At 35.6% G+C, this 1,081,026-nt stretch overlaps 1 protein-coding gene, 1 long non-coding RNA gene and 3 pseudogenes across 3 annotated transcripts; 2 read left to right on the forward strand and 3 right to left on the reverse strand.

Annotated features, from left to right (window-relative positions):
* Positions 1-317,758: 317,758 nt before the first annotated feature.
* LOC132518160 (uncharacterized) lies at positions 317,759-840,716 on the reverse strand. Its single transcript, XR_009539871.1, has 3 exons — positions 840,589-840,716; positions 810,829-810,943; positions 317,759-317,884 (listed from the first exon to the last, which is right to left on the reverse strand). It is a non-coding gene; the product is annotated as an uncharacterized LOC132518160 (long non-coding RNA).
* On the forward strand, positions 603,522-604,919 carry LOC132518159 (phosphatidylinositol-glycan biosynthesis class W protein-like; annotated as a pseudogene).
* On the reverse strand, positions 713,078-714,538 carry LOC132516968 (cytochrome b-like; annotated as a pseudogene).
* LOC132517888 (NADH-ubiquinone oxidoreductase chain 5-like) lies at positions 714,983-768,759 on the reverse strand (annotated as a pseudogene).
* Positions 840,717-864,676: 23,960 nt separating the features above from the next.
* FAM174A (family with sequence similarity 174 member A) lies at positions 864,677-900,125 on the forward strand. Of its 2 annotated transcripts, XM_060146169.1 has the most exons (3): positions 864,677-865,269; positions 887,009-887,143; positions 899,559-900,125. In XM_060146169.1, the coding sequence occupies exons 1-3, from the start codon at positions 864,830-864,832 to the stop codon at positions 899,560-899,562; spliced, it is 579 nt and encodes a 192-aa protein (XP_060002152.1). In that variant the 5' UTR covers positions 864,677-864,829; the 3' UTR covers positions 899,563-900,125. The 2 variants fall into 2 exon arrangements, with proteins under 2 accessions (XP_060002152.1, XP_060002153.1); XM_060146170.1 differs by lacking the exon at positions 899,559-900,125 and having other exon boundaries at positions 887,009-887,147.
* Positions 900,126-1,081,026: the final 180,901 nt, after the last annotated feature.

A 1,081,026-nucleotide genomic window follows, 5' to 3' on the forward strand; every position in this document is an offset into this window, starting at 1 on the left:
TGTCAGGTGACTGAGTAGTACTGAGTGGCTGAATTAGATAGTGAAGTTTGAATAACGTAAAGGAGAGCCAACCAATCAAAGATTAGGGGAAATAACAATTCAGTCAGAGGAATATTTAGGGGAAGTCATTATGGGAAAAATGAGCTTAGGATGCTTAGAGAATAGGACTAAGTTGATTAATATAGGAATATGTGATTAAGATAAAATGAGCAAATAGGAAATGTGAAATTATGCCTGAGAGGTAGGCAAGAGCTAGGTCATGTACGTGTGGTAGATCACAGTAGTGAGTTTTTCTTTTTTTTTTTTAAGTTCAATAGAAAGCCATTGTTGCTAAGTTCAGTAGAAAGCCATTTGCTGTGATACTCAGCAGAATGGTCTGATTTAATTTACATATTTCAAAGCTCACTGTCTGATGTGTAAAAAATGGACTGTAGAACAGCAAAAAGAGGAAACAGAATATCGGGGTATTCCTGGTGAGACATGATGATGGCTTGGAGGATGGACATAGAAAAATGGATGAATATGTTTGGATATATTTTAAAGTTAGAGGTCAGAAGGACTACAGATAATTTGGATATGAGGGCAGTGAAGAAATAGAGGATTCAAAGATGAGATCACCATAACAAGGATGTGGAATATTTGATTATTATAGGAAGAGCTATTTAAGCTGAGTACTACAGAATAGTGAAGAGTTAGTCCCATTGTGGTAGAGAGAAGAAGCCTTTGAAGAGGCATGTCAAAAAAAGTTTCATCGGGCTTTCCTGGTGGCGCAGCGGTTGAGAGTCCGCCTGCCGATGCAGGGGACACGGGGGTTCGTGCCCCGGTCCGGAAAGATCCCCCATGCCGCAGAGCGGCTGGGCCCGTGAGCCATGGCCGCTGAGCCTGCGCGTCCGGAGCCTGTGCTCTGCCACGGGAGAGACCACAACAGTGAGAGGCCCGCGTACTAAAAAAAAAAAAAAGTTTTCATTATTCTAGGGATAATGGCGAACAAATGACCTTTTTGACCAGAAGATGAGATAATCATATTTTTCAGATCAGAATGATGGATCATCAGAATCATCTGGCTCCTAGCAATGTAAATTCAGACCTATTCTCGGACAGATGGAATTTAGTTTATTCCAAATTTGGATGAAGTAAAATGGGTTTTCAATTTCTTGAAATTCTGATAGTGTATAGGTTACTGAGGAAGGATTTTCTGCATGGATGAGAAGACTGCTAAAATCTCAGAAATCTGACATGAACAAAAATTGAAAGTCTATCATTCTCCAACCTTAACCACCTTGAAAATTTTGCAAGGTACATAGCAGAAGCTATTAGAGAAGCTACAATAAGTATAGGTACCTTTGAGGAAGCAAAATGAGATATGACTCTTCCAATCATCTGTACACAGGTTATATCCATGAGCTATGAACCGCTGCAACTCATTTTATGAAGTACTAAAATCCTCAGCTCTCTAATTGGATGTTTGATATGTGAGGAAACATGAAATATTAAAACTGCTGCACTGTTTATTTTTTTACAAAGTGTTCCTTATAATTCTTAATTTTCGGTACTTTTATTGTTAAGATTTTGTAAGAATTTCCTGTAGGTGAAAGTGGAGATCGAGCCTGTCCATTAAGAAACTGCTTTTCCTGAAATGAAACAGCCATCTGTGTAGTGAACAGATCTGAATTTTTACACTATTTGACAGCACAGATGGTCCAGTAACTACCACAACCACTGATACTCTTTTCAGTTTTCTCTTTCTGAGCATGTTATGGCAAGTACAGTATTAGCAGGTGCCTTGCAACTGAATCGCAGTGATGAGACGTGTTCAGTGTAGTAGATGAGGAAAGTAGTCCCCTGTCCTTGGATCTGCCTGCGAGGTGGCATGGCAGAGGAAGTGATATGAAAGACCTCCATTTTTGTCTTGGACTTTCCTGTTTAGAATTCAAAAACAGGCTTACCAAAAACAGGCTCCTCCTTCCTCTCTTAGCTTTCTTCTATCATAAGGGCTTGGCCCATCTTGCTATTTAGAAATATGTATAGACATGGATGAAATTTTGTATTCCTAACTCTCTGTTAAAACTTCAACTGAAATACAGAAAACCTCGGGAATAGAGGGTTGTGGCTTTACTGGCAAGATTACTCCCGTCTCTGTTTCAATCTGTGCTATGAAAATTTTGCTACAGCTAACAAGAACAAAAAGGTTTTTACTAATGTAGAATTTTGCAGAGCTGGATATTTATTTGGGGGGATTATCAAAAATTTTTCTTTTTGGTTTTAAAATGTTTCAGGTTTTGCATTTTATGATTACATTTTCTGTTGCTTCTCTGCCAACCACTTTCCTAGAAATGAAAGAAAAATAGAGATACTTGGCAAGGGAGGTAGATGATGAGGCAAGTTTCGGTTGCTAATACTATTATTCTGTTGTGCCAGACATCATGTGAAAGAATTTGTTCAACTGCTACAAAGAGATAAACTATCCTTTTAGGGTCTAATTTCTGCATTCTTTAATTGCTGATCTACACTCACATTTTAAATTTGAGCAAAATCTCCTTAATGTCAGATTTCAAAGCTACATAATGTAATTATGGACTTGAATAATGGGGATCAAACAAATTCTACCATGTGGACTCAGAATCCAAGGGAATTTGTGCTGCTGATTCTCGGGTTGCTTTCTTCCTTATTACCTACTGTTTCTGTTGTACTTGAACCGATGCCCCTCATATTGGACTTCTGTCTTCTCACGTGGATTAGGGGTGTTTACAAATTGTATCTTTAATGCTGCGCATCTTCACCGCTAGTGATTTTATGTTATTCGTATTCTCAGTGCTCATTGGACTTTGCCTTTCTGTTCAGACTCTCATTCTTTGTATTTCTCATCTGTCCTTTTCTGTCAACATGCAAAGGTCAAATTAGAGAAACAACTAGGACACAAAGGAAAACAACAAAAGCAAGATTTGGAACTCACAAGAGGAGATAATGGACTGTGGTATATGTTGTTGTCTCTGAACACAAAGGTTTACTTTCTAGGTGAATTTTATCCTTAGTTTAGCCAGGGCCAAAGAAGACCACAGAGCGTATGTCGAGTTTTTGTCTGAGCAATTGAGATTTAAAAAGAGAAATTTTCACAGATTTTCTGAATGTTAGTAATACTGCCCCAGATGTTATCTTGGAAATACAATGAGATGATTGGCTATGCTTAACGATCTGGGCAGTGTAATTGGTTTGGGTTTCCCCAGAGTGAGACCCTGAAACAGCAATTTGGTTGTAAGTCATTTATTGGGAGGAGCTCTCAGGAGGGTGAGAGCAAACCTAATGAAGAGTGTCTTACTGAGCGGGAAACTGATCATCTTCTCTGAAGTCTGTGACAGAATGTATGGAAAACACCTCAAAATTGTCCCAGTGGGGGATGACTAACTTACACTCAGGACTTACCTCCCTCACAGCGTGCGAGCTATCTTGGAGGCATAACATTTTGTTATGTCTGGCCTTTTTCATGGGCAGGAATATTACTGAATCCAGAGAACAAGAGGTTGTCTCTGTGTGACATTTGGGGGTAAGTGAGGAGGTAGGAGCAGGGTACCAGTAACATTTGTTTCACAGCATATATGCAAAAACATTTTTATTATGCATATAAACCTTCCCTTCTCTCCCATGGAAAACAGAAACCTGGAATTTTAAAAAATTAGTAGACAAAATTAAACAATTTTTTCAATAATTCCCATCCTAAAATCAATCTAGGTGGCTTATCAAGGCACTTTCTGTCTGTAATACTACTGCTTTGCACAGCCAAGTTCCAGTATCCTTTTTCCAAGGGAAAAATCACTAGAAAGTTCACTCTTACAGTGTGATGCCCATAATGGAAAATACTTTGAGATACACCTTTCACAATATACAAGCAATGATCTGCACTTGCTGACTAGACATAAAAGGCTGTTTAACATATTGTCAAGGAAAAGGGCATGGACTATGCAGTCCACCATTATCATTTCTAACCCGAGAATCAATATTTATATACTCTTTGGGAGTACTTGTAAACAAACTGATATTCTATTTTTCCAAATTTGTATAGTCCCATTGCTATAGCCAAAAGATGGAAAGATTTGGACCTAACTAGGGAAAAATCATCTTTGTAGATGCAGTACCCCAGCTAGGCTGCTTGATTCTTGTCATATCACAACATATGTGACACTCTCATTTCCTTTTCAACATCTGTTGTTATGGGCAGAAAGGAAGCATAGCCTTCCCAGCAGTTTCCTCTGGGTTATGGAGAGTAGCCAGGTTTGGTAAGAAAAATCCCACCTCAGCCATTTGTGAGTCGTTGGTAAAATTTTAAATAGCACAGGTTTTTCTGGTTTGACTCATCACTTCAGTATTTACAGAAATTGAGATGGGGTCATGTGTAAGTAGAAAAAAACCCCAGTTGCTTCTTCTGCCTTTGCTCTCAGAGTCATTTCTGGGAAAAAATCCAAACTTCTACCATCTGTGATTCCTTAGCAATATGTAAAAGAAAAAAAAGGGGTCTGATTATTAATTGAGCTAGAATGAGCTGTTCACCAGAGACGTGCATCCTGATAAACCCCCGCTGGGCCACTTGGCTTCCTCGTTTTCTCTCTGATGAAGAAGCAGCCTGAACTGTTCAACCACTTCAGGTGATACAATTACTCCTCCTCCAGAAATCACAGTGGCGGCTCGCAACTCACAATGAAGCACAGAATCTTACTACAGTAGAATTTGACATGATTATAAGGTGTTTTTTGTTTGTTTGTATTTTTGCATACAGGTAACTTAGGGTTGAGCATCTCAAGAGAAGAAAACATGAACATACATTACACTCTGCACTCAGGCAGTTGCATTAAGAATATTTTATAGTAATTGATCTCTAGCCATTAAAAAGGAAAAATTTGTGGATAAATAAAACATGACCCTTTCTTAGGAAACTACATAGGACCTAAACTGGCTGTTTTCTCCACTGTCCTCAGTGAACATAAATAATTCTTTGAATTCTTCTTTTTGAACTGAGATTTCAAATAATTCTTTTTTTATGCTAACCCCTATTTTACACTTGTTCATGATGTATTTTTTCTTGTGATTATTCTGTTATGAGTTTGTATTTTCTCTTTAGTTTTCAAATTCTTCATAAGATTTTTTACCTTCTATACTTTTTATTTCTGTAAGAGGTTAAAGTAAGAGAGATAAGACTGGTCATTAAAGACAACTTTATCATAGTGAAGGTTTTGAAATAGGAAATACAACCAAAATCTTGTAAATATTGTTTATCTTGTAAATAAAAATATATATATTATACATATATACATACACATACATATACATATATACATATACATACATACACACATATATACATATATGTAGTACATAATACGATTCTATTAATTTTACATCTTATCATCTTGACCTATAATATGTTTTTTATGCTTTCCCATGTGTGATATATTCTTATAAATAGATTGCAAACTACCTTTTCGAAGGAATTCTTTTACATACTGCATTTCTTATCTTTTACATAATGCATTTCTTTTACATACTGCAAAGCTACTCTTAGCTCTGTCCTTATCTTTCTGTGTCTTGCATTTGCCTGAAGGCCTTCATGTTCTTGTCTCAGCATCCTCTCCAGACAGGCGCTTTCCCTTACTTACTCTACTGCTAGGACTTCTTGCAGAGCTCCGAATACACTTTGTCCCCTCTTTTTTTTTCCTGCTGGGATTCTCACTCTGTCCCAAATGCTCTTTCCACATCATTGTCCGGTTAAATTTACTAATTCTCTAAGTCTCGTCTTGAACACACTCTTCTTTGAGGTCCTCCCTGATTCTCTAAAGTAAATTAAATTGACTTGCTACATGCTCCCCAGCACCCCATACTCTCCTTTGTTTCTTGGTTTTCAATACTCATCATGCTGGTAATACTGTATTTGTTTTTTTGTCTTTTCCCACTACATGGTAAGTTTCATAGGGCAGGGATCATGTCTTTCTTATTTACTAATGACTCTTGAGTATCTAACAAAAATTCTCTGGCACATAGTAGGTGCTGAATAAAATTCATTGAATATTTATTGTATGACTTTAACTGACAGTAGGAGGAGTTTTATCCTAGGAGGAGAAGACTGATGGACACTGCAAACAATGAGAAAAAAAACTCTCCCCTATCTGCAGTGCAGTGTAATACAAGCATGCACACACATATAGACAAACGGACCCATACATACACATCTTCTTTCAAGGTCTAGTTGTGAGTTTTATTTGACCACTCTTCTGGCTATCCAGTAAAATGTGGAAGTGAGCTGAGTGAGTGTGGTGTTTCTTGGTAGAGAGGAAGCTAAAAATAATCTATTTTCATACAATTATGATTAAAATACATGGTGTAAGTTATTTTCCAGATTCGATAGAGCCCATCTGTCAGATGTAGTTTAAATTCAAATCATTTTAATATAAAATGTAATTTGAGTGTTTTGTAGAGATTTACACATTTGAAGATGCCTGTGTTTTGCATTCTTAAAAAATAGTTTCAGCATTTTCTAATGACCTGTAAATTTTGAAGTTCCCATTTTTCTATCAGACATTTCTTTCAGACATTATAGAATTCTTTGAATGTTTAAGAGGTTAATCAAGTGACTGGGACTTTCTTTTTTTTTCTAATTACTGCTGTCATTAATTATTCAATATAATTATTGTTTAAAAAATCTATTTTTGTCATACTGTCGAAGGACAGCATGTAAAAGAAAGGGCTATAAAGGCTATAAAGGAATATAAGTGACTTTTATGCAATTATGGGATTTGAAATCATGACAAATATATTAACTTATTGTATAAAAAGATATCACTGTGATTAATTTGATAAACATTATCAAAATATGTTGGGAAACTATTTAAACAGCTTAATTGCTCTAATATATAAACTGCTCCCAGAGAGTAAATTAGATGCTTCTACAACTACACTCACTCTTTAAGATTACATAGAATGCACTGGAGCAGTTAGTTATCAGTGTTCCTCTAGTTTTTTTTTTTTTTTTTTTTTTTGCGGTACGTGGACCTCTCACTGTTGTGGCCTCTCCCGTTGCGGAGCACAGGCTCAGCGGCCATGGCTTACAGGGCCAGCAGCTCCGCGGCATGTGGGATCCTCCCGGACTGGGGCACGAACCCGCGTCCCCTGCATCAGCAGGCGGACTCTCAACCACTGCGCCACCAGGGAAGCCCTGTTCCTCTAGTTTTAAAAAATGACTTTTAAGCATTTCCTTGCAGTATGTTTCAAAATCAGAGCCCAGTAACAACATGTTTGTTTGTTTGTAAGTTTTCCTTAGACATTTAGTAATGGGCAAAACATCTTAAAGATTTTTTAAATGATAGCATACTAAATTTTTTATTTTTTTTTACTTTTTTCGGTACGCGGGCCTGTCACTGCTGTGGCCTCTCCCGTTGCGGAGCACAGGCTCCGGACGCACAGGCCCAGCGGCCATGGCTCACGGGCCCAGCCACTCCGTGGCACGTGGGATCCTCCCAGACCGGGGCATGAACCTGTGTCCCCTGCATTGGCAGGCAGACTCTCATCCACTGCGCCACCAGGGAAGCCCTAAATTTTTTATTTTTACTAATTTTTCTGGACAAATTGTTCCTACAATGCAAACTCATATTGCAACAATTTTCTTTCATCCTTTTGTCATGATAGGTGATAGAGTATGTCAGTGTCCTAGTTCTGAGGACTGCTTCCCAACCATTGGGGAGCAAGCCTGCTATTCATTAGAACTATCAATCCCATGCACAAGTTAATTAATCTGTCTCCTTGGGTTTTAAGGGTGTTCATGTCCATGAGCAAAATGTGAACTTAATCTTTTAATTTGACTAATTTAAGGTAAAAATAATTCTGGGCTTAGTTTAGGGAGTTATATAGCACTGCAGGGTTATTGAAAGAATCAGGAATGGAGCCTTGTCTCTTGGATTTAGTATGTTTAACTTCTTTTGCATTATGCTGGGTTTGGAATATTCATTCAGTTTTTCACAAGTATTTGTTGAACATCTACAATGTGAAGGCCCTGGGAATACAGTGGTAAACAGGTCATAAAATAGTTTGTGCTTCACAGACATTAAATTCTAGTTGGAAATATGATACTAGATCTATTTTCCATTTTCTTTATTCTTTTCTGTATTTTACATATTTTTTAATATTGATTATATTAAAATAGTACACGCTCTTCGGAAATAATTCAAACATTTCAGAAAAGTTTAAGCCATTATCTCTGGGTTAATTATTGTGATGAGCATCCACCAGATATGTCATGTATCTGTGAGCACACTTTCCATAAATACAATTATACTCTTTTGTTAATATTTTCTCCTTAGGGATTAAATTTTAAAGACATTGCTTAAGATATACTTACCCTGGATCTTTCACATCAAAATCTTGCTACACTATCATTTTCTAATAAATCTATACCATGACCCTTCAAAGTTCATTATAATCTGATAAACTGCAGGGGAAATTGGGAATATTAAAACTAGAATAACTCAGGGTATCTTCTCTGTGACAGGGTGGAGAAGCATCATATAGCAGACTCAGGTAAAGGGATCAGGCAGGTGGCAGCAATGAAATGAGGAGAAGAGAGCTGAATAGGAGTGAATTAGTTTCCTTGGGCTGCCATAGTAAAAGACCACAGGCTGGATGGCTTGAACAACAAACATTTATTTTCTCACAAGTCTGGAGGCTAGAAGTGCAAGATCAAGATGCTGGCAGAGTTTCCAGTAAGGCTTCTCTTTTTAGCTTGCAGATGACTTCCTTCTTACTGTGTTCTTATATGGCCTCTCCCCTGTGTGTGGAGAGAGAGAACACACCTGTGTCAGTGTCTCTTCCTCTTATGTGGACACTAGTCCCAGCAGATTAGGGCCCCACCCTTATGACCTCATTTAACTTTAATTATCTCCTTAAAGGGCTTCTTTCCAAGTATAGTGACATTGGGGGGTTAGGGATTCAACGTATGATTTGGGGGGTGGGGACACAGTTCAGTCTATTAACAATAAGGAAAAATACCCTGCAAGCACATATCTTTCAACATCAGTGAAAGAAATTGTGGAGTCTTTGGTGAAGCCATGTCCAAACTAAGGAGCATAGGCACTGTTGACAGGAGAAATGCCAGCTCCTTCAGTTTTTAATGTAAAATCTGCTCTTTTAAAATTTGGCAAATAATTATAAATTGTTCCAAATCATTATGCAGGTCAAACAATACAGTCTGTGGATCATATCTGGCCCTTAGGCTGTCAAATTATGATCTCTACTAGAGTCAAAAAAGCATGCTTTTAACACTACATAGAGCTGGGTCCAAATGTTGGTCCAGCCATTTATTTACAATATAACATAGTAAATACCCCCACCCCACTCCTTAAGGATTCCTTAGTTTCCATATATTCAAAATGAACATAATAAGATACCTCTTTTTAATGGGTAATGAGATATTTAAATACTATGACTATATAAAAATTATTTGGACATGGTGTTGCATTTCCTTCACCCCTAAGATGCCATGGGTTCTCTGAATTTTCTAATTGAACACTGTAGGGGTTAACAGAAACAGAATTGCCTACTTTCCCCGTTTCTGAAACACTTTAAATTATTTGTGTAAATATATGAAAAGCAGTCATTCTCTCTTATTAAGTCTGTTGCTACTTGCTGTAGCCCAATACCTCTATACTTGCAAGCTAAGCAAGAAATAGCATCCCTTCTCCTGGGTTCTACAGCAGATTTGTTGTCTTGCTACTGAAGGGTTATAACAAGCCAGTACTGGCAGTTGCAAAAGTTTTTGTCTTTATGGAAGTAACTCCTTTTCTCAAGCAAGGCCAGGTTGAAAAAAATAATCTGTAAAAGATTTTCCCCCTTAGAAGTACTTCCAATCTTCAGAGCTCAAGAAGGGGAAACAAGCTTATCGGGAATCCAAGGACTTTTTTTTTTTTTTTTTTCCAGCCGTACGCGGGCCTCTCACTGTTGCGGCCTCTCCCGTTGTGGAGCACAGGCTCCGGACGCGCAGGCTCAGCGGCCATGGCTCACGGGCCCAGTCGCTCCACGGCATGTGGGATCTTCCCAGACCGGGACACGACTTCGTGTCCCCTGCATCGGCAGGCGGACTCTCAACCACTGCGACACCAGGTAAGCCCTCCAAGGACTTTTGACGTTTACTTTTCCATCTCCTTTCAGAGCCCTTTTGGTTTTGGTGGAGGCTCTGAATTCATGCTATACCTGAGCAGCTTCAGCTGCTGTTTGAGCATAGACCTTCAGTTTGATGAAAGGTCAATAACATTTGGCTGAAAGTGTCTTTAATGTGCTTTAATTCTCTACTGAAACCTGACATGAACATATTTATAAATAAGAGACTATATGGGCTTTACTGCTAGATCGCTGCAGATTTTCTACGAGCTGACTTGGCTACTCCAAAACTCAAGACAAACGTTTTGCTTATGCTAAAACAGATCATTTGTAGGTAGAGGCCAATCTTCTTGCTTTCAAAAAATAATTCAATAAAACTCTACTATCATACTTAGTCTAAATTTGAATTTCTGTGGGAAAGGTACTCAGTTAACATAGTTGCTGAGGTCGTGGTTATAGAGTTTCTTGTTGTAGTAAAATTAAGTCAGTTTGTTATGAGACAATAAATCGGAGGCAGTTTATTTAAAGCAGACAAAAATCGTGTGCACGTATGTTATTAGTAATGCATTTCATTTGGTTCATGTAGTCTCTGTGCAATTGTTGCTTTTATGTTAAAAGTAGAATGAATTTGCATAAAGAAATGTGTTTTTATTTTTGAAAATACTGATGAGTGAAAACTTAGATTAAAGGAGGACTGTGGACCTTTCTGAACTGGTGAATACTCTGAAAAATCTAGTTTTAACACAGCTCTATAATGCTGGCAAATATTTAGTATCATTCATAGTATAGAACACACTTGGTGCGTAAAATAAATGAGTTCACTTACAAGTTTTGTTATGCAGTTGTTAATATAGTAAAGTGTGTTGCTACTTTATGGGTAAATGAAACTTTTCCTGAAGAGGCAAATAGTTCTTGATGTTTAACCCTTCCTATTTTAGAATTCAACTTTTCAAAATGGAAATATAAGTTTCAAATAATTATAGCAGCCATTTATAAGGTTTTGCTATTACTGGGGGGCCAGAAGACAATTTTGTATTTTCAAAGTTTCTTAGAAATTGAACATTAGCTTGCAGTAGGTACTGTAGTGTGCTATCCAGAGCCCCTCCCACTTCCAGAACTGAGATGCCTATTCCTCCATCTTCCACAAACATTAACAGCTAAAGGTTCACAGCTGAGTCCCTCTCTAGTAATTGCCCCTTTCTAGAGAGAGCTCTCTCCCCCAAGGTTTCGCCTCATCCAGAGGATCATGCCATCCCAGTCTCAAGCTCTCTGTGCAATGGGCAAAAGCCTCGAATGGAATACATTTCAGTTCACATTCTCTCTCTACTCAGTTTTGCATTCCTCACCCCATCATAAGTGTTATTCTAATAGCATTTCCAGTAAACTCTTGGAATACAAATCTCCATGTCAGAATCTCTTTCTGGGGAAACCTAGCTGAGACACCACTGTATTCACTCATCTAGCAAAACAAAAACCACTGGCAGGTGAAGTCAAATATATTGTTCCTTGGTACCTAAGAATTAAACAGTAACCTGGCTATTTTGGTATTCCATCATAAAAGAATGATGGTGTACTTTTTTTAAACATCTTTATTGGAGTGTAATTGCTTTACAATGTTGTGTTAGTTTCTGCTCTATAACAAAGTGAATCAGCTATATACACACACACACACACACACACACACACACACACACACACACACACACACATATATATCCCCATATCTCCTCTCTCTTGCATCTCCCTCCCACCCTCCCTATCCCACCCCTCTAGGTGGTCACAAATCACTGAGCTGACCTCCCTGTGCTATGCGGCTGCTTCCCACTAGCTACCTGTTTTACATTTGGTAGTGTATATATGTCCATGCCACTCTCTAACTTCATCCCAGCTTATCCTTCTGCCTCCCCTTGTCCTCAAGTCCACTCTCTACGTCTGTGTCTTTATTCCTGTCCTGGCCCTAGGTAAAGAATGATGGTATACTTACAAGGACTTAACAAAATGTTTATTTTTTTTTCTTGAAGTATGTATCTTGAATTTATTTTTTATTATGTAAATTATTTGGAATTGGCAATAAGAAACAAAGAACAAATACATTTTGAAAAGACGACCTTGCTTCATGACTACCTTCTGATTCATTCCCACTTCCACTCCCCATATAAGTGATTTAGATAGTATAATGAGTCCACTTTACTCTGGCACTATTATTTCTGACCTGCATGGTCTATTTACCTATGTTACCAGGTTTAAAGTAGCAGGCAACTTTAGGAACTGGAAATCGTTTTTTTCATTATGTTGGCATTGACATAACATTGGAGGAATCCTGTGTCCATTATTTTCAAGTACACGTAAAATATCTGTAGACAACCTAAAAAACAATTGAATTAAGTGGTTTTAGACAACATGAAGATTATTCTCCATGCTACATACAGCTAAAATTCCTGGATATTTTTGTAAACTGTAAGATTATTCTGTAAAATGGAAGAGGAGGTGAACCCATTAGGAACTTTGGTACACAAGGAATGACATGGCAGTGAGTTCCTTTTTTTGTTTGTTTGTTTGTTTTGCCCCATATATTCTAGACTGAGTTCTGGAATGGCCAACAACCCAGAAACACCAAAAGATGCAGACAAAAAAAGTCTAAAGTAGTTTGCGCTCTCTAGCCAAAGGACCAGAAGGAACAGCCTAACTAGTCAAAGTTTTAGACAGTATCTGGTGTGCCGTAGCCAAACTCCACAGAAAAATCTTCAGCTCTAACTCACACCGCTGGCATCAGAGACCGAGTGGGGACCTAAACGTCTACCCTAGCCTGGCTGTGGGAGATGCCCTTTCCGTCCTGTAGATACCCCCCACCCGCCTCCTGCACCACCACCAGGTGGAGTCACAGAAGTCTGAGGGGAGAGCTGAGACTTAAATCTCCTCTCCCCCTGCACTGGCCCCTGTCAGTGGAGACCATGTGTGGAGCCTCAGCTTTCACCCCATTCAACAATCTGGTGAATCTCAAGGGCATTATGTGACATTAAAAAAACATTTCAAAAGGTTATATACCATATGATTCCATTTATATAACGTACTAAAAGTGACACAATTATAGAGATGAAGAATAGTTTAGTGGTTGCCAAGGGTTAGGGATTGTGCAGGGAGGAGGTTGGTGTGACAGTAAAGGGTTCGCACAAAGATATCTCTATGGTGATGGAATAGTTCTTTATTTTGATTGTGATGTTGATTAATCTATTCATATGATAAAATGGAAGAGAACTATATACACATATTGTACTAATGTCACTTTCCTAGTTTTGAAATTGTACTACATAATTATATAAGATGTAGTCATTCGGGGAAAGTGAAGCGTACATGCGACTTCTTGACACAATTTTTATTTATATTTATTTCAAAATAAAAGTTTAAAAAATTTCCAAACAGTTGAATTGAGTGAAAGAATTGAGTAATATTAATAGAGCTGCTAAAGATTTTAGTCTAAAAAAATAAAGTCTAAGGGAACAGGAGGGCATGTGAAGCCTGTTTTGTTTGTTATCAGTTGAAGGAGACCAGTAGTTATCTTTCTCTTCATTTAAGGATTTAAATAAGGAAAAGGAGTTCAAGTTACATTCAACAAGGTTTGGGCAAACAATTGGGAGGCATTCTGAGCTAAAATGTGATAATAGACTTGAAAAGGCAGTCAATATTAAAAGATTGTAATTCTTATACCTGGAGGTCTTATAAAATTGAAAGTTCAAGGACACTTTGGAGACAGGAACTAGTATAACAGTGTAATAGATAAACCATAATAGGTTATTTGTACTTCTATGATATGAACCTTTAAAATGATTCAATCCACAGGCAAATTCTTTTCAGAGATTTGGCTAGTAAATTGACCCATAATTGTTTTCCACTATTTTTGTCTCTCTGCTCATTTTTCTACATTCCCATGGAAGGCCTTCTCAAGTACAATTTTTCTGTCCTTTACTCACACCACAACATTTTTAAATGAAAAAGAAACCCGAAAAATAGTAAGAGTCATTCATCTTAATACTTTATGTTTGAAGTATTGCTTGGACTTAGGACATCCATAAATACTTTATGTCTGAAGTATTGCTTGGACTTAGGACATCCATAAATACAGTCTCTTTTTTATTGCACTGGCTATTAAAAGCATAGCAGTAGTGAAGTAAAAGAGCTCATTCATTTGTCCCTCAGTTAATGTGATCATCAATGTGCTATTAGAAACTTGTACTGCTTCATTGTTTAAGAACTACTAGTCTGCCACAGATGTGGCAGCCAAAGATTATTTTTAATATTTGAGAAGCTCATAAAGATGACCATAGAATCCAGTAGGAAAAACAGTGCCAAAGGACATGAGTAATTACAGAGGATGAACCACAAATTAATTCTCTAAACATGCAAAAGATAAAATCTCATTAGTAACAAAGTAAATGAAAGTTAAAACACAAATTTGACAACAGCTTCCCACTTCTTATATAGGCAAAGAAAGAGTCAGAGGGCCTTTTGTTTTAGCTGAGGCAGCATCTATGATTGTGCTGAGTTCTGGGAAGAGAGACTTAAAGATCCAGAGTCAGAGCTCTTCCGTGAGTTCAGGATTGGTGACCCCCTCACCTTCCCCATCCCTGACAACTTCTTGGTGAGATTCAGAGTTAAGAATTCTTTCACAGTGGTTATGGAGGCTCTAATCAAGGCCAGTGTCAGGGAAAGATAATACGGTTTTGAAATGAAGTTACCATTAAAAATAAGAAAGGAAACACAGAACTAATATTCTAGTCCTAGTCCTGAGTTAGGAGGGAAGGAATGAGAGGGGTTAGTGTTTTGAGGCCTATGTGTCAGCTAGTAGTGAAACTGGTCTTGATCCAGCCCATCTACTCCTAGCATCTTTGTTTTCTACTAGAAACACTGCCTGCTGCTGCCACTCAAGCAGAGCTTATCTCGAGAAGAATTTCATTTAAGAACATGGGCCTTATCTACTTCCGTCCACATCTCTTCATCAGCCATCTTTGGTGGCACTGGATCTTACTCTTAGATTGCCACTTTTGGGGGAGTTGACCACAATGTACAAATGGTTGACGGAGAAATCTAAGAGTTTTGACCTGAAGTTCTGTGTAATGGTTTGCCGGAGAACTTTCCTAAACAAACCCTAGGAAGTGAACCATCTTACCCTAAAAATTGCTACTGAAGAGGCAAAGGTTCAACTAAGCATTTAGTATAAGTTACTGAAGTATGTAGTTTATACTAATCACTGTGCTTCAGACATTAGATATAGTGAGAAGCTCTCTACAGTTGTAGATTTAGCAATAAACGTTCATGAGACTGAACCAAAAAAGATTGGATGCCTTTTCTCCCTGACCCAAGTGAGCCCAGGGGCATCTTTAAACTTAAGCAGGGGTTAAACCTTGAGTCCTTAAATAACCAAAACAATCTTGAAAAAGAACAAAACTGGAAACTTCACACTTCCTGATTTCAAAACAGATTATAAACCTATAGCAATTAAAACAGTGCGGTACTGACATAAAGACAGACATATAGACCAGTGGAATAGAGTCCAGAAATAAACCTTCATGCATATTGTCAAATGATCTGTCAAGAGTGCCAAGACAACACAATGGGGAAAGAACTGTCTCCTTAACAAATGGTGTTGGGAAAATTGGATATCCACATTCAAAAAGAATCAGTTTGGATCCTTATACATGGTACATAAAAACTAACTCAAAATGGATTAAAGACCTAAATATATGATCTAAAACTTTAAAACTCTTAGAAGAAACATGGGAAAAGTTTTATGATACTGGATTTGGCAATGATTTCTTAGATATGACTTTGAAAACGGAAAACAAAAGTAGACAAAATTGCATTACATAAAAACTTTAAAACTTCTGTACATCAAACAATTAACAGAGTGGAAAGGGCAATGTATTGAATGGGAGGAAATATTTGCAAGGCACATATCTGATAAGAGGTTAACGTGCAGAATATATAAAGAATTCCTATAATTCAACAACAAAAAGCAACCTGATTAAAAACTGGGAAAAGGACTTGGATAGATGTTTCTCCAAAGAAGATTTACAAATGGCCAATGAGCATATGAAAGGGAGCTCAACATTACTAATGACTAGAGAAATATAAATCAAAATCACAATGAGAAATCATCACATACCCATTAAGATGGCATTTATCAAAGAAACAAAAAATAACAAGTGTTGGTGAGGACATGGAGGAATTGGAACCCTTGTGCACTGTCGGGTGGGGTGGAAGGGAATGTAAAACATTGCAGCCTCTATGGAGAACAGTAAGGCAACTCCTCAAAAAACTTTAAAAAAGTTACCATATGATTTGGCAATTCTACTTGTAGGTATATATCCAAAAGAATTGAAAGCAGGATCTCAAAGAGATATGTGCACACCACAGCATTATTCTCAATAGCCAAAAAGGGGGCTTCCCTGGTGACACAGTGGTTGAGAGTCTGCCTGCCGATGCAGGGGACACGGGTTCGTGCCCCGGTCTGGGAAGACCCCACATGCCGCGGAGTGGCTGTGCCTGTGAGCCATGGCCACTCAGCCTGCGCATCCGGAGCCTGTGCTCCGCAACGGGAGAGGCCACAACAGTGAGAGGCCCGCGTAGCACACAAAAAAAGTATATATATAGCCAAAAAATGGAAGCAGCCTATTGTCTATTGACAAATGAATGGATTAAAAAATGTGGTGTGTACACACACACACACACACACACACACACACACACACACACACATATATATATTTAATGGAATATTAGCCTTTAAAAAGAAGAAAATCCCATCACTTACTACAACATGGATGATCGTCCTAAGTGAAGTAAGGACAAATATTTTATGATCCCAAGTATACTGAGTTATCTACAGTAGTCAAACTCATAAAACCAGGAAGTAGAATGTTGTTGCCAGGGGCTGGAGAGAAGTGGGGAGTGGGGAATTGTTGCTCAATGGGAATAGAATTTCAATTTGGGAAGATGAGAAAGTTCTACAGGTCTGTTGCACAACAACGTGAATATAGTTGACATTACTGAACTGTGCACTTAAAAATAGTTAAGATGGTAAATTACGTGTTTTTGTTATCACAATTGAACAAAATATCTTGACTAAGTGTATGGGCAAGAGTAGATATAAATTTTCTAACTTGATATTTAAATTTCATAATTTCAAGTTTTTTTTTTTTTTTTTTAGAATCTTGTAAACTTACTTTGGAAGAAAGGAAGGGAGGTAGAGAAGACTGGAAGAGGAATGGAGGGAGAGGAAAATTTAAGTTTCTCTTTTTTTTTTTTTCCCAGTCTAGGTCATGAGTCAAGAGAAAGATTTGGATTAAAATTTTAGAAATTATTCATTTTGTTAAATTGGATTCTATCATAAAGTCTAGTCAAACCAGTTTATAAAAATGAAAAACAAAAACGTCAACTGATCAGATTAAATAAGAAAAGAAAAAAAAAAAAGACATGGGAAAATGGTTGGTACCAAACAAGTACATATTGCCCTTGAAGAATAAGAAATTTAGGGTTTTTGCTCAGATGTTCCTGTTTTGAGCCCAGAAAAGAATTTCCAGGAGTAGTTCAAAGCCTTCCTCAGCAGAAGGTTTTAACTAACCAGCTATAAAAACAAATAGCCGGGCTTCCCTGGTGGCGCAGTGGTTGAGAGTCCGCCTGCCGATGCAGGGGACACGGGTTCGTGCCCCGGTCCGGGAAGATCCCACATGCCGCGGAGCGGCTGGGCCTGTGAGCCATGGCCGCTGAGCCTGTGCTCCGCAACGGGAGAGGCCACAACAGTGAGAGACCCGCGTACCACGAAAAAACAAAACAAAACAAAAAAAACAAATAGCCAACATAAAAATAGTTCAGTTGCTTTGAGTTGGGCTATTTGCAGTACTGACCTTAAAACATTCAGTTACTAAAATGATTGCACACCAATTTACATAAAGTACTTTGTAAATACACTGTGAGTTTTTCCTTGACATCCAGTAGGAAATGGCTACTATGTGGTTGGCTTAGGCCAGGGAAGAATTACAATGGTGAGGGCAAATTCACTGGTAGCATCATGCACTTATCTAAAAGTGAGCCCAACTCAGTTTAGGGGTCAGAAATCAGTGATGATCTAATAAAATATTAAATATACATTTATAGTTTATTTTGCTATTTTAATTTTTTTTTTGTTGGTGGGAAGCATCTTGTAACACCTAGAACAAGTTAATGTTACCTTCTTCAGTGAATTTCAACAACAAAGTATTTCTCACTAGAGATAAATCAGGGCATTATACTAACTTCTCTGGATCTGAGCATCCATGAGCAGCACATATGATCCTTGTCATGCAGTTGGTATATTTTGTTTCTAGTTCTGTGATTGCCTGTTTTGAAGGTAATAGATATTAGGGCATGTACTTCATAGGATGTCAAAATAGCGTGACATACAAAGCGATACCGGTCCAGCGAATCAAATGGTTCTTTCGTATGGTAGGTTTTATGTTATTGAGGTGAAGTGACTGTTCTTTGAGTCTCTGGCTCTTTGGAATAATGGGAATGTGGAGACCATAAAGGTGTCCAAAAGGCAAATCTCAGGGTAACTGTGGGGAGGGACGGGTGAGCAGCTCTGCCTAAAGCCTCTCACACTTGCAGATTTTTATAAAAGTAGGTCATTAAAAATGTTTGAGGAAAAAGTCTTTAGATGTTTGGCAAGTTCGAAAGCAGAAATTAATATAAAATGAAAGATATTAAGGTGATATAGAAGAAACCATTTCAAGCATACAAAGGCCACTAATACAAAAACATTGTGTTTGTGTTGTACAATGAAAGACTTATGATAGCTGAAATTTAAAAGCAAAAATAAATACTGAGTTTAAGGAAGAACAAAAGATATTTTAAAAATATTATTTAAAGGATGGAAGGTAAGAAAAAAGAGACATTGAAACTAACATTTGTAATACAAAATTTAAATTAAAGAATAGCATACATCAACTGGCAACTTGTTAGAAATACAAGTTTTGGAACTACAGACCTGCTAAATCAGAAACTCTGAAGATGTAACCATCTGAACTTTAACAAGCCTGTAGGATGCCATTCTGATGACAGCTAAAGCGTGAGAATCACTGAATTATCTAAGGATAAGCAGCATGCATATCTTGCTTACCAGTTGCACGGCATCCAGCATTGAGCCTAATGTATAGCAAAGGTTCAATAAATGGCTGTTAAATAAATGAAGAGTCAAATAAAGCATAAAATTAGGGATCACTAAAAAGAAAAAGTAAAGCCTAGTTAAACAGATTTAAAGTATGGTAATACATAAATATATGCTTAAATAAACCAAATACCAAAAGAAAATATATTTGCAGTTAAGAATTAAAGGCCCCTAGGGAAACTCTTGAGGCAAGTCTTAAGTCCCTGTAAATACCACACTGCTGAGGAAGCAGAAATTTGTTAACTGGAAGAAAGCCAAGATGTAAAAAGGCATAAATTGTCCTTTATTTTCTCACTTAGTTTGAGATCTGAAGCTCACACCATTTTGGTGGAGTCATTTTTCGTCTACTACAATAGAAAACAAAATGTGTAAGATTCTTGTTCTTTATTTTCTATCGTGGTACTACAAGCAGGGATACTAACCACTGGTATTATAACTAATTCTTAGGAATCTTTCTTTGATTCCCTAACAAATACTGGTGTATTTTGACATACCAAAGTTTTTCTATATGTTAAAAGAAGTTGTAAACATACAGAAAAATACAAAAAATAACGTAGTACATACCCATATGACACAAATCTTTATTTCCTCTTAACGTTTCACCATGTGTGCTAGTTGAAATATCTATTCCTACACTTTTTCCAAATAAATCATCCTCTCATCTAAATTAACAAAGACATTGGAAAAATATTGCTAATAGTATTTTTAAAAATCTCTGCACTATCTGTACTTATGCACTCCCTTTTCCTTATCTTAAGTACTTTCTTTTCTTTAATTGGTTTTGCTAGAGATTTGTCTTTTTCAAGTTTTCTAAAAGAACCAGCTTTTGGTTTTAATCATTCCAAAATAATTTGTTTTCTAAAGTGTTCTAAACATTTCCACTCATCTTTTTTATTTCCTTTCTTGTACTTTTCTGTATTGTTATGGGCTAACTTGTGTTTCCCCCATATTCATGTTTAAGTCCTAACTCACAGTACCTCAGAATGTGCTTGTATTTGGAGATAGGCTCTTTAAAGAGGTAATTAAGGTTAAATGAGGTCATCAGAGTAGGCCCTAACCTAGTATGACTTGTGTCTTTATATGCAAAACTTGGGAACCAACTCACATGGGGAAAGACCAGGTGAAGACACCAGGAGAAAATGGCCATCTACAAGCCACGGATAGGATAGAGGCCTCAGAAGAAATCAACCCTCTCAAAGCCATGATCTTGGATTTCTAGCCTCCAGAATTGTGAAAAAACAAGTTTTTGTTGCTTAAGCCACCCAGTTTGTGGTACTGTGTTATAGAAGCCCTAGCAAACTAATACGTATGTTTTTTAAACTTGTTAATTAGTGGTTATTATACAAAGTCACAGATGCTGGCAGAAGAAATGTAATTAATGTCAGGTACAGGTGTGGTGAACGGGGTGACAGGATTAATTTTAGGTAAAGTGCTGTGTGTGGAACTACCCAGGCTGCCTGAGGGTCACTGAAAGACTGTTGGAGAAGCACTGTGATAGGAGAGCCAGGCAGAGAGCGGGGAGCCCAGGGCAGAGACGAATAGATGGATTGGGGAAAACAAGAGAGGAAGTTTGAAGGAGAAAGTAGGAGACAGAATGCACAACTTAATTTTTAAGGTAGGAAAATATGGCTTTAGAGTTTTGTTTGGGTATCCTCTGTTTTCTATGTGGGTGAAGAAGATGACTATGAATGAAATTTGGGATTTCTAAATGAATGTTCCAAGTACATGGCTCAGGAAGGTCATGTCCTGAGAAGATGAAATGAGAACTCAAATCACTGGAAAGATAGAGTCAGCAATAAATTTACATTCTTGTTCATACACTCTTCTTTGGTCATTTTGATCAGCCTGATTCAACAGGCTGATTCAACCCCTGAGAGCTTAGTAGAAATCGGTATAGATATCAAATTGGAATGCTGGACCAGAAAACCTGAGGGTCAGGCTATGAATATAGCAATCATTCCAAATGCAGACTGTCCCGTAAGTCTTCATCTGGGTGTGTGCTGGGGGTGAGGCTGGGAGCCATTTATCCTCCTTTTGTAGTAATTTTATGGTATGGCTCTTTAACTACACAAGCCTATGGGCTGAGAGGATGTAAGAGATAGCCATTATTTGCATCTTGACTGCTTCAACCTAATCACACCCTACATCGAGAAAGAAAGGCAACAATTAGTGTCGGTATAGACATCCAAACTGTGTGAAGGTGTTTAATGTGCACACATGTGCTTAATTTAATGCTGTGTTGGAAGTTGATACTCACTGATTCTCACAGTATAGATGTTTTGAGCAGTTTTCTAATGCTAGCTAATCATGTTGTAACTATTTATAAACAGCTGCCTCATTACAGAAGTGCTGACATATACTTTACTGTATTGATGCTGATTAGTGAGTAGAAACTAGCTCACTACGTTGCAGAGTATAGGAAGTTTGTCCTTCTTAGGGGTATTTTTACATTCCATGGGAATTTAACATTCTTTTAAAATGAGGAGTCAGCTACTAATATATCCTCGTCATCAGATTTTATAATCTTTCTTCCCAAGCCTTTAACATTTAAAAGAATAGACTTTGAACGTATTCTCAAGCATGATTCTCATATTGGAAAAAGGCTGTTAATTTCAAATCCAAATTTGCAAAGGCATATGTCAGTTCTTCTGTTCCGTCTATAAACTAGTAACTGTCCTTTGTTATAATTCCATTAAAACCGTTGTGAGCTTCAGCTTATCAAAGTAAAATTGACTATATTTGACAAATACTCATATTTCCTTTTTAAATAGATCTTTCTTTAGCAGGGTACTAAGGAGCAGTGTCACTCAGAAACATTTTGTGAAGGAAAATTGTCTGTGTGGCGTGACGTTAAGATTCTTAGAAATCCTCTTGTCCAACTGAGCAGGTGCCAGACCTTTATAACATTCACTGAAGCCTATTAGATACACTGTTAGATACACTTGCAAAGGATCTTATAATCATAATTCTGTGATCTACCCCCTGGAGCTGTACTTTTCTGTTATCATCCTGGGGTTCATGTTTGTTCTGAGTCCACTTCTTTCTTACCACTAATTTCTTACATATTTTGCTAGGAGACACTGTGGTGGAGAAGCTGCTTTATGTTTGAAACTGAAAGTCCTGACCCTTTTCTATTTCCTCCAAATATTGCTCAAAAAAATGAACAGTTCTTCCTCTAGTTTATCTCTGTCTTCTTGTATTTTTCATGGGCAGGCAGAAGACTACAATTGACACTTTCAACATCTGCCTGGAAATCTTCACATCCAGTTTGTGGAAATCGTTAGGTGCTCATTCTATTTTTCTAGCTATCTAAACAATAATTTCAGCACCTCTTCTATCAGCACAGAACTTGAGTGTCCTTTTCTCTAGCTGTAGGTAACCTTTTCGTTGCGTACTTTCTATCAATGTCCTTTTTTTCTTTTTACTTTTTATTTTATTTTGGAGTATAGTTGATTAACAATGTTGTGTTACTTTCATGTGTACAGCAAAGTGATTCAGTTAAACATATACGTGTATCTATTTTTCAAATTCTTTTACCATTTAGGTTGTTACATAATATTTTTAAAATTTTTATTGGAGTATAGTTGCTTTACAATATTGTGTTTCTACTGTACAGCAAAGTGAATCAGCTATACATATACATATATCCCCTCTTTTTGGATTTCCTTCTCATTTAGGTCACCACAGAGCACTGAGTAGAGTTCCCTGTGCTATACAGTAGGTTCTCATTAGTTATCTATTTTACACACAGTCTCAATAGTGTATATATGTCAACCCCAATCTGCCAATTCATCCCACCCCCTCACCCCTTTCCCCCTTGGTATCCATACGTTTGTTCTCTACATCTGTGTCTCTATTACTGCTTTGTAAATAAGATTGTCTATACCAATTTTTTCAGATGCCATATATATGCATTAATATACTATGCTATTTGTTTTTCTCTTTCTGACTTACTTCACTCTGTATGACAGTCTCTAGGTCCATCCATGTCTCTACAATCCTCAGTGCCTTTCTAACTTCCACACATTGTGTGATCCCACAGCCAATGTCATACATTTTAACTTTTTGTTATGACGGCATTCTACTTCCAGGTCATACATTGTGTTATGCATACCTACGGCCGTGAAACAAACCACTCCAAAGTCTTATGGTTCCATGGGTTGATTGGGTTCCACTGAATAATTTTCGTTTGGGATTTCCCATGCAGTTGAAGCCAGATGTTGGCTGAAGCTGGAGTTGTTTGAAGGTTTGACTGAACTAGATGTCCCAGATGACCTGTTGCATGCCTATTGGTTGATTCTGGTTATTGTTCTGGACTTCAGCTGAAACTATCAAACAGAGTAGCTATACTTGGTCTCTCTACGTGACTTGGGTTTTTCACATCATGGTGGCTAGTTTCTGATAGGGATCATCCTAAAAACAAATCTTCCCAAAGACCCAGGTTGAAGCTGTGAGGTTTCTTATGGCACAGCCTCGGAGGTATCTTCTGACATATCCTATTAGTAAAACAATTCACAAATGACAGTCCAGGTTCAAAGAAAAGGGAATTAGACTCAGCTTCGATGAGAGTGTGTCAAAGAATTTGTGGTCATTTTTAGTCTGCCATACTAATGAAATTCTAAGCTTTCAGAAATATGTATGATTATTTTAAAATCTCCTCTATATAAATCCTTACTTGTCTCTACACTCATATATAATCTTTTATTAGAATCATTAGAAGACCTAGTAATCAGTTCATCATAAGCTTAAAAGAACAATTATAACTGGGAATGAAGAAGAACAAATAATATATTTAGAATATTTCCCTTCATATAAAATAAGTAAAAAGTAAGTTAAAAAATGCTTTAAAGGGCTTCCCTGGTGGCGCAGTGGTTGAGAGTGCGCCTGCCGATGCATGGGACACGGGTTCGTGCCCCGGTCTGGGAAGATCCCACATGTCGCGGAGCGGCTGACCGTGAGCCATGGCCGCTGAGCCTGCACGTCCGGAGCCTGTGCTCCGCAACGGGAGAGGTCACAACAGTGAGAGGCCCGCGTACCGAAAAAAAAAAAAAAAGCTTTAAGAACTGAATTAACTGTTAAATCAAATTATTTGACAAAATTATTTTGGATTTATGAAAGTAGTTTTTCCTCTGAGTATTGCCCAACTTAGCATGTTTATTTTACTTTCAAAACATGAATATCTTCTTCCATGTATGGAAGGCTGTCATGCTCTCTATGAATCCTATACTAAATCCTTATCACTGAATATCCCAATTATAGTACTTAATTTATTGTATAAAACAGATGGAAAAGTGACTTAAAATAGACTTCACTTCTGGCAGTATTAAAATTAAATACACTTAGTTGAATTTAAAAAAAATATTAGTTACAATATAGAAAAAATAGTTAAGCATGTTACAATTCATATGACAGTAAGGAATTTCCAGAATTCCTAATGAAGTAAACTATGGGAAGTAAGAGAGGACCAAAGCTGGGATTTTAGCCCTTAGGCACGAATGAAAAAAGAACAGGAATCTTCCTGCTTTGAGCTTGGTGTTCAGCAGAAGGGGGCAGGATGGAAAAAATAATAGAAAATAAAATGGCTTAGGATTTTCCAAAAGTTTTGATCAGCAGTAACCTTGACATTCTGGAAATCCAGTGACACTTAAATAGGATACATAAGAATAATCTTTACCAAAATATATCATAGTTAAACTGTGGAACATCAAAAAAAAAAAAAAAGAGAGAGAAACCTTTTAAAAGCTTCCAGAGAAGAAAAACAGATCAATTATAAAAGAACAGTGATTGATAATCAATTTATATTTAACAACAGTATTAGGATACAGAGACCAAGGAAGAATTTCTTCAATGTGCTGAGATGATGTAACTGTCAACCTAGAATTCAATACTTAGAATGAATATTTCCAGCTGTGAAGGAGAAATAAAAATATCTCAGGAGAACAGAAACCCGGAGTTTACTACCAACAGACTCAGACTGAAAGAAATTTGGAAGAATATACCTATATAAAAATGATACAAAATTATATCACATGGAAGGCCTATGATGGAAGAAAAGGTGAAAAGAGATATTGATAAATATGAGTATGAACCAATGCTGGGAAAAATGACTATCTAATTGTGAAATAAAATGCTAGAATTAAACTACTGTACAAAATAGCCTGTGTATCAGGAAGAGATTATTTAAAGGCCCTTTAATATTTTTGGAAATTATGTGACTATTGATAAATTTAGTACTTTCTTTTTTCCTTTATTTTTAACCATTTTTTTAAATTGAAGCATAGCTTATGGACTTCCCTGGTGGCACAGTGGTTGAGAGTCCAGCTGCCGATGCAGGGGACACGGGTTCGTACCCCGGTCTGGGAAGATCCCACATGCCGTGGAGTGGCTGGACCCGTGAGCCATGGCCCCTGAGCCTACGTGTCCGGGGCCTGTGCTCCACAATGGGAGAGGCCACAACAGTGAGAGGCCCGCGTACCGCAAAAAAAAAAAAAAAAAAAAAAAAAAATTGAAGCATAGCTTAAAATGTGTTAGTTTCAGGCGTACAGCAAAGTGATTCAGTTATACATACATATATATCTTCTTTTTCAGATTCTTTTCCATTATTGGTTATTACAAAATACTGAATATAGTTCCCTGTGCTATGCAGTAGGTCCTTGTTGTTTATCTATTTTACATATAGTAGGGTGTATAGGTTAATCTCAAACTCCTAATTTCTCTCTCCCCCCGCCCCACCCGATATCCCTTTTGGTAACCATAAGTTTGTTTTCTGTCTGTAAGATACCTACTAGGCCTCTGCTGATACCACCTGGCTGGGAGGGGGAGGAAGAATGCCTGGCGATGTGGGTGGCTATGGGAGAGGGTGGCCTCATTACTGCTAAGCAGTGAGGAAAGACCTACTGGGCCTGCTCTGAAACCTCTTCAGTGGGGGAGGGGAGTGGCACTGGGTTCTGGGTAGGCTTGAAATTGTAGGTTGAACCTGTGGTTTCCATTGACAAAGGCAGGGAGGAGTGGAGGAAATAGGGGTGTTGCAAGGGAAGGAAACTCCACACCTGGCCTTCAAACCAGCAGGGACATAGCAGTTCCTTGTTCTAGCTTAGCAGAGGTAGAAGTTTAGGCTGTCTACTCAGTCTTTGCTGGTGGGGATGGAGGTGGGGCTTCAGTTTTTCTTGTTGGTATTTGGCTGGAGTAGAACAGTTTTTATCTAAAAGTTTTCAGTCCAGGCTGCCTATTCCCTGTTTCTTTAGTGAGATAAACCAAATTTTTCTTGGGGCTTTTTTCATCCGTGCCCATTGATATTTCCAAGGTGCTTCTGACATTATGGCTGCCATAGTGAAGATAAACTGAACTCATATGACCTCAGTTTATCCCTGTCACTTGTATGGTGTCCTTTGAAGCTCTGCTGTGGAGCAACAGTCCACTCTGATGCTTCTGGGTTGGCCTGGGCCTTTCTGTGTCCTTTTGTTCATCAGCTACTGATGAAGGAAAGAGACAGAGATTCTTTAGCATGCCATTGAAGACTGGTGCTAAGCATAAGGAAAATTCGTGCCAGTCGGTCTCAACCACATCTATGGCTTAGATTACCATTTTAATGCTGATCTTCTTATCACGATTAGCAGGAATAACATTCAGCTGATGTGCACCTGTAAGGATGAACAATGGGACAAATTACTGAAATGATCTGGTATTGCTAGATAGTCCCTGAGTGTTCCTCCTGACCCTGCTATTCAGCCCCACAACTGTGTTTACTGCCTTGCCCTATCATAAGGACCCTCATGGACCTCTGGCAATTTATTTTCTAAGGGATTATTTTCTGGAACATAGGGGAGCTTCTGGGAATCTGCTCAAGTGCTATGGTGAAGATCTGTTCTGATTGGGTAGTGCCATATATATATATATATATATATATATGTATATATATCTCAAATTTGCCTCTGCAACTTCAGCTTCATTTATTATCCAACTGCCTGCCAGATATATCTGTTTGATTATCCAATGTGTAATATGCACAGACACATTATCTTTCAACAAAATCAACTTCTCATTTGTATACATGGTACAAGGTATCAGTGGATGGCCCTGATTTTTACTTGTTTGTCTAAGCTAGAACTTGCAGGGAATCCTTGTCCCTTTCATCTTCACTTCTGATTTCTTTTTTTTTTTTTTTTTTGTGATTTGTTGCTTTTCTTTTTTTTTTCTTTTTTTTTTAATTTTTTTACATCTTTATTGGGGTATAATTGCTTTACAATCACTTCTGATTTCTAATCAGTGGTAAAATATCCCTTGTTCCTCCATTTTACGCGACCCCAAACTCACCATTTCTCTTTACCTTTACACTCTTTGCTTAGGTTACTATTACCTCTCACCTGGATCAGTGCAGCATAGTCTTGACAGGGATTCCTGCCTCCTGTAATCTTCCCACCCCTCTGTTACAGTCTATTTCATTATCCAAGTAACAACTTATTTTCCAAATTGTAAATGATCTAAGCTATAACTGTCTTAGTAGTCTGGTCATCACTGCTTCCACCTTTGACCCCTTGCTGCTCAGCAGAGTGGTCTTGATCATTTTACAGATAAAGCATGATGTACCTTCATTTAAAACTGTTCAATGGCTTTCCATTTGTATTAAATGACATGCTAACTCATTTTTTTTACTTATGATATTTTATATTATCTGACTCTGCCTCCATCTGCGGCCTCTTCTTTTTTTTTTTTTTTTTTTTTTTTTTCAGTACGTGGGCCTCTCACTGTTGTGGCCTCTCCCGTTGCGGAGCACAGGCTCCGGACGCGCAGGCTCAGCGGCCATGGCTCACGGGCCCAGCTGCTCCGCGGCATGTGGGATTTTCCCGGACCGGGGCACGAACCCGTGTCCCCTGCATCGGCAGGCGGACTCTCACCCACTACGCCACCAGGGAAGCCCTGGACTCTTCTTATACCTTCTGCTTCTTCATTTGCTCCGCTTTATGTATGCTGGAATTATTTCTCTTCTTCATATAAGCCATGCTCTTTCCAGACTCCATTCTTTTTCATTTTCTGTATCATATTTGCTGAGTTGCTCTTCTCCTAGTTCTTTGAATGTTTGGCTTGTTCTTTAATATTCACGCTCCAGGTTTTAGCTTAGTAGCACTGCCTAAGAGAGGTCTGTCCTAGCTCTCCTCTGTTAAACTAGTCATCTCCAGCTTTGCTGGAGCTCAGTGTCATGTTCATTTTCTTCACAGCATTTTTCACACTGAGTTTTTTGGCATATTTAGTTTTAACATGTACTTATTTTTAACAGGTTTGTTTGTTTTCTTCCCCAATAAAATGTAGACTCCCTGAGGGCAATGTCTATATCAATCTTGTTCATTCTGTATCCCCTGGTATTAGAATGGTGTCTGACACATAGTAATTATGATGATGGTGGTAATAATGGTACTGACGTTGGGTAATTATGTTTACTACTCACAAAAAGCTAAGCACTGTGCTAAATATGTTGTATGTATCATTCCATTTAACTTGCACAATAACTCCTAGAGTGAAATATAAGTATTAACCCTATGGCTTTAAGAAGAAAATCCAGGGCTTCCCTGGTGCCGCAGTGGTTGAGAGTCTGCCTGCCGACGCAGGGGACACAGGTTCGTGTCCCAGTCCGAGAAGATCCCACATGCCGCGGAGCGGCTGGGCCCGTGAGCCATGGCCGCTGGGCCTGCGCATCTGGAGCCTGTGCTCCGCAACGGGAGAGGCCACAACAGTGAGAGGCCCGCGTACTGCAAAAAAATTAAAAAAAAATAAAATCCATTAAGCTATGCCCACTTTAGCTCTAATGTGTTATCTAAAGATTACTGGAAGGAAAAAAAAAACTACAGGAAAAATAAGCTTTAGAAAAACGCAACGTGGCCTCAGATTATCAGAAAGTAAAGGAAAGGGAATATGATCCATATTCTGGGAAACCTCAGTTTTAGTGTGTTCACTGCCTCAGTGAGCTCCCTGGGTCCTGGCTGATTTTTTGGTTAACTGGTATGCTAGTCAGTCTCAGTGATTCATCTTGCTTTTTAAGAACAAAAACCTAAAATCAATTTTCAAAAACCTGTTCCATCTATCTTTGCCTTTTAGCTGATGAGAGGCAGGCATCTTTATTGTCTTAGTAAGATGGGCTATAGGGTTCATGGTGTGACGATGTAGTTTTAAAATTTCACAAAATAATCAGCCAAACATTTTTCTCCCATTTCTGGATGCAAGTAATTTGTGGTCTCCTATGCCAAGATTCTGCAATTAAGCATAAACACAAAGCCTCTTATTAAAATCTCAGCCTTCTTATCTATCTTCACATAGTATATGTACTAAGTATTCCTTACCCATCTCAACACATGGCCTATGCAAGTGCTGGACCTTTATGTTGTGGGCTCAGAATAAACAGTCATGTGGTTTCCAAAGTAGTTTTCTGCCTCTGGAACATGGAGGGTTTTCAGCTCTCCTCTACCCTACCCATCTGATATTTGAGAAAAACAACACAAGGTGATTGATTACCTTGTTTATTACCACAAACTAGTAAGTCACAAAGCCAGAATTTGCTTCCAAATACTCTGTTGAGAGCCCAAGCTCTTAAACATGAATCTATATTTTAATTCTGTGATATTTAACCAAGATAACATGTGTTCTGTTGTAATTGAATAAATAATTTTCCATTAGTTTTTTATTAAACTCAGTATTTGTCTCAAGAACGCTTTCATTTTATTTATTTTCAACACCTGTTGTTAACATTTAATGAAATGCTAAGAATTTTTAGGTTTGATAATGAAATGGCAAACCTCGCATGTATTTAAATAATAACAAAGAACGATTTTGGCATGTTGCACACGGGGGCATGCACATTTAGTGTGCTCTAACATGTTTTATTTTTCATTCAAAAAATAGCTCTGTTTTAGCTCCATATACTTCACTGAGAATTGAGTTTGGTCAGTTAATAGCTTGGGCATTGTAACTGATAAATCAGAATTGCAATTACTGGAGATAGATAAAACTAAGCAGAGAAAAGAATGTATAAAGTTGCCATCTCCTGAGAAATCAGTGGCAATTTTCCTTGGCAAAGTCGAGCTCCATCAGTACAAGGAAAAAGATTAGAGAAGTTTCTTTAATTAGAAGGTTCACGTGCACAAAGCAAGGAAAATAATTTTCTCTCAGCTTGATGACGTTTCGAAGGGTAAAGAACCAGGCTGTTAATTCAGCTCCTCTTAAAATGTTGCTCTGGAGTCAAGGCTGTCACCCGTTTGATGGGTCGCTCTTACAGCTCTTCACTGTGTGTGTCAGTCCTCTGCAAAGTGAGGAGACTTACGCATAAATCCTAATAGAGAGGGTGGATGGTAGATTGGTTCCTAAAGCGGCCAGTGGCTAGAAAATTACCAGCCCTGGATGAAAAATGAGGTCATGAAGATTTAAATGTGGCAAGAAAGAAGGTGCTGTCTGCTCAGGAAAGATACTTAGTGTGAACCCATCTGTGGTAATAGATTAATTGCCTTCATAAGCAAAGATGTATGTCTTACACCAGCCATCAATAAATGTTTCAGGTCTACTCAGGAGTGATGGCTCTGTTGATTCAAAAGATAAGACTATTCCCTAACAAAAGTAAAAGTAAATATATTTCTAAAAATTTCCACAATCTGATTCACAGTTCCATAATAAAGAATAATTATATATCAAGTTTAAAAAATGAGGGTGAGAAAAGAGTTGCTCTGGTAAACTAAATTACATCTTAATGAATAGTTTTTATAAAGCTCTACAACAGTTGGAGAGGTATTTCTGGCTGGAGGAAACTTTCTTTACTGGGCTTGCCTTTGCTTGGTCTTTAAGATAATCTATTTTATTTTATTTTATTCTTTTAAATTAAAAAAATTTTTTTTTATGTGGACCATTTTAAAAGTCTTTATTGAATTTGTTACACTACTGCTTCTGTTTTATGTTTTGGTTTCTTGGGCACGAGGCATGTGGGATCTTAGCTCCCCGACCAGAGATCAAACATGCACCCCCTGCATTGGAAGGCAGTCTTAACCACTGGACTGCCAGGGAAGTCCCCATGATAATCCAACTATTTTTAAAAAATTATTTAATTCAGTTATGTCCTATCTTAGCTTGTAGATTTTTACCCTCCTTACTTCAAAGAGATGATTCCTGCACTTCATTCTTCCATTAGTGTATCATTATTATGTATGATGGACAGTAGTGAAAAATACCTCAGTCAGAAAAACTTCAAATTTTTTCTTTTTTTACACAATGCCAGAGTAAATGGTAGTAGACTAAGAAATTAATCAGGGAACAGTATCAACATAGGAGCTGTCTCTTCAGTAGACTGAATGTTAACTATAAGAGAATAAGAAAATAGAGGTGTGAGGTATCATCTTAAATCATAGCATACAGGAGGCTCTGTAATTCATTCATTTATCCATTCACTCAGAAGTATTTATTTAGCACTTACTATATCACAGGCAAGGCACAAGTTTTGGAGAAAAATCAATTAACAAAAGAGACAAAACATTCCTGCTTTAGTAGAATTCACATTCTAGCTGAAGAAGAAAATTTAAAAAGTAAGTTATAAAAAATATTAGAAAGCAGTAAGTGTTATAGAAAGAAAATTGAAGAGTGTTAAGGAGACTGAGAATGTGGAGGTGGGGGACAGCAGTTTAAATGGCCTGGTCCTTGGGAGTCTCCCTAAAAAGGCAAGGCTTCAATAAAGACTTGGTGGAGGTGAGGAAGTGTGTCACATGAGTAAGTGAGAGAAGACCATTCTAAACAGAAAGAATAGCCAATGTGAAGACCAGGAAGTGGGAGTACACTAGTCATGGCTAATGAACTTAGGAGGTCACTCTAAGTAGAGCAGAGTTAACTAGGGGGTCCTGTAGACAGAGACGTGATCTGGACCTTGTACTTCTCTGTTACTTATATTTGTGCTATCTTACTTATAAACAGGTTCACACATAAATACATAGACACACGTAACGCACACCTTGCTGGCTTTTAACTAACTTACAGTTAAAAAAAATCCTAACTATCATATAAAATGACATAAAAGCAGACCTTATTTGTTCTGTCTTTGTTTAAAAAAGCGTACCTATGACTCTGTTTCTGTTTTGTTATGTTTGTTCATTTGTTTTGTTTTTTAGATTCTATGTATAAGTGAAGTCGTATGGTATCTGTCCTCTGATATTTCACTTAGCATATTACCCTCTAGGCCCATCCATGTTGTTGCAAATGGCAAGATTTCATTCTTGTTCATAGCTGAGTAATATTCCATTGTGTAATACCACATTTTCTTTATCCATTCATCTATCAATTGACACTTAACGTTGCTTCCCTGTCTTGGTTACTGTGTATAACACTGCAGTAAACATAGGAGTCCATATAGCTTTTCAAATTAATATTTTTGTTCTCTTTGAAGAAATACCCAGGAGTGAAACTGCTGGATTATATGGTAGTTCTATTTTTAATTTTTTGAGGAACCTCCATACTGTTTTCATAATGGCTACACCAATTTACATTCCCACCAACAGTGCAAGAGGGTTCCCTTTTCTCCACATCCTCACCAACATTTGTTATTTGTAGTCTTTTTGATGATGGCCATTCTTACAGGTGTGAAGTGATATCTCATTTTGGTTTTGATTTGCATTTCCCTGATGATTAGTGATATTAAGCATCTTTTCATGTGTCTGTTGGCCATCTGTATGTCTTCTTTGGAAAAGTGTCTATTCAGGTGCCCTGCCCATTTTTTAATTGGGTTGTTTTTCTTTTTGATGTTGACTTATATGAGTTCTGTATATTTTGGATATTAACCCTTTACAGATACAGAGAACAAACAGGTGGTTGCCAGAGGAGAGAGGGGTGTGGGGATGAGTGAAACAGGTAAGAGAGATTGAGAGGTACAAACTTCCAGTTACAAAATAAATGTCACGTGGATGAAATGTATAGAGTGGTGGATATAGTCAGTAAAAATGTAATATCTTTGTATGGTTACACTCGGTAACTGGATCTATCATGGTGTCACTTTGTAGTGTATATCAAAATCACTATGTTGTGCACCAGGAATTTAACACAGTGTTGCGTTTCGAAGATCAGTTTTGTGGTTACCAGAGACAGGGAGTGGGGTGAGGTACAAACTCCCAGTTATAAAATAAATAAGTATTAGAGATGTAATGTACAACATGCTTAATATAATTAACACTATTGTATATTATATACATATAAAAATTGTTGAGGGTAAATCCTAAGAATTCTCACCACGAGGAAAACTTTTTTTTCTTTTATTTTGTATCTATACAAGATAATGGATGTTCACTAAACTTATGGTAATCGTTTCATGATGTATGTGAGTCAGATCATTACGCTGTATACCTTAAACTTACACCGTGTTGTACGTCAATTATATCTCAATAAATAAAATCAGAATAAGAAGTAAATTTTAATTTAAAAAAAAATTGAAAAGAGAATAATTTGGAGTGAATGACTCAGTGAATTCAAAAGACCTATATTTATTATATTGGTTTTCCTTTAAACTAGTATTTTTTTAATTTTTATTGGAGTATAGTTGCTTTACAATGTTGTGTTAGTTTCTACTGTACAGCAAAATGAATCAGCTATACATATACATATATCCCTTCTTTTTTAGATTTCCTTCCTATTTAGGTCACCACAGTGCATTTAGTAGAGTTCCCTGTCCTATACAGTATGTTCTCACTAGTTATCTATTTTATAGATAGTATCAGTAGTTGATATGTGTCAATCCCAATCTCCCAATTCCCCCCCACTTTCCTCCTTGGTATCCATACATTTGTTCTCTATGTCTGTCTATTTCTGCTTTGCAAATAAGATCATCTATACCATAAACTAGTATTTTAATTATTTTTCAAAAGCTACTGCTTTAATCATTTGATTTAAAAATTTTTTAGAATTTCATTTCACCATTTCTTCCTTGTTGTTTTGAAAATCACAAATACGTTTCTCTGTCAGAACTGTCCCCCCCAAAATCCTTTTTATTCTGAAGCATTACATGTTCCTATCCCACTCCCTGTCTCAGAGGGCTTATCTGTCTGTCTGTATTTTGTGTTAAGGCAACGAAGTTCCTTTTACCTACAGATGTTTTCTGGAAATGGTAAGACATTAAATAATCATTAATATAATAGCTTGAATTGATCAGATAGCAACACTTAACATTTTAAAGCATTTTATAGCACTTTAAAGCATTTTCACATAATTAACATATTTTAGTCCTTTGGGGTATTGTTACACCTATTTTGCACATCAAGAAAGTAAAGCTTGTAGAAATTAGTGATGTGAGCTTAATCATATTAGCTGGAAAACAGGAAAGTCCAACCAATATTTCAGATATTCTGACTCTAAGTGCAGTTCTTCGTTTTACAAGGTATGGTGGTGGGGGAAATAATTCACAAGGATTCCCTCCTTGCCCAAACTTCAGTCAGGCTCCTCGGAGCTCTCTTCTCAACCACACTTTGTCCTTGGCCTGGTAGGTCCAGTTTAGCAAGAATCCTGCTAAGCCACTTTAACAAGAACCTCCCCACTTTTGATACCTAATCAAACTCCTCTGAGTAATTTTCCATCCATTGACTCGCTTACTCTGCCTGCTGGCTGTAAATCACCAGTTGTCCCTGCTGTATTCAGAGCTGTGTTTGATCTCTCTCCGCTATTGCAAAATCTTGAATGAAGTCTTCTTGGTCTGTTTAACTCTATCTGGTGCAATTTTTCTTGACACAACCCGGGAAAAATGTTGCTACACATAGAACACAGGCCATAGTAAGCTGTTTTGGGCATTTGTCTAGAAGTATTGAGACATGAGATAATTGTTGGTCAGTATGATAGGGACCAGAAGCGAGAGACTATACATGCTTACAGGTCCTAGAAACAAACTTTGTATGTATGACAATATTCTGAGGAGCCTGCATTAGCCTCAGGAAAGAGCCTTATTTTATTAACAGATACTCATAATAGTTTTTGTTTTATCAAATATTGTTTTTTTATCAGAACTTGTCTTAGAAATCATACTATTTAAAAGTTATTTTAATGTAAAATTTTAGCTTTTGGAAAGAAGTTTATCCTGGTGTCAAAACTGATTTCCCCATTTCTGAGTAACACTGATTCAACAAAATGGTGAATTGAAATGGACATAACATGTAATAGGAGATTAAGTAAATCAAAATTCTTTTACACAAGAATAAATCAGTGGCCATGCATCTGTGTATCCTGGTGGAAAGATTTTTTAAAAAGATAAGACTTTTTTGGAATTCTCCTTCCATGTAACTTAACTTCAGTGTGACCAGTTTTCTTACCTGAAACGTGGAGATAATATCATAGACCACATCTTGATATGATTAAGATTATAATATTGTGATTTATAATAAACATTTATTTGATATTTGTCCCATTCCTGGCACACTGCTCCTAAAACCCTTGTAATTTCCTAGGTGATAAGAGTACTGGGAGCATCTTTTATTAAACTATTTTGTCTTTTGTCCTCAGTTCCTAAAATAGCTCCAGTGTGATAAGGTGAAAGGAATGTCTTTGTATTCATAACAAGCTCTTTCAACCACAACCAAGCCTATGTTAATGAGGTGATTTTTGGGAAAGCCCCTAGTTAACCACAGGATGAGGGCTGGTTGCCAGGAGAACCGTCCTGTGATTAGAGGATTGAAACTTTACAATCCTTTACAAGTCCTACCCCCTTACCTCCAGGAAGGAGAGAAGGGCTGGAGGCTAAATTAATCACCAGTGGGCACTGATTTAATCAATCGTGCTGTGTAATGAAACCTCCCTAAAAATCCCTGGGTTGATGCTTCTGGGTTGATGAACACCTAGAGGTGCTGGGAAGGTGGCACATCTGGAGAGGACATGGAAGGTCCATGCCCCTTCCCACATAGCTTGCCCTATATGTTTCTTCTATATAGCTGTTCGTGTGTTGTATCCTTTTATGATAAACTGGTAGTCTAGTAAGTAAACTGTTTTCCTGAGCTCTGTAAGCTGCTCTAGAAAATTATCAAACCCATGGAGGGGGTCATGGGAGTCTAGTTTGTGGTCAGTAAATCAGCAGTACAGGGGACAAGTTGGGTTTGTAGTTGGCAACTGAAGTGGAGGAGGGGGGCGCTCTTACGGAACTGAGCCCTTAATCTGTGGATCTGTGCTAACTTCAGGTAGACTGTGTCAGAATTAAATTGAATCGTAGGACACCCAGTGGTGGTGGAGATTTGGTTAGTATAGACAAACTTCATACATTTGGCGATCAGAAGTGAAATGTTGAGAGCAGAGTGGAGAGGAGACACAGTAGTTTTTCTTTTTCATGATTAAATTAGGTAGCATTTAAACGGCCTAGTATAATTTTTGGTCCACGGTAGGAATTCAATAAAAAGAGAGGCACCCTTTTGTTCCCTTTTCCTATTAATAGCCAATTCCAGCATCTTTTCTTCAAAATATAACTGATTAAATTAGCCAGAATGAAACCCATAGTCATAACAATATGTTACATTATGAAGGCCAATATTTCAGAAAAGAGGGAAATAATTTAATATCAAGGCTGTAATTCACCAAAGTGGTTGAATGTACCATCAATTAGCAGTCAATTTTATTAAAATTTCTCCCAACTGTATTTTTTATTTCAGTTAAGAATATACAATTTAGTATATAATTAGTTAGAGAACACATTTGGGACTTTTCCTTATGAGAGTAAGGACTTTTACAAGAATGTCCTCTAAACTTAAATTATTATGGAAACATTTTGAACTCGAATCTCTCAAGAAATTTAAAAAATCCAAACTTTTTCAGAAGTTTAAATACCCTATTTTTTTCCAAGAAAATGGTAACTCTTTTTTTCTTGATCCTTTGTAGTGCTAAAGGGCATTTTTTTAAAACTGCTTCAAGTAAAAGATTCTTTGGAAACACAATTAACTCTTTCAGGTGATTAGAGTGGTTTTCATCAGTTATTGATCATATTTGTTGTATTTCCTAAACAATACTTTAGTGAGGTGCAGAAATTGATGTATCTTCCAAAAGTCTTTCATAAACTCCTAGGGAATAAAAAACAATCATGAACTGATAGGGTTTAGTTCATTCTTCCATAGTAAAAATAAAGTCATATTAATGACATTGTTGAACATTTACAAGTCACTAATTGTGAGTCCAGAGTAGGTGATTTATAGCCTTTTGGCCATGAAATTATGAATTTTACTGAGTTGTGACCATATTTATAGCTGTGGAATCATGGAGCCCTCTTGTTAGAGTATTGTACAGAAGTTAAAAGTCAAAAATCTGGAATTGACTCATAGGAATTTTAGAAAATAAACTGAGACAAAGTATCCCACTATGATGTAGGCAATAATTATTAAAATCTGTAAGGAAGTGAATGAACTGAACCATATAGCTCTCTGGGAATGTAGCATTCCCAGCAGAGGGAAAAGCAAACGTGAAGTCCTTGAAGCATGAGCTCGCTTGGGTTGTGATTAAGAAGCAGTGAGGACCAGTGTGGCAGCACAGATTGGTTAAGGAGGGACGTATTAGAAATTGAGAGGGACACCTGTGCTTGTTCTTTTCTTTCCATCCTCCTTCACAGGCAGGTTTTGACTTCTCTGACTGCAAATAGTTAAAGTTAAGTCTTGCCTTTTAATCTTTATCACAGTACCCTGATTGTTGCTTATTTATTATCACCACTTGTTTTTTGGTCTGTCTCTTTAACTAGAATACAGATGCCATGAAGTCAGGCATTTGATGTGATGTGTTATTTGCCACACTGGTGTTATCTCAGGTACTTAGCACAGTTCCAGGTACCTAGTAGGCACTCAAATATCTGTTGAATGAATGAATGACTGCTCCATGAGATGGGAGCTGAGATATGTTGACTTGCTAAAAATTTATCAAACTATGATTTAGGACTTGTAAACTTTTCTTTTTTTTTTTTTTTTTTTTTTTGCGGTACGTGGGCCTCTCACTGTTGTGGCCTCTCCCGTTGCGGAGCACAGGCTCCGGATGCGCAGGCTCAGCGGCCATGGCTCACGGGCCTAAAGGCTTCGCGGCATGTGGGATCCTCCCGGACCGGGGCACCAACCCGTGTCCCCTGCATTGGCAGGCGGACTCTCAACCACTGCGCCACAAGGGAAGCCCAGGACTTGTAAATTTTTCTGTGTGTACATTGTATTTCAAGAAAAATTAATCCATCCAGAAGCGGCATAATAGAAAAGTATACAATTAAAATTTAACATGATTTTAATAAACGCTGAGAGGTGGTGATTAAAAAAAATGGAACAAAACCAAAACAAATGGCCACTGGATCAGACCAGTATGCAGCTTTCTGAAACTGTTTGGGTAGCCATGTACCCACCTTCTCTGTGATGATTGTAAAGCACCCAGCAACTTCCCACTTTCCCTGGACTCTCTCTTTTGCCTCTAAAGAGTGAAAATTCTGCTGCTTCTGTGTCCCAGGGCAACAGTGGACAAAGAGTCCTGCTTCGTATCAACCTAAGCTGAAAAACTATCCCTTGGAAAGCTTTTCCCCAAAAAAGCAGAGATATAATTTTGATTGGGATATCTAGCACTTTATAGTTCAGTTACGTTTTCAGTTAAATCATCTTTTGTTAGCATTTGGGGAATGGATGCCATTTAATTCACTGGAAACAGTAAAATCAGAAGGCATAATTTTACATTACTGGGTCTTCCTAAGTACAACTATGGTATATAATAAATGTTCAAAATAGCTAACTTAAAAATAAGGTATTTTTATTACTTTGTTAAATATCATATATTAGTGAGAATGAAAAATGTGCTTTCTGATACCATCTGAAGTTATATGTACATTCCAGATGCTAGTTTATGCTCTCTTGCTTATGTTCAACCCACACACAGCAGGCTTTGTTAAAATACAAGGGTGCAATGTAACAAAGGACTCATTTCCTTCAAAATGAATAAAACAATATTTAGGTGGCTTGGTCAAGGAATTCCAAGAGATGAACTAAAATTTGATTTAAGAATACACAGGTTACATAAAACTTTTTCATCTTGTACAACGGCAGTTACTTGATAAATACACTTTGTGTTCTAATCAATAATAATAATTTAAAATTTTATTTAAAATTAAATATGAAACAAAATCCCTCTCCAAGTTGGCTATGAAGTGGCTTAAAAACATTTTCAGTAGAGGTTTGTTAGTCTGGAAAACATTGTGACTCTTGGGAAATACATAAAACATTCTCTCCCCTTCACTACACTCTTCAGCAGCTTAGTATGATAGCCAGAGGTATACAAATGCATTGCCATCTTTCTTTCTTTATGATTCCATTAATTAAAAAAAAAAGAAAAGCTAATTATCTGAGAGGGAGTGTGTTCATTTTTCATACCTCAGCCCTTCTTATTGACTGATTACTTAAACCCAGTTATTGCTGTATATACTTCATATACTACATAAGGAGACACAGAACTTGAATTAACATGTTTAATTCCTTGTTTGTTGTGAGAGAGAATACCTTGTGTTCCAATGGCTGAGTTTTTATCTTGAAGAGCTTAAGTGCCTATTACCATTTGTTGATTAATTTGTAAGACTGACATATTTTGAACAGATCTTCTCAATCATTAAAGGCTTGACTTATTTTCTGGTAAATGGACCAGGCTTCTCAGTCACAACCTGAACCTAGAATGATAGAGTGTTCTTCTTAGCCAACTGCCACACTACACGTGATATGACTACAGGACATAAGCAAACTATATAACTTTATTTTATAATTAAAGTATAGTTGATTTACAATGTTATGTTAGTTTCTGGTGTAGAGCAAAGTGATTCAGTTATACAAATATATACATATGCTTTTTCATATTCTTTTCCATTATGGTTTATTACAGGATATTGAATATAGTTCCCTGAGCTATACAGTAGGACCTTGTTGTCTATTTTATATATAGTAGTTTGTATCTACCAATTCCAAACTCCCAATTTATTCCTACCCCACCTCCTTTTCCCTTTGGAAACCATAAGTTTTCTATGTCTGTGAGTCTATTTCTCTTCTGTAAATAAGTTCATTTGTGTCATATTTTAGATTCCACATATAAGTGATATCATATGTATTTGTCTTTCTCTTTCTGACTTACTTCACTTAGTATGATAATCTCTAGGTCCATCCATGCTGCTGCAAGTGGCATTATTTCATTCTTTTTTATGGCTGAATAATAGTCCATTGTATAGATACACCACCTCTTCTTTATCCACTCATCTGTTCATGGACATTTAGGTTGTTTCCATGTCTTGGATATTGTAAATAGTGCTGCTATGAACATTGGGGTGCATGTATCTTTTCGAATTAGAGTTTTCTCCAGATACATACCCCGGAATGGGATTGCTAGATTAAATGGCAACTCTATTTTTAGTTTTTTAAGGAACAGCCATACTGTTTTCCATAGTGGGTGCACCAATTTACATTCCCACTAACAGTGTGGGAGGGTTCCCTTTTCTCCACACCCACACAGCATTTGTTCTTTGTAAACTTTTTAATGATATCCATTCTGACCAGTGTGAGGTGGTACCTCATTGTAGTTTTGATTTGCATTTCTCTAGCGATGTTGAACATCTTTTCATGTGCCTATTGACCATTAGCAAGTTACAGTAACTTTAGATATAATTCTGAGGTTTCACAAATGAACCTTCCTAACAAAGTCATGTTTTGCGTCTAAATGTATTAGTGGGGATATTTTATTTATCATGACATCTACTTTAGTAATGTGGTATGACGATCATTTAACGGTTTTTCTAAAGTATTCTGATTCTAAAATGAGCAATTAAGATAAATATAAAGGTGTGTGCCCACTTACTGCATATATTCATTCATTTACTTATTTTTTCATTTATTCATTTAACTAATGTTTATTTACTGTTGATTTCTGTTTAAGGTTAGGGGTCTGGAATTGGAAATGCAGCCATAAAAAAGACATGGCTCCAGCCATCCAAGAAGTTATTATTTAACTGGAAAGAAATATCCATGCAAAGTGCAGGTCATAGGGCTATGAAAGCAGCCCATAAAAGGCTGAATTTTATTTAATTCACAGGAAAACATTAATGTTCGAGATTTATTACTTCAGTTAAAACTCAACCTAATGTAACTCTAATATAGCTCTTGTTATTTTATTATAAAAATATTATCTTCTGAATTCCTTTTACTGCAAGTCTGGTAGTAATCCCAAAAGAAACCATGTTTTATTTAAAACACATTTGAAAATTTTTAAGGAGATCGAATGTGTGAATAATCTTTATACTATTAAAGTGCTGCGCTCTTTTGACTGCAATAGTAAGGAAATTCTTTCATTTGGCTTTTCTCAAGCCTTTACAGAATGATTTGTATCTGAAAAAGTATAACACAGAGGGAGAGGATAGAAGGAGAAAAGGTCATTTCTTGACTTTCACACCAGCTGTTATTGTGGTTGTTTTGTTTTTGCAACTAACAAAGAGAAAAATGCTGCAGTAAACATACATCCATGTTAATGAAGTGGGGCAGAATTAGAGTTTTACTGATCTTCTATCTACATATTTTTATGTAGGAAGGAGGTTTTATAATATTTCTATTGATAGTATTTAATTTTCTGTTTTTTATATAAAACCAAATCTTACAATGTTTAATTCATTAATCTATTCAAATTAGATATATGTACAGTATGAATAGAGAACCAGATATTCAGTGTTATAAAGCAACATTGTTTTACTGACTTCAGTTTCATAGAGAAAATGTTTCCAATGGTTTTAATCTGTAAAATCTCCCTTTCAAGAGAGATTTTATATGGAAACTGTATGTAAAACCGAAAAATTAGGAGACTCCTAAACTTATATCCCGTTTGTACAAATCCCCTCAACCTCGAAAATGTCGTCTCTGCAGAAGTACTAAACTCCACAACTTATAAGAAAAAAATCAAAAAGTTATTTTTGTCAAAGCATTCATTACCTCTGATGGCTGTAATAAGAGGCTGAAAGAAACAGGATAGTGGAACCAAGAAACATGATAAGATGGGCAGCACAATAAGTCTTTGGCCAATTGAGAAAGGAAAATCAATGGGTGCATCCCTGGCAGAGGGCAGAAGTTACATGACTAAACATCCATTAAAAGGGACTTGTCTTGTACCCCATGCTCTATTCAAAGGACATCACTCTATCAATAGTTTCATTGCTTAGATGCCTTAGGAACTAAGTGCCCAGTTTTCCACAGAAACCCCATCCAGAGTCCTGGCATCTCAGGAATCCTATGTGGGAAGGAGTCCCAGCACTGTATTTTTGTTTGTTTTTTGTTTGTTTATTGTTTGGCTGCATTGGGTCTTCATTGCTGTGCGTGGACTTTCTCTAGTTGCGGTGAGCGGGGGCTACTCTTCGTTGCAGTGCACAGGCTTCTCATTGTGGTGGCTTCTCTTGTTGCGGAGCATGGGCTCTAGGTACACGTGCTTCAGTAGTTGAGGGGCATGGGCTCAGTAGTTGCTGCATGTGGGTTCAGTAGTTGTAGCTTGCAGGCTGTAGAGTGCAGGCTCGGTAGTTGTGGCGCATGGGCTTAGTTGCTCCGCAGCATGTGAGATCTTCCTGGATCAGGGATCGAACCCGTGTCCCCTGCATTATCAGGCGGATTCTTAACCACTGTGCCACCAGGGAAGTCCCAAGAATCCCAGCTTTATCCCACTCCTGGAATACTATAAACTTTCCTACTCCTCATATGAATGAACCCAGCCATCAAAGCCACCACCCTCATCAGCTAGAAGCATCATTCTCCATCATCTCTCTCTTTTTTCAAAGTCTCAGTCCTTCTAAATCAAAGACTTATAAATTGCATGATTTCAGGCAGCCCAATCCTTAATAGGAGCATGGCTTTTTCAGACAGAAAGAATGTCACCTCTTTCTCCTCTTTACCAAAGGGATACCAGAATCTACAAATTTGAAAGCCCTTGGTAATTATATCTTCCCACAAGATGATGTCATTGTTAAATGTGTGTGTGTGTGTATATGCATATATATACGTATTCTTTTTTCCTCTGAATATTATAGCCAAAGCATCTGAATAAGTTGAGATACCCTACTTTTAGTTTCAGTACAAGCTGACCTCCCTCCCCACATCTCTTGGGCATAAACCTACAGGTCCTTTGGCTTTCAGACTCCCTAGCTGCTGTGCTATGAGCCAGACCTATGCTATTAAGGGTCCTGAAATCAGGGCAAATGCCCAGGATAACCTGTCCTTGAAGAGCAGACCTAGTTTTCTGTAACTCCTGAGTAATGTGCTTCTCCTAGGCTGGGCTGCCAAAGGATCTGGCAAGTCACTTGATAACAATGGTTATTCATCCTCTCACACCCAAGAAATGCTATAATTCTTGAGAAATGACTTGAGTTTTCAGGGCTTTGAGCCTGTTTCTTGCCAGTTATAAGAATGAGCATACAGGCAATTCACTAAGAAATTTTGATGAAACTCAGCATCGGTGAATTTCATTTTCCAGTACCAGCCTATACGTAACTGAGGTTATGCTAGGTTATACATAACTAGGTTTATGCTAGGCAACCGTGTGTATATATTACCCCTAGGGCACTAAGTTCTTTAGGAGCTGGAAACACGTCCTTTTTAAAAACAGAGTCTAGCAGAGTGTCTGGCACATTGTGAATAAATATAATAAATTATCATATTATCTTTTCTCATACAACTTACAAGGGAAATAGTGCAACCATATTATAGATAATAAAATTGGCATTCAGAGAAATTAGACAATTTGCCCAATGACATTTTTTTAACATCTTTATTAGAGTATAATTGCTTTACAATGGTGCATTAGTTTCTGCTGTATAACAAAGTGAATCAGCTATACATATACATATATCCCCATATCTCCTCCCTCTTGTGTCTCCCTTCCACCCTCACTATCCCACCCCTCTATGTGGTCACAAAGCACCGAGCTGATCTCCCTGTGCCATGTGGCTGCTCCCCACTAGCTATTTCATATTAGGTAATGACATTTTAAAAGACAGTCCAGCATTCAAAATCTGAGGTCTAACTCTAAAATCTATGCTCTGTACTCTGTCTATTTTCATTTGTTTCCAGTTTAAATATAAATTATAAAAACTTACTTTCAAAAAAGAGTTGAAGCAACTTAAATATTAACAGTTATATAGCAAAACAGATTTTTTTTAATTTCAGAAACTTCCCATAATAAAGGAAATAATTATATATATATTTTAAAACTTGAAATAAGGTATTTGTTTCTACCAAGTGATACAATAAGATGTAAGCTCTTTAAAAGACAAAGCAAAGGAACACACAGTGGATTATATACATAGTTTAATTTGATAACAAGTGAAAAAATACAAGTTCTTTTTGCTAGCACAATTTTTTTTCTTATGATAAACATAAAAGAGGAAACAAGACTAAATTCTCCCTAGGACTAACAGGGATTCTAGAACTAATAAAATGATTAGATAACTAAGAGTAAGAAATGTTGTATTAGTTTTAGCTTATGATTCCGTTGATAAGCTGGTGGAATAATCCAAGTGACAGTAGCACTGCTGAGGGTTCTATTGATTGTGGAATCTATAGCTTATGATACATATTCAGTGATATTTTTTGCGTAGGGATTCCTGATATGGAATCTGTGAATATAAAATAGTCATCAAGAAAGGTCTCTGCACCCTTGAACTTATGTGTTCAATTGTCTCAAGGTACTATTTTCTGGTGTTCGTATCAGTAAGTTCATCAGATTCACAAAGGAGATTGAGATCCCAAAACATTATGAACATTTTAAAATATTAGCAGTTATGAAAATTACGCAATAAGGTAATTATTGCAAACACATAGAGTGTCTACCAGCTGCAAAATATATGCTAAATACTTCACAGGAAATAAATTTTCTGAACCTCACGGCTACCAGATGAAGTAACTACCATTATTATCCCCACTTTCCAGATTAGTAAGCTTAGATAAAGAAAGATTAAGTAATTTTCCCAAAGTCACACAGCTCTTAGGTAGCAGAACTAGGATTTGAATCCAGGGAGTCCAGCAAAGGAGTTTACATACCTAATCACCATACCATCTTGAAAGAATGGAAACATTTTAGGTCAGGAAATCCTTGTTTTATTGCCTGATTTTATTCCAAATGTAAAATCATGCTTGACTCATTGCAGATGTTCAATGAATGTTTGCAAAATTAATGCTTCCCTTTTCTCTTCTTCAAATAGATACCATTACATGTGTGTTTTTCCCCCAAAATTCAATTCCTTAATATATCCTATTGATTATTATTTATAATTCTCATATAACCTCATTGGCCACTTTTTACTGAATGATATGACATAACTATAAGAAAATATATATTTCCTCTCTCTGAACTTTTAGAGTTATGGTCCTAAAAACCTTCACAATAAGATAATTTGCACTTGAAGAACATAATGTCTTATGAGAAGCATAAGTTAAAATGCTAAAGGTCACAAGTGAATTATAAAACCATGTATAAATATTTTATGTTTATTAAAATAAAATAGAAATCAATCCAATTAATTTCCACTTATAATCTCTTAAAATATTTGTCCTCCACAATATTAGTAAGATGCTTGAAATCTGTTTTGCTTTGTTAAAGGTAACGTGCATAGCAAGAGACTTTTATCCCCTATGCCTAATTTTCATCAATTCAGTTCCGATTTTATGGCTAGAAATTTTTGACTCTGATCTCAGAAAACCCAACTGAGGATCTTGCAGTTCAGAATATCATCATAGCTAAACAGTAATATTCAGAAACATTAATATTTGCTCAAATCAACATAGCCAAGAAATTATGTTGAAACTCTCTTCCTCTATGTGCAGTTACAGCACCTTAGTTCTATCCATAACTTAATTCCAGCTCATGTGGGCATGAGGACTGAAACACTCTGACTTGACTTTTGAATAACTTACTTTATGTGTATATACACACACACACACACACACACACACACACACACACACACACACACACACACACACACACATATATATGTTCCACAAAAACTAAATACCGTCATTTAAAAGGTACCCAGATCAAGAAACAGATAATAGGAGCACTCAAGAACTCCCCCTCCCCTTGCTACCTTCCAGTCATTCCCACCCCTACCCTTTACAAGAGTAAAGAGTATCCAGATTTCTTACACTATATATTAGTCTTATTTGTCTTGGTACTTTATATAAAGGGAACTATATAACATACAACTTTTTTCCTGACTTCCTTCTCTCAACATTATTCTTGTGAGATCCACACATAATGTAGTGAGGAGCTGAGGAATGTTCATTCTTATTCATGAGCACATGTCTTTCGATCAACACAGGTATATATTTTTGTTAAGTACATACTTGTGAGTAACACTGGTGCTTCATAAGCATGTATATATTCAGTGTGAACAGATAGTGCCACACACTTTTCTAAAGTGACTGCAGTAATTGTCAACTCCAAGAGTAGTTTATGAAAATTTCTGTTGTTCCACATCCTCACCAGCACTTTGTATTTTCTGTCTTTTTTATTTTAGTAATTCTGAAGATTATTCAGTGATATCAAATTGTGATATATTTCTCTGTAATATGTATTTCTCAGATGACTAAGTTGCTCATTTTGTATATGATTATTCACAATTTGCATATTCATTTTTTGTTAAGTGTTCCACACTTTCCAATTCTTATATTTTTAAAAATATATTCTAGTTATGAATCCTTTCTTGTATATATATCCTTGCTGATATCTTTTCTCATTCTCTTGATTGCTTTTTCATTATTTTAATGTCATCTTTTGATAAGCAAAAGTCCATAGTTTTAGAGTATTCCAATTTATTTTACTTTTATGGTTAGTATTTCATTTGTGTCTTGTTTAAGAAAACTTAGCCTAGCTCAAGGTCATTTTCCTTTATTTTCTTCCAAAAGCTTTATTGTTTTGTCTGTCACACATTTAGATCTTCAGTTCCTCTGGAATTGATTTTTATACCTGGTATAGGCAGGAGTCAAATACAATTTTGTTTTCTTTATAGCTATCCAACTGATGCAGCACCATTTATTGAAAATACTATCCTTTCCCTACTGACAATCTGACTTAACTTCATCTTATCTTTTTTTTTTCCTGGCATATACACTTTCCATTTTATATGCATATTCTTTTCTCAGCACCTTCCTTTATTTCTTTCATTACCAATATGTGTGCCTTAAAACCAATATATCTTGTTTTAAGGAAAAGATATATACACGTAAATCTTGCATAACCACTGGAATTCTTTTAAATGGACCATCCTTGTCAGAGAGGGCAGAACCCTGTTATAATTACCATGATTATTAGACAATTGGCTCAGCAACTCCCGGAATGGGCAGGTCTGTAATAGGTGGAGGGGAGATGGTGAGTAGGTAATCAGCATGTGTTCCATCATCCTCCTTGCATGACTTCCTGACCTGTGGAGCCAGGAAGTGTAAAAACTACATAAAACAACCACTACCACCGCCACTTTTTTTCTACTTCCCTGTAGAGTTAGTGTTTATATGTTGTTGATTAGTCGAGTTCACACAAGATTTGAAAGACTGACAATAGCAGAGGATATCTTCCTGTACCTTTACCTATTTTTGTTCTTAAGTTCCAATGTGGAGAAGTTCACAATTTACACAGCAGTGCTCAGCATCCTGTTTTAATTTGAGGTACTGAGTAGCAGTTATATCTGTTTCCTGATTCCTAAACCAGAGCTCCATCAAGTATCCTTAGAGACTGAAATCCTGTGTTCCATTTTTGTATTTGTGACAGAAGTTAATCGTTTCTCCAAACAACCTTACTTGTTGCTCATTCTGGGAGGTTTGGCTGGAGATCTAGCTTACAACCCACCATTTCAATATTTCTAACAATTGTATAAGCATCTGATTTCCTGTAATAAACTCCTTGGTGACTAAATAACTAGAGCAGCTTATTTCCTGCAATTTTAAATTTTACTCTATTGCATAAAGGAGGGACTACAAAATTTTACTGAAGGGTGAAGCACTGAAGGGAAGGAGGGCAAAAAATTCAGCAGCAAATTTCAGTTGCAGCAATTGACTCCAAAACAGAATTTTGACCCTCAGAGGCAAGGTTGAATAACTGAAACATATATTGAGGGATATCAAGATAATGACACAATAGCACTGGTATTAAGGAAATAGTACCATTGAAGCAAATATGCTCATTATATAATCATGTACAATAATTTGTTATTAATTGTCAACTTCATTCATGTATTTGCTAATTTCTTTCCCCTATTTGTCATTAACCAATTCAGGATTAGCTCATAATAAATAAATTTAGAACTCTGAACTCCATCCTTGCTGCACAATGTAGCTACACTGATCTAAATTTTCAATTTTACTATTTGTAATAGAGATGATTACTCAGAGGAAACAAAAAGAAGTAATTGATTCCTTTTCCTTTCTTATTATTTGTAACCCACCTAAATCCATAAAGGATCTGAGGTACTTTATATAATAAATCATTAAAATAAAGCTAAAATACGATGAGTCACATTAAATCAAAGATAGTACTTATGCCAAAACATATAGATTGAGGCTAGAAGCACCAACTGAGTACGAACTTTGACTTTAATCCTCTTAGAAACCAAGGTAATAGAGAAAACATTTTTTCTATTACCTACATTTTATCATCTAAGGAAAGTTAAATTCCACACTATCAGAATAAAAAAAGATTTTCCAAACATAAATTGTGAGAAAAATTTACAGAAAGAGCTGCCAAACTCTGTAGTATATTAAATGTAATAAACATAATATAATAAAATTTAAAATTGTAATACAATTTAAAATGTAATAAAAATCTTAAACACATTTCTGTATTTGAAGATTAATGGTAGACTCTACACACCAACAGATCAAAATATATTAAATGCCATTCTGGTTTTCTAGTGACATCCAATATTAATCATTTAAAAAAATAGACTATAAACAATGAACTCAGTAAGTACATTTTTAAAAAATTATTGAGTTATATTATGTCCAGAAACTTAATCAAATATGATTTATTGCATTATCATAGGGCTTCTTATCATTTACTGACACAATGACCTTATGGGAAAATAAATGTTTTGAAAATACAAAAGCAGAGGTAAAGTTGAAAATAAGTATGAACAAAGTCTTTTTTTTTTTTTACCAAAATTGTTATTTTTAACTTTTTTTTTTTTAGGCTGTTCCTTTAAGAAATCTTTATGTTACCCAGAAACTGGTTTTGCCTCTTGGTGTGTATAGAGCCAAAAGGCACAGCAAAGCCAAAGAGCAGGAGAAGGAAGGATTTGTTATTTAGAGCAAGTAAGGAGAACACCGGGGATCTTTCCCAAAGCAGTGTCTCTTGGAACAGCAAAACTGGGGAAGTTTTAAGCTAAGGGTACAGGCATATTCATGAAGGGGCTTGAGCAGAGGAGAATTCAGCATAGAATTGGGAGCAAGGTCTACAGAGTCCAAGCTTTAGTTGATTGAGTCAGGAGGGTCAATATAATCATTCCATCCTTCACCTGGGTGCCTTAGTGCCTGCAGAGCTCAAACTCTGTATCAGATTGTTATGCATATCCCTTGAGGAGGAACTAGGACTCTGTTTTGTTGCTGAACTATTGTTTTTTGACTGCTTTTCTTTTGTTCCTGCGTTCTCTTACTTCCCATAAGATCATTGATTACTGAGAACTGTTGAAGAGCAAGCATTGTGGCCAAGCCTAGATCACAAAATGGCTTAGGCCAAAAATGGCTTCTCTTATGTCAAGAAAGCCATGCCTGGTTCTCTTTCTCCAGGGACCCCGCACCCTGTCTCCTTACACTTACTGAACCTATTTTGTTCTAAAATATTGGTAGTATAAAGATATTTAAGATACCACACTGCATGATCTAGGTTTTAGTCAAATGCTCTGATTATTTTTTTTTTAACATGGGTGAGGCAGAACAAATGAAACACAGACCTAACATTTCTGTTTTCCTGTTCTGAGCTATCTTTTTTTTTTTTTTTTCCCTCAAGGTTTTAATAGCCATCCTCACAGTGTTTCTGCTCTGAACCCTTGGGTTCTTACCAGGTTGTTAAAGCTTTATTACAAGAGACAACTTCCATATTAATAATCTCTTACTTATCAAACTGATGTTTTGCACCTCAGATTCCAGTCTTATTTACATTCTATCAGTTCTTGCCAGCATATGTTTTCTAGGTGTTGTAGTGTCTGCAATGTATACTCTCTCTTTTTTATTGTGAAGCTGAACTGTATTGGGATTTAACCCTTGTTATTTGTTGGATTGTCAGGAGGAGGTTGTTTTATAAGGTTCCTGTCTCATTTGAGACCGCAGCATTGTCTTCCAGCATGGCAAGTTATAATCTTCTAGTACCAAAGAGCGAAGGGCCACATCAGTAAACTCAGTGGGCTCAGGGGAACCTAGGATTTCAAGTTTCAGAGCTGCACTTGACCAGATTTCCTCATCTCAACATGAGGGTCCTGCTTCTTTCCTATTATGGCTTTAACCTTGGCTTAGGAAAACTCCTGGGACTGAAAATTCAACATTTTCTGAAGCTCCTCCATTATAGTTAAGTCCTAAACCTGGTCCTCTGCTCTACCTGCCTTACAGATATAAATGGTCAGGGTTTCCATAATGTTGCCAAGGAGACACTGGCTTTCACACTGTGCCTTGAATTGGTGATAAATCACCCTAACCCTGTCATTACCTATTTCAACAAATCAATGGAAGTCAGCAGCACTTACTCAGTTCCATGGTATTTATGATTAAGTATCCTGTCATGCTTCTCCAATCACAAAGATGCTGTACCAGACAGGACATCCCCTTCCACTGATATCTCATTTCAGTTAACCACTGGTGGAATTTCTAACAGCTTCATTGTTATAACATATCAGTGGCTATTCATACTCCACTTACTACCAATTGTGGCCTCTCAGTGCAAGGTAGTTGGCAAGTGATCCATTTCCAAAATCTCACTTTAGAGTGTGCTTTCTAGAACCATCTTTGATAGTAGCTGTCTTAAATTGTATTCCCTGGAAATAAACTCTGAGGCAGTGTTGTACCAGAAGATTTACTGAATTTGTCTAGGGGTATACACCTGTAAGGAACAGAGAAAGACAAAATTGGACAGAGAAAGAACTTATCCCACAATGTGGTTGGAAGTGAGGCCTCAACTGTTTTATGGAGAGCTCTGGAGCTAGCTGCTCTTTCAGAACTGTCCTGAGTTGAGACAAGGGAGCTAGAACTTGTATCCCTGAGTCAGTCAGTCACTGGCTTCAGACTGAACCCTGTGCAAGGCAACAACTTTTTACAAGGGTGTTCCCTGTGGCCATTGTTAATTCCCAGTGAAGAGCACACAGTACAAGCCATCAGCTGCCAATATTCTTTGCAGCTGATGGTAGGTGCATTGACCCTAGAGAGGGGGATCTAGGTAGAATATCATGGTATTCGCTATAACCTGAAAACAGTATATGGTACAGTTTACTGCATTCAAGAGATTATAATCTATGGGCAAGAGGAAGCTGACATTTTTGACACAGTGAAAAGGACATTTATGTGTTTAATAATGTTGTGAGGTATTTGTTGTAAATCCTATCAAACTATACATGTAGAACAGATTGTGGGAGATTCCAGCAAGTAAAGGCAAGCTGATATTCACTGGGTCTTAAATGTTTTCCCTGAATATACCCATAAATTAGGAATTCCCACCATTTCTGCCCTCTCTTAGAAGTACTGGTGACAAGGCTTCTACTAGTGTCTTGAGGTCTTCATTTACTTGTTCTGATGGATAGTCTTTTCTGATTGTGAGACAGGAAGAACTTGGCATCAGCTGGATAACAGCAGCCTTTTGGGTATGACAGGTTTTGCTTCTGTACAACCTGGACTCATTACCTGTGTTTTCTTTCATGGCTTTCTGCCCTCACAGTGGCAAGTTCTTCTCACTGCCTTCTTCCCTCACCAGCTCTGTGAGGGAGCATCTGCAAATATCACACCTCACCTAACCCATCACTGGGTGTTCTAAGTTCTACTCTGGCTGCCTGATAGCATTCTGTTTCTTCCCACACAGATAATCACATCTTCCTCTTTGCTTCCACAGTACTTTGCGCATACCTCTTTTATCCCCCTGCATCAAAATTATTAGTTTTCCTGTCTGATACCACTTGTCTTCCTCTTGCACACCACATGCATGCTGCAGAAGGATGACTGAATCTTACTCATTATTTTTCCTGTTCATTCACCAAATGATTATTATACTGGAAAGGCACCAGGAGATCCTCAGATACTTAAGGCAAACCACTGTTCTCAGTGAAATCATAATCTATTAAGGGAAACCAAACCATAACAAATAAATTGCAATGGATCATAATAATATTCCTACACTTTCATGTCTTTATATGTAAGCATTGAGTCTGGTAAATTTTGAACTATTTAATTATCCCTGAACACAGCACCTAAGTACAGACTTTGCTTTTGCTCAGACATTTCCTTACGCCTGAGTCACTCTTCCTTCATGTAACTAAATCCTGCTCTTCCTTCACGACTCAAAGGAAGTGGGTGGTCCTACTTTGAGAAGGTCTCCAAAGACTTAACCTGATATATTTGTTTGGGTTGGGTGAACTTCCTCTATACTTTCATAGCAAAACCCAAGCTCTATCTTAGCACTTATTAATGAATGCCATTATTTAAAAACAGTTGCTATTATTTATTAATAACTACTGCTCATTCACCATCTACTCTGTGCTGGCCACTGTCCTATATGCTTTGCATGTACTTTTACAGTAATTTTTCATATAATCTTAGAAAGTAAACATTATTAGTTTCATCTTACTGTAAGATGATACAGTAATCATTATCACTCAAAGGCAGCTTTTGGTGCCTGAGAATGATTACCCATCATCTAAAACCACAGAATCACTGTCTTCTTCCTCTTGAGAAAATCTATTATACTTTACCTCTTGAGAAATATTTCCTGTGGAGGTTAGTGAAATAATAATATATCTAAGACATTCCCAAGTTCTCAGAGACAGTGCTATTTTTTCAAAGAGTTATGTCCTTGGCCACCTAGATTCTCTCAGTTTCTAGTGTTGATTTTTATAGGAACACTGTGAAATTTCACAAAAGTATTCATTAGGTCATGGAGATGACATTAGATTTTAGAAACATCTAGCTTTATAGAAGAAAATGTGCATCAAGCCTGTGTAAATAATTCCCTCTTATTTACAAATCTTTCTAAATTGTTTAAATCTTATCTTTCTACAAGTGTCATCCTTAACCCTCAGGTAATTCTAGTCTCTTTGTAGATGTTCACCTGCCTCATTTAATTTACTGACAAAGGAAGAAAATGAAAATGGCCTATGGGTTAAATTTCTTCTGACAAGATGAAACATTTTGTCAGAAATTCTGTGATCTTCTATTCAGGCTTGTGGAGCACTATTAAATATGAATCCAAACGGAAGACAAACAATGTGCATGTGCGTGTACATGCATATGCATGTCTTTGTGTGTGTGTGTGTATGTGTATATATATATATATATATATATATATATATATATATGCAAAAAGTAACCTGGAAATGTGTGACTTTCAAACAAGTGTTAGCTGAATTTTAAAACAGTGTTTCAGAAATGTAGACCTTAAAATGTTCTTCCAGTTAAGGAGAAAATAATTTTTTAGACTTTAAATCCTTACCACATTACTTTTTATTTTTGCACCTGTTCTCTTAAGTATTATATTTGTATATATCCAAAGGTTTTGATGATAGTGACTAATGTAAATAATTTTGTGGTCACTCTAACAGAACAAATGCATTGCTTTCATTACAATCTTCTAATATCACAGTGTTCTTTTTCCTGAATTTTTACTAATTGTGGCTATCAGATGATGGAAATCATTTCATGCTCAATGAAAAGAAAAATAGATTTAACACTCTTAGAAGTCAAAAGAACCACTGAAAATAGATCTCAATTTGCCTTTATAGCTTTCATTTCTCTTTGTGAGTCAAAGAAGTCACACAGGGAAAGAAACAGGTGCTGGAAGGCTGCTCTTACAAGAGACCGCCTCAGGAAATGATAAGCATTGAGAAATATTTTCTTTTCCCTGACTCACAGTCAGGTGCAACTTTCTCTGTATTGAGCTTGTCAGATGCCTATGTCTACCCACATCCTGTCTCCCTTTCTGATTTCTTGTTACTGAAAGACAGCAAAATGCTAGTTTGCTACAAGCTATAGCTCAAAATTTATTTAGAAAAAAAAAACTTTAGGTTGCCGTGCTACTTTCCTTCTGAAGCATTATAATTTTCTTTGTGAAAAGCAAATATAATTCTTCTTACATGTCACTACTTTCAAGTAACATAGTATTTAACATAATGATCACCTCCTTGTAGAAAGACGGAAAAAAACATGTTAAATCATTCCTTATTTTGAAGAGACATGAACAGGACTTTATTGAAACTCTTGTTTATAAAAACAGTAGGCAAAAAATTGAAGAAAGTAAATATGTATTCCTATCAAATTTTTTTATACTAATCATTAAAATGGAGTGGCATTATTATAGGGAAAGTTCAATCTGCCTATAAATATTAAATATCCTGTGAAACCATGATTATATACATTCAGGTATATTTAAAACATAAAGAGCTCTGGTGAGCAAACCCCAAAACAAGCTGTCATTAAAAAGAATATTTTTGTCTTCTGCTTACCAGAAATCAAAGAGCTGTTTGAAACAAAATACATACATGCTTTCAGCTTTAAAACAGAATATAAAAGGATATCAGATAATTTGTCCATCAAGTATTTTCCAGTGACTGATCTGTGTTTGAAGGAGTTGAACAGCACAGGCTAATGAAAAGAGGGAGAAAAAAAAGCCTATTATACAGCTGGAATTCTTTCAGATAGTTCTTTAATACCCCTTTTCCTCTTCCGAAAACTTCCATTTCAAGATTGATGATTCATAATAACTTAATTAAAAAAATGTCAGTCCATGGGAAATAAGAATATTTGTTGCTTATTTGCTATATATTATGCCAATTTACCAAAAGAAATGCATCCAATCATGCTGTGTGGTCTGATTTACTGAGCTATGACTGCTTATAAAACCTACAACTGGATCTAAAAGGCAAAAAGATTATGTACGTGGGGCAACTGGATTTAAAGATCAGTGACTTGGGACTAGGTCCTTGGGCATGAATTTTATGATAGTTTTATACTTGCATTTATGTTTCATTTAAATTTAAAAGCCCTTGTCTATATCTGCCTTGCATTAGCTTCACTATTATAAAAATTCATGTCCAAATTAATATTTGTAATTTTGATAATTTTACTATTTTCTTCTTTATTCCTAATAATTATGTTTGCTTTAGGAAGATGATTTTAATCTTTCTCACCATAACCCAAAATATCACAGTAAAAAAGGTGTTGGATTAATTGTTAGGAACTCTGTGTTCAAGGCTAGTTTGTCACAATGGCCTGAGACTCTTAATCTCTCTGTTGTTCAGTTTTCCTACCTGTCAAAACAAAGAAACACCCACTGTTATCTCATGTTTTCACTCACCTGTAAAGGAAATGCTTGAGGTTTTAATGCCTATATTTTATCCTATTTACTAATATCAAAGCAAAGTAGAGAGGATATCTTATTTTTCTTCTCTCCTTTTTGTTTTCTGTAATTTACTTTCCTTCAAGAAGAAGAGCATTTGAATTTGGTTAGAAGTCTCTAAGTCCACTTGTCTTCTGTGACATCAAAAAAACCCCAAAAACACACAAAAAAAACCTTTCCTCTAATTCAGGATTAGAGTGTTACAGAGCTTAGGAATTTAAGAAAACAAAATTTAAAATGATGTAACCATCCAACAGAGCAAATTTAATCTGTAAGTTAGATGTTTCTTGAGCTAATATACCTTTCTGGTAACAACCAAGTTGTTTCTTCATATGGTTAATAAACAGTAATGATAATCAATAACCACTGAGTTCTATGTTGTAGGAAGTATACGTTTATCTTCATAATAAAAATCTCTGAAGAAACTGATTTCTGCTTTTTACATAAAGTGTTAGAGTCATCTTTATACAATATTACAACTTTTTTCTTACCTATATATCAACTCATTTATAGTTTGTGCCTTTTAACTACCTCTTATTTTATTTTTTTTTGTAAAATAATATATCACTTATTTTAAAACTTAAGTAAGTATTGCCTCTTCTTAAATGATAGTATTTGAAAAAACATTTATATGAGAGTTAATGTGTTAAATTCGGTATTATTGAAATTTAAAAATGTCCATCTTTGAATTATAAAGTCTTCTGAGATGACCCCAGATTTACATGTACCACATTGTGGTACACTCTATAATGGGTACTTGAAGAAAAAGCTTCTTGATAATTAAAAAAAATTTTTTTGTCAATAAAAGTGATATCTGTCACAAAGAATGAGAATTTTATGTCCTTTCAGCTTTCATAGATTCCATATTTTATTTTTTAACCATCTTGAAAAACAACTTTCCTCACTTCTATGTCTGTGAAATTTAGTTGGATTTTCCCCCCCATTTTAAATAAACATTAAAAGGTAAGAGAGAAAATATTAAGTTCTGAAATATTTCAATTGAAGTGAGTAGAAAAGATGAAATACCATTTAAAGGAAATGAAAAAAATTTCAGTTATCTCACCTGGAGTATACTAAAGAGCTACATATAGAGAACAAGAAGTATTTTATGGGCAAAGAAAATGGAGTTTAATTATCAGACAGCTATCACCCACAAAACCTAAACCCTTTCACAGTGGAAAGGATACTTCCCAAGGAAGAGATTGAGTTATGATATTGTGCAAAAATAATATAACCAACACCAAAGAAAAGTTTCTTGAGATAGGCTGATAATTCTAACTACTATTCTACATTTCATGTTTTTTTTTTAAATTTAGAATTCAATAATATAGCTTTCAATTCAAAGCAATACCTTTAAATATCTAGATTTTTATTCTGATATTTCAGATTCATGTTGAATTTCTAATTCCAGAATCAGTGGTCTTATTTAGATGTTTGTAACAATTGAAACAATACAGGAAGTCCTCATGGAATTTTTATTTTATTTTTATTGAAGTACAGTTGATTTACAATATTATATTTGTTTCAGGTGTACAGCATAGTGATTCAGTATTTTTACAGATTGAACTCCATTAAATGTTATTACAAGGTAGTGGCTGTAATTCCCAGGGGTATATAATACATCCTTGTTACTTATCTATTTTATACATAGTAGTTTGTATCTCTTAATCCCATACCCCTAATTTGCCCCCCTCCCTTCCCTCTCTCCTCTGGTAACCACTAGTTTGTTTTCTATGTCTGTGAATGTGTTGCTGTTTCATTTTATATATTCATTAGTATTATTTTTTAGATTCCACATATAAGTAATATTATACAGTGTTTGTCTTTATCTAACCTGTTTCACTAAACACAGTATTCTCTGTGTTCATCCATGTTGCTGCCAATGGCAGAATTTCATTCTTTTTATGGTTGAGTAGTATTCCATTATATATATATATATATATGTGTGTGTGTGTGTGTGTGTGTGTGTGTGCGCGCATGTGTGTGTGTGTGTGTATGTTACATCTTCTTTATCCATTCATATCTTGATGAATACTTAGGTTGCTTCCACATCTTGGCTATGTAAATAATGCTGCTGTGAATGTTGGGGTACATATATCTTTTTGAATTAGTGTTTTCATTTTCTTTGGATATATACCCCAGAGTGGAATTTGCTGGATCATTATATGGCAGTTATATTTTTAGTTTTTTGAGGAATTCCATGCTGTTTTCCATAGTGGCTACACCAATTTACATTGGTCCCTTGAACTAGGGGTCCTTTATCTCCACATCTCACCAGCATTTGTTATTTGTAGACTTTTTGATGATAGCCATTCTGACAGGTGTGAGGTGATATCTCATTGTTGTTTTGATTTGCATCTCTCTGATAGAGATGTTGAGCATGTTTTCATGTGCCTATTGACCATCTGTATATCTTCTTTGGAAAAAGGTCTATTCAGGTCTTCTGCCCATTTTTAATCAAGTTGTTTGTTTTCTTGATATTGAGTTGTATAAGCTGTTTGTGTATTTTGGATATTAAGCCCTTGTCAGTCATATCATTTGCAAATATTTCTCCCATTCCATAGGTTTTCTTTTCATTTTGTCAATGGTTTCCTGTGCTGTGCAAAAGCTTTTAAGTTTAATTAAGTCCCATTTGTTTATTTTTGCTATTATTTCTTTTGTATTAGGAGACAGATCCAAAAAATACTACTATGATTTATGTCAAAGAGTGTTCTGCCTATGTTATCTTCTAGGAATTTTATTGTTACCAGTCTTACATTTAGGTCTTTAGTCCATTTTGAGTTTATTTCTGTGTATGGTGTGAAGAAATATTCTAATCGGATTGTTTTACATGTAGCTGTCCAGTTTTCCTAGCAACACTTATTGAAGAGACTGTCTTTTTTCCATTGTATATTCTAGCCTCCTTTGTCATAGACTAATTGGCCATAGGTACATGGGTTTAATTCTTGGTTCTCTATTCTCTTCCATTAATCTGTGTGTTGTTTTTGTGCCAGTACCATGCTCTTTTTATTACTCTAGCTTTGTAGTAATTTTGAAGTCTGGGAAGGTGATACCTCCACCGTTGTTCTTTTTTTTTCAAGATTGTTTTGGTAATTTGGGGCCTTTTGTAGGTCAGTATGAATTTTAGGATTATTTGTTCTATGTCCGTGAAAAATGCCATGGGTATTTTGATAGGGATTACATTAAATCCATAGATTGCTTTGGGTAGTATGGCCACTTTAACAGTGTTAATTTTTCCAATCCAAGAGCATGGAATATCTTTCCATTTCTTTGTATCACCTTCAATTTCCTTTATTAATGTTTTACAGTTTTCAGAGTATATGTCTTTCACCTCGGTTTATTCCTAGGAATTTTATTCTTTTTCATGCAATTTTAAATGGGATTTTTTCTTTTACTCTCTCTTTTTAATAGTCCATTATTAGTGTATAGAAAAGCAACAGATTTCTGTATATTAATCCTGCAACTTTGCTGAATTCATTTGTTATAATAATTTTGCGGTGAAAACCTGTAGGGTTTTCTATCTGTCGTATCATGTCATCTTCAAATAATGACAGTCTTACTTCTTTTGGTTTCCTCTTTGATTTCTTTATTGACCCATTGGTTTTTTAGTAGCATGTTGTTTAGTCTCCACATGTTTGTTCCTTTCCCCATTTATTATTCCTGTAACTGATTTCTAGTTTCATATTGTTGTGGTCAGAAAAAAAATGCTTAATATAATTTCTGTCCTCTTAAATTTGTTGAGATTTGTTTTGTGGCTTACCCTGTGATCTGTGCTTGAGAACGTTCCATGTGCACTTGAAATGAATGTGTATACTGCAGTTTTGGTGTGTAATGTCCTGTAGATATCTATTAAGTTCTGTAGCTATCTATTAAGTTCAAATGATTTATTGTGTCATTTAAGACCACTGGTACCTTAATTATTTTAAATATCCTATAATTTTATCTACAAGATACATTTATTTAGACTTTTTAGAAAAGTAATATACAGTAAGTCCCCTACATACAGACCTTCAAGTTGAGAACTTTCAAAGACACGAATGTGCATTCACATGTCCAATCACGTAAAGTGTGAGTGAAGTTGCAGCTTGCCCTCCATCTCCTATTGCTGACAGTCCTTCAGCTCTACCATCTCCCACCTCCTTTCGCTCCTCCAATCGGTAACTCTTCTTACCTGTTCACTCGATGCCAGCCCCTGTATGCCAGCTGTTGTACTATTGTATTTTTCAAGGTACTGTAATATTAAAAATGTTTTCTTTATTTTTTGTTTGTTTTTTATGTATTATTTGTGTGAAAAGTATTATAAACCTATTACAGTACGGTACTATATAGCTGACTGTGTTAATTGGGTACCTAGGCTAACTTCGTTGGACTCACAAATTGGACTTATGAACATGCTCTTGGAATGGAATTCCTTCATATGTAGGGTACTTATTGTATTCAGGTTAAAGGCAAACTTAATATGATTATTCTATATCTATTATTTGTAACCAAAATAGTACTGTTATCTACTTGTAAAATACATGTAAGAAAATATCAATGAAATGGAGCTGACCTTCCTGACTCTTTTGCTTTTTCTGAAATTCTGTCTCACCATACTCTGTTTTTATATGCATCACATGCCTAGTATATTGAAATTTATTTCTCCTCTGCTACATTGAATTTTTTGACTTGTACTTTGATAAATATTCATTTTCTCTACCCCCAAAAGCCTGTCTCCCATTTCTTCACATATCATACTCATAGTCATTCCTCAAGAATCAGTTCAAACCTTTGTGAGCCTTATCCTACTTGTGAATGCAGAGATTCCTTTTATTTTCAACATCTTTTGTTGCCATAAAATATGTTCATATCCAGCAATTACAATTATTTAGTGTTGTGATTTTTCTGTTTACATTTATGGGTCTCTCACTTGTCCAAACTACGGTGCAGATAACATCCTATTCTTGTATCATCTGTGTCTGGCATAATTCCTATCTTATAATATGCATTCATCAAATGTACTGAAAAGATGATCAAATAAGTCACACTGATACTACAGAAAATAGTCAAGGTTTTATTCACTGAAAACAGAATGTATTGGTTGAATTTTTCCTTTGTCACTGAATATTTGGATACTATGATGATACTGTATTAGAGAGCTTGGGAAATTACTGGGTCCATTAAATTTTTTTTTTAAGACAAATTTATCTCACAGTACCATGGAAAATAAACTAGAAGCAACTGACAGATTGACATAAGAAATAATAGAGGAAGTCAAAACAGTAATACAATTACCAAAAGATGCTGAACAGCTGAACTTGGGCAAAGACAAAGTTAAGAAAAATGCAGGGCTTCCTTGGTGGCGCAGTAGTTGAGAATCTGCCTGCCAATGCAGGGGACACAGGTTTGAGCCCTGGTCTAGGAAGATCCCACATGCCGCAGAGCAACCAAGCCTGTGAGCCAAAACTACTGAGCCTGCGCGTCTGGAGCCTGTGCTCCGCAACAAGAGAGGCCGCGACATTGAGAGGCCCATGTACCGCGATGAAGAGTGGCCCCCACTTGCCACAACTAGAGAAAGCCCTTGCACAGAAACAAAGACCCAGCACAGACAAAAATAAAAATAAATAAATTAAAAAAAAAAAGATTCCACATCTTCCCCCAACGTTGGCTTTAAAAAAAAAAAAAGAAAAATGCAAAATGTTTTAGAAAACAAGATTTGGTGATAACTGGCTATATTCAAAATGGTGCTATAGAGAGAGGAGTCTCCAATGGACAAGGATTATTATTTGAGTGGCATTTATAAAAATACAAAATGAAAGAGGATAAAAAGATTTTATTTATTCTGTTTATAGTTTGTGAGATAGAAGTAAAGAATATGATTTTCTAAGTCTTCTTTTTTACCAATTTTGCACCAGTTTACTTTTGATATTAAAACTCATTTACTTAATTATATTCCTTACAATTTTATCCAGTCCTGACCACATATAAAATTTCTTTCCAAAGATTCCTTTTCATAGATCTTCATTTACTCAGAACACACATCCTAGTTTCATTGCATATGAAGATGCTTCTTTTTTTACCCTTAGAAACCTTTAATTTCTAGAGAAGACTGGAAAGTAAGCAATTATGCACTGTCTTTTATATTAGCATTCTGTATATTGGCAAACATAAATACTTTTTATAATTTCTAGAAATATGTGCTTTCTCATAGAAAATTTCACAGCACAGCTCAAACATGTTTACTAATACTCTCAAATATGTTTAGCTTCTCTGTAAACGGAAGCCTAGGTTCAGTAATTAATATTTCAGTTTCTCATCTTATTTGGGAATGATCTAGATATTCAATGAATGTAACAACTTATTGTTCAACTTAATTTAGCAAAATTTGAAGGGTGTACTTTGCCAAAGAGATTTGGGAAACTATTTAAGTAGACATATCATAAAACAATCATTGCTAAAACGTTCACATAAAAACTCTCAACTCATTGACTTTTTTTTTTATAATGCATTAGACAAAGAAATTTAGTTATTTCTGATATATACATTTTAAAGTAATAACTAGAATTATGGCTTATAACATTACACCAGAACATATAAGATTTTTACAAATTTCATGTAATGTCTGAAACATTTATGTTAACATATTTCCATACAAATAATCCAAAGAAAGTTTAGTATTTTTGTTTGTTTGTTTCTCTGTTTTTTAATACTGCAGGCTCTTATTAGTCATCAATTTTATACACATCAGTGTATACATGTCAATCCCAATAGCCCAATTCAGCACACCACTATACCCAGCCCACTGCGGTTTTCTGCCCTTGGTGTCCATATGTTTGTCCCTACATCTGTGTCTCAACTTCTGCCCTGCAAACGGGTTCATCTGTACCATGTTTCTAGGTTCCACATACATGCATTAATATACGATATTTGCTTTTCTCTTTCTGACTTACTTCACTCTGTATGACAGTCTCTAGATCCATCCATGTCTCAAAATATGACTCAATTTCATTCCTTTTTATGGCTGAGTAATATTCCATTGTATATATGTACCACATCTTCTTTATCCGTTCGTCTATTGATGGGCCTTTAGGTTGCTTCCATGACCTGGCTATTGTAAATAGTGCCGCAATGAGCATTGGGGTCCATGTGTCTTTTTGAATTATGGTTTTCTCTGGGTATATGCCCGGTAGTGGGATTGGGGGATCATACGGTAATTCTATTTTTAGTTTTTTAAGGAACCTCCATACTGTTCTGCATAGTGGCTGTATCAATTTACATACCCACCAACAGTGCAAGAGGGTTCCCTTTTCTCCACACCCTCTCCAGCATTTATTGTTTGTAGATTTTCTGATGATGCCCATTCTAACTGGTGTGAGTTGATATCTCATTGTAGTTTAGATTTGCATTTCTCTAATAATTAGTGATGTTGAGCAGCTTTTCATGTGCTTCTTGGCCATCTGTATGTCTTCTTTAGAGAAATGTCTATTTAGGTGTTCTGCCCATTTTTGGATTGGGTTGTTTATTTTTTTAATATTGAGCTGCATGAGCTGTTTATGTATTATGGAGATTAATCCTTTGTCCGTTGATTCATTTGCAAATATTTTCTCCCATTCGACAGGTTGTCTTTTCATCTTGTTTATGGTTTCCTTTGCTGTGCAAAAGCTTTGAAGTTTCATTAGGTCCCATTTGTTTATTTTTGTTTTTATTTCCATTACTCTAGGAGGTGGATCAAAAAAGTTCTTGCTGTGATTTATGTCAAAGAGTGTTCTTCCTATGTTTTCCTCTAAGAGTTTTATAGTGTCCGGTCTTACATTTAGGTCTCTAATCCATTTTGAGTTTATTTTTGTATATGGTGTTAGGGAGTGTTCGAATTTCATTCTTTTACATGTAGCTGTCCAGTTTTCCCAGCACAACTTATTGAGACAATGTCTTTTCTCCATTGTATATCTTTGCCTCCTTTGTCATAGATTAGTTGACCATAGGTGCATGGGTTTATCTCCGGGCTTTCTATCTTGTTCCATTGATCTATGTTTCTGTTTTAGTGCCAGTACCATATTGTCTTGATTACTGTAGCTTTGTAATATAGTCTGAAGTCAGGGAGTCCGATTCCTCCAGCCGTTTTTTTCCTTCAAGACTGCTTTGGCTACTTGGGATCTTTTGTGTCTCCATACAAATTTTAAGATGATTGTTCTAGTCCCATAAAAAACACCATTCATAATTTGATAGGGATTGCATTGAATCTGTAGATTGCTTTGGGTAGTATAGTCATTTTCACAATATTGATTCTTATAATCTAAGAACATGGTATATCTCTCCATCTGTTGGTATCATCTTTAATTTCTTTCATCAGTGTCTTATAGTTTTCTACATACAGGTATTTTGTCTCCCTAGGTAGGTTTATTCCTAGGTATTTTATTCTTTTTGTTGCAATGGTAAGTGGTAATTTCTCTTTAAGCATATTCATCATTAGTGTATAGGAATGCAAGAGATTTCTGTGCATTAATTTTGGATCCTGCAACTTTACCAAATTCATTGATTAGCGCTACTAGTTTTCTAGTTGCATCTTTAGGATTCTCTATGTATACTATCATGTCATCTGCAAACAGTGACAGTTTTACTTCTTTTCCAATTTTTACTCCTTTTATTTCTTTTTCTTCTCTGATTGCCATGGCTTGGACTTCCAAAACTATGTCGAATAAAACTGGTGAGAGTGGACATCCTTGTCTTTTTCTGATCTTGGAAGAAATGCTTTCAGTTTTTCACCATTGAGAATGATGTTTGCTGTGGGTTTGTCATATATGGCCTTTATTATGTTGAGGTAGGTTCCCTCTATGCCCACTTTCTGGAGACTTTTTATCATAAATTGGGGTTCAATTTTGTCAAAAGCTTTTTCTGCATCTATTGAGATGATCATATGGTTTTTATTCTTCAACTTGTTAATATGGTGTATCACATTGATTGATTTGCATATATTAAAGAATCCTTGCATCCCTGGGATAAATCCCACTTGATCATGGTGTATGATCCTTTTAATGTGTTGTTGGATTCTGTTTGCCAGTATTTTTTCTGAGGATTTTTGCATCTATATTCATCAGTGATATTGGTCTGTAATTTTCTTTTTTTGTAGTATCTTTGTCTGGTTTTGGTATCAGGGTGATGGTGGCCTCATAGAATGAGTTTGGGAGTGTTCCTTCCTCTGCAGTTCTTTGGAAGAGTTTGAGAAGGATGGGTGTTCACTCTTCTCTAAATGTCTGATAGAATTCACCTGTGAAGCCATCTGGTCCTGGACTTTTGTTTGTTGGAAGATTTTTAATCACAGTTTCAATTTCATTACTTGTGATTGGTCTGTTCATATTTTCTGTTTCTTCCTGTTTCAGTCTTGGAAGGTTATACCTTTCTAAGAATTTGTCCATTTCTTCCATGTTGTCCATTTTATTGGCATAGAGTTGCTTGTAGTAGTCTCTTAGGATGCATTGTATTTCTGTGATGTCTGTTGTAACTTCTCCTTTTTCATTTCTAATTTTATTGATTTGAGTCCTCCCCCTCTTTTTCTTGATGAGTCTGTCTAATGGTTTATCAATTTTGTTTATCTTCTCAAAGAACCAGCTTTTAGTTTTATTGATCTTTGCTATTGTTTTGTTTCTATTTCATTTATTTCTGCTCTGATCTTTATGATTTCTTTCCTTCTACTAACTGTGGATTTTGTTTTTTCTTCTTTCTCTAATTCCTTTAGGTGTAAGGTTCGATTGTTTATTTGCAATTTTTCTTGTTTCTTGAGGTAGGCTTGTATAGCTATAAACTTCCCTCTTAGAACTGCTTTTGCTGCATCCCATAGGTTTTGGATTGTAGTGTTTTTATTGTCATTTGTCTCTAGGTATTTTTTAATTTCCTCTTTGATTTCTTCAGGGATCTCTTGGTTATTTAGTAATGTATTGTTTAGTCTCCATGTGTTTGTGATTTTTACGTTTTTTTCCCCCTGTAATTTATTTCTAATCTCATAGCGTTGTGCTCAGAAAAGATGCTTGATATGATTTCAATTTTCTTAAATTTACTGAGGCTTGATTTGTGACCCAGGGTGTGATCTATCCTGGAGAATGTCCCATACACACTTGAGAAGAAAGTGTAATCTGGTGTTTTTGGATGGCATGTCCTATAAATATCAGTTAAATCTATCTGGTCTATTGTGTCATTTAAATCTTTTGTTTCCTTATTTATTTTCATTTTGGATGATCTGTCCATTGGTGTAAGTGAGGTGTTAAAGTTCCCCACTATTACTGTTATTGTCGATTTCCTCTTTTATAGCTGTTAGCAGTTGCCTTATGTATTGAGATGCTCCTATGTTGGGTGCATATATATGTACAATTGTTATATCTTCTTCTTGGATTGATCCCTTGATCATTATGCAGTGTCCTTCCTTGTCTCTTGTAACATTCTTTATTTTAAAGTCTATTTTATCTGATATGAGTATAGCTACTCCAGCTTTCTTTTGATTTGCATTTGCATGGAATATCTTGTTCCATCCCCTTACTTTCAGTCTGTATGTGTCCCTAGGTCTAAAATGTGTATCTTGTAGACAGCATATACAAGTCTTGTTTTTGTATCCATTCAGCAAGCCTGTTTCTTTTGGTTGGAGCATTAATCCATTCACATTTAAGGTAATTATCGATATGTATATTCCTATGACCATTTTCTTAATTGTTTTCGGTTTGTTTTTGTAGGTGCTTTACTACTCTTGTATTTCCCACTTAGAGAAGTTCCTTTAGCATTTGTTGTAGAGCTGGTTTGGTGGTGCTGAGTTCTCTTAGATTTTGCTTGTCTGTAAAGCTTTTGATTTCTCCTTTGATTCTGAATGAGATCTTTGCTGGGTAGAGTAATCTTGGTTGTAGGTTCTTCCCTTTCATCACTTTAAGTATACCATGCCACTGCCTTCTGGCTTGTAGAGTTTCTCCTGAGAAATCAGCTGTTAACCTTATTGGAGTTCCCTTGTATGTTATTTGTCATTTTTCCCTTGCTGCTTTCAATAATTTTTCTTTGTCTTTAATTTTTGCCAATTTGATTACTATGTGTCTTGGCGTGTTTCTCCTTGGGTTTATCCTGTATGGGACTCACTGCACTTACTGGACCTGGGTGGCTATTTCCTTTCCCATGTTAGGGAAGTTTTCAACTATAATCTCTTCAAATATTTTCTCGGGTCCTTTCTCTCTCTCTTCTCTTTCTGGAACCCCTATAATGTGAATGTTGTTGCATTTAATATTGTCCCAGAGGTCTCTTAGGCTGTCTTCATTTCTTTTCATTCTTTTTTCTTTAGTCTGTTCCACAGCAGTGAATTCCACCCTTCTGTCTTCCAGGTCACTTTTCCGTTCTTCTGCCTCAGTTATTCTGCTGTTGATTTCTTCTAGTGTAGTTTTCATTTCAGTTATTGTATTGTTCATGTCTGTTTGTTTGTTCTTTAATTCTTCTAGTTCTTTGTTAAACATTTCTGGCATCTTCTCGATCTTTGCCTCCATTCTTTTTCAGAGGTCCTGGATCATCTTCATTATTCTGAATTTTTTTTTGGAAGGTTGCCTATCTCCACTTCATTTAGTTGTTTTTCTACGGTTTTATCTTGTTCCTTCATCTGGTATATAGCCCTCTGCCTTTTCATATTGTCTATCTTTCTGTGAATGTGGTTTTTGTTCCACAGGCTGCAGGATTGTAGTTCTTCTTCATTATCTAAGTCTTAAACATACTGTCATTGTAGTACTAATAGGCAATTTAGATAGAGATAGAAAATAAGAATAATGTCTAGGGATTAAGAAAGATTTTTAAACAAAAAAATATTTTGGAGATCATAATCAAGAAAGATAACTGTTATAGCAACAGCTTACCAGTTAGATTATGTAGAATGATATGAGAAGTGAACAAGAACATGAAGGATAGAGAGATAGGAATAAATGTACACAAAGCGAATTGAGAAGAAAAAATCCAAGTGAGGAGAATCCTGTGAAGATGGGCATCAAAAAAACAAAGGGAGAGGGTGCTTTCAAGAAAGAGTAATGGAAACAGTACTAAATCCATGAAGATCTGAGTGAATTAAAGCTAGTTTTAGAAATATTAGACTATTGCTTTCATATCTTGGCTATTGTAGATAATGCTGCAAAGAACATTCATTGGGGTGCATGTATCTTTTGGAATTAGTGTTTTTGTTTTCTTCAGGTAAATACCTTGGTTGTATGATAGATATGTGTTTTATGTTTTGAGGAACTTCCACACTGTTTTTTTTTTTTATAGTGGCTGTACCTGTTTACATTCCCATCAATCATGCATGAGGTTTTCCTTTTCTCCACATTCTTCCCAACACTTGTTACTTCTTGTCTTTTTGATGATAGCCATTCTAACGAGTGGAGGTGATATCTCATTGTGCTTTTGATTTGTCTTTCTCTGAAAATTAGTGATGTTGAGCATCTTTTCATTTGCTTGTTGGCCCCCTGTATGTCTTTGGACAAATGTCTGTTCAGGTCCTCTGCCCATTTTTTAATCAAGTTGTATAATTTTTCTTATTAGAAAGTTTCATATTATGACCAATAATGACAATTTGGTGACCATTTTTTATATAGTGAAAAACTAAATGTAAACAGCAAAAGAATTTCATACAAACACATGTACATGTAAAAATAATGTTTGCTCAAAATATGAATTAACATTAAATTGTGCCACCTAACCTAACAAGAGAAATAGAAAAGATAAATTTAAACAATATAAAACTCTAATGTCAAAATAGAAGGGTATTGTAAAAAAAAAGTGATACATTCTCATGGGTGGGGGGATTAATATACTCAAGAGACAGATACACTCCAAGTTTAGCACAGAATTTTTGTTAATATTTATTATGTGCTGTTGAGATGTGTACTATTATACTACTTGAAATACAGACTTTAAAAATTTAATGATCTAATAAGAATCTCTGAAAATGTTAATATACTTGTAGAAAAATAAGACGGCAAGAAAACACTGGAGAAAAGCACAATAGGAAATATCTTCTGTCAAACTTAGAACACATAAAAAATTGTTGAAATTGTATGAAAACTAGGTTTTAAAATAAATGTTAATTGACAAATTCTAGAAAAATAAAGCCTCTATAAATATTTGGTGACTAATAAAATGTATATTAGCAATAAAATAGCAAAAATATCAAATATTATTTTGAAGAAAAAATAAATTTATTTCTCACACCCAACAGAGCAATAAGATTTCAGATGAACTACAGTCTTTAAAATTAGAAAGAACAAACAACAATTTAGATGTTAGAACATGTAGTATCAATAGAACTGTTAATTGATTATCTTTTTCTTGTAGTTAGTTGACAACTCCATTTTATTCTCTGTTTTTATGAGTTTGGCTTTTTTTAGATTCCACATATAGGTTATATCATACATAACTTGTCTTCCTCTGTCTGACTTATCTCACTTACCATAATGTGCTATCCATGTTGGCAAAAGTGGCAGGAGGTCTTCTTTCTCATACTTGAGTAATATACATCACACACACATGTATACATACATGTATATATATATATATCACATCTTTTTTAACCATTCATCTATTGATGGACACATATTGTTTCCACATTTTGGCTATTATGAATAATGCAGAAAACATGGAAGAATGTATCTCTTTGATACTCTGTTTTCATTTCCTTTGGGCATATACCCAGTTGCTGGGTGGAGTTGCTGGATGGAGTTGCTGGATCATATGGTAGATTTATTTTTAAATTTTCAGGGAACCTCCATATCATTTTCCATAGCGGCTGAACCAATTTACATTTCCACCAACAGTGCACAAGGCTTCCCTTTTCTCCACACTCTCACCAACAATCTTTTGTCTTTTTGATGATAGCCATTCTAACAGGGGTGAGGTTTTTATTTGCATTTCCCTGATCATTAGTGATATTGAGCATCTTTTCATGTACCTATTGGCCCTTTGAATATCTTCTTTGAAAAATGTATATTTACTTCCTCTGCCCATTTTTTCATTGGATTGTTTGGGGATTCTTTGTTGTTGTTGAGTTGTATGAGTTCTTTATTTATTTTAGATTTTTACCTCTTATCCAACATATGGTTTGCAAAATTTTCTCCCTTTCTGTAGGTCATCTTTTCATTTTGTTAATTGTTTCTTTTGTTGTGCATAAGTATTTAAATTTAATGTAGTCCCACTTGTCTAATTTTGATTTTGTTGCCTTTTGGTGTTGTAGCCATTAAATCATTGGCAAGGCCAACATCAGAAAGCTTTTCCTGTATAGTTTCTTTTAGAAATTTTAGAGTTTCAGGTCATATGTTTAAGTCTTCAATCCATTTTGTGTTGATTTTTGTGAATGGTGTAAAATAGGGGACCAGTTTCATATTTCTGCATGTGGAAAACCAATTTTCCCAGCACCATTTGTTGAAGAGGCCATCATTTCCTCATTGTGTATTGTTACCCTTGTATTGGGTGGGCCAAAATGTCATTCGTTTTTTTCTGTAAGATGGTTCTAGTAGCATTTAGTTGTCTTTAACTTCATTTGAAACAATTTTGTTAGATTGTACGTGATAGCTGTCATATCAGCATGCATTTAAGAAAAGACATCAAAATTGGTGAATTTTTGTGTAGCTATTTTAACATTGAAGATGGTAGAAAAAAGCAACATTTTTGGCATATTATGTTTTATTATTTCAAGAAAAGTAAACAAGCAAACTGAAACCCACAAAAAGATTTGTGCAGTGTATTGAGAAGGTGCTGTGACTGACTGAATGTGTCAAAAGTGGTTTGTGCTGGAGATGCGTCACTGGATGATGCTATAAGGTCGGGTAGACCAGTTGAAGTTGATCGTGATCAAATCAAAACAATAATTGAGAAGAATCACCATTATCACACGGGAAATAGGCAACATATCAAAATATCCAAATCAAGCATTGAAAATCATTTGTACCAGAATGATTATGTGAATCACTTTGATATTTGGGTTCCACATAAGTTAAGTGATAAAAACCTTCTTGACTGTATTTCCACGTGCAATTCTCTACTGAAATGTAATGAAAACATTCTGTTTTTAAAACAAATTGTGATGAGCAATGAAAAATGGCTACTGTACAACAATGTGGAATGGAAGAGATCACCAGTACCAACCACACCAAAGGCTGGTCTTCATCCAAAGAAGGTGATGTTGTGTATATGGTGGGATTGGAAGGGAGTCCTCTATTATGACCTCCTTCCAGGAAACCAACTGGTAATTCTAACAAATACTGCCCCAATTAGACCAACTGAAAGCAGCACTCGATGAAGGGTCCAGAATTAGTCAACAGAAAATGCATAATCTTCCACCAGGATAACACTAGACTGCATGTTTCTTTGATGACCAGGTAAAAACTGTTACATCTTGGCTGTGAAGTTCTGATTCATCCACCATATTCACCAGACATTGCGCCTTTAGATTTCCATTTATTTCCATCTTTTCAAAATTCTCTTAATGGAAATAATTTGAATTCCCTGGAAGACTGTAAAAGGCACCTGGAACAGTTCTTTGCTCAAAAAGATAAAAAGTTTTGGGAAGATAGAATTAAGAAGTTGCCTGAAAAATGGCAGAAGGTAGTGGAAGAAAAGGGTGAATATGTTGTTCAATAAAGTTCTTGGTGAAAATGAAAAATTTATGTTTTATTTTTACTTAAAAAATGGAAGGCACTTTTTGGCCCACCCAGTAGAAGAGTCGTTGACCATACGTGATCTCCATTTTGTTCTGTAGCTCTCTGTGCATGATTTTATGCCAATACTGTACTGTTTTGATTACTGTAGCTTAGTAGTATATTTTGAAATCAGGAAGTATGATATATGCAGCTTTGTAGTTACATATGAATTGTAGAATTATCTTTTCTATTTTTGTAAAAAATGCTATTGAGATTTTGGTAGGGATTGCATTGAATCTGTAGACTGCTTTGAATAGTATTAACACTTTAACAGTATTAACTCTTCCAATCCATAAACACAGGATGTCTTTCCATTGTTTGTGTCTTGTTTAGTTTCTTTTATGAATGTTTTGTAGTTTTCAGTATACAAGTCTTTTGTTTCCCTTTAAGTTTATTCCTAAGCATTATATTGTTTTTGGTGCTATGTAAATGGAACTGTCTTCCTAATTTCCTTTTCAGATAGCTCATTGTTAGTGTATAGAAACACAAACATTTTTTGTATGTTGATTTTGTATCCTACAACTGTACTGAATTTGTTTACTAGTTCTAAAAGTTTTTTGATGGAGTCTTTAGGGTTTCTGTATATAAGACTATTTCATCTACAAACAGGAACACTTTTACTTCTTTCTTTCCGATTTGGTTGCCTTTATTTGTTTTCCTTGCCTAATTGCTCCGGCTAAGATTTCTATTACTGTGTTGAATAGAAATGGTGCAATTGGGCATCCTTACCTTGTTCCTGACCTTAGAGGGAAAGTTTTCAACTTTTCATGATTGAGTATAATGTTCACTATGGGTTTGTCATATGTGGTATTTATTACCATGAGGTATGTTCCATTTAAGATGGATTTTGGAGATCCAAGAGAATATGTCAAATAGGCAATTGGAAACAGGTAAAAATTAAACATTAGGGTTACAAATTTTGGAGGTGTCAGCATATATGTAAAGTAATGGGGCTGGATAAGATCACCTACAAAAGAGAAGAGAGAAGAGAAGTAAAGAGGTTCATTTCTAACAATGATAAACTGAGTAATTTAAACCATAACTTCTGTTGAGATTTTAAAAAATGGACAGAATATCTGTAAAAATCTTCTTGAAATCAGGGGATAGCTAAGAAGTCAATGAAGAATATTGGGTGTGTGATTAGAAGTAACGAAAATGCAAACTAAAAGAAAATTCAAACACAAATTGTGAAATACAATTAAAGCAATACTTAGAAAATTTATAGCATTAAAATGCCTACATTAGAAAAGAAGGAATGTCTAAAATCAATTACCTCAACTTGCAAATTAAAAAACTAGAAAAAGAAATCAAATTAAACCTAAAGTAAGTAAATAATGAAAATCAAAGTGGAAATCTGTAAAATAGGAAAATGAAAAAATGAGATACTCAAATGAACCCAAAAGCTAACTCTTTGAGAATATCAATAAAATCAATCAATCTGCATCATCTGATCAGGATAGCAATATCTGGAATGAGACAAGTGACATCATTGCTAATTCTAGAGATATTGAAGGGATAATAAAGGAATACACTAAGCAACATTATGCCAACAATTTTGACAACTTAAATGAAAAGGACAGGTTCTTTGAATGACACAAAATTTCAAAACCCATTCATGAAGAAATAGATAGCCTTAATGGCCTCATAATGGATAACACAATTTAGTTTGTAGTTAAAAACTTTCCCACAATAAAAAATTCCAAAGTCAGATTGTTTCACTGGAAAAGTCTACCTAACATTTAAGGAAATAGAAATATGGTTTTTCATTCAAAGTGTTACAGAAAACTTGAAGGCAAAGAAACACTTCTCCATTCTACTATGAGGACAACATTACCCTAACACCAAACTCAACAATAATATTAAGAGAAAACTATAGACCAATATTCCTTATAAACATAGGTTTAAAAATTTGAAACAAAAATATTAACAAACTAAATCTAACCATTATAAGAAGGATAAGGTGTAATGACTCAGTGAAGCTTGTCTCTGTAATGCAGAGTTTAACATATGGAAATCAAAGTAATTCACTGTAATTCATTAACAAAGTGAAAATGAGAAATCATATGATTACTTCAATAAATTCAGTAAAAGTATTTGTCAATCTAATATCAATGCCTAATAACAAATCTCAGCCAACTAGGTATAGATGGACACTTCCTCAATTTGATAAAGGACATCTAGGGAAAAAAATCTATAGCTAACATCTTGCTTAATGATGAAAGGCTCAATTTCCCCCAAGTGTATTAAAAATATGAGGAAAATCATTCCCACCGTTTCTATTCAATATTGTACTGGAGAGTCCAGCTACCAGAGACTTGTTTGAGAAAAAAAAAAAAGGTATTTGGAAAATTAGAAGTAAAACAACTGTTTTAATTCACAAAAGATATGATGATTTATGTGCAAAATCCAGTGGAGTCTACAAAAACTACTACTCAAACTAATATGTGAGTTTTGCAGCATTGAAGGATACAAGATCAATGTAGAAACATCAAATATATTTATATATACTTGTAATTAACAACTGGAAATTTAAATTTAAAAAGTAATACCACTTACAATAGCATCAAAACATATGAAATACTTACAGATAATCTGACAAAAGATGTTATAGTAGACAGAATACTGGTCCTCCAAAAACGTCCACATCCCAGTGCCTAAAATGTGTGCATATGTTATGTTACATGATAAGCAGAAATTAAAGTTGTAGATGAAGTTACGGCTGCTAATTAATTGACTTTAAGATCTGGACATAGTCCTGAATTATCCTGGTGAGCCCAATATATTCCAAAAACTCCTTTAAATGTGAAACAGGGAGGCAAAAAAATCAGAGTTGAAGGCACTCTCCTGTTGGCTTTGAAGATGGAACAAGGTACCACAAGCCAAAAAATGCAGGCAGCCTACAGAAGCTAGAATAGGTGAGGAAATGGATTCTTCCCTTGAGTCTCCAGAAGAAAAGCAATACCTCCACCTTGGTTTTAGCCCACTAGAACCTTTTTGGACTTCTGACCTTAGGAACAGCAAGTTAATAAAAGTGTGTCATTTAAAGTGACTAAGTTTTTTAGTAATTTGTTACAGCAGCAATAGGAAACTCAAATAGTTGTGAGTGGCCTGCACACTGCAAGTACAAACATTGTTGAGAGAATTTCAAGATCTAAATAAATGGAGAGATAGAACTTTTTTCATGGCTCAGAAGATTAAAAAAAAAACCCCACAATAATTAGATACTACTACACACCTATTAGATTGGCAAAAATTCAAAATGCTGACAATACCAAGATGTGGAACATCAGAAACTCTCATTCATAGCTGGTGGGAATGCAAAATCAAGCAGCCACTTTCGAAATCATTTTAGGTTTCTCACAAAACTAAACATAGTGTTACCATGTACGAACTTGGAGAAGGTATTTGTATCCAAAATATACAAAGATTTCTGACAACTTATTAGAAAACAACCCCTCAAAAAATGGACAACAGGTTAAAACAGATAGTCACCAAAGAAGATAAACAGATTGTAAATTAGCCTTTGAAAATATGCTTAAATCATTAGGGAAATGAAAGTTAAAATTATAATTAATGAAATACCACCACATATCTAATAGAATGGCTATATTGAAAAGGACTGACCATACCAATGTTGACAAGTATGAAGAGAATTTGGAACTCTTATATATTCTGTGAAGGATGATGATTGAATAATTCTCAAATTATTTTATAAATTTTTACATAAAAATATCCAGTATACAATTTTAGACAAACTCCTGAGGACTCAAGATAATGTAACAGAAAAACAAGTTAAACTATAGAAAATACAAAGAGATGTACAGAAAAATTATATAAGAAAGGTATAAGACATAGATTCTAAAATAGCTATGCTTCATATGTTCATATGCACATAAAGGCAATATTGCAAATTTCAACAGAGATATGAGTACTATGCATAACTAAATGGAAATTTCATGACTGAAAACTACAAATAGTGAAAACTAAGAACACAAGTAATGAACTTAATAGCAGACCTGACCCAGCTGAAGAGAAAAGTATTGAACTGAGAGACAGTTCAGAAGATGAGTCACAAATGAAGCACTGAGAGATCAATATTGTGAAGTACATAGGATATAATAACAGACATAAATATAGAGTAAAAAATGTCTAAGACATATGCAATTAGACTCCCAGAGGAAGAGAAACAAGGGATGGGCAGAAGAAATATTTGAAGATATAGTGGCTGAGATATGATCAAAATCAAATAAAAATAATAAAGTACAGTTTAAAGAGGAATAGTTTAAAGAGGGCTATTCAAGTTGGATAAATTCAAAGAAAATCACACCTAGTACATGACATTAAAATTATTGAAAGCCAAATACAAGGAGGTCATCTTTAAAGTAAGAAGAAAAAAAAACACAGTGTACCTTCAAAAGAATAGCTGTTATTGGAAGGTGACTTTTCAATAGTCAGATAAAAATTAAAGCCAGAAGATAGTGGAAGGATATCTTCATTTATCAAAAGAAAAAAACTGACAAGCTAAAATTGTATATCCAGTTCAAAAGTAAATCTTAAATAAATCTATTCTTCAGGAAAAATAAAACAGTTAATCAGGCCAAAGGAAAATGATTCCAGATAGAAGATTTAAAATGCACAAAGGAGGGGCTTACCTGGTGGCGCAGTGGTTGAGAGTCCGCCAGCTGATGCAGGGGACACAGGTTTGTGCCCCGGTCCGGGAAGATCCCATATGCCACGGAGTGGCTGGGCCCGTGAGCCATGGCCGCTGAGCCTGCGTGTCCGGAGCCTGTGCTCCACAACGGAAGAGGCCACAACAGTGAGAGGTGCACGTACCGCAAAAAAAAAAAAAAAAAAAAAGAAAGAAAATATACGCACAAAGGAATGAAAAGGAAAAAAAAGGTAACTACATGGGTATATAAAGATAAATATATATATTTTAATATTAATAATAATATCTGGTTAGGTTTAGTATATAAAGAAATTTAAAATATTTTAAAATATTTGTATACACTGTAAATTAAATGAAATAGATCTAATGTCCCTACATTGTACTGAGTGAGATAAAAATGTTAATTTGTATTTGAAACTGATAAGTCAAATATTATAGTTTTAGTAGAAAAACTTCTAAAATAATAGGAAAAATCCTGTTTAACCTTAACAACACTTGAAGGAATGAGTAGAATAACAAATAATCTAAAAGAATGCAAAATACCTAATATAGGAGCACATAAATATAAAAAGCAAATATTTACAGGTATAAAAGGAGAAATTGACAGTAATATAAATATACAGTAATAGTAGGGGACTTAAAAACCTCACTTACATCAATGGGTAGATCATCTGGACAGGAAATCAATTTAAAAAAACAAACAGAAAAAACAACCGACCAAACAAAAAAAAGCCTTAAATGACACATTAGACCAGATGGACTTAATAGATATCTACAGGACATTCCATCCCAAACCAGCAGAATATACATTCTTTTCAATTGCATTTGGAACGTTCCCTAGGATAGATCACATGCTAGGCCACAAAACAAGTCTCAGCAATTTTTAAGGGAATAGATATTTCATCATGTGTCTTTTCCAACCGCAATGGTATGAAACTAGAAATCATTTACAGGAAGAAAAATGGAAAAACACAAACATGTGGAGACTAAACAATTTGCTGCTATAAAAACAATGAGCCAATAAAGAAATAAAAGAGGAAATCAGAAAATTCCTTGAGACAAATAAAAACACAACTCTCCAAAATCTATGGGACACAGCAAAAGCTGTTCTAAGATGGAAGTTTATAGCAATCTAGACCTACCTCAAGAAAGAAGAAAAATCTCAAATAAACAACCTAATTTTCCATCTAAAGGAATTAGAAAAAGAAGAACAAACAAAGTTTAAACTCAGCAGAAGGAAGAAATAAAGATCTGAATGTAAATAAATAACAGAGACCCCCCCAAAAACAGAAAAGATCAATGAAATCAAAAACTGTTTTTTTTTAAAAGATAAACAAAATTGAAGATTCTTTAGCCAGACTTATTAAGAAAAAAAGAGATTCCACGTAAACAAAATTAGAAATGTAACAGAATAAGTTACAATCAATATTATAGAAATATGAACAATCATAAGAAAATAATATAAAAAATTATATGCCAACATATTGGACAACCTAGAAATGTATAAATACCTAGAACCATACAATTTTCTGAGACTGAATTAGGAAGAAATATAAAATCTGAACAGACCAGTTACTAGTATTTAAATTGAATCAGCAATCAAAAAACTCCCAAGAAACAAAATTCCAGGATTGAAGGGCTTCACAGGGGAATTCTACCAAAGAAAGAAGAGTTAATACTTATTCTTCTTAAACTATTCCTAAAAAATTGAAGAAAAGGGAACACTTCCAAACTCATTCTATGAGACCAAAATTACCCTGATACCGAAACTAGACCAAGACTCTACAATAAAAAAGAAAATTACAGGTCCATATCTCTGATGAGTATAGATTTTTAAAATCCTCAATAAAATATTAGCAAGCTGAATGCAACAATATATAAAAAGGAATGTATATTGTGATCAAGTGGAATTTATTCCAGCCATGCAAGGATGGTTCAGTATCCACAAATCAATCAATATGATACACCACATTAACACAACAAAAGATACAAATCACATTATCACCTCAATAGATGCAGAAAAAGCATTTGACAAAATTCACCATTCATTCATGACAAAAACTTGTGAGAAATTTGGCATAGAGGGACCACACCTCAACATAATAAAGATCATCTATGACAAGCCCACAGCTAACATCACACTTAATGGTAAATAGTTGAAAGCTCTTCCTCTGAGATCAGGAGAAAGACACTTCTATTTAACATAATATTGGAAGTCCTACCCATGCAGTCAGACAAGAAAAAGAAATAAAAGGCATTGAAATAAGAAGGGAAGAAGTAAAACTGCCTGTATGTGCAGATGACATGATACTGTATATAGAAAACCCAAAGACTCCACCAAGAAAACTATTAGAACTAATAAATGAATTCAATAAAATTGCAGGATACAATATTAATTTATAGCCATCTGTTGCGTTTCTTTACTTTAATAAGAACTATCAGAAAGAGAAAACAAAACAAACATACAGAAAACTATCCTGTTTAAAATCTCATCCAAAAAAAATACATAGGAATAAATTTAATCAAGGAGTTGAAAGACCTATACTCAGCAAACTATAAAACATTGATGAAGGATGTTCAAGATGATATAAAGAAATTGAAAGTTATCCTGTTTGCATGGATTGGAAGAATTCTATTGTTAAAATGTCCATAGTACCCAAAGCAATCTACAGATTTAATGCAATTCTTATCAAAATACCCATAGCATTTTTCACAGAGCTAGAAAAAATAATCTTAAATTTTGTATGGAACCACAAAAGACCCAGAATAGCCAAAGCAATTTTGAGAAAAAAGAACAAAGTTAGAGATATCACAGTCCCTGACTTCAGACTATACTACAAAGCTACGTTAATCAAAACACTATGCTACTGGCATAAAAACAGACACATAGATAACTGGAACAGAATAGAGATCCTAGAAATAAGCACATGTACATATGCTAATGTACATGTTAATCCATGATAAAGAAGGCAAACATATACAATGGGGAAAAGACGGTTTTTCCAATAAGTGATGCTGGGGAACTGGACAGCTACATGTAAAAGAATAATATTAGAACATTTTTTCATACCATATACAAATAAACTCAAAATGGATTAAACACCTTAAGGTAAGGCCTGAAACCATAAAATTACTAGAAGAAAACATAGTCAGGATGGTCTTTAATAAAGTTTTTAACAACATTTTTCTGAATATATCTCCTGAGGCAAGGGGAAACAGAGACAAAAATAAACAAATGAGACCTTATCAAACTTAAGTTTAAAAGCTTTTGCACAGCAAAGGAAACCATAAGCAAAATCAAAAAAGGAATCTACTGAATGAGAGAAGATACACAAATGATATGTCTGATAAGGGGTTAATAACCAAAAAATAAAAGGAACTCATAAAACTCTATCAGAAAAACAAATAACCTGATTAAAAAATGGGTAGAGGAGCTGAATAGGCACTTTTCCAAAGAAGACATACAAATGGCACATGAAAAGATGCTCAACATCACTAATCATCAGGGAAATGCAAATCAAAACCACAATGAGATAGCACCTTATATTTGTCAGAATGGTTACCACTATTAAGACAACAAATAAGGACTTCCCTAGTGGTGCAGTTATTAAGAATCCACCTTCCAATGCAGGGGACATGGGTTCAAGCCCTGGTCCAGGAAGATCCCTTATGCTGTGGAGCAACTAAGCCTGTGTGCCACAACTACTGAAGCCCACGTGCCTAGAGCCCGTGCTCCGCAACAAGAGAAGCCACCTCAATGAGAAGCCCTCACACTGCAATGAAGAGTACACCCCACTCACTGCAACTAGAGAAAGCCCGTGCATGGCAACAAAGACCCAATGCAGACAAAAATAAATAAATAAATTTATGAAAATAAAAAAGACAACAAATAACAAGCGTTGAGGGAGATGTGGAGAGAAGGGAACCCTCATACACTGTTGGTGGGAGTGTAAATTGCTACAGCCACTATGGAAAGCAGTATGGATGGTCCTCAAAAACTTAAAAATAGAACTACCATACAGTCCAGCAATTCTCCTGGGTATATATCCAAAGAAAACGAAATCACTAATTTAGAAAGATATATACACCCCAGTGTTAATAGCAGCATTGTTTATAATAGCTAAGGTGTGGCAGTTCCATCAACAGATGAATAAAGAAGATGTGGGATATATATACAATGGAATATTACTCAGCCTTAAAAAAGAATGAAAATTTGCATTTTGGGACAACATGGACGGACCTGGATTGTACTATGCTTAGTGAAATAAGTAAAAGAAAGACAAATATGGTGTTTTCAGTTATATGTGGGATCTAAAAAAAGAAAAAATAAGACAAACAAATGAATGCAATAAAGCAGAAAGACTCAGATATACAGAGAACAAACTAGTGGTTACCAGAGGAGAGGTGTGGGGATTAAGAGGTACATACTACTATAGATTAGATAGAGGAAGGGGATTAAGATAGAGGAAGGGGATTAAGAGGTACATACTACCAATTTATAAGAATGTAACATAAAACACAGGGAGTATAGCCAATATTTTATAACTTTATGAGGATTAAGATAGAGGAAGGGGATTAAGAGGTACATACTACTAATTTATAAGAATGTAACATAAAACACAGGGAGTATAGCCAATATTTTATAACTTTATGTGGAGCATGATCTATTAAAATATCAAGTCACTATGCTGTACTCCTTAAACTAATATAATATTGTAAGTCAACTCTACTTCAATAAAAAATAAAAGAATGAAATAAAGGATTAATTAAGAAATATAGAATAAAAAAATAGCATAAATGAGAGAAATAAGATGAAAGTTTAAATGTGAATATTAAAAAATTTTTGAATGTAAAAATATCTTTTCCAAATAAAAGCAAAAATATCACACTGGGTAAAAACAAAAACACAGCATAATACAACCATAGATATCTCTGGTATACACATCTATAATATAACACAGAAAGTTTGGAGGAAAAAACAATGAAAGATATGCCATGCAAACCCTACCCCAAATAATGTTGTTATAAATATTAATATCAAAGTAGATGTGGAGAAAAAAGGACCAAGAGATGATACTTCAAGATTCAATTTCTAAAGAATATTATATCTTCAGCTCCTAGTATAAATTTGTATGTACTTACTACAGTTTCAAAATATATAAAATAAATATTAACATAACTAAAAATAGATATAAACAAGATAGCAATCATTGTTAAATATTTATTATACCTCTCATTTCAGCTGTTAGAATAAAATGACAAAAATTAGTAAGAATACAACCTGATAAATACCCTTGATCTAATTGATATATGTGGTACACAACACATTGTAATTGCAGAACACACTTTCATTTTGAATTAGTTTACAGAATTGACCATGTGTTAGGCATAAAGAAGTTTCAACAAATTTCAGAGGCTTGAAATCATATAAAACATATTCCCTCTCCATACAGCAATTAACTAGTAATCAGTAAAGCATAACTGCAAAATCACTAAATGTTCAGAAGTTAAGGAATATACTTTTTAAAAATAAAAGCATAAATTAAAGAATTTCACTGTACACTAAAATATATAAATTAAGCTGACTGCAACAAAGAACAGAATGGATACAGCTAAATTTATGAATCTAGAAGAATTTATAAATTTAAATGCATACATTAGGAAAGAATACAAGCTGAAAACCAGTGTTTTAAACTTACTTCTTAAGAATTCAGTAAAAGAGCACAAATCAGCTTGAAAGAGTGAAAGAAGTATTAAAGATAAAAAGAAAATTTTCATAGAAAACCAACAAACCATAGAAAAATATCAGCAAAGCCAAAAGATTTTTCTTTGGAAAGACTGATAAAATTGATACACCCTGGAATGTGAACGAAAAGGGGAATGGAAAGGTAAAACAACAGTATGGATCCTTAAACAACCAAACAAAAAGGGGTATTATAAACACAACTTTAATCCAATAAATTTGCAAATTTAGCTGACATGCATTTTGGGGGCAAGAAAATTCAGTCTTTGTAAATTTTCAGAGAATCATGAAAAAAGTAAACACGTAGTGTGTGTGTGTGTGTGTATGTGTGTGTGTGTGTGTGTGTGTGGTGTGTATGTGTGCGTTTCAGTAAGGCCAGTAGGTATAATCTAGACAAGGACATTACATGAAAGGAAAAATATAAACTAATCTTATTCATGTTTCATTTTGCAAATTGAAAGAAAGTGTAAAACTTTTAAAGAAAGAAAATATCTTGTTAATCAATGGGAAAACTCAATATTGTAAAAATATCCATTCACCCCCAAATGATCTATAGATTCAATGCAATGTTATTCCAAATGCTAAAGTAATTTATAGAAATTTACAAACTAAATCTATAATTTATATTAGGATACATTAGAATGCATAGGACCAAAATTAACCAGCATAATCTTGAAGAGTCTGAGAGGACATGCTCCACTATATATCAAAACTTACTGTAAAATTACAGCAATAAAGACAGTGCTGTATTTCTGTAAGGATAGTCAAATAGACCAGTGGAGGTGAGCTCTATGATTTGTGTAACCCAACTTTGACAATTCTACCTTGCCTTTCACTCCCATAAATCTTTAAGGCTATGGCATATTTTTTAAGAATGGAAGCGGAGGAAAAGTACCAGGATTATTTGATGTAGGGGTGGCTCTCTCTATATCCTTGGTATTAATTGGCAAAAGTCTTGCAGCAGAATAAGGGTATGAATCTTACCAATGCAATTTAAAGAAAATAGATTTAGGACAGAAGGAATTACCTAAGTAGGAGAGAGAGAGAACGTGAAGCAGAAGAATAATTAACAAAAATACAGTTCTCTGGCTGTTAATATCAGCTTTGGTGAAAACAAGACCTTTAAAGGAGAAAATGAGAATATTGGTAGAGAATGAATTAAGATCAGATTTTCTGGTTGCTGAAAGCCTTCCCATACTTCAGTGGCCACTTTAGCCTCCATACTTACTGGAAAAGTAAATCACTGATAACTGTTGATTTCCTGCAGACCATGGAATCCAGAGGGTAGGCCATTTTGTGAAGAAATCACAGTGGAAGACTGACTAATTTTTGCCAGCAGAATAAACACTGGGAGGGGGGTGGAGGGGTGTCTTATCACTTATACTAGATAATGCTGATTTAAAGGGATTATTTGGGTTCTCAACTAATTCCAAGAGGCTGCAAGCTTCTGTGAGCAGGCCAATGTGGGTAGTATGAAAACTAATCTGTCCCAGTGGGTAAAGATAAAGGAGTTTTCCACACTTACCTTAAGAGGAGAAACTGCCCTGTTCCATCTCTATGTATCAGGTAGAATCCACCTTCTGAAGTAGAAGTATCACAGATGCTGTCAACCCTAAACTGGCATATGATGGTAGGGAGACACATTTAAATAAGTGTTGTTGACACAGACCATAATAGATGCTGTGGTACAGCCAGCTCCCTCTTCCCCACCAATCTTGGGATTTCTTTTTTTGTATAACCTTGCTAATAAGTGCCAAGAAAATACTCAAGAGGCAGTGACTCATTTGCTAGTTTAGTTACTCTGCCTGAAAAAAAGCAGGGGGGAGGTGATGGGAGTGATTATTATTTACCTGGTGGAGATTTTAGCTAGCTATTGAAAAATAAAAAGGGAAAACCAATTACTAATAGAAAACACATTACCAAATTTTAGGATTTAAGAGAGATTTCTTCCAACTCTAGCTGTCTTAGTTCTGGTGTCTATAACAAATTACCAAACACTGGGTGGCTTAGACAACAAACATTTATTTCTTACAGTTCTGGAGGCTAGAAAGTCTAAGATCAAGGTTCCTGGTAAGGGCTTTCTTCCTGGTTTGCAGATGGCTGTCATCTTGTATCCTCACATGGTGGAGAGAGAGAGAGGAAGCAATGTCTCCTGTCTTTCCTTGTAAGGGCACCAATCCCATTGTGGAGCTCCACCCTCATGACCTCCAAAGCCCCTATCTCCAAATACAATAATATTGAGGATTATAAATTTTGGGAGGACACACATATTCAGTCTATAATATGGCCCCCCAAATGGCACTCAGACTTCTTAAAGTGACCTATCAAATTCACTCTATATAGCCAAACTTATATGAATTTAAATCCTATTTTAAGTGTTGTGATAAGGAACAGAAAATACTTGAACATGGTGCTAAGTATACTCGCTCAGATAAAGAAATGGAATGTAAAAATGATTGCCAGAAGGGTTATAATCTGTTCACCCAACCCCCAGCAGGGGGTCCAAGGCATAGGCAAGATGGTCTGGGGGTAGTGTGAGAAATTTGGGGGGATAACTAGTGTGCAGTGATCCCACAGCAGAGTTGGGGAGCACTCTTACAGGTCCAGATATGAAATCTAGAGGACACATAGACAGTGGAGGGTATAGAGATTATAACTAAGCTACAGATTGGAAACTGTGACTGGAGAATATGCTCCAAGGTTCTGTTGGCCTTGTTTGAATGTGAGATTGGAATTGATATTACATGTGGAAGGGATTCTATGTAGTTTTAACTGGACATGCTGAATGGGAACCTTTGTATTTCCCGAGCACTTTCTATAGGAAATTTAAGCAATATAGAATTCCAAAAGTATGAGGCCACTCTTCTCATTAAGGAAATGATTAAAGTGGGAGCATTAAATTTCACTCACTCTTGGAGTATGCCAATAGGCATTTGGGGTTAAAATAAGGTTTTACTTAAACCATAGCCAATGTGATAAAGACTGTACAAGAAGGGTAACTGGCCAAAGGCGATTCGTGTGCCACAGTAGACTTGGCTAACGCCTTCCTTTTCATACCTATCTGAAATTCAGTATGACACCGTTTGCATTTTTGTGAAATGATTTGCAGTATATGTTCATGGTTTTTCCACAGGGATCTTTCAGTTCACTGGCACACAGCATAATTTCGTGTAGTGGCACTGAACTTGATAAGCAATAGGAGTAAGCTGGTTCCTTGCAGCTTGCAGTGATATCATCCTTGCAGTGATATTATGGTAATTGCCCCCTTGGAGGAAGGAATGTGGGAGAATTTAAGTCTTCCATATTGACAAGTAGTGGCTGGCTGATAAACACAGCTGAACTGTACAGCTGGTCCACTGTGTTAAGTTCTGAGGAATTGTACTGCTTGGAGAAACCAGAGATACCCTTCAAACAGTGAGAAATAAATGTCTTTACTGACTCTGCTACCAAACAGGAGGCCAAAAGACAGGTGGATCTTTTGGGGTTTTGTGAAAACACATTTCCTACTTAAGGATTCTGTTAGTCCCAATTCACAAAGACACCAGAAAGAAACTGTATTTGAATGGAGCCCTGAGCGAAACCAAGCACTAAAAGTGCCACTTGAACCTTCTGACCCAGTTGCCAGCTGGTTTAGTAGTGTCTGTAAGTAGATGTGCTCACTGAAGCCTTTGGCAGAAACTGGATGTTGTACTCAGCAAGATCACTGGGGATTTGAACTCAAAAACTGTAGATCATCTCCAAAGATGCAGAGGATCTTTTCAGACCTTTGGAAAGATAATGTGCCAGCTTGTTACTGAGGGCATTGGTGGAAAGCTACCCTAAAAATTAGTGATAACAGATAACCCTGGGACCAGAAATGCCTTTCATGTCTTGGGTTATATCAAAGGAGGAAAGAGAAGGTGCAGTTCAGCAGAAGTGACTAATAAATGGAAATATTATGTTCAATAGCATGTGATAAGAAGAAGTTCAGGAGACGTAGCCAAATATATGAGCAGCTTACTTCACTGGCTCCAAGGTCAATGACAGAGCTCTCTGTGGATCTCCCTAGCTCTCCACCTCCCTATTAGCTGCTGCTCTACGTGCAGATGCCAAAAAATAGTTTGCTTGATTCACTGATGGCAGTTCTTAAATCTAGAGTTGGATCGCAATTGGAAAGTGACCACAATACATCCCACAGATGGTAAAGTTCTGGTGAAAAAAGAAAGGGTAGATCTGTAAAACAGGTAGAACTAAAAATTGTTTATTTAGGAATAAACAGGAGGAAGAAGTAGACTTGAACCTGAGTACAGTATTTGAATATTTACATATTCTCGTGCCAGAGTAGATGGCATTTCCAGGTGGTTCTAGATAACTGAACAAGAATCACAGCCCTGTTCTCCGAATGGAATAAATAGCTTCTGTGAGGCTTTAGAAGAGTCAGAGTTAAGGTAGGTTGAGCAGATGCTCACCAAAAAGACAGGGATAAGAATACTAGGACAGATGCCTTCAGCTATAAAACTAGCTCCTTGGGTTCATGAAATAAGTTGGCATGAGGGAGCAGGGCCATGCATAGTTGGACCAAGAAGAATATATTTCCTTCTTATCTGAGCCAATAATGTGGGAAGTATCTCTACTCACTACCAACTGGCAAAAAATTTTACTCGAAGGTGGACTTATACAAAATCACTGAGTTGGCATTGGACTCCCATAGGAAAGTTACAAATGGGTATTGACTGGAAGTGATACTGTATTATTCTAGGACTGGCTTATTCTGAAAAAGAAGCAATTGCAGAGAACACAAAGAAAGCTTAGAATGAAGAAGTAATTGATCATTGTGGTCCACATGTCTTCATTGCCACTAATGTTTAAACATGATAGGAAATGTAATGTTACATATACATATCATGTACCATCTAACCCTCAGAGCTGTATTCTTATTGGAAATTAGGATCAGTAATTAAAATACCTGATACATAAGTGTCAGACAGAAATTTTGATGCTGCTAAGGCTAGGGAGCAATTTAATCTTTCAAATATCATTGAGGAGTTTTATATTTGCACACCACTTTAAAAATCTACTTCTGATTTTTAACTGTTTTTAGTATAGACATATTCTCTTATCAGCTGTTTTATTCCAATAGAAGTGTATGTGTGCATGAACAATCTGACATATTCGTGAAGGTTCATCATAGCATTATTCATAATAGTTCAAAAATGGAAACAATGAAGATTTCCACTGACAGTAAAATGGATAAATTATGTGTATACATAGTTGAATTCAATAAATAAATATATAAAGCAATGAAAAATGACTTAACTGCAACTCTGTGGGGCAAAATGGATAAGTCTCACAAATATAATACTGAGTTGAGGAAGCCTGGAACAAAATAACACATATCGTATGCTCTCCTTGTAAATCAAACTCAGAAAGAGACAAAGTAAATTTTTGTTGCTATAATTCAGGATAGGGTTTAACACTGGATGAACTCAAGGGGTATAGCTGGAAGAGTGTATGAATGGATACCTAGATGTTAGACAGCTGGTGAGTGGCAGACCAATGATTTGGACTTAAATCAACTAATTATAAAATCCACATTGTATCCACTGCACAACAGTGTTTCCACACTAAAAATCCTTCTTCTATCATTAAATTAGTCAAGTTCATGTTTCAAGATTGTCGTATATCCACAACACAAGCAATCTAGTCCTAGATTTTACAACACTTTAGGGTATCTATGTATTTCTACTGGTGGCTGGCCATGCATTTCTCCATGCAGCTTCTCCACATAGCTCACCTGATCTTCCTCGCATTATGGCAGTCTTAGAAATAAGTGCCAGGCTGGGCTTCTGTAGTTCAACATTTTTAAAAAGTCACAAAAATTCTGTCTGGATTAAATTTGCCCTTTAATTATCATTCTGCAGTGAAGGATAATCCAATATTTTCTGCTATGTATTTCACCTGTCACTGGTCAACATATTTCTCTTTCCAAGTTTTGTAGGCAAAACAAAAATATATTCCAGCTATTTCTGTTTAACAAATCATTCCAAAATGTAATGTCGTAAAGCAAAAATATATTATATCATGGTTTTGTGCTTTGACTGGGTTCAGCGGAGCTGTCTTTTTGCTGGGGATCTCTCGTGTTTTCAGACAGAAGTTGTATGGGATGGAACAATCTGAATGTTTAATCAGATAATTGGATTCATAGGTCACATTGTATCACTTCTAACACCTTATATTCTTTATGAGAAAATCACAGGAGGAACCCAGATTTAAGTGTTAAGAATCAAAAAAGACTGTCAATACTGGGGAATATGCTTTACTTGGGGGAGGCAAGCAGATTTGTGGAGACTAGCAACCACAGAATTTTTCACAGAAACTTACTTATATTTAAAATTGCATGTTATTTTCTTAGGGATGTATATACACACAGACATACAAATTTCCACAACTAAATTCTCAGCTTCCTTTACACTTTGCAGCTGATCATCTTTGGATTCCTTTGTATAATCTCTACCCTACCCAGTTTCTTCATATCTCTGGTGTGATAGGGATTAATCAAAGACTAAAGTAATCCAAATGTCATTTATCCCAGTTCAATGCTGTAGGTTCTCTGTAACACCTAAGGAACAAATATACGTGTATATATTTTTAGATCAGCCTCCAGGGGAAACATATTAGTTAGCTTCCTTAATTTACAAAATCTTACAAGATACGTACAATCAATTTGAAAGATTCCATTTCACACAAACTTTAAGTGGATCATTTTTGTTGCTGTTATAAATAGTGCAATGAAGTATTGTTTGAGTATAACACATTTAATCAACTAGCTTTGGGCATTGTAGTTTTAGCACCAAAAAAACCACATTATGTCATCATTTGAGAAAAGGTCACTTGTCTCATAGGGTGATTTTCTGTTATTTGGACATTTTCTTATTTTCAAGTGTTGTCATATCTGACCTTTAGCTTAGAGGTAACTTTTGGCCTTTTGCTGCTACTGTTTCACTAAATACCTTTAAAAATAAAATAACATATTGCAGAAGCTGGTGTATTTAGGGAAGTTTAGCAATACAAATGCAATGTAAAAAAATACAGGAGAAAGAAAAATAGATGACTATGTATGTACTGTTATACTTTCCAAATGATTCTTGGATAGCAGAAAGTATAAAAGCAAAACTTACTGAATGTTTCGTGCTGGGAGATCCTTATTTGTATCCATAATTTTGTGGGGTTTGTGTGCCTGTGTGTGTGAGCCAGGGCGGGGATGGGGGAGAGTCAGTGGTAAGTGAATTGCAGTGTTTAAAAACCTTTGATAGGGATAGCAAGCTGAGGGGAGAATCCACTTGTGGATAATTCCTACTGCGTGCAAGTAGTAACTCTTGCTTCACAAGTGTAGAATCTCCTCAAAAGTCTAGATAGACATATTTAACAAATCTCAGTTTTCATGAAAGGGAGGAAAGCAGTGACTAACATTTATGAAGGCACGGATGTCATCTCAGGAGATAAATAGATAAAATGGGCCTTAATACGTAGATTTTTTAAGCCACTAAAAACTTTGTGAATCTAATACTGATAAAATTGACCTCTGAATAAACAAACAAACAAAAGCTACATGTGAGAAAGCAAATGTATGGTTTATAAAAGTTTTGGTCAGAAAATACTACCTTATTAAATTTAAAAGAAAACACAAGCAAGAGTTGTATCTTCATTTACATCCATGATCTTCAAATCATCTTATCTTTACATTGTTGTATGACAAATTGCCCCAAACTTAGTATCTTAAACAACAAACATCCATTATTTCACACTTTCTGCATGTCAAAAATTTGGGTGGTTTTAGCTTAGGATCTCTCATGGATTTGCAGTCAAGGTGTTGGTCAGGGCTGCAGTCATCCAAAGACTTGACTGGGGCGGAAGGATCCACCCTCAAGCTCACTCCCGTAGTTGTTGGCAGAGGTCTTGGTTCCTCAGCACATGGGCCCCTTCATGGTGCAACATGGCACCTGCTTGAGGGAGGGAAAGAGGTAGAGAGAGACGTGGTAGTGGTGGTGAGGAAACAAAGAACACACAAAAGGGAAGCTGCAGTGTCTTTTATAACCTAATTGAGAAGTGACATACCATCGCTTTTGCCATTTTGTGTTCGTGACACCACAGACCAACTGTGATATGATGTGGGAGAAGATTATGCATGAGAGAAGGAGAGTGGGTCATTGGGAGCCATCTTGAGGTTAGCTACCACAATACCAAATGGGATATTTAAAATTTAGTACATCTATTTCAGTCTTTCTACAATCCCTATTTTATGCAATTTTTCTTTTTATAAATATGATAAATAATTTAAAGATGTATTGTGCTGATACATATAAATGGAATCTATGAACATTTTATAGGTGTATATAATGCACATATGTGTGTGTGTCTGCTATTCAATTTATTTTCATTATGTACTTTCCTGTTTCTCTTTTGTTTAGAAATAGAAAAGGAAAATTCTTGCCATGTAAATTTTTACATTCTAATAGGAAAATTATTTTTATTATTTTTTTTTTAACATCTTTATTGGAGTATAATTGCTTTACAATGGTATGTTAGCTTCAGCTTCACAACAAAATGAATCAGTTATATACATACATATATTCCCATATCTCTTCCCGCTTGCGTCTCCCTCCCTCCCACCCTCCCTATCCCACCCCTCCAGGCGGTCACAAAGCACCGAGCTGATCTCCCTGTGCTATGCGGCTGCTTCCCACTAGCTATTTACCTTACGTTTGGTAGTGTATATATGTCCATGCCTCTTTATCGCTTTGTCACCGTTTACCCTTCCCCCTCCCCATAACCTCAAGTCCATTCTCTAGTAAGTCTGTGTCTTTATTCCTGTTTCACCCCTAGGTTTTTCATGACATTTTTTTTTAAATTCCATATATATGTGTTAGCATACGGTATTTGTCTCTCTCTTTCTGACTTACTTCACTCTGTATGACAGACTCTAGGTCTATCCACCTCATTACAAATAGCTCAATTTCGTCTCTTTTTATGGCTGAGTAATATTCCATTGTATATATGTGCCACATCTTCTTTATCCATTCATCCGATGATGGACACTTAGGTTGTTTCCATCTCCTGGCTATTGTAAATAGAGCTGCAATGAACATTTTGGTACATGACTCTTTTTGAATTATGGTTTTCTCAGGGTATATGCCCAGTAGTGGGATTGCTGGGTCATATGGTAGTTCTATTTGTAGCTTTTTAAGGAACCTCCATACTGTTCTCCACAGTGGCTGTATCAATTTACATTCCCACCAACAGTGTAAGAGGGTTCCCTTTTCTCCACACCCTCTCCAGCATTTATTGTTTCTAGATTTTTTGATGATGGCCATTCTGACTGGTGTGAGATGATATCTCATTGTAGTTTTGATTTGCATTTCTCTCATGATTAGTGATGTTGAGCATTCTTTCATGTGTTTGTTGGCACTCTGTATATCTTCTTTGGAGAAATGTCTATTTAGGTCTTCTGCCCATTTTTGGATTGGGTTGTTTGTTTTTTTGTTATTAAGCTGCATGAGCTGCTTATAAATTTTGGAGATCAATCCTTTGTCAGTTGCTTCATTTGCAAATATTTTCTCCCATTCTGAGGGTTGTCTTTTGGTCTTCTTTATGGTTTCCTTTGCTGCACAAAAGCTTTTAAGTTTCATTAGGTCCCATTTGTTTACTCTTGTTTTTATTTCCATTTCTCTAGGAGGTGGGTCAAAAAGGACCTTGCTGTGATTTATGTCATAGAGTGTTCTGCCTATGTTTTCCTCTAAGAGTTTGATAGTTTCTGGCCTTACATTTAGGTCTTTAATCCATTTGAGCTTATTTTTGTGTATGGTGTTAGGGAGTGATCTAATTTCATACCTTTACATGTAGCTGTCCAGTTTTCCCAGCACCACTTATTGAATAGGCTGTCCTTTCTCCACTGTACATTTCTGCCTCCTTTGTCAAAGATAAGGTGACCATATGTGCGTGGGTTTATCTCTGGGCTTTCTATCCTGTTCCATTGATCTATCTTTCTGTTTTTGTGCCAGTACCATACTGTCTTGATTACTGTAGCTTTGTAGTATAATCTGAAGTCTGGGAGCCTGATTCCTCCAGTTCCTTCTTTCGTTCTCAAAATTGCTTTGGCTATTCGGGGTCTTTTGTGTTTCCATCTTTCAGCAGAAACTCTGCAAGCCAGAAGGGAGTGGCAGGACATATTGAAAGTGTTGAAGGAGAAAAACCTGCAACCAAGATTACTTTACCCAGCAAGGATCTCATTCAGATTTGATGGAGAAATTAAAACCTTTACAGACAAGCAAAAGCTGAGAGAGTTCAGCACCACCAAACCAGCTCTACAACAACTGCTAAAGGAACTTCTCTAGGCAAGAAACACAAAAGAAGGAAAGGACCTACAATAATGAACCCAAAACAATTAAGAAAATGGGAATAGGAACACACATATCGATAATTACCTTAAATGTAAATGGACTAAATGCTCCCACCAAAAGACACAGATTGGCTGAATGGAAAATTATTACTTGGTCAATGCCTACTGAAAATCATTCCTTAAAATCAGGCAAATTCTTTAAGAATGATATTATATATTGATATTATTTTCTGAGTAGATTAAAGTGATGAATGATAGCTTGAGTTTTCCTCTGGCATACATAAAATATCCTAATACAGTATCATTGAAAATATATATTTTTATGTGCATTCATATTGTAAGTGATAATCTTCTCATATTAAACCAGTGATTATTGACAGGACATTCATCTTGGACAATCAGACGCATGTAATTTTCAGGTTCTATTCTACAATTATTATTTAATAGTTCCTATTAATTTAAAAATTTCATGGAGATAAATACAGTATTTTCTCTGAGGAATAATTCTGTGCAATTTTGTTGAATTGTAGGGCATGACAAATTAATTTTAAGCTAACATATGTCTGAGTTGATTAGCTTATACATTACATTTTAAACATTTTAATTAGCCATAAAATGCCAATAACTCATAGATTTCCTTAACTTTGAAATAATTTACACAGGTGACATTAAAAAACTATATTAAAGAGTGTTTATCTTTTTCATGAAACCAGTTTGGGGACACTTTGTTGTACAGTATCAATTTAAATCTTAAATAATTTAAGCAATAACTTAAATCTTAAATAATAATAAGCAATAATTTAAATCTTAAATTCTTATAGGAAGTTATGACAAATCTTAGCTGTTAGATATTATTTAGCTTTCCTCACACATATTGTCATCATATCCTTCCTTAGATTTGGTAACTGGCTTAAGTTTTAACTGGGATTAGGTGTTCTCTGTACCAAGAGGAAAATTGCTAAAATCGGCTCTTTTGGATCAGTTTCCATGAGCTGCTTTTTCCTCCTCTCACATGGAGGACCAGTTTATAGAGATAAGGATGACATTAGTGCTACTGAGTCATGGTCCTCCTTTGTGAAAATATAGCTTATTGTAAGTTTGCTATTTGTATATAAATGTATTGTGAGTTAGTGCTTACTTATTTGCATACACATCCATTTAAGGAATAAAAATTGTAAAACTGCATTAAATATAACCCTTTGTCATTTTTAGCATTAATTTTCATTTTCTACAAAATATTTCTTTAAGAAAATTGAGATATTTACAGTAACAAAATCAGTCACTTTGAATATTACTGGATGGCACCAAAAAAGGTTTATTTAGATAAGTATATAATTTTAGTATACATGTATGAATACCTATCTAAATAATCCAAATTGAAATTTATTCATTTGAAGACCTTTAAATTGAACTAAATAGTCAGCCACTTGCCACATTATCTTCTTTTATCAATTTAAAAAATTTCTGAGGTTAAGTATTATTTTCTTTTAAGGAAACAGGAGTAGACAAATCAAGTGATTTGTCTCAGGGCCATGCAGGAAAGAAGTGGTAGAGGCAGAAATAGTTGTTCTAACTTCTAGCAGAGTTTTCAAAACAACCAGAACATCTATTATAGAAATGTCCCCAATGGCAAAAAATAAATGAATTTTCCAGTTTAAAATTACTCCCACTTATACTATGCCATGAAAGCCGCTCTCATGAAAGTCAAAGAGGCATCTCTCAGTCTTCACTGTATGTCACCTTTTCTTGCACAGAATAGCCTTCCTCCTTGAGACACTCCTCTTGTCCTCCATATTGCAACTCTGGGTTTCCTTTGCTACTAAAGTCTTTAATCATCTTTCTCAGCTCCACCTTCACACACTGTAGTTTTTCTGCACAAAGCCTTGGGTAATTTTCTCCTCTAATTCTGTAAGAAAATGGTTTTGTGCTGACTTCTAATTTTCCTTCCATTGTCTTTCTAGCCTTGCTTTCTGATCCTTCCAGGTTAGGACTGAGGAAAGAAAGACCTTGTCTCATACTGCCTGGAATGTGGCAGGATTTTGAAGATGCCATATTTCTTACCATTTCCTAAGTTTCTTTGGAGATAGCCCCTGCTGGTGTTGCCATGGTTACTCATGGCAAATGTCTCTCTCTTTTGGCTGGTCACTCTGGACTTGATCCACAAACCTGGGCAACCAGTGATCTTCTACCTTTTACCTTCTCAGACTCCTTCCCTGTCCAGGAAGCCTTCATGCACAGGATATAAGACAATCCTATGCTGTTTCTCTCCTGTGTAGCCTGCATCTAATTCACAGGAAATGCTCAAGCAGCTTTGCTTCAGCCAAATCTGAAAATGGAGTAACTCCAAGGCCACAGCCTTTAGTCTGATGCCACAGGTTGCTTCATCCAGACTTTTGCTCCTTAGATTCCTCTGGCAGGACTCGGACACCAGCCCACCTCTATCCACCCTGAAAGATAAACATATTCAATCCTCCAAGTAATCAAGTAATTGGATGACAGCCATATTCTCTTGGATTCTGCCTAGGAGGCAGTGCTCTCTTCCCTTTTCCCTCAGTGGCCCGGGCTCACAGTTCTCTCTAAAGATATATTTTTTGAAAATGATCTCTTAGACTCCATTCTCCTCCCCCTTTAATACCCTTTGGGAGTGAGGAGTTTCTAGAGTTATTTTGTGTCAAACAGTAGAATTTACTTTGGAATGTGGTTCCTCTGATATCTCCATTTTAGCAGTTGATTGTAATAAATGAAAAAAATCAATGAATAAAGGAAGTTTCTAAATTTATTTCTCAATTCTTCCTTTTATGAATGTTCTTTCAACTTTTCTGTTTGAGGCAATAAACTAAAGGATTTTCTGTTAGTGCTAATGATTTTCAGAATTTGCTAATTTCTTTAAATTTAGGACAAAAACTGCAGTAGAAAATTTGAGAGAGCTCATAGGGAGCAAGGTTTGAAGTGGGGGGTGTGTACAAGGAGTTACGAACCACCTGTCAGAAATCCAGGAATCCTTAAGCTGACGTGGAAGAGTACAGAATTTATATTTATAGAGTTGCCCAGTTTTCACTTTTCACGATTAATACTTAACTAGTCTAGGGAATTCCCTGGCAGTCCAGTGGTTAGGACTCTGAGCTCTCACTGCAGGTGACCCAAGTTCAATCCCTGATCAGGGAACTAAGACCCCACAAGCCACATGGTGTGGCCAAAAATATATATACTTAGCTAGTCTATGAGATAAAAATATTTCAAGAAAATTAAAAATATATATTTTTATGTTTCAATGAACAATTTTAAAATCAATGTAAAAATTAATGAAGTATAACAGTTGTCCAGGGACCTATGGGAAATATGATTTGGTGAAGATTGTGCAAATAAAAAATCCGGTACTGTTTCAATCATTTGGGCTGAAAGAGTTTACCAGAGTTCTAATAATATCTGAAACATTTGCATCTGATCTGAATCATTTTCAGTTCTGGTGTATAAAGCAGGGAAGCTAATGTGATATTGTAGGGGAAAAAATCCACATAATGAGTGATCAAAGAGCCTAAAGGGTTCCTATTATATGTCTTAAATTTCATTTTACCTCTTATTTATGTGTAGCAGTGAGGTGTGAAAACTGTTCTTTGGTTGTTTTAAGTATCAGTAAACTGCATCACACCATACTTCTTTACAACTTAAAGAAAGTAGGTGAAATTCACTTTACAATTAATTCCTACATATAAGTGAAAAAGGTATTATTCAATTGTAATTCTTGTTCAAGTGAAGTTTTCCAGTGAATGATTCATTAGCTCTTTCAAGTCTATTCAACAATACTTCTCTTTTGTAATATCTTTTTTGCATTGAAGAGCTTTCCAAGGCACTTCTTTTTTGTACAATTTATACTCAGTGAAGATTAAGTTATTGAATGAAATATACTTTCACTGGAGTGCTAGGTAGCCATTGATGACATATATAAGATCTAGCTTAGGGGCAATGTTACAATCTCACCCAATAGAGGACTAAATAAATGCATTTTTTAAATAAATGCAATTCATTAAAAACAGTTTTTAGTGTTGTTATTATTAAATATTTAAAGTTCTTTCTCATGCCCAACTGCCTAGAATTTAGAGAATTTTGGACTCTTTAGTCTAAAAGGGGTTAATTTATTTTTGTTGAATTATTGCGTGCTTGGTCCTAAGGAATAAAGGATTTCAATCTTCTGAAAACTGGTCAGTGTTATGGACTGCATGTTTGTGTCCCCCACCCCGCACCCTGCCCCTAACAACCCACCAATTCATATATTGAAGCTTTAGCCCCCAATGTGATTGTGTTTGAAGATGGAGGCTATGGGAGGTGGTTAGGTTTAGTGAGGTCATGAGGATGAACCCCCATGATGTCATTAGTTCCTGTAAAAGGAGAGAAGGAGATTAGAGATGACTCTCTTTGCCATGTGAGGAAACAGCTGGAAGGTAGATAACTAAAAGCCAGGAAGTGGGCTCTTACCAGACATTAGATCTGCTGGTGCCTTAATCTTGGATTTCCCAGCCTCCATAACTGTGAGAAAGAAATGTTTGTTGTTTAAGACACCCAGTCTCTGGTATTTTTGTTACAGCAGCCCAAACTGACTGAGTCAGTTTCTTTTTACTTCCAAAGTTAGATTGCTTTCCCATCCTTCTGCTGTGTTGGCAAATGTATTTAATTAGACGTTGAGATTCTGAGTAATAGCCAATCTGTATCATAATTTCTTTAAAAGAAATTTGAAGATGTCAGTTCAGGAGCAATACAGAGCAATATTAATGTTTTCTTTCCAAGACAATTTTCATTCACACAAAAAACTGTTCGAGATCATATGTTGAATAGGTACTGCTTGTTCTGTGACTGAGATGCCCCCAAAAGGTTAAATTCTACCTTTAAAGTGACAAAAGGCTTATCTTTAGCAGCAGTATTATTAATAATTCCATTACTGTTCTTATTTCATTTTCTTCTATTTTTCACAGTGTGACTAAAATTATACATTGCATATTATCTTCTGCAATGCTAACATAGTCATATAGCTTAGGACACAGGTTTGCCAGCATCTGAAAGAGGGCTCTTTTGTAGTCATCTGAACTTAAAAGTATAATCAGAAATGTTTGTAAGACTTTAAAGTAATAATTAAATTTAACTGATGTTCTAGAATGACTGCCTTTTTCATCCCACAGCTCTGAGTCTTCTTGTGATTAGGCCAAAATTAGAACTACTTGGTGTAAGAGAATATTTTCCTTGTCAGAAAAGTGACCTTTTTTGTCAAGTGTCAAAAAAGTGAATCCTTTGTAAGAAGAATCAAAATTCTTTTCTTTTACTATACATTTTTTTCAAGGTCCTTACAATTCTAAATTCTATAAAACACTATTAAGTGCTTTTGCTCAAAATATGTGGGATCCCATCTTTAAAAAGCTTGAAAACCATAATGACAAAAATATATATATTTGAGTCATCATAATTAATAGCAATTCATCAAGCAATTCATCATAATTTGATGAACTTGCTGGACAAATAAAAAGTCTTTATAAACCAAGTCCAGTGAATAAGAAGAGCTGTCAGGCTGGAGAGAACTATTAGTGAGCCAAAGTGTGAAATGGAAATAAAAAGTTATTTTTCTCAATTGCTCTGTGGACATGTTTTTTTTTGTTAATTTAGAATAAGAAATGTTACATTTTAAAATACTAAATGTTTTTTCACAAAGATCTTTAGAAATAAATATGAGCTCTCATCTTTGTCAAAATGCATATTTATAGCAAACGTATTATCCTTCTTTTAGTGAGAATTATCCTTCTTTTAGGAGTAATTAATCATAATGAAGGACATATTGCCCCATAGTTTTCTCAGGAAGATATAGAAAACCCTGAACTTTTTCCTTAACTTCCAAAACATAAGGGTTGATGTAATTGGTCCATATCTTTGAATAGATCACCCCCAAAATTCAAACTCTACAATTATTCTCTAAATATTAATCTCTATTGTATACAACATACTAATTATGCTCTACATACAAATAATTTGGGGAGATTATAAAATACATTAAAATTCATTCTATTGATTTTTTTAAAATAAACTCTTTCTAGGACTTCCTATTTTTGGTGGCATTTTCTTTTCTATTACAATTATTCGAGGACCTCCTTCACCACCTTCTTCTCCCATTCACAATGGTCACCTAAATATTTTACTTTTTCTCCCTTGCAGGTATGAGTACTCTTTTCTTTGCAGATAACTTGTTTCCATGCTCTATCCCAACGTTTTATCTTTTGTAGCTTTTATATTCTCTGTGTGGACTATTTACAGGTGGTAATGAAAATGCACAGCATGTAATGATTTGTGGTTTTGCTGAAATCCCAGGGTTAGGCTCTACTCCTAATGAGATCAAAGTGCCAGATAGTGACAAGGATAGAGACAAAAAGGATTGAGGAAGAGGATGAAATTTTTAAAAATAGAGGTTCTTAAATGTCATGCAGAACATTTTAGACTTGGTTTGATGGGAAATATAGAAATGATGAAAGCATGTAAAATAAAGGAAGCTGAACTTTTAATGTAATACGCATTTATATATGCTAACAGAGGAGAAGCATTACCCTTCAACCAGCCAGCCATACATTACTAAATGTCAGTTATCTTCTGTTTGGCTTTTGGATTTCCATGGGACTCTAATTCAGTGCATTTCAGGTGTTTGCCTGTCCCGCCTATGTTCTGAACTAGCCCTGAAATGAGGGAACAAGTTCAGTGGGGCATTGTGTGATCTGCTGTGTACTTCACTGCTTATGAATGATATTTTCATATGTAGTGCATCCCCACTCCACTTCTGCTGTAGAAACCACCTGACTGCTGGGTTTAAAAATGTTTTTAATTTGATTTTGCTATTAAGAGATTCCATCACCCAAGTGATTTACATTTTTCATCAGTAAAGACTCTTGGGAACTCTTCATACTCCAGCAGTGAGAGAAGTAATGTTTGAACCTTTTTAGTAGTGACTATTATACGTGGCTTACAAATCAAGCAGAGAAGGTACTTTATTTCTACACATCTCTGTTGACATCACAGACATTATTTAAGGAACAAAGGAGAAATTCTAGTTTGCATGGTGTCACAGCTCACTAGTGGGGTGGTTCTTGGCCAGAGAAGGAAAGAGCCTATAGTCAGCAACTAACCAGGTGTCAGCATGAAGCTTGAGCCAGGACTGTGACTGAGAGGAAATCAGGAGCCAATTTAAAAAATGTGAGTTTTGTTGTTTTTCATTATATTGATCCTAATATTTTAAAACATATTGCTTTTTAATTGCAAAAAGTGCTAGTTTCTTACCTCTAAATAGCAATGATGAGTTTTTTTAAATTGAAGTACAATGGACTTACAGTATTATATTAGTTTCAGGTATTCCACATAGTGATTTGATACTTTCATATTATGCACCATAAAAAGTTGTAATATTGTTGACTGTGTTCCCTTTGCTATACATTATATCCCTATGACTTATTTATTTTATAACTGGTAATTAGTACTTCTTAATTACCTTCACCTATTTTGCCTCTCTCTCCATCCCTCTCCCCTCTGGCAACCACTAGTGTGTTCTCTGTATCTGAGAGTCTGTTTCTGTTTTGTTATATTTACTCATTTTTTAGATTCCACAGATAAGTGAAAACGTTATACAGTATTTATCTCTGTCTGACTTACCTCACTTAGCATAATACCCTCCAGGTCTATGTTATTGCAAATAGCAATATTTCAATTTTTTTTATAGCTGAGTAATAGTCCACTGAATATATATACCACATCTTCCTTATCCATTCATCTGTTGATGGACACATAGGTTGCTTCCATATCTTGGCTATTGAAAATATGCTGTAGTGAACATTGAGGTGCATATATCTTTTCAAATTAGTGTTTTTATTTTCTTTGGACAAATACCCAGGAGTGGCATTGCTGAATCATATGGTCATTCTATTTTTAATTTTTTGAGGACCCTCCATACTGTTTTCCATAGTGGCTGCACCAGTTTACATTCCCACCAATAGTACAGAAGTGTCCTCTTTTCTCCACATCCTCGCCAACACTTATTTATTGTCTTATGGATGGTAATCATTCCAACAGATGTGAGATGGTATCTCATTGTGGTTTTGATTTGCATTTCCCTGATGATAAGTGATGTTGAGCATCTTTTCATGTGCTTGTTGGCCAATGATGAGTCTTTAAAGGCCTCTTTACATGATTCTATATAATCATTTCTTAGGAGCTTTTTGCAAAATTGTCACTCAAATTAGAACTCCTTTACAATATCAAGACCCTTCTTATTTAAAATTCCATATATTTCTTAGAATTTTGGATGAGTTCCTACTGCATGTAGCTGATTTGCTAGTTTGACTAGAGTATAACATAATCTTCTTCAATGTCAAATATATTTTGGGAATCCTTAGAGACTATGCCATGCTTGTTACAATTTCAGGTGGGTTTATCATATCCCAAAATTCTTTCATTATTTGTTTAATTTAATTGACTATGCTTACACTTCAAGTGATCTGTATATAACCCTGCTAAAAATATAATTTAAATTATACAACATTTCAAAATGGAAAATTAATAAACAACAGTAAAGATTTCAAAAGTCACATATTTCAAGGTCCTTTTTCCTCTTGTAAACTCCCTGAAAGTTAATAAAATTTTAAAAATGTATATTTCTAATGTATTTAATGGAATACAAATTTACTGGGAAATATAATTTTATAAGTCATTTTTAATGGTTTGACAAAAGACAACAAGGGAAATGAAATAGAGAAGATTTTTACTCATAGGCCTTGGGGAGGTACATGGCATGCTTCAAGGGGTCACATGGGGAGGTCAAGGTAGAGTGCAGGCAGCAGAGTGTGGGAGGACCTGCCTTTATCAGGGTCTGGGGTGGAATGCTCTGGGGTTCCCGAGTAAAGGCCAGGTTGGTCAATTCAGACCAAAAAGAGCAGGGCTTTGGTAAACTCCGGGGTGGGTGGGTGGCAGGGAGTCTTACCTAAGGGGCACACAAGGGGATGGCCCTGGGAGGCATGAGAGATTGTTGCTCACAAGGGCTATTGGGGAAGTCATATCAGGAATTTACATTTGCTTGTGACTCTGTGGGCTGTTATCCAGGATATGCAATCATGGGAGGGGCTAGTGTCACATCAAGGACCTGCAGGCTGCTTGGCTACACAAAATAGATGCTGATGCAGTGGTATCATGGAGTAGTTTAGCTACTTGACACACACACCCAGATCAGTACACGTCACACTGGTGCAAGTTGGATAAGGTTGGTGGAATGTATAAATGTCAATATATTGTTTGTGATATTATACTGCAGTTTTGCAAATTTCAGTGGTGGAAACTGGGTAAAGTATACACATGAGCACTTTGTATAACTTACTACTTTTGGTGAATCTACAATTGTCTCAAAAATTTTTCAGTTAAAATGTAGAAAAAGATACATATTCATTATAAAATACTTAGAAAATGCAAACAAACCAGAAGAGGAAAGTTGCCCCTGTGTAGATATCTGTGGTCTCTTTTTTTCTCATCTTCTTCAGGGCTCTATTTGAATTTTGTGTCATCAAAGAGCACTATCCTGGCCACTCTACATAGAATGCAATAGTGCATGAATTACAATGCAGTAATCTTGTACTGCATAACCCAATCTCTCACCACGTCTTTGTTCATTTCACTTATTATCCACTGACATAGTATTTCTGCATTTTTAAATTGGTTGTTTTCTTGTGTATCATTATGAAAAATCCAGGAGGATGAGGTCTTTTATTCATTCTTGTATTGCCAATTCTAATAAAGTGACTGACATTGTAGGAGTTTGATAAATATTTCTGTATGAGTTAAAAATGGAATCATTCTACACTTAACTGCTTTATTTGCTTGTCTATCATGTACTTAAAATTTTTATAGTAAGCCAGGTTGTACTTTGTGCTCATAATATAATGATAAAATCAAAGACTAGATTTCTACCTACTTAGAGACCTAACTCTATTTTTACTATTATATAATTTTCTAAAATAGCACTAAAATAGTTACTAAGTATTCTATTAAATGAATGAAATGCAATTTATCAAATATCTACATTTATACATCATTATGATTTTACACTGTGGGCATTTATAAATAATATTGTGATGAATGAACTTGAAGTTAATATTATGTCTTTATGGGGTTTATTTCCTCAGGATAAATTCTGAAGTTCATATGTATAATGTCATTGGTTCAAATACTCAGATCCTATTAGAGCTAATGAGACTCTGATATACATTGTGTTTGGAGTGGAGACTTAGTAATATTCTAATTTAGTCATTTTTTCCCCTCTTTTACTTTCTTAGTAATGATCACCAACCTCAGTCTATTCTTGATTACTCACAGTTGGCTTTCCTTATGCCTGGATCCTGCACACAAATGTTACTAACACACAATTCAAATTTCTGACAAAATTATCCACTGCTATGCAGAGCCTTACAAATAATAAACATTTTGGTTTATTTTAGTTCATTTGCCCACCGACTGGTTAATATCTGAAAATAATTAACTTTTTTTTCTTGTATGTCTGTGAATTCTCTTTACTTATAGAATTTATAATCCATGCCTCTTCATTAAGTACTTTTAAGTTTTCAATTTGTTGTTTGTTAGAATTGTCCAAAAGATTATAATTACCCAGTCTTAACCTGTTTCCAGAGATATAGCAGTAATCCACATAGTTTGAAAAGACTGCAAGCAGGGAGTGAGAATATTAGAAATAAGTGGGGAACAGATTTCCAAGTCTTGGGGCAGCTTATTAACATCAATATGTTACTATTTATTTATATTCCTGCATTTGAATTTTTTCAATACAAGCTATAAGGATAATGGTACTTTGGGCCTCCTCTATTTAGGTTTGTGATTTTGAAAAGGTCCCAGGGCTGCCATCACAGTTCACTGGGTACTGAAGAACTAAAAAATGGTTAGTTTTTTTGAGGATGGTGAATACTGGCACTTGTGTTACCCTTTCCTATTCTACATCATTGCTAAAAATAACATCACATCACTTTCCCAGTGAACACAGGTATAACATTAGAGCTGTTCCCCACAATTGTTACACTTCTACCAGAGTGGGTGTTTGACTTGAAACCCATTTTCCACTTCTTTTCTGGCTGAAAGTTAGTTGATGATCTTGACTACATGACAACTAAATATTGTGTCTTATGAAGTTTTCATTATCAATAGAGTCTATCCCAGGTGAGATCATTGTACTGTGGTCTGATCAAACAATATTAACTGCGAAAAAGGAATTGTATACTATTTTAAACACTATGCAATTATCACAGCCCCTTTATGACTTGTGGGAAGTATTTCCGTATCCAGTGTATTGTAATGGAGGAAATTATAAAACTGGAATTGAAATGGACCCCATACATTACCTAGTCCAACCTCTTTAGTTTTTATTTGGGGAAACAGAGGTTTAGAGAAGTTCAGTGACTTGTCCAAAGGTACACAGCTGCTGAGTGGCAGAGGCAAGTTCACCAGTGTATCACCAGTATGACAACCCTGGTGGTACCTAATAGCATTAAGAAAGCATCGTCTGTATATAGTGACTGTATAATTCTTGTATTAGAAAATTGCACTTACAGATTATGACACACACATTTAAACTGAAAGCCTGTATTAAACTTATTTTAGAACAAATTGAATGCATCTGGAATTATGGGTTCTGTTCAGACCTTCAAAGGTATTAGACATGAGTACAATGAATGCTGAGTTTAACATCAATTTCTCAGAATGAAATGGAAGATTATTCTTTCTTAACATGCTACACATCTGAAGTGGCTCAAGTTTAGATGAGCACTCATTAGCTTAATTCATAATTATTTTAAGGAGTTCATCGCCACTCATTTTTTTTTTCACACAGTTACTAATTTGTAGCAGTCATCCTCATGGTTTTGTTCATTTGACACATGTTAAGATATTTCTTAGAATTCAGTAAGTGTTTGTGAAGCTCTATAATGATTTTAAAACTATGTGTCAGTGTGTATTTAACACTAGTCAGATATGTCTTAGTCTGAGGAACTTCAATTTAAGAAGATAGCAGAGTGTAAGTAGTGAAGAAAAAAGGGCATTTTCCTCATCACAGCATGTACTTTCCTGCATTAAAATACATCCCCACATTGCAATGAAATGTCTCATCTACAAGTGTTGACATACTTAGTGAAAAAATAAGTTACAAATATCTTAAAATTACTAAAATACAAAACATTAGAAAAATCAATGAAAAACATAAAAGGTATGTGACCAGTCCATTTTTTTTCTTTTGTAACTGTATACAAAATGCAAATTTTTGACCAGGATAGAAACCTAATATAATGTTGAATTCTAAATGTCCAACCTCTAAAATATACCTAAATTTGTCTCCTTTTTTCCATCTTCATTGCCAACATTACCTCATACCTTTCCTGATACAATAACTTTTAAGTGACCGTCCTTTCTCCAAGATTATCCCCCCACTCAGGCATCTTAATTCCCTCTTCTCTTGGCATGCAGACTCATTTTTATCTGTCTTTAAACAGAAAACAAACAAAACCCCCAAAACAAAAAACTGGAAACCCAAGAGACACAAGGAAAGGGGAGGTGCTGGACATGCTCATTACATTGATTTGGGTGATGGGATCATGGGTGTTTGCATATGTCCAGACTCACCAAATTATACAGAAGAAATATGTACAGTTCTTTGTGAAAAAGCAACCAACCAAACAAAAACAAAAAACTATCCCTGGATCCCCATCGTCCTAAGAGTAAAATCCAGAATCTGCAAGGGACTGCTCACAGGGTCCTATGTTAAGAAGCGGCCATTTTCTTCTCTTATTTCATCTAGTGCCCATTTCCCCTTCTTCATCGTGCTCCAGCCACACCGGCTTTCATTTTGTTTCTTGAAAATGCCAAGTTCTTTCCCATCCTATGAACTTTGTATTGATATTCCCCAAGACTTTTGGGGGACAGGTGTCTTCTCATAATTCATATGGTACCTCCTCAGAGAGGCCTCGCTGATCATTCTATGTGAAGTCATTTGCGTAGTATCTCGCTTTTTCTTTAAGATATGTATCTTAAATGGAAATCATGTTAGAGAATTACTTGTCGATTGTTGCCACAATTAAGGTCCATAAAGCTAGGATTTTTTATGCTGTATTTACTACTGCATTCTCATTATCTGTATCAGTGCTTAGAACATATTAGACACATAGGTGTACACTATCTCCCAGCCCTTGAGTTTTATACATCTGCCCTATGAAGTAAATCTATATAGGAATAGTGAAGTGGTAAGCTTTAGAAATGGTATTGAAAATAATTGTTTTATCATCCCACGTGACCTTTAATAAATTTTCAAAATTGTTGATTACAGAGAGGTGATGAAGTATTGATATAAACATTGATAAATAATATCAAAAAAGTTACTCTACCTTCCTCTTTTATTTTTGTCATCAACACATGGTACAGGCAAATGAGCTTTTGGAACTTACATTTATAAGAGGCATGATGATAGAGAAAGGTCAGCTCTATCAGCTGACTAGGTCGAAAAGGAAAAACAAATTAAAAAAAAAGAAAATGTTTGAAAATTCTCTCCCTTATGACTCTGGCAGTATTTTTTTCTCTTAATAATTCTTCAGTTGCATATTTTTTGTTTGTCAGAGATATTCTGTGAGTCATTGTGCATACTTAGGAGACAGTTTGACTCAAGGGATTCATGAAATAAAGAGTCATACAATTAGATAATCAGAAATCACTTTTAATTGCATATTTGCACTAAACCAAAATAGTACTCTTCAAAGGAAAATTATCCCAGCTTTCAAACAATGATTCTTTTGTATTTTGTATTATAGTTACTAAATTGTTAGGACAAGGCCCTCTCCCACACACAAAACATTACATAATCAATTTTCTGCTCTTTTATCTGCTTTCCCCAAACACTGACAGAGTATTCTTTATCAGAGGGTACAATTTCATAGTTATATTGAAGCTTTCTAAAATGATCAAATTCATGCATGAATTAATTAAATATTATTTTTAGAAGTAATATTTTTATTGTTTTGGATTAAAATGTATTGATTGAATCCAAATGGGCATAGTATTTAGCAGGTGACATAAACACCATGACCATGAAAAGTTTGCAAGTTTTTGAAGACTTCATCATAATTTTAAGGTTGAAAACAATTTCATGAATGGCTATAGTAGAGAGAAATGTATGTATCAAGGCATTATATAGTATCCAAATACTTGTCTAAGTATTTCATAAGAGAGGACTTTGAAAGTGTTTTTTTATTGGTTTTATTATTTGATTAATTATTCTGGTCTTAAATTGTTTAATATTTTAGGTTTTCAGTTTATATTTCTGGCCAAGATCAGTTAATGGCAAAGCTGTTTTGGGTGCCTGCTAATCACAAGAAACTGTGTTAGAAAAAAGTTATTATGACACACTTTTCTCTCATGATAAAACAGAGGTTATATGTAAACATGTAGTGAGAGGGGAGAATCACAAGTGAAAATTTTAAAATGGTAATACAGGACTTCCCTGGTGGTGCAGTGGTTAAGAATCTGCCTGCCAATGAGGGGACACGGGTTTGAGCCCTTGTCTGGGATGATCCCACATGCCACGGAGCACCTAAGCCCATGAGCCACAACTACTGAGCCCATGCTCTAGGGCCTGCGAGCCACAACTACTGAGCCCATGTGCCACAACTACTGAAGCCTGCGTGCCTAGATTCCGTGCACCACAACAAGAGAAGCCAATGCAATGAGAAGCCCACACACCACAACGAAGAGTAGCCCTCACTCGCCACAACTAGAGAAAGCCCTCATGCAGCAACAAAGACCTCACGCAGCCAAAAATAAATAAATTTATTAAAAAATAAACAAAATGGTAATACAAATTCTCAAAAATTACAGAATGTCATAAAAATAGATAATGGTGGGTACTAGTAATGGAGACCTCTTAAGATGCCCAGGAGGGTCTTTCTGAGAAGTTGAAATTAAAGGTGAAGTCTGCATTACAAGAAGAAGTCAGCCTACTGTATAGTACAGGGAACTATATTCTATATATATATATATATATATATATATATAACTGAATCACTTTGCTGTGCAGCAGAAATTAATACAACATTCTAAATTAACTATACTTCAAAAAAAAAAAGTCAACCATGTCTACATCTAAGCAAAAAGCATTGCAGGCAGAAGAACCAACCTTTCAAAGACCCTAAGACACAACACCATTGTGCAGATTCAAGGAACTAAAAACTAGGGTGGCAGGGCCATCGTGAGTGAAAAGGAGAGCATGATGGGTGAAGTTGTGTAAGTTAGAAGAGCCTACAGAGACCTGTTGGCAATTGTAATATATTGTATTTTATATGAAGGGCAGTTAAATTATTTAAAACATAGGATCCACATAATCTAATTTTCTTTTTGTAATTATAGTCTGAGTGTTCTGTGGAGAATGAATTTGAGTGAAAGGAAAGGAGGAGATGAGGAGATCATTTAGAACGACACCATGGTCTTCTACACAAGATATCAGAGTGATGTGGTCTAGGGTGTGGCAGTGGATGTAGAGAAAAGTGAACTGAGTCTACACCCCTGTGGTAAACATGACTTGATGGAAGTTGGGGATAGAAAAAAAGGATAACTGTTGGGAAAGGCAGTGGTGTGTAGCCTTTCTGTTCCCACTCAGCCACATAACAATGGGTCTTGGTCTTGGGATTAGAACACTTCCTTACCAAGAGATAAAGAGCCCACTGAGCTTGTGCCAGCCTTATCACCTTGTGTGGGAATATCTTTCCTTGTTTCAGGCTCAGTGATTGCTCTTAGATTGTCTCTGCTTAAAGTGTGTACATCATATGGCCCACAGCCAACCCCACTGTTATATCTGTCCTCCAAGGACAAGGGGCCAGGGTGCTTTCTACTGTGGCACAAGAAGCGTACATATGGGCAGATTGTCCTGTGACCACTGCCTGGAGAGACCCACTGGCCATGGGAGACAAATGCCCACTACAGAAGCTGATCTTGCTCCATCTCTCCTCTATGTGAGTAAGGTGTTTATTACACAGTATTTGACTGTGTTGTGTTTTCCTTGGCAACTTCTTTACCAAGTTACAGTGGGGAGAAGTATTTAGAGTCCTCCCCTGGGATTGTAACCAGTGCACAGTACTCTCCTCTTTGATAACCAGTGTATGGTAATCTGCTCTACAGTAACTTGAATATTTTTAAACTTGAGCAACTGAAAGATTAGAAGGGTGCAATTTGGGGTTAGGGAAAACCAAGAGTTTAGATTTCAAAATGTTGAGCTCAAGTATACAAGTGTATATACCTGAGAGAAGAAATTGGAAAAATCTGACATTCATGAGTAAGCCAACAGTTTTTAATGTCATGAGAATGAGATTATCTACAGAGATAGTAAAGAGAGAGAAAGTGGGGCCAGGACCAAATCCCAAGAAATGACAACATTTTAAGGTCTGGCTAACATGCAGAAATTAGCAAAAAAAGAGTGTGAAGGAGAAGGCAGAGAATTAGGTGGGAAATTAAAATTATGTGCTGCCATAGAACCCAAGAGGAAAGCAATTTACCAAGCAGTAAGTCCCCTGTTTCAATGCTACATTGTTAAATAAATGTATATATACTGGCTTTGAAGAAATGAACGTTGTTAATAATCTCTGCTGAATTGGATCCATTGAAGTGGTTGGTGGTGGAAGGAGTGATATGATGTCAGGAAGTAGAGGTGCAATTTTCTGTATAAGTTTATGGAGAACTTTTGCTGGTGAGGAATTTGAAGTCAAGAGAGGCTAAAATTATTTAATCTGGGAAACAAAAGAGCAGCTTCATATGTAGATGAGAATAATCTAATAGGGAGATATTGATAAGTCAAGAGAAAAAAGGAAAGACTGAGAAAATAAAATCCTTTACTGAGTGCGATGGAGGAAAAGATTTACTTATGATAGAAGAAAAAATTTGGTTCATTAGAAGGGAAGAAGTGGAAACTAAAATTAGACACTGAAAGGTTTGCAGATTTTGTTGTGGGAAGATGAATGAGCAAAGCAAAAAAAGTTTTTTTCTCAAAAATTTGAAAGCAGGGCTTCCCTGGTGGCGCAGTGGTTGAGAGTCCACCTGCCGATGCGGGGGACGCGGGTTTGTGCCCCGGTCCGGGAGGATCCCACATGCCGCGGAGCGGCTAGGCCCGTGAGCCATGGCCGCTGAGCCTGTGCGTCCAGAGCCTGTGCTCCGCAGCAGGAGAGGCCACAGCAGTGAGAGGCCCACGTACCGGAAAGGAAAAAAAAAAAAAAAAAAAAAGTGAAAGCGAAGTCAGTGACAGAAAGTATGTAGGTACATTCAGAGAATGTAGGAGAGAACTGTCTAGGAGAGCTAAGAGAGAGCTCATGAAATAAATTTGAACTTATCATGACAGTCATTGTATGCCCAATTTCATGATATTCTCTAATGGTATTTGGCTGCATAGCTTGTTAGCAATCTTGACCTAGGTATCTTCACCAAAGTGGTTGGTAGATGGGGCATACAGGTGTAGGCATGGAGAACTTGGATAGCTAAATTCACTCAGCTGTTCCAACTGTTTCATGGTTGGACCATAGTAGTTTGGTGGATACAAAACTTTTAGCAATCTAAGTACAGTTGTCTATGCTATTGCTATGGTGTGAATGTCTGTGGCCATGTTGAAATCGTAATAATCAGTGTGATGGTATTAGGAGGTGGGGCTTTTGGGAGGTGATTACTGCATGATAGCAGAGCCCTCATCAATGAGATTAATGCCCTTATGAAAGAAGCTCCAGAAAGTTCTCTTGCCCTCTTTTACCATGTAAGGGTACTATGAGAAGTCTATGTCTCAAAAGGAGGGCCCTCCCTCACCCAAACATGCTGGTACCCCCACTTCAAACTTCCAGCCTCCCACTATATAAGCTACCCAGTCTTTAGTATTTTGTTAGAGCAGCCCACACAGACTAAGACAACTCCCATGAGCTACTTGGGATATTTAAACTGTGTGCCTCCAAAATTATTAACTGCCTGAAAAAAAATCAATGCATTTTAAATAGCCCTGCTTCTACTTCTTCCTTCTGCAGTCACCTCCTGCCTTCCCTCACAGAATATCTGTGAGTTCAAGGTAGAAAAGCATATATATATACATACATATATATATATATATATATTTAAAATAGAGAGAGATACATTGTATATATAGAAGGAGAGAGGGAGAGGGAAGAGAAAAAGGGTCCAAGGTATAACCTTAAATAAATAATTGAAAATATGTAAATCTTAGGGTCCATCTAAAACCTAGGGTGATCCTTGAATGATTAAACAATGGGAAACTGCTGAATCATCCAGACATCACAGATGCAAGTGCAAAGTGCTTAAATTTTGTTTTTTGATGATACTTTTTTGTGTCCTTTTACTTATCATCTGTATCTCTTCATCAAAGTTTTCTCCAAGTTCTGGCATGCTATATTAGTCAACCCTCTAAATAACTGATTAGAATTTTGCAGCCTTCAACAATCACTTTGTTGCCAGTTTCTTGTTTTTATTTTGACAATTGTGATTTTTATCTGAATGTGTTCTTTGCTGATGCCAGGTGGCTCCCATTGCATAGATTCAATGTGTGCACATATTTGAGAACACAAATGCGATCCTTTCTCCCTGAGATTCTTCTTCTTCCTTTGGGTACTGTTCCTTGATAGAGGAATGCTGACTGGTGGCCTTTCTCAGTGACAGTCTTAGGAACACTGTGACAGTGCCTCCATTGTGAGAATTTCATCACCTCTGATGAATGGCAGCTGGGAACACATTCTGAAGCCTCATATATGGGATAGCAGAAAAGTTAAAAAGTGCTTAAATTCATCCAAGTTCTTGAGTTTCCCCTATTTATGTTCTCCCTTAGACCTTGCTTCTCTCTGCTTGAAAATTTTGAGTTCTGTTGGAAAATGCACTTAAATTATAGTTTGGCCCATTCCCTGATCCTACTGAACCGGGCGCATGCTCGTTCTCTCAACCTGGTCCTATCGGAACTTTATCTTCTAGAAAGATAAGTAATCTGTACTTAATGCAATCATTGTCTTCCTCATAAATTGTTAGATAAAGAGAAATGGGATTAATGTTGCTTTTGCTTTTATCTATAGGTTTCCTTTCTTCTGATATCTTTGAAAAGATTGGAACTACTTTTTAAAATTTGGCTGCTAAAAAACCAACAAAGTTTCTCTAGATGGTACTAACACACATGAAGTATAGATTAGATGAGGTAATGATATCATGCTCTTCTTAACCAGGAATGATATATTTGCAGCACTGAATCTTGCTGAATGTCATATGTAAAAAAGAACATTGTCAAAGTAGGCTATATAGAAGTTGTTGTTTGGAACAGTTAAAGATCAGGCTGTCATAACTTGTGAAGAATTGGTTAAGAAAGTAGGAAGAACTGAGCTAGTTATTTGAGCATGTGATAGGAATAAGAACTAGGATGAGAAGCTGAAATTACTTGAGCAGAATTTGTCTTAATAGATGAAATCACACAATAAACATTGGAACTCCTCAACATTAAGAATGGGCTCTCTCAGAATGCTGAGATATTTGTGCTGGTGGGGGCATTTAATCTAGGGCTGTATGTGCATTTGTCAAGGGTAATGTGGAAATAATTCTTTCACTAGAGAGGTGGTTGGATTGATGTTCCTTCCAAATCTAATGATCTCTAATTTTGTGAGGGTCAAAATGAAAATACTATCTCTTAAGGATAATCTGATATTTATGAAATATTTCTTCAATATTTGCTATCGTAAACATAAAAGCAATAGATTGTACCCAGAAGAATATAAGATTGCAAACATGTAAACTATTAGAAGAAACAATTAATATAAAAAGAAAAAATAGATCATATAATAAATGATAAAATAGAAAAGAATCACAAAAACATTAAGGATAATATAGCATCAGTTGACAAAACAAAGAACAATCTCATTCAAATCAGTACGTATAAAAGGAGTAAAAGCAGCCACATTGATAGAGATAAAGCAAAACTCAGCTACATATTATTTGCAAGCAACATGTCTATAGTAAAATAAGAAAATCAAAGAGCAAAACTAAATAACTAAAAAGTAGACAAGAAAAATGCAAATTCAAGGAAATTAGGGGTCATATTCTTAATAATGGATTAAACTGAATTAAGAGCAAAAGTTTAAAAGGAACAATGATAACAGTACATTATATAAACCCAAATGATGATGTATCTATCATGTATATTTGTGCTCCAAATAATATCATATTATTTGTTCACTTACTGAGCATCTTTTATATATCAGCCAATCTTCTAGGCTTCCAGATTACAAATAAACAAATAAAAAATAAACAAAATAAAAAAACCCTTTCTTTTTCTTCATGTAGCTGATATCCTTACTGGTGAAATAGAAAATAATCATGGGTAATTAATAGTGTTATGAAAAAAATCTAAAGCTGAAGAAGGCAGCAAAACAATAATATGAGAAGACCTTAATTCACTTCTTTCAATAAATGACAATTTAAATAGACAAAAAGTAAGTAATAATATAAAAGATGAATAACAACAAGGTAGAACTCATTTTTAACATATTGAATTCTATATTCTGAAGGCAGAGAATAAAACACTTTTACCCCCAAACGTTCAAGGAACAGACACAAAACTTGATCATAATTTAGGAAAATATCAATTTTAAACATGGAAATAGTATAAAAAGTATTTTCTGTTTCTGAAGTGAAAATGATTGAAGTTAACTCTAAGTTAGGTAAAAAAATATTCCTTGAAACAAAGAATCAAAATTTCAGTATACACAAAAATTTTGTTTTAGAATATCCAGATGAAATAAAATTTCTAAAGATAAAGATATTAATGGAAATGGAAATACTACTATTTTAAAGGTCTAGAAGATTCCATTTAAGCAGTAGTAAGAATGAAAATAAATGAATTTAGAATTCAACATAAGTGTTATAAAAAAGAAACAATCAGTTTAGGGAGAGTCTGAGGACAAAAAGATATGGCAAAGATCAAATGGAAATTAATAGGCTAGAATTAAAATGGCAGGATCAGTAAATTAATATAAAATTGGTTCTTTTAATTAACTGAAATGTGAGCTCAGAAAACAAGGAAAAAATGTATAAATCATAAATATTAGAACATAGTAAGTGAGAATATGAAAACAATCACAAATACAAGCAACTAACACAATTTACATTTTTACCACCATTTAGAATTGTTTTGCAGGCACTAAGCAATCCAATTAAAGAAGGAAAATAGATCAAAATGATAAAAATTGCAATGAAGAAATTAATGCCATCATTATTTGGAGATAATATGTTAGCACACCTGGAAATCTAAAAGGCATTACCTAAACAACTAGTAATTCAAAAATTTGCTTGAGGACAGTATTTACTCATTGATAAATCTGAGATAAAATAGTGCCATAAGTTCTTGGTTTAAATTTTCCCTATCTTTTGCTAAATAAGGACAAATGAAGTCAGAAGGCAACAACGTATACTGAATCCCTAAGACTAACAAGCCCGTGTGAGGAAGATTGGAAATTATTCTCTGTCTTTCACAGTACACAAGGAGAAATAGGTGGTTACCACGAAAGCAGCTAAGAAGAAATCAGTTAAAATTTTAACAAATTCTTAGAGGCCAAGTATAGGCTGGCATATTAGTGTGGGATTTCTAGAGTTCCCAGTCACAAGGGAAGTTGGCATTCACTTGCAAGCACTTTTCCAAGAGCCATTTTTGTGTGTGGAAGAGACAAGTAAGCAAGGTCATGGGTATGCAGCCTATACAGTCACATAGGCCTCGCATTTAGAAGAGCTCTGCATCTAGTTTAATGCTCTGCTGTCACCCTCTTGAAATTATTAATAAGTTTTTGAACAAGGGGCCCTAGGTGTTTAGTTTGCACTGGGAGTCACAAATTACATACCCAGCTGGAGCATGATTGGTAGCTGCTGGGAGACAGAAAATAATCCCTGTCCATTTCCCTAAACTTTTTCCTCTTACAAAGCAGGGCCCAAGCAAAACTCCATTGCTTCTGGAGGTAGAGGCAAAATCTTTCTGCCTTTGGTGGAGGGATAGGAAACTGTCTTAGACCCATGCTAAAGGCAAAGATCCATTGCTGCCAGAGGAGAGGCAGAAGCAAAAACCTTCTGCCCTCAGAGTAGGCATGTTCATGAACTTGGAAGACTCATTACTGTTAAAATGTTAATTCTCCCTGATTGATCTATGAATACAATCTCAGTGACAATTCCAGCATTTATTTTAAAATTTGACAGTTCAATTCTAAAATGTAAATGGGAAATTAAAGGATCTAGAACAGCCAGCACAGTTTTGAAAGAGAACTACTAGTGAGCATTCACACTACCTCATTTCCAGACTTACTCTGAAGTTGTAGTAATCATGATACAGATACAGTTATATTTGTGTAAGGATAAACAGGCAGATGAATGGAATAAAACAGAGTTCAGAAATAGATCCGTACATATATGGTCAACTGAGTTACACAAATGCTCTGAGGAAATTCAACTGAGTAATGATGGTCTTTTCAACATACAGTACTAGAAAAATTACACATCCATATATAAATCAAATATACACATAAATGTAAAAACTAAAATTATAAATCGTATAGAAGAATCTAGAAGAGAAAATCTCACTGAATTTGTGTTAGGCACAGATTTCTCAGATGCCAAAAGAGCATGAATGTTAAAATAAACATTAATAAATGGACTGTATTAATACTAAAAATGTCTACTCTTTGAAAGACATTAAAGATATTTAAAAAACATGCCACTTCTAGGAGAAAATATTTGAAAAACGCATAACTGATAAAAGATTAGTATCCAGAAAATATTTTAAACAGCCCTCTCAATTCAATAATAATAAACAAATAACCCAATAAAAAGAAAGGCGGTAAAAGATTTGAATAAACTCTTTAAGAAAATGGAGTTATACATGGTAAATAAACATATGAAAAGATGCACAATATCATTTGTCATTAGCATAATGCAAATTGAAACCACTTGAGATGCCACTACACGCCTATTAGAATGACTTGAAAAAATAAAATTGACAATACCAAGTGCTAATAATGATTGGAAGCAACTGAAACTCTCATACATTGCTAGTGAGCATGAAAAATGCTAGAGCCACTTAGAAAAACATTTTGGTGTTTTCTTTTAAAATTAAACATACATTATCATTAAACTAAGCAATTGCCCTATTATTTAGCCAAAGGAAAATAGATATATCTCTCTTAATACATCAAATGTAAGCATTTAATAGATTTTTTCTTAATCACCCAAAACTCAAAAAAATCTAAATGTCCATCAACTTTTTATCAGATGGATAAACATTGTGGTACATCATACAAAAAAAAAAAAAGGAACTACAAACTGATACATGTAAGTAGCATAGATATTGTAAAAGAATCATGCTAAAAGAAAGACCCCAGACAGAACAGGCTACATATTCTATGGCTCAATTTATGTGACATTATGGGAAAGACAAAATTATAGGGAGCAAAATCAGATCAGTGGTTTCCAGGGATTGGAGATGAGGGACATAGTAGCACAAAGAAAAGTTTTGAGGTGATAGAAATGTTTTACATCTTGATTGTAGTGGCTATTACACAAATTTATACATTTGTGAAAACTCATAGAACAGTATATCCTAAAATCCAAACTGTGGGTTTTACTCTATGTAAATTATACCTTAAAAAATCTGATTTAAAACATTCTCACTCATATTAAAAAAATTGAATATAAAATCATTTTTATTTATCAAATTGGCAAATATCCAAGCATAGATGTCACCTTTGTTGCTGGTGATTAAAGAAAGCAGTGCTCTCATATTTAGTTGGTAAAGTGTAAATTGACATAATATTTATGTAGAAAAATTTGGCTATAACTATTATAATTTATATACCACTTGACCCCTCAAATCTCCTTCTAGGAACTTATACTAGAAATACAGTTTTACATATATACAAATATTTATTACAGTAATACTCATTGCAGTATATTTGTAAGTTTAAAACAACTTAAATGTCTGTTAGTAAAAGACTGAAAAAAATTATGGGGTGTTCATGCAACTGGATACATACTATGTGGCTGTTTAAAAAAAATAGGTATTTTACAGATATGAGTGGGAACTTGACACAGTAAATAGAAAAAAGGCAAGGCCAGATAACTGATAATAATATGCTAAAATGTATGATTCAAAGTATATATGTAGGTGCCCCTATGCATGGAATGTCTCTGGAAGTGTACACAAGTGACTATTACAGCATTAGTATATGATGAGTGTGAACTGGAAGATGAGGGACACATGTGGAAACAAAATGTATGTTTCTCGGTTTATCATCTCATGATCTTGTTATGGCTTTATTTTGTGTTATTTGCATATACTTAAGACTATAGTGACTATTTTTAGGAAAAAAGAAAACAGAAATTAGAAATATTTAAGAACAGTGGCACCTTGAGCATGTCTGCTTCTCCCTCCCTCTTCTCAACTTCCCTGTAGTGAGAATAAAAGCCAGAGCAGGTAAGTTGCAGATTCTAGGTCAGCGACTATCAGATTTAGTTCACTATCCAAATCCGGGAGTTCCTGCTCCTGGATGGCTGGGTGAGAGTCAAGGTAAAAGTGGCCAGTGGTAGGACTTGCCTTGCCTCTCTGCTTGCGTTGAAAGTCAACCAACTAATGAAACAAAATGCCTAGATAAACAAAACAAAAAAATGAAACCAAATCACCTTGAAGTGTCTCATTCTGTTCAGTGCCAGTTCTGTTAGAAATGGAGAGAATTACCGTGAGGCTGGGTGAGAGTTGCCACCTGCAGCCTGGGAATCTGGAAGCACAGATGCTCCCTCCTCATCCCTCAGCCCAGAAATTTGACTTTACTGTTTTTGTTTTGTGTTGCTTTTGTCACCATCAGCCTTCTAGAGCAGAGACTGCTGCACTTTCTTTCATTCTCTGGCTCCCATTTGAGAAACAGACTGACCCAGTGCTGAAGAAATGAAAAGTCCTAACAAGAAAAAGAAAAAGTCACTTATGAGTATTAAGGAATCAGAGGGAAGAAGACAAAACAAAGAGATTGAAGAGTTGGCTCTTATTGATTTTTGTTAAAGAAATCCTCTGTGAAATGTATTAAGTCTCTTAGGGAGAAGCAAATAGAGTACAAAATATTTTTTAACTCTAAGTTAAGAATTTTTGAAGGAAAAATTCAATACATACACTGAAAAGGAAGATGGCCAAGGAAAATCTAGCCAGATAGATTCTTCTATGTTGTAAGGAAAAGTAGTAACCTTGAATAAAGAAAGAACCTTGAAGAAATTGAATGAAAAATAAAAATACCCCCAACCAAACTCCCTCAAATTCAGATGGTTTGACAGGTGCCTTCTACCAAACTTTCAACATTCAAGATAACCCCTATACAATACATGTAATTTTAGAAAATAAAAATGGAAGAAAATGTTTCAAAGCCAATTTCTGAATAAAACAACTGCTTTCTAAAGCCAGATAAAGGTAGTATAAATAAAAGAGTTATAGGACCATTCACTTACAAAAATATTTTCTCTCCTTTAGAAATCTTAAATAAATTCAAACTAGAAACAACAGTGTAATGAAAATAATAATACATCATGATCAAGTAGAAGTGAGGATGACTTAATATCAGAAAATCTGTTGGTATAATCTACCTCAGTGATAGGCTGAAAGAGAAATAAATTATCTGATTATCTAAAATAATGGAGAAGACATATGATAAAGTCAAAAAGTAGTTATGATGAAGTCTCGTATTAGAAATGGAAGGAAATTTCCTTACTTTGATAAAGCCTATCTAAACTAATAACTAAATATTATACTTTGGGGAAAATGTTAATATATTTGGCAAAAGGAAAAGAATACATGGTATTACTTCTAGTTTATAAATGAAAAACTGAAAGCTCTGAGTTAATAAATAAATAAAATAAGAACAAATAAGAATATGAGATATGAAAGGAGAGGGACAATACTTTTCCATGTCTGTGGATGAAATGAGCATTATCATAGAGTAGTCACAGTACCAGAAAAAATTAGAACGAGTAAAAAGTTGCAGCAAGTTTGCCAGATACAAGAGCAGCATAAAAGTCAATAATAGTCTTAGAAAATCACAGAATAAGATGAATGTTTATAAATAAACCAGCATTTGTTAATGAACCAGCAATTCTACCCTTGACTATAAACACAAAGTATATCAAAAATTGATCCATAAAGAGGTGTATCAAGGAGGACTAACACTAAGTTATCCTTCATTAAGGAAAGGGATGCATACTTGAACTGGTATAGAGCAGTCAGAAATAAAAAACTAGATGCACCTTAGGCATCATTAATAAATCTTAAAAAACATCCTATGGGCAAAGTAGTAAGAAATAAACTTAGTTAAATGGCACAATATCATTTACATGAATTAAAATACATCTTTACAGATTTCCACTTTGGTAAAGGGTAGAGATATTCATGACAGAAAATGTTCCTGCCTCCCCCACCAAAAAAAAAAATTGTTGAAAAGATCAGAATGCTCCTGAAGTAAGGGGAATAAGAATTGTTAATTTAAGATTCTAGGGTGTAGAGAACCACAGGGTTTTGAGCTGATAATTTGCAGCCACTTTTTTGCTAGTGGCATACCTGATTCTGAGAGCCATCAAGAGGCTGAGAATCTTGGCTTTTTCCTAGGAGACAAGATCACAGTTTGAAGTCATAGAAACAAGTAGAGTTTTGTTGTTGGTGGTGGTGTTTTTATAGTCTTGCATGGCTGGAGTGATCAAATTGGACTTGAGAGTCATCAAACACATGAAGGATTTTTTTTGAAGGGATTTGCCTGTGTTTGAAGCTTTCTTGGGAGGGCTATGAAAACACAGACCCTACAAGTAGAATGGTGATTTGGCAGCTCTCTGTGCTGTGGAGACAAGGAGGAGAGTTCAGGGTGTACCTGGGAGAAGAGCACGGATAAACATACCAAGGAAGTGAAGAACCCTGGGGGATAAAGCCTTAAGAACAGTAATTTTCTGGTAAGTAGAAGGAGCTCAACCAAAATCCTGAAGTCAGCACTGATTACATAATGAGAAGAAGGGTGAATCCGCTCTGGAGAAATATAAATCAGAGGGCATTTCCACAAGCTTTTTACTTGCTGCTAATCTATGATGTTAAGATACAGTTTACATGGTGAGGGGTCTGCCTGGTGTCAGGAAGGGGGTTTCTGGGGTGCCGATAATGTACTGCTTTTGGATATCTGAGCTTGTTATGTCTGAGCATTCACTTTGTGACATTTCATCAACATTTTCACTAAACATTATTGTGCTTTCACTTAAATATATTTTACTTCACTTAAAAACTTACTTAAAATTCACATACAGATAAAACAATTTTAGTTCCAATGATCCCTATGCCAAAGCAAATGTATTCCAGGACTTTGCAGTTAGGTGAAAACAGATTTTTGTTAGAACAATTATGCCGAGACATTTCTTAATGTTATCTTCCCATTTCTCAATTAACTCTATTAAGTTGTGTTTTATTAATATACCGCTTGATTTAATTTGCTAATATTTCACTTGGATTTTTGCATCCATGTTTATAATCATTTTTGGTGATATCTTCATCAGGTTTTGGTGTTAAGGTTATGTGACTTCTTAAAAGAAGTTGGGGTATATTTCATTTTTCTAAGGGATCGGGGAAAAAATCTATATATTGTTCAAAATATCTGCTCTTTAAAGTTTGTTTAGAACTCCTAATAGATAAACTAAGCTAAGAGGCTAAGGAAATGCACTGTGCTAAATTGTTCAGGCCTAGTCAAATGCTCCATCCCTGGGCTCTACTTTACTTGCTAACACTGGAATTGAGAGTGAAGAAAGAGCTTAGGTCCCCAGAGGAAAGTAGAGGATAGTTACTAGTAGGGTGAAAAGATGCTTGAGGGCGAAATCAATAGCTGTCTGCCGAAAATACTCAAGACTGCTTTCAATTTTTCAAAATTAGACAAAATATAGTTGACTGTTTTGGTTTGTTTTACTCTAATAATACCTCAATTATCCATTTCATTTTATGTACATAGGTATTCTAAATCACACAACTACTATTAACTCAAGTTCTTTTATTCTCATACAAAGAAATTTGGAGTAAAGTCTTTGATTCTAGAGTTTTCTTCCCCAGTGTTAGTGGTTCTAGAATGTTCAACAACTTCAAACTACCCTCTTAGGATACATGGTAGCCAGAATAATGTCCGATTTGTACGTCCACAGCCAAATCATTGAAACCTGTGAATCCCATGTTACCTTATAGGCAAAAGGGACTTTGCAGATGCGATTAAGAGTATAGATCTTGCAATGTGGTAATTATCCTGAATTATCCAGTGGCCCCAGTATAATCACATGAATCCTTAAAATCAAGAAACATTGCTATCTGGGTAAAAGAGATGAGACAGAAAAGAAGGAATGGAGATTCAAAGCATGAGAGGAACATGGTATTGCTGGCTTTGAAAATGGAGGAAGAAGGCCTTGAGCCAAGGGATGCAGCAACTTCTAGGCTCTGGGAAAGGTCCCAAGACAAGAGCCAGCAAGAAAATGGGGACCTTCGTCCTACAATCTTAAGGAACTGAATTCTGTTAACAATGTAATCAATCAGGAAATAAATACTACCCTTGAGCATCCAGGAGATGAATGAATGCAGCTTACAGACACCTCAATTGTAGCCCAGTGAGACCTGTAAGACTTCTGACCTGCAGAGCTGAAAGATCATACATTTTTTGTTCAAGCTGCTAAGTTTGTGATAATTTGCAAAGGCAGCAGTAGAAAACTAATATGAGGTATTTCAGATGATAAATTCTATCAGGACTTTGTGCATCCTTTACATCTCTTACAGTTATTACAATTCGGGTATCTTCTAGAGTGTTCTGATACTGATAATCTATTTGAGTGACTACTGTGTTGTGTATTTAAAGAAGGTAGAAATCAATTCATTTCACAGGAACCAGGAAATTAAAATTTACGCAGAAAGAGTAACTTTTCAACTCATTCTTAGTGTCTAAATTGATGCTAGACTATGTAGAGTACCCTCAATTTTCATTCATTCAGCAATGAATGTAAAAGGTAAGGAAAAAGGTATTATGAAAAACAATGTTCTTTATTTTTATATCCAAAATTAATAGAAAAGTGTCTCTTCCATGTAAATACAATGAATACTTTAATCATGTATTATTTTAATGTCAGCTGTAAAGCTGCCTAAATAGCATATGACTCTTAAGGAAAAGAAAAACAAGAAAAGGAGAGAAAGAAGGAGAAATTTAAGTTCAGTACTTTTCATTTTGTATCACTAAAATCTTAAAAAGGAAGTTAACGGTTAATCAACACAAATTTAATGCTATCATGTTAAGTCTGACTAGGCAGTTATTTTAATGCCCGTCATTATCACAATATCTCTCTGTCAATATGAGGTCTGTAACAGGCAATACAACTCTCTCTAAATATGATGCTTCAAAGAGTGCCTGTATAGATTTAAATTTGGTGGCTCACAGTATTTAATAATGTGTTTCTTTTTGTATTTAACATGTGCTAAAAAGCACCATTCTTATAAAGGTCATTTATTTCTGGCTCTGTATATTTGACATCTTGTCAAGCTATTATTCATGCCTCACTCTGGTACATAACTCTACTACAGGTACTGCACTTAGTACACTAATGCCCTAGTGGTCTGAAACAGTTAATGGAGCTCGTTAAGCATCTAATTTAATACATGAGAGTGACTTGGGTACTGATGATGAGCTAGCTCAATATATATTATAGAGAATCAGTCATCTTGTGAAAGTAGTAGTTAAATACACTTTCACTGAGATTTTTGTTACAAGTGGGAAGGTTTAAAAGTGGTGATGAATTAAGAATTCCATTTAGAGTCAAGCTAAATATTTGGCTATAGGGCTAATGTCTAGGGTGTATTTAAACACCACGAGAGTGGATGTAGACGTAAGTAGGAATAATTCATGCATCTGATGGATGGTTGGATGAGGTAACTTTAAGGTCGTTTTTAACTCTGAGAGTGTATGATTCCATGCATATTAGAAATCTAGCCCTGGAACAAATATGCATGAGCAGTCACACTATAAAATTGGAGCATAAAGAAGAAACTATAAAAATAACCAGATTGTGGGGAAAGATGGACAGTTAAAATAAGAGCCCTGCTTTGAATCAGAGATTTAAAATAACTTTAAAATGTTTTAGTTTGAGTGTCCTTTGACTAGTGGTTTCCAGGTTTTTAGGATAGGGACTGTCTGTTAGGATAATAGACAATTTTATTATCTCCTAAGATACACAATTATTATCTCCTGAAACAATGTATGATAGCAAAAAAAAAAACCATGTTTCTAAATGATTTTTTATGCTGTGTTAACTCCTGTGTATGTTGCATTGTTTATGTAATCAGCAGACCAGGCTGAGTGTACATGTGGTTTTGTAGAAATAATCTTGTGCTACCACAGAGGTCCAGGGCCATAGATTATGGACCACTTCTTTAAAGTGTCATTTCTTAAGAATATGAATTTCTTAAGACTGTAGATTGGGTTCCTCAGTTGAAATTTCGAAGTTGAATCTGAAGTCCCTAAGCCCCTGATATGTAATAAATATTATTAGAAAGAACACACACACACACATACACATCCCATCAACAGGAGAAGGTAACTAATATGTGTTTCTTACAACCCATTTACCAGGCACAGGGTGAAGAACTTCGTATTAAATGTCACAAAAATCTTAAGAATCATGTTGTTATTATTTTACACATGCCAAAAAATAAGCCAAAAAGATGTTAGTTAACTAACTAAAGACAAGCAGATTTCAACCCCAGTGTATCTGTTCCCACATATTGTGTTCCTTTCACTAAATGATGATGCTTATGTATAACGAAGTGTAACCAATATTATAAAATCAACATTAATATATTGGAAAATATTTTCTTATTTGCAAACATATGAAGTTTGAATTGGCAATGTAAGTAATATTTTCAGTAATCTGAGGCTTTTGACTTTTCTCATAGACTCCAAGACATAGAATACCTGATAATGAAAATATTGTCTTTTTTCTTTCTAGTAATTTATCTAACATTTTCCATGTGCCACCAGGGATTACTTTACCCTTTTAAACACCTTAAGTTAGGGACTAGTTTATCTTCATTTTACACATGTGGATTCAGAGGCATAAAAGATTAAATGACATCCCCTAAGTCTGTAAGTAGTAAGTGGCAGAACCCAGAATTTGAGCTTAGTCTAATTCTAGAGTCTATTAATTATTTACTCATGGCTTTAAGTAATCATATAGAATGATTGAGCAAATACCAAAAATATGCATAACAGGGTACCTGGAAAACAATGGAAAGATCTGGTTTCCAGAAAATCCCATTCAACACCATCTGGCTAGGTGATTTAGGGCAACATAAATACTCTCATTGGATTGGAATTTTGCAATTCTCGAGTGATTTCATATATAACACTTAATTGTCACTTATTGAAGGTGTTAAAATAGTTATGGTTGTGTCCATTTTACAAACAAGTAAACTAAATCTAAGAGACAATGTTCACTTTAATAGATGGTAGACTTTCTGTGTTGACAGGTTTTATTCCCACTTAAGTTGTCTGTCCAACAAGTAAGTTACACAAATCTTACCTTAGTCAGTTTATACTTTTTGAGATCTCTGGAGTTTGCACTTTTGGATTTGGGGATGTTTGAAGTAGAAAACTTCTGGCAGAATAGATTTAACAATATTTTGAGACACCAAGTTCCAAAGTAAAAGAAGAGGTAAAATTAATGGCTTAAGTGAAAAATATTAACTCAAGTCTCACCATCTCATGAGAATTTAGTCTTCAAGGCTAAATTTGGTAAAATAAAAGAGCTATGTATGTATGCATAAATACAGATATGATAAGAACAAAATCTCTATTAAGCTATGAGCTTTCACATATTTATTTTTCTCCTTTTCTAGCCAATTCCACACACACATACCTGCTGCCTAAGAAAAATTATTTACTTTTGGTGCAATGAGAGGTAAAAAGTATATGCCTGGAAAAAATAGAAACACTTCGAAAGAAAGGACTTGAGATGGGAGATAGCCATTGAGTTAGGGATGTGAGGAGAGAACAGTCTAGTAGATAAAGGAGAGGTTTTTAGATGCAGGAGAGGGAGGCAAGAAAGGAAGAGATATGAACAGCTGCTTTGAGAAGTAATGGAAGGAAGGAAGGGAGGGAGGGAGGGAGGGAAGGAAGGAAAGAAAAGAAAGGAAGGAAGGAAGGAAGAAAAGAAAGAAAGAAAGGAAGGGAAGGAGGGAAATAGTTCATAGTTGCTTAGGGAGTTGTGTGTGTGTGTGTTTATGTATGTGTATGCAAGGATTTTTTTTAATTAAATTTAATTTTTTTATACAGCAGGTTCTTATTAGTTATCTAGTTTATACATATTAGTGTATATATATCAATCCCAAGCTAAGGTTACAGTGTTTTGTATGAGTTTATGTGCTTTGATAACATTTGACAATTTTTGAACTTTCCTTACACCTAAACTTAGAAAGACTTGTTTTATCTGGGTTAAAAATAGAATGCATATGACAGCAACAGAAAATGTGTAAGTTCTTGTTTTCATTTGTTCTGTCATCTGAGTTTACTGCCCTCAGTGCCTTTGCTTTCCTATTGGGAGAAATTGCCATCTGTTTCTTTCCCCAGTATACTGAGGAGATGAATTAATTCCTCTCAATTCAAAGTATATTGTTCTGCAGTTAGAATATTGTTGCATATTCCTGTTCGGTTGAACAGTGCATCTTTATCTGCAAGTATTGTTACACAAGATGCTAACCTGATTTCAGTCTCTAATGACAGAAAGACAGGGACACTACTTTGTCTCCTTTGGATAAGTAAGATGTAATATCTTGTGTATAGAGAACAAACTGACCTTGTGAATACTATAGTTAATTAAGTGAACACCATAATTGAATGCCAGTTTGCTCTAAACAATGGTTTGCCACCTTCTGAGATTCATCTAAGTGCAATTGAGACAGTCAATGTGTAGGTGTTTATGGGCTCAACATCAGGTCATTGCAGGTGTTCTATTAACAATTATTGCCTTTATTATCCTGCTTATGAAGGGTGTTAAGCTTTCTTGCTGGATGTGCATATTACTTAATATCACAGAAGGTATGCTGAGCATTAGTTTAAAAGTAACTTTGGGTTCGAGTGACCTGTGACAATTAAGTGATTGATTTTAAGAAGGATTCTGGAAAAATCCACACATCCTGCAATTCGGGGCATGAATCTCCTGGCATTTGCCATTAACAATGTTTTTTACTGATGAAAATAGTGGATATTTATAACGTGTTTATTCGAAGGAACATTTGCCAGAAATAGCTGCAGTTTTGTTCTATAAGATGTTTATCTATTAGCACTGGATAAGGATGAATAGTTTGTATTCTTTTGTTTAGGAAACCTGCTGCCTCTCCCTATAGAGTATACATCTTTACAGTCTACTTAGAGAAGAGAGTATATTTTCACTTTACTTAAAAGGTATTAAACTTTGCCTTGTTCAGATGGATTTTGTCACCAACCACATACAATATATTCTCAATCATATCAGAGGAAGATGATAGGAGGGAAACAGTTAATTGTTACATTTTGTGGAGTTAGATGGTCTAAGAATTTGTAGCAAATGTTCAGCTGTAGCCAGTTGGCACACAAACTGCACAGTTTCCATACAAATTACCCCAAACAGGAGCGCTGAAGTGCCACTTTGCGTTCCACATCCACTTGGAATTTGATATTTTCCATTGTTTTACAGAGAGCTGAAAGCAATGTCAGTGTATTTAAGTATAATGTGTGAATGGTGGGGGTGACAAAAAGATGTTCAAAATCCTTTGACCAATTTCTATCACATGATTTCCCAGCATTTCTATTACCCATTGTATTTTAATTAAAAAAATCAAAATGTCATCTGGCCTGGGGTGTTAGTCAGATTAGGCTAAGCCATTCTTAGCCAGCAAATAAGCCCTGGAATAGTAGTAGCCTAAGTTTATTTCTCCAGGGGAGCTCCCTTACAAGTGTTTTTTTTAAGATCTTACCTTGTGGTTTGATCTTAAGGGTCACAGTCATGGTTTGAACAAGATAGAGGGTAGATCAGGGGCTTTTCAGTGTCTTAGCCAAGAAGTGACACTTGTGACTTTTGTTTATACTCCATCGACTGGAACTAGTCACATTACCCTGACTAACTGTAAGCAGGGTAGAAATTTTTGTCTTCTGGGTATCCAGCAAGGAGAGGAGAAATGAATAATGATGAGAGTTGGTAATTGCTTCCACCCCCAGAAGGGCATCATTTCTCATTATGAGTAGATTCCAACATAATTGCCTGTAATTTTTGCTTGTTGTTACCTAAGCTTATTGATCTTCTGAGCCTTTGAGCCTATAGAACAAAGTTGTGTAGAATTGGGACATCTTGGTTTTCTCATGAACTTCTTTAGGTTACTTTGATTTTGTTAATCCCTAGTTATTGAAAGATTGGTTCAGCCTCTAAAACTGCTTTGCTTTCAATATCGTGGGAAATAGGAGATGTGGACTGAACGTTTCTGGCAGAAAATTCACATGACAGATGATTTCAAATTATCACATGTATGAGGGGAAGGAACATATGTTTATCATCATTAACCACTAATATTTGATGAGCACTTACTGGTGTTTGTCATTTTAAGAAGCCTTAATGATGGTGTTAGGAGGTTTAGAAAAGCGTATATGCTGATTAAACATTGTTTTAGGCCAAGGATTCTTAACTTGGGTCCATGAAACCATGTAGAATACAGATGGCCTTTGGTGTAGTATATATGAAACCTTTAAATTGCATGCAAATTTTGTAGATGTATGTGTATGGTTTTTTTCCTTTGTTTTTTTTTTTTTTTTTTTTCCTGTATTCTCAAACTGATCACTGGTCCAGAAGAGGTTTAGGAGATCTTTATTTTGCCTTCACAGATACAGGAGAAACAGAGGGAACAGGATCTGAAGTAAGGAATTAGATTGTCTTGCAAATATCTTAGGTCAGCTTTTATGTCTGGTATTATGTTTCTTAAATAATTGTTTTTAAAATTAATATGTACTTAAGATATCATTTTGAAACTTAAGGGTGGGCGTTCTCAATTGGACATCTAGGGTCTGAAAAGTACTCTCCTCAGTTGTGTTTTTAAACTCAATGATAAACTGTTTGCTTTTAGATTAAATGATCTTATCCACATTTTTATCCTGAGTAGCTGTCTTATTAACTTAGCAGCATTGCAGTTGTTCATGAATTTAATGAAATGAGGAAAAATGTATTCATTGATATTTTAGGTTGCTTTAGAACAAAGTATTTTAATGAAATTATTTTTGTATTTCTTTTAATATGAAAGAGTTCAACATTTTCTTTTATCAATTCAGGAATAAAATATATGGAATGACCAGTAAGACTTTCCTATAGCATGAATAAGACAACATCTATGAATCTATAATAGTAAATTAGCTTTTGGGTCTTTTAAGAACACAGAAACTGGATTTAAAAAATACTGTGACTGGTAGATAGGAATGAAGAATTTGAACACATTTTCTTTACCAGTGATTTTTAAAACTTTTTATCAGAACCTCTGTCCTTTAGTTCTTGCAACTTCATCTCAGTCTAGGATTAGTTTCCTGTGACCAAATCCTTTAAAGCATGGAAAGGCTCAATTTTTAGAGTAACATCCGTATTTTTGTCCCCAGTTTGCTACTTTCTCTCTAAATCTTATCTTTTGCAAAGTAAGTATGGCAGTTAGAGCTGCCTTTTATTCGAAATGACTACTTTGTGTAAATCCACATCAGATGTACTAGAAGAAAAGACAATACATAAGGGAACTGGTGGAGGAATAGACATATTTGTAAATAAATGCATATCGAGAAAATAATATTGAGACAAAGAAAAGAGAACTGAAAATAAAATTATTAATTTCCTTCCTTTCCTTCCTTCCTTCATCTTTTTTTTTTACTTTTACCACAATAGCTGTCTCCTGTAAATAAAATTGAGACCCTTATCAAATCTAAAGATGACAATATTTAGATGTGTATCTTCTGTAAGACAGGCTAGGCTTTATCAGAACACCTGTGTTGAAAGCCATGCCCAGAAGAAACATTTTCTAGTTTTATAAGTAGAAAACAAGAGGTGATGAAAAGATTAAGTTTTTGGGTTTTTTTATTCTAAGATAGTCTGTGGTAGTTATTAACATTAAACTGCTATGTAATTTTGTCTCTCTCACTCTCTCTCTGTCTTGCTTTACTTTACTATCTGATATTGGACACAGCCTGAATGTATTCTTTTATAAATAGGAAGAATTGTAAGATTTCTTTCCAAATCAAGTAGCATAAATATAACTCACTCTCCTCAGAATGGAAATCTAAGATCCAAGGATCTTGCTGACATCAATTCTGTTGGATAATTTTGTCTCTTTCATTGTAATACATATCTATAGAGCAGTGCACACATTTTTCAAATGCAGTAGATTCACAGGGGAATATAACAGTCGAAGCATGAAAATGTATCAGCTCATTTCTGATATTTCATGAGGTGATTTGGCTTGGCCCTACCGTATATAGCAGCTTAAAGCAAAAAACTGCTTCAAGCTAAATGAAGTGACCCATACATATACCCTCCCCAGACACATACACACACTTGATTGATTTACCTTCTTTCTCTTACCCCAGTTGTCTGTATGTGTTGCTTAACTGGTGTGCACAATGCTGTTGTCCCTAAATTTTTGACTTTTCTTGACAAAAGTTTTTAATACAGCATTTCAAACATGAATAAGAGTGATGGTTTTGAGAATCCAAATAATGAACAGAAGAGAAAGGCTTAAGTAATGAGAATATTTAAATAATAAAACACTTTGAAAGAAAGAAATAGAGAATCAAGACTAAAGAAATCACATTGTTATATGTGACAAGGCTATAAAATAAATAAATTAGTAACAATGAAAGCTTCACACATCACAGTTATCTCCTTTAAGTGGAATTGAGAAACATTTGCAGTGAACTGAAATTAGCAACTATAAAACTGAGTATAAGAGGATACTATTTTGTAGCATCTGTTCTCACTTGGCACTATAGGAGCAATTTCTTTACATAAGGAGGTAATTGTCCAAACAACAAATGCTAGATTTCTATTTTAAGCCAATGCATTAAAAAAAAAAAGAAAGAAAGAATACAAAAATAGAACAATGAGCTACAATCATTCATCTTCAGAGTCAATATGATGTCCTTCTTTCCAACTTATCTCTTTCCACTTCAAAGAGCCACATTGTTTTCCCACACTCAATTCCACTGAGCAACTTACAAGACTTGTAAAGATAAAGCACCATATTTATTTTAGTGTTATGTATTAGAAATTTATGACATTTAAAACTTTGATTTTCTACTTATTTAAAATATTATTTATTGTACTATATATGTTCTAAGTTACCTGTATTTATATTTTCCATAGCTATTTGTTATTCACAAAACTTATAATGCAGAAATATATATATGTGTGTGTGGAGATATATATATATATATATATATATATATATATATATATATATATATATATAAAAATACTTGGGTGACCAACCCAATTAGATTTTCTGATAAAAATTAATATTCTTTTTTCTCTTTGGGAAGAAAAAATAAATAAAATAAAAAATCATTTCTAACTTTTTAATGCATTTCCTTCATTGGATGATCAATTTCTTGTAGGGGAAAGATTAGATTCTGTTCCTTTTGTCACTATAGATACTTCTCAGCATAGTTCCTCATTAATTGTTCTTAAATGAAATTAAAGAGAACAAGACTTCTCAGAAGATAATTTTCTTCCCATTTCACAAACTATAATTGTTGGTGTTTCTCAGAGGTGAACATTATTGGAGGCTCTCAGCAGCATCCCTGATTATTTACTTCTGGGCATCATTTGATCTTTTCATCTCTCATGATTCAATGACTGGTTATAAGTTGATGATTCACCCCCCTCCCCAATCTATAACTACAGTCAAGAATTCAACATGTTTATAATTGAACTTCTTAACTATTTTCCAAATTATAATCATCATTTGCTTAATCCACATCTCTGGCAATATCTTGACTCTTCCCATTCTCTCAGTTCTCATGTACAAATTCTAATGGCTCTGCCTACCAGTCACATTTCAAATCCATCCATTTCTTTTCATCTCCTATGCTTCTACCTGGCTGTCTACTAACATCTTGTGAAATAAAATTCATATTTTATGGCAAGACAAGAAAAATTTAAACATAAAAATTATTGTCTGCCCTTTGGTGTCCTCTCTCCCCTCACTGTGCTTTGTGTATCTGCATCATGCATCGGCCAGACCTCTCCCACTGGCAGAAATACCTGGTCAACTGTAAAGAGCACCATTCTAGTATCAACAAGACAGCTGCTTAAAAGATAACATTCCTTTTTGATCTTGTAAGGGGTCACATAACCCACCATTATGATGCTTAGATATGGATTATGTAAATTGTCAATAATACGTCATTTAACATACAGCCCTCTGTCTCAAAAAACTTATGTAACTGTGCCTTGGCTTCTAATGGGCAGAACAGTTCTCAGAGCTTTCTGAGATGCTCTTCCTGGGTTATAATTCTCAAATTTGGCTTGAATAAAATTTTCCATTTCTTTCTTAGGCTGACTGATTAATTTTCATCAACAATCACTTAGTTAGGTTATTTCACTAGCATGTCCAAACTTGAAATAACTTTGTCTTTTCAATATAAAACAGGTTTGTTTTTTTTCTGTTAATCTCCCAGCTAGCATTTCTAATGATCACATGAGATAACCTACTGAGCCCTCTATTCAAAATGCTGGTGGCAGAATAGATGTTTTGAGGGACACTGTAAAACTTGACTGAAGTTACATTAGATGGCCAGAGGAGCAATAGGGAATACCACTTCCCCAGTGGGTAATGATGTTCTGATGCTCAAGTTTATTCACTTGTCTTCTTGACGGTGAGCACTAATTGTGACAGAATCTTGCCCAGAAGTTAAATAAAACATGCTGACTGTGTTTGAACTCAGGTCACAGGGAAATCTGTTGAAATAGTAATCTTCCACTAGTAAGTTCCTCTGTACCCATGGCCTCCATTTCTAGCATACTCTTCTATATGTGAAATTCTTAATATAATAATTTAATATGATAAATATAAAATTAAATATAAAAATAAATGCTGAATTTCAGAGATAGCATAAAAATTTTTAAGTTCTCTGAGTTACACAAACAACTTAGAATTAAATACAATTATTTGAACCAATAAATATGGTGATTCTGGGAACACAGGGGCATTAGAACTCAGCTTTCATGAAAATGAAAATATAAATTAACTCAATAATAATATCTTAAGATACACTATCATATCCTTATCACTATGGCAAAAATAAGGACCACCTCAGTAAGCAGGGGCAAGATAATGTATAAAGGTTAAGAGAAAAGGCAAATCAAATGGATGTATAAATTAAAGAATAAACCCTACATTGAATATTTCCAATCATAATATTTCCATTGATGATATTCCACATAATTGAAAATGATGCCTTCCACATCTATGACAGAAAAGCCCTTATATACTGGTATTTTGAGATTGCATTATTTTGAGATTGCATTATTAGGAATGGAAAACAGAAGTGGAAACTTTCCGGAGATAAGCAATGTGTCAGCATTTTGTAGGCTAGTTGAAAACAACAAAAATTGAACTAAAAATACATGTTATAAAATAGCCTTGATCAAATCCAGATTTTGGATTTGTTTGGTTTCTACCAAGGAGAACAAATTTGATTCTGATAAATTGTATCCTCTTCTTTCTTTAGTAGTTGTCTTAGTCCATTATGGCTGCTCTAACAGAATACCATAGACTACGAGGCTTTTAAACAACACAAATTTATTTCTTACAATTCTGGAGACTGGGAAGTTCAAGATTAAGACACCAGCATGGTTGCATTCTGTGAAGGCCCTCTTTCAGGCTGCAGACTACCAACGTCTCAGCGTGTCCTCACACAGTAGAAGGGGCTGGCAGAAATACTGGGGTCTCTTATAAGGGCATTAATTCCATTTATGAGGACTCCTTTCATGAGTTAAGCACCCCTCAAAGGCCCTACTTCCTTATATCATTACAGTGGGCATTAGGATTTCAACATACGAATTTGGTGAGACACAAACAGCATTTTACCCCTGGCCATGCAAAAGATCACGTGCCTTCTCACATCCAGAATACATTCATTACATCTGAATAACCCCAAAAGTCTTAACTCATTCCAGTCTCAACTCAAAAGTCTAAGTCCAAAGTCTTATTTAAGTATCATCTAAATCATATATCGGTGAGACTCCAGGCATGAACCTGTGAAATCAAATAAATTCTGTGTGGGGAGGCAGGCATAAGGTAAACACTCCCATTCCAAAAGAGAGAAATAGGAAAGAAAGGGATGACAGGTCCTCAGCAAGTCCAAAACCCAACCAGGCAAACAACATTTAATCTTAAGGTTCATGAATAATCTTTAACTTGATGCTCTGCCTGCCAGGCCCACCGCGGGGTGGGGGTGGGGGTGTCCTGCCTTCTGGAAACACTGGGGTATTCCCCACCCCCATGGCTTTGTTGGGCACAGCCGACATGAGTCCCCAAGGCAGCTCATGTGGGTTGGAGTGACATGCCTGTGGCTCTTCCAGGCTGGACTCACACTGCAATGGTGCCTCTGCCCTCACGGTGCCCCTGGGAGTTGCCCTGTAGCACGGACTCTACAACAGCCACACCCTCACCGTAGCCTGCCCAGTGTGTTGCATGTTAGCAGCCCCAAGTGGCTCTTTTGTTCAAATTCTACGTGGGGGAAGCCATGCCCCTTTGGTTCTGCTGGGCGGGCCACTGGCCCTCACAGCTTTGGGGGGCATCAACTACCCCATGGCTTTGAGCGGGGTCATCTGGCCTGTTGAAACCCATGCAATGGCCCCACTATTGGAACTGAGGAGGCAACCCTTATGATCTCTGCATCACCTTTGGGGGTTCTTCTTCCCTCATCTTGAAGAATATTGCACATTCATAGCCAAATCACTCTATAGTCCCATCCTGTAAAGCCTAAGAAGTCCTTCAACTGTCTTTCATTCCTTCCTGTCTCCTTCCCCTTCAGTTCAAATTGGCTGTTTTCCTGTGGAGGGGCTGATGAAATCTGTGGTTCACACCCATGCTAATCTCCTTATCAGAATCCCTTGATCACACCCTTTTCAATGTGCTTTGTTCTCTTTTCAATGTACTTTCTCATGTTTTCAACTTGGATAGGCTGAGAATTTTCCATGTATAAGTTCTGCTTCCCTCCTGATTAGCAATTCCAAGTCATTTCTCTCTTCTTGCATTTTACTATGAGCATTCAAGAGAAGCCAAGCCACACCTTCAATTCTGTTTAGAAATAGTTTCAGCCAAATATACAATTTAATCATTAACAAGTTCTACCTTTCACAAAACTTTAGGACATGAACACAATTCGTTCAAGTTCTTGCTCTTACCAGGTTGGCATGCGTTGTATCAAATGGCTTCAACTGAGGAGGTCAACGGAAAACCCGGACCAGCAATCTCCGTCCTTGCGATAGCAGGCAAAGAATTGCCGACTATCACTTCAGGCTTAAGCGCAAAGCAAAGTTTATTAAGGCATAGCTACACTCTCAGAGGGAGAGCAGGCTGTTTCTGTGAAGTGAAACCAGTGCTCCTGTACAGGCTTAAAGGTGTTTATAAGGCGCGTTCTGTGAGGAGGCGGGGGTGAATGACAGGATCATTATTTGATTGACAGTCCTGAGTTACATAACAAGTTCATTATCGCGCATGCCCTTACCCTTGCCTGCTGGGGGGTGGGGGGGCAAAACCACATGCAAATTTTATTATAATGATTGTATAATGAGGTTGGGTTTATTATAGGTTATACGCCTGTCCTGCCTGGGCATGCGCAGCCCAGGGACATTCTCTCCTGTTACTGTGCTCCCTATTTATCAGGAAAAGTTGCCCACTACCTGACCACAGTTTTGCCCTTTCTGGATGGGGTCAGGGGAGGGTCTCCAGATGGTTGGGGTGTAACTTGACTACTCCTCCCCTTGTCTTTTCGCCACTGTCACCTCGTTGCTGCTAATGTCTGACTAACTACCTAACATTTCCACTTTATAAGGATTGCCTTTCCTCCAATTTCCAATAACATGGTTTTCATTTCTGTCTAAGATCGCATCAGGATGGCCTTTACCATCCATATTAGACATTAGGATTCCAAAGTAGGAATTTTAGGAGGACTCAAACATTCAGACCATAGCAGAAGTCATACCTTTTCTAGGCTTTTGCAATCACATACACACACACAAACACACAAACACACTACACACTCTTCATTCACCTAAAATCAAACAAAGAAACAAACTGTAAAAACCTTATTACCCCAAAACTGGTTTTACCTCTTGGTGAGTGTAGAACCAATAGACAAAACTAAGCCAAAGAGCCGGAGAAGGAAGGATTTATTACTTGCAGCAAGTAAGAAGAACACCAGGGATCTTTCCCAAAGCAGTGTCTCTTAGAACAGCAAAATTGGGGAAGTTTTAAGCTCAGGGTACATGCATATGCATGAAGGGGCTTGAGCAGAGGAGAATTCAACATAGAATTGGGGCAAAGGTCAACAGAGTCCAAGATTTAGTTGAGTGAAGTCAGGAGGGTCAGAAAAGGTCAGTATCTTCATCACTTGGGTTCCAATTGATCCAGGTGGTTGAGCGCTTCAGGTGAATCTCTACCATTGAAAGAGAACTGGGGGTCTTTACAACACATACATTATCTTTGCTATTGTTACTTCTCCTGTCTGATAACAATCATTTATTGCTACATTCTTTTGTTCCCTTAAGATCATTAGTTATTGAGACCTGTTCAGGGACAAACATTGTGGCCAGGATTAGATCACAAAATGACTTAGGTCAAAAATGGCTTCTCCTATGTCAAGAAAGCCATGCCTGGTTCGACTTAGGTCAAAAATGGCTTCTCCTATGTCAAGAAAGCCATGCCTGGTTCTCTTTCTCTGAGGACCCCCTATCCGATCTGCTTACGACCTAACTTAAGCCTTTCTTCTGGCATCATGAAAGCAGGAAATGAGCCATCTCAAACTTGTTTTTCAGTGTGCATTTCCACAAGATTTTTTAAGCCATATGTTTACCTCACGTTTCAATAGATCCTTCTTTATCCCTAATTCAGATTCATCCGTTGACTTGACCATAAAAATCTATATCCAAAAATAAAGTGAGGAAGTTTATCAAGAGAGGCAAAAGGAGACATGTCTGATATATTTCTGATATGTTTCTTCAGATGTCTCATGTAGTATTTCACTAGGGACTCTGGATACTCAAGTTGGTAAGTCATAGTTATGTAGTAAATATGGGAAAGAAAACATCTCAGTATATACCCTGATTCATTATGGCAAAAATACAATTGTGCTTATGTTGACCTTACCTGAAGCTCTAACTACCAATGCTAATTGAATTTAACTTGAATAAATAAAGGATTTTCTAGAGTTTTTATTTCTTCAAATATCAGTTTAGTAAAAGTGTTTTCCGGGGAATTTGTTTTGAACTAGATTTTATCTAGTTTTGCAACCTCATTGCATAAAATTAAAATGATTATAAGATCTGTAGATGTAACATCTTTTTATGCTTGATATTATTAAGAAACACTTCTCTTTATTTCTTCATTATTCTTGGATTTCTGTGAGGGATTGCATTGTACCTATAGATCAGTCTGGAAAGAATTGACTTCACAATATCAAATATATCAATCCTGGAATATATTTAATTCTTCTACTTAGTTCTTTAATTTCTTTCAATAATATTTTATATTATCCATATAGATGGCTTGCATATCTTTCCATAGATTACTAATAAGGTTCTGATGTTCTCAATGTTTGAAATGGCATTATTTATCTATTCATTTTTTGGAAACACCATTCAGGTTTTACTTAAAAGGGAATATTCACTATTATTACCTATGTAAGCTGTAGTATGCAGTCTAAAATTAGAATCTCCCACTTGTACAAGGATCTCTTTGGTTACTGTCCTGTGAGAAATTATCTTTAGATACTACAACCAATATCTTCATTCTCATTTCAACATATTTGTGCTGCAGCATAAGGGCAGGAGTGACAGTCTTAGTAGCAGTAGCAACAGAGCTAGGACATCCACATGAAAGAGATAAATCACACCAATGCTTTGTTCTTGAGCACAGAACCACATGTTATAGGGGAAAAGCTTCACTTATTTCTTATTTGATACCCTTTCCTTCTTTACGTAGATCTGAATTTCTGACCTACATTATTTTCCTTATCTCTAGAGAACTTTTAATAGTTCTTGCAAGGAAGGTCTAATTTCACAGGGTACAGAATTCTAGGTTGGTGGGTTTTTTCCTCAACACTTTAAATATTTATTTCTAATCTTGCTTTTATGATTTGTGAGTTAAAGTCAAATGTCATTCTTATCTTTGTTACTCTACAAGTAATGTGTTTTTCCAATTGGTTTCTTTCAGAAGATTTATTTTTCATTATCTTTGATTTTTTATAATTTGAAAAAGATACACTTAGTTGTTTTCTGTTTGACATTTATCCTGCTTATTGTTGTCTGAGCTTCCCTCATCTGTGGTTTGGTGTCTGACACTAATTTGGGAGAAATTCTCAGTCATTATAGTTTCATATATTTCCTCTGTTCCTTTCTTTCTTTCTTCTCCTTCTGTGATTTTCATTACACAGAAATATGTTATATCTTTTATAGTTGTCCCACAGTCCTTGGGTATTCTATTCTGTTTTCCTGGGGGGTTCGTTTTGTTTTCTTTGGGGTTTTGTTTTGCTTTTTTTTCAATTTTTTTTCTCTTTGCTTTTCAATTTTGGAGCTTTCTGTTGAAATGTCCTCAAGCTCAGAGATTGTTTCCTCAGCCATGTCCAGTCTATTAATAAGGCCACCAAAAGCATTCTTCACTTCTGTTAGTGTTTTTGATTTCTAGTATTTCTTTTTGGTTCTTTTTTAGGATTTTCATCTCTCTGCTTACTTGTCCATCTGTTCTGCATGCTGTCTACTTTATCCATTAGAGCCCTTAGTATAATAATCATAGTTGTTTAAAATTCATGATCTGATAATTCCAATATTCCTGCAGTGTCTGGTTCTGAAATTACTCTCTTAAAACTGTGTTTTTTGCCTTGTAGTATGTCTCACAAATTTTTTCTGATTGCCAGACATGATGTACTGGGTAAAAGAAACCAATATAAATAGGTCTTTAGTAATGTCATGATTTGGTATGGGGGAGGAGAAGCATTCTGTAGTCCTGTGATTAGGTCTCAGTCTTTTAGTGAGCCTATGCCTCTGGACCATGAACTGTGTGAGTGTTTCTCAGTTTTTTTTCTCTTGCCCCTTAGGCTAGAATGGGTTGGAGTTGGGTACTTCCCTTCTTCCACATGGAAGGCTAGAGCTGACTGGGGTTGGACATTTCCTTTCTCCCAGTTCAGTAAGGCTCTGATGTTACCCTAGCAAGTTAGACTGTGGTTAACTACTTTCTCCTGAGGGCAGGCCATGTTAAGAAGAACAGAGTGCTCTGGCAAATTTCAAGAATGTTCCTTTTCCCCTTCTCTGGAAACATGAGGGGAGTTTTTTTTTTCAGATATGAAAGAAACTGGTCAACCCTCTGGAAAGTAAATCTCAGAGTTGCAGGGGACCCCTTATGACCAGGCCCCCCTGAAGCTTTTAAATCTCAGATTTGCGCACACTAAGCCTCCAGTGATTTATCAGTTACATGTTAGGTTTCCTACTCTGGCACCTGTTCCTGCAGTGGTTTCCATTCATGAGTCTCTACTCTAGTAGACCATGATTCCCTCTATTTACCACCTGTCTCTCCAATCTCGGGGATACTGATTTGCCCTGTGTCCTTACCTCTGTTATGGATCTTAGAATAGCTGTGGCTTTTTCAATATATTCAGCTTTTTACTTGTTGTTAGGATGGAGTGACGACTTCTGAGATGGCTACATATGGAACCAGAAATGAATTATTCAATGGCATTATTTTTTAACATTTCATTCTCTCATTTTTGTTGTTGGTATTTACATATAATGTTAATTTTTGTACAAGAATCTGTTTGAATTCACTTATTAATTTTAATAGTTTATCTGAGATTTTAAAAAAATATTTTCATCATATGCAATCATTTGCCTATGAATAATGATAGTTATTTTCTTTCCATATTTTGCATGTATTATCCCATTGTCTCTTATTTGACCTTGTTTCTTTGAGAAGTTAGCTGTAAATCTTAACGAGCCTCCTTAAAAATAATTGTCATTTTCATTCCTCTTGAATTTATGATTTTCTGTTTGTATTTGGTTTTCAATGAGTTTATGATCAGGTGCTATAGTGCAGTCTCTGTATTAACACTGCTTCGTGTTTCTAGCACTTAATCTGTGGTTTGATGTCTTTCAATTTCTGGACAATTTTGGCCATTATCTTTTTTTTTTTTTTTTTTGCCGTAAAACAATATTTACTATCCAAAATAGCATCCAAGAGACTAGGGTAGGAGATTACAGAATATGCTTGCCAAGTGCCCCATAAGGTAACACCCTGAATGAATGGGCTAAGACTGTGGTTCTCAAAGTGTTGGGCCAGGAGAACATGTCAGCATCTTCTGGGACTTTTCAGAAATGCAAATGCCTGGGCCCCCTCCTCCTGATCGGACAGGCTGAGGATGAGTGGGACCCAGAGACCTGCATTTTCATAAGTACCCCCTTCCCCCACCCCAGTGGTGTTCCAATGCAGGCTCAGGTTTGATAATCTCTTGGCCATTATCTTATTAAACATTTCTTTATCCCATTTATCTCCTTTTCTGTGACTTCAAGCAAGCCAATTTTCAATATTTTCACTGTGTGCTATATGACCTCTGGGATATTTTCTATATTTTCCCTTTGTGCTTATGTTTGGTTATTTTATTCTTAATCACTTTTTAGTTCTAGATATTGTATTCTCTTCTGCTGATTTAGCACTATTTTACTCATCTGTTGTATTCTTAACTTTAATTTTTATAGTTTCCAGTTCTAGAATTTACTTGATTTTCTAAAGTTTAAAATTAACTGTTAAAATTCTCCATATTATCATCTAATGTATTAAGTATTATAATTTCAATAATTTAAAATATCTATCTGATAAATACCAACATATGGATTTTCTCTAGATCTGTTTTTATAGTATTTTTTTCATTGTTTTTGTTTGTGTTATGTGGTTTCATTTTCTGGTATGTCTGGTCTAGCAAATTATGATTGAATGGTGAGTTTTTTTATGAAAATGAAAATTTGAGGTAATATAGGCTCTGGATAATGTTTTTTTCTCACAGAGAGAATTTATTTTTCTTTTGTCAAGCAATAGGGTAGCTACAATTCATAGAAATCAGGGATTGAGCTAATTTATAACTGGTTCAAGTCTTAAGTTTAAGCCATTCTATTTGGTTCACCCTTAAACCTAGTCTATAGGTCTCTGTGTAGCACAACTAAATGTTTCTCCCTCCTAGAAATATAAGATTACTGAAAGCTTTTCTGTCTCACAGGCAAGTCAGCTTATCAGTCCCTTCTCCCACCTATAATTTTAGAATCAGTATGTACCTCAAGATGAATCTTGCTTGAATGTCAGGCTCACTTTTCTGTACCTCTCTCCTATTTCTTGGCCATTGAACCTTCTTGGAATTGGTTATATTTTGTTTAGAAGATAAAAGAGTTTGCAACAAGATAATTTAATATTAGTGGGACAGAAAATGTGGGACTAGGTTTTAGAATCCATGATGCCACTAAAAAATATTTTGATTTGGAAACAATTGGAATCCTTACCTTGAACAGATAAGAAATTTCAACAAACCCCAAGGCAAAAGGGAGAGGTAAAAATGCTTCTTTTTATGAAAGTAAAGTGCAGGGTGTAGAGAAGTTATTCATCACGATGTCTGCTATTTAGTATGATAAATATGAATGGAAGGCCTATGAGTAAATTAAAATCCATTAGCTACATGGGTCTATCTCATTCCATACTTACCAAGAATTCTTATTTAAATCCTCTTAATACCAACAACACAAAACAATATGGGTCACTAGAAAAATTTAGCTTAAAACTTATTTAGTAAATATAAAAGTAAGTATTTTTATCAATGACAATTATAGCAACATATAATTTTTTTCTTATACAGATAACACTATAATCAAGGTATAAATTTAAAAGTAACCAAATTTTTAGCAAGTTATTTTCTTCATTGCATGCTTCTTTTCTGTCCTTTACTAGATGTATGTGTGTATATACATAAATGCTATATATATACATGTAATGTATAATATGTATATGTATACATATATATTACATATATTATACATGTCAGTCATAGAAGACATACAATATTGTATTATTACTTCATCTTAGATAATGAATATTTTCCCATGTTTCTACCTAGACTTCATGTGGTAAGCTGGCTGTTATAAGTATTTCATATAATATTGTCATTATATCATTTCCTAAGTCATTTTGCTATGTTTCTACACTAATTTTTTTTTGTATTATGCTGTTAAAATGATATTTAAAGGAACTTATTAATTCCCATAATTTTTATTCTTTTGATGATTTCCATTGGATAAGTTTCCACAAGAAATATTCTTTAATGGTCTAAGGGCATGTCTATCTTTATTTGGATATTTAGATATAATGTCTAAGTTGCTGCCATAAGTAAAATTTAGGTGTGTTAATTTTACTATGGTCAGGTAGCACTAGGCATTATGGTTAATTTTATTAATTTAATGCAATATAATTCTTGTTATGCTTTAATAGAATTTCTTAGATAATTACTAGTTTTTAAAACATAGTACATAAGTATCAGACCTTTGGTAATATCCTTAGATCAGCTACCAAATCAGATACCAATAGAATCCTCAATATGACTACTTGGGATTAGAATGGTCAATATAGATAGAATTTGCTGATTTGCTGATGATTGTGTTAGTATTCTTCCACCCTGAGTGTACAGTGTTAAGTCAGTAGTGAACAAATATATTCCTAGTTTTATATACTCTGATTCTTGTTGATGACATTGAATACAAGTTTCTGCATAAAGATATTTAGAAAGGGCAATAAGGAATAAACAAGCTAAGAAAATGTAAGAGAAATCTGTTCATTTTCAGATTAGAAATTTTAAAGCAGGAATGGATTGATGAGGAAAACTGCTAAAATAGTTGTGATTATACTCCTGTAACAACATTCATTACATATAGACCTCTGTATATAAGATCAAAGTATTGGGAATTCCCTGGTGGTCCAGTGCTTAGGTCTCTGTGCTTTCACTGCTGAGGGCGCAGGTTCAATCGCTGGTGAGGGAACTAAGATCCCACAAGCCAAGCAGTGTAGCCAAAGAAAAAAAAATTGAAGTATTAATAGTTTGAGTACCATTTTTATTTTTATTTCCCTTAAGTATCTAATTTTAATAGACTCCTTGGTCTTTACTTTTTAAAAATTTGGACATTTAAATTTAATAGGTAATACATTTACAACTTTCTAAAAACTCAAAATATAAAACTGTATAAATTGGAAATTCTCCCTTCTACCCTTGACTTCCAGTGCTAGTTCTCAGTATCTTTTAAATGTACTATTATTTAATTCTTGCATATCATTTCCAGAGATTTTTATGGCAAACAACTTTATATATTGATTTTACCAAAAAATAAGAAGTATAATTTAATGCAAAGTATGTTTTTCTCTCTAATATGAAAGGCATTTATTGAATAGATTGAAAAATTAAAAGTATTTTTAGAAGTTTTTTGTTGAAGACAACCCAAGGAAGTATGTCAAGACATTTTAATAGTTTCTGATTGTATCTATAAATGAAAATTTAATTATCATGTATAACTATCATTATTCAAATTAATGCTTCTTAAACAAGAGGAGATTTATTTATTATCTTGCCTAAAAAGTCTGGATATAGGAACACTCCAATGACATTTAATTCAAGATTCAAGAATCCCCTCAAATTTCTAGATTATTTCCATCTTTCTGCTATATTAATCCCAGTATATCAGAGTGCACCTAAGCGAGTGCTTCTCATGTTTGCACAAAGCTAAAGTAGTTCTAGATGTCATATCCACAGATAATAACATCTAGGCAAGGCCAAGCCTACTCATTCTTGTTGTCCCCCCTTTAGCAATGAGAAGTCTTTTAATGAAGGATGTTCCTTCTTAGCACATCAGATTTTATTGATCAGAATATTGCACATGCCCACCAGTAAACCACTAGCAGTAAGGGTACTTTCAGTGGTTTAAAACAAGTACACTTTTATTACATAATTATGTTATAGAAGAGCAAACACTAGAATAAATTCAGGTATCTTCTAGTAAAAAGGGAGTATAGAATGATAACCAACAGTGTTTCCTTTACTGGCTGTGATCACTCAATTACTCAGAAAAAACAAAACAACAACAACAAATATTTGATTAATGATGGGGAAAAAAACCACTGAGTAAATGTTTAAATAAAAGAGCTTGGGAAAGTGGTTTTGGGGAAGAAGTAAAAGTGTAGTGAGTGGATATGTCTTCAATAATCATTCAGTAGGTGTATGTATTAGCTCAGGCTGCTATAACAAAATACCATAAACTATGTACTTAAACAACAGAAATTTAATTTATCACAGTTCTGGAGGCTTGAAGTCCAAGATCAAGGTACCAACCAATTTGGTTTCTGATAAGGACGCTTCATGCCTTGCAAACTGCTGCCTTCTCCTTGAGCCCTCACAAGGCCTTTCCTCAGTGCTCTTGCAGGGAGAGAGAGAATGGGCTTTCTGATGTCTCTCATAAGTACACTAATCCTATTGGATCAGGGTCCCACCCTTATGACTTCATTTAACTTTAATTACCTTTTTACAGGCCCTATCTCCAAATATAGTGACATTGGGGATTAGGGTTTCAACATACGAATTTCGGGGAGACACAATTCAGTCCATAGCTGTATACTCCTATTAATAGGAATATATAATTTCAGCATATAATAACTGACATATAGATTGCAGTATAGAGAAAAGCACCTATTGCAAAACATTTTTCCAAAACTTAGTGGGAAAAATCTCCACTCAAGAATTAATGCCTAGAAAGTAACTTAGTAAGCTCTCACTAGCAAAATTACCATAACGTCCTTGGTAATGATGATTTGGTGCTTCCAGCAATAGTAAATGACTTAGATAGTGAGTTAGTAACACTTTCAATTTACCCTTTGACTGGTTTTATCGCCCAAACAAAAACAGGGTATGCTGCCCTGGAGCAGTGACTTGCTTTCGATTCTGTAGACTTTTGATGCTATAGTTCTTAGACACAAGGTCAGGAAAAGGAGAGGCTCTGTGAGGATTTCTAAGTCATCACCTTTTTCTCCAGGAAATGGGCTTTAACTTCCCATCAATTAGTTCAGATGGAATGACCCCCTTGAGACATAGCTCATGATGCCCTTTGATTTTGTCGAGTGTTTGATTGTGCTCTTCTTTAAACTACGTTGGAATAGAAACCATTTTGTCAAATGCTAAGCCAATGACAAATGGGGAACCAAACCCAAGATAATACTGCTTTCCCATAGAAACAGGCATGGCTTCAAAATTTAGAGCATTAGAAGGGACAGTTGGTAGACAGTATTATTCGTTTTGTAATTATTTACATTACATTTTCTAAAGGAGTGATGAAAAAGTCACCTATATCCCATGAATCGTAATGGGGAAAGGATGGGCATTAAAATAAGGCATAAATAAAACTAGAAAAAAAAGAAACTATTAAAACAGTTGATGAAAAATCACACTATTGAAAATAATACTTTTATAATCCTGCAGAGCTAGGGGCTGGTTAGTAGATCCTTGTGAATCAGAGCTCATAATACAAAAGCTTCTTCTACAGATTAGGCAAGCTTCAGTGCTAAGAACACAGCCAATTTGAAAGGTTTCTAATTTTCACTTTGGGAAATAACAAAGCATTTTATTTGTTAAACTGAGAAAGCCCTGAGTTATTTATTTTTATTTTTTATTTTCTCCCCTCATCAGCCTTAACCCTCTCACATAAGATGACTATCTCAATGTGAAGGGGGAAAAGTGATATATGTGTGGTGCAAATTATAATATATCACATAATTTATATGAAAATCAGCCTTATTCAGGAGTGTTAAATGAATGGAGCCTTTTTATATAGCAGCCTAAAATGTGTTATTTTATATTCTGGAAAATCTTTGTTTCTTGAGTAATGTTACAAATTTCATAAATGTAACTAAAACATTGATAGAAGTTGGGAAAATAGAATATTATTTGAAAATTTGTGAACTATATTTAGATTACTTCTTTATAAACTACAGTAACAGGAAATTAGCCCACATCTTGCAAAATAGCTGTCCCTCATGTGCAATTTTTTTGCCTCAGAAAGTAGGCATTTCTGCAGTGTTGAAATGTTATTAGTGTATAGTATGCTTTATTGTAGAGATTTGTTTAATTTTTATAGTTTGATATTATTATAAAAATATATCCACTTTTAAAATCTCAAGTTAATATGAAGGAATTATATCAATATATAGTATATAAATGTAATGAACCATCATTTAGTTGCTTTAGCCTATACAGCTTTTATCTAATGCCCTTTGTCTGTTCCAGCAGCTCATTCAGGATACCACATTACATTTATTTGTCATGTCTCCATAGGTTGCTATTGGATGTTAATGGTTTCTCAGACTTTTTTGTTTTGTTTTTAATGACCTTGACAGTTTTGAGGAGTATCGGTCAAATAATTTTTAGAATGCCCTTCTATTAGAAATTTTCTGATGTTTTTCTCATGGCTAGATTGTAGTTAGGGGTTTTTGTTGGATATGCACAAGATAGAGGGCCATTTTCATCATATCATATAAGGGTACATAATATCAACATGATGTATCACTGTTGATATTGACTTTGGTCATCTGGCTGAGGTGGTGTTTTTCAGGTTTCTCCACTGCAAAGTTATTATTCCCCCCCCTTTTCCTAGTGTACGTATATATATATATAAATATTTCTATATGTTAATATTTGTATCTATAGTAAACTAACCATGAGTTTATATTAATGTCTCTAACTCTAATCCATTATCACATGAATCATTCTAGCCTATTCCTCTTATCTACACATTCCCTCTCCAACTGTGAGAAAACTGATTCCTGCCATTCACCATGCATTCATTTAGCTGTTCAGTTGCAGTATACCTGTAGAGTAGTATTAGGATTTTTATCCATACTACTTGGGGACAACTTTATCAACTGAAGTATAGTCCTTATGTGCAGTCCCTTGCGTCTTCATTTTCACAGATTCCACTCATTTTCACAATCACTTAGGTAAGGATCTTTTCCCCCATGCCCTTCCCTGATGTTATTCTACACATTTGTATTACAATTCAATTCCCTTGTCATAGACTGCGTTCCTTCCTGGGATCTGCAACTGCTTAAATGAGCTTTTCCTTAATTTTTAAACATTAAGGTTTACTCTTTGTGCTGTAAATTTGTATGGGTTTGAAGAATGCATAAATCACTCTCCACCATTACAATATCATACAAAGTAGTTTCACAGTCCTAAAAATCCTCTGTGCTTCATCTGTTCAAAACTTCCCTTCTATCCCAAAATCCCTAGCTAACACTAAATATTTTTCTGCCTCTGTGATTTTTCCTTTTCCAGAATGTCATATGTTTGGAGTCATATAATGTATGTCACATATGTAGTCTTTTCAGATTGGCTTCTTTTACTTAGTAATATGCATTTCAGGTTTATCTGTGTCTTTTAGTGACATGATAACCCATTTCTTTACTTTTTCTGAATATTTCATTGTATGGATGTACCATAGTTTATTCACTGGTTGGAGGACATCTTGGTTGATTCCTGTTTGGGGAACTTATGAATAAAGCTGCTATAAACACTTCTGTTTATTTTTGTGTGGACATATATTTTCAAATCAGTTGGGTAAGTACCTAAGAGTGATATTTCTAGATCCTATGGTGAGATTGGGTTTAACTTTATAAGAAATTGCTAAAATTTCTTTCAAAGTGGTTGTACTATTTTGCTTTTTAACCAGTAAGATCTACACAATTGCAAGGTTAACTTGTATCCATAAGTGATTTGTGTGGACAGATTTAAAATGTAAGCGATTACTACATAGCCACGAAATAAGACACAAAGGCAGGGTCCAAATCATAAAAGCTCAAGTTTGTCATATTCAAACTATGGAAGGGGTGGGAGCAGTCACCACTGAAAATTTTTGATCACTTGGAGGGATATGGTTATATTTGTATACTACAATCATCACTTTTGCATCGATGTTAAGAATAGAAATGTGAGACAAAAGTTGGAATAAGGAAAACCACTATAGTGTCAGACACAGAAGTCTAATGGTAGATAGTAGATGATGATAGAACCAGTGAAGGAAGATGGAAGAAGCAAAGCTGGAAAAGTAGGCACAAATTCTACAGGTATTATGAAGATGTAATTGATAGTGACTGATTGGATGTGGGATATGAATAGAAGAATTTGGTTAGGGATTTCACATTTCTCACTTGGGTTAATGACACCATTAACTAAGATACTAAACAGAGAAGGAGTAAATTTGGCATGAAAAGACACAATGAGATCAGGTTGAGATATACTGAGTTTAAGCAGGCTGTGGGATATCCAGGCATAGATAATGTATAAGATCATCTCGTATAAAGATTTAGAAATGAGAAGACAAATCTGGACTGGAGAGACAGATTAGAGATGAGTTTCTTCATAGGTGGTGGTTGGAGCATGGCTTATAGATAAAGGATCCCAAAGATGAGGTGGGAAAGAGAGGGCTGGCAGAGTACCTTTAGCTTATAACCAACATGTAAGAGGTGAGCACATGAAGACAAATCCATGTAGAGTAAGGAATTGTGACCAACGTGACTGAAAATGATCATGCTTCAGGAAAAGAATTAGAACCACAGCAGTTACTTATAAAAAAATCTAGATTATAGGATTCTACCACAGACTCACAGAATCACAATCTCTGGGACTTTGGAAAATTGCATTTATAAATTCAGTAAATATAGTCTATACTATGAAAACCTACTGAGAGTAAATACCATCTTGCAATGAATTTGGGGTGTGTAGAAGATGAGAAAATGCATGAATTTAGTAAAATTTAAAAACACAGTTTAAAATTTGGCAGTGGAAGACAGGAGAGAAATAGAAGATGTAGGATAAATGTAGAGATAAATGTGTTAAATATAAAGAGAGAAAGACAGGAAGGAGATGAAAAGAAGGGGGGATTCTGATGGAAAAACTTCACTTTAAATACGTATATATTTATATATGATTATGTATACACACACATACACTAGTGGTTAAGAATGTGAGTAAAGAGACTTAGCTATGGGGACCACCAACCTTAACATCTTGGGCATCTTACCTGTCTGTGTTTGTGTCTTCATCTGTATGAGAGATAATAATAACACCTACTTTCTGGAGGACTTTGGGAAAATTAAGTAAAATAATCTAGAAAAATGCTGGCACAATATTTGCCATATGAATAAGCACTAAATAAATATTAGGTATTTTGTTAGTTATACATCTTCAGTTTCTAAAAGGGCTCTGGTTAAGGATAAGGTAAGAAATCTAAAAGTCAATACCCACCTTTTGTGTATTTCAAACATTCACTAACTAGAAATAAAATACACTTACAAATAAGTAAATTTGTACCTTTATCCTTTTTTCAATAGAAATCTTATTCTTAGTAATACTATAAAGCTCTTGAGAACAACAAATCCAACATTTCTCAACTAGGATTCCCAGAAGAAAATCCCTAGCAGCAATATCTATAGCTCTTAAAGCGAGAGGATAAGTTTTTCTTACATTTGGGGCGATGGGGGTAATCTTTTCCTATAATCTGCAGATATGCCTTGTTGGTAGTAATATCCCACATTTCAGTAGTTAGAATTTCAGATGTTGGTTGATTTCTAGAAATGTATTTAAACACCTGGATTTGCATTGTTTTATTTGTTAGTCAAATCTGTAAGCAAGCCTCCAGGGAAAATCTCACTGCAAGTTTCTCAGTTGTAATTAAGACAAAACATGTGAGAATAGTTGCCTGTATGAGCTCACAGAGGTAGACAGATCTCCTGAGTGAATCATAGGAGATGCTTGAAGATTAGTAAACTGCTTTTAATTCTAAAGTTTCAGAGCCTTTTTTTTTTTCTTCTGCTGTCCTTGGTTAATGCCTTCCTAGCAGGGATATATTTATAAATGCATAGTATGTGTATAACACCCAGGAGTGGAAACAAATCTCTGATCCTCACCAATGAACATTCCAGATAAGCACACACTCTAATTTATACTTGGGTTTGATCTTTAATTAGGTGAATAGTCATATTTATTCTCTCATAAATAATATCTAATGACTTCCTATGTAAATAAACATGTTAGTTCTTACCAGATACCTTAGCCACATGGTTTTGGTTTAATAATAAACTCTTGGATGGATTTAAAATAGTATTTTACTGTGTTTGCATGATTGCATGTATTTTAAGCTATGATACAACAGCTTTGTACTGTAAAATATTATTACGCAATTTTAAAACAATTACTTGGGCTTCCCTGGTGGAGCAGTGGTTGAGAGTCCGCCTGCTGATGCAGAGGACACGGGTTCGTGCCCCGGTACGGGAAGATCCCACATGCCGCAGAGCGGCTGGGCCCGTGAGCCATGGCCGCTGAGCCTGCGTGTCCGGAGCCTGTGCTCCACGACGGGAGAGGCCACAACAGTGAGAGGCCTGCGTACAGCAAAAAAAAAAACCCAAAAAAACAAAAAAAAAACAATTACTTGTGACAAATTCAACAACAGCAATACCAAACAAAATAAAATCTTTTACTCCAGTGAAATATTAGGATTGCATGTTGATCCTGTAAATGATTTTAAAATACTTTGTGATCCCTAACATTGAGGAAAATACACATTTAAAAGAAATTAGTGTGTCATTGAACTTTTTACAATTAAATAGTCACTTTACAATTTAAGATGTAGCCACCGCCCCCTCCCCCCAAATGTCCATGTATAAGGACAAATGACAGATTGGATTTGATTATGTCTATAGTTTTTGAGTGGATGTTACTTATTTTTTCATTTAGTTAGAATGTCTTATACACATTGGAGTTCCAGACCTGATATTGTAATTGTAAATAATAACTAGGAATTCCCTCATTCCTCAGGCCCAAGTGCTCACATCAGATATTTGCTGACCAAGAGTTTTAGTAGTTGAGAAAGTTCTAATACTGTAAGAATGGAGGCAGGGAGCAGAGCTAGCTTCGTTTTTTGTTGTTGTTGTTTTTGTTTTGGGTTTTTTTTTCTTGTGTAGTAAAATATACCATTTGACCATTTTTAAGTGTACAGTTTAGTGATATTAAGTGCATTACATTGTTGTATTAGGTTGGGTTTTAAGGGCTACATATCAAGTCTTAACAAATGCTGTTGTTCAAAATTACTTTTTGCTTTTCAGAGCACGAATGACTTTGAGAAAGGATGATCTGGATCTGACTAATTAGTTATGTTTTAGAGATAAATATGTTAATGCTTAAAAAGGGATGATAGAGATACTTCATGCTGAGCAGGAGGATTTGCTTCTATTACTTAAAATAGGGTGAAACTAGGGATCATGGGCTCATTGCCATACATACTAATTAGTAGGAATGATAACATTTTGGTTGTCTGCTTGTTAATACTTTTGTCTTATTTCTAAATTGTTTCTAAACTTGGGGAAAGCAGATGTTGCTATTTATTACTCCTTCATCTACTTTCAGAATAATACACCCTTAATAAACCATTTAAAATGGATGAAATAAGAGAAAATTGCTATATTATCAAATTGAAAGCATGCATGGTAACAACGAACTCCTTTACTGCTTACAATGAAAACTTGGTTTTCCATGTTAAGCTGTTTCTGGAAAAGCTGATATAGTTCAAAGGAGCTCAAAGCTAAGGATAAAATGATAAAGAAAAAACTTTTTTTTTAATCATTGAATATTTATATCCAAGATGTTTAAGAATGTGCATGATTAATTTGTAAATCCAACAATGTACCCCCTCAGGATTGATGTAAAATATTTCTGCTGATTCTTGAAAAGGTAAACATTCGTTAAAGTGCCATATACCATATGTTTTAGAATACTTTATCTACAATCATCACTTTTCTAAAAAAATTAACTTACACAACAGACATATTTTATAGGTGTAATTCAGTTGTCCTGGCAGAATAGAAATCTCCCATTCCTTCCTCCCTGCCCAGCCACAGGCAACTGCAAATTTATTTTTTGTCTCTGCAGATTTGTCTATTCTGGACATTTCATAAAAATGGAATCATAGAATATGCAGTCTCTTGTGTCTGTCCACCCAGAGTGTAGCTCTGTCACACTGGCTGGGGTAGGAACAGGACACAGTGTCTCACTGTTTTTACTGAGATTTATTAGATTTTCTTGAATAATGTCTCTCCATTTACAGCATGACCTCAGGACAATTTTCAGAGCCTTAATCCATTTTTATTTATTTTTATTTTTTACCAGTAAAATGGTTGTTTAGCTAGGGAGGAGTTCCTCTGAGCTTCTTGAATTGCTATTCCTAAGTCCCATTTCCATAAGAAGCTTTTTAAATGAACATTTTTATGTATTGAAAGTTCCCTGAAGTGACTACTTTATTGTAATTTATACTCTGCTGTATTTTTTTTAACATCTTTATTGGAGTATAATTGCTTTACAATGGTGTGTTAGTTTCTGCTTTATAACAAAGTGAATCAGTTATACATATACATATGTTCCCATATCTCTTCCCTTTTGCGTCTCCCTCCCTCCCACCCTCCCTATCCCACCCCTCTAGGTGGTCACAAAGCACCGAGCTGATCTCCCTGTGCTATGGGGCTGCTTCCCACTAGCTATCTATTTTACGTTTGGTAGTGTATATATGTCCATGCCACTCTCTCACTTTGTCACAGCTTACCCTTGCCCCTCCCCATATCCTCAAGTCCATTCTCTAGTAGGTCTGTGTCTTTATTCCCGTCTTGCCCCTAGGTTCTTCATGACCCTTTTTTTTTTTCTTAGATTCCATATATATGGGTTAGCATATGGTATTTGTTTTTCTCTTTCTGATTCCTTCATTCTGTATGACAGACTCTAGGTCCATCCACCTCACTACAAATAACTCAATTTTGTTTCTTTTTATGGCTGAATAATATTCCATTGTATATATGTGCCACATCTTCTTTATCCATTCATCTGTTGATGGACACTTAGGTTGCTTCCATGTCCTGGCTATTGTAAATAGAGCTGCAATGAACATTTGGTACATGACTCCTTTTGAATTATGGTTTTCTCAGGGTATATGCCCAGTAGAGGGATTGCTGGGTCATATTGTAGTTCTATTTTTAGTTTTTTAAGGAACCTCCATACTGTTCTCCATAGTGGCTGTATCAATTTACATTCTCACCAACAGTGCAAGAGGGTTCCCTTTTTTCCACACCCTCTCCAGCATTTATTGTTTCTAGATTTTTTGATGATGGCCTTTCTGACTGGTGTGAGGTGATACCTCATTGTAGTTTTGATTTGCATTCCTCTAATGATTAGTAATGCTAAGCATCGTTTCATGTGTTTGTTGGCAATCTGTATATCTTCTTTGGAGAAATGTCTATTTAGGTCTTCTGCCCATTTTTGGATTGGGTTGTTTGTTTTTTTGATATTGAGTTGCATGAGCTGCTTGGGAGATTAATCCTTTGTCAGTTGCTTTATTTGCAAATATTTTCTCCCATTCTGAGGTTTGTCTTTTGGTCTTGTTTATGGTTTCCTTTGCTGTGCAAAGGCTTTTAAGTTTCATTAGGTCCCATTTGTTTATTTTTGTTTTTATTTCCATTTCTCTAGGAGGTGGGTCAGAAAGGATCTTGCTGTGATTTATGTCATAGAGTATTCTGCCTATGTTTTCCTCTAAGAGTTTGATAGTGTCTGGCCTTACATTTAGGTCTTTAATCCATTTTGAGTTTATTTTTGTGTATGGTGTTAGGGAGTGTTCTAATTTCATTCTTTTACATGTAGCTGTCCAGTTTTCCCAGCACCACTTATTGAAGAGGCTGTCATTTCTGCACGTATATTCTCGCCTTCTTTATCAATAATAAGGTGACCATATGTGCATGGGTTTATCTCTGGGCTTTCTATCCTGTTCCATTGATCTATATTTCTGTTTTTGTGCCAGTACCATACTGTCTTGCTTACTGTAGCTTTGTAGTATTCTGCTGCATTTTTATATTTAGAAATAAAAGTGCAAAAATTGGGCCTCTAATAAGAGTGATATAAGAGGATAAAGTTTGGTCCAGAGGAGATGTGTACATAGATTGATACTAATCCATGAAAATATGTTTAATCGAGCTTCCCTAGTGGTGCAGTGGTTGAGAGTCCGCCTGCCAATGCAGGGGACACGGGTTCGTGCCCTGGTCCGGGAAGATCCCATATGCTGCGGAGCGGCTGGGCCTGTGAGCCATGGCCGCTGAGCCTGCGCGTCCGAAGCCTGTGCTCCGCAACGGGAGGGGCCACAACAGTGAGAGGTCCGCGTACCGCAAAAAAAAAAAAAAAAAAAAAAAATTATGTTTAATCAGATATGTTGCTTGAGTACCGTGTATCTTAGGATCCCAACCTAATAGTTAGTCCTTTACAATTGGAGAACTTAGAAATATGCAGTCTCTGGTAAAAGAAAGAATGCTGAGTAAATCTTTGCTAGACCCAGACTCTCATGGACAAAAAAAGAGATGCTACTGAGCAAAGTATTCCAACTATTTGAGAGATGCCTCAAATGAAAGATTGATCTATAAGGACATCAGACTATTGCAACCTAACACTTGTTATTCCTTGTAGCTGGCTTGAAAGACAAACCTAGCAGATATGTATTTGTCCTTTGTCCTGTAACTTCCTCTTACAGACTAACAACAGAAAGAGTTGAAGGCAGATAGACCCACAGTGTCATTAGTAAGAATATAGGTTTTTACAAAGAATATGAATTTTCAAAATCGATCAGTTTATCAAAGGATTCTTAAAACATGTATATACATTCCTAGGATACACAATAAACTCATTGTTTGGGATTTTAATTTAAAAAAGTAGAAGTCTGTACTCAACATAGAATGTAGCTCACCGTTGCAGAAGGAGGGATCAGGAGACCCCAGGGGAGATGTCTGGTTCTGAGGTAATGATATTGAGCCATGGTGGCAATGTGTTTTCTGCCAGATCTTGGTGGGGGTCTCCATAATTGTTGAAGACCGCTACACCACCAGAAAATCATCAGTAAATATGTTGATCAAGCAAAATTAAATTTATTTTACTTATTGCAGCAAGGGAGAACATGAACTTGGCATAGCCTTATTTGTGTGAAGGTATGAAAGGTTATTTAAGGAGTTTCAGGACCTGGATTTGGTGACTTAAGGTGGATTTTACATGATAAAGAACCCACTGGAATTAAGTAGAGTTTATAATATAATAGTTTCTGTTTGGTGGACACAGCAAGGCAGTGGTCTTAAAATGAGTCTTGATGATACAGCTGTTAGTTTTCATGTAGGCTGATTTGGTTGGGTTACAGACCTATTTTCTGAGAGAAAATATTTCCTAGAGTCAGCTACTAGGTTATCTTTGTTTGGTCTGAGTTGTTTAACTAGGAACTTGAAAAGATGCCCAGCTTCATTTTTTACAGAGAGAGGTAATTATATTGGCATCATTTCTCACCATCTATATCCTATTTTAGAGAAGGAATGTGGAAGAAATAATATCAGGAAAAAAACCCAAACAAATCAAGTACATTTGGAACATTTAAAACTTGATTATATTTGGTTTTCAAACCTTCTGTGTTTAACAAATATATTTTAATTAAGTTTGCTAAAGCAAGGCTTAAACTTCTAACCTTTTCTGCTGAAGTTACATATTTCTTTGGAAGTTACTCAGATAAAAATCTAAGGTCATATCTCTCCTCAGATTCCTTTGAAATGTGGTTCTTTATTTTTATATTGTTCTAAATATTTGTCTATTTTTCAGTCCTAATAATTTGACTTAAATGTGTGACATTTTTGCACCTCTGTTTATTTTTTTCTCCCTTATTACTCTTGTTCATGGTATTCAAATGTACAGAGAGCCAATTTGAGTCAAATAATTAATAGAATTTGCATTGTAATGACATAAAAAATATTGTTCAATTCAGAACCAAAGGATGTGCTCTGACGTAATTTTTTGCCACAGTTGCCACTATTGCTCCATCTCCAGGGTTACCTGTTGCCTATACCTTTCTTTTCTTCCTTTGTTACATACACTTCAGCTGTGCCAGTGTCTCAAGCTTCTCTGTTGATCTGTTGAATCCATGCCTACAAAAAACACCCACGCATTTACACCCTCTCCTCCTACCCCCTTTTTCCTGTGCACACTATTCGGGTCTAATGATTTCTCAGGACTTCTGAACAGTTCTCATCCTCTAACTTCCCTTCCTTACTTTCCTGAGTCCAGCTTTTGTTTGTTTTAGTCATCTTTGACTAATCCCTCATTTTACTGAAGTGATTCTCAGATTACTTCCTAACATATAATATGTAGGAAGTAAATTTTCTGCATGTTTTTGTATCTAGAGTTGCTTTCATTCTACTCTTCACTTCAGAGTTTTATTGTGTAAAATTTGTACTTGAAACTCTTTTCACTCAGAATGTTTTCTTCTAGCAGTTTGATGAAAATCTGATTCACATTGTTTGTGTGAATTCTTTTTTCTTCTCTCTAGAAATTTTAGAATCCTTGCCTTATTCATAGTGTTCTGAAATTTTCCTACAGTGTATTTAAAGGTATTTTTCCTTCAGTGTGAAGGGCCATCTTAAAAAAGGCTGTCTCTCTTCAAATCTAGGAAATGGGTGTAAATGTTTTCTATAATTAACCTTCTGCATTTGAAACTGTTGGACATTCTGAATTGATTTTCTAGGTATTTTGAATTTTCTACTTGTCCTTTATTCTACATTTTGGGACATTTTCTCCAATTTGGTTCCTACTCTTTCTGTGGCACTTTTATTTTTGCAGTTATAGTTTTAATTTCCAAGAGATCCTTCTCACTCTCTGATAACTCCTATTTCATAGTACCTCTTGTTCTTACTGTCACTAAATAGCTTCTGTAATTTACCTGAGACTATTCAATAAAGTTTAGTTTTAAATGTTTTCATTTTTTCCTCTGGATTACCTTTATTTTTCCTAACGTCAGATGGTGTATTATATTATCTTAGATTTTTCTCTTTCCTGCTGCAATTTCCCTCAAATGTTGGGTGACCCTTGGTTTTCCTTTCATATTTAAGAATAAGACAGTAGAAATACTTGGAATCTCTGTGCTCTTGGGTTAGGCATGTCCAGTGATAAACTCTGCTCTAAGGAATAGTAAAGGATCAGTTAGTATCCTGTTCTCTACTGTGAGATGTTTAAATATTTAGAGCTTTAATTTAGGAAATCAGAACCCCTGTTAGATTACATCATACATCTTTCTCTCCATACTCTACTCCAGGTTGCATATTCAATCTCTTTTTTTAATTAAAAAAATTATTTACCTGTGATGGGCTTATTCCTGTGTGGTGATCATTTTGCAGAAAGAATGGGGAAGGTATGTGGGAAAGTTTGACTTTTTCAAGATAACCTTTTTTTTTTTAACATCTTTATTGGAGTATAATTGCTTTACAATGGTGTGTTAGTTTCTGCTGTATAACAGAGTGAATCAGCTATACGTGTACATATATCCCCATATCTCCTCCCTCTTGTGTCTCCTTCCCACCCTCCCTATCCCACCCCTCCAGGTGGACAAAAAGCACCAAGCTGATCTCCCTGTGCTATGTGGCTGCTTCCCACTAGCTATCTGTTTTGCATTTGATAGTGTATATATGTCCATGCCACTCTCTCACTTCATCCCAGCTTATCCTTCCCCCTCCCCGTGTCCTCAAGTCCATTCTCTACATCTGTGTCTTTATTCCTGTTCTGTGCCTAGGTTATTCAGAAACTTTTTTTTTTTTAAGACAGCCTCTCCAATAAGTGATGCTAGGAAAACTGGACAGCTACATGTAAAAGAATGAAATTAGAATACTTCCTAACACCATACACAAAAATAAACCCAAAATGAATTAAAGACCCAAATGTAAGGCCAGACACTATAAAATTCTTAGAGGAAATCATAGGCAGAACACTCTATGACATAAATCACAGCAAGATCCTTTTGGACCCACCTCCTAGAGATATGGAAATAAAAACAAAAATAAACAAATGAGACCAAATGAAACTTCAAAGCTTTTGCACAGCAAAGGAAACCATAAACAAGACCAAAAGGCAACCCTCAGAATGGGAGAAAATATTTGTAAATGAAGCAACTGACAAAATATTAATCTGCAAAATTTACAAGCAGCTCATGCAGCTCCATATCAAAAAAGCAAACAATCCAATCCAAAAATGGGCAGAAGACCTAAATAGACATTTCTCCAAAGAAGATATACAGATTGCCAACAAACACATGAAAGGATGCTCAACATCACTAATTATTAGAGAAATGCAAATCAAAACAACAATGAGGTATCACCTCACACCAGTCAGAATGGTCATCATCAAAAAATCTACAAACAATAAATGCTGGAGAGGGTGTGGAGAAAAGGAAACCCTCTTTCACTGTTGGTGGGAATGTAAATTGATACAGCCACTATGGAGAACAGTATGGAGGTTCCTTAAAAAACTAAAAATACCATATGACCCAGCCAACCCACTACTGGGCATATACCCAGAGAAAACCATAATTCAAAAAGAGTTATGTACCACAATGTTCATTGCAGCTCTATTTACAATAGCCAGGACATGGAAGCAGCCTAAGTGTCCATCGACAGAAAAATGGATAAAAACAATGTGGCACATATATAATAGAATATTACTCAGCCATAAAAGGAAACGAAATTGAGTTATTTGTAGGGAGGTGGATGGACCTAGAGACTGTCATACAGAGTGAAGTAAGTCAGAAAGAGAAAAATAAATACTGTACGCATATAACCTTTTAATCATCATCTACCCTTCTTGATCCTGCCCTCTTTTGAAAGTACATTCATTGAATCTATGTCTCTCATAGTATAAAGTAAATCAAGTGACTGAGCCTGTTGATCTGACCCATATTTGTGAGGCATACCAACCAACACTATTCCCTCAGTTATCCATCTTTGAGAAATTTGTTTAAATGACTTGCCTGCTGAAAGCATGGCAAGAATTTCCTTCCCATTTTACTTGTGCCCTGGTATTATCTGTCTTTTCAAATTTGTTTAACATCATTCTCTTGGGTTTTTAATAAGACAAGAAATAAACTCAGAAGCTCAGCTTGACAATCCTTAGTCTCATGTTTTAACAGTAGTGTGTGTATCCCTCTATTTGATCGCATTCAAAATCACTTTTCATCTAGTACATGGCAGTAATTAGAATGTATAAATTGTACTGCTGTTTTTGAGAAGGAGGTGAAATGGATGTCCATAACTGCTCTGGGCAGTCATTTGGTATGATGTTTCTGGAAAGCAATTTGGCTGTGTGGATCAAGATAATTGAGGATTTAATGTCTGTAACAATCTATTGTATGGAAATATCTAGAGACCCATTTAAGGAGCTCTTAAACTGTTATGAACAGCCTTATTCAAATAATGAGAAGTTTGAAATAACTAAAATGCTAACAGCTTAAGAAATTATTAAATAATTTATTATATCTTTCATAAAAGAATATTTAGACAAAGAAAAATCAAGATATACTTAAATGATGACAATATAATATTAAATAAGAAAGCAGGCTAGCATACTATGTATTTAATATAATACAGATTTTAACTCACATCATACAGAATTACCATTTTTATCAGTAGAAACAGTCTGCAACTTTAAATTAAAATATATAGATATTGTAAGTAGTTATAATAAATATAATTATATATGTTGTGTAATTACCTAAGTTAAAATTAATTATACAAAGTAGAAATAAAAATGGATACAGTGAAGGAATACTAACAGAGATTATCTTGAGGTGATAGGATTACAGTTAACGTTTATTTTCCAGATTATTTTTGTATTTATGTCAATCCCAATCCCCCAGTTCATCACACCACCACCACCACCCCCGCCACTTCCCCCCCTTGGTTTCCATACACTTGTTTTCTACATCTGTGTCTCAATTTCTGCCCTGCAAACCGGTTCTTCTGAACCATTTTTCTACGTTCCACATATATGTGTTAATATGCAATATTTGTTTTTCTTTTTCTAACTTACTTCACTCTGTATGACAGTCTCTAGATCCATCCATGTCTCTACAAATGACCCAATTTCGTTCCTTTTTATGACTAATATTCCATTGTATATATGTACCACATCTTCTTTATCCATTCATCTGTCGATGGGCATTTAGGTTGCTTCCATGTCCTGGCTATTGTAAATAGTGCTGTAATGAACATTGGGGTGCATGTGTCTTTTTGAATTATGGTTTTCTCTGGGTATATGCCCAGTAGTGGCATTGCTGGGTCATATGGTAATTCTATTTTTTGTTTTTTAAGGAACCTCCATACTGTTCTCCATAGTGACTGTATCAATTTACATTTCCACCAACAGTGCAAGAGGGTTCCCTTTTCTCAACACCATCTCCAGCATTCGTTGTTTGTAGATTTTCTGATGATGCCAATTCTAATTGGTGTGAGTTGATACCTCATTGTTGTTTTGATTTGCATTTCTCTAATAATTAGTGATGTTGAGCAGCTTTTGATGTGTTTCTTGGCCATCTGTATGTCTTCTTTGGAGAAATGTCTACTTAGGTCTTCTGCCCATTTTTGGACTGGGTTGTTTTTTTTTTAATATTGAGCTGCATGAGCTGTTTATATGTTTTGGAGATTAATCCTTTGTTTGTTGATTCATTTGCAAATATTTTCGCTCATTCTGAGGGTTGTCTTTTTGTCTTGTTTGTAGTTTCCTTTGCTTTGCAAAAGCTTTTAAGTTTCATTAGGTCCCATTTGTTTATTTTTGTTTTTATTTCCATTTCTCTAGGAGGTGGGTCAAAAAAGTTCTTGCTGTGAATTATGTTAAAGGGTGTTCTTCCTATGTTTTCCTCTAAGAGTTTTATAGTGTCTGGTTTTACATTTAGGTCTCTAATCCATTTTGAGTTTATTTTTGTGTTTGATGTTAGAGAGTATTCTAATTTTGTTCTTTTACATGTAGCTGTCCAGTTTTCCCAGCACCACTTATTGAAGAGACTGTATTTTCTTCATTGTGTATCCTTGCCTCCTTTGTCATAGGTTAATTCACCATAGGTACATGGGTGAATCTCTGGGCTTTCTCTCCTGTTCCATTGAGGTATACTTCTCTTATTGTACCAGTACCATATTGTCTTGATTACTGTAGCTTTGTACTATAGTCTGAAGTCAGGGAGTATGATTCCTCCAGCTCTGTGTTTTTCCCTGAAGACTGCTGTGGCTATTTGGGGTCTTTTGTGTCTCCATACAAATTTTAAGATTTTTTGTTCTAGTTCTGTAAAAAATGCCATTGGTAATTTGATAGGTATTGCATTGAATCTGTAGATTGCTCTGGGCAGTATAGTCATTTTCACAATATTGATTCTTCCAATCCAAAAACATGGTATATCTCTCCATCTGTTTGTAACATCTTTAATTTCTTTTATCAGTGTCTTATAGTTTCCTGCATACAGGTTTTTTTTCTCCCTAGGTAGATTTATTCCTAGGTATTTTATTCTTTTCATTGCACTGGTAAATGGGAGTGTTTCCTTAATTTCTCTTTCAGATTTTTCATCATTAGTGTATAGGAATGCCAGAGATTTCTGTGCATTAATTTTGTATCCTGCAACTTTACCAGATTCATTGATTAGCTCTACTAGTTTTCTAGTTGCATCTTTAGGATTCTCTATGTATAGTATCATGTCATCTGCAAAGAGTGACAGTTTTACTTCTTCTTTTCCAATTTGTATTCCTTTTATTTCTTTTTCTTCTCTGATTGCTGTGGCTAGAACTACCAAAACTATGTTGAGTAAAAGTGGTGAGAGTGGACATCCTTGTCTTGCTCCTGATCTTAGAGGAAATGCTTTCAGTTTTTCACCATTGAGAATGATGTTTGCTGTGGGTTTGGCATATATGGCCTTTATTATGTTGAGGTGGGTTCCCTCTATGCCCACTTTCTGCAGAGTTTTTGTCATAAATGGGTGTTGAATTTTGTCAAAAGCTTTTTCTGCATCTATTGAGATGATCATTTGGTTTTTAGTCTTCAGTTTGTTAATATGGTGTATCACATTGATTGATTTGCTTATATTGAAGAATCCTTGCATCCCTGGGATAAATCTCACTTGATCATGGTGTATCATCCTTTTAATGTGCTATTGGATTCTGTTTGCTAGTATTTTTTTGAGGATTTTTGCATCTATATTCATCAGTGATATTGGTCTGTAATTTTCTTTTTTTGTAGTATCTTTGTCTGGTTTTGGTATCAGGGTGATGGTGGCCTCATAGAATGAGTTTGGGAGTGTTCCTTCCTCTGCAGTTCTTTGGAAGAGTTTGAGAAGGATGGGTGTTCACTCTTCTCTAAATGTCTGATAGAATTCACCTGTGAAGCCATCTGGTCCTGGACTTTTGTTTGTTGGAAGAGTTTTAATCACAGTTTCAATTTCATTACTTGTGATTGGTCTGTTCATATTTTCTATTTCTTCCTGGTTTAGTCTTGGAAGTTTATACCTTTCTAAGAATTTGCCCATTTCTTCCAGTTTGTCCGTTTTATTGGCATAGAATTGCTTTTTGTATTCTCTTAGGATGCTTTGTACTTCTGCAGTGTCTGTTGTAAGTTCTCCTTTTTCATTTCTAATTTTATTGATTTGAGTCCTCTCCCTCTTATTCTTGATGAGTCTGGCTAATTAATGGTTTATCAATTTTGTTTATCTTCTCAAAGAACCTGCTTTTAGTTTTATTGATCTTTGCTATTGTTTTCCTTGTTTCTATTTCATTTATTTCTGCTCTGATCTTTATGATTTCTTTCCTTCTGCTAACTTTGGGTTTTGTTTGTTCTTCTTTCTCTAGTTCCTTTAGGTGTAAGGTTAGATTGTTTATTTGAGATTTTTCTTGTTTCTTGACGTAGGCTAGTATTGCTATATACTTCCCTCTTTGAACTGCTTTTGCTGCATCCCATAGGTTTTGGGTCACTGTGTTTTCATTGTTATTTGTCTCTAGATATTTTTTTATTTCCTCTTTGATTTCTTCAGTGCTCTCTTGGCTATTTAGTAATGTATTGTTTAGCCTCCATGTGTTTGTATTTTTTACATTTACTTCCCTGTACTTGATTTGTAATGTCATAGTGTTGTGGTCAGAAAAGATGCTTGATATGATTTCAATTTTCTTAAATTTACTGAGGCTTGATTTTTGACCCAGGATATGATCTATCCTGGAGTATGTTCTGTGAGCACTTGAGAAGAAAGTGTAATCTGCTCTTTTTGGATGGAATGTCCTATAAATATCAATTAAATCTATCTGGTCCATTGTGTCATTTAAAGCTTGTGTTTCCTTATTAATTTTCTGTTTGGATGATCTGTCCATTGGTGTTAGTGAGGTGTTAGAGTCCCCCGCTATTATTGTGTTACTGTTGATTTCCTCTTTTATAGCTGTTAGCAGTTGCCTTATGTATTGAGTTGCTCCTGTGTTGGGTGCATATATATTTATAATTGTTATATCTTCTTGGATTGATCCCTTGATCGTTATGTAGTGTCCTTCCTTGTCTCTTGTAACATTCTTTATTTTCAAGTCTATTTTTCTGATGTGAGTATTGCTACTCCAGCTTTCTTTTGATTTCCATACGCATAGAATATCTTTTTCCATCCCCTCACTTTCAGTCTTTATGTGTCCCTAGGTCTGAAGTGGGTCTCTTGTAGACAGCATATATATTGGTCTTGTTTTTGTATCCATTCAGCAAGCCTGTGTCTTTTGGTTGGAGCATTTATTCCATTCAGGTTTAAGGTAATTATTGATATGTATGTTCCTATGACCATATTCTTAATTGTTTTGGGTTTGTTTTTGTAGGTCTTTTTCTTCTCTTGTGTTTCCCACTTAGAGAAGTTCCTTTAGCATTTGTTGTAGAGCTGGTTTGGTGGTGCTGAATACTCTTAGCTTTTGCTTGTGTGTAAATCTTTTGATTTCTCCGTCGAATCTGAATGAGATCTTTACTGAGTAGAGTAATCTTGGTTGTAGGTCTTTCACTTTCATCACTTTAAATATATCCTGCCACTGCCTTCTGGCTTGCAGAGTTCTGCTGAAAGATCAGCTGTTAATCTTAATCAGAATAAAAACTACCATTTCATCCATGTTTTGGGGTTTGCATTGTGAACAAAATTTTAAATTTCAAAATGTTTTGATTACTAAATATTTTTTGAAATGAATGTCACAGAATTAGGATAAAGTTACTAGATCTCTTCATTATAGTGTTCCTTTAATTTGCATGGACTTCATCATTCAACTTTCAAGATATTTACTATTATACCCGTGTATCTAAAACAAGTGTATTGCTCTAAGACAGGATTTAATATTTCTGATTCACAAATAGCTGAGTCCCTTTCCTTTTTTTTTTTTTTTTTTGGTCCTTGTCCTATTGACACAAGTTGCTTTTACTGTTATTTTGCTTATTTTCTGCTACTGTAGACAGTTTTCATCTTCCACATAGAAAGCACCTTTTCCCTTAAAATTCAATGCCATTCATAAAGATATTGGCTTAGAAGGGAGTTTGGTAAAGCAAGATAAGAACCTTTTAAATTAACACATTAACAGAGAAGTCTGAACTAAGTCATCTTCTGATATGCTTGTTGAGAAAAAAGTTCAACTGAATGAATATATCTATTCATTTATTGTACAAGTAGCTGCACTCGTCTTCTCCTGGTCTAAATTTTGATGGTCCTATTTTTTGTTTGGTTGGGAAATGTATATAAATACACTATATTTTCTTTATTAAAATGTATCTTTAAAGCAAGAAAGAAAAATAATTCTTAGAAAAAAATTTTTTTTAATGAGTTCCTATTAAATTTTCAGGCCCCACCAAGTGTTATGGCAGTGTTATACCACACTGGTTTGTGGACTGTAAAGCATACTTTATATCAGTCAGTTGCAGAAAATAATCTTAGGCAGTAATGTAATAACATAGACTATGCAGTTTTTCTAGAAAATTAATAATTTCTTAGTAATTAGGCCATTTTTATGGCCTTTGAAATTAACTGCTATTCAGTTCAACTGGAGAAGTTTGTGCACATGCATATATCTTAATTCTGAATTTGAGTGACATCAGGTTTTTCTCCGTAGAACCTGAATACTGTGGTAAGTCTTCCAAATTACCATCAAGCTTTGCAAAAAGCCCTTTTTAAAAAATCACACTTCTCTGAGATTCAAGCTGATAGGATTCAGATTAATTTTAAAGAGAGGCAGCAATATTTGGATATAGTAAGGGGATTACTTCATATGCAATATACATGATCATAGCCAAAAAACAGCTGAAGGCAAGTCTTTTTTTTTTTTAATTCGTTTTGTTTTCTTTTGAAAATCTCAATTTCCAGTCATATACGTTTGGAAACCTAGAGCAACAAATTCAGCCATAGTGAGAAGGGGTAGAGAGGTTCTTAGATGTCATATGCAAGTTCACCACCTTCCCTGATTAGCAGCTGTTACCAGTAAGATATGTGGGGTACGATATCATTATTTGTTAAGTGTATCTGGTGGAACCACTTACTTAGAGACTATGCTTTATTTACAGTATTAAATCTCCTCTTTGATAATCCTAGCTAATATCCAGTTACTATCAAAGAAGATATGTGACGTAGTTAGTATGTATGGGAAGGAGAATAAAAAGTAAAAGAAAAAAGAGAGAGAATACAAAGTAGCATCATTATAGTTATCTTTAAACTAAATATTATTGTAATATGTTTTTAAGACAATCAAAATAAACAGTGTAGTTGCTAATGTTTGTCAAACACAAACTGACAAAGGGGTTGTTTAAAATAACAGATAATGAGAATTTCTATCCTGGAAGAAAACATATAGTAACCAGATACGTTAATCGTGTTCATTCCTGGATTCAAATTAAAAATAAATTTCCCCTGGGGGAAACATGTGAATGGCTGTGTAACATTACTACATAAAGTATCCCTTCTCTGCCAGCTGCAGGAAGTGTTTCTTTTTCTTTCTTTCTTCTTCTTCTGTTATTTTAAAATTTTTCTAGTCTAGCTATATTTACATTTGAAGTCATTTTATTTTTTGTTTTTTACTTCTTTAATTGAAATCCATGGGATCAGACAAGTTTCAGAATTTAGATTACATTCATTTTTATTTTTTAGAAAGGAATTTGGAACATATTCCAAATACTAACCTCATTATCAATTATATTAATATTTCTGTAGCAAAATGTACAAATAATTACGCTCAGTAAATAAAGACCAAGATGAGCTTTACATAAGTTCTAGTGAGGTGTTACAGTCAGATCAATTGTGGACTAACATTGAATCTTCAGACATTTTTGGTTTTAAGAATTCTGGATAGGGATTATGTGCCTGTGGTTGTCTCTCTGAGAAATTTATATTTAAATGGAGTCTCTAAATTAAAAAACAAACAACGGTAAATGTGTCAGAAGATTAGAATTTTCAAAGTAATATAATGGTCAACACTTTTGTAAAGAAAAATCACCAGGTTAAAATAAATATTTCCATTATTATTAATTTTCCATTGTTATTAAAACATTGTTATTCCCAAGGTATAGTTAGAACCAGGATTCCAAATTCAAATGCTTACTTTCTAGGGCTACTCAGGTACCATAAATGGGTGAGGTGGTCAGATGGTCAGTTATGATGTGATAGGGAGTTGTAGAGAATATGAACTGAAGATGGGATAACTGGCCTGTAGGCAGCCATAGTCTGTCCATCTATCTGTCTGTCTGCCTCTCTCTGTCTCTGTCTGTGTCTCTGTCTCTCTCTCTCTCTCTCACACACACACACACACACACAGAGCCCAATGTGATTTTTGAGTCAGAAAAAAATATATATATTATAATGGAAGATTGAAAATAATTAATTATGGAAGGATTTATGACAACCCAACTAGTCTTTCAAATTTAGCTTGTTTGTTGTTGCCACTGTTTTCTACTTCACTAAAACAGTACCTAACTTATTTAATTATACATTCATTTTATGCAGTCTTTTGACAAATACTTATTCAATATCTACTCTATTATAAAATGAGCGTAAAACACTGGGGAAATAGAAATGAATAAGGCAGTTCATGCCTTAAATATGAGCTAAACTGTTTACACTTATCATGCATGGGTAGGAGCATGGTGCTTCAGGATTCCAAAAGATATGCACCCTTCTCCGTCTGTGCGTGTTAGGGAAGCATCCTCAGAAGTGACAAAACTTTGTGAAGGAACAGTAAAAGCTATTCAAGCAATGAATGGTACAAGGGTTTCCAAGGAGAGGGAAGACTAAAAGGACACTTGTAATTGAGAAACTAAGGAGAATCCATTATGGCAAGAGCCTAGGATAAAAATGTATTTTCTGTTTTAAATAAGCAGGGCAAAAATAGAGCTACCTCCACTGTTGAGATTGTTTGAATTTTTGTTAATTCCACATTTTTCCCTTTTATCAGTTATAAATCAGTATAATTTGAATGTAAGACTGTTTAGGTGTTTGCTCTATACTTTTTTTCAAAAAAATTCTCCCCCTTACTTGTACTCTCAAAAGACCAAAAAAAGAAACAAAAAAACCTAAAAACAAACAAAACACAATAGAAACAAAAATTCCACTGATTATATTTGATAAATGTACATCATTTATCATTTTCACTGTAAGAGAAAGAAAATTTATATATAAAGAAATAAATATAAAGAAAAAGAAAATGAAAGCAAGCAAGAAAGAGACTAGTTCTTTCCGAGACATAATTTCATAGGGTAATTATACCTTGTTTCAAAGAAAAAATGAAATTTGTATTACAATTGGAATTCAGTATTATTTTACCTTGCCAGTATATTCTAATTTTTAATATAAAGCTCATCACATAGCTTGAAACACCAAAAGTATACAATTAACTCTGAAGCAAGCATTCTATTGTTATTTTAAATTCCTGTACAACAGCTAAATGGAGGAAATTGAATTAAATGAAATTATATTTTGCCTTCTTTTATTAAAAATGCCTACAAATAGAACAAAAATATATGTGTTCCAAATGTATCCAGTGTTAATGGTATGAAAGCTGTAACCAAGCAAGAGTCTCATGCAAAATCCACTGGGATAAACTTCACACTGACCTGGGTAAGACTGCTAATTTAATTTTATTGTTTCAAGTAAAAGTGACTTGAAACCGAGGGAGACTAATCTGAACAGTAAGCCTAATTGCAAATGCCTCAGTACATTATGCAGGTAATAACAGTTCCCGTGTGGATAGTAGAAGTTAGAAGAGTACTGAAAATTACATTTTCTTTTGCTGTAGTGGAAATAAACCAATATTGCATCTTATCTCCTGATCCACATACTACACTGGAAATTGCTTTCCACGTTTTACTAATTTTACTGACAGGATATTATGTGAAACTTTTGTTTTTTTCCTTATGTACCTATTCAGATCAAATTTAAAAATACACCCAGTAGCAACATTTGAAAATGACAAAAAAAAAAAGGGGAAATTCTAGTCATGTACATCTATGATTTCACATGGCTTTATCACCAGTATTCATTATGATGTCTCAAATAAATTGAGAATATTTCTATATCAAATGACTGTATACTAAAGAAAGATATTCTGTGCATGTGCCTGTGAAACAATGTATCTGAAATTAGTGTGAGCTGCTAAACCACACACAAAATTTATAGCATTAGATAAAACACTGTAAATGCCATTGTGAATGAGCATTGAGATGTTTAATATTTGCATATAAATTTAAATTATTTCAGTAAATTATACCCCAAATAAAAAAAGACTTTCGTACCTCTAATATAGAGATTAAAAACCATCAGGTGGGCTTCCCTGGTGGTGCAGTGGTTGAGAGTCCGCCTGCCAATGCAGGGGACATGGGTTTGTGCCCTGGTCCGGGAAGATCCCACATGCCGCGGAGTGGCTGGGCCCGTGAGACATGGCCACTGAGCCTGCGTGTCCGGAGCCTGTGCTCTGCAACGGGAGAGGCCACAACAGTGAGAGGCCCACATACCACAAAAAAATAAAAAATTAAATTAAATTAAAAAGACCATCAGGTGCTGAGAAGGATTGTACACTGTTGGAGCCTAAGGGCAGTCCAGCACAGACCTTCTGACACTGCAGTAAGAAGAGTATCATACTTAGAAGACTTGAGTTCCTGTTGAGTCCCCACTCAGGCTAGGACCACTGGTGATTCACAAGGGCAGTATTTATCAATTGATTCACTAATTCTACATTTGCCCTTGATGATGTGTACGGTGCTCTTGATGATATACACTCTGGCCCTCACATGCACATAGAGATGCAGATACTTACAAATACTCTTCTTAACAAACAGCAAATTGCTCATTTCCAAGTTAAAGTTATAATTCGAGCTATGTTTGTTTGCTGTGTTTAAACATTTAGCTCTACAGTGTGGTACTACTTGGTATAGTTTTGTATCTTGGTTTTTAGGGTTCTTCTTTCTTGGTTGTTGGTGTTGACCGAGCTTTTTAAAACTTGTTTACTTTAAGCAAGCGAATGCAGCATAAAGTATTTTAAGTTAGGTAATAGAACAGATTACTCTTGTCTGTTTTAAAATTCAGTTGCTCCCCAAAATGGTGTTTATTGCAATAATATGTAAAGCTTCTGAAGTCTGAGAAATTCTGGGCAATTCAAAAGGATGTACTAAATTGATCTGTTAAATTTCATTCTGGGAAACCATTTACTATACCCCATCTAATAATGAGCACTAAATATTCAAAAGGCACTTAACAAAGAGAAGTAACAAAGGGGTTGGAAGGGATTTGAAGATAAAAAGCATTTTACCCGACAGATTTGGGCTTTATTCAAGGGATCCACTAAATTAATTTAACTTATGATACTTTATTTCAATAGTGGCATGATAAATTCAGAGTAACTTACATGAATGAACTAATATTATTCTAGATAGAATATTTAGTTCATTTTCTAAAAGTTTTCTTAAGGCCACAAAATATTTGAAGCATTGTTACACTGTGATACCATTATGTTATATGAGAAAATGGGGTGGGATGTTTTACCATAACTGTGAAGTAAGTCAGAAAGAGAAGAACAAATACTGTATGCCAACGCGTATATATATGGAATCTGAAAAGAAAAATAGTTCTGATGAACCTAGTGGCAGGACAGGAATAAAGATGCAGACATAGAGAATGGAGTTGAGGACACGGGGTGGGGGGAGGGGAAGCTGGGACGAAGTGAGAGAGTAGCACTGACATATATACACTACCAAATGTAAAATAGATAGCTAGTGGGAAACAACTGCATAGCACAGGGAGATCAGCTAGGTGCTTTGTGACCACCTAGAGGGATGGGATAGGGAGGGTGGGAGGGAGGGGATATGGGGATATATGTATACATATAACTTCACTTTTTTTCTACAGCAGAAACTAGTACAACGTTGTAAAGCAATTATATTCCAATAAAGATGTAAAAAAATATATATTATGCATAATGGAAAATATCAGTGAAGCACAGTTTAGACAGATATCTAACTTAAATTAAAATGCTGTAATATATTAATCTTTTCCTACTTAACATGTGAAAGATGTTGTACCAAGTACTGGGAATGGTGTGGAAAACAGATACCATCCCTACCCTCCTGAAATTTATAATCCAGTAAATAAGATACAATTCTGAAAATAAATATAAATGTACAACTTGCTAACTACAATGAGAATGACATGGTGCTTCAAAAGCATATTGGATTTGACAAAGGCTGTGAGATGAGAGATGACTCCTCAGATGAACTGTTGATAAAGTGTAATCATGAAAATGTTTAGATAAATCTGTGTATAAATTGTAATGGCAGAATTGTTCTTGCTGTAACTGTAACTTCCAATTACATACCCTTGTATGACCATCCTTCACAGCAATATGATCAGCAAAAACTTTAACTTTTAGGCATTTTTGTCTCCATCACTCTTTACACTTGATAATGTAGTAAAACATTGTGTCCAAACTGAAAATTGATGTTATGTTTTTAATACACACACCCTACAACCCTGCCTTTTTTTTTTTTAATTGGGGTATAGTTGATTTACAATGTGTTAGTTTCAGGTATACAGCATAATGGATCTGTTATATATATACATATATCTATTCTTTTTTAGATTCTTTTCCCATATAGCCCACTATAGAGTATTGAGTAGAGTTCCCTTATTAGTTATCTATTTTATATATAATACTGTGTATATGTCAATCCCAATCTTCGAGTTTATCCCTCCCCCCACCCCCTTGCCCCCAGTAACCATAAGCTTATTTTCTACATTTGTAACTCTATTTCTGTTTTGTAGATAAGTTCATTTGTACCCTTTTTTTAGATTCCACATATAAGTGATATATGATATTTGTCTTTCTCTGTCTGACTTCACTCAGTATGACAATCTCTAGTTCCATCCATGTTGCTGCAAATGGCATTATTTCATTCTTTTTTTATGACTGAGGAATATTCCATTGTGTGTATGTACCACATCTTCTTTATCCATTCCTCTGTTGATGGACATTTAAGTTGCTTCCATGTCCTGGCTATTGTAAATAGTGCTGTAATGAACATTGGGGTGCATGTATGTTTTTGAAGTATGGTTTTCTCTGGATATATGCCCAGGAGTGGGATTGCTGGATCATATGATAGTTCTATATTTAGTTTTTTAAGGAAACTCCATACTGTTCTCTATAGTGGCTGCATCAATTTACAATCCCACCAAGAGTATAGGAGGATTCCCTTTTCTTCACACCCTCTCCAGCATTAATTGTTTGTAGATTTTTTGATGATGGCCATTCTGACTGGTGTGAGGTGATACCTCATTGTAGTTTTGATTTTCATTTCTCTAGTAATTAGTGATGTTGAGCATCTTTTCACATGCTTTTTAATCATCTGTATTTCTTCTTTGGAGAAATGTCTGTTTAGATCTTCTGCCCATCTTCTGATTGGGTTGTTTGTATTTTTTGATATTGAGCTGCATGAGCTGCTTGTATATTTTGGAGATTAATCCCTTGTCGGTTGCTTTGTTTGCAAATATTTTCTCCCATTCCGAGGGTTGTCTTTTGTTTTGTTTATGGTTTCCTTTGCTATGCAAAAGCTTTGAAGTTTCATTAGGTCCCATTTGTTTATTTTTGTTTTTATTTTCATTACTCCAGGAGGTGGATCGAAAAAGATCTTGCTGCGATTTATGTCAGAGTGTTCTGCCTATGTTTTCCTCTAACCCTGCTTTTCTAAAAGCTTTCATACCTCTTTTTCTTGCTGTTGAGCAAGTAAATATTCAATGAGTTTCTTCAGTATAACTATGCATAGTCCACATGTTGGAAAATCTTAATATTTAGAAGTATTATTTCTGTTTGATTTTCTAGAGAGGAAATGTTTTTATATGTTCTATTTTTGTAAAAAATATATCTTGAAAATAAAAGTAGCAAACTGTTTTGAATGAAAATTTCAACTTTGTAGTAGAAAGCTAGAAATTCAAATACAACTCTCATATTTATAGTCAGATTTGACTTTTGGGATGACTATGGGGTAATCTCAGTACCTTGGATTTTTCATCAGTAAAGGAGGAATAAAAATAATTACCTAACTATAGGAGTCTTGTAAGGATTACAGAGTTAATGTATTTATGTTTTTAGAGAGTCTAAGATGAAAGGTTCTAGATAAGTGTGAAATATTATTAAGGACAAATGTTATAGTTAGTCTCACATTCAGGTTAATAAATGTCACTTTAGATCAAAGGTTTATTTCATGCATTTCTGCAGGAATATGAAGGAAATTATTTATTTTCAACATTCTGCTCACAAGAATTTTTTTAAGTGTCATGAACTGATACTAGGGACTAAAAGAAATAGTCTTGACGTTTACCAACTCTATATTTCTGGCATTATCTACATTAGCTGTATTGTGCAAATGGCTCTCAAAATTAAAATTAACACTGCTGGATCAAAAGAAAAGAAAAAAATACCTATAAAGGCATGAACATTTTAAGCAATAACAAATTAAAATTAGGTAACATGGATTGAGGAGAGCAGAAAATAAAATGGTATCATTGAGAAGATTGTAATGACAAGTTTTTAAATTGCTGCATCTCTATTAAAATGATATTTAAAATATAACCAAATGAAAATTCTTTAATTTTATTAAGATTAATGATAATATCAATGAGAATCACTCATTTGAAGAAAAGATTGATTTCCCTTATAAAATGCTGGGTCTAACACTAGTTTATACTGTATATGGCTCATAATTTCACAGCAAAAATCATATTTTTTAATCAAATGTTTGATTGTAGGACGTATGATCTTACCATGTTTTTACAATATGATTTTAAACAAGTGACATATCACACATGCAGATAAAGGGCAACTATAACAACTGTATAAGATTAACAAAAGTAGTCTAAGGTGTTCTCAGAGTGAGAAATTCCTGGATTAAAGATTTTAAAATGTTGTGTATGCTTTATTAATATTTGTTTATATTTTTGTTGGCTTTTGGAATAAATGAAATCCAATGGTTAGATATAAAACTAAGAAAATTCCACCATCCTTATGTGCTCCCCCAATGACCTGAATGAATGTATCAATAGTTAAGAAACATGTTGTTCATGGATTTGTATAATTTTGCCACCAGATCAAAAATAAATTCTTAGCTTATCTCACATCTATATCAGAATTGTAAATCGATTAAAAATTTATTAAAATATAAAATTATACTATAAATGAGTAGTTTTTCCTACTAGTAATATTTTTTTTTTAGGCATCATAGGAATTATAAATAAGCAGAAACTGATAATGTTTCTTGAGATTCTCAGAAACTGGTTCTAGGAAATATTACCTTGAACGAATTTGCAAAACAGTAATTAAGAGAAATTCTGAAATAGAATAATACGTATTATTTACGTATGTGTTAAGAATTTTTTTTAATTTAGTGATAAAAATAAATAGCTTAGAAGACTGATTTTTTTGTGACAGGGTAAAGGAGGGCTAGGAATGAATGGCCAGTTAACTGCTCAAGTTTCTGACATGCAGGCACTTTATGGAGACATTTATTACCTATATAGACAAAAATATGGACAGGATTTTAAAGATAATTTAGTCTACTTATTGTAAAATGTTTCTAAGAACGCCTCTAGCCTGCCACAAAGCAGGGAGGTGAGAGGCTGAACACGGCCCCTCATACTATCACTCGAACAGATCGGTTCTGAGTTTGCTTTTTTTTTTTTTTTGCGGTATGCGGGCCTCTCACTGTTGTGGCCTCTCCCGTTGCGGAAAACAGGCTCCGGATGTGCAGGCTCAGCGGCCATGGCTCATGGGCCTAGCCACTCCGTGACATGTGGGATCTCCCCGGACCGGGGCACGAACCCGTGTCCCCTGCATTGGCAGGCGGACTCTCAACCACTGCGCCACCAGGGAAGCCCCTGAGTTTGCTTTTTATATGTATAGCAATTCCTGAAAAGACTTCATTGGTAGAAATTGCTCAGCTGCTTCGAACAGTTTGAAATATACTGCTTTACACTGCTCTTTCAATTTTGAGATGAGGAATTTCTTCTCACCAGAGAGCCAGAGGGCCAAAGGTATTTTTATGTCATGAAGTAAGTGCTTTGAACTTTGAAATTGTTCACTCACATTTGCCACAGACCTCAGGACTTTAATGACGTATGTCCTAGGACGCTGTACTGTGTTCACTCCACTAGAACCGCAGTCACCTCCTGTTTTTCCTTTAGTAATCCAAGCATGCTCCTACCTTAATGACTTTGCTCTGGATGTTCTCCATGACAACAATGATTTCTCTCAAGGTATAATTTCATAGCCCTTTCCCATATCTGTTTATGTTTTTACTCAAATGTCAGCTGTTCATTGAGGCCTTCTATTGATCCTTGAATAATAGACTGACTGCGAAAACGGCTATGATTCTTTCCCTCCCACTGACAGTGTTCCTTGCAATATGACCTTGCAGCTGCCTCTGTGATGATACTGATAGAAATTAGATGTTTTCCATTCTTTGACTCTAGGATAACCTTTGCTTTGGGAAGTAGCTTGCTGTGGAAATGTTAGGTTCCAATCCTAAGCCTAGGCCTTAAGAGACCTTGCACACTTATGCTTACACTTTTGGAGCCTGGTCACCACCCAAAAAAACAAGTCTAGGGCCAGGAGGATGAAAGACCATGTGCATTATAGCCAAAACATTCCAGCTCAGGTTAACCTAGACCAGCAGCCTCCAGCCAATAACCACAGATATGAGTGAACCCGGCTGAGTTTGGCCAAGCCTGGCCGAGATCACTAGAACTGTCCTGGCACCCCCATAGACTCATAAAATAACAGATAGCTTTTGTTTTAGTCCATTAAATTTGGGGGAAATTTGTTATACAACAGGAGGTAACTAATATCTTTGAGTTTCCCAGAAAACAGGACTCAAGGCAAAGCTTAGGTAAGAGTATGTAAGAAAAAGGAAAGTAAGTCAGGAGACAACAAATAAAATTATACAAGATGATCCTACTGAACTGTCGATGGCCTCACAAGAAATTTTACTTTTTCTTGGGTCACTCAAGCCATTTCCAGAAGTGGTTATAGAACTACCACTTCTTGGAAGCAACCATCAGGGAAAGGAAGAGAAAGTGATCTATATGGTCTCTTTGCAATCTTGTATTTCTCACTCATCAAGGTTTACCTCATGGGATGTAAATTCCCATATGCTCTGGCCTGTGATACACAGTTTTTCTACGCAGTCAGTGATGAAGACAGAATCTCCATTTGTCAATTCAGCTGGACCAGGGCATTAGGGCTGTCGAGGTTCTGTCTGTGCTGAACACAAGAGCCATGCATAAGTCCTGCCCTCATTTCTGGGAAAGTCTAAGAACAACCAGTGGTATTAAAAATGAGACAACAGATGGAATACCTGGGTATTTATGACTGCAGGACTGCCATAATTTGGGCAAACCATCCTGAGGCCATTGCAACTAGGAAATGGGACAAATATACAAAGCCCAGGGTTAGGTGGATCCTATAGGACTATAGGATCTGGATGTATATACACCAGTTTCTGTGTATATCTCTGGACTCCTGGCTAAATTCCATACCCCTCCCATACTGAGTTCACATACTACTTTCATGCTCCATTTTTCTCCTTAGTCCTTTCATATTTATATATTATATATTTTGATTTTATGTTGTATATTATTTGTTTTCATCCACTAGAATTTAAACTCTGTGACGAAATCATATAATTTTTCACTATTATTTCTCTAAGAACCAGAACAGTGCTTGGAACACAGTGGATTCTCAATAAACATTTGATTATTGAAGGAAAATAATCAATTTTAAACAAATACTTGACTAACTAAATGTTCAAATAATGTTGAACTATTTGCATGCCTTTAAGAATTGAACAATTCTTTAAAAAAATTTAAACTATCCTTTTCAGGTCAATTATGCAACAGCAGCCATATTCGCATTACTAAATTCTATTGATAAGAATTAGTTTTAAAGAAAACGTCTGTCCCCCTTTCTCATTAATATATGTGGATTAATTTGAGAGAAAAGTTAACTGATTATTTTTAGACATATGAAAATTTGGGCATCACCATCTAACAAGATTACTTTTTTGTTTATTATGTAATCAGTTATTCGCTCAGCTCACAAATTTAGGCAAATCCTGATTAAAATTACCACTGTTATTTTAAAATAATGTAATACTGCCTCTTACCCTGAACCAGACACTCATTCTGTCCTACACATCCAGGGGACTTTCCTGATTAAAACATTGAGTTATCTAATCACTTCTGTGCCCCATAAATGTATAGCATATGTTGAAAATGTAGCAGCTTGTGGCTCTTTAAAACAGATTTTCTACTTATCCTTGTTACTCAAAATTTTAACTCGTGTTACTTTGTCTTTATTCAAGCATTAAAGATGCCCAATAAAATTCATTACTTGTGCTCCCTGTATTATGTTTGTTTACAGTTTTGGAAATATCGTTAACCTTCCCTGAATATTCTGTGGCACTAATAAAAGGAAAAGTTATGTCTCCATAGGATAACTGTTATCTCAATTGTGCCTGTTCCTTTAATTTCAAAAAATTCTTTTTAATTACATGGATATTTTATAGTCTAGAGAAATTACAATGATCAAAGTGCGTATAAACTATTACTCATCAAATAATTAATGTTAATCACCTATGAATCCTCATTGCCTAGCTTATTTGTATTTCTCCACAACATTTCTCATTAATTGTGCTATTCTCTTTTCTGGAATATAAAACTTATATTCCTTAAAACATCCCTATTAAATTTTAATTGTGTGTGCATATTTGCATGCATGTATATGCGAGAGAGAGAGAGAGAGGTCCTAGCTTGAGAGTAAACTGTGTTAAACTTTGTGATTCAGAAATGATGTCCACCTGTGTCTATACTTAAAAGAGTGGTGAACTTAAGTGAGAGTCTATTTCATTGGGCATTGGGGAGCCAAACAAAGTTCTTTAAAAGCACTAATTCTAAGGAAAGAGGGTATCAGAACAAATTGACTACTATATATTAATTTCACATTCAGCCAACTTAACTCTTTATTTTAAAAAATTGTAGATTGTTTTGAATTTTCCCTGTGAAAGGTCATATCATCTGCCAAACAAAAAAAGAAAGTTGTATTTCTTCCTTTGCATTGCTTATACTTCTAAATTCTTTTCTTGTCTTCTGCTATTGACTAAAGGCTATAATGTTGAATAAAATTGTTGTCTGTTGTGACTTTGTTAAATTAACATTTCTTAAGTAGAGCTCTGGGATATCTGATGGTGAGCCATGATTCAACAAAAGGCCACAAAGAAAGTGAAATAGAGGAGTTCATTATTCACAGATCCTGGAGAAAGTACACAGCAGCCTCAAGGTCCCATAAGGGGAAGTTAAGGAACAGTGCAGGCAAAGAGAGCACTGGTAGTATCTGGATCACGTGCCTTTATTAGTGTCCCTGGTTGGAGGGTTTGGGAGTTAGGGTAGGGTTGGTCAATTCAAACTGAAAAGAGTGGGGTTTTGGTAAGCATCCTGGGCATCTTATTTAAGGGGGACACAAGGGGAAGACCCAGGAAAGGGTTGGGGAAGACTGCTTATCACAAGGAACTTTGTGGAAGGCATATCAGGAATTTACATTTACTTGTGACTCCAAGGGATGTGGTCTAGGACAAGGGCTAAGGAGGGGTTCCTGTTAGTGAGAGGCCCTGCAAGCCACTTGGCCACACAAAATGTATTCCAAGACGGCAGTATTATGAAGTAGTTTAGCTAAATTCTCCACAGTGTAGTTGGCACTTCTTCTTATTCCTGATTTTAAGGAGGAAGTTTATAAATTTTCTACATTCAGGATATTGATAGCTTAGGTTTTTCTTGTTTGGTTTTATAGGTATTTATTTACAACACTAAGAAATTTCCCTTCTTCAGAGTTTTGTTTTTTTTTTTAAATAATGACTTGGTGGTGAGCTTTACCAAATACTTTGATATTATTATATATGGTTTCCATTTTAATTTTTTTAATGTGGTGAATTATATTTATGAATTTTTCTAACCAACTTGAATATCTTGGGTAAATTCTAATTGGTTGTATACTATCATTTTTATATACTCTTCTCTTAGTATTTACTAAATTCTCCATATAGAAATGATTAAATTTGATCTTTACTCACACTATATACAATAACCAACAATAGATTATATAAAAGTCAACAACAGACTTCTAAAATATTATAGAAAATGGAGGTGAATGAACATCTTTTAATTCTTAAATCAAAGAACTATTTCTTAAACAAGATATAGCAAACAATGATAAAAGATGCATATATTTTAAATAAAAACAAGAAACTTTCATTCTCAAAATATTTAAAGCAATTGAAAAGACAAGCTACACATTTGAGGATTATATTAACATATAAAACTTAAAAATAATTAGAAGATTATGCAAAGAATTTATAAATTGACAAGAAAAGCATGAACAGCTCAATAAAATAGTGAGAAACAAAAGAATAAACATATAAGTAAACACGCGTGGTCAGCAAACACACAAAGAGATGTTCAAAATCATTAGTGATCAAGAAAGAGAAGAGCAAATTGAGATCACCATGAAATACAATTTTATGCTCATTTGAAATCAAAATTTAAAAAATAATCCACTTGTCAATATCAAGTGTTGAAGAGCATAGAGATCCACAGGATCTTTAATTGCTGATGGGGATGTTGTAATTAATTGGAAAAAAAAGTTGGCATTATCTCCTAAAGGTAAACATTTATACTGAGGGTGACTTAGCAATACCACTCCCAGGTTATTGTTGAAGATAAACTTGCATATGTTTATTACCAGACATGTATGTGCAAAAATATTCACAGGAACACTTTTTGCAGAAAGAAAAATGAAACAAAATGAAAAACTGTAGCATATCCATGTAATGAAATACTATACAGTAGCCACAATAGCTAATCTACAGTGACGCATGGAATTACAGATGAATATCACCAATACAATGCTAATTACAAAAGTTGGTTTTGTATGATCAGTGTTGGTTTTTGTCAGTATTCTAACTTTGGTTTTGGGTGATTGGCTTGTAGGTGCCTATTTTATTAATTAAAATAACTAACAATCAAAAAGAAGTGGGCCATACATTGAGCAAAGCTTCTCTTATGAAACAAGCATAGTGATTAATTCAGTTCTGTACGTGTGTAATCTGTAGATAAACCAAAAGTGACTTCAAAACCGAATTCACTTTCTTCCTAAAGCTCTCTTGGCGTTATCTTGTGAAAGTGTGATTAGGTACTGTATACATGGAGTTTGTAGGGGAATGTGGTCTCTGGAAAGACAGAATCCTGAGCCCTGATGGGAGTAGAGTGATTTGGGTTCATTTCAAGTTCGTTCCCTGGACAGCTCCTCTCCTATATTCAACAATAGTGTGAGGAAGAAGGATGTTACTACATGACCTTGGCTTTTTTGGCTCCCTTCCCAGTTTCCTTCTTTTGATCTGTGGTTCTCAAAGGGAGCACTTAATGGAAGCATCAGCATCACCTGCTAGAAATGCAAATTGTTTGGCCTCATTCCAGATCTCCTGGATTAGATACCATGGCAATGGACCCAGCAATATGTGTTATGCCAAGCCCTTCAGGTGATTCTGACAAATGCTAATGTTAGAAATCCACTGCCCTTGATTCTTATTCCTTCATATGTTTTCTCTACCCCTACTCTCTCAGTTCAGGTAAAACATTTAAATTTAATTTAACTAAATAAACTATGGCAGTGATTTTCTATTACGTTTCTCTGATTTCAGAGCTGTCTGTCTTCCAATCCTTTCCCACCTGGAGCCAGAGTGATGTTCTAAAATGTAGAACTATAATGATTAAAATGCTTCAGTGACTAACAATTGCCCTTAGCCTAGCATCTAAACTTCTTATCACAGTGTACAAATTCTTCCACAGTTTTTCAGTGTCTTTTTCTTTAGATTCATTTTTCCTTCACACCATCAGGTTCATTTTCAAACAGATTAAACTCCTTGCGTTTCCATATGATTTTCCATATCTAGTGTTTGGCACATGCTGAAATCTTTTCCACCTTTTCCTTCTCATCCTCCTCATGTACTTTTAACTAGTAACATCTAGCCTTGACTTCATTCTTGTTATAAAATTTCTTATCCTTGGAATTCTTCTTGCTACTTTAAAGTCAGCCAGTTACCCTTAATATCCATTCCGACTAACCCCTCATTATTAATATTCATTATACTTAATTATAATTAATTTTAAAATTGTTTCTCCACATATATCTTAGGTTAGGTTTTATCTGCTCAAATTACCAGCATCAGTGCTTTAATTTTCTCATCATTAAAATAAGGATTTAATTGTATTCCTAGGAGAGATGTGAAAATAAAATGAAATCACGAACTTAGCACAGTGCTATTATTGGTACCTATGATGTGTCGAATGAATGAAATTTAACTCTACCCAAAATTACTGTAAGTTGTAAATTTCATACTTAATATCACTTCAGTCATAATGGTAGACATGCATAACTATTTTGGTTATGGTTAAATATCTGTGAATTAGGAAGACAGCTATCCAAAGATGTTGTATATCCAGTGATGGTGTCTTTTAAAATGTATATTAGGATTGTTCATTTTATTCCTGTACATAATATGTAGGGAAATTGACATGTGGGCTTTATAGAAATCCCTTCAGGGGCTGTCAAAAAAAAAAAAATCTTTCAATTGGCAGACTGCCAAGGAAGAAACATGATGCAATGAAAACCAGTCAAAATAATACTTCATTTGACGTTGCAATCACAGATTCTTAGATAATGAGCCTAGCTACCTTTCTTGATGATTTGCTGGTCTTGGAAGCACTCGGAAATTTTACTCAGAAGAACTCAGAAGTTGTATTTCTCATAATTAGCAGGTGCTAAATGGCTAGAATTGAATCTTTGGAAAATCAAGGTAAACTTGGTGAGTAAACACTGGAATGTGCTATACTTGATGCACTAGTCTTATACTAAGCTAGCCAACTTTTGAATCTGCAAATGAGTTATATATATATATTCACATATATATGTATATATAGATATATAAAATCAAGGAGATTACTCTTAATATTGAATTTTTTATAAAAATGATCAGAATGTTTAGCAATATGCTTGTGAACATTGATTAACCAAGAGAAAGATTTTATTCTTTTTTTGAACAGTGCAGTGCCTTTTACTGTGTCTATCCTGGAGCGTCATCATTTAAAATGTGTCATGTTATGATAAATCATTTGGTGTTGAATCAATTGGATTTTGTTATGCTTTTCCACTGAGTCAGTATGAAGTGACTGATGAAATCCAGCATGACAAATTACAAAAGATGGGTCACCTGGGGTTGACAAAAATCAGTATTCACTTGTTTACTTTAGAAGACAGAATGTGTTAAAATGAACATCCTGTAGCATTAGCTGTAAAGTATATCAAGGGAGGGAGTATCAGGAAGGGAACATAAAGGGTACTCACAGTACAATAGCTGTGAAAGGATTTGGCTAAACAAAGATATCACATGAAACTTACAGCATTTGCTATTTGTTATATATACATTCTTCACAAGTTTGTGTGCAAGTCTGTAACATCTCATATAGGAGCAACAAGAATACAGTTGTATTCTCTATTCTATGTTGAAAATGCAAATACTCAAAAGTTGAGAAGGTTTTCCTCTGGATACTAGAATTAGGTGAGAGATGAAGGTACAAATTCATATGAATAAGTGTGTCTCTACAAAGGACTCTTGAAAGCACAAACTTTTGCTTTCCACTAGGCTGTTATGTACTCAAGTTGTTGAGTATAAAGTTGTTTCAAAGGAAAACCCCTGAGGCCCCATGACTTTGCCTTTTATTCTGGAGGGTAGGTTAGCTCTCCCTGGACAGTATCATGCTGCCTCTTATCCTATGTCTTAGATAGGCTCCTTTCCCTGCCTTTGGTTATTTTTTTAACTGAAACTTACCACTCATACAAAAGTGAAGAGACCCCTACAGTTAACCTTGAAAAGTCTTGGTCAAATATATTCTTTCTTCTTGTTCCAACTTTATTCTCAAACTCTTTTTTTGTCAGGGAAAATGGCACATTATGTCAAGAAAGATCTATCATGGCTGAGGATACATTTCTTTACAGAAGCTTAGTGTTTGAGCTGCACCTCCTCCTTCCAGGCAATTAATATCTCAAATTCCCTTTCAACCAATTCTAGAGGATTGTTCAAGCATCTTTGTAACAATGAAAAATTGCTATATGATTTTGAAATATATACAGAATTCAACTAGTTACTATCACTCTAAAACCCCCATGCTAGTCTGAGGCACCATGATTTCTTTCCAGAATTACTACAATAGAATCTTAACTACCTCTCTGCTCTGCCATGATACATCTTCAGTCTGTTTTTAAGAAAGAAGCCAGAGTGGTACTATTAAAGTATAAATTAGTTCATGTCACTCTTCTGGTCAAGCCTTGCTATGACTTGTAATCTCAGTCAGAGTAAAACCAAGCCCTAAGTATATTTGAGGGTCTGTGTAATCTGGCTCATCCAAGCTTTCTTCCCTCATCTCTTCCACTTTCTCATTGACTGAGCTGCATTGGCTTCCTGTCTCTTCCTCTAAATGTAACAGAACTAGTCTCAACTCAGAGCCTTTACATTTGCCATTCCCTCTTCACAGCGATGCTCCTCTATAAGATGTATGTAAGCCTCACTCCCTCATTTCCTTTAGGTCTTTACTAAGTAATTAGATTCTCAGTGAAATCTTCCCTGATCTCCATACGTAAAATTTTGACCACCTCTCTAACAGTGTTACATTTACCTGGTTTATTTTCTCCTTTGCTGTTATCCTTATCTAAGTTTTTATAAGTTATTTATCTTATTTATTGCCTGTTTTCTCCACTGCAATGTAAGTATTGTGAGGGCAGAGATAAGTTTTCTTTCTATTCTCCTGGAAGGTATATTACAATCACTTAATAAATCTTGCTTTAATGATTGAAAATATATGTGATTATTCTCATATATAGCCTCTTCCTGAGAAACTGAAACAGTTTTACTATAAAGAATTTGTATGTATGAAAGTGTTAATTGAAATTGGGTTTTATTTATAACCCCTTGTTCTTATATAGACAGTCCCCATTTGGCATGGCTGTGATATGCACAGATTTCAGTTCCCACAGATTAGTTAAATAATATTGGTCCCCAATAGCAGGGTTCAAATCTCAGTTACTGGGATATATTAACTGTAAGTAATTACATAAAGTACAAAGTTGGCCACTATTACCTCCGTCCACAAATCACTATGTAAATAACATATCTGTATCTTCATTTGTCCCAATCACAACACTTCTCTCAAAGTCTGTTGGAGATTAGTCACTACATTTACATCATTCAGTTCATGCACAGATACTAAGCATGTAGTTGTACTGACTCTGTCCCTGGTGATAAATGCATGTGATATTTTACAAAAATGGGTCATTGAAAGAGAAAGTTGCCTCCAGAAAAAGAAAATATAGGGGAAAAAAAGGAAAAATGACAATACTGGAAGGGAAATTTGAATCAACATAAAGGAATTAAAGAAGAAATAGCTGACTGTGGGAATGTTTACACTACAGCTGTTTGAGAGCCTCTAGATTACCGCCAATGGAACAGAGTAAAGGCAAACAGAGAAATAAAGGAGGAAAGTTGTTGTAAGGAAAAGAATGGCAACAGTGACACTGGCCAAAAAAAAAAAAAAATTCACACTAAATGAACATTTGCAGATATTTTATGTCATTGAAAGAGCAAAAGATTCCATGTTGGCACTAATCGAATTTAGAAAGGAACATGAACCCCCTTGGAGCACAAAGCCCTTCCTGGCTCCCAAGCCCCAGGGCTCGGCCTTCTCTGAATCTGGTGCTGCAGCTGGCAGTGGCAGCAGAGGCCATAGCTCAGACACTGCCCTGTACAGCCAGGTCCAGAAGAGCAGGGCGTCAGGGAGCTGGGACTGTGGGATCTCTGGAGCAGAGACTGACAGGACCGGGACCAAGTCAGAGGGCTCCACGTGAGAAGTAGGACAAGGCTGGAGTTGCTGATAGGAGGACCGTCAGGAGGTGGCACTGGGGATTAAAGAAACCTGTTAGAACCAGCAGGAACCAGAGGGGTCTGTGTGCAGAGACCAGGGTACAAGAGGAGTCAAGGGAAGGATGATCTGTCCCAAGAAGTCATGGAAGTGGGACAATTGGCAGGGGCTCATGGATGGGATCTGGGGAGGCAGCACCGCTAAGTCGTCCCCACCAAAGGAAGGGATAGCTGCTGGACCAGGACTATAGAAAGGGGTGTTTGGTCAGAGTGGGTGCAGTTTGAGGGGCATGTATGGAGGCTATAGGGAGACACTGGGCTGTGTCTGGATCCTTCCCCCTGAGTTGTTCTTTGCCAGAGAGATATAATTTTTTAAAGTTGCATTCTCATTAAAGTCAGTTTGGGTTTTTTTTAAAAAAGAAAGGAATATGACAGTTTGCCAAGACATAATAAAGACACTCTTTCTCTCTCTGTATCATAAATTCTACAATGAGAAGATAAGCACTATCTAAACTACTGTTGATAAGTTATTTACAAAGAAATAAAACACTTTGATTCTTAATGTTTCTAATATTTTAAAATACAATATTACATAGATATTAATTGTATTTAAAAATTTTTCTTATATACTTATAACAGAAAGAAAATATTTAATGTTGTAACACAAGTTTTTAAAAGTCACAGAACAATTATTAAGATCACAAATTGCACGGTATTTGTTATGGCACTGTACTACATGCAGAGTGAGGATTGCCTGTAATTTAGTATTTCACAATTTACAAAGATTTTATTATTTTTATATCAATTGATACAAATTGGTAGAAAGAAAGTGGAAGGACATCTTATTACATAAATGTTAAGGATAAAGTTACAGAGCTGAGAATACAGTCTCTATTGAGCTCATGTTTTTATGCTAGCAGCAACTCACCCTGAAAGCAGATATTTCAGACATCTCTTTCAATGTGCATTTTTCATGTGTAGAACTGTAGTGGTAACCCCTGAACCTTTTTACTCATGAAACTTTAAACCAGTTCACAAATACCCAAGTCAACCCAATTTCAAGTACTTTGATTGATACATTATGTTTCCTAAAATCACCTCTATCATTTGCCTACAAATGCAGGATGAAGGATGGTCTGTACATGGAAGTTAGAGAAAATTAAATAAATGTTAAGATTTTACCATTTAAAAGTACTTTATACACATTATTTAATTTGATGCTGCAGAATAGTTATGATCATTTCCATTTTAAAAATAAAGTAACTAAAATATGGGGTGGTTTAGTGCCATGTTATCTAGTAAAGATGGTATTGAAACCTAGATTTTCTATGTATATTTGTCATCTGCTTTCTAGTATGTAATGCTAACTGAGCTACAATGAATAAGAAGCTTTATGCCAGTCTGGGACATAGTGTATGTGTTGCAATATGGTGATTTCAGACTACTTTTAATTGATATTTATGTACTTTGTCTGAGATTCTTTGATCCATGAGTCTGTTTTTGTGCCAGTACCATACTGTTTTGATGACTGTAGCTTTGTAGTATAGTTTGAAATCAGGGCGTATGATACCTCCAGCTTTGTTCTTCTTTCTCAAGATTGTTTTGGCTATTCAGAATCTTTTGTGTTTCCATACAAATTTTAGAATTATTTGTTCTAGTCCTGTGAAAAATGCCATTGTTATTTTGATAGGGATTGCATTGAATCTGTAGATTGTCTTGGGCAGTATGTTCATTCTAACAATATTAACTCTTCTAATCTGTGGACGCAGTATGTATTTCCGTCTGTTTGTGTCACCTTCAATTTCTTTCAGCAGTGTCCTATAGTTTTCCGAGTACAGTTCTTTTACGTGCTTAGTTAAATTTATTCCTAGGTATTTTATTCTCTTTTGTGTGATTTAATGAGATTGTTTTCTTAATTTCTCTTTCTGGTGTTCATTGTTAGTGTATAGAAATGCAACAGATTTCTGTATATTGATTTTGCATCCTGCAACTTTACCGAATTCACTGATGAATTTTAGTAGTTTTTTCTTGGTGTCTTTAGGATTTTCTATGTATAGTATCATGTCATCTGCAAACAGTGCTAATTTTACTTCTTTCTTTCCAATTTGGATTCCTTTTATTTATTTTTCTTTTCTGATTGCTGTGCCTTGGACTTCCAATACTGTGTTGAACAGAAATGGTGAAAATTGGCTTCCTTGTCTTGTTCCTCTGGGGAAGTACTTTCTCACCATTGAGTATGATGTTAGCTGTAGACTTGTCATATATGGCATTTATTATGTTGAGTTATGTTCCCTCTATACCCACTTTGTTGAGAGGTTTTTATCATAAATGGATGTTGCATTTTGTCAAAAGCTTTTTTCTGCATCTGTTGAGATAATCATATGCTTTCTATTCTTCAGTTTGTTAATGTGGTGTATCACGTTATTTGATTTGCAGATATTGATCCATCCTTGCATCCCTGGGATAAATCTCACTTGATCATGTTGTATAATCCTTTTAATATATTACTGAATTCGGATTGCTTATCTTTTGTTGAGGATTTTTGCATGTGTGTTGATCAGTGACCTGGGCCTGTAATTTTCTTTTTTTGTGATATCTTTGTCTGGTTTTGGTATCAGAGTGATGCTGGCCTCATTGAATGAGTTCAGAAGATTTCCTTCTTCTGTGAGTTTTTGAAATAGTTTGAGAATTGTAGGTGTTAACTCTTCTCTAAATGAATTCACATGTGGTCCTGGACTTTTGAATATTGGGAAATATTTTCCTTGACTTAAAAAAATTTATTTATTTATTTATTGCACTATATAGATATTTATTTTAATATAATTTGGGTTATAATGAAATACCCCTTTTTCTAATTTGTTGCTTCATTTTTGTCCACCATTGGCCATTGGGAGCTCTTGCAGTTGGCTTTTGTGTCTTTTTGACATACTCCATCTTTTTTTTTTTCCCTAAGCACTTCTTTACTTTCTGACATTACAAGATGCTCAAGGCATAGCTTGTATATTTCATGATCCTCAGTCCTAGAATCAGTTACTCCTCCAAAGTGCCCCAGTTCCCTTTTTTGGAGAACAGTATTAGAAACCAATATCTGGATGACTGGTGTGATTGTTGCTGGTGGGGTTCTGTTGCTTCCAGTTTCTCTCAGGTGACAGAACAAGGAAATATATGTGTGTGTGTGTGTATGTGTGTGTGTGTGTGTGTGTATATATATATATATATATATATACACTAACTCAGGCATATACACATATCTATAAATCATTCTGTGTCTGTGTATCCATCTATATCTATATTAAACTAGGCATGAGTTCACATTGATGTATAATCAATTACCACATGTATCTTTCTAGCTTTCTCCCATTGGTTGTCTCTAGTATACCTGGCTTCCACCCTCTGCATTTCACTTGCTTAATTTTTCAGTTTTGTTATCCATGCATAGCATTTTCCAAATTTTTAGCCTATAATCCCACTAGAAATAACTTTATCAACTAGAATACAATGTTTATGTGTGGTTCTCTCTGCCTTTATTCTCAGTCTCTACTTATTTCCTAAAAGACTTATATCAAAGACTTCCCCCCCATCCGTTGAGTGAGATTGTTTCATACGTTTGTGATACAGTTAGGTGTTTTTTCGTTACAGTTTGCATTCTATGCTGGGTCCTCCCAACCTCCTAAAAGTTTTTTTTCTTTTAATTCTCATACGTTAAGGTTTATTTCTGTCCCAAAAAGGTCTATGGGTTTTGACAAATGTATAATTGCAAGTATGCACCATTACTGTATCACAGAAAATAATTTCATTACCTTACATATCTCCTTCTCTTCATCTATTCAACTCTCCCTCCTCCCAACACCCCTAGCAAGCAATGCTCTGTTTATTGTCTCTGTAGTTTTGCCTTTTCCATAAAGTTATAAAAGTGGAAAAATACAGTAGTCTTTCCAGACTAATTTCTTTTGCTTAGAAATAAGCATTTATTATTCATCCATGTCTTTGCATGGTTTGATAGCTGATATCTTATTAAAGGTGAATAGTGTTCCATTGTATGGGTGTGTGTCACAGTTTGTCTATTCATTCACCTGTTGAAGAACATCATGATTGCTTCCAGTTTTTGGAGATTATGGGTAAAGTTTGTATAAACATTGGTATGCAGGTTTCTGTATGCAAATAAATTTTCACCTAAGGTATGCAAATACTTAGAAGTAAGATTGCTGGATTGTATGGCAAACTATGTGTAGTTTTTGAACAGTCTGCCAAATAAACATACAAACAAGAGTTCTAATTGCTCTATATATTCTCCAGCAAGTTGTATTGTCAGTTTTTTATTTTTATCTATTATTATAGATGTGTAGTATTATCACACTGTGATTTTAATTTGCATTTCTCTAATGAAATATGATGTTGAAAATTTTTTCCTGTGTTTATTTTACATCTGTACATCTTCTTGAGTGAAATGTCTGTATAGATCTTGTGCACATTTTATAATTGGGTTGTTTGTTTTCTTACTGTTTTTAAGTATTCTGTTTATTTTGGATATACCTTCTTTATCAAATGTTTTGTAGATATGTTTAAAATATGTTTTCTAGTTTGAAGCTTATATTTTTATCTCATTTTCCTCAGATTCAATTTTACTAGGTTATCTCTAAGTGACTGTCCCATTCCAAGGTGTTCTATACCTTTTCCAGAGGGTAAGATTTCAATACCTGCTATGCTGCTGTCCATGTTTCTGATATGAAAGAGGTTGGTATAGAGGGAAAAAATGAATAGGTAGATTTGGGATTTGGGAAGACATTATTGTGGTTCTTAAGAATATTGGATATTGTAGACCTTTTTCCTAATCTTATCTTGGTTTGACTTACTAAAATGAAATATAACTGTAAATACAGTTAAAAAATATTTTTGTTTTTGAGATTACCAAATAATATCACTTAAGAATGTTTATTTCACATAGCTAATTTGGATTCCTATTTAGCTTGCTCTTTTATAATATGTTTGAAGATATCTTGATTTATCTGTGTGGCTTATGAAATGATATCTAACCCTAGAATCAGCGAGACAATTTGCTTCTTTGATGTCCTTATAACTTAGTAAGAAATATTAGTAGTAAGTGTTTCTTGAGGTTTTATTATATTATTTCTAGATACATTTTTTCAATTAATCCTCACAATACCCTTTGAGATGGATATTACCATCATTTTATAGATAAGGAAACTGAAGATTATAAAGTATAGGTAAATTAATGAAAATAGACTTTATTTATTCTCTCTGTTTTATTAATCTTCCCATTAATCTCCACATGATGATATTAATATGGGAGTTACAATCACCAGTGCCAACTGGAGCAGGCAGATAAATGTAAGTGATTCTGATTGGGTGAGAGAAAGACAACAACAGCATCATGATAAAGAGCAACTGATATACAGCCTTAGACCACTCTTGCTCATTTAGAGATAGAATTTTTTCAAATGCGCTGGAATGCCTTCTCTTTCTCCTCCTCCTTCTCATTCTTCTTGTGAAAGAATGGAAAAACAAAACCCAGAAAATCAGACATGTATTTGAAATATCCAAATTATTCAATGTTTTCAACGAATACAAATATTTTTATGACAATTTGGTGGGCCAAATAAATCAGATGTGTTGTCTGGCTACAGCTTGTGTGTGAGTAGTTTCTGACATGTGCTTTAAGAGATAGCAGGAAGAAGTGGAATACTACTTTTGAGTAACTAGCATGTCCATACTGGACAGGTGCCTTTCACAGAGCACTGGTTATGCCATGCTGTGCCTATACATTTGTGCTCATGTATTGTCATGTTTTGTCCCTTCCTTATAGTATCTGTATTTTATTCCATCAGAACTCATAAAAATATTTACCAATACATAATAGAGAGTCCCTGATCCCTGTAAGATATATATACTAATATGAAAAAAAAATCATTGCAACTGTTCACCTTTAGATGACTAAAAATGACATTTAGAAATTAAATTATGTTTGATTTATTTCTAATGCATTTTCTCAACTTTCCATAGAAGATAAACAAATAAAAAGGCAATAGAATGATAATCTTCCTGATTGGTGTTTCTTATCAACAACTTTGTTAAAAATGAAACTTCAGATGCCTGACATCATACTGAATATTTCATAGTTAGACATGCTCTCCTCCAGAGCTCTTGGCACATTTGATCAGTTTTAGTATGTTAGTCCATAACTACCTTTCAGATAAGGACACATATAATGTCTCATTTTATTGATGGGGGATTGATAGCCAAAGAAGTAAAATAACTTCCCAAAGCCTCACATATATACATATATATATATATATATATATATATATATATATATATATATATACACACACAGATATATATATAAAATATATTTTTTTTACATATATCAAGTGATTAGGAACTCTAAATTCAACCACTTAAATATTATCACAGGAGCATTTTAAAATTTTTTGTCTATTTTAAAAAACTAGATTATGGACAATCAACAGTAACATCAAAGAAGATTTTTAAGTTTCCAGGTTAGTTCTCCATTTTAATTACAAAGAGGGGAAAATTAGATGATTTGGGATGGTAAGTGTATAAGAAGACACAGCATAATAGGATGGGCTTAAACTGTGGCCTTAAACTGTAGCCTTTTGTGTGTGTGTTTTGGTGTCACATGGGTCACAATTAGGATTTCCATTGGACAGTATACAATTTTCTCTGGTTCAGAAGCTCATCGAGCTTTCCTTTCACATTTATCTACTTGATCTTGTAGCTTCTTATAGTTAATGGCCTCATTTATTTTGCTAGGCTGCCTATTCTGAATTCAATTGAAAAATATTTCTATTGAATGCTTTCTTTCATTTTCATTTATCAATCTAACTGGTTTCTGATTTTTTAATTATTGTAGTATGAACTACCTTCCCATCCAAATTCATATCAAGGTTTGGAGAGATTGAAGGCCCTTTAAACCATATTTTAAAAACTAGAACCCCTTTTTGTCACTGCTTTCCCTGTGGATACATTTTTTTCTCTGAGCTAAGTATTTCACATACAAGCTACTACATGTATCCATCAGGAGACATATTTGTGAATTTAACCTAATAATCATTAACTAGTCTGAATTGGATGTGTTATGATTTAGGAAATTAGCATATTTATTTCTATTTGTGATTTGGCAAGGTATGCCAACTTTTACAAGTCACCTACTTTTATTTAAATAATATGGTAAAAACAACATTATCTCAAAGCATATTGGCATATCTTTAATAGTTGGCAAACTGCTTGGATTTTGATTATTAAAGGAAAATCCTAAAATGATAAATGCTTTGTAATAATTTATTGCACCAAATATTCTACATAATACTGTTCCAATACAGTATATTTTAAAACCTTCCATTTCTATAACTGTCAGAACTAAGCCACTAATCCTAATTTTATGTATGTATGACTTCCTATGCAGTCGTAATTTTAATAGAGAAATTTATATAAACTAAGCATAATGATTTAAAACTTCAATATATAATTTGTGTTCTTTTATTTATATCAAAGTAAGAAAGCCACATTTTTAACATTTGCTATTATCTTTCTTGGTAATCTGTATTCTGTTTGTCACATTCTCAATGTGGAGTAAAATCTCCTTAATTCTCTAGTTACAACTTAAAAGAACCCATTCTCTTTTATCTTCACGTTCAGAACTCACCTTACCTTTGTTAAACCGCTGAATAGTGGATATAGAGTTTTATTTCTTTTTTTCTGTTCAGGCCAGTTAATTTCCTTTTCCATAAGACAATCAAGTGTGTTCTGCTTGTTTCATCTTCTAGAGACATTGCTCCTTCTCTCTTTACCCCTCAAAAAAGAGAAAAATACTATTTCCAATGATCTTTGGTCTTTTATTTTAAGGAGTGCTAGGTTAAAAATGAACATCTAGATTTGTAAAATATTAGTGTTATTAGGAGGGTCCTGAGCAAGAAAAGAGGATATATTGAAGAATAATGAAGTTAGTATGATTGCCAATTGAGATCCTCATACAGGCAAAGACAAAATGTAATCCAGGATGGAAAGGAAAGAAACCAAAAGAGTTAGTATAGTAGGTTAAAAAAGAGTATAGTGAGTTGTTTACCAAACTGAGCCTAAATTGGGATTCAGACTCCTAAAGAGTTCAATGAATGCATTGATATACGTAGTGATGGTGGATGAGAGACAAGGCCACCATCACCCTGATACCAAAACCAGACAAAGATGTCACAAAAAAAGAAAATTACAGACCAATATCACTGATGAACATAGACGCAAAAATCCTCAACAAAATACTAGCAAACAGAATCCAACAACACATTAAAAGGATCATACACCATGATCAAGTGGAATTTATCCCAGGAATCCAAGGATTCTTTAATATATGCAAATCAATCAATGTGTTAAACCATATTAACAAATTGAAGGATAAAAACCATATGATCATCTCAGTAAATGCAGAAAAAGCTTTTGACAAAATTCAACACTCATAATGATAAAAACTCTCCAGAAAGTGGTAATAGAGGGAACCTACCTCAACATAATAAAGACCATATATGACAAACCCACAGCAAACATCACTCTCAATGGTGAAAAACTGAAAGCATTTCCTCTAAGATCAGGAACAAGACAAGGTTGTCCACTCTTGCCACTCTTATTCAATTATAGTTTTGGAAGTCCTAGCCAAGGCAATCAGAGAAGAAAAAGAAATAAAAGGAATACAAACTGGAAAAGAAGAAGTAAAACTGTCACTGTTTGTAGATGACATGATACTATACATAGAGAATCCTAAAGATACCACCAGAAAGCTACTAGAGCTAATCAATGCATTTGGTAAAGTTGAAAGATGGAAAATTAATGCACAGAAATCTTGCATTCCTATACACTAACAACAAAAGATCAGAAAGAGAAATTAAGGAAACACTCCCATTTACCATTGCAACAAAAAGAATAAAATACCTAGGAATAAACCTACCTAAGGCGGTAAAATACCTGTACTCAGAAAACTATAAGACCCCGATAAAAGAAATCAAAGATGACACAAACAGATATGCCATGGTCTTGGACTGGAAGAATCAGCATTGTGAAAGTGACTATATTACCCAAAGCAATCTACAGATTCAGTGCAATCCCTATCAAATTGCCAGTGGCATTTTTCACAGAATTAGAACAAAAAATCTTAAAATATGTATGGAGACACAAAAGACCCCAAATAGCCAAAGCAATCTTGAGAGAGACTTAAGAAGGAATTTTTTGCATGTGGGTTCTTTGGGAGGGATAAGGAGATGGAAATCTGCTGATGTCTGCTCTTACACAGGCTCCAAAGACAGTGCTTAATTCCTTCAGAGTGGGACTAACACAGCTAAAGCAGCTGTTTGTATGAAAGAGTCTGTAAGATTCAGTACACAGAAATTAGGCTGGTGATTTTTCCTCCATAGTCACATGTCCCTCTCGCTCCAGTATTCTGCCTCTCTCTTCCACTTGTAAGAGTCCTTGTGATTGCATTGGGTTTGCCTGGACAATCCAGGGTAAGCTCCCTATTTTAGTGCCAGCTGATTTCCAGCCTTAATTCCATCTGCCATCTTCATTCCCCTTTGCCAGCTAACTTAACATATTCCTGGGTTCCTGGGATTAGGATGTAGACATCTTTGGAGGAGGGGGAGCATTATTCTGCCTATTGCAAATTTTGACCCCTTCTTCAAGAGGACAGTGTGGTCTCAGCAATGACACACAAGCTTTGATTAGCAATCACAGGTTTTTGCATTTAGAGAATGACCTAGGGAGGAAAGAAGAGCTACTTATAACATTTATGGTACCTTTGTTAATTGAATAAAGCCCCACTTCCCAGGGGCACGTTAATTCTATCAGAAAACTGTAATATTATATTGATTTTATAAGAATAAGACAATTTATTGCTGTCTCTTAGAAAACTTCCATAGTACATATGGAACTATGTAAACCTGTTAGGTCAAAGATGCCCCAGGTGTACGCAGCGCACTCATACAGCTGTAGGTGGTGTCACTGGTAAGGAAGGGACATTTTCTCAGAGGACAGTATCAACAAGGTCAGGAGCATAGAAAGATGCCACTCATAGGTAGCTTATAGAAAACATCAATAAGATGACCAGAGTGGAAAACATAACTATACTTTTCCTGTGCATGGGTCTGGCTCCTTGTTAGTTTTCAGAAATAAGCGAGGGAGATTTTAAAGGGCATCCCAAGAGAAGCTAACCACTGAAATTAAGTATTATCTCTGATTTTAAATTTTACAAGTTACATTAAATCTTTCTCTTTCACAGGAGAATTTAAGTCAACTTTCATGATGTGCTCCATTCACAAATCTTTTATTATGAGGTTAGTGGAAGAAAAGAAATGAGACAGTGTGTCTCTCTTCTGACCTAAGTCAAGCCCTTGGATGCTTATTTCCAATCATTCAACTTCTTCAAGTGTTTTTTTGTCATGTTATTTTGTGTCACATTAATTATTTACACACTATATAATTAGTAGACAATTGTATACAATTAGGAAAGGTAGGCAGTTTTTGTAAACTTTTATCATGTTTTCTGCAAATCTACTTTTTTTCTTCTATGGATATTTAAACCTTTTTTATTCAGAGAATTGTAAATTTAAGAAGCACTGTGTTTTTCTCATAATTTTTGTAGGTAGGGATGTGGATGTAGTCGGGAAAATTGTGGCGAATCTGCAGTAGTCTTTAAGTACCTGGCAAACTGCCTGCTCTATGCAACATAGTCCTTTCTTTCCAGGGTCCACCCAAATAAAATGTCCAAACTTGAAATTTAAAAATGAAGAAGTTCACATGCTTTCATTTGCTTTGTCCTGCTTTTGTTACTGGAATTCCTTGGTAACCCCACAAAGGCCCTAAGGAGAAGCTGCCATGGCAATCTAAAGAATTCTACAAAAGTCTCCCTTGTAAAATTCATTGGGGCTGCGTTATCATATTGAGTTCATCTTGTTTAAAACACTGTGATTATTTCCTCTTGCCTTCATAGGATGAAAACTCAAGAATTCTGCCATCCAAAGAAATAGTTTCTCTCATAGTTAATTCATTTTGATATTTTTGACCCTTCCAAGATATAAAAGCTCAGGATCATTGACTCTCTTCATAACACTAGATGCTTTGCAGATTACAAGTCAGTCACAAATTCTAGGGACTCTGCCGACCATTATGTGCTCCACGGAAACTCACCTCACAGGGCTAATGCACTGCAGATGCACCATTGTCAGGGAGCTGCCAGAGACCACACCGTTAGAAACCAGGAGGAGACTTTGTGGGGATTCTGTGTGTGTCATTTGCAATGTTCTTATCCTGATGTTCACTGTACAGTGCAATTTAAGTTGTTGCTAAGATGCTTCATATGTTCTATTCGACTGGCTTACAGTTTCAATTTGGAAATTCCAGAGTTCAAGAAATAACCCTTGCTTGTCACACACTTTATTTTTTAAAGAAAATGAACAAGATTTCTCACTCACTCTAATGTCTGGTTTTTTCTATTCCTTTCCATCAACCTTACATTTGTTCTTCTTATGGCCTTCAGTCATATATTATTAAACTTTTCACAGCAGTATCCTTGTAATTCTTACATTTTTCTTGTACCTTCCATAGCATCTATCACAGTTCAAGTTACAGGGTAACAACTCAGTGCAAATAAAATTTATCTTTCATCTTTCTTTATTTCTTTCAAAAATATTTTCTACATATGATTTCAGTATGGACATAGATGTAAAGAATTACTGGGCTGAAATGATCATGCAACTCACTAATTCTTAGAGTATGAGAGACTGCAAGAATCACTTAAAAGAGGAAAGAAGGGAAAGAAAGACAAGGGAAGATAACACATATGGAGTAACTGATACCCTTTACTAATGGCTAAAAGAACTATTATTTTATTGGATGATTCTCAAAGTGTGGCCCTAGATGTGCAGCATTGGAATCACCTGAGAACTTGTTTGACATGTCAGTTTCTGAGTTCTCCTCCAAACCTGCTGAGTTAGAAATTCGGGGGCTGAGGACGAGCAATCTGGTTTCTGCCAAGCTCTCTTGGTTATTCTGGAGCATGCTCATGTTTGAAAACCACTGAAGTCCAAACCCCTCCCTTTGCACATAAAAAACAGAGGTCAGAGAAGTTGTGTGGTGGTTCAAGGTCATATAGTTAGCTCATTTAAGTGTGCTTGTTTACATTTCAGGCTCTCCTTTACCACAGGACCAGAGAGCTAGTTCCAAGTTTACTTGTGATTTTGCATGCTAATTATTGGTCCTCCCTGAATTCAACATATCCATAGAATACTTAAATTTACGTACAGCAATCATTGAGCATGTACAATAAACATATACATAATACTTGGAAATTTGAATTGGCTGAATGATTTCTGAATATTCAGCTCTCAGTCTTCTATTATGCTTCATTTGACAATTTGTTTTTTAAAACCTAAAATCTTCTTACATTTATAGTTAATGTAAAATTAAAGCAGAGCTGCTCAAATTATATTTTCTTTTATTAAGACATCTTGATTTTTGTTTTGGTAGCACACTATATTTTCACAAATCCCATCCCTCTACTCTCACGTGGCAGCTCCATGAAAACTTATACTCCCTTTGTGAACATCTTCCTACAATATGGAATTTTTGTATTTATTTCTACAGTTCTGCCTACTGGTTATGTTTATATTTACTTGAACTACTTGGTAGGAGAGGGCCTACATGAATACTCTACAAATAAACATGAGAAAAATGAAGCCCTAACTATTCTTTCAGTAGAAATAGCACTTTATTGATGCTGAAAATTGCACTACAATTTACATGCTGTGGGTGACTGTATGAGCATCTTTTCCTCCTATTTTTTATACACATGAGGAGAAAAAAAATATTTGGTTTGTGAAATAAGGTTTCCAATAGAAGAAGTATGCTAACAATGGCTAAAATTTATCTGAAAATAATTTACAATCAAGAAATGACATATTTTCTAGCATCTTATCTTGAAAATTCCTTGAGATTATTCCATAAATGTCAACATTACCATGTGTGGTCAAGGTCATAAAGCGCTCTGCATTATGGGTAAGAGTTTGAGAAATGCGGTAGGCAAAACAGTGCTCCCCCTTCTCCAAAAATGTCTACATCCTAATCCCAGGAACTAGGAATATGTTAAGCTATCTGGCAAAGGGGACTTTAGATGGCAGATGGAATTAAGGTTGCTAATCAGCTGGCACTAAAATAAGGAGATTATGCTGGATTGTCCAGGTGAGCCCAATGCAATTACAAGTGTTCTTAAAAGTAGAAGAGAGAGGCAGAATAATGGAGTGAGAGGGATATGTGACTATGGAGGAAAAATCGGAAATGCAGTATTGTTGGCTTTGAAGCTAGAGAAAGGGGGCCCTGAGCCAAGGAATGTGGGCAGCTTCTATAAGCCAAAGAAGGCAAGGAAGCAGATTCTCCCCTAGAGCCTTCAGAAAGTAGTACAGTCCTGACAACAGAATGACGTTAGCACAGTGAGACCCATGCAGAGCTTCTAACGTAGAGAAATATAACGTAAATTTTTGTTGTTTTAAGCCACTAAAATTGTGGCAATTTGTATAGCAGCAATGGAAATTTTAATACAGGAAATAATATAGCTCTAGATCGAATCTCAGCTTTACCTCTTACTAGGTACATCCTCGAGCAACTTTTTTGAACTCTGAGTTTAGTTCATTTGTCAACAAAATGCATATAGAATAAGTGCCTATAAATAACCTTGCTTTAGGAATTTAGTAAGCAAATGTTTATAAACTGCTTGTCATTGGCCCTAGAATAAGTACATACCTGTTATTATGTTTAAAAGCAGAATTTTCTTTGATATGTAGTTAAAAGGCAAATAGTTTCTGAAAAAAAAAATGGGTCCACTTATTGAATCTTGAGTGTACTTCAATAGAAAGCTTTTTAAAAAGTAAACTTCTCTGCAAAATGGTTACATAAATGAACCACTGAAAATCATTAAGATAAGCCATTAAATTAGTTTTATTGAGAACCAACATCTTTTTGAGTGAGAAAGAAACTTTAGAATAAATCTAATCTGGTTAACGAAGCATGTCTTAGTTTGAATAATTCTAGCTGCCGTCACAAATAAAACATCATTTTTCATTGACTTATAATTTTTAAAAAATGTCCTCGGGTGATAGATCAACACACATATTTGTGTTTCATTAGAGGCTTTATTCCACTTAAAGATACAAGGACACAGAATCTTCAACTTTAGCTCTCTGTTAGGGCTTTGGATTCCTCAATCCAGTGGCATTGGGGGAAAAGAGGAGGTGGAGTATGGTATTTCTACTTCTTAACCATTTTTATTCTATAAGTTACACATCTCATTTGTGATCATATTTCCTTAGAGAACAATTCATAAAGCCCCGTCCAGATGTAAGAGGTGATGCAAAATACGGTCCTCAGCTTGAGCACTGTTTAGTGACAACTGTGAACTATGGAAAGAGAAGCATCCCTTTTTTGGTGAGCAGTTAAGCCATGTTGAACTCCTTATTGTGGAGAAACAGAGACCTAAAAATGGGCCTGAATACATTTACCAACAGCCTAAATCTGTGTACCACATTGGTTAGATTTTCTCATCATCCAAAAGGGTATGCAACATGTTCTCCATTAGTAAACCTCCCAATTGCCATAGTCTTCAGATGTGACAATTGCTAAAATAGTAAACAAGATATATAAAATCATTTTGCTCATGCTTGCCATTTTATAAGTGTGCAGTGTATGTTAACAGAATTTCAATGTGCATCTAGTGCCACTCAAATAGAGAGTATTCATCTAACCTTTATTTGGTAAAGAGATATTTAGAGCCAATAAATATGTACATGATTCTAAAAAGGATAAATGTTTTCGTTTTAATGACTTCCAAATAAATAAGAGATACCTTTTAATTCAATATTAACATCACAGTTTATGAGGTTTACCTAAAGCATAATTATTGCTGGTAATTAGGAGACACAAGGTTTCAGTTTTGTAGAAAAAAATCATTTCTTGGAAATGTAAGCAATCTGTTGTTTAGTCATCATTAAACATACGTTGTTTTGGTTAATTCATAGCAAAAATAAAGGCCTGATCTAAAGTATCCTTAATTTATTTGCAAAGTTTTAAATATATTTTCCACTTATCTTAACATGACTATATTTGTGCATTTAGCTTATTTTTAGAAGATGAATAAAGGCCTTAAACAGCTACCTCTGCTGTATATTCCTCTATTTCTTTCAAGATATTTTTTTTGCTTGAAGCAAGAAGTGACATATTAAGTATTCAAAAAAAGGAAGTCAGAAGAAGATAACATAATCTGTAGAAGGAGATTTAGCCTGATGATGTTTCATTAAGATTCCTCACTTACATGGGACTCTTCAAAGATGCTGTTGTATGTTTTTTTTTTAATTTGCAAAAGTAATAAATTTTAACTGCAATCAATTATGATAACTGTCCCTTTCAAACCCTTTATCATGTATCCCCTCCTAAACACAAATATACATAAACTTTCTTTGATTCTATGCTTTTTACAATTTTTAAAATATTTTAAAAATTCTAAGTTCCTTAAAAATAATTGCATTATTTCAGGAAATACTGAAGTTGTCATGGATTAAATCAGAGGAAATTCCCAGAGACTGTAGTTGGCCTCCAACCTTCAGTAGGTGCACCTTGTTATTATCTGCTTTTAGATAAACTACAAGTTGTTAGTACATCTACAGATCTTTATGCACTGCAGTTGCAGCTTTAATAATGCACACATGTTCCTCTTGAGTTCTTAGATGTCTTTCCACATGGACATTCCAGTAGAGATGTTTCTGTATAGCAGATGCTTTTAAGTATTGCAGGGGTCGTAAAAGAGAAAGAGTGATATAACTTATTGAACTTAACTGGGGCTCTCATTCAGTGGAATATGTTTTCCACACTTTCCTTCCAGAGATAAGGGCCTGGTCAGGGTTATTTGAAAGAAGAAGTGAGAATGAGATGATTAAGTAGCCATTTTTACTTCTCAAGTCCATTCCACTCTGAGAAAAATATGTGTCTACACAGTTTGTTCCTGAGCATGAATGAGATGGGTTTAATGCTGTGCCTTTAGCTGGGAGTGGGGTCGAGGGAGCATATTTTACTTTCCATGAGATAAATTCATCTTGGTAAATGAAAATTCTTCCAAAGGAAATGATTTCTGGGAGATTTTCTGGAAATCATAGATTCACTACATTCTTGTCTCCTTTAGAGTTGCTTCCTGCTGATTTGATGATTTTTTAACCTGGTAACAGGGGTCTGCACATTCTTGATCCTCAGATCTCAATCTGAGATATTCATCTCAGGATGAAGCTAGATGAAATTGGAATAAAACTGGTACAATAAGTAGCTCAAATATTCACATTACTCTCACATTTTTAATCTCATTCATCAAAAATATTTAGATAATATACTATTAAAATATCTTATGTGCAACTGTCTTTTCTTAGGATCATTAGCAATAAGAAAATGTTTTTTATGTGAATCAAATATTTTTATTAGCCTGGATACGAACAGAGAAGAGGTAGTTGTGTTCAGTGTTTCTAATTGTCAGTCTTTTCAATTTTAACCAATTGAATGGGTATGAAATGGTATCCCATGGAGATTTTCATTAATATTTTCCTTATGACTAATATTATTGAGCACTTTTTCATGTGGTTATTGACTATTCCTACATTTTCTGTTATAAATTGTCCCGTCTAGTCTTTTTTTATTTTTAAAATTAGTTGTTTTCTTTGTTGTTTGTAAGATTTCATTATATATTCTGAATAATAACCATTTTTTAGATATATGTACTGCAAAAGTGTTCTCAGTCTGGGATTTGTAACAGAGCCTTCTGATGAGTAGAAGTTTTAAATTTGAAGAAGTCCAATGTATAATTATCTTTTAAATTTTATAGTTAATGCTTTTTTTTTAATCCTCTCAAGAAATATTTGCCTATTCAAGCTCCTGAAAATATTCTTCTGTGCTTTCTTCTGGAGGCTTTATTTTTAAAAATTTTAAGTTCAGTTGTATAATCCATCTTAAATTAGTTTTGATGTAAGGTAGGAGATAAGGGTTGAGATTTAACTTTTTCCACACATTTATCCAAACAATGTAGCTAATGTTTTGTTTTGCTTTTTTGTTTTTATCTAGACTCTGCATTCTGTTCAGTTTATCAAAATATCTAACCTTATGCCAATATCACACTTTCTTGATCATATAGCTTTATAATAAATCTTTTAATCAGTTAGCTTAAATCTTCCAATTTTGTTCTTCTTCCTTCAACATTGTTGTGGCCCTTCTAGTTCCTCAGCATGCTGTGTCAGTTATTGAGTTCTTGCCTTTTAATTAAATACTAATCCTCCTCTATCCTTTTTGTGATGCTGAAGATTTGGTTCTGTGAACTACCTTTCTCCTTTGCCAGCTATGTCCCTGTTTAGCTCTGCCAATAGGGTGCACAAGAGGGAGACTGCAAGGTGAGACGGGCTATGCATAAATTTTTTTTTTTTCCTGAAAAACTTCCTGAAAGCCTGCAGTTCCAGAAAGAGTACTCTAGAGTCTCCACGGTGGCAGCAGAGCCCAGGCTCATACCCTTTTCTTTATGCTCCCAGCTCCATTTACGTTGTGAAGTTCTCACATCCAAGCTTTATCCATATTTCTCTATGTGGCCACCTCTCAAAAATAGATGTGCCCTTATCTGTGGCATAGCCTGTCTTTAGTATTGTCCAGAGAAGAGAGTGACTTAGGCCTAGAAAGTGGGCTTGGGACAATTTGGACAGAGAACACAGAGATCACAGATGCTCAGAGTAGGGTCTACAAGGGGATCTCAGGCTCACGTCAATAGTTAACTTCATCACATGGACCCCTCACTCTAGGAAGGATTCAGCTAAAACAGAGCACAGAGCCCAGGGCCTGAAAACTCTTGCCTGCCTCTAAGGTGATTCTGTTTGTAATTCATATTAATATATTCAAAACAAGTAGTATAGATTACATATTGTGCCTGACTTTGTATAATATGCTGAGTATTCAACGGCCAAAAATAAATAACCCTATTTTTGAATAAATAGTCGGGAAGAGGCAATTGCTTCTTCTCACATTGCTCTATTGTTTGGATTTGTTCTAATGAGTATGTACAAGCTGTGTAAATATAGACTGAGAAAAAAATTTGCAATGTCTAAAACTGACAGCAGAATAATATAGGGAAAATCCAAAAACACTTGTGATTTCATGTGGAAAGTAGAAATATCACAAAAGAAGTTGGCAAGAGAGATGAGCAATTTAGAGAAGAAAATCAGAGGGCTAACAAACATAGGGAGAAAAATCTCATTCTACATTCAGACCAATGCAAATTGAAACAAAATTAGCTATCACTATTTATTACTAGATCACCAAAATTTAGAAGTCTATATAATCCACCCTAGATTATAAAAATATCTCTGAATCATAAACTTTGGATAATGCTAGAAAATTGATCACGGAATCATCAAATATTAATTTTAAGCAAATAGTTCCCCGGCTGCATGCAACGTAAAAGAGGGCAAAATATTGGACATGTATTGTTAGGTGTTTACAGGCTTATTGAAGAAACATTTAGCAACAGTGTAATAAGGAAGGTGACCTAATGGGCTAGGGGAAAAAAATGGATGGTTTCAATTTGAGCTGTACCTTGAAGAAAGTTAAGGGAAGGGATACAAGTTCAGGTAAAGGGGAACAATTAGAAGCCAAGAAAGCAGTATCAGGTGAGTCCAGAGGGAGATTAATGATTCAAATTAAATACTGGATAAATACTACAAAATATTAATACATCTGAGAATTCCATGGTAAGATTTTAGAGCACTGTGCTCCATAAGAGAATGGAGGAAAAACTCCAGATATACAATGAAGTATTACATTTACATAGGAGAACTGTGGATGTCCATTAGCTAATTACAGTCATTTATTTACCCAGAGTTTTGGAATCTTTTTATTCCTCCAACATTCCTTTTTCTCTTGCTTTGTTCATGCCTGAAGCTTCATTGGTAGTTGGAATGAGTCTTAACAAGTCAGCAGCTGACAATACACCAAAAGATATAATGAAGGTCTATATCAGGGGACACGTACACATCACACAAAAGACTTCAGGAAGAAAAAATAATAATACATACCTATATTATTCAAATCTTAACAGCAGTATTTCACTTTGTCTTTCTTTGCTTATTCTTCCTCATACTTCTTTGCTTTATATGATTGTCTTATACAGCCACCATTTTACACACATACACACTTTCAAAACAAATGTAAATGGATTAGCCACTTAAATAGTTTACCTTCTGGAAAACATAGATTCTAAAACTATTGATTACACACCTTCTATGGGAAGAGTCTTCAAAACTCATTTTACAGATATTGTTGGCTCTGGAATTTTGTTAGTTAAGTACCAGGAGTCTGGATCCATTTGGTCACATCTTAGTTTGTTGCTCAGAATAAGTATTACTTTCTATGCTTCTGGAACTTATCTGAAGCTTTAGAGTATGTGTGGATTGGTTTTATATAGAATTACCTCAGTGTTAATCATGCATGTCAAAAAGGAGGAGGGAGTTGTCTATTTGAAGACTGTCTGATTGACTGACAAGTGCATTGTTTACTTACTGGTTGTCGCTTTACAGATTTACTAAGTTGGGATTGGCTTCCCATTTACTATATCGCATATATCCACTTTTAAAACTAAGTAGCATATGTCAGAGGTGTCTAAAGGGAATGAAGGATGGGGTCGGTTATAGGAAATTATTTGAATGAATTATTAATATATCAAAGTCAAGACCATCATGAAAAGTACTCTTTTGCATTGTGTGATTAGTAACAAAGAATCAAAATGGAAAGTAATTTTAGGAAAAATATGAGCATAATCAAACTAGGCTTAGTGTCAATTAGTCAATAAATAGTGGTTTGCACTGTGTATCCAGCACTGCTTTGCTTACCAGGGTTTGTGTAGCAAACACATACTTATCCAATTATTGTCTTCACATGTTACTGGGTTTAAGCTGGAGGCAAACTTCTTCATATTAATCAGGATTTGACGTCATATTTAACTTAAATACTTAATGTTATCTTAATTTGTTAACATTCCTGATTGACCAACGAGAAAACTCTTTCACCCAATTATATTTCATCTAAAATTATTTTTATCCATATGTTCAGACAATAATTTTATTTCATTCTATACCATAATAAAGTATTTTAAAAGTTCAAATATATGTGTGTTAAAGTATAGTGTGTTAAAATTACTCACATAGTAATAATGTCCTTTAGTTAGAAAAGTCAATTCACATATATTTTATTTATTTATTTCATTGAGCTTTGACATACATCTTCCTGTCTCTTATCTCTTCCTTTTTTTTTCACGTCTTTATTGGACTATAATTGCTATATAATGTTGTATTAGTTTCTGCTGTATAAAAATGAGAATCAGCTATATGTATACATATATCCCCATACCCCCTCCCTCTTGCATCTCCCTCCCACCCTCCCTAGCCCACCCCTCTAGGTGGTCACAAAGTGCCCATCTGATCTCCCTGTGTTATGCGGCTACTTCTCACTAGCTATCTATTTTATATTTGGCAGTGTATATAAGTCCATACCACTCTCTCACTTTGTCTCAGCTTACCCTTCCCCCTCCCCATGTCTTCAAGTCCATTCTCTACATCTGCATCTTTATCCTGTCCTGCCCCTAGGTTCATCAGAACTCTTTTTCTTTTTTTTAGATTCCATAAATATGTGTTAGCATACGATATTTATTTTTCTCTTTCTGACTTACTTCAGTCTGTATGACAGTCTCTATGTCCATCCACCTCACTACAAATAACTCAATTTCGGTTTTTTTTATGGCTAATATTCCATTGTATATATATGCCACAGTTCTTTATCCATTCATCTGTCGATGGACACTTAGATTGGTTCCATGTCCTGGCTATTGTAAATAGAGCTGCAGTGAACACTGTGGTACATGACTCTTTTTCAATTATGGTTTTCTCAGGGTACATGCCCAGTGGTGGGATGGCTGGGTCCTATGGTAGTTCTATTTTAGTTTTTTAAGGAACCTCCATACTTTTATTCATAGTGGCTGTATCAATTTACATTCCCAGTAACAGTGCAAGAGGGGTCCCTTTTCTCCACACCCTCTCCAGCATTTATTGTTTGTAGATTTTTGGATGATGGACATTCTAACTGGTGTGAGCTGATACCTTGTTGTAGTTTTGATTTGCAATTCTCTAATGATTAGTGATATTCAGCATCCTTTCATGTATTTGTTGGAAATCTGTATATCTTCTTTGGAGAGATGTCTATTTAGGTCTTCTGTCCATTTTTGGACTGGGTTTTTATTTTTTTTTATATAGAGCTGCATGAGCTGCTTGTAAATTTTGGAGATTAATCCTTTCTCAGTTGTGTCATTTGCAAGTATTTTCTCCCATTCTGAGAGATGTCTTTTCATCTCGTTTATGGTTTCCTTTGCTGTGCAAAAGCTTTTACGTTTCATTAGGTTGTATTTGTTTATTTTTTTTTCTTTCCATTTCTCTAGGACGTGGGTCAAAAAGGATCTTGCTGTAATTTATGTCATAGAGTGTTCTGCCTATGCTTTCCTCTAAGAGTTTTATAGTGGCTGGCCTTACATTTAGGTCTTTAATCGATTTTGAGTTTATTTTTGTGTATAGTGTTCTAATTTCTTTCTTTTACTGGTAGCTGTCCAGTTTTCCCAGCACCACGTATTGAAGAGGCTGTCTTTTCTCCATTGTATATTCTTGCCTCCTTTAACAAAAATAAGGTGATCATACATGCATGGGTTTATCTCTGGACTTTCTATCCTGTTCCATTGATCTATATTTCTCTTTTGTGCCAGTACCGTACTTCTTGATTACTGTACCTTTGTACTATAATCTGAAGTCTGGGAGCCTGATTCCTCCAGCTCTGTTTTTCTTTCTCAAGATTGCTTTGGCTATTCAGGGTCTTTGGTGTTTCCAAACAAATTGTGAAATTTTTTGTTCTACTTCTGTGAAAAATGCCATTGGTAGTTTGATAGGGATTGCATTGAATCTGTAGATTGCTTTGGGTAGTAGAGTCATTTTCACAATGTTGACTCTTCCAGTCCAAGAACATTGTATATCTCTCCATCTGTTTGTAACATCTTTAATTACTTTCATCAGTGTCTTATAATTTTCTGCATATAGGTCTTTTATCTCCTTAGGTAGGTTTATTCCTAGATATTTTATTCTTTTTGTTGTGATGGTAAATGGGAGTGCTTCCTTAATATCTCTTTCAGACTTTTCATCATTAGTGTATAGGAATGCAAGAAATTTCTGTGCATTAATTTTGTATCCTGCTACTTCAATAAATTCATTGATTAGCTCTAGTAGTTTTCTGGTAGCTTCTTTAGGATTCTCTATGTGTAGTATCATGTCATCTGCAAACAGTGACAGCTTTACTTCTTCTTTTCCGATTTGGATTCCTTTTATTTCTTTTTCTTCTCTGATTGCTGTGGCTAAAACTTCCAAAACTATGTTGAATAATAGTGGTGAGAGTGGGCAGCCTTGTCTTTTTCCTGATCTTACAGGAAATGGTTTCAGTTTTTCACCATTGAGAACGTATTGGCTGTGGGTTTGTCATATATAGTCTTTATTATGTTGAAGTAAGTTCCCTCTGTGTCTACTTTCTGGAGGGTTTTTATCATAAATTGGTGTCAACTTTTGTCTTAAGCTTTTTCTGCATCTATTGAGATGATCATATGGTTTTTATACTTCAATTTGTTAATATGGTTTAACACATTGATTGATTTGCATATATTGAAGAATCCTTGCATTCTGGGGATAAACCCCACTTGATCATGCTGTATGCTCCTTTTAATGTGCTGTTGGCTTCTGTTTGCTAGTATTTTGTTGAGGATTTTTGCATCTATGTTCATCAGTTATATTGCCCTATAGTTTTCTTTCTTTGTGACATCTTTGTCTGGTTTTGGCGTCAGAGTGATGGTGGCCTCATAGAATGAGTTTGGGAGTGTTCCTCCCTCTGCTATATTTTGGAAGAGTTTGAGAAGGATAGGTGTTATCTCTTCTCTAAATGTTGGATAAAATTCGCCTGTGAAGCCATCTGGTCCTGGGCTTTTGTTTCTTGGAAGATTTTTAGTCACAGTCTCAATTTCAGTGCTTGTGATTGGTCTGTTTATATTTTCTATTTCTTCCTGGTTCAGTCTCAGAAGGTTGTGCTTTTTCTAATAATTTTTCCATTTCTTCCAGGTTGCCCATTTTATTGGCCTAGAGTTGCTTGTAGTAATCTGTCATGATCCTTTGTATTTCTGCATTGTTGGTTGTTACTTCTCCTTTTTCATTTCTAATTCTATTGATGTGAGTCTTCTCCCTTTTTTTCTTGATGAGTCTGGCTAATGGGCTATCCATGTTGTTTATCTTTTCAAAGAAACAGCTTTTAGTTTTATTGATCTTGCTATTGTTTCCTTCATTTCTTTTTCATTTATTTCTGATCTGATCTTTATGATTTCTTTCCTTCTCTAACTCTGGGGTTTTTTATTCTTCATTCTCTAATTGCTTTAGGTGTAAGGTTTGGTTGTTTATTTGAGATGTTTCTTGTTTCTTGAGGTAGGATTCTATTTCTATAACCTTCCCTCTTAGAACTGCTTTTGCTGCATCCCATAGGTTATGGGTCGCTGTGTTTTCATTGTCATATGTTTCTAGGTATTTTTTAATTTCTTCTTTGATTTCTCCTGTGATCTCTTGTTCATTTAGTAATGTATTGTTTAGCTTCCATGTGTTTGTATTTTTTCCACATTTTTTCCTGTAATTGATATCTAGTCTCATAGCGTTGTGGTCAGAAAAGACACTTGATACAATTTCAATATTCTTAAATTTACCAAGGCTTAACTTGTGACCCAAGATATTCTATCCTGCAAAATGTTCCAGGAGCACTTGAGGAGAAAGTGTATTCTGTTGCTTTTGGATGGAATGTCCTATAAATATCAATTATTTCTATCTTGTTTAATGTATCATTTAAAACTTGTGTTTCCTTATTTATTTTCATTTTGGATGATCTGTCCATCGGTGAAGGGGGGTGTTAAAGTCCCCTATTATGATTGTGTTACTGTCAATTTCCCCTCTTACCACTATTAACATTTGCCTTATCTATTGAGGTGCTCCTCTGTTGGGTGCATAAATATTTACAATTGTTATATCTTCTTCTTGGATTGATCCCTTGATCATTATGTAGTGTCATTCTTTGTCTCTTGTAACAGCCTTTGTTTTAAAGTCTATTTTGTCTGATATGAGAATTGCTACTCCAGCTTTCTTTTGATTTCCATTTGCATGGAATATCTTTTTCCATCCCCTCACTTTTAGTCTGTATGTGCCCCTAGGTCTGAAGTTAGTCTCTTGTAGACAGCATATATATGGGTCTTGTTTTTGTATCCATTCAGCCAGCCTATGTCTTTTGGTGGGAGCATTTAATTCATTTACATTTAAGTTAGTTATCAATATGTATGCTCCTATTACCATTTTCTTAATTGTTTTGCATTGTTATTGTAGGTCTTTTCCTTCTCTTGTGTTTCCTGCCTAGAGATGTTCCTTTAGCATTTGTTGTAAAGCTGTTTTGGTGGCGCTGAATTCTCTTAGCTTTTCTTGTTTGCAGAGGTTTTAATTTCTCTGTCAAATCTGAATGAGATCTTTGCTGGGTAGAGTAATCTGGGTTGTAGGTTTCTCACTTTAAATATGCCCTGTCACTCCCTTCTGGCTTGCAGATTTCCTGTTGAATTTTCAGCTGTTAACCTTATGGGGATTCCCTTGTATATTATTTTTTGTTTTTTCCTTGCTGCTTTTAATATTTTTTCTTTGTATTTAATTTTTGTTAGTTTGATTACTATGTGTCTTGGCATGTTTCTCCTTGGATTTATCCTGTATGGGCCTCTCTGTGCTTCCTGGACTTGATTGACTCTTTCCTTTCCCATATTAGGGACGTTTTCAACTATAATCTCTTCAAATAATTTCACAGTCCCTTTCTTTTTCTCTTCTTCTTCTGGGACCCCTCTAATTCAAATGTTGGTGTGTTTAATGTCCCAGAGGTCTCTGAGACTGTCCTCAATTCTTTTCATTCTTTTTTTGTTATTCTGCTCTGGGGTAGTTATTTCCAGTATTTTATCTTCCAGGTCATTTATCCGTTCTTCTGCCTCAGTTATTCTGCTATTGATTCCTTCTAGAGAATTTTTAATTTCATGTATTGTCTTGTTCATCATTGTTTGTTTGCTCTTTAGTTCTTCAAGTTCCTTGTTAAACATTTCTTGTATTTTCTCCTTTGTATTTCCAAGGTTTTGAGTCATCTTTACTATCATTACTCTGAATTCTTTTTCAGGTAGACTGCCTATTTCCTCTTCATTTGGTCTGGTGGGTTTTGCCTTGCTACTTCATCTGCTATGTGTTTCTCTGTCTTCTCATTTTGCTAAACTTATTGTGTTTGGGGTCCCCTTTTCACAGGCTGTAGGTTCGTAGTTCCTGGTGTTGTTTTTGGTGTCTGCCCCCAGTGACTAAATGGTTCAGTGGGTTGTGAAGGCTTCCTAGTGGAGGAGATTGGTGCCTGTGTTCTGGTGTATGAGGCTGGATCTTGTGTTTCTGGTGAGCAGGCCCACATTCGGTGATGTGTTTTGAGGTGTCTGTGACCTTATTAAGATTTTAGGCTGCCTCTCTGCTAATAGGTGGGGTTGTGTTCCTGTCTTGCTAGTCTTGGCATAGGGTGTCCAGCCCTGTAGCTTGCTGGTCTTTGAGTGGAGCTGGATCTTAGCATTGAGGTGGAGATCTCTTGGAGAGCTTTCACCATCTGACATTTCTTGGGTCTGGGAGGTCTCTGGTGGACCAGTGTTCTGATCTCAGCTCTCCCACCTCAGAAGCACAGCCCTGACACCCGGCTGGAACACCAAGACCCTGTCAGCCACATGACTCAGAAGAAAAGGGAGAAAAAAAGAAAGAAGGAAAGGAAGAAAGAAAAGAAAGTTATTAAAATAAAAAATAAAAAAAATTATTAAAAATAAAAAAAATTAAATTATTAAAAAAATATATAAATAAAATACAGACAGAACCCTGGGACAAATGGTGAAAGCAAAGGTATACAGACAAAATCACCCAAAGAAGCATACACGTACACACTCACAAAAAGAGAAAAAGGAAAAAAAAAAAAATATATATATATATATAAAGGAAGAGAGCAATTAAATCAATCAACAAATCTACCAATGATAATAAACTCTAAATATTAAACTAAGATATACATAAAACCAGAAACAAATTAGATGTAGAAAGCAAACCCCAAGTCTATAGTTGTTCCCAAATACCACTGCCTCAATAATTTTGGGTTGATTCATTGTCTATTCAGGTATTCCAGAGATGCAGGGTACATCAAGTTGATTGTGGAGATTTAATCTGCTGCTCCTGAGGCTGCTGGGAGATATTTCCCTTTCTCTTCTTTGATCACACAGCTCCTGGGGTTCAGCTTTGGATTTGGCCCTGTCTCTGAGTGTAGGTCACCTGAGGGCATCTGTTCTTTGCTCAGACAGCATGGGGTTAAAGTAGCAGCTAATTAGGGGGCTCTGGCTCACTCAGGCCGGTGGGAGGGAGGGGTCCTCAATGGGGGCAAGCCTGCAGAGGCAGAGGCCAGCATGAAATTGCACCAGCCAGAGGCACGCCGTGTGTTCTCCCAGGGAAGTTGTCCCTGGATTACGGGACCCTGGCAGTGGTGGGCTGCACAGTCTCCCAGGAGGGGAGGTGTGGATAGTGATCTCTGCTCGCACACATGCTTTTTGGTGGCTGCAGCAGCAGCCTTCACGTTTCATGCCCGTCTGTGGTATCTGCACTGATAGCCGCTGCTTGCACCCGTCCCTGGGGCTCGTTTAGGTGGTGCTCTGAATCCCCTCTCCTCGCACACCTTGAAACAATGGTCTCTTGCCTCTTATGCAGGACCAGACTTCCCCCCGAGTCCCTCCTGGCTAGCTGTGGTGCACTAGCCCTCTTCAGGCTGTGTTCACGCAGCCAACCCCAGTGCATTCCCTGGGATCTGACTTCCGAAGCCTGAGCCTCAGCTCCCATACCCCACCCGTCCTGGCGGGTGAGCAGAGAAGTCTCTCGGGCTGGTAAGTGCTGGTCGGCACCGATCCTCTGTGTGGGAATCTCTTCGCTTTGCCCTTTGCATCCCTATTGCTGCGCTGTCCTCCATGGCTCCAAAGCTTCCCCTGCGCCACCCCCAGTCTCCACCAGTGAAGGGGCTTCCTAGTGTGTGGAAACTTTTCCTCCTTCACAGCTCCCTCCCAGAGGTGCAGATCCTGTCCCTATTCTTTTTTCTTTCTTCTTTTGCCCTACCCAGGTACGTGGGGAGTTTCTTGCCTTTTGGGAAGTCTGAGGTCTTATGCCAGCATTCAGTAGGTGTTCTATAGGAGTTTTTCCACATGTTGATGTATTTCTTATGTATTTGTGGGGAGGAAGGTGATCTCCAAGTCTTACTCCTCTGCCATCTTGAAGGTCTCCCAGTTCACATTTATTGCATTCATTTTAGTCTCTTTGATTAGATCTCAATTGAAATACTTTAGAGTTGCTCCAGGCTAGAACACTTGGAATGGAAACAATGCCTGTGCTTATGTCTTTTTCTATTGTACAACTAGAAAAATACCTAATGGGATTCTTGTTTCTTGGTACCAGTGGGCAAAACCATACTGTGGATACTGGGGATTCTTGTTGCCTAGGAGTCAGTTACTAACATCAAGTATGTAGACACTGTGATAAAACTGATACTAGCCTAGTCATTACTTTTTCTCATTTTCTTTTAAATGCTAAAACATGTATATTCTAAATTTTTCTGTACTAGTTCTTAGCCATTTAATTCTTCTTTTACCAACAAAAAGGACCACTTGGCAAAAACTTGTAGTTAGTCCTGTCTCAGATGGTACATTCAACCCAGATCTTGGATATGAGAAATTTAAGGAACTGTAGTATAAAACTCTGGATATCAGCTTGAAATTGTTATCACTGATGACCTGTGTCTAACCTTTGCTGTAGTGATGATAATTGTCCACCTCTCTTTTTCTATTATGTCTGACATGTCTTGTTGGTTACTGTTATGGATATTTCTTGCTTTAGTCTACTAAGCATCATTTTTCCTTCAGGTAGAAACATCCTTCTTACTTTTGAAAGAATACCTTTCCCTGTTGTTTGCAGTCTTAGTATACTACACTGATCACTTATATCCAATCCATCAGCAAATTCTTTTGGCCTAATGTTCAAGTTATGTCCAGAACTGATCCCCTCTTATTATCTCCACAGTTACCATTGCCTCTTACATACATTATTTCAAGAACCTCTCAACTGGTCTTTGGGCTTCCCTAGTTTAGCTCTCTACAATCTTTTCTCAACATAATAGTCAACATGACTTTATTAAAAAGTAAACTAAACCATATTACTCCTCTTCAAAATTCTCCATTCTTTTCCCATCCTACTTACAGTGAAAATCAAAGTCCCTGCTGGGACTTACATGGTCAGGTCCCCTGTTATTTCTTCAAGCTCATCTCTTAATACACCACCCCACCATCACTCCACACCAGTCACACTGAGAGTTTGCACTTTCTGTTTCTTCTGCCTAAAAAACTTCACCTAGATATATTCATGAATTGCTCCCTTTCTTTCTTCAAGTATTTATACAAATATTTAAACACTGCTCCATACAGAGTAGGCAATCATTAAATATTTGTTGATTGTCTGAATGACTGTCAATCAGTTTCTCTGCCCTCCTCTGACAAGGGGTAGTCACATGTCCTAAGAATACATTGATCAATCTCTCATATCCCTTCCTCTCACTCTTTCTCTTTTTCTCTTTCTCTTTCTTCCTAAGGAAATTGATTATGGAGTGTAGTAGATAAGGTGAAAAAGAGGTAAAGCTCATTCTTATTGATAGAAATTCTCTCTCAGTTACTTGCAGATTAGAGTCCTAATCATGATCCCTAGTCCTTTCTAGCAGATGGCAGATTTTTTAATTGTCACTTACTTGCCTTCAGTATCACCTCCTCTCTAATCCTGGGTACTCATCCACCTGTGTGAACAACTCCAATATTAGAATCCCTTCTTTCACATTCCATTGCTGACTGCTTCCTGGGCTCCTTAAACTGTAAAGACTGTAGGACACCAGTAGCAGAGACAAACACACTACATAAAGATGCTGTTCACATTTGGACAAACATTTTAGCTTCAGTTGCATCATACAGACAATATAAGTCCTGATAGACTATAAGGAGTACAAATATGAAAAATGTCAAAGACTTGGTTAGAAAGTATGTCAAGTTCTTCTGTTATAAATGTGCATAGATTTTTTTAACCAAATGTATTTTTCTGATTGATATTCTTTCTAGTATAAATTGTAATGCAAAGCAGTTATATTTATAAGATGGTTTACCCTTTTCCCTCCTCAAAACCCCACATTAGAGAATGTGAACTGTTTTTTGAGTTCACCATTTTAGATAGCCCATAAAAGTCTATAAGTAATCTACAAAACCTCTATCGAGTGAATACTGGCTACAAGAGATACATATGATCTTGCAACTCAGAAAAGGAAAATGGCACATATTCATCAGTTCATTAATTTAACAAATATCTATTAAGCCTTTACTATATACCAGGTACTCTTACAGATGCTGAGATACAATGATGACTAAGACAGAAATAGTCCATGCTACCATATTGCTTGTTAAACATTTGGCTCCACTTTGGCAATGTGAAAGTATTCCTAATTTGTAAATCTTCAGCATTTTCAATGTATGTGTTTTGAGTGAATATAACTACAACTTTTTTTTTTGGAGACGAGTTCAACAGTGTGTGTGAAATTTTCTTATCTTTCATTCATTTTCATAGGTATCATTATCCCCTGTAATTTCTGATAAAGGCTGGAAAATTCTTATCACAATTGTATTTGTGCTTTTGGAAGTTCACTGAACATAAAGGAACCACAACAACTGAAACTAAAAACCAAGATTACAGAATTGGCCCCACCACTTGCTTGCTCTATTACTGTCAGTAACTTGTCTCATCTGCCTTTCAACATATTTCTTGCATAGAAAGTCATATTAAAGGGTTTTGATGATTTTTTAATTTTTGAGAATCCATCAAAGAATCATTTTATTTTATATTTGGATGGATTGGGGCAGGTTTTGTTTCATTTCTTTGTATGTTTTATTTCCAGTTTAGATAATTAGGTAGTAATTAGTAATATTTGACATCCTCTTCAGTGTCATCCTCTTTCATTAGTCTACAAAATAAGGCTTTATTTTAATTTTTTTCAATTTCAAAACTTCTTTGAAAGGTATATTTCTTTTTTTATTTTGTGTGGTTTATTTGGATTGATTTTTGGAGCTAACTTGTGTTTTTATGTTTTTCAATTTAGTCCCATCTATAGCCTTCATATATTTTCCATTCCTAATTCTAGCCCATTTTATTACATAATCGAAATATCTCATATCTCACTGAATGTTGAATAGTGTCTGCTTGCAAATCTCACAAATTTAACACAAAAGGTGTTTGGCTTACAGAAGATACACTGTGAAAAAATCAGTGATATCATGAAAGATTAAATATTTATAAAGCATGTTGGCATTATGGGCATATAATTGGGGGAATTGTGCTCTTTTTATTTTGCATGAGTGCCTTTAGAAATTTTAAAAAACTGAGCTGAAATAATTTAAAGATCAGAATCCTCAGAGCACAGGGCATCTATCCCCATCCATAGTTGTACAGACTCCATGAAATACACATCAGAGAATTTTTCTTGACAGTTTGGGCAGTGTGGACTTGCTCCAACTGACACTAGAAAGGCATCCCAAAGGGATCATGTACAGGACTTACAAGGGTACAAGTGTCCATCATCTGTCAGCCATCTTCTCTCATCTCTGACTTGCGTTCCTTTCGTTCTGTCTTTGGTACTCAGACACCACATCACTCATGGCATCTGACAGAAACCACAAGCAGATTGAGAAAATAAAAACAATTTTTTATAGCTGAACTTTCATATCGTGCTGTGTTCTTTGAATACCATAATTTCTGTTAGATGCCTATTTAGTAAGTCCCAGATGTGCTGGCTGATATTCAAAAGGGAGTTACCATCCAATGCTTGATAAACAATATGGGTAAGTGATATTTCATTCACTATTTCTCAAATTGAGTTGCTTTCCTTTACCAGTCTGCTGTGGTAATCAACCCCTGTGACTTTATGAGCAACTTTTTCTAAGGCATATCTCTTTTAGACAAAGAGTATTTATCTCATCACTACACGATAGATAATGACCCATAACTGCTTAGACATAAAATTCCATTGTCGATTTTTGCCTGGGTATGTTTACATTTTATTTTAATTTCGTCTATACTGTTGGTTCATGGAAGATCCTTTGCATCCTGTTTCATATTGCAATGGGCATGAGTATAATTTAAGGTTTGCAATGTAAAAGCAGGATGTGTAGAACCACAAAAATCTTAATAATTTTGATTTCTCTTTCCCCAACATTGTGTCACACTTTATTGCACAGTGCTGTCTATAAAATAGCACAAAACAGGGATTTAGTTCCCTTAATATATTTTTCTTTTATAAAGAATGTTTCTGAAACTATTTTTCCCTTTCTATACTGTTCATCAGGACATATTCTAAGCTTTCTTGCTTGTTTGCTATTGTATATAGATTGCCATGGTTTTCTCAGTGTATGATTTACAGCTAGTAAGTATTTTCCTATCAGGTTGTTGAAGTCTTTTAGTTAGTCACTCGTTAGTATTGACTTCTATAAGTTAATATATCTTAATTCTCTGTTTGGCATCTAATCTTTTTATAAACTACCAAACTTTTACTTTATTGTGACACTTGGAATTAGGTCTATATCTAGCAGGAAATTTATTTCATAATCCCTAAATACCCCACTGCTCTTATGAACCCAAGTGGTATTATCAATATTTTAGTGAACTATGTGAATCAACTTAGTCAACCAACAAATCTGAGCACCATGTGACCCACAGATAAGTATAAATAGATTTCCTTGCCTTCAGTATTCTTACAGTCTATTGAAGGTGACAAGGCATGAATAAAAGGAGTCAACAAAAGAATCAACAGAGGACAAATGATAGATTGATTAAAGAGAGATGGAAACAAATACCAGAAGTTACAGAGAACAGATCTCTGTGGAGAGAAGTCAGAAGTGAAAATAGAGGTGGAATGCCAAGATTGAAGATAGATGCAACTGAACCTTAAAGAATGGGTTTGTTTATATTGGCAGTTTGAGGAGCTAGAACATGAATAGTTTGATCCTTAGGGGTGGAAGCTTGGAAGGCTATGCAAAAAAGCATAGAAGCAGGAAAGCAAATGAAATTTGTGGAAAAAAATGTCATTATACCATTTGACTCAGTAGTGACAGTTTGTGTATACAATAGGAGGTAAAACCAGATGAAAAGTTTGTGTTCCGAAACTGAGAGTATTTTATACCAGGTAAAGAGGACTATGATAAAATATTATTTCAGAAAAACTAGTAGGTAGGATGCAAGTGAATTCTAAAAGCTAGTAGGTAGGATGCAAGTTGGAAGCAGGAAGAGAAGAGATTACGTCATTTTAGTGTTCCAGGGGATACACAGGAGCCCACCACAGTGTTAGCTGTAAGAATAGAAAGAAAGGAATGGCTGAGAAAGAAGTTACATAGAAACTAAAGATCAGGTAATTAAGGTAAGTCTGAAATGGGTTTTGTCAGGGAAATTATGAATTCAGTTTTCAAAATGCCAAATTTGAGATGAAAATGGAGTGTCTCAGAATATCTCTTGTATCTAATTATTTTAGATATAGGATTGGAATCCAAGAAGATTAAAAGCCAGGGACAAAGGTTTTAGAGTTGACCTTTGTGGTGTGTATGCAATGTTGAGAGCAAAGCTCACTTAGTAATTACCAGTGAAGTTCCTGCAGTGCTAAATCTTTCATGAATGTTCGTACTGAGGAAAATTGATTTTCCCTGGCCAAAAGCTAGATTCCAAAGGCTTTCCTGGATTCCAGCTGCTGGGGGAAATACACGGCATAGTTCACAAATTCATAATCATCAGTGCAAAATCTGCTGACATGGGAATAGCTGTAGGATTTTATGAGTTCCCATTTGAAATGATACATTCCTATGTGACAGGGATGTGTTTTCTTTTTTGGAGCACTTATCTCAATATCACATATGATTCATGTACTTTATGTTTTTCCATTGATTATTAAAAAGTATTTTCCATAAGTACCTCATTACTCACACATGACACGTGATCAAGACAAATCTTTCAGTCTCTCATTTCTTGCTAAATATCCCATTATTACATACTTACTCAGTCCTTAGAACAGAAGTAGGTGTACATACTATTACTTAGAGCGCTTTTAAAATAGTAAAGAACAAGTCAACCTATAATCGGATATATCTCATTTAGATTTAAGATTTATAAACTCTAAAATACTGAAGGGAACTATGGTTATTTTATATTCTTTTGTCTTATAAATTGTAATATGTATTAAGATTATTAATATTAAATATCAGTGATAACTGGATATATCCAGAACTGTACAAAAGCTTTATCTTGCTCAAGGAGCTGAATCAGATTGAAACTATTTTATAGCCTATTGTGGACCAGGGAGGCCCTTTTTGTCTATCATCATCTTTAAAGTTGAGAGCCTCATTTCTTTTTTTTTTTTTTACATCTTTATTAGAGTATAATTGCTTTACAATGGTGTGTTAGTTTCTGCTTTGCAACAAAATGACTCAGTTATATATATACATATGTTCCCATATCTCTTCCCTCTTGCGTCTCCCTCCCTCCCACCCTCTCTATCCCACCCCTCCAGGCGATCACAGAGCACCGAGCTGATCTCCCTGTGCTATGAGGCTGCTTCCCACTAGCTATCTGTTTTACATTTGGTAGTGTATATATGTCCATGCCACTCTCTCACTTTGTCCCAGCTTACCCTTCCCCCACCCCATGTCCTCAAGTCCATTCTCTACGTCTGCATCTTTACTCCTGTACTGCCCCTAGGTTCATCAGAACTATTTTTTTTTGTTTTAGATTCCATAGATATGTGTTAGCATACGATATTTATTTTTCTCTTTCTGACTTACTTCACTCTGTATGACAGTCTCTATGTCCATCCACCTCACTACAAATAACTCAGTTTTGCTTCTTTATATGGCTGAGTAATATTCCATTGTATATATGTGCCACATCTTCTTTATCCATTCATCTGTCAATGGACACTATGTTGCTTCCATGTCCTGGAGAGAGCCTCACTTCTTGAGGCCTTGAGGATCCTAGGGTGACTGGACTCAGCCAGACTGTTAGAGTGATGGATGAAATATGAATGCAAAACTTTTTTTCTTTCCAACAGAGAGAAGTAGAGTCTATTTTTCTCTCCCTTGGAAACTGGTCTGGCCTTGTAACCTGATTTGGCCAATGAAGTGTGGTGAGGTGACCTTGTACAACTGCTGAGGTTGCCGCTTAAAAGATTAGCCGCTCTGCCTTTGCCACCTGACATGTTCTCTCTTAGATGACAGCCACCATGGAACATGTCTGACTACTTTGACACCACCATGCTGTGAAGAGGCCATTCATCTGCATGATCCTGCACAAGTCACTTAGCATGCTAACTCAGAAGTGAGGAGAATATGTCCTCTACCTACTTGATATTCTGAAGATTAACTAACTAGTGAACATGCATATATATATATATATATATATATATATATTAGTACATATTTCTGAGCATATATTTTTATGAGTATATATGTAAAAGTAAAACTCTGCAAACATAGTATGGTTCTTTTAGTATACAGAAAATGGTACTTCATTTACTTTTATCAAACATTTTCATATTGGGAATAGAAACTAAGTGAATGAATAACAATAAAAAACACTATGGGGGGGGGAAAGTTAAGTGTATTGCCCCAAAATGATGACTATATGTTGTGTGTTGCATGTGTATGTGTGTACCTCATCTGTTGTGTAAAAATCTGTACAAATCCTTTACATTAAAGACCTTGATAAAATTCTAAATCAAACCAATAGTCTTTAAGATTCTCTCTGGAAACTTTATCTTCCTTCTTATATTTTCTTTTTGCTTCCCTCCATATTTCAAATACCTGGGTCAGTACAACTGTATTCTAGGCCATTCTGTCAGCATACATGTCACTTCAGGTTTATATTGATACATGTATAACACTCTTTCTCAGGAATCTTATTACTCTATTTTTTAGGTTACCAGCTTAAAGAGTAATGTTTAAATTTTAAAAATTGGAAACAGTCTAGTGTTATAATTGAAGCATAAATGAAAATGATCAGCCACTACCTGCCGTTTATTACCTCAGTACTAAGTTCTAATGACAAATTTTTACAGCAGTGAGTCTATCAAGGGGTCTTCAACACCTCAGAAACAGTGGTTAGGATGCTTTTGAGGGCAGCACAATCCTGAATCACATGTTAGTGCTCTGTGCAGCCTCATCTGTCCTCTCAGTGGAGCTGGGGTGTGGTCATGGGAAGGCAGCCTAGGAGGATACAGGATGCTTTTGGATTGGGTAGTTGTTCTGGCTCCATTCACTCAGTTGTATAAAAAGGAATGTCATTCCTTTCCCAATGTTTACCATTACAAAATTTGAAACATTCTCTCCATGAAAAAACAGGTCGGGACAAATAGTGCACTTTGAGGCATTGCAGTGGCAGTTTTGACACAGATCACATGCTAAGAACTTGACCACCAAGGCTGATTGGAATGATGCCTACTGGATTGGGATCACCAGTGATGGTTTTGTTCCTCTCTCTGCTGATCTTCCAGACAATTTACACAATTAGGGAAGGATGGTATTAACTGAATTAAAAAATTATCCAGATAAGAATTAAAGTTTAGGGGAAAAATAGACACTGGAAAATGTTTGCCTTTTGGACAGGATCCTAGAAGTTTCTGACTTAAAATTCACATTTTAAAGTTTTCATATATACCCCAGAGTTATTTTCTTTGGCCAGTTTGTGGCCTTGAGAACACACGGGTATAATGTATTTTAGAATGCTATGCTATGTAGTCTACAATGACAGAAATTTGCATGGCCAAATTTGCAAAGTGAGTTAATCTCTGGCCAAGACTATTCTGGCATATGTGCCATCAATTCTATATTAACATTACGGCTGATCATTAAACAATGCAAGTTTGAACTGCACGCGTCCGATTATAGGTGGGTTTTTTCAATAGTAAATACTACAGTACTACACGATCCCATGTTGGTTGAATTTGAGGATGTGAAACTGTGAATATGGAGGAACCACGATTGTATATATGGCCCCTAACTGTAGATTTTTGACTTTGCAGAGGGTCAGTGCCCCTGACTGACATGTTCAAGAGTCAACTGTATTTGTAAATGATAGAATACAAATTGAGTTTGAGAAAAAGAAAGGCTTTATTTTGAGAATTCAAGGAAGCAAAAGCCAAAAATGTAGCCAGGACTTAACAACTAGAATAGGAAATAGAAATACACTAAGAATTTAAGAAGTTCTCATTTCTGGTTCTCAGTGTTTATCTCCTTTATTCTTCTTTTGTAATATTTTTTGTAATCTTTTTTGTTTTGTTGGTTTGTTTTCAATCAGCAAATTTGTCCAAGTACTGGAGGCAAATTGTACTTCAGTGCCCAAATTTCAAAATCCCCCCCATTTTTCTGCACATATTAGGTTATAATCTCTTAGAAACCAGTCGCCTAATACGAATTTCAAATCCTGGGAAATAGATTCTGCTTGTCTTGGGTTAGGTCACCATTTCTTGTGTAGGTATTTGCGTCTGTGGGCATGGGACCACTGTATTGACAACACCACTGTAGGTCCAACCCTGTGAATTGGAGGGGAGAAGCATGGATTTGATAGAAAAAAATGGCATTATCGGCTTGGGCTGGGCAGTAAACCTAAAGGTGTCTCCTACTGGTCACTATTGGTAGCGACCTAGAAATTATCTTGATTTGTCCTGTATCAGGATCAGCTTTTGACTATCATTATTCTAATAATACTTCCAAGGCTTCTTCCTTTATCGTTAAGGTTTCACTCAGAGAGGAGTGACCTATTTGATTTCTAGCTGAGAAAGCAAGTAATTAAATAATACCCTTGGGCTCATTCTATTTCCTGCCTTATTATGAAATAAGAAAGAAAGGTCTCCTGAAGGAGAATTAAAGAAAATGCTGATATATAGCAAATGATAGTTTAGTTTTGCTTACAAGGACAATTCTCTTTCTCAAAATAAGTGAATATACTGTACTGGAGAACTCTGAGAGGGAAAAAAATCTACCTAAGCATTATAAATGCTGTAATGTAAGGTGTTTTTTGTTGTTGTTGTTGTGTATTCCAAGACAAAAAGTAGAATTATTAGGTAAACTTCCATTGTTCTTGCATCATTGTCATCAGCAGCAGCAGCAGCATTTGTGACTTCAACAAAAGCAAAGCTTGTAAACTAAATATATACTAGATTCTTGGACTTATTTCAAAAATTAAGACTTTTTAAAAGAGACTCATTTTAAACTTCTAACAAGGATATACTAGCATTAAAACAGAAAACATGTAAACTAACAAAATAAAAGTGAAAGATTTAAATATACTATAAGGTGAAAATTCAAAGTTTATGATATTCTTACTATACACCAAATGAAAACTATATTTTAATTTTTAAATTTCATTCTTTTTTATTCCCTTACCTTTTATTGATATACATACTTGAAGGAGATGTACAAAATTAAAGAGAATATTAGCAGAGAAATAAAGCAGGAGATTTATTTATTATTAAAAAGAAAATAAAACCACCATAAAATTGAAAGCCATCTTAAGAAAAGATCCAATAAGCATAACAATTTCTGTTTGTACAAAGTATCAAACACATGAATATTGTGAAGATATGTTGATTCAGTTAGTTTTATTTACAAGTACTTCAAGGCAATGAAAAAAAAATTTTTTTAAATACAAGCATGCAAAAATACCCCAAAGAAACCAAGAGTATGTACTTGGAAACATTTGGAAAGTTAAAGCATTAAAGTTAAAATTGAGGGTAACCCCAGTTGTACTGATCATCTTATCAAATATACTGGCAGGTGGTTAATTAATTTTAGAAAATGACTCAATTTATATATTTGATAAGGTAATTTACAAATTACCTACTTCAGTGAAGTCAGTGAAACAGATAACTTCCAATTAAAAATATTAAATCATTAAAAAAATCTCTTTTATAAACAAATGGTAGCTTGCAATTTAGTTTTTATTAGGACATTACCATAGCTATCATGTGAATCACAAAATAAATGATGAATAATACAAACAATACATTAGTTCATTATATTTACTGAGTACCTAATACTTAAAAATCAAGCGATAGATCCTGGAAAGTAATCAAAGATATAAAAAGCATGTATGAAACACTATAAAATATTAAAATAGTAAATGTATGCAGTACACAAGATTAGAAAAGACTAGCAATTATGTGCTCATGTACCGTACTTAACCAAAAGTTCTGGTCCAAAGCACAGGCTCACGTGCTAATTGAGAAGAAGCACTTGGGAGTCTGAAAGCTGTGTGCTTGTTTTTGGCTTTCTTCAGCTGGTCCTACATTGGAAGTAGGGGCAAAAATTAGGTAAGCTGTTGGTTAGTGATTAAGTACTAACTGTTTTGCACCAATCGCTTCACTGTTTGTGGTTTGGCTTCCTGGATTGGTTTCTCCAAATTGTGGGTCAGTTCTATTTTTTATATGGTCCAGGTGTTATTCCTTTGTATATTCAGTCTCTCATTACTTAGGCAAGGCATATCTATATTATCTATATCTATGGTAGTTATAATAAATATCCAAAATAACTTTAACATTATAGATAAGACTAGTTATTTGTTGTTTAGATGGCTGGATTTTTCAGAGATGGACATCTGGTTTATGGGGAGGGAAATAAAATTAATCTTAAAATCACATTTAGTTCAATATAGTTGAGATTGAATATAATCAGGTCACTAGGACTTACATGAAAAGAGAGAATAAACATGTAGAGAAATTGATAGAATCATGAAATGGTTTGCATTCTTTTGACCAAAGTAGTGAGGCAAGGCAATAAGAGAATAGAAATTTAATTACTACAATATTGGAGCTAAGAAATAAGTAAAAGTTTAACATGCTATGTACCCTTGCCTTCCTCCTCACTTCATGATCATGACAGGTAAATAAAGTAACCAGAATATATAGTCAGAATCACTTCTCATCTCTCTAACTCTGTGAAAGGTCTATAGAAAATTTTGAGAAATTGTTAGGATAAAGACAAATTGGCCTTAATAAATAATTTATTTGAATTAAATGAAATTAATTTGAGTAAAGAATGTAAGACTTACTTTAAGTCTTTATGCCTATGAGCATTTCTGCATTGTGAGAATCTATTCTTTCTCCCACAAATTCTGGTCCAGTTACTATAGATGTGATTGCACATATTCATTGTCTTTCCTGTTTTATTTATTGGCAAGTCTTCCTAAAATAAAATCCTTGAACTGAGAAATAGAGGAGGCTCATTCTCTTTGTTCAATATGTAACTTGGCCTGTGTCTGGAAAATTTAAATAGCCAACTACTTAGATTGCCCTCTATCTTTACTGTCACTCAGGTTTCAGTACAGGTAGGCCATAATAGTAGAACACAAGTTTACTGTCAAGTGTTTCTTAAATCTATATAGTATTAAGTATTCCTCTGATGATTCAATACTGAATATTCTACAGGAGTTAAGCACTTCTCTGTGGAAGCCCTACTATCATGACACGTAAGACCTGATTCCTATACTTGTGCATGTGCTTATTACAGAAAAGTAGACATGTGCACACATAACTCGCATAAAGTATTAAAAGTATGTAATATCATAGAGGTACCATAAAGTCATACAAGTTTTCACAGTAGATAGCATGTGTTTTTGCTTGAAGTAAAGAGTTCATGGATCAAAAATGGCTTTATGGAGGGGGTAGGATTGAACTGGAAGTTGAGGATAGAATAAATTTATATTTGGGAAATAGACAAACGGGCTGTGGAAGATTTTTTTTTTTAATAAAGGAAAACAGGTGATCAAAACATAGAAGCTAGAAACTTGTTCGGCAAGAATTTAGATTTTTCTGGGGTACAGTGAAAATAAACCTGGAAAGATAAAGAATGAAACATGAATGCCCTAGCAAAGACTTCTGATGGCCTCTAAACTATTGAAGTGACCTGAGCTTTACAAAACTTTCTTGTGTCTGAACCAATTCACATGATGCCCATCTTCTACATGTCTAAAGTTTGACTTGGGGGAATGATAAAGTAAGTGCACAGAAAACATGCAATGGGTAGGCTAGCACACATGTTCTAAGAAACGCACACTTCACTGATTAAATCCATGCTTTTACTGTAGCAAAACTATTGGAAACTATTACTTCCCTACTTTAGATTTTACTTGACATTAACAAATTCTATTTTCTACAGTGTAATTTTATAACTTTTATTGATTTAATACTGCTTTAAAAAATAGCATTGTTTCATAGTATAACTGGCAAAAACACAAAAAGTTTCATATCCTTGATGACCAGAATCCGTGCACTGTCTCATCCCTAAAAGACAAACAATGGGAAGTACTTCCAGCTGTCATGAAATAATTATGTTTCTGCAGGTACTGTTGTCAAGGTAAGGTTGTCTAGAATTATTTTGTTAGGTTCTCATTCTTAGTGAGTCAGTTTAATAACCATCATTACGGAAGCAAATTGTAATTACAAATAATGATTGTTTGGGAAATAGAAATTGAGCAGAATCAGCTAATGGCCAGTTTCTATTCAACTTGCAGTTTGCATTTCTCATTTTATGACAAAATATTACTGGAAAGAGAATGAAAAGCAAACACTACATTTCTATAATTTTATATTTTAAATAAAAAGTAAAAATTGTAGACCTCCTGGATTTTTTTTTTTAACTAGTAGCTGTCCAAAAGCAAGGATGTATACTATACAGTAAGGTAAGAGAATTACCACATGAGGTCTGGAGTCTATGACAAGGGACAAGAATTTTTGAAGCTTTGACATATAAGACTGTCTAGATTATTTTTGCTTAACATTTCATGTTACAACCATAATTAATTGAGGAAAATAACTAAGATTTTGACTAACAATACCAGCTTCTTGCCTTTCATTAGTTTCAAATGACTGGACCTCCCTTCATAACCCCTTGTCCATCTGTCTTTATATTTTGAAGCCATCATGCCAAGTCTCCATACTTCATATGTTACGGCTGATATTTCTGTCTGGAAAATACTGAATCTTTGTCTATCTTGCAGGAGAGCTTTATTTACCATTGGTCATGTGTCAATATGGAAAGAGTACAGCTGAGGGTGTCAACAATTCTAGTGTAATATCAGTGGTCCCACGTGAAACATCTTTCACAGTAGACATGCGGACAGAGTCACCCCACCTCAGGCTTTCCTCCTGCTGTATCTCTATCTCTGATTAAGCTTTCTAATCCCCACTATTCATTCTCCTAATACCACCTGCTCTGGAAGTTCTGAGATAAAAATGAGCTTATTTGATTAATGTTCATTTTCTCCTAATTTAGGAAGATAGGGAAACTTCCCTTGCTCATACCCAATAAATTATTCTCCTTTTTGTTTTTGTATTACACCCAACAAACTATATTTTGCAACTCAATTACCTCCAGATTTAAACACATATAATCTTTTCTTTTTCAGAGAGAACGAATCCCATGATATGTTTTTCCAATCTGTGTGTTTTAATTGTATTGTAGTAAAGTATACATAACATAAAATTTACCATTTCAATCATTTTTCAGCATAGCAAACAATATTTTTAAGGGATACCTGTGACAGGAACTTAGGGGACGGTGAATCATCTTATAATTCCCTGTATCTCATAGTCAGCAGTTTTCAAAAGAAGAATCTTTGCAATTAAGTGGCTCGGTTTTTCAGCACTCTTTTTTCTTTCTGTATATTTTTTCTTACTATCACCCAAATCTTACGGCCTGTATAGGTAGGTGTGACTATTCCACAGTCCCCATGTACTTTTTCCTTTCCATATTTGCTTATGGTTCTGAGTTCCTCTAAAGTTGTAAATATAGGTTTTCTTTGGGTCTATTTTAGCTAATGGAGTTTCTGCCTCCTAAACCCCATTTGTGAATGTAATGTTTCACAAGCAGATGGAGAATGATTTACTTCAAATTTTGACAACACTCTATTGGTATCCACAGGAAATGTTGGTAAAGCCATAAAGATTAATTAGGCAGATAACATGATTAATGTTTATGTTAACCTTTATGTTCAGACTTAATATATATTTTAATTCTGGCACTTACTAGCTGTGTGACAATTGACATGTTACTTTTTTCTCTGCCTCAATTTCCTCATCTCCAAAATGAGCATAATTATGACTGATCTCATTTTATAGAAAAGATCATTAATCTCCACCAGTTCCTTAATTCTGTCTACCAATCACACTACATTTCTCTGGCTCATTCAATTTTCCACTCTTCTAGATGACTGTTTCATTCTTTTATTTCTTTTGTCAAAAATACAGCACCTTTCCCCTCATCTACATTATCAACCGTCAACCTTGCTTCCTACTTTGCTAAGAAAGAAAAAACAATGAAAAAATATCAACACCCTCCCACTATCACATATAGCCTCACTAACTTGTGTCTGTGCTCTTGTACTTTGCCTTCTTGCCTCAGAGTAAGTATGACTTCTCTGCTCTTTACAGAGGCCAGCTGCTTTTGTGCACCAGATCCATCCCCTCCCTTCCTACTTAAGGACATCATTTCAGATTTTTCCCTTCTGTTTTGCATAATTAGGTATTTATTTCTCCCCAATCCACTGGAACTTTCACATCAATAAATACACAGGCTCTATTTCTTCTACCGTAATAAAATCCTCTCCTGAACCATTGTCTCTCTCCAGCTACTACTGTTTCTTTCCTTCTCTTTCCTTCTTAAAAGAGTTTTCTATATTTGCTCTCTCCATAAATCATCTCCTGTTTACTGAGCCACTCTATCAAAATTATTCTCTCAAAGTCAGCAATAACATTTGCATTAAGAAATCCATTAGTAAATTTCTTTTTCTTAAAATACTCACTAGCATTCTTAATTCTCTGGTTTTCTCCCTACTCCATTGGCTTCCTTTGATGAGTATTCTGTTCATTCGTCTCTATCTCTCTATACACCAAACATTGGCTGAGGTACAATCCTTGGACCTTTCCCCTTTTCTATATATATACATACAATCCCTTTTGCACTCATCCAGTTTCATGGTTCATTAAGCATCATCTATTTACTAACACCTTCCAAATTTACATCTTCAGCCTTGATCTACCCCTGAAATCCAGGCTTATGTCTGCAGCTGCTTACTTGATATTACACTTGGCTGTTTAATCTCAAACTCAACAGATCAAAAAATAAACTTCCGATAGTCTCACTGTAGTCTTTGCATTTCAATAAATTTTCATTCCCTCCTTCCAGATGCTCAAGCTAAATTCTTCAGCTCCTTTCCTTCCCTCACATCTGATATTCAAAAGCTCATCAAAATCTTACTGCCTTTGCTTTCCATCCAGTAAGTGACCAAGTCTCAACACCCCCATAATCCCTGCAGTTATAAAGCCACTGGTCCAAGCCATCATCAGCCCTCAGATGAGTTATCACAATAGCTTCCTATCTTATCTCCCTGCTTCCCTCTCTGTTCAATAATTCTCATCATGGAGCTGAAGTGTTTCTCAGTAGATATATGTCACTCTTTTGCTGAAATTAATTCAAATAATTTTTATCTCACTCATAGTAAAAACCAAGGTCCTTACAAATAGCCAAAATCTTTTGGTATCTGAAACCTCATCTCCATCCTCTCTTTATGAGCTAAAATTTCCCAGTACTTCCTCCTTTAGGCCATACTGTCTTTCTTGCTGCTTCCAAACACGCCAGGCAAGCCTCCACCAAGAGATTTGCCCTTGTCCTTCCTTCTATCTGGGATGCTCTTCTCCAGATGTTTGCATTGCTCAATCTCTCATATACTTTACATTTTTATTAAAATACCATCTTCTAAGGGAGACCTGCTCTGACTATCCAATCTAAATTAGTACCTTCTCCCAACCACACACTTTCCATTCCCTTTCCTTGCTTTTAAAAAAATAACATCTATCTCCACATAACATTTTGCATTTGAATAATTTGTTATGCTTATTTTCTGCTGCTCCCCTCTCCCTATCAACACAAGAATATAAGATCCACGAGCGTGGGAACTTTATGCTTTCTTATATTCTTATATTGTCAGAATTTAAAAGTGACTAGAACACAGTAGTTATACATAGGTATTAATTAATTCAAATAATATCTATCTCAAGGGGTTGTTGAAAAACTCAGAGGAGATAATGTACACAATCTCTGAGCACATTCCATATATACTAGAACGTCAGTAACTGCTTTCTATTATCAAGGAGAGTCTTTGAAACCTCAGAGAGATAATCAAGCTTTAGAATATGAAGGTAGGCATCTCAGTCCAGTGAGAGAAGAAGGTATATTAATCTCCATCATCAGTATCTGAGGGACATTTGATTGCTAGAGTCAATAGAAGACTGTTTACCTTTTTGCTTTCCTAAACAGAAAGTAATTTTAATTAAATTTAAAAGGATAGCAGCTGTCACTTGGATTGCAGATTTAGATAGCTATTTTTTTCCTAGAATAATTACCCTCCTGTTTTTCCATTACATTAAACATTATGGTATAGAAGTATATCTCATTTCATTTTGGTTTTATAAACAGTAAATATAAATTTCATAATACAAGTTTAATGTTATTATTTATTTCCAGTCTTTATTATACAATTTTAGTGATTATGATGAGGAATCTTTGCAGTCAAAAATACTCTGCAATTAATGAGATGTTTAGCTGTCAGTTTAAAAGAAGTAATATTGTCTAATTTTCACTCAAATAGCCCTTCTTATAAAGATTATTTGCAGCAGTTATTTATCAGTTTATATATATATATATATATATATAGTTTTATGAATGAGAAGTAAAACTTTATTTCTCTGTTTTCAAGATAAATACTTCATATCTTTGTATCAATTAGTGGTGACAAAAATTGAAATGTGATGTATAACAACTTACCCTTAACGAGGCTAGAGTGATGGGATAAAGAAAAATAATAACTCTTTGAATGCTCTCTAATTATGTCTCTAGCAAATTTAAATGTTCATGTACAAATTATATTTTGCTTCTAAAAATGTTTTGCTTAGCAATTTTTTGAGGTACTGCCACAATCAAAAAAGAAATAAACTCTTACAACTATATTTTTTAATATATTATTTTCTTTTTGAATTATTTTGATGGAACTATGGGTTGGCTCTTGTAAGTATCTTCAGGTTAGAAACATATGCTCCAGTCCTTGCAGCATCTAATCTGAGATCTGGTACATTCCAAATGCTCATAAAATTTATTTGATATGATTTGTTGAAGTTTATCAAAAACTTTTTATAATATGGTCAAATATATTTCCTTTACACTATAGCATATTATATTCTCTTTATTCTTCACATTCTTTTAATCCAAAAATATAAAGACTTAAAATTATTTTAGAATGAATAAATATTTGCAGAAAAGGAACATTTAATTATTTGATTAATATTACCTTTTTAAAAATGTGTACAAATTTTAAAAAGATGTGAGTCTTATTTATTTTCTGTTAATTGTGTTGTAAAATATAAAATGGAAACACAGCCAGACATGCTTTAACTCTTAGTGGAATCCAAAGACATTTTGAGAAAAACAACTTTTAGTGGAAAATAAAACATATCATCTTTTAAACCTGGAAATGTAAAAAAGAACAAATAAATATTTTTACTATATATTAGATTCAGGAAGAAAAGTTTTAGAGACTTGAACACTGAAACATGCAATCTCTAAAGTTAATGAGTAAGAGCTATGGGGAAAAATATTCTCTTATTTGCTTCATTGTATTTATAGCATTTTTTTCATTGTATTGCCATGATATCCCAGCGAGAAATTGGCTAAAATATCGTTTCCAAGAGTCTCTTTCTGATGTCTTTTTGTTAAGACATAATTATATTTCCCAAATAGGTGATAACTTTTTCAAGGTCATGTTGACACTTTTGTGTGCATGGCAAAGGAGGGGCACAGTGACTCGCTGATACATCTTGACTGTAATATTAAAATGAGTGGAGTCATGGGTATGAAATGTACAGTTTGGGGAATATAGTCAATAAGTATGTAATATCTTTGTATGGTGAGAGGTTGTAACTAGACTTCTTATGGTGATCATTTTGAACTGTATAGAAACATTCAATCACGATGTTGTATACCAGGAACTAACATACTGTTGTAGGTCGATTATACTTCAAAAACAAACAAAGAAATTCATAGAAAAAAGAGATCAGATTTGTGGTTACCAAAGGTGGGGACTGGGGGAGGGGGAATTGGATAAAGGTAGGCAAAAGTACACACTTTGCATTATAAGATTAAAAAGTACTAGGGATATAATGTACAACATGATAAACATAATGAGCACTGCTCTATGTTGTACATGAAAGTTGTCAAGAGAGTCAATCCTAAGAATTCTCATCAGAAGGAAAGCAATTTTTTTTCTTTGTCTTTTATTTTGTGTCTATATGGGATGATGGGTGTTCACTAAATTTATTGTGGAAATCATTTCATGATTATATAAGTCAAATCTTTATGCTGCTCACCTTAAACTTAGACAGTGCTGTATGTCAATTACATCTCAAGAAAACTGGAAGAGGGAGTTCCCTGGGGGCCTCGTGGTTAGGATTCCAGGCTTTCACTTGCCATGGCTGGGTTCAATCCCTGGTCGTGCAAGCTGTGCAGTGCAGGCACAAAAAAAAACAAACAAAAAAACTGGAAGAAAAAAAGAGTAGGTACAGTAGCTCCATTAGAAAATTTAACAAAATTACACATTTTGCAAAGAAAATAAAATTACCAAAATTAATACAAAATTGTAAACAAATATAAATATAATTTTAACCATATTACCAAGAAATCTATCCAGCACTCAAAAATCTGTGCACAAAGAAAGCACCAGCCACAAAGTTTTACACTGAATTTTACCAGACTTTCAAGGAAATGAGATGCCATATCTGATACCATTTTTTTTCTGGCAATAATAGATAGGGAAAACCTCTCACACTTTTTGTCATGTTATAGCAATATCCAAAACTATCTGCCCAAAATGTTCATGTCTTTATTAAAACATAAGTATATTTAATTCATCAATGTATAAATAAAATAGTATATTGTGACCAAGTAAGTTTTAAACCAAAAGAGCATGGATGATCAAATATTAAGAAAACTGTTCATTTGAATATTAATAGAGTATTATTTTGTCTATGTTATAAACATTTAATACATGCAAATAGAAGGGACTTTTTGGTAACTAACCAAAATGTTCACCTAAAACTCTAGTAATTTTGTTATTTGTTGAAACATTAAAACCATTTTCATTCTGACTAAAAAACTGGGATTGAGAATGCTATCAGAGCTTCTATTCAGTATTTTATTAGTGGTTCTAGTCAACACAATAAAAGAAGAAAACAATAGGATATAAAGGTTAGAAAGCCAGAAAATAATTTACAGAAGAAAGAATTGTATATCAATAAAACTATTGTCTCCATAGAAACTTATTATAATGAAATTCTAAAAGTGTACACATGCTGACAGGTCACTCTACAAAAATTATCAATGTTCTTTTATACCAGCAAACAATATAGGAATAAACAGATACACCAAAAAGTTTATTACACCTAGTAAAATTTTAGATTTGTATATTTCAGCCATTCTACATTCAGGTATATACTTGAAAAACCTAGAGACATATTCACCAATATATGAGGACTTGGATAAGCCTATTTATTTATTATAGACTAATAAATGTATTGTGAAATTATAAAATATGGATGAGAAAGAAATTCACCAATTGAAAAAATTGTGGCTACTTCTGGGGTGGAAGAAGAAGAATAGAATTAGGGAATTTTTAAAAGAGGAGACAGAAGAGTTAAACAATATGATCAATGAGATAGATTTATAGATACATATTAGATTTACAGAGTGATAATAGAGGATACGTCACCTTTTCAAATCAGTATCAACATTTAAAACTAATTATGAGAGAGGAAACATTAGTAATTTTCATGAAATAGAAAGATATTCTTGATCACAAAGCAGTAAAATGGAAATCATAGGTAAAATAAAAGTTCCTTCCACAAGAAAATTTAAAAAAAAAACCTTTTATTAAAAAATGACTTGGGTGAGAAGAGAAATACAAATCTAAAAATCCCCAGATAGTTATAATATTCATTCTTTTCAACCTATAAGAGACAGAGTTGTTTGGAAGCATAGGCAATAATAAAAAGCTCTGTAAGCTATTTTAAAAGACTAAAAGTCTTATTACCAAACTGGATAATAAAACTACCACAAGTCAATGTCACTTCCACATATAAATGTAAATATCCTAAATAAAACATTAAAAATGTAAACTGTGCTATAGAAAAATGAATTAGGGCCATAACTTTTTAGCCAAAGGAATAGAAATTTGATTTGATAATCTAAAATATATTAATTTAATTAACTGCATTAATGGATAATAGAAGAAAAATCTCATGACCAATTTAAGAGATATTCCCCCCAAACCCTTAATAAAATGTAACACCTATAGCCATTTCTGTTACTGTTTAAAGATGTACAAAACATCCAAGCCAATTTGATAGATAGAATAAAATTATGTTTTAAGTAATCTATTGAGAGAGGAGACAAAATTTTTACCAAATTATTACCAAAACCTCAAATCTCTTAGGTCAGTGTGCTCATTCTTCTAGAACTATCTTCTTATAATACTCTCTTAGCTATGAAATATACATAAACATTACACATGCATGTAAACACGTGTGTATGTATAGGTACACTTATGCCCGTAAATATGTGCTGTGTATCAATTTGTGTATCAATATTTTAGTAACTTTACTTTCTAGCACACAAAAAAAGCTATTTCAGACACATCTTTTATTCTCCAAACTCCAGCTGTGGAATCAGCATGTTTTAATTTGTCTGTTTTACTGTATAAAATAGTAATATGGGCCCAAAGGTGAAAATTGTGCCGAAAGGAAATCAGAATGTCATCTCCACACTTCTATCTTTTCAACCCTCTTGCTACATACTCTCCATAGGTAATCAATATCATTAGTATTTGGTTTGTCTTCTCTCTTTTTGTTTTTGAAAACAAAGAGCAAATACATTTATTTTTTGCCAAACTTTTTATTAAGTGAAAAAAGGGACTCATTATATTCTTTTGTACTTTGCTTCTTTTATTTAAAAATATATCCTTGAAATCACTCCATATGTCATAAAAATCATCACCATTTTTTATAGCTATATAATACTTCATTACACAGGTTGGTTGTGCTATCTTTATTCAATCGCTTTCCAATGTGTGGGCATTGTGTTTCATTTTTTCCTTTTTATGTTTTTACTTACATATAATATTGCATGGATAATAATGCAAATATGTATTTTCAAGTTGTTGATGTTTCTTCAGCCTAAATTCATAGAGGTGAATCTGCTGTGTCAAAAGTTAAATGCTAATGTCCTATTGTTAGAAATTGCCAAACTCCTCTCTAGTTTGAAATGTGTATGAGCATCCATTATCCACAAATTCACACTCAGAATGTACTGTCATACAGTCTAATTTTTAGCAATCTGGGAGGTAGAAGGTGAAAAATTGAATCACAAGTGCAGTTTAAATTGCATTTCTCTAACTATGAATTATAACTCTACTGCTGAATTATAGTACTAGCTTTTGTTTTTGTTTTTTTTTCTTTTCTTAATCTTTATTGGAGTATAATTGCTTTACAATGGTGTGTTAGTTTCTGCTTTATAACAAAGTGAATCAGTTATACATATACATATGTTCCCATATCTCTTCCCTCTTGCGTCTCCCTCCCTCCCACACTCCCTATTGCACCCCTCTAGGTGGTCACAAAGCACCAAGCTGATCTCCCTGTGCTATGCGGCTGCTTCCCACTAGCTATCTATTTTAAGTTTGGTAGTATATATATGTCCATGCCACTCTCTCACATTGTCACAGCTTACCCTTCCCTCTCCCCATATCCTCAAGTCCATTCTCTAGTAAGTCTGTGTCTTTATTCCTGTCTTACCACTAGGTTCTTCATGACATTTTTTTTCTTAAATTCCATATATATGTGTTAGCATAAGGTATTTGTCTTTTCTCTTTCTGACTTACTTCACTCTGTATGACAGACTCTAGGTCCATCCACCTCATTACAAATAACTCAATTTCGTTTCTTTTTATGGCTGAGTAATATTCCATTGTATATATGTGCCACATCTTCTTTATCCATTCATACGATGATGGACACTTAGGTTGCTTCCATCTCTGGGCTATTGTAAATAGAGCTGCAATGAACATTTGGGTACATGACTCTTTTGGAATTATGGTTTTCTCAGGGAATATGCCCAGTAGTGGGATTGCTGAGTCATATGGTAGTTCTATTTGTAGTTTTTTAAGGATACTGAAGAATCCTTGCATTCCTGGAATAAACCCCACTTGATCATGGTGTATGATCCTTTTAATGTGCTGTTGGATTCTGTTTGCTAGTATTTTGTTGAGGATTTTTGCATCTATATTCATCAGTGATATTGGCCTGTAGCTTTCTTTCTTTGTGACATCCTTGTCTGGTTTTGGTATCAAGGTGATGGTGGCCTCGTAGAATGAGTTTGGGAGTGTTCCTCACTCTGCTATATTTTGGAAGAGTTTGAGAAGGATAGGTGTTAGCTCTTCTCTAAATGTTTGATAGAATTTGCCTGTGAAACCATCTGGTCCTGGGCTTTTGTTTGTTGGAAGATTTTAAATCACAGTTTCAATTTCAGTGCTTGTGATTGGTCTGGTTCATATTTTCTATTTCTTCCTGGTTCAGTCTTGGAAGGTTGTGCATTTCTAAGAACTTGTCCATTTCTTCCAGGTTGTCCATTTTATCGGCATAGAGTTGCCTGTAGTAATCTCTCATGATCTTTTGTATTTCTGCAGTGTCAGTTGTTACTTCTCCTTTTCCTTTCTAATTCTCTTGATTTGAGTCTTCTCCCTTTTTTTCTTGATGAGTCTGGCTAATGGTTTATCAATTTTGTTTATCTTCTCAAAGATCCAGCTTTTAGTTTTATTGATCTTTGCTATTGTTTCCTTCATTTCTTTTTCATTTATTTCTGATCTGATTTTTATGATTTCTTTCCTTCTGCTAACTTTGAGGGTTTTTTGTTCTTCTTTCTCTAATTGCTTTAGGTGCAAGGTTAGGTTGTTTAATCGAGATGTTGCCTGTTTCTTAAGGTAGGATTATATTGCGATAAATTTCCCTCTTAGAACTGCTTTTGCTGCATCCCATAGGTTTTGGCTCGTCGTGTCTCCACTGTCATTTGTTATTAGGTATTTTTTGATTTCCTCTTTGAGTTCTTTAGTGATCACTTCGTTATTAAGTAGTGTATTGTTTAGCCTCCATGTGTTTGTATTTTTTACAGATCTTTCCCTGTAATTGATATCTAGTCTCATATAGTTGTGGTCGGAAAAGATACTTGATACAATTTCAATTTTCTTGAATTTACCAAGGCTTGTTTTGTGACCCAAGATATGATCTATCCTGGAGAATGTTCCATGAGCACTTGAGAAAAATATGTATTCTGTTGTTTTTGGATGGAATGTCCTATAAATATCCATTAAGTCCATCTTGTTTAATGTATCATTTAAAGCTTGTGTTTCCTTATTTATTTTCATTTTGGATGATCTGTCCATTGGTGAAAGTGGGGTGTTAAAGTCCCCTACTATGAATGTGTTACTGTCGATTTCCCCTTTTATGGTGGTTAGTATTTGCCTTATGTATTGAGGCGCTCCTATGTTGGGTGCATAAATATTTACAATTGTTATATCTTCTTCTTGGATCAATCCCTTGATCATTATGTAGTGTCCTTCTTTGTCTCTTCTAATAGTCTTTATTTTAAATTCTATTTTGTCTGATATGAGAATTGCTACTCCAGCTTTCTTTTGGTTTCCATTTGCATGGAATATCTTTTTCCATCCCCTTACTTTCAGTCTTTATGTGTCTCTAGGTCTGAAGTGGGTCTCTTGTAGACAGCATATATATGGGTCTTGTTTTTGTTTCCATTCAGCCAGTCTGTGTATTTTGGTGGGAGCATGTAATCCATTTCCATTTAAGGTAATTATTGATATGTATGTTCCTATTCCCATTTTCTTAATATTTTTGGGTTTGTTATTGTAGGTCTTTTCCTTCTCTTGTGTTTCTTGCCTAGAGAAGATCCTTTAGTATTTGCTGTAAAGCTGGTTTGGTGGTGCTGAACTCTCTCAGCTTTTGCTCATCTGTAAAGGTTTTAATTTCTCCATCAAATCTGAATGAGATCCTTTCTGGGTAGAGTAATCTTGGTTATAGGTTTTTCTCCTTCATCACTTTAAATATGTCCTGCCAGTCCCTTCTGGCTTGCAGAGTTTCTGCTGAAAGATCAGCTGTTAACCTTATGGGGATTCCCTTGTGTGTTATTTGTTGGTTTTCCCTTGCTGCTTTTAATATGTTTTCTTTGTATTTAATTTTTGACAGTTTGATTAATATGTGTCTTTGCATGTTTCTCCTTGGATTTATCCTGTATGGGACTCTCTGTGCTTCCTAGACTTGATTAACTATTTCCTTTCCCATATTAGGGAAGTTTTCAACTATAATCTTTAAATATTTTCTCAGTCCCTTTCTTTTTCTCTTCTTCTTCTGGAACCCCTATAATTTGAATGTTGGTGCATTTAATGTTGTCCCAGAGTTCTCTGAGACTGTCCTCAGTTCTTTTCATTCTTTTTTTTTTATTCCGCTCTGCAGTAGTTATTTCCACTCTTATCTTCAAGGTCACTTATCCGTTCTTCTGCCTCAGTTATTCTGCTATTGATCCCTTCTAGAGTATTTTTAATTTCATTTATTGTGTTGTTCATCATTGTTTGTTTCATCTTTAGTTCTTCTAGGTCCTTGTTAAATGTTTCTTGCATTTTCTCTATTCTATTTCCAAGATTTTGTATCATCTTTCCTATCATTATTCTGAATTCTTTTTCAGGTAGACTGCCTATTTCCTCTTCATTTGTTAAGTCTGGTGAGTTTTCATCTTGCTCCTTCATCTGTTGTGTGTTTTTCTGTTTTCTCATTTTGCTTATCTTCCTGTGTTTGGGGTCTCCTTTTTGCAGGCTGCAGGTTCATAGTTCCCGTTGTTTTTGGTGTCTGTCCCCAGTGGCTAAGGTTGTTTCAGTGGGTTGTGTAGGCTTCCTGGTGGAGGGGACTAGTGCCTGTGTTCTGGTGGATGAGGCTGGATCTTGTCTTTCTGGTGGGCATGTCCACGTCTGGTGGTGTCTTTTGGGGTGTCTGTGGATTTATTATGATTTTAGGCAGCCTCTCTGCTAATGGGTGGGGTTGTGTTCCTATCTTGCTAGTTGTTCAGCATAGGATGTCCAGCATTGTAGCTTGCTGGTCGTTGAGTGAAGCTGGGTGTTTGTGTTGAGATGGAGATCTCTGGGAGATTTTCTCCATTTGATATTATGTGGAGCTCTCTTGTGGACCAGTGTCCTGAAGTTGGCTCTCCCACCTCAGAGGCACAGCACTGACTGCTGGCTGCAGAGCCTTTCATCCACACGGCTCAGAATAAAAGGGAGAAAGAAAGAAAGAAAGAAAGAAAGGGAGGAAGGGAGGAAGGGGATAAAAGAAAAGAAAATAAAGTAAGGTAAAATAAAATAAAGTTATTAAAATTAAAAAATAGGGCTTCCCTGGTGGCACAGTGGTTGAGGGTCCGCCTGCCGATGCAGGGGACGCGGGTTCGTGCCCTGGTCCGGGAGAATCCCACGTGCTACGGAGTGGCTGGGCCCGAGAGCCATGGCCACTGGGCCTGCACGTCTGGTGCCTGTGCTCCGCAGCGGGAGAGGCCACAGCAGTGAGAGGCCCGCGTACCGCAAAATAAAATAATAATAATTAAGAAATAGATTATTTTTGAAAAGTTAAAAAAAAAAATGGACAGATAGAACCCTAGGACAAATGGTGAAAGTAAAGCTATACAGACAAAATCTCAGACAGAAGCATACACATACACACTCACAAAAAGAAGAAAAGGGGAAAAAATAATAAATCTTGCTCTCAAAGTCCACCTTCTCAATTTGGGATGATTCGTTGTCTATTCAGGTATTCCACATATGCAGGGTACATCAGGTTGATTGTGGAGATTTAATCCGCTGCTCCTGAGGCTGCTGGGAGAGATTTCCCTTTCTCTTCTTTGTTCACACAGCTCCCGGGGTTCAGCTTTGGATTTGGCCCCGCCTCTGCATGTAGGTCGCCTGAGGGCATCTGTTGTTCGCTCAGACAGGCCTGGGTTAAAGGAGCCGCTGATTCGGGGGCTCCGGCTCACTCAGGCCGGGGGAAGGGAGGGTTACGGAGTGTGGGGTGAGCCTGCGGCGGCAGAGGCCAGCATGACATTGCACCAGCCTGAGGCGCGCTGTGCGTTCTCCTGGGGAAGTTGTCCCTGGATCCCAGGAACCTGGCAGTGGCGGGCTGTACGGGCTCCCCAGAAGGGAGGTGTGGGTAGTGACCTGTGCTCACACACGGGCTTCTTGGTGGTGGCAGCAGCAGCCTTAGCGTCTCATGCCTGTCTCTGGGGTCCGCGCTGTTAGCCGCAGCTCGCGCCCATCTCTGGAGCTCCTTTAAGCAGCGCTCTTAATCCCCTCTCCTCACGCACCAGGAAACAAAGAGGGAAGAAAAAGTCTCTTGCCTCTTCGGCAGGTCCAGACTTTTTCCTGGACTCCCTCCCGGCTAGCCGTGGTGCACTAACCCCTTCAGGCTGTATTCACGCTGCCAACCCCAGTCCTCTCCCTGCGCTCCAGCCGTAGCCCGAGCCTCAGCTCCCGGCTCCGCCCAACCCGGAGGGTGTGCAGACAAGCCTCTCCGGCTGGTGAGTGCTGATCGGCACCAATCCCCTGGGCGTAAATCTCTCTACTTTGCCCTCGGCACCGCTGTTGTTGTGCTCTCCTCCACAGCTGCGAAGCTTCACCCTTCCGCCACCCGCAGTCTCCACCCGCGAAGGGGCTTCCTATTGTGTGGAAACCTTTCCTCCTTCACAGCTCCCCCCCACTGGTGCGGGTCCCGTCCCTATTCTTTTGTCTCTGTTTATTCTTTTATCTTTTGCCTACCCAGGTACGTGGGGAGTTTCTTGCCTTTTGGGAGGTCTGAGGTCTTCTGCCAGCGTTCAGTAGGTGTTCTGTAGGAGTTGTTCCACGTGTAGATGTATTTCTGGTGTACCTGTGGGGAGGAAGGTGATCTCCACGTCTTACTCTTCCGCCATCTTCCCCCTCTCCTTGTTTTGTTTTTCTTTTACAAATACCTTTTGGAGTCAGCCTGAAAGATGAACTCCAATGATTTCGCCTTTTGTTATTTTGTCCTTATATAGTGCCCTTCCACATTGAAACAGGGCTTACCCTTGTGACCAAAAGAATACTAGATATGGGGCTGTGTTGTAGTTCTGAAAATAAGCCATAAAAGGCGTGCTAGCTTCTATCTTGAATTCCTGCTCTGTTCACTCTGGGAGAATCCAACTACCTTGCTAGGAGAACACTCAAATTGTCTTGTGGAGAACCCTATATCAAGACCAACTGAGGTCTCTCATCAATAGTTAATACTAAATTCCAAGCCCATGGGAGTGAGTCACCCAGAATGAAATCATTCAGCCTTCAGATAACTGCAGCCCTGGCTGATATCTGAATATAACCTCATGAAAGATTCAAGTCAGAAATGCCCAGCCACTTTCTCCTAGTGTTGGTTCTGTGTAGAGGGCTTCCCCAGTTTCTGTTTGTCTGAAAATGTCTTTCATTGATCAATATCCTGAAGGCTATTTCCCACTGGAAATAAAATACTGTGTTGGCAGCACTTAGAAGATGCGAGTCCATTATTTCTCTTGTGAATACAACTCATATTTTGTTGCTCCTTTCAATGTGAATTGTAGTTTTTTGTTACTTTTAAGACTTTTGACTTTTTTCTTAACAGTTTCATTGTGATGCTAAGTGTGGTTTTCTCAGCTCTATCCTGTTGGGTTTTGTAGAACTTCTAAAATCGTGTAAATGGATGTATTTTGTCCACTTTTTTCAGTTTTTTGTTTTGTTTTGTTTTTGTGCGGTACGCGGGCCTCTCACTGTTGTGGCCTCTTCCCTTGCGGAGCACGGGCTCTGGACGCACAGGCTCAGCGCCTATGGCTCACGGGCCTAGCCGCTCCGCGGCATGTGGGATCTTCCCAGACCGGGGCACGAACCCGTGTCCCCTGCGTCGGCAGGTGGACTCTCACCCACTGCACCACCAGTGAAGCCCCACTTTTTTCAGTTTTATAAACTTTTTTTAATCCATCATCTCTTCTAATAGAGGCTTTGCCACATTCTCTCTTTCATTTTCTTCTGGATCAAACATTAGATATTTTCATCTATGACCACTATACCTCTTATTCTGTTTTATGTATTTTCAAACTATTTTTTGTCTCTCTGATTCAGTCTGCATTTTTTCTACTGACCTATCATTCTGTTCAAATATTACCTCTTCATTTGTGTCTAATTTGCTCTTATTTCCATCTATTGAATACATAATTTCAGCTATTATACTTTTCAGTTTTAGAAGTGCCACTTATTCTTTTTATAAATTTCATTTCTGAAATTTTGCTTCTTCTCATTTATGTTTCTGAATTTGCTATAAATAGTTAAAACAATTTTTGATAACACTGATATCTGGATCACCTAGGAGTCTCTTTCTATTTTTTTGGTGTTTCTCTTGGTCTTGTTCTTTTGATATAACTCTAATGTTGCATTGAACGCAGACATTGTGTATGAAGCTCTGAATAATGTCATCTTCCTGGCAAAAGTGTATATTTTGGTTCTGGACATGATTAGAGAAAGGGTAGATGATCTGAATCAGTCTTGGATTGAGGTGATTCTAAGGTGTTTTGTATTTTATTTTGATTGGTTGATTTCCAGACTGTCTCCCTTTAGGATCTGTACTAAAACCCTACTGTTTTGTCTAGGGATCATCCTCCTTTTGTGCATAACAATCTTGACAACAAGCTGCCAAAAGCCATGTTTAGTTTCTGAGACTCTTAGCCACTATTTTTTGTTTCATTGTCGGCCTTTTTCACTGCTGCATTCAAATAACAAAAATACGTTGAAAGGAAAAAGGTAGTGATTTGCATTTTTTTCCCTGAGATCTAGTTAATTCCTAAATGCCTATATTTATCTCTTCAGCTATGACTGCATAAACCCTGTTATATTTCTCACCCTCTTAGTTATAGCTTTCTACTCAGCTCTTCAGCCTCTTTAGCTGTGCCACCTATGATATGACAAATATCTCTTGGGAAAAGTAGCAAAAATTTGAAGTTCATTTCATTTCATTTCCTCCTTATCACTGGGATATCAATACCTAATTCCGTTTAAATTTTATCAAGATGTTCCCTTATATAGCATAAGGGTTGGTCCTGTCCTATAAGGCAGTCATATATAGCTAGAAGTGGAAATTTTCTTGCTGTCTTGTTTTTAAGGGTCATAGTATTAAATTCTACTTATAATTTTCTTCTTGATACCGTGAATATGTATATTAGCTTGTTTTGTGGGTTTTTCCTAACTTTTTATAGTTATATTTAAAGACTGGTGAGAGAGATCTTGACATCTGTCTTTTTTTCTGTACTGTTTACCAATAATTCATTACCAAAATTTTACCTTTCACATAATTTTGGATCAGTGTCTTCCTCAATTCCTTTTCATTATAAACCCAGTTAGTCATTTTCTTCCACCTGTTAAGGCAAATTGAAAAGTTTTTTGTTGTTGTTGTTTTACTTGTACTTGGATATTTAATTGTTGTTGTGTTGTTTTTATACTGTTAATATTTTTTTAGGGATTATAATTGTCCTAAATGCAATGAGATAGACAATCACTAATAGAACAGGAAAAAATTATAATTTTAATCCACTAACTAGTGATGCTGTTGGGTATTGATACTTATACATCTTTACTTATGAAGATGACCCATTGAGCTAGAATCAGCACCACGTGTGTGTCAGGAGTTCTATTCATGATTCTTATTGACTTTATAACCTTGCCCACATTGCTCTAATATTTCTGAAACTCAATTTATATCCATTTTTGAATTTATTTTAGAGACAGACATAGGATTTTTTAAATAGTAATTAGTTGAAAATTTGAATTGTGCATTAGAACAAAACAGTTTTTTATGTCATTATCTTTATATGTAATTATCTTTCTAAATATATATTCTGAAAAATATGTAAGAATGTAAAGAATGTCAGAAAAAACTGCAAATTTGCCAACCTAAAAAAGACAAAATAACTGTAATTTATCTACATGATGATTTTCCCAGCCTTTTTTGTATACTGAATTTTTTTGGATTCTATAAGCATCACTACCACAGCTCTTCTTTTATAATTACACAGTATTTAAGCTTTTGCTTATATTCAGTATTTCCAGAGCAGAAAATTTTATTTGTTCATGTGCCTGCTCATTCAGTCTTATTCAACTAGAAGAGAAGCAACTTCCTCTCTGTTCTGCTCTAATGGGCACACTTTGGTAAGTGTTTTTCAACAAGCTTCACCTTATTTCTCAAGGAATCAAGTGTTCTCTACACAGGCAAAAGCTAGTAAATCAGCTGTAGTGTTAATCAGTAAAAGTAATCAGCCTCTGAAGCAAAACCTGTCAATTACAATGTGTAACAACTAGCTCTTGGATGGACTTTAAAACACAACTTAAAGAGTGAACACAGAGTTGTTCTGCTACACTATTTTTTCCACTTTATTCCAAGCAACATTAGAATTTTAGATGAGACTAGAAACAGATTCTTTGAGAGTCTGTGCACTGATGAGTCTGAAAAGGATGTAAAAAAGAATGAAAGAAGCAATGGAAATAGGTGTGAAAAAATTTTCTCTGCAATGTGATATAGCAAATGAAAATAAGCTCTGCTGTGTAATTCCAAATATGACTTTGTATGTGAAATAAAATTTATTTTTGTGGTTTATGCCATTCAGTTTTTCTCTAACATCCAGGTCAGTTTCTTTTGTGTAATTTCTCATCCTGTAATCAACTTCAGATTTAATGACATAATTCTATTTTTTAAAATTATTTGTTTGAATTTTCTGCACTTTATGCTTTGATGACATAGGTTTTCAAATTAATTGATTATATAAGGTACTTAATGTAGTAGACAACCTAGAACATAAAAGCAATTTAACAATTAAAGCACTAAAGTAATTGAACAATTAATTATTAAATTAAAGAAATTAAATAAATTGTTAAAGAAATTTTTAAATAAGGTTGAAACAGGTATGTTTTGGGAGTGGTTAGAGGGGAAGAAATGAAAATCAAGAATAAAATCTACACTGATCTCATGTAATGAAGAATGAAGAAAAGTTTAGATGGGACATACATTATTTTTACCACTTTAAAAAAAAATTTTATCATTTAAAAATGCAATTATTGGGCTTCCCTGGTGGTACAGTGGTTGAGAGTCCGCCTGCCGATGCAGGGGACACGGGCTCGTGCCCCGGTCCGGGAAGATCCCACATGCCACGGAGCGGCTAGGCCCGTGCACCATGGCCGCTGAGCCTGCGCGTTTGGAGCCTGTGCTCCACCACAGGAGAGGCCACAACAGTGAGAGGCCTGCGTACCGCAAATAAATAAATAAATAAATAAATAAAAATGCAATTATTTTAACCAATTTTTGATAAAATAATCTCCCCAATTCTATTAAATATAAAAATGTTAATGAAAAGTGATTTATAAACTTTAAAGTCTATGATAAGTACTTATTTTATCAGAAATTGCTAGTAATAATCACTTATTAAAATAGCATTAAGTAATATGCAAAGACTTCTAAATATTAGATCTCTAAATATTGCTAAACCACCATGGAATAATAAAAAAATAATAACTGTGACAAAAACAGTTAACAACACCATCATTTACTATATATAACTAGTATATATATATATATATGTGTTTTGTTGTTGTTGTTGTTGTTTTGGGGGGTACACGAGCCTCTCACTGTTGTGGCCTTTCCCATTGCAGAGCACAGGCTCCGGACGCGCAGGCTCAGTAGCCATGGCTCACAGGCCCAGCTGCTCCGCGGCATGTGGCATCTTCCTGGACCGGGGCACAAACCCATGTCCCCTGCATCGTCAGGTGGACTCTCAACCACTGCGTCACCAGGGAAGCCCTAGTATATATTTTTTGACATATGGTTTATAGTTTATATGCAAGTCTATAAGTGACCCTTTTATATATGAAAAACAAAACATGAAAACTTTATATTAGGGTATATTGGCAATGTTCCCACCCTGAGCTTCACCTTATATGTCTATAACCCATAGGGAGCTGCAAAATATGTTTCAGGTTAAAGTACTCATATGAGTAACAGTCAGTAGGGGGAATAGGGCGATATAAAGTATGAAGAACTTTTGCTGTGGCAATCCCCTCACATTATGAGCTGCTGAAACAGCAGGTGGCGAGAGGCACTGGGAGTAGCAAAATACTAGTGTTGATCTGTGTGGCTGGTTCAAGCACGTGACAGCCCACAGGGTCCGCCTTGCCTGCTGGGACTTTATTACCTGTCTCATTATGGACTTAGCCAGAGTTAAGCTGCTAACCTATATTACCTCTAACTGGCAAGGAAAATGGAGTGTCAGAGGCAAAATCATGTATGTGACCTGTCACATTAAGACCTGATGATGGATAAAGTTCAGGAGTTGTTCTGTCGAAGTAGTTTTTCAGTTACAAATAATATCCCTCCAGCAAGGATTTAATTAAGTTATTTATTTTTGTAATCAAATGATATATGTAAAATTTGATGATCTATGTGTATAGATTTTCATGTTCAGTGTTTAACAATTGATATCCATCATTTATACCAGCTTCCAAAAGAGGTTCATTTTCCTGATATTTTTCAACCATACATCACAGGCTCTAGGCTCTTAGAAAAATGGTCTGTAAACATCTCCTTCCAAAGAGACTAAAGTTCATCAAGAAAGTGTTTACGGATCAGATTGCCAAGTGTTTGTTTAATGATCTTATGCTTCTTTAAAAAAAAACACTCATTTAAAGTATAATTTTAAAGTATGTTCACTTACTCCGTAATATGATATAAAGCTTTTTTTGAAATGAGGGTAATGGAGTTTAATTCTCCATCTCTGCTGAAGTGATTGTAAACTTTCACTTCATATCGCTTCAGCATTTTCTGGCAATCCCCAAGGGTTAAGAAATGGGTCCAGATAATAGTCTAATCATGATCATTTTTCTTACTAAAATTCTTTCTTTTCACACATTTAACCATTTAGAATAGCCATAGATCATTCATTTATGTTAGTGTGTGGTTTTTAAAACCCTGAAACAGGCAGAGTCCTTTAGCAGTTTCCACTGTATTAGTCTACTCTGTGCCACTTGGAATTTAGGAATCAGCAGCTACTTTCAACATCAATTCAACAGCCCACATCCAAGGTCACAGGAAGATAAGCTTAATTATAAGACTTAAACTTCTATCATGAGACCAATAATTTTGTCTTGATTGTTAAACTCTGCAAAAATAACCTGTCTGTTCTATCTCAGCAAATGTGTTAGTTATTTACTGTTTCAACTTGCATAACTGACTGACGAACCCTAGGGACTTCTTCAAAGTCTATAACACAAGTGTTAATAACCATGCTTTAAACCTCTAACAGGAGTGTAAAATGCCTGTAAATGATGGTAAATCTCAGTGTGTGCAATGTGACCAATTTATAGTATCAAAGCACAGTCTTCTAAGGCTGAATCCTATCTGTCATGTATTTAAAAATCAAAGCTCTCAAAACTCGTGTGTGAAATGAAACTTTACAAAAGGTCTAAATTATGCAAATCCCCTTGGAACTTGTGAAAATAATTTACAACTTTAAATTTTACCCCTTATTTTTTCATCAGCAATTAAAGCAACTTAAGTGAAACTTAGTGAAATTTGCTATCACTTTCATATCAAATCTGTTAGAAATCTCTTCCCAAATTTCTTGAAGTTGAATAGCCTGATATCCACATCCTATATCCACAATATTATTTAATTTCTACATCCTTCATCCTTTCATATATATCTGGAGTAACTTGAACATGAATATCAAATAAAAAGGAAGATACTCTAGAATAGAAAAGTAGTTAGAATGTCCATTTTATGTGTTTTATAATCATTTTTTGATTCAAGCGATTTAAGTAAAATGAAAATAAACAATAAAATTAACTTGAACAAGTATTAGAAATCAAAATTAAAATTCCTCCTAAATAATTTTGTTTTCATATATTAACTATGTTAATTAAATAGATTAGAATTAGTACATTCAGAATATGATGATTGATTCAAGTTAGTAAATTAAACATTGTGGTAGACAACCTTCTCCTCTGCTTCTAGGTGATGAAAACACTTAGCAAGCCAAATTTCATGAGGCATCTCTGAAAAATGGCAAGTGGATTGGATAATATTAAAGAAGTTAACCAAATTATAAAATGTATAGGGCAGTATACTGAAAAAACTATGACTGGTTTCACAGAAATTCCAAAACTAGAATAGGTATTTCCCAGAAAGAGGAAGGTAACTGTTTCCTAGAGATGCCATAACAAATTAACCTAAGCTTTAGGGCTTAAACTACAGAAATTTATTCTTTCATAGTTCTGGATGCTGAAAGTCCAAAATCAAGGATTGTCAGGGCTGTACTCCCTATAAAGGGGAGAATCCACATTTTGCCTCTTCAAGCTTCTGGTGGCTGTCAGCATGCCTTAGCTGTAGTCACATTATTCTAATCTCTGCCTTTGTCTTTATGTTGCCTTCTTCTCAGCGTTTGTGTCTTTTTTTCTTCTGTCTGTGTCTTTCTTCTATTAGAGTACTTGTCATTGGATTTAGTGTCTACTTGGATAATTCAGAATGATACCCTCATCTCAAAATCTTCAAATTAATCAGATCTTTAAACACCTTTTTTTCCGGATAATATAATATTCATAGATTCCAGGGATTAGGACTTGGATATATTTGAGGGGGGTGGGGGACGACCAGTATTCAGTTCAGTACAGTAACTAACAGCTACGTTTTGTAATCTTGCTTTAGAATTACTAACAAAAAATAATCATAAGCACTTTCTCACTGTTCAACTCCTCCCAGAACAAGGATTTAATAAAAGGACATTTATTCTTTTAGTTATAAGTAATTATTTTAGAATTGTGGTTAGAAGACCAAGAAAATGTGCCTAGGTTTGGTTATATCCAGTACAGCAGGCATGAGGAAATCAAGATTCTAAATTATCAAATACTAAAGTCTACTCTTCAGCCATAAATTCACATTCATTGGAGGTAAGATCAAATGTATCATCTTCAGCTGTGTGTCCACATTGACATACACTACCAACAGTAGCAATCATTAAAGGAAAACTATACTGTAAATCAATAAATATCTACAAACAGGTTAAAAGATATGAAATACACACTCATTTGAGAATCACCAAAAGTTAAGAATAGTGAACAGCATGAGAGAACAATAATATAACAATCTTAACCAATAAATCATCTCATATCCAAGAATAAAGATTTAATAGAGAAAACAGAATTTTAAAAAGTTAGAATAGGGCTTCACTGGTGGCGCAGTGGTTGAGAGTCTGCCTGCCGATGCAGGGGACACGGGTTTGTGCCCCGGTCCAGGAAGATCCCATATGCCGTGGAACGGCTGGGCCCGTGAGCCATGGCTGCTGAGCCTGCGCGTCCAGAGCCTGTGCTCCGCGATGGGAGAGGCCACAACAGTGAGAGGCCCGCGTACTGCCAAAAGAAAAAAAAAAAGAATAAACATTATTAATGACCTCAGCAAAATGTGAGACTAAACCTCTACCACTAATAATTATAAAACTTAGGTTAAAAAATTAAACATAAATAATTGACTCTTTGAAGGCATCAGAAAACATCAAAGACAGCCAGAACTCAAGGGGCTGAGATCTCAGAGAAGAGGTAAGGAGGCTGAAGAAGCCCCAGATTCACCACTGCTAATACTCCTCAGAGAATTTGATCACTTGCTGACTTCTGGAAAATATTTAAAAAGAAAGCAGTAACCAAGAGCCTCCTAAGTTCTCCACAGGCAAGGGAGAAAATAATTACATACAGTTAAGCACAACGAAGCTGCCAGGAATTGAGACATTAAAATCCTGATAAAAAAAAAAGAGAAGAAACATAAAAACATACATGCATCTAATATTTTATATGCAATATGCTCATAAGGCATTGAACAACCCCTAATGGGCAAGTACAGGACTCAAGAAATAGACAAACAAAGCAAAAAGCAGCTGTTTTATGGCTGAAAAGTTAATCGGACAATTCTGCAATATTGAGGTATTTTAAACATACTCCACTGGTTCTGTTTCTCTGAAGAACCCTGACTGACAGTCATCTCTTGTTAGCCTGGTGTTGACGGAAGGATGTAATTTATTTTTCTGATTTAGTCTTAGACAAGCACCAAATCCCTGAGTCTCAGTTGTTTATTCTTCTTAGGGTCCCTGCCCCTCCCTGGATATATTTCTGGGCCTACCTTACATTTCTTTCCCTTCTCCAGAGTCTCAGCTATTTATTCTTCTTAGGGTCCCTGCCCCTCCCTGGATATATTTCTGGGCCTACCTTACATTTCTTTCCCTTCTCCAGGGACAGTTTCTTTTTATTTTCTGTTCTTTTCCTTCAGGTGCAGTGTGTTCACCTCAGTGTCCAACGGCGACAGTGTTGTTCTTACCTCCACATATCAAGACTTTGATTCCTTAGGGGAGAGAGTGGAGAAGGGACCAAGTGGAATTGCATGCCCTTCATACCACAGCCACTGGTCTTCTTTTCTAGGTCTGAGACATTAAAAGGATATTTTCTTTTAACTTCATCCAGTAATATCTGTGACACCCACTGGGGTTCAAGGAGAAAGTTGTGAAAAGGATATGGACTCCCCCAGTTTCTGTGGTCCCCATGGGCTTCACGCATCCTCTCCAGCATGCTCTTGATGACCACCACATCACACACCAGGCTAAATAAATTTTTCCTGGTATCCAAGTGCCTCATAAGCTATTGCCTGTGTTCAGTCTCTCCTTGGAGGCATCTCCTTAGATTTGGGATTAGTTTGTTACCCTGCAACCTCAGTGCTTAGGTAAGTTCAAGAAAGTTCTGAACTTGTAGCTTCTCTGGCTTTTTTTCCTTTATAAGCTTGGAAGCAACACTCATTTTAGGTGGCTCGTCCCTGAATAGAAGCCAGATGTCAACAATGGACTTTTTTTTTAATTTTTAATTTGTTTATTTATTTATTTTTGGCTGTGTTGGGTCTTCTTTTCTGTGCGAGGGCTTTCTCTAGTTGCAGCAAGCGGGGGCCACTCTTCATCGCGGTGCACGGGCCTCTCACTATCGCGGCCTCTCGTTGCGGAGCACAGGCTCCAGACGCACAGGCTCAGTAGTTGTGGCCCACGGGCCTAGTTGCTCCGCGGCATGTGGGATCTTACCAGGCCAGGGCTCGAACCCGTGTCCCCTGCACTGGCAGGCAGATTCTCAACCACTGTGCCACCAGGGAAGCCCAACAATAGACTTTTAATTAAAATGCTTGGACAACTTGGTTGTCATTTGTAACTAGAAAAAGAATAATCCATATCTTACATCTTGCGCAAAGAAAAAAAAATCCAGTTAGATTAGGGATACAAATGTAAAAAAAATTAAAACATACAAGTATTACTAAGAAACATGGGTGAAATTCTCTTAAATCCTGGTGTAGGAAAAGGCTTTCTAACTATAACTCAAATACAGAGGCAATAAATGAAAAGGTTAATGAATTTAAACATGTAAAAATTATTTAAAGCTTTTGTATTGGGACAATCAACATAAAATAATCAACAAAACCGTCAAAATGGGAAGAAACGTTTGCAATATATAAAACAAAGAACTAATATTTCTAGTACAGAAAAACTTAAAATTGATGCATTAAAGAGCAAAACTCTGACTGAAAATGAGAGAAAAAATATGAACAGGCAATACAACAAAAAGATACATAATGGATTTTGAAAATGTGACAACATTTTCAAACTCGTATTTGAAGAAATACAATCAAAGAACAATGAGATACTATTTCTTACTAGTGAAACTGGAAAAAACCATAAATATGAAAAAAAGAGTCTGTTGGTGAGGCTGTGCTATCAGGCATTCTCATCATTGCTGGTGGAAATACAAACGGGTATACTCCTTCTGGAAGGAATTTGACAATACCTAACAAAACTGTACGTGAACTTAACTTTGACCCAGAAATCCTACATTTAGGAATCTACCCTGAAGATGAATCTCTTACATGATAAGAATACATTTGAACAAGGTTATCTCTGTAGCATTATTTATAATTGCCAATATTGGAAATAACATAATGCCTAAATAGAAAAGAAGCCAAATAAACTACGGTAGTTTATGGTAGTTAAAGCTTTCAATCTAGGGACTGTCACATGCCCAAACTAATAATTCATACTATGTGAAATGTCCTCACTTGAGGAATGGCTCTTGGCAATAGTTTTATTTACATCTCAATCAACATTATAAGCCTTATAATTAAAATCGTAAGTGATATAAGTGTGTTACATTTAGTGAAAACTGTGACTTGTTGCTATAGTGATGGGGGTGAGAGTGGGCTTTTTGGAAACAGTCTGGACTTTTGCATGAAAAGGATGTAAAGATTTAGTGACGTCTTTTTAAAATACCACCTTTTAGGGACTTTCCTGGTGGCGCAGTGGTTAAGAATCTGCCTGCCAGTGCTGGGGACATGGGTTCAAGTCCTGGTCTGGGAAGATCCCACATGCTGCGGAGCAGCTAAGCCCATGTGCCACAACTACTGACCCTGTGCTCTAGAGCCCGTGAGCCACAACTACTGAAACCCACACACCTAGAGCACATGCTCCACAACAAGAGAAGCCACTGCAATTAGAAGCCCTCACACCGCATAGAGTAGCCCCCACTTGCCACAACTAGAGAAAGCCTGCATGCAGCAACGAAGACCCAATGCAGCCAAAAATATAAAATAAATTTATAAAAAAATTTAAAAATATCACCTTTTATATTTTGAAAATAGTCCTTACAAACACCTGGATGGGTAATATGAATCCTGTGAGATTTGCAGTCCTGCTGCCTAGAGATGGCACCTGAATTTTGATTCCTAAATGACTGTTTAGCCATGGGTTTCCTAGGACATTCCTTTTCTAATGTCATTATAAGGAAGTAGAATCTGGTCTCTGTTACTGTGTCATTTCTGCTTTAAGTGAAACTTCCCTGAGCTAGAAAGCAAGTAAGATTTTTCTTTTTAATTTTATTGAAGTATAGTTGATTTAAAATGTGTTAATTTCTGCTGTACAGCTAAGCGATTCAGTTATATATATATTCTTTTCCATTATGGTTTATCACAGAATATTGAATATGGTATGCTGTGTTATACAATATGACCTTGTTGTTTATCCATTCTATATGTAATAGTTTGCATCTGGTAATCCAAATATCCAATCCATCTCTCCCCCACTCATACTCCCCCTTGGCAACCACAAGTCTGTTCGCTATGTCTGGAAGTCTGTTTCTGTTTCGTAGACATGTTCATTTGTGTCGTATGTTAGATTCCACACATAAGTGATATCATATGGTAAATGCCTTTCTCTTTCTGACTTACTTCACTTAGTATGATAATCTCTAGGTCCATCCATTTGCTGCAAATAGCATTATTTCATTCTTTCTTATGGCTGAGTAATATTCATACACACACACACACACACACACACACACACACACACACACCACATCTTCTTTATCCATCTGTCAATGGACATTTAGATTGTTTCCATGTCTTGGCTATTGTAAATAGTGTTTCTATGAACATAGGGGTGCATGTATCTTTTTGAATTATAGTTTTGTCCAGGTATATGCCCAGGAGTGGGATTGCTGGATCATATGGTAGTTCTATTTTTAGTTTTTTGAGGAACACCCATACTGTTTTCCATAATGGCTGTACTAATTTACATTCCCACCAACAGTGTAAGAGGGTTCCCCTTTCTCCATACCCTCTCCAGTATTTACTATTTGTAGACATTTTAATGATAAACATTCTGACTGGTGTGAGGTGATATGTCATTTTAGTTTTGATTTGCATTTCTCTAATAATTGACGATGATGAGATCTTTTCATTTGCCTATTGGCCATTTGTATGTCTTCTTTGGAGATGTGTCAATTTAGGTCTTCTGCCCACTTTTTGCTTGGGTTGTTTTTGTTGTTGTTGTTATTGAACCGCATGAGCTCTTTGTATATTTTGGAAATTAAGCCCATGTCAGTCACATCATTTGCAAATATTTTCTCCCAGTCCATCAGTTGTCTTTTCATTTTATTTATGGTTTCCTTTGCTGTACAAAAGCTTGTAAGTTTAATTAGGTCCCATTTGTTTATTTATTTTTTTTATCCCTATTGCCTTGGGAGACTGACCTAAGAAAACATATGGTATAATTTAGGTCATATAATGTTTTGCCTATGATCTCTTCTAGAAGTTTTATGGTATCATGTCTTATATTTGTCTTTAAGCCATTTTGAGTTTATTTTTGTGTATGGTGTGAGGAAGTGTTCTAACTTCATTGATTTACATGTGGCTCTCCAGCTTTCCCAATACCACTGAAGAGATTGTCTTTTCTCTATTGTATATTCTTGCTTCTTTCATTGAAGATTAATTGACCATAGGTGTGTAGGTTTTTTTCTTTTTATTCTGTTCCATTGATCCATATGTCTGTTTTTGTGCAAATACCATGCTGTTTTGATTACTGTAGCTTTGTAATATTGTCTGAAATCTGGGAGGGTTATGCCTCCTACTTTGTTCTTTTTCCTCAGGATTGCTTTGGCAATTCTGGGTCTTTTATGGTTCCATATAAATTTTAGGATTATTTGTTCTAGTTCTGTGAAAAATGTCATGGGTAATTTGATAGAGATCACATTAAATCTGTAGATTTCTGTGGGTAGTATGGCCATTTTAACAATATTAATTCTTCCAATCCAAGAGCATGGGGTATCTTTCCATTTCTTTGAATCATCTTCAATTTCCTTTATTAATGTTTTGTAGTTCTCAGCATGTAAGTCTTTCACCTCCTTGGTGAGGTTTATTCCTAAGTATATTCTTTTTTTGATGAAATTTTAAGGGGGATTGTTTGTTTACATTCCCTTTCTGATATTTCATTGTTGGTGTAAAGAAATGCAACCAATTTCTCTATGTTAATCTTGTATCCTGCTACCTTGCTGAATTCATTTATCAGTTCTGGTAGTTTTTGTGTGGAGTCTTTAGGGTTTTCTATATAGAGTATGATGTTATCTTTATATAATGATAATTTTATTTCTTCCCTACTAATTTTAATAACTTTTATTTCTTTTTCTTGTCTGATCGCTGTGGCTAGGACTTCCAATACTATATTGAATAGAAGTGGTGAGAGTGGGCATCCTTGTCTTGTTCCAGATTTTAGTGGGAAGGCTTTTAGCTTTTCACCAGTGAGTAGTATATTGGCTGTGGGTTTATCCTAAATAGCTTTTATTATGTTGAGATGTGTTCCCTCTATACCCGTTTTGGTAAGAGTTTTAATCATGAATGGATGTTGAATTTTGTCAAATGCTTTTTCTGCATCTATTGAGACAATCATGTGGTTTTTGTCTTTTCTTTTGTTGATGTGGTATATCACATTGATTGATTTGCGTATGTTGAACCATCCTGTGATCCTGGGATGAATCCAGCTTGGTTATGGTGTATGATCTTTTTTATGTGTTTTTGGATTTGGTTTGCTAAGATTTTGTTGAGAATTTTTGCATCTATATTCATCAAAGATATTGGCCTGTAATTTTTCTTTTGGGTAGTGTCTTTGGTTTTGGTATCAGTGTGATGGTGGCTTTGGGAGTGTTCCCTCCTCTTCAATCTTTTGGAAGAGTTTGAGAAGGATTGGTATTAGTTCTTTGTATGTTTGGTGGAATTCACCTGTGAAGCCATCTGGTCCTGGACTTTTGTTTGTAGGGAGTTTTTGTTTCATTTTAAATTAGAGATTCTGTTTCATGTCTAGTGATTGGTCTGTTCAAGTTATCTGTTTCTTCTTGATTCCCTTTTGGTGGGCTGTATGCTTCTACAGAGTTGTCCATTTCTTCTAGGTTGTCAAATATGTTGGCATATAATTGTTCATAGTATTCTCTTACAGATTTTATTTGTATTTCTGCAGTATCAGTTGTGATTTCTCCTCTTTAATTTCTTATTTTGTTTGTTTGGGTTCTCTCTCTTTTCTTCTTGGTGAGCCTGGCCAGAGCTTTGTCTATTTTGTTTACCCTTTCAAAGAACAAACTCTTGGTTTTATTGATTAATATTGTTTTTTAAACTCTTTATTTCCTCTTTGATATTTATTATCTCCTTTTTTCTACCGACTTTAGGTTTTGTTTGTTATTCTTTTTCTGAGTCTTTTAGGTGTTGGGTTAGGTTGTTTATTTGAGATTTTTCTTGTTTCTTAAAGAAGGCCTTTATCACTGTGAATTTCCCTCTAAGAACTGTTTTTGCTGTATCCCATAGATTTTGTATGGTTTTCTTTTCGTTGTCATTTGCCTCAAGGTATTTTTTAATTGCTTCTTTGAATTCATCGTTGACCCACTGGATTTTTAGTACCATGTTGTTTAGTCTCCATGAAATTTTTTTTATTTCTTTTTATGTGTTTGATTTTTAGTTTTATGCCATTGTGATCAGAAGAGATACTTGAAATAATTTCTATACTCTTAAATTTGTTGAGGTTTGTTTTGTGCCCTAATATATGGTCAATCCTAGAGAATATTCCATATGCATTTGAAAAGAATGTGTATTTTGCTTTTTTTTGGATATAATGTCCTGAAAATATCAATTAAATCTAACTATTCTATTGTATCATTTAGGATCTCTATTGCCTTATTTTCTGTCTAGAAGATCTGTCCGTTGATGTGAGTAGGGTGTTAAAGTCTCCTACTCTTATTGTATTCCTGTCAATTTCTCCCTTTATGTCTGTTAGTATTGTTTTATTTATTTGGGTGTTCCTATACTGGGTGCATATATGTTGATAAGTATAATATCCTCTTCTTGTATTGATCCTTTTATCATTATATAGTGTCCTTCTTTACTTTTCTTTATAGCCTTTGTTTGAAAGTCTATTTGGCTGACATGAGTATTGCAAACCCCACTTTGTCATTTCCATTTGCATGAAATATCTTTTTCCATCCCCTGACTTTCAGTCTACATATGTGCTTTGCCCTAAAGTAGGTCTCTTGTAGGCAGCATATTGTAGGCTCTTGTTTTTTATCCAATATACCACTCTGTGTCTTTTGATTGGGGCATTTAGTCCATTGACATTTAAGGTAATTACTGATAGCTATGTGCTTATTGCCATTTTAAACCATTGATTTTATATTTTTCTTTGTCCCTTTTTCTTTTTGCTTTTCCTTTTGTGGTTTGATTATTTTCTTTTGTATTATGCTTGTGTTCTTTTCAGTTTTTGTGCATCTATTCTGTTTTTTTGATTTGTGGTTACCCTGTTTCTCAAGTATGTTAACTCCTTCCTATATCTACTTGCTTTAGACTGGTAGTCATATAGGCTCAAATACATTCTGGAAAAAAAAAATCTACATTTTCTTACTTCCCCCCCCCCACATTTTATGATTTTGATGTCCTCTTTTACATCTTCATGTTCAGCCTTTTGCTGTTCATTGTGGTTATTACCACTTTCACAGATTTTTTTTTTTAATCTGTGTACTGGCTTATTTAAGTGATTTACTTTCCAGCTGTGATTTTCTCTTGCTTATAGATTCTTCATTTCTATTTAGAGAAGACTTTTCAGTATTTCCTTTAGGATAGGTTTAGTATTGCTGTATTCTTTTAGTTTTTGCTTGTCTGAGAAATTCTGTATCTCTCCTTTTATTCTAAATGATAATCTTGCTGGGTAGAGTATCCTAGGTTGCAGATTTTTCCCTTTCAGGACTTTGAATGTATTTTGGCACTCCCTTCTGGCCTGCAACATTTGTGTAGAGAAATCAGCTGATAGACTTATGGGGGTTCCCTTGTGATTAACTCTTTGTTTTTCTCTTGCTGCCTTTAGAATCCTCTCTTTAACTTTTGCCATTTTAATATAATATGTCTTGGTGTAGGTCTGTTTGGGTTCATCTTGTTTGGGACTTTCTGTGCTTCCTGTACCTGGATATTTGTTTCTTTCTTTAGGTTTGGGAAATTTCCAGCCTTAATTTATTCAAATACATTTTCAATCCCCTTTTCTCTTTCTTCTCCTTTTGGGATCCCTATTATGCATAGATTGGCATGCTTTCTACTATCCTATAGGTCTCTTACACTATTTTTTTTTTTCAGTTTGGCTTTCTGTCTGCTCTTCTGATTGGATGATTTCCATTATTTTATCTTTTTCCAGATCGCTTATTCATTCTTCTGCATTATTCATTCTGCTATCCTTTGCCTTTAGCTCAGCTTTTGTCTCAGTGAATGAGTTCTCTAATTTTTCTTGGTTCCTTTTAACAGTGATCAGTATTTCTATCTCTATCTTTCTTAATTCCTTCAGTATTTTTATTATCTCCTTTTTGAACTCTCTGTCTATTAGACTGAAGAGGTCTGTTTCATTGTTTGTTCCTTCAGGGGAATTCTCTTAATTTTTAATTAGGAGTGGTTCCTCTGCTTCTTCATTTTACTTATATTTCTCTTGCTTTATGAGTTTAGGACAAACTGTTATCTACTCTGGTCTTGGAGGACTATTTTTATGTGGGAGTATCCCTGTGTAGCCTGCGTAGGTTTAATATTTTTGGTGTGAGGGCTTTTTTATAGTATGGATGCCTGCTGCTTCTTTTCTCAGCATATGCTGGCCATTATCCCCTTGATAGGAGGTGTGACTGGTTTTGTGGTGACCAGAGCCTGCACTGGATATTGAGCAGGGCATCCCCTTTGCTCTGTGGTTGTCACTGCCCTGTTCAAGACAGGGTCTGCTCCATAGTTGTTGGAGTAGAAGCCCCCAGATCCGTTTCTGAGCTGTGTTTCTGAGCTGCAGTGCAAGGTAGGTGGAATTAGAATGCTCCCACTGGGAGAGCAGCCACTGAATATTCATCCACCAGAGCTGTTCACTGGTGAGTGTGCTCTGTTGTGTCACCTTTCAGCCATTGTGCAGGCTCACAAAGTACACTGTTGTTGGCCCCTCCCCTCAGGCCTGCTTCAACTGTGGGAGTGCTGGTAATTGGCCCTGGAATCTCTCAGGCATTGTTTTCACAAGGCCCCTAGTGAAGATCCACTCAGTCATGTCCAAAGACTGTAGTAGTCACATACCTGGACCCACTGTGGGACCTATGGAGGAAGCTCAGGCCCTGGCCCATCCCAGCCCACATGTGCACACACCCACAAAACCCACAGCTGCCAAGGCCAAGCCTGTCCCAGCCACAAGAACACCCGTTGTCTGCTTGGATGTCCTGCAGGTGCTGAATTTACAAAGCTGGTGGTGGAGGTATAAGTCTGTGGCTCGTGCAACCATGGGGAGAGATTTCAGCCCTGATTCCTAAGTCATGTGGACCCCGGGGCTCAGCTATGATTTCAGCCCCACATCTGTGAGTGGGCAACTCACTGGCACCTGCTCTCAGAGCCCACTGAGGCCGTGCCTACTGAGGTGGCATCTGGGGCACAGGAGCCTGCTAAGGTGATGCCTGGGGCATGGGAGCCCACTGAGGTGGGAGCCTGCTGAGGTGGCAGCTAGGGCATGCAAGCCTGCCAAAGCAGAAGCCCACCAAGGTGGTGGCTGGAGAGCAGGAGCCCACTGAGGCAGTGGCTGGGGTGTGCGTTCCCAGAGCCCACAGGGCAATGGCATGGACCATCTGTGCAGGTCTCTCGCTGTTCTGCCTGCCACAAACCAGTTGTTCGACTCTCCTCTGAGCCTCTGAAGCTCCCTTCTGTCCCGGCTGATCTCCCTGCCAGTGAAGGGGCTTCTGAGGGTGCAGGAACCTTTGCTTTTTTACAGCTGCCTCCCAGGGGTGCAGGTCCAGTTCCACTTCCTCTTTTTTTTTTTTTCTACTCAGTTACATGGAGATCTTTCTTGTCCTTTCAGGTGTTTGAGGTCTTATGCTAGTGTTCAGTAGGTATTCTATGAGAATTGTTCCATTTGCAGATGGATTTTTGATGTATTTTTGTGGGAGGAGGTAAGTTTTACGTCCTTCTACTCTGCCATCTTGATTCCTCCTCAGGTAAGTTTTCTGTAATCTGAGATGGCAAGAGAAAATATAATACAAGGTAGAAAATATAATACAAGGTATAAATAATAAAATATACATATTTTAAAAACTATCTAATATAAAAAGAATATATTCTAACATTTTAATCATGTACAATCCCAAAATAGGAGGTATGAGTGATTAAGATTTTTTTTTCTTTTTGATGAAACATATATAGAATTAAAAAGAAATTCATGTCCTCACCAACTGTAACTAAAATATTGACATTTTACCATATTTGCTTTATAATTTTCCTTTTGGAAACCAAATATTAGTAATGCAGAGGAACTTTCTCATTGTTCCCCTCCTTAAACACATCAATTTGTCTTCTAAAGAAGAAATCACTCTGCTGAATTTTACCTGTATCTCCAGTTTATGTAGTCATAGTTTTACTACTTTTATATCTATCCATCAGCAGCATATAGCAGGAGCTCTATTAACTGGTCACCAGTTTAGCAGATGGTTTTCCTCACCTCTGTAAAATATTTGATTTCCATAGGATATTGAATTTTCATAGATCATAATGTACTCTCTGATAATGGGTTGTAGGATTATTAAGACTCTGAAGATTTTATCCTGAATCTATTTATGCCATATGTACTTCATTTAACGTATGTAATTTAATTAGGTATTATGCAATGCAGGAAATACAAATAAATAATTTTTCTACAGCTAAGTTTGGAATTGAAAAATCCTCCCCCCCAAAAAAAACAACCCTCAAACATTAGCATGAGAAAGACAACTGCATAAATTTAGGGGAACATATGTAATTCTAGAAGAATTTTATATCTGAATTGATGTGGCAATATTTTCAAATTCTTGCTCTAAAGAAAGAAAACAAACATTGTCTATAATGCTAAGTCTGAAAACAAACTATTTATAAATGAATAAACATTTATATATTTTGAAAGAAAAATGTAAAAATACATATAATTTTTTAATGATGCTCTTTTTTCAATTAAGCAACAAACTATGGGTAAAAGTTAATTCAAAAAAGAATGAACATAATCTACATAATTTTATTGATTTGTTATAGTGATTCATAATATAGATATATTTTAAGTATTTTTGTGATTATTATACTTTTAGCATCTATTCTTATTATAGTATACCAATTAATTGAATTTTATCAAATACATACATTATTCTTCCTATGCTGTATATTAGTCATTTGTTTCCTTATGGAAGAATATTTAGTCTATTTATCTTTGCACTAACATGCAAAAGTTTCTCAGGAGCTACTATTCTTGTCCTGACTTGGACATTAATTAATTTGCTTTTAAAATTTCTAAATTAGGTATCATATTTGCTGAAGTTTTTGACAGTTTTTTTTATAGGAAGATTAAGATATTCCCTTCCATTTCTAGTTTCCTAAAAATTTCTCTCATGAGTGAATGATGAACTTTTTCTAGGTTTCTTTTCTGATTGAATAAAAATTTTTTTTGTAAACATTTTTTTTCCAAAGATTGAAGCATTCTTGCATTTCTGAACTAACCTCCACTTGGAGTGGATTATTTGTGTTCCAAGTGGCTAGGATTTGGGGGGGCTATTATTTTGTTTTTATTTTAAAATCAATAGTATTAAATGAGCCCTATATTTTTTCTTATATTGGAAGCTAGTAGTTTATGACAGTCATATCAGCCTCAGAAAATGACTTGGGTGCCTTTATATCTATTTCTATTTTGTCTTACTGAAACTGAGTCCCCCTAAAATCGAGTTGCCTTACTCGTTTACAATTAATCTCTCTGTCTAAAACTTTATTCCCTTTCTTGTCCCATCTCAGTTCTCCTTAGGAGTAAGAAGTATCAAAGAAAAGGGGGGGCTTGAAGTCAAGCAGGACCCTGTGGGGCCTTCCCAGGTACAAAGGCCCCTCTATGACCCCCGTTTCTTGTTTGTGGAAAAAAAGGCTTAACCTCCTAGGCCTTTCCCAAGTTCCAAAGAGCAGACTCAAGCAGTTAATGATTAGGACAATAGAGTCATAAGACTCCTATTTCCTCCTGAAGGGATAAGATAACAATCTGAAGTATATCTTTGAATTGCTCTGTAGAAATTAAGACCCCCCACACCAGGTTTTGAATGGTGACTACAGGCTGACCACAAGCACTAGACCCCAGACTGGTTGGAACCAGAACATTGAGATTCCTGAAACATCACCCTGTTACCTAACCACCATCCAGTCAGAAGAAGGTCCATGAGCTGATCATGCATCCTACAACCCTCTCTTCTAACACAGTCTTTATTTTATTTTTAAAAAAATTTTATTGGAGTGTAGTTGATTTACAATGTTGTGTTAGTTTCAGGTGTACAGCAAAGTGAATCAGTTATACATATACATATATCCACTCTTTTTTAGATTCTTTTCCCCTATAGGCCATTAGAGTTTATTGAGTAGAGTTCCCTGAGCTATACAGTACTAATGGAGTCTTTAAAAACCCTTACCTGAGAGCCATTGGGGAGCTAGAGTCTTACAAACATGAGCTGCCTGTTCTCCTTGCTTTGCCCCTGCAAATAAACACTTACTTTGCTGCAAACACCCACTTGTCCGAGTTTGGCTTACTGCACTGTGGGCATACAAGTCTTTTCTTAGTAACATTATCAGGGATACTTATTTTTATAAGTATTTAGTAAATTCAGCTTTTCAATGTCTGAGTCAACTTTTTGTTGGTGTTTGTCAAAGCTTTTGGACTATTTGTTCATTCTCTTTTCTGTCAGTCAGGTACAGTCAGGTTTTCTTATCTTTAATAAATTAATAACTTTTGTTATGTCTGTCTCATCTCAGTTTTCAAAAAGCTATTGGCAAAAAATTGTGCAAGTATTCCTCTTTTTTGGTAATTTATATTGTATCTCTAATTTCCATTTCATTCCTAACATATCTGGACACCTCCTCAATTTTATTCATTTCACTTGTAAGTTTACCTATTTTATTAACATTTTCAGAGAAGGAGTTTAGATTCTGTTAACTTTTTCTTTTTTACTTACTTAACTGTCCTATTTTCTAGATTGTTTTTAATGATTAACATATATTTTCAGCCTTTCAACTATTTCTGTTATATGTATTTACATAGCAAGATTACATTCTACAGTGTTAGCAATATTCTTCAATTTGACTTGCAATACTTTTATTATTTCAAAATAGTTATATATTATCTACTTTTGGGCAGCAACCATTCTTGATACTTGGGATATTTCAATATTAAACAACAAAAACAGTCCCTGTCCCTTTGGAGCTTACCTATTGGCAGGTGGTGGGGGTGGGGGGGAGAAAAGGAGGACATAAATAAGAAAATTGCATGATTATGTTGGAAAATGATAAGTACCACGGAAAATATAAAATCCAGATCAGGTTAAGAGAGATTGGTAGGGAAGTGGTGGCACAATGCAATGTCAAATAGGAAAGTTAGCATATGCCTCAATGAAAAGGAGAAATATGAGCAAAGACTTAAGAAGGCAAAAGAGTTAGCCAAGGGATATGTGACTTACATGTATTGATAATAACTGGCTGATGTGAAGTACAGATTAAAGGGATACAGAGAAGAATCAGAGATGCTCTGAGAGATAATGGTGGCTATGAACAGCTGGTAGGAATAACAGTATTGGGCATACCTTGTATAAATGTTTAAAGTAGAGAAGATATGATATGCTAACATATTGGATATGATACACAATTATGACTTCAAAATATTTGGCCAGATAAATGGAGCAGTGATTTTCTATCAGTGGCAAAGAAGTGAGCTGTAAGCTGACCAAGAAAATATTTTGAATTCTTTTTTTTTATGAATGAGAAAAGTTTTACACCTCTAACTTGAAACATGGAGTAGGTAGACCATGTTTGTTTAGAGTTCAGGATACATATGAGCTGGAGAAACAAATTTGGAATTTATCAACACAGAAATGATATTAAAACCACTAGAATGGGTAGAATCATCAAAGAAAAAGTACAGATGAAAAAGAATACCAATGAAAGAGCCCTAAAGAATTTCAACAGTGGAGGTTTAGGCAAAAGAGAAGAAACTACCAAAAAAAGACTTGGAAAGATAAAAGGAAAACCAAGAGAGTCTGGTGTTCTGGAAATAAAATGAAGAAAGTGCATAAGGGAAGGAATGATCAATTTTGTCAATAGTCATAACAAGTTTGAAAGGTGAGATGTGGAAATGTGAAAAATGACCATTGGATTAAGCAATGAGAGATCATTGTTGACTTTACAAGGACTTATTTTTTGGAGTAGTACCCTGGTACAAGCTAGAACCTAGGCCCATCAGATTGAAGGGCAGGGGAAATCATAGATTAAAGAGCTAAAAATGATTAAACTATTGTGGGCACTAGGGCGCTAGAGTGAGTGAGCTAGCAGAGAGAAGCTGGTGATAACAAAGTAGGATACATACAATTGAAATTATTGAAAAATTACAATAATTGATAATTGTAAATGGCTGAAGTAGGAACATAGACAAGACAATTGGAGGAGCATAATTCAAGGAACTGAATGGCTAGAGTGTTGGAAGGGTAATTTTTACATATATTGAAACTTCCAAGAATTATGAATGGAATAATACTGGAAAGAGTGACAGCAAGACAGTAGCTTAAATCATTAGAAAATTAAGGATGCTGCCCTGGTGTTAGGCCGATGATGTCAATAATGAAATGTGGTTGGTACAGTCTGTTGACCTCAGATTCAAAGCTAGGGATTTTAGAAAAAAATGGTTGTATTACTTACACTTTCTGCAAAACTAATTCAAAATTTAGAGGTGTAATAATATAACAAATACTATTTCAGAGTTTTTGTTGTTGAGGAATTTAGAAGCAGCTTTGCTGCATGCTTCAGCCTTGGGATCTCTCTTATGATGTGGCTATTTTGATATGTCAGCTGTGATTGGGATCATCAGAGTTTCTTTACTGAGCCTGGAAGATTTACTTCAAAAATTGCTCATTCATATTGTTGGCAATTCACTGCTAGTGGTTGGAAGGAGGTTGCAGTTACTGAAAATATGGATTTCTCCACAGGACTGACAAAAGGTCCTCAAGACATGGCAGCCAGATTCAGAGCAAGTGATTCACGAAGAAGAAAGACAGAAGCTTCTATGTCTTTTATGACCTAGCCTTGAAGTCGCACTCTCATTTCCCACAACAACCTATTGTTTATTCAGAGCAGCCCTACTCTGCATAGGAGAGGACTACAGGGAAGTGTCAATAGGAGGAGGTAAGGATTATGGGGGATGTCCTTGAAGATGGCTACCAAAACAGTGGAGCTATGTTCTAAACGTGCCTTTAGAAATAAAAGAATTCCTAGTTAACGTACAACAATAGTCATATAAGGACTCTGGGAAAAAGAAAAATAAAACCACCAGTGAGAAAAATAAAGCCACTATTGAGAGACCCTACAAGGGAATTCATGCACTAATTCATGTATCCAGGTGACAGCTGGATTGCAATTTGAGCAAAACAAATGAAAGTACTATGCAGATAATATGTCAACAGTAAAGGGAATAATATGTATAACTTCTATGCATAATAGTGAATTTTAGAGGATAGAGTAAAAGAATTTAAGGAGTTAAGGTAAGACTGCAAAAGGAGAAATAATAGGGATATAAAGAGCTTTACTGGATTAAGGTATGGAAATAATAGGAAGGTAATCTGGCAGTTCAGGGAGTTTTTTGGTGACTGACATAAACAGACATAAGGAGATTAGTCTCAATGGATTCATTGTACATAAGTGGTAGCAAGGTTTGAGTAGTGTGGGCTATAACAAGGTGAGTTTCTGGAATTTTCTCTACTTGCCTATGTAGGTAGAAGTCCAAGGGAGAGGGAAGTCTTAGTCACAGTGCTCAGGCCTCTCCTAGAAAACAGGGTTAGAAGTTTGTGGAACAGGTGGGCTTAATCCCAGTGGTTTTAATAGGAGGGTTGTTGTTGCTCCCCTTGGAGAGAGGTTGCTCCAGCTCTGAGTGTGTATGCTCTCCTTTGATACCTGTCAGTGACCAAGTGACCTGTGGGGGAGCTGGTGGGTGTTCCACCAACGTGTGGGCCTCTTTCTCAACCTTGAAGATAGGGTTGGAGGGCTCTGAGGAAGAAACATGGTCTTATTTCCATTTTTGTGTATTTCCAATTATTTTGTAAACTCTATTGTGATTTCATTTTGAGTGGAAGAGCTTTTTAGAAGTGTTTATTTTAAAGTTCCAGAAATGTAAAGGGATGGTGAAGGGCTTTCTTTCATTATTGTTTATAAATAAGATGATTTTTATGGTGGTGATTACTACTTTTAATAAATTTGCTATTTTGTGTCCTGAAACATGATCAAATTTTAGAAAGCATTCATGTGTTTGGTGGTGGTCATGGGGTTATTACTAACACATAGAGGTTGATTTATCTATCAATATAAATATTGATATACATATATACATTTATTTCATATATTATACATATTTCATATATCCATATTATATGACATAATATGCAATATTGTAATTATGAAATATTAATATATATATATTCTGTATATAAGCTACTCATTAATCAGTGTTCATAATTTTCTACTGGCTGATTCATTCTGAAAAAAGTAAAATATATTAAATATACTTTTATTAGTTGAATTCTAACAATTCATGCTTTATATATTTTTGGCATACTGTAAAAGGTTTATAGAAGTGCATGCTTTTTATACCTTGGTGAATTATTCTTTATATTTTAGATACTGTCCTTTTTTTCTGTTTATACAATTCTGTTTAAAATCTCATAATATTACTTTATCACCTTTATTTTACAGAATTGTCTCGTAATTTGTTTTGGCCATTTCTTAATTTTCTGCCTTTCTGAATCATTATTATTTAGGTGAGAATTTTTGAAACAGTATGTAGCTGTGATTTTTAAAATTCAGTTTAAGAGTCTGTTTAAATAAGTGATTTTTAAAACTTTACACTGATTTTTATCAGTATTTTTATTGATATGTTTATTCAATATTTTTATTGAAGTATTTTTCATGTATGTTGTGTCTTCTATCAACTATGTTTTTCTTTTACTTTTCTCCTTTTCTGCCTCACATTAGATCAATGATACCCAAGCAAGGCTATTTTTGGTTGTCACAGTGGTCACAGCTGGCATCAAGTGGGTAAGTCTAAGAATGCTACTAAACATCCTACAATTGCGTTAGGACAACTCCACACAGCACAGCAATAGTTGCACCAAAATGTCCATATTAAGAATGTCTGTTCCAAACTACATGTTCTTTATTCTATTCATTTTTATTTTGTAAAGTTAGAGTCAACTTTTTATTTATATTATATTAGTTGTTACCTTAAAACAATTTTCAGAAAAGGTTAAATTAATAGGTATCTTTCTTCTGTGGTGCCAGTAAAGGCATTTAGAAAGATTTAAATTGATCCAGCTACTTCTATCATTTTTTACATTGTTTTAAAATTTTAGTTCTATCAGATTTTTAATCAGCCCATACTGAGTTTTTGTCAGCATTTACATAAAGTAGTTATATATATTTAGCCATATGTTTTACCATTTTCTTTACTTCTTATATCCCTTACCTTTTTCTGGGTCTTCATTCCTTCTTGCTGAGGTATATCCATTAGTAGCTCTTTCAGTGAAGGCAGATGAATGGCAAATTCTCTGCCTTTTATTGTCTAAAATGTTTTTATTTCATGTACATTCTTTAATAGTATGGTTGGTATAAAATTATATTCATAGTAATTTCCTTCAGCACTTGGAAGAGCTTATTTCAGTATCTTCTAAGACCTATTGTTGCTCTCTGTGATCAGTTATTTGTTATTCCTTGATAGGTAATCTGTTGTTTATCTCCAACAGCATCATCTTTTTTACTCGCTAAGTCAGTAATTTTGATACTATGTATATTAGTATGGATTAGCTTTTATTTATCATGTTTGAGACACATTATAGTTTGATTGTTTGGTTGAATGACATGTATCTTAGGTCAGTTCAGGAAAATTACTGATATTGTCTTATTAATGAATGTTTCCCTTAAATTATCTCTAACTTTCTGAAGTCTTTATTAGAAGTTTAATAGACCTTTTTTTATCTTCTATATTTCAAATTCCATTCCACATTTTCTATCCTTTCTTTGCAGAATTATAACATATATACTTGGGTAAATGTTTGAGTTCAGTTTTCATTTCATTTGTCTAGTTTGAACTTTTAATACTTCATTAATTATATTTCTTATTTCAAAGACTATGATTTTTGGAATTATAGATACTGGAGTTTCTGTGTTTAGCTTCATCAGATATACCTATTTTAATTTTTATAATGTTCTCTTTGTCCCTCATGTATTTTCTTCATTCTTTTATCACTTTTCACCTCATGGTCATAAGACAGATGCTTAATATCCAGCCTCACATACATGTTGTATCTTTTCTAAAAGTTTTCTTGAAATTCCTAGTTCGTTGTGACCCCAAGACCAATGTGAGGAAAAAGGAGCTGTGGTTAATGTCAGCAAGCTTCATGAAAAAAAGAGGTCCAAGAGAACAATGCAACAGTTTAGAAAAGTGGATGTATGAGTTGTAATGGGTGGACGATGGCAGCCATAGAGGTGCTCTGCTCAGATCTCTTTTGGACCCTGTTATGGGGAGCATAACTGACTATCAGCTTCCATCTGCTGCTGCCCCATTTGTTCTATCACAGCATTCAGACAAAGGTCTGCTTCCCCAGAGCTGTTCCCAAAGACTGAGTCTGGTATGGAGAAGGAGATCCATCTGATTTATGTCTATTTCAGGACTCCATCAAAGGGCAGTCCATTGGCCAGGTTGAATCTTTCTCAGAACTGGGCTGTGAACCAATACTCTTCCTACTCAGTCCTTCCTTTGAGAGTGGTTAGAGTTGTATCATGGTCTGAAGGCTCTCCATGCCTACTTCTGGTTCCATGGTTGCCACCTGCTTTTATCTTGGAGCTAGGGAAGGCATGTTCACTGGTTTCTCAAACTAGCTGCTCGCCATCATATTCCTGCCATTAAACTTTTACAGATTAAGGTCTACTTTTTTATCGGATATATTACCTAGATAATAGACATATTATAAACATATAATGAGGTATATAACTTTATCAGTTCTTTAGTAAGTTTAGGGAACATAGTGGATATGTGTATTCTAGAAAATTACTTCTAAGCACAGCTTTAAGCAAAGAAACTAGGTTCAGGAAAGTTGACAGTATAATTGCAACAATACCACCGTAATTAATGGGCTGACTTCATATACAAAACATTTTTTAGGCAACTTCCACAGAGTTGATAGAGGAGTCATAATATATTTCTCTTTTATTTTAGGAATAAAAGCTTGCTTAGTGTTAATACTTGAGTTATTAGTAGTTAACATTATCAACATCAGAGTAAACTTTTCTTGCATTTAACAAACTTAGATAATTCTCAAAGGAAGGTATGTGTTAATATTTTAATACAAGAAATATTGGTATCCATGAGCAAATGAAGTGTAACATCCTCTTTTTTTAGCCAGTTATGTACTAGATATTCATTTAATATCTATATATTTTGTAGAGAGAAAGAGAACAGGTATATTCACTTAGAAAATTTACAACGTGGCACACAATTCTGAAAGAAAAGGAAATGAAATTGTAATAAATGGAGTTGTTTTGACTGAGAGACATAACAAAGTGGGACTTTCTAACTAACAGAAAGCAGTTAAAGCTGCTCTTGGAGAACTGTAACTTAAATAATTTACTGGCACTTAAAAGACAATATTTTGTGTAGACACTGAATTTGGAAAAGCTATGGGGATAATACATCTTTTCAATCTCAAATATTATTTCATTGTTGATATTGTCTTTCCTGCAATATCAAGTTTTCATATTATGTTTTTCCTCAGTGACCTTGCCCAAAATGTGGAAAATAATGAACCCCATTTTCCTGTCTTGGCGAGATGTCAGTGCAAGAAATGTCCTCATTGTTACTTGAGAGCTGTATCCTCCTTAAAAACAAAAACAAATGTTGCATTAGCTAGATGTGAAAAAATGAAAACCATGAGTTTTTTAGTCTGCATAATATTTTAGACTGCAGCAAGATAGGCTAGATTCTTTTTCCATCCAGTGGGATTTTGAGAGATGGAATTCTTGTGAGATCGAATGCCTAATGGTCTATGAAGCTAAGGCAGGATAGCAAAAGACTTAATGTTTATTTATCCACATTTATTTTTACAATTACATGTAGATGTTATCCCCGAACTTTCATGCTGTTAAATATATTTATCATATGATATGCACTAATTACATTAGTCTTTGATTACCAAATTGTTCATAACACAATCATAAGCTAATGTACTTTTTTGCAACAGTTTTGGGGAGTCCTTGCTTTTTCCAGTGTACTAGATGCATTGTTGAGTACCAAATTTTGAAATGAAAGTAAGTAGGTGCTTGATACTTCATATTTTTGTCTTCATAACCAAAGCAACTTGGCCTTACCTCTCTGGTGTGGTTCTGGAAGAGGCTTTTTGAACTTTCCTGGGAATAAGAAATTCCTTTCTTCTTACAGTCTCCACTAAAAATAGACCACCGCTCTACTCACCCCACCCCCCAGTACTTTGGACAGAAAAGAAGAGGATCAGGAGAATTCCTGGGTAACACCATTAAACGTTCCATCATTTCTTTTTTCTTTACCACCCACCAATAAAATAGGCCACAAAAGCCATTTTGATGGGTGTCACTAAAGGCAAATTTATAGTGAAGCTTAAACTTTAGGGCCTCTCCTTTGCACGCACCGCTTCTAAGGCTCTGGATGGGGCCCTACAAATGTGTTCACACTGACAAATGTTTTTGACAATTTGCAATAATATTTTTCTGTTCTCATTCTTTAAGATAGTCTCTCAGATTAAATAGGCATTAAGCCCCACAAAAGTTTTATATGCCTCTAGCAAATGTCTTGTGCTCATGAGCACAGGAAGAATGGATCCAAAATAACCATAAAACTTGAGCTTAGTGGAACTTTATGGTTCAGCTACTTCAATTCCTTTCTACTAAAGATGAAGGAATTAAGGTCCAGAGAAGTTCAGTTACATTCCTGAAGTCACAGTCTGTTACTATTATTATTTTTTTAAATATACTACTCTACACCTTAAGAAGGAGCAATAGAAAGAGGAATAATGGGGTATCATGTTTTACTGATGCAGTAAAGGAGTAAACACTTTGGAGTTGGGTAGATGAACATATAATCTTGACACTTGCTGGATGAGAGATCCTCACTTTTTTTTTTTTCCAATCTATTAAATGCAATGACATTTGCTTGAAAGGACAGTTGTGAGGCAGTACATGGGAACTTTCTGAGAAAATGATGGTTGGGCTGCAAGGATATTGAATAATATCCTCCGAACTGAGAAGGAACTCTGAGACTAAAAAACAAAGCAGGCAACTCCCTAAAGTGCAATTATGAAGTTTATTTTGGGTAATTTACATACAGGCAGGATTGGTGGATGATGATCCAGAGGCTTTGGCAGCTGCACTACACACTGCCTAAAGGGGTACAGGGGAATTTAAAGGGGCCAAAGCTAAAGATAGAATCTGACTACTAGGGGAGAAGCGCCAATGGGAACTGGGGTTTTTTCCTCCCCCTGGGGTCTCATGACCATTATTTCTCACAGACCATTAACCATCTGCTTTAGAAAAAGGCATTCTTCCAGTTTTCATACCAGATGAAAGCAAGGGTGAACATTTATAGGGGACTTAGCTGGCTTGGGCACATTCCTTGTGAGTAGGCTAAAGCTCAGTCAAAGCAGAAAGGAGAAGGGGTGGGAATGTGAGCCTAAGATGGAGCTGACAAGATGGAGTCAGTGTGGTTCAGCCACACAGTGATAAACTGTTCAACTGGCAGCTTGGCTGTAATGTTCTGTAAAATCTTTGCAAACCAACTTTCAATCTTAAAATTACCTCATAAAAACAAATTAAAGACAAACAAATGTAGGGATAATAACTAATCATTAGCAGTATTAGGGGGCTCCCACAAAGAATATTTCCTTGTTTGATCTAAGTCATTACACCCGATGAAAGAAAGATTCTTCTACTAAATCAGGACTATTTTGAACACATAGGAAATGCCTTTCTCTGTATATATAAATATAATTTTCCCCCATTGGTATACCTAATGGGATTATGTTACTTTTTGATCCATAAGTTACCACAATGAATGTTAATATTCTCTCTCTTTCTCTTTATAAATATAAAATATATAATATATAATATACATGTTATATATATATAATTAAAACTATCATAACATAGAAGAGCCTTTAAGCAAACCCGGACTTCAAAGTTTCAAGCTAAAGCAACATACTTATATTTCAAGTGATAAGTAAATTAAAAGTTTCTTACCACGCTTGATGCTTCCTTAATGCCTGAGGAGAAAGGAAAATAGGAGGGGAAAAATGCTAGCAGAGATTTATAAGGTAGAAAAGGAATAATAAAATGAGAAACAAGTTTTTGGATCTCTACACTAACTGAAGTTAATGTTTGTTCTTTAAATTAGATGAGACCATAAAATCTATTAGGGATTTGGGGAGAAAATAATGATGAAAGGTACTATGAGTAATATTTAGGGATTTAACTGGGCATCTGTATCCTACATGAAGAATATTATCTGAAAGGTATGTCAAAAGCTATATCTTCAAAGGTTTGTTGCAAGATAAGATGAAATGTAATAAAAGGAAAATCTAATGGACCAAATTAAGAAATTGCTGTTAATATCAGATGTCACTCCTAGCATAATGCTTTTAAAAATCCATCTTCTCTCTTCAAGTAAGAGGCTGAATGAATGTCTTAGAATTTTTTTTTTCCTGTGATTAGACTAACAGTATCTCATAGTGGGCTTAGAAATTACTCACAACTCTGACCATGACTTTTCACTTCACACAAAATTCTTTTCTCAGCCAAGTTACTTTTGAAATTGATAATTCATCCTCAGATTCGCCCCATGGTCATGAATCAAGTTAAGTTGAAATCTTGTTACAAAATGCTGTAAACTTATTGTTGAATGAAAAACCTCTCACTGTAAACAAAATATGGCATGACTTAAAAAACAAACTAGAAATACTGGGGAAAAAATTTCTGAGTAAAAGGGTAGAGAGATGACTGAACCTCCTTTAATAAAATCCTACCAAAACAAATAAGAATAAGGGGGAAAGACACTAGCAGAAATCCAAAACATATCACTGTATCTTAACAGGAATCTAGAAAGAAGAGTAGGTCTAATGGTAACAAATTAATTCAGTTTTTGTTTCACTGAGAAAGTGTTTATTTCTCCTTTCACTCTGAAGGATGTTTTCACTGAATATAGACTCCTACATTGACATGTTTTTTCTTTCAGCACATTAAAGATGTCACTCTCTTTTTTTTTTTGTGGTACGCGGGCCTCCCACTGTTGTGGCCTCTCCCGTTGCGGAGCACAGGCTCCGGACGCGCAGGCCCAGCGGCCATGGCTCATGGGCCCAGCTGCTCCACGGCATGTGGGATCCTCCTGGACTGGAGCATGAACCCGTGTCCCCTGCATCGGCAGGCGGACTCTCAACCACTGCACCACCAGGGAAGCCCTCTCTTGTCTTCTTCTTTGCACAATTTCTGATGGAAAGGACTGTTCTATTCTTATCCTTCTCCTGTAAGTAATATTTTTTTGCTCTTGCTGCTTTCAAGATTTTTTCTTTGTCATTGGTTTTCAACAGTTTGAATACAATATGCATAGGTTTGTTTTTTCTTGGTATTTATCCTGCTCAGTGTTCTCTGAGTTTCTTGGATTTGTAGTTTAGTGTCTTTGACTAACTTTACAACATTCTCAGCCTTCCTTTTTTCTGTACTGTTTTCTTTTTATTCTGCTTCTGAGGTTCTAATACACATATATTGACTCTAATATTCTCACTTGCTCTGGGATGGTCTCTAGTTGTGTTTGTTTCATTGTTCTCTTTTTTGATCTTTGCATTTCAGTTTTAATAATTCCTACTGATATATTTCCATTTTGACTTATTCTTTCCTCTGCTTATTGGCTCTATTGAGGCAGTCAGAGATATTTTCCATTTCTGTCATCACTTTTTAAAAAATTTCTAGCATTTACATTTTATTCATTCTCGTAGTTCCTATCACCCATGTGATCTTTCTATGATACGTCCTAGCTTATAGGAAGTGAAAATGACTGCTAGAGAGAGGAAGATGAAACCCTGGTAGTTACTATCCTTCAGTGGTCTTGAAAAGATAGTAGGCCATATTCTTGGTATCAGAGGAAGGAAAAAAACTGTATTTCCAAAGAACAGTGATTACTTGACCTGCCTAGTGGTTCTCTGGAAGGCTCTACTCAGATGGCTTATTTTTATTTGACCTCACTTGAACTTGCTCAGTGCTAAGAGCAATACCCAAGAGGTATTTGTCTGACATCATGACTGGCTAAGGAGATTTATAAGAGTTGGGGCAGACACTAGGTTAACCAAAAATCCTAAAAGGGAAAGCTGAAGAAAAAGATGTCCATAGGTGCTTTGAAAACTCTGACATATTCCTGGGAAGCAACATGCATTCATAGTCACACATGTTTTGAGAAAAACATGAGAAGGTCTTAAATTCTCATCTCTGATGAATCTTGAGGCTCTGCACAAGCAGAATATAGAGGCTAAGTCACAGTTTACAATTCCTGGTTGAGTGTTGAACGTGTGTCCCAACACTCACATAGAGCCTCTCAGCACAGTTGGGAGACTAATTCCAGAAATTTAAGGAAATCGTTATTTAGTCATTTTCTAACCACTAAGCAAAACCAGTATAGAGTTTTGTGGCCCTACATCACAAAGAAACAGACTTTAAAAATTAGTTCAGAAATGTCAGTAACCCAATAAGAACAACACAAGCAAGTAGCAACAACAAAAAACTCTGGGAGAAGGAGTATCTGATTATATTGTTCATTTTTCATCAAAACATTATGATAAACTCACACACAAAAAAATGGAAGTATGACCCCCACAAAGGAAAAAAAAACTGATAGAATTTGTTGGTTTTTTGACAAATTTGAGAAAGCCCAGATGTAGGAGATTCTAGACTTAGACTTTAAATTAGCTATTTTAAATATGTGCAAAGAGCTAAAGTAGACTATGTCTAAATAACTAAAGGAACATATAAGAATGCTGTCTCAACAAATATAGAATATCAACAGAGATAGAAATAATAAAAAGGAATTGAATAAAAATCCTGTGGTTGAAAATTAAAATGACAAATTCAGTAAAAGGATCAACAGCATATTTGTGCAGGCAGAGAATGAATTGGTAAACTTGAGAAAAGATCAATTTAGATTATCCCATCTGACGAACAGGAAAAAAATGAAAAACAGTGAATGGTGCCTCATAGACCTGTGGGACACCAACAAATTTACCAATATCAAGTGTACCAAGTAACAGAGCTGAAGGCAGAGACATTTTAACAATAATATTTGGAGACTTCAATACCATAGTTTCAATAATAAATAGAACAACTAGACAGAAGATATCAAGAAAATGTCAATAGAAGACTTGAACAACTTTATAAGCCAACTAGAAATAACAGACACTCCACCCAAAAAGAGAGTATACGTTCCTCTCATGTGCTTATGGAATATTTTCTAGGACAGACTACAGTTGCTCCTTGAATGTATGGGTTTGAACTGTGCAGGTCCACGTTTATGCAGATTTTTTCAATAGTAAATATTACACAGTACTACACAATGTGTGATTGGTTGAATCCACAGATGTGGAACTGCAACTATGGAGGAAACATAGATACAGAGAACAGTAGACACAAAGGACGATAAGTTATACTTGGATTTTTGACACAGGAATTGGTTAGGATTGGTGCCCCTAGCCCCCCACATTGTTCACAGGTCAACTGTATATGTTTGTTCAAAAAACAAGCCTCAATAAACTTTAAAGGATTGAAATCATATAAAGTATATTCTCCAGCCATGTAAAATGAAATTACAAATCAATAACAGAAGGAAATTTAAGACATTCACAAATATGTGGTAATTAAATAACACACTCCTGATTAACCAGAGTCCAGGATTAAATCACAAAGCAATTACAAACTACTTTGTAATGTCAATAATAATTGCATACAATGAAAGAAGTGCTCACATGAAAATTTATAGCTGTTAATTGCCTACAATAAAACAGAAGAAAGATCTCAAATCAATAACCTAATCTTCAACCTTAAGAAATTAGAAAAAGAACTTTAAATCCAAAGCAAGCAGATGTAAGGAGTAAAAATTAGAGAACAAAAAAATAAAATAGAAAGAATATAGAGAAAATCAACAAAAACAAAAGCTGATTCTTTGAAAAGATCCACAAAATTAATAACTTTTTAACTACACTGACCAAGAAAAAAGTTTCAAATTGCTAAAATTACGAATGAAAGATGGACAATTACTACAGACTTTACAGAAATAAAAGTGGATTATAAGGAAATACTTTGAACAGATATAGGGCCAGTAATTAGATAACAGTGAGTGCATTTCTAGAAAGACACACACTACCAAACTCAAGTTGAAAAAAAGAATCTGAATAAATAAGAAGTAAACAGACTGAATTAGTAATAAAAAAATTTTGCACTTAGAATTGATTAGGACCAGATGACTTCACTAGTGAACTGAACCAAAGATTCAAAGAGTTAATAGTTACAAAAAATAGTGGAGATGAAGGGACATTTCTTTTTTTTTGTTTTTTAACATCTTTATGGGAGTATAATTGCTTTACAATGTTGTGTTAGTTTCTGCTGTATAACAAAGTGAATCAGCTATATATATACATATATCACCATGTCTCCTCCCTCTTGAGTCTCCCTCCCACCCTCCCTATCCCACCCTTCTAGGTGGTCACATAGCACCGAGCTGATCTCCCTGTGCTATGTGGCTGCTTCCCACTAGCTATCTATTTTACATTTGGTAGTGAATATATGTCCATGCCACTCTCTCACTTCATCCCAACGTACCCTTCCCCCTCCCCATACCTTCAAGTCCATTCTCTACATCTACATCTTTAATCCTGTCCTGCCCTAGGTTCTTCAGAACATTTTTTTTTTAGATTCCATATATATGTGTTAGCATACAGTATTTGTTTTCCTCTTTTTGACTTACTTCACTCTGTATGACAGACTCTAGGTCCATCCACCTCACTACAAATAACTCAATTTCATGTCCTTTTACAGCTGAGTAATATTCCATTGTATATATGTGCCACATCTTCTTTATCCATTCATCTGTCGATGGACACTCAAGTTGCTTCCATGTCCTGGCTACTGTAAATAGAGCTGCAGTGAACATTGTGGTACATGACTCTTTTTGAATTATGGTTTTCTCAGGGTATATGCCCAGTAGTGGGATTCCTGGGTCATATGGTAGTTCTACGTTTAGTTTGTTAAGGAATCTCCATACTGTTTTCCATAGTGTCTGTACCAATCTACATTCCCACAAACAGTGAGACAGGGTTCCCTTTTCTCCACACCCTCTCCAGCATTCATTGTTTGTAGATTTTGGGATGATGGCCATTCTGACGGATGTGACATGATATCTCATTGTAGTTTTGATTTGCATTTCTCTAATGATTAATGATGTTGAGCATTCTTTCATATGTCTGTTGGCAATCTGTATTCTTCTTTGGAGAAATGTCTATTTGGGTCTTCTGCTCATTTTTGGATTGGGTTGTTTGTATTTTTCATATTGAGCTGCATGAGCTGCTTGTAAATTTTGGAGATTAATCCTTTGTCAGTTGCTTCATTTGCAAAGATTTTCTCCCATTCTGAGAGTTGTCTTTTCGTTTAGCTTTTGCTCTTCTTGTTTCCTTTGCTGTGCAAAAGCTTTTAAGTTTCATTAGGTCATTTTTTTTTATTTTTGTTTTTATTTCCATTTCTCTAGGAGGTGGGTCAAAAAGGATCTTGCTGTGATTTATGTCATAGAGTGTTCTGCCTATGTTTTCCTCTAAGAGTTTGATGGTGTCTGGCCTTACATTTAGGTCTTTAATCCATTTTGAGTTTGTTCTTGTGTATGGTGTTAGGGAGTGTTCTAATATCATTCTTTTACATGTAGCTGTCCAGTTTTCCCAGCACCACTTATTGAACAGGCTGTCTTTTCTCCACTGTATATTTTTGCCTCATTTATCAAAGATAAAGGTGACCATATGTGTGTGGGTTTATCTCTGGGATTTCTATCCTGTTCCATTGATCTATATATCTGTTTCTGTGCCAGTACTATACTCTCTTGATTACTGTAAGTTTGTAGTATAGTCTGAAGTCAGGGAGCCTGATTGCTCCAGCTCTGACTTTCTTGCTCAAGATTGCTTGTGGTATTCAGGGTCTTTTGTGTTTCCATACAAATTGTGAATTTTTTTGTTCTAGTTCTGTGAAAGATGCCATTGGAAGTTTGATAGGGATTGCATTGAATCTGTAGATTGCTTTGGGTAGTAGAGTCATTTTCACAATGTTGATCCTTCAATCCAAGAACATGGTATATCTCTCCATCTGTTTGTATCGTCTTTAATTTCTTTCATCACTATCTTACAATTTTCTGCATACAGGTCTTTTGTCTCCTTACGTAGGTTAATTCCTAGATACTTTATTCTTTTTTGTTACAATGGTAAATGGGAGTATTTTCTTAATTTCACTTTCAGATTTTTCATCATTAGTTTGTAGGAATGCAAGAGATTTCTGTGCATTTATTTTGTATCCTGCTACTTCACCAGATTCATTGGTTAGCTCTAGTAGTTTTCTGGTAGCATCTTTAGGCTTCTCTATATATAGTATCATGTCATCTGCAAACAGTGACAGCTTTACTTCTTCTTTTCCAATTTGGATTCCTTTTATTTCTTTTTCTTCTCTGATTGCTGTGGCTAAAACTTCCAAAACTATGTTGAATAATAGTGGTGAGAGTGGGCAACCTTGTCTTATTCCTGCTCCTAGTGGAAATGGTTTCAGTTTTTCACCATTGTGGAAGATGTTGGCTGTGGGTTTGTCATATATGGCCTTTATTATGTTGAGGAAAGTTCCCTCTATGCCTACTTTCTGGAGGGTGTTTATCATAAATGCAGAGAAAGCTTTCTCTGCATCTATTGAGATAATCATATGTTTTTTCTCCTTCAGTTTGTTAATATGGTGTATCACATTGATTGATTTTCATATACTGAAGAATCCTTGGATTCCTGGGATAAACCCCACTTGATCATGGTTTGTGATCATTTTCATGTGCTGTTGGATTCTGTTTGCTAGTATTTTGTTGAGGATTTTTGCATCAAGGTTCATCAGTGATATTGGCCTGTAGTTTTCTTTCTTTGTAACATCTTTCTCTGGTTTTGGTTTCAGAGTGATGGTGGCCTCATAGAATGAGTTTGGGAGTGTTGCTCCCTGTGATATATTTTGGAAGAGTTTGAGAAGGATAGGTGTTAGCTGTTCTCTTAATGTTTGGTAGAATTCGTCTTTGAAGCCAACTGGTCCTGGGCTTTTGTTTGTTGGAAAATTTTTAATCACAGTTTCAATTTCAGTGCTTGTGATTTGTCTGTGCATATCTACTATTTCTTTATGATTCAGTCTTGGAACGTTGTGCATTTCTAAGAATTTGTCCATTTCTTACAGGTTTTCCATTTTATTGGCATAGAGTTGCTTGTAGTAATCTCTCATGATCCTTTGTATTTCTGCAGTGTCAGTTGTTACTTCTCCTTTTTCATTTCTAATTCTATTGATTTGAGTCTTCTCCTTTTTTTCTTGATAAGTCTGGCTAATGGTTTATCAATTTTTTTTATTTTCTCAAAGAACCAGGTTTTAGTTTTATTGATCTTATCTATCATTTCCTTCATTTCTTTTTCATTAATTTCTGATATGATCTTTATGATTTCTTTCCTTCTGCTAAATTTGGGGTTTTTTTGTTCTTCTTTCTCTAATTGCTTTAAATGTAAGGTTAGGTTGTTTATTTGAGGTGTTTCCTGTTTCTTAAAGTAGGATTGTATTACTATAAACTTCCCTCTTAGAACTGCTTTTGCTGCATCCCATAGGTTTTGGGTTGTCGTGTTTTCATTGTCATTTGTTTCTAAGTATTTTTTGATATCCTCTTTGGTTTCTTCAATGAACTCTTCGTTATTAAGTAGTGTGTTGTTTAGCCTCTATGTGTTTTTATTTCTTACAGATATTTTCCTGTAATTGATATCTAGTCTCATAGCATTGTGGTCAGAAAAGATACTTGATATGATTTCAATTTTCTTTAATTTACCAAGGCTTGATTTGTGTCCCAGGATATGATCTGTGACCCAAGATATGATCTATCCTGGAGAATGTCCCATGAGCATTGAGAAGAATGTGTATTCTGTTGTTTTTGGATGGAATGTCCTATAAATATCAATTAAGTCCCTCTTGTTTAATGTATCATTTAAAGCTTGTGTTATCTTATTTATTTTCATTTTGGATGATCTGTCCATTGTGAAAGTGGGGTGTTAAAGTCCCCTACATGATTCTGTTACTGTCAGTTTCCCCTTTTATGGCTGTTAGTAATTGCCTTACGAATTGATGTGCTCCTATGTTGGGTGCATAAATATTTACAATTGTTATATCTTCTTCTTGGATTGATCCCTTGATCATTATGTAATGTCCTTCTTTGTCTCTTGTAATAGTCTTTGTTTTAAAGTCTATTTTGTCTGATATGAGAATTGGTACTCCAGCTTTCTTTTGATTTCCATTTGCATGAAATATCTTTTTCCATCCTCTCACATTCAGTCTGTATGTGTCCCTAGGTCTGAAGTGGGTCTCTTGTAGACAGCATATATATGGGTCTTGTTTTTGTATCCATTCAGCCAATCTATGTCTTTTGGTTGGAGCATTTAATCCATTCACATTTAAGGTAATTATCAATATGTATGTTCCTATTACCATTTTCTTCATTGTTCTGGGTTTATTATTGTAGGTCTTTTCCTTCTCTTGTGTTTCCTGCCTAAATAAGTTCCTTTAGCATTTGTTGTGGAGATGGGTTGGTGGTGCTGAATTCTCTTAGCTTTTGCTCTTCTGTAAATTTTTTAATTTCTCCATCAAATCTGAATGTGATTATTGATGGGTAGAGTAATCTTGGTTGTAGGTTTTTCTCCTTCATCACTTTAAATATGTCCTGCCACTCCCTTCTGGCTTGCAGAATTTCCACTGAAATATCAGCTGATAACCTTATGGGGATTTCCTTATGGGTTATTTCTTGTTTTTCCATTGCTGCTTTTCATATTTTTTCTTTGTATTTAATTTTTGATTGTTTGATTAATATGTGTCTTGGCATGTTTCTCCTTGGTTTTATCCTGTATGGGACTCTCTGTGCTTCCTAGACTTGATTAACTATTTCCTTTCCCATATTAGGGAAGTTTTCAACTATAATCTCTTCATATAATTTCACAGTCACTTTCTTTTTCTCTTCTTCTTCTGGGACCCCTATAATTTGAATGTTGGTGCATTTAATTTTGTCCCAGAGTTCTCTGAGACTGTCCTCAATTCTTTTCATTCATTTTTCTTTGTTCTGCTCTGCAGTAGTTTTTTCCACTATTTTATCTTCCAGGTCACTATCCGTTCTTCTGCCTCAGTTTTTCTCCTATTGATCCCTTCTAGGGAATTTTTAATTTCATTTTTTTGTTGTTGTTCATCACTGTTTGTTTGCTCTTTAGTTCTTCTAGGTCCTTGTTAAATGTTTCTTGTATTTTCTCCATTCTATTTCCAAGATTTTGGATCATCTTTCCTATCATTATTCTGAATTCTTTTTCAGGTAGACTGCCTATTTCCTCTTCGTTTGTTAGGTCTGGTGGGTTTTTGCCTTGCTCCTTCATCTGTTGTGTGTTTCTCTGTCTTCTCATTTTGCTTAACTTACTGTGTTTGGGGTCTCCTTTTTCGCAGACTGCAGGTTCGTAATTCCCGTTGTTTTTGGTGTCTGTCCCCAGTGGCTAAGGTTGGTTCAGTGTGTTGTGTAGGCTTCCTGGTGGAGGGGACTGGTGCCTGTGTTCTGGTGGATGAGGTCCAGGTCTGGTGGTGTGTTTTGCAGTGTCTGTGCCCTTATTATGATTTTAGGCAGCCTCTGTGCTAATGGATGGGATTGTGTTCCTGCCTTGCTATTTGACTGGCATAGGGGGTCCAGCACTGTAGCTTGCTGGCTGTTGAGTGAAGCTGGGTCTTGGCGTTGAGATGGAGATCTCTGGGAGATTTTCGCCGTTTGCTATTATGAGGAGCTGGGAGGTCTCTTGTGGACCAATGTTCTGAACTTGGCTCTCCCACCTCAGTGGCACAGCCCTGACTCCTGGCTGGAGCACCAAGAGCCTGTCCTCCATATGGCTCAGAATAAAAGGGAGGAAAAAAAGAAGGAAATAAGAGATAAAATAAATAAAGTCCTTAAAATAATTATTAAGAAAAAAATTTAAGTAAAAAAAAAAGAAAAAACGGACAGACAGAACCCTAGGACAAATGATAAAACCAAAGCTATACAGACAAAATCACACACAGAAGCATACACATAAACACTCGCTAAAGGAGAAAAAGGGGAAAAATATATATATATATATATATATATATATATATATATATATATATCATTGCTCCCAAAGTCCACCTCCTCAATTTGGGATGATCCATTATCTATTCAGGCATTCCACAGATGCAGGGTACATGAATTTGATTGTGGAGATTTAATCCACTGCTCCTGAGGCTGCTGGGAGAGATTTCCCTTTCTCTTCTTTGTTCACACAGCTCCCGTGGTTCAGCTTTGGATTTGGACCCGCAGCTAAGTTTAGGTCGTCTGAGGGCATCTGTTCTTTGCTTAGACAGGACTGAGTTAAAGGAGCAGCTGATTGGGGGGTCTGGCTCGCTGAAGCCTGGGGGAAGGAGGTGTACTGAGTGTCATGTGAGCCTGAGGCAGCAGAGGCCAGCATGACGTTGCACCAGCCTTAGGCGCACCCTGCGTTCTCCTGCGGAAGTTGTCCCTGGATCACGGCAGGCTGCACAGGCTCCTGGGAGGGGAGGTGTGGATAGTGACCTGTGCTTGCACACAGGCTTCTTGGTGGCTGTAGCAGTAGCCTTAGCGTCTCATGCCCGTCTCTGGGGTCCGCGCTGATAGCCATGGCTCGTGCCCATCTCCGGATCTCCTTTAAGTGGTGCTCTTAATCCCCTCTCCTCGCACACCAGGAAACAAAGAGGCAAGAAAAAGTCTCTTGCCACTTTGGCAGCTCCAGCCTTTTTTCTGAACTCCCTCCTGGCTAGCTGTGGCACACTAGCCCCCTTCAGGCTGTGTTCTCGCCGCCAACCCCAGTCCTCTCCCTGGGATCCAACCTCCGAAGCCTGAGCCTCAGCTCCCAGCCCCTTCTCGTCTCGGTGGGTGAGCAGACAAGCCTCTCAGGCTGGTGAGTGCTGGTCGGCACTGATCCTCTGTGTGGGAATCTCTCCGCTTTGCTCTCTGCACCCCTGTTGCTGTGCTCTCCTCCGTGGCTCACGGAGCTTCCCCCCTCTGCCACCCACAGTCTCTACCTGGGAAGGGACTTCCTAGTGTGTGGAAACCTTTCCTCCTTCACAGCTCCCTCCCACTGGTGCAGGTCCTGTCCCTATTGTTTTGTCTCTGTTTTTTCTTTTTTCTTTTGCCCTACCCAGGTACGTAGGGAGTTTCTTGCCTTTTGGGAGGTCTGAGGTCTTCTACCAGCATTCAGTAGGTGTTCTGTTTGAGTTCTTCCACGTGTAGATGTCTTTCTGATGTATTTGTGGGGAGGAAGGTGATCTCCGCATCTTACTCTTCCGCCATCTTGAAGCTCTTCCTCCCTTTTTCCTTGATGAGTCTGGCTAATGGTTTATAAATGTTGTTTATCTTCTCAAAGAACCAGCTTTTATTTTTGTTGATCTTTGCTATTGTTTCCTTCATTTCTTTTTCATTTATTTCTGATTTTTATGATTTCTTTCCTTCAGCTATCTTTGGGGTTATTTTTTTCTTCTTTCTCTAATTGCTTTAGATGCAAGGTTAGGTTTTTTATTTGAGATGTTTCTTGTTTCTTGAGATAGGATTGTATTGTTACAAACTTCTGTCTTAGAACTGCTTTTGCTACATTCCATAGGTTTTGGGTTGTTGTGTTTTCATTGTCATTTGTTTCTAGGTGTTTCTTGATTTCCTTTTTGATTTCTTCAGTGATCTCTTGGTTATTATGTAGTGTATTTTTTAGCCTCCATGTGTTTGTATTTTTTACAGATTTTTTGCTGTAATTAATATCGAGTCTCTCAGTGTTGTGGTCTGAAAAGATACCTGATACAATTTCAATTTTATTAAATTTACCAAGGTTTGATTTGTGACCCAAGATATGATCTATACTGGAAAATGTTCCATGAGCACTTGAGAAGAAAGTGTATTCTGTTGTTTTTGGATGGAATGTCCTATAAATATCAATTAAGTCCATCTTGTTTAATGTATCATTTAAAGCTTGTGTTTCCTTATTTCTTTTCATTTTGGATGATCTGCCCATTGGTGAAAGTAGGGTGTTAAAGTCCCCTACTATGACTTTGTTACCATCAATTTCCCCTTTTATGGTTGTTAGGAGCACATGAGTACATAAGACAGATGCTATTTTGGGTGCATAAATATTTACAATTGTTATATCTTCTTCTTGGATTGATCCCTTGATCATTATGTAGTGTCCTTCTTTGTCTCTTGTAATAGTCTATATTTTAAAGTCTGTTTTGTCTGATATGAGAATTGCTACTCTAGCTTTCTTTTGATTTCCATTTGCATGGAATATCTTTTTCCAGCCCCTCACTTTCAGTCTGTTTGTGTCCCTAGGTCTGAAGTGAGTCTCTTGTAGACAGCATATATATGGGTCTTGTTTTTGTATCCATTCAGCCAGTTCAAGTCTTTTGGTTGGTGCATGTAATCCATTTACATTTAAGGTAATTATTGATATGTATGTTCCTATTACCATTTTCTTAATTGTTTTGGGTTTGTTACTATAGGTCTTTTACTTCTCTTGTGTTTCCTGCCTAGGGAAGTTGCTTTAGCATTTGTTGTAAGGCTGGTTTTGTTGTGCTGAACTCTCTTAGCTTTCGCTTGTTTGTAAAAGTTTTAGTTTCTTTCATTATCTCAGTGGAAAGCCTAACAATGTCGATGGTTGCCAATATACAGTAACATTTTCCTATTTATCTACTCAGTTTCAGAAAAGGTCAGATTGAATTTATAACAGTGGTTGGGCTGCTGTAGATATATCACTAGAGGGAGAAAATATAGTCTTTGAAATGATTTTACCACCAGCCAAGAAGAACAAACAGAAATGTTAATTATGACAGAAAGAGTGACTGCTGTTAGATAATAAGCCCTAAAAAGTTTTGCAGTCCTAATTTTACTTAGGAAATAAAAGGAAGAAATGCAGATACACAGATAATACTATTTTTTGATAGAAAATTGAATTTTCTCCTTTTATTTTATAAATATACCCATGACATTGTTGGTTAAACTAATAAACATTTAGACTAGACTTTTGTTTTGAAAATTCAGTTTTCTTTCTGTTACATTTAAACATTTGAATAGCTTAGAAAATTACAAGCTAGTCAGTGAGTGTGATGGAAAAGAAATCACCTGGTGTTTTCCAACAGGGACACCAGTCATGCTTCTCCTTTTAACATGCTTTTTAATGTGCAAGGGACTTATTCTTGCAGCAAAGAGGACTTATTCTTGCAGCTTTTTAATGTGCAAGGGACTTATTCTTGCAGCTCTTGGACTAGGTGATATCTAAGATACTGTAAACTTTAAACTTGACTACATGGTTTCCTTTCTACTTTCTACAGTGCTAAAAAATAAAAAACCTGGTAACTTTTCCATTTCTCTGGTCAAGACTAATTGAAATAGTCCATAAACATTTTCAAGTTGAAAGATCATCATTTATCAAAGTGATATAGTTCACTATTTTCAGGTTTCTCTGATCTGTTGTTAGAAGGAACATTTTATACCCAGTGTGATGTGGCACTTACCTAGAAGGTATCAAAACTGAATGTAGTATTTTTTTTTTTTTTTACAATTGACTCTAACAGAGGAAGGAGATAAGGGACCATCACCAGACCCTTACTGAACTGAACTTAAATAAAGACTCTTTCCTAAACAATGAGCAATGGAACTTATTTTAATAAATTGAGTACAGGCCTATTAGGAAGATTCATTTTTGATACTAATTAGCATACCGAAGATGAACTCCCCTTTCTTGCACTTAAAAATTCCTAATTATACCTCTCATCAAACTATTCAGTCACTTTTCTCCTTGTCATGGGTTTCCTTCCCTTGATAATTAATAGACTTAGCTCTGTGTATATGTTTTGTTGTTTTGTTTTGAGCTTCAGTAGTCTTTTACACTTTAACAATCTGAAGTTTCCACCTAGATTTCCTTCATGAGCCTCCCTCACAAGTGGTGTGCCACCTGCCCACAGAAATGAACAAAGCTAGCTTTCATCTGGCCTTTTTGTGCTCAGGTTGGTCTTCTGGTTGTCCCATACTATGTGTGAGTCTCACAGAGGAAACTGCAGCCTCCTGTGAGATTTTGTTTTAACTCTCTAAGAAATTTTTTACTTTCTCTAAACTTTGTTTTGATTAGTTGTCTATTTTAGATTTGGGGAGAGAAGACAAGCTATTGCTGTCTTTTTCAGGATTTATTTAATTCTGTTTTTCAGCTGTAAAATAAAACCTTTTTGTGTCTATTCTATGTGAACCCTGGTACTGCCCTCCTCCCTCAATGGAAACCATTTTAATTTCACAATGGTTAGCCTTTTCAGTTGCTTATAAAATTTATCATTATATATATATTGTGGGAATATCTAGTCAATAGGAAAGATTCAACACAAAATGGGAGTGAATTAATACATCAGATTATAAAGTTTCTCAAATTCTTCAGAAACTCCAAGGTTAATTGGTTTATAGACACTTCTGAATACTTAGATATTTTTAGAATAATGTTTCGCTTTTCTGAGGGAAAGCTATTTAGACAGCAATTCTAAAAAAAGAAGTTTATCATTATTTGCTTACAAAATTAAAAGGAATGAAGCTTTTTCATGTTTTTAAATAAAGTGTTGATATTGTTTTACAAATATAAAAATGGGAAAATTTGTATATGATATTTCAAGTAAAGTGAATCATTTAAATTAGACTATTTTGATAATAAGATTTTGCCCTGGTTTTGTCATAGTATAAAAATGTAGGTATTACATTTTTATACTAAGTACTAAAATGTATTGTACTAATCTAGTTAGTACAATACTTGCTTTACTGTCTTGTAGAAAACATAATTAATCAAAACTTCCTAACTCTCTATAATAAGTTTACTGGCCTTGGGCTACTTTACTTTCATAGATGTTAAAGATTAACATAAGATTACATTAACAATGAAGAATGTACATTATGCACCCAAATAAATTGCATTACAATATCCATGTCTTCACAAAATGGATTATTCTGGTAGCTTCAGACATTGTACAACTTATACTAAACTACAGAGATTCTCTAATGAAATTACTTACACCAAATGACATATTTTGTAGGATCGTTTTTATATCAACAATAAATGAATTGTTCTTTAAGGATGACTTACACCTAATTTCTGAGATTTCTATTTGGCTTTGAAAACTTGGAAGATCTTACTGAATATTTTTAATTAAAAAGAAAACTTAAAAAAAAATTCCTAAAGTAGAGAGAACAAATGTTTAGGGGTTTTATGCAATAGTTTATTATGTTCTTTCCTATGTTTTAACTATTTTTTTCTTTGTTAAAATTTATTTTTATTTATTTTTTTATTATAGTAGGAACATGTAACATGAGATCTACCTTCTTAACAATTTTTTAAGTGTGTAATACAGTATTGTTAACTAGAGGCACAATGTTGTACAGCAGATGTCTACAGCTTATTCATCTTGCAAAAGTGAAACTTTATATCCATTGAACAGCAAGTCCCCAGTTCCCCCTCCCCCCAAGCCCTGGTAACCACCATTCTAGTCTCTGTTTCCATGAGTGACTACTTTAGTTTCGTCCTGTAACCCGAACGCTGCAGCCTTCTATGACTGGCTAATTTCATGCAGCGTAATATCCTCCATTTAATACATGTTGTTGCATGCGGCAGGATTTCCTTCTTTTTTTTTTTTTTTGTGGTACGCGGGCCTCTCACTGTTGTGGCCTCTCCCGTTGCGGAGCACAGGCTCCGAACGCGCAGGCCCAGCGGCCATGGCTCACGGGCCCAGCTGCTCCGCGGCATGTAGGATCATCCCAGACCGGGGCACGAACCCGTGTCCCCTGCATCAGCAGGCGGACTCTCAACCACTGTGCCACCAGAAAAGCCCAGGATTTCCTTCTTTTTTAAGACCAATTAAGAATAATAAGAAAATTAAGAATAATATTTGATTGTATGTATATACCAAATAATCGTTATTCATAAATCTGTTGAAAGACCTTTAGGTTGTCTCCACATCTTGGGTATTGTGGATAATGCTGCAATGAACATGAATGTGTGCGTATCACTTTGAGATCCTGATTTCATTCTTTTGGATATATTCACAGAACTGAGGTTGCTGGATCATATATTAGTTCTAGTTTAAATTTTTTGATTAATACCATTTTTCACAGTGGCTGCACCATTTACATTCCCACCAACAGTGCACAAGCATTTCCTTTTCTCCACATACTTTCCAAAGCTTGTTATTTCTTTTCTTTTTATAATAGCCATCCTAATAGGTCTAAAACTAAAATATCTCAAATTTTTTCCATATAGATATGTTCCCATGAGAACACAAAATCTCTGTTGGAGAAATGTATTCACTGTATTTAGGCACCAATTAGAAACGACAATGTTTTTTTCAAGAATACAGTTTTGAGACAAATATGTGGCCTTATGTCTTTTACCATCACCTGTTTTTTTTAAATTGGTGTATAGTTGCTTTACAATGTTGGGTTAGTTTCTGCTGTACAGCAGAGTGAATCAGCTATACATATACATATATCCCCGCTTTTTTGGCTTTCCTTCCCATTTAGGTCACCACAGAGCACTGAATAGAGTTCCCTGTGCTATACAGCAAGTTCTCATCAGTTATCTATTTCATGCACAGTAGTGTATATATGTCAATCTAATTAAGAATTGAAGAACTATCAATTTTTAATGAATGCATTGTGTTATTATCAATAAAATATCCTAAATTGCTACTTGTGACAGTATATGAAATTAATAGAAGTATAATTGTGCTTTTTACAGGACCACCTTCAAACCATTAAAATGAAGAGATTTAAATAGGTGTACTGGAAGAGGTAACACCAAAGTACACAAACTGTGCTGTTTCAAATTGGCTTTCACTTCAAACCCCCAATTAAACAAACAAAAACTTCTCATGAGGTAGAATTATTTAGCTATAGATAAATCTCTGTTTCTCTCAGAGATCTTGTATTCATTTTTTAATAGACAAATTTTTTAGAGCAGTTTTAGTTTCACAGAAAAACTGAGCAGAAAGTATAGAGAGTTCCCTCATACCTCCTGCTCCTATGCACACATGGCCTCCTGCATCATGAACATCCCCTACCAGAGGGGCACATTGGCTACAATCAATAAACCTACACTGACACAGCATTATCACCCAAAGTCTATAGTTTACATTTCACTCTTGGTGTTGTATGTCTTTGGATTTGACAAATGTATAATGACATGTATCGATTACTATAATGTCATACAGAATAGTTTCACTGACCTAAAAGTCCTCTGTGCTCCACCTATTTATCTATCTCTCCCCACAACCTGTGGCAACCACTGATCCTTTTACTATCTTCATAGTTCTGCCTTATCTAGAATGTCAAATAGGTGAAATCATACATTATATTGCCTTTTCTGATTGACTTTTCATTTAATAATATGATTTACGTATTGTCTTTTCATGGCTTGGTATCTCATTCCTTGGTATCTCATGTCTTTTCATGGCTTGATATCTCATTCCTTTTTAGTGCCAAATGATGTTCCACTGTCTGGGTGTACCACAGTTTATTTATCCGTTCACCTATTGGACATTTTTCTTGCTTCCTAGTTTTAGCAATCATGAATAAAGCTGCTATAAACATCTGTGGGCAGGTTCTTGGGGAGAAATAAGTAAGTTTTCAACCCATTTGGGTAAATGCCAAGAAGCACGACTGTTGGATATGGTTAAGAGTATGCTTAGTCTTTAAGAAACTGCTAAACTATCTTCCGAAGTGGCTGTACCATTTTGATTTCCCACCAGCAATGAATGAGAGTTCCTGTTGCTGCCCATCTTAGCCAATATTTAGTGTTGTAAGAGTTTTTGCCAGGTATGCAGTGTTATCTCATGACTGTTTTGATATACAGTCATGCATATGATGTTGAGTCTCTCTTCACATGCTTAATCTTCGTCTGTATATCTTCTTTGCCGAGACATCTATTCAGATCTTTTGCTCATCTTTTAATTGGTTTGTTCATTTTTTATTATTTAGTTTTAAGTGTTCTTTGCATATTTTGGATAACAGTCCTTCGTTAAATATAGCCTTTGCAAATATCTCCTCTGAACCTGTGGCTTGACTTCTCATTCTCTTGACTTGTATCCAATTTTGACCTTCGTTAAAACAGCAAACTGGGGCCACATGTGAATCAGTGTTATACAAAGCACTTGTCTAAATGTCTGTTCATTCTAGAATATTAACTCTAGTGTCAGATATGGTTTAATTCTAATCCCACATTTTCTACTTACTAAATGTGTGACCTTTGGATTTTTACTATTAAGACCTTTTAACATTTATCTCATCATATGATTTTCCAGGAGAATGAAATAGCATATGTGTTATGAAAATTCTGTCAGAACAGAAGGAACTGAACACTATGTGCAGATACACTAATGATATGGTATTAAAAGAATACATGAGCAATTCATTAAATAGTGCATTCTCAGCTTCAGCTCAGTCAGATCTCATAGAGACTGTCATTCTATTAAGAAACTGTATGATCATTTAGGATACAGTAGCTACACATTATTTGCTAGTCTAGTACGTACTTCATTGCACCATAATGGCTTCTCCTGCATTCTCTATTTGTGTTGTTCAGCTTCTCATCTTGCCATTAACTGCACTCTATCCCTGCATGTTTTATACAAAACTCTTCAAAACAGAAGGACTGATTAGTTTGCTTAGCAGAGGATATTCACCAGCATAAGTATTAGATTGCTGTTTGATGACTTTGGGCCAGATATCCATTCCATGCCCAATCAGCAGTTTGCAAGGACAGAGCCTTGTATTCAGCCTTTCAAGGAAGAAATACTCTTCCAATTAAAAAAAAAATATATATATATATATATATACACACACACACACATCTTTAAAATACATATATATGTAATGTATATAATATAAAATTTATGTATAAAATATGTCACTTTGTCCTGCTATACCTCTAATATACCCCTGAACATTTTAATCACTGCATTTCAATCATATGTCTTTCTATCTGAAATCAGCAAACATGTCCCTTCCCTGGATCTTTGGTTTTGTCTTTTTCTTTGCTGAGAACACTCGGTTTCTTGATATTTTCATAATTGGTCCCATCTAATAATTCACAACCCACCTTAAATATACATCCTAAAGCATGAGACTTTCCCTGGCCAACCATCTAAGGTCACTCTCTATTCAATTACTGTTTTATTTTCTCCATATTATGCATCACTGTCTAAAATTGCTTTATTTTTCTGTTTGTTGTCATATTGGAATATGAGCACCATCAAGGTCTGGGCTATGTCGGCTTCATCACACTCAGTCACTAGCACCACACATTGGCTAGGACAGGGCAGGTGCCTGTTAGATTATTTTGAATACATAAATAGTTTATTTGTTTAGAACAAAATCCCCTCAGCCAGATAAAGTATGGCAAACTCCTTGGCACTACACAAGTATAAAAAGTGGTCCTAACAAATGCTCCCCAAAATATAATATATGAAAATGTCATATATATATATATTTATTTATTTATTTATTTATTTATTTTTGGCTGTGTTGGGTCTTTGTTTCTGTGTGAGGGCTTTCTCTTGTTGTGGCAAGTGGGGGCCAGTCTTCATCGCATGCGCGGGCCTCTCACTATCATGGCCTCTCTTGTTGAGGAGCACAGGCTCCAGACGTGCAGGCTCAGTAGTTGTGGCTCACGGGCCTAGTTGCTCCGTGGCATGTGGGATCTTCCCAGACCAGGGCTCGAACCCATGTCCCCAGGATTAGCAGGCAGATTCTCAACCACTGCGCCACCAGGGAAGCCCCAAAAAATGTCATATATTTTTAAAATTTCCTGAAACAAGACTTACATATATTCATTGTGCAGAGGTTTTATTGGCCATTTGGTTTTCAAGACTGTTGGGTTCTCTCAAAGCCCCAAAACTCTGCTAGCTAGTATGGAGGAGGAATACTTCACAAATCACTGTGGTGATGCTCTAGCCCAAAACAACCTAGATTCTATGTTCCAAGCAACCTGAAAAAAAAAAAAAGCATTCTTTAATTTTCTGAAATCTAGAGAGATCTGTTTCCTTTTGAAGTTCCCACAGCTCTCAACATGATGACAGTTTACTGGACAAGGAAACCTCAAATTTCACAAAATAAATAAAGAGGTAGGTAGGTAGGAGGTAGGTAGGTAGATAGACAGATATTAGATTTTTCTATAGAAAAAATTGAGACAGAGTTATCATTTATTTTACTTGACACTATTGGTTGAAACACACCTAGAATTGTATATCATGTATATATAGTAAAGACTTAAAAAAGTAAAAAGTAGAATTGGAGGGAGGTACAAAAAAAATGAAATATAAATTAAAACTTCATATTTTTACTTAGAAAATGTTAACATTATTTTAAATATTCAGTTTTAAAAACATAAAGTATTATTTTATTCATTCTAGTTCACTCTGTTAACCAGCAGAATCAAAATTTGATATCTCCTTACCTCACTGTGTGATTTCCAAGGTAAGCTATAATTTATGGAACTAGTTTATACAGGAAAAGTTTCCGGAAAATATATTTGCGCACAGCCAAGATAAAGTCTTATTAGCATAGTGGCATGGCCTTTTGATATCTTTATTAACTGGTTATATGGCCACAGATCCTCTTTTTAATGCAGGCATCAAGGAAAAGAACATAAAAAAAAAAAGCAAATCATTTTGTACAAAATTATAGCAAAAAGTCTCCCTAAAAGTCTAAAGAGAAGTGAATGCAAAAACAAAAATGTGTAAACAGATTTGTAATAAATATAATTTTTACTTGCTAGAAAGCCATAATCCAAACATAATAAAAGATACATAAAAGCATATACAGTAGAATAACTGTTGAAAACACTGTAATATGAATTTCATGTGCTGGTAGAAATAAAAAGAGAATTTTTAATATTATGCCCTTGGAATTAAATTTAAAATAAACTTGACTTTTTGCTGTACTTAAATTCATTTTAATATTTCTCTAATGTTATCATTTTAAAATTATAGAAAGGGAATGTAATGGTAATAAGAAAGGACTTTATATATGTGTATATTTGTATCTTTTATTGGTTTATATATAACTTGAAGTAAATTGGAAAAGTACTTTAGAACAATATCAATCGGGAATACAAATAACAAAATCCATTCTGGGTAGATTATTAAAATATGTTAGGTTGCTCACAGATTCTTGGGGAGGGCTAGAGGGTAGGAACAATGCCCAAACACACCATTTAACACCAATGACACCTGCATCTGGGCGCTAGCATTTCTGCTACTAAAGTCCCTAAAGAATCAAATCTTCATTATCACACTGACTGATTCCAATTCAAATCTTCAGCTGCATGTGACTTATGAAACCAAGGTCATGAACCTGCACCTTAGATATAGTAGAGTCTGGGATTGTAGGTTTTCTGGTCTTTGCAATGGAAAAATAGGATACAGAATCTGGGGAATTACCTTAATTCTCAAAGTGTTATGAAGCCACAAATAACAAATATATGCTCTCAGATTGTGCTAAAGTTCAAATGAAAAAGCTGCTTCTTAAAAGGGATGACTTGCCTTCAAGGACATAGGTTTCTAAAACTGAGTTCAGATTTTTGGCCAAATGTAACATCTGGAATTATTCTCATATCAGGATTAGAGCTAGGTTGTTGCAAAAGACTAATTATAAATTTTTCTTCTTAAGTCCTAATGCACCAATTTCCTATAGTAACTCTAACTTCCCTAAAGATTCCCTCAAAGTTTAAACCATTCGCTTCATACCAACTAGCATGGCTGGAATAAAAAATGAGATAATACGTATTGGCAAGGATGTGGAGAAATGGAGATTTTGTATATTACAGATAGGAAATAAAATGGTTTCAGTCACTTTGAAAGATGGTCTGGCAGTTTCACAGATAGTTAAATATAGCATTACCATATGACCCAAACAGTTATACTCTTAGGTATATACTCAAGAGAAATGAAATCTTATATAGGAATGTTTATCACAGCATCATTCACAATAGCCAAAAGGCAGAAATATCCATCAACTGATGAATGGATAAAGTACTATATCCATTTTCCATGGAATATTGGTCATAAAAAGAATGAAGTACTGATACATACTACAAAATGGATGAGCCTTGAAAACATTATGCTAAGTGAAAGAAGCCAATCACAAAAGAGCACATATTTAAGTTACCATTTACATGAAATGTACAGAATAGGTAAATTTATAGAGATAAAAAGTAGATTAGTTGTTGCTTAGGGTTGAGAGGGGATAGAAGAGTATGGAAATGGCATCTAAATTGTACAAGGCTTTTCTTTGTGGTGATAAAAAAGTTCTAAAATTGACTTTGGTGATGGTTGCACAACTCTGAATATATCAATGCTAAAAGCCATTGAACTGTATGTCTTAAATGGGTGAATTATATGGTATGTAAATTATATCACATAAAGTTGTTTTTAAAAAAGCATTGTGAAAGTGGCATTAAGAGGATGGCAGCTGAGTTTCACATATGACACTGTGAACCTCATCCATCACAGAAATGGCCTGATGCAGAAATTTCATTGCTGTGCTGTTGCCAATGCCCACATATCTGATGTAGAAAGAGCAAAAAGATTTATCTTTACATTTATGTTTCTTCCTTCACTTATTCATTCAGTATACACTTACAGAGAATCACCTGTTCTAGGCCCTATACTGGTCACCTGGAAATACATCATAAATAAACAACATCTACTCTTAATAAGTTAATCATTTAGTAATGGAATTGATAAATCAAAATTTATAGGTAGGGCTTCCCTGGTGGCGCAGTGGTTGAGAGTCCGCCTGCCGATGCAGGGGACGCGGGTTCGTGCCCCGGTCCGGGAAGATCCCACATGCTGCGGAGCGGCTGGGCCCGTAAGCCATGGCCACTGGGCCTGCGCATCCGGAGCCTGTGCTCCGCAACGGGAGAGGCCACAACAGTGAGAGGCCTGCGTACCGCTAAAAAAAAAAAAAAAAATTATAAGTAGAATAAAATTATGTGTGTCTTGTTTTTAAAGTATATTGACTAAAGTACCTACAAAGTGAGTTTAGAGATAGATATTATAGCAAATGTGAACACTGAGTTTAACAGGCAGAAAAAGAAAGGAAAGGCAGCTCAAGGATAGTACGAAAAAGAAGAAAAGAACAGATTAATTAATATCGAGTTAGTAGGTTTATGTAAAGTAAGTAGAGATGGAGGACAGAGGCATATAAATGAAACCAAACAACAGGTCAATGCCAGATTATAAAGGAAAAAAAAATTCTTGGGGCAAGGAATTGATCTCTTCTTTTGTGGACTGTGGGATGCTACTGACAGAGAAATGATATAACATGATTTTGTCTGAATCTAAAAATAAAAATGTTATATTCGCTGAGAATAGAGAATGTTTAATTCCTAGAAAGTCAAATATCTATAGGCAAAAGGACCAAAAAAAAAAGAGTACATACAGTATGATTCCATTAATATAAATTCTATAAAATGCCAGTCATGGTGACTGAAAGAAGATTGGTTTTTGTCTGCAGACTTGGTAAAGAGTAGGGATAACAGCAGGATAAAAAATTACAAAGGGGTAAAACTTTAAAAATTATGAATATGTTCACATCTTAATTGCAGTAATTGTTTCACAGGTATTTTCATATATAAAAACCTACAAATTGTATAGTTTAAATATACGCAGTTTGTTGTATGTTAACTATACCTCCATAGACCTGTTAAAAAATAAAGCATATGGCAAAATGCCCTCCCAAAAAAGATTAAAAGGGAAAGAAGAAAAACGGAATGTATAACATACAAATGATGAAGAAATAGAATGTTAAAAATCGTAAGCGAAAACAAGGAACAGGCCCTTTCCTTTTGCTAGTTAAGAGAGCTATAGTAAGAATATATTATTAAAAAATAGGCAGAGGAAGTGAATAGACATTTTTCCAAAGAAGACATGCACATGTCCAACAGGGCAATCAAAAGGTGCTCAACATTACTAATTATCAGGGAAATGCAAATCAAAACCACAAGGAGGTATCACCTCACACCGCTTTGAATGGCTGTCATCCAAAAGACAAGAGATAACAATGTTGGGGAGGGTGCGAAGAAAGGGAACCCTTGTGCACTCTTGGTGGGAATGTGAATTGGTGCAACCACTGTGGAAAACAGTATGGGGTCTCCTTAGGAAATTAACAATAGAACTACCATATGATCCAGCATCCCATTTCTGGGTATCTAAAGGAAATGAAAACAGGATATCAAAGAGGTATCTGTGTGCTCCTGTGTTCATTGTAGCATTATTCATAATAGCCAAGAGGTGGAAACAGCCTAATTATCTGTGTTCATTAACAGATGAATGGATAAAGAAGATGTGAGATTATATACATATATATATTAAATGGAATATATATGTATATTCCATTATATATATAAATATATATAGTCCATTATATATATAAATATATAAATATAAATTTATAAATATATATATATATATTTGAATGTTATTCAGCCATGAGGTAGAAAAGTGGTTGCCAGGGGCTGCAGGGAGTGGATAGGGAGAGGTTGGTGAAAGGGTACGAACTGTATAACATGGTGACTATAGTTGATAACACTGTATTGTATAATTGGAATTTGCTACGAGAGTAGAACTTAAATGTTATCACCAAAAAAGTCTGTAGAGAATAGATATGTATGTATGTAGAGAACATGTATATATGTAGAGAATATATATATGTATATATGTCTGTATATGTATATATATGCAGAAGAGAGGGAGAGTGAGCTTAACGAACAGGTGATGATTTGGAGTTTAATCCCTAAAGTCACTTTTTATTTGAAGCCTTCAGTCATCAATGACATTATTTTGTTCATTTGCTTAATACCCAAACTAAACTGTACATGATATTCATGATTTTATCATTTTTACCATTGTATCCATAAGGATACCTGGCACATAGTAAGTACTTAAAACATAGTGTTAAATGAATAAAGAAGTATATAAGGTAAAAAGGATGACTCAGGTAATATCAACAAATTGATAAAGAAAAATCATCAGTACACATTCAAAAAATACGTTATGACCTCCAAGTGACTGAATTAACTCAGATAACGATCAAAATACTGCCATGAACAAACTTTTCAGCTTTCAATCCTAAGGCAGGGAGTGGTTGAGATTTAAGAAATTAAATACAAGATGATAGTTACAGAAATGATATTTCTGTGAAAAAAATCTGTAGATTTAAAAATGAACACTGTATAATAAGAAAAATTGATGTTGAAAAATCAACATTGAGATACATATAGTAGATCAGATGATTATTCAGCAAATCATTCCCTTCCCTGCTACCTATATTAGAGAACCACTTCCTGCTCCACTGATATTTGTCTTGGCCAAGTAACTGCTTTGGCTGAAGCACTATGGGTAGACGTGCAATGGGCCTGTTCAGAACCTAGGCTCTGAGTGATTTGAGAGATTCTGCATGCCCTTTGTAAGCCTTTAATCACTGCCTTTAGAAATTCATGACCAATACACACTGCCCCGCTAGCTGCAACCCAAAATGGGATGCACAAAGCAGATCCTCCCAGCTGACCAGCAATCAGCAATCTGAAGCAGTTGCCACAGCCAAAACTCAGACATCTGAACAATGCTTATCATTGTATGTCACTGCCTCATGTGGGTGGTTATAAGCTATTACCATGGCAAGAGCTAATACTAGATAGTGTCTTTTTGCTATTAAATTAAAGGCTAAAAAAGTGATTCATGAGAAAATAGGTATAAAAAGCAAATGCCTTGTATGAAAGCAAAGAGGATGGTGTCTTCCACATAAATAGCATAAATATCTAACAATGGAGCTAAAAATTGCAAATTTTTCAGAAAGATTTTGACCCAAATATTATAATCAGCCAAACTGTTATCAACTATTAAAATAGTAGTGATGAGACAAAGATGAAACAATTCCAAAAAAAAAAGGTGATAAATTCTTGAAGAAAGGCCTTGACCTTGAAGAAAAGGCCTTGACTGGATTTCAGTCAACAATAAAATAAACCCAAATAAAATAACCAGAAATGGAGAAGCTGTGGTAAATAAAACAAATAGACAACTTATAATGATCACATAAGTTAGAGCCAAACAGCTATTATTAAAAAAAAATGTTAAATACACATAACTCTTGAAAAATAAAATGAATATAATTGCATGACAGGAGGTGGAAAGGGAGAAGAGAAATTGATAGCTGTAAGGAAAATGCGTCTTAAAATCAGCATGCTTCCCCCAATCTCTTTATGTTTACTTTTACCTTTATATTGACTCAAGATATGGTCTATTTTACTGAATGTTCTATGTGCACTAGAAAAAATATATATTTTCTGCTGTTGGGTGAGATTCTCTACAAATGTCAATTAGATCTGGGTGGTTACCGTGTTGTCAGTTCTTCTATACTGTTCATTTTTTCTCTAGTAATTCTGTCAATTACTGCAAGAAGAGTGTTGAAGTCTCAATTAACATGGTGGATTTATCCCTCCTTTCTATTAAGTCCATATTTGCTAAATTGGTGCAACGTCTGTGTTAAACAGTATGGAGGTTCCTCAGAAAAGTAAAAATAGAACTACCATATGATCCAGCAATTTCACTCCTGGGTATGTATCCAGAAAGAATGAAAACACTAATTCAAGAAGATACATGCACCCCAATGTTCATAGGAGAACTATTTAAAATAGTCAAGATATAGAGGCAACCCAAATGCCCATCAACAGACGAGTAGGTAAAGAAGATGTGGCATGTATATACAACAGAATATTACTCAGCCATAAAAATGAAATACTGCCACTTGTAGCAATGTGGATGGACTTAGTGAATATTATGCTTAGTGAATTAAGTCAGAGAAAAAAAAGTACTGTATGATATCACTTATATACGGAATCTAAAAAATAATATGAATGATTGTATATGCAAAACAGAATCAAACTCACAGATATTGAAAGCAAACTAGTGGTTACCAAAGGGAAGAGGGAAGTGGGGAGTGGTAAATTAGAGGTAGGGGACTAAGAGATACGAACTGCTATGTATAGAATACATAAGCAACAAATATATATTGTATAGCATAGGGAATTATAGCCATTATCTTGTAGTATTTTTATAATGGAGTATAAAAATATTGAGTCACTGTGCTCTACACCTGAAATTAATATAATTTTGTAAATTATACTTCAATTTTAAAAAGTCCATATTTTCTTCAGTATTTTGAGGTATTTTTGTCAGGTGCGCATATTTTTAGTGAACTGACTTCTTTTTTATGATGTAATATCCCTCCTATTTTGATAGTTTTCTTTGACCTATAGTCTATTTTCTCATTTGAAACAATCATATTCCTGAGTGAAGAACTTTGTATAGCAATTTAAAAAAGCAAAAATAAGGTTTTCTTGCAAAGGATTCTCTTAATTTTCTTTCATCTGAGAATATATTTATTTCAGCTTATTTCTTAAAGGATATTTTCCTTGCATATAGACTTCTGGGTTAACAATTTATTTCAGGTGTTTAATCAGGTTGTGCTACTTCCTTCTCACCTCTGTAGTCTTGGAAGAGAAATATACTGTCATTTGAATTGTTGGCTTGTAAGTAGTTTGTCATGTTTCTCCAGCTGTTTTCAGTATTTTTTCTTTGTCTTTAATTTTCAGCAGTTGATTATGATGTATCTCATTATCAGTTTCTTTGCATATTGTCGGAGGAGGTCATGGAGGCGACATGACCACCTGGTCAGAGGCTCCTCACCCCACGCCTGTCTTTGAAATGTACCTTTTGCCCACCGTTTCCACAGTAGGAGCCAGTTTCAAGAATACAACCTAGAGAGAGTAGTATGTTGTTGAGACCATCTGGACTGTGTATGTGACCTGCACCCCTTTAAGGCCTCCATATAAACTTTTAAGATTTTGGCCAGCAGGTGTGGAGATCTACTCCATCTTGTGGCACCCAAGACAAGCCTCCTTTGTAAGCTCCCTTGCTTATTACCTGCCACCTTCCACTCTGGAGGGGTCTGCCTCTCTCTTTGGTCTCTCATTTCCCTCCATGTACAGGTGTCACTTTCAGACCACCCAGGAAGCTCCTGAGGTGGCAAACTAACATGTATATACTGTTTGAGGTTCACTGAACTTCTTGAATCTATACATTTATGTATTTTGCCAAATTGAGGATTTTCTAGCCTTTCTTTTGCTCAACCTTTTTGTATTTTTCTATTGAAATCTTTCTCAACTTCTATGAGGGGTAATCTATCAAAGGAACTTGATATACTGTTCATTTTTGGTTAGATTGGCTATTTTCTATTTAGGATTTAAAAGTAGATAATATCCATTTGATTTATCAATACTTTTTCCATTATTTATTTCATTGATTGCTTTGCTGAGAATTTTTATTTTTCCATTCATTTCAAGGGTGTATGTCCTTATTTGTTGGAATATTTTTGCAAAGTGCTGCTTTAAAGTTTTTCTGAAATAAATGTAATATCTGTTGTCTCAAATTTGATATCCATTGGTGGTTTTTTTCTCACATGAGTTGATATTTTTCTGATTCTCTTTATGCTAAGAAGATTTAAATTGTCTGCTCATTTTGAATATTATGAGACTATCTTAACTTAAATCCTATAGAGCACATTGTTGGCATTTTTGTTGTTCTGACAGAAAATCTAAGTTGGTTAAGGCTGTTAAGTTCTGTGGGTCATGGCTTCAATGTAAGCGTTGTTTTCAAATCTTTGAAGGGCTATTCAGAGCTGTCTCATCTGTGCCCTACCTACTGTCTAGTCTGGGATCTTGGCAGTGGTCTATCTCACGGTTCAGTTTCCAGTGTCTGCTCATCCTGTTCAGATCAGGTTCATACAAACACATCTTAGAGGTGAGCTCGGGAGTTCATAAACAACTATGGGGTTTCTTTCCAAAGTCTGTCTTTCTCTGTAATCCCCTCCATACTTTGTGGTACTCTAGGGCTTCTTTTTTACATGCTTTGGCACAAGTCTGGGCCTTTATTTACCTGCAGTTGCCATGAAATTCCCACATCTGTACCTGTGATTCAAGAGACGAGAGGACAGAGAAAGGAAAACAAAAACTAGGAACAATAGAGATTTGCTTTATCCTCTTGGAACCATGGTCCTTCGATCAGAGGAAGTTTTCCTATCTTAGATTTCTAGATACTGCAGCTGCCTATTTTCACTGCTGCTGCTGCTGGTACACCATATTCTTGTTTGGGTGTTGAGATATAGGAGGAGAGAGAGAAGTAAACCCTTGAGGATTCCTCCTATTCTCTCTGAATGTTAAGAGACTCTTTTTTTTCAAGCCAGAACTAGAAGGCTTATCCTTGAGTGCACTTGGTCAGGGTCCACGCCCACTTCCAGGTTTCAAGCTTCACTAAGTCCAAGTCAGTGTATACCAGCAGGGGAAAATGGCAAACTTACTACTGTTTTAGTAATATTTTGAGTTCTGGTTTTATTCCTCAATGTACTTGCTACTTCTTACTTCTCAAATAACTCTTCCATGCATTCTGTTCAGATTTTATAGCTGAATTCAGTGGAAGACACAATGAAACGTATTTACTTCACATTACATGGAACCAGAACTTTTCACTTAACTTATAATTTAATGAACCTTTTTTTTTATTCTACCAAAAAGTACAGGCATTAGTCCTAAAAGAAAGAGGTCATTGAATTTAGAACTCAGAATAACATATTTTTAAAAACCTTTTAAAACTTGATCTACTGAACCTTTATTCATTTTTTCTGGTTCATTTTTTCCACAGTTGGAATGTGGAAAATTAGTCATAGTTCAAGCTTTGTCAACTAACCAGTCCTACAACTGAGGCAAATCTCTATATACCTTGGAAATTGCTTTCTTCAGCAGTAAAATGAATGAACCAGGGCAAAATATTCTACTATATTACTTCCAACCAAAATCATTTTATTTAAAATTCAATTTAAATAAATCTAAAATCCTCATATTTTCATCTTTATAACCTCTCTATGGCACGTTAAGCTTGGATCATTTATTTTTTTCCTGATAAAAAATAATTCAATTCCATTTTAAAATTATCTTATTCACTTGTGTGTTGGAGGCAAATGCCTCTGGTTCATGAGAGTATTTTGTGCACATCTCTTCCTAACTCCACATTCACTGATGACATGTTAGTTGCTTGGATTCAGCTGGAATAGGAGTATTTGCCCAATAAAAATTGTCAAATGTTGCAAATTGGATCTCTTTTTTTCTTACCTTTCCCTTTCCCCAAGCTGGTTATTAATCATTTAGCAGACGCTTATGCTCTCAATAATAGATATTTTTACTTCATGGAAAAATGATTTTATAGACTATTTCATAAATGGCAAAGGTATATTAGGACATAGATCTATCATATATTAGGTATATCAGTTCTTCTGGCAATACAATTTACTATCACAGAATTTGGCTGTGATTTTTGAAAACTTGCCTAGTATTTTCAGACACCCTGTCAAATTCTGATTGCAAATAAATTGAAATTGTACAAATAAGTTGTAGCTTACTAGCCAAAATCTTGGTTATTTTCTTAAAGACTCTAATGATCACTCTAGGAGTAAGGCTGGCATATATTGCTTATAGAACCTATACATACAACTTACATGTTATATATCCAACTATAAATATAACTGAATTGGGAGAAAATATTGAAGCAGCTGTAGTAAATCTGTTTCCAAATAACATTTAAGTAGAAAAGCCTGCAAACATAGTTTACATGAATCACCTTCAGGGAAAGTAATTTTTCCCTTATAAGAGCTCCTATATATACTTAGATTTACCAAGACATGTCTTCCCTGAATGTGGTGAGAGGTTAATTAGAGGAAGGCAAGAGGGCAGTGCATATTAGTTTTGTATTGAGAAGCAGGAGGTGATGAAAGGCTCTCATTCAAGACACATTTGCCCTGGTGATTTTATCATGGTACTATAATTCAAGTTATGGTCCTCATGTCAGAAACACAATTTCATCAAAACAAGAATGGACCTTCTATGAGAGGAATGGTTGTATAAAGAAATCTAAAGATTAGTATATAAAAACAGAATACTACCCGTCCTTTGCCTTAGGACATGAACCAGACTATTCAAATAGGCAGACTTACCTGGAATGCCAAATCATAATCAGAAGGTTATTGATATGAATCAAATGAATGTATAATGACATCAGTTCTAAGAGAGCCTGACTTGAGTCTGTTTGTTTATCACTACAATAGGGTTTATCTAAACATTGAAGCTATAATTATTATCATCAGCTGAGAGAACCAGTGTTGGCTCCATAATAGGGATGAGCTTAAGTCTGGGAATAATCTATTGGCTACGGTTGCTACTGTGACTCATCTCATCTGACAACTCTATCTGATATTCAGATTGAAGCATTCTTTTTCTTTAAAAAGGTAATATTTTATATTTTTCCAGGTAACAGTGAAAGCATTTCCACACACACAGCTTCATGTCTAAGTTCTTGGGGAGAAATAACAAGCCTACTTATTTAGGAGTTTTTCTGATTTTTTTCTACATTAATGATGTTGAAATAACTTTATAAGCAGGACACTGCTATAAGTGCCTATGACTAGTATACAGAAAAGGCTGTCATATATTTATTTATATTTCTTTCCCTCACCCCTACCTCCAAAAGCATTTGATGCAGTTAACAGGTAGAAATAAAGCAAAATGGAAGATTCAACAAGAAAAACAACCCTCTTAGGTAATGTGGTAGTTGTGGCTGTATGGACTACATTTTGCTTCTAAAAATAAAAAGATAACGAAATTAAAAATTTTAAAATACAGACATAAGTTCTAAATAAAATACTCAGGTGCCAGAAATTAACACTACCAAATAAACACCACTCACCAGTTGAGGGAAACAGAAAGCTTGTTGTCTGGTTGATATTGAAGTGGAGGGGGAAAAGTTCTTCAGTAGCAGACGATTACGTTTTTCTAGATACAAAGATAATGTGATTACCTAATCTTTTAATATGATTGTTGACCACAGAAAAAGTTCTGTCTAAAAACCTGTATTTTATTTCTTTTCAGATTACAGGTGGCTAGCTTGGACAGAAATTGTTTTAATTTTTATAAAACTTTACAGAAAAACCTAAGGAATAGCTGATAAATATTTATAAAAGACAGTTTTATGTACTCCAGTCTCATTAATATGCTCTCTGATTTCCAAATAGACAACAGGCCATAATTCAATTGAAGATATGAAGAATAATTGTTGTGGTCTTTCATAGAAACCATTAGGCAAAGAAAATTGGTGGTACTACTAATTCAGGGCATGAATTTAATATAAATTCCATGGTGTGTATTTCCCCCAGGCAGAGAGATAAAAACAGAAATCATCTGACATTCACTACTGTGTCCTTCCAAAGGTATTTTTCATTTGTGTCATTATATCCATTCTCTACAACAATTCTCTCCAAGAAGCAGACCAGGATGGACTAATCAATGAGAACACTTCCTTGTGTTACTGTTGTATTCAAGCAACAGGATCCCTGGCCCTGGATCTGAGGGAGAATGAGAATGATGTTGATTATCCCACGAAGTGCTCTACGTGGATCACATCAGGCTAACTGCATCTGTCATAGCTCCTCTGAAGGTATCCTTCTGTTAGTCTTCTGTTCCTCCCTTAATTACCCAAATCTGATGGTGCTATTTGTTTTCTCTTAAAAACCTTCTTGACAGAATATTTTATTGTTCATCATTGGTGGTATGATTTTCTGTGTTTCTTCATTAATTTGTGTTTACCCTTTCCCCTTTTTATTTTAATTTTGTTATTTTCTAGCAGGGTATTTGAGAGGCATACTATATATATATATATATATATATTTGAGATGGTTATTATATATATATATAGAGAGAGAGAGATATATAGTAAACATCCCAAATGACCAGCTACTATATATATATATATACACAAACACAAACACACATATGTATATTATAATAATATAAACTATACAATACACAATATATAATATACATTAGTTATATTATATAATATATTACATATATTATATACTATATATTATATATAGCATATATTAAATATATTATGTAGTATATATAATATATATTATATACTATAATAATTCTATAATATACTACGATATAATATAAAATAATTATATAATATAATATACTATCGTAAAATATATATTATAATAATATATTAAAATAATATACATATTATATATTATATATAATAAATATATAACATGCATAACATATATTTATATTATATAATATATGTAATTTATATAATACTGAATATAATATATAGTATAAATGATATATGTTATATAGTATATGATTTTTCTAATATATAATATATAATATATAACATATAATATATATTATATAATATAAAATTTATAAAATATAATATATATTATATAACATAACATATATAAATATGAGTACATATATAATAAGATATATGAATAAAATATATAGTATCTATTATATAGCATATATAATATATGTAATATATATTATATATTATATACATTATATCATACACATTATATAGTGTATATAATATACATGTTATATATTATATAATAATTATATTTTATATTTATATATTATATAAAATATATAATACATATGGTAAATATTATATATTACAATGACTATATAGTATATATGTTATATTATATAATGTACTATATAATTATATATTATATATTATATATTATATAATATATAATATACATATTATATATTTATTTATATTATATACTTATTATATATTATATACTATATATTATATATTAAATAATATATATTATATATTACATAATATAATACTATATAGTATACAATATATAATATATATAATATATAATAATACATATTATATAACATGTATTATATAATATAATTATTATATAGTATATAATATAATATAGTAACTATATAATATAGTATAGACTATATATTATATAATAAATATATAATTATATATAATATAGTATACATCATATATATTATATATATTATATAATATAAGTACAAAATAAAATTATATAAATTATATAGTATATAATATAATTACATATCATATATTATTATATAATATATAATAAAATATATGTAATATAATATATATTACATAATATATAACAATATATAATTATATATAATTGTATAATAATATATATTATATAATATACATTTATTACATATATACTATAATTATGTAATAACAAAATATATAGTATCGGTTATATATATAATATATCTGATAGAATATAATATATAATATATTTAACATATATATCATATAATATGTATTCATATATAATAAACATATTCATATATAAGTATGTATTATATCATATATATGTAATATAACATATACTATAAATCACATAATACATATATAGTATATATCATGGTATATAATAAATTACATATAATATACATATTATATATTACATAATAAGATATATTGAATAATAAACTATATCGTACATATATCATATGTAGGCAATATAACATAATTTAATAGAAATTACATATATTATATAATATATATAGTATGGCATATAATAAATTACATATTATATATAATATACGTATTATAAAAGCTATATTGTATAATGAAATTTATTTGTATTATATCATATATATGTAATAAAACATATAATATAAATTACTACATATATAGCATATATAATATAGTATATAATCTATTATATATCAGCTATATTGTATAATAAAATATATAGTATATATTATATCATATATAGTATACATAATATAACATGTAACATAATATAAATTACATATATTACATAGCATAGTATATATTATATATTACGTATATAATATAAATATTATATATTATATATAGGATATATTGTATAGTAAAATTTATTTGTATTTTATCATATATACTATATGTAATATAACATGTGGTATAAATTACATACATATATATTATATAGTATATATAGTATAGTATATAATAAATGACATATTATATACATATATAATATACATATAATACATACTACATGTTATTATACACTATATCTTATATATAATAGATTACTATACTATATATGCTATATAATATATGTATTTTGTTATATATTATATTACATATATATGATATAATACATATGATATAGTTTATTATATAATATATGTAATACAACATATATTTTAATATAAGTTACATATAATACATATATTATATAGTATATATAATATACTATATAATAAATTACATATAATATACATATATATTATATAAGATATATTGTATAGTAAAAAATTTATTTGTATTATATCATATATAATATATGTAATATATCATGTAATATAAATTACATACAAAATACATATATTATATAGTATATATAGTATAGTATATAATAAATTACCTATTCTATACATAGATAATATACATGTTATACATACTATATGTTATACACTATATCTGATATATAATATATAATATATGTATATACTATATATATTATTATAGATTATTATAGATTATTATATATGTATAAATATTATATTATATTTAATATATATTATATATAATTATTATATATTTAATATATAATTATATATAATATAATTATTATATTATATATTATATTATATATTATATTATAGATTAAATACTATACTATATATGCTATATATGTATTAATTTATATTATATTACATATGTATGATATAATACATATGATAGTTTATTATACATCTTATATAATATCATATATATGTAATATAACATATTTAATATAGATTACATATAATACAATATAATATAGTTATATATAGTATAGCATGCAACAAATTGCATATTATATACATATATAATATACATATTATATATTATATAAGCTATAGTGTATAATAAAATTTATTTGTATTATATCATATATATGTAATATAACATAATTTCGTATATTATATAGTATAGTATATAGTACTATAGTATATAGTTTATAGTATATAGTATTAGCACATAGTATATATAGTATAGTATATAGTATATTATATACTATAATATATGGTATATGTTATATATACTATACATTTTATATATTATATATATTTTATAATAGAATATATAGTATGTATTATCATATATCGTATATGTAATATAACATAATATAAATTACATACATGTATATAGTATATATAGTATAGCATATATTATATACATCTTATATATTATACAGTAAGGTATTGTATAATAAAATATATAGTATGTATTATATCATATATATGTAATATACAATATAATACATATATATATAGCATATCCAGCCTTTAGCCAGGGCTTCAAAATTGTCAAGACAGCACTAAAAAAACCCAAAAAAGACAACAAACCTCTAAAGTGAATTTTTCTAAGAATGAGTCTAGAAAAATAAATTTCACAAGATTGTACAGTAAATGACAAATGGTGGATGAGTGCTACTGATAATAAGTATTTTAATACTGAACAGAAGAGACTATTAGTTGGTAGAAAAGCTTTTCCAAAGCAAGAAAAGGTTAAATTATGAAATAGCTATAATTGAGTTACCTTTAGAGGAGGTGAAGTCCAAGCAAAGATAACATACATATATGTGGTGTGTGTGTAAGATATATATTATATATAATATATATTATATATGTATTATAATATATATTATGTGATATTATATATAGTATATGTCATATATTATATATAATATATATTATATAATATATACTATATATGTATCATATGTAACATATTGTATATTATATATTTATGAATATTGTTATATATCATATTTTATATACTATATACCATATAATATATACTATATTACATTTGTATTATATGATACATGCAATATATATATTAAATAAATTATATTAACTATATAATATATAGTAGTAGATACTATATATTATATATAATATATCATATATATAATACATATGTATATTATATATTTATGTATATTTTACATTATATATTACATAATGAATCAGTTTATAATGTGTATATAATGTATGTAATATATATTTTATATTAAACATATATGATATATAATAGGATAAATTTTATTATATAAAATATATGTATATTTGTATATTATATATACTATATATTAGATATGTAATTTATTTTATATTACATATATATGATATAATACATACACTATATTGTATTATTCAATATATCATATATAATATGTATGTTATATATAATAGATACTACACGATCCAAGTTCCCCTCTGAGCACCTGATTAAGGCCACACCCTAATCACTTCTTTCATTGGTTTCTCTGTTATTAATGATTTATGACATTATACAGCACCGACCCATTTAATCCAAGATAATATCTCCATCTTAATGTTCATAACTATAATGTATCTGCAAAGTTCCTTTTGCCATGTAACGTAACACAGTTCCAGGTCTGGTGATGAAAATGTGGACGTCTTCGGGGAAGCATTATTCTACTGTAACCTAAAGCCAGTCAGCACCCTGGAGCTCAGCCCAAGTCTGGAGAAGAGCCTTCCAACAAAATCTATCCTGAAGCCTTGAAGAATAGAAGTGAACCCTATTAGCTACCTGGAGACAAGCCCACTCTTCTTACAGATTCAAGCAAAGCTAACGAACTGAGCTCAGATGTACTCAAACCATAGTTGGCCTGCACACCCATAAACATAAAAAAATATTTGTTGGTGACACAAAGGCACAGTTACACAGTATTATTACATTAAAAACAGACGAAGAATAGGTACAAGACGTAATGGTTAGATCAACATGGATGTTGTCGGGATGTGTCTGTAACAGATAGATACAATGTAAGGTATTTTGGTAACCATGGCATTAATCCTTAAGACTTTATAGCTAAGCCCTGTGCATTTTCTACATACAATGCCTCTCCTTTTGAGAAACACTTTTGACTTAATACTATGTCTTAGAAGATGATTGAATGCTTGACTGTGAGCCATCAAGTTATTTGTGACCTAAGATTCCCATTCTGAAATGGGTATTTTCTGACCTACCAAGTCATAAATTTTGGCATTCACAGCAGCTTTCCATATCAAACAAATTTGATATATGAGATCAAGCTCAAGGAACTCTATAAGGAACAAGTAAGTTCCATTATGTTCCAAGCCCTACTAAGTAGGCCAAATTCTTATGGCATCTCCTCCTGATATACAGCTCCCTTTTCAACCCATATACATGACCTCATGAGGAATTTCCTATAATTAGCTGACTGCAGAAAATGTTGAACTTTGCACCACCTGCTGGTAGAAAATATCAACCTTGCAGTCCCAATCAGGGAGTTCTTAAATGATAGTAGTAAAGGAAATTCTCAGTAAAGGGAAGTTCAAGTAAAATGTGCAATTGCTCACTTCTTCTGGTTGTATAGATGACCAGAGTCATCTACAGTGATTCATGATCCATGACTCACATGTTGGCTGGATGGCATGAAGCAGGAAAAGACATGATCCATAAATTGATGACAAGATGTGAAGGGAGGAGATAGGTCAAAGGTCATTTAGGAGGGGCAAAAAGTATAACCACAACAGAGAAAGTTCTTAATATCCTGGTAGGAAAGATGATCAGTTCTGTGTCTTACAGCCTCTCTGCCCAGAAACCCAATATCTTTCTCAATGGCCTCTTGAATTAATTGACCATGGTGATAGGAATAGAGGTTAGTTGTAGACTTTAATACATAGTACTTCCTCTATCCAAGTTTTGCTTTGGCTAGAGCTACTTGCTAGTGGCAATGATAAGCAGTGAGCTCCCAATATGACAACACTCCCCTGGGACAAACATGTTACCTGGTAACAGGTTGATTATCTTGCATATCTTCATATTGGAAATAGCAGCATCTGTGTTTCCTAAGAATAGATACTCTGAAGATAGACCTGATTTTCCTGCCTTACATAATGCTCTATTCATAATCATGTGCCGTCATTTACCATAAAGCCTTGTTATACATGCAACAACCTTAAAGCTGTTAAAGAGCTGTGAAATATTTGGAAAACAGTATCTGCAGAGTAAACAGTGTGTGGACAACATCCTGTAGGATGTGTTATATGCTCTGCACTAGTGATCAGCTTAATAGCACTCCTTCTCTTATAGCCAGATACATAGGTCCAAGGACCAAGGTGTGGACATGAGAGTAGTTGTTCATAATATGGTTCTTAATTTCCTATTAGAAAAAATTTCATTTTGTATTTTCACAGTATTTGGCTCTGATGATCTGGAGGTCATGTTTCCTAAGGGAAGGATGTTTTCACCAAGGGACTCAAGATTGATTCCATTAAACCAGAAGTTGAGCATTTTGTGCTTCTTCTGCTACTGAAGCACTAGGTAAAAAGAAGAGGTTTGTTGCATTAGTGGGGCTGATTTGTCTTGATCAGCTTTCTACTACTCAATGGTAGCATAGAGAAGTAGGCCTGGAATTCAGGAGATTCTCTTACTACATCTGTGTTTTCTGGTAAAAAGTAATAAAAAAATAGAAGTACTTCACACATGGTCATTACTTAGGACACAGGTTCTTCTGGCAATAAATCTGAGAACTCACCAGACAAAAAACTATGATTAGCTGTCATGCTGGCTGAGTATGAAGGGAATGTGGAAGGGGTAGTGATAAGGGAAGTTACAAATACCAACTATGACAATGTGACCTTATACAAAAAGCAAGGATTGTAGTGAGTATTCATATTTTCTTTTTTGCTTATATATATATATATATAGTAGATATTAAAAATCAGTTTTTCATCTTTCTCTCTTGGTTCTCTTATTATTTAATGTAAATGGGGTCACTAGATATTGAATTTATATTTTATATCTTTAAGTTTCAAGATACCTAAGAGGGAAAGTGACTGAGCTAGAAAAGATATGAACACTATCAAGAATAGAATGGCATATGGGATTTTGTATCTCCCCTTTTGGGGAGAAGACAATTCATTCCCTTGACCTTACAAGGATATTTCTGACAAGATAAGCAAAGCATGATGCTATTACCTTTGGTCAGAATTTTAATATGTATAAAAGGAGTATGCATAGATGCTAAGTCCACAAACATTATATATGCACTATACAGGACTGTCTGAGGTCAATTAGGCATCACTTCCAACTGTGAAGTGGGAACTACATTTTCCAGAATCACCTTCACTGTATGGTCATTGGATAAGATTTTCCTATGACAGGAATTCAGGACTTTTCAAAGGCTGGAGTGAAGGGGAAGCCATTATTTCCTGTGTAGAAATGAAGTTCACAGTAGCACCCTGGCAAACTCTTCAGGACTACCCTCTTCACTGTAACAGACTGGACAATTTGTTGGGTGCTCCTCAAAAGTCCTCAAAGAATGTAGCAGTTTACAGGCAGACACTTGAGGATATCTGGTTCAGTTCTTCAGGAGAAAAAAAAACTTCAGTGTCAGTGTCTATGACCTTCAGTGGCTGCTCCCCAAACAACTGGTATAAACTTTCACTGAATTTCGCCCCCCAAGCAATTTCAAAGTCATGTGAAGATCTAATTCAATATTCCATTCAAGGACTTCCCTGGCGGTCCAGTGGTTAAGACTTTGCCATCCAATGCAGGGGGTGCAGGTTCAATCCCTGGTCGGGGAGCTAAGATCCCACATTCCTCATGGCCAAAAAACCGAAACATAAAACAGAAACAATATTGTAATAAATTCAATAAAGACTTTAAAAATGGTCCACATCAAAAAAATCTTTAAAAAATATATTCAGTGCAGAGTAGCTTCTGTTTTCGTTCCTGAATCCAGACTGATATTGGATTGTAGTTCCTGGAGGACTGCAAATGGAATGTGTGTTTTCTGTATCCATTTAGTGTTGGGTGCTGAATAATTGTTCAATAAATTGTTATCCAGGTCAGATCTTTTCTTCACCTCATATAATGAAAAAGCTAACAACAACAAAAAAAGTGGTAGGGAATTTTAGGAGAAGATAAGACTTTTGCTTCCTATGTCCTTACCTTTCTATATTGAACAATAATTAACAGTAATCCTCTCGAGTATTCAAAGGTCTTGAATTATTTACCTAATCCTTTGTGGCATTGAATATTTCTCTATTTTACCTAACAGATTCTCTGTTGTTAGCTTAGTCTACTAGGGTTTCTGTATGTCAGCTGCCTCAATGACAGAAGGAAGTAGACAACAAACAAACAAAGCAAAAAACAACTAAGAAAGACTACAACGAAAACCGTTTCACCTGTTCAATTAAATAGAGTAGGATAAGGTTGTAGGTAACCCTAATTACTACTTTTGTAGTACTCCAGTTCTGAAATTTAACTTGAAATATGATTTCATAAAAATATGTCGTATATTAAAAATCCATTATTTAAATGTCATTAATAACTTTTAAATACCTTTATAAGTCAATCTTTGCTATTCTCTTTCCTGAAATGCACATTATTGAACAGATTTTAAATTATGTCTTCATGGAAATATTTGTTCAACCTCTACTACAAATTTCAGAGATTGACAGTCACATGCATGCATGGAAATCCTTTGAGGGCATGGCTCCTAAATCTTGTATGCTTACTGGTTTTTATTTTATTTTTTCTCCTCCAAAGATGGCTGTGAGTAAGTGGAAAGATTCAAGCCAGGAAAATTGAGGTTCTGTGTTCAGGATAGATAATCAAACACAATAGGAGCTGTGAACAGACTCTGAGTTTTATAATTTAATATCAGCAACACCAACTAGAAATCAGTCCATAGGAAATTATAAAATTTCACTGACAACATTTTGAGAACAATGCATTCAATTCACTTAATTCTTTCTACTACCGACCACTTACTTCCAAGAACTAGCAAGATATGCTTTCTACTGACAGTAATCCTTCCTATTGATTTCAAAAGTCGGCTTCAGCTAAAGTAAATTGACATTTATATTACTAACTTAGCAGGGATGAAAGTTCAAGTTTATTGCTCTGCCCTGAGGGGCAGCAGCATCACATAACATAAAAGGCTTTGATCTGGCTTCTGAGGGAAAGGGAAAGAAAAGGTATATAAAAGTAGCAGTTCTGTTTTTCATACACCAATTTAGCTGTGCAATGGATTACATTGTTTTTATTGCAGTGACTGCAGGGAAAGGCACATTTTAGTGAATGAATTTATAAACAGATATCATCTGGTTGGATTCAGCTGTTAGTAAGTGTAATGCAAAAACAGAAGTATCAAATTAAGCATGATTCAACTCGGGAAACAAACCTTTTTTTAATTCTAACTATTTTCTTTAAAACCTAGACAAGAATAAAAGTTCCCTGAATTCACAACACATTAAAAATATCTGTGCCTGAACAGTGACAATAAAAGCAGAAACTAGCATGATTTAGTATTACTGTCTCAATAATAATGCTATTCATGTTATTAAATTTGGATTGCCCACTTCTACTTTTATGCCACTGATATTATTGTTAGAAAATAAATTCAATTTCCCATTTTATATTGCTGCAAAGCTATTTTAAGATATTTTACAGAATCTATGATCCTGCTCTTTTGATAGATTCTATTATTTCTTTTTCATTAATACTGATTAAATGTATATTTTACCCCCTGCTTTTGCACCTTTTAGTCTATGTACTTTCAATGATTTAATCACTGAGTTATAACTTTAATCATAAACAGATTTCCATTCAAACTCTCTTCTCTTTATATTTGGTTCAATGTTTAGACCTCATTCTATTAAGATTCTAATATCCATTTCAATATTTAAAACATTTTTAATTTACAGACTATTATTAAAAGAACTCCTTTTGTGTCCATCAGGTTGTAATAATACCTTAGTACATATTACTTAAATTAATAACTCAGGAAGTAATTGCTGATATTTACACTCCACTGAAAAACCTGAGCATGTCATATTTTTGCAAATGTTTAATGTTTTCTTAGCTATTTATAAATCTTTTTGAAAAACTGGCTTTGAGACCTCATAAATATTATGAAATTCCATTTTCTCTACAATTTCTATTTAGTTATCTTTAAATGGAGGCAATCACACAATTTGAGATGTATGGAATATGTTTTAATTGGTATTACAAACCTATTGTGCTAAGTATAGTAAAACAGTCTTTGTAATATATCCTAAAAATTCTGCTTCATCACAAAAATACATTTTTAAAATATCACTGGATTTGAAGAGCATGAGAATGGTGAATATTTATTTTGTCTTTTAAATTCTACACAAGTAGGCTGGCATAAAGCAGGTAACATTGGATTTTGCTAAAGGTACGACAATATAATTAGAACACAAGCACACACAAAATGATCCTATTTTGTATGATACAAGGAAATAATGGTATATGTTTTAAAAGAGATTAAAAGACAAATCATAAGGTTGTTAATAAACTGGCAACATTATTAATTTTCACCAAAAAAATTCACAGGAAGTTTTATAAATATTTATACTACTAAAGTTTTTTAGATATAAGATTATAAAGAGAAAAAAACGGCCCCACTCTCCAGATAGTCAGCAGTGATAATTTTGAAAATATAAATAAAAATATATGTATAAAATTCAAATGTATAAAATGAAAAGGAAAATTCCATACTCCCTTCCACATTTCTCTATCTTTCCTGTCAAATGTACCTCCCGCTAACATTTTTTTGCATTTCATAAAAGTAAACATATAGCTAGATAAATAAATGCATGTCAGTCTTATCTTTTGATATGAACACATAATTTTTAATACAATTTATCCTATCAATATATAGTACTATAAACATTCCATCTATTGCTTTTTTTCATATTTTGGATGTATTTCCATATCAGCACAAAAGATCTACCTTGTTCATTGTATATATCTGTATTCTATGTACATGCACTGTATTCTATATATGTATAAGTTCTGCTAATTAAATGTCACATTGTTATACTTATTTTGATATTATATGCAATCTTGCAAACCATATTTTGGTGTATGTAAGCGTATGTTTAAAGTATAACCCTACACGTGGAATCTATTGTTCATTAAGTAAGTGCAATTTTAATTCATACAGATATCATCAATTTTGTTCCAAAGAGGTTAGCAGTTGCCATGAATTTATTCCCTGAGTCTTTGTTTTCTCTCTCTCATTTCTCTCTCAATTATCAGGTGTCAACAGTGGAAAAAATGCTATCTTGTTTGTATTTTTATTTTTTTAATTACAAATGAGGTTTTATGTCTGTGTATTTATTAGTATCTCTAATTGCTCTGTTATTTTGCTCTAAATTGATTTATATCCTTTCATAATTTGTCTATTTTTAAATCTTCAATAAGCCTTTTATACATTAATAAAGTTAATTGTAAAAAAGTGTGGTTTTTTTTCTATTTTTTCTTTTTATTTCTTTTTTTTTTTTTTTGCTTGCTGTCATTATTTTGGGGAAAAAAAGTTTTTATTCCCCTGCCCCCTTTGTGACTCTTGAGGAAAATGATTGAATCTTTTTTTTTTCTTAAATCACTAATATTTACTGTGAACAAAATCCTACTCTGAGTCTATATCTGAATTTTTTCTTCTGTTTTATTGAATTTCTTGCCTCTTTCTTCTATAGATTGTTATTTTCTAGTGAATCTAGTATAACCCAATTCAGGTTTCTTGTTTTTATTTAAAGGACTATATTGATAATTGCTTTCTAATGTACTCTGAAGAGAGGAAACCTTTTTCATGTTGGCTGTCATTTCCATTTTAATACTGTCAGAGTAGATACCATTGTAGTTTAAAAATATTAACTTTTTTTTCACTTTCAATGAGAATTTTGGCTTCATTTCTTTGTGTTTTTTAACTATCTATTTTTTCCATTTATAGGAATCAGATTTACCCTTAGGTTCTTCAGTGGTAAAGAATGCTGACTTATAGTCATTTATCCCTTTCTATTCACCATCTTCCCATAACTTTTGGTAAACCTCTCAGATGTGCTGCAACAGAGGTGCTTAGTTTACCCATCACTACCCCAAATATTTTTTATCAAAATTAAAAGATTATTTGATATGTAAAAGTGAGTTCAGAACTCCGTTGTGTCAAATTCAACACTGCATTTTACATAACTTTTTTTTTGAGTCCTGGTCATCCTTAGTGACCTTTAAGATTCCTGCAGCAGTGATGTTAATACAGTCTCTCCAATCACATCCACCAAATTAGAGCTTGCCTCTATTAGGAAGTGGAAAATCTTTCTTCAACTTCTTCCACTTTTCAATTTTAATTTCTTCAGTCTCAGCTTAGATTTTTGGATAAAGTGATGCAGATGAAGAAATAAATGAATTGTCATCATTTTTGGAAGGCCCCAAGCTGAAGTAATTATAGCCACCTTTACATTCTACACAAGCATGAATTCCACCAGGGCGTGTGTACTGCTGCAGGAGAGACTCTTAACTCAAGAAACTGGCTTACACCCTTGTGGTGGTGGGAGGTATAATTCCTCAAAATGGCTTTATTTTTATAACTTATTCTAGTCTTCTTGTTTTCTCTGTAAGACCAATTTTAACAGTGCATCATATTCAAAGGAACATAAATTCAAGTCTAAAAGGGTTGAAAGCGGTGTGATCTTTATGCAGCTTACTTGAAACGGAAGTCTGGAAACAGTGGAATTTCATCCTGATGCACAGCACCAATGTTCTACAATCCATCTTTGAACAGCTTTTCCCTCAAAGTTCCTACCATCCCAAGGGCTACTTCCTATAACATGCTGTCCACCCCAAACTTCATTCTGTCTTTAATTAATTCTGCCCTTTCACTGTGCAGATATCCTCTTTTCTTTGATAAAGTCTTCTTCTGATGTAAAACAAATTTGCTTTTACCTGATTATTTCATGTTAACATCTCTATATCAAATGACAACAGAACAGAACCATGTAGAAAGGAGAAAAGTGGAATGATCTGAATGAGTATACATCACCTAATATTTTTTCCTGTTACACTTATGAAAACACATGTAATTAACTAAAATTAGAACTGTTTATCCTCCTGAAAGTAGCTAGACACAGAGATAAACATTTCCTGTTCAGATAACTGACTGAGACTTCCCCTCCTTATACAGAGAACTATACTCAATCTCTTGTAATAACCTATAATGGAAAAGAATCTAAAAAAGAATACATATATGTATGTATATATACATATATATATGGATCACTTTGCTGTACACCTGAAACTAACACAATACTGTAAATCAACTATATTTCAATAAAAATTTTAAAAATGAATAAATAACCCTGAGTGTAAAATACCCTGTTGATAACTTGTTTACCCCTCCCTGTAAAAATGGTCAAGGCAAAATCTCTGCTGAGATGCTGATCTTCAGATATGGTCTGTTCTCCCTATTGCAATAGCCTAAATAAAATCATCTTCTTAATTGTCTGGTGAGTTTTGCTTTTGACAGTACCATACATCTACATCAATAATTCTAAACAGATAGATAAAAGAATTGGTAACAGCATTTAAATTGAGGCAAGTGACTTAAAAAATGAAAACAATATGCAGGAAACAGATGAATCCAAAACACATTTTTCATTGTCTATCATAACTTGACAGATAGATAATATAAGATTCTACATTAAAACCTTATAAGCATAAGAGTTTGAACTATTTCAGAAGATCAGTGTCAACAAATGGTGCATAGAGGATTCATTTCTAGAGAGAATGTTTTTTTGCATACAGAAATAAAGTAAAACACTTACCTTTTCTTGACTGCTATATAATCTTCAATTTTCTTCTCTAAACAAGTCTATTCTGCACAATCTGCTCTATTTTATTACTACTATTTTTAATTATATCTAGTAAATAGAAGAGATATAGAATTTGCCAAACTCTCAGTATGATGTGGAATCCAAGAAAGTACAGAAAGGGCAATACTAAATTTAGAGAGACATAATTGGACTGAAAAAATTCTAGTATTAAATCATTTACAATCTGAAATACATATATATATATATATATATATATATTCTGTTTGCCTCATTGTTCACTTTGTCTTTTTTTATTTTTGCAACTTCTGAGCTTTCCTTCAGATAATTGGACCCACATATACTGCCCATAGTTTATCTTTCATTTTAAAAGATTTCCTTGTCCTAGTGACATCCACAGCACCCAGCAAGGCACTGGCTCCGTTTTTAGTATTGCCAGACTTCTCTATTTTCTCTTAGCCACAGTTTTACCTGATAAAATGGGGGGACAGATCATATTCACAGTTGTCTTTTTTTGTAGTATGTGTAATAGAGAAAATAATCCTTAAATTCTTAAGTATTTTTCAAAATTATCAAGGTCATAATAAAACAAAGCAAAACTTAGACACAGTCACATATTGGAAGAGACAAAGGAGACATGATGATTAAACGCAATGTGGAATCCAGCATGTAGCAGACAAAGAGCACTACCAGAAAAAATCTGAGGAAATCTGAATCAAGTCTGGAGTTTAGTTGATAGTAATACACATATGTGGTTCTTTGTTTTGACAAATAGACCATTATTATGTAAAATTTTAACATTGGCGAAATCTGGATGAGGGCATGTGGAGATTCTCTGTTATCTTTGCAACTTTTCTGTAAATCTAGAATTACCACAAAATACAAATTTAAAACCAAAAGACACCAACATATAAAGGTACCTGCTATGTTCTTCTTCTCCAAGCCAGGTCTTGGACAAGGTACCTTCTTCTGAGAGACTGCCTGAAGGTCCTGGCTCCATTCGTTGGGCTGATTCTGATTTGGATTCAGTGACATCATTTGGTGCTCCCCAACCTGGAGATCAAAGGAATGATATGCATCTATCTTCTCTGATTATCATTGTGGTTGAGAGTCAGCCTTTTTGCCCATCTTCCCCATTCTGGGTAGTTTTCTGTCACCCACTCTCAGAAGCTGTGACACATAAAATTCTTTAGGGAAAAAAGTGTTGTAGCCTCTCTTTCCATATGATTCAAACTCCGTTTTATGGCATCATTTGGGACTCAAACCATCCTATCATTTATTTCCATTCCTAACATAACAACTCCACTAATTTACACATGTAATTCCTTCTGCCAAAAGTAAATGAAAATCAACATATGAAAGCTAATATTTGCCTGTCTCTTAAGCTCACCAATTAGTCAAATATCACCAGCAAGTCTAATTCCCCATAGGTAGACACAGAATTCTTCTCATTATCATTACAAAACAATGGTGAGCACAGTCCTTTGATTCAAGAAAGACACCTATTAAAAATAAAAACAACTGACTATTTAAGAATGATGAAGATAGAAGATTAAGAATAGGTTATCTGGGCTTCCCTGGTGGCGCAGTGGTTGAGAATCTGCCTGCCAATGCAGGGGATATGGGTTCGAGCCCTGGTCTGGGAGGATCCCGCATGCCGCAGAGAGACTGGGCCCGTGAGCCACAACTACTGAGCCTGCGCGTCTGGAGCCTGTGCTCTGCAACGGGAGAGGCCGTGACAGTGAGAGACCAGCGCACCGTGATGAAGAGTGGCCCCCACTTGCCACAACTAGAGAAAACCCTCGCACAGAAACAAAGACCCAACACAGCCAAAAATAAATAAATTTATAAAAAATAAATAAATAAAAAATAAAAAGAATAGGTTATCTGATGGAGTTGTATTCATTACTTTCCTTAACTAATGAGAAATCTGCATTTACAACCCATCTCTGAAACAAATGTAACTCATGCTATAAAGCCTTGCTAATAAATACTTGGGGTCTAATAAAGACACTTCCCTATAAATACATGTGAATCTGAAGAATATATAAAATTTTTCACCATGTGGAACAATAGTTTCATTACCACCATTTTCTGCTTCCATCCAATATTAATCACCTCTCATATTCTTTAATGATTAAACCCTCAGGCTCAGGATGATAGAATATTTCCTCCTACGACTTCAAGCCATCTAAAATGTGTGTTTCCCACATATTCAGCAATGCAGTATGGGAGTCAGATGTGATTGAGAGCCCTTTAAAACAATTAAAAATCCATTCACAGAGTTCTCTGATTCATAGGCCAAAAAGTTAAAATGTTATTTATGTCTATTTAGCTGCCTTATTATTAGAAGTTAAAGTGTTTGAAGAGGAAGGGAATATTTTTTTTAAACATCTTTATTGGAGTGTAATTACTTTACAATATTCTGTTAGTTTCTGTTGTATAACAAAGTAAATCAACTATATGTATACATATATCCCCATATCCCTTCCCTTTTGCGTCTCCTCCCATCCTCCCTAACCCATGCCTCTAGGTGGTCACAAAGCACCAAGCTGATCTCCCTGTGTTATTCAGCTGCTTCCAACTAGCTATCTATTTTACATTTGGTAGTGTACATATGTCCACGCTACTCCCTCGCTTCATCCCAGCTTACCCTTCCCAATCCCCATGTCCTCAACTCCATTCTTTATGTCTGCCTCTTTATTCCTGTCCTGCCCTAGGTTCATCAGAAACTTTTTTTTTGTTTTAGATTCCATATATATGTGTTAGCATATGGTATTTGTTTTTCTGACTTACTTCACTCTGTATGACAGACTCTAGGTCCATCCACCTCACTACACATAACTCAATTTCGTTTCTTTTTATGGCTGAGTAATAGTCCATTGTGTATATGTGCCACATCTTCTTTATCCATTCATCTGTCAATGGACACATAGGTACCTTCCCTGTCTTGGCTATTGTAAATAGTGCTGCAAAGAACACTGTGGTATATGACTCCTTTTGAATTAAGGTATTCTCAGGGTATATGCCCAGTAGTGGGATTGCTGGGTCATATGGTAGTCCTATTTTTAGTTTATTAAGGAACCTCCATACTGTTTTCCACTGTGGATGTATCAATTTACATTCCAACCAACAGGGCAAGAGGGTTCCCTTTTCTCCACACCCTCTACAGCATTTATTGTTGGTAGAGTTTTTGATAATGGCCATTTTGACTGGTGTGAAGTGATACCTCATTGCACTTTTGATGTGCATTTCTCTAATGATTAGTGATGTTCAGCAACCATTCATGTGTTTGCTGGCAATCTGTATAACTTCTTCGGAAAAAAATGTCTATTTAGGTCTTCTGCCCATTTTTGGATTGGGTTGTGTTTTTTGATATTGAGCTGCATGTAAATTTTGGAGATTAATCCTTTGTCAGTTGCTTCATTTGCAAAGATTTTATCCCATTCTGAGGGTTGTCTTTTCATCTTGTTTATGGTTTCCTTTGCTGTGAAAAAGCTTTTAAGTATCATTAGGTCTCATTTGTTTATTTTTGTTTTTACTTCCATTTCTCTAGGAGGTGGGTCAAAAAGGATCTTGCTGTAATTTATGTCTTGGAGTGTTCTGCCTTGTTTTCCTCTAAGAGTTTGATAGTTTCTGGCCTTATATTTAGGTCTTTAATCCATTTTGAGTTTATTTATGTGTTTGGTGTTAGGGAGTGTTCTAATTTCATTCTTTTACATGTAGCTGTCCAGTTTTCCCAACACCACATATTGAAGAGGCTGTCTTTTCTCCATTGTATATTCTTGCCTCCTTTATCAAAAATAAGGTGATCATATGTGTGTGGGTTTATCTCTGGGCTTTCTATCCCGTTCCATTGATCTATATTTCTATTTTTGTGCCAGTACCATACTCTCTTGATTACTGTAGCTTTGTAGTATTTTCTGAAGTCTGGGAGCCTGATTCCTCCAGCTCCATTTTTCTTTCTCAAGATTGTTTTGGCTATTCAGGGTCTTTTGTGTTTCCATACAAATTGTGAAATTTTTTGTTCTAGTTCTGTGAAAAATGCCATTGGTAGTTTTATAAGTATTGCACTGAATCTGTAGATTGCTTTGGGTAGTATAGTCATTTTCACAATGTTGATTCTTCCAATCTAAGAACGTGGTATATCTCTCCATCTGTTTGTATCATCTTTGATTTCTTTCATCAGTGTCTTACAGTTTTCTGCATACAGGTCTTTTGTCTCCTTAGGTAGGTTTATTCCTAGGTATTTTATTCTTTTTGTTACAATGGTAAATGGGAGTGTTTCCTTAATTTCCCTTCCAGATTTTTCATCATTACTGTATAGGAATGAAACAGATTTCTGTGCATTAATTTTGTGTCCTGCTACTTTACCAAATTCATTGATTAGCTCTAACACTTTTCTCTTAGCATCTTAAGAATGCTTTATGTATAGTATCATGTCATCTGCAAACAGTGACAGCTTTACTTCTTCTTTTCCGAATTGGATTCCTTTTATTTCTTTTTCTTCTCTGATTGCTGTGGCTAAAACTTCCAAAACTATGTTGAATGAGAGTGGTGAGAGTGGGCAACCTTGTCTTTTTCCTGATCTTAGAGGAAATGGTTTCAGTTTTTCACCATTGATAATGATGTTGGCTGTGCGTTTGTCATATATGGCCTTTATTATGTTGAGGTAAGTTCCCTCTAGGCCTACTTTCTGGAGGGTCTTTATCATAAATGGGTGTTGAAATTTGTTGAAAGGTTTTTCTGCATCTATTGAGGTGATCATATGGTTTTTATCCTTCAATTTGTTAATATGGTTTAACACATTGATTGATTTGCATATATTGAAGAATCCTTGGGTTTCTGGGATAAACCCCACTTGATCATGGTGTATGATCCTTTTAATGTGTTGTTGGGTTCTGTTGGCTAGTATTTTGTTGAAGATTTTTGCATCCTTGTTCCTCAGTTATATTGACCTATAGTTTTCTTTCTTTGTGACATCTGTGTCTGGTTTGGGTATCAGGGTGATGGTGGCCTCGTAGAATGAGTTTGGGAGTGTTCTTCCCTCTGTATATATTGGAAGAGTTTGAGAAGGATAGGTGTTAGTTCTTCTCTCAATGTTTTATTTTTTTGTTTGTTTTGTTTTGTCTTTTGTGCGGTACACGGGACTCTCACTGTTGTGGCCTCTCCCACTGTGGAGCACAGGCTCCAGATGCGCAGGCTCAGCGGCCATGGCTCACAGGCCTAGCTGCTCCGCAGCATGTGGGGTCTTCCCAGACTGGAGCATGAACCTGTGTCCCCTGCATCAGCAGGCGGACTCTCAACCACTGCACCACCAGGGAAGCCCCTCTCAATGTTTGATAGTATTCACCTGTGAAGCCATCAGGTCCTGGGCTTTTGTTTGTTGGAAGAATTTTAATCACAGTCTCAATTTCACTGCTTGTGATTGGTCTGTTTATATTTTCTATATCTTCCTTTTTCAGTCTCAGAAGGTTGTGCTTTTCTAAGATTTTGTCCATTTCTTCCAGTTTGTCCATTTTATAGGCATACAGTTCCTTGTAGTAACCTCTCATGATCCTTTGTATTTCTGCTGTGTCAGTTGTTACTTCTCCTTTTCCATTTCTAATTCTATTGATTTGAGTCTTCTCGCTTTTTTTCTTGATGAGTCTGGCTAATGGTTTATTTATTTTGTTTATCTTTTCAAAGAACCAGGTTTTAGTTTTATTGTTCATTGCTATTTTTTCCTTCATTTCTTTTTCATTTATTTATGATCTGATCTGTATTATTTCTTTCCTTCTGCTAACTTTGGGGTTTTTTTGTTCTTCTTTCTCTAATTGCTTTGGTGTAAGGTTAGGTTGTTTATTTGAGATTTTTCTTGTTTCTTGAGGTAGGATTTTATTGTTATAAACTTCCCTCTTAGAACTGCTCTTGCTGCATCCCATAGGTTTTGGCTCATCATGTTTTCATTGTCATTTTTTCTAAGTATTTTTTGATTTCCTTTTTGATTTCATCAGTGCTCTCTTGGTTATTAAGTATTGTATTTTTTAGACTCCATGTGTTTGTATATTTTCCAGATTTTTCCGTGTAATTGATATCTACTATCATAGCATTGTGGTCAGAAAAGATACATGATATGATTTCAATTTTCTTAAATTTACCAAGGCTTGATTTGTGACCCAAGATCTGATCTCTCCTAGAGACTGTTCCATGAGCACTTGAGAAGAAAGTTTATTCTGTTGTTTTTGGATGGAATGTCCTGTAAATATCAATTAAGTCCATCTTATTTAATGTATCATTTAAAGCTTGTGTTTCCTTATTTAATTTCATTTTGGATGATCTGTCCATTGGTGAAAGTGGGGTGTTAAAGTCCCTTACTATGTTTGTGTTACTGTTGACTTCCCTTTTTATGGCTGTTAGCATTTGCGTTATGTATTGAGGTGCTCCTCTATTGGGTGTATAAATAGTTACAATTGTTATTTCTTCTTCTTGGATTTATCCGTTGATCATTATGTAGTGTCCTTCTTTGCCTGTTGTAATAGTTTTTATTTTAAAGTCTATTTTGTCTGATATGAGAATTGCTACTCCAGCTTTCTTTTTATTTCCATTTGCATGGAATACCTTTTTCCATTCCCTCACTTTCAGTCTGTTTGTATCCCTAGGTCTGAAGTGGGTCTCTTGTAGACAGCATATATATAGGTCTTGTTTTTGTAACCATTCAGCCAGTCTATGTCTTTTGGTTGGAGCATTTAATCCATTTACATTTAAGGTAGTTATTGATATGTATATTCCTATTACCACTTTCTTAATTGTTTTTGGTTTGTTATTGTAGGTGTTTTCCTTCTCTTGTGTTTTCTGCCTAGAGAATTTCCTTTAGCATTTGTTGTAAAGCTGGTTTGGTGGTGCTGAATTGTCTTAGCTTTTGCTTGTCTGTAAAGGTTTTAATTTCTCTGTCATATCTGAATGAGATCCTTACTGGGTAGAGTAATCTTGGTTGTAGGTTTTCCCCTTTCATCACTTTGAATATGTCTTGCCTTCTGGCTTGCAGGGTTTCTGCTGAAAAATCAGCTGTTAACCTTATGGGGATTCCCTTGTATGTTATTTGCTGCTTTTCCCTTGCTGCTTTTATATTTTTTCTTTCTATTTAACTTCTGATAGTTTGATTAATATGTGTACTGGTGTGTTTCTCCTTGGATTTATCCTGCATGGGACTCTGCACTTCCTCGACTTGGTTGACTATTTCTTTCCTCTTGAAGAGGCTGTCTTTTCTCCTGGGACCCCTATAATTCGAATGTTGATGCATTTAACGTTGTCCCAGAGGTCTCTGAGACTGCCCTCAATTCTTTTCTTTCTTTTTTCTTTATTCTGCTCTGCGGTAGTTATTTCCACTATTTTATCTTCCAGGTCACTTAGCCATTCTTCTGCCTCAGTTATTCTTCTATCAATTCCTTCTAGAGAATTTTAAATTTCATTTACTGTGCTGTTCATCAGTTTGTTTGCTGTTTAGTTCTTCTTGGTCCTTGTTAATCTTTTCTTGTTTTTTTCCATTCTATTTCCAAGGTTTTGGATCACCTTTACTATCATTTCTCTGAATTCTTTTTCAGGTAGACTGCCTATTTCCTCTTCATTTGTTTGGTGGTGGGGTTTTACCTTGCTCCTTCTTCTGCTGCATATTTCTCTGTCTTCTCATTTTGCTTAACTTACTGTGTTTGGGGTCTCCTGTTCGCAGGCTGTAGGTTCGTATGACCCACTGTTTTTGGTGCCTGCCCCCAGTGGGTGAGGTTGGTTCATTGGGTTGTGTAGGCTTTCTTGTGGAAGGTACCGGTGCCTGTGTTCTGGTGTGTGTGTCTGGATCTTGTCTTTTGGGTAGGCAGGGCTGCATCTGGTGGTGTGTTTTGGGGTGTCTGTGAAGTTAGTATGATTTTAGGCAGCCTCTCTGCTAATGGGTATGGTAGTGTTCCTGTCTTGCTAGTTGTTTGGCATGGGGCATCCAGCACTGGAGTTTGTTGGCCGTTGCTTGGAGCTAGGTCTTAAGGTTGAGACGGAGATCTCTTGGAGAGCTCTTGCTGATTGATATTACATGGGGCAGGGAGATGTCTGGTGGTCCAATTTCCTGAACTCGGCCCTGTCACTTCCGAGGCTTGGGTCCAATGCCAGGCCAGAGCACCAAAACCCTTTCAATGGCTTAGGGAAGTCTTCAGCCAAACAGAAACATCACAAACAGAGCACTGTAGAAATCCTCCAGTAGGGAACATTTAAAGGAATTATTTTTCCAACTTGGAAGAAAGATGGCATATAAAGGTGCATTAAAAATTCAAAGATCTACAAAGTCCAGTTGGATTTGCTATTGTTTAAGATTTACATAGTATGTAGAGAAATATAAAGTTATGAGCAATAATAAATTTCTATGTAATTTAAAAAATTGATTTGGATCAGAGGCCCTTTTTCACCAGTATGGGTGTTATTGACTTTATGTAAGAACAATAAATATTTTGCATTTAAATTAAAATAGTGCATTACATTACTTGTATCTGCATTTACTCACAAGGCTACTGATGTATGATTTTATACCTGCAAATAAAAAGAAAGTGGCAGGGTAGGCAACACTAGAAGCAGTTATTATTGTTGCCCTACATTTAAAAATTAAAAATTACTTTACAATGTAACTTAGGCCACATCATCATTATATTCAAAGAAAAATAAAAAGGAAGAGACTAATTAATCTCTTTAGAAACAAGAAAATATCTTTTTAGTCCATATGTTTATTTTCCTTTGGTTCATGTATCTACCACACTGCTGGTTATTTTTTTTTTCATGAACCATAACCTCCTTAAAAGAAGATGCATGCCTAGGCTATATGGTAGAATATATATAAGGTATTCTTTATATATTAGAATAGAAAATTACATAACTTTTTCATATTATAAAAATAATTGATCTTTGGCTGATTGTTCCTTAAAGGATGACAGTTACTAAGGAGACTTAACAGTAGTATTATGCCTTTCTAACTGCTTTCAGTGGAGGAAGACCAATAATTGGAAGGATGATAGAGATGCTCACAAATGGAGGGTGTGCTCTGGCCAGGGAGAAACAATTCATCTTTGATAGAGTGATAAGACATTTTCATCTTTGGGCAAATCTAAATATAAGAATGTTTGTCATATATCTAACCAATTGCTGATCCTCTGTCATGTTTAATCTTTTGTCCTTGTTGCTCTATGGAGCACCACAGAGTAAGGCAAATGTTCCTATCAGCTCATAAGACATTTGAGAATAGGTATAACAATCCCTTATTTGATTCAAAAAACTTTCAAATGTGGTTTCTTTAGAGGTTTCCTATCCTGTTTGTTTTGTTTGAAAGTATTCCGACTACTGTCCCTCATGAAATCTGGATTTCTTAACTAAATGCTACAAGGGTCTGACCAAGTCTATGAAATGAATCCATCCTTTATTCTGGATTCTGATAATGCAGAACAAACCTAAGTAATTTTTCTGGATCCATACAACCCTGTATTTTAAATATTTGGTAACAAAATTGAAAGACTATTTTACCAATTTTCCCTTATCTAGTCATGGAGATAATTATTTCCTTTCTCTTCCTCATCTCCTAAATTCAAATTAACTAGTCCCAAATTTTTCCAGCATAAGGAAATTGTTAGAAGATTACTATGCACGTGGTCAAGGCTGGTATTTGTGCTTCTGAAGCATGCGTACCAGCCAAATAGTCTATATAAAGGGAACCAAGGACTAATTGTCAAATCATAGGGGTTAGACACTTCCTCCAGAGATTGCAACAAATATTTATTGACTGCCTACTATGTGCCATACATTGAGTTAGGCACATGGATATCATGATTAATAAGCTATTCATGATTCTTGCCTTAATAGATCTTACAGTCAAGTGACAGGGAATAACTTTATAAATTAATCACAAAAATCACAACTGTTAAAAGTACATGGGGGACTTCCCTGGTGGCACAGTGGTTAAGAATCTGCCTGCCAATGCAGGGGACATGGGTTCGATCCTTGGCCTGGGAAGATCCCACATGCCGCGGAGCAACTAAGTCTGTGCGCCACAACTACTGAGCCTGTGCTCTAGATCCCACGAGCCACAACTACTGAGCCCACATTCCACAACTACTGAAGCCCACGTGCCTAGAGCCTGTGTTCCACAGCAAGAGAAACCACCACAATGAGAAGCCTGCACACCGCAACGAAGAGTGGCCCCACTCACCGCAACTAGAGGAAGCCTACACGCAGCAACGAAGACCCAGTGCAGCCAAAAATAAAATAAATAAATAAATAAATAATTTTTTTTAAAAAGTACAGGGAAAGAGTAGTATATAATGGTAGATAGCTCCATACTAATCATCGAAATGTTCAAAAAGCTGTTAACTACCTAAATAGCAATGAAGTATCAAATGGTTAGGAATAAACCTAAGAAAATATGTTCTAGATCTAGACTAACATATATTTAGAAAAAGTAAAGACCTAAATGAATGGACAGGTATACCAAGTTCAAAGTTTGAATACTGAATACATTGAAGCAATCATTTCTTCCCAAATTGATCTGTAGATTTAATGTCAGCTCATTTAATATCCCCACATATTTTAATCAATTTTGATGAAACCCAAGGTGGGATCATAGTGGAGAAAAAAATGTTTTTCCTATAAATTGTTTTAATATAATTGGATTGCCATTTGGAAAAAAAAAATGGAAATCCACAAGTTAAACTTCACAATACAAACAGAATCTAATCCAAGAGGATATACATATATGCAAAAGTGAAAGACTTAACAAAAAAAGCTAAAAGATAACATAGTAGAATACTTTCTTGACTAGAAAGAAGGTTATTTTTTATTTTTGCTTTATTTTTATTTCTATGTAGGATTGCCAAACTTAGCAAAGAAAGATATGTCACACCTGGCTAAATGTGAATTTCAGATAAACACTGAGTAACCTTTTTTAGTGTAAGTGCATGTATGCAATATTTGGTGCATACATATACTAAAGTATTTTTGTTGCTTATATGAAATTTATGTTTAACTGGATATAGTGTTTTTTATCTGACAACTTTATTTCTAGGTAAATATATAACAGAAAAAAACTGCATATGGGCACCAAAAGAACTACAATAATGTTCATAACAATATTATTTGTCAGAGTTCCAAAACTGATACAACTAAGTGTCCATCATAGGTAGAAAAAAGAAATTTTAGTACAGGATGAAATACTATAAAATACTTGAAATGGACAAACTACAGTTAAAATGAATAAGAGCATAACACAGAATTATGCATTTGGTATGATTAAATTTATACAGAGTTTTAAAACAAGCAAAACTAAAGTTTGGTATTAGAAGTCAGGACAGTGATTGCCCTTGGAAGAAAAGGAAAGTAATAATCAGGAGGAGCTTTATGTGGACTTCTGAGGTGCTGGCAATGTTGGATATCTTGATCTGGTAAGTATGTATATTTTGAAGTAATTTATTGAGATCTTCATCTACATTGATTATACTTTTCTGTAAGAGTCTTATGATTCAACAAAAAAATACTAAAATGTCACAGCTACATTGATATAGACCAGATTGACTTTAAGGCAAAGAACATCACTAGAAATTAAATTTTTTTTTTGGCAAAAGATAGTTTAGTCTTTTACTGTTTAAAATCATGTTTAAACATCTCCAGTGGCATTGTCAATAACTGTTAATAATTCCTGAATTAACTCTTCTAAATTGCTTTTATTTTTTAGTCTGAATCCATTAAAAAAATCTTGAAAGTATAAATATGTTGAAGTATATTATGGTTCAAATTTCTTCTGTTTCCTGCAATATTCATCAAATATGTGCATAGAAGTCAATCTCCTTTTTTTATTTTGGAGAATTTTGCTTATAATAGTTATACTAGGTGCTATTTAGTTGATTTATTTTTACTTTCTTAAACCTGGTGAATTCTCCCCTAAGAAAATGAGTTAGAGATTCCCATTGTTATTTAGGTTTCAAGTTACTATCTTTTGAAAACTCCCACTTCCCTTCATTATACACTAAGGACATCAATCCACCAGATGAATTCAGACATCTCTATCTCAACTGATCAGCAAATGAGTTTAGCTGTTATATGTGGTACTGTGGGACAGATCACTTTATTTTCATAATCATAGCCTCTTGTCTACATAATAATAATTTACATAATTATTTAAAATGTTTAAATTCCTCTTATTTTATAAAATGTTATAAAAGTTACAGTGATGAAAATAGTTAAATGCATATGTCTTATACACTTAATATAATTAAGTGGATATTGGAAGTAATAAGACCTGCTAATGGAATCAAATCACTGAATATACATTAGATGTCTATTAGAAAAGCATACAATTATAAGTAAAAAGAACAAAATTAAATAATCTGTATTAAAAATCCTAGAGGGCTTCCCTGGTGGCACAGTGGTTGAGGGTCCGCCTGCTGATGCAGGGGACGCGGGTTCGTGCCCCGGTCCGGGAAGATCCCACATGCCGCGGAGCGGCTAGGCCGGTGAACCATGGCCACTGAGCCTGCGCGTCTGGAGCCTGTGCTCCGCAATGGGAGAGGCCGCAACAGTGAGAGGCCCGCATATCAAAAAAAAAAAAAAAAGGAAAAAAAAATCCTAGAAATATATCGTCAACTCTTGTGTCCATCAGGGAAACTGAAACTAAACATTTTATATTTTGAAGATTTTTTTGTAACAATCTCTCCTTCTATGCATAAACCAGTCAGTTGATTTTTGAATATTAAATATCACTTATATCCAGGTTTACATTATACACAAAATGATGAAAGCTAGAACCATTAATAGATTCTGCTAAAGATATTTACTGTCTTTTTTTTTTCCTTTGTTGAACATCAGTGGCAGTGCCTACCAATAGTTTTCCACCATTTTTTTCCCATATAACTGGCCTATACTCCATATATTCACAGGGCTGCAGCTGGTCCCTTTCCTTTAACATTTTTCCTTGCCAACTTTGAGGAGAACTCTAAACTTAGGTAAGAAAAGGTAGATAGTGAAAATCATGTTCCTTTGCAGCTATTGCTTTGCAAAAGGAAATTGTAATGAGAATAAGTAATTATATCTTTACAGTGATGGAAATGTGTATTCTGAAATGATCTTAACTTGATTATAACTTTCTAAATTTAACACTTTTGAAATGAATTCACCATAATTGGGAACATGGTTTCCCAAATCTAAGGTACCTCTTTCTCTTTCTTGCTTCTAATTTTACTATTCCAAATTACAATTTAACTGATTTATCCTACTTTTTTTTTCTTTTTTAATTAGACACAAACTTTTAAAGGTACCGGGAAATGTGGTTAGACGGTATGCAGATGCTGCCGCCTGGTTATGAACATCCAGGGAGCAGTTACCTCTGGTCAGGTCGAGAGCGTGTTTATCCTCCATGACAAAGTACTCTTTACTGAAAGAGTGAAAATGACTTTTATTCCAGTATGAAATGCACTTTGCTTTATTTTAAGCATCTTTCTTTGATAATAGAATTTAATCAGATCTTCTTGTTGTTGCTGGCAGTTTTTATCTAGCCCTCCTCCATAACTCAGCTGATCTGAACTTTCAGTCCCCTGCTTGAGACAGACCCCGATGCAGCATAACCAAGTAAATACATTCAAATTCTCAAAGTCTTAAGTAGGATAAATGCTTCTTATCAGAACTATTTATCCATGGGAGGTACTCTACCTTTCATATTTTACAGCTGTTGACTTGTCCCGAAGGAACACATGCACTGGAATTTCCTGTTAAAGATTAAATCCTAATCTCCCAAGTGGCCAACATCTATTCAGCTATTTACAACAATGTTGTAAGTCAACACCAAGCAGCTGTTCAGTTTATTTCTTCATACAAGGATTTTAGCTTCATAGTCTAATGAATCAAACTGAGGTTGATTTAGGCTTGCAATCATGCCAAGAGTTATGAGTTTATTTGTGACTTAATAATTTAAGAGGATCCTTGCCATTTTCTCATAATATAACTAGTAAATCAATCATAAAACAAAATCATGACAGACATGACTCAACAAATTAGAAAGAAACCTTAGGAAAACCTATCATTACTTTGGTTTTTAAAGCAGTATGAATCACATTATAAATCATTTCTGGAAAAGCAAAAGGAAATAAGTCATGGCCTCTTCCAGTGTGTTTTAAAAGGTGAATTAACCCCAAGGAAGCACACTTGTTCAAATGATGGCTGTGTTTAGAGGAATAGTCACAGACATAATGAAGCACAAGAAAACAGAAAATTGCATTGGCTAAGAGCAATATGACAGATAAATGACTTTGGATGAACTTGTTAGGAATAATTCTCTGACCATGGAACGTCAAGTGACTATGTGGTCATAACTGCTCATCATGAACCCGGTGATGTCAGACCCACCAAATCATAAGTTTGGGTGGACCTAAGAGCAATCCATCATAAGATGGCTCACACATCTGGGATCAGGAACAAGCAAAGCCAGAAGGTAAATGTAAGCTGCATGTACAGATGGCCCAGATTCCCAAGTCATCCACAAGTGTTTTAACTCAGCCCTTTCCTCATCTCACATCTATGGCCACAAGAATGCCACATGGACAGATGATAAAGGAGGTAAAAGTCCAAGTTTGGTTCAAGGTAGGTTCAAGGTTTGGTTCAAGTTGACCTGTGAGTGCAAACTGAAATTGGTTAATGGCTGTGCTAAAGCACCCTTTAAGGGTGGCCTAAAAGAGACTGGTGAATAAATGTCCTGAGGGAAAAAAATTTATATTTTACACGTGGTTATCCACTTTGTGTGGATAGAAAAGTAGCCTGTCAATAGACTGTACATAATATCATGGGCACTGGTGTTATGGGCTGAATTCTGTCCTCCCAAAATGCACTTGTTGAAATTTCAATCCCCAGTACCTCAGAATGTAACCATATTTGGAGGTGAAGTCTGTAAAAATGTCATTTAGTTAAAATGAGGCCTTTAGAGTAGGGTCCTAATCTGATATGACTTACATCCTTATAAGAAGAGGAAGAGACAAAAGAGATGGGCACACAGAGAAAAGGTCATGTGAGGACACAGCAAGAAGGTGGCCATCTGCAAGCCAAGGAAAGGTGCCTCAGGAGAAACTGAATCTACCAACACTTTGATCTTGGACTATGAGAACAGTGAGAAAATAAATTTCTGTTGTTTAAGCCACTCAGTCTGTGGTATTACAGCAGCCCCCAAAAAACTAATACAAATGGCAACTTATTTGGCTATTTAGAAAGAAGTCTAGGAGGAGAAGGAATGGAAGATTAGAGACATGGAGATCTGAGAATAGGTGTGTTCAAGGATGGATAGGAGTGGTTCTAAGTCTGAAAACTTTTTTACTGGAGGTTAACACCTACTAAAAAGCATGCATTAGAGAAAGAGTACTAAACAACGAAGTATCCAGAATAACTTAGACAGTTGATGTCAACAAGTCACTTTCATGGCCATCCCAGTATTGGCACAACAGTTGCTACCCTGGCAAGGGTGGAGACTATGTAGCTTTTGCTGCCTTCCTTCTATTGCTTAATCTCACAGCAACAGAGACAAACCCTCCGCCCCTGATATAGCACCATTTACTGAAGAAACTAGGAAGCCATCTGGTGACAAGCTTATTACACTGGACTCCTTTCATCCTGAAAAGGGAAGCATTTTATCATCACTAGGATAGACCCATATTCTTGTATGGAGTTTCCTTTTCTGCTTGTTAGAGTAGCAGTGTTATTTAAGTAATACAGTGTATTTGATCTGCTGATATTCCATCAGACTGAGGGACAAACATAAGATCAAAGGATACATGGCAGGAGTGAGCACTTAACTATAGGATCCACCAGTCCTATTGCATATCATGCCACCCTGAAGCTGCAAGTTTGATAGAGTAATGGAAGGGCCTGTTGAAGATACAGTTGAAGTGTCATCTTGAAGATAATTCCTGGTGATGATAAGGAGTAATTCTTCTAGACACCATAAACCAATTGCCATTATTTTGTGAGGTGTCTCCAATTGGTAAATTACACTAGTTTGAAAATCAAGAAGTGAAATTAGCAGTGGCTCTGTTTACCTTGACTCTTAGTAATCTACTTAGAAAATGTGTGCTTTCCATCTCTGTTACTCTGGTCTCCTTGGGTTTAATGATCCTGTGCCCCAGAGAAGGTGTACTTTCATTAGGTAACACAGCAATATTCCAATTAAGCCTCCAGTTATGGTAACCTCCCAATCACATTGTACTTATGATTACAGTCTAACAGGCAAGGAAAGGAGTCAATCCTGGCAGGGGTAAATTGACCCTGATTATCAGGAGCGGGTAAGACTTTTGTTGCATAACGAAGACAGTAGAGAAGAATAGGTTGGAAAGAAAGTCGATTCACCTTGTTGTCATTTGGTACCCCCTTGACCAATTTTAACTGTGAATGGAAAAACGTAGTAATCCCCCACCCTCACCGTCCAAGAAGGATGCAGTTTTCTGCTACCTTAATCAGGAGCTAGTTGATTATATAGAGAATCTAGAATGGATGGGAGAGGAGATGGTGATGATATACAGTTATGCCATCAGGATAAGCTGGAGAATCAGGGGTTGTAATTTATCAAACTAACCTTCCTCTTACAACTTCATCCCAGGAAACAAGGCACGACAGAATCCGAAAAAGCAATCTCCATATTATATGACTCAAGTGTATCTATGTGCCTTAAGAAATGGATTGTAGTAGATGTCTCGGCGAGTGACCCAGGTAGCTCCTTCAGCACAGAAGCACTCATTACCCTGGCTGCTGGGATTTTGGTGGTTTACAGCTCTTACCTGAATCCCTTTCCACAACTTTCCCTTAACTGTGAAAAGTTGCTTCACCCAAAATCATTCCTCCTTTCTAATGGCAGCCTGTAACCCATATCAAGTCAATATTGGGTATAAAGACCCAGGTCCCATACCCAAATGATGAATAAATTTGAAGTGTCCATATTAACTATAGAGCTCCTTGTAGGATAGACTGAGGCCTTTGTTGAGAAGGCCTTACATTTCAGCTTTAATCTTTGTGGCAGGTGTTGATTATATGAGCACTTCCTAGTTATCTTCCTGTATATACATCTCAGACTTGCTTTCCAGAGTAGCTGATCTACCATCTTTTTATTTTTTTAATTTTAACTATCTTGCTCTGTAATAGTTCAAGATTTGGCATTGCCTAACATACTCTCTTGCCCTCAAAGAACTCTTAATCTAGAAAAAGAGAAAGAAAAGAAAGGAAAAATTTTCCTATAAATTTAAAAGTATATTCACTTAGTGAATTATTAAAAAGAAGAATTTCCATTATAATTGTGCTTTCCTTTGTTATTTTTACTTCAAAGACCACAAAAATTGATCACTACATGTTTCAAGTGTATTAACTATCAAATAATTTTTCAGTCTAAAAATTAAGAATTTGATATTTATCACAAGCAACAAAAGCAAAAATTAGTAAGTGAGACTAAAACCAAAAAGCTTCTGGACACCAAAATAAACAGTTTACAAAATGAAAGGAAAAAAAAATTTCAAGTTATATATCTGATAAGGGGTTAATATCCAAAATATATAAAGAACTCACACAACTAAATAGCAAAACAAACAAAAAAACAAATAAAAATGGGCAGAGGAACTGAACAGAAAATTTTCCAAAGAAGACATAGAAATGGCAAACAGGTATATGAAAAGGTGTTTGACATCACTAACCATCAGGAAATGCAAATCAAAACCACAATGAGATATCATTTCACACCTGTCAGAATGGCTGTCATCCAAAAGACAAGAGATAACAAGTATTGGCAAAGGTGTGGAAAAAAGGGAATCCTTGTGCACTGTTGGTGGGAATGTAAATTGGCATAGCTACTATGGAAAACAGTATGGAAGCTCCTCAAGAAATTAACAGTAGAGCTACCATATGATCCAGCATCCCATTTCTGGGTACCTAAAGGAAATAAAGGCAGGATATCAAAGAGGTATCTGTGTGTTCCTGTGTTCATTGCAGTATCGTTCACAATAGCCTAGATATGGGAACAACGTAAGTGTGCATAAATAGATATAACACACACACACATACACACACACACAGAGAAATATTATTCAATCATGAGAATAAGGAAGGAAATCCTACCATTTGTGCCAACTTGGATGGCACTTGAGGGCATTATGCTAAGTGAAATAAGTCAGACAGACTATATAATATCACTTATATGTGGAATCTAAAAAAGCAGAGAAATAGAAGAGTAGAGAGGTAGTTACCAGGGGCTGCAGGGTCAATGATACTGGTCAAAGTATACAAACTTCTAGTTATAAGATTAAGTTCTGGGGATAATACAGTGTGGTGATTACAGTTAATAACACTGTATTATATACTTGAAGGCTGATGAGAGAGTAGACCTTAAATATTCTCACCACAAAAAGAAATGCTAATTATGTGACAGGATGGAGGTGTTAGCTAATGTTATGTTGGTAATTGATATATAAATATATCAAATCAACACCATGTACACCTTAAACTTACACAATGCTATATGTCAATTATATCTCAATAAAGTTGGAAAAAAAGAAAAAGAAAAAATAGAATCTGGTACTTATGAAGTCTGTGAAGATATTCAATGTAAAAACCCACTAATTATAATAAAAACTTAAAAATTTGTATTTTAATATCTGAGTTTATTCATGAAGAATGAAAAAGAAACTCCATTATAACTGTTTATCTGATAAAATTATTTTGCTGGTGGCTTTCTCATTTCCTTCAAAGAAAGGGCTATAATTTTTACTATATTTCAAAGCAATAATTAATTCAAAAGATGGAGAAAATCAGACTGGTCACAGCACTGGATGATTTAGGTAGTTGCAGCATATTTTAATTCTATGTAAGTGTCAATTTTGATGTTTTCATTTTTCTAGCTTTACATATTATATACTGTATTGTATACATGTAGGGGCCCTTTCATTTTAGAGACTCTAAAATTATTTATAACTGTGTGCATTCAGGTAAATATTGACATTGTGAGCAAATATCACACATAGTAGTCTTTTTAAATTCTTATCTTGAGAAACTCAAAAAGGAGACTGGAAGTCTATCTTAAAAAATTTTCTTGAATAATATTTTAGGATTGAGAAAAGTTTAAATTATTAATGGATTAACAATTTGATATTATAAACTTAAAAATTGAAATGTATGGGATTTTCAGCCAATGTCTAAGAGGAATGTTTTGTACTAGGCAATAAGCTCTAGCCAGACTAATGTATTAGTCCCTATATCTCTCAATGGTCAATTCTCAGTTATCTCTTTATTCTGCTTCTTAGGATTTTTGGCACTGTGGATCATACACTCCTTCCAAACAACCATCTTCTTTGTTCTCTTCCTACCTCACGGGTTGATGATTCTTGGTCTCTAGCTGGATCCTCTTCCTATACATATTTGAGGGATTAAGGTTCAGTCTTTATTAATCTTCTATTCTAATATCATTCCCTAGTCAACCTCTTCCCTTCACAAGGTAATAACATCTGTACCCTAATGACTCAGGACTCTATATCCAGACCAAAAGTATCTCCTGTATTTATATTGCTATATTCATCTGTCTATATTTTTTATTACTACTAGAAAGGAGAATTTTCTTTCTAGTCTTAGTATTAACATAATTGTGAATTGCTATTCTATTTTCCTTTCAACCCTGGTAAGAATTCACTCTTCTACTTTCCTCTCTGGCTGCATATGATCCTTCTGGTAAATTGCAAGATCTGCCTAGTCTGCTTCTACTGTCAGCCACTTCACTCTTTGCCCCAGGAGAACACTGCTTTCACTTCTCCCAGTCTACAGTTTCTTTTCCATGTTGAAAATGACTAATAGGACAGGTGCTACACTATACAGAGACTGCAGTTTTAATATCATTCTCAAATACAAAATTTTGGATTTAAACATTTAAATATTTAATAGTTATATTAACAATTCCCAAAGCCATCTATAGATACAACACAATCCTCACCAAAATTCCAACGGCATTTGTCACATAAATGCAAAAAAATCTTAAAATTTGTGTGGAAGCACAAAAGATCCAAATAGCCAAAGCAATCCTGAGGAAGAAGTACAAAGCCAGATGTATTACACTTCCTGATTTCAAAGTGTACTACAAAATGATAGTGATGAAAACAGCATGGTGCAGGCATAAAAATAGACACATAGACCTAAGGAATAGAACAGAAAGCATGGATTAACCCCCCACATATACAACCAACTAATATTTGACAAGGAAACCAAGACACCCAAAGGGGAAAGAATAGTCTCTACAACAAATGCTGTTAAGAAAATTGCATAAATACATGCAGAACAATGAAATTGGACCCTTCTCTTGCACCAATTAAGAATTATCTTGAAATAGATTAAAAAATTAAACGTAAGACCTGCTACCATGAAACTCCTAGTTCAAAAATATAGGGAAGAAAACACTTGATTTTGCTCTTGGCAATGATCAATGATTTTTTGGATATGGCAACAAACAACAAAAGCAAAAATCAACAACTGTGATTAATGAAACATGAAAGCTTCTGCATAGCAAATAAATAAATAAATAAAAAGGCAACCTACAGAATGAGAGAAATTTTAGCAAACCATATACCAAATAAGGGTTAATATCCAAAACATAAAAAGAGCTCTTACAACCCATTAACAAAGAAACAAACAGAGGAACTCAATAGACATTTTTTCCAAAGAATAGAGCCAATTGACCAACAGGTTCAGGAAAAGATAATCAACATCACCAATGATTGAGGGAATGCAAATCAAAACCACAATGAGATATTACATCACATCTGTTAGAATGGCTATCCCAGTAAGACAAGAGATAACAAGTGTTGGTGAGAATGTGGATAAAAGTGAACTTTATACACTGTTGGTGAGCATGTCAATTGGTTCAGCCACTATGGAAAACAATAGGGAGATTCATCAAACAATTAAACATAGAACTACTGTACAATATAGTAATTCCACATCTGGGTATATATTCAAAGGACATGAAAACAGGATATCAGAGAGATATATGCACTCCCATGTTTATTTCAGCACTAATAGGGAAACAGTCTAAGTGCATATCAAAGAATGAATGGATAAAGAAGATGTAGTATATATGGAATATAATTCAACCATGAGAAAGAAAGACACCCTTCCATTGGCAACAACATGGATGGAACTTGAGCACACTATGCTGAGTGAAATAAATCAGATAGAGAGAGACAACTACTGTATGGTATCACTTATACGTGGAATCTAAAAAAGCCAAACTCATAAAAACAGAGAATAAAATTGTGGTTACCAGGGGATGGGGGATACGACAGATGTTGTTTAAGAGTATAAACTTGCAAAGAGAAGTAAACAAACCATAAAGATCTAATGCACAGTATAGTTAAATATAGACAACAATCTTGTGTTATAATCATCAAACTTGCTAAGAAACTAGAAATTAATTATACCAACCACTAAAAAGAAATGATAATTATGTAATGAGGTGCTAATTATTGCTACAATGACAATCATATTATAATATGTAAATGTATCAAATTAACATGTTGTATACCTTAAATTTACGTGTTACATGTCAAATAAGTTTCAGTAAAAAAAAAAATCCTTCTTCCTTTGTAACCTCAGTTTGATCCACTCTTGTTTTTATGTAGTACCTTTCTAAGTGATGCCACAGAGCCTTCTATCTAGGACCACATTAGATTCGTATCTATAAAGTCTTTTCTCATTATGTCTGTAGTACTGGACATAGATGTGCCCATCTCACCGATGCCTGCTTATAATTTATCCTTGACTCTGCACTTTCAATTCTGCTTATTTACCAAAGGTTGTTTTCTGCTTTCTACCCATGTATTTCTACTTCTCTTTTTTAATGCCCATATGACATTCTTTTATATTTTATTTGATTCCTATTGATTAGAAAGCTTATCTTTCTCTTTATCATTTTTTGAGATATTTTGCCACAGCTATTTCATCATTTTGTAGAGTTGTAACTTTTTACATATAGTTTTTATTGGTGGAAAAAGATGGCATTTTTTTAATATGTAAGATTTGAGATTTCTGGGGGAAAGAGGATTAATCTTTTTTTGTTTTGTTTTATTTATATTGCTATCAAATACAGTGGCCTGCATAAGTTCAGAATTGTAGTTAACTGAGTTGTTTTTATGTTTGGCACAGGTTGATTTTCATACTGCTTTCTTTGAAAAATGTTGCCTCTTCCTTGATTTTAGCTTGGTTAATTCAGAATGAGTTAAGCTGAGGTTTATTTTATGAGGAAAAATGTATTATTATATAAATAAAATTTTAAAATGTCAATATCAGATCTACAATTAATTGGCAGACCTGCAATTATAGCCAAATTCAAACTCTAAGGCTCAGACTCTTTAAAGGCAAGTAATTTAACTGTTCCATATTTCAGTTTACTGTTCTGTAAAGTGGAAATAGTAAATTTTTTTACCCAGTTATTATTGTAATCACCCTGCAGATCCAGGAAAGCTCCTCCCACACACCGAAAATTTAGTTTCAATGTTGAGACTGATCATGGCACACACATAGCAAAAGAGTATGAAGACTTTTATTACTCATATAATGATTCTTCCTGTGGAAAACAGGGCAGCTCCCAAGCAGGTCCAAAAAGGGCATGAGAGAGCAGAGAAAAGAAACTGGCTTGGGGTTTTTATTCAGGATGGAGCTGAGGTGAAGTTTACCACATTTGGATTGAACTTCCCACCAGTGACCAAGGCAGGAGCACCCTGGCTTTCTTATCAACTTGCACAAATGTGGGGCAGAAGGGGAAGAGGGAGGAATGAAATTTAAAGGTGTTTGCAGTAGAATATCAAAACATGGAGCCAAACTCTTTATTAGCGTAAGGATTATGCGGGACAATATTTGCTAAATGCTTAACAATAAAAGCAACCACTAGCTATAATGATTATTCCGGTAAATAAAATCTTCGTTATCTCAATTACTTGCCCAGACTGTCAGAGAAGGAAGAAATTTACAGTTTCAGTGCATCTCAAACATGCGTGCACTCTAGCTAAATTGCTATAAAACAGGAGTAACAACAAAACCCTGTTTTGGTTCTATATCTTTCTCTTTTCATGTTTTCTTCCAGTACTTATTTGAAGATATCCAAACAAAAAATCCTCCTACTTACAACCACATTAGGACAGCAATAGCCTAAGTAAGCACATGGAAAGGAGAGGCAATGAAAACTTCTTAGGATATAGAGCTAGCAGGAGTTAAAAATTTGAAGTGCTTGGGAGAGTATTCTTTTATTTTATTTTGCATTAATTCAGACCCATTCTACTTTCTACTTACTATATTGATTTGAATGACTAAGGAAGGTAAGTGAACTGCATATTTCACAGTTTTAACTCATGAGTTATATAAGTGTGCCATTTTTCTATCCCTGCTTACTAGAGATACATAGCAACCTAGGGCTAGTGGTAGTGCTAGTGGTTATTATAAAGTTTGTCCTTTGTAAGCTTCCCTGGTGGTGCAGTAGTTAAGAATCCACTTGCCAATGCAGGGGACGCGGGTTCAAGCCCTAGTCCAGGAAGATCCCACATGCCGTGGAGCAACTAAGCCCATGCGCCACAACTACTGAGCCTGTGCTCTAGAGCCCATGAGCCACAACTACTGAGCCTGCGAGCCACAACTGCTGAAACCCACGCACCTAGAGCTTGTGCTCCACAACAAAAGAAGCCACCGCAATGAGAAGACCATGCACCGCAATGAAGAGTAACCCCCACTCGCTGCAACTAGAGAAAGCCCGTTTGCAGTAAGGAAGACCCAACACAGCCAAAAATAAAGAAAAAAAAAGTTTATCTTTTGTATCTCAGAGATTTCATGGCCCAGTGATTAATTTCTATTATTTTTTACTTTTTCAGGAGAGAACCTAGATGATTACCACAACTCACGTGGTTTATTTTCAAAAATTCATTCCTCTTCATCCCCTATTTCACCTCAAACCAGTCCAATCTGATTTATTCCCTTCTACTCTCTGGTAGTGTTCTGGTCTACCACTGCCAATCTTTTTTTTTTTTTTAATAAATTTATTTATTTTATTTATTTATTTTTGGCTGCTTTGGTTCTTTGTTGCTGTGCTCAGCTTTCTCTAGTTGCAGTGAGCAGGGGCCACTCTTTGTTGTGGTGCACGGGCTTCTCATTGCGGTGGCTTCCCTTGTTATGTAGCATGGGCTCTAGGCACGCGGGCTTCAGTAGTTGTGGCACGCGGGCTCAGTAGCTGTGGCTCGCTGGCTGTAGAGCACAGGCTCAGTAGTTGTGGTACACTTTGCCTGCAGCATGTGGGATCTTCCCGGACCAGGGCTCGAACCCATGTCCCCTGCATTGGCAGGCAGATCTTAACCACTGCACCACGAAGGAAGCCCTATCATTGCCAATCTTTTTATTGCTAAATATGCAGTGGTCACTTGACCATCCCCATATTACTCTACCACTCAGCACTAAGCAACATATCTATCATTCCATCACTGGGTGGGAATGGGAGGTATCTTCTTTCTGTAGCCTACTTTTCTGCTACCATTCAGTCCCCTAAGTCTTCATCCTCTATGCCACCTATGAATGACTGTCCCCAGCACCTGTCCTGTGCTTTCTTTTCTCCTCTAGTTTTTCTCCTAAAAAATCTCATCCGTCCCATTGTTTAAATGTCATCTATATATGATGTCTTTCAGATATGAAAAGTTGGGTCATCAATTCACGATGATGAAAATACTATTACATAAATATTCCCTTATATTTGTGGTATTCATTTAGTTGTGGAATGCTGAATTTTTAAATGATTAGGGTTGATTGCAACTGTCGATGGATTAGCTTTAATTATAAAGTAAGTTTTCTTCTAACCTAAATACTGTGAGTATAATGCATTTCCATAATTTTAGCATATCTTTGATTTTGGAGATGTGTCCAGTAACAAATATTTTTATAGCTGTTTAAAACAATCCCAATTTTATTGAAAAATAACTATATCATAATGTCATCAGGAAAAAGCAATGTTTTCCCCATTAAAATAGAATTGAAATATTTAAAAAAAATTTTTTTTCTCCTTAGCACCCTTTTACATTCTCAGGCAATTTACAGAGGCTTCAGGGGGTGCTTGCGACATAATTAAATTTATGCCATATTAAAGTGTAGCTTGATTGGTACAATTGAATAAAATGAGATTATTAATTACAGATAGAATTTTGTTCTACAAATTTCATAAAAAATTAAACAGTATCTTTCTGTTCTTATTACTGTGCTTACCACATATCATTAGGTCTTTATTTGAGAATACTAGTTTTGTTAATATCACTCTAATGAGCTCTCCCATGCAAATTAGAGTATCTGATTTTCATTATCTTTCATCAATATTGAGAAGGATTTTTATAACATTTGATACTGTAACAAATTTAAGGAAGTTTAGAGATATTTCAAATTACTGAAACCATCATTTTGTTTATCACAGGAAATCAGAAATACCTTTTGTTTTTAACTCTAGCTAGAATTAATATTTTCATCCTGGTTTGATACAATAAATGAAATGGGAAATTCCTAGGTGGTTTTTCAGTCTATATGAACAATGTAAATTGACTCTATTTGTTTTATATGGAACTGCATACCCTAAACTGCTTAGTTAGTTCTTTTCTCTGTTTGCTACTTTTACTGCTCTTAACCTTTGGTAAGGTTTTCTTTTTTTTTCTAATAATAGGACAAATACATTGTGATGTGCTATTAAATAAATCACATACTTGATGATGAAATCAAAATCAACAGAATCCCCTTATGTAAAACACTTCTGGAGAATAATGTACATTAAAAATTCTTACCGTACAAATAGAAGGAAACTGTTCTGAGGTGTGCTAAATGATGACTGTAACAGCCTACCCTAGTTGAAGGTCTTTTTTATTTATTTATTTATATCTTTATCGGAGTATAATTGCTTTACAATGGTATGTTAGTTTCTGCTTTATAACAAAGTGAATCAGTTATACATATACATATGTTCCCATATCTCTTCCTGCTTGCGTCTCCCTCTCTCCCACCCTCCCTATCCTACCCCTCCAGATGGTCACAAAGCACCGAGCTGATCTCCCTGTGCTATGCGGCTGCTTCCCACTAGCTATCTACCTTACGTTTGGTAGTGTATATATGTCCACGTAACTCTCTCGCTTTGTCACAGCTTACCCTTCCCCCTCCCCATATCCTCAAGTCCATTCTCTAGTAGGTCTGTGTCTTTATTCCTGTCTTACCCCTAGGTTCTTCATGACATTTTTTTTCTTAAATTCCATATATATGTGTTAGCATATGGTATTTGTCTTTCTCTTTCTGATTTACTTCACTCTGTATGACAGACTCTAGGTCTATCCACCTCATTACAAATAGCTCCATTTCGTTTCTTTTTATGGCTGAGTAATATTCCATTGTATATATGTGCCACATCTTCTTTATCCATTCATCCAATGCTGGACACTTAGGTTGTTTCCATCTCCTGGCTATTGTAAATAGAGCTGCAATGAACATTTTGGTACATGACTCTTTTTGAATTATGGTTTTCTCAGGGTATATGTCCAGTAGTGGGATTGCTGGGTCATATGGTAGTTCTACTTGTAGATTTTTAAGGAACCTCCATACTGTTCTCCATAGTGGCTGTACCAATTCACATTCCCACCAGCAGTGCAAGAGGGTTCCCTTTTCTCCACACCCTCTCCAGCATTTATTGTTTGTAGATTTTTTGATGATGGCCATTCTGACTGGTGTGAGATGATATCTCATTGTAGTTTTGATTTGCATTTCTCTAATGATTAATGATGTTGAGCATTCTTTCAGGTGTTTGTTGGCAGTCTGTATATCTTCTTTGGAGAAATGTCTATTTAGGTCTTCTGCCTATTTTTGGATTGGGTTGTTTGTTTTTTTGTTATTGAGCTGCATGAGCTGCTTATAAATTTTGGAGATTAATCCTTTGTCAGTTGCTTCATTTGCAAATATTTTCTCCCATTCTGAGGGTTGTCTTTTTGTCTTGTTTATGGTTTCCATTGCTGTGCAAAAGCTTTTAAGTTTCATTAGGTTCCATTTGTTTGTTTTTGTTTTTATTTCCATTTCTCTAGGAGGTGGGTCAAAAGGATCTTGCTGTGATTTATGTCACAGAGTGTTCTGCCTATGTTTTCCTTTAAGAGTTTGATAGTTTCTGGCCTTAATCTGGTCTTTAATCCATTTTGAGCTTATTTTTGTGTATGATGTTAGGGAGTGATCTAATCTCATACTTTTACATGTACCTGTCTAGTTTTCCCAGCACCACTTATCGAAGAGGCTGTCCTTTCTCCACTGTACATTCCTGTCTCCTTTATCAAAGATAAGGTGACCATATGTATGTGGGTTTATCTCTGGGCTTTCTATCCTGTTCCATTTATCGATCTTTCTGTTTTTCTGCCAGTACCATACTGTCTTGATTACTGTAGCTTTGTAGTATAGTCTGAAGTCAGGGAGCCTGATTCCTCCAGCTCCGTTTTTCGTTCTCAAGATTGCTTTGGCTATTTAGAGTCTTTTGTGTTTCCATACAAATTGTGAAATTTTTTGTTCTAGTTCTGTGACAAATGCCAGTGGTAGTTTGATAGAGATTGCATTGAATCTGTAGATTGCTTTGGGTAGTAGAGTCATTTTCACAATGTTGATTCTTCCAATCCAAGAACATGGTATATCTCTCCATCTATTTATCATCTTTAATTTCTTTCATCAGTGTCTTATAATTTTCTGCATACAGGTCTTTTGTCTCCTTAGGTAGGTTTATTCCTAGATATTTTATTCTTTTTGTTGCAATTGTAAATGGGAGTGTTTTCTTGATATCACTTTCAGGTTTTTCATCATTATTGTATAGGAATGCCAGAGATTTCTGAGATGCTACCAGAAAACTACTAGAGCTAATCAATGAATTTGGTAAAGTAGCACGATAGTTGAAGGTTTTTGGTCTCTGGTGTTTTCTCACTGTTACAATGTTTGCCTAACTGTCATTCATAATCAGAAGGGTTTATTCCTCACACGTTAATAATGAAGTAACTCTAGCTAGAAGAGAAAGTTCTCAATTTGGGAAGATTTTACCTCATTCTTTTCTTTAAAGATAAATTTTTCTTCTTATATCCTAAACAGTTTAGCCTCACAGAGACCCTTTTTAGGGCTAAATTCACAAAACACTGCCTGACTTCCATGTTACTGCCTTTAACAGCCTTTCTCTGCCAGGTTCTCAGGATGGTAAATGTTGTTCTGTAGAATTATTCACCTGCACTGCATAATTGAAAGATGCTATTGCTTTCTCTGTCCTGCCTATGGGTTTAGACAGCTGTTTCTCCAACAGGCAATAAATTGGTTAAAAAACAAAAATACAGTGCCTTTTGGACAGCTGTGTAGAAGCACAAAAAATAATTTTTTAAGCTTTTTACTGTCAATGTGATAATTATTGCTCGGTCTAATTTTGCATAAATTCTGTTCAGTAGCACTTCTATGGATAATAGTTTCATTTATTTCCTGCAATAAAAAATATTTTAGTCTAAATGATTATAATGATGAAAATATATAACACATCTTTCTGTTTTCATTATACTATCATTTATGTAATTCAATGATACTGAAATAATTGGAGGAAGCAGGTGTAACTCTATAGGTAATAATACTGAATTTTTACTCTATGCTGATTTGAGCTTTTCAAAAGGATCATTAAAAATGTCCATGTGATCCTACCATTTGTTTTACAAAACCTGGCACTGATGACAATTAGGCACAACCACAAATCAACATAAAAATAAGAGGTAAATAAAAGAATGTAGTGTAAATTTTACTTAACTAAAAATAAATAAACCCGCGCTCATTCTCCTTGCTAACTCTCCAGATTAAATTCAGTTTGTCAACCCACAGTGTGACTGGAGGTTAAGGAAAGCAGTTTAGGATGTTGTTTCTGTTTATAATGGTTAATAACTAAAAGGGTAATCTTTGGAATCATATCGAACTTGGTTCAAACCCTACCCTCTGTCTATAGCTGTTCCACTTTTGCAATGTTACCTAGTTATCTGAACCTGGGGTTCTGTATTTGTAAAAACTGAGATAAAAAGTAGGCATTTCAAAATATTTTTCTGTAGATTAAATGAGATACTGTGCATAATCTTACATACACTGGGGACCTACTGCACAGTAATTGTTCAATTAATGGCATGTGAAAGTTATTTCTTTGACTCACATTAGAAATCACCATTATTTTGCAGCATGCATGATCTGTAAGTGCGGTTTCCTCATTGACCTAGAAATATGTTTGTTTTTTTCTGTATCACTGCCTTTTCCCTTACTTTGTTTTCTATACTAGGGTTAACCTTTCTTCCTTGTCTACTAGGACTCTACTTCTATTCATTTGTTAAAAGTTTCACTTCACCTTGTATTATTTCCTTGTTTTTCTGATAGATTTTTGATCCTCTGGATCTGCATGAGATATTTAATAACTTCTACATAATCTATATTCCTTTTATTTTAGCTCATGCATCGTTTTTTTTCACTTTTCTCCCTCAAGATATTATAAGGAATTAAGATAGAAATCATACTCTATGTTTCTTTAATAAGCACACTTATCACAGCATCATGTATTATCTGAACATATTACAAGAAGTAATAGAAGTAATAAGTTTATGCCCATTAAGTTGCTCAATTATTAAACCTTGGAAAAATATTCTATATGCTCTAATGAAAAAGAAACTTTCAGCTTCTTACAGGACAAAAATGGGAGTATACTTAAGATTACCAAACAGGTGGTCTAATATTTTTATACCTAAGTTGCATTTGATTTAGTAACATCTAAAAGAGAGAAAGTTAAAATAAGTAAAACAATTTGTACAGTAACTAAATTTAGAATTATTTTTAGAGATGCAGATATAGAAGAACAAAAGATTCAGAAAGGTTAGACAACATATTCTAAATTACAATTAACTGGAATTTACAAAGTGTATGGAATCTTCTCTACAAAGCTATGTACAACTTGCAAAAAATCACCAAAGGCAAGAATCTAGAGATATTAATACCTATTTTGGTATAAATCAAGGTTGAATCCCTTTTGCAGACTTCTGTAATTGGCAGTTTTGTTTAGCCATGACATTATTTAAATACTTTAAGCGCTTCTGAAAGAAACATGCTTGTCCACGGGACCACATTTTTCACCCTGTGCATTTTTTATAAACCAAGTCACTGTGCACATTCACGCTACCTGCCCGGATCTTTAAAGTATCTGAATATAACTAACTTCATGAATATAGTATTTTTATTGATGTATAATTGATTTATATTATTATATTAGTTTCGTTTATAGCATAATGATTCAATATTTTTATGGATTATACTCCATTTAAAGTTATTACAAAATAATGGCTATATTTCCCTGTGCTGTGCAATATGTCCTTGCTGCTTATCTATTTTATACTAACAGTTTGTACCTCTTAATCCCATGCCCCTATCTTACCTCTCCCCCTCCTTCCCTCTCCCCACTGGTATGCACTAGTTTGTCTTCTATATCTGTGAGTCTGCTTCTGTTTTATTATGTATTCGTTTATTTTTCAGATTTCACATGTAAGTGATAACATACAGTTTATCATTCTCTGACTTATTTCACTAGGCATAATACAAATTTAACAAGTGGGACTACATTAAACAAAAATGCTTCTATACAGCAAAGGAAACCAACAACAAAATGAAAGGCAACCTATTAAATGGGAGAAAATATTTATAAATCATATATCTGATATGGGGTTAATATCCAAAATAAATAAAGAACTCATACAACTCAATAGCAAAAACAAAAGAGCAAAAACATCTGAATGGACATTTTCCAAAGAAGACATACAGAGCACTAACAGGTACAAGAAAGGGTAATCAACATCATTCATCATCAGGAAAATGCAAATCAAAACCACAATAAGGTATCGCCTCAATGGCTATTATTAAAAAGACAAGAAATAACAAGTGTTTCCCAGGATGTGGTGAAAAGGGAGTCCTTGTACACTTTTGAGAATGTAAATTGGTGCAGGCACTGAAGAAAACAGTATAGAGGTTCTCCAAAAAATTAAAAATAGAAGTACAATATGATCCACCAATTCCACTTCTGGGTATTTATCCAAAGAAAATGAAAAGACTAACTTGAAAAGAGACAAGCACCCTCATGTTCTTTGCAGTTTTATTTATAATAGCCAAGATATGGAAATAAGCTAAGTGTTCATCAAGGCATGAATCAATAAGAAGATGTGGTATGTATGTACAATGGAATATTATTCAGCCATAAAAGAGAAGGTTTTCTTGTCATTTGGGACAATATGGATGAAACTCGAGGGCATTATGCTAAGTGAAATAAGTCAGGGAGAGAAAGACAAATACTGTATGATTTCACTTACATGTAGAATCTAAAAAGACCAAAAAAAACCCCAAAAATGAACTCATAGATACAGAACACAAATTGGTGGTTGCCAGAGGTGGGCGGTGGTGGCATTGACAAAATGAGTTAAAGAGATCAAAAGGTACAAACTTCCAGTTATAAAATACATCAGTCATGGGGATGACTTATGGTACAGCACGCTGACTATAGTTAATAATACAATATTGCATTTTTGAAAGTTGCTAAGAGAGTATATCTTAAAAGTTCTCATCACAAAAAATTTACAACTATGTTTCGAGACGGATATTAACTAGGGTTATTGTGGTTATCATTTTTTTTGCAGTATATACAAATATTGAATCATTATGTTTTACACTTGAAACTGATATAATGTTATATGTCACTTATATCTCAATTTAAAAAGAAGAAAAAATAACTTCTCTAACAACGTAGTCCAAAGACAAATAGCAGTGTCAGGAAAAAGTACCAAATTAAAGGTAACCAATGCATTAAATGTTCAATTATATATATTCTGTGGTGAGTAGGAGATTGTTCACTGTATTCTGATTTACATATATTTTGCATACTGTATTATTACATATATTTGTATATATATATACATGCTTATATACACAGACATTTCATATAAACTGCTTTGTTCATTAGTTTTTATTTTACATTGCTTATATACATTTTATAGTTAATTATTTCATAATACAAATGAAAACAAAAGATGAGGTTGACATGGACAAATAATGGCAGTTTATTCTTTCCACACTCAGTGACAATAACAAGGGACTTCACTTAGTTTATGCTACACAAATCCCTTGGGGCAATGGGGTAGTCATCATTTGGGTCATTGTATATTAATTTTCAAAATAAATTTCTTGAGAAAATTGCTTTTCCAGACTAGTCAACTATAAAATATAAAAATATATTTTTATGTCTAGGCATTTAACTTATCTTTTAAAATAACATAAAATTTTTCATTTTACTTAGATTCATTTCCAAAGTTGCTGCTCTCATTAGGGGGAAGAAAAAAGGTTGCTTTTAACAGCATGTCAAACTACATTAATTTTCTTCTGGAACATTTAGCCCCAGGTGTAAAAGTGCCTTGTATCAAATTGACATACAGGAAGATAAAAGTGCTTTTTTAAAAATGTAAAATCAAGCTATATTTAGGTTATAAAGGCTTAGGTGTAGGGAGGAGAAAGCCAGAGAAGTAAAGTTCAGAGATCTACGTATATTTTTCTTAAAATACCTTATTTATTCTCTAACACTAATATTTTACTCTTTCTAGAACAGATTATTGTAAATCAAGCATTTTTAAGATGCTTATAGGCCATTTATTTTCTAACACTTGTATGAAGTATAGTAAGGAAACTTTAATTCTCACTATGGGTCACCAAGTCTGATTTTTTTGATTCCTAAACATTGATACATAGGTATCTTCAAACATAAATGTAAATGTACTATTTCCCCTGCATTTCCATTGGATATTTTTTTGATTTTCTAAAAAATAGGTTACATATGTATATATTAAAGAATCTTGCAGAAATATTTCAAATACTATATTATTTTTAACATATAATTTTAACTACTAACAAAAATATTTCTGCATGAGATTGTATTTTTATTAAGTTTACACTACCATTTTTTCTTTCCTTTAACTGGGAAATAATACATATGCTTTATATTTATGTAAAATATAATTATTTAAATTTTTGTTTTCTGTAGAAATGAAGCATGCTCACTTGCTTGGTTCAATATTTGAGTTCCTCAATTGCCTCTTATATTCAATGGTAAAACAAATCGTTTCTTAATTAAATGCACAGAAGTATTATATGTTAATACATTTATGTCATCTTTAAGATTTATCTTTTATTTGCATGGATTGATGCGAATTTTTCATATAACATCCTATTAGAAATCAAATAATATAATACTAGTGATATAATACATGATTTGTTATTATAAAATATATTTTATCCTATACAGAATACAAGTTAATTACATTTAAAATAAAAATGGTATTTAAAAATATAATTTTTATGAAATAATGCCATTTGCAGCAACATGGATGGACCTAGAGATTGCCATACTGAGTGAAGAAAGTCAGACAGAGAAAGGCAAATATCATATGATATCACTTATATGTGGAATCTAAAAAAAGGGTACAAATGTACCTATCTACAAAACAGAAATAGAGTTACAGATGTAGAAAATAAACTATGGTTACCATGGGGTAAGGGGGAGAGGGATAAATTGGAAGATTGGGATTGACATATACACATTACTATATAAAATAGATGACTAATAAGGATCTACGTATAGCACAGGGAGCTCTACTCAATACTCTGTAATGATCTATACGGGAAAATAATCTAAAAAAGAGTGGATATGTGTATATGTATAACAGATTCACTTTGCTGTACACCTGAAACACAACACTGTAAATCAGGGGACTTCCCTGGTGACGCAGTGGTTAAGAACCCATCTGCCAATGCAGGGGACATGGGTTCAAGCCCTGGTCCAGGAAGATCCCACATGCTGTGGAGCAACTAAGCCCATGCATGCACCACAACTACTAAGCCTGCACTGTAGAGCCTGCAAGCCACAACTACTGAGCCCACGTGCCACAACTACTGAAGCCTGCGTGGCTAAAGCCCGTGCTCCACAACAAGAGAAGACATCGCAATGAGAAGCCTGCACACCGCAATGAAGAGTAACCCCTGCTTGCCGCAACTAGAGAAAGCCTGCGTGCAGCAGCGAAGACCCAATGTAGCCAAAAATTAAATAAATAAATTTATTTAAAAAATTGTAAATCAACTATACCCCAATAAAAATTTTTAAATAATTTTTATATATTTATCATTTAATACTTTAATATTTCCCTCTTCAATCATTTCTTCACATCTTCCTGGTATAGATTATTTTGCCTTTGGGTTCAAATGTATAAAATAATTATCAAAATAATAGCTGGTTCAGTTGGTTTTAACTAAATCTCATTTGGAAGCAATTTATGATGCTTTATCAAATAATATAATCAGAGAAAGTTGGCAAAAATGTAAATCTTTTGGAAAGATTTATTTATCATTTGTAATTATATTTATATTTGTCTTGTGGTTAAAAAAAGATATGTCTAAACAGAACAAAAAAACACAAAATCAAATAGATAATAGAGGGTTTCCCTGGTGGTGCAGTGGTTGAGAGTCCGCCTGCCAATGCAGGGGACACGGGTTCGTGCCCCGGTCTGGGAGGATCCCACATGCCGTGGAGTGGCTAGGCCCGTGAGCCATGGCCGCTGAGCCTGAGCATCCGGAGCCTGTGCTCTGCAACGGGAGAGGCCACAACAGTGAGAAGCCCGTGTACGGAAAAAAAAAAAAATTATGCTACATTTGCAAGATTATATGTGTATAGCTTAATATTAGAAATATTTACCAAAATATTAGCAATTATTTTCTTTGAGTAGTAGGATTTCAATGAATATTATTTTTGTTATTTTTTTAATTTACTCTTCAGAACAATTTGAGTAGTGCACTGATTATTAAGCTATTGTTTCTTGACTAAAAACCTGTACTCTGTATTCTGCTTGGTGATGCTAGAATTGAGACTCTGAAAACCGCGTTTCTCCTTGGTGCCAGTTTCCGGTGTTTTCACATAATCATGGAATTGAGTTCATGTTGTCCCCCTCAGAGATGAGTGACAGGCATCCCTTCTTCAGAAATCTGGATACCTACCCCTTAAGGATTTCCTAAGCTTCTAGAGTCTAGTAACTACGTAATCCCTTCCATTGTTCTCCTAGTCCAAGGTTTGGTTGCTCCTTCATACATTATTATCATTGTGTTTCTTTTTGCCTTTTTGGTTCCACAGTCCTATTCTATATGATTCTCTATATTAAATTTTGCTCATTATAATAACTGGTGTGAGTTTTCTCTATTTTTCTGTGTAGACCCAGAAAGATAAAGTTTAATTATAATTTCCATCAGAGTAAAAAAGCTATTTTATTTTGAAAAATTACCAATGTTGTTCCAATGAAGCCCCCTAAAAGAAAGCTCCTTGAAATCCTCCCTAACAAAGCTGTAATAAGCACCAAATTTGGCAGAAGTAAGAATGCCTATTTCTCACTGAGCTTACCAAAATGTACACACTTTACCTGTCCACCTGAGTGATTAATGCTGCTTCTCCTCCATCTTTCTTCACTTTTCCCACCATCATATGCTACCCTCAACACATGCTTTGGTATGTATGATGTTTTCAAAGATAGTTTGATATGTTTTCAACTCAGTGAGAAACTGGTGAAGTTATGAGGAACTGGAATAGCAGTTGAGGAATAAGATAATAATCAAGAGGTAGAATACACACTTTTGGTGAATCATAAAATGATGGGAATAAAAAGCTCTTTCCAAATTGAATGACTCATGACACTAATGAGTTAAGGATCTGGTGAATTAACTTTGGGAAATGTGAAGTGGTAAAGGTGTCTATGCGATATTTTGAGTTAAACATAACCTTTGTCTCCTTTAGGAAGTAAATCTACATTATATATATAATATGTATGTATATATATGTGTGTGTATGCGTATATATATATACATACATACACATATATACCAAGTAAAATAAAACACACAGAAGCATCACATAGAGATAGCCATTTTAGTTATTTATGTATTATGTCCATATATGTACATGGTCTTTACAATGCAATAAACTGCAACAAAGTATGTCATGACTTGCTTTTTATGAATGTGTTTGATATCACTGCACACCAATTTTTACTACAAAATTTTTCAAATTTATTTATTAATGCAACATTTTTTAGTGTTTGCTGTGTAGTAAGCTCTATAATAGTCAGTGAGGATTAAACAATGGGCAGAAAATACTATTTCTGTCTCATAGGACCCATAATTTAATAGAGAGACAGATACCATGTTGGGTATATATTGTATTAGTTTAGCCCAGCTGGACTAGCTTTTTCAGGATTTAGTTCCCTGAATAATTCCAAGTTAGAGTGGACCACAGAAACATTTTACCTCAGTTTTGCAATCTAAGAATAAAATGGAACTTCCTTAATCTGATAAAGAATATGTCTGACATCATGTAGCAAATATCTTACAAAATGGTGAAATATTGATCTCTGAGAGCTAGAAGGAGACAAAGGTGCTCATTAACAATACTTTTCCACAACATATTAGAAGTCTTAGCCTGTGAGATAAGAAAAAATAAATACATGATGACTGGAAAGAATGCTGTTATTGTTTGTCATTGAAACCATTATGCACCAAGAAAGTCCAAAATTATATACAAATAAATTATTAGACTTGTTAAGTGGATTTAGTATATTAATTGATTATAAGGGAAAGATACAAAAATCTATTGAATTTATATATACCAGCAACAAATAAATGAGAAATGAAGTTTAAAATGGTATCAGGTACAATAGCTTCAAACTTTAAATATTTAACAATAAATCTAACAAAGTATATTAAGGTAACCACAGTAAAAGAGAGAGAGAGAAAGGGAGAGAAATTAGTAAACACCAACATAAATGGGGAAATGTGTTAAGTCTACAAATTGGAACAAAATGTTTGAAGATACCAATTTTCCTCGATGATAATTTTTAAATTTATGGAAAAATAGATGAAAATGCCAGCAAGATTTTTCATTCAAATTGACAAGCTGATTCTAAATGTGTATGGAATATGTACCTCTACAGGATTGAGGATAATGGTAAAAGTCTTGAAGAAAAAGGAGGAGGAGGAGAAGAAAGCTGCTTTGTAAGATTTACATGTCAAATATAAGACTGATTGTGAAGCTAGAATAGCTGAAATAGTGTGGTATTGACATAAAAGTAGACAAACTGATTAATGGAAAATAGAAAGTCCAGTAACAGACACACATGTACATATAGTCACATGATTTATGATGCAATGACAATGCGTATAGATTCAATATCCTTATCAAGAAAATGGGAATAAACACCTAATTCTCAGAGTCGCTGTGAGGATTGAGATAATCAGTTTAAGGCTCCAACCTAGTACTCAGTACATTTTACAGCTCAGGAGATGCCAGCTATGCTATCAGTTTATTACATCTGACGAATTACTCTTCCTGTCACAGAATTACTGTTTGTTATTTCATTTGAAATGACTGCTCTTAAAACATTTATTTCTGAAATATAACTAACATCTCCTACTTCATGGTCCACAGATATTCTCTCCAGTTCTCATGTATTTTCCATGCCTTCACCTCTCTCATTTTTCTCCCTGCATTACATCCTTACTTAAACAGCATTTTTCTGTATCAAAATTGCTGTATGAATTATATAAATCCTTCCCTTCTTTCAAACAAATGTATATTCTATGGCTTAACTAGGACCTTACTTTTTTTTGGATACCCTAGACCAACAATTTTGAGACGAACTTTTGGATACTTTATATAACTTTTCTAACAGTTTATGGTCATGAGTATTAATAAATGCATTGTTTAGAGTCCTATATGATCTACCTAGGGACCAAAAATTTGAATGACATATTAAAGGGAGTGATCAGCTCTTGGTAAATAGACACTATTCCTCAACGTACCAGGAAAAAAAAAAAAAAAAAAAAAGCAAATTTGCTTTCAGACTATGCTTGCCTTTTGTTTTTTTCTGAGCGTAAATAGATTTTTCAATGTGTACAGAGTAAATACTAAAGTATCACGTGTAATAGCCCAAGCCAATCTTGTCTGCCTTCCTATACTTTAGAATAGATTGTTTTCCTCTGAGTTAAAACATTTAATAACATTTACTACATAATACAGCCATATGAGAAGACAGTCTCTGATTGAATATAAGAATGGTAATTACACTTGCCACTATGGCCACTTCAAACCATAAAAATGTATGGAAGTGCTACCTAAAGTCCATTTTCTGTAAACACTGAAAGTAGATCATGAGAACTGATAAGAGAACCAAAAATCAGTTCAGGAGCAAAATGCTTTTTTTCATTGCTGATTTCCAGGACAACTGGTACACATATTGATTTATCCATTTCTATTATCTAGATGTTTATAAAAATCAAATCATCTTTAAATTGGATTTAGATCCATCCTGAGATTAGTATACTGCACCTAAATAAATACAATTTACCCTTTCAATACATGTATATAACTTGAAGTTTTATTTTAAATGACTAAGTATAGGAACAGTGAACCTGAAAATCAGCATTGTGAAAAACGCATTATTTCAAGCAAGTCTTTCAATTCGCAGCATACAAGCTAGTTAATGCATCCAACTGATTTCTCTTTAACCCAACAAAATTACTATTTTGTTTTATTACCCACTGAGTCTAAAAACAAGTTGAACAGAACATATTTAAGGTAACTCTCTATACTTCTAAAAATATAAAAAACACTACTGAAAATTAACCACTGTATCAAAATTTCCCCTTCATTTAATTTTCATACTGGTATGCCAATAATAAGACCATTTTTTCCAGGAATATAGTTTGGTAAATGCAGCTACAATGTTTCACTTTATACAAATTGTGCAAATTATGTTTTCTAAAAATAATCAGAGGACAATATTAACTCATTCTTCGTTTTATAAAAATACTAAGATAAATATTAAGACCTTACTTCAGCTGCTATTATAAACAGAATTCTAAGATTTATTTCTTAAATGCATGAAGTAAATAATGTTTACAAAGACAGTCAGCCATCTGTGTCATTTGTTTGAGTGAACACATTTGACCACTTTGAACATACGTGTGCTGTAAGCTGCAAACATGACAATTTAGAATAAAAATGAACAGGATGAAATACTTTTATAAAATTCCTTTCCTCTCTGGAAGGCTAATTTCCTTGGCTACTTAGTCGAACATTACTTTATACATGAGTATAGAAGGTTTCCCCTATTTTAATACCAATATTGCAATAGTTTGAGAGATAATGATGCTCGAAATTTTATACACAATAAAGGTCATTTAGAATAATGTTAAATAACTTTAAATCTAAAATGTTTGTAAGTTTCCAGAATGTTCATAAACACTATAAATAACAAAGATGTTTACATCCACTATTCTTCTATAGAAATTAGTGAAGTCTTTAAGTTGACTGCTGTTTTACTCGAAAACATGTAATTTTTTCTGATTCTTGTACTTTTATTATGAGGTTCTGATAATCTTTTTCTGGTACACCACATCATTGCACAATAAAACGGTCATTTGAGTGTATTTGCACAATTTATTAAAAACTGTACAGCATTTGCTTCTCTAGGTTTTTCAAAGTGTGATAATAAACAACAGAATCCTTGCCATTTAATTTATGTTATCATATAATTTATAATTTGAATGCAAATTCAGACTTAGGAATTGTTATTATCAGTATTTATAAAGCAGTAAATCCTGTTTCATGATTGACTCTTTTTTTAAAAAAACATCTTTATTAGAGTATAATTGCTTTACAATATTGTGTTAGTTTCTGCTGCATAACAAAGTGAATTAGCTATATGTATACACATATTCCCATATCCCCTCCCTCTTGCATCTCCCTCCCACCCTCCCAATCTCACCACTCTAGGTGATCAGAAAGCACCCAGCTAATCTCCCTGTGCCACGCAGCTGCTTCCCACTGGCTATCTATTTAATATTTTGGAGTGTATGTATGTCCATGCCAGTCTCTCACTTCATCCCAGCTTACCCTTCCCCCTCCCCGTGTCCTCAAGTCCATTCCCTACAACTGCGTCTTTATTCCTGTCCTACCCCTAGGTACATCAGAAGCTTTTCTTTTTTTTAGATTCCATATATATGTTTTAGCATATGGCATTTGTTTTTCTCTTTCTGACTTACTTCACTCTGTATGGCAGAACCTATGTCCATCCACCTCACTACAAATAACTCAATTTCATTTCTTTTTACAGCTGAGTAATATTCCATTGTATATATGTGCTACATCTTCTTTATCCATTCATCTGTCAATGAACACTTAGATTGCTTCCAAGTCTTGGTTATTGCAAAAATAGTGCTGCAATGAACATTGTGGTACATGTCTCTTTCTGAATTATGGTTTACTCAAGGTATATGCCCAGTAGTGGGATTGCTGGGTCATATGGTTGTTCAATTTTTAGTTTTTTTAGGGAACCTCCATACTGTTTTCCATAGTGGCTGTATCAATTTACATTCCCACCAACAGTACAGGAGGGGGTTCCCTTTTCTCCACACCCTTTCCAGCACTTAATATTTCTAGATTTCTTGATAATGGCCATTCTGACTGGCATAAGGTGATAACTCATTGTAGTTTTGATTTGAATTTATCTAATAATTAGTGATGTTGAGCATCTTTTTGTGTGCCTCTTGGCCCTCTGTATGTCTTCCTTGGTGAAATGTCTATTTAGGTCTTCCACCCATTTTTAAACTGGATTGTTTGTTTTTTTGATATTGAGCTCCATGAGCTGTTTGTATATTTTGGAGATTAATCTGTTGTCTATTCTTTCATTTGCAAATATTTTCTCCCATTCAGAAGGTCGTCTTTTAGTCTTGCTTATGGGTTCCTTTGCTGTGCAAAAGCTTTTAAGTCTCATTAGGTCCCATTTGTTTATTTCTGTTTTTATTTCCATTTCTCTAGGAGGTGGTTCAAAAAGGATCTTTCTTTGATTTATATCACAGAGTGTTCTGCCTATGTTTTCCTCTAAGGGTTTTATAGTGTCGGGCCTTACATTTAGGTCTTTAATCCATTTTGAGTTTATTTTTGTGTATGGTGTTAGGGAGTGTTCTAATTTCATTCATTTACAGGCAGCTGTCCAGTTTCCCCAGAAGCACTTATGGAAGAGGCTATCTTTTCTCCATTGTATATTCTTGCCTCCTTTATCAAAAATAAGGTGACCATATATGCGTGCGTTTATCTCTGGGCTTTCTATCCTGTTCCATTGATCAATATGTCTGTTTTTGTGCTGGTACCATACTGTCTTGATGACTGTAGCTTTGTAGTATTTTCTGAAGTCTGGGAGCCTGATTCCTCCAGCTCCATTTTTCTTTCTCAAGATTGCTTTGGCTATTCAGGGTCTTTTGTGTTTCCACACAAATTGTGAAATTTTTTGTTCTAGTTCTGTGAAAAATGCCATTGGTAGTTTCATAGGGAGCATTGAATCTGTAGATTGCTTTCAGTACTATAGTCATTTTCACAATGTTGATTCTTCCAGTCCAAGAACATGGTATATCTCTCCATCTGTTTGTATCATCTTCAATTTCTTTCATCAGTGTCTTATAGTTTTCTGCCTACAGGACTTTTGTCTCTTTAGGTAGGTTTATTCCTGATATTTTATTCTTTTTGTTGGAATGGTAAATAGGAGTGTTTCCTTAATTTCTCTTTCATATTTTTTGTCATTAGTGTATAGGAATGCAAGAGATTTCTGTGCATTAATTTTGTATCCTGGTACTTTACCAAATTCATTGATTAGCTCAAGTAGTTTTCTGGTTGCGTCTTTAGGATTCTCTAAATATAGTATCATGTCATGTGCAAACAGTGACAGTTTTACTTCTTTTCCAATTTGGGTTCATTTTCTTTTTCTTCTCTGATTGCTGTGGCTAGGACTTCCAAAATAATGTTGAATAATTGTGGTGAGAGGAAATGGTTTCAATTTTTCATCATTGAGAACGATGTTTACTGTGGATTTGCCATATATGGCCCTTATTACGTTGAGGTAGGTTGCCCCGTGTCTACTTTCTGGAGGGTTTTTATCATAAATGGGTGTTGAATTTTGCCTAAAGTTTTTTCGGCATCTACTGAGATGATCATAAGGTTTTTATCCTTCATATGGTGTATCACATTGATTGATTTGCATATATTGAAGAATTCTTGCATTCCTGGGATAACCATACTTCTTCACCGTGTATGATCCTTTTAATGTGCTATTGGATTCTGTTTGCTAGTATTTTCTTGAGGATTTTTCCATCCTTGTTCTTTAGCGATATTGGCCTGTAGTGGGGTTTTTTGTGACATCTTTGTCTGGTTTTGGTATCAGGGTGATGGTGAACTCATAGAATGAGTTTGGGAGTGTTCCTCCCTCTGCTATATTTTTGAAGAGTTTGAGAAGGATAGGTGTTAGCTCTCCTCTAAATGTTTGCTAGAATTCACCTGTGAAGCTATCTTTGTTTGTTGAAAGATTTTTAATCACAGTTTTAATTTCAGTGCTTGTGATTCGTCTGTTTATATTTTCTATTTCATCCTGATTCAGTCTCAGAAGGTTGTGCTTTTCTAAGATTTTGTCCATTTCTTCCAGGTTGTCCATTTTATTGGCATATAGTTGCTTGTAGTAATCTCTCAAGATCCTTTGTATTTCTGCAGTATCAGTTGTTACTTCTCCTTTTTCATTTCTAATTCTGTTGATTTGAGTCTTCTCCCTTTTTTTCTTGATGAGTCTGGCTAATGGTTTATCAATGTTGTTTATCTTCTTAAAGAACCAGCTTTTAGTTTTATTGATCTTTGCTATTTTTTCCTTCTTTTTCATTTACTTCTGACCTGATCTTTATGATTTCTTTCCCTCTGCTAACTTTGGCAGTTTTTAGTTCTTTCTCTAATTCTTTAGGTGTAAGGTTAGGTTGTTTATTTGAGATTTTTCTTGTTTCTTGAGGTAGGATTGTATTGCTCTTAACTTCCTTCTTAGAACTGCTTTTGCTGCATCCCATAGGTTTTGGGTCATTGTGTTTACCTTGTCATTTGTTTCTAGGTATTTTTAAATTTCCTCTTTGATTTCTTCTGTGATCTCATTTATTTTGTAGTGTACTGTTTAGCCTCCATGTGTTTGTATTTTTACAGCTTTTTTCCCCTGTAATTGATATCTAGTCTCATAGTATTGTGCTTGGAAAAAATACTTGAAACAATTTCAATTTTCTTTAATTTACCAAGGCTTGATATGTGACCCAAGATATGATCTATCCTGGAGAATATTCCATGAGCACTTGAGAAGAAAGTGTATTCTGTTGTTTTTGGATGGAATGTCCTATAAATATCAACTAAGTCTATCTTGTCTAATGTGTCATTTAAAGCTTGTGTTTCCTTATTTATTTTCATTTTGGTTGATCTGTCCATTGGTGAAAGAGGGGTGTTAAACTCCTCTACTATTACTTTGTTCCTGTCGCTTTCCCCTTTTATGGGTGTTAGCATTTGCTTTATGTATTGAGGTGCTCCTAGGTTGGGTGCATAAATATTTACAATTGTTATATATTCTTCTTGGATCGATCCCTTGATCATTATGTAGTGTCCTTCTTTGTCTCTTGTAATAGTCTTATTTTAAAGTCTATTTTGTCTTATATGAGAATTGTTACTCCAGGTTTCTTTTGGTTTCCATTTGCATGGAATATCTTTTTGCATCCCATCACTTTCATTCTGTATGTGTCCCTAGGTCTGAAGTGCATCTCTTGTAGACAACATATATATGGGTGTTGCTTTTGTATCCATTCAGCCAGTCCATGTCTTTTGGTTGGAGCACTTAATCCATTTACATTTAAGGTAATTATTGATATTTATGTTCCTATGTCCATTTTCTTAATTGTTTTGGGTTTGTTTTTGTAGGTTTTTTCCTTCTCTTCTGTTTCCTGTGTAGAAAAATTCCTATAGCATTTGTTGTAAAGCTGATTTGGTGGTGCTGAATTCTCTTAGCTTTTGCTTGTTTGTAAATGTTTTAATTTCTCCCTCAAATCTGAATGAGATCCTTGCTGGGTAGAGTGATCTTGGTTGTAGGTTTTTCCATTTCATCACTTTAAATATGTCCTCCCACTCCCTTCTGGTTTTCAGAGTTTCTGCTGAAAGATCAGCTGTCAACCTTATGGGGATTCCCTTGTATATTATTTGTTGCTTTTCCCTTGCTGCTTTTAATATTTTTTCTCGTATTTAATTTTTGACAGTTTGATTAATATATGTCTTGGCATGTTTCTCCTTGGATTTATCCTGTATGGGACTCTCTGTGCTTCCTGGACTCAATTGACGATTTCCTTTCCCATGTTAGGGAAGTTTTCAACTATAATCTCTTCAAATATTTTTTCAGTCCCTTTCTTTTCTCTTCTTCTTCTGGGACCCCTATAATTCGAATGTTGGTGCATTTAATGTTGTCCCAGAGGTCTCTGAGACTGTCTTTAATTCTTTTCTTCTTCTTTTTTTCTTCATTCTGCTCTGTGGTAGCTGTTTCCACTATTTTATCATCCAGGTCATTTAGCTGTTCTTCTGCCTCAGTTATTCAGCTAGTGATTCCTTCTAGAGAATGTTTAATTTCATTCAATGTGCTGTTCATCATTGTTTGCTCTTTAGTTCTTCTAGGTCCTTGTTAAATGTTTCTTGTATTTTCTCCATTCTATTTCCAAGATTTTGAATCATCTTTACTATCATTACTCTGAATTCTTTTGCAGGTAGACTGCCTATTTCCTCTTCATTTGTTTGGTCTGGTGGGTTTTTACCTTGTTCCTACATCTGCTGCATATTTCTCTGTCTTCTCATTTTGTTTAACTTACTGTGTTTGGGGTCTCCTGTTCACAGGTTTTTAGGTTCACAGTTCCATTGTTTTTGGTGTCTGCCCCCAGTGGGTGAGATTGGTTCAGTGGCTTGTGTAGGCTTCCTGTTGGAGGGGACAGGTGCCTGTGTTCTGGTTGCTGGGGCCGGATCTTGTCTTTCTGGTGGGCAGGGCCGTGTCTGGTCATGTGTTTCGGGGTGTCTGTGAACTTAGTATGATTTTAGGCAGCCTCTCTGCTAATGGGTATCGTTGTTTTCCTGTCTTGCTAGTTGTTCAGGCATGGGGCATCCAGTGCTGGAATTTTCTGGCCATTGTGTGGAGCTGGGTCTTAGCATTGAGACGTAGATCTTGAGGAGAGTTTTTTCCGGTTGATATTATGTGGGGCTGGGAGTTCTCAGGTGTCCCAACATCCTGAACTCAGCTCTCCCACCTGAGAGGCTCAGGCCTGACACCAGGCCAGAGCACCAAGACTCTGTCAGCCACACGGCTCAGAAGAAAAGGGAGAAAAAAGAATATTTTTTAATTTAAAAAAATAATATTAAAAAAAAGAAGAGAACAACCAAACCAATAAACAATTCCACCAATGATAACAAGCACTAAAATCTAAACTAAGTTAAAAATAAAAATCAGAAATAAAGCAGTCGCAGACGGCAATCCCCAAGTCTACAGTTGCTCCCAAAGTCCACCTCCTCAATTTTGGGATGATTTGTTTTCTATTCAGGTATCCCTCAGATGCAGGGTACATCAAGTTGATTGTGGTGATTTAATCCGCTGCTCCTGAGGCTGCACAGAGAAATTTCCCATTCTATTCTTTGTTCCCATAGCTCCTGGTGTTCACCTTTGTTTTTTGCCCCACCTCTGCATGTAGGTCGCCCTCAGGCATCTGTTCCCCGCCCAGAGAGGAGGGGGTTAAAGCAGCAGCTGATTAGGGTGCTCTCGCTCACTCAGGCCAGGGGAAGGGAGGGGTACAGTAGTCTTAATTGGAATGCGGGGGAGCCTGCAGTGGCAGAAGCCACCGAGACGTTGCAACAGCCTGAGGCGCACTATGTGTTCTCCCAGGGAAGTTGTCCTTGGATCACTGGACCCTGGATAGTGACCTGTGCTTGCACATAGGATTCTTGGTGGTTGCAGCAGCAGCATTAGCATTTCAGGCCCATCTCTGAGGTTTAGCTGATAGCCATGGGTCATGCCCACAAGCCCATCTCTGCAGCTCGTTTACACAGTGCTCTGCCTTCTGTGGGTGGTGGGTGGTGCTCTGCCTTCTCGTGCACCCTGAAACAATGGTCTCTCGCCTCTTCGGCAGGTCCAGACATATTCCTGGACTCCCTTCCAGCTAGCTGTGGTGCACTAGCCCCCTTCAGGCTGTGTTCACGCAGCCAACCCCAGTCCTCTCCCTGGGGTCTGACCTCCGAGGCCTGAGCCTCAGCTCCCAGTCCCCACCCCACCCCAGCGGGTGAGCAGACAAGCCTCTCGGGTTGGTGAGTGCCGGTCGGCACCGATCCTCTGTGCAGGAATCTCTTTGCTTTGCCCTCTGCACCCCTGTTGCTGCACTCTCCTCCATGGCTCCGAAGCTTCCCCCCCACCCACATCCCGTCTCCACCAGTGAAGGGGCTTCCTAGTGTGTGGAAACTTTTCCTCCTTCACAGCTCCCTCCCAGAGGTGCAGGTCCTGTCCCTATTATTTTGTCCCATTTTTTTCTTTTTTTCTTCTGCCCTACCCAGGTACGTGGGGAATTTCTTGCCTTTTGGGAGGTCTGAGGTGTTCTGCCAGTGTTCAGTAGGTGTTCTGTAGGAGTTTTTACACATGTAGATGTATTTCTGATGTATTTGTTGGGAGGAAGGTGATCTACACATCTTACTCCTCTGCCATCTTGAAGGTCCCCCAACCACCGCCTCATGATTGACTCTTTATTGTGAGAACTGTGATATCATAGACTGGCTGGCTGGCTCCTTTCTTCAAGGATTATTGTCAGCTCAAAAGTTTTTCCTCACACACTGATATGTGGACTCCTGCATTTTCTGTGTGTGCTCTTAAACAGGCTTTGTTAATGCAAGAAAATGGGATTTTATAGTTTAGTTATTTCCTGCCTTGTTTATGTAGGATACTCAAGGATATCTTAATTCAAATTCAAAACTCATAGCTTGAGCCCCCTATTTTTGCCTAGGCTAGTAAGTAGCAGTTCTAAATGTCTGTAAGAGCAGTATCTTTTCACCTTTTCATAATGCAGAGCTACTGACACTGCTCGTTATACAGTCTCTTCTTGGAGGGAGCAAATAATACATGTGTCTTCCATGTTTATATTCAGGGCTATTACTTCAGATTTGTACTATGGACATTAAATTTACACAGATGATTTCATAGATTTAGACCATCTTACCATTTTGCTTATATTACAACAACTAAGGTAGAAGTGTTTACATGTGTAATGTATATCAGAATTCCACACTAATAGCTATATATCAACTTTAATATTCATTAACAGATTTCACGGATGTCTTGAGCTGCATCTTCTCTGTGAATTCAGTCATATGCTACCATAGGCTCAAATGAGAAAACTAAACAAAGACAAAACTATTACCTGCTCATTTTGATACTAGCCATTACACATTGGGAGATTCATTATGGTACTAGTGAGCAAGAGTCACCCTGTAACCTACTAGCTGGAATATATACTGGGATGTGAGCTCTCCTTGATAATAGTGATAAAATATGATAGAATACTGAATTTCCTATGCTACAGATGTCCTACATTTAAGCAACCTTTGGATTAGTTTCAGGGTCAATGTGAGAGTTGTAAGAACAAAATACTGCACTACAAGAGAACGTCAGATGTGCTCCTGTATTCTCTGTGCAAACCCAAAAGTGCAAGGCATGTTACCAGATGATTTCTCAAGAGGATATGATGTTGCTAAAAGAAGGATCTTTTTCCTATAAATTCAGATTGTGGAGGCCACTGGACTAGAGTGGGAATGAACAGGCCTGATAAGGGCAGATAAGAGGAAGGTATCTAACAGAGATGCATGGTCTTTCCAGAGGTCCTGGTCCTAAACAGCTTCCCTTCTAATTACTCTAAATACAGCTGGTAAAATAAACCAGACATCTAACCTCTCCATTTAAAACAGATGAAAGACATGGTTAGGTTGAGAATGTCAACATTTGAACTACAGAAATAGTACTATTTGTGGCTGCTTCTGGGACCTTATTATTTCCTAAAATTGTGAGAATAGAGGAGGGTATAATAGAGCCAACTCACTTCATATGAAGAAGCATATTTTTTTAAGTTAAAATCTTCACAAAGTCCTTGAAATTCATTTGTCCACAAGTAACAAACTTTGATAACAAACTTATAACAGCTATCCAAAACCACTAAGTAAATAAATTTAAATTCCTTACTCTCTCACTGACAATTTAAAATCAAATGTTGAAAAAAGAAGTGGCATAAGGGAAAGTAGTAACAATAACCAATAAACTAATAATCACCTTGAAAATAAGAGTGGCTCCAATTTATTCTTTTACAGAAATAATGAATATATGCTATATATATAAGTATATGAACTATTATGATCACTCCTTGTTAATTCTGAAAACTGTGAATTTTGGAGAAGTGACATGGCTTCCTCAAAGCATTAGCAGTAATACTACTAAGTGGCAAAGCTGGAACTTAGACACAAATAGTTTAAGTCCAAACTATATGTTCTCAGTAATGACATTACTTTAGTGGCTCTATTTATCACTGTTACAATTGCTGCTACACAGTTTCATATATTCTTCACCCAAACTCTATGTGACTTAGATTCATTTTAGATATGATGAAGCTATCACAGGGAGCTTAACTAATTTCACAGCTCTTCTAGAGGTAGCAAATGGTGCAGTGACTCAGATATCAAGGCCAGTATCCCTCCTGTATTCCATTCTGTTTGGGGCGATTAATTTTTCTATCTGTCACTGCTTCAATTTCCTTTTATTTAGCTGAAGATAAAAGATAGGGGCATATATAAATATAAATATACACATGCATACTCACACATTTATTACTGTTTGGAATATTTTATATGTTATCATTAGTATAGTAAGGATTTTAGTGCTTTGGAGAACATACATATTTTGTGTTGCTAGATTAAGATACACACTTTTTTTTTTTTTTGGCCTCATCGCATGCAGGATCTTAGTTCCCAGACCAGGGATCGAACCTATGCCCCCTGCATTGGGAGTGCAGAGTCTTAACCACTGGACTGCCAGGGAAGTCCCAAGATATACATTCTTATACACACATTGTTTTGGACTTTCTTTACTTTCTCCTTCATTATTTAGCTACCATTATAAGTGTGTTAACATACGTAATTAACTGAGAAAGAAGTACTACATGTGGATAGAGCACCTCTGGAGCCAAATGCCCCATCAGGCAGCAACTCCAGAGCTTTCTGTGCCTCTGAAGCTGCGAGTTCCACGTATTCTGTGCTCCCCTCACCGTCTGGATCTCACCATGAAATCTAGATACATGCTTTTATTTCCATATTTAAAAATTACTTAAATGAAACATTTATGAGTTCATTGGAGTCACTGAAACACTGGGCTGGAGGGTCTTGGTCTAGAGCCTTGCATGCATCACAGAGCTATTCCCTGTCCTCTAACACTCTTCCTAGTGCTTCACAGGGTAGCTCCATGGAGAGATACCTCAGGACACCCTATTCTAAAGAGCTTCCTACTTTCACTCCCCACAGCATTGCTCTATTTTCTTCACTATACCTGTTACTTTCTGAATTTGTTCTGTTCAATTACTTATTTGATATCTTTTATTGCCTACAAAGATGTCAGGCCACTGAGAATTAGAAATGGGTTTCTAGTTCAATCTTGTGTTCGCAGTAACTAGAATAATGCCTGAATCACAGCTGGTTCTTAATAAATATCTGTGACATGAAAATATCTTAATTGGTTCCCTTGCTCTATATTTCCTTAATCTCTACTCCTCCCTTCAGCCTCCTGTTTGCTCTCCGGATCTCCAATTTCTTTCACCTCCATAATGCAGATGAATTTCTCCCTAGTAGTGTTGGGTGTCCCAACTTCTACCTTAAACACTAATCAAGACATCCTTCTAAACAAACATAGCATTTGTCCTAAAGACTTAGAATTCATAAACATTATTTCATAAGTCATTATGTACTTGTAGATTGCCTATATACACACTAACATTTTTTATGTGTATGTAAACCTGTATTACCTATTTTTTCAACAGAAGTAATCTATCAGCACACCAAGTTTAACTATAAGTATGTTAGAGAAGTATTTGAAATAGGCTATGGTTTTGCAGCAGATTTTCTAGTTTTGCTAAAACAATTTAAGAAATAGGAAGAAAATGATTTAAGGACAAAGAATCTAGTGGTGAGCAGGTATGGCAAAGACAGGTTCATGAATTACTACAGTGGATTCTAATGATTATGAGATCCACAATAGGGACACACTAGGGAAAACTTTTCAGGGAGCTCAAAAAGACATTCTATGTTTGTGTTATCAATTCAAAGTATTTTCCCAATGGCTTGGCCTTTATGTAACAACGTCTAAAGAGAAAGAACTTCAGAAATCTTTATATCTCTGAATTATTAGAGATGAAAAAATAATTCAAAAGGATAGTTGAGCTGGCAGGGTTTTTTTTTTTTAGAAGGTTGAGAGAGTTACAAAACACTACAAAGAGGTAAATAATGAAAAACAAAACCCATAAAAACTTTATCCATTACCAGTAATTGTTTAACAAGTAAGAGGATAAATTTAGACTTTCTGCTAAAGCAGTGGCATTCTATTATGGACAAATAAAGATTGTTTGCTTATGCTAGATGGTGAAAAAAATAAGTTACAAAACTCAGAAAGAAAAAAATATGAATTTTGAGCTGCAGACTTTAAGCTGAGAGAACTATGGAAGTAGTCTAAGGCAGAGCCAACTGAACAATTCTCCCTGAATATGTTCTGATTAGAAATGCTGGGAAAATCTAACAACTCATGTTCACTCTTGCTAATTTAACCATGAAAGATTGATATGGCCAAAGAAATTTCCAACTTCAAACTAAAATGTTGAATAGAATAGGCAGATAGGCAGTGTTTTTGATGCTTGTCTCATTGGAAGAATGTGACATTGGAAGAGAAAGAATTATACTGAAAGAGATTAGAAGACTATACAGATGATAAATATTAATTCTTCTCAACAACAGTTTCTAACAAAAGGTTGACATTTTCTTGATGGAGAACTGAGTATTGGAAAAACTGGAAAGAATTCATTCAAAGATAGCAGGTTAAGTGATAAAACAAAGCAAACCAAAAAAAAAAAACTTTAAAATGAAATTTTGATAAGAGAGAAAAAGGCAAATGAGTACTTTGAAGGAAAAAAAATGCAATAATGCAGAGTAATTCTAATTTACATTTTGCTCCAAAGAGAACAGAAATTGCATTGTTCATTTGAATGTTAACAATTTTCTCTCTTAGAAACTGAGGAGGTGGTGAGTGGAACCCTGTACTCTTCTAACATACAAGAATTGATTGGTTGGTAATGAGAAAATGTCAGAAAAGATTAAAATGCACTTGTAATTTTATAAGGGAATGATTACTATATTTAGATATATACCCTAAACTTTTAGGAGATATTTCAATAATTACTCAACCAGTGTAAAGATGATGACAGAAGAGTTGCTCAGTAAATGAATTACAAGAGATGGCTAATTATCTTTTTTAAAAATTTTATTAAAGTATAGGTGACTTACAATGTTGTGCTAATAGAATTATACAATAAATACAGGAAGACATATGAAGTGAAACATTTTAAGTATGTATTTTGGTGAATGTTTCCGTACCACCTAGATCAAAACACAGAACTTCTCATTACATCAGATTTTTTTTTTCAGTATGCATGTGATGCATTCAAGTCAATGCCTCATACCCAAATAGGAAAACAGTATGGCTTCAATCATCATCAGTTAGAGAGGCTCGTTTTAACTCTGTATAAACAGAATCTCACAGTATGTACTCTGTTTTCTGCCTTCTTTTGCTCACAATACTAATGAATTTATCTATTTTAAGTGTTTCATTAATTCATTCTTTTTCATTAATATATATGAATGATATATTAGTATACCACAATTTATTTATCCATTGTAGTGCTGATGGAAATTAAAGTTGTTGTGGGCTTTAGAAAAGCTGCTATGAATTTTCTTGTATATGTACTATGATGGGCATGAAAGAGCACTTAAGAAAATATGATAGAGAACCCAGGGGCACAGTGATTCAGAGTATGTACTCTGGAGCCAGATTGCTGAGTTCCTCTATTCTCCATCTGTGTGACCCTGGGCAAGTTCTCTCAACCTTTTCTGTCTCACTTTCTCCATCTGTAAAACTAGGATTAAAACAGTACTTAATCCATACAATAATTCTGAAGGAAAATGAGTTGATATACAGACATACCTTGTTTTATTGTGCTTCATTTTATTGCATTTTGCAGACATTGCGTTATTTTTTACAAATTAAAAGTCTGTGGCAACCCTGCATCAAGCAAGTCTACTGGCGCCATTTTTCCAACATTTGTTCACTTCATGCCTCTGTCACATTTTGGAAATTCTTGAACTATTTCAAACTTTTTCATTATTATATTGTTATTCTGATCTGTCATCAGTGATACTTGGTATTACTATTTTAATTGTTTCTGAGCTCTACAAACCATGCCTACATAAAACAGCAAACAATAAATGTTGAGTGTGTTCTGCCTGCTCCACCAGTCAGCTGTTCTACTGTCTCTCTTGGGGTATCCCTATTCTCTGAGACACAGCAATACTGAAATTTGGCTAATTATCAACCCTACAATGGTCTCTAAATGTTCAAGTGAAAGGAAGTGCCTCTCACTTTAAATCAAAAGCTAGAAATGATTAAACTTTGTGAGGAAGGAATGTTGAAAGCCAAGACAGGCCAAAAACGATGCCTCTTGCACTAAAGAGTTAGCCAAGTTGTGAATGCAAAGGGAAAGTTCTTGCAGGAAATTAAAAGTGCTACTCCAGTCAGCTTGGTGCTTTGTGATCGCCTGGATGGGTGGGATAGGGAGGGTGGGAGGAAGGGAGACACAAGAGGGAAGAGATAAGGGAACATATGTATATGTATAACTGATTCACTTTGTTATAAAGCAGAAACTAACACACCATTGTAAAGCAATTATACTCTAATAAAGATGTAAAAAAAAAAAGTGCTACTCCAGTGACCATAAGAATAATAAGAAAGTGAAACAGCTTTTATGGAGAAAGTTTCTATGGTCTGAATAGAAGAGCAAACCAGCCACAACAATCCCTTAAGTCAAAGCCTACTCCAGAGACAGGCCCTAACTTTCTTCTATTCTTTAAAAGCTGAGAGAGTTGAGGAAGCTGCAAAAGAAAAGTTTAAAGCTAGCAGAGGTTGGTACATAGGTTTAAGGAAAGAAGACATCTTTATAACTTAAGAGTGCAAGGTGAAGTAGCAAGTTAAGTGGATCCAGAAGATCCACTTAAGATAATGAAGGTGGCTATGCTAAATAACAGATTTGCATTGTGGACAAAATATTCTATTTTTGGAAGAAGATGCCACCTAGGCCTTTCATAGCTAGGGAGAAGACAACATCTGGCTCCAAACCCTCAAAGGACAGGTTGATTCTTTTGTTAGGGGCTAATGCAGCTGGTGACTTGAGTTTAAGCCAATGCTCATTTGCCATTCTGAAAATCTTAGGGACCTTAAGAATCATGCTAAATCTACTCTGTCATGCTCTATAATAGAAAAACAAAGCCTGGATGACAGCTTATCTGTTGATAACTGAATATTTTAAGCCCACGGTTGATACCTGCTGCTTGGAAAAAAGATCCCTTTCAAAATATTACTGTTCATTGACAATGCACCTGGTCACCCAAGAGTTCTGATGGAGATGTACCACAAAATTCATTTTTTTTCATGCCTGCTAATATAATACTCATTCTGCAGCCATGGATCAAGGAGTAATTTTGAATTTCAAGTCTTATTCTTTAAGAAATACAATTCATAATGCTATAGCTGCCATAGATAGTGATTCCTTTGATGGATCTGGGAAAAATCAATTGAAAACCTTCAGAAAGGATTCACCATTCTACATGCCATTAAGAACATTCAAGTTTCATGGGAAGAGATCAGAATATCAACATTAACAAGAGTTTGAAAGAAGTTGATTCCAATGCTCATGGATGACTTTGAGGGGTAAGAGACTTCAGTGGAGGAAATAACTGCATATGTGTCAGAAACAGCAAGAGCACTAAAATTAGAAGTGGACCCTGAAGATGTAACTGAATTGTTGCAATCTCATGATGAAATTTGAACATATGAGGAGTTGCTTCTGATAGATGAGCAAAGAAAGTGGTTTCTTGAGATGGAAAATACTGCTGGTGAACATGCTGTGAAGATTGTTGAAATGACAACAAAGGATTTAGAACATTACATAAACTTAGTTGATAAGACAGTGGCAGGATTTATGAGGACTGACTCCAATTTTGAAAGAAGTTCTACTTTGAGTGAAAATACTATCAAACAACATTGCATGCTACAGAAAAACTGTTCATGAAAGTAAGAGTCAATTGATGTGGCGAACTTCATTGTCATCTTCTTTTAAGAAACTGCCACAGTCACTCAACCTTCAGGAACTATCACCCTGAACAATCAGCAATTATCAACATTGAGGCAAGACTCTCTGTCAGCAAAAAGATTCTGAAGGCTTAGATGATGGTTAGCCTTTTTTTTTAAGCAATAAAGCATTTTTAACTAAAGTATGTACATTGTTTTTTCAGACATATGCTATTATTGCACACATGACAGACTACAGTATAGTGTTTATCTGACTTTAATATGCACTGGGAAGCTAAAAAAATTATGCGACTTGTTTTATTGTGATATTCCCTTTATTGTGGTGGTCTAGAAGTGAACCCACAGTACCTCCAAGGTATGCCTGTATATGAATTATGCAGAGCAATGCTTGGCACACAAGTATTTCAAAGAAATTCATGGCAACAGTGTTAGGAAAGCAAATGACAAAATGAGCTGATGTTAGCAGAAAATTCCAATGACTACAACAGTATATATTTTTTTAACTTTGTGAAAATAGAAGGAGCTAGTTGACTCATTATTTCTACTTTCTCTGATAGACAAATGCATTCATAGTGAAGATGTAAATATCTGTTAATCATTAAAAGTAACTTAAACTAGTGCAGATGTTCAGCTGGTCCATCCTGCTGTGTCCATATCTGTTGTTAAATTTCAGTTTCTGTTGCAATTGGTCAATTACTTTATTAGCTGTAGGTGAGGAGACACCAGGAGAGCATCTGGCCATGTTAAGTGACTTCCCATTTCCAGGTTCATACAAATGGCATTTGGGATGTTGGACACATTTCAAATGCAAATATTTAGCAATTACATATTCTGAGTAAGGTAAAATAGGAAAGGAGCCAAATGACAATTTTTAAAGAGAACAAATTGGATTCTGAAAAGTACTGACCTATGGCATACTTATTGAATGACAATTAAAATTCAGATACTGTGCAAGGCAGTGGATACAAAATGATATACAAGACACGATTATTATGTTTGAGAAGTTTACATGTTATTCTGAAAGAGTCAATAAATAGGTAAAAAAAGTCACTTAGCTATAAAAATTTATCAGCTATGATTACTAAATACATGTCTGTGCATTTGGGGATTAAAAAGTCAATATTAGAGGTTCAGGAAGAACAAGTTGCCCCAAAATAATCAGGTTTTTTCACATAGGTTATATGGTCTCTAGATTGTGAAATGTAGTTATATCTTCTTTACAAAACATATCTGTATCAATTAATTCTTCCATGTTCAAACCACTAGGTCCCTATTCACTAGGGACCATTGGTGGCCTTTTAAAGGAATTTCTACTCCAAAGATGATCCCCTAACATTTACTCAGAAAGTCTACACTCTAAAACTGCATGCTACGAAAGATTCAGCTTTCATACCTCATGTCATCACCACAAGGTTTGTTCATTAAAATAATTAATGTTAAAATGATTTTTTAAAGTTATTTTATTATGGCAATAAGGATAGGCTAAAATATTTAGAGTAGGAACTTACCCCTTTATGAACATGGCATAAAACTCAAAAGAGGACTTCATACATTACTCTTGATCCACAGATGGTTTGTGTCATAATCCTGTTTGCAGGATTCTTTTTCATCCTATTCTGATAGATATTTGAATCCAGCCACTGGAAATTCTCACAAGGCTTCGTGTAAGGTGTCTTAAAATATGACAGAGGGGTGAGGATACATCAGATTCATAAAAAAGTTTTAAATCTATGTCTAGCTTTTAATAAATGTCTGCAGGCAAGGCAGAATTAGACTAGACTTTACTGAGACTTTACTTTAGAATGAGCCAGAGGACAAGATTATAGAAATAGCTTGCCTTTGTCTAATTCTATTCACTTCTACAAACAAATGACAAATTAGGCCAAATGACAATATTATTCTTTTCTAGTTCTATATTCTCTGAGACTTCTCTGCTATATACCTGAAAAGGGCTTAGCAAGTGGCATGTAATACTGTGTTAATACATATTTTTGAATAAATAAATGAGAGAAGAGTTTAAATTAAGACCCTTGAGAAAGTAATCATAAACATATTAAAAATTTATAAATTATGGGTTTGTAAATCACTAAGTATATTCCTAAATAGTTGTGTCTATGACAACTGCTGAATAAAATGTGCCAAGACAAACTATCAAACAATTCTATCCACTTTTTAACTTTATTTCTATATCCAGAATCTTGCATTTCTTTTTTTTTTTTTTCCTTTGGTAAGAACACTTGAGATTTACCCTCTTTAAAAAATGTTAAGTGTAGAGATCCAGTGCTGGGTGAAGCCTCTCTGCACTCAGCCTGATTCCACCATCTTGAATCACGGTGTCTTGTGGGATGCTTTTGCACATGGCCTGCAGCTGAAGTGTCAGATGGGGCAGTCCTGTGCTGGGAACCCTAATGCAACTTGTTAGGAGTGAGGCCTCTGCACGTGGCCCCCTATAGTACTTCAATGTTAAGCAAGCCAAGACAGCTACAGACAGGTATAAAAGGAGCTGGAGCTCTGAGTCCGAACCACTGGACTAACAGAACCTCAGACCCCAGGGAATATTCAGCAGAGTGATGTTGCACAGAGTTCTTCATCTCAACACCAAGACATAGCTCTACACAATAGCCTACAAACTCCAGTGTTGGAAGCCTCAGGCCAAACAACAAGTAAAACAGGAACACAATCCCACTCAAAAAAAAAAAAAAAAAAAAGAGGGAAAAAAAAATGTCACAGATGAAGGAGCAAGGTAAAAACCTACAAAACCAAATAAATGAAAAGGAAATAGGCAATGTACCTGAAAAAGAATTCAGAGTAATGGTAGTAAAGATGATCCAGAATCTCAGAAATAGAATGGAGCATGGATTGAGAAAATACAAGAAATGTTTAACAAAGATCTAGACAAACTAAAGAACAAACAAACAGAGATGAACAACACAATAACTGAAATGAAAAATACACTAGAAGGAATCAAAAGCAGAATAATGGAGGTAGAAGAACGAATAAGTGAGCTGGAAGACAAAATGGTGTAAATAACTGCTGAGGAGACAAATAAAGAAAAAAGAATGAAAATAATTGAAGACAATGTCAGAGAACTCTGGGACAACATGAAACACACCAACATTTGAATTATAGGGGTCCTAGAAGAAGTAGAGAAAAAGAAAAGGTCTGAGAAAATGAAGAGATTATAGTGGAAAACTTCCCTAACATGGGAAAGGAAACGGTCACTCAAGTCCAGGAAGCACAGAGAGTCCATACAGGATAATTCCAAGGAGAAACACTCTAAGACACATATTAACCAAACTAACAAAAATTATTCAAACAAAAAATATTAAAAGCAGCAAGGGAAAAACAATAATATACAAAGGAATCCCCATAAGGTTATCAGCTGAATTTTCAGTGGAAACTCTACAGGCCAGAAGAGAGTGGCAGGATATACTTAAAGTGATGAAAGAGAAAAACCAACAACCAAGATTACTCTACCCGGCAAGGATCTCATTCAGATTCAATGGAGAGTCAAAAACTTTTCAGACAAACAAAAGCTAAGAGAATTCAGCACCACCAAACCACCTTTATGACAAAGGCTAAAGAAACTTCTCTAAGTGGGAAACACAAGAGAAGAAAAAGACCCAGAAAAGCAAACTTAAAACAATTAAGAAAATGGTAATAGTAACATACATATCGATAATAACCTTGAACGTAAATGGATTAAATGCCACAACCAAAAGACACAGACTGGCTGAATGGTTACAAAAACAAGACCCATATATATGTTGTTTACAAGAGACAAACTTCACTTAAGGACACATACAGACTGAAAAAGGATGGAAAAAGATACTCCATGCAAATGGAAATCAAAAGAAAGCTGGAGTAGCAATACTCATATCAGATAAAATAGACATTAAAATAAAGAGTGTTACGAGAGATAAGGAGAGACAGTATATAATGATCAAGGAACAAATCCAAGAAGAAGATATAACAATTATAAATGTTTATGCACCCAACATAGGGGCACTTCAATACATAAGGCAAATGCTAACAACCATGAAAGGAGAAACCGACAGTAACACAGTAATAGCAGGGAACGTTAACACCCAAATTATACCAATGGACAGATCATCCAAAATGAAAATAAATAAGGAAACATAAGCATTAAATGACAAAATAGACCAGATAGATCTAACTGATATTTAGAGAACATTCCATCCAAAACTGGTAGAATGCACTTCCTTCTCAAGTGCACATGGAACATTCTCCAGAATAGATCACATCTTGGGTCATCAAGTCTCAGAAAATTTAAGAAAACTGAAATCATATCAAGCATCTTTTCTGACCACAACACTATGAGATTGGAAATCAATCACAGGAAAAAAACTGTAAAAAACACAAATACATGGAGGCTAAACAGTGTACTACTAAATAACCAACAGATCACTGAAGAAATCAAAGAAGAAATTTAAAAATACATAGAAACAAATGACAATGAAAACATGACAACCAAAACATACGGGACACAGCAAAAGCAGTTCTAAGAGGGAAGTTTATAGCAATTCAATCTCACCTCAAAAAACAAGAAAATCTCAAATAAACAATCTAACCCTACACTTAAAACAACTAGAGAAAGAAGAACAAAGAAATCCCAAAGTCAGTAGAAGGAGAGAAACCATAAAAATCAGCAGAAATAAATGAAATAGAAATGAAGAAAACAATAGTGAAGATCAAAAAATCTAAAAGCTGATTCTTTGAGAAGACAAACAAAATTGATAAACCCTTAGCCAGACTCATCAAGAAAAAAAGGAAGAGGATGCAAATCAATAAAATTAGAAATGAAAAATGAGAAATCACAACTGACACTGCAGAAATACAAAGGATTATAAGAGACTACTACAAGCAATTATATGCCAATAAAATGGAGAACCATGAAGAAATGGACAAATTCTTGGAAAGGTACAATTTTCCAAGACTGAACAAGGAAGAATTAGAAAATATAAACAGACCTATCACAAGTAATGAAATTGAAACTGTAATTAAAAATCTTCCAACAGGGCTTCCCTGGTGGCGCAGTGGTTGACAGTCCACCTGCCGATTCAGGGGACACGGGTTCGTGCCCCGGTCCGGGAAGATCCCACATGCTGCAGAGCAGCTGGGCCCATGAGCCATGGCCGCTGAGCCTGCACATCCGGAGCCTGTGCTCCGCAACGGGAGAGGCCACAACAGTGAGAGGCCCGCGTACCGCAAAAAAAAAAAAAAAAAAAAATCTTCCAACAAAAAAAGTCCAGGACCAGATGGCTTCAGAGGGGAATTCTATGAAATATTTAGAGAAGAGATAATACCAATCTTTCTCAAACTCTTCCAAAAAATTGCATGGGGAGAAGTACTCCCAAATTCATTCTACAAAGTCACAATCACCATGATACCAAAATCAGAAAATGATATCTCAAAAATTATAGACCAATATCACTGATGAACATAGATGCAAAAATTCTGAACAAAATACTAGCAACCAGAGTCCAACAGCACATTAAAAGGATCATACACCATGCTCAAGTGGGATTTATCCCAGGGATGAAAGGATTCTTCAATACATGCAAATCAATCAATGTAATACACCACATTAACTAATTAAGGAATAAAAACCATATGATCATCTCAAAAGATGCAGAAAAAGCTTTTGACAAATTTCAATACCCATTTATGATAAAAACTCTCCAGAAAATGGGCATGGGGTAACCTACTGCAACATAATAAAGGCCATATATGACAAACCCACAGCAAGCATCATACTTAATGGTGAAAAAATGAAAGCATTTCCACTAGGATCAGGAACAAGACAAGGATGTCCACTCTCACCTCTCTTATTCAACATAGTTTTGGAAGTCCTAGCCACAGTAATCAGAGAAGAAAAAGAAGTAAAAGGAATCCAAATCAGAAAAGAAGTAAAACTGTCACTATTTGCCGATGACATGATACTGTACATAGAAAATCCTAAAGATGCTACCAGAAAACTACTAGAACTAATCAATGAAGTTTGTAATGCTACAGGATACAAAATTAATGCACAGAAATCTCTGGCATTACTATACACCAACAATAGTGGAATACTACTAAACAGTAAGAGGGAAAAACTGCTAATTGGTTCAATGACATGAATAAATCTTAAGTAGATTTTACTAAGTGAAAGAAGCCAGATCCAAGAGGAAAAGGCAGGTATGTTGACAGAAAATAGATCAACGGTTGCCTGTGTTTGGGGGTAGAGGACACAGTGGCGACTACAAAAGGGCTGTGCAGAGAAGATTTTAGGGAGATGTAACTGTTCTGTATGTTACTGGAGTAGTAGATACTTGATGGTATGCATTTATCAAAACCCTTAGAAACTGTACATCACAAAGAGTTAAATTTAATATATGCAAATAAAAAAAACAAGATCAACTAAATTTGAGAGTCCAAGAATAGAATGCACATTAGGGCAAATGAATATAATTTTATTGCAAATGTATGGCAACTTCACTGAAGGTGGTGGGGGAAAAAAGAGCTGACCTAGGTAATTTTGCAGGATGGTATTTGGAGTGGAAACTGTGAGACCAAAGAAAAAAGTAACTGTACATAAACATTACTCTATTTCATAACCTTACTTCTCCTAGGGGTATGGATTTTCAATTCTAAAACTATGTTATGAGTATATTAGGGCTGAACAAAATCAATAAATTGTAGCTAATGAGGGACAGGTATCTCACTATCAGATAAGGAAGTTATAAATAAGTCACAGTGAACCCACTGGTGCTGGATTAGAATCTGAGATAGCAGTATAAAGTCATATTTAGCTTAATATACATAGAGAGATACAGATAATATAGATATGTGTGTATACATGGGTTAGGAGCTATGCATATAATTTGAGCACTGCCTGCTGAGAGGGCCTAGAAGCAGTGATAGCCCAGTAGCATCAACCACACTGAGAGCCCAGATTTGGGTTTCTAAAGCCATTCTTCAATAAAAGGCATGAAAGCCCTTCAGAACCTGGCTGATTCCTAGACTTGAGCAAGACAAGACCATTATGAACCCACATTTTGTAGTGCCAAAGAAAGTTTGGGAGGCAGGTCAAAGGGAAGCAGGAGCCAACCTGAAATAGTTCTCAATGGCCAAAGCTGGAAAAGTTGAGCAAAAAGTCATGGAATAATAGATTGTAACCCAAAGTATAAGATACCTGTTGTAATTTCATGCTTATATAAATTATTGAATAAATAAATAAATGGGGCAGAAATGACAAATCTTTCTTACAGAAAAATTATAATTTTTGAAGAAAATTACTCTCTAGGAGATGGAACTTAATTCTTTTCCCCTTTAACAACTGTCTGGATTTAGTGACTTGCTTCCACAGAATACAGTGAGTAAAAGCAAAAATAGTAACCTTACAGTAGAGAAACTTGGAAGAGCTAAACCAAGTGATCAAGTTTAATGTCACAATAATAAGTCATATGAGGAAATAAGACGTACAAGTCATCTCTGTGGGATTTTTTCCAAAACGCCTTACCTCCAGCCTTATCATGAGAAAAACATCAAACAAACCCAAACTGAGTACCTGACCAGTACACTCTTCAAAACTCTCGAGATCATGAAAAACAAGCATTAAAAACTGTCACAGAGAAGACTAAGGAAATGATGACTACCTGAAATGTAATATCCTGGATTGGATTCTAGAACAGAAAAATGACATTAGTGGAAACTAGTGAAATATGAATTCTGTAATTTTAGATAATAGTAATGTACCAGTGTTAATTTCCTAGTTTTGACAAATCTCTCAATACCATGGCTCTGTTAACATTAGGGGAAACTTGAGCGAATGGTATATGGGAATTAGTTCTCTGTTCTACCTTTACAATATTTCTCTAAACCTAAAATTATTATATAATCAACTAAAATTATAAAAGATAATTACCACCTGACTAGTAAGAATAGTGGAAATAAAATAACTAAATGAATTAAAAGGTTTATGATGAATGTTCTAGCCCATGTTGGAATGAAGTCTAAGAGAGAGAAATTGGAGAGGTTAAACTTTTTTTTTTTAAACAAAAGTAGAACAGAGAGGGTTATGGTGCTTATAGCTGGGGTGGGGTTTTTTGGAAATAAGTCATATAGAAAGTAAAGATTAAAAAACAATAAGAGATCTAATTTCAAGTACCATCCACCCCATTTCTTTCTTCAGTCAGTGTTGCCTTTGCTGATCTCATCCTCCTTGTCAGAACAGAGATGGCCAGGTTTTTGACGACAGGTTAAAAAAATTAATTTTTCATAGTCCTTTCTGAATCATTCCTATTTTACACAGGAGACTTTATATACTTTTGGATTTTTCTATTCAAAATTGTGTTTAACTGATTAAAGTTTAAGATGAAAAATTGGCAAACTTTGCAATCCTGTTGAATAGTCCAATCTGCACTTGGATCTTGGTAAGCAATACACTTTGGTAAATTCTGGTAGCCAAAAAAGATCACCATGACATCAATGGTGTTGATAGACTAATACATCACAACTTCATTTCTAGAATTCTCTGACTCTGTAAATTTATTTATTTTTTCTCTTCTGGCTCTACACCATTTCTCTCTGGCTGAAAATATGGTAGATTTTGTTTGTTGGTTGGTTCCCCTAGAAAATAATTTAATATGTGCTTCACAGATGTTTCCTTACATTGGCCTGAGGAGGTACAGATGTCTAACTCTACCTATTTCCAACAGAGCAGAAATCTTCTGAATACTCTTTGGCTGCTGTTTTTCTGCAAAATTCTTCGTTAACACTTCTTGAAACCCAACCACATACAGTTGAATGTGCAGATATCTATCATAGTATTTAAGAAAAAAATCTAAAAATTAGGGTTCACGTTTAGAAAACTCATTAATTCAATATTAAATTGCACTGATCACCTTTTTGGAATAGCAAGCACATTAGCTTCTAAAAGTTGAACCATAAATACGAAGCAGAACCTGCCTCATTGAGTATACAGTCTAAATTTAGAAAGAGATAAATGAATAATTAAATTTTTGCCATAAATAGTGCATTTGAACATGGTCAAGTAACTATTTGTTCCAGGAAAAAACAAAAGTACCTGAATAATAGGATCAGCAGCATAAATGTTTTTGAGGCTATATGTAAGCTGGATCTTAATGATGTGCAGGCAATTGTCAAATAGATATTACCTTACTTAAATTGCAAGACTGTTTTGAAACATTGACACAGTATTTCTTTTGTTGTTTAAAATCTGCTTTTGAGACAATATAATGAAGTGTTTTAGAAGTGGGTTTACCATGCTCCTCAATCACAATAAGCAAATGATCAAGCCCATATATGTATGATATAATGCTATAGTATGTGAATATATATATATGTGTAGGGGTGTATATATATATGGACACATAAATGGATATGATCATACATATAAACATAAAGATCCTGGCATCTCAATCACCTCAAAATATAAGCACTATTAATAATTTAATGTACAAGTCTATGTGTATACCATGATTCAAAAGCTATATATAAAAATTGTAAGAGGTACAATATGCAAGAACTAAGAAAGTTAAATTAAACTGAGTAAACAGAGGATCTAGGCATGACTGGTACAATCTTATAGGGCTCACATTCTTTGGGATTCACATTCAGTTTAATTCTCTGCTGTCACCTTTTGCAATTATTGACAATGTTATCTTTGAATGTGTGTTTCGAAAATGAAATCAGGTAAGAAAATGGAACAAGTTTATAAGCAGAGGAGATAACGTACAGTGCATTTGTCTGCTCATCCTTGCTACCCCATTCACATATAGCAATCCCAATGCCCTACAAGAATGAACACAACTGCGGTACAACAGTGATGTGTGGGGTACAGGAAGATCAAAACAAGAATAAAGGAAGCATTTTACCTCCACAATTGAGCAAGCACAGACAATGACAGCCTCAAGAGGCCATGCTTCCTGTTCCAACCAGCACTTGCTTTAAACACAGAAAGAAGGCAAAGGCATTCTAACAGACACAAACAGCCAATGGAACTTACATTCTTTCTTACTTGCAATTCCCCTGTATTAGCTAAATAACCACTTAGACTGAAGAATGATGACAGAATGAAAAATAAAGATTGGGCATCCCAGAGTTACTCTTTCTTTCAGTCCTTCCTTACTCATCAGTAAGACAAAAGTAGAGTCTTAATAAAATATGCTAACTTGTAGCAAAAGTGAAATAAAAAGCTATGTTATTCTTGTGCACTTTCATTTTTATAGTAACAGTGAAATAGGTACATGTATGATGAGCTAAAAAAAATCATATAATTTTAGTTATTTCACATACAAATTACTCATATTTGCACTGAAACCGTCATTGCACAATATAAAAATGAACACTAAAAATTAATGATAATGTCTTAAAATTTTAATTTTTCTTTACTTAAAATGACATCAAATACCAAATAAAATACAACATGGCAGTTAAAGAGAGCTCACAGTTGAAAGGAAAATGCTTTATATTTTAGTACCTTTAACTGCACTTTTTGAACTGTTTGCTACTTTTACTATTTGCAATAAACTACTATTTGAAAAACATTAATTTCTATTTGTGGTAACTATGACTTGGCTTTTTTTTTTTATTATTTGAAAGAGACTTCACACATAAGAGGTAACATACAATTGTGGTGAAAGAAAGGACTTTGTAGACAAAAATGCCTGATTTTGAACCGTGGTTCTGCCACTTACTAGTTGTGTGACACTATGCAATATGGAAATTGTGTAAACCCCCCAGTTATACATCTGTTTTCTTATCTGTAAAATGGGAACAATAAGATTACCTCTCTTACAGGGTCCTGTATATATCAGTTTATATAATTATAACAATGTGCCTAGACCACAATAAATGTCACATAAATTGTTTTCTTCTATCATTGTCATTAGTCTATGTATACATAGAACTGTTCCCAGACATGATTCAAAAATCAAGAAGAAATAATGGATGAAAATAAATTAGAAATCACTTGGTGAGTGAAGACTTGCAGAAGACAGGAAGGAATTAGATCATAATATTACAGGATAGTGTGCAAAGTAAAATTTTATGGGAAATGAATCGATATAAAAATGATCTATCCAGCCTTAAATAACAAAGCTAATTATAGGCTGACTTACAAAAAATGTCCATTCAAATCATGCTTATGGTAGAAGTCAATGTTTTATAAAAGATTCAGAATAGTTGAGGACTAAATGTGTGTTACAGTAAAATTTGGAAATATGCGATGGGATGTTCCAGAAGGAATTGAGTTCCCGTTCATAGGAAGTCAACAAGCTCTGACAGAAGAAACATGTGGAAAGATTATTACACAACAGATTAATATAAAGAGAAATAGGCTGACAGCAAGAGGTGTTAACTGTGATCATCATAATAGGTACCATGTATGTGCGTTAAAGAAATCCACATAAATACGCATGTTTGAAATTATCACTTAAATTTTTTTCCATATGACTAAGTATCCAGTATAGCACCCTCCTATTTTCATAAGTTATTAAGGTACACAAACAAAGTAGGATTTAAACATTAAATGCTGTTCTGTCAGGTATTCCTAAATAAAAGATACTGAGGCAGTGCTAACAGGTAACAAACACACACTGTAGAAATTTTTATATTTTAACTTTTTCTCTGTATTAAAACTCTACCACAGCAATTTAGAAGTCATTTTCTAATGATTTGTGAATTTTCAAAACAATTTCGGATTAATAATGTTCTCTATATAGGTAGCAATGATACAGATACTGCTAATATACTTGGAAAATTAGAAAAGCTATTTTTCTAAAGAAAACAAGGTATTTTGATAGTTTCACAACTGCTTATTGAAGAGCTTTCAGCTGAAAGACTCCTGTGATCCCACCTGTCTTTTCCAGCCTCTCAACTTTTAACAAATATACTTGTTCAAATAACCACCCAGATAATTTTTCCTCTCTCACTTCCAAGCCCTTTGCCAAACCAGATAATATGCTTGGAAATACTTATTTTCTCCTTCCATCAGGCCATTACTTCTTCATCAGACGTACACTAAACTTTCATATTGTTCTGGACATTTCCTAGTTTAATCAGAAGAGAGAAATCAGCTACCTCTAAACCAATCTTGTCTGAAGGAAGATTTCATACAGTGGGTCCCCGGGACTTCATTCCAAATACAGTCAGTTCTCTGTACCCACAGTTCTGCATCCACAGATTCAACCAACTGTAGATGGAAGAGGGTTGGATGAATCAAAGGATGCAGAACCCACGGATACAGAGGACTGACTGTACTATGCCATCTTATATAAGGCACTTGAGCATCTTCAAGATATGGTATCCACGGGTATCCTGGCACCAATCCTCTGTGGACACCCAACCATGACTGTATGTACTTTTTAGGTGCTACCCTCTGAAATGCAGTTTGACATAAAGCTTACTTATTTTACTGTCTCTGTATTTTTATCATATTTGATTCTGCTTTTTGAACATTTTTATTTGTTTGTATGTATGGTTTCTTCCTTAGATTTATTGGATTACTGGAAGCCAGGAGTCTTATCTGTAACTCAAGAAAGGTCTATTTCTCTCTAGTCCTCACAAAGATGTTCATGAAATGTCTTTTGAGGTTGAAGAAAATGTATCAATATACTACATCAGTGGAGACTGCTTTTGAACCTCCAAGGAGGCATCAGATACCCTCAGAGAAAAATGATTTCATGCACTTTCTCAATACATTTTAATGGAATTAAAACAAAATAAACCTGTTGTTGAAAGTAAGCAAATCTCTATTGCCCTAAAACATATAATTTCAGAAGCTTAGAAATTATTTTCTATGTCCTTTTTCTGATGGGTTGGTTTAAAAATACAACCATTGCTGTCACTTATTATTGGTTAAAATGTTGAATTTAAAGATTGTATCCATAATTCCATATGGAATAGCTATCTTTTTAACTCGAAACTTGAGAGATTTTACTTGTTTCCTGTTTGTTCTTCTTCTTTTGGTAGAGAATGAGGACTGGTTGCTACAGCAACAGATTTGTTCTCAACGTGCATTTGTACTTTCATCAGTTGTGCACTCTGACAGTGAGTTCTGACTTCTGAATATCTGACTTTTACAACCACAGCTAATTACAAAACCTGTAACAATTCCACATAGCTGCCCTAAAGGGTAATACAAAACTTGTAGTACTGAAGAAAATGTCGATTGCCAAAACAATTCCGAGAGAGAAAAGAGAAAAACAAGTAATTACATTTTTAAATCTATAGTCAAAAATATTAAACTTTAAATTATCTGTAGCTGCTGGGTTTACAAAATACCTTTGGGGAATGAGAAAAAATGTCAGTTTTCTCTGTCTTCACTTTTCTCCACCACTCTTGAACCAAGGTTCCTCAAAAATATTCAGAACCAGAATATTATATTGGTTTTCAATCACTTTGCTTTTCAACTAGAGAATTTAACTCTTGAATGAGGGGAGGAAGTTAAACTCACAATGTTTGAATCTTCTGTGATATGAACTACATTTTTATCTCTGACTGTTAACTTTCTAAAAACACGGTGTGTGTTAAAGCTGCAGCATATACTTATTAAAAACAAACCTGAATATTCAAAGCTTTTGGTTTTTTTTTACAAAGAGCCAGTCAATTTTTACAAAGAGCAAAGAGGTAGAATATGTTCAACCTAAAAAAGAGCTTTTGAAAAATAAATTAATAGAACAGACTTTTTAAAAAATCAGCAAAAAAAAGAGGAAACTAAAGTTGAGGAAATTTCCTAAAAACTACAGTAGAAACATGGAGAACTAGAGTATAACATTAAAAACAGAAGTAAATAGAGAACAAGTCCAGGAGACAACGATATTCAATTACTTTCCCCAAACACTTCCACTGACAGCTCCACCAGGAGCATCGCTTCCGCTTTGTCTTATGGCCATTCAATACCAACTCTACACACTTATTTCAGCACCTGTGAGCATCTCTATGCTCCAGCTCCACTAGCCAGTAATGTAAACAAAACAAACAAAAAACACTTACTCCCCTCCCCCCAAAGCTAAGATGATCTTTTAATTAACAAGTTACAAGGGCTTGCTTCCCACAATGTCATTTTAAAAGAAATTCCAGTCCTTCTCTATAAGTTCACCCTTCAGTATTCACAGAACCTGCAGAAAAACTTATATGTTTACTTTTTTTTATTACCTTTATCACGTGCCAGAACAACACAGAAACACTCCTTAAGGGGAAGTGCGGTAATTTATAATGTTTCAATCTATTTGCCTTACAGTTTTCTGTTGCTTATACTAGTATGCATATTTTCTTTGGCTACAGGTAAAAATCTGAAACCTAAGTAGTATTTTGTATGTAAAGATGCACTCTGCAGTAGTGTTTTAGAGTAGAATCTTGGAAGGGACCTAAAAATAAATCAATAATATATTGATAAAATAAATTATGTATCTCCATACCAAAGAAGACTATCTAGAAAAGAGAAAGAATGACATGAATCTATATTAATTGATGCAAAATAAACACAGCCTATCTGGAAAGGATTTCCATTATATATGGTTGCCTAAGAACATTTTATATCTAATTTATATAAATTTATATTATTTATTGAAAAAGATCTAGAAATATGTTCACTAAAATATTTATTATAATTTCTGAGTGGTGGTCCCTTTTTATTTTTCTAGATAAAATTTTCTATTTCTAAAATTTATTATCTTTTAAATATAGCCCCCAAAACTTGAATTGGCAGTTACTGACTGTTAAAGATACCAATCTTTTCCTTATTTACATTTCTGTATTTCAAAGCTTCTAAATAGTATAACTACATAGATGTTTTTAAATGGTTTTGGCATTCTTTTATCATCTTTTAAGATAATACTGTAAAGAAACCCATTAAATATGTGTAAAACTATACTAATGAATCTGTGATGAATGGAGTAATTTTTTACACATTACAGTTAATTACACCAGTGTAGCTATCTACTGAAAAATTCAACACTGATATTTTTGTCAGAATAAAGCTATTTTCCTTTACCTAGAGTTCAAGCAAACATAAAAGGAGTAAAAACAAATCTTGTATTATAGAAGAAAATGTGAATAACACAATTCTTAGAATATTCCTTTGGCAAAGCCTTTTAATTTTTTAAGTTCTCTGACAAAGAACTCCTTTTAGTAGTCAAATTTAAGTAGTCAAGTTTTAAAATGAAAGCTATTTATATTGTCAAATAATGTTTAAGTCAACATTTTAAAGTTGCTTTCTTCCCAATATTTTAATCAAACTATGTTTTTTCTTATTATTTTATCACTTTCCTCTTTCTTATAATGCACAAAATGATTTGAATAAAATGTTATTACTTTTCATTTCAATTTTTACACAAAATGACATACATATCTGGATATTAGAATACAGAATTTAAAAGAAATCATATAAATATATTTATAAAATCTGAAACAATCAGAATTTTCTTCTTACTCTTAAACTCTTTGAATCTAAGGTTATATCTTTGTATCTGGTGACAAGAAAGCTGCTCAATTTTGGACAATTAAACTTCAGTTGAATTTATAATAACTTGCTTTCATGGAAAGCATGCTAATGCTTAATACTACAACCAAAATTCCATTATTGATTCACAAAAGATTCTAAAGCTTAAACAAAAATTATAGTAATATAAAAATCTCATTATAATCTTGTATATCTCTCACCATCGTATCAAGAACTGCTACAAGTAACATAAATTAGAAACAATTCAACTTCTTTTCCTCTTCAGTGTCCTTTGTCACTTAAACATTTAATAGGTTATTCTTTTCTATATGTGTTATCTACAGTTACTATGTGTTACTAATGGGTGGTTGGAGGATTTCAACTAGGTTTCTCATGTCAGAATATACCTCTCTTCTGAAGGTATATACAATAAAATTTATAGTGAGTGAGTTAAGGATGCTTTGCAACTATATTCTTGTTTGGTTTAAAACAGGAATTTAGAAACATTATACATAATTAAGATAAAGCTATATAGTTTGAAGAGTGCATAATATTTTAGAAAAGTAATCAAAGAACAAAATCAATTAAGGACAATAATTTTCCTGCTCCTTATACTGAAGTGTGATTTTAAGTCTGCTTTAATCAGAGATATCTCTGTATTGTTTTCTACAAGTTTCCTCATAAGAGTCTCTTCCTTATCCCACATAAAATGAATCAATAAATGCAACTATATGACAAATTCATGGTATCCTACTTTCCAAGCAGGATTTATGTATAATTACTCTGATATCTTAGGGGACTACCATCTATATATTCATGAATTAATATACAACAAATAGTTTCAAGAAATGTCTTCATTCTTTGGGGCTGCTGTCACAAAAATACCAGAGACTGTGTGGCTTACAAACAACTAACATTTATTTCTCACATAAATAAAGACTGGGAAGTCCAAGATCATTACGCAGGCAGATTCCATATCTGGTGAGACCCTGCTTCCTCACTGGCTGCTGTCTTTTCATTGGAACATCAGTTGGTGGAAGAGGGGTGGGATCTCTCCCAGGCATTTTTTATAAGGGCATGAATCCCATTCAGGAGGACTCTGTCCTATAAACTAGTCATTTCCCAAAGACCCTACCTCCAAACACCAACATGTGGAGGATTAGGTTTCAACTGATAAAATCTGGGGGAACACAGACTTTCAGACCACAGTAAGCAATCACTACTAATTCAGGATCCATAGAGGATTGCATGTAAAACTGCTCATATATTGAAAAGCCATCAGAGATCTTGCAATAAAACAAATTTCATCAACTTACATCTTTTAAAAGATAAAGATAGAAGTAAATTATTTCTTTGTCTTGCTTAGAGAGGATTAAAGTTATTTTCAAATTTTACTTTAAAAAGGAATATTCAAGTATATTTAAAATAAATTCAAATTTATTTAATAAACACATAACTTTGACAAAATATAGTATTTTTAAAGGCATAAATTTTTCTTGACACTTCTCCTCCGTGGAACAATATTAATATTTTTATCACACAATACATTAAAAGAATCATACACCATTATCAAGTGGGATTTATCCAATCCTTGTATTATCCAATACAAGGATTCCTCAATATGCACAAATCAAAAGTATGATACACCACATTAACAAACTGAAGAATAAAAACCATATGATCATTTAAAGTGATGCAGAAAAAGCTTTTGATAAAATTCAACACCTATTTATGATAAAAACTCTCTAGAAAGTGGGCACAGAGGAAAACTAACTCAACACAATAAAGGCCATATATAACAAACCCACAGATAATATCATACTCATTGGTGAAAAGCTAAAATCATTTCCTCTAAGATCAGGAAGAAGACAAGGATGTGCACTCTCACCACTTTTATTCAATATAGTTTAGAAGTCCTAGCCATGGCAATCAGAGAAGAAAAAGAAGTAAGAGGAATCCAAATTGGAAAAGAAGAAGTAAAACTGTCACTGTTTGCAAATGACATGATACTATACATAGAAAATCCTAAAGATGTTACCAGGAAACTACTAAGGCTCATCAATGAATTCAGTAAAGTTGAAGGACACAAAATTAATACATAGAAATCTGTTGCACTTCTACACACTAACAATGAAAGAGCAAAAAGAGAAATTCAGAAAACAATCCCATTCACCATGGCATCAAAAAGAATAAAATACCTAGGAATAAACCTACCTAAGTAGGCAAAAGACCTGTACTCAGAAAACAATAAGATACTGATGAAAGAAATTATAGAAGACACAATCAGAGGGAAAGATATACTATGTTCTTGGATTGGAAGAATCAATATTGTCAAAATGACTATACTACCCACGTCAATTTACAGATTCAATGCAGCCCTATCAAATTACCAATGGCATTTTTCACAGAATTAGAACAAAAAATTTTAAAATTTGTATGGAGACACAAAAGACGCTGAATAGCCCAAGCCATCCTGAGAAAGAAAAACAGAGCTGGATGAATCAGGAGCCCTCACTTCAGACTATACTACAAAGCTAAACAAGTGTGGTACTGGCACAAAAACAGACATATAGAACAGTGGAATAGGATAAAAGCCCAGAAATAAACCCACATACATAAGGTCAATTAATCTACAACAAAGGAGGCAAGACTATACAATGGAGAAAAGATATTCTCTTCAATAAGTGGTGCTGAGAAAACTAGACAGCTACATGTAAAAGAATGAAGTTAGAACATTCTATAACACCATATACAAAAATAAACTCAAAATGGATTAAAGATCTAAATGTAAGAATGAATACTATAAAATTCTTAGAGGAAATATAGGCAGAACACTCTTTGACATAAATTGCAGTAATATCTTTTCAGATCCACATCCTAGAATTATGAAAATAAAAGCAAAAGTAAACAAATGGGACCTACTGAAACTTAAAAGCTTTTGTACAGCAAAGGAAACCATAAACAAAAATGAAAGGACAACCCACAGAATGGGAGAAAATATTTGCAAATGAAGCATCTGACAAGGGATTAATCTCCAAAATATACATACAGCTCATGCAGCTCAATATCAAAAAAACAAACAACCCAATCAAAAAAATGGGCAGAAGGTCTAAGTAGACATTTCTTCAAAGAAGACACACAGATGGCCAAAAAGTGCATGAAAAGATGCTCAACATCATTAATTATCAGAGAAATGCAAATCAAACGTACAATGAGGTATCACCTCACATCGGTCAGAATGGCCACCATCAAATGTCTACAAACAATAAATGCTGGAGACGGTGTGGAGAAAAGGGACCCCTCTTGCACTGTTGGTTGGAATGTATATTGGTACAACCACTATGGAGGACAGTATGGAGGTTCCTTAAAAAAGTAAAAATAGAACTATCATATGATCCAGAAATCCCACTCCTGGGCACATATCTGGAGAAAACCATACTTTGAAAAGATACATGCACCCCAATGTTCATTGTAGCACTGTCTACAATAGCCAAGACATGGAAGCAACCTAAATGTCCATTGACAGATGAATGGATAAAGAAGATATAGTATATATGCAATGGAATATTACTCAGCCATTAAAAAGAATGAAATAATGTCATTTGCAGCAACATGGATGGATGTAGAGATTATCATACTAAATAAAGTCAGAGAAAAACAGATGCCATATAAAATCACTTATATGTGGAATCTAAAAAGATGATATAAATCAACTTATTTACAAAACAGAAGTAGACTCACAGACTTCAAAAACAAACTTATGGTTACCAAAGTGGAAACATGGTGGGAGGGATAAATTAGGAGTTGGGGATTAATAAATACAATACTACTACATATAAAATAGATAATAAACAATGACCTATTGTATAGCACAAGAACTCTACTCAATATTCTGTAATAACCTATATGGGAAGAGAATCTGAAAAAGAAAGGATATATGTATACATATAACTGAATCACTTTGCCATACACCTGAAACTAACACAACACTGTAAATCAAATATATTCCAATATAAAATAAAAATTAAAAAAAAGAGGTACAAACTATTATGTATAAAAGAAGCTACAGGGATATATTGTACAACACAGGGAAAATAACCAATATTTGATAATAATTATAAATGGAGTATAAAAGAAAACAAATATTTTTAACAAGGTCATGACAAATCTTTTAAATGCATTTTTATATTCAGTAACTTTCCCATCATTTTTAAATACTGTAGAGCAAAATCGAAGTTTGTTTTTCCTCTACCATAAATGCTCTTTGAGTAGCATTTAACTTATAAGGAAACTGACAATTATCTGGATGAGAAAAAAGGAAAATTTACAAAAACTGTGACCATACTAATGATGCAGAACAGAAGCCATTATTCATCAGGTGTATATCTATGAAATAATTCATTTCAAATAATTAATGCATACTAAGTACTTAATAAACATATCCTTTCATTCATCTGGAGGACACAATAAAATGTCAACTCCAGTGTGTCACACCTTTCTATAATACCTGTCCCTTGGCTTAAGGATTACCAGTCAATCACTTCTAGCCAACAGAATATGGTAAAAGTGATAGGTCAGCCAGTCACTCCACTGATTATGTTACATTACATAAAACTCTGTATTAGCCAACTGACATATCCTCCTGGGCTTGGGGAAGGGAGCTGCTCTGTTGTGAGGATGTCCCCCGAGGGAGAGGATCATGTGACAAGGATCTGTGAGTATCCCTGAGAAGAGAGAAGGACTTCCAGTTGACAGCCACCAACAAAAGGGAAACACTGTTTTTTTTCTTTCTTTTTTTTTTTTTTAACAACTGAAAGAAACTCCATTCTACCAACAACCATGTGAACCTGAAAAAGGATCTTGGCCTCCAAAATGGAATACAGCCCTGCAGACAACTTCAGGGTTGCTTCCAGAGTCCCTGACCAGAGGATCCAATAAAGCTGTGCCTGAGAGAGACCTTCAAGATGGCGGAAGAGTAAGACATGGAGATCAACTTCCTCCCAAAAAATACATCAGAACTACATCTACATGTGGAACAACTCCTACAGAACACCTACTGAATGCTGGCAGAAGACCTCAGACTTCTCAAAAGGCAAGAAAATTCCCCACGTACCTGGATAGGGCAAAAGAAAAAAGAAAAAACAGAGGCAAAAGAATAGGGAAGGGACCTGCACCTCTGGGAGGGAGCTGTGAAGGAGGAAAGGTTTCCACACACTAGGAAGCCCCTTCACTGATGGAGAGAGGGGGTGGGCAGGGGGCAACTTTGGAGCCACGGAGGAGAGCGCAGCAACAGGGGTTCAGAAGACAAATCGGAGAGATTCCTGCACAGAGGATCGGTGCCGACCAGCACTCACCAGCCCGAGAGGCTTGTCTGCTCACCTGCCGGGGCGGGTGGGGGCTGGGAGCTGAGGCTCAGGCTTCAGAGGACGGATCGCAGGGAGAGGACTGGGGTTGGTGGCGTGAACACAGCCTGAAGGGGACTAGTGCACCATGTCTAGCCGGGAGGGAGTGCAGGAAAAAGTCTGGACCTAAGAGGTAAGAGACCATTGTTTCGGGTTGCGCGAGGAGAGGGGATTCAGAGCACCACCTAAACGAGCTCCAGAGACGGGCATGAGTCGCAGCTATCAGCGCGGACCCCAGACACGGGCATGAAACGCTAAGGCTGCTGCTGCAGCCACCAAGAAGCCTGTGTGCGAGCACAGGTCACTATCCACACCTCCCCTCCCGGGAGCCTGTGCCAGGGTGCCGTGATCCAGGGACAACTTCCCCAGGAGAATACACGGTGTGCCTCAGGCTGTTGCAATGTCACGCCGGCCTCTGTTGCCACAGGCTTGCCCTGCATTCTGTAACCCTCCCTCAACACGGCCTGATGAGCCAGAGCCCCTTAATCAGCTGCTCCTTTAACCCCGTCCTGTCTGAGCAAAGAACAGACGCTCTCAGGCAACCTACACACAGAGGCGGGGCCAAATCCAAAGCTGAAAGCTGAACCCCAGAGGCTGTGTGAACAAAGAAGAGAAAGGGATATTTATCCCAGCAGCCTCAGAGAAGATTAAATCTCCAGAATCACTTGATGTACTCTGCATCTCTAGAATACCTGAATAGACAATGAATCATCACAAAATTGAGGCAGTGGACTTCGGGAGCAACGATATATACATTTTTTTCCTTTTTCTCTTTTGTCAGTATGTATGTGTATGCTTCTTTGTGTGACTTTGTTTGTAGAGCTTGCTTTTACCATTTGTCCTCAGGTTATGTCTGTCTGTTTTTTTTGTTTGTTTGTTTTTCTTTTTAGTATAATTTATAGCGCTTGTTATCATTGGTGGATTTGTTTTTGGTTTGGTTGCTCTCTTCTTTCTTTTTTAATTTTACTTTTTAACTTTTTTTACTTTTAATAATCATTTTATATTTTTATTTTAATAACTTTTTTACTTTATTTTATTTTTTCTTTCTTTCTTTTTTTCTCCATTTTCTTCTGAGCCGTGGGGCTGACAGGGTCATGGTGCTCAGGCCAGGTGTCAGGCCTGTGCCTCTGAGGTGGAACAGCCAAGTTCAGGACACTGGTCCACCAGAGACCTCCCAGCTCCATGTAATATCAAACGGCAAAAGCATAACCAGAGATCTCCATCTCAATGCTAAGACCCAGCTCAACTCAACGACCAGCAAGCTACCGTGCTTGACACCCTATGCCAAACAACTAGCAAGACAGTAACACAACCTGACCCATTAGCAGAGAGGTTGCCTAAAATCATAAAAAAGTCACTGCAAAACACAACACCGCATGCAGTCCTTCCCACCAGAAAGACAAGATCCAGCCTCATCCACCAGAACACAGGCACTACTCCCCTCCACCAGGAAGGCTACACAACCCACTGAACCAAACTTAGCCACTGGAGGCAGACACCAAAAACAACAGGAACTATGAACCTGCAGCCTACGAAAAGGAGACACCCCAAACACAGTAAGTTAAGCAAAATGAGAAGACAGAGAAACACACAGTAGATGAAGAAGCAAGGTAAAAACCCATCAGACCAAACAAATGAAGAGGAAATAGGCAGTCTACCTGAAAAAGAATTCAGAGTAATGATAGTAAAGATGATCCAATATCTTGGAAATAGAATAGAGAAAATACAAAAAACTTTTAACAAGGACCTAGAAGAACTAAAGAGCAAACAAACAATCATGAGCAACACAATAAGTGAAATTAAAAATTTGCTAGAAGGAATCAATAGCAGAAAAACTGAGGCAGAAGAATGGAGAAGTGACCTGGAAGATGAAATAGTGGAAATAACCACTGCAGAGCAGAATAAACAAAACACAATGAAAAGAATTGAGGACAGTTTCAGGGACATCTGGTACAACATAAAACACACCAATATTCGAATTATAGGGGTCCCCGAAGAAGAGAAAAAGAAAGGGACTGAAAAAAGTATTTGAACAGATTATAGTTGGAAATTTCCCTAATATGGGAAAGGAAATAGTCTATCACGTCCAGGACGCACAGAGAGTCCTACACAATATAAATCCAAGGAGAAACACACCAGGACACATATTAATCAAACTATCAAAAATTAAATACAAAGAAAATATATTAAAACTGCAAGGGAAAAACAACAAAAAACATACAAGAGAAGGTTGACAGCTGATCTTTCAGCAGAAGTCTGAAAGCCACAAGAGAGTGGCAGGATATATTTAAAGTGATGAAAGGGAAAAACCTACACCCAAGATTACTCTACCCAGCAAAGATCTCATTCAGATTCGATGGAGAAATTAAAACTTTTACAGACAATCTAAAGCTAAGAGATTTCAGCACCACCAAACCAGCTTTACAGCAAATGTAAAGGAACGTCTCTAGACAGGAAACACAACAGAAGGAAAAGACCTACAAAAACAAACCCAAAACAATTAAGAAAATGGTAATAGGAACAACATATTGATAATTACCTTAAATGTAAATGGATTAAATGCTCCAACCAAAAGACATAGACTGGCTGAAAAAATACAGAAACAAGACCTGTAGACATGCTGTGTACAAGAGACCCACGTCAGACCTAGGGACACATACAGACTGAGGTGAGGCAATGGAAAAAGATATTCCATCCAAATGGAAATCAACAGAAACTTGGAGTAGCAATTCTCATTACAGACAAAATATACTTTAAAATAAAGACTATTACAAAGGACAAAGAAGGACACTACATAATGATCAAGGGATCAATCCAAGAAGAAAATATAATAATTGTACATATTTATGTACCCAACATAGGAGCACCTCAATACATAAGGCAAATGTTAACAGTCATAAAAGGGGAAATCAACAGTAACACAATCATAGTAGGGGACTTTAACACCCCACTTTCACCAATGGACAGATCATCCAAAATGAAAATAAATAAGGATAAGCTTTAAATGATACATTAAACAAGATGGATTTGATATTTATAGGATTTCCATCCAAAAACAACAGAATACACTTTATTCTCAAGTGCTCATGGAACATTCTCCAGGACAGATCATACCTTGGGTCACAAATCAAGCCCTGGAAAATTTAAGAAAATTGAAATTGTAACAACTATCTTTTCTGACCACAACGCTATGAGACTAGGTATCAATTACAGGAAAAAATCTGTAAAATATACAAACACATGGAGGCTAAACAATATAATACTTAATAACCAAGGGATCACTGAGGAACTCAAAGAGGAAAGCAAAAAATACCTAGAAACAAATGACAATGAAAACACGACGATCCAAAACCTATGGGATGCAGCAAAAGCAGTTCTAAGAAGGAAGTTTATAGCAATACAATCCTACCTCAGGAAACAAAAAACATCTCAAATAAACAACCTAACCTTACATCTAAAGCAATTAGAGAAAGAAGAACAAAAAACCCCCAAAGTTAGCAGAAGGAAAGAAATCATAAAGATAAGATCAGAAAAAAGTGAAAAAGAAATGAAAGAAACAAGAGTAAAGATCAATAAAACTAAAACCTGGTTCTTTGAGAAGATAAACAAAATTGATAAACCATTATCCAGACTTCTCAAGAAAAAAAGGGAGAAGACTCAAATCAATAGAATTAGAAATGAAAAAGGAGAAGTAACAACTGACACTGCAGAAATACAAAGGATCATAAGAGATTACTACAAGCAACCCTATGCCAATACAATGGACAACCTGGAAGAAATGGACAAATTAGAAAAGCACAACCTTCCGAGACGGAACCAGGAAGAAATAAAAAATATAAACAAACCAATCACAATCACCGAAATTGAGGCTGTGATTAAAAAATCTTCCAACAAACAAAAGCCCAGGACCAGATGGCTTCACAGGCGAATTCTATCAAATATTGAGAGAACAGCTAACACCTATCCTTCTCAAACTCTTCCAAATATAGCAGAGGGAGGAACACTCCCAAACTCATTCTATGAGACCACCATCACTCTGAGACCAAAACCAGACAAAGATGTCATAAAGAAAGAAAACTACAGGCCAATATCACTGATGAACATAGATGCAAAAATCCTCAACAAAACAGTAGCAAACAGAATTGAACATCACATTAAAAGGATCATACACCATGATCAAGTGGGGTTTATCTCAGGAATGCAAGGATTCTTCAATATATGCAAATCAATCAACGTGATACACAATTGTCTGTAACAAATTGAAGGATAAAAAACATATGATCATCTCAATAAATGCAGAGAAAGCTTTAGACTAAATTCAACAACAATTTATGATAAAAACTCTCCAGAAAGTTGGCATAGAGGGAACTTACCTCAACATAATGAAGGCCATATATGACAAACCCACAGCTAACATCATTCTCAATGGTGAAAAACTGAAACCATTTCCACTAAGATCACGAACAAGACAAGGTTGCTCACTCTCACCACTATTATTCAACATTGATTTGGAAGTTTTAGCTACAGCAATGAGAGAAGAAAAGAAATAAAAGGAATCCAATTCAGAAAAGAAGAAGTAAAACTGTCACTGTTTGCACATGACATGATACTATACGTAGAGATTCCTAAAGACTGTACCAGAAAACTACTAGAGCTAATTAATGAATTTGGTAAAGTAGCAGGATACAAAATTCATGCACAAAAATCTCTTGCATTCCTATACACTAATGATGAAAAATCTGAAAATGAAATTATGGAAACACTCCCATTTACCATTTCAACAAAAAGAATAAAGTAACTAGGAATAAACCTACCTAAGGGGACAGAAGACCTGTATGAAGAAAACTATAAGACACTGATGAAAGAAACTAAAGATGATACAAACAGATGGAGAGATATACTGTGTTCTTGGACTGGAAGAATCAACATTGTGAAAATGACTCTACTACCCAAAGCAATCTACAGATTCAATGCAATCCCTATCAAACTACCAATGGCATTTTTCACCAGAACTAGAACAAAAAATGTCACAACTTGTATGTAAACACAAAAGACCCCGAAGAGCCAAAACAATCTTGAGAAAGGAGAACAGAGGTGGAGGAATCAGGCTCCTAGACTTCAGACTGTTCTACAAAGCTATAGTAATCAAGACAGTATGGTACTGGCACAAAAGAAGAAATAGAAATATAGATCAATGGAATAGGATAGAAAGCCCAGAGATAAGCCTATGCACATTTGGTCACCTTATTTTTGATAAAGTAGGGAAGAATATACAATGGAGAAAAGACAGTCTTTTCAATAACTGGTGCTGGGAAAAGGACAGCTACATGTAAAAGAATGAAATTAGAACACTCCCTAACAGCATACACAAAAATAAACTCAAAATGGATTAAAGAGCTAAATGTAAAGCCAGACACTATAAAACTCTTAGTGGAAAACATAGGCAGAACACGCGATGACATAAATCACAGAAAGATCCTTTTTGACTCACCTCCTAGAGAAATGGAAATAAAAAATAAATAAACAAATGGGACCTAATGAAACTTAAAAGATTTTGCACAACAAAGGAAAACTTAAGACGAAAAGACAACTCTCAGAACGGGAGAAAATATTTGCAAGTGAAGCAACTGACAAAGGATTTATCTCAAAAATTTACAAGCAGCTCATGCAGCATAATATCAAGAAAACAAACAACGCAATCCAAAAATGGGCAGAAGCCCTAAACAGCCATTTCTCCAAAAAAGATATACATATTGTGAACAAACACGTGAAAGGATGTTCAACATCACTAATCATTAGAGAAATGCAAATCAAAACTACAATCAGGTATCACCTCACACCAGTCAGAATGGCCATCATCAAAAACTGTACAAACAATAAATGCTGGAAAGGGTGTGGAGAAAAGGGAATCCTCTTGCACTTTTGCTAGGAATGTAAATTGATACAGCCACTATGGAGAACAGTATGGAGGTTCCTTAAAAAACTACAAGTAGAACTACCATATGACCCAGCAATCCCACTACTGGGCATATACGCTGAGAAAACCATAATTCAAAAAGAGTCATGTACCACAATGTTCATTGCAGCACTATTTACAATAGCTAGGACATGGAAGCAACCTAAGTGTCCATCGACTGATGAATGGATAAAGAAGATGTGTCACATATATACAGTGGAATATTATTCATCCATAAAAAGAAGCAAAATTGAGTTATTTGTAGTGAGGTGGATGGACCTAGAGTCTGTCATACAGAGTGAAGTACGTCAGAAAGTGAAAAACAAATACCGTATGCTAACACATATATATGAAATCTAAAAAAAAGGAAAAAAATGGTTCTGATGAACCTAGGGGCAGGACAGGAATAATGATGCAGATGTAGAGAATGGACTTCAGGATACGGGAACAGGGAAGGGTAAACTGGGACGAAGTGAGAGTCGCATGGACATATATACACTACCAAATGTAAAAAAGATAGCTAATGGGAAGCAGCTGCATAGCACAGGGAGATCAGCTAGGTGCTTTGTGACCAGCTAGAGGGGTGGGATAGGGAGGGTTGGAGGTAGATGCAAGAGGGAGGAGATATGGGGATCTATGTATATGTATAGCTGTTTCACTTTGTTACACAGCAGAAACTAACACACCATTGTAAAGCAATTATAATCCAATAAGGATGTTTAAAAAAAAAAAAAGCTGTGCCAGAAAACGGAGACAAATATGTTGTTTTAAGTTGCTTTGTTTAGTACAATGTGCTACAGAGCAATAGAAAACTAATCCACTTTTTAAAATTTCTCTGAAATCATACCATTTAAGGTGATTTTATTATTTTTTTTAATTCACATTAATGGAAGGAGATTTTAAATGGTGAGGCAATTGTGCATGAGTGGGCCTACCTGTACATGTGTCTATACAGAATTCCACATCAAGTGTGGCATATGCCTCTAAAACTAAGTTCTAATTAAAATACCTCAAACAATTTATATCATTTTAATCAGTTATTGTATGTTTCACTGGTAATGAAAAATGTTGTGCTAACCTGAATTAAATGAACTCGTAAGCCTAGGAAAGTAAAACAATTATGTGGTCCTCTATGGTGTATACTTTTTATGTTTGTGTATTTATATATTTACATTTTAATTTTAGATAGCCATTCCTTTAAAATTGTATTACTATGGAAGGAGTAGTAGGTAACTGATTACTACTATTTCTACAAAAATAATGCTGAAGAATGAATCTGCAAATGAGGGATATCTTAATATATGAAGCAGATGAGAATATTCAAGAGGCACCTAGGACCTTACTCAGTGCTGCTTTAACTTGCCATGGTAACAGGTACTAATGTGCTTTAACATTTGACAAATATATACTAATACTAATATTCAAAAAGAGAAGACTGTAATTTTGTCCAGAGTTGCTCTCACCAAAAATAATTGTTTTATGTGATACACACACATATATATATATATATATATATATATATATACACACACACAAAACATATATATAATGGAATATTATTCATCCTTACAAAAGAAGGAAATCCTACTGTTTGCAATATGGGTAAAACTGGAGGGCCTTATGCTAAGTGAAATAAGCCAGACAGAGAGAGACAAATACTGTATGTTCTCACATATATATGGAATCTGAAAAACTGAACTTATAGAATCAGAGAGCATATTAGTGGTTGCCAGGGGCTGGGGGAGGGGGAAATAAGGAGAGGTTGGTAAAAGGATACAAACTTTAAGTTATAAGAGAAATAAGTTCTGAGGATCTAATGTATAACATGACTATAGTTGATAATACTGTATTGTATAATGGAAATTTGCTAAGAGAGTAGACTTAAGTGTTCTCAACAATAACAAAAAAGGTAAATATATGAGGTGAGAAATGTGTTAATTAACTCAATGGTAGGAATCCTTTTATTTGTTAGTTAATACATTAATAAAAAAAGAATATTTTCTCAAAGTCAAAAAAATTGTTTTACTAGGGTGAACTATCATTAAATCAAATTCTATTCTGTGAAAATGAGAAATTCTTGGGCACATTTTGACAAAATATATTTAAAGGGTTTATTGCAAAGATTTGATTGTTACTCTATTGTGGATATTTTAAAATTTGTTTTCTGATTTTTAAGTAGAAAAATACAGAATAGGTACAAAGTAAAATACATAATATTATATTTATTATTTTGATTATTTAAAGGCAACTTGATATCCTCAATTATTTTATGTTTTTATTATTGGCCTCTTTATTCATAACATTTAAGGTTTTCATTTAGAAATTTTGTTTGTCTAGTAAAACATCACTTTTTTAAAACTTTTTAATTTATATTGGAGTATAGCTGATTAACAATGTTGTGATAGTTTCAGGTGCACAACAAAGCAACTCAGCCATACATATTACATGTATCCATTCTCCCACAAACTCCCCTCCCATCCCGGCAGCTGCATAACATTGGGCAGAGTTCCCTGTGCTATGTCCTTGACATGTACACACTGCTATATTTAAAACATCACTGTGATTAAAGGAATAACACAAGTAGTTATGTAATAGAATAACACAAAGTTTTATCATTCTGACAAGGCTATCATGCTTTGCACAATGTGGCAAAAGCAAGATTACAGAAAGTTTTAACTACTTCAATTTTAACACAAGTTCCACTGACTTCCTTGATTTCCCCAGGCAGAAGGTAAATTTTTTGACATTTAAAGAAATTCCCTAGCAACGCGTTTGCCAATGCATTGTACCTGCCAATTATGATCATTCCAGTTCAATAAATGCTGTCTGGAAACAAAAGGAATGAAGTAGAAATACTCCCAACTGATACATTATTTTTGAAGGATTGGCATTACATAATTAGCAAATGTTATTAAATGCCTTTAAGTATCATTAGTGAAGAAGAATGGAAAACTGTTTAATGGTTACCCCTCTCTGTGCTTTAAATGGATTGATAGTGCATGAAGCCATTTAAAGATATAAAATATAAGATGACAGGCAGGACCATCTGTTTTATATATTCATTATCCTATACAATTTATTTTGCATAATTATTTCATTAAAAAAGAATTCATTGAATTGATACAGTGTCCATAAAAGAAGGTGAAATGCCTACATACACCTCTGATTACAAACTTATCTGTAGTAACATTTCAATGACATTTATATTAGAATTATAATATATAGCTTTTTTTTTTTTTTCCGGTAAGCAGGCCTCTCACTGTTGTGGCCTCTCCAGCTGCGGAGCACAGGCTCCAGATGCGCAGGCTCAGCAGCCATGGCTCACGGGCCCAGCTGCTCCGCGGCGTGTGGGATGCTCCTGGACCGGGGCATGAACCTGTGTTCCCTGCATCGGCAGGTGGACTCTCAACTACTGCACCACCAGGGAAGCCCTATATAGCTTTTATTTATGTTCTCGTACTCTTCGAAATTGTTGTCATTACAAAACGTGACTTGTAATAGAAGTTCTTACAATGCAAGTGATAGTGTAGTTTTGTTAAATAAATCTTTGTCTTTGAAAAGCCATGTTTTCAAAAATTTATTATTTTATCTGAAAAAATTGCTCTTAAAATATTTGAATGATAACCCCATTTCCACTATTAACAAAAACATCTCAAGAATTAAACAAGTTGAAGATGATTACTTTTCTGTACAAAGTAATAAAGTATTTACCTGACTATGGATCAGAACTATTCCAGATTTTTTTTCATTTAACAAGAAGGAAAGGTATGGGACTGGAGTTTGAGCAACAAACATGAAACATTAAAATCTATAATTGTTACAAAGCAATAGAGGTGGGTTATAGAGCTGGCCAGCCAAGTCCCTGCAATAAATTAGAAAGATGTGCTGTATAATTGTTACCCCCATAGGAATCTTTATACAACTAATGAAATATAAACTACTCCCCCCAACATGAAAGAGAATCTTTTTAGGAGTACTAAAAATGTTTTTAAAAGAACATGCAAAACAGCATCTCTTTATCTCTCTTCAGTATTGTGGCAATATGTAAAGACTTACTAACAAAGTAGATAACATCTTTTTATAAATATTTAATTTAAAAGGAACATGCAAAAAAAGAATTTATAGAATACTCTTGTCAGTATCTATGTAACTCTGTTCAGTATTGTTGTACCATGTAGCATAAAGTTCTAAATGAAACAACAGAAGCTATTACAAACAATCAAGAAAGCCACCTTCAGAATATGACACCTAAAGCACAAGCAACAAAATAAAAAATAAACAAGTGGGACTACATCAAAGTAAATAGTTTCTGCACAGCAAAGAATCAACAAAATGGAAAGACAAACTATGGAATGGAAAAAAAATTGCAAACCACATGTATCTGATAAGGGATAATATCTGACATACATAAAGAACTCATACAACTCAATAGCAAAAAAACAAACAATTCAGTTAAAAATAGGTAGAGGGACTGAATACACATTTTCCTAAAGAACAAAAATATATGGCCAACAGGTACTTGAAAAGGTGCTCAACATCACTAGTCATTAGGGAAATGCAAATCAAAACCACAATGAGGTATCACCTCACGTCTGTCAGAAAGGCTATCATAAAAAAAAAAAAAAGACAAGAGAATAAATGCTAGCAAGGATGTGGAGAAAAGGGAATTCATGTGCACTGTTGGTGGGATTGTAAATTGGTACAGCCAGTTAGGACAAGAGTATGGAGGTTCCCCTCACCACCACAAACTGAAAATAGAACTACCATATGATCCAGCAATTCCACTTCTGGGTATACATCCAAAGGAAACAAAAACACTAAGTCAAAGAGATACCTGCACCCCATATTTATAGCAGCATTATTTACAAAAATTAAAATATGGATAGAAACTAAGTGTCCACTAAAAGATGAATGGATAAAGAAGTTTTGTGTATATATATATATATATATATATATATATATATATACTGGAATACTATTCGGTCATTAAAAAGGAGGAAATCTTGCTATTTGCATAAACATGAGGTGCAGATTGAGGGCATAATGTTAAGTGAAATAAGTGAGATAACAACAAATACTGTATGACCTAAGTGATATGTGGAATATTTTTTAAAAAAGAAAAATAATCTTATAGAAAAAGAGATCAGATCTGTGGTTACCAGAGGTGGGGAGAAGGGGAAAGGGTAATAGGAGGAAAACTGTCAAAAGGTACAAACTTCCAGTTACAAAATGAGTAAGTACTGGGGACGTAATATACAACAAGTTGACTAGTTGACTATAGTTAATGCTGCTTTATAGCATATATCTAAGTTGTTAAGAATATATCCTAAGCATTCTCATCACAGGGAAAAACCTTTTTATTCTTTATCTTTTTGTATCTGTATGAGATGGTGGTTGTTAACTAAACTTCTTGTGGTAATCATTTCATAATAGATGTGCATCAAATCATTATGCTGAACACCTCAAACTTCTATGGTACTATATGTCATTTATATCTCAATAAAACCAGGAAAATAAAAAACACTAAAATCCAGGAAATCACCAAGGAACAACTCAAAAGGAAAAAAAACAAGAAAGCAGCCTCCAGAATGTCCCATGAAGTTGACAGTCACTGTCATCAAAATTTTTTTTTTTTTTTTTTAGTACGCGGGCCTCTCACTGCTGTGGCCTCTCCCGTTGCGGAGCACAGGCTCCGGACGCGCAGGCTCAGCGGCCATGGCTCACGGGCCCAGCCGCTCCGCGGCATGTGGGATCTTCCCGGACCGGGGCACGAACCCGTGTCCCCTGCATCGGCAGGTGGACTCTCAACCACTGTGCCACCAGGGAAGCCCTATCAAAATTTTTGAAACTGAAAAATGTATAGAGCAATAATATTTATTGAGTATGAGTAATTTATTTACTATTCCAATTTTAAGCCATTCACCATGCTTCCCCCAAAAGTTGGAAGTTTGTAGTAGAAAAAAGAAAATGCTGACCTAAAAAATTACAAAACATCGGGGAAAAAGTTACCTAATATTCTCATCACATTGACTCTGCTTTCACTAACAAAGTATGTTATAAGTCAATCTGGTTTTAGATCCTGTTACTTAAAATACAAAATTAGTTTAACCTCCTCACTACTAAGTTCCTGTCATATACTTTTAAAAGGGAAACATTTATGTTTCAAAAAAAGTACTTATAAAATGCCCCATTCAAAGACTTTCTCAGTCTGACCATGCCATGTCATATTCACAGTTATGTTCAGAATATGAATTATGCAAATTTGATGCAAATACTACTGAAAACACAACTTTAATCTTGATATCATTCATCTCTTAATACCAGATGGTTTGTATTTATCTAGAACCAGGAAACAGCACTCACACGTAGGCAGCCAAAATAAGTCAAAAGTCTACATTTAAAATCTCACACACTTTACATATGGTTAGCCCAAACCCAAACTATTTAGATTCTAAATACATGCAGAATAAATTCTGTTACATGACAGATTTCTTTAGGCTGGCGACAGTATGGTAAGGAGGAATATTTTAGACTCTTTACAAATAACTGGCAAAAAAGATAGTTGATGGTGTACGGTATTCTGTCAAGGATTCTGGTAATGTATTATCCTCAGTCCTTAAACAGAAATAGTCTTGGTGCTTACCTTAAAAGCACCCCTCACTTGTAATTTTAAAAGGTTATAATATTAGAGTGCCCTTCACACAGAGTTTTATTTACAAGAGTTGCACATTGTTTTCACTTGCTGTTCTGCATCTTGCCCATCATACCACCGGTACATAAGATAATTTTGAAAGAATTTCATTGAATGTTTAAAGTATTACAGAAGTATCTTAATCTATGCATCTTTTGGATTTTAGAAGAAATTTTATTCTTTGAAGTAAAAAGGAAAGAGTTGCAAACTCTGTACCTGTGTATATATGTATTTTGGGCAAAAACAGCATGGTCTGAGAATGCAAAAATACAAAAATAAAACAAAAAAATGGCAAGAGGCTTATTTAGCTCTAAAAAGATTTACATACATTTCAATGATACAGAGAAAGAAATTATGTTTTCTAATGTAAAGCTCTTAGAAAAGGAAGGGGGCTGAAATCTCTTTCCTTATTTTCAACAGGGAGAATTAGCCTTTTAGTTTGTATGTGCCCTTATAACAGTTAACAGGATTTTGAATGATTTGATGTCAAGTCCATAAGAGTTATACAATACATCAGTCTTTACTATAAATAAAGAAGGTGATTGTATGAAGGTAGTTTTTTTTTTGTTCTTTTTTTGTTTGTGGTACGCGGGCCTCTCACTGTTGTGGCCTCTCCCGTTGTGGAGCACAGGCTCCGGATGCGCAGGCTCAGCGGCCATGGCTCACGGGCCCAGTCACTCCGCGGCATGCGGGATCTTCCCGGATCGGGGCACGAACCCGTGTCCCCTGCATCGGCAGCCGGACTCTCCACCACTGCGCCACCAGGGAAGACCGAAGGTAGTTTTTAAATTGGCTGTTGGAGATTTCAAGGTACTTTGAAGCCGGAAGAGCTCATGCAATTTTATCCATATTGGTCTGTAAGGATTTGTGACAGCTTTCCCTGGCAATTTTCTACCATACATCTTATATTTTTATCCTCTTATTTTTTTTCTAGAAATCAGGTGGGGTTTACTCTCCTCTGTTATTATTTTGGAGGCATTTTACCCTATCAACAAAAGTAGAAGGCAGAATTTTAACCCTATCCCAAATAAGAATAATTTATCCTTATTGTTCCTCATAATGACAATTGTTCATTTTAGTTTTCTTTGAAACAGACATCTTAACTTCTGAAAATTAATTACAGGCTTATATTTTTGTTAATATAAAATGGATGTGAATATGGTATTGTAATAAGGTGAAAATTCAATAAAGTGTATATACCAACACTATAAAAGTTTTAAAGCTTTTTATAAGTTACCAAGGACCTGCCATCAAAGTCAAACTGGAGTTATGGATTCAAAAATTACAACTAGAGGAGGATAGTTAAAGTATTGATTTGTACTAAAGATAGATACTATTTTTGATTCTGTTAATTTAATGACACCAAGCAAAGCAGTGTGCTGTCAGCATGTGCAGGTAACACTGAAGGCTGTCAGAAGTCTTCCAAATACAATGAGTAGTAGTAAAATGCAGTAACTTTTAGTTGTTGACAGGCTAGACCAGAATTTTAACTTTAACTGAAACAATTTAATATATTTATCTTTTCAATTGTTTTGTATAACCTGACTACTATTTCTTAGCTTTGCATTATTTAATAGAATTGTTTATTTAAAATTTTTAAATTATCAAATGACAAGAGAAATACAAAGTCAGAATATCTAGCTAGCATCTGAAGAGCCTAAGTAAACATTATGCCAATCTTCAGAGCTGTACAAAAAGATAGAGTAATTTCACAGGTGCTAGGAATTCTCCTACATACTTTTTGTTTTCTTGGATAACTAGTGATTCTGTTCAAGTCCTTAAAAAAACTGCACAAGATGCTTTGTCCTTCTAAAGCGAAGCAAATTATAAAATATTTTATTTATAAAATAAAATATTCCATGGAAAGGAAACACATTTCTCTTGCCATGTAGAGTCTCCCTGACTCTACATTAAGGCTACATTTGAGGTTTGGGGCCAGCTTCTACCTAGACAGCTACGTTTGGTTCACTTTATCAATGCTTAACTAGTCACTTGTTCCTCTCATGAAATTGACAAAGTTTTACCCATCTATGCTGATCTTTTACACTAGAAATACAATAAAGACTTTTATTATGGAGAATTTCAAAAGCATATATCATGTAAACCTAATGGCATAATGAAACCCCATCACTGATACAGTAACTATCAACTCAAAAGCCAATCCTGATCTACTTGTACCACATCTTCAAATATTTCAGTTTATATCACCAAAAGATAAGGACTGTTTTTCAACATGACCACAAAGCAATGGTTTCAACACACACACACATGCATGCGCAACTTAACATCATCAAATATCTATTTAGTGTGCTCAAGTGTCCAATTCCAAAGGAAGTCCTTTTGATTTTTTTACAGTTCATTTTAATCAGGATCTAAATAACTTCACACATGACTGATTGACATATATCTTATATTTACTTTAGTCTATACTTTTCTACCATCAATTTTTTTTCCTTACACTTAACTCGATACAGAAATCAGGTCATTTGTTCTGTAGAAAGTCCCTCTGTGTAGATTTTTGCTTAATGTCTCTTTAAGGTGTAGTTTAGCATATTACCCTGTCTTCTGTATGTCAGAATCAAGTCTAATTCATTGTTTATGCTGAGTTCTGCCAAAATAGGCAGGTAAAAACTTGTTGCCTCTAAGAGACTTATTAAACTATATCATTGCAAAACAAATAGACATGGCTTGAGTGGAATAGCCAAAAATGGCTGGTCTCTTCTAAAAATAATAGGAATACTCTTTTTTATGAAGAATGTTCAGTAACCTTCTAAATCCTTTCCTTCTGAAATAAAGCATTAGTAAGAGAGAATACTATGAGAATACTATGAGTATCAGTAAAGCCCACCTTTTGTTCATATAGTCTCCAGTTGGTGTTTTATTAAACTTCATTCACCATTTTCCTCCCCCCGTTGAACCAATCTATGCTTCCATACAACCTCAGGATAAGCCGTAGAACAGCTGGACATAATTCCTTTAGGCTTAATAGTTATAGTGTTTTGTAATGAATGATGACTGAATAATGAATGATTTCACCACAGAACCTTTACTTAGGGAGGCTTGTACTTTAGATGGGTCATTCATCACTGATTCCAAAAGGAAAGACAGAAACTAGAATCTCATTTCCTCAAGAATGAATAGTCTGCACTTGAGTTAAACTCCACAGATAACATTATCTTTTGTTTTCTCTGTTTCTGTGTATGTTTTTTCATCATCTTATGCAATTTTGGGGCCATGGCTGAAAGCTAGTCAGTTTCCTTTCTTGAACAGCAAAATCCACACCCCAAACACTTACCTTAACAGGCTTTTATACTCAGGGAGCCATTACTCACCAGCCCTAATTGCCCCAGGGACAACCCCTATGCCCAGGAGCCTGCCAAATTTTCAAATTAGCCATTTAACAGGGAGCCCAGGAAACCTTATCAACCCACCCCCTACCATATATAAGCTGATTTCTAAAGCTCAAGTTTACCTTTTACCCTGTCCCTGGATCTACCCACTAGGTATTGTGTCTGGCAGCCTTCTCTGGTTTAGAGCTGTAAGTAACAAATAGTTCTGCCTTTCATTTGTGTGAGTGTCAGTATGTTTTACTGACACTGCCAGCCAAAAAAATCCTTAGATCTTATAACACATCAGTCAAATCTCATTTCTCTAATCTGATTAATTTAGTTATATTAAAAAAATAGTTTATTATATCATAAACTCTAATGTCTGAAGAAAAGTTAGAAAAACACAAGGAGAAATAAATTATAAGAAATATAAAGTAATTAACAAATGAGAAGTGTCCTAACATTGCTCTTGTCAGGTCACTACTGTAAAGACACTAATTCAGTAGGTGTATTGATAGAAGCAGGACACATTTTAAGCTTACTGTGACTGCTTTCTGAGGATACTGTTTATATAACTTGGAGATGCAGAAATACACACTTTTTTAAACAAAGTTAAATAATGAATATATTTAGTCTATACATATGGAAATAATCTAAATAGTAAAGAGAAATGAGTTAGACATATTTCCACACAGGTGAATACATTAAAAAATACTTTTCAATTATACTAATAGGTGAAATAGATAAGCTGTGACAATTATTCTTAATTAGTTTCCATAAATTTTTTAAACTGAAAAGAATGTACACTTGATAACTACAACAAATTTTCCCTTCAAAATACTTTACCAGTTACATGTACACTAACTGGCTGAGAATGCACGTTTTATCTCACAGTATTAATGACACTGAATAATACTATTTGTTACTTTTTTTTTTTTTTTTTTTTTTTTGCGGTACGCGGGCCTCTCCCCGCTGTGGCCTCTCCCGTTGCGGAGCACAGGCTCCGGACGTGCAGGCTCAGCGGTCATGGCTCACGGGCCCAGCCGCTCCGCGGCATGTGGGATCTTCCCGGACCGGGGCACGAACCCGTGTCCCCTGCATCGGCAGGCGGACTCTCAACCACTGCGCCACAAGGGAAGCCCTATTTGTTACTTTCTTAGGACAAAACATTGGATCTTATTTAGTTATACTCTGGTAGCCCCTGGTAACTAATGTTTGAAAATGTTTTCATATATTGCACTTAACAATCATATCCAGCTCCTTACCCAGAACTTTCAAAGCCCTGTTTTTTCCAGTCCCAATCTTGGTAACCAATTCCAACTCATGCCACTTTCCTTATTACTCACCATCCTACAAGCCTCTAGCAACATTCTAACGGTTCCTAGAGTGTATCAACCACTCTTACCTGAGAGCAGTTTTACTTCTTGTTCTCCACGAATATGTCCTCATTCCCAGAACCCCAGACCCGATTCTTTGAATTCTATTCCTTTTGATCATTTCAATCTCTTTCCAGACTATTATCCTCTATTATTTTTGTTTATTTCGTTTACCACAGTTTTCATTATATGTACACATTTATTATTGTCTGCTTACTATTTATGTAACTAGCCTCTGTTTAACACAGTACTTTTTGGATAATGCCACTTGCATAGGCAGCTGCCGATTTATTTCTCTTCATCTGTTCAGATGAGGTCAACACAAATAGAACTTTCCTGAATCACCTCTACGTTCCTGCTTGATATATATATCCTTACATATGATTCTCTTTGACAATGCTGTCAAACTTCACCTTCTCTGAAACATCATGAAATCTCATGTGTTTATGCATTCATACATTTTGCCTGGAAAGTCCCCACTACAGCCCTTCTAATCCTTCATCAATTAGGCTCAGCTTCTATCTTATCTATCTTCATCCTCTGCTTGCAAAACAGCCAGCAGACAGCACATTCTGAAAGATCACTAGGTAGTGAACTCCTTGAAAGTAGGAACTCTATGGTTGTTATACTACAGACTAACAGTGTTGTATAGAAGGTGACTGGTAGTTGTGTCTTTAATGAATTAGGAGCATTCTGGAACCTTAATGGCATTAATTTTGCATAAGATTAGAGAAATTTCTTGCCAAATACCCCAAGCCTAAGTAAGCCACTAATATAAGAATTCTAGGAACATAACCATGAGTCAGTAGATGGTATGGGGGACTAGAGGAGCATTCTTGCTCAGACCAGTTTAGCACGCTGAGACAAATATAATAATTAGAGTAAAATAGATAGCTAGTGGGAAGCAGCCACATAGCACAGGGAGATCAGCTTGGTGCTTTGTGACCACCTAGAGGGGTGAGATAGGGAGGGTGGGAGGAAGATGCAAGAGGGAGGAGATACGGGGATATATGTATATGTATAGCTGATTCACTTTGTTATAAAGCAGAAACTAACACACCATTGTAAAGAAATTATACTCCAATAAAGATGTTAAAAAAATAATAATAATAATTAGAGTAGCTTGTGAAAAAAAGCAGCATCACTTACATAAAAGTAGGAAAGCAAGACCAAACCTGATCAGATATTAGTAGACTAGGCAGTTCTCTCAGGTATCATTTGGCTGAAGAATTTAATCTGCTGCTTAGTAAGAAAGACTCAAAGATATGAAAACCCTAAACAGAACTATTAGATTTCACATATATTTTTTCTCTGGATGTATGTGTTTAGTAAACAAAGAATATTTTCCCACTACATAGGATGAATTCAGTTATTCCCAGGTAATTAAATTTTAGTTATTAATTTTCAGGTTAGATACATCTTTGTCCAAAATGATTGCCATAGTCAAGACTTCGGTACTGTATTTCGATTTTTCAGTGTAGGAAAAGAAAATGAAAGAGAGAGAGAGAAAGAATCTCTCGACACTTAAGTGATCATTAGCATATAATGCCCAAATTAAGTGTAAGTGAATTTAATAGTGAATAATTTCTCATACAGTTTAAAACCAGATTTTAAAAACTGACTGAAATAATGAGCTTAGAGAAATTGTAACTTATAAGATTTTATTAGGGGAAACTCTTGGTTTTAACCACAAATTCAATATATTTCCTAATTCCCCTTTTGATTTTTGAGTACTTTTCTTAACATCAAATATTATGAGCCTCAGATACTCATCCTATAGTCTCTTTCATCCTTCCCTCCCTACCCCCAGCTGTACTAACTCCCAGGATTGTATTATTTTGATAGCAACCCTAAGAACAGCTGTCTGGACTTCATTTCTTAATATATGTTATTTTATTTCTTTGAATTCATACACATACAAAATATTTTACTTATGGTTAATGTATTGTATTTTATTGTATGCAAAATATTTAATTCTGACTAAAATCCTATGTGACTTTAATAATATATTATTGTTAGAATATGATGCTATTGGTAATGTGTACTCACCATATAAATGAGATACTTGTCATAAAGGAGATTTTGAGGCTAGAAAGATGAACAAATTAGTTTTAGTTTATAGGTCATAAATAACTTCTTTAGAGCTTGATATATGTAGTTTATTAAAAGTCAGATATAAGAGGTAGCATGAAACTTCAGAATAAACATGAATATATTACCTCATGAAACTTAGGCTTATGATGGTACACATTACCAAATGCATCTTGTCTAAATCCCTTCATTAAGGGCATATTAATTACTTTTTAGAACAAAATGGGAAGATGGTCTAATAAACTGAACGTAATGAAATTGCAATCTTTAATGTGTTAATTTTCTTTTTCCTTTTCTACCCTTTAACAAAATATGCTTAAATCTGTTTCAAAAAATTGGTACATAATAAATTCTCTAAATGAAATGCCTTTCAATTTTTAAATAACCCTGTGTTCAACAAAACATCTAAAAAGAACTCACTAAAAATGCCACATATTGAACCAAAAGCATTCCTTGAACTACACAGGCCTACTGGTGTGATTGGCTGGCGTAAGCTGGTATTCAGCCCCATGAAGGGTCTTATACTCCCACTAATAACACACTTTTTTCAAATGAACTAAGTTTCAATAATCATTGAGCAGGATAGGTGTTGGCCTTGACTTCTAATATCACAATATTCTTGAATATTTCTTCCTGATTTTGCAGTGATATATGTGTTATTATCTATATTTAAGAATTATTTCTAACCATATATAAAACCGTATATATATATACCTGACAGTGTATGTATATGTGTATATATATATATATATATATATATATATACTGTTACTGCCACTGATGAGAATAAAAAGGTACAGAGGGTTTAAGCTTGTCAATGGAAGATTCAGTTTTCATATTCAGGTAGTCTGGACCTGGAGTCCAAAATTTAATCACATGAGTGACTGCTTCTTACTATCTCATGATGAAAGGAAAATATCACAAAATAGCTAATTCTGAGTGAGAAGGTCAGGGTAGATGCCAGGCAAGGTAACAATTTTCAATGTCATACTGGGCACCTATGCACTGTATAGATATATTAGATAGGAATATGGATATATATATGGATACAGATAGATACAAATATATGTATTATATAGATATCCAACAATAAGGAGCTTGGATTTCAGATATTCCTAAATTTAATTTTTGTCTGTTTTTCTCTAATGATAAAGCAAGATAAAGACTAATGATTTAATCCAGGAGTACTTTCCTCAGCAAAGGATAAAATCCCACAAAAAAACACAATGACTTCAAAACAACAATTATACCAACAATGAAAAATTGCAATCCATCAAACTTCTTCACAAATAGCAAGTACATCATACCAAAGAGTTTGGGTGGTTTCAAATTAGCTGACAAAGGTAAATTTCTAAAATTGGATATACCTGCTTTTAAATATTCAGAGGAATTAAAAGAGAAAAAGATTTTCCTTTTGTGCCTTTCCAAGTCCCTCAGGAGCAGTGAAACTTAATTATTCTCATCCTCCTTTCAGTAACTCTCATGTACCATCTATCTCTATATCGTAGAAACACCTTCTGCTTCTTTGCTGAATTCTAGGATTCTTGGCCTGTATTTCCATAGTTCACATTTTTATGTTACATAAAAAGATTTGGATGCAATGAATTAAGCATCAGTACTATGAAAATACAGACAACTGCTGAGTACACTCCTTTGTCATGGTAAACATTGTGACTACCAGTGAGATGGATTTGAGACTTTAATGACAGATAACACTGCTGCCAGTTTTTAGTTTGGAGATTACCTGACTTCTTTTTTCCCCCTACTAACATGAGAAAATTCAGTTTAAGATTTTTGGGGTTTTGGGTTTTTTTTTTTTTTCCATTTTTTGGCCCCGTGCCATGTGGGATCTTAGTTCCACCACCAGGAATCGAACACAGGCCCCCTGCAGTGGAAGAAGTCTTAACCACTGGACCGCCAGGGAAGTCCCTAGAAGATTCAGTTTAAATGTTAACTGTAATCACTGTGTGGTTAGATTCATATGTTGAACTGTAATCTAATGCTGCGAAAATGGGACACTGTGGAATATGAAGCAAACCCATCGATATTAAAGTGCCTGGCCACTTCATTTTCAAAACAAGGTGGATATGCTCAAATCGTCAAGGATTTTATGAGAATTGTGAAAGTATAGGAGACAATTTATGTTAATGTGCAAATTGAATATAGAAAAAGAAAGACAGGTTTCACATAATTAAATTAGCCATTTCATTCCCTAAGTGAAAGTGTAGTTTCTGCAATGAGAATTTTGTAACTGATCAAACTTTTAAATTTTCCTCATCTGGTTATAAGAAAATTATGCAAGATTGTACAGGCTAAAAATCTCATCTGAACCAGTAAGTAATAGAAAACTGCTTTTATTTTTGCAATTTCAGAAAACAGTTCAAAAAGCTGTACATTATGTGATCAACAAAAAGTAAACAACTGTAGTCATATCTCTGTTCAACTTCTCTCTAAAATGTTTCTTATCAAATAATCCAAGAAAAAAAATTAAGTAAATAAAGTGGAAATTGAACTTCATGATTTCTTTTTGATTAAACTTCAATGATTAGAGTAAGCTGTATGTAGTTAGAATCTTCCTGTGCTGTATGATTTTTAGGACATATTTTATACACATTTCCCTAAGGCCTCTCCCACCACCCTTTGCCCCAAACTACTGATTAACTTATTATTTTTGCGTGTCATTTTACTGACTGCAAGACTAACTGTCAAAATTTTAAATGATAGAAATTCAGGCAGGTTAAAAATAAAGACTACAATTATTTTCAGGAATGTTAATAGGTACTTTTCAATTAGATATTTTACCATTTTACAAATGAGAAGATTGAGACTCAAAGAGAGTAACTCCTTTGAACAATGTTATACTAAATTGTTTATTTAAGATTTAAGAGTTTACTTACGTTAAATAATTAAGATCACCTCATGCTTAAAATTCAAAACTATTTTGGAAATTAAATTGCATGTAATATATAGAAATATCTGAAAGAATACATCTATGAAGTTTGTAAAGATTTTAAAGATAAAAATGGCTATTTTATAATATAAGGCAAAGTATTTCTTCAATATAGATCTGACTTGGGGAAAAATGTCTTAGAAGAAAATGCTGAAGTTTTCCTTTTTTCACTTTTATGCCTATCCCCCTTAAATGAGACACAGCTAAAAATATAATATACTAGACAGGAAAAAAAACCTACTTTTCCAGTTTAGCAGCATTGATTATTTTAACATTAATTTACGTATAACTGACATCACTGAATTTAGAGAAGCAGCCTTTCTTAAGTAGAAAAAGACCTGGTATTGGAGACAAAGATCTGACTTTTTTTCTATTCTTTAGCTACTTTATTGTATTCTCTTTGGGCATCTAAATAATGTATCTATTACAAAAAGATCAATTCACATTCCTGACGGTAATTATAGTATTTATTTTAACATACCCAAATTCCTATCATTTGTAATTTCAATAATGACTCTTGTTTGCAGCAAAAAAAATGACAAAAATAATTAGCATTAGGTTTGTCAGGTATTTGAGGGCAAGAGTGGCGAGAAATACCTTAAAAATATGGGAAACATATGTGACAAACCCTGAAAAATTCTACAGAATTCTTCCTCAGTTTTACTCAAAAGCAAAGAAAACAAATGAAGAAAAAAAAGGCAAATTCTTTTTCATGAAAATTGCATAGTAGCATTCCTTATGTTTGCACAATTGTACCATTAAATTAAAAAGTGTTTAAAGTAATTTGAATTACACATTGTCAAAGGATCATGGATTAGTCTCATTAAACAATTACCTCTGAGGCAACTGAAGTTTCCAGAGTCTGATTATAAATGGCAAAGTTCCCATATCAAGGGAAGTGGACTTTACTTGAGGGTAAACTATGCTTCTTAATGATAAAAATATAAATGGAAAAATCTGCAACCACATTTAAATGTTAGCCCCTCTCAGAATAATGATTATCATATGTGCTTTATCCTTGGGTATGAAAACAATAAAATGCAATAAAAATATATTCTTTCAAAAATAGTTTAAAAAGCAGGAATGGATAACAAATATAATTTCAGCTGTAAAGTTAGTGAACATAAATACTGAATCAGCTGCTTTAATTGCTATTCGTTTTGTTCACCCATTTCAGCTGAACTGGTCTTCTAGAATCATATAAATGTAAAACCACAACGGAGCCTTCAGTGTTTGGCAATCTGTCATCTAGTTATCCTGTACAACAACAACAACAAAAAGTTAGAGAAATATCCAGAGGCCAAAAATTACACTCAAGTAGAGAAGAAATTGAACAAGTGTAGTGGGTGGCTGCCCAGGGAACCCGTATTAAATTCCACTTGCCTAGATTTTCCTCTTTAATAGGACACAGGGAAGAGGAGGCAAGCCTAAGCCCCAATCAAAACAGGAAGGCAGAACTAAGGGAATTTGCATAAAGCTGGGTCCTCCCAGAAAGCCAATTCCAGCAAAACATAAACTAGGAGAAGATCCACCAAAAGGGGGGGGAAGGTGAAGAAATGTGCCCATTTTGGCCATCATACTTGAGATGGGAACACCAGAGACTCTCTCTCAGAATCTATAAATCAGCCTTCAAATGGGTACCTAGCTATGATTCATATGACCTGTCAGATCTGAAAAACCCCTTCCTTCCCCACTGCAAGCCAAGGACTTGGTCTAAATTGATCTTCCTTTCTTAAGGTGTTTATTTATGGAAACAAATGCAAATCACCTAAGTAAGTATGACTTTCAATCCAGGCCTTATTAAATTCCTATAAAATGTAAAAACTATGAATTCCTATCCTCTCCCCTTCCCTCCCACCCTTTTTCTCATACAGACACAGACGTAAATTCACGTGGAAACAAACCACTGTAAGTAAAAATCAGTAGGAAAAAAATGAATTTCACAATCAGAACCAGCAAGTCAACAGGTACTAAAATTAGCAATTATGGGACATAAAGTAAGAAAACTTAATATCTTCAAAGAAACAAAAAAGGGACTATAAACTAGAAGCTCAATGAATGTTAAACAATGAAGCAGACACAGAAGAAAAGGTCAGCAACAAAAGATTGTTTTTTTGGATGTCAGAATGATAAAAAGATGTCAAATATGAGAGGTTATGAAACATCAAAAATATAGTGAGAGGTCTGAAGGCGTATTTGACTTTTGAAAAAAGGTAATATTTAAAACAGAGAAGAGACAATGTTTGAAGGGATAAATGTTAACAATTGTTGAAAGAAATGAACCTTCAATTTAGGAAACTCAACATATCCCAACCATGGTTTAAAACATAATAAATCCATACCTCAACACATTGTAGTGACATTTTGTAATATTAAAGATTAAGAGAAGCTCTTAATGGTAGCTTGGCAGAAATGACAGCTTCACAAATATCTTTCAAGAAAGAAGAAAAAGACATTTTTGCATAAGCAAATACTGAGAGTTGACCATTAAAAGGTTCCTATTAGAGCAATATCTAAAGGATGTTAAGGAAAAAGAAAAAATGGTCAAGGGTCTAAGATGCAAGAGATAACACAGACACACACACACAAAACAGGAAAATGCTGTTTTAGAGATAAAAAGGAAACTTTGATTCTTAAATGCTTTCAAGAAAAAATACTGTGAGCTTCAATCTATTGTTTTAAATTGCCTTGATTTGAAATACGTATATTCAGCATAAATCACTAAGTCAGAGACAAGGAGATTTCTAAGCAGGTTTGTTGCCTCCATAACCTAATCAATTCACATAAAGTTTTCAAGGACTTTATTATACGTTATCTTAGAAATGACCCCAAAATCTCATAATTCTCTTTTATAAGAAATAAACTGTATTTTTCCAGTTAGTTCCCAAACTGTTTAAAAGTTTGGGTAGAGAATTAAATAAAATGAAGAGATCTTTGCACTTCAAATACTCAAATTCAGAAATTCACAATTCAAATTGTTACCAAGAAAACCTTGTTTAGCATAATATAGGAATGAGAACGTTTAGGCCCAAATAAGGTTTTGTCAACTAATTAAAAATACGGATGAAGTAATAAAATGTAGCTTTACAAATCTGAAGGTTATCTATGATTATATATTACCAACCATATTTTCTAACAAAGTTACCATAAGGTGACATTCAGTACATTTTAAAATTACTAAAATTTAAATGTTATAAAATTCTGACACTTAAAAACTTGATAAGCACTAATTTAAATACTGATTGTAAATCTCTTTGAAGAAGATTTTGGCATAAAATTTTAGTCTATTTTTAACTATTCCTCTAGAATAATTTTAAGAACCCATAATCATTCCATTCTGATGAAGCACAAAGCATAATTAATGAATGTTCGGCTGCACAAAAATCCAGAATAAATTGTATTCACCACCCCCAAATGTTATTTTAAAGAATTAAAAGATCTGTTACAGCCCTTCTCTTTTCTCTAAATAAAAATTCTTATGAAGCCATATGTAAGGATATTGGGTATTGTGTCTTCCACAGTATAGTATACTTACAAATTGCTTCAAAGGTTTTGAAAGAATTAAAGCTTCTTCTACTTATCAAGAAGTTTACCATCTAGTGTGGCCAACAGAATCAATCCTCAATTACCGTACAGGGTGGTTGTTAGGTAAGCCTTTATTGGGCTATAATTGACAAACAAAAAACCGCACACATTTAATGTATACATCTTCATGAGTTTGGACATATGCATGAATTCATGATACCATCACCACTAAGGTACTAAACATAACATCTCCAAAAACAAAATTTAATGGGAAAAAAAATAAAGAAGGCAAGTTTAAACTATAAAGTAGACAATAGGATATTAAAAGACTCACGGAAGGTATAACAACAATCATTTGATTCGAATTGGGTATAGACACTTGACTTTTACCTCGTTATCTACTATTCTAACTATGTTAGGAGAGTTTCCCCTCCAAAAGAGAGGTTTAAATTTTAAAGAAGTTGTATAAAAAACCTGGGAAAATAAATGGGGAAAATAAAGACCCCTTGATTTGAAGAGATGCTGTAGAGAATTTTTATTAGTGAAAGAGACCCTAAGAATAGTTCAAACTTCCGGCTTCATTTTTTTGTGGCAGCACAATATAAAACTCATAACACAGAACCATGGATAAAGAGACAGAAGTAAAAAATGTCTTCACCCAACTTAACACTGAATGATTGTTGTTACCCCCAGTAAGTCTTTTAACATCCCGTTGTCTACTCTGTTTTGTAGTTTAAACTTTCATTTTTTTTCATTAAATTGTGTTTTTACATAAATGAAACTTGTGGGGAGGTTAGTCAGCAAGCTTTCTTTTTCTGTGACACTTGCCGAGTGTCTGTAGGGCTTACTTCCTTTCTGTTACCACCACACCTCAAAAGTACAGCTACCCATACAATGTGGTTTTCTGCCCCCCAGAAATGATACCTCCCCAAACTGCTGCATTTGTTCCTGCACATTTTCCAAGTCCTTTTATTTTGTCCGTCCAATAGCCAGTGCTGTGATCCTCCAGAGTTCAGACCTGTTACTTAAATTCTAATTCAGACTGGACTTTCTCCTGGTGTGAACCCTCGTTAATATGATTTGTGGGTCTTCCCCAGGAGGACCTTGATAGCCTCCTCTATTATGCTCAATCCTAAACTCATTCTTTGAAAGTGTTTAAATAAGTTTAGAAACTTACTCTGTGCTTTATTTCCCCATTCACTACATGTACTTTGAAGTCTGGATAGTTATGTTGTAGGCATGGAATATAGGTGATGGTATACACGTTCCCTTCATTGATATTTATAGTTCATGAATGATGTGGTCACCATTTTTCTATGGGAACTTTTCGAAGTGTCCAGGCAGTTATTGTTTAAAGTGTTCCACATTTTAGTGTTGTCTGAGGGTATTTCTCCTTGCATAGTTTACTTTGTTCCTCTATCCTTTCTATTTTCTGTAATTTGGAATTTAGATCTGTGTTTAAAACATAGAAAACATACATGAGTCTGTGTGCTTCATTTTTTATCATAACAGCAGATGAAGAATTTAAGGTTGTCTCATTAAGAAAACCAATTTCACTCACATAATGATTAAGTTGATGACAGCCAGATATCTTCACTGTATCGTTTTTTTTCTTTGCAATTAGCAAATAATAGGAGGAAAAAATTTAGTCAGCAACACAAAATGTAACTGAGCGTCTGAAAAGTTTATGTGAATATATAAAGAATAAATCTCTCAAATACTGTCATTATCATCTCTTGAATAAATGAGAAGGAAAATAAAATTCAGTTCAGCAAAATCTTACAAATTTTTCCATTTAGTATTTTCACTAAAAATGCCAATGAAATAAAATGCTTAAAATATTAAATAGGTGAAAAATCACTTGGATCTTACCCGTAGTTTTCATAATTTAACTAGACAGGTATTGATTAGTTTCATAAAACAATTTTTCCTGAGAATTTCTTGTTTTAATTTTGTCATTGCACTGCCAAAATAAATATGCAAAATATTTGGGAAGGCAAGCCAAAAAATTACTATCCCATAAAACAGAATTCAATTTATTAGAGAAAACATGATAACCTTATTTAAAAAAAAATTATAATGCTTACTCATGATGAAAAAGGTGTAACAAGACAACCTATAAGCTAGAGATTATATTTGATTAAAAATTGCTGTAAGAACTTGAATAACGTTAAAAAAAACAAAGTATAATAGTTAATGATCAGAAAAAAACACACTAATAATTTTTAACATTTTGACTGTTCTGTAAAAGGGTTAGACCCAGGAACATTAATGAAAGGAATTAAGCTGATTAGAAAATATAAACTTAGGAGTGTTTGTTTTCTGTGTCTCTGTTTCTGTCTCATTGTATCAATACTTCATAACCATTGGGAGCCATAAATAAGTAAATGAATTGGAACTGAAGGAAAGATTTCTACTGGGAGATGAAGCATAAGGAAGATTCAAGAAGATACCTGTGACCTATCAGTTATGAGTAGCTAGATTTGCATGAAGGCACAAGTCTAACTCAGATGATCTCTAAGGACCCTTTCAAGGTCTTTAATTCTATTATACAGGTGCCACTCCGTGGTGAAAGAACATAGGATTTAGAGTACGAGATTGGATTTGTGTTCAAACTTTACCTCTGGCTGCTATGATATCATGAGCAAAATCACTTAGACTGTGCTGTCATTCCTCAATGATGCAGCTAACATTCATAATAAATTCCCCAGATTTCAATGTATTGTAATTTGAAATATTTATCAATATCTTTATGTGTATATCTGTATGCATGTATACAGATAAATTTGAAATTGCAGTATTAGCTATATGTATTTGAATGAATGTATAGATATACATAATTTAAATTACTGTAAGAGTTGTAATTCAGTATATAAATCATCCATGCAATATATCTTTATATTTGCCAAATCTTCCTTTTGTTTAAAATGTTTCCTGGATAATCCTTTTTATAGATTACAATGTGTTGAGATGAATCTATAGTAGCTCTGTACCTATAGTGCAGATGAAAAAGCTGCGTTTTACCTATATGAACTATTTAGAATTTTGTTAACACTCGAGTGAACAATTGAGTAATTTCCTTTGGTAATAGACCTAATATAGCAGAGAAGCCATGTCTTTTCATGTGCTACCCACAGTAGACTTCGAGAGTTTATTCTGCTACACAGGAATTTTGATGATGAATGTATTATGACTAAGTGACATTACTTTTCTCCTCCAAATTAAGTTGCTACTTTATTTTTCAATTATAATGCGCAGGAAATGTAGCATTAAGTTTGGCAAAAAGGAGGAAAATAAATGAGTAAGGGGATGAAAAATAAGTATTTTTAATAACAGTACCCTATTCTATTTAACTTTCAAAGACAGCTTATGTTAATGTGCCTCAACGTTTCTTCTTGTTCTATATCTACATTCATGTTATACAGACCCCTTAATATTTATGATTAATGTTGAGTTTTTCTCAACATTAACTGGTGGAAACTGATAATGTGATCATGAATGTGAATTTAGAATCACCCAAGAACAAAACAATATTGATAATCACTAATTTCTCAAGTGCTATAATAAAAATTCCCCCTTTAAACTGCAATTTTGGTCCTCTAAATTATACTAAACATCGAAAGTTTAAAAATTAAACCACCATCACATTGTCTCCATTTTAGTATCTGATAAAATGTTGCAAAGTGTCCAGGTTTGTCTGCCTAATGGGAAAATAAAATTAGTGCAATCATAATGAAAGATTATTAGTTTCATGGTAAGGTCACAGGGGAAAATCCTTCCACACATATACACACACACAGGAAGTAGATTTCCCAGATTAAGAAAAGAGACATTTTAGATACAGTGAGAACTATAAAGAAAGTAGCCGGCATTTTACTGAATATGAGGAGGGGGACATACTTTAATAACATAATTGACAAAAACTATTCAGTGTGAACTGTTAAGTGAAAAATAACAATCCAAGCCAGAAATAAAGGTCTGTAAAAGGGGACTGATTCAGAGAAGTTTAAGGGAAGAACAAACTATAGCATTGGAAAGAGGGTCAATAGAGGGTTTAAGAAAGTAGGTTTGGTTTCTATAAGAGAAGCCCTTCTCACAGGTAAAATTGCTTTAGTGAGTTATCAAGGAAAAAATCAAGTTCCATAGACTTTAGAATTTGTAGCATACAAATATGATCAAATGAAGTGAAGAGTGTGGTAAAATGCATGTAGTTCTTATTTTAGAGAACTGATTTAGTCAATCTCAGCTAATCCTTTGCTATTACTAAAGTTATGATTTAAAGAACTTGTCTACATCACTTAAGAAAATTATATCTAAACTTAGTGGACACATCTAGATTGTACCTTGTCAGAATTCCAGGGTCCAAAATGGTTCTACAAATTTGTATTCTATACGAGGTAGCCATGTAGTAAAAAGAAAACTTAAGTCAGAAATAATTATATTGAAACTGACATTTATGTTGCATTTGTTGGGTATCCTATATTCTGTTAAATACTTTGTATCATTAATTTTATTTAATTCTTACAAATAAACTTTATCACAGCTTATTGTAACATTCATTTTACTCAAGGCTTATTGTAACATTCATTTTACAGATAAAAGAACTTAGGTTTAGAGAAAAAAAAATGGGTTATCCATAGATCCAAGTTTTTAACTGGTGGGTCTAGGATTTAACTGATGCAGTTTGCTGCTAGCATTAATTTAGTAACCAGCAGGAGTAAATTCTATTCTATAATGTTGTTTCATGATTTCTGTCTTTTGTTTCTAGGATTAGGGATAAAGACAGTGCAGCCAAACAAAGAGACATAGTGATATGGGAGTGGGCATCCCACAGAAGTGTGCATTCAGGACAGGAGTCTAACTCAGATGACGATATCAGGATATCAGTCTACATCCCCCTGGTACATGTGATATACATAAAGGCCTTCACAAAGTCTCTACAATTGGGAGGTACAGTGCTAAGTGGCTGTCTTCACACAGCCCACAAAATCCTCTTCCAGCCACATTTTTATGGGACCAGTACAAAGACATGTCATCCATCTTCCCTATACTGCTTTCCTTTTACCTATTGATTTACCAGTCTTTTAAAAGGAGGAACTCCTGTAGTAGGAGTTATATTCTTAAGATATAGTTCCAAAAAACTCAGGCTTCTGACCTCATCTCCAAATTATTATTTTCAGTGATGAATTTCTGACTTGAAAACCTATTCTAACTTATTTTTCCAGATCCTTACTTAACTTCCAAAGTAGTTATTCCCCCGGCTAAGCTCCTTTGTGGGGGAAAAAATAACAGCAACAAGAAATGCATTAGCCTTTCAAGATGTTATATACTTTTAGAAAAGCTCATTTATTTTTGGAAGTGCTCTGTGATACATAAAAATCCCACAGAAATGTTTACAACATGAGGATTATTTCCTTTAATGTTTAGAATAATGTTGCACCAGAATAAAGCAGATTCAATATTTTTAAATCATTCACTCTTATTCCATTTCAAAGTTATCATTTGTAGAAAACTGATTTTAATAAAGCATAAAAACCTTAAACTGTGTTCTTTCATGAAAAATAACCAGATAAAATGAGTAATGGGCCAAGTAATTGTAATTTATTCCTTTCCAAATAATTTCTTTTATCTAGATGTACTGTTTTTCTAATATACTGATATTAAGAAACAATATATTGCCTGAAGAATGAAACAAACACCATTCTGAATTAACATCCAAGTCATGTGGCACTAATCAATTTCTCTTCATAGCAGCAAACCAAGTTTGTAAATTAAAAATCATATCAACTTTGCTGTTTGTGCAAAGTAATTGAAATGATGTATAAAAAAGGCAGAGTCCCTGCAACATAGTAGTGTTCAATACAACAGTATTTTTTGTGTAAAATTATGGTTAGCCTGGTTTGGATAAAATGGGACCTTCAAAATCACGAGTCCAGTTTGCTTGGAAAACTTTTCTAAAGACTATTTCTACTGCTGTTATTGTTCACTGACTTTTAAAATTGTTTTTGTATTTACTGTTTGATGAACAATTCGCCATCTGCCATGTCTAGATATGAAAATTAATTGCTAATGAATGTGGCTGAAGTCCACAGGACCATTGAGGACGCCTTGACTCCAGAGTCTCTGTGACAGCCTCCTTTCCCTACCTGTGACTGATGACTGCTGTCTGTGGTCACATGTTGCTTCACCTGGTAGCTGTGAAATGTACAGAATGTTGCTTCATAATTCACGAAATGATTATGAAGCTAAATATTCCTGGAAAAACAATGCTTCTGAAGAAAGTCTAAAACTTCAACTAAATTAGGAAAAGGGTGTTAAGTATGCACCAGAATTGCCCACCTGCATGCAAAATGAGACTGTTAAAATCTTGAAAAGTTTTCAATACCTACAGATGGAACTTATCCATTATCCCCAAATTTACTCCTTGCCTTCACCAATAACTGGTATGCTCACGGTACATCATCTGAGTTAAATTATGTTATTTGTAAATCTTTTTGAAATAAAATTAATTAGTGCTGAGAAATGAAATGTGACAGATTTTCAACTGGTATGAGAGCAGCAATGATTCTCTGAGTGATGCCATTAAATGCCTCTCCTTGGCGTTAGGAGATCATTCTTCTTTATACTGGCAATTGCGTACAATAAATTCACTTAGATTTTAATCTCATCCCTAAATATAGTTACCTAAATACTAGAGGGTTATCTTTTTACATATTTTCCTAAAATGCAATTGCATTATTAGATCAAATTTTTGGTGTATCTTTATTATTATTTATAGATGAAAGAATAAAGATCATCATCTACACATAGTACAGGTTATAGATGATTAATTATATAACAATCATGGATACATGAATGAAAAAAATAAAAGGAACTAAATTAAGATTGTGGTTATCATCATACTTCATCTTTTTAAGCCCACTGACCTACCTTGAATATGATATTACAATTGACTTAATCTTACCAATTCCTTACTTCCACAGATAACTTATTCTCCTTGAAAGTTTCCTTGACACCCAGTTAAAGTATTATTTTCTATGACCACTGACACTTTGGGCATCTCTTAGATAAACTATTGAATCCTTACTTATGTTTACATATTCTATCTCCATCACAAGTTATAAGATCTTCTTAATATATCTATAGATCAAAATCTATTGACAGTTAGTGGTCTATCCATCCATCTTCTTTTTGATTACAATGCAATGAACTGAAGTGGAAAAAAAAACTGGGATCATTCTCTTAATTATCCTGAGTTTATACAATTTTTCCAATAACTCCAATGGTTTCCCTATGCTTTCCTAATTTATTTTTATAATTTTTGATTAGAAAATTAGAAGCATTTCTCAAAATAACTTATTGACAGAAGAGACAGAACAAGCTGCTTGGCCAGCCTGTGTTGCCAAATAACCACTTAGTTTCATTTAAGGCAATCTCCATGATCCGATTTCCAAATCAAAACCCTGCAGTTCTGGGAACAACATAACAGCATTTGCCACCATTCCCAGTTTATTTTACCCAAAGGAATAGCAACAGCAATACAATCATACATTTTTTTCCCACAACACATGAAAACCAAAATTTTCAGAGCTCAAAAGCTTAAGGTACCCTTTATGTTCATAGTTCAAAAAAAAAAAGTCTTGTTAGTAAATGACTAATGTTTGTGTTAGCAGAAACTACCCAAATTAAAACTTTATTCTCGGAATACGATTCAATTAAACTATAAAAATACTAAGAAAGGGGAAGTCATTTTTAAAAGTTTAATCTTTCAGCAGATGTTATACATACAAATCTATTTAATATAATCTCTCCATTAGCAATATAGCTCCTTTAGCACAATATACTTCATTGGGAATTGCTAAGTCTTTTCTTAGATTTCCTGGTTACTCTGTTATCTAAGGAAAAAAAGGGAAAAGCTGAATATTGTACCAATAAATTAGAGAAAATCAAATCAGGGAAAATAAAGACCTGGAATATAAAGTATATACTTCATAACTTTTAATAAATGTTCAGGTCTTCAAGTCCAGTGGTACCTGTTTTTATTTTTCTTAAAATAATACTAAACTATTAGCCTAAGAAAAATGAGCTATATCTCAGGATCTCAAATGTATATTTTTGCCAATAGTATCTTATTATTAATTTATGAATCACAATTGCTTTCTGTTCATCTCCTATTAATGCTTTTTCTAGAGTGATGTTATTATTCAGACTCCAGGAAAGAGCTTTATTATGTATAAAGCTTGATTATGTATCAGAGTCACTTAGGGAATATTTTAAAAATACAGAGTCTTGGCCTCATTCCATCCATACCGAATCAGAATCTTTATGGTGAGGCAAAGTGATCTAATTTTTTTTGTGTGATCTAATTTTTAAACCTCTTCATTTGGCTCAAAAGCCAGTACAGCAATTGACAAATGAATTACCATCCATAGCAAGGGGTGATGCATAGTATTGTATTAGAAGGGGCCATAATTTGTAGGGAGAATTTAAGGGTTAAAATATAGTGAAAATCTCTGAATGATGGCTGGGGTATTGTGGGAATATACTACAGATCTTTCAGCCACGTAGCATGCACAGATGATGCTTTCCTAATCAAAACTTTAAAAGGGAACCAGGAGAATACAGAAGGGAATTCATTTACTGAAACCTCTCCTATGTCATAAGTTCTGTTGGCCACTCTATACACATTATATCATTAATCTTATGAAAACTCCAAAAGGAAACCATTTATATTTAAATTATTCTGATATAGAGATACTGAGTTATTAATGTATTCCCCAAAGTCATGTAGCTAACAATTAGATCTTATTTAAAAGCTTATGAATTCCATGTTATCATATATTCTGTGACAGGCCTTCAAAAGGGTAGACCTGAAAAAGAAGTTCTGATATAATTTGGTAAGAGTATACCTCTTATATAATTTAAGAAGTCATTCATAATAGGAAATACTGTTCTCAGCTTAACCTGACCACTTACGAATAACAAGTTGAAAAGTGGATATGAAGATCTCAGGGAGGAAAATGGATTCTAAAATTTGGAGTCTGTAATTGCCAAAGAATGAAGGTCATGTTTAGCCATGTATGTTTTCTACATTTGAGAGAAACATATTAACAAAAATTAACTTCATAAAACCAAGATAAAGCTTCAGAAATTTAGTTATGATCCCCTGAATGGTATTTTCAGCCAACAAAATAATCTCCAGTAAGAAATAGCCTCAGGGTAAAGATCAAATCCAGAGCGTTTCTAGTAGAATGCAGACTTATGGCAAAGTTTAGATCAAAAATGTGTGATAAAATTCTTTGATAAGATGTTGGAAGGATCATAAATATTTAAGGTGACATCTCTAATACTTTCTCATGAGGTTCTTATGTGGTATAAAAAAGTCTAAAACGTTAAGTTCTGATTACACACTAATGAACATATATTTTTTAAAAGAAAATTGCCTAAAAAATCCAAGTGGAATGAGAAGGAAATCCAAAAAAGAGGGGATATATGTATAAGTATAGCTGATTCACTTTGCTGTACAGTATAAACTAACACAATATTGTAAGGCAACTATACTCCAATTTAAAAAAAATCAAATTGGATATCCAGGAATTCTTTGGAACTCATATATTAAACAACATAGAATATTGCTGTTAGTAAGTATGGAAATGCATAGGTTTCTTCTTCTTGTTTTGTTTGTTTGGGAGGGTAAACTTCCACAGATTCCCTTATTTTTAAAAAAGAATAAAAGAGAAAGCCTATGGATAACATTTTCAATTAAATTAGATGACAAGACCAGAATATGGGGGTTTGGCTGTTTATATTTGAAGGCCTGTAACTAAGTTATCTAACTCCCACATTCAGCCAACATATGTTGGTAAGGCAGGTATAGGGAGCATAGAAGCACATGGTAGTCACTGGCCCATAGACATTATAGACTCTGCTTAGGTATATGTCACAAGTTCCTTGATTAAGATCATTTCTGCTCTCAGAAATTGATTTTAACTCTGCACTCTGAGTTAACCTTCGTTTTGATCAACAATTCATGTTTGCAGCTGAGTACCTTTCTAAATCTGCTTCCTGACATTTGAAGTTTGTGAGCCCAGGGGACTGTTTTATTTTCAATTGTCTCTGCCTCTTTCAGTCCCAGCTGGTGATGCTGTCCCTGACTCAATTCTCTTAAAATCTTTGTGATCATCCTATGAATCTTATTGGTGTTCCTACTATAAAACCGAAGTCACACTCACAAATTTCTTCAAGATTGACTCCTCTCAATAAGATCTGTGGACTGAGCATTAAACTACTATTGCATGACAGCTTCATGATCTTAGAAGCCAATTTTCCTAGCAGAAAAAGTCTAGAAAGCATGTCTATAAGTTCCTCAAAAGTCATTTTTCTCCAGCTGAGATGACATAAGAGATGTCACCTTAACCCTTTCCAGTGTTTTGACTAAGAATTTTAGAGCAACATCCTTAATTTAATCCTTCTCTGAGGCTACATTTTACTGGAAGTTCCCTGAATTTGATTTTTACTCTGAGGCCATTTCTTACTTTGAGAACATTTTGGCTTGAAAGCATCCAGGCTACCTTATATGTCCTAGAAAGTCTGCTTAACAACTGGGTAGTTCCTTCTTGAATTCATCTGTATGTTTCTCAGCAAATACAGATAAAACATCAATTGGCATTTTTAACACTCTTCCTGGAATTACCCTTAGCCAGAATCACCAGTTCATTGAGTACATTTTCTATTTTCCAAGCTACAAAAGGCAACCATTTTGCTATACTTTCTACTACTCCATAACGCAGGCAGCTCTCTATCCAGACTCCAATAACAATTTCCTCATTATTTATCCAGCTTCTAACACCAGTTTCCTCAAGGTCTTCCTGGCCACTTCCTGTGATCCAGTCCCAAAACCAATGCCACATATTTTAGGTTTTTGTTCACCAACACTCCAGTCCTCATAACAATTTTCATTCTTCTATCACTGGGTGACAAACCACCAAAAAACTTAACAGCTTAGGAAAAAAGGTAGTAGTTTTGTGGTTCTGCATCTTCACTGGGCTCAACTGCACTGTTCTCACTGGGTCTCATACAATGTTAGTCATATCGCAGTTGGTGCTAGAATCAATCATCTGAGGCTTGACTGGGCTGGATTATGCAAGTTGGTACCTTCACTAAAATGTGTGGTGTTTCTGCTCTTCCATGTGGTAGTTTCTCTCTCTCTCTCTCCCCCATCCCAGAATGTCACAAGGTCACCAGAATGGCCTGGGCTTCTTACTTGTACTTCAGTGGAAAACTTTATAATACCAAGGTGACACAATTCTGTGTGATCTGATTTTAGTTTTTATTGCCTTTGAACTATCGTACAACTCTTTAAGTTGTAGTAACTGACAGCAATGTAAAAGAATTCTTGTTTATAGAGACTTAGACCTGACAAAAGATCATTTCTGTCATTACTTTATTGGACAAAGCAGTCTCAAGGCCTACCTATCTTCAAAGGGATGGAAAAATCAACTTCTCCTTTGATGGGATGATCAAGGTCACATTTCAAAAGAGCATATGGAATAGAAGATAACTTTGTAGTCACCTTTGGAAAACACAGTCTGCTTACAATACATTTTAGCAACCCTCTGTCTTAGACACTCTTTGTTATTATTTTACTGATCCCGTGGTACAAAATTTATTAGATTTTTTATAGTAGTCATATAAATTCATTAATTCTCTGTGACTTTCATTGATAAAGTCCAGAATGTTTTTATTTTCTTTATCTAAATTCTTCACTGTAGTCAGAAGCAGCTATCTCACTGTTTTAGTACATTTGGGATGCTATAATAAAATCCTAGAGACTGGATGCCTTATAAACAACAAATTTATTTCTCACAGTTCTGGAGGCTGGCAAGTCCAAGATACCAGCAGTTTCAGTGTCTGGTGAGGGCCAGCTTCCTAGATGGCTCTCTTTTCCCTGCAACCTCACATGAGGGAACAAGGGATCTTTAACATGGTGGAATGGATAAGTGGCCTCTTTTAAGGGCACTAATGCCATTCATGAGGACTCTACCATCATGATCTAATTACCTCCCAAAAGACCCATCTTCTAAAACCATCACCTTGTGCATTAGGAATTCAACATGTAAATTTTAGGGGAGCAAAAAAATATTCAATCTGTAGCACCCACTTCATAGAATTCCTACATTCCTCGTTCCAATAATAATCCACTAAGCAGGCAAATGCCCACTAGTTAAATTTTAGGAAAATTTTGTCCCACTAGGATTAAGAATTGCTAGGATAATTTCAATTATGATGATTTGGGGGTCATCATTAACTTCAAATATAATCATACCAGATAACTAATCCTAGATTAATTTATTTGAGTCACTCTTATATAAAACACTTTATTAATCAGGGCTGAGTAGAAGAAACAACTACTACAGGAATTTGAAGTAATAATAATGATGATGATGCAAAAAATAGGTACCAGCAAAATACTGAAATTGTTGAAAATAACTCTCAACTGAAATTATTGACCTGGTTCCAAAAAAAAATGGAGAACTGACCCTGAAAGCAACTACTAGTGAGACCAGGACTAAAATGATGCCAAATTCAGTAACCCATTGCTCTCAACACTTATTCTTGTTGCTTATCCTACAGGTAAATCTGCAGTTAGAATAGCGACACCCAAAGCTTTGTTTCAGAGATAAAGAAATTGAGTCATGATATTGCCAACTATTGGTGCTGTTACCACCATAAATGGCAAATCTGTGAGTGCCTCCAAAGCCCCTGCAGCACTGGAGTCTTTGAAATAACATTTTTTGATTTTCCAGCCTCTCAAGCAAGGTGTATGGAATGGATTTGGAATGATTCAACATTCAACATCCATCAATATATTTTTATATAAATCTTTATGCACATATATTAGTAACACTGTGATGTACACTGTAAGAAATAGAAGTTTAAAGATGGTAAGTAAAAAAATTAAATTGCTAATAATAACAAATTTTATTATAGGTGTAGAGATTATTGCGTATGTGCAAAATGGCAAAATACAGAAATTAGAATCAGTAAGTATTTTTACCATGAATACTGGATGAAAGCTCAATATAAAATAATAATTTGTATAGCTATATACTAGTGAATGTTCTTAAATGTTAAATATCATTATAATAGTATAAGAGAGCTAATATAAGGAACAAACCTAATGAAATTTGTGTAAGACCTCTGCAATTTTTAAATAATGGATAAAGTTGAAAAACTACTTTAAAAATGAAGGTAACTCTCTATGATTCATTTTTGTGAATATTCAACATTGTAAAAAATATTACTTCTCCTAAATTGGTTGAAAGATTCAATGTGATCTCAATCAAAATCCCACCAGAATTTTGTGAAAACTGACAAGCTGAATTTTAAAATTAACATGGAAATTAGAATTAAAATAATCAAAATAATCTTAAAATAGAAAGCAATGTTGGAGGACTTATAATAACAGATACCAAGACTTTTTATAAAGCTGTGGTTATAAAGACAGCATGACAGTGGTGAAACGCTCTACAAACACACCAATAGCACCAAATAGAGTGAGCGAACTCATTAAAGACAGAGGCCAGTCTTTTTATAGCTAAATCTTGGAAGCAACATCTTGTTACTTCTGCAGTGCTCCATCTAATTCCATGGGGAATGAATTACATACGGGCATGAATATCAGTAGGAAGGAATAATTGAGGGCCACCTTAGAGGCTGCCTACTACAATATGTAGAAAAAATGAATACAGTTGACCCTTAAACATGAATTTGAACAACAAGGGTCCACTTACATGCAGATTTTTCAATAAATTTAGTACCTGTTCTTTCATTTTACAGATCTTTAAATTGACTGGTGTGGAGAAAATTTTGTATTTGAATAGAGGTCACAATACATAGAATCAAAAGGACTAGGGTTTGAGTCCTGATTCTAACCAAACAGTTCCAGCTTCCTGCTTTTGGATGAATCATTAATCAATTCGTTTGTTTTTGAGGCAGAGATAGCAGTATGCAGATTTTCCACTTTGTGGGGGTCCTTGCCCCTAACCCCCAGCTTTGTTCAAGGGTCAGCTGTATAACCATTACCTCACGTTCAAAAAACAAATAAAACTCTAATTTCAGATGGAACATAGACCTAGACATACAAGTAAAATAATAAACCTTCTAGAAAAAGAATATAAGAAATTAGCTTTATGATTTTATACTGAGGAATATTTATTTTAAGCAAAACACAGTAAGTAGTAATCATAAAAATATGGTCAATCAGGTGTCACTAAAATTAAGAATACCAAATCATTCTAAGATATCTTTGAGAAAGTAAAAATCAAGTCACAGGCTGAGACAGAATTTTTGATATACATATATACATCAAAGGACTGTGACAGAAATGTTTGTGGGTTTTTTGTTGTTTTTTTTTTTTTGCGGTACGCGGGCCTCTCACTGTTGTGGCCTCTCCTGCTGCGGAGCATAGGCTCCGGACGCGCAGGCTCAGCGGCCATGGCTCACGGGCCCAGCCGCCCCGTGGCATGTGGGATCTTCCCAGACCGGGGCACGAACCCGTGTCCCCTGCATTGGCAGGCGGACCCTCAACCACTGCGCCACAGGGAAGCCCTGTTTGTGTTTTTTAAACAAGAAAAACACACCAATAAAAAAAAACAATAAAAGCAGCAAAAAAAAATTGAACAAATGCCTAGCAAAAGAGGATATCCAACTAGCCAATAAGGATATGAAAAAGTGCTTTAGCCATTAGGTAAATGAAAATTAAATTCCTGAGATACCACTGCACCCAAATGAATGGGATACAATTAATGGAAATGAAAGTAACAAGTAGTAGAGAGGATGTGAATCAACTATTACATTGTTACACTGGTGATGAAAGTATAACTTGATACAATCACTTTTCAAACATGTTTGGCAGTAGCAACTAAAGCTAAGGTATACCCTATGACAAACCATTCCAACCAAGGACTTATGCAAGAATGTTCAGAGCAGAATTATTTATCTTAACACCAAACTGGAAATAACCATCAATGATAAAAGGTATAAGCAAATTGTATATTCACATAAGGGAAAACTACACAGCAATAAAAAAAAAAACTACTGGTGCAACATGAGTGAATATCACTAGATAAAACATTGAGTGAACAATGTCAAAAATCAAAGCCTATGTGTGATATGATTTTACTTGTATGAGTTCATTAACTGCTGGCACTAATATATGGTGTTCATAATGTTTACCTCAGGGGAATTTTCTATGGATTGATCTTGGTGATAGCTACAATGGTGTATACACAGTAAAATTCCTTTGAATTATGTATTTAATTCATATGTACAGTATGCTCAATTAAACATTAGCACACATGTTGCCTCCCACTTGGTGTATTTTGCCTTTTTAATTAGATGTATAGAATCATTTGTAATTCAGAATACTTGTTTTTAAAAAGTGGTGACAGTTTAAAATTAAAATAAAAAGCAATTAAAACAATTTTTTTTGAAGTAATGGGATTGCCACAGTTGAAATCTGATTTTCCTGAACTCATTCCCATATGATCATTAAAGGAAAAGTGAATTTATCGTATTAGGTCAGGATTGAATTGGGCAGGAATTTGTCACATACTGCAAATGGAGACAGTTTTTCATTCTCCACATTTATCTTTTAATCAAAATGTCATATGCATAGTTAGTTTAGAGTTACTCATAGCCTTTGCTGCATGGTATCACAAAAGGGATCATTGTATCTTTTCCATGAAAGGATCTTTTCCATGAAGCTCTCAAGAATCATTCAACTCTTCTGAATGAAAAGAGAATCTTCTAAAATCTTTGTAGACAGACTGTATCTGTCTTTTGTAAAATTACTCAACACCTCAAAGGATACAGCTAATTAAAATGGGTGTGTGATATCAATATCCTAATTAACCACTGAAATATTTTCCAGTAAAAGTAAAACACAAAGAACATTTTAAAGACCTGATGTATTTGTATGAAGCAAAATATGTAGGCTATGTGGATCAACCTATATTTCTCCTGAAGTAAGGGGGAATTAAAAATAATGAAGTCAAGAAATGACACTGTTTTTCTGGTTAGTCTACTTGTTTGTTGAGTACAATGTAAAGAAAGAAGAAACTTCTAAATTTTTTAAGTACCAGAATAAGAGGCATTTACAGTATTCTAAATTTTCAAAAAGCCTTCTTTAGAGTATAAAAAGAAATCAAATACACACATTGAGGAATATTTCAAGTAAAAATGATATAAAATTCATCTGATTCAAAATAAGATAAGGATTATTCTCTATCACAGATAAATAGTCTCTTAGTCATAATAGGCTATTTTTATTAAAATGTAATTTGCATGCCATAAAATTTGCCATTTAAAAATGGATAATCAGATACTGCACACAGTTGCTGCCTATAAATGTCATCTAAAGGGGACAAATAAATGGGAAATGCAAAAGAATGTTCATTTTAGGATTAGATACATTTTTTTAACCAAGAGAAATGAGGCTGGAATATTTAAAATATTGTGCTGATAAATGATTTAAAATCAGGTGCATTCCCTCTCTTAAGCCATACAAATGCCACTTTATGAACAAAGGTGTCAGTTAATAGCTTTCTTAAAAGTTTGACAGTCTTTTAAAAAAATAACTTATTTTGGGCTTCCCTGGTGGCACAGTGGTTGAGAGTCTGCCTGCCGATGCAGGGGACGCGGGTTTGTGCCGCCGTCCGGGAAGATCCCACATGCCGCGTAGCGGCTGGGCCCGTGAGCCATGGCCGCTGGGCCTGCGCGTCCGGAGCCTGTGCTCTGCAATGGGAGAGGCCACAACAGTGAGAGGCCCGTGCACCGAAAAAAAATAAAATAAAATAAAAAAAAAACCAAAACTTACTTTATATTCATAAGTAACAAATTCTTGATCCTGTGATTTCTAGTGATATTTTAATTATTGTAGCAGGATTCACATTCCCATACCTGTTTTTGTTTTGTTTTGTTTGCGGTACACGGGCCTCTCACTGTTGTGGCCTCTCCCGTTGCGGAGCACAGGCTCCAGACGCACAGGCTCAGCGGCCGTGGCTCACAGGCCCAGCCGCTCCGCGGCATGTGGGATCTTCCTGGACCGGGGCACGAACCCGCGTCCCCTGCATCAGCAGGCGGACTGTCAACCACTGCGCCACCAGGGAAGCCCCCCATACTTGTTTTATATTACTAAGTTTGGTCAAATATACGGCCTAAGTGAAATATTCTGATTATTATTTATAAATCATTTAACTTTATAAATTCATTCCTCCACCCACACTCTGGAATGTCAAAGCACTTTTAATATTTTGTTCTGGTAATAAGTATTCTATGGAAAATCTCACATATAATCTCATGGAATAACAGAAATAACATTTTTATATATGACTTAATCGTTAATCAAGGGTATTTTTTCAGATGGTAAACATTAACTTTAGTGTACACTTTGTTTAGATCAAATAGTAATTCAGTTTTTTTCTTTTATTTCATAAAATATTATTCACAAATCAGAAGGCAAATTTAGCTAATTGTTATGTGAGCAATTTCCAGAATCTAGTATTATTATCTCTCAAAGTAATAGTGGTTTTTTTTTAGGTAAAAGTGGATATTCTTTTGCAAATTCTATTGCCATATGTAAAACATGACAGGATTGATGCTAAAATAACCACAAGTATTTTTTACTTATGCGTGCAAAGTTAAAAATTTCCATGGCAGTATTCCCTTTATATACCTACTTTAGGAATCTGGGACCGTTACCAAATATTTTAATTTGTTTGAATCTTAACCTTTCTATACAATTTTAATTCAGAAATGTATACTAAAAGAGTTTTCTTACCAGAAAAGAAAAAAGAGCTGATAATAGATTTTCACTAAATTTGCATGAATGCCAGAGTAGAAAAAGTTTTTAAAAATGTTCTCATACTCCTGTTTGTATTACATTGTCTATGCAGATTTATATGAAAAACCAACGTAGAGAAAAGAGTGAAAGCTGGAGGAAAAGTTGGGACCGGGTAGCTTACCAAAGCACTAAGATCATTATTGTCAATTTCAAAACATTTGGAAAACAGAATTGTAAATGTGGAAATCTCATAAAATTTTAAGGCCAGAACATCCCAGAAAGAATTATGAGTTACTAGATTTTTTTAATTGTTAATTTACATCTCTTGTAATCTTACATAATTTTTAGCTCTTGCTCCATATTGTATGCTTAGAAAATGGGGAAAAGAGAAGGTGCAGGATAAATGTAAGAGGAGAAAACCATACTGCTGCTCCTGGGTAAGATGGAGTTACTTGTGATGATTGACCCCTCCACTGAAAACATGTAAGGAAAGCGGGATAATATACAGTTGACCCTTGAACAACGCTGGTTTGCATTGCTTGGGTCCACTTAAAGCATATTTTTTGCAACAGTAAATAGTGGATTTTTTTTCAATAGCAAATACTATGGTACTACACGGTCTAAGCTTGGTTGTATCCGCGGATGTGGAGGAACCTCTAGTTCAAAGGGCAGATGACAAGTTATAGGTGAATTTTGACGTGGTGGTAGGTGGGTGTCCCTAACCCCAGCATTATTTAAAGGCTCAACTGCACAGATAACTTATAAATGAAAGCATTCGTGTGCCTCTATGGAAACCAGGGCTTGAAGGGTTAAGATCCCACAGAAAGGGAAACCTAAGACTAGAGAGCCATTGTTTTCCTCAAGTCTATATTTGCCTGTTACAGGTGTAGTGCCAGAGGCCGAGAATCCAAATAAGGAGCCAAAACTGTGAAGCAGAGAGGCCATGGATCTTTTGGCCAGCCTTAGCTTACTGGAGTCACAAAATGGAGTTCAGGGCTGCCAAAACCTTGAATAGAGGGTCCAACAGTCTAGAGACAGAGGGACGAGGCACAGAGAAATGAGACAGACTCTCTGGTTTTCCTACTGAACGATAAACCAGACTTAAATATGTGGATGTAAAGGGCATAATCAAATAAGCAGAAAGCGGGCTTCCCTGGTGGTGCAGTGGTTGAGAGTCCACCTGCCGTTGCAGGGGACATGGGTTCATGCCCCGGTCCGGGAGGATCCCACATGCCGCGGAGCGGCTGGGCCCGTGAGCCATGGCCAGTGGGCCTGTGCGTCCGGAGCCTGTGCTCCACAACGGGAGAGGCCACAGCAGTGAGAGGTCCGCATAAAAAAAAAAAATAGCAGAAAGCCACTAAAAAGCAGAGCAGAGTTTTTGGCAATCTTACAGTGCTAAGCAGACAAAAATGGGAGTCCAGTACACACCCTACAGGAGAATGGGCCCAAGTATAGCCTGATAGATTTAACTGAAATCTGCAGGATTAGAGCCTATCACACATTCTGTAGGCCTTGTAGTTGTAGTTAAACAAGAAGCCTTATTGGACTGAGTGTCCAAATGACACCCTTATGCACGCATCGTTTGTTTGTTTGGTTTAAAAAAAAAATCACATGAAATATTCAGCTTTTTACATTTTCCAAAAAAATAAATGAGAATGTTATTTTTTATTACTGAAGAATTGTAGCTTGACATGTTATTTGGATTGCAAAATATGTATTTTTTTAAAGTGAGCAGTTATTAACTGTGAAAAATATTTTCTATCTCAACGGGGTAGAATAGAAAAACATCTACTAATAGAGTATTTCTTTTGGTCAAGGGAGATATTTGTTTTGAAATCCAATGAATTGTTAGTGACAGAATCAGAGTAAATATAATATTTGACAAACTATGTTCAATCGAATTTCAATTTGATTTTTACCTAGAATATGGTGTACTTTCAGTACAGGTGGTTAAAAATGGCATGTTGTTTTACATTTTTTTTTTTTTTGCGGTACGCGGGCCTCTCACTGTTGTGGTCTCTCCCGTTGCGGAGCACAGGCTCCGGATGCGCGGGCTCAGCGACCATGGCTCACGGGCCCAGCCGCTCCGCGGCATGTGGGATCCTCCCGGACCAGGACACTAACCCGTGTCCCCTGCATCGGCAGGGGGACTCTCAACCACTGCGCCACCAGGGAAGCCCTGTTTCACATTTTTTATCTTTATAATTTATTCTTTTTATAACTATGTTCCTCAGTACTATTGTTACTGCTATGTTTATTATCCCAACTTTAAAAACCAAGGTCAAGTAAGGCTAATCATCTTATCTAAGTAATACAAGAAAAAGTAGAAAAACCAGAATCCTAATCTCAGAGTTACTCCAAGACCAGTGCTTTTAAAAACTCTGACGTTATAATACTGTCTGGAGTTTCCATGTCCATAATAAGTGATCTGAATTAAATGCTGACTAATACCTAAAAATAAGAGAACAACATTTGATAGAAAAAATAGTTGCTGTAACGCCATAAATCTGAGTTGGTGGATCATAGAGAAATGAGTAAAGCAAGCTCAAGAGGGCCAGTGTAGGGTTGAAAATAACATCCGTGGCAGCGCAAATCAACATTCAACGCTGTACTCACATTCAGAAGTAAAGTGAACAGCCTGGATTCAGGGTAGCCAGGTTCCCGCTTTAAAGTAAAGTAAGTTAGAAATCACACAGGAAGTCAAGACGTGTCATCAAAATGAAAACAGGGAAGCATCCAGTAATCAAGATACATATACAGAACCTCCTGTATTTCAATCAAGAAATATTCTATACATTCTCATATAAGAGATAACTTTAAAACCAACCTCAGTAAATGGGATAAACGTTTCCATATTTAGAAGAGTCAGTGAGGGCACACCAAAGTGAAGGCACATTCAATTCTTACTGAGAATTCTGAACTCAAAATATGGTTCCTGTTTGCAGGGACCAAGACAAACCACATAAAGTCAATCACAAAGAATATGGGGTAAGTCTTACTTGAAAAAAAGAAAAAAAAAGGCCAGGAGGACCTAGGAAAGGTGTGATGCTAATAATGTACATCCGTTTTTTTCTTAGACTGTCTTTGGTATGTCTTAGTCTCTAGGAAAAACTTTTCACCTGAAATGCACAGAATCTATTATTTTATATACATAAACTATGATGTGCTTGGAGAACTTCAGTCTTTTTCCAGCACTTCCCTAATCACAGAACCCTTATTAACACCTTGAGCCAAAGCTAATAATTTTTTATTTGATTTAGGGAATCATTCTCCAATGGTTTGAGGACATCATATTTAAAATTTTTATTCTAACTGCAGTTGATTATGAATTAGGAATGATATCTCCAAAAATGTTAATCTCATTAGCTAACCTAGAATCTCACCTAGAATATGTCAGTATCTTCTCATTGCTCTTACAATGAATATGAAATTCCTGAGTGTGGTTTACAAGTCCCTAAAGGACCTGACCCCACCTAAGACTCCTTTTTCATCTCACATCAAGATTCTGCTCTTTCCAATCATGCTACAAAAGCTTTATTTCAGTCCTTGTATGCAGCATACTCTATCATGAAACAGAATGTTTTAAGATATGTTCCCTCTCCCTTTTAGATATGCTCTACCCCCCCCTTCTCTGTTTACTTAACTCTTTTTCATGCTTTAGATTTCAAATCAAGTGTAACTTCTGGGAAACCTTTGGTAATTTTCCAGACTTTATTAGGTCCCTTTTTATAAGTTACCATACGATCATTTACTTCTCTTTTGTTGCAAATAACACAGTTGCATTATCATATTTGCTTTGGAACATTATTATTTATATCCATTATTTGACTATGAACAAAATGAAATAAAACAGTTGCATTTGTTAAGAACTTATTTCCAGTTTTGATCAATGTGTATTAGACTTCTCGATTAGCAATCAGTACTTTTGGAATGAATGTATAAAGTTTTAGTTGATAGGTGATAAAGGCAAAAGCATCACTGACAGTCACAACTTGGCCTCATCCTATCAGCTAGGCCTTGGTGTTGCAAGGAGCTGGTCTGGCACTCATGACCAGGTCTTGGCGTTCTTCTGTTGGACATAAACAATTTTATAAAACATCATCATCAGACAAGGCTCTTCTGTGACCATGATGGATCAAGACAAAAACAAAACCACTGTCTAACCAGGTCTGAAAGCTGACAAAAACAAACACTTTCCTTGCACAAAACTGACCAAACAACCCCCCATCCTAGGTAAGATCAGTCACTGCTGCTGCCCTGCCAATTTCAGAGTCAGCCTCACTCTAGTCGTCCCTTCTTCTAGGTAAGATTTGGATTTCAAAACAGTACAAATTTCCCTGGTGCTTTAAGCATGACATAATTAGCTAACTTTACTGCCCTTACAGTGTGCTAGCCACTTAACTCACTGAGCAGAGAGCACAGTTAGTATTAATTTCAATTCCCCAAGTCTGATTAGGGTGATAGAAATATAATTAAAGAAGAGCAAAGAATCAGAAAGAGTATATGAGTAAGATATCCAGGATCCATAAGTTGAATATTATATTTGTGATTAATATTCTAAAAGCATAAATAGCACTGCACATTCACACTCCAGGGAGCTCAGAGAAAGTCAGAGAATACTGTGGAGGACGATAATGTTGACGATGATGCGTATGAGAACCGATTTGACAGATGTTCAATATAATAGTTTGCTGAGGTCTCTTTTAAAAAAGATTGACTTCTAAGAGATTTGCATGGATTGAGAACATTAACTGGACAGTAACCTCCTTGAGGATAAGAACCACATCTTAAGAATTCTTAAATCCACTAAATGTTGAGCCCTATTACTCATAAAATGTAGGAGTCAATGTAGTTTTGTAAGTATGAGTTTCAACTAGTTTTAAAATAGTCTCTGAAACAGTGACTATTTTAGCTATTAAGAAAAAAATCTGTTTTAGATAATGCTTAACATATAAAAACAGTAAAATATAGCATTCATTTCTTAATTCTCTCATAAATAGAAGGAAGTAAGATAACTGGGAAGACTGCTGAGAAGCTACTCATGGGCAACAAGAAAAAAATGGATTAAACAAGAGTTTTAAAACACAAAGATTAACAGGTTACATTTTAAAAATAATTCCAGCAATGGACTATCAAATTTAATGTAAAAATGTATATCTGGAAATTTAAAAATACTGTAACTTATGAATTAAATAAGAAATTAGAATTCCAAACCATCTAGAAATGAATTATAATAAAAGCATTATATCAGAATTTCTGTAACAAAGAAAATAATGATTTGAATGAAATCTATAGTCCTGAATGTTTATACTATGAAAGAAATATGGATGAAAATCAGCACACTGGGTCTCCAACCTAAGAAGTTGAGAAAGTAGCAGCAGAATAAATCAAAAGAAAATGAAAAAATAAAAGACTAAATACTTGTCGAATATAGGTGACTAGTGTCTAAATATCAAGTTCCAGAAGATTGTTTCAATATGACAGCCTCTTTATAAGTACAAAACAAATGAAATGACTGTTTACATGTTTGTAGATATATAAGAAAACATATATATATAATTTTATGACATATATGATCTATGATAAACATATAATAAAACATGTGCATATACAATAAAGCATATTTATATAAATTTTTATATTCATATCACTTATACTATATCATATCAATTTTTTCATATCTATGATAAATTATATATTTTATATACATTTGACATATGCATCATATATTATATACCATAACGTATATCGCATGACAAACTATGTATTTATATATCATTTTTTTATTATATGTGTGTGTATATATATGCGTGTCTATATATATATATATATATATATGCACACATATTGAAACAAAAGAGTGATAAACAGAAAATTCAGGATAGTGGTTTCAGAGGAGCCAACTATAAAAGCAGAGGCGAATCCAACAGTCAGATATCAGTTTTTGGTATGATTTTTAATTCTAGATTGGATGACAGGTAAAATACCTGCAGATATCAACATTATATTCTTAAATATTTTAAAATAAGACAGTAAAGAACATTATACATGCACTGAATACACTAGTAAGTTATTTACTGAAGATTATGACTAATCTACTTCTGAGCTCTAAAACTCAATAGAAACATACTATTAATGCATTCCATTTGGCAAAGGCCTTTCAAATACATTATTTTTGTGTGTGAGAACTGTTGTTCAGAAATGGCGTTTAAGTTCACATAAGATCTTAACAGCTGATGTGAATACTGGGTGAATCTCTGACTGGTTCTGCTCATTAGTTCATTTATAATTTATCAGAAATATGAAAGAGTATTAAACAATCCTTAATTTTTCTCAGATGGCTACAACACTGAGGCCCTTACCTACTACAGTGCTCCTTACATGTAAGATCCTTTGAGTACATTGTGGTTACTTAACTAGGTTGAGTCTTAGTGTCTGTTCAAATCTACTATAAGATTTTACTTAAGTTTTTTTAAAAAAGCATATTCAATATATTACAAAACTAAGCCAACTTATTTTTGTTGTCGTTTAAAATCAAAACGAATGATGTAGTTAGCTCATCTGAAGAAAAGATGCTTATAACTGGTGTGTAAGGATTGGAACAGATTCAGTACCAGTAAGGGAAACAAATTAATAAGGAAAGATGACAGATTTTACATGAAAATTTAGACATATGAGACACATTGAAAATTTGGGTCTAAACTACCTGTTTCCATTTATTTACCATCCATTTTATTAAACAGTAGACTATGGATGTCATTAATTCAATGACCTGTAATTCACTGGGCTAAGGTTCTATTGGAACTCACAAAGGCTTATTCATTGTGACTGAAATGGCTATTTTTGTTTGTAAAGCAGTGGTTACTCATATTTTATATATAAGAGTGTAAGTCTAAGTGACTCAGTTTCCTTGCCTACAACCATAGCACAATTTTTTGACCTACTCTTTTTTAGGCATATTGATCATTATCCTTACCCTTGCCTTCAACTAAAGAGACTATTGGAGAAAAATATCCATACGGGGAAGAATCAGAAGCTCTGGTGACAAGCTGTATGAATTGTTTATGTTACAGAATTTTTTTAAACTTAATATCATGAAATATACATTACAAAATTGAATACTAGGGATAGCAAGAAGAAATGATTCAAATACTTAAAGAAATTACTTATTGAATATTCCAGATGCCATCTCATATATTTTCCTATGAGGGGCAGTTACAATGCTGTCATGATCCCCATTATATGGTTGAGGTTCCTCAGATATCTCAGCTGGCAAATATCAGAATGTGATGGGATACATTCTGTTTGTCTTCAAAGCCTGAATTACATTTTCTTTAATATTTCTTAAGCCCAAATATATAACATAAAACAAACAAACCTGAGTGCCAACAGGCCAAATAGTGGAGAAGTCTTCCCCATGATAGGGAATTTCACCCTAGCTATACCTACCCTCGGACAAGAAGCACTAACACTGATTTTGATTGTCAAGGCCTTGTACCAGGGAATCCTTAGGGTTCTGATTCCCACTTGAAGGTTCCCTAAGTAAGTGTTTGCCTTGTGCAAATATCCTTTTTCCTAATTGCTAAACATGATCTATTTAATCTCTAAAGTCGAGTATCTGTCTTTTTAACTCTACATATTTTTCTCTTTATTTCCTTCATTCTATTCTGGTTTGTATAAAGAAAGAAGGGTCCATCTGCCATTTTGTTCTCCTGTCACAGTGCCTGGTTCTTGCTGGCAAATGCTGAAGAATGTTGATTCCTTAAAAACAAACTGTCAATATATTTAAACCACTTATGTGCTTGCCCCGACCCATTACCCTATGCCATTCTGCTCTTTACAAGAAAATGTGTCGCCTTTTATGTTTAATGATTATTGCTGCCTATTTTTCTGTCTATGTCTAGGGGCAAGTTCAGAGATGATAAAATGAAATATTTGACAAGTTCTGAGTCAAAAGTGCAATGTTAATTGACGTTAAGTCATCTTTGACAGCATTAGAAGAAAAGGCTAATATGAGCAGTGTTATTTTTTAAGAAAACCCTCTTAACGTCTTATTCACTCACACAGAGTTATGTAAAATATTTATTAAAATGCAGTTGAATTTTTTTTGCTTTTTAAGTCATTTTGAAGAAAACTGTACTAGTTAAGGAATATGAGAAAAATTAAGAAAATATCTAATTACTATGTATGCTCTATATTTTGTTTAACATGTATTTCTCTTGATATCTTATAAAAAAGTGTAAGGCAAAAAATAAAGGATAAGTTATTTTTGTTCTATCCAGTAATGACTGAGACCATCACAAATAAATCAGGTTTCTACTGAAATGACTGTAATTGATATATAAATGTATATATCCATTCAACAAATATTTTGTTGATTTATCAGGTATGATGAGGTATATATCCCAGAAGAGACAATATGCAATATGCAAAAGATTTAAAAGCTACTCACACATAACACACACATGTGTGTACATGAGTGTGTATCTGTGTGTGTGAGAAAATGGTAGGATAAATTTAAATATTTGCATTTAGCTAAAGTATGTATTGAGATCCTGGTATTCACAATGGATAGATCAAAACACAGTAATATGCCAAATTCAATAAAGAGGCAGTTCAGAATAGAATAAAAAATCATTTTCTAAGTTTATTCTATGGGATAGGAAAGAAGGAATCCTTTCCAGAATCTGGTCTCAATGGAAAATATTATTCTTTGAAAAAATAGTTATTTTTTTAACAGAAAAAAAATTGCTGATGATTTATTTTAATCAAAAGTAATGCAACAAAAATCAACACTCTATTCTGTGCTTTGCTTCATGGTATCTACCCAGGACAATAGCTTATTTATTAGAATAATCGTATTTGTGTTAAAATTTCACAGAAAGTTTTTGGTACTACTGAATTAGCTGTATGAAATCCTAGACCTTTGAAATCCTAGACCTTTAGGGTCATTCTCAAAAATAAACAGATACGTCTTTCTCTCAACAGGATAAAAGGAGGTATGAATGGAGCTAGATATCAAGTTTGTTATTTTGAATTGCTAGAGAGGGATGTTTATGCTAAGGTTAAGATGAAGTATTTTATGAGAGGAAGAGTGCAGGAGAGAGGAAAGTACACTAAGTAACTAGAACAAAGGAAACAATATGAATCAGCTTTTGTAGGTGAAGATACATTGATGGAGTCAAGGAAGAAAAAGATAAAGATGTGTTAGTTTATTCCTGTTCCTTTTCTTCCAAATTGTGTTTTCAACAATCCCTCTTGCCCCACCTCACCCCTTTATTTTGACAGCTACGATAGATGCTGAGTTCTCATTGTTAATATCTCAAAGAAGTTTGTGTGGCATGTAAACAAATGTTCCTGGCACATGGGGCTGTAGATGAAAAGACGATTCATCCTTTAAAAAACACCTCAGCTTGAAAGCTTTCAGAAAGTAGATGGATTTTAAAAGCAGATCAAAAGACAAACTGCAGACCAAACAAACTGGTAACTGCATAAGGCAAAATAAGTTAAATGCTATGATGGTTCCTCTAATCAGAACCTGCAGAGGGAGCATCTAATCTCAGTGTCATACAATTTTAATATACAGTTCTAAATTGGGTAGTTCACAAACACTAACATTAACCAATAATTTATGCCCTCTTTCTCCCATTAGTAGGCTGTACATCTGACTGTAATACAAGAAGCCAATATAGAAGATGTCCATGTCTTAAGATTACTGATAGCCTTGTCTTGTTTACAGATGAGCCATCGATCAGATTCAGTCTTTAGGTCCATAGCGTGACTCATATTAGTAAATACCATTTGCTGACACAGTGTTTAACAAGGTAAATATGCACTTTAAAAGTAAAGGGAAAGTGAGCTAAAAAGCTGATAATTTTAAGTAGGCTTTTAAGAAGTTTATGCTCCATCAGTATGCGAATGTTCTTTGTTGCCTATTTTAGTAATTTCAACATTTGAACTATCAGGGTATCTTGAATTAACATCTCATGAATCTCAAGCTTTGAAAAAACTTTACTAAAACTTAGCATTAACAAATTTTCCAATACTATTAATAAAAAGAAAACACCAATAACCAGTATTTCCAACTTGTATTAATAAATTACAGTAAAAATGAAGGAAACATGATATATGTTAGCATGTTTACCCTTTTTATTATTGCTGTTAATTTATGGTATCTGTCCAGTTTAGCTGCATGCTTATTTTGTTTTGTTTTTAATACAAATCTTCCTATGTCTTAGTATGTTTTTAAATTTTAAGGTTTATTAATTTCATACAAATGCTACAAACTTACAAAAATCAATTTAAAGCTTATTTTTCTCTCTTTACATATGTTTGAATTTTGGGTAATGTATTTTCCAATTAACTTTTTTTGCTTTTTGATTACTTCAGTCAAAATTTGCCACTTTCAATCAGAGGGAAGAGAAGTTCTGAGAGCCTCTGAGTCACCTACAAATACTCTTAGGGTCCAGGTTTTAAAACCCTGAGGAAAAGGAGATCAAGATGGCAGAGCAAAAGGACATAAAGCTCCCCTCCCTCCACCAGCACATCAAAAATACATCTATATGTGGAACAATTCTCACTGAAAACTAACTGGAAACTGGCAGAAGTTTCTTCTGTTTCTACAGAACTTCTACAGAAGAAGTTTCTTCTGTAACTAAGACTGTAAGAAAGATATGTAATTGGGTAGGAAGGGATGAAAAGTGATCAGGTCAGGAATTGTGTCCCTGGGAGGGGATTCAAAAGAAAAGGAAGTGAGTAGGTCACCACCCTGTGAGTGAGTAGGTCGAACCAGACTGGGTGTCCCATTCTCAGGGTCCTAGGTGGAGGAGACAAGCCCCCCTAGCTAGCTGAAGGACCTCTGGGACAGACAGAAAGGCTGGAGAAGCCTGGACTCCATTCACAAAGAGCACATGCACATACGCTGGCTTACCCCCATAGCAGGGCAGAGAGAGGTTTACACTAGTAGCTACTGGGTTTCCCATGACAATCTTACTACACACCTTAGCCTGAACCAAGCAAATGCTTCAGCTCCACTCACTCTATGCCACAGTGTGACACTAGATCTGGGGCAGCCAAGACCTGGGAAAAGTCTCAACCTTGGGACACAGAGGTAACCAGTCCTGAGGAGGAGCCCAGGTGGGGCTATGGTGGCTATTGTTGGCACTTACTCAAGCAGTGGTCCAGAAGCAGCCTAGATTTCTGACAGCAGATGCTCATACACAGGTCACCCCTGCGCCCATATGCAGAGAAACACCACATCGGTCCCACCTACCCTGCAGAGCATTGCCACAACTGGGCAGGAGTGTTGGAGGCTGGGGACAGTGATCATCTGTGAGAGACAAAGGGGTTTAGCCCCCCAGGCAAGGAAGTGAGAGATCTGCAGTAGCAGCTGCCTGGTTTTCTGTGACCACCTTGCCAGGCACCCCAGCCCAAACTGAGTAATGTTCCAGCTTTCCTCAGACCATGCCACCGCATGACATTGGATCTGAGGTAGCCACAACTGCAGAATAGACGCACCCGTGTGCTACATTTCAACAGAGCCACATATGTCTACCCTGGCAGCACATCAGATCTCTATATGTGCAAGGGCCCCACTTGCTTCAGCACTCTCCTTTTCTGGGGCAAAAGTACCAGTGCAGGAAGAGGCAAAAAAACACACTTGAAACAGACAGAGCCAGCCCAAGCCTGACCCTCATGGTTTCTGCTCCAAATGTGGGATCTGAACCCACCCTTGACCAACACTCAGTGGTGTTAATGGCCACTGAGCAAAAAGGAAGTCCCACTTTACACCCAGAGCTGGCTTTACCCCTCCATCTCCAGCCCCACCCCTTACCAAGGTGATAGCTACCAGCACATTCTGAGGAAAGATTTGACTAGTATCCACATCAAATCCACCCCTCCCATCAAAAGCATTGGACACATGCAGTCTGTATATGGATGCTCTCACTTAAGAACACCCCTTCAAGACCACAATAGGTAACTGTTTCATCTAGATTTACAGAAGCACAGAAAGTTAAGTAAAATGAAAAGGCAAAAGAATGACTCTCAACTGAAAGAGCAAGAGAAAACCCCTGAAAAAATAATGAAACAGAAATAAACAATTTACCAGATAAAGAATTCAAAACATTGGTAATAAAAATGTTAACTGAATTAGGAAAAAGAATTGATGTAAACTCTGTGCATTTTAGCAAGGGACTAGAAAATATTAAAAAGACCCAATCAAAAATGAATAATTCAATAGCTGAAATAAAAAAACACACTAGAAAGGATGAATAACAGAATAAATAATACAGAAAATGCATAAATGAACTGGAAGATAGAATAATGGAAATCACCAATTAGAAAAGAAGAAAGACAAATTTTTAAAAATGAAAGTAATCTAAGATATCTCTGGCATAACATTAAGCATCTCAACATCCATATTATAGGGATTCTAGAAGGAAAGAGAGAGAGAAGAGAATCAAAAATATATTTGAAGAAATTATGGCTAAAAACTTCCTAAACCTGAAAAGGAAACATATCCAAGTACAGGAAGCACAGAGGATCTCAAACAAGATAAACCCAAACAGATCCACAACAAGACGTATCAGAATTAAAATAGCAAAAGTTAAAGATAAAGAAAGAATTCTAAAGGCAGCAAGAGAAAAACAAAGAGTCATATACAAGGGAATCCCCATAAGGCTATCAGCTGATTTCTCTGCAGAAACATCACAGGCCAGAAGGGAGTGACATGATATATTCAAAGTACTGAAAGGAAAAAATGTGCAATCCAGGAAACTCTACTCAGCAAGATTATCATTTAGAATAGAAGGAGAGATAAAGAACTTCTTAGACAAGCAAAACCTAAAAGAATTCATCAGTACTAAACCTACCCTAAAGGAAATGTTGATGGGTATTCTCTAAATGGAAAAGAAGAATCTACAGGAATGGGAAAATCCCACTAGGAAAGGCAACCATATAGTAAGGATTAGAGACCACTTTTAAAAGCCAGTATACAGTTTAAAAGATAAAAAAAAGTATAAAAGCAACTGTAGTTACAATACACAGTTAAGGGATAAGCACAAAGATGTAAAATACAACATTAAAAACACAAAATGTGGGGGAGGGGAATAAAAAATGTTTATCTTTCAGAATGTGTTTGAACTTAAATGACTACCAGTTTAAAATAAGTAGATATAATTATGGGTCAACATATATCAACCCCACAGTAACCAAAAATCAAAAACCTACAACAGATACACAAAAAACAGAAAGGAACACAACCATACTACTAAAGTAAAATATAAAGGAAGAAACAAAAAGAAAAAGAAATGAACAGAGAAGAGCTACCCAAAAAATTGGAAAACAAGTACTAAAATGGCAGTAAGTACATACCTATCAATAATTACTTTAAATGTCAATGGACTAAGTGCTCCAATCAAAAGATAGATAAAAAAGACAAGACCAATCTGTACACTGCCTACAAGAGATTCACTTCAGGGCTAAAGACACATAGACTGAAAGTGAGGGGATGAAAAAGATATTTCATGCAAACAGAAATGACAAGACAGCAAGGGGTAAGCGTAGCAATACTTGTTTCAGATGAAATAGGTTTTAAAACAAAGACTACAACAAAAGACAAAGAAGGGCATTATATAATAATAAAGGGATCAATACAAGAAGAGATTATTACCCTTGTTAACATATATGCAGGCCAACACAGGAGCACCTAAATATATAAAGTAAATGATAACAGACATAAAGGGAGAAATTGAAAATAATACAATAATATAGGGGACTTTAACACCCCACTTACATTAATGGACACATCATCCAGACAGAAAATCAATAACACAATTTTGATCTTAAATGACACGATAAACCGGTAGGACTTAATCAATATCTACAGGATATTCCATTCCCAAACAGCAGAACACACATTATTTTCAAGTGCACAAGGGACATTCTCCAGGATAGACCACATGCTAGGCCACAAAACAAGTCTCAATAAATTTAAGAGGATAGAATTACAGTGAGTATTTTTTTTTCTGACCACAATGGTATGAAACTAGAAATTGACTCTACAGAGAAAAACAAGAAAAGAACAAATATGTTGAGACTAAACAACGTGCTACTAAAAAACCAATGAGTTTAGGGGGTGATCAAATGGGAAATCAGGAAATACCTTGAGACAAATGAGGATAGAAACCCAACACTCCAAAAATCTATGGGATGCAGCAAAAGCATTTCTAAGAGGGAAGTTTATGTAATACAGGCTTTCCTCAAGAAACAAGAAAAATCTCAAATAAACAACTTAACCTACCACTTAAAAGAATTAGAAAAAGAACAAAGCCCAGAGTCAGCAGAAGAAAGGAAATAATAAAGATCAGAGAGGAAATAAATATAATAGAGGCCAAAATAACCCAGAAAAGATCAATGAAACCAAGAACTGGGTTTTTTTGAAAAGATAAAATTGACAAACCACTAGTCAGGTTCACCAAGGAGAAAAGAGAGAGGACCCAAATAAACAAAATAAGAAATGAAAGAGGAGAAATAAACAATACCACAGATACAAAAAATCATAAGAGAATATTAAAATAGTTATATGTCAACAAATTGTACAACCTAGAAGAAATGGACATATTTCTAGAAACATACAATCTGCCAAGACTGAATCAAGAAGAAATAAACAATTTGACCAGATTGATGATGTATATTGAAATTCAATCTGTAATTAAAAAAATAACTCCCAAAAAACATAAGTCCAGAAGCAGATAGCTTCACAGAGGAATTCTACCAAACATATAAAGATGAGCTAATACCTACACTTCTCAAACTATTGCAAAAAAACTGAAGAGGAGGGACCACTCCCAAATTTATTCTACAAGGTCACCATTACCCTGATATCAAAACCAAAGACACTACAAAAAAAGAAAACTACAGGTCAATATCTTTGATGAACACAGATGCAAAAATTCACAACAAAATATTAGTAAACCAAATTCAACAATATATAAAAAGGGTCATAAACCATGGTCAAGTTCAATTTATTCCAAGGTCACAAGGAAGATTCAACATTTGCAAGTCAATTAATGTACTATACCGCATGAACAAAAGGAAGGATAGAAATCACAAAATCTTCAATAGACAAAGAAAAAGCATTTGACAAAATTCAATATCCATCCATAAAAATAAAAGTGTGTATGGATGGAAAATATCTGAATAAAGGCCATTTATGAAAAATCCATAGCCAACACTAATCATACTTAATGATGAAAAGCTGAAAGGCTTCTCACTAAATTCAGGAACAAGACAAGGATGCTCATTCTCACCACTTCTAATTAACATAGTATTGGAAGTCCTAGCCACAGCAATCAGACATAAATAAATAAAGGCACCCAAATTGGAAGGGAAGAGGTAAAACTGTCTCTATTTGCAGATGATATGATAATTTATATAGAAAACCCTAAAGTCTCCATCCAAAAACTATTATAAAAAATAAATGCATTCAGTAAAGTGGCAGTATACAAGATTAATATACAGAAATCTATTGTGTTTATATGCCCTAATAATGAACTATCAGAATGAGAAAGTAAAATAAAAAAAAATATCTTTTAAAATCATATCAAGGGGCTTCCCTGGTGGCGCAGTGGTTGAGAGTCCGCCTGCCGATGCAGGGGACACGGGTTCATGCCCCGGTCTGGGAGGATCCTACATGCCGCGGAGCGGCTGGGCCCGTGAGCCATGGCCGCTGAGCCTGCGCGTCTGGAGCCTGTGCTCCGCAACGGGAGAGGCCGCAGCAGTGAGAGGCCCGAGTACCGCAAAAAAAAAAAAAAAAAAAAAAAAAAAAAAAAAAAAAAGCAAGCAAGAATAGCCAGGAAAACAGTAGAGAAAGAAGAGGAAAAAGGTAGAGGAAAGTGAGGGGACAACTTTGCCCTTCATTCAAAGATTCTGTTATTATATAAATTATCAGATAAGTTATTGGAAAGGATAGAAAACCTGAAATTGAAAAAAAAATAAAAATTTAATACATGAAAATGGTGTCATCTTAAATAAGTTGGGAAATATGTTGACTTTTTAATAGAAAGTTTTGGAAGAACTATTCGTAGAAGAATGAAAATAGCTATATAGAAACATCACTTGGTAAACACTAAGATAGAGTCAAATGTAGGAGAAACTTAAACGTTAAAAAAAAGAAGACGAAAATATACAAGTACTAGTTAAATTATGTGAGTAAATAACTCTATGACTCAAAACAGACAAAAACTTTAACTATGATTACAAATTCAGAAACAAGAAAGGAAAAATTGACACATTTAATTACTTAAAAATATGAAGAATAAAACAAAACATGGCAAATCAAACCAGTATAAATAAAAATTGTTTTTAAATGACTAATTGGAAAAATATTCATAATTTATATCTCCATCTAATACTTAAATATCTTCTAAAATAGAAACTAAATAGGCCAACAACTCTATTGAAGAATTGGTTAGAGATTTAAACATAATGACTACAGAGAAAAGAAAGCAAATAGCTCTTAATCATATGAAAACATGATCAGTTTTCTTATAAAATACAAAAAATTAACTACATTGAAATGTCAAGTCTTTGCTATCAAAATGGCACAATCCAAACTTTTGATAACATACTCCATTGCCAAGACTATGGAATGTCAAACAGTACAATCTTATAGAAAGAAATTTGCCGATATTTAGCAAAATCACATATACATTTTACACTTTAGGCCAGCAATAATACTTCTAGTAATTTTTTTTTACAAAGTTGTATGCATAAGGCTATTCACTAAACATTTTAATAATGGCAGCATACTATAAACATAGACATCTAAATGTCAGTAGGGAACTGGTTCAATGAGGTATGGTTTATCTACATAATAGATATTATTCAGCCATAAAAGGAATGGGAAACACTTTCTTCGTATTGATATGGAGTAGATCACAAGGATATGAAATGAGAAAGCAAGATGAAAAAAAAAGTGTATATTATGCTACTATTTTTATATTATTATTTTTATGCTAATACGAATTAGGAAAGGGATATTATATAAATTTATATACATATTTACTTTCATTAGGTTAACAGTGGAAAACTAAAGCACAATTCAAAAAATTATCATAAGGCTTAGTAGGATATAAATAACAAAGAAGCAGAATTTTTAAATTTACCATGTTTTGAAGGTATGACTCCAGTTTCAGGTAAATATTTTATACAATTTAAAACAAGATTATATTTAAAAGCAATTTCTAAAAATAGTTAAATAAAGCACACGAACCTAGCTGTGTCTCAGTGGTGGGTTTACAATGCAGAAAATAACTATTCCAAATGGCTTTCAACACAGACATTTGTTCATAAATCCCCACTGGTATATACCCTAGATACAACAACACACAATAGCATCAATAATGGGGAGATAGAGACAGAGAAACTTAAACTGTCTTCAGTAATCGTATTATTGGTAGCCTGCTTTCTTCTCTTGAAATTACGCAGGGTTTGTGATGGAATCTTGCTTTTGGTCTATAGCACCAGCTGACATCCTGGGGCTACCACATTTTTTTGTCAAAAACAAAGTTACACAAAAGGTCCAAGCGAAGTTCATGCTCATAGCAGACAGAAAGCAGAGCAGGGCGCTGAAATGGCGAGAACACTGGTATGTCATCAGATGTTCTAAGTATTTGCCTGTTCAGTCACTTCAATTTTAAGTCCTTAAGCTTCATACCTAAATTTTCCTAGTCTGTCTTTACTCATTTTAATGTGGTGAAAATAATACTTATCTACCTCCATAAGTTGCTGTGAAAATAAATGAGAAAATGTTTGAAAGATCTTTGAATGCGGTTTGCTTTTAACAAATTTAAGATACCTTTACTAATGAAATGCATAAGAAAGCCAAAAGTGAATAACAAAAACAATATATGTATCCATATATGTATATGAGTTACTTTGGGGCAATTAACTGTTTTTCAGATGAGAATACTAATGTGGCATTTTTTCTGGAAATATTTTTTTGGAGTTGAATCACAAGATTTAGACCCCCACATAAGTTAAAATACTAAATAGTTTTAATATTATAGAATACTATAATTAATAGAACAGTAAATTTGCAATGTCTCAAGACTCATCCTGATAAACCAGGGGTTATATCCCACATATAAAATTTTGACGGAGTAGTATTTGTTTTAAGGGACAGTCCCTGAAGCAGTGCCTCTCTCCTCAGTGAGGGCTCTTTTACTCTCATCTCTGGTAAAGTGCTTTTTTATGGCATGTGCTTTGCATATCAAACGGTTCACATACAGTTTTGTTTCAAATTGGTTTGTTTCAATGCATATATGTATACATGTTTAAATGTGCCTATCTTGTCAAGCTACACGTGATTACAACATTTAAGTTGTCATCTTCTAAAGAGGGTTTTATTTTTTCCTCTTGCAAAACTTTCAATAAGCTTTGAAGATTTTTGCTCTGATCTTAAAAAAGGTATATATATTTCTCCACCAATTACCTTTTCACTGATTTCCATTTAAATATCAGAGCTCCCATATCGGCTTGCTCTGAGTATAGTGAAATATTTTAGATATTTTTCATTTACAACTTATTCTAAGTGATTCTAATAAGGCAGGCAAGGATTTAAATCCCATAGTTAGAGTATTGATTTTTTTTTAACCCTATGAAATTTTGAAATGTTTTTTAACCCTATGTACAATTTTGCCCTGTAGCTTTAAGAATTTTTATCCTTCCTATAATGAGCTACCAGCATCATTTACCTACAGATAAAAAATAAAATAATTTTCTTTCCATGTGAGTTCAGACTATATTTCTGACATAGGTTTAATCCTTTCTCAGATATTTATCAATACAACCTCATTGAAATTTTTAAAATTGTATTCATAAAAATAGCTTTATTTCCTTAAAATTTATAACTTACTGGTGTCTGAAAGTGACGTATATGCACTAGACCATGTTATTAAATTGAATACATCTAAAGTATCCCTTTTTAAATTTGCATCATACATTTTGTCAGGTCAAATATATTCAGCTGATGTTGCTTGAAGTCACTGTACTGTGCATTGTTCACCAAAACAGCCATTGGAATTTTGCCACAATGTTAAACATATTCTTGCACTGTTTATAAAACCAAGGCCTAATCACACTTGGAACATTAGAAGATGTGGTTCCTACAAGTGTCAGAAAGGGAAAGATAGAGGGAAATACCATATAAACTTGGGAAATAAAATTGGGTGAAAATTTCTCCAAAAAAAAGAAAAACTGCAAAAAACAAATGTACTCAGTTGAGGTACATTATATAAAGTGAAATTACATTTATACTTTGATAAAGAATATCAAATTAATTTACAAGGGTGGAGACTATCTTGCATATGAAAATATAAAATTTTATTACATTAACCCATAATATGTTAATAAACAGTAGTTATTGTTAATGTTATAATTTAATCCATTCTCCTGATATCAACTCTGGTGTCACACAAAGAGAACTAGACTTGGAGCTAGAAAACGAGGGCTAGAATATATTCTTCCATTTACTAGCTCTTTGACTTGAGATATGTGACTCATTGTCTCTGAACCTGAGATTTCTGACATATTAAAAAGGGACCATAGTAAAATTATGAAATTAACCATTCCTCACAAACCTTACATAATAGTAGAAAGGAGAGAGAAAATATAAGTTGGTTAATACACATATTCATGTATATACCTGAGTAATCACTGGGCCTCAGTAATATGCACCTCATGTTAATAAACTTATTTCATAGCAAAACTTCTTTTATACCAAATAAGTAAGGCAAAAGACTCACTCACATTGGATTTATGGTATTAACATCATGCAAAGCAGCTGGTCTGATGGACTAATGGAATGACCTATTGAAGATTCAATAACTGTGCCAGCTAGGAGACATTCTACAAAGCTGGGTGCTCTCCTACGTAATGTTTTATATGCTTTGAACCAGTGACCAATATATAGTGCTCTTTCATCTACAGCCAGAATGTAGGTCCAGATAACACCTAAGGGATATAAACAGGAATTATGTTTCTCATTATTAAACCTAATGTCCTATGTGTAATATTTTGATTTATTTTTCCCTTTACTTAGGGCTCTACTGATTCAGAGAAATGCTTCCTCCAGGAAATGTAACAATGGTTATACTGAAAATCAACACTACCATTTTGCTATCCCCAGTGGTAAAGGTAATGGAAATCTACAGAAACCCATTAGAGGAAAAATACCGAGAGCTGAGACCCCAAATGATCTTGTTTAATGGATTAAGGCTTCAGATAGAATTACAGTTATTAATCAGCTGACTCTAAGATGGGGAGATTATACTAGATTATCCAGGTGGGCTCAATGTAATCACAAGGGTTCTTGTAAGTGGAAGAATGAGACTGAAGAGGTAGAGTCAAAGATTAACACGCTATGCTGTTAGCTTTGAAGATGAAGGAAGGAGTCTTGAGTCAAGGAATATAGATGGTCTCTAAAAGCTGAAAAAGGCAAGGAAATTGATTCTTCTCTAGACCTTCTAGAAGGAATGCAGTCCTTCTGACATCTTGCTTTTAGCCAGTGAGACCCATTTCAGATTTCTGACCTCCAAAACTGTAAGATAATAAATTTGTATTGTTTTAAGCCAAAATTTGTGATACTTTGTCTACACCAATAACAAAAAACTAATACATGCATAAAATTATTGCTTTTTAGCCAAAAATGGCCGATATAAGCAATTTAATGTAGTTCAAATTATATATGACACCTGATTTTTAAAAATCCACTAATAGACTCCCCAGTGGTTACCTATGTATCTGTTACCATTTTACTTTTATGTATTTAATTTGCCTCTCATTTTTTCTGTAACCTCAATTGTAATTCTGGGCAACTGTGTGATTTATTGATGCTTGACATTTGGCAGGGAGTCTTGGTCAAAAATGTAGAGCTAAATAGGTCTTACCAAGGTAAGATGTATGATACAGAGGCAGGCTGATTTTTTCAAAATATTTACCCTCCTTCTCTTTTATTTTAAGTGATATGAGGTTTTATAGTATTAAATAGAGAGTTTAAAATGGTACTTAAAATACAATTGCAATAGGAGTGAAATCTTGCCTTTTTCCCCCTGAAAACCTTATTCATTATATCCACCAAAGGGCTAGGATTGGGGATATGTATAGTCTTAAATCCCATAATGTCTTATTAGACATCATAATATCAAAGGAAATTTCTTTTTTTTTTTTTTTTTTGCAGTACGCGGGCCTCTCACTGCTGCGGCCTCTCCCATCGCGGAGCACAGGCTCCGGACGCGCAGGCTCAGCGGCCATGGCTCACAGGCCCAGCCGCTCGGCAACATGTGGGATCCTCCCGGACCGGGGCACGAACCCATGTCCCCTGAATCGGCAGGCGGACTCTCAACCACTGCGCCACCAGGGAAGCCCCCAAAGGAAATTTTATAAATGCCTAGAGACTCTTCTAAGTTTTCTAACTGCCAAGAGAATCTTCTAAAATCCTCCTAGTCAGACTGGTTTCAATTTCTTTCAAGGTACTCCCATGATCTCCAAGGCCACAGATTCTGAAATGTATGTCCAGAAGCACAGAGCTAAATTTTAATAAGGCTTTGATGTGTTTATGTGTAGTCAATAATCAGGTCATTTGAGCAAACCTCTACTCACACAAAGTCAGGAGGACCTTTGGAATAACAAGTATAATATTTCTGTATTGCTGTTTTAATTAACCTGCCTACACTATGAAAACAAATCTCAATATTTTTTAAAGTTACATGGGTATGTGGCTTTTGCATTTTTCTAAATTTTCAAATAGATTCATCTAATGAAAAACAAAGACTTCTAAGACATACATGTGGAAAGAAAAACATCAGGAGGGAAGACTATTTCAAGTATTTTTAGCATAATTCTGGCCATTTCTGCTATGGAATTTTAATTCTCTTAAGCATGTAAAAACAGTTTTTCTGTCAGCCCTTAAAGATAAGAATATATGACACATATGGGAACAACACTCCTCCCCCACCGAAATAAAATTAGATAAACTTATCACAACACACAATTCAAGGTGTATTTAGTACTCACTATCCCAAGAGGAAAGGGTTTGTATGAGTTAAAATAACTTGTTTGTAAGTATATTGCTATTAAAAACTCAATGATTTAGGCTGTGAAAGTTGCAAAGTTTAGATTTCCATCTGTTTTCCACCACATTGGCCAATCAAAAAATATACTGCATTTTCTTATTTTTATTCCTTTCATTTCCCACCTACAATTGTCATATCTTTGAACTTAAATGATTTATCTGTACTTTTTATATTATACTTATTCATGTATTCTTTAAGAAACTCTTTATAGTATTTAATATCATCAGTTAACCCTTTAATGCTCATGTCTTGTTCGACATTTAAAACTTAAACAATCCGAACATTTTCTATATCCCACATAATCACTAAGTATCAAATAGACACTGTGGCAGATACTGTTGCCCTGCCTATATCCTGTCCACACTTACAACTTTTCAATAGAGGCTGCCCCTGTAGAACATCTAAACTGTCTGTCTGAGGGACTTTTTGATTTTTTTTTCTTGCTATAGGAGTACAATTACTTTCAATCACAACAAGCCAAAAGTGTCAGAGAGATATTGCCCTTAGAAGTAGGGCTCAACTAAGGAGTGATGGGAGTGAGTGGCTGAATACAGTAGTTTCTTCTCACTTAATTGATACAACTCTAAGATGCATTCTCTATCTCCCACAATTCCCCAGCTGGATGAACTCCAATTGTCCCCCTATGTTGCCTTCTTTCTCTTATCATTCTTTCCCACTACCTTATTGATGTTTCCTGGAATCATTTCTCAAAAAATAAATTTTACTCAAACTCTATCTCAAGGTCTGCATCTGGGTAGCCTAAACTAAGACATTATTTATTGAAAAATTAAAGACAAATAAACAAGAAACAAAACTGATATAAGGTGTTGTACTATAGAGACACTGGAAAACCTGATTGCAGAGTAGTCTTTGGGAGCCCCATTGGGATAGGACAAAATGTCTAGAGACTGTAAAAAGTAATACAAAAGAACGAACAATGAAAACCTTCAGTGATAGATATTATATATCCATAGCACTGGGATAGATTAAAAATAGAGCCAGATTATCTTATTATGATAAAAGACATTGCTATAATCAAATCCATGTCTACTGATCAAAATCATATATAATTCTAAATCCAGTATGAGGTAACTTGGCCATTCACTTGCACATTATTGAACATGGGCAGAAAACAACCTGTGGTTGATCCCCAGTAACTGTGGCACGCCACACCACACCTCTTGCCAAGAACCACAGTGTAAGCCCACGTGCTTTGTAATTTTCTGAGGGCAGGGAGGATGGGAAGCACATCTTTATTGTCCCACTCTGTCTGGAACACTGGGAGGATTGACTGCATATCCCCTTGAATCCCTTCCAAAAGATTTAGTTTGCATTTGATGACAAAATATGGCTATAACTCAAACTATTGATCTTAAGGAATGAGAGCATCCTATAATGCAGGAGATAAAGAAATGGTTTTGTGATGAGCAATAAAGGCTTTATCTGCCTAGTATCTTATGGGGATATTCACTGCTAAGTATTAAAATAATGCAGTCACTAACCTACACTTTGAACAAAGGCTATTACTGATATGCAATCTTCAATATCAAAATATAAATATTTTAAAAATAATAATTATTATACAAAGAAAAATGAATTACATGTCTAAAAGCCATGCTGCAATGAGCTCAAATCTGCTGAAAGGCATTTCAAGGTACTCAGAATGATTCATGGAGGAAATATGAACTTGGAAGCAGAGACAGAGATTTGATTGAAGGTAAAGACATATCAGCAAAAGTGTGTAGGAGAAACAAAGGTATTGCAATGGAGAATCTTGAATAGATTGAATCACCTGGAGCTTGAGAAGAGGAGGAATGAACCTGGCTTTTTTTCTCTTTACTAAAAGAATAAGCCTGGATTTTCACACTATGCATATGCTATGGAGTAAAGTTTGGGAAGCAGGAGAAATAATTAACTTTTATTGAGAACCATGCCATTCAAAGTATCATGCTGGACCCTAAAATACATTAATTCATTTCATTTACATAATCTTTTGAAATAGATTTCATAATCTGAATTTTGAATCTACTGAAGCTAACGTTTCTGTAAGTAAACTCATTTGTTCTAGGTAACTCTCCTAGACCACAGCTGAATCAGCATTCCAAATTAGAATCATACAATAACACAAACCAAGTACTATCATTAATTACAAATGCCATTCAGTGGAGAAGTGTCATGATATTATGGACAAAGAAATTCATTCCAATAACTAGTCAGTGAAAACTTATATGGAGAGATACAAGGAAATAGGAAAGACATAGTTTCCATTTCATGAAAAATCTTACACTTAATAATAATTTGATATACACTCTAGCCTTTTTCAGAATCTTCAAAATTAACTAAGTTACTTTATTCACAATATTTTCTTTTCTTACAGAGGAATTATCAGGCAAAATATTACCTCTTCTTGCCTTATGGTCTATGTGACTCTGAAGCACTCTTTTTTTTCACTTTTATTAGTTGAATTTTGAAATAAGCATGAATCAGTTTTTTAAAAATAGAAAGAAAACTCAAAAAAGGCTATAATAAGAACACATTATGAAAGAAAATCCAATCACACATAAAAATATTAAGATGGAAAACTGGTGAAATGTGGTATTTGCCATTTAAAGCCTCGTCATATTGCTCAATAAATTACTGTAACAGGTGTCAGAAATACTATTTGAAAGATCTGGAGGCCTTTGTTGTAGCTTCATCTTACTCTGTTTAATTACTGTCTATCTCAGTAACATTGATTCAGCTCCCTAACTGTAGTACAGAAACACCATGAATTAGTAAAGGAAAAAGGATGGTGGCAGTGAACTATCTACTTAAATATCTTTGAGAAATTAGCAAATAGCAACACTTTCTTTAAAAAAATGAGATGAATTATCATTGCAAAACAGTTGACTATGATTAAAACAATATATCTGCAGCAAAAACATGATAACCAGAGGATCATAAAAAGGAATTAAAACAAAAAAGAACCACATTTACTACTAATGACCCTATATAAGTGTATATTTAGTTAAAATAAAGCAGATGCATATAACCCATATAATTATGTATCATATATACTTTCATGACTCACAAATTTATTATATAGGAAGAAAACTATTAATAACTTTTCATTAATTTTGCACAACTGAATGCTTCTCACTTTTTATTTTGACCTTGAGTGTATAAAAGCATACTAAACGGGTCAAGTAAAACTTTCCCTTGGATATGATGTAAGTTTTATTTTTTCCCAATGACTATTAAAATAGATTCAAACATAAATCTAACTTTATAGAATAACAGGATTTAAATCATTTAACTCAAGCACATTAACACTAAAGTTAAATAAATTTCTTCCCAATTTCATATGGTCTTCCATTAATTTTCCAAAGATGCTACAAATTTGCTTTTGTGTTTGCCTTTACCTTCCTAGGAATTTAATTAAAAGGAGTGAGAGACAATTGCATAATCGGCATTGCTGTTTTCCTACCTATGAACAGGTTTACCCTTGCCTTTTTTATTGGCTGTGAAGTACTTGTACTACAATTATATTTTTTAAACAGTACTTAACAGTGTTTCTATTGTTTTTTATTCAAGAGAATAAAATTGACATTCTTTAAAATAATTATTCAATTAAAAGGAATAAACTGGCATACTGCAAATTTTAATATACTGTAGCAGCTCATTAAATTGAAACGCTAATATGATATGCTGTAGAAAGGCTGTGTCACTCTGAGTTGTTTACAAAGGGTGCTAATTAAGTGCTTTGCCTGATTTATTGCTGTAACTTATCCTTCTGTCAGCTCTACAGAAATTTTCTAAGATGTGAGAGCAAAAGAATGGACTTAGCCAATGTTAGATATCCTGTTTGTCTCCAAGAAAATAGAAGGACTCGCTCATCTTCTTTGAGTCTCCATTATGCTTTCTCTTCCATTTAAAAGCTGTATTAATGTTTCTATTTTTTTTAAAAAAAACCTAGAGGCTTCTGGTCTCAGGAAATGCGGGAAGCTGGAAAGGGTGTCTTTCCCCCTGGGAAAATTTCAAATTCATGAAAACATCAGAAATCTGAAATCACAGGGTAACAAACTAACCTGCAATCTGGAGAGAGAGAGGATTGGATTGGAGCGTTGGATTCCTGGAGGCAAGCGTTGGATTCCTGGAGGCAAGTGACGCCAGAGGGCATATAAACTGATGGCATATAGAGAGTGGATATACTCTCCCTTCTGAAACAATCAAAATGTGGGAAAAAATACATGAGACAACAGTAAGCAAGATATTGTACACCAGGCAACAAAAGGAATCCCTGAAAGATGAGGAAATAAGGTAAACGCTACAAGTTTGATCCAGTGTATGAAGTTTCCAGGTACAGGGAGTGAGAGCCCGGCTGCAGCCTAGTGGATGCCCTGAGTTGAGCTGGGAATCCAGGTAAAGTTAAGGGGGCCACAGTTCCTGGGACAGAGTATCAGAGAGGACAGAGCTATGCAGAGAATGAACCCAGAAGTCTTCAGAGAGACTCACTTGAGTATTTGTTTAAGCACTGATCAGGGCATGCCTGTGATGAAACCACTAGGGTCTGGAGAAAACCCTTCCAAAAGGATGAGAGGTAACAGTACACAAGGTTCACAGAGGGACGAGGGCCATGGACAGTGTCTGTCCCACGAGCCAGACTCAAAAAACTCAAAAGCCATGGGGACTGTATTATCAATAGATGCTAAAACGAATGGGTGCAAGTTTGATGAGAAATAGTATATCTACATTGTATTAAAATATCTCCCCTCTAATATAAAGGGAAACAATAGTAAACTACAGTTGGAAAAACCTACCTACATAAGCTTAAGCAAAGCAATCAAAATTAACACTACCATAATAGGACAATCCAAAATTGTGCGTCTCCTGATATTATTTGCTGAGAAACATAGCATTGCTTTTGTGATATCCTTGTAAAAAAAAAACGTATCACATGAGTCAAATAATGAGGAAACACCAGAGAAACCCTAGTTGAGATATTCTTCAGAATAACTACCTTGTTCTCTGACCAAATGATTGTTGTGTGCGACTGATAGCTCTATTGTATTTATGCATGAAATGTTCCTTTTATAGGAAAAATGCCCTGAAATATTTAATTATCATGTCTGCCACTTACACAGAAATGGGTCATGTTTATACACACACACACACACACACACACACACACACACACATACACACACACACACACACACACACACACATACACACAGGGAGAAAATGATAAAGAAAATGTAGTAAAATGATAACATTTAGGGAAGCTGGGTAAAGGGTAAATAGGAGTTTTTTGGTACTATTCCTGTAAATGTTCTCTGATTTTGAAATTATTTCAAAAAATTAAAAATCCAAATATATATTAGTGTAATTAAAAGTGAAAATAAGAAACACAGCCTTAATTAAAGAAGTTTTCAAATACTTCTTTGCTTTAATAATGATATCACTGGAACAAACTTTATCATTATCACATAAAATCTTACAGAAATGTTTGTGGTCTAAAGAAGTTATAGAAATGCATACTCTGTTCTAAATCACATGAAAGACAATTTATTAAAGAATGACCAGAGAATCTTGATCTAAGTCAGTTACATCACAAGTAAGACAGGGTTACAAGAAGAATTGAAGGGATGTTGCTGGATTGATACTTTTTTTAAATCAGGAAATAGAGATAGAAAACCTCATCTAAACTTCTGAATAGTTTTCAGCTGTGTATACTGAGTTCAGGAGACATAGGTATAATTTGTATAAGAAAGCATATCTTGACATTCAAAGTTAGATTTTCCAGCACTTCACTTTTCCCTTTTTTCCCAATGTTTTTAACTTAAATTGAGATAACAGTGCTAGGAAGAAATATCTATTAACATAAAAATATTTATCATGTACTGTCATCCTTTAACCAAATCTTGTGCTGTTCTCATGTATTCATCTTCAGCACTAACAACCTACTAAGCATTCTTTGATTTTACTAACAGTGTTAAAAGTCAGGGTCCTTGAACTTGCTTTTGTCTTTTCTAGGAATCTTCCCTTCCAGACATTTTACAATGCGTTCTCCAGGCTTCGGATTTCATCAGCTCTCTGCCCAAATGCCATGTTCTTACTGAGGTTTTCTCTGACCACTCTCTGTAAAATATTGTCTTTTTACAATCACTCTCCGTAAATCAGACTTATTTCCCTTTGTAGCAAGTGAAGCACATTATATGTTTACCTGTTATCTCTTCAAGGACACCTAGTGTGCAGGAGAGTTAGAAGCAAATGAATCAAATGTTCAAAATTAATTCCAAATCCAATAGCTTTACTACTGATTTCACCAAGATACATTTTAAAAATAATTTCTTGAATGTTGGGCCAACAGTTATTCTGGCATTGGTTTTGTTTTATTATTTCCCAGGAAGCCAATAATAAAATACAATGAAGCTAATATACTTTTTCCTGATTTTATGCCTATGTCTGGCTTTTTATATGAAGATGTCCTTCTGAGCCATGAGACTATGGCAAACCCTCAAACTTTTGGCAAGAGAGAAATGAATGTGTGGGCCACTGACTAGGACCAGTGCTCAAGGCTCTGGGCCACAAACAGGGCTGGGTTGAAGAGACTCTTTGCTGCTTATTTCAGGCGATGCCTGAGATCTGGGTCTGTCTATTTCTCCCAAGGGAGTCATGTCAAAACTTCCAGTTTTAAGAATATATTCAGCCTTTTTCATATCTAAAATATATAAAAGAAAAAATTAAGGTTGTAACTGCATTAAATTGAAGTTACCAACTTTTAAAAGATACGCATACATGCTAATGTTAACTTTGGAAAAAAAAATTTTTAAACTATGCCTAGAGAGAGAATCCTCAAAAAGTTACAAGCAAACAAAAACCCCACACACACCAATACTGATTTGGAAGAAAATTTTCTTAACAAAAATTTCTATAACAATTGTGTGTGAAGTAAAGAACACTTGGAAAATGAAAATAGTTGCAACACATAGTTTAGTCAGCTCTACAATATATTAGCAACTAGAATTTAGACAATCTAAATGATTTTATAAAACCTAAGTTGTTCTTGTCTGGCTTTGCAGTTTGAACTTCTGCCTTGCATGCTTCCACCAAATTTCAAATTGATCTTAGAATGTTTCATTTGTTTCTCTTGGATACTTTGAAATCTATTTTAATCAAATGGGAAATTAAAATAAAATAAAACTTCAAATGATTTGGCCCTCTTGCTTTCTATCAGCCTCTCTCAAAGATTCCATTTGCCTGCTCTGTCATATTTTGCCTGAGTAAAATCCCTTCAGTTCAGCTCTACCTAATTCGCTGATGGAACTGGAATCTGCTTTGTTCTGTTTCTATTGAATCAAAATAGGAAGAAAAATGGGCTCTCTTCACAAGCTCTGGGCTTTGGTTAAAATAGGACCACCTCAGTGGGAGTTCTGCCATACCTGGCTGCTTTGTCTCAGCTCTGCTGGACTGTGAACCGGCCCAGCAATGTATTTCTGCTCATACAGATTGTTTTGCCTGGTTGTTTTATGAATAAGCATCTGATTCTCTCTGTCTTTGCTTTATTGAAAAATCCTCACCATTTTTGGTTTTGGCACCCAGCAGAGTAAGAGGACATATTCAAAGCAAAGTCTGGGAGCAAATTTGATAGCTTTAGTGAATAAACAGTGAGGTTTTATTTTAAATGATTCATGCCTACTTTGAAAAAATACTGCTAAGTATCTAAGTGGGAAAATTTAATGCGTATTTTGTCAGACAATATGGTTTATGAGTTTGTCTATATTTAAATGTGTGGAAAATGTGCACATTGTTCTACTCAAGTTATTACCCTTGAGATAAGAATATGAATTGCAATAGTATAAACCCATTAACTAATGTCTTGATTATTTTACCCAACTAAAAGGGTGGTCTACTGCAGCTTCTTACAACTTTAAAATAATGTGATGGCAACTGGTCACATGACTGTGGAGAGAGAGATTTCTTTTTAAACCCACCAGTACTACTGGACCATCTCCTTCCTTTCATGACACTTAAGACTAAAAAATGTAGCTGTTCTATTCTTGAGCTCCTCATGTGTGAGCTGGCCAACCAATTAATCTAACCTACGTAAGACAAACAAAAATTTTTCCAAAAAATTTTTTGTTCCCTTCAGCTACACTCTTTCAGGTCCTTTCATATATTTTCTAAATATCTCTACCCTATCTCCATTCTAACTCCACACTTAATAAACCAAGGTATTGGGTGCTTTTAGGTCTTTTCCAAGGTCCCCATATCTCAAAAATAAGAAAAGGATATTCTGTCTAGCTTAAGCCTTTAAAGGCACTAAAGTTATTTTAGTAACAAGAAACTATGACCTGAAAGTTTATGAACATATTTTTACATCAGTGTCAGGATTCCCCTTTTTATGTTGAGCAGATTTCTGACATCCTAAGGAATCTTAAAGAAAAACAACTACTAATCTGGTCTGTAGCAACTTGAGAGGTTTTACAAATTTGGGGCAGCAAATGGTCATATAGAGAAGACTGAAAAATGTCCCAAAGTTCAAAAGTAGAAATTAGAACACTCCTTAACACCATACACCAAAATAAACTCAAAATGGATTAAAGGCCTGAAGGTAAGGCCAGACACTATAAAACTCTTAGAGGAAAACATAGGAAGAACATTCTTTGCCATAAATCGCAGCAAGATCTTTTTTGACCCACCTCCTAGAGCAATGAAAATAAAAACAAAAATAAACAAATGGGACCTAATTAAACTTAACAACTTTTGCACAGCAAAGGAAACCATAAACAAGATGAAAAGACATCCCTCAGAATGGGAGAAAATATTTGCAAATGAAACAATGGACAAAGGATTAGTTTCCAAAATATACAAACTGCTCATGCAGCTCAATATCAAAAAACAAACAACCCAAACAAAAAACGAGTGAAAGACCTAAATAGACATTTCTCCAAAGAAGACGTACAGATGGCTAACAAACACATGAAAATATGCTCAGCATCACTAATTATTAGAGAAATGCAAATCAAACTACAATGACGTATAACCTCACACTGATCAGAATGGTCATCATAAAAAAATCAACAATCAATGCTGGAGAGGGTGTGGAGAAAAGGGAACCCTCTTACACTGTTGGTGGGAATGTAAATTGATACAGCCACTATGGAGAACAGTATGGAGGTTCCTTAATAAACTACAAATAGAACTACCATATGACCCAGCAATCCCACTACTGGGCATATACCCAGGGAAAACCATAATTCAAAAAGACACATGCACCCCAATGTTCATTGCAGCACTATTTACAATAGCCAGGTCACGGAAGCAATGTAAATGCTCATAGACAGACGAATGGATAAAGAAGATGTGGCACATATATACAATGGAATATTATTCAACCATAAAAAGGAACGAAATTGGGTCATTTGTAGAGACGTGGATGGACCTAGAGACTGTCATAGAGAGTGAAGTAAGTCAGAAAGAGAAAAACAAATATCGTATATTAACACATATATGTGGAAAGCAGATATTTGTGGATATTTGCAGAGCAGAAATAGAGACACAGACATAGAGAACAAACGTATGGATACCAATGGGGAAGGAAGGGGTGGATGAATTGGGAGATTGGGGCCGACATATATATATATATATATATATATACTATTGACACTGTGTCTAAAAATAGATAAGTAATGAGAACTTACTGTGTAGTTCAGGGAACTCTACTCAATGCTCTGTGGTGACCTAAATGGTGACCTAAATCCAAAAAAAGAGGGGATATATGTATACGTATAGCTGACTCACTTTGTTGTACAGTAGAAACTAATACAACATTGTAAAGCAACTATACTCCAATAAAAATTAATTATAAAAAAATAAAAATGGAATGAATTTTTTTAAGTATATATTGTTGTCCCTGGCTTATATCTCTTTCAAAAAGAACTTTACTTATATACACTCTTAAAAACCTCATTTCATTTCAGGCTTCTTCCCAAGCAATACCAGAAGTAGTCAATCAGGAGAAACTGGATAAATCAGTTTGAAAATAAATGAATCTTATTTTGGGACATCCCTTCCTAATCTCCTTGTGAATGTTTGACATTTAAATACATGTCATCCATAATCCCTGGCAGAACTGACCTTCTTGAAATGTCACAGAACTTGTGCCATGCTGATGTCCAGATGAATATACTAGCATGTAGCCTCTACATTCAATCACGGAGGAAGGTCAAAAGCACAGTAAGGTAATAAGAGAACACAAATTATTATGTGGTGATTCTTTTCAAACAGATTTGAAAGGGAAACATCTATAACTTTATCTCAAGGGGGAATGGCAAAGAGGGAATGAAGCTGTGGTAGCCAGACTACTAAAATGACCCCAGTGACCCTTACTCTTATACATATAATCTCTCCCCCTTAAGTGTGGGTGAAATTTATAGCTATATCACTCATAACATGGTAAAAGGGATTTTACAGCAGTAATTAAGGGCACTGATTTGATCCCTCGACTTTCGGCCAATCAAAAGAGAAATGACCTAAATAAGACTGACCTAATTTCATGAGCCCTTTAAATCTGAGTCCAGAGGTGAGAGACAAAGAAATCTAAACTCTACAACAGTCTGTAAACTACAAAATCTATGTTGGGATTTGCAGTCTCACGTGTAGCAGTCTATTGACCTCTCTCACTCATTGCCTAAAATCTCTCTCATTTTAAACCAATCCTTTCTCCTATCGGGGTAATTACATTTTCCTCCCTTCGGATATCTTATAGTTCAATAACCTGTTTTAAGAAACTAGCTCCATAACTGTTAAAAGTGTTACAATCTGTTTTTCAACTTCCATGTTCTCCTGGAGGACTTTTTACAATTCCTCTTGATGAGAAAAAAGAAAGTTAAGATAATCCAACTCTATAGTAAGGAATTTCAGTATAGGATTAGTCAGTAATCCCATTGTTCCTTGATCTTCAACCTTGAAGTAAATCCAATAGTATAAATGACATAGAATTTGAATAGACAGTGAATAAGAAGTAGCAAGAATGAGAGTAAGACACATATATGTCAGATACATCCTGTAAAAATTCAGGTACCTGTCTAATCAGTGAACTTCCTAAGGAAGCAGAGTTCTGAGTATTGTCAGAATGTCCCCCTTTAAAATAAAAGACAGGTTTTTGCATTGACTGTTGGATTCTTTGGATTTCAGAGTCAATATATTCTACATTCATACAGTTTGCTCTGACCCATTTATCAGAGAACCCACGATGTTGCTAGGTATGTAAGGGGCACAGAATAAGGGAAAGCTTTGAAGTAATTCCAGGCTATTCTACAAAATATCAGGACACTCAGACTTCTAATGGTGCTTAAAATGGCTGTGGTAAATAAATGCATTTGAAAATTCTAAATAAAAATTGTTTCAGGGATCCATAGGGTTTTGTGGTACAGTCACGCCATCAGCCACTAGCCAGTACCTTACAGCTAATCAGCCCTGGAGAAAATTAATGCTTGACTAAGGGATACCTAAACAATGTGAATTGAACTGCTTGTCACAATTATGTGATGTCATCTGGCATACCAAGACATAATATTGTGTGTGTTCAGGAAAAAAGAATTTTATAAAATGGAAATATTTGATAAAACTTCAGACTCAAGCCTGTTTAGAAGGCATAAGGAAGTTGCATGAGCCTGAGATTCCAGCACAAGGCAGACACAGGCTCCCAGGTCAGCTGGCTTCTCACTCCTATGGTAGTGGGAGACACTGCCAGGGAACTGGAAGGTGGAAGTTGACAGAAGTCAAAGTGGCTCCCCTTTCTCTCTGCTTCCTATCCCATCTCATTTATGGCTCTTCCTCCAGCCAGACAGGTGGTTGGATTTCTAGTTTTCACCAGGTGATTCTAGATCTGAGCTTCAATAACACTTCTGTGACCCTTTGTTCCTGCAGTAGCTTCCTGTTGTTTCCATCTACTATTTTCTGGTGTGAGTCACAGTCCATTGCTTGGCTTCTCAGTAGTTCTATTACCTGTGCAATCAATGCCTTATACTAAATTCCTTTCATTTAAATATTTGTAGTGATTTCTGTTTTCTTGGTTGGACCCTGAACATAAGATAGATAAAATTTAATTGCAAATTATATAAGATTCTACTTAACTAAGTTATATGAATATTCATAATGAGTTAACAATTATGTTGCCAATAAAATGGGTGATCACAATGTCACATGGCTGAATGGGTAAGAGGAACTTTTGAGATTCCATCTGTTTAAGAGAAACAAACATAGATTAGAACACCACTTGGGAAGCCAAAAGTGAGTGTCAACATAAATGCTTTTATTTTAGTATTTTAGTCTGAAAATTATCTATGTATGTATCTATATTTCTTTCTGTATCATGCCAAATGTCTTTCTTTTTATCTATCATTATAATTTATTACCCCTAGAACTGTGTCCTGTTTCAGTTATGCTGGATTCAAATATTAACAACTACATTTCAATGCATACATTTTAAAAGAATAGATATAGCTTTAAATAATATTTGTCCTCAAAATAAATTATGACTCAAGGCAAATTTTATTTTAATTGTAATAAAACCAGTAGGCTGTCTATCTGGCTAAGAATGAAACTGGTGTAAATCCCAGGAGTCAAATGTAGGATAAACTTCACTTTCTAATTTGATAATTCTCTATTGTCATCTATATCATTTCTTTGACAATTCAGATTTTAGTGAATTCCCTTCATCTTCATTTGTACGAATCAAAAAAAAATGAACATATTGCAAAATATCCACATGCAAAAATATCCAACATCACTGTTTAAACTTCTCTCTCTCAGGGAAACATAAATTCATCTAGACTAGAATTTTGCCATTACTGCTGTCAGAAATTTGCAGACTGATTTTTGGATCACAGCAGATGGTGGTTGGTGGTAGAAAAGGTTTCCATGTTTCCATTTTACTAAGGTTTCTTAACAAGAACCCTTGTCTAAAAATATGTTTAATTCAACTGAAAATCATTTACACAATTTGAATGAAAGTAAACCAGAACATTTGAAAATATAATAAGAAAAATCAGCCTCCAGAGAGCTTGGACTAAGCAATGGAAGAGTACAATTTGACAGTTGTTTTTTTAAAATCCATTTTCATTCTTACTTTCCTTTATCATGAGAATCTACCAGCTCTCTCTCAAAATGTCACCCTTTACAGTTCAGTTGGCATTTGGGATGAAAAGAAATCACTTTTTTTCCAAGTGTGCACAAGGTTATTTCTTTGAATGAACTATCACTTTATCTAAGCAACAGTAACATCTTAAATACCCTTTTTCCCCATTGACCTACATCTCTGTTCCAGATTAAGTGTAAAACCAGAAATTCAATCATTTTTTATCCTTGATAACATGGTCTTATCTAATATTTGCCTTGTGGATATAATTTGAAAGGGAGAATTTCATTAACATTTAATCTCAGTAAACACGTAAGGAAATGCAATTTGTTTTTGATAAATATTCTAATTTCAGTAAATGTCCTATCTTATTTTCTCTGTAGATTTCTATCTATGGGAACATATATTACTGCTTATGTTACAAATTAACAACACTGTGATATAGTTTTTAGTTAGTCTAAATGCAACATTCTTTTTTAGTATTTGCTAATGCAGTTAAATGAGTTTAAATTCCACTGATATCTTAAGGCTAGCTATAAATAAAATGTTCTAGCACTTTCCAAAAATTTTGAGGATGCAGGGATAATTTTTTTAAATGAGGCAAAAATGCTTAACCTATATTAATAACTCAGAGTCAAAAGACAAATTCGAGCAAGTATCTAAATATTTTTGGATGTAACCAAGAAAAATATCTAACTTGAAGTACCTTTAAAATTGTCTCATCTCTAAAGGTGTACAATAGATGTGTCCTTAGTACAGAAACAAACAGGTCCACAACAGTGATTTTAAAATGAAAACATAGTATCCATCTCACTTATCACAAAGTGTGCCAAAATGACAAAAAAAATAAAAAGACTGTACTTGAATATAATTAGAAAATGCTCCTTCATGGAAAAAAAAATAGAATCTATTATTATTAAACATTTAACAAAAAACCCAACCAAACAATGGAGAGGTAAAAGACAAGAGAGAATGAAAAGGGCCATGTAATATTTGAAAAAATGTCAAACTCAATAGTAATCATTAAACCAGGATAAGGATGTTTAGAGGCCAATTCTCTCCTAAGGTTTATTTTATTCAGATTGTAACTTTTCTAGAAAGTTTTTGAATCCAACATTATTGGTTTAACATGTACTGTCTTTTGCTCTATACTCCACCCATGTGAATTTCCTCAAGTTCTAGTAAAATGGTTATGAAAGGCATGGGCTCTCCACAAATTATCACGCTTCTTAAGGGCACAATTTCCTGGGCCTGGGGTCTGTCCATGAAGAGAGGAGGCAATAAAATGCTTTGCTTTCTTAGTGTGATAGAAGTGAATAGCATAAAGAATAATCAATTTCACAAGGTGAATCTATTCAACACAAAGCTATGATTCAAAAGCACAGTTGGTGAGAAATTGTTTCTACAGAAAGATCTCTGAATCTACCAGCTCTCTCAAATGTACTATCATTTCATTTATGTTTATGTCATCCCTGATTTTAAGGACTTGGGTGAGGTTAATTTACAGAATCAAATAATAGGCAAGTATATAAAAATGGATGATAGGGGTTCCCTGGTGGCGCAGTGGTTGGGAATCCTCCTGCCAACACAAGGGACGTGGGTTTGAGCCCTAGTCCGGGAAGATCCCACATACCACCGAGCAACTAAGCCCGTGGGCCACAGCTACTGAGCCTGCACTCTAGAGCCTGCAAGCCACAACTACTGAGCCTGAGTGTCACACTACTGGAGCCCGCGTGCCTAGAGCCCGTGCTCCACAACAAGAGAAGCCACCGCAATGAGAAGCCCGTGCACTGAAATGAAAAGTAGCCCCTGCTCGCCGCATTTAGAGAAAGCCCACGCGCAGCAACAAAGACCCAAGGCAGCCAAAAATAAATAAAATCAATTTTTTAAAAATGGATGTAAAAACAGAGGTGAACACATTATTGAATATATTCAATTTTCTTTATACTAAAAAAAGTAATCATTGAAATATAAACTAAAATAATAAAGTATGATTATTCTCTCTTGGATATCCTATTAATCACAATCCTTGGTTCTTTCCACTTGCTTATACCTTGTCTATTAATGGCACACTTCTATTTATTTAGTTAATTATTTAATATATTTGATAATACAAGTTCGTAATAATAAACCAAAGCCACAATCTGAAAATCACCCATAGCTAACATCTGATCATTTGGTGCCCTGAGTCCCGAGAACATAATATACCCCTGCTTTTCCTCTATTAAACTCTTCATAATATAAAATAGTTAGTAGACATTAGCTCTATGTAACTTTTATGTGGTTTTTAATAAATTCTTTATATATTCTCCTATATTATTTGAACTTCTACAGTCGTTTATAAATTCATAACCAGAATACTGATCCAATTTTCCTTTTTAACATCTTTATTGGAGTATAATTGCTTTACATTGTTGTGTTAGTTGCTGCTGTATAACAAAGTGAACTAGCTATATGTATACATATATCCCCATATCACCTCCCTCTTGCGTCTCCCTCCCACCCTCCCTATCCCACCCCTCTAGGTGGTCACAAAGAACCGAGCTGATCTCCCTGTGCTATGCAGCTGCTTCCCACTAGCTATCTGTTTTACATTTGGTAGTGTATATATGTCAATACCACTCTCTTACTTTGTCCCAGCTTACCCTTTCCCCTCCCCATGTCCTAAAGTCCATTCTCTATATCTGAGTCTTTATTCCTGTTCTGCCCCTAGATTCCATATATATGTGTTACTTTTTAGATTCCATATATACGTGTTACCATACACTTTTTGTTTTTCTCTGACTTACTTCACTCTGTATGACAGACTCTAGGTCCATCCACCTCACTACAAATAACTCAATTTCATTTTTTCTTATGGGTGAGTATTATTCCATTGTATATATGTGCTAAATCTTTTTTATCCATTCATCTGTCGATGGACATTTAGGTTGCTTCCATGTCCTGGCTATTGTAAATAGAGCTGCAATGAACATTGTGGTACATGACTCTTTTTGAATTTTGGTTTTCTCAGGTATATGCCCAGTAGTGGGATTGCTGGGTCATATGGTAGTTCTATTTTTAGTTTTTTTAAGAAACCTCCATACTGCTCTCCATAGAGGGTGTATCAATTCACATTCCCACCAACAGTGCAAGAGGGTTCCCTTTTCTCCACACCCACTCCAGCATTTATTTTTTGTAGATTTTTTGACGATGGCCATTGTGACTGGTGTGGGGTGATACCTCATTGTAGTTTTGATTTGCATTTCTCTAATGATTAGTGATGTTGAGCATCCTTTCATGTGTTTGTTGTCAATCTGTATATCTTCTTTGGAGAAATGTCTATTTAGGTCTTCTGCCCATTTTTGGATTGGGTTGTTTGTTTCTTTGATATTGAGCTGCATGAGCTGCTGATATATTTTGGAGATTAATCCTTCGTCAGTTGCTTCATTTGCAAATATTTTCTCTTATTCTGAGGGTTGTCTTTTCATCTTGTTTATGGTATCCTTTGTTGTGCAAAAGCTTTTAAGTTTCATTAGGTCCCATTAGTTTATGTTTGTTTTTACTTCCATTTCCCTAGGAGGTGAGTCAAAAAGGATCTTGCTGTGGTTTATGTCATAGAGTGTTCTGCCTATGTTTTCCTCTAAGAGTTTTATAGTGTCTGGCCTTACATTTAGGTCTTTGATCCATTTTGAGTTTATTTTTGTGTATGGTGTTAGGGAGTGTTCTAATATCATTCTCTTACATGTAGCTGTCCACTTTTCCCAGCACCACTTATTGAAGAGACTGTCTTTTCTCCATTGTATATCCTTGCCTCCTTTGTCATAGATTAGTTGACCATAGGTGTGTGGTTTATCTCTGGGCTTTCTATCCTGTTCCATTGATCTATATTTCTGTTTCTGTGCCAGTACCATACTATCTTGATTACTGTAGCTTTGTAGTACAGTCTGAAGTCAGGAAGCCTGATTCCTCCAGCTCCATTTTTCTTTTGTCAGATTGCTTTAGCTACTCGAGGTCTTTTGTGTTTCCATACAAATTGTGAAATTTTTTGTTCTAGTTCTGGTGAAAAATGCCATTGGTAGTTTGATAGGGATTGCATTGAATCTGTAGATTGCTTTAGGTAGTATAATCATTTTCACAATGTTGATTCTTCCAATCCAAGACCATGGTATATTTCTCTGTTTGTATCATCTTTAATTTCTTTCAGCAGTGTCTTATAGTTTTTGGCAAACATGTCTTTTGTCTCCTTGAGTAGGTTTATTCCTAGGTATTTTATTCATTTTGTTGCAATAGTAAAATGGGAATGTTTCCTTAATTTCTCTTTCAGATTTTTCATCATTAGTATATAGGAATGCAAGAGATTTCTGTGCATTAACTTTGTATCCTGCTACTTTACCAAAATCACTGACTAGCTGTAGTAGTTTTCAGGTAGCATCTTTAGGATTCCCTATGTACAGTATCAAGTCACCTGCAAACAGTGACAACTTTACTTCTTCTTTTCCGATTTGGATTGCTTTTATTTCTTTTTCATCTCTGATTGCTGTGGCTAAAAATTCCAAAACTATGTTGAATAATAGTGGTGAGAGTGGGCAACCTTCTCTTGTTCCTGATCTTAGTGGAAATGGTTTCAGTTTTTCACCACTGAGAACAATGTTGGCTGTGGGTTTGTCATATATGGACTTTATTATGTTGAGGTAAGTTCTCTCTATGCCTACTTTCTGGAGAGTTATCATAAATGGGTGTTGAATTTTGTCAAAAGCTTTTTCTGCATCTATTGAGATGATCATACGGTTTTTCTCCTTCAATTTGTTAATATGGTGTATCACATTGATTGATTTGCATACACTGAAGAATCTTTGCATTCCTGGGATAAAACCCACTTGATCATCCTTCATCTGCTGTGTACTTCTGTCTTCTCACGTTACTTAACTTATCTGTGTTTGGGGGTCTCCTTTTTGCAGGCTGCTGGTTCATAATTCCTGTTGTTTTTGGTATCTGCCCCCAGTGGGTAAGTTTGATGCAGTGGGTTGTATAGGCTTCCTGGTGGAGGGGACTGGTACCTGTGGTCTGGTGGATGAGGCTGGATCTTGTCTTGGTGGGCTGGACTGCATCCGGTGTGTTTTGGGGTGTCTGTGAACTTATTATGATTTTAGGCAGCCTCTCTGCTAATGGGTGGAGTTGTGTTCCTGTCTTGGTAATTGTTTGGCATGGGGTGTCCAGCACTGAAGCATGCTGGTCATTGAGTGGAGCTGGGTCCTAGTGTTGAGACAGAGATCTCTGGGAGAGCTCTCGCCGACTGATATTACGTGGGGCCAGGAGGTCTGGGGTGGTCCAGTGTCCTGAACCTAGCTTTCCTCCCTCAGAGCCTCAGGCACGACACCCGGCTGGAGCACCAAGACCCTGTCAACCACACGGCTCAGAAGAAAAGGGAGGAACAAAAAAGAAAAAGAATACATACATACATAAAATAATTATGAAAATTTAAAAATTTAAGAAAATTATTAAAATAGAAAAAAAAGAGAGTAACCAAACCAATAAACAACTCCACCAGTGACAAGTGAAAAGTAAACTAAAATAAACATATAAATCAGAAACTAGTCAGTCGTATACAGCAAACCCCTAGTCTACAGAGGTATTCCACAGATGCAGGCTACATCAAGTTGATTGTGGAGATTTAATCTGCTACTCTTGAGGCTTCACGGAGAAATTTCCCTTTCTCTTCTTTGTTCGCACAGCTCCTGGGGTTCAGCTTTGGATTTGGTCCCACCTCTGCGTGTAGGTCGCCTGAGGGCGTCTGTTCTTCGCTCAGACAGGACGGGGTTAAAGGAGCAGCTGATTCGGGGGCTCTGGCTCACTCAGGCCGGGGTGGGGTGGGGGGTGGGGTGGGGAGTGTGGGGGTGTGGGGGTGGAGGGAGGGGCACGGAGTGCGGGGCGGGCCTGTGGCGGCAGAGGCTGGCGTGACATTGCAGCAGCCTGAGGCCCAACGTGTGTTCTCCCGGAGAAGTTGTCCCTGGATCCCGGGACCCTGGCAGTGGCGGGCTGCTGCACAGGCTCCCGGGAGGGGAGGTGTGGAGAGTGACCTGTGCTCGCACACAGGCTTCTTGGTGGCTGCAGCAGCAGCCTTAGCGTTTCATGCCCGTCTCTGGCGTCCGCGCTGATAGCCGCAGCTCGCGCCCGTCTCTGGAGCTCATTTAGGCGGTGCTCTGAATCCCCTCTCCTCGCGCACCAGGAAACAATGGTCTCTTGCCTCTTAGGCAGTTCCAGACTTTTTCCCGGACTCCCTCCCGGCTAGCCGTGGTGCACTAACCCCTTCAGGTTGTGTTCACGCCGCCAACCCCAGTCCTCTCCCTGCGATCCGACCTCCGAAGCCCGAACCTCAGCTCCCAGCCCCGCCCGCGCTGGCGGGTGAGCAGACAAGCCTCTCGGGCTGGTGAGTGCCGGTCGGTACCGATCCTCTGTGCGGGAATCTCTCCGCTTTGCCCTCCGCACCCCTGTTGCTGTGCTCTCCTCCGCGGCTCCGAAGCTTCCCCCCCTCCGCCCCCCGCAGTCTCCGCCCGCGAAGAGGCTTCTAGTGTGTGGAAATCTTTCCTCCTTCACAGCTCCCTCCCACTGGTGCGGGTCCCGTCCCTATTCTTTTGTCTGTTTATTCTTTTTTCTTTTGCCCTATCCAGGTACGTGGGGAGTTTCTTGCTTTTGGGGAGGTCTGAGGTCTTCTGCCAGTGTTCAGTAGGTGTTCTGTAGGAGTTGTTCCACATGTAGAAGTATTTTTGATGTATTTGACGGGAGGAAGGTGATCTCCATGTCTTACTCCTCCACTATCTTGAAGGTCCTCCTCCAATTTTTGTCTTTAAACACACATAAAAAGAATTTTTGCTACTTCAATTGCTTAAAGCATCTCTTCCCACCTTTGAATCTACTTTCCATCTTTGAATTTGCTTATTTTGAATCAATTTCCTTGGTACTCAGCAATTTGTGCTTAAACAGAAGAGTTTTCAGTTTTGCCTATTTTACGTTTTCCTTTATTTTATATAACTTAGTTTTAAATTCTATTTTGTTATTTTAAATCCCATTCTGAATTATCTCTCATAGATATGGGATAAACAAATTTGTGGAAAAAGCTGTTCAATAGCTTGGATATGAATAGAGCAGAAGTTGGAATGTGTTTTACAGAGCTGTACAGGTTTAAAGCCCTTCGGTGCATTTCAGTAGAATTCCATGCAAAAACTACCCTCAAGCATTTGAACTAATTTGAAATCTAGGAGCAAGGAACTGCATCTATGTTATACCAGGTATATAAGAATGAGATCTGATCTAATACTCAAAATAGCTTTTTAATATAGTTATTTTGATTTCCTTTTCTGACATATTAAATTTTATGCTCTAAGTGGGTAAATAATTGGTCCATGGTCACATAATTTGCAAATATCAGAGCTGGGGTTTTAATATGTATTATTGTATGTGAGTATGTATCTGAGTGTCTCTGTAATAGGACTTCCTTTGAGTGGAATATAAGAATAGAATTACATAAATATTTTAAAAACAATCTAGTTTCTATGTCACAAAAGTACATGACCTATTACTTGAAAACTATCAATCATTGGTTCATATTATGGAATAAGAAGGTTGTGATGAGCAACACTTTCCCCAGCAGACATTTCAGTATAATCACTTCTCATATTGTATTCCAGAAAATAATCAGATGGTCCTCAACTTTTACATAAACGTTTTCTTTAGCCAAAATTCCACTAAGTAAACAAACTAAAGGTACACTCTTATGATAACCAACATATGGAAAAAGCAAATGAATCCGAAATCATTCACCAAATCTAGGTTTGGATGAGTTTCTTTATTGGTAAGATATTCTAGCTCTTTGTATTAGATAGGTCAGATTGTGCTCAGCTGAGACCTAATAGGATGTGTCTCTTCAATGACTTTTGTAAGAAACACATGTCTGCTGAATCTCACTACAGATACACTAAAGATTCTAATTTAGTAACTCTTAGGTAAGACCCAGGAATCTAAATTTTAACAACCATATCAGTACTACAGATAATCAGGAAATTTGGGGAAGCACTACATTAACATAAGACAAGAAAGGAAAATAAAATAATGTATTAAGTGCTAGGTACTTTCTAAATCATAAATAATTTAACCCTCGTAAAAATACTGTAAGTTAGGTAACTCCATTTTGAAAGTGGAGAAAACAAATTTTAGAGTGATTAAATATCTTTCTCATACTAAATAAATAGGAGATCATTTTGCTCATAAAGTGTACGCTTTTTTTTACTTCATTATTGTGTGTATCCTGCAGGTTTGGGGACCTAATTTAAGCATCTGTCAATCACTACCATAACTTCAGAACACAAGGCAATAACGAGAATTTAATTCACCAAAGTTTCAACCTTAAAGTCACACGGATCTGGGGAAAGTGCTTCACTGGAGATGTCTTCAGGGATACCAGTCTGAATCAAACCTGAATATACTTTTTCAAATTCATAATCTATCAATGCTATATTTCATTTCTATCAATGCTTGCACATCTAACGTTTTAGTATTGTTAAATATTATTAGATATCAGCATTGTGTTTAAACTATTGAAAAAGAAACAAGGCTTTCAGTCCAGCATGTAGGAAGCCTAGAAGTGGCCACTCTCGCTTAGCAACAAGTAAATGCTAAACAAACTAAAAAACAAACAACTCTTCTTAGATCCATAAGAGAAGTAAAGTCATTAACCAAACTGCTGCCCCCCAAACTGGAGAGAACAGGCAAATACAAAATAAAAAGAAAAAAAAACAATCACAACTTACTGAGCAGAAAACACCATGGGAATCAGCTCCTAGGTAGGGAAACCTGAACTGTGATTGAAGACTTGCTGAAGGCTCAGTGGGAGACTTAAAAACTCCAGGGAGACCCAATCATCACTGACCCCACCCACACTTTCATGAGTTCCACCTGTTCGAGTTCTAACAGGTTCTCAAAGGGATTATTGGAGAGAAATTCCCTCGGGCTTCTGTCCAGGGAGAGAGAGAACCATTTTGATACATCCCAGAGCATTCTGTTTTTCTTAACAAGGCCTGCACTCAGGAGAAACTATTTAACCAAAGCCAAAACTGCTGAAGTTTCATCAGCATCTAATTGACATGGGGGAAGGGAAACATCCAACCCAGCTGATTCTATTCTTCCATGTGGAGAAAGTGAAGTACTCAGTTCTAGCGAAATCTAGCCTTCCTGCCAATCCTAAAAGTGGTGGGGAGGGACTGAGAAGCACATGTGAAGTTCACGTTCTAGAGGCAAAGACACACTAAAAGATGGAGGCCTAATCATAGGACTGTAGAACGCTTCTCTCCCCACAACTTACTACCACATTACTAAAGACTTAATTACAATAGTTCCTTTTTATCCATTACATCATTCCTGGCTATCTCTCTCTCTCACACACACACACCACACACACAATTACAAGACACACTGAAAGGCAAAAAACACATTTTGAAGAGACAGAGACATACTGAAAGGCAAAAAGACATTTTGAAGAGACACAGCAAGCATCAAAACCAGTCTCAGATGTGGCAGGGATGTTGAAAACATCAACCCAGGAATTTAAAAAGAACAATGATTAACATACTAAGGGATCTAATGGATAAACTAGACAGCATGCAAGAACAGAAAGGTAATGTAAGCAGATAGATGGAAATCTAAGAAAGAACCAAGAAGAAATTCTAGAGATCAAAAACCTTGCAACAAAAATGGAAAATGACTTTAAGAATGCTTATGAAGATGAACTTAGCAGACTGGACCATGACTGAGAACAGAATCTCTGAGCTTGAGAATTCTCAGTAGAAACCTCCAAAACTGAAAAGCAAACAAAAAAAAGACTGAAAAAGAAACATAACTGAGTATCTAAGAACTATGAGATACCTACAAAAGGTGTAAACATACATTTAGGGGGAATACCACAAGGAGGAGAGAAAAGAACAGAAGAAATAGTTGAAACAATAATGACTGAGAATTTCCCTAAATTAATGTCAGACACCAAACTGCAGATCCAGGAAGCTCAAAGAACACCTGTCAGGATATCATAAAACCTAAACCTAGGCATATCATATTCAAGCTACAGATAATCAAATATAAATTAAAAGATTCTGAAACAAGCCAGAGACAAAAACCTTACCTAAAGAAGAGCAAATATAAGAATGACATCCAACTGCCTCTCAGAAACCATGCAACCAAGAAAAGAGTGGAGTGAATTATTTAAAGTGTTAAGAGAAAATAAAAACACAATGTAGCATTCTGGTCTCTGCAAAATTATCTTTGAAAAGTGAAGGAGAAATAAAGACTCTCTCAGCAAAACAAAAATTGAGGAAAGTTGTTATCTATAGAGTTGCCTTGTAAGAAATAATTAAAAAGTTCATTAGAGAGAAGGAAAATAATATAGGTCAGAAACTTTGATCTACATAAAGAAAGAAAAAACACAGGTGAAGGAATAAGTGAAGATAAAAAAATTATTTTTCTTAATTAATCTAAAGATGTAGTATAAGTGCCTGACACTAAGCTTTTGATTGCCAAGGCATTCATTTCAAAAGACATCCGTCTTGAATAAATACATGGCTAGCTGTATGACACAGCTCCTAGCAAAACAACCAGATAAGAAATTAGGCCTCCACACCCAGGAAGTTTCCTTTTCAGAAAACCCTGGGCCACCACTCCAGTGACCCCACCTCCACCCTCCCATGCTCAAATTCCCACCTCTTATGCTACAGATTGGCCAGTAATGAGTGATACAGTGAAACCCAGACAACCCACCCTCAGATCCTAATAAAAGTGGAGCCTAAATCCATGTTATCTCTCTCCCCCCTTCCCCCCACCACTCTTTTCCTCACAACCTCACTCTGTGACCCTTGGACATGCCATGTATTCTCTAAGACCTTTGAGTAATCAATCTTTTTCCAAAAAGTTCTCCAATGGTTTTTGCTGAAACGTGTCCTGTGACATAATATGCATCATAATAGAAAACAGAAGGGGTGGCCCAGCCATAGTATTGGCCCCAGTGGGGGAAATGTGTGTGGTGTTCCCTCTGAGTAATATTGGCCCAGGCAAGTGCCTCAGGCATTCCTAGCTGAGAGCATCACCATCAACAGGCTGGGACTGACTCAACAGATAAGAGTTTTTTAATATAATAATAGCAACATTGTATTTGATATGTATGCTTTTGTATGTTTATGTATAGGAGAAATGTATGACAGCAATGAGACAAGGAAAAAGAGGGAGGGATTAGGATTATTTTATTATGATACACTACCTATGAAGCAGTATATGTTATTTAAAAGTAGAATTGGATTAGTTGTAAATGTGTATGGCAAACTCTAGGGCAATCACTAAAAAAAAAGAAGTAAAGAAAGAAAATTTTTAAAGTATGAAAAAGAAATATAACTACAACTGATAGGCTAAGAAAAGAGAAAAATAGATTAATAGAAAATGCTCAATTAAAGCCACAAAAGGCAGAGAAAGAGTGGAAAATAAAATAGGAGCAAACAACAAGGGGAAAAAATAGAAAACTGTAACAGTAGATATTAATCCAACTATATAATCATGTTGAATGTCAATGGTCTAAATGCACCAATTAGAAGATAGATGTCAGAGTGAATCAAACAACAGACACAACTATATGTTGTCTACAAGGGTCCTACTTAAAGTAAAAAGACAAATATAGATTAAAAGTGGATAAAGGAAAATATAACATGCTAACAGTAATCCAAAGAAATGGGAGTAGATATATTGATTTCAAACAAAGCAGAACTCAAAGTAAAGAAAGGTATCAGGGGCAGTATGTAAAAAGGGGCATACATAATGATAACGGGGAAAATCCTCCAAGAAGACAGAATGATCCTTAGTATATATGCACCTAACAACAGAGCATCAGCACATTGACAAATTTACAAAAAGGGATTGTCAAAAACATACAGTATGCACATAACATAGAATTAAAATGTTATGAATACTTTATAAAACTAAAAAGTTGCATTTTAATCATTACATCTTATTTAAAATATTTTGAATATATCTCCCCAAATGAATGTATAATACTTGGCAAAATAAAGCTACATCATGCATACATTCTAAGTATTTGTGTGCTTTACAAGGGTTAAGCATTTATTTTGAGAGTACTATAGAGCTATAGTGCTTCAGTATACACATATGTACAACATATCAGTTAATTTATACAAAATCATATACATATAACATCATAAGTTATAAAAAAATGTGAAATTTATAGGATCTAATGATATTTATTTTTCTATTAAATAGCACAGGTTTTCATATCTTCAGGTTACTAAATCCTCAAAACATACTTTGAGGTGCACCATAAATTTATTAATGAAGTAATGGGTTCAAAAGTATTGATTTTCTCAAGGTCACACAGTTATTAATCTGCTTCTGGATTTGACCAAAGTTTATTGATTCCAATTTGGGACATTTAAAATTTTATATCATACTTCCTTATGCTCACTTAAAAATACTCTGGCAGCTATAGATCTAAATTAATATCAATACATTGAATATAACTGCCGTGTGTACTAGGAGATAGACTGAAATGAAGAGTTGACAGGTTTGTAAAAGTAAACTTAAAAATTAACTTTAGGGCTTCCCTGGTGGCGCAGTGGTTGGGAGTCCGCCTGCCGATGCAGGGGACACGGGTTCGTGCCCCGGTCCAGGAAGATCCCACGTGCTGCGGAGCGGCTGGGCCCGTGAGCCATGGCCGCTGAGCCTGCGCGTCCGGAGCCTGTGCTCCGCAATGGGAGAGGCCACAGCAGTGAGAGGCCCGCGTACCGCAAAAAAAAAAAAAAAAAAAAAAAAAAAAATTAACTTTAGAGCATATGAGTTTCAAAGGCTCTTCTTCCTTAGGGATGCTTGGGTATAATTTCATAGGAAGAACACAACTCTAGCAATTATTAGTTACTGTAATCTCCTGGTGCGAATGTAAGTAATTATCAATACATACCATCAAGACCATAAGGGAAAGACTGTAAAACATGAATCTTTAAGTCATTTAAATTGCTTTAAGAGATGAAACTATGCAGAAACAATTGTATGCAAAGAGAAGTTTTGCATCTCACAGTACTAAAATTTTAGAAGGAATGTTTTAAAATTAAATCTAAAACTCCTGTTTCCTTAATAAATATTTATTGAATATATGTGATATGTCAACTTGCTTAGTTCTGGGGATGTCTAATCTCTGTTCCCATGAGGTGGAGTAGGAGGACTGAAATAGATTCTTTAAATAGATCACTTACAATACAACGAAATAAGTGCAATGAGAGATGTGGAAAGGGTATTATAAAAACATAGAGGGTAAGGGATAAGGGGAAAGAGTGAAAGAGTAACTGATAGCTTTCACAGTCTAAAATCAATTTAAATAGGTAAAAAGGAGTTCAGCAGGTGAAAAGGTGATGGAAAAGCATTTCAAACAGAGATCATGCATCCAAAAAAGCCAAGCATGGGATGATGTAAATGCATAGAACATCATAAATATAAAACCTGAGTGACAACAATGAAGCTAGAGCATCAGACAGATATGGAGACTTATTAAATAAAAATGTATGGCATTTTTTTCTAGAGTCTAATTAAATTGTAAAAAGATGAATGGCATATTTAGATTCATATTTTAAGTGGGCCTCTGTGATTTTAATTTTTTTAATTAATTAATTTATTTATATATGGCTGTGTTGGGTCTTTATTGCTGCTCACGGACTTTCTCTAGTTGCGGAGAGTGGGGGCTACTCTTCATTGCCGTGCGCGGGCTTCTCATCGCAGTGGCTTCTCTTGTTGCAGAGCACGGGCTCTAGGCGAGCAGGCTTCAGTAGTTGTGGCATGCAGGCTCAGTAGTTGTGGTGCGCGGGCTTAGTTGCTCCACGACATGTGGGATCTTCCCCAGCCAGGGATCGAACCCGTGTCCCCTACATTGGCAGGTGGATTCTTAACCACTGTGCCACCAAGGAAGTCCTGTGATTTTAATTTTGATACCACTTAAAACAATATTAAAATATTAAGTATCTCATCATACATTTTTAGTTGACATTTTTCTTAAGTTAATTTGAAATTCATATGCCATCTTAAGAAAAATACAAAGAAATGTTGTGTACCCTTTACCCAGCTTCCCATATTGGTAATACTTTGAAAAATTAGTACAATATCGTGATAGGATACTGACATTGATACGATCCACTAATCTTATTTACACTTCCCTAGTTTCACTTCTTATTTGCCTGTGCTTTTGTGTGCACGCATGCACATGTTTAGTTCCATACAATTTTGTCACCTGTGTACATTTCTGAATCAACCACCACAGCCAAGATACTAAACAGTTCCTTGGTCACAAGGATCCCAGTTTTGCCTTTCTGTAACCATACGCTCTTGCCCTTCCTTTATCCTCCCTAAATCTAGGCAACCAATAATACATTCTCCATTTCTAAAGTTTATTTCAAAAGTTACATACATAGAACCATACATTATATAACTTTTGAGATTGGCTTTCACACAACATAATTCTCTGGAGATTCATCCAAGTCGTCGTGTATATTAATAGTTCATTCTCAATTATTGCAGAGTAATATTCCATGGTATGTATTTACTACAGTTGTTTTGCTCTTTAACTCTTGAAGGATACCTGGGCTGTTTCCAGTTTGGGCTATTAAAAATAAGATTGACTCTTATGAATATTCATGTAGAGGTTTTGTGTGAACACAAGTTTTCATCTCTATGGAATAAACAACCAGTAGTGCAATTGCTGGGTTGAATTGTAATTACAGCTCTAGTTTTATAGAAAACTGCCAAAGTATTTTCTAGAGTGCCTGTGCCATTTTACATTCTCACCAGCAGTGTAAGAGTTATGCAGTTTCTTCACTCCTTTCCACTATTCAACATTTTCACTCTTCTTTATTTTAGTCACTCTGATAGCTAAGTAGTGATATCTCATTATGATTTTAATTTGTATTTCCTTAATGTCTAATGACATTATATGTGTTTATATGTTATCTGCATATCCTCATCAGTGAAATGTCCAGTCATGCCACTGCCCATTTTCTAATTGGATTTTTACAAATATTCCATGTGTTTATAGAGATTTTCCTGTTGTCTTTCTATTTTAATTTGATTCTTTTATGAACAGAAAAGACACTCTCTATACTTTCAATTCTTTAAATTTATGATATAAGCTATGGGCTATTTTGGTGAATATTTCATTTTGGAAAAATGTTTATTTTGCTGTTATTGGTTGCTATTCAATATGTAACATGTAGATCTTGCTAGTTGACTGTGCTGTTCCATGTATCTTTGATTTCTTCATTGACCTACTGAACAACTGCTCAGTAGCATGTTGTTCAGTCTCCACGTATTTGTGATTTTACAAGGTTTCTTCATGTATTCAATTTCTACTTTCATATCATTGTGATTGAAGAAGATGTTTGATATGATTCCAATCTTAAATTTGTTGAGGGTTGTTTTGTGTCTTAACATATGGCTTATCCTTGATAAAGTTCCATGCGCACTTAAGAAAAATGTGTATTTTGCTTTATTTGGATGAAATATTCTACACAAATCTATCAAATCCATCTGGTCTAATGTTTCATTTAAGGCTACTCTTGTTGAATTTCAGTCTGGATGATCTATCCATTAATGAAGATGGTGTATTAAAGTCCTCTACTATTATTTTGTTGCTGTCAATTTCTCCATTCAGGTCTGGTAATAATTGTTTTATATATTTTGGTGCTCCTATGGTAGGTGCATATATATTAATAACTGTTATGTCTTTTTATGCTTTGTCTTATTGATTTATCATTATATATTGTCCATTTTCGTCTCTTATTACTTCTTTTAGCTGGAAGTCTATTTTGTCTGATATGAGTATGGCTGATATGAGTATGGCTATACCCACTTTCTTTTGGCTGCCATCTTCTAGGAGGATCATCTTCCATCCCTTCACTTTGAGCCTATTTTTACCTTTATAGCTGAGTTGAGTCTCCCGAAGGCAGCATATAATTTGGTTTTGTTTTTTAATCAATCCAGCTACTCTGTCTTTTGATTGGTGAACTCAATCCATTTATATTTAGGGTGCTTATTAATAGATGAGGACTTAGTATGGCCATTTCATCTTTTGTTTTCTGGTTGTTCTATATCTCCATTGTTTCTTTTTCCTTGTGTTTCTGTCTGCCATTTTACTTTGGTGCTTTTCTATCACGTTTTTCTGTTTCCTCTTTTTTTTACGTTTTGTGTCTCTGCTCTAGATTTATGACCTGTGATTACCACGATGTTTGTATAAAACAACTCATAGATAAAATAGTCCTTTTTCTGCTGACAGCATCTTATCTTCATTTACCTATACAGGTTCCATCCTTTTCCTCTTACCCTTTTGTGTTTTTGTTGTCTCAAATTATCCCTTTTATATTTGGAATTTGTTACCAAATTGAAGTAGCTATAGTGATTTTTTTCCCTTTTTCTCCCTTTAAACTTTATGCTATAATAATGTGTTTAAAAACCTATTCTGATTAAAGGTTGTAATTTTCTGGTTCTGTCATTTATCATCTTACTCAAAGTTTTGTGTACTTTTTCCTTTTTCTGGTATAAGAACACATTTCAACATTTCTTATAAAGGTCTAGTGTTGATGAACTCCCTCAGCTTTTGTTTGTCTGGGAAAGTATTGCTCGTTCATATCTAAATGATAACTCCTCTGGACAGAGTAATCTTGGGTGACAGTTTTATCATTCAGTATTTTGAGAATGTCATTCCACTCTCTCCCGTCCTGCAGAGTTTCCGCCGAGAAATCTGTGGATTGCCTAATGGGGGTTCCTTTGTAGGTTACCATTCTTTTTCCCCTGGCTGCCTTTAAATTTCTTTCTTTGCCATTGACTTTGGACAATTTTAATATAATATGCCTTCAAGAAGGTCTTTTTGCATTGAGGTAATTATGTATCCTCTTAGTTTCATGGATTTGTACATCCAGTTCCTTCCCCAGTTTTGGGAAGTTTTCAACTATTATTTCTTTAAATAAACTCTCTGCTTATCTTCTTCTTCTCTTCTCCTTCTGGGATACCCTTTACCTTAATGTTGCCCTTCCTAAAAGAGTTAGATACTTCTGATACAATTTCCTAAATATTTTTTTAATTTCTCTTTCCTCTTCTACTTGTATCATTTCTAGATTTCCATCATTGATCTTACAAATTCTCTCTTCCATATACTCTGTTCTGTATCCAATGCTTTTTTTTCTAATTTATTTATTTATTTTTGGCTGCATTGGGTCTTCATTGCTGCACAGGGGCTCTCTCCTTGCGGCGAGCAGGGGTACTCTTCGTTGCAGTGTGTGTGCTTCTCATTGCGGTGGCTTCTCTTGTTGTGGAGCATGGACTGTAGGTGGGCAGGCTCAGTAGTCATGGCCCACAGGATTCAGTAGTTGTGGCTTGCAGGCTCCAGATCACAGGCTCAGTGGTTGTGGCGCATGGGCTTAGCTGCTCTGCATCTTGTGGGATCTTCCAGGACCAGGGCTCGAACCTGTGTTCCCTGCATTGGCAGGCAGATTCTTAACCACTGTGCCACCAGGGAAGTCCCTCCAATGCTTTTTAATGCATTCTTCATCTCATTTATTGTGCTCTTCAGCTCCAGAATTTATTTGGTTCTTTTTATAGAGTTTCAGTCTCTTTGGTAAAGTATTTATTCTGTTCATTAATTTCATTCCTGAGCTCATTGAACTGCCCAAGTGTTCTTGTAGCTCACTAAGTTCCTTCGTGACAGCTATTTTGAGTTCTTAATATTCCATGATGCGATATTCCGTGATGTTAAGTTTGGTTTCTGGAGAATTGTTGTTTTCTTTTTGTGGTACAATGTTACTGTGATTCTTCATGAGTTCACGAGTTGTTCCTCTGCTGACATATCTGATGCAACAGTGCCTTTCTATCTGATTCTAATGATTCAATAGGTTAGAAATTAGAGGCTTTTCTTGTTTTCCAGTAGGTGGGGCTATAGCAGAAGGTTTGGTTTCTCTTTTCTGAGCTGCCTCTGGTGATATATGAGAGTCAGCACTCTCCACCACCTCTGTCGGAGGGGTTGTGCCATGGCCGCATTATTGCTTTTTGTGCCTTCAGAGCTGTTGGTGCCTTTCTGCTGCCAGTGTCACTGGCATCGCTGCCTAGGACACTGGAATGGTGGGCTCTCCCACTGTGTCTGGGATCCCTTGACTCAGAGGCTCCACCTCCACAGGGGAGTGTGGGAGGTGGAATTACCTGGGTCCTTCTGCCTTGTCTGGCATTTGTAAGGTTCACAGGCTCTGCTAGTGTGGGTGGAGGGGGCAGGGGGCCAGAGTCATTGGCACCTCAGTGGCTGGAGGGACGGAGTCCCATGCCCCACCACCATTGTTGCCCAGTTACCTGAAGCCGTGGGCACCACTGTGGCCAGGAGGCTGGAGTCATGTTCTCTGGGGCTGCAGGCTCTGCTGCTCTGCGCAGAGGGCTGGGATGGCAGGCACCACCTCTTCTGTTCTCCACGGTTCCACCTCCTCTACGTTTTCCAGTCACCCGCCTTTAGGTGTACAAGTGTATGGAATTCTCTGGTGTCCTGGTGCATTGGGCAGAGGCACCTTTGTTGAGTTGTGGATGTTTTATTCATTGTAGATTGAAGGGGAGAGCCAAAGGGAGCTTATCATCTGCCATTCTGTTGACTTCACTCCTGTGTCAATTCTTATGTATCATGTTGTCTTATAATTCAAATCCAATACATGAATACCTTTAAACAAATTAGCATTATCTCACAAAAATTCTTATACTTTCGTTCCTTCATTACTTAAGCTTTCATATTTCAAACTGTGAAAAGTACAACATGCCCATATATCTCTAACTGCTACAATTAAAAAGGTTTTTCCTTTAGCTACCTAACATTCAATGGACAAAAAAGCTTCCTGATGTATTCTCAATGGTGATAATAACCTTTGAAAGTACTTTCTGATGGTACTAAACAACCACCAAAATTTTTGAATAATTACCTAAATATATTTGCACATTTTATAAAAAAAGAATATTGTTCCATTGCAATTTCTTAGTAAACAAAAAATTGTGTATCACAATACATTAAAACTTGAGTGCTTGTATACTGAATAGTACCTTGAAGTAATAACAATGGCAGGTAATTTATAGCTCGCTGAATATTTTCTTTCTTGCATTTAATAATTAAAGATACTCTGTCTAGTCACTTCATTATCCAATAGACTTGGACATTAGAAAGTACAGGTTCAAAATCATTACTTAATATCTGCAACAATGAAGATCACAAAGAAGTACCCAATATTAAATTAATCAATTTTAGTCATTGAAAGTAAGTAATTTAGAAAATAATTCTATCCATCTGAACATTTTGGAAATACACTGGTGAGAATCAACAAAATTAAAACTAATGTCCAATTCAAAACTTAATATCAGAATTGAAGAGAACAGTACACAAGACCAAAATTTAATGATATAATTTATTCACATTTTCAAGTCTCTCCCTTTAATTTTTCTTTAGGACTTGTCTCAGCTAGATGGCAACTCACTTTCCTCTGATGTGCTCTTTAATCTCCATCAGGGCAAAAGCTTACTACCTTCTCATGATTTACACACTTAGCCTTTTGGAAGATGAAAATTATTAAAGTGATTTGTTGGTTTCTCGATTGATTTTGTAATCAATGCCAAACTACTTCATAGTTGCTCTTCCTAGGTCAGAATATCCACACTTCCCATTAAGCTCTTGGATCAAAAGTACTAATGTGATAGTAGAAAGAGACATATCCCAAAGAAGAAATAAATCAAAACAGAAATCTCCCCAAAGAAAAGGATATTCACTTACAGTGAATAATCAAAGCAAATTACAAAAAACAGGAAGCACAATAGTTAATGCTATAAAACTGTGTAAATATATTTGTATGGTGCATTACTAAGTCTGTTCATAAAAATATAGTACAAGTCAATCTTGAGTAAATACAGAAATACTCTGACAGAAGTGGTGAATCAATAAAGAAAAAGGCAGTTAGCAACAGAATAATTATGAATGGGTTTCATGCTTCAAAAGACAGCATACAGAACCTATTCAATTTGATCACTGCTATAAAAGTCCCATTTCCATCAACTGAATGTGTTTTTCTGGAACCATTGAAATTCAATCATTTGTGCATACTACTACTTAGAATGACCATTTTTATGAGTAGTAACATGGCTTTTCATGTCATTTGCATTCATATAATTTTGTATATAATTACTTATTTTGATCAAAGATTTCCAACTGTTAACTGTGTTAAAATAACCAAAATTCATGCATAGTCATCACCTCCATTAAATTAGACCTCTTGGATTATTCTGAGTGTTCTTTGGAGGACATGATTCCTAATCTCTCATATAATCAATTGAAATTACACTTTGGGTTCATATATTGGTCAGAAAGGATAGATCAATGTAGCATGGATTGGTCAGGACACACAGGAATCCTGTCTCTTGAAGAGCCATGATGTTACATACTTCCAGGCAGTTTTGACTTTTGAGTAGCAACTGAGCAACTGTACGTGTCACAGACAGTACTAGGGGTTACTGGTTACATGATACTGCTTGACAAGGTTCCCATAGCTATACTTTTACATATTTTGAATGTGTATGTGTGTGTGTGTGTGTGTGTGTGTGTGTGTATTTCCCAAGGGCAAACCACTTGGATGTGATTTTATAGGAATTCAGTGAATAAACCTTTTAGTAATCAAATTTCAAAACAAGTGGGTTTAGCAAGGTCATATTTATAACTTTACTGTAGAAATGTTTAGAGTCAATATATGAAAATAAGCTTAAATCTCTATCAGTCAGCGTTCTCCAGAGAAACAGAACCAATAAGATGTGTGTTTTATACATATACATATACACGTACATATACACATGCATATACACATGCATATACATAGGCATATACATATATATGCATAGGCATGTACATTTATCTATCAAGACAGAGAAAGAGAGAAAGATTGGTTTTATTTATTATAAGGAATAGGCTCACAGGATTATGAAGACTGGTAAATTTAAGTCTGAAGTGTGGTCCAGCAGACTTGAGACCTAGGAGAGCCAATGGTGTAGATGAAGTCTGAAGGTGTCAGCTGAAGAATTCACTTAACTCGGGGAAGGGTCATTCTATTTGATCTATTCAGGCTTTCAGCTGATTGGATGAGGCCTGCTCATATTTTGAAGTACAATCTGCTTTACTCTGCCAATTAAAATGTTGTGTGACATAATCATTGACTAACGGGAACAACTACCAATCAATAATCTCTTTTCATACTTTCCATATCATCCCAATCCTTTTGTAACATACAATTGAATTTTCTGCATTAAAGATTATCTATAACCTCCTAATTGACAAAAGTGGCATTTTTTTTCTGCTCTTAGATTATTTGATAGAATATTTAACTTTGATGATCCTTCATTCTTTTTTTTCAGTTTGTTTCTTTTGTCGTGATCTAACAGCCTTGTCCAAGTTGTCTTCTAAAACCAGATGCAACTCTCAAAGCCAGTTGTAATTAATTCTTCCTTTAAAAGATTAGCTAATGTGTTCTTTCCTTTTTATTTCTATTGCCACTGCTCCAGAAAAGGATACTCATCATCTTCCCACAGACTAATTCAATACCTTTCTGTTATACTTGTTTTCCGTCCTGCCTTCCACATACCCAATATTTACCACTGCCGCTGCCAGACTAACACTTCAAAATCACAGTTCTTTTCATACCAGCCCCTTTGTCAAATCATTCACTAGCTTATTTATAGAATTTGTAGTACTTCACTGTATGGCCTAATTTACTTTCCCTTATGCATAATAATATTCATCTGTTGTTGTCTGCTTCCCGCCCCAGAATATTTCAGGTACCCACATGAGTTTGCATCAGTTCTAAAAGTGAAGGGCATATCCCTTCTTCTGTAGGTGAACTTCTTAAAGATCTTGTTTAAGTATTACCTCCCCTATGATGCCTTTCTTCATTCTCCCTGAACACCCATGATGCACATCAATCATTATTTCTGCTCATCTCCACTAGGATCGTTACAGTTCCTAATTTCCCTGCTTCCAGTGATATTCTCTAAATAGTTGTATGCCTGGAGGATTCTCCTTGGTCTACATGTCTTAACTCAGATTTTGTCTCCTCACAGATGTTTTCCTTGACTTTAACTCAGTATAAACTTCATAATACTTTTCAGTGTCTAAATTTATCTCTTTGTTGTATTTATTCACTTTTTTTTTTTAACTATCTCATGTACTCGATGTAAACTCTTATGGAGACAGGAATCTTTTATGAAGACAATTATTTCAGAGCAGTTTTAGGTTCACAGCAAAAATGAGGGGAAGGTACATATATCTCCTGGTCTCACACATGCATAGTCTTCTCCATCAACATCTTCCACCAGAGTTGTACATTTGTTACATCTGATGAACCTACGCTGACAAATCATAGTCACTCAAAGTCCATAGTTTACATTACAGTCACTCTTGATATTTTACATTCTATGGGTTTGGACAAATGCATAGTGACACATATCCATCGTGATGGTAACATATACAGTATTTTCAATGCCCTATAAATCCTCTGTGCTCTGGCTATTTATCCTTTTCTTCCCACAAACCGTGGTAACCATGGTTCTTTTAACTGACTATAGTTTTGCCTTTTCCAGAATGTCATGCAGTTGGAATCATACAGTACGTAGCCTTTTCAGATTGGCTTCTTTCACTTAGTAATATGAATTTAAGTTTCTTTCATGTGTTTTCATGGTTTGACAGCTCATTTCTTTTTAGCACTGCACAGTATTTCATTGTTTGGATGTATCACGTTTATTTCTCTAATCATCTACTAAAGAACATCTTGGTTGCTTCCAAATTTTGGCAATTATGAATAAAGCTACTATAAACATACATATGAAGGTTTTACATATGGATATAAGTTTTCGACTTTTTTGGGAAAATACCAAGGAGCACAGTTATTGGACTGTATACTAAAAGTATGTTTCATTTTGTAAGATACCTCCAAACTGTCTTCCAAAGGAGTTGTATCATTTTGTATTCCCATCAGTGATGAATGAGAGTTCCTTTTGCTTCATGTCTTCATCAGCATTTCACGTTATCAATGTTTTGAAGTTTTGCCATTCTAGTAAGTATGTAGTGGTATCTCATTGTTTTAATTTACATCCCCCTGATGACATATGATGTGCAGCATCTTTTCATATGCTTATTTATATGTGTATACCTTAATTGGTGAGGTGTCTGTTCAGTCCATTTCTAAGTGTGTTGTTTGTTTTTTTTATTGTTGAGTTTTAAGAGTTCTTTGTATATTTTGGATAATAGTCCTGTGTCAGATGTGTCTTTTGCATAGTTTTTTTTTTTTCCTGTTCTGGTTTTTATGCTGGAATTTAAGTGTTTTTCTCATGGAAGGTACTCAGTAAGTATTGGCTATGAATTTTTTATCACAGTTTTTAAAACTTTTCTCTTACCTTAATAGGATTTTTTGAAGATAAGACATATAACTTATTTTTGTGTCCTATCTCATCACATAGTTTGGAATATGTTAACTGTTAAATTATGTTTGTTAAATGGGTCACAATCTTTTAATTTTTTTTTAAATTGAAGTATAGTTTATGTACAATATTACGTAAGTTACAGGTGGACAACATAGTGATTCACAATGTTTAAAAGTTCTACTCCGTTCATAGTTATTATCAAATATTGGCTATATTCCCTATGTTGTACAATATATCCTCATAGCTTATTTACTTCATACACAATGGTTTGTACCGCTTAATCCCTTACCCCTATCTTGGATAATAATCTTAACCAAATATTAGTGCAAGTATTTGAGAAACAGTGGAACATGGTGGGAAAATATAACTCAAATGTTTGAGTACTTCTGAAATGATAGGAACTCTGGTGAGGAGATTTTATACTGTACATATTACAGATAAGGAAACAACAGTAAGAGATTTTATCAAATTATCTAGTTTATGAGAATGGGGCCTATATTCTTATCTCAGCATACCTGAATGCAATATTTTGCATCTTATGCTCTTCTATTTGGATTCAGGAAGGAAAAAATCTCAAAAAACAACACTGGCTTTCACTTGAGTTTCAATTTCTTCATTGCACAACAGAAGACATAGTAATAACTACTTTATATTTTTTAAATCATGCAGATAAAACGAGATAATGTATCTCTAATGCTTAGCTCACTTGATATGAATACTGTGAGGTTACATTTGGCCATTTATACCTTACAGTTAATGATAGGCAGTGGCCTCACTGTTGAAGAGGAGGAAATACAGTGTGCAAACCATGGTTGTCTGTCTCTTGTCTGAAGGAAGCCCTTACTGTACCCAGCCTTTTCTGTTTAGGGCTAAGGGATTTCCACATCATTGGCTAGGTATATATCATGGGTCCTAAGAAATGGAATCACAAAATTAAGTAAATTTCATTTCATACTATTATCTGTGTTGTTTTCTTCAGGTTACATATCAATCAAACCAAATGGTACAAGAATCACATACGGAAACAAGATTATGTAGAAATAATCATAGTATATAATTATAATCATAGAATAAAGCAATACTCCCCATCTTTTTTAGTTGTCTTAAATAAGGTCCATTCGTATTTTAAACTCTTTTAGGGACATTTTAAGTATAACTAGTTATCTATCACCAAAGTTTTAAAAAAAGACAAACAAGATATAAATTAATCCTGGTCTATATAATTCCAGAATTCACATTTATCATTAAAAGCCAAACAAACCTGACATACTTTGTAGTGAGGAACAGTTACTGTACAGTTGTAAAGGGTACCTTTTCCACTCTAATTTTATATGTAGGTCTTATATTTATAAAGAGACACATTATTTTGGAACGCATAAATTTAACTATGAGAGAGGAAATTTCTTGATATGTATCTACAAGTGGTTCTCAATAATTCAAAGAGTGGTTTTTAGTGATAAGATCTTGGGACCACTGCCATGTTTTAATCAAGTTCTATTTGAAATTCTGAAATATTAATACTATTTCATTTAAGTAAAATCAACTTCTATTACCAGAATAATTTCAATAGAATTTAATGGAAAATCTTGAATAGTTATGAGTCATCTCCTATTAATGAACACATCAAAACTTCAGTAGATAATTAGAAGTATGAAAGAAATATGTATATTCAAGTAGAATAGCAACTCTCAAAAACAAGTCTAAGTTTTAGTTCAATACATAGTGGACTTACACTCTATCATAAATGTTTAAATTCAAGCCTTAATACAAAACTATTGGATGTTTTACTTTTATAATGCATGTCTTTCTAGTTTAGAATTCATACTTTCAGTAAGTTGAAAAATAAAAACCAAAAATTCCAACAGGTCCACTTCCAGTTAGTGTTTTCCTTCAAATCAAAAGTGACATATAGAGCAACATTTAAAGTAAAACTCCCCTCATGGAGTAACACTAAATGGTACCATGCCCTTCTTTCTTGCAGATACAGACCCTTAAAATAATTGAGTTTTACCAAAGATGTCCAGAAGTTTTTCTAACTATACTAGAGTGGGACCATTCTGACACAATAACGTATGCCACAAACTGCCAAAGGCTGTAAAATGTGCCACCACTATAAATTGTTTTAAAAACGGAGTTGGGCAAGTATTTGGAGAAAAGAAATACTGAAGGGCAGATCTGCTAAATCAAAGGGAAGCGATGGGCAATAAATGCCAAGCTACTGAATTCTTGCAAGATTTACTGCAAATTCTTCCTGTGCAGTAGCCTCATTTTTTTTTCTTGTAAGGAAAATGAAGTTATTACAAGGTATCATGCCAAATCTCATGAAATGTCATGACAGAGCACTAAAAAATGGTCACTTTCTGCATGAAGCTCCTGAAGATGATTCTGTAGTATTAAAACTCCCCAGTGAACTACAGCTATTTTTAGGGGGGAAAAAAAAACTTTGTTCATTTTCTTTAATTTCTTAATACAGGGCATTTTTTATTATTTTGTGTTTTTACATTTAACATTTATTTGGAAGACTTCCAGTAATGTCACTGTTCATGGAAACTAACCTGTTATTTTTTAATAAGGAAGAAGTCATTGACTCCTTCCCAGATAGGGCATGTATTTAGCTTTGTTTTTCCAGTAAACAAGATGCATTTCAGTTTTAGTCACTTTCCCTGACCCACATATTACTAAATACATTTATTTATAGAACTGAGATTTATTTAACAAAATTAAACTAACAGGCATATGCAGAGATGTGAACCATGATGATGGCGTTATAAACACTACAGTAGTTACCTACAAATATTGGGTCAAACTCAGTGGATCAGAAACTGAGTTCTCTAAGCCAGACACAATTCCCCACCAACACACTGTCATTCTTTCTGTAAACCTCTTTCGTTGAATCACTCCAGAATCCTTTCCTCAAACTGTAAACATTGGAATCGACCTTGGGTTCTCTTCCTCCCTTATACCTACTATGATGGACTCAGAGATGTTCCACCTCCCAAATCTCCCTGCAAAGATGCTCTTGTTTCCCAGATACTAACAAAGGCTGTCACCAGACAGTCTTTGGCAGTTGGCCCCTTCAGGGGTTGCCTTGGCTTCAATGAACTGCCTCAGCCAAAGTCATGCTGTTGGGAGTGTGACCTACATCCAATGATTAATTTTACAGGGAGTATAGAAACCCACTAATTTTAGCCCAAAGCAGGACATCTCTGACCAGGAATTTCAGCCTCAGGATCCCCGTTAGGTCTGCTGAGACTGTTTGGACTATATCACAGCTGGATTTCTCTCTCTGCCCATCCCTTACTTCTTCTTTCCCCTTTCTAAAGGTACTGATAACATCATCAACCCTTATAAACACCCTGAACACTAAACTGTCTCAAAGTCTGCTCAGAAAAACCTATATGCTATCCTTCCATACATCACCCCTTAAATATTTTCAGTTGTACCTCTAATTATATAAAAAATGCATCTAGTTTTATCATCTTCATTGATTCTGCCTCATTATAGTTTATCATTTCTACATGAGGTCAAAGAGAGACCTCCTAAATGAGGTCATCTTTTCTAGTCCTGTACCTTCAAGTACATACCCCACACAACCGGAAAGAGCTTTAGTGCAAAATAGATTGTCTCTTTCTTTATTCCCTTAGTGATCACCCAACAATTACAGAATAAGGTTTATATCCTTTACACTGCATGCCAAGTCTTCTATTTTTAAGTCATGGTGTACTTTTTCAATCGCAACACATTTTATTCAATCTTGTATACCCTGGATTTCAGCCTTGCTCACTGTTTCTTCTTCCCTAAATGTCTGCTTCCCCTCAACCTTGTATGTTTGCATTGATTTCTCTTCCTGAAATATTATTCTTTGTCTTGTAAATTTTTCTTCCCAGATTCAGCTAAAACCACACTTTCTCTCTGATGCCCTTTTGAATTAAATCCTCTCCGATTTCCAAAACTGAGTTGAGTGCTCCCACTCTCTGCTGCCACAACTCTCTGTGCATATGTCAAAAGACATTGTTGGCATTCCCTGGCGGCACAGTGGTTAAGAATCCGCCTGCCAATGCAGGGGACACGGGTTCGAGCCCTGGTCCGCGAAGATCCCACACGCCGTGGAGCAACTAAGCCTGTGTGCCACAACTACTGAGACTGTGCTCTAGAGCCCATGAGCCACAGCTACTGACGCCCGCATGCCTAGAGCCCGTACTCCGCAACAAGAGAAGCCACCGCAATGAGAAGCCCGGGCACCGCAACGAAGAGTAGCTCCCGCTCGCCGCAGCTAGAGAAAGCCTGTGCACAGCAACAAAGAGCCAACAGCAGCCAAAAATAAAATAAATAAATTTATATAATTTAAAAAAATGTCATGTTGTATAATTTTACTTTATCAATCCATTGCTTTTATTAGAATTTAGTTTCCTGATGGTTGTGAATGCCTTTACATCTCTATCAAAGGCACTGGCACATAGGTGTTCTATAACTTACGTAGGCTCTGAATAACTAATGAACACATTAAATAAGTACTTTAAAATTCTTTTCTCAGTTGAAAATAATTATGGTTAGTAGAGAAACAAACAATATTGATATAGATGGGCTTTGATTTGTCTGATAAATTTTACATTCATCTGACAAACTTCACTTCTGAGGAGCCCTATAAGTGGATAATTTTCTATATAGGATTTTTATCTTTCAAGTATTGATTAAAAGAGCTTTGATGAAGATAACATTTAGTCGGATATGATTTAAAATTACTGCTTAAGTCCTTTTATAAACATTTGGCATTAATAATAAAGAAAATAAATTTTGTAACCAAAGGTTTCCTCTCTTAAAATATGAACAAATTTAACAAAGAGGCTATAAAATGACATATACTGTGTGCTCGACATGTGTGGGTTGTTTGCATATTTACATTTATCTTACAGGTATACAATTTAAAGAGATAAATCACATTTATTTTCATATTTTATATATATGTGTACAGATATAGATTTTAATGCTCTACAGTTTTAAATTCAGAAGGACAAATAAAGGCCAAACTACAATTTCTCTGGTTTATCTTATTTTTTCAAGTTCTCTTTTTTATCAATCTTACCTTTAAATTAATGTGTAGGGTCTAAATCAATATCCTTCCAGGGCTTTTGTTACCTTATCTTGATGTGGTGTTTCTGAACTAATGATAAAAATGCAGCTTATGTTTAGGTTTAGCTCTTCAATTTGAATCTACTGAAGGGCGAACGTACTTCTTTGAACTATCACAACCTTTTAGATTAAAAATAATTATTTTCTGTTTTAATAAAACAGCAATATTGTTGTTCATTTTCTTCTCCTTCTCCTTCTTCTTTAGAAACTTTTAAATTTCTTTTAAAATTCTTTCCAGTGTTATTACTCTTCTTTGTAGATTCTCCCTGAAGGAAATTTAAACGTTCAAAAATAATTTTCCAAAAATTATTGAGGGATCTACAAATGTCATTCAGCATGATTTTCTGTGATTACTTGCATCAGACTCACTGAGAGTATGTCTGTGGGATTCCTTTTATTCATTCAAAGTTACACATCCTTTAAAAAAGAATATATAATTTTCTTTAAAGAATATAATTCTGCCTTCAGAAAAATATAATAATAATTATTATTATTATAAAAAGATTTTCTTCACTGAAAGAATAGACATTTTAGATTTCAGAGAACTTGTGTTCCATTTAACTATTTTTTAGACTAAATATTCATCTCTTTTTAACAGTTTTTCATACATTATTTAATCTAGATCCTACCTTCTCTGGGTCACACTAAGCATTCACGTGCATTTTTACCTAGGTGAATACTAAAAGATGGTATGCAGAACTTAACACTAATGTTCCAGTAGGCTGATAGTGCAGAGTTGCAATGAAACTACCATTATTTAGGTAGGCTAAATCACTTTAGCTTTTTTTTTTTTTTTTTTTTTTTTTTGCGGTATGCGGGCCTTTCACTGTTGTGGCCTCTCCAGTTGCAGAGCACAGTCATCCAGACGCGCAGGCTCAGCGGCCATGGCTCACGGGCCCAGCCGCTCCGCGGCACGTGGGATCTTCCCGGACCGGGGCACGAACCCGCGTCCCCTGCATCGGCAGGCGGAATCCCAACCACTGCGCCACCAGGGAAGCCCCACTTTAGCTTTTGAACAAATCATGCTGGAACATATGATTCATCTGCCCATCAGAAACTGCAGAAATGAAATTCTTTTTCAAACACTGGTGATTTTCTTTCAGTATTTTTCCCCTTTTTCTGCCTCCTAAGTCTCCTTCATGCTTCTCTTACAATATTTTGTTCTCCATTTTCTTTGTAAATATTTGAAATTGTTTTTATGATACCCATAGCATGCTTTTAGGTTTTTTGTTGTTCTTTTTTTGTTTTTAATAAAAGAACTTTTGTGAAAGATCTCATTAGGTCCATTCTCTTATCCCAAATACCCACACTTGATACAATTGAATTGAGTGTTGTTTTTTACTGTTTCATTAATTTTTGGTAGTATTTAGATGAATGTCAGTCACATAATAGATGCTCGATTCATTTTTGCTATAATTGTCTGCAATAAAAGAAAATAGATTGCAGCATGATTTTATCAATTGCAACCCAATTTAAAAAATTAAAAATCAGATAAAACATAATCATCCAAAATTTTCAGGACTGAAAGTTAAAAATATCATAAATACCCAACCTAATTAAACAAAAATATATAAACCACTTTAAATATCGGTTTTTTAGATGATATTATTATTAAGCTACATAAGGAAAAATTCAAATCATATATTACATATAAAAGTAAGATAAAACTGTGTCTTAAGGCAGATTAGAGCTACATATAAAGCAATTTGGATGAATACTTTCAAATCTCATTAACTCATACCCTTGGGGTTATTTGAGGTTATTTTCAAAGCTAAAGCTCCAAAAGAGAAACAGTTGACAGCCTCAGGAGGTTCTTAGACATTTGAGTGCTTTAGGAAAAAGAAATTTTATTTTAATATATATATATATTTTTTGCGGTACGCGAGCCTCTCCCTGTTGTGGCCTCTCCCGTTGCAGAGCACAGGCTCCGGACCCACAGGCTCAGCGGCCATGGCTCATGGGTCCAGCCGCTCCGCAGCATGTGGGATCTTCGTGGACCGGGGCACGAACCCGTGTCCCCTGCATCGGCAGGTGGACTCTCAACCACTGAGCCACCAGGGAAGCCCAAAATCTTATTTTAAACAAATGTTTTATTAGTCAAAATTTTAAGGAGCACTGAATAAATGAAGTAAATACACCAATATTTAAAAGTAATTGTAACTAGTTGAGGAACTGATGGATATTTTTGTTTTGCTGTATGTCTACATTTGCTAAATTTTATTTGATAAGGAGATTATGCTTTTTTAAGCTCAGCAGCAATTTATTTGCAAGCACATGAAAGATAATACTTTAAATATAAATCATAAAACCTTTTAAAATTAGTCCAATGATAGTTATGTATCAATTTTAGATACAGTAGTATAGTAAATGGCATTAATGAAACATAAAGTGCATATTTTAAATATTATAACTTATTATATATGCAAGTTTTATCAAAATCCATATATAATCAAAATGTATACTAAATGAAAAACATGAGTACATAAACAGTGAAAATAGAAAATATTAATGTAATTAAATTCATAGGTACAACAAATATAGTAGATATTATTGGGAATATGAAGGTAAAAGTATATATCTTTAAGTTAATTATCTGTGTATTCTTAACATGACCAAAATTGGGCCAAACAGAGAAAGATACTGGGTGGGCCTAAAAGTGCCTTCAATTTTTTAAGTGAAAATAAAAGACACATTTTTCATTTTCACCAAGAACTTTATTGAACAATATATTTACCCTTTTGTTCCGCTACCTTCTGCCATTTTTCAGGCAACTTCATAATTCCATCTTCCCAAAACTTTTTATCTTTTTGAGCAAAGAACTGTTCCATGTGCCTTTTATAGTCTTCCAAGGAATTGAAATTTTTTCCATTAAGAGAATTTTGTAAAGACTGAGATGAATGGAAATCTGAAGGTGCAATGTCTGGTGAACACAGTAGATGAATCAGAACTTCCCAGACAAGCTGTAACAGTTTTTGCCTGGTCATCAAATAAACATGCTGTTTTGTGTTATCCTGATGGAAGGTTTTGCATTTTCTGTTGACTAATTCTGGACGCTTTTTATCGAGTGACGCTTTCAGTTGGTCCAGTTGGGAGCAGTATTTGTTGGAATTAATCATTTGTTTTCTGGAAGGAGTTCATAATAGAGGACTTCTTTCCAATCCCACCATATACACAACATCACCTTCTTTGGATGAAGACCAGCCTTTGGTGTGGTTGGTGGTGTTTTTTTTGCTTGCCCCATGATCTGTTCTGTTCCACATTGCTGGACAGTATCCACTTTTCATAGGTCATCACAATTTGTTTTAAAAATGGAACATTTTCATTACGTTTCAGTAGAGAATTTCATGTGGAAGTATGGTCAAGGCTTTTGTTGCTTAACTTATGTGGAACCCAAACATAGAAGCAATGAACATAACCAAGCTGGTGCAAATGATTTTCAGCACTTGATTTGGATATTTTGAGTATGTCAGCTATCTCCTGTGTGGTACAATGTTGATTGTTCTCAATTAATGTCTTGATTTGATCATTATCAACTTCAACTGGTCTACCCAACCATGGAGTATTGTCCAGCGAGAAAACTCCAGCACAAAACTTCACAAACCACTTTTGACACATTCGATCAGTCACAGCATTTTCTCCATACACTGCACAAATCTTTTTCTGCGTTTCAGGTGCGTTGTTACCTTTCTTGAGATAATAAAGCATAATATGCCAAAAATGTTATTTTTCTTCCGTCTTCAATATTAAAATGGCTACCCCCAAATTCACCAATTTTGATGTCTTTTTTTTAAATGCACGCTGATATGACAGCTATCACATACAATCTAACAAAACTGTCTCGAATGAAGTTAAAGACAACTAAGTGCTACTAGAGCCATCTTATGGAAAAAAACGAACGAACCTTTTGGCCCACCCAATACTTTAAAGTGCAAATATATAACATAAAGCCTCAATCTGCCTTTTAAAGTATCTTTTATATTATTTTGCATTTGTTCATTGTGTATTAGAATGTAAAATTAAGTTGGTGAAAACATCAGATGAATTAGCAAAATTACTTGAGATGCTCAAAAACTGAAAATAATGCTTATGAATGAAATATTAATATAAAGATTTGGAAACTATTATACAATTGATCCAATAGGGCACATATATACACAAACACACAAAAACATATATAAATATTATGGTGAGCCATTAGCACTTGATCATTGGGATTATTTATTTAAAATATTTAGGTTGTAGGTAAAGACACTTGAGGAAAACTGGCTCAAAATGGAGGAAAAAGAATCTCTGGATCTGAGAAACAAACTAATATAAGTGAAAAATTATAAAGATAAGAAAATATGGAGGGGCAGAGTCAAGATGGTGGCAGAGGAGGACGCAGAGTTCACGTATCCCCACAGCTAGGGCGCCTGCTGGATGCTGGTGTGGGACCTCGATGCCCAAGGAGATGGGAGGAACACCCAAGCGACCGAGTAGGATGCGGGGGGCATGAGGGAGAGGAGAAGTGGAGGCTGGACAGGACTGGCGCCCCTGAGGGGTGTCTTGGAGGGGGGATGGTTTCCCACAACTGGAGGGACCCTCAGGGGCTCAGAAGTACAGGGGGGAGCACGCTGAGAGTCTTCCCTGCCAAATCAGGCCCGGGAAGGCTGTGGGGCTCCCGGGCCTGGTCCTCCACCCTCCGAAGTCCCCTCTGGGCCATGATGGTCCTAGGGGCATAGGAGGGAGCGGGGGGAGAATAGGAGAGGCAGACAGGGAGGGGCTCTCCAGGATCAGAGGATCAGGGGAGGCATGGTGGGAGTTTCCCCTTAACACTCAGCCCTGGGAAGCCTGCTGGGCTCCCAGGCCAGGTCTCCCACCCTCCAAGGCCAAAGGCACTCCTGGGCCCCTTTTTGCTCCTGTTGAGCCTAAGCCCCACCACCCAACCCAACCCCCCAGGGCCTTTTCCAGACCCGTGGGGTCCTAAGCATAGGCCCTGCCCACCATCTAAACCCCGGCCCAGCCTAAGCCCTGACCCCCACAGTCAAGGCCTTTTCCAGCATTTTTTTTTTTCCTCCTCTGTTTTACTATTGTGGTTCTGTTCTACCTTCTGGTTGTTTTTTCAACTATATTTTTATTTTTTTAAAATTCTTTCTAACATATCTCTTAGTTTTCTAATTTTATTTTATACTCTTTGTTATTGTTCTGCCCCTTTTTTATTTCTTCTCTTTTTCCTTTTTTTTTCTTGCCACCCACATGGCTTATGGGATCTTGGTTCACGAGCCAGGGGTCAGGCCAGAACTCCTGGGGTGGGAGCTTCAAGTCTGAACCATTGGACTAACAGAGGACCTCAGACCCCAGGGAATATTCATCAGAGTGAGGCCTCCTGGAGGTCCTCATCTTGGCACCAAGACCCAACAGCCTACTCAACAGCCTACAAACTCCTGTGCTGGAAGCTTCAGGCCAAAAAACCAGTAAGACAGGAACACAATCCCACCCATCAAAAAAAAAAAAATGATGACGAAAAAATGTCACAGATGAAGGAGCAAGGTAAAAACCTACAAGACGAAATAAATAAAGAGGAAATAGGTGGTCTACCTGAAAAAGAATTCACAGTAATGATAGTAAAGATGATCCAGAATCTCAGAAATAGAATGGAGGCATGGATTGAGAAAATATGAGAAATGTTTAACAAAGATCTAGAAGAACTAAAGAACAAACAAACAGAGATGAACAACACAATAACTGAAATAAAAAGTACACTAGAAGGAATCAATAACAGAATAACTGAGGCAGAAGAAGAAATAAGTGAGCTGGAAGACAGAATGGTAGAAATAACTGCCAAGGAGCAGAATAAAGGAAAAAGAATGAAAAGAATTAAAGACAACCTCAGAGACCTCTGGGACAACACTAAATGCACCAACATTCAAATTATAGGGGTCCCAGAAGAAGAAGAGAAAAAGAAAGGGTCTGAGAAAATATTTGAAGAGATTATAGAGGAAAACTTACCTAACATGGGAAAGGAAATAATCACCCTAGTCCAGGAAGCACAGAGAGTCCCATACAGGATAAACCCTAGGGGAAACACACCAAGACACATATTAATCAAACTAACAAAAATTAAATTCAAAGAAAAAATATTAAAAGCAGCAAGGGAAAAGCAAAAAATAATATACAAAGGAATCCCCACAAGGTTACTGGCTGATTTTTCAGCAGAAACTCTGCAGGCCAGAAGGGAGTGGCAAGATATACTTAAAGTGATGAAAGAGAAAAAGCTACAGCCAAGATTACTCTACCCCGCAAGGATCTCATTCAGATTTGACAAAGAAATCAAAAGCTTTTCAGACAGCAAAAGCTAAGAGAATTCAGCACCACCAAACCAGCTTTACAACAAACACTAAAGGAACTTCTTTAGGCAGGAAACACAAGAGAAGAAAACGATCCACAAAAACAAACCCAAAACAATTAAGAAAATGGTAATAGGAACATACATATTGATAATAACCTTGAATGTAAATGGATTAAATGCTCCAACTAAAAGACACAGACTGGCCAAATGGATACAAAAACAAGACCCATATATCTGCTGTCTGCAAGAGACCCACTTCAGACCTAGGAACACATGCAGACTGAAAGTGAACAGATGGAAAAAGGTATTCCATGCAAATGGAAATCAAAAGAAAGCTGGAGTAGCAATACTCATATCAGACAAAATAGACTTTAAAATAAAGACTATTACAAGAGATAAGGCAGGACAGTATGTAATGATCAAGGGATCAGTCTAAGAAGAATATATAACAATTATAAATATTTATGCACCCAATATAGGAGCACCTCAATACATAAGGCAAATGCTAACAGCCATAAAAGGGGAACTCAACAGTAACACAATAATGGTAGGGAACTTTAACACCCTACTTACACCAATGGACAGATCATCCAAAATGAAAATAAATAAGGAAACACAAGCTTTAAAGGACACAATAGACCAGATAGATTTAATTGATACTTATAGGACATTCCACCTGGAAGTGGCAGAATACACTTTCTTCTCAAGTGCACACAGAACATTCTCCAGGATAGATCACATCTTGGGTCACAAATCAAGTCTCAGAAAATTTAAGAAAACTGAAATTTATCAAGCATCTTTTCTGACCACAACTCTATGAGACTGGAAATCAATTACAGGAAAAAAACTGTATAAAACACAAATACACGGAGACTAAACAGTGCACTACTAAATAACCAAGAGATAACTGAAGAAATTAAAAAATACATGGAAACAAATGATAATGAAAACACGTCCCAAAAGCTATGGGACACAGAAAAAGCAGTTCTAGGAGGGAAGTTAATAGCAATCCAAACTCACCTCAAGAAACAGGAAAAATCACAATCTAACCTTACACCTAAAGCAACTAGAGAAAGAAGAACAAAGAAAACCCAAAGTCAGTAGAAGGAAAGGAATCATAAAGATCAGAGCAGAAATAAGTGAAACAGAAATGAAGAAAACAATAGCAAAATCAATAAAACTAAAAGTTGATTCTTTGGGAAATAAAATTGATAAACCTTTTGTCAGATTCATCAAGGAAAAAAGGGAGAAGATGCAAATCAATAAAATCAGAAATGAAAAGGAGAAATCACAACTGACATCGCAGAAATACATAGGATTATGAGACTACTACAAACAACTATATGCCAATAAAATGGACAACCATGAAGAAATGGACAAATTGTTGGAAAGGTACAATTTTCCAAGACTGAACCAAGAAGATTTAGAAAATATAAAAGACCTATCACAAGTAATGAAATTGAAACTGTAATTAAAAATCTTCCAACAAACAAAAGTCCAGGACCGAGGGCTTCACAGGCGGATTCTATCCAACATTTAGAAAAGAGCTAAAATTGATCCTTCTCAAACTCTTCCAAAAAATTGCAGAGGGAGGAACACTGCCAAATTCGTTCTATGAAGACACCATCACCCTGACACCAAAACCAGAAAAAGATATCACAAAAAAAGAAAATTATAGACCAATATCGCTGATGAATATAGATGCAAAAATCCTGAACAAAATACTAGCAAACAGACTCCAACAACACCTTAAAAGGATCATACACCATGATCAAGTGGGATTTATTCCAGGAATACAAGGATTCTTCAATATACACAAATCAATCAATGTGATACACCATATTAACAAATTAAGGAATAAAAACCATATGATCGGGGCTTCCCTGGTGGCAGAGTGGTTGAGAGTCTGCCTGCTGATACAGGGGACGTGGGTTTGTGCCCCGGTCCGGGAAGATCCCACATGCTGCAGAGCGGCTGGGCCCGTGACCCACAGCCGCTGAGCCTGTGCGTCCAGAGCCTGTGCTCCGCAATGGGAGAGGCCACAACAGTGAGAGGCCCACGTACAGCAAAACAAAAAAACAAAACCTTATGATCATCTCAATAGATGCAGAAAAAGCTTTAGACAAAATTCAACACCCATTTATGATAAAAACTCTCCAGAAAGTGGGCATAGAGGGAACCTACCTCAACAGAATAAAGGCCATATATGACAAACCCACAGCAAACATCATACTCAATGGTGAAAAACTGAAAGCATTTCCACTATGATCAGGAACAAGACAAGGATGTCCACTCTCGCCACTCTTATTCAACATAGTTTTGGAAGTCCTAGCTATGGCACTCAGAGAAGAAAAAGAAATAAAAGGAATACAAATTGGAAAAGAAGTAAAACAGTCATTGTTTGCAGATGACATGATACTATACATAGAAAATCCTAAAGAAGCCACCAGAAAACTACTAGAACTAATCAATTAATTTAGTAAGGCTGCAGGATACAAAATTAATGCACAGAAATCTCTGGCATTCCTATATACTAACAACAAAAAGTCAGAAAGAGAAATTAAGGAAACGATCCCGTTTACCATAGCAACAAAAAGAATAAAATACCTAGGAATAAACCTACCTAAGGAGGCAAAAGACTTGTACTCAGAAAACTATAAAACGCTAATGAAAGAAATCAAAGATGACATAAATAGATGGAGAATTAAACCACGTTCTTGGATTGGAAGAATCAATATTGTGAAAATAACTATACCACCCAAAGCAATCCACAGATTCAATGCAATCCCTATCCAACTACCAATGGCATTCTTCACAGAATTAGACCAAAAAATTTTACAATTTGTATGGAAACACAAAAGACCTTGAATAGCCAAAGCAATCTTGAGAAAGAAAAATGGAGCTGGAGGAATCAGGCTCCCTGACTTCAAACTATACTACAAAGCTACAGTAATCAAGGCAGTATGGTACTGGCACAAAAACAGAAATAGAGATCAATGGTACAGGATAGAAAGCCCAAAGGTCAACCCACACACATATGGTCACCTAATTTATGACAAAGGAGTCAAGAACATACAATGGAGAAAAGACAGCCTCTTCAATAAGTGGTGCTGGGAAAACTGGACAGCTACATGTAAAAGAATGAAATTAGAACATGTCCTAACACCATATACAAAAATAAACTCAAAATGGATTAAAGACCTAAATGTAAGACCAGACACTATAAAACTCTTAGAGGAAAATGTAGGAAAAACACTCTTTGACATAAACCACAGCAAGATCTTTTTTGACCCACCTCCTAGAGCAATGAAAAAAAAAACAAAAATAAACAAATGGGATCTAATTAAACTTAACAGCTTTTGCACAGCAAAGGAAACCATAAATAAGATGAAAAGACAACCCTCAGAATGGGAGAAAATATTTGCAAGTGAAGCAACTGACAAAGGATTAATCTCCAAAATATACAAACAGCTCATGGAGCTCAATATCAAAAAAACCCAAACAACCCAATTAAAAAATAGGCAGAAGCCCTAAATAGACATTTTACCAAAGAAGACATAAAGATGGCCAAGAAGCACATGAAAAGATGTTCAACATCACTAAATATTAGAGAAATGCAAATCAAAACTCCGAGGTATCACCTCACACTGGTCAGAATGGCCATCATCAAAAAAATCTACAAATAATAAATGATGGAGAGGGTGTGGAGAAAAGGGAACCCTCTTGTACTACTGGTGGGAATGTAAATTGATACAACCACTATGGAAAACAGTATGGAGGTTCCTTAGCAAGCTAAAAATAGAACTACCATATGACCCAGCAATCCCACTACTCGGCATATATTCTGAGAAAACCATAAGTCAAAAGGACACATGTACCCCAGCATTCATTGTAATAGCCAGGACATGGAAATAACCTAAATGTCCAATGATAGATGAATGGATAAAGAAGATGTGGTATATATATACAATGGAATATTACTCAGCCATAAAAAAGGAACAAAATTTGGTCATTTGTAGAGACATGGATGGCCCTAGAGACTGTCATACAGAGTGAAGTAAGCCAGAAAGTGAAAAACAAATACCATATATGAAAGCATATATGCGGAATCTAGAAAAATGTTACAGATGAACATATTTGTAGGGCAGGAATAGAGACATAGACGTAGAGAATGGACATGAGGACACAGGGCAGGAAGGGAAGGGTGGGACTAATTGGGAAATTAGGTTTGACGTAAATACACTACCATGTGTAAACTAGATGGCTAGTGGGAACCTGCTGTATAGCACAGGGAACTCAGCTCAGTACTCTGTGACGACCTAGATGGGTGGGATAGGCGGGTGAGAGGGAGGCCCAAGAAGGAGGGGATATAGGTATACATATAGCTGATTAACTTCATTGTACAGCAGAAAGTAACACAACATTGTTAAGCAATCTTACTTCAATAAAAAAAAAAGAAAATATGATGTAGACATCTTAGCCATATTTTACATTAAAGTCTGAAATTCAATTAAATATTACAGAGCAGATACATCTGAGTTTTTCTTAGTCTGAAAACGCTAACAAGACAAAAGGAAAATTCAAAGATTTCAGTTTCAGCAGAAAGAATATTCTCATTTTCTTCCTGGTCCAATTAATGGGTGTATTAGGAGTGATATTTATCTAATTTTAAGAGCACAATAAATATTTGACATAGGAAGCCTGCTGGAATCATATCCAAGTTAAAGCAACTAGGCTTTGCTTTAGTGAAGTTATATAAAGTTTTCAAAGCAACTCAGTGGTCACATGAGACAGTATAACACACCCACCAGAATGACGAAAATTTTTAAAAATTAACAATGCCAAGCAGAGTGATTTAAGTAACATTGTTATACTAAGGGAATGGAATTATGTACATTAATAAGAATAAATGAGTGGACTTTTTCACAATCAATGAGTAACATAGGTGAATCTCACAAAAACAAGTTTAACTAAAAACAGCCAGACAGATAAATGATGTAAAACTGGTAAATCTAAACAATGGTGATAGAATTCAGGATATTGGGTTCTTAGGGGAGAGGGTTGACTGGAAGGATCCAAGAAAGGAGCATCTGGGTACAGTAACTATCTATTTCTTATCAAGCTTGTGGTTCCAGGGTACATTCATTTTGAGAAAATCCATTGAGCTGACCATTTGTGATTTGTGTATTTTTCTGTATGTGTTCCATAGAATTTTACTTTAAAACAAAGAATTATGTTAGATGGGATAAAAAACTATATTCATATTCTACAGATTGGAAAAGGAGCCACATTGAAATCTTTGTTTAGGATGTAGAGTTTGAAAGCAGTAGAATCAGCTCTTAGACGATTCCTAGAAAAGCATCACGTTTGCTATAGAGAAAAGAGGGGGGATGAGGTAAAAATTCACATGACTTGAAAGGTTGAATTCAAGATCTTTGTGACTGTATTTTAAATGCATGCTTAACAATAAATACCTCATTTCTAAACATAAGTGGAAATTGAATGCATTCGATTCAGAATAACTGAGAACTATATATTGAAGTTGGAGTGACCTCCTCTTGGATTGGGAACACATTTACTCAGTCTTTACTGGTTCATGGACCAAAAACATCAGGAGAGAGAAAAATGTAATGTCTTTTTAATTACAATGCTACTTTTTAACAGATATAATAAAATTAGAGTTTTTATTCATGACAAAGCCATGGATCTGATAAATTAATGCCCTCTGGTTTTGTCCTAAATAAAATGTCTGATTTAGGAAACTACTTTAATCCAGATTATATTTTCATTCACATGAGTATAAAATTCAAAGGCAAATGAATGGGGAATAAATAACTAGCTAATTAAGCCTAGCACAAAAGTGGAAGTGATTCTTTGTCCACAAAATGGGGAAGTGAAAAAGAAATGATATTGCATTACAAAGGAAATGATTTCATGCAATAAAACATCCACTATTATTTGTTTTTGTGTTTTGGTGGGGTTTTTGTTTTTTCTTTTTCCCATTAATTTACAGGGACAGGATATAAGTTTTAGAGTGGACCAGAGAAGCAAAGTTTTCTCTTATTTCACTTGATCTGAAGTTGACTCAGATAATCAAGTCCCTGGAGAATGTGAAAGGACAAGAGTTTAAAATGCAAGGAGTGGAGGAGACAAACTGAAGCTACACAGGGGTTACAGTAACTTAAGTGGAACAAAAGGCATTCCTAAACTCAGACTTAGGTACAGATTTTCAGCTTCCCTGTATCATTTAGTAGCTTTCAGTTTACTTATGGGAAACACTATCAAACTTTTATTGCTACAATCTTAAGGGTCAGGGAGTTTTCAGAAATCTTCATCTTAGACATTTCCAAGAGTCTGGGCATAAAACAGACAGATGTCGTTTCGGGGGGCTCTAAGGAGCTCGGGTCCTTTATGTCTCAATGCAGAAAGAATTCAGTGAGAGGCAAGGTGATAGATAAGAAGTGATTTATTAGAATAGGGTGATTGTGAGGCTTACAAGTGGGCAGGAGAGAAGGTGCCAGGCTGAGAACTTAGCGGGCTACAGATTTATAATCAAAGGAAAAGTGGGGAGGGGGAGAAGACCACCTTCCTCCTCATTCTTGAGTAGACGTCACGCTTCCATCATCAGTTCCTCCTCCGGGTTGGGCAGGGAAGTTTTCTTTCCCCCACATGGTAAAGCTAGGACTATCACGGCACTGCAAAAATTATTTTAGGTCTCAGTACAGTGAGGATCTTTCACTTTGAAATGTCACCTTTCCATAAATTATTGTTTTTTATGTGTGCAGAAAACATGTCCTAGGGGTCATTAACTTACTGAGCTTACTGGGCAGGATGTGGGTCTTATGCCACCATTGTTTTATTGTTTTGGGGCACATCTCCTGCTTCTATGGCATGGTTTTGCTGCTAAGCAGGCCTGCTTGGTTTTGTGGTTAAGCCAACCTGCTTTCTTGAGTGATCATTAACTTACAGGGGTCTCCCATACTTTTTTCTTTACTTACAATCCCCTAGTGGGATTAACTATTTAATCACCTACCTTGTCCCTTTACTCTGTCCCTATCAGGTAGAGGGAAATATAATGGGCCACCAAAGATGGCATTTTCTACTTCTAGTTAACCATGGAACTCATGGGAATGTGAGCATTTGGGGGTTTTGAAAACTGACTTCTATTATGCCTTATTATACAAGCATGAATGCAGAGAAAACAGATTAGTTTTAAATGAATGACAGTAGGCATCAATTTCATGCTGATGCTATATAGCTGACCTTATTTATAAATTTTAATACATTTAATTCTGTTTTGGAATTAAATATATGGCTTTCATGCAAATGTCCACAGCTCATGAAAGGCGATAAGTTCATAAACTGTGCCTGTTAATAAAATTATTTGTTATAGAAAATATTCTCAGTTAAAAAAAAAACCTCAGTACTTGCTAATGTGGAAAGTACACATATTATGTACAGTTATTTTAAAAACTACAATATAGAATTACTTATGCAATGAAATAATATTTCTCAATGGCCTGACATATATATCTCTGGTCCTGCAGTGTTTACAGATTCTTGAAACATACTCTCTACACATCTGAGACACCTGGCCTTTAACTTGCAGTCGCCTCTGTCCACTACCTCTAAACTCAGTCATGAAGAGAGGCAAAATAAATTTTGAGCCAACACAATGTAATTCGTTACCTAGTGCAATTGTTGCTGGTCTAGAAATCCAGTTGTGGTATTTGGAACTCAACAAAAGAAGCAGAACAGCAGGGTGACAGAGATTCTGGACTCTACAGCTAAATAGCCAGATTTCAGACCCCAGTTCCTCCGGTCACTAGCTGTGTGGCCCTGAACAAGTCACTTAACCCCCTCTACCCAGGCTTTCTCATTTGTAATCTAGGGATACTAATAATAATGCTAACCTTACAGGGTTATATAAAAATGAAATGGATTCTTAGTTGCAAACTGCTTAGAATCAAGTCTGACACATTCATATTCATAAATTTAAAACATAAATATATAACTCTAGTCTCCACTTGGTTCGTTTCAATTCACTCTGGGCCAAAATCACTGCCCAGGTGATGGTCTACTTTCTTGAGAGATGTAATATTTTCCTTTAACTCTAAATGTGTAGGCCAGGCTCCACTATGGTGCTAATGATATGCACGATTGCTCACTAAATGCTTCCTGAATCTCTATTACACTGTCATCAAGTTCTTCCTGTCTTTTAGGAATTCTATTACCCCTATTTTAATCTCCCACATGTTTTCTGATTTGCATGATTTACTGATCTATCAAGTATTTTATGCTGCCAAGTAAACCTATCGATCTATCTACAGTCTTTTTTTGAGCACTCTCTCCATGACAACCACTGTGCTAAGTGCTTTTCTCTCTTATTTAATCCTCATGGTAGCGTTTAGGGGGTAGGACCTATCATTATCCTTATTTTGCAACCGAGAAAAGGCTTATAGAAGTTAAGAAATGTGCCCAAAGTTATATAGCATGGGTCAGGCAGAGCTCACATATGAACATATTTGGTGACTATGATATCAAGTTTTCCTTGGAAGAGGGAAGTGGGTAAGTCTGAAACAGAGACAGACACCTTAAGGGTCTGTTATTCCTCTTATAGAAAAGCTCTCCCCCACTGCTTATTTGTTCTGTTCCTCCTATTCCTCCTCCTACTCCTCTTCAGTTCAGCATGGATATTTCAGTCACGTTAGTTTGGGGAAACTAAGCTAGTATCTCCTGTTTTGCTACCATCAAACTTGATTTTCCTATTCCTCTAACTATAGCTGAAGGATGTTAGCAGATAGCCATGGTTAGTTCAATAATTGATTCAGTATCCATTAATACAACATATTATTGAATGCTAGGAATTGTTTATAATGTGGGAATATAGCAGGGAATAAAACAATAACAATAAAAAGCCCAATTTCCTTAGAAGAAAAGGAATAAAGACTGTGCATCTATATCTATCTATCTACCTATATTTACATATTTATATATGTACATATGTATACATATGTACACAGTGTAATACCAGCTAGAGGCATTATTTAAAAAAAAACTCTTACATAGCAATTGATAGTTTTATATGCTTTTAAAAAAATATTAATTGCCTTAATGTCATGTAAAATAATTACAAGGTAATTAGAGTATACTTTAAACTGAAACTTCAAAACATTGCTCATGATACACTGGCTCTACTATTATATGCAGACACAAGAAATAATCTTATCAGAATCACTAAACAGAGGTGGTTAGATGTAATCATACTCATAATCCACAGAGAAATTTCATGGATATTTAAAGTATGAAAAACCCATCAAATAGAAACAGAGGAAGAAAATGTAGTGAACTAGTTGCAGATCTAACCTAAATTATGTTGATATCCTTAGATGGTGGCACAGAAAGTCACCTAGCCAAAATAATTAATGTGTTTATATAAAGATCTGTCAAATGGATGAGTTTACTCTTCTATTCCTGGGGCAATGTGCCTTAAATGATTCCAAAGAAATATAAGAAAACATTTTTCTTCCCATAAGTGTGTTTAAGATCCTCAAGTACTTGTATCCCAGTCCTATTAAAAAGTTAAAATATTCATCTATTAACTGAAGATCTAGGCTAAAACTTGATGATTAGCAATTCAATTTATTTTCTTAAGACCCATAATAAAAATTCCTAAAAATATATGACCAAAACTACAAATTAAGCATCACTGTCTTTTTGGCATAAAGGAGAATTGTTTTTTCAAATAACTTTTTATTCACATTTGAACAATCAAATGTTTTAAATTATTGTTGCTGAAATAATAGTTTTGTACATATATAGATATGTAAAGTCCATCTTTGCCAGTTCATGTGAAAGAGGGAAAAGTAATGTTTGTAGAGTGTGGACTGTAACATGTTATTCAGAAAACAGAAATAACCTCTATGTCAAGGTTTAGAGGAGGCAATGTAATCCTAATGTCCAAAAAGAAAGGGAATGAAAAAAGTAGTAGGAGTACCAATAGGATATCAAAGACACTTAAGGGAAAAGAGAATTCTTAACCTTCTCATGCTTCCCTCTTAAATCTGAAAATGGGTTAAAATATGTGTTATAAATTCAATGTTTTGTATTTATGCCCAGAAAGGAAATTACATTAAAATACATACATCCAAGTAAAACTGCCCAAGAAGGGAGGAGAAATTTGTCCAGTTTGCCACCTCAGCTCAGAATCTGTAGCCTCAAATCAAGGTGAATCAAAATATCATTCCCCATAACTTGAATTTTGGATAAAAATTCATAGAAATTCACTATTCTCTGCAGATTTCAGATTGTCATTTAGGTATTCCTGTTAGTCTCAAATCCAATCACTTACATCTGTTAGTTTTAATCAAGCAAGATTGGGTGCATCTAAAACAAATATTTGCCTGAACACAAAAATAAGTGACCTATAACAACCTAATATATATAATAATATAACTGAATTGTTCTAAAACCACTTTACTATAGTATAATAAGCAACTTGGAAATGGCACAGTTTAAGGTATTTAGATTTCTCAAATATCCTTATCAAATATCCCACTTTATTTGAGTTATATGTTTTAAGTGAATATTTATAAAGGAATTTGCTTAATTTTTACAACAGGAATTTTGTGTTACTAAGTCTTGTTCACACCTAATTACTCTGTGCTCTCTGATCTCTCTCAATGATAATTTTACACAAATCAGCTCTCAAAACTTTCATACATTTTGAAGTCTTTAGGGTACTGTTGCTTGCAAGGAAACAGATTTAGTGCATGCATTTCACAGCACATTTACTAACCATTTAACAACTTGAGTGAGACAAGCCCAACACTCTGGCTTATATTCCTTTTTATAATTTTCCCATACTCCACATTATATTTTAGCTAAATTTTCAGGGAAACTCAGCAAAGACAGACCTTGTTTCTTAACTCCACTATCACCCTCCCCCACTACCATCCTCCTTCTACTTCTAAAGTCTTTGGCATCTATTCCACATTCTTTGTTTTTGTAGATATCACTGACAATACACAAGATTTTACATTCGGCAAAATTCCCAAAGGAGAGAGTCTTTTGTAAAGAAGCTGGTCCTTTATCTTTGTTTTCAAGGAGGTTGTAGGGAAGGAGGTGAAGAGGAACACTCTGCCAGAAGTTGTGAAATCCCCATGCTGTCGACCATCACTGTTCCTGTACAGCTCAGTTATGTCCCTTGGGATTTCACTAAGACTATTCAATGGTAGCTGTGACACAGTAAATAGAAAAATCTACATCCAATTGTTAGAGTTCTCATATAACTCAAGTTCAACCAGCCAATGGAAACAGACAAAGAGCCCTTTCTCCTGTTTCCTCGGGCCTTTTTGCAAGCTTGACACAACTCAACTGAGTCAGAAGTCTTACCTGGCTCTTGTTAATTTCCCTACTCTCCTGGCAGTCAGTAGGAGGAAAACTGCAGAAAGACCTTTTTTTTCTGGATTCCCCACCTTTCTTGATCTGTATCCCCTTCTCTAGGGACAATTCTTGTTTGAAACAAAAAAAGATTCTTGTTTTAATATCAAGATTTCCTCTCTTGCATCTGGATCTTCAGTAAAAGAAATGTGTATTGGACTGGGTGTAGGAACATTTTGGAAAATTCCAGCATGGATCATTAATCTCATTAATGGTAACTGTAGAAGACCCTGTCTGATCCTAGCATGTTTCCCTAACAGAGGGTCGACTGAGCTATTCGAGGAAGTCCCCTTAGGGACTACACTCTACTTACTGCTCCAAGCTGTGAGCTCACCTGCCCTGCCAATCCTGGGGTTTTCAAGCAACCAGAAAATGACATGGGATACCAGTGAAACACGGCCAGTCCACAATCAACTTATCTATAATGGCTATGACCAAATCTGTAATATCTCAGTTCCTGAACATGCAGCAGCAATAATTTATTGTGTTTTAATTATTATTTTTTATTTTAAAAAGCCCTATTTATTAAGGAAGATTTTCAAACAAATACAAATAGAATAGTATAATGAACTCCCAGGTACCCATCACCACTCAGCTCCAACACATGAACACTCTTATTTCATCTAAATCCTCCATTCCCCCCTCCCATATTATTTTGAAGCAAATCTCAGGCCTCATACTATTTCATCCATAAATAATTAAGCATGTATCTCAGAAAAATAAAGCCTCTAAATAAAAGTACACAGTACTATTGTCATATCTTAAAAAATTAAAAATAATTCTTTAATATCATCAAATACCTAGTCAGTATTTTAATTTGCAATTGTCTGACAAACTTCCTATTTTATTTTGTTTTTTTTTTAAATTCCATATTGGAGTAGAGTTGATTAACAATGTTGTGATAGTTTCGGGTGTACAGCAAAGTAATTCAGTTACACATATACAGGTATCTAGTTTGGGACTGACATGTACACACGGCTATATTTAAAATGGATAACCAGCAAGGACCTACTGTATAGCACAGGGAACTCTGCTCAGTATTATGTAACAACCTAAATGGGAAAAGAATTTGAAAAAGAATGGATACATGTCTATGTTTTAATTATTATTTTTTAATGTACCTATAAAGGATTGACTTAATTATATAGTTCATGGAATATTATAATTATTAATCTGTTCAAGACCTACATCATTTTTGTTTTTTCAATTTCATTTATGTATTCATCCTTTTTTTTTTTCTTTTTGCGGTACGCTCCCGTTGCGGAGCACAGGCTCCGGACGCACAGGCCCAGCAGCCATGGCTCACGGGCCCAGCTGCTCCCGTTGCGGAGCACAGGCTCCGGACGCACAGGCCCAGCAGCCATGGCTCACGGGCCCAGCTGCTCCGCGGCATGTGGGATCTTCCTGGACCGGGGCACAAACCCACGTCCCCTGCATCGGCAGGCAGACTCTCAACCACTGCGCCACCAGGGAGCACTTTTCTCTCCATTTACGACTTCCCTGATCTCTAACCACCCCCAAAGGCAACCATCTAATGTGTTCATTGTGTATCCTTCTGTTGGTATGTGTCATGCTAAAATAGGTCCTTTTTTAGTTTAATAAATTTTTTACTAACACAAATGTTCCTGTATAATAATTTGCAAAATTTTTTGTTTACTTGTTTCAGTCTACACTGCATTGCTAAGTTCACCTTGTCTGTGGCTTTGGTTTTACTTTGTTTCACTTCATTCTATATTAACATATGTCCAGCTGTCATGTGGTATTCAATTCAGTGCATCAGCCACAGTTTCCTAAGTAACGCCACACTAAGGGTCCCCTGCGTTACATCCAACTTTCTGTCACAACATACATCACTATACTCAGTATTCTTGTTCATATCCTCCTATGTTATCTGTGAGGACTTATTTGGGATGTATACCTAGCAGAAGAGTTGCTCTGTTATGAGGAGTATATGCACTTTATTTAATGAAGAACTACCAGTTTTTGCCCCAGAAAAGAGCAGTGCATGAGACTTACTATGTCCCTGGTTCCAAAACAAAAGTTTGCATTATTCAGCTTTCTAACTTTTTGTCAGGCTAGTAGGCATAAGGTGATACTTAAATGTTTTTCAGCAGTTTTATTGATATCTAACTGACGTACAAGAAACAGAATATATTTAAATTGCATACCCCAACCAAGGATCAAACCCAGGCCCTCAGCAGTGAAAGTGCAGAATCCTGACCGCTGGACTGCCGGGGCATCCCCCCCACCCACCACCTTCTTTTAAAAAATAAGGTGGGGACAGAGTGGGCTTCTGGGGAACAACAATGCCCCTTCCACTTCCTTCTGGGAGGTGCAGGGCTGGGTGCCTACATGCCATGCTCAGGGTGGGCAGGGTGCTGTGGCTCCTCCATGGGTTCATTTATTTTATAGTTTATTGTTTTTTAATGGCTTATGTGATAGGTTTTGACACATGAAACTATCATCACAATTAATATAGTGAAAATAGCCATCACACCTAAAAGTTCATGTCCCTTTCGAAATTTTCCCTTTCTTAGCTGGTTGCTTTCATTTAGTTATTTTTTCACTTATTAGAAAGGCTAGAAACTCCACCACAATGGCAAACAGAAGCGGTGAGTACTGGCATTCTCTCGTTGTTCCTGATCTCAGGAGAAAGCCTGCAGATGCTTTTACCAGTCTGAAGAAATTCCCTTCACTTTCTAGTTTACTGAGGCTTTACCAAGAATAGATGTTGGGTTTTATCCATGCTTTTTCTGCATTTGTCATTTATATGATTATATGACTATTCTCTTTTTTAGTCTGTAAATATGATGAATTATATTACTTGATTTTTTAAATGTTAACCAACCTTACATTCCTGGGATAGATGCCGATAAATCATTATGTATTGCCCTTTGTATATATTGCAGGATTTTATTAAATTTTTAAGATAATATTTGCACCTATGCTTATAGAGATACTAAGATTTAGTGTTCTCTTTAGTATCTTTGTGTATAGGTGTTTCACCATTATTTCTTCCTTAAATATTGATGAATACTTAAGTGAAGACATATGGTCTTGAGTTTCCTTGGGGGAAGGTTTTTAACTAAAACATCAACTCCTTTGTAAGATATAGGGCTACTATATCAGTAGACACAGTTATCTGTGTCTTCTTGAGTAAGTTTTGATAGTTCATTTCTTTCAACGAATAGGTCCATTTCATCTAGGGAAATGTATTGCAGTAATTTTTAGGGGCTTGAGGTTTATCAATTTTAGTGTGGTCTGCAAATAATTTATGGTTTATTTCATTGGGTTTCTCTATTGTTTTCTGATTTCTATTTCACTGATTTCCAAACTTTGATCTTTCTTGTCTTCCGTACTTTGCATTTCATTTTGCTCTTCTTTTTCTAGGTTCTTAAGATAGAAATTGAGGCCAATAATTCCACACCTTTCTGTCTCGAAATACAGGCATTTAGAGCTATAAATTTTCTCTTAAGTACTGTCTTAGCAGCATCCCATACATTCTGATAAGTTGTGTTTCCATTTTCATTCAGATTAATATGTATTTCTAATTTCCCTTTTGGTTTCTTCTTTGACACATGACTTATTTAGAAATGTGTACTCTAGTTTGCAAATACTTAACAAATTTTCTAAAGATCTTACTGTTATTAATTCCTAATGCAATTCTATTGTGATCAGTAAACATACTTCGTGTGTAACTCTATTTTTAATTTATTGAAGTTCTTTTTTTTTTTGAAGCTTCTTTTGATTCCCAGAATATAGCTTTTCTTAGTAAAATTTTCATGTGCATTTGAAAAGAATGGGTGTTCTGCTATTTTTGGTGAAGTGGTCTATGAGTCAAAAAGTTCATTGATAGTACTATACAAGTCTTCCATATCCCTGCTGATTTTCAGTCTACTTGCAATGCCTCTTGCCAACTATCCAGATCATTGTACATATTATTTTTTCATTTTAAATTGTTCTCTTGTTCGCATTGCAAATTGTGTATCATTTGATTTTTTTAGTTGGTTATTGCTGACATATAAAAATACTATTTTTATTTGATCATGTATTTGTCAATATTCCTGAATGACATAATTATTTCAAGTAGCTTTTACTATTAATTTTACTGGGTTTCTTTTTTTCAGGTAGTTGATTATATCACTTGTAAATAATGAGAAACTGATCTTACCTTTCAATCATTACAGCTCCTTTTTCTATCTTTTCTCATGGAAATGTTGACAGTGAGTTCTTAGAGACATTTTCTTTCATCATTCTTTACTAGATCTAGTTTTGTCATCCATAAAACACATTAAAAGTAAACTGCTATTAAGTATACATAACGTATATAATTATCTTTACTTTCTTAATTTCTGCTACCCTCTTCTTGAATTTATTTCTCTTCTTTGAATAGCTCCTCCAGGAGTATTTTCAAAATATGATTGTATGACAATCTAAGGCATTACTTGTCTGAGAATATTCTTATATTACTCTAGAATTTTAATAATATCTTGGCTGGATACAAAATTGTAGTTCTAAAATATTTCTAATTGTCTGTTTTTATATTTTCTTTAAATATTTAAAAATATTAATCCATTGTCTTCCTTCCTCCAGGAGGCTCATATCTTTTTTGTTTTTAGGCTATCTGTTCTTTATGTCCAGTGTGTTGTTTTTGCTTTATTATATTTGCATTCTTCAGTTGATTATAATTTTTTACCTGTGAGTTCATTGTCAGAGGCAGTAACCTGGTAAGCCAGAAGTCTTTTTTAAAAAAAGTATGATTTGAAGTGTTTTCTGATTTCTGTTCTTAAATATTTCTACCATGTCCAGTAACAAACTACCAAAGTGTTGTCACTGAATTCAGAGTTGGGAAGAGAGGTTCACAGTTGGCTATCCGTAATAGGTACAAACTGATTCCAACACACCACCAGATCAGCTACTCTTACATAAAGAATATATTGAGGAAGGGATAAAGCTAGGAACACATCTTACCCTTCCAGTTGAGTTGGAGAGGAGAGGCAATCAGTCTTAGGATGAGGATCCCAACCACCACAGATTCAGTGAGGATCATATTCCTTTGCTTTTACTCCAATAGACAATTTCTCTGTTCATTATTAAATTCTTAGAAATATGAAGAATTGGAAGGGAACCGTTACCTTAGGTTCTAAACCAGTGTCCCTGAAGGTGATGGAGAGATAATGCATTTGTGGAATAAGAACTCAAGTCAGTTTGATCAGTCTTCAAACGGTTTTAAAAATTGTGCATTCCAATGTGGTTTTACCCTGCCTGGTAAGTTCTATATGGGAGAACTGGACTGCTGTTACCAATTTCTGTGGTGAAGAGGCAAAAAATTATTATTAGATGACAATGATGGTATGGGGACATGGCCAGAACCAATCTTTAAGAATTACCTTCACGTGATACTCTCAGTGCTGCCCCTAGGTGTCTTTCACCCCAGGCTGCAACCATGAACACTCCCCTCTCTCCCCCGCACACACACACACAGAAGTTCACAAGAACATTTAGTTCCCCAACAGTTTCTAATGTTTTGTCCTTTTTGTTAATTACCTCTTGCATACTTTCTCTCTCATTTACTTAGTTTCATCAAGGTCAATCTTGAGGAAGGGAACTTGCAATCCTTCAAAACTTCTCCCCAGAACATCCTATAATTTAGACTACTGTAAATTGCACTATGATATGAATTTAAATCAGGCTATCTGTGAAGAGTCTAGATAATTTATCACTTTTTCATACTGATTGTTTTCTATTCTAGGGATATTAAGTTTAAATTCAATTGGAAGATAAATAAGGAATTAAATCCAATTCAGCTGTTATATAACATTTTAGAACAAACAAATAAACCAAAAATGAGTAAGTCTTGACTGTCACAAGTAAGGAAAATACAGAGAAAATGTCTTCTTTTTCTTTTCCCAACACTCTTACACCCTAAAGCTGCCTGTGTATTGAAAAGGAAATAATTTATTCTAGACTGAAATATAAATCTAAGAAAGTTTTACAGCAGAGGTCTACCAAGAGCTCCTGTATGTAAATTCCTTTAGCAGTTTAATTGGGCATCTAGAGGTATGTGGCCATTGGGAACAACTGAAAGTATTTATAAAAAGTGAAACATATGAGGAAGATAATTATGAAGCCTACATGCATGAAGAATCAAGCTTCATCTTTTACTTGAAGGACAATTTACTAGAACTTGAAAGAATCTTGAGACTAAGTATTAACAATGTGTTAACACTGGATCATTATATGCAAGGTTGGATTTTAGAGCTCTCCTCTGAAATTCCTCACGAATTTGAAAGAGGAATAAGTTACTTCCTGCAGTAACAAAGTGATTCAACTCCTTGATGACAGGTGCCAAGTAAAATTGCTGAAATTGGTAACTTTGAATATCAGACTATTCTGTTTAATTTCTTTTAAATAAAAAGTATATTTTTATAAATTTCATTGCATGAATTACGTGTTTCCTTTAAAATAATGAAGTAGCAATATTTGCTATTTATTAAAAATTTCTTACGTGGACAGGGAATATTGCCTGCCATTCCAGAAAACAAAAAATGTTGCCTACCATCCCAGTTCTACAAGGATCAAGTCATTAGCCACTGCAGCTGCCTACTTACAGTGGACCCTGAGTGTGGAGAAAGACAGGAAGCATTCTGTGCGCTGGATACTGGTCCTAGATAGTTGCGATGCATATCTAAGGAATAATTTCAATGAACCCAGATCCTTGCCTCTTCCCATACACAGAAAAACACTAAAATCATTAACTTAAGATGTCTGTTCATGGTGAGTAGCAGTAACCTTTTGATGTTCAACTACGTTGTTGTTTTTTTTTTTTCCTGGGCTACAGCCGTCAAGAAGATCCCAAAATAAAACTTAACTAGCAACTTCCAGGTTGTGCATTTTTCTTCAGTAAGCACTTATGAACATCAATTGATACATTTGATATAAGAGGAAAGAACTATACAGCTACATAAAATTAGGCAAAGTGATAAGTATTCAGGAATGAGAGGGTACCCAAAGGTATGTTTGCATTCCCTTGTCTTTGCATTCATAACACCAAACACAAATCTCCATTGACCTAATCGTAACTTTGACTGACAGCAAGTGATTAAGCAGTTTCCCCTCACTGATGAAATCTACCCACTCACTTTTATATCTTCAATATTTCAGATAGCTGGTCAGATAGGAGGATCTCATTAACTATTGCCTAAAATGTATTTAGCACCTAATACTAGGGAAAGAAATCAGTGATCAACAAATTGAGTGGATACCTGAAAGAAAACCTCACCATTTATAATTTTTCTTTCAGAATGAAGTCAAAATTAACAAAAATAGGTTTTACATTTCAAAAACAAAACCATTAATTAACATGATTCATATTCTGTAAGAATTCAAAAGTTGCCAAATCCAACCACTTATAAATAATTACACTTTTATATTTAATTCCTTAAAAGTTTTAAGTGCATCAGCTTGCTAAAGCATATATAAGTTAAATGATCCTTTCAAAAGTATAGAATTTCCATTTTTAAAATGATTCATTTGGTTACAGATTGATAGCACTTTAAGATTAATGACTATGGCCACACATGTTTCATAATTCAATAATTTTCTAATCTTGTTAAAAGCATCATTTTAGACACCACTTCATTCAGGTACTACTTCATTTTTCTTCTTTATAATCTAAAGTGAACGTAACTTTCTTGTTCATAAATTTTAAACTACCCCAATTTATTTTCACAAAACTAAATATTCATACCTGCTACATGTCATTGTTTAATAAACTTGAAATTGCTTTAAAGAATCCCACCCACAAAAATAAACTCCTCACATTGTTTATTTTTTATATGTAAAGAATGTCAGAATATCATAATTTCATATTTTAGTCAAATTTTTACATTAGCAAAGCACACTAATAAATCCGTTCTTCTGCAGAAAAAAAAAATCCTTCTATTTGGAATATCTACACCTCCTATGTGGGGGTGGATCTCAATTTATTTTCATGCCATAGAGGAAATAATGCTTTGTGTAAACTAGGGAATTCTTCTCCGGCAAAGTACAGATTTAGTTTGTTAGAGTTACCTTCACTCATAAAATATATTTTAGAAAAATAGAAACTATTTTGTCTAAAAGTAGGAAGAAATCAAACCAGTAACAATGACAAACAGGCTGATTAACTTTATCCAAGGGTAATGCCCAAACTTGTTCTTATCTCAAGTAAGAAGTGTTTAATATCAAATCCGCAGTCCCATAGAAGTGACAATTTTTTCAGAATGAGTAATATCCACATAAAGATGGAAAAATATTTAATATTCTCCTTGGTTCTTTTTTCCCTTCACTATAGAGATTCTATTCAGATTTTTATACCATTAAGTAGTGTTCACAAAATGATGGAAGCATCACCAGAACTATCTTTTCCCACTGCAAGACATTAAATCATATATTTTCAAAGTGGTCTAGCATCTATTGCATCATGGAAAAAGCTTCCTGGGAAAGAGTCAGGCCCTCCTGCTTAGTAGCAGAAACACCAGAATTTAAACGCATAATGTGTCATATGTATTAATGAATAATATTGGAATTAATGAAGTAAAATTATAATCATTTCTTGGACTATCATGAGTTTATGCTCTTGCTTATAAATCTAATATCAGTAATTCCTAGTTGTTTAATGACCTAAAATGTCCATATTTACACCAAAATGTTTAAATGATTAAAATTTATAAAATAAAATTAAGTTAAAGATAAGACAACTTACTTTAAAATGTAATAAATAGAAGACTTATAAGGTGGTGGCATGAATTGCAATCAAGCACAACAGAGTGATTTTCTATGACTTCAAAAGATTGGTTAAGCACACCATAAACATATGAATTATCATCATAGTGTTATAAGATCTCAAATTGAAAGTTTTGATTGATGCCTGAGATGCATTATATATGAGGTATCAGTGAGACAGGAGGTAAACCAATATGCACATTTATAAAGGAAATAAATTAGAACTCTTTAGATGACTCTTGAAATCTCTCACTAACTTTAAGCATATACAAAGCATTAAAAAGAGATTTGGTGGGAGAAAATGAACGGAAAATGTATTTTAAGGAAGAGTTGCTACTTTGTTTTGAGTTTCAACATTCACAAGAAGGAGAGAGAGGGGTGTGTGGCCCTCGCCTCAAACCTGAGAACAGCAACAGTGAGACAACTCAGAAAGAGTGGTACTTGTCTCTATTTAATGGGTCCCTTTGGGCTTGTGTTTGATATACATGCCTGAAGAATTTAAGACTAGATTCTATCCCTATTGGCATGTGGTAATATGGAAGCAGGTGAGGAGAAGGAGAGAGAGGGAGAGAGAGACAGAGAGGGAGACAGAAAGAGAGAGGAAGAGAAAGACAGAGACAGAGAATGTTTTAGGAAGTAGTATTGTCAACAGCATGACAAACTGTATTTCCCAAGGACTGAGATGGGTCATTTAAGAAAGATATTATATTTAGTCCCCCAAGATCTTCAGATGACAAGGAAGAATGCGGAAACTCCTAAGGAACTGAGGAAAGAGCAGCAGCTAGAGTAACAAAATCTTTATTGCCTGTGAAATGGAAGTTGTAAGGAGTTTACAAACCCATAAAATGCCCTACATGAGAATCAGGTTTAAACCCTTGCCTAGACCAGAGTGTTTGAGGCCATCTTAAGTTATTATAAAGTCAAAGAAGTCTTTATTTCCCCTTATTTTCTACTCATATTCTTAACCCTACAGGGGTCAAAATTCATGATAAGTAAGCCAGAGGAAGAGGAAACTGTCCACACCCTTCATCACAACACACTTTAGCAGAAAATATGTCCTCCATAAATATGACCCATTAGTGAACGTGGAGAAGATTTAACTCTCAACCAAGATTGTAGTTATGATTAGTTGATGAAATTAGGAATTTAATTACTTAATTGCAACTTGTTTTCATTACTTGAGAGTAACCATAAAGTCATGATGCTGTACAGTATGGTGACAATAGTTAATAATACTACATTTTATGTTTGAACGCTGCTAAGAAAGTAGATCTTAAAAGGTCTAATGATGAGGGGATTCAAGATGGTGGAAGAATAAGGCATGGAGATGACCTTTCTTCACACAAATACATCAGAAATACATCTACATGTGGAACAACCCCTACAGAACACCTACTGAATGCTGGCAGAAGACCTCAGACCTCCCAAAACTCCCCACAAACCTGGGTATGGCAAAAGAAAAAAGAAAAAACAGAGACAAAAGAATAGGGATGGGACTTGCACCAGTGGGAGGGACTTGTGAAGGAGGAAAGGTTTCCACACACTAGGAAGCCCCTTTGCGGGCAGAGACTGCGGGGGGTGGAGGGGGGAAGCTTCAGGGCCACAGAGGAGAGCACAGCAATAGGGGTACGGAGGGCAAAGTGTGGGGATTCCCACATGGAGGATCGGTGCCGACCACCACTCACCAGCCCGAGAGGCTTGTCTGCTCATCCACCAGGATGGGAGGGGGCTGGGAGCTGAGGCTCAGGCTTTGGTCGGTTGCAGGGAGAGGACTGGGGTTGGCTGTGTGAACACAGCCTGAAGGAGGCTAGTGCGCCATAGCTAGCCAGGAGGGAGTCTGGGAAAAGGTCTGGAGCTGCCAAAGAGGCAAGAGACTTTTTCTTGCCTCTTTGTTTTCTGGTGCACGAGGAGAGGGGATTCAGAGCGCCGCTTAAAGGAGCCCCAGAGACGGGCGCAAGCAGCGGCTATCAGCACGGACCCCAGAGACGGGCATGAGACACTAAGGCTGCTGCTGTCACCACCAAGAAGCCTGTGTGCAAGCACAGGTAACTATCCACACCTCCCCTCCTGGAAGCCTGTGCAGCCCGCCACTGCCAGGGTCCCGTGATCCAGAGACAATCTCCCCGGGAGAATACACGGCATGCCTCAGGCTGGTGCAACATCACGCTGGCCCCTGCCACTGCAGGCTCGCCCCTCATCCGTACCCTTCCCTTCCCCGGGCCTGAGTGAGCCAGAGCCCCCTAATCAGGTGCTCCTTTAACCCCGTCCTGTCTGAGTGAAGAATGGACGCCCTCAGGCAACCTACATGCAGAAGCGGGTCCAAATCCAAAGCTGAGCCCCAGGAGATGTGCGAACAAAGAAGAGAAAGGGAAATCTCTCCCAGCAGCCTCAGGAGCAGTGGATTAAATCTCCACAATCAACTTGATGTACCCTGCATCTGTGGAATACCTGAAGAGACAACGAATCATCTCAAATTGAGGATGTGGACTATAGGAGCAACGATATATATATTTTTTTCCCTTTTCTCTTTTTGTGAGTGTGTATGTGTATGCTTCTGTGTGACTTTGTCTGTATACCTTTGCTTTTACCATTATTCCTAGGGTCCTCTCTGTACATTTGTTTGTTTGTTTTTCTTTTAGTATAGTTTTTAGCACTTGTTATCATTGGTGGATTTGTTTTTTGGTTTGGTTCCTCTTGTCTTTTTCTGTTTATTACTTAACTATTTTTGATCTTTTATTTTAATAACATTTTACTTTATTTTATCTTTTCCTTTCTTTCTTTCCTTTTTTCACCCATTTATTCTGACCTGTGTGGAAAACAGGCTCTTTGTGCTCCAGCCAAGATTCAGGGCTGTGCCTCTGAGGCGGGAGAGCCAATTTCAGGACATTGGTCCACCACAGACCCCACAGCACCATGTAATATCAAATGGTGAAAATCTCCCAGATATCTCCATCTCAATGCCAAGACCCAGCTCTACCCAATGACTAGCAAGTTACAGTTCTGGACACCCTATGCCAAACAACTACCAAGACAGGAACACAAAACCAACCATTAGCAGAGAGGCTGCCTAAAATCATAATAAGGCCACAGACACCCCAAAACACACCACCAGAAGTGGACCTGCCCACCAGAAAGACAAGATCCAGCCTTATCCAGCAGAACACAGGCATTAGTCCTGTCCACCAGGAAGCCTACACAACCCACAGAACCAACCTTAGCCACTTGAGAGAGACATGGAAAACAACAGGAAGTACAAACCTGCAGCTTGCAAAAAGGAGACCCCAAACACAGTAAGTTAAGCAAAATGAGAAGACAGAGAAACATAAAGCACATGAAGGAGCAAGGTAAAAACCCACCAGGCCTAACAAATGAAGAGGAAATAGGCAGTCTACCTGAAAAAGAATTCAGAATAATGATAGTAAAGATGATCAAAAATCTTGGAAATAGAATGGAGAAAATAAAAGAAACGTTTAACAAGGACCTAGAAGAACTAAAGAGCAAACCACAATAATGAACAACACAATAAATGAAATTAAAAATTCTCTAGAAGAGATCAATAGCAGAATAATTAAGGCAGAAGAATGGATAAGTGACCTGGAATATAAAATAGTGGAAATAACTACAGCAGAGCAGAATAAAGAAAAACGAAAGAAAAGAATCGAGAACAGTCTCAGAGACCTCTGGGACAACATTAAACACACCAACATTCGAAATATAGGGGTCCCAGAAGAAGAAGAGAAAAAGAAAGGGACTGAAAAAATATTTGAAGAGATTACAGGTGAAAACTTCCCTAATATGGGAATGGAAATAGTTAATCAAGTCCAGGAAGGACAGAGAGTCCCATAAAGGATAAATCCAAGGAGAAACATGTCAAGACACATATTAATCAAACTGTCAAAAAGTAAATACAAAGAAAAAATATTAAAAGCAGCAAGGGAAAAACAACAAATAACATAAAAGGGAATCCCCATAAGGTTAACAGCTGATCTTTCAGCAGAAACTGCAAGCCAGAAGGGAGTGGCAGGACATATTTAAAGTGATGAAAGGGAAAAACCTACAACCAAGATTACTCTACCCAGTAAGGAACTCATTCAGATTCGAGAGAGAAATTAAAACATTTACAGAAAAGCAAAAGCTAAGAGAATTAAGCACCAACACACCAGATTTATAACAAATGCTAAAGAAACTTCCCTAGGCAGGAAACACAAGAGAAGGAAAAGACCTACAATAACAAACCCAAAACAATTAAGAAAATGGTAATAGGAACATACATATCGATAATTACCTTAGATGTAAATGGATTAAATACTCCAACCAAAAGACATAGACTGGCAGAATGGATACAAAAAAAGATCCATATATATGCTGTCTACAAGAGACCAAATTCAGACACATACAGACTGAAAGTGAGGAGATGGAAAAAGATATTCCATGAAATGGAAATCAAAAGAAAGCTGGAGTAGCAATTCTCATATCAGACAAAATAGACTTTAAAACAAAGACTATTACAGCAGACAAAGAAGGACACTTCATAGTGATCAAGGGATCAATCCAAGACGAAGATCTAACAATTGTAAATATTTATACATGCAACATAGGAGGACCTCAATATATAAGGCAAATACTAAGAGCCATAAAAGGGGAAATCAACAGTAACAAAATCATAGTAGGGGACTTTAACACCCCACTTTCACTAATGGACAGATCATCCAAACTGAAAATAAATAAGGAAATGCAAGCTTTAAATGATACATTAAACAAGATGGATTAATTGATATTTATAGGACATTCCATCCAAAAACAACAGAATACATTTTTTTCTCAAGTGCTCATAGAACATTCTCCAGTATAGATCATACCTTGGGTCACAAATCAAGCCTTGAAAAATTTAAGAAAATTAAAATTGTAACAACTATCTTTTCCGACCACAACGCTATGAGAATAGATATCAATTACATGAAAAAATCTGTAAGAAATACAAATACATGGAGGCTAAAGAATACAATACTTAATAACCAAGAGATCACTGAAGAAATCAAAGAGGAAATCAAAAAATACCTAGAAACAAATGACAATGAAAACACAATGACCCAAAACATATGGGATGCAGCAAAAGCAGTTCTAAGAGGGAAGTTTATAGCAATAAAATCCTACTTTAAGAAACAAGAAACATCTCAAATAAACAACCTAAACTTACACCTAAAGCAATTAGAGAGAGAAGAACAAAAAAACCCCAAAGTTAGCAGAAGGAAAGAAATCATAAAGAGCAGATCAGAAACAAATTAAAAAGAAATGAAGGAAACAATAGCAAAGATCAATAAAACTAAAAGATGGTTCTTTGAGAAGATAAACAAAATTGATAAACCATTAGCCAGACTCATCAAGAAAAAAAAGGGAGAAGACTCAAATGAGTAGAATTAGAAATGAAAAAGGAGAAGTAACAACTGACTGTGCAGAAATACAAAGGATCATGAGCGATTACTAGAAGCAACTATATGCCAATAAATGGACAACCTGGAAGAAATGAACAAATTCTTAGAAAAGCACAACCTTCTGACACAGAACCAGGAAGAAATAGAAAATATAAACAGACTAATCACAAGCACTGAAACTGAGACTGTGATTAAAAATCTTCCAACAAACAAAAGCCCAGGACTAGATGGGTTCACAGATGAACTCTATCAAATAGTGAGAGAACAGCTAATACCTATCCTTCTCAAACTCTTCCAAATATAGCAGAACGGAGGAACACTCCCAAAGTCATTCTATGAGACCAGCATCACATTGAGACCAAAACTAGACAAAAATGTCACAAAGAAAGAAAACTACAGGCCAATATCACTGATGAACATAGATGCAAAAATCCTCAACAAAATAATAGCAAACAGAATCCAACAGCACATTAAAAAGATCATACACCATGATCAAGTGGGATTTATCCCAGGAATGCAATGATTTTTCAGCATACGCAAATCAATCAATGTGATACACCATAATAAGAAATTGAAGGATAAAAACCATATGATCATCTCAATAGATGCAGAAAAAGCTTTAGACAAAATTCAACACAGATTTATGACAAAAACCCTCCAGAAAGTAGGCATAGAGGGAACCTACCTCAACATAATAAAGGCCATATATGACAAACCCACAGCCAACATTGTCCTCAAATTTGAAAAACTGAAACCATTTCCACTAAGATCAGGAAGAAGACAAGGTTGCCCACTCTCACCACTATTATTCAACATAGTTTTGGAAGTTTTAGCCACAGCAATCAGAAAAGAAAAAGAAATAAAAGGAATCCAAATCAGAAAAGAAGAAGTAAACCTGTCACAGTTTGCAGATGACATGATACTATACATACAGAATCCTAAAGATGTTACCAGCAAACTACTAGAGCTAATCAATGAATCTGGTGAAGTAGCAGGATTCAAAATTAATGCACAGAAATCTCTTGCATTCCTATACACTAATGATGAAAAATCTGAAAGTGAAATTAAGAAAACACTCCCATTTACCATTGCAAGAAAAAGAATAAAATACCTAGGAATAAACCTACCTAAGGGGACAACAGACCTGTATGTAGAAAACTGTAAGAGAGTGATGAAAGAAATTAAAGATGATACAAACATATGGAGAGATATACCATGTTCTTGGATTAGAAGAATCAACATTGTGAAAATGACTATACTACCCAAAGCAATCTACAGATTCAGTGCAATCCCTATCAAACTACCACTGGTATTTTTCACAGAACTAGAACAAAAAATTTCACAATTTGTATGGAAACACAAAAGACCGCGAATAGCCAAAGCAATCTTGAGAAAGAAAAAGGGAGCTGAAAGAATCAGGCTCCCTGACTTCAGAGGATACCACAAAGCTACAGTAATCAAGACAGTATGGTACTGGCACAAAAACAGAAATATAGATCAATGGAACAGGATAGAAAGCCCAGAGATAAACCCACGCACATATGGTCACCTTATCTTTGATAAAGGAGGCAAGAATATACAATGGAGAAAAGACAGCCTGTTCAATAAGTGGTGCTGGAAAAACTGGACAGCTACATGTAAAAGAATGAAATTAGAACACTTCCTAACACCATACACAAAAATAAACTCAAAATGGATTAAACACCTAAACGTAAGGCCAGACACTATCAAACTCTTAGAGGAAAACATAGGCAGAACACTCCATGACATAAAACACAGCAAGATCCTTTTTGACCCACCTCCTAGAGGAATGGAAATAAAAACAAAAATAAACAAATGGGACCTAATGAAACTTAAAAGCTTTTGCACAGCAAAGGAAACCATAAACAAGACAACCCTCAGAATGGGGGAAAATGAAGCAACTGACAAAGGATTAAGCTTCAAAATTTACAAGCAGCTCATGCAGCTCAACATCAAGAAAACAAACAATCCAAAAATGGGCAGAAGACCTAAATAGACATTTCTCCAAAGAAGATATACAGATTCCCAACAAACACATGAAAGAACGCTCAACATCATTAATCATTAGAGAAATGTAAATCAAAACTACAATGAAATATCATCTCACACCGGTCAGAATGGTCATTATCAAAAAATCTACAAACAATAAATGCTGGAGAGGGTGTGGAGAAAAGGGGACCCTCTTGCACTGTTGGTGGGAATGTAAATTGATATAGTCACTATGAAGAACAGTATGGAGGTTCCTTAAAAAACTATAAATAGAACTACCATATGACCCAGCAATCCCGCTACTGGGCATATACCCTGAGAAAACCATAATGCAAAAAGAGTCATGTACCGCAATGTTCATTTCAGCTCTATATACAATAGCCAGGACATGGAAGCAATCTTAGTGTCCATCAACAGATGAATGGATAAAGAAGATGTGGCACATATATACAATGGAATATTATTCAGCCATAAAAAGAAACAAAATTGAGTTATTTGTAGTGAGGTGGATAGACCTAGAGTCTGTCACACAGAGTGAAGTAATTCAAAAAGAGAAAAACAAATACTGTATGCTAACACATGTATATGGAATATAAAAAAAAAAAAGAAAAAAGTGGTCATGAAGAACCTGGGGGCAAGACGGAAATAAAGACCCAGACCTACTAGAGTATGGACTTGAGGACACGGGGAGGGGGATGGGTAAGCTGGGACAAAGTGAGAGAGAGGCATGGACATATATACACTACCAAATGTAAATAGACAGCAGTGGGAAGCAGCCGCATAGCACAGGGAGATCAGCTTGGTGCTTTGTGACCACCTAGAGGGGTGGGAGGGAGGGAGACCCAAGAGGGAAGAGATATGAGGACATATGTATATGTATAACTGATTCACTTTGTTATAAAGCAGAAACTAACACACCACTGTAAAGCAATTATACTCCAATAAAGATATTAAAAAATAAAAAGTTCTAATGACAAGAGAAAAATTTGTAACTATGTATAATTATGGATGTTCAGTAGGCTTATTGTGGTGATCATTTCATAATACATACAAATATCAAATCATTATGTTGGACTCCTGAAACTAATATAATGTTGTATGTCAATTATATTTCAATTAAAAAAATTTGAAAATCGTGATTCTTCTCACAATTTTCATGCACTGTCACAACAAAAACTTTCTCTACTACATGAATTTTATGTCACTGGGAAATAATGATAAGTTGTTTTTTATTGATATCCCATGATTCATGCTTGTCCAATATGCTGGTTACAGTAGAAAAGAAAACTCCATCTGGGTATTAAAATACACACAAATATCCTTGAAGGTAAATGTATATTTAACAACACAATAGATAGGTTTTCTCTCCCAACTTGAATTTTTAAATCTGGCTGACAACATTGATGGCAGAAATCCTGAATTCTTCAAAACAAAACAAAAAATTCAAATCTGCCAAATATATCCATGATGTCAGGAAATCTCTAAGCAAGTGAGGTGTTCAATGCAGAAGGAATGTAATTTAGAGGGGAACAGAATCAAAGCAGATGCTCTTTTATCTGTAGAAGTCAGAGGGATTTTTGTTTTTAGGCATGCATGTATTTTCTGTTCAGTTTCACAACTATCACAAGAGTCTAAGCAGTGTAATATAATGGATTTCACATGTAATTGTGAAACTGAAACTTTATAAGAGCACTGACTGCAGTCCTGTTAATCAGTTCTTTCCTATATTAGAGGTTATAAAAACTAACCCACTCTTTTGACATCTCATTTCAAAAATAACAAATTTGTCATTAAACCAGAGCTATAAATTCAAGTTTATTGATATCTCTATTGGCACAGTGGCAAGAGAAGCTATAAATATTACTTACATTCTTATTACTAACTTGAAATTCCAATTGAGAAGGAAGATAAATCACTCTTAGTTCTTAGAAGATAATCAAGAAGTGGACAAGGAGATTATATAGTTTCCTATATAGTGGAAAATTGGATTTAAAATGAAGTTGTTCAAATTTCTACTTAATTCAAACTTATCAACTTTCCTGATATTCTAATTTCTCAATCAATAAAAGGCACTTAAGGAACTTACACCGATAGTCTTCTCAATTTCATGCAACATTTATGTAACTGGTAAAATTCTAGGAAATAGAAATATAGTAGTGAACAACATTAGATACAGATGCCATTTCCATAAAGAAAACATCCTAGTGAATACAAGCCAGTATATTTTTTAGGATGGCACAAAATGATTTCCTTGTGGGGAATTCTCTAGTGGTCCAGTGGTTCGGACTCTGTGCTTCCACTGTGGGGGACATGGGTTCAATCCCTGGTCAGGGAACCAATGTCCCACATGCTGCGCAGTGCAGCCAAAAAAGAAAAGAAGATCCCTTGCGGTGCAGGAAGAAACTACAACTTTAAATTCTATTCTCAACTAAAAAATACTCCAAATTTTTATGCCCCAAATTCTTCTGAACTGTCCTTGACAAGATCATTGATGATCCCACAGTGCCAAACTCCACAGATCAACTCGTAATCTGAATTATATTCAAGTTCTCAGTGGTAATTATTATAGCTGGCTACTGACTAATTCTTTAAACGCTTTCTGCACTTGATCTCTGGGCCACCTCAGTGTCCTGGTTCCCCACCCAATTCTGCTCCTGTTCAGTCTCATTTACCAGGTCTTCTTCTTTCCCATTTCTAAATGTTGCTGTGCCTTTTCTTCTCTGTTCTCGATAACTTCTCTCTTTACATCTGTCCCTAGGTTATCTCATTCATTCCTTTAAGTTTAAATACCATCCACATTTTGGTAACTTTCAATTTTATTTACAGTTCTGATCACTCTCCTGAAATCCTGAATCATATATCCTAGTACCTGCTTGACATCACCATGTAGATGACTAACAAGTATCCAAGAATAACTAGGCCAGACCTAAAATACACATTTGTACCTACACATCTGCTCGTCTCTACATGATGCCTCCTCTTATCCAGATGCTCACCCAAAAAACTTTACGGCAAGCTTGAATCATCTCTTTGTCTCATAGCAAATGCATCAGCAGTTCCTCTTGCTTTTCAGTCACAGGTTCCAGTCAATATCCTTTGCTGCCTGGACACTGTTACAGTCAACTTCTCTCCTGTTTCCACTTTTTCCCATACATAGTCTCCTTCTCCACAGATTCTGAATGACCTTTTGAATATATCATTCTTACCATAACATTTCTCCATCAAACTCTTCCATTAGTTTTCTGTAACACATAAGATAATATATGACAACCTTACAATGGCTACAACATATGAACTTGCACCCCCCAAACTCCCTGGCTTATCTCTTTCCCTTGCTCTTGTCATTTCAGTCAAGACTGCTTTCCCTATGATTCTTTGAATCCACCAAGCAAATACCTACTTCAGAGTTTTGAGCTTGCTCTTTCTTCCACTCTTTTCCCAAATATTGGCATGGCACCAAGTCACAGTTAATTCAGATGTCACTTCATAAGTCCTTCCCTGACCTATCTTATTAAAGATACCTAACACATATCTCATCCTGTGTTCATTATCTGTATTTTACTTCACAGCATTTATCACTAGCTTATATTATATTATATATGTTTGTTGTCTATGTACAACTAAAATGTAAGTTTCATTAGGGAAGGGACATTGTATTTTACTCACTGCAATACAGAATCTAGCAGAGCGTAAGTACTAAAAAATGTATGAAGCAAAGGAATGATTGCTACATATGTTACCATGATGGAAGAGTGTTAATTCCATAATGTGAAATTGGTGCAAATATTCATCTTCAGGGTGATCCAACTGTAGTGCACTGCAGTGTACCTGTTCCCAAATAACTGAAGTTAAAAATGTGTGTTATGTGTATGTGTGTGTGTGTGTGTATATATACATATATATATATAAAATATGTGGATTATTATATGTATTTGAAGTTAGAAATATTCATTAGTTTCAATAGGTATTAGATATATATTAGTTTAATTGAAGTTAAAATTTATACTTATTATATATTATATATCAAAACATATTTAGTATATAAATAAATATAATTATTTTATATATATATTTACTATATCTTATACATTTTAACTTTATATGTAATATATATTCAATATATAATCATTCATATCATTATATTTTATATAAATAATAATTCTATACTTAATGTATAATATATAATTAATATATGTCTAGCTTCAATTAAACTAATACTAAAAAATAGAAAATAGTTTTTTTAATATTTCTTCAAAAAGCATATATTGAAATATTACTAATAATAAACCTCCAGGAGAATGAAAAACTGGCAAACCAGATATTTAATCCTATCAAGAGTATACCATAAGTCACATTAAGGAGTCAAAAAAATGATAATAAAATCAGATATGACAAAAAGTCAGAAAATTTATTTAAAACCAGGACAGTGACTATTTGAAGTAATTATTTTTGATCCACTATCATTAATAATAAATTTTATCCCAATAGTAGTATATTATGCTTTGAGATAAGTGCTAATGGTTAGTAACTAGAATGTGAAGCCACATGTCTACCATTTAGTTCATTGATATTTAAAGAAATATAATCCTCATTCCAATATTTTATAAATTTCACTAAATTTAACAATATTTGAAAAATTCATACTTGAAAAACTCCATTATCATTTATAACCTAATAACCACAAACCATTGAGAAAACATTTCCCATTCCAACTACACAAATGAATAAAATGATATATACAAAACAATACGGGAATAAACTAAAATGCATTCCTCTCTTACCAAATGATGTTAAGAGAGATAAAGAAGACAAACATCAGGAAAATGATGGAAATCTCTCAAATTTGTTTAAAAAATGAAATGCCCCAAAGCTATAATTTTTATAAGTCAAAAGAAGGTAATTCATAAAAGATATGTACTCAACAATAAATTATTTTTAAAAAACTAATAGGATGCTTTATGAAAAAACTGGGAGAATGTAACCATTGATGTGTTGGTTGATTTGACTGGCACTATAATGACTCAGCGATAAATTTACTGAATTTATACTACGTGCTTCATTCACTAAATGATTCACAAATGAAATGATGCTTCTGAGAAACTGAGCCAGCATTCTCAAAGTATTATACATTGTCATCGGTGTTACTGATTTTACATACTCAAAACATTTAGAGTGGAATATAATCGTGAAAATACTTTCCCTGAAATGGGGATGAACCATAAAACAGTTGCACTGCACAGCACCTGTTCAGTATTCCATTCAAAACAGTTGTTCCAAATTTGCTGATATAGTTGGTGATGAAAAGTGACTGTAGGTAAATGGTGCCAAGCACCTTTTTAGTAGAAAAAATAATATACATATAATCAGTTTACAGCACTGTCAAGTTAAAATCACTGTTTTAAAAATGAGTGAAAATATTTTAAATGAAAATTGTACTACAATAAGAACATTTGAAAAGGAATAGCTGAAAATATTTTTACCATCATATAATTGTTACAAGACATGAGGTCCTCCACATCCTTGCCAATGCTTGGTACAGTCAGTCTTTTTAACTTTACCTGCTCTAATATATATGTAGTAGTTTCTTATTGTGAAACTAATTTACATTTCCGTAATGACTGATAATGCTGAGCATGTCTACATATGTTTATTTGTTATCCATATATCTTCTTTGATGAAGTGACTGTTCAAATCCTTTGCTTATTTTTTGATTGAATTGTTTATTATTGAGTTTTGAGAATTACTTATATATTCTGGATACAATTCCTTTAATAGAAAGATGACTTGCAAAAAGATGATTTTTCACAAGTCTGTGACTTCTCTTTTGATTGTCTTAACAGTTTTGACCAAAGAGAAGACATTCAGAATTTTGATGAAGTCCAATTTGTCCTTTTCTTTCATTTATGGTTAGTGCTTTTGGCATCCTATATTAAAAAAGTCTGTCCTTAACTTAAGTTTACAAAAACTGTCTCCTATATTTTCTTTTAGAAGTTTTATAATTTAGGTTGTCCTTTTTGTTCTACAATAGATTTTGAGTTAACTTTTGTGTCTAGTGCAAGATATGGAACTAAGGTATTTTTTGTTTATTTGTTTTATATAAAGATATACAAAGGTCATGGTAACCTTTTTTGAAAAGACTAACCCTGTTTTTCACTGAATTGTCTTTGCACCTTTGTCAAAAATTAGTGGTCCCTTATGTGTGGATCTATGGACTTTGTTTCATTCATCTACTTTTTTAAAAAATAATTTTTAATACATTTTTTAAAATATTTTAAAAATTTATTTATTTTATTTATTTATTTTTGGCTGCATTGGGTCTTCATTGCTGTGCACTGGCTCTCTCTAGTTGCAGCAAGCAGGGGCTACTCTTCCTCATGGTGCGCATGCTTCTCATTACTGTGGCTTCTCTTGTTGCAAAGCATGGGCTCTAGGCGTGCAGGCTTCAGTAGTTGTGGCATGCAGGCTCAGTAGTTGTGGCTCGTGGGCTTAGTTGCTCCACAGCATGTGGGATCTTCCCGGACCAGGGATCGAACCCGTGTCCCTGGCATTGGCAGGTGGATTCGCCACCTGGGAAGTCCCTCATTTGTCTGCTTTTGTATTTTTACCCCAATACCACTCTCTCTTTATTATTATAGTTTTAGTTACATAATAATGTTGATATCAGATAGTGTTACTCCTTCACTTTTGTTCTTTTCAATGTTGTATTCGCTATTGTACGTAATCTTTTGGACTTTCAAATAAATACTATAATCACTTTGCAAACTTCTACTAAAAAAAAAGCCTGCTGTATTTTTTCATTGAGATCGCACTGCATCTGTAGGCAATTTGGTGGAGAATTAACATCTTAACAATATTGACTTTTCTGACACATAAACACAGTATATATCACCATTTATCTAGACATTATTTTATTCATTAATTTCTCCCAGCAGTGTTTATAGTTTTTAGTGTTTGGGTCTTAGAAATATGTTATCAGATTTCTCTCTCTTGTGAAGTAAGTCAGAAAGAGAAAAACAAATACCGTATTCTAACACATGTATATGGAATCTAAAAAAAAAAAAAAAAAAGGTTCTGAAGAACCTAGGGGCAGGACAGGTATAAAGATGTCGATGTAGAGAATGGACTTGAGGACACGGGAAGGGGGAAGGGTAAACTGGGACAAAGTGAGAGAGTGGCATGGACATATATGCACTACCAAATGTAAAATAGATAGCTAGTGGGAAGCAGCCGCATAGCACAGGGAGATCAGCTCGGTGCTTTGTGACCACCTAGAGGGGTGGGATAGGGAGGGTGGGATGGAGATGCAAGAGGGAGGGGATATGGGGATATCTGTATATGTATAGCTGATTCACTTTGTTATAAAGCCGAAACTAATACACCATTGTAAAACAATTATACTCCAATAAAGATGTAAAAAAAAAGACCAACACAAGGAATAGTTTACACATCATGAAAGGAGAAGTCTCTCTCTTCAAAAATGTAACTTCTAAAGATTTGATGATCCTAATGTTGGAAGAGGTATGTTGCTAAATTTTTTGATGCCTTTTCACCCTGATCAAATATGTTCAAACCAGGGTCCTTATTTAACATAAACCTTGTAAACGCGTTAAATAAGCAATCCACTCATGGTTACTTGAACACTGAATCAGTAAATTGCTTCGTTTAAAAAAAAAGATTTATCTCTCTTTCACATTTTGATGCTAATATAAATGTTGAAATGTTACCACTTAAAAAAGCTTCAAAATTGAAAACTAAAAAAGAAAAAAATCTAACAAAGGATATGGAACAACTTTCTGGAAAAGTATAAAACCTTATTAAAACTTCATATAATAAAGAATGCCAAGCAAATAAAGATATATTCATAATTAGAAGTTCCAATACCTAAAGTCCTCATCTTTGCCCAAATTGATCTATAGATTCAATGAAAACAGATAAAATCCTAGCAAGTAATGGTGTGGGTTTGTGTGTGTGTGTGCATGACTAAAACTTCAAAAACATGTTCTAAAATTTTATGGAATGGTAAAGATTAAGGAATAATCAAGGCACCAATGAAAACAATATGTGAGAACAAGACTGAATTTGTGTAAACTTATAATAATTTAGAAAGCGCAATATTAGAATAAGAATAGATTAAGGATAAATAGAACTTAATGGAAATTTTACCATACAAATAGCATTGCAGTTTAATGGAGGAGGTTTTTAATATTTAATAAATAATGCTGAGACATCCAAGAGAAACTGGAAGCCAAACACACATACACCAAAATCCTTTCCACCATTACCAACCTATATGAGAAAGATAAAGACATAAAACTTTTAAAAACTTCTATTCCTCAGAACATACAATAAAGCAAGTGGAACAGCAAGATAAAACTGGAGGAAGACATCTGTAACACATAATACTCCTAATGGATTTAAGTCCATAAAAATAAACGATGGCTACAAACACTAGTGGTAGCATTAAAATATATAAACAACCTAATAGAAAAAAGTAAATGTTTTGAAAAAGTACCACATAGAAGAGAAAATGCAAGTAACTAAGTGAAAGAATATGCACAGCTTGACAACCAGAAAAATCATAAGTTTATACAATCTTAAGATATAATTTATACCCATGACATTGTTAGAAATTTTAAAAAAACAAAAAACTTGACCATATCAATTGGTGGTAAGGGTTTAAAGCAAACTGGACACTTAGATTGATGAGGGTATTAAACACTTTCACAAAAACTCGGCATCCCTCATCTATTACAGTTTAAAAAACTCATTCCCTATAGCCCTAGGAATTCTACTTCTGTATATACTCAGGGAAACGCTAAACAAGTGTATTAAGAGGTATTTGCAAAATTATGTATAGCAATAATGGCCATCAACAACACTACCCTCCGTTGCATATCTTCATAAATTTTCTCATATTTGACTTTTCATTTAACTTCTGTTAGCACCTACTCAAATGGCATATATTAAAGACTAACGTGTGGGCTCCTATAATGGGGATAATATTCTTAATGTCTGAAACAAATGTATTTTAATATCCTCTTACTTTATTCCATCTGTAAACTGAGCCATGATGCATATGTACCTAGGATAATTTTTAAAAATTGAAAGATAAATATGGAATTCATTAAACATGGGATTCTAGGTTGATATTGCATCATGAAGTTGTCGTCATGTTTATTTTGTCATCCTCTGTTTATGATAAGAAGCAGATATCATTGTTCCCCTGAATGTGAATTGTCTTTTACTCTGCCAACTTTACAGAATTCTTTTTTCTTTAGTTTTTAGCTGTATGACTATGATGGGCCAAGGTATGCATTTTTGTACTGTTTATCCTGACTGAGGTTCCTGAACTTTTTTCACCTCTGCTTCCTTTGTGCTGGGCTGTTTATTTATTTATTTATTTATTCCTATTTGGAACAATTTCTCCACTATCTCTTCAAATATTCCTCCTTCCTTGGTCTCTTTCTTCTTCTGGAACTCTAACTGCACATATGTTAATCATATGGTATTTTCCTTCAAGTTGCTAAATCTCTGTTTAGTTATTGGTATCTTTCTCCTTCTTGCTGTACTTCAGTTTGGATATTTTCTATTGACATGTCTTTGCATTCAATGGCCTAGACACAGAAAAATGCTGTATCCAATCTGCTATTAAGTTTGTCTGATGAATTCTTCAATTCAGATACTGTCTTTTTCAATTCTACAATTTCCCTTTGGTTTGCTGAGTTGAGTCTACATAGCCAGAAACTGAGCTGTGCTTTAGTTCTGTTCTGCTTACACTTACTCTCAGTGCATGATAAGCTTTGAATAGTTCTCATGCCACCTTGAGCCTGGAATGTGGGCTGGGGGGATTTTCTCAGTCGGCTCCCTCTTAACTAAAGACTTCCCTTTACACTTGTGCCTCAAAGAGGTCTCTCCACGCTTTTATCCCTACCCCCGTAGTATTCTGATGTCAACTGTTACTCAGAGTGCTAGCCTGACTTGTGACTGAGAGAGCAAACTGGTCTGGCTCACCTCAGCGGTAGGGAGGCACTGTGTTCCTGGCTCTCAAAGAGGGTGGTTCAGTTATCCTGCTCTCCTCCAAGTAGTAGGCGATCTTTAATGGTCTGGAAACATGACGTTTTCCTATCTCTCCCCCAGGCATACAGGATTTTTTTGTTGCTGTTGTTCTATTCTGTTCCTCTAGCTGCAAGTAGTCTTCATTTGTGCCCTATCCCAGAAAATAAAAAGCCAACTAAGAGCACTGGATGCAGTGCTGTAGGGGAGACAGAACTGGGTGGGGCAGTATGCCTTTCCAATAGTGGCTGAGTCACACCGTCCTCTCCTGGGGGAAGGCTTTTCCAAGCTCTCACATGACCCTATCTCCTGAGGACCCAGACAGTCTGTGGAGAAGAGCCTGCTAATGCAAACACCCCTTGCTCGTGCCTGTTGCATACCCATATGCTACCCTGCAATTGCCTTCAGCAATATGTTACAGCATTACTGAATTCTTATCAATTAGTAATTTTCCCAATGCCTGTCCCAGGGAAGAAAGCATTCACGGTCCATCTCTCCATGGAAGCACCTGCCTTTCCTTGGATTTCAGATGAGTTGGTTGTCCTGTGATCTCAGCTCTCTGAAGTGTTCAGGAAATGTTGTATTTTATAGAGCATGTGGATTTTACATTATAATAAGAGCAGCATTCTTTCCAGTTTTATATATCCTAAGCTGAAGCTGAGAATCTATCATTATTTTAACTTTATTATGGGGTCACACTTTCTTGTATCTTTACGTGCATTTTTATTTTTAATATGTTCAATTTTTTTTCTACAGGTGCAATAAATATTGAATCATTTAGTATGTTTGCCTTTATTCTGTTTTGGTTTTCCCAGTAAGGGCTTGTCCTTTCCTCGTGCAGAGAGTTAAGATGAAGCTAATCATAAGTCGAGCTGAGCTGGGACTGGGTTGAAGCTTTATTTAATTTCAGTTCAACTCTGAATTGAATTCCAGCTGCACCCTTGAACCTAAATTTCTGATAGCATTGCAATATCTATGTTTTCTACTCTATACCCACAGATGCTTACTTAGCAAATTCTTATGGGTTATAACTGTCTGGCCAAGAGATTTAGTTTTACACTGGGGCTCTTCCAGATTCCAAACAGTCATACCTGGGCTTTTTTTAATGAAAGCCCAAGCTTTCCTTAAAATTTAGTCTTGTTTCTCCTTATTCCAGAAAAAGTCTCTCTTTCTATGGCATGCCTCCTCCTTTACTCTCTCTTATCTTGTAGCATGCAGTCATTTCTCATTTAGGAAAAGCTCACTTCTCTTTGGAATTGTGTCCTTTAGATATTGTTGCATCCAATACACTCGGAAGGCTTTAAAGTTAAGTGTTATTTTGTTTGCTTATCCAATGTTTTCTTGTATGATGAGCACAATCTCACATCATAGCTGGAAATGAGTATATCAGGCCCTAATTTTTAATTTCATAAAAATTAAGCTCAAGAGTTTCTATTTCAGTTTTACCTTAGAGGGTTCATGTCTGTGTTTAAAGTACAATTGAAAATTTTTTTTCCTTTATTGTCAATGGAAATAATAATTCCCCACTACGCCTAAGTCAAAATGTTGATGAACCAACACAACTTTCTTGTCACACTAACATCATTTCCCATTTAACAATCACATATGGCTGGTTGCTAGAAACACGCTGCAGCAGAACAGAGAGAAATTGCAATCTCTATGTTAGAAATTCCTTTATCTCCATAGTAGGATTCAGGAGCCAATTTTTTGAGTAAGGTACATTCCCTAGAGCTGATGGGGAGTTCGTATTTTGCTATACTTGGTATAAAATCACTTACAATTTAATATTTTCCAAAATATTTGAGGATGTATTCAACATAATTAGGTTAAAATAAAGCCAGGTTATTTTTGCACTCTTGTGGAACAGCAATTATTCCATCATTTTACAACTCTCTTCGTTAAAAAAGATATTTATCCCTTCAAATATGCCCATAAAATATACAGATGATTTTAATGACTCTATTAAGTATGAGATGAAAGAAAATTACTATAATACATGGGTAAAATCACATACCTGTTGATTTTACGTTTAATCTTGGATTTTTATCAAACTTCATTTGGTCCCCTATAGGTCACTTCAATAACCTACATTAACAAAAATATTATTTTATAGCATGTTCTTTGTTCTAATAAGAAGCATTCTAAATCAGATTCTTCTTTAAATATTAATTTTCCTAACAGGTAAAGTTTCAATACTTTTAACAAGTTAATCCTCTAAATGCCTCTAAATGGCTTAAAGTTAGATTGTAAACATATATTTTTCTATAAATCAATAATCAAAACTCTGAGCTGTAATAAGAAATATTCATGTGTACATACTGACTTTCCATTTTTAGTGGAATGATCTTTAAAAGAAAGTACTTTGTTGATCCATTAGTATAGACTAACAATCTTTTCAATATCTGAAAAGTAAAACATTTCATCAGTCAATTAAAATTTAGTTGATGTGATACCATGATTGTACCTACTTTAAAATATCTAAGTGACTAAAATGTTTCAAATTTATCTGAATGTTTGACATAATCACAAAAGATTATTTTACTCAGTCCTTATTAATATTTTAAATAGCTAAACCTATGTGCACTGCAACCCTTTAGGTTGAGAGAAAAATACTGAATATAAAGGTAATTTACTCTTTTAAAAAAGTCTATATTAAATCAATATTTTGCTTCCTTCTAAAAATAATTTAGTTCCTTTGTTCTTTGCACTATGACTAATAATTTAAACTCCTATATAGAAGTACTAATGTTTTTATTGTCCCTTATTAATTACTCTCTATGAGATGAAAGCTAAAATATTTCGGGTTTAGAAGAGATCTCAGCACATAGTGGGAGACCAGGGTAACAGTCAAAATGAAATTATTACTATAGCATTCCAAACTTTAGAATCAGTCACGTATAATACTATTCATATGAGAATTGCTTACAATTTGTTTTTCAATAGATGAGCCTTTAATTTGTGTCATGAATCGGCACTGTTATGATTCACAGATAGTGGAAAAGTAAAAAAGAGAGAGAGAGAGAGCTAAGCTATATGTACCTTCTGTCAGAGTAGGGAAACCTGTTCTAACAGAGAAATTAGGCTCTGCATAATGAAGCCTTTAGGGGAAGGAGATGCTACAATGTGTTTAAAGCCAAAACCACAACCAGTCTCATGGCCAAAATAGACTTGGGAGAGCATCTTTGAGCTTGTTGGTATTCTGGTGTTACCATTAAGTCAGAAACTGCCAACATCTTAGCTGTTTTCTTACTGCCCTTGACCATTTTTCCCAGAAACTGTTACTGTGCATTCTCCTTCTGAGGTTCTGGTCATTGTTATCTTTGAATTTCTCATGCTAACCAGAAAAATGAGATTTTCATATAGATTTTTATACTGTAGGGTCATGTAAAATAAGGCCAGGTTATGTCAGTACCAAGGAGATTTGCTGGATAGTTTCCTCTTCCCATTCTCTCCTAGAGAAAGATAATAATTAGGCTATAAAGAAAGAAGAAAATCAAGACTTTCATAATATTTAGTCAAATACTGAACATGTGAATGAATACAGCAGTGGTTTTACATTACCAGATTGACCCTATACTAGCATTAGCTCACTACATGAAGAATTAAACATTTAAAGAAATGTGATTAGTTGCAGAACTCAAGGGGAAAAAGATTACAGATGCTACTTTTTTTCACCCTAATTGTTTTCTTATTACCTTAAACAACAATTCAACTGTTGTGTCAGCGATGATTACTTAGATAACAAATAACTGAAACCCTCCTCCCCCTTGGCGTCTGTTCTCTATGTCTGTGAGGCTGTTTCTGTTTCATAGATAGTTTCATTTGTGTCATATTTTAGATTCCACATATAAGTGATATCATATGTTATTTGTCTTTCTCTTTCTTACTTACTTAGCTTAGTATGATAATGTCTAGTTGCATCCATGGCATTATTTCATTTTTTTATGGCTGAGTAATATTCCATTGTACATATGTACCACATCTTATTCATCCATTCCTCTGTCAGTGGCAGGAATGGATAAAGGTTTAGATTACTTTCATGTCCTGGTTACTGTCAATAGTGCTGCAATGAACACTGGGTTGCATGTACCTTTTTGAATTATAGTTTTGTCTGAATAGATGCCCCGGAGTCGGATTGCTGGATCATATGGTAACTCTATTTTTAGTTTTTTGAGGAACCTCCATACTGTTTTCCATAGTTGCTGTATTCCCACGAATAACATAGGAGGGTTCTGTTTTCTTCACACCCTCTGCAGCATTTGTTATTGCAGACTTTTAAATGATGGGCATTCTGACCAGTGTGAGGTGGTACCTCATTGTAGTTTTGATTTGCATTTCTCTAATAACTAGTGATGATGGCTTCTTTTCCTAATAGCTCAATCATATCATTAAGAACATATGTAAGTTCAATCTCCTTTCTTTTCCAATAATCCAAAGCAAACTTTCCTTTAATATCACTGACCCACTTTACATTAGGAGTCCTTTCTATGCAATCCTTGTCAATAAGAAATGCCATTTACTCACTGACCCGCATTTGGAGTTGCTATTACTCTCCCAAACAGCATTACTGATCAACAGTTTCAACTCTGAATGTTTCAAAAAAAGGAAAAATTTGCCAAATTAGTCGATACAGTTATAATGTGGTATGCTCCCTTAATCTGTCATTTAAATTGAATGTTTCTGTCATCAGTTATTTTTACTTGACTTTTATTTGGATTCTTCTAGCTTTTACCCTGAATGAAACCCCTCACTCCTTCTTCCTCCCTCCCCAATTAATACCTTTTTGGCCAAACAGTATTATGTAGTATTGAATTCTCTCACTGGCATCTCTTTGACAATGGGAATTTCATGACGAATTTGAAAAATCCTCTGGTTATGATTAATGTTTTTCAGATTGAGAATTACGTTAATGGTGCATATAGAAGATTGGAATGTCCCCATCCAGGGACTGTGTGTTTGGGGAAGAGTGGGTATATCCAATCATTCTCTCTTTCTTTTTCTCTTTCTTACCTTGGGACTGTAGGTTCTTAAGAGAATTTTTTTCGCTCTGTGAAGGTACATGATCATTAGAGTAATCCCCAAATATTCTAATCAATTTGACTTGTAGATTTTATTGTATTCTGTTCTCAATCTTTAATTGTCAAGCAAAATCTAATTAAGTAATCACAGACTGAATTCTAGCCATACAGTATTACCATCACAAACACACATAAGCACACACACATATGTATACACACACATTCACACATTCATGCATGCACACACATGCACACACACACATATGGCCACCCACCCACATATATTCTGCCTCATGAAAACCTCTTTGGAGAAAATTATTAACAAATTACTCATTTTATGACACTTTAAAAATATCTTCTCTGCTAGTTATGCAGTTTTATAAAGCTTTTCCTGCTTTCTCTCTTCTGCTCCAAGGTTATAGACTTGTTTCTCCTATACTCTTTATCAGCTTTTCTGAACAATGCTCTTATTAACTTTATAGTATCTTTGCTCTTGTATTTGATACTGCTAACAGTAAAACTACAATTGTGTCTAGAAGAGCAGTGACAACTATGATTCCTTCTATAGAGTTTAAAGATCTACCTGACACTTGATCTGTAGTACAGATGTAAGGCTTAACTAAGGAATGTGATGTGTGTGTGTGTGTGTGTGTGTGTGTGTGTGCGCGCGTGTGCGCCCAAAACTATAAAGGCAAAGAGGCTGCATAACACGTGTAGGGTACAATTTTAAACTTACTTATTTTTACTCAACTCCAGGTCACTCTGTATTTCCCCCCTCCAAAACCTGTCTCACTGAATAAACTGCTAAAAGTATCAATGAATATTTAGTAAAATATTTGCACTAGGTTGGCAAACAGTGCTTCATACTTTGTCAACACATTTATACTCTAAAATCTAGTAAATTCTTGAACTTGACCTGCTTAAAAATGTATTTCGAAGTTTAGGGCCACCCACAAATTTTTAATACACAGAGATGCTTGCTCAAATCTGCAGTCACATCCCAAAAGCCTTCCATACGAATTCTGGGGTGCAGATTGTACAAGTAACTCTCAGTGTAAAATCATGAATATAATGACTGCAAGTGAATCACGATGAATTCTATTATATATTACACAATACCAAATGACAGGATACATATAATTTAGTATCAAAACACAGAATGTTAAACTCTGAAGTACAGATAACAGGCCTTCTACTCTGAAGAAAGTAAATCTCATGCTGGTGTTTAATGATCCCAGTATTTGATATACTGAAGTAGCTGGTTAAAGGTGGTAGAAAATTTTCACAGTTTTGACCAGAATTGACTCCTTGATACAAAACGATCCAATATGTATAAAATGAGGATAGTGATAGTCATGAGAATAAAACGTTATGTCTAATAAGGTTTGCTATCTCATTATTTCATTATTTCCCTGCTTATTGTTTTCAGATTGAGTATATCAATGGCTATTGAAAATACCTGGGAAATACAAAGTGATAAAAAATTGATAGAAAATATATGCCTCATTCATGGATTAAAAATTGAATAATTACATGATGTCAATTTTTTACCAATTACAGATTCAATGCAGTTACAATTTTAAAAAACCAGTAGGTCCCAGCAAACTAAAAATAGAGGGGAACTTCCTCAAATTTATTTTTTAAAATCTATAAAAACTCTACAGGTAACATCATACTCCATGGTGAGAAACTAGAAGCTTTCTCACTAAGGTCAAGAACAAGGCAAGGATGCCCCCACTCACCCTCCCTTTTCAATATCATAGTGAAAGTCCTCAATAATGGAATAAGAAAGAAAAGGAAAAAAACACACAGACTGGGAAGAAAGAAACAAATCTGTCCTTGTTCGCAGATAACATAGAAAACATTTTCTATATAGAAACTGCATAAGAATTGAAAAAAACTCTTAGAACTAATAGGTGATTGTAACAAGGTTGCAGGTTAACATCCAGAAGTCAATTGCTTTCCTATACACCAGCAAAGAGCAACTAGAACTTGAAATTTAAAAAATAACATTTACATTAGCACTCCCCAAAATAAAATACTTAGGTGTAAATCTAACAGGATAAGTACAAGATCTATATGAGGAAAATTACAAAACTCTGATGAAAGAAATCAAAGATGAACTATATAAATGGGGTGACATTCCATGTTCATGGTCAGAAAGACTCAATATTATCAAGATGTCAGTTCTTCCCAATCTTATCATAATACAGGTTCAATACTATCATAATCCAAACTTTGTGCATTTTGAAAAACTGACCCTAAAATTTATATGGAGAGACAAAAGAATCAAAATAACCAACACAATATTGAAGGAGAACATCAGAGGACTGACATTATCCAACTTTAAGACTTATTGTAAAGCTATAGTAATTAAGATAGTGTGGTATTCAGGAAAGAATATACAAATAGATTAATGGAACAGAATAGAGGGCCTAGAAATAGAACCACACAAATATAGTCAACTGTTCTTTTACAAAGTTGCAAAGACAACAAAGTAGAGGAAAGACAGCCTTTTTAACGAATGTTCCTGGAATAGTTGGAAAATGAAAAAAATGAATCTACTTATGAATGGATTGTACATGAATGGATCATAGGTATAAATGTAAATCACAAAACTATAAAATTCCTAGAAGATAACATGGAAGAATACGTGGATAATCTTAAATTTGGCAATGACTTTTTAGAAACAACACCAAAGGCATGATCCATAAAAGAAATAATATATGTTAGATTTCATTAAAATTAAAAACCACTGCTCTGTGAAAGATACTGTCAAGACAATGAGAAGACAAGTTAAGGTGGGAGATAATATTTGCAAAAAACCCATTTGATAAAAGATAATTATTCAAAATATATAAAAACTCTTAAAGGTCAACAATAACATTAAAATTTGGTGAAGACATGCAGCAACTAGAACTTGCTTACATTATTGATGGAAGGGTGAAATGATACAACTACTTTAGAGAACTGTTCAGTAGTTTCTTAGGAGTTAAACATAGATCTTCCCTGGGATCCACCAATTCCACAGCTGGATGTATTTACTTAGTAAAAATACTTATATAGGAATGCTCATAGCATTATTATTCATAATTAAAAAACTGGAAACAAAAGAAATGTTATTAATAAGAGAATAGATTAAGAATTAATTCTAATATAATCATAGAATACTAATCAATAATAAAAGATGAATTACTGACACAAAGTAAGCTCAAAGAACATTATATTAAGACTCTCAAAAACATTATATTAAGCAAAAAAAGTCAAATACAAAGAGTGCATACTTTATAAGTCCATTTATATGAAATTCAAAAAGAGACAAAACTAATCTATAATGATAAAAATCACAAAGAAGTTACTTCTTGGGAAATAAAGTTGAAGTAGAACTGTCTGGAAAGTGGCACAGAGAAACATTGTGGTGCAATAAAAACACTCTCACTTGATTCAAGAGGTGTTTACCAGGGAATATAAATTGTCACTTAATTTATATTTATATTATTCTTTCAGCTGAACACTGAGATCTGTGAATTTTTTTGCACATTAATACTGCCTCAATAAAATATATAACCTATATATATAATAAAACTAATAAAATACATCTACATTATTAACATGTTCCTAGGGCTTATAACTACATGAAGTATTTCTTAAGAATGAATAATTCGTTTAAATACTATATTTTTAAACTACATGTTTAATGTTTATTGTATAAAGTTTTAGCTTTGTGGATAAAGTGGGATACATACAGAGGAGTATTATTATTATTATAAATATCACAGAATGTTTGCTTATATATAAGGTATTCTGTTATAATCATGTCTGTTTGCAACAGAAGTAATGATATGTTTTGTTTGTTTGTTTGTTTGTTTGCGGTACGCGGGCCTCTCACTGTTGCGGCCTCTCCTGTTGCGGAGCACAGGCTCCGGACGCGCAGGCTCAGTGTCCATGGCTCACGGGCCCAGCCGCCCCGCGGCATGTGGGATCTTCCCGGACTGGGGCACGAACCCGCGTCCCCTGCATCAGCAGGCGGACTCTCAACCACTGCGCCACCAGGGAAGCCCAATGATATGTATTTTTAAGATAATTTCCCACTTTAGAAAATTATAAAAATACTATGAAAGGAGGAAAATGTGTACATTAAGAGGTTTTCTTCCAAAAGTGTTAAAAACTATTCTTTCAGTTTGATAGCATCTGTATCACTAGTATTCTCTCAGTAGCACATCCCAATTCTCTCTCTAGCACATCCCAATCCTGGAAACAAAGATAAACTCAGAGAAAGAACTGGTAGTATATAGTCTCTGGCACTTTGATGCTAAAGGTTGTGATATTCAGGGAAACTTTCATGATAGGGACTGAGGCATTCAAATTTTTTTTTAAAGAACCATAAGTAGTTGGAGCACTGTTAACTTGGGAGATTTAACTAGGATTTGGAGAGCAAAGGTTCATTTACATGCACAAATCTTGTGAATGTAGAACTCTCAAAAAATCAGGTATTCAATATCTACTCTACTAGTTCTTCAAATAAGACAAGTAATGACTCAACACTACTGAAGTAGCAGCTATAATCAGCAAATAAATAAATAAGATGACAAATATGGTAGTTTTCTCAGGTCACATTTTGTTTTCCTTTGCTGAAACACAAATGTTTAACCTTAAATTACTTTTCAAAAAGTGTAATGCTAGTCTACCAGTGGAATCAGATATGGTACTACCTTAATAATGCATGCCAATATTTCCAAAAATTCAATTATTTTGTCTTATATATGTTACACATTAGTGTGAGTTAAACATTATTTATGTTATCCATTAATGTAAAAGTTAAGCTCATGGTATGTCCTGTTGGTTGAGTGTGTCCTCCCAAAAAGATACATTGAAGTCATAACCCTCAGTACCTATGACTGTGATGTTAATTGGAAATAAGGTTTTTGCAGATGTAATCAAGGTAAGATGAGGTCATACTGGATTAAGATAGGCCTCAAATCCAATGACTGATGTCAGAAAGACAGATAGGTGCACAGAGTAGTCAGCTGTGTGAAGACAGAAGGCATGGAGTGATGCTACCACAATGCAAGGAGTGCCAAGGACTGCCTGCAAGAACCAGAAGCTAGGAAGAGGCAGGAAATATTCTTCTCTAGAACCATCAGAGGTAGCACTGGCCCTGATGACACCCTGATTTCAGACTTAGCCTCCAGAACTCTGAGAGAATAAATGTCTTTGCTTTAAACCACCCAATTTGTGGTAATTTGTTATGGCAGTCCTAGCAAAGTAATACAATATGGTTTTTTTTAAATTATTATTGCCTAAGGAAGTAAGACATATACATTTGTATAAATAATTTCACTTCTTGAATTTGGCTTTTTTCTTAAGTTTGCCTGATCTTTAGCAACTTTGTGAAATAGTTTCTAAAAATATATTGGTATCACTAAAATAAAATTTGAATGTACTTTTATTTTAAAATATGAAGAAGAAATTAATTATGCCTAACAATGCAATAAAATCATTACAGGACATTTGGTCCTGTCCAAAACATCCATTGAGACATTTGGTCCATGCCAAAAAGCTTCTTGAAATTTGGTCCTGTCCAAAATATCCACTAAGTCCATGCTGAAAGGTCCTTGAAATTAACTTCATCAAAAAGTCCTTGAAATTAGATCCTGTCCAAAGTGTCCATTGAGACATTTGCACCATGGTTCATTAAATAACACAAACATTTAACTTTGTTAAAATTTCATTTACATTATTTTTATTGTAATTTATGGAATTTGAATTTCACATTTATTCTTATTCTTCCTCATCATGAAGTTTTACAGAGTTACACTCAAGTCGATGAGCAATTGCTATCAAGTATGTATGACCTGTTATTAGCTTTATATTCATTGTATCTGTTAACAATTTTGGTTCTATGAATTTACTTTTGTCAGTAACATTGTGAAGTTGGTGGCTATATTTGAGTGTGACCACCAAGAACCTGATAATTTGTTCATTGTTTTGCTATTAATCTTTTAACACTTCAATAAATCTTCAAATTGAAGGATAATGTACTACCACCAGCTTTTGAAATTTGCTATGCCAGCCTTCCACTGCATTGTTCATCCTGTGATTGTCATTCAGTACTGATGTAAAAACATTTCAAATTTCTGGTGAAAATCGTGGAGCTTCTGTTCTGCCTCTGCCACATCTTCCATGTACATACATTCTGAAAACATAATCCATCAGGTCATCTGAATTTGCTTCTGTATTCTCCACAAGGTACTCAAAAATTTCATTTACATTTTCCAAAGATGCAAATGGAAATCCAAACAATAAGTATGCACACTTATGTGTGTTACTTTCCATTGTCAAATACTCATATGTTAGAACCAAAGAAGGCATTTTTAGGCCCAGTGATTGTGAAAAGTGAAACAAACATCCTTTTACTCATGCATTTGGTAGGAGTAGTCGAATCACATTCATATTTGCAATTTTAAAATCCATCATGCACAATGAAAGGTTAATGTTGAGATTTCTTTCCCATGCAAGTGCAAGTAGTGAAAGTATATATATATATACTTTCATATATATATATCTGTAAGTGTCTTCTTGCTTCTTCATTGTTAGTGCATAAGTCTATGGCATAGTATAACCTCATACTACACCATGCAGAGTAAGTAACTGAGTGAACTGTGTCGGTGCCATCTTGAAGGTGCCATCACTGAATAATGTGGAACTGGTACTTATAAAATCAAATATTTTCATAAGTTGTATAAATAAGAATTCTTCTCTCATCTTGAGCACTGGAATTGTTTATAAGAAATGATTCTCCATATCTGGTTACTTTATATGCCTCTAGAATTTCAACTCCATGTAATGAAGTTGGGTTTGGAGATCAAGGTGGGCTTTTAATTCTTTTTACTTGCCTCTTTAGTGAGTTTGTTTCTGCTAGCATTAACAGGATCTCTTTATCATGAATATCATGGAATGTTCTTCCAAGTACCTGTGATGATGTTCCATTTGGTTCTTCTTCTGCAATTTTAACCCATTCAGGGTTTTCCTTACTTCCCCTTCAACACCAATGTTGTGCTGATGTTTTCCTGTCCTATCCTGAATGACTGTAATCTCATCCAAATCCTGATTAGTTGTACATCAAGCATTGCAGATTCTCCTCTCTCTGTGGTACCTGTACCTTTTACTGCTATCTCTGTTAAAGTAATAAAAATGGTAACAAAAATATTAATAATGTAGCATTGGCTTTATTGTGTGTGAACATACTATTTCTGACATATTCCACTGAGAATTTTTAAATAAAGATGTATTGCCAAGCAACAGAAGAAGGGTTTTTTTGTTTTGTTTTGTTTTTTTCTTTTGTAGCCATCAGACCAAATATGCTCCTGGATATTTTGGATAGGAACAAATTTCAAGGACCTTTTGGTGTGGGCTAAGTGTCTCAGTGGACATTTTGGACAGGACCAAATGTCCACTAGTTGATAAAATTTTCTATTTTATCTGTGATTCAAAAATATAACATTTGTATAAATGCTTTTGCGCAACAAAATCTTATATGCTCATTTCTGTCACATCTACTCTTCTCAGAGTAGTAATTTTCATGTTAAAGTTCAAAAGCCATGCCTTGTAAGATAAAGTTTGCTCTGCATTATTTTGGATGAATTGTACAGAATTTGATTAGCTTCTCAGAATGTGGTTATTGAAATTATTAATTTAATTGACTTAAAGGCCATCAAGAGAAGAGCTAAATAACAAGATATATATATTCACCTATTTCTTATAAAAATAGTTATTTTACTAAATATAATTATCTAGTACCCTATGATATTGCTGGATTATCAAGGCCAAATCGGTCAAGATTATTACTACAAGTCAAGGCCTTGTTAAATTTAGAGGTAAATGCTTATTAACCTGCCTCTCGAGCTTTATATTTAGAAGGGATGAATAGAGTAAATTACTGTTGATGAGCTAATCTTCAAACGATCTAGTTAGCTGCCATGGACACTGTAGCCATAGCTCATGGCTCTAAGTCTAGCACACTCTGGGCAGATGAGTGCTGGGGTGATAAATGGTGGAATGCAAATTTAAGCTGGGGCTACTGAAAATCAATGAGCAGAGATAAGGAATGTCCAGAGACAAGGACATTCCAAGCAGAGACAAGGAATATGTCTTTTTATACAAAAGATCAAAAACTTTCACAACTTGAACAAATAGTATTGAGATTTAATCTGAATAAAATCCAGAAATTATGACCAGTTAATTAGTTCCCTGCAATTTATTTATCAAACTATTTTTCATTCATGTTCTTTTAATGAAATGATTTATAATACTACAGTTCAATTTATTTTAATAAATCACTTATGGATTTCAGTATTTTCTGAACATTTGTATCCATGTGTTTTCCTGTTTTACATACTATTCTTATACATGAATTATTGAAGCAAAATATAATTTCTCAACCATTGAGTACTAGAAATAAAAACATATTAATTAAAATAGTGGACTTTATGAAACCAAAGTCACTATACAACTATGAAATACTACTATTATCATTCTCATATATTTAAATATGTTTAAGTTCTTATATGTTCATCTCTATCATATATTAGTTTACTATTATAAATATTAGGAAATTTTTAGTAATTATAATAAAATTCAAATAACAAAGATTATCAAAATATCATGGCCTATAATGAGTATAGATAAAAAGTCATAGTTTCTATATACATCCTAGAATTTGTGTTCCAGATATGAATATTAATTAAAAATAAAGAACAACCTACTTTTTATTCTAGGAATCTATGATTTTTGAACCCATTCAGAATTCAATACTTAACTGAGCTACTCATTATATTACCAAGTAATGTCTAGCAGAATAATTAATACATGTTCAGTGGCAGCCTTTCCAACATAATGGATTTAAAAATATATAAATATTAATAAAAATATAAACTAACATTTAAAACATATTCATAGAATGTGTACAATGCAAATATGTACATATAAATGCATATGACATAATGTTTATAATATGCTGCCAATTTAATATATTAAAAAAGAGCATAATCAGACTACATATTTAATATAATTTGTTATTGCCTTTAATTAAGAAAAACCCATTTAAAATTTTTAAAAATCAGTTAGAATTTATTTAAAAGACGATTATGATTTAAAAGAAGTTCTTTCCTATTTAAAGTACCTTAAAATATCCTCAAGATCCACTTTAGCTTCTTTAAAAGACAGTTCCACATTTTAGATGTCAGTGTTAGAACCTGATGAAATAATATTTTGCTCATACTGACATGTGCAATTTGAATTAATTGATGGTTACACCTTATAAATTACTGTTGATGAAGCATGGTTAAGAGAAAATTGGTCTACAATATTTATTAACTACTCAGGTAGTAAATACCTGCTGTCATCTATCTATTTCTGAAGTTACCCTGCCTGAGATTCAAGAGATATGCAATGTTATCCTTCCTGATATTCAAGACAGCCCTGAAGTTCATAAGAAAGCAGTGAACCCAAAAATCCACCCCAGAAAATTTTGAATATAACTCCACTCAGTAATACAATATCTGAGTCTGTAAAACTTGATTAACTTTCACATTGCATCTATGACATATTTTGAGAGAATTAAATGAGCTAAAATAGACAAAACAAACAAAAGCAACAAAAGTTAAAATATAAGTACAACCAGTCATGTTTTTCTCTTTGCACCAATTTGTCATATAACTTAATTTGATCTCCAGCGAGTCAGATAATATTCCTCTCTTAATATTGCCTTAACAATGACAAGAACTGAGCTTGCCAATATCATCAAATGAAGTGAACCAATAAATTGAATTGCCTCCACAATAGTTTACTCTTAAAGGAATATCTATTATATTACTATTTGGAAACTGTTATCAGAAATAGCATAAGCAATTTCATATTTCAGATAAAGGACCGTACTTAAAAAACTAGATTTCTTTAGCTTTTTGCACATGAATCATTATTTCTGCTTATTCTCACTAGAACCTTTGCAATTCCTGATGTCCCTGCCTGCAGTGATATTCTCTAAATAGTTGCATGGCTGGATTTTCCTTGGACTTCATGTCTTACAAACATCAAACATCATCACCTAAAAATGTTTTCTTTGACCTAAACTAGCATAATCTTCATATCACTTAGTGTCTAAAATTATCTCTCTGTTGTATTTATTCACCTTTTCCTTTTTAAACTATCTTGTGTAAGCTCCATAGAAGCAGAAATCTTTTTTTTTTTTTAATTAAGACAATTTTTTTAGAGCAGTCTTAGGTTCACAGCAAAGTTGAGGGAAGTCTGAAAATAAAGGAAATCTCATTTCCAATGGGGTCAGGAAGCCCTAAGGGGGAGCTCTCATGCACGACTACTCATCACACAGCTTGCTTACTCCAGCGGGAGAAAGTGTACCTTGCATCCACCACCAGGAAGAAGTTTACTTTACAAATCCCAACAGGAAGAAGAAGGATTTTCTCCTCACCCAGCAAGAGCTCAGCCAAAGAGAAGCTGCCATAATTCAGCCAATTAGAAGCCACCAGCATCCTGAATTCTCGATCACATCCAACAAACTTTCACTCAGAAAATCTCCCCCAAGATCCCCTTTCCCCTACAAAAGAACACCCCTCTCCTTTGTAATCTGAACTTGCCTATGCTTTGCCATCGTTTGCTTGTCCCGAATTGTAATTCCTCTACTATTCCCAAATAAACTCTGATTTCACTGATAGAATAACTGGCTATTTTTACAGAAATTTCTCATGTACTTCTCTGCTCCCACACATGAATAGCCTCCTCCATCATCATCATCCCCCCATCAGAGTGGCACATTTGTTACAACTGATGAACCTACATTGACAAAAAAGAATCACCTAAAGTCCACAGTTTACATTATGGTTCCCTCTTAGTGTTTCACATTCTGTGGGTTTGGATGAATGTATAATGACATATATCCATCATTATGGTAACATACAGAGTATTTTCACTGCTCTAAAAATCCTCTGTGATCTGGCTATTTATCTTCCCTTACCACAATGCCTGATCTTTTAACAAACTCTGTTGTTTTGTCTTTTCCAGAATGTCATATAGCTGGAATCATACAATATATAGTCTTTTCAGACTGGCTTAGTTCATTTAGAAATATGCATTAAAGTTTCCTCCATGTCTTTTCTTGCCTTCAAAATTAGGCAAAATCAGGCAAAATTTCTTGCCTAATTTTTTTTCTGAATAATAGTAATATGTATTAAAGGTTCCTCCATTTTTTTTCATGTCATGATAGCTCATTCCCTTTTAGTGCTGAATAATAGTGCACGATCTAGACATATCATTTTCTTTATCCTATTGAAGGACATCTTGGTTGCTTCTAAAATTTGGCAATTATGAATGAAGCTGTAAGAAATATCTGAGTGCACACTTTTGAGTGGACATATATTTTCAACTGGGTAAAAAAATTATTTTATTTAGATAAATACCCAGTAGCATGATTGCTGGTCTATAATAAGAGTATGTTTTGTTTTGTATGAAATTGCCAAAATGTCTTCCAAAGTGGCTGTACCATTTTGTATTCCCACCAACAATGAATAAGAGTTTCTGTTGCTGTACAGCCTCACCAGCATTTGGTGTTTGTCAGTGTTTGGGAGTTTGCCATTCTAATAGGTGTGTAGAAGTATCTCACTGTTTTAATTTACAATTGTCTAATTACATATAATATTGAGTGTGTTCTCATATGCTTATTCAGCATCTATGTATCTTCTTTGGTGTGGTGTCTATTCAGATCTTTGGCTCATTTTCTGAGTGGTTCCTTTTCTTATTGTTCACTTTTAAGAGTTCTTTATATGTTTTGGATAACAGTTCTTTATCAGATGCATCTTTAGCAAATATTTTCTTCCAGTTTCTGGCTTATCTTCTCATTCTCTTGAAAGTATATTTTTCACAACAGAAGTTTTCAATTTCCATGAAGTCCAATTTATCAATTTTTCCATTCATAGATCATATGTTTATGACTAAATCTGATCATAATTCACATCTCTTCTAAGTGGATTTCTTTTTTCTTATCTGTCACTTCTAAAGCCTTTTAATCTTAATATCACAAGAACTGAGTAAGGAATGAGTTATTGAAAATTTTCAAAATAATTGTAGTGATATCCATTAGGCAAATAATAGTTGTATGGGTGTTAAATATATTTATTTTTATTAGTCTTATTGAGATGTAAATTAATACAAAAAACTGCACATATATACAATTTGATGGGTTTGAACATATGCAAACACCCATAAAACCACCATCACAATCAAATTAATATATCCATCCCCTCCAAATATTTCCTCTTGTCCCTTTGTTTTTCTTTGTTTGTTTCCTTTGTGGTAAGAACACCTGACTTGAGATCTACCCTCCTAACAAAATTTCAAGTGTACAATATGGTTTTGTTAACTACAGGCACTAAGAGATATCTGTACTCCCATGTTCAATGCAGCATTATTTACAACATCCAAGGTATGGAAGCAACCTAAGTGCCCATCAATAGATGAACAAATAAAGAAGATATGGTGTGTGTGTGTGTGTGTGTGTGTCTGTGTATAAAATGGAATATTACTCAGCCATGAAAAAATGTAACCTTGCCATTTGCAACAACATGGGTGAATCTAGAGGGCATTATGCTAAGAGAAATAAGTCAGTCAGAGAAAGACAAATACCATATGACTTCATGTATACATGGAATCTTAAAAAGAAATGAACAAATGTAACAAAATAGACACAGAGTTAAAGATACAGAAAACAAACAGGTGGCTGCCAGAGGTGAGGGAAGTGGGCAAAGGAAAGAAGTAGGTGAGGGAGATCAAAAGGTATCAATACAAACTTCTAGTAGCAAAATATATGAGTCACAGATATGAATTGTACAGTGTGGGGAATACAGCCAATAACTATGTAATATCTTTGTATGGTGACTATGTAATATCTTTGTATGGTGACATATTTAACTAGACATCATAGTGATCATTTTGAAATGTATAGAAATATAGAATCACTACATTGTATAACAGGAACTAACATAGTGTTGTAGGTCAATTATACTTCAAAAAAAACCAAACAAACTCATTGAAAAAGAGATCAGATTTGTGTTCACAAGATGAGGGGTAGGTGGAGGGGAAATTGGATGAAGGCAATCAAAAGGTACAAACTACCAGGTATAAGATAAATAAGTAGTAGGGATATGATGTACAACATGATAAATATAATTAACACTGCTGTATCATAAGAGTTCTTATCACAAGGAAAAATATTTTTTCTATTTCTTTAATTTTGTAACTATATAAGAAGATGGATATTCACTAAACTTTTGTGATAAGCACTTCATGATGTATTAAGTCAAATCATTAGTCTGTATACCTTAAACTTACATGGTGCTATAGGTCAATTATATCTCAATGAAACTGGAAGAAAAAAAATGTGGTATATGCATACAGTGGAATATTATTCAGCCTTAAAGAAGGAAATCCTGCCAACTGCCACATATGGATGAAACTGGGGGCATTATGCTATCTGAAATAAGCCAGTCACAGGAAAAATACTTCAGGATCCCCTTTGTATGAGGTCACTAAAATAGGCAAACTCACAGAAGCAGAGAGTAGAATGATAATTGCCAGAGACTGGGTGGGAAGAGGAAACGAGGAGTTGTTTGAAGGGTATAACTTTTCAGTTATGAAAGATAAAGGCATTCTAAATGCATATATTGAAGCAGCCTTAGAAATTACAGTTTGTTAGTAACCTATCCTTTCTCTAAAAAGAAAACTATATGACTTCTTTAATCCTACATTCCCCAAATCCAGGGGTACAATCCACTTGAGGATACTTTAATTCTTTAATCACAATTATTATTTAATGTTTAAAGTTATCTAGAGCAGTAGAAATGGAGACATGCTTGTAGATATACTAAATATACTAAAAGACCTAAACCATTATATTTCATTTCTTTGTGAATTATATTCTTTAGTAAAAGATAAATCTGTACCAACAAGTAGCAAAATTGCTTACATAACTTCAGGGACTTTTCTTTCCGAAAACATGTTTGTTTATATGGTGTTCTATCCCTCTCCCGAGAGTGTTTTACAGCCTAGAGGCATGAGAAATGTTCTAGATGAGATGGAAAGATTTGTAATAAGGGAACTAGAGGAGATTGACAATTTTCTTGGCAAGCAGACCCTAAAATCTAAGGCAACTGTATACAGTAATATGACATTACAGTGGGAGGTAAGGAAGAGTTAATGTTTCTTAAGAATGGAATTCTAGGCTATTAATTAAACAATTTCTTCAGGATTGTCACTTTTTTATGGATGTGAGTCAAAGTGCAATTTAATGAGAAGGTGTATCCTCTGCCATCAAATCAATTAAATACATATTTAAAAATCGTACACTAAAGTTCTCAAATTCTTGTGCAGCACTTGCAGCCCTCCATACTGCCTCACTATGCTCTTTTATCTCTGGGTATAATATTTATTTCTAATAATTGCATTCCTTATCTTTGAAATGAGGTAACTGTGGGGGGATAAGTTTATCATGCAAAATATATTAATCACCCTCCTAGGTCTTAGAGGTATTTTAGTGCATGTCAAGCCTTGAAAATATCCTGGGGGTGTAATGGTGTCATTATGTTCACATTTTGAGTTATATCCCATTGCTTAATATTTGTTTTGAAAAAGACAGCCTCATCAAATCACAGGCTGCTCACTTCGCATTGCAGTCCGTACTCACAAAATGTAAGGAAAATGGAACAGAGTTGCTGGTTAACTTAGAACAAAATGTTAATTGATCTCTATTTATTTTACCTAAACATACTTGCCTTGTGAATCTACCCAATCAGATGTTTCTATAGCTCCTGGAATAATTGATATTTGAAGTAAGGTCAGTAATGCGACAAGATGAGGGTTACATTTATAGCCTGGCTCCATTGTCTCTTGTTTCCCTACATTTATATCTTGAACTCCTAAAGAATAAGCTCTAACTTGATGGAACAAAATTATTCTGTGCTTCCACAGCATAAAGTGCTTTCAATTTCCATCTCCATTTAAGAATTGATAAAACTTCAATTATTTTTCTGCTTTATTTTTTCAGAAAAAGTGATAATTTTTTAAACTGAAATTTTATTTATACATTGATTTTTGTTATTATTTCTTAGGAAAGTATCAGATCTCCATCCCCAGATGGGGATGAAAAGGCTCACAGCCATGTGCAATTTCTTGAAAGCCTATTTAGAATACAAGGGAAGAACCTGCAAACTCTCATGATTTCTTGCTTTGAGTTAATAGAGGGATGGTATTTCTGAGAGGTAATATCTTGGGAAGTAACTCCTCCAAGTATTCAGATACATCATCTAGGGACATATGTATCCATCGAAAGTGGATAGGAAAGCAGGGACCTGGGGTATGAAACCAAAGAAATAAAAACCAAAAGTCGATACCAAACAAAATACTCATCAAAGGATTAATATAATGGACGAGACTTCAAAGAGGTCAAAATGACCTGGGCTTTTTCCTTCACTCTCTCCTTCCCTCCCTCCCTCTCTCCCTCCCTCCCTCCCTCCCTTCCTTCCTCCCTCCCTCCCTCCTTCCCTCCCTTCCCTTCTTGAAGGCCATCTATCTATCTATCAAACCGTATTATACATATTGTGATCTATTTTAACATTTATATAACAACATGCAAAACCAAGCATGCATGCAAACGTGCAGAGCTGGGCCTCATTCAGAAATACTGTCAAAAGTCTGCACTGTAAGCTCTGCATGATTGAGAAGCTAGGCAGGGCAAAATAACCTCTCAGAATTCTCCTGTGATAGTCACTGACAGATGATAGCAGTCAGTCCCTGGAGGTACTTTAGGGTTGCAGCTATTCTCTAGAGAATATCTTGTACTCTGAGATGGGTTGGGAAGAATCATCAAGGAAAGAAAGCAAATAGTATAGAATTCTGAGAAAGATGCCTCTTTTATTCTTGTGGTTTAAATAGATTCATGCTTTGTCATAAGCATAAGCCCACAGTATACATAAACACTAATTTTTTTTTTTTTGGCGGTATGCAGGCCTCTCACTGCTGTGGCCTCTCCCGTTGCGGAGCACAGGCTCCGGACGCGCAGGCTCAGCGGCCATGGCTCACGGGCCCAGCCGCTCCGCGGCATGTGGGATCTTCCCGGATCGGGGTACGAACCCGTGTCCCCTGCATCGGCAGGCGGACTCTCAACCACTGCGCCACCAGGGAAGCCTCATAAACACTAATTTTTAAAAGGATGTTATTTCTATAGATAAGTTTTTTACAATCAAAAGCAAAAAAAGGATTCGTAAATTATATTCCAAAAATAATTTTAGAAGTGCAGATATCAGCATGTAGGCAGGTAAACATGTCTCTTTTTAGAGGATGGACCTGGGTGGTTTCAGAGGCAACGCTGGCAGCCTGTTAATTACTAACAGTTTATGGACAACCTGTACTGCTGGCACCTTCTGAGAAAAATCCATAAACTTTCCTCCCCAAAAAGTGTTAAGGCATGGCAAATAAATAGTTTCTACAAATGTAGTTCTCTTTTACAGGTGTTATAAAGACTATGTTTTCATTTACAAAGTATTTTTCAACCATAGTATAAATGGCTTTTGCACTGGCATTTGGTTTTATATTATGTTCATTTATTTTCTTTTTAAAAGAAATCTTTCTCTCTTTTTACAAAACAAAGTCCGAATCAATATTCACATGAATAAAAGCTGGTTTAATAGAATAATGGATTAGAAACCAAAACAAATGAAATGCTGCCACTATAAAAGGTTTTTCTTTCCCCTTAACAATTCAAAATAAGAAAATTGAATTAATATTTAACCTCTCATTACTATAGCCAGTTCAAATATTAATTGCTTGAAGAGCACCAAATTTGCTCTTTATAAACCTTACGCCGTTGCTGAAAACTGCATTGCCAAGCAGTCTGTATTTTTTCTTGGAAGGAAAAAAAATGTTTGCCCTCTAGAGTCAAAGAAAATACAGCTAGTAATTTTTAGTAGGAAATCTCCTGCCAAACGGTTGTGAATGAGGGTACAAGGGACAGCAGGTAGTGTTTAACAGAGAGCCATTTACAACCATATTGTCATGACCATCTTCTGTATAGATGGGACTTTCAGTCTTTACTTCTGAGTTGTGACACACAATTTTGACATTTAAATAAACTATTGGAGCAGAGTTAGGAAAAGAGAGAAATGATGCCAAAATTACTGAAATCTAAAGAATGCATCTATTTGTTTAAGCCCTGATTTAGGCATCACTGCTCAGAAAAAAATTGTTGAGCCTTACTTTAAACAAGAACAAATTAAGTACTGAATTTACTCTCCAGAATTTTCTTTGATAATTAACAAATTGTTACTCTTTCATATATATTGCTTCTATCAGTCAGCTGAGCAGGACGGTAAAATTGTGATGATAAAAGTATTGTAATAACCAAAAGCCATAGGAATCACATTAGCCTGGAATAATAAAGATAGGTAGCAAAACTTCAGGCAAGGTGAGGCAAGGCTCTTCCTTTTTTATTAGTTTTGCTTGTACTGATGGAAGATTAAAATGGTAGAGGGAGGTTTTATTTGCTATACTTAAAGCTTTGGCAAAAATTATCATAGCTCTACAGTACAAGCAAATTTTAACGGCCATAGTCATGATTTAGGACAGTTTTGATTATCTATTCCTTTAAGACCAGTTTTGGAGGTTACCAATCAATGATCTATGACCTAGACATTCACTGAGTCCTCTTTTGTTTGATCTGAGGGGTGGTAATTTTTTAAGCTGTTTTTATAATTAAGAAAATCTCATTTAAAAATTCCAAATTTTCAGTTTTTCTTGACAAATTGGAAGGTCTACACCCAAACCTCTATGTGCAAGGAGATTAATAAAGGTTACACCCTTTAGACAGGGCATTTTCTCTCTTGATTGTCACAGTTTACATCTGTTCCTATCAGTTTGTACCAGTAAGACTGGCTTTTGATTGGCATACACCGTCTTTCTTGTACACTTGCCCCTTGAACAACATAGGTTTGAGCTGTGTGGGCCCACGTATACGTGGATTTTTTTCAATAAGTATATTGGAAAAGTTTTGGAGATTTGTGATAATTAGAAAAACCTCACAAAGGGCACAGCTTAGACATATCAAAAAATAAATAAAAAGTTAGGTAAGTCATGAATGCATAAAATACATGTAGATACTAGTCTATTTTATCATTTACTAACATAAAAAATACACAAATCTATTATAAAAGTCAAAATTTATCAAAACCTACTCATGTTAGCACTTACAGATGATACCATTTGCAGGTGAGAGAAATGTAAACAAATGTAAAGATACAGTACTAAATCATAACCTCATAATTAACTGCAGTACATACTCTACTACTGTAATAATTTCGTAGACACCTCCTGTTGCTCTTGTGCTGAGCTCACGTGTTGAGAGTATCAGCTTAAAATGCCAGGTGACAATAACCATCTCCGAGTGAGCAGTTCATCTCTCCAGTAATTGCATAAAAAATATTTCATGATGGATAAAGAAGATGTGGTACATATATACAATGGAATATTACTCAGCCATAAAAAGAAACGAAATTGAGCTATTTGTAATGAGGTGGATAGACCTAGAGTCTGTCATACAGAGTGAAGTAAGTCAGAAAGAAAAAGACAAATACCGTATACTAACACATATATATGGAATTTAAGAAAAAAAAAAGTCATGAAGAACCTAGGGGTAAGACAGGAATAAAGACACAGACCTACTGGAGAATGGACTTGAGGATATGGGGAGAGGGAAGGGTGAGCTGTGACAGGGTGAGAGAGAGTCATGGACATATACACACTAACAAATGTAAGGTAGACAGCTAGTGGGAAGCAGCCGCATGGCATAGGGATATCGGCTCGGTGCTTTGTGTCTGCCTGGAGGGGTGGGATAGGGAGGGTGGGAGGGAGGGAGACGCAAGAGGGAAGAGATATGGGAACATATGTATATGTGTAACTGATTCACTTTGTTATAAAGCAGAAACTAACACACCATTGTAAAGCAATTATACCCCAATAAAGATGTTAAAAAAAATGCAAAGGGCCATCTTCCCCCACCTCCTCCAAATTTGTTACTGAGATAGGAAAAAAATGTCCTTGTTGCCTTCTCCCATGTTCAAAACACATTATAGAATTTTATCCTTGCTATAAATATACATTTTACGTTTGATTTTCCTAATGTTTACTGGCAAACTTCTGGGTCACTGGAAGAATTGATTCCATGGCCTCACTGGCAGCAGGGCACCAAAATTTAAAAGCAGCCTGGGGAACTGGATGTCATTGGCATCCTCATCCTAATGTCTCCTCAAACTATAAACTAATCATTTAAAATATTAAAGCAGAGTACGTTCAGATGCACAAGCATAAATGTTTAAGCTAGATTTTTATTTGATGACTTCTTCCCTACTTTTTTATTAAACATACAGGACATCAGTTTTAAGTACTGGTGATCCAATTTTGCACAGTGAATGAGCATGAGCTTTGGAATCAGACAGCCTGGGGTTCGAGTTTGGGCTCAGCCAATTATTAACTGTGACCTTGGGCACATTTCTTTGTATAGCTCAGAGCCTGAAGCCTGTTAAGCATTGTCAGTAAACTTTGCTTGTACCAGCAATTCAGTACAAGCAAAGTATTTAATCTCTTGCCTATTCTTAGTGATCATAGTCAGAATGAGTTCAAACCACAAAAATCAATAATGATCTTTAACAGGGGAATCTTCTCCCTCTTCCCCTTGGAGAGAGGGGGCAGTAACAAAATTCCAAGTTGATTGAGGCTCCACTACCTATGAGATCATGGAAATGATTTTTCCAAGGGACCCAACAATTTGTCCTGAAAAAGCTAAGAAAATAAAATATAAAAAGTAAAAAAAAAAAAAAAAAATATTTCATGGTTCTTACATATTTTTCATTGTGCTTAGTGCAATAGCTTGAATAACACCATGGGTCCCATATGAAATGCCACTAGTGATGCTGGAAGTGCTCCCAAGAAGCAGGGAAAAGTAACAACATTACAAGAAAATGTGAATTGCTTGATGTGTACCATGGATTCAGGTTTGCAGCTTCAGTTGCCCGCATTTTAAGATAAATGAATCTAGCATAAAGACCACTGTAAAAAAAAGAAAAGGAAATTCATGAATCTGTCACTGCAGCTATGCCAGCAGGCAGGAAAACCTAGCACTTTTTGCAAAATAACTTTTTATCTCATATTGAAAATGCAGCTTTTATGTGGGTGCAGGATTGCTATAAGGCATACCTATAGATTCCAATATGATTTGAGAAAAAGCAAAGGCATTATATGACAACTTAAAGCAAAAAGAAGGTGAAGGATCTAAAGCTGGAGAATTTAATGTCAGCAAAGGATGGTTTGATAATCTTAGAAAGAGGTTTGGCTTTAAAAATGTCAAGATAACAGAAGAAGCAACTTCTGCTGACCACGAGTCAGCAGACAAGTTCCCATGCCATTAAGAAAATCATTGAAGAGAAAGAATATTTGCCTGAACAGGTTTTTAATGTAGATGAAAATGCCCTATTCTGAAAAAATAAAGCCACAAAGGACATTTATTAGTAAGGAAGAGAAGTGAGCACCAAGATTTAAGGTAGGAAGGGACAGACTAACACTACAGTTTTGTACAAATGCAGTCAGGTTTATAATCAGGACTGCCCTTATCTGTAAAGCTTCTACACCCCAAGTCTTGAAGGAAAAAAATAAACACCAGTCTTTTGGTTGTACAACAAGAAGGCCTGGACAATGAGAACCCATTCCTGGATTGGTTCCATCGTTGCTTTGTCCCTGAAGTAAGGAAGTGCCCTGCCGGTAAGGGATGGACTTTTAAAGTTCTTTTGATATTGAACAATGCCTGTGGCCTCCCAGAACCCCATGAGTTCAACATCAAAGGTGTTGACGTGGTCTACTTGACACAAACACAATGTCTCTAATTCAGCCTCTAGATCAGGGAGTCACAAGGACCTTTAAGGCTCATTACACACAGTACAAAAGGATTGTCAACAGTATGGAAGATAAGAGAGAAATGAAAAATCTAATAACTGTCCAGCAAGAACTGTTTGAGCCATTTTTGTGTCATCATCATCATTGCCTAAGTATCCATCAGGTAGAACGTCATGTGTAAGACTTGTATTGAAGTGAATAGCCTATCCTTATATAGGCATTAGGTGATAGTTAATAAAAAACTAATAATGTGCCAGTTTTCTTACTATTTTATAACTTTGCTTTCAAAAGACTGTATTACCATATAGTATATGCCTCTCTCTTTCTGGTGACTGAAGAAAATGCATGTTGACCTATTGTCACAGGTAACTTGTTTTTTAAAAATGTAACAATGCTTCCAATACTGTATTATCAGTATGACTGTAATACTATGTACCATAAAAATGTTATAACAATCATTCATTAGTATATAGGCTAGGCTACAGTGAATCAATCACATTGCTGCTTCTTTGTTATCAATGCATGAGTCATTATACCTGTAAATAAATATGAATTTATTTTTCACATTATTTTTTCATTTTTGATGTCTAGTGTTAGAAATATGTGTAACATCTACAGTGTTTTGAGTTCTATAGGTATAGATTATATAAACTCACCAACAATGCTCTAGGCTTATTCATAAACATATTCATTTATATTCCACTTGTAGTTATTTTACACAGCTAGATAATACTGCAAGTGTTATATTCAATATGCAATACAAGACTTGCTAAGATGCTCAAAAGAATGTAATTCTTAGCCCAAAACCAGATATGAGTTTGAGGATAATATATGATCTTCAGATCAAGTAAGACTTTTCTTGACTAAGAAAAATCAATTTTAAGAATATGTGCTAATAAGGAAAATAATCAGTATGTCCACACATGTCCTTTGAGATTCTTAGTGCTATTTATTAAAAGCTTCAGTTTTTTCCAATTAATATAAAAAACTAAATTATTAAAGCACAAATAATATGTGAAGATGTTTTGTACATGAAACAAAGCATGGGATGAATTGTACTTGCTTTTAAATTTAAAATTTTATATATATTAAAAATTGAGAATGACTATTTGCTACCATGATACCAGGGACAGTGAAACAATAAATTCTGTTCTATAAACAATTTAACTTGTGGAAATTTAATCTTCTTTAAATATAATTATAATGAGTTTTCTCAGAATCATTTCATTCTCTCCCCAGTCTTCTCTCTCTTGCTGTGATCATTATTATATTATAGCGTTGTGTTGGTTTTCCTCATGACCAAACAGGCTGATGGTCAAATAATGTCCAGAATGATATTAACTTTGAGCCCATTGTTGCATTACACCTTGCACTGTCCCAGAATGGAAATAAAATGGACCACAGGGAAATATCTAAGCTGGGAAATGATTGAATTTTAAAGACAGATACAGTGTATGAAAGTGATCCTTTGTTTACAAGTTTTTCCTAATACAAACTGCTTTCCTTACCAGACTAAACTTCTGGGAAGTCCTCATTTATTTGTACTGCAATTGGGTTCATTTTTGAAAAAGCCATAGAGAGATCATTACATCAACAATATCCATTGCCAGTACTAAACTGCCAAATAGACTCAATAAATAATTGTGTTGTTTTCTTCCCCCTCATCTTCCTATGCTGTCCCTATTATGTACGCTTACTCTTTCATCCTAGATTTGCAATGCAGCTTCAAGGCCTCATGTTATACATCAGCCTAAGGTGGGACTATGCTGTACAGTCCTCAGGTACTTAACACCCTCCTGCCACTCCCACCTCCATCTGTTATTCCTCAGGCTCACTTTCATTGATCCTAAAACTATGTCTGCTCTCTAACCAGCTCCATAAACATTAAAATGCAAATAACATGTTCTACTGAAATCTCAGAAACCTTCTCCATTTCTTTTTTATAAGCTGCCCATTTCTCTAAGGAAGCATGTTTATAAAATACTCCATGACATACTAAGACAGACTGCTTTAGAGGAAAATCAGAGGTGTATCCACGTTGTGAAGCTTAGAAAATTTGATGTGTCCTTTGTAAAAGAAAGCATAATTACAACTTTTAAATTAAGTCCAAAAGTGACTATATAAATCACAATGAATAGCAAATTTCAGAAAATTACAAATAGTGGATCACAAAATCCAGAAAAATATAATATTTTTATCCAATAACTATCTCACCACCTCTATAATACTTTTTTCTTACATTTTGATTGTATTATTTCTGATCATCATGTCAAATGAAAAGCATTTTGTAATACCATTGTCAATGTAGTAATAAAAAATATTATTCAGTCTTTCTTTAGTATGGTTGATGGAAACTTTTATTATTAGTTATTACCTAGAAAAGTTTCTTTCAACTTCAAACTTACTATTGGAAATGTTATATAAATTCCAGGGTTGTTTCCAAATTTGCTAAAACCTCTTTTGAGTTTCTTTCATGTGTGAACTTCAAGGTTTCAGGAATTTTCTTTTTGTTTGTTTTCCTGTGCAGTGTTTTTGATAAGAAGCAGATATCATTGTTCCCTTGAATGTGAATTGTCTTTTACTCTGCCAGCTTTACAGAATTTTTTTCTTTAGTTTTTAGCTGTGTGACTATGATGGGCCAAGGTATGCGTTTTTGTACTGTTTATCCTGCCTAAGTTTCCTGAACTTCTTTCATCTCTGCTTCCTTTGTGTTGGGCTGTATATTTATTTTTTAATTTTTTTCCTATTTGGAACAATTTCTCCACTATCTCTTCAAATATTCCTCCCTCCTGGGTCTCCTTCCTCTTCTGGAGCTCTAATTGCACATATGTTAATCATATGGTATTGCCAAATGTGGAGGTTATGAGAATGAGATAGTTCACGTAAGCACAATACTTGGCATGTACTATCTATTTAATAAATAGTGCTACCTTTCTTATCTATCTCACCCCAAAACATTCCTGTAATGCAGATGCTTATTGTGGAAAGTCATTAAAAAGACGTGATCTCTAGTCTGGCCCACAAGCTGGACCCGACAGTCAGAAGGTACCCCAAGGACACAGTCTTGAGATAACAGTGTAGTGATGAAATGGTCTGGACTGTGTACGTGACTAAACCCAGTTAAGGCCTCTATATAATCTTTCGAGATCCTGAACAGGCAGGTTCAGAAATAAACTTGTCTTTCAATAATTTCTCTTGCTTATTAAACCTACTACCTACCAATCTGGAGAGTTTGCCTGTTTCTTAGATCTCTCCCTGCCCTCCGTGAATGGGGCCAGTTTCAGGTAACAGGCAGGAAGCTCTGGAGGAAACTGCAAATCAACAATGCTATTATCGTCACTTTATAGATGAGGAAATTTAGGAACACAGCTAACAAATGGCAGGACCAGGCTAGGTTTCATATATCTGCCTCCTCACACTGTAGTTTATTTCTTTTCAGTTGGCACAGTGGCAGATTAACTTATCTCTCAAGGTTGACCCACAGGCACAGAGAGGGACAGGGGCCACTGGACGAGAACTTCTCTAAAAAGTGCCCCTCTAAAGGGAATCTAGAGTTAGCACATGGAAAGAAGCTCTGTCTCACCACCCATATCAGGACTTAGCAATAATCCAATGTCCCTTTGATCCTGGTTTTTCAGAAAACCCGGGAGCACAGGGTCACACATCTATCAGCTAAATTCCAACAGTTATCCTGATGTGATCTTTAACAACAATAAAAAAAGAAAATAACATACATTGCTTTTTTAAACCTTAAGCTATTGACATTTAGCAATATGGAGAGTTACAGAGTGCTATAGCTATGATGTTACACTTATGGAGAGTTGCTTCAGTAACAGCTGTTATTTAGAAATCTACCTGGGAGAACTGATTAGAAACATGAGAAAATTTTCTTTGACGCCAAACCTAGTTATATCTCCACATCTTTAGTAAAATTATTTTTTAATGAAATGGAATAAGGTTAAACAGATTACCTGTGTTATGCCTTCCTTTCTTAACAACAAATTCATTCTTTTCCTTGGAATATGAAAATATGGACCCCACATGTATTTATTTTTAAAACCATTTCTAAAAGAATAAATAAAACTAAGCAAAAACTGATCTCTTCTGATAAATTTGACAGCTTTTCTGAAAGAGAAATATCCTTTCTCCATATATGATCCAGATATTCAATTGTAATAAGAAAGGGAATATGACATGACTCAGAGCTTGGTTACTAAGATGTCAGGCAATCCTGGGCTAAAATTCTGACACTATCACTTTTTTAAGCTCACTAGTGCATCTTTAAAATGACAATGATATAATTAACTCATAAATTTGTTGTGATGAATAAATAGGATTATGCCTTAGTTGAGCAATTAGCATAGAGTGATCACTCAACATTATCTGCTATTAGTTGTAGCACGGGTAATAAGACAGCTAAAATATTTTCATTATAAAATAGTCCTCACAGGTTATGGCTCTAGGTAGCAAAAGATTATGATTTCCCCAAAAAGCTCAGCACAAAAGGATTCCAGATTCATCCTCTTAGAAGCCTGAAACTTGTGTAGCTCACCCCACACTCATCCCCAGGTCTGCATTTTCAATGTAAGGTTGTACTTGGCTCTTTCATTGTTCAATAACCACTGTTCTTAATAAAGAAAAAATTAAATAAAAACAAAACAAAATGCCAATTTAGAGAATGCTAGCTACATTTTATTGTAAACAAAGCATTCCAGAGCAATATCCAGGGCATTTCTAGCTTACCAAAACAAAGCATGACAGAAGGCATGGGTTACACCAAAGACACATTCAGTGCTTACAAATTAGGTCAGCAGGAGGGAGTGTCTACACTGTCCTGGGCATGGGACTAGGCTTTTCATATCTGTCACTCACTTTAATCACAGAGAAAGGTTCTGGTGTCCTTTTAACAAATAACAGAGATAACAAGACTCAGAGAGGTCAAGACTATGGAGGACAAAGGTCATACAATGGCAGGGCAAGCATCCTAACATGTCTTTCCCTGACTCCAGAGACCAAGCCCTTTCCTCTACATGAAACTGCCAGTAAATTGTCTGAAAATGGTAAAGGGGTATTTTCTTTATATGGAAGAACTTTCCATCTAAAACTTGGAAAACTTTCACAGCAAAAGAAGATATATGGTATATTTCCCATTGCAATGTTAACATTCATTACACTTTCTGAAAAATGGGAAAAGAAACAATGTTTAAGCCATGATTATTAGGGTCTCTTATTAAAATGGGAAATATTAAGTTTATTTCAAAAGTTATCAAATATTGGCAGTTGTAGACAACTCAATCAAAAATAGATTGAGAATCACTTTTATCCCTGTTAATTTGACAGACATTTAAAAATTTTTTCAAAATAAATTACTTACTAGATTCATCACTTATCAATACCTGCCATGTGATATACTTGAAAATGTTATTGTATTCCTTTAGCAATTAAAAAATAGAATAAGACTTCTCATAGTTAAAGTTTAATTAAAACATTTACCTGTTTTCCTAAAGGATGTTGTCTTTTTTATACATACATGTCTCTGCACATGCTGGCTAAGAATTTAAGGGAAATTAAACACAAGTAAAATGATATTTAGGGAAAAGAATCAAGAATGTTCAACAAGGACTTGTTAGTAGTTATGATACCCAGCAGGGCCCTGTGGGGCTCCTGGGCACAAAGCCTTTCTTTGTCCCCATTTCTTTGATTACAGGAAATAGCCTTCATTCAGCCTCCATGACCTTCCCTGAGTTCCAATGGGCAGATTCAAGCAGTTGTTAATTAGGGAAGGGAGGGGATGTGAGACAAGGGAAAAACAAACAGTCAAGAGAAACAATAGTGCAGCCTTGGGGCAGCCTTGGGTCCTGGTTCCCCATCAATGGATACACACAACAATTTGAGCTGTTTTACGGATACTGAAACCCCCTAATTTTATTCGTGTTTATTTTCAATTAAAAAGTGTAGAGTAAATCTGCCTAAATTTAATGTATCTCATATTTGTGAAAATCTCAAAACAATAACATGCTCTGTGGTACTTTATCCCATGAATTGATCATGTCTTCTGGAAGCAGAAAACGTTTAATTATCCTCAAAGTTGATCACTCGTTTCTGCTAGATAGAACACTGTGCTCAGAGCTGGATAAGGAATTAGACATGTAAACAATCTATTTGCATCAGCTCTTCTTAATCTGATGTGTAATTTAATTCTCTTACAGTCTCTCTCTTAAAGTACTGTTGACTTTCTCAAGGGGCTGGTAACAGCAGGAGAAAAGTCCCTGTGCCCAACAAGTAAACCAGTGTTAAGAGTTGCTGGTATTCCAGTAGTTCTCCAAACCCTTTGAGCTCGTGAAAAAACATTCTATCAAGGGCCTGAGTTACCTTTCTCTATTGATTCTTTAACTTTGATACTGATTTTCAAACGTAGCAAGGCAGAAACTAGGTGAATTCAGTCATACCTTCAGGATATCCAGATATTTAATTTTGCAAATGACAATATTTAGATACATAACTATAAATATCTAAAGAGGCTAGAAACAAACAAAAAAAACCCCACAGACCTTCTTTTTACCTTTTTTTGTTTTTAATTTGGGGCACAACTGAGTTTCAGAATCAATCTGCATCATTTTACAGTAAGTCCCCTACCTATGAACCTTAAAGTTGCTAACTTTCAAAGAAGCTAACATGGGTTCCATCAACATCAGGCATGAGTGAAATTGCAGCTTGCCCTCTGTCTCCTATTGCTGACAATCCTTCAGCTCTACTATCTCCCACCCCTGCTCCCTCCTCCCGTCAGTAACTCTTCTTGCCTTTTCACTCAATGCCAGCCCCATGTATGCCAGCTGTTGTACTGTACCAATGTACTTATCAAGGTACTGTACTGTAAGATTAAAAATGTTGTCTTTATTTTTTGTATTTGTTTGTTTTTTATGTATTATTTCTGTGAAAAGTATTATAAACCTATTACAGTACAGTACTATATAGCCAATTGTGTTAGTTGGGTACCTAGGCTAACTTTGTTGGACCTATGAATGCACTCTCAGAATAGAACTCGTTCATATGTAGGGGACTAACTGTACTTTGCTCGTTACTTACACTCAAGTGGAAAAAATTAAATCTTGAGAATTAAAATATATTTCTTAGATTTATATTCACAAAAAGCTAAAACTAATTTGTTCATCCTAGCAACTTTTCATTCCTGATCTCTACAAATAGCAGACCATGCAGTCCCTTCATGTTTCTTGGAAGTCTCTACTCAGGTACCTCAGAAAATTACAAAAGCACATCCCATTGACAGAAAATTACAAAAGTACATCCTACAGGGGCCATTTATAGAAACTCATAGTGACAAGTAAAGTTTGAGCCAGCAACTTAATGATGCTATTGAGATACAAAATACGGGGGAAACATTCCTCAACTCAGGACAGAGTAAGATGTGCCTGGTGCTTATCTGAAGGGTTTATTATAAGAACTGCTAGAAGGTCCTTCTTAAAATAAAAATTAATATCATGATATTAATATGAGACCACCATTCATCTTTAATGATAGTCATGATACCCACAGTATCAACAGAGAGAGTTTTAACTGGGTGGGTCTCATATAATTGTAAATGTAGGCATCTAATTTGAATCATGATTTGATAAAATAAAAAATTATATTCAAAATCTCTCAGGATTAATTCAGTTAGAACTTGTTATAACTCTAAGAAGGTGAATATAAATAATCCACAAATTTCTGTTCTACAAAATGCAGAGGTTATTTCTTAAATTTGATATGGATGAATTAAAACATGATAATGAACTAAATGAAGAACTCATGCTATGGAAAAGCAAACAAAATATATTATGCAAAAGATGATAATCCATCAATCATCCTTATCAATGATCTCTACCTCAAATCTTTATCATAATATGTAATCATTCATTCATTTGGGCAGTCAAAATTAATTTATTGAGTATCATCTCTGAACTCTAAGCACTGGGAATAGAGATGTATATACGTATTCCAGGAGCCCACAGGCCATAAGGGTGATAGACATGCAAGACACTCTTTATGATATTTCATGATAAGTAGCTTAGTTATACTATGCATGGGGTGCTGTCACACCACAGAGGCTGACTACCATACTCAGTCTGAAAGAGGAATGTTCTAAGAGTTTTTACTAAAACTGAGCCAGGTCAGAAAAATAAGAATAAGATCTAGAGTGGAAGGGAAACATTCTTTAAAAGAGAGCAGGATACATATTATACCTGTTCAAATTTTATATCTTCTAATAGACAACTGAGGTCAGAAATTTTGTCATTTTAATTTTTATGTCTATGATTTTATAAAATTCTTGCACGCAGTTGATGTTAAATTAAGATTATTAAATGAATTAAATGTTAAACAAATAAATTCATCTGATTAGTCACTGAATACACATGCAAAAACTGAAGATATATACTTAAAAAGACACACACTGAATGCAAGTAAATTATCAAATAAAGTCAGAAGAGATTGAAGACAGAAAAAAAATAAAGTAATGAAGAAGTGTAGTATGCTAAATAAAACTGACTTACTAGAAGTGATGTTGATATATGCCAGTAATAGGGGTCTGAAGGAGCACCAAAGACATTTGAGTTGAAATAAAAGGAGAGGGAAAGAGAAGTAAAATCACAATATAGGACTAAGTTGTAGGGACTATATACTGCATTCCTGCTATTGATGAGGAATCTGCAATAGCATAATATCAATGATGAAAATTTTGAATACAGAAAGTGATGGTGAGTCTCAGAGGCAAGATAGACCATTGTAATTAACATATAAAAGATTAACTGGAAATTTGAAGCACATGATGAGTCACCCTCTTAGAAAGCAGAAACATAAGGAATTCATCTGCCTGCAGCTTGGGATAAATGTTGTAATAGAAAGGAACAACAGAGAAAACATAATTAATTCCTCAGCTCCCATTTCATTTCTGACTATTATGTCCAGAAGAATAATCATAAAGCTATAAAGGAGATAACAAGTGGTATTTGGTAGAGCTTAAGACCCAAGAGAAATAGAGGGCCTTAAGAAAAAGACATATGGATTTAAATACTTGGACTTGGGCACATTACATTCCCACAGGATTATTATAATGTAGAGATAAGATGCCTAAACTGATGGCAGTGAACTAAGAGGACAATAGGGAATGGAAGAGCTGAAGGAAGATTGGAGATGAAAAAAACAATCCCGATGAAAACAAAGTATAACCTCCAAAATAAAAATGTAGAGATTTCCATTATTCTCAAGGAGAATTCTGTAATGGATAAATTAAAATATTCTTCTCTTTAGAAAGGGTTCAGTTATGGAGGGAAGCCAACATGGTTTTATCTGGATGTGGTCATGGAAAACTAATTTAATTTATTTTTTCATTACTTCACCCATTCACTTCTGCAGTGACTATTGAAGGCTCTCCATGTGCTGGCAAGAGTAAAGATTTGGAGTTCTCAAAAAAGAAAACTTGATTCATGTGAAGTACCATATTTGGGTTTAAGCAATCAACTATAAGCATGCAGTTTTTTACTAGTGGAAGTGGAAAAAAAAATTTAGACAATGTACATTGTACCAAAAGGCCACTGATACATGCTGTAACACTGAAAAAGACTCTTTATATTAAAGATACTTGAACTGGTTTCTGGAGATGTAGCCTAAAGAATAGAAAGAAGTCTTCAGAGGGAACATAACAACTCTTCAAATAGGTAGACGGTTATCAAGTAAAAAAGAGAGTAAAAGCAGAATCTAGGAAGCAACAGGCAAAAAGTTTATTTCATTCATTTAGAATTGAGGAAAATACATAATCCTTCATTAAACAATCCATGCAGAAGCTAGAGATTACTTATTGATTGGTTGGTGACAGAATGTTATTCTTAAACTTAGAATTATAATGTTGTGTTAAAGTTTTATAGTCCCTTATTAATCTTGTGTTTAAAGGGTTTTTTGGAGAGAACATTGACAATTAGTAGAATAACAAAGTTCTTTATAGAAAATAATTCAGATTTATATAATCTTGAAAAAACATAATCAAGAGATCAATAATTGTCTATGATTTTCAAAATGGTTTCTTCTGAGAACAAAGACTGGTCATTGATATTTCCTATATGACAATGGGTTCAAACAATATGAAGAGTATTCGGCTAGGACAGACTAACAGACTTCTATTAATTTTTAAGTGCTGGACAGGCTAAGGAGAGAGGTTGTGAAACTTTCATAACAGGGAATCTTTTATGATAGTATAGCATCTCCTTTGGACATTTTAGAGATTCATCTTGCCATACATGTCTCAGACAGTATCTAATATGGTATCTCCATGGGTTCCTCTTCCATTCCTATGGTCTGAAAATTTCCTCGTGTGTTCTAATAGTTTCTGTCTCCTACTGCTTTTGGAATAGCTTCTCCATTGGTAAGTAATATTTTGCACAATTTAATTTTATGATGGTAATTAGTGTTCTATCAGTGCTTCTCTGTTAAAGTCACTAACTTTTATCCTTTTTATATTAGTTATGCTGGATTATTTCAATAAATTAGATATCTATATATTCATTTTAAGTAATACACACCCTAAGCTTTTATGAACAATGTTCTCAAAAATATGAGGTCTTTCCTTATTATCAAGTATCATTAAAAACACAACTGAAAACATTTCTCTCTCTTTTTAACACTCTACTGAATCAAGCTGAAATCATTTAGACATATGATTTTCTTTCGAAAATTGTAAAATAATTTTTGCAATTTCTAATTCTATTAAATTCACTATTTACTAAAACTTTTTTTCCTGGTTTATTTTCATGAAATAGAAACATGTTTAATCCAACTGGATTTATTTGGCTTACCAAATAAGTGTATAAAACAGTTCAGGGATGATATGGCAGCTTTACAATGCAGGCTTTCATCTTCCTACTCAAATATCTTTAAATACAAGAAGGAAAAACCCAAACCAGCTGATTTTATCTTCCTTTAAAGTGATTTCTTGAGCTCTAACTAAAAATTCCTGCTTACATGCCAATGTCAAAAATGTAACACAGGCCACCCGTGTTGCATGAAAAGTTGGGAGATCAGGAAACTTATCCAGACACACAGCTGCCGCCCTCTGAATGGGTCCATATTATTGAGAAAGAAGAAAATGAACATCATTTATGCAAATAATTTCTGCCACAGGACTGAAAGGACACAAATTTCAAGGAAACAAAGAGTATGTGAAGATAGTATCTTGCAAAATAGGCTAGAAGAGTGTTCCCTTATAGGAAAACTATCTCTTATATATGTATAGCCACTGTAGTCCACTGCTCTCTAATTCACAATATTTTGTTCAATAAGAAACAAAGGCATTCACAGAGAACGAACTTATGGTTACCAGGGGGGAAGGGTGGAGGGAAGGGGTAGATTGGGAGTTTGGGACTGACATGTACACACTGCTATATTTAAAATAGATAACCAACAAGGACCTACTGTTTAGCATAGGGAACATTGCTCAATATTCTGTAATAACCTAAATGGGAAAAGAATTTGAAAAAGAGTAGATACATGTATATGTATAACTGAATCACTCTGCTTACACCTGAAACTAACACAACATTGTTAATCAACTATATTCCAATATAAGATAAAAATTTAAAAAATAATAAAGAAACAAAGGCATTCAGTCCATTCAACAAATATTAATTAAGCTCGCTATTATGGGTCAACAATACTTCAGGAAAATTCCTTGAAAAATGTTCATTGTTTCAGGTACAGTTCACCTTGTAAATGAAATGAATACATGAGAAAAGAATAACATAATGCCCTTGCCCTCAACAAGTTCACCCTGAAACAAGTGACAAAAGAAGACACACAAATGATTATAGCACAGTGATATAAACACAAATAGAAGTATCAATAACATTCCATTGGAATAAAAAATAATTTATTCTCACTGGCATGGGGGAAGATCAAACAAATTGAAGGTAATGCAGGAACAAAGAGTATAAGAATTTTTCAAATGAGTCAAGGTTTTACAGAATATGGTTGGCAGAAACCATTCATTTTTCTAACAGATGTATTTAGATATGGTTTTATAAACTCTTTAAAAGAAGTTTCAAGAGGGTAATTTAAAAAAATAGATTTTATGGATCAGTGTTCACTGATCCAAAAAATTGCTTAGTCTTCCATGTCCCATGACTTAGTTTGTCATAATTTGAAAAATTTCTTAAAACCCATAGAATAATATTATAGTCCTGGAAATGATAACCCTCAAGTAGAAGATTATAGCAGAAGGCTGGCAGATGATTCAGGGGTTGTGAACTTTGCTAATAGAGTAAGTCAACTTTCACATCGAAAGACATAAAACACTAAGTGTTATCAAAGGGACATATGAACTCTTTAGATAATTTTCCACCCTGTAATATTTTACCATTATACACCCTACATCCCAAACTGACATCCCTGAAATCAAATCCCATTATTAATTCATTTACCTATTAACACATAGGAAGCATCAGAACAAAATTCTTCACAGCACCATGTGACTGGATTCAACCTCAGTGATTAAAGAAGAGACTGTCATTTTTATTAAAAAGGTTTTTTCAGGTATTGCTATCTGCATAGTAAGTTAAAAAAGAAATTAGTGAACTACAATTACCATTCTAAAAATATCCTTAGAGTTGAATATCCATTTCAAAAAGAAAAGAAGGAAAGAATATTTTGCTCAATGTACAAACTAGGTGACATAAAAGTCAAATATGTCCAGATATGACATGATTTTTAATCAAATATAATGGGTTTGTTTTTCAAATAATATTCCTGGAGGCCAAAAACATAAGGAAGTAAGAGTTACAGTGAACAAAACATGAGGTTACATTGGTTAACATTTCTTAGACTACATCCCTTCAAAGACTTGAGAAAAATGAAGTTAACCAGACAAGAACAAACTGTGTATAAATAAAACATTCAATGAAAATCAGGAACTAAAATCTCTGAGAAAAGTAAATGTGTTTTCACATTAATAATAACTTGTTAATAAGTTATTGATTTACTTAGAGCTTTAATGTGTCAATGTTTGTAATTTCAATGCATGTGAAAATAAAAATGATGCAAATGTTTTCCACTGAGGAAAAGAAATCTATTGCTATCTGCATTACACACTCTCATTTTCTTAGATATTTATGAGAGTAGTACAAGATTTAATAAGAGCTATTTGTTTTTAAGCCATTTGTCATGAAATGAAGAAGAATCTCATCAAAAAATATGTTTTCCAAGTTTTATTTATTTATAATAAATAATATATATTATCTATTATATAACAGCTCAACTATTAAGCTAATTTTGAAATTCAGTTTTGAATTAGCTTGAACTTTTTTTTTAATTTATATTTAAGTATAGTTGATTTACAATGTGTTAATTTCTGCTATACAGCAAAGTGACTCAGTTATGCATATATACATAATTTTTTCATATTCTTTTCCATTATGGTTTGTCATAGGATATTGAATATAGTTCCCTGTGCTATACAATAGGACCCTGTTGTTTATTCATTCTATATATAATAGTTTGCATCTGCTAATCCCAAACTCCCAATCCATCCCTCCCCCTCCCCTACTCCCTCTTGGCAACCACAAGTCTGTTCTCTATGTCTGTGAGCCTGTTTCTGTTTTGTAGATAAGTTCATTTGTGTCATATTTTAGATTCCACATATAAGTGATATCATATGATATTTGTCTTTCTCTTTCTGACTTACTTCACTTATTATGATGATTTCTAGGTTCAACCATGTTGCTGCAAATCACATTATTTCATTCTTTTTTTACGGCTGAGTAATATTCCAGTGTATATATGTACCACATCTTCTTTATCCATTCCTCTGTTGGTGGACATTTAGGTTGTTTTCATGTCTTGGCTATTGTGAATAGTGCTGAAGTGAACATATGGATGCATGTATCCTTTCGAATTATACTTTTGTCTGGGGTATGTCCAGGAGTGGGACAGCTGGATCAGATGGCAACTCTATTTTTAGTTTTTTGAGGAACCTTCATACTGTGTTCCATGGTTGTTGTACCAATTTACATTCCCACCAACAGTGTAAGAGGGTTCCCTTTTCTCCACACCCTCTCCAGCATTTGTTATCTGTAGACATTTTAATGATGGCCATTTTGACAAGTGTGAGGTAGCACCTCATTGTAGTTTTGATTTGCATTTCTCTGATAATTAGTGATGTTGGGCAGCTTTTCATGTGCCTCTTGGCCATCTGTATGTCTTCTTTGGAGAAATGTCTATTCATGTTTAGCTTGAAGTTTTAGTTGAAAATGAGCAACTAACATTTATCTTTGTGAAGGTTTCTTTTAATACTAACCTTCATCCATTCTATCTTTATTTGAAAACTTCGTGTATTTAACCATTCTTACAAAGGCTCTGGAAAACTGAATAGACCTCCTGGTCTCTGCCGCTGGCCTTGTGCTCCTAATCTCAACTCCATCTTCTTCAGTTTAAGAAACAGGATATTCTATTTCATATACAAGAGACAATAAGGGTGAGACACTTTAAAAAGCACCTTTTCTTTTATTATTTTTCCACTGTACCCAAAAGAAATGGAACAGATTATCTGCCTTTCATAAAGCTTTGGGTAGCTTCATAAGTTACCTACAAATATGATTTTTTAAACTGAGTTTGTATAAATCTATTTGTTGTTTTAATGCCCTTTGAATTTTAGTTGTTAACTATCATAACGATATTTGGAAAGTATGGCTTCAAGTAACCCATTGTTCAAGAAACAATCCTATCACTCCCAGTTATAGATACATCCTTTTGAACAAGTGACTTAAGTTTTCTAAGTCTTCATTTGTTATCTGTAAAGTGGGGATGACATTTATTTCGCAAGATTTTTTAAAGAGCCAAATAAGATAATAAATGTAAAGCATCATAATGACTGACCCACTAAATATTAAAACATTATTCACTTTCTCTCCTGGCAGCTAATATGTAAGTTGTTCTATGTGTTAGGCATCATTTTGAATTAGAAATTAACAAAAGTATATTTTAGTGATTTCAATAAATCAACTATATATATCATTTTTTGCAGAAAGTTAAAGGTAGCATCTTGACGTTATAACTCTAATTTAAGTAAGCAAATCTAAGAATCAGATGATGCCTTATTTTCTGTGTGATTATACTTAGTCACCTTCCGGGGTTCACTGTTAGCTTTCTTAACTCTAAAAGTTAGCACAATTTATATAGTTTTCTAAAAAATATTTTCTTCAAAAACATGAATCTGATGGAAAATAAAATAGTAGGAGAATTATGAATAGAGCTGAAAGAAGATAAAACTCACTTAGATAAATAGCTATTTGTTTTGGTGTAAGAGGAAATGTATTTTTTTGTTGTTGTTTGTTTTAAATATTTCAAATTTTATTCTCTTTTGATATAAAACTATGGAACACTCATAGTTTTTGTCTAAAACTATGGATCATCTATACCTTGTTAGTAAGTACAAGAGAAAATGTATTAAACAGTATTTAGAAAGCAGTACCAGTAAACTTTATTAGAAGCATTAGATGTGTTATTAAAGTTGATATTAATTCATAATCTGCAATTGTTAAATGTGTATAACTTAATGTTAAAATCGCACCTTTATAATCTACAATTATAAACCCAGATTTTCTGTAGGCTTCATAAACCAGAGAAGTAGCTCAAATGTGCAAGAGCCAAGGGATAAATAATATTATAAATATACGTAACTATAAATATATATGCATTATATTTATGTGTAAATATTATACATGTAATTATAGGCATAATGTTATATGTGCATGTGTATATATGTGTATATCAGTTATATTACCTAATTAAAACCATAATCTATAAATAGTTACTCAATCAACTATATTACTAGCAGTGTAGTCATTGTGTTTTCAATGTTGGTAAAGTTTTTCAAATTTTCCACTTTCATAAAGTTCAAATTGAGCTGCCAGATGCTGAAACTCTCCTTCTAAGTTAAAAGCTTGTTTCACATCCAAACCTTTCAAGTGCTAAATATTTGCTGAAAATTGGTTGAATCTATAAATGCTTAGGAGTTGGAAGAGTTTTAGGTATTATATGCAGTCATTCATTAACTTAGCTTCAGCAACTGTAGACACTATGTCACCCTGCATCTTCCTTATTTATATCTTTTATCAGTAAAGTAACTAATCTAGTTATCATGCTATCAGCCTATTCAGTCAGTGCTGAACTGAACCATTTCATGATTTCTTTTCCAGAGCACCTTTAGTGGAGGCACAGGTGAGATCTGGCATTCTAGCTTCACTGAGTCTCCCTCAGAAACTTCTTTGCTCTGTGGTTTGTAGATAAATATCAGTGTTCTTCTATGTTCTTTTGCAAGGAGCTACCTTTCCTGAATGTTGATTTAGTAGAAACAATTCTAGGTGCATGCATACATATTATCTTATTAATGAATATGTATAATACCATGAAGTAGTTATTTTTAATTCCCATTTTCACAAATAAAAGAAAACTAAGAAAAATTTACTTTTCTTACAACAAATGCACATTGGTATATAGGAAAGTTAGGGGATTTCATCTGATTTTTGTATCATCATCTTGAGTTGAATACTGACTCTTCATCATTTTTATAATGCATGCATTTTTTAATTTAACCATACCAGAAAAATAGGTGTGTTTCTTACTCATATTTCACAGATGAGAAAACAGAGCACTAAAGAGCTTAAGTATCTTATTATCAAAAACAATATTTAATTGATAAAATAAGGATTTATCCCCAAGATCATGTGACACAAGAGCTTCCACTCCTAACAACTACTCTTATTAGTATAGCTCAAGGTGGCAAGGTTCACAGATTAAGTGTGATCAGAAATATGTAACTACAAATCATCAGGATAAACAAAGGACTCCTTTCTAATCTTAAAACAAATGAATTAATCTCCCTGATATTCAAAGGAATTCGGGATTTTGACTCCTATTGCATTGAAGTATAATAAAGTCATGACTATTACAATAACTATATTCTGTTATTTACATAGATTCAAAATTAGCCAAAGATATTTTTTCCTGGCATAATCTAGAGCAATATAATTCTAATTCTCATTTATTTTAGGTACTGAATATTAAATTTTTAAAAACTTAAACTAGTACATTTTTGTTCAAGAGTCTTACTACTTTCTTTCCACATTTCATTGCCCTTTATTGACTCCTTATTTCAGAGCATAAATTTTATTGTCACTCTTGTCAAAAATAATTTTTAAAATTTTACCATGGAAACAATTATGCACACACATATAACTGATTATTGTTCATCAGGAATATATCATGGTATGAAAAGAGGAAAACAGAATGCCTTGATCTATGAATATATTGAAATTTTAAGAATATGTTGATTATTATATCTAACATTCAAATGGGTAATTTAAGTGTCAATATCTATCTTTTCCTATTGATCTAATCTATATAACCATCTGTCTATAAACACATTTATACACACAAGCACACATATATATGTGTATGCATATTGTTTATGTGTATTTACATAGGTACATGCATGCACACACACACACACACACACACACACACACACACACATACATATAGACAGAGGAAGAGAGATGACATACATTAATTTAGCCCCAATAATAATTAGATACCTAGAGTAGTAAACTGTATAAATGCTGCAAAGGAAACAATGTTATCCTATTCTTACCCTACAGAGTATTATAATGGCAATAGGAAGATTAGGAAGATAACAAAATCCTTACTATCAACACATAAAACACATATGATAAAGGCAATTTCTAAATTCAAATGAATGTAAAGATTAAGTGTAGTTAATTAGTGAATACATTTTCAAGGCAATGAGTCTTATGCATGGAAGACCTCAGATGTAGAGAATATATCTAAAAACATGAAGTAAATTTGAGAATAATACTACAGAATGATAAGCACAGAACACAGTTGACCCTCAATATCTGCAGGTACTGCATACATGGTTTCAAGCAACCATGGATTAAAAATATTTTTTTAGGGCTTCCCTGGTGGCGCAGTGGTTGAGAGTCCACCTGCCGATGCAGGGGGCACGGGTTCGTGCCCTGGCCTGGGAAGATTCCACATGCCGCGGAGTGGCGAGGCCCGTGAGCCATGGCTGCTGGGCCTGCGCATCTGGAGCCTGTGCTCTGCAATGGGAGAGGCCACAACAGTGAGAGGCCCGCGTACCGCAAAAAAATATATATATATTTAAAAAAAATCCATAAACTTCAGTAAAGCAACTATACTCCAAAAATATTTTTTAATTAAAAAAATTAAAAATATATATACAGTTGGGATTGAAAAAATGACAGTTATCAATGACCAAAAAAAAAAAATCCATAAACTTCCAAAAAGCAAAATTTGAATTTCCACACAACAGCAACTACTTATGTAGCATTTATGTTGTATTTACCACTCTTTACACAGCACTTACATTGTTTTAGATATTATAAGTAATCCAGAGATGATTTTAAGTATATGGGAGGATTTGTGTAGGTTATACACAAATACTATGCCATGTTCTGTAAGGGATGGCACATCTGCAGATTTTGGTATCCAAGGGGTGGGTGGGATGAGGGGGGTCCTTGAACCAATCCCCTGTGGGTACCAAGGAACGACTGTACTACATGAAAACACTATATGAAAAACACAGAAAAACCTGGGTTTTATAAGAGATTCTCAGGGAATCTACTTTTGGAAAGCAGAAAGGCCATACTTAGAAATATTTATGTAGAAGACTTGGATGTTAAAATAACTTAAACTGATAGAAGTAGAACTGCTGAACATCAGTCTATGGTGCTCAGAATGAATCTCGCTAAGGAGACACAAGAGATACTTATGTTGAGCCAGAGGTGACAATGAAGAAGTTTTGGGAAGACTGGAAAAGCACTATACATACATCCATCCTCTGAAGCCTACTTTTGTTCATAGGACAATTCATTATCAAGGAACAACCTCACCAACAAAATTTGTTTCCCAATGTGGAATAGTAGATTGAAAAACTGGCTACAATCCCTCAGTATTCCTTATGTTCACACCTTTTAAATGTTGCTTTACATTTATTTCTATCAAGGAGTGAAGTTTCTTTTTCCATCTCTTGAATATGGGCTGTCTGTGTGACATGGTTGGCCATTAGAATGTAGTATAAGTGACAGCATGCCAATTCTGAGTGTAGGGATCAAGTCCAGAGTCACTTCCCCTCTTTTCCTTGAAATCCTTCTCAGTTATCATGTAAATAAGTTCCAGCTTGCCTGCTGAAGAATGAGAAAGAACAGGGAACAGAGACAACGTCCTGGCTACAGTAATTCTACTTAACCACTTCCCAGTTGACCATCCTGTTGAGCTCAGACACATGTGTGAGCCCCACCAAGACAAGAACAACTGCCCAGATAAGGCCAGCCCAACTGCCAAGTCATAGACTCAGCAGTTAAACCACTAAGATTTAGAGTCATTTGCTATACAGCAAAAGCTAACTGATACACATGGTCAATATCCTCCTGATGAAGGAATAACGTTACTGTAGTTTATCACACAGGCAATCCAAATGCATTCCTATGTATATTAAAAAGTTTAATTGACACTTCACTCAATTATAAGATAAACTTCTTTTTCATCAAAATGTATTAGACAGGGCTTCCCTGGTGGCGCAGTGGTTGAGAGTCTGCCTGCCAATGCAGGGGACACGGGTTCGTGCCCCGGTCCGGGAAGATCCCACATGCCGCGGAGCGGCTGGGCCCGTGAGACATGGCCGCTGAGCCTGTGCGTCCGGAGCCTGTGCTCCGCAACGGGAGAGGCCACAACAGTGAGAGGCCTGTGCACCGCAAAAAAAAAAAAAAAAAAAAGAAGTATTAGACAAGTCAGAGGTATCAGTCCTGCTTCTTTAAGTTATAATTTGAAATGAATATGCATTGTGATTTCTTTTTAATTTTATTTATTTTTGGCTGCATTGGGTCTTCGTTGCTGCACGCGGACTTTCTCTACTTGCGGCAAGCAGGGGTTACTCTTCCTCGAGGTGCACGGGCTTCTCATTGTGGTGGCTTCTTTTGTTGCAGAGCACGGGCTCTAGGCATGCGGGCTTCAGTAGTTGTGGCGCACGGGCTCAGTTGCTCCGTGGAAAGTGGGATCTTCCCAGACCACAGATCGAATCAGCGTCCCCTGCATTAGCAGGCAGATTCTTATTGCCTGCCATTGCGCCACCAGGAAGTCCCTGCATTGTGATTTTAGTCTCCGGTGAGTTCTGCATTACTGCTCTTGCCATATGAACACCAGGAGCTTTGTTGATTGTCCAGTTCACTTCTGGAATAAGCACTATACAACCAACTTCTGGCTTTAAATCATTTTACATTAGAATGCCACACAACTGTCTAAAACATCAAAGAGAAGAAAGGAATTATTCTGCAAAAACATTTTGTATATTTTTAGTTAGGCTTAGTGTAACTCCAGATTGAGAAGCTTTCTAACATTTCACATAGTTGCCTTTCTTTGCAGACTCTGTATGTGTATGTGTGCATCAAATAACGAATGGTAATATAAAGTAAATTGCCTTTCTTATGGTCCAATGTTAATTAAAACCAAACATCCCTTCCACAATGCAGCTAATGTACATTAATTATTCTGTCTTGTGCAGATGTGACATGAGGGAACATGCAATTATTAACGGGAAAAAAAGTACACATTGTAACAATAATTGTCCGCAATGTGAAATACTATTGCTTTTCCCCTATGAGTAACTTGAATACTTGCCAAATAATCCTCTCTCCACCATTTAAATAATGTAAATTGTTCTTTCACAATAATATATACTTAGAATTACCTTTTTATAGAGTTTAACTGGAACATGTTTATTTCCATTTACCTTCCTTCCACAGTTTTAAACAATGCAAAAATCACAATAAGTTTTTAACGTTTTCTACTGGCATAAATTTAAACATAAAAAATGAGTGTTATTTTATAGAAGAAAGAGCATTGATAGCAGTCATAATTAACTTTGAATGCTACCCTTTTCTCTTTAAACTTGAGAAAATCTTTTTACTTTTCAGAGATTATTAAGTTGAAATACGAATACCTACAAGGGTAGTAGATGGAAAGTGCTTGTAAAGATTATAAGATAACATGTATAAAGTGGCCAAATCACAAATGATCTTTCCCAAATTGCTCTGTTATTAGGAACAGAAATTAAATCCATTGAGATAAATTTAGATTTTCAGATATCTAAACTCTCAATCTCAAATTATCTTTATCTGTCTTTTAAATCCTTTACCAAAGGACATTTTCTCTGCTTCTAAATAAAATTATATGATAAACATTTGAGGACCTCAATCAAATACTGATACATCAGAAAAAGAAACTTTCTGAAGGACAACCACTGTCTCCCAGAGACTTTGCGTTCCCTCCCCAAAGGAGAAACTGGTGTTCCCCAAAGTGATGATGAAAAGCATGACTGAAAGGCAGAAATACAGCAGAGACCATTTTCGGCCCAGCACTGGTAGAGTAGATGAAAATGGTATGATGAAAGGTACTTGCAAACATGGGAAAAGAAGGATATAAGGATTTAATGGAGGTTGTACCTATATTGTGGAGGAGAGAAAATGGCTTGCTGAGAAATCAGTATTTAATTGGTGGACTACAGAAAAACTTTAAAAGATTTTAAGTGGAGAATTGATCAAATCAATAATTTATAATAAAATGCTGGTATCAACACATTTACTGATGGAATTCCTCTGAAAGATATGTCTAACTTTGCCTCCATAGAGTTAGTCTATACAAAGGTTTTCCAAAAAAATGTTTTGCCAACATTTACAAAATTGGACATATCACAATTACAAAGTGCAGACTTATGACTTTTTTAGGGTTTATTTGAATTCAGAAGATACATAAACAGAAAGCATAAATTCCTACTCAGCAATTGTAGTAGGTTTACAGATAAAGACTTAGTATCATATTTTGAGACACTGGAATTAGCAGCTGTGGCTCCCTCTGCTCTGCATTTATGCCTTCCACCAGTACATTTCATTTATCCATGGCTTTGGTATATCTGAGACAGCTGAAATCTAATAGCTGTATCCCCATTCCTAGAATATATCCTACCCCATATAAGTCCACAAAGTACCTTCAACAGTCCAATACGTTTGTGCATCACAGGATTTTCAGTACAGGCGTTCTTTGTTTTACTACACTTCGACTCATTGAAGGCTAGATGACGGTTAGCATTCTTCAGCAATAAAGTTTTTTTTTTTTGGCGGTACGTGGGCCTCTCACTGTTGTGGCCTCTCCCGTTGCAGAGCACAGGCTCCGGACGTGCAGGCTCAGCGGCCATGGCTTACGGGGCCAGCCGCTCCATGGCATGTGGGATCTTCCCGGACCGGGGCACAAACCCGTGTCCCCTGCATTGGCAGGCGGACTCTCAACCACTGCGCCACCAGGGAAGCCCAATAAAGTATTTTTTAATTAAGGTGTGTACACTGTATTTTTTTTAGACTTAATGTTCTTGCACACTTAATAGACTATGGTACAGTGTAAACCTAACTTTCATATGCACTGGGAAACCAAAACATTTGTGTGACTTTCTTTAACTCGATGTTTGCTTTATTGTGATGGTCTGGAACCAAACCTGCCTGCAATACATCTGAGGTATGCCTGTTCTATTATCCACATAAGTTGATAAAATGTTTATTTCAAGTCTATTTTCTCAGGCAATTGTTCTGGTTAACAATAAGCGAGAATATTTATGGATTAAAAAATTTAAGTTTAGAAGTCAAACTTTATATTTGATTATGCCTTCATATTTATTATTTTAAAGAAAGTTTAAATTCATTTCTTGTATTATCAAAGGAGAGGGAAAGACTCTCATTTAAAAATTGTATACTCAAAGAATGCTAATTTATTACATTGATGAGTTATAATAAATTGTGTCTACATGTTTATTTAATTTCACTTCATATTTAAATATTATATGAATATTTATTTTATCACTATAGTAAAAAAATTTGCATTAAAATAATTACTTTTTGATTATAATACATAATAATTTAGCTAAATGAGTGTCTCTGTATGAACGCACTTGATTAGGCATATATGTGTCCTTGATCATAAAAATAGGGGGTTTTTGGAAGTTTGGAGGTGCATAGCTGAGACATTTAGAATACTACAGTTTTGACACTATTGGGGTTATGTGATTGATTTCTGACTAACTATAAGGTAAAGTCAAGGGAAAGGCAAAAATGAAAAAGGACACAGATGGGCATGATGCTCCTGCTGGCTGGAAAATCAATTCCTGGCACTTGAAGGGAACAAAGGAGGAGAAGGGATTTCCATATCTTAGATACATGCTGTGTCAACCAGAAGCTCAAGAAAACACAGGTGGTATAAAAGTAAATCTTTCTGGATTTTGTAACTTTCAAGTTCTAATTTGGTAGGTTTGCACCAACTGTTTACATAGCCATTGAGTCAGGCCCACAAGCTTAAAAATAATTATTTGCTCTCTGAAATAATTTCATAAAATAAACCAAGTCTTCAGCCTTTAAATCAAAAAATAATATAGTGTTAAAATTATGCCATTGCTAAGTGTTCATGTACAGTCTGTAGAATTAAGGCTTTCTGCTGGTAGTTTTGTTATTTTGACCCAGGATACCAGGAACATCTCACCAATCATCTCTGATGGTCCTCACTTGAACACACACACACACACGAAGAGATGGATATACAAAAGAAACAATATACAAATTAAAATTCCAGGGTATTAGCATATAAGCTAAAGTCACACCATGAAACAGGTCTGGTAAAGGCTGTGATGCAGAACATAGTTTAATGGAAGCCCTTACTTTCCTTGTTTCTTAAACTTGGGCTTTATTTGCTTCATCTGCCTCCCTAACAGGAATCAAAGTAGCAGGGCAAGTGAGATCATCAGATATGTACAGCCAACAGCCCACTTAGGCAAACCTTAACCATACCAAAGTGGATGGTACACAAAGGAAATGGAAAATATGAAAGAATGGAGGAAGCATCACAGCTTTAGCACAATGATCTCACCTTCTAAAATGTATCACCCTATCAATGCCTTGGACTCAAGCAATTTGATCTGTAGCTTCTCCTCTACAGGAAGTGCTGGGGGGCGGGGGCAGAAAGAAGGAAGTAAAAGCATTATTCTAAGCCTTCTTTTTGCCCCTCTACCCTCATACTGCCTGTTTCTATTCATTTTATAAGTTCTGTTTATGTCTTAATAGATAAAATTAACTTCCTAGAATCATCAGCACACAGACTATTTGTATCCAGGTTTATAGATATTAAGTATATCCTCTGAAAGTGTTCTGTTTCTAAAGAAAAGGAAAATGCATTTCAGAAAAAGGCCATTAGTGAAAAGATACAAAACTTTAGCATTTTGCCATCTCATTTTGAGATGCAGTTCTGGACTTTAGGAATTTTAAATTACTCCTCTGATTCGCAGACAAAGCAAAGTTCAGTGAGGCAGTATTTTCATTAAGAAACAGTTAACTCAGTAATGGTCTGGGCCAACTGGAGAATGAAGAAAAGCAATTTAAAAGTGCACAGGATCTGTTTTAAGAATAATCACTTGTTCACCATATAAAATGAATAATTTAGATGGCCATTAGGCACAATTATTATAGGTGGGCAAAGGCAAATGGAAAATTGTATATTTTCATGGTTGCTAATTGCATCTTGGTTGAGGAAGAGAAATTCATGCATTTGCTGAATTGAACTAACACATTAAGACAAAACAACTATTTGGTTGCTTGTGAACTCATCAGAGTTTTAAATTACACATCGATCTATCTTTTTTCTAGTTTTTAACATTTTATTATGTAAAATTATATAAATACACCAAGCATCCAGATTCAACAATTAATAAGTCACAGCAAATACTGTTTCACCTAAATCCCCACCCAATTTCTCTAATTACCCCACTCAGATTATTCTGATTAAGATTTATACATCCAATCATTTACTCTGTAAATTTTTATATTGATTTATCCTTATGTTCAGTTTTGATACCAATTCTGAGTTCTCATTTTTTTCCCAAATTACTGAAGCAAAGGAAGTGAGCCACATTTAACAACATATATCACCACACAGCTTTTCTTTTATGAACACACTGTTGTGGCTGATTCATGAGATAAAGGTATTGAACATATTTCAGGCTGCCTCAAGTGATTGTCATCATTATTTCTGTATATTACTTATAAAGGGGCTCAATGAATGCTTGTAGAATGAGTTCAGAGAATCTATAATTTATGACCAATTACTCTCATAAAATTCATGTCAATATTACATAAGAAAAAACACTCATAATATAAAAGCTATAACAGTGTCTACCACATATTGTCAGAATTAAGTTTGACAGTGCCTATACAGCACTTAACAAGTCCGGACCCGTGACGTACTATTAAATATTTGACCTTAATAATCATGTTGTTGTTTGTTATTAAAAGTGATTTTGTAATAGTAAGCACAAAGGAATGAGGATCTGCAAACTTTTCTGGGGCAGACTTGCCCACCTCATCATTCATGGAAAAAGAACTCTTCAAAACCTTAAAAACACTTTAGAGCTTAGATTTATTTCTTCTGTGCCAATGGTACCAAAAATAGCCTATTACCCACTATATTGATACTTCAACCACAGTGGTAGAACTTTAGTTTTTTTTCTCAGTGCAGGACCTTCAAATACTCTGGATATCAACTATGTAAATATTCTAAGAGTGATGATCAATAGCTATTGCTCTCTTCCCCTTGAAAATTTGCCTAGAATCCCACTAATTAGTGAGGCAGTATGCTCTTGCTCTAGAGCTCTAATATCTACATATAAGAGTGTCACCTTGGGAGAGAAATTGGACCAAGAAGCGGGAGGGTGAATATAGTTCATTACTACGAAAAGTACGTCAATCGATCTAGAAAAATTATTAAGAGAAAACAGAATTGAAATTTTGGTTAGATATTTCAGTAGCATAAACTATGCTCTCCCCTGCAAGATACTAGCAGTCTAGTTGTGTAATGGACTCTAACACACATGAAATAATTTGACAACTATGTTACACTAACTACTTTAGTTCCAAAATATAAATGTGGTATTAAAGTACATAATTAAAACTTAACTTATGGAGAGTTCTCCAAAGAAGACATACAGATGACCGAAAAGCACATGAAAAGATGCTCAACATCACTAATTATCAGAGAAATGCAAATCATAACTACAATGAGGTGCCACCGCACACTGGTCAAAATGGCCATCATTAAAAAGTCTACAAACAATAAATGCTGGAGAGGGTGTGGAGAAAAGGGAACCCTCCTACACTGTTGGTGGGAATGTAAATTGGTACAAACACTATGGAGAACAGTATGGAAGTTCCTTAAAAAACTAAAATAGAACCACCATATGATCTAGCAATCCCACTCCAGGGCATATATCTTGAGAAAACCATAATCCAAAAGGATACATGCACCCCAATGTTCACTGCAGCACTATTTACAATAGCCAAGACATGGAAGCAACCTAAATGTCCATCGATGGATGAATGGATAAAGAAGATGTGGTACATATATACAATGGAATACTACTCAGCCATAAAAAGAATGAAATAATGCCATCTGCAGCAACATGGACAGACCTAGAGATTATCATACTAAGTGAAGTAAGTCAGACAAAGACAAATATCATATGATATCACTCATATGTGGAATCTAATTAAAAAAAAAACGATACAAACTTATGGTTACCAAAGGGGAAACACTGTGGGGAGAGATAAATCAGGAGCTTGGGATGAACACACACACACTACTGCATATAGGACAGATGACCAACAGGGACCTACTGTATAGCACAGGGAACTCTACCAATATTCTGTGATAACCTATATGAGAAAAGAATCTAAAAAAGAATGACTATATGTATATGAATACCGGAATCACTTTGTTGTACACCTGAACCTAACACAACATTGTAAATCAACTATACCCTAATAAATTTTTTTAAAACTTTATCTATAAAAAATATATAATACACACAAGAATTATATAAGAATATATGTGATTATAAATGGGGTCAAAATAAAAATTAGTGGTCCTTAACTGAAGTATGGTCAGAAATCATCCCCAGAAATTGTGATTATGTAACTCTGACCTAGATCCTCAAGAATTCGTACGTTAAAAAATGTCTAGAGGAAATTTTGATAAAGACTCCTTATTGAATGACACTGGTATGAAGACTATGACGTGAGCTGTACATGTTTACAACGTACAACACAGTATATCTGCAAAAATCATCTCCAGAAGAGGTAGCATGTCACTGTATGCCTCCATGGCTTCCCTGACTGGCCTGTCAAAACTATGTATGTGACTAGCACATAACAAGCACTAAATTAATATTTGATTAACTTTTTATTTATTTATTTTGATTAACTTTTTATTTATGAAGCAATGAAAGAGAAGTTAGATTTTATTGAGTCTGTCAAATAGAATATCAGAGAAAACTGACCAAATATCATAATTCACAGTGAATTAAAGAAAAATAATTCATTAAGCAAATGAGAGCAAAAATCTAAGGCTCAGGTTTATTGCATGAGATGTACTGAGTGTAGGTGAAATCTAGAGCATGGAGACTCAAGGTAGGGCCAGAAAAGATACATAAATGTTTTCCATGGATGTATGTATATTATTTTAAGAGGTCTTTCTGGAAACATTGTTAAAAATTAATCTAAAAAGTGACTTCTGCTATTCAGATTGGGATAAAATCTTCATTGTATATTAGAAACTCAACATTTCTCTCAAACTATTATGAAAGTTGCATTAATTATTTTAGAAGGCCAACATATATGTCAGAGATGTTCTCTGAGTATATTTGTTCATTATATGCTTGGTTTGTGTGTCCTTTTTAATCAAATGACTGCAATAACTGTCAATATAGTACCTAAATATATTACCTGCCATGTTAATCAGAATATGCTAAACTTTATCATATAACATTTTCACCTAATATTCAATACACTTAAAAAATTTTTTTTAAATTATAGCTAACTTGAATAGCTTACATCTTGCAGCACGTTAGGTTCTGTATTGCTTCAGTACTAAATTTTGGTGTGCCCTAAGTGCTCAATTTTACAACGAAATGAAAACACCATAGAAAAACAGTCCTATTACTGTGGGAAATGTGCCAACTACTGTATGTGTAGTTTCTGCCTAATACTCTAAGGGACAAGATTTATCTCCTGGTCTGAGACCTCTTCCAAATATGGAGATAGAAGCAAGAACCAATTAAATATCAGGCAAATATTTGATCATATTCTGAACCATGTTATTAATAAGCTGAACTGATTTCATTCCACTCTCTTGCTGAGTTGCCTGCATGCCTTAGTCCACTTGGGCATGGTGGAGGTTAGGGTTCATTTTTTAGAGAAATGTATATAATGTTCTTTACTTTCTGTGTTAGTAAACCAATGATAGCCAATGGCAACCCTGAACAGACTTTGTAATCACAGTGGAGCCCATTTTCTGATATCGTCTAATAAATTAGTGAAGAAACCTCAATAAATGTTCAGAGTTCATCCATATTCTTTCAGATATTTGTCTCTAAAGCCTCAGGCAATAAACCAATCAAATTTAAATAATTTTTTTAAAAGCCATTCCAGATATTGCTATGTCCTGACATGCCTTTTTTTTTTTTTTTTACCTAAAATGCTCCAGGTGTCCATATCTTGAGAATTGTATAAGCCAGTCTTTAATAGAAAGTTTCATTTAGGGGGAAAACAGCATAGGGTAGAAGTGGCAATTTTTTTTTTCCACCCAGGTCTCAGTGAAGAGTGAAAACTCACTTAAGTGAAAATGAATGTATCATCTGCAAAGACTTTTTTGAGACATAAATATTTTTATTTTTATTTTTTTTTTTGCGGTACGCAGGCCTCTCACTGTTGTGGCCTCTCCCGTTGCGGAGCACAGGCTCCGGACGCACAGGCTCAGCGGCCATGTGTCACGGGACCAGCCGCTCGGCGGCATGTGGGATCCTTCCCGGAGCACGAACCCGTGTCCCCTGCATCGGCAGGCGGACTCTCAACCACTGCGCCACCAGGGAAGCCCTCATAAATATTTTTATTAACAAGGCATCAAGGAAGTCAATTTACTGATGATTTATGGATGATCATTTCACATATTTAAGTTAAAGAGACATTTATTAAACACCTGCTAGGGCTGAAGCACTATATTCAGTACTTTAGACCTGCCCCAGGAAAGACTATTATTACAGTGAGAAAACAGAAAAAATATGTAAGCATAGAGGAGGGACTCTTAGCATACCCTGGAAGGTTTTAGGATGTTTTTTATATGACCTTTGCCATTAATAAAACCTATCTCAAGTATAAATGTATAATTACTTGTATAAGTTCATTACTTCTAGACTGCAAGGTCCATGAGGATGGTGAAAAAGTCTATTTTTGACAGCTTTACCTCCAGAGTCCAGCATAGTATTTAGCACACAGTAGGTACTCTTGTTTGTTAACTAAAATAGCAAGTAATATGAGTTCTGTGTAAGTTGTGATCAAAAGATAAGTTAACACGTCAATCTAAAACTCCCTAACTATCCCTCCCCGCCACCATTTCCCCCAGATAACCATAAGTTCTTTCTCTAAGTCAGTGAGTCTGTTTCTGTTTTGTAAATAAGTTCATTTGTGTCCATTTTTTTTAGATTCTGCATATAAGCGATATCATACAATATTATTTAAAATGGATAACCAACAAGGACCTACTGTATAGCACAGGGAACTCTGCTCAATATTATGTAACAACCTAAATGGGAAAAGAATTTGAAAAAGAATAGATACACGTATATGTATAACTGAATCACTTTGCTGTACACCTGAAACTAGGACAACATTGTTAATCAACTCTACTCCAATGCAAAATAAAAAGTTAAAAAAAAAAAAAGATAAGTTGAATTAGCTGGGCAAAAATGTTTGCTGGGAAGGGCGAAGTTGAAGTGAAAGAAAGATGGGGTAGGATATTTGTGATAAGGCTATGTTACACTGAGTGGAGATCACAAGCCAAGGTATGGAGCCTGATAGGTGTGGGGTGCCACATGTGATATAGTTCCAAACAGGGCATTCCTGGAGATGGAAGCCTGAAAGTTAACTAGGGTTTATCCAAAACATGATAGGCTATGTTTCCCTTGGTAAGGAGCTAAAATCCATGCCTGAAGGACAAAGATGGCATAAACTTGCACTAATACTATCACTACCTTCTCAAATAAACCAAACAGGCTTAATTATTTTGTCACTGATCAAAGCACACTTTCATGCTGAGCCAATATGGTCTCTGAACAATGGATTTAAGCCAAAAATAGAAACCTTTTTTGCTGAGCCTGTTCAGGACAAAGAGAGGCTGTACAAGTTTTTCACGAGGGAGTAACAGCATCAAATGTGTGGTTTAGCTTACATTTTGTGTAAGGTTGACAAGAGATACTGCATGCAGTGAGATAATTTATGAAGTAAATCTAATAATTTATATGAAATATAAATAAAATATTCTATATTAAGGAAAAATGCCATGTGGAGCCTTGTTTTGTAACTGTTGATTAATTTATCCATTGTCATTTTGTCAATTTCCTAACATATTTATTTGTTCAGTTTTTATTATTTCTTCCTTCTCCTTTTTACTCCTTTGTAGTAGAACTTATAGTTTATTTTAATTCCATAAGAAATTGTTTTTACTGTTTATATACTCAGTAAGATTTCAAGGTACTGGACTTCCCCTCTGGAAATTGGGTTAAATATTTTAATATCTACAGTCTTTTATATATGGCTTATTTCTTTAAGTCTTCTGATAGAACATTCTCATACTACATGAGCTGCCCTAGATTAAAACAGAGTTTACTTTGGGTATAACTCATTGATTAGTATTTTCTTATGGAAACAAATAAAATACATCCTTTTAAACAAATTCCCTATGATAATTTTCATTTTACTTGTCTGGAGAGAATGAAATATGTTTATTAATATTACCTCCATTTTTAATTATTTTTCTTTATTAAATATAAATCTGCATATATTCTAAAGAAAGGTTTACTATGTGTTTTAACTCTCAGATATAATTAATTAATTTTATTCCAATGCATTTTTCTTTCAGATAGTTTTGATGAAAGGGAGAGCAACTGCCTGCATACATTATTTTTTTCACTTGCAATGTTTAAAAAATGGAGGTGATAGAAAGATATTGTCTTACAAAAATATATCGCACAGAAAACTAGAACCAAATGCCCAAAGACTGTCAAACAAAAGCTGTAAATCAGAGGTTGAAAGTTTGATTTCACAATTTTCTAATATTTACCACTTCACAATCCATCACGAAGTTGTTGATCTAAAAAAACCTAGGATCAGGCATCTAACAGATTGCAGTTTTGTTCACAGTATTTCCATAGCAGTGAGTTTTCATTTTTCTACTTAAAGATTTCCAAATATTCATGCCTAATTATACTAGTACAGTACCATATCATTGATCAAATTTTTTTTCCCATAATCATTTTAATAATAACATCTAAATACTTCAATTTAAACCTTATTCATTCTTTCCTCAACAAATTTTTCAGTGTCCTTGAATACAATAAGACGCAAATAGTCTGTTTCTTATGACACTTTCACCCACTAACTTTAGCATCATCAATGGATCTTGTATACAATATTTCTTTCTCTGGTATTTGCCTAATGGAAATTTCCTATTTCCATTGTTCCTTCTACATTCTACTTTAAGAAAGACCTGCTCTTCTCCATTATTTTTTTCAATTATTCATTTTTATAAGGAGGATCATGAATATTTATATTAGTCCACAGTTTATCCATAATTTGTATATCCATAATTTATCATAAACTGTTCAAAAATGAATATCGTTATTCATTTTGTTGTTCAGATTGTCCCAGATTTGGCCATTGAGATCTTCATGTTGGTGCTAGTGTCTTTTTTTATGACTTTACCATATTTTTGAGCACTTCATTAATTAGCATCCTGATGTTCTAGACTTACCTTGTAATTCACCTAACCTCACAAGATTTTTCCAAGGAGCCCTGATTTTTTTTATTGGAAAATAGTATTTAGAAAGCAAGGTTTGGATGGTAGTTGTGCTCACTGACATTAGATACTGTTCCTACATACGAACATGTACATCTATATATTTCTATGTCTACCCATTTGTGTGAGTGTGTGTGTGTGTGTGTGTGTGTGTAATCACATTGATAACTCTCATTCCAATCTATCACTACAGGAATCACTCTAGGCTTCCTCCTTTCCTTATTTGTAATTGTTTTCTCTAATAGTGTGAAACCTGACTGTCATGCACAATATTTTTACTTACTGTAGTGACACACGTAAGTAAAAATGAAGATGTTTCAGAATCACAAATTCTCCTGTAAGAAACAAATTTATTAACTAGAGTTAATAATCAACTATAGGGCTTCCCTGGTGGCGCAGTGGTTGAGAGTCCGCCTGCCGATGCAGGGGACACGGGTTCGTGCCCCGGTCTGGGAAGATCCCACATGCCGCCGCGGAGCGGCTGGGACCGTGAGCCATGGCCATTGAGCCTGCGCGTCCAGAGCCTGTGCTCCGCAACGGGAGAGGCCACATCAGTGAGAGGCCCACATATCACACACACACAAAAAATAATAATAATAATCAACTATATTTCAATAAAAATTTTTTGAAAAAAAGATTAATATGGAGTAAGACCAATAATTTGTCAAACCACTGACAGAACGAATTAGTACTCAGTTACAAAATATGTCAATTATGTCTTCAAATTAATGATTCCTAACAGTATTTTTAATTTAAATAAATATGTGAAGCAAAGGACTTTGAGCCTGTGATTACTTACACATCCTACTCATCTTTAAGAATTTAGCTGAAAAAAATTGGGATGAAAAAACAATAGAGAGATAAATAAATGTAGACACAGGCATACATCATTTTCTTGTGCTTTGCTTCATTGTGTTTTGCAGATATTGCTTTTTTTACAAATTGAAGATTTGTGGCAACCCTGTGTCGGGCAAGTCAATTGGCACCATTTCTCCAACAGCATGTGCTGACTGCAAGTCTCTCACATTTTGGTAATTATCATAATATTTCAAACATTTTCGTTATTATTACTTTTGTTATGGTGAGCAGTGATCAGTGAGCTTTGATGATACTATTACAATTGTTTGGGGGCACCACCAATCGCACCTATATAAAATGGCAAACAATCAACAAATGTTGTGTGTGTTCCGATTGCTCCACCAACAGGCAGTTCCCCCATCTCTCTCCCTCTCCTCAGGCCTCCCTATTCCCTGGGACACAATATTGAAATTAGGCCAATTAATAACCCTACAAATGTTTCTAAATATTCAAGTGAAAGCAAGAGTCACACATCTCTCACTTTAAATCCAAAGCTAGTACTGATTAAGCTTGGTGAGGAAGGCATGTCAAAAGCTGAGATAGCTGCATCAGCTGGAAGCACTGCTTGGAAGGCAGAAGCTTACGTGGCTCTCTACAGCGGGGCACCGAGACCACCAGGAGCACATGAGGAAGAAGAAAAAATGTCTTCTGTCCTCTACTCTGTATCCTGTGTAGAAGGCTCCTGATCATTCTCTCACAGCATTTATGTTCTTTTTCACATACCTGGAGAACTCTATTCTTCGTTCACTTTGCTTTCCTAATAGTTCCTCTAGTGATCACTTTGACCATTTTCTCTTCAGTTGTCCTCCTCGAGGACCTCGTTATAATTATCTTGGGGGCAGGGCTGCTCTATGAAATATACTGCGGGAGAACTTTCTATGCCAGAATGCCTGTTCAGAAAATCCTTGAAAAATTCTTGGAAGTCAGTCCCAGCCATCTCTGTTTCCGTGTAATTAACAGTGCATTTATTGCTGTTGCCATTTTGGCTGTGGACTTCCCACTTTTTTCCAGAAGATTTGCCAAAACTGAGCTCTATGGGATAGGAGCAATGGATTTTGGAGTAGGAGGTTTTATTTTAGGGACTGCAATGGTTTGTCCAAAGGTTAGGAGAAAATATACAAAAGGGTCCAGACTTTGTTATCTTACAAAGTCATTGTACTCTGTTTGGCCATTATTTTTCCTAGGAATGGGACGATTAGTCATTATAAAATCCATAGGCTATCAGGAATATTTAACTGAATATGGAGTTCACTGGAACTTTTTCTTTACCTTAATAGTTGTGAAATTGATAATATTAATGCTATTGATTATTTTTTCCCTAAATAAATCCTGGATTGTGGCCATCAGCATTACTGTATTATACCAGCTAGCCTTTGATTTTACCCCACTGAAACAGTTAATTTTATATAGCACTGATGGCCGTGGCACAAGGGTTGGTTTATTAAATGCCAACCGAGAAGGAATAATTTCTACCTTGGGGTACATGGCAATACACATGGCTGGTGTTCAAACAGAATCATACATGCTTAGAAAAAGATCACACATCAAAGACTGGATAAAAGTAGCATATTGGATTCTACTGACAGCCACTGGCCTCTTCATATCTCTTTACATAGTTTAGGTAAATGTAGAAGTAGCATCTGGAAGAAAGGCCTATTTAGGCTTTTGTATTCGGATAGTTGCTTCTTGCCTGATCCTTCTTAGTAGTTTATTACTGGGTGATATAATTTTGAGTTTTGCCAAATTTCTAATTTAAGGGGCAGCAGTACCATGTTCTTAGAAACTTATCCAGTCACCTACTGCAAATAAAAAGCATTCAGAATCTCTAGTCTCTGAAGCTGAAAGAAAGGAACGCATTCTTTGTTTAATCACAGCAATGAACAGAAACCAGTTAATTTTCTTCTTGCAGTCAAATGTAACAACTGCCCTAGTCAACCTGTTGGTAGATACATTACACAGCAGTACCTTGTGGGCCTTATTTGTGCTCAATCTGTAGAGGTTTACCAACTGCTTAATTATATATGTGCTACACTTGTAAGATAAGACAATAAAATTTTGGTGATCAATACGGGTAGTATATGCTTTGAGCAATATTATATTTTTTTCTGTCTAAACGTATATTTTTATTATTTTTTTTGAATTTTTGAATTTTATTTTATTTTTTTATACAGCAGGTTCTTACTAATAAAAACCTAACTGAGAAATATTATTTTAATGAGGAAGAATAAATATAAAATATGAAGAAAATGGGTTTTTGGCAACCCAGGGTTAACTGTATTTCATTATAAAATTAAGTTTCACTCCTACTCTAACAGTAGTGATGCTTAATATTTTAAATGTATCTCAACACTATGTAAAACAAACCAATACCAAAGAAACATAGCCTTGTGACTTGTTAGAATATTTATAAATTTCAGTATATTTTTCTTTTTAAAAAAAATTTTTGTGGAAGTCTAGTTGATTTACAACGTTGTGTTGGTTTCAGGTGTGCAGCAAAGAATCAGTTATACATATACATATATCCACTCTTTAAATTTCAGTATTTTAAAGAAACTGTTGTGTTTACAGTTGCACCACTGGAAGACTGGAGGGTGGGGAGGAGGATTTTTACTTTCCATCTTATATCATGTATTATCATTCTGCATTTTTTATTGTACGTATTTTATAATATTTACATTAAAATATCTCAGTTGTGGAATTGTCACACACACAAAAAAAGCCGAGATAGGCTGAAAGTTAGGCCACTTGTACCAGTTAGCCAAGTTGTTGATGCAAAGGAAAAGTTCTTGAAGGAAATTAAAACTGCTACTCCAGTGAAAATACAAATGAGAAGAAAGTGAAACAGCCTTATTGCTGATATGTAGAAAGTTTTAGTGGTCTGGATAGAAGATCAAACCAGCCACAACATTCCCTTAAGCCAAAACCTAGTCCAGAGCAAGGCCATAACTCTCTTTAATTCTATGAAGGCTGGGAGAGGTGAGGAAGCTGCAGAAGTAGTTTGAAGCTCATTTTGCTTCATAAGGTTGAAGGAAAGAAGCCGCTTCCATAACATAAAAGTACAAGGTGAAGCAGCAAGTGCTGATGTAGAAGCTGCAGTGGGTTATCTAGAAGATCTAAGATAATGAATGAAAGTGGCTACGCTATACAAACAGACTTTCAATGTTAACGAAACAGGTTTATATCGGAAGATGACATCTGGGACTTTCATTGCTAGAGAGGAGTCAATGCCTGGCTTCAAAGCTTCAAAGGACAGTCTGATTTTCTTGTTAGAAGCTAGTGCAGCCCAAGACTTAAAATCGAAGCCAGTGCTCATTTACCATTCTGAAAATCCTAGGGCCCTTCAGTATTATGCTAAATCTACTCTGCCTGTGCTCTGAATGCAACAACAATGCCTGGATGACAACATCTGTTTACAACATGGCTTACTGAATATTTTAAGCCCACTGTTGAGACCTATTCTTAGAAAAAAAAAAGGATTCCCTTTCAAAAATATTACTGCTCATTGACAATACACCTGGTAGTCACCCAAAAGCTCTGATGGAGATGGACAAGGAGATTCATGTTGTTTTCATGCCTGCAAACATAACATCCATTCGGCAGCCCATGGATCAGGAGTAATTTAGAATTTCAGTTCTTATTCTTTAAGAAATACATTTCGTAAGGCTATAGCTGCCATAGATAGTGATTCCTCTGATGGATCTGGGCAAAGTCAGTTGAAAACCTGAAAAGGATTCACCCTTCTAGACGCCATGAAGAACATTTGTGATTCATGGGAAGGGGTCAAAAAATCAACTCCTGTTCATAGAACGGGAGTTTGGAAGAAAGTGATTCTAATGCACATGGATGACTTGAAGGGGTTCAAAATTTCAGCAGAAGAAATAACTGCAGATGTGGAAGAAACAGCAAGTGAACTAGAATTAGAAATGGAGGCTGAAGATTCGACTGAATTGCTGCAATCTCATGATAAAACTTAAATGGATGAGGAGTTGCTTCTTATGGATGAGCAAAAAAAATGGTTTTTGAGATGGAAATTACTCCTGGTGAAGATGCTGTGAAGATTGTTGAAATAAAAGGATTTAGAATATTACATACACTTAGTTGCTAAAGCAGTGGCAGCATTTAAGAGGATTAGCTCCAATTTTGAAAGAAGTTCTACTGTGGGTAAAATGCCATCAAACAGCACTTCATGCTACAGAGAAAGTGCTCATGAAAGGAAGAGTCAATCAATGCAGCAAACTTCATTGTTGTCTTATTTTAAGAAACTGCCACAGCCACTCCAACTCTCAGTCAGCAGCCATCAATATCTAGGTAAGACTCTCTACCAGCAAAAATATTACAACTCCCTGAAGGCTCAGATGATGGTTAGCATTTTTTAGCAATAAAGAGTTTTTTTAATTAAAACGTGTACATTATATTTTTAGATATAATGCTACTGTCCACTTAATAGACTATAGTATAGTGTAAACTTAACTTTTATATGCACTGGGAAATCAAAACATCTGTGTGACTTGCTTTACTGTGATATTCACTTTCTTGTAGTGGTCTGGAACCAAACTGGTAATATCTCCGAGGTATGTCTGTATAGAGACAAATGGGCTAGAGATAGGGACAACTGGACAGACAGACAGACAGACAGACACACACACACACACACACACACACACACACACACACACACACACACACACACACTGGGAAAGACGCATTACAGGTTAAGGGCCATGTTACCTTAAAAGAGCCATCACCGTAATAGAATACCTCAGAACAAATGGACATAAAATTTTCAAGAGCAGTCTTTGGTTGTCATGGACATACTCTTTATTGCTTTTCCTCTCTCTATCCCTTCCAGTTTGCTTCCTTCCTACCTCACTTTTTTTTTTAAAAGACATTCTTTCTGAAAACACACTTACATGAGGCTGATGCTAGAAAAAAAACCCTTGTCTGCTCTCAGGCATATCACAGTCTAACTAGAGTACAGACAAGTAAACAGAGAATTGCAATAAATAATTATGGAAGGCATTATGGCAGTGATATGCACTGGTTGCTTTGGAATAACATAGGACCTTTGGAAGCATGATATCCTCCTTCAAGTTACTGGCCGGCACCACCCTTATCACTCTATTCACTGATTACATACGATTCTATTACTAGTTTAGAAATCGTTTGTATTCATCTGTTCTGACTACTATAACAAAATACCACAGACTGAGTAGCTTAAAAACAACAGAAATGTATTTCTCACAGTTTTGGAGGCTGAAAGTCTGAGATTAGGGTGCCAGCATGGTCTGGTGAGGGTCTTCTGGATTTCAGACTTCTTGTATCCTCAGATGGCAAAAGAGGGTAAAGGGTGATATCTTGGACCTCTTTTATAAGGGCATGAATTCAAATAAATGGAAAGATATCCTGTGTTTATGGATTGGAAGAACTAACATTGTTAAAATGTCCATACTATCCAAAGCCATCTACAGATTTACCATAATCCCTATCAAAACACCCATGACATTTTTTCCCCAGAACTAGAATCCTAAAATTTGTATAGAACCACAGAACACCCTGAATAGTCAAAGTAATCTTGAGAAAAACAAAACAAAACACAAAGCTGGAGGTATCACACTCCCTGATTTCAAACTATATTACAGAGCTACAGTTATTAAAACAGTATGGTACTGGCACAAAAACAGACATAGATCAATGGAACAGAAGACAAAGCCCAGAAATAAACCCTATGCATTTATGGTCAATTAATTTACAACAAAGGAGGCAAGAATATACAATGGGGAAAAGACAGTCTCTTCAATAAGTGGTGCTGGGAAAACTGGACAGTACATGCAAAAGAAGGAAATTAGAATATTTTCTCACACCATATACAAAAATAAACTTAAAAAGGATTAAAGACCTAAATGGAAGACCTAAAACCATAAAACTTCTAGAAGAAAACATAGGCAGTATGCTTTTTGACACTGGTCTTAGCAATACTTTTTTGGATATGTCTCCTCAGGCAAAGGAAACAAAAGCAAAAATAAATGGGACCTAACCAAACTTAAAAGCTTTAGCACAGCAAAGGAAACTATCAACAAAACAAAAGGCTGCCTACTGAATGGAAGAAGACATTTGCAAATGACATGTATGATAACTGGTTAATATCCAAAATATATGAAGAACTCATAGAATTCAATATCAAAAAATAAACAGTCTAATTAGAAAAATGGTCAGAGGAACTCAACAGGCATTTTTTCAAAGAAGACAAACAGATGGCCAACAAGTACATGAGAAGATGCTCAACATCACTAATCATCAGAGAAATGCAAATCAAAAACCACAATGAGATACCACCTCATAACGGTCAGAATGGCTATTATCAAAAAGACAACAAATAGAAAGCGTTGAAGAGGATGTAGAGAAAAGGGGCCCTGGTATACTGTTTGCGGCAATGTAAACTGGTGCAGCCACTATGAAAAAACAGTATGTGGAGGCTCCTCAAAAAATTAAAAATAGAACTACCATACAATCCGGAAATTCCACTCCTGGATATTTATCCAAAGTAAATGTAAACACTAATTCCAAAAGATATATGCATCCCAATGTCCACTGCAGCATTATTCACAATAGCCAAGATGTGGATGCGACATAAGTGTCCATCAATGGATAAATGGATAAAGATGTGCCATGTATATATATATATATTATATATATATATATATAATATATATATATATATCATGGAATATTGCTCAGTCATAAAAAAGAATAATATTTTGTCATTTGCAACAACATGGATGGACCTGGAGGATATTATGCTTATTTAAATAAGTCAGACAGAAAAATACAAATACTGTATGTTTTCACTTATTTGTGGAATCTAAAAAATAAAATGAACGAATATAACAAAACAAAACCAGACTCACAGATACAGAGAACAAACTAGCAGTTACCAGAGGTGGTTGGGGTAGGGGCGAAATAGGTGAAGGGGATTAAGAGATACAAATAATTAGGTTTTAAATAAATAAGTTACAAGGAATTAATGTACAAAACAGTGAATACAGCCAATATGTTAAAATAATTTTATATGTTGTATAATCTATAAAAATATTGAATCATTATGTTGTACACCTGAAACCAATGTAATATTGTAAATCAACTAAACTTCAATAAAAAATAAAAGTGTAAAGTTTCTTACCCAGAGGAGGTGCTTGATACAGTATGGTTTTCAACTTCTCTTTTATGTTTTTCTAAATATTATTAAATTTTTATTAAGAGATTTAACAATTTTTTGTTAAACTCAACTAAGTACTATACAATATTCTAGGAAGCAGGAAAGGAATCAATTATGCCTCTTGGATTTTAAGTTCAGTTAATAGATTGGTTTGATGATGCATGCTACTGAACTGAGGAAGAAAGGCACAGATCAGAATCAAAATTATATATTGCCTCATTATGCTTGAGATACCTTGACAACAAAGTAAAAAAGTTAAGAGGCTAATGGACATTTTGTTATGTATTTTAAGCAAAATGGAAAAAATCACTGCTAAAGATATAAATAAGTATATACATAGGAATAATATGATATGTGAGAAGGTAGAGACTGAAAACATGGACTATACATACACGAAGTCTTGCTGTAATGAAAAGCAAAGAAACGGAGCAATACCTGGATATTTAATTGCTGTCAATGGGAGATTTAAAGTTTTATATACTAAAAAAAAGTTTGTCCCAAATGACTTTCAGAGAACTTCCTATGCATCTGCTTACTGTTGTTAGTGTTGTTTTCCCTTGTTAACATAGTGGAAGCAATATATAAAATGCTTGCTAGCTAATGCTCATCAATAATGCAAAGTATTTGACTACAAATATTGTATGGTTCAATCAATATTCCAGCTGAAACAAATTATCCTAGATTAGCATCTAATTGTCTTGGGTTTTCCTAAATTGCTACCTTAAAATTTAATGAACTCTAGAAATTAAATAGGAGTTTAGAGATAAACAGAAAAAGGGTAGATTTCAACTCTGTGTTTTTTTTATTACTTCTTTCTTCCTTTATTATCTGTGACCACCATCTGCTCAGTTTCATATCACAGTTATTTGTTTTCCCGTTTAATCTGACTTAAAATTCAATTATGATCTCACCTTAATTAAAATAGCAAGAACTTTGTGAATATTATCATTAATACTAAATGGTGAGTTCCTTGGTGCATATATATTTCATTTGAATATGACCATAGATACTCCAAAAGTAGTTGTTCTTTATACAAATATATTTGTTAAGATAAATAGAATATATTGAATCCTTTCTAAGAATCTGAACTAATTTCTGTTGGTTGAATTTGAAATGTGAATATATGACAAATGCAGGCCATATAGGAGATGTTCATCTATTTTTTTATACACTACCTGTTTTTCTGTGTGATACATTTAGGGTAAGAGCAACCATCCAAGTTTGCCTAGGACTGTCTGGTTTGAGCACTAAAAGGCCAGTCCAGGAAACCTCTCAGTTCTAGGCAAATTGGTGCAGTTGGTCACCACACATTCTAGAAACCACTTTATTTTAAAGATAAAATACAAATTGCTAAAAAATATTTTAAATAATCTACTTAAACATTAGTAATCTATTCAGTGTAATACAGTGTGTCTTCATTTTGAGAAAGAGTCTATGAAGTCTGTATTAAGAATTATTTCAAACCTGTTTTAGAAAGTGCATTGGTTCAAAGAAAGAAATTACCACTTTATAAGAGATATGTACAATACAACCATATGATTTTATTTTTCTAAACTACTGTCTCTAAAACTAGGTTGAATCAATACTTCTCAATTTGCTTTCAACTTTAAGGCTTTTGCAACTAATGTAACACAAAAGTGCAAACCAAAGAGAAACAAACTTCTCAAGTTTTTAAATCTGGAGTTTAGAGAAGGGGTACATGATACATACTATAACTATTGCTCTGAAAAAACAAAAAAGCTTTTTTCATATAACTAAAGAAGCAGAAAGTCTCATGGTAATTATTAAAATGTTGCTTACATTTTTTTCTCAACAGTGTCTATCATCGCTGATGAGATTATAAATATCCAAGAATTTGCCAACACTCAGCATTTTGTTCTTGATTCTCACTGCTGACAAAGATCACCTTTCACAACATAATGAACTTCAATAAAACCCCAGGACATGTCTTGGAAGAGTTTCAAGAAGACAGAAAAAAAAATAATGGTAAGAAAAATCTTAAATGTGACCTTTTCCTTAATTTGGGGCGTGGTCAATAGTGTAAAGAAAAATAGCCTGTTTGGGGAGACAGCATCAGATTTCACGTTATTAAAGAAAAGAAAAATCTGATTGTTTCAACAACTGGAGAACTTTTTCATCTATCTTTCAGGACAAAGAACATTATTAAATATGCTACAAGATATTCCAGCTGGTCCCAAATAAAATTTCAAGACTGTCAGGACACATACAATTATTATATTCAAAACTTAATGTATCTCAAACAATCAAGTAAGCTACAAAACCAAAGCGCTCTACATACTCATTCTTCTACAATCACAGTATGTTAAAATTGGTCTCTGTGGCACTGTCCAGCTTGTACTTCTGCTTCCACATTCTGTTTCTTCTGTTATCACTTCCATCTACCCTGTCTAGACAGCCTTCCTCCAATATATGCAAACCATCTCATTATCTCCCTCACTCCTGTGTTAGGTGGAATATCCTGAAATTTTAGCATGACCCACTTTATAATTTTACTATATATCTCTATATTTATATATATGCATATCATCACCTTATAATAATAGCTAACTTTCATTGAGTATTATTTGCATGCCAGGTACTGTGCTAAACACATATTTATTATTTTATTAAAAACAACAATTCAAGGCAGTTTTTATTATATGTTCTATTTTACATATGAGGAAACCAGAAACTCAGAGGAGTAAAGTTACTTGCCTCATTCAGGCAACTAAAAATGGTAGATTAGAGGCAGTAACCACATTAGACTTTACCACATTAGACTAAAAATAATAATTACACACACACACACACACACACACACACACACACACACAGGTTTTCACTTCCTTACTCAAAGAAGGCACTCAATACAGGTTTCTATGGATGATAAAGATCTATTATCATGAAATTAGAAAGTGTAGTATGACCAGGAAATCAGCCTATCTACTTGATAGTCCTCTAAACAAGTTTATCCATTTTGTGGACAAACACTACAAAGAAAGTGGTAAATTTGAGTAAGTTTTCATTCACAAGGTAACTTAAGGCAACCCAGAAACTTCCCAAATCTTGTCCTTAAATTTTTTACAGAAAGAGCTTAGAAGCCTCTCAGCCTGTCCTAGAGCAGATAAAATTTCAAAATAATAAATAAATATCTATATATGTATACGCATTTTGTGTTCATAGAATTAGAAAAGTGATAGGTAGAATTGAAAGCAGCTCTTTTTCCCCTTTCCTGCTTGCCCATTTTTGTCCCTTTCCAACCTTGAAAGAACCTAATTATAGGAACAAGATCACTAGGCAATTTAAACTAACTTCTGACATGCTCTCCTGAATACACACTGTGCCTTGCCTAACCTGCTGATTCTTCTCCTAGATAAAAGGAAGTAGTAAGAATGAAGAATTAAAAAAAAAAAAGAAGAAGAATTAAGTAGTTAAATAATGACCAGCTCTTCACCCCCAACAGCTCCCTTAGCAATCCTGCAGGCAAATCATGTGGGCAAGATAACATCCAAACAGAGAGTTGGAGTGTCTACAAGTAATAGAGAATGATACAGAACCCACCTCCTGCCTAGATGATTCACTGATATTCTCCCCCACACCTCACCTTTATCTCCTTTAAAAACTGTCATGGCGGGCTTCCCCGGTGGCGCAGTGGTTGAGAGTCCGCCTGCCAATGCAGGGGACACGGGTTCGTGCCCCGGTCTGGGAATATCCCACATGCCGCGGAGCGGCTAGGCCCGTGAGCCATGGCCGCTGAGCCTGTGCGTCCGGAGCCTGTGCCCCGCAACGGGAGAGGCCACAACAGTGAAAGGCCCGCGTACCGCAAAAAAAAAAAAAAAAAAAAAAAAAAAAAAAACTGTCATGGCTGAGCAGAATCTTTGGAGTTGGTCTCTGGACATGAGTCCAACTTCTCCCCAGATTGCTGGCTTTTCTGATTAAAGCATCTTTCCTTTCTACTGACAGTTGCCTCTCGATTATTGGCTTTTGAGTGGCAAGCAGCTGAACCTGAGTTCGGTAACAGAATTAGAAAATTGATAGATAAATAAATACATGGATAGATGACAGACAGAGAGATAGAAAGCTGAGTATCATGGAAAAGCAGCATGGTTGTGATGTTACACAGAGTGGGGAAATTGGTCACAGGTAAATGGCAAGGAAGGAAGGAAGGGAGGGAGGAAGGAAGGAAGGAAGGGAGGAAGGAAGGAAGGAAGGGAGGGAGAGAAGGAGAGAGAGAGAAAGAAAGAGGGAGGGAAGCAGAGAAGAAAAGAAATATTCACAGTCACAGGAAAAGAAAAATTACAGTGTGCATTTAGGAAGCACTAAAAGTGCAGCATTATTAAAAGCATGCTTAGGGCATTGGTTCTTTTTACTGCCTAACCTGGACCAAGAATACTAATATAATTTAACTTCAGTTTGTATTCTGTAAGGCAATCAATTGCATATAAAATGTAAGTATAATATACTTTCTTATATGAAAGTTATAGCCACAGGAAGAGTACGTGTTTCTCTTCGTTCTATTTTCTCACTACCCTCTGAGTATTTCCAAATCAGCTTATATTTTGTTATACTGATACTCCAGTTATTTATTTTTCTGTCAAATTTAAATTACTCTCACAATCTCACACTTGTAACAAAGTGCATGTGATTCCAAACTTTACATATTTTACTGCCTTATTTTGTTTTGTATACATGCTCAATAACTAACTTTCTCAAATTTATTTCCTATTGCACTTCTGGCCAGATATATGAGCAATATTTTCCTTTAGACAGCTAGTGCTGCACTTGTTTCTTGTTTTAGTATGCACACTTTCATAATATTCCTTCTTAATGGCATTTCATATACACCTCTTTGTCATTTTCATTCTCTGTGTACTTGTCCCTTCTCCCAGCACTCTCCTTATACTTTACACTCATTCTCTCTACCTGCAAGTTCTTCTCAGAGGACATTTATTTCCTATCTGTGTAAAATCCATCTATCCTAAAGCAATTTCTAATTCTTTACAAAACTGAAATCCATTCTGTCTGTGCCTCAAGCTAATTTTTTGGTTTTATGTTCCTCCACGCCTCGGTCCAAATGAGGCACAGGCAGCATAACGAGCTCTGACCAAATTTCAAGGATGGCTTATGTGGCAAAGCAAATGGATTATGCTTCCATTTCACAAGATGACAGTAGCCAGGAGACTCTTCACTAAAGTAATATAAAGCAAGGGGTGAGAGAGTCATTGGTATCAAAGCATTTCTCATAAAAGATGAAGAGAACTCTTCTTGAGACAGTTTCTCCTCTCTGGGGACTTATGCTAATTACAAAGCATCATAAACAAATTTTAAAACCTATTCTCAGAGAGGGAAAGACTCCAAAAACACCTCTCAAAGGGAAATAGCAATGTGATTATCACAACTTATTTCCTTCTATCTATTCTTTTTGTTTTCAATTTCATAACTTACCTTTTAATCTTACTTCATATATCACACAGATATATAAAACAAGATTAGAAACACAATTACAAAGATAGTCATCAGAGTTACTCCTCCTGGGATTCTCCCTGAAACACACCCACAAATAAAAACTGCACTGGCATATAAATAGTGAATCACTGCCACATTCTAAGTTTGTATTTAAAGTTTGATAACTTGATATTTGTGAGGATCACTAGGGATAGTTAATCTTGTTAGAATGAAAATGTCATGAAAAATAATAATGTTATTACAGATTTATAATACTATTACAGTATGTAAAAGGCTTGATATCATTTAGCATTGACTATGTGAAAATTCATGCAAATTCACAAATAATCATTGAGCACTATTCTAGACTTGCTCCTGAACCCACGAGAAACTCATACCACTTTGTACTTATGTTATGCAGTTTGTGATAGATAGCAAAATTTTAAAGAATTCACTATAAATTGTAGAAAATATTAAAGGACTCTCAAAGCTTCTATATATTTTACTTTTAACCCATACTCCCACAGCCTTATATAAGATTAATCTAGATCATCACATTGCACACTGACCCTATATAAAGGACCTTATACAGCCACATGAGGGAATCCTTTGTCAGGTTTCTGTGTCATTGTTCTCATTCAGAACTATATTTTTGCTCCTGGTTCTAACCAATATTTACTCCCCTCGTACATGGCTTCCATGTATGCTGTAGTGTGATACCTGTGCCATTCAGAAAGATCTGCAAGGCATGAAAGGAGAATTGTCCATGCTGAGACTTTAGGACTGAAAGACTTCTCTGGTGGCAGTTCTAATCACGTTTCCCTGCTGCAAGTTCAGGTTGGCAGAGAGATGCTTTGTCATATCATTAAAGAGCCATGAGGCTATATAAAACTATGTAAAATAATGTCGCCTTTCTGAGTTAACAGTGTAGTTTTTGTCCCTGTCAAGAGGAGGGTCAGATTCAAAAAGAACATTTTGAATATCAGTAAAAATTATTACTAACATAAACAGGTTATATCTTGAAAACTGGAAATCGTGGTAACAAATTGTCAAATAATTTTGAAAATCTCTTTTAAATTATACTGGTTTTGCTTTTTTTAAGTTTGGATAACGAAACAGTGAAGTACATATACAAAAATGGTTTAAACTCACCTAAAATAGCATGTCTTTTCTGAATAGAATAGAGAAAATAAAAGGCTGTTTTTTCTCCTGTAGCCATAAATACTTGGTTTATAAATAAATACTGGACCAGATTACACATATTATGAAAAACTTAGAAGGTAGGCAGAATTATAATATCACATTCTTATTATTATCCTGGAATTCCAAATAATTAATATAACTTTCTAACTATTAAACCCACTAATAAAACAGTTACTCAGAGTGAGGTTATGTCATTACCATGAATTCTCAAAATGTCCATACTTTTTCTTTTATAATACTTATTGGAGTATAATAGCTTTACAATGTTGTGTTAGTTTCTGCCCCATAACAAAGTGAATCAGCTATATGTATACATATATCCCAATATCCCCTCCCTCTTGCATCTCTCTCCGACCCTCCCTATCCCACCCCTCTAGGTGGTCACAAAGCACCCAGCTGATCTCCCTGTGCTATGCAGCTGCTTCCCACTAGTTATCTATTTTACATTTGATAGTGTATATTAGTCCATGAGACTCTCTCACTTCGTCCCAGTTTACCCTTCCCCGTCCCCGTGTCCTCAAGTCCATTCTCTACATCTGCGTCATTACTCCTGCCCTGCCCCCTAGGTTCATCAGAACCATTTTTTTTCTTTTTTTAGATTTCATATATATGTGTTAGCATATGGTATTTGTTTTTCTTTTTCTGACTTACTTCACTCTGTATGACAGACTCTAGGTCCATCCACCTCACTACAAATAACTCAATTTTGTTTCCTTTTATGGATGAATAATATTCCACTGTATATATGTGACACATCACATCTTCTTTATCCATTCATCTGTCAATGGACGTTTAGGTTGCTTCCATGTCCTGACTATTGTAAATAGTTAGTGCTGCAATGAACATTGTGGTACATGACTCTTTTTGAATTATGGTTTTCTCAGAGTATATGCCCAGTAGTGGGATTGCTGGGTCATATGGTAGTTCTATTTGTAGTTTTTTATGGAACCTCCATACTGTTCTCCATAGTGGCTGTATCAATTTACAAACCCAGCAAAAGTGCAAGAGGGTTCCCTTTTCTCCACACCCTCTCCAGCATTTATTATTTGTAGATTTTTGATGATGGTCATTCTGACTGGTGTGAGGTGATACCTAATTGTAGTTTTGATTTGCATTTCTCTAATGATTAGTGATGTTGAGCATCCTTTCCTGTGTTGGTTGGCAATCTGTATAACTCCTCTGGAGAAATGTCTACTTAGGTCTTATGACCATTATTGGATTGGGTTGTTTGTTTTTTTGATACTGAACTGCATGAGCTGCTTCTACATTTTGTAGATTAATCCTTTGTCAGTTGCTTCATTTGCAAATATTTTCACCCATTCTGAGGGTTGTCTTTTCGTCTTGTTTATGGTTCCCTTGGCTACACAAAAGCTTTTAAGTTTCATTAGGTCCCATTTGTTTATTTTTATTTCCATTTCTCTAGGAGGTGGGTCAAAAAGGATCTTGCTGTGAGTTATGTCATGGAGTGTTCTGCCTATATTTTCCTCTAAGAGTTTGATGGTGTCTGGCCTTACATTTAGGTCTTTAATCCATTTTGAGTTTGTTCTTGTGTATGGTGTTAGGGAGTGTTCTAATATCATTCTTTTACATGTAGCTGTCCAGTTTTCCCAGCACCACTTATTGAAGAGGCTATCTTTTCTCCATTGTATGCTCTTGCCTCCTTTATCAAAGATAAGGTGACCATATGTGCGTGGGTTTATCTCTGGGCTTTCTATCCTGTTCCATTGATCTATATTACTGTTTTTGTGCCAATACCATAGATTTCTGTACTTTGTAGTATAATCTGAAGTCAGGGAGCCTGATTCCTCCAGCTCTGTTATTCTTTCTCAAGATTGCTTTGGCTATTCAGGGTCTATTGTGTTTCCATACAAATTGTGGAATCTTTTGTTCTACTTCTGTGAAAAATACCATTGGTAGTTTGATAGGGATTGTGCTGAATCTGTAGATTGCTTTGGGTAGTAGAGTCATTTTCACAATGTTGATTCTTCCAATCCAAAAATATGGTATATCTCTCCATCTGTTGGTATCATCTTTAATTTCTTTCAGTGTCTTATAGTTTTCTACATACAGTTTATGGTCCCCTTAGGTAGGTTTATTCCTAGGTATTTCATTCTTTTTGTTGCAATTGTTAATGGGAGTGTTTCCTTAATTTCTATTTCATACTTTTCATCATTAGTGTATAGGAATCCAAGAGATTTCTGTGCATTAATTTTGTATCCTTCAACTCTACCAAATTCATTGATTAGTTCTACTAGTTTTCTGGTAGCATCATTTGGATTCTCTATGTATAGTATCATGTCATATGCAAAGAGTAACAGCTTTACTTCTTTTCCGATTTGGATTCATTTCTTTTTTTTCTCTGATTGCTGTGGCTAAAACTTCCAAAACTATGTTGAATAATCGTGGTGAGAGTGGACATCCATGTCTTGTTCCTGATCTTAGAGGAAATGATTTCAGTTTTTCACCATTGAGAATGATGTTGGCTGTGGGTTTGTCATATATGGCCTTTATTATGTTGAGGTAGGTTCCCTCTATGTCTACTTTCTGGAGAGTTTTTATCATAAATGGGTGTTGGATTTTATTGAAAACTTCTTCTGCATCTGTTGAGATTGTCAGATGGTTTTTATCCTTCAGTTTGTTAATATGGTGTATCACATTGATTGATTTGCATATACCTAATAATCCTTGCATTCCTGGGATAAACCCCACTTGATCATGGTGTATGATCCTTTTAATGTGCTGTTGGATTTTGTTTGCTAATATTTTGTTGAGGATTTTTGCATCTACATTCATCACTGATATTGGCCAGTAGTTTTCTTTTTTTGTGACATCTTAGTCTGGTTTTGGTTTCAGGGTGATGGTGGCCTTATAGAATGAGTTTGGAAGCGTTCCTCCCTCTCATATATTTTGGAAGAGTTTGAGAAGGATAGGTGTTAGCTCTTCTCTAAATGTTTGATAGAACTTGCCTGTGAAGCCATCTGGTCCTAGGTTTTTGTTTGTTGTAAGATTTTTAATCAGTTTCAATTTCAGTGCTTCTGATTGGTCTGTTTATATTTCCAATTTCTTCCTGGTTCAGTCTTGGAAGTTTGGGCTCTTCTAAGAATTTGTCCATTTTATTGGCATACAGTTGCTTGTAGTAATCTCTTATGATCCTTTGTATTTCTGCAGTGTCAATTTTTCCTTCTTTTTCATTTCTAATTCTGTTGATTTGAGTCCTCTCCCTTTTTTTTCTTGATGAGTCTGGCTAATAGTTTATCAATTTTGTTTATCTTCTCAAAGAACCACATTTTAGTTTTATTGACCTTTGCTATCGTTTCCTTCATTTCTTTTTAATTTATTTCTGATCTGCTCTTTATGATTTCTTTCCTTCTGCTAACTTTGGGGTTTTTTTGTTCTTCTTTCTCTAATTGCTTTAGGTGTAAGTTTAGGTTGTTTATTTGAGATGTTTCTTGTTTCTTGAGGTAGGATAGTATTGCTATAAACTTCACTCTTAGACCTGCTTTTGCTGCATCCCATAGGTTTTGGGCCATAGTGTTTTCATTGTCATTTGTCTCTACATATTTTTTTTATTTCCTCTTCGGTTTCTACAGTGATCTCTTGATTATTTAGTAGTGTATTGTTTAGTCTCCACGTGTTTGTATTTTTTACAGTTTTTTTGCTGTAACTGATATCTAGTCTCATAGCGTTTTGGTCAGAAAAGATACTTGATACCATTTCAATTTTTAAAAATTTACCAAGGCTTGATTTGTGACCCAAGATATGGTCTATCCTGGAGAATGTTCCATGAGCACTTGAGAAGAAAGTGTATTCTGTTGTTTTTGGATGGAATGTCCTATAAATATCTATTAAGCCCATTTGTTTTATGTGTCCTTTAAAGCTTGTGTTTTCTTATTTATTTTCATTTGAGATGATCTGTCCACTTGTAAAAGTGGGATGTTAAAGTTCCCTACAATTATTATGTTACTGTCAATTTCCCCTTTTATGGTTGTTAGCATTTGCCTTATGTATTGAGGTGCACCTATGTTGGGTGCATAAATATTTACAATTGTTCTATCTTCTTCTTGGATTGATCCCTTGATCAATATGTCATGTCCTTCTTTGTCTCTTGTAATAGACTTTATTTTAAAGTCTATTTTGTCTGATATGAGAATTGCTACTCTAGCTTTCTTCTGATTTCCATTTGCATGGAATATATTTTTCATTCCCCTCACTTTTAATCTGTATGTGTCCCTAGGTCTGAAGTGGGTCTCTTGTAGACGGAATATATATGGGTCTTGTTTTGTATCCATTCAGCCAGTCTATGTGTTTTGGTTGGAACATTTAATCCATTTACATTTAAGATCAATACGTATGTTCCTATTACCATTTTCTTAATTGTTTTGGGTTTGTTTTTGTAGGTCTTTTCCTTCTCTTGTGTTTCCTGCCTAGAGAATTTCCTTTAGCATTTGTTGTAAAGCTGGTTTGGTGGTGCTGAATTCTGTTAGCTTTTGCTTGTCTCTAGAGATTTTAAGTTCTCCATTCAATCTGAATGAGATCCTTGCTGGGTAGAGTAATCCTGATTGTAGGTTTTTCCCTTTCATCACCTTAAATACGTCCTGCCACTTCCTTCTGGCTTGCAGAATTTCTGATGAAAGATCAGCTGTTAACCTTATGGGTATTCCCTTGTATGTTATTTGTTGCTTTTCCCTTGCTGCTTTTAATATGTTTTCTTTGTATTTAATTTTTGATCATTTGATTAATATATGTCTCAGTGTGTCTTTCTTTGGGTTTATCCTGCATGGTACTCTCTGTGCTTCCTGGACTTGATTGACTATTTCCTTTCCCATGTTAGAGAATTTTTTGACCATAATCTCTTCAAATATTTTCTCAGTCCCTTTCTTTTTCTCTTCGTCTTCTGAGACCCCTATAATTTGAATGTTGGTGCGTTTAATGTTGTTGCAGAGGTTTCTGAGTATGTCCTCAATTATTTTCATTCTTTTCTCTTTATTTTGCTCCCTGGCAGTTATTTCCATTATTTTACCTTCCAGCTCATTTATCCATTCTTCTGCCTCAGCTATTCTGCTATTGATTCCTTGTAGAGTATTTTTAATTTCAGTTATTGTGTTGTTCATCACTTTTTGTTTGCTGTTTAATTCTTCTAGATCCTTGTTAAATGTCTCTTGTATTTTCTTCATTCTGTGTCTGACATTTTGTATCATCTTTACTGTCATTACTCTGAATTCTTTTTCAGGTAGACTGCCTATTTCCTCTTCATTTATTTGGTCTTCAGGTTTTTACCTTGCTCCTTCGTCTGTAACATATTTTTTTGCCATTTCTTTCTTTCTTTTTTTTTTTGATGGGTGCAGCCGCATTCCTGTCTTACTGGTTGTTTGGCCTGAGGCGTCCAGCACTGGATTTTGCAGGCAGTTGGATAGACACGAGTCTTGGTCCTGAGATTAGGACCTCTGGGTGGTCTCACTCCAATTAATATTCCCTGGGGTCTGAGGTTCTCTGTTAGTCCAGGGGTTTGAACTCAGAGCTCCCACTCAGGAGCTTGTGCCTGACCTCCAGCCTACGAACCAAGATCCCGCAAGCTGCATGGCATGGCAAAAAAAAAAAAAAAAAAAAAAAAAAGAAGGAAAAGAAGGAGTAATACAATATCAAAGAATAAAAAACAAAATAAAATTAGAAAGATAAAAAATATATTAGGAAAAATAAAACTATATTTGAAACAACTGCAACAAAGTAAAATGAAACCACAACAGAAAAAAGAAAAAAAGAACAAAGGGGGTGCGAGGGGAACAAGCCAAAGGAGAGAACAATAACAAAGTATATAGAATAAAATAAAATTAGAAAAATAAAAGATTTATTAGGAAAAATAAAAATATAAATGAATGAACAACAATGAATCAACAAGGTAAAACAGAGCCCTAATCTCAAAGAGGAAAAAAGGAAAAGCAAAAAAAAGCCTTGGCTATGGGGGTGGAGTTTAGGCTGGGGTGGAACTTAAGCAGGGGCAGGGTTTAGGGTGGGGCAGGACCTAGGCCAGTGGGGGCATGACGTTTGAGCGTGTGGCAGGGCCTAGGCTCAGGATGCACGCAGCCAGCAGGAGAAGGCCTTGGGGGCGGGGCCTAGGCAGGGTGACACTGAAGCATGGGGCAGGGCCTCTGCTTAGGACCTGTGCAGAAGGGGAAAGGCAGCACCTCCAAAGGAGGGCCTCTGGAGTGTGGAGTTCTGGAGTTTGGAGGTAAGGCCCTGGGTGAGAGTGTAGGGGCGGGGCTTGGGCTCTGCATGGCAGCAGGGAGGCTGCGAGGGCAGAGGATTAGGTCTGGGAGTCCAACAGGCTCCCTGGTGCCTAAGTGGACAGGGAAAGAACTGGCTGCGTTCCCTTCTGTTCCTCCGCACCCCCCCCAACATCTCCCCCATCCCTGCTGGACCCCTAAATGTGGGTGGGTCCTGCTGGGTGTAGGAACTCCTTCCCTCCCCTAGCCTCACCTCAGAGGTGCTAGTCTCAGAGGTCCGGGCTTTACTTTTGCTTCCCCTTCCCTCCCTTCCATTCCCTCTGGACCCACGTGGCTGGAGGGGGGCCTTGGTGGGCAGAGGATTAGGACTGGGGTCTCAGCAGGCTTCCAGGGCCCACGTGGGTAAGGGAAACCTGGCCATGCTCCCTTTCAATCATCTGTCCTCCCAATGGTTCCCCAATTTCCCCCTTCGGGCGTGGGATCCCTTCCCCTCCCCCAACTACCCCTCAGGGGCGCCAGTCCTGTCTGGCCACCACTTCTCCTCCCGCTTCACTCCCCCCACTCCCCACATCCTACCTGGTTGCTGGGGGTTTCTCCCATTCCCTTAGGTGTCTGTGGTCCCCCACCAGTGCCTGGTAGGTGCCCTAGTTGTGCAGAGACACGAATTCTGCATCCTATACCCTTATTTTTTAGAGCTAAAAATGTATAGTATTTTTAATGTAGTTTTTTCCTTCTTTATGTTAGAACGAACTCGGAAAATTAGCAACTACAGTAAGAGAGGACAGAGAAGGTGACCTAAGCATATAAATGTGTCTCTTTTCCCCCAACTTTCCTAAGAGTGACCAATTGGAAAGGGAAGTATCAACCCCACCTAGAAATTCAAGAGGTGCTGATCAAAGAGTTATGAAGGACTATGCTCTGTTGCCAGGCCTAAAATCTCTACATCCACTTCCTCATTCTGAGGAGGCTTACTGACTTTTACTCTAGTTAATGTTCTCAGAAAAATACTCACCACAAATTTTAAAGTTATTAATTAACCACCTTCTTGCTGTCAGAAGAGGATTACTGAGGGTTCTACCTGCCTATCAAATCCTGAAGCCTCCAGCTGAACTGAAGAGTAGGCTGCCTTTAAGGTCATTCTTTTTCATCCCACTTAAGGTGAGGCAACTTTATACTGACCTACAGAAGGTGCCCAACAGTCCATCACTGGACCCTGCTTGGAGTTCAAAAGTGAGCATGACTTACCAGGGAAAATCAAATTGTGAAAAAAATATTTGATGTCAAGAGTCCATACTAGCTACTAATACCAAATAGTATATATTATGATATATAAATATAAGTAGGCAATTTAAACAAATTAAAGTCAACTGACAAAGAGAATGAATAACTGAAAAATAGAGACCTAGGGAAATAGAGCAAATGCACTGCAGTGAAGGCAAAATAGTGAAAAAAATATAAAAGGAGAATTTTTTAAAAATGTGTTCATTGTACTTCCATACAAGTTTTAAAATAAAAGCACTTTAATGGGAGCATTTACACTTTCAATAAAATGAATTCAAATTATCATGAAAAATGTTGAAATAAGGAAAATTTTGTGTGGCAAGAGAAACATAATTGCTTAAAGTAAAAAAAATATTGATAGAGGATGTGAATAGTAAAATAACGCAGTGTAACAGGAGGTAAGTTATAGGTATACAAACAGAAAGCAGATGAAAAAGATAAAAAGCATAACTTAGGAAGAGAGAAGAGAGAAAGCAAAGATAAAAAGATAAATCAAACCCAGAATGTCCCATATCCCTGTGTGTCAGATAACATTCTATACATTAAAAGGAACAGAAGTCTACTCTAATCAATCAAAATTTAAATTTATAGTAAATGTACTGTTCCTATATGAACAGAGGTTCATTTTATTTCTGTACCTAGAACTGTATCTGGGACATGGTAGATTTCAGCAAATATTTCTTGGATAGATGTATGGATGAATGATGGACAGATGGATAATGGATGAACAAACGGATAGATACTTTTAAAAAGAAAATTATACATGCTCTGATATTATTCTTTGGAAAACACACATTTCCATAATTTTCCTTGCTAACTTAGCTAAAGAATGACAAACTCTTGTTCCTTTTTTTTTAATGTTGTGCTAACTTCTGCTATACAACAAAGTGATTCAGATATATATATATAGATAGATATAGATAGATATAGATATAGATATACATACACATATATGTATATTCTTTTTTATATTCTTTTCCATTATGGTTTATCAAAGGGTATGGAATATAGTTCCCTGTGCTATACAGTAGGACCTTGTTGTTTATCCATTCTATATATAATAGTTTGCATCTGCTAATCCCAAACTCTCAATCCATCCCTCCCCCTCCCCCTCCCCCTTGGCAAGGACAAGTCTGTTCCTGTTTTGTAGATAGGTTCATTTGTATCATATTTTAGATTCCACATATAAGGGATATCATATGGTATTTGTCCTTTCTGACTTACTTCATTTAGCATAATAATCTCTAGGTCCATCCATGTTGCTGCAAATGGCATTATTTCATTCTTTTTTATGGCTGAGTAATATTCCATTGTATATATGTACCACATCTTCATTATCCATTCATCTGTTGATGGGCATTTAGGTTGTTTCCATGTCTTGGCTATTGTGGCTAATGCTGCTATGAACATAGGGTTGCATGTATCTTTTTGAATTATAGTTCTCTCCAGATATATGCCGAGGAATGGGATTGCAGGACCATATGATAACTCTTATTTTTAGTCTTTTGAGGAACCTCCATACTGTTCTCCACAGTGGCTGCACCAATTTACATTCTCACCTACAGTGCAGGAAGGGTCCCTTTTCTCCACACTCTCTCCAGTACAAAATCTTGTTCCTTGAATGAAATAATATTCAAAAATGTTACTATATTAACAATTTTTTTTAAATCTGGAGATAAAAACAAATCTCTGAGTGCTGACAGATGGTTAAGTACTCTTGTATGATAAGATTTATTTTGGGAGAATCACAATTATAATGTAAGTAGTTTTTGTTTATTCTGATGATAAATATTTAATATATATTCTCCTGGAAACAAGAGAGTGACTAGAGTTACTTAGCAGTATGTGCTTAAGAGCACTAATGTATCTTTAAATAACAGTATTCAGGCATGCACATAATAACAAAACACAAATGGGAAGAAAGAAGACTCAGGGGATTGATTTATAATGGGATGTTAAACCTTTTAGCTCAAGGTCATCAGTTCAGATATAATCTAAGTCATCAGTCAGTGACATATTTACAATTTGCAGAAATAAGATGAAATAATTTATTCTTTCAAAAGGCAGTTTTATTAAAAATCGGGATAGAACAGGGCTCATATGAGAGAGTTTTATAGTTATGATTACTCAAATAAGATAAAGAATACCTATCTATAAGCCCAGCATTCTGCACCCCAAATATATCCATGTGAAACTCTCTCCTATATTTATGCACCAGAGGTCAATCACAGAATTCTGAGAATAATAAACTAAACATAATTAGGGATTAGAATTTTCAAAATGACTTAAGGGATTTTAACTTGTTAGCTGAAAAAAGAATCCTCTGAATCTTTAAATATGCATTTCTTCATTCTTAAGGAAAATGATTTTATGCATGAGAAGCTGCCTTTAATTAAACAAATTCCTCTATAAAACTCACAGCATATTTTATTTGAATAGGCTATATTAAATACAGAAAAGTTTACACATAAAGCAATTTTCAACTAAGAGAAAGAGACTTCAAATTTTTTCTGAAAATATTATTTCGTGTTTATCCCTTTCATCACTTTATATTACTTTCTCTTTATTTTGCTATTGCTTATTTAGACTTCACCACATCTTTTCTTTTTATTCTTTATTTTTTCAGTGGTAGTCTCTTGAGCCTTAATGACTTATTAAGAGATTACTAGCTGTACTTTCAGTGCAGTGCCAGGCTTGACTTTTCTATCACCTCTCCAACCTATGATTAACTTGCAGAATTTTTCTGGCAGAGAGGCAAACACTTTCTTTCCAGGGGAAGAAATAGATTACATGGTAGGGCCTTGTAGGATATTAGCCAGTTTTGTATCTAACTGAGAAATCTTACCCTAACACTACATATAAATGCCTAGTTTTTCAAATGATCTTTGAAGCCATCATAAATCTTACTAGTTCTCCATAAATGAATTTCTGGAATAAGGTATTTGTCATTTTAATGTTATGTTTGCATGATACTCATGATTTTTCACTCAGAATACTGTACTTTAACATTAAGAACATTTTCCTTAACATTAGCTAACGTCCATTTATGAGGCCTTAGAGGATAAAATTCTTCCAAGCATTTATTTGCTTTTCCTAATCAAACCATATGTTTTCATCTTATGGGCATTGAATTAACATATTCCATTGACCCCTTTGCTTTATCTACTCAAAAACTAGAAGCCAAATATTAGCAGCTTGTCCTCAGGCATGCGCAAATTATGAGCACATAAGGTACTAAAATCTCTTCCTTAACAGGATAGAAAGCCCAGAGATAAACCCATGCACCTATGGTCACCTAATCTATGACAAAGGAGACAAGAATATACAATGGAGAAAAGACAGCCTCTTCAATAAGTGGTGCTAGGAAAACTGGACAGCTACACATAAAAGAATGAAATTAGAACACTCCCTAACACCATACACAAAAATAAACACCAAAATGGCTTAAAGACCTGAATGTAAGGCCGGACACTATAAAACTCTTAGAGGAAAACATAGGCAAAACAGTCTTTGACATAAATCTCAGCAAGATCTTTTTTGACCCACCTCCTAGAATAATGAAAATAAAAATAAACAAATGGGACCTAATGAAACTTAAAAGCTTTTGCACAGCAGAGGGAACCATAAACAAGACAAAAAAACAACCCTCAGAATTGGAGAAAATATTTGTAAATGAAGCAGCTGACAAAGGATTAATCTCTAAAATATATAAACAGCTCATGCAGCTCAATATCAAAAAACCAAACAACCCAATCCACAATGGGCAGAAGACCTAAATAGATGTTTCTCCAAAGAAGACATACAGATGGCCAACAAACACATGAAAAGATGCTCAACATCACTAATTATTAGAGAAATGCAAATCAAAACTACAATGAGGTATCACAAACAATAAATCCTGGAGAGGGTGTGGAGAAAAGGGAACCTTCTTGTACTGTATGTGGGAATGTAAATTGATACAGCCACTATGGAGAACAGTATGAAGGTTCCTCAAAAAACTAAAAATAGAACTACCATATGACCCAGCAATCCCACCACTGGGCATTTACCCAGAGAAAACCATAATTCAAAAAGACACATGCATCCCAATGTTCAGTCCCCAGCTCCCTGAGTCTTATAAGTGATTGACTGGAAGCATCCAATGTCGATATTTTGTGTATTTCTATTACTAGTTCATGCTATGGATCATCGGTGTCATTAAGATCTTTACATCTAATCAGATTAAAGAACCAGTTCCAGAAACCTTAAAACCAATTCATAAAACTCATCCTTAAAATTCTCTTCCTCTAGAACCACTCTCATTACCATAATCTCTAGAGAAACAGAACCAAAAGGATACATATATTGATATAGATATAGATATGTATATATCTATACTTACATTTGTCTACCTATCAGCTATGCCTTTCTTAAAGTTAAAGCCAACATATAATTTTATTCATGGAAATTAAGGTTATATTTATAGCATATTCCTATTCTGACACCAATTACTATTTGTTAGTGGGGGTGATGGTGGTAATGGTGGTGGTGTTAATGGTGGTAATGTGTGTGTATATTGGTATAGATATGAGAGTTTTAAAATATTAAAACAGACAGTAGAGAAGTGTATAGTATATATTCAGGAAATCTAATTATCTTAAACCTCATGCTGGGCAAAAGTAATCCACATACATTAAAACCAATACCCCAGTGGAGAAAAATCCATAGTGTTTTACATATTTATATGAACATCTGTTCCATACTGTTTTACACATTTATAGGAACAGGGTCCGTACTGTTTTACATTTTATAGGGACAAGATGGAGGAGGGAGATCTATGTGAATTGTGATAATGCAAGTTTGCTTGTTAAGAAATTGGTCAGGTTAGAATGCGTTAGTCTCTAGACCACAGCTGCTGGTATCAGCCTATTCTTTTCTGGAGCTAACTCAGATCTATTGAGCATGTTCTTCTCCACTAAACTCTCAAAGTGAGAAAGGAAATGAGCCCCTAGGGCCATTCAAATCTTTCCTCTACCCACCGCCCAGGACTTGGGGATTGGTAAATATTATTCCCATCAGTTTTACTGACCCTGGGTTACAGGATTTCCATAATCAATAAGTAGCAATCAATAGATTTTGAGTCAAAAAATTAGAATTTGTGATTATTATTATATTATTACTATTCAAACAAAGGTATAGTTAGGTTTTTTGTTTCCTCTTAAATGCCTTCTGATTCTAACCAATACATAAGAATGTGGCTTAAGAAACCCAAATTTAGTCCAATATAACAAATGTCAGAATAATTCTCCATACAACATACAGGTTCCTTTGGCAGGGTTCTGCTGTTGAGATTTATATTGCTTTAAAGGGAAGGTCAATTTAAATATTGGTGATGAAATGTTACCACTTTTTAAGAAAAATAAATTTTTTTTTTTTTTTTTGCGGTACGTGGGCCTCTCACTGTTGTGGCCTCTCCCATTGTGGAGCACAGGCTTCGGACGCACAGGCTCAGCGGCCATGGCTCACGGGCCCAGCCGCTCCGTGGCATGTGGGATCTTCCCGGACCGGGGCACGAACCTGTGTCCCCTGCATTGGCAGGCGGACTCTCAACCTCTGCACCACCAGGGAAGCCCAAGAAAAATAAATTTTAAAGTTAACATTTGCCAGACAAAGATCAAGTATCTCTGGCTCTGCCACTAAGAAGTCATTACTGCTGTGGTGTAAGTTACATTAACATAAGTCATGGATTAAATTTCAATATGTAAAGTCAATTTAAAATACGTATAACTTTAAAATATATTCATTTTTACATAACTTAAGACTCATTTACTTTATTCTGTTATCTCATAATTATAATAACGATAAAAGGTAAGAACAGATAACATGAGAAACAATAAAAGGTAAGAACAGATAACATGAGAAGCGGTCTGAAGATAAATAGCTTGTATCACAAAGAATGAGCATAGCATAACTAACACTATACATGATAAATAACAATTTAAATAAATAAGCCAAAGAAGAAAATGTACCAATTTTACTAGAAGGTGGGATTATATCCAAAATGATCACTGTTAACTTGAAATATTTTGAATGCTCGAGAAGAGGGGAGAATATTATGTGTTTAAGTTATGATCTTGTAAGAAAATGAAGGGATTGTATAACATTTAGCTAAATGTTGATTTTCACAAATTTGCATTCAAGTGCATTGCAATATAGAATCAATAATAATATGGCAGTGATTTATATTTTACCATATCCTTTTGTCAATGGAACTTCAAACATTTCAATCACAACTACCAGATCATTTACTAGCTTTGAAACTAAATAACTTAGGTTCTGAAATTGTTTCACTTCATCAATGTTTAAATGACAAGAGGGAAATTTTTCTGTTGTTCTTCTTTTGAGAAATAGTAAATAATAAGGAGATAAAAATGACACAATGGAAAGATCTTGGCTTTAAAGTAATCTATGTTTTGTCTATGGCTTGGAGCAGTTTCTGAAATGTAAGTTGAGGCACCTGTACAGATTTCTTTAGAAAACTTAATTATGTATTTTCCCTGTTAATTTAGATTATTAGAATATAATATTACTTATAATATTTCTTATATTTATATTATATAAAAATATAACTATAGATATATCATGTTCATAGTTCATACAAGTTTAAAAAACAAAATTACCAATTGAATATGATCATAATTTTAACATCAATAAAATTTAAATCAATAGCATTGATTTAATGTGTTGGATAATATAGATTTGCCAAAATGTGTACGATTATCTTACCATGGACCATGTAAAAAATTAATTCTTTCACTTTTTTCCTAATTAAACTATGAAAAAATTGGACTCATCAAGAATTCATTATGTACATATTGTCTTCCTTTTTCATTTCTCATTACTGCCAATCTGCTTGTAAATGCAAAAAACAAACATCAGCACTACATCACATGGCAAAATGTTTTTATAGTTATATTCTACATGATCATAAAATTCCTTACATATTCTAAATAAAGCAAAACGATAAAGTTTATAATTACCCATGGACTAAATGTTCACAAAAATATGTTTTAACCATCACCTTGGAGAATAAGTCATTTAACTTATTTGAACCTCAGATTCCTCATGTGTTAAATGGGTGAAGAGAAATGTAGACTAGATGACTGAGTTTTATTTTTTTCCTTTTGTCATCCATAATTCAGTGAAAAACATTTAACATACATCCATTGAGTACCTAAATGTCCATAAATGTGCAGGGTCTGAGATTCTACTCTTCTTGAATGCTAAGAAGTTAGCCTGACATAGTTTCATGGATGTTGTCAGAAGTGACAAAAGAGTCTCAGGACAGAGCCAAGAGACGTTATTACTCATGGGTACAAAGAACTGTATGAACCTCACATTTGTATCATTATTTTCCTTTAACCACCAAATCCCATGGGGAGGACATTAAGTGGTCCAAATAGGTACTGTGCATGCAGTGGGTTTGAATCATAGCTGAGGAACTATAAAGGACTGCAAGCAAATCTGTCCTTTGCCTGGGAGGGAGACAATATCTTTATTATCTTGAACAGTAAGAAAAGAAAAGAAAAATACATGTCCTTGCTCTGGAAGTAGATACTACCTCTATTTTCCAAGGCTGTTTGCTACAAAAGTATCTTTAAGAAGGCAGTCTAGAACAAAAGCGTGTCAGATGCACCAGGAATTGCACTAAGCAGGTGGGAAAATGAACACGAATAATTCAGTCTTTATTCTCAGGGAGCTAACCAACTAGTGATGGAGAATCAATACTTAAGTAGTTTTACTGCAGTAAAATAAGTGTTAAACAGAACACTATGAACCCCTTGTTAGTTTACTGTATTAACAATGTAATTCACAAAGGAAAAGTGCCGTACAAAAGCTCAGGCACTGCAAGATCTCATTCTTGATTAACTCATCACCAACTGCGTTCAGCATCACACTGAATGGTCAATGTTATAAACTGAATGTTTGTGTACCCTGAAAATCTATATGTTGAGGCTCTAATCCCCAGTGTGATAGTATTTGGAGATGGAATTAGGCTTAGATTAGGTTTCAAGAGTGGGAATTCGTGATGGGATTAATACCCTTATAAGAAAAGGAAGGCAGAGATCTCTCTCTCTCCCCAAATGTAAGTACTGAGGAAAGCCACACGAGCACACAGCAAGAAGGTAGCCCTCTATAAACCAGAAAAAGGGCCCTCACCAAGAATGGAATATATTGGCACCTTGTTCTTGGACTTTCCAGCCTCTAGAACTAGGAGAAACAAATGTCTGTTGTTTAAACTACAGACCAGTCTATGGTATTTTGTTACAGCAGCCTGAGCTGACCAAGACAGTCAATAAGGTTGCATAGTAAGGGTACTGAAACAATATGTGAATCCTGAATAACCTCCTGAAAACGTTATATGGTTTATTTAATGCAATGGTTTTCATACTTGGTTCCATATTTATTCATAAAATACATTTAACACTTTTCCTTATTTAATTACTTTATCTTGGCCATTTTCCCTTGATTCAATTTTGAAAAATAAATTATATACTTCACCTCACATGAGACCAGTTTGCAATGCACTGTAACTGCTTTTAAATTTCTAGTGAATTCTACCACAAAGGTGAAGCACTTAATCTGTAAAATATCCTTTGATGTTCTAACACTGAAGTTACTAGATAAGTATAGGGTACTCTTCTTGTTATTAATATTTATACTATTATACTAAGTAGGAAAAAGTATCATTTAAAAAATTCATTGTAAGCCTGCTATCATTGAGATTAAGAATGATAGTTCAAAGTAATAATTCATGGCTCATTTCTATCTGCAAATAGAAAATTTGAAAGTCAAGTCTAATTAGAAAATAGCATCATCATTCTTACAAACGATCCATAAACTGAGTTGTAATTCATTTTTCCTTTCTTTGCAATTCTGTTCTGTTACAGCTTTATTTCCCTTATGACATTTTGATTTCACTTATGGAAGTTTTCTCTGAAAAGTGTCAATCTTAATCAGGTCTAAATTCTCCTTGGTAACATATTTTGTGTTAAATTTGAGGTGGACAGAGGAGCAGCAATCTCATTTTTAACTGAACTGACACCTGCCAGTCAGTTGTCTAAATATAACTTTCACATGGTTTTAAGCCCTAGAGAAATTCTTCTGTATATTTTAGAAATTCAAAAAATTTTAGTAAGAAAAGTGATTTTCAAATAAGTTTTTAGTAATAACACTGAAATCACTGTAAATGACACATTTACCACTGAAGGTTTTCTTTTCTTTTCTTTCTTTCTTTTTTGTAAAATAAGTTTCCAGTGCTAATGATTTTCCCCAAACATTATTCCATTTCATCTATTTTGTAAAAGGCTTATGTAAATACAGAGATTGCTTAGGTTCCCCTTTTACCTTTAGGGAAAAGCTTCTGTGCTTTTAAAAATCTTTAATCATTCTATCATCTTCTTTTCAACAAAACCCATTAAATATACATAAATCAGTTTGAGGGTAGAAAGGAATTTTGAATACATAAGATGCAATATGACATTTTACAGTTAATTTGGGTTTTAATTTACCTTCATTATGTAGAAAATGACACTCTTAAAAAAGAAAGAGAAAAGAAAATGACACCCTAGGCTTGATATTCAATTCAGAAGCAATAAGACAATTATTGGATCTCATTCTTACAGCATTCTGAGCAGATATATAAACGCTGTGACACCATAAGCAATCTATTATAATATTAAACACATGACTCATGATACACTTTAGCAATTATATATTATTTCCCTTTTTTGAAGAAGCAGAAAAAATCTCTTTCTTATATTAAACACAAAGGAAAGCAAGGAATATTTACACATAATGAAAGGAAAAGTCATCTGTAAGAAAATTACTAGATCCTCTTTTTTTGAAAGAAGAATAGATTCATAAGAAGTTACAAAACAGTACAAATAGGTCCTAGGTACCCTTTAAACCCGTTTCCCCCAATGGTTACATCTTCCATAGTTATAATAGATTATCAAAATGAGAAAATTGATATTGGTAGAATCAGTGCTTAAAGTTTATGCCATTTATCAAATGTAGACTCATGGAACCTAAATACAGTCTAGATACAGCTCTATTCCACCTCCATTAAGATCTTCCTAGTTCTACCCCCCTCTAGTCACATTCACCCCCTTCCGCCTCACCATCTGTGGTGAGTTGAATAGCACTCCTTAAAAATTTGTTTCCTCCCAGAACCTGAGAATGTGACCTTATCTGGATATAGGATTTTTGCAGAAAGAATTAGTTAAGGATCATGAGATGAATTCATCCTACATTTAGGATGAAATCTAAAGCCAATGACTTGTATCCTTAGGAGAAGAGGAGAGGACACACAAAAACACAGAGAAGTCACATGAGGACAGAGGCATAGACTGGAGTTATGCAACAAGCCAAGGAATGCCAAGAGTGGTCAGCAGCCACCGGAAGCTAGGAGAGGCATGGAACAATGTTTCTCAGGGGCTCCAGAGGAAACCCTGCTGACACTCTGATTTCAGACCTCTAGCCTCCAGAACTGTGAGGATAAATTTGTTTTAAGCACCTGGTTTGTGGGACTTTGTTACATCAGCCCTTGGAAACTAAATAAACTATTCTTAAATCCTGACTACTACTAATATGTTCTCTACCTCTTACAATTTTGTCATTTAGAGAATGCTATATAAATGAAGTCAAACAGTATGTGACCTTTTGAAATGAGCTACCTCACTCAGAATAATACTCTTGAGATCCATCCAAGTTGCTGCATGTATCAATAGTTCATTCCCTTTTATCATGGAATAGTAGTCCCCAATGTAGCTGTAGCAGAGGTTTAATCATTCATTCACCTACCCAGGGACACTTTGATTACAAACAGAGCTTCTATGAACATTTATGGACAGACTTTTATGTTCTTAAATTTGTCAGGAATAAGTGTCCAGGAGTGTGATTGCTGGGTCATATGATAAGTATATGTTTATTTATTTTTTAAAGAAACTGAAAACTATTTTTCAAAGTGACTATACCATTTTACATTTAAACCAGCCAGTTTCTCTGCATCCTTGCCAGCATTTGGTACTGTCATTCTGTCATTATGTTTTATTTTAGTTGATGCAATAGATGTGTAATGATATCTCTTCATGGTCCTTAGTTTGTATTTCCCTAATGGATACTGATGTCGAACATCCTTCCATGTGCTTAATTTCCATGTGCTTATTTTCCATCTGTATATCCTCTTCAGTAAAATCTCATGTCCTTTGCCCATTATCTAATTGAACTGACTCTGTTTTTTATGTTTTTTGGTTTTTTCCTATTTTTGTTTGTATGTTTGTTTGTTTGTTCCTTAAGAGTCATAATGAAAGTGGAGAGAAAAGGGTAGACCAGGTCCTCAGGACCTGAGGACAGTGGTGATCTCTCTGGACTTCCTTCTGCCTCATATATATCAGACTGAGTGGTTGGGTTCTGGTCAAGGCGCCAAACTGGAAATATCAATACGTGCAGACCAAAAAACAAAACAAAAGCAAAACAATAACAACAAAAGAACAAAAGCTTTTCTCTCTAGTACAAGGGCCAGAAAAAGGGCAGGCTAGCAACACAGAAAAACTTTTAACAATAACCATTCTACTTCAGGGATGCACCAAAGAAAAAACTGTGATCCTACCACCAGCCCTCCAGAAATTCCAAGTGCAGAGCCTAGACGTGAACACTAATCAAACAGTAATGACTCACTCCAAATTTCTGCCAGGGTGGTATCAGAGTATGGAGCTGGGACTTTCATCCCAAATGAGTGACAATGAGCCCCCAGTGTGACGTCAGTGGAGATCACCTAGGGAGCCCATACTTCTATCCCGATGCATCAGCGAGGAGGTGTCCTTCCTCACTCCAAAGGGGCAGTTTCAGAGGAGGCCTAGGGAAAAATCAGGATTTCCACCACTGCTCAGCAGTAATGAGGTAACCTCCTCTTCTCACACAGGATACTATTAACAGCGGTCTAGTAGGGAGCCTGAATTAGCAAACCAGCACAGCAACCTATCCAGCCACCTGCCCGGCCGTGAGGAGGAATCCTTCTCTGCCCAATCCTGGATGTCAAGAAAGGAAAACAGAAAACCTAGATTCTAACCACTTCCAGCCGTGAGGAATTGTCCTCATCTCCCATAACTTGGAATTGTATCACAAGAAGCCTGCTAAAACACAAGATTTAAATAATAGCTACAGTTTCATGCACAATGCCCCAAATGTAGACGTTTTGACAGAAAATCGCCAAGAATAAGGGAGATTCCAACTTCAGTGAGGAAAGACAATTAACAGCTTGTCAACAAGAAGATGACACCAATATGAGAATTGTCTGACAAGGATTTAAAAACAGCCTTCATGAAAATGCTTCAGCAGCAATTACAAATATCCTTGAAAGAAATAAAAAATAGAAAGTCTCAGCAAAAAATAGTAGAAACAAGATTCAAGTAGAAACTTTATAGTGAAAATTACAATGACCAAAATTTTAAAACTAGTTGAATGGGCTAAGCAGCAGAATGGCGAAGAAAGATGAAAAAAATCAGTGAACTTGAGATGAAACAATAAAAATTTTCCAACCTGAACAACAGAGAAAATCGACTGGGAAAAAAAAAAAAGGTAAACAGAGACTCGGGGACATGTAGGAATATAACAAAAGGTCTATCATTCATGTTACAGGAGTTTCAGAAGAGTAGGAAAAAATATATTGGGCCTGAAAAGTATTTGAGGAAATAATGGATAACAGGAAAATCTCAAATTGCTTGGAAAGTAAACAGCACACCTACATAATGAAAGGGTCAAAGATAAAGTCTAAAGAAAAAAAAAAATTTAAATACATGGCACTCAATGAAAATGAAAATATAACATAACAATATTTCATGGAGAAAGCTAAAATAATTCTGAGAGAGAAATGTATAGCATGAAATGTTTTTTTAGAAAACAAGAAAATATCAAAAACCTAAGCCACTCAATATACTAGAAAAAGAAGAGCAAATTAAAAATACAAACCAAGCAGAAAGAAGGTAACAATAACATTAAGAGCAGAAAGCAATGAAAATGAAAAGGCAAAGGCAATAAAGAAAATCAGTGAAACAGAGGATACCACTACAGACCCTACACACAACAAAAGTATAAGGTAATTTACAAACAAATACTCACATTTGACAACTTAGATGTAATGGACCAATTTCTGGAAAAGTACAAACTCCCACAATGCACCCAATTTAAAATAGATAATTTGATGAACACTATAACTATTCAGGAAATTGAAATTTTTCTTTAAAAACTCTCAAGAAAGAAACCTCCAGGCCCATATGATTTCACTCACAAGTTCCACCAAACATTCAAAGAATTAACATCAATTCTACACAATCTTTTCAAAAACAAGAGGAAACACTTTCCTATTTATTCTATGAATCCAATTTTATTTATCAAAACCAGAAAAAGGCAACATAAAAAGAAAAGTACAGACCATATCTCTCATTAATCAAGATGTAAAAATTCTCAAAATATTAGTAAATATAATTCAGAAATACATTTTTAAAGTATAAATCATGACCAAGTGGTTTTTATTTCAGGTATACAAGCTAGTCCGAAACTGTAAAATTAATTAATGTAATCCATTTTATCAACAAGCAAAAGGAGAAGAATAACATGACAATATCAAGTGATGCAGACAAAGCATTTGGAAAAAAGTCAACACCCATTCATGATAAAACTCAGAGAAATAAGGATATAGAGGGACTTCCGCACATTGATAACAAATATCCACCAAAACAAACTTATAGCACATATCACACTTATAAAAGACTTAAAATTTTCCACCAATGATTAGGAACAAGGCAACGGTGCCCACAATTACCACTGGTCTTTGAGTTAGTTGTGGAAGTTCTAACCAGCAAATAAGCCAAGAAAAGGAAATAACATGCAAACATGAGAGGAGATGAAATAAACCCTGTCTTCTATTTGCAGATGATATGATCTATGTAGAAAATTCCGAAGAATCTATAAGCAAACTGCTAGAACTAATAAGTTATTCAGCAAAGCTATAGTATACGAGATCAACATACAAAATCTGTTGAATTTCTAGATCCTATAAATACTTAATAAATGAAATAAAAAACACAATACCGTCATTGTTGGGCGCAAGGGTACGAGTGAGAAGCGAATGGAAGCAACGTGAGCGTAGAAGGCAGTGCCAGCACGCCGAAGGTCCCAGGAAGGGGCTCCCCAGAAACTTCATCGTGAGCGCCAGCGTCAGAACTGGAGAGCCCTCCCACAGCTCCCGCACCTGCCCAGGAGGTGCTCCAGTGCGCATGCGTAGCAAGGGTCTCTCTGCACCTGCTCTCACTAGCTGGCGACCTCTCGGGGCAGCCAGGTGGAGCCTGTTGTGGTGCTGCAGTGTGAGCTGAGGAGGTGTTGGGCACTCCTCGCCATGTTGTTACTGCTTCTCCCCGCCCAGGCTGAGGCAACTCACGGAAAACATGGCAACCACGATTTAGTAAAAAATATATATATACCATTTTACAATAATTCAAAAAATATGAAATACTTTTGTGTAAATTTAATGCAACATGTATAGGACTTTATATTGATAATGATGAAACACTAATAAGATCTACATAAATTGAGAGAAACACCATTTAAATGGATTGAAAGATTCAACATAGTAAAAGTCAGTTCTCAAATTTATAGAGTTTTAATGCAATTTCTATCAAAATTCCATCGAAATTTTTTGTAGATATAGCTAAGATCATTCTAAAATTCATATGGAAATATAAGGGAAGTAGAATAGCAACAAAATTTTGAAAAACAAGAATAATTAGCAAGGTTATTCTACCTGATCTGATGACTTATAAAGCCACAATAATCAAGACCATGGTAATGGCAGAGGTATAGACAGGTAGATTGGGGGAACAGAATAGAGAATCCAGAAATAGTCCCACGTAAGTGTGGTCAGCTGATTTTTGACAAAGATACATTTGCAATTTAATGAAAAAAACAAAAGCATTTTACAGCAAATGGTGCTGGAGTAATTAGCCAAAAAACAAAAAGTACCTCAAAATGCATTATAGATTCAAATGTGTATCATAAACCTATAAAAATTCTGGAAGATAACACAGGAGAAAATCTCCTGCATCTAGGACTTGGTGAAGAGTTCCTAGACAGTCATCAAAGGAGTGATCAGTAGAAGAAAAAAAAAATCAATAAATTGGACTTCATCAAAGCATTTTTTTTCTGCAAAAGACCCAATTAAGAGATGAAAAAAGCTACAAACCTAGAGAAAATACTTGCAAACCTTATATGTAACAAAGGACTCATCTCAAACATATAAATAAATTTAGACCCTAGTTTATATCTTTTTACAGTATACTATTTTCTAAATCTTTGTTGAAATTAATCAGCTAATTAGATCATGCCTGATGCAAATGTACTATTTTTACGAGTGCAATGGGAGGTGAACTTCATGAAAAAGCACAGTCCAGAAAATGGATATTTTTTATCTTTTAGCAAATAGGCAAAAAAAATCATTTATGTAACTAAAATGTTAAAAAATATTTTATGCCCAACAGTTTGGGCATGTTGTAGCTCGATATGCCTGGCAAGTCACTGCCTATAAAGGCTGCACACACATTTACTGTTCATTGTTTAACAATGCCTAAACTAATAGAATCTTTGTCCTGTACATTTCATTTTCCACCATGCAACTCTCAAGTCTTTGAGACAATGGCTTGCTGCACATTTTATGATTTCTTTTGATTAAGAATCTAGCAGGCTTCTATTATATAAAGTTTTAGAATAGGCAGAAATAATCTGTGGTTACAGAAACCAGATCTTTAGCAGTTTAGGGCCATAGCGTAGGAAGGATTGATTGTAAAGGCCAGTGAAGGAACTTTCGGGGATGACTGAAAGTTTCTGTATCTTAAATAGCGGTGGTTACATGACTATGTATTTGTCAACATTTACCAAATGTTTACAGCTGATGCTCTATCAAGTTTTGGGCATTCAAGTAATTTTGAAGGCCAGTTCACCTATGTTCAACACTGGGAAACATCCACCAGCAGTTCTTTTGATCTTGGGTAATTTATCATCGATAGGAAGTCACTTACATTTCTGATCTCTAGGCCCTGCTGAGCTTCCACTCCCACCACACCTGACCCATATTCTTTGCTGATATCTCTGGTGATATCTCTATGCTCCAAACAGGCCCTTTATCTAAATACTTTTAGGCAATTAGAGAGAATGCCAAAGGCTTTTCCTGAGACTTTCAGACCTTGATTGTTTTCAGCTTGAAATAATCTTCATGTTTGATGAAATAAAATTCATATTTTATGGCAAGAGGAGAAAAATTTTAACGTAAAATTTTTCTTTGCCCTTTTGGGCCTCCTCCCTTCCCTTTAGTGTGTATTGTGCATCTGCATTAACCAGACCTCCTTAGGAGATAACATTCTTTCTTAATCTCATCAAAGATCATAACTCCTTAGGAGATAACCTTCCTTCTTAATCTTGTAAGTGGCCACAATTACCCATGATCCACTACAGCTTTGTAGGTATAGAACTAGATTGTGTAAACTGTCAATAACCTGTGATTTGACATATAATCCTTTGTCTCAAAAATTTATATAACTGTTCTTTGACTTCTAACTGGCAGAACGGTCCTCAAAGCTTTGTGGAAGACTGTCTCTTGGGTTATAATCCTCAAGTTGGCTTAAATAAAGTTTTCCATTTCTTTCTTGGATTGATAAATGATTAATTTTTCATTGACATGTCAAAGATATATTTTGGGGTGGTAAATTTTGCTTCCCTACAAAAGCAACAAAATTGACCCTCAATAGAGAACTGATGAATAAAATATGTTACACCTACAATGAAGTACTCTGCAGTTGTAATTTTAAATTAAAATTGGAATATCAACATCAACTCTTTAAAAAAATACATTTATAAGCTTAACTCTATTTATTGTAAAGTGACAGAAGTACTCTTATTCAATCCCCAGCTGTATTTCCAAAGTTTCCTTTTATTAAAAGGACATCTTTAATAAATTTACTTTTCAAAAATGTATCATATATCTATTTTTATTTCTTAGGAAAATTATTAGGGGTATACAATTGGATGAACAGATAAAAACTTTACAGTTTTTGATTCATGTACCTGAATTTTCCTCAATAAAATTATGCCTTTTCACACTCTTATCAGCAATGTATGGAAATGCCAATTTTATAGCACTTTTATAGATACTGGTTTAATTAGTGAGTTTGAATATTTTCAAACATGATGGATAAAAAACTGGTATCTTATAGTTCTCATTTAAATTTCTTTGTTGTCTAGTAAAATAAAATAATTTTTCAAAAGTCTCTTTTGCAATTAATATTGATACTTATTTTTTAATTTCCATCTGTGATCTTGGCCTGTCTCCCAATTCAGGTATTCAAATTGTGCTTACTTCAGATCCTATAAATATTTTTAATAGTGCAAATATTTATCTGTTAAGCATGTTGCAAATTTATCCCAGTATGTCATTTCCATCTTTCAGCTGCTTTTTAAAATTATATTTTGTGAGTAATGCAAATAAATTCTGTAATGTAAAACTTTCAAAGAACCATTATATAAGTATACAAACACAATGTGTAATCCAAAACAAAGTGCAAAAAATATGAAGCATAAAATTATGTTCAGGCTTCCCTGGTGGTGCAGTGGTTGAGAGTCCCGCCTGCTGATGCAGGGGACACGGGTTTGTGCCCCAGACCGGGAAGATCCCACATGCTGAGGAGCGGCTGGGCCCGTGAGCCATGGCCGCTGAGCCTGCGCATCCAGAGCCTGTGCTCCGCAATGGGAGAGGCCACAACAGTGAGAAGCCCCCGTACCGCAAAAAAAAAAAAAAAAAAAAAAAAATTGATGTTCATTATAGATATTAACTTGAAATTCTTATGATTGATTTGTTTCCAGGTTGGATTTATGGATGAAAAATATCTCCTTTCTTTGGAAATTTAAAACTACTCTGGACATATTGACCAAATTTCCTGTACATAAAAGCATATGTAATATTTTACTTTCCAGAATCCGTCTGATATTAGCCTACAATCTCAGTTTTAAACAGCTAAAAATATTGACTAATGGAGTAAGTCCTCCAGTTGCAGACATTCTAATTTGTAAAGTTTTGCCTTATTTTTGACTCTTTCAGATGTTGCCTCCTTTTTAAAATTCAAATATATCTTCAAATTGGACTATTGTTAAATTGCTACAATTATTCTACATATGCTGAAATAAAAAGCAGCATTTGGAGGTAATCTGAGTTAGATTAATTCTTGGAGTTAGAATAAACATGGTAGCTCAATGATTATTACATGTTTTTGTTAGATGGAAAACCTCTACCTTTTGACATTATAGTGCTTAGGGCAGATTTATTGATTATATTTGAATTTGTGGGAGATTCTGTCAGGAAGGAAGAAATTTTCCTCTACCTTTCTAGGTTCTTCTGGCTGGTCTAAGAATTAAACTGACATAGATTAACAGGAAAAAAGCAAACAGAAGTTTAATAACATGTATATGTTGGAGAGACACAGGACAACGGAGTAATTAACCAAAATGAAAACCTTCACATTAAATACCACTTTCAGCTAAAGACAATAAGAGGATGTTGGGGGTAGTGGTTTGGAACTTCAGAGGAAAGGAAGGCAATTCACATGTAGTTGATGGAAAAGCAAATATTTGCTCCCAGGCTGAGACAGTGGGACTCAGCATGAACTCTGTTCTTTAGGCCACACCACCCTTAATCCATACTCTTTGCAAATATCTCTGGTAATATCTCTATTCTGGAAACTGGCCCTTTATTTAAACTCTTTAGGCACTCAAGGGGGAAGTAAAAAGAAAGATTTCCTGACTCTTCTGTTTCTTAAAAATAATCAGCCTAAATTAATCCTTATGGGAAAGAGATACTGTGGGGGGGGGGTAAATTTTGCTCCCCTACAGTCCTAATCAATCACTGCTCTAGCACACACTAATTATTATACAAATCAAATGCAAAGTCAAATTCAAAACTGCAGAGAAATTAAATTCCCAGAACAACAGAGAATCCTTGAGATATTAAAACTTGTCTAGAGTATAACAGCATTAAATTAGTAATGCTGAAACAATTCATTAAAATCTGGAGCTTCCTTTTAATAAATATACTTAGTAAAGAAATAAATTTTATATCATCTAATCATTTATGGTCATTTAGATTGAATGACTAAAAGTGGAATCTTAGTCCTCATTCCATATCCCTTTCCTTCCCCACTGCACACCCGCCCCCTGCCAAAAAAAGGCAAGTTTTATAATTTTTACTTCCAAGATAACATTTTAGGTCTTCATCTATCCTAAGCCACATTTAAGATATTTAAATTTTGACTAAGTAAGTTTGGATGTCTATCTCACTTTGTTTTTGCACTTGACTTTCAGCAGATTTGACATTTGTTCCCACCTTCTAGTCAACAACTTCCAATGCTTTTCAAACTTGCCATTTTGGGAATTCTTAAATATTTTGGATTCAATTTTTATTATTGAAATTAGAGAGTAGAATTCAGCATATTTAGTAAAGAAATAAATTTTGTTTTCTACATTGCAATTCCAGGCACAGCCATTTCAATGGGGATTTGAAAAATGGATTAGGGAATTGTAGCTGTTAATTGATCTGATTCTCTAATTAGCAGGATAGACATCTGGCCGATGACTTTTTTCTTCCAAGAATTTTGGCTGTTGGGTAACAGAAGGTATTCACTTGCTATGGGTATGGTGACTGTTAAATTTTGAGAGCAACTGTGTTATTAAGCAACTGTCTCAGAAACAGTTTGGCCCCTTCACCCTGCCTTTGTTGCTTTGTGGATGTCTCTCAGGCCTGGCTTATTAGCCAGAATACCCAAATCAATGGGAGCTCTTGGGCAGCTGGAGGCAAGGCTGCCACTTGCATTGTAATTTTGCTTATGATATCTTTTGATGTACAGAAAACTTGAATTTTTTTATTCAGTCTCTACTGCTTGCTTCCTTACTTTTATGCTTAGAGATCATTTCCCCAGTCAAATATAAGAATCATTCAGGGGTACTCTAATTATTTTATGATTCTTTCTGTTTTAATATTAAATCCATCTAAAATATATTTTGTATAAATTGAGGAAAATCTTATCATTGTAGAAAATCACTGCTGCTCCATTTATAGAATTGACCCTTTTTAAAAATGTTATTAATATGAATCTGACTGAAATTTCTCTTGTGTACTACTAACATTTTGGCTAAACTTCTGTCAGTATTTCTGGATCATTTATTATTTTATTGTTTAATAATGGTATAAGGGACTCCTTTTTTATTGTGGAGTTTAATGGAGATGCCTTTTAATTTTCAAAATAAGTAATATCTTTATTGTTGTTTTATATAATATTACTTTTCATATAATAGTTATTTTTTAATTTTTAGTTTACTCTAAGTTTTTATTCTATTTTGATTTTTTTAAATTTTGGAAATAGTTTTTGAAACATCTATACAGATGAGATGAAATTTATAAGAGATTTCTTTATATTGGCCCATTCTTAGAAAGACTAAGCCACTTTCTATTCCACTAAAGTAGCTTAATCTTCAAAATTTCTGCTGAATTGAATGTGATTATTTTTGAAGAATATGGAGTAATAAATAAGATAGATCAATATTTTTCTTTTGCATGCTTTCTTTATCAGGTTTTGGTTCACAGTTATGTAATAAGTGTCATGGAAAGAACCGACAGTGTTCATATTTTTCTGTGTTCTAGCAGAGAATTTATGACAAGGAAAGGTGGTGTCTTAAAAGTTAAAAAATAGAAAGTCACCTCTTAGACTGTCTGAGCAAAGAATCTTTGTTGGAGCTATAAAAAGTCAGTAATCTGAATCTGGAAGGGGATACGGTGATGAAATGGATATCTTTTCCTCAAATCACTCTCTTGAACCATGCTTACACCCAGCCCAGATCCACACATCTCAGTCCTCTGAAAGAAGAACTGCAGGGCAGGGTAATGGTTAAGGACAGTATTTGGAACCAGACACATTTAGGTTTGAATGCCAACTTTGATCTGACAAATCTGATTTTACCTTTCTAAGTCCCAGTACATGCTAATGTAAAATGGAATAAAAATACCCTGCTATAAAAATTTATACTCAATTTATATTCAAACAAGACCTTACAAGTCAAGGATTAGTGAAAGATTTGGAAAGAAGGCATTTTGCTCTTTCACTATTTTTTAAGAAATCCAAGAATACCGTGTCTCCACCTAATACTTGATGTAAAAATAAGTTATCCATCAGGTAATTCTTAAAAGAATTGAATTTTCCTACATTGTCAACAAATATATTTTAAGTGCTTGATCCATACTCTTATAAAGGTCTCATATTTCTTTGACCAAAGACTGTCAATTCTAGACTGATTGAGGTTCTCTGTATTAATGTAAACTGCAGCTACTGCCAAAGAAAAATGGGTCATTAATCTTTTTTTATTGCTATCAACAAAATGGATATCATTTTTTGAAATAAAAAGATATAATCCACGTTCATTTTAGGATACTAAGAAACAGTTTCTGCTTTGAAAAATAACAATATAAACTCCATATAAAGAAAATTAAAGGAAAACAACAATGCTACTTAGATGTTTTATGCCCAGTAACCATAAAACTGACCATCTGAATATCTGAGTGGAGACAATAATTAGATACTTCTTATCTTGCCTTTGCAGATCAAGAATGTTGCCTACCATATCAGTAAACAAAGAATGTGCGGCCATCAAGCCATTAGCCACTGCATCCACCAACAACAGCACACACTGAGGGAATTCAGGATAGAGAAAAACAGAATATTGGCCCTAGATAGTTAAGGTTCATATCAAAGGAATAATTTCAATAAGCCCAGACTCTTGCATCTTCCCATACATAGAAAAGCACTAAATTCATTAACTCAAGATGTCTGGTTTTCTTTAACAGTAATCTTTTGATGTTCTGACTACCTGGGGGTTTTTTGCAAAAACTCCTACATATCCTGGCTCCTCCCTTACCTTTCCAGAACAGTCCCTCAGAGCTATCTGAGAGGCTGTCTCCCCCGTTTAAGTCCTCAGTTAAGTCCACCGAGCAAAACATAAATAGGGTTCTAGAAATTGTAGAGAGGAGTCCAACAATTCGCTGGTAAAGGGAAGATTTGAAGATATTTTATAACTCTTTAGATGAGATTGAGAAAATTAATATTCTTCATCAAAGAATGGGTGGGAGAAGTGTAAGCTGATGAAGACTGTTGACCTAAAACAGACTACCAGATATTTCTGCAACAAAAATGAATTTTTTTGAGATTAGTAAAGAATTGCAATTCAGGGCCAGCACCCATGGTGAGCCATGTGCAAGTCAAGGCACAGCAAGGGAAGGAGAACTCTTTTATAGAGGGAAAAAGGAAGTTGGGAGGGCTATAGTAAACAAAGAGTCCATGGCTTTTCACTGGCTGAGAGGTTGCCAGGAAAGAAGAGGAGTCTTCTTCCTGGTGGGCTCTGCTATCCTCACAGGGCATGCAAGATCCCCCTTCTGGTCTCTCGACTTTATCTAATTGAGGTTTCTGCTTATTAATTTTTTATAAGATTATGACCAAGGGATGAGACAGTGTAGAAGAACAGTTCATCACTGTCTAATATTAATAGGCTTTGATTCTATAAACATATATTCTCCTTTTTTTAAACAGGAAAACACCTTTCTTTGAATTTATTATTCACCTTTATACTGCAACACTCAATACTAATACAATTTATGTACTATTCTTGGCTAGGGAAATATTAGGGAAATATTCTGCATCATTCTAACCACTATCATGTTCAAAACATCTAATATGTCACAGGGGTTTAAAGATGATTTTATTGAATTCTAATTGTTTAACTTCTTGTGTACACTTAATATAGTCATGATAAACTGATCTCTTTTAAAAACCAAATATAAGAAGAAATGCATTGAGCTTTTAGTAATTCTCAACAGGTATAGATAGACTCTACCAAGTAATTTTAAGGTTGATATTTTCATTAACAGAAGCCAATCTACAAACTTTCAGTTGTTTACTAGTTGACTTATTCTTTCAAGTGCTTTCATTATTCTTGGGACCTAAGAGAAGAATCTAAGCATTATTAGCTCTATGATGGGATTATGATTATAGATAAATTCAGAAATTAAAGACTGCTGTTCCTGGAATAGACTCTAGCCACTCCTGGATAACTGACTGGAGTAGCCTGTGAGTTATCATTAATAAATTTATATCAGAACTTGACAAAGAAGAACTATAAACCTCTAGTTGAAAAGAATGTTACAATTTAGTTCAGCGATTTTTTTCTTTTAATTAGTATCCATGGCAATTATCTTCTGGGCATCCTTGAACTGCTAAAATCATAATCAAAACTGTGTGTCTACATAAGTGAATTTATCTAGGTAGATGGCCTACAGATTTTTATCAGATTATTTAAGAGGACTTTGATCCAAAAAGAACAAGAACACATTTATTATAACACACACACACACACACACACACACACACACACACACACACACACACACACATTCTCTCTCTCCCTCCCCCCCCTTTTTCCCTCTGCCTCTTTTTCTCTTTTTCTCTTTGAGTAAACCAAAGTCCAGAGAGGCAAGCAGACTGGCCCTAATGGCACTTGTCCTTGCCACACAGTAAAACGGAGTTGGGACCAGAACTGCATTCTTCTGGTTTACCTGTCCCACTCTTATTTCCATTATACTAACGGTCTTTTGTCTCTTGTCAATATTTTGAAAGCATGAGTCTTACATTATGGTATGTAATCTACTAGTGCATTATCAAATATGACAAATAATGATAGGAAGATATACCCTTTTCAGTATTTATATATGCATTGTATCATTTTGCTTACTTAGGATCAGAACAAACTAAAATTCTTCTTTTCTCTGACTCCTAGGTAAAATTGTTGGGTCTAAAATAAGAATGTCCTTCACACATGTTTGATTGGTTGTCTGACAGGCTTTGGTATTTGAAACTAATTGAATTATTAACCTACATATACCAAAATTAAGTGTTTTAATGATAGTCACATTAGAACTTGATGAATGGTTATTAGATGTCAACTTTATGCTTCTTACTCTTAAACAGCTGTCTTAAAGTAAACAGCAGGCCCTTATATCAGAATAATAGTTCAATATATTTTAAACATTCCCAATAAAACCTATATATGCCTAAAGTTCAAACTTGGGGAAATATTATTATCCCCCTATGTCTTTTAAAATTCCCAATATTATTTATCACAGTATCATATTCCTTCATCTTTTGTAATTTATTGTATCAGCCACATTGCACCAGGACTTTGAAATTATTAACTCATTCAAATCATCAATCCATTTTATTATTTTTTAATCCATTTTAAATAGTATTACTTTCCAAAATAGTTCTATCATTCCAATGCATTTTTCACTATTCTTGCTTCCCTAAAACTGAGGTTCTTAAGCATACAATTAGGTGATATTTAGATCAGATGACCATCCTTTAAATATACTGTTCTTTCCAAAATTATGTAACACTGACAAAAGTCACACAAGCCTCAATATAAATGGAATTATATTGTTAGAATGGAGGAGTTTGGTGGAGAAATATGTATTTTAGGCCTTATTATAATTTAAATTTCTGATATCTTTTGGAGATTCTATTGCAAAGTTACTTTTTAAATGTGTAGCATTTTTTACAAAATTATAATACAAAGACACTGCTTGCATATTACTCTGTTATTTCATAACATAGATGGTGAACTAAAAAGGGAGCTAAGGACAAAAAAATTAAAGAAAGAAGACTTAGAACTTTCAGCATGGTAAATAATTCATATCATGGCACAGTATATTACTAAATATTTTAAGTTACATTAAAGAAAACATAAAGAATTGTGTCAAGATCTCATTTAGAAAATTTCAAGTATATAATACATTTTATTCACTATAGTTCTCACCACACACATGCAAAAAAGTAAGCATGTGTGGTGATAGGTAAATTAGCTTGATTGGGGGCATCATTTCACAATGTATATGTATTCAAAATATCACCTTGTACACACTAAATATATACAATGATTATTTGTTAATCATACCTCAATAAAGCTAAAACTAAATACACATAAATGAATTAAATGTTGATTGACCTAGAAAAAGGGTAAGAGTAGTTCTCATTTGAATTACGCAGGCTTAAGAAAATTAATATGCAAAGACAAGGACTTATCGCCTTCTACACATCAATTAACAAACAGGAAGATACAGAATAGAGGAAAGAAACTTAGAAGTCTGGATCTTTAATGTGAGAACCTGAAACTCTGGAAGGTGATCTAGATGCAGAGTTGCCCAATAGTTGGCCAGATTCATTGGACATCTGAAGAAAGGAAGATTGCAGTTAGGTGAATAATTGTGAATATATGGTGATCATAAATAATATTTCAAAGTATCTGCCACAGTCATGTGATATAAAAGACATATGTATTACTAACATCACCATGGTTTGTTGTCTACAGTTATAATTAAATGAAAGACTAAAGTTCAATTAAAGATTAGGGAAAATAAAGATGTAGTATTTTCCTCATCCAAGTTCAGTAATCTGTTAATTCTATCTATAAAAGCCAGGTTATAAAACTGGTTTCTAATAAAGTATCTGAAATTTTCCAGTAATATGTGTAACTTATGAAAAAAATACAATAAATACTACACTATTTTCCACTTTCTCTTTACTTATAAATTACTGACACAAAATGGGCTTAAAATACATTTAAAACTTTCGGCCAAATTTACACAGCATCGATAAATAGTAGATATCAAAAAGATGTGTTGACTAAAGATAAAAATATAGGTGAAGGGGGCTTCCCTGGTGGCACAGTGGTTCAGAGTCCGCCTGCCGATGCAGGGGACACGGGTTCATGCCCCGGTCTGGGAAGATCTCACATGCCGCTCTGTGGCTGGGCCCGTGAGCCATGGCCGCTGAGCCTGCGCGTCCAGAGCCTGTGCTCCGCAACGGGAGAGGCCACAGCAGTGAGAGGCCCGCATACCACACACACATACACACACACAAAAATATATATATATATATGTGTGTATATATATATATGTGTATATATATGTGTATATATATATATATATATATATATATATATGAAGGGAATTAAGAGACGCAAACTTCCTGTTATAAAATAAATTAATTCATGGGGATGTACTATATAACATAGGAAATATAGTCAATAATATTGCCATAACTTTGAATGGTGACAGATGGTTACTATACTTATTGATAACTCACATCAATTCAAATCATTCTGCTGTACACCTGAAACTAATATAATATTGTATGTCAACTACAATAAATAAAAATTTAAGCACACTTATTTATAGATGCAGAAAAGTTACAGAAAGCAAATGAATAGTAAATGATAAGAGAAGAACCTGCAGACACATGAAAATCAATGGAAAGAAAGGGATAGGTGGATAGTATGATGAGAATTCAACAATTTTTCATTACTGGTGTTGTCTAAGTTTAGTTTGATGTAGTCCCATTTGTTCATTTTGCTTTAGTCACCCTTGTCCAAGGAGACAGACCAAAAATATACTGCTGAGACCTATGTTAAAAAGCATACTGCCTATGTTTTCTTCTAGGACTTTTATGGTTTCAGGTCTTACAATTAAGTCTTTAATCTATTTTGGGTTTATTTTTGTATATGGTATAAGAAAGTGGTTCAGGCTTCTGGGAAGATGGCGGAGGAGCAAGACACGGAGATCACCTTCCTCCCCACAGAAACACCAGAAATACATCTACACGTGGAACAACTTCTACAGAACACCTACTGAACACTGGCAGAAGACCTCAGACCTCCCAAAAGGAAATAAACCCCTCACGTACCTGGGTAGGGCAAAAGAAAAAAGAATAAAGAGACAAAAGGATAGGGACGGGACCTGCACCAGTGGGAGGGAGCTCTGAAGGAGGAAAGGTTTCCACACACTAGAAGCCCCTTCGCGGGGGGGGGGGGACTGCGAGTGGCGGAGGGGGAAAGCTTCGGAGCCAAGGCGGAGAGCACAGCAACAGGGGTGCGGAGGGCAAAGTGGGGAGAGATTCCTGCACAGAGACTCGGTGCCGACCACGAGAGGCTTGTCTGCTCACCCGCTGGGGTGGGCAGGGCTGTGAGCTGAGGCTCGGGCTTCGGGCGGAGCACAGGGAGAGGACTGGGTTTGGCTGCCTGAACACAGCCTGCAGGGGATTAGTGCACTCCCTAGCAGGGAGGGAGTATGGGGAAAAGCCTGGACCTGCCAAAGAGCCAAGAGACTTTTTCTTCCCTGTTTGTTTCCTGGTGCACAAGGAGAGGGGATTAAGAGCGCTGCTTAAAGGAGCTCCAGAGATGGCGCAAGCCGAGGCTAACAACGCGGACCCCAAAGACGGGCATGAGATGCTAAGGCAGCTGCGGCCGCCACCAAGAAGCCTGTGCGCTAAGTCAGGTCAATATCCACACCTCCCTTCTGGGGAGCCTGTGCAGCCCGCCACTGCCAGGGTCCCGGGATCCAGGGACAACTTCCACAGGAGAACGCACAGCGTGCCTCAGGTTGGTGCAACGTCACACTGGCCTCTGCCGCCGCAGGCTCGCCCCACACTCCGTGCCCCTCCCTGCCCTGGGCTTGAGTGAGCTAGAGCCCCCGAATCAGTGGCTCCTTTAATCCCGTCCTGTCTGAGTGAAGAACGGATGCCCTCGTGGGACCTACATGCAGAGGCGGGGCCAAAACCAAAGCTGAGCCCCTGGGAGCTGTGAGAACAAAGAAGAGAAAGGGAAATTTCTCCCAGCAGCCTCAGAAGCAGCAGATTAAAGCTCCACAATCAACTTGATGTACCCTGCATCTGTGGAATACATGAATAGACAACGAATCATCCCAAATTGAGGAGGTGGATTTTGAGAGCAAGATTTATGATGTTTTCCCCTTTTCCTCTTTTTGTGAGTGTGTATGTGTATGCTTCTGTGTGAGATTTTGTCTATATAGCCTTGCTTCCACCATTTGTCCTAGGGTTCTATCCGTCCGTTTTTTTGTTTTGTTTAAATATTTTCCTTTTTTTTTGTTCTTAATAATTATTTTTTGTTTTAATAACTCTATTATATTTTATCTTACTTTATTTGATTTTACTTTATCTTTTTTCTTTCCATTTTCCCTTCCTTCCCTCCTTCCTTTCTTCCTTCCTCTCTCCCTCCCTCCTTTCTTTCTTTCTTTCTACTTCTACTAATTCTTTCTTTCTACTTTTTCTCCCTTTTATTCTGAGCCGTGTGGATAAAGGCTCTTGGTGCTGCAGTCAGGAGTCAGTTCTGTGCCTCTGAGGTGGGAGAGCCAACTTCAGGACACTGGTCAACAAGAGACCTCCCAGCTCCACATAATACCAAATGGTGAAAATCTCCCAGAGATCTCCATCTCAACACCAGCACCCAGCTTTACTCAACAACCAGCAAGCTACAGTGCTGGACATCCTATGCCAAACAACTAGCAAGACAGGAACACAACCCCACCCATTAGCAGAGAGGCTGTCTAAAATCATAATAAGTCCACAGACACCTCAAAACACACCACCAGACGTGGACCTGCACACCAGAAAGACAAGATCCAGCCTCATCCACCAGAACACAGGCACTAGTCCCCTCCACCAGGAAGCCTACACAACCCACTGAACCAACCTTAGCCACTAGGGACAGACACCAAAAACAAAGGGAACTACGAATGTGCAGCCTGCAAAAAGGAGACCCTAAACACAGTAATATAAGCAAAATTAGAAGACAGAAAAACACAGCAGATGAAGGAGCAAGGCAAAAACGCACCAGACCTAATAAATAAAGAGGAAATAGGCAGTCTACCTGAAAAAGAATTCAGAATAATGATAATAAAGATGATCTAAAATCTTGGAAATAGAATAGACAAAATGTAAGAAATATTTAACAAGGACCTAGAAGAACTTAAGATGAAACAAACAACAATGAACAACACAATAAATGAAATTAAAAATAATCTAGATGGGATCAATAGCAGAATAACTGAGGCAGAAGAACGGATAAGTGACCTGGAAGATAAAATAGTGGAAATAACTACTGCAGAGCAGAATAAAGAAAAAACAATGAAAAGAACTGAGGACAGTCTCAGAGACCTCTGGGACAACATTAAACGCACAAACATTCGAATTATAGGAGTTCCAGAAGAAGAAGAGCAAAAGAAAGGGACTGAGAAAATATTTGAAGAGATTATAGTTGAAAACTTCCCTGATATGGGAAACGAAATAGTTAATCAAGTCCAGGAAGCACAGAGAGTCCCATACAGGATAAATCCAAGGAGAAATACGCCAAGACACATATTAATCAAACTGTCAAAAATTAAATACAAGGAAAACATATTAAAAGCAGCAAGGGAAAAACAACAAATAACACACAAGGGAATCCCCATAAGGTTAACAGCTGATCTTTCAGCAGAAACTCTGCAAGCAGAAGGGACGGGCAGGACATATTTAAAGTGATGAAGGAAAAAAACCTGCAACCAACATTACTCTACCCAGCAAGGATCTCATTCAGATTTGATGGAGAAATTAAAACCTTTACAGAGAAGCAAAAGCAGAGAGAGTTCAGCACCACGAAACCAGCTCTACAACAACTCCTAAAGGAACTTCTATAGGCAAGAAACACAGGAGAAGGAAAAGACCTACAATAACGAACCCAAAACAATTAAGAAAATGGGAATAGGAACATACATATCGATAATTACCTTAAATGTAAATGGACTAAATGCTCCCACCAAAAGACACAGATTGGCTGAATGGATACAAAAACAAGACCCATATATTTGCTGTCTACAAGAGACCCACTTCAGACCTAGAGACACATACAGACTGAAAGTACGGGGATGGAAGAAGATATTTCATGCAAATGGAAACCAAAAGAAAGCTGGAGTAGCAATTCTCATATCACACAAAATAGACTTTAAAATAAAGACTATTACAAGAGACAAAGAAGGACACTACATAATGATCAAGGGATTGATCCAAGAAGAAGATATAACAATTGTAAATATTTATGCACCCAACATAGGAGCACCTCAATACATAAGGCAAATACTAACAGCCATAAAAGGGGAAATCGACAGTAACACATTAATACTAGGGGACTTTAACACCCCACTTTCAACAATGCAGAGATCATCCAAAATGCAAATAAATAAGGAAATACAAGCTTTAAATGATACAGTAAACAAGATGGACTTAACTGATATTTATAGGACATTCCATCCAAAAACAACAGAATACACATTTTTCTCAAGTGCTCATGGAACATTCCCCAGGATAGATCATGTCTTGGGTCACAAATCAAGCCTTGGTTTATTTAAGAAAATTGAAATTGTATCCAGTATGTTTTCTGACCACAATGCTATGAGAGTAGATATCAATTACAGGAAAAGACCTGTAAAAAATACAAACACATGGAGGCTAAACAATACACTACTTAATAACAAAGTGATCACTGAAGAAATCAAAGAGAAAATCAAAAAATAACTAGAAACAAATGACAATGCAGACACGATGACCCAAAACCTATGGGATGCAGCAAAAGCAGTTCTAAGAGGGAAGTTTATAGCAATACAATCCTACCTTAAGAAATAGGAAACATCTCGAATAAACAACCTAACCTTGCACCTAAAGCAATTAGAGAAAGAAGGACAAAAAACCTCCCAAAGTTAGCAGAAGGAAAGAAATCATAAAGATCAGATCAGAAATAAATGAAAAAGAAATGAAGGAAACGATAGCAAAGATCAATAAAACTAAAAGCTGGTTCTTTGAGAAGGTAAACAAAATTGATAAACCATTAGCCAGACTCATCAAGAAATAAAGGGAGAAGACTCAAATCAATAGAATTAAAAATGAAAAAGGAGAAGTAACAACTGACACTCCAGAAATACAAAAGATCATGAGAGATTACTACAAGAAACTCTATGCCAATAAAATGGACAATCTGGAAGAAATGGACAAATTCTTAGAAATGCATAACCTTCCAAGACTGAATCAGGAAGAAATAGAAAATCACAAGCACTGAAATTGAAACTGTGATTAAAAATCTTCCAACAAACAAAAGCCCAGGACCAGATGGCTTCACAGGCGAATTCTATCAAACATTTAGAGAAGAGCTAACACCTATCCTTCTCAAACTCTTCCAAAATATAGCAGAGGGAGGAACACTCCGAAATTCATTCTATGAGGCCACCATCACCTTGATACCAAAACGAGACAAGGATGTCACAGAGAAAGAAAACTACAGGCCAATATCACTGATGAACATAGATGCAAAAATCCTCAACAAAATACTAGCAAACAGAATCCAACAGCACATTAAAAGGATCATACACCATGATCAAGTGGGGTTTATTCCAGGAATGCAAGGATTCTTCAATATACGCAAATCAATCAATGTGATAAACCATATTAACAACCTGAAGGAAAAAAACCATATGATCATCTCAATAGATGCAAAGAAAGATTTCGACCAAATTCAACACCCATTTATGATAAAAACCCTGCAGAAATTAGGCATAGGGGGAACTTTCCTCAACATAATAAAGGCCATATATGACAAACCCTCAGCCTACATCATCCTCAATGGTGAAAAACTGAAAGCATTTCCACTAAGATCAGGAACAAGACAAGGTTGCCCACTCTCACCACTCTTATTCAACATCGTTTTGGAAGTTTTAGCCACAGCAATCAGAGAAGAAAAGGAAATAAAAGGAATCCAAGTCAGAAAAGAAGAAGTAAAGATGTTACTCTTTGCAGATGACATGATCCTATACATAGAGAATCCTAAAGATGCTACCAGGAAACTACTAGAGCTAATCAATGAATCTGGTAAAGTTGCAGGATACAAAATTAATACACAGAAATCTCTGGCATTCCTATACACTAATGATGAAAAATCTGCAAGTGAAATCAAGAAAACACTCCCATTTACCATTGCAACAAAAAGAATAAAACATCTAGGTATAAACCTACCTAAGGAGACAAAAGACCTGTATGCAGAAAATTAAAAGATACTGATGAAAGAAATTAAAGATGATACAAATAGATGAAGAGATATACCATGTTCTTGGATTGGAAGAATCAACATTGTGAAAATGACTCTACTACCCATAGCAATCTATAGATTCAATGCAATCCCTGTCAAACTACCACTGGCATTTTTCACAGAACTAGAACAAAAATTTTCACAATTTGTATGGAAACACAAAAGACCCCGAATAGCCAAAGCAATCTTGAGAAAGAAAAACAGAGCTGGAGGAATCAGGCTCACTGAATTTAGACTATACTACAAAGCTACAGTAATCAAGACAGTATGGTACTGGCACAAAAACAGAAAGATAGATCAATGGAACAGGATAGAAAACCCAGAGATAAACCCACGCACATATGGTCACCTTATCTTTGATAATGGAGGCAGAAATGTACAGTGGAGAAAGACAGCCTCTTCAATAAGTGGTGCTGGGAAAACTGGACAGGTACATATAAAAGTATGAGATTAGATCACTCCCTAACACCATACACAAATATAAGCTCAAAATGGATTAAAGACCTAAATATAAGGCCAGAAACTATCAAACTCTTAGAGGAAAATATGGGCAGAACATTCTGTGACATAAATCACAGCAAGATCCTTTCTGACCCTGTTCCTGTAGAAATGGAAATAAAAACAAAAATTAACAAATGGGACCTAATGAAACTTCAAAGCTTTTGTACAGCAAGGGAAACCATAAACAAGACCTAAAGACAACCCTCAGAATGGGAGAAAAAATTTGCAAATGAAGCAACTGACAGAGGATTAATCTCCGAAATTTACAAGCAGCTCATGCAGCTCAATAACAAAAAAACAAACAACGCAATCCAAAAATGGGCAGAAGACCTAAATAGACACTTCTCCAAAGAAGATATACAGACTGCCAACAAACACATGAAAGAATGCTCAACTTCATTAATCATTAGAGAAATGCAAATCAAAACTACAATGAGATATCATCTCACACCAGTCAGAATCGCCATCATCAAAAATCTAGAAATAATAAATGCTGGAGAGGGTGTGGAGAAAAGGGAAGCCTCTCGCACTGCTGGTGGGAATGTGAATTGGTATAGCCACTATGGAGAACAGTATGGAGGTTCCTTAAAAGCTACAAATAGAACTACCATATGACCCAGCAATCCCACTACTGGGCATATACCCTGAGAAAACCATAATTCAAAAAGAGTCATGTACCGAAATGTTCATTGCAGCTCTATTTACAATAGCCAGGAGATGGAAATGACCTAAGTGTCCATCATCGGATGAATGGATAAAGAAGATGTGGCACATATATACAATGGAATATTACTCAGCCATAAAAAGAAACGAAATGGAGCTATTTGTAATGAGGTGGATAGACCTAGATTCTGTCATACAGAGTGAAGTAAGTCAGAAAGAGAAAGACAAATGCCATATGCTAACACATATATATGGAATTTCAGAAAAAAAAATGTCATGAAGAACCTAGGGGTAAGACAATAATAAAGACACAGACCTACTAGAGAATGGACTTGAGGATATGGGGAGGGGGAAGGGTAAGCTGTGACAAAGTGAGAGAGAGGCATGGACAGATATACCCTACCAAACGTAAGGTAGATAGCTAGTGGGAAGCAGCCGCATAGCACAGGGAGATCAGCTCGGTGCTTTGTGACCACCTGGAGGGGGGGCGGGGATAGGGAGGGTGGGAGATGCAAGAGGGAAGAGATATGGGAACATATGAATATGTATAACTGATTCATTTTGTTATAAAGCAGAAACTAACACACCATTGTAAAGCAATTACACTCCAATAAAGTGTAAAAAAAAAAAATAGTGGTTCAGTTTCATTCTACTGACTGTAGATGTCCAGTTTCCCCAACTATTTATTGAATAGCTTGTCTTTTCCCTATTCTATTTTCTTGCCTCCTTTCTCCTAGATTAATTGCTCATATATGTGTGGGTTCACTTCTGGGCTCTCTATTCTGTTCCATTGATCTATGTGTCTGTGCTTGTGCCAGTACTATATATAATTTTGGTTAGTATAGCTTTGTAGTATAGTTTGAAATCAGTGAGTGTGATATCTCCAGCTTTGTTCTTCTTTCTTAAGATTGTTTTGGCTATTCAGGGTCTTTGTGATTCCATACAAATTTTAGGATTATTTGTTCCATTTTTGTGAAAAATGCCATTGGCATTTTGGTAGGAATTGCATTGCATCTCCAGATTCCTTTGGGTAGTATGGGCATTTTAACAATATGAATTCTTCTAATCCATGAGCGTAGTGCATCTTTCCATTTATTTGTGTCATCTTCAACTTATTTCATCAATGTCTTACAGTTTTTAGAGAACAGGTCTTTCAACTTCCTTGGTTAAATTTATTCCTAGGTATTTTACTCTTTTTGTTGCAATTGTCAATGTAATTGTTTTCTTAATTTCAGTTTCTGATATATCATTATTAGTTTATAGAAATGAAATAGATTTCTTTATGTTGATTTTGCATCCTGCAATTCTACTGAATTTGTTGATTAATTCTAACAGTTTCTTGGTGATGTCTTTAGGGTTTTCTCTATATAATATCATGTCACCTGCAAATAGTGACAATTTTTCTTCCTTTTCAAATTGGATGATTTTCTTTCTTTTTCTTGCCTAATTGGTCTGCCTAGCGCTTCCAATAATATGTTGAATAAAAGTGGTGATAGTAGGCATCCTTGTCTTGTTTCTGATCTTAGGGGGGAAGCTTTCAGGTTTTTATCATTGAGTAGGTTGTAAGCGGTGGACTTGTCATACATGGCCTTTATTATGTTGAAGTACATTCCCTCTTTACCCATTTTATTGAATATCTATATCATAAATGGGTGTTAAATCTTGTAAAATGCTTTTTCTGCATCTAAAGAAATGATCACATGATTTTTATCATGTTGACTGATTTGTGAATATTAACCATTCTTGCATACCTGGTATAAATCCCACCTGATAATGGTGTATGATCTTTTGAATGTATTACTGAATTCAGTTTGCTGTGTTCCATAATTTTTGAACACTGTGTTTCTGCTTTCATTTGTCTTGAGTTATTTTCTGATTTTCTGATTTCCTCTTTGATTTCTTCATTAAACCATCAGTTTTTCAGTTGCATGTTGCTTAGCCCCCAGCTGTTTGTGCTACTCCCACCTTTCTTCCTGTAATTGACTTCTAGTTTCATACTGTTCTTATCAGAAAAAATGCCTGAGAACCTAGACAAAATGGTGGAGTAAAAGGACCTTAAGCTCACCTCCTCCCATGAGCACACCAAAATCACAACTAACTGCTGAACAACCATTGATAAAAGAACTGAAATCTACACACACACACACACACAAAGATATTCTACATCCAAAGACATAAAGAAGGAACCATGAGATGGAAGAAGGGGCGCACTAGCGATATAATCAAATCCCATGCCCCCCCCCAGGTAAGTGACCCACAAACTGTAGATTAATTACATTGGAGAAATTTTCCAATAGGAGTGAAAGCTCTGAGCCCTACACTGGGATCCCAAGCCTACAGATCTGGCATCAGAGAGAAGCCCCCAGAGCATCTGGCTTTGAAGACCAGTGGAGGGCACACTTGTGTGCACCAAGACCCAGCACAAAAGTAGTGACTCCATAGGAGCCTGGGTTGGATGTACCTACTGGTCTTGGAGGGTCTCCTGGGGAGACAGGGGCAGCTGTGACTCTCTCTGGGGTCATAAAAGCTGATAGACATAGGGAAATCTACATGAACTCTGGCTGGAGACAGACATTTTGGGTCCTTGGAACCAAAACCTGACCCCACCCAACAGCCTGTAAGTTCCAGTGCTGGAATGCCTTAGGCCAAACAATGAATAGGGCAGGAACACAGACCCACCCAACAGAAGACAGGCTGCCTGAACCCACAGCGACCTCTAGACATGCCCCTTGACACTACCTTGCCCACCAGTGGGCAGACACCAACCTCTCCCAACAGGACGTCTGCACAAGCCCCTAGATGAGACTCACCTACCAGGGGGCAAACACCAGAAGGAAGGAAACTAGTCTTGCAGTCTGCAGAACTGAGTCTGCAAACACAGGTCAGAACCTAGCCTGGGAGCAGCTGTTCCTGGCCCTTGAGTGATAAGAAGAGAGTGTACTGCTGGGACACATGGGACATCCCCTACAGAAGGCCACTTCTCCAAGGTTGAGAAATGTAACTAAGCTACTACATACATAAAAATACAAAAAGATATTTAAACAAAATGAGACAGCAAAGGAATATGTTCCAGACAAAGGAACAAGGTAAAACCCCAGAAGAGCAACTAAGTGCAGTAGAGATAGACAATCTACCAGAGAAAAAGCTCCAAGTAATGACTGTAGTGATGATCCAAGAACTTGGGAAAAGAATGGATGCACAGATCAAGAAGTTAAAAGAAGTTCTTAGCAAAGAGATAGAAAATATAAAGAAGAATCAAACAATTGAACAATAAAATAACTGAAGTGAAAACACACTTGAAGGAATCAATAACAGAATAAATAAGGCAGAAGAATGGATAAGTGAGCTGGAAGACAGAATGGTGGAAATCACCATCATGGAACAGAATAAAGAAAAAAGAATGAAAAGAAATGAGGACAAGGGACTTCCCTAGTGGTCCATGCTTCCACTGCAGGGGGCATGGGTTTGATAAAAAAAAAGAAATGAGGACAGTTTAAGAGACATCTGGGACAACATTAAATGCACCAACATTTGAATTATAAATGTCCCAGAAGGAGAAGAGAGAGAGAAAGGGTCTGGAAAAATATTTGAAAAGATAATAGCTGAAAACTTCCCTAACATGGGAAAGGAAACAATCACTCAAGTCAAGGAAGCACAGAGAGACTCACACACTATAAACCAAAGGAGGAACATGGCAAGACACATAAATCAAATTGACAAAAATGAAAAACAAAGAGAAAATATTAAAAGCAACAAGGAAAAAGCAACACATAATATACAAGTTTATCCCCTTAGGGTTATCAGCTGATTTTTCAGCAGAAACTCTGCAGGCCAGAAGGGAGTGGCACAATATATTTAAAGTGATGAAAGGGAAAAACCTACAACCAAGAACCCTCCCCCAGCAAGGCCCTTGTTCAGATTTGACAGAGAAATCAAAAGTTTTACGGACAAGCAAAAACTGAGATATCAGCACCACCAAACCAGCTTTACAACAAATTCTAAAAGAACTTCTCTGGTGGGAAAGAAAAGGCCACATTAGAAACAAGAAAATTATGAATGGGAAAGCTCACCAGCCAAGGCAAATATACATACAGTAAAGATAGGAGATCATCCACATACAAATATGACATCAAAACCAGCAACTGTGAGAGGAGAATACAGGTGCAGGATATTTGAAATGCATTTGAAATTAAGAGACCAGCAATTTTAAATAATCATGTATATATATAGACTGCTATACTAAAACTTCATGGTAACCGTAAGCCAAGTCTATAATAAATAAACACACACACACAAAAAGTAAACCAGACATAACAGTAAAGACAGTCATCAAAACACAAAAGAATAGAACAAAAGAAGAAAGGAAGATAAAAGACGTACAAAAACAAGTCCAAAACAATTAACAAAATGGCAATAGGGGGCTTCCCTGGTGGTGCCTGCTGATGCAGGGGACACGGGTTCGTGCGCTGGTCCGGGAGGATCCTGCATGCTGCGGAGCAGCTGGGCCCGTGAGCTATGGCCGCTGAGCCTGTGAGCCATGGCCGCTGAGCCTGCGCATCCGGAGCCTGTGCTCCGCAGCGAGAGAGGCCACAGCAGTGAGAGGCCCGCGTACCACAAAAAAGATTAAAAAAATGGCAATAGGAACATACCTATCAAATAAAGCCTTAAATGTAAACGGATTAAATGCTCCAACTGAAAGACATAGACTGGCTATACAGATTTGAAAAAAAAAGATCCTTATATATGTTGTCTACAAGAGAGTCACTTCAATTCTAGAAACACACACACAGACTGAAAGTGAGGGGATGGAAAAAGGTATTCCATGCAAATGGAAATCAAAGGAAAGCTGGAGTAGCAATACTCATATCAGACAAAATAGACTTTAAAATAAAGACTGTTACAAGAGACAAAGAAGGACACTACATAATCATCAAGGGATCAATCCAAGAAGAAGTTATAACAATTTAAAATATATAAGCACCCCACACAGGAGCACCTCAATATATAAGGTAAATGTTAACAGACATAAAAGGAAAAATTGACTGTAAAACAATAATAGTTTAGGAGTTTAACACTCAACTTATACCAATGGACAGATTATCCAGACAGAAAATCAATAAGGAAACAAAGGCCTTAAATGAAACATTAGACCAGATGGACTTAATTGATATTTATAGAGCATTCCATCTGAAAGCAGCAGAATACACATTCTTTTCAAGTCTACAGGTAATATCCTCCAGAATAGATCACATGCTGGGCCAAAAAGGAAATCTTTGTAAATTTAGGAAAATTGAAATCATATCAAGCATCTTTTCTGACCATCATGCAATGAAATCAACAACAAGAAAAAAAACTGCAAAAAACACAAACACATGGAGGCTAAACACTGTTCAACTAAACAACCAATGGATCACTGAAGAAATCAGAGAGGAAATCTAAAAATATCTAGAGACAAATGAAAATGAGAACAAAACAATCTACAACCTATAGAATCTAGCAAAAGCAATTCTAAGAGGGAAGTTTGTAGAAATACAAGCTTCCCTCAAGAAACTAGAAAAATCTCAAATAAACAACTTAACCTTACACATAAAGCAACTAGAGACAGAAGAACAAACAAAACCCAAAGTTAGTAGAAGAGAAATCGTAAAGATCAGAGTAGAAATAAATGAAATAGAGACAAAGAAATAAGTAGAAAAGATCAATGAAACTAATAGCTGATTCTTTGAAAAGATAAACAAAATTGATAAACCTTTCACCAGACTCATCAAGAAAAAAAAAGGGAGAGGGCCCAAATCAATAAAATCAGAAATGAAAAAGGAGAAATTACAAACACCACCACAGAAATACAAAGGATCATAAGAGACTACTAAAAGCACCTATATGCCAGTAAAATGAACAACATAGAAGAAATGGATAAATTCTTAGAAAATCTCCCAAGACTGAATCAGGAAGAAATAGAAAATATGAACAGACCAATTACAAGTACTAAAATTGAATCTGTGATTTAAAAAACTCTCAACAAACAAAAGTCCAAGACCAGATGGCTTCACAGGTAAATTCTATTAAATTCTATTAACTCTTAGAAAAGAGTTAGTACCTATCCTTCTGAAACTATTCCAAAAAATTGCAGAGGAAGGAATACTTCTGAACTTATTCTATTGGGCGACCATCACCCTGACACCAAAACCTCACACTGGTCAGAATGGCCATCAACAAAATGTCTGCAAATAATAAACACTGGAGAGGGAAAGAGAGGAAAGGGAATCATCCTACACTGTTGGTGTGAATGTAAATTGATACAGTCATTATGGAGAACAGTATGGAGGTTCCTTAAAAAACTAAAAATAGAGCTACCATATGATTCACCAATCCCACTCTTGGGCATATATCCTGGGAAAACCACAATTTGAAAAGATACATGCACCCTGATGTTCATTGCAGCAGTATTTACAACAGCCAAGACATGGAAGCAACCTAAATGTCCATCAACAGATGAATGGATAAAGAAGATGTGGTATATATGTACAATGGAATATTACTCGACCATAAAAAAGAATGAAATAATGCCATTTGCAGCAATATCATATGACATCATTTATATGTAGAATCTAAAAAAAAAAAGACACAAATGACTATATCTCCAAAACAGAAATAGAATCACAGATACAGAAAACAAATTTATGGTTATCAAAGGGGAAAGTGGGTAGTGGGAGGGATAAATTAGGAGGCTGGGATTAACATATACACACTACTATGTATAAAATAGATAACCCACAAGGATCTACTCTATAGAATAAGGAAACATAGTGAATATTTTGTAATAATGTATAAGGGAAAAGAATCTGAAAAAGATTCTTATTATATTATTCTTCATATATATATATATATATATATATAAATTGCTGTGTTGTACACCTGAAACTTACATAATATGTAATCAACTGTATTTCAATAAAAAATCTAAGGAAGTATTTTTAAATGCTTGATATAATTTCTATCATTTTAAATTTGTTGAGACTTGTTTTGTGTCTCAACATGTGATCTATCCTGGAGAATGTTCCATGTGCAATTGAGAAGAATGTGTATTCTGCTCTTTGGCTGTTTGAGTGCTCTGTATATATCTCTTAAGGTCATCTAATATAATGTGTCATTTAAGGCCAGTGTTTTCTTATTGATTTTCTGTCTGGATGACCCATCCATTGATGTAAGGAGTGTTAAATTCTCTTAGTATTATTGTATTTACTGTCAAGATCTCCCTTTATTTCTGTTATGTATTTAGATGCTCCTATGTTGGCTGCACAGATATTTACAAGTGTGTTACATCTCTTGTTGGACTGATCCCTCCACCATTAAATCCCTTTAACATTTCTTGTAAGCCTAGTTTAGCAGTGATGAACTCCTCTAGCTTTTGCCTGTCTGGGAAACTCTTTCTCTCTCCTTCAATTCTGAATGATAACCTTGCTAGGTAGAATATTCTTGGTTGTAAGTTCTTCTCTTTCAGTAGTTTGATTATATTCTGCTGGTCCTTTTGGGACAATGTTTCTGTTGAAAAATAAGCTGATAGTCTTATGGGGGTTCCTTTGTACATAACTGTTTCTCTTACTGCTTTTAAGATTCACTTCTTGTCATTAACTTTTGACATTTTAATCATAATGTACTTTAGTGTGGGTGTCTTTTGGTTCATCTTGTTTGGGACTCTGTGTTACCTGTCAGTTTCCTTCATTAGATTAGGAAAGTTTTCAGCCGTTATTTCTTCAGATAGGTTTTCTGGCCCTTTCTCTCTCTCTCTTCTTCCAGGACCTCTATAATGCAAGTGTTACTACACTTGACATTGTCCCAGAGGTCTCTTAAATATCCTAATTTTTTTCTTATTCTTTATGCTATTCCAATTGGGTGATTTCCACGACACTGTTTTCCAGATCACTGCTCTGTTCCACATGCTTTGATCTGCTGTTGATTCCCTCTAGTGTATTTTTCATTTTAGTTATTGTATTCTTCAGTTTTGATTTTTTAAAAATATTTTCTATCTCTTGTTGATGTTCTAAGTTCATCTATTCTTTTCCCAAGTTCAGTAAGCATTTTTATGACTATTACCTTGAACTCTTTATGTTGTAAATCGCTTATCTCCATTTTGTTCAGTTCTTTTTCTGAGCTTTTGTCTTGTTCTTTCATTTGTAAAGTATTCCTTTGTCTCCTAATTTTGAGTAACTCTCTTTTTTGTTTCTCTGCATTAGGTAAATCAACTATATCTCTCAGTCTTGAAAAAAGGGCCTTAAGTAGAAGGTTTTTTGTGGGCCTCAGTGGCACAATACCTCCTGGTCACCAGCACCAGGTGCTCCGGGGTATCTCCGCTGTGGGCTGTGTACACCCTGCTATTGTGGTTTGACCTTGATTGCTGCAGATGTGCTGCTGTGTAGGACTGGCCCTCAGGTGAGCTGGCTGCAGTGCCTGGCCATGACTGCTGTGTGTGTGCTGGTGGGTGGGGCTGCCTCCCAGCCTGGCTGACTGAGAGGTCTGGCGGCAACTGCTAAGGGTACATTTCTTGCCCCCCTGAAGTGGGATATGCTTTGGAAGGGCGCTGGTGCTCCCTGGCTGCTTGCTGGTTGGGACGTGGCAGCAGCCACTTTGGAGGGGTACCACTGCTGGGCAGAATGGCTGCTGCGTGGTGTGTGAGCCACTTTGGAGGGATTGGCTGGGGCGGGATGGTTGTGAGCTGCTGTTCCTTAGGGGAACATCAAGGTGGGGTGCGTGGCATTAGGTTGCTGGAGAATAATTGGTAGAAAGACAGTAAAAACAAAATAGTGGCTACCAGAACTTCTGTCCCCAGAGAAAGTACCACCAGCTCCCTGTCCCTCTAGCACACAACCTAAAATTAAGTCAATGAATCTCCTTCTCACATGACCCAGGCACTTTTCAAGCTGTTGCCTCTGTGCTGGGACTTGGAGTGAGTAAGTTTGTGCATGAGTCCTTCAAGAAGAATCTGTTTTCTATGGCCCTCTGGTTCTCCTGACATAAGTCTTGCTGGTTTTCAAAGTCAGCTGTTATGGAGGCTCATCTTCTCAGTGAAGGCCCCTCAGGTTGGGAAGCCTGAGGTGGGGCTGAGACCCCTTGCTCCTCAGGGGGGCCTCTGCAGTTGCGATATCCTTCCTGTGCTGTGGGTCATCACACCGGGTATGTGGGCTCTGACTAGATCATGTTTCTCCCTCTCCTGCCAGTCTTGATGTGGCCTTTTCTTTATATTCTTAGTTGTAGAAAATCTTTTCTGCTAGTCTTCAGGTCATTTTCAAAGATAGTTGTTGTATATGTAGTTGTAGTTTTGCTGTATCCATTGGAGGAGGTGAGCTCAGGATCTTCCTACTCTGCCATCTTGATCCCTAATTAAGTGCATTTTTTTAAGGCAAAAGTTCCTCAAAGGGCCACTCAAGTACATATTTTTTAAAATAAAGCACTTAAAATCATCTGTTATTTTAATTTTTATTACCCGCATATTTATAAGATAATTATACATTTACCCTAAAATTGTTAATTTTTATCATTAAATCTAAGTATTCAATTAAAGCACTGGTTAAATATTCATGGTGAAAAATTAGGTTACACACACTATCCTTAACTATTATTACAAATTTTTTTTTAATAAGGCCAATTAAACCAGCCCAATGAAACCCAGATAAAGAGAAATTTATTTAAATTCAATTATATACAATATTTAATGGTCTGTTAATTATGCTGAGCTATAAGCTAAATCATATCTAGAGTAAAGGAGTCATTATTACAAAAGTCAGAGTCATCATTTTTTAGGCCAGTATCTTTCATTTTAGCAATGAAAATTATGTATATTATACATAATTTTATATAAATGTAATTATTTGAGAAAGAACATAGGTTTATTATATAACTATCACCACATCTATTGATATTAGACACAATATGAAAGAAAGAATGGTAGGCTGTGAGTCCAGAAAGTTCATTTCAATAACTCCAGAAGAAAATCAATGTTTGACCTTGGACAAGACTCTGATTTTCTGTTGACTCAGTTTCCTCATATATAAATATATGTCTGTTCTATCTACCTTACATATGAGTTGTTTTTAAATAACAATTCAAAGTTTTAATCAGGATACTTGACAGAAATATGAAGTTCTTACTGCCAGAAGATCTTTTTCCAGTATTGTGTGACTAGGCAATTCTCCTCTGAATCAATATGCTCCTGGTTTTTTCAGAACTTGGGTACAATATTTACACTTTGTGGATGAAAAATATTTTCTCTTGATTCACAAAATTTAACTCAATTTGTGAAGTAGAAAATAATTTTATTTCTTGTCTAAGAAAATTAAGACAAAATAATGAAGTATATGCTAGATTATCCCTTTCTAGGTCCCATTTTCTAGGCAAGCAGGTACTCTCAAAAAATTGAGAGACCTCAGAGTTAATAACATTCCCCTTTATTGATTTTTCCTAACCATTAATATTCACAACTTTTCTAAAGTATGTACTTAACATACACCTCAAATAAATTAAACCTTCAACTATGTGCTTTCTTCTGCATGTTGAAATTACTTGAGAATCCAATAAAATCTCCTGGATCCCTGATCATTTTTCTTGGGCACATGTTATATGCAAAATGCTCATTCAGTATTTTGTATTCACTTTTTCATTAAACCTACAAAATAACCCTATGACATAACTGCTCTTATTTTATACCCAATATATAGATGAGAGTTACAGAGACTATGAAACCTAGGCTAGGTTAAAGAGCGAATAAGTGTTAGGGTTGGAATGTAAATTTCAGATAAACATGGCTTTAAACACTATATAACTCATATTACCTCAAAAGACTCAATTACACAAAGTGAAATTATTTCATTGTCAACAAATAACACACCAAAATATAATTTTTACAAATACATAATACTTAATTCCATAGATACACAAACATTCATTTCAGCAGCCCGGTATTACAGAATAACTTTCAAGTTGTTTTATATCTTTCCTTATAAATGGCACTGTCATTCTTGAACTTAAATCTTTGTACACACCTTAATTATATCATTAAAATAATTTTATAGAAGTGGATATACTTTATAGAAGATATGCACTCATTTGAATTTTTAACACACACACACACACACACACACACACACACACACACTCTATCAAATTTACTTGCAGTGAAAATTTACATTGCCAAGCATTATACCACAAAGTGTATTTTCCCATGATCTTGCCATGTCTGCATATTGTACATGTTTCTGGGTAATAAACTTAACTACAATGTACACATATATGTTGAATGTTATATATATACATATGTATACATAACAAATATATATATATGTTATGTATATATATATACTTGTGTATATGTGTGGAGAGGGAGGCATAGAGATAGACAAAGAGGGTATATATTTATGCAATAAATATTTTTGCAGGTTTGATAGTGAAAAATATACTGCAGAAATGTTGTTCCATCAGATACTACATGGTAGCTCTCAATGTACTTGAAGAGGGAACATTATATTTTTGTGTGTGTGCTTATTCACTTATTTATGTTTTTAATACACCTTTATTGGAGTATAATTGCTTCACAGGGCTGTTAGTTTCTGTTGCACAACAATGTGAATCAGCCATATGCATACATATATCTGCATACTCCCTCCCTCTTGAGCCTCCCTCCTACCCTCCCTATCCCACCCCTCTAGGTCGTTGTAAAGCACGGAGCTGATCTGCCTGTGCTATGTATGCTGCTGCTTCCCACAGCTATCTATTTTACATTTGGTAGTGTATATATGCCAATGATAGTCTCACTTTGTTCCAGCTTCCCCCTCCCCCACCGTGTCCTCAAGCCCATTCTCTATGTCTACTTCTTTATTCCTGTCCTGCCACTACGTTCATCAGTACCTTTTTTTTCTTTTTTTAAGATTCCATATATATGTGTTAGCATACGGTATTTGTCTTTCTCTTTCTGACTTACTTCACTCTGTATGACAGACTCTAGGTTCATCCACCTCACTACAAATAACTAAATTTCATTTCTTTTTATGGCTGAGTAATATTCCATTGTATATATGTGCCACATCTTCTTTATCCATTCATCTGTCGATGGACACTTAGGTTGCTTCCATGTCCTAGCTATTGTAAATAGTGCTGCAATGAACATTGTGGTCCATGTCTCTTTTTGAATTACAGTTTTCTCAGGGTATGTGCCCAGTAGTGGAATTGCTGGGTCATATGGTAGTTCTATTTTTCGTTTTTTAAGGAACCTCCATACTGTTCTCCACAGTGGTTGGATCAATTTACATTCCCACCAATAGTGCAAGAGGGTTCCCTTTTCTCAACACCCTCTCCAGCATTTATTGTCTGTAGATTTTTTGATGATGGCCATTCTGACCGGTGTGAGGTGATACCTCATTGTAGTTTTGATTCACATTTCTCTAATAATTAGTGATGCTGAGCATCTTTTCCTGTGCCTCTTGGCCATCTGTATGCCTTCTTTGGAGAAATGTCTATTTAGGTATTCTGCCCATTTTTGGATTGGGTTGTTTCCTTTTTTTTAATATTGAGCTGCATGAGCTGTTTATATATTTTGGAGATTAATCCTTTGTCCATTGTTTCATTTGCAAATATTTTCTCCCATTCTGAGGGTTGTCTTTTCGTCTTGTTTATGGTTTCCTTTGTTGTGCAAAAGTTTTTAAGTTTAATTACGTCCCATTTGTTTAATTTTGTTTTTATTTTCATTACTCTAGGAGGTGGGTCAAAAAAAGATCTTGCTGTGGCTTATGTCAAAGAGTGTTTTTCCTATGTTGTCCTCTAAGAGTTCCATCAGATACTACATGGTAGCTCTCAGTGTAGTTGAAGAGTTAACATTATATTTTAGAGTTGTATACAAAGTGAGTTCATATGCTAGAGTATGATAACAATACATATGGCAACAAGAAGCAAAATTAGAAGTAAATAATAATTATATTTTATCTAAATATCTCAATTTGCCCTTATGTTTTCTGCCAAAGGAGGCAGGCAGACTCATATGTACTAATCAATGGTTACCTTTGTTCTCTGGCTTTCTTTTGGGCTTGGACAATGGGGAATATCAGGAGGCGGAAGGAAGAAATTAGCACCATCATATGTGTTCCCCTGGCTCTCTCACACTGATACTGGCTTAGGGTGACTGAATCCTTCAACTAAAGTTTGCATCACCCTTTCACATGGCCTTCTCAATAGAACTTTCACATTTCAGTTTCCAGAAACCACTTGGACTACTTGGTCTTTATAGTTATAGGCCTATTCAAAATATGTATTTCATATTGGATGAATATTGGTAGTTTGTAATTTTCAAGAAGTTGGTCCATTTCATCTACATTGTCAAATTTATGTGTTATTTATATTTGCTATGGTTTAAATATTCGTGTCCCCCCAAAATTCATATGTTGAAAGTCTAACCTCCAAGGTGATGGAGATGGGGCCTTTGGGGGTGATTAGATCATGAGGGCAGAGCCTTAGGGAATGAGATTAGTGACCTATAAATGAGATCCTAGAAAGATCCCTCATCCCTTCCACCATGTACAGCCACAGCAAAAAGACAGCTGTCTATGAACCAGAAAGCAGGTTCTCACCAGACACTGAATCTGCCAGTGCCTTGATCTTGGACTTGTCAGACTCCGGAAGTGTGAGAAATAATTTTCCATTGTTTATAAACCATGTATTCGGTGGTATTTTGTTAGAACAGTTCCATTGGACTAAGACAATAATATTCCTAAATATCCTTTTGATTTCTGAAGTATCTATGATGATATCCCCTATTTCATTCCTGATACTGGAAATCTGTGTTTCTCTCTCCTCTCTCTCCTCCATCCTGCTTGAGGGGTGGGTAATTTCATTGATCTTTTCAAAGAACCCGCTCTTTGTTTCAAAGGTTCTCTCTATTGTTTTGCAGTTTTCAGTTTCACTGATTTCTATTCTTATCTTTGTTATTTCTTTCTTTTTGCTTGCCTTGGGTTTATTTTGCTCTTCTTTTTCTTAAGGTGGGAACTTAGGTTACTGATCTAAGAATTTTCTTCTTTCCTAATGTGAGCATAGAATGCTATAAATTTTCCTCTCACACTCCTTTAGCTATGTCCCACAAATTTTGATACGTTAAAGTTTCATATTAATTGAGTTCCAGGTATCTTCTGATTCCCCTTGAGACTTCTTTTCTGACCCACCAATTATTTAAAGTGTGTTGTTCAGTTTCTATGTGTTTGGAAAATTTCCTGTTATTTTTCTTACTGATTTCCAGTATGATTCCACTGGTTAAAGAACACATTGTGCTTGATTTCAGTTCTTTGAATTTTACTGAGGTTTGTTTTATGGCCCAGGATATGATATACCTTGGTATATATTCTTTGATCACTTGAAGAAATGTATCCTTGTGTTGTTGGTTGGAGTGTTCTATAAATGCCCTTTAGATCCTGTTGGTTTCATGGTGCTGTGGAGTTTTATATTGCTGTTGGTTTTCTAATTATTCTATGCATTGTTGTGAAAGAGGTGGTAAAGCCTCCATTGATAACTGTGGATTTGTCTATTTTTTTCTTCAGTTCCATCAGTTTTTACTTCACATATTTTGCACCTCTATTTTTGGTACATACATATTTAGGATTGCTGTCTTCTTGGTGCATTACCATTATATAATGTCCCACTGTGGCTCTGATTACCCTCTTTGCTCTGAAGTCACTTTGATAATTATATAGCCACTAATACATTTTAAAATTAATATTTTCATGATACATGTTTGTTATCCTTTTGCTTTCAGCCTGCCTATGTTGTTATATTTAAAATGAGGGGTTTTTTTTAATAGACAGTATATAGGTCATAATTTGTCATTCACTTTGCCAATCTGTCTTTTAATCAGTGCATTTTGACCATATATTTTAATGTAATTAATGATACATTAGGGGTTGTGCCAATTTACTTTTGTTTCCTGTTGGTTCTTTCTGCCTCTGTTTTATTTTCCTGCATTATTGTGGCAGAAGTTTTTTTAGAATTTCATTTTGATTTATCTGTAGTGTTTTGAGTGTATCTATTTGTATAGCTTTTTAAAGATTACTCTACATATTATTACATATATGTGTGTGTATATATATATATATATAATTACAATCTACTGGTGTCATCATTTTACCAGTCCTAGTGAAGTACAGAAATTTTATCTTTCTTTACATCACTTTGCCCTTCCCCATTTTTAGTGCAAATATCTTAAATATTCTCTCCATGTATTTTGAACCATATTAAACAGTGTTTAAATTATTGCTCAAACTTAGAAAGCTCAAGAAGAGATCTTCTTGAGAAAGCTCAAGAAGAGATCAAAAACTTACTGCATTTACCTTGATTTTTGCTTCTTCCTTTCCTGATATTCCAAGGTTTCTTCTTTTGTTTTTTCCTTTTTATTTAGAAAAATTTAAAAATTATTCCTTTAGAGTAGGTCTCCTGGAGAAAAACTATTTTCACTGACAGGGTCATGATTGCCACTTCATTCCTAAAGGGATATTTGCCTTGGGCATAATAGCATTCTAGACTGATTGTCCTTTCCTTTCAGCCCTGAACTATATTGTGCCATTTCCTTCTGGTTTCCCTGATTTCTGATGAGAAATCCACTGTCTTTCTAACTGTGTTTTCCTCTATAATGTGTGATTTTTCCCTGGTTGCTTTCAGAATGTCTTTGTCTTTAGCTTTCAGAAGTTTCATTATGATGTGTCTTGATGCAGATTTGTTTGGTTTTATCATGTTGGGAATTTCTTACCTTCTTGAATCTACAGATTTATCTCTCTTTCCAAATTTGGGATGTTTTCTGCCATTATTTCTTCTAGTACTTTTTCAGACTCTCCTTGTTTCTCCTCTCCTTCTGGGACTCCAAAGACACAGGTCCATGAGGTTCCGTGTTTTTCTTTTCAGTGTATTTTCTCTCTGTTCTTCATCTTGGGTAGTTTCAATTGTTTATATTCCAGCTCACTGATTCTTTCCCCAATCTCTCTATTATGTTGTTGAGCCCATCCACTGAGCTTTTATTTTCAATTATTGTATTTTTCTGTTCTAATATTCTCATTTGACTTTTCCTTATATCTTCTATTTCTTTGCTGAAACTTTTTCCCAAAAACTTTCTATTTTTTTCAAGGGTGTTGGTAATTGCTTGTTGAAGAATGGCTGCTTTAAAATCTTTGTCAGGTAATTCTAACATCTCTGTCATCTCAGTTTGGGCATCCATTTATTATCTTTTTCATTCAGTTTGAGATCTTTCTGATTCTTGGTATAATGAGTAATTTTTTAAATTGAATCCTGAACATTTTAATGTTATGTTTTGAGATTCTGGATCTTTCTTAAGCCTTCTGTTGTAGTTGGCTTTTTCTGACGCTGCCTTGTTACCACTGGGCACAAACACAAGTCCTTGTTCTCCACTCAACCTCTGCTGATACCCAGTGTAAGGTCTCATTGTTATTGCTGAGTGGAAAAAGATATTCTAGTTTCCTACATGGTCTCCTCTGACACTGTTGTGGGGGTGGTCTCATTATCACTGGTCCACAATGCATGTCATCACCTTCCACTATCTTTGATATCACTCCTTGGTACTGCCAGGTGGGGTACCCCTGGGGACCAGGATCCCCACAAGTTCTCCAGAGACAATGTGAGGGAATGACCTCATAACTGCATGACTGAAACTCTAGCTCCGTACTTAGCCTTCTTTCTACCTGCATGATGGGGGTGTTGGGCACCCTGTTATAGCCTCACAAGGTAGAAGTCTAGGCTTCCCACTTTTCTTTGTTTGGCATTAATGGGGGTGCTAACACAATGTTTTCTGTGGTGTTTGACTGGAGTAGGGCTGTTTCTGTCTAAAGGTTTTCTGTCTTGCTAGCTGGCCCCTTTCTTGATCCCCTTGCTAAAAAGAACAGTACTTTGGCAAAGAGGTTATTTGCAGTCACTGGTACTTCCAGATTGCCAGCTTCTTCCAGGTTAAGTCTTGAATATATGAGCAAAAAAAAAAAAAAAACAACCAAAAAAACCCAGGAAATTTTATTGTGCTGTTTTTCAAGTTTCTAGCCAGTCCATCTTCTCTCCACCTTCAAGAGTCTTATGCTTATTTTATAGGTAATATCTAGGGGTTTTAGTTGTGCTTAACATGAGATATAGGGGAAACTTTGAAAAAAATATTTGGACATATTTTGATTGTTACACAGTTTTATTCTCGAAAATATTTTGTATTAATTGCAAGATCTCGTCAATCTTCAAGCACAGAAAAATAGAAACAAAATATCCTATCTTGTATAACAAATCTTCAAAGAATGAGTGTCATTAAGTTTTTAATTCATTTATTAAAAAATTAAATTCACTGCCTTCAAATTATAAGCCCTACAATTTAATTTCAAGAAAAGTATTAACCAAATTTTGACAAAAACTTTTGCATAACTGGAGGATGGAATTAAATTGATTTAGCACTCACAATGCAGGATGAATTTCCTCCATTTGCATCTGTTATTTTTGTGAAGTGATTTTTTTAGTTATGACAGCCATTAAAACCAGATATAGAACTAACTAAATTTGGACTAAATCTTTGAAAAACTGTACCATAAAATAACAAACAAGTTTTACAAAATGACACATATATCATCATATCTAATTAGGGAAAGAAAGGTCTTTACCGTAATTAAGTTAAATTAATTCAAGAAAATGATATTTCACATATGGCATAATCGTTTTTAATTCTTAATTTTATATATGGTTTATGATGTCTATATTTTATACACTGGTATAATAGTGGATATATATACATATATGAAAATTTGACATGTGTGTTTGTGTGTGTGAGTGTGCTAAAGCAATTTATTGATAGTAATACGTGAGTAAAAACTTTGGAGACCACTCTATTGTAGGCTGCATGACTTCTGTTTTACCAAGCTCCACAGATCATGTATTTAAACAGTAATATACAGCCTGATAAAAATACATGCTCTAGCAGAGGTACTTGGTCTCAGTTTATAACCAATTTGTAAAAAAACATGTTAAACTTAATAGCCAATGCATCTTGAAATATGTACATGTGTTTGCTTTATGATCCCAGAGATAAAATGTGTTTAGAAGTCAATAATGCTACATCATGTTTTAAATAGCCACATAAAGCATTTGATAAATGTCAAGACTAGGAAAGAAACTGAAAAGAAAAAAGAATTATTTGACCAACAATTTCTGAATTATGTTTCATCTTTTAATAACATGAAATGGTAGTGCACTCAAAACTAATTCTAATAAATGCTACTTTAACATTCCAGTCCTAACAATATCCAATTACTGTTGAAATTATAAAGCGAGAGCTTCAAAAATATAAAACTTCAATGATGTTTTTAAAATTTTAAGTCTGTCCGGTGCAGCCCTAAGCTGTTTTAACACATCATCATGACAGCTACATGACAGACAAAAACCAGGTCCATGTGACCTTACAGTAATCACAAGGCATGTACTGTTCTCATTATGTCTTCAAAGCATTATCAATAGAGAAGACTCTAGTATTAAACATTGATTTTGGGTATTATTTTTGACACCATTTATACTCATCATACCTAAATGCATGAAGAAAAAATTTCAATGTCTATATATGTTAGAACTATTTGTGTTCTTTTTATGGGTCTGGAAAAATGAGCATATAATCAATTTCTATGATAATGCATTTATGAAAAGAATATTTTGGGCCCATTATTTGGCTAATTATTTGTATTTTATAGTCTCCACTACCAATAAGATTTTCTTAGTGGTAGTATAATAAATTTTCACTCCTACTAAGATAAGGTTATATATGTTTTTCCATTCCATAGAAATACATACCAGTGACAGGTTCTGGGTTTATACATTACTTTCACAATAGGAGTCCCCAGATAATGTACATAGCTTGACCCACACTGAGATAATCATTATTGCTTAAAAGTTCATCCTATAACTTAGGTGTAGTCATTCCATAACAGGGAATCATACAGGATAACACTTAATCATGCCTAACAGAGCACTTTATAAGGAATACTTTCTCAATAAATACTAGCTCAATAAAATTATGTGACGAATTACTCAGTCTTCATTCCATCTTTCTACTTACCCTTTCTTTCTTCTATTTCCTTCATTCTTTTTTCTCTCCTATTCTCTCTCTCTTCTTCCCTTCCTTCCTCCCTCCCTTCCTTTCTCTTTCTCTTTCTTTTCTTTTTTCTTTCTTTCTCTTTCCAGTTGTTTTTTTGACTCAATATACCATGCATTAAGAAAAAGCAAATCTCCAAAGCCTAACTAAATGAAATAATCTTAGTGTTAGTATCGTTAAAATTGCCTTTACAGTTGAAAAAGCATAGCTGTCTCTGGAATGTGACTTTAAATCTTTTAATTGTCTAAGTTTCTTAGTACACTGAAGCTATTGAATACTTCAGTCTTCCATGGTTCTCCAGGATAACCAGTTGAACGTGCTATAATCAACTTTATGAACAGAGAAAATATATACCCCAGAAGCTGCATCCCTTTATCACACACTCAATAAATATGCTCATCCTATATTGGGATAGCACTGTTGGCTCCCAAGGTAAACTCTAATTAGACAAAAGCCTAAATGTTAAACTCTAATTAGACAAAAGCCTATAGGAAGGTTATAGTCTATTTAGGTTCTGTCCCTAAGTTGACCATCCTAAGCCCAACCATAGGTTAGAAGTCCTCTCAGGGGCTGTTTCTTTTCTAAATTGTCCCAAAAATGATGACTCAGTGGAGGAGGAAACTGACCATGAAATTCAACCACATGAACAAAAATCCCTTTAAAAGAGTTAAAAAGACTAGTCCTTGCAAGATGCCCAGGCATTAATCACTTATTTTTTTAAAATAGCACATTTTCTGAGATTTTAATTTAATTGCAGACAGTTCAATAAAATATCAAATCATGCTAACATGATGAAATAAGAAAGTGATTGTGCCTCCTTTTGCCCCTTCCATGTTCCTTTTTGCCTCTAGTTTCCAAACTGTGGATTCAATTAGGGGTGACAATGAGGTATGTTTCTACCTTTCTCATTAACTGATGGGATATAAGCCAAGGTTTGTCAACTAGTGGCCCATAGGTAATGCCTTGTGAGTTATACTCGGTATTAGAAAAATCAAGGAAGTTCACAGATAATGTGCATTTCCAAATTCTTTCAATAACAGAATTGACTGCAGTAGAATGACAGCATGCCCTTTTTAACAAATAAGTAGCTTTTCAATTTGCTATGGTCACCCACACTTACTCCCCTTTCCCCATGTTCTCTAATACCTGGCCATTTCACTTGTTTATTACCATTACCTGCCAGTCTTATGGAAGCATCTGAAACTGAGAGTCCTTATATAAACCAAGGTTAGGCCATTAGGAACTCAGAGTCTATTTACAAAGGAAGGCAGAGAGTTTTCTATATCCATGATAGCTATTTTTAAAAATAAGAACTGTAGTGTTCCTCTTCAATAAGTGGTGCTGGGAAAACTGGACAGGTACGTGTAAAAGTATGAGATTAGATCACTCCCTAACACCATACACAAAAATAAGGTCAAAATGGATTAAAGACCTAAATGTAAGGCCAGAAACTATCAAACTCTTAGAGCAAAACATAGGCAGAACACTCTATGACATAAATCACAGCAAAATCCTTTCTGACCCACCTCCCAGAGAAATGGAAATAAAAACAAAAATAAACAAATGGGACCTAATGAAACTTCAAAGCTTTTGCACAGCAAGGGAAACCATAAACAAGACCAAAAGACAACCCTCAGAATGGGTGAAAATATTTGCAAATGAAGCAACTGACAAAGGATTAATCTCCAAAATTTATAAGCAGCTCATGCAGCTCAATAACAAAAAAAAAAGCAACTCAATCCAAAAATGGGCAGAAGACCTAAATAGACATTTCTCCAAAGAGATATACAGACTGCCAACAAACATGAAAGAATGCTCAACTTCATTAATCATTAGAGAAATGCAAATCAAAACTACAATGAGATATCATCTCACACCAGTCAGAATCGCCATCATCAAAAATCTAGAAACAATAAATGCTGGAGAGGGTGTGGAGAAAAGGCAACCCTCTTGCACTGTTGGTGGGAATGTAAATTGATACAGCCACTGTGGAGAACAGTATGGAGGTTCCTTAAAAAACTACAAATAGAACTACCATATGACCCAGCAATCCCACTACTGGGCATATACCCTGAGAAAACCAAAATTCAAAAAGAGTCATGTGCCAAAATGTTCATTGCAGCTCTATTTACAATAGCCTGGAGATGGAAACAACCTAAGTGTCCATCATCGGATGAATGGATAAAGAAGATGTGGCACATATATACAACGGAATATTACTCAGCCATAAAAAGAAACGAAATTGAGCTATTTGTAGTGAGGTGGACGGACCTAGAGTCTGTCATACAGAGTGAAGTAAGTCAGAAAGAGAAAGACAAATGCCGTATGCTAACATATATATATGGAATTTCAGAAAAAAAAATGTCATGAAGAACCTAGGGGTAAGACAGGAATAAAGACACAGACCTACTAGAGAATGGACTTGAGGATATGGGGAGGGGGAAGGGTAAGCTGTGACAAAGTGAGACAGAGGCATGGACATATATATACTACCAAACGTAAGGTAGATAGCTAGTGGGAAGCAGCCGCATAGCACAGGGAGATCAGCTCGGTGCTTTGTGACCGCCTGGAGGGGTGGGATAGGGAGGATGGGAGGGAGGGAGACGCAAGAGGGAAGAGATATGGGAACATATGTATATGTATAACTGATTCACTTTGTTATAAAGCAGAAACTAACACACCATTGTAAAGCAATTATACTCCAATAAAGATGTAAAAAAAAAACAAACCAAGTCAGCCTGACTTCAAAGCCCAGGCTTGTGCTGCCCCAGGTGGATCCTCTAGATTCCACCAAGTGGATGAGGAATATGAGTGGACTTCACAGAGCCTTGAAAACCCCCAAGCTTGTATATAAATTTTGTGTGTCTGCACAGGTTTTGTACTTTTTTCTGGGGAGAAGTTCTCTATATTGCATCAGATTTGTTTGGAACAAGTAAAATAAAGATTCATCTGGATTAACAATTAAAAAAAAAAACTGTAGTGTTATGTTCTTATGAGAGGGACCTAACCCTAAAAGTATCGATAGCTGTTAGTAGTTGGCACTGTTTTATTTTTATAAAATAGAACAGTGACAATATTTAATCTGAACAAAACTTTGAGTGTACATTGCCTTGTGAAACCAACAATGGGTAGAAAAAAAACTTCTGAGGCTTAGCATTTGTCAAGACGTGTCTGGTATTATGGCATTTGTGTTACGCAATAATCGGACAACTTGTAGATGTAAATAGGACATGTATTAAAGTCTAAAGTTTAGGATATTTTAATATCAAAAACTATAGAAAGTTTTTGGCAATTCCACCACAGAGAGTTTTAATAGATTCTGAATTTTTTTTAATAGGAAAATCAATATTTGTGGAATTTTCAAACCAGCCACAAGATATCTGCATAGGTATGGGCCACATATTATGTGTGAATGATCAACTTATGCCCCTGGATCTAAATATTATCTATATATTTTTTCATAATATACAGTATTCAGTAAAAATATGATTCACCTTCCTTTTTCATTTTAAAATTGTGTGCTAGATGTATCTAGCATCATAAATCTATCTAGCATAATAAAACAACATAAATCTTTCTGTTTCAATATATCTTATCAATTGAAAAAACTGAATTCTAATTTTAATACCTCCAATTAAATTAAATCAATTTTAAAAGCTTCTACAAAATTTTCAACATCATTGTGGTAAAATGTTACCAAAATAATCCAAAGATCCAGTTAGTTTGATTTCATTATCTGATAATGGTGAATTGAAAAGGAGTTGTAAATTTATAGCAATGCCATAGAACATTCCGAGAGGAATTTATTTATGCATCAAAACTAGTGTTAGTATATTTCATGATGTATGGGTTATTCATCCAAATTATTTTGTCTGTAGTCCCAGTTATCTTATGGTAACTATCTCATATGTTTACAATTTAAGTGAGATAAAATGTTAAGATTTTTGCTATGCCTATACCTGGAGATGAATGATCATTGTCACTGCAAACATATCTATTAATACTTTAACTCTTTAATAAATAGAGCTTCTAAATACATGATTATGGATATATACACATTATCTATAAAATATTTTGGCCAAAACACAGTAAGACTTACTATCTGCTTTTGTTACCTAACATTCTGGTTATAAAGTGAAATTATCTAGTCCATTTGAGCTCTGCATACAAATGTATCTTATACTTCCATAACTAGTATGGCATAGTGAATACATTATGATTATAATAACAATGGCATCTTTTAAAAACTCTTGTTTTAGACTCATTACTATGTCTACCTCAGCATCAATTTAGCCATCATTTAGTTAAACAGTTCTGTTGGGAAGATTAGGGGAAATAATATATGTTTAAATTTCCAGCACAGTGACTGACATAGTTAAACTTTAAAAAAAAAGTAACTGCTTTCCATGTTACTTTGTTTTCGTCTCCTACATTTTGCAAATAATTGTTTTCTTTCTTCATTTTGTCTACACAGATGCCATTAGCCAACATTTTTTGGAGCTAATCAAGTTCTCTTCTTTGAATAAACAATAAATTTTCATGATTAAAACTTTCATAAAACAAAATGAAATATTTCAGATTTATGTCATATAATTTTCATGTTTCTTAAAGCTGAAAGAATGTCGTTTTAGCATCGTATTAAAAATAAACACTCTAGGGCTTCCCTGTTGGTGCTGTGGTTGGGAGTCCGCCTGCCGATGCAGGGGACAAGGGTTCCTGCCGCGGAGCAGCTGGGCCCATGAGCCATGGCCGCTGAGCCTGCGCGTCCGGAGCCTGTGCTCCGCAACGGGAGAGGCCACAACAGTGAGAGGCCCGCGTACCGCAAAAAAAAAAAAAAAAAAAAACCCAAAACACTCTAATGTCAGGCTGTTTGCATTCAAATGCCAGCTCTAACACACTTTAGTCATAACCTTGAGCTTCATGCCCTCTCAAAGTCTCAAATTTTCCTCTATGTAAAATGGTGATAATAATAGTAACTTATTCAAAGTTATTATCAGGAATAACTGTGATAATCCACATAAAAATTTATTAGCACAGTGACTACAATATATATCCAATTTAAATGAAGATCAATTTATATTATCATTATATTTTGTGCCAGTCTTTGTGCTATTATATTATCAAAGTAAAGTCTCTGCCCTCAAGGAACTTAGTTTGTAAGGCATACAGATAGCAACAAGCAAGTAGAATATATTTTTGTTTATCGTGATAGACATAAGTACAAGAACAATAGAAGAGGTATGTAGTCTAGTTCTGACACTCAAGAAGGAGATAATATGTCTTGGCAAATATATGAAGGATGAAAAATAATTATCCTGGTCAATGGAAAATCATTGATTTTTCTAACCAGGAGCCCCCTTTTCCCTCACAACTGAAGTATCTCTTTCTGAAAATACCATTTTTGTGGACTTCTGTGACTCACATCATGATCTGTATGACTGTGATCCATGAGCTATTCTTTTTTCCTCTCCACTGTGACCCAAATACTCCAGGCTGTGGCTATTCCAGAATGAGGAAGACAACTTACCATTTGTTAATATAAGCCCCTGAAATTTTGAAATGTTCATGTTTTTCTTTCTACTGCTTATCCTAGTATATTAATCTATGAATACACCTAGATTTGAATCCCTGCTTCACTGCATGCTAGCTCTATGATCGTGAGCAAGTTACCTAAACTACTTGGTTCATAATTCCTGTAACTGGATATGGGAATAATAAAGTTTGTGATGAACACAATATATATATATGAAATAGTTTCTGTCCAAAATCCTGGCTGATTCCATTTTTGATTATTGTGAGCATCAAAGTATAAGACATGTGAAAAGTTCTTCTTCCAGTCCTCAGAACATAATTAGCTCAGTAAGTATTAGATGCTGTTATTTTCATTGAAAATCCTCTGCTTAGATGTCCAAACAAGAAAATGATACTGTCACTGAGCTACTTCTGTGGTTCATTCATTCAACAAACCTCTCCTACGTGTTTGACAGTATTCTAGGTGCTGAAGGTAAACAAGCAAATAAGAAAAGGCTGGATGCTATCCAAATTTTTTTTGATACTTCATGCGGAAAAAATTTCTCCAGGATCAGCTCAGTCAAACTCCTGATAATTTTATTTGTCCCACCTACATGTGCTATGTAGTATCTCCTTTGGGGGTTTCATAACTTCAATTCAGCTGCTATGCTAACACACCATCCCAAAAGATACCTATGATCACTGCTAAATGTAGTAAACTTGCTTTATATGAGGCCAGTATTAGTTTCTCTAACCATCTTTATCAAATGGATATCCCCAAGTGCAACAAATGTGAGGGATAGAAAAAGGAATACTACCTTCGAAGCCAAATGATTTCTCACTATACTAAATCTCTTAAATGGTCAACTTGGCACCATTAAATTTACTCATGATGGTACTTCCCAATCAGAAAATGTGTTTACATGTTGATGAGAAACATGCTTAGGATTTAATTGGAATTGATGATAGCACAGTAGTTGGTAAATTTAATGATGCCAACTGGTCATTTAGGTGATGCTGTCATTAGTTATATAGGCTGATAAAATCCTTATTTAAAAGGAGTATATTACATCATTAATTACGGAACAGAGCTATTCATTTCATGTGGCTAGATGTGAAACATATTGAAGAAACTCAGGGATCCGTTACACCAAATGTTGACTTTGAGTATACTGGTAGAGATGGAAATTCAAATATGCCACACATGTGTAGAAGTTACTGAAATAATAGTAGTTATTCTATATATTTTCAGAGTGATTGTTTAACCATTTTAGTGAGTGAAAAATAAATACACTTGAAGACAGAAATGGTAGACATTTCTGTTCATAACTGATTATTGCAGGACAAATTATATGATTAGTATATGACTTCCCAATTATCATGAGTGTAACTTTCCTTACTATTAATTAAAGTTAATAACCCCAACGGTAAGCATTTACTTAGAGCATCGTATAAATAATTAAATGTGTATAATAATTAAATGTGTACATTTCAGAAAGCACTTTCATGTGCTTTATCTCATTTAATTGTTATAAAACTTTTGAGATTATACTAATAAGGAAGATTTCTCTCAAATAATTTCAATGACTTGCCCAAATCAAAGACAATAGATTACCAACTTTAAATATGAACTGCATGAACTAATGTCTGATTTGGTGTCCAGAGCTCTGAGTTAATTTTTGTAACAGTGCTGACAGAGATGAATATTATTATGTGTTAGCCATAGCAGTAGTGGTGGGTTTGGTGGTGGTGGTGCTAGCAGTAATTATAGTAGTAGCAGTAGCAGCAGCAACAGCAGCAACAGCAGTAAGCAACAGGTAGTAGTGGTAGTGTTTCAACTGCACCATTTTCTCCCATATGTATTGTGAGAATATATCTGCAACAGAACTGCAGTTTAGAAGTTTTTTTGTGCATTAAATTTCCCAGTCAACAGAAACACAGGGCTATTTACACCTTCTAAATGCATCTTTCTTAATATATCTTTTAACCAATAATTTCTACAGATCCTTAGGTTCAGCATTGTAAAACTTTCTTTGTTTCATAAGAGAATGGGTAAGTTACATATACTATAGTGTTGAACCAAAAATGACATAATATTAAAATTATACACCCAAAGAAGGAACCAAATTTGATATATAATGATCTCTTCAGTGTCCATGAATGCCTTTATGTAGCAAAATGTAAAAGGGAAACTGATAATCATGATGAACATGTATCAGCATAGAGAAAAATGAGTGGGCACATTAAATAACTTCTTATTAAAATTATTAATAATTAGACATAAAAGCAATACCACACTAGACTGGAAGCTTGATTTGTACACTAGCAAATTATTACCACATGGTTGCAGGTGTTTTTTGAACTTAGATCTTAGATCTTTCTCAAAATAAGAAAGTTGCCAATAATCAAATGTACCTTACCTTGACCAAAGGAAATTAAAATACTCTCAAAAGGTAGCTCACCTCTCCTTTTCTTCTCCTTACAGATAGGCACTTTCTGCTTCTTCTTGTGGATGAAGACTCATCCAACAGATCCTGACTTTATTTAAGGTGAGTTTAAGTAGTCTGGTCAAATGAACTGGACTCTCTCAATCCCAATTTCAAATTCCTATGAGAATATTAATAGTCTAGATGAATTCTGGTGTCTATTCCTACTCCAATGAATTGTAGCTGAGAAAGGACCACATATTATAAACATGGCAAGCATAAATAATATCTGTTATAGGTGAGGAAACAGTTCTCATATAAATAGGCACATACTCCAAGAGGTGATTAACATCAGGTAATTTTGAAATGAATTACCTAACCTCTCTGAATCTCAAATTCTTCTTCTGTAAAATGATGATTACAATACATTGTCCAAAGGGATATTTCAAGAAATAGTCATCATGTGCAAAAAATAACATGTCTCATATAGTGTCTGGTATACGAAAGGTGCTCAAAAAATGGCAGCAGTTGTGTATGGTGGTGATGGTATTACTGGGAAGAGACCATATGATGCTCATCTTTGTATTCCTCCCTAGGACTTACCACAGTGTCTTGTACATAGTTGGTTCTTAATAACTCTTCACTAAACTGTTCAAATTATACACTCTAGCAAGGACAGATAACCAGGTAGCATCTTCTTCATATGCATATATAATGGCCAGCCTGTGATTCTGACTTCAAGAATCACAACCTTCATCACAACCTTTTCATTCTGTAGGCAGATAAAGAGTATTTGTGAATCAACTACCTTCATAGTTTAAATTCAAAAGCCTCATGATTCTGACAAAGGACAACTTTCCTGATGTCTGACGTATTTTTTATTCTGGGTACACATTTGTCCTCAGCAGGACACAAACAGCATCATGGAAAATTGCTTTATTTTCAAATACTGTAATAGAAATGAAATGTATTTTGAAAACTCAGATATATTCATACTCGGCAGCAACAATTATGCCCACAATCATAAATATATCAAATGCCTCATTTGTTCTTGTGTTGTTTCAAAGATTACTTTTCAAATGTTCTCATAGAGTAGTCTTTCAATTTTGTCATGTGTCATAAAAATAGAAGTTATTTACATAAACAGCATTCTTCATGAGGTCTGGAAATTTTTGTTTTCTGTATCTCTTTTTTTTCCTTTCTTTAAAAAGCCGGTAGTGGACTAGAAAAAAGTAGGAGAACGTGACTTTTTCTATTTAATATAAATATGTATATATTAGTATGCACATGTATGTATTTGGAATAAATTAATGAATAAAACTATACATAGTCATTAATTAAGCACCCACTTTTTATAGGTTAATGTTTTGGCGCTAGAGATTCAGTAGTGAACAAGCAGATAAAAATCTCTACCTTCCTGGAGTTATATTCTTAATAGAAGCCAGAAAGTGAACATTATAAAAAAGCAAAATGTGTATTATTTTCAGTGGTGCCTGGTTCTAAGGAGAAAAAAATGAATCAGGGAAGGAGGAATATGTAAAGCAGGTGAATTTTAGAGAAGGTATCAAGGAAAGCTCACTAAGAAGAGTATTAGTACTTACATATTACAGAACTTTCTTCTTTTTAAAAAATATAGGTTTTTCCTAATTTCAGAAGTAATTTAGGATGAACATTTAAAAAAAATTCAAACACCACGGACATATGTGACATATAATATGAAAGCTTCCTTTAATTCATGTTATATATGCATATATGTTTACCATCTCCCTCCACATAAGATCACCCTGTACATATTGCTCAATGACTTTCTCCTTCCTTCATCAATACTGTTTATATAAATTCCCATCAATTTTATTTAACTGGCCAGGTGATTTTAATAAAAACTGGAGTAAGCCTTGAGAGCAGAGCTTGAAAATATGAAGCCACTTTGACAGCACTAAATAAGAAGCAATAGCCCACATACACATCTTTAAAATGTCATTTTGAGTTCATGACAGATTAAAACTTTAACTTTAGTGTAAACCCTTTCATTTATGAAGCATAATTTTAGCTTGTCTACCTTCACAAAGTTTCTAAATAATGTAGTTTATTTGGGATGATGGATTATGGGAAGCTCATTCATACATCCAACGCTTGACATTTGAAATCATGTTTTTGCTTTTTAATAATGAAGTAAGTTTGAAATCATGCCATGTTATACAGTATAATTTCTTTTATTTTTTAAACAAGTGGTCTCATCTTCATTTTTAATATATATAAGCCTAGGTTTTAAAAAGCATAGTTGTTAAAAGAAAAGCATAGTTGTTGATGAATCTTATATCTAAAAGTTTAACTAGGAACTAATATTTTCAGTAAGAAATAATCAAAATTATGAATAAACACTCTGATTACGATTTTTGTGATCAACTATAATTATTTGTTTGTTGAAACCAAATAACTGTGCCTTCAATAGTATCATTTATGTCACTAAATGGTCATTTGTTTCAGTATCACTAAGCTTGTATTCTTTGGCAGAAATTCAAAACACATTAAGATGTTCTCATTAATAGTAAGGTAAACAAGGCACGCTGTGTCACAACGCTAATGAATTGTTCTTTAGAATCAAGATAAGTGCAACAGGACCATAATAATTACTTCCTTTCTTTGTTCCTTTCTGTTGTTAAAATTTTTTTGTTCTTTTTTTCCAAGTAGTTGATTTGGTGATTCTATTTGATACCTTCTTATAATTGGAGTCTTGAGGTGCATGAATCACATCTTTGGTGATCCCTGTCCTTCTGCAAATAGGTATCTTCCTAACAAAAGCTGAAGAAGATGGGCTCAATGCAAGTTGTTAGTCCATTTAGGACTATTAAAAAAATTGCAGCAGGCTTTGTAAAGATACTCTTATTTAGCAGAGTAAATAACCCATTGGAAAGTACTGAGGCACTGAAAACTTTTCTTTGATGAAACATTAAAAAGCAACTAAAAAAAAAAAAAGAATAAAGGCTATTTTTATGCCCTTGTTTACACCCAGCCATATTGAACCAAAACAGATTTTGATTCAAATATGAATTTAAACATTTTATTTAAGATTATAGTAATGGATGTTTATTAATTTTTTTCTAGAATAAAGTTTAATTGAACAAAAATATGAATAAATAAATGGTAAGGTTAGAAGAAAGTAATTTAAGTTTAGAGTTGTAAGGTTGTTAAAGTACTCATTTTTCTTCCATTTTGTTCTTACTATCATATCTGTAAATGATAGAGCATTTTGATGGTGGTGGAGCATTATTTAAATAATAAAGAGGAAATATCTTCAGAAATTAAGTTGCCTCAAATAGATAATTGTGGAATAATTTCTTATCATTTTTACAGTGTCTATTCCTTGCCTTTAAAATTTTGTAATTTCTGATTTGAAACAATGGTAAATCTCAGTATGATAAAAATTATAATAAAGGCAGCTAACCATTTTATTAAAAAGCAACTAAAGCATTTTGGTTTTATTTTAAGTAAGTATCTTAATCAATATTCAATGATATCGTCACAATTCGTAGATCCAAAGGGCTTAGGTGACATTCTGGTTGGAAGTTGAAGGCTAAGGAATTTATCTAAAATCTACTCTAGTGAAAAACATTCTTTAGTAAGTTGATATATTGAATATTTATTGGGGTGATTTTTGAGAGAAATTAATGGTGATGGAGTTGGATAAAGCCACTCACCCCAGCTGCTTCTAACTCTATTATTTTTTAGAGTCCGAATGCTACCAACTACTGAACAGCCTAGTGCCACCAATTACTGCTGGGCAGTTTGCTAGATGCTGAGTGGACATAAAATAAAAGAGACAAAAAACTGCCCTTCAAACACCACAACCAAGTTTGTTGAGGGTTGGGTGAGGGTAGGTATATAAGCAAATAATTCTATTAAAATGTGATAGGTGCTAAAAAGAGGAGAGCTAAACTCAACTTGGAGATTCAGAGAAGGCCTTCTGAGTGAAAAGACGCTTTAATTGAAAACCAGAGAATACTGGAAAAATATTCTAAGCAGAAGAAAAAGCATAGGCATACGCAGAGGTATGAAACAAGATGACCAGTGATAAGAAACAAGCTAATTCTAAAAAATTCATGCTACTGGATTGCAAAAGAGAGAGGAAAAATGTGTAGAATTGTTGATGTAAGTAGGAACCAGCTCATTTAAGGCCTTATATGCCCAACTAAGACAACAAATGTACTCTGGGAAGCAGGACATTTTAGAAGTTTTAACCTGAAGTTGTGATGGTCTGATTTCTAGTTTACGAGGGTGACTATAACAATGAATGGCATCTTCATATTCCATAAAAGCATGTTTCATGAGGAGAGTTAAGAGAACTGTCAGGGATAAAGTTCCATCTGGATAGATTTTCCTGGTAAAGTGATGATGAAGGTATTGGTAGTATGTAGAAAAAGTTTGAGAGTGAAGCATAGCAGAAAATGAGGAAGTGAATTATGCAGATTCAGTGTGAAGCGCCTGTGAGATCAACCAAGTGAATATATCCAGTGGGAAAGCTTAGACTTAGGGGAAACCTCCTGATGACTTAACCTTGGTATTCATCAGTAAATATGTAGTAGTAAAAATGTTGTGAGTGGAGGAATCAGCATGCAGAAATGTGAAGAGAGAGGACAAATAATGGACCAAGAATAGACGTTTATGGAACAAACCCTCTCATTTGGGTTACAGGTCATCACAGGGAAGCCTACAAAAGAGGATGAGAAGAACCACAACAATAATTCTGATAGGTAGGTATTTCATCCTGATTTTTTCAAGTGAAGACTCTGAGCCTTAGAAAAATGTAACTTGCCTAAAATATTATAGCGAGGAATTGTCTGAATCAAGATTTTATCCCTAGTATTTTTGACTCCCAAAGTGTGCCCTTTCTCTGTATTGTGAAGCCATCATGCCAAACTATAATGTTCTTAAGGGTCAGGATTATGTCTTCAACTTCCAAAATATCCCCATAATGTAAGTATATAATACATGCCTTAAAGAAACACTTGATTTTATTCCACAAAAACCATAATGAATTAATTGTCCTTTCCTGTAATTTTAACCAGATGTATCCTTTAGTTATGCTGCTTGTGTGATAACTTTTTTTTAATATTAGCATTTTGATACTGATAGTGCAGTTTAAAAGTTTATGTCGTATGCAAACACTTTTAATTAAACGATTAAATATATACTTTAACAGTGACTTTCATTCTTCAAAACAAGAACTTTTATTACAAAATTATACAAAATTCTAGTAGATGAAAAATTTAACTATTCATTCATGAAATCAAATGAGGCCCTCTTCTATTTTTTTTAAACACAAAAGTAAAAAAAAAAATATTTCTTGTACTTGTCATAAAATGTTTATTTTTTTATGAGATTATATTGGGAAAATGTATGAAGCACTAGTCTTATGAGAAATTTATCATAAATTAACAAAGTATCACAGTACCTGCCTTTCCCTACTATGAAGCAATTTTGCTATAGTGAGCTATATCATGCAGAATTACATTTAAAACAAATTCAAATCCAATGCAAAAATTTGTGTTTGCTGACAGAGATAGAAGATACTGTTTTCTTTGCTAAACAAAATAAAATATACCCAAAACTTAAGTATTTCAAAAGAAGAAAATGTAACAAAAATTTAAAGCAGAAACTTAAAGTTATCTTATATCCTTTTCCATTTGTGGATTCATTTTAGATATTCTTTTCCCCTAACTACTTAGAGATATAAATAACCTGAGAGAAAACTGCAGAGTTATCATTGAAGCATCATGAAATTTTAGAGAGATCTATTATCAATCCAATTAGATTACAGATTAAAAAATTATGGAGTAACCCACATCTATATATAAAGTAGGTTATGTAATATGCCATCATTTTGAAAGTTATTTGAACCAATATAATGTAATTTTTTAGGATTCTAATTTAAGTATTACTCTGTAGCAGTTACATGTTTTCTATCTTTCATACACATTCAAAATTTTTTAATTCTTTCCATATTCACTGAGAATATATGTTCTACCAAACACTGCGACAGTTTCTGTAGATAAAATGGTAAAGAGGACATGATTACAGCTTCACAACTGCACTGTTTCTACAAAAGGTAAAAAGCTACATTTATAATACTGTCACAAGCTGGGTTCTCCAGATGCAGATGCTAAGACAGAATCTGGGGGTGCAAGATGTTTAATAGGGATTAACATCTGTGAAATGAAGGGGAGGGGTAACGGAACTGGGCAGTGGAGGAAGTCGAACTACAATACAGGACCATCAAAGCCTTGGCCTCAGTAGAGAGCTTTGGAGCAAGTATTGACCATCAAAGTGTCCTACCTGGAGGTGATATGGCCAGGCCTTTGTACTCCAGCTTTAGTCAGTCATCAAATGCAGGCAGCACAAGAAATCCTGTAATGTTGGGCAAAGGTGATCTCTGTAGCTGGGCAGTCCCTGAGGATCTGACAGATGGAAACTGCCTCTGAAGGTACTCTCAGTGTCTGGACAGCCAAGTCTTTAGTTAAAGGGAGGTGTGGGCTGCTCATTCCCATATCTACCATATCCATCATAAAAACACTTGGTGAATTACAAAACACTTGGGAGTGAAGGTAGGGGGACCACTCCTATTTTCTTCGGTTCCTGAAGCCATGTATTCTTTCTATGCAAGTGCAGAGCCAAATAAAATCTTTAATTCAATGCATATGCTGCATACTGAATTATAACACCCCATAAAGGTTGTCACCAGGCTGTCTCTCCAGTTGGGTCTTCAGTAAACCTTTCCAGTGCTCTATCATGCTGGCAGCTTGGGTGGTATCGTATGTGATGGGCTCATTTCTGCCCTCCTTTGTATAAAGTGGGTCACTTTATCTGACATGACGTTATGTGGGATAAGTGCCAGTCATTAAAATACTCTGTAAGCACTCAAATAATACTGCTAGCTGAGAGCTTGTGGGCAAGAAAGGCAAACCTACTGAGAGAATATGTGTCTATTCTTCTGATGATTCTCCTTCCAGGATGTAAGAAGAACAGTCATTAACGTGACACCAAGTGACCAGTCTGTCTCCTCAAGCATTAGTACCTATCAAAGACTCAGTATTAGTATCTGATGCTGACTCTTAGTAGATCAAATTTAGTGGATAAGTGCTATTTGCTTTACACACAGCCTCTAAAACCACCACTGTAGCCATTTAACACTTGTGTCCATTCTGCGGGCATTGGGAGATCAGATTACAGGCACAAACTGATTTCATCTGACAGTCCATTTTGTCCACTTGGAAGTTTACAGCCTCGTCTGTGGTGAATGCTTTCTGGTGACGATGAACATTGTGCCCACTCTTGTATGTCCATTCCTATGCCTCTACTCCAGGCAGTCTTGTCCTCAGTTTCCTAATTTGGTTAGCCCCCTTTCCTTGGTGCACAGTTATCTGAATAAAATGGCTGGGGCTTTATAGCCAGATCTCAATCAGTCACCAGATAGGCTGACCCCGGAAAAGGTATGACTTCAGGCAAGGTGACTTTCTGCAGCTAAGGTATATCTTGAAGAAGCTCACAAATAGAGGCTGTGTGTTGACCACACACCCTGAAGCCTGACAGCAAGTCCTTCTTTGAAGAGGACGTGGGCAGTATGTCTCTCTATCTACCACAAATATAATATGACAACAGCTTCCTTAGCAGAAACCATGGAGTAGTTGAGGAAGGAGATAAAAGGAAGAGTGCCTCATAGATAGCCCATGATCAAATTATTTGGCAGCAATCATAGATTATCTAGATGCAATAATGATAGACATGTATTTTATATTTTGATTAAAAATGTTCCTTTTTCCTTCCTCTTTACCCATTCCAGGTTCATAAGGGGGCAACTCTAGTTATTTAGTTGAGTATAGAGGAAACAGTGGTCAGAGAGTTCATCACAAACGGGGAAATAAAAAAAGGTTGAGCAGATATTTGAAAATCAAACAAAAGAGCAGAAGTTAGGTGCATGCTTGGGGATGGGGAGAGAACATGGTGGGTGAGTTGTTAAGGCAGTGGGAAAAGCATACATGCAAAGACCTAAGAACAAACCAGTATGGTGATTTGAAAACTGCAAGTTGCTTATTGCGGAATGAACAGCAAAGAGGCAGGGAGTAGTAGTATACTTAGCTGGTGAAATAATTAGGAAATGCATTTTAAACTTGAAAAACATGCTGTGGAATTTGGACTTTATTCTAGGGGTTCTAGGAATCCATGAAAGTTTTTAAGTAGAGTAGTGATATGCTCACATTTTATTTGTGCTTCAGAAAGGTCATTGAAACTGCAGTTTGAAAACAGATTCAAGAGAAACTCTGCTGTTCTCAAATACTGACAACTTCACAGGATCCCTCTCCAGTAAAAAGGCCTCCTCTATTTCCAAAAAGTAACTGTTCACTATCCAAATGTCCAATTACCTGTGCTTCCAAATTTCCTGTAATAGAAAATGACCTTGAAAAGTTTTTGATGAGAGCTGCAAGCAGAGAAAGACTACTGTTACAGCAAAAAGATTTCATTGTAGATTCCATCCATCTATGTTTAAAATATGAAATGATAGCAAAAATCAGTTAAAATTTTATGACATCTGTGATAAATGCAGAATCTGATTAAGTCTCTAGTAGTAAGTAGGAAGGAAGCAGGTCAAATTCTAAAATTCTGGACCTAATAATAGAGTATAGTCCATAGTAATCATGAAAATTGACTAAAAATAATGACCAAATTAGAGATCTCATAGTGCTCAGGCAGATTAAAAATTTTAACACATAAAATAAAAATTTAATATATAATGATCTTGGTACAAAGAATAGAACAAAAGCTCCTGTTTTTATTCCCATTATGTATATTGTTGTTCCCAAAAGATAAGACTTGGATTTTATGTCAAGATAAACTACAATGCATGGATTTTTTTTTTGTTTTTACTCTGGAAGCTCTTCAGATTATTATTCCAACACCCAAATACTCACATCAGATCATCTAAGCAAGGAATAAAATACTTCAGTACAGCTAAAGACTACTTTGTAGCTCAGAAGGGAGGGCCTAAAATTTATAGGGGTAGATATGAAAGAGCATTGCATAAGGAGTCAGGCTATAAAATGTGAAATTAAGAAACAATAAGGCTTAAGACTACATAAGGTAAAATAAAGACCTGGATATAAGAGTTTCAGTCAAGTGTAAGCAAAAGCAATAAATTCTGCTTGCATAATTATTACAATTAGAGACAGTTACTTTGTATGCAGTTAACCAGGAGTATGCTGTTTAGTCTACTTGTAAAGTAATAGTGGAAACGAGAAAGCATGTAATATAGGAACACCTATATAGGGAAAATGAAAAGTTTACCCTGCCATACATGGCAATCCATAACTGAAAAATATGACTAGTAAATGCTCATTTATCTGAAACCATTTTGAGATATGGTCTCATTTTCTATCCCACAGTGAAATAACTTTTCCTATCCAATTAGAAATTTTCCTCTTCAGTCAATATTTAATTTTCTTTCTCTCATATTTTCCAGAGCATAGGGGTTTTCTCTCTCCTCTTCATTTAGAATTGAGGGTCTGGGATACTTTTCCAGCTGAATAAGCAAAATGCATAAATCTGGACAGTCACTGAGCAAGAGCACAGGTTCCACTAAGGACTAATGAGCACACTTCTTCAACCGTTTTAAAATTATTATCCTATTTATTGGGTCAATGAAGAGAACAACAACTTATAAGATCATTTCTGTAATTTTCCAAACAGCTAAAAATAAGACCTTAGAAAATTTTTTCACTTAGTTGCTGATTATTATGTCTATTTAATATGAGTCAGATCTCTTTGTGTCTGAAAAGCACTTTTGGAACTCCAAGCAGTTTTCATTATATCACTGTCTCTTTGATTGCTTCTTGAAAGCATTCTATACCTTAAAGCTAATTATTATAAAAAATACAAGGCATCTTTCAGTATGACTTAAATTCAGGTTTGGAATGACGATTTATTCAGATCCACCCTCTTACCCACCCCATTTTCCACAGTATGGGTCCTCAATATGGCCTATGAAAGAGTCTAAGAGTTTATCTCAGGGACTAATCAAGCCAGACTGCCCAAATAATTTTAGGAACAAATAGAATTTACATTTATATGTGACCATTTACCATTTCTGTGAATTAAAGTGCTTCTATTTAGTATGTCCAAGTTTTAATTTATATTTCATGAATAGCTATTAATATCATGCCAAGAAAACTGAAGTTTAATATATGTATAAAATGTTTGTGTAGACATGCACAGTTTCCCACGAGGGCCAAATGACTGTAATAATGTTGAGTCATAGACTTTTTCTTTTATTCTATAAAAATTATTAAAAATCTTGAGCAGCACTTTACAATAGAATGGTTATGAACATGGGCATGTTCTTTATCTAAACCTTCCAACGTGGTTGCCATTAGCCACACAGGGCTATTGTGCACCAGAAATGTGGCCGGTGCAGTAGAGGAACTGAATTTTAATTTAATGTAAATTTAAACACTTTATAATTAAATCTAAGTAATAGCCAGATGTGTTTAATGGCTACCATATTGGACAGAGCAGATCTATGACAGTAAGAAACAGCTACTATACTCATATTTTCATAATACTGGGAAAAAACAATTAAGTATATTTATTAAATACAACATGAAAAGTATAATATTAGACGTAGGGTGATTAAAGGAACATAGAAAATCTGTAACTCAGATTAGAAGGAATGGGAAGACATCTAGGAACATTTTCTAAAGGAAATAAAAGCAGTTGTCTTGAAGGATAAATAGGGGTTAGAGCCAGCTAGACCCTTTTCTGCACTTGCAAAGAAGCTAAATGATAATAATCTTGGTCATACTCATTTTCAAAAATAGATTGCTCTATTCACTGTGTTTGGCGCTTGTGTTTCTTCTTTCCAGTCTTACACTTCTGTGTGCAAGAAAACAATCAGGGAAATCTCACAAGCAACCTTAAACAGTATCCTCTAACATATCAAATCAGTTCCTCTTGTATTCTAAAAAATACAGGTAAATATTTTGCACTTTGGTTATCTACCTTTTCCACATAATATTTGAAGAAATGTTTTACTGTAAGCAATATATAATTATCTACACTTAACGTCCAGAGGAAGAAAATCATTCATTGTTTCTTCTGGCTCTGACCACGTACTTTAAAAACAAGTCTAACTAAACATTCATAGAGGATCTAGGAGGCAATATTAGGAAGGTGTTACCACATTCTTGCTTATGACAATGAACAAGAGTTCCTTATTGTCCTCCCTTTGCTCTCACTTCCTGTTGTGTCCCAGTGAAACCTGACATCCAATCTGTAATCTTTAGCCTCACCGTCCATCCAGTGGACCTTTAAGTGGATTCCCTCTAATTTCAGCTCTCAGTTCAGTACTGAGGTTTTATTTGCTCTATTGCTCCTTCTGCTCCTGACTACTTGGGGTTAATGCATTTGCCCTTTTCTTTTTGTACTCTAGAAGCAAGACCTCTGTGCCCATTAGGTTGGCTGACACTCAGATGGGTTTATCATGGTAAAGTGATTTTATAGCTTTCAGAGGTATCTTTTAGTACATACTCAGATACTATTTAGAGCACTATCTACATTTTCTGAGTTCTTGAAGGGATTTAATTTTAAATTATAAGCACACAAAGGACAGTACTGGATATTGCCTAAGGATTCATCTTTCTGCCTTTTGAGAACACCAGCTATGCAAATTAAAGAAAGCCACAAATTCCTTGATGCTCCTTCCATCAAAGTGGGTAGGCTCTGTGACTGCTTTGACTAATGGGATATATTGGAAGTTTTGCTATGCCAGTTTCTGCTCTAGGCCTCTAGAGACTGGCAGCTTCCACTTCATGTTTCTTGGAAGACTCAGTCTTGGAAGTCAGTCACCATGCTGTAAGAAAGCCAAAGCAGCCTCATGGAGAGGACTAGTCTGGCTGAGCTCCTAGCCAGCAGCCAGCACCAACTTGCTCTTCCATGTGAGAAGCCTCCTCCACACCTAAACCTGATTTAGAATATGAAATCCTGGATCCTATCTTGAACCTGATGCTGTATTGGGATACAACTGTTGGGTTTGGCAGAGGGGTGAGTGTATATTGCATATGGGAGCAATGGAAATAATTTTTGGACAAAAGGCTAACTGTGACAAATTAAAAATGGTCATACATTCTTTCAACTTCTCTTACTATAATTAACAATTGTAGTCTGTACCCACTTTTCTTGAGTCTATGTGCTCTATGACTACTTTGAGTATGGCAGAAGTGATACATTAAGAGACTGGACACTTCCACTTCCGGTCTCTTGGAACACTCACTCATAGATGCCAGCCATCATGCTGCAAGGAAGCTGAAGCAAGCCCTTGGAGAGATCCACATGAGGAAGAATTGAGGCCCCAAGCCAGCAGCCCCAGCTAAGCTTCTAGCTATCAGCCAGTACAAATTTATCAGATTTGTGAGTAGATTTTCCAGCCCTACTGATTCACCACAGGTGATAGCACATAAAACAGAGGTGTGCACAATACAGAGCCCATCCTGTATTCTTCATCCACAACGTCATGAGCAAATTAAAATTCATATTTCAAGCCACTAAGTTTTGGCATTATTACATAGGAATAAACAATTGGAACCCCAGAGTATCCTCACAGTAGAATGTTTCTGTTCTCTCTCTGTGGAATTCTCTTCACACAAATCTTTGCAGGGTTACTTTATGTTCAGCATTTGGTACTCACTTAAATGAAATAGTATAAGAAATGCATTCCCAGTCTTAGGTATCCTTATTCTCTCAAACCTATCACATTATCCTTTCATTGTTTATTTCTGTAATATATATATATATATATATCCACTCCCACCCAAAGTAGAAAACAAGCTACATAAAATAAGGAAATTTGTTTGCCTTGTTCTTTGTTATATCTCTGTCACCCAAAGCAATGCCTCAATACATATTAATTTAATAAATTACTATTTCTGTTCTACTAATTTGACTATCAAAGAGAATCTGATTATGTAGTAACAGGGGTAAAGAATACTAGAAGCTTATAGTTTCATCCTTTATAACCTCAAATGCTTTTCTCATTGTCTCTCAAATATGGGTCCACCAAATTAAGAAACTAGATTCTAACTGAATTAGATTTCAATAACTGGTCTATAACAATGATGTTTTACACCTACAAGCCAAACATCCAGATAGCGTTGGTTTAATTATCACAAACCAAAGCAATCTGAATTGGCCTGCTTAAATGTGTACTGATTAATTGGAAACATCAAAATCCCTAATTCAATCACAAGAAAGTGCCCAGTATATGGCTACAGCTGTGTTTTGAGTATCTCTCATGGATTGGCTGCTTCTCTATTTGCTTTGCATGGGAGCTGGTCTCACACAACATTTTGAGTTAGATCATAATTTTATAAACACACACATTCTCACAAACACACATGCTTTCTTCTACTCTTTACTGCATAATTCAAGGCACTTGCTGTCACCACCACACTTGTTCAGGAACATCTATAACCTGTGTCATCCTTTTGTGATGAACAGCTTTAATTAGTGGAAGATAAAAGGTTGTAGTCTATTTCAAGAAAAAAATCTAATTTTCAGATAGTATATCATGCTTGTGGAATCCAAAGGACATAGTCCTTTACTCTCTTTTCTTCCCCTTAGTGTCCTATATGTCTTTACCAAACCCTTACTGAAAGGATATCAGAAGTCTTTCATCTTTATTTCCTTCCCCTTTGTCTCCTACAAAATCCCCTATAATGTCAGTTAATAAGAAAGAAATATTAGGGTTCTAATAATGCCCTCAGGGAGACTAGCTTTCAGGATTTTAGCTAAGGTGGCAGACCGGAGTGTGGGTTAGCCTCCCAATGACCCAGTGAATGTGTGATACAGCGCTCTCAGACTGCCCAAGTGAATGCCCAGAACTGTTTAATTAACACAAGTTACCCATGCCTCAGTTAAAGCAGTGTGACTTTCTCTCCTAAAATAAGGATTTGTGTGTGTGTCTGTGTGTGTCTGTGTGTTAGTAGCAGCAGCAGTAGTAGTAGTTCCTCAAGAAAACTCTCACTAAAATTTGGGTTGCAAAAGTACTATTGTGTCAGGTCTTATATCCTTGATTGCAGAAATACAAAGAGGGAGGTCTCTTGGTAGTCAAAATATTGGCACAATCTTTAAAACTGCTAAATCATGAGAAAATATGACCCTTATAATTAGATCATGAGAGGCAGAATACTCCTGTGAGTGCCTGACATTCATTTTAAATGTGCCTGAGCACTGCTTTCCAAATGCATTAGTTTTCTAGTATCTGTTAAAACACTTATTAAAAACAATTTACAATTTGCATGTTTGGATTTTCATCTATTTTCTGTGAGTTCATTTCTTTTCCTTTTAAAATTTCAAGGGAACCACATTATTATCTACCAGGGCCCTTGACAAAACCAAAGCAATCGCATGAGTATTACCCCAGCTTCTACTTTCAGACACTTTTGAATCCTGTCATCCAAATCATCATGGTGCTAATACATTCCCAAGCACTGAAGGCTCAGAGGAGCACGATGCTTCAATGTGTTTATAGAATACATTTCATGTAGACAAGCACGAAAGGAACAGTTTGCATAATCATCTGCCAAAAAGAATCCATCTGTCAGAAGAGAGGAAGCTGGTATCAAACAAGTTCACATTAAAAAACAAAACCTCAATTTCCATTCTAGGCACTTCATTTCCTTGAACCTAATTATCAGTGTGCATATAAATGGGGAAAATACCTCTTCCTGGTTACAGTTCAAAATTCTGGTCTTGGCAATAGACAACAATAGCTGCTCATGTCTTTGGGGGCTGTACCATGCTGCTGAGAGCATCAGGGCTGGAAATGTCAGGCCAAATTCTGTTGTTGCAAATGTAAAGCTTTACTTTACTGCTTGTGGCAAATGTGGTATGTGTTAAGAACAGAAATATTTTCTTATTTCCTTAGTGTTAACTAATTCTGACTAAGCTCCAAAGAAAAAACACAGCCCCATTTCCCTGAAAAGCATTCGTTTCTGCAGTTTGTTTGTTTTCTGATAAAGTTCTTAAAGTTCTGCCTAGTTAACTATGGCAGAAACATCAGTCTTCAGAGAAAAAAAGAAAAGTGCAAAGACTCATTTTAAAGACTATAATACAATCCAAATATTAGGCAAAAAAATGTAAAAAGAAAAATCAGTTATTTGCTTCACAAAATATTTACTTAAAAATTATTTGTACATATTTTTTAAAAACTATCCTCTTTCAACTTTTAATGTGAATTTAACCACATGCAGCTTAAAAAAAGTAAGAACTTACGCAAAGAGAGGTAAGTTGTACTTTCTGATAAATAAACTGAAAAAGTATCATGCTGAAAACTATTTTAAAAATATTATATTTGAAAAATATTTGTGGCTCGGCATAAATTCCAATTAAATTATCAAAAACAACTTTTAACAAATTGCAAGAGAAATTTATTACTTGTATATTATAAAGTCTTCATTTATTTACAGATATTGTTGAGTACCTGCTTTGTGTCAGCCAGTGATCTGAATTAGGGATTGTAGCAGTAAACAAAACTGAGAAGACCTGCTTTTATGATGCTTGTATTTAATAGAATAAATGTATTTAAAATTTGGTATTGGAAATGGATTTATAGAATACTTTGCATTTTTTGAAGGATTTTAATATACTTCCTATAAGACCCTGTGTGACTTTCATGTTTATAATCAACTTTTCTTCGTTAACATTACAAAACACCTGAGCATTCAGCAACCTCCTAAATATTTCTCTTGATTTCCAGGTAGAATCTGGTGGTTGGAGAGGGTGGTGGGATGACAAATTTTTAATGGCTATCTACCTATTTTCATTCTGACTTGTGTCTGGCTCAGATCTCAACCACCTGGGTAAAGGTCATGTTCATTCTTACCTTACCTCACCATATCATCTTAAGAGCAGGGTGGAAGGTGTGGGAAGGAACAGAACAGTCTGTCCTCCTTTTTTCCTCAAATTTCATTGACCACCAGACTATTCTATCTAGTAGTATTTTCCCAAAAGTGAAAGATGTTCGATAATAAGTAGAATACAGATCACAATACAAGTGGACATCGGGCACTACTGACAAGCCCCTTGGCGATCACTTTCCATACAGGGCCTCTTACAGGCCAGCTCTTTCCCTTAGGTCTAATGTACTAAGTTTGCTGATGCTCTTTCTCCTCCAAATGATCTCCTGGACATATGCTGAGTTCCCCAGGGCAGGGCCTCAACTCCTTGTCTCTTCAGACTCTTGAAAACTAATCACTGCATTTTAAGGAATATATGATAAAAACCTGATCTTTCTCCTGTCTTCCAATACCAGGACAACGGGGGTTCTAAAAGAAGACAGGTTTTATACTTTTTAAATAGTTTAAAAATCCCATATAAAGAGAAAGATCCTGACTAAATTGTCTCACAACACCTCCACCACAGTTCAAAATTTCTTTTGAATATTATATGTCTTTACTACTTTAAAATATGATGGCAGTAGTTCAGCGATGAAAATAAAACAAAGATAGTGGTAAACTCTAAGTGCCAGGCATTCTTCTAAGCACTGTACATGTAGTCATTTAATCATTCATCCTCCTAACCCCCATTTACACATGAGGGAACTGAGGTGCAAAGAAGTTAATAAACTTGCTGATGGTCAAATAATTATTAAAAGGAAGACCTGGATTTAAATATAGGTAGGTTGGGCTCCAGAGTCCATGCTGACCACTTTGCTCTATTAAATCCTACTTCAGTCAGAAATATGGAAACTTTAAGATTTGAATTTTGGCCTCCACAGCTCTAATTATATTCCTTTTATTGGGCCACGTGGTCCCCACAAAACAGATTTCTCCTCTTCAACACGTTTCATATATTTTCCTGAAATTGACTCAAATGTGACTTATTTGCAACATTCTGTAAAAATGTATCTTTCAATCATTTTTGCTTTATGAAAAGAATTTTACAGAAAGTCTAAAAAATAAAGATAAAATTAAAATTTTAATACTATTTCCAAAAATTATAAAAAATTCTTTTAAAGGTAAAGGGATCTAAGATTATGTGCTGATATTTCATTTTACAAAATAAGGCAACGGGTTCAATAAACTTTCAAATAAAAATAATTTGTCCAAGACATAGAGCTAAATTTATGATAAAAAAATTCACAGGATCATCAGTATTATCAAACTCAGTCTTTTCTTTCAGTAGGTAGAAAATTAAAGTTTTTTTTTTTCACTTGACATGCTTAATTAAACATGCTCAGGTAAATCTATACTTTCCATTTTCTTTTACAAATCTCAAAAAATCCTGTGTCATCTTATCTATCAGGACTTATATAATCTAAAAACCTGTGCTCTTTGCATTAGCTAGAATCTATGATCCATGAATCTATGATCCATCAGAACCTGGGCCAACATGGATCTATAGAAAAATTCATCTGCTGTTTTAGCGTAGGTAAAAAGAAGAGGGCTTCCCTGGTGGCGCAGTGGTTGAGAGTCCGCCTGGCGATGCAGGGGACATGGGTTCATGTCCCAGTCCGGGAGGATCCCACATGCCGCGGAGCGGCTGGGCCTGTGAGCCATGGTCGCTGAGCCTGCGCGTCCGGAGCCTGCGCGTCCGGAGCCTGCGCGTCTGGAGCCTGTGCTCCGCAACGGGAGAGGCCACAATAGTGAGAGGCCCGCGTACCACAAAAAAAAAAAAAAGAAAGTGACATTCATTTTATTTCCACTGTTTGGAAATATTCTATACAGAATTGTATGTAAAGCAAATTTTTCCATAAAATTCTGTAAATCTCCTTGAATGTCATTCTGTGCTGACAACTCTAGCATCCAATAATTGCCTAAGATATCATTGTGCTATCTCACATAGTATCTCCTTCCCTAGATTATGCACCATACATGAATCCTTCTGAATTCCATTTTTCTCTGTAAATATCTGGTCCTCTTTTACGAGAATTGATATTTGTGTTCAGATATTTTCTATTAATGACTCAATTATCTTTTGCATTACATGGAATATAGTTTCATTTTAGCAGTGCTATACCGAAATAGGAGCTTTAATCTAAGAAATGAGTCTTAAAAACAAACATATAAATCACTAACCAACAGTAGATATTATAAACCTCATGGTAGATCTTTGGGTTCTGTATTTTTTTTTAAAGCCATGAAGAAAAGTAGACTTTACTAGTTGAGCTGAAAGAGTAGGTACAGTAAAGGGGAAAAAAGTACAGAAAGCGGTATACTTTGTTCAAGGGGCATTAGGATCCTTTCAGAATAAGGTTGTTGCTCCTTTTAATTTTTCTTTTTCTAAAAACTACTATCTTGAGGTATTATTGACATTAAAAAAACCATACATATTTAATTGAGCAAAATTCTTTGACTGTTTAAACCACTCCAGATGGACAGCTTCCAGTTCCATCTCTGATTAGGTTTTGCCATGCTCCAAGGAGCACAATAACAAACCAAGATAATTCTTTCCCACTGCCATTGTTCTTGCAAAACTCTGCAGAAAAACAGTGAGGAATAAGGGCCATTTGTAGATTCTTTTCTAGCTTAAGTAGAGTTAAGTAAAAACGAGTAAAGTTGAGACATGTTTTTGATATCATGGTATAACTTAGAGGGATAAATTAAAAGATGTGTGTGTGTGGGCACATGAACTGTTATAAAACTATTCTTTTTCAATGTGGTGTATTTGACTATCAAAAATGAGGTATCTAGTAACTTGGGAGCTTTCTTCTTTTTTTGTAACATATTTTCATCCAGAAGGCATCAATTTTCATGCCTTAGTTATTTATATATAATCAAAAGATCTACTTTTTAAAGACTAATAAAGTGTATTACACCATGATGCTAGAAGAGCTTAGCCTCAGACTATTCAAAAATTTTTCTAGAATTAAAGAAAAACATACAAACTGGCTAATATGAGTGCCAATTTCTCATATTCACACTGGTAATCAGTTACAATGGAAAAAAGTTTTAATATTCCAATTCCAGATCTGCTCCTTAAATCTACTCAGCACTGAGTTTAACTTATGAGAAAATCAGTTTTAGGAAAACAAGCAACTAATTGAGGGTCTAGTGCTGATTTTACCACTCTCTAATAGAGTTATAAGAAGATAAACTTATTTAGACATTACTTTCCTCTAGACATTACTTTCCTCATATGCTAATTGAGATTTGGGTTCTCTCCCCTAATAACCCTTTGCCAGATTTCATCCCAAATCTATTCTCCTATTTTCTGTGGTAATAAAGACCCCTAACATTAGCTAGGCATATGGCTATCCAAAATAAAGACTATAGGTAGCTGTCTCTCTTACAGTATGGTGTTGCCATATGATTAGGTTCTAGCCAATGAAATGTATTTGAAAGAATTGTATAACTTCTGGACAGTATCCTTGAATGGAAACAAGCTTCTCCCTTTCCTCTAGCATCCTCTATCCTACTGGATTGAAGGTAAAACTGATGGGTGACCCTAGATTAATTTTTGTGAATTATAAAGGCAACAAGGGAATAAAGCCTTTGTGTTGCAAAAAGTAGCTCTAGCACTTCATGTAAGTAGGAATCTATTTTTGCATTGCTTATTACATACCTTTGTGATATACTTAATTTATAACAAGGACTGAATAAAAGGTTTTTACGTTTGTGATTTATATTTCCTTAGCACCCTTCTTATTGTGGATGCAGGTTTTGCCCTCATTTTTATTCCGTACTTGCTTATTCAGTACTTGTACCCTATCTTCTAGTATTCTTAAAACTGTTTGAATTATATCACCCTGTACTTTCATTTCACCATCTATTTTACTGGTCCAGAAATACTGAATAGTTAATTTCCACAATGTTGATTCTTCATCCAAGAACATGGTATATGTCTCCATCTGTCTGTATCATCTTTAACTATTTTCATCCATATCTTAGAGTTTTCTGCATACAGGTCTTTTGTCTCCTTAGGTAGGTGTATTCCTAAGTATTGTATTCTTTTTGCTCCAGTGGTAAATGGGAGTGTTTCCTTAATTTCTCTTTCAGATTTTTCATCATTAGTGTATAGGAATGCAGGAGAGTTCTGTGCATTAACTTTGTATTCTGCTACTTTACCAAAATCATTGATTAGCTCCAGTAGTTTTCTGGTAGCATCTTTAGGATTCTCTATATATAGTATCATGTCATCTGCAAACAGTGACAGTTTTACTGCTTCTTTTCCAATTTGGATTCCTTTTATTTCTTTTGTGTCTCTGATTGCTGTGGCTAAAACTTCCAAAACAATGTTGAATAACAGTGTTGAGAGGGGAAATCTTGTCTTGTTCCTGATCTTAGTGGAAATGGTTTCAGTTTTTCAACATTGAGAATGATGTTGGCTGTGGATTTGTAATATACGGCCTTTATTATGTTGAGGTTAAGTTCTCTCTATGCCTATTTTCTGGAGAGTTTTTATCATAAATGGGTGTTGAATTTTCTTGAAAACTTTTTCTGCACCTATTGAGATGATCATATGGTTTTTATCCTACAGTTTATTAATATGGTGTATCATATTGATTGATTTCCATATATTGAAAAATCCTTGCATTCCTGGGATAAACCCCACTTGATCATGGTGTATGATCCTTTTAATGTGTTGTTGTATTCTGTTGGCTAGTATTTTGTTGAGGATTTCGGCATCTATGATTATCAGTGATACTGGCCTGTAGTTTTCTTGTTTTGTAACATCTTTGTCTCGTTTTGGTATCAGGGTGATGGTGGCCTCTTAGAATGAGTTTGGGAGTGTTCCTCTCGCTGCTATATTTTAGAAGAGTTTGAGAAGGATAGATGTTAACACTTCTCTAAATGTTTGACAGAATTCTCCTGTGAATCCATCTGGTCTTGGGCTTTTGTTTGTTGGAAGATTTTAAATCACAGTTTCAATTTCAGTGCTTGGTCCGTTTATATTTTCTATTTCTTCCTGGTTCAGCCTCGTAAGTTGTGCTTTTCTAAGAATTTGTCCATTTCTTCCAGGTTGTCCATTTTATTGGCATAGAGTTGCTCCTAGTAATCTCTCATGATCCTTTGTATTTCTGCAGTGTCAGCTGTTACTTCTCCTTTTTCACGTCTAATTCTGTTGATTTGAGTCTCTTCCCTTTTTTTCTTGATGAGTCTAGCTAATGGTTTATCAATCTTGTTTATCTACTCAAAGAATCAGGTTTTAGTTTTATTGATCTTTGCTATTGTTTCCTTCATTTCTTTTTCATTGTTTTCTGATCTGACCTTTATGATTTATTTCCTTCTAAGTTTGGGGTTTTTTTGTTCTTCTTTCTCTAATTGCTTTAGGTGTAAGGTTAGATTGTTTATTTGAGATGTTTCTTGTTTCTTGAGGTAGGATTCTATTGCCATAAACTTCCCTCTTAGAACTACTTTTGCTGCATCCCATAGGTTTTGGGCCATAGTGTTTTCATTTGTTTCTAGGTATTTTTTGATTTCCTCTTTGATTTCTTCAATGATCTCTTGGTTATTTAGTAGCATATGGTTTAGCCTCCATGTGTCTGTATTTTTTACAGATTTTTTTCCTGTAATTGATATCTAGTCTCATAGCATTGGGGTCAGAGAAAGTACTTGACACAATTTCAATTTTCTTAAATTTACTAAGGCTCCATTTGTGACCCAAGATAAGATCTATCCTGGAGAATGTTCCATAAGCACTTGAGAAGAAAGTGTGTTCTGCTGTTTTTGGATGGAATGTCCTACAAATATCAGTTAAGTCCATCTTGTTTAATGTATCATTTAAAGCTTGTGTTTCCTTATTTATTTTCATTTTGGATGATCTGTCCATTGGTGAAAGTGGGGTGTTAAAGTCCCCTACTATGACTGTGTTACTGTCAATATCCTCTTTTATTGCTGTTAGCATTTTCCTTCTGTATTGAGGTGCTCTTATGTTGGTTGCATAAATATTTACAATTGTTATATCTTCGTCTTGGGTTGATCCCTTGATCATTATGTAGTCTCCTTCTTTGCCTCTTGTAATAGTCTTTATTTTAAAGTCTATTTTGTCTGCTATGAGAATTGCTACTCCAACTTTCTTTTGATTTCCATTTGCATGGAATATCTTTTTCCATCACCTCACTTTCAGTCTGTATGCATCCCTAGGTCTGAAGTGGGTCTCTTGTAGACAACATATATACGGGGCTTGTTTTCGTATTCATTCAGCCAGTCTATATCTTTTGGTTGGAGCATTTAATCCATTTACATTTAAGGTAACTATCAATATGTATGTTCTATTACCATTTTCTTAATTGTTTTGGGTTTGTTATTGTAGGTCTTTTCCTTCTCTTGTGTTTCCTGCCTAGAGAAGTTCCTTTAGCATTGGTTGTAAAGCTGGTTTGATGCTGCTGAATTCTCTTACCTTTTGCTTGCCTGTAAAGGTTTTAATTTCTCTGTCGAATCTGAATGAGATCCTTGCTGGGTAGAGTAATCTTGGTTGTAGGTTTTTCTCTTTCATCACCTTAAACATGTCCTATCACTCCCTTCTGGCTTGCAGAATTTCTGCTGAAATATCAGCTGTTAACCTTATAGGGACTCCCTTGTATGTTATTTGTTGCTTTTCCCTTGCTGCTTTCAGTATATTTTCTTTGTGTTTAATTTTTGATAGTTTAATTAATATGTGTCTTGTCATGTTTCTCCTTGTATTTATCCCATATGGGACCCTCTGCATTTCCTGGATTTGATTATTTCCTTTCCCATACTAGGGAAGTTTTCAACTATAATCTCTTCAAATATTTTCTCAGTCCCTTTCTTTTTCTCTTCTTTTTCTGGGACCTCTATAATTCGAATGTTGGTGCATTTAATGTTGTTCCAGAGGTCTCTGAGACCATCCTCGATTCTCTTCATTCTTTTTTCTTTATTCTGCTCTGTGATAGTTATTTCCACTATTTTATCTTCCAGGTCATTTATCCGTTCCTCTGCCTCAGTTATTGTGCTACTGATTCCTTCTAGAGAATTTTAAATTTCATTTATTGTGTTGTTCATCATTGTTTGTTTGCTGTTTAGTTCTGCTAGGTCCTTGTTAAATGTTTTTTGTATTTTCTCTATTCTATTTCCAAGATTTTGGATCAACTTTACTATCATTACTGTGAGTTCTTTTTCAGGTAGACTGCCTATTTCCTCTTCATTTGTTTGGTCTGGTGGGCTTTTACCTTGCTCCTTCATCTGCTGTGTATTTCTCTGTCTTCTCATTTTTCTTAACTTACTGTGTTTGGGGTCTCCTTTTCACAGGCTGTAGGTTCATAGTTCCCGTTGTTTTTCGTGTCTGCCACCAGCAGGTATGGTTGGTTCAGTGGGTTTTGTAGGCTTCCTGGTAGAGGGGACTGGTGCCTGTTTTCTGGTGGATGAGGCTGGATCTTGTCTTTCTGGTGGGCAGGACTCTGTCCAGTGGTGTGTTTTGGGGTGTCTTGAACTTATGATTTTAGGCAGCCTTTCTGCTAATGGGTGGGGTTGTGTTCCTGTCTTGCTAGTTGTTTGGCATGGGGTGTCCAGCACTGGAGCTTGCTGCTCGTTGAGTGGAGCTGGGTCTTAGCGTCGAGAAGGAGATCTCTGGGAGAGCTCTCCCTGATTGGTATTATGGGGATCTGGGATTTTCTGATGGACCTATGCTCTGAACCCGGCTCTCCCACCTCAGAGGCTCAGGCTTGACACCCGGCCAGAGCACCAAGACCCTGTCAGCTGCACAGCAGTGAATGTGGCATTCTCCATTATGAAGTCAGATTATGAGGGTCTATACTAGCTGTTCTGGCTGACGTGGTAGTAATTTGTCTAGGAGGCTGTCTCCAGCAGCCGGTGGCTAAAAGAGTAGGTCTCTGGATGTTCTCCCAGAATCTTAAACGTTTTCATAGAGGTCTTCACTGGGTTCAGTTATGGATTCGGTACCGATGGTCTCAAGAACACCTTACTCTCTCAAGGTTGTGTGCTTGAAACAGCTCCTAAGTCTATGGGTCTACAAGCTGCAGGAAGACAAGACCACCCGGGGCAGACTGCAAGCCATGATTCTTGCCACGAACCCTGATGCCGCCATTGTGGGATCCGGCTTCCCCTGCTGTTCTTTATTCTGAAAAGGAAGTGCAGGGAAGTAGCATTCTAGATAGAGCTTGCTAGCCAGGGGGACACCTCAAAGGACTGTGGTGAACATTAGATAAGTCAGTACACATCAAAGTTCCAACAGCTCTTCCATCTCCTTTAGTATCACATCTCCTTCCAAGCATTCCACACTCACATTCATTCAGGTTGTTGCACAGCCCAGTCCAAATCACCTTAAAATCTGCCTTGCTGATAAATCTAGTGTGAGAGGGATCAAATTCTTGAAACTTTTTTCTGAGATCATCCCTTAACCTCACCACGAATCAAACATGGCCGTGAATTGGAGGTATCTCACATTTCCATTTTCATCAGGGTGGATTCTGTCAAGTAGCAACTCAACATCTTCATCAGTAATCTCCACACCAAACCTTGAAGAAGTCTTGTTACCACACACAAGCCCTTTTCCTGAAGTAGCGGCAGGACAACTCCCATCTGTGACCATGGGCTAGGGTCAAGGCTAGGATAGGTGCAATGATGAATACAGTGGTGGAGGATGTGGCTGGTAGCAGGGGTTCCTTAGTGAACAGCTTGATTGCATCAGCAAAGGGTTGGAGCAGACCATGAGGGCCTACAATGTTTGGTCCTTTTCGGAGTTGTATGTAGCCTAAGATTTTATGTTCTACTAGCGTCAGGAATGCTACGGCTGAGAGGATAGGGAGGATGAGTATTAAAATGTTAATTATAAACATTTTGTTGGGGAGAGGGTTTGAAACTCTGAGTATAAAGGTTTAAGTTTTATGCAATTGCCAGGCTCTGCCACCCCAACAAAACCCTGGTCTCAGGTAGATTAGTTTGTGCTCACTTATTAAGCTGAGATTAGATCATTAATTGCATTAAAGGCGCTTATTTAAAGTGGGCCTTATTTCTCTTGTCCTTTCGTACTGGGAGAAATGCATAATAGATAGAAACCAACCTGGATTCCTCCAGTCTGAACTCAGATCACGTAGGACTTTAATCATTGAACAAACGAACATTTAATAGCAGTTACACCATTAGTATGTCCTGATCCAACATTGAGGTCGTAAACCCTATTGTCGATATGGACTCTAGAATAGTATTGTGCTGTTTATCCCTAGGGTAACTTGTTCTGTTGATCAATTTTTTGGATCAATAAGTGATACTATGCTTTGGCTAGCAGGTCTAGGCTTTAATCATTTGGAGGGTTTTCTGTGCTCCGAGGTCACCCCAACCGAAATTGTCAACCCATGTAAAATTTTGTTATTCCTTGGTGGTTCAAGATTGTGATTTTGGGATTGATTAATTGAGGCTCCATAGGGTCTTCTCGTCTTATTTTGTTATCCTCGCCTTTTCACGGGTAGGTCAATTTCACTGATTAAAAGTAAGACAGTAAAACCTTCGTGTGGCCATTCATACAAGTCCTTATTTAGAGAACAAATGATTATGCTACCTTTGCACAGTCAGGATACCGCGGCCATTTAACGATTGTCACCAGGCAGGCAGTGTCTCTAATACTGGTGATACTAGAGGTGATGTTTTTGGTAAACAGGCGGGGTTTGTGTTTGCTGAATTCCTTTTACTTTTTTTAATCTTTTCTTGGGTGCACGCCTGTGTTGGGTTAACAGTGTTTTTAATAAATAATTTAGTGTTGGATTATATTTATTTGCTGTTAATTATCAGTATATTATTAGTTGCTGATGTAAGCTTGTGCAAGGAGAAATATTTCTTGTTACTCATGTTAACAGTATTGTTTCTATAGTCTTATAGATTAATCCAGTAATTAGGCTAGGAGTTGATTTACTTAATATTGGAATTAAAATGTTGTTTTGTTGTCGAGCTTGAACGCTTTCTTAACTGGTGACTGCTTTTAGGCCAACTATGGTATTATTTGTTTTTACTCTCTAGTCAGGGTTGTATCCATTTGTAAAAAGCTGTACCTTTTTAGACTAACATCTAAATATACGTTGAGGCTTATCATGGTTTCTAGTATTATTTAATGTTGAACTAAAATTCTTTTCCTGGACAACCAGCTCTCACCAGGCTCGTTAGGCTTTTCACCTCTACTTATAAATCTTCTCACTATTTTGCCATATAGATGAGTTCATTCTATTAACTGTTCATAAGTAGCTCGGCTGGTTTTGGGTAGTTTAGCTTAAGTTCTCTTTGTTAAATTGTTACTAGTTAATTCATTATGCAAAAGGTACAAGGGGTAAACTTTGCTTTTTATTACTTTTAATTTTTCTTTCATCATTCCCTTACGGTACTTTCTCTATAGTGCCATCAGTGTTTAAATTTCTATCTCCTATACTTTAGATGTCTGGTGAATGTTTTATTTGATTGGTTTGTGCTAGTAATGGTGGGAAAGGTGTGGGCTAGATTTGGTTAAAGACATACATAGCTTATGAAATCTTCTAGGTGTAAACTAGGTGCTTTATTTAAGCTATATCTTGTTTTATCCAAGCACACTTTCCAGTATGCTTACCTTGTTACTACTTTTCTCCTCTCATATAATTGTCTAGCATGTGTTGATGGACTAGGGCTTTGTCATGGCATTTGAGGAGGGTGATGGGCAGTGTGTGCGTGCTTCATGGCCTTATTCAATTAAGGGCTCTATTCTTAATTTACTACTAAATCCCCCTTTGATTTTTAGGTTTCATAAAAACTTTCGTGTGAATATAAAGGGTGTTCTTGGTATAGAAAATGTAGGCGGTTTTTTCCATCCCATAAGTTACACCTTGATCTAATGTTTTTATGTATTATAGTTATGCTTACTTTTGCTCCTTTTTAGGGTTTGCTGAAGATGGCAGTACATAGACTGGAGTAGCAAGGGTTGGTGAGGTTAATCGGGGTTTATCGGTTATAGAACAGGCTCCTCTAGAGGGGTGTGAAGCATCGGCAAGTCCTCTGAGTTTTAGGCTGTTGCTGGTAGTACTCTGGCGAATAATCTAGTTTTTATGGTTATTTGGGTTTAGGGCTAAGCATAGTGAGGTATCTAATCCCAGTCTGGGTCTTAGCTATCATGTGATCAGATTATATCGAAGTCACTTTCGTAGTTTATTTTAGTTTTAATTATGGCTTTCTACAGCTTAATTAAGGTTTAACTTTATCTTGTGTGGCTCTTTAACACACTTTATGCCATAGTTCTATTAGCTTGGGTCAATAATCGTATGATTATTGACCCGCAGTGGCTGGCATGAAGTTTACCAACCCTAATTAATATGGCTTAGTCAAACTTTCGTTCATGGCTTAATTTTTATCATTGCTGTCTCCTGTGGGGGTGTGGCTAAGCAAGGTGTTGTAAGTTGCTGGTGTGGCATGCTTGATACCTGTTCCTTTTAATCTTAGTGACCTAGAGGGCACTCTCACTGAGATGTGGATATTTGCATGTGTAATTCTATTAAAAACTAATAGAAAGTCTGGGACCAAACCTTTATATTTATGGGGCTAGGAGGCCCATCTAGACATTTTCAGTGTCTTGCTTTATGAAGTGTTTAAGCTACATTAACTTGCTGTACGTAGGTGATGTCTGTATGTTTATATTATGTGGCTTATGTCAGATTTAGTATTAGATTTTCGATAGGATGATTGGTGAATCTAGGGGCGAGTCTGTCTATATGGGTGGTGAATATCTAAGTAGTTCATTGGTATGATATGGGGGGTTGAGGCTTAATTCATTATAATATACAATTATTCAAATCTGGGGGGGGGGAATAGTAAAGTATTATGTTCTGTAACCATTATTTCAACTGCACACGTTGGTTGTGCTAGCCAGAGAGCAAATACATACAAGTCCAGCTACAATTTGCTTGACTGTGTTAAGACCTTTTAAGGTCATACCTGAATCCAAGCAATCTTCCCCCCAAAATAAAAAATACCAAATGTATGAAATCACAGTTATGTGTGAGCATGGGCTGATTAGTCATTAGCCCATAGAGATGTCTTATTTAAGGTGAAAGAGTGGGCGATTTTAAGTGGGATGGCCCTGAAGTAAGAACCAGATGTCTGATAAAGTTCACTAATAGAAACCCCCACGGTTCATGGGCCCAGAGTGAGAAGAGGGATCCCTGCCGAGCGGGTTGCTGGTTTCACACAGCATGGTGATTAAGTTCGCGATATAATGGACAGGATTATAGGACATGTTGGCTTGAATTGATTTAACTTAATGTACTATGTACGATCAATAATGACTATGTACTATGTAATATTAATAATAGACTATACATGCTTATTATTCATGGTGCAAACAACTTAATGCACAATTATACATACAATGTACATGTACATATACACGAGAGAGACGCTGTTTTGATTATGTGGCAGTACAAGCATGCACGACTTACATAGCATGTATGCAGTAAAATAAATTATTTTTAGTACTGACATAGCACTGTAGTTTTGTGAATGTCTTATATCTTTTTTCAGGGAATAGTTTATATAGAATTTCACCCTTGAGTCTTGGGGAGATGTGCTGTTCTCCTTTTCCAGTTTACAAGACTGGGGTATTGCATTATAATACAAAGATTCTTCATTTCAGGAGTTTGTTTTCTTTTCTTTTCTTTTTTTTTTTTTTTTTGTTTTTTGTGGTACACGGGCTTCTCACTGTTGTGGCCTCTCCCGTTGCGGAGCACAGGCTCCGGACGCGCAGGCCCAGCCACTCCGCGGCATGTGGGATCCTCCCAGACCGGGGCACGAACCCGTGTCCCCCGCATCGGCAGGCGGACTCTCAACCACTGCGCCACCAGGGAAGCCCAGGAGCTTGTTTTTCATGAGACTAGCTATTGGTATTAATACTAGAATTAAAAGAAAGTATAGGATAGATGCAAGCTGTCCGACAGTCATATACGGGTACTCCACAGGCTGTCCTCCGATTCATGTTAGTGTCAGTAAGTCTGCCACTAGTACTCAGAACAAGAATTGACTGAAGGGTCGAAATATTATGCTTCGTTGTTTAGATGTATGGAGTATTGGAATGAATGCCAAGATTAGGATCGAGAGTGGCAGAGCTAAGACTCCTCTAGTTTGTTGGGGATTGATCATAGGATTGCATATGTGAATAGAAAGTATCATTCTGGTTTGATGTGTGGTGGCATGCTGAGTGGGTTTGCTGGGGTGTAGTTGTCAGGATCTCCTAACAGGTCGGGTGAGAATAGGGCTAGTACCAACAAGGCTAAGATTAATAGTAAAGCGTCCAAAATGTCTTTAACTGTATAATAGGGGTGGAATTGGATTTTGTCTGTATCGGATGGAATTCCTGTGTGGTTGTTAGATCCTGTTTCGTGGAGGAATAGGTGGACAGCCGCTAGTGCTGTGATGATGAAAGGGAGAATGAAGTGGAAGGCAAAGAATCGTGTTAGTGTTGCTTTATTTACAGAAAAACCACCTCAGATTCATTCGACAAGGGTGGTGCCGATACATGGGATTGCTGAGAGTAGGTTTGTGATAACAGTTGCACCTCAGAATGATATCTGTCCTCAGGGTAGGATGTAGCCTATAAATGCGGTGGCTATGACTGTAAGTAGCAGGATAATTCCAATGTTTCATGCTTCCTGAGAGGCGTAGGATCCTTAGTACAAGCCACATCCTATGGGGGCATAAAGGCAAATAAAAAACATGGAAGCTCTGTTTGCATGTATGTACCGGATGATTCAGCCATAGTTGATGTCTCGGCAGATGTGTGTTACTGATGACAAGGCAGTTGTTGTGTCTGGTGTGTAGTGTATTGCCAAGAATAGGCCTGTTAGGATTTGTAGGAGTAGGCAGATGCCTAGCAGGGAGCCAAAGTTTCATCATGATGAGATATTTGATGGGGTGGGGAGGTCAATGTGTTGTTGAGAATTCTTATTAGCAGGTGGATTTTTCGGGTGTTGGTCATTGGTGTTCTTGTAGTTGAATGACAATGATGATTTTTTATGTCATTGGTTATGGTTGAAGTTCATGTGGGAATAATGATGACATACATTGTATTTATTTTGAGCATTATTTTTGTGATTAGTTTTGTGGGGGTTTCTTCAAAATCTTCTCCTATTTATGGGGGTCTAGGGTTGATTGTGGGTGGTGGTGTTGGGTGCGGGATTGTCTTAAATTTTGGTGGTTCATTTTTAGGTTTAATGGTATTTCTGATTTATTTAGGGGGAATATTGGTCGTGTTTGGTTATACAATGGCTATGGCCACCAAACAATACCCTGAGGTTTGGGTTTCTAACAAGGTTGTGCTAGGAGCATTTCTTTTAGGGTTAGTAGTAGAGTTTTTAATAGTACTTTATATTTTGAAGGATGAGGATGTAGAGATTGTGTTTGAGTTTAATGGGCTGGGAGATTGAGTTATTTGTGATACTGGTGACTCTGGGTTTTTCAGTGAAGAGGCTATGGGAACTGTGGCGTTATATAGTTATGGTACTTGGTTGGTGATTGTTACGGGTTGGTCATTATTTATTGGTGTTGTGGTTATTATGGAGATTACTCAGGGTAATTAAATAGCAGCATGCTGAGGGTGATAGAAATAAGGAATGATTAGAAGTAGAGCTTGATAATGCCTTTTTTAAAAAAATGTTTTTTACATCTTTATGGAGTATAATTGCTTTACAATGGTGTGTTAGTTTCTGCTTTACAACAAAGTGAATCAGTTATACATATACATATGTCCCCATATCTCTTCCCTCTTGCATCTCCCTCCCTCCCACCCTTCCTATCCCACCCCTCTAGGTGGTCACAAAGCACCGAGATAAGGCCTTTTTGATTTGAGACTAATGTGGAATATTTTAGTTGAATGAAGGCTGTAGTCTTTGGTAGGATGGTTTCTAGTCAGATTAAGTCTAGTAAGGAGGTTGCTAATTTTTGGCTTATTAATAGATTTAGATGGGGAGGTAGGCAGTATATGATGGTGGGGAAGTATCCTAAAAGAGTGGAGAACTTAGAGGAGTCTGAGGGGTATATATATTTTAAGGTTTGTGTGTTAAGGTTGATTTTGAATGCTAGTACAAAATCCAAGGTTGTTACTACAAGGGCAGTCAATTTTAAATGTAGGGGTATGGTTATTAGGGGGATGGTTGTTGGAGGAATGCTGTTGGAGATGATGAAGCCAGCAAAAATACTTCCGATTAGTAGGTGCTTGATGGAGTTGATTAAGAGGGGGTTGTTTTCATTAACAGGCACAGAAGGAGAGAAGCGGGGCTGTCCTAGTAGTGCAAAGAAGATAATGTGAGTGCTATAGATAGCTGTGAGGGAGGTAGCGGTTAGAGTTATTAATAGGGCTCAGGTGTTGGTATAAAACATAGTGGCGGTTTCAATAATCAGGTCTTTAGAGTAAAATCCAGTGAGAAATGGTATTCCTGTTAGTGCTAGACATCAAATGATAAGGGCTGTTGCAGTGAATGGCAAGGTCCTGAATAACCCTCTTAGTTTTCGAATGTCCTGCTCGTTGACTAGGTTGTGAATGATAGACCCAGAGCATAGAAATAATATGGCTTTAAAGAAAGCGTGCATGCAAATGTGTAAAAATGCTAGAAGAGGTTGGTTCAGGTCAATCATTATTATTATTAAACCTAGTTGGCTGGAGGTAAAGAAGGCAATAACTTTTTCAATATCGTTTTGAGTGAGGGCACAGACAGCTGTAAAGACGGCAGTAAGGGCTCCTAGGCAGAGCATTATTGTTTGAATGAGTTTGTTGCTTTCTATTAAAGGGTAAAATCGGATAAGCAGGAAAACTCCTGCTACAACCACTGTGCTTGAGTGGAGTAGGGCCAAGACTGGGGTAGGGCTTTCTACTGCTGAAGGGAGTCAGGGGTGCAGTGCGAATTGGGCTGATTTTCCGGCTGCGGTTAGTACGAGTCCTATGAGGGGTAGGTTTAAAGAGTTCTGGTTGAGCATGAAAATTTGTTGTAGGTCTCATGCGTTTGTGTTAGATAAAAATCATGCCACTGATATGATGAATCCGACATCTCCGATGCGGTTATATAAAATTGCTTGAAGAGCAGCTGTGTTTGCGTCTGCTTGCCCATACTATCTTCCGATAAGCAGGAAAGATATGATTCCTACTCCTTCTCATCCAATAAAAAGTTGGAAGAGGTTGTTGGCTGTAACAAGGATTAGTATAGTGATAAGGAAGAGGAGTAAATACTTGAAGAATTGGTTGATATAAGGGTTGGAGTGTATATATCATATTGAGAATTCTATAATGAACCATGTGGCTCTGGGCAAGGGTCACCTTTGTCATCATGTGACCACCTGCCCGGAGACTATAAAATGTGGAGAGACACCCTCAGGCCCCTGAGAGATTCTCAGTTGCAAATATTAATCGTAATCAATACTAGGTATGTTAACTTTGTTTATGGTGTATTTTGTGATGTAGCATATTTTAAAAAACATATAGTCAAATATATCTTTTTTCCATAGCTTCTAGGTGTTCTGACATGGCTAAAATTCTTCCTAACCAACAGGATATTCCTTTAATCTCTTACATTTTATTACAAAATGTTTAATTTTTACATTTATGTTGTGTTTCATCTAAAATTTATTTTTGAATAGTATGAGATAATAATCTTTATTTTCTCCTATTTAGAATGACAGTTGGGTCAACACATTTGATAAATCAGCCATTATGTTCCCACAAAATTAAAATATACCAGTGCCAAATATAAAATTTCAATTATGTATACACTGGAATCTATTGTTCTCCACTTGGTTTCACTCTTGGATTTTCTATTCTTATACCGAAAACAATTTTTTAAAAATTCTGATGACTTTAAATTGTTTCACTTTCTTACAAGGCCAGTCTTCTGTTTTTCTTTGTTGTAATTATTTTGGCTATTCACAAGATTTTAATTTTCAAATAGAATTCGAGATCATTTTATACAACTAAAAACTGATTGCTGTGATCCCATTGGAAATTACATTAAATTTATAATATAATTCAGAGAGAATTGAAAATTTCATCACATTAATCTTTCTGTCAAAAGCATGACATCTCATTCAACTATTCAGATCATATCTTACATTATTAAGATTGAGTAGTTTCCGGTATATAGTGTAATACTTGGTTCCTTAGTCAATGTTTGCTTTTTTCGTCATTTCATTGTTACCATGGTTTTCTACTTCCATATTTTGCTAATTTATTCAAATGCTACAAATTGCTTTTTAAAATTTTTCCTTTGGGGACTTCTGCTTCCCACTATGATAGATTAGCTTGTATTAGACCAACTTGCCCCTTCAAGAATAAGTATAAAATTTGTAAGAAAAACCAAAATCAGCTCTTGGAAAGGTAATAGAGTAAAATTAAGAAAACCACAGTTTTACAGGGCAAAGATCCTAGAGAGAAGACAAAAGCATTGACAAGAGTCCAATATTTTCTATCACTTTTCTTTCAAAGTATATGTTGATTAATAACAGTAGGAAATGTAGTAAACAAGCATAAATAAGGTCAGAACTTATGGTGGCCTCTAGGAACCAGGGGGGGCAAATAATTGTAATTCAAGCCTACAAAGTGATCTAATATCTGGAGGAGAAAGACCCTGTAGAAAAGGGAGCTGTAGAAAAATGAGCTTAACATTCTGTTATGCTTTTCTCCTTGAAGCCTTATTCATTTCTTCAAGTCATGGGACAAAGGCTAAGAAATTAAAGGAATACATATTTACAGTCTAAACTAGAGATCAGAATCTATGACCCACAGGTTCAATTCAGCCCAATATCTGTTTTTATAAATAAAGTTTTATTGGAGCAAAGACATATTCATTTGTTTATGGTTTCTCTAATGGATGCTTTTGTGGCTCAGTAGCGGAACTGAGTAGTTATGACAGAGACCGTATGTTCTGAAAAGCCTAAAATATTTACTATTTTGCTGTTCACTTAAAATGTTTGCCGATCCCTGGTCTCATCCAAACAATTTTAATTACAAGGGGGATTTTCTTGATACTAATGCTAGGAAAACAAGGGTAAGAATAAACAAGGATTGCCCTAAACAAAAGCTAATAGGAAACTGGCTAAACATCATAAAGACTAAAATAGTTTATCCTTACTTGGACCAGGAAAAGTTGCCCTTACTTCTAGCACATTCTAGAAGTAAAGTAAATAGATCAAAGAGGAAAATAGGATCTTGCAGAGCCCTCCACAATTTTTCAAACACACCACTGGCATTAAATAAATAATTTCCAGGACTGTCAGGAGATGGGGTAAAAATGACAGAAATTCAAGAGGAAAAAAAAAGTGCATATAAGACCATATAAGACAAATCCAGAGCAAACATCATTTTCAATGGTGAAAAACTGAAAGCATTTCCTCTAAGATCAGGAACGAGACAAGACTCTCTCTCCTTTTACCCAACATCAATAGTTTTGGAAGTCTTAGCCATGGTAATCAGAGAAGAAAAAGAAATAAAAGGAAACCAAATTGGAAAAGAAGTAAAACTGTCACTGTTTGCAGGTAACATGATACTATACATGAAAATTCTAAAGCTGCTATAAGAAGACTACTATAGCTCATCAATGACTTTAATAAAGTTGCAGGATACAAAATTAATACATAGAAATCTCCTGCATTCCTATACACTAACAACAAAATATCAGAAAGAAAAATTAAGGAAACAATCCCATTTACCATTGCATCCAAAAGAATAAAATCCCTAGGAATAAACTTACCTAAGGAGGCAAAAGGCCTGTACTCACAAAACTATAAAACACTGATGAAAGAAATCACAGATGACACAAACAGATGGAGAGATATACCATGATTTTGGACTGGAAGAATCAATATTGTCAAAATGCCTATACTACCCAAAGTAATCTATAGATTCAGTGCAATCCCTATCAAATTATCAATAGCATTTTTCACAGAATTAGAACAAAACATTTTACAATTTGTATGGAAACACAAAGACCCCGAAAAGCCAAAGCAATCTTGAGAAAGAAAAACAGAACTGGAGGAATCAGGTTCCCTGACTTCAGACTATACTACAAAGCTACAGTAATCAAAACAATATGGTACTGACACAAAAACAGGATAGAAAGTCCAGACATAAACCCACACATCTATGGTCACCTAATCTATGACAAAGGAGGCAAGAATATACAATGGAGAAATGACAGTCTCTTCAGTAAGTGGTGCTGGAAAAACTGGAAAGCTACATGTGAAAGAATGAAATTAGAACACTCTCTAACACCATACACAAAAATAAACTCAAAAGGCACTAAAGACCTAGAAGTAAAACTGAATACTATAAAACTCTTAGAGGAAAACATAGGCAGAACACTCTGACATATATCACAGTATCACAGTAAGAACTTTTTTGATCCACTTCCTAGAGTAATGAAAACAAACAAAAAAATAAACAAATGGGGCCTAATTAAATGTAAAAGCTTTTGCATAGCAAATAAAACCATAAGCAAAATGAAAAGACAACCCACAGAACGGAAGAAAATATTTGCAAACAAATGATCAACAGGGATTAATCTCCAAAATATACAAACAGCTCATGCAGCTCAAAATCAAGCAAACAACCCAATCAAAAAATGGGCAGAATATCTAAATAGACATTTCTCCAAAGAAGACATACAGATGGCCAATAGGCACATGAAAAGTGCTCAATATCACTAATTATCAGAGCAATGCAAATCAAAACTACAATGACGTATCACCTCACACCGGTCAAAATGTCCACCATCAAAAAATCTACAAACAATAAATGCTGGAGAGGGTATGGAGAAAAGGGAACCCTTTTGCACTGTTGGTGGAAATGTAAATTGGTACAGCCACTATGGAGAACAGTATGGAGGTTCCTTTAAAAATAAAAAAGAGAGCTACTATATGATTCAGCAATCCCACTCCTAGGCATATATCTGGAGAAAACCATAATTTGAAAAAATATATGTACCCCAATGTTCATTGCAGCACTATTTACAATAGCTGGGACATGGAAGCAACCTAAATGTCCATCGATGGAAGAATGGATAAAGAAAATGTGGTACATATATATAATGGAATATTACTCAGTCATAAAAATAACAAAATAATGCCATTTGCAGTGACGTGGATGGACTTAGAGACTGTCATACTGAGTGAAGTAAGTCAGACAGAGAAAGACAAATATCATATGATATTGATTATATGTGGAATCTAAAAAAACGGTACAAGTGAACCTATTTACAAAACAGAAATAGAGTCACAGATGTAGAAAACAAACTTATGGTTACCAAGGGGGAAAGAGGGGTAGGGATAAATTGGGAGATTGGGATTGACATATACAAACTACTACATATAAAATAGATAACTAATAAGGACCTACTGTATAGCACAGGAAACTACTCAATACTCTGTAATGACCAATATGGGAATAGACTCTAAAAAAGAGTGGATATATGTATATGTATAACTGATTCATATTGCTGTACAGGAGAAACTAACACAACATTGTAAATCAACTATACTCCAATAAAAATTAATTTAAAAAATAAAAATAAATTAAAAGAAGAGAAGAGGGAAAATACAGAAATTTGTACCAAAAAACTAGAATCTATAAAAAAAGGAAAATCGGAGAAATTCTAAATTTGAGAACTGCAATAACTGAAATTAAACATTTAAAATGGGGTTAAGGGACTTCCCTGGCAGTCCAGTGGTTAGGACTCTGCACCTTCACTGCTGTTGCCCTGGGTTCTATCCCTGGTAAAGGAACTAAGATCCTGCAAACTGCGAGGTGTGGCCACAAAAATATGGGGTTAAAAGCAGAATAACAAACGGAAGAGAAGACCAGTAAAGCTGAAGTTGGTATAAAAATAAATATCCAGAAAAATACAGAAAAGAACAAAAGACCTAATGGCCTGTCATTCATATAATTGGATTTATATTAGAGGAGGAGAGGAATAACAGGGCAGAACAATAACTGAAAAAATATTGGCTGTGGAACTTTTCAAATCTGATCAAAATCACAAATTTAAAATTCCTTTTTAAATTGAAATTGTGTTTTAGTTAAATTAAAACTGTTGCTTTTACTTAAAATATCTTCCTCCTAAGAGCAGTCTTCTTTGATTAAGTTGTTTCTTTTGGTCTGTTCTATCTGCTGGGGCTCCTTAGCAACTACAAAATTTTCTCTTGCCTGCTCATAAAGACTTAGTCCAAATACTGGAGTGAGGTGACAGCGACCTGGGGAGTGGTGCAAAGCACTTTATTCCTAGTCTAAGAGGCAACAATCAAATTGTCAGTTCCCTGCCACTCTAATTTTCAGTAGTACAGAGAACTCAGCATGCTAGGGTTGCTGTCTCACAGCACCTCCAGTGCAGAGGGACCAGCCAGTCTTCTTTGAAGCACACCTGAAGGAAATACACAGCTTCTCCCCTTGTGGGGAATAGGATTCATGGTTATCTTCAGGTCAGGTTCTATCTGGAACCCATCTGGTCCTTTAGATCTTCACCCTAAACTCCCCTCCACTTTTCCCAAAGTGATATTAAGCCCCAGGGGAAAATAGCCATACTCTCTCTTCTAGGACTCCCGTTAAGCCTGAGGCCTTGCTACCAGCCTCTAACCCTCAGTTTAACTTGTGTATAGCATGGAAGAGATATAGCTGTTGGGTGGAAATTAGGATAATGACAGCAGGGCAGAAGTGGTCAAGCTGCCATCTCTTCCTATTTTCCTAATCTTGCCTCTTTCAAAACGTATTTAAATAATACTATTTCTTCAAAAAGACTTATTATTACAGAAAATTCTTTTAAACAACTCTCTCTCTGAAGGAAATTTCATGCAACTGAAATAAAAGCCCAAAATATGCTTTTATTCTTACATGGCAGTAAACCAAACAGATCATTAGTGGAAACATCACTGTAATAACTTTTCTTTTCATACACCAAATAGTTTTGTGCAGAACATAATTTTACTAACAGTATCTCCTTTTATGTATACGCCATAAAATCTACTGTAGAATCCACTCCAAAATAATTATGTGTTTATACATTTTAATTTCAATAGAAAGTTATAAAAATAGAATCATTTCTTCTGTTTAGGCATATATTTGTTGGTAGATTTTTCTCATTTAAAAAAAATTCCCCATGAGAAGATAAAACATGATGGCTATGAATTTCTGAGCCAACTGAGTCAGATAGGTATAACATTTAACATTGCATGGAAGATTTTACAGAGATATGTTCAATATTCTCTAAATTTAAAATGCTCTTTTTCCCCCAATGATTATATCATAAATAGAAAAAATGAATTATTAAACCCTCAGAAGTTAAGAATTTTCCAAGTTCTAAATATATTGAATTAATAGGATGCAATTTCTTTTCTTGTTTTCTGGATTTCAAATGACAGTGCACCAGCAGCAAACAAAAGCTGAACCAAATTAACACTAAAAAATGAAGAAAAATGAAGCTGGCATCTTAGCTCAGGGGATCTTGCCAAAGGAAAGTAGTTTCTTTCTCCATTCCTAAACTCATTCCATTTTCAGAGAATGAAATGGACTTCTTATTCTACACTAGTAAAAAGGAGACTGAATTTAAGAAATTCAAATGCTTGTGAGGAGACATGCTAAATATAAGCATCCATATTTACATAATAAATATCATAAGGAGACCTCAGAGTACTATGATTAAAAGCTGTTATTCCTTTAGTTTATCAATACAAAATTTATACGCAGTGTGGCAGGTGATTATCTGAGACAAACCCAGATTTATGGGCAGTACTGTTAGTGAGAGTCCCAATATAACTTATCCATGATTACTCAGCCATGAGGATGCACCTCACACACTTCCCACCACCCACTGAATTATGACCAGTTTCAATATTAAAAGGACCTCTGAGAGATACTTCAATAACCTAATAATACAGATGAAGGAATGGAGGACCAAAGAGATTAAACAACATCTAGTCACCATTTAGTAGAGTTGGAGAAGATCCCAGGTTTCCAGATTTCTACTGACACAGATTTTTATGCCCATTTAGTAATTAGATACCAACTAATTCAATAGAAATGAAATGTAGAAACAGCTGGAATTTTCTCATGTCTGAAATATCTCTATCTCTACCTCTATATCTATATATAAACTCACTCACTTTTAAGATATTCAGAGAAGACAATTATCCAACAAATCACCTGAAGGAGAAAGAGGGAAAAGCACCAGAGTGAACTTTTGGGGTATTTGAGAAAGAAGAAATTTGCTGGGTGAAAATAATGAATTTGGTCTCTAACATGTTAGGTATTAGGTATCAACAAAAGAGCATTTGGTTGAGTGCACTGTAAGGAAGAAAAACAAATACACCTCAAGGTGTTAAAAGGAATGGATTTAACATGCCACAAGGTCTTTTGAAAGAATTAACTCATTCCTCTACACAACACAAAATGAAAGCTGGAAATTTGTGAATAAACCTCAAAAGTAGTGACAGTATTATGACATTGATGGATGAAATGTAAGGTGGTTCTTAGGTGAGCATAAGTTGCTATTCATTAAGAAAAATGTATTTTGGACGCACAGGCTCAGTGGCCATGGCTCACGGGCCAAGCCACTCCGTGGCATGTGGGGTCTCCCCGGACCAGGGCATGAACCCATGTCCCCTGCATCGGCAGGCGGATTTTCAACCACTGCGCCACCAGGGAAGCCCAAAAAAATGTATTTTTTAAAGTAGATTAAAGAAAATTTGTTATAAACAATCAACACATTAATACAATTTGAGTTTTATTAAATTCTAAATGGGATTCAACTTTGTAAGGGAGCTTAACATATGCAGTGACAAAGCAGTGGACAATTATAAAAGAGATTATAAGCCATAAACTGGAATTTCCACAACTATTATGAAACACAGAAAGCAATTTTCCTATTAAATGACAGTAGATAGAGCTCTGGAAAGAAGTCTCTAAACAATTTATGACTTAAAAGCATTTGTCTTTCAGAAAACATGGTGAGTTAATTTTCTCATTTATGAGCAAAGAATGTTAAAATAGGGATGACATAATAACTTAATTCTTAGGCCATATAAATTCTTTAGCTTGAAATTTTATTTCCTTTGACCTAACATGATTTTAATTGATTTAAAACAAATAGATTTCAGTGACATTCAGAAATTGATTTATTTTTTTTAATTTAATGTACAAATCTGCAAGTGATTATTTAAAAACTTTTTTTATTACTATTATAGATTCTGTGAAAAATAAAGAGAAGTATTAGATACTATCCTTCCCCTTGTGAAGTTTACATTCTTATTGGGAATACAGGAATTACCAAATCAGTAGTATATATTTACTATATTCATTAGGTCACTGAAACAGTTCCTAAGTAATGGACAAAATTGAAAAAAATAATCTAGGACCAGATTATTTAAAAAATCACACAAATCAGACAGGAATTTAAATTTAATATGATAGACAACATAAAGATATTAGAGGATTTTTAGTAGAGAATTGAAATATTTTCCTCCTGTTATTGTCAAGATAAAATTAGTTTGGGGAAGAGTAAGCTAGCAGTAACATGCAGAAAGAATTTAAAAAGGGAAAAAATAGAGGTAAGGAGACTGTTAAGAAGCTGTTATTATGATCTAGTAACAAAAAAAATTAGTTCCTAATGAATGTTCTGGTTGTAAGGGCTAAGATTTGTATGTTAGTGATTTGTGATGATACAATTTACTGTTATATGAATTATAATATAATTTCATACATGTGAGACGGAGAATCAGTAGTCAAAGGTGACTAAAATTTTTTGCCTGCAGTATAATCTACAAAAATATTGAATCACTATGTTGCACACCTGAAGTTAATATAATATTGTCATCAAATACTCTTCAATAAATTTTTTTTTTGCCTGAAATACTGAAAGGATAGTGCCAAATGGACTTGGAAATTAAGAAGGAATATTTATGTTAATGAAAGCAATTTTAGGTTAAGACTATGAGGAAATGGCTAACACTAACCATTACAGCATGAAGCAAAGATCACCTACTGTGAGGCATTTGGATGAATAAATTAGCAACTTGAGACACTTGTTTGCCTCTTCCTGGAGAAGGAAATCCTGCTGAGCATCCATGTACCATCACAGCAAGAAAATCAAGAACATGAAGAATGACAGACTATTAAGTATAAGAATTTTATGTGGCTTGCATCTCACAAGGTACACCAGATAAAAAGTAAACATGGAGGGTCTTCCCTGGTGGTGCAGTGGTTGAGAGTCCGTCTGCCGATGCAAGGGACACGGGTTCGTGCCCCGGTCCGGGAGGATCCCACATGCTGCGGAGCGGCTGGGCCCGTGAGCCATGGCCTCTGAGTCTGCGTGTCTGGAGCCTGTGCTCCGCAACGGGAGGGGCCACAACAGTGAGAGGCCCGCGTATCACAAAAAAAAAAAAAAAAAAGTAAACGTGGAGCCACAATAAACATCACATACAGTATCATTTTCACTCCATTACTGCACATTTTATAAGAACTCCAAAAATGTCTATCGATCTCCTCCCAGTTCTGAAAGTTGCTAGAGGGTCTTTTACTTGTGCTCCAAAATCTAGTCCTCTTAAGTGTGATTCATATGACATCTATCATTTTCCCTATTTACTTCTAGTTTTCAAAATTATCAAGTCCTATGAAGTGAATCACTGAAATTCTTGCCAGTCTCTGTTGAAGGGGCTATTTTTGCTAATAGGTCTGCAGGTATTGAAAGCACTGCTACTTCTGTCAATGATTGTGTGAAGACTGCTAACAAGTAAGGTCTGAAAACTGGCACCAAAGGAGATGGACCTGGCTCCTGTTGTTTCTGAGGTTGTTGGCACCAACACCACTCATGCCTTGTCCTCTCTGTGTACCCTCCAGTTAGAATAACTTCCTTTTTTATTTTTGCTTTCTTATTTTTACTAGTGTATGATTATAAACCCACAGATAAAAGACTGGGGAGGAATATCATTGTTTTGCCTTAAAATAAATTTCTCGTAGGTTGGAAACAAAACCTTAGACCACATAGGTGGGCTTTAGCACTGTTCCTTCAAAGTTTCATAGGCTAAATTTATGGTAAAAGTGAATTATTCAAGCAGAAATAATGGAGCATAAATAAGAGAGATCAGAACTGGAGATGTAGATTCTAGAGTGAAAAACTGCTGCTCTTTCCAAAGAATTGCATATGAAACTGAGGTGGAGGATGTTTCAAGAAATGAAGTCTGGAGAAAACGGTGGCAGCAATAGCTGGAATGAGGGCCCAGTTGAGCTGTCAGGTATTTGGGAAATTGCCAGAGGTATACAACACGGTAAACATCAAATAGTACCAGTAAGCCAAATCCTAGAAATAAAGAAAAAAACTAAATATTCTGGAGGAGGAAATCTTTTCCCAATTACAAAAAAATCTCTTCTTCCAACCATATAATTTCATCCCCAGCTACCAGTAATATTGTAAATCTCTAGTAAAAGTGTATCCTGATAATAGAGAGGGAAGTAAGATATAGAAAATACAAACTGGACAGAGTGATTGCTAGACCATGAAAGAGAAAACATTTTGACGGTAAGAGAGATTGATGGAACAGGGCTGGTTTTAAAACAACAAGTCTATGTAATTTTGTTTTATAAGCAATGATTTTAGACATGACTGAAGAATTAATAATTTTAATGGGCTTTGTTGAGCCTAATATATATCTCACTCAATCTTTATTACCAATACTCTATGACACAATTCCAGAAAAAATGATATTCCAGTCAGAATCATGGTCAACGATAAGCATAAAGAATGAGGTATGGCTGCTCTTAAGTGTTCACATTCAAAAGCTATCCTATGTCATTCAGGTAAAAGCAGAAGAAAAATTTGTTCCTGCTTATAGTAGCTTTCCAAAAGTCTCTGATGATTCCTAATCCCATGTCGTTATCAATTAAGGTAATAACATTATGAGCTCTAGGAACCCCTAATGTCATAACTGCAAAAGGGAAAAAGCTCAGAAAATAAAGGAAAAATTTAAATCCACAAGTTCAAATATTTGAATTGATAGGGGATAAAAATCCTAATTCAGAAATTTCAGATTGATTAATGTCAAATCAAAATCGTTTGAGCGATGCCCACGAGTGGTTGGAACAGATATGGGCTGCCGCTGGGGCTGTGTAATCCACTTCCTGGGTGCCAAGAGGCTGCTGGGCTGGGGCCAAGGCGGGCAGCAGCCCTCGGGGAAAGTGGCACAGAGGTGCTTCTGCCAGATAGCACCACTGGACACAAAACTGAGAAATGGGAAGAAGTACAGAGATTTAATATGAGAAAATCTTTGGATTTTCAAGACATACCACACATTACATCATCATCATCATCACCATCATCATGGTTATTATTTACTGTGGATGAATCCAGAGAAGTATAAAAGAAAAGATACCTAAGATCCTCAGTGGAAAGTCTTTCAGTCAAGAGCAGGAAAGAACATCTGCCAGTTTAGCAGTAGCATGATTTCATATCACTTTCATGGCGTGTGGCTGACAGGGTCTTGGTGGTCCGGCCGGGTGGCAGGTCTGAGCCTCTGAGGTAGGAGAGCTGAGTTCAGGACACTGGTCCACCAGAGACCTCCCGGTCCCACATGAAATCAATAGGCAAGAGCACACCCAAAAATCTCTGTTTCAATGCTAAGACCCAGCTCCACTCAATGACCAGCAAGTTCCAGTGGTGGACACCCCATGCGAAACAACTAGCAAGACAGGAACACAGCCCCACCTTTCAGGCAGAGAGGCTGCCTAAAATCATAATAAGTATACAGACACCCAAAAACACACCACCGGATGGGGTACTGCCCACCAGAAAGACAAGATCCAGCCCCATCCACCAGGATACAGGCACCCTCCAACAGGAGCCCACACAACCCACTGAACCAACTTTAGCCACTGGGGGCAGACACCAACAACAACGGGAGCCACAAACCTGCAGCCTGCAAAAAGGAGACCCCAAACAAAGTAAGTTAAGCAAAATGAGAAGACACAGAAATACACAGCAGATGAAGGAGCAAGGTAAAAATCCACCAGACCAAAAAAAAATTAAGAGGAAAGAGGCAGTCTACCTGAAAAAGAATTCAGAGTAATGATAGTAAACATGATCCAAAATCTTGGAAACAGAATGGAGAAAATATAAGAAACATTTAACAAGGACCTAGAAGAACTAAAGAGCAAACAAACAATGATGAACAACACAATAAATGAAATCTAAAATTCTTTAGATGGACTCAATAGCAGAATAACTGAGGCAGAAGAACGGATAAGTGACCTGGAAGATGAAATAGTGGAAATAACTACCACAGAGCAGCATAAAGAAAAAGAATGAAAAGATTTGAGGACAGTCTCTGAGACATCTGGGACAAGATTAAATGCACCAACATTCGAATAATAGGGGTCTCAGAAGAAGAGAAAAAGAAAGGGACTGAGAAAATATTTGAAGAAATTACAGTTAAAAACTTCCCTAATATGGGAAAGGAAATAGTCAATCAAGTCCAGGAAGTGCAGACAGTCACATACAGGAAAAACCCAAGGAGAAACATACCAAGACACATATTAATCAAACTATCAAAACTTAAACAGAAAGAAAAAATATTGAAAGGGAAAGGCAACAAATAACATACAAGGGAATCCCCATAAGGTTAACAGCTGATCTTTCAGCAGAAACTCTGCAAGCCAGAAGGGAGTGGGAGGACATATTTAAAGTGATGAAAGGGAAAAACCTACAACCAAGATTATTCTACCCAGCAAGGATCTCATTCAGATTCAACGGAGAAATTAAAACCTTTACAGACAAGCAAAAGCTGAGAGAGTTCAGCACCACCAAACCAGCTTTACAACAAATGCTAAAGCAACTTCTCCAGGCAGGAAGCAAAAGAGAAGGAAAAGACCTACAATAACAAACCCAAAACAATTGAGAAAATGGTAATAGGAACATACATATTGATAATTACTTTAAATATAAATGGATTAAATGCGCAAACCAAAGGACACAGACTGGCTGAAAGGACACAAAAACAAGACCTGTAGATATGCTGTCTACAAGGTACCCATTTCAGACCTAGGAAAACATACAGACTGAGGTGAGGCGATGGAAAAAGATATTCCATGCAAGTGGAAATCAAAAGAAAGCTGGAGTAGCAATTCTCATATCAGACAAAATAGACTTAAAGACTATTACAAGAATAAAGAAGGACACTACCTAATGAGCAAGGGATCAATGCAAGAAAAAGATATAACAATTGTAAATATTTATGCACCCAACAAAAGAGCACCACAGTACAAAAGGAAAATGCTAACAGCCATAAAAGGGGCAATCGACAGTAACACAATCATAGTAGGGGACTTTAACACCCCACTTTCACCAATGGACAGATCTTCCAAAATGAAAATAAATAAGGAAACACAAGCTTTAAATGACACATTAAACAAATGGACTTAATTGATATTTATAGGACATTCCATCCAAAAAGAACAGAATGCACTTTCTTCTCAAGTGCTTATGGAACATTCTCCAGGATAGATCATATTTTGGGTCACAAATCAAGCCTTGGTAAATTCTAGAAAGTTGAAATCATGCCAAATATCTTCCGACCACAATGCTATAAGACTAGATATCAATTACAGTAAAAAAAAAAACTGTAAAAAATACAAACACATGGAGGCTAAACAATACACTACTAAATAACCAAGAGATCACTGTAAAAATCAAAGAGGAAATCAAAAAATCCCAAGGAACAAATGACAATGAAAACATCATGATGCAAAACCTATGGGATGCAGCAAAAACAGTTCTAAGAGGGAAGTTTATAGCAACACAATCCTAACTCAAGAAAACAGAAAATTCTCAAATTAACAACCTAACCTTACAACTAAAGCAATTACAGAAAGAAGAACAAAAAAACAAAGTTAGCAGAAGGAAAGAAATCATAAAGGTCCAATCAGAAATAAATGAAAAAGAAATGATGGAAACAATAGCAAAGGTCAATAAAACTAAAAGCTGGTTCTTTGAGAAGATAAACAAGATTGATAAACCATTAGCAAGACTCATCAAAAAAAATAGGGAGAAGACTCAAATCAACAGAATTAGAAATGAAAAAGGGGAAGTAACAACTGACACTACCAAAATACAAAGGATCATGAGAGATTACTACAAGCAGCGACAGGCCCATAAAATGGACAACCTGGAAGAAATGGACAAATTCTTAGAAAAGAACAACCTTCCAAGACTGAACCAGGAGAAATAGAAAATATAAACAGATCAATCACAAGCACTGAAACTGAAACTGTGATTAAAAATCTTCCAACAAACAAAAGCCCAGGACCAGATGGATTCCCAGGAGAATTCTATCAAACATTTAGAGAAGAGCTAACACCTATCCTTCTCAAACTCTTCCAAAATATAGCAAAGGGAGGAACATTCCCAAACTCATTCTACAAGGCCACCATCATCCTAATACCAAAACCCGACAAAGATGTCACAAAAAAAGAAAACTACTGGCCAATAACACTGATGAACATAGATGCAAAAATCCTCAACAAAATACTAGCCAACAGAATACAATAGCACATTAAAAGGATCATACACCATGGTCAAGTGGGGTTTATCCCAGGAATGCAAGGATTCTTCAATATACACACATCAATCAATGTGATATACTATATTAACAAATAGAAGGATAAAAACCATATGATCATCTCAATAGATGCAGAAAAAGCTTTCAACAAAATTCAACACCGATTTGTGATAAAAAACCTTCAGAAAGTAGGCATAGAGAGAACTTACCTCAGAATAATAAAGGCCATATATGACAAACCCACAGCCAACATCGTCCTCATTGGTGAAAAACTGAAAGCATTTCTGCTAAGATCAGGAACAAGACAAGGTTGCCCAATCCAACTATTATTATTCAACGTAGTTTTGGAAGTTTTAGCCACAGCAATCAGAGGAGAAAAGAAATAAAAGGAATCCAAATCGGAAAATGAGAAGTAAAACTGTCACTGTTTGCAGATGACATGACACTATACATAGAGAATCCTAAAGATGCAACCGGAAAACTACAAGAGCTAATCAATGAATTTGGTAAAGTAGCAGGATACAAAGTTAAAGCACAGAAATCTGTTGCATTCCTATACACTAATGATGAAAAATCTGAAAGAGAAATTAAGGAAACGCTCCCATTTACCACTGCAACAAAAAGAATAAAATATTTAGGAATAGACCTACCTAAGGAGAAAAAAGACCTGTATGCAGAAAACTATTTAACACTGATGAAAGAAATTAAAGACGGAGAGATATACCATGTCCTTGGATTGGAAAAATCAACATTGTGAAAATGACTATACTACTCAAAGCAATCTACAGATTCAATGCAATCCTTATCAAACTACCAATGGCATTTTTCACAGAACTAGCACAAAATAATTGCACAATTTGTATGGAAACACATACAAATACACATACAAACGACCCTGAGTAGCGAAAACAATCCTGAGAAATAAAAACAAAGCTGGAGGAATCAGGCTTCTGGCTTCAGACTATACTACAAAGCTACAGTAATCAAGACAGTATGGTATTGGCACAAAAACAGAAATATAGATCAATGAAACAGGACAGAAAGTGCAGAGATAAACCCATGCACATATGGTCACCTGATCTTTGATAAAGGAGGACAGAATATACAATGGAAAAAAGACAGCTCAGTAAGTGGTGCTGGGGAAACTGGACAGCTACATGTAAAAGAATGAAATTAGAACACTCCCCAATACCATACACAAAAATAAACTCAAAATGGATTAAAGACCTAAATGTAAGGCCAGACACTATAAAACTCTTAGTGGAAAACATAGGCAGAACACTGTATGACATAAATCAGAGCAAGATCCTTTTTGACCCATCTCCTAGAGAAATGGAAATAAAAACAAAAATAAACAAATGAGACCTAATGAAATTTAAAAGCTTTTGCACAGCAAAGGAAACCATAAACAAGATGAAAAGACAACCCTCAGAATGGGAGAAAATATTTGCAAACGAAGCAACTGACAAAGGATTAATCTCTAAAATATACAAGCAGCTCATGAAGCTTAATATCAAAAAAACAAACAACCCAATCCCAAAATGGGCAGAAGACCTAAATAGACATTTCTCCAAAGAAGATATACAGATTACCAACAAACACATAAAAAGGTGCTCAACATCACTAATCATTAGAGAAATGCAAATCAAAAGTACAATGAGATGTCACCTCACATCGGCCAGAATGGTCATCATCAAAAAATTACAAACAATAAATGCTGGAGAGGGTGTGGAGAAAAGGGATCCCTCTTGCACTGTTGGTGGGAATGTAAACTAATATAGCCACTATAGGGAAGAGTATGGAGGTTGTTTAAAAACCTAAAAATAGAACTACCATATGACCCAGCAATCCCACTACTGGGCATATACCCTGAGAAAACCATAATTCAAAAAGAGTCATGGGGGCTTCCCTGGTGGCGCAGTTGTTGAGAATCTGCCTGCCAATGCAGGGGACACGGGTTTGAGCCCTGGTCTGGGAAGATCCCACATGCCGCGGAGCAACTAGGCCCATGAGCCACAACTACTGAGCCTGCGCACCTGGAGCCTGTGCTCCGCAACAAGAGAGGCTGCGATAGTGAGAGGTCCGTGCATCACAATGAAGAGTGGCCCCCGTTTGCCGCAACTAGAGAAAGCCCTCACACAGAAACGAAGACCCAACACAGCCAAAAATAAAAAATCAATAATAAAAATAAATTTTAAAAAAAGAGTCATGTACCACAATGTTCACTGCAGCACTATTTACAATAGCCAGGACATGGAAGCAACCTAAGTGTCCATTGACAGAAGAATGGATAAAGAAGATGTGGCACATATATTCAATAGAATGTTACTCAGCCATAAAAAGAAACGAAATTGAGTTATTTGTAGTGAGGTGGATGGACCTAGAGTGTGTCATACAGAGTCAAGTAAGTCAGTGAAGATAAAAACAAATACCATATGCTAACACATATATATGGAATCTAAAAAAAAAAAAGGTTCTGAAGAATCTAGGGGCAAGACAAGAATAAAGACGCAGATGTAGAGAATGGACTTGAGGACACAGGGAGAGGGAAGGGTAAGCTGGGACGAAGTGAGAGAGTGGCATGGACATATATACACTACCAAATGTAAAATAGATAGCTAGTGGGAAGCAGCCACACAGCACAGGGAGATCAGCCTGGTGCTTTGTGACCACCTAAAGGGGAGGGATAGGTAGGGTGGGAGGGAGACGCAAGAGGAAGGAGTTACGGGGATATATGTTTATGTATAGCTGATTCACTTTGTTATACAACAGAGACTAACAAACCATTGTAAAGCAATTATAGTCCAATAAGATGTTAAAAAAAGAAAAAATATTACTATACTTAATGTTTTTCAAGTAAAAAAACAAATTGAAGAATTAAGTTCTCAAAAATTCAAGTCTTCGTAATTGTTCTATCAAATATACGTAATCTACCTAAAAATATAAGCCACTTTACTTTGAGATATTATCTTAACACTGATATGTATATAGACACTGTTAAATTTTATACTTGTCTATTTATAAGGAGTTATTTTAAGAATTTGTGTTAGAGGATATAGTATCTGAATCCAACCTTCATTTTCTACCTATTCTCTCTTCCCTTTCTCAAGGCCAATCTTTCAGAGAAGAGAAAGGTTGATATAAATGGATACATAGGATTTCTTCTACATGTCTCTGGGTCTTTCTTTAATTCTTCAATATCCCTAGAACTCTTAGCACTGTAAATATAAAGATGTTTTTAAAATGTCAGATCTGGAAGGACCTGTTTTCATCCAAATAGCATATATGGATTGGCTGTTGTACTATATGTAGGCACTATAGCTAGGTATTATATTTTGCTTTTAATTTTGATCATTTACATTTATCTGTTATTTCCTTCTCTAAACAAGAAAGCTGACAGATTTCCATGACAATAATAGTTAAATTTTACCTATGTTACTTAAAGGAAAACTTTCTCTAAATCCAATGAATAAAGTTAGATTTATTTTCTGCGTTAAATGTTTACCATCTTTTCCTTCATGAACCCTTGAGATTTCTATATTCAGATGCAGTAATTTAGCCTGCTGCTCAGCTCAAGAGCTATGGTAATGCTAGGATTTTTACTTTTCATTGCACCTCTGGTGTTGGTTCATTTCTCATCTTCCTACATGCCCCATAGAGCTGATCTGAGTGCAGAAAACCCTTTGAAGTCACTTGTGCTCTGATGAGGCCTGAAGGACATGCAAAGTAAGAAACATGGCCATGCTTGCAAAAGAGGTGAAAATTCAATCAGCTTTACTAATGTGTTTCTTATGCTTCAAGGCATATCTGTTTGTGTATATATGTGTATCTGCAATAAAAACAGAGCAAAGCAAAGTTTAATTTTTCAAAAACAAAACACTTAACATGGATATGCTTACTATATTTAAACTGAACTATTTCACATATGGAAAAATAGATTAAGTAAATTAGTGAAAGAAGTGCTTTCAAAGGCTCATATACAAAGTATTTACTTGCACCATAACATCTATGTCAATATTTAATATTTGCATTACTTTTAAGATACATTTTGAAGCAAAAACACAGTTAATGGTTCTGATACTCTGATATCCAACTACATAGGGCCAAATTTTAAAATCACATCAAACATAACCCCTATTTTTCAGCATAAGCATTTTCCAATGTAAATTAGCAGTAAATGAGTGTGTAGTTCTGGGGTTAGTACTGCAAACCCCATTTCTGCTTTGCAAGCCTGCATTGCCAGTGAGGCTTTGCCAGTAGGAGGAGTTATAGGGAGACTGCAGGGCTGGAGGCTGTTTGCTGCAGGGCTGGAGGCTGTTTGCTTCCTTTGAGCTTGCTGTTTCTGCCTGCTTCACCCCAGCCCAGCATTTTTATATCTGTCAGACAGTTTGTTCTAGTGGTTCCAGCAATTGAATCTACTTTGCATTTTTCTCACCATCACAGGCCCATCACTGGACCTTAGAGAAAATAGCACCTACTGGTCAATGCTCCCTCCTCAGATACCTGGTTTTCAACTTCATGGGGTCCCTTCCCCAAGCTACAAAATTATAATTTCAATCACTTCCCTTTGAATACCCAGCTCTAAGGATGGTAGTTGCTACCTGCGATTGCTATCTCTGTGATATCTTAATTAAAACAATTTTATATTCAATTCTCTCATGTTAAAATGTCTTAGTTTTGTTTTCTGACTTGACTCAGAATGGAACACATATTTAGTTTAATCCACACTTATTTAGGGATTTTATAAAGGTGACCATGTATTTTGAATCTAAAGAACACTTTTGAGTGCAATCAGCTGTCCCAGACAAACCAGACATATGGTCATCTTATATATGTCACTAAATGTAATCCTAACTGAAGTTCCAGGGGCAATGAAACTCTTAACATGGCTATAAACAGAGGTACTAATGTTGCAAGAATTGTTGACACACTACTGATTTTTCTAAAGTGCACATCTGATTATACCTCTCCTCTGCTTAAAACCATTCGACGGTTGTCCAGTTATACCAAAGTCCAGACTTAAATACTGGTTTCTCTGAGAAACCCCAAAGAGTGGGTGAAGTGCTTTTTGAATGAATACTCCTAAAATCCTTACTACCTTACTGATATTATAGTGTGCAAAATAACCATAGAATTACTTTTTGCTTGTATGTGTCTTCTATTTGATTATAAATTCTATGAAATCAGAGACTATGTTGTGTTAAGCATTGCTAGTGATAAACACATTGTCTAATACACAGGGATAATCTCAATAAATGTGTACTTACTTTCTACTATATGTACATTCAAAGAAATGAGTCGTGGCAGTGCTAGAAGGAGTGTTCCATTGCACTGGGTCAGAGCCTCAGATTTCTGGATGGTTCACTCTGCATTTTTAAGCAAGACACTCGAGAAGAAAGAGGATTTTATAGGGTTGGCCAAGAAGTTCGTTCGGGTTTTTCCTGAACTTTGTCATCAGGGAAAGCAAGTTTACTCTCATTGGAGCAGCAGAGAAATCTAAATAAAAGAAATATGTGATTCCTGCAAAAATAATTTAGGGCTGTTGTCCCACAGGCATCTCCCTGTAGTACCCACACTCATACAACTGGCACATTGACATACTGCTATGTTACTTTTGGAAACGTTCAATTATAATATTTTTTAAAATACTCTTTAAAAAGATCTTTTATGTCATAATAAGGGAGTTATTTTTGCTAGCTTAGAGTGTCTTGGTTGAAAATGCTTATGAACTATATAAAGTAGGGGACATTTTCTAACAGTGTCTCTAGGATTTGGAGGCCAAAGATTTTTTAAATATTTGGATCAGGATAGACTCAAACGCGTATCAAACATGCTACTCTTGATTAAACTTGATATTGCTCATAAATTTAGTAGCCTCATAAAATGCCATTCAACATGGAGAAAAATTTTAGTCCAAAAATATAATACAGGCACTCCTCTACATCAACTTTTGCTAGATTATAGTGATTTCATTCCTTTGCAAGACTTCAAAAAGCACTAATAGATGAGAGAATCCTTTGAGAATCTGATGAAAATTAACCAGCTCTCTCCTGGAAATGTGCATACATTATGTATTGCTTACCATTTTAGGTTGCTCAGGGATCTTCTAAAACCATCCATAGGTTCAAAGACTTCAGAGATATATGTGAATGGTTGAAAATCCTACATTTTATTTCAAAACCAATTCCTATGTAAATAAGCTACAACCACTTCACTTTTGGCATGTCTAGAATGGAATTCTTTACCTTCTATTCACACCTGCATATACGAGTTCATTTCCAATCTCAGTGAATGACAACCACTATCCACCTAGTTTTATAACCCAGAAACACGGGAGTTATAATTCACCTGTTTTACTCTCTCTCCCTCTCTTCCCCCACTCCCTCTCCCTCCCTCCCTCTCTCTCTCTCTCTCTCTGTCTCTCTGTCTCTCTGTCTCTGTCTCTGTCTCTCTCTCTCTCCTTTTCACACAGCACAGAAAACTCTATTCATCCATGATGCTTCAAAGGCAAATGCACTTTAATATGCAATCCTCTCAGGCTTCTGCCAGTTCTCTCTCAATCCGTTTCACTTCATCCTGCTTCTTTTTCTCCTCAGCTGCTATCCTCTTCTTCTCCTCTTCTGCCTGAGGTTTCAGGTAACTGCAGCCCTTAGCAGCAGAGCTCGATGAGCAGACAGACCTGCGCCAGCGGCACCATCTTTTTCAGTAACCTTTGTACCAGAAGCACCCCCTGCTATGTTTTTCTATATGAATGCACTTCCCCTATCATTAGTACATAATACTGTTCGTTGTCTTTGCCCCCAGTATAACTGTAAAGCTCTATAAAGGCAAGAGTCATGATGTCCTTATTAACTGTTATTCCTAAGACCCTGGAATATTAAAGATGATCATTAAATTTTGAATAATGCTAATATAAAGAAATTTTCAAATACACCTCTTATCTGTGTGGTATCTTGGTAACATCTATTCCGGAAAGGATATTTTGGAAAAGTGTTCACGTACACTGTTGATAGAAATGTGACTTGTATAGGCTTTAATGAAAGCAATTGGAACAATATAAATATATACATGTATACACAAACACACATATATATCATATAGGTTCATATATTCATCAATGCAGTGAACCTATATACTAAAATAAAGCCACCAGTAGGTAAGCTTGCAAGTCAAAGGTCGATTGTTGAAACATTGTGTTCAGTGACCAAAATCAAACAAATAAAACTTTAAAAAGTAGAATGCCCATTAATAGAAGAATTTTTGATTAATTTCATTATATCTGTGCCATGATATATCAGCTATCATTAACAAAAGTTCACAAGAACTACTCAAACTGACTTGGAAGAATTTCACAAGGTACTGCTGAGTGAAAAAGAACAAGATTCAGAGAAACGTGGATTATCTCATATTTGTAAAGCAATGACCAGAAATATAATGCAGATAGATAGATACCTATTAGATATTATGTTATTAGATAAGCATGTATAGTATGTATGTATGTGTGAGGGAGGGTGTGACAATATGTATTAAATAGGAATGAAGAAAAATAGAAAATAATATTTTCTAGGTTGGCAACTTGAATTAACAGGTTAACTAAAGCAGATAGGTAAGGATAGAGGTTGGAAGAAGAAAAGTCAAGCAATAAAGAAAAAAAAGAAATAAGATTGTTTCCAAAGAGTATGCATAATATAATCATATTTATCCCTTGCTCATAAATACTTTTTTGTGTATTTTTATATGTGTCAGAAAACTTTTAAAAATAAACACACCAAAGACTTCTGACTCTTTGTTAGCTGTATATCAATGTATACATACCAACACCTAAGTATGTACCATAGGGTGAGTAGCATATTTGGCCCTAACTGCCCCAAGTAGGTCTAAGCAATGGCCACTGACATTTGTCTTCCAAAATCCTCAAGGACAGGGACAAAATCTCAGTCCTACCTGGTTCCCTTCACAATATCCTGTAAATTCATACATCATTGAATATTAAAGGTATGCAGATAGCTTGATGGCATTCATTGGCCTAGTGTTTAGACTGCAGTGACAGAAAAGGGAAAGGAAAGGGAAAACTGGAAGGCTAAATAAATGTTTTATTTTTCTAGACATGCTGCCTAAATATGTAAACATGAAAAAGACAGCTTTTCGGAATGAGAGGCTCTTAATGATCAAATATAAGTGGCAAAAAGAATACTGTATTGTATTTTTTGCATCAAGCTATTTTGTATTGCGTTTTTTGCACCAAGCTATATTGTTTTAACTTGTGGTACTAATTTGGTACTCATACTCACTATAGTGTTTTTATTAGTAGTAACATTTAAAACCAGATATCAATTACATATGTCTACTCCATATAAATTAAGAATACGGTTTTGTTTGTTTGTTTTTAATATAGAATACAACCATGCCTATGAGGCACAGAGAAGAAAGTAAACTATGCTGGGGTTGGCAAAAGTGTTATAGATGGTTTTATAGGGGAAATAATATTTGAGCAGGGCATTATAGGAAGTAAGAGTAGGGGAAATAGGTCAAATATACATGTTCATGTCCGTAAAGGAAGGGACCACATATCTCCAATGTTTGGCAGAATGCCTAGCAAATAACTTTCAGGAAATGCTTGTTGAGTGCATAATTGAATGAATGACTGCACAGATCAAAATAACATTCTAGTAATTCAGAATATAGTATTTAGCCCTCTAGACAAATCATTAGCAGATATTGATTGTCACAAGAGTGACTGAAATATGAAAAGAAGACAATAACAAGAAGGTTCTTAACCTCTTTTTACAACCTCTTCACTAATTTCTTTTAGCCAAAACTGATGTACAGAGGAGTATTTGCAGGAGAGACAGGAAAAGAAGTTTGGGCCTGCTTAAATTCCATGCTAAGACATTTCACTTCATTCTTTAGGAAGGTAACAGAGATGCAATGGGTCTTTCAAAATAGGGAATTGCTATCAAGACTTGCTCTTTTAGAAATATAAATGGCAACATTAAGAGTATTTATTATAAAGGAGTACACATGACAAAGAGACTGGATAAATTTTTGAAATAATACAGAAGTGTGATGATAAGGATGTGAATCAAGGAGTCAACAGTGTAATTAGGCAAGAAACAACAAATGTGAGAAATAACTTAGAAGAAGAATTCTATAAAAGGCATATAATAAAGGAGAAGTTAATTTGATGATGACGATGATGATGATGATTATTATCCATTTAATTTGTTAGTGGGTAACTGAAATGTTACCAAGATATCCAGATGCATGTGACTAATACACAAATGTAAATACAAGCCAAGATTTTAGGCTGGAGGTATGTGCTAGAGAGATAGATTTGAAATTATGAAGAATATAGGTGGTAGTTTCATTAATAGAAGAAACTAGAGATAGATTTGAAATTATGAAGAACATAGGTGGTAGTTTCATTAATAGAAGAAACTAAGACCACCCATGGAGAACAAGCTCAAGGTTTCCCCACAAGCAGGCTTTGGCTGAGGCATCTGAAGAAGAGTTCTGCCCAAGGCATCAGGCAAAGAGAGAATCTCAGACAAGTCTGGCGTGGGGAAGGCAGCTTCCCAGTAAGTCCTGCCAGGTGGAGGCTTTGCAGTGCCTACGATGAAGCTTGAAAATCATACACAGTTTTCTAACCAGGAGCAGGACTCCTCACCATTTCTACCTTACTATAGGGATAAAAAAAGCTGTTTTTTGGCTTCTTTGGTAAGAAACCAATATGCTATAATTTGGCCAGAGTTTTAATATGTGTTTAACTGAGTCCAACATACTGACAATTAGGTTGCACGTTTTCTTGATGACTAAAGATTATACATCTTGTAAATACTTCTTTCAATTAAAATTTCATATATGACATGCCCATGCCAAGGTTACTTTTGATATCAATCAATGCATGGTCAATCAATAAACGACTACAGATTAGCTACTTTATATGTTCTAGTTGCATTTTATCCTTCTCATTTCTTTTCAAGGGAAATGTCAAATTTAAATAGATCATAAATACTGCCCTTTTAGCATCCACTTAAGGTGTGAACTTTAGATGGAAAGTTATGGCATGATAACAATTTGTGGGCAAGTTATATTATTAATTAGTAGTCTACTATTCAATTACAGTAGCCCGAGGCATGACAAGAGAAATTGCAAAATGCCTGGATTGTTGACTTGAGCAGGCACATTGCCATGTCTCATCTTAGTGCGCTTTCCTATGACAGTATTTATGATATGGCTTCAAGTTCTTTTGGTTTAGTTGTGTTTTGTTTTTGTTTTGTTTTCTGTATCTATGACTCTGTTTCTGTTTTGTTGTGTTTGTTCATTTGTTTTGATTTTTAGATTCCACATATAAAGGAAAACACAGTATTTCCCTTTTTTTTTTCTGACATTTCACTTAGCATAATACCCTTTAGGTCCATCCACGTTGTCACAAATGGCAAGATTCATTCTGTTTTTACGGCTGAGTAATATTACATAGCATATATACACCACATCTTATCCATCATTCATCTATTGAGAGGGACTTAGGTTGCTTCCATTTCTTGGCTATTATAAACAATGCTGCAATGAACATAGGGTTGCACATATCTTTTCTAATTAGTGTTTTCCTTCTCTTCGGTTAAATACCCAGGAGTGGAATTGTCGGATCATATGGTAGTTCTACTTTTAACTTTTAGGAACTCCCAAACTACTTTCCATAGTGGCTACACCAATTTTCATTCCCAGCAACAGTGCACAGAGTTCCCTTTTCTCTACATCCTCACCAACATTTATTATTTGTTGTCTTTTTGATAACAGCCATTCTGACAGATATGAGGTGATATTTCATTCTAGTTTTGGATTGAATTTCCCTAATGATTAGTGATGCTGACCATCTGTATCTTTTCTTTGAAAAAATGTGTATTCAGATCCTCTGACCAATTTTTAATTAGGTTGTTTGCTTTTGTGATGTTGAGTTGTATGAGTTCTCTATATGTTTTGGATATTAACTCCTTATCTATCATTTGCAAATATCTTCTCTCATTCGGTAGGTGACCTTTTTGTTTTGTTGATAGTTTCCTTCACCGTGCAAAAGCTTTTTGTTTGATGTAGCGCCATCTGTTTATTTTTGCTTTCGTTTCCCTTGCTGAGGAGACATATCCAAAAAATTATTACTAAGACTGATGTCAAAGAGCATACCACCTGTTTTCTTCTAGAAGTTTTATGGATTTAGGTGTTACATTTAAGTCTTTAATCCATTTTGAATTTATTTTTGTTTGTGGTGTGAGAAAGTAGTCCAGTTTGATTCTTTTGCATGTAGCTGTCCAGTTTTCTCCACACCATTTATTGAAAAGGCTGTCTTTTCCCCATTGTATTTTCTTGCCTCTTCAGGCATAATTTAATTGCCCATGTAAGTGTGAGTTCATTTCTGTGCTCTCTGTTCAGTTCCATTGATCTGTGTGCTGTTTTTTGTGCTAGTACCATACTGTTTTGATTGCTGTAAGCTTTGTAGTATAGTTTGAAATCAGGGAATGTGATGTCTCCAGCTTTGTTCTTCTTTCTGAGGATTTTTTGGCTATTCAGGGTCTTCTGTATTTCCATACAAAGTTTAGAATTATTTGTTCTAGTTCTGTGAAAAACACCTTTAGTATTTTGATAAGGATTTCACTGAATGTGTAGATTGTCTTGGGTAGTATAGTCATTTTAATATTAATTCTTCCAATCCATGAGCATTGTATATCCTTCCATCTGTTTGAGTCTTCAATTTCTTTCATCAGTGTCTTATAGTTTTCCAAGTACAGGTCTTTTACCTCCTTAGTTAGATTTATTCCTAGTATTTTATTCTTTTTGATGTGATTATAATTGGGATTTTTTTCCCTCAATTTCTCTTTCTGATAGTTCATTGTTAGTGTATAGAAATGCAAGATTTCTGTATGCTAATTTTATATCCTGCAACATTACTATATTCATTGATGAGTTCTGGTAGTTTTGAGGTGGCATATTTAGAATTTTCTATGTATAGTATGTCAACTGCAAACAGTGACAGTTTACTTCTTCCTTTCCAATTTGGATGCTTTTTCTTTCTTTCTCTTGTCTTACTGCTGTGGTTAGGACTTCCAACACTATGCTGATTAAAAGTGGCAAGAGTGGGCACCCTTGTCTTGTTCCTAATTTTAGAGGAAATGCTTTCAGCTTTTCACTGTTGAGTATGTTAGCTGTGAGTTTGTCACATATGGCCTTTATTTTCTTAAGGTATGTTCCTTTTATATCCACTTTGTTAAGCGTTTTTACCATAAATGGATGTTGGTTGTCAAAAGCTTTTTCTGCATCTATTGAGATGATCATATGATTTTAATTCTTCAACTTGTTAATGTGATATATCACATGAATTGATTTGCATATATTGAAGCATCCTTGAATCCCTGGGATAAATCCCACTTGATCATGGTGTATGGTCCTTTTAATGTATTGCTTAATTTGGTTTGCTAATATTTTGTTGAGGATTTTTGCATTAAGTTCATCTGGGATATTGGCCTGTAATGTGTGTGTGTGTGTGTGTGTGTGTGTGCGCGTGTGTGTGCGCACGCGTGTGCGTGTGTGTGCGTGATATCGTTGTCTGGTTTTAGCATCAGGATGATGCTCACCTCATAGAATGAGTTCAGAAGTGTTCCTTCTGCATTTTTTTGGAATTGTTTGAGAAGGATGGGTGTTAACTCTTCTCTAAATGTTTGGCAGAAACCATCTGGTCCTGGAATTTTGTTTGTGGGGATTTTTTAAATTACTAATTCAATTTCATTACTGGCAATTGGTCTGTTCATATTTTCTATTTCTTTCTGATTCTGTCTTTGGAGATTATACATTTCTGGGAATTTGTCCTTTTCTTCTAGGTTGTCTACTTTATTGGCAAGTAATTATTCATAGTAATCTCTTAATGATCCCTTGTATTCCTGTGGTATTGGTTGTAACCTCTTCTTTTTCATTTCTGATTTTATTGATTTGGGCTTTTTTTTTTTCTTGATGAGTCAGGCTAAAGGTTATCACTTTTCTTTATCTTTTCAAAGAAACAGCTCTTACTTTCATTGAGCTTTTGTAATTTTTGTTTCTATTTTGTTTATTTCTGTTCTGATTTTTATGATTTCTTTCCTTTTAATTTTGGGTTTTGTTTGTTCTTCTTTTTCTGCTTCATTTAGGTGGAAGGTTAGATTGTTTATGTGATATTTTTCTTGTTTCCTGAAGTAGGCTCGTATCACTATAAACTTTTCTCTTAGAACTGCTTTTGCTCTATCCCATAGATTTTGGATCATTGTGTTTTCATTTTTATTTGTTTCTGGGTACTTTATTAATTTCTTCTTTGATTTCTTCAATGATCCACTGGTTGTTTAGTAGCATATTGTTGAGCCTCCATGTGTTAGGCTCTAAGTAGTAGAATTACATAATGACATCACAAACTGTTATAAATATGGCATGTTTTCTGTACCTATTGTTATTGCATTATACTTTCTTTTGTCCTGTTAAAAGATAAACTGAGGGATATTAAACACTTTAAGAGTTTATTTGAGCAAAAATAGACTCAAATCAGGCAGTGCCAAACCTGAAGTGGTCAGGAGCACTCCACTGACAGGAGCTTAGGGTAGAGACTTTCATAAAAAGAGGCAGAAGCAAAGCAAGGAAATTATTTGATAGGCTATGGCTTAAGTGGGTACAGTATTTGGGAAAGCCTCCTTGGCTGTTTGAAATTGGTTTTGTTAAGTTTCCATTTCTTAACCTTGAGGCATTAAAGGCTTATGAGAACCACCTCTGAGAACCACCTCAGTCTAATGGCCTCCTTAATTAATTTAACAGCCCCAATTAATATTTTTAATTTGAATTCAACTTTACCTATTTTAATTATGATTGCAAACTTGTCAGTTTGCAATTGCCTAAAACACCTTCATCCATCCCCTTACTTACACGTTGTTACTAGGATTTAGATGTTTCTAATAGAACCTATGCAGCTGAATTTTGTTTAATTATCACAATCATAAAGCCTGAATCTTTTAATAGGAAAATCAATACCTTTAAAAACATCATTAATTGATAATGTTGTTTTGCATTCTTCTCTATTATTGTGTTTTTACTACTTACATTACTTTTTTTGTTGTCACTTCTTAATTGCCTGTATCTTTATGGTTTTTTTTTTAATTATACCTAATTCTCTTCATTCCCTTTCCTTTCTAATCCATTAACTTGGAAGTTCCACAATTCTTTTTGGTGCCACCAGTGTTTATCTTCAGATTTAACCTGAATGCCTTACAAGACAGCATTTAAAGCAAAAGTTTATATGCTAACACCATTGGTGAGTGCAATCCCAGGGACACAAAATTTAAAAAAAAAGGAATGAGGCAGGGAAGGAAGGAATACATGGCCGAGCTGGCCACAGTTCCTTGAAGAGTGATAGAAGGAAGGATGTATCTTATCCCAAAATTTATCATCAAAATTTGTTCTATGAGGTGTCAACTCACCAGCAGTCCTAAGATGTACATATTTGAAAGCTGTACAGGCCTCAAGATGGGGGCTGAAGGCAGGCAGCCTGGATGCAAGGCAAGACACTGTGACCAGATATAGGAGGTGCACAGAGCCACTAGTGCAGTGGTCCCTCCTCCTCAGTCCCCATTCTCCAGTACTCTCATCCCATCAGTATGTAACAGCAGCAGCAGCAAACTGGCTTTACCAACTTAAGCCATTGTCAAGACTGCTTTGGCAGGAAAACAAGGCAGGTGCACAAACCTGCAGTGGTACTGAAACAAATTGTTACATCTCCCATCCTAAACTAAACCATAGTACCTCACCAGTTTCGCATTTAAATTAATAATAACTGTGAACCCAATGCAACAATGACTAACTTCCTCAATTCCCTCTCCCATGTTAACAAAATCTTTAGAATGTTTTCTTTTTCCCTTCTCCTCACCACACTCCTCCTCCAACTCAAGAATTTTTAGAGGAGCAAAATTTTTTCCCAATGTCTCTTTGGTTTACCTAATCCTTGTATTACAAATTCCAAGCCACATAATTATCATATATTTTTATGTAACTACATAATCCTAATATTAATATATATAATCCTAATAGCAATACTAATTTATAATTTTAATTAATGTCCTAATATTAATTTTAAAATTTTCTTCCTACTTCTACATTTTCTATATTGTTCTGCTTCAAATTTCATTTCTTTGCAGCACTTTCTCAAGTACTTTCCTCAAATTGGGTATATGACAGTATACTCTGTGTTTGTGCTGTTTCCTTTATACTGTCTGCACCTCAGTGAGATTTTTCAAATGAAGAGTCCACTTGATTTTGATGGAATTGTTTTTTTTTTATTGTTTCTCTTTGTTCTTATTCTCCTTTTAGAACTTCGGATATTCACACATGAGTTCTTTGGGTCTAGCTTCTGAACCAGAGCTCCCAATGTCTTTCATTTCTTTTTCACAGCATCAGTGGCCAATGAAGTAGGCTGTACATGGTAGCAGCCTGGGCACCCAGGCTACCAGAGGCCTTCACAGGTTGTGCGGAATCAATATTTCAGCACACATGTACCCCATCAGCTGCTCAACAATATGAAAAAAACCCAACAGTTGGAAAATTCTGCTCTAGGGTTCTTTACTCATGATTTTCATATTTCATGTTTCTTTCACATTGGTGACATTTCTTCCTCAACAGTGATCATAGTCTTTTTTGTTTGTTTATATAGTGACTTCTTTCATTTGGAAATCATACTTTCTGATTCCTGAAGGATTTTGGATGAAAAGTTAATTATAAGTGCCTCTCTTGGAACATTATTAATATTTTTCTGGAAATTCTCCTCTCTCTCATCATCAGTTCTGCCTCAGCATATTCCACTTGTCTACGTTTTTGGCTAGATGTTTATCCCTCTAGTTACTTTGATAATGATTGATACTTTTCTTTTGGTTGTTTGCAATCAAGATTGTTTGCAATTTGGTGTTCCCACAGTACTCATTCAGGTTGGACTGTTGGATTCCCTCAGGCACTGGCAAACCGAAATGGAGGGAGTCACATGCTTTTGTTCTAGTTGGTCAGGCAAGCTGTGAGCTCTCTTCTGAGGCAACAGAAAGAAGATCTCTCCTACCTCTCAAGCCTTCCGTTTGCAGTCAGCACACAGTCAGCTCTCTTCCAGTCACATGGAGCATTTCACTCTAGAGTGTATTCCCACTGCACGTCTCCTAAGGCCTGGAGGGACAGGTAGGCCTTTCTTATGACCATGTGCAGCTGGGTGCATGCAAACATCCATAGCCCCTTGAAAAGAGCTTAAAATACACTCATTTCACCTCAACTTTTATCTCTGATGCCAGTCGTCAGTTTAACTTTTTCCAATGTTACTTCCTCTCCAGAGCTTTGCCATATTATAGTGTTTTATTTCAAGAATTCTTGTCCCAAGTAGCCAGTAATTTCTCCCCCACATAGAGATGATGGACAGATTCTTTCTATAAGTTCAAGACCTCAAAAGGGAGGCTACATGTAAATAAATGATTAAATTAAATTGAGAAATATATAATAGAAACCTGCATAAGAAACATAGGAGTAGCTAATCTTTCTGAGGATGGGCCAGAGAAATCTCTATTAATAAGATGGAATTTGAACTGGGTTTTGAAGAATAACTAGGATTTCTGAAAATACATTTAAATGATATCTATATTATCATTAATTACTATTAATGATAATATTAAATGATATTATATTTTGGGTGACAGGAAACCATCAAATGTAGTTATCAACTTTGTAACAAATGATGTGCGAAATAATATCTGTCTTAGTTAAGCTATATTCTGTTTAATAATATACTTTAAAAAGTTACTGCATTTTGATTCATTGGCTAATACAGTAAATAATTCTACAGTAAGTAATCAGTCACTATACAGCTGAATTAATTCATAATTATTGTATTTCTCTCTAGGTATATGGAAATTTTTATAGCAGTCTGAGATATTGCAAATTTCCTCCTCCATATTTCTATACAATCCATACAATGATAATGAAATAAATTATAATAATAAATGTACCACTAAGAATCCTTTCATACTTAAACCCTGACCAATAAAAAGGATTATGGGTTGTCTCTATTATTTTTAGGGTGTTTTGATAGTTCTCTAAATATATTTCAATATATTTTAATTGTTTGGTCTTGAGTACATTAACTGGGCAAAATTATTCTTACACTGAATAGATCAATATACAAATAATACAGGGGCTTCCCTGGTGGCACAGTGGTTAAGAATCCACCTGCCAATGCAGGGAACATGGGTTCGAGCCCTGGTCCAGAAAGATCCCACATGCCATGGAGCAACTAAGTCCACGTGTCACAACTGCTGAAGCCCACACACCTAGAGCCTGCGCTCCGCAATAAGAGAAGCCACTGCAATGAGAAGCCTCACACCGCAACAAAGAGTAGCCCCTGCTAGCCGCAACTAGAGAAAGCCTGCAAGCAGCAATGAAAACCCAACACAGCCAAAAATGAATAAAAATAAAGTAAATAAATAAATAATACATTAAATTCACACAGCATATTTAATTGGTAGTCTCTCCTCCTATCATTTGGTGCTGATACCTTGCTCATTCTGGAAATGTGGAAGTATTCCTCCAAACTAAACAGTTGATTATATTCCCTCTTTAATACGAGTATAGTTCTGAATAAATGGAATAACCATAGTAAATATGAATGCGGAATGACAATGGTGGCATAAGGTGACCTGATTTTGTATATGTTTATGGACCTATAAAGTCTAGTATGTAGTTTCTTGGTTATTTTCATTATTACAGACTAGACAGGGGAGAAATTATCTTTAGTGTGCTGTTTCAGGGCATGAATCACACTTTACAAGCCATTCTTGTCAGACTATAATGTAAACTAATCTTCTAATAAGACACTGTGTCCTTCCACATAGTTCAGTGAAGTGCATAGTAGTTTGAGCATTAATAGAAAATGATTATCTTTTCCTGAGGTGACCTTTTAACTTAGACAAAAGTCCAAGTTCATCTGTATGTTTTACTGATATGTCTCTTAATGTTGTTTTCAAGGAGTAGAGTAATACACAGGCATTATTGAGCCAAATTTCCACTATAAAATAACAAGAAACAATCTTCACAGTATAAGTAGTTTTTGACTGCATAGAGAGCTAATGTGAACGACTAGGGGTGAGGTAGTATCTATCTCACCCAGAACACCTGTCTATGCTATATAACTACAATAAATAAGACTTTATACTTCCTCTTGTTTTCTATTTTTTAAAGGTGAGTCCTTTGTGGTCCCTTGAAAATGATGACACTACCCCTCAGTATATGTGACAAGGAAAATAAGTTATACTCATATATTTTAATCTCGTCCTCCATGCTTTCATATAATCCAATTTGCTATAGGTCATAGAGCTTCTCTTATTTGCAGGAAATGTAGTTTGAGTCAATACACATGCACATACACACAGACACAGACACACACACACACACACACACACACACACACACATGCCATTCAAACTCAGCTATATACAGTAACAGGAAATAGGATATCTAAACAGCATTTAGGGAACATAAAAATTAATTCCTAAATAACATTGGAATTCAGTGTAAATGAGTTTTCTAAAGTGCTTGATATAGGTTATTCTCTTAAATATGCAACATGTTTAAGATTTTATGTGAATTACTACTATTATGTAAAACCCATTTTCTTAAGTATAGGAACTTGTGCCCAGACCCTTTCTGTTTCACTACAAATTCCTAATTAAGAGTGCCTAAGTGATCCTCAATGAATTATTTTGGTCTGTTGTATCACAATATGAATTAGATGACTTTATCTGTTGAAATCCTGATTCCCACTATCAGGAACACAGAGAACAGCATGAAGGGAAGAAAATGACAATAACATGTTGTTAAATAACTACATAACATAATACTACATAATACTCATAAAAACAATTTATAGTGGCCAATTAACTATTTACAGCTCTTTAACTTTAGAGGGGTTTTCCCCCCATAAGCCTTTTTATTAGATTACAGAAAAGAATTCTCATTCTTGCTTATTGACCTCTGTCTGCATGCCCCATAGTTACGTGGTTGGACTCCTGAATATAGATCAGAGTTGAAACTGATTGGTGCCTAACAATGACAAACCTACTTCAAATCCATTTAATTGGTAGAGGCTTTAGTTCAATATATCTAACTTATTATCAATATTAAAAATTAGATTATTTTACTAAACTAGCACAGGCATTTTTATTTCTAAAATGCTGATTCTCACATACAGTTATGAAATACTTTAGCAGGCTTAGATGATTCACTCTGTATACATTTGTTCATTTTAGGCAACATCGAAGCCCTATTATGGCTGTTCAGAGCTTCTCCCTTAACATGCTATAGTTGTTTGAAAAACTCAAGCCAAAAGAAAAAAGACTCTCTCTGCACAATCTATGCCAATGAAGCTTTGATAATCAGGCCAATCACCTAATTACAAGTTTGTATTTCTATTCCCACTGAGATGTGCCAATTAAAGGATTCGACTTTAATTCCAAACAACATATTAATCCTAATTACCTGATGCGTGCACTGCCTGCTTTGAATTTTTAACCCTTTGTGTGTGTGTGTGTGTGTGTGTGTGTGTGTGTGTGTAGTAAATTACAAAGTATATCTATAACTTCAGCTATAGACCATGGTTTCAACAATGAAGCTGGTTCCGAGTTTTCAAAACAAGCTTGTATTGCTATCCAAGTAACTTGAATTAAAAAACGTAACAGCCAGAATCACTGGTCTTGAAGGAATTACTTAAATTGTTGTCTTATTCTCTCATGTTAAAAAGCATACATAAAACTCCTCTTCAGTTCATGATTGCCATCATTGCCTGAAGTAAATTAATTCATTTGAAATACTAACAAGGTGATTCATGTACTTATTAACTACAATTCATTTTCAGCATATTGCAAATTAATTCCATTACTACAAAACTACTTATTTCTGTGTTTTAGTTGCATGGTAAGAACTGATTGCCAAGTCAAAATCTAATGGACAGCTATAAGAAATCTATTATATTTCTGAGGTAGTACTTAAAGAAGAATTCCTAGCTTTTCAATTCTCCATTGATTCCATGGTTTGGTGACTTTTCCCTTCAGCTTAGAGATCAGAAAATGACAATGCTGAAGAAGGGAAAATGGTCAGTGAAAGGAGAAGATAGATTTCAAAGACATTAATGTCTCTTGGAGACCTAGAGTCAGAGTGTAGAAAGAACTTGACTATAGGGCAGAGAAGAATAAAGCCCCTAATCAAATTAAATAATGGTTCTAGGATGTGTGAGTTGGTGACAATTGTAGAAATCAGAGCTCATATTCAGAAGCTAGTTTAAAAGAAATATAAGGGGGAAAAAAAAGAAAGAGTAAAACTGCATCCTTTCTTCTTCAAGCTATAAACTCCAAAAACAGGAATTTAAAAATTGAAGCAGCTACTTTCAAATGTGATTAATGTCCAGGATGTAATTAAATTTTACTCCTTTAAGGCAGTTACCTCTATTATTCTGAAAATTCCCATATTTCACAATGTATTAGATATATTTCGGTATCATCTTACAAAATGTTTGAATCCAAGTTATAATTTAAAATAAATAGAGCTAAAAAAAAGGAAAAGGGGTAACTAGAAATTGAGTAAATGTAAACACTGATCTTCGAATTAGAACCAGAAAGCATGAATAATACTTTGACAAGAAATATAACACAGGCAACCAGATTCAGAAAAGGAAAAAAAAAAAAACAACTGCCTCTTACCAATGCAGATTCTCCCTCTAACCAAGATATTTTGAAGAAACTTAAGTCTTTCTGTGTTCTATAGAAAAATACAGCACAGAAAAACAGTAACTCTCTTTATTTCCCAATGCAGAAAACCTCAAGACCAGGTTTGCTACACTTACTCATCCTTACTTAGTATGAAAGACTTGGCTTTAGACATCTCAGTACCAGAACACTATAGATAAAAGACTTGTAAAGGAAGTTCAGAGAAGCGTAACAGAAATGATTAAGGGAATATAGGTTTTGACTTATGAAAGATGATTAAAGAATCGAAGTCTCTATAACCGTGCAAAAGGATGACTAACAGGTAAGATGATAAAAGCCTACAAATATCTGAAAGGTATAAGAAGAGAGAGGATAAAGAATTATTGAGCATTTCATTGAGGAAACTATTAAGGTATGAGATGAACAAATGTACTGGGTTAAAATGAGAAAATTTGGGCCAAATATCATAAAGAAGTAACTCTTCAAATGTGTAATACTTCCTAGACTCCAGACAGAATGGTGAGTTTACTACTTATGAGGTGTTTATCTGCTCATCTCGCCCCTGCTCTACATATGCACACTAATATCAACACATACATATGCTAAGAAGAAACACAAGAGAGGCTTATTCATAATTTGAATAAAAGCAGCACAGGATTTTTTTCATTTAAAATTTTGATGTTTCTTTTATCTCCAGTTTCACAGATGGTTATATTTACCTCATAATATGTGTAAGAATTACAAATCTGTGCCAAATAAATTCTGTGTTAGACTATGATGCTGGATGAAGAATAATACTAAGAAACACACAAAATCATAGAATTTCTGAGCTTAAAGGGAAGGAACATCTATTGCTAAAGAATCAGCATCCTGACAAATGACTGTCAAGCCTCTGCATGAACCTTTTCCACAATCAGAAATTTTCAAACCCTGAGACTGCCTAGGTCATATACAGATTTCTCTGTTACACAGGTCCTTCATTTTGTGAGCTCTGTTTCTGTCTTACTATACTTTATAATTATAGATCCTAACTCCACTAATTCCACTGTTAAAGTTGTACAGAAATGCATTTGAAGGCAGCTACCATAACACACATAGACACTCAGATAAAACCTATATCCTTCAATTATTTTTCATGTCACATTATTTCAACACATCCTTCTGTCTCATCGTTATCACCTGTGTTCTTCTACTTGTTGAAGTATCTCCTAGAAGTTTAATACCTAGAGCTAACCAAATACTATGAACTTATAGGCAAAAATAAAGATGAGCATCACTATCAATTCATATAAATTATTTCTATTTACTTTACTAGGAGAATATGGCAACATAAGGCTTAGGCTGTCCACTTCCAATGAGATGAATAGTATAAATTACAAAGAGATGAAACAAAAGTGTGAGATGCTCTTTGACTTTAAATATAGTTATATGACATGAGGATTTTGCATTTTTCTACTTTATAAAATTTCTATAAATGACAGAGGATGCCCTCCTTTCAAATGGAAACACTGAAGCTGCAATTGGGGATCATCTCTGTTTATTACCTTAGGAAGGCAGGCAACTGATAAATGGATTTGGGGAAGACTGAAGAAATTTTCTGTGATCTAATCCTTTTTTTCTACATTACCTAAAATGGTGGGCAGGAGGTGGCACTCTCCTCTGCTTGTGAATGTATACATGAAACAGTTTAAACAAACTGACAGCTTAAAGCTGATGAAATTGTGAATAATACCTTATTGTGTAATTTACATTAAATTTCAACAATCATATTGAAAAACGTTTTTATCGGTACATATTTCTTAGTGTTCTGCATCTTTCATTTACTACTCTTTAATTAATTGAGGACTTAGCAAAAAATAATTAACTTAAATGCCCCACAGTGAGGTAATTAATGGCTGCCTAAAATATCTGTATTTTTGCAAAAATTATGGCACTGGTATTTATTCCTTTTTTTCAGTGCAAATAGAAGGTCTTATACTTACTTCTGTTAAATTTTATTTAATCAAATTCAGTTTACTCCTTCCCTCTCTACAGTATTTCTGGATTCTGTCTCTAATACTAACAAAACGTTATCATCTTGAGATATATTCTAACAAAATTTTGTTACACAAAATTTGTTACACAAAATTTTGTTACACAAAATTTTTTAAATCCTCAAATTATTTAGAAAAAATAAAGAGTAAGAGAGTCATGATGAATCGTTACACAACTGGAGACACTTTTTCCCAAGTATAAGATCTACCAAGAAATTTTGGATATCATTACCAATAGCTGATGGTCATTAATCAATTATTAATCCATCTAGTTTTCCTAACATCTATCACACATCAGGATTATCTACCTAACCATATAAGATCTCACGAGATAACTCATGAAATGAATAGAAGAAATAGTCACACAGTGTTATTCATTATTTGGATAAATATTTAAACTATTAACACTAGTAACCTTATACAATAAATCAAAGAGATTTTAATCAGCATATTTGTTATAAACAGAGATCCATAGTTTATACAATATATTTGTATATACACAGGTCTGTAGTTATAGTAAACATACAGATCCATAGTTATAAATGTTATATTCTACATGCTCACAAAAATTTAAACATTTAACCTGATATATAAGTATTAAATTTAGAGCTATAAAATATTCAATTTTCTCATAATAATATGCATTAAGCAATTACTGTTGCATAATACAGATTAAGAGCATAGAGTTCAGATGAGGTGCTAAGAATCCTTGTTCTGACTGTCACAATTAGTACTTTAGAATGAGTCATTTATTATCCTTGGTCTCAGTTTATTCATTGAAACAATGAGAAAACTTCATTAGGTCATTTCTAAATTCTCGTCCTTTCCATATATTCTATGAGAGCTAACTTATTTAAAGTAGTTATTTACATTCTTCTGAAAAAGACTGTTTTGAAAAATATTATAGCATCATTGATACTCAATGTTTTTAATATAAATACTGCCATTTTGAAATGTTATTGTTTGTTTTGCTCAAATGCATTACCATTTGTCTTATAGTATTTGTTTAATTGAATATGGTGAAATTTTAAGTGGCTTCATTTATTATCATTCCTTGAAACTTGAATAATTTATTTTTATATCCACCATGGTTTTTTTTTTTGTCTTTTTTTTTCTGCAATGGACTTTGTAATACTCAAACTTTAAATTCCTTTGGCTTGAGAAAATGATATTTATCAAGTATTGAATTGTGTTATTCCACCAATACCATCTCAACTGCAAAAATGTCACACCATCTTGGCATCCTAAATGAAATGAGATATATTTGCTTTTGTTGAAATCTGTCTCCAAGTAAATGACCTAGAAAAATGCATGAAAATGTGGAATGGTATATGCAACATAATCATGAATCTTCCCCTGTCTAATCAGCTCTACAGGCTTTAGAGAAATGCCAACTGACACTGGCTGATTCTTACTCACCCCCATGAAGACTCTTTCCTGCCACAACATTTTGATGTTATTCATCATTGTGCTTATTTGGTAGGCAGCTTAGTTTTTAAGAAATACCATAGGGCTTCCTTGGTGGCACAGTGGTTGAGAGTCCGCCTGCTGATGCAGGGGACACGGGTTCGTGCCCCGGTCTAGGAAGATCCCACATGTTGCAGAGCAGCTGGGCCCGTGAGCCATGGCCGCTGAGCCTGCGCGTCCAGAGCCTGTGCTCCACAACAGGAGAGGCCACAACAGTGAGAGGCCCGCATACCACAAAAAAAAATGAAAGAAAATAAAAGAAATACCATAATGACCTTTGAAAAAAATATATAAAGTTTCAACCTAAACTGCTTGCTTACATTCTCCCTATTCTTCTCTACCTTATCAACATAACCTTTAAACCATGTCCTTAAACAATATTGAGAAAGTGGATACTACTCCAGCTATTTGTTACATTCTGAGTGACCATCAGGCCCAACTAAAAACCTGTATGTTGAGTGACATCAGAAAGATGCCAGAATAGAAAGTCCCCCATTGATATCCTCTCTCAGCAACAATAATTTGACAGCTTATCCACAGACAAAGTGACTTTGTGGGAGCTTTTGGATCCAGGGAGGAGATTGTGAAACCCAGTGGAGCCTAAGACTGAGGAGGACCTTTTGAGAAGGCAGGCCCATGCCCAGGTGACAGGATCACCGACTGTGGTTCCAGATACAGACCCGGAAACAGCTCTGTCCCCCTGTAGAATTAGTTATAGCCCTGTTTGGTCTTGGTCCTGCCACCAGCACCATCTGCCAGGAACCCTCCAAGAGTCACATTCACCCATGCCACAGGTAACAAGCCCATGCCCTCCAACCTTGGTCCCATTGGTAGACCTTGAAGTGGCCTGAAGCCTGGCTCCAGCCATTTTGGCCATCAGTCATACTCTCATATTCACCCAGGGACCAGTCAGCAGACACACCTGTCCATGCTGAGGCAGGCTCTCTGACCTCAGTCCAACTGCCAATCCTGAAGCAGCCCTGTAACTTGGCTCCTCTCGACTGCAGACTGAGAATACTCCTGCACACCCAGGGACCTTCCTGGAGACACAGCCATCTGAACCCCAGAGATAAGCCCACCAAACTATGGAACTTTAAGCAGCCCTGTAACCCAACTCCTGACCCTCACTGCTGCAGTCACACAGCAACCCTGCCTACCCAGGGATCCACTGGGAGTCATGCTGATCTGTTCCCCCAGAGGTAGACCCGCTGACCTCAGTCTCTACAGTGGATGCTGAAGCAACCCTGTGATGTTTCTAGTCCCTCTCAGCCATGGTCCAGGGCCAATTCTATCTACCCAGGGACCTGCCCAGTGACTTGTCAGGAGCCATCCCAGAGACGTGTAGGGAGCCACAGCCATCCACACACCTGGTAACAAGCCCACTATCTGCAGACCCTGAAATGGGCACTTGCACTAGTGCCTGCCCTACTAGAAGACTCTAAAGTGGACCTAGCAGCAACCGCGAGATTTGGCTCCAATCCTGCTCAACTGTAATCATAGAGACAATACAGAGACAGCCCAGGGACCTAACAGGAGATCTTCACCTGCTAAAACCAGTCTGTAAAGACCAGAAGAAGTGTTTGCTCCTTCAAATACACAGACACCAACACAAGGCGACACAGATCACAAAGAATGAGACAAACATGACACCAATAAAGGAAATTATAAAACTCCAGTAAATGACCCCAAAGAAATGGAGATCTACAAGTTGTCTGACAAAGAATTCAGAATAATCATCTTAAAGAAGCTCAAAGAGATGCCATAATCCAGATGTATAAGTAAACAAAGTCAAGAAAACAATGAATGAAAAAAATGAGAATTTGGGCTTCCCTGGTGACGCAGTGGTTGAGAATCTGCCTGCCAATGCAGGGAACACGGGTTCGAACCCTGGTCTGGGAAGATTCCACACGCTGCGGAGCAACTGGGCCCGTGAGCCACAACTACTGAGCCTGCACGTCTGGAGCCTGTGCTCCGCAACAAGAGAGGCCAAGATAGTGAGAGGCCCGCGCACCGCGATGAAGAGTGGCCCCCGCTTGCTGCAACTAGAGAAAGCCCTCGCACAGAAATGAAGACCCAACACAGCCAAAAATAAATAAATAAACAAATAAATTTATTTTTTAAAAAATGAGAATTTTAATGAAGAAATAGAACAATAAAAAAAGAATCAAACAGAAATTCTGTAGCTTAAGAATACAATAACAAAACTGAAAATTTTAATAGAGAGCTTCAAAAGCTCACTCAGTCCTATAGAAGAAATAATAGATGAACTCAAAGACAAGCCATTTGAAATTAGCTAGTTATAGGAACAACAACAAAAAGAATGAAAAAGAGTGAAGAAAGCATACTTATGACGTACTATCAAAAGGGCAAATTTATACACATTATGGGAATCTGAGAACTAGAAAAGAGAGAAAATGATAGAAAGCATATTTAAAGAAATAATGGCTGAAAACTTCCCAAATCTTAGGAGGGATGTGGACATGCAGCTACATGAAGCTCAAAGACCAAGAAAGAGTAACCCAAAGAAGATTATGCCAAGGCACATTATAACCAAATTGTCAAAGATCAAAAAAAGGAAAAGGAATTTTGAAAGCAGTAAGAGATAAGAGACTCATCACATACAAGGACTGAGCCCCACTGACCCCAAGGAAATCAGATTTCTCAGCAGAAACCTTGCAGAACAGGAGGGAGTAAGATGATATATTCAAAGTGCTCACAGAAAAATAAAATGCTGACCAAGAATACTATATCTGGTAAAGGCAAAGATGTCCTTCAGAAATATTCCCCAAAACAAAAGCTGAGGGAGTTCATCACCACTAGACCTGCCTTACAAGAAATCCCAAAGGAAGATCTTCAAGTTTAAACAAAGGGACACTAAAGTAACAACATGAAAACATATGAAATTAAAAAACTCAAAGTAAACATATAGTCAAATCCTGAATACTCTAGTACTGTGATGGTGGTATATTAATCATTTTAACTTTATCATAAAAGTTAATAGACAAAAGTATTAAAAGCAAATATGGCTACACTAATTTGCTAATGGACACAAAATATAAAAAGATCTAAAATGTGACATCAGTAGAATAAAAGGTGTGCTGGGGAGAGTAAATGTGCAGTTTTTTGCTTGCTTTGTTTCTGCAACTGAAGTTAAGGTGTTATCAGCTTAAAACAGACTGTTATAACTATAAGATGTCTTATGTAAACCTCATGGTAACCACAAAGAAGAAACCTCTAGTAGACACACAAAAGAGAAGAAGAAAGAAATCAAATCATGCCACTATTAAAAAATCAGCAAATCACAAAGAAATATACTAAGAGAGGAAGGGAGAAATAAAGGAATGCCAAAAAAGCTAGAAAACAATTAACAAAGTGGCGATAGGAGTCTTTATCTACCAATAATTACTCTAAATGTAAATAGATTAAATTCTCCTAAGAACACAAAGTGGTGGAACAGTTAAAACAAACAGGATCTAACAATATGCTACCTACAAGAGACTCACTTTAACTTTAAGAACACACATAGGCTGAAAAAGAAGGGAAGGTAAAAGATATTTTGGTAATTGTAACCAAAATAGAGCAGGAGGCAATACTTTTATCAGACACAATAGGTTTTCAGTCAAAATCAGTCACAGGAAACAAAAAAGGTCTATATTCAGTGACAGATGGGTCAATTCATCAATAGGATACAATAAGTGTAAATATATATACACTCAACATTGGAGCACTTGAATATACAAAGTAAACATTAATAGAACTGAAGAAACAGATAGCAATACAATAATACAACAGGACTTTATTACCCCTCTTTCACCAATGTCTAGACCATCCAGACAGAAAATCAATAAATAGCAGACATGAATAACACTATAGAATAAATGACCCTAATAGCCATGTACAGAACAATCCACCCAACAGAATTAGAAAACTCATTCTCAAATACACATGGAACATTCTCCAGCATAGATCATATGTTGGGCCACTAAACAAGTCTTAACAATTTTTAAAAGATGGAAATCATACCAATTATCCTTTCCTTCCACAATGGTATGAAATTAGAAATCAATAACTGGAGGGAAAATGGAAAATTTACATGTATGTGAAAATTAGCACACTTCTGAACAACCAAAGAAAAAATCAAAAGGGAAATCAAAAGGTATCTTGAGACAAACGAAAATGGAAAAAAACATACTAAAACTCATGGGATGCAGCAAAAGCAGTTCTAAGAGGGAAGTTTACAGCAATAATCACCTACATTAAGAAAAAAGAAAGACTCAAACAACCTAACGTTATACCTCAAGGAAATATAAAAACAAAAACAAATGCAGCCCAAAATTAGTATAAGAAAACAAATAATAAAGATAAAAGCAAAAAAAAATGAAATAGAGATTAGAAAGACAATAGAAAAGATCAATAAAAATAAAAGATGCTTATTTGAAAAGATAAACAAAACTGACAAGCTTTTATCTAGACTAACAAAAAATAAGAAGGAACTCAAATAAAATTATAAATGAAAGAAGAGACACTGTAACTGTTACAAAAAAAATAGAAAGGATCATAAGAGATTACTATGAATAATTATACACCAACAAATTGGACAAACAATAAGAAATGGATAAATTCCTAGAAACATACAACCTACCAAGACTGAATCATGAAAAGACAGAAAATTAAAGCACACTAATAAAAAGTTAGGAGACTGAAGCAGTAAACAAAAACTTCTTCAAAGAAAAGCCCAGAACCAGATGGCTTCACAGGTGAATTCTACCAAACATTTAAAACTGAATTAATGTCAATTCTTCTCAGATTCTTCCAAGAAACTGAAGAGAGGGAACACTTTCAAACTTATTTTATGAGACCAACATCATCTTCATAACAATGGAAGTAAAAGACAACATTAGAAAAGAAAATTACAGTCCAATATTCCCAATAAAATACAAGCCAACATTATTCAACAGACATTAAAAGAATCATCCACCACGATAAAGTAGGATTTATCACTGGAATGCAAAAATAGTAAGATAGTTCAACATATGCAAATCAATAAACGTGATTCAACATATTAAAATAATGAAGGATAAAAACCATATGATCATCTCAATAGATAGAAAAAGTATTCAACAAAATTCAGCATCATTTTCTGACAAAAACTGTCAACAAACTTGATATAGAAGGAGTGAATGTCAACATAATAAAGTCCATATATGACAAGAACATCATATGACAGCTAACATCACATTCAATGGTGAAAAGCTGAAAGCTTTTTCTCTAAGATCAGGGGCAAGAGTGCCCATTTTTAACACTTCTATAATTTTCAACTTTTTCTCTATTCTTTTCAAAATAGTACTGTGGTTCCTAGCCTGAGAAATTAAGAAAGAAAGAGAAATAATTGGCATCCATATCACAAAAGAAGAAGTTAAACTGCCTCTCTTTGTAGATGCCATGATCTACATAGAGATCTATATAGAGAAAACCCTAAAGACCAAACAACTCTGAGAACTAATAAAAAAATTCAGTAATGTTACAGGATACAAAATTAATATACAAATGTCAGGTGCATTTCTATATACAAACAACAAACTATCTGAAATGAAATTAAGAAAACAATCCCATTTACAATAGTATGAAAAAGAATAAAATACTTAGGAGTACATTAAACCAAGGAGGTAAAAGATCTGCACACTGAAAACTATCAGACACTGATGAAATAAACTGAGGCAGACACAAATAAAATGAGGAAGACATAAATGGAAAATATCCTATGCTTGTGGTTTGCAAGAATTAATATTTTTAAACTTGCCAAATTATGCAAAGTGATCTACAGATTCAATGCAATCCCTATCAAATTTCCCGTAACATTTTTCACAGAAATAGAAATATCATAAAACTTTCATGAAACCACAAATAGCCAAATGGACCACACACAGCCAAAGCAATCTTGAGAAAGAAAAACAAAGCTGGAGGAATTACACTTTCTGGTTTCAAATTATATTACAAAGCTCTATTAATCAAAACACTATGGCACTGGCATAAAAACAAACACATAGACTGATGGAACAGAGAGCCCAGAAATAAACCCACACATTTATATTCAACTAATCTTTGACAAGGTCACCAAGAAAAATACAAAAAGGATAGTCTCTTCAATAAATGGTGTTGGTAATTTGGATAACTACATGCAAAAGAATGAATTTGGACTCTATTTTATGCCATATATAAAATTTAATTTGAAATGGATTAAAAACTTAAATGTAAGACCCCAAATCCTAAGACTCCTAGAAAAAAATCATAGGGAAAAAAAATCTCCTTTCTATTGGTCTTGGAAATGATTGTTGGATATGACACCAAAAGCACAGGTAACAAAAACAAAAGTAAATAAGTGGGACTACATCAAACTAAATAGTTTCTGTATAGCAAAAGAAACAATCAACAAAATGAAAAGGAAACCTATGGAATGAGAGGAAATATTTGCAAATCGTATATCTTATAAGAAGTTAATATCCAAAATGTGTAAGGAACTCATATAACTCAATAGCAAGAAAACAAATAACCTGATTGAAAATGGTCAACAGACCTGAACAGACCAAAGAAGACATACAGATGGACAACAGATACATGAAAAGGTGTTCAACATCATTAATCATCTAGGAAACGCAAATCAAACCCACAATGAAAATCACCTCACATCTATTGGGATAAGTAGTATTAAAAAGACAAGAGATAGCAAGTGTTGGCAAGTGTACAGAAAAAAGGGAACCCTTGTATTATTTGTGGGAATGTAAACTGGTATAGCCACTATGAAAAACAATGTGGAGGAGCCTCAAAAAATAAAAAAATAGAACTATAATATTATCCAGAAATTCTACTTCTGGATTATCCAAAGTAAATGAAATCAATATCTCAAGGAAATACATGCAATCCCATGTTCATTGCAGAATTATTCACAAGAGCCGAAATGTGGAAACAAACTAAGTGCTCACTGACAGATAAATGGATAAAGAAAACATTATATATTTGCAATATATGTATATGTCATATATTCATTGTATATTGTATATATTATATTTTATGTATAATATATAATTAAATAATATTCAGCCATAAATAAGAAGGAAATCCTTCCATTTGTGACAACATGGTTGAACCTGGAGTACATAATGTGAAGTGAAATAAGCCAGACACAGAAAGACAAATATTGTATGATCTCACTTATTTGCATTATCTAAAAAGTTGAACTCCATAAAGCACTGTAGAATTTAAAGAATGCTTCCATTAAAACTAAATAAATAAGGACTTCCCTGGTGGTCCAGTGGGTAAGACTCCACACTCACAATGCAGGGGGCCCGGGTTTGATCCCTGGTCAGGGAACTAGATCCCACATGCATGCTGCAACTAAGAAGTTCACCAGCCGCAACTAAGATGACCCGGCGCAGCCAAAATAAATAAAGAAATAATAAATAAATAAATATTTTTTAAAATAAAATTAATTAATTAACATAAATTTAAAAGTTGAACTATTAGAATCAGAGAGTAAAATGCTGGGTTCCCCGGCCTGGTAGGCGGGGGAAATGGGAAAATGTTGGTCAAAGTGTACACACTTTCAGTTATAAAATGAACTAAGTTCTGGGCATCTAATGTACAGCATGGTGATTATAGCTAATAATACTTGAAATAATAATACTATGTATACTTGAAATTTGCAAAAATAATATATCTTGTGTTCTCACCATGCACAAAAATGTGATACTATGTGAAGTGATGGGTGTATTAATTAACTTAATTGTAGTAATCATTTCATAATGTATACATATATTAAGACATCACATTGTACACCTTTAAAAGAAAATCATGTTGTACAACCTAAAAAAATAAAATGAATAGCTGCTGAGAAAAAATAAAATCTTGCATGTTATTCACATAGTTCTAAGGCTGTCATCACCTGCACTTTTCTCTTCCTCTAGTCACTCATGCTTTCTTTCTCCTCAGAATAACTCTTAAAGACAGCGGAAGTCTTTTTGCCTCTGCTACTTTACTGTATGACATAATAGGACTTGATTTTGAAACTTCCCTTTCAAATAGACATGTTAACTGTGGAAAGTTAAAAAAAAAAAAGAAAGAAAAAGGAAAGAAGTCTTAAAGGGAAAATAACTGGAAGTACTTGCAATATTAATCCTAATAATACTGTTGCCTTTTCCTTCCAAGTATTTCCCTTGCAATTCCATTGGGCTTCTAACTCATTAACAGTACCACCATAGCATTAATTTTACAGGTACAGAATGCTTTAATGTCAAAATCATATCAAAATGATCTTTTACCATCTGATATTCATTTCACACAACATAAAAATGATCAAAGTGCCTATATTTACAGAAGATGAAAATAAATATGTTAAGAACAGCTTTTTGTTAAAATAATTGTGTAACAGAAAAAGATAAAACTTGTTACTTATAATTGATATATTTTTATAAGCTATAATGATCAAATATTCTTCTGTAAGAAACCTCAAAATACAAGCTCTTAGTATTAAATTTTTTCTTTTCCTGTGGGCTACAAATAGCAAAAACAGGCTCTAGTTCTTTGTTTCACTAAAGTCATCCTTATATAGTTGAAGAAAACACTTATTTTTGACATGAAACATGAAGAACTGTGCATATATTTAAAATGGTTTCAAGTTATATATATAATTAACTTGAAGATTAGCCATTGTAAATTTATAGTACTAAGAGCTGAACACAGTGAGAAAACAGTAATTTTTAAATTGTTTCGATTAAGTCTTCTCTTCCCAAAGCTAATTAAACAGGACTTTTGTCTTGATCTGAAGTATAATGTATTAAAATATGTTGACAGAGTCGGAAAATGTGTAATGCAAGAAATTTATACATTTCCATGTAGCTATTGCTTTTTTTGATAAGCTTTGTGTAAAAATTAGCCTTAAAGAAAAACAAGGCCAAATTTGAACATTTTTAATGTGGATATGTGGATGTTAACTCAAGTAGATATTTGCCTGTGTATTAGTTTTCTATTGCTGTATGACAAACTACCAAAAATTTAGTGGTTCAAAACAATGCATTTTTATAATCTTATAGTTTCTTTGTCCAGGCACAGCTTGACTGGATCCTCTGACGGGGTCTCTCACAGGCTACACTCAGGGTGTTCACCTGGGCTTTATTTTCACCTGGAGACATTAAGTGGGGATGAATCAACTTCCAAACTGGTGGCCCTGGATTCTTGCTGGCTGTCAGCTAAAGGCTACCCTCAGCTCCTAGAAAGAGGTCAGCCATAGTTCCCTGCCACGTGGCCCTTTTTCTTGGGCAGTTTACATATTCAAGGCCAGCAGTACAGTGGGAGCAAGACTGCTAGCAAGACAGTCTTATCAAATGTAATGTAATTGGAGGAATGACATCCTTTTTCCCATAGTCCACATGTTAAAAGCAAGTCACAGGTAAGGGGATTACACAATGCATGAATACTCAAAAGTGGGAATCATTGGAGGCCACCTCAGGGTCTGTTTGCCACTGCAATTTGCAAAAGCACATAATTTTCCAGATTAAAAACAAGTAGATACATTTAGTAATTAGGAAGGAAGAGTTCAGAACATATAAAATGCCACCTGAAGAGGTCATACACTACAATGCTGTTCTGGCCACATCATTTTTTTCAAATCACACCCTTAGCTTCAGTGAAATGGTCAATTATGGGTCAGTGGTTGTACCATTAAATGTAGGAGCTGAGTTTAGTCATTTATTCTACTGATTTATAGATAGATAAATAGATAAGTAGATAGACACACGCATACCCTCAGAGTACCATGTTGTGGAAAACTGGTGCACAACAATTGCCTCTAATTTATTCTTGTCTCCATGCTCGTCTGTATCCCTCACCCTTGCAAAATTCCATCCTGTACTGACCTTGTACTTGGCCATGTGACTTGCGCTGGCCAATGGGAGACAGTAGCAAATGTGTCACAAGCAGAGGCTTCAATAGTAATTAAGCACTGGGGCTTGCCTTCTCTCCATTCTTGAAACTTGTCACCATCATGGAAACAAACCTGGACTAGCCACTGGATGATGAGAGATCCATAAACCCACTTGCTGCTGTTACCCCAGCCAACAGTCATTCAAACCTTAAAAGCAGAGCTGTCCACCAGACCTGCAGCTGACTGCAGATATATGAGAAGATTCAAGTTAAACCATCATGAGAACTTTCTTGCTGAGTCCAACCCAAACTGATGATGAACAGAATTAGAAGCTAAAAGAAGTGTTGTTTAAATCCACTAGGTTTTATGGTTGTTAATTAAGCAGCAAAATATAGCCAATAAATACATCTATTGATTATATCTAATAATTATATACACACATATATATGTATACACACACAGAAATGTGTGTATGTGTGTATAAAACCCCAGGTCCATAAATATTTCTTGATACTGGTTGTATTTTAGGAGGAAGCTAAATAAAGTGAATATCTTTTTATAAGTATTCCTTATATTACTAAACTATAATTTCCTGTTTTCTATTTTTTTTTTAGCAACAAAACAACTGTTAGGACTGTGCCCAGCAAAGATCATTACTAAACAATGAAATATTTTGAAATAGGTTTTATTTCCTCTTTTTCTCAAGAAGGAATTGCTGATGCCTGATTGTAGGGAGCAAGTCTGTAATCAAACAAGTTCTAACAAGAATTATATTACTTCAGTCATTTTTAGTAACCAGGACATTACAGCTGCCTTTACAGTGTGTAAGAAAACAACAATTTAATTAGCTATATTGTGGAAGGGGACACAGATAGAGATATTTAAAAAGGTGCAGCATATATCAAAGAAAGGAAAGTTGCTGTAGTTTTGTTTTTATGAGAAAAGGAGCTAAAACATACCTCTACTCTGACAGAAAGGAATTACTACTTCATCCTTTTATATTGTTGAACTAAAAGCAAAGATGTTTCTGGGTATTTCTGAAGTATGTTCTCAAAATAGTGAGGAGGATTTTAAAAGTTTTGAATATCATAAAAATGTTGGGACTTCCCTGGCAGTCCAGTGGTTAAGACTGTGCGCTTCCACTGCAAGGGGTGCGGGTTCAGTCCCTGGTTGGGGAACTAAGATCCCACATGTCATGTGGCGCAGCCAAAAAAAAAAGTTGCTCTATGTCATTTAACTGACATTAGAATTTAAATAAATCCACACTGATTAAATTTAATAAGTTTTCTCTTTTTTCGTTATAATTTGTAAAACATACACTGTAATCTTAACTGCTTCTCTGTCTACTCATCGACAAAATATCTGGATGAAAGTGAAAGATTAATTATCTAGGTGTTTAAATAGTGAGCATATAAACGTAATAACCACATGTAAACACTTCAGGGAATTTTTTTAACCTAATAATTCCTGCCATCATATTTATTTAAAGATCAATAAGGGTCTTAAAATATAAAGTAGTTAAAAGATCCCCTACTTCCCAATAATCACCAAATCCCAAAGATCTTGTTCCCTAAGTACCCCTTGAATCTACTTTTTCTCTCCAGTTCTCCACAATTAATTTAGATCTGGTCCTCTTCACTTTTTGCCTGGATTACTGCATTGGCTTCTTAAGTTGTCTCTTCCTCCTCTCTTGTTGTTTCCTGATCTTTGGACATCACATTACAGGAAGGTAAAATTACTAGTAGTTAGTTGAATATACTATTTTATTTCATATCTTTATGCATATTTATGTGCTAAAATACCATTTACTATTATTCATTTTATGAGTACTTATTCATTCTCAAAAACTTGGCCTAGATATTTCCTCCAATTTTATTAAATGGTCCAAATGGTTTAATAAATTCTGCTCTCTTCTGCATTTATATCCTCTTCATTTTTGTGTGTATCTTACACAAATTTTTATTGTCATGTAGGAGACTACTTTATTGATGATAATAGAAATCTTTTCAAAAACCACAGGTAAGCCCGAGCCTCAAGGGATTTTAGGAAATGGACAAAATAAATTAATAAATGTATCTTTTCGACCTTAAGTTCACATTTCTTACATTCTTTCAATAAAATAAATTGCTAATAAAATCACATTCTCAGCAGATGCAAGAGACCCACAATACTCCTTGGTATCTTCTTTGTCTTACTCTATGGAGTCTCATTTCTCTTGCTCTCCACTTCGGTTAAATTTTAATGTATGCTCCTTTAGAAACTCCCCTATTAAAAGCAAAAAACAAACTCTAAATTTCTCTTTTCATGGCTCTTCTTTGATCATGACCAGGAATACGAGATCTCTGCTGTTTAACCAAGTAACAATGTAGTTCTTTACATTTACTGATTCAATAAATATCTGTGGCACACCAAAAATGCACAGTAAGATAAGCTCCTCAACTTTCTGTACTTTAGGAAGATGCTTTTTAATCTCATATGTGAGCAAATAAAGGATGACATACCTTTTTTACTTTGAGATCTATCTTACACAAAGAGTTCATTATCAAGTTCAAGGACCCATAAATAAGAATTTTTAAATCTCTATAATTTTCCAGGGGATATACAGTTACTTTCTGGTCCGCACTTTAATTCATAGCTACCAGTTCCAATAGCTCCCATCTTCTCTTCATTGCTGATAATTCATAATATCAAAGATGAACTAATTGCTTTTGTATTTTACTTTTCTTCTTTTTAAATTAAAATTTTGATGCCCAAATAATACATGGTATAAATAAGAAAGAAGCACATAACTAGTTAAGAGCATGATGTGGATGCTCAAGAAATAATAATAATAGTTCTATTACTATTATATCTTTATCTTAATTTAACTTCATGGAATAATAAGGATTTATCATTTAATTTCTCTATTAAATTTGACTTACCAATCTGAACTTAAGGTAAGAGACATAGGTCAACAAAGAATCACAGAATTTTAAGGTTGAAAGAGATCACTAAGTCCAAATCTCTCATTTTACAGACATGGAAACTTAGGTCTAAAAAGAGTAACTGATTTTCCAGTGGCCAAATAGTCCTTGGAAAACCAACACTGGGAATTTCTGACTTCAGATTCAGTTTGCTATTCAACTTTCCTTATTCAAACATATGTATATTTGCATTTTGATTAACATCACATGTATCATACGACATTTCTTAGTTACCTTGAATAGTGTTCTTCAAAGAGTAACCTTGCTTCCAATGAATTAAATACTAAAACCCAGCTATCAGTGTTCAAACCTTGAGGATTCTTCTCTGCATTAAAGCCTGTATGTGAGCTATCTGGATGACTGGTGATATCTCTCTGCTCTACTTTCTGTACCTCGGGAGATCCAGTAAATTCTCCTCTCCATTGCCCTGTCTCAGCCTTCAGAGCTTTGGCATTACACTCCATGAAGGCTGACAGTGCTTTGGAGGGATTTTTCTCATCTCATCCTCATTCTACAACATGAGGTTTTAATGACTGATAAAACATATTAAATATATGTGTGATGTAGAGTACAGTTCATATCATTGAATAACTACAATCTCATTGATATTAGGAATGTAAACTATTGATTAAGGTACTTTGGTATGTCAATTTGAGAAAAGCATCTGAAATCTCTTGCACAGTGAATTATTGTCTAACATAATTTTCTAAAGTGAGAGAAAAATATAGCTATTTGTCTACAGAAATAGTGGTTTTCCATTCAAGAAATTTTGATTTGACTATATGAATTAAATTAGTACAAAAATAAACACAGTACCATTCTCATAGCAGGCAAGAATATTAGATATGCCTTAAAGAAAATTAATGGAATATAATAAATCTCTTCCATTTTTTCCTCTTTTTTTTCTTGTAGAAATAAACTTAAGAAAGAAACCCAAATGACTGCATGAAAATTCATGATGTTATTTTAATCTATAGGTAAATATGGCTGTAAAACATTTATGAAGAAGTGAAATTTTTTTAAAAATTAGGGCTAAGGAACTTTTATAAACAAAACTGAGTTTTTATGAGACTAAATACTTTTATTTAACTATTTCCACTATCGATCTAAAATTATTTTAAATAAAATTCTTTGCATATATTTTTCAAAAAGTTATTTCCATTCTTTGCCATTGACAACTACGATTTTGAAATAGCTAGTGTCTTTAAACGTAACAAATAATATCATAAAACAAAATGGACCCTAATTTAGTTAACTTTTCAACAGCATATAAGCCATTCATAAGTAGTTCAAAGAGACTAATAATATTTGTGTATCTCAACTCCACACAATTCCTCTAGTCATTATTCTAAATTCCTTTACCCCCTGAACTTTCAAGTGAAAATTCTAATAAAAGTGAAAATTTTAAATGTGCTACATTATACGGTATATCTAAAAATGAAAGAATGATTTTTGCCATACAAATGAAATTACCTACCAAACATTGTAATAAACACAGGCAGCAAAATCAAAGCTTATGATTGACATAATTTTTCAAATTGACAACATTAAGGGTTTCTGGTGTCATCTCTTTGTGAGCAATATTTTGGCAAGTACTTTTTTCTTCCTTATTTGACTTGTCACATATGTCAAAGATGATTGATTATCATGCTGGCAATGAATGAATAAAATACCACACCCAGAAGTCTGTGGCAAAGAATTCTTACCACATGAATATGATATTATTTAACAAATGCAAATAGATGATGTATCGTATTTATTTACTTACTTATACAGCTTTCATCTATTCACTCAGTATTCATAGTTTTAGTTTGTGGCTGTCAGTGTCATTGAGATACATTAGTTTCACTTATTTAATTCTCAGATTCTATTCTTTTTAACACTAACGTGAATAAAATGATATTATAACTTAGTATTGAAATGGATAACCTGTCATAAAACTTGTTTCAATCATCTTAAAATATTTTTCAGTAAAACATTTGGGGCTGTATTTTCAGTAATCTGCTCATTGATTACATTCAACTACACATAATGCTAAACAAAGGAAATGAAATCCTGGCAACAAATTCTAAGGGACTTGCCGAACTACAGTTTAGAAACAGACACAGAAACAACAACAACATATATTTATATATATATTTATTTATTTGCTTGCTTGTTTATTTATTTTACAAACTTGGGAATTATGTGCCTTAAAATGCTTTTTAACCAAATAAGAAATAGGGAACTAGAGAGATGAAATAACTTGACCAAAATCACCCAGCTAGTAAATTCTTCTCAAATTGTCACCTTAAATTGATTCTTTATCTCTAAACCTTGCATTCTTTCCTCTAGAAAATTTAGTTGATCCCTAAGCTTTAGCTGTAATATGCCTTCATACACATCAGGAGTAAATAATTGTTAACATTTCTACTAATTTCAACTACCACAGAAAACCTTATACAATATCGCACTGTTCATTAAACCACATAGTTATGAATATGACACATGTGAATTTGAAATTCAGTGAAATTAATAACATAAAGAACCTGTTTTGCCCAGTGTGACAGTTACACTTTGCTACATAAGAAGCCACTTCAAATGCAGTAGCTTAAAACAGCAGTGTATTATTTTTCACAAATCTTTGATCTAAGTGGGTAATTCCTGTGCTGTTTCAACTGTGCTCCTTAATGCTGCTGCATCTAGCTGAGAAGTTGGCTGGGGTTGGGTTCATCTGCAACATTTAGAGTACCTGGGCCTCTCTCTAGGTGTCTTTTATCCTCAAGGAGACTAGATCAGGTTGAACTTCCTCACATGCGATACCTACATTACAAGAGAATACAAGGTCTAGTGACTGGCTCAGAAATTGCACAGCACAGAAATGTGTCATTTCTGACACATTCCATTAATCAAAGCAAGACCCAAGGCTATATTCAAAGGGGTAGAGAAATAGAATCCACCTCCCAATGGAAAGAGCATCACTGGTACATTGAACCAGGGATTTCAAACTAGGGCATAATTGTAATAACAATATTTGCTTTACAGCATGAATGCAAATGTACTCTATGTATTTCAAACTGGATTTCTGTGAGGTAAATTTTTTCAATATATACTATGCAATTTCTCCTCTATGTATTTCTCTCAATTGTGAGATGCCTTCAAGACTTAAACTTAGTTCTTTGTATTCTCCTTCCTTTTTAACTTCTTTGGGGACCTTTTCCACATTTACTTTTCTTGGAAAACTATAATGGTAACCTACAAATATATTCTATTATGTAGGTTAATGTCACTGCATCAAACCTTAAATGTCTAAAATTAGATTTATCCTAGAATTCCTAACCCTCTGTCAGTGCTACCTCTCTTTTTCAGGTTCGCTTTTGATTAATAACTCAGAATAGTGGTTTTAAATGTTGTTAGCAAATGAGTAATTTTTTAAAACAAAATCTATATAGAATCTCAATATATAAAAATATAAACATGGTAACTAGTATAAGTTTATTCTTAAGATAACATATATTTATTATCATTTCAATTAATGAGAAAATTGAAGCTGTTTAGAGTTAAAAGTTTAATAATCTTTTAAGATTATTAAATGATGGTTGCTACTGTACATTAGCCTAACACCTAATGTCTTTGTTTGTTTGGATTGCACAATATAGATAAAATCCTGATTCAAACAGATAAGCAGCTACAACTGCTAACTTAAAATTTCTAGATATTCTTTAACTTGACATAATGCTTACAAAAAGTATAACAGAAAAATGTGCACTTCAAAGTTGAATTCACTTCAAAGTTGAATCACTATCAATGAAATTGCTGGCCCTCCTTATAATAAATTTGAAAGTCAAAGTTATAATAACACAGAAATATCAATAAGACAATTTCAATCCTTGATTGGTTGAGTTTGTGGTGTAAAACCTGCAGATATAGAGGATCAACTGTATTCAATGTATTACACCAGTTTATATAAGAGACTTGAGCATTCTTGGATTATAGCTTCAGGGGGCTCCTAGAAACAATCCCTGGTGGATAGCAAGGGACAACTGTTTTCCGTGGCATGGCTTGTATTCATTTATTGTTGATAATGATTATTCCCTGACATAGATGATCCTGAGTCTTGACTGGAAATCATTCCACTAATTTGCCTAGAAGCAATAATCTGAAGAAGTAACTGAGCAAATAGTCCTTTCTTCTCTGTATTGTATTCAGTCAGAGTGCATCAGATGACAAATTTCTTTAACTGTATAGCTCTTTCAATTTAAACATGTGGGCACACATGGGTCTCTATGCACACACAGCAAATACCTTTTCCTACCCTGTAGTAATGGCAAAAAGTTCTCACTGTTGTTGGGAAAACTGGTAAAGTAGTCCTGTTCAGGCTTCAGAGGCAGAAGAAGGCCTCTGACCACCTTGTGACCCTGCCTGGACTGGGTGCCTGCTTGCACACCTAACAATTGTTACTAACAACTCAAGCAGCATGTACAATTAGAAAGGGAGTGGGTCTTGGAATTTCTTGAGCCCTGGGGACCTGGCCAGTCCCCCCGGGTCTGGAAAATCTTGTGACTCACATGGTGAAATCAACAGCATATTGAACCAGAGCTGCATTGAACCAACAGCATATTGAACCAGAGCTTCATTTTTGCATGCACACTGATGATATCAGTTTGCAGCCTGGGATTATAAACAGAAGCCCCCAGAACTACAGTTTGAAGTCTCATCCATGGGGTGGACTCACAGCCCGGGACCTTCCCAACTGGGACTCCAGATTGCTGTTCAAGGGACTTCGCAGCACTGCTTGGATCTGGATGTAGCTGCTTCTCCAATTTGGTGATGTATAAACCTCTGTCTTTACTATTCTTTTTTAGTTATACTATTCTTTTCTTAATTAGTATACTGTAATCTTTGTTAATTCAATAAACTCTCTCTAAATTCTTGTTTAACTGAGTGTTATTTTGCCAGCGAATCCTATGAACCTTGAAACCGAAAGTAAGGCTTTCGGCAAAACACCTGTCCAGTATAACATTTTTCAGACCTATCACACATTAAAAATTGGATAAATCAAGATACTTCCTGAGTCCCTATGTAAAAAACAAAATAAAATAAACAGAAACCTCAATTAAATAGAATCGGGAGACCAGAGGGGGAGCTCTCACACCCTGCAATGATAGCAGAGCCCAACAGGAAAAAGAAACACTCCTCTTCTTTCCTGGCAGGACTTAACCAATGAAAAGCCATGAGCTCTTGTTTACGCTAGCCCTCCCAACTTCCTTCTCCTCTCTATAAAAGTGTTCTCCATTCCTTGCTGTGTGGAAACTTGCATGTGGCTCAACATGGTTACAGACCTTGAATTGCAATTCTCTGTTGATCCTGAATAAATTTATCTTTTCTGGAGAAATACTTGGCTGTCTGTCAGGTAAACATTTTGATGGCCTGTAGAGGAAACAGAGAAGACTCCCAAAGGCACTGGGTCTGGTGAGCAAACAGGTGCAGTTCCCACAATTGAGCCCATTGTCACTCAATGCTTTTCTCGCTGAGCCTGGAGTTTGAACCTACATCTTTTTCCTGGATCCAAGCTCACATCCTCTTTGTTTTTGAAACTCTTCAGGCTTTATTTGGGATCAATTTTAAGGTTTCATCTTTCTGGTTAAGGTGTTATTCTGTATGCAAATGCTCCTTTGGCACTTTGGTCTGATTTTGAGATCACTGTTTCAGCCAAAGCTGACTGAGAAGCCAGTGGCCTATTCCTTCCAGAACAGGGACTGCTTCACAGAAACTGTGCCAATTCAGCTATGCACCCATTCCTTTGGAATAGGGGTTGTTTTCTGTAAACTGGCTGAAAAGCCTTTGGCTTCGATATTTCCTTAGAATTGGCTAGTATTAGCTTGCAAGCTGCTTGAGTTGAGCTATTTGAACTGTTTGAAAATTGTTCTTAACTCTAGAGAAAAACGTCTGAGAAATGGGATCCCAGTTATTTAAATTTTTTAAGGGCACCCACAATACAGCCTATTTTATGTTTAAAAACCACTGTCCTTCTTCATATGCATTTATAACAAAATGGACCAATATGACCAAAACAAATTTAGAATATCAGTGGTCTTTATGGGGAACTTTTGAAATCCCCAAACTTAATTTCATTAAAACTGAATTGTATTAAATAACTCAAAACTTTCTAGAATTGACTCGTATGCCTATTTTGATTGGTATTTTGAGGCTTGCAAAAGTTATCAGGAGTCTAAAATTCTGCCTTTGCAAAATAAGATTTTTAAGATCCACAGAGTCAAACAAACTATTAAAGAAAGATAAAATGGGTCTTAAAGACTCAGGCTCTTCTTCCTTGGTTTCTTTTTCTCAAGCTCCACCTCTGGTGCCATCTTGTCTCTCTCCCGTGGCTCCCTGCGGTTCGACTCTGACTTTGGTGCCATCTTCTTCTTCCTCTTTTACACTACCTATGCCTCCTCTATACCCACTGGTCACGCATACAAATTATCTTGCTGAACTTCCCCTTTTTTTCTGAAACTCTGCCCAATACTTTTTCCTCTAAATTTGTCAGAACCTGTCCCTTTAAATTAAGCCTTCTGGGGATCCATAAGCTAAACCCTTAATTTCTTATGTACCCTGGACTAATGCTGAACTGTAAGCCATAGTCAAAGATTTTCCCAAAGTAACTGATGATCCTCACAGATTTGCTGAGGAATTTAATACAGTCATCCAAACTTATCAACCCAGTTTCTCTGACTCATATCAGCTAGTTCATATGCTTGTCTGTGAAGCCCAGGCCCAGCACTGGATGGAAACTGTTAATTGGAAGAGTCCTGAAAAGTTTCTAGAATTACAAATGGGAGACAAGCCCACTAATTTATTATATGATCCAGGCTCAGGCAATCCTAAGTGACATCTTTGGGCAATTCCTAGGGCTTTTCCAAAGCCCGTTGATTGGAATAAAATTTAGGCTTGAACACAAAAATCTGATGAATCTGTTCATGACTACTACAACTGACTTCAGATTATTTTAAAATTCTGGACTTTTTTCTGATATTGATTCCACCCAGGTAGCTTTTAATTCTATATTTATTAATGGGCTGAACGAGGACCTTTCCCTTCTAGTAAAAAGGACCAGGATGGAATGGAAAACTATGTCCACTCCAGATGTAGTTCATCTGGTAAACCAGTTCTTTCCCACTTTAGATGAGTCACCTAAAAAGAAGAATGCCAAAATTCTTCATCTTCAACTCAAGCAAATGAATGCTCCTAAGTGAAAACAAAACCCTCCTACTTTCTGCTATTATTGCAAGAGCCAGGACATTGGAAAAGAGATAGTTACAAATTTAAGCATTTTAGGTGCCTTCAGCCTTCTAACCAGCCTTTCCAATGTCCTCCCAATTCTCAATGATGGGGCTCCTAGGAAGTACAGGAGCTCTTCCCAATCGTCCCTCTTAATTGACTTGGAAAAACATTTCTCCAGATTGGGATGGATCTCTTCCAGTCCTAATCGGCACCAGAGCCACACTCTAGTGCTCAACCCCACTACCATAAAACTCCCCTGCCTATGAGCGTTAAAACAGCTCAAATAGTGGGAATCTCTACTGAACCTCAGGTGGTTTCTGTCTATGGACCTATTCCCTTTTGTTTAGGCCCTTTGAGAAATACACACCCTTTTCTCTTTGGTTTCTCTACCCCTATCCATTTATTAGGCTGAGATGCCTTAGAGAAGTATCATGCTGGAATTTCTCCCAAAAGGGGAAATAAGTCTAGAATTTGACATTAATCATCAAAGTAATGAACCAGGTGAATTAAATGACCCTTTGACTTTTCTGTTGTTGTTGTCCTATTTCTGAGAGTATTAGAGCTGATTCTGGAAACAATCACCATTTATCCCTATCAAATCAGCTATCATCTCCCTTCTGAACAAAATCTCCACCTGATATCGGTGAAATTCACAGCATACCTCCCATCAAGATTCAAATAGATCCTTCAAAACTTCTTCCCAGAATTAATCAATACCTTACAAGTAAAGAAGCCCTTCAAGGCATAAAGCCCAGAATATTACAAGGCTCAAGGACTCATTATCCCTAGTACTAGCCCTTGTAACACTCCCAGTTTACTGGTGAGAAAACCTAAGGGCCAAGGGTGGAAGTTTGTCCAAGACCTCTGGTCAATAAACAACACTGTTATGCCTTGAAACTGTTGTTTCTAACTTTTATATGCTACTAACATCCATTCCCACTGGTTGCAAATTATTTACTGTAAATGATTTATGCAGTGCATTCTTTAGTATTCTAGTTGATGAAGCTAGCCAATACCTTTTTGCCTTCACTTGGGAAGAAAAACAATTCACCTGGACAGTAATACTTCAGGGTTTTACTGAGAGTCCTTTTCATTTCTCACAAATCCTGAAGGCTGATCTGAATGATATAGAGTTCCCTAGGGGTCTTATTTTGTTGCAAAGTGTGGATGATTTGCTACTTTGCTCTCTTTCTCAAGCCTCCTCACAGGAAGCCAGCATCCCATTGCTAAAGCTCTTAGACTTAAAGGGACAAAGGCTCGCTAAAGAAGAATCGCAGTTTGCCCAAACCCAGGTTTGATATTTAGGGCATCTGATGTCAGAACAAGAACTGATATCCAGATAGATCCAGATAGAGTTCATGATGTCTTAAGTTTCCCCAAATCTAAAACTAAGCACCAACTGCAAGGTTTTCTTGAGCTAACAGGTTATTGCCAAAATTGGACTCCAAGGGCTTCCCTGGTGGCGCAGTGGTTGGGAGTCCGCCTGCCGATGCAGGGGACGTGGGTTCGTGCCCTGGTCCAGGAGGATCCCGCATGCCGCGGAGCGGCTGGGCCCGTGAGCCATGGCCGCTGGGCCTGCGCGTCCGGAGCCTGTGCTCCGCAGCGGGAGGGGCCCCAGCGGTGAGAGGCCCGCGTACCGCAAAAAAAAAAAAAAAAAAAAAAAAATTGGACTCCAAATTTCTGTCTTATGCCTAACCTCTGTATGCTTTACTAAACAATACTCCCAACCCAGTTTTATGAGGAAAACCAAACAACATAGCTTTCAAGGCCTTAAAGGAGAGTTTGATGAATTCACCTACCTTTGGGCATCCCAATGATAAGATCTCCTTTTTAATTTTTTTATGAAAATGAAGGGAATATACTTGGGGTACTCATTCAAAAACACAGGCACCACCATTGATCCATTGAGTACCACCACCATTGAGCACCACCATTGATCCATTCCAGCAACTGGGTCCTGTGGCATGAGGACAACCCCTTTGGCTTGGACGCTTTACTGCCTCTGCCCTTTTCGTTAAGACCACCAAGAAAATCATTATTGCATCCCCTTTAACCATTTTTTTTTTTTTTTTTTTTTTTTTTTGCGGTACGCAGGCCTCTCACTGCTGTGGCCTCTCCCGTTGCGGAGCCCAGGCTCCGGACGCGCAGGCTCAGCAGCCATGGCCCACGGGCCCAGCCGCTCCGCGGCATGTGGGATCCTCCCGGACCGGGGCACGAACCCGTGTCCCCTGCATCGGCAGGCGGACTCTCAACCACTGCGCCACCAGGGAAGCCCGCCATTAACCATTTTTATACCTCACGCACTAGAAGCTCTCCTTAATTCTCATCACACTCAACATTTCTCAGTCAGCTGCCTTACCTCCCATGAAGTCCTTTTGTTAACTGCTTCTCACATAACTCTTTTACACTGTAAAAAACTTTAACCCCACTACTCTTCTCTCCTCCATCACCAGTGAAGTCTCTCGTGACTGACTAACAGTGATGGACCACCTCCTGACTCCTTGTGATGATCTACAGGAAACTCCTCTGGATAACTCTGACTTGTCATGGTTCACTGTTGGTTCTTATTAAAAGGTGACAATGGCAAATATTGTGCTGGGTATTTAACTGGCACTCTTTTTGATGTTGTTGAGGCAGCATCTTTACCTATGGCTACAACCACCCAAGAGGATAGAGTATATGCTTTTACATGGGCTTGTACTTTAGCCAAGGACAAAAATGCAATATTTATACTGATAGTAGATATGCTTTCAGAGTAGCTCATAATTTTGGAATGTCACGGAAGCAATGTGCTTCCTTACTTCCAGTGGAACAAATTTAAAACGGCCCCTATGTTTGGGAATTATTAGAAAAAATGCTTTTACCTGGGGCATTAAGATTCTAGGGCATTCTAAAACTTGACTCTCTGGAAGCTAAGGGAAATCATTTTGCTGATATTTCATAAGGAATGCTTCCCTTAAAGAGACCAACAGTAGCCAAACCTCTGTCATCATCCAAAGGGTTATTTACCCCAACGATAATTTAGAAAAACTGGCTAGAGAAGCCCAAAAGTTGGCTTCAAAAAAGAAAAATACAAGACTAGAAATTCAATAATTTTTGGTTTGATCCAAAGATAAAGCTCTGAGACAGAGTCAAGATGGCGTACTAGAAGGATGGGGAATTCATGTCTCCTCACAACTAGGGCAGCTACCAGGCACTGGTGGGGGACCACGGACACCTAAGGGACGTGAGGAATCCCCAGTGACTGGGTAGAATGTGGAGCATGGGGGGAGTGAAGGGGGAGAGGAAGTGGAAGCAGGGAGGGACAGGCACCCCTGAGGGGCAGCTGGGGGAGGGAAAGGGATTCCACACCCGAAGGGGGAAATTGGGGGACCACTGGGAGGGCAGAGTATCAAAAGGGAGCATGTCCAGGTTTCCCCTGCCCACCTGGACCCACAGGAACCTGTTGAGATCCCGGGCCTGATCCTCTGCCCACCTAGGACCCCTCAAGCTGCGCGGGTCCTGAGGGAATGGGAGGGAAGGAAGGGGGAGGAAAAGTAAAGGCCAGACCTCCAGGACTGGCACCCCTGAGGGGTGGCTGGGGGAGGTAGGAGTTCTTACACCCAGCGGGACCGACCCACGGTTAGGGGTCCAGCAGCAATGGGGGAGACCCTGGGGGATGGTGGGGGCCCACTTAGGTACTGGGAAGCCTGTTGGGCTCCTAGGCCTAATACTCTGCCCTCGGAGCCTCCCTCCAGCAATGCAGTGCCCAATCCCCTCTCTTATACCTCCACTCAGGGCCATACCTCCACACTCGGAGACTCTCTTCACCGAGCTGGCCCTAAACCCCACCCACACACCCTCACTCAGGGCCCAACCTCCAAACTCCGGAACTCCACACTCCAGAGGCTCTCCTTTCCATGTGCTGCCTCCGCCCTTCTCTGAAGGTCCTAAGCAGAAGCCCCACCCCACACTTGAATATTGCCCCGCCTAGGCCCCACCCCACCGTCAAAAGTCACATCCCCATAAACCTAGGTCCCACCCCATGCTAAACCCCACCAATGCCTAAGTTCCAGCCCCCACCTAAACTCTGCCCCCATAGCCAAGGCTTTTTTTTTTTTCTTTCTTTTACTCTTTTAGATTGTGGTCCTGTTTTACCTTGTTGATTCACTGCTGTTGATTTTTTTATATTTTTATTTTTCCTAATAAATCTTTTATTTCTCTAATTTTATGGTATTCTTTATACTTTGTTAGCAATCTCTCCTTTTGGCTTGTTTCCCCAACCCCTTTTTTTTGTTGTTCTTTTTTCTGTTGTGGTTTTATTTTACCTTGTTGCAGTTATTTCAAATATAGTTTTATTTTCCCTAATGTATTTTTTCTTTCTAATTTTATTTTGTTTTTTATTCTTAGATATTGTACTGCTCCTTTTTTCTTCCTTTCTTCCTTTTTATTTAATTTTTTTTTTTTTTACCGCGCCACAAAGCTTGCAGGATCTTGGTTCCCAGGCCAGCGGTTGGGCCCGAGCTCCTTTGGTGGGAGCTCTGAGTCCAAACCGCTAGTGTAACGCAGGACCTCAGACCCCAGGGCATATCAGAGTGAGGCCTGCCGGAAGTCTTCATCACAGCATCAAGACCCAGCTCTACCCAACTGTCTGCAAACTCCAGTGCTGGACCTCTCAGGCCAAACAACCAGTAAGACAGGAATACAGCACAACCCATCAAAAAAAATAAAAATAAAATGACAAAAAAATATTGTTACACATGAAGGAGCAAGGTAAAAACCTACAAGACCAAATAAATGAAAATGAAATAGGCAATCTACCTGAAAAAAAATTCAGAGCAATGACAGTAAAGATGATCCAAAATCTCAGAAACAGAATGGAGAAACTACAAGAAACATTTAACAAGGATCTAGAAGAACTAAAGAACAAATGATGAACAACACAATAACTGAAATTAAAAATACACTAGAAGGAATCAATAACAGAGGCAGAAGAATGGATAAGTGAGCTAGAAGATAAAATGGTGGAAATAACTGCCAGGGAGCAGAAAAAAGAAAAAAGAATGGGGCTTCCCTTGTGGCGCAGTGGTTGAGAGTCCACCTGCTGATGCAGTGGACATGGGTTCGTGACCCGGTCCGGGAAGATACCACATGCTGCAGAGCGGCTGGGCCCATGAGCCATGGCCGCTGAGACTGCACTTCCGGAGCCTGTGCTCAGCAACGGGAGCGGCCACAACAGTGAGAGGCCCGCATACCGCAAAAAAAAAGGAAAGAGAAAAAAGAATGAAAAGAATTGAGAACAGTCTCAGAGACCTCTGGGATAACATTAAATGCACAAACATTCGAATCATAGGGGTCCCAGAAGAAGAAGAGAAAAAGAAAGGATCTGAGAAAATACTTGAAGAGATTATACTTGAAAATTTCCCTAACATGGGAAAGGAAATAGTCAATCAATTCCAGGAAGCACAGAGAGTACCATACAGGATAAACCCAAAGAGGAAAATGCTGAGACATATATTAATCAAACTATCAAAAATTAAACACAAAGAAAAAATACTAAAAGCAGCAAGGGAAAAGCAACAAATAAAATAAAAAGGAATACCCATAAGGTTAACAGCTGATCTTTCAACAGACTCTGCAAGCCAAAACGGAGGGGCAGGACATATTTAAAGTGATGAAAGGGAAAAACCTACAACCAAGATTACTCTGTCTAGCAAGGATCTCATTCAGATTTGATGGAGAAATTAAAACTTTTACAGAGAAGCAAAAGCTAAGAGAATTCGGCATCACCAAACCAGCTTTACAACAAATACTAAAGGAACTTCTCTAGGCAGGAAACACAAGAGAAGGAAAACACCTATTATAACAAACACAAAACAATTAAGAAAATGGTAATAGGAACATACATATCAATAATTACCTTAAATGTAAATGGACTAAATGCTCCAACCAAAAAACATAGACTGGCTGAATGGATACAAAAATAAGACCCATACTAATGCTCTCTACTAAGTGAGAGCATTAAGTGAGAGGGTCTCACTTAGAGGGTCTCACTTAGACACTCTAAGTGAGAGGGTCTAAGTGAAGAGACCCACTTCAGACCTAGGGACACATGCAGACTGAAAGGGAGTGGAAGGAAAAAGATATTCCATGCAAATAGAAATCAAAAGAAAGCTGGAGTAGCAATTCTCATGTTAGGCAAAATAGACTTTAAAATAAAGACTATTACAAGAGACAAAGAAGGACACTACATAATGGTCAAGGGATCAACCTAAGAAGAAGATATAACAATTGTAAATATTTATGCACCCAATATAGAAGCACCAAAATACACAAGGCAAATGCTAACAGCCATAAAAGGGGAAATGAAAAGTACACAATCATAGTAGGAGACTTTAACATCCCACTTTCACCAACAGACAGATCATCTAAAAGGAAAATATATAAGGAAACAAAAGCCTTAAATGATACATTAAACAAATGGACTTAAATGATATTTATATGACATTCCATCCAAAAACAACAGAATACACATTCTTCTCAAGTGCTCATGGAACATTCTCCAGGAGAGACAATATCTTGGGTCACAAATCAAGCCTTCGTAAATTTAAGAAAACTGAAATCCTATCAAGTATCTCTTCTGACCACAACGCCATGAGACTAGATATCAATTACAGGAAAAAAAACTATAAAAAACAAAAACACATGGAGGCTAAACATTACGTTACTAAATAACCAGGACATCCCTGAAGAAATCAAAGAGGATATCAAAAAATACATAGAAACAAATGAAAATGAAAACATAACAACCCAAAACCTATGAGATGAAGCAAAAGCAGTTCTAAGAAGGAAGTTAACAGCAATACAATCCTACCTCAAGAAACAAGAAAAAATTCAAATAAACATCCTAACCTTACACCGAAAGCAATTAGAGAAACAAGAATAGAAAAAAACCCAAAGTTAGCAGAAGGAAAGAAATCATAAAGATCAGATCAGAGAAATAAAAAAGAAATGAAGGAAACGATAGCAAAGATCAATAAAACTAAAAGTTGGATCTTTGAAAACATAAACAAAATTGATAAACCATTAGCCAGACTCATCAAGAAAATAAAGAGAGAAGATTCAAATCAATAGAATTAGAAATGAAAAAAGATAAGTAACAATTGACACTGCAGAAATACAAAGGATCACAAGAGATTTCTACAAGCAACTCTATGCCAATAAAATGGACAACGTGGAAGAAATGGACAAATTCTTAGAAAAGCAGAACCTTCTGAGACTGAACCAGGAAGAAATAGAATATATAAACAGACCAATCACAAGCACTGAAATCGAAACTGTGATTAAAAATCTTCCAACAAACAAAAGCCCAGGACCAGATGGCTTCACAGGCAAATTCTATCAAACATTTAGAGAAGAGCTAACACCTATCCTTCTCAAACTCTTCCAAAATATATCAGAGGGAGGAAGACTCCAAAACTCATTCTACGAGGCCACCATCACCCTGATACCAAAACCAGACAAGGATGTCACAAAGAAAGAAAACTACAGGCCAATATCAATGATGAACATAGATGCAAAATCCTCAACAAAATACTAGCAAACAGAATCCAACAGCACATTAAACAGATCATACAACATGATCAAGTGGGGTTTATTCCAGGAATGCAAGGATTCTTCAATATACGCAAATCAATCAATGTGATACACCATATTAACAAATTGAAGGAGAAAAACCATATGATCATCTCAATAGATGCAGAGAAAGCTTTCGACAAAATTTAGCCCCCATTAATGATAAAAACCCTGCAGAAAGTAGGCTTAGAGGGAACTTTCCTCAACATAATAAAGGCCATATATGACAAAACTACAGCCAACATCATTCTCAATGGTGAAAAACTGAAACCATTTCCCCTAAGATCAGGAACAAGACAAGGTTGCCCACTCTCACCACTCTTATACAACATAATTTTGGAAGTTTTAGCCATAGCAATCAGAGAAGAAAAAGAAAAAAAAGGAATCCAAAACAGAAAAACAGAAGTAAAACTTTTTTTGTTTGCAGATGACATGATACTATACATACAGGATCCTAACGATGCTACCAGAAAACTACTAGAGCTAATCAATGAATTTGGTAAAGTAGTAGGATACAAAATTAATGCACAGAAATCTCTTGCATTCCTATACATGAATGATGAAAAGTCTGAAAGAGAAATTAAGGAAACACTCCCATTTACCATTGCAACAAAAAGAATAAAATACTTAGGAATAAACCTACCTAAGGAGACAAAAGACCTATATGCAAAAAATAAGACACTTATGAAAGAAATTAAAGATGATACAAACAGATGGGGAGATATACCATGTTCTTGAATTGGAAGAATCAACATTGTGAAAATGACTATACTACCCAAAGCAATCTACAGATTCAGTGCAATCCCTATCAAACATCAAACTACCAATGGCATTTTTCAGAGAACTAGAACAAAAAATTGAACAATTTGTATGGGAACACAAACGACCCCGAATAGCCAAAGCAACCTTGGGAAAGAAAAACGGAGCTGGAGGAATCAGGCTCCCAGACTTCAGACTATATTACAAAGCTCCAGTAATCAAGACAGTATGGTACTGGCACAAAAACAGAAATATAGATCAATGGAACAGGATAGGAAGTCCAGAGATAAACCCATGCGCATACGGTCACCTGGTTTTTGATAAAGGAGGCAAGAATATACAATGGAGAAAAGTTAGCCTCTTCAATATGTGGTGCTAGAAGACCTGGACAGCTACATGTAAAAGAATGAAATTAGAACACTCCCTAACACCATACACAAAGATAAACTCAAAATGGATTAAAGACCTAAATGTAAGGGCAGACACTATAAAACTCTTAGAGGAAAACATAGGCAGAACACTCTATGACATAAATCACAGCAAGGTCCTTTTTGACCTACATCTTAGAGAAATAGAAATAAAAACAAAAATAAACAAATGGGACCTGATGACACTTCAAAGCTTTTGCACAGCAAAGGAAACCATAAACAAGATGAAAAGACAACCCTCAGAATGGGAGAAAATATTTGCAAACGAATCAATGGGCAAAGGATTAATTTCTAAAATATACAAACAGCTCAGGCAGCTCAATATCTAGAAAACAAACAACCTAATCCAAAAGGTTGCAGCAGACCTAAACAGATATTTCTCCAAAGAAGATATACAGTTTGCCAACAAACACATGAAAAGATGCTCAATATCACTAATCATTAGAGAAATGAAAATCAAAACTACAATTAGGTATCACCTCACACCAGTCAGAATGGCCATCATCAAAAAATCTACAAACAATAAATGCTGGAGAGGGTGTGGAGAAAAGGGAACCCTCTTGCACTATTGGTGGGAAGGTAAATTGGTATAGCCACTATGGAGAATAGTATGGAGGTTCCTTAAAAAACTAAAACTAGAACTACCATATGACCCACCAATCCCACTACTGGACATATACAATGAGAAAACCATAATTCAAAAAGAGTCATGCACCATAATGTTCACTGCAGCACTATTTACAATAGGCAGGACATGGAAACAACCTAAGTGTCCATCAACAGATGAATGGATAAAGAAGGTGCGGCACATATATACAATGGAATATTACTCAGCCATAAAAAGAAACAAAATTGAGTTACTTGTAGTGAGCTGGATGGAGCTAGAGTCTGTCATACAGAATGACGTAAGTCAGAAAAAGAAAAACAAATACTGTATGCTAACACATATATATGGAATCTAAAAAAAAAAAAAAATGGTTCTGATGAACCTATAGGTAGCAGTGGAATTAAGACACGGACATTGAGAATGGACTTGAGGACACATGGAGCGGGAAGGGTAAGCTAGGATGAAGTAGAGAGTAGCACTGACATATATATACTACCAAATGTAAATTAGATAGCCAGTGGGAAGCAGCTGCATGGCATAGGGAGATCAGCTCGGTGCTTTGTGACCACCTAGAGGGGTGGGATAAGGTGGGTGGGAGGGAAACGCAAGAGGAAGGGGACATGGGGGTATACGTATGCATATAGCTGATTCACTTTGTTATACAGCAGAAACTAACACAGCACTGTAAAGAAATTATACTCCAATAAAGGTGTTTAAAAAAAAATGCATGGAAGAACTGAACAGATATTTTTCCAAAGGAGACATACAGATGGCCAACAGGCAAATAAAAAGATGCTCAACACCGCTAATCATCAAAGAAATGCAAATTAAAACCATAATGAGATGTCACCTCACACCTGTCAAAATGGCTATCATCAAAAATGACACAAATAACAAATGTTGACAGGATGTGTAGAAAAGGGAAACTTTGTATAATGTTGGTGGGAATGTAAATTGGTGCAGCCTTTGTAGAAATCATTATGGAGGTTTCTCAAAATATTAAAAGTAGAACTACCATATGATCCAGCAATTCCACTCCTGGGTACATATTCAAAAAAAAAGAAAAGGAAAAAAAACACTAATTGGGAAACACACATGCACCCCAATATTCATAGTATCATTATTTACAATTAACAAGATATGGAAGCAACCTAAGTGTCCATCAACAGATGAGTGGATAAAGAAGATGTGGTGTGTGTTGTGTGTGTGTGTGTATACACACACACAATAGAATACTACTCAACCATAAAAAAGGATGAAATTTTGCCATTTGCAACAATGTGGATGGACTTGAAGGGTATTATGCTAATTGAGAAAAGTCAGAAAAAGAAAGACAAATACTGTATGATATCACTTATATGTGTAATCTAAAAAATATAACTAGTGAATATAACAAAAAAAACGAAACAACAACAACAAAAAAAAAACGATAAAGCTCTGGTTTGGACCAAATAACAACCCAGTCCTATTGAAGACTCTAAAATTCACTCCTCACCCCTGAATATACATTAAACTCTTGGTCTACTAACAAAATGATAGTACTCATGAATCAATATTTGTGGGGAAACATTAACAAGGCTATAAAAAGTACCTATTTCAATTAACCCATTTGTCTGAAGTTCAACCCAGGGAAGCCTGTTTGTACTGCTCCTGGACATTTTCAACTGCACAATGGACGATTTAAAGTCTGGCAAATGCTTTTCATACAACTTCCTTTGTCTCATGAATATACATATGTTTCAGTCATGGTCTATATGTTTTCATACTAGACTGAAACCTTCCCTTGCAGACAGGCTACTGCCTCTTCTGTGGCTCAAATCCTTTTGGAAAACATTATCCCTACCTGGTTCCTCTTGCACTTCACAGTGAGCAAGGTACCCATTTTACTGGCCAGGTGCTTTGACAAGCCTGTGTTGTTTAGCTAGTTTTACAACACTTTCACTGCACTTACCACCCTCAGTGCTCTGGTTTAGTCAAACGCACTGAAGGCATTATTAAGATTCCATTGGCAAAATTTACAGAGCGCCCCCCCCACCACAGATACCTTGGCTGAAAGCATTGTTGTCCTAAATATCAGAACCATCCCTTTTGGAACTTATGAACTCTCACCCTTTGAGATAGTCACAGGACACCCAATGCACTTGGGTTCTGCTTCTCTTGATACACAATTAACAAAAGGAGGGCTATTTCAATATTGCAAAGGGCTAATTGCTTTATAATAATAAAATAACCATGTTTTGGTAGATCAATCTTTTCATAGAGTGTTATTGGAAGATGAAGACTTTAAGCATCACAACTTGCAACCTGGGGTTTTTATCTGTTGGAAAAGAACAGAAGAACTCTCCTCAACCTCATTGGAGAGACCACTATCAGGTACTGCTAACCAATCCTTGTGCTGCCAAACTCCAAGGAATAGACTCTTGGGTTCACGTGACATACCTAAAGAAAGCACCAAACCCTAAATGGACCTGCACATCATCTGGTAATGTAAAAAGAAAGATTTCCTGAAATTGAAGCAGACAATATCTGATGAGAAAGCTTTCCCAAGATATCCAGATCTGTCCTGTTGGAAGTTTATCATCAAACCTCTGATGATGACATAACACTTCAGATGCTCTCTAATATCTATGATCGTGATAACGTATGGAATTTAGATAAAATATACCTTATAGTTCCCCCTCCTACCCCTCCTTGTTACTCAAAGTGACCTCAATAGATTTCCAATCCACGCACTTTTGGTCCAATGTGAGACACTACACCCAAGAAAGGTCCTTCCTGACAAAGGGGCAAAAAACTGCTAAAACTAGAAAATCTGACATGATCAGCAACGCTTTCAGAGCAAGATCTTGATCAAAAGGGGGAAGTGTTAAAAAATTAATAAACAGAAACCTCCATTAAATAGAGTCAGGAGACCAGAAGGGAGAGCCCTCATGCCTGGCGAAGATAGCAGAGCCCAATAAAAAGAAGAAAGATGTTTCTTCTTTCCTGGCAAGTACTCAGCCATGGACTCTTTGTTTACTATAGCCCTCCCAACTTCCTTTTCCTGTCTATAAAATAGTTCTTTCCTTGCTGTGTGGGGTTTTCCATGTGTCTCGCCATGGTTGCAGACACTAAATGGCAATTCTCGACGATCCCAAATAAACTCATCTTTGCTGGAGAAATATCTGGCAGTCTATTCCTTTTAGGTTGACAGCTCCTATAGTTGGAGCCAATTCAAGCCCATTAATCTGGTTTCAAAATCTGTACTATCTGGCTCCTTAATAACTCTCTAACCTCATCTTTTACTGTTTCAAGCACACTGTACAACCAATCATATAGAACAGGTTAATTTCCTATCACCTACTCTGATCTTTCTCTTACCTGGAATGTTCTCATGTTTCCTCTCGGCCAAAAATATGTATTTTTGTATGTATGTGTGCATGTGTTGTTTGTTTGTTTATATTTACTATGTGTTTATTTAATGTGAGGTTTGGAAAAGTTGCAATGTTTACATGGGGGATTAAATTTTATTGTCAATATTGCCCTTTAAAATTGCTCTTAAAATGTGAACTAATTTTTAATAGCTGTTATAAATTCATCTGCTAATTCTGTCACTTTCATTATTGATTAATATTTCTCATGATTATGGACCTCATTAACTGCTTTTTGCATGTCTATTTTTCACTGTATACTGGACATTATGAATACTATATTATTGATTATTTAGATGTTATTCTTTTCCTTAATAGTGTTTATTTTGTTACTATTTTGTTTATTTTGTCACTATTTTGTTTATTTTGTCAGATTTGTTATTAATCTGACAGTTAATTTATTTACACATATCTTTCAACTTTCCAAGGTTTTAAAAAAAATCTTTGTTACTTAAAAAAAAGCAGCCTTTAGCTGAGGGCTAAAATAGCCCTACTCTTAAAGCATGGCCTCTTTGCTACCTATCATATGAAATGAATTCTCTCCACACTGGCTAATTGGAAGTAGAACATCTGTTCTGTGCAAGCTGCAGGAGTTGTTCAGTTCACGACTCCCTAATAGATGTGTATCTTTTGGTATCATTATGCATCCTCTTTGAGTTTCAATTTGCACATGTTCAGCTTGGTATTTAGCCGAAGACCAAAGGCAAGTCATATATACAGATTTCTGAATCTCCTTCTTTACATAGATATCTTTTCTCTGATACCCTGCTCTGTAAATTCCAGCCAACTCAATAGCCTTAAGTTATATACAAATAACCTTTGTATCCTCAGCTTGGTGAGAATACTTTCGGGCTTCCTCTCCCTGAACTATAGTCAGAAACATGCATTCAGGCAGAAAACCAGAGTGATCATGCAGCTAATCTCACTTGTTTCCTTTCTCTCAATGATTGCACTCCCATGGCACCTGTTTATTCAATGTCTGGAAACAGCTCAAATATTTTGTCCAGCTTTGAAGTTATTTACTGCGGCAAAACAGGTCTAATAGCAGCTACTCTGTGATGGTAAAAAGTGGAATCATAAAACTGTACTCTACTCCACTCTACTACATAGCTATTGGTAACACAGTAGGCCAAATGTCTCTTGTGTGATATACATATATCACAGTAGGACAGGGCAAGGGGAGAAATTCTGAAATATTATCTAACAAAGTCTTGTCAAAATGATGCAAACTCCTTTTATAGACATTAAATTAGTATTTCCGGTGTGTGGTTCCAGGCAACAAAATATATAAAAAAAAATAAAGTGGCAATCTCACTCTTGAAAAAAGTAGTATGCTCCTGTCTTATTTCTGGAAATAGGAATAGAAGTGTTGTGTAGAAATCTGGAAAGCAAAGAGTGAGGAGCATCCAGGTTCAAGTCCTCAAGTTTATGTGTGCAAGTCTTGTAGACATCACAGGTCTAACCAGGTAAAGGGTCAAGTCAAGGAGGTGACGTAAGTACACAAATGTTCTCAATTCAAATTCTACAGGGCTATGAATGACCAACACAAGAATCACCATGCAGCACTGAACTCTGTGCTACTCTATTCCACTTTTGCACAGGGATACGTGATTATTTGCCTACAAACTGTAACATGGTCAGAGTAAAGTCAGAGCCCTGCAGGAGAATATGGAATTATGAAACTAGGCTTCTCTCCCTAATTGTTGTAAGCAAAAGAGAAATATAAGATATCACAGTATCACATAAAAAGGTCCACTTATCTCACTGAAGAGTAAAGTAGCATTTTACCAGGAAAAAACTGGGAGGCTAACTAACCAGAAGCTTTAAAAGGTGAATTCAACAAGGTCCTGAACCTTGCTGTCAACTTGCAGAGTCACTGACAATTAAGATTTGAACTGACATTTAAACAAAGAAGATTTATGAACATCTAATAAACACATGAAAAGATGCTCAACCTCATTAGCCATTTGAGAAATGCAAATTAAAACCATAGTGAGATGTCATTTCACACTCACTAGAATGGTTGTAATCAAAAAGACATACAATAACAAGTGTTCGTGAGAAAGTAGAAAACTGGAACCCTCATATATCGCTAGTAGTAATGTAAAGTGGTGCAGTTATTTTGGAGAGAAAGCCTCTTGCCAGTTTCTTAAAGATTTAAACATAAATTTATCATATAATGCAGCAATTCTATTCCTAGGTCTCTAACCCACAAAAATATATATGGGATGTGTGTGAAAAAAAAAAAAAAGAAAATATATATATATAGCCACACAAGCACTTGCATGTGAATGTTCATAGCAGCATTATTCATACTAGCCAAAATGTGGGAAAAATTCAAATGCCCAACAATTGATGAATATCTAAACAAAAAATGTGGTATATCCGTATAATGGAATACTATTTACCAATAAAAAGGTACAAACTACTGATATATGCTACAACAGGGATGAACATCAAAAACATTATGCTAAGCTAAAGAAGCTAAAGAAACATTATGCTAAGCTAAAGAAGCTAAAGAAGCAGGACTACATAGTGTATGGTTGACCATGTATATGAATGGTCCAGAAGAGCAAATCTTTAGAGACAGAATGTAGATTAGTGGTTGCCTGTGGATGTGAGTGGGAATGAGGATTGAAAATGGGCACAGGGAATCTTTTTGAGTTTAAGGAAGTGTTCTAAAACTTGATTGTGATGATGGCTGTGCAACTCTTTAAATTTACTAAAAATTCTTAAACTGTGCACTTAAAATGGGTACATTTTATGATTTGTATTATATAACTCAATAAGGTTGTTTTCATAAAAGTTAAAACTCTGACCTCTAAGAAGAACCTTAGCGTAACAAATTAAAAATGCATTATAGCAATTAATCATGAGCAGAACATTTTAAGACTAATTTTTTAGTACCTGGGTTTTTTTTTCCCTTGATGTTCTGATATCTGGGAAAATGAAATAATCTGAAATATTCCCTGTACCATGGGTGGGTGGATGGGGGTGCACTTTCTAGTCTAGCAAATCGAGAAAAAAAATCACTTCTTTATAGAACACTTGTTCTAAATCTCCCATATACAAGCTTTAAAGTCATGCTGTACAATAGCAACACTAAGGGCAAAAACATCTTGTGGAGGTAATCACTGAATTTCTATAGAAATATGAGACTCTTATACATTAACATATTTTTATTTTTTTCTCAATATACCATATCCAGAAATAATGAATAAGAATGAGCAGGCTTTGCTAATTTCACATTAAATATTATAGGTCTTTGAAAGAAGATGAAAAAAGAAGGAAAATGTTACATTCTGCATGAGGTCAATACCTTTCAGACACTCCCAGATTTATATTTAAATTCTTTAAATAAGTTTTTCATGTATGAATGACAACCTTGGAAAGGTTCCTGCACTCTTTGGAAGGATGCACTGTTTTTCCTTATGATACTTGTTTTCCTCTCCCAAATTCCATGATTCATCTCCCAGTCACTACATTCTGGAACGTACTTGCTATGTAATGAGACTGGCAGTGTGTAGGATACAGGAAAGGAAATACAACAAAGGAGATACAGGAAAGGACACTAAATACCTCTTCATGTGCTGCCAAAACATTTCCATGTGATGGTATCTTATCCTTGGTCCAAAACTATTTTAGAATTTGCTCGAACTGGAGCAATATCTTTCCTGAGGCAGAAGTTTTTTTATAATTTTTAATTTCTTTATAATTGGATTATAATATTATATAAGATTCATGTGTACAATATTATATTTCAATTTCTGTATATATTTACAGCATGCTTACCACCAAAAGTTTGGTTTCCATTCTTCACCATACTGCTCATCACCTTTATCCATTTTGCCCTCCCTCCATGCCCTGCCCCCTCTGGTAACCACCACTCTGTTCCCTATATCTATGTGCTTGTTTTTATTTGGTTTGGTTTGTTCACTTATTTACTTAATTAGTTTTTATATTCCACATATGAGTGAAATCATATGGTAAATCATATGGTACTTGCCTTTCTCCCTCCGACTTATTTCACTTAGCATACCATCAAGGTCCATCCATGTTGTTGCAAACAGCAAGATTTCATCTTTTTATGGCTGAATAGTATTCAAATATAGTATTCAAATATATATGTGTAGATACATATATATGATACATATATATATATATATATATCATATCTTCTTTATCTATTCATCCGTGAATGAGCATTTACGTTGCTTGCATATGTTGGCTATTGTAAACAACACTGCAATGAACATACCAAAACGAGACAAGGATAACAGAAAGAAAGAAAATTACAGGCCAATAATTCTGATGACATGGATGCAAAAATCTTTAGCCAAAAATTCAATAACAGCAAACCAAATTCAATAATACATTAATAGGATCATACACCATGATCAAGTATGATTTATTCCAGGGAAGCAAGGATAGTTCAACATCTGCAAATCAATCAAAATGATATACCACATAAAATGAAAAATATAAATCATATGATCATCTCAATAGATGCAGAAAAAGAATATGACAATATTCAACATCCATTTGTGATTAAAAAATTCTCGATAAAATGGGTATAGAAGGAACATACCTCAACAGAATAAAGGTCATATGTGACAAACCCAAAGCTAACATACTTAACAGTGAAAAAATGAAAAGTACTCCTCTAAGACAAGGCAAAATTTTTTTAAAGTTAAAATTTACTTAAATACACATGAAGAGTTCCAATTAAACCTTAGAATCTTCTAAGCAGACATTTAAATCTACAAAGAAATGTATAGTACTTAAAAGCATTATTCATTCTTCCTTAGTATAAAATGCAGATGTTCTTTGCAGTGGCCTTCAGCATACATTGTTTAAGACCAATCATCTAAAGGTATTGGTGTTCTCTACTAATTCTCACATGAAAGAAAAATTATTATGTGATTAGTGACTAGGAAGATTTCATGTTCCCATGGGTTAATTTTCCTGAGGATTGCTTATAATACTATCTCATATTTTCAGTGTGCATACAATCATTTATCCCCAAAATGCCATTGCTTGTTTCATTTTCAGGGGTCATATAGCCGTGAGAATCATGGTCTGGTACATAAGTCTTCATACATAAATATCAGAGACACACAATTAGACCCTTTGTGCCATTTGAAATTGCCATCAGAGGAAAAAATGGGATAAAATGGGAATGAGAACAGACCAGTATGTGAAAAGTAGTTGTTGGAACTCACTTTATCTATTTATTTACTTACTTATTTACTTATACAACACCATATTACAAAAATAATTTAAAATGTTTTATAAAGTACAATTAGGGGAGCAATCAAGATGGTGGAGGAGTAGGACATGAACCTCACCACCTCCCACAAATACATCAGAAATATATCTACATGTGGAATGATTCTCACAGAATATCTACTGCACACTGGCAGAAGACCTAAGACTTCTGAAAAGGCAAGAAAATCTCCATGTAACAGGGTAGGACAAAAGAAAATAGAAAAAAAGAAAGTGACAAACGAATCTTGTCAGGACCTGTGCCCCTGACAAGGAGCTGTAAAAGAGGAAAGGTTCCTGCACCCTGGAAGTCCCCTCACCAGCGGGGAGATCAGCCGGGACAGAGGGAGAGCTTTAGACCCTTGGAGGAGAACACGGCAACCGGTTTGCAGCAGCCAGAATGGAGAGAGACCTGCACAGACAGTCAGTGCCATCTCCCAGTATTCCCCAGCCTGGGACGTGTTCACCTGTGTGGGCAGGGGCTGGGTGCTGAAGCTTGTGCTTCAGAGATTGGACCTGGGGAGAGGAGTGGGGTTGGCTGCCTGAAAACTCCAGCAGGGGCTGGAGTCTGGTGCAGCCTCAACTGAGGGTTAATGGAGGAAGCCTGAGCTGTCTCAGAGGCCAGGAGCCATTGTTTGGGGGGGGTGCATAAGGAGAGGGACGGGACCTGCTATTGCAGCATATTTCCCCGTGTGTGGTCTCAGGCAGCAGAACACTGCCTATGTGAGCTCCAGGAGCAGTTGCAAGCCGCCTCCACTCCCATCACATGCTTCAGGGGTGCACGTGAACTGCCACCACCACCGAGAACCCCAGGACGGAGCACCAGCCACCACATCTGCACACCCCCTATCAAGAAGATAACAGCCAGCACATGCTGAGGAAAGACGTGATAGGCATCCATACTAAAAACAGCCCTGCACCAAAAAACTAAACCCACACAAGCTACACAGGGATACTCCCACATATAAATAGCCCTCCAAAACAACAGTAGATAATTGTTTCTCCTAAACTCACAGAGTAAGAGAAGTATAAGTAAAATGAAGAAGCAGAGGAACCACTCCCAGTTAAAAGACCAAGAGAATTCCCCTGAGAGAACAAACAATGAAACAGACCTCTTCAATCTAACAGACACTGATTTCAAAAAGGAGATAATGAAAATACTGAAGGAATTAAGAAAGGCCATTGACAGAAATGCAGAATACTGTAAAAAGGGACTAGAAACTATAAAGAGAAACCAAGAAAAAGTACAAAACTCACTTGCCAAGACAAAAGCTGAGCTAAAGGCAATGAATAGCAGAATGAACAATGCAGAAGAACAAAAAAGTAACCTGAAAGATAGAACAATGGAAATCACCCAATCAGGATAGCAGACAGAAAGCCAAATTGAAAAAAAAAAAAAAATGAAAACAATATAAGAGACCTATGGGATAATATAAAGTGTGCCAATCTACACATAATAAGGATTCCAGAAGGAGAAGAAAGATGAAAGGGGATCGAAAATGTATTTGAAGAAATTATAGCTGAAAACTTCCCAAACCTAAAGATGGAAACATATACCCAGGTACAGGAACCACAGAGGGTCCAAACAAGATAAACTCAAACAGACTTACACAAAGACATAATATAATATAAATGGCAAAAGTTAAAGATAAAGAGAGGATTCAAAAGGCAGCAAGAGAAAAACAAATAGTTAATTACAAGGGAACCCTCATAAGGCTGTCAGCTGATTTCTCTACAGAAATGCTACAGGCTAGAAGGGAGTGGTAAGATATATTCAAAATTCTGAAAGGGAAAAATCTGCAACCTAGGATACTCCACCCAGCAAGACTATCATTAGAATAGAAGGAGAGAGAAAGAATTTCTCAGACAAGCAAAAACTAAAAGAATACAGCAATACTAAACCTATCCTAAAGGAAATATGGAAAGGACTTCTCTAAATAGAACAGAAATAAGAATCAATAAGAATGAGAAAATGCAACTGGAAAGTAAATCACTTAAATAGGCCAGTACACAGATTTAAAAAAATAAGTCAAATAATTTCTGTGATAAGTGATGATAAACACAGGGAACAGCAAAAGGAGGAACATGAAGATGTAAAAGAAGACATCAAAATCATAAAATGTGTGGGAGGAGAATAAGAAAATGTAGGGTTTTTTTCCTAGAATGTGCTTGAGCCTATATGACTACCACTATACAGCAAGCAGATATAAGAAGGGGTTCACATACTTGAAAAATAGGGTAACCACGACTCAAAAACATATAATAGGTCCACAAAAACCAAAAAGAAGAGAACATAAGTATAATACAAAAGAAAATCATCAAACCACAAATAGAAAAAGAAAAAGAAAGGGACAAAGAATAAATATAAAATCAATGGGAAAACAAGGTTTAAAATGGCAATAAGTACATATCTACCAATATTTACCTTAAATGTCAATGGACTAAATGCTCCAATTAAAAGACAGAGTGGCAGATTGGATTAAAAAACAAGAACCTACAATATGCTGCCTACAAGAGACCCACATTAGGGCAAAGGACACACATAAATTGAAAGTGAGGAGATGGAAAAAGATATTTCATGAAAAAGGAAATGACAAGAAAGCAGGGGTCACAATACTCATTTCAGACAAAACAGACTTCAAAACAAAGGCCATAAAGAAAAATAAAGAAGGCCACTATACAACGATAAAAGGATCAATACAAGAAGAGGCTTTTACAGTTGTCCACATATATGCACCTAATATAGGAGCACCCAAATACATAAAACAAATACTAATAGACATAAAGAGAGAAATTGACAGGAATACAATAATGGTAGGAGACTTTAACACCCCACTGACATCAACGGACAGATCTTCTACACAGAAAATCAATAGGGCAACAGAGATCTCAGATGATACAATAGAACAGTTAGACTTAATTGATATTTTCAGCACATTACATACAAAAAAAAATCAGAATACATATTATTTTCAAGTACACATGGAACATTCTCTAGGATTGACCACATACAGCACAAAACAAACCTCAACAAATTTAAGAGTATGGAAATCATCTCAAGCATCTTTTCTGACCATAACAGCATGAAACTAGAAATTAACCACAGAAAAAGAAATAAGAAAAAATGATTACATGGATATTAAATAACATGCTACTAAAAAACCGATGGGTCAATGTGAATCAAAGAGGAAATTAAAAAATACCCTGAGACAAATGACAATGAAAACACAACCATACAAAATCTATAGGATGCAGCAAAAGCAGTTCTTAGAGGGAAGTTCACAGCAATACACGTCTTCCTCAAAAAGTAAGAAAAATCTTGGGGCTTCCCTGGTGGTGCAGTGGTTGAGAGTCCGCCTGCCGATGCAGGGGACATGGGTTCGTGCCCCGGTCCGGGAAGATCCCACATGCCATGGAGCGGCTGGGCCCGTGAGCCATAGCCGCTGAGCCTGCGCGTCCGGAGCTTGTGCTCCGCAACGGGAGAGGCCACAACAGTGAGAGGCCCAAGTACAGCAAAAAAAAAAAAAAAAAAATGTAAGAAAAATCTCAACTAAACAACCTAACCCATCACTTAAAAGAATTAGAAAAAGAGAAAGAAACAAAACCTAAAGTCAGCAGAAGGAAGGAAATAATAAAGATCAGGGAGGAAATAAATAGAAATTTTAAAAAGCAATAGAAAAAAATCAGTAAAACCAAGAGCTGGTTCTTTAAAAGGGTAAACAAGATTGACAAACCTCTGGCCAGGCTTACCAAGAAGAAAAGAGAAAATCCAAATGGGCAAAATAAGGAATGAAAAAGGAAATATAACAGTGAATACCACAGAAATACAAAAAAATATAAGAGAATACTATGAACAATCATATACCAACAAATTCGACAACCGAGAAGAAACGGACGAGTTTCTAGAAACATACAGCCCACCAAAATTGAATCAAGAAGAAACAGACCAATCACTAGAAGAGAAGCAGAATCTGTAATAAAAAAAACGAACAAACAAACAAAAACCTCCCTACAAACAAAAGTCCAGGGCCATATGGCGTCACAGGCAAATTCTACCAAACATACAAAGGACTTTCACAAATCCTTATCAAACTCTTCCAAAAGACTGAAGAGGCGGGAACACTCCCAAAGACATTCTATTAAGCCTGATACCAAAACCAGACAAAGATACCACCAAAAATGAAATTTACAGGCCAATATCTTTGATGAATATAGATGCAAAAATTCTCAACAATATACTAGCAAACTGAATCCAACAACACATAAAAAACATCACATAACACAACCCAGTGGGATTCATCCCAAGTTCACGATGACAGCTCAACATACACAAATCAATCAAGGTGATAAACCAAATCAACAAAAGAAAAGACAAAAACCACACAAACATCTCAATAGATGCAGAGAAAGCATTTGACAAAATTCAACACCCATTCATGATCAAAACTCTTACGAAAGTGGGTATAGAGGGAACATATCTCAACATAATAAAAGCTATTTATGACAAACCCACAGCCAATATAATAGTCAATGGTGAAAAACTGAAAGCCTTCCTGCTAAAATCTGGAACAAGAGAAGGATGCCCACTCTCACCACTTCTCTTCAACATAGTATTGGAAGTCCTAAACACAGCAATCAGACAAGAAAAAGAAAATAAATAAATAAAAGGTATCCAAAGAGAAGAGGTAAAATTGTCACTATATGCAGATGACAAGATACTACATACAGAAAACCCTAAAGACTCCACATGAAGACTACTAGAACTGATAAGTGAATTCAGCAAGGTAGCAGGATACAAGAATTAACATAAAGGATTAACATAAAGAAATTGGTTGCATTTCTTTATACTAACAATGAAACAGTAGAAAGGGAATATATTAAAAAAAAACCAAACATTTAAAATCACACCAAAAAAATAAAATACTTAGAAATAAACCTGACCAAAATGGGAGAATATACTTGCAAATAATGGGACCAACAAGGGTTTAATTTCCAAAATACACAAACAGCTCATACAACTCAACAAGAAAAATCAAAAACCCAATCGAAAAATGGGCAGAAGATCTAAATAGACATTTCTCCAAAGAAGCAATCAAATGGCCAATAGGCACATGAAAAGATGCTCAACACCTCTAATTATTAGAGAAATGCAAATCAAATGAGGTACCACCTCACACAAGTCAGAATGTGGAGAAAAGGGAACCCTTCTACACGGTTGGTGGGAATGTAAGTTGGTACAGTCACTATGGAAAACAGTATGGAGGTTCCTCAGAAAACTAAAAATAGAATTACCATATGATTCAGAAATCCCACTCCTGGGCATATATCCAGACAAACTCTAATTAAAAAGATACATGCACCCCCTATGTTCACAGCAGAACTATTCACAGTAGCCAAGACATGGAAGCAACCTTAATGTCCATCAACAGGTGAATGGATAAAGAAGATGTGGTACATAAATACAATGGGATACTACCCAACCATAAAAATGAACAAAATAATGCCATTTGCAGCAACATGGATAAAAGCAGAGATTGTCATACTAAGTGAAGTAAGTCAGAAAGAGAAAGATAACTACCATATGATATCACTTATATGTGGAATCTAAAATATGACACAAATAAACCTATCTATTGGGATGGATGGCTGATGAACCCAAATAAACAGGTTTCTTTTTTAATGAGCTAGATGTCAGGTCTTCATTCTAGTAGCACATATCAGGATTTTAGGGAGAATTGAGATACACTGATACATTTTTATCCCACCCTTTGAGAATTCAGTTGTTCTCAAAGTACAGTATATGGAGCCGAAAACAGTCCATAAGAACTTTTCAGGGATCAATGAGGTCAAAATTATTCCATAATAATACTAAGCCATAATTTGCCTTTTTTACTGGGTTGACACACACATTGATGATACAAAAATAATGAGGGTAAAAATGCTATCACTTTAACATAAAATATTCAATACCAGCACCAAATTATATCAGTAGTGTAGTAGTCATTCTATTCTTTATTGCCAGGCACTCATAATTTTTTTAAAAAAAGAAAAACATTGGGCTTCCCTGGTGGCGCAGTGGTTGAGAGTCCACCTGCCGATGCAGGGGACACAGGTTCATGCCCCAGTCCGGGAAGATCCCACATGCCATGGAGTGGCTGGGCCCATGAGCCATGGCTGCTAAGCCTGCACGTCCAGAGCCTGTGCTCCACAGCGGAAGAGGCCACAACAGTGAGAGGCCCGCATACCGCAAAAAAAAAAAAAGGAAAAACATTGACTTTCACATAACAGTGTTCTTAATGAAGCAGTAAAATTTTAATTTAATTAAACCAGACCTTTGCATAACATACCTCTTTTATCATCTATATGACAAAATAGATGTAGATAAAACACTTCTACATTCTGAAGTATGATGGCTTTCTCAAGTTAAAGCACTTGTGCAATTTGTCTCAAATACAAGCTCAAGTAGCTGTCTTTTTAGTGGAACACCGTTTTTACTTGAAAACACAACTGACAGACGTACTATAATTATTCAGACATGTTTTGACAGTCATTTTTTTTCAAAAATTAATGAAGTGAACTCCATTTCAAGGAAAACAACTGATAATATTTGTTGTGATGATAAATGTCAAGCTTTCAAGAAAAAATTAGAATTTTGGAAAGTGTAGGTCTGTCACTATGAACTAGTTTCCCAATACTTAAATAATATTCTGATAAGAACACCCATGATGTTAACAAATGTGACAACGAATTTGTCAACTTTTAGAAGATGTACATAACTCAGTTAATCAATATTTACTAGTCAGTGCATGGTTACAAAATTATCCATGGGTAAAGAATAACTAAGGTGTAAGACAGATCAACGTATTTCACACTTGTTGCTATGAAATATTTGCCAGGTCAAGATTCTACATTACAATCAACTTTTAAGAAACCATCTATTGCCAAGCTTTGGTGTAGTTCCAAAAAAAAAAAAAACAAAACCCACAATTATCTTAAAAGAGTATTATAATACACCTTCCTTTTCTAAGTCCATATCTATGTAAAGCCAAAACTTCATTACACTTCAGTCAAATTTATATAACACAACAGTTTGAAAGCAGAAGCAGATATGAGAAGCCAGATAGCAGAGAGATTTGCAAAAACAAACAAAAAGTAAACACTGACCTTTTTCTCTTTTTTTAATTTTGGGAAAAAAGTTGTATATAAAATGTGTTTTTAAATAAAGTATAGTAAAGTTAAAATAAGGTACTCAAAAAATATTTTTCAATATCTCAGTTTTAAATTCTAATTTAGTAAATACTGATATAGAAAACTCATATAAAAAGCATTTTGGAGTTCTACACAATTGTTAAGAATATAAAGGGTTCTACTCGAGAACAACTGCTCTAATTAAATTTTTACTTTTATATTTTATTCTAATGTTCCCGTTATTGACCACTATGCCCCATCTTTTCTGTCCTTGTGCTTCAGTGACCCCTCTTTCACAAACCCTCCCAAACTGGAGCCCTTGACTTGTGATATGATATGATATGATATATGATGATATGGTATGATATGATATAGACACTTATACTATAGACAAACGGGTGCTTGGACCTGAGAGAGTCTCCTTAGCAGCAGCGGCAGCATATACATACACACACATATACATAATCTAATATATATATATATATATATTCTAATTACTTTTTCTCTCTTTTCATTTAGTCTTCACAATTCCTTGAGTTAGATTCTTGTGTTACTTAGAATGCTTTTAGTTCTAAATAAATGAAAACTCGACAAGAATTTGTTTGAATTGTAAGGAGCAGTTACTGTATATTTTTTAAATATACAAAGAAATGAGTTCAGGGTTGATTCAACAGCTTAAAGATGCCATCCAGAACATTCTTTTGCTCTTTTGCTCATTCATTTGACATTCTTCTGCTCTTTCACCCTCAATTTATTAGTTTCCTTCTTCAGACTTGTTTCTAATAGTCATAACATGTCTGCTGCCTCTCCAAACATCACATCCTCATATGACAAGCTCAAAATACCGTAATTTGGAATGAAAGGGATTCTCTTTGTATGGCACTCTTTCTCACTTAGGAGGAAAATATTTCACAGAACTATCATCAACTTGGCAGATTTCTCCTTTAATCTCTTTGGGCTTATTTAACCTATCCCTAAATTAACCAGAGGAAAAGGAGTTTATGTAAGCTCATGCTAGTCACCAAAACATGCTTTATGCTCTGGGTTGGGCATATTGCTGCTGAATAAATTTTAGGTTCGTAGGAAACGAGACAAATGACTGTTTAAGTTATATATTTATATTTTGTGCTTAATGGGATACATAAGGCCCCTGGATCAGAGAACAGATCTTCATTATGCACAGAGCATTTTAGTGCTGGTCCCCCAAACTGCAGCCTTCACTGGGCAATGTGGTGAGAGCCTGATGTTACCCTGTGCTTGCAGTGGGGTTACACCACAGAGGAGGAGCCCTAATTTGTGATACTCAGAAGTTGTGTAGGGCAGTTAATACATCTGTCCCTCCTTCCCTTGAAGAGAGAGAGAGAGGCCTTCAAGCTGGGATGTAAACAAATCTTTGCCTGGGAAGGGAGTGGAAAGTCCCCAGCCCTCCAAGCTGGAACAACAGCAAATGGCCCCAAGGGAGGTAAGTCTAAATATCTTTGGAGCAGTTCACCATCTTAAGGTTTCAAGGCATGTTTGCTATTAATCATGTTTTAACAAAGTTTTCCAGTGAGTTTTGTTCAGAAAGCCCAGACCTTACACACACACAAAAAAAAAAAAAAGAATTGTCTCCTCAAAATGGCACACTGTCATTATCCCTGCTTTACAGAAAAGGTAAATAGAGCTCAGTGATGGCAAGGAACTTGCCAAAAGTAAACCCCAGTTCAAACCTAGATGTTTTTTATTCCAAACTGTTATTCTTTCATGGATGAAACTTTTTGTTATTCTTTCATGGATGTAACTTTTTGTTACTACTTTTTGTAACATGTAGCAAGGGAGGGGGGAAAGGAATAGATAAATGGATTCTGGAATCCTAAATTATAATTCCAACATACTTTACCACTGAAAATATAATTCATCTTATTATTTGATATTTTCAGTTCTTTTTCAGACTCTTCTTGGAACCTAATCATGATTTCAAATGTTAAATAGCAGCTGCCTCACACAAATACATTTGTCTTACCCTCATATCTTAGCATATCACAGGATGAAATTTTTTGCTTAATATTTTCTGCTATCATGGATTAAATTTAAATATCCCAGAAGTAGTTCATAAAAAATAGACACAAATGTACTCTCAATTAAATGTAAAAATCAATTAACCAATTAGATACAAATGTTAAACATATGGAATATTAAAAAAAAAAGAGGTGACGTTTTTCAAGAAAAGTTCATACGTATTTCCATGATTTTAAGATGCCATACATTGTAAGATACACCATAAATTTAATGAGGTTTTTTGAAAAGTACAGTGAAACACATCAAATACCTAAGTTGAAAGATTCCTTCTGATTTCAAATATATTAATATTAAAAGTGTCTTAAAGTTAAGAGTTTTTAGAACAAGTAGGGTTGCCAGATTGAGCAAATAAAAATACAGGATGCCTATGTAGATCTGAATTTTAGATAAATGATGGATAACTTTTTAGTATAAATATGTTCCAAATACTGTATGAGATACACTTATATTAAAACAAAAACAAAAATTATTTATCACTTATTTGAAATTCAAACTTAACTGGACAATCTGTATCTTATCTGATTTATTGTCTTAACAGATCTATAGTAGTGATAGTAGTAGTGGTATTAGTAGTGCTAGCAGCAACAGTAATCTGACAGGAATCTTGTATCTCACTAGGCTAAGATTAAGCTGCCTGCAGCTTAATCTTTCTGGTGGCTGCATTCCTTTCTGGTGGCTCTAGAGGAGAATTCCTTTCTGGTGGCTCTAGAGGAGAATCTGTTTTCTTGCCTTTTCCAGTTTCTAGAGGCTGTCCACATTTCTTGCTCTGAGTCCCCTTACTCCATCTACACAACCAGCAATGTTGTATCTCTCTGACCATTCTTCATATTCACATGTGCCTCTGTCCACAGCCAGGAAAGTTTCTCTGCTTTTAAGAACCTGTGTCATTAGATTGGGGCCACCCAAATAATCCAGGATGACCTCCCAATCTCAAAGTCTTTACACGTAAGAACTTCCCTTTGCCATGTGAAGTAATACATCTACAGGTTCTATGGATTAAGACATGGACATCCTTGAGGGTCCATTATTCTGCCTACCACAAGGGGCTAAATGACAGCAAGCCACTGAGGAGTGTTTATCATCACACATTCTTTGTCTTGGCTCAGTTTGGCCACTTGCTTTGTCTTTATTACCAACTTCTCCCCATCATGTAACTCTACACTCTTCTCTATATACCTTCCATCAAGCTACTTTCCCTTTTTTGGTTTCTTTTAAAAATCTTATCTTTACAGTATAATTTAGTTATTAGGAATTTGCCTTTTTAAAAACCTGTCAATGTCTTTTAAAATTAGGATTGTTTCTGTTTATGCTAGTGCTCTGGTTACAGTGTTGCAAAGAGTTTGACAGGTTTGACCCAGTCTTATCTTTCATGTAAGCCTTATTTGCAGGGTACAGTTCTGCAGAATGTAAAGTTTTTCAGGAATGCATATATGCCATTTTGAAATGCTTATATGTTGTTTCTTTCTTCATTCTTCCTGTGAAAGCGAACTAGAACATCCTTTCTTGGATCATCAAATATCAATCAATGAATTCTAAACCTATATCTCCTTCCTTTCTGTTTGCACAAATACCAGTTTATAATCTTTAATGATATGCTTGGTATTTTCACTTTTTTCATTGTTATTAGTTTACTCAAATATTACAGTTAATTATTATTTGTGCCAACTGTGCCCTCCTTACCCAGAATCAATCACCAAATACCTTGATAATTCTGCCTTTGAAACTCTTTCATGATGAATTCTAGCCTCTAATGCCATGCTCCCCAAAGTGTGGTGCATGTACCTCTAGAGATCCACAAAATTATTTCAGGTTATTACAGAGATACTATTTAATTTATACATTTTTATTGTTGCTCTCTTTTATGCTAAGTATATTTTTTACGGTAGTGTAGGGGAGGAAAAAGTTCTCCTCAACCCCCATTAGGGTCTCTAACTGGGCTTGAAAATTAAATTGACAAAGACATATTAACAGAAGAAAAGAATATAGATTTATTTAATATAAGTTTTATATGACATGGAAGTCTACATTAGGAAATGGAGACTCAAGGAAACAGACCTCAGTATTTTTATGCTAAGCTGATGAAGAGTGGGCAGTCATGTAGAAATATGATAGGTCAGAGGGTATGAAGTAAGTGCAGTAAACTGGGGAAAACTTAGCAAGGCCTGTCTGAATTCTTTTTGGCATCCCTTTGTCTTCGGAGATAAGGGTGCTCCTTTCTTCTGGGATATAGGGAGGACACCTCTCACATGAGGATTTTGCCACCTGTTTCAGGGGAGAAGGGCAGGGGAAAGCTAAAGAGACCTTTCTGCTTCTGCTGTTTTTTTCAAACTCCTTCAACTTAAAATATTCAATATACTAAGGTGTCATATTTTGGGGTAGCATGTCCTGAACCCATCATTTATGATATGAAATCAACTTTTGAAATAAAATTGCCAAAGTTTTAAAAGTTACTTAATTTTTAAAATTGTATCAAGTATTATAAGTAGTGTGCAAAAAATTGTGTTTTTGTATATGAGAGAATAAGAACTAAGAAACTACATAATACATGGGATTTAGATCCCTTTTCCATTCTCACAGCCTACACCCTATCAAGGGCAAAATGGAGGCACCAGAGAAACACAGTTAAGATGCAATAATAAATGGCAAAATTCGGGTACGAAGAGTAAAGAGATTGCAAATGGAGTTTGAATATGGTAAAAATTCTTACTCCTTTGTTCTCTCTTTGAATCTTTTATCTGTTTGCCTCTTTTTGAGATTCTTTCTCCTCTTCAGTGACTGAAGTGATCACATCGACCTTGGTAATGCCTCCATACTAGGAGTTGATGTTTCACTTGAAATGCAAAAAGGATTAGAAACAATCAGGGGGCAAAAGAGGGAGCAAGCAGAATCTTAGGCTGGCTCTAGCAATTGGCCATAGGGAAATGGAGCCATTCTTCTTCCTCCCTCTAGTCTCTTCTTATATCTATCATAGCCAGAGTGGTAACACAAAGTGTGCTAAGATCCCAAGGTTGCAAGCCTAACATAAAAGTGTTATAGAACAGTTTGTTCAGTACATTTCACTCTCTAGCTTAAAGGACAAAAGAATATGTATTTGCAAACCACAAATATTCCAACCCATCATGCTACATTTGAGGGTGAGACAGCCATTAGTGACAAGGAGGCAGTCCTACACACATATTCTACATTCTTTGCAATATAGCAAAGGTGACAGTAGCACTGATATATTAGAAATTGGGGGATTCTGATCATATAAACACTCTGATTTCACGTCAGGAGTCACAATTCACATTATTCACTGCATTATTTTCATTGTCACGAATGTCATTGAGGTTCATGTTCTTCTTAATTCATTTATGATTTTCTAAAAAGCCTGAATTGCTAATTTTCTTCTTCCTCAGGCAACTAATCTACATTTTTAAACTGGATTTCCTGTCAATAGATTTTCTTTTCCCCACTGAGCTTGATTTCATTATGTATGCGACTATAGATTCTTCCTTAAAATTTTGACTTCATCACCTAAATCTTCCATAATTCTTTTCTACCCTTAGGTAAAAAACTGTATCGAATGTTATCAGATTGGCATTCAAGCAATTCCCCAATCATGTTTTAATCTACCTATCCAGCATAATCACATCACCATCATCAACCATGCCAGTTGCAATGTTTATTGCATGCCTATAATATGCACTGTGCCATGCACAATTGAGAAATACAAAGAAGTATGAAATATGGCTCATGGCCTATAAGAGTTTATTTAAGGCAGAGATTTCACGTAAAATAATATATAAATCAGAGGATAAGTTAAGACAAGTACTAAGTGTAGGGCACAAACAGCAAATGATATAAAGCCTTGAAAGAAATAAAGATCAATATGGAAGCCTTCACACATCTGAATATTTTAATCACTATTCTCTCCAATGAGACAGCCCATTCCTCTAGCCAGATTAGCCTCCTCAACTTTTGTTGAATCATGAGATGTTCAAACACTGTTCAATGCTGTGTTCATTTCACTTGGCAAAGAACTCTTAAGCTTCACTATCTTACCAAATTTTAATATTTAATTTCAATTTTTTAACTTAGATTTTCTAATCTATCAGTCAAAACTTATTTAATTCTACATAGTTTTATTGGAAGAAATATATACCATCACTAGGTGAAACTAGAAATACTCTTCTGGGTTGAGCAGCATGTCTTTTTATGGTCACGTGAGAGAAAAAAATAGTACGAATTTCCTTTTGATTTATGCATTTTGCACAAAATTAAAATATTTTACTAAAGCAACTAAATTAAAATAATAACTACTACTGCTAAATGTTTTTAAATAGAATGGGCAGTGCATAGATACGTGTGATATATATTATCATATACATCATATACATCACATCACATATACATCAGGTTAAATTGCTCTTAATTTTAAATTACAAAATCTCTGGGAGAAGATTTTAGAACAATTAACAATAAAGAAACTCTCAGTGTTTTGAGAAGGTACTTTTTAAATCCTCAGTGTTTAATAAATGATGCTTTATTAAAAACCAGATTTTCACATTTCTTAGACTGCAGAGGACAAAAAAAAAATGGAAAATTTATTCAACTGTGAGAATAAAAGAAGTGAGAAATAAGGGACTTTTATTTTGCCATTCCCATGTTTTAAAGCTGTATGTGTTGTATTTCAGAGGTCTTAAACTGTGTATTTAACTAAGACTGAAATTCAAGCATTGCCAAGCATGGCCTCAAATTTCAGTTTCTCCTAAAACTGAAGAATATGTTTTAAGTCTTCCATTTCTTTTTCCATCAGCCTCAATTTAAGCATCTAATGGTCCTGTTATGACCACTATCTTCCTCCCAGAATCTGGACTTTTTCCTAAACAGAAATAAAATGAGGTTTCTACAAAGCAAGATAGTTGTTTGATACGCTTGCCAATATTCTTGTGGAAGAAATAAGTAGCAGGCTATCTAAGACATTCAGATTTAAATCCAGAAATAAAAAATTCTTGACATTTCATAAAACTGAAGGGGTTGATCATGGTTTCATAAAACTCTGATTTTATTATGATATTCTCATTTCCAAATTTTATTACTAATTTTAACTGTAATGGTTCCTTGTGGACTACTCAGTATAATAACTTACGTGAATATACTGTAATTTTAGTCTTTGCATCCTGCTCATATTTTCTTAAATTTCTACTTTCTTTACCAATGTTAGTTCACAAGGTTGCTTTAAGTTAATCTTCAAAGCAATCTCATCTATAAATATTTTTATCTTAAACTTTCTTATAAATTGTCTTTACTAAATTATTACATGCAACAGAGTTACCTTCATAGATTGAGAAGTATAACTTATTCTGAATGCAACTGTTTAGTGATCCTTTGAAAGTGGTACTTCCTTTTCCCCATTTCGGTTTTCAAACAACTTAGTGGGAGTTAAAGGAAGCATAGAAATATTACTGAGTTTCTGCTTGGCAGCCCTACGAATGACTCCTACACTAATTTGCTATGCCCTTGGGGCTACTGCTAAGAGAGTTGTGATAATGGCAGTTAGAGGCAAATCAACCCAGCCCTTTAACGCTTGACTAGCTTCAACTTTCTAAGGTTATCAATTTTTGGCATAAGTTTCTACTAGGGTCTCACCCAAATTAGCAAGAACACATATTCAGCACCTCTTACTGTAGGTCAAGTGGGAACTGTTCCCTGGGAAAGGATGTAGGTAATTTGGCTGAGGAATGTGCTGGATTGTGTGGAATTGTGTGGGCCACTCAGCTTATTTTTCCCCTTCTATGTTCTCATTTTATCATAGGAGCTGGAAGCCTGGGAACTGCATTTTCAAGAATTACTGTCATTATGGCCCTAGATTAGATTCTGCCAATGAGAGGAGCTAGGGTAAATCTGGAAGAAAAGCAAAAAGTAAAAGCAATTATTAATTCTCATGGCTGTGGCTGGCAATTACTAAGGCTTCAGCATCAAGGGTTTTCCAGCAACTTCCCAGTGTCCTCCAAAGATTCACCTGCTTCAGTACAGTGGGCAGTGAAATCAATGGCAGTGTTTTCCTATAACTTGATAATTTCCTGATTTCCTCAATGGTAGAGTGGCTTCCCTAATCTTTTCTACCCCAGACCTTCTAATATTTTTTAATCCCCTCTATTAAGCCATTTGTTGTTTGAAATACGTGGAGTTACTTCTGGTTTCCTGACTGAACCCCAATTAATACAGAGTCTCTGGAAGAAAAGGGATCCAGAATTCATTCCCTTCTTTTCAAGTCCTTTGGTGGTCCTGACTGAAGAAAGGAACCAAGGACCCCAAATGGGAACTCAACAAGAGGAAAGGAGAAAATGGGCTGATGATCTGTGATCAACTCCAGGGTTGTCCATAGGGGGAGAGTTTATTTGGCAATATGTAATTAAAGATGAAAAACCATCTGTCCTAGGCACTCAGGCACAATGACCATTCTTCAGAATTAGTAGCTGGGCATGCAAATGACCACTAAAACTTGTAGCTTTGAAAGCACGTAAGGTACTACTTCTGTTTGTACAGATATTGGACTCAGAAAGAGCAATTGCAACATGAAAAACAGATGCATCATATCTCATTTCCAGGCCTCGCAGAGACAGAAAAGTCATCATCAGCCAAGATCCTCCCAATCTTCCAACAGATGCACAAATAGACCTGCCTCTGCAACCTTTTCTTCTTTTTTGGAATAATGGAAGAACTCTGTAAGACCAAATTAAGACCAGTACCTCCTCCTGCTTTCTCAGTGATCTCTAGCTTTTAGTTATCCTGTCTCCTTCTCTATCTTCAACCTCTTTGCCACCAACAATGATGTTAATAAGCATGCAAATATGCTCTGAGAACTCACAACTACAAAAGGTTCTCTTTTGAACAATGTAAGTCACTTTACCGAGTCTATTATTGGCCAAACTTTTCCAAAAAGGTATTTATTTATTTATATACGGCCTCTGTTTTTTTTTTGTTTTTTTACCCCCAAACACCTGTCAACGATTTCAGTATAGCTTATTTAAGTCTTCACTATTCCCTCAAAAATCTCTCTGGCTATGGTCATTCATTCATTTACACATTTTTTTTCATTTTTTTTCCTTTCACAAATATTTATGTAGCACTACATTAGGAGCTGGACATTAAAAGAAAATGTAAAAGGGGAATTGTCCCTGCCTTGATTAATGACGCTTATGTTGCAAGTGCAATTAGCATCTTTTTAAAAATCAATTTACTTTGTAAACAAAGAAAAACAATAATACAAACTTATTGCAATAAGTCAAAAAATATGAGGACAGATACATAAAAGAAAATGTAATAATCTCTCCCCAACTAATTAGCTGATATTAACAGCTGTAGGTTCTTCCACACATTTCTCTAAATGCATATAATTTAGGTTATAACACATGAAACTGCTGATATTCTACTGTTTTTCACTTGCAAAACATTATTAAATGATTCAACTTAATACATATGTGCATGTATACAGATTTTTATTTATTTTCAAATAGTTGTTGAGCAGTGCTTAAATAACATTTTAAAAACTATGAATGAAAAAAAAAAACTATGAATGGTTTAATGAGTGAATATTTGTGTTCACCTTTGTTGGGAAAATATAATTTTTAAAAAATCTGCTGAGCCAGAAAAATGGCTTCACGAAGGCAGAAGTGAGAGAAAATAATTTTATTTTTGAATGAGTATTAAGCCAGAACATGATGAGCCTTACAGGTAACTCACTAAGAGATTTCAAAGGCAGAAAGAAATCTCACCCTTTTATACAGCCAAGCAGACACAACCCATTCCATACATGCTCCCAAGGTAAACAATAACTATTGTTCAAGTAAGAGGACTTGACAGCACCATTGTCACACACAGTTCATTCTAAATTCACCTGAGATGATCCATTATATTCGTTAACTGGATTTACCCAAAGGCAAATTAAATTCTTACCTCTATGACAGGTGGTAGTTTTGCAACTTGGTCATGGTTGGGCTCTCACAGAAACTGGGAAATATGGGTGCTACCTTCCTTGATGATTATATTTCAAAGGTATGGTTCCTAGGTCCTACAGAAAGATATTCCAGAATTGTAAAACTGACAAAAGACTTATTTAACTTTAAAAAGGTTTACATACATTTCAAAGAGACTGAGAAAGTATTTACAATTATAAATTTTCTAAAGTAAATATCTAAGAAAAGGGAGGGTAGAACATCTCTTCCCTTATTTTTCACAGGGAGAATCAAACCTTTTATTTTGTATTTGTACATCTTTACATATCAAGAACCAAAACATTTACATAAAATTAGCTGCCTTTTTAAAATCACAAAATGTTATCTCCCAATAACTGAATAGTTGAAGATAAAAATTTATAGGATGAGAAAATAAGTGAGGAACGAAAGTACCATAATCAGTTATCCATATAGATGTTATTTTTAGACAATTGAGCAAGATTAATTATCTATACACAAGTAAATTTCTTCCAATTTTTATTTTGCATAGGTAAGCAATCATGATCAAACAATAAATTCTACACATTATTTATCCTAGTTTAATAGTAAGAGCATGGATGTTGCAGTGAAAAATACATATACTAAATCTTGATGGAAATTAAAATGCTTCTCCTCTCCTACTGTAGAAGTTCAATTATATGTTGAAAAACCACAACTAGTAAAATATGAAGGTATAAATGAAATAAACAGTTATGCAGACTAGAAAATATCACACACTTATTTCATGTCTGAACAATTATCTGTTTCACTTTTACATTCAGGTTATCTCATGTACATGCTCAATCAGTATGCTTATATCACTAAACTATACTTAATTTTGTATTACTGATGCTTGCATATTTCCTGGCACAGACAACACCCAATAACTGTTTACTGGATTAAATTTTAGAATGACTTTATTCCAAACCCAGTAGTTGTTTATTGGATTAAATTTTACAATAACTTTAGTTTAAAATTATCTAAGGATGAATCTTGTCCTCATTTTTTTTTCTTTAGAGGAATACTAAGCTTTCAAACTAAGCCCCCAAATGGTTCCTTTAATTTGCTAAATTAATTTTACAATATAAAAAGTATCACAGAATCATATTTATACATTTACTTGTTGCTTATTCATATTCACTGTCATCTCAATCACAACTAATGGTTACTACTGAGTGCTCACTATAGACCTGGTAAATATTTTATGAATGTTGTCATTCTAAAGTTCCACAAGTCTGTAAGTTGTGTTTGCTAGTCTTACAACTGGTGAAACTTAAAGAAATTAAAGATAGTAAGTAACTTGATTAGGGTGATACAGCTACTAAGTGGTAGGGCCTAGCTTAAACCCATGTCAGTCTAAGTATACAGTTCCTGCTCCAAGGCCTCCGATTCTTTTGCCAACATGTAGCTCTGCCTCTCTTAACTAGGTCATGTGTGCCCAGACCATATGGCAAGCAGTCTACATAGTATCAACCAAAGGAAGTGGCAAATTCTTGCTTTTTCAAACCACTGTTAATAGTCAAGACAGCTTAATCCCTGAGGTTAGCAAATTAATCAACGTGATCATGGTGATAAACATTCTAAGTCAGTCGATAACGTGGTTTGGATGACCAGTTCATTTATAAGAGAATAAAAGAAGTGGGTGTTACAGATGTGACCCATGAGGGAAACTCGGTGACTGGCTGACATATAGGAAAAATATTCAGAACTTGTGGAAAGGCTTTGAGCAGGTATGCAAACAAATACCCAGACAAATGTATTGTGGTTCAGGAGAATTTCCCCAGCACTCCCAGTAAGGCCTGGAATGATAAACAAAAACTACAACCAAGGAGTTACAGAAAATGTGAGGCTTAATTATATTTCACTGAATATTATGCAGCACAGTTAATTCAATAAACTCTAGAACCTTTATGCTTCTGGGGATGCACATAGTGCTACATCCTGCTGGGCCAGTGCGTAGACTTGCGCAGCCTTTTCTGCAAGGAAAAGGAAAGAGCTTAGCTCTTAAGGGAGAGCTAAAGAAGGCAGTATACTCAGGGAGGGGAGGAGTGATAAGGGTGGTGGGGAGTGGGGGAGAAAAACCTTTAGAGGCTTCATATCTTTTCAGATTTTATGGTTTTGCTGTTAGCACAAGTTCATGTGCCTGACACACAGTGAGGCCAAACAAACCAAAACGTCCTTGTTTGGAGCAAAGAAAGGTTTATTGCAGGGCCATCTGTGTCACGGGGGTTAACGGTATCAGTCCTTAGGCTCCAGGAGGCCTGGGGCTATGTGCACCTGGTCATCAAGTAGTTAACATCTTCCATTTGGTGGGGGATTTTCACATCTGTAAAACAACTCAGGAAATACTGTTATCTAGGTAACAGAGAGGAGCTGAAGTAGAGGATATGGGGGAAGGGCCTGTCCCGGGAAGACCCCATAGGGTCCTGCTCTGTTACATGGCTGCTGACCTAATTCTATTTACCTTATTCAGGCTGCAGAAAAAGGGAAGGCATAGCCTGCAGGTACTATCCCACAGAAGTTTTAAACAAATATTCTCTTAATGATTTATGATATGCTTTGCTTTGCTTATTGCCCTGAACCTCAAGTTCCACAGGAAATTATATTCGTGATAACACTGCACTACATTGTCATATCTCTTTTTATTATTGCTTTTCACAGTGACTTAAAGCTTGTATTGTTATTTAGCTACTTATTTTGTTCATATCATTTCTTCTCTATGGTAAACCCCTTGAGGGTAGGATTGTGTCCTAGAGAACAACTCTTTTTGTATAAGGCAGGGCACTTGCCGACTTAATCTGGCAGAGAATTCAGGCATAGTGATCTTTGTTCCAGCAACAGCCCATGGGAGACACTGCACTGAAGCAAAGAGGCTCCTCATTATTCAGGGATTATTTTCACAGCAAGTGAAAGAAACCCACCTTAATTCACCTTAATCAAGGAGAAATATTTTGTTTCATGGACTCGAATTACAAGAAAAGCTAGAGTGAAACTTGTCTTGCCCATTTAGAACAAGTAAATCAATTATTACCACAACTATTGCTGTGTGACAGCAGACAAAACTACAGAAAGCTTTAATTTTCACATTTCTAAAATAGCAGAACCACAGGAAAGAGTGCCTCTCTCTTACCAATATTTTAGAAATCCTAAGGAAATATTCACAAGTCCATTAAGGGCTATGAAGAAAGAGGCAAGATCCCAACAGTTCCCTTTTATCATATTGTTAGAATGTGGGGAGAAGGTGCAGTTCCTCAAATGAATACGAAGGCTAATGGGTGAATATTTGTGAGCTTGAAAGCCATTATATTTTATATCTAATGTAGAATGTGATGAAAGGGAAGAAGTAGACTATTTTAACATGTGTTGAGCACCTACTACCTGTCCTATAAACTTTATTATATACATTATAAACTCATCAAAATATCCATAAAGGATAATAAATATGAAGATGGTATGGGATGATACTGGGCAGTACCTTTGCCCTGTAAATGCTAAACCAGTGAAACATTTATTACTAAGATAAAGAAATAGAGATTTTTAAAACCATTAACACTGAGGTTTAACTTCTCTATAGATTTTAGGATTACTTGTCTGTCCAAACAAAACTAGATAATTTAAAAATTCCATCTGCAAAGAGAGTGTTTGCACAGTACCACATGCAAGCATTTTACATGGCTTATATAATTTAACCCTCATAAAAATACCAGAATGTAGGTGTTTATATTTATTAGGATTTAAACTAAGCTACTTTAGCAAAGAGACCCGAATATACGTTGACTTAAAAAAAAAGATACAGGTTTATTTCTTTTTTAAAGAATACTTAGATATATAGGGTGATCCAGAATGTGTTATCCCAAGAGGGTTCTGCCAGATTCAAGGTAGAGCTTCCATCTCTTGAGTCCAAGATGGTGCCATTTCCCAAGCCCAACTATTGCTCTGGTACTGCTTTCTCCAGCCAGTGGAAAAAGAAAAAAAGGGGGGGGAGGGGTGGTATAAGTGGGTTATTTTAAGAACAGAATCTGAAAGTTGCATGTAACATTTGTGTTCTCCTGTGAGCCAGAGCTGAGTCAGATGATCTCACTCAAGAATAAGGCAGGTTAAGAAATGTCTCTAGCTAGGAGAGCAGAAGCCCTACTAAAACCTATGGGTATGTGGCAGAATTGGTCAAGGCAGATTTACTGTGAAGTTAGGGTGGTATAACTTTCAGAGCCCATGTGCTTCTTCCAAGACTCTGAGGAAGGGGAAACTAGCAACATATTCATTTATTTATTTTATACCCTTTTGTCCTTAACACTTCCAAAAGATAGATCTGTCCCCAACAGGTAGGACTTATCTATAAACTAATACAAGGAGAATAAATCCTGGAGGAAAATTCACTGTCTCTGCCTCTAAATAATTTCCAATGAGGCCCAGAGAAGTTAAGTAACTTACAAAAAGTCACATAGATTTGGAGCTGAAATCAGAACCTGGGTCTCTACGGCACAAAGACTTTTGACTCATATTTCTAGTGCATCAAGTACTCATATATTTTAGATTTTATTTCCTCCTGACATTATCTCAGGAGAAAAGCTGGACAATCTAGAAATCACAAGGTAATTAATTGGCTACATCGCTTTGTCCCTATCTGTTCAGATGCTCTTGGGAGACAAAGTGAAAGAGAACATGTGAAGCCCAGCTGCCAAGCTGACATGACAGCCAGTTAGTCGGGTGATGCCACTCTCAGATCATCCCAAAGGTTAATGACACAGACGCAGTCAAAGATATGATGGATAGAGGCTGTGAACCCTGTATCAATAACTTACAGCGAATGTCTGGAGGTGGCAGATGAAGCGGCTCGTCATCAATTAAGCATGGCAGTCCATTTTTATAAAATTGTCATAAAGGATTATTAAATTTCACATCTTAGTTTGCTTGGGGAAAATATCAAATAACAGTAAAGGGTGTATTTTAAAAACAACGTTTAGTATAAACTCTTGCTTCTGGCCTCATGTCAAACTAACAAAGAGGTGCTATGCAATTTGATCCATGCTTTTCATTTTTCCATTTCTGAGCCAAGGTATTTTTTCATACTTATTATTAACTTCACATGTTTTTAAAAACAATAGTTCTGGTTTTAAGAATTTTTTAAGTTAGTAAAATATTTAATTATCAAGAAAATAATCTCAAAATTTGAATATGACTGCAAGTTGAATATTTATTCACCATAGCAACTTGGAGTACACAATCCTCAAAGTTAAGTACCATAACAAAATGTAGACACATGCCTTCCTTTTTATACAATTCCTATTTACAGTAAATTCAGAAAAGCATCCTGCACTAAGCCAGAGAGGACTTAAAGTGGTCTGTCTCTAGATACGTTTTTTTTAATTTTAAGACTGGATTCAGAGAGTTCCATCTAATTTGAGGTGTATTTACTATGTATCAGCTCCATTATCCAACTTTCTATAGTAAATCTTAAAATTCTTATATTTGTAAAAACCCCTACGAATGCCTGAATTATTTGGTAAAATTTAAGAGACCCAACACAACATTTTTTGAAAGGCAATTATAATTATAAAGTAATCACTACTAAAGTATAACAAGTTGTCATAGTATCTATTTAGAAAACCATTCACAGTTATTCTACCATGCACATTTTCACACATAGCATCGTGCTGCTGTTCTAATAATTGTTTACTATCTTAATATGACAGGGCTAATACCCACCCTCTTAAGGAAATTACCTTTCTTTAGCACTGGATTAATATTATCCTATGTTACTTTTTATTTGTAGCAAGTTGTTCCCAATTCTATACCACCAACCATTCAACTTAATGATCTACTTGATGGACATCACTAAAAACAGTTTGTAAAGTTGACTTAATAAAATGAAATGATATTCAATATCAGTTTGAGTTGTTGCAATGAAAAGAGCTCATAGTACACTGGAAAGCTGTGGGAAATTGTTGGGAATTACTATTCTATGGATTGATACAAATAAAGAAAAAATCATAGAATTCTAGAATTATAAGGTACAGGAGCTATTTAGGCCAACACGCTAATTAAACAGTCCATGGATCAAAAACTAGACTTGATAAAAATCATAAAATGGATTGCCTGCTGAACTAAGTTTTGGACCTAGTGCTGTGTACAGTATAGCCTACTGTTTTGCCTAAGATTGTGCAGTATCCCAGAATGGTTTCTGCTCTCTTTTAGGTTCCAAAATGTTCTACCTTGTAACAAGTAAATGTAAATTAACTGGTTGACTGACTAGCTGATTGACTGACTTACAGGCTAAGGCTAACTGGTTGCCTGACAGACTAGGGCTTCCCAGGGAGGGTCAAGGTTACCATTCTCTACAGGCTCCTCAAATAAACCTCCAGAGTCAAACATAACTGACAAACCTGATACCTGGAGTACCAAAGTTACTGAAAAGCTTTCAGGGAAAATTTTTCTAAATGTAACTGAAAACTCTTCAAATTTTTCTTAATCCCCTCATATTTTTTTCTGCTTCATATAAAAATACTAATTAGAGTCTTCTCCCTTTTTTTCTTGATGAGTCTGGCTAATGGTTTATCAATTTTGTTTATCTTCTCAAAAAACCAGCTTTTAGTTTTATTAATCTTTGCTATCTTTTCCTTCATTTCTTTTTCATTTATTTCTGATCTGATTTTTATGATTTCTTTCCTTCTGCTAACTTTGGGGGTTTTTTTGTTCTTCTTTCTCTAATTGCTTTAGGTGCAAGGTTAGGTTGTTTATTTGAGATGTTTCCTGTTTCTTAAGGTAGGCTTGTATTGCTATAAACTTCCCTCTTAGAACTGCTTTTGCTGCATCCCATAGGTTCTGGGTCGTCGTGTCTCCATTGTCATTTGTTTCTAGGTATGTTTTTATTTCCTCTTTGATTTCTTCAGTGATCACTTCATTATTAAGAAGTGTATTATTTAGCCTCCATGTGTATTTTTTACAGATCTACCGTATGTTAACACATATATATGGAATTTAAGAAAAAAAAATGTCATGAAGAACCTAGGGGTAAGACAGGAATAAAGACACTGACCTACTAGAGAATGGACTTGAGGATATGGGGAGGGGGAAGGGTAAGCTGTGACAAAGTGAGAGAGAAGCATGGACATATATACACTACCAAACGTAAGGTAGATAGCTAGTGGGAAGCAGCTGCATGGCACAGGGAGATCAGCTCGGTGCTTTGTGACCACCTGGAGGGGTAGGATAGGGAGGGGGGAGGGAGGGAGACGCAAGAAGGAAGAGATATGGGAACATATGTATATATATAACTGATTTACTTTGTTATAAAGCAGAAACTAACACACCATTGTAAAGCAATTATACTCCAATAAAGATGTAAAAAATAATAATAATAAAAATAAAAGATTATACTCCTTTAAAAAAAATACTAATTAGAAAATTAAATTATGTTCAATATCTAAAAATGAAATTATATAGTAAGTAATTCAACATCAACACCTGATACTATGTGATAGACCTATGGGCATAATATTGTGATATTATGACACTCACAAAAATAGTATAACATTTATATTTCAAGATTTGCACATAATTCAATGGCTTTCAAAAGTCAACTTTTCAATACAAACTTTAAAATTAATGATAACAACTTTTTCTATCTAAAACAACTGTAGCAAGTTGATGCACTTTATTCTGGCATTCACGATTTAGAAAAATGTTTTTTGCAAGCTTCATACAAAAACATTTGAACAAATTAAAAATCATTGCAGCAATGTACATAGATCTCATATTCCTTTGATTCCCCCTTCTTTTTGATTTCTACATCTCTTATATTATGAGAAGACATTACCAAAGAAAAGACAATAAATTACTACGAAAGACAACATTGGTTCTTAGCGAGAAAGGAGAGTGAAAATCAGCTTTTATGTGACCAAAGAATCTCTTTATTTAATATCCTTATTAATGTGAACTGAACCTAAAAATGTGAACATCTAGATATATATTGCTTAATTCCAGTTTCACCTGCATTAGATAAACTGTCTTATAACTTCCTTTCTTAAGGAATAAAATTTACATGTTAATTTCTTTTCCTCAATTTCTCACTAAACTTCAAATCATTTTGGAGTAAATAGTATAGTCAGGCATTATATAAATATGAAAAACTTAAGTACTACAGTAAGGAATTATGTAAATATGAAAAACTTTTTAAATATCAAGAATTTTAAATGTATATAATGCTTGATCCTTCATATTATCTTTAGAATTTCAACATTTATATACAAACATGAAAGGCTAAGACTGAAATGCCTAAACTTTGTTCTGTTGTTATATGGGAGCACTTACAGTATCAGATTCTAACTTAATCAAAACTGAACTAAAATGAAAAGCATCATTGTAATCAACCATATGGCTGCTTCATTCTAACCTGGTTATTTTTAAAGAGCCAGACTCCAACATTCCTCCTTAGAGGGAGAATAAAAACCGTATTACTACTGCACACATCAAAACTACATTGGTCAACCAGTCATTGTGTTAGCTGGCACTAAATTCCTAAACAGCATAGTAGTGCAACACAGGTCTTCCAGATGACTATGAATGGATGGTCTTCATTTGTCAGAGATTAATCTGGTAGACATGGCCTTTGTAGAAATAGCTAGAAAATACAGCACGAATTCTGAAGGAGCAGGGATAGGGAGAGTCATCTTTTTCATATGACCAGTGACCCTTTTTTTTTAATGTTACCACTGCTGCACATAGATCCTAAAAATGCAAGAGAAAGATCCCATTTCATTGTATTGAGAATCATCCTCTTGGGAAACCAATTTAGTCTGAAAGTACCCTCAGAAAGGATTCTGCTTCTTGTAGATAATTGTGGATCAATTTCAGATGAAGATTTAGTAGCCTTTTAAAAAACCTTTTCGGGCATTTTTTAATGCTCTGTAGAGAGTTGAAGAGTGTGTGTGGGGAGGGTGGAAGTAAGCTGATAAAATGCTATTATTGAAGAACTTCAGGCTAACCATGAACTTTAAGATTTGTATTCAGTTCTATGGCAAATGGCACCAGCTTATCTTACAGGTTACATGCACTATAGATTTGGAAGCAATAAAAGACAGATCTGGGTCTCCATTTGGGCTCATGGGCTGCAGTTTGTCCTCTTAGGTTCCAAATTTCTCAGTTCTTCCCTACTACACATTCAGCTTTTCTCTCAGACTGCTGGACTAACCTGACCTTTTGAGACTTGAGACCTGGTACAAGATGCAGAGGCAACAGCCTTGTACAGACTTCTGCACCAGGAACAACTGTGTGAAGTGAAAGCCTCTATAATAAATCTCTATTCTACATCACTCATAGTGATTCTACTTCTCAGGCTAAATCCTGACAGGTAAAGTAGTAATTCAGAGACATGAAGAAATTAATCAAAGGGATTAATTGCCAAACACTCTCAAAGAGGGTTAGTAGAAGAACCTAGAAGCATACTTTACCTTCTTTGATTTGATTCCATATCCCTAAATGTATACTTCTATAGTTCTTATTTTATTTTAGAGACTACTTTACACAAAAACACCTAGTTTCTCCTAAGGTAGAAAGAATGTAGCTCCTAGTAGCTCCTCCTTCAAATATTCACTCTCAAACTAACTGAAGTCTTCAGTCTTAAGTGTCCTTGTTCCACTTTTCCCTGCCTACTTGATGACTACTTGTAGAGTCTGTCCCTCGGGCTATGTTAGCAGTCCTTAAAAAAACTATCGCAAATTTTCTCTTTGTGTATTAAGAGTGAAGTCTTTATACTTTAGCAGTTCACTGCAAACTTGTGAAGGAAGTGATGTTCACATTTCCTTTTCCTTCTATAAGGGTCAGCCAAGCTCTGATGTTTCTAGGAAAAGCTGAGTAGAGCAATGACCACATCTTGTAGCACAGTGCTAAATCAGCCATGCTGTGAAAGGGAGCAATGCATATCAGCTCTTTGACTAGGAGCTACCACACAGACATTTCCTTTTATTCCAGCAGACTTGGTTTTTGGCAACCTGGGCACTTCATTTTTCTTCCCAGACAGCTGTTTCTGAGTTACACGCTCACTGTGCATGGCCTTTCTTTTTCCTAACAGTGTCAGATATTCAATATTATAAGTATTTACTGAGCATTTACCATGTAACACAGAACTTAGCCTAGGCCTACACTGGGATAAGATATATGATGAGGGAAACCTCTTCAGCTTATCTGAGGACATGGCATATGCTTGGGCATACAGACTACTCAAAGAGGAGAGTTACAGTACCTTTTGTTGAGGTTAAAACACATGCATTTTATGCTGCTTTAAAAATTTTACCTAACCTGTCACTGGTAAAGTTTTATATAATGGGAATAGGATTTCCCATTCTTTTCTCTAAGCTAACCCTCAGTGTTTCCATTATAGCACAATTAATATGTAGCTGGGAAGAAACGGTTTACAGCTGATCTTTAGGATTTGCTTATTAGATATGCTGTGTCTTAGGCTTGGGCTTTTACCTTATCCACTAAATGCACGTTCAAATGATAATTCTATAGATGGCATTGTAGACTGGGGAGTCCTACTCAGGACATAAGAATAAAAATCAATTCCCTTTTTTACTCGTTTTCCATTCATCAGTACACCCTACCACAATACAATAATACAGTAGTCAGCAGCCCATTTTTGACAAACAGCAACAAAGAAGCAATACGTATTGCTAAATTTTTACAAATGCAAGTTTAAAACTAAAAGAAAGCAAAACAGGGACTATATAAATAACTTCAATTTCACTAAAAGACAAAGCTTAGTTATACACACACACACACATACACAAAAGTACACTAGTGTGCACTAAAATACATCCCAAAGCACACACACACATACACACACACACACATACACACACACAAAAGTACACTAGTGTGCACTAAAATACATCCCAAAGCAGAAAATATGTGCAGCTCATTTTAGTAATACTTCCTGATTTGTAAAAAAGGGTATATCTGTGTATGTATGTATGTCTTATGTTTATAAGAAGAAGACAGAGTAGACATTTTCTGAAAATATACTCAATTTTGTTAGATCTTTTGAACAAGTGACTGCAAAATAGTACATCTACCTAAAGCAATGATGCCTAAAATATGTTTTTATACCTTAAGGCAGAAAAAAGAGCTTCCCTCCTTTACCATTCAGGTTAAAATACTTTGGATTCATTTTTCATTGTTGGCCCCTTAGCTCTTCTTACTTTATTAAGGATACATTAGTAGGTTTTAAACTTTAATAATAAATATTTACAACAAAAACTACAAAAGTATGTGTTTTTTTAATTAATTTTTTTGGAGTATAGTTGTTTTACAATGTTGTGTTAGTTTCTGCAGTACATCAAAGTAAATCAGCTATACATATACATATATGCCCTCTTTTTTGGATTTCCTTCCCATTTAGGTCACCACAGAGCAGTGAGTAGAGTTCCCTGTGCTATACAGTAGGTTCTCATTAGTTATCTATTTTATACATAGTAGCATATATATGTCAATCCCAATCTCCCAAAATTCATCGCACTCCCCCGTTTCCCCCCAAAAGTATGTTATTAAAGAAGCCATTTCTGAAAGCAATTTAAAACTGTGGACCATGTGAAAAAAATATATGAAATAAACAAAAAGATTTATGTGCTGCCTCAGTCACTATTATTATTTATTTATTCATCTGTACTTGTACACTCAGTGCTTTTGGAAATGATTTAGGGCAACTTATAAAAATACGTACTACAACAAAATGCTTATCAAAAAAGTAAAGAATTTGTGGCAAAGGTAAATAAGGGTAAAGACAACAGAATAAATTCAAGAGTTACAAAAATGCATGCCCTGGAGTACAGTAGCTAACATTGAGCCTCTAATTTGGCAGTACACTATAATAGTAAAGCCAGAGGAAACACAACTGGTTCTTTGAGGCATAGATTCCAAAATATGAAGATAGGCCAGTTTCTCAAAGAAGAACATTCATTGCTTACACGGACACTAAAGATAAATACCTTCACTAGACAAAGTGGTATGTTTCTGTTATTGTTTTTAAAATATATATATAATTTTAACAGTTGACTTAGGGATAATTAATCATATGCAGTAGTTCTGGAAAACTGAAGTCCAGGTATGTAGGCTGTAGCCTTCCGGTCTTTTGTATTAATACAAATATAGCTTTGAAAATATAAACTGAGATGATTCTTAACCAATTCTTAGTTATAGACCATTTTGAATACCTGGTGAAAATAACAGACAGCCCATTAAAATTCATATGCATAGAATTTATGTGCAATTTTAAGGTGCTCTTAGATCTTCCCTTATCCAAAGTTAAGAAACTCTGAGCAATAAAAATGGATGGACTACTTGATTTTCAGAAAATCCTTTGTAAATATTATTTATTTCCACAAAGATTTTGAGACACTGAGCAGTACTGAGTTTGAGGTTATTCTCCCTAATAAGTTTCTAGTGCATGTATTCTGTGCTGTGGCTTAAACCAAAACCAAGCAGGAGTTAATAGGTTAGGCAGGGGGTAGAACGGACACCACTTTACAAAAGAGAGAAAGAAAATTAAAATGATACACACACAAACGCCTAATTTAATAGAAGGTCTTTCTTCCTCTGCACAGAGATAGGATATAAAAGAATTCCTGAAAGGGTCTCCACAGGGATTTCCAGAGGAAATCATACCATCAAAGGAGTGCATAGATAGTGTAGCAAAAAACGATGGCAACAAGAAAATTAGTCTAGAAAATATGTGCAGCTCATTTTAGTAATACTTCCTGATTTGTAAAAAAGGGTATACCTGTGTATATATGTATTCTCCAGTAAAGCACACACAAATATATAATAGTAAAAGATCAAAGTGCATGTTCCAAACTACATGTCAATTGCTGGATACAAAGCAGTAAATTATTGGAAGACAGGTACCAAAAACCAAAATATGCCTTGGTTATGGAATAGCCGCTCTGAAGTCATTTTTCTTACTATTGATTACATAATCAATTCAGTTGTCTCCAAACTTAAGAAAATACATTTCTGTCAATTGCATAGAAGAGAGTGTGTACCTTTCTATCCTTTCTATGAAGAACACGTTTCCAGTTCAAGTGAAAGTAGCAGCAAGTCAAGGTTTTTCCTTGCAAACTTAGGCATTAAAAAAGTATTAAAATATGAGTACTGTATAAAAATCAATAATGAGGTGTCTAAATTGATTCCAAATAGCTCTCATCTCAGGTATTGTATAAGTGTGAGATAAATTTAGAGAGTATTCCACTAACATTTTAAGTACCTAGATGCAACCAGTGATGAATTATATCTAAAAATAGACTTTTGGAGAGAGACCTTCAACATGGCGGAGGAGTAACACGTGGAGATCACCTTCCTTCCAACAAGTACATCAGAAATACATCTGCATGTGGAACAACTCCTACAGAACACCTACTGAATGCTGGCAGAAGACCTCAGACTTCCCAAAAGGCAAGAAACTCCCCATGTACCTGGGTAGGGCAAAAGAAAAAAGAAAAAACAGAGACAAAAGAATAGGGACAGGACCTGCACCAGTGGGAGGGAGCTGTGAAGGAGGAAAACTTTCCACACACTAGGAAGCCCCTAAGCAGGCGGAGATGGGGGGTGGGGGTGGGGAAGCTACGAAGCCGCGGAGAAGAGCACAGCAACAGGAGTGGGGAGGGCAAAGCGGAGAAGAGATTCCCGCACAGAGGATCGGTGCTGACCAGCGCTCACCAGCCCGAGAGGCTCCTCTGCTCACCCGCCGGGGCACATGGGGGCTGGGAGCTAAGGCTCAGGCTTCGGAGGTCAGACCCCAGGGAGAGGACTGGGTGAACACAGCCTGAAGGGAGATAGTGTGCCACAGCTAGCCGGGAGGTAGTCCAAGAAAAAGTCTGGAGCTGCCTAAGAGGCAAGAGACCATTGTTTCAGGGTGCGTGAGGAGAGGGGATTCAGAGCACCACCTAAACTAACTCCAGAAACGGGCGCAATCCACGGCTATCAGCATGGACACCAGAGACAGGCATGAGACACTAAGGCTGCTGCTACAGCCACCAAGAAGCCTGTGTGCGAGCACAGGTCACCATCCACACCTCCATTCCCGGGAGCCTGTGCAGTCCACCACTGCGAGGGTCCCGTGATCCAGGGACAACTTCCCCAGGAGAACACATAGCGTGCCTCAGGCTGGTGCAACGTCACGCCAGCCTCTGCCGCCGCAGGCTCGCCCTGCATCCGTATCCCTCCCTCCCCCAAGGCTCAGTGAGCCAAAGCCCACTAATCAGCTGCTCCTTTAAGACCGTCCTGTCTGAGCAAAGCAGAAACGCTCTCAGGTGACCTACATGCAGAGGCGGGGCCAAACCCAAAGCTGAACCCCAGGAGCTGTGCGAACAAAGAAGAGAAAGGGAAATCTCTCCCAGCAGCCTCAGGAGCAGCAGATTAAATCTCCACAATCAACTTGATGTACCCTGCATCTCTGCAATACCTGAAGAGACAACGAATCATCCCAAATTGAGGAGGTGGACTTTGGGAGCAACTATAGACTTGGGGTTTGCTTTCTGCATCTAATTTGTTTCTGGTTTTATGTTTAACTTACTTTACTATTTAGTTTATTATCATTGATATATTTGTTTATTGATTTGGTTAGTCTCTTCCTTTATGTTTATATATATAGATATATATTTTTCCTTTTTCTCTTTTTGTGACTGTGTGTGTGTATACTTCTTTGTGTGATATTTTTTCCTTTTTTAACACTTTAAAATTGTTTTTATCTTTAAATTTTTTTATTTTTTAGTTCAATAACTATATTTTATTTATTTAGTTTATTTGTTTTCCTTCTTTCTTTCTTTTTTTCTCCCTTTTCTTCTGAGTCATGTGGCTGACTGGGTTGTGGTGCTCTGGCCGGGTGTCAGGTCTGTGCCTCTGAGGTGGGAGAGCCGAGTCCAGGACACTGGTCCACCAGAAACCTCCTGACCCATGTAATATCAATCGGCGGGAGCTCTCCCAGAGACCTCCATCGTAATGCTAAGACCCAGCTACACTCAACGACCAGCAAGCTACAGTGCTGGACACCCTATGCCAAACAACTAGCAAGACAGGAACACAACCCCATCCATTAGCAGAAAGGCTGCCTAAAATCATAACAAGGTCACAGACACCCCAAAACACACCACTGGACACAGCCCTGCCCACAAGATCCAGCCTCATCCAACAGAACACAGGCACCAGTCCCCTCCACAAGGAAACCTACACAGCTCACTGAACCAACCTTAGCCACTGGGGGCAGACACCAAAAACAATGGGAACTATGAACCTGCAGCCTGCAAAAAGGAAACCCCAAACACAGTAAGTTAAGCATAATGAGAAGACAGAAAAACACAGCAGATGAAGGAGCAAGGTAAAAACTCACCAGACCAAAAAATGAAGAGGAAATAGGCAGTCTACCTGAAAAAGAATTCAGAGTAATGATAGTAAAGATAATCCAAAATCTTGGAAAAAGAATTGAGAAAATACAAGAAACATTTAACAAGGACCCAGAAGAACTAAAGAGCAAACAAACAGTGATGAACAACACCAAAAATGAAATTAAAAATTCTCTAGGGGAATCAATAGCACAATAACTGAGGCAGAAGAATGGAAAAGTGACCTGCAAGATAAAATAGTGGAAATAACTACCACACAGCAGGATAAAGAAGAAAGAAAGAAAAGAATTGAGGACAGTCTCAGAGATGACTGGGACAACATTAAATGTACCAACATTTGAATTATAGAGGTCCCAGAAGAATAAGAGAAAAAGAATGAATCTGAGAAAATATTTGAACAGATTATAGTTGAAAACTTCCTTAATATGGGAAAGGAAATAGTCAATCAAGTCCAGGAAGCACAGATAGTCCCATACAGGATAAACCCAAGGAGAAACATGTCAAGGCATATATTAATCAAACTATAAAAAAATTAAATACAAAGAAAAAAATACTAAAAGCAGCAAGGGAAGAACAACAAATAACATACAGGGGAATCCCCATAAGGGTAACAGCTGACCTTTCAGCAGAAATTCTGCAAGCCAGAAGGGAGGGGCAGGACATATTTAAAGTGATGAATGGGAAAAACCTACAGCCAAGAATACTCTGCCCAGCAAGGATCTCATTCAGCTTCGAGGGAGAAATTAAAACCTTTACACACAAGCAAAAACGAAGAGAATTCAGCACCACCAAACCAGCTTTACAACAAATGCTAAAGGAACTTCTCTAGGCAGGAAACACAAGAGAAGGAAAAGACCTACAAAAACAAACCTCAAACAATTAAGAAAATTGTCATAGGAACAAACATATTGATAAGTATCTTAAATGTAAATGGATTAAATACTACAACGAAAAGACAAGACTGGCTGAATAGATACAAAAACAAGACCCGTATATATACTGTATACAAGAGGCCCACTTCAGACCTAGGGAAACATACAGACTGAAAGTAAGGGGATGGAAAAAGATATTCCATGCACATGGAAATCAAAAGAAAGCTGGAGTAGCAAATCTCATAACAGACAAAATAGACTTTAAAATACAGTCTATTACAAGAGACAAAGAAGGACACTACATAATGATCACGGGATCAATCCAAACAAAAGATATAACAAATGTAAATATTTATGGACCCAACATAGGAGCACCTCAATTCAAAAGGCAAATGCTAACAGCCAAAAAAGGGGAAATCGACAGTAACACAATCATACTATGGGACATTAACACCACACTTTCACCAATGGACAGCTCATCCAAAGATGGAAACACAAGCTTTAAATGATACATTAAACAAGATGGACTTAACTGATATTTATTGGACATTCCATTCAAGAACAACAGAATACACGTTCTCCTCAAGTGTTCATGGAACATTCTCCAGGATAGATCATATCTTGGGTCACAAATCAAGCCTTAGTAAATTTAAGAAAACTGATATGATTATCAAGTATCTTTTCTGACGACAACTCACGAGACTAGATATCAACTACAGGAAAAAATTTGTAAAAAATATAAACACATGGAGGCTAAACAATACACTACTAAAAAACCAAGAGATCACTGAAGAAATCAAAGAGGAAATTAAAAAATACCTAGAAAAAAACAACAATGAAAACACAACGACCCAAAACCTATGGGATGCAGAAAAAGCAGTTCTAAGAGGGAAGTTTACAGCAATACAATCCTACCTCAGGAAACAAGAAACATCTCAAATAAACAACCTACCCTTACACCTAAATTAATTAAAGAAAGGAAAACAAAAAAACCCCAAAGTTAGCAGAAGGAAAGACATCATAAAGATCAGATCAGAAAAAAATGAAAAAGAAATGAAGAAAACAATAGCAAAGATCAATAAAACTAAAAGCTGATTCTTGAGAAGATAAGCAAAACTGATAAACCATTAGCCAGATGCATTAAGCAAAAAAGGGAGAAAACTCAAATCAACAGATTAGAAATGAAAAAGAAGAAACAACTGACACTGCAGAAATACAAAGGATCATGAGAGATTGCTACAAGCAACTCTGTGCCAATAAAATGAACAACCTGGAAGAAATGGACAAATTCTTAGAAATGCACAACCTTCTGAGACACAACCAGGACGGAATAGAGAATATGAACAGACCACTCACAAGCACTGAAACTGAGGATGGGATTAAAAATCTTCCAACAAAAAAAATTCCAGGACCAGATGGCTTCACAGGCGAATTCTATCAAACATTTAGAGAAGAACTAACACCTATCCTTCTCAGACTCTTCCAAAATATAGCAGAGGGAGGAACACTCCCAAACTCATTCTATGAGGCCACCATCGCCCTGATACCAAAACCAGACAATGATGTCACAAAGAAAGAAAACTACAGGGCAATATCACTGATGAACATAGATGCAAAAATCCTCAACAAAATACGAGCCAACAGAATCCAACAGCACATTAAGAGGATCACACACCATGATCAAGTGGGGGTTATCTTAGGAATGCAAGAATTCTTCAATATATGCAAAGAAATCGATGTGATTAAACCATATTAACAAGTTGAAGGAGAAAAACCACAAAATTATCTAAATAAATGCAGAAAAAGCTTTTGAGAAAATTCAACATCCATTTATGATAAAAACCCTCCAGAAAGTAGTCACAGAGGGAACTTACCTCAACATAAAAAAGGTCATCTATGACAATCGGACAGCCAACATCGTTCTCAGTGGTGATAAACTGAAACCATTTCCTCTGAGATCAGGAAGAAGACAAGGTTGTCCACTCTCACAATTATTATTCAACATATTTTTGGAACTTTCAGCCAAAGAAATCAGAGAAGAAAAAGAAATTAAAGGAATCCAAATTGGAATACAAGTAAAGCTGTCACTCTTTGCAGATGACATGGTACTATACATGGAGAATCCAAAAGATGCTACCAGAAAAATACTAGAGCTAATCAATGAATTTGGTTAAAGTAGCAGGATACAAAATTAATGCACAGGAATCTCTTCCATTCCTATAGACTAATGATGAAAAATATGAAAGAGAAATTAATGAAACACTCCCATTTACCACTACAACAAAAAGAATAAAATACCTAGAAATAAACTTACCTAAGGACACAAAAGACGTGTATGCAGAAAACTGTAAGATACTGATGAAAGAAATTAAACATGATACAAACAGATGGAGAGATATACCATGTTCTTCGACTGCAAGAATGAATATTGAGCAAATGACTATACTACCCAAAGCAATCCACAGATTTAATGCAATCCCTATCAAACTACCAATGGCATTTTTCACAGAACTAGAACAAAGAATTTCACAATGTGTATGGAAACACAAAAGACCCTGAATAGCCAAAGCAATCTTGAGAAAGAAAAACGGAGCTTCAAGGAATCAGACTCCCTGACTTTAGACTATACTACAAAGCTACAGTAATCAAGTCAGTATGGTACTGGCACAAAAACAGAAATATAGATCAATGTAACAGGATAGAAAGCCCCACAATAAACCCATGCACATATGGTCAACTTATTTTTGATAAAGGAGGCAAGAATATACAATGCAGAAAAGATAGCCTCTTCAGTAAGTGGTGCTAGGAAAACTGAACAGCTACATGTAAAAGAATGAAATTAGAACACTCCCTAACACCATACACAAAAATAAGCTCAAAATGGATTAAAGACCAAAATATAAGGCCAGACACGATAAAACTCATAGTGAAAAATATAGGGAAAACACTGTATGACATAAATCACAGCACGATCCTTTTAGACCCACCTCCTAGAGAAATGGAAAGAAAAACATAAAGAAATGTGACCTAATGACACTTAAAAGCTTTTGCACAGCAAAGGAAACCATAAACAAGATGAAAATGCAACCCTCAGAATGGGAGTAAATATTAGCAAATGAAGCAACTGACAAAGGATTAATCTGCAAAATTTACAAGGAGCACATGCAGCTCAATATCAAAAAAACAAACAACCGAATACAAAAATGGTCAGAAGACCAAAATAGACATTTCTTCAAAGAAGATATACAGATGGTCACAAACACATGAAAGGATGTTCAACATCACTAATCATTAGAGGAATGCAAATCAAACTACAGTGAGGTATCACCTCACACCATTCAGAATGGCCATCATCAAAAAATCTAAAAGCCATAAATGCTGGAGAGGGTGTGGAGAATAGGGAACCCTCTTACACTGTTGGTGGGAATGTAACTTGATACAGCCACTATGGATAACAGTACAGAGGTTCCTTAGAAAAGTAAAAATAGAACTACCATACTACCCAGCAATCCCACTATTGGGCATATACCCTGAGAAAACCATAATTCAAAAAGAGTCATGTACCAAAATGTTCCTTGCAGCTCTATTTACAATAGCCAGGACATGGAAGCAACCTAAGTGTCCATCAACAGATGAATGGAAAAAGAAGATGTGGCACATATATACAATGGAATATCACTCAGCCATAAAAAGAAACGAAACTGAGTTATTTGTAGTGAGGTGGATGGACCTAGAGTCTGTCATACAGAGTGAAGTAAGTCAGAAAGAGAAAAACAAATACCGTATGTAAACACATACGTATGGAATCTAAGAAAGAAAATTGGTTCTGAAAAACCTACGGGCAGGACAGGAATGAAGATGAAGACGTAGAGAAAGGACCTGAGGACATGGGGAGGGGGAAGTGTAAGGTGAGACAAAGTGAGAGACTGTCATGGACATATATACACTACCAAATGTGAAACCGATAGCTAGTAGCAGGCAGCCACATAGCGCAGGGAGATCAGCTCGGTGCTTATGACCACCTAGAGTGGTGGGATATGGAGGGTGGGAGGGAGACACATGAGGGAGGAGATATGGGGATATATGTATATGTATAGCTGATTCACTTTGTTATAAAGCAGAAACTAACACATCATTGTAAAGCAATTACACTCCCATAAAGATGTTTAAGAAAAGAAATAGTTGGGCTTCCCTGGTGGCACAGTGGTTGAGAGTCCGCCTGCCGATGCGGGAGACACAGGTTCGTGCCCCGGTCTGGGAAGATCCCACATGCCGCAGAGCGGCTGAGCCCGTGAACCATGGCCGCAGAGCCTGCGCATCCAGAGCCTGTGCTCCACAACAGGAGAGGCCACAACAGTGAGAGGCCCGTGTACCGCAAACAAACAAATAAAAAAAATAGTTAACCATCAAGGACCCACTGCATAGCACAGGTAACTCTACTCAATACTCTGTAATGACCTATATGGGAAAAGAATCTAAGAAAGAGCGGATATATGTGTATGTATAACTGATTTGCTTTGTTGTACAGCAGAAACTAAGACAACATTGTAAATCAACTATACTTCAATAAATATTCATTAAAAATAAATAAATAAATAAAAATAGAGTTTTGACTTACTTGGGCCAATAAGTTCGTTTTTAATTAATCTATTTTGAGTTTTGGTCACTTTTAACCAAAGAGTACAGGCATATGTAACCGTGATTGAGTCCAAGTCACAGTGATAAAAGACAAGGTCAACAAAAGTTCTACATTAACTAATATTATCATTAACAAATATTTCAACAAAGTAATGAATAATACAGAGTTTGATAATAAAACCATCATACTTTAAGCTAGCCTACTCTTCAAATAGAAAAGTAGATATAAGAGCCCAGATTACTGTCAAGAATAGAGTTTATGAAATATTTTATATGTCTTACCTACGTCTATTTGCTTTTCAGCTCGCTAACATTTTTCTAAGTCATTCTCTATTAAACTGCATTTTTTTTCCCCCTAGGCTTCCAAGTTAACTCTTTGCTTCTCTGGAAATCTTTTCTATTTACTTTCCATTTATCTTTTAATTTTTCAATTTTATTTATTTTTTTATACAGCAGGTTCGTAGTAGTCATCAATTTTATATACATCAGTGTATACATGTCAATCCCAATCGCCCAATTCATCACACACACCACCACTGCCCCACGGAATTCCCCCCTTGCTGTCCATACGTTTCTTCTATGTCTCAATTTCTGCCCTGCAAACCGGTTCATCTGTACCATTTTTCTAGGTTCCACATATATGCATTAGTATACGATATTTGCTTTTCTCCTTCTGACTTCACTCTGTATGACAGTCTCTAGATCCATACACATCCCAACAAATGACCCAATTTCGTTCCATTATATGGCTGAGTAATATTCCATTATATATATGTACCACATCTTCTTTATCCATTTGTCTCTCAATGGGCATTCAGGTTGCTTCCATGACCTGGCTATTGTAAATAGTGCTGCCATGAACGTTGGGGTGCATGTGTCTTTTTGAATTATGGTTTTCTCTGGGTATATGCCCAGTAGTGGGATTGCTGGATCATATGGTAATTCTATTTTTAGTTTCCTAAAGAACCTCCATACTGTTCTCCATAGTGTCTGTATCAAGTTACACTCCCACCAACAGCAAGAGGGTTCCTTTTTCTCCACACCCTCTCCGGCATTGGTTGTTTGCAGATTTTCTGATGATGCCCATTCTAACTGGTGTGAGGTGATATCTCATTGTAGTTTTGATTTGCATTTCTCTAATAATTAGTGATATTGAGCCACTTTTCATGTGCTTCTAGGCCATCTGTATGTCTACTTTGGAGAAATGTCTATTTAGGTGTTCCACCCATTTTTGGATTCAGTTGTTTGTTTCTGTAATATTGAGCTGCATGAGCTATTTATATATTTTGGAGATTAATCCTTTGTCCACTGATTCGTTTGCAAATATTTTCTCCCATTCTGAGGGTTGTCTTTTTGTCTTGTTTATGGTTTTCTTTGCTGTGCAAAAGCTTAGAAGTTTCATTAGGTCCCATTTATTTTTGGTTTTATTTCCATTACTCTAGGAGGTGGATCAAAAAAGACCTTGCTGTGATTTATGTCAGAGTGTTCTTCCTATGTTTTCCTCTAAGAGTTTTATAGTGTCTGGTCTTACATCTAGGTCTCTAATCCATTTTGAGTTTATTTTTGTGTGTGGTGTTAGGGAGTGTTCTACTTTCATTCTTTTACATGTAGCTGTCCAGTTATCCCAGCACCACTTATGGAAGAGACTGTCTTTTCTCCATTGTATATCCTTGCCTCCTTTGTCATAGATTAGTTGACCATAGGTGCATGGTTTTATCTCTGGGCTTTCTATCTTGTTCCATTGATCTATTTTTCTGTTTTTGTGCCAGTACCATATTGTCTTGATCACTGTAGCTTTGTAGTATAGTCTGAAGTCAGGGAGTCTGATTCTTCCAGCTCCGTTTTTTTCCCTCAAGACTGCTTTGGATATTCGGGGTCTTTTGTGTCTCCATACAAATTTTAAGATTTTTTTGTTCTAGTTCCGTAAAAAATGCCATTGGTAGTTTGATAGGGATTGCACTGAATCTGTAGATTGCTTTGGGTAGTATACTCATTTTCACAAAGTTGATTCTTCCAATCCAAGAACATGGTATATCTCTCCATCTGTTGGTATCATTTTCAATTTCTTTCGTCAGTGTCTGATAGTTTTCTGCATACAGGTCTTTTGTCTCCTTAGATAGGTTTATTCCTAGGTGTTTTATTCTTTTTGTTGCAGTGGTAAATGGGAGTGTTTCCTTAATTTCTCTTTCAGATTCTTCATCATTAGTCTATAGGAATAGAAGAGATTTCTGTGCATTAATTTTGTGTCCTGCAACTTTACCGAAGTCATGTTTATTTCTAGTAATTTTCTGGTGGCATCTTTAGGATTCTCTATGTATAGTAGCATGTCACCTGTGAACAGTGACAGTTTTACTTCTTCACTTCCGATTTGTATGCCTTTTATTTCTTTCTCTTCTCTGATTGCTGTGGCTAGGACTTCCAAAACTATTTTGAATAACAGTGGGGAGCGGGGACATCCTTGTCTTCTTCCTGATTTTAGAGGAAATGCTTTCAGTTTTTCACCATTGAGAATGAAGTTTGCTGTGGGTTTGTCACATATGGCCCCTATTATATTGAGGTAGTTTCCCTCTCTGCCCACTTTCTGGAGAGCTTTTATCATAAATTGGTGTTGAATTTTCTCAAAAGCTTTTTCTGCATCTATTGAGATGATCATATGCTTTTTCTTCTTCAATTAGTTAATATGGTGCATCACATTGATTGATTTGCATATATTGAAGAATCGTTGCATACCTGGGATAAATCCCACTTGATCATGGTGTATGATCCTTTTAATGTGTTGTTGGATTCTGTTTGATAGTATTTTGTTGAGGATTTTTGCATCTAATTTCATCAGTGATATTGGTCTGTAATTTTCTTTTTTGTAGTATCTTTGTCTGTTTTTGGTATCAGGGTGACGGTGGCCTCATAGAATGAGTTTGGGAGTGTTCTTCCTCTGCAATTTTTTGGAAGAGTTTGAGAAGGATGGGTGTTAGCGCTTCTCTAAATGTTTGATAGAATTCACCTGTGAAGCCATCTGTCCTGGACTTTTGTTTGTTGGAAGATTTTTAATCACAGTTTCAATTTCATTACTTGTGATTAGTCTTTTCATATTTTCTATTTCTTCCTGGTTCAGTCTTGGAAGGTTATACCTTTCTAAGAATTTGTCCATTTCTTCCAGGTTGTCCATTTTACTGGCATAGAGTTGCTTGTAGTAGTCTCTTTGGATGGTTTGTATTTCTGCAGTCTCTTTTGTAACTTCTCCTTTTTCATTTCTAATTTTATTGATTTGAGTCCTCTCCCTCTTTTTCTTGGTGAGACTGGCTAATGGTTTAGCAATTTTGTTTATCTTCTCAAAGAACCAGCTTTTAGTTTTATTGATCTTTGCTATTGTTTTCTTTGTTTCTATTTCATTTATTTCTGCTCTGATCTTTATGATCTCTTTCCTTCTGCTAACTTTGGGTTTTGTTTGTTCTTATTTCTCTAGTTCCTTTAGGTGTAAGGTTGGATTGTTTTTTTGAGATTCTTCTTGTTTCCTGAGGTAGGCCTGTATAGCTATAAACTTCCCTCTTAGAACTGCTTTTGCTGCATCCCATAGGTTTTGGATCGTCGTGTTTTCGTTGTCACTTTTTTCTAGTTATTTTTTGATTTCCTCTTTGATTTCTTCAGTGATCTCTTGGTTATTGAGTAACATATTGTTTAGCCTCCACGTGTTTGTGTTTTTTACGTTTTTTCCTCTGTAATTCATTTCCAATCTCATAGCATTGTGGTCAGAAAAGAAGCTTGATATGATTTCAATTTTCTTAAATTTACTGAGGCTTGATTTTTGACCCAAGATGTCATCTATCCTGGAGAATGTTCCGTGCCCACTTAAGAAAGTGTCATCTGCTGTTTCTGGATGGAATGTCCTATAAATATCAATTAAATCTATCTTGTCTATTGTGTCACTTAAAGCTTCTGTTTTCCTATTTTCATTTTGGATGATCTGTCCATTGGTGTAAGTGAGGTGTTAAAGTCCCCCAATATTATTGTGTTACTGTCGATTTCCTCTTTTATAGCTGTTAGCACTTGCCTTATTTATTGGGGTGCTCCTATATCTGGTGCATATATACTTATAATTGTTATATCTTCTTCTTGGATTGATCCCTTGATCATTATGCAGTGTCCTTGTCTCTTGTAACATTCTTTATTTTAAAGTCTATTTTATCTAGTATGAGCATTGCTACTCCAGCTTTCTTTTGATTTCCATTTGCATGGAATATCTTTTTCCATCCCCTCACTTTCAGTCTGTATGTGTCCCTAGGTCTGAAGTGGGTCTCTTGTAGATGGCATATATATGGGTCTTGTTTTTGTATCCATTCAGCAAGACTGTGTCTTTTGGTTGGAGCATTTAATCCATTCACGTTTAAGGTAATTATTGACATGTATGCTCCTATGACCATTTTCTTAATTGTTTTGGGTTTGTTTTTTTAGGGCCTTTTCTCTTCTATTTCCCACTTAGAGAAGTTCTTTTAGCATTTGTTGTAGAGCTGGTTTGGTGGTGCTGAATTCTCTTAGCTTTTGCTTATCTGTAAAGCTTTTGATTTCCCCATCGAATCTGAATGAGATCCTTGCCGGGTAGAGTAATCTTGGTTGTAAGTTCTTCCCTTTTATCACTTTAAGTATATCATGCCACTCCCTTCTGGCTTGTAGAGTTTCTGCTGAGAAATCAGCTGTTAACCTTATGGGAGTTCCCTTGTATGTTATTTGTCGTTTTTCCCTTGCTGCTTTCAATAATTTTTCTTTGTCCTTAATTTTTGCCAATTTGATTACTATGTGTCTCGGCCTGTTTCTCCTTGGGTTTATCCTGTATGGGACTCCCTGCACTTCCTGGACTTGGGTGGTTATTTCCTTTCACATGTTAGGGAAGTTTTCGATTATAATCTCTTCAAAGATTTTCTCTGGTCCTTTCTCTCTCTATGCTCCTTCTTGTCTGGGACCCCTATAATGCGAATGTTGTTGCCTTTAATGTTGTCCCATAGGTCTCTTAGGCTGTCTTCATTTCTTTTCTTTCTTTTCTCTTTATTCTGTTCCACAGCAGTGAATTCCACCATTCTCTCTTCCAGGTCACTAATCCGTTCTCCTGCCTCAGTTATTCTGCTATTGATTCCTTCTAGTCTAGTTTTCATTTCAGTCATTGTATTGTTCATCTGTTTGTTTGTTCTTTAATTCTTCTAGGTCTTTGTTAAACATTTCTTGCATCTTCTCGAATTTTGCCTCCATTCTTTTTCTGAGGTCCTGGATCATCTTCACTATCATTATTCTGAATTCTCTTTCTGGAAGGTTGCCTATCTCCACTTCATTTAGTTGTTTTTCTGGGGTTTTTATCTGGTTCCTTCATCTGGTATGTAGCCCTCTGCCTTTTCATCTTGTCTTTCTCTGAATGTGGTTTTTGTTCCACAGGCTGCAGGACTGTAGTTCTTCTTGTTTCTGCTGTCTGCCCTCTGGTGGATGAGGCTATGTAAGAGGGTGGGCCTGGGTTCCCTTCCTGTTGGTTGTTTGGCCTGAGGCAACCCAATACTGGAGGCTACCTGGGCTCTTTGGTGGGGCTGATGGCAGACTCTGGAAGGGCTCATGCCAAGGAGTACTTTCCAGAATTTCTGCTGTCAGTGTCCTTGTCCCCACTGTGAGCCACAGCCACCCCGTGCCTCTCTAGGAGACCCTCCAACACTAGCAGGTAGGTCTGGTTCAGTCTCCCCTGGGGTCACTGCTCCTTCCCCTGGGTCCCAATGCACACACTACTTTGTGTGTGCCTTCCAAGAGTGGAGTCTCTGTTTCCCCCAGTCCTGTCAAAGTCCTGCAATCAAATCCCACTAGCCTTCAAAGTCTGATTCTCTAAGAATTCCTCCTCCCATTGCTGGACCCCCATGTTTGGAAGCCTGACGTGGGGCTCAGAACCTTCACTCCAGTGGGTGGACTTCTGTGGTATAAGTGTTCTCCAGTCTGTGTGTCACACACCCAGCAGTTATGGGATTTGATTTTACTGTGATTGTGCCCCTCCTACCGTCTCACTGTGGCTTCTCCTTTGTCTTTGGATGTGGGGTATCTTTTTTGGCAAGTTCTAGGGTCTTCCTGTCGATGACTGTCCAGCAGCTAGCTGTGATTCTGGTGTTCTCACAAGAGGGAGTGACAGCACGTCCTTCTACTCTGCCATCTTGGTCAGTTCTGTATTAAATTCTTTCTACTGAATTTCTTGGCATTAGTTCTGTTTCCTGACTGGACACTAATTGATTCATTATTTTTTTGTCCTAAAATTTCTGATATTAGAATGGATCTTGTTATTTTTTTGATGAGATAGCAAAACTGACTTATTTACAATTGCCTGTGTATGTGCATCAAATTTTGCAGAATGAGTGTCAGTAGCTTAAAGGAAAATCTCAGAGAAGATAATAGAAAAGTTTTAAGAAACACTGCATAATCTATACTTTTGAAGTTGCAGCAGATATAATGTGGAAAAACATGTACATTGACCACTCTGAGACAAAAAAAATAAAAGATACAATTTCATGTAAGACAGTTTAGGAGTATCTTAACCAATTTGTTTTGCTCATATTTTCTTTCTTCTACATGTACAAGTGTGATATATGATTAAAGTATTTGCTAAAATGTCTAAACAAGCCCTTTCAATACACAAAAATAAAAACAATATGTCATAGGCAAGCATTTTATCATAGTTTTAATTGGCAGTGTATATTTTTTTCTTTCTTAATGGATCATAACATAATGGAGCATCCTACAATTGATGGTACCTTAGATTGGATGAAATATAACATATGTACAGACCAAGCACTAGGAAGATTATTTCCAAGTTCAATATAGGGATTTGTATGACTTTTTAGTTCCTTTATAACTTTACTTCCTTAATTCTTTCTGATTAAATTATTGTAATGTTAAAGTACTGTTAAAGTAATTTTTACAATAAGAAAAATCTATTTTTTTAAAAAAGGATATATATTAAGCCAAAATGTGTACTGAAGGTATATTCTGGACTTCTTTCTTACATGGCAGAGTCTGCATTCAAATCTAGTTTGCTAATGTTTCTTTTCTATCACTCTTTTGGGTTAATCGACACTGTACACCTTAAATCAACCAGTGCTTCCTTTTCTCATAAAAGGGCTGACAATTATTGACATTTCCTTTTTGTGGTTAAAATGCTTTTTAAATGATCTTAGTTAATAGGTAGGCTATATTTAAATTTGAATATTTTCCAATAAATTGATCTTGGCCAAAGGACAGGCCCAAAATCTTGCGTGTTCAGCTGAATATCTTAAGAAGCAAGATCATGATAGGCATTCGGGGAACACATTCTTGGCCAATATACTCTGGATTAGAAGTGAGGATCACAGTTACAGGTCGAGGTCTCTTTAATAATATCCCTATTTGTCAGGATGAAGAGAAGGAGATAACACAGGAAGGGGCACATGTATAGTAATTACAAAAATTTCAGACACTGAAGTAATTTATATATATTTACTCATTTTATCTCTCCAACAATCCAGTACTATTATTATCTTCAACTTATACATATGGACTAGTGCAAGAAGAATTACTCGAAGAATGATAATAAATATGCATAATTGCAGAATGTAGACCTTTACAATTTTTATAGAGATATTCCCTAACTTTAGTGCCTGCCATGTGTGCCAGACACCATGAACTAAATAAATAAGACAATTAAAATTCTGAAAACAAGAAGAGAACCTTTTCTTTTAAATCTCCTGGATCATGGTTACTGAAAGGGTGTGGCTCCACTCAATCAGTGACATTCATAAAGTGAAAGAGTTTTTGACATCACTTATTTTTTAAAAAAATCATTTCACAAATGAAAAGGTTGTGTCCCAGTGTAGACGGAAAGAGCCTACACTATCTATTGCTGCAAAATTTAGTGGCTTAAGACAAAAAACTTATTATGTCATAGTTTCTGAGGGTCAGGAATCCTTAGCCATGTGTTTTTGGCTCAGAGTCTCTCTCGAGGTTGCAGTCAAGCTGTTGGCTGGCTGGTCTGCATCTCTATGGATTCATGGGGCCTGGAGAATCTCTTTCCAAACTCACTCACATGGCTATTAGTATATTAGTAAGAGGTTTCAGTTCCTCACCATGAGGGACTCTCCATAAGTCTTCCCCCAAATCAGGCGATAAGATAGAGACAGAAAAGGGGAGAGAAAGAGAGAGAGGGAGAGGGAGGGAGGGAAGCGGGGGCGGGGGTGAAAGGGAGAGGGAGAGGGAGAGGGAGAGGGAGAGGGAGAGGGAGACGGGGAGAGAGAGAGAGAGAGAGAGAATCCAAATTGGAAGCTGTCTTATAACTTAAGCTCAGAAGTGATATCCCATCGCTTCTGCCATATCTGATTCATCAAATAACCTAACCCTAGTCATTTAACAGAAAGGGGTCGGATATCAGGAGGCCTCAGGGGCAATTTTTAAGGCTGCTTACCACAGAGCTCTTGACTTGGAATCCAAAGATTTGAGTTAATAAAGTCATCTGGGTAGTAGAGGAAGATGAAAACCCACTCTTTCGTTATCCTTCCCAGAAGCTCCATGATTAGAAAAGATGCCCCTTGCCTTTTGATTTTAGAGGCACTGAATATCCTCCTGATTTTGTCTCATCCATGGGAGACATAAAGCAATAGTGTATTCGAGCAGTGAAGTGATGTACTGAATGCCCCCGTAAAATCCTGAATTCCCTTGCTTTGGTGTATTCTCCAGTTAAAGCAATGGATTTACTAGAAAAGCTTACTGTTAATCAGAAGCTGAGGCAGTTTTCTTAATAGGAGAAGCTGAACAGAGTAGCAAAGCAATTGTACTTACACCTTTGAAGTACCACATTCTCCATTCTTGTCAAAGTTCCCATTTATCCTCCTAGGATCCATGAAATAGTTTAGCTTTTCAAGGACTCATGAATTCCTCTTTGATGTTTTCCTGAGAAGTTTTCTACATGCTTCAAGACAGAACATTGAATTAAGTTAGCCTCAAGGCCAAGCTACACACTATTCACATGCTGCTCTTTAGTCAATCTGAATTAAGCTACTAGGAGTGATATGTCTAGGATGACAATCAGGTGTGTGGCTTACTATTATAGAGAGAGGGTTTTGCATAGTGTAGACCTTATTTTAAGTTTGCTTCTTTAAACATGATTTTTTAATAAGACATACATTTTTTCAATGTATTACCAGGTACAATCACTATATACAGTTTTAGAATAGGATCACAATCAGGGAGAATTACAGCAAGCAAGAAGTATTTTTGTGCTAAGCTTTACTGCTCAGAGTGACTACTTACATGGCATAAATGTAGTTCAAACATCAGCCAGTTTCTTTATTCATTTTAAGAGATAGGCTCTTTTTTTATCTTAATGATTTTTCCCTGCTCATTATGGATCACTTCATCTTCCTTTGATTTGTTTCTCTTACTGACCTGGCACTTTGTGTAGGTGCTTCAATTCTCACTAATGGCAATTGCTGGCTATTGACCAAATATGACATGACCACTGAATCGAAAATTGTTACATCATTATAGCTCAATATTGGTAAATGCAGTTTTATACCATCCAAATTAGCTCTGCTGTTTGCAGTAGGGACCAGCGAGGACAAAATCATAATAAAAATGTCCAACAATACAATCACAGTTTAGATCTCTCCTAATACTATATGGTACAATAATTTTGCTTATCTAGAATTAAGTGAAGCTTCCACAAACATCACTGTACTTAATGAATATCTATTATCTATGTTTATTCACTGGGATTTTTATTGTACTTGGTAAAAGAAACACAAAAATAAAATTAATCCTGTATCGTAACTATTGGCCGCTGAATAAACAAACCAAGGAAAACACTGATTTTTGTCTATGTTTTTTCTTTTTTAGATGCTGCATTTGACAAGACCAATGTTCTCAAGGACAGTAATTGTTATTTGGCCCACTCTGTCAGTATTGAGCAGCAGAAAACAGATAATTACATTGACTGTTCTCTAACCTGTTTCTGTGACCTACAGGAGTTACTGATTCCTTTTTTCCCAAAGGTTGCATTTGAATTATAACATATTCTACAGAATATGTGCCTGTAGCAGAAAATAAAAATATAACCTTTGTGAAATGTGCATGCTTTAGAAACATGGATAGTCAGATATAGGATGGGTGAGGCATAAGAAATGATAAGAGAGAAGCAGCTAAAACAAAATCTAAAAATCCAAGAGTATTCTATGGTTTTTGTTCACAATTATGAGAGCCTCAGAAAGATGTATACATCTTATAACAGGACACACTAGTAGGAACTACAGGAAATATAAGATGCAAAACCATGTGTTAAGATTTTATTCAAATTATCGGTTACAAACCTTTTTCTTTCTTGGCTTGAGCATATAACTACATATTCATTTATATGAATGAGGTAAATCAACACTTTCTTATTGACTTCCTTTCTCATTCTCCTCAGGTTTTTACTATACCTTTACTACTCTCCTTGAATCCCTAACCTGCCTCTTGACTGTCACCCTCACCTTGGCCTTCAAACATGGTCAGTCCTTTCCACTCAGAAAATGGAGGAAATAATTCGTGTTTTTCAGTTTCCATTCTTCCTCCTCTTCTGATATAGACTCTCAAGAACAATCTCTACCCACTTTTTTCATGCTTATGCCTTCCAGTGTCTTGAATCCACTGCACTGCTATTTCTTTTCCTCTAGCACTCCAGAGAAACTCTATGAAATTGACCTCTGGATGATCAAATAGACTTTATTTTTCACCTGCCTTGTTTTCTTTGTCATATTTGTCTTATTGGACATTCTCTCTTCTTTTAGCTTAACTGCCAGTACTATTTTGATTTTCCTTCTTATCACTATTATTTACCTGGCTGGTTTAGCATTAGTTTTTCATCTGCTCCCTTCCCCAGAGATGAACAATATCTTTGTTCCTGTTATGGTCTTTCTACAGTCCCTTCCATGATAGCAACTACAAAAATTATTTCTCCAATATTAAACTTTCTCCTGAGTGCAAAGTTCATTTTAATTCACCTACCAAATTCTGAACATCTATATAGTTCTCCAATAGAAAATTCAAGTATATTATTGACAAAAATAGTAGTAATAATAGTAATAATAATATTATGATAGAAATAGTAATCCATTTCACATATGTTAGCTGTTTTAATCTCCATAAAAACCCCTTGAGAGGAATTACTCTACATGTTTTACCATGAACAAAACTAACAATCAGGTTAAGTAACATGCACAATATCAAAAAAAAAAAACAGTAAAGGTAAGTACAGTGATTATAATTCAAGTCTATCTAACTGCTAAATTCCACTGCTTCCGCAAACAAATTTTATATACAATGAAACCTGTCTTTCCACTTTGTTTAAAACTCAGGTAATGACTTCAGCATCCACCAATCACTCATACTTGAAATCTAAGAGACTGCTCTGACCACTCCATCTCTAACAATACCCACGTTCAACTTGTTTACGGTTTTTGATAAATGGGTACCAAAACTGTGTTTAAATAAACTCCCTGCTTCCATTTTCTCTTCTAGTACCACTTGCTCAACACTTTCTTATCTCAGCTCTCTCTAAATCATCTTTTACTCACTTCCTGAATTATCATTCGTTAACATAAACCTTTTCATATTAGTTCCTTGAACAAAATCTTTAAATTATTTTAACTGCAGACCAGATAAAGCCCATACTCCCAATCCTCTCATTCACTTATCTATTATTATTTCTAGTTGTACCCCATGCCACTCAGTTCCATGCCTTTTTGGCTTTGCATTCACTCCATCACTGTTTGGTATGTGAATATGCCAGTCACTTTCACACCTTTCCTTATTCTTTTGCTCATGTTCTTCCTTCTGTCCTTATTTTCTTTCCTGACTAGAAATCCAGCTCATCACTATTCATCACTGATACGTTTGGATTTGAATAGGTCAGTTACGTGCCTATCTCCCAAAATAAACTGACGGGTTTTCAAGGGCATGAGTAAGGTATTCATTTTCACAACTCTCCTCTTTTTCCCCTGTAGACCCTGTCATCTAGAACTTCTTGCACATGAAAGCTCAGACTGAAATCATTGTTTCACGGCTACAGTGGGATAATAAGAGAAATTTTCAACATTCATATATGAAGTTTTGAGATCCTGGGAAGACTATAAAAGTGAGAATAATCGTAATAACTACCTTTTTAATAAATTACAATGTGACAATGACATACACAAAAATCCCACCATTGTACCATACAGTAACATTTCAGAACACATATAACGTGAAATTGATCTTAAAAATTTTTAGATATAGCAAAACAGATTATACACAAAGGATGGGAGATCAGAAATGCATCACACTTCTCAAAATCTATAGCTATTTATGTTTTCTAAAAATAAGGACACCACAAGGAAAATACAAATTTGACACAAAAACATTCAAATCATGAAAGGGAAAAATGAAAAGATGTTTTATTTTAGCAAAATTAATAAAAGACAAGAACCCATAAGAAAGCCTAATAAACATGAAATGTAAAATCAACTAGGATAAATAATACAAATAAAAGGTTATTAAAATAAGTGTAAATAAGATTTTTAAACTTTTATATATTATTAAAGACAAAGAGGAAAGTATCAATAAACCTACGTAAATGTAATTTATACTAGAAAAACAAAAAATGAGCAAATAAATAAATACATAGGCAAAAATATAACAGATAAATGTAAACAAAAAATATTGTAAGATGGCAGTTTTATATTAGATGACACAGTACTCAATAAAAAAATTTTATTTTGCAGTAATGGAACAAATGTGAAGCTTTCAAAATGGGAAAAGCTACAATATTATAAACATTTACAAACATAAATTCTTTTAATATAGCAGCAAAATATACAAAGCAAAAGTATTAGAAACAATGACTGTTTGTCACCCTTCCTCCCTCCATCCAAAAAGAATTCATGTTAGGAGACAATAACTTATTTACCTCAGAATTCAATAAGCTGAGGAGACAAATGATACAAGAAATTTAAGTATCATCCTTAATATCCCTAGAATTCTATATCATACCCTGAATATATATTCTTTTAAAATTGACAAATATTATTTATAAAATCAGTTACGTCTTTTGCCACAAAAAAATCTCAATAAAATTTCCAAGTAATAACTATAAAGTCAACATTCCCTTATTTCAATGTATATAATAAAACATATTTTTAAAATTAATATAAAACAGAGAATTTTAAAAAATCAATCCTCTAAATAAATTTTCCTAAAAGAGAAAACTAAATTTTAAAAAATCTGCTTGAAATTAATATTGATGAAAACTTTATATGGAATACCTATAGGATTCAGCCAAAGCTCAATGTAGTAAAAAATGTGCACAGTAACTCATTTAATTAGAAAGAGATGTTGAAAATAAATGAATTATGCCCTTAAGAAGGTAGATAAAAAGCAATAAAATACATTGGATGAATTTAGGTGGATGATATTAAGGTGGATTTTAAAAGTAAAACCCCTCAAAAAAGTTAATGTGTAGTCCACTTGTTTATTTTCATTTTTGTTGCCTGTCCTTTTGATGTCATACCATAAAATCATTGCCAAGATCAATGTCATGAAGCTTTTCCCCTACATTTTCTTCAAGAAGTGTTACATTTTCAGGTTTTAAATATTTAATCCATTTTGAGTTGATTTTTGCATATCATGTAAAATAAGGGTCCAATTTCATTCTTTTACATGCGAATACCCATTTTTCCCCAAACCATTTGTTGACGAGACTACCCTTCCCTCCTTGTGTATTCTTGGTGCTCCTGTCAAAGATCAAGTGACCATATATGCATGGATTTACTTCTTGATTCTCTATTCTGTTCTACTGGTCTATAAATCTGTTTTTAATGCCAGTACCATACTGTTTTGATTACTGTAGCTTGATAATATATTTTGAAATCAGGAACTAGGATACCTACAGCCTTGCTATTTCTCAGGATCAATTTGGTTATTCATAGTCTTTTGTGGTTCCATATGAATTGTAGAATTGTTTTTTTCTAATTCTGCAAAAAAATGACTTTGGGACTTTGACTACATCAAACATAAAAATCTCTGCATTGCAAAGCAAACAATCAAGGGAGTGAAAAGGTACCTACTGATTGGGAGAAAATATTTTCAAATCATTTATCTGAGAGGGGTTAACCTCCCAAATATATAAGGAACCCCTATAACTCAATAACCACAAAACTAATAATTCAATTTAAAAATGGGCTAAAGACTTGAATAGACATTTCTCCAAAGAAGATAGCATACAAATGCCCAACAGATATATGAGAAATCATCAGGGAAATGCAAGTCAAAATCACAGTGAGATATCACCTTACATCTGTCAGGATAGCTATTATCAAAAAAAAAAAAAAAGACAAGTGCTGGTGAGCATACGGAACAATGGGAACCCTTGTACACTGTTGGTGGGAATGCAAAGTGGTGCAGTCACTATGGAAAACAGTATGAAGTTCCTAAAAATTAAAAAATAGAGCTACCATATGATCTAGCACCCCCACATCTGTATATATGTCCAAAAGAATTGATATCAAAGAGACAATAGCACCCCCATATTCATTACAGCACTATTCACAACAGGTAAGGTATGGAAACAAACTAAATGTCCATGGACAGATGAATGGGTAAAGAAAATGTGGTATTATACACACAATGGGATACTACTCAACTTTAAAATATAAAAGAGGAAGGAAATTCTGCAATTTGTGATGACATTGATGGACTTTGAGGAAATTATGCTAAGTGAAATAAGCCAGACATAGATAAATATTTCATGATTCTACTTACATGAGGTACCTAAAATGGTCAAATGCATAAAATCAAAGATTGGAATGATGGTTACCAGGAGCTGAGAGGAGTAGGAAATAGGGAGTAATTAATCAATAGGTACAAAGTTTCAGTTAAGCGAGATGAATAAATGTTAGAGAGCTGTGCACAACACTGTACCTATAGTCAACAACAGTGTATTGTACACTTAAAATTTGTTAAAATGAAAAATCTCAAGTTAAGTATTTTTACCACATTTTTTTTAAATCACGGTTAATAAGACTAAGAGCTGGAATTCTGAAATGACCAACAAAATAGACAAACTCTTAGTGAGCAAAGAAAAAAATCAAAGAGAAATGAAAAGTAAACACTATCAATTATAACAGGGACATAATGACAGATACAAATAAGATTAAAAAATCTATGGGAATAAAATTGTATTAGGATGTTAAATTTAGAAATAGTTATATAAGAAATATATAGTAACATAAACTACCAGAGCTGATTGAAAACCATAGAAAAGGTAAATAAACCAAATTATATAAAATAAATGGAAAAGTTAACAAATGATCTACCTTTACTTATTCCAAGTTATTTAAAATATTTAAGAACATAAATAAAAAATAATTGCTCTCCAATCTATTTTAGAAATCTATTTGAACTCTGACACCTAATGCTAACAAACATAGCAAAAAAAAAAGAAAATCATAGACTCATTTGATTTACAAAGGTGCAGTGGCTTTGCATTTTACAAGAGGATTAGGTTCTGAACTCAGTCTCTAAGGTAAAATCTGTTTTTTAATATTTGAAATTACCCCTGAAGACCCCCTTAAAATGCTCATAACAACATAATATGTTTCTTTGTGTTTGTAAACCTTGTCAATACTATATCTCAGTATGTACAGCAGATTATAGCTTAGTAAATATTTGCTTTGCATTTAGGGGCCCTGGTCATTGAAAAATACATACGCTTAAACACCAGAACAAAAATTTATCTTAGAAAAGTCTTCCACAATGAGAAGCAAACAGGAACTGAATTCATCTGAATAGAGAGATTCCTATCTTCCCTCATAAAGCTAATTTCAGAGAATGTATGCACTGAATGGAATGGCAGAAAGAATTGACCATACTAGTTAAGATTTAGCATTTAGTAATTTTGCACTTGAAGGAAACTTACTTATCATGATAAACCCATACCCAGAAAACAAATGCAAAACTCTGTGTACTTATATGTAGTACACTAGAACCAATACCATTTAAGTGAAAAAAAGAAAAGAAAAGGAAAAGACAGAAGCAATGACATCCATTAACATCAGGAGAATTCCAGAGTTTGGCATTGCACTGGCGTTCATGATTGAAGCAATATTTCAACTGAAATAAATAAGAATTAAAACTTTTTAAAATGAGGCAAATTTCATTATTTCCAAAAATATAATACTAAATTGGAAAAATAAAATTACACTAAGAAAAAAATGTTATTAGATATTCTAGGGGAGCTTAGTAACTAGTGGCAGGCCCAATATCAATATACTGAAATTAATGTCTTTTTCATAAACTATCAAAAAATTGTTTTGAAAGAAAATAATCGAAATCCATAATAGCCGCAAAAACTATAAAAGACATAGGAATAAACCAAACAAGAAATGTGTAAGATCTCTGAAAATAACTGTAAATCTTTTGTTACAAATATAAAAGTTAAGGGAAATACATACTGTACTTTTAGATGAGAAGATTCCATATCATAAAAATATAAAATGACTCAGAGTAAATGCCAAACTCAATCAAATTCTCAGAGGGTTTTTATGGGGTTAGGGGGAGAAAAACAAATTTATTCAACAGCTTATCTGGATGAGCAAATGCTCAAGAATAGCCAGGAAATTTTTGAAAAGGAAGAAAATAAAAATAAATGTGATATTATGCAATAATGGACAAACGGATGAAAAAAGTAACTGAGGAGTTAAGAAAAGGGCACATACATATATGGGGAATTAGTATGTGGAAAAGAGAAAATTTCGTTTCAACAGGGAATAAATAATATGAGGATGGGGCTTCCCTGGTGGCACAGTGGTTGAGAGTCCGCCTGCCGATGCAGGGGACACGGGTTCGTGCCCTGGTCCGGGAAGATCCCACATGCCGCGGAGCAGCTGGACCCGTGAGCCATGGCCGCTGAGCCTGCGCTTCCGGAGCCTGTGCTCCGCAACGGTACAGGCCACAGCAGTGAGAGGCCCGCATACCGAAAAAAAAAAAAATAATAATAATATGAGGATGATTCCAGCCGTATATCATAATGAAAAATAAATTATAAATGATTTAACAAATAAGAATTTTATGTAAAATATATTAGAAAAATATTTTTGAATATTCCTGAGATAAAACACTTTTCTAACCAAGATATGAACATGTCATAAAAGAAATGTGATAGATATGACAGTAAAATTTTAAAGTTCTATATATTACCAGAGCTTAAAAACAAAGTTAAAAGAAGTGATATAAGAAGAAAAATATTTTCAACATATATAACATTAAAGAGTTAATATCCATAGGGGCTTCCCTGGTGGCGCAGTGGTTGAGAGTCCACCTGCCAATGGAGGGGACACGGGTTCGTGCCCCGGTCCAGGAGGATCCCACATGCCGCGGAGTGGCTGGGCCCGTGAGCCATGGCCACTGAGCCTGCGTGTCCGGAGCCTCTGCTCCACAACGGGAGAGGCCACAACAGTGAGAGGCCTGCGTACCGCAAAGAGTTAATATCCATGATATATTAAAAAGTCCTACAAGTCACAGTGAAACAGATTCTTCTAGAAATCTAGAACCAATTCTCACATGAAGTGCAAAGACGAAAGCACAAGAATATTACTGTATTGTTTCTAATGACAAAATATTAAGAACAACCCAAACATATGTCAGAGCATTTTGTATATTTCATAGTGAGAATGTCTCATAGAGTAAGCAATGTGAAAGATCCAGGTTTTTTTTTTATATTCTTCCCAATACTTTGTAATGTCAGTCTCTAAGTTTAGCCATTTTGGTAGCTGTGTAGGGTTATCCAATTACTGTTTTAACTTACATATCTTTTATGGCTATTGGATTGAGCTCCCTTTCATACATTTATTGCATATTCTCTTTTGTGAAGAACTTGTTCAAGTTTTTTACTCATTTTTCCAGTTTGATTGTCTTCCTTATAGATCTATAGGAGCTCTCTCTATATATTTAGATATGAGCTCCTTGATGAAAATATGTATTGAAATATCTCCTCTCAGAGTGCCTTTTCACTCTCTCAGTGGTGTCTTTTCATAATAGAAGTTCTTAGATTTAATGAACAGCAACATCAACAGAACATCAACAGAAACGAATGCATATCCACAGAATGACATGTACAAAAATGGTCACATTAGCTTTATTCATAATAGTCAAATTTAGAAACTAAATGCCCATCAATGAGAGAATGGGTTAAATAAGTTGTAGTATATTCATACAGTGGAAAGCTGCATTTATAAAAAAAAACAAAATTCAGCCAAACACAACAATAGAGATCAATCTCGGAACTATGGTTAAAACATCCACTCTAACAGCACAAATAGATCTACACTCAAGGACAGTGATGGGTTGATTAGATAAGATAGACCAAAATGCATACCATCTAATTCCAATCATGTGATATTTAGCAACAGGCAAAATTATTCTATGGTCAGAGAAGCCAGAATATTGTTTACCAGTGGTTCTCAACTGGGGGTGATTTTGTCCCCCATGGGACATCTGACAATCTCCAAAGACATTCTTTATTGTCAATACAGAGGGAGGGGCTGCTATTGCCATCTAGGATTAAAGGGCAGAGATACTGCCTATTAGATATTGTCTTTTCTTTTTTGTGCATTACATTGGACAGATATATAAGAAGCAATGGTGAATAATTAATTTAATTAAATCTATTAGTATCTACAAAGCAAACATCAAAATTGGAAATAGAAAGAGGGAAGGAAGGGAGGGAAGGAGAGAGGGAGGGGGGAGGGAGGGAGGAAGGCAATTTCTAAATAAGGTAGAACTAAAACTGATTCATTATAACTTTCCAGAGGAATATAGGCAGTGATGGGAAAGAGAGAATGAGGCAAGAGTTCTTTTTTTTAATACTTAGTATTTCTGCTTGATTCTTCTTTATAATTTCTTGTTCCTCCTTCATGCTACCAACATTCTCTGTTTTCTGAGGATATTTATTATGTTTATTTTAAATTATTGAACTACCTTCTCTATTAATTCTGGTTTGTCTAGGTCATAGTGTGTTATCTTTCTTTTATAGCTGTGATCTTCAATTTCTGTTGTTTTTTTTTTCTTCCAGTAAATTCTGGGAGGTGGAGAAAAATCTAGAGATGCATTAACTTTAACTTTGGCCATTCCAGATGGTTTGAAGGATGCAGAATGCCCAAGGCAGAGGGTACCTGTGATATCTCAGCATTTAAGCACCCTCAAAAGGTGGCATTAATATTTAGGAAATATCTTTATAGCTCTCGCAGGGCACTACTCTTACAAGAGCTTACTCCAAAATGTAGTGGTTCTCAAATTTGACTGCACATTATAATAACCTGGGGTGCTTTACAAAATATGCCTGAGTCCCAAACCCCAGAGAATCTCACTTACTTGGTTTTAGTTGTGGCCCTGGCATGAGAATTTCTTGAAGTTCCCCAGTTCTAATGTGTAGCCAAGACTGAAACTAGTTTTACAATCGGAAGATTCAACTTACAGAAAACAACCAATTGTTAATCTGTTTTAATCTTTTCCTAGTAGCAATACCCTCCTGTAGTGGTTCTTAAAACACAGTGTGCTTCCAGATCACATAGTGGGCTTGGAAAATCTCAGATTCCTGGGTCCAGCCCGAAGTTTCTGACTCAATAGCTTGGACTGGTACCTGAGAATTTTCACTTCTAACACATCCCCAAGTGATGCTTATGCCATGGGCCTCATTCTCTAAGAGAACAACTGTTCTACTGTTGATATTTATACACACGCTTAATTTATAAAATGTACATTAATATGTTTCTGGTAACTGTTTTTCACTTTTTAAATAAAGTTATTTAAGCAGTAAAAACAGCATGAACAATTCAGTAAAAATAATTTTAATTTAACTTAAATGAATTAAAATTGATTTTTTAAAAGAAAACTGCTTGAAACTTTGGGGCACTCCAATTAAGCAGAAAAATCCTAGAATGCTGAAAAACTCACATTGGAAGTTACTGTTCTGACCTGAAAACTTGGAAATTATAAATAAAATCAGTAACCTCTATAGTGACCTTAAAGTTTTTCTATAAATATTCTTAATTTTCTTAGCACTTGAAAAACAAAACCCTGAACACATCATTTCTTAACAGGTTCCAGTGAAATATAATGTTAAACGTTGTAATAATCAAAGGAGAGTTTGAGCTATTATCTTTTGATTTGTCTGCATTACATAAACCCAATAAAATAATTGCTTCGGAGAATTTTTTATGAGGATTACTCCTGGAACAACTTATACTGAGAGTTTATTAAACCACCTTGGAGATATAGGATAATAGTTTTTTGTTCTATTAGATCACATAATTCTAATAATGCTAAGCCATAAATTGATTTATGTAATTGATAGTTTCAGATCATATGATATAGATTTGTGTGTTGCACTTTAACACTGCATATTATAGTTTATAGCTAAAAGCTTTAAAAATGCTAATAATAATTAAATATTTTAGATGTGACTACTGCCCCATTGCCTAATGATGTACTTTTTATGTTTCTAAGCTATGTGAGGCAGAAGCTTCAAAGCTACAGTCTATACAACTTCCATTTTTCAAAGAGGAATTCTGCACGTAAGTCATTCTTACATGGAAGCCTAACATGTAGGTATGTAGCATTACACTGCTGAGAATCTTGCTTTCATAGAAGGCAGTCCAAAAATGATAATGAAAACTCTCCAGTTAAAGCAAACCATTTTACTGAATTTAAACTTAGTGGGTTAGAAACTTGAAATTTTTTTTTTTTTTTCTGCTCCTTGCCTTCAACTATCCTCTTTTTCTACCTTTCTCCTTAAGGACATCTTTGAGTCCACAGTAGGACAGGAGTGATAATGTCCTCTAAATAAACCCAAAGAAGTGTCTAGTCTTCATTTGTCCTCAGCTCTCCCTAGAATACAGAGTATTTAAGTCTCCCTGTCCTCAGTTCTGGTTCCTAGTTACCAATTCCCAGTTACAGGTAAGACCTATTCACCACCCTGTAATATTGGTTTTCAAAAAGCAATCATATTAACCTCATACATGAAATTCTTAATGCAATTAATTATTGTTTTTTTACTGAAAAATCTGTCCTTTAGATCTAATTAAATATTTTTCTGAAATACATCTGTTTAAAGTTCAAAGAAAGTTGCTCTTAAATATATGAATCGATTTTTTTGCACAGTTTAAAATTATTTAGAAATATATTAGATAGGATGTGTTACAGAACTATCTAATTTGAGGGTTTGAGTTGTATTATGTATTGACAAATCAGAGTTTTAGATAATTTTACACAAAAATATTGCCCTCACAAAATACGTTTAACAAAACGGGACAGTATTGTATGAGTGAGATTTTTGTGTTTCTAAAATTCTCTGCTCTTAAGAGTTTTACATTGAAAGATAAATTGTTTAAATGAGATGCATACAAGAATGTGAGAGTAAATGCAGCTTCAAGTTAAGCTAAGGTTTCAAAATAAAAACAATAAAACAACAAAATGAACAAAAGCAAACAAACCTACAAAAGCAAACAAACTTACAGTCACTATCCACTCCTCATCTTGTTTGTTCCTATCATGTCACTTTTTTTTCAATATTCATATCAGCTTTGGCTACACCCTAGCTCACATCGCAGAAAGTTTGGCTGAGATTTTACATTTTAACCATTCAATAAACATTCCCAGGTATGAGACCAATCTTAGTGCCAGTTCCAAATTCATTGTAATGAATTATGAATGGCCTACCTTGGGTCAGGTGCCCACCTAGAACTTGCCAGATGTGGATCAAAAGTGGGGTCAGACTGCCCAGTGACCATGGAAGTGTGAGTGTGAAGCATCTTCCAAAGAGGAGGTACTGAAGATGTTCATGCAGTGCTCATACAGGTTTGACAAATTCAAAGGATGAATGAATGAATGAATCACACTAAAGCATAAAATCTATTTTAAAAGTTCTCATCAATAAGGTCTGATATATCCAGGAATGGAAAGTATTTTTCCCCTGGTGATAAGCAAGATAATAATTAAAGCATCATCAAAGATTGACATCATTCTTGGATACTTGTTTTCCTTCCTTTTCCCTCTGCTGTATTTGTCTTGACTTTAAAGTACAGAATTGGCTTTTCATCATTGTTTCTTCTGTTGTGAGAGAATATGTAGTTTTCACATGACAGGATGTTCAGTGTATGTTTTTAGAACTGCTATATTTATTAGTATCCTCCAGTGATGCACACCGAACAGAGTTGTTTGTTTAAAAAAACATAGGAACAGTGCAGATATTAAATAATGGAATTCCTAGTTTCTACTTCCCTTAACTGCCTTTACCTAATTTAGTGAAGTTTTCTCGCACAGACCCAATAAGATATATGAAAATTTTAATTAATAGTTCTATACATATTCTATAATTTTTCAGAGGTTTTTCTTGAAGCTGCAGTGCACTAAGCCAGGATGCAGGCCAAGTGTAGGGTAAATGTCTTCAAAAGAAACATAAGTAAAACCAAACCAAGAAGTATGCCAAGAAGTAAATGAATAAGTAGAGTGCATAAGCAGGAGAGTGATGCTGGATAAATATCTGAGCTACATCATGAGCTTGTGGCTTGTGATCATTTATTTGATATGCCAAGGTGGGTGGATGTACCACCTGGTTCCATTTAGAAGTTTTAGGCACAGGCTAATCTCCTCCTCCCCCACCTTTAGGACCCACTCAGCAGATTTATACACACTCTGGGGCATTCCTGAGGTTACAGGTAGGTTGCCATCATAGTTTTATTTTACTGTACCCTTCCTACAAAATCAAAATTGGAAATTGCAATAGCGTTCATGGGAAGGAAATACTTCTTTGACTATCTCCCATATTCCGCTTCTTAGTATGCCTGTGCTGATTGCTGGTAGTGATCATGAGCATGGAAGCCTGATTAGCATATCCTTACTAGGGTATCTAATTATAAGATTAATAAATAATTAATTACTTGGGTATCTTTATTAGCATAATAAGGAATCCTTGTTAGGACTGCAACAAAATATTTATATAGCAAATATATCTGATGATGATTTTTAAAGGAAAATTCCTAATTTTTTTAAGCTGCAGATTTACATATTTGCTCAATGATTCTTGTCATCCTTTGAGATGAGCGTTATGGATATGCTACATCATTTTCAACTTTAAATTAGATGGGTTTACTTGATATAACAGGAAGAATCATTCACTGCTGTGAATGATTAACCATGGCAAAACTAGTTTTCAGACCAGTTACAAATTTCATTATGGCTTAAATAATTTTTAATGGTATCGTACTCATAAAATCGAACTTTGCTGCATAAATCTGGTAGTTATATTAACTCCATTTAGAATAAGAAAAAACAGTTACTTTTAATTTTAAACTTTTTTCCTTACTAACAAAAGGTTCAATTTTTAAAAATCTAAACCCCTTATAGATGTAGGAAGTAAGTCCTTTTATTATCCAACTGTTTGCTGACGGATAGCACTAGTGACAGAGTAGAAAACATTGTGTGGTACAAAAGGGCCCAATTTTAAAAATCAGGAGGTTTAAGCTTAGTCATGCCTTCAGTATTTTTGTCCGCTAAAAAATTTATAGAACCTCTCTAGACATTCCTCTTCTCTTCAACAAAATTTAGAGGATTACATTTACTTCTATATAGTATGTAAGAATTCTAAGACTCTACAGATATATGAAAATCTATTTAGTGTTAATTTTTTTTCCTTCAAGTAATGGAATTTGATTAACCTGAAGAATTTGCACTATATCTTTCTATCTAGAGAGCTGTGGTATATGAATAAAAGAAACATTATTACTACTATTCAAAATTAGAAATCTTACTTTTTATTCATTCTGTATATTAACCTATATTTACTGAACACCAACCACATGCAGGCATACTTGTTAAATACAAAGGCAGTGAAAAATTCCTGTCCTTGAAGAGTTTACACAAAAGTTTCATACTGCCGACCAATGAGTTCTACAGCTTACAGATATATTTGATTTGGTGTGCAATGTTGACTGCACAGTGTTTTTTTGATATTTTTATTTATTTTACTTGCTAATTAAAAAGTGATGTCACATAAATATATGAATTTATGGTTTATTTTGAGAAAAAAATCAACTTATGCTTTCTTGTCTTGTATGATGAAAACTGACTAAAAGTAAATGACATCTACTTTTAGACAGGACCATCAATCCCTAGTTGATTATATATGCATTTACCTATCCACTCCCAGCCTCATTTAGGTTTAACCGCTGATCTACAAACATAAAATTAATTGGGAAAATATCTCACTGAGAGAAGCCATACTGAGCCAGCTAAGTATGCTGTAAGAGTTTCATGTTAATGCTAAGATAGCCAATATATATACCTAAGAAATGATTTTGTCAAGAGATAGCCATAAAGGATGGGATAAAGAGAAAGACATAATACAGTTAATAAACTTGTGAGAATCAAGGATATAAGACAATTTGATCATTTAGTTTATAAGACATTTCACAGCATATGAATTAATTTTTGTGTTAGGCTATTTATCTATGAATTCAGCCCAGGGAAATTCTATGCAGGCACATTTCAAATATTAACAATACTGGCCATTTCCTCATCTTTGAATTCTACCAAAGTGTTTAAATATAAATAAGCCTTTAGGACAAACTTAAAGAACCAATAGGAAAGAAGGAAGAACTGTAAAGAGAATAGTAATATTAATCTGAATCAAAGGAGGAGGAGGCAAAGAGAAGGGGATGGTGTATGTAGAAAGAAAAAGAAAATAAAAATCATGACAGAGAAACAAAAAGTGCTATTTCACATGCCCCACTAGCACTTGGTGACTATTTGGTTTACTGCCAGCTAAAAAATGCAGGAAAATAAAATAAAATAATAATTTTAGTTTACAAGGTAGTACCATTCTAAATTAGTATGTAAATACTTATTATGTTTGGCTGCATCTTTTTGTTTAGCTTACAGTTTTTAAACTCCTTACTATTAAAAAAAATCAAAAAGTTTGGAAACAACCTAACTGTTCATCAACAAGGACTTGATTAAAATAATGTCCTTATTATGGAAAACTTTGTAATAATAAAATCAGCCAGAGCTGATTTATCTTTCAATTAGTCACAATAGACATAGTGCCTAAGGCTCACCAGTACTTTTAGGGACCCATGAAAATGTGCTAATTTAAATTTCTTTTAAAATCAGAAAAAATAAATATAATAATAATAAATAATAATGAATCCAAGCTTGATTATATTCATCTTTATACCAACACAGTCATAAAATAGAACATTATTATTATTACTATTACCATTACTGTTACTATTACTATTATTTATGGAGAAAGGGGTCAAAGAAGGCAAAAGAACCTAGGGCTCACAAAAATCACAATTCAGCCCTGAATAAAACAGTATGACAAATCTCATGATGTACTGATATGGAAAGATCTCCAAGGTATTTTAAAAAATAACACCAACAGAAAAGCAAAGTACCAAACTGTATGTAAAGAATACTACCATTTCATTTGTGTTAAAAAGGACACTTTTATATAACTTGTATACATATGTTTATCACTGGAAAATGCATGAGAAACTGAAAATATTTAGGCTCTGAGAGAGGAACTGTTTATCTGGTAAATAGGGATGGAAGACAGTTTTTCAGTAAATATCCTTTTGTACATTTTGAATTTTGAACCATATAAATTTAATATCTGTTCAAATAAAAATATTTTAAAATTTTAAAATATTTCTTAAAAATTTAAAAATATTTTTAAAGTATTTAAATAAAAATATTTAAAAACTAGTCGGTTTTCATCATACAGAAGCAACTGATCATTAGGAAGCACTTCTCTCTCTTACATGGCATCAAGTATATCCTTCCAAATTAATGAGCCATTTTAAGATATAATGCTTACTATCCCAATATCATATGCTCTTTCTGGAATTAAAAACACAAGTATATTGTCTCCAACAAATTCTAAATCTGGCTTCAGCTCTATCAAAGAATGGCAAGATCTGTTCACAAAGGCTTGCATATTTAATTGCCTTGGTGAATTTGGTTATTTTCTGAGGTGCCTGCCCTGTTTCTCAGCTTTAAGACATAAACTGCACCTCCTCCCCTGCCCTACTAATATCAACCACCACCCTATATTGTACTGAAGAGGCCCTAGAGAAGACAGTTGCAGACATACCTGTTACAGATTATAAACTTCATGACCCTATGATCCCAATGACTCTTCGTGCCTCAGTAAATTCCCACTGCCCCATAAATGCAGTTTTTAACCCACTTGGCGACACTCGTGCTAAGGAAGATTATACTGTGCACATATAAAGCCAGTCATAACTGCCTTGTCTCACAAAATAATCTCTGTTTTCCCCTCAAACCTGACACTGACTTCTCCTTTTAGGTTCATTGCCAATAGACTATCCCTCACCTTAGGAACACTAAACTGCTGCACAGGCTGAAATGTTAATTAATGTAACCCTCCTCAATGAGGCCTTACCTTCTCCCAAGTGATGATGGCAATGAATGGGAGGCAAAGGTGTTATCACCCTACTCCATACTGGTTCCACTCTCAGACATCACCCTCCTGTATTCTTGCCTGTACTTAGACCACAGTCTTGGGTTTACTTCCCACAGTTATTATTCACTGGATTGGGTGCTCAGTTACAGCCTATGAGACCATTCACCATTTAATATTGCCTCAGCTCTATCCACTTCTGCTTTTCAAACAACTGACACAACAAATTTATTTTTTAAATCTTTAAGACAGAGAGACTCTGTCTACCTAAAACCCTAAAATGAGGTCACTGGCATATATTCCCTTAAGAAATAATTCACTGGCAGAGATGCAGAAAATATTTAAATAAAATAATACTTTAGTGATATTTTTCATAACAGTGCTCCAGCTACAGGAAAACTGTCCAACGTAGTGATTACATATAATAAATCATTAAAATTCATGTTTACAAAGATATTTGAGACAAAATATTATTTATGACATAAATATAAAAATAGAATAAAAATTATATATACTTATTGGACTAAATATACAAGAAAAAATTATATATGTATATATACATATACATACATACAGGCACATGTATAATATTGGAATAAAGGAAATTCTCAGGGTGGTAGAATTATTGCTTCTTTAAACTGTAAGTTTCTAAACTCCAATAGTATCAACGTATCACTTTTATTATTAGGAAAAATGCCATCTTCATGATCCACTGTAAGAAATACTTGACGAAGATATATTTTTATTTGTAGCTATATATTTATATTATCTTTCCATAGATATAACTCTATTCATTATTTTTGGCTGGTTGCTGTAAGTCTAACGATATTTCTCCTTATTATTATTTTAACAATGCCTATTTAGCATCAATATTGTGTCACTTCAATTTTCACTTCCAATCATAGGAGCTTCCTACTTCATAAACCCCACTTCACACCTGACATTTCCCACCTCATATTTCACAAATGTTATAGCCTTACAACAGCATGATTCTACTTATAAACATTCCACTTCTACCCTTAGGAGTTTCCTACTTCATAATCCCACTTCACATCTGACATTTCAAACTTCACATGTCACATGTCATACTTCACAAATGGGAAAGTGTATTTCCATTTAGTTCACCTCCCTTGTCCTTTACCTTTATGCTCTATTGGCATGTTTTTACATGTACATGCATCATAAATGTGGCCTTATGCAAAGCACTAAATTCTTTTTAAGAAAATTAGAAGAGAATTAAAAAATTGGGCTTTGTATTTACACAGTGATTTTCCATTTCCACTTGCCATTCTCTCCTTCCTGTAAATCGAAATTTCCATCTTGTATCACTTCCATCCAGCCTGAAAAACATCCTGTAGTGCCGTCTGTTTGAAATGAGTTTCCTCAGCTTTCACTTGCCCGAAAATATCTTTATTTTGCCATATTTTTTGGAAGACAATTTTACTGGATATATAATTCAAGATGGATAACTTTTTAATTTCTTTTTAGCACCTTAAAGATGCTACCGCTCCTGGTCTTCATTGTTTCCGATGAGAACTCTGCCTTCATATATATTATTGTTCTTCTGTAATGAATGCATCTTTTTTCTATGGCTCCTTTCAAGACGTTCTAATTTGGACTCTGATATCTGTGACTCTCTGTGTGACTCTGATATGCCTATATGCAGTTTTCTTGGTATTTATCTTGCTAACTGCTCTCTGACCTTCTTGGAACTGTAAGTGAAAGTTTTTCAATCATTTTTCAAAAATATTTATTGCCTCATTATAATGATTTTTCTTTTGGAGCTCCAATGCATATATATTAAACTGTGTAATATTGGTCCATAAGTTCAAGGGGGTTTGTTCATTTTTTCTTGAATCTTTTTAGATCTCTGTTCTTGAGACTGTATAATTTCTGTTTATCTGTTTTCCAAGTCCCTGTAAATTGGTGAGATCCAATCTCAAAACTCTGTCTCCTCTAAGAATCTCGTTAGGGCTTGGTTTTAAGCTTTGTTAAAGTGGGTATAAACAGGGCCTTTCTCTGGGTGTGGCTTTTATCATAAAGCAGTGATTCAGCTTGATTCCCACTTTGTTAGGAGGTGTTAAAGGGTCTATTCAAGAAGTCTGGGCCCTAAGTTCGAAGTCCCCAGCACTGCTTAATGTCTAATCTCTCTGTTCTGCTCTTACCTCTGTAACAGCCAGTCTCTTATTAACTTTGTGTGGCTGTGTTTGGTGGTACTGCCCAGCTCTCAGTCAAGGGTGTGTGGGAAACCACCACATGAACTTCATGACCTCCACAGACTCCTTCTCTTAATGCCCTGGTCCACAGATCCCAACCACTTCAAAAGCCCAGAACTCTGACCTCTGCCTCTTCAGATAAGAGAGACTTACACATTCTGATTGAACTCCAGGTTGATGCACTATAGCTGGGAAATTTTCCCCAGGCAGAGATCCAGGGAAACTGTGGGGCTCACCTTGTTTCTTTCCTCTCAGGAACCATAGCCCATTTACATGGTCATTTTCTTTTAGATATTTAACCCTAATATTTATTCATATCCCTACTTGGTTATGTGGTACCTACCCCAACAACACTGTTCCTTCTTATTCTTGAACTGTTGCTCTTTAGTTGTCCTCTGACATTCCAATTCTGCCTTCACGTTTGAGCTCTTTAGTACATTCTCTTGACTTCCTGGTTTTGTGATCAGTTTGTATTCTCTTTTCATATTGAACTTTTTCTTTTTGGACTTCAGGGTATAGACAGTCCCACCTGATGTGGAAATAAACTGCCACTTAAAGTATAAGAGACTCAATCTATCAGATGTCGCTATGAATGACCATTCCAGTTGAGCCAACCTCCTACCTTCCCTCTTCCTTAATGGGAGGGGAAGAGGGAAGGTAGGGAATTCTGACACCAGAGAACACTCATTTGAGCCTTGCTCTCTATTAGATAGAACTGAAAATGAAATGCCTATCAATATAAATTGTCTTCTTTTTTGTTGCTAACATAAACAAATTTTGTCAGGGACTAGAATATGCCCATTTTAACATTAAAATTCCAAGACTCCCAGAAGCTAGAAGTGGCCATGTGACATACCTTCTCTCATCAGTGAGATGTGTGTCAAGGGCATCAGGTGGGACTTTGGGTAACCAGTTGTTTTCACTGTTTTAAAAAAAAAAAAGACATACATGGCTCCTCATTTCTCCTTATGCCCATTCCCCATCCCCTTTCCACTTACTCACAAGGTCAACTTAAATTAGTCAATCCCACCTTTACCAAAAACACAGGAGAAAAAATAAATGTTTATTTGCTGTATGCCACTGATATCTTTATAGTTACTGGCTATGCAGCATTAATCTAGCAATAGCTGATTGAGACAATTAGCTAGACTCAAATCATGGAAACCTAGAACTAGGAGAAGATAAAATGCAGCACGCAATAACCCACCTCTGCTGCTAGACTGCCTGGGTTCACTGCCCAGCTCTATTGTTTTTACTCATGTTGATTTTTACCAGTTTGATTATCCTTGATCTCAGTTTCCTTAATTGTAAAATAGAATAATGGTTTAGTTTTAGTTTGTTTTTTTCTGGTAAGGACTAAACAAAGATAATCATTTAACATTTGATAAAATGATATCTGGTACACAATAGATGCTTAATTAATATTCAAAATTATTATTCAATACTAGAGCAGGGAGGGAGGGTTAGATTTTACTTATCAGGCCAGTGGTATTTTACAGATTTCCACGGAAGACTGTTGTTCTGTCAGCTGGAGTGTTCCCTGATAAATTAGAATAATGGTGGGTTTTTCCTAGTATGCAGATTAATTTAAGTAAATTGATATAAATTACTTGTTCTAATAATTTTTCTCCCCTATATGTTTTAAAATCTCTAGTGATTGGAACAACTTGTTTGTGAGACAAATTAAAACATGTAAATGAACAAATATCATTATTATTAATAGAAAAAATTCAGAAACACCAATTATACTTAGTTTGACAATCTGTCTTTTAAATAGACATGTGTGCCCCCAAATTGTCACTTTATATTATACAAGCAAAATACAATATTTTCTCCCAGGAAACTTGCTCCTAGTTCCTGTGATTGAATTGAAAATACTGTTTCATGACACTTTACAAATAATACAGTATTATGCAAAAAACACAATAATCTGCAGGTTTAAGATCTCTAGCAATATAAAAATAATCCCTTGTCAGAGGCAGGGAACAGAAAAGAGTTGATTAGTGACAGAGACATTAGGAAAATGGAGAAAATTTGACAACATTTGGACATAGGTGGTGAGAGAGAGAAGAGATTCTTAAACTTTAGTGCAAATAAAAATTACCCTGAGAGCTTAATAAAAATGCATACAGAGTCCATGTCCCCAATCCCAAAAATTCTGGCTTAGAATTTCTGGAATAGTGACCTAGAACCTGCATTTTTAACAAATCCCATTTCTGATTCTGATTCAGGTAGCTAAGAATCACATTTGGAGAAACACTAGAACATGATATGCTCTAACTATTTGGAATCACTAGTTTAACTCTGCTATTTCAGAATTATTTAGCACTTTGCAGTTATTGGCAAGCAATGATGCCAGTGGAAAGCCAAGGGTAAAGGATGACTCCAAGATTTTATGCCTGAACACCTGAGTGAAGAATAATGCCATTAATCAAGACAAGGAACAAAATGGTAAAAATGAGATACTGTAAAGAAAGAAAGATGATGATGAACTTTTTTTGTTTTTTGATTGTTGAATATTGGACTTTTTTGAGGAGTGGAAGGGAGTGGCATTACATACTAACCCTCTTCCACATATGACTCTGAATAAGGTTGTGAATAAGGGAGAGAAGAAACCCAAGGAGCCACTTCATTACTGATAAATGCCCAGGTTGGAAGCTAAAATTAGGGTGTGTCACCGATGGTCTTCCTCACACTGGAACCCAGCATTAAGAGGCCTAGTCCCTGCAATTCTACGTGGCAGGAGCAACTGCATTGCTCTGCTACCCCCAAGCAGCTAGAAGACACTATCCTCTCCACCTTACCTACAATAGTCCTTTACACAATTTTTACTGTGGACTCTGTACTTGTCATTTATAACACACACTTCAGAATCAGAATGAATGCAAGTGTTTATTCTGTTATCTCCATTTGAACCTAAGTGCTAAGAGAGCAAGGATCATATCTTACTTGCCTACTATTCAATACTCAGACCCAGTGCTAAGAAAGGAGTAGAACGTCTAAACAATTTGTTGAATGAATAAGTTTTTAAAAGAACAAATACTAACTTTGACTTCTGGTCTGGTGTGTGTTTGCATCTGCTCAAACCAAAGTTCCATGTTACTGATGTCAAAGTTAAACAGGCAGGGCTTCCCTGGTGGCGCAGTGGTTGACAGTCCGCCTGCCGATTCAGGGGACACGGGTTCGTGCCCCGGTCCAGGAAGATCCCACATGCCGCGGAGCGGCTGGGCCCGGGAGCCACGGCCGCTGAGCCTGCGCGTCCGGAGCCTGTGCTCCGCAATGGGAGAGGCCACAACAGTGAGAGGTCCGCGTACGGCAAAAAAAAAAAAAAAAAAAAAAAAAAAAAAAAAAAGTTAAACAGGCAAGGAAGACTTATCCAAGATTACTGCAATTGAGAAGAGGGGCCAGGACTCTGAGCTCAACTCACCAGAAAATAACAAAAAGCTTATGAGATTTTAAGAGTAGGGAGGCTCTTAGGCCAATTCTGTTTACTAATTTACCTTACCCAAAGAAAAAGTAAAATTTTCTCGTAGCTTCGTGGCAGAAGGTAGTTTTACAAATTGAAACAAGATGCCTGCCTAAGTTAGGCTCCTACCCTTCCAAAGAGACTGGGGAATAGGGATATCTTCTTTGTTGACATTTTTCAAAAGGATGGCTCCTTGTTCCTTAAGAAAGACAGCCCTGGGTGGTAACACCGGCAAGAATTTTTTTAAAGATTTATATTTCAAAAATGCAGAGAATCAATGTACAGTTTCAAGTTTTCTAACGTAAATGCCCTAAGAAAAGACAGGTCAACGACCTAGAGGCAGGAAGAAACCTGTCTAAAATTTGTACCTGAGCTGAGGGAAACGTCAAGTCGGTCTTAATAAATGATTAGCTGTGTTTCTGCAGTTCTGCACCAACGAACTCAAATTACGAGCTTCCAATCTCTCATGGTTTCTTCATGCAAAGAGCTGCTGCACACTTTAAACACCTTTTTTTTGCTTACTTTCTTACTTGTGAGCCAACCACGGATCTCTTCCCCGCGCCTCTGGCAGGGCGCGTGCGCAGATGGTCTTGCGCGCCTGACGTCACGGAACGCGCCAGCCCCGGCATGTTAGCAACCGAAAGCGTCCCTGGTAGCAGTGGCTGCTGAGATGTACGAACTTCCGGTTATCCCGGCAGCTGCAGCCGCTGACGCTTCTGCCACCTGCTGTGGCCGGGTCTTAGCCCGGGATTTGGCCACCCTTCGTTCTTCACTGCGCCCATGGTCCCACCTGGAGCCAGGGCGGCGGGCCCGGCAGCTCCCACGTGGTGAGAGGGCGGTCCGGGGAAAATGAAGGCGACGCACTGTAGCTGCTGCCTCAGCCACCTGCTTGCCTCCGCCCTCCTGCTGTTGCTACTGCTGCCTGAGTTGAGAGGGCCCTTGGAGGTACTGCTGCAGGCGGCCGAGGCCGTGCCGGATCCCATGCCTCCGGACCGTGGGCCGCGAACCCTCCCACCTCTGCCGTCCGGCCCCACAGCTGCCCAGTCCCCGGGCCGTGCTCCGGCCGAAGCCGAGGGACAACGGGGCGCCGAGGGCGTCAATAGCAGCACTCCCAGTGCGGGGCTTGCAGCCGAAGACCCAGGCGGGAAAGCGGGGGAAGAAGGCCCGGTGGGTGGCGTCCTCGCTGTGAGCCCCAACCCCGGCGACAGGCCCATGACCCAACGAGCCCTGACCGTGTTGATGGTGGTGAGTGGCGCGGTGCTGGTGTACTTCGTCGTCAGAACGGTCAGGTGAGGCGAAGCCTCGATGAGCCTCCCTCGCAGGCCTGAAATGGGCTATCTTTTGACCTGGCGTTGCCCTCTTCCCACCCCCAGTATCATGGGTGCCTGCCTGAGTGAAAGACTGTGAGGATGAATGTCTTAAAAGCCTGTGGTACCTTTGGGAGTATTTAAACCACCAGTACTTGCTCCCTTTCATTTATAAGTTATAAATTAGTACCAAACCTCTAAATCAATCTTTATTTGAGTAAATTAATACTAATGCAGAATGACCTTATTATATGGGTACTTTATCTTATAAAATGTAAAAGAAGAAAAGTTCTTTTAGCAGTAGTTTCTTTTTTTTTTACATCTTTATTGGAGTATAATTGCTTTACAATGGTGTGTTAGTTTCTGCTTTATAACAAAGTGAATCAGTTATACATATACATATGTTCCCATATCTCTTCCCTCTTGCGTCTCCCTCCCTCCCACCCTCCCTAGCCCACCCCTCTAGGTGGTCACAAAGCACCAAGCTGATCTCACTGTGCTATGCGGCTGCTTCCCACTAGCTATTTTACATTTGGTAGTGTATATATGTCCATGCAACTCTCTCACTTTGTCACAGCTTACCTTTCCCCCTCCCCATATCCTCAAATCCATTCTCTAGTAGGTCTCTGTCTATTCCTGTCTTACCCCTAGGTTCTTCATGACGTTTTTTTTTTTAGATTCCATATATATGTGTTAGCATATGGTATTTGTCTCTTTCTGACTTACTTCACTCTGTATGACTGACTCTAGGTCCATCCACCTCACTACAAATAACTCAATTTCGTTTCTTTTTATGACTGAGTAATATTCCATTGTATATATGTGCCACATCTTCTTTATCCATTCATCTGTCGATGGACATGGAGGTTGTTTCCATCTCCTGGCTATTGTAAATAGAGCTGCAATGAACATTTTGGTACATGACTCTTTTTGAATTATGGTTTTCTCAGGGTATATGCCCACTAGTGGGATTGCTGGGTCATATGGTAGTTCTATTTGTAGTTTTTTAAGGAACCTCCATACTGTTCTCCATAGTGGCTGTACCAATTCACATTCCCACCAGCAGTGCAAGAGTGTTACATTTTCTCCACACCCTCTCCAGCATTTATTGTTTCTAGATTTTTTGATGATGGCCATTCTGACCGGTGTGAGATGATATCTCACTGTAGTTTTGATTTGCATTTCTCTAATGATTAAGGATGTTGAGCATTCTTTCATGTGTTTGTTGGCACTCTGTATATCTTCTTTGGAGAAATGTCTATTTAGGTCTTCTGCCCATTTTGGGATTGGGTTGTTTGTTTTTCTGTTGTTGAACTGCATGAGCTGCTTGTAAATTTTGGAGATTAATCCTTTGTCAGTTGCTTCATTAGCAACTATTATCTCCCATTCTGAGGGTTGTCTTTTCGTCTTGTTTATGGTTTCCTTTGCTGTGCAAAAGCTTTGAAGTTTCATTACGTCCCATATTTTTATTTTTGTTTTTATTTCCATTTCTCTAGGAGGTGGGTCAAAAAGGATCTTGCTGTGGTTTATGTCATAGAGTGTTCTGCCTATGTTTTCCTCTAAGAGTTTGATAGTTTCTGGCCTTACATTTAGGTCTTTAATCCATTTTGAGCTTATTTTTGTGTATGGTGTTAGGGAGTGATCTAATCTCATACTTTTACATGTACCTGTCCAGTTTTCCCAGACCACTTATTGAAGAGGCTGTCTTTTCTCCACTGTATATTCCTGCCTCCTTTATCAAAGATAAGGTGACCATATGTGCGTGGGTTTATCTCTGGGCTTTCTATCCTGTTCCATTGATCTGTATTTCTACTTTTGTGCCAACACCATACTGTCTTGATTACTGTAGCTTTGTAGTACAGTCTGAAGTCAGGGAGCCTGATTCCTCCAGCTCCATTTTTCCTTCTCAAGATTGCTTTGGCTATTCGCGGTCTTTTGTGTTTCCATACAAATTGTGAAATTTTTTGTTCTAGTGCTGTGAAAAATGCCAGTGGTAGTTTGATAGGGATTGCATTGAATCTGTAGATTGCTTTGGGTAGTAGAGTCATTTTCACAATGTTGATTCTTCCAATCCAAGAACATGGTATATCTCTCCATCTATTTGTATCATCTTTAATTTCTTTCATCAGTGTCTTATAATTTTCTGCATACAGGTCTTTTGTCTCCTTAGGTAGGTTTATTCCTAGATATTTTATTCTTTTTGTTGCAATGGTGAATGGGAGTCTTTTCTTGATTTCACATTCAGATTTTTCATTATTAGTGTATAGGAATGCCAGAGATTTCTGTGCATTAATTTTGTATCCTGCTAATTTACCAAATTCATTGATTAGCTCTAGTAGTTCTCTGGTAGCATCTTTAGGATTCTCTATGTATAGTATCATGTCATCTGCAAACAGTGACAACTTTACTTCTTCTTTTCCAATTTGGATTCCTTTTATTTCCTTTTCTTCTCTGATTGCTGTGGCTAAAACTTCCAAAACTATGTTGAATAAGAGTGGTGAGAGGGGGCAACCTTGTCTTGTTCCTGATCTTACTGGAAATGCTTTCAGTTTTTCAGCACTGAGGACGATGTTGGCTGTGGGTTTGTCATATATGGCCTTTATTATGTTGAGGAAAGTTTCTCTATGCCTACTTTCTGCAGGGTTTTTATCATAAATTGGTGTTGAATTTTGTTGAAAGCTTTCTCTGCATCTATTGAGATGACCATATGGTTTTTCTCCTTCAGTTTTTTTAATATGGTATATCACATTGATTGATTTGCTTATATTGAAGAATCCTTGAATTCCTGGAATAAACCCCACTTGATCATGGTGTATGATCCTCTTAATGTGCTGCTGGATTCTGTTTGCTAGTATTTTGTTGAGGATTTTTGCAACTATGTTCATCAGTGATATTGGCCTGTAGTTTTCTTTCTTTGTGACATCCTTGTCTGGTTTTGGTATCAGGGTGATGGTGGCCTCGTAGAATGAGTTTGGGATGTTCCTCCCTCTGCTATATTTTGGAAGACTTTGAGAAAGATAGGTGTTAGCTCTTCTCTAAATGTTTGATAGAATTCACCTGTGAAGCCATCTGATCCTGGGCTTTTGTTTGTTGGAAGATTTTTAATCACAGTTTCAATTTCAGTGCTTGTGATTGGTCTGTTCATATTTTCTATTTCTTCTTGATTGAGTCTTGGCAGATTGTGCATTTCTAAGAATTTGTCCATTTCTTCCAGGTTGTCCATTTTATCGGCATAGAGTTGCCTGTAGTAATCTCTCATGAACTTTTGTATTTCTGCAGTGTCAGTTGTTACTTCTCCTTTTTCATTTCTAATTCTATTGATTTGAGTCTTCTCCCTTTTTTTCTTGATGAGTTGGCTAATGGTTTATCTATTTTGTTTATCTTCTCAAAGAACCAGCTTTTAGATTTTTTGATCTTTGCTATCGTTTCCTTCATTTCTTTTTCATTTATTTCTGATCTGATCTTTTTGATTTCTTTCCTTCTGCTAACTTTGCAGATTTTTTGTTCTTCTTTCTCTAATTGCTTTAGGTGCAAGGTTTGTTTGTTTATTCGAGATGTTTCCTGTTTCATAACGTAGGATTGTATTGCTACTTCCCTCTTAGAACTGTTTTTGCTGCATCCCATAGGTTTTGGGTCGTCGTGTCTCCACTGTCATTTGTTTCTAGGTATTTTTTGATTTCCTCTTTGATTTCTTCAATGATCTCTTCGTTATTAAGTAGTGTATTGTTTAGCCTCCATGTGTTTGTATTTTTTACAGATCTTTTCCTGTAATTGATATCTAGTCTCATAGTGCTGTGGAAGGAAAACATACTAGATAAAATTTCAATTTTCTTAAATTTACCAAGGGTTGATTTGTGACCCAAGAGATGATCTATCCTGGAGAATGTTCCATGAGCACTTGAGAAAAATGTGTATTCTGTTGTTTTTGGATGGAGTGTCCTATAAATATCAATTAAGTCCATCTTGTTTGATGTATCATTTAAAGCTTGTGTTTCCTTATTTATTTTCATTTTGGATGATCTGTCCATTGGTGAAAGAGGGGTGTTAAAGTCCCCTACAATGAATGTGTTACTGTCGATTTCCCCTTTTATGGCTGTTAGTATTTGCCTTATGTATTGAGGTGCTCCTATGTTAGGTGCATAAATATTTACAATTATTATATCTTCTTCTTGGATTGATCCCTTGATCATTATGTAGTGTCCTTCTTTGTCTCTTCTAATAGTCTTTATTTTAAAGCCTATTTTGTCTGATATGAGAATTGCTACTCCAGCTTTCTTTTGGTTTCCATTTGCATGGAATATCTTTTTCCATCCCCTCACTTTCAGTCTGTATGTGTCTCTAGGTCTGAAGTGGGTCTCTTGTAGACAGCATATATATGGGTCTTGTTTTTGTATCCATTCAGCCAGTCTATGTATTTTTGTTGAAGCATTTAATCCATTTACATTGAAGGTAATTATCGATATGTATGTTCCTATTCCCATTTTCTTAATTGTTTTGGGTTTGTTATTGTAGGTCTTTTCGTTCTCTTGTGTTTCCTGCCTAGAGAAGTTCCTTTAGCATTTCTTGTAAAGCTGGTTTGCTGGTGCTGAACTCTCTCAGCTTTTGCTTGTCTGTAAAGGTTTTAATTTCTCCATCAAATCTGAATGAGATCCTTGCTGGGTAGAGTAATCTTGGTTGTAGGTTTTTCTCCTTCATCACTTTAAATGTGTCCTGCCAGTCCCTTCTGGCTTGCAGAGTTTCTGCTGAAACATCAGCTGTTAACCTTATGGGGGTTCCCTTGTGTGTTATTTGTTGTTTTTCCCTTGCTGCTTTTAATATGTTTTCTTTCTATTTAATTTTTGACAGTTTGATTAATATGTGTCTTGGCGTGTTTCTCCTTGAATTTATCCCGTACGGGACTCTCTGTGCTTCCTGGACTTGATTTACTGTTTCCTTTCCCATGTTAGGGAAGTTTTCAACTATAATCTCTTCAAATATTTTCTCAGTCCCTTTCTTTTCCTCTTCTTTCTCTGGAACCCCTATAATTCGAATGTTTGTGCGTTTAATGTTGTCCCAGAGTTCTCTGAGACTGTCCTAACTTCTTTTCATTGTTTTTTCTTTATTCTGATCTGAAGTACTTATTTCCACTCTTTTATCTTCCAGGTCACTTATCCGTTCTTCTGCCTCAGTTATTCTGCTATTGATCCCTTCTAGAGTATTTTTAATTTCATTTATTTTGTTGTTCATCGTTGCTTGTTTCCTCTTTAGTTTTTCTAGGTCCTTGTTAAATGTTTCTTGCATTTTCTCTATTCTATTTCCAAGATTTTGGATCATCTTTACTATCATTATTCTGAATTCTTTTTCAGGTAGACTGCTTATTTCCTCTTCATTTGTTAGGTCTGGTGGGTTTTTATCTTGCTCCTTCTTCTGCTGTGTGTTTTTCTGGCTTCTCATTTTGCTTATCTTACTGTGTTTGGGGTCTCCTTTTTGCGGGCTGCAGGTTCGTCCTTCCCATTGTTTTTGGTGTCTGTCCCCAGTGGGTAAAGTTGGTTCAGTGGGTTGTGTAGGCTTCCTGGTGGAGGGGACTAGTGCCTGTGTTCTGGTGGATGAGGCTGGATCCTTTCTTTCTGGTGAGCAGGTCCACGTCTGGTGGTGTGTTTTGGGGTGTCTGTGGACTTATTATGATTTTAGGCAGCCTCTCTGCTAATGGGTGGGGTTGTGTTCCTGTCTTGCTAGTTGTTTGGCATAGGGTGTCCAGCACTGTAGCTTGCTGGTCATTGAATGAAGATGGGTGTTGGTGTTGAGATGGAGATCTCTGGGAGATTTTCGCCGTTTGATATTACATGGAGCTGGGAGGCTGCAGCACCAAGAGCCTTTCATCCACATGGCTCAGAATAAAAGGGAGAAAAAGTAGAAAGAAACAAAGAAAGAAAGGAAGGGAGGAAAGATGGAGATAAAAGAAAATAAAATAAAGTAAGATAAAATAAAATAAATATTTTATTTAAAATAAATATTTTAGTAAAATAATTATTAAGAAAAAATTTTTTTCAAAAAGTAAATAAAAATACGGACGGAAAGAACCCTAGGACAAGTGGTGAAAGCAAAGCTATACAGACGAAATCTCACATAGAAGCATACACATACACACTCACAAAAAGAGGAAAAAGGGAAAAAATAATAAATCTTGCTCTCAAAGTCCACCTCCTCAATTTGGGATGATTCGTTGTCTATTCAGGTATTCCACAGATGCAGGGTACGTCAGGTTGATTGTGGAGCTTTAATCCGCTGCTCCTGAGGCTGCTGGGAGAGATTTCCCTTTCTCTTCTTTGTTGGCACAGCTCCCGGGGCTCAGCTTTGGATTTGGCCCCGCCTCTGTGTGTAGGTCACTGGAGGGTGTCTGTTCTTCGCTCAGACAGGACGGGGTTAAGGGAGCCGCTGATTCGGGGGCTCTGGCTCACTCAGGCCGGGGGGGAGGGAGGGGCACGATGCGGGGTGAGCCTGCGCTGGCAGAGGCCGGCGTGATGTTGCATCAGCCTGAGGCGTGCCGTGCGTTCTCCCGGGGAAGTTGTCCCTGGATCCCGGGACCCTGGCAGTGGTGGGCTGCACAGGCTCCCCGGAAGGGGGGTGTGGATAGTGACCTGTGGTTGCACACAGGCTTCTTGGTGGCGGCAGCAGCAGCCTTAGCGTCTCGTGCCCGTCTCTGGGGTCCGCACTGTTAGCCGCGGCTCGTGCCAGTCTCTGGAGCTCCTTTAAGCAAGGCTCTTAATCCCCTCTCCTCGTGCACCAGGAAACAAAGAGGGAAGAAAAAGTCTCTTGCCTCTTCGGCAGGTCCAGACTTTTCCCCGAACTCCCTCCCGGCGAACTCCCTCCCGGCTAGCCGTGGTGCACTAACCCCCTGCAGGCTGTGTTCACGCCGCCAACCCCAGTCGTCTCCCTGAGCTCAGACCTCTCCCTGAAGCCTGAGCCTCAGCTCCCAGCCCCGCCCGCCCCGGCGGGTGAGCAGACAAGCCTCTGGGCCTCTGGGGCTAGTGAGTGCCAGTCGGCACTGATCCTCTGTGCGGGAAGCTCTCCACTTTGCCCTCCGCACCCCTGTTGCTGTGCTCTCCTCCGCGCTCCTAAGCTTCCCCCCTCTGCCACCCACAGTCTCCGCCCGCAAAGGGGCTTCCTAGTGTGTGGAAACCTTTCCTCCTTCACAGCTCCCTCCCACTGGTGCGGGTCCCGTCCCTATCCTTTTGTCTCTGTTTATTCTTTTTTCTTTTGCCCTATCCAGGTACGTGGGGAGTTTCTTGCCTTTTGGGAGGTCTGAAATCTTCTGCCAGCGTTCAGTAGGTGTTCTGTAGGAGTTGTTCCACGTGTAAATGTATTTCTGATATATCTGTGGGGAGGAAGGTGATCTCCACATCTTACTCTTCCGCCATCTTCCCCCTCCACCACCTTAGTAATTCAGTTGTACCATATGAAATTTCTTACATTCCACCTTTTTTAACCGGGAATACTGACAATTTTGTATGATTCACTCTTTGTCATAGCCCCTGTTAGAAACATCTAGCATTCTTTTGCATAGCACTAAATATTTCAATGCGAAGTGTTACCGGTTGCATGATTAGATGGAAAACTGATACCTATGCGGGGGGGATGTCATAAATATGATCCTGTTTTAATATTGGTACATATGTTTAATATCCTAACTATCCTATCCTGATTTTAAATTTACAAAAATTTGAATTAGTAAATGGATAAATTTGATATCTTACACACAGAAAACCTTTGCAAAATGAATTCATCTATAAATCTAAGTCATTCAAAAGTTGAAACTTACAAATGAATAGTTTTTTTAGCCTATTCTTACTACAGAATGTTAGATTATAGAATTACTTAAATTTCAGATTTGGTACAGATATGGACATGTAAATGACATCTTTCACTTTATATATGATGAAACTGACCTAGAAGACTAAAGTGGTTTAATTTGTGTCCCATGGAGTCTAATGACCATCTATGATTGTAAAATCCATTGTTTGCTTTGTTTGACTTTTTTTCCCATTAACGTTATGTCTGTGTCCTAAGACTATGATCAACCTTTAGATGAAGTAGACCAGGTCTTTATGTTGTACCAGGTTATGAGTAAAAGTAGAAGACTGTCACTTATTTTTCTACTCCTCTTAATGCCTTATCAAGTAGAAAAGGAATTATGTAATTCAATTAGTGACACTTGTTACTGTTGTAAGTAACTTCCACTTGATACATTCCACTGTTACTGAAGTAAAGTTATTTTATGGCATCAATCATGATATTAAAATATTTCAACTATGTAGTAAGACTGATTTGGAAATCTATAATAAAGCCTCTTTAACTGGGTTAGTTGTGTACCACCTCTCTGAAGAGCTGACATGCAGAGCCAAGACCTCACTGTTAAAAGGAGCCAGCCAAGAGAAGAGCTGAGGAAGCACTGTGTAGTTTCCTCCTATACAAATACAGTAGAGGGTAGGTTTATAGGAATGCACTGGTTTGTTTTCTAAACTATTTCACATTTTTTCCTGTAACTGCCTACCCTCTACTATTTCATATATTTCTTTAAGTGGATTTATTTAAACTGAAAGTTTCCTTTTAAACATATCTATTTATTATTTTGTGAACAGAAAACCAACATCCCTTGGCTTAAATAACTGATTGAAGAAGTACAATGTAAGCCAGTGGTAGACATGTGGTCCAGGGAACCCTGAAGGGTGGGAGGGTTCTCTGAGACCTCTTCAGGGGATCTGCAAGATCAAAACTATTTTCAAAATAATACATTCTAAGTTTATAGGGCACAAGAAGTTCATTGATACAGTTTCAAACTGCACATTGCAACTAGCTTTTAAGAAACTACTTCTTGTTGAGTTTTGGTGTACTATCAAAATAGCATAAACACCAGTATCTGAAAACACTATTAAAATGCACCTCCCTTTTCCAAGCTCATATCTACATGAACCTGGATTTTCTTTATATCCTTCAACCAAACAATACATTGCAAATGATTGAAGGCAGAAGCAGATATGAAAATCTAGCTGTTTTCTATTTTCTCTCTTTTCATTTTCTATCTAGTTCTATCCATTTAAGCCAGACATTAAAGGGATTTGAAAAAATCTAAATCTATGCCAATTTTCATTTTTCTGTTTTCTTTTTGATAATGTATTTTTCACAAAAAACTATGTTAATATGTAGTAGATTTATTCTAATTTTAAAAAGCAAATGATATTTTAAAGTTTTCTTAGGTTTAATTAACATATTAATAATCCACATAATTGATATATATATAATCCACATATTTATAAGCTCTTTGGGGTCCTGAATAATTTTTAAGAACAGAAAGGAATTTTAAGATCAAAACATTTGAGAACCACTGGTGGAAACAATATTATTTGAGTTATATACTGTTGGTTCACAAAACCCAGCAAATCCAGGCCCACTTTCTATTAAAGAGGAAGTTAGAAAATGAGGTGTTACAGACATATTACCACTAAACTGAGACTTTCTTCTTGATATAAAGAAATATTAGAAGAAAATTGAAGCAGTAATTACTTTTCCCACTATATAATTGTTAGTTAATGGTGTCTGTATATTTTCTATAAATATCCAGAGTATCCTAAGTGTTATGTTTCATATACATATAAATAATGGGTCTGATGATAACTTTTGGGGGATGATCTTTTTTCATTTTGCTTCCACCTTATGTATAATCTTATATATAATTGTTTATCGCCATTGATTTTCTATCTTCATTTCTGTAAAGCTCAGAAGGGTACAGTCTTTTCAGTCTGATTCTGTTGGGTGACTCACTAATATTGTGTGTTAACAGCCAAATTCTGAACCTATGGCTAAGAAAAACTGGACTCTTTAACCAGCATCTAGTACATTCATTTAGTCCAAGTCCTAAATTTAGTTGGCCACCTGATGTCCAAAGCTTGACTGATGCTAACAATGTCTGGGCAATGTTCAGAACTTATGCTTTTTGCTTCCAGATTATGGGATGAAAACTATTCATTTTGGTGAATGCCCATTTTGACCCCCCAACTTCCAAAATAGTTGTGACAACAAAGCAGCATTATTTATTTGTGCCGAGGGGGAAGAATGGGCCAAAATCATCATTTCATTAACTGATACGTGAAAACACAGAATATTTTACTTGTAAAGTAGTTGAAGTCCATGAAATGTCCATATTGTTTTACTTTAATCTAATTCAGTTATAATGAATGTGTAACTAGAGATAACTTTCCCTTTGAGTCTGGAAATATTCCAAATAACAATTAGATTCTCTCTGTAGAAATTGAAATATATATAGAGAGAAGGAACAGAGTAGGCTTCCTAAGATTAATACATAGTCTTTATGAGAAGAGGCTGTCTCATTCTCTATTATATCCCCAGTGCTGAACGTTATGTACAAAATAGGGTAGGCACTGAGTCAGTAGTTGCCTAATGAATGAGCATTCTTAGTTCTTGTCGGGGATCAGTGTGAGTCTGGGGAAGACTCAAAAACATGAGAACAAAGGCTATTTACTTATCTTTTTTTTTTTTTTTTTTTTTTTTTTTTTTTGCGGTATGCGGGCCTTTCACTGTTGTGGCCTCTCTCGTTGCGAAGCACAGGCTCCGGACGTGCAGGCCCAGCGGCCATGGCTCACAGGCCCAGCCGCTCTGCAGCATGTGGGATCTTCCCAGACGGGGGCACAAACTCGTGTCCCCTGCATCGGCAGGCGGACTTCCAACCACTGCGCCACCAGGGAAGCCCTACTTATCATTTTTTATCCAAGGCTAAGTACAGTGTTTGCACTCAGACATTTAGTAAATGAACTAAGTTTGATTAGACTGAGAAAATAAATGTTTTTTATAATAAATAACATTTTATATATTAAATGGATGTTTATATATTATAAAAATCCATTTAATTATAAAAATAAATTTTTTATATTATTATATGTTTTTTATATTTTTATATATTTTTTATATTTTTAATATATTATTTTATATTTTTATATATTATAAAAATCCATTAAATTAGAAAAATAAAAAAATTTTATATATTATAAAATAACATTTTATAATAAATAACATTATAATAAATAACATTCCCCATCTTTCTCCTCCTGTACACTTTTCCTTTCATGCTTCATTCTAATATTAAAGGAATATTAGATTACTGCTTCTATCAGTTACTATTTTAGTTAAACAGATAGAACAAGCCTGGCTAACTTAAACTAATGGGGATTTACTGGAAGAATGTTGAGATCTCAGAAAGTCAAAGAGAAACTGGAGAATCGGTTCTGGGAACAGGCAGAAACTAAGTCAGCTTAGGAGACAAGACATCAAAATACCACACAGGTTTCTTTGCAGGAACATACCATTGTATAGATACGCAGTAGTTTTCAGTCTCTTTGTCCCTCAGCTTAGGAATCAAATTCCATGGAAGGAGAAATAAATTAAGTCTATCTATTGGCAGAGGTGGTGGGAATCTTAATTATCATCTCACCAGACAGTTTATTGTGGTAGAGATACTACCAATAAAGGAATATGGGTGCAAAAAGAAAAGAATACCATCACCGAAACAACATATTTACACCTCCCTGATCCATCTTTGCTCTAGGAATCAAGGAGGAATATAAACTATTCATAACCACCTTGCTAGATATTTTTTAGCCTAGCAGTTTAAAATGCCAGTCCCTATGAGTGGCTCAAAAAGTGTCATGCAATTTGACCAGCAGTCTGTAAGGTCACTAATCACCTCCAAGCTACCAAATGTTCTTTATTCTACCAGAAGGGTCTTTATTCTTAATAGCTCTACTGCATTTGTTACCAATCATTTAATTCTTGAGTAATTTTCCTCTATTGGCTTCTGATCCTTTTTACTATTTTAACCCCTTTTCAGTATAGTCTTATGGGAAGTCAGACTTTCTGAGTTCTAATCCCAAGAGCTGTGTACTCTTGAGTAAGTTACACAGCAGCTCTAAAGTTCAGCTCAGGTTTTGTAAAATAGAGAAAATGATAGTATCTACCAGAACGGATTGTTTCAAGGACCTATACCAAGTACTTAGCACAGTTCCTGGCACATAATAACTGCTCAATGAATTTTACTAGTGATAATGATTATTATTTTTCTTATCACTCTTTTCTGATCTCTTCCATGGATCTTTTCCATTTTCTCTTATAATAAGGACAAAAATCTAGGCTTCTGAGAGTGCTTCTTTTTATTTATTTATTTGTAATTGAATGAAAGAGTCCTTAAATTCTATAGTGATTTACAATTTTCAAAAGTTTCACACAGATGATTTCGTGCTTCTAAAGCTATCTCTTTAGTTTGTTCTTCTACATATGATAATGGGGTTTTCTGTATTTAAACAATATTTATCATGTACAGTTCTGGGAGATAAAAGTAATGAGGTGAATTTGTTGGGGAATTTGGGCCAGGGTAGTGCTCCCCCACCTTTTTCGTGCCATGCCACACTTAGAAATTGATATTCATGTAGGGTAAATGCTTGAGACTATTTGCCCTGATCTCTGTCTACGTTGGACCCTGTTAGCTACTCCAAAGGGCTAAGGAGATCTTTGTTTTGGCACATCAGTAAAGCATTTGCGTGTATGACACAGTCGTTGGGAAGTGTTTATAGAATGGTGCTGAATATGGACTATGTAAAGAAGTAGTTGGACAAGTTATCATATGGGCCACCTTTAAATCCAGATTCTTAAAATGAAGAGAATCATATGGAAACATACAAGTGGGTGATGGAACACTGGTAACCTAACTCAGAGAAGCTAGGATGCTCAACGCCCTTATCAGTTAGGAAGTTTTTACCTGTGAGTAATAGAATATCCAATTAAACGTGACTTTAACATAGGGACATGTTTTGTAGTTGTTTCTTATCATGAATATGAGCAGGCTTAGGCTTAGTTCAGTGACTTTGTGAGATTATCAAGGATTCTGGCTTTTTCTTTCCTTGTCTCACCATGGGTTGGCTACCTCAGCTTTAAGCATTATGTTCCCACACAATAGTATCTCAAATAGGAAAGAGGGAAGGGGGCCTGAAAAGAGGCCTTCTCTTCCTATGTTCTTTTTTTATCAAGGAGAAAAATCTTTCCCAGAAACCCCACTACTTGAGTTAACCCCTTCTGTCTCATTTGTCTGAACTGCTTCATCTACTTAGCCCTAGACAATGACTGGCAAAAGGGAAATTATATTTTCATGATTGGTTGCACCAATTATTATGATCATTAGATATCTCTTAGGGCTGGGCTCAATTGCTGTCTAACCAAAATCATGGTACTGTTAAGGCAGAAGAGAGTTTCCTTTAGGATAAACAAAAAGCAGATACTGTTACAGTGATCAAAACTAAGAGATGGCCTAACCAGAACATCATAAATGTACTTATTATTGTAAGTAGCTACCAAGTCATTACTTTTTACCATGAAAGGATGAACCCGAAAATGCAATTCACTTAAAACAATATATCCAGACTGGTGTAATGTAAGATCATTGTATAAGGGATCAGAAGACTGTTTGGTAGCTAATTTTGGACGTTGGTTAGAATTACTTTGAATCATTAGGAAGACAATATAGCTTAATGTTTAAGAACCTAGACTTGAGAATCAACCTGCTTGTATTTGGATCCTAGCTCTACCATTTACTGTCCCAAATTTAATTTTTCCCGAGCTTTGACTTTCTATGTTTAGAATGAGGATACTTATAGGATTGTTGTGAGGATTACATCAGGTAATGCTTGCAAGCTGCTTAGCTCAATGCCTGACATATGTGCACACTCGGTAAATAGTAATATTCTTAGTGAAATTTTTCTGTATCTAGAATTGCTATTGTAATATATTTGGGGTTTTTTTACAGTATTTTCTGTAAAAAAATGTATTTCCCCCATACCATACTCTGTGGTGTTTGACCTCTTAAACTATAATCAGCAAGAGGTTAGGTCTGACAAGGCTAGAGATGGGGTGGGAGCAAGGAGAAAAAAGGAGGTTGTAAGAGAAATCTGCTAGAATGTTGGTCATAGAGTCAAAGGTGAGGCGGGATGAATCTTAGAGGCGCTGGTTTGTAAATAAGACTTTAAAGTCGGTTGGGGAATAAACCCATGCTGAACTGTTAGAGGTGGAGGTCAGGAGAATTATCAGTCTTCACATCCCAAATTCTAGGGCCTAAAAGAGAACACTAGGAAATCTATATAAAGACAAAGAGGAAAGATGACAAGGGAGCTATGTGCTGTGCACCTTCATGTAGGATACTTCATAGCTAAGCTATATGACATTTACTTAAGGTTTACTTCACCTGGGGGTATCCACCAGAATACCATCAAATGGGAGACAGATCTAAACACAAGAACTGATCGTACATGCTGAATTACAGGGAGCTTGTTTAGAAAAGGGGTCTATCAGAGAAAGCAACATTCCAATAACCTAAACATAGATAAACATGCATTTGATCTTTTCTTTTTTAACTTTTAGGTATTAGCAGTGAACATGTTACGGGAGATGAAGAGTGGCAGGATACCTTGCTGGGGAATCTTCTATTTAGTGCTGCACTTGGTCAAGCTTGTGATAGTGACAGAGCCTGGTAACTTATAAGCCAAAAGAGAGGACCCAAGAATAATTATGAAAAGAAGCCAAAAAGATTCAAAAGTTCTGTAGTCTATCAACTTGGAGTCAATAACTTATGACAGGACCATTGCTTTACACTAAAGTGGTATAATTACAATGATCCTTGAGAGATCAAAAAGAGTAGAATTAACTCATTCTATCCTATATATTAAGGCATGGATAGCTCTAGTGTTGGATATGGCTCCATGTAGAATGCTGAGATTTTAAAAGAAAAACAATAGTTTGGCTTTTGAAAGGATAAACTTCAATTATTTAGTGTGTAAATAAAGAATAACTGCATGTTATAATATGGTAAATTTACATACCCAAAAGATAAAAATGAAACTCCACAGCACAGGATACAAGTTGAATATTGGTGGTTCTAATTGAGGTAGCATATGAGAATCACCTGGGCTAAAGCAGGTAGGCTAATCTACCTAAAACATCCTAAATGAGTATCTTAGAGGTAAACATATGCTTAATTATTCTAGCAGTGTGTGTGTGTGTGTGTGTGTGTGTGTGTGTGTGTGTGGTTGTGTGTTGTGTGTTGTGTGTTGTGTGTGTCCTGAGCCAGGGGGCTATTATCCAAATTACAATATAAAAATTGGCTAGATCCCTTAGGTTTTGCTGTGGTATGGTTCTGGAGATGGTGTTCTTTCTGGCTTCTCTTATACCAGAGGTGATGATTTGCATATAAAATTGTAGGTGTCTTTGTTATACAGAGAAAATGCAAGACCTATTGCGAATCTGAATATTTCAGTTAAATAATTTAACAGATATTTATTAGGCATATGCTTTTTTTTTTTGCGGTACCGCTGCGGCCTCTCCCGGACGTGCAGGCTCAGCGGCCATGGCCCACAGGCCCAGCCGCTCCACGGCATGCAGGATCCTCCCAGAACAGGGCACAAACCCACATCCCCTGCATCGCCAGGCAGAGCCCCAACCAGTGCACCACCAGGGAAGCCCTAGGCATATGCTTTATGCCAGTCCTTGTGTGCTGTAGGCAGAGGGATAAGAACAGATCTATTTCCTGTTCCCATGAAATTAATGGTCTAATAGAGAAGATAAAAAGTTACAAAAATAAGTGTGCAAGTACATCTTTGATAAGTTCTTCAAAGGATATGTGTATGGGTGGTATGGAAGCCAATAATAGGTGCTTGTGACCTAGGCGGGTAGATTAGGGAAGGCTTCCTTGTAAAATGAATAGGCAGTACCACAGCAATATTGTGGTGCCAATGTCAGAGAAAGCATAGCTATTATGAGGGAATGAGGGAAGGCTTTGTCAATGGAGTATAGAAAGTGAAGTAGAATGTAGAGTCAAGAGCAAGGTGAGGCTAGAGAGAAAAGTATGAGCCATCCTGTGTTGAACTTTATAGGCCTTATTACAGAATCATTTACTGCCAAGCAGTAGGAAACCACTGGTAATTTTAGAGGGGAGATTGCTGAGTGACCAGAGTAGACAGAGGTAGACAGTTATAAAGCTATTTTAATAATTAAGGCCATAGATAGTAGCAGTGGTAAGCACTATAAGTGAACTTCAGTGATTCTTAGGAAGTTCAGTCAATTGGACTTTGTGATTGTGGCAGCCGTGGAAGTACACTGATCAAACCTCCCTTTAAGAGACCCTGCTGTGGGGATAGCCTCTAGTTTACACAGCTTTGGATCTGTCACAACATCCATGCCAGTGCCATGATTCCTAAACCTGCTTCCAGCCAATGATTGAATGTAGCCAAATCTGGTCATCGTGACTGAAAGAGGACTCCCTTCTCTAATAGGCAACCTTTGCTTAAGGACATACCATTGGTCTGGTCAAAACTTTCTCAGAATTGCATTGCACTGGTACTGCTGTTCCTATCCTGTCATCCTTCCTTTCTACTCTCACAGGTGTCAGACCTGTATCACCCTCTGTAGGATTTCCTCCTCGTCTCCAGCTTCCTCCCTCTTTATCCTTCAGAAGCCTTTCCCCTGATAAATCTTCTGCATACTGTATTAGTTTGCCAGGGCTGCTATAACAAAGTACCACAAACTAGGTGAACTTAACAAAATTTTACCACGTCACAGTTTTGGAGGCTAGACATTCGAAATCAAGGTATTGGCAGTGTCGGTTTCTTCTGAGAGTTATGAGAGAGTGACTGAATGTTTACGTCCCCCCCCCCCACCAAATTCATATGTGACTGTACTTGAAGATAAAGCCTGTGAGGAGGCAAAAAAGGTTCAATGAGGTCATAGGGGAGGGGCCCTCTCTAATAGAGCTGATCCCTTATAAGGAAAGGAAAAGAGTCCAGATTGCTCTCTTTCTCTTCCTTTACACCTGAAGAAGAGATCATGTGAGCACACAGTGAAATGACAGCTGCCTACAAGCCAAGGGAAGACGCCTCAGAATGAAACCTATCTTGCAGGTACCTTTATCTTAGACTTCCCAGCCGCAAGAATGGTGATAAATAAATTTCTGTTGTTTAAGCCATCAAGACTATGGTATTTTGTTATGACAAACTGAGCAGACTAATACAGAGAAGGTTCTGTTCCAGGTCTCTCTCCTTGGCTTTTAGATGGGCCACCTTCATGATCACTTGGTGTTCTCTCTGTATCCATATCTGTCTCCAAATTTCATCTTTTTGTAAGGACACTGGTCATGTTGGAGTAGGGCTCATGCTGATGACTTCATTTTAACTTGACTGACTCTGTGAAGACCCTGTTTTCAAACAACATCACATTCTGAGCAACTAAGGATTAGGATTTAAACATATGAATTTTCAGGGGACACAATTCAACTCATAACATACTCATCTCTTACTGGTGTCTGCTTCTTGAAAAACGTGATTAGGTTTGGTGAATGGGAGATGAAGATGAGAGAGATTTCAGATAAAATAATTTTTACTGTGTGTTATATATTGGGTTGAATTTCTTCATGAATATCATAGACAACTAAAATTGTGGCTCACCAATTTTTATTTAGTTATGTCTCAGTGCAAAAAAAATGAGTTCCAAAACCATTCTTGATCAGTAATTCACTTTTCTTGCCAAAAAAAGTCAAGGCAAACAAATTCTGTATCATTAGTCGTACCTTTATTAAGATTTACTCTGCTTTATCGTTGTGCCTAATCATATAGGAGAGTGTCTGTCTATAAAATATACACTAAATACTATATTCCTCAGTCAGTTTTGAATGCGTAATAGAAGAAATTAAGAAATAATATTACTTATATAATTCCTTACTTAATAATACCCTACAGGCATTCAGTTAAAACAAGAAAATCAGATCGGTACAGCAAGTTACAGCAGGTTACATTGATTGGTTTTCTCCCTTTCAGAGTAGTAAAATGAAATGGAGTTTTATTCTGTTGTGTTTATTTTATGTGGCACCATACATTTTTACATAAAATTTTATCAACCTTACTTAGTAGTTTAGTTTTATTTTTCTACTGTAGCTTTTACATGTTATTTAAACAGAAATAATTCTTACCGACCTGAGTATAATGGAACATAGAGGAATCTGCATCTATTTTAGATAGCTATTTGAATAATAACTTGAATACCTGGAAGGTATCTAATCAAGATCATTTACCTGTGATTGCCATGTGATGATGAATATAATTCAATATAATAATAAACCATATTGCTATTTTCTTTTGTCTTCTTAGGCTTCCATATTTTCCTCTCTACACATTTATAGATAAAGTCCCAATTTTTTTGTTAACAAAATATTTTTTCATGTTGCAGTTATGCGTTTACTATGTCTGGTAGAAAACTGTGCATATCTATGATTATATGTATGTAGTTATTAACATACTTGGACAAATTGGGCATCATGAGCTTAATGAAAACATTAATTTGTAGGATAAGAGCCATAGCTGTTAAAATTGCATGAATTTTAAATCCTCCTCTCTTTTGTTTAAAAATAATGTACACTGCATATTAAAAATGGAAGTAGCCTTTTTACTTAAAGTTTCAGTATATTTTTATGTGTATTGTATTTTTCACTTCATATTTATTAGTATTTTAAGTAGGTGGTTCATTGAATCAGCCCAATAATTTTAAAGCTTTATAAGTGTTTCTGGCTTTCCCTGAGAAAAATCACTGCATATGGATGTGTTTTATTATATTTGATGTTTTTATGGCCATAAAGCTGTCATGACCATGCAGCTATCACCGCCTATATCCTTGGACTTAGGAAAGACATTCTTAGGGAAGTTGCATTTCAAGCTTAAATTCTATTTAACAATATATAGTTTTTTATTTGACTTATTCTTGTATGAATTAGTGACGTTTACTAAAATACCACATTCATTTTAACTGAACTGCATTCCCCTATTTATTTGGTGCCTGAGAGTACACAGTCTTTGCATATGAAGTAGGTTCTTATTAAAGAGTTTGGATTCAGAAAGTGGTATTTATATACACGTTAAAAGACAGTAGAAGCTGAAATAAATGATAAAGTGCTCACACCAATGCAGTCAAATGTTTAAACAGAAAGAGAAAACAGTGTTATTGGGCAGATTAGATTAGCCACTCATTGAAAGATTGGAAAATCATTCAAGGTATGGTGATGACCTTGGAAGTGGAGAAGAGTGTCAGCTGAGATGTCAAAAGTCCTTAAACTCTATGTTCATATCATTTCCTTTTTAAAGACTTGGCAAGGTATCCTGTGACTGACAATGACCTGGTTATTAACATATTGACTATTTGATATGTAATATGTGACTTGAAAGAATCTAGTTTATTTCCAAAAATAATTTCACATGACTGAAAATGCCAGAATGTTTGGAAGCCATATGGTTTAGAAAGTTGAGCAACAGACTGGCAAAAGGGAAGAGAAGAAATTATGACTCTGAATATTCTTAACTTAAGCTGCCAAGTGGCTTCACTCATTCTTATGTATTCACTTTTTAAAATCAAAGCAATGCGTGCAAATGTTATTAAATCACGTGGTTCAAAAAGACCAATAGTGAAATTATAATTCCCCTGTACCTTTCTATTCCTACTTCCAGTGTCAGTACTTCTATCATTTCTGTTCTTAGTTCTTCTGTAAATTACTTTCATAAGTCTAAATCAGAGATTGGCAGACTGACCCATAGGCCATATCCAGTCTGCTGACCTGTTTTTCTAAGGCCTATGAGCCAAGAATGTGTCTTACATTTTTAAAGCGTTGTAAAAAAAAAATCAAAATAATAACTGAAGAAGTTAAGATGAATGTGTGACAGAGACCATATGTGATGTACAGTGCCTAAAATATTTACTGCCTGATCCTTTACAGAAAAAAGTTTAGATTTCTGGTCTACATAAGGTATGTGTGGATGTGTATGTTTATCAGCATACACACATATTCAATGCATAGAAACATGCACACATATATATACTTGTAAATTTAACAACTAAACACATGTACTTTTTCACTATATAAAGACAGGCTTATACTTCATGCCATCACCAGTTCTACCTCATTTTTGCCAGTTATTAGTATTAACTCTTTCACTGGTTATATTTGTAGCTCTAAATACTATACTTAAACCTCGGTTTCCTTTTCTACCATCTTTGGGTGGGCACATAGAATAGATTTTTAGGCAGTAATTAGTGGAAATTATCTTGGTTTTTACCTAAAGTTAGTAATATTTTGTAAATTTTGATCACTCAGCCAGGTACTTTATACCCAGAAGCTAGCACAATGCCTGATGCTTAGTAAGACTCAAATATTTCTTAGTAAGGCTCAAATATATATACACACACGGGACAGTTTGTCTCCTAGGGGTCCCCACTATGATTTTTACAGAGGCTCGTATTGCTCTATACTTGGTGCTATAGTTGTAGTATTTCTTATCACACTTATTACCTCACACAAAGTGAATCAGAATTTAAGTAAACTTATTTGTTATTACTTGCTATCTTCTGTTTTGTTTTTAAACTCCCATAGATACTTGTGTGAAACATTTTTCTGTATTTTTCTGTATAGAAACATTTTTCTGTGTATAGAGTTGAGGTTGTTACATTGGAGGTGATATAGGCATTGATTTCAGGGTCAGATTTGGATCACTGAACTAGAATATGATGTCACTCAGACCCTCAACAAATATTTAAGGAGAATCTTAATCAGACACTGTGCTACAAAGTAGTAATACAGTGCTGAACATGATAGGCATGGCTTCTCTCCTCATGCAACTTAGTGGGAGAGACAGGCAAATAAACACTCAAATAAATACATACGCAGCACACATAAATGCAAACTTCTAAATAATTAGAAGGAAAAGAACAAGTTATTTGAGAGAGAAGGAGACAGTGGGGTTCTAAATCATGAGACGCCTTCATATATATACAGATAATAGTTAAATATTAAAATATTTTCTCTCCTCTAGAGCAGTAGTTCTCAAACTTTAGTTTGCATCAAACTCACAAGGAGTGGTTGTTCAAACACTGGTTTCTGGGCCCCAAATTCAAAGTTTCTTACTCACTAGGTCCGGGTGGGCATGAGGATTTGCATTTCTAATAAGCCCCTAGATGACTGTGATTCTGCTGATCCAGAGAACCACACTTCAAGAACCATTGATCTAGGATAGTGGCTTTCAGTACATTGGAGACACTTGTAGAACGTTAATAAGCTATTGATGTCTAGTTCCTATCCCTGGAAATTATAATTTAATTGTATGGCGATACGGCCCAAGTAAGGAGCTTTTTAAAATACCCTAGGTGATTCTGATATGCAGCCAGGAGTGTACGCTACACAGTCTAGAATTTGAGTGCATATATACATACAGTTTCATAGTGGGGCAGAAAGTACCTAACACTGCACAGTGGTAAGGCATGGAGGAGATGGGGAAAAGGCTGGAACATAAGCCTTCAGTAAAAATATTGTACCAGAACTAAGACTTGAGGGATTATCTGTCAACATTATACGTTGACAGAAAGAGAAGAAGGTATGTCAGACAGAAGAAATGGTGATGGCACACAAACATACAGGAGTAGCTTTTGTTTAATTGATAATCCTAGGTGGTAAATTGGTTTCGTTTCTGAAATGTAACCATTCTGATATTGAATGCCTCCAATGTCAGAAACTGGGATAATTTATTTTTAGTTTACAAGTAAGTATAAAGATCATGTATACCATATTCAAATAATTTTTATTCATTAATGTTCTATTTAATAGGATGAGAAGAAGAAACCGAAAGACTAGGAGATACGGAGTTTTGGACACTAACATAGAAAACATGGAATTGACACCTTTAGAACAAGATGATGAGGATGATGATAACACATTGTTTGATGTCAATCATCCTCGAAGGTAAGTGTTGAGCAGTTTAATTCCATGAGTCAGGAGGTACTTTGACAAGTAAACTGAAAAAATAAAGTAGAATTTCATTTAACAGTTTGTATCCTAAATGATTATTTTCAGTTCTATTTAATGAAGTTCTTTGTGATACCCAACAAATAGCTCACATTCGCATTGCTTTGCTAAAAGAGATGTAAACAATAGAATATCATCCCCCAAAGAAATCATTATTGTAAATCTCCTTGAAGAGCTTGGTCCTTTTAACTGCTGCATAATAATAATTCTGTGTGTGTGTGTGTGTGTGTGTGTGTGTGTGTGTGTGTGTGAGAGAGAGAGAGGGAGAGAGGGAGAGAGGGAGAGAGGGAGGGAGGGAGGGAGGGAGGGAGGGAGGGAGGGAGGGAGGGAGGGAGGGAGGGAGATTAGTAAACTTGATTTTCTTTTTGCATTCTGAAAATATTTTGGTTTTAGTCTGGGTTATTCTATTTGTAAACAGTGTTTTTTGCAGAATTGTGGGACTAATCGTCAGTGGTCTGACAGTGTGGCTATAACGTCTATTCTCAGATCTATTCTCACTGAGTGTTAAGACCTTTCCTAAAAGGTTTGGATAAACAAAGTTACATGGATATAGACTAGTTTCAATGCAAATAGAATGAGGAAAGGAGGCAATAAAGGTTCCACTCAATAGGGAAAGACATGTTGAAATAGAGGAGGAAATTAGTTGGATGAAGGAAAACTGGAGTCCAGAATCAGCTGCATATAGAAAGAGTACAGAAATCTGGGGGTTAAAAAAAAGACTCAACAAAAATTGGGCTATTAAATCAAATACATATGAGCTTTTAGTTGCTGGTAATTCATTCATTTAATAAAAATACATTCATGAAATGCCATAAAATAGTATTAGAGACCTGATATATAAACATGAACAAAACAACTGTATTTGTTCATTAGGGATTCAGTCTCTTAGTGAAAATAAACATGAATAGAATACATAAAAATGTTTTTATTTAGAATATTCTAAAGTTTATTTAGAACATTCAAATATACCCCCTGAAAGACCTTAAATTACCTATAAAGTATTGTACAATGCCCATTAAGTCTAATATTGCCAGTTGTTGACTGCTTCTTTAGGTGTGAACCTGATGAAGTTGCTTGCATGCATTTAGGAGCCACTGTGTATGATAGATACTAATCTTTACACACTAGAATGACAGTAATTGTGAAATACAGTTGGGAACTGAGACTGACTGAGGGAACACCTCACCATTTCTCTCATCTTGGGCTCACCCTACAGAAGGTGCTCATTGAGGAGGATGGGGGGTGAAGTCTCACTTTTTATATAATTATTTTCCTTTAATTTTCAGCAAAGTTTTTATAGTATTTAAAGAGTGTGGTATTTGTAGTATTTTAAAAAGCTAAATGCATATGAGGTACCTCTTCTGTACACACACAGAAAGGGAACACAAAAAAGGAAGCTGTTGACTTAGGAAGTCGGGGTTGTTTCCAAAGAGGAACTGAATTTGAAGCTCAGTTTGTCTATTTTAAGTGTGCTTGACAGTCAGAAGCAACCATCCAGAGCTTAGTAGTTGTGAAAAATGATAGTTGTTCAGAATGTAAGTAGCAGAAAATGTCTGGAATGCAGCCTGTTGTGTGTGCACATGTATTTATACATGAAAGGTGTTATACCTGGGGATCAGCTGTGACAAGTCATGGGGATGGGCAAGGTCTTTTTTTTTTAGCAAAATAGGAAGAATTTTTTTTTTTTTTTTTTGCGGTATGCGGGCCTCTCACTGTTGTGGCCTCTCCTGTTGCAGAGCACAGGCTCCGGACGCACAGGCTCAGTGGCCGTGGCTCACGGGCCCAGCCGCTCCACGGCATGTGGGATCTTCCCGGACCAGGGCACGAACCTGTGTCCCCTGCATCGGCAGGCAGACTCTCAACCACTGCGCCACCAGGGAAGCCGGGAAGAATTTTGTAGTCTTTTAAGGAGTTTGGTAGTGCCCTGCTATCATTGGAGAACTACTGATGTCGCTTGACTGAAATATATGTAATCAGATAACGAGATCTGTGTTGTAGTAGGGGGGAAAGTGGCCTAGGAGTGATGAAGAGGGACAGAACTAGGGAAGGTAGGAGGGGCATAAAGAAGGGGACAGTTTCCATGAGATATAGTTACCTGTATCCATCTTTTATTCTGTATTTTGCTTCATCACAGACCTTTCTCCCATATTTATCCCTCTCTTATGCCCTGCTTCTCATGAATCTTGCATTCCATTAGGCAGCTAGACATTAATCAGAGTTACATAAACAGAGAAAGAATAAAAATAGGGTGGTGTGAGAACCAATAGTGGGGCACAGAACACTTAACCAAAAACACATGGTCCAGAAAAGCCTCTTGGAAGTGACATGTAAACTGAGACTTGAGACATGAGTAAAAATTAGCTAAATGAAAGGTGGATACAGGGGCAGGAGTTGGAGACAGAACTGCAGTCACAAAGTACCAGAAGCAAAAGAGTATAGTATAGTGTATTCAAGAAACTCAAAGAAGTTAAATATATGCTATATTAATATGTGTGAAATAAATGAATGGGTGGATGAATGATTTTTGAGCTTTGAATGCAAAAGGAAGAGGGTAAGGCAGAACAAAGAATCAGAAGGCAGGCTGTGATCCATGTTAATGAGTTAGAAATTATTCTACAGGTTACAAAGAGACACTTGGAAAATTTTAAGACAGGGAAAACAATCAAAGCTATAGTTCGAAGATTACTGTGCATAAATTGGAGAAGAGTAAGATAAGGAGTAAGGTGACCAGGAAGAAGACCCGTTAGATGGTACACGTACATGGGGTGGCCTGTGCTAGGTGATAGCAAGAGAAGTAGAGAGGAGTGAATTATTCAAGAGGCTTTGAAAGGTATTATCAACAAGATTTAGGTATTGTGTTTGGGGGGTGAAAGAGAGAGAAATGGTAATAATGGAGAAGCAGTTTTGGGAGTAATGATAATGATAATTATCAGTGATAATTGATAGTGAAATCAGCTTGAATTTTTTAGTATTATGATACCATTTACTTAAAACACTTAGAATAAACTTTAACGTACATATGTCTAGATTAAGTAAGGAGAACAGCACTGTTAAGTGTACTTACCTATTCATTCATTCATTCATCCAATAAATGAATGATGTAGCAACTAGTTTATACAGCAACTATTTAATGCCTGGCACTAGTCTAGGTGCTTGGAACACATTAAAGCAACAGAATAGAAAAGACAAATTTTTTAAATCCTGACTTTGTGAAGCTTAGCTTCTAGTGGGGAAGAGGTGAGATTGGGGGGTTGACAGTTCATTTTCATTTTTACTTTTCCTTCTATATACTTCTATGTTATTTGATTTTTTTTTCTTCAAAGAGCATATGTTCATACATTACTTAAAAAGAAAAAACTTTCTGTCTGGGAATAATTTCAAATCTACAGAAAAGTTATAGGAATAAAAATAGTACAAAGAGTATCCTAAACTTTTTATCTAGAATCACCTTTCCTTAACATTTTACTTTATTTGTTCTCTTGTGTTCTCTCTTTCCTCACATAATATAGATATGGAAGATTGCATCCCTCTCATTTTATATTTAAGTGATGTTCTGGTATTTCCTTATAATTAGATTCAGAGTATGCATTCTTGGTGGAAATACTACATAGATCTTTCTACATCCTTCTCCGGATATTGTATCTGGAGACACATAGTGTCCATCTGTCCTTCAGTAGCAGTGTAATTGTGATGTACCTCTTCAAGGTTTTGTCTAATTTCTCTAGTATGCACTGTTTTTTTCCCCTTTGCAACTAATAAATAGACATTTTAAAATCATGAAAATATTTTGCTTATCATCAACATTTCCCCCTAGGTTTAGTACCCATTTGTCATGATTCTTGCCTGATCTAATCTTCACTATGATAGTTGCAAAATAATGATTTTCCAACCACAACATTTCCTCCATATTTACCATTCAGCATGGACACTGTACTGTAAGCAAGAGCTTGCCCTCATTTCTTCTTTTTCTACCTATCCGTGTGCCTATCTAACTATCTATCTACTTACCTATCTACTTATTGACATTATGGAATCATGATTTTCTCTTTTTTCAAAGGTTTATAATTCACTGATGTACTTGCCAGTGGGAGCCTCTTCAAGCTGGCTTCTGTGCACTTGTGATTTGCTCCCTTTTTTTTTTAAGCACTTCCTTACATTTTGGCCTAACAAGGTGTTCCAGGCTCATTTTGTACCTACCCTGCTACAGCCATGGAATCAACCATTTCTCCAAGGAGGCTTAGTTCCTTTGGGTACTAGGTGAGCTCTTTGTTACTGGGCGTCCTTGCTTCTTGGCCCTGTCAGCAGACAAGCTTATGAAATGTATACATAAGCGCACATGCACACGCACACACACACACACACACACACACTCGTGCACACTTATACATGCATATTTGCATATATGTGCATACTTTAGATATTATTACTTCACACCTCCCATTCTACCATTCCAGTCCATCCCCACGGGGTTCTTTCTTGCCTTCTTCCTTTTCCATAGTGGCATTTTTCTTGTTCATTGTGTTAAGAATGTCTCCCAGCAACATCCTGGCTCCCAGCAACATCAATATGTTTACTTCTTTGCTCAATCTTATAATAAAACTAATATAGTTTCAGAATTGCTTTGCCTAGAGCACTACAATAAACAAATCTACCAAGAAGAGTTTAGGATTTGTTTGCAGTTTTCTCCTCAGAGCCTCATCCTGCCCAGGACTGAGGGTAGTCAGATACAGTAAGTAATTTGGCTTAGTTCTTTTTTTTCTCCCCTCTTCTATGTGGTTGTAATAGTCATTTGAAATATAATTTAAGTCATTTGCTTGCTTCTGTTTTAGATTTATTCTGTCCTTCCCATTTTTACTGTTTTTTTAAAATATGAAAAACACTAACATGCTTCCAAAAGTAAAAACTATACCAAAAAATCTTAAGAATATACACCCACTCACTCTCTGGCACACTCAGAGAAGCAGCACTCCCTCATATCCCTTCCACTCCATTCTTCCCATCTCACCCATTGTAGATAATCAACTTCATTATTTTCTGGTTTGTCCTCCTGTGGTTCTTTTGATGAAAGTTGGTTGGAATATGTTATTTCTTATGTTTCTCTTCTTTCTTACACAAGAGGTAGCATATAGTGTATATTCTTTTATATTTTTTGGTTGCACTTAATAGTATCTCTTGTAAGTCATGCTACATAAGTTCATAGAGATTTTATTTTTCACAGCTACATAGTACTCCATGTTGTGTATGTATCATGATTTATTGAATCAGTTGCCTATGCTCTGATGTTTAGATAGTTTTCAATGATTTTGCAATTACAAATTATACTGCAATGAATAAACCTGCACATACATATTTTTATATTATTGGAGGTGTATGCTCAGGGTAAATTTATAGGAGTGGGATTATTATCAAAGGGTGTGAGGTCAGTTTTAACCATGAATATTGGAGGTGCCTGTGATATCCCAGAGGACATAGCAAATTGGATGGATTCATTTTTTCACTAAGAGCAATGATAGACTATCTGCCATGTATCCCCAGGCACTTTACTAAGCTCTGGGGATACAGTGGTGAACAAAAATGGACAAAATGCCCAGCCTCATGTCGTTAACAATAGATATACATACATAGGCCAGAAATACAGAACAAAGAAGTCTGAGCTAGACTTAGGATTCCCAATTATTGTTTTTTGACCTTGCTAAAACCAGAGGTAATGCTCTTCTCTAAGCCCGACCTACTTTTGCACCTTTTAAAATGAGCAATAAGATGGATATTTCAGGGTGCCAAGAAGCAAAGACCAGTTTTTCTATTCCCCTTTTATTTTCTTCTTCAAACAGCATTAAATAACACCTACACTGATTTTAGATCTCTACTGTGATTTTTTTTCAAGGTCTATGCACACATCGACCTCTTTTTCTGTCTCTCACTTTGAGGAAGGTAGACACATTTCTTTTCTAGTAATGGACAGAAGTTTCAGAGAAGTGTGGACAGAGGTGTGTTTGTATTCCTATTACCTTCTGTAACTTAAAGATTATTTTCTGTTGAGATATACAGTCCAAACTCTATTACTTCATTTGAAGTAGATTCAATGGGCAGGACTTTCTCTGATCTTCCAATGTTGGTATTAGATATTAAACATGCATTATGCCATCAATTTATTCAACATTTCAAATTTATCTTGTGGGAAAGATGCACAGATCTTCCTCAACTTACAATGGGGACATGTCCTGATAAAGCCAGTGTAAATTGATGATATCGTAAGTCGGAAATGCATTTAATAAACCAAACTTAACTGAACATCATAGCTTAGCCTGGCCTACCTTAAATGTGCTCAGAGCACTTATATCAGCCTATAGTTGGGCAAAATCATCTAACACAAAGCCTGTTTTATAATAAAGTGTTGAATATCTCATGTAATTTATTGAGTACCACACTGAAAGTGAAAAACAGATGGGTTGTATGAGTACAAAATGGTTTTAAGTGTATCATTTGTTTACCCTCGTGATCACATGGCTGATTGGGAAGCATGGTTCCCTGCCACTGCCCCGCATCACAAAAGAGGAAAGATAATACTAGCCTGAGAAAAGATCTAATTAAAAATTTGAAGTATGGTTCCAACTGAATGCATATTATTTTCACACCATGATAAAGTCAAAAAAAAATTGTTAAGTCAAACCATCATAAGTTGGGGACTATCTGTATAGATCCTATTGTAACTCACTTTAATAACAGCTGATAATCATGGTTAATGCCATTTGTTGCTCTCAATAAAAGGGAAAAATCAATACTTATATGGAGAGTGTATCACAAGGTCTTCGTAGGCCCTGAAAGAGGATTTTCAGGAAGGGCTTCCCAGAGCAGTCATATAAATGGTAGAAAAAAGCAAAGGAATGTATGACAGTGGTAGAGAGAATGTCTTTAGAGGGATAAAATCAGGCAGGGGTCCTATCACTGAGCCAGGGGGAAACCTGGACAGAGTGGGGTAGCAGAACTATAATAGGTGTAATTATAATATCACTTAATAGTAAATACCTGCCTTAGTGCAGGATGTACCAGACACTGTGCTAGGCTCCTTAACAATGAAATCATCAAGACCATCTTGCAGGGTAGTTTCTGCATTGCTCTCACTTTAAAGATAGGAAAACTAGGGCTTCCCAGGTGGCGCAGTGGTTGAGAGTCCGCCTGCTGATGAAGGGAACACGGGTTCATGCCCCGGTCTGGGAAGATTCCACATGCTGCGGAGCGGCTGGGCCCGTGAGCCATGGCCGCTGAGCCTGCGTGTCCGGAGCCTGTGCTCCGCAACGGGAGAGGCCACAACAGTGAGAGGCCCGCGTACCGCAAAAAAAAAAAAAAGCTTTAGGACTTCCCTGGTGGCGCAGTGGTTGAGAGTCCGCCTGCCGATGCAGGGGACACGGGTTCGTGCCCCGGTCTGGGAAGATCCCACATGCCGCGGAGCGGCTGGGCCCAAGGGCCAGGCCACTGAGCCTGCGCATCCGGAGCCTGTGCTCTGCAGGGGAAAAGATAGGAAAACTGAGGCTCAGAGAGTTTAAGTAATCTAGGTTTCTCTTCCTGCTGAAATCTCATTTCATTTTTCAAATATTTATTTGATTTATACCCATAAAAAGAATAATTCTAAAGTCTGTTCATTCTGTCTTCTGTACAAGCACTCGCTATTGTTCATTTTTCAAATGGGACCCCCAAAATTAGGAATATAAATATTATTATTTGCCTGCCTTGCCAACTGTAGTGCAGAATCATATTAGTCTACAGTATAACTGCTGGTGATTCTTGTTGGATCATGTCTTACTGATGGTTCTTTCATTGTTTAAGTGCTTTCTAAAATTAGTACATCTTCATTTTCCAAATTCTATCCACAAAATAACGGGAAGCAAGTCATTTCCAGAGAGGTAAATTAATTTCCTTGCTAAAAATTTCATCACAGTATATAACTATCCTTTTGTAGTCAGCTCTTTCTGAGAGGGGTATTTTTAATGTGGCTTTTAGTACATAAAAATTTTAATAGTAATTGTTGGTGGCTAGAATTTGGAGTACTTATTTTTAACTTTCTTTGCATTAGATTGAACCATATGAAACTGCTAGTATATGGTTTAACCTAAATTTCCTGAAGGAAGTTTATTATTTCATGTAATAAGATATAACAGGTAGGGCCAACTCCAGGCACAGTACATCAGGGCTCTGGCTTCTGTTCTTTGTGATCCCTTTGACTCTGACCATCTTCAAGTGCGGGCTTCATTCTGAGGCCAATAATAGGATGGTGCCAGCAGTTCCCATAATCATGCCCAGAATAGTAATTTTCAGTGGAAGTTAGGGACCAGCTATCTTGTGTCTCCTTCTTAGGAATGAGAATAGTTTCCCCAGAAACTCTGTTTAACAGAGTTTTATTTTTGTTTTTCATATCATTAGTTATGTGATCATTCCTAAACTAAACACTTGCAAGAAAAATGGAAGTACCATGATTAGTTCAGAAATATTATCTGGGGTTGAATGGATATTGAGGAGTTAACCATCCTTACCACTAGATTTAAGCATTGAGGTTAATACAGTCAAACTGGGAAAATTTGTAGGTATGTGGAAAAAAATAGCTCAAGCAGTTTAGTTAATATGACTTCTCTTGAATTTGCTATTGATATCCTAATTTTGTATATTAGAGGTAATTTCTTTTGTTTGGTTACTGAAACATTTTGTGCAAAGGAATTATAAAACTGAAAACCAAATATCAATTCTTTAACAATTGTGTAGGACGGTTTAGCTCTCTCAGATAGAAAAACTGATGAGTAATCAGAGACAGCTGTATATTAACTAAAAATTACCTTCATTTTTCTTTAAAAAAATGTTGGAAATAAATACTCATAAGCAGTCTCAAAAACGCAGTTTAAAACAGTGCTTTACAACACAAAACAAGTGGAAAAAATACCTTGTTATTCTGTTTGATTTCTGCTGAACAGTAAAGTTATTATTATTATTTTATATTGATGTACACTAAAGGACATTTTGGCAATCTTGGTAGCAGCTTCTAAAAGCTAGTACTGCTATCACTTCAAGGCTATTCTAGTGATTTCTGCCAAGTATGTAATTTTAAAAACTCTATATTTGCTTTTTAGCTACTTCCATTCTGCTTCATTAAATTTAGTATTGTATTGTATGTGTTCATTACATTTGTGCTCAATGTTACTTGGCTACAAAGTATTTTCTGGTTATTAACATCAGCATATCACAGTCAGGAAGCAGATTTGATATAAGTGTGTTAACCAGAAACTCTCATTAAGAAGATCTTATTCAAACAGTTATCAATTTGAAAATAGTTCTAATTTCTAAATTACTACTTTCAATGTGGAGCATAACATTTTATCAGAATAAACACTAAGGTTATTCAAAGTAAATAGAATATGTATAGGAATATGTCAAAGTACTAATGCTTATTTTAGATAGAAATTGGTATTTAAGGATGTCCAGTGTGTGTTACTAGTAGGATAGTCTGTAGTTTACCCATTCAAAGGGAACTATGCTGTCTTTGTCATTATTTAAACAGGTAATAAAAGAGAACCTTCATGTAGGGTTTTGGGGTTTTTTGTATGTTTTACTTTTTTGTGGACATTGAGCCTTAGAAGAAAATTTGCCTTGCTCCATTCATCATCACAGTGTCCTTATTGGTTAAGAACATGAATAATTTGTATATTATTTCAACAAATGATATGTAACATTAAATTCTGTTTGGTAATGCTGTTTTCTCATCTCAGCACATGGTCTAGAGTTGCCCTGTCTAATATGATAGCCGCTAGCCATATGTGGCTCTTCAACATTTGAAATTTGACTAGTGTGACTGAGGAACTGAATGTTTAATTTTATTGGGTTTTAACTAATTGAAATTTTAATTTAAATTGCCAGATTGCTATTGTGTTGGACAGTACAGACCTAGAGCAAAAGTGGTTGACTGATCTGGTCTAAACTAATTCTGTCAAATGGAAACTTACAGAACAGTTGAATCACAAGTTTCTGTTCATATAGCAGTTGATCTATTTAATAAAATGTTTACTTACTGCTTTGGTTCAGGATTTATATTCTGCCGTGATAGTCTGGATTGCAGACTCTCTGAGGTATATAGTGGGATAGTTGGGCATGGGACGCAGAGCATAGCCACCTGTAAGGTTGATTTATGTGAATGGGGTTGCAGGACAGTACAGGGACAAGGACCTCAAGTTTATGGACAGAAAAAGTCCTAAACACAATTATTAAGGCATTAACCTTTCCCATCATTCTCAGATAGTGTTCATTCTTTAAAATCCAAAGATATTATCTCTTCTTTAAAAGGACCAGGGAGGGAAAAAAAGCTCCAGTAATCTAATATTTGCAAATGTATTTAAATGAACAAAGAATAACAATACTCTTGACTACACTAGGACAGTTTTTCCTTTCAAACTTGATTTGGTTTAATAGCCATTTTGATAGTTTAAGATTTTCCCAGTGAGCTCTTAGTTTGTCCTTGAAAATGTCTTTTTTTATTGTATCATTGCATAATGTGTAGAGACAGAACATTCTTGAAGCTTGAAAAATACTCACACTGAGGTTTCCATAAAATGTATTGATACTACAGACTTGCTTTACCTCATAGAAAAACATGTGATAAAAATATTTAACATGAGATTTACCCTCTCAAATTTTTAGTTACATAATACACTATTGTTAACCTTAGGTGCAATGTTATTTAACAGGTCTCTAGAACTTATTCATCTTGCATAACTGAAACTTCATACCCTTTAGAGTAGCAATTCCCAATTTCCCTTTCCCCTCAGTCCCTGGTAACCACCATTCTACTTTCTGCTTCTGTTAGATTGACTATTTCTTGCTACAAGTAGTAGAGAACCTAGAATTACAGAGACTCGAAAATCTTTTCCTATCATAAGAAGTATGCAGGAGTTGACTCCTGGCATCTATTCAATGGCAGTTTGATTACAGGATCTCTACGTCTATGCAGTTTTCGCAAATCTTTTCTGATGTTTGTTTTATCATGGTTATATGGCTGCTTCCATTTTAGCCATCACATATGTATTCCAGAAAACAAAATAGTGAGAGGCAAGAACCCAAGCCACATCTGTCTCTTTATCAGGAAATCAAAATTTCTCAGAACTCTCCCCTTCCCCCCAACAGACTGCCACCCTACTTTGCTCACAAAAAAAATCAGTATTTTTATTAGCAAACAAAAAGGAGATAATAAATATTGAGCAGACAGCTTATAATATGTCACTCTGGCTATTCAGAGTCTTTTCTGAAGGTTAAATTTGGCAACTGGCAAAAGAGAAATGTTGGGTTTGGAGTTGGGGGTCACTAAATGTAGGCATGAATTCCGAGGAATTATTTATTGTTCATGAGTAGCAGGTTTTTTAATGACCTTCAATATATATTTTTAAGAAGCTTAAATTTACCCTCAAATTATAATTTATTAGAATCTCATTAGCTTGTAATAATCTAATCATTTAGAGGTCTATTATAGATTGCTTACTAAAGATTCAGACAAAACAATAAGTTGGAAGAGAGTATTACTCATTCTCATAGGTATCTCCAGTGAAGTTCTATGTGTTAATGATGATTATAAAGGACGGTTTATTAAGTTAGTAAAATCTGCACACCTTTGGCTTTGGTTGGACTATGTGCTTTTGGTTGTAATGGCTCTTATTAGCAGAAGTTTCTTGGAATCTATGGTTTGGATTAAGTAGCAGTAAAGCCTGATGTATAATTAGAATTAAAGTCTATAAAAATATGTGATGAAAATATAGCCTCATATTACCATAAACTAGTCAATAAGGTAAGAAAATGGGCAAATTTGCCCATTATATAGTTTAGAGAAAACCTTATCTTCTGTATGGATAAATTTTGTAACTGTATTATAAATATTAAAAGCATTTTTTATTTGTTTCATTGAATATACTTCCAGGCCTGCAACTTCAATTAGTCCTCATTTCTGAAGGTTTAGACATAGGATCAGTTAAGAATTGTGTTTATAGAAACTATACATAAATAACTACATTGTATACTTAAGTCAACTAAAGTTGTTTATGAATATTATATAAGGATATAACTTTAGTATGACTATGAAATAGCCTTTAATTACCCACAATAATTGTATATAAAATTCCTTTAAAAAAGTTAGAATTATAATTTGAAGAATATTATCTGATATAATTAATATAGACAAAGTAATCATGTTTTATTGGTGCCACTCATTATCATTTCCTTAAATACTTTCATTATCTTCTGTCATTTCAAATCTTTGGGAATATTTTTAAATGTGTTTAAATTTGTTCCAGGATGGGCATTTATAGTATTTTTATTTTCCTTGCAGATAAAAATGTGCCTTTTGATGAGAGGACTTCATCTTTCTACAATGAAGAGCAGAATTTCTATGTTTAAGGAATAAAAAGCCACTTTATCAATGGGGGGGTATTTAAGTTACATATATTATGATAACCTTTAATTAATTTCTTGTTGCAAAAAATACTGTATCATTTTGTTATGTATTTCTCTGTGTAGAAGTGCTCTTAATGGGCTCAGAGTTGTTGGGAATAAATTGTACCATAATAGAAATTTGAAAATTACTTTAAAGCAGGGTATTTTCTGATCAGTTTTTCTTTCTTGCTTACCTTATTATTGTAAACTGTTTACATACTAATCAGTTAATCTTTTTTTTTTTTTTGGCCAGTTAAGGTTTGGTTTTGTTTTGTTTTTTTTCCTGGAACTATAATTCCCAACAAACAACTGGTGTGTAAAAACAATTTAAAAATTTCTTTACCAAGATGTATTTCCCATTTTTGTGGGGAAAAGAAGCCAAATTTATTACTTTGCATTTGGGTTTTTTGAATATTAAAAATGTCTGAGTTGTATGCAAAACAATAAATATGATTTAAAATACTTTTAAAGTGGTACAGAATGTGTTTACAAGATAAACACAACACTATAGAATTACATATTAACATATGTATTTTATTTGATTTCTAGAAAAATCTGTCAAAAAGAGTTATTGTATTTTAGCAACTTCCTTGTTAAATTATGATACTACTTTGATTAGATATTTCAGAAACCAGTGAATTTCAAAGCCATTTAATATATTTACAGTATTGTGAGAGAGAGAAAAGTAACGGTGAAAACATTCACATCACATTATGACATAGGAGAGTAAGGAATTAAAGTATGTGTATAGACCTTGGAGTCAGACAGACCTAGATACAGAGACTGACTTCATTATCTTCTGAACATGTATTTAACACTATTGAGCTTCAGTTTTTCACATTCTAAAAATTAGAGGAGAACTTAAAAGTATGGGTCACAAACTCCTTTGCCAAGAGGGGCCATGGAGGTAATTTAAATGTGTGTGTCAGGATAGGCTAGTCATATAGTAGTAACAGATGGTCCCCAAATCACAGTGGACTAACAGCAAAGATTTATTTCTCATTACCCTGCCCATTTGTTATGGACTGTGATTCTGCTCTTCATTGTCTTTTCTCCAGGGCCAAGGCTGATGGAGAAACCTCTGCCTGGAATACTGCCTCGTAGCTAAATGTCCAGATGTGGTGAACTGCATGCTAGTTCACAAGCTTCTGCCCTAAAGTGATATATTTCATTTCCATCTACAATTTATTGGCCAAAACAAACCCTGGAGCCACTCTAGAGTTCAGCAAGGCAAGGTTAGGTAATCCTCTAGCAATGAGGTAAGTTGGAGTATTTGGCCACTTAAAATGCCAACTTAGTTGGCATTTTACCTACATGCTAACTGGCAACTTTATAAGAAATATATAGTTTCTCTAGGTTACTACTTTAAAAAGAATATCTTTTAACTGAATGTGAAATTCTGACATGTTGGTTAAAAACGCTCTTATTTCATTACTTTCATATAGTCATTCCTGAACTGCAAATCTATTTTAATCATCATCATAAGTCACACTTTGATTAAAGTGCCAGATAGTACACAAAATTTTATTTAGCTATGTAAATAAATTTTCATTAGATGTGTAACAAGCATGCTGATAAAATGGTTAGGATTTTCACCTACAAAGCTAAATACACATTATAAAATAGCTGCTGATATCTTGATGTTTGAAAACATGTTAACTATTCTCCTTTCCCTTTTGTACCTCCTTTTGGCTGTTTTATTAGTAAGAGTCTAACCAAAATTAGAGATCAATGGAAACTAGTGTAATTGCATTCACAGCTCAGGAGGGGAGTAAATGGAGGGAAAGAATAGGTTTGGAGTATATAGCTGTTCTACACTTGATCTGGAAGCCTGACCAACCACTGCATGTGGCTAGAAAATCAAGTCACTTCTTTCTGCCTAATTTCTCATAATTATAATTATTAGGTAAGTAACTACTACTGTGAAATCAAATCCTTGGGTTGGGTACTCAACCTACACCTTATCAGCTTCTTGCTGGTTCTGGAGTTTAGTTGTTTACCAAGGATATAATCTATTACCTTTAATCAACTATCCTCTTTTTTTTCTTTCTTTTTTTTTCTCTTTTTAGTTTTATTCATATTTGCTTATTCAATATAGTTTTACCTAATTTACTTTCTAAAGTGAAGCAATAAAGGAAAAATTGTTTCATGTTGTAAGGTAAAAGAACTTGTAAGAAAAATTATTGAAGGGATGAGTGTAGTTAAAATAATCCATTTCATAAACATGTGTGATTGGAATACTTATTTCCCCAATACTCCTCAGCCTATCCCAGCACTTTCAAGGATGGCTTTCATAAACAGCTTTATCCTCAGTGACTTATAAAAATCCAGCAAAAATTATTCTCAGTACAGATGCTATGCTTGACTTACTAAGATAGATGTTTGATAGTCCCTGTAATTTCACATCAGTCCCTACATCAGAAGTTGAACATTTTTAAATCCACAGTCTATAATATATTTTGCCTGCCTGTATCAACAGCATGTTACAAGGCAAGAGGTAAAGGCAGAAGGGAAGAAGATAGAAGAGGGACCTTCCCCAAAACTTTCATGTCTGGCTGGTTAAGAAACAATGGATGCTGCGTATTTCATTAAAAGATCCTATTATAGAGCATAGTATAGGATCTCTAGCCAGGTTTCTGGCTCTATTTTTCATCTGACTCTAAATATATGTGTTTTTACTTGGATTTCTCTCCATTCTAATTATACAGGTTCCTTCAATACTCATGTCATCAGGGATGAGGCAAAATTAGGGGGCTTTTCTCAAATAGGCATTTGAAGCAAAGTAAGCAAACATCTCTGATAGTTATTCCTCTTAATCTGCCAGGGTCCTTTTTAGGGCAACCTGGCCCCATACCTATTTTCATTACTTAAAAAGGATTAGGAATATATTTTATCCTTTGACTCTGTTCACCCACTAGCCTGAAGAAAGTTCTTTACATAGGGTGATTAGGCTGTTTTTTTTGTTTTGTTTTTTAATCCTTTATCTCCAAAACAGGAAGGATGGCAATCTTTAAGCTTCAGACTTTAGCTCTTATCTCTTTGTTTTACGTATATTTCCCACTGACTCTGTTGTTACTCTTCATCTGTGCATGGTCTAATCTCCCTTCCTAAAATTCCAACTGTATTTTACCCAGTAGGCTTCACGTGGGCTAATAGCTTCTTGTGGATAAATGACCTAAATTTTAGGTAGACAAGCACCAGTGTAGTCAAGGAGGTCCAAGAAGCCTGCAGATTTACTTGTTTCTAAGCAACAAACATGTGACCTTTAATTAGATGCCCTTGGCTTGTCAAATTTGCATTACACCATGCCCAGAGCTATGGATTTAACAAATCCTAAGATCTGAGGTAAAATCAATAGGTGTAGGCTTTCAGAGAAAATAAACTCTGTATCATTTCTGTTGATAATTATTTCTTTCTTGGAATATGGCAAGCTGGGCTTCAAAAAGTAATCATCCCAATTCTCTGGCTCATATTTTCTAATGGATTTCAATATTCTGTTTTCAAGATATGGATAAGTGAATTTAATTTCACAATATCCCATAGTTTTGAGTTTTTTTCTTTTTTCAACTTTCTGGTAAAATAGACTTTGAGGGGTAGATCAATCAAACTTATTTTTAGCATCCATAAAGGTCCACTGTTTACTGTTCCTGAATTAGTTGCCTATCAAGGTACTTAACATTATTCCTAGAAAAAAACCCACTCTGGATATCTGTTCGCAGTTTTATTTACTTTTAACTCCTTTATGATGTACACAGTATAAAAAACAAATATATCTGGGGACCTGAAAGTCAAAACTATTAGCAGGACCAAAGGGACTCTTTACAGAAGTGTTAAAGAGTGAGATTTCTTTTCTGCAGAAAGTATGATGGTTCCTAGCCTATGGAAATTTTAAAAACTATATACATGTGCTGATCCCACACTGAAGAATTCATGTTATATCAGCATAGGGAGTGGCCTAAGTATCTGTACAATTAGAAAGCTCCATAAAAGATTCTGTTGTAATCTCAGATTGAGATCCTCTACCAGTCTGAAGATTAACCACATCATGATTAAGAGCAGAGCTTCAGAGCCTAACAGATTTGTACTGTATTCTGGCTCCATCATTTTCCTCAACTTGGTTGTCTTCCATATTTCGTTTTCCACAGTCTCTTATTCTCCACATATAACTAACAGTTCAGACTAACAACACAAGTGTGCTAAATGCTTTAGACTTGTTAATTCATTCAGTCCTCACAATAGCTCTTTCAGATTATTATTTTCATTTTGCAGACAAATATACTGAGGCTCAGAAAATTTGAAGAATTTGCTCCAAATCAAACAGCTATAAAGTAGCAGAATGGCCTACTGAATATGAGTTTAAGAAATTTATTTTTACTAATGTAAATCTCAGTTTCTAAAGAAAGGATAAGGTTGTTTATAAATGTATATACAATAAAAAGATAAAATAAATTTGAGGAGTTGAGGAAATTGAGGCACAGGGAGACAAACAGTAGGAAAATAAGGTCATACTATGATTTTATTGCCTCACATCTATGCTCTGAAATTCCATACATTTGTTATAAAGGTGTCATAAATGTCACTCAGTGTCACTCTGTTGCTAGTACAGAGACCAGAGGGAAAGTCAGCCTTAGCATTTCCCTCACCTCCTGTATCTAAATCAACACCATGTTCATATATACATACAGTCCAAGAGGACACTTGGCAGTACCCAATCTAATTTTTTTCCAAGTTAAAATTATTGGACATATACTCTATGGGCTTGATCATTAGTATATTAGTTTGCCATTTTTGTTGTGAAATGAACAGAAATGTTCTAAGATAAAACCCTTATTTTGTTACTGGTTACCATCTCAGCCAATCTCCAGATTGAATTAGAGTCTCCTATCTAGGTACATATCCTAACTAGGCTCTTTAGTTTTCTTAAGAAAATGCTAACTCTATCTCCACATCAGCATTTGTGTCTATCTTTAATTATATGCAATACTTATACTGCTGGATTTTATCAGACTGATTTATCAACAGCTTAGTAGCAAGAAGGTTTTTATAAAGATTGATAGTAGAAATCACTGGCCACCACTTTCTCTATATTCTGAATTTTATTCTTAGATTAATTTGGACTGCCAACAACTGTAAAACTTCGTTGTTTTTCATTTTGTAGAATTGCTTTGGACTGTCTGGCATTATGAGAGAGATGTTATAAAAATATATAGCTGTGAAAGATATGTCATATTTAACTTGTTAACAATGAGTAAATTGTATACTGCATCACACCATATCTTTTTTTTTTACAAGGATCTATGAGAGATATTTACTTCAATTCAGTATCAGAAATGTTTGGGTTCCCATTGAACAGCTAGTTTGATTTTTTATTTTATATACTCTGGCAATTTTGTAGCTGTGTGACTGATTCTTTTTCTTTGCCCACAAAACTCAAAGCTGAACCAGCAGCCTCTGTTTAGCGAAGTACAACACCTTATGGTATCATTTTGTGTATTCACCTCATCCCTGGAGTATGTTTGTGTACATGGCTGTGTGTAACCAAAAGCCCAAATAGGAGATTCTTTTTCCTAATGTGTTGAAGTCAGGAAGTTTGTGGTTGATAGTGCTTCATTTATAGCTCAAGGAATTCAGGGTCAAGGTCTCTAAAAATGTTCTGGTATTTCCTTCATGGGCTTAAGATGATTGTTCCAGCTGTAGGCATCATTCCTTTGTTTGCAAAAGGAAGGAGGAAAAGACCAGAAGAAACATGGCTGGTCCTGATAAGAGGTGTTCCTACCGTCTATTATTTCACATCAAACCTCCTCAAAACTTAGTAGCTTAAAACAATTTATCATCATCACATACACTTCTGTGTATTGACTAGGCTCAACTGACTGTCCTTACTTGGGATATCTCATGTGACTGCAGTCAGACTGTGCCTGGTGCTGGAGGCATCTGAAGGCTTAACTGGGCTCAGAGTCCAAGGTGACTCGCTCACGTGGCTCAGTTGATGCTGACTGTTGGCCAGGAACTCAGCTGAAATGCCTACATATGGCTTTGGCTTCTCATAGCCTGGCAGCTGGGTTCTGAGAGCGAACATCCCAAGAGTAAGTGTTAAAAATGAAAGCTGCAAGACTTTTAATGACCTGGTCTCAGGTGTTTTTGAATATTGCTTCTGACACATATTCTGGTCAAGAAAATAACTAAAGTGTCCTCAGATTCAAGGGGAGGAAATTACAGCCTACCTTGTCATGTGAGGAGCAGCATGTGTGGGTATGGAGACAAGGGATCAGTGGAGACCATTTCTGAAGACTACCTACCACAGTCTGTTCTCTTGCTACCACTATTCATGTTCGTTCATTCCACATGCAAAATAGACTTATTCCTCTACAATATCTCCCAAGTTGTATTCCATTATGAGATTGGTTTAAAGTGTAGGATCCGTCATTTAAATGATGTTCAGGGGATGATGAGGGTCCAGTTTCTCAAGCATGATTTTTTTCTAATGGAAGATCTTGGAACTAAAGAGACAAGTTATCTGCTCAGTAAACTCAGTAAGTTATCTACTCAACACAATATTACAATGGTGATACAAGGGTATGCAATTTGCAAAGCAAACAACAACTCCGATTTTAAAAGGGAGCGGGGTCTGACAGGAGGCACATAGCAGTCACTCATCCACAAGAAGTCTGAAATCTAGCTGAGCACATGTCACCAGTTCCTTGATTGAGGCTGAGTCCTGCTTCCTGAGAATGAGTCTGACACTTGGGTCTGCCTTCTAGTTTTCTGGCTATGCTCTCTAGCACTTCCCTTCTTTTCATTTAGAACTGGCCTATGTTTGCTGCTGAGTAGCTTTCTCAGCCTACTTGCTGCTTTTAGAAGGTTGGAGTCCCCAAGGGCTCTTTTTTATTGTGAATTGCTTCTAATCCTTTCAGTCCAGTTTTATTAGGGTTCACTCTATTAGACAAAAGCCATCCCCACAATTCTTTTTCTTTTATTTTAGGCTGAAAGACTCAATAGTGTGGAATTATATCCTTAATATTCTTAGGAGCCCTATTTTCTGTAAGGCACTCTGTGATATTCATAGAAGCTTTTTTGTTTTGGTTAAGGCCCTACCAGAAATGTTTCTGAGGTGTCAGTAAAGTGTGCTCTAAAGGCACCATTGAACTGAAATTTATTCTCCTGTTACGTGTTATTAGAAATATTCTGGGTTTGAGTTTTGCCCTGAAGACATTTCTTGTTTTGAGAAACCTCGTGCTGCCTACAAAGACTGGAGATGATAAACAGTTCTATTTCTGAGCCCAATAAATCCTATCTCTTTTCTTTTCCCTCTAAATTCTTCTATAAAACACTGAATATTGTCCTTTTTAGCTCATTCTTTCTCTATCTGTATCTTATCCTATTCATCTAACAGAAAACAATTGGCACTTTCAACATTCTTCCTGGAAATCTCCTTTGCCTGATATATCAGTTCATTAGGACCATTTTCTATTTTCTACATTACTGGAGCATGTCGTTACTAAACTTTGTCTAACTAAAAGGTTTCATATGACCTGGTTTCAAAAATTCCTGACCGTCACTCCTGCTATATCCTATCAGTCAAATCAGTCACACAAAAAATAGGAGTTATAATGAGGAAGAAGGGAATGGGTATTTGGTAGGGAACTAACAACATTTGCTATCTTGAATAGAGCCACCTCTTTTCCAATGAAGACATCTCAAACTCTCTTCTAGTTACTGCATCCAAATCAAAGTTTAAGATATGTAATCTTGATGATAGGTAATTTCACCAGCAGGGCCATGTGTAGTTCCTGGCTGTCTGGCAATTTATTAACTAAAAGGTAAATTGTCCCCAAAATAGGCACAATGTTGGAGAAAGTATAGATTAACAATTATGAAACCTTCCATTTGGAAAAAGATAGGATTAAGAAAATACAGAGAAGTAACATCCATAGACATTTTCAAATTCTGCTGATAAGAATAGCAAGGACTCCCTGAACTAGTGGCAGAGTAAGCTCTGAGTCAGCCAATCTTGTACTCATTCCATGTTTATGGTCCCTGGCTCTGCTGAGATGCTGCACAGATCTGATACTTCAGGCTGTTGTACTTTTCAAAAGCAATTGCCTATTATTGTGTGTTGGGGGAGACTGGGAATTGTTTCATACCTTTTTTAGTGGAGCAATGACAGTCACAAGATTTTGCAATCCAGACTGTGTGTTTGGTCACCTACTGTTTTGTCCGAAAGTTAGGAGATTACCTGTGTCCAGTCAGTATCCTGTAGATGTAACTAGCTAAAGATCTTATCTAGTGAAGGTTTTTAATCTTGTATATTCTCTTTACTGAATAGCCTTTACATTCTGCCCATTCCCCCTCCCTTAACTTAATGGTCATTGCCTTGGAGTAATTTAAAATAATGTATATGGGGTAAGGCCAAATCCTTAATCGCATTTTTGCCTTCATACTAGTTGCATTTGCCTGGCTGCCTACCAGTTTTATCTCTTGCTAAGGTTGCTGCTTTGCTGCCATTGCGATGGCTTCTATTTAGGGTGTGAAATATGTTTGTTTATTTGTTTCTAGGCCCCAAATTAGGGGATTCTCTGCCAATATAGATGTTAGACTGTAGGAAGAGAGTGTTTCTCTTACGAAAGTGGCCTTTCCTCCCATCTGTGCTTCCAAGCTATCTACCTCTCACCTGGGTTCATCTAGCTCTTGTAGAATTTTCTTAAAGGTGGCAATAGAGCTAGCACTAGCCAACATTCCAATCAGTCCTCACTCTTCCCAACAGTACAGCCTCAGTCAGTGTATAGTTTGATTCAACAAACTTCATCAGATAACAATTTGACCAAATATTTTCCATTGTATCTGAAGTGTGACCAATTTTCCAGTGTCAAGTATCTAAGAGTTGACTTTTCATCTTCCCACTTTCTCCATTAAGTCAAGTCCATATTTTAGTCCCTGTTACTTATTTGTAGTAACAATTACTGAATCAGTCGCAGTGCTTGTGTGCAGAACAATGCATTTTAAATAATTTAATTAGCAATAGTTAGTTTATAAAATCCCCAGAAGAGCCAGAGAAAAACCTGTTCACAGAGAAACATTACTGCTACCATGGCTTGTCACCTAACACTTATAACACTAGGAACTTGATAACAGAAACTTCTCCAGCTGCCCCAGAAAAACATACCTCTGATTATACATGCCAGAAGATCAGATCTCCCTGCCCGAAGGCTGACTCATTTTGCTTCATTCTATTGCCAAACTTCTGCTTGGTATCGCAAAGCAGTCTGGGGATTGTAGTTTTTAGCTTTACAGCCTCTATTTTACAGAAAAGCAAGCTTAAAAGGATGCAAGTGGATGTGTAGAATCTGCCACACCTGTTTGTTTTGTTTTTTTTATTTTTGGCTGCATTGGGTCTTCGTTGCTGCGCGCGGGCTTCTCATTGCGGTGGCGTCTCTTGTTGCGGAGCACCGGCTCTAGGCACGTCGGCTGCAGTAGTTGTGGCTCGCTGGCTTCAGTAGTTGTGGCTCGCAGGCTCCAGAGCGCAGGCTCAGTGGTTGTGGCACACGGGCTTAGTTGCTTCGCGGCATGTGGGAGCTTCCTGGAACCCATGTCCCCTGCATTAGCAGGCAGATTCTTAACCACTGCGCCACCAGGGAAGCCCTGCCACACCTGTTTCTTATTGTATTTTCCTTCCTGGTTAAGCAACATAGCAGAGTGGCAAATGCAACACAGTAGATTCAGTAGTCAGAGTTCATATGCCACAGGCTGTGTGCCCCTGGGTTTTACTTAATTTTTATAAACTTTAGTATCCCAATTTTGAAAAACTGGGATAATAATATCACATCATAAGCTTACTGTGACAACCATATAGGAATAGTACAAGTACTAGTTATTTGCATAGTATCTACATGAAACCAATTCTCACTAATAGTTGTAATTCTCAAGAATAGTAATACTTATTGCTGTTATAGATTATTTTCACTTTGAAGCAATCTCCCAAGTTTTTATTCAATTTGAAGTTTTTCTATATTTATTTTGAAAAGCTACTTCAGGGATTTGAAGTTTCTTTTTGAAATGAGATATGGCTTAAATATAAATAATTCTGAGTATTAAAATATTTTTAAAGTTGCATGAAAATTTAAGACTTAGCAGTTAGAAATTATCTCAGGATTTTTCTGGGAGAGCTATAAAGGTCTTATGTAAACAAGTTTATCAGCTCACATTTCTCTTTGGGCCATGGATAACTTTATTGAGTCTATTGAGTCAATATTTAGTCACTAATTCCACAAAATTTTGTTAAGCACTTACTATGTGCTAGTCACTTTGCCTAAAGGTGAAAAGACTGACAAGATCTCCACTCACATAGAGTTTATATTCCAATAAGGGAGACAGACAATATACCAGTAAACAAACATGGGTAAAATGATTACTGATTTTGATAAGTCCTGTGAAAGAAATACCTAGTTGCTATGTTAGACAAGTGTTGGTAGGGGCAGGGTAAGCTACTTAGCATGGAATTTAAGAAATGCATCCCAAAGAGGGTACATTTAAAATGAGACCTAAAGGAATGAAAAGAGACAGATGTGTGAAAAAATGGTGGGAAAGCATTCCAGGGAATTACAATGTCAAGTTCCCTAAATGGAAACTAATTCGAACCATTATAGAAACTGAGAGAACACCAGGCTGCCTGGGGTTTAACGAGTTAGAAGAGACTAGTGCAAAGTTAGAAAGCCAACATGGGCCGGATTATGCAGAGTTATAAAGGCCTGGCAAGAAGTTTGGATTTTATTATAACTGCAATGCAAATGGGAAGCTATGGAAAGGTTTTTAAAGTAGAGAAGTTGTCTCATCTAATTTGTGTTTAAAAAGATCCCTCTGGCTGTTAAATAGAAACTAGACTGGAGTGAAGTAAGAGAAAATCGGAGAAACTAGTTAGGAGGCTTTTGAAATAAGTCGGTGGTGTATGGGACTAAGGTGGTGAGAAATGAAATGGATTAAGTAAAGGATACTTGATACGATTTAGACATATAAACCAACTGGACCTATTGATAGATTGGAGGGGGAGATAAAAAAAGGAGAAGTCAAAATGAATCCCAGGTTTTTTGCCTTAGTAATTGCGTCAGTTGTAGTATTGTAACTGAGATAACGGAAAATTAACAGAAGATTAGGTTTGAAGTAAGTATTTTGTGGGGGAGGGGGAGGTGACCAATATTGACCAAATCAATATTTTCATTTTGCTCATGTTGACCTTAAGATTTCAATGAGATGGGCAAGTAAGGATCTCAAGTAGACAGTTGGGTCTGGGTCAGGAACACAGAGGTAGTAAAATATGAATTTGAGTATTGCCAAAATGCAATGATATCTAAATCCATGACTCTTGGTTGGAGATAAAAATGTTGTGCATTATCGACATAAAGAAAATACTTATTTTGGGGTGGAAAATGAAATTACCTAGGGAGATTATATAAATTTAGAGAATAAAAGTCATAAGATCACAGTCCAAGGAACCTCAATGTACAAAGTTTGTAAAGAGTTCTGTTATGCATGTTCTTAGATTACAGACTGCAGAAAAAGAGTCGGTATGTTTCTGTGCAAGTAATATTTGATTTTGAAAAAGTCTTAGAGATGGATGAGGTCACCAGTCACCTAGGGAGAGTGTATAGATTTAGAAGAGTAGAGGGCCCCAGACTGAGCTCAGAGAAACTTCAACTTTCAAAGGTTTAGTGGAGAAGGATACACAAAAGAATTTTTTTAAAAGAGAAAAACCATAAGTTAGTGACACGATGGCTGAGAAAGGAAAATGGAAAATACTTTAGGAGAGATGGAGTGGTTAACTGAATCAGATACTTCTGAAAGTTTTAATAACATGACATAGAAGTATATAATGAGTTTAGGAACATGAAATTTATTGGTGGCTTTACTAGATTCCTATCAATTAAATGATGGAGACTTAAGCCAGAAAAAGTAAGTTTAATCCTGAGTTTGAGATCAAGTAGTTACAATATAGAAAACAAGAGTGAAGAAATGGAACCTAGAGAAGGAACCAAAGTCCTTTAGAAAGAAAGGATTATGGGGATCTTGAATTAAATGGGGGAGGCTTGATATTTTATAGGAGCACAAAATTTTCTTTAGATGCAACAAGAGGGAAGGGGAAGTTGAACACAGACACTGATAGGATTGAAAAGTTAGTCATGAAAAAATGAGAGATTGCACATTTGATTTTGATAACATAATCAGTAAGAACAGAGCTAAGAAAATGATAAGGAAATCTTTTTTAAAAAGGCAGGGGCGAGATGGTATAAAATAGCAATTTGAGCCAGTAGAAAAGCAAATTACTAAGAAGGATATGGGATTGCTCAGTGCTCAGTGGTACGTAATGTCTATTCAAAGTTATTGATCATAATTTGAAAGGAAAACCAGGTATGTGATTACTTAATAGTTATTATTTCAGGTTTCTCAGAATATTTTTGACCACAAATGACAAAATCCCAAATAAACCAGTAAGGAAGATTTATTTTCTCAATAAAAAAGTCTCAACATTGCATTGGTCCAGGGTCCATTAAATCAGTGGTTTATAGTAACCAAAGCTCATTCAACTTCCCTGGCTAGTCTCCAAATGTTGGCATTTTCTATGACTAGCTCCCTCATGGATACAAAATGGCTGCCCCAGTTTTAGGAGCCATATGCAGACATCTAGGCAAAAAAAGATGTACCATAACACCACTATCTCTTTGTAAGAGTTTCCACTGTTTCTGGAAACCACTTAGAAAACTTTCTTTTATTGGCCGAAGTTCTGTCATATTCTCAAGCTTCAGCCACTCCCCAGCAAGAGGAATGGGTAAACATGGTAGCTTGGTCTAGTCAGAACCTACATCTGGGATTGAGTCAGCCTTTCCTAAATTACCTGCTCATGAAGAATAGTATGGTGATAATAATAATAGTAGTAATAATAAATAGACTTCTTTTTGAAAGGGAATGGGGAATGACTGTTGTGTAGGCACTAAGCTGTTTATGTTATAATTGGGTATAACTAAGTTTAGGTTCTGCCAAGTGAATGCAAAAGAAAAAATGGAAGACAAGGCATTTGGGAGTATTTGCAAGTGAAGATTAAAATGATTAACAATGGGATCTAAGCTGGACAGTGAGAGAAAGGAAAACATGACAGTCTTGATGGACTGTGAGAAAGTGAAGAGATCAATGGGTTGGTGATCTCAAAGAAATTAAAATATTGTGGAAGTGGTGGGAATATTAAAAACAACTTTCCAGATGGAAAATGTTTTGAGGTTGTGAGATATTTGAAATTATGATTGTGAGGTTGGTAGACTTTCTGGTATTAATTCTGGTTAATCTTTTGATATTTATCTTGTGATGGGATGTGGTTTTTAAAAATGGGTCAGGGGCTTCCCTGGTGGCGCAGTGGTTGAGAGTCCGCCTGCCGATGCAGTGGACACGGGTTCGTTCCCCAGTCTGGGAAGATCCCACATGCCGCGGAGCGGCTAGGCCTGTGAGCCATGGCCGCTGAGCCTGCGCGTCCGGAGCCTGTGCTCCGCAACGGGAGAGGCCACAACAGTGAGAGGCCTGCGTACCGCAAAAAAAAAACAAACAGTGGGTCATAGGGCCCAAGACTATTTCTTCTATAGGTTACAAAAGTTGGGCTTAAAGACAGGTTTCAACTATTAAAAAATAGAGATCACTACTGAAATGCAGTTCCTTAAGATTTTCGTGGTATCTCAGTTAATGGTGGGGAATAACTAGATACTTCATGGGAGAATACTAAAAATAAAAGGATATATAGTTTATCATATATAGGATGTATGCAAAATATTTATCTTTTGTAGACATAAAAACGATATGGTATAAAAAGAAACAACCTTGGAGTTAACTGTAGTTTGTCACCGATGCATTGCCATTAAATAACAAATACCGTTGTCCAAAATTTTGGGTTAAAGAAAATTAGACACAATGAGGGATGATATTTGATATGACGGATATCAGGAAGGGACCTTTAACAAGCTGTGTTCCTTAGTGGAGACCTAGATTTTATTTTCTTTTCATTTCTTTCTTTTGTCTTTGTACCCAGGCAGCATGCTTTTTGTCCTCAGCATGCTCCCTTGCAGAGTGCCTACCCATGGATATGAGCTGAAGCAACATGAAAACCCGCCAAGGCTGCTGTTTGAATCAGGCTCTGTGTTGCAGCTGTGTCTCACCATCGAAGCTGGCGGACTAACATGATTTAGGTTTATGTGTCCACGGTTAGCAGGCCTTGTTTTAGGCAAAAATATCTATCGGCTGAGCTTCAGGGTTCATAAACACAGCTGTCCCCTACTTGGAGGCTTGCTTTTCTTTCTTTTTTCTCTTTACCCAAAAAGCTTAAAGCTATTATTGCCTTCAAAGCTTAGGAAAAAGTCAGCCTCATTGGGTAGGCCAGCTCTTGTGTGCATCAGTTAAATTCTATGCCAAGATGCATTAATTATTTATAAACGCTGGGTTTTAAAATGCTTCACTCTGAAAAAAAGATACCCATTTCTACTCCTACTATTCTTAGATCTTCAAAGTAAGTAAATGACACAGGAAAAATTAAAGCAAGGATAAATCTTCTAAAACCCAAGAATTTTTAAAGGGTACTTTCCATATAGAAAAACCAAATAGAAAACAGATTTATCTCAACTAAAGCACAGATTTCCTGAATTCACCTTGTCATTATTAACATTTATATAATTGCTTTTAATCTCTTTTACTTTTGGAAACTTCAGTACATTCTATTCAACTCATCAATGATTTAATGATCACTTACTACATGGAGCACACTGGGCTGATACATTGGGAAATAAAAATGATAGTTATTTGCCCAGCACTCAAGTAGCTTAGATTATATATAGTGCTTTAAAAGAAATCAAATCCAGTAACTTTTAGTTGCATAAGCCCTCTAGATTTTGTTTTAAATATATTAAGACATAGTTCACAACAGAAATTTCGATACTAAATTTTTTCTAAATGTACACACACAGGCATCTTCAGAGATTCAAACTCATCCTTTATTGATACTTCTTTCCATTACTCTCATTTACCTCATTATTTCCCAGAGTTTTTTCTTTTTTTTAACATCTTTATTGGAGAATAATTGCTTGACATTGTTGTGTTACTTGCTGCTATATAACAAAGTGAATCAGCTATACATATACATATATCCCCATATCCCCTCCCTCTTGCATCTCCCTCCCACCCTCCCTATCCCACCCTTCTAGGTGGACACAAATCACAGAGCTGATCTCCCTGTGCTATGCGGCTCCTTCCCAATAGCTATCTGTTTTACATTTGGTAGTGTATATATATCAATGCCAATCTCACACTTCGTCCCAGCTTACCCTTCCCCCACCCCATGTCCTCAAGTCCATTCTCCATGTCAGTGTCTTTATTCCTGCCCATCCCCTAGGTTCTTCAGAAACTTTTTTTTTCTGATTCCATATATATGTGTTAGTATATGGTATTTGTTTTTCTCTTTCTGACTTACTTCACTCTGTATGACAGACTCTAGGTCCATCCACCTCACTACAAATAACTCAATTTTGTTTCTTTTTATGGCTGAGTAATATTCCATTGTATATATGTGCCATATCTTCTTTATCCATTCATCTGTTAATGGACACTTAGGTTGCTTCCACATCCTGGATATTGTAAACAGAGCTGCAATGAACATTGTAGTACAAGACTCTTTTTGAATTATGGTTTTCTCAGGGTATATGCCCAGTAATGGGATTGCTGGGTCATATGGTAGTTCTATTTTTAGTTTTTTAAGGAACATCCATACTGTTCTACATAGTGGCTGTATCAATTTACATACCCACCAACAGTGCAAGAGGGTTCCCTTTTCTCCAAAACCTCTCCAGCATTTACTATTTGTAGATATTTTGATGATGGCCATTCTGACCAGTGTGAAGTGATACCTCATTGTAGTTTCGATTTGCATTTCTCTAATGATTAGTGATGTTGAGCATCATTTCATGTGTTTGTTGGCAATCTGAATATCTTCTTTAGAGAAATTTCTATTTAGGTCTTCTACCCATTTTTGGATTGGGTTGTTTGTTTTTGTGATATTGAGCTACATGAGCTGCCTGTATATTTTGGAGATTAATGCTTTGTCAGTTGCTTCATTTGCAAATGTTTTCTCCCATTCTGAGGGTGGTCTTTTCGTCTTGTTTATGGTTTCCTTGATGTGCAAAAGCTTTTAAGTGTCACTAGGTCACATTTGTTTATTTTTGTTTTTATTTCCATTTCTCTAGGAGGAGGGTCAAAAAGGATCTTGCTGTGATTTATGTCATAGCATAAATATGAGTGAAAACATAGGCAGAGTGTTCTGCCTATGTTTCCTCTAAGAGTTTTAGAGTGTCTGGACTTACATTTAGGTCTTTAATCCATTTTGAGTTTATTTGTTTGTATCATGTTGGGAAGTGTTCTAATTTCATTGTTTTACATGTAGCTGTCCAGTTTTGCCAGCACCACTTATTGAAGAGGCTGTCTTTTCTCCATTGTATACTCTTGCCTCCTTCATCAAAGTTAAGTTGACCATATGTGCATGGGTTTATCTCTGGGCTTTCTATCCTGTACCATTAATCTATATTTCTGTTTTTGTGACAGTACCATACTGTCTTGATTACAGTAGCTTTGTAGTATAGTCTAAAGTCAGGGAGCCTGATTCGTCCAGCTTCGTTTTTCTTTCTCAAGATTTCTTTGGCTATTCGGGCTATTTTGTGTTTCCATACACATTATGAAATTTTTTGTTCTAGTTCTGTGAAAAATGCCATTAGTAGTTTCATAGGGATTACATTGAACGTGTAGATTGCTTTGGGTAGTGTCATTTTTACAATGTTGATTCTTCCAATCCAAGAACATGGTATATCACTCCATCTTTTTGTTTCCTCTTTAATTTCTTTCATCAGTGTTAAATAGTTTTCTGCATACAGGTCTTTTGCCTCCTTAGGTAGGTTTATTCCTAGGAATTTTATTCTTTTTGTTGCAGTGGTAAATAGGAGTGTTTTCTTAATTTTTCTTTGAGATTTTTCATCATTAGCGTATACGAATGCAAGAGATTTCTGTGCATTAATTTTCTATCCTGCTACTTTACCAAATTCATTGATTAGCTCTAGTAGTTTTCTGGTAGCACCTTTAGGATTCTGTATGTATAGCATCATGTCTTCTGCAGTGACAGTTTTACTTCTTCCTTTCTGATTTGGATTCTTTTATTTTTTCTTCACTGATTGCTGTGGCTAAAACTTCCAAAAATATGTTGAATAATAGTGGTGACAGTGGGCAACCTTGTCTTGTTCCTGCTCTTAGTGGAAATGGTTTCAGTTTTTCACCACTGAGAATGATGTTGGCTGTGGGTTTGTCATACATGGCCTTTATTCTATTGAGGTAAGTTCCCTCTATGCTTACTTTCTGGAGGGTTTTTAATCATAAATGGGTGTTGAATTTTGTCGAAAGCTTTTTCTGCATCTATTGAGATGATCATATGGTTTTTCTCCTTCAATTTGTTAATGTGGTGTATCACATTGATTGATTTGCGTGTATTGAAGAATCCTTGCATTCTTGGGATAAACCCCACTTGATCATGGTGTAGGATCCTTTTAATGTGTTGTTGTATTCGCTTTCCTAGTGTTCTGTTGAGGATTTTTGCATCTGTGTTTATCAGTGATATTTGCATGTAGTTATCTTTTTTTGTGACATCTTTGTCGGGTTTTGGTAACAGGGCGATGGTGACCTCGTAGATTGAGTTTGGGAGTGTTCCTCCATCTGCTATATTTTGGAAGCATTTGAGAAGGACAGGTGTTAGCTCTTCTCTAAATGTTTGAGAGAATTTGGCTGTGAAGCCGTTTTGCCCTGGGTTTTTGTTTATTGGAAGATTTTTAATCACAGTTTAAATTTCAGTACTTGTGATTGGTCTGTTTATATTTTCTAGTTCTTCCTGGTTCAGTCTTGGAAGGTTGTGTTTTTCTAAGAATTTGTCCATTTCTTCCAGATTGTCCATTTTGTTGGCATATAGTTGCTGTAGCAATCTCTCATAATCCTTTGTATTTCTCCAGTGTCAGTTGTTACTTCTTCATTTCTAATCCTGTTGATCTGAGTCTTCTCCCTTTTTTTCGTGATGAGTCTGGCTAATGGTTTATCAATTTTGTTTATCTTCTCAAAGAACAAGGTTTTAGTCTTATTGATCTTTGCTATCATTTCCTTCATTTCTTTTTCATTTATTTCTGATCTGATCTTTATGATTTCTTTCCTTCTGCTAACTTTGGGGTGTTTTTTTTCTTCTTTCTCTAATAGCTTTAGGTGTAAGGTTAGGTTTTTTATTTAGATGTTTGTTGTTTCTTGAGGTAGGACTGTATTGCTGTAAACTTCCCTCTTAGAACTGCTTTTGCTGCATCCCATAGGTTTTGGGTCATCGTGTTTTCATTGTCATTTGTCTCTAGGTATTTATTGATTTCCTCTTTGATTTCTTCAGTGATCTCTTGATTATTTAGTAGCATATTGCTTAGCCTCCATGTGTTTGTATTTTTTACAGTTTTTTTCCTGTAATTGATATCTAGTCTCATAGTGTTGTGGTCAGAACAGATACTTGATACGATTTCAATTTTCTTAAATTTACCAAGGCTTCATTTGTGATTCAAGATATGATCTATCCTGTAGAATGTTCCATTAGCACTTGAGAAGAAAGTGTATTCTGTTGTTTTAGGATAGAATGTCCTATAAATATCAATTAAGTCCATCTTGTTTAATGTGGCATTTAAAGCTTGTGTTTCCTTTTTATTTTCATTTTGGTTGATCTGTCCATTGGTGTAAGTGGGGTATTAAAGTCCCCTACTATGATTGTGTACTGTCAATTTCCCCTTTTATGGTTGTTAGCATTTGCCTTATGTATTGAAGTGCTCCTCTGTTGGGTGCATAAATATTTACAATTGTTATATCTTCTTCGTGGATTGATCCCTTGATCATTATGTAGTATCCTTCTTTGTCTCCTGTAATAGTCTTTATTTTAAAGCCTATTTTGTCTGATATGAGAATTGCTACTCCAGCTTTCTTTTGATTTCCATTTGCATGGAATCTTTTTCCATCCCGTCACTTTTAGTCTATATGTTTCTCTAGGTCTGAAGTGGGTCTCTTGTTGACAGCATATATATGGGTCTTGTTTTGGTATCCATTCAGCCAGTCTATGTCTTTGGTTGGAGCATTTAATCCATTTACATTTAAGGTAATTGTCGATATGTATGTTCCTATTACCATTTTGTTAATTGTTTGGGGTCTATTATTGTAGGTCTTTTCCTTCTCTTGTGTTGCCTGCCTAGAGAAGTTCCTTTACCATTTGTTGTAAAGCTGGTTTTGTTGTGCTGAATTCTCTTAGCTTTTGCTTGTCTGTAATGGTTTTAATTTCTCCATTGAATCTGATTGAGATCCTTGCTGGTTAGAGTAATCTTGGTTGTAGGTTTTTCCCTTTTATCACTTTAAATATGTCCTGCCACTCCCTTCTGGCTTGCAGATTTTCTGCTGAAAGATTAGCTGTTAATCTTATGGGGATTCCCTTGTATGTTATTTGTTGCTTTTCCCTTGCTGCTTTTAATATTTCTTCTTTGTATTTAATTTTTGATAGTTTGATTAATATGTGTCTTGGCGTGTTTCTCCTTGGATTTATCCTGTATGGGACATTCTGTGCTTCCTGGATTTGATTAACTATTTCACTTCCTATATTAGGGAAGTTTTCAACTCTAATCTCTTCAAATATTTTCTCAGTCCCCTTTTTTTCTCCTCTTCTTCTGGGACGCCTATAGTTCAAATGTTGGTGCATTTAATTTTGTCCCAGAGGTCTCTGAGACTGTCCTCAATTCTTTTCATTCTTTTTTCTTTATTCTTCTCTGCAGTAGTTATTTCCACTATTTTATTTTCCAGGTCACTTATCCATTATTCTGCCTCAGTTAGTCTGTTATTGATTCTTTCCAGAGAATTTTTAATTTCATTTATTGTGCTGTTCATCACTGTTTGTTTGCTTTTTAGTTCTTCTAGGTCTTTGTTAAATGTTTCTTTATTTTCTCCATTTTATTTCCAAGATTTTGGATCACCTTTACTATCATTACTCTGAATTCTCTTTCAGGTAGACTTCCTATTTCCTCTTCATTTGTTAGGTCTGGTGGGTTTTTATCTTGCTCCTTCATCTGCTGTGTATTTCTCTGTCTTCTCATTTTGCTTAACTTATGGTGTTTGGGGTTTCCTTTTTGCAGGCTGCATGTTCATATTTCCTGTTGTTTTTGGTGTCTGCCCCCAGTGGATATGGTTGGTTCAGTGGGTTGTGTAGCCTTCCTGGTGGAGGGATCTGTTGCCTGTGTTCTGGTGGATGAGGCTGGATCTTATCTTTCTGGTGGGCAGGACCATGTCCAGTGGTGTATTTTGGGTTGTCTGTGACCTTATTATGATTTTAGCCAGCCTCTCTGCTAATGGGTGGGGTTGTGTTCCTGTCTTGCTACTTTCGCATGGGGTGTTCAGCACTGGAGCTTGCTGGTCGTTGAGTGGAGCTGAGTCTTAGCATTCAGACAGAGATCTCTGGGAGAGCTCTCACCAATTGATATTACGTGCAACTGGGAGATCTCTGGTGGTCCAATATCCTGAACTCAGCGCTCCCACCTCAGAGGCTCAGGCCTGACCACAAGCCGGAACTCCAAGACCCTGTCAGGCACATGGCCAGGTACTTGGGGATTTTCTTGCCGTTTCAGAAGTCTGAGGTCCTCTGCCAGCATTCAGTAGGTATTCTGTAGGAGTTGTTCCACATGTAGATATATTTTTCATGTATTTATGGGGGCGATGATGATCTCCACATCTTACTCCTCCACCATCTTGCTGGTCCTCCCATAAAATCTAGAATCTGGAGTGGCTGCCTCTTTCTTCTATCTCTCCTTGCCCTCCTTGTACAGTCGTCCAGTTTCAGATTTCACCTGGGAAGCTCCAAGTTTTCCCACCAACACTGCTCCCTAAAAGCCTCCGCTGACTCCCTCCCATAGAGTTTTGTGAGGAATGTATGTTGGCAAAATTTTTCTCTACTGCTTCTTTGCTCAGTTTGTTTCTTCCCTTTATATTCATTGAATTTTTCATACCATCATTAACTTAGTGCACTTTACACATTTCATTGCTTTGCTGATCTATCAGGTCATTAACAGAACCATGAGGAAGTTAAATAATTTACTGGTTTGCTTGAAAGAGCCCAAGTTTTCCAGCCTTGGGGCATAATGGAAGAGCCATCTGTTTGTGAAACATATGCCAGATGAAGAAGCAGGCTCAAGATCCCAGATTCCAGTCATAGACTGAAGTAAATAAGCATAGGTATTGTTTTTGTGCCAGAAACCATAGAATGAACAGATCAGAATCTAAATGATATCTTAATTATATGTTTTTAAATACATTGCCAGTTAACACCAACTCTATTTTCACTATGAAGGTCTAATATTACCTTCAGAAGTTTAGCTTTTTATCCTGTCTTCTGACATTAAAATATTCATCATAAAAATTTTGGAAAATGCAATTTCAGAGCCTACAAATCTAAAATAACTTGATGTCCTATCCCTGTAACATACTGTATATGCACAGACATGCACTCAAACATGCAAATGTGTAAATATACATATATGAACTATAGTATAAGCAGTTATTTTTAAATTAAAAAAAATTAATCTATGTTCAGCTTAGCCAATAATTTTTAACATAATTATTTTTACAGACTGCATATATTCTATTTTGTGGAATAGTGTAATTTATTTAATCAAACCCTATTGTCAATCATTTATTTCATTTCTGATTTTTATAAAGAACCCTAAAATAAATGTCTTTGTATATACATTGCTGCATGGATTTCACTGTTTAGGATAAATTATAGAAGTCATGATGTTAGATTAAGTACACAAGTATAACTGCTCTCACTTCTACAAATACATAGAAATAGTTTTTAAGAAATAGTTTTAAAACAGTATCACAGTGCTAAAAAATAATACATGAACAAGAAATATTTTGGAAGTCAAAGTAGGAAGTGAAGCTCTATAGTCTAAGAGATTCTGGGCTCAGAAGCAGGAGTTGAGCCTAGAACTTCAACCCTTGCATATAAACAGAGGCCTCACAGCTCATGCTTGAGTCATAAAGCCAGTCTAGATACAAGAAAGTAGTTAGTAAAGTTTTGCCCACTTGTAGGAGAAACAAACTGTTTGTACGTGGTGGAGGGAGTAAAAAGAGGTCACAGTACAACTTGGATCCTGGCCAAACCATATGCTGGTTTTTAAGACAGAGGTGCTGTTGTCTAGAGTTCTCAACACATTTGGATGGTCTGTTTCTGAGCTTTGGATCCCTTGGGGCTCAGCTGAGATGACCTCAGAAAATACTGCACAAAGAGGATTGATCTGGTGACCAAAAGAGAAATATTCCAATGCAAGATGAGTTTTCAAATTAAGATTTGCTAACTTAAAGGACAAGAAGTTTAGTTCTTTCTCACATGACAGTACAGAGTGGGAATTTTAGTTTGGCGCTGACTTTACACATGTAGTTGTTCAGTGACCTGGACTTGTACATGTTGTTCCATCTTTAGTAGCTGGCTTCAAAAATTGTTCTTATCACCATCTTGAAGGCCACAGGAAAGTGGAAAGAGCATGGGGCATCGTGGACAGGAGGTTTATGAGCTACGTGTGGAAGTCGCACATGATGCTTTTATTCAAAATCTGCTAGTGAACATCTAGGAGTCTCACACTGTAATGAATTATGGAGTAAAAGCCTGTGGTTATTATCAATAACAGACTAATATAAAAATTAAAATATTGGAATTAAAATATAATAGTTGATATAGTAAATCTAATAGAAAAGCTCTACAGTAAACTAGGCACATCAAAACATATAATTAGAAATGTAAAACTGAGAAAATCACTCAGAATTCTAGAACAGAGAGACAGAAGAAAACAAGGGTGTAACTTAATTTATAGGGGCAGCACAGAGAGGCAAGTGGGGAGAGATACAATTCAAAGTTATAATGGCTAAAACTTTTGAGAACTGAAGAAAGTGGAGCATATTAAATTAACAAATAATAAAAAAAGCAGAATAAAAACTAAAAGATACACTTCATACATTCTAATAAAGCTACCTAATACCAAGGACAAATAGAAAAAGCTCAGAACTACCAAAGAAAAAATCATGTTTACAAGCAACTAAAGAAAAAAAAATTGAATGTAGCAGACCTCATCTATAATAAAAAAAAAGACAATAGAATTATATTTTTGTCTGAAGACAATAGAATTATATTTTTTAATGGAATTGTAATTTTGTTATAAACCTAGAATTCTCTGCCTAGCTAATTTTTTACTCAAAAGTGAAAATAAAATAAATACCTGTATAAGCAAAACATGATTAGGAGTTTAGTAGTTGTGGGAAGTTTAGGAGAAAGACGATTAAAAGATACACTTCAACAAGAAATAAAAGGAACCCAGAAGAAAGGAATGGAAAGTGAGAAGAAATGGTGAAAAAACTAACTGATAAACTAAGTTGTTAAGTACAAATAAGGTAAATTTATAAGAAGAAGATGGGAAAAAGAGGAGTATGGGGAGGAGGTGAAATTTATTTATGTGCTGACTTTGAACTTTGTCAGAAAACATATAAAGTTAATAAGTTTGTTCAACATTTATGGCTAATCAATGAAATTAGAAATAAAATATATCACTTAATAATGAGTAATGGGGGAAAGGAAGAACTTAATTCAAAAAGGGTAAAAGGAGAACAAAGCAAAGGCAGCATGGTATATATACAAGATTGCAAAAGTGAAACCGAATACACACTAGTATTAATATCAACAATAAAGATAGAAGGAATAAACTTATTGTTTATGGGACACAAAGATTGGAATTATATAAATATAACTGCTCATTAAAAGAGACACATCCATATTTTAAAAATATAAAGAGGAGAAAATAAAAGGGTGGAAAAGGATTTACTAGACCACTAATAATAGAAAAGTAGCATTATGTGAAAAATAGAACTTAAGGCAAATTAATTAAATGGGATATAACTAAAGAAGGTTACTTAATGTTAAGAGGAAGATCATCAATCATAATGTTGTATGTACTTAAAGCATAGACCTGAAAAATACAAAGTACAATCTGAGATAATTAAAGGAGAAAAAAAAATTAACAACCATGTCAGGTTTTCTATATCCATTTCTAGAAACAAAATAAAAGGTCAAAAATACCAATTTTTTCCTTCCTTGGCCATACTATAGTAGATTGGTGATATGAAAGACGCCCTAACTTCAAAACAACTGGATCATAGATATAACACACTCTGTAAAGCACTGCTGGTTTCATATGAGGTAGTAGTGATCTCCAAGGAAAACCCCTCCCAAACAAGTGAGCAAACAAGACAAGAATTGGTGCTAGAGGTTCAGGCAACAAGTAGAGGCACAATGGATATCACCAGCATAAAAGCTGTTGAACCCTTAGCTTTGGACTGGAATCAAGGTGGAGGAACTGAGGCTAGGACTTAGTGAAACCTCTTACCTGAAAATGGTTAGAATGCCACCCATGTGGGTGGTGCTTCCCAGCTACTAAAAAGAAGCAGAAGCAAATCTTATCTTGAGGAAGGCTTTCACAATTTAGGGCCACAGGACTCCCACAGATTAAAATAAAGCAATGAGCTCACAATCAAAAATAAAAAAAAAATATAGACATTGTCAAGACAACATGTGTAACAGTCATAGAAATAAAGTATCATAGTTAGATTACTAAGGACTGAACAAAAAGTAATTTAGAGGACTTAGGAGACTGTGCAAAATATCAAAAAGGAAAAAAAAAGGACAATCACAAAGATGAACAAAAAATAAGTGATTAATAGAAATGTATAGGCAAATTTGAAAGAAAAATGGAAGTGATAGAAATGGAAAAAAATAATTTTAGGACTAGAAAATCAACAATATGTTAAGCAGCAGAATACACATAGCTAACACAAGAAAAAATATCTTGAAGAAATTACCTAGTTCTGAAGTTCTAGACATTTTTTGAAAGTATAGCTAACAGAATTTGCTCATGAGTTGGAGACAGTTTATAAAAGGAAGAAAGGGTTCAAGAATAACTCCAAATTGTTTTGCTCTAGCAAATGGAGAAATGGAATTGCATTTAACTGAGATAGAGTCAGTCTGAAGGAGGATTGACTACCAGTATTTCATTTGAAGATATGTTAAATTTGATATGTCTATTAGCCATCGTTTTTGTGAGTAGGCAATCAGTCTGAAGGTCAGAAAGAGGTCCTGACTACAGATATACACTTAGGAGCCATCAGCCTATAGGTGGTGTTTAAAGTATGAGATGAGACATGATTGCAAAGGGCATAAATGTAGCAAAGATTGAGAAGAGAGAAATTTTAAAGATCATGTCTTGGAGGACTCCAACACCAAGAGATGACAAGAACAGATGGAGGGAAAGGAATCTGAAACTTTTGAATAGGCATAATTATATGGATAGAAATGTTCTGTGCTGAGAAGAGTAATATTCTAGTCAGAAAATCTTGAGCTTGAATTTGGGCTTCATTCTAACAGGGTAGTTGGCCTTGGGCAAGTTACTTAAGTAGTCACTCTAAGGAATTCATTACTGGTTCTTCACATAACTAGACAGGTCCAGCTATGGTTTAGGTCCAGTTTAAATGTCACTGTCCCAAAGAGGTCTCCCATTTTTACCCATAATTCAGCCCAGTTATTCCCTATTACCATGTCTTGTTTATTTCATTTGCTTAATCCCAGTATAAAATTAGCTTATGCATTTACTTATTTATATTAATTGCAAGTATGTCTCCTTCCCTCTCACCACCAACACAGAAATGTACACTGCATGTGGGTAAGTTTTTTGACTAATTCATTACTTTGTATTCAACTCCTGGCATGATGCCTAGCACACAGAACAGAGTTAATAAATAACCATGAAATAAATGAACATATTTCCAGGAATGAGAAACACTGAACTGAAAACTTGCTTCCTAAAGGACACTCCACTGGCTATGCAAATTAATTTAGATTCTTAGAATTAAATATTTAGTATGTTGCTTAAATGTGTTCCTCAATTTTCTGAAAGAAAGCAATTTTATGTTTTTAGAAGTGCGTTTGTTGTGAATTATTTGTGTAAACCATATCCTTTCTAGCCACATCTATTTGTACCCATAGGTCCAGGCATTTTAAAACATTGGGCAAAAACTTGCCTACTATCCACAAAGGAGAACAACAATTCCAGAGAGATTACTGGAGGAATTCTCCCTCTCTCAAAACACAGACACATGTATATGCGCACGCACACACACACATGCACACAAACCATAGTCTTCTTTTGCATTCTGAAACATGCCACAGATGGATAGGTTTAGATTATTTTTCTACTTATGTTGGATTTCCACATGCCTTTAGTATTGAAATGTATTACATGCACCACCATGTCTAAATTCCTAAGTTCTTTGAATTATCCCTATCTCCTGGCCCCTTTTGCCACATATATTCAGAACTAGAATTTGCTTTCATTTAACATATAGCTATAATAAGGAATCTCTTTCTGTGATCTCTTCTGTTTATGCTTATCAGTCTCTGTAAGTACATAGGAAAGGAACAGTAACAACTTTTGAATAATGGGATTTCATGAAATTACAGATGGAAATATGTGCGTTTTATTTTTATAAGAGTTTGTAAAGCAGGAATTTTATGAAGGTATCATAATCAGAAAGAACTAAGTTATTTTTTGAAAAGGACAATTCTCACAGAAAATCAAAATGTTCTCATGGAGAAACTGTGCAGTTTCTTAGCAAAGATTGTAAATGACATTTGCAGCTTCCTAAGCGACCACCCAATCACATAAGTTATTTAAAGACCACCATTTGACTTTTACAGCCAAATAAACTCTGTGAGCACTCGTGCTCTCTTTCATGTCAGTGCCATGGATTTATGATCTCCATCCCAGAGTAAGAGAGCTTTTTAATTTGCCCATGAATTTAAGCATCTTTGGCTGTACTGTTTATTAGAAATAAAGTCAGCAAGAATGAAGAATCTTTAAGAGTTTCCTTCTGGAATCTCCTTTGAACAGATGTTACTTTCATTTTTTAAAATTGTATCAATGATTTTTTTCTTATTTTTACTTTAAATTATTTGCTAAAGTGATTATAATTATTATAAATGTGACATTATTAAAGAGTTTATAATTTCCATTGAAAATATGTCACCAGTTAAATATGTATTTAATTCATCTTCCTTTACAGCAATGGGTTTTTATTAATTAGTATTTGTACCAGTAGGAAATATATAAATAACTTTGAATTTCTCCTATAAGTACCTGTTAAACATTGTATAATTTAGGTAGCAAAGTTTATAATTTTTTATTTTTGGCAAAGTAAAAATTACAAGTAAAACCCCTCATATTTATCATAAAACTGATTTATGTATTTTAGAGATCATTTATATAGTCAATATAGTCAATACAATAATTTCATGTTTATTTAACATTTATATAGTATTATAACTATTTTGCCTTATATTGTTATATAAATGTAAATTTTTCTTATCTTTCCTCTTTTTTTTAGTGTCACAAAGAATTCACAGACTTTTATTTATTCGTTGTTTTACCTTCAAGTGCAGTCACTTGTGATGTTAATTGGCCAGTGGGAGCCCTTCCAAGCTGATTTTATGTCCTTTGGACAACTTCCGCATTTGGCTTGCACAACAAAAGTTCCAGACTCACATTTTGTTTTCTCTCTTCTGATTTTGGAATGTGTCTAAGAGCCCTAGTTTATTTTATCAGGGTATGTGGAAACCAAGATCCAGGTTTCTGGGTTTTAGGGGTACAATTGCTACTGGAGTGTCGTGATCTTTCAGTGACCTAAAAAGCATAAGTTCATGTTGACGTGTCTAACTTAAATTTAACATGGCAGAATTTTTAACTTTGCTGATTTTATAATTTTGCCTCTTTTCTCTTACATGAAAAATCTCAGTCACTGATATTAATAGCATATTTACTTGCTCGAGCTTTCAATTTGAATATAATTATTTCAAAATTACAATACCAATATATATGTTTTTTACCAACCAATATTTTTACTGACAATACATCTAGTAAGAGAAGTTTAAGATTTCTTTGCAATTTTTTTTATCCTAAAAGAATATTTTACTAATGATGTACCGTCTGAATTGTGCTCAAAAGCTACATGTTTTTTTTCCTGTGGTTATGGTACCAATTTGATATACAGTAGGTTTCACTCAAGTTACTCCAAGTCCACTCTCCCTACTTCCCACATTAGTGTTCCTCCTCCATTCTCACCTTACCAATATCTAGCTCAGATAGTCTTGCTTATTTGTTTTCTGTTCTCCTCATATGACACTGGTGAGTGTTATTGAGGGGATAATGTAACCATTCTTGTTAAGTTCAATATACGTTGGTGTTTTTGACCTGAACTGACCCCTTACTCACTTTTTATAATTATTTATATTCATCTATGGTTGGTTTCCTATCATGATTCCTAGTAGTCCCTCCTAAAATTTCCCCTCTTTATGGCTTCAATGAACTTCTTATGTACAAAAATCACCTTGTTTTGTTTTATCAAGATAAAGCCAACAGTGTGATTAATATTTTGAGTCTATACATTCAGGAATTTGAAATTATTTTTTCTCCTGAATTAATCCTCTTTCCTGAATGTTTAGAGATTTTAATGGGATCTGCCAGTTTAATGTCAAGGCTACAGCGCTAGCTGGAATTTCCTAGGTCACCCAACAAGTTACCTAATAAATGGGCTGAATCAACATGTGCAAGTGTGGTAGACATTGCCTCCAAAACCCTGAAGAGAGCAATCAAGCACTGAAGTTCTTTCTTAGCGACAGGAGGGACACAGCGTAATGATTTGCTTTACACTTTAGAGGGTATATACTGGCATTACCCAGACCACTGACTGACTAAAATCTTCACCAACAGCAGGTTCCTGAATTTTTATATTTCGTTTCTCACATCCTGGTATGTTTCTTTCTAAGGCATGAAGAATACTTATTACTTTTTACTTCTCATTTATGATTAATATGAGGTCATTAATACAGAGGGCTACAGTTATGTTCTGTGTAATATCCAGATAATTGAGCCTCTTTTGGACTGTAATATGTTAGCAAGACAGTAAAACCAGGTATCTTAGAATGGGTTTCCCTTGAAGCTGATTCTAAGATGAGGATTTGAGTATAATAGTTTATTTGGGAAGTTGAGAAACCACTGGCAGGGATTGAAGATGCAGTTCAAAGGAGGAAAAGTAGTTAAGATCCATTTCAAGTTGAGGCTACTTGAGCTTAATCCCACAGGGAAATTATGGGGGGAACCAAACAAGATAAGTGGCTTCCAGGCCCTCCTACAAAAAGAGTTATAGTATCCTCATCAATTTCCCAGTCAGGAGATTTCCCTGGTGGTCCAGTGGTTAAGAATCCACCTTCTAATGCAGGGGGCATGGGTTCCATCCCTGGTCAGGGAACTAAGATCCCACATGCCACGTGGTGTGGCCAAAAGATTAAAAAAAAAAAAAAAGTAAAATGTAAAGAAAAAGTAAATTTCCCAGTCATACTCAGATACACTCTGAATGTGTGACAGGACCCCTGTTACAATATTCATGAGTATATTTAAATGTTCGGATTCATCATTAACTAAGAAGAAAAGTGGCATCCCACTGTAATTTCTTTACTGTATTAGTAAGCACATTTACCAATACATATTTTTAAATAGATACATAATACAAAACTTTTTCCTTAGAATTGTTTATATTTTATGGCAAAAATCTTGCTAAATTTACTTGCAGAATGTTTTATATTGTGTTGATAAAGTAATTATAATCAATAATTTTTGTAATATATTACATGAATTTAATTTAATCTTTGATTTTCATTCATTTCTATAAACATTATATTTGCATACTCAACTTTTTGTGGGTATGTAGTCACCTAATATGTGTTAAAAGTCATAAAATATGTGTGTATGTGGGGATGTATACTTTAAAATATAAGGTCCCTTACTTCATAATATATCTTTTAAGTCAATTCTCTCACTATTCATAAAACATGGCAGGTCAATGAAACTGGATCATGTGGGATAAAAGGCTCAAAGGATAACATTGAACAAATTTGCAGCAATTTCACCATATTTGGCAGCATAGTTTAATGAAAGCGCTTTTTAAGCCACTCACATATTGTTTTAAATCCCAGTGACATTACTTCAACTCTGCACTTTCATTTATTAAGCTGCAAAATTGAAAAGCTTTTGTCTACATATCTAGGTTGTTGTAGGGTGAAATGAGATTATATATACTTTTACATTTAACTAAATCTTTACTTACCTTCATCTCCTTTCAGCATGTGCTCTTGAGACTATTCCTTTTCTTTCTTTTCCTTTCCTTCATTGAGTGAGCAAATTATGAATGAATGAATTGAATGAATGAATAAACAAGGGAATTTTAAAGGATTTAGCAAGAAAAATCCCAGAAGTAGTCACTCTAAAATTACAAAAGAAAAATTCAGGGTACCATGAGAGAGAATAACAGGAAAGTATAAACCATATATTAAATGTAAATTTTGTCCAGTGTGTTATAGAGGGCTCTCCAAGGAAGTGATTTTACTCTAAAACCAAAGGGATATAGACATTTGGCATAAAAAGGTGGATTAAAGAGAATTCTAGGAAGATTTAATTGTATGAGCAATACTCTAAGATGTATCAGTTACATCTCAATAAAATTGTTTTAAAAATAAATAATATTCTATTATGGATTAGTATAAAAGACAAGGGAAAGGAAGTTTTAAAGAATAAAGCCCAGATCACTGTCTAGAAGAACCTGAAGGAGTTCAAATACTGTCAAATAAGATGTAAAGAAGCACATTTTGGGTGGGGAGAGATCATGGAGTCTTCAATGTCAAAAGGAAAAAGAGAGTGAGGAGGGAGTGGGAAACCTGAATGCTTCTGATAGGGCAAAATATAAGAATAGAAAAGTGTTCATTAGATATGCCAACGCTGAGATGATCTGAGCAGCAACAGTTTTAGTATAAAGATAAGGAAAGACAATTTTAAAGTGAATAATAGATTAGTAGGCAAAGCCAATACTGTTTGAGGACTTCAATTTTAGCGTTGGGATTATCTACATTATTGGCAAAATAGTCAAGGATTTCCCCACCAAACTCCTCCATAATGAGCCCATCCCATAGACATCAGGCATGGCCATAAGGTTTGCTTTGTCCAGTGAAATGTGAGTGGAAGTGAAGTATCCTATTTTCAGGCAGAACAATTAAGAGTCATTTGATGGTTCTTCCATGGCTCCTCTGCCCTGCCATTAACTTGACATGCATAGACATTAGCTTGGGTCCTTGAGGGAAAGAAGAACAACCCAAGATGGATATAGGACATGAGACTTCAGGATAAACTAGTGAAAGATATTTACAAGACAATACTGTTGATTTTCCTATCTTAATTTAATCTTGATGATATGTAATTATAGTACAGCCATTTGCTATAGGGAAAAAATGTGTAACAGGAGATAAAAATGAAACCTGTGAAATATGTAGAGTGGTATTTCTAATGTTTAACAGGTTGAAAAGAGGTAATAATACGAACATGTTAAAATAGGATCATATAAGATACATATAGTATGTGTTCATATATAATTATAATATGTAATAATGATATGATATTGATAATACATAATGATCCAACACAATTTAAGTTATTCTTAAATGACTCTGTGGAAAGTATACAATGAATAGATTTACCTGTTTTTCTAACATGCTCTGCCTATGTCTGGTTTTTCTATTATTGCTTGGTCTCCAGGAACTAACAATGAGGCACAGGACATTATCAAATTTTGCTTATTACATAATTTGATTATATGTGAATTCAAGTATGTGTAAATTAGTCTAAATAGCAACTTACTTTTAAGATAAGCACATATTTTCTCATTTCTCTATTTCCCAAGCCCATGTGATATATCACTGCTTATCACTAACACATTATTAAAATTGAAGCCTAATTGTGTTTTACTGCGAGAAAATTGACTATGGAGATTTATACTTGTTGATAACTTATTTCTTGTTTAAAAATGTCAAATACTTTCCATTGGAAGCATTTTTAAGGCAAACACTACGTTTTATTCAGAAGTGCTGTAACTTACTAAAAAAAATTCTATGTAACCTTTCTTCGATTTAATGTACAATATTTCCAAAAATGTGACTCTATAAAGCTGACATATCTTAGTGTTCCAGTTTTCTTCCCCATCAGTGACTTTCCTATCATACTCACTCAGTTACCAAGTTCTTTTTATTTTTTCAATAATGTAGTCAGTAGTGCAAGCTTAACTACTTATTAGAAAATCAAGCTATGTACTTTTTCACTTCATACATCATCACCAGCAATAAAAATCCTGAGATCAGGATATTTCTGGCAGCATTTTGACACTCCATTAGGTGGAAAAAATCCAACTCGCTTTTTAGAAGTTCACAGTTCAGCATTGATGATAATAGTGCAGCTCTTTTTTCTTCTGTGAAATAAGCAGACCTGATTTCTATGGCTTACCTGGCTGAATGTGTGTGCGGTGAAAATGTGCTATTTGAAGTCTGACAGAAACTTTTCTGAGTACAGTTCTCCTTTTCAAGTAATGTACTTTATTGAAGATGATAGAACTTGCAATGCTGTTAGAGATCATGGAGAATTTTGGTGTATAAAAATTGAATAGTCTAAACTTGCTATATGTAAGAATTCTAAGTTTCAGTTCTTTCATTTTATTTGATAAGTAGGACAAAGTTTTCTGTCCCCCTCACCCACTCTGTTTCTTTCTTTTCTCTGGTTGAAAAACCTGTTTTGTTGTTGTTTAGAATAATCATATTAAAATCTGTTCATATGAGCAAGAAAATATTTTAATAGGTTTCTACAAGAGGGTAGTTATGGTTTCCACTTTCCACATTGCCCCAAGGATAGGATCGGATGTGGGTTAAGGGATAAAAGTGAGGAGGGCAGAAGGACAGAAAACAACAGGAGAACCTGAAGGAGGAAACTAGGCAATAACTAAGAGATTCTTGGGGCCTGTCCTTGAATCTGTACAGATTGAAAGGTAACCCAAGGGGAAATTAATGTTTTGCCTAAATCTATGGAAATAATGTATGTTGGTGATCAACAAATAATAAGAGAGTTTGCTATTTAATTAGTTTGATTTAGGTAATGCACAAGGTCTGTATATAAGTATAATGGAAGGGTCGCATATACAAGAAAGTTAAATACCCAGAGTGATGAATTAAGAATATGTGTGTGTGTTTATATGTATATATATATGTGTGTGTGTGTGTGTGTGTGTGTGTGTATACACACACACACACACATATATCAAATCTCCAGTTCTTCTTCATGCATTCACAATGTGGGATGATCTCTCTGACATAGATACACAGACATGCAGGAACAGGGTAAAATGGCAGTATATACTCATGCCTCAAAAATCAATTTAGAAATTGAATGAAAATATAGGTCACAACTATATATGTGGATCACTAGAAATCTCTGGATACCTCTAAATATCTTTGTGGAGGACAATTATGACCCTGAATAAGAAAAGGATATACACAATTTCTTTTAGCAAGCTAGGAAAGCTACCATCATCAGAGAATTTTTTGAGAAATAAATGATATATATGTACAATACCTACTGGAACACTTCTTACAATGACTGCTTTTAAAAAGGAGCTATTTTCATTACTTCTTTATAAAACAAGACATCCAGAGTATTGAGCTTTTTAATGTGAATTAATGTACTTTGATTATATGTATGGTGTGCAATGATCTACACATATTTATAAGTGAATAGATTAGGATAAATAAGACTGAGTTGGATAAATAATGTTTCCCTGGTAATATTCCATATAAAGTGGCCATCTATGGTTTTGCAGGTTGTACACTATGCAAAGATACCCATCTGAGGAGGCTGAGGACAGGCTGAAATCTAACATATGTGTTATGGCAATGGGCTGAGTTTTCCCAAGAGTAGTGCATTTTTAAAAATATTCATTGAGTTGCCTTAAAGGCAATCTTTATGACAATATTTTTGTTTAATTTAGTTATCTGGACTTTTCAAGGTAAGACAAAATCTTTTCCTAGCATGAATCAAAATGAGAAGAATCCTAGATTTACATTCAGATAGATAAAATTTTAAATATGAAACTTTAGATGGTTATCTTGCACAACTGTTTTTTCCAGAATACTAAGACCCTTAGTGAAATATGTTTTATTTTCCACCAGTTGAGGTGAGAGAGACAAAAAAAGATAAGCAACTGGTTTTAATTTGTTACATGAGGACATTCGATAGCATTTTTGGATGCTATAAAGGTCTTCATCAGTTGGTCAGCTATTATTTTTCTCACCTACTTTTTTTAAAAGAGACTCTTAATGAGCAATAATTGTGTACAGAAAACAATGTTAATGTCATTATAAATATGAGACAACACAAATGCCTGATTGATATATATCTAGCTTGGGAAAGTCCTCAGATTATAATTATCCTGTACTTGCATATGAAGGACTATTTTTTACCTTTGCTTATATATTCTCTTCCAAATAATAGTTCTGGGTCTATTGTGACACTTTTTGGCTAAAGTAGCAGTTTTCCTGCTTACTGTATACTGATGTGTCACATTTTCCTCCACGTTCCTCTACCATATTTTATTTCTTGGGTCAAATGAATTACATTTCAAATAATCTCACACATGTATGCATCTTAGTCTCCTTTGGCCCATTGTTACTTCCTCCTTGTACTCAGCTTTTTTTGCTGAACATGGAAAATCTTTTCTCTCTTCCACAAAAGTCATTGATATGTACTCAACTTTCTCTAATTGAATAAGCTTTTTCCATCAAACATCCTTGAAATGTCATTAAAGTTTAGTTGTTATTGTTAAGTAGTTTAACTTAATTCTTACTCTTAAAACAGTGCTATTTCCATAATGAGCTAAGCAGGTTTTTATGAACTAGCTTTGTAACTTGTAAACATTTTTTTGATTAGCATATGTATGTGGAGTGAAAACTTCTCATAGAGATGTTGGATTCAGAGAGTTTTGGCATCCCTAAGATTAAAAACAAAATTCTAACTGAAACTCTTAAATATGACAAGGTATCTTCTACTTTAATGTGGAAAAGTAATTTAAAAAAATCTGAAATTAAACTCATCAATTACCCACATTACTGTTCCTACTCTATGTATTTTGTAATTTGGATGTGGAAAAGCCTAAAATATTAAAGCCCCAAGAGTAGAGATATACTTTAGTAACAGAATCAGAAATCAAATTTCCCTCAAGATTTAAGGGAGTCTCACTACAGTAAAACCTTTGGCATTTCTGTGGTTTCACATTTCAATAGTTAATCATTTTATATGCCAACTTTACTGGCCCAAGGGGTGCCCAGATTAAACATTATTTCTGGATATGTCTGTGAGGATGTTTCCAAATGAAATCAGCATTTGAATCAGAGGACTCAGTAAAGTAGATTGCTCCAGTGCAGATGGGCATCATCCAATTCATTGTGGGTCTAAATAGAACAAAAATATGGAGAAAGAAGGAATTCAACCCTTTTGCTTCCTGCCTGCCTGCATGAGCTGGAACATCAGTTTTCTCCTGTCCTTGAACTGGAATTTACACCATCAGCTTCTGTGGTTCTCAGACCTTCAGACCTAATCTGGAAATATACTACTAGCTCTCCTGCGTTTCCAGATGGCAGACAGCATATCATGGGACTTCTCAGCCTCTGTAATTACATATGCTAGTTCATATATTTATCTTCATATATATAGTTGACTGTTGTACATCCCGGGTTTGAACTGTGCAGGTCCACTTATACGTGAATTTTCTTCAATAGTAAATACTACAGTATTGCAAAATTTGTGTTTGGCTGAATCCAAGGATGCAGAATCATGGATACAAAGGGCAACTCTAAGTTAATGTGGATTTTCAATGGTGCAGCTTTGTCTACACCTCCTACTACCCCCCTCCTCCCTCCCCCAACCATTGTTCAAGAGCCAACTGTATATATAAATATATCCTATTGGCTCTGTTTCTCCTGAGAACCATGACTAATGCAACATCCTAACTCCTTTCTCACTTTGATCTCCATTTATTTATTTATTTATTTATTTATTTATTTATTTTTGGCTGCGTCGGGTCTTAGTTGCAGCACACAGGATCTTCGTTGCAGCATGCGGCCTTCTCTCTAGTTGTGGCCTGGGGTTTTCTCTTCTGTAGTTGTGGCGTGCGGGCTCCAGAGCACATGGGCTCTGTAGTTTGCAGGATGCAGGCTCTCTAGTTGAGGCACACAAGCTCAGTAGCTGTGGCGCAGGGGCTTAGTTGCTTTGTGGCATGTGGGATCTTAGTTCCCAAGCAGAGATCGAACCCGCGTCCCCTGCATTGAAGGTAGATTCTTTACCACTGGACCACCAGAGAAGTCCCCTGATCTCCCTTTAAGTTAAAGAGGACACCTATTTCTCTCCCAACTACCTGGCAGGAAAATTTAGCGCATCAGACAACTATTTTTGAACTACGAATTTTGAAGGAATGATTCAAAGGAACAAGCAAGTTTCTGATTGCTTTGCAGAGGCGACGGTGGAGATGAGAGTATCCAGACGTGACTTCAGTTAACCAGTGCTGATGGCACCAGTGGCAGCATCCTGAGCAAATTCTTACTGTGGTAAGGTCTTATTTGTTCTAATCTCTTTCAGCTTCTGTGAGTTTCCTAACGCTCTTACTGAGCCTCTGAAGCTCTCCAAATACCTTCCAATAAATAAGTTTGTAATAAATTTCTCTTGCTAAAGTTCGTCTTTTTTTCCACTGTTACAATTAAAACTTTGACTGAACAGTCATTTCTCATAACATTCTAAAGTGTATGGACACTGCTAAAGGACTCCATTTTAATGATGACAGTTTAAGTCCCAGATTTGTCATTGAAATTTTTTTTTTTTTTTTTTTTTTTTGCGGTACGCGGGCCTCTCACTGTTGTGGCCTCTCCCGTTGTGGAGCACAGGCTCCGGACGCCCAGGCTCAGCAGCCATGGCTCATGGGCCCAGCCGCTCCGCGGCATGTGGGATCCTCCCGGACCGGGGCACGAACCCGTGTCCCCTGCATCAGCAGGAGGACTCTCAACCACTGCGCCACCAGGGAAGCCCCACAACTAACTATTGATAGAATTTTCAGTGGACTGGCCTGAAGTTTTCTGGGTTGATTTAACCTCATTTTAGCAGGCAGAAAAACTAATATCACTAGAGAATGAATTCTTAAATAACATCATCAGTGAACTATTTGAAATTATCTAGAAACATCTAATTACATAAAGATAATAGTAATAAATTTATTAAAAGTCAATTTATCTTTTATAATTATGCATATATTAAAGTACATGGCTTATAGATTCCTACAAGGCAAACACTTTGTGAGCTTGGTTTGAATTATGGCATATGCTCTAGATGAGCAAATTTGTACTTATTTTAAATTAGCATAGACTTCATTTTTCCTAACAATTATTGACAACCTCCTTCTAGATAGCAAAAGTTAATGATATTTCATTGTAACTTCTGGATTTATTTATTTTCTTCTTTGTTCCTTAAACATTTCCTAGAATATATTTTGGCTATTTATGAGCCTCAAACATCTGATTGCTACTGTTGTCACAATTTGTGGAAGAGGCAAGCAAAATTTTTTTAGCTGTATGTTTCAACCAAACTATCAGGGCACATCTGATTTCTAAAATTTTCAGGGATTATTATCAATTATACTAAATGTGAAACAGAAAGAACAGCTTGATTTTTAGAGTGAAGACTGAACTTCAACACTGTCAGAGGAAAAAAAAATCTTGTCTAGACTTATACAGTGAGCACATTTGCTATGTAAGACACAGATGGAAAGAATATAAGAAATAGCAGAATGTCATCTTGAGAAGTCCTTTTTTGACCAAAACCACATGGCAAACCTCTTTAGAGCATAACTGTGAATTTTTTTAAAATCATTAATTATTGGCAGGAAAGAAATTGAAATTTAATTATCTTCACACGTTTCCTTTCTTTGTGTTGGATTTGTTTTGTTGTGAAAATGACTCTGATTCAAGAGAAACCTGGAGTTGAAGTTCCTGTCTGAGGTCTGCCAATTATACCAGTGGCCAGAGGTAGTAGCTCCAGGCTCCAACTAAATCATGGACAAGCAAATCACTCCAATACCAAGTATACCGTGGATATTTCCTTATTTTCTACACATCAAAGCACTTTAACATCTTTAACTTTAGTTGTAAGGAGTTGACTTATGGAGTTGTCTGTATGAGATGCCTGTTGCTACTATAACAAATTACCACATATTCAGTGACTTAAAACAACAGAATCATATAATTTTAGAGGTCAGAAGTCCAAAATGAACTTTACAGGGCTAAAATAAGGAGTCAGCAAAGTTTCATTCCTTCTGGAGGCTCTAGAGGCAAATCCCTTTTCTTGCCTTTTCCAGTTTCTAGAGGCTGCCTGCATTCCTTGGCCCCTTTCTCCATCTCCAAAGCCATCAGTGAAGCATCTTCAAATCTCTCACAATCTCTCTCTCTCTCCCCTTCCCTCGATGTGTCAACACATGTCCTTTAACTCTGACTCTCCTGTCTTCCTCTTATAAGGTCCCTTGGGATTACATTGGGTCTACACAGATAATCCAGGATAATTTCCTCACCTCAAAGTGCTTAATTTAATCTTACCTGCAAAGCCCCTTCTGCTATGTAAGATAACATATTCACAGGTTCTGGAGATTAGAATGTGGCCATCTTTTGAGGGTGGACATATCCTTCTCTTTACCACAATGTACTTCTAGTAGAGATAAAGAATAAATGGATTTTCTTTTAGGGATGACTTGGTGATATAAAGTAGAAGTTAATTCAAACTCTGTCTTTTTTAGAATATATGGACAAATCACATGGGAGGGCTTTCCTTTTAAAGACATGAAAACAGAGGATATATTGAAGTATGTGTAGCTTTGTTTACATTTTTACACTATTTCCCTAAATTACTGTATTTAATTAAAAATTATATTATGTCTTGGTATCAGGTATTACTATTAACCTAGGCTTCTATCAGCTCTCTAAATGACCTCTCCTCTTCCAAGTTTTGTCATTCTATCTTCAGTTTCCAATATGCTGAGGAAGACTTATGGTTACCTTAACCACACATATACCAGGCTATTTATAAATAAGACAGTCTTATTCATTAGATTCTAGTCCAGAAGACAGGGAGCAGTCTTTATTCTTCTACTGATGTCCCCAATGTTCTTCAACCCATTTCCCCATCAGAATCTTGCTCACTTACCTCTAGGTGTGCAACTATATTTTGGAAATTTGAGGTTGTCAGAAAGCTATATGCTATATAACCAAATTTGTTTTTACACACTATTTAATGTTTAAATTTACTTTTCTAATTATGTTAGACAAACCCTTGTATTTCAATATATAGTTTTATACAGTAAAAAATGAAATAATTGGATAATCTATGTTTGTTGATCAGGCAGTATATTAGTGTAGAGGTAAGAGAGGCATACCTGTTTACTTAGATTAGTTATCCATTACCTGACTGTCTTTGTGTGCATGTGTGTGTGTGTGTGTGTGTGTGTGTGTATGCATCTGTGTGTGTCTGTGTGGTAAGAGCACTTAAGATGAGATCTACCCTTATACCAAATTTTCATGTGTACAATACAGTACTGTTAACCATAGTCACAAGGCTGTACAGCAGATTTCTAGAAATTATTCATCTTGCATAACTGAAACCTTAAATACACCAAACAGCAACTCTTCATTCCCCCGCCACACTCAGCTCCTGGTTACCACCATTCTACTCTCTGTCTCTATGTATTTGATTTTTTCATGCATTCCAAAATTCAAGCAAAAAGATGGTTGGGTAAAATTTGCCTTTGTAATGATTTTGAAAAATTTCATCTATGTTGATAAGTTTTTTGAGATGTCTTTGACTAGCCCGATTGTACTGATTCAAATGCCATTACAATACAATCCTTTAGGTGACATTTATAGCTATCATAAGACTTCAGTCATATGATTTACCACCATTGTTATATATTACCATTCAGTACTAAATCATATTGTAAAAATATCAATATGCTTATTATATTTTAATTGAGGGTATGAAAAGTATCAACATATATTCATCTATCATCCATCTATCTATCATCCATCTATCTTATATCTATCATCTACCTATCTATTTATCTAGCTAGCTAGCTATTTATTTATCTGCCTTCATACTGTTTCTTGTTTTCCTGATAACATTCCTGCTGAGACTGTTTCTGATCAGTACGGAAACCAACTCCTACAGCAACTTTTTCTGACCCAGGAGCTCTGAAGAAAGCCCTAGAATTAAAGCAAATCCTTTTGCTGACTTAGGATACTGAGCAGGTTAAACTGTGCTTTTCAGTGGGCCTGTAATTCAGGTTCCTAAAGGGCCATGCCTGCTGTATTATCAACACAGTTGTCTTTGAACAGAATTGGCTTTGAAAACATTGGCACTGTTCCAAAGCCTCCATCTCCACTTCCTGATCACTTGACTGCAGGGCAATTATAAAACATGGAAATAATTAGTTGATTAAACACCTTTCTCTTTTAGGAAAGGGTCTTCATTCTATTATAATATCCAGGTATTGGGGAGGACCTCAATGCAGGGTCTCTGAAAATCGGGTACTATGTTAGCCACAGTGGCAAGACCAGGTGTGGAGACCTAAACTGGTGTGGAGGCTGACAAACTCCATCTACAGTCTTACCATAAGGAGGTTCATTTTATATTTTAATTCTTAATATCCTACGATTTCTAGAATAAGTTACCAAAAGGGGAAAAGTGACCTTTTTCATACATATGCATATTTTAATTTACAACATTATAGTTTTAGTTTATCTTTTTTACCCAAGTTTTGATACTTGAAAATGTGTTTCAAATTTTGAAAAATTTGAAACAAAAAAAATTTGAAATCAAAACACTGTCCTTTGAAATGACATAATACTCCATTAAACTTCAGACAGGAAAAATATACAGCTCAATATTACAGATGAGTAATGGATGGCACAGAGAGGTTAATTGTTTGATTCAAGTTCACACAATTAATCAATATTCATTCCGAAAATAAAACCATTATTCCAATTCCCCAATGTTCAGCCTTCTGTAGTCCCATAAGAATTTCACTTTAAGCTTTACATAATTTTGCTCTTTTGGGAAAATGAGAAAATATTGTCTTATATCTAGCTTTCTAGATAATTTTTGAGCCCCTATTAAATTTTGTTCTTTTCTGAGCATACATCAGTCTACTTTTTTGTACACTTGAACATTTTGTGTGCTAAACATAAAAAATACATTTAGAGATTGGATCATAGAGAAAATTGTTTAAAATGTTTATGCTCTACTGTGGGACTTCAACATTGTGGTCAGAAATTTAATCTGAGAATTTCAAGCTTATAAAATAAACATATATGCAAATAAGTAGACAAGAATAGATTTTTTAAAGTTTCATCTGACTCATAGGAGCTAAGTGAACCATGAAATGTGAAAAACTGAAACAAATGAAACTGAGGAGCAAATTCAAACATGCCCAGGTCAACAAATATGGGTTTTATGTTTTTCGTTTATCGTGTTTATTTTTCACTTCTGGCTGTCTAGAGTGTATCTTCAATAATGGATGATATGACAGAATAATCCTCACTGATCTCAACAGTGTGAATCTTGAATAAATTAGACACGTGGATACTTTTGAAAATTTCATGTGATATGCGACTGCGCTGCCTCTCGTTGGCCATTTTCTCTGCTTTTGTCGTCTGGCAATGATCAAATCCCTCTTGCCCATTAGATGTTAAACTTTTGAGGATAGGTACTATGTCTTAATCCATCTTGTCATTTACAGGTTCTAGCATAAGGCTTGGCTCAAAATAAACAGTCAGCAAATTGTTGAATGATTAAGTGACTTGGAAAAAAATTGCATGACAACTTGAATGTGGATAAGCCTTTTAGAAAAATTACTTAACTTCAAATCTTTTCCTAAGAATCTTCTCCAACTACTCTGCTGTTCGTGTTCTCATCTTAATGGGATGGAAGTCAAAAGGGGAGAGGATATACATTTTGGCTTTTAAATTAAAGGAAAAAAATAAGGCTATCTTTATGAAGTAGAAGTAACATTTTGAAATGTAACTTGAAAAATGAATAGGATTTTGAAAGCAAAGATTAGAGCACTTAGATTGGAAGGAAAAACACAAGCAAAACTTAATAGTGTAAGATGAATGCGTGAAGCAATAGCACTGGATAGATTTACTTGGAGCCTAGGGTAAGTATATGGGAAGAACTGTGCAAATTAGGGAAATAGCCTTGAATGCCATGCAGATGAATTTACCTTAATCTGTTAGAGACAAATCCAGTAAACTTTTAAAGGTCATCTTTGTATATATACTAGTTTCTTTTTATTTGATTTGATTGGCTGTTCAGATTGTATGTAAATATAAATCTGAATACAGGGGATCATTTCCTCATTTACTATTGAAATAGCAGTACATGAGCTTAAGATTCCAGTATAGGTAGACTGACCTGCCTTTAGAATCTTCTTGTGTTTAAAAAATGATGATTATGAATGTACTTTTTTTTTACATCTTTATTAGAGTGTAATTGCTTTACAATGGTGTGTTAGTTTCTGCTTCATAACAAAGTGAATCAGTTATACATATACATATGTTCCGATCTCTCTTCCCTCTTACGTCTCCCTCCCTCCCACACTACCTATCCCACCCCTCTAGGTGGTCACAAAGCACCGAACTGATCTCCCTGTGCTATGCGGCTCCTTCCCACTAGCTATCTATTTTACGTTTGGTAGTGTATATATGTCCATGCCACTCTCTCGCTTTGTCACAGCTTACCTTTCCCCCTCCCCATATCCTCAAGTCCATTCTCTAGTAGTCTGTGTCTTGATTCCTGTCTTACCCCTAGGTTCTTCAAGACATTTTTTTTCTTAAATTCCATATATATGTGTTAGCATACGGTATTTGTCTTTCTCTTTCTGACTTACTTCACTCGGTATGACAGACTCTACAAACATCCACCGCACTACAAATAACTCAATTTCGTTTCTTTTTATGGCTGAGTAATATTTCATTGTAATTTGTGCCACATCTTCTTTATCCATTCATCCGATGATGGACACTTACATTGTTTCCATCTCCTGGCTATTGTAAATAGAGCTGCAATGAACATTTTGGTACATGACTCTTTTTGAATTATGGTTTTCTCAGGGAATATGCCCAGTAGTGGTATTGCTGGGTCATATGGTAGTTCTATTTGTAGTTTTTTAAGGAAACTCCATACTGTTTGCCATAGTGGCTGTACCAATTCACAGTCCCACCAGCAGTGCAAGAGTGTTCCCTTTTCTCGACACCCTCTCCAGCATTTATTGTTTCTAGATTTTTGATGATGGCCATTCTGAGTGGTGTGAGATGATATCTCATTGTAGTTTTGATTTGCATTTCTCTAACGATTAATGATGTTGAGCATTCTTTCATATGTCTGTTGGCAGTTTGTATATCTTCTTTGGAGAAATGTCTATTTAAGTCTTCTGCCCATTTTGGGATTGGGTTGTTTGTTTTTTTGTTATTGAGCAGCATGAGCTGCTTGTAAATTTTGGCGATTAATCCTTTGTCAGTTGCTTCATTTGCAAATATTTTCTCCCATTCTGAAGGTTGTCTTTTCGTCTTGTTTATGGTTTCCTCTGCTATGCAAAAGCTTTCAAGTTTCATTAGGTCCCATTTGTTTATTTTTGTTTTTATTTCCATTTCTCTGGGACGTGGGTCAAAAAGGATCTTGCTGTGATTTATGTCATACAGTGTTCAGCCTATGTTTTCCTCTAAGAGTTTGATACTTTCTGGCTTTACATTTAGGTCTTTAATCCATTTTGACCTTATTTTTGTGTATGGTGTTAGGGAGTGATCTAATCTCATACATTTACGTGTACCTGTCCAGTTTTCCCAGCACCACTTATTAAAGAGGCTGTCTTTTCTCCACTGTACATTCCTGCCTCCTTTATCAAAGATAAGATGACCATATGTGCGTGGGTTTATCTCTGAGCTTTCTATCCTGTTCCACTGATCTATCTTTCTGTTTTTGTGCCTTACCATATTGTCTTGATTACTGTAGCTTTGTAGTATAGTCTGAAGTCAGGGAGTCTTCTTCCTCCAGCTCCGTTTTTCATTCTCCAGATTGCTTTGGCTATTCGGGGTCTTTTGTATTTCCATACAAATTGTGAAATTTTTTGTTCTAGTTCTGTGACAAATGCCAGTGGTAGTTTGATAGGGATTGCATTGAATCTGTAGATTGCTTTGGGTAGAATAGTCATTTTCACAATGTTGATTCTTCCAATCCAAGAACATGGTATATCTCTCCATCTATTTGTATCATCCTTAATTTCTTTCATCAGTGTCTTATAATCTTCTGTATATAGGTCTTTTGTCTCCTTAGGTAGGTTTATTACTAGATATTTTATTCTTTTTCTTGCAATGGTAAATGGGAGTGTTTTCCTAATTTCACTTTCAGATTTTTCATCATTAGTGTATAGGAATACCAGAGATTTCTGTGCATTAATTTTGTATCCTGCTACTTTACCAAATTCATTGATTAGCTCTAGTAGTTTTCTGGTAGCATCTTTAGGATTCTCTATGTATAGTATCATGTCATCTGCAAACAGTGACAGCTTTACTTCTTCTTTTCCAATTTGTTTTCCTTGTATTTCCTATTCTTCTGTTATTGCTGTGGCTAAAACTTCCAAAACTATGTTGAATAAGAGTGGTGAGAGTGGGCAACCTCGTCTTGTTCCTGATCTTAGTGGAAATGCTTTCAGTTTTTCACCATTGAGGACGATGTGGCTGTGGGTTTGTGATATATGGCCTTTATTATGTTGAGGAAATTTCCCTCTATGCCTACTTTCTGCAGGGTTTTTATCACAAATGGGTGTTGAATTTTGTCGAAAGCTTTCTCTGCATCAATTGAGTAGATGATATGGCTTTTCTCCTTCAATTTGTTAATATGGTGTATTACGTTAATTGATTTGAGTATATTGAAGAATCCTTGCATTCTCGGAATAAACCTCACTTGGTCATGGTGTATGATCCTTTTAATGTGCTGTTGGATTCTGTTTCCTAATATTTTGTTGAGGATATTTGCATCTATGTTCATCAGTGATATTGGCCTGTAATTTTCTTTGTGACATCCTTGTCTGGTTTTGATATCAGGGTGATGGTGGCCTCATAGAATGAGTTTGGGAGTGTTCCTCCTTCTGCTATATTTTGGAAGAGTTTGAGAAGGATAGGTATTAGCTCTTCTCTAAATGTTTAATAGAATTCTCCTGTGAATCCATCTGGTCCTGGGCTTTTGTTTGTTGGAAGATTTTTAATCACAGTTTCAATTTCAGTGCTTGTGATTGCTCTGTTCATATTTTCTATTTCTTCTTGATTCAGTCTTGGCAGGTTGTGCTTTTCTAAGAATTTGTCCGTTTCTTCCAGGTTGTCCATTTTATTGGCATAGAGTTGCTTGTAGTAATCTCTCATGACCTTTTGTATTTCTGCAGTGTCAGTTGTTACTTCTCCTTTTTCATGTCTAATTCTACTGATTTGAGTCTTCTCCCTTTTTTTCTTCATGAGTTGGCTAATGGTTTATCAATTTTTTTATCTTCTCAGAGAACAAGCTTTTACTTTTATTGATCTTTGGAATCATTTCCTTCATTTCTTTTTCATTTATTTCTGATCTTATCTTTATGATTTCTTTCCTTCTGCTAACTTTGGGGAATTTTTGTTCTTCTTTCTCTAATTGCTTTAGGTGCAAGGTTTGGTTGTTTATTCAAGATGTTTCCTGTTTCTTAAGGTAGGATTGTATTGCTATAAACTTCCCTCTTAGAACTGCTTTTGCTGCATCCCATAGGTTTTGGGTCGTCATGTCTCCATTGTCATTTGTTTCTAGGTATTTTTTGATTTTCTCTTTGATTTCTTCAGTGATCATTTTGTTATTATGTAGTGTATTGTTTAGCCTCCATGTGTCTGTAGTTTTTACAGATCTTTTCCTGTAATTGATATCTAGTCTCATAGCGTTGTGGTCGGAAAAGATACTTGATACAGTTTCAATTTTCTTAAATTTACCAAGGCTTGATTTGTGACCCAAGAGATGATCTATCCTGGAGAATGTTCCATGAGCACTTGAGAAAAATGTGTATTCTGTTGTTTTTGGATGGAATGTCCTATAAATATCAATTAAGTCCATCTTGTTTAATGTATCATTTAAAGCTTGTGTTTCCTTATTTATTTTCATTTTGGATGATCTGTCCATGGTGTAAGTGGGGTGTTAAAGTCCCCTACTATGAATGTGTTACTGTCGATTTCCCCTTTTATGGCTGTTAGTTTTGCCGTATGTATTGAGGTGCTCCTATCTTGGGTGCATAAATATTTACAATTGTTATATCTTCTTCTTGGATCGATCCCTTGATCATTATGTAGTGTCCTTCTTTGTCTCTTCTAATAGTCTTTATTTTAAAGTCTATTTGTTATTTTGTCTGATATGAGAATTGCTACTCCAGCTTTCTTTTGGTTTCCATTTGCATGGAATATATTTTTCCATCCCGTCACTTTCAGTGTGTATGTGTCACTAGTTCTGAAGTGGGTCTCTTGTAGACAGCATATATATGGGTCTTGTTTTGTATCCATTCAGCCAGTCTGTGTCTTTTGGTGGAAGCATTTAATCCATTTACATTTAATGTAATTATCGATATGTATCTTCCTATTCCCATTTTCTTAATTGTTTTGGGTTTGTTATTGTAGGTCTTTTCCTTCTCTTGTGTTTCTTGCCTAGAAAAGTTCCTTAGCATTTGTTGTAAAGCTGGTTTGGTGGTGCTGAACTCTCTTAGCTTTTCCTTGTCTGTAAAGGTTTTAATTTCTCCGCCAAATCTGAATGAGATCCTTGCTGGGTAGGGTAATCTTGGTTGTAGGTTTTTCTCCTTCATCACTTTAAATATGTCCTGCCAGTCTCTTCTGGCTTGCAGAGTTTCTGCTGAAACATCAGCCGTTAACCTTATGGGGATTCCATTGTGTGTTATTTGTTGTTTTTCCCTTGCTGCTTTTAATATGTTTTCTTTGTATTTAATTTTTAACAGTTTGATTAATATGTGTCTTGGCATGTTTGTCCTTGGATTTATCCTGTATGGGACTGTCTGTGCTTACTGGACTTGATTAACTATTTTCTTTCCCGTATTAGGGAAGTTTTCAACTATAATGTCTTCAAATATTTTCTCAGTCCCTTTCTTTTCCTCTTCTTCTTCTGGAACCCCTATAATTCAAATGTTGGTGCGTTTAATGTTGTCCCAGAGGTCTCTGAGACTTTTCTCAGTTCTTTTCATTCTTTTTTCTTTATTCTGCTCTGCAGTAGTTATTTCCACTATTTTTTCTTCCAGGTCACTTATCCGTTCTTCTGCCTCAGTTATTCTGCTATTGATCCCATCTAGAGTATTTTTCATTTCATTTATTGTGTTGTTAATCGTTGCTTGTTTCATCTTTAGTTCTTCTAGGTCCTTTTTAAATGTTTCTTGCATTTTCTCTATTCTATTTCCAAGATTTTGGATCATCTCTCCTATCATTATTCTGAATTCTTTTTCAGGTACACTGCCTATTTCCTCTTCATTTATTAGGTCTGGTGGGTTTCTATCTTGCTCCTTCATCTGCTGTGTGTTTTTCTGTCTTCTCATTTTGCTTATCTTACTGTGTTTGGGGTCTCCCTTTTGCAGGCTGCAGGTTCGTCATTCCCATTGTTTTTGGTGTCTGTTACCAGTGGCTAAAGTTGTTTCAGTGGGTTGTGTAGGCTTCCTGGTGGAGGGGACTAGTGCCTGTGTTCTGGTGGATGAGGCTGGATCTTGTCTTTCTGGTAGGAAGGTCCCTGTCTGGTGGTGTGTTTTGGGGTGTCTGTGGACTTATTATGATTTTAGGCAGCCTCTCTTCTAATGGGTGGGGGTTTGTTCCTGTCTTGCTAGTTGTTTGACATAGGGTGTCCAGCACTGTAGCTTGCTGGTTGTTGAGTGAAGCTGGGTGCTGTTGTTGAAATGGAGATCTCTGGGAGATTTTCGCCATTTGATATTATGTGGTGCTGGGAGGTCTCTTTTGGACCAGTGTTCTGAAGTTGGCTCTCCCACCTCAGAGGCACAGCACTGACTCCGGGCTGCAGCACCAAGAGCCGTTTGTCCACATGGCTCAGAATGAAAGGGAGAAAAATTAGAAAGAAAAAGAGAAAGAAAGAAATGAAGAAAGAAAGAAAGAAAGAAAGAAAGAAAGAAAGAAAGAAAGAAAGAAAGAAAGAAAGAAAGAAAGAAAGAAAGGAAGGAAGGAAGGAAGGAAGGAAGGAAGGAAGAAAGAAAGAAAGAAAGGAAGAAAGAAAGGAAAGAAAGAAAGGAAAGAAGGAAGGAAGGAAGGAAGGAGGAAAGAAAGTAAAGAAAGAAAGAGGAAAGAGGATAAAATAAAATAAAGTAAGATAAAATAAAATAAAGTTATTAAAATAAAAAATAATTATTAAGAAAATGATTTTTTAAAAAGAAAAAAAACCGACAGAACCCTATGACAAATGGTGACAGCAAAGCTATGCTTCACAGAGAAGCATACACATACACACTCACAAAAAGAGGAAAAGGGGAAAAAATAGTATATCTAGCTCTCAATGTCTACCTCCTCAATTTGGGATGATTCGTTGTCTATTCATGTATTCCACAGATGCAGGGTACATCAGGTTGATTGTGGAGTTTTAATCTGCTCTTCTGAGGCTGCTGGGAGAGATTTCCCTTTCTCTTCTTTGTTGGCACAGCTCCCAGGGCTCAGCTTTGGATTTGGCCCCGCCTCTGCGTGTAGGTCGCCAGAGGGTGTCTGTTCTTCACTCAGACAGGACGGGGTTAAAGGAGCAGCTGATTCAGGGGCTCTGGCTCACTCAGGCCACGGGGAGGGAGGGGCACGGATGCAGGGTGAGCCTGCGGCTGCAGAGGCCAGCGGGACGTTGAACCAGCCTGAGGCGTACCATGCTGCATTCTCCCGGGGAAGTTGTCCCTGTATCCCGGGACCCTGGCCGTGGCGGGCTGCACAGCCTCCCCGGAAGGGAGGTGTGGAGAGTGACTTGTGCTTGCACACAGGCTTCTTGGTGGCGGCAGCAGCAGCCTTAGCGTCTCATGCCCATCTCTGGGGTCCGCGCTGTTAGCCCCGGCTCACGCCCGTCTCTGGAGCTCCTTTGAGCAGCAGAAAGCAGTGCAACTCCAGACGCTGTGCTCCAACCACGGCTCCGAGTAGGACGCCGAATATACTTTTTTAAGGAGAAATCATTATATGTTTTCCTATTGGTCTCTGATTCAACTATTTGCAACCTCTCTCACTGGGTGAATGAATGTACCTTTGTTTTACTTCCTGACTCCTTAAAAAGAGCCATTTTTATATTTTCAGCCCTCACACTTAATGAAATATAGATAATACTAAATTAAATGTTTTTCTTCACATGTTGGTGGATTTTACATTGAAATATTAGTTTCCTTTTGATCCCATTATACAGATTTGAGAACCCAGTATACTGAGGTATGGAATGGTTCTATAGACTCTTAGAATACTTTTTGCTATGTTATTTTTAATTCTGTAGATTCAGGGAAGCCAAGATGCACCACCTTAGGAATGGGAATAGTCCCTTGGGTCGTATTTTTAAACATAACCTTTCTTAACCTCTCCTCAAGACCACTCTATGAAGAATAAAACTATTGGGTCACTTCCAAGCCATTCTAAAATGGAATTGAACTGGGGCTTATTTCTCAAACAAAGGTGAGCTAGAACAAGGTCATTCTTGAAACATCAGAGTGGGTACCATTACTCTCAGCATTATTTTACAGGCCATATTTTTTAAACACTGATAGAGAGTTAAAAGAAATTTTAAAAGGCAGTTTTCCAGTTTCATGGTCATACTGCTCTCACCACTTGTCTTTGTACCAGAAACTGAAGTTTTTACAGAATGAAGTATGTGCAAACAATCTAAGAAAATGGCACAATAACAGAAAGACTATTTCAAATTTACCCTGATGGAGTTTTAAGCATTTCCCTTTTTTTCCCTCCTCTTTCCTAGTCTGGATATTCTCTGCACTTGGCTCTTGACGCTGATCCTCTCGAGAGGTCAGCTGCTTACCCAGACACTGTAAGCCATTGTCCCCACACTTTAGCCGTCAGCCCCTTCCCTCCTCTGACACTTGAGCTTCCAACTGCCCTGCAGCCAGCATTCACCAGCCACAAAAAAATGACTCTCTCCTCAGATATGACAGGCAGAAAAGCTACGAATTACACTGAGTGCACTTTGGGTCTTTAGGGGAGAGCAAGGAGAATTCAAGTGGGCGGAAATCCTTCTTGCACTTTGCTCCTGACTTAGATGTCTGTTTATCCTTCTCATCTTCACAGCTGTTGCTTTTTTCAAGTAAATAGGTGTAAGAAAAATAGGGTGAATTAGATCCCAAAGGTTAAAATATTCTTCCTCATTGTAGTCTATGTTTTCTTTTTCCTTGTCTATCAAATTTAAAACAAATTTACTGTGAAATAAAGTGGACCTCTGACAACACTCTGAAGTTTGGACTTTTTATTATTATTATATTTTCTTCTCCATTAGGGATGGCTCCTGTGTAACTATGCCTGCAGGGAAGAAGATACTGCTCAAGCAGGCATTGTTATTATTTGGGGTTATAATATATCCCTTTTATGGGTCATTTTGCATCTCTTTCCTGGAGATAATAGCCATATGACTTTGAAATATTCTTTACTAGAAGCTCCTATTTATTATACATGGTGAGAGGAAGAATTCTGCCTGCACTGGTCACTCTATTTATAACTGTGGTTACATTCACTCCGCAACTGTTTATTGGAAGGTTGGCTTAGTTTGCTGATATTTTCCCTTAACAATTTGGATGAGAATAATGGGAAGCATTAAATATGGAAGGAAAGGTAAGGTTTGGGATTACCCAGAGGAGTGTGAAATTTTATTGCATTTCTGTCTGACATTTCCTTATGTGCTACAGCATAGGAGAAAGCATAACAGACTTAAAGGTGCCATAGACCTGAGCATCAAGAGACAATTTTGACTTCCAGTCCTCCACTACCACACCCATGAGCAAGACATTTCATTTCTTCATACTTCAAACTCTTTGTCTATAACATAAATGAAGGGCTTGGCTATCTCCAAAGCCTTTCTCAGAAATAAATTTTGCCTCTAGGGTCAAACACTTAAATTGTGACAGATCCCTGCTCAGGGATATAAATGGATATATGGGGATATATATGGGAATATATTGCTCAGGAATATAAATGGATGGTATGGATTAAATGACTGGAGTTATGATTTTCCATATCTCTAAACTACAGAATCCTATCTGGAAAAATAAATAAGATGCATCTGACATAAAGGTATGAATCATAGTTCCTGCCATCAGTACTATTTTTACATGAGATGGTTGAATTGATTTGCCACCACCCAAAGGAGTCAGTCACCTGCCATATAAAGTTCAGTGGTGAGAGGGAAATGTAGTGTGCCACGTGAAAATAAAGGAAGTGCTTTGAAAATAAACATTCGAATGACAAACTACCCTCAAGGTGGACAGATGGTTTTAAGCGTCAACTTGACTGAGCCACAGAGTGCCCAGATATTTGAACAGACATTATTCTCGTGCTCCTGTGAGGGTGTTTTTGGATGAGGTTAGCATCAACCACATCTAAAGGTAGACTGAGTTAAGTAAATCGCCCTCCCCAGTGTGGGTGGACCACATCCAATCTATTGCTTGAATAGAACAAAACGTTTGATCCTTCCCTGAATAAAAGAGAATTCTTCCTTTCTGACTGCCTTCAAACTGGGACACCAGCCTTTTCCTGCTTTCAGACTCAGTCTGAAACATTGTCTCTTTCAAGATCTTGAGCCTGCTCTTCAGTCTGGAACTACGTCATCTGCTCTCCTGGGTCTCAGGCCTTTGGATTCAAGACTGGAACTATATCACTGGCTCTACTGACTCTGCACCTTGCTGACTCACCCTGCAGATGCTGGGACTTGACAGTCTCCATAATCATGTGAGGCAAATCCTTATAATAAATCTCTTTCTATATATTCTAATATATTCCATATTTTAGAATATATTATGCATATTATATATGTGATTGTATGTGTATTTGTATATATATAGTCTATCTATCTATGTATCTATCTATCTCTCCTATTGGTTCTGTTTCTCTGGAGAATTTTGACAAATATAATGGTTGAGGATAATATACACCAGAAAAAAGAAGACATTCATATATTTTTAAAACTCCTCTAGGGTTTACACATTGATATTAAGCACAAAAAGAACAAAGAGTTAGTACAGGTGACTTGATTCCTTATGAGAAACTTCTGGTCTTGCCTTATTTCTTCATAACTCAGGAAATAATATCTAAGAAAGACAGTAAATTAGTCTCTCACACAGGCAGTGTTGAGCCATTGTGTGGTCAATTTTCAGCTTAGCTATTGTATCATGACAAAAGGACAATACAGATTGATCATACCATTATCCCTCATTGTGAGCCTCCAGGCCGGATGGCCAATTTGGCATGACTATTCAGCTTGTCTTTAGGGTTTAAAGTATGTTAAGTGGCCTTACTGGGAAACACAACTGTACATGTGAATGAAAGTGAGTCAGAGGATATGAGTGGAAATATGTTTATCACTTCACTTTAGAAATCCTGAAAAGTATTCCAAATATATTAACTGCTCTCTGCCTTTTTCTGAAAGGTATGAGTAACTCAAGGTAAAAAGATTAAGGGATGAGGAAGGATTAGTTGGGAAAAAAAGAGACATTTTGCTACATCTGCTACAAAAAATTATTGAGTACATTTTCAATTGTTGAATAAGAAATAACATCACTATTCTCCATTGCTCCTGTGCAGAATGCTGATAGGGCTACAGGGTGAAAGGAAATACTGTGTTATATACTAATTCCCTACTAATGGATAGCTAAGTTGTTCAAAATTTCTATCAATGAAACCCCTAAAATTTCTGAAGAGGAACAAACCATGTTTTCTCATGTTAAATGGGTGGCTCTAGAGTACAGACTAATCAGCAAATCAGACCAACTAGAGGCTGTATGTTTCATGTCAAGAGTGAAATGCTGAATATCTGTAATGTTTTGCTGGCACAACACTGTCACAAAACAGTAGGAAATAAGCTCTTGGCTTAAAATACACTCCAGAAATAATTAGCTTGGAATACTTATCTTTCGGAAAGGGATCCTGAACCACTGATAGACAGAGATAAGAATCAACCCTTGGAAAACAAAAAAGTAAAGAGATGGATATCTATTATAATTTCAGAACCATTATGCATCAAGGACTAAGAACAGCTATAGCAGCAGCCACACAGGCAGCAGAACGAGAAAGTCCAGTGTAAAGGATAGGTCCCCAGCACAAATTGTTGTTCCCCTGTTGTGAAGCAGTAACATCTAAGATAGCTGCCGCCGCCTGGTAGAGAATGGTAAAACTGTCCCCTGAGAATCCATGTTCAAGACAGTCCTACTTCTTCTAATTAATATCAATCAATCAATCATCAATCAATCTTTTGTTCACTAGGGGGACTGTCAAGCCAGGCAAGTGGGATGTGATGCATCATTCAGGAAAATGTGACCCCAGCTGTCATGACAGCCCTTGGGCAGCTGGTACACTCTGGAAACATGCTGTGACACTGTCACCAGGAATTCAGTATAAGCGAAGAAGTATTTCCTGGAAAATGTGGATACACACAGTTAAGTGGAAAGGAGCAGATTCAGCCCAAGAGCAATGCACAAACCTGGAACTAATGATCTTTTTAGGTTAAAACATAGGATGTAATGGCCAGTGTTAGTTGGATCACATGGTGCAGCTCCTCGACTGTGGCAGACCCTGGCACAGGGACCTGCTCACTCACTCAGTGAATCCCAGTACTGCCGAGACAGGAGCTACCTGAGCTCTGTCCATTTTATCACAGGACACCACATATGGTACCACTTTGTAATTTGTATTTGTTAGAATCATATTCTTTCTTGTCTAGCTTACTTGATAAGTAGTTAAGCATTTGCCAAGAACTTGTGAGCACAAAAATCAGTGTAAGGATATCCACAGGATTTCAAAGGATTACCACGCAGATCAATTATCAATCACAAAGGGGAAAACTCCGATAACACTCAGTGGATAACAGTGATCCAATTTTGCATTGTCTCACAAACAGTAACACAAATAGATAAACTGACTTTGTTTACAGTGATGTGGTGCTACGGAAAATTCCTATCATCTGTTTAGTATTCTCCTCAAAAGGTTTAAAATAGAATTTAAATATGAGAAACAATCAAATACAGATCGTTAAATATCCTGCAATTGTCCTAAACAATCAGACAAATCTAGAATGTGGGGACAGCCTACAATGCAATTGGCCTAAATTTTTTTTAAATTATCAATGTAATGAAGGAAATAAAAATGGGAGAACTCCTGTAGATCAAAGAAGAATAAAGAGGGATTGGACCTCGCTGCAGCAGCAGAGGATGCCATTTCCTTCCTGCTGTCCCTCTTGGGCATAGAACTTCTGCCTTAAAACAAAACTGAGGATGTAAGCCTGGGACACAGCATCTCAGATAATTCTGAGAGACTGCTCCAAAGAGGATCACAGTGCTCCAGCTGGGTGTCAAGCCTGTGCCTCTGAGGGGGGAGAGCCAAGATCAGAGACCTCCCATCTCCATGTAATATCAAACAGTGAAAGCTCTCCCAGAGATCTCCATCTCAATGCTAAGACCCAGCTCCACTCAACGACCAGCAAACTACAGTGCTGGACACCCTATGACAAACAAGTAGCAAAACAGGAACACAACCCCACCCATTATCAGAGAGGCTGCCTAAAATCATAATAAGGTCAAAGACACCTCAAAACACACCACTGTATGCAGTCCTGCCCACCAGAAAGACAAGATCATACACCAGAACACAGGCACCAGTCCCCTCCACCAGGAAGCCTACACAACCCACTGAACCAACCTTAGCCACTGGGGGCAGACACCAAAAACAACAGGAACTACGAACCTGCAGCCTGCAAAAAGGAGACCCCAAACACAGTAAGTTAAGCAAAATGAGAAGACAGAGAAATACGCAGCAGATGAAGAAACAAGGTAAAAAACCCACCAGACCAAACAACTGAACAGGAAATAGGCAGTCTACCCGAAAAAGAATTCAGAATAATGACAGTAATGATGATCCAAAATCTTGGACACAGAATGGAGAAAATAAAAGAAATGTTTAACAAGGACCTAGAAGAACTAAACAGCAAACAAACAATGATGAACAACACGATAAATGAAAATAAAAATTCTCTAGTAGGAATCAATATGAGAATAACTGAGGCAGAAGAACAGGAAGATAAAATAGTAGAAATAACTACTGCAGAGCAGAATAAAGAATGAAAAGAATTGAGGACAGTCTCAGAGACCTCTGGGACAACATTAAATGCACCAACATTGGAATTATAGGGGTTCCAGAAGAAGAAGAGAAAAAGACAGGGACTGAGAAAATATGTGAAGAGACTATAGTTGAAAACTTCCCTAATATGGGGAAGAAAATAGTCAGTCAAGTCCAGGAAGCACAGACAGTCCCATACAGGATAAATCCAAGGAGAAACATGCCAAGACACATAATAATCAAACTGTCAAAAATTAAATACAAAGAAAAATATTAAAAGCAGTGAGGGAAAAACAACAAATAACATACAAGGGAATCCCCATAAGGTTAACAGCTGGTCTTTCAGCAGAAACTCTGCAAGCCAGAGGGAGTGGCAGGCCATATTTAAAGTGATGAAAGGGAAAAACTTACAACCAAGACTACTCTACCCAGCAAGGTTCTCATTCAGATTCGCTGGAGAAATTAAAACTTTACAGACAAGCAAAAGCTAAGAAAATTCAGCAACACCAAACCAGCTTTACAACAAATGCTAAAGGAACTTCTCTAGGCATGAAACACAAGAGAAGGAAAAGACCTACAGTTACAAACCCAAAACAATTAAGAAAATGGGAATAGGAACATACATATCAATAATTACCTTAAATGTAAATGGATTAAATGCTCCAACCAAAGACATAGACTGGCTGAATGGATACAAAAACAAGACCCATTTGTATACTGTCTACAAGAGACTGACTTCAGACCTAGGGAAACATACAGACTGAAAGTAACAGAATGGAAAAAGATATTCCATGCAAATGGAAATCAAAAGAAAGTTGGAGTAGCAATTCTCATATCAGACAAAATAGACTTTAAAATAAAGACTATTACAAGAAGCAAAAAAGGACACTACATAATGATCAAGGGATCAATCCAAGAGGAAGATACAACAATTGTACATATTTATGCACCCAACAGAGGAGCACCACAGTACCTCAGGCAAATGCTAACAGTGATAAAAGAGGGAATCAACAGCAACACAATCAGAGTAGGAGACTTTAATACCCCACTTTCACCAATGGACAGATCATCCAAAATGAAAATAAATAAGAAAACACAAACTTTAAATAATACATTAAACAAGATGGACTTAATTGATAATTATAGGATAGTCCATCCAAATACAACAGAATACAATTTCTTCTCAAGTGCTCATGGAATATTCTCCAGGATACATCACATCTTGGGTCACAACTCAAGCCTTGGTAAATTTAAGAAAATTGAAATCATATCAGGTATCTATTCTGAGCACAACGCTATAAGATTAGATATCAATTACAGGAAAAGATCTGTAAAAAATACAAATACATGGAGGCTAAACAATACATTACTTAATAACAACAGATTACAGAAGAAATCAAAGAGGAAATTTAAAAATACCTAGAAACAAATGACAATGAAAACATGATGACCCAAAACCTATGGGATGCAGCAAAAGCAGTTCTAAGAGGGAAGTTTATAGCAGTACAATCCTACCTCAAAAAACAACAAATATCTCAAATAAACAACCTAACCTTACACCTACAGCAATTAGAGAAAGAAGAACAAAAAACCCCCAAAGTTAGCAGAAGGAAAGAAATCATAAAGATCAGATCAGAAATAAATGAAAAAGAAATGAAGGAAATGATAGCAAAGATCAATAAAACTAAAAGCTGGATCTTTAAGAAGATAAACAAAATTGATAAACCATTAGCCAGACTCATCAAGAAAAAAAGGGAGAAGACTCAAATCAATAGAATTAGAAATGAAAAAGGGGAAGTAACAACTGACACTGCAAATACAAAGATCATGAGGGATTACAACAAGCAATTATATGCCAATAAAATGGACAACCTGGAAGAAATGGACAAATTCTTAGAAAAGCAGAACCTTCTGAGACTGAACCAGGAAGAAATAGAAAATATGAACAGACCAATCACAAGCACTGAAATTGAGACTGTGATTAAAAATCTCCCAACAAACAAAAGCCCAGGACCAGATGGCTTCACAGGCAACTTCTATCAAACATTTAGAGAAGAGCTAACACCTATCCTTCTCAGACTCCTCCAAAATATAGCAGAGGGAGGAACACTCTCAAACTCATTCTATGAGGCCACCATCACCCTGATACCAAAACCAGACAAAGATGTCACAAAGAAAGAAAATGATAGGCCAGTATCACTGATGAACATAGATGCAAAAATCCTCAACAAAATACTAGCAAACAGAATCGAACAGCACATTAAAAGGATCATACCCCATGATCAAGTGGGGTTTATCCCAGGAATGCAAGGATTCTTCAATATATGCAAATCAATCAATGTAATAAACCACATTAACAAATTGAATGATAAACAGCATATGATCATCTCAATAGAAGCAGAAAAAGCTTTTGACAAAATTCAACACCCATTTATGATAAAATCCTCCAGAAAGTAGGCATAGAGGGAACTTACATCAACATAATAAAGGCCATATATGACAAACCCACAGCCAACATCATTCTCAATAGTGAAAAACTGAAACCTTTTCCACTAAGATCAGGAACAAGACATTGTTGCCCACTCTCACTACTATTATTCAACATTATTTTGGATGTTTTAGCCACAGCAATTGGAGAAGAAAAAGAAATAAAAGGAATCCAAATTGGAAAAGAAGAAGTAAAGCTGTCACTGTTTGCAGATGACATGATACTATACATAGAGAATCCTAAAGATGCCACCAGAAAACTACTAGATAGAGCTAATCAATGAATTTGGTAAAGTAGCAGGATACAAAATGAATGCACAGAACTCTTGCATTCTTATACACTGAGGATGAAAAATCTGAAAGAGAAATTAAGGAAACACTCCCATTTACCATTGCAACAATAAGAATAAAATACCTAGCAATAAACTTACCTAAGGAGACAAAAGACCTGTATACAGAAAACTATAAGATGCTGATGAAGGAAATTAAAGATGATACCAACAGATGGAGAGATATACCATGTTCTTGGATTGGAAGAATCAACATTGTGAAAATGACTATACTACCAAAAGCAATCTACAGATTCAATGTAATCCCTATCAAACTACCAATGGCATTATTCACAGAACTAGAACAAAGAATTTCACATTGTGTATGGAAACACAAAAGACCCTTAATAGCCAAAGCAATCTTGAGAAAGAAAAACGGAGCTGGAAGAATCAGGCTCCTGGACTTTGGACTATACTACAAAGCTACAATAATCAAGACAGTATGGTACTTGCACAAAACCAGAAATATAGATCAATGGAACAGGATAGAAATCCCAGAGATAAACCCACACACATATGTTCATCTTATTTTTGATAAAAGAGGCAAGAATATACAATGGAGAAAAGACAGCCTCTTCAATAAGTGGTGCTGGGATAACTGGACAGCTACACGTAAAAGAACAGAATTAGAACACTGCCTAACACCATACACAAAAAGAAACTCAAAGTGGATTAAAGACCTAAATATAAGGCCAGACACTATCAAACTCTTAGAGGAAATCATAGAACACTCTATGACATAAATCACAGCAAGATCCTTTTTGATCCACCTCTCAGAGCTGTGGAAATAAAAACAAGAATAAATAAGACTAATGAAACTTGAAAGCTTTTGCACAGAAAGGAAACTATAAACAAGATGAAAAGACAACTCTCAGAATGGGAGAATATATTTGTAAATGAAGCAACTGACAAAGGATTAATCTCCAAAATCTACAAGCAGCTCATGCAGCTCAATATCAAAAAAACAAACAACCCAGTCCAAAAATGCACAGAAGAGCTAAATAGACATTTCTCCAAAGAAGATATACAGATTGTCAACAAACACATGAAAGGATGCTCATCACTTATCATTAGAGAAATGCAAATCAAAACTACAGTGAGGTATAACCTCACACCATTCAGAATGGCCATCATCAAAAAATTAACAAGCCAGAAATGCTGGAGAGGGTGTGGAGAAAAGGGAACCCTCTTGCACTGTTGGTGGGAATGTAAATTGATACAGCCACTATGGAGAACAGTATGGAGGTTCCTTAGAAAACTACAAATAGAACTATCATACCACCCAGAAATTCCACTACTGGGCATATACCCTGAGAAAACCATAATTCAAAAAGTGTTGTCATGTACCACAATGTTCATTGCAGCTCTATTTACAATAGCCAGGACATGGAAACAACCTAAGTGTCCATCGACAGATGAATGGATAAAGAAGATGTGGCACATATATACAATGGAATGTTACTCAGCTATGAAAAGAAACGAAATTGAGTTATTTGTAGTGAGGTGGATGTTCGTAGAGTGTGTCATACCGAGTGAAGTAAGTCAGAAAGAGAAAAACAAATACCGTATGCTAACAAATATATATTGAATCTAAAAAAAAAAAATCTGGCTCTTAAGAACATAGTGGCAGGACAGGAATAAAGCCGTAGATATAGAGAATGGACTTGAGGACACGGGGAGGGGGAAGGGTAAGCTGGGACGAAGTTAGAGAGTGGCATGGACATATATACACTACCAAATGTAAAAGAGATAGCTAGTGGGAAGCAGCTGCATAGCACAGGGAGATCAGCTTGGTGCTTTGTGACCACCTAGAGGGGTGGGATAGGGAGGGTGGGAGGGAAATGTAAGAGGGAGGAGATATGGGGATATATGTATAGCTGATTCACTTCGTTATTAAGCAGTAACTAACACACCATTGTAAAGCAATTATACTCCAATAACGATGTTAAAGGGAAAAAAAAAGAGGACTAAAGAAACTTGACCATCAGGTAAAATGCATGATGTTGTTTACTTGAATGAAAAGTTAAAAAAACTATAAAGTTATCTGGGGGATAATTGGATACACTTGAGTATGGAAGTTAGAAAATGTTCTTGAACAATATTAAATTTATGGTGTGTGAGATCGGGTAACATGAAAAAAGACCCAGCTGCAATGCAGTCAGAAGAAATACAATCATAGGAGTTGGTGGTCAAACACATTATGACCACAGATTTCTTCGGTAAAACATATAACATTTACTTAGAATGAGACACAAAATTTTTAAAATTACAAACTTAAACAAATGAAATTAATCATTGTCTTAAAGGAAATTACCTTGAAATGATGGAGTAGGAAAATTTGAGGGGAGTATACTAAGGAACAGCATCTGTAAGTGTAGGGGGTTGGGTACAGCAGGATTAGTAAGAGAAAGTCTGAAATGTGGTGCATTTACAACAGTGAACACAGCAGAGTCGACCTAGAGCTCTGGAACTAGAATTGGCCCCATGTCAGGCAAGGGGCAAGGGAGACAGGTAGCCTACTAATCACCTGATCTGGGATGTGGGCTGCCCTCAGAAGTGGGCATAATCTTGGTAGAGTAGCCTGCTTCAGGCAGAGCAATTCCTGGAAGGTGCTGCAGCTATGAGCCAACAGCAACCACTACTCCCAGCAGCTGGAAAAATGAGGACATCTCTTCTGAAAGAGGGATCTGGGAATTGTACCTCCATGTACATTACAACCCAAAACAACACAAAATTCAGAGGGGGAACTAATATACTTTCTATTAATTGACACTTTTATAATACAATGTTTTCCTTTAATTTTTTGGTTGCACACATTTTGAATATCTATTTGCCAACAATTTATAATATTATTTTCCTTAGGGACAGGAGAAGGATAATTTGGTTTTACCTTTAGAAGGACTGTTGACATACAGTTTCACTACATATATACATATATGTATATATTTTAATTTAGAAAACTATTTTAAAATTTGGACAAATCTCTATCAAGTTCCTTTCATATATGAACTCTAAAATTTTAGGTATCTCAAGGTATCTTGCACAGTGATTAAGATTAAATGTGGTTTGTAATGATGATGCTTATTCATCAATTAGTATTCATATATCACTTGTAGTGAAGGTTATGCGTTCTAAGTTGGGCTCTGCACTTTTATTTCAGGACACAAAGGAATTGGCACAGTGGTAGTAGGAATATTCTGGAAGCCATTCTGACACTGGGATGAGCAATCACTTAACTATAAATGGAAATGATTGCAAACCAAAGATATATACATCTTACTAAACCCAAATTAAACAGATCTTAATTGCATCTCCATAATGGCTGCAGTCACTCAGAGGCAGCCCACACTGGGGCTGGTGCAAGTGAGGGTTCCGAGTCTGAAGCTTCTGTAGCTTCAAGGTAAAACTTCTTCTACCCCCTGGATTCATAACTTTCTGAGGCTTTCGTTACTTCATTGTCCCTCTACCCTATGGTGCTTACTGCTGCACTTCACACACAGTCAACCGACAAAGTGAGCAAACTACTGAGGAACAACAGAATCCTGGGTTACAAACTCAGTGATAACAAGTGAAATATGAGGATGTAAAGTTTCTCAGGTCAGCTTGACTGGAGCTAAAGCATTATTCAGGTTCAATCAGGCATTCCCAGCCCATGGCCATTTCTCCAGCTCTTCCTAAAAACCCAAGTTTCTGTCCTATGTCCTTTTCAGTTAGGTCACAGTTATACTCTTCCTCCAGAACTGTTGCTGTTTCTTTGGATTCAGTTACTGTCTAAGGAAACAGAGCATTGTCCTCTCTGTTTCTCCTTAAGTTCCTCTGGGTTTCACGATAAAATTGTATTCTCAAAGCCACCTGAACTGTCACTCCACAGCATCTCTGCACTTCTCAGAGTTCTCAGGACTGGCTGCTGTACCTTTTGGGAACACCATATCTCCTGCTCACCTCCCTTGAGTGTTATCTGAATACACATAGTCTTTCTCTTTAGTCAATTCTTCTAAAAGTACCAAATAGTTTCAGAACTCAGACCTCTAATGTCCATTAAGTATAACTATAATAAAACCTATAAGAATCAATCACCAAGATTCCAGGGAGAATCTAGGAGTTGCTGCAAGCAAAGAGATCTAACTGTGAAATACATCCCTTTTAGAATTATGCTTAGAGTCAGATGGCTGTAAGAAATTTAGTAAATTAACATCTCTAAAAGCTTTAACAGTAGAGAATTAAAAAAATAATTCTACTTTATTCAAGACCCATCAAATTTGAATTCTGTATCAGACACTCAGAATAATGACACTTTCGAGGGTAATGTTTACCAGGATGCAGGTGTTCAATGCACTTCTTTTGCTCACTACAGTGAGATCTTGTGTGACAACATTTTAACATTCTTCCCTTTTGAATCAATGAATATTATTAACATAAGATTATTAATGAGCAAGATTATTAATTGACTCATTCCTTCCTCCTCTTCTATTCTTTCAGTTTGCTATTTTTTACCCAATTCCATTTCACATCCATCTTATATCCCTCAGATGTAAGCATCAGAGAACTGGATGTAGGTTATTTTCAGTGAAGCGTCTTTAGCTCTGAAATTTCTTACCTGCAGTGACATTGTGAGGTCCCATTATGCCCATCTTTCTTAAGGGTACATGCAATGACAATACCTTTCATTTGGTGACCAGGTACAGAAAACAACTGAAAGAGAAGAAATTTTAAAAACCTATTTTATGCTGCTTTAATTAAAACTATGATTTTTTCTGAGTTATTTTAATTTTAATACTGTTACCATGAGGCAGATTGTGGGGAAAAATGAAAATTTAAAATAAAAATAGATATTATCTGGTCTTTTTGTGATTTTGAATCCTTCCACCACACATCAGCATCACTGACACAAGATGTTCCTTCAGCCCCCTTTTAATTTTTTTTTTAAAGTTCTTATTCATATATGGAGGGTGGGGACTATTCTAGCAAACCTAATACAGTATTTACAAAATAAAGAATACTAGAATTGTTGTTACTGAAATGATAAGCCCTATGGCAAGTTTAAAAGTTCTTCAAAAATAATTTAATTATTAAGTTATGGACTTAATCAATTAAAAATGAACTAAAGTCAATTAATTGCTGTCTCTTCTATTCTTTCCTCACCTTACCCTAAATCCCCATATGGTGCCAATTAAAATCCTTGGGACAAGCCAAAGAGGTAGGAAAACTGCTGAGTTACCCTGTGTTCACCTGGGGGAAGGCAAGGGAAAGAAAGGAGGAAACTGCCAACTTTCCCTACTCTCCTCACAGCCCCTCACTGATTAGGATTCCTCAAGGGCAAGAACATTTAATGGACCTCAGTGTTTAATGTCTGTCTGTTGCTTTCTCAGAATTCAGTCTATTAAGAGTTGCTCCTCTGTCACTTAGCTTTAGAGGTAAAGTAAGAAATGCTTCCTTTTGAGAACTTAGCAGTTACTAGAGAGTCAACTTGTGTTGAGGCTCTTGGGTAGGAGATGTTAGTTTCAAAGGCAGGAAAAACTGTGTCTCTTTCTTCCTCAACATGCTTAACATTGGGTCATTTTTCCTTGGACCAGTTTTCCTTGTGACCAGCATTTGGCTAATGGTAGGCTGGTAAATTTGTAGCAACTGGGCTTCCCTTAGCACAGGGGTCCCCAACCCCTGGGCCACAGACCAGGCCTGTTAGGAACCGGACCGCACAGCAGGAGGTGAGCAGCAGGTGAGGAAACAAAGCTTCATTTGTATTTACAGCTGCTCCCCATCGCTCGCATTACCACCTGAGCTCCTTCTCCTGTCAGCATTATGGTGAGTTGTATAATTATTTCATTATTTATTACAATGTGATAATAATAGAAATAAAGTGCACAATAAATGTAATGTGCTGGAATCATCCCGAAACCATCCCTGTCCTCCCCCCTCTCCCATCTGTGGAAAAACTGTCTTCCACAAAACCGGTCCATGGTGCCAAAAAGGTTGGGAACCACTGCCCTAGCACATCCCTCTCTTCACACCCAAAAGCCCTAATTAGTAGTGTTTTCATGGTGTAAACCTTCCCACTATGGCTGATTTCAAGCTACAATGCTTGAGGCTACTGAACCCAGAGTTGGAAAGAGACTCTCCTCTTTCCAAGTTTCCAAGTTGACACATTCAACTCTCCTCTGCCAGTATAAGTTAGCCCCAGAATACCATGGGTTTTGACCCTTGAGGAGAAAGAAGCATGGAAGCCCCTTATATGTTTCTATTACCTAATCCTGTGAAGCCAACTGAGTCTCCTACTATAGAAGTCTTATTAGAAATCCACATCACTGCAAATCAAAGGAAATTCACATTCTAATAAGTAATAGAACCAGAAGTTGTAGTTAAATCAGTTCATGAGATCTGTTTACTTGGTCGTCTTTTTAAATTCTCCTTGTGGTTCTATAGAAAGAACGTATAGTTAAAAGGGAAGTTACGTTTGGTATGACTGAGGAAAAGATCTGCTGCCATACAAGAAGACACATTCTATAAAAAGTTATTTCTTTTTTCTCCTTCACAATTCCTTTAAATGTTTCACATTAAATACCTTAGTTAATTATAGTTGTCATGTTTGAAGCTTTATGTCAGAGACCTTAGGAAGAGGCTTTAGAGGATGAGGCAATGCTGAATAAAACTTCAAAAACTCTACAACCGTTATAGTTATACAACTATTTTGTTTAAATCTTCACCATCATGACATACTGTTGAGTTCAACAATTTTACAGAGGTGGTAAATGATTTTCCCCAACTCACAAAATCATTATTAAAGGTTAGGGCTAGAATGCAGATCTATGGACTTCCAGCCTAGGTTGCCTGCACTAGTCTTCACTCTCTCTTTTAAATATTAAAATAAAATTCTAATGTTCTGTTTATTTGAGTGAGTGCTCTATAAACTAAAGCTCTCTAATTTACCTTTTGTCTCAATTCATTATTGGATTTTGAGCCTGTTTTTGTCACCTCTAGTATACCATTACCTATTCAGAAACTTTACCTTACTTTTGGTATGGCATATAATATTCCTAGATGATTATAAGGCACATCAAGGAAAATAGTACATGTAATTTAACTAAGAAGAAAATTAAAATCATCAATTTTTTTCTTATTAAAATTAATAGACATTAGTCATGCATATATGCTCAATTCCTTTCTTTCCAGATTTTTTAATCAAATTTCTGTCATGTTTAGCAATTCACACTGATTATTAAGGTGGCCAAAATCAACAGATTAGCTGTATTTGGCTTACCTTTATTTTACAGATATAATGTTAGTCTTTATGTCACTGCATATGAACATAGTATATGGATGGATAATTACAAACTAAAAATTACTCAATAGCTTCTAATGATGTCTGTAGAACTATTATAGTTAATTATCTTGGTGACTAATTTCAGGGTCACTGTTTCACAATTTCGTAGATAATTTTTATTACAGAAAAAAACTGTAAAAAATTCTAGGAGTTTTTTAAAATAAAGTAATGTTTAAACTTTGCAAAATAAAAGTGACTAATTAGGTCATGATATTATACAATATTCGATCCCCCAAAATATATTTACATATTTTCCAAAAATGTGTTTCTCTTTTTCCCTCAACCTTGCTCTCCTGTAAAAGAGAATTTGAAAGATACTGAAATCTTTCATGTAATTCTCTTTTATGCTATTAAATAATAAGTATCAGAATGATTATAAAGATTTGAGAAGATATCATAGATCCTCTTTCCTCTTATATTTTCCATTTCTTTTTTCAGTTAAACTGCTAAAACAGTCTTTCACAGACATTAGTTTTATGATAAATGTATCCAAACCATCTCACACTCTGAACTGCTACCATCAAAATACAGCTGAACACTTTTTTTGCTTGAGAGTTGGGCATCATGGTTCTCCTCTTCAGAAAAGTGTTATTTGATATTTAATACTTATGTCCAGCAGAAAATACTCTGAGATCTGTTAATAACATCAATTTTATAGTACATGTACATTTTCCAATGAGTTTCCTATCCAGTTATATTAAGCCATCAAAGAAGCAATTTAAGGTAGAATAAAAGTTTTTTGTGAATATTTTATGAGGACACTGAGCAAGAGAAGTTAAAGTTGAAATACAGAAAACTGCAAGAAATTCAGAAAATATTTATAGGAAAAAGATACCTAAGTTTTAACTAAATGCATGAGTACTCTTTAGAGTATATATGCCATTTAGAACTTTTAAATCACCACTCTATTGATTTCCTTAGATACCACCTCCACTGATAAATCTGATTTTAAATTGCATTGAAGGAGTTATGTCTGTGAAAATGGTAGAGTAAGAAACTCTGAAAATTGTTTCTTTCATAAAAGTAATGATGAAACTGACAAAACTTGTTAGAATCAACTTTTTCAAAATTCTGGATATTAATTGAAAGCTTATTTTTGGATTCTATTCCATTTCCTTGAACTTTCTATCCATCCTGAGCTGGTAGCCTACCACTTAACTATTGTAGCTCTAGAATACATTTTGATACCTAACATGGCATATCTCACCTTATTATTCTTTTCAAAATCTGCTTGGATTTTTGTTAGATTTATAGTAGATTACACTAAGTTCACAGTTTATTTTGAGAAGAATTAATATATTTGTGATCTTAGGTTTTCCCACTCAGAAATAATATATGACATCACATTTATTTTGGTCTTTATACCCTTCTGCAATGGTTTATAGCTTTTATCATATACATTTGCATAGTTCTTGTTAAACTTATTCTTTTATATATTCTGCTATGAAAAAGGAGATTATTTTATTATCTTATAAATTTGTTATTGCTAATGTATGGAAAGCTCTGATTTGTTTATTACCTTTATGGACCTATTATTTATACATGTTATCTATCTTTTTTCTTGATTTTCTATTTATGCAAACATATTGTCTGACAATATTTTGATTTTTTTTCCTGTCTGACATTCATACTTCTCATTTCTTTTTCTTGTGTTATCATAATAGATAAAAGCTCCAGATTTATGTTTGCTACTATTTATTCACAGAATGATAAATTTGTGTAGCTTTTTGCAAACCACAGAAAACATCTAATCCAGTCCTTTAAATTTACATATGTAATAACAGAGAACTGGGTAACGAAGTGACTTGTTTAAATACCTAGTTTGTAATGACATAACTTCTCCTGTAATTCTCCCTTTGACATGCATTCAAGCTCTTTATTATTCTTTCGTGCTTTTCTTTATGGGACAACCAGTGAGTCTACTGCATAGAGTCTCACTTTGCTTTGTCAAATATTGTTATATAATTTTCACTCTGCTCAAGCCTGCCCTGTGCACATATGCACAAAGCAGAAGCCTCACTCTCCACCACCAAAGTAGGTGCTCCTCAGAGCTAGAAAAAAATAAATGAATAAATCTATAATAAAACAACACACTCTTCAGTCTAGACTGGTAGTCAGACTATTTATTTATTACATGTATAAGACTACATAGTCTTTGGTACACAGATATTCAGATCATGTAAAAATATAAGACCACATCTTTTTCTCTAGCTGATTTCCAATTTAAAACTTAAATTTGTATTAACCTGATCCCATTAGTATAGTTTTTCTGGGAATCCGGGTTGGTCAATATGACATAACCTTTATTTTCAAGGAAGCAGATGATTTGATTACACGAAGTTGTTTTTTGAAGATGTGTCTAATGATTTGTGAAGTTCCAAAGATAATGTTCTGCCTGCACCTGTGTGAATGTTTTGTCAGAATCAATTATGAAATACGTAATTATATGGATATTGACTAATTAATGCAAAACCCAGTGGAACTGCCAGAGAGTTAAACAAGTTCTCTCCAGTGCATGCGGACAGTGACTCTGATGGGTCAAGTTTCATTAAGCTAATGATGTTGATCACATAAAGGGTCTTAAGTAAATCTGGGTAATATTTTCACATTATAGACCATGATTCAAACACTGTTCCCCATCACCAGAGCCACATTTCATTGTGACAGAGATCATGTGCTCCAAGATACTTAGCAGTTTCTTTCAGTACAATTGTGCATTCTAATGAGACCCTGCAGTCAAGATGGCTACACTTCATTCAATTAGGCATCTTTATTGAAAGGTTTTATTTTTGTGATCATGATTCACTGGTGTGAACAAAATCTAACAAAGATAATCATAGTCTATTTGTTCTCCATATCAGAGACCATGTTATTCTCTATTAGGATAGAGTTGAGAACCACAAACAAAAATATGATGAGCATAAATCTTTCCATTTCTCTTCATGTGTATTTTCTAATCAATTAAGACCTGAAGAATTGTGATACTGTCCCACTAGACTCTTAAGACTCTAAATTCCACGGGAGTAGAGACATCTTGTAAGTGTGCTGTTCATCACTCTGTCACCATGACTCAATCAATAGTCTGTCTGATAAGAAGCAGGTCCTCATATCACACAACTACCAGAAAAAAAGCCAGAGGACAATAAATAAAGCCAGAGTGTTAAGCTAGGATATAGTCCCCAAACCATGTCTTTATAGAAACTATGGTATAGTGATACTATTTCTTTCCTCTCTGGAGAAGTAGGAAAGAAATACTTCTTTCTCAGCACTTTCCACTATCCATGTAACTAACCACAGAGGCATTTATGTAGCTTTCTACAAATCCTAAACCTGGATAAACTATTAAGAATAAGGAGCTCATTATAATACCATAGAGATAAACATACTCTTTTATGAGTGTTGTATTTAATGAGTAAGTATTATTTGGTACCACTTTATGAATTTTTACTTCCCCTCTTTCAGCCTATATATATTTTTTCCAAAATATATATCTTTTTTTTTTTTTTTTTTTTTGGTACGCGGGCCTCTCACTGTTGTGGCCTCTCCCGTTGCAGAGCACAGGCTCTGGACGCGCAGGCTCAGCGGCCATGGCTCACAGGCCCAGCCGCTCCGCGGCATGTGGGATCCTCCCGGACCGGGGCACGAACCCATGTTCCCTGCATCGGCAGGCGGACTCTCAACCACTGTGCCACCAGGGAAGCCCTCAAAATATATATTTTTAAAACTAATATTATGATTGTACCAGCCAACTACAACTAGGTTAACTTTTCTCACAATGCCATAAAATTTGGTGAAGTTTTGCTGCCTATAACAAATATAGTGAATTAGCATAATGAAAAGCATCTTTTCATTTTGTTAGGCTCAATGACAAAATACTGATTTCTTTAAAATATATTTTATTTATATTTTAGCATTAGGCTGAGTAAAATAAAGAGAGTGGGTCATTCCTTTATCCCACACCCTCAGGAAACCACTAGGAGAAATATCTTGGATTAGCTTTCTCTCTTAAGCACCTCACAGCTGGGCATTTCTTTCTCTACTCACTTCTGCTCTCCCTAGGCAGAGACATGTAGTATTTGAAGCTGTGAACAATCTGAAATCATCACTAATTACTCACCTATTTAATTTTACAGATAGGACATTTTAAGGTAAAGAAGGTTAATTTTAGTTTTCAGAATCTAGGTCTGTTTTTGTTCATCATTTTATCCCTCTTATCCAGCACAGTACCAGGCATACAGAGGATCCTCAATTAATATTTGTAAAATGAATAAGGAAATGAATAGATGCATGTTGAATAAAGACACTAGAAGAAAGCAGAATTTCCTGACTCTTCTGCTCAAAGAATAGGATCTATGAGCCAAAGGTCATTAGTGGTAAAAAAGCATTGCTGCCAAAACTGTGAATATTAGAATTTCTGTCAGCTACTGTATCTTTCTCTGCATTGTTACCTGATAACCTTAATAACTTTCCCTGGGAAGACATCTCTTAGCATCATCGAATCTTACTATATAAAGTCCAAACATTGTCATTGATTAGACTAACTATTATCTATTAAAAGCATTAGGTCAGCTAGACCTGTAGAAGGAAGTCCTGCTCTGCTTTTACTCATACCAGGTTAGTAATCATGGTACATTATTCAATATTAAGTGCATTTTATTAGGTTCCTCCAAAGTTATTACCCACCGGAGACTTATATAGGTACCTATTTAGCACACAGCATATGTCAGAATAATTATTGGCGGATGCAAATTTAAATATTATGGGAGGATTTCAAGGGCTTTTATTACAAATGTACCAGTGGCAATAGAGTTCTCTTGAATGTATTGAGTAGTGTTCATTATTTCAGTTCCATTCAAGACTTGACGATATAACCAAAAGTATTCCTCAAACGCCAAACCCAAGAAAGAGCATGAAAAAGTAATAGAAATTAAATGATATCATATGATATCACTTATATGTGTAATCTAAAAAAAAAGGGGGGGGTACAAATGAACCTATCTACAAAACAGAAATAGAGTTACAGATGTAGAAAACAAACTTATGGTTACCAGGGGTTAAGCGGGCAGATAAATTGGGAGATTGGGATTGACATATACATACTGCTATATATAAAGTAGATAACTAGTAAGGGCCTACTACATAGCACAGGGAACTCTACTCAATACTCTGTAATGGCCTATATGGGAAAAGAATCTAAAAAAGAGTGGATCTATGTATATGTATAACTGATTCACTTTGCTGTACACCTGAAACTAACACAACAGCGTAAATCAACTATACTCCAATAAAAATGTTTTAAAAAATAAATTTGTTTCTTGTGTCTGAGGGAGAATTCACTTTTATTGGCTAATGTCCAGTGTCCCAAACAATATTATTTCATAAATATTGTCCAGTTTTTTTTATTGTTAAAGACAGAAGAATCAATTCATCTTTGTTAGAGAAATATTTCCAGAGAATCAATTTAGAACTGTAGAGCACGACTGAGAGAAACCATCATGTCCTTATTTCTTGACTCATAATAATTTATTTTTATTATTTTAAAATCTTTTTATTTAAAAAATCTTTCTGTCCAAATCATTTTTTAAAAGTTAGAGGGAATCTTGCTGAAGAACGAGAATGAATGTGTGAGGATGGACAATTCACAGTTTGTAGCAAAGAAGATAGAAAAACTGAATTTTGACACCTTACTGAATGACTAAATCTACGTTGGACACAGTAATAATAATAATAACAATAATAATAATTTGAGATATCAAGAGAAGTTTCATTTATAACCATTAACCTCTGTTTATAAAATTGTGGATGTGAGATAATATAATCTGTGTTTAAAGATTTTTATAAGTCACAGTGACTAAATAAAGGCTTATTTTATTTTGCTTTTCATCCTGAGAGTGTATGTTTCAGTTACCTGAAGCATTTTTCTATGGACCAACTCAGTCTGTTGTGAGGTAGTATGAGTAGACAGAGTTATGCCTGGTCTTTGAGGCAGTAGCCACCTCTCCATTTGCATTTTGTGAATCCAGCATTTCCCTTTGGTCTATCACTAACATACACAAGAGGACTTCAGTGGTTTATATTTTACTTATCATTTTGGAATATTATTTAACCAGGGCTTCTGAACACAGAGACCCAGGGTGTGCTGTGCAATGTGTGCCTTCAGAAAATAAATCAGAAAACTTGTCCAAAAGGAATGTTGTGCTGTGATCACTCACACCTCCATCAGTACACACCAGAATCTCCTTTATTATGCCCAATAATTAGAATGGTTAAGTTACTTTCTCAAAATTGATTCCCTATCAATTTAGGGGAAGACTACAATCACCTCTCAGATTGTCCAAGGACTCTAATAATAAAAAGTGTGAAAAAAATTTGTAGTCCTCATTAAAAGAAAAAAAGAGCAGTACAGAAACAAACGTAGAGGTACAGGTACAAACAACTTAAAAGAAACTTATTTCCTTTTTTTTCTTTCATCCTAACTTCACAGTTAAAAGTTTTTCAATTTTTTCCATCACTGCAGTGCAAAGCAGGTTGTGAAGAACAAAAGTTCATGTAAAGTGTTCTACCAGCCCAGCAAAAGGTGGGCGTTTGTTCTTTGAGGTTAAGTTGAGATTAAAAGAATTAGTCATCTTAGTCTAACTTAAATGATATCAAAAATTGAACAGTATTAGCCTATCCCAGGGGATTCTTCTGTGACTCCAAAAGGTAAATATCACCTTTATTTTAGATTCTTTTTATCTTTAACTTACTGCCATGAAATCACCCAGAAATGAATGTATCCTAATTTACTTCACTATTAGAGGCATACATAAAATATTCAAAGGTTGTCACTGCCATGTCACTTTTTCATCCATTTTTAGTACCTGAAATAAGTATATCTGCTTCATCAAAAATTTTAGACACTGTTTAATCTTCATAAGAATCACCTTATATAGTGAAATTATTTTAAGTAGAGAAACTGTCACTTAATCCATGGGGGTCATAGAAAACAACAATAACAATAACCAACAGTAGACAACTGTTCCTACAGTGGAGGGGAGATGCATTAATTAGAAAAGATCTAAAAGCTAAGGCCCTGGTAAGAAGGTTTACAGAGGGTAGATTCAATGCTTAAATATACTGTGTTGTTCCAGAGAAATTGTAAGCAAATTAGATACCAAAAGAAATAATTCAAATCTAAGATTAAACAATAGTCTTTTTATGAATCTGAAAATGTACACACCCAGAGCTGTTAACTACAATAGTGATAGTTGTTTGAATCTGGAATTAAATTATGCTAGTTGCTAATGTTTCTCATCTCAAAAGATTTGTGGCAACACATATTGGGGCCATTTTTTTCCCTTTGAAATTGCCTTTATGCTCAGCCAGAGGATAAATGAGGCTGAAAATTAATTCACATGGCATTTTAACCAATAGTCAGTAATTTCTGTTCTGCAAGCAAGAAGCAGCCCAATGCACTTAGGAATGATTTCCCCCAAAGCCACTCTGTTAGCTACCACTCTGAATGGAATCAATCCATTTCCTTTTCAAACCTTTTCACCAAGTGAATCTCCTGTTTTTATTAAGGTACCAGTATCTAAGCTGTATTTCATCCAATATAGAGGCCACTTGTCTTTCATTTTGGCAAACCTGCATCTGAACCCCTTCTAATATTTCGGTATCTCTCCACTTAATGAATCTTGCTAGTTAGCAAAGCTACCAGTTATGTGATATGATTTTTGCCATTGCCCTTTACTGCATCCCCCCACCCCAAACTGGTCCTCCAATTCGTGATAACAGTATCTTCCCCCAAATAAACCTTCTTGTCTCCCTCCAAACTAGTCTTGTGAAGAGAACTTGGCCTTTACAGGCAGATACACCCAGGTTCTGACCTCATCTTGCTCAGTTCTCCAAGTTATATTATTACACTGTAATCAATCTGAGGCCAGGTTTTTCTCTTTGTAAAACTGGATTGGTACGCAAATCAGATGAGTTAACCTTTGTAAAACAGCTTATGTCAGGATAATTTATTGTGATATTAGTTGCTATTTTGTTTCTATTACAGTTGAAGAATTAAAATAAATTGCTATTTACATTTTGCCCTCAGGATTTTTCACCTCTCCACTTCTGTGATGTTACTGAGGGCTTTGTGCTTTCTTATCTCTGAGGAGTAGTTCAGGCTAAGAAGTTACCTGGAATCAACTATTGTTCAATTTTTAAATTAATTAATTAATTATTTAATTAATTCTATTAAGAAAAGAAGTTACCTGAAGATATTACTGGTATTATAGAAGTGTGAAATGGCAAGATCCTGTAAAATTGTCTACAGTTGTTTTTAGAGCTTTAGTCATGGCAATACACGCTTTTTCTCTAGATACAATTAACTGGCAAATCACATATAGATGCCATACAATTAATGCAAACTTTGCTATCAATCATGTATCTACACACGTATTTGCACACACACATTCTATATATATGTATAACATCTCTAAGGAGCTCAAAGCACATTTTAGACTCTGGAATTAATTCTCACGACATAATCCTTGGAGCTGATGCCATGATGATGTTCATCTTTATCATTCCTCTAACGAAATGACAGTACTGGTCAGGTGTACTCTTGGAAATGGCAAGAAAACATGCTTTCCTCCTTCCCTTTTTGAAAAACTCTTGATCCATATCTTTCTTGAAGAAGATGGTGTTGGAGAAGTCTCCACTAGTGTTTCTTGCTTCTTTTGGCCTACAATTCACCTGTGAACTAACATGGAAAACTTGGACAAACCTCCTCCAAATTCATTCTCTCTAAAACCTGTTGGTCCAGCCACTGAACTCACTATTTTTGCTTTCTTTTTTCACCTGGCACTTCAGTCAAAGATTGGCAAAGGAGACTGGGGAATTCAAGATTTTACCCTATTGAGAATATCATTATACTATATCCAAATACCCTTGTACACTGCTTAGAATCAGTAGTCTATATTCGAAGCAACAGCTCTTGAGGTCTTTACAGCATGATTTTTCTTTTTACTCCCATGACACTCACTATCTTTTAAACTATTCATGTCTTTCTCTTATCCATTCTGCCCATGGCTAAGTAACCAACTCTTTATGGATAAAGCTTACCTAGTTCTACCCTCTTTCAGGGAAGAAACTTCTGTGATATTTTCCCCCATCTACACTTTAAATTCTCCTCTTTACAGCTTTTCCTTATTTTCATCGATTTTTTTGACACTCAGATCCTCCTCTCTGTTCTCTTATCTTGATATTTCCTTGAGATAGTTGGCATAACTTTTTGTGGTTTTTCACATATAGATGCTCACTGGCTAAAACTTTATGTGCTAGATCACTCCAGCCTTTATTGAACATGCTATAACTTGTGGTTTTGTATCTTTACACCTTTGCTCAAACATTTCCCCATTAAGTAAGATTTCTGTCTCTATTTCTGTCCAAGTGAACCGTGATTCACATTCTATTTGTTTTTTTCTTTTTTTTTTCACATTCTGTTTGAAATGCATTTTCATTACTGTGGTTTTTGAGATCTTTCCTGCCACAGTCAGAAGCGATCATCTCTCCTCATCTTATGAGATTTTATATTTATTGAGGACATAGTGCATATCAGTTATTTTGTTAGACACTTTACACATACCATCGCACTTAACTTTCATTAAAACCCTGAATTGGTGGATCTCGGTCCTTTCAAATCCAATGCCCTATTTCACAAGTGTTATATAGTGACCTCGTTACTGTCCCAACATTGAAATTCACAGAAAAAGCAACATGCTTATGCACCTAAAAAAATTCAATATAACTTTATCCTGTTAAAACACAAAGAAAAAGAAAGAAATGTGATTATGCATATTTTAATATGTGAATGTTCAGGCTCGGCCACAATAGATGGCTTAATGAAGTAGTCAGACTCTTTCACCTATTTACAATCAATAAAGATTGATTTTAGAGAAATAAAGATCAAAAACCATTCCACACATGAACTATAGGAAAATCAAAGAGAAATTATTAGACACTAATACAAAAATAAGTGTTAGGATAAATGTTCACAGGCAAGATATTAGAATTAAGATATATTAGAAAATAGAAAGATGAGAAATAATCTTAAATAGAATAAAGGATAACCATAGCAAGACAAACTACAAACTGAATAGGAGAAAATGAGGAAGTATGACATAATCTTCTCAAATTTCATTGTAAATTTGCCATTTAATTTTGGTATTTTTTGTTTTGTTTTGTTTTTACTTCATTAGGAGAATAAAAATCTTGACAGAAGAGCCATAAATTTGATTTATGGGCAGTACTATAAAACAAAATTTGAAGTATTCATCTAACAACTGTTGAGTTTTTCATGCTACTGGACACTTTCAAACAGGGATACAAATGTATTTGTCTCTATACTATCTCTCACCTGTGGATGCAACAGGCACAAATACAGACTGATGCAAGTGTATGGTTTTGGCAGCTCAAATATTGTTTTTCCTTTGGGGCTCTTATTTCTGAAATGATGAACCATTCCTGGTACAGTTAAGGAAATAAAAGTAGTCTTTCCTTGCCTTGCATATTAAAAATAGAAAATTCAATATAAACCAAATTCATGCAAAATTCTTGGTGTATATTTATAAAAGAGGTCCAGACTCATGCGACTGAACACAGATTTTTAAACTACATTTCCATTTAGATACTCAGAAATCTGCAGAGATGCAGAATTTTCTCAGCACTGAAGCCATTGGCATCACTGTCCCTCCTCTCAAATGCTAGCAGTGCCTCCAACTATTGAAGCAATCATTGCTAATATTTGCAGTGTCCAGTTCTTGTTGTCCAACTAGAATTATATTTAGAGGAATACTAGTTTGTCATTATCTTTATGTCTTAAAAGTATCTAGCATAATATATCTTGCATATAATGGGGATATAAATAATAATTTTCCAATTACGGTAGAATTTAATTAATCTCTTCGCTGAATAGCTTTGTACACACTGGAAAAGAAAATGTAAGTAAGTCAAACAGTGTACTTATGACATAACTCTATTTCAGATGTAGACCCCTAGTCCTATCTAAATGTATCAGCCATCAGATCTTTTTAACTCTCAGTAAATAGTATAAAGTGCGAGACCTCAAGGATATTTCAAAAAAGTATCTTGTCTCCAGACAGCCTGATAAAATGGGAATGTGTTCAGATACACCTTATCAATCCCAAGAAAGCTCATATCTGCCAAGCCTTCTAGTCAACTGGGACCCTTCTTGATCTAAGGGTGTATATTTTTCTGTTGCTCACAAACCTTGGAGAGCTCCCCTCCCATTTTGCTCCTGGATTAGAAATCCAATTAAATTAATTCTTAGATGATATTTTCTATAAATCAAGACTATAAATATTAAAGAAGCTCTCCATATTTTTTTTTTACCTAGAAGTTACTCTAAGGGCTATGCTAGCAGTGGGGCATCACATAAGAATAGTACAAACAGAATTGGGAGAGAATTAATTCACGGCTAATGAATGGAGGCAAGGCCTTCTCTTGTTCCTACAGTCAAAAATGAGTGATTTCAATCTACTAGACTCTGGTTTTGCTTAGACATTGGCAACAACACTGCCACAGATTTTCCCCTGAGGTTCTGTGGTAACTGTAGCTTAGTTTAGTGTCCAGTGTGGGTTGGAACACATTAAATCGACTCATGTTTTTTGTTCCAGCATTTGACCAAATAAGTATCGCTTGACTATGCCCCCCTCCCTCTAAATACACTAGCATTAAGTCACTGATCTATAATTGTGGGCATGATGACTAACATTTTCTTTGTACGCTTTTTCTCAAATTTAAGTTCCCATCACAGACTCTACAAAGCATATCCTGTCAAGACCAGTGGTTAAGCATTTGTGGTGGTTTTCATTTGAAATGTATAGAAGATTTATAGATTTTCATTAATGCTAATGGTTTATCTGAGTGGAAAGTGCTTTCAGTCAAGCGCCTTTGAATGGGATTTCCAGATCTCACTCAAGCACAGCTGGTTTCAAGGCAGAGTAACTCAAAGACTATTTCTTCCAAAGTATATGTGTTTCATACAATTTAAGGTGCAGCTCTTGAACTACACATTTTACAAAAACCAGATATATTATTTATTTTGCTTTTGTACATGTAGTAATTGGCAGACAAAAAATGATGGAGAATTATTCAGTCATCTTTTTCCATTCTGGCTTGGCACTCACTGTAGTTGCTAATGAATGGGATGGTGGGAGTTTATCTGTCATCTTGCAGCTGCTCAGACTTCTTGGCATTAGTTTCATAGATACTTAATTGCTGTTGCTATTGTGCCTCCAGGGCCAAATAGGTTCTCAGTGGTTCATCTAGAGACAGTATCAGTCCAATGGAGCAATTTCATGGCAGTTGGATCAGTTCTGCTTGGTAGGTTATAAATTCATTTTTATTTCTGGGTATGATATCAGATACTAATGTTGGTGATGCTAAAGCTTAGAAAGCATGGTCATAAGAAAACCTAATATATGTTTAGTTTTCATCAGAATATCGTATGCCCTGTTTGTAGCGGATGTAAATTGAGCTCTTAAATTTGAAAGTTCAAAAATACATACTCGGGACTTCCCTGGTGGCGCAGTGGATAAGAATTCGCCTGTCAATGCGGGGAACATGGGTTCGAGCCCTGGTCCAGTAAGATCCCACATGCCGTAGAGCAACTAAGCCTGTGTGCCACAACTACTGAGCCTACGCTCTAGAGCTCGTGAGCCACAACTACTGAGCCTGAATGCCACAACTACTGAAGCCCACATGCCTAGAGCCCGTGCTCTGCAACAAGAGAAGCCACTAAAATGAGAAGCCCATGTACCACAACGAAGAGTAGCCCCCTCTCTCCACAACTAGAGGAAGCCCGTGCACAGCAACGAAGACCCAACGCAGCCAAAAATAAATAAATAAATATATGCATACATAGTCAAACTATTTTAAGCACAGAGGAAACATACTGGCGTACATAAAATAAAAGTTCAAAGGTAGAGCTGACTTCATGTGTGGCTGGATCTAGAGGCTTGAACGGTGTTACCAAGGTTGATTTTTCTTCATCTCTTGGATTTGCCTCGCTCTATCCTAGCTCTGTTCTCAAGAAAGCTCCTTTTTGGGTAGAGGTATGTATGCCAGCAGTTTAGGCTTATGGTCTTCACAGTTCAAATCCAAAAACAAAATAACAACAACAGGAGGAAAGAAAGGGAAAGAGGGAAGGAGGGAAGAAGGGAAGGAGGGAGGGAGGAAAATGTTCCTCTTCAATAATCTTGGAAAAGATTCTAATAGTGTGTGTTACTAGCTGTTAGTTCATGTACTCTTCCTTGACCCTCTTCACTGTGACCAGAGGCATGGATTCTCTGATTGGTCACCTATACATCCTATGTCCTCTACTAGATTAAGGATGGTATTGATACCAACATAACTACTTGGTCTAAGAGTGGTGTAGGGTAGTCCTTGAGGAAAATCAAGGTGATTTACCTGCAGAAGATGAATGAATGAATGAATATTGCCAGTCCTACCCCAAGAACCCACCCCATCAGAAGAACCAAGAGACTTTTAACATATAATCATTAACCATATACTGGTTAGGATTAAACTATAGTCATTATTTGAACAGATTAGGCAGCCTTTAGGTCTCATCTGAAGGTTAAGCCTGGGACCGTGAACAATATGAGGATCCAGAGACACTTCAAGAAAACATTTCATATTCTGAGGAGCTCCAGAAATTCCAAACTCTTCTTACTTTCCAGTTCCATCATGTGAAATCATGGAAACTGTGGATGGAAATGTCACATGTGGGGGTAGACTACTAGAAGCTGTTATTCTAATTATTGTCCCTTGAGAAGATTCCTAAGGCCCAGGGGCTCCAGAGCCATTTTGCAGTTTGAGTCTTAGACAGGAGTCCCTCTCTTACTTTGCCCCAGTTGTGGAAGAAGCATAAACCTTAGGATGACTCACTCCAAACAAGAAGCAAGATACCCAAAGATACCCATAATATAAGTAAATCTGAAAAAAAAAAGGAAGGTGACTAGGGTTAACATAAGCAATATATTTTTAAATATAATTCTGGGTCAAAACAGGTAAATAAAAATTATCTCATACTTTTACAAATATTATTCTTATAGGAGTATCTAAGAGTAGGACATACTGAACGTATTTCATGAAACTGAGCTATTTTATGGATAAAATTTTTGAATGAGGAAATGACATGATGGGTGTGAAATTCACTCCTGAGGACTCTAAAATTTTCTCTTGAAGGAGCACACCAAGGCAGCTACAGACTAAGAGAGGAGTCCCAAACAGCTGGTAACCCACAGTTATGTCTACTCTAGCAGTTAGGAGCTTGACAGCTAGGCATTTTGTCAGGATAGTTTTGAAACTTCTCATGGTATCTGAGAGAGTCAGCCTGAAGCAATATAGTGGGCCTACTTTTTTTCTACACCAAAAATCTTACAAGTTAATTTATCATACTAATTGATCAAGTGTTCATGATTCTCATAGAAGTGAAAATTTATTCTCTAAGAATGTAGTTTACTAATAGCATTTCCTTGGCAATAATAATTCAGAGATATGAGGGTATTTTAAATCCAATGTTTTGAATCTAACAGCTATAGATTATTTTTTCTTTCATTAAAAATTCATAATTCTTCCTTTCATCTAGGGGTTTTATTTTGAACACCATATTGCTTCAGACTAAATATGCTATGTGAGCTCAAGATGGACAGTATTTTCAACACTGTAGGAAGTCACAGTTGCCAAGAAAAGATTTCAAACTGGCAGGTCAGTTAGGAGTACAGAACCCCTGCTTCTAGGAAAACTGACCCAGAGCAGTGTATCAATGGCTCTTCTCTCCTGGCATGGTAGATGAACTTACCAAATTTAGATTTTCTTTTCAGAAAAAAAGAGTATCAAAGAATTTTACAATTCATTTTCAGAATATAACTGTGGCTTCATAGATCACCACAGCACTAAAAATTTTAAACTGGATTCAATTCTTAAATTTAATAATGATTATTTGGAAGTGTCTTAACAGCTATTTACATCTAAATGTATTTTAGAAATATTTTGTAAATTAGAAATAGAGCACATGCTTATTCAATAACAAGTGGGTAAGCAGATCAACAACCCTGTTTAACACTTTGGGAATAGTCATTTCAACTTTCCCTGACTCAACCAGGGAGTAAATCAGCATATGTTTAAATGAGTCACATATTCCCAGCCTTACAGGTATCTTCAGCCCAGGGCTTTGCTGTGTTCTCTAGTTTGTATTAGCAAAGACCAAAACATTTGGGGAGGAGGGTGTTACATTTTCCTTCTTCAAAATTCTTGCAGGCAATCTAAAAGAATACTTTTTATTTATTTATTTTGCGGTACGCGGGCCTGTCACTGTTGTGGCCTCTTCTGTTGTGGAGCACAGGCTCCAGACGCACAGGCTCAGTGGCCATGGCTCATGGGCCCAGCTGCTCCGCAGCATGTGGGATCTTCCCGGACCGGGGCACAAACCCGTGTCCCCTGCATCGGCAGGTGGACTCTCAACCACTGCGCCACCAGGGAAGCCCAAAGAATACATTTTAAAAAGATTTACTATGGTCCATCTCTTTGTAAACAATTATTCTTGGATATGTCAAGTAAATTTTTGTTATAAATTTAAAAATAACAGGAATGCAGGTTTTTTTTCAAAGAACCCCATAGTGAATTACTAGGTTAAACAAAGAATCCTTTCATAATATATTTTTCAGTTTACTTCTATTATTTATATGGAACAGGAACTCACTTGAAATACCATATGTAAGAGGTAGGTGGTTATGAAAGAACATATGGAGAGCAACAATAGCATCAGGGATTTCAGGATGAGAAGTGGAGTTGCTCTCATAGAAACTGGGGCTAAAATCCTTCAGGAATGGGGATGCTGCAGATGTGGCTACTCTTTATGTCCCCTTCTCCATTTTTGTGTCTTTTCTCTTGTACCTTCTGACCTCCTCTCATTAAGGCCAGACTTCTTCCCTTTCTAACCTGTATAAATTCTCTGTCTCATAGCTTCTTGTTACTCATAACTTTGGATTCCCACGAGATCTCAGGGCTCCATATCTAGCTCATTCGCACACTTAAGAGTCTCAGCTCCAACAATAAACTGGGTATCTCCACAGTCAAGTAGAGTGTCTGACTGGCTCTCGTCATTTTTCATAGCCTACGGATTTGCCGCTTTAGGACAAGAGGCCCATGCATAGGGCATGCTACATGGTATAAAACACAACTTATTAAGGGCTACACTTTCAGCATATTCTGAGGGTGGGACAGATGACCTCAAAAGGGAACTCTGTATGTGGTAGACATTCTGAGGCTTGGCTTATCCAGTGGAATGCTTATAATTCTCTCATATTTATTTGTTTTCATTTTTCATGAAATATGGATTTTAAAGTGTGTGTGTGTGTGTGTGTGAGAGAGAGAGAGAGAGAGAGAGAGAGAGAGTTGTCACTGTGGTTGCCTCTGAAGCTTCCACTCCCCTTCACACATTTGAAAGAAACTGAACGTGTGATTCAGATGGCATTGCTCCATCCTCACTTCCCGAAGTAGACCTATTCCAAATCATTCAGCCCAACACTTTCCTTGTTAGTAGTAACTGGTAATTTGAGACCTAAGATATTCAGTATTTCCATTTTTTTCGACGGGGAAATATCCTGATTGAATCAATCAAAATAAAGCTTAAGACTCTTGTATGATCTTCAGGAAAGGTCAGTTTCACACTAATCCTGCTTGATATAAATGATAAAGCATGTGGTTCACAGAATCACTTACCATGAGGTGACTGTATCTTATAATAGAACACATACCACCTAAGGCAAAAAAAAAAAAAAATGATGAGAATGTCCACTCTCACCACTTATATTCAACAGAGTTTTGGAAGTCCTAGCCATAGTAATTGGAGAAGAAAAAGAAATAAAAGAAATCCAAATTGGAAAAGAAGAAGTAAAGCCATCACTGTTTGCAGATGACATGATACTATACACAGAAAATCCTAAAGATGCCACCAGAAAACTACTAGACCTCATCAATGAATTCAGTAAAGTTGCAGGATACAAAATTAATACACAGAAATCTCTTGCACTTCTATACAATGAAAGATCAGAAAGAAAAATTAAGGAGACAATCCCATTTAACATCGCATGAAAAAGAATAAAATACCTAGGAATAAACCTACCTAAGGAGACGGAAGATGTGTATTCTGAAAACTATAAGATGCTGATGAAAGAAATCGAAGATGACACAAACAGATGGAAAGATATACCATGTTCTTGGATTGGAAGAATTAATATTGTCAAAATACTACCCAAGGCAATCTACAGATTCAGTGCAATCTTTATCAAATTACCAATGGCATTTTTCACAGAACTAGAACAAAAAATTTTTTAATTTGTATAGAAACACAAAAGACCCTGAATAGTCAAAACAACCTTGAGAAAGAAAAATGGAGCTGAAGGAATCATGCTCCCTGACTTCAGACTATATTACAAAGCTACACTAATCAAATCAGTATGGTACTGGCACAAAAACAGACATATAGATCAATGGAACAGGATAGAAAGCCCAGAAATAAACCCACACACTTATAGTCAACTCATCTATGACAAAGGAGGCAAGAATACACAATGGAGAAAAGACAGTCTCTTCAATAAGAGGTGCTGGGAAAACTGGACAGCTAAATGTAAAAGAATGAGATTAGAACCATCTCTAACACCATACAAAAAAAAATTTTTAATGGATTAAAGACCTAAATGTAAGACTGGATAGTATGAAACTCCTAGAGGAAAACATAGGCAGAACAATCTTTGACATAAATCACAGCAGTATCTTTTTCGATCCGTCTCCTAAAGTAATGGAAATAAAAACAAAAATAAACAAATGAGACCTAATTAAACTTAAAAGGTTTTGCATAGCAAAGGAAACCATAAACAAAATGAAAACACAAACAGAATGGGAGAAGCTATTTGCAAATTATGTGACCAAAAAGGGAATAATTTCCAAAATACACAAATAGCTCATACAGCTCAATATCAAAAAAAAAACAAACAACCCAATCAAAAAATGGGCAGAAGATCTACACAGACATTTCTCCAAAGAAGACATACAGATGGCCAAAAGGCAGATGAAAAGATTTTGCTAATTATTAGAGAAATGCAAATCAGAACTACAATGAGGTATCACCTCACACCAGTCAGAATGGCCACCATCAAAAAGTCTACAAATAATAAACGCTGAAGAGGGTGTGAAGAAAAAGGAGTCCGCCTACACTGTTGGTAGGAATATAAATAGTAGAGCCACTATGGAGAGCAGTAAGGAGGTTCCTTAAAAAACTAAAAACAGAACTACCATATGATCCTGCAATCCCACTCCTGGGCATATATCCAAAGAAAGACATAATTCAAAAAGATACATGCACCCCAATGTTCACTGCAACACTATTTACCATAGCCAATACATGGAAGTAACTTAACTGTCCACTGACAGATGAATGGATAAAGAAGATGTGGTATATGTTTGCAATTGAATATTACTCAGCCATAAAAGAGAATGAAATAATGCCATTTGTAGTAAGATGGACCTGGAGACTATCATACTAAGTGAATAAGCCAGACAGAGAAAGATAAATATCATAGGATTTTGTTTATATGTGGAATCTTAAAAAAAAAATGATACAAATGAACTTATACAAACTTATGGTTACCAAAGGGAAAAGGTGGAGAGAGGGATAAATTAGGAGTTTGGGATTAACATATACACACTAGTATATATAAAATAGATAACCAACAAGGACCTACCATATAGCACAGGGAACTCTACTCAATATTGTGTAATAAACGATAAGGGGAAAAATATGAAAAAAATAGATATATATGTATGCATAACTGAATCTCTTTGCTGTACACCTGAAATTAACACAACATTGTAAATCAAGTAAACATCAGTTTAAAAAAATGTCAAACACATTTTTAAAAAAAAGGAAAAAAAAAGAAGGAAAAGAAACAGGTATTTCATAACATTGTTGAGCTTCTGAATTAAGCCTTACTTAGAGCATATTTATTAAAACATCTCATTTATTTGAGCTGATATATTTCCTTTATTATTTAACCTAGTTTTCACTAAGTTACTTAAAAATGGAAGATTCTCAACTCATAGTCTCGTTTATTTTTCTTAAATTTTATTGAATAAGGGGGTTAAGCTTTTATTATGTATTAACTCTAAACAAAATATTACGTTTAATGTAGGTAATATCCAGTAAACTGTGTCTCCTTGAAGAGTAAAGCTGAGTGTGAGGGGATTCCCAGGAAGTTGGGAAAACAGCAGGACAATGTGAGAGAATAGTCAGTTACCACGAGTTCTGTGCAGCCTGGGATAGAATGTAAGATCCATAGGAGAGAGAAATTCTTTTTCCAGCCTCTGATAATGGATCCTTTAGCAGCTATTGCACCAAATAAATGGATTATGAGTTACATTTTCAGTTATAATTGTACCTTTTGAAGCTGTTCTGCTTGTTTGCAGCTTAACCATCTATGGACCTGTGGAAGGTTACCAGAGAGCTGACTTTTTTATCTTCTTAAAGCGGAATGCTCTTTCTCTTGCAGAGCTCAAATTCAGCTCTTGCTAGGCAGGGGTGGTGGTGGTGGGCGAAGGTTCCCAGGCTCTGTGATCCTAACCAGAGCCTGAGTAGACCTGAAGATTGCTGTGGACCGTTGGAGAATGTGCTGGCCTGGGACATGGGTGTGAGCACTGAGCAGAGCACAGGGAGCCTGTTTCAAGGAGATGACCTGACCAGAGGCCAAGAAGATGAGTGTATGGGTGGCTCATCCCGCCAGATGATTGTCTCATCCCCCCAGATGACTGGAGCAATTCCAGAGCAGTGACTGCTTCTGTGCAGGCAAAACTGGAGAGGAGAATGCCAGACTGGGTGAAACTCTTCACCCAGGAGCTTCAAGACTGGGAAATCTACTTTTGGAGAAAGTAGGGCTTTCAGAGATGCATGTCATACGTTAAAGCTAGAAGAACCTTAAAAATCAACCTCTTATATTGTTTCTCTCTTGGAATAGTATTTCTTTGGTGTATGAAGAGATGTTACATAAAAAGGAGAGTTTGGAAGGGAATTTCTGGTTAAATATATTCATAAAAGAATTATGATGTAAGACATTTCTTTACTGCCAAGATACTCAGGGTCTCATGAATATGCACTGTGAATCTACTGATTTAGTATATACTCTCTCCATACCTTCTTAAACCCCTCTCCTTTTTTCTTTTTTCTGAAAACATTTCATGACTGTAGAACTCATGGAATATATCTTAGAAAATGTTACTTCAGTTTAACTACAGAATGTTACAGATGAGCAGACTGAGGCCTGAAGAGAGAACTCTGCTCAACCAGCTCACACCAAAGTATGAGTTAGTGACCCTTAAAATTCAGATCTATATCCTCAAGCTCTACTTTCTCTCTACCCCATGATAGTTTCCTTTTGCTATAACATCTAACATGCACTGGTTTTCATTTATTTTAAGAAATATTCTCTCTCAGTCATGTTGCCTGGTGATTTTGTAAATGGAGGAGTTAATAACTGTTGACTGGGCAGACAAGCTTCAAGTTTCTAAAAATGGGCTCAAGTCAATGGATACTTGGTCCTTCTAATGATGTGACCTATTTATGTCAAAGGAACTTTCTAACCCAGCAGTTATAAATACTTTGTGAAAGCATAACATCTTCATTAAATAGACTGAATACTGTATAAACAGGGGTGGTGAAGATATCTGGTTTATAGGAATTCTCACTGAAATGAAAGTACCTGCATTCATATTATCTTAGCCATTGTTAAGAAGGAAGTAACAGGGCATGAAAATTGGTTTCTTACATAAGATAGATTCAACTTTTATATGTTTTTCTAAATATAGCCTTTGACTATAGAAGAAGAATGTTGAATTTATATGAGTAGATTGCCTTGTATCACAGCTTTAAGAAGGAGTAGTATAAAACACTCCATTAATGCTGTACAGCTATCTTCTCACCTCTTTGAAACTTTTAGAGTGAGCTCATGGTGTGCTGAGAGATTGGAATCTCAGATTATATTTTAGTAAATATTGCAAAATAAATTTCAAATAGTTGAGTAGTTTTCACAGTTCAGTGAGGCAAAAATGATGGAATGTATAGGAAGAGTTGTTTTGTCAGTCAACAGGAGAATATAAAAACCTGTCATTTTTAGCATGCCTAATTATAAACTGCAATTCTAAAAAATGAAGTGGCAACTAAATAAGGACAATTACAGTTTTAAATTTAAATTTACTGAATTTTAAACCGGAGTATTTCATGTAATTGTGTGAATATAAAATAACAATGCCAAACTATATTAAAATCTTGACATGTTATAAAGTATTGAGAAACACATGGAATGAAGTTTGACTGGATAAATTCTTTTTACATATAAATAGGAAAATCAAGTGACTTAGGTAAACAGATAATGGCTTATTAATTATTAGATTACAACAGACTAGTGTCATAAAAGTTTTTTCAGTATAGGTTTGACTGAAACAATGTAATCCTTCCTTGGGAATGATGAAGGCAGCCTAATGACAGATGACCCTATTCCATGATTAAGACTAGACATGAACATTCAGCAGGTTAAACTCAAATCACAAAGTTGGTCGTGATCACAATTTGGTCACTAGGACCATGAAAGACTGAACAGGATTTGAGGAAGAGGGCCAGATATGGGCTCACCAAAGTAGAACAGGGAACTTGCACATTCTACTAGGTCCTGAGAATCAAAGGGAAATGCTGTGGAGAGGTGAGGAGAAATCTGCAATGCACATCAGAGACTTCTTTTGGAGCTGACATGATGTTTAGACCTGAGAAGATGGGAGACAGGTAGCTCTGTGGAGAATAGGCAGTGGTGCTTCTCTATCAGCTGCAGGAAACTCTCAGGCCTCTCTATCCTGGGCCTTCGGCTACCCCATTCATATGGCTTTGCTGACAGCATATAATACTTCAATCTTCAAGGCTTTTGAAGACATATGTAAGACAATTTCCAATCAAGATGTATAAAGTGGTCATGCCTATTTGAACTTAGAAGAAAAGGAAGTAAATAGCCTTTTTACCTACAGGAACATGTTCGGTCTAAATACCTTAATACCTTTGCTTTGCCACCTACTTTGTACAAGCACTCCTTAACTCACTAAACAAATATTTCTGTAGAAAAAAAGAGAAGTTCGATGATGGTACACTTATAAAAACCTCTTGTATTCGATATGCTGCTATCAGAGGCAAATTTACTGTGACGCTAATGATGCAGCACTTCCAGGTCCCTTTCCTGTGGGAGTTGGATGAGTCCTTTTTGAGACTTGGAGCCTTCAGGAAGAGTTCACAGGATCAGGTGTCTGGGTCATATTTGTAAACATTATATATTTTGTTTCATTTTTCTTGAACAGAGCCTACACAAAATCTAGAACTGTCCCTTACTGCTTCTCTGTTATGCAAAAAACCCTGACATTTTATATTTTATGTATCTGATATAATCTTAACTCCCCAGTCATCGGGGAATAGATTTTTTTTTTTAAGTTGCCAAACTGTGGTATCTTGATCCCTTCTGATATGTGCATCTGCTTTTCAGACAACTTTGTCACTCATGTCTCTTTTGAGTAAATGTTCAGTTTTCAGTGTCCTGGTCCCACTCCAACACTTCTCCACCCCAAGATGGAACTCTTTCTCCTCCCCAGCATATATGGGGTAGTGTGCTTGACCTTATGGTGGGGGTAGGGTTGGGGGAAGGAGAACAATAAAATCTGTGTGCCTTTTCATTCTTTGTTGGTCTCCACTTTGGTATTTTAGCTAGTCTAGAGCTAGAGATCATATAAATTATTTCTTCATCCAGTCAGGGACTGATAGCTTTTATATTTCTTATTAATGGTGCAGAAATTGTGTGTATAAGCAACATTATCTATATGATCTTTATTTGGAATTTTTAGCCCCAGCTTCTGGAGCTTGCACCTTGTCACGTGACTGCATAGCAGATCTTGATTCTCAGCTTATCATTTCCTTGTCTCCCACAGGGCAGGCAGAATATCTAATCACACTCACCTCACGACACATGGGAGGAAAGGGACAGCTGACTATTCTAATATAGGCTCCTCTTATGTCTTCCTACTGCGCATTGGAACCCTGTGGCTTTCACTTTCCATATAACCAAATGAGAATGAGGCCAAGCCCTCTTGGCTTTTGACTTTTCTGCCACCATATCTAATACCCCCATTATAGGGTTTTGCTATGGATAGGTGCAGTAGTTTGCAAAAATGTCCCCAACTCTCTATTCCTCCATATATTCATGTCCTTTGCAGTATAAATATGCAGTTCTGCCCATCAGGAGGTGGAGTTTATTTCTCCACTCTGAATTTGGGCTGGCCCTGTGATCTACCTTTACCAGTACACAGTGGTGAACAGAAGTGATGCTGTGCAAATTTCAGAATACCCTGAGTTTACTACACTAGGACTTACTGTAATATTTGATGTGCTGATATCCAAAGTTTGTTTTGTATATGTAGTGGGAAATTTTTAGAATTTGGAAACTTCTTTCACGCTTTTCACAAATTCTCCCCTTCAAGATCATTTTCTCAGTAGGACCTCAAAAAATAATCTTTGAGATTAAAGCAGAACAATGATCCCCTTGCGCTACCTGTATCTGCCATCTCTTGCAGGGGGTATATGACATTCAAAGATTGCATGGTGAGCCTCAAGGCAATTTGATTTATAACATAAGAAAGGATAACTGATAATCCTTCAGTATAACTACTGCTGTTACTGTTCATTCCAGGTTGGCATTAAAATAGAAATCTGAAGATCTTTTCAACGTAATTTTTATCTCCAAGCATAGCCAATACTGAGTTAAATTTTAGCAAGTTTTGAAGTTTAATGATCAATAATAAAAGTGATGTGTATGACTTTCTACATTTACAGAATACCATGTTCATCATATCTCATTTAGATACTTTAAAATGTCTATAAGGGTTCGTGGAAGATGGTGGAAGAGTAAGTCACGGAGATCACCTTCTATCCCAAAGATACACCAGAAATACATCTACACGTGGAACAAGTCCTACAGAACACCTACTGAGCCCTGGCAGAAGACTTCAGACCTCTCAAAAGGCAAGAAACTCCCCACGTACCTGGGTAGGGCAAAAGACAAAAGAATAAACAAAGACAAAACAATAGGGATGGTACCTGCACCAGTGGGAGGGAGCTGTGAAGGAGGAAAGGTTTCCACACACTAGAAGCCCCTTCGAGGGCGGAGACTGCAGGTGGCAGAGGGGGAAAGCTTCGGAGCCGCGGAGGAGACCACAGCAACAGGGGTGCGGAGGGCAAACCGGAGAGATATCCACACAGAGGATCAGTGCCAACTGGCACTCACCAGCCCGAGAGGATTGTCTGCTCACCTGCCGGGGCAGGTGGGGCTGGGAGCTGAGGCTGAGGCTTCGGTCAGAGCGCAGGGAGAGGACTGGGATTGGCGGCGTGAACACAGCCTGCAGCGGGTTAGTGCACCCCGTCTAGCCGGGAGGGAGTCCGGGGAAAAGTCTGGAGCTGCCAAAGAGGCAAGAGACTTTTTCTTCCCTCTTTGTTTCCTGGTGCGCGAGGAGAGGGGATTAAGAGCACTGCTTAAAGGAGCTCCAGAGACAGGTGCGAGCCGCGGCTAAAAGCGCGGACCCCAGAGACTGGCATGAGATGCTAAGGCTGCTGGTGCCGCCACCAAGAAGCCTGTGTGTGAGCACAGGTTACTATCTACAACCCCCTTCCGGAGAGCCTGTGCAGCCCGCCACGGCCAGGGTCCCAGGATCCAGAGACAACTTCGCCGGGAGAACGCACGGCGCACCTCAGGCTGATACAACTTCACACCGGCCTCTGTTGCCGCAGGCTCGCCCCGCGACTGCACCCCTCCCTCCCCGTGGCCTGAGTGAGCCAGAGCCCCCGAAGCAGCTGCTCCTTTAACCCCGTCCTGTCTGAGAGAGAACAGACGCCCTCAGGCAATCTACATGCAGAGGCGGGGCCAAATCCAAAGCTGAGCCCTGGGAGCTGTGCGAACAAAGAAGAGAAAGGGAAATCTCTCCCAGCAGCCTCAGAAGCAGCGGATTAAAGCTCCACAATCAACTTGATGTACCCTGCATCTGTGGAATACATGAATAGACAACGAATCATCCCAAATTGAGGACGTGGACTTCGAGAGCAAGATTTATTATTTTTTCCCCTTTTCCTCTTTTTGTGAGTGTGTATGTGTATGCTTCTGTGGGAGATTTTGTCTGTATAGCTTTGCTTTCACCATTTGTCTTGGGTTCTATCCGTACATTTTCTTTTTTGTTTTTAAAAATATTTTTTTTCTTAATAATTATTTTACTTATTTTATTTTATCTTACATTATTTTATCTTCTTTCCTTCCACCCTTCTTCCTACTTTCTTCCTTCTTCCTTCCTTCCTTCTTCTTTCCTTCTTCCTTCCTTCTTCCTTCCTTCCTTTCTTCCTTTCTTCATTCCTTGCTTTCTACCTTCCCTCCTTCCTTCTCTCATCTTACCTTCTTTCTTTCTTTCCTTCTTTCTTTCCTTCTTTCTTTCCTTCTTTCTTTCCTTCTTTCTTTCTTTCTTTCTTTCTTTCTTTCTTTCTTTCTTTCTTTCTTTCTTCTTTCTTTCTTTTTTTCTTTCTTTCTTTCTACTTTTTCTCCCTTTTATGCTGAGCCATGTGGATGAAAGGCTCTTGGTGCTGCAGCCAGGAGTCAGTGCTGTGCCTCTGAGGTGGGAAAGCCAAGTTCAGAACACTGGTCCACAAGAGACCTCCCAGCTCCACATAATATCAAATGGTGAAAATCTCCCAGAGATCTCCATCTCAACACCAGCACCCAGCTTCACTCAACGACCAGCAAGCTACAGTGCTGGACACCCTATGCCAAACAACTAGCAAGACAGGAACACAACCCCACCCATTAGCAGAGAGTCTGCCTAAAATCATAATAAGCCCACAGACACCCCAAAACACATCACCAAATGTAGAACTGCCCACCAGAAAGACAAGATCCAGCCTCATCCACCAGAACACAGGCACTAGTCCCCTCCACCAGGAAGCCTACACAACCCACTGAACCAACTTTAGCCACTGGGGACAGACACCAAAAACAACAGGAACTATGAACCTGCAGCCTGCAAAAAGGAGAACACTAACACCATAAGATAAGCAAAATGAGAAGACAGAAAAACACACAGCAGATGAAGGAGCAAGATTAAAACCCACCAGACCTAATAAATGAAGAGGAAAGAGGCAATCTACCTGAAAACGAATTCAGAATAATGATAGTAAAGATGATCCAAAATCTTGGAAATAGAATAGAGAAAATGCAAGAAACATTTAACAAGGACCTAGAAGAACTGAAGATGAAACAAGGAACGATGAACAACAAAATAAATGAAATTAAAAATACTCTAGATGGGATCAATAGCAGAATAACTGAGGCAGAAGAATGGAGAAGTGACATGGAAGATAAAAGAGTGGAAATAACTACTGCAGAGTAGAATAAAGAAAAAAGAATGAAAAGAACTGAGGACAGTCTCAGAGACCTCTGGAAAACATTAAAAAAACCAACATTCGAATTATAGGGGTTCCAGAAGAAGAAGAGGAAAAAAAAAGGAACTGAGAAGATATTTGAAGAGATTATAGTTGAAAACTTCCTAAAATGGGAAAGGAAATAGTTAATCAAGACCAGGAAGCACAGAGAGTTCCATACAGGATAAATCCAAGGAGAAACACGCCAAGACCCATATTAATCAAACTGTCAAAAATTAAATAGAAAGAAAACATATTAAAACCAGCAAGGGAAAAACAACAAATAACACACAAGGGAACCCCCATAAGATTAATGGCTGATCTTTCAGCAGAAACTCTGTAAGCCAGAAAAGACTGGCAGGACATACTTAAAGTGATGAAGGAGAAAAACCTACAACCAAGATTATTCTACCCAGCAAGGATCTCATTCAGATTTGATGGAGAAATTAAAACCTTTACAGACAAGCAAAAGCTGAGAGAGTTCAGCAACACCAAACCAGCTGTACAATAAATGCTAAAGGAACTTCTCTAGGCAAGAAACACAAGAGAGGAAAAGATCTACAATAGCAAACCCAAAACAATTAAGAAAATGGGAATAGGAACATACATATCGATAATTACCTTAAATGTAAATAGATTAAATGCTCCCACCAAAAGACACCAACTGGCTGAATGGATACAAAAACAAGACCCATATGTATGCTGTCTATAAGAGACCCACTTCAGACCTAGAGATACATACAGACTGAAAGTGGGGGGATGGAAAAAGACATTCCATGCACAGGGAAACCAAAAGAAAACTGGAGTAGCAATTCTCGTAACAGACAAAATAGACTTTAAAATAAAGACTATTACAAGAGACAAAGAAGAACACTACATAATGATCAAGGGAGCAATCTAAGAAAAAGATATAACAATTGTAAATATTTATGCACCCAACTTAGGAGCACCTCAATACATAAGGCAAATACTAACAGCCATAAAAGGGGAAATTGACAGTAACACATTCATAGTAGGGGACTTTAACACCCCACTTTCACCAATGGAAAGATCATCCAAAATGAAAATAAATTAGAAAACACAAGCTTTAAATGATGGATTAAACAAGATGGACTTAATTGATATTTATAGGACATTCCATCCAAAAACAACAGAATACACATTCTTTTCAAGTGCTCATGGAACATTCTCCAGGATAGATCATATCTTGGGTCACAAATCAAGCCTTGGTAATTTAAGAAAATTAAAATTGTATCAAGTATCTTTTCCAACCACAGCGCTATGAGACTAGATATCAATTACAGGAAAAGATCTGTAAAAACTACAGGCACGTGGAGGCTAAACAATACACTACTTAATAACGAAGTGACCACTGAAGAAATCAAAGAGGAAATCAAAAAGTACCTAGAAACAAATGACAATGGAGACAAGATGACACAAAACCTATGGGATGCAGCAAAAGCAGTCCTAAGAGGGAAATTTATAGCAATACAATCCTACCTTAAGAGACAGGAAACATCTCAAATAAACAACCTAAACTTGTACCTTAAGCAATCAGAGAAAGAAGAACAAAAAACACCCAAAGTTAGCAGAAGGAAAGAAATCATAAAGATAAGATCAGAAATAAATGAAAAAGAAATGAAGGAAATGATAGCAAAGATCAATAAAACTAAAAACTGGTTCTTTGAGAAGATAAACAAAATTGATAAACCATTAGCCAGTCTCATCAAGAAAAAAAAGGGAGAAGACTCATATCAATCGAATTAGAAATGAAAAAGGAGAAGTAACAACTGACACTGCAGAAATACGAAAGGTCATGAGAGATTACTACAAGCAACTCTATGCAAATAACATGGACAACCTGGAAGAAATGGACAAATTCTTAGAAATGCACAAACTGCCAAGACTGAATCAGGAAGAAATAGAAAATATGAACAGACCAATCACAAGCACTGAAATTGAAACTGTGATTAAAAATCTTCCAGCAAACAAAAGCCCAGGACCAGATGGCTTCACAGGCGAATTCTATCAAACATTTAGAGAAGAGCTAACACCAATCCTTCTCAAACTCTTCCAAAATATAGCGGAGGGAGGAAGACTCCCAAACTCATTCTACGAGGCCACCATCACCCTGATACCAAAACCAGACAAGATGTCACAAAGAAAGAAAACTACAGGCCAATTTCACTGATGAACATAGATGCAAAAATCCTCAACAAATACAAGCAAACAGAATCCAACAGCACATTGAAAGGATCATACACCATGATCAAGTGGGGTTTATTCCAGCAATGCAAGGATTCTTCAATATACGCTAATCAATGTGATACACCATATTAACAAAGTGAAGGAGAAAAGCCATATGATCATCTCAACAGATGCAGAGAAAGTTTTCGACAAAATTCAACACCCATTTATGATAAAAACCCTGTAGAAAGTAGGCATAGAGGGAACTTTCCTCAACATAATAAAGGCCATATATAACAAACCCACAGCCAACATCACCCTAAATGGTGAAAAACTGAGAGCATTTCAACTAAGATCAGGAAAAAGACAAGGTTGCCCACTTTCACCACTCTTATTCAACATAGTTTTGGAAGTTTTAGCCACAGCAATCAGAGGAGAAAAGGAAATACAAGGAATCCAAATTGGAAAAGAAGAAGGAAAGTTGTCACTGTCTGCAGATGACATGATACTATACATAGAGAATCTTAAAGATGCTACCAGAAAACTACGAGAGCTAATCAGTGAATCTGGTAAAGTAGCAGGATACAAAATTAATGCACAGAAATCTCTGGCATTCCTATACACTAATGATGAAATATCTGAAAGTGAAATCAAGAAAACACTCTCATTTACCATTGCAACAAAAAGAATAAAATATCTAGGAATAAACCTACCTAAGGAGACAAAAGACCTGTATGCAGAAAATTATAAGACACTGAAGAAAGAAATTAAAGATGATACAAATAGATGGAGACATATACCATGTTCTTGGATTGGAAGAATCAACATTGTGAAAATGACTCAACTATCCATAGCAATCTACAGATTCCATTCAATCCCTATCAAACTACCACTGGCGTTTTTCACAGAACTAGAACAAAAAAATTCACAATTGTATGGAAACGCAAAAGACCCCGAATAGCCAAAGCAATCTTGAGAACGAAAAACGGAGCTGGAGGAATCAGGCTCCCTGACTTCAGACTATACTACAAAGCTACAGTAGTCAAGACAGTATGGTACTGGTACAAAACCAGAAAGATAGATCAATGGAACAGGATAGAAAGCCCAAAGATAAACCCACGCACATATGGTCACCTTATCTTTGATAAAGGAGGCAGGAATGTACAGTGGAGAAAGGACAGCCTCTTCAATAATTGGTGCTGGGAAAACTGGACAGGTACATGTAAAAGTATGAGATTAGATCACTCCCTAACACCATACACAAAAATAAGCTCAAAATGGATTAAATACCTAAATGCAAGGCCAGAAACTATCAAACTCTTTGAGGAATACATAGGCATAACAATCTATGACATAAATCACAGCAAGATCCTTTTTGACCCACCTCCTAGAGAAATGGAAATAAAAACAAAAATAAACAAATGAGACCTAATGAAACTTCAAACCTTTTGCACAGCAAGGGAAACCATAAACAAGACCAAAAGACAACCCTCAGAATGGGAGAAAATATTTTCAAATGAAGCAACTGACAAAGGATTAATCTCCAAAATTTACAAGCAGCTCATGCAGCTCTATAACAAAAAAAACAAAAAACCCAATCCAAAAATGGGCAGAAGACCTAAATAGACATTTCTCCAAAGAAGATATAGAGACTGCCAGCAAACACATGAAAGAATGCTCACCATCATTAATCATTGGAGAAATGCAAATCAAAACTACAATGAGATAACATCTCACACCAGTAAGAGTGGCTATTATTGGGCTTCCCTGGTGGCGCAGTGGTTGGGAGTCTGCCTGCCAATGCAGGGGACACATCGTGCCCTGGTCCGGGAATATCCCACATGCCGTGGAGTGGCTGGGCCCATGAACCATGGCCACTGAGCCTGCGCGTCCGGAGTCTGTGCTCCACAATGGGAGAGGCTACGACAGTGAGAGGCCCGCGTACCGCAAAAAAAAAAAAAAAAAAAAAATGGCCATCATCAAAAAATCTAGAAGCAATAATTGCTGGAGAGGGCGTGGAGAAAAGGGAACACTCTTGCACTGCTGGTGGGAATGTGAATTGGTACAGCCACTATGGAGCACAGTATGAAGGTTCCTTAAAAAACTACAAATAGAACTACCATATGACCCAGCAATACCACTACTGGGCATATTCCCTGAGAAAACCATAATTCAAAAAGAGTCATGTACCAAAATGTTCATTGCAGCTCTATTTACAATAGCCAGGAGATGGAAACAACCTAAGTGTCCATCATTGGATGAATGGATAAAGAAGATGTGGCACATATATACAATGGAATATTACTAAGCCATAAAAAGAAACGAAATGGAGCTATTTGGAATGAGGTGGATGGACCTAGAGTCTGTCATACAGAGTGAAGTAAGTCAGAAAGAGAAAGACAAATACCGTATGCTAACACATATATATGAAATCTAAGGGGGAAAAAATGTCATGAAGAACCCAGGGGTAAGACAGGAATAAAGACACAGACCACTAGAGAATGGACTTGAGGATATGGGGGGGGGAAGGGTAAGCTGTGACAAAGCGAGAGAGTGGCATGGACATATATACACTACCAAACGTAAGTTAGATAGCTAGTGGGAAGCAGCCGCATAGCACAGGGAGATCAGCTCGGTTTTTTGTGACCGCCTGGATGGGTGGGATAGGGAGGGTAGGAGGGAGGGAGACGCAAGAGGGAAGAGATATGGGAACATATGTATATGTATAACTGATTCACTTTGTTATAAAGCAGAAACTAACACACCATTGTAAAGCAATTATACTCCAATAAAGATGTTAAAAAAAAAAGAAGAAGAAAAAAATGTTTATAAGGCCGGGAAGGCATGCATCATGGTCTTTGTTTTACATAAAAGGAAATTGAGCCTTAGGAATTTTTTTTTAAGTGGAAGACCTTGAGTTCATTTCAACTTCCCTGGCTTCTAATGCATTATTCTTTGCATTATGAGGAAGAAAGGAGTAGGCGAAACAACATGAATGTATCTAAATACATTACAAAGTAGAACATAGAACATACTAAAATATATAGAAAAAGTAAATACAGAGTGGTAGCAATTTAGGGGAGGGAGGAAGACATTTGTGTGACAGATCAAGAGTGGTATTTGAATTGGGCTTTACAGAAAAGGAGGTTAGCTCAGGAATGTAACAATAAATGAACATCATAGACATCTATTAATGTAACATACTATACTGACTGAATAATAGATTAAAAAACAAGAATATCAAATAATAAAAAGCAACTGTCCAAATTCAATATTAATTTAAAAAACTAATAGCAAACTAAAAATGTAAGATGCCCTTCTTAATTGAATAACGAGTGCCTTTCAAAAATCTGTATCATACTTAATGGTAAAATTATGCAAACATCATATTTAATGGTAAAATTTCGAAAGCATTCCAATCAAATCAGGAGCATGACAAGGGGGTCTTCCATGGCCCAGAGTCGGGTGAGGCCAGTAAAGACAAGGTTAACATTTGCACAATCCTCTGAGTGAGTGACCCTTTAAAATTCACAGCCTAGGTCTCATGGAGATATTCTAGACAACAGAATTGAAGACATATAATTAATAAGATGACTATAAATAAGGCACATGAATACAAAAAGAGACAACACTGTTTCTACTTACAAACTATGCCATGTTCATTCCATAAATATCAAATGGATATCAGCCGAACTCCAGACCCATCATCTTTCACTTGCAAAAGTGAAAATCAATAGATTTTTTTGGTATCCTAGCAAGGCTCTTGTAACTTTCATAAGAAGGATCTTATAATTTTCATGATCTGAATAACAAAAGCAAACATTATTTTCTGTTCTTACAACTACCAAATTTTATCAGAACTTTAGCCCAACATCTCTTGTCTGGAGGGAGGCTCTGGTCAGGGTTACCGCATGATTCAAGAACAGCTCTCTTACAGAAAGACAAATACTGGATGATATCACTAATATGTGGAATCTAAAGTATGATGCAAATGAACTCATCTGTGAAACAGAAACAGACTCACAGACACAGAGAACAGACTTGTGGTTGCCAAGGGGAAGGGGGTTTGGGAGAGGGATGGAGTGGGAGTTTAGGGTTAGCAGATGCAAACTATTATACAAAGAATGGATAAACAACAGGTCCTACTACATAGCACAGGAAACTATATCAATATCCTGTAATAAACCATAATGGAAAAGAATATGAAAAAGAATGTATATATATGTATAACTGAATCACAATGCTGTTAACACAATATTGTAAAACAACTATACTTCAGTAATTTTTTTTTTGAAAAAGAAGAGTTTTCTTTATTTTACATATCAGTGCATACCCTTTTCCTCTCCCTGCTCTTCTGCTCTGACCCCATTTAATAAAACTCACTATATATATTTGAGAAGCTTTCTCACCAGTGCCACAGTTGAGTGTCCTCTGTCAGGGATTTGCTTTCTGTGCCAGGGGGTCCTGTGAGATTCCATATTTGGTACCACCTGTCACCACTGACATTATTTCCAGCTGCTACCAAATTACAGGCACCAGATACCACTACTCTTGAGGTTCCTTTCATCGAGTGAGGTGTCTGTCCTCCCACCTGGGCCTGTGTCCTGTTACTGCCTCCACACGTGTGCCCCTCAGTATATCAAAGCAGCACTAAACCTGGACATAATTCACAGCAGTCAGCACACTGGAACTATGTTTGTGAGCATAGTACGTACACTCTTTTCATTGTGTATAATGTCTTGTATCCTCAATATCTTATGGAGCTTTTAGGAGAATTTTTTTCCAGGCTTTATACTTCAGCCCTACTATTTCTGAGATTCAGTCCTAGCCCCATTACAGATGGGTCGGAAGACAAATTTGAGTGACAGATATCACACTGTGCTTTGAATTGCCCTTCCCTCTCACAGCTTAGAAGAGGCTTTCTTATTGTGCAGAATTATGGGTTGTCTCTCTTAAGGTAAATTCTCTCTGAAGGGTTCTTTGTACCTCATGCAAAAAATACTTCTGGCTGATCCCTGTCAATCAGTCTGCCAGACGTGCCCAGTTATGCCATGGTTAAACATAGCTTAGACTCCATTGAAAAAGTGTACAAATTCTGATCTTACAAGAAATCCTTTTGTCAATTATTCAGCTTGACAATAAAGTGTATAAACAGTTAAAGCTAATAAAATATGGACTAAATTTTCAAGCTCTTAATAATGAAAAAGCTACAAAAGAGTTTCTGGCCTTTCTACTACTTCTAGTCACCTATCTTTAGGATGTAAATATGTAATAGTAATAATAATAATAGTAATAATAATACCTACTAGTTAAATGTCATAAAAAAGAAAGAGCAGGGGCTAAAATATCAAATACTTTCTACCAGGGTACAAATATGTCAGTAGCTTGGACTTTGCTAAAGGGATGGGATTAAGAAATTCCCCAAATGAGTCTTTTAGGAAAATGCCCTTATATTTTACAGTCTAGGTGTTTAGGGTTGAAAGCATGGACTCTGGAGAAAGACTTGAGTTTGTAGCCTTTTTATTTTTCTTACTGACTCTGTAATCATACATAATTAATTAAATTCTCCTACTCTCAGTTGAATTTGCTCTAAAATGGGAGTTATAATTTCACAGAGGCTTTTTTAAAATCAAGCTTTAGTAGGATAATGTCTTTGTGTGCTTAGCATAGTCACTAGCATACAGAAAGTACTCAATTAATGATCACTGTTTGTTCAAATAGTTCTTCCCAACTTCCTTGGAGCTTCCATTGGGTTTTACTCTATTACCTGTAAAAATTGAGATGTATAAATCCCTAAAGATATTAAGCATTATCCATTCTTCTTTTCTTCATTTCTCTGATTTACATAGAATTAAACTTGCTGGAAGTTGATTTGGTCATAGCAAAACAATATGGAATATTTTCAAGTTTTTCTTAGAAGGATGTCTTACATTGTAGATTCTCAAATATGCCTTTCATATGTGCAAAATGAAGCAAAGTGCAGCCTCAAATCAATGAGAATAAATATGAAGAAGACATAATTTTTAAAAGTGTACAAAAAAAGTCCTATACCTTACTCTGCATTTTTCAGCTCTGGGTGGAATGGTAGCTCATAACACTTTCCTAGTCAGCAATGCAGCTAAGGCCATGGGGATTTATAATTAGACAGATAATAAAATGAGGTCAGTATTAAATTTTTCATACTTTTAATGTGTCTGACAATCTTACATAAATCAGGTGTCTCCTAAGACAGAATTGATATGGATGGCTGGGCTTGGCAAACCACCAGCACATGAAAAACACACCTTTAAGAACAGCTGAGGGCTTCCCTGGTGGCGCAGTGGTTGAGAGTCTGCCTGCCGATTCAGGGGACACGGGTTCGTGCCCTGGTCCGGGAGGATCCCACATGCCGCGGAGCGGCTAGGCCCGTGAGCCATGGCCACTGAGCCTGCGCATCCGGAGCCTGTGCTCCGCAACGGGAGAGGCCACAACAGTGAGAGGCCCGCGTACCGGAAAAAAAAAAAAAAAAAAAAGAACAGCTGAAATCAACCCCTTTTATCAGCATCCATCCCACGGAAACATGTTTCTGGAACTGGATTCTCTGGCTCAGAGATTGATTCAGCTGTATTCAAAATAAAGACCAAGACCATGCGCATCAATTTCACTTAATTAGCCTTTTACATGACTTTCATTTAAGTTAGCTAATTAACAGCATGCTTCCAAATCAACCCTCCTACTCTTCTCTCTTGAGTTCACAGACGTTTTCACTCTCATACTCACTAAGATCAGCTCTGTTAACATCTCTTCTTCTGCAATGATTCAGGCTTGAGGGTAGTTCCCCACTGAGATATAGTAGCTGTACTATTAATTTTGTTCTATACTTTCCTGTCTCCGGGAAACAAGCTATTTAATTCGTAAGATCGCTCTGAGGCAGCGTGTTTACGTTGTTGAGCAGACTTATGTAGCGCCTGTATTGAACAACTGACTATGCTGGCTGGAAATTACTATACTTGCCAGATATGAATTTTAAATAAAATTGTTTCAAAGCCTATTTAAGTAAATGAAAAGAGCCCTCTCCATTACCAAAATGAATACTATCTCATGTTTCCATACAGAGGTGTTTTTGGTTTGTTTGTTTTCGTAAAAAGAGGTGTGGTTATATTTTCATGACAGACTTTCCATCACTGTTGAATGCATCAAATACATTTTGGTTGATTGGGATATTAGTGTAAAATGACTGATAGCATTGGACTCTCTAACTCCTTCCAAACAACCATACTGGGAAACTTCTAAATGACTTCCAGGACATATTGTAGCTTATAATCTATTGACTCAGTCAAATCAGTCAATATTTTTGTGGAAGTCACGTTTCTCTCTCAGTTAACCTGTAAGTTTGATTTTTAGTTCTACATAAGCTGGCATTAATACTTATGGCTCTCCTTTTGAGTACAATTGAGAACTATTTACATTACCCATTTTGGAGAGGAATGGGGAATGTAAATTCTAAAGATTTGAAACCAGTGTAGTCCTCTTAATTGGATTACCACACTGAGTTTTGAAGGGTTTAGTAAAAGTTTGATATTTTACCATAAAGTAATTGTTTTGCCCTACAGACTATGCGGTTTCAAGTACTAAACATTATCCTTGGTGAATAAATACCAAACATAGTCAAGATACCCATAAGTACTGCTAGAATATTGAAATGGGTGCAATGAAATTTTCTATTGCGACTTACCCAAACTTCCGTATAATCTACATTTCCATAATTTAAAAAAAGTCATTTCCAGGAATTAGTTTAACAAAGGGTTGCAAATGATAACATATTAAATAGCAGTGAAATGCCATTAAATCCTAACTATGTAGCTCATCAGGAAAAAAAGTTAGGAAAAAAAAAAGAAATTCAGTCATTTAAAATTCACAATAGATATATGACTAAGGGCATATTAATAATTCCATACATAATAATTCACTTAAAATACACAGATTATGGGTTTTTGTGGATAAATTTGAGACTCAACAGGTAACGCATTAGCTGACCTTAGTGGTGGCAGTGACATATGAGGGGAAAGATGGATGTTGAATCAATTTTGGTTGAAGCCTTGATTTATAGCAAAGAATAGCCTACACAACTTAAAGAATAGTTGGATGCCAGGTCAGAGTATACAACAAAAACTCAATGTACACATATATGGAGTTCACTAATTTCATATAAAGTTTGATATGTAATATATATAAATATAAATGATTTGAGATTCAATAAGCCCATATCACTAACCAGAAGGAAGAGAACTGCCTCAAAGAGCATTTAATAAAATATACATTCTTAAAAATGTCTTATATTTTAGCAAAGCAGTAGTACTGGTAAAGACCAGCAGTAAGACACGGTGGAATCCTGTTCAAATCGTCTGGATGAGGTAGGTTAGCAGAGCGTTAAAATCACTGATTTTGAAATCTGACAGAGTTCCAAATCCCAGATCTGCCACTTAATGAGTATACCATCCTAGGCAAAATACTTAACTTCTTGGAATTTGACAGTTTCATTTGTAAAATAGGGATAATAATATGCATTTCAAGATATTATTGAGGATTCAATGAGGTAATCTTGCAAAGTGCTTAGTTCAGCTCCAGGAAGAGAGAAAGCATTCAATAAATTTGTATCATCTCAGATGAACTGTAATCTCACAGAAGGCAGGAGGCATGACTTATATGACTTTTGTAGTCTCCATAGGGTTTATCATAGTGTCTGGCAAACAGTAAGCCTTTCTCTGCATACTTACGAATGTTCTTATGTATTGACACAATTCTAATATGCTTTTGGGATGTGCTTTCACATAAACTGTTGACTAAATGTGACTACACTGAAAATGCAGATTTGTCATTTAGAAAATTAGTTCTGTGCCAGTTTTTCTCTTACCGTATTAAACATGTTTTTTTTGTTTTTTTTTGTAGACAACGCAAGGAGCATAGAGAAGATTTCTCTGTTCTCTCCGTTTAAGAAAGGCCAACTACACAATGAAAAACAAAATTGGGTTCAGTGTAAGCTACTCAGATGCTATTTCCTTTTCTTGAGGATAATATCTATTCAGAGCTGATGGCTTTTAAGAACACAAACTGCTACCCAATTTCCTTCCTCCTTCAGCGGTCTGTAAATCAGCTAGCTGTGGAAACATTGTAAAGGTTTGCTCTCAAGTGTTCTTACACCTCATGTGGCCATTTAATAAGACACATCCTGCACTCAATTGAGAGAGCGGCACTAGAACTTTATTGAGAGCTGAATTCTGGAAGGATATATGTTTTTGTAAGATTCTCATACACAGTGTTTATCTCTGCTTATGGCAATTTTCATTTTTCTTTAAATTCAGCCAAGTTGTAGGACAAGAGGAAAACAATTATTTTGCTATGTACATCTCACTGACAAGAAGTAATGAATTTGATGATGTTTCTAATCTTAGTGAGCAATGCTGTTTTTGAAATGTTTCTGGAAAAGAAATACAAAGATTTTTGACAGCCAAATCATTGGTGCCTCTTTTTATCTGATGACAAACCAGTGGTAACAGTCCCATATAAAGATGATGTAAAATTCTTCAAGTAACTTTGAAACCAGTCCTATGAGTACTTCCGTGTCACTTATGTCTGCATATATTATTGAAATAAAAAGTTTGTGCAGCTAAATGACACAGACATGGTGTTCTTACTAGATTAATCATTTTACAGATATGTCGTTCTATTAAGACTATTTCAGAACTTCTCTGATTATAAAATTACTTCATGTTCAGTATAACATATGAGAAATACAGAAAAGTATAAAGAGGAATGTAAAATTACTCATAAACGTACTATTAGAAACAACCACTATTAGAATTGTTACAGTTACTTCCACTATTGAGTCAGTAAATGTGAGTGTATAGGTTTTATTCCTCCTCAAAATTATGGCTGCCCCGTACAAACCATTTTGTATTTTTTCCTCAAATAACAATTTTGCACAATTTTTGAATTATTTCTATTTTCACCTAATAAAAAAAAGTGTGTTCCTAATTTATTACATAACCTTGCTCGCAGGTTTATAAAGATTACAGAGAATTCTAGCCTATAGGTATGCAACAAAGCTTTAACTTTCTGCATTTGGGGGGGGCACTTTGATTATTTTTATATCGTCATAAATACCACTGGAGTCATTGTAGTTGTATACAGTCTGGGTACATTCAGATTATTTCATTAGGACAAATTAGTTAAAGTGGAATCCCTAGGTAAACAATGGCGAAACGATTTCAGACATTTGATATGTGTTACCTAACTTACCCCCAGAAAGACAACCAATTTATACTTTTAAGAGTGATGTATGAAGAGATATTTCACTCATTTCACCTCACTCTTCCACAGACTACTATACAGGCAAAAATAATATTTCCCTTTGTTTTAATTTGCATGTCATATAACTTCTAGTGAAGCTAAATATGTCTGCAGCAGTATTGCCCAGTTTATCTCCTAATTTTTAAAATGCTTCTAATGTAGTATGTATCTCTCATATATTAATATGTGAGAACTTTTAAACGTTAAAGACAATGACTTTAATAAGTAAACAAAAATATTTTCCTCAGTGTGTTTTATCTGCCCTTTAAAGAATTGTTTATGTTCTTAATTTTTTTTTTTTTTTTTTTTTTGCGGTACGCGGACCTCTCACTGTTGTGGCCTCTCCAGCTGCGGACAGGCTCCGGACGGGCACGCTCAGCAGCCATGGCTCACGGGCCTAGCCGCTCCGCGGCATGTGGGATACTCCCAGACCGGGGCACGAACCCATGTCCCCTGCATCGGCAGGCGGACTCTCAACCACTGCACCACCAGGGAAGCCCTATGTTCTTACTTTCTATGCCATTTTTTATCAATCATCTTTTCGCTGTCATATTTTAGTTACAGAAGTATTCACCTTCATTATCTAATTCCAATTCCTTATAGATTTAACTCAATATCGTATATTGATAATGAATTCTTGCTTCGAAGACTATGAGAACTAAGTTTAAATGCTGTCTCTACCATTCTGATTTTGTTATTAAAAATTGGAAATAGGGGCTTCCCTGGTGGCTCAGTGGTTGAGAGTCCTCCTGCCGATGCAGGGGACATGGGTTCGTGCCCCGGTCTGGGAGGATCCCACATGCCGCGGAGTGGCTGGGCCCGTGAGCCATGGCCGCTGAGCCTGCGCGTCCGGAGCCTGTGCTCCGCAACGGGAGAGGCCACAACAGTGAGAGGCCCGCATAGCGCAAAAAAAAAAAAAAAAAAAAAAAAAAATTGGAAATAGCAAAACAGTGGACTTTGAAATTTTTTGCATCTAGTTTTAAAATTAAATTATGAATGTAAAGCACTTGCCTTGTGCCTTACACACTTAAGCACTCATTTCCTGATGTCATGTTTTTATGACAATGGGGATAATTTATATAACTTTTTAAAATTCTTGTGTTCATGTAGTAGGTCTTCTAGTTTTAGGGGTTGTAAGTGAAGGGAATGTATGTGAGTGTGTCTGTGCGTTTTTGTTTTTAATCTGGAATTAATTTGCATTATATCAATTCTTTAATATTGAAAAAAATATGGTATTTCTCTTTGTCCTACCAATGTAATTAAATACATTAACAATTTTTTTGTTTGTTTTGGAATTTTAAAAATTTATTTTTGGCTGTGTTAGGTCTTCATTACCGCATGCAGGCTTTCTCTAGTTGCGGCGAGCGGGGGCTATTCTTCGTTGCAGTGCGCGGGCTTCTCGCTGCAGTGGCTTCTCTTGTTGTGGAGCACAGGTTCTAAGCGCACAGCCTTCAGTAGTTGCAGCACGTGGGCTCAGTAGTTGTGGCTCACAGGCTCTAGAGCACAGGCTCAGTAGTTGTGGCTCATGGGCTTAGTTGCTCCGCGGCATGTGGGATCTTTTCGGACCAGGGCTTGAACCCATGTCCCCTGCATTGGCAGGCGGATTCTTAACCACTGCACCACCAGGGAAGTCCTTAACAATTGTTTTTTAATATTATCATTATTACATTCCAGAAATACACTTTACATGTTTTTTGAGAATTATAAGTTAGCATATTTTTAGACTAAGTTTGTAGTATTTGCTTTAAGAACTTTAAAATCTGTATTCTTATAGTAACAAGTCTCTGTCCCTTTTAGGGCTTTTCTTATCATGTTTTGGTATCAGAATTTAGGGTAATTATATGTAATAAATTGGTTTTTATAATGTATTATATGTTATAATTATATATATTTATTATATGTTTATTCTTTTCTAGTTTATAAAAAAGTAATTTCTGCATTTAAATATTTGTACCATATAAAAAAGTAATTTCTGCATTCAAATATTTGTACCATATAAAACCTGCTCCATTTTTATTGAAAAAATGGTGTCCAGTATCTCAGGGATTCTCATATCAGAGTATATGAGAAGCTACCTGAGAAGCATTATACTAGGGGGAGTACATGAGAATTTATGTTTTTACAAGTTTTCTGGCTTGTTCTCATGTGTCGTAGCTCTGTGGACCTGAGCTTTGGAACCATTGAACAGTTTCTCTTAGTGTTTTTATTTCAGTTCCCTGTGTATGTGTGTATGCGTGTGTGTGTGTGTGTGTGTGTGTGTGTGTGTGTGTATTTGGAAATTGTTGCTAGAAGATCCAAGGATCTTCCAAGAATTTTGAGACCTTCTTTTTGGAGAAAAGCTTTTTGCTGTGTTCCCAGGCCCCTGAGGTATAAATTAATTCTCCTTTGCATACAGGGATGTTAGTGGAAACATTTGTAAATCTGCTATAACCATGCTATTTCTAAAAAGAGAAATGGAACACTCTACCTCTTTTTTGTGTAATTCATTCATATTTGTCATTTAAGTTCAACATCTCAACTGAAGTCCTCCTGTTATAGGCACTTCTTAGAACTTCACACCAGTTGAAAAAGGTGAAATTTTTATTAATTATTTAACTAACCCCTCCTCTTCCAAAATATATGTGCTGTGAACACAAACATCATGTTTTTAGTTTGTCTGCTGACTACAGCACCCACTATAGTCCCTGACAGAAATAAGTATTAAAAAATATTTAACAAATAAGTAAATGAATGAATAAATCTCTTTTGTTTCACGCCCCCATCAATTAAACTATAGAGCAATTATTTCAGTTTTCTTATGAAAATTAATTTTGAAAATATTAAAAAGCTGGAGAGTCAAGTGGAATTAGAGCTTTTTTTTTTTTTCTTCTGCAAACCATTTTTGTACCTGGAAGTTCCAGTTTCCCCAAGAGAATTCTTGTACTCTTGTTTTCATGGCATTATTTCACTGATAGATTTCGGGTAACATATAGGAAGATGAGGAGTAACAGTGGCCATAAGAACAAAAGAGTTACAAAATAAAGGTAAGTTTTTAAAGATTATTTTTCTGTTTTTATGCAAGGTACTTTGGTTAAAGGTAGCCATCCTGGCAATTTTTTTTACAATGCCTATTATATGAATATAAGTGCCTTTTCTTTTATATACCAATAAGCTTTTGACAAAGAATCGTTGATGAAGGAAAATTATAATTTACTGCAATCAAATAATTCAAAAACTGTATTTTTTAGTGTGTCTGTTCATTTTGCCTGAGCAAATGATGTTCTACAAAATGTCTAACATTCCAGAGTCAAAATTATCTATCATTAAAGACACTTAAAATGACTCAGGAAATCAAACCAAAAGCAATGCCTATTATTATATATATGTAAACCACTGTTCTTATTCTAAGATTTTGTTTATAAAGTACCCAAACCAGAAAATAAATTTAAAAAAACCTAATTCTTAATATATTTCTAAGTGGTTTATGGTTTGGGTAGAACCTGTACTAGGTAAGTAGTAATTTCAGTTCAATTTGTTTTAATGAACATTGCCAGGCACTGTTCTACAATGTACAAGCAAAAATATGAAATTTCAGCCTCAATAGGGTCAAGAGTCAAATGAGGGAGGCAAACATATAGCAACCTGGTTTACGAGAGATGTAATTGTCCTGCACCAGGATACTACTATATCTCAGATCCCTGGTTAATTTAATTATCTCTATAAGGTTCTAGTTAACATGCAACTATATTATCCCCAGGATAAGTTTAGACATAAAGCAATAATCAACTGTTGTTGTGTGAGCACAGATCTTAACCTACAGAAGATAGGGCAATGTATATGCGATTAAGGAGAGCAAAAGGGAAATGGAATGACAAGTAAGAGCTCTTTATAAGGAGGACTAATCATTATGTTTTCAGACTATAACCTCCATGACTTCTACTTTGACCATCAATGAGCCCAGAATGACATTTAATATGCATTCTGTAATTATTTGTTGTATTCATTAATTAATGGATACATGGACGAATGAATAAACAAACGTGATTACTGGTAGCAGTACGAGGGCCCAGTATCCACATGGGGAACAGACAGGTAGTAAGGAAGAATTACACCTCAACTTAATTACTTGTTTATTCGATGAAAATTTTGGGCAGCTACTGGAAGTGAATTTTCTGACTCTACATCATTGCTAAGTACCAGGGACACCAAATTTCTTACACTTATGTTGACTTTAGGGTTACGTTTTGTAGATTCTGTTGGGAATGATGGAAGATGCATTATTTGGTGAAATAGGGGGACTGATTCAGCCTTTTCCTCATCTGTGATATCTCACTGTCAGCAACTGATTCAACAAATGTGGTCCAATTAGGCATCCCTGGCCCGTCATCCAGATCCCACACACAAATTGGTTCACTCCTACTGGGGTCTAAAGGCCTCACACCTGTAACCATAGCCATTCTCTAAATCTGCTTCTGCTCAATCAGTTTTGTGACTGTTGGCTTCTGTTCGCAGCCATGAAACTGGTTTCTAAAATTCATCTGCTTTCTTTATCTATCTTCTTGGATAAGGAAGTTGAATTGGGACGATTCAACCACCATAATTCCTGACATGTTTTAAACTTTGCTTTGAGAGAGATTGCCACTTCTATGGTATTTAAAATGCTCTCCAATCCAACTTTCATTTTTTTCTGTTACATTCCCCAAGAAAATAAAAACATGATATAAGTTTATTAATTGTGGATTGCTTTTAATTATTTAAAGGGATTAAAAGAAATTGTAAATACCTTTTCCTATAAAAATATATTTGGGAAATTCATAAACTTGGTTATAAGTATTTTCTTATTGCTATTTTAATCTATGTAGCCATGGTAAAATGGTATCATGGAATTATTACCAAAATCTAAAAATATTGCTCTTTAAAATAAATCATAGTATTTCATATTCATGAAATAAAAGTGGTCAACAATAAGATCTTTTAACTACTTGAGTAATGCCTAGACTTGGGTATAAGAAATGAGGCAAGAAAGAGCCATTTTCTAACAAAACTTTGCCTTTTACCAAATTCTGAACAGAGTTCAAGAAAGCTTCCAGTGGGGATCATATCCCTGAAGCTCCAAAATTAGAATCTTCTAACTTTCAGTTTGCCACCTCATTGGTTCTAAGACTGTTAGGGTTAGGGGTCACTGATTACTTATCTTTTCTGACCTTCAGCTTTTAAAAAAATGAAAGCAGAATAATAATAATAATGCTAACTTGTTTTAGAGTATTAAATTGAAATTTCTAGTGAAAATGATAAAGAACTGTACAACTATGAGGTATTGTTATTTGGCAATAGGCTTTACACACACACACACACACACACACACACACACACACACACACAGAGCACACAACCTTAATTATCTTTAAACAAGTTTTTCTGGTAAATTTCCTTCTTTCACAAACAGGTCTCTGTTTCTCACTATGGATATTCCTTTATTCTACCTGTGAAAGTAGACACTATAGGCTACAGATTCTTTCACAGGACTTTAATTTTAATTTTGACTTGATTTTAACAGAGCAGCATCTGGTCTTCTGGCACAAAATTCAAACCATTTTGCTGGCAGCTACAGGATTATCCCTTGGTGAGCTTGTTGATGGGTTGTTTGAGTTGACTTGCACTCATAACCACCGTTACTCTGTGGTGTATGTTCTTCTTTCCAGGTATTTTCTATGTTGACTACACATATTGGACTTTTAAAGATTACTTCGACTAGTGGAAAAAAATGAATGAATCATATTTTATAGCTAGCTAATGAGTTATTTTATTCCATTTGTATACCCTCCTTTATCTTATCATTGAATTTTTTTGCTCTTCTCCAATTTTTCTTCTTCAATTTTACACCTCCATTTCTTCCCAAAATATTTTTTAGCTTTTCCCTGTTGTTTACATTTCTCAATTTTTCTTTCTATAACTTTGTAATTTAACTGTGTAAAGTAATTCCCCATGATTTTAAGAAAAAAGCATTAAGAAAAAGTATTAAGCAGAGATAATGTGGGCTTTTAGGGAGGATTGTTTTCTGTATTAATATTGTGGTTATTATTTTATAATCACTGCTGTACTGCTTTCTGCAGTGGACGTTTGTTGATTTTGCGTCCCCAGCATTGATTACTTCTTCTTTGTGTAACTGCTCATTTCTTTGATTCTCTGATCATGTAGTTTGGATGAGCCTTACTCTGCTCCCCCTGTTTAGATTCAGGCCCATCGTCCACAGCTTGCCCATGAGATTCCCACACTGCCCTCCCCACAGTGATTGATTCAGAAGTAGACATGTAAACCAGGCTTGATCAATCAAAGTTAATGGGCATTGACCTGGAGGCTTTTGCTTGAACTATTTGTAGAAAAGCCAAACTATGGCTGAGTTTGCTAGATTTTGGAAGTAAGCCTTGGCCTGCCGTGACCATTTTGGCACTGAGGAAATTGTCTCCCTGAGAATGAAGCCTACACATATTAAAGCAGGGCCAAGATATAGAGAGTGAAAATTTTCTGGCAATATTGTTTGAGCCTCTTGATCCAGCTGTGCTATGCTTTAACTTAGAAGTAGCCCTAGACATTTTAGTTTTGTCATGCAATAATGCCCCCTCCACACTTTATGTTTTTCCTTAAGCCACTTTGATTTTGAACATTGCTACCTGCAACAATCTTCAGATTTTATGCACTCCTAGTTTCTTTTACTTATAAAAGAAACTAGGAGTTTCTTTTACTTATAAAATTATATATTTTGCATTTAATTTCTTTCTCACTTTAGCATGTTAATTGTTCTGTCACCTTTTTTTTACTTCCCAATATTAAAATATCTCTAAAGATTGTTTACTTTTGGAACAAGAAAACTAGCAGAAAATTTTATTGTGTTTAACTATTTAATATTCATTCATACCTGGGTCACAGGATTGCACAGTATTTCATAAATAAATAAATGATATAAGAATAATTTTGCAGGATAATGAACTGATGGAAGAATAGTCCCTGGCTAAAATATTAATGAATGTGGTAAAAACCCCTATTTATTCAGCATTTAACACTTTGCTTTAAATAATGTAGTCCTGATCTTATTGTTTAGAAAACAATATAACAGGTGAATTGACTGTATATTCAGTTTTGTATTAACAAACACTCTGTGTCAACATTTCAACATACTGCTTAAAGGCTTGTTTCTCCCATTCAATCCCACATGAAAGAAAAAGATTTCAATACTTCTTTGTTTATCAATTCACACATATTTTTTTCCCTCGTAACCAGAAATGTTCATGCAGGTGATGTGCTTCTCATCTACCCTGAAAAATAATCTCTCATGTTTGGATAACATAGGATCTTTGGAGTTTCAGCTAGACTGTGTACATTCTTTCTTTTGGTTTATATGACTATTCTTTAAAATAGATGGGAAAGACACTGAGACGTCCATTTTGCATCTGAGACAAATGAGTCATATATTCAAATCTAGATCTTTAGTTGCCTAGTCCAACACACCTCTAACTGCAACACAAATAGAAAAAGTTAGGCGCTGGTAGACCAGATATAAATATCCTCACCTAAACAATAAATCTAACCCATTCCATGGACATCATCGTATCCTCAAGGTATTCAGCCAAGGACAGGATCAGAGCTGCCATACTGTATCACATGACAGGAAATTAAAATGCACAGATTCATTCAGTTACTGAATAGTCAACTATAGGAGCATATTATGGCATATCAGGCACTGTTTTGGGATGATGTCTCAGTGGTAAACAAGTCTAACTTTGTTTTTAAAGATAATGTTCTTTTATATTTCTCTACCTTTATTATATCAACTGAAAAACAATCTATTCTGTTATTCAACTATTCCTGGTATATAAGCCTAACTCAAAGGCTTAGTTAACTAGGAAATCAAAGGGACCGTATAGGATGTACACATTAATATGTTCTAGGGTAAAGTAAAACTGTACAAATAATGTATAATATTGTCTGAGTACAAAATCACATCAGAAACAAAACACACACATACATGCACAAAAACATGTTCAGCTTTGGCATCTGCCCAGGTGAACACACTGTTAACCTTTCAGATGACAGATACATTTTACCCTAACTTTTGAAGACTTCAGGCTACGTTTTGAACGTGGGTATAGGCACAGTCTTTCTGCTTAATAAATCTGAATAGGAACGGAATGGATAAGTATAGCAACATATTAAACCAAAATGTCAATTTTCAACTACTAACAAAGGCTTGCTACAACCTTAGGCACTCAACCTTCCAAATGATACCAATTACGTTCACCCTCCCTACTGAGCTCTGAAAGGAGAGGCACCAGGGAGATCAAAATTAAAACACTTAATTACTTTATGTTTTAAATGCAAACTATCTGTGGAAAACAGCAGGCCAATCTTTTTCCCCTCCACTCGACACAAGTCCCTTTGGTCCCTGGACAACTATACTAATCTTTTGAGCTTAAATACATTTCAATCAACTTGTATTCTCCTACAAACCTCTTTACCATCTCTTGGAAAGGCCTACACACTTGGTTACTATTTAACCACTGAAGTAAATGCCTGAGAATTAAAGATCCCTAGAGCTGGCTGATGAGCTTTCACTAAGAGTAAGTATTGTAACACATCTGGAAATTAAGGGCTAAGGGTAAACAGAGGCTAGAATAAATTTGCAAAGACACTTCTTGGAATTTGCAGAATTGCCATTATAGAATGAAGTGTTTTAGTGTAATCAAATTTATATGTCATTTACAACATTACAGGCCTCCTGAAATCTTGATCATCTACCCCAATGTCATTAGCAGAGAATGCCAAAGTTTAAAATAAACCATGATAACTGTAGAAAAACGACTGATAAAAACCTCCAAATATTTTTATAGATTTTAAATTTGTATTTCAATTGCTTCTTATTCTTTTATCCTCTATGTTTACGATTAGAACACACTTTTTTTGTTTCCTGAGATTTTCAACATTTATTTTATAAGTTCTTTTACTTACAGCGATACTCTGAGTCAAGAAGTTACCTGTTTTGCAAATAAGGAAAATGCACAAAACTCATCTTGGCTTTCAGTTGAGGTCACACAATTAATTAGTGCAGAACTGAAACTAGAACACAGATTTTCACATATCCTAGCCTAAGACTTTTCCATTAGAGTGTGTGACTTCTTATACATTTAATTATATTGTCATTATAAAATATACATATAAAGTATAAATATGTAAAAGTGATTTCTAGTTGCTGAGACTGGACAGACTCTTTTTGGATGAACTGATAAGAGTCCTGTGGGGAAAGAAATTTGTTCTCATTTAAAAGTCATATATGTATAAACTGAGACATATTAACCACTTATCATAATGAACAATCAATCATACATAGGCAGAAGAAGTCCAGGTTAGTTGGAAAGGTGAGACAAAAATGGAATGATGGGAAATGGGAGAGACAATGGGATTCTTCAAAACTCCCGAACTTACTTTCTTTTCCAAATTGTCTCTGATCATGGTAATTTGTGGTGACAAGGGTCAGCAACAAAGCATCAAAGATCACAGCACAAAGGTGAAGTGATTCACCCTGCTTTTAAAATCTTAGTACAGAACTCAGATCTAATTAAAGAACAAGATAGGCATCTACACGACCTTCACTTTGACATCTTCAAATTTAAAGCAATTCAACTTTCACTCCCACACTCAGGTTAATTTTCACTAGAAGAAATGATTCTGACAGTTTCAAAAAGTCACGTTAAGATCCTATAAGGAAAAAAGAGTAAAAGTTTCTTCTTTTACTAATAAATGTGTCCTCCAAGATAAGATTTCCCAAGAGCTCTAGGACTTGCTAAGATGTGCCAGAACAATGTGCAGCAAGGGGTTCAGGGCACAGGCTGGGAGTCAGAAGTGTGTATGTAGCCCCCCCCATTCCTACTACTAATTGTCCATGTGATCATGGGAGAAGTACTTAAATATCTCTTAAATGTAGTTATTTCTTCTATGAATTGAAATAACACTAGTACTTAAAATTCAGGGATGTTATGATGTTGGTAGTGAGCTAAACAGTTGCTCCCACAAAAGATATGTCCTTGCTCTAATTCCAAGCACCTATGAATACCTTATTTAGAAAAAAGGATCTTTGCAGATGTAATTAACTGACAGAGTTTAAGAGGAGGACATTGTCCTGGATTTATCTGCGGTGGGGGGGGGGGGCTCTATACCTAATGACAAGTGTCCTTATAGGAGACATACAGAAAAAAGGCACAGAAGAGGAGCAGACCATGTGACAATGCAGAGAGTGACTGGAGTGATGTGGCCACAAGCCAAAGAACACCTGGAGCTACCAAAGCTGGAAGAGGTAGGGAATGGATTCCTCCCTAGAGCCTTTCAAGGGAGTGTGACCCTGCTGACCCGTTCATGTTGGACTTCTGGCCTCCAGAACTGAGAGAATAAATTTCTGTTTTAAGCCAACTCATTTATGGTAATTTGTCACAGCAGCCACAGGGAACTGATACAACATTAAATGAGATCATTGTGAAGAATGTACTTAGCATATGACCTAGAACATAAAATGTAAATAGAAGCTATTATTATGATAGCTGAGCAGTACAGAGCCTAGAGCCACTATCAAAGGCTATGTATACTTAGAAAAGAGCTTTCCTCTTATTGAGCACTTCTTGGTTCCATATATTCTCCTAGGTGTTATGTATGCATTATATACTTTCTCCATCTAGCTATAGCGAAAGTAAATATTATGAGTTCTTTTGACGGATGAGGAGACTGAGACTCAGAAAAGTGAAATGATTTACCCAAGTTCTAATAAAAAGTAGGAGAGGGCTTCCCTGGTGGCGCAGTGGTTGAGAGTCCGCCTGCCAATGCAGGGGACACGGGTTCGTGCCCTGGTCCGGGAAGATCCCACATGCCGTGGAGCGGCTGGGCCCGGGAGCCATGGTCGCTGAGCCGGCGCGTCCGGAGCCTGTGCTCCGCAACGGGAGAGGCCGCAACAGTGAGAGGCCCGCGTACCGCAAAAAAAAAAAAAAAAAAGTAGGAGAATCAAATTCATGTCTGCCTGTGGGAAAAGCATTTACTCTCTTTTTTCCATGCTGTTTCTGTAAGATACAGTATGCAGGAGTAGTGAGCGGGTTTTTGGGGGGGAAACTAAGTTGAAACCAGCAATCTGTGCAATCGTTTATCAATCTTAAGGGTTTGGGGACTATGCATAAATCAAGGAATGAAGCAATGTATTGGATTATGGTGAATGTAGACAAAAGTGAGAGTGTTAGAAAGAGACCTCGTGAAGTTTGCAAACAGTTCTTAAATTATAGCCTTGGTAATTGGAGGCAGGAATTGGGTGGAGGTAAATTGTATTGGATGTTAAAATAGTTTTGATGCTGTGGCAGGCAGAAATCTAAGATGGTGCTCAAGATTCCTGCCCCCTGGTGTACACCTGTATAATCCCACTGTGGAGTAGTGGTGGGAAGTGTGAATAGGATGGGCATCAATCCTAACTAGGCTACATTGTATGGCAAATGTAAGTGGACTTTGCAGATATTATTAAAGTCCCAAATCAGTTGATTTTTAATCAAAAGAAAGATTATCCTTGGTGGACCTTATTAATTAGATAAAAGCCCTTGAATGAGCAACTGGGCCCTTCCTGAGATTAGACAAGATTCCCCTGCTGCCCCTGAAGAAGCAAACAGCCATGCAGTAAATTGTCTTTGGAGAAGACCATGTGGCACAGGATTGCAGGTGGCCTCTGAGTTGAAAGTCACCCTGGTCAACCATCAGCTATAAAACAGGTACCTTGAGTCCACCATGGTAAGGAGATAAATTTTGCCAAACAACCTTAAACTTGGAAGAAAATTATTTTCTAATCAAGCTTACTGATATGACAGTAGCCTGGCCAACGCTTAGAATGTAGCCTTGTGAGACTCTGAGCAGAGGACAGTACATGTGTGGTAATTTGTATCACAACAATAGAAAACTAATACAGACACCTCTCAAAAATCAATTGTTTTGTTTAAATATACAATTTCTATGAAAGAAATCAGCACTGTTTTACAAACTAGTCCGGGCCTTGTAGGGTTTACTGATAGTGCTGAATACTTAGGTTTGACGCTCCCAGCTTTGCTCTCAGAAAGTATTCATCCCCTTTCTTCATACCCTCACCATCCATCCTTTCACTTTCTGAACATGTCATTAGAAACCTTCAACTTCAAGCCATGAAATCTGGACACCACCTTTACATACACACACACAAATACACAGAAACACACAGAGCACATGTATGAGCACACATTCATAGCCAAGCACACACAAAGACATGAAATCAGTATATTACACTTACCTATGCACACACACCACACATACACATACTGTCATTGTGCCTGATAACATGGATCGTGCCTTTTTTAGCTGCATGAAAGCCATGTTGGTCTTTATTTTATTCATGTTTCTCTTTAGTACTTAAAACACACTTATGGCCAAATGTACCCTTGCAGTTGTATAGTTATATACTTTTAACATTTTTATCACATCATAAAATAACATAGTGACAGTACTTTAATGTTCAACTGCTGCATTATTAATAGGAGAGGTTTTGCTTTTCCAGAAGCATCCTGAATTTGTTGTGATCCACAGCCATTAAGGCCCAATAAATATGATGCAGGTCAGACTGGAAATGCAAAGAATTTGGTGAACTCTGAATGTATTAGGTGCACTTTGATCCATTTACTACCATAATTACAATGATACTATTGCTAAAGAAGCATCTTAGAGCTTGAAAGCAAATTTTCTTAGCACCATAAATGGTTACTCTATCTTGCAGTAAAAATAAAAGATTTATTGGCAAAGGTAATAACTTGTTAATTTCATGTTTTAATTTCCCAAACTCTGGTAGTTGAATACAGAATGATATAGTTTGAACATAGACTGATGATTAAAAATTCAGCCTGTTAACATGATCCAAATAGTTTATAACTCAGATATATTAATTTGTCAAGTTGGTATCAAAATCTTTCTTCTGGATGAAATTAATATTTCAATATACTTTTTATATAATGGGTTTAAGTAATGCTGAATAAAGATGATAAATTAGTTTTGATTTGCAAATATATTTTAAACAGGTAGTACACAAAGTGATGAAACACAAATGCATACATTATATGAATAAAAATAATGCAAATAGACTAATAGTACAAAAAAATTCCCTAATCAATACGTAAAATAATATTTAGAAATGCTATTAACAAATGAACAAAAGCTCAAGTGAGAATAACTTTAAGCTATTGGTCATTTATTATCAAATTAGCAAATATTTCCAAGGATTATAATAATAAATTTTGTCATGAAAGTAATGAAATGGGCAACCTATCTAGAAAGTGTGAATCAATGTAACTCAAAAACCTGGAAAATGTATATACTTTGGACCCAATTATTCAAATTTTTTAAGTGTAATTATGATTTTCAGAAGACAATGCAGTTAAGTTAAAAAATCCTAGAAGCAAAAAAGACAGGAATGGGACAATTCTATATTCAATCAATTAAAAAAATTAAAGTATGATAATCTATTTTAAATAGGACATAATTCAATACATACTATGTCATTCTTGATAAAGATAATTAGTGGGCAATACATGGATATGTGCATATTCAAATACAAACACTCATGTGACACTTTGCTATATGATTTTATGCTCAGTACAGTTACACAATTTCCACTTCTGATAACATTCATCTTTATCTTTTCTAAATACAAATATAATAAATATTCACTGTAGAAAACTTTGAAAATACAGCTCCAAAGACAAAAAGTAAAACAGAAAAAAGAAAGCTTGCTCTTTTAATTTTAAGTGACCACTGCCCTTTGAAATGCATAAATATTTTTCTACTGATTTTGTAATGAAAAAAAAAATTCTAACATTGGATAGATTACATAAAAAAAAATGACTCCTAGATGTTTTTACCTAGTACCCCATAGAGTCATTTCAGGTAGAAAACATTTTGAAATCTTCCTGCTTCTTGGCTGCTCAAGCAAATATTTGATGAATAAATACAGACATCTTTAGTTATGATTTAGTGAGAGTCTTTTTCAAACTTTTCAAAGGATTATAGCTCTGGCTAGTATTTGGTGATAGACTGAAAATAGAATCAGATCCTATGTTTCCATATGTCTCCATTACCCTCATCCCAGTATATTAAATTTGAAGTGAGTGATAATTTTTTCTGAATGTTACTTTCTTCTGATCTCCCAACTATTGTTATTATTAGACTGATAATGAAGAGAAATTGAGAATTCTATCCACAACTGACCTTAAAAGAGCCAGGGCATGGAAGCAACCTAAGTGTCCATAGACAGATGAATGGAGGAAGATGTAGTACCTATATACAATGGAATATTACTCAGCCATAAAAGGAAACGAAATTGAGTTATTTGTAGTGAGGTGGATGGACACAGAGACTGTCATACAGAGTGAAGTAAGTCAGAAAGAGAAAAACAAATACTGTATGCTAACACATATATATGGAATCTTAAAAAAAAATGGTTCTGAAGAACCTAGGGGCAGGACAGAAATAAAGACGCAGATGTAGAGAATGGACTTAAGGGCGTGGGGAGGGGGAAGGGTAAGCTGGGATGAAGTGAGAGAGTGGCATGGACATATATACACTACCAAATGTAAAATAGATACTAGTGGGAAGCAGCCTCATAGCACAGGGAGATCAGCTCGGTGCTTTCTGACCACCTAGAGGGGTGGGATAGGGAGGGTGGGAGGGAGACGCAAGAGGGAGAGGATATGGGGATATAGGTGTACGTATAGCTGATTCACTTTGTTACAAAGCAGAAACTAACACAACATTGTAAAGCAATTACATTCCAATAAAGATGTTAAAAAAATAAATAAATAAAAGAATACATTGAAGGAAAAAAGGAGAGGTTTCCATTGGAAAATTGGTCCCCCTTCCTCCCTCCCTCCCTTCCTTTTTCTTCCTCATTTCTCTTTCCTCTTCTCTCTTTCCCCTTTCCCTCTTTCTTTTAGCATGCATTCAACCAGTATGTATTAGACATGTACCATGTGTCAAGCACTGTGCTAGGCACAAGGGATATAAATGTAAGCAAGATAGCATCGTATCTGCCCTCCCAAAGCTTAGTTGATGCTAAGCCAGAATTAGAATCAGAGTTGAATCTTAAAACAAGTATTTACAATAATGTGTGGCAAGTGATACAATAAAGAAAGAATAGAAGGTTAAGAAAATGCCTAGATGCAGCTAGTTGTGGGCAAGGAATATTGCTCAGGGTAGAGTTTCTAGACAAAGTGGCAGTTAGGCTGAGACCTAAAGAATCATTAAACGTTAGAAAGGTAGTATTTCTCCTCTACAAGAATGGAAGCAGTTGTTTATCTAAGTTTGTACCTCATTAGATTATTGGCTCCTCTTTGCATGTCCAGTACCCATGAAAGTGGCAGGCATACAGGTGGTGTTTTAACAAATGTTTGATTAATTAATGCATAGATATATAAATTAACAGTATATTGGTAAAACACAGTTTGATATATGTGCTTGTAAATTACACAATTAAAAAAAGCATGGATTTCCAGAAATATTAATATATTTCCCATATCTCCACTGCTAATCTTAGATTCTCTTTTTTATTTTTTACACATTGTTCTGCTTTTCGTTTATTCATTTTTAATTTTTGTCCCTATTAGTGGACTCAAATCAATATATGTTTGATTTTAACCTCTGACAATATAATTATAATTACATTAATTAATTATATAATTATAATTACAGCTTCAATACTTATTCAAAGTTTAATGACTCGTTTTTAGGTATAATTTTATAAAAGCATATGAATTTATAAATCTTCTAGTTAATATTTACAATTTACTTTTGCCTGTAGGACATTAGTTCTCAGCAAAAAGTGATAAAGAAATTGCCAAAAAGTTTGAGTATTGAGTAATTAACTTGAATATTGCTTTAAGAAACGTGCATATTAAGTTTTGCATGCATATGAAATTTATGCAAATTTATGCTGTTTTCAGTAGAGACCATTTAATTAAAGAATGAAAATCATTTAAAAACTTATTCAAAATTCATTTGGTAATGTGAGGATATAATATACGCGAAGTTACTAGACTCATAAATTCACAAAGAAAGTAAATTTTAAAAACAGCAATGTTAGTTAATGTAAAACACCAAGGCAATGGGGCATCTAAAAATGTCCTTTAAAAGTTGTTGGGAGTTTCCCTGGTGGCGCAGTGGTTGAGAGTCCGCCAGCTGATGCAGGGGATACGGGTTCGTGCCCCAGTCCGGGAAGATCCCACATGCCACAGAGCAGCTAGGCCCGTGAGCCATGGCTGCTGAGCCTGCGTGTCTGGAGCCTGTGCTCCACAACGGGAGAGGCCACAACAGTGAGAGGCCCACGTACCGAAAAAAAAACCAAAAAACTTGTTGGAATATAGTTAAGAAAATAAGCTTTAAGATCCCGTTGGGAACTGAGTCCAACAAGATCTCTAAGTATTTTTATGCTTAGGGTGAGTACTGAAAATTTGTTTATATTAGTTCAAATTGGCCTTCAGTATCTCATTTTCTTGTTATTGCATATTCTCAATTGTCTGAGAATTTAAATGCAGAAAAAGGAAGAAGAAAGCATGGCAAAGATGGAAATGGGTCATAACTTAATAAATACAATCATAAATTGTTTTTGAAAACCAAATTATTTTGGGGAACTTCAGAGGCAAAAAATATATGGTTTACATGAAAACCTGGAAAAGAAATAATTTAGTTTGCTCCAAATATAGAACTGATTTTTCAAGAAAAACAAGTTTATTTTCAGGAAACCAAATATGTAACACATACACACACACACACACACACACACACACACACACAAAATCACATCACATTTTAGAAAATCGTATTATGTCCTAAATTATATTTTTCTTTTAATAAATTGTTTCATCACAGTAGAACTTTTCAGGAGGGGATTTTCTTGGGATTTGTGAAGTTTACAAGTTCTGATATTTATGCGCTTATAATTTAAATGAGACACTGAATTATAATATCTCAACTTAGAGAGAATGAGTTAATACCTTAGCTAGAAATAGTATATTAAATACAAAGTAGAGGGACTTCCCTGGTGGTCCAGTGGGTAAGACTCTGCTCTCCCAATGCAGGGCACCCAGGTTCGATCCCTGGTCAGGGAACTAGATCACTCTAGCATGCTGTAACTAAGAGTCTGTATGCCACAACTGAAAAAAAGATCATTTGAGCCTGAACTAAGACCCGGAGCAGCCAAAATAAAGAAAGAAAGAAATAAAAATAAATCGTAAGAAAAAAATACAAAGTAGAAATGCTCAAATAAATCAGTGTTTTAATACTCTCATCTCACTTGTATCATTTAGCAAAATTCACAGCTAACGGTAACCTCAATAAAAATGCAAAGGAGAGGCTAGACAGGAAGATGGCGGAAGAGTAAGACGCGGAGATCACCTTCCTCCCCACAGATACACCAGAAATACATCTACACGTGGAACAACTCCTACAGAACACCTACTGAACGCTGGCAGAAGACCTCAGACCTCTCAAAGGCAAGAAACTCCCCACATACCTGGGTAGGGCAAAAGAAAAAAGAATAAACAGAGACAAAAGAATAGGTACGGTACCTGCAGCAGTGGGAGGAAGCTGTGAAGGAGAAAAGGTTTCCACACATTAGGAAGCCCCTTCTCGGGCGGAGACTGTGGGTGACAGAGGGGGAAAGCTTCGGAGCCGTTGGGGAGAGCACAGCAGCAGGGGTGCGGAGGGCAAAGCGGAGAGATTCCCGCACAGAGGATCGGTGCCGACCGGCACTCACCAGCCCGAAAGGCTTGTCTGCTCAACCACCGGGGCGGGTGGGGCTTGCGCTTTGGTCAGAGCTCAGGGAGAGGACTGGGGTTGGCAGCGTAAACACAGCCTGAAGGGCGTTAGTGCATCACGGCTAGCCGGGAGGGAGTCCGGGGAAAAGTCTGGACCTGCCGAAGGGGCAAGAGACTTTTTCTTCCCTCTTTGTTTCCTGGTGCGCGAGGAGAGGGGACTAAGAGTGCCACTTAAAGGAGCTCCAGAGACGGGCTCGAGCCACGACTAACAGCGCAGACCCCAGAGACGGGCATGAGACGTTAAGGCTGCTGCTACTGCCACCAAGAAGCCTGTGTGCAAGCAAAGGTCACTATCCACACCCCCCTTCCGGGGAGCCTGTGCAGCCCGCCACTGCCAGGATCCCGGGATCCAGGGACAACTTCCCCGGGAGAATGCAGCATGGCACGCCTCAGGCTGGTGCAATGTCTTGCTGGCCTCTGCTGCCGCAGGCTCGCCCCACACTCCGTACCCCTCCCACCCCCGGCCTAAGTGAGCCAGAGTCCCCAAAGCAGCTGCTCCTTTAACCCCATCCTGTCTGAGCAAAGAACAGACGCCCTCCGGCAACCTACACTCACAGGCAGGGCCAAATCCAAAGCTGAGCCCCTGGGAGCTGTGAGAACAAAGAAGAGAAAGGGAAATCTCTCCCAGCAGCCTCAGAAGCAGCGGATTAAAGGACCACAATCAACTTGATGTACCCTGCATCTCTGCAATACCTGAATAGACAACAAATTATCCCAAATTGAGGAGGTGGACTTTGAGAGCAAGATTTATGATTTTTTCCCCTTTTCCTCTTTTTGTGAGTGTGTATGTGTATGCTTCTGTGTGAGATTTTATCTGTATAGCTTTGCTTCCACCATTTGTCCTAGGGTTCTATCCATCCGTGCTTTTTTTTTTCTTTAAAACAAATTTTTTTCTTAATAATTATTTTTTATTTTAGTAGCTATTTTATTTTATCTTACTTTATTTTATTTTATCTTCTTTCTTGCCTTTGTTCTTTCCTTCCTTCCCTCCTTCCTTTCTTCCTTCTGTCCTCCCTCCCTCTCTTCTTCCTTTCTTTCTCTTTTCCTTCCTTTCTTCTCTCTCTCTCTCTCTCTCTCTCTCTTTCTCTCTCTCTCTCTCCTTTTTCTCCTGAGCTGTGTGGATGAAAGGCTCTTGGTGCTGCAGCCAGGAGTCAGTGCTGTGCCTCTGAGGTGGGAGAGCCAAGTTCAGGAAACTGATCCACAACACACCTCCCAACTCCACTTAATATCAAATGGCGAAACTCACCAAGAGATCTCCATCTCAACACCAGCACCCAGCTTCACTCAACGACCAGCAAGCTACAGTGCTGGACACCCTATGCCAAACAACTAGCAAGACAGGAACACAACCCCACCCAATAGCAGAGAGGTTGCCAACCCCACCCAATAGCAGAGAGGCTGCCTAAAATCATAATAAACCCACAGACACCCCAAAACACACCACCAGACGTGAACCTGCCCACCAAAAAGACAAGATCCAGCCTCATCCACCAGAACACAGGCACTAGTCCCCTCCACCAGGAAGCCTACACAACCCACTGAACCAACTTCAGCCACTGGGGACAGACACCAAAAACAACGGGAACTATCAACGTGCACCCTGCAAAAAGGAGAACCCAAACACAGTAAGATAAGCAAAATGAGAAGACAGAAAAACACACAGCACATGAAGGAGCAAGATAAAAACCCACCAGACCTAAAAAATGAAGAGAAAATAGGCAGTCTACCTGAAAAAGAATTCAGAATAATGATACTAAAGGTGATCCAAAATCTTGGAAATAGAATAGAGAAAGTGCAAGAAATATTTAACAAGGACGTAGAGGAACTAAAGATGAAACAAGCAATGATGAACAATACAATAAATGAAATGAAAAATACTCTAGATGGGATCAATAGCAGAATAACTGAGGCAGAAGAACGGATAAGTGACCTGGAAGATAAAATAGTGGAAATAACTACTGCAGAGCAGAATAAAGAAAAAACAATGCAAAGAACTGAGGACAGTCTCAGAGACCTCTGGGAAAACATTAAACACACCAACATTTGAATTATAAGGGTTCCAGAAGAAGAAGAGAAAAAGAAAGGGACTGAGAAAATATTTGAAGAGATTATAGTTGAAAACTTCCCTAAAATGGGAAAGGAAATAGTTAATCAAGGCCAGGAAGCACAGAGAGTCCCATACAGGATAAATCCAAGGAGAAACATGCCAAGACCCATATTAATCAAACTGTCAAAAATTAAATAGAAAGAAAACATATTAAAAGCAGCAAGGGAAAAACAACAAATAACACACAAGGTTAACCCATAAGGTTAACAGCTGATCTTTCAGCAGAAACTCTGCAAGCCACAAGGGACTGGCAGAACATATTTAAAGCGATGAAGGAGAAAAACCTACAACCAAGATTACTCTACCCAGCAAGGATCTCCTTCAGATTTGATGGAGAAATTAAAACCTTTACAGACAAGCAAAAGCTGAGAGAGTTCAGCACCAGCAAACCAGCCGTACAACAAATGGTAAAGGAACTTCTCTATGAAGGAAACACAAGAGACGGAAAAGACCTACAACAACAAACCCAAAACAATTAAGAAAATGGGAATAGGAACATACATATCGATAATTACCTTAAATGTAAATGGACTAAATGCTCCCAACAAAAGACACAGATTGGCTGAATGGATACAAAAACAAGACCCATATATACGCCATCTACAAGAGACCCACTTCAGACTTAGAGACACATACAGACTGAAAGTGAGGGGATGGAAAAAGATATTCCATGCAAATGGAAACCAAAAGAAAGCTGGAGTAGCAATTCTCATATCAGACAAAATAGACTTTAAAATAAAGACTATTACAAGAGACAAAGAAGGACACTACATAATGATCAAGGGATCGATCCAAGAAGAAGATATAACAACTGTAAATATTTATGCACCCAACTTAGGAGCACCTCAATACATAAGGCAAATACTAACAGCCATAAAAGGGGAAATTGACAGGAACACATTCATAGTAGGGGACTTTAACACCCCACTTTCATAAATGGACAGATCATCCAAAATGAAAATAAATAAGGAAACACAAGCTTTAAATGATACACTAAACAAGATGGAGTTAATTGATACTTATAGGACATTCCATCCAGAAACAACAAAATACATATTTTCCTCAAGTGCTCATGGAACATTCTCCAGGATAGACCATATCTTGGGTCACAAATCAAGCCTTGGTAATTTAAGAAAATTGAAATTTTATCAAGCATCTTTTCCGACCACAATGCTATGAGACTGGATATCAATTACAGGAAAAGATCTGTAAAAACTACAGGCACATGGAGGCTAAACAATACACTACTTAATACCGAAGTGATCACTGAAGAAATCAAAGAGGAAATCAAAAAATACCTAGAAACAAATGACAATGGAGACATGACGACCCAAAACCTATGGGATGCAGCAAACGCAGTTGTAAGAGGGAAGTTGATAGCAATACAATGCTACCTTAAGAAACAGGAAACATCTTGAATAAACAACCTAAACTTGAAACTTCAGCAATTAAAGAAAGAAGAACGAAAACAACCCCAAAGTTAGCAGAAGGAAAGAAATCATAAAAATCAGATCAAAAATAAATGAAAAGGGCTTCTCTGGTGGCACAGTGGTTAAGAATCCACCTGCCAATGCAGGGGACACGGGTTCGAGCCCTGGTCCAGGAAGATCCCACATGCTGTGGAGCAACTAAGCCTGTGTGCCACAACTACTGAGCCTGCGCTATAGAGCCCATGAGCACAGCTACTGAGCCCGCGTGCCACAACTACTGAAGCCTGCATGCCTAGAGCCTGTGCTCTGCAACAAGAGAAGCCACCGCAATGAGAAGCCCGCACACTGCGACGAAGTGTAGCCCCCACTTGCCGCAACTAGAGAAAGCCTGCACGCAGCAACGAAGACCCAACACAGCCATAAATAAATGAATAAATAAATAAATAAAAATTATTTATAAAAACAAAAAAAATGAAAAAGAAATGAAGGAAACGATAGCAAAGATCAATAAAACTAAAAGCTGGTTCTTTGAGAAGATAAACAAAATTCATAAACCATTAACCAGACTCATCAAGACAAAAAGGGAGAAGACTCAAATCAATAGAGTTAGAAATGAAAAAGGAGAAGTAACAATTGACACTGCAGAAATACAAAAGATCATGAGAGATTACTACGAGCAACTCTAGGCGAATAAAATGGACAACCTGGAAGAAATGGACAAATTCTTAGAAATGCACAACCTGCCAAGACTGAATCAGGAAGAAATAGAAAATATGAACAGACCAATCACAAACACTGACATTAAAACTGTGATTAAAAATCTTCCAACAAACAAAAGCCCAGGACCAGATGGCTTCACAGGCGAATTCTATCAAACATTTAGAGAAGAGCTAACACCTATCCTTCTCAAACTCTTGCAAAATATAGCAGAGGAAGGAAGACTCCCAAACTCATTCTACGAGACCACCATCACCCTGATACCAAAACCAGACAAGGATGTCACAAAGAAAGAAAACTACAGGCCAATATCACTGATGAACATAGATGCAAAAATCCTCAACAAAATACTAGCAAACAGAATCCAACAGCACATTAAACGGATCATACACCATGATCAAGTGGGGTTTATCCCAGGAATGCAAGGATTCTTCAATGTATGCAAATCAGTCAATGTGATACACCATATTAACAAATTGAAGGAGAAAAACCATATGATCATCTCAATAGATGCAGAGAAAACTTTCGACAAAATTCAACACCCATTTATGATAAAAACCCTCCAGAAAGTAGGCATAGAGGGAACTTTCCTCAACACAATAAAGGCCATATATGACAAACCCACAGCCAACATCATCCTCAATGGTGAAAAACTGAAAGCATTTCCACTAAGATCAGGAACAAGACAAGGTTGCCCACTCTCACCACTCTTATTCAACATAATTTTGGAAGTTTAAGCCACAGCAATCAGAGAAGAAAAGGAAATAAAAGGAATCCAAATCGGAAAAGAAGAAGTAAAGCTGTCACTCTTTGCAGATGACATGATACTATACATAGAGAATCCTAAGGATGCTACCAGAAAACTACTAGAGCTAATCAATGAATTTAGTAAAGTAGCAGGATGCAAAATTAATGCACAGAAATCTCTGGCATTCCTATACACTAAGGATGAAAAATCTGAAAGTGAAATCAAGAAAACACTCCCATTTACCATTGCAACAAAAAGAATAAAGTACCTAGGAAGAAACCTACCGAAGGAGACAAAAGACCTGTATGCAGAAAATTATAAGACACTGATGAAAGAAATTAAAGATGATAGAAATAGATGGAGAGATATACCATGTTCTTGGATTGGAAGAATCAACATTGTGAAAATGACTCTACTACCCAAAGCAATCTACAGATTCTATGTAATCCCTGTCAAAATACCACTGGCATTTTTCACAGAACTAGAACAAAAAATTTCACAATTTGTATGGAAACACAAAAGACCTCGAATAGCCAAAGCAATCTTGAGAACGAAAAACGGAGCTGGAGGAATCAGGCTCCCTGACTTCAGACTATACTACAAAGCTACAGTAATCAAGACAGTATGGTACTGGCACAAAAACAGAAAGATAGATCAATGGAACAGGATAGAAAGCCCAGAGATAAACCCATGCACATATGGTCATCTTATCTTTGATAAAGGACGCAGGAATGTACAGTGGAGAAAGGACAGCCTCTTCAATAATTGGTGCTGGGAAAACTGGACAGGTACCTGTAAAAATATGAGATTAGATTACTCACTAACACCATACACAAAAGTAAGCTCAAAATGGATTAAAGACCTAAATGTAAGGCCAGAGCTATCAAACTCTTAGAGGAAAACATAGGCAGAACTCTCTATGACATAAATCACAGCAAGATCCTTTTTGACCCACCTCCTAGAGAGGTGGGTCAAAAAATAAACAAATGGGACCTAATGATACTTAAAAGCTTTTGTACAGCAAAAGAAACCATAAAGAAGACAAAAAGACAACCCTCAGAATGGGAGAAAATATTGCAAATGAAGCAACTGACAAAAGATTCAACTCCAAAATTTACAAGCAGCTCATGCAGCTCAATAACTAAAAAACAAACAACCCAATCCAAAAATGGGCAGAAGACCTAAATAGACATTTCTGCAAAGAAGATATAAGAGTGCCAACAAACACATGAAAGAATGCTCAACATCATTAATCATTAGAGAAATGCAAATCAAAACTACAATGAGATATCATCTCATACCAGTCAGAATGGCCATCATCAAAAAATCTAGAAACAATAAATGCTGGAGAGGGTGTGGAGAAAAGGGAACAGTCTTGCACTGCTGGTGGGAATGTGAATTGGTACAGCCACTATGGAGAACAGTATGGAGGTTCCTTAAAAAACAACAAATAGAACTGCCATATGACCCAGCAATCCCACTGCTGGGCATGTACCCTGAGAAAACCATAATTCAAAAAGAGTCATGTACCAAAATGTTCATTGCAGCTCTATTTACCATAACCTGGAGATGGAAACAACCTAAGTGTCCATCATCGGATGAATGGATGTAGAAGATGTGGCACATATATACAATGGAATATCACTCAGCCATCAAAAGAAACGAAATGGAGCTATTTGGAATGAGGTGGATGGACCTAGAGTCTGTCATACACAGTGTAGTAAGTCAGAAAGAGAAAGACAAATACCGTATGCTAACACATATATATGGAATCTAAGGGGAAAAAAATGTCATGAAGAACCTAGGGGTAAGACAGGAATAAAGACACAGACCTACTAGAGAATGGACTTGAGGATATGGGGAGGGGGAAGGGTAAGCTGTGACAAAGCGAGAGAGTGGCATGGACATATATACACTACCAAACGTAAAATAGATAGGTAGTGGGAAGCAGCTGCATCATACAGGGAGATCAGCTTGGTGCTTTGTGACCACCTAGCGGGGTGGGACAGGGAGAGTGGGAGGGAGGGAGACGCAAGTGGGAATAGATATGGGAACATATGTATATGTATAACTGATTCACTTTGTTATAAAGCAGAAACTAACACACCATTGTAAAGCAATTATACTCCAATAAAGATGTAAAAAAAATGCAAAGGAGAAGGAAAGATAAATACAGGCATATTACCATTTATCAAAACAAAACACACATTATTTACCTAAAATATGCACAACTTGAAATAACCTTCCCACATTTTGAAGAGAGTATGTAGTGTTGAGGAAACAATTCAGAAAAGCAGGTAGTGAAAATAGGCATTGGAAGGCTGTATTGGGACAATATCCCAGATCATTCACTATTGAAAATATTTTCAGATATTCTCTCTAAAGGAAGTCAGAAATGGGGTTGAATGCTTTAAGTGTATGGACATTTCCAATATAGGGACATGGAGTCCTAGTGCAGCCATCAGAGAGGAAGGGACTGTCAAGTAATCTCAGGGTCTAGAATCTGTGCTGTGATGAGAGAAGAGAGGGACATGAGAAAGGAAGAGTAGAGATTCTAATTGATCTAATGCCATGTGGTCCAACTGTCCCTACATAGTAAGCCAAGGGAAACAGAGTTTTGTGGTTTTCTTTGGATGGAGGAGTAGCAAACTAAAGCTATTTTAGTTTACAATTTTGCTCAATTGTAAAAAGACTACATGTATTATGTTAATTTGTTATTAAAATTATGGTGTGCTCATTTCATTTAATAATATTGAAAAGCTACTCTTTCTACATGGATTATAATCTTGAACTTGAAGATTGAGGAACTAATGATAATCAGGCAAAATATTCTACTTTTAATTATATGGAAGTAGGGTATGAAGTAAGGAAAAGAGAAGTATACATCGTTACTTTATTATTTCAAGTATTTTTCCTCTTATTTATAATACAGAGAGAATTTTCTGTATCTGAATATGTTTGAAGTAAATGTCTGTCTCACTGTCACTAGACTGAGGATAAAAAAGGACTTCTCTAGACTCTCTTTCTTCAAATTCAGATCAGGAAAAAAATGAAGATAGTTCTTAAGGTTCAACAAATGAAATCATTGAACTACCACCATCCAAGCTGGCAAAATTGTAGCCAAATACTTGTTAAAGGTGAAAGACTGAAAAGTAGAAAGTAAATTTTTATTTTCTAATCTCTTCTGATAGATTTCTACACAATAAAATATATCCCTAAGGCATGACAGGAAAAGCAGCAACTTATTCTTTAGCTATAAAGAGAACACTTGGTACTTAGAGATTTCAGTGTAACTCCTTTCATAATAATTTAGTGTACTTACAACAAATTGAGGTAATTAGAGTTTGACTTTAATTTGTCAGCCATAGCAATTTATAATTCTTAGTAGCAAGGTTCCAGTCATTGATATATATCAAAAGTATTCTTTTGGTATCAAGGGAAAGGGCTGATGTTCTTGATAAGAGTAATTTTGCCATAATGGAGAGATCAAACTATAAAGATAACCTTGAATTAAAGGTGATTCAGCAAGAAGGTGAAGCTGATGTCCCTATAAAGGAAGGTCATGTATGCAGTTGCACTAGTTGTACTTTTGTTGAACAACAGATTAGATTTACAGTTCAGAAAAGGAGATAATTAGCAAGTTTATTTTGGCCAACCAAACTTGGCCCAGAGTTCACTACTTCCCTTTCTAGTTGTAGAGTTGACCCAAAGCTGAGTAAACATTTTATCTAATAAATAGTCAGGTGTATCTTTGAATATGGCTAATGAACTAATCTCACATATCGTTGAAGATTAAATTTCACTGTAATTTAGCTTTTGATCATTTTGAGCAATTATAAACTTTCCCCCATTTTTCTCACACACAGTATATCCATAAGTGAAATATGGCCATTGTCTTATATTGAGTTATGATTAGGGTAGCAATACAATTTTATCTTCCAACCCAGGACAAGTTTGAAAGTAAACAGCATACTATTAATAATTATACTAGGATATCAAACTTAAGTCAGATGCACCTCCACCCCGTAATTAGGGCCATCATAATCATGATAGACCTATTTTCTGTGAAAATATTTTATGGTAAGGTGGAGAGAATCACAATAAAAGCAAAATTTTGATGTGACTCTGAGGGTTAGTTTTACTTTGGTTTTCAAGTGAAACTCAGTATATGAAATAAATATCATCTTGAAAAATGTTCCTAGGTTTTGATTTATGGATATCATATTTAATTTTCTATTGATCTCAGTTCTTCAAGTTCATTCCACTGTTTTATTTAAAAACTTTATGAATTTAATTAGGATCTATATTTTGAGATTTTAGATGATAATAATATATACTTTACATTTAATAGCCAATAGAAAATAGAAAAATTGCCGACAAATTTATGATTTGGACTATCAATTGGTGATTTTGAGGGCATTAAAACTGAGAGGACATTGAATACTCTTACCATTTCATTATATTAGTTAAATTGTGTACTCGGGTTTTATTTGTGCCATATGTTTATAATAAAGCAAGTTACAAATTCTGCATTTACATAATAATTTATGACAAATCACTCAAAAATTTTAATGGAGTTATGCTTTAAAAGAGATAATATCTAGTTCTTTAGTCAGTTTTTCTCCAGAAATGATGATAAAGTTACTAAGTTACAGAGATAGAGCTGAAACATTTAAGCTGGTTAGACAATGTTAAAATCTGCTTCTAAATAATTATTTAGTAATACATGAGGAAATCCAAACACCAGTTTTAGTATTCAAGAAACAACCTCAAATCTTGAAATTATATACTTTAGCTACTTCACTATTATCATTGAACTTAAAATTCCATGAGGATTCTAATCTACTTTTACAGATGTCTTGATTTGACAGTATCACTAGGGAATGCATGGCATAAGGCAAGCTTGAATGTTACTTTTTCCAGTCCCTATAGATCCATACAGGAAAACATGCTTTGGGATACATTAGAGAACTCCCTCCTCTGCATATAGTGCTTGATATAGTTGAGTTGATACTCAGCTATAAAAGTCTTCCAGAGCCAGTTATTCAGGGAGTTGATCTGACTTTCAGACCTGCCTGAAGAAAGTTCTCTGTTGGAGGTTCTGTGTTATCCTCCTCCTAAATAAGATGTTGCTTCGAATTATCTTTCCTTATGGTGCCTGGTGCATACAAAACCCTTTTAAGTTATATGTGGACTGGAAAGTGACTATTTTTTATTGTCTTATCTTTTGAACAAAATTCTGAATTCTGAGAGAAATCACTTGACTAGAACTGAGGGGAAATTCTTCAGTAACTGTTGGCCATTTTACAGTTATTTTTCTCATTCTATTTTAAATTCAAACTATTCTATGTAATTATTTAATCAATTCTAATGTAGAGAGATTTCTAAATAGCCATTCATAGGTGAAATCCAGAGCTCCAAAATCTCACTTTATCAAAATACATTGATTAAAAGTTTCCCCTTGTCTTTTATTTTTTACCTCCAGAAGGAGATGTTGATTAACTGGAAAAATCAAATGGTGGAGGCATGAATAAAACTTCTTTTAAAAAAGAGGAGACTCTGGTAATCAAGACATATTGGATAGTTTGTGGTTTAACATTATATTTTGAATCTGAAAGAAGATGAAAGTAAAATTCTCAAAAATAATACTTAAGACCTAATGAAGAACAAAAGTATAAGAACCAAGAGAGTTACATATGATGAGAATGTACAGAAATGGCCTGAATCACAGTTGAAAATAGCAAGGGTTCATATTTACTAAATATTTAGCATGTGTATTACTTGTACAATCTTACATAGTTTTAATAAGAATACTTGAAAGTATGTACCATTGTTGTCCTCATTTTACCCATGTAGAAATAGAAGTTCAGAAAAGGAAAAGATTTTCCCAAATAAACTCAACTATTAGGTGACAGATAAGAGGTTCTATCCCAGGCCATGCAAACCTCTGCCCAACTCAGAACACTGGGAGACATAGGAACTGGCATGGAAATAGTTTCTTCCCTTGCTGATTCTACAGGTCCCATTTCAGAGGTGAAGAAATTGAGAAACTTAATTTCTCAGGATTTTCATTTTTGTGTAACTCCAAACTCTGTCTTCCACCATGTCATATTACATAATAAAAGCACAACTATTTCTATATTTAAAACATTCCAGAGTAGAAAATAATGTTTTAATTTTGGCAGTGGAAAAGAGTACTATGTTTAGAGATTTGAAGAATATAAATCATCCAATGAAGCTAATGGTTTCTACACATAATTGGAATTCTAAGGTGGACAGTGTCATATGAGACATTCATTCGGAACTTAGTAAGAAATTCAAAAAGTTACACACATTTGTGTACACTCCTTTGCTTATGACATTTTATTTTATTTTAATTGTATCAAAGGACCACAGTGTTTTATTTTTAAAAAATTGCTTATGGAGACTCATTACTGCGTCAACAACTACAGTTTGTAAAACCCCAATTTAATTTAAATGATTGACAGCAAATTGTGAATATTCTATAAACTAGCTTCCCCCTCCCCCAACCCCAGCCCAGTACACACACACTCCCTGTGCTATCTGCAGTTGCTAAAAGGCCAAATTAATCATAAATTATGGAAAGTGTGTGAGAGGTTTTTCTGAGCAGGGATTTCTGACACTCTATTCCTACTCAAGGAATTGATGAGTCTCTTCTTTCTCCTATCAGTGACCTAGAATTCTCTCTCTAGCAATAAATCTGCATCTATGGACTCATATTATAATGACACATTTTTTGTCAATACCACTATGACATGCAAAACATTATCCTAATTTATAGAGGAATCTAGCACAATGTTTATATATTTACATATACTTTATATTTTTTAGGCTTCTGTGATTTTCTTTTTTTTTTTTTGGTTTCTACACTCTTGTCTGATAGAATCATGTACTTAAAGTTATAAATAAGGCAGTAGGTATGTGGTTTAATCAGTCTACCAACATCATCCTATTATTTTATATTTTATTTAAAGCATACATTTTTATCGTTCTACATGGATTACTAAGCAAGCTCATAAAACACAACCAAATCAACATAAATCCAGCTTGAAACTATTATGTCAGACCATACGTGTACCACAATGTTCTATGTTCCATCCAGCCTCCCAACCCCCTTTCTGGTATGTTTTATCTTTCCCTAATGGCAGGCATTAGGGAAGTGTAACTTCTGATTCAAACTGGGAAATGATTTGAGGAAGCTGTTTACAGTCTGATGGAAATTTTAAATCATGTTCGAGAAACCAGGGAAGCCCTGCATGTGTTTTAAATGCACTTAAATGGTATTGTGCTGTATATGACAATGTCTATCATCTTTCTTCAATTTTATCATTAAATACTATATTTTAAGAACATTCATTTTTTTTGTATACCTCTAATCCATTACTTCAATGCTCAGTATTTCATACACAGTATTTCGTGGTGTACATTGACTTCATTTTCTTTTCTACATTTCTAGCAATGCATTCGCAGGTTGCCTCAAAATCCCTATTACTATAAATATTGCTGCAATGAACACTGATGTACGTATCTGTTTGAAGATTTGTGTGAGAATTTCTTAGAACCATACATCAAAAGTGGAATTCCTGGGCTTCCCTGGTGGCGCAGTGGTTGAGAGTCCGCCTGCCGATGCAGGGGACGCAGATTCGTGCCTCGGTCCAGGAAGATCCCACATGCCGCGAAGCTAGGCCCGTGAGCCATGGCCACTGAGCCTGCGTGTCCGGAGCCTGTGCTCCGCAGCGGGAGAGGCCACAACAGTGAGAGGCCCACGTACGGCAAAAAAAAAAAAAAAAGTGGAATTCCCAAAAATAAGGCATGCATAACTTTATTTCATGAGGAAATAACAGAATCTCTCCAGCATGAGTTTTATAATCTATATTCTCAGTAGTCAACACTTTGTATTATCCAGCATTTCAATTTTTGGGCCATTAATAGGTATATCTTTTTGCCTTTACATTTATAATTTTCTGTTTACTAGTGACTGTGAGCACTTTCTTACGTTTCTTAGCTTTTTTGATTTTCTCCTCTGTAAAATTCTTATTCACTGTCAGTTTCAACCTCTTTGTTACTTCTTCTATTGGCACTGACCTGTTGATTTTTTGGAATTCTAGCTTTTGTTGTTCTGCCATTTGTAGACTTCAAATATCTTTTCCCATTCTGTTTTATATGTACTAATTTTGTTCAGAGGCCATTTGGGACATAAATTCTTAATTTTATGTAATGTAATTAAACAACCTTTTCCACCTATGCTTTGTGCTTTTGAAATTTAAAAAGTCCTTTCCTATCGTGAAGATTTTTTTAACTTATCTTACTAATATTTGTATAGTGTTACCTTTAACATTTAGTATTTAATTCTTTTGGAATCTTTTTTTAATTTTATTTTATTTTTGCCTGTGCTGCATCAGCTGTGGGAACATAGTTGCCGGACCAGGGATTGAACCCAGGCCCTTGCAATGAAAGTGCCAAGTCCTAACCACTGGACTGCCAGGGAATTCCCTGGAACCATCTTTTGTAATGTGTTGATATTTAGTGATCCAATCTTGTTTTTATCCATATAATGAGACATTATTTAACACTATATGCTAAAGCAATTTATCTTTTATTAATTGATCTGTTGGGTCCCTTTATTATAAATTAAGGTTCTATATGTTTGTGTTTCTATCTCTCAGTCCTCTTTTAGATTTCACTTGACTATTGTCTATTTCTGCCTGATGCCATACCATATGTAAATTATAATGGCCTTGTAATCCATTTAATTCTCTGCTTGGTTAATTTTATAGATATGAAGGAATCATAAGGTCATTTGGTCCAAATTTCCACCTAATGCCCAAATCTCTTTCAACATTCCTGATGAATCATCCTCAGCCTCTGTTTAAACAACTCTGTTGATATTTTTCCAGGTATTCCATCTTGTTGTTAGTTTTAATATCCTCAACTATTTTATCTGTCCTCATGTGCTTTGGATATTCAAACACATCTCAATTCCAGCCATCCTCCTCAGTGCACAATCTGTTTGATCTTTGATCCTTTTAAAACATTATATGTGTAACTGGAGAACAAATAATTCAGATGTGGTCTGGTAAACATACAGTACAGTGAAATTATAGTCTCTCTCATGTGGACACTAAAACTATTGATGGGTGCGCTTTTCATGGAGTACCTAATGCATCTCTTAAAAATGCAGCACATCTTGAAAAACAAGTTAAAATATACCCGTCTACTATCACCACTGGAATGAACTTAATTTCTTTAAACAGAACAAAGTGAAATAGTACTTTTAGTGCAGTTACATTTATGATTTTCAAAATCTTCCTTCCATGAGCTAACTCTCAGAGACATTTAACTTGCTACTTTTCAAGACATACATCAAGATTGGTCATTTCTATGGTCACACATCACAAAACTACTGTTAAGTACAGTAAATCTGCTATTTTGACTTATTTCACGTGAGATCTAGTTTCCTTGGACCAATCCAAGTCAAATGGCCATAATAATACCCTGACATGTCTCTTAACTATCTTTAGCAAGATCTTCTCACACATCTTTCAGCTCTCAGCATGGAAACATTTGGGAAAATATTAGAAGGATGATTTGCCACCTCCAGGCAAGAAGGGAGAGAAAGTTAAGAACCAGTGACAAGTTCCACAGGAGGAGGACCCAAAGTATGACAAACCCTGTCAACCATGTGACACACTGCTGCTGACCTGTCAGCTCACCTTTAGTGTGCTATTAAAGGGTTAGTCGCATCATATCCTCATGCCAATTCCAGCTGTGTCCCCTGAAATTCAGGGAAAAGGCCTGGCAACCATGTGGGGTGTGCTGTTCATTAAAGAAGTTCATTGCAGGGCTTCCCTGGTGGCGCAGTGGTTGAGAGTCCGCCTGCCGATGCAGGGGACACGGGTTCGTGCCCCGGTCCGGGAATATCCCACATGCCGCTGAGCATCTGGGCCCGTGAGCCATGGCCACTAAGCCTGCACGTCCGGAGCCTGTGCTCCGCAACGGGAGAGTCCACAACAGTGAGAGGCCCGCGTACCGCAAAAAAAAAAAGAATGTGAGGCTCTTGCCAGTGCCAGTGTGTGGAGAAGCAGCTTGGGGTGATGAACATGCTGTTGTAAAGATGAGTTGTTGCAGTGATCAGCAGCTGCTCAGGTCGAGGCTGCAGATGGAGCTAGATAGAGGAGGGCAGTCCCTAACACTGCGTGGAGAGACATGGGTACAGAAACAAGTTAGGATGAGGCAGTTGGTTCATACACAGCTAAAGCCTGGTTCTTTTGACCGTATTAGGTGTACCCAAGCAGAATTGCTATCAAGTAGTACTGGGTGACCAGTGACCATGACCAAATAAACAAGCTTATGGTTACCAAAGGGGAAAGGTGGGGGAGGGAAAGATAAATTAGGAGTTTGGGATTAGCAGATACACCCTACCATATATAAAATAGATAAACAGCAAGGACCTACTGTACAGCATAGGGAACTATAGCACAGGGAACTGTACACCAGAAACTAACACAACTTGTAAATCAACTATACTTCAATAAAACCAACAAACAACAAAAGAAAACACAATATAGGACAGGGATAATTCGAGTTAGATTTTCATCTTTGGGGACCCATATAACATTTAAACCATGACAAACAGAGCCCCAACTATGGCTTTTAGATTGCATTTCTGGAAATTTTCTGTCTCCCAGTGCTGAGACATGGTGGGGTAGGTGGAAGGAAACTGGGGGAGGAGGTGGGCAGCAGTGCTATTCTGCTATTGAGGCAAGTACCCAGAGCCTGAACTGGGAAGTAGGTGGACTCTGAACTTATTTCTCCCTTTCCGGGTGCTTTCTGGCCCTCTATGCTCATATCGAGTCAGTGGGGTTAAATTAAACACATGCCCCACGGAGTTCCAGGATGTGTGCATATAAGGTCATATTGCTCCTTGACCAGCCTGGGGTTCCAAGAGGGCCCCTGGAAAGCAGATCACTCCCCGTTTCTAGGGCAATATTTCATTTATTGAATGGCTTGAGATCAGGGCACAAGAATGGTGCTGACACACTGATTTAGGGTGAGTTCCATTCACCATAAAGGATAAAGATATTTCACATGCACTGACTGAGCAAAAATTAAATATCTAACTACCATTTCTCTGTCCACTGTTCTAAAGCTTCATCAATATATCGTTATATTTCCCGAGGGTCTGTAAATTCTGTAATGCACTTTAAAATCAAATTGTTGGTAAATTCCTAGGCCCTGCAAAAACTATTTACCTGGGGGCAGACTCTGCTGGACACCATAATGAAATGCTGGTGCTGTGAGTGCCACTGTGGGACTCTCAGAAGTTGGGACTAGGGACATTTCTGGGGGCCAGTAACTTCTCTTTAACACATTGTAACTGAGTAGAAGTTAAGCCTGGTGGTACTACAGTAAGTTAAGCACCTACTAGAATGTCTCGAAAGCTTTTTCCCCACAAAGAGATGGTTTGTGACACTACGTTTGTAATTGAAATTTGAACTGAATAAAATACATGCTTGGTATTACCCTGAAATATGTTTCAAGATTATTATGACTGCTTGTATTATGTATTTATTCTTTTTATTTTATTTATATATTTATTACAGGTGTCCAGAATAGGTGATAAAAAGATTTATAGTACTTTGATTTTTTTTTTCTTCTGGGAAAATAGGCTTGAGTAGAATATTGAAGCAGGAAAAAAAAATCCATGAAGTCAAGGGTGATGTAGTGAGCAATAAATAGTATCAAGACTCTTAAAGGTGGGTCACCAAGACTGCCCCTGGCCCTGTGTGAGGATGTGCATCTGAAGAACTTTCCATGGATTCTGCACTTTAACCTTTTTCATGTGGCCCTAATGTGGAGACCACAATATGTTCTGTTAGACTAGACAAAGACATGGAGTTTTGAAGCATTAATGCAGATCCACCAGAATCGCAGAACTTTTCAGCCTAGAGAGCACACCGAGCTGATTTCTGCTAAGTAACATTCCAAGAATCAAACGAGGTCGATATTTAGCCACATAACCATATATCCTCAATATGAGCCATGCAAATAAGTTTTGCTTGGTCCAGGCCACAGTTCCACATGGAGAGTGGTTTGAGGGAATTTTGACATAGCTGAAAAACATCCATGCTTAAGTGTTTCTCATTCAAATCTAAGCAAACCAACTGCTCTAAGAAAAATAGACCTTAACTGTCAAAAAATTATAGGCTACAATTTGCAGAATAATATTAATTCTATGTTGTATTACGTGGCTCCCTGAAAATATATTTTAACACATACCAATACACATCTAATACCTGTATTCATTTTATTTGCCTGGTTCCTATAAGCATTTAAGTTTGTAACAACTAGGTCAAAGCAAGGTCAATGAGGCAGGAAGTCAAACTGATGTGAAATACAAGTAGCTGGGGGTGAACATTTAGTACTCCCAGCGTGGACAGCTCCACGCTGAAGAAATAAAGTGTAGTGGACAGGTAAATTTACGGGTAATTTAGTTGTACCAATAATGCGTTCTATGAAGTGTTGAAAATAAGAAAAGTTAGAGGTTGAAATATTAATGATATTATACATTTATATATATTGCCCACTGTTAGTTATCTTAACCCAAAAGATATTTTTTATAATACATTAGAAAGTAACATTGTCATCTAGCAAGATGATCAAACATTGATTTTCAAGGGACAGCTAAAGAAAGTTGTACTATAGCTAGAATCATGGACTGGAAGGGGCAGGACATGAACTGGCCTGTGGGAAAAGGGTAACGTTTCCATAATTTTTAAGGTAAAGCAGTCAATTCAATTAAATACCACTCAAAGGCCTTTCTTTTGAGACCAGCTTCTTTATCTTTAACCTGACCTTCTCCCTGAGTGTTTGTGTTTAAATTGTTTATTGATATCATGTATGATAAAGGTCACAGCTAGTAAATATGGCCGACTTCACATTATACATCATGCAGGTCTAATGTTTCTGACCAAACCCCAAAGGATTAAGTGTTAGTCACAGAGCTCAGCATTAGGGAAATAATTGAATTTGTCTGGCTATGCAATATAAAATGATTTGAAGGGGAAAGAGGACTAATAGTCTGAAAGGCCAAGTCAAAAAGAGACGAGAATTTTGAGAGTATTTGTTTTCCCCCAGAGTATGCCATGACTACAGAATGATATGTGAAATACCTAGGCAAAGATCTTAAGCCAAGCAAAGGAAAATCTTTACAGTTTTATCTTATTTTTCTGGAGCTTTTAGGTAAATTCATTTCAACAGGGGTGGGAAAAAGAAAGGGATAACGGAGTGATTATCTTTAAATGAGTGGGCTTAGTGTAACATTTCTTCATTTTATTTTGCAAGTAGTGTAACTACTGCTCGGTCCACGGCCCTGTCAAAAGGATAAAAGAAGGACCAGTCTATCAGGATAAAGTCAAGTATGGAAAAAATAGGGTTGTGGTTGCAAACATACCAGGTTAAAATCAGAGAACCATTTGATCTTTCAGGATATTACACGCTTAAGCCATTTTACCAGCTTCTAAAAATTTTTGAACATATACTATGCTCCAAGCACAATTCTAAGCGCCTTAAATGTGCTCTCTTCCTCTGTTCAATAACCCAGTGAGGAAGGTATAATTATATCCCTATTTCATAGAGGAGAAACTGAAATCCAGAATCTAGATAGCTTGCCCAAGATCACACAGCTAGTGGTAGGCACAGGATTTGAACTCAGGATTTGAATTCAGAGCCTCAGCCCAGGTGTCTTCCACACTGGGTTTCTGACCCCTATATGCTGGCACTTATCATTTTCCCTGTGCTGCATCTAAGAACACTTGAGAAACACCTCCCTTCTCAAAATCATATAATTAATATTGCAAGAGCTAGACTCCATCTTTAGAAGTACTTCTCAAGTGAGGAGTGAAGTCAGCTGCTCACCTTTTGCTTCCCAAAGGAGAAGCAGACGCACACCCACATTCACACACTTAGGTAAATATCTGAGAAGGAACTAGAACCCGGGCCCCAACCCATGTTTCAGGACCCCCAGTGGTCCCGACACTACATCAACTGATATTTCTTGATGGTTTACTATTTTCCAGGCACTGTGTCACTATAACTTGCTTCATCTCATCACATTTCCTCTCCAAACACCATGTATATCTTTAGACAAACTTTATGCACTTTAATGCTTCACTGGAAACCTTCTCTTTGTCAAAGGATAGGAACCACCTTTTTAGACCTACCTTTTTTAGAGCAGTCGTCAGAGTGGGTGCCTGGTAAATGTGGGTGGACTGAGTGAAAAACTCATTGGAAGGAGACACACAAGGCAGCCTGACACACGTCTTTGCTCTTACCTTGCTCTGAAGAGCTTACAGTAATTTAGCTGAGATTCCACTTGACCATCCTCATTTCCATTCACTCTCTTGCCTTCTTCCCACTCACCCTCATTTTCCCTGAAACAATAAAATTTATCCAGGGTGACTTCTCATGGTTTAAACCTTTCTCAAAATTCCCTTAATAATATAATCATCATGGGGCTCCTATTGTACCAATTAGTTTGTGATTATTGTCTTTATTGACATCACATTATATAGTTTCCTACATCCCCTAATAGAATAGAAACTCCCCCCAAAATTGTTGTGCTAGCATTATAGTATTTTACAAATACGTCAAACAATTGAAAAGCCTAGATAGACTCAGAGCTCTTCTTTGACAGTAAACTATATATTTGCACTATTGACTTTTCCTTGACTTGTTTGTACCATGAGGAATAATAGTCTGAAGGCTATGGCTGGAATACATTTATTTTATTAAGTAAAATGCACAGCAAATACCCTTTGATCCTAAAATAACAAGTAATAACAGCAATGTGAAGAAAGCATATTGTCATTGTCAGCAGAAAAATTACATTGATGTAGGTATTAAAAGGTAATGCACATTTTTTTTTCACAAGATTTTCTTTAAAGATCAACCTTTTTGAAAACAATCTTAAAAGCACCCTTTGGATTTTCTTTATTATTTTCTCTGTTACCTTTACAAGGTTCTTTCAGAAAGTACCAATTTTATTTTAAAGTTTTAATCAATATTTCACACAGTGAAATCCTTTTCTTTGACACAATGAGCTATCAAAGCAGTTTTTTATTCCCAAGGCAGCAGATTTGAGCTGTGACTGACAGTAGATCTTGTGGATACTGTTCATGTCAAGATTAGATCAGACACTATAGAGATTCCTTTTCATGTCTGTAACTCTTAAATTAGCATAAGCAATACACAAATTCCTCCATTCTAAAGGTGAGTTTTCCTCAGTGGAATGACCATTGCTGATGGTATTTGATTTTCATTACTTCAAAAACAACATACAGATATACAGTTGGAAATTGTACCTGGCTATATACTTATCTCTTTCCTTTTCCTTGAAAGTAGTTGTCTCCAAAACCGTAGTAAAAATTTCTCCTTAATATACTGTCTACAGTTTAAATGGCATATACAATTAAATTTCTCATGTAAAAAAACTAGTCCTCGATGAACACAAACTTCTTTCTTACATGAAAAATAAAGATGATTATCAGCTGTTTCTGCATGTAGAATTAGAAATTTTCATGCCCAAAAATATCTCTCAGAGAGAGAGAGAGAGAATTGCTGTTTTCTAGCTTGGTTTTTTCTAATAGAAGGGTTTTCTCTATTAAGACACCGAGAAGGGTTATGGTGTGGTATACTGGTTGAGTGCAGTCTGACATCAGACTTTTGTGAGTTTGAATTCTGTCTCTGTCATTGCTAGCCATGTGACCTTGGATAAGTCACTTAAATTCTCTGAGTCTCATTTTCCTTACATATAACAGTGCCTGACTCATTGGCTGAGTAGAACAATTTAATGATACAATCCACAAAAGCATTTAACCCTATTCTTGACACATAATGGGTGTTTCATACATATTAGCATCATTATTATTTAGGTAGTAAGTCTGATGTGTACAGGGACAGACATTTGCCTAAAAATGGCCAGTATATTTAAGAAAGGAAGAAAAATTTATTTTTACCACATTTTCCCCCAATTTATGTGTGAGTATTGATAAAATTATTAGTTTGGTTTTTATTTGTTTGTTTTTAATGATATCCAAGAGGTAAAATAATGTCATTTTCTGAGAAAAGAAAGCAATTGGGATGTTACTAATATGGCCTTCTGGGAGCAACATTTTAAACATAGATTTTCTTAAGCAGTCAATATTCTTTTAATATTAGATAGCTTCAGATTCTTATTATTTCAATGTTCTGTGACCAGCCAACCAGAAGCACTCTTAAAGAAAAATGCCACAGCTGGTAGGTTCCAAGAAAAATGTCCAGTTGGGCAGTGCAGGAAATTTTCTTCTGATTCACCTAATACAGCTTTAGGCTCTGTTAGGGGATGTAGTGCTGTCTTGGTTATGGATGACCATCTGGATGCTTCCCTGGCTTTAGAAGAATTTGGCCAATAGAAGATGAAGTCATTTTCTAAAGTTTGGCTGACTGTCCTGCATCATCTTTACTCTGACCATTCAGACGTTGGGCATATATGAGCAAGAAAGGAAGTGTGATGCTGACATGAAAAGTGGAGTTAATGAACCAGGAAGATGCATAATATAAACAAAACCATTTCAGCAAAGTAGAGTTTGCACCTTTTGTTCCATACACAGTGAGCATACACTCCAGAAATTAGCAAGCTTTTAAAATTTTAATTAATTTGATATGTTAAGTGGATTGTAGGTATCTACTTCCTTGTTGAAGGCTGGAGTGAAGTTAATCATCAACAGAACTTCTGGGAAAGGGAATTTTTCTGAATCCAGAAAATGGGAAATTTTCATGTATGATTTGAGTACTTTTAACTAGGGTCTAAATCATTCCTTTACATAATCCTATAATTAAGCTATTATGTCATCATTTTCTGCACAATGGTTCAGAAAATATTCAGAGGAGCTACTGATATCCTAACTACATGAATGACAGAAATATATTTTCAAAGAGAAAAGCATATAAAATAATTATTTGGAGAATTAAATGCTTATGGAGAAGGACTGAAAGGGAAGATCCCTATCTTTCCCTTGGCTAGAATTATTCCCAAAATTTCTGGGAATTATTATATCCAAGGTCACGTTTTCACTTTCTGAATGAAGATATTTCTTAAAGGATGTGCAAGTAGATTAGAGAATGACCATCTTTGCCCAGCAAAGGGCCACAAAACTATAGCTTCTTCCTGGCATGCATAACTACCCCAAGGTGAAAACAGCCACCTATCCAGGTAGGTTAATCCAGATTAGTTCCACTCAAAGAAAAATCTTCTTTTTGACCCTGAACAAATTATCTAAAGACAAGCTTCTCAGACAGTGGTAATCAGAAATTTGATTAAACAGAATAACCATTTTGCCCTCGTCCTTATCTGTCTTGAGAGTGTGTTTCTAATATGCAGCCCAAGGTGAGTCAGGTGATATCCCTTCATGGGGACCACATGCAAGTTTATGCCACAGGGGAAGTTACCCACAAAGGTGAACAACTGCCCTCACTCTGTGATGCTAAAATGTAACTGCCATTCTCCATCTGCAAATCCTTTGTCTCCCCATGGTGCCTGTTCTCAGAGAAATGTTACTAAAGCTTGCAGCATAACTGCTTGTAATAGAGCTGTCCTGGAATAAACTGAAAAGTTTTTACACTCCTCACTGGCAAGCATATCACATTTTCCTGGTCTAGGAAAAGCTATCCTCAACCACAGTCCATCAACTCCTAAAAGTGAAAAAAAGAAATACTACCTATGGATTTAGTCCATGTTATGAATCATGTTGGTAAAACTTTAAGAATCTCTGTCTTCAGTCCAAAGGCTATTTTTAAAATATTTAGAATAAGTTACTGAGAAGAAACTATAAGTGTTTAAATTATTGAACATTCTTTTTGAAAGAGTATTATAATTTTATTTTTGAAAGAAAGAAAACCTTCAGAAATAAGACAGTATCTGATAATGAGAAATTTTCTGTGGAGGGTTTTTAGGGGGTTTTAGTGTGGAACACATGTACTGAAGCATATGAGCGAGTGGAAGAAGAGCTAAGATGATGGAGTAGAAAGTCCCTAGACTCACCTCCCCTCACAAGCACATCAAAATCACAGCTACCTGCAGAACAGCCATGGATGAAAAAGACTGAGATCTACCAGAAAAGATCTTCAACAACAAGGGACATAAAGAAGGAACCACAGCAAGATGGGCAGGAGGTGTGGAATCATGACACAACCAAATTCCATACCCCTTCAGTGGGCGACCCACAAACTGGAGAATAATTATATTACAGACATTCTCCCACAGGAGTGAAAATTCTGAGCCCCACATCAGGCCACGCCCCCCCAACTGGCATCCAGCACCAAGAAGAGGAACCCCCAGAGCATTTGGCTTTGAAGGTCAGCAGGGCTTGATTTTAGGAACTCCACAAGATTGGAGGAAATAGAGACTTCACTCTTGAAGGACATACACAGAATCTTATGTGCACTGGGACCAAGGGTAAAAGCAGTAATTTGATAGGAGCCTAGGCCAGACCTACTTGTTGGTCTTGGAGGGTCTCCTGAGGAGGTGGGGAGTGGTTGTTGCTCACCCTGGGGACATAGACACTGGTGTCCAACATATCAGAAAGAATTCATTTGCATGAACTCTTCCAGAGGCTGACATCTTGGCAACAATACCTGGCCCCACACAACAGCCTTTAGACTCCAGAGCTGGGAGGCCTTGGACCAAACAACAAACTGGGCAGGGACAAGCTCCACCCATCCACAGACAGGCTGCCTAAAGACTTCTTGAGACCACACCTGCCTCTAGACATGCCCCTAGTAATGGCCCTGCCTACCAGAGGGCCAAGATGCAGCTCTACCCACCAGTGGGCAGGCACCAGCCCCTCCCACCAGGAAGACTATACAAGCCTCTAGACCAGCCTTGCCTACCAGGGGACAGACACCAGAGAAAGAAAAGTACAGTCCTGTAGCCTGCAGACCAAGTCTGCAAACACAGGCCAGACACTACCGTGGGACCAGCTGGACCATGGTCCTTGGGTGATGAGAGGGGAAGGTACTGCTGGGACACATAGAACGTCTCCTACAGAAGGTTGAGAAATGTAACTAAACTGCCACATACATAAAACTACAAATAGCAATTTAGATAAAATGAGGTGACAGAGGAATATGTTTCAGACGAAGGAAAAAGATAAAACCCCAGAAAAAGAACTAAGTGACATGGAGGTAGGCAATCTACAAGAAAGTGGTCAGAGTAATGATGTAAAGATGATCAAAGATTCAGGAGGAGAAGAGATGCACAGAGCAAGAAATTGCAAGAAGTTTTTAACAAAGAGTTAGAAAATATAAAGAACAACCAAACAGAATTGAAGAATACAATAACTGAAGTGAAAAAATACACTGGAAGTAATCAATAGTAGATTAAATGAGGCAGAAGAACAGATAACTGAGCTGGAAGACTGAATAGTGGAAATCACTGCCACCAAACAGAAAAAAGAATAAAAAGAAATGAGGACAGTTTAAGACATCTCTGGGACAACATCAAGTACACTAATATTCACATTATAGGGGTCCCAGAGGGAGACAAGAAAGGGAGAAATGGGCTGAGAAAATACTTGGAGATAATAGCTGAAAACTTCCCTAACCTGGAAAAGGAAACAATCACCCAAGTCCAGGAAGTGCAGAGAGTCCCATACAGGATGAACCCAGAGAGGAACATACCAAGACACATTGTTATCAAAGTGACCAAAATTAAAGATAAAAGCAGAATATTAAAAGCAACAAGGGAAAAGCAACAAATAACATACAAATGAACTCCCATAAGGCTATCAGAAGATTTTTCAGCAGAAACTGCAGGCCAGAAGGGAGTGGCATGATATACTTAAAGTGATGAAAGAGAAAAAACTACAATCAAGAATATTTTACCTAGCAAGGACCTTGTTCAGATTTGATGGAGAAATCAAAAGCTTCACAGACAAGTGAAAGGTAAAAGAATCCACCACCACCAAACCAGTTTTGCAACAAATGCTAAAGGAAGTTCTCTAGGCAGAAAAGAAAAGGCCACAACCAGAAACAAGAAAATTATGAAGTGGAAAAACTCGCTGGTAAAGACAAACACACAATAAAGGCAAGAAATATCCACACTTAAAGCTAGCAGGAAGGGTAAAAGACAAAAGCAGTAAAATCATCTGTATCAGCAATAAGTACTTAAAGGATACACAAAACAATTAAATGTAAAATATAATATCAAAAACAGTAACTGAGGGGAAGAGACTACAAAGGCAGGGTATCTAAAATGCATGCGAAATTAAGAGATCAGAAACTTAAGACAAGAACATATACATATATATAGACTGCTATACTTAAACCTCATGGTAACCGCAAACCAAAAGTCTATAATACATAAAGACACAAAAAAGAAACAGGAAACCGAAAATAACACTAAAGACAGTCATCTAATCATAAGAGAATAGAACAAAGAAAAAGGAAGATAAAAGACATACAAAAACAATTAACAAAATGGCAATAGGAACACACATATTGATAATTACCTTAAATGTAAACAGATTAAATGCTCTAACCAAAAGACATAGACTGGCTGAATGGATACAAAACAGGACCCATATATATCTGCCTACAAGAGACCCACTTCAGATCTGGGATACATACAGACTGAAAGTGAGGGGATGGAAAAAGGTATTCCACCCAAATGGAAATCAAAAGACATCTGGAGTAGTAATACTGGTATCAGAAAAAATAGACTTTAAAATAAAGACTGTAACAAGAGACAAAGAAGGACACTGCATAATGATCAAAGGATCACTCTAAGAACAGGTTATAACAATTGTAAATATATATGCACACAACATAGGAGCACCTCAATATATAAGGCAAATGTTCACAGCCATAAATGGAGAAATTGACAGTAACACAATAATAGTGGAGGATTTTAACACCTCACTTACATCAATGGGCAGATCATCCAAGACAGAAAATCAATAAAGGAAATGAGGTCCTTAAATGACACATTAGACCAGATGGACTCAATTGATACTTATAGGGCATTCCATCTGAAAGCAGCAGAATACATATTCTATTCAAGTGCACATGGAACGTTCTCCAGGATAGATCACATGTTGGGCCACAAAGCAAGCCTTGGAAAATTTAAGAAAATTAAAATCATATCAAGCATCTTTCCCAACCACAACACTATGAAGCTAGAAACCAACTACAGGAAAAGAGCTGCAAAAGACACAAACACGTGGAGGCTAAACAATATGCTATTAAACAACTAAAGGATCACTGAAGAAAATCAGAGAAAATCAAATAATACCTAGAGACAAATGAAAACAAAAACACAATAATCTAAAACCTATGGGACGGACGCAGCAAAAGAAATTCTAAGAGGGAAATTTATAGCGATACAAGCTTACCTCACGAAACAAGAAAAATCTCAAATAAAAAAACCTAACCTTACATGTAAAGCAACTGGAGAGAAAAAACAAATAAAAACCAAAGTTAGTAGAAGGAAAGAAATCATAAAGATCAGAGCAGAAATAAATGCAACAGAGACTAAAAAACAATAGAAAAGATCAGTGAAACTAAAAACTGGTTCTTTGAAAAGATAAACAAAATTGATAAATCTTTAGCCAGACTCTTCAAGAAAAAAGGGGAGAGGGCCCAAACCAATAAAATCAGAAATGAAAAAGGAGTAGTTACAACTGACATCACAGAAATATGAAAGATCACAAGAGACCACTATGAGCAATTGTACACAAGTAAAATGGACAACCTAGAAGAAAAATTCTTAGAAAGGTACAATCTCCCAAGATTGAACCAGGAAGAAATAGAAAATATGAACAGACCAACTACCAGTACTGAAAATGAATAAGTAATTTAAAAACTCCCTACAAACAAAAGTCCAGGACAAGATGGCTTCACAGATACATTGTAGCAAACATTTAGAGAAGACTTAATATCTATCCTTCTCAAACTATTCCAAAAAATTACAGAGGAAAGAACATTTCTGAACTCATTCTATGAGACCACCATTGCCCTGACACCAAAACCAGACAAAGATATCACAAAAAAGAAAATTACAGGCCAATATCACTAATGAACATAGATTCAAAAATCCTCAAGAAAATACTAGCAAACCAAATGCAACAATACATTAGAAGGATCATACACCATATTCAGCTGAGATTTATTGCAGGAATGAAGGATTTTTCAATATCCACAAATCAATCAGTCTGATATTCCACATTAACAAATTGAAGGATAAAAACCGTATGATCATCTCAATAGACTCAGAAAAATCTTTTGATAAAATTTAACAATGATTTATGATAAAAACTCTTCAGACAGTGGGTATAGAAGGAACATACCCCAACATAATAAAAGCCATATATGACAAACCCACAGCTAACATATTCAACAGTAAAAAGCTGGAAGCATTTCCTCTAAGATCAGGAACAAGACAAGGATGCCCACTCTCACCACTTTTATTCAACATAGTTGGAAGTCCTAGCCACAACAATCCAAGAAGAAAAGAAATTCAAATTGGAAAAGAAGCAGTAAAACTATCACTCTGTGCAGATGACACGATGCTGTACATAGAAAATCCTAAAGACCCTAGAGAAAAGTACTAGAGCTCATCAATGAATTCAGTAAAGTTGCTGGATACAAAATTAATACACAGAAACCTGTTGCATTTCTATACACTAACAACAAAATATCAGAAAGAGAAATTAATGAAACAATCCCATTTACCAATGCATCAAAAAGAATAAAATACCCAAGGAGGCAAAAAACCCATACGCTGAAAACTGTAAGGCTCTGATGAAAGAAATTAAAGATGACACAACAGATGGAAAGACACACTGTGTTCTTGGATTAGAATAATCAATATAGTTAAAATGACCATACTACCCAAGGCAATCTAAAGATTCAGTGCAATCTCTATCAAATTGCCAATGGCATTTTTCATAGAACTAGAAAAAAATAACCTTAAAATTTGTATGGAAACACAAAAGACTCCGAATAGTGAAAACAGTCTTGAGAAAGAAGAAGTAACCCAGAGGAATTATGCAACCTGACTTCTGACTATACTACAGAGCTATAATAATCAAAACAGTATGGTACTAGCATAAAAACAGACATATAGATCCATGGAACAGGATAGAAAGCCCAGAGATAAACCCACATCTATGGCCACCTAATCTATGACAAAGGAGGCAAGAATATACAATGGGAAAAAGAGAGTCTCTTCAGTAAATGGTGCTGGGAAAACTGGACAGCTATATGTAAAAGAATGAAATTAGAACATTCTCTAACACCATATCCAAAAATAAATGAATTAAAGACCTAAATGTACGACCAGATACTATAAAACTCCTAGAGGAAAACATAACAGAACACCCTTTCACATAAATCACAGCAATACTTCTTTGGAACTGTCTCCTAGGGTAATGGAAATAAAAGCAAAAATAAACAAATACTACCCAATTAAACTTAAAAGCTTTTTCAGAGCAAAGGAAACCATTTAAAAAATGAAAAGACCACCTACAAAATGGGGAAAATATTTGCAAATGATATGACCCACAAGGGTTTAATTTCCAAAATATACAAACAGTTCATAAAGCTTAATATTAAAAAAATCCAATCAGAAAATGGGCAGAAGACCTAAAACATTTCTCCAAAGAAGACATACAGACGGCCAACAGGCACATGAAAAGATGCTCAGTATCACTAACTATTAGAGAAATACAAATCAAAACTACAATGAGGTATTACTTTACAACAGTCAGAATGGCCATCATTAAAAAGTGTATAAATAATAAAAGTTGGAGAGGGTATGGAGAAAAAGGAACCCTCCTACACTGTTAGAGGGAATATAAACTGGTACAGCCACTATGAAAAGCAGTATGGAGGTTCCTTAAAAAACTAAAAATAGAGTTGCCATATAATCCAGCAATACCACACATGGGCATATATCTAGAGAAAATTCTAATTCAAAATTATACATTCATCCCAATGTTTACAGCAATATTATTTACAATAGCCAAGTCATGGAAACAACCTAAGTGTCCACTGACAGATGAATGGGTAAAGAAGATGATATATAGATAGATACACAGATTATTTGTATATGTATATATATATATACACACACACACACACACACACACACACACACACACAATGGAATACTACTCAGCGATATAAAAGAATGAAATAATGCTATTTATAGCAACATGGATGGACCTAGAGATTATCATAATAAGTGAAGTAAGGCAGAAAGAGAAAGACAAATATCATATGATATTGCTTATATGTGGAATCTAAAATTTGATGCAAATGAATTTATTAAAAAGGCAGAAATACTTACAGATATAAAAATTAAACTTATGGTGACCAAAGGGGAAAATGGGGGTGACGTGGGAGAAGGATAAATTAGGAATATGGAATTAACAGATACACCCTACTATATATAAAACAGATAAACAAATAGAACCCACAGTATAGAGCAGAGAATTTTTTCAATATCTTTTTATTTTAACATCTTTATTGGAGTATAATTGTTTTACAATGGTGTTAGTTTCTGCTTTACAACAAAGTGAATCAGCTATACATATACATATATCTCCATATCTCTTCCCTCATGCGTCTCCATCCCTCCCACCCTCACTATCCCACCTCTCTAGGTGGTCACAAAGGACAAGGCTGATCTCCCTGTGCTATGTGGCTGCTTCCCACTAGCTATCTATTTTACATTTGGTAGTTTATATATGTCCATGCCACTCTCTCACTTGGTCCCAGCTTACCCTTCCCCCTCTTCCCATATCCTCAAGTCCATTCTCCAGTAGACCTGCATCTTTATTCCCATCCTGCCCCTAGGTTCTTCATAACAATTTTATTTTTAGATTCCTTATATTTGTGTTAGCATACGGTATTTATTTTCCTCTTTCTGACTTACTTCACCCTCATGACAGTCTTTGTGTCCATCCACCTCACTACAAATAACTCAATTTCGTTTATTTTGATGGCTGAGTAATATTCCATTGTATACATGTGCCACATCTTCTTTATTGATTCAGCTGTTGATGGACACTTAGGTTGATTCCATGTCCTGGCTATTGTAAATAGAGCTGCAATGAATATTGTGGTACATGATTCTTTTTGAATTATGGCTTTCTCAGGGTATATACCCAGGAGTGGGATTACTGGGTTGTATCATAGTTCTATTTTAGGTTTTTAAGGAACCTCCATAGTGGCTGTATCAATTTACATTCCCACCAACAGTGCAAGATGTCCATTCTGACTGATGTGAGGTGATACCTCATTGTAGTTTTGATTTTCATTTCTCTAATGATGAATGACGTTGAGCATCCTTTCATCTGTTTATTGGCAATCTGGATATCTTTTTTGGAGAAATGTCTATTTAGGTCTTCTGCCCATTTTTGGATTGGGTTGTTTGTTCTTTTGATATTGAGCTGCATGAGCTGCTGGTATATTTTGGAGATAAATCCTTTGTCAGTTGCTTCATTTGCAAATATTTTATCCCATTCTAAGGGTTACCTTTCGGTCTTGTTTATGGTTTCCTTTGCTGTGAAAAAGCATTTAAGTTTCATTAGGTCCCATTTGTTTATTTTTGTTTTTAGTTCCATTTCTCTAGGAGGTGGGTCAAAAAGGATCTTGCTGTGAGTTATGTCATGGAGTGTTCTGCCTATGTTTTCCTCTAAGAGTTTGATGGTGTCTGGCCTTACATTTAGGTCTTTAATCCATTTTGAGTTTGTTCTTGTGTATGGTGTTAGGGAGTGTTCTAATTTAATTTTTTATGTGTAGCTGTCCAGTTTTACCAGCATCAGTTATTGAAGAGGCTGTCTTTTTCCATTGTATATGCTTGCCTCCTTTATCAAAAATAAGGTGACCATATGTACATGGGTTTATCTCTGGGATTTCTATGCTGTTCCATTGATCTATATTTCTGTTGTTGTGCCAGTACCACATTGTCTTGATTACTGTACCTTTGTAGTATAGTCTGAAGTCAGAGAGCCTGATTCCTCCAGCTCTGTTTTTCTTTCACAAGATTGCTTTGACTATTCGGGTTCTTTTGTGTTTCCATCCAAATCGTGAAATGTTTTGTTCTAGTTCTGTGAAAAATGCCAGTGGTTGTTTGGTAGGGATTGCATTGAATTTGTAGATTGCTTTGGGTAGTATAGTCATTTTCACAATGTTGATTCTTCCAGTCCAAGAACAAGTTATAGCTCTCCATCGGTTTGTATCATTTTTAATTTTTTTTCATCAGTGTCTTATAGTTTTCTGTATACAGGTCTTTTGTCTCCATAGGTAGGTTTACTCCTAGGTATTTCATTCTTTTTGTTGCAATGGTAAATGGGAGTGTTTCCTTAATTTCTCTTTCAGATTTTTCATCATTAGTGTATAGGAATGCTAGAGATTTCTGTGCATTAATGTTGTATCCTGCTACTTTACCAAATTCAATGATTAGCTCTATCTAGTAGTATTCTGGTAGCATCTTTAGGATTCTCTTTGTATAGTATCATGTCATCTGCAAACAGTGACAGCTTTACTTCTTCTTTTCCAATTTGGATTCCTCTTATTTCTTTTTCTTCTCCAACTGCTGTGGCTAAAACTTCCAAAGCAATGTTGAATAATAGTGGTTAGAGTGGGCAACAATGTCTTGTTCCTGATATTAGTGGGAAAGGTTTCAGTTTTTCACCATTGAGAATGATTTTGGCTGTGGGACTGTCATATATGGCCTTTATTAGGTCGAGATAATTTTCCTCTATGCCACTTTCTGGAGGGTTTTTATCATAAACAGGTGTTGAACTTTGTCAAATGCTTTTTCTGCATCTATTGAGACGATCATATGGTTTTTATCCTTCAATTTCTCAATATGATGTATCACATTGATTGATTTGCATATAATGAAGAATCCTTGCATTACTGGAATAAACCCCACTTGATCATGGTGTATGATCCTTTTAATGTGCTGTTGGATTCTGTTTGCTTGTGTTTTGTTGAGGATTTTTGCATCTATGTTCATCACTAACATTGGCCTGTAGTTTTCTTTCTTTGTGACATCTTTGTCTGGTTTTGGCCTCATAGAATAAGTTTGGGTTTGTTCCTCCCACTGCTATATTTTAGAAGAGTTTGAGAAGCATAACTGTTAGCTCTTCTCTAAATGTTTGATAGAATTCTCCTGTGAAGCCATCTGATCCTGGGCTTTTTTATGTTTGAAGACTTTTAATCACAGTTTCAATATCAGTGCTTTTGATTGGTCTGTTTATAGTTTCTATTTCTTCCTGGTTCAGTTTCAGAAGGTTCTGCTTTTCTAAGAATTTCTCCATTTCTTCCAGGTTGTCCATTATATTGGCATACAGTTGCTTGTAGTAATCACACATGATCCTCCGTATATTTGCCGTGTCAGTTGTTACTTCTCCTTTTGCATTTCTAAGTATATTGATGTGAGTCTTCCCCCTTTTTTTCTTGATGAGTCTGGCTAGTGGTTTATCAATTTTGTTTATCTTCTCAAAGAACAAGCTTTTACTTTTACTGATCTTTGTCATTGTTTCCTTCATTTTATTTCATTTATTCCTGATCTAATCTTTATGATTTCTTTCCTTCTGCTAACTTTGGGGTGTTTTGTTTTTCTTTCTCTACTTGCTTTAGGTGTAAGGTTAGCTTGTTTATTTGAGATGTTTCTTGTTTCTTAAGGTAGGATTGTATTGCTATAAACTTCCCTCTTAGAACTGCTTTTGCTGCATCCCTTAGGTTTTGGGTCGTCGTGTGTCCATTGTCATTTGTTTACAGGTATTTTTTGATTTCCTCTTTCATTTCTTCAGTGATTTCTTGGTTACTAAAGAGTGTATTGTATAGTCTTGATGTGCCTGTACTTTTTAAAGATTTTTCCCTGTAATTGATACCTAGCCTCATAGCATTGTGGTCGGAAAAGATACTTTATATGATTTCAATTTTCTTAAATTTACCAAGGCTTGATTTGTGACCCAAGATATGATCTATCCTGGAGAATGTTCCATGAGCACTTGAGAAGAAAGTGTATTCTGTTGTTTTTGGATGGAATGTCCTATAAGTATCAATTATGTCCAGCTTCTTTAATGTATCATTTAAAGTTTATGTTTCCCTATTTATTTTCATTTTGGATGATCTTTTCATTGATGAAGTGGGGTGTTAAAATCCCCTACTATGATTGTGTTAATGTTGATTTCCCATTTTATGGCTGTTAGCATTTGCCTTATTGAGGTGCTCCTATGTTGGGTGCATTAATACAATTATTATACCTTCTTCTTGGATTGATCCCTTGATCATTATGTAGTGTCCTTCTTTGTCTCTTGTAATAATCTTTATTTTAAGGTCTATTTTATCTGATATAAGAATTGCTATTCCAGTTTTCTTTTGATTTCCATGTGCATGGAATATCTTTTACCATCCCCTCACTTTCAGTGTGTATGTATCCCTAGGTCTGAAGTGGGTCTGTTGTAGAGAGCATATATATGGGTATTGTTTTTTTTATCCATTCAGCCAGTCTATGTCTTTTGGTTGGAGCATTTAATCCCTTTACATTTAAGGTAATTATTGATATGTTTGTTCCTATTACCATTTTTTTAATTGTTTGGGGTTTGTTATTGTTGGTCTTTTCCTTCTCTTCTGTTTCCTGCCTAGGGAAATTCCTTTGGCATTTGTTTTAAGGCTAGTTTGGTGGTGCTGAAATCTCTTAGCTTTTGATTGTATGTGAAGTTTTTAATTTCTCTGTCAAATCTGAATGAGATCCTTTGCTGGGTAGAGTAATCTTGGTTGTAGGTTTTTCCCTTTCATCACTTTAAATATGTCCTGCCACTCTGTTCTGGCTTGCAGAGTTTCTGCTGAAAGATCAGCTGTTAACCTTATGGGGATTCCCTTGTACATTATTTGTTGTTTTTCCCTCACTGCTTTTAATTTTTTCTTTGTATTTAATTTTTGATAGTGTGATTAATATGTGTCTTGGCGTGTTTACCTTGGATTTATCCTGTATGGGACTCTCTGTGCTTCCTGGACCTGATTAACTATTTCCTTTCTCATATTGGGGAAATTTTCGTCTATAATCTCTTCAAATATTTTTTCAGTCCCTTTCTCTTTCTCTTCTTCTTCTGGGACCCCTATAATTCGAACGTTAGTGTGTTTAAAGTTGTCCCAGAGGTCTCCGAGACTGTCCTCAATTCTTTTCATTCTTTTTTCTTTATTCTGCTCTGCGGTACTTATTTCTACTATTTTATCTTCCAAGTCACTTATCTGTTCTTCTGCCTCAGTTATCCTGCTATTGATTCCTTCTAGAGAATTTTTAATTTCACTTTTGGTGGTGTCATTGTTTGTTTGCTCTTTAGGTCTTCTAGGTCCTTGTTAAACGTTTCCTGTATTTTCTCCATTCTACTTACAAGATTTTGGATCATCTTTACTATTGTTACTCTAAATTCTTTTTCAGGTAGACTGCCTATTTCCTCTTCATTTATTTGGTCTGGTGGGTTTTTACCTTTCTCCTTCATCTGCTGTGTGTTTCTCTGTCTTCTCATTTTGCTTAACTTACTCTGTTTGGGGTCTCCTTTTTGCAGGCTGCAGGTTCGTAGTCCCTGTTGTATTTGGTGTCTGCCCCCAGTGTCTAAGGTTGGTTCAGTGGGTTGTGTAGGCTTCCTGGTGGAGGGAACTGGTACCTGTGTTCTGGTGGTTGAGGCTGGATCTTGTCTTTATGTTGGGCAGGTCCACGTCTGGTGTTGTTTTGGGGTGTCTGTGACCTTACAATTTTAGGCAGCCTTTCTGCTAGTGGATGGGGTTGTGTTCCTGTCTTGCTAGTTTTTTGGCATAGGGTATCCAGCACTGTAGCTTGCTGGTCATTGGGTGGAGCTGGGTCTTGGCCTTGAGATGGAGATCTCTGGGAGATTTTCACCATTTGATACTACTTGGAGCTGGTAGGTCTCTGGTGGACCAACGTCCAAAACTCAGCTCTCCCACCTCAGAGGCACAGGCCTGACACCCAGCTGCACCACAAAGACCCTGTTGCCCACGTGGCTCAGAATAAAAGGAAGAATAGAAAGAAGGAAAGTAAGAAAAGAAAGAGAAGAAAAGGAAAGAAAAAAAGAAAAGAAAATAGTTATTAAAATAAAAAATAATTAAAAATAAAAAATTAAAAAGTAATAAAAAAAGAGAGCAACCAAACCAAAAAAACCCAAATCCACCAATGATAACAACTGCTAAAAACTATATTAAAATTTAAAAAAAGGACAGACAGAACCCTAGGGCAAATGGTAAAAGCAAAGCTATATAGACAAAATCACACACAGAAGCACACACATACACACTCACAAAAAGAGAAAAAGGAAAAAAAATATATATATATATTTTTTTTCCCCCCAAAGTCCACCACCTCAATTTGGGATGATTTGTTGTCTATTCAGGTATTCCACAGATGCAGGGTACATCAAGTTGATTGTGGAGATTTAATCTGCTGCTCCTGAGGCTGCTGGGAGAAATTTCCCTTTCTCTTCTTTGTTCGCACAGCTCCCAGGGTTAAACTTTGGATTTGGACCCTCCTTTGCATGTAGGCCGCCTGAGGGCATCTGTTCGCTCAGACAAGACGGGGTTAAACGAGCAGCTGATTCGGGGGCTCTGGCTCACTCAGGCCAGGGGGAAGGGCAGGTAGGGATGCGGGGCGAGCCTGCGGTGGCAGAGGCTGGCGTGACGTTGCACCAGCCTGAGGCCGGCCGTGTGTTCTCCTGGGGAAGTTGTCCCTGGATCACGGGACCCTGGCAGCGGCGGGCTGCATAGGCTCCCGGGGGGGAGGTGTGGATAGTGACCTGTGCTTGCACACAGGCTTCTTGGTGGCCACAGCAGCAGCCTTAGCATTTCATGCCCGTCTCTGGGGTCCGCGCTGCTAGCCGCGGTTTGCACCCATCCCTGGAGCTCGTTCAGGCGGTACTCTGAATCCCCTCTCCTCGGCACCCCGAAACAATGGTCTCTTGCCTCTTAGGCAGGTCCAGAGTTTTTCCCGGACTCCCTCCCAGCTAGCTGTGACACACTAGCCCCTTCAGGCTGTGTTCACGCCGCCAACCCCAGTCCTCTCCCTGGGGCCTGACCTCTGAAGCCCGAGCCTCAGCTCCCAGTCCCCGCCTGCCCCGGCGGGTGAGCAGATAAGCCTCTCCAGCTGTTGAGTGCGGGTCAGTACCGATCTTCTGCGCTGGAATCTGTCAAATTTGCCCTTTGCACCCCTGTTTCTGCGCTCTCCTCTGTGGCTCTGAAGCTTCCGCCCCCACCCACGTCTCCACCAGTGAAGGGGCTTCCTAGTGTGTGGAAACCTTTCCTCCTTCCCAGCTCCCTCCCACTGGTGCAGGTCTTATCCCTACTCTTTTGTGTGTTTTTTCTTTTTTCTTTTGCCCTGGGGGAGTTTCTTGCCTTTTGGGAGGTCTGAGGTCTTCTGCCAGCACTCAGCAGGTGTTCTGTAGGCGTTGTTCCACATGTAGATGTATTTCTGATGTATTTGTAGGGAGAAAGGTGATCTCCACGTCTTACTCTTCCACCATCTTGAAGGTCTCCCCTCTCAGTATCTTGTAGTAACCTATAATGGAAAAGAATCCAAAAAAGAATATATATACATATATATGTATATGTATATATATATATAACTTTGCTTTACATCTGAAATTAACACATCATAAGTTAACTATTTTTCAATATCAAATGGTTATAAATAAAATAAAAGAAAAAGCATAAGAACAACTTCTCTGTATAGATACAATGATATTGCTGGTGGTATAGAATATGATGGATTGCTATAGTTTTGCCAAGTCATGCTTTGTGTCTTGGTGAAATATACCATAATTTAAAAGCCCAGGGAGTCTTTTTTTCACATCTGACATTATGTGGTGACATTAAAGGAATCTTGTATATTAAATATTTAAAAATCATGTAAATCACATTCATGTGTTTAATAAATGTCTCATATCTTGGTATGTTCCCTTTCTCAATATATTTTAAGATATTTACACCCCTGGGTGTATAGTTCCCTAATGATAAAATATGCTAAAAGCTATAAAAATGCTAATCTCTGTATAAACAATGAGCCCAGGCAACATTTTTTTAAATAAATTTATTTTATTTTATTTATTTTATTTTTGTCTGCATTTGGTCTTCATTGCTGCACATGGGCTTTTCTCTGGTTGTGGCGAGTGGGGGCTACTCTTCATTTTGGTGTGCAGGTTTCTCATTGTGGTGGCCTCTCTTGCTGGGATCACGGGCTCTAGGCACACAGGCTTGAGTAATTGTGGCACTCAGGCTCAGTAGTTGTGGCTCATGGGCTCCAGAGCACAGGGTCAGTCGTTGTGGCTCACAGGGTTAGTTGTTCCGTGGCATGTGGGATATTCCCAGACAAGGGTTTGAACCCATGTCTCCTGCATCAGCAGGCGGATTCTTAACTACTGCGCCACCAGGGAAGCCCCAGGCCCAGGTAATTTTTAATTGGTTTGGAGATACTGTACTTCTTTATTCTTTTATTTGAAGACTATGATCTGAGCACATTACTCCTTCCTTGGGCTCCTGCTTCCCTGAACAACTTTCTTGATAGTTCTCTACTAGGGAGCAGATTGCTTTCCACTGGAGGGGCTAACCCTGAGTGGCATCCATAGTGGTGGGAGTCAGCCAGGGGCATCTACGCTGGCTTCTTGCACTCTCACAACGACAGAGGTCAGAGGGAGCTGCCAGTGTAATTCCTGGGGCTCCTGTTATGCTGAGGAGGAGGGGGTGGAGAGGGACTCAGGTAACTGGCATCAGAAAATGCAGATACCTGTGGAGGGAAAGCTGGTGAAATCTTCAGGGTGTTTTCGGCAGCCATGTTGGCCCGTGGTTCCTTCTTCAGTGGTGAAGCTGCTGGGTTCGTCTGGAGAATAGGTCACTGGGAACCACACTTGTTCCCATTGTGTGGCTTGCAAGTGGTAGTCCCTGCTTTTCTTCCTTGTTCCTAGCTGTCTTTTTTTTTTTTAACATCTTTATTGGAGTATAATTGCTTTACAATGGTGTGTTAGTTTCTGCTTTATAACAAAGTGAATCAGTTATGCATATACATATGTTCCCATATCTCTTCCCTCTTGTGTCTCCCTCCCTCCCACCCTCCCTATCCCACGCCTCTAGGTGGTCACAAACCACCTAGCTGATCTCCCTGTGCTATGAGGCTTCTTCCCACTAGCTATCTATTTTATGTTTGTATATACATAGTGTATATATGTCCATGCCACTCCCACTACTGGGCATATACCCTGAGGAAACCATAATTCAAAAAGAGTCATGTACCAAAATGTTCATTGCAGCTCTATTTACAATAGCCAGGATATGGAAGCAACCTAAGTGTCCATCAACAGATGAATGGATAAAGAAGATGTGGCACATATATACAATGGAATATTACTCTGCCATAAAAAGAAACGAAATTGAGTTATTTGTAGTGAGGTGGATGGACCTAGAGTCTGTCATACAGAGTGAAGTAAGTCAGAAAGAGGAAAACAAATCCCGTATGCTAACACATATATATGGAATCTAAGAAAAAAAAATGTCATGAAGAACCTAGGGGTAAGACGGGAATAAAGACATAGACCTACTAGAGCATGGACTTGAGGATATGGGGAGGGGGAAGGGTAAGCTGTGACAAAGTGAGAGAGTGGCCTAGCTGTCTTTATAAGTCTCAGCTTTGCTGGTGTGGGTGCAGTGAAACCAAAGAGGGACCCTATTGGTGCCCCAAAAGGTTGGAAAAGTTGGTAGCTCACCTGCTCTTCCTTTCCTGGTGAGGGGAATTCTTTCCATCTGGGAAGTGCCCTCTTGGCCCTAAGCAGTGCCAGTTTGGGGATGGGATCACACAGGCAACGTGAAGCTATGTTCCTCCTCTTCTTATGTGGTTATTCTCAAGTTTTTTTGTTCACTGTGTTGCTCAGATTTCTTAAGTGGACTCCGGAGCTCTCCTAGAGATGTTGTTCTTTGTGGATAGCTGTCTCCCATCTTTGTTGGGAGACTGAGGTTGAGGTCTCCCATGTCTCCATTTTGGTGATATCACTCTCAAAAGAATTTTTACATGAAAGAGTTTCCAGCTCATGTCTAGTTTATGCTTTTCCATTATACCATGTTCTACATGTTTACTACCTTGCCACCAGCCACCACAATTCCTTGAGGAATCTAGAACCTGGATCCCCATCTTCTTTATGGTAGATAACTTCAGTAGCCACATGAAAGATCCAATCAGTATTCTAACTTTACAAACTTTTAACCTCATCCTTAGTTGATATTCATCTCCCTTCCATGAATTTTCTAGGGCCCAAGATTTTATCACCTCAACTCCATCTCTTTCTTACTCAAAGTTCATTCAAACACCCAATCTTTGCTTCCTTCAAGACAGCCAGATCTTTTATCTCTCTACTGTCTGACCAGACTTTTCTACAGCATAATATCTGGAGCCAGATTATCTGATTTAGAGTCCCAGATCTGATGATCTTCTATCATCATAATTATTACTAGTATGTTTATACAGTTATATTTACTGTCTAATATGTCACTCTCTTTTCCCAACATGTCTAATTCTTTTACCCTATTTCCTCCAGCATACCACCTGGGAAACCTTAATCATGGAGCAGTCCCAATTATGCATTCTCTTTCTCTGCAAAGAGACTGTTTAAAGCTGGAGGAAGTATAATATTAAATAAATGAGTGTCAATATAAATGATTATTTCTACATCACCTGGCACCCAGTGATACTGAGAAACTACTCAGCTTTCTCTGACATTGGTTTCAGCAACTGTTTCACTACCGCTCTCCTTTCCATTAACTACAGTCTTGCTATATGTGAGCACTATGCTGTCTCCATTTATTTGAATTTGTATATATTTAAGTGCTAGTGTTTGTGAATTAATATCATGTTGTAGATATCTATGCACATGTTTGTGTGGGTTTCCATGTGTTTAGGTCAATTTGTATGTTTGTGAGCTTATTTCTGTCTGTGTTGTTCTGATACTAAACTTTTGAGAGAAATAGAAGCTATCAACTTATTGCCATCAAGCTTATAAATCTGGCATATCCATACTTTTTTCATCTTGTCACACTAGGAGGGTTCCTCCTACTGCTAAGATGAATCCTTCCATCTGAGCACAGAATTTCATTACTTTCTTTCCCCTAGGAACCCTATCTTACCATAAAGCTCCTAAGGAATTCTGGTTTTTTAAGATAATTAACAGGTATTATATAAGAAAAAATGCTCTTTGATCAAATTAGTTTGGGGAAATTCTGGGATACATAAATTCAAATAGCTTTACCACAAAACTCATAAAGGCTTTATTAAAATACCATTATATATAATGAATGTTTCAAAGGGGAACAGATTATGTAGCATTATTCAAACTTAAAATATGAATCCAGGAACATTATCATAAGAATATTACCACCCCAACCCTCCTCTCTAGCTTCTCACTTCTACTGACACAGTGACATGCCCTAGTCTTTTCAATCCAAGGTAACAAGTGATGTGCCAACTTTTCCTTTCTCAGCAATCTTCTCTCTTTCCACATACAGTCAAATTCCACAAAAGAGCTGGGACTCTCACTGTTACATGAACCTTCCTCAGTCTGCCTTTATCTTCACTGCTCAAGTCCCCGTAGACACAGAAATTCCATGGTTACTGTCTTCTTGTTGCCGAATGTAACACGTTTTCAAATCCATATTTATTTGACCTCCCAATAGCTTACGATGCTGTTGAATGCTCCCAGTTTTTTTAAAACATTCCTTTCTCCTGAAATTTTTTTGCCTGCCCTCCACTCCTCAATAACCTTTCGCAAGTTTTCTTTCCATTTTTATACTTGTGTGAGTGTTCTTTAGGGTTATTTTGCAGGTGATCTCTCCTCCAATTGGATGCTTTCTATTCTAGATCACTTATCATTTCCCAAGGTTTCACATAGTATCACACGTATTAATTTCCTAAATTGTATCTTTAACACAGCTGAGCTCTAGAGCCATCTATTAGTTATCTACTAACTACTCCCACTTGAATGTTTAACACCTTCAAAATTTAAATCATTGTTTCTTGCTTCAAACCAGTTTTCCTTCAAGTTTCCCTATGGAAAATGTTTCTAGCCCTCAAGTCAGCCAGTAGGGTATTCTTGATTTCTCCCTCTCCCTTCTCTCTTTACCCTGCTTAATGAACTTCAAATTCCTGTCAAATCTACCTGTAATTTATTTCTCAAATCCATTATGCCTCTTAATTTCTTCTACCAATCCCCTAGTCCAAACCATTGCTGCTATTAGCTGTATTTCTGCACACTCTAAACGTGGCTCATCTTCCCTTAGTTTGGCCCTCTCCGATTTAGTCTTAACTTCATTACCCTGATAAAAACCCTTAAGTGACTTCCCATTGTCAATGCGAAATAGTGGTCACAAGATCCTGGAAATTAATCATCTATCCTCATTATTAAAATATATACTATCTATTAGATACCAAAAATCATCTGAATAGAGAAAATTTCAGAGAGACTAGTTATTTTCATCACAATGTTTTCTTGGAATATTAGCCATTTTCTTTTTGAAAGTTGAAACTTTTTAGAGTTTACCAAATTAGTTGAACTTGTGACCATTTTTTTCCCCAGAGTTGAAAGTAATACATAGCATTAATTCATTCAAAACCCCATATATATTTAAATAGCACCTACACTGATCAGGCACTGTTCCAGGTACAGGGGATCCAGTGGTGAATATGACTGAAAAAAGTCTTACTTTTATGTAATTTGGGTGGAGAATAAACAAATAAAGTTTAAAATATATAATATAATGTCAGATATATATAATATAATGTCAGATAATGATAAGTGGTAGGAAGAAAAATAAAGCAAGGTAGAGAAAGGGCACTGTTTTACATTAGGATGATCATGAAAATGGTTCCTTGATGGGGTAGAGAGGCTATTAATGAAGTTGTTCTGAAATAGGTGAATACATAGGAAAGACAGATGTGTGAGCAGACTTCAAACAGACTAAGAGAAATGTCCTTGATACAACTCTTACTTTTATAGCTACTTAGGGCAGTAATGGACAAGCATACTACAAATAACCCCTCCTCCCCACAAAAAACAGACAAATATGACCAATGTTACATTATTCTGTTTAATATAAAATTTTAGACTTTTATACGAATAGGTCTATGAATAAGTATGACAGTTCATACAGCCTTTTGTCTCTGGTTTGCAGCTTTTAGCCACAGAAAAATAATGCCTTTTCTGCAGACATTATTATATTTCAAGATCCCTCTCTCCTACCAGCATCAAAAACAAAACACTGTATGATTTGCTATGATCAGTTATAAGTCATATTAAAAAATACATTTCTATTTTCTAAAATGGCAGCATATGTTTGAATGTTTGATTTACCAAAAGAGGTACATATTCATTCACAGGCAGTAATGCTAAGTTACTTTTTAGTTATTGTATTCAAACAGCATGGATGTCCTTGGACAAAGTAACAGAGAAACGAGCAAACCAGTAAAGAACTCTAATACAGAAGGAAAAATAAGACATTGCTTGACTTTTTTCTTTAATACAGATTATAATATGGCTTTAGAGAGCCTCAGTAAGTATTTTTGCAGGCAAGTTAGAAAGGTGATTTCCTGTAAATCATTGGAAAAATAAAAAACGAATGCTATAACTATAAGCTTCCATACATGCATTATGTCACCTATATGTCTAGGGAAGGTAGAACTGATTAGGGCTCCTCTAAACGGGTCATTAGTTAAGCAGAAGGCATGTGACTAGGAAAGTCATTTACTATTTTTTTCTGGTAGAATGTTACCTTAATGCATGGTACAGCCTAGGCAGCACAATGGGAGCAATTTTGACTTTCATTTTATAAAAATGGGGGAAAAAAGAAAGGCTTTAAGAGCTGTCATTTTTTTAAAAAATATAATCTCATAGTTATTCAGAAATAGCAGAATTACCATAATTATTAAACAGAAAAAGAAATCCATTAGCTAACAAAGAGATGGGCTAAATCCAAACTGATTACTTCACAAACACAATTTACCTTAAGTCCTGAAAGAACAAAGGCAATTTTGTTAGATGAACTGTACTTTCTCTCAGATCTATTTTGTTAATTGCTTCTCTTTTAACAGAGATAAACAGGGTCAAATTTTTAAAAAAAAAAAAACTGATGGATTTGTTTATTAGAACTTCTCATAACTGTAAAACAATAATAAATGTTTAAAACTGAATCACATTAGTTGTATTAAAGTTCAATGCATGCCTCTTATGGAAAACTGTTTACTAGGTTACTAGGGTCTTTTTAAAAATTTTTGGATAAAAATATTATGCTTTTAGCATAGTTCTAGTCGATTCAGTTCAACCCAGAGCAATAAGCCTGTATTAAGAACTCTTTATAACACGCAGTGCTAGATGAAATGTGGGAGATGAAGAGACTGAGGCTTGTCAGCTGGCCTCTGAGGGATCACAATCTAGTGTGGGAGAAAGCAGTTTAAAGCAATTAACCATAAAGTAAGACATCATGTATTAAGTGCTGTAATATAGATACTACGTGACAGGAAAGTAGAGCAAAGAAAGAATTAGTTCTGGCTAGGGAAGGAAAAAGATTACTCAAAGTGCTTTGGGGGTGAATTCTTTTTTAAAAATTCAGAGTTTGATAGGTAAGGAAAAGAAGTAAACTTGAAGACATAAAGGAGTTAATGTGTACAGAGAGACTTGGGCACAGAGTATTCTGGAGGTTCGAACACTGGGAGAGAGTGAGGACGCAGCAGAAGATGAGGCTGGAATGTGAAGCTGATGTTAGTCCATGGAGGACTTTGGATGCAAGCTTAAGGAGTCTGGACTCTATCCTGTAAGTAATAGAAATTCACAAAAGGTTTCTAAGCCAGGTAGTGGCACCACCTGACCTGTGCTTGGGAAGGTGTCTGGTGGCAAAGAAAGTGATAGAATGCAGAGTCAAGAAATTCAAGTAAGAGATCATGTCACAAATTGACACTAAGGCAAGAGAAACTGTCGAGGTGAACCACAGCTGTGGCAAAGAAAACGTAATGCAAGGGATAAATTGTGGGAAAGCAACAGTGGGATCTGATCTAGTGGGATGTAGAGGATGAGGGAGAAACAAGGGTCAAAATGACTTTGGAGACTGGAAGGATAATGATATGCTTAAACAAGGTGTAGACTGAGAAGGTTTGGGAAAGTCAAGATAAAAAATGTAGTTTTGCTAAAAGTTGGAATGTTCATAATTTAAGAGATCATAAGAATCATCTAATCCAGCAGTTCTTGAATCTGGTTGAATCTTAGAATTAGATGAGAGCAGTATTTTAAAAATCTTGATATTTGTCATCCCCGGCAAGGGATTTGAATTTAAGTGGTCTGGCCAGGCAATCTTTTATTCTTTTTTAAAGTTCCCCAGGTGATATGAATACACAGCCAGGTTTTAAACCTCTAAAATAATCTGGAGCCTTTCATTTAAAGATTATCTTGATATTCAATGAGATTTCAACCCTTTTGAAAGGTTTCAATTTCTTGGCAGATGGCACACGTGGTTCTTCTCCCCAGGTATCTGACTACCTTCCCTATCTCTCCATCTACTCTTTTCGTGCCTCAGTCCAATCAGTAATGTGCCAGGTGTTAAGAAATTGGGAATACAAAAATGACTGGAACATGACTGCTGCTTGTATGAAATGCCTGTTCAATGATCACATTTCATGCCTACAACCACATATCTTTATGCTTAATTCCTGACTTACATCCCTAGACCAGATCTCTCCTAATTCTCAGTACTCCTGTAACAAGGAAGAACAAATCTGACTCCATCTGTTTCTTTGACTTTAATCTTTGTATTCTATTGCTCTGGCTAGAAGTTAATCACTGAAGGAATGTTGCCTACAGCTTAAAGTAAACATAATGGCCCATTTTTGAGGACCCTGTCCCCCTATGCCTGAATGTAAAACTAAAATACCTTTATTCAGCTCACAGGAAACATCCTGAGTGGGCCCACCTATGAATAGCTGCAGGAGAAAAGAAATTCACACATTCCCTCCTGGAGTCAAGTCAAAACCAGGAGATTTTTGCAACAGCTTATGACCTTTTTACTTTGCCTCCTCACCTCCCCTGCTCTTCGTTCTACAAAAGAAACCAGCATCCAGACCCCAGACCCCGGTAAGCTGGGTTCTCTAGGACATTAGTCTGACTCCTTCTTGGACTCCCAATTTTCCAAATAAAGTCATTATTCCCTGCCCTAACAACTTGTCTCCCGATTTATTGGCTTGTCATGCAGTGAGCAGAACAAGCTTGGACTTGGTTACACTACATTTCCAATTTGTTTTCTTCATGTCTCATCCTGGATGCCCTGCTGCCACCACAAACTCAATATTTCTAAATTAAAATTCACTTTCCCGGGCTTCCCTGGTGGCGCAGTGGTTGACAGTCCGCCTGCTGATGCAGGGGACACGGGTTCGTGCCCAGCCTGGGAAGATCCCACATGCTGCGGAGCGGCTGGGCCCGTGAGCCATGGCTGCTGAGCCTGCGCGTCCGGAGCCTGTGCTCCGCAACGGGAGAGGCCACAACAATGAGAGGCCTGCGTACCACAAAAAAAAAAAAAAAAAAAAAAAAAAAATTCACTTTCCTGCCAACTCTACATCACTAATTTTACAAACAAACATGCAACGAGCATCTAACATACATCTTGTTCATGCAAAATCATCCATCTACTCCTTCAAATATATAACTTCTGGAGGCATTTTTGCCTGTCACCTCTGACGTGGGAACCTCATTGTTAGGCTGTACCCAGCAGGCCTGCGAGGCCTGGGCTTGCCCAGCTTCAAGACTGAAGAAAGAGCCTGGAGTCAGCGACACAGCCAGCAATGGTTTAATGAACGGGGATCTTACCTGTCTGAAGCAAGGTCCTGGAGTCACACCCCACTGTGTGCCGCAGACCGATGAACAAGACATGGCGGCAGGCTTTTCTCCTGGGAGCAGGGGGAGGTTACCAGTTATAGGGGCAATTGACTTCAGGTGGGCTCCCCGGGTTACCAGGGAAACCAGCAGAGGGGCACGCCCCTTATGGCCCCTTTGATAAGAACAATCACTAGCTGGGCCTGGGGCAAGTCTGTAGAAAGGTCAGTCAGGTGAGTAGAGTGTGGATAAAGCAGGCACTGGTCAGGCAGCGGATGCACAGAGAGCAAGAGAACAGCCATCCTGAGTGGCCTGACCATACACTCAGCTGGGCTGTGCATGGTCCCATGTGCAGCACAGGAGTGTTACCAATTAAGGTTTCCTTAGGTTTTCTGCAGGAAGCAAGATCTTCAGTTCAGGATCACTTTTATTTTTTCTTCATTTCTCACTCTACCACACAAACACAGATAGCCAAACTGGCAGAATTTTTTTCTCTAATCTGGAGGGTAGGGCATCCTGCTACTCCCTAATTTTGCTGTTTCTCTTCAAAGGTACAATTTCTAATGCGATATTTTCCTCAAACAATACATCACTAAACAGGTTTAAGGATATACAAAGGCCAGAGCCTGGCTATTTCTTTCTTTTTCTCAGATCCCATCCTATGATGATGAACACACTGCTTGGTTTGAAAGACTAAGGTGGAAGTAACAGAAAGAAAAAAATTCTAATAATGTTGCACTCTTCTCAGCTGTATTTAGCCTCTTTGTGTTTTTGTTTCTCATTAATAAAATAAGGATAGTTGTACCTATCTGTCATGGTTAGTATAAAGATTAAATAAGAATGAATAAACAGCACTTAACTAGTATCATCATTATACTTTCTGATGGTCAAAGACTTCACCTTTGACATCTAGTTACCTGATGGCTGTTCGTTACAAAAAGAATCAGGCAGAGAATATGATGGTTTAGTGAAAAAAAAAATGTTACGAGTTGCAATGAGGGTCATCCTCAAAATGCATCTCCTTCAATATTAGTGAATAGTACTCTCTTTGGGACTGGGGACAGGTGATTCTGGGCCATAAGATGTTCTATAGCAATCCTGGAGGACTGGTCAGATGTCTTGATTAATTGCTGTTTCGAAGCAGATGTAAGAGCGTCACAAAACGGTGAACAAACACCAGTTTCAAATAAGCCTGCATCCAGCACAGCTCCATGCCAACCAAGGTACTCAGCTGTAAACTGGAGGTACTTACTTGCCTTTTAAAGTTATCAAAGAGCTTAGCCGACCAGCAAATGATAACAATAAACAGCTAACCATGCATGAAACAAGAAATCAGAATTTTCTACTTGTATGCATGCTTAAGCTAGGAGAGATGCCAGTCAATGAGCTTTTAAAAAAAAAAGGCTGAGGCAACTGCAAGATGGCATTTAGAATCTTCATCAAGATCTAGGGAAACGTGCCCAGTGCATAATATAATGGAGGGAAGCTATGGCTCTTGGAGGCTCTGGGAAATGAGCTTCCTGCAATAAGCAGGGCAATTAACCTAAAGCAGATTCAGCTGCTAAGTGGGGTAGACGCGCATTTGTTTGGTCAGGCAAAGACTTCCCTCTTGTGCTCCTGTTGGGATTTTTCATGCAAATTTCAGTTGCTTGGCCTCCACTGCTCCCCTTGGCAAAAGGATTCTGAAAGGTCTCACTGATGTTGTTCTGAGTGTCCAACTAGGATGAGAGGACCCCGAGGCTTTATAGGAGTGGCTTTAAATGGGGGGCATCTCGCTCATCTGGGGAGGATGGGGTGTGACTCTTAGCTCCTCCGGATTTTGCAGTTAGCTCACAGTTCAATTATTTACTGAAAGTTAGAAACAAAATTGTGTGTTTTAGCCCTTGATTAGAGAGAGGATGCTGTTTTGTTAGAGAAGTTAGCTGCAGAGATTTAGTGTGAATGTAGCTGCGGCTGAAAGGTTTCGATTTGGCTAACCACAGAGGTCTGCCTCGAATGCTAACTAAGGATTCCAAGCAGAACAAATTCATTCCTGATGAAGTCTTGCAGCTGACAACATGGAATAACTTGAATCACCGACCTGTAAAATTTGATCAGAATGGAAGTAAACGACTGTCCCGAAGTGATTTGGCAAGTCTATTTTCACCAAGGCAGTGCAGTGAAAGTGGGTATAGCCAGTGAAGCCATTTTCATCCGCCATCTTCTTCCATGTCCTGCTGCCAAGAGCGTCTCTGAGGGTCTTACCATGGAGAATACGCCTGTTCGCGTGGGTCACACTTAAAGATATGGTACAACACTCACACCTTCTCTTCACTACCAGTTATGGTTCCATCATTTACAGAGGCATTGACACCTTTTTAGGATTCATTTACGCTAGGACCACCTTATGGGTGATGATATTTTTACACTTATTTCTATTTGTATGAAGTATAATTTCTTCTTATTTCTCTTATACTTTACATCTCATGCAGTTTAAAGAGTACAAAGTCCATGGAGAGAAAATTGGAAAGCAGCATACAAATATCAACCCCAGAACACTGACACCAAGGTAGAAATTTTTCTTTAAGTGGCCTTGATGAAATATACTGAATAATTCACTTCTGTTCTCATAACAGGTCATGCAGTATCAGCTTAGCCTTCTGAGGTCAGGGTAGGGGTGAGGAGATGGGAGTCAAAGAGGAGACAAAGAGTCCACTAGTTACGGTTTATTGCCTGGAAATTGTACTGTAGAAAGGAAGCAGTTTGTACCATGGAGATATGGAGATAAAGGAATTTCTTTTGTGTCTTCAAGAAGATGTTAGAAATCAGTATTAGAACATTTTACTACAAAAAAGTGGAACATCTGAAAAGATTGGTTTTTTAGTGTTTTGGCCTGCTACTTTGTCTCTTAGATGAGGCGTGATGAGGGAAGTTTCTGAGAATGATGTGTAGAAAACAGCTAATCGAATTTTAGGGGATGTGTATGATGGTGAGGTGAGAAGTCAGGATGGCACTTATTTGTAAAGGAAGATGGAAAAAAAAGGGTACCCAAGAAGGATAACACAACAAAGAATTGCTGAGTTCAGAGAAATGAACTAAATAGGAGATATAAGATGGCAGTAAGGTGAAGGTGATCCAAGAAAATCCAGTATAAAAATTACTGCATTTTTGCAACAAACATAATATTGTATTTTACTGACTAATCTTAAAATTTGCAAAGTGCTTGGTAACAAAGGAAATATTATTGCTAGAACCAGGAGTCAAACACTTGGCTTGTCATGGTGAACAGGCCCTCACTTCAAGTTACTTCCCCAGTAGGCTCACTTCTGCAAGGTCCCTGAGGCTTGCAGAGTGACATCTTGGGCTCAGGTAGAGGCCAAAGGATGCTGACGCGTGAAAATTTGATATTTACTTACAGATGCATGTAAGAATGGGCATGCTTACTGTTTAAAAGATTCTCTAAATTCAAAGAGAATTCTTTTTAAATTGAGCATTGCTCTTCTTAAATACTGCAAAAATTCCCAAGGTAGAAGTCCACTATTTTTTCATCAGACAACAATCCATTCAGAGATAAGCAGGGGGATGAGGAAATTAGGTCAACTCATGTGACATATTTTCTTTTCACATTCATATTTAGGTTACGTTTTTCTACAGAGGTAATGACCTAGGTAATAAAATACAGGTTTTTCCCTATCATAATTCTACCCTATGGCTTAAATTATAAAAACCTGCTTGTTTATATTTATATTGTATATATATATATACACACATATATAAAATCATTTATACATATATTCATAAAGATGTATATATGTTTATATAGGTTTTATATATGTATATATAAACAAACCATGCATATATATATGTGTTTATACATCTATAAACTAAGATTCACACAGGAGATGCTGAATGACAAAGTGTTTATTCTGAGTCACATGGTACCAGAATACAAGAAAGAACTTTGTCTCCTTTACTGAATCATATGTCAGCATTGATTTAAAGAAGAAAAGAGGGGAATTCCCTGGCAGTCCATTGGTTAGGACTCTGCACTTTCACTGCCGAGGGTGCAGGTTCAATCCCTGGTCGGGGAACTAAGATTCTGCAAGCCACGCAGCGTGGCCAAAAATAAAAATAAAGGAGAAAAGAATGCTTTAAATAAGTTTGGAAGCAATTTTTTGCATGTGGTTGTACTTACGCCACAGTTGTTCTTTGCTATAATTTATTTTAAAATAAACCATGAAATAATGCAATAAAAATGAAAATCTTATTTTACGCAAATTGGAAGGCATTCCAAATGTTATTCATATAAAGTGATAGACCCATTTGGTCTCTTATTTACTGGAAGAAATATGGCAAGTCACTTGATATCTCCCTGGTGGTAGAATAGCTGGAAATGGAGATGCTAATTTTGATGTAATTCAGAGAATTGTTAACATATATGACTAATATCATTTATGCTTGTAACATATTTTCATGTGTACATTGTAATGGTGAAATTAAAAAGAAAATATTTTGTTTTTCTAATACTCTCACGTTGAACCCAAAGATAAAGACATATTATTAGAAAGATTTTGGATCCTTCAGAAAACAGTAAATATTTTGAAAAGCATCTAAAGACTTTAAAAATTCCTGCCAAATTGACTCTAGCCTCCATCACTGCCTTCAATCGTGAAAAAATTGTCAATTTTGTGGGCTATGTCTCTTCTCTTTGGTTTCTCTTGTAACTGTTCACAGGTTTTTCTTAAAACTCTTTTCCTTCAATCCCTGTGAAGTTGTACTTAGTTTTCTCCCACTGACTCATGCCTTCTTCATTTCCTGTTTCAGCTCCTGCTTCCCCTTCTGCTATGTAAATGGGGACTTCTGCCAGGTTTCCATTCTCTTTCTATGCTTTCTACCTCATACTTTTTATACACTCCTATGGCTTCAAATTTTACTAAGTTGAAAATTTTTAATGCGTTTCTTTAGCAGCAGACCTCTCTTATGGTTCTAGTTCTAATTCAGCTCCCCATCCATAAACTTCACATATGTATCCTATGTAATATTTCTGGCATCCAGACCTTTCTGATCATGTAGGGCTTGGGGAATATCTCTTCTTCGGTGTATTTGCTTCCATATTTTGCTGCTAAATACCAATCACCTCTCTAACTAAAACCTCTAGGCCCCAGCTCAATACATTTATTGTATTCAACCGATTCCTTAATAGCTCCATGTTAAAGTCAAAAAGCTCTAGCAATTCAACTTATACACAGAGCTCTTCATTTACCACCCTCCCAGTCTGATCGTTTTCTGGTGTTCTTTGTCTCAATGAATTGTATCCCTCTCCATCTCATTTCACAGACCATGACTCACCCACATGCAATGTAATCCAATCATCACTGTGATTTATTCAAAGGTACCATTGTGTTTCCCCAAACTACCCCATAACTTCCTAACTATTTTTACCACATAAGCACTTTTCTTCTCTACTCTTTTTTTGCAACTGCAACTGGAATCAAACTTCATTTTTTTCTTTCATTTATCTAAAATTTTATCCATTCTTAAAATCTCAGCTTATAGTCCACACCTTCTTCAACTCTTCTCTGATTTCCACTAGCCTTCAAGTTTTATTTTAGTTTTTAAAGTAGCCATGTGATGGCAAGCTATGGGCTTTGATTATACCCATCTCTCAGATGTGAAATCTAAGGCTCAAAAAGAAAAATGACATGCCAAAGTCACCAAACCTGTCAGTAACAGAGGTGGGCTTTCAAATCAGGTGTATGTGACTTAAAACTCATCTTTGTCTGCAATACCACCTCCCTCAAAATTGTCTTTCTCTAACACATTAGTGTTATTAACATGACATCTATCTTGTGCTTCCATTCTTTCATATTCCCACCTGGTATAGAAACTTCTTGAGAGAGGAACCATTGCTTCATTCATTCACTTAATAAATGCTTTTGTCTATGATATAACTGATACAACATGAGGATTTAGGAATACAGTGCTGACACGTCAGATTTAAAAGTATCTGTCTCTCACACAATATATACTGTTTCAGAAGATCTTAATAATTATTAACAAACTATGAATATGCTCTGTTTTTATTTTAACACTATTAATAATCTTCAGCAGATATAGGACTTCATGAGTCTAGTTATTGGAATCTCATAAAAGTAAATTATAGTTGCCCATGATGTAATTCAGGTTTTGGAAGATAAAAACACTTTCTTTCAAAGAAATACCCCTATACAATACCCAGAGGGGCAGCCAATTTTTATATACCCTTTAAAATATTGTATAAAGTTCAAAGTAGTAATTCACAGGCTGAGTTCAGAAGAGATTATGTAAACAATATTTGTAAACAAATATTGATATTTGTGGTATAGTAGACAGAGTTTTCACCTGATTACTAGAAGGTAGGCGTGGGGTTAGTGACGCAAATGTTCAATAAAAACGGCAGCTGTTAAAGTTGGGGAAAATATGAGGGTATGACATGGTCTGCTGGATATTCTGAATGACCTAAGCTCTTCCTCCTTAACCCTTTGCCCCCGGGACAGAACAAATGGGTACTAGGCTCAAGTAGGGGCTATAAATTAGTCCCAAGAAGTCGTTATATCTGGAGCTGTGAATCTGTCAGGGAAGTTCAGCATATCCTCGATGGTCAAACAATCCATGCTTAAAGAGTAGCTATTATGTTAAAAATAAATAACCAGTATGTCCGGAGCAGTTAGTGTGCCTATGCTGTCAGTTTGTCATTAGTGGTTGACCTATCCAGAGTGTCTTTGAGGCTATCCACATTTTAATGATATTAATATCATTATTCTAACAAATATTTATTTAGTTGGAATCCAGTGCTTTATGGCACATTCATTTTAACCATAATTCATATTACCTATATATTAAAGTCTTTTAAAATGTTAGAAACACATTAATATTTAAATGCTGTCAGGCTTTATATGTCAACCCAAGAAATGTGTGGCCTATTATTCCATCAGAATTACGCCTTCCCATGTGGTTTTATTTTTTCTGACCTGACTCTATGCAGCAGAAGACCTCCTTCAAGAAGTCTATCCCTAAAGGATCACTAAGCAGTGAGATCAGAGACACATCACTTATTGAAGGCAGGTTTCCACACTCAATCACCTGTTCTCAGACTCTCGGGTGCCCCGAAGTATAGCTTTGAAATAGTAGGTGACATTCTGCCACTTACTGTGTTTTCACACAATGCAGCCCTTGATCATGTTGTCACTTCACATGAAGAGACTCAGATGGAGAACAAGTTGACTTCCGCTGTCTTCTCAGAAATGAACAAAGAAGCTCTCTCTGGGAGAGTCAGGTCTCGAATTTTCTGACTTGATTGAGCCATATTTTACCTGGCTGCAAAGCAACCATATGCTACACACTTTCCAATTGCCTTCAGACTTGCCAAATGCATTTATAGACTAAGAAGGAGCCCTAGGAAAAATGTGGTGGATGAAATGAAGTCTTTTTCACACTGCCCCTTTTATTATTGTGTTATAAAAACCCAGGCTCAAAATAGATTCAGGTAGATTTATCTTTTAATGAAAATCGCTGGGAGGTTTGAAGTCACATATTATTATCTCTTTCTCCTGTCTCCACTGCAGGACTCATTTGCAGTGCTGACCTTGCAGTACGGTCCTAGAGGGAGTGATAATGATATTGTGGACTGACTTCCTTCAGAAGGGATTTTTTAAAGAGACAATGAGGCCAGCATGCCCCCTGTTAGGCTCCATTGTCCAAGGTTGCACAAGTCAGCTTTTCCGGAGAGCAAAGGGCGGCAAAGTTCAGGGACACTGTGTGTAACAGAAAGGAGCGAGTTCTCAGGACATTGTCAGGAAGCTGGCCTCAGCTGCTCAGGAGGTCTTGTGCAGCACTCACAGGCATCAGCGCTCACCTGAACTGCAGGTGGGAGGCTGGACGGTCTATAGACTTCTGGGTCCTTTCCTATATTCCCCCTGCTGGGGCTGCACAGAGCGGCTCTAGAGTAACTGCCCATCAGCAATGCACACGCCTCTTCCACTGTCACTGCGGCCTCCTGACGCTTGAAATGGGCTCTCAGAAAGCTGGTTAGTATGAGAGTGATTTTACCAGTTTTTTCTCGTCTTGGCTGTGGGCTTCTCTTGTTTTTAGTTCTTTCTTGAGTTTCAAACTTCATAACAGAGAAGAGATGCAGTGTTGGTGATGGGACGCATGAAGCAGAGGTAAGAAGAGAAAGTAAACAAGGGAATGGCATTTAAAGAAAGATTGTTAGCAGTCAGCATTTCAACAGATATATGTAAAAAGAGCACACTGGGGAAATAGTAATGAGAATTTAATGTCACAATGATTGTAATTTTATGCCTAAATACACTCAACATGACAAGGAGTTCTCTTAATTTTAATTAGGAATAGGAGGGGGCATCTTAATTTTTCCTACTACCTGCATAGCTCCTGGAACTAATTGCCTTCCAAGAGCAATAGATGATAGAAAAACACGATTGCATCGTATGTTCTGGAGAACATAAAGAGCACGCTGGGCTGCACCCCAGAGGCCTCCAAGGCCTGCACTTGCCCAGCTTCAAGACCCAAGAAAGAGCCCCAAGTCAGTGACAGAGACATCAGTGGTTTAATGGATGGGGGAGCTTACACATCTGAAGCAAGGTCCTAGAGCGACACTCCACTGTGTGCAGCAAACGGCGGGCAGGACATGGCTGCAGGCTTCGCTCCTGGGAGAATGGGAGATTACCAGTTATAGGGGAAAGTGATGGCAGGTGGGCTCATTGGTTACCAGGGAAACCAGCAGAGGGGCACAGCCCTCACTGCCCCTTTGATAAGAGCGATCACTAGCTGGGCCTGGGGCAAATATGGAGGATGGTCAGTCAGGTGAGTAGGGTGTAGGCAAAGCAGGCACTGGTCGAGCAGGGGATGCACAGAGAGCAAGGGAACAGCCTCCTTGACTGTCCTGACCATTAATAGCATCACACTGATTTCTTGACTCTGAACTGGAGCAGCATCTCAATCTAACTGGTAGTAATTACAATCCCATATCTATCTATTTGACCGGATGGTTTTATATTTTATGCATTTTACCATACAACTACCTCCTATGAGTGAATTCCATGTGCAAATGGCAAAGCAAGCTTGAAGAACTGAGTCAGGTAAGTTCTTTTGAATCTATTACCCCTGAATAAAAGCCTCAGTGAAATTCTCTGCAGCTTAATATTATCAGGATTTTCGTAAACTGGTGAAACATATATATCTTCCATGTGGATGTGCTTGTCTGGGACTTACCTATTGTAGTAAAATCTACCTCCTACCCTACTCCTGCTCTCTCTTTTTAATGATTCACAGAATCACTTAGCATCTAGCCAGGGATGGCTGAACAAGCTTGATTAAATTTAAACTCTTCTCTACTCACCTGAAACTAGTAAACACCCCTCCCCTAAAACCTACTGGAGCCTCCCTGAAACTAAGCATTGTCTGAAGAAAAGGAGGTTTCTAGAAAAAATAAAAAAATAAATTTTCCTTTCCTCTTTGTACTTTATTTTTCCCTATTCTAAGACACACTGTAACTTAAATTCAATTGTGCCATGAAAATTATGTCCATAATTGGATCTGGTTAAAATAGTTTACTTTTATCTATATTAGTTGAAAACATATGAAGGTTTTTTCATAGTGAAAAATTAAAATCCAGAATGACAAAATTAAAACTAGAGAAACACAGCCAAAAACATCACTGCGTGCACAGGTGTCTATCCATGTAGAAATGTAGCACTCTCTCCCCCAACCTGAGAAGCACACTTATGTTCTATCCTTTAGTAGGAGGCCTATTTTCAAAAGTCAGAAGACTCCTTATGTCTTAGATATTCTTACAGGAGCATATCTGACATTATGAATGAAGAGAAAATAGGCACTGCTAAGGTAAACTAATTTTATTTTGTCTTGTTTGCATAGTCAAGTTCTGTAAGATCAGTGAATCTATGTTTATTGTTTGTTGCTGTTTTGTTTTAAAAGTCACCCATCACAGGCCAAAATGACTTGTAATACTATGAAGTTGTTGAGAATGCTTGCCACAGAGAAGGCATTTTATAACCCTTTATTTAAAAGGTGAACAAGTGAATGAAGGATACCTTGAATTTAATGTATGAGAAATTTATGAAAATGTGAAACGTGAGCTCAACATTGTAAAATCTATAGATTTAGCCACCTGCCAATGCAGGGGACACAGTTTCGAGCCCCGGTCCCGGAAGATCCCATGTGCTGCAGAACAACTAAGCCCATGCACCACAACTACTGAGCCCGTGTGACACAACTACTAAAGCCTGCATGCCTAGAGCCCGTGCTCCACAACAAGAGAAGCCACCACAATGAGAAGCCTGTGCACCACAACGAAGAGTAGCCCCCCCACCACAACTAGAGAAAGCCCATGCGCAGCAATGAAGACCCAATGCAGCCAAAAATAAATAAGTAAATACATAAATTTTTAAAAAATCTATAGATTTAGGTACTTTTAAAAATCAATACTCAATGTTACACTGAATTCCAATGGACAAAATTATTAGTTTTATTCATAAATAATGGGTTTACGGAATTAGACATAGGATGTTTTCCCACTTTAATCTCTTTTCAGCAAGCAAAATTATGGACCTGAATATGGTAACCTTCATGGTAACCCTAAACCTTCGAATATTTTTTAAATGTTTTTTTTCTCAAAAAGATATTTTTGAACACCTACCACGTGCTAGACACTGTCTAATGCTATGAATAGAGAAGTGAATAATAGAAGCAAGATAAGTCTCAAAGCTAACATTATAGTAAAGGGAAGTAGGCGATAAGTAAGAAGTAACATATAGATATCAGATAGTGATGAGTGTTGGGGAAAAACATAAAGCGGGAAAGGGAGATGGGTATAAATTAACATAATGTAAATAGGAAATGTCCACTGAGACTGTGACATTTGGGAAAAGAACAAAAGGTGAAGAGGAAGTGAGCCATGGAGATATCCAGGGGGAGAGGAAACACGAGGGAGAGGGTACAGTAAGTAGTACGAAGGCTCTGAGGCAGAAACATGCATAGGTGTTAGGAGGCGAGTGTGACTGGCGTGAAGTGAGGGAGAGGAATAGTAGTATGTGAGAGGTTCTGTGCTGCAGACTGCGTAGGGCCACTGTTAGGACTGACTGCATCTCAGTGGGATTGGTACTTTCACTCTAAAATTTCCACTACTTGGATATATACATTTTATTTTAGCTTCAAGATTCATTTGAAAGTTACTCTTTTGGAACCTGAGCTCAAAATAAGGCTAATCCCCATGACTTCAGCTTGTCCCCTGATTTAGGAAGGAGGGTCTTACTGTATTTTTTCACATAATTGTCCATATTGTCAAAACCTATAGGAGTATGAACATTTGATGCTGGGCACTGGGATTAATGCAACGTATCTTAGGTCTAAATTGGAACCAGATGACCTAGATGTATTTCTCATACTTCGGATCATCCTGCAAATCCCAAGACAGGCCAGGTTCCTTGGGGCAGGAGGCTCATCACAAGGGTGGGGTAGAGATGAAGGCAGGAGCTAATGTCCATGTGTCCAGGCCTTCTTCCCAGAGCTGGAATCAAGGTTGAACACCTGGTATCTGACTTTTCAGGAAAGTCTGGAGTCCAAGGGTTGGGAGCACTTGCTTAGCTTTGAAGATGCAGAGCAAGGAGACCAGCATCCTCTCCCACAGAGCCCTGGAGGGCCGGACTTTAGAATGAGACACTACCAGGGACCCCTGTGTCCTGGCGCAGTTGCAGAGTCAATATGCACAAGCAGCTTCTGCCTTAAAAGGAGTCCACAACCCCTTCCCTTCAGATGAAATGATATGCCTTCTGGGTCATCTGCAGGTTGTTTCTAGTGTTTTTCTTACTCAAAATTGCAAATAAAAGAATTTAGATTTAAAAATATAGTGAAACATTTTTGGTCCAGACAGAAAGGACAGAGTGTTTATGGCCTGAGTGTTGTGGCCAATGCTAGATTACTCAGTATGAAAACAACCAGCCTCATGCGAACACAATTTTGTTAAAAGGATTTGATGATTGATTAAAAAAATATTAACTCATCTTGGAGACTTATTTTGCTTTCTTACAACTTTTTACTACATAGTAGTGTTTCTATTTTTTATTCTATATGTAAGGGTGCTATACATTTTTAAGGGTAAGTTCTCTAAAGAATGTACTTCTTGCCTGGCTAGAGCTAACTTATGTTCCTCTCTCAAGCTACAAAGATTTTCTTTGTGGATAACCTGGTGATATTAACATACAACACTTACCAGCAAAAAATTTTGAGATCTTGAGTTGATCAAATTTTGAGTTGCAGCAATTGGTGGTATGATAACAAGCTAATGCTGCATGAAAGAAACAGTTAATCAACTTCTCTTGAGAATACCAAGATAACAGAAAGGATCTGGTCAGTACTAATTGATGGTTAATAATTAACTCATTTTCACATGATTAGTGTACTTACTATTTATTATTCATCAAACACTACAGTGAGAAAATAATTTCAAACTTCAAGAATTTCCATCATTAATTGCCATCTTTTTGTAGAATCAAATACATCCTCAATTGTAAAACCGTAATTTTAGGTGAAAGTAAAACAAAATAAACAAAACAAATCTTACAATTCATCTGTAAACACTACCAATGCTAAAAAAGCACCCTGACTTTAGAGATTTAGAATATTAAAATGTGGGTGCCTTGGAATCAAGGAAACGCAGTAATTAAATAATTCACCC

The sequence above is a fragment of the Lagenorhynchus albirostris genome, chromosome 3 (assembly GCF_949774975.1).
Source record: "Lagenorhynchus albirostris chromosome 3, mLagAlb1.1, whole genome shotgun sequence".
Lineage (NCBI taxonomy): Eukaryota > Metazoa > Chordata > Mammalia > Artiodactyla > Delphinidae > Lagenorhynchus > Lagenorhynchus albirostris.

Bases quoted from the DNA above. Each gene is read 5' to 3' on its own strand.
- FAM174A (XM_060146169.1), top strand. From the start codon at position 864,830: ATGAAGGCGACGCACTGTAGCTGCTGCCTCAGCCACCTGCTTGCCTCC. The intron at 865,270-887,008 runs GTGAGGCGAAGC...TCTATTTAATAG, and splicing joins TTCGTCGTCAGAACGGTCAG to GATGAGAAGAAGAAACCGAA.